Raw genomic sequence first — 1,153,433 nt, forward strand, 5'->3', positions numbered from 1 at the left:
TTTTTTAGATACGGAGAGATGGGAGCAGAATGTGCCGCAGCCACCGAAGCGCCACCTCTTCTTCCACGTAAATGTTTACGCTGAAGGAGGAGCGGGAGGTGGCTGTGGGATATCTGAGGCCGGCCAAGACCCCAGTTTCAACTAGATTTTTTTTTTTTTTTCTTGGAAATCTGGGGCTTCTGCTGCTGGGTCGAGCACTAAAGCCTGATTTATGGTTCTGCGTTAAACCGACGGCGACGGGTACGCGGCTTCGCGCACCGTGGCTCTGCGTCGGTGTACGCGGAACCATAAATCAGCCTAAAGGGGGAAGTGGGTGGATTGGGGGCGTCCTGTGTGGGCAATCCTGGGAAAAGGCCGAGTGCTCTGCAGTGTTGAAAGTAGGCTACATAAATAGGGACTTTGTGTTACTTCCAGTTCACCCTTCTTGAACGTTTCACGCTGTTTGTTTTCCACCCATCATGTCAACACCATACATATAAATGAAGGGATTTGGATGATTGTGCTATAAGCTTGTGACTCAATACTGCATTGCACACAAGACTTCATCCTCTGCTGAAAAGGAAGTGTTTTTTTTTCTTCTTCAGTTATTAGGGGAGGAGTGGCACTCTCCATGCCACAAATAACACCAGCTTCTGACAAGGCCATCATGTGAAATAGATTCAATACATACCAAGCATGCAGCCTATTTTTTTCAGGTCATGTGGTATAAAATGAAGACATCCTTTTGTGTGGACTATTGTCTTATTATCGAGAGAAAAGTTCACGCGACAGCAATCTGCTTAACAGTTGCAGTTCTTAATCCAGATCACCCCAAAAAACAAGCAAAACAAGTTTTTCTAAGAACTTGGCGTTGCATGATCCACGCACTGCACTGGAAGTACATCCCCTAAACTTGAGGGGTTTTATATTACATTCTCGAGTGGCCTAGCTTCATAATAGTCTCTTGCAAACTGCATTACTGTTACACATGCCACCAGATCCCAGTTTGAAGAGAACATTGTAAACCGTCTGGCTGGAAACATTGACGTTCAGATGAGAGAGAACTGCAAACTTGACGAGAAACTACATATGTGATGTAAAAGGACAGAATAAAGGCTTAAAAACAGTCACTAAACTTAAAGTATGATTACCCTAAAATCTCCCCAATTCCAAACAAAAATGGAAATAGTCATAGCTTTGTCATGTACATTTTAAATTGTGCAAAAACCAGGAAATATTTGTTTTATTTCCTGAAACAAAATATAAACAATATTTAAATGTTATGAAATGGGAGTTACTCATGGTGACAAAAGATAACCACGTGAGGTGTCATGACACCTGTAACCTTTTCATGCATAATAGAGTAAACAGGAGCAATTAGGATACATGTAATGTTCAGTGCATCAGGATGCAAACTTTTAAATGCAAACCTTATTTAATTTGCATCAGTTCAAGAGTAGGTTAGAGGATGGTTGAGGGTTGTGCTAATTTACCATCATAATTTAGGATCATGTAAAACTAGGACGAAATGAGACTCGTGCTCAACTAAATCACTGAGAATTACAGGGGTTGAGTTAAATTAAAGTAATAAAAAATACAAGACATTTTAATGTCATTTCTATTATTAAACTGACCTATTTACTCTTGTAAGCTGTAAGTACTATGGTGCCATGGTGTGTGTGTAAAGAAATACCTAAATAGGTCCTACAACAGTTGGTTTTAAACAATTAAAAAAAAACCTACAGGTTTTTAATAGCATTCAAAAATGGTTTGGACAAAAGGAGAAGGCATTATAAAGCACCCACTATCTACACCATACATAATCTTCCCAAAAAAGTCACAATTCTCCCCCCATGCTCTGGAATAAGCTCCCCGCTGAGATGCGGCTTTCCGTATTTCTGACCTCAGCATTTTTAAATCTAGGCTAAAAACCCACCTATTTAAGATTACTTTTAACACCTAGTGGTGTGATGACCCTTTTATCTTATCTTATCTTATCCGGAAGGCTGTTGTAAAGTGCTATATAAATAAAGTACATTACATTGCATTACAATTCAGTTGTTTGGTTATCACATGTAAGTTTAAGTTATTATTATTTGAGAGAACTCACCCACCTCAGAATCAGAATCGGAATCAGAAAGAAGTTTATTGGCAACTAGTTTAACACACACAAGGAATTTGTTGTGGTGATTGGTGTGATACAAAAGAGCAAATAATATTAAAGGAAAAAAAATGTACAACAAGTTGGTTCTAAAGTGCCGGAGTGAGGTGACCTGGGATGTGCGTTAATGTGACGCTAGGGGCGAAAATCCTGTGGGGGACAGGGGGGACAAGTCCCCCCCATTAGTAAAGCTGTCCCCCCCTAGAATAATTTGAGACAGAATTAATAATTTTGGAACAATGCAGTAGTATTTAGTAGTGATGCACCAAAATGAAAATTTGTGGCCGAAACCGAAATCGAAAATAATAAAAAACAGTAAAATCTCATTATACTTAAAACAAGACTCATCACTGGAAAAAAAACAACAATTTTCACCTGTTTCAAGTACATTTTCACTTGAAATAAGTAGAAAAATCTGCCAGTGGAACAAGATTTATCTTCTTATTACAAGCAAAAAAAATCTTGTTCCACTGGCAGATTTTTCTACTTATTTCAAGTGAAAATCTACTTGAAACAGGTGAAAATTGTTGTTTTTTCCAGTGATGAGTCTTGTTTTAAGTGTAATGAGATTTTTTTTTAACTAAAAATGAGACATTTTAACTAGAAATAAGACAAATATTCTTGTTAAGATTTTGGGTTTTTGCAGTGTATTATGTCAGATGTGCTGTATTATTGCCACCTTCCGCCTAATACCATTGTTTTGTATTACTCTAAGAAAGGTCTTCTGCCTGTTTGCGAGATAGAGATGAAAATGTCAAAATGCTGTATTAAAGGAAGGCTAAAACTTTTATTCCTTGTCCCCCACTGGATTTATTCTCTAAAATTTTACTGTTTATTGTCTCCCCCAACTATGAAACGGGATTTTCGCCCCTGTGTGACGCATAAGGTCAGGAGTGGAGTGTTTAGTGTAACGTAGAGTGAGGTGGGGGGACAGTCTGTGGTGGACGGGGGAGAGGGGGGTCCAGGGCCAGCTGCCTAGAGGTCTCAGCAAAGGTAAATACACCCTGTTCAAATAAAATTACAAGATGAAATTCCCTGAATGACCCCCATGTTTCCCAGTCATGTGAAGCACCTAAGTGCAGCATCCATCTGGTTCAGCCCCCACGTTGATCAAACCTGTCCTGTGATTGGTGCAACCTCACATCACTCACCTCCGTAACTGGTCAACGCCAAAAGGCGAGTCACGTTTCCGCTCGTCCAATCACAGTCCGGCTTTATTATGACACGGTGGGATTCCGCGAAATAGTTTCTTGGAGTTGAGAGAAGTGCTCCTCGCAGTAATTTAGGACAGTTGGTCAACGAGTGAGAGCGAAATACACACCGGCACAACACCCCGGCCTCCAAACATCTTTTTTTTTGGTGGTTATTATTTTGTGGTCTCAAAAAGAAGATCTGGAGCGAGAGAGAGGAAGAGCCGGAGGAAGATTCAAAGTGCTATCTTTCCCGAGGCGGTGTTTCTTTATCCGCCCAGCATCCTCAACGAGAAATAACGCGGAGTAGTGACATTGGACACGACACGTGTGGATGATTAACCGCGTCTCCTTGCAGACACTTTTGGATCGTTTTAGAGGACGCAGCGAGGCTCTGCGGGGGTGATGTCGGAGGTCTCTGCAGACTGCCGTCCTCCAGAGGACACGCAACTGAAAGAGAGCCAAGAGCACGGGACTTTACTGATGGTGGCGATGATTTTACTGGACTTGAAGAAATGCAACCCGGACGCGATCGGCTCTGGAGGAGGAGGAGGAGGCAGATGCGTGGAGGCGCAGCAGAGCCGCATGGACGGCCAGGACGCGCGGGGATCCTCGGCTCTGAAACCCGCCCGCAACAAGGCTGCGGGGGGGAGACCGCAGGCTCCCGAGAAGAGACACCGCTGCCCCTTCACCGGCTGCGGGAAGGTGTACGGCAAGTCGTCCCACCTCAAGGCTCATCTCAGGGTGCACACCGGTGAGTGAGCTGCTGCTGACACGCCTACAAAGAGTCACAGACTCGGTTCATGTCGACCACAGCGAAACCGCGATGCGTCACTCGTCCTGAAGCCTGGATTATGGTTCCGCGTTAAATCGACGGCGTAGGGTCTGCGTAGGGCAGGGGTATTCAACTAGATTCAGCTGGGGGCCACATCTGCAAAGGGACTGTACGGAGAGGGCCGCACAATTTGAAAATGTGGGGGTTTTCAAAATGTATTTTGCACTCAAAGACGAAGACTTATGTAAATATAATACATTTGTATTATACATGTGAATATATCTAGTTTACATATGAATTATGAATTGTCTCCAGATTTAGTAGGCCTAATTGTGAATGTTAAATATAATATTCAGATAAAGAAATATTATTTTGAATGCAAGTTCATTTTCAAACCATGCATTGTGCAAACTTAATGAAATTGATATTGACCTACTTTTAATAAAACACGCCATAATGACAAAGCACCACTTTCCACCAAGATTTCCTTATTTGAATATTATATTAAGCATTGAGCACAACCATTTTAGTCCATAGTAGCCAGTTATAAAAATATTATAAAAAAAAAAAAAAAAATTCAACAAACACCCCCTTTTTTTAAATATGACCAGGGGCCACATAAAAGCTCCTGGCGGGCCGCATGTGGCCCGCGGGCCGCCAATTGAATATCCTTGGCGTAGGGTATGCGTTGGTGTAACGCGGAACCATAAATCAGCCTTAACTATCATCTGTGAATAACACTACAGCTCCACACTGGTAAATCCGTCCCGGTGTTCTGCCAATCCTTGCTCCCCGCCGAGAAATGCTACTTTGTGCTTCTGCGCACAGTCGATTTTCAAAGTTTGATTGCCCATCATTTCTTGTACGATGTAAAATGGATAAATATGGGATGTTGAATATTTGATCCTTCAAAATACACTACCAATGAAATGAATGTCATTACACTTTGTGAACATAAAGGCTTTTCATAAATGGCTTTATTTGATATTCATTCAGTCATTGGCCTTTATTCATCTATTTATTTATGGGCTAGGGAGTAAAACACAGTAAAATTGTAGCTCTGCAAAGGTAGAAAACCATTAGGTAGCTTTTTTTGGCAAAGCAGCAGAAATTGGCAGAACACGGCCACGCCAAGGTCGTCAAATATAAAAACCTATTCTCGGATCGCAGACTCTTTCGAGTTGTTTATTTGGGGTGTCTTTGCAATTCAACATTTGACAAACTCTAAATGTCAATTGTGGACCAGACGCGCCTTAAAGCCTGAATTATGGTTCCGCGTTAAATCGACGCAGAACTTACGGCGTAGGGTACGCAGCGACGCGCAACGTATGATGTGTACCCTACGCCGTAAGCTCTGCGTTGGTGTAACGCGGAAGCATGAATCAGGGCTGACCCGGTCAGGCCGGCCGGAGACCGGCTCGCTGATAGGGGAGGTGAGGCGTGGGCGAGATAAAAAAGGCGTGTTTCCATGTGTTGTTGACACGCAGCAGCAGCAGCAGCAGCAGCACCTCCAGGGTCCTGCGGGAACAGCACGTACCCATCAGTCAGAAGAGTATGTCACATTGGTAGAGAATAAACGCATCACCGTGGACCTTTAGTACAAGTTTTTTTTACTAAAAATGCAGCAACATACAGGGTTTAATTAGACAAAATATAGCTGTCGTAGTTACAGGTGTGTGTGTGTATGTATGTATGTATGTATGTATGTATGTATGTATGTATGTATGTATGTATGTATGTATGTATGTATGTATGTATGTATGTATGTATGTATGTATGTATGTATGTATGTATGTATGTATGTATGTATGTATGTATGTATGTATGTATGTATGTATGTATGTATGTATGTATGTATGTGTACATAGATACATACATACATACATAAGTGTCTGTGTTTGTGTGTGTGTATATATATATATATATATATATATATATATATATATATATATATATATATATATAATGTATGTGTGCATATATATGTGTATATATATATATATATATATATATATATATATATATATATATATATATATATATAAAATGTATGTGTATGCATTTTATTTTTCTGCTCTGTAGCACTTTTGAGATTTGAAGTGTGTGTATGTATGTATGTATGTATGTATGTATGTATATATATATATATATATATATATATATATATATATATATATATTCCCACAGGTCACTGCGACACTGTTGTCCCCCATAGTTCTGTGTGAGGTAGCCCCCCTCTGCACCACTGTTTCCTCATACGTCATCTTCCTCCACGCCCCTCAGTCAAGTCGTAAACAAGAGGAGACACGTGGTTTAGTAGAGCACATGGTGGAAGGGTTGGCATCTGTCCGTTTGTGTCTGTGTGTGTGTGTTTCCTTCTTTTATTCATGAAACTTTACCTTTTCGTCACCATTTCCAAAAATCTTCTTGAAAATATATCTGAACAACTGCATCCTTTCTTCCTAGTTTATCTCTCCACAAGATTTTGATCAGCTTGTGCCTTGATGGTTATTAATAATAGCAATGTTTAATGAGATAGCACAATCTCTCAATGTAATCCTGTTCTTTGGTAAAAGGCAGAAGAATGCTTTTTTACTACAAAAGAAAGTTAATTTATCAATTTCATAAACATTGCCTGAGTACTGAGAGGGCTAAATATATGCAGTCCAGGGAGGTGAAGGGAGGAGGGGTTGAGTTATCAGCTAACACTAGTGGCTTAATTAGAAGTGTGCAACCAAAATTCACAATGACTGAAATGCCAATTTTCCCTCCTCCACTAAAACACTCTGGAAGAAAGCATACCAACATTTAATGTGCATCGTATACATTTTGTGTACTCCACCTCTCATTCATTGACAGTCTGAACAGGCTCCAGCAGGCCTGTGGGATTTCCAATAGAATGGAAGAGGGTCTGGAAAAAGCATACATGAATGGATTTATGCATTCTGTTAAACTGTACATCGATTGAGGATGTGTTTCTGAAAAGACAAAAAAAAGAAGGAAAAACGTTCTCAGTAGAGAAACTATGGCAACAGTTTGCATTTGACTCATGGTGCATTGACTTTCTGGGCCCTCCCTCTATATATTACTTGGAACTCCAGCACAGATCTTTAAGGATTCAAATCCACTTAAGAAATTACTTTCATAAGTACCTCCAGGGTATCGATCAAAAGAAGTGGAATTTGCCCATGACATCATCATGACCTTTTGACATGAATGTATTGACTTAAAAATGAAAGAATTTGATACTTTTTTGGATGGATATGTAGTCTGAAGGGTGGGACTTTATTCTCAACTCAAAAATAATTTGGATGGGATGAATGTAGTCAGCGAGTGACTTGCTCCAAAACATCTCTGACTCTACTGGACACCAAGTCAAAACAAAAGGTCAAAAAAACATTTTCTATTTGTATTATTTATTGTATGTCATAGGCTAAATAAATTATTTATGATCAGTGTGGTGTTGGTCATTTTGAAATTATTACATAATTTCATGCACTGTTACTCATAAAGTTGGAATTATTCTGTTTTCAGAAACATTACTTTTTTACAACCATTTCATGACGAAATGTAAAAAAATGTTTTATTCTAACTTCATGGGAAACTGTACATAGTAGGCTTGTCTAATAAAGGCTTTAGCATCTATAACTCTTCAGTTAGGGTAATGACTGTCTAATGACAAATGAAAAAAACCTAGGTCTCTAAGGAATTGAAATAAAAATTGAGTGTTTGAGACAAGAAATGACCAGAAAAATTATGCTGTGATCTACTAAAATAAATGTGAGATTAGATTATTAAAGCATAAATACTATATTTAAACTATTAATATTTAAATTCCTAGAAAACAATAGTATGAATTTATAAATGAGCATAAAAGTGTCCCCTTTGAGATAAACCATGTGCAGGCCTAAAAGTAAATATATATACCGGTATCTTATATATGTTAGGCAGCATTGTTAGAAAAAAAAGTTTTTCTTTTGCTATTAATGTGCATTTTGTAGTTATAGGTATTGTGTTTAACAAATGAGATAATATAAGTAGACAAATTATTTCATTTTTATGTGTTTATTTATTTATTTGCACTGCAACAGAACATGTAATAACCAAATGCAAGAGTTGAGCTGATCGTCAATTATTGAAAACCTGTACAAAAACCAAATGTTTCTCTGCAGGTGAGCGCCCCTTCAAGTGTACCTGGCCTGACTGTGGAAAGAAGTTCTCTCGATCAGACGAGCTCACCCGCCACTATCGCACACACACAGGCGAGAAGCGCTTCAACTGCCCACTGTGCGACAAGTGCTTCATGAGGAGTGACCACCTGACTAAACATGCCCGACGACACGCAGGCTTCCATCCCAGCATGCTGCAGGGCTCCAGTGTGGCCAAGAGACGCCGCTGCTCCGTGTCCATGTCCTCCTCTGAATCTGGGGACCAAAGCCCTACAGGAGTCTGAAACACACCCACATACTGTACAGGTATACATGAAGGTACACAGCAGGCAGAGAGGCTCGCGCACCCACATGTAACATACGTACCTTTTACAAAAATCCCGCCAATGTCAGACAGCTCAACCAGCCATACTACAGTTCAGGGAGTTTTCTTTTCACATGTGACATTGTGCAACAGCAAATAGCAACATTTTGGACCTGCCTGCAGTCAAACTAGAGCTCAAAGTCTTATTCCCTTTCGTGTTAAATAAGGGTTATTCAAGGTCCGTCAGGAAAGTGCAGCTGTCTCAGACTTTGTGTAACAGTTTTAATGAGCGACTGTCCCATCAAAGTGATATTCCTGTACATTTACACCATTGCTTGAAAAAAACACTATATGTGTTCACTTTCACACTATGTTTGAAGATGAAGTCAACAACAAGAAAAATGGACAATAAAATATTGCAATGGATTGATTCCTAGTGCATAGAGGAGTTTTGGCGATTGTCTTTTAGTGAATGTTAACGCAGACTTTTGTACAGTTGCCTTTCAGTCCAGGTCCATGTGAATACATGCTATAGCAGTATTACTATGTAAATATTATACAGACTCTACTCAGAATACTATAGTTAAATGTTATTAGAGAGTAATAAGAAAAGTTATAATATAGGGAGATATACAAAGCTTTGTTCTTTAATTTCATATGTATGATGATAGAAATCAGGTATAATCAGGTGTGTTATGAGGTTGTAGGTATATATAGTGTGTTTTCTGTGTGGAAACGAAAATGTTGAACTTGCAAATGAATGCACCAAAATACATTTATAGTACTTAAGCAAGACCATAACACATGAGCCAGTCTCATGGGAAGACACGATCACACTTCAGCACTTGTGTTGCTTCTTTCAGACTTTAATTGTGTTACCAGTGCAGGGCAACATAACAGGGTAAAGCCTTTTAAAAGTGGTCACTTTTCCCCTTTTTTTCTGATTAAAGATCACTAGATCAATGACTGTCTCTAATACCGATGGTGCCAGTTGCTGTATGATGAAACCATATTTAAAATTAGTTTGTGGACTGCATTTTATAAAGGACTCATGTTATTTGTGGTCATGCCAATCAACATTGCACCCCCAAGTGGTGACATGGAAGCACAACATTTCTTACAGTGAGTTTTTATTTTGTATTTTAGTTGTAGCACTTTGAGGACAGCACTCATCATTTGTGAACAATTGTATTCCATCGTGTAGCATGCTTGTGTGTATTTCTTTGGTACAACCTATATTTTATTTGTCTGTTAATCTTTTATAATATTACTAATGGGGTGGGAGGACTTATTAGTCCACTGCAGGAGCCAGATACATTGTTGATGTCATTAGTTATTCTTTTTATACTTGTCACCTAATTCATTCAAGTGTCTAAGCAGAGTGATATAATTGCAGGAATCAAACATTACAGACATTTGCTAAGTGAAATGTTGTTTTTCATTTCTGGCATTATGATAACTGTGATTACATGCTGGTGCCTTTCAGGTTGAATCCTTCTTCTTCTGATGCTACTGTACTGTAATCAGGGACGGACAATGCAGACCCCATGTTATTGCAATACACCTTGCTGTGTAATAATTACTGCTCATGGGTTTAACATTAAAATTATTTTTTTCTTACTAAACACTTGCTCTTTGCTCTTTTCAACAAATAAGACAGCAACACCTGGGCCCAGAGAGGTGAACAGCTAAAACGCAGAGAACGGAGGGAGTCCCATTTGCTTTGTGTTTATTTATCATCTTCATACACTGCACATGACAATAACATTGCTAAATATTATAATGGAAGTGTGTACATGACAACAAAATAATTGTTTTTTTTTTCTTTTTTAAAAAAGGAAACCGAGAAAAAACAGGTATCACTTGTGTTTAAAAAAAGTAAATTGATTAACAGCAGTTGCTCTTCAGTTAAACCACAGAATTAACATGGCAATAAATACACACATCTGTTTAAACTTTTCTGTACTTAAGGCATACTCTATAATTGCAAAGAAACAACTGATTCAGAGAAGAGGGAGGTTTGTAAATGAAGGATATTTGCTCTTCTCGCTGTTGCATCTACAGTTATTTCCATCCCATCAGTCATAATAGAAATACGTGCCATCTAAATGGTTTTCTGTGGCATTGTAGGTCTGTGTGCATGCAAGTGCGTGGGAGAGAAGAGAGGCAAAAGTCTTCCGGCTGTCCGAGCATATGTGTGTTCCCTTAAGCGCTGCGTTCAGCAGTTGTTTCGTTCCAAGATAAAAGTGAGAGTTTAAAGCAACAAACTGCGCTGGAAAATCTATCTGAAGTTTTCCCATCATCCCTCCTCTCTCCTCCATTTCCTTTGGTCTTGATAAGATGGGAATCATGTTAGAATCACGTTTAAAGGTCTTGTCAACAAAGTGTGATCGTCCCTTTTGACACAGTTCATTTCGGATAAGCCACTGACACTGCTGTGCAAGAAAGAGCACAAAGACACAAGCCTGAAACAATAAAAACATTAAAAAAAAGGAAATGTGCAAATTCAAATAAATGCAGGTTAAGTTTGTGCCTCAATAGCAGCATGTGACTGCACAAACGAAATCAAATGTGCAAAACCTACATGCTTTTTATTTCCCATTTAACTATTCTGTCAGGTGCTCTTCATGCAATCCATTCCTCATCCATTCTTTTTCATACATTCATCCCTAAATCCTGTGATGAAACATCTCAAGCCGGTGGAGCAGAGGAACCAGAAGTGTTGAAGGTGGTGTTAATGAGTGCAGTGACCTGGCCTGTGCTACAGTGCCATTAATACAATACTAGAAACCCTCTGTTTGGGGGTAGAAACCCCACAGCTCATTTGTCTGAACACACACAATCTCATTGATCCTTCAGGTTAAAAAAAAGGTAAGCACTAAATAGAAATTAAACTAGAAAAATGCAAACCATAGTTCAGGTAAGCACAGCAGCTGAATCAAGAGTTATGATCATGTTTGTTAATCTCCAGGACAACTGAAATCCCTTTTCAACATTAACTCACCTCTTCTTGTCTGTCAGCTAATAGTGCGTTATGTCACATCGTGTCCACCAGGAGAGGAGCTCTCAAACACAAGTGTGCGTCCTACCATAGGAGGAATCCATCACTGTACTAGTATTTTAAATATATATTGATTATTCTCAGAAATGTTCATCCCCCCTAGATTTGGAACACAGTTTATTAATTTGATTATTTGTCATTATCACCATAGCACTTTACTGTCATGACAAAAATTCTACCAATGCCTCACTGTTGCCACTCTGGGGGCAAGGTAAACCCATGGCTGATGAAGACAGGGGCCATGTTGTGTGAAAAAGGTAGGGGGCAAAGGGCCGGGGGGAGGGTTACTGGATCTGACAAGTGGTGGAGGAGGTTGCCTGGCAGCACATGCAGGTTGGGTTGACTGATTTGGGCGGGATCAGATCCAGGTCCTCGTCGTCTGGGATCTCATCTAGGCGATAACCATCTTTTAGCAGCTGAATGTTCAGATCCTGGTTGATTTGCTGAAGAAGAGAGGACAGAGATAGGGGGTTGATGGGTTAGATTGTCAACTGCATGGCTAACAGATGAATACAACACTCAAGGGCATTACTGATCCACAAAGTGGTGATAATGCAATAAATTCATAATGTGTGAGAAATTTTACACAATATTACTCTCACAACGACTTACCGAATCACAGCACAGGTCTTGCCTGTTCTTTTCCACTTACCAGGTACCTTCTTTTATTTTATTCTTTTAACATTTTGTGGCAGTAGTGGCAGGACAAAAAAAAAAGTCAGCAAGGAGGGGAAAAGGCACATTTGCAAAGGTTTACATGAGGACCACAAGTGTCACAGTTTTGGTATTTAGTTCCTGTTTTATTTTGAAACCCTGTGTCCTGGTGTTTCAGTTATGTCTTGACTTCCCTTGTTCCTGATCGTGTGCCCTGTGTCTTGTCAAGCCTTCTGTGTATATCTTGTATTGTCTTTCCCTTGCTCCCTGCTGGTCCGTACTGTTCTACCCTCGTTGTGTCCTGTCAGGTTTTTGGTAAGTGCTTGTGTTTTTGTTGTTTTTTTTGGTAATAAATCACATTTTTTGGAACTCCTGCCTCTTAGTTTCCTTCATTTGGGTCCTACACTTCAACCACTCCGTAACAATAAGCCTCTACATGGGGTGCACTCAATCAAATTAGTTTAACCTTATTTTGTAGCCTTGTTCCAGACCATCTGTTACTCTGATGCAAAAAAAAACAACAAAAAAATGACTGAAAAACAGTTCAGTCAGATGACTGAAGTGGGTGAACTGGAGGGTGGGGTCAAGATATGCTGTGCTGCAGACACATATTCAATGACAGAAGCTGGAAATGGACCAAGTTGAAAACTATGTCAAAGCTCTACAGTGTACGATGTGCCATAAACACTCTTTTTTATGGGAGATCATATGCTCCACAGGCTTCATGGCATCCATGTGTATGTCTGCTTGGCAACAGCACTTGTGGTTCTCCAAATTCTTTGAGTTAAATCAAAGATATATCAGAGATAAATCAGAGATATTGGGGACGCTAAAGGTGTTCTGTGGCTCCTTTAATATCTTATACTGAGCAAGTCAGATGTGTGTTCATGTCATAATCCAACCCGAAAAATGAGGAGAGCACCTTGAAAAATGAGAGCTAGGTACATCAAAGTAAAGTAGAGAAAATCAGAGAGCATCTTACAATATGATCACACCAGCTCCAATATATATATATATATATATAGTTACTTCAGTTACTACCGTGTTGGGTTCCGACCTGTCTTCAATATTATTCTGTTTGTATGAAATGTCCATGCAAAGCCTTATTTATTTATTTATTTTAATCTTGCTCCTATAACTGTTATATACCGCCATGTAATGCATAAACTATAAGGACTACAACTACACTTTAAGTTACAGTACAACTGGTTCTTCCTATAAAGAAGTAAGAATGATTGGGAAAATTGATCCCAAAAAGTTATCCTTTAGATATGCTTTTGAGATTTACATGGCAACAACAGTATGTAGCACAACATTTAGCATATTAAAATTCCAAGGTAATGAATAAATAAATAAATAAATAATGAAAACCTAAAGACAGGCTTATAATAGTTTGATAATCGGCTTCTCGATGACCAGGGAGAATTATGGGGAGAAAAAACAAGAGATTTAAAGTAGCACAAAGGAACTTCTGTCATTTTTCGCTCAATATGACCCTTGGCGTTTAAGTTATTTTTTCAAAACTGTCCAGGATTACTCATGTTTTGTCTCCTACTCAAGCACTCTTTCATTCGCTCTTCAAAAGGCATGGGTAAACCCTGAACCGGTCACCAGTCCATCGGTCCAGAGCCACATGTGGGCAACAACAAAACCATCGATTAACGTGACTTACATGTTTTTGAGCCATGCCAGCATGATTTGAACATGCAAAGTCCATAGAAAAAGCCCCCTACAGGGATTTGAACCTTTTTGCTGTGAGGCAACAGCTAACTACCACGCCACCATACTACCCCACCCTTCCATTCATTTTCTGTACCCACTTACCCATTTTCAGGGTAACAGCTATCAGCTGGAACCTTTGTCAGCACACGTGAGGCAAAAAGCAGTGGTACACCATACATGCACCATAACACTCACTCCTGTGAGCAATTCAGACTCACCTACCAACCTGACAATCATCTTTTTGGACTGTGGGAGGAAGCTGGAGTACCCGGAGAAAGCCCACCCAAGTACAGGGAGAAAATGCAAACTCCACACGGAAAGAACCAGGAACCTCCTTGATGCGAGGCAACAGTGCTAACCACTAACCCCCCCATGCTGCCCAAAAATATGTAAATATGATTGACAATGCATTTGCAGTGACACCACAAATTGTCTCCTCCAGATCTGTGACAACAAAAAGTGTTTCATACCCATTACTAAATAAAAGCGCCTGTCCTTTTTCTTCACTCTTATTATCAGTGGTGTGATTGTAAAAGTAGATATCAAACACTTTTCAGATCTCTGTGAGAAACTCTGAAAGTTATGAAAGAAGACAATTAAATCAAAAAAGATTTGTTTTGTTTTGAATTCATTCCCTCAAACCCAATAAAAGTCAAACTGACAAATTGTACTGCATGTCCCTCCCAAATCCTTTCCTCCAGAATTTCACAATTACACAGTGTTTTCCTACCACTGCCCCACAACCCACACACCTACTTGCCAATGTCACCTTCCCTCATGACACTATGACTTAAAAAACCTTCAATATGTTCACTGTTTTCCAATTGTTTTTCCAACCCAGTGTTCTCTTCGTCCGATGTTACCGGACCGGTTGTCTACAACTACCACTGATCTGGTATAGCCAGGTGTGAACCCGAGAAAAATGAGAAACACAAAGGAACAAAGACTATATCGGTACAGTCCTGTAATTGAAACTGCTATTTTCAGATGTAATAAAGTATTTTGAGCTGATTTAAGGAATAAAACAGCAAATGGGATAAAAGGAAGAACCCACAGCACTCATCTCACCTCGGCAGACGAGTATCCTGATGATGAGTATCTAGATACGTCAAAATCATCGTCACTGAAACACAAAGACACAAGTTATCATTATTATCATGATTAATTTAGGGAAGGAGTGCATTATGATATGTGTGTGTATGTGGTTTGTGTTTACCTGTCTGTATCTAAGGCCACTAAGGGCTTCTCGTCTGGGCTCTGGTCTAAAGACGAGTAGCCTTTATTGGGCACTACCAACCTGCATGGAGAAAATAGACAAACAAGACATGTTCAGGAGGAGAAAGAGGCTGTAATAGGGGAATAGGGGTAGGAGAGAAAATCAATTCACAAACAGGAAGAGGTGAATAAGAACAAGTCTGGCAGAGATGATGAGAGAAAATAAAGGCCTGAAGGCACAGCCGCCACCGAAGTGCAGTAGCAATAGCAAACGAGAGGTCTGATTTCTGACTTGGATATCTTACAAACCCAGCATCAATAAAGCTATTTTTACAGCCTTGTTGATGGAGAAAGATTTAGAACAACATGAATAAAAACATTCCATGAAATGTTTTATCTGTGAAGCTGAGAAATGCTGGGATACTCGGTGTGAATCAAAATTGATCTACAGTATATTCAATTCTGTGTTGCAGTGTCTTGCATTTTCTCTATGTAGCCTTCGAGGTAGGTTCAGTATAGACTTTGCAGTATTTTTTACATTTAAATCGCACATTGTCAGAACCAAAATGTCAGAATACAAAATGTCTTTCTCCAAACCCATGATCACTGAGTTCAGTTCTTACCTTGTTCTGGCCATGACATTGTTTTTCTTGGGCTGCTGGCTGACTGGACTACCTACAGTGTTGTTGTTCTTCAATGAGCCTTTCCTAGCAAGCTCTCTTTGTTTCTCTACACAAGAGACACAAAAATAAGATCACACAAATGGTTTTAGTTTTAAAGACACACAAAAACTGACAGAGAATAAAGGAATAGTTTGAAATGTATACACCGTGTTTAATAAGCGTAGTAACATCTTCAATTTTCAGATGTGAAGAAACAAATGTTGAACAACAATACATACAATGTTGACATCTTCCCAAGTTGTCAGATTTGCTTTTAACAAGATGTTCAGATCTGACAAGATGAAATGAAAGTAAATAAAAAAATGTTCAGGAAGTTGATAGATTGAACAAAGAGTTTACCTTTAAAGGGCACTGCTATGGCTTTCCTTACTTGAAATGTTGAAAATGATATTGCAGCTTTTTGCAACAAATTATAAGACGTGACAACCGGGCAGATCAATTCCCTTTCACTAGTTTTTCTTTTCACTTACCACGAAATGTGATGATCAGGAAGTGTTAATCACTGAAAATAGGACTGATCAGGTTTTGATATATATATAAGAGAAGACAATACAAATACACAAATGCTTAATGTATTTAGAAATCCCTATATGTAATTATTAAATGCTTAAGCTTGCCTTTTGTCATCAATCATAAAGCGATTATAAAACTAACTTGGTTATTATGTGTATTATATTTCTAATAGCTAAAGTTTTTGTATATAGCTTGCATTCTCCTAAAAGTTAATAACATAATTATTGTAGAGAAGATTTTTACTTTTATATTACACATCAATTTGAGTTGTTTGGTCTCACAAACACAGAGACAAATGGGCTAATTTAACAAATATGTACAAACAGACCAATATATATATATAGGCTCCATTTTATGACAAGTATTAATATGGTGTAAAACTGTGAATACTAGTTTGGATGAAACAAAGAACAGGACATTCTGCAAGCACAGCTGTGGCCCCTCTAACATATAAGTTGGATGTAGGATGAAATTGACTGCAAAAGCGGAAATCTTGTACTGAAACCTAGGGTTTTGTATGTATTAAACTATGTTATTAACTTCAAATTATTTTTAGTTTTGAATTAAATTGCAAAAGTAAAACCATAAGCAGTGCTAGTCCTCACCGCCTGACTCTGTCCAAGGTGCTGAAATGAACCTTTCAAAAGTTTTCATCCTTGTAGCCAGGTCAATGGCACCAGCTTACAGACATCTTGGATGATGTCAACTTGCAACTGCCATTTTGTGACACATTATAGGCCAAATGATGAGTGGATTGATTCTTAAAACTCTCATCAGAGTAATCAATACTAAGAATGCGCTGTCCCTAAACCCATAAATGGATGAACCTGACATAGAATGAGTGATTAAAAAAAGGAAACTCTATAATTGAATTCTTAAAGTATCTCTGTCTTGCTTAAAGTTTAATTTTGTAAGGTTTTATGTTTACAGTCAGAATAACATGCAGATTCCTACAGACAGATGCTTGGTATATACCTATTTTCATCTGCAGGGGAGAAGGCTTGTAGTTAATGGTAACAGGTTCCCCCTCTCTGGTGTCTGAGTCTGCCTCTGAAGCAGTGGAGGAAGCTGGGTCCTGTAGGTAAATGGTAAAGCAGCAGAGACAGAGGGATGAGCATGAGTGCACCTTATAGGGGAGTGATTATTAATTAATGTACTTTCGTCGTGCATTGACTGTGTACCCCATGTAATGCAAATACACAGTTTATTCGAATAATGAATTAAAAATATAGTCATCAAAAGAGCTTTCATTGGTTTATGTTGTTCTAGGAAATTGATAGAAGTCTTAATATCCAAGTTGTTATATGGTCCTAGAAATGTATAACTGAAAATAATAAGGCAAATTGAATTAATTGAATTGAATTGAATTGAAAATAAAAAAGGTGCACTTGATGTGTTATAAATTGAAGTTTGAAACAGCGGATCAGGCTGTTCTAATGTGGTTCTCTAGCAGCCAGCAGCAGAGGCCGCCATGCAATCTGCTGTAAGGGCTCCGCTACAGGCCACGGAGCGCTCCCCTACACTATTTGCACTGAATTATACAGACTTATTAGGCTCGGTTGGGTTTAAAAACAAATTCAGGAAAGTGAAACTTGTTTGATCTTAAAAGGTGACGCAAGTCAGAAGACTCCTGAACTCGCTACGTGGATGCTGGGGATGTGGCAGCAGAGTCGGGATGGGATGCTTGTTTTCGCCAGACATGACGGATGCTGCGCAGCAGACCGGACGCTGCTTGTATTAAGGCTGATTTATGGTTCCGCGTTACACCGACGCAGAGCCTACGACGTAGGCTACGCCGTACCCTACGGCGTAGGCTCTGCGTCGATTTAACGCGGAACCATAATTCAGGCTTTACTCAGAGGAACAAACATGGCTTTCTGTACACAACACACTAAATGCAACGTGCTATGGTACAATTTAAACATTCTGAATCAGTAATAGTCGAAAAAAAAATCTGAAAATGTTAAAGGCAATATTGTGATGGATTACTTGAGAACTAAAGCAGTATGAAATGCAGTTCCCTACTACTATTAAGTAACCACGCACTTAATATCATGTCGAATCAAAAGACAACACCACAAAACACTTTGACCGATCATCTCCAGCCGATAACATCCTACAAATGTGACTCACCAGTGGCTGCATCTCAGACTGCATCTCTGCCTCCTGCACCGCACTCGGCACTTGAAATCTGTCTATTTCTTCCATCATTGTGGCGGAGCGGCTCTTTCTTTCCTTCTCCTGTACGAGCCAAATGTCTCCAGCCGGTCGCTTCTCGTGCTATCGCCAAAACAGTGAGCGATCACGGGTTTGTAACAGTCTGTACGGTTCTCCGCTGGCCAGCTACATCCCAGCAGGCAGTCTGTCGACGGTGGTGTGACTAGTAGGGTGACGGTGACTCCACCACCCACTTCCGGGTGAGGGGACGCAATCTGGGGCTCGGGGACCCGGTGGGAGCCTTCTGAAGAGAACCGGCATGCACTGAAAAAAATACATCTAAGCGCATATAAATATCACATATTTAAATATGTGATATTAACAATTAAAAATGAAGTTTGTCGCTTTACATGAATTTTTTAACCTAATCTGCATTTGTTCAAAAAACAAGACATTGTGCATTCTTTCAAGCAGCAGTATTTATGTAATCCCAGGCAATTTTTCATTTACACACAAACAACAAGCAATGATCTTGTTGTATTTACCTTTCCTTTAACAATTTTAATCTATTGGGCAGATTGACCAACGTTTAGATGAGACATGCTTTATTTGTTTAAGTAGAACACCACAGTAAAAAATATCTTGCTTGATCTACTTTAAAAAAAATCAAGGCAACTTTTTCGCATGAGATTTATTTGTAGATCAGGAAAGACTAGTCTTTGTATAAACTACTTAATTTTCAGTAAGTACAAAATTCATTTGCAAGTAAAGTCAACTTAATTTTTGCAAGTAAAGTCAACTTAATTTTGATAAATAAAGTAAACTTAACACAAAAAAATTAAGTAGTTTATACAAAGACTAGTCTTTCTTGATCTACATAATAATCTGATGCAAAAAGTTAACTTAGTGTCCCACTGTAGCCTAGGCCTCTAGCAGCATATCTACGATGAAAATCTGTTTAAGACTAGCTGGTTCAAAAAACCATTTCAGTCTCAATCGTTTGATTTTTTTACATCCACTACAACTCTGAGAGTGGTGAATTACCCCACTAGCAGAGTTTATAACCATCCGTCAATTTTCTATACCAGTTTTATCCTTTGCAGGGTCACAGGGGTCAGCTGGAGCCTATCCCAGCTCATTACAGGTGAGAGGCAGAGGTTCACCCTGGACAGGTCACCAGTCTATCACAGGGCCACATAGATACACAGAGAAGCCATGGATACTCACACAATTTAGAATCATCAATTAACCCAGTATGCACGTGTTTGGACTGTGGGAAAGACTCCTGTATGGCCTGGGAGTTGAACCAGGAACCTTCTTGTTGTGAGGCGTCAGTTCTAACCACTAAGCCACCGTGCTGCGAGAGTTTATATAAAACATTGAATCTATATCTAATATATATTTGATTGACAGTCGGCTCAGCCAATGGCTAGACATTATCATCAGTAAACGACCTACTACAGGGAGCAACCCTGGGCGTTCTGATTCAGTAAATGACAGCATTTTAACATACAGTACATATAAAACTGATCGTTATTAGCACCTGTCTGTTATAACTATTTAATGATAGCGCTGACTTGGTTGGCTTTAATGTATTTCTGAATGTTTTAGGACTAAGGAACAAAACTAAGGAACAATTCTCAAGCACCACTGTTTATAAGTTTGCTTCAGGAAGTTACAGGACACATAGTAACAGCTGTATATGTTGTCTAGAACTAATCTAGATAGACTACTAAAATATATCTTAATGGTTGACTTTTAATGAGGATAATTCTTTGAAAAATCTAGTTTGTGCTCGGGGACCAGAGACCCTTTTTTAGACTAAAACCTTCCTTTTTGATAAAAATGATAGTTCGGGATGGCTCAGATGCCCCGAAACATCCCTTAGTTATGCTTCTATAGGCCAAGACTGCTAGCGGACCTCCTGTGATGTCCTGCTCCTCACTCTGTTCTCTTCTACTACAACTCTATTAATGACATCATTGTTGTTGATATGAGTTCCCTTTTCCCAGCAGGTATTCCTGATCTGTTAGTGTTGCTGTTCTCTCTTCTTTCCTGTCCTCTCAACCCGTAACCTGTCGAGACAGATGTCTGCCCCCTTCCTTAGTCTGGTTCTGCCAGAGGTTGTTTCCGGTTAAAAGGGAGTATTTCCTTTCCACTTCTCTGGTGCTTGCTCGGGATGGGGAGTTGTATTGAAAAAAGTTTCCTCCGCCAAGCAGTAACTATTGTTTTAATTGTATTGGCCTTACTCTAATTGGACTAATTTAGAATAAGTTGAACTTTATTGCAGAAGTCTAATCCGATTCAAATTCTATTTTATTTATTGTGTACGAGATTAAATTTTTCTTTACATTTGGCATTGTATGAATAGAGCTGAATAGAATCTTTACAATGCAATTTTCATGTAGGAGGTCTGAATATTTCATATTGGTAAATATCCATAACTTAAGAAAAAACAAACTTGAAATTTCATTTGTTTTTACTCTTTCTGTGTCAAAAAGGTAAAACCTCTCACTGAGAATTCTGATTTGATATTGTCCTTCCCTTGAAAAACCAGTAGAGAGCAGCAGAGGTACGTTCTGTTGTACAGTAACTGGCTCAGCCAGACACTGCTGCAACCAACACCATCAGTTTTGGCAGGAGACATTAGACATTGAGCCAGCAGGTAGCAGTCTAATACTACATATGACAAAAAATGCAGGATATCTAGAAGATGAGTGTCAATGAGTTGTTTACAGGGTTGAATAGTTCATTGTGTTTTAGTCGGCTCAATCCAATCAGTTTGAGGCCCAAACTCATGCACAGTCTTGCGTATTAGATACGACTATCCTGTCAAGATCTATAGGGTTGGTAAATGTGGCATGTTGGTAATTTGCAAGCTAGTGGAATTTTGTGAAATAATCAACATCTGAATTTGCAAATCAAAGAGGAATTTTTTTCCATCTTTTTTGTTCTTCTGCTCCATCTGAAGTTAACACAAGCACTCACCATGTCTCAGTGCTTTTGCCATGTTTAGCATACTAATGCCTTTTCTATTACCCACATCATTTCAGCTTGTTTCATTGTATAATTAGACCTCTGTTGACACAGTAAACATTTGTACTGACTAACTAGCACAGAATTACAGCTATTTAATACTAACTGCTCTGCCGTCAAAACTGACTAAATGTGTTTATGTGTTATGTGCATCTAACTTTAATGAATACTTGTGACTTTTGGAGTCCCGCTGTGAAGATTTGAGTAGGAGTGAGGAGAGTTTTGTCAATGACTGTTCACACACAACACCTGAAAGAAAGCAGTCGAAGGTACAGATACTTAAACTGTAAACTTGTAACACTGCATACATATGTACTTTCAACCATAAACAGCCTCAGAATAAAGACTATGTCTCTCTGGCAGACACACATGCAAGACTTGTGGAAGTTCCGCTCAGCTAATACAAGATTACATGTGGTAAAATGAAGGGAAAAATCCTGTATAGTTTTGGTCAAGTAGTATTCAAACCATAGATTAACATGTGATCCTGTAGAGATCGTGTTACAACACATGCAAACAGACATAGACACTGCAGATAACTGATGGGCAGCCTGCTGAGGGTTATGCAACCTTCCAGTGGTGCAGATGGAGTTGCAGATTACTGGCCACTTGCACATTTAATAGTAATCTCTCCGCCTGTAAAATATATTCCTTTCTTTACATAACACCCTGCTGAATGTAGTGAGGCTTTCCCACCTCAATTACGACTGGGGTAGAGGGGGAGCCCACTGCTGTGTGGTGTATTCTTTCAGATGGAGTGACTCTTGCAGAATTCAGCAGCCGTGTCTGTTCTCAAGTAAGTGAACAAACAGTAAACATCAATCCAAAGATGGAAGGATCAATAGAAGCGCAAGGGTCAGGAGAACAGATGGATGCAAACTGAATCCTTTTGTTTATTGGTGAACACGCGTAATCCATGATTTATAAATGCCTTCAGCACTCCTGAATGAAGGATCTAATATGAAAATCAGGGAAGATTAGTGCCGCGGTTCACACATGATGTGACTGAGAATGTGCTGACCCTCATAGTTCCCTCTGTCTTGGTGGTGTGCAGTTTGACCCTGACACTGGTCAATGTTGGCTGGGATCAGAGAGATAGATCAGAGAAACTGAGGGGAGTTTTCAATAAAAGTGAAGCAGATAAACATTTGACAGCTGTAGATCCGCCTTTCTGATTACAAATCTCAAACCAGCATCCCCCTCAAAGGCTTTTACCATCTGCCTCATAAACCCCTGTTATGCTTGTGTGCATGCCTGGAATTACACTTTTTGGGTCTTGAACACACATTCCCTGGGCATACAGTTGGAACAGTTCAACTTCACTATTATTAAATACTACCCACAAGACATTAAATCAGTGAAAATCAATGTTATCTATTCATGTAAAACATGTTATTTATTGCAGCAATATAATTGGTCAAATTGCTTAAACAGTGTCCAATAAAAATAAATACAAATTAAAAAAAAAACTTACCCTGAAAAGACATAATAATCTCATTGACCTATCACCTAAAGACAGCTGGGATAGGCTCCATCAGACCTCTTTCATCCTAAATAGGAATAAGCAGGTATAGATAATGGATGGATGGATATATACACTTAAATGTGTAAAGTTCTTACATAAAAGTACAGCTTTGTTTCCTCGCTGCCATTTAACATGGTTCAAGATATAAGCTTTTTAAAAATTAGGAGTGAGTCAGTGATGACAATAGACACTAAAAGGTCAAGAGGACATATTTTATTGGTGTCAGTAAAAAAAAAAAATTACAATCAAGGAAAAAGCAGAATGACCTTCAATGCTCACTTTCAAGATCAGTTATTTTGTTGAAAATTGTATTGTTCATTCATCCCTCAGATCATGGATTCATTCTCTAAACTGACTGCAATCCAATTCAGGATCACAGGGATCTGCTGGGTCCTATCCCAGCTGTCACAGAGCAAGAGGCAGGACCCTGGCTCCGTGACAAGCCCATCACAGGGCTTGTCCACATGATTAAAGAGCACTAAATACTACAACTGCCAGATTCCAAACTGCAAAGTGATGCCTTCAAAGCTTTATCTCATCAGCAGTTTAAAAAAAAAAGATTATGTCAGGAAAATCAGTCGATGTTCATGTGAAAAGATGCAGTGTCACTGGTCTGTGATTTAGAGGATTTACAAATATTTCTATACTTTTAGTTTTATGTACTGATCAATTAAACATATAGTGATTTCAGCACACATCACCCCAGTACAGACTCAAAATAAATCTGTACAGTACATATCTTTTAAGTAACTTTTGAACAGAGCATGTGCTCACAAAATAAGATCAGCATATTTTCATCTGCTCACACAAAAAGCCTTATACCTGAGATACGATTTCAACAGATGTCCCCTTAAGAAAAACATTACCACACAAAAAAAATATTATTTTAAATTGCATGTTATACAGTACAAATACATGCTGCACTGTGTATTCCACACTGTCTTTGATAGCTGCTGCAGAGCATTCACTACAATAAACACAACATGAACTCTGACTATGAGCATGATGTGCATCTTTTTCAGGTGAGTTCTGTCTTTAAATATCAAGTTGATTCTTCATAGGAGCTGAAAAATAAAAGAGAGGCACAGAGGAACAAGAGTAACATTGAAGCTGTTATATTTTTGCTGTTGCTTTTAATCCCGTGGGAGTTGGATCAGTGCAAGCAGAAACTTGTGTGTCAAATAGGGAGTCTGTCAAAGAGAGCCCTGGAGCTGCCGTTTCTGTCAACAAAACATCAAAGCCTTCCCATTTCCTCGCATTTTTATCATTAAAGCCAAATAGAAAACCACATTTTATCTCCATCTCTCTCGACTCAGACACCTCCTCCAGCAACATGCGTGTTCTCTCCCTTCCTCTTTCAGGCTGCAGGGAGCTACCTGTTGTGTGTTTCCTGTCCTTCCTGATCCCATCATTACTGTTGCAGATAAGAAAAAAACAAACAAACAAACAAAAAATTGCTTATGAATTACACAACTATATTTTATCCGTCCCTCTCCTATTCCACTTCATTACTGTATGATCTTGCTGTTTCTCCTCCATCCCCAGTCAGCTGTCTTCCGTGGAGGGATGAAAGGGAAAAGAGCAGATGAGGAGATCTTGGCCTGCCTGTGTGCACTGGAGCAAGCCAAACTGACTGACAGATGGACAGTCCCGGTGACGCTCAGCACAGATAAGAGGATTGGGCCTGCTTGTTGTTGTTGTTGTTCTTCTTGCCACAAATCTTAATGCAGTTAACTCCTTCTGAGCTCCACTGAATGGCACAGGCGAGGTGAGGTGAGGTTGATGCATGTGTTGTGCACGTTTGCAGAGCATGCACCGTCAAATTGCTGGAAATGTTTTACCATCAGCATGACCCCCCCGCCCCCCTGACCACCTCAGTGTCTGCTGTTTGCATCTGCTTATAATATCTCTGCAGTGCACCAGTTAGCCATTGTGTCTGTGTCTCTCCTTTCTCTGTTATTCATTCTCTCTCTCTGTTTTCTTTTTTCCTGCTCGGCCCAGCTGGCTTCCGGCAGGAGGGTCCCCCCTTATGATCCTGGTCCTGCTCAAGGTTTCTTCCCTCCTAAAGGGGAGTTTTTCCCTTGCCACTGTTTGGCTTAAGGTTTTTCTCCCACCAGGGGAGTTTTTTACCTGCTGCTGTTTATTTTATGTTTACGTAATAATTGCTCGGTGGTCATGTTCTGGGTCTCTGGAAAGCGCCTAGAGACAACTTCTGTTGTTATAGACGCTATATAAATAAAATTGAATTGAATTGAATTGAATTGAATTGAATTGAATTGAATTGAATTGAATTGAATGTGAAAATAAGGTCTTGAGCTTGTCCAGCTCTGTCAAAAGATTTTTAAACTCCTGTAAATTACAATGGTAAAATGTTGTCTACGTATTGAGTTCCCAATCAGGCTGCAGTCAGCATGTACTTGTGTTCAGCTTTCTTCTCGTCCAGCCTTGCTGTGAAAGTGTGCATTCTTTCCGTGCGTGAAGGCACCTTGCAGGCCTTGTAGAGGATTACAAACAGGATGAGGATGAGGACACCCACCACAGAGTTACAAACGATGGCCATAATGGCCCAAAAAGACAGACCCATCATCAGATTATGCTCCATGGTCGACTTCGGAGTGGTCACATCAGATCTCAGAGCTGGCTCTGAGGTCAGAGATGTGCGCCTAGTGTTGAGCTAGTCCCTTCAGCTCTGCAGATTTCCACTGAAAACACAGAAAATGCATTCAGTTAACATAATAAATGTAGTTTTTCAGCACACATGTTCAGGCCCCACACCTGGTCACCGTCAGCTTGACTGTCACATGGTGAGTCCTGTGGTGAGATCAGCTCAGTAAAGATTACTTTCTCCCTGATGAGTTCGTCAGTAGGTCAAGGTGCTTTATCTCTGCTGATGCTTTATATGGAACAACCTATATTTTGTTGCTGGAAAAGTAGGTTAGAATGAAAGGTAATGTACTGTTTCAGTGTCAAATACACAGGATCAAATGGCTTTCTAATGAAAGTACTAACTGTATTTTATCAGAATATTTCAGTACTATTAATGTGTGAAAAATATGTAGAGAAAATAGATTCAGGGCTGCTGTTACATCCAATATGTGGGCAGAAAAGGGCAGTAGTACAGAATATGAAAGTGTGTTTTTGTGATTGTCTTGTGTCCCTACATTCTCTCTTATTTATTTCCTTAATACAAATGGAGAGCAATGAAGTTATTGAACTGATAAAAAAGAGGCCACTATGCACTTTTTCCTGGTGAATTATATTGACTATCTTTAAGCAGTAATGAGTTTTTGAGTGTAACATGTGGGAATACAGTTGTTTTGTGACTAATATCAAAATGAGTCGTTGAGGTGTATATGTGCAAGAGAAAATGAGCAAAGTGGACAGAGAAAAGTCAGTTCAAGCATGATACAGAAGGTGCAAATATTTTCCCAGTCAGAGTTTAACAGATCAAAACTCAAACTCATCCCCTCACTCCTTGCCACTCTCCCTTTCCTGTAATGCATTTCTAACGAGACCACATATTTCCTCCTCTCCCCAGCTGAGAGCAATACTGCAACAGCTCAAGTCATCTCCTGTTGTTGAGAAATCATTTCAAAGTTATCTCTCCCTTTATGGGCATTTTATGACCAAGCCAAATAAAGATGGATCGCTTCACTGGAGTAGGTGACAGTGATGTATCGGATCTGCTCTCACCTCTCGAAGTTGGTCTCTGTTTGTATCAGTTGCACCCCTCTCAAGGTGCTGGTGGAATGACTGTGGGGAAAACTGCCCTCATAATCACTAACTGTCATTGCTGTCAATAAAACATTTCCCACAGTTTTTCAGAATATTTGAAAAACAAAATAAACAACTTTTGATCAAAGGTGACACTGCATATGAGTTTCTACTTTTAATTGGAGCAAATGTGAGGAATGTAGAGGCCTTCAGATGACAAGAGGGATATGGCAGACAAGAGTCAAAAGTGTGTGAGAAAGAAATCCACTGAGTTCAAGTCACTGCTTTTGTGCTGTGCTCATATTCAAGTTATTCATCATGACTAATTATAGCAACTTTCCAGTACAAACACTCCCCAAAGTCTGAGTGGCTCATGTCTAAATTATTACAAGGATAATTAGCTCTCACTTGCAAGAAAATTATTTTTTATTGCAAGTAAAAAGCAAGTGCAAAATTTAAAAGGGAGGATGATGAAAACCAAAGAAGAATCAATCAATCTATCTATCTATCTATCTATCTATCTATCTATCTATCTATCTATCTATCTATCTATCTATCTATCTATCTATCTATCTATCTATCTATCTATCTATCTATCTATCTATCTATCTATATCTATCTATGTAAAAGGTTATGCTTCAAAGCTTTACAGTTGGCAAGTAAAATTGTTGGTGTAACTGCACTGAAGCTTTTCCCAACAGTCAACAATCCATTTGTGTCAATAGGCTGGTTAAATGAATCAGAAACTTGATTGTTTACATTCTATAGGAGGATAAATTAAAGGTCCAAAGGTTAGAGCGGCAGTTGGGTGACCTAAGGACACACACACAAGAAATCACACTCCCTGAGGCCACTGTCAATACAAAGAAGCTGTCCAGTGTTATGCAATCACTCTGTGCTCAGTGGCCACTCCTGGAAAGTTAAGCTGGGGTCTGAAACCAGAGACATGCAACATGAACAAGTACTTGAGCTTGCATGTGCGTTTTCCTGAATGGTTTCACGGTGGGATATCAAGGACTATACTGTGTAGCCCATGCATGCAAATAATCTCATGCAAATGCATGAAATATAGCCCCAGGCTTCTGTACAAGAGGGCAAAAGTGCATTGGAAGTACAAAACACATTCACCTATCCAACATTGCAGTGTCACATGTAAAACAGGCGCATGGTTGTGCATAATGCATCACCTCACCTGGCAGTGTAAGGCAAGGCAAGGCAAGTTTATTTGTATAGCACAATTCAACACAAGGTCATTCAAAGTGCTTTACATCAACATAAAAGTGACAAGACACAATTAAACAGTAAATAACAAATACAATGAAATAAAATGAAAAGAAAAAAGGTAAAATAATAAAAAAGCACAAGTTGTTAAAAAGGGCAGTAGAGTACAGCAGGTAAGTATTTACCATCAGAGTCTCATACAGAGCCGTCCCAGAGCGCATGCAGATTTAACGCAACAGTTTACCCGAGAGTCCCGTCTGGTGCCTTGTTATCTCCATGGGGTCGTGGTAACTTCTCTCCCGGTGCAGAATGCGCTCAGATAACACTTTTCAAATAAACAGAGATCCTTAATATGAAACTTTTGCTTCGAGGTAAGTGCGCAAAACTCCGATCGAGGCTTCGGCCGTAGACTTTTTAGAAACTCTGCGCAGTTTCGGACATTCCGGCTCGTGATCATCAGCTCAAACTGGCGCTGTCCCGACCGGTTCCCAGGCAGCTGACGACCGACGGCCGACAGAGAGGGAGATGCTGCTGTCTGTCACCGAAGCTGATCATCATCCACCCCTCCCCAAGCCCTGCACCCTCCACCATCCACCCCTCCCCAAGCCCTGCACGGTGCACCGTCCCTCCACCATCCACCCCTCCCCAAGCCCGCCAGGAGCCTCCTAATTTAAGCCTAAATTATGGTTCCGCGTTAAATCGACGCAGAGCCCTCGCCGTAGTGTACGGCGTAGGCTCTGCGTTGGTGTAACGCGGAACCATAAATCAGCCTTTACACTAGTGACTCTCGGAACGTCCTATCGAGCACTTTCCTCTCATATATTTTTCTTGTTGCTGTGACTTCTTGCACTTCTGAGTCAGAAGTGCAAGAAGTCACAGCAACAAGAAAAATAAGACACAGTAAAAAAAAAAAAAAAAAAGAAGGAAGGAAAACGATAGAGAGAAATTGAAACAAAACTAGATGCATACAATTTCCCACGTCCAACGTGCAGCGAAACACCCTCCAGAAGGCGCCAAAGATATGTTAACAGCTTTCAAGTAAATTATAGATGACCTTCTGCTACAGTCAGGCTTATTCCTACTTCTGATCCAAGACGGCTTCATACTATTGCAGGATGTTTCATGATGCTACTTGTCATTATTGAGGAGTATTTTTTTAGGGAGGCTGAGCAAATACATGGGTCAGAATAAGGTTCTTTGTAACTGATTTTCATGAGTTGTATTGAAATGTGAGCAAGACTGTTTAAAATAATATCCTGGCTGAGACAAGCGGCATAGTTAACAAGACACTGAGCACACAGCATGAAGCCTGCACGAGGAATTAACATTCAAAACTAATGACCTATTAAAGGGGGAACTGATCAGAACGTTGATTTTTTATGGTTACCACAGCCTCTTTTTTCAGTTCAAAATAGTTTTTATCTTTCATCTTTCACAGTTTTCATCATTAAGAAAAAAGGTTTTCATAATCAGTACGAGATAATTGTCAACTAAAATGCAATATGTCTCATTGACTCTATTTCATTAGCAGTTTTATTAACAATCTCTGTTTTCTGTGCTTTAAAGAAGTTGGAGGAAGTTGAATAGCTGTTGCACATACTTCAATTTTGTTGTCCTCCTCTTCTCCTCATTGGTATTCAGCACAAACAGCAGGAGGGATTGTGCTCCATGTTCCTCTCTTTGTTTCATTGTGTGCACATCTCTGTAAGGACTCATAGTTTTAGACACTGGGGATTAGAAAGTGAGAACAATTTGTGTAGTTTTATGTTTGAATCTTTCCAATAGTTGATGTCCCTGTTTAAACTGAGGATATGTTTAGCACAAAAGCATTACGTTTGGGGTGAAAGGAATGTCACATGTGAGGACACTCATCTGAGTGTCCTCACAAAGACACAAAGACATGTGTGTGTGTGTGTGTGTGTGTGTGTGTGTGTGTGTGTGTGTGTGTGTGTGTGTGTGTGTGTGTGTGTGTGTGAAGAGAGAGGGGTGCTGCGACCCAGAGTTCAGAAGGAGACAAAGCTTTCTTTTAGGCCTCACACTCACCCTCACCACCCGCTTCAGACAGAGGGTCTGCTGTGGAACAGAAATTAAAGACGAAAGCTCACACTCTGCTGTACATTTTCACAATATTTCAATATGAATCATTTGAATTAAATATGAATGCAGCTGGGAATGTAATAACTGATGGAGTAACTTAATAAATGTAATTAAATGCAGCCCTCCTAAATTAGCAAAAGAGTGCCTCGCATCGCTGGTAGGCTATACTGAGTGGTACTTTAAAAAAAAAATAATATCAATTTAAATTTATATTATTGCTGGTCATTGCATTAAATGTATGGTTACAGGTTATTACTTTGTAGATCAATCTAATTATTTCAGCACCAGGTCCATAAAAACTTTGGTTATCCAGCCAGGATTTATTTGTTACTGAGATAGAGAAGCTTGAATTAAGACTTTGTGAATTACTGTACTCAATAATAAGTTACTTTAATGGTGCTGTGTACAAAATAAATACATAAATAAATGAAGGCCAGCAATACTCTTCATAGTGATTTGACTAAATTAGTCAGGGTGCAGCCATGCGTAGTGAATTATATGGAAGCTTGTCGTGGGCAACAAGCTGATAATCCAGAGAGAGCTCCTTCAGATGTGATTCATCACGTCAGAGATCTGCACTCACTCATATAGCTGGAGAATATCATGCCCCTCATGCTTTTCCTTCAGTCTGTTTTTACACACACACAAACATGAACCCACACACACTCTGTCATTATAAGTCGCTCATATAGGACATGTCATGTCCGATCACTGAATCCCTTATCAGCGAAGACATTCACTCCCTCCCAGTACAGTAAGTGTTTCTGTGTGTGTGTGTGTCTTGCAAGTGAGAGGAAGTAGAAACGGTGTGATGGAGAAGAAATCAGCAAGGCAATTTCATTTCCTTCTAACTTTTCACCCCACTTACTCTTTCAACCCCCTCTTATTACAGCATAGAGAGCAATGTGGAGCGGCGTGGGAGCCAGAAACATTAATCTCAACATCTCAGTCGCGTCATTATGGCCTTCTTCATTTTCAGATCGCTGTTATCATTAGGAAATATTCCCCTCACTGGGAAGATGTTAGGGTTTTCGTAAAAGCATGCCATTTATATAATGAATAAATTGACCAGTTTTCTTTTCTTTGTCTGTCTTTTTTATATAATGTATAAAATATATATGATATGATATATAAAAAAGACAGACAAAGAAAAGAAAACTGGTCAATTAAATGATATCATTCCCTGTTGTTAGCTTCATATCTTACATTTCTTTGCATCTGACTTAGTGTGATAGTACACTTCTTTCGACTGCTCTGTGGGATATTTTTGCTTGTGTTTTAGGAGTTACTTGATATGGATTATATGTGCATCCCAATGCTTTTTTCGAGGCAAATACGTCTTCTATATCTGCACAAATTTCGCAAATCCCTCAGAAATAATGATCTTATATTAGTGTATGAGGACACCTGCTGGACAGCTGTGGATATTGTTTCAGAGTACAAGTGCAACTCAGTTAATGTCAGGCCTGAAAATCTGTGACAGAAAAAGATCGGGAATTTAGACTTTGCAATAACATAATGGGTATTGAAATAATAACATCATTCACAAGTGTTGTTTTAGGGTATTTTTATTTGCATATCCTCTTCTTTAGTGGTTCACCATAACCTGCAACACACAGATAGAAATTATGTACCAAAACTCATACATGAAGAAAGTATTTTTTTTTTTAATTTTCTTTACCTTGTCAATCCAGTCATTATAAGCAGAGACTCTGGTGAAGACAGTGGGTTTCTTCTTATAGTTGCAACCAAGGCCAGACACAAAGCTGGCAATGCCATGGACCTCCCAGACATTTTCAGAGTTTTTACAGTTCAGAGGGCCACCAGAGTCGCCCTGTACAAAGAGGGAGAGGAGGAGGGCTTCTATTTTTTTTTTCTTAATGAGCTGTCAGCAGAGCAGCAAGGCCAGGAAAAGTGCTGTCAAAATCCTGCTTTAACAACGTATAACAGGGAAACCAAATCATTTGTTGTTTCTTGGCAGCCGGAGGAAAATTACATTTCATAAGGAGGGAAATTTAAACTGATTTTAACATAGTTTGGCATTCACATTTAACCTTCCTTCTGTGGTATATTTTTGTTCCAGCGTTGCTGGTGTAGCTGGTCAAATGTAAGTAAGATCAGATGTTTAAGAGCAGAAAAAAACAACAACCGGAAACATATAGCAGGAAAAATATCTGTTTCCCTTACGTTGCATCCAGCCACGATTCCATCCCCACCGGCACACACCATGGTGGTCCTCAGAGCGATGCCCCACCAGTCAGGCTGGGAGCAGGTGGCGTGGTCAGCCACAGGCATCAAAGCCTGCTGCAGATTATCAGCAATGGGGCCTCCAGCTAAAACACAGGGGCATCCATTACCATCAGACACATGCACTCGCCGCCCCATCAAAGCTCCTTTGCAGCATCTCCCAAAGAACCAAACTCAAAATCTGACCCAAATTTTCATTTTAGGAGAAAGCCTCCCTCAAGAAATTCTCAGCGTAAACCTCATACATGTCATTTTTTCTTAATAGGTTTCCCTATGACAACCGATGACATAAAGCTACTAGATAAAGACATTTTACAGACATCATTACAACTCATGAGCACAGCCCAGCCCTGTATAGCGGGGACTTACTGTACAGTCTGCCCCAGCCGGTGATGTAGCAGGGGTAGAGGTTGGACAGGATAGTACCAGCAGGAGGAATACACGCCAATTGCACATGATCACTCAAAGTCACAGGCTCTGACAACTTAATCAGGGCAATGTCGTTTCTGCAAAAAAGAAAGACGGAGATAGACTCTGAAGAAACGCTGACAGGCCATTTACAATCATCTCGCAGACCCAGGGAGGGTGAGGTGATGATAAGAATTAGTCCAAGCTATATTTTCTACATTGTTTCTGTGTTATGCATACTGAATAAAAGGATGCTCTTATCTCTTGGAACTGTGGGAAAAACCCAGCTACATATTTATAGGTACGAATAAATCTGCCGTATGCTTAAAGAATAGTGTGCTTCTAATATATTTGGCTAACTGGTTGCAGAGATATTTATAATAATGAATGAAGAAGGGGAATTTAAGTTGAAGATATGACTTGTACTGAAGTGGATGAATTGAGTTTTAGACGCAATCTACTTTGTCACATTGACACAGAGAAGATAAGATTACGATGTGCTGCATGCAGCAGACTCTTCTTGCTCTTTATGCTGTGTGGTGGTGATTGTGTTACCCTAAGGCCACAAAGATGGGGTTCCACTTCGAATTGACAAAGAAATTTTCAGGCAGGATGGCCTTGGAGCCAACCTCTTCCTCAACCAGGTTGTGTTTGCCCACCATCACCCTGTAGGAGAGCTTGGAGCTGTGGGAGAAAACAAAGTGTTGAGGCCCAAGGCAAGCAGACAAAAGATTCACTTCACAGTTGAATGATTTGAGGAATTCATTCTGGTGACGAGGTGCGGTGGCAAAATAAATAAGGATTAGAATTGAGCCCTGGTCTCAATGATTTGTGAACGTACTTTTAAACTTTGAAGTTTAGAATTTGACCCATTTTTACCCCTACAAGAGCCAGCAGGGCTTTGAGGCTTGAATTAGGCAATTAGTATAATGTACAATAATTACAGTGAAGGCAACAAGAGCTGTGGTTGTTTGTGCTTGTTCTTTTATATTCTGCAGTCACCCGTACTTGATGCAGTGAGCAGCAGTCATGACCCAGTTGGCAGCAATAAGAGATCCCCCGCAAGTGTGCCTCCACTCGCCATCCCTCTCGTACTGCAGAGAAATCTGGAGAGGAAAGAAAAGAATACACTAAGAAGCTGGCTGTGTTTGAACAGATATATGGAACAGTTTTCTTATTTTACTTAAAAAAAATGTATAATATTTACAGGATTTTCCACAGTCAGATTTTACCAGATGTTGATCCTGTAGGGTCTAAAAAGTGAAAATAAAATTCCTGACAGATGTGTACATATGAGCATACCTGCCAGGGCCAGCTGTGGGGTTTGGCATCCTCTCCATTGACCACGCGGGAGGTCAGGGGCTCGATGGATGGGGTGCCGCACCCAAGGGCTGGAAGAGGAGGTGAGAGAAAGAGTTCAACCACAAATGAGAGCGTTGATGTTGCCTCTGATTCCCACATCAGGAAGAATATTCAACATTTTCTTTCTTTCATAAGAAAAATTGTAGAAGGATTGCTTGCTGGGTGGTAATGCGCAAACACTGCTAACAATTACCCACAAAATTAGAATATACCAGATGTTCTTACCGCTAGCAATGAGCACTGAGGCCAGCACAATGGGGATCATGTTGATTGATTTATCTGCTGAGGGACAGCAGGACATGCTCTCTTTTAAACTTTCCACCCCAGGCAACGCCTGCTTGGATGGTGAGTGACACACTCTCCTATTGGTTTGTCATGGCCTCCCCGGGGGAACATGGACCAATGACAATGAGGGTCAGTGCATCTGGGGAGCTGATAGATCACACAGGTGTGTGTTCTGGAACATTTCTCAGTATTCTTTATGTAGTATTTAGATATACTGTATACTCATTAACCATGGGAAGGAGAAAGATGTTATAGAGCTTTCACATAAAAATAAAATGCATAAAAATGCAGACAGATAAAGGAAAGGCAAGTTTTAGTACATTTTATGTACAAGACATTCAGAGTGCTTTACATATTTTTTTTTTTAAATACAATAAAATGTAAAATAGTTTAAAAGCAGAAATTAAAGACAAGTTAAAAAAATAAAACAAATGAAATGTAAATAATAAGGGTTGTACAGCATTATGGTGGATTACTGAAATGCAGCAGTTAATACAAATTTTTTTAACCTTGACTTAAAGCAACTGAGACTTTCAGCAGCCTCAATGCATTCTGGGAGTCTTTTCCACAGGTAAGGAGCGTAAAAGCTGAATGCACCTCACTGTGTCTGGTTCTAACTCTGGGTAAAGAAAGTATGTGTGACCCTGACGACCTGAAGGTTCTGGTTTGTTCATAATGGACCAGGAGATCAGAGATGAATTTTGTCCCGAGACCATTCAGAGATTTATAAACCAACTGCAGGATTTTTAAATCTATTCTGTGACAGACAGGAAGCCAGTGTAAAGATCTAAGAACTGGAATTATACGGTCAACGCTCTTGGTGTCAGTGAGGACTCAGGCAGCAGCGTTCTGAACTAACTGCAAACTGAGAGCAGCGTTACAGTAGTCCAGTCTACTGAAGATAAAAGCATGGACACGTTTTTCCTGCTGAGACATCAGTCCTTTAATCCTCAAATCCACATATTATTTTTGTTAGCTACGATTTGGAGTTACCTAAGAACACAAAATAGTCCTTGTCTTTTAGGTAGGACTCCAACCAGACAAGTGCTCTGCTAGAAAGTCCAAACCCAGTTCTTCAACTGGTCTATCAAGTTGTAACGGTCAAGTGGGTCGAATGCAGCACTGAGATCCATTAAGACCAAGACTGAAATGTCACCACTATCCGTATTGGAGTGGATGTCACAAAGGACTTTTGCTAGAGCTGTCTCAGTGAAACCTGACTGGAAGGATCAAAACAATCCTTTATTGTTAGGAAGTAGAACAAATGTTGAAAAGCGTTATTTTCCTATGATTTTACTAAGAAAGGGGAGGTTTGATGTGGGCTGTTCATAAGGGATCTGTCTTGACTGTTCTTTTTTAAGAGTGGCTTAATGACGGCTGTTTTTAGGCACCGAGGAAAGATACCTGAAAGCAGAAATGTATTTACCATTTCTAGAAACTCTGAGGCCATACAATATACAACACTCTTAAAAAAACCAGTTGACAGAGTATCAAGGCAGCAAGTGGTGAAGTTCAGGTGGTATGATGTCATCCAGGTTCTTATGAGGGACTGGACAGATTTGTGTCATGGTTTCTCTCATTGGACACAGAGGCAGCACATATCCTATGTCTAGCATAGGAGCACTGACTGACTGTCTGATAAAGAAAGAGGCAAACTCATTGCAGGCACAGTTGGATAGAAGTTCAGGGACTGAACTTCTGACTGACTGCAACTTCCCTGACTGAACTTCAGGGACTGACTCAGAGGGGTGTGTTAGCTTGTCAAAAGTAGTGAACAAAATACGTGCATTATTGTTGTTTTTGGCAATGATATCAGAGAAATATGATGGCCTTGCATTCCTCAGCTCCATATTACATATGCTCAGTCTCTCTTTATAGATGTCATAATGAACCTGTAATTTAGTTTTCCATTACCTGTGTTCAGTTTTCAACAGTTTCTTTTTTCAGCTCTGACCAGTGCAGCATTTCTACATGGAGGTTTCTTTTTAGCATTGATCACCTTCACCTTGGTGGGAGCATGGTATCAATAATACTAATCATTTTACCACTGAATGTATACACAAACTCATTAACTGAAGGTAAGTGGAGGAGGGGTAGATCTAAGATCATGGGACACAGCAAGAATTTACCTGAAAAAAAAAAAATACAATACGGCTTCCACACTTCTTTCCCAGTGATAGCTGGGAAAAATTTCGAGCCCACCCCACCTGGCCCCTAATTCGAGTTCAGGGTCAAACTGGATGAAGTGAGAATAAAAGTGAAAGAGCATGGGAACTCAACATCTGGATTCCTGGCAGTTGACTGCCAGGAATTTTTTTTAGGAAATCCAGAGCAAAATACAACTAATAAATGTTACAAAATAACAACAGTAAGAGTAAGAAGCAGACAGAAATAACAATGATAAAGCAGATGGTGTCATTGATTCAGGAAAAAAACAATAATGACACTGCATGCTTTTTGACATAAAACTAGACTGGATTGTGCAATATCAGGAACTGAAAGCATGTGTTTCATAAAGCGTGTCACTCAGCACATTTCATTCAGATTTATTTCCCCCTCTGTGTTATTTGTCTTAAAGTAAATCCTGATCCTTGAGGTTGTTAATATGACCTGAAAACAAGGGGGGCAAAAACACAGTAGGTGTTATTGTGTCCAGTCCTGCGTTGATTCTGTATGTAGATGCTATAAATCTGTCAGTGGGTCTAAAATATGATTCCTTTGAATACACTTAACCTGCTACAATGCTGTGAAGGGGTGGAGTGAAAGGAAAATTTACTGGAAAATATTTGGAAACAAAATGATTTTAGGAACTGAGGTTAAGAATGTACAATCAGCTTAGCCAAACATAGATATAATTTAAGGTAAAGAACGTCTTCCAAGAAAGATCAGGTTGTTGTCAGAGCAATTTTGTAAATACATTATCAGATTATTTCAGACGGTAGACTAGACCCTTTGTTTATGGGTCATTTACTTTGCTAGTTCACCACTAGATGGGACAATTTATCTGCTTTGCCACCCAAATTAAGTTACAGTATGTTCTTTTATCAGAGAGGGGGGGAAAGCATAGCCATAAGAATGTAGTTTGTGTTACGTGCTTCTCTGGTGAGTTTGAGTTTGGCTGTCAGTGCAATCTATAAGTATCTGAAATACAATTAAAATATGCAACATATCTTAAGAGATTGTTAAACATGCTACAGACCATGGTGCACAGGAACTTCTCACTTCCCATTTTCTGACGAAACCTCTACTCATTCGTTTTAATGTGATGGTCGACTGATGATATCACATAATCACGTGAAACACATATTAAACTAATTCAAGTAAAATGAGCAGCCCCCCCTACCCAAAAAAACAACAACAAACAAATGTAAAAATAAAACAAACATGATCAAGTAAATGATCGCAGCTAATGTAGTTTTGAATCAAAACATATGAACCTGTGCAGAAATTCCACCAAATGTTAAAAAAAGCAACCCTCTGATCTCCCGAATCTGCTCTTTATCACTGAAGTATGTTTATATGCAGCCAAAGGCAGTCCGTCATGTTCTCATGGCTGAGCAAGGCGGAGCAACTGAAGGCCCATCCATACCTCCCCCCCACCCCACCCCGGGGCTTTCTAACAGGTACACTTCAGACTGTTTTCCCTATCACAGCAGCCGCTGAACTCTGAATGACACTGCAGTTTATGGTTGGTTTATATCATGTTGAGGCAGTAAACACTGTTCAAGCCATTGCCATTTTCTACAATGAGCAAACGAGAGGGATTTTGCAATATGTATAAATATTATTGTGGCACGTCTGTGCTATTGGTTGCATCCAGCTGTGTGGGTTTTAGCTCATGTATTTCCGGTACATACCCCCACTGCCGGTGTTCATCTGCACAGTCTAATGTTTAGTCCATTCTGAGCTTGCTGATATTGTTAAGCCTCCTGACTTTATGAGAACAGAAACATGCATTTTCTTGCGACTGCCTCATTCACCACAGGCTGTGCGTCTTGAGCCGGAGGGCTAAACTAAATCAATCCATCAATTGTCTTTGCTTGTTTCTGTCATCAATGGTCTTGCTAACAGAATTCCTTCCTTTGATTTGACTTTTTCTTTTCTTTTTTTACATTTGGAGTTTATTTAATACAATGTTTTTATTGATTAAACCGAATCAGGATGGGAACAGCTAATTTGATTAAAGCTTTTAAGCATACCATGACTGAACTGGTATTATTTCAGGTCTTGTGCATACTTGCCAGGCCTCCATGTTCCGTGGGAAAGTGTAGTAGGCTGGTGGGACTGGGTGTGTTCACATCCATGACATAGATACACTGTTATAAACTGTAAAGAACTTCAAACTGCTTGATTATGTTTAAAGTTTAAACCGTAATTTAGAAAACCCAGTGTTTTCTTTTTCTTTCTTGCAGGGTGATTTAAGCCTCATCCAACATCGTAAAGAGTGGAAAGCCTACATATTAGAATTGGACACATGCACAATTAACACAGGCCATTGAATATTCCTCATAAGCTTTATTTATTTAGACACAGATTTTGATTGCAGTTATCAGTTGACTGCAAACTCGCATTACTCCTCCTGAATTATGCATTTCCTGCCTGCGTAGAGTTGAAGCTAGTTGAACAGTCCAGCTGTGCTGCATGTTGAAACGCTTACAGAAATTATAGACATCTCAAGTAATGAGATCCGGTACAAACACATAGAAGTCCTGACGGCACTGAAACTCAAATTGCTCAAAGCTAAACAATTTACAGTTAGGTTAGAAAAATCTGCAAACGTGTACAGACCACATGGACCAACTTGTACTTGCATGTATGATTTGAAGGTCTTTTCCACAGACATGTTCAGTCCCAGACACAGACAAATGCCAATACCAAAATAACTATAATAACTTAATATGAAAGTTATTATATCCTTTGGCCTTTGAGTCTTGTTGATTGATGTAAATTTGAATTCTAGTGATAAATTAGATTAATAGTCTTAAAAAGCATATATATATATCCAACATTCTTATCAGGCTTAAAAACAAAACATGACGCTGTTCAGTGTAACGCATTTTAGCCCTGAGTCCAATGGTTCTTTATTGTCATAGCTTCTATAAATCATGTGACTTAGGATCCAGTCCACAGAACAGCAAGCCATGTCCAACGGTGCAGAGCCCCAGACACAGAGCTGTGAGTAGAAACCATTCTCTGATATGTAGTCACGTAATGTGTACATATGCACATGGACTCAAAGAATAATAGTTGCATGTTTTGCATTTCTGTTAAAATAGCTGGATTCCATTATTTCAAAAGTTGAATGCAATCCAAGTTGTTCTTAAGCTTTAAAAGAAGGACACATTTATGTTATTGCATGATAATGAAAAAGAAAAAAAAACAACTGCTTTGAATTTATTAACTCAAAGCAAATGACTTGCCTTTTATTTCTTTTGACTTCTGGACAAATCAAAACTGTAAGTAAAATTAAGTACAGAAAAAGTGACTTCAAAACCCCTTTCATGCAGTTTCATACGAAACACACATTTTGGTGTGCACTGAAACTCCCTGTATATTCATGAATGTCTTTTGTTGCATTTAAAAAACACTCTGAATCAGAGCCACAGTTGCTGTCAGACACGTTGGCGTTCCTCCTTATTCCTGCTCCACGGACTCCTGTTGAATCCGACCTAGTAAAAGACTTTCCACACTGTAAGGTTAATCGTTTTAGTCATTGTCAGGTCTTTGTCAGATCAACCAAGTTCACCAAAAGAGTCCATACACGGTAAAAATGAAAAGAAAAGAAAGTTTTAAAATGTGCAGAATTATGACAGTTGAGTCCAACACTGTTGACCTTGTTGGAGTTAGTGCTTTTATTGACACTCACTTTTGAGTACAGTTGTAATTGTTAATAAACTACAGACATACTAACTTCAAAACCCTAGCACGAGCTCAGGTGTAATTTGCAACCACATTCCAAATTGCTGTCAACGTTGTAAAAGAGCCTCCAAGGTGGTTATCTGTCTACTGCACATCCTACATTTTCATTGTCAGTTTTACCTGTGTCATGGGAATAAACAAAAACCTGATTGGTTTCTATAAAAAAAAATAAAAAAATAAAACACTGTTGGAGAAACTGTGATGTTCAACCTGAGCGTAGCTTGGGCACTTTAGAACTGAATGGTTTGTATTTGCTAATCGTGTAATGCTCATTCATATTTTACTGTCTCAATGATGGTGTAAAATATGAAGTAATGAAACGGACAGGTTATTCAATAACATTTCTCTTTAATCACTCAAATCCATTGATAACAGATGTGAGGAGTTCAAATTTTCCTTTTCTTCACATTTACAAACTATCATGTTGTATGAGAGATATTGTCACAGAGGTTTGATGTTTTGGAGCCAAAATATTTCGCATGCTATTGTGAATTTAGTTTTGCTCTTTAGTGATACTGTTCTTCTTAAGGTAATCTTCTTCTCTTCTCCTCTCGGCTCCTCTTCAGTATCCAGCAGAGAGCGATGTCCAAAGGCCAGCGGACTGGAGAGCTTAGCTCCGTTGGTGCATTCAGTGGAGGAAACTCCTGATCCCATCCCTACCACCATCAAGGGAACAATTCCAGCCTGGATCAATGGGAGCTTACTGAGAAATGGTCCTGGGAAATTTGAATTTGGGGAAGACAGGTAATAGATGGACACTTTTTAAAAGCCATTCCCGACTATGCTTGAATCTACTCAGCTTTACTGGTATAACACTCTACAAACAATCCACTGCAGATAGAGATTTTTTTTTTTAAACATCAGACAAATTCACACATAATGATTTTTTTTCTAGTCCCCATCTCCCTACTGTACCTTTGCACAAATGCTCTTGTGAGACATATTGATGCCTTTTATTTTTTGCTCAGATACACCCACTGGTTTGATGGCATGGCCATGATGCACCGCTTTCACATCTATGAGGGTAACGTCACCTACAGCAGCCGATTCCTGAGAAGTGACTCGTACACCCTCAACTCCGAAAAGAACCGGATCGTGGTTTCAGAGTTTGGGACATTAGCCATGCCTGATCCCTGCAAGAACATCTTTGCACGCTTCTTTTCCCGCTTCCAGGTTCCAAGTATGTGTGTCTTTTGCATTTGTCACATATCGTAAAATGAATTCCACAGCACCAGAACTGACAAGTGCAGGATGAAACCATTTGTTTTTGCCTCAGTAACAAGGCAGCTGGACCAAATTACCAAAGGCACACTATAAATCAAACCAATTGCCAGAGAAAAAAAAACAATATATGAGTATACTTTACTCCACTGTGCTCATTGTTTGACTATGTGTGACATGTTCTGAAAGGCTAGTGTGCTTCTGATTGAGGGAAAGCAAACACAAGTCAATATTTGTGTATGTATGCTGGAAGGGCAAGATCAATCTGAAACAAGACACAACACTTTTTTTAAAGTAAGGGGAGAGGGATTGATTTTAAAATGAGTTTCTAGTGATGTCTGTGAGGAAGATAAGAAAACAATATGTATTCTTGATATCCACATGTGCAAACAGAGGCCACGGACAATGCTAACGTAAACTTTGTCAAGTACAAGGGAGACTATTACGTCAGCACGGAAACCAACTACATGAGAAGAGTAGATCCACAGAGCCTGGAGACCAAAGAGAAGGTGGGTAACTATAATGTTATATTGAAGTCTCATTTTAATTCTCAGAGAGTATAGAGAGTCAGAACCTAAACAAGATGAGCAATGTAGATGATGAAGGAGAATGAAACATGGATTATAATTATGATTTATTTCAATTCAGGTGGACTGGAGTCAATACGTCGCCGTCAACGCAGCTACAGCTCATCCACACTATGACCGCGAAGGGGCCGCATACAACATGGGCAATTCCTACGGCAGAAGTGGTAACCTTGTTTTACTCTTTCTTTACTGTCTAAAATGCCCCCAAAATTTCCACCTCATTATTTCTACAACCAGAAGAATGCAGAAACATTGTCCTTCTCTATAAAGGTCAGGATTCAGGTGTGATGGAAACCTTGAACTGTGTATTTATTACTATTTACAGCAAATTATCTATTAAAAATATTTTACACCAAAGCAGAAAAACAAACAAATAATTTGACAACACCATCAAATAGGTCTCAAACTCGGTTTAATTAGCGTTACATACTTAGCACCATGATCCAGTCATATAGACTTGATATATGTATTTTGAACATGTTTTGCAATATTACCTTCGTAATGGTTCAGTATAATGAAAGACAGAGGCGTGTAATGCTTTTGGTGCATTGAAAACGTAGCAATCTTGTCATTCTTTTTTTTTTTTACCTGTTCCATATTTCAATTTTATGATTTGAAATGGCAGACACAGGCATTTCATGGTTCTTGAAGCCCAGATTTTTACAATTTATAAGCTTTTATTGTAAAACTGCTGCATTTTGTGCTGCTGACCAAAGTAGACATTTTACTTTCTGATATGAGACCGCACTGTGAAATCCTCCTTGAATGGGTTTTCATTTTGAAATAAGATGTTTGTGTCTGTGCACGGGTTGCTTAAGCCCGTCCATGTTTACATATGTGCTTGGTTGTGGTTTATGTCATTGTGAATGAAGCAGGGCTCTTCATTGGTGTTTCAAGTGAATATGTAATTATTTTTCTTGTCCATCACTTTATTTCCTTGATTTTCTTTTCTTGGTTAGTACAAGTAAATGTAAAAATCATTATTAAAATCATAATAACAGTCAAGATAATCTTTACCTGTACTTGTTTACTTTAGCTTTTTACTTTTATTAGGGGCGGACCCTTTTCCCAACATGTTGCCCACAATAACATGATGCCAAATATTTTTTGTGGACCTCCTCAAGGTTTTTTCTACACCATCATTCGCATCCCTCCTCCTGAGGAGAGGACAGAAAAGGAGGACTCAGCAGACCTTAGCGGAGCCGAGGTGATCTGCTCCATCCCTGCACCTGAATCCAGAAAACCTTCTTATTATCACAGTTTTGGTGAGCTACATACTCGAACATAACAAGCAGCACCATGTTTATGTTATCGTAGCTGGATGAATGATGAAGTAAACATTATGAATTTAACAAATTATTTATTTTAATTGCTCATTTTAATTCTATTCTTCCCCAGTTTCTTACATGGTCAACCACAATTATTTTGTCATTGTGCAGAGCTCTTACTGCCTCTCTCTGTCATAACTCTGCCTCTAGCACACACTAAGGCTTATTTTCACTTGGGGAACAAATTTAAATCTGTTGAACTGACCCACAATCTGTAGGCTACGCTTCATATCTTTCCATGTTTTATAACTAGGAACACATACTTGCTATCATACTGTTTTGTTTATTTGGTTTGAATGTGGTCTTTACTTCTCTGTGTATTTTACTGTCTATCTACAAATCAGTTTTAATTCTGAAGATACACAGTTATATTTGGCAAATTATGCTCTGGTCTTTGTGGGAGTTCTCAAACAATCGCAGCAGGAACAAGATTCCGGCTGGGAGAACTAATCCCTCTGATAAACAAATACAAAAAAAAGGATTTTAGGAAAGTCACTTATCAAATGTTTTGCCGTGGAGGGCGGGTGGCAGAGGAAGCTACAGCAGCGTTTGCACAGCTCTGAAAGTTAAACGTAAAGAAGTCAGATCAAAATTGGTTATACATAATATGAATGGATGTTAGAGGTCAGCTGTTACCAAATAGAGTGATGAAATAGCCAGTGATAACTGAGATCTGAACTGAAGCCAGCAGCTCAAAGGCTAAATTATTTGGCTGATGTGACACAGTGTTGCTTCATTTGCATTTTTCACCACACCAGGTTCCCTATCATTTCAGTTTATCTTTCCGGCAGACCACCCATGCCCTGCCAGACTTTTAGGCAACAAGAAATCCCACTTGTGAGAATCACCTTATCTTATATTTCTCAGTAGAGTTGCAACAGATTGCAGCTTTGTGTGTGTTCATGTGTAAACCCCCCCATCATTTTGGTTACAACTTTGCATTCAGAAAACACATAAGCTTAATCTGTGGAAAGAACTTGAACTTGGAAATTGACTTTGACGGATTTATTTCCTGCAAAATTGAAGATTACTTCTGAGAAGAATAAAATAGCATGACTGGTGTTATTGCAAGTCATCAATTGCACTTGTAAATGAACAACACAAAGTATGTCTGCTTGTGAACTTTGTCTTCTGTTTACTGTACATGCAGACAAGTCATAAAAGTATAAACCATATTGACAGTTCACACGATTTTTGGGTGGAAGAGATCCAAGGGAGATCCTGGGTGTCAGCCACTCAGCAATAACATTGGATGTTGAACTTACAGAGGATAATCAAAGGGGTCCCAGGACAGAGCCCTGGGGAACACTAGTAATGACTGGCTCTCTGGTGCATAGTGGTCACCGCAGTAGATGACTATTAAAAAGTAATTTTCTCTTAAAAATGGTTTATGGTGGCCTATCGGCATCTATAGTGCTCTCTACTGCCCTACTCGATTGAGGTCTATTCAGTGGTCAGTTGGTGTGACTGCAAGTAAATTTTCTCTGAATCCAATGGCGCTTTTCCACTAGCACCTACTCAGCCCGAATCGCCTCGGCGCGGCTCATCCCCGCTCCACCCATTTTGTCCCTGTTTGTTTTTCCACAGCCAGGTGAGAAGTGGGCGGGTTGGGGTGAAGCTGCTGTGACGTACTCGATTGCGCAACCCCTTTGTTCGTGTCGGCGCAGATGAGAAATCAGCTGGAGCCGCGAGCGGCTGAGAGTAAAACACAGTGCCTGTGGATCTGATCGTTCCTTATCGCCCGTCTACATACCTTTTTTAATTCTCTCGTCAGCCACCAGGTTTATGAACATCTGCACCTCAGAGTTGGATCACCAAACAGACGTTTGCGCTGTATAATAAAATCGCCGCAAGCTGCGAGTCGCTCTCGCGCTGACTCCTGCTTCCTGATTCAAACGTCTGACGGCCCCGCGGAGGGTGGTGACGTCAGATATAGTTCCGGCTCAGCCCGGTTAGAACCTCGACAGAATGGTTACAGAAAAAATATCTGCTTGGTGCGGCTCCACCCGCCTTGGCCCGTAGTGGAAAAGTGCAAGGCGGGGGCGTGTCGGGTAGAACCGAGCTGAGTAGATACTAGTGGAAAAGGGCCACAAGATAACTGCCAGACAGCCACCATTGCTGACCCCTGCTGGCATATTGTATCAGTCCTTCTAAACCAGAAGAAAAACCAGACGTAAAAAAAAACAAAAACATGATCATGTACAGAAACATCTAAGGAATAATATTATTTGTTAAGAATATGACATATTTATTTCCAATAAGAAGAAAATTGCAATTAAGCATGTGTCCAATGAGGTGAACATCATACATCACCTAGTATAATTTTAACACAAGTAATGTAATTTTTGTTTGTTTTGGTTATACGTCATTGTATATTTGTTACATTTATAAGATATCCATTTAAAATATACATATTTGTAGATAATAGCTGTAGTTTGTGTTACTTCATTTTTTAATTATATTTTGTAGGCAGAAAAGAATAGTTTAGGAAATTCCATTCAACTCCAGTGATGATGAGTACAGTGATGACGAGTGGGTGCCAGAGACTAACAGGGACATAGGAGCTGAGGAGATGCAGACAGTCATGATGCAGAAAGTAAGGATGCCTATAGTCTAGAAGATGAGGGTCAAGATGATGAGGGATAGGATGCACAGGGAGGTCAGCTTGATCAGGGAGCTGTGGAAGATGGGTACATGGTACCTGGCCAAACTCAAACCCACGCAATTATCTGGAAAGTCCAAGACAATGATCTTGATGGAGACTTGCCTCGTTTGCTAGTCACCAAAGTAGCCCGTGAAGTCATGTGTGGCACAGGAAATCAGTGGCCCTAACTCACAGTGATGAAAAATGCAAACAGATGCCTTGCTGCTGCATGCACGTGAAAGACCAAATACATTTGCATGCAATGCTGTTTGCCACTGTGCCCTGAATGCTTTGCGAACTTTCATCCCGTGTGATGAACACAAAAGTGTAGAGATGCAGAAACTAAAATTTCAGTTCTTGTTGCCAAAAACAGCACTCTAATGGTAATGGTACAGTAGTATAGTAATACCAGTCCCGCATCTTTATAGAACTGTGCGGATACACAATAATGTTTCACTTGTTGGTGATGGTTTAACACATTCAGTTGTAAGATTCACAACTATGAGTGCCATTCGTTTTCTTATTCAGACCAAAACATTGTGCCTTTACAATGTTAGAAAAATTCCCAAAACCTGTTAAAATATTTTTCAAAACATAAAAACAAATGTGTTCATATATTTACCATACATTACAGGTTAATTCATTTTTACATCAAGTCATGCTGTTTTGTGTTGAGTGCTCAGACGCACTGGATTAGACATATCTGTAACCTTATGAAAAAATATCATAATTTTGAAAAAGTGAACTTTTTTTTACATGTCCTGAGAAGAATACAAACACTTGAGAAAAAGTAATTCTTGACCAAGGCTTTTATAATTTGTGCATCAGAGGCCTGGAGATGAGGTGAATGCATGGATGGGGGCGGAAAGACATAATTTAAACCAGCTGAGGGGCACATCCTAAATTCCAGATGTTAAAAGATGTTCTGAGAAAAGGACAAATTGAGATCTGGAGGATGAGGATGTTAAACTGTTTTTGATCAGCTTCATGGGGAGGTCATTGATCTTTGTCATGGCTGTTTCTGTGCTATGGAGGGGAAGGAAACCAAGCCAAAATTAGTCACAAAGATTATCATCAGACAATTGTGTATAAACCTGAGATGCGAACATTTTTCTAGGATATTCGCCAGAAAAGATCTGTTAGGAACCAGACAAAATTTATTGAGGTTATTTGGGCATGAACCAGGTTTCTTAAATAGGAGTTATTGCAGCTTATGTGCAAGCTCAAAAATTTGAGATGGTAAAGAAGAAGCAAAGTAAAAATAAAGAAAACAAAACAAAAACAAACACAGAATATTTATTTTCCTTTGCTTTGACTTTTTTTTTCTATCTAAGCAGTTTGAACGCAATGAGTTTAATGTTTTTCTAATAAAGTTAATTTCATTTGTAACTACATATATATGTCAAGTTTTGTATTTCTGGCCCGCAGCACTTTACAAAGACAGCACTTTAGACCAGAACATTTTAATCATTCCTTCTCACAACCCTTTTAAGCTATTCTGCAGAATGTGGTTTTGTATTGCTTTGTTGAAAAATGTATGTATGTGGAAAAATAATCATAACTTCTTGTGCTTTTCTCCATTAAAGTTGTTACAAGATCAGTTTCAATTTAGTGTGAAGTAACTTCTCCTGTGTATAGGTTATGACACTATGTGGCACATTAGCAATGATGAAATAAGCCCCAAGAGCAATATCGTGGTGAGGGCAACTAGAGACTTATAAAAGTAGCAACCCATCACAGTACCTGGCTTTTGGACTTTCTGTACTTTTTATGTATGCCATGATTCACAGGGCATTCATCTGCAATACTAATACCGCAGATTGTGACACCTTTACATGTTTCATACCATGAAAAAAATTAAACGTCGGAGAAAGATAACCTGATTAAATATCAAATTCGTTTTTTAGAGGATTATTTAATTCACCTATAGCTTTACCACAGCGCCCTGCGGGGAGGGGCTGTGAGTTACTTTTTTGTACAGACAATCCATGCCCACCCGGAAGCACCAATACTAACATATAGCATACCAAAATGAAGGGGAGAAACTCAGCCAAACGCGTGTACCAAGCATTGTCACCCCTACAAAGCACAACTCAAACCCCAAGCAATTATATGGACATGTAGCAAAAACACAAAAAGAGCGCATATCCACTGTAGTCTTTCTGCAAGTTTCTCTACATCACATAAACTGGGAAGTAGTGATAAACTGTAAATAGTTATTATAAATATTTGTTGTTTGTTCTTGTTTTTTTGATTGTACATGATGTCCGTATATATTCTACATTTCATCTTGTTAGTAACATGGCTGCTCCAGTTGGAGTCAAACCTCATTTTTCTTGTGTGGTCTTATTTGAACTGGAAAAGTCTATGAAGTAAATATATCTGCAAATGAATTTTCAAAATAAGTATTTGGATAGAATGAGTAACCATAGTGATATATTAGTAAAATATAATCGGTTTTCAGTGTGGTACCTGAGAGAGATCAAATGGCACATACGGTGCTGAAATGTGTCCAATTGGCACATTGAGTGGTTCCGCCTGAACATAACTTCTCTTAAAACATCTTTAAACCTGCTCAGTTTCATTTTTCGAGCATATACCTTGGCACAATTGGTCACAAGATATTACTTTACTCATTTGTGAATGCAATTTATTACTATCATATGATTCAAATGTGTGTGTGTTTTTTGAAATGAATTTACTTAGGCACACTAACACACATATTGACTCTGACACTTCTGTAGCAATATTGCCTTTGCTTTCTTTTGAGACCAAGATTACATACAACCCTTATACTTGTGAAGATATACTCCATTTACTTTGAGTAAATAATTTCAGATCTTAGGCAGAAAAAATAGGCCATTTTAATTCAGCCAGATTGGGGTGTCTTCAGGGATCGATGGCCTGTTTTGGATCATTCTACATCCTCTTGATTGGATTTAAGCCCCGGCTTTGACCATGTCACTCCAAAACCTTTATTGTATTTCTTTCTTTAGTTATTTATTTATTAGCTATTCGGAGGAGGGTTGCTGGTGTGCTTGGGATCATTGTTTTGCTGCATAACCAAAGAGAGATCAAGGTCACGAACTGATACCCTTCCGGATTTTCTGGTAGAGAGCAGAATTCACGGTTCCAATAATTATGGAAAGTTGCCCAGGTCATGAAGCAACAAAGCAGCCCCACACCACCACACTACCTCCACCCTGTTTGAATGTTGGCATTATGTTCTTTGTCTAAAATGCTGTGTTCATTTTATGCCTGATATATTGGGATGCACACCTTCCAAAAAGGTACACTTTTGACTAATCACTCCACAAAAAAATGTCTCCAAAGTCTTGGGGATTGTCAATATGTTGTTTGGCAAATGTGAGACAGGCCTTTATGTTCTTTTTTGGTCAGCAGGGGTTTCAGCCTTGGATCTCTTCCCTGGAGGCAATTTCTGCATAGTTTCCTTTTTGAATCTGGAACACTGACCCTAACTGAGGTGAAATGAGGCATGCAGTGCTTTAGTTGTTGTTTTAGTTGTTTTGTTGCTCTGGGTTCTTTCGCTTCCTCCTGCATGAATCGTTGATGCGCTCTTGGAGTAATTTCGATAGGCTGGGCCCACCTGGGAAGGTTCACCACTGTTACATGTTTTTTTTCTTCATTCATGGATAATGGTTCTTTGTGGTTTGTCGGAGTCCCAAAGCCTTAGAAATGACTTTGTAACCCTTTCCAGATTGATAGATGTCAATGACTTTGTTTCTCATTTGTTCTTGATTTTCTTTAGACCAGGACATGATGTGCTGCTTTTTTGAAGATCTTTTAACCAGTTGCATGTTGTCAGATAGGTTTGGCAGTAGTCAGATCTGAGTGTGGCTAGTAAAGTTGAACTAATCTTTTCGACAAAAAAAGAAAGAAAAAGAAAAGGAAAATGTGGATAATCAAAGATAGCCATCCATCCATCCATCCATCCATCCATCCATCCATCCATCCATCCATCCATCCATCCATCCATCCATCCATCCATCCATCCATCCATCCATCCATCCATCCATCCATCCATCCATCCATCCATCCATCCATCCATCCATCCATTTTCTTCCGCTTATACAGAACCAGGTCGCAGGGGCAGCAGTCTCAACAGAGATGCCCAGACTTCCTTCACCTTCCTTCCGTCCGAGATGTTCCCAGGCCAGCCGAGAGACATAGTCTCTCCAGCGTGTCCTGGGTCTTCCTCGGGGTCTCCTCCCGGTGGGACATGCCTGGAACACCTCCCTAGGGAGGCCTCCAGGAGGCATCCGATACAGATGCCCAAACCACCTCAGCTGACTCTTCTCAATGTGAAGGAGCAGCGGTTCGACTCTGAGCTCCTCACGAGTGACCAAACTCCTCACCCTATCTCTAAGGGAGCGTCCAGCCACCCTGCAGAGGAAACTCATCTCGGCCGCTTGTATTCGCGTTCTTATGCTTTCGGTCACTACCCAAAGTTCATGACCATAGGTGAGGGTGGGAGCGTAGATTGACCGGTAAATCGAGAGCTTCGTCTTTCGACTCAGCTCTTTCTTCACCACAATGGTCCGGTACACCGACCGCATAACTGCAGATGCTGCACCGATCCGTCGGTCAATCTCCCGCTCTATCGTTCCCTCACTCGTGAACAAGACCCCGAGATACTTGAACTCTTCCACCTGAGGCAGGACTTCTCCACCCACCCGGAGAAGGCACGCCAACCTTTCCCGGTGGAGAACCATGGCCTCGGTTTTGGAGGTGCTGATTCTCATCCCTGCCGCGTTGCACTCGGCCTCAAACCGGTTCAACTATCGGCCGTATTCTCCTCTCCAGTACCCTGGCGTAGACTTTCCCGGGGAGGCTGAGAAATGTGTTCTCCCTATAGTTGGAACACACTCTCCGGTCCCCCTTTTTAAAAAGAGGGACCACCACCCCGTTTTGCCACCCCAGCGGCACCATCCCCTTCCTCCATGCAATGTTGCAGAGGCGTGTCAACCAAGACAGCCCTACGACATCCAGAGACTTCAGGTACTCAGGATCTCATCCACCCCCGGTGCCCTGCCACTGAGGAGCTTACAAACCACCTCAGTGACCTCGGCTTGGGTGATGGATGAGTACGTCCCCGAGTCCACACTCTCTGCTTCCTCAATGGAAGGCATGTCGGTCGGATTGAGGAGATCCTCAAAGTATTCCTTCCACCATCCGAGGATGTCCCCAGTCGAGGTCAACACCCCCCCCACCCGCACCATAAACGGTGCAGACAGAGTACTGCCTCCCCCTTCTGCGCCGAATGGTTTGCCAGAATTTCCTCGAGGCTGACCGAAAGTCTTCCTCCATGGCCTCACCGAACTCCTCCCAGACCCGAGTTTTTGCCTCCAGGACCGCCCGAGCTGCGGCTTGCTTGGCCTTCAAGCTCAGATAGACATGATTTAACAAAAGGGGGGGATATATTTTCACATGGGGTCATGTTAGTTTGGATAGCTTTTTTCCTTTAATAAATGAAATCATAGTTTAAGAAGTGCTTTTTGTAGTTATTCGGGTTATGTTTGTCTGATATTAAAATGCATTTGATGAACAGAAACAACCACAGAAGAAATCTATAAAGGGGGTGACATTACTGTATATCAGCTGCTGATGAATGATGGTTTTTGATGCAGTAAAGTCTTGATGAATCACAGATGTATTTTGCCCTTTTTCAATGATATTTTTATATATTCCTGAAACCATTAAAGAAAGAAGGATGACACCAATTCTCTTTAAACTTTCTAGGAAGAACATGTTTTTTAACATGATATCATCTATTCATCTTTGCCCCTGAACCTCCAGTTTTTAATTGATAACGTCTACCAAGTCATGTTTATGGTTAAATGTTGACATCATCTCTCGGAATAGCATCATTATAATGTATTGTGGTGATCTAGCTGTATCCGAAAGCAGACACTGACTCCTTCCAAAAATGTTTTATTCACTTAACGCCCGATCAAATCATCCAAGGCAATCTGCGGGAGAGGGACAGGCCGACAGACAGAGAGCTGGCAGTTTCTGAAGGAAAACAAGGAATCTGAAGCAATAGAATGGAGGTCAGACTCTGCGATGTGTATCTAGTTCAAATACATGGTTTGAACAATAGTACCACTGAAGACAAGTGGCTTTGAACAGCACTATAGGTGGCTAACTCATGGAGTTGTGTACTGTTAACTTGGCTACTAGTCCTGAATCGTCACTATTATCTTTCTTTTCTACCGTGTTGTATGGTTAAATTGCAGGATTTGACAACACAACGCAGATGAAACATCTCTTAATCTCTTAATCTCTTAATAAATGACAAGTCAAATTGAATCTAAGACTGAGTGTGTTTTTACTGGTTTGGGATTTTATGATGCATCTGTCTTTACATTGTTGTTGTTTTTATCCACATTTACTCTTTTTTCGCCCTTTCTCTATAGTTATGTCGGAGAACTATTTTGTATTTGTGGAGCAGCCAATCAAGCTGGACTTGCTCAAGTTCATGCTGTACAAGATACAAGGAAAGAGCTTTCATAAAGTCATGTCCTGGGAGCCTCAGTGTGACACCATTTTCCACTTGGTCTGCAGGCACACAGGCAAGGTGTGTTAAAATAGGTTATGGGCAATCAAGCTAGAAACTTCTGTCACTGTAAATATTTAAACAAGAAAAAGATGTACTGGCCTTTAACTGCCATAAATGCAGAAACACATTATTTTACAACTTTGAGGAACATTAGAGTACTTTTTTTGTTTTGTATAGTTTTAGAGTGGAAAGAAAGACCCCTCAGGAAGCTCACAAAACCTGAAGGGCGCTTCAGAAAAATGGATAGATTTTTTAGTTTTAACTAACTTGAAATAATCCTGATAATGCTTAAATAAATTTAGAGAAAAATTACCTTGCTTCAAGAAATGTATCTTCTGGAAACTGTAATCTCAGTTTTGACATTTTTTCACACCATCATATTTTCTGTAAACACACACACAGCTGCTAAAATGTCAGAAGGAAAAAGAATAGCTGCACGTTGATCTTCATGCACGATTATCTTTTTTCCTTATTCATTTTGCTGAAGTCACACTTGGATGGTGTTGCCTTTCTTCATACGTTGTTACTCTCAATTTCTCTGTCTCATTACCCAGAACACCCATTAAGCGTGCAAACTTTCAAAAAGTTAAGGTGCACCATAATATCAGTATAAGGGAGGGAGCCTGCTTTCGAACATTAAAAACAGCATACCTGCAGATTCTTGTACGAACAAAAGCTTTTGTAACTCTATATATTTCCTTTCTGCTGAACAGGAGAGTCAAGTGAAATACCATGCAGCACCAATGTTCACCCTGCATCAGATCAATGCTTTTGAAGAAAATGGTTTCTTGGTTATGGACATGTGCTGTGGGGATGATGGTGAGGTCATTGGGGAATTCACTCTGGAGAACCTACGACGAGACTCAGGAGAGGAGATGGACAAGGTAAATCGATTCAATCTGGCAACTCAGTTTTAAATTACGGCTTACAGTACAAAATTGAAACACAAATACTTGAAGATATGCATCAGAAAGGAGGGTTTTTTTAGTTTGTTTCTAAGAAACATATTGTTCAATTGCCCCGTATATTCTAATTTTGTGTTTTGATCGTCAGTTACTGATGCATTAGGCTTGGAACGTCAAATAAGGATGCATGAATTACTTAAATCAAAACAAGCTTTATTCAAAACATAAAATCCCAGTCTATTGTCAGTTAATGTAACCGATTATTGCAGAAGTCATATTGTAACTTTTAATTTAACAGAGTGCCACATGTTTTAGTTTCTCATGTTGTTTGATTTCATTTTGCAGTTTTACAATTCGATGTGCAGAAACCTCCCAAGGAGATATGTTCTGCCTCTGAATGTGGATGAAAAAGCTCCTTTGGACCAAAACCTTGTCAATCTGCATAACTGCAAAGCCACAGCGAAGAAGACAAAACCTGAGGAGGTAGGATTAAAACTGTGTTCAGGGTGCAGCATAGTGCTAGCATTTTCAAAGTAATATGTTTAACTGTAAAGACCCAGGCCTATAATCATTTTAAATGCAGCCAATTCCCTCCCACACAGTATGTGCAATTACCCAGCGCGATGAAATAAATGACTTTCTGTACAACAGTAATTTCATGACTTGCAGCAGGTGGAAATAATGTCCACCATGCAGGTGAACAATTGCTATTTGATGTCTCATGTATGGTTAGTACATGCGCTCTCTGCTCACCATTTTCTTATGGCACAAAAAAGGCTGAAACACTAAAAGAAAAGCTAATGCTTTGGTTGTCACGGCAACGTGGGCACCACTCTCCTCAGTCACTTCTCAGAGTTGTGTTACATGTCAGAAATGGAAGAAAAAAAAAACAGCTGTGGAAGTGCTGCCGGCTAGCATTGTTGCTGGAATTAATACCTGTAAGAAAGGAAAAAGAGAGTGAGAGAGAAAAGAAAAGTGCTGCCCACTGAAATTGATTTGGAACAAGGTTTTTAAAGTGGATTAACCTGTTCTTAAGTAAGGAATGATTAAAAAACGAATTCACGTCTTCATTTATCTTTTAACCTTGAGGAAAAACAGAGAATGGATTTTTTGAGGATATTGTAAATAAACTCAGTTTATATCATTTGACCCCGTGACCCTGCGAAGGATAAAGCTGGTACAGAAGATGGATGGATGGATGAATACATCATTTGGCAAAAAGAAAACAACAAAAAAACAATGAAGGAATAATAAAGTCACTGTTTTCTGTTATATCCTTATCCAACAGGTTTATCTCACCCATGAAGAACTCCACAATGACGAGCTGCTGCAGTACGGCGGCCTTGAGTTCCCTCAGATCAATTATAACGAGTATAATGGCAGGCCTTACCGCTACTTCTATGCCTGTGGCTTTGGACACGTCTTGGCCGACTCCCTGCTCAAGATGGATGTCCACACCAAGGAGCTTAAGGTTCTCCACTAGTCAGAGACTACTTAGATTGAGTTCATTGTTAACTGTGGCTGGTATTAGCACATCAAAGTCCTTTCTACAGCAGGAGGTTGTGAATTGGTTTTCTAACATGAAACAGCCCAGAGTAAATGTATAATCTCCCCTGTCTAGGTGTGGCATTATCCTGGCCTGTACCCGTCTGAGCCTATCTTTGTTGCTGCGCCGACAGCTGCTGAGGAAGATGATGGAGTGGTATTGTCTGTCATCATCACGCCTAGAAAAGTAATTTCACAACTCACACATATTTATGCTCTAAAGAGGAAAAAACTTCAGTAGCATCAATTTGAGGGATATTTATCGCTTTATATACAGCCATGCAATCTTATTTTTTATTCTTTTAATGTGTAAAAAAAACATTACACGAATCACATGGTCATAACAAATCTCAGTATTAGGCTATTACAACCACAGATAAATCATAAATTAATATTAATACCACAATATCAAATGCCCCCCAGTTTCAACAGCTTGTAGATCCACCTTTAGCAACAATCATTTCCTGTATGACTTTACCAGTCTCCCAAGTTGTTGTGTTTGTACACTACAATATTGTTTCAGGTTTCAGACTTTTGGTCATTCATTTATACACAGCTCTGTCAAAGTCCCACCACCTGGATTTTAAGTCATTCCAAAACCTTGACTTTTCTCTGCCATTCTGATGAGGTTGTGCTGCATTGTTCCTGTTGCTTGGATCAGTTTTGACCAAGCTTTCGCTGTCAAACAGAAACAGGCCTCACATTTGCTTCCAGAATATTTTGTTAACAAAAAAAAAAAAGATCCCACCCCTCCACCACCATGCTGAACAGTGGGCATGAGGTGTTTCTGCTGAAATACTGTTTGGTTTTCATAAAACACTAAGAATGAAGGCTAGAAAATTCCACTTTGGTCTCATCTGTCCATGGGGCAGTCGACCAGACGTCTTTTGATTTGTTCAGACACATTTGACGAACTTCAGATGTACTTCCATGTCCTTTTTAGACAGAAAAGCATTTGTCCTGGCAACAGCTCCAAACAAACGGTTCTTCATCAATTTTCTTGTAAGTTATTGCAATGTATACTGACATTTGTAAAACATTTGACAGTGAAAGTTAAAGTTGTAATATGTTAGTATTCACTTATACTAAGGTCCAATACAACAAGATGATTCTGATTATGTTTTACACACACACACACACACACACACACACACACACACACACACACACACACACACACACACACACACACACACACACACACACACACACACACACTCACACTCACACTCACACAGCACTGAAAGAGTAGTTATTAACCTTTGTACATGTTAAATATAAGGTCAACATAAAAAGAAAACCCTGATCCTTAAAGGTATTCAAATAGGAGAAATTCAGCATCAGATGAATAAAAAATTGCATAAAAAAATGACACTGTCGCATTGAGGAAAACTGTATACCAAAAACAAAACTATGTACAAAGAGGCTAAAACTATCGTATTGTGGCTAAAATTATCGTACATTACAACAACATTACAACTGAATGAGAAACAAGTTTGCCGACAGCGTAGGGCTCAAGGGGCACGTCTGTGTGAGAGAGGAAGTGAGAATAAAATGAATAAAACGTGACTTAAAACACCAGATCATTTACCAACAAATGAATCTGTTGAATCTGACTAAAATCAGACTAATAGTGAATAACAGCCCTAAAGAAATATTTGCTTTTTGAGAGGCATTGTGAAATTGTCGTACACTTCCAACTACAGTACTGATCGTACATCGTACTATCAAAGTCAAAATGATCATACAAATACGATAATTATCATACATCTGGCAATGCTAAATATACCTTTCCTTCATCTAAAGGGTAATATGCTAAGTAGGCACCAGCTGCAGGTAGTAAATTGCACTTGATTAATTGATCATCAGCAGGTGTGACATCAATAGAAGCCATCTATAAAAGTTAGTGTTTTGGTGGTTTGGGAGCATCAGTTTGGAAGTACAATAGGTCCGGTTCCAACATGATGAGAGCATTTTCACAGCAACTTGGGCACATGTTGTCGTTGAGTAAACCATGAACTCCTCTGTATACCAAAGGAATCTATTGCCAAAGGTAAAGCCATCGATCTAACAACTAAAGCATGGCTCACGTTGGGTCGTCCAAAGTGATAACGAGCCCAGGAACAGCAACAAACTCACACTGAATGGCTGAAAAAAGAAGAGAGAAATTATTGGAATCCTTCCATCAAAGTCCAGACATCAACGAAGCATAAATGCTTTGGCAGGACTTGAGCTGTGGACAAACAAATGTCTGCAAACCTGAATGAACTGAAGCAACATTGTAATGGCTGATTGGCTAGAGTTCCTTCACAATGACAGCATTATACAGACTTCTTGTTATTGCTGCTAATGGTGGTTCTTCAAGCTATTGAACCATGAGGTCTAATTAGATTTTCCTCACACTTCTGAGTTTTACCGTGGGCTGTATGGGGTTGTTGCCCAAGGACACTACAACACATGGATGGGCTGGGGATTGAACCACCTCCAACTTGAAGGTGATCGATACATAATGAACAACTGGCTGAGCTGCTCTGTGTGCTGTGAGATTTATACAGAAAAAAATGCACACAACTAGAGAAATTGTATATATATATATATATATATATATATATATATATATATATATATATATATATATATATATATATATATATATACATATATATACATATATATATATGTATATATATATATATATATACAATTTCTGAAAAATCTTATAACGATGTTTGACTCTGCTACCGTTGTAGTGAGAGAGGTGTTCTGCAGTTGGTTTGTTTATTTGTCTTTTATACATAAAACATTTAAACTTCTCTCTATATGTTTTCAGGAGAAAAGTACTTTCCTACTTGTTCTCGATGCCAAGACCTTCACTGAGCTGGGCAGAGCTGAGGTCCCTGTCAACATCCCATATGGGACCCATGGAGTGTTTAGCGAGATGGGCTAGATGTGCCATTAGTTGCAGTTCTGCTGCAAATTGCTGAAACCAAACCAACAACCGTATTCCACTAGATAGAATGCCACTCTTTATGTCATTGCTTGTAACCCCATTGTGCTGTGAACAACAGATGATAAGAAATAAGAGCAGAGAGAGAAGAAAATTGACTCTTTCTATTTGTTTGTAAGTCTTTGATGAAAACTGATGCATTGGTGCATTTCTTAATGCATTATAATTGGAATGATAGCAATCTTTTGTAGGCTAACAAGACAGAGTCCATTATGGTATCGGCACGCAGATAAACTTCTCCAGCATGTTCTTATATGAAAATATAACTTTATAGAGTCTGGGTTGAGCACCATGGTATTTGTACCAACTTGGAAGGACTTATGTTTTAGGTGGAGAACAATGTAATAAAATCAATACAGACATTAAAATATATATATATATATTTTCTTTTTTGAAGTATTTCTGCATCATCAAACCAATGGAAACGCAGTACTCCCAGGGAGAAAAGAACAGCACTTAGGATGCATAAAAATGCATCAGAGGAAATTCAATTTCTGTCAAAGTAATGTGATAGAAATGTACAAGGTCTGAAATGCCTGGAAAGCAAATGGATCTTACTGGTCAGTGGCCTCCAGAGAGTCTAACAGAGGTCACATCATGATTTGGTGTTGTCCACTTACAACAACCCAAAACAAAGTTGTCATAGACAATAAACACTGACGTTTCGGAGCTTGTATGTGAACAATAGAAGCTTGTTGTTTCATTATATTAAACTGTGAGGAACGATGTATCCTAGATTGACTTCACTGGCACTTACTGCATTAGCCATGTTTTGCTCCTAATATAATTAACATTGACATGTATAACCATAGACAATGAGAAAAATAATTACATAATAAAGTGGCCAATCAAAGGCAAACTACAAAGTTTGAGGAACATGCACTTTGTGATAAAGATGGGTGGTTTCAAATGTATTGTCACTCAGAAACATGAATATATCGTGAGCTTCATATATTTACTATTTCAAAATTGGGTTTTAGTCACGAATTTTTCTTGTGAAGGTTTAGAGATATCAGCCTTAATTGAATCATTACTGAACTGTGCACACAGGCAGAGACTTCATCTTCAGTCTCTTCTCTGAACTAAGTAAAATGAGAATGGAATAGAGCTATAGAGTAAGTTTTAACTAATTAATTAGAAAATTATATTATAAATGTATTCCATCCTGGGGAATAACCAAAACGTATGTTTTTGTCACGCTCTCTGCTCAACTTTGGCTCAATCTCCCCATAAATATGCTGTACAGGTCTCTTAAGATACATATTAATTAGTCCATAATTCTCATTCTAATCAGTCATGCTTAACTTGTGTGTGTGGGGTGTGTGTGAGTGTGTGAGAACGAGAGAGAGAGGGAGAGAGAGAGCATATTGTTTGCTCAGCTTCATTAGCACCCTTTCCAGTGGGCTTGACCGGCAGAGACAGGTATGTTAACCTTTGCTCCCAAATAAATCGCTTGCTAAGTTTTTATTCACCCAGCGTGTGCATCTGCAAAGCCTTTCCAGTGTTGCTCAACACTCGTGTAATTTGTTGTAAAGTCGGATGAGACTTTAGGCATGTGGATCAATCGCTCACTCAGTGTGTTTTTCTGGATAGTTAAGGACTTTTATGACCTAATGTGTTGGAGTCATCTGGGTCGGTCTTTATCAGTGGTCAAGCACCCTGCCTTAAGGTCAATGTCAAAACCACACACACACTTTATAACTGTGTCTGCAAGTTGGCCATCTCATTTTAGCCCTTGTCTGACCCACAAGGGTAAACCTGTGTTCACTCTGAGACCCCCCTCTCTGCCTTCCCATTCAGCACAATGTTTTCCATTGAATGTTATCTGAATCATTACTTTATATCCCATGAATGTATAATGATGCTATCTATATTCACCATATTAGACACAGTTCTCAGAGAGAGGGAGTGATTTCTCTCAATGTTGAGAACAATGTCTTCTGTATCCAGATTTGTCATCCCCTGCTGTCACAGTTTTGCGCTATCTTGTGGCAGCACAGTTATCTGGCATATAGATTATGTGTCTGTCAGCACGCTCTTTTTCCACTGCACATAAGTATATGCTTATTTATGAAAGAGCATGTGGGTATGGAGCCATGCAAATACGTTTGTGTGTGTGTGTGTGTGTGTGTGTGTGTGTGTGAGTGTGTGTGTTTCTCTCTGGGCTCTCTCTAATTGTACACGTGAAAAAACTGCAGATGCTTTATGAAGTCCGAATAGAGCAATTAAAGACCCTCAGAGGGGGAGAATCCTGCAATGTCAACAGGAATAAAATCCAGCTTCAGACCTGTCAAGAAGAAAAAAATGCAAATAGAGCATTCATCTAAATTGCACTTTTGTGAATAGACATAATGCACGATAAGAATTCATAATGCAAATGTTGCTCTTTTGTTCACAGTGCTCGCAGAGAATATTTCTCACAATGTTGACTTCATGTATTTTTCTTCTCTACAGTTCTTTGTTCTCTGCTGGGGGGGAAAAGAACTCAAGTGGACGAATATTTCAAATAAGTGCTTGAATGGCACAAGGTTGACATTTTGTTTTGAAATGTGCACTTTTACTTTTGAAAAAAAAAAAAAAACTGAATAAAATAGGCTATATTGGCCACTGCTGCACTAATTCAGGGCAGTTTGAGGATAATGGTCCTTCGCGGTGTCTACATATTACAGAGTATTCAAACTCAAGGGGAGAGAACAAGCCAGGCCTAATAAAGGCAGAATGAGGCTGAGGTTGCCAATCTAATGGTGAGCTTGTTTCCCTCTTGGATGGGAGCCTGGGCTGACAGTCAAACGTCATTATGAGCTGGTGGCCATGCAGTTTGTCACTGTCAAAACCTCTAAAAGGAAACTTTGTTTTCAAGATTTGAACAGATTTACAACATTCTGGCCAGTATTTAAGTGATGGCGCACAACAAAGTGAGTTTGATGCAAAGCCACTTTGAAAAATGGCAGATTCTGCTGGTCGAGGCTTAGCTATTTCCTCTGAGCACAAATAGGGTCTATGATATGAGATCTTTTTTTTTTTTTGACATTTCTTTCAGTCTGAGAAAGGACAGAGGAAGTGTTAGGATATTGTTCATATGAATGGCGACATTTTCATCACCATTTTTGCAGTCCACCTTTGAACCCTGTGCCTAAAAATAATTTGCAGTCATCTGTGGCTTGAAGAAAATTCTGGTGTCATACAAAAATGAATAGACCAAGAGCCCTTCCTAAACTCTTCAATAAAAGATTCACTGTGAGATGGCAGACTGGATTTTCTTGCAATGAGTGGAGCCAGGGCAGTTATTATTTCTTCGTAATTCATTCCTAGAGCAGTTGGAGTTGCAGCCGCCTTTATTCTGCAGCTGAATACTGAGCAGAGCTGTAAAGACTCTACTATAAAAGAGATAGTAATCACGTAAGAATGTTATAATGGAGCCGTTCCACAAAATGTGGGCTTTCACAGAAAATCCAGTACCGCGGGAATTTAAAAAATAAAATAAAGACCATGAGGTGCCGTCACAATTTCACATGCCAGACTCCAGCTGTATCCTCCCCCATCAGGAAACTTCAACGACAATGGAGCTATTTTTCCTGAAGGATGACATTTGTGACTTCTCTGCAGACTGTGTGCCACTAGGTCCAACATGAACAGCTTCCAGCAGCGCCCTCTGCCGGCGGACAGAGGTGATGTTCTGTATAAAGCGCTGTGATGCCTCGACACGCACACATTGAAAAAAGGAGCGTTCACTCCTTCAAAAGGAGCGCGCAGCTTTGCGAGGGAGCCAGTGTTGGGGAGAGAAAATAAATACAAATTTACTCCGCGATTTTTACACCTATAAAATTAGTTCTTCTACTTCGTTTGGTATAGTGGAAAATGCATTTCAAGGCAGTTTAAGAACTGTTTCAGGGACAATTTGTCTTCAAGGGGCAGGAGGAGCGTGCAGCCCCTTATAATGCGGAGACATCAAGTCTCACTAGTTTGTCGGTGTGAGCGCTGCGTACATGGACCTTAACAAACTGCTTTCATGGATTCACTAACTGGCTGATTGTTTGATTTCTTTCCTTCTTTTTCGAGTCTTAGGGGATTTTTGTTATCTGTTTGTAGTTAATTAACTAGTCCAAAGAATTGTGGATTATCATTTTTATTGCGCGTCGAGGATTTTTTTTTTTTTTTTTGTATTGGGGAACGTGGGCTTATATTGGGGTTGAATGAGGATATTGATTTTTCCACAGTTAGCCTACGCCAGGGTCAAGGATTCAGAGAAGGGAATTAACCTTTCAAGAGGTGGAGATATTTGTCTAACTGGAGCCCGAGCTACTCATCTCTGTTGCCGCCGAGTCCAACATGAAGTCTGGCACCCTGTGGATGTGCGTCTGCACCTTTTTCCTGCTCTTAGGTAAGAAGTGACATATAACCTATACCTACAAATAACAAGGCACAGTTTGTTGCCAATTGTGAATTTTGTGCGTCATTGAAAATGCATCGTCGCACCACCAGTGATTGCAGCAAGGGAAACATTTAACATGGACATGGACAGTTTGGTCATAGAGTTGTTCAAGGGCTCAAGGTTAACCTCTTTAAAATGAGCACTAACATTTTGACTGGCTTTCGTTTTTAGAACCAAATGACCGATTATAGTGATAATATTTATTGTAGGCTATAATGCAACATACCGAATTTATATGAATGTTAGTGAGTCACTTGGGCCTTTAATGGCTCATTTAAACCCAATATACCTTTTTGAAATGTATTTTCTTTAGAATCACAAAGCTTTCATTTAAGAGAAATATGTGAAGGTTCTTTTTTTTTTTTAAGTCACATCATCTCTATCATCGCTATCATCGTAGTTTCCCCCAGCACCACCACGTTTATAATTAGTATGATAAACATTAACAATAGCAGCGGTCACGTGAGAATGAAAATGACAAACTTATATTTTCTTAACTTCATGTAACCCCGTCTGAAAGAACACCCCGCTTTCTGTCGAGCTCAATTCACAATGTCACCACAAGGGGTCTCTCTTGTCATTTCACCAGAACTGTCTGCACTTCGGTGTGTGTGCAAAGGTGGGTTCGTATCTCGTAGTCTGTCAAACGTTGAAACGTTGAAGTCTCTGCTCTATGGATCACTGTTTACTCGCTGTAATCTAATTTTCTGCTTATGTAGATCCAAATGAAGTGTAATTGTTGATTAGGCGTCCCCTAGACAGGGGTTGATTAGATGACTCCACAGTGACTGAGTCTCAAGTAAGACTTAAGAATCATGGATCAGTTTAGTTTGTTTTAGTGCTTTAGTTGCACTTATGTCCGCGGAAGTAAGACACTTTATTTGAATACTGAACATATATATAAAACGAGACAGACCACAGAGGTTTACCAGATTAACATGGGTTACAAAGTATTAAATTATTCTACACTGAAATACACTTTTCCATGACATGTCATCTGTCACTGGACTTGTTGCTTGATGCATGAATGAAACAAAAATAAAGAGAAGATTCACAACTTTTCCCTTATGCACACATTTAATACAAAAATCCCTCACATATCTTCACTATCTGAGGCCCTACTCTCTTTGAACTCAAAACGTGTCTTCTTATACCCAACTAGATGAGGAGGCAAGTTCCTGGGATGGCCCATCAACTTTGTCAGTGTCCTTGGCCAACGGGGCCTCAGCATCTCTAAAAGCCGTATCTGGATCCAAGGCTCAGCCAGAATGGGTGGATTGCATCCAGGCAAGTGACATGTGCAACCAGGACTCTCGCTGCAGCTCTCGGTACCGGGTGATGCGCCAGTGCCTTGTGGGCAAGGAGAAGGAAGCCATGCTGGATAACAACAGAGAGTGCCAGGCTGCCTTGGAAGTGCTGCTGGATAGCCCTTTGTTTGACTGCCGCTGTAAGAGGGGCATGAAAAAGGAGATGCAGTGTCTGCAGAACTACTGGACCATCCACTTGGGACTCAATGAAGGTAGGAAGCAGATGGTTTCCTGACCTTGATCATTTTTCATTGATAACTGTGGCAATTTTTAGCATTAGTAATACTTCTTATTGCCATGTAGTTTCTTTTAAAACTACATATAGCTGTTATTCAAGTGAAGCTCTGTTATTTTCTCAAAGTGTTCACCCTTTTTATACCTCTCAGCTTATAATGGACAACATGGGTTTCTACTTACATTTGCTTCCTTCTATATTTTCTCTGTATCTGTGGATTGATGGAAGTTATAGCTGACTGTGTACACCAAGGTTTTGCATGAGCCTCATGGTCATGCGCAACACAATGCATCCCTGAAGTGCATTTTCTGGGGCTGTAGATGTGTGTCATAATACCGGTACATTTATTTTAATGTGTATCATACAAATTGTAACTATAACAATCACGTTCCAATACCCGTGTGTTTTCCGAGCAAAGACCAGCAAAATGTGCTCCCTGATGTCCTCTTTCAGTGATAGCCAGAAGCCCCTGATGAAAAATATATGCCTTGCCACTTTCCTCACCTCTCTAATATGATGGAGCTATAATGGGATTACATTAGGTGGACCTCTTATGCTACACTTATTGGTTTTCACTTTAAGTGTTCCATTTTACCATATAATTAAGTTACAATCGTATAGCACAGTGGTCCTTATGTGTCCACTTACACAGGACATAAAATTGCACTTTTGTTGAAACACAGTAACCTTCTAGTTTTCACACTGCAGTATGTCTAAAGAGCATAAAGTAGTTTAGACTTACATGACTTCAGGTTCATCTTTATATGCAATAAAGCACAGAGTTCCCCATTAAGACAAATCTGACTCATTCACACTTGCTGTAATGTACCTGAGGCTGTACCCAGAGTTGTCTCAAAGGGGACTGTAACACAAACTGACATTTTTTAATGCTTGTATGCTTGTAGAAAACGTCTTCATGAATGATATGAGGTGTTGCTGTCATTATGGATGACATAATCTACTCATTTGTTTTGACATGTTAGGGAATGGTGGAATATTGTGAAGCCTCGTGCATCCTGAACATTCTTGGCTTATGTGTAGTGAACTGTGAAATGATTCACCAGCCCGATTGCTCACGGCACTAGCTACACTTCAGTAGGCTGAAGACAGCAGAGGGTCCCTGACATAAGTATGAGGGAAATGCAAAGACATGAATGTTCAGCAGATCTTTGCACAGATTAGCATGTTCTTCCTGGTGTGTTTTCATTGTGCATAGGTGTCCTGATTGTAAGTACAGAGGTGCACTGACCTTACCTGTCCCACACAGCTGATCCTGCAAGACCACCCCGCTCTTTGTAAGCAACAATGCGGCGCCACCTCTGCTGTGTTCATATACCAAAGGGGAATAATGGCAGCTTCGTGAGGATGTCTTCGATGTGAAAAGGGTTGAAGTGCTTGTGTATGAAGGCATCATGGATGTTGCCTGGGTTGTTAAGGACATGGCGCCTACATTATGCCCGTTATATGTCCATGCCGTTCTTCATGAAGAACGCATTGCCCCATTTTGGCCATTTTCACTCTCGGACATAAAACCCACTTTAACACAAACAAAAAGCTCTTACAGTGTGGCTTTAATCTAATCACAATCCATTGTGTAGTCAAGCAGGATTTGTTAAGTGGAAACAATCTATGTACAACATCCTTCTCTGGAAACAAACACGAAAGTCTGAATCCCAGTAGATCCTCTCAAAAAGCAGCTAAACCACTTTAGAAATTATTTGTTGTTAAAACAGGAAGGTTTTGATGTAGTTGTTAGATCATATGTTCTGTAATGCAGTTTAGAAAGATTCATTTGGTGAAAAGATGAAGGGTACGAGAGTGTGTAAGGAAGAATCAAACAAAGAGGGACTCAGGATTGAAAAGAAGCAGCGCAATGAAAGGAGAAAGGACTTGGATAAGAAACAAGCGGACAGAGGAGAAGACTATTAGGCCTTTGCAATGTCTACCAGTGTCATAAGATTTACATGAAAAGATGAGTGGGTAAACAACTTCAGATGCTTAGTTAATTCACTAGTGATCGTTAAGTACACTGAAAAAAGAAGCATCTCCCTAGATTAAACTGGATATGTTGACCGTTGGAGGGCACCTGGCTTAGAATTTTGAGAGCTCAATTTTTGTCTGTGAAGTGAAAGCTCTTGAGCCAGGGATAGTCTGTGATTGACACAACACCCTGCTGTTAGAGCATTCTGCACAGACATCACACAGACATAAACTACTTTAGGAAATGTCAACCCATAACCCCTAGGCCCTGTTGAGGCCTGATATTAACATATGCCCTGTCTGATCTGATCACGAGTGGGCAGCTCTAAGAGCATCAGTACTGTAGGCACCTGGCTTTAAAATGAATGGATGTCACATCCCCATTTTACATGTAAATTAAAACATTAAAAGGTCTATTTGCAAAGACCAAACGATTTGTTTTTTACCCAGTGATACAGAGCGCTGCACCTTCCATGCCTCATCTGGGGGGAATTATCAATATGCAGACTATGCTCCTCTGAAATAGTTTAATCATATGCAGATCAGACCTCCTCTGAATGTGATCTGAATCTCTTTGCACTGTCAGTGCATGTTACATTCGCACTGTGCACCTTGGACTAGGTCCCACATATTTATGTTGATGCCAGAACTTTACAGAACACTGATTAGGATTTATATCTATTTCCTTTTGCCAGGTCTACTTCAGTTTCCTCCCACAGCTCCAAAAGTCATGTTGGGTTTTTTGATATAGAAACCATTCCAAATTGGCCAAAGGAATGAGTGTGGCATGAATGGTTACTCGTGTGTTTTTCTGTGTGGCCCTGTTGGATATATGTTGACTATAAGTCATACTGCAGTGTTAATTTCTGATAGTAATATTATAAAAGCTTCCTGCAGATTGTTACTCTAGAACAGCGCCGCTCATGGTGGCAGCTTGCTGCAGCAACTCTTGATCCACTGCAACACAAACCGTTACAGGAGATCCTTCCTGCCCACAGGAATAACCTTTTATAATAAGTCTTTGAAGAGACTTAAATGACTACTGCAATAATTGATCTCCGTTTGGGGATAAATGAATTTGAATTTGAAAACAGTCTTCTTGTTGCAGCAAGCACATACTTAAGTCATAAAGGCTGTCTCCGTTTAAAAATGTCCCTGACTTGTTGAAATGAGGACAGCAAACTTTACTTGCTACAACCCAGTTACCAGATTTTACTTTTCGTCAATCCTAAAATCTAGACACAATTCCGCCAATTTTTCTTGTCATCTGTTTAACCTGAGAAATACTATTTCATCACTGGCGAAGGCAAAGACAGACTATCCTCCTTTTTTTGACCAAAAATGCACCAAACAAGTGTCCCACAACTTCTGCTATGTTGACAAGAAGGCAACCATTGACACGTTTATGTCCTCAAAATAGAACGTGTTAGTTCACGATAAGGATCAGCCCAAGCTGACAAGACAAGTATTACTTTTAAAAATTTTCTTCACGTGTATTCTGCTGCTTCTTGATATTTAAATATCTGCTCAATCAGTGACATATGAACAGGTTTGACAATATAATTTTTTTTTTTTAAGTTTATCAAGTGTTTTTTTTACCGTATTTCTGAGCGTTTTAATGGTGCGGCAGTCCCACGGCTAAGTTCAGTGTGCTGATGCTTACGCTGGACCACATCAGTTATAAGTCTCCTGTTATCACATTTCAAGAATAACCACAGTGGCAACATCATAATGCTTCAAAATGTGCAAAGAAAGAGAAAAGCTCAATTAATCCAAAGCATTATAAATATCACAATTATGCACAGTCATTTACGCATTAATATTTCAGGATTACAGACACAGTCACAGTGACAATGAATGTGTCACTGTGTCATTTCAGGTGTTTTTGAAAAAATCTTTTCCAGAATACATTTAAGTTAACTTAAGTTTTTTTGACAATATACGTATATATATATATATATATATATATATATATATATATATATATATATATATATATATATATATATATATATATATATATATATATATATATATATATATAGAGGTGAGGTACTAATAAGTATATTCAACATGTATTTCATTGAAGGAGCTGTATTAAGATGTACAGCATATACGATTTTCAAAACAACCTTAGAAGGATTTTCATCATCACACTAATTATTTTCTTTTTTCTTTTTCTCTGTCTGGTAGTCAGTCAACTTGACTGCATTAATGCTGTAAGCTCAAGGACCTGTAATAGCTAAGCATTCTGAGTAAGACTGAAGTGGCTCGCTTAGAGTTTTATTTATTTTAATTTATTTATTTTGTTCATTGTTTGAGCAGAAGGAGTTTAGGAATGAGAAGTGATGCATATGGATACAATGGCAGTAAAAAAAAAAAAAGAAGCAAGGTGCTTTTCTTGCTTTCTGAGTCAGATTTAATTTACCAGACGTCTGTGCTGAAGTAAAACGCACACTTTTGACTTCATGGCATATACTTCTCACGCCTTCACTGCTACCTCCATCTGATCCCTGGAAATGTCATACACACTTGAAAGCAAACTGAAGAGTCTACCAGGAGAGTTAAAAGTCAAGTCAAACAACATTTACCATAAAATGCCAAGGTGGAATGGCTCTCAAGCTGCAGTGTGCCGTGTGTCCATGAATAGCAAGTGGTACAGTAATAACAAATGAGGTTAAAGGGGTTTCTATATCGAACTGAATCAAAAACCCCAAAAGGAAATGAATTGAACTGTTTCAGTGTTGACCAGATGCATATATAAAAGTAAGAAGATAATAAGAACAAATACAGAGGTAGGTACAGTAGATTATGCATTTCATCAGAAAGAAAAGCCTTCTCTGGACACACAAGTCAATGTAAAGTTGAAGTGGGCAGAGCTGACCTCCTGTACTAACCCTCATTGCAGTAAAACTAAACAAGTCTCCAACTGAAGATACCCAGTGGTTTCAACAGTATATTGTACCGAGGATGTGAAGTGTTTTCCATTATTTTTTGGAGCTCATGCTGCATTTCTCTTTGACAATCAGCTCCAGGGGCCACCAACAGTCCCAGCACAGAGCCAGCTTTCTTTATCAGTTTGTTCACTTTCTTTGAATCACTGGCTCTGATGCTGCTGCCTAACAGATGGCTCCAAAGATAATTGCACTATTCACTGCAGACTTAAAGAAGATATGCAACATCTTGCTGCAAACACTGGAAGGACCTAACCTTCCTCAAGAAAATAAAGTTAGCTGTGTCCCAGACTATAAGCAGCCTTAGTGTTCCCTCTCCAGCCCAGTCTGATGTCCAGGTAGTCCTTTATTAGTTTATGTCCTTCTTCATCTCGTAGAGTTGAACTGAAACCTTTGTAAAGGGAATGGTGCAGAATGAAGGTGAAGGCGGTGTGTTTTGTCTGTGTTCCTGACCCCCTGCTCAAATGTACAACCTCACTAATCAAGACTGTATCTGTGATTTGGAAGTTCAAACATAGCAAAGAAGCTGGAATATGTAGTAACGTAGTTTCCATACTGCTGTCTGCTTCGTCCAAATGAGACCTGGTTTGCTGAAGGAACCTGCTCTTATCTTAAATACTAACTCCACGGTGATAAGTTATTGGCTCTGGGTTCTAAGCGGTATATTTTTTCTTGTTTACTTAGGCAATCCAATAACAGTGTCTCCAGGGCTTTCATGATGTGTGATGTTAGTACAGCACTCGTCTAGTCTTTGAGGGCAAATGTATGAGAGTTTTTTTTGAAAGAAAATTATTGAAAGCAATATTGGGAAAGGACGGGGGATCTTACTGACCAGTGGAACCTTCTCTTAAATTGGGGGAAGGAGATAATGGTGAGGCATCGTTGACTTTCATGACTAAGGTGCAGGGTGACACCATAGTGGTGTAACCGGGAAGCAGAAGGTCCAGGGAAGGTGTGAGGTATTTGCCTCCGAAAAGTGTAGGAGAACTCTGAGCATTGTCCAAAGTCCTCTTGGAGTTTTCACTCCACCGTTTCCCTTTACTTCCTCTCTTTCAGCTTGACTGTCAGCTCTCTGCAAACTGTCAAATTGTCAAGATCCCGCAGCCTCTAAACTCAAGGGGAAAAAAACCTCTACAAAAACCAGTGTTTTACGAAGAAAAGAAAAATGCCCTATAAAAATAAAATCTGGAGGCAGATAAGATGTCAATGAAGCTGCCTCAACAACCCGCTTTCAATCAAATGTATTTTAGAGAAAAAATATTCTCGTTATAATGAGATGAGATATAAAAAATGTGAAAAAGCTTAAAACAGAGCTTATGAAATATCATGCAATGTGACAAAGATTGTGTGTGTGTGTATATATATATATATATATATATATATATATATATATATATATATATATATATATATATATATATATATATATACATTGGATATATATATATATATATATATATATATATATATATATATTGTGAGACAGGCCAACACATAGTCAAAGTTCAAGGGGCCGTCCTGGGGCCTGGCAGACCGCCGAGACAGTTCAGGGGGCCGTCTCGGGACTGGGCAGTTTCTAGGGACGGGGTGGACCGCCGTTCTCGGGACTTCGGCAGGGGTTTAGGTACCGGCCGGGGCGCAGGCAGAGTCCTAGGGGCCGGCTTCGGGGCAGACTGAATCCGAGGGGCTGGCTGAGGGGGACACTGGGTCCTTGGCGGGGGCATGGAATTCGGCTGAGGTGTGTCCGGGAACCCCACTGGAACAGGGACGGGTGCGTCGGGGACCACTACGGGAACAGGGACGGGTGCGTCCAGGACCACTACTGGAACAGGGACTGGTGCGTCCGGGACCACTTCGGGAACAGGGACGGGTGCGTCTGGGACCACTACGGGAACAGGGACGGGTGTCCCTGATATATGTATATATATATATATATATATATATATATATATATATATATATATATATATATATATATATATATATATATATATATATATATATATATATATATATATATATATATATATATATATATATATATATATGATTTATAATTAATTAATCTAATTAATCATATTTTAATCTCATATCTGCTAAAGGTCCCCAAATAAAGAATTCGTATTCTAGGACATTGCAAAATTGCAGTGCATGACTGATCAATTGAATACACATTGGGCCCGATTTACTAAGATCCTAAATAAAGAGTACTAAATTGCGTGTGCACTGAAAAAGTTTGCACGTGCTGTTGTTGTGTGGTTTGCGGGTGATCAACTAAGATTGCGTGCGCAATTGATAACAGGTGCAAACCTCAGTATTTAAATGAGGTGTTGCGCGTCTTACGGTTTGCGGCGCAAACTTTGCGCCATGGAGAGTCTGGATGGAAAGCAGGATAGTTGCAAGTGCAAATTATTTATGCAAATATTATGGAAGACAACACAGTAAGCAGGCTATTAATTAATGACATCAATAACCATTTACCCGATTTTTGTTATCTGTGACTGTGATTGTGGGAAAGTATGACTATTGTGGAATCCATGAGCGCATTTAAACATGAGTCATTAACACAAAACTGGACACTAAACAGAACGTGACACGGAATGAGAATATCATTTTTGTCAGACGAGGGGGTGCTTTTCACGGCAGGGGTGCTGAATACGGCACAACACCGGGGTATGATAACTGCAGAACAGGCGCACAATAAGAAACACTTTTTTCTCCATGAAAACACGTGATTTATTTATTATCACAAATAAAAAAATGAATGTGCCTCCTGTGGCAACCTTTTGCTGAATAATACTCGATTTAACAGTTGAGCCATCCCCACCCCAGTCCTCAAATCAGGCACCAACAAGCATCGGTGCGTAATGCTGGGCAGATTAGCACCTTCCTTTCGAACGTATTAAATACAGACGCAATCACAATCCCCGCAAAAACTTTCAGGCTTGGTAAATCTCATTGCGGGTGGTAAATGGACATACTTGCATTTTCCCCTCCCAGTATTTAGCAATTTCTGGCGGGTACGCCCCATATTGATTATTCATCAGGGCAAAGGTACTAAATGAATAGCGTGTGCTATTTTGCTCATTTGAGAGGCGCTGTTAGTAGATCAGCTTGCACACTGGTTTGCGGGTGCTGTCAAGTTTGCACACGTTTTTACGCACGCAAACCTTTAGTAAATCAGGCCCTAAGAAGAGAAGATTTGAAATCCATACTTTTATTGGTGAAGTGTGTTTCCTAAATGAAATTCAAAAGAAAAAGATCAAGCATATCAGCAAACCAATTAGGCCAGGTGCATTATTCAAAAATGCAATACAAATACAGTTAAATAAAATTCATAAAATAAGGCGCAGTCTCTAATAGGCACTTAAGCGGACTCTCAATTCAAAATTAAAACTAAAGCTGACTCAATACAGTAATTCAAACACTAGTACCTGTTACGTTTACAGTGGAACTTGTCCGGACATGTTTAGCGTTTAAATGATAATTCCGGCTGGAGCAGCTCTGGTGATAGGAAAATTATCTTTTACAAAATCTGAAATATCACCGCGTTCTTGATGATAGTCCCGTCTTCTTTCTTTTTATACATAAACTTGCTGTTAAAAGGCCCGAATAAAGATTTTCTGGCCTCGCTCCCCTGAGTCGCGTTTGACTAGCAACGCAGGTGGGAAGTGACCTGCCACTGCCGAGTGGCCTACGGGTCCCTCAATGGGGCAAATTTCAAATGCTCATAACACGTTAATTAGCAGTGTAATTAATTAATCTAATTAACGCGCTAAACTGACAGCCTTAATATATATATATATATATATATATATATATATATATATATATATATATATATATATATATGTATATATATATATATATATATAGACCTTAATATATTGGTAGACCTTAAATTATATTTTTTAATGGGGAAATAAAATATCTCAGTTTCACCTCTTTAGTAGTGGTGTTTTTTTTGCCATTTTGTTATCAATTTTAACTTTCGATTCAACTGAGTTTTAATATGTTTTATTTTTTGATAAATTATGTCATGTGAGTGATCTGACACAACTGGAGCTGCAGAGAACTTTCTCTGACTGCTGACACTGTCACTGACCGATGCCAGTATGATGGCATCTCTGAATGCACAACACCGGAACCTGCAGCGTGGGAGTGAGAGGGGCAGGGTAACGGCCCGGTCAGGCGGGGGAGAAGTTTTGTCCCTCAAGACTCCTCTCCCTGGCCCTGCCCCTTCTCAACCTTTACCCGACCCTGCACCCCAACCTGGGGCTTGCTGATTGGGCCGGAGCTTCGGGAGCTGCGTGCTGGCCTGCGGTCCTCACCTCCAGTCATCCAGCTGCTGCTTCCACCTGCCTGTTGTGCTGTTGATGTCCCCGACCCCCAGTCTGGCCCTCGGCAGGAGGGTCCCCCCTTATGAGCCTGGTCCAGCTCAAGGTTTCTTCCCTCCTAAAGGGGAGTTTTTTCTTGCCACTGTTTGGCTTAAGGTTTTTCTCCCACTATGGGAGTTTTTACCTGCCATTGTTTATGTAATAATTGCTCGGGGGTCATGTTCTGGGTCTCTGGAAAGCGTCTGCAGACAACTTTTGTTGTATTAGACGCTATATAAATAAAATTGAATTGAATTGAATGATAGAGGGCAACTTTACACCCTGCATACTGTATGTGTGTGCTGAAACTGTACATTCCTGTTAACAAGACGGTGACATTAAAGACTTAAAGTATGTATCTAAAAGGTGGCAAACTTGAAATGATCAGTATTAGTGACCCATTACGGTATTTTTGGACCATTAGGCACACCGCATTGTACTGCACAATATCAATTTTCACACATAAGGCGCATGATAAAACATATATAAGCGAAACAAAACAGTCTGGTGAGTTGAACTTTATTCAACTCTTTCACAATAACTCAGAATAATGTTCAGCTGTTGTGCTATACACTGGGCTAACCCACGAATGTCTATGAAGTCTGACAAAATCTCTGGTATTCCCCAGCAAGGCCTTTGCTCATCTGTAGGCTTGCAGTCAGACTGCTAGCATTAAAAATAAAATGAGTAGCATCATTATTATTATTTATGTTTTTTTTTTTTTTTCTTTTTCTTTATACTGTACTTGGTTGTTTTTCTTGTCTTTGGGTCTGTTGTGAGTGCTGGGTTGGGGATGGGAATGTGGGAGGGATATAAAAAGATGGGAAAAATGGAAGGATGGAAGTATTCCCAGTTATTTTGCTTTACTACTGTTGTACAATGTGAAACTATTTCCAATAAAAAAATCATTAAAAAAAAAAAGAATAATGTTCAGCTGTAACTAATACAGAAAAATACACTCACATTTTAAATCATTTGTCTTCCACGAATCCACAACTAAAAAGTGGCGGAGGTAAACGTCGTACTACCTCCTGTTCTGTGATTGATTCATCGACGCTACCAATAGCGGACGCCTGAAGTTTCTGTGAGGTTGGAACAACGTTGTATTCCAACATTTGACTATAACTGGATTATGATATAGATTAGAAAATTGGGTTGACGATCAAAACCTAATGTTGGCTTGATGTCTAATTATAGTAAGGTAACATGGAATAGATTTTGGATGATGGTTGCTTGCCAGCACTACATAATTAGTTATCTAACATTGTCTGACGTTGCAACCTATATCCAACCAAGGACCGACTTTAATGTGTCAGCTGAATGGCCCGACTATCAATCAAGCAGAGCGGTTCTTACTTACCAAAGTCTTACTAAAACATTTTGACAGATTTCTGAGCGCAGTGTACCACATAAAATTGGTTTGAGGTCAGTAAGCACAACAAAATGCATACATAACACGCACTTGATTATAGAGCGCACTGCTGATTTTTGAAAAAAGTTAAGGATTTATAGTGCAGAAAATACGGTAGTTGTATTGTCTAACACACAAAAACAAATAGCAGTTAAATTTGATGCATCAGTGCAGTTGTCCTTTATTTATTTATATAGTGGATGATTTCTGGTCTGAATGGGCTGGTGTGAGGAAGGAAGGTCTATGTAGCGAATCTATAAAATAAGTAATTACTATGAAACATTGGCTGCATGTAGGAATACTGTATTGGTGAATGTGGTTCTCTTTCAATTTTGAGGTGGGTCTCATGTGACTGTGGAATTGCAGGTTTGCAGTAGAATTGTTAATTTAAATGAGAGGCTCCACATCTCCAAAATACATTATTATAAAGGCATTGCTATGAAATGGCAACCTGGGCCTCTAAGTGGGAATCGAAGAGCTTGAAAGGAGCTTTCAGAGCAGTTTAATGAGCTGAGCTAACTTTCACTGCAGAGAGAGAGACAGACAGAGAAAGAGAGAGAGACAGATCTTGCCCCACACCAGTTTGCTCCAGCTCATCTTTACAAGGGATGAGAATACAAGACAGTTGTAAGAAGTGAGTTACTTTCCCCATTTTTATTGGTGTCAGCATTGCAAAGGTCACCCGTTGATTACATTGCTACATTATTCCCATATCACAAGGTTGCCCTTAATTCTGAGGGAAGTTTTGTGAAACGAGCGGTATAAGGATGCTGTGCACATCACGATAGACTCGGGTGGGAAAAAGGAGTAATGGAGAGGGCAAAAGCGAAGACAGGAGGTGAGGACAGGAAGTGGATGAGGGGAGGGGGGTAAATAATGAGGGAGGAAATTTAAGAGGGGGACAGAGAAAACCAAAGAGTGAAAGAATGAGGAAAAAAGTGTCATGTGGGGAAACAAGAAAAAAGAGGAGATGGAGGTTTGCAAAGGTAGGTAGTATTCCTGTGTGAAACCATCATTACTATGAGCAATGGTAGCAGTCACTGGCCATTACCTTAGCCATCCACTGTCATAAGCAGAACATTTCTTCAGCCTGCCCTGCATGTCAGGGGGGACAGACTCAGTAGGCTGAGCAGGCACCTGCATGCTGAATATGTCCTCATTGCTTTCTCCCTCCTTGCACTTGAAATCCATCTGGTCCTCACGAGGTGGCTCCTTCATCATCAGAGGAAGGTACATGTCAATAACCCATGCATGTGATCGATACCGTCCCCTTTCTTGTTCTTTACATCCCCTCTACATCTTTCATCGCAAAATGTGAAAGGGATGAGTGAGATATACGGCGACAAAACCCACGCTGTTTGTCCTCGTAAATCTGTCTAATGATTTTTTTATACTGTAATCTGAACTCCCCGGGATGACTTCCATTCACTATGCAGCTGGCGTAGAGTGTGACAGTGCAGCTGAAATAAGGGCTAGGTAGTAGGGTTTAGATTAGCCTTTTTATAGCAGCCTGAGTTCACAGACTCTATCATGGGTGAGAGTGAGTGACGGGCCATGCTGCTCAGTGAATATTGCCATCGTGTCGGCATTAAAACTCACTCCTTGGAAGGCAAACGGAATCTGCATCACTGTAATGTACTGCAATGTTCTGCATTATGAATTAGCTCCTATGTTGCGGATTTCAAAGCACAAATAGGAGTTTCATCATTATAGTCACCTGTTAGTCAGAACAACTTATCTTGTTGATCTGCTACTGTAGCCCTTTACTAAGGCTGAAAACAGAACAAGTCAGCAATCACTGTTTTTACTATCGGTAGTGGACATACTGCACATACCGAAAGTAGAGTTCAGATTTAGTTAAGTGAATGCACTATGTTTAATGTTAGTATTACATTCACATATGCTCAGCCTAGAAGCGCTCATTTTCTCGGCATGTTTGCCCACAGCACCATGCTGGAATGAAATTGTGACTTGAAATATTATTCAGAGCTAATCCAATATTCTGTTTGCAAGGTTTGAAATTGAGTTTAAAATGTCAATAGCACTTCAAAAGCTGAGCCATTAACTAAATTTATGCTAGTGTTCTGTTAGCACAGTTTGAAAAGATGCATTTTTGATATCATATTGCCTAATCATTGTTTTTCTGAAAGTTAAGAAGAAAGATTAATGCATTTTATCCTTGTGTAATAAAATATGTCAATTCCCATATTCCTCTTTCCTCTGACATAGACACGTAAGCTATAGGAAATCATTTCAAAGGTGTCAGGTTAGCTTAAACTTGGCAGACACATCCTTTGCAAACTTTATTTTTGACACAACTGTGGCTGCTCAGCCTCTTCTAAACAATCACTGTAGGGCATAGACTATGTTATAAAGCCTTTAAAATATAAAAATAAAGTGTAATGTATATGAGGGGGTGGTAATTTACCACATTGCACTCACCAAAAAGAGGAAACAAGTCGAAATGAATACAAATCTGTAGTTAAACACATATAAAAATGCTTGATTAATTGTTTTTTTTTTCATTACTTTATTTCACCAAAGGAAGTCATAAATAATCCCAAGGACAATTTTCAAAACTTTAATCGTATTGATCTTGCAAAAGAAAAGGTTGAATGATCATATGCGGTAGCCACATAAACTCACACATCCATCTGAGGTACAAGCTGAGCTGCTCTCATGCTGCATAACAAGGCAAACACCCAGTTGTCTGTCTGAGCTATGCTGGTCATGCTCCACACTGTCGGAACAAATGAAGTCAAATGGAGGCTTAATTACAGCAATAAGTTGTTGCCCTGCAGCTAAAAACATCTTATCACTGAACAGCTGGGAAGAATTTTCAATGACTTGATGAATCTGTAATTGGGTCCAGTGTGGCTGTCAAAGAGCTTTTTTTTTTGTTTTTGAGTGGAACAAGGCCTCATGCTGCGCGGCTTTTCGCATCCTAAGGGCGTATTTAATTGTAAAATGTTTTCCAGTTTTAGGATTATGCATGCATGTAAAATAAGCCTTTACGATTAATTACCCACAGGTACTGTTGGGGTTTGATATTATGGTTTTATGCAGTAACTATAGTTCCACATACGAAGCTTCATGTGTCTGAACAACTGATTCCCAGCTGATTGGGCAGGCAAACTTTTCCATGTGATAAGACGCTGCCTGAACAAAAAGTTAAGTAATCTCATAACCTTTTGGGCAAAAGACAGGGCGACCTCTCTCCATTTTGTGTTACACATTACAAACTGATGGTGGATAAGAAAAAACATGATATTTTCCACTGAAATATTTGCTTCTTTTTTTTTATACTGTGATGCTGAAAAAAGACTAAATTTCAAGGTAGTTTTTTGTTGAATAAGTGGCAGCTTTAACTGAAAGGCTTCAAAGCATCATAGCGTTTGAGGGTAATTGTTGTAATTAGACATACTGAGCGATCTAAAGTCCTGCAGCTTTTCAATCTCCCAAGATAGAAATATAAAGATTAGCATGAGCAGAGCTGTATGTGATACAAATACAGCTGGAAAAAAAAAAAAAAACATCTTAAGGTTTATATAGGTATACGTTACAGTGAATGCACATGTTTTTTAAAAAGAAAACTATATTAAAAATTAGATTTCAGGAGCACACAAGACAAACGCCAGGTAGGAGATGTGCAGAGATGTTCCAGCACATAACAGCACATGGCATATGTGCTGACAATGGGTTGAAAGTCCCAAAGTCAAAATACGAGATACTTCCAAGTGAAAGACTGAACGAGAAATCCAAGCTGATGAATTCGTAATGTCTAATTATCTGGATATTGTGGCAGTCGACAAACTCCGGAGGAAAGCGGTGGTGGTAGATGTAGCGATCCCAAGCAACAGCAACATCATGAGGAAGGAAGTGAGGCCCGAGAAATAAAATACTGAGGGCAGGGGCAACTCTGCCCTCAGCAACTCTCAGTGCACTCGGGGCTGTAACCTCCAGACTAGGATCTGGGTTCAAGCAGATTTTGAGAATAATTTCAAAGATTTCTTTCTAAAAAAAATAATTTAAAATACATGCAATTTAAAAAAGAGAGAGAAAAAGAATGATGACTAAAAAAAATATGCTATGAGAAAGATTGATCCCAGAAAAATCACTGTCTTATAATAGCTCAGCCAGTACTACTTATACTACCTGAATGTAAAGTGACTTTGACAAAATCTAATCTAAAGTATTCAGAATGCGGATGGCTGTGGAGTCTACAGGATGGGAAAAATGTCCTGGATGGTGTGCTACTTCCAGGAAAATTTCTAGTGTGCAACTGACCAGTGACTTACACAAAGTATTGTATCCCATAATGCAAAGAGCCTCTATGGTGGAAACTGTAACTGCAAACTGTATTTTGACTAAATTACATCTTGGCAAAGCGATAAACAATACGAATGCTTATGAGAGCAATGCAAGCCAAATGTTTGTTATTGTTGGCATGCCTACCTGCTCTTCTGAGTTGCGCAATCTCATGTATAGCTGTGTGTGCTTTCAGATTCTGCAAACAGCATGATATCAACAAGTTCGGTCATGTTCTTTTCTAGTATGTGGAATCATTGGCACCTTAGTCTATGTGTAAATATATGATATTATGGATTATGTCTGTTTATACTTTATTTTATTGTTTATTTTATTCTCTTTATTTATTATTTCATTGTTGTCACAATGAAAGAAGACAACTTATACCTAAAAGCAAATAAACAAAAGCACAGTCTGGTCAGCCATTGAATGCTGACCAGATTGTGATTATAATTATTATTTGGAATAATTTGTGTGATAAAATGTGAGCAGCGATGAACGGGCCCTCGCACTCACGGCCACCGTCCCCCATAAGCATATCAGAAATGACACCACCCACGACTCTCTATTTCAAACCATCCAAAAGTTATGGCAGAAAATAGGGACAACCAATCAGAAGAAGGGGCGGGGCTAATTCAGGCCAAAGAAGGTCAAGGACTCAATACCGATTCAGGTGACACCACCCACGACTCTGTATGTCAAACGATTCAAAAGTTATAGCAGAAAATAGGGACAACCAATCAGAAGAAGGGGCGGGGCTAATTCAGGCCAATGAAGCTCAAGGACTCAATACAGCGTCCGATGACACCACCCACGGCTCTATATGTGAAACCATTCAAAAGTTATAACAGAAAATAGGAAGAACCAATCAGAAGAAGGGGCAGGGCTAATTCAGGCCAATGAAGCTCAAGGACTCAATACAGAGTCCGATGACACCACCCACAACTCTCTATGTCAAACCATTCAAAAGTTATGGCAGAGAAAAGTATTCTAGGGGGCGCTGTTGAGCCGTTAGGCCACGCCCATTAATGCAAACCATGAAATATCAAATTTATCGCCAGGCCTGGCTTGCATGCCAAATTTGGTGCCTTTTGGGGAACTATCAAATATGGACCAATCAGATGAAGGGGGCGCTTTTTGGCATCTAGCGTCGACACGGTAACACTTTTGAAAGAGAAAAGTAATGCACGTAGTCGCAAGATGGAGACGCACATTTTGATGTATAACACACCTGGGTGCACGTTACGGTTCGGGCCGTATTAATTGCCGAAGGAATGGCATAAATTGTGCCAAAATTACACAATTAATTCAAAATGGCCGACTTCCTGTTCGGTTTCGGCCATGGCGCCAAGAGACTTTTCTTTAAGTTGCGACATGATACAGGTGTGTACCAATTTTCGTGCATGTAAGTCAAACCGTATTGTGGGGCTTGAGGCACAAAGTTTTCCGGGGGGCGCTGTTGAGCGATTTTGCCACGCCCATTAATACAAACCATGAAATATAAAATTTTTCGCCAGGCCTGCCTTGCATGCAAAATTTGGTGACTTTTGGGGAACTATCAAATATAGACCAATCAGATGAAGTGGGGCGCGCCTTATGGCGTATAGCATCGCCACGGTAACACTTTGGAAAGAGAAAAAGTAATGCGCATAGTCGCCATGAGTGAGTCGCACATTTTGATGTATAACACATCTGGGTTCACGATACGGTTCGGGCCGTATTAATTCTCGAAGGAATGGCATATATTGCTCCAAAATTACGCGATTAATTCAGAATGTTCAAAATGGCCGACTTCCTGTTCGGTTTCGGTCATGGCGCCAAGAGACTTTTCTTTATTATTTTCGTATTATTATTTTCTGTCTGAAACAATCGGATGAAGGGTGGGCGCGCTTTTTGGCCTCTATCATCGCCACGGTAACGCTTTTGACTGAGAAAAGTAATGCGCGTCGTCGCAGGATCGAGACGCACATTTTGATGTATAACACACCTGGGTGCACGTTACGGTTCGGGCCGTATTAACTGCCGAAGGAATGGCATAAATTGCGCCAAAATTACACAATTAATTCAAAATGGCCGACTTCCTGTTCGGTTTCGGGCATGACGCAAAGAGACTTTTCTTTAAGTTGCGCCATGATACAGGTGTGTACCGATTTTCGTGCATGTACGTCAAACCGTATCGTGGGGCATGAGGCACAAAGTTTTCAAGGGGGCGCGGTTGAGCCATTTTGCCACGCTCATTAATGCAAACCATTATATATATAAAATTTTTCTCTAGGCCTGGCTTGCGTGCAAAATTTGGCGACTTTGGCAAGTTTAGGGGGGCAAAAAAGCCCTCATTTCATTTAAAAATACAAAAAAAGAAATAAAGAAAGAAAAGAAATTCCTACAGATACAATAGGGACTTTGCACTGTCAGTGCTCGGGCCCTAATAAAATCCCCAGGGTAGTTACTGCAAACTAAGTGAAAAAACAATGTTACTACAAAACGCTGTAATTTTTGTCTGGAGAGACTTAAATGGCCCATGACAATTTAAAAAAAATTGTCATGGGCTATATATTCCCTACTGGAGTTTATTAGTGGCTGTGGAGGGAATTGGGGAGTATCAGACTTAAGTGCTACCATGACAGAGGCCTTCACCTCCTCCACGAGTGGTTCTAAATTCCTGGATCCATCAGTGTATCTGTGGATTTTCTGTCCTCCCCAAACCCCTCTCCTCATGCTTCTCCAGTTTCCTTAGTAATTGCAGGAGTCAGGACTTTTCAGACCTAGTAGACTGGACCTCTGGGGCTGATGGTTGCTCTTGGGCCGGTGTAGCCTACTCTCTGCCTCCTTCATTTGGTCCTTTTTTAACTCTCTGACCTGCTCCCAGTTGTGTGAGTTTCAGAAAAGTGTTGAGATACATTTAACTTTTTAATATAAAGTATTCCTCTGTGTCTTTGATTTTCAAACGCTAGAAAACCATTTCATGTTCCAGTTCTAGATATCTTTTCTGCCATGTCACTCAAAATTTGTTTAAACTCCAGATCAGTGATATGAAGCAAAACCTGCTGGGCCAGATCAAGCATTTGCAAATACACAACAGGTGTTTTCAACCATCTGTGGTGTCTTTGTTGTCTCGACAGTAGTGATATTCTAACTGCTGTATGTTGCAATTTCAACACTGCACCAGGCTGTGGTCTGTGAAGCACAGCAAGCCGTTTGGGCATGATAAAAGTTGCATAAACCTCACAGTAGACTTTACTTTCAGCAGACGGTACTTTCAATGCAGTTTGAGGTGCACCAGATCTGGCTTCAGTTGAGGAGGAGAAGGCGTCATTGCAGGCTATGGCTAATCAAAGTTAAACTGAAAGACTTAAAGCCGTGACATCTTTTCATTCTTCTTTTAAAAAAAAAAAACAAAAAAAAAACTATTTCCAGGTCAGTATGCATGCTGTTCCCTAATCCCTGCTATGTGATGTTCAAACTGCTCTTGCTGGGGTGTGGAGCAGTCTCCTTCAGAGTCGCAGTGAGGAGTTAACGTTTCTCAGCTTCCAAAGTTCTGATGCTGTTTTTCAGCAGACAACTAAGAGATTCTTCTGTTTGTTTGCAGTCATACAGGCTGGCTTTCTTTTTCATTTTCCTGCTATAGTTGTCTTTAGTTTCCTTTTTCTCCATTAAAAAAGAAACCCTTCAACTTTTGTCCCAACCTTTTCATTATTTTGGATAATGATGTGACTGCTGCATGTACAGAGCTGCGCTCTTTAAAGGTGTAATAAAAGAGTTGTGTGATCAAAACGTATTTCACAACACACACACACACACACACACACACACACACACACACACACACACACACACACACACACACACACACACGCACACGCACACGCACACACGCGCGCACACACACACACACGCGCGCACGCACACACACACACACACACACACACACACACACACACACACACACACACACACACACACACTCAGGCATGTTTTTTATTCATTATCTGAATAGCTTCAAGATATTTTCTCAGCTTGTATTATTTATTTTGGAAATGTCTGTGGAACTTGTTGGCGTGGGAATGAAACGTACCATATCAATTGCCTTGATCTACTGATAGTGTGTCCTGGAAGTGTTGTCTTGTACCAACAGGTACTGGATTTTCTCATTTGTAGCAAGTGGCCTCTGAGCCATCCTCACAACACCCTCATTGTGTTTCTGTTAGGATCAGAATGCAGAGCTACTACACACTGGAGGCTTTGTCTCAATCACACTGAATGGCTATGAATTTTAAATGTGGGTCTACAATCCACAGAGAAGCAGGCGCATGGGAAAGGCTCCGTCATTTGAGGGCTAATTTGATTTGTTTGCTTTTTCTTTTCTCTTTTTTTTTCAAACAACCTGAAAAGATGCAATGATCCTGTTTTAGTCTTCTAGCTGTTCCCCCAAGTCGAGATATCACAAACACCTGAAATATGATTTGATCGTCATGATAATCCAGTTTTCCATGTGAAAAAAAAAAGCTCATTGTAGGGGTCAGTTGTTGGGTCACCCAGTCATGTTCTATGAAATGTAATCATTAAAGTATAACGGTACTTTTGAACCCCAAACTATTAATCTGTTACAGCAAAGAAGATATAACAATCTTACTTGTCCAACTGCTAGATGCATGTGAGAATTGAAATGACTTCAAACTGAAGCGAAAATACATTCTTAAATATTGATTTACTGCTTTGGTGCCAGGTATTCCACTTGAGTGAAAATGAATGTCCTTGTTTCAGGTGGAGATATTGAGGACTCATCTCCGTATGAACCTGTGGCCCCCAACCGGCAGCCTGATGCTTTCCGCTTGGCTTCCATTTCTTCAGGTAACACAGGTTTAATCTGAACTGAACACTGACCCTATCATGGGGGTGGAAAAGTTATATTTGTCTAGAGTGGGTGCAATAAGGCTTTAACTGGAATTTTAAAAGAAAAAAAAAATCTATGCTTTAGTCTGAGGAGCCTGTGTTGATCCTCTCCCGCTGCTCATCCTCCAGTAAACTGTGAATATACTGAATGCGTCTCGGTTAATCTGTCTTGTGGTTGTTTTTGTTTTGTAATAGACTATAGACTATATCTCAGTGTGCTATTCCAAATGTTCCCCAACCATTCATTTTACTTTCAGATGGATTTCTTTTTTGTATCACTAATTAAGCAGCCTGGCAGAGCTGTAGCCTGCTATTCAATCAAATGTCTGTCATCATAAAGGTATCACAAATCAATGTGACACTCAACACTTTTAAAACGCAGACATAAGACTAGAGTCAGTGTTTTACAGAGTTGTAAGTCGTATAACAAAAGGGGACACCTGTGCAATGCCAAAGCTATACTACAGTCACAGGAAAATTAAATTGTTTTTGTTTATCCATGGAAATTTCCAGATGATGCTCTTTAATTTTTCTTTATAGCCAAAAGCTGTAGGCAGTATGTTTTTCCCTTTTCCTTTTCCAAAAAATAAAAATTTAGCCAATCAAATTTCTTTATTCAAATATATATTTTTGTCCATATACGTATGGAAACAAATTTACATTTTGGTCAACAAATGTTTTGAAATATTTTTTAAAGAACGCACATTTTTGTTGATAGCTATCATAAGAAATAGATGAAGAATTAAGATGTAAAACATGTCTTGGTGAAATCAGTCTATGCAGTCTTAAAGTGGGGTAAACTCTTTTCCATCTTTATTTTTAAGAGCTACGTAACTTTAGCTCCCATTTCTTTTTGATATTTGACATAGTTGATGTAGTCTCTTGTTAGTTGTGTAATCGGTAGGGATGGGGATTGGTATGATTATGTTGACTGAGATGCCATTGTTGATTTTGCTTGTCATTCAGCTTCATTAATTGATTCCCTCAATTCCAGACCAAGTTTTAATGAGGAAACAAATGCGTCTTCACAGGTGTTTAGCCTCAACACTAGGGCTGGGCGATATATCGAGATTTTAATATATATCAATATATTTTCAAACGCGATATGGTACGAGACAATATCATTTATATCGATTTAAAAAAATTACAAAAAATGATTTATTTATTTATTTATTTTTTTTGATTTTGATATAGCTTATTTTGTGACAAATTGACTTGAATGTTTTATTTGAGATTTGCACAAATGTTTTGTTATTTGCACAACTGTCAACCTCAGTGGAAAAGTCTGCCTGTTACTGTCTACATTGTATTAATTGTACAGTGTATTTTAATTTAATTGTTATGCAGGAAAGGGATATTTGTTTTATTTTATTCAAGAAGCATTTTTATTCTATATATGCAGGCAGTTTATTTTTATTTCATGTGTTTTATACATTTTGATATTGTGCAGACCTCTGTTAATAAAAGGTACCTGTGTGACATTTGGCACGAGGCTTTGTATTAAAACTGATTGTTTTTTTAAGAGTTTGCCTCAGAAAAAAATGAAGCTAACAGAGATGCTATGCTATAATGCTTTGGGGGAAACCCCAATTATGGCACAGAAAAAATATCGAGATATATATCGAGTATCGCCATTCAGCTAGAAAATATCGAGATATGACTTTTGGTCCATATCGCCCAGCCCTACTCAACACGACCACTTTACTGTCACAAATGTCAAAAAAACTCTGCCACCAGATCAGTGATGCACCTCTTTGTTTTGTTGCTACATGCATTTCCAGCCCCAACTTGCATGGATAACACAAGCGACACGTTTTGAGGTGTACAGATTCTTCATGAATTTTGCTGGAGCTGCTTTTCAATTCCCACCTCTAGTCATCAGGGGCCTCATGAACAAAACGTGCGGCGCACAAAAAACATGCGTACGCCACTTTCTACGCTCACGGTCGGATGTGCGAAACGTGATTTGAACGTGGAAAGTTGCGGTCTTTCACGCACACATCATGTCAGGCGTACGCAATTTTCTGAGGTTTCACTGGTGATGCAGTGAAGTGCAGAATATGAGGAAACACGACGTCAACAATAAGTTCACGACCATGTGAAGGACACGACAGTCCCCACATCACCAGATAAGTTACACAAGAGTGGAGCTGCAACAATCTCACAATCAACCACATGATCTGAACATACAACTAAAGGCAGGAGCTCAACGACGGAACCCGCAAATCCCAATGGGAGCTTTGGCTCCATTAGAGGAACCTGCTGATGCATCAGATCACACCGATCTGCTGGTCCAGGATGAAGACTGGACCATCAGCTGGTTTAGATACCAAGAGGATCCTTCTGGATCTCTGCCCTGAACTGGACCAGCTGCTCCGGCTCAGACCAACATGATGCTTTCAGCAGGAGCTGCTACAGGTCGGACATCTCTGTCACCGTGACAACCGTATGGGACGAATACTGGAGATTAAAGCCAGATCCTAAAACATCCAATAACTGTGTCTGGACAGAAAAACATTAAAATACATTTTGCAGCGAAAAACCGGTTATGTAAAGTTGTCTTTTAAAATATTTTATTTTATTTTATTTATATTTAAAATAAAAAGATCTCACGGAAACGTTGGTTGGTACGAACTGATGTGACTCAGCAATGAATGAATTAAGTTGAATGAATTAGCCCCACCCTGTCTGGTGAAAAGATGCAGCCTGCTCACTCCTCAGGTTAAGGAGGAGACCTGAGCTCAGTGCAGGGCCCTCCCGGGGTTGCTAGAGGATGGCAATGCCCAGGACTGTCACTTAGGTAGGAGCACGGGGTGGTAAAAATGGGAAAAAAACGGGATAAAAATAATTTAAAAAAAAAAAAAAAAAAAAAAAAGTTGAATGAATTAAGTTTTTATTGAATGTTTAGGCAACTTTCAGAGTGATATCGAGTCGGCTGCAGGTGCTGCAGGACTCCAGAAAGTGTTTCTCCGGTGATGGAGTCCGGGACTAAGACCAGTCTCTCCTCCTGCAGATGCATCACTCTGAGTTACAGCAACTTTGCTCTTTATTTCTCACGTTTTCACCTCGATAATCCCGTTGGCACAAGTTGTCTTTTTGCAGCGGAGGAATCAGATCGTGATGCTTCATGTTTTAAATATAAGTTTATATTGTTCATATTGCTTATGAGAAAGGTGATCGCGGACATCCACAATGTGTAAGACTCAATAAACATGTACATTCGGCTTATTCCGTTAGTATATAATACGCGTGAGAAGGAGTGTCTACAGCTCACAGCTGATGTTTTTTTTTTAATTTGTTTTACTTGTTTTTGCAAGTTCCTTGTTAAGATGAACGGTTTTTAATGGATAATTATCCTCATTATCATATTCAAATATATCTACTTGAGGGAGGCGACAGGGAGGAGTGTTGTGCTCCGGCATATATGCTCGATTCCACGCTGATTGGGATGTTCAAAGGAACCTGCGTGGATTTGGGCGTATGCACAGTTTTGAACAGCTGAATATTTTTTTGCGTACGCAAAAATTCCACGCACGGATTCACGTTGAAATCCACGCACGTTTTGTTATTGAGGCCCCAGGTGTCCCTGCTATTTTGAAACATTTTGCAAGCCTCATCTTTAAAATCACTTTTATATTTAATCTCTATAGCTCAGATTCCCATTTGACATGTTATCTGTTTCACCGGCGATTTTGTAATCATTGGACATTGAGTAACTTAAATTGTGTAACTTAGAGCAGATAAACTGACTCCTCTGTGGATATATTCAGCAATTTAGTCAATTTCATAATTAATTTAGACTTTTATTTCAATTTCATAGAGCTGTGAAACTGTGCTGGAAGACCCATGTCTATTGGGTTGGGGATAAAAAAAAACACACAAAAACAAAAACACAATCAGAAAATGCTGCTCCTTGCAATACAATATATTTAGATTATCAGCATATAAGCATGAGCACAAGTGCCCTCGTATAACCAAGGAGTGCAATACAATTTGGCGTATGAAGGTTTAACAAGAGTGGACTAGTATGTCCATTTTCCTTCAGCGGTTTCCACATCACTTCTCTTCAAGGTGAAATATTGGATTTCTTATCTAAAATCTTTTTAGCTATAAGCTTTCCTCTTTCTTTATAACTTTCTTAACCGAGTAATTGATTGCAGAATGTAAAAGAAGAGCACTTAGAGGAGAAATTACACCCTTAATGTGGCCATGTTTCTCACTTACCTCACTAAACCAATCGCACGTATTCATAATCACGTCAATAAGTGTTGAACTGTACAGGCTCAAGGAATACATGATGTCTGCTTGGTTGATGAAGAGAGAGGAAGGTTTTCTCAGAGAGGAAATGTAGAAAATCGAAAAATAATCTTAGCTATTTCGAAAGCGCTTTTTTATTTTGTCATGAATAAAGATAAAGGACAGAAGTTATGATAGGAATGAAAAACAAATCCTATTCTTGATTGTGCCCACTCAGTAAGGTGAAAATGCAACACAGCATATGGAGTATGGTTCTCCACTGACCCAAGTGACACCACACATACTTCTCCTTTTAATGGGACAGACTTGTCATTAGGGCCCGAGCACTTACAGTGCAAAGGCCCTATTGTATCTGTAGGAATTTTCCTTCTTATCCTTTTTTTCCTTCTTCCGATGAAATGAGGGCCTTTTTGCCCCCCTAAATGTGCCCCAAAACTCACCAAATTTTGCATGCAAGCCAGGCCTGGCGATAAATTTGATATTTCATGGTTTGCATTAATGGGCGTGGCCTAATGGCTCAACAGCGTCCCCTAGAAAACTTTGTGCCTCAAGCCCCACAATACGGTTTGACGTACATGCAGGAAAATCGGTACATACCTGTATCATGTCGCAACTTAAAGAAAAGTCTCTTGGCGCCATGGCCGAAACCGAACAGGATGTCAGCCATTTTGAATTAATCGTGTAATTTGGCCGTAATTTATCCCATGTCTTCGGCTGTTAATACGGCCCGAACCGTAACGTGCACCCAGGTGTGTTATACATCAAAATGTGCGTCTCGATCCTGCGACGACATTACTTTTCTCAGTCAAAAGTGTTACCGTGGCGACGATAGACGCCAAAAAGGGCGCCCCCACTTGATCTGGTTGGACCATATTTGATAGTTCCTACTTTCTGCCATAACTATTGAATGGTTTGACATAAAGACTCGTGGGTGGTGTCATCGGACTCAGTTTTGAGTCCTTGAACATAATTGCTGCAAATTAGCCCCGCCCCTTCATCTGATTGGTCGATATCTGATAGTTCCTACTTTCTGCCATAACTTTTGAATGGTTTGATATAGAGAGTCGTGGGTGGTGTCAGCCGCTAAATGTCCAGGCCTGAAGAATCTACATGCAAGTCATACAAGCGCTTCCACTGCAGCACGCCTGAACGTGCACAAGGGTGCGAGGGCCCGTTCATCGCTACTTGCAGCTTTAATTTTAACTTTTCTTTGCACTTGCAAGTTGGACATGCTTTATACCCACAATCAAAAAGACAAGGAACATTTGGAGTCCTGTGTCAAAAAGTAAATGGCTCTGGCAGTGCCTGTCCTCATCCGTGTTTCTTCAGCAGCATTAAGAATATTTGTTTTTATTTGTTTATCTGTTTTTAATACATGTAAGTTACTTTAGCTCCTTTTGCCCTGGCTTTTTTGGTACTTTGTCGGCACTGTGCACCAGCAGTCTTTCTGGACTTCTACCCTGTACAGGGTATGGAACCGTTTTGAGGTGACCCCAGTAGACCTACATACAAGGAAAATAAATAAAAAAAAAAGGGAAAAACAAATACTTACAAAGCACGAAAGATAATTTAAAATTCTCCATCCCTCTGGAGTTGACATTTTAAAAAGGTCAAGTATTTTTTTGACTACACTACAGTTTTTGCATCCGGACTATCCTTGGTAACAGTATTAGGTCTTTTTATCTCCTGGCTCTGATGTTGTTGCAAGCAGCTCACCAGTTAAAGACTAGTGTTTCATAAGTGTATTTTCTCCTTGTGACCTCTATAAATTGAAGATTATTCCGGTTGATACAACAGAGAATGAACACTGTTTTACAAGAACAGCAGGAGCATTTTTGCTCCCCGTGCCATTTATCGACTCCAGTGCCAAATAGATTCTGCAATTTTTGCAAGTTGTAGGATTCTTCTAAATTTCGGTTTCTGTCTCAAGGTGTGATGATCTTTCCACACTTTGCCCAAAGCAGTAAGGCCAATGACAGGTGTTGTTCCCTCCCACAGTTAAGTCTGACAATTTCAGGGCAGAGGTCAAGAATATCCACTAGATAAAAGAGATGCTGGATAGAATGTGAGCAAGTTTAAATAACGGTTAAGATCATGACATCAGAGCGATGTTTGGTGGAATCAAAACGGCTGTTACCAATGCTGACATTACCATCACAAAGTTTGGATGACAACATGAATATTACACGGATAACATGAAACATTTGATATACTTTATTTGTCATAAACAGAGTGACATGGTACAATGTAAACTTAAATGTGTCTTGTACCTGCAGTCGATAACAAAACAAAGCACACAAAATAAAAGTGAAAATATACCTATAAAGCATAACTTTAACAGCTGAAATATAAAAATGAAGTGAAAGAAAAAGTGAATAGAAATAGATAAATACATAGCTATTTGATATGATATTTATGACCATGCTGCAGCGAGTTAGATTGTATTTGATTACCTTATCTAAATCCACTCTATGCACAAGCCAGTCTCAGTCTAGACTGTTCTCATTAGTGGCTCCCTGACAGTGGAACGAGCCACTAAATGCTGTCAGAGATAAGTCGTACTTCTACACTTAAGAACTTCTTGAAGAATCATCTCCTCTGAGAATCCATCCTCTCTTTAAATCTCTTGTACATTAAGATGCCTACACTTTTCCTGTTGTGATTGCTGCCTATAAGTGCAGCTACAGCCCCGTTGTTCTGTTTTTTCTTTGTTTGTTTTTTCACATCTATTGACAGTAGTATATACAACATTTGGTAGTCATCCTTTCCAGATTTATGACATGGGCTTGACATTCCTGTACAAACAATCCTTTTTTATACACTTCATTTTGTAAAGTGAAAGTTAAGTCCACTTGTCTTTAGGGACTTTACACACATATCACTTACTGTAAGTGGGGGGACATTTTTCAGTCTTCACAGAGGTTTAAAATATTAATTTATTCTAAACCTGATTACTTGCCCTTAAAACTAATGTTAAATCCACTGTGTTGCAAACATATATTCTGTTCTAACTCAAAACTGCTTCAAATTAAAATCAGAATTGCAATCGAAATTAATATTTTTCTCGATGATGCGGTTCTCTTTATCAAAATCCAGGCACACATCTTCTTTTTTTTGTGTGCAGTAAATATTATTGACACCAAGGTTCTTAGGTTCTCAGGGTGAAGAATGAGTAAAAAGCATCAGCCTTCCACCTCTGTGCATGATAGTTGGTAGAAAGTGGTGCTGATATTTACTTTATTTAGTTTTACCAGTGGAGATGCTGTGCAAAATGTTCAAACATGAACTGTCACATATCACAAGAAAGCGCAAAATATAAAAACATAAAATGGACCCGCTTAGTTTTGTGATAATAATACTCCCACCTCTTTTTCATTAAAATTTGTGAAGCAGGTGACCAAAAAATTATGGAAAGCTTCCCCCTGGAAAGACTTTCTAAATTTCATCTCTGCAGCACTGTTGTCACATCAGGGTGCAAGAGAGATTGTTCTTTGACAAGAGAAAACCCAAATTCATGTTCTACTACACACAGAATGCACATCTAGTATAGTTCACAGAATCTGTGTGTAATTTATTTTGGTCTTTGACGCAACACTAAGTTATCTCATTAGAAGTGGAGGGCAGCAGAAAATCCTGCATTCAGGGATCCCTCCTGGAATAAAGTTTAACATACCAGTTAGACCCTCCAACTCTGCACTAAGCCCCTCACCTCTTAGCTATGTGTGTCCACCAGCCAATTAAATCCAGAAAGCTGCTTGTGCAGCTGAAGAAAAAACGAAAAGTGCTACAGTGCAGCCCAGCACGCTGTTGAAATGTTTGACATTTTTACACTATTCTCAATACAATTACTACGGTATTAGCTATAAGAAGATATTTTTTAACGTGTGCAGTAGGGGTTTTTGTTTGTTTTTATTCCTCTGAGTCTGAGAGTGTAACTATACATGCATGCTGTTGATTTGTGCAAAATTGGTCTTGCATATGCCCGTGTGTATTTGTATTGCTTTGTCCATATGCTTTGTTATCCTGTGTGGATTTTCTTATCCTTTTTCCTTTAGTAAAAGCTTTATCTGCTCTCTCTATGGATAGGTAATGAGACTTGTTCCAAATCCCATTGTAATAGTCAGCATTTATAATAGAAGTTTAAATTAAACTGCAGAACATGTAAATGTTCTCACTTTATTAGTGCCTTTAATAATTTTCTGCTTGCATTCATTAATGAACAAGGATGCAGAATATTGATACAAAGTTTTCATGAAGACCTCAAATGCATTTCTTGTTAGACTATTTCAATATATTTAGTTTTATCACAAGTGCCGAGGGAGCAACGGTTTGGAAGTTTGGAAATTCTCCAAGTTTGGAAATTCTCCAAAGGAAATTTTGCTTGAAAAAGACACTTACACTTTACCTCCATAGAAATTCAATTATAATGATTTAAATACATTAAGACACATATTTCCTACTTATATGAATTTTTTAAATTCTCAAATACAGATATTTAGTCTTCACTGCTAATTTCCATATAATGCCCAGGGGTAAAATTCTGCTGATCTCAGAGAAACATAGGATTATCTCAACTTTGCTGTACTACCTCCTACAAAAAAATGTAGACATATAACTTGACTGCTAAGACTTACAGAGATGATGTGATTTTTCAGTGCTCCGTCTATTCAGCCTTTCAAGATACCCCTTGATACATTGAGTGTAGATCTAATGACGATGAACCCTTTGACACAGAAATGCTTGACATGCTCCTTGGGGACCAGACTGAAGAATTTCCTAACAAGTGCACCCATGCTCACCCAGGGGCATATTAAATCCAAACGTTGGCATCTTTCCTAATTACTGACAATACACCAGGAGTCAAGTGTCGTCCTTACCTGGGCTGAACTTCGCCACTGCAGTGTAGCGTCCCTTGAGTATGGGATGATATATGAAATGCAGAATTCAAATTAGGCTGACAACGAGCAATTACTTTGTAAATAAGATCTTGTGCTCTTTAGGAAAAACAAAAAGAAGCACATACATGTTTTATCCAATTTGTGCCATTCTTACAAGCTGTACAAGTCTCTTGTTCTGTCTGTCTTTATTTTCACTCACCAAAAGACAGGTCTTTGGCTTGTTTCTCTCAATCTGCCTTTTTTTAGGTGAAGCTGCTGCTACTTTATTGTTTTGTTCTCTTTATTCTTTCCCCTCTTTGTCTTTCTCTCCCTGTGTTTGCTAAATTTCCCGAAAGAATGTAAGGTTGGGTGTTGCTGTAAGTGGAGTATAATATGTTATGCATGAAGAATATAATATTAAAAGCCTGAAGCCGGAAAAGTTATGAAACCATAATTTCCACATATACAAGGCTTTCATAAATAACCAACACAATACAATTGTTCTGTTTATTTAAGTATTGTCCTCCTTAATTTAATTTGTAACATTTGGCAATACATTACACAAGTTACCCAATGCCAGCTCAACGTAAACTGTCCAGTATTTATTTTTTATTTATATATTTTTTAAATATTTTTATCCCGATTTTTTTCCCATTTTATCACCCAGTGCTCCTACCTAAGTCAGTCCTGGGCATTGCTCCCCTCTACCAACCCCGGGAGGCTGCACTGAGCTCAAGTCTCCTTCTTAACTTGAGGAGTGAGCAGGCCACTTCTTTTCACCAGGCAGGGTGAGGATTCTCTGGCTGGACGTAGCACGTGGAAGGATCACGTTATTCCGGCCAGATCCTCCCCTCCCCATCTGGCGCCCCTGCTGGCCAGAGGGGGCATGTACAGCCCAGCACTGCTGCATGTTTTTGTGGGGGTAGCTCACATTACCTACCCAAGCGAACATGGGGAGAACATGCAAACTCAACACAGAAAGGCCATTTTGCCAAACTGTCCAGTATTTATTATTGACTTTATTAAAAATAAAAAATGTATGCAGATGATGAAGACACAAAATATGCTAAAATTACTAGCCTGAAACACTGAACCAGGGAATCCAAAACAAAGAAAGCTTTCAGGTGAAGCACCTTTAATACCATAAAAGAAGTCCATTTGCTTTCTAGTTAAACTTCTATTAGTTCCATTACCTGGTTGATCAACAGTCTACTCTACAACAACAAGATAGATTTACACACCACTAACAACGATAAACATCTTCTTCCCCAGCTTGCTTACCAAGGTGATGAGTCAGTTCCCAGACAGTGAAAACAGCAGCAGTTCTGTGAAAAGGTTGAAGATTTTACTTGCACTTTATTCACACAATTGTGAAATACTCAACAAAATCACAGCACCTTTTTAATGAGTACATTTAAAGGGGACATATTATGGCATTTAATGTATATTTTAAACAGGCCTTGAATGTCTTAAAAACAATCTAAAGCTTGTTTTTTTCTACATAAATCAGAAATTCAGTCTTTGGGCCATGTTTTTATTTTTTCCGCTTCTAAAGCCTTCTGTGGTTCATTTTCAGGGCGGGGGGGGCTATGATAATGAGGCTCTGCGCTGATTGGCTGCTTGAATGACGTGTAGCAGGGAAGGAGACAAAGCGTCGCTCCGGGGAGAATAGCAGCGGCTCCGTAGCAAAGCGTGTCCACGGTTCTGCGTTAAATCGACACGTACCTACGCCGTAGGCTCTGCGTTGGTGTAACGCGGAACCATAAATCAGCCTTTAGTCACCTCGTCCTCAAACAGGAAGATTGAATTTAATTCTAAACAGGTACACCACGGTTATTTACTCCAATTCCTCATCATTTCACTTCTTATGTTACAAGACAAATGAATCATGTTAACTGTAAAGAAATCACAACACTGAATTTTCACAAATAGCAACTTTATTGTTAAAATATATAAATAAAATGTATGCAATATTGCTGGCTCAAGGAAGGACCGCGCGTCTTCTGAATGTGAACAGCTCCAGGTGCTTGAAAGATCTGAAACCACAGAAGAAAAATGTATTATTTTATGAGGGTAAATGTCGATGCAAAATCTCATTTCTACTGTCCCTCGCTGTGGAAACAGCCACCGCTTGTAAACAATGGCGGACGCTCGAGCCGACGGAGAGAGCTGGTTGTGGGCGTGGTTTCAGCAGCGGAGGCCGAACCTCTGCGCCTCGGGTGACGTCACCCTAGGCGCAGATTTTAATCGGCTCAAAAAAAAAACACGGGACACTGGGGGACTCTGTAAGGCGGGGGTCACAGACCTTGCAGAAATTCATGGTATTTTGTCTCCCCTGTGCTGGCAGGGTGAGGGGAGACCACTTTATATATGTTAAAACAAGAAAAAATTTGTTTTTCATAATATGTCCCCTTTAACTGATGACAAGGGCAAGGCTAACTCCTGAAATCAGAGGGATTGCCTGCATTGGTGAGGAATCCAGTCTCCATCACTGCTGTTTAAGGGTAGCTCTGCTCAAAACAAAAAAAAATACTTTTTTAGGTGTATTGCAGTTTTCTGGAGCGTTCATATTCCTTTCATTGCTGTTTTACACATAAACTGTTCTGTAAAACATGCTTGAGCAGAGGGAGACCCAGACATTGCTCCAGCCACCTCCTCCCGCTGCTCTGGGAAGATATCAAGGCATTCCCAGGGCAGCCGAGAAATATTATCTAACCAGCATGTTCTGGGTTGGGGCCCCGGGGTCCTCTTTTTCTTACGCTTGGACATGCCCAAAACACCTCCCAAGGGAGGTGTGCAGGAGGCAGTTTTAATCGGCTATTCTCTCAGCGCCAGTTTCAGAAGCAGAGGATCACCACGCCAAGGTGTTTGGCTTCAACTGCTATCCAAAATACAAATGACCTCCTCTTGCATGTGGCATTGCATTGGTGCACACCCTGGACAACATAGATCCTTGAAAAATAACTCCTCCACCACAATCAGGTACCAATTCAAGGAGGGGTATTAAATGTACATACGACTGAATCAGGGGTAGGGATGGGAATTGATGAGATTTTTCCAATTCCGATTACATTTTCGATTCTGTTTAACGATTCGATTCTTTATCGATTCTCTTATCGATTCTCATTTGGAAAAAAGGAGAACAAACAGGTCGATTACCATCAACTTTGTTTCATATCTTTAAACAAAAAATACAAGTGAGGTCTTAAGACGCCCCCAACCTTGGGCTCCTCGATGGTGTGCCAGGGGGTCCCCACAAAATTATTTGTAATATAAAATATGTATTTAATATAAAATAATAATAATAATAATTAAAGCTGCAAGCAGCGATGAACGGGCCCTCGCGCGTGCAATTTTCACACATAAAGATCAAGGACTCAAAACTAAGTCTGATGACACCACCCATGACTCTTTATGTCAAACCATTCAAAAAATATGGCAGAAAATAGGATCTAGCAAATATTGACCAATCAGAAGAAGGGGCGGGGCTAATTCAGGCCAATGAAGATCAAGTACTCAAAACTGAGTCCAATGACACCACCCACGACTCTCTATGTCAAACCATTCAAAAGTTATGGCAGAAAGTAGGAACTATCAAATATGGACCAATCAGATGAAGGGGGGGGCGCGCTTGGCGTCTAGTGTCGCCACAGTAATGCTTTTGACTGAGAAAAGTAATGCCCATCGTCGCAGGATGGATAACACACCTGTATTTGATGTATAACACACCTGGGTGCCCGTTACGGTTCGGGCCGTATTAACGGCCGAAGAAGTGGCATAAATTGCGCCAAAATTACACGATTAATTCAAAATGGCCGACTTCCTGTTCGGTTTCGGCCATTGCGCCAAGATACTTTTCTTTAAGTTGCGACATGATACAGGTGTGTACCGATTTTTGTGCATGTACGTCAAACCGTATTGTGGGGCTTGAGGCACAAAGTTCTCTAGGGGGCGCTGTTGAGCCATTAGGCCACGCCCATTAATGCAAACCATTAAATATCAAATTTTTCGCCAGGCCTGGCTTGCGTGCAAAATTTGGTGACTTTTGGGGCACGTTTAGGGGGGCAAAAAGGCCCTCAGTTTGTCGGAAAAATAAAAATAAAAACGGGAAAAACAACGACATCCCCTACAGATACAATAGGGCCTTCGCACTGTAAGTGCTCGGGCCCTAATAAAATAAATATTCTTCTGTAGAAATTAACTAAATACAACAAATTATTCTGTGGCAATTACACAAGAATGTCCAGTAACATGTTCAACACCACAAACTTAGTCACTGCTCTGTGACATTCATCTATTCTGGCCTGATACTCTTCCCTGCCTTGATGAACTAGCGGTAGACTGCTCTTTAACTTCTCCCATAGATGAGCTGACGAGCCACAGCTGTCCGCCGGAGCGCGCCCGGCTCGTACTCGTGGCTCTTCCTGCCACACGCTGCGCTGACTCCGCGCTCCCAGTGCAACCGGGTTGCGGAGGAAAGCCCAGCCGGCCGAGCCCTAACAGTTTCCTCCCTTTGTTGAAATGTCCACATTGCCAGTATTGCAAGTCGCCCTGTTGTCATCCTTTTTGGTAAAATGTAACCAAACTTTCGAGCTTGTATGCCGCTTTGTCGCCATGTTTTCCTGCTGGGTGCGAATGCGCACGTTACGTAACTACGCAGCGTGCCTGGTGACGTCATTCGCGCCCACTGGAATCGATAAGGGAATCATTTGCAAAAAAGGCAAATGATTCCAAGGAATTGAAACACTGGGAACTGGTTCTCAACAAGAACCGGTTCTCGATTCCCATCCCTAATCAGGAGTATGAAGGCCACGATAAGGTCCCATGGAATTCAATGGATTGGTTTGTTGCATGGCCATGCAATAAGACCTACACGCTACACGGTCATGCCATCCCACATATTGATTCCATTTAAAGCATTTAATAGTCAATCAGTGCATCCTCCCACTTGTGTAACTATTCATTCAGCCAGTGTCTGACTCAGTTGTTTGGTACAACAGCCAGCGAAGTGAAGAATAAATCACATAAATATGAGTAGACTATTATGATGCTGAGAGCTGTTGATTGCATTGCTGATGGGTTGGGTTAATGATTCTGAATGCAAGACTCTTGAATATTTCCTGAATTAGGCTCAATTAATTGAAAGCTTTCCAGCATGTCTATGTAAGTGGTCGTTCAATCTGTTTCTGTCATCTCATTTCATCTATCTGTCATGATCAGCTGCTTTAATCAACAATGCAAGTCTTCTTTCCCCTCTTAAAGCTTTTCCATTTTTAAGTCTCATATCATTAGCTTATCAATTTTTCCCTGCATATTATAGTAGGATATGCTTCCTGAAAACCTGCTATGTAATGCACTCAGAATATCAATTATAACCCCATATACAATATAGAATATTTCCCCTACCAGGTCTATCTTATTGCCTTCTTCTTCTTATCATTATGCTCTTGCTATCATTCTGTTCATGTATAAGCGCATCACAGATATCACATGGACGTTTGTCCGACGTTCCCTCCTGGACTTCTCCTTGGGTTGAGAATCAAATTCAACCTCAGCTTCCCCATCAAAAGTAGTAAAAACAAGTCTGTGACTGCAGCCTTAAAAGTAGCTTCAGCTCGGTTTCGTCAGATAAATGGTAGGAGCTCATCCCTCTCCTATTTTCTTTTCATCCCAGACCCCCCCACCCCGAGTGGCCCACATTAGAGCCTGCAGATGGCCAGGAGAAAATTTAGAAGACGCAATCCATCAATGTAATGTAGAACCGCTGGACATTCGCCCTGCTAACATCTCCCCCAGCTGGACTACAATGCTCCCCTCCAGTCCTGCTCCATGGTCGGCCTACTTAGGTCAAACTTTGGCCCAGCTCTGCCAAAGTCAGCTTTTACTTCAGATGTCATTGTAATCACAGATCAATCAGTTAGCTGCTGATTGAAAAGGCTGGCTAAATGTTTGACATTCCCTTTCTCATCTATTATCTTTAATGATGTCACAAAAGTACATGATTGGAGTAGAATTATGTCTGGCTTTTCTGCAGCTTACACTATCAAGACCGAGGATGTTATGCTGCCAGACATCTGCTATTGAGTTTCCCCTTTACCCTTGAAGAATGCAAGAATAAACAAATTCATCTAGTTAATTCAATGGAAGCTAATGAAGTATTTTTTTTCTTTTCTCTTTCTTTGAACAGAGATCAAAAGCTCTCCGACTGTTTTAGACAGATATAGCAAACGACAATATTGATCTAACCACCTTCGTCTGATGAACATTTCTCTTATTACTGCCAGTTTATCAGCATTCCTGGTACATTAATTTAGATCTACCTAAATATACGTGCTGGTTAAAGGGAGGCTAATTAAAGTGTGTTTACTTCTCACAGTGATGAACTCTTAAGATTCTGTTATAATTCAGAGGCTTTGAGTATTTTTGTTTTAACAGATGTGATGTGAAAACACAATATCAATAATTTTGTTGGGTTATTTATTTTTCACACCCCACTGTTGGGATTTAATGTACTCACGTCACCATTTCTTGGATTGAGAATGTGCCATGCACCACTTGGAAACTATACAGAATCTCTAGCACATGCCTCTGTAAAATATGCCCTTCTTCCTGCTCCAGGCTGCCTGATAGACATGGAGGTAGATTGGTTCTGTTGAATAAGAAATGAATCTCTCTTGAGTGTCACCGTGCTGCCACGACCTCTGAAATATCATTATCTACAGGGGAAGGAGGTTAACTTCTCTAATATAGCCTGAATACAGGAGAGGGGGTGCCACAAGTGAACACAGACTCGCTTTATTACTAGTATATTTCAGGAAAACCTTTTTTCACCCCCCCTGCAATTGCACACTATTTCAGAACACCAAAACATACTTAATAACTTAATCTGTTATCAACAACTGTGATACGCAGGCTTAGTGGCAATATTTCACTTTTTTATTATATATTAAATAAGAAAAACAATTTTTGTACTTCAACTACCTGAAAATGGGTGATACAGCAGAACAAGAGTTACAACATATTGATCAGGACATTAGGGTGGCTTGATCTGATGTAGCAGTATTTGCGTTGTTTCACAGTTTCGTGCTTTCTTGCTAAAATTTCCTTCAAGGACTCCCTTTGCAGACAATGTTTCCATTTAACTAATGGGAGATAATAGAACCCTTGTTTAGTTTGCTATAAGGAAAATAACAAAGAAAAATTAATTTATTTTAATGTTATTCATATTAAATTAAGGCTACTTGCTGTGGCAACATCATTATTGACTATAATGATGATAATCATGTCATTCTCTTTCCAGTAAGCAAATGTTTTATTTAAAATCCAATTTGGAATCATAACTCACTTCATTCCTGTTTGACTCAAGGTCTGAAGCAGACTGATTCAATAATTCAGTTCGACTGGATAGGCCTGGCTGCAGGCCTCCCTCAGTCGGTTAACAGCTGCTTGGAGAATCTGAGAAGCAAAGATGTTATTGAAGAGTACCCATCAGAAATTCAGGGATTATAGTTTTTTTGTGTTTATCTTAGTTTGCAGCCACTCTGAGTTATAAAAGAATGATGTTGGTGAGTCAGAGGCTCAAAGAAAAGAGTAGATTTGATCAATTTTATGTTTTCTTGATTATTAGAACACAAATTCCTAAAAATTATGTTTATTCACTGTTCATATATAACTGTCAAGTTTCATATACAGGGATAATAAATGCATCTGTAAGGTGATAACAGACACTGTACATTTTCCATCAATAATATGAAAACGTAAAAATCTTCATATGTATAGTGTATCATGGTGCTGTTTTGTTAGGGGAAGGGAACAACCATTGCCTGTTTTAACTTTTACCTTAAAGGGGACCTATTTTGGCATTTAATGTATATTTTAAACAGGCCTTGAATGTCTTAAAAACAATCTAAAGCTTGTTTTTTCTACATAAAACAGAAATTCAGCCTGTGGGCCATGTCTCTAGTTTTACCGCTTCTAACTCCATTTTCTGTGAGGGATTCTGAGGGGAGGGGAGGCTATGATAATGAGGCTCTGTGCTGATTGGCTGCTTGAATGACGTGTAGCAGGGGAGGGAACAAAGCCTCGCTCCGGCCAGAAGAGCCGGCTGCGTACACAAAGCGTGTCCAATGCGAGGGAGCTTCGGGGACAAAATAAATTCCATTGCTTTATTTTTTTTGTATTGGACTGTCCTAACTGGCCGCGAGTTTAACGGTTTCAGTGTGGACAGAGAGCGTCCGATGTCACGCAGCTCAACGCAATAGTCGGAAGCTCTCATGCAGTTACACGGTGTAAACAGATCTTAAGCCTGAATTATATGGAGCTAGAACAGTCTCATAATTGACAAATGCACAGGACAAGTTTTACAAATGCACAGACCGATTTGCAAATACACACACCGTTTCACACGTGCACAGAACAATTCACACGTGCGTAGGACAAGATACACAAATGTATTTTTGATGCACACACAAATATAACCTGATTTACAAACGTTTTTTTGTCTGTGAGCTGCACTGGATTTGCGTGTGACTTTTGAGACTCCTCTGACGTGATCCACAAATACGTTTTTTTTAACACGGAATGATCTGCAGCCAATCAGATGTCTTCATTTGTTCCAGCCAATCATAAGAGCCCACCCCACGTGGGGGACGCAGAGCAGTGGATAAAACACGATTTACTCTAAACCAATCAGATTAAAGGGGCGGATACACCTGCTGTTTGAACTGCGTTAGCGCCGTTCGCTTAGAAAAGTGATTAATATTTCGAGTTGGTGGAGTAAAGATAAATAAACAGGATGGAGAGGAGATCACTGTTCTGCTTTTCTTGTGATCTCGGTAAAGAAAACAGCGCGATCGGAGATGGTTTGTCGGGCCGTTCAACCAGAGCTGTCAGGAGACTGCACTCCAAGTCCTGCCGATGCAGCAACTCATGATGAGAAACACTGGAGATATTTATGTATTTGCTCCGTTTGGTTTGACTACGTGTTACTTGTGATTGTCCTGCTGATTCAGAACCATACAGACGCAGCAGAGAGCTGGCCGTCATCCTTCTGCCTGACGGGGACGAGCTGCAGCACCAGGTGGAGGTGTCGATGTAAAACCTAATTTTTACTGTCCCCTCGTTGTTCAAACAGCCACCGCTTCTAAACAATGGCTGAAGCTCCAGCCGGCGGAGTTGGTTGTGGGCGTGGTTTCAGCAGCGGAGGCGACCTATGGAAATCTGCTCCCGTCGTGAGTCACAACGGGAGCAGATTCTGAGCGGCTTGTAGAAATCACATGACACTGGGGGATTCAGCCGGGCGGGGTGAACAGACCCTGCAGAATTTTTTGGCATTTCATCTTTTCTGTGTTGGCAGGGTGAGGGGAGAGCACTTTATATATGTTAAAACAAGAAAAAACGTGTTTTTCATAATAGGTCCCCTTTAATGCCCACTGTGTTATATCACTCCAGGTCACATGGGGGCAGCATATCAAGACAAAGTTCATGGTTTATCCGCTGCCATTAGAGACAACAAAGGGCCTGATTTACTAAACCAATGTGCAAGCCGATCTACTAACAGCGTACAAATAGGACTGCGCCTCTCAAATGAGCAAAATAGCACACGCTATTCATTTAGTTTTGCCCTGATGACTAATCAATATGGGGCGTACCCGCCAGAAATCGCTAAATACTGGGACGGGAAAATGCAAATATATCCATTTACCACGCGCAATGAGATTTACCAAGCCTGAAAGTTTTTGCGGAGATTGTGATTGTGTTTGTATTTAATACGTTCGAAAGGAAGGTGCTAATCTGCCCAGCATTACGCACCGATGCTTGTTGGTGCCTGATTTGAGGACTGGGGTGGGGATGGCTCAACTTGTGGTGAGGATTCTCCACATGCAAAAGGAGAAATATTTTATTTGAATGTTAAATCGAGTATTATTCAGCAAAAGGTTGCCACAGGAGGCACATTCATTGTTTTATTTGTGATAATAAATAAATCACGTGTTTTCATGGAGAAAAAAGTGTTTCTTATTGTGCGCCTATACTTGTTCTGCAGTTGTCATACCCCGGTGTTGTGCCGTATTCAGCACCCCTGCCGTGAAAAGCACCACCTCGTCTGACAAAAATGATATTCTCATTCCGTGTCACGTTCTGTTTAGCGTCCAGTTTTGTGTTAATGATTCATGTTTAAATGCGCTCATGGATTCCACAATAGTCATACTTTCCCACAATCACAGTCACAGATAACAAAAATCGGGTAAATGGTTATTGATGTCATTAATTAATAGCCTGCTTACTGTGTTGTCTTCCATAATATTTGTAAATATATATAATATAAACTCCTAAGTATGTGTTTGTGTGAGTGTGTATATATAAATATATTGAAGTGTCAGTGTGTTGTTTTTTTTCTTGGTCTACTTATTGAATATACGAGGGGGTGCTTTTCACGGCAGGGGTGCTGAATACGGCACAACAATTTGCCTCTTCCACTAATATCTCTAACTCCAACTCGTCAAATTTCATTTTGCGCTCGCAAACCGTAAGACACGCAACACCTCATTTAAATACTGCGGTTTGCACCTGTTATCAATTGCGCACGCAATCTTAGTTGATCACCCGCAAAACACACAACAACAGCACGTGCAAGCTTTTTCAGTGCACACGCAATTTAGTACTCTTTATTTAGGATCTTAGTAAATCGGGCCCAAAGTGTATTGTAATCTGTTAGGTTCTTGTAGTGGTGTCTGTTTGCCCTCAGTGCTTGTAGCTCATGCATGTTGCAATGTGACTGAGGTCACACACTACACCATCCAGCATAGACTCGGTCACCCAGCTGGTCTCCACACCACTGTTTTCAATAAAGCCCAGTTGAAGCGTAACCATGTGCAAAACATGAGGTGTCTTTTTGTAAATGGACCAAGGGAAGAAACTGTTTGTACTGATGTAGTCAGAACATGAAAAAACAGACAATGAACACTGGTGAATCAATAAAATGTCCGTGGTGCAAAGAACATGAATTGAGTTAAAAAGTGGTTGTAAAGAAAAAGTTGTTACCCCCTTGAAATATGGAGTAACACAATGTGTTTTGCCAGAGGTTTATAATAACCTTCTTGCTCTGTGAGTTTCTCTTTCTCACAGTGACCTCAGTTCATTCATTGCTATTTCATTGACTGTAGCTCCAGTGGGGATTCTAGATATCTGAGGTCTCATGTACAAAGAGTACAGCGCACAAAAAATGTGCATAAGCCACTTTCTGCGCTCACGATCGGATGTTCAAAAAGTGACTTGAACGTGAAAAGTTGCGGTCCTTCACGCACACATCAAGGCTGGCATGTGCACATTTCTGAGGTTTTGTCCGTTGGCAACACTCAATGGTGATGCAGTGAAGTCCAAAATATGAGGAAACGTGACATCAACTACAAATTCACTACCACACGCAAAGGATATCACAGTCCCCGTATCACCTAATATGTTACACACGAGTGGAACTGCAACAATTTCACAATTAACCGCATGAACATATAAAGGTAAGAGCACAATGATGTAACCTGCAAATCCCAATGGCAGCCTTGGCTCTGTTAGAGGACACTGCTGATGGCAGGATCAGGAGGGAGCGAGTCTTGAGGAAACACACTGATCTGTTGGTCCAGGATGAAGACTGGATCATCAGCTGATTTAGGTTACTAAGAGGATCCCTCTGGATCTCTTCACCAGTTGTTACAAAGTTTGCATTCACCATTTTTCCCGTTTGTCCATTTTTATGAAATTCTGCTACAATACAGATGTCTCTGACATGATGGGGTTCAACAAATCACCAGACCTTGTCCTTTTACTTTACAATCTATCCATCTCTAGTCAGTGGGTTGGGCTAATCCAAAATAGCAAAAACACGTCGGTGTCCAAAGAGAGACGTTACCTGTGAAAGAGATGTGCTCTGAAAACACGCCCTTTAGAACTTGGTACTTTCCTCCTGATTAAATTTAATTAAATTAAAGAAAACACCAATCAGAATTTTAGTTGAGCCAGGCGCATCATCTAATAAATCGACCAGTCCAATGGGAGATTACAGCCCTACCCAACTGTGTCTGAACAGACCAACATTAAAATACAATTTGTAGCAAAGAACTGGATCTCTAAAGTTGTCTTTTTAAAATAAAACTAACATGTCACTGAAAGGTTGGTTGGTACGAACTGATGTGACCCAGCAATATATGAATAACGTTTTTATTGAATGTTTAGGCGACTTTCAGAGTCTTATATCTAGTCAGGTCCAGGTGCTGCAGGAATCCAGAAAGTGTTTCTCCGGAGATGGAGGCCGGGAATTAGACCGGTCTCATCTCCTAGACTTTTTTTCTTTATTTCTCACATTTGCACCTCGAGAATTTCTGCGAGGATGAGTATCATATTGTGATGTTTAAAGGAATAAATATAAGCTCATGCTGTTCACATTTTTATACCTATGATAGAGGTGATCGTGGACACGTATTCTACGAATTGCACATTTTTCGTCCCACCAACTTAAGTTATGGTGTTGATTCTTAAAATACAAACAAGAAAAAAATGTCTGTCAGAAATGGCTTGCTTATTCATTGGTGAGCATCTTTAAGTTGTTCACAGATAACAAGCTCACCGTTTGCTCAGTCAACCAGTGTGAATTGCTCTGCTTGATTTAAATGCATGAAGGTAGACTGAACTCCATGACTCGTTTCACCTCTAGCAGGACAAAGTGGAAACATAATGTCTGTCCATCCTTAAGCTTGCATCTTGTTCAAGAGACTCCTTTTTTTTAATTCACTTTTGGAGCTTTTCCCAGACTTTATCCAAAGTACGTGTGACCACATACATGACTTGGGAAACTGGATTTTTAATTTTGTTTTCTTTTACTTTGTGTTTGTTTTTAGGGATGCTCACAGTGGCCCCAAAAGGCTCCCAGTGCCCTGATGCTGAGAAAAACTGCAACTCTTGCCTTGATGCAACCAAAGCTTGCAACCTTAACGGCAGCTGCAAGAAGCAACGCAACTCTTACATCACTACCTGCACAAAGGCGGACCACAAGGGAGAGATCTGCAACAGGAAGCGCTGCCACAAAGCACTGCGGAATTTCCTGGATCGTGTGACTCCAGAGTTCAGCCATCGACTGCTCTTCTGCCCCTGCCAGACTGAGGGCTGTGCCGAGAGACGCAGGCAGACAATAGTGCCTGATTGCTCTTATAAGGATAAGGAGAAACCCAACTGTTTGGAGCTAAGGAAGATCTGTCGCCAGGACTCTCTGTGCAGGTAAAGGAAAAGGAAAGAATGTCTTGTCTGTCTGTGTATGTTATTGTGCAAATTGCTGTTTAGTCAGTATGATGGACACATGCTAGTGGTGTAAGGCAAGCTGCTGCCAAACACTATGATTCATTATCATCCAACATTTTTCAAAGATGAAATAAAAAGAATATTGAAAATTTTATTCATGAATGTTCTTTGGTGATTGCAATTTCCTCCCTTCCAAGCATCCCAAAGTTTTATATTTATCTGTTGTAACTTTGCCAGCAAAGTAATTAGACTTTTAGGGAAGCCATAGGTATTAGATGCAGGATGAAGATGTAAAGCTAATATGAAAGGACAATGCTCAATTAAGCTGAACAAAACATTAGTGGATCCTTTTGGCTGTATTGAGCCGCTATTTGATTCAAGCAGCCAGAGTCACTTCACTCCCACCCAACCATGACTTGTTTCCTTGTGTTAGCACTTCTGGGAGCAGGTGAAACATAGTAGCCCCTTTCACACAGAGATTCCGCAATATTGGTGTAAAGAAGTCCTGCCAATACGCCGCCTATGTTGGTTCACACAGAACCATACAACGCCGGCATAACGCCGCTCCCGTCTGTAAATTCACACAGCATGCCGGCGTTCCGCAATCAGAGGCGTGACGACAGCGTCAGCGTCTAGTGGCATGCCGGCATGCCGGCTGTGTCATTCACACAGACCCCGTTTCGGCTCTGTGACTACCTCCGCTGCCGGCTTATTGGTGGGGCCACTTGGCCCCCCCATTCCGCCTCCGTGACTTTCACACAGAACTGCGAGGCGGCTTAAAGGCGCAACGTTCCCGCCTCGAACTGGCTGTGTGAAAGGGGCTAGTGATTGTCATCAGGCCAGTGTCAAGATTGTTTTACCCTATCCTACATCTCACCCTATCCTACACCCCTATCCTACATCTCACCATCAATGGACTTCACATCTGGTCAATTGAAGGAGACATGCTTTCCTGTCATAAGCCTTATACCATACAAATGTGGGGCATTTGAATAATTACAAGTGTTTAAAAGATACTTTATGGACCTAATAAGTCTAGCCTCTTGTTAACAACTTGGAAGTCAACCTGCTAAGAAAAATACTTAGGTAATATGAGAATTAAATACAGGGGAAAAGTTTTGGCATCTTTTGAATTTCGTACTGTGACAGATGATTAGGAACCTCACGCAGTCAGTGGCCGTAACATTATGGTTTGCTAATACAACAGACACCTGTGCACTTCCTGTAGGCAGGGGAGATAGAGATGATACTTTCCGGCTTCCTCACTTGCAACAATTGGCTCAAAATCAGGGGATTCAACTTCTTCATAAAATAACTTTTAATAATATCTAGTTTCTCCTTAAATACAACAGATGTTTGTGTCCACAAAAAAGCTTTGAAGAAAACTACTTCAAGTATAGACAGACTTATTTAAAAAAAGTTACATGGTTTAAATAATACAAATAAAAATAGGGTACTCCAAAAGGGGACGCAAAGCACCACTTTGGTACTGTTTACCTCAACTGAAGTGCTTGCTTTTCCAAAACCACAACGCTTCATACTCCCAAAAGGTGAAATTAGACTCGCTAACGATGCTCGACAGTTTGTAAAGACCAGTTTTTATCAGGACTTTACACTTACATGCTTTTTCCACAGAGGTGAGTCGCCTGCAAGTCCAAATGTTAATGTCCAACACGTAACGCTTCTCTACCAACACTAAATCTAACCTCCCCATCGCTAAAGTAATGAAACTCTATCAGCTTTCATCCAATTTATGATTGTCTCAATAATTACCTGCTTGCCCGCATTGTGTTATCTCTTTTCAGGCTGAGTTGCTTGCTTTGACCTTTAGGCCCTCGGCTGTCTACTGTGCTCCTTCTTATTGAGAAAGATGAAATAGAACGTTAAAGCTCATTATCTGTGCCTGCGTAATGCCCCGCTGAGGTCAACAGCTCGATGAGTGTGTACACACTCATGCTGCTTGGACACACGTCCGCCTGTGCACCAGCAGACCAACAACTGTGCAGAACACACTCACACACCCATAGGCACTTTCCTTCACCTGTGTTTAAATGTAATAACTGGGTGTGAATGTAATTCTGATCATTATTTTTGTGCCATGCAAAGGTTCAGTGAAACCCTAATAATAAAGACAGTGAAATTACCCTAATTTTTATTACTAGGACTCGGAGTCCCCATTTAAGCAGTTGGAAATTAATCAACCCTTATTAGAGTAGAAAACTTGTTACACATTAGACACCTGTGTGTCTCCAGGTCAAAGTCAAATGTATTCATAGAGCCAAGACTACATAGTACTTTACAATCAAATAAAGATTCCAAATAATCACAGCTCACCAATGAAAATATGAAAACATAATAAACAGAAGTAGATAAAAAAACAAACAAAGAACACTGCAACCAAATGTAGTAGTCCATTTGAAAAGATGTGAGATTAAAGCAAACATTTAGGAGGAGCCTACAAAGTCTACAAAGGAGTCTACAGTCTTAGCAGTTTATTGTGCAGCATATTTGGGACAGCTGCAGCAAAAGCTCAATCATCTCTAGGTTTTAACCTGGATCTTGGAAAATCAAGGAGAAACTGCCTGGCTGATGGCAGGGGTGTGGATGTGAAGAAGATCTGATAAATAAGATGGTCCAAATCCATTTACAACTTTAAAAGTACGTTTAAAATCAATTGGAAATCAGACAGGGAGCCAAGTAGAGGGATGCCAACACTGGAGACATGTGATCATGCTTTTTTTTTGCCAGTTAAAAGAAGAGCTACTGCGTGCTGAAATATTGTAAAACCCCCCAAAGAAGACTGATCTGAACCCACATGAAGCGCGTACAGTCGCCTCTCGGCTTCAGCTGGTATTCCAGGCTTTATCACAAAACTACATCAGCAGACAATGGCCCGCCACAGGTGGATCAAAAACTTAGTGAGTGATTTAACTTGGTGGCAACTTTGGAGCCTAAAACACATTGTTTTGTGTCAGTGTAAGCCAATATCTGCTGTTGTCTGTGACTTTAGCAAGCGATTAATGCCACTCGTTTAAACATATTCTAGCCTAGGGGCATCTTGCAACGGAACTGACCATACAGCCCCTTCATAGACTCTCACTTCTTGCTCTGCTTCACGAATATCATAGCCTTTAGTCCTCCCAAGGCATCCATTGCATCTTCCCAATTTACTTTTAGCTACATAATCAGGACTTGTCGGCAGGACTTAGATCCCAGAACCAAGTTTGGTCCCAGGTCGGTTGCTGTAGTTTTGAGTGGAAAAGTATATCGCTATGAATATTTAAGTTATTTGCAACATCCAAGTATCACTTAAAAGAGTTAGCCTTCAGTTAACCCATGGTTAAAGACTTCTGGCTTTTTTAAAACTTAAATCTCAGCACGCTTTGCTATAAAAGAACAGAGGAAACTTTCTTGGCGCTGTTCTCCCCTTTGAGAGATGAGTCGGTAAGGAGTCTGCCATTTAATGACAGGCCTGTTTCCCTCTGGAGACTCCTTTTCGACTCGAAAAAAGGATGTATGTAGGTTGCTCAAACTCATTCCATCTGTGCACAAAGGATGAATCAAGGAGTGGTCGGTATAGCAAGAGGAAGGGAGGAAGAGATAATGAGATAGAGAGAGGGAGAGGAGGAGAAGGGGTTTCCGCAGAATCAATCTGGGCTGTAAAGCTACTGCAGTGGGTTGGAGGTCAGTGATTTGGTCACACAGCTCTGGATCTCTGCAGCAGACTCCACAGGCCATCAGAGCCTTTGCAGCTCCCTACAGCATATGCTTGTGAAGACAGGGTCTCAAAACACACTCAGTCAAATTATTTACTTAAGTGAAGAGTTGCAATTTAAGCCTTTGAACAAACAGAAAAAGGACTTCAAATCCGGCTTCACTTTGAGCCTGCCGGAAGCCAATTTGGCTATGATTTCACCTCTGTAGAATTTTCAGATTGTTCCAGGTGAAGCCTGTGCTCAGTCATAAAAGAAAGGAAAAAAACTTTAAATGCTTGAGAGGATTTCAATTATGTCATTTTGGCCTGGTCTTGAGTGGCATATGGCACTAGAAAGTAGCATTCTCTTCTGGCTCTCTGTGGAGACGATTGCTGACATACTCTGGAGAGCAAGATGGACGGAGAACAAATATTAAATGGAGCAGCTTTTACTTCATACACCTGGTCGTACTCTTGCTGCGGTTATTACAGCCTCACTTTCCATAATCTTGCAGAAACAGACAAATACTAGAATTGCTATGTTTATTTCTGTTTCCCTTTTTACTTCACTTACTCACATTTTCATTTTGCTTTTCCTAATAATTTTTTCAGAACTCTTTCAGTGGCACCAACCTTTTATCATTTTGGACTGCTTAGTCCACAGGGTGACCGTATGTGCAGGCAGAGAACACGCCTGATGAGGTCTAACCCAGAGACCATGGAGTTGTATTCATATGTAGCATATTGACTTCAATGTTTGATTCATTTCCCCTGCTCACAAGGCTCGCCCTCTGCTCTTTGACTGAGTTCTTCAGCCACTGCTTCTTTAAAGTTGGTAGCTGAGAGATAATCGATCATCGTACAGGTAACCTGACCCAGTTTGGGATATGCACTGTACCAAGCTGCTGTTGCTTACAGAAAACTCTCAGCATATTACTCTCTCTCTTTTTCACGCAGACACACATGCACACACACACACACTGCCCTAAATCAACAGTCTTCTCTCCTGTATCTGACAACTCAAGCCCTACTGAGTGGGACCTGTGTGGGGAGAATGTCTGGCCCAGAGGACATTACTCTGTACAGCTCCTAAGATGGAGCTGAGAGAAATCAGGATGCTGCTGCACTTTTATCATCAGTTTTCTCCCACTTTTTTTCCCCTCCCACATTCAGTCTCACAAAAAATGTTTTTTTTTTTGCCATTTTACTTGTGAGGACCCTTAAAGTATTCCCTGGCCACTAATTCTGCCACATCCTCCAGCCCTCAATTATAGTACAGTTGGTTTTTCATGAAGTACCGCACTATTAATGAGCAGCCAACAGTTGACTGTGTGGAATTCTTGGAGAATAAACTACTTTATTATGTACAGAAATACAGCACAAAATGAGGCCATGACTGGAGCTCAGTGTGTAAATTACATTATAAACTCAAATATATACGTACATATCTGTACATTTCAGTGTATAAAAAAAAGCCAGTTCAGTAATTCAAAGTCTTTGTTATTAGGGCCTGAGCACTGACAGTGCGAAGGCCCTAGGGCCTATTGTATCTGTAGGAATTTTTTTCCTCCTTCTTCCGACGAAATGAGGGCCTTTTTGCCCCCCTAAACGTGCCCCAACAGTCACCAAATTTTGCACGCAAGCCAGGCCTGGCGAAAAATGTGATATTTCATGGTTTGTATTAATGGGGATGGCCTAATGGCTCAACAGCGCCCCCTAGGAAACTTTGTGCCTCAAGCCCCACAATACGGTTTGACGTACATGCACGAAAATCGCTACACACCTGTATCATGTCGCAACTTAAAGAAAAGTCTCTTGGCGCCATGGCCGAAACCAAACACGAAGTCGGCCATTTTGAATTAATCGTGTCATTTTGGCACAATTTATGGCATTTTTCTGCGGCCGCTTCTTCGCCCGAACCGTAACGTGCACCCAGGTGTGTTATACATCAAAATGTGCGTCTTGATCCTGCGACGATGCGCATTACTTTTCTCAGTCAAAAGCGTTACCGTGGCGACGCGATACACCAAAAAGCTGATTGGTCCATATTTGATAGTTCCTACTTTCTGTCATAACTTTTGAATGGTTTGACATAGAGAGTCGTTGGTGGTGTCATCGGACTCAGTTTTGAATCCTTGAACATAATTGGTGCAAATTAGCCCCGCCCCTTCTTCTGATTGGTCGATATTTGATAGTCCCTATTTTCTGCCATAACTTTTGAATGGTTTGACATACAGAGTCGTGGGTGGTGTCATCGGACTCGGTTTTGAGTCCTTGACCTTTATTGGTGAAAATTGCACGTCTGAGGGCCCGTTCATCGCTGCTTGCAGCTTTAATTTATATTTGTCTTTCTTTTTGTAATTCTTGCAAATGAAGACTCTGACATATTTTTCATTGTAAAACTCACATAATGATAGAGTTCACTCAGCACCATTTTTCTGCTCATTTAATTTATGTAGTCATGTGAAAAAGAAAGTACTCCCTCTGCTCATTCTAATAATAATTACAAAAAAAATCTCATCCTAGATAGGTATTGAATTTGGGCAACTAAAATCTCAATTAAAAAAAGCATTACATTATACACCCAGCAATTGTTAATCGAAAGCAAATAGAGACAAATTCTAAAAGCAGATAGTGAAAAACTCAGTATTCCTCATGACTCAACAGCTTATAGTAGCATCAATAATTTGAAATAAGTGTTTTCTGTATGACAGCATCAGCATCTCGCATCAAAATTTGAAATGATTTAAATGATTGAGGTTTGCAGAAATTTGTTCAAGCACAGCTTTCTGAACGTCGTGCTACAGCGATTTTAATCAGGTTAGGGTCCAGACCCTAAAGGTTGACTGGATCATTGCAACACCTTGATTCTTTTTGTTTCATTTTAAGCCAGGCTTAAAATAAAGCAACGCTTAAAATTTTACATTTTTAAAACAACAGGATTATCACTGCAAACACACATCTACACAAATGATTGAAAACGCTGTAGGTACAGTAGCAATGCAACTTTGCTGACACACGTATGAAACCACAACACAGATATACATTACATAAAGGTCTTCTTCCCCACAGCTCTCTGTTCATGAAACTCTCGCACTACAGCCACTACAGCCATGTTCATCTCATCTGTCCAAAGGAAATTGTTCCAAGAATTTTTGTGTTTGTTTTTTTTCCCAATTTTAGGAATTTTTTTAAACTTAAACCACCATGTTTCTTTTTAGTACAAACAGACTTTCTCTATGCTGTTCTCCCAAAGAAGCCCTGTTTATTCAGTATTTTTCCATTAGTATAGATTTATCATTTCCATTCCAGTTGGAGGTCAAAAGTTTGGGTTCATGATGTAAGAGAGTTGCTGTACAGGTTTTGTCAACCACTCACCATGAACATGCAATAGAAAAAAAAATGGAAAGAGACCTTTTGAAAATCATTTGGATATATTTTAGTTATTCTTTAATATTTGTGAATTATAAGAAGAAGAAAAAACTTTTTTGAGGAATTTTTTACCAATTGCTTTTTCCATCTTCAATGGAAAAGAGAATCGGCAGTGGCATCAGTCCTCTGCTATATCCACAGAGGGTGCATTTGGGAGCTGACCTTCCAGTACCTTACTCTGACAAACACAGGCACTTAACCTTTTAAATATAGTTTATATGTGGATAAAGTGTTTTCAGGTCACTTCATGATAAAATACATAAAAATATGGCATTTTCAGATATTCTTAATACATAAGAGGCAAGATTATTAAATGGTAAAATAAATGCATTTTGTCCCTTTCTTATTTCAGTACAATATTAGTGTGTAAACCATAGACAGCATAGGAAGAACTGGAAAGACCCTCTGTAATGGCATTCATAGTGTTTCCGAGGAGTGCTTTTGAAGGCTTTTTTTCCCCTTGTACTGCAGCACTCCATCTTGCAAATGGACGGAACAGGCAGGGTGAAAGCCTGCTGTAGCACACCCACCATATGTGCATCACAATTAGCTATTTTAGCGAGGCCGACTTACCTAATGCAAACTTCTGATGCTAATTAGTATAACTTTACATGAATTCTGATTCTAAACTTTCCAAAATTACCCTCCTGTATAGTTGCAGTGGACTAGAAATCTAGCAACAGAGACCAAAGCTGTATTTTGAACCATGTTTTTAATATGTTTATTTCTGCTGCAAAGTTGTCCATTTTAATGTGAGGGTGAATGGAGCCAGCCCCAGTTGCTAGTAGAGGATCTTTCCTCACTTCCACAGTGGCTTTCTCCCAGAAGTTCGAAAGTTGCTACTTAAACATACAGTAGAATTGCAGACACATTTTTCTTTAAGAAAAAGTCTAATTTTGTAAAAGATAAATGAGTGGAGTACTACAATGAAATGTATTAATGTTTAATGTTTATTAATATTGAGTTAAATATAATTAAATATTTACTTGGGGATTAAACAAAGACCTAACAAACTATCGAAAAACCTTGCAATCTAAAATAAAACTGGCGTTCCAGACCTGGACACAGTCTCAAGCTCTCAAAATGCTCCAATAAAGAAACAAGTATTAGATCACACAAATTCTTGTCATATCTATTCACTCTATGAGCCCCAGACAGACTGCAGAGATACTCTGATGACTGCAGAAGTGGGTTGTGATCAGAAGGCCGGGTACAGTGAACCGGTGGATCACTTTGTGAGATTGTGTGAGAACAATCACCTTATATTTTGAACATGAACAAGACAGAAGAGATGTTAGCAATTAGAAAGAATTATATCTATAATTATCTGTTCTGGCAGCAGACCTGGAGGTGGTTGAGGATAACTTGGCATTTTCACCTGGAATATAGACTGAACTGGAAATCCAATGATGAGGCTGTCTAGAAGAGGCGATTAAACAAACATTACCAACTGAAGAACCCTTGGTCATTCAACCTTTGCATATATTATTTACATCTATGGTGGATATTTTTATTTGGGGCAGGAGTATCAGAGCCAATGACCCCAAAAAGAACTAAAAAAAATGATAAAGAAAGATGGCTCTGTGCTGGTGACTGCTCTGGAGCCCCTGGAGCAGCTTGTGGAGAGCAGAATGTGGCACAAGCTGCTAAATATAAAGGAAACACAACACATCCTCTACACAATATGCTTAAAAAACAACAGGGCATCTTTAGTTTGAGACTTTTCAGTTCTGCTGCAATAAGGAACAGTACAGAAGGTCATTTCTGCCCACTGCAATAACTTCTTACAATAAAACTCTGTATCTTTAGGATGATGGATCGGTTTATTTCCTATTTTTTACATTTTTTAAAGTAAATAATGTATTTCAGAAATTGAATCCAATTCAATTGAATTACAAGCTATCGGAGTGAGTGTTAAAAGTGCAAGCATAAGTGTTTGTCAACTGGTGACCTTTTCCTCGTATATACAGTCCTCTGCAGTGTGTGGTTTATTCAGCCTTTTGATTCTGTGGAAACATGGTTTGCTTGCTAGTCACATGGGAAAGCATCAAAGGAGGTGAAAGGGAAGAAAGCTGGAGAGTGGAAGAAAAGTAATGAGCTGAATGGGACATGAGACGGAAAGAGTTGTGCATTTAATTCCAATACATGGATTAGTATATAGCCCTTTACTTTCCTGACTATAATCTCTAAAGGAACATGGCATAGCGGAAAAATGCAGTCATTACTGACAAAGCTTTCCTTTCCTTTACAATCTCCTTCTAACATCCCTGTATCTATTATTCATGCAAACATTATAGATAGGTTTCAGACGTATCTAAAGAATTGTGGCTTTGTGGTTTTGAACGTGTCAATTAGCGACTCCTCTCACTATTTATTAGTCTTACTTTGAAGTCAAGTCTCAGTGGAAATTTTACCACACACTTTCTCAAAACATTCCACGGGATGTTTTTTCTTTTCTTCTTCTAATTATTAATATAGGTTCTGCAGTGTTTCGCTAACTGCCTCAGTCTATCAGAGATAGAGGATCCATTTGTTTTATGTGTTCACTTCATCTCACAGATGTCTCTTTGTCTTGTTCAGAGAGTATTTAAGGGGTTCCAATAACCTTAAATAAAAAGCTCAGTCTTTTATCAAACTGGCAGCACAGCCCTTCAGCATTCATCCCAGTGATGTTCGTTATGGTGTTCCAAGACTGGTAGAAGCTCTTTTATTTAATTATTTTTGTAATTAACAAAGAAAAGGGGGGAAAAAAAGGTGCAATTAAGTGAATATGCAACTGCTCAATATTGTTTCTTGTCTTATTTTTTGGGATTTTCACATCAATATTGCAGGGCAGGTAGTGTTGCCAGCCCATTTCTCTGCTGAGTAAGGGAACATAAGGTTCTGGCATGGGACAGAAGCTTAAGTGTGTTATGTTCTGAATGAATGCCATCTGTCCACATTGCCCTTTCAAAAGTATTGACTGGAAATCGCGATGAGTAAAGCGATGCCAAAAAAAGGAAAGCCTCTGCCCAGAAACTAAGTTTGGGTGAGACGGACAGTCACCTTTGACCAGAGCAATAGAGACATTGTTCCAGGGTCATCAACAGAAATGCATTTGTAGAAAACACAAGCAAAAGACACGGAGAACTGTTTATCTCTGTTCACAGAACTTTTCTTACAAGGTCAATGCTGCTCTTGACGGATTTTCTTATGTTTTGATTTTTTTTTGACATATTGAGCAGTGCTGATAATACAAGAAAGAAGACTGTAAAAAGAGAATAATAGTCAAATCTCAAGTTTTCCCTGTGCCTTTCGCTCTGGCGTTTTAACATCAAGCAAAACAGGGCACACACATGGGTCCTGTTGATTGAACCATATGTGCAGATCCCCTCGCAATGAATTTTCCGTTTATATCAATGTGACTGAGGAGGAAAGTAGAGAGGAGAGCATAGATATGGTCAGAGGAGCACAAAAGATGGGAAAATAAAGCCAAGTGGGGAGAGTGGAGCGAGCTTACAAAGAAAGATCTTTTGTTTTTCTCATTTGCTTCATAACGTCTATTATGTTGGGAGCTATTGTTTCATAGTTATTGTTTTGCCTGCTAGATGAGATATGCTTTTTAAATCCTCTAAGGCTGAAGGCTGGGAGTGATAAGAATGAGCACCCGCGTTTTAGCGTTTAACAGAAATAAACATCTGTGGAAAAGCTCATATTTGTGGAAAGAGCAGAGAGGTGAGGTGTCAAAACCAGACAGGACTCTCAATTAATTGTTTTTAAATAGAAGCTTATAACTTATTTTCTTCCTTTCTGCTTCCCTTTATAAGGAAATTATTCTCTGAGATTGATACTCATCTGATTTAAGTCACATTGTTTGTCATGGACATCAAGTGATAGGAAAAAGAATCATTATAAAAAAGCCATTACTTTTCTATTATTGCCCAGCTGGATGGACAGGCACTGAGCACTCACCCGACTGACTGTGTTTAAAATGTCAGGGTGGTTGAAAGACGTCTACCTATATGGGGGCTCCCCTGCCACTTCCCCGGGGGCTGAGTACCTGAAACGACCATAAGACTCAGTTGAGCTGGACAGCCTGTAATTTCAGCAGCGAGACATGCTTTGCCGAGATATAATGGAAAGTCCGTGGAAACCATGAAATCCGCTGCATCCTGAAGTTGGAACGCCATTGTCTGAACACTCAGGACACTTCTCTAAACTTTAAATTACAGTTTTTTAGCTGTCATTGTCTGAAATAGCTCCACTGCTAAAAAAGCAATGTGTGCTGGTTTCTTTGAAGCTCTGTGGACTATTCTCTTCAAACAGAGACCCACAATTCACGTTCTTTGTTTGTACAAAGGTACAAGACAATTAAAGACAGTAAAAGACATAGTAAAATGGTAAAAGTGCTTTGAAACGTTGCTTTGTTGAGACACAGCAGTGTCGTTCTCTCTTTTCTACCTTGTATCTTTATTTTAGCATCTGTTGCTGGATGGTGGGTACAAGTCCCTTCTTTCAAGCTAAGTGGAGGTGGAGGAGGGAAAGCTCTAAATGAAGATGTTACAAGGGATATTATTGTATTTGTGTGTGTTTTTCCTTTCCAATTATTATCTTGAGCGCATGTAAATCTCGTTCAGCCGCAGTACTCTACAGAGCAAGCATATGTCCGGTTTTGTGATTCAAGGTTACGCAACATACTGTATGTCATGTTTGCAGCGTGTCATATCAAGATGATCTCTGGGTGATCTGTAGGGAGACTGGATGGAGTTGAAGTAATGAAGTGTATCTGATTTCCCCTAGCAAATCCCAGAGTGTATTGGGGTTTGCTGCTGGAAGTCCAAGCCCATCACACAACAGTGGTTTGGTTTCAGCTATGGTCAATGACATAGAAAGGAAACTACTGACAGGTGGATTGTTATCTCATCACACTTTATCCCCCCTCAGCCAAAGGCTTGTGTTCCTGTATGTGGATTTAAAATGCAGTATAACATCACATCTGTGTGGAACATTTCTCTGACAGACGGCAACATGCGTGCATGTATTCTTCTCTGTAACATTTCCTGAATGACAATGTCCCTTGTGTGGACTCATTAGATTGTTTGTTCCTTGATAAACATGCAGGTAGAGGCTCAGAATCATTACAATTCATCTCATCCCATCCAATTACTTAAAAAAGGTAGAAATGATGAATAACTGATCAAGCAGTGCCACTGTGATGTAATGCATATTTAAAAACATGGCAATATGTAAATTTCTGTGACATTAACATTCTACCTTTTTAGGTTACGATGCATCATCAGCACTTTGTCGAGGTGGTTGTTTTATTAAACATGAATCTTTTGAATACTACTGTTGCAGACGCATTAGTCAAAGTTTCTCACTAACTATGGTGTAATTGAGTGAATAAATGGGAATGTTTTACAGTTTTACTAATAAGCCAAGTATGCAGACAAAAAGTACTTCTAAAACCATATTTATTTAATGTGTTACTCTTATTTTTTTATGCAATTTAATTTATACTTCCCAAAGATTTTAAAATTATACACATAGTTTTTTTTCTATGTGTGCTATTTTCTGTACCTCTGTTCTCCGAAATGAAGAGAAGACAGTGAGGTAGAAATATGATCTGGGCAAAACCTGTTTTTTTTTGTATTTTTTCTTGTCCTAAAAACATTTTTTTTTTTTTAAATGCACCTGGCTTCACAAATCATACCGTAAATAAATTGATAAATCACTAGTCATTAATATAAGCTTTACTACTACTATACAGGCATAGTATCAGATTTCTTTTTAAATTCTCTGTTGCCTTTTAAGAAATGTGGAAGACATTGAAATGAAAAGACTTCATACATTTCATGGGCAGCCTTTTAGATAGCTTTGTGGAAACAAGCAAAGATGACACTGTCTTTGTGCCACAAATAAAGGAGCAATTTTACATATTGTCTCAACTGTGTGCACCGCCAAACAGTTAAGGAAAAAAGGCAAAGGAAGGTGGCTGTGGAAAATGTTGCAAGTCATAAGAGTAGCATTTGTTTTTGAAAATATCACACTCATTTTACTGTGTTGAGTGTTTTCAATTCAAAACAGCAAATCTGTTCAGTCAGACAAATTAAAACATCTGCCTACGGTAAAACACGGCTGACTCAAGTGTAGGCAGGATGTTAGGATTTATTAGACACTTGTATTTTGGTAATAGCTGATCATCCTTTCCTGCAAAGTGGTAGTGACAGCCATTGACTGAATAAAACAAGGAGACACATGTGAGAATCTTGTTATGTAGGGAAGATTTCTTGTAAACATTTAGATGGAATAACTAACAAAATCTCATATGTGAACATTTAATATATAGCTAACAGTCAAGAGATTATGAATTTATCTTAACTAATGAGTAGAAATGGAGTTTAACTTTAGTTCAGTCTCATTTCACAGAAAATTAGGAAAAAAAAGCAATAACAGCATCACTGGTTTCATATAACAATCCTATACAGTCTAACTGTTAATTAACGTCTTTATGAGAATTAAATGTGATTTAAATGTCTCACAATTATTATGTAAAGAATCCAATTAAAAGGATTTTAAAACAGAAAAAATGGCCAAACTAGACAATAAAAGGAGAATTTTGGAGACTGCCCATGCCGTGCAACCTTTCCACGTTTGTGTGTGTGCGTGTGTCTGTGTGTCCGTGTGTGCGTGCGTGCGTGCGTGCGTGCGTGGATGCATTTTTATGTGTGTGTGTGTGTGTTTCCGTTCACTTACGACAAGACAGCCACAGGTACATTACAATTATTTTTAAGTTAATGCTGAAAATAGTGGTCAGTCCAAGTCAGGGTGAATGACTCATGACCAAACAGAGGAAAAGAGGGCAAGAAATGTGCAATGACTGTGACTCAGTTAGTGGACAGTTGTGATGTGAACAGCACAGACAGGACAACTTTGCACACATTTCTCCCACAAAACACTTAAGTGGATTAGCAATGCCTCCTTAGGGAACGACACACTTACAGACTCATCACAAACACAGTGAAACAAAACACATCATTTTTAACAGGCGCCAACTGTTTGTGGTGCGACCTGTGACTTTTGGGAATTCCTTTAGATGTCCAAGATAAGAATTGAGCCTATCGAGTCAAAAGAGGAATTTCCTCTCTTATCCATACACAATATGTACTGCAACATGAATTATGTGGCATGCTTTAAAGATAGTTGATGGCTTAATGAGTCATAAGTGAGAACTGGTTGCTATTCAGAGCACCTGTTGTCGAGACCAGGGAACAGATGTTACATACACTTTCACAGTTTGATACAAGTTACTTTTGGCAGTGCTCTATAGTAAAAATTGTGCCAAATGCAACTCTTTTATCAATATTTTTTTTGTTTAGTGTTTGTGTTTATCTGTGATGCACTTGGAGTTTATAACTAAGCCACTGCCCCTCTTTCTCTGTCCGTAGGTCAAGATTGGCCGATTACATAGCCAACTGCTGGGTGACTCCACACACTATGGGCACCTGTCCTAACCAAGACAATCATCAAGCCTGTTTGAATTCTTATGCAAGGCTCATCGGTCAGTAAAGGGCTGTGAGTGACAATGTGATGGGTTTGGAACCTTATTGAGCGAAGGTGGGAGTGAAATGGGCGGATTCAAACCGAGATGCACTTTCAGAATAATTTTTCAGAATTCTTTTTGGGAGCGGGGTGTTCACATACATGGGGAGATAAAGCTTGATGGTTGTCAGCGTGTAAAGGAAGAAACAACATGACAGCAGTTAAGTATCCTTTATCTCTAAGACCAGATAGAGAAGAAAGTTTCTCTCTCTCTCTCTCTCTCTCTCTCTCTCTCTCTCTCTCTCTCTCTCTCTCTCTCTCTCTCTCTCTCTCTCTCTCTCTCTCTTTTTTTTAACCCCATTCTGGACTGATAGCTCTACCAGCACACAGTAAATTAGGGAATAGATGCACTGAGAGAGTGTTTACTTAATTAAAACATTTGACGACCATCTGTTTGGTCATAATAAATGAGCAGCCACTGATGCATGCATATTTTCTGGTCTCCTAAGTGATGTTGTGGACAGATACCAGAACTTTGAGTTCAAATTCATCCAAGCTTATCATAGTTATTATTATTATTATTATTATTATTATTATTATTATTATTATTATTATTATTATTATTATTATTATTATTATTATTATTATTAATGTTAATATTAATATTATTATTATTATTATTTTCATCTGTTGTTGCTTATTGGATGAGGTGACATTGTAAGTCAGTGCCTCCTTGTCTTGCGATCTTGCAGTACAAGTAATAATGTGCACAGTGCTACACAAAATGCCTTTGAAGTTCATTACTCCAGCTTAAAACACTGACGGAGAGAGTTAAAAAACAAAATACTTCTGTGATGTAGTGCTTTATTTAAACAAGATGTACTGTACAGTTATGAAAGCAACTCCCTTACAAAACATTTATATCATAATGGCCTCCTTTTCCTCTAAAATCAGCACTCCAGAATAGTTCCTGTAAACTGGTACAGAGTGAAACCGTTCCTGTGACTAACATTTTGTTGCCCATTTTACATACTATTTGCAGTAAATGTAGTCCATTATTGTCCATTAGTGACCTGTACCTGTCTGTCCTAATGGGTGCATTTTTGTGTGGATGTCTTTACAGGGACTGAAATGACTCCCAACTATGTCGACAGCAGCATCGCCAACTGGACCATCTCCCCATGGTGCACCTGCAAAGGCAGTGGAAACCAAGAGGAGGAGTGTTTGAACTTCCTGCGCTATTTCACCAATAACACGTGCCTAAGTGAGCCCACTCATCACATGCATACTCTGCATACATCAAAGTGTGTTTTGCAACTGATAGGAGTCCAACAGTCATCTAATATTGATGACGGCAAAAGTGTGTGATGCAGTAGTTACCCCTGCTAACATGATTGAAGAGCATGAGCCAGGAACTTTTGCCTAATGCAACTTTAATGGGTTTTATGTCAGATTCTGCTTGAAAGTGTTGTTGAGCTCTTCAACAAGATATTTGAGATTTTACTGGAGAGCTGAATGAAGAGGGGGCGTGTTGAGATTGGCTTACATTTTATTTGACTGCTAAAAAACAACAAAATAATCAGCTTATTGAAACTGGAGAAATTAAATGTGTTTAGCGAGGTAGGAAGGGGCAAACAGAGGCTAAAGTGATTATTAAAAATATTTATTGGTGAACTGGTGATTGGAGAGAATATTACATTCCTTTATCCACTGATTAAGTTGGAATTAAACATTCTTCGTTTCTCAGAGGCGAGTAATTTTTTTATCACTTGTCATCCCTCTTGTGGGAAAGATCTGCCCAGACTTTTAATACAAAAGAAACCATTTGCATGTCATTTTCACATTTAATCTGAGAGGGCTTATCCTTTAAAAGAGAAGAATGTCATGAAAAAGAACAGACTAGCAGAAATGGAATAAAAGGGAACGGTAACAGTAAAATACATTCCATTTGTACAACTAATGCACAACACTCACGGTGCTGCATGACAGAGTGGTTATTTTCAAATGTCCTTATGCTTTTTCACTCTAATGTGAAATATGGCAGAGCTCCTTCCTTGTTACGGCATAGGGAGCAGTGTCATCAGCCCTACAAGACACCATTGCCTATAACATGTTCCATTGTGTGAATAATGCTTTCAGACCATTTCAATAGATTGCTGGGTTACCGTTTTAGCTGAGTCTGCAGGATGAGGGATGAGGCTGGGAGCTGAGGAGGCGTCTTGAAAAATAACACAAAATGCAGCATTTCCTCTCTGCAGTCAAGGGGAACAAGCGATAAACTTCCACTTCCACTGGGGACAAGGATATATACAAAAACATAAACTTACCGTACTATACAGTGCAATACATAATCAAACCGTGTCGTTCTTCAAGACATTAAAATAACATTTTATGAAAAAAAGTTGTATCCTCAGCCTGGATATACAGGTTTAAAATGTAATGTTGCCAGTAATCTTTTGGGAGGTAATGATTACTTTTTTTAAACGAGTAAAAAAAACAAAAAACAAATACCTTTTCTGTAATAAGTCCAAAAGCTACGTTGTTCTCCCAAAACAAGAGTTAATTAATCGTATCATTATTGGAAAAAAAACAACAACAAAAAAGTACTTGTGTCCAACTGGACTCTCAGCAGTCTGACCAGCACATATTCATGCTGTCCTCCTATGTGATTTCTTGCCTGTGTTGTTCTCTCAGATGGAAGTGGCTTTGGACAAAAGCGTCTGCTAAATGACATTAGTATTAGTAGCAGTAGTAGTAGTAGTAATAGTAGTAGTAGTAGTAGTAGTAATACTAGTAGTAGTAGTAGTACATGTTTCTGTTCTCTTTACATTTCACCGAAAGGATTTTCATTACGTTTCAAGTCAGAGCTACTGGTCAAAGAATAATTTGTTAGCTAAGCTTTACCAACTTTACTTTAACAAAAAGGAGCACACCAATGGACAGGTCAACTTTTCCAACATATTTGCATCCATCCATTAACCACCACTTATTTGCATTCAGGTCGCATTAGCAGCCTAACAAGAGAAGCCCAGGGTAATTTTTTTTTACATCAGGTAATATTCCATAGAGCAGAGAAATGTATGTATGATTAGTGCCATGGACTTTTGGTTGACACCCGCCGTAGCCACTGGCCTCCTCTGATCCATAGTACTTAACACTATATGGACTTCTGAGCTGTGAATAAAGACCTAACATAGCATAGTCATTCATATTTTAAAGATACTATGTTTTTGTTGTGCTATTAGCTAGCCAAGCATTGGTTAAAGGCAATGTTTTAAGCAGGAGCTCCCATTGCAAATGTTCACCAGCATCTCGACAGCTCCATGTGTGTGGACCAGCTGAAGGAGCCAGGAGCCATGGCACATCATTTCAGGATCCTTCCAGCAGAAGCCTGCTGGGACTCACAGTTAATCAATCCAAACACCCAGCCACAACAGGTCTAATCAGGTCTAACCAAGCCGAGCAGCAGGGGGTCCCAGCTATGCTCTGCTATTTCTCACTACACCTTTGGAAGCATTCATTTGGATGTCATTTGGGTAACAAAACTCTAAATGAAGAGGGTTGATCATAACAAATGTACAGCAATACTATTTAGCATCATAGGTTAGACTTGGCTAAGTAAGCCAAGCTAAAATGGGTAACTTTGACTGACTTAAGGGGGACATGTTTCAGACAGCTTCCCAGGCCTATTCGTTCCCCCCATTTGCGACGTGGTGCCATGCAGTAAAAGGGGGAAAGAGGCTTCAAAAGCACTCTTCGAAAAACCTTTGGGAATGTCACATTCATCTGTAATCAAAGTAGACTGACTCATTAAATGTGTTTCTGTGTTAGTCCCACCCCCACCCCTTTGCTGCTGTGTCCTTTCAAAGGTCACTCAGAGTTCAAAAGTTCAAAACTGGATGAACAAAGCAAAAGGAAGAAGATGGGAGGAGCAGAGAGCATACAGGCACCCAAAACAAAAAAGTCAACATGCTGGGGCCGCAAAATGTGCAAAACAGCCTTAAATCTCCAGCATCTATCTGTGCTAGCATGCAGATGAAGGAGGACAGCAGGTAGATGAAGGGCTTGAGAAATTAGATTGGGGAGAAGAAAGAAAAGTATAGAAGAGTACGGTATGCAAGTAAAAATGGACACAGAGGAAATAACATTTGGCTGTTTTGAGATGTTAATGATAATCCTGAGTAACATTTATTCTATTAAAATGGATGGTTAATAAGGCTGTGCAATGACACAACCATCAACTGCTTCAGTCTACCAGCCTCTTTGTCACCCATCACTGTGTTAACATTTATTGTGACATGATTGGTGTATTATTTGTTTAGTGTTTAAAACGTCATTAACAGAGACAAAGAAATGAAATAAAAATATAAATTAATTTAATTTAATTTAAAAAAGTAACAAAAACAAATCCATAGCCAAGAACTGGCGAGAAAATGTTGTCAGTAGATAGATTTTCTATATTGATATAACAGTTCACAAGAGTAATAAAGTTATGTAGGTAATACACTACACAGCACAAACACTGCATAAAACATACCGTAGAGTGAGGAAGATATTTTGGTATAGGGCCTGTAAAACACCCACTGATAAGAATATTCAAGAATATTTATATTATAATTGTTTGCACATTCCTGTATGTATCGCAGGAATTTATTGCCTGTTGTTGAAAATGAAATTCTATTTATATTGTATCAAGTCAATTGATAATAAGGCATAGATTTTAGTAAGGTAGATTCATAAATTAACTTATCCCACGGTCTGTCAAGGAAAACTGGTTTTAACAGTTTTATCATGTTGAAGATACTGTGTATGATATGATATTTTTCTCTTGAGTATGGATATTATGAACTTCACAGCCGCATGATTGGAGTCAGTCAAGAGTGAGCATGTACAGTGATACTTGCTTATTATGAGTGAGCCAGTCAACGAGTAGACTGCTAGACTTCCACTAGTCCACTTGGGACCATCACCATCACACTGAAGCGCTACTTTCCCCTTCTGAAGCTCCTGATTATTTCCCAGAATCTTCTTGGAGTCAAATGAAAGCTATTTTCCAGCGCCTCACTAAACTCCTTCCACATCCAAATGTTTGCCTCAGCAATAGCACACACTGCAGTCTGCTTGACCTAACGGTCCCTGTCTGCTTCTTTTGAAATCCCAGTCGCTAACCAAGCCTCTTCAGCTTCACAGCCTCCCTCACCACAAGCTTCTGGATTGGCACAATAGCAGATGCTGGCAGCTTTGCCACAACAACTCTTGTCAGTTGCCTTGAGTATGGAGGCACAGATTATTACTCATTCAGACACAATGTCCTCCACCTCCTCCAAGGTACAGCTGAGGCTCTGAAAGTCATTTCTTTTCTAACACGACTATAAGCCTTAGATCATTGCTTTGGTGGAAAAGCTCTACAGCTCGTCTGCATCACAAACACACTGATGTCATCACTGCCAAGGTCATCACTGTTATAAACTTGATCTTGTATATAAAGAATTCAAAATGATAATCACACATTGACGTTTACCCATAACATGACAAATCCACCTCCTATAAAGGTGTTTCTGTTGAAAGACAGCCTTGCCTGCTCCATACACCTAGTGTTCCCTACCAACAGATTGCTGCTATCCTTGTCTTTGAGATCAAGGTTGGAGATACTTTGTGCCTTTTCGTAAACGTTTCAAATGTAACCTGATAAACAGGTCAGTTTTCACTGCATATTTCTTTATATTTAATTCCATTGGTTGAAATGAGGTATTATGATATGACTGGATAACTAACGAATCCTGCCATTCAGGGAGAAAATGTTTCATATCACATGCATCATACCAGAAAATGTTCAGTGAGAAAACTCCTTCATGTTGTGCAAAGCTGGGGCTTTTTAGTGAGTTTTAGGGGCTGAGAAAGTCCAAATTGTAGGATGGAGTATGGCTACTCTCTTATTTTAAAACTAAAAATATAATTTTAATATCAGTTCTTCACGCGACCATTGATCTGCGCAGTGAGGCTAAAATCAAGGGAAAATGTAATTTCACTATCAGTGTCAACACACACAACACAATGAAGGTTTTAGCATGATGTTTTTTTCATCTGTTTATTTGTCTTAAGAATTTGTACAATGATTGATTGCGAAAAAATTGTGGAAGTTAAAAACATGCTAAGAATTGATAAAATACTTGTATCTAAAAATACTAAAATCTCTAAAAAAAAAAGAAAAGAAAAATTTGAGTAAAAGTTCAAAAAGGAGTGGAGGAGGATTTCATACTTCTAAATAGTCCTTATCAAGTAAAACTTAGTCGTTGCAGGTCAGACTGAGATAAAACTGGGAGTCTTGAGAACACTTAGAAGGTGAGATGTGCACTTTAATAGTTGAGACTCAAAAAAAAAAGAAAAGAAAAGGGTGCTTACATCTACACCGCTTACATCTCTAAATTGAAAAAAAAAAAACACTGTTAATCGTTGGTTTGTATATAATTATATTAATAAGTAAGCCAAAATAAAATAAAATAAATAAAGAAGTTCTGAGAATGTATTGCAACAACTGGTCTGAAAAACATCTTAACCTTTCTTCATTTAAAGTTGTATTAAATTCCTCCAAAGATTCTTCATGACATGCAGACAGCTTTCTGGAAGCTTTCCACCTTCATTTGGTTTTTCTATATGTAACTCTTATACTACACACACTGCCTATATAATAAGTGTGTTAAAAACATAAAACATGACATGTTTTATAATACACTATTTTCTAAATATCCAGAGAGGTCAACATGAAACATGTCAAACATAAAAGAATCATCAATGGCCGTCTGAACCCTGTTTCCTTCCCCCATCATTCATCTTTTTTTTCTTTTCATTCATTTTCTGTTACTTCATCTGTCCCTGCAGGGAGAACAATGTATCCCATGCCCAGGGGTTAAGGAAAAACGTACTCCTTTAAAAAATTATATTGCTACAAGCAATGAGCTTAATCACTCAGTGGAACATCTGAGTGCAGTGAAATATCCGAGGTGGGGACCCTCCAGCCAAGTAGCTTGATTTATGACTTTTTCCCTCATCCTGAAAAAAATCTGTGGGGGAAAAGCTTTAGCCAACCCTGACAAACAGATGTGTAACATCACATGTCTCAGTGGTTCTCCGCCAGCGTGTTCCTCAGTGATGAGCTTGAGTCTTCTCTCTGGTGTTTTTTGTCAATTGTCCATCAAAAATAAAAACACAATGCCTACTTTTGAATATGTTATCTGAGTAGGTGCACCTTTTTCTTCAGTGTACCTTTTTTATTGTTCCGTTGAGCTTTATATATACTACTCTATGTGGGTGGACTGAGGATGTGATAGACGAATGCACCAGGAGTACCGCGACTGTGTGGCCAACAGATTATGCACGTGAATTGGTGTGGTGGTGGGTGAATGCCCTTCCTCCTTTGTTTGGGAATGTTTTGAATTTGATCAGTCCTATAAATCTATTCAGAGTCATCTCTGAACGCTGACCTTATAATGGCAGTGGCTACCAAGCAATTACATGCCTTGCCTTCTCTCTTGTTGAAAAAAGAGAAACTCATGTTTTAAACGGATGAGCAGTGAAAAGGTACTCAGCCCCTATTTTACCATATCTAGCAGAAAAGCTGACTGAACAGGGATTTATCACATTTTTGCAGACTTGCACGTACACTTCCTAACTTACACACACCCGTACAGTATTTCTGCAGTCGCAGATACACAACCACTCATATAGAAATTCACAGAGTGCCATCCTCTGTTTGAACTGATTGATATGCTGCTTTTAAGACATTCAATTTCCATTCTGTGTCTACAAACAAATTGGGCTTCATCATCTCAAGTGTGGACATTATGTTAGAATTTGATGAGCTTTGTGCAATTTGTGAAAAGCTGTTGCAACATAAAAACGTTTTTGTAATGAGCCAAGACCATAAACCAAAGTTGACAAATTAGTCCATTGTATCTATGCAGGATTTCCTTACAAAAGGATAATTACTTGCTAAATTGACAGAATAAACATAAAAGGCAGCACAGTTTACAATATTAAACATAAGAAAATATCTGCATTTTGTAGGACAATAAATGTCTCAGCAGCACCCTATTGGCAAATTTCACAAACAAAAATCTGAATGCGAAAGCTGTCTGTGATTAGCTTGGCATGCGACTCTCAAGCATACTGACAAAGCAAAAAGACTCTCTGTACTTTCTGGGCCAGGGAACCTAAACGTTGATTTAGAGCTGTCTGTGTTATCTGGCTGTTGGGACGCGAGTCAAAAACAAACGGCTTCACACTTGGTCTATTTATTCTGTTCACACAGGAAATGCCATTCAAGCCTTTGGTTATGGGATGGACAACACAGCTCCAAGTCCTTCAGCGACATCGAAAGCAGGATCTGATTGGTCGACAGACATCTTAGAGCATTCCTCTGTCATTATTGGAAAGGTGACTATTTTGCAGCAAACATTTGTCTGTTGGATCTCCCAAATGTTACGGTAACTTTATATGTAAAATTGGTTGAATTACTATAACTGTGTGTGTGTGTGTGTATGTATGTATATATATATATATATATATATATATATATATATATATATATATATATATATATATATATATATATATATATATATATATATATATATACTGTACATTTCCATCCTTTCCCAGCGACTTCTTTGCATGAAAATTGTCAGAATGAATCCATCTCAAAAAAGAACCACAAAAATACTTCTCTACTCTTTATCCATAAAAGGAGGATTTTGTGCCGTTGCAAAATCCTAAACCTCAGCATGCTGCACTATTCACATCGCATCCCGTCTTGCTTGACAATGCAATTAGCACATCAAAACAGATGATTTACAATGTGAAAGTTTATGCTACACCCAAGATGATGACATCTGCTTGAAACATTTTATTTCTCTCTCAGACAATAGAATAGTGAAAGGAACGCGAGATGGAGGATTTTAATCTGGATTAGAGGTTCTGAAATACTGGCCCAGGGCCTGTTCTCTGATGGATCCGTCTACATTGAAGGCTGCAGTAAATTTAAATAAAACTGGGTTCAACATCCGGAGCAGACAAAAACATCTCCTTATACTGTGCTGCACGAATGCAAGGATGTTTGTCTTTTAATAGAACTGTACTTCATTTTCTCCTTAAAACAAATACGTGAACATGACAGGATCACGTTGTCCACAGAAGTCTCCCCCTCTCTTACTCTGCCTCTCTTGATCAGCAAAGAAAATTGTTCACACTGCACTTTAGGCCAAGAAGAGCTTTTTTTCTCCTTTTTTGTCTAGCTGTCAAGTTTGATTAGTTCTCACAGTGAAATATGATCGTGTTTTACAGACGTATTTCAGATGAGCAGTGCAGCCCTCAAGTGTGTGACTAATGATGTTTTTTCACCTTTGCAGGAGACCCAGTCACCCCGCTTAGCTGCATTGAACACTGTGGTATAAAACGTTGCGTTGTAAAACCTTCTGCCACCATTGTTATTCTTCATGTCATTTTTCAGTGACTATTGTGTGTCCAAATCCAAGCAGCTTGCTGTGTTTATGAATGCAAATTTGTTTGTTAAATGAATGTCTCCTATTAGGGCATATCACATCACAGCCATTAAATGGTCCCACTTCACCCGAGGCATTCTGCATTGTGCTTTACGCAGAAGCCCTCATTGTTGAGAAGACAGCGAATTAAAACCTTAAAGATGTTGCAAAGAGGAGAATTAATGAACACGCACGTCCGATAACAATAACAGTGCGTATGCTTGAGAAAGGTGGAGATGGAGGGCTACACATTGCCAGAGAAGGAATAGATGGTGCTTTCTCCAAAGGTTTTGTGTGCATGCGTCAGTATTGATGCACTACTCAGTCCCTGTCTCACTGCAGCATGGTGTTTAATTTATTGTAAAAATGGTAATTAGGAAACAATAAGACATGTGATTACTCAAGCAGGACGTTTATAATTAGAAAGGGAGCTAGTACGGACATTATGGGCGGTCCTATGTTTTCAGACAGCTATGCCTGGCAATTAAAACTTGTCAAACTTCCATTCCAAATACATTAGGAAAGAGTGTTGTTGTTGTGATATAAGTACCATTGGTATAAGAATAACTATTTAATGTTGTGTGTCTTCCCATGGTCTATAAATGATGTGCGTAAAGGAACACTATTGTCATGACAGAGTTTAGGATGATTTGCAGCCTGCAACTTTTCACGTCAGTCGTGCTGTTCCTTTTTGCATTGTACAATTGCTCCAGCTAATTTAGCTTAATTATAATAATTATTGAAAATATCCCATTCAGTTTTTGTGGGCCAAAGCTTGTGAGCAGTGAGTGTGTTAAGGATGCTCCAGGTTAGATTCCCTCTATCTCTTCTATGCATGAGTGCTCACCCTTTCATGCCACAGAATAATGGTTATTTTAAGGATCCTTCACCAGAACACTTTTTTATTATGTGATACTACTAACATGCACAATAAAAATGTGTATCAAGTTCAGTTGACACTGTTCGTACAGCTGATTTGACAAAAGATCTCATCTCACATTGCTGCTGCTTTGGATTCTGATGACACAGACAAGAAAGACATTTGACACAGGCGGAAATTTACGACTGCAAACCAAGGATTTATTATTGTTTTATATATTTATAGGTTTTACATCTGTTATTTTTGGGACTGCAGATGTATTTTATTTGGTAGTATCCACATCTGCACCTACACGGGTTTACACAGTCGGTGACCGACCAAAAGGCAACCCGATCTATAATATTACACAATCGTGGATAAGGAGCATAAGGGGGTCAAGCTGTGAACTTTAGTTTTTTGTTGTTGCAGTCTGTCGCACTATTAATTTTCATATTATGCATCCGTGCGCGAAGGATTTGAAGTGTTAACGTTATTGTTTCAAAAATTAGAATTAGAATTGTTCGTGAGCCATTAGCTCTGCGCATCAACAAGCCTCCATGCTTTGGCCAGTCAGAAAACATATGATCCAAATCTGGTCATTTTTAGGTTAAAAAAAAGGCTCTCCTGGTGGTTCTCATTCATGAGACGTGCTTTTGGACTTATCGTGGAAGCATCGTACCGCTGCAAAAGATTTAAATTGTATGAGCATAATATGGCCCTTTTCCTTTAAACAGCTAACTTCCATACCGGATGCATACCCAACCAATCACCAGCACGCAGAGACAGCGTACCTAGGAAGCATACATGTAAATAGTGCATGTTGAATAGAAACATCTCTCATGTTTCTTGAAACCATTCTGACAACAGAAAGTAGCCCAAGACTTATCAGACAGACAATATGTTTCAGTTTGTCGATTTCTGGGCTGGTATCTGTATTATTGAAACTTTTGTCAGTGCGATATGTCCTCAGCTCTGAGGAGCGGGCTTTTTTTCACCCTTGACACCGTCTCTTGTAAGTTCTATTTCGTCCCTACTGACCGCCAGGCGGTGCTGTAAGCACTGGATATCTCCCCTCGCGCATGCGCATGTCGAGTACAATACCAACAATGTCACGTCACCCGTGACCCCTGCATGACCCCCGGAAGGGGTATATCTTCCGGGGTCAAGCATGGGATCGGCTCCTCATTCTTCTCGCATCGCGCTGAAGTACAGGACGGAAATAGAAGGCTGGTTAAAAGCTTCTTCCTTTCCTCCCTGAAACCGCCGGCCTCTGTGCAGCTTCGTGCCGTAAGGTAGGAGTAACGATCTCTGTCGTCCTCCAAGAGGCTGTGGCCACGCGGTATTTATTGGTGTTCGTTGCGGCGGCGGCGGCGTCTCCCCGCCCCGCCCCCCTGGGCCAGCTGGCAGAAGGTAAGCTGTTGGCTGCGCCCGACACCTGAATATTCTGTGCAGTTATTTTTTCTGCAAAAAAAAAAAAAAAAAGGGACAGAAAGGGATTATTTTTTTTTTCTAAAAAAAAAAAAAAAAACACCTTTTTTTTGTCCTTCTTACAGCCGTGGTGAAGGCCACGCCCCTCTCCCACCGGCACACTTGTGGTGACGGCAGCGTTTCGCTCCCTCTCCCACTTTATTAAAGTGACAACATTATTTTTTTCCTTGCAGATTATTTTTTCTTTTAAAAAAAAATAAATAAATAATATAAGAAAGGAAAAGAACAGCGCCTTTTTGCCTGTTTTGTGGCCGTGGTGACGGCAGCGTTTCCGCTCCCTCTCCCACCGGCTCGTTCAGGGTGACGGCAGCATTTGCTCCCTCTCCCACTTACTGTTGTGATATTGTTATTTTTCCTTGCAGTTATTTTTTATTTTTTTTCTTGAAAAAAAAAAAAAAAAAAGGAAAAGAAACAAGAGAGGATTGTTCTCTTCTTTTTGAGTAAAGACGCCTTTTTTTGCCTTTTCTCATAGCCGTGGTGACGGCAGCGTGGCCCTCCCCTCTCCCGCCGGCATATTGGCGGTGACGGCAGCGTGCTCGCTGTGGTGACGGCAGCGTTTCCGCTCCCCTCTCCCACTGACACACCCATATTGACGGTAGCGTGGCTGCTCCCCTCTCCCACCTGCATATCGGTGGTGACGGCAGCGTGCTCGCTGTGGTGACGGCAGCGTTTCCGCTCCCCTCTCCCACTGACACACCCGTATTGACGGTAGCGTGGCTGCTCCCCTCTCCCACCTGCATATCGGTGGTGACGGCAGCGTGCTCGCTGTGGTGACGGCAGCGTTTCCGCTCCCCTCTCCCACTGACACATCCGTGCTGACGGTAGCGTGGCCCTCCCCTCTCCCGCCTTCATATTGGTGGTGACGGCAGCGTGCTCGCTGTGGTGACGGCAGCGTTTCCGCTCCCCTCTCCCACCGACACCTACGTGGTGACTGCAGCGCGTCCGCTCCCCTCTCCCACCGGCACATCCGTGGTGACGGCAGCGTGACCGCTCCCACCGACACATTCGTGTGAACGGCAGCGTGTCCGCTCCTCTCTCCTGCCAGCACATCCGTGGTGACGGCAGCGTGTCCGCTCCCTCTCCCACCGGTCCCTGTGATGGAGCGTTCATGCCCAGGGTGCATGGCCTCCCTGGATCCTGCGGTTGACCAGGACCTCTGCGTGTCATGCCTGGGCCCTGAGCAGCCGGGGCCGTCTGCCAGCCTCCCCTCATCCCAGCCGGGGTCTTCGCTGAAGCGATCGGCGAAGAGAGTGGTGGGGGCCCCCAAACGACGGCGGATGACGAGCCAGCTCTCCTCGAAGGTAGATCGCTTGGCTGCCGACATGGAGCAGATGAAGGCGCTCCTCCTCAATCTGCAACCTGGTACTGGCCAGGTGGAACCTGCCGTGCCAGAGTTTGCTCTGGGGTCGCCACCGCCGCTGCCAGAGGACGCAATCTCCATTGCAGCCTCGGCGAGCCACTTCAACGTGTCATCAGGGGACCCGGCCTCACAGCGCTCGGGGTTCTCCTCGCGCTCATCTGCCCAGAGCTCTCGGGAGGGGACGGTTTGTTCCTCCGTGCAGAGCATTATCCGCACTGCCCTGGCACACTTGCAGCTGGATGCACCGCGTGCGGAGGTGGCCTCTAGCGCCTTCCACAGGCGCAATCCTTCTCCGGTGGAATTCACCATTCCGCCTTCGTCGGATTTTTTGAGGGAGCTGCACTCATGCTGGAGAGATGTCACAGCCCTCTCCAGGCTAACAGCTGATGACCGTGCTCTGACGGCGATGGAGGACGCTGCAGTGGCTGGTCTCCACCACATGCCCCCCATCGAGCCCTCCATTGCAGCACTGATAGTGGCTCCTGATGAGGCTCTGAAGCCAGATCCCAAGTGCCCCTCTACCCAGTGTAGGGTTACTGATGGGCATATTTGTAGGGCTTATGACACAGCGGCGCGCATCGGCCGGCTGGGGAACACCCTTTCTCATCTGCTACTGGCCCTCTCCACCTCCCTGCAGGATGCACAGGTGGATGATTCCACACGGGACTTGTGTGATGTGTCCCTACAGGCTTTTGCCTCCCAGACGAGGGAACTAGGGCGGCTGATGTCCACCCTGGTGCACACGCGCCGTCATGTCTGGCTGGCGCAGTCACCCCTGACAGAGACTGCTCGTAGGGTTCTTCGTCAGGCACCGGCAGAACCGGGGGAGCTGTTTGGGGCAACTGCCCTGGAAGCTCTGAACCGCACCGCCCTGGCCGATGAGACCAGGCAGCGACTGGTGCACCTTCACAGGAGGGCGCCCGCTTCCAGTACACCGAGGGGCCCTTCGTCCGCCCCTGGACGTCGCCCCCAGCCTCCTGCCCGCAGGAGCCAGCGCAGCTCCCAACGGCCCGTTGGACAGCCTGCCGGGGGGTTTCGCCCCCCTGTGCGCGGACCGCCCCAGCAGCGTCGGGGTGTTGGCCTCGACCATCGCCCCCCCGGCACGTCCAGAGGCCGGGGGAGACGGCGCTAGGGCCACGGGGCCGGTCGTCGGCTGCTTTTCCCGGCAGCAGCTCAGTCACTGGGCTGCCTGCTCGTCGGACCCCTGGGTAATTTCCACCTTAACCCACGGGTACGTACTGCAGTTCCGACACCGGCCCCCTACCTCCGGCCGGGTCAAGATGACCGTCATCAGAGACCCGGCGAACATTCTGGCTCTGACTCAGGAGTTGTCCGTCCTGCTGGCCAAGGGCGCCATTGTGCCGGTAGACCCCCTGCTGCAGCCCCAGGGGTTCTACTCAACCTACTTTCTCGTCAGCAAGAAAGACGGCGGCCTTCGTCCCATCTTGGACCTGAGAGGCCTCAACGGGTACATGAAGGCCCTGCCCTTCCGGATGCTGACCACAGCAGATGTTCTGCGTGCGGTCGGTCAGGGGGAGTGGTTTACGACGGTAGATCTACAGGACGCTTACTTTCACGTGCCGATTGCGGCACAGCACCAGCGGTTCCTGAGGTTCGCCTATCAGGACCGCCATTACCAGTTCAGGGTGCTCCCGTTCGGGCTCTCCCTGTCCCCAAGAGTTTTCACCAGGTGCGTGGCGGCAGCCCTCGCTCCCCTGCAGGCACAGGGTATGAAGGTTCTGCCGTACCTGGACGACTGGCTGATATGCGCGCCGTCCCGAGAACAAGTGGTGGCAGACACGGCCCTCCTTTTGTCGCATGTGGCCAAACTAGGACTCACAGTGAACAGAGGGAAGAGCTGTCTGGCTCCCTCCCAGCGAGTCGCCTACTTAGGATTGGTACTCGACTCGGTGACCATGAGGGCCTGTCTCTCACCGCGGCGTGTGAGCGACATCCTGCGGCTCCTCCCCCGATTCAGGAGGGGCAGACGGCTGCCTTACCTCCAGTTCCTGCAGCTTTTGGGCAGATTAACAGCCGCCTCGGCTGTTGTGCCTTTGGGCCTGCTGAGGCTACGCCCCCTGCAGATGTGGCTGAACAGCCTTCGCCTGGATGCCGAAAGGCACAGGCACAGGCTAGTCAGGGTGTCGCAGGTGTGTGTCCATGCCCTGGCACCCTGGAAAGACGGGGCATTCCTGCTGGGGGGTGTGCCCTTGGGCACTATCACCTCCTTCCGGGAGACTGTCACCGCAGATGCCTCCCTCTCGGGGTGGGGTGCTGTTTGGCGCGGCAGGCCTGCCCAGGGGCAGTGGTCTGCGCGGGACCGCACACGCCACATCAATGTGCTGGAGCTCCGTGCTGTACACCGAGCACTCGAGCACTTTTTACCTCACCTATGGGGGAGGCACGTACTGGTTCGGTCGGACAATGTGTCCACTGTCTCCCAGATCAACCACCAGGGGGGCACCGGGTCTGCACAGCTGCTGCAGGTGTCCCGGGGCCTTCTGACGTGGGCCGCTCCTCACCTCCTCAGCCTGCGGGCGATATACCTGCCAGGGGTCAGGAATCAGGTGGCAGACTTCCTGTCCCGACACAAGCCTCCCCCAGGAGAGTGGCGGCTTCATCCGGAGGTAGTGGGGATGATTTGGGTCCTCTTCGGCAGAGCGGTGGTGGACCTCTTCGCCTCGGGCGTCTCGGCTCACTGCCCCCTCTGGTTCTCCTGGACAGAGGAGACCAGTCCTCTGGGTCAGGATGCCCTAGGGCACGAGTGGCCCGACGGGCTCCTGTACGCGTTCCCCCCACTACCTTTAATCCTTCCGACGTTGCAGAGGGTCCTCCAGAGAGGTCACAGGCTCCTCTTGGTGGCCCCCTTCTGGCCGGGGAGACCATGGTTCCCACTACTCCGGAGGCTCTGCTGCGGCACGCCATGGCGCCTACCCGACCGGAGGGACCTTCTGTCCCAGCTGGGGGGTCGGATTTGGCATCCCGACCCCCGTCGCCTTCAACTCTGGGTCTGGCCACTGCAGGGCCCGACCCGTTAGTGTCAAGCTGTACTGAGCCCGTCAGGGCTACCATCTTGAACGCTCGTGCGCCCTCCACCCGCCTCCAGTATGAGTGCAAGTGGAGGAGATTCTCTGCCTGGTGTGCGGACAGGGCAGAGGACCCTATGCTTTGCCCTGTGGCCACGATCCTGGAGTTCCTTCAGTCCCTCCTGGATGATGGCCGTGCTCAGTCCACCTTACGGGTGTACGTGGCGGCCATTTCATCACGACATGCCCTGGTCGAGAATGCCACCGTGGGGTGCCACCGGCTGGTTTCTCTCTTTCTTAGGGGGGCTCTGAGGCTGCGCCCCCCGAGGACCCCAAGGGCCCCGGTGTGGGACCTGTCTATGGTACTAGGTGCCCTCTCTTCTCCACCTTTTGAGCCCTTGGCCCAGGTGGACCTGAAGTGTCTTTCTATGAAGACGGCTTTTCTCCTCGCTATGACGTCAGCAAAGCGAGTCAGTGAGTTACATGCCCTGTCAGTCAGCGGGTACTGCCTGAGGTGGAACCCGGATGGCTCAGGGGTTACGTTGTGGCCGAACGTGGCGTTCCTGCCCAAGGTCCTGCCACGCGATCATGCTAATCGGCCTATCCAGCTTGCCCGGTTCGACCCCGAGCCTGCGGAGGGTGGGCCAAGCCCTTTGTGCCCCGTACGGGCCCTTACTGCTTATGTTGCTGCCACCGCGCCTGTGCGACGGTCGGAGCAGCTTTTTATCTGTCATGGTGGCCCTAACAGGGGGCGCGCTATTTCTAGACAGCGCCTGTCCCACTGGGTGGTGGACACCATCGAGCACGCCTACAGGGCCAGTGGCCGCCCCTTACCAGTGGGGGTGAGATGCCACTCAACCAGAAGCGTTGCAGCTTCTTGGGCTTCCCTGAAGGGGGTGCCTCTGGAGGACATCTGCGCAGCAGCTTCGTGGACGTCGCCGGACACCTTCTCCAGGTTTTACCGGATCAATGTCGCCACTCCCCAACCATTGGGCGTGGTTCTACTCCCGGGTCCTTCTGCCCCTGATCAGTGAGGTATGTGACCGGGATTCTATGTGACATTGTTGGTATTCGTCATCCAGTGCTTACAGCACCGCCTGGCGGTCAGTAGGGACGAAATAGAACGAAAGTTACGCCTGTAACTACGGTTCTATGAGTCCCGGATGACCGCCAGGCCTGCCGGTCACTCCGAATCCTCGTGCTCTCGCGAGAAGATTCTAGGAGCCGATCCCATGCTTGACCCCGGAAGATATACCCCTTCCGGGGGTCATGCAGGGGTCACGGGTGACGTGACATTGTTGGTATTGTACTCGACATGCGCATGCGCGAGGGGAGATATCCAGTGCTTACAGCACCGCCTGGCGGTCATCCGGGACTCATAGAACCGTAGTTACAGGCGTAACTTTCGTTCTATGTTCTAATCACAGTTTTTTTTTTCTCTCACTGCTTTAGTTTTCACTCACTGTTTCATTTTCTTTGACAGCAAAGATGACATGGTGTGTTTGGCATAAAATGTGGGCTTTAAAACCCTGAAGGTTCCCCACAAAGCATCACTGCGTGACAAGGCGAGACAGACTCGATATGACAACTATTCACGGAAAAGACATAAAAGTGGAACATTATTCTCTGATTATGGAGTCCACCATTTCTGGATGCATTGATCATTGCACTGTGCTGAATCATGGCATGAAACATTCATACCTTAAAAATACACTGGACTGCGATGTCATATGTTCTCAAGTACATAAACAAGTAGCAAAGGATAGAAAAAAATACTACATTTGAAAGGAAATCCCTATTTCTGCTATTTTATAGGAAGAAAACTGCCCCCCCCCCCTTAATATTTTAATACATTTATGTGATGTTGTATGAACTCTTAATATCACTTGCTATTTTCTCACCATCATCACACTAGAACTCAAGTAAATTATTAGAATTTTAGTGCTGCCAAGTCAGGAAATGAGTTTTTCTAAATTGAACTAGTCATTTTTAATTAATTTAGTTGGATTTATTGTGTTGATGTAAAGCTATAGTTCAAAAGCAGCCTCATAAATGGGAAGCTAGAATCGTCATGCGAGTATTGTGTAACGCTGTCACTGTTTATTTTCAGCTCAATTGAACGGAATTGACTGTGAACAGAAGCTCCATAACACAGGGCTGCTCGATAGTGTGCCTTGGGGAAAATCCAGCCCTGTTCCATTGTAAATTTGACAATGTGCTGATTGATATTAGAAATTGACATCAACACGAGGAGCTGGTTCAGTAACAAGTGTGATAGTTTAAATATGCATGTTTGACGGTTTTCAATCCTCTATCTCTTTGTGTGTCTCTTCAAGTATGAGCGCACGAGTGCATGCTTTTGACACTGGTTGTATTCTGTATCAGAGCATGCACGTGCATTCATGCGACCATGTTTCAGTCAACCGCTTATGTGCACGTGTGCGCTCTCGCAAGCCTGCGTGGATGTGAGGATATTGGCTGCAGCCAGAGATCTGGACTCATGTCAACACACTGCTGCCACACATCACTGCCCCTGCTAATTAATTGGCTTTTAGTTGCGGATGTGTTTGGTGCATTGTCAAGCTACCCAGTGCTGTCCCTACAAACATCCCTCTTTCTCTTTCTTTTTTGGCAGCTGTCATTTCAATCTTTTCTTTGTCAAGTGTGAATGCACAAGCCTAGGTACCGTGATAACAGCAGCTATTTTGGATACTGCTCCTTTCTCTCCTTCATGCTCCTTTCGCCCTGTTTTTTTCCCATTACAGGAAAAGAAAAAAGAAATGTGACTGTCTCATTAATACAATTCAACACTATTTTCTTGCTTCATTATTTATTTTCTCATTTATACATTACCTTGTTTTGGTGAAAGATGAGGCACCGGTAAATATCTGAGCAGAAGATTCTTTTTTTCTGTGTACAGGGAAATGGACCAGTGCAATCTCTGCAGAGGTTGCTTTGGTGAAGATGAAGTGAGGGAAAGGTAGTGGAGGAGGAGGAGGAGGAGGAGGAGGAGGAGAAAATGTTTCATGTTATGATGTGCCTCTGTATTGCTGTGCTGGACTGAAAATGGTACCACTGCAAATTGAGCAGGACTTCTTTCACTTGAAGGCAAATGGTTATGCTTGGTGCTACGAGAACCCAAGAAAATTGGAAAAGTATTCAAAATGCAACCAATTTTATGGAACAGCATATAACGAAGGCCATTGTGTGGCTATAACTAGTGGAACTATGGAGGCCATAGAATTTAATATGAGCTCTGATTCCATATCTGCTCTGCTGAAATGCCAACAGTGTGGTAAACTGCATTTTCAGTTTGCTCATTGTACACAAAGCTGCTTTCTCCTGTCCATAATTGTGTAGTGTTCTGATTGTATACTGTCAAAAATATGGTGTTACAATTTTCTTGGCCCTTTTTGCTTCTTGTAAAGTATGCCTTATAAAATATTGAGGAGAAATCCACAGCAGCTGCTGAGTTGTTTAATACATGTTTGGCATCGTAGCATGTTTTTCTTGTAAATACAGCCTGTAATGATAGCTTTAAAAACTGTTTAGAGACTTGCTGGCACAACCTTAAAGCATTTAAGAGAGGGGGGGAAAAGCTTTCCTTTGTTGCCAACTTGTTTAAGAAGCAAGGCGCATACTAAGCAGGGCCTGAAATATACTTAACATATCAAAACATTAATTTGATCAAACAGTCAATGATTGTGCCAAGGAGGGTACGCCATGGATATAACATCTCACTCTGACTCTTGTGTTTTTCTTTCCAGCTCTGACCCTGTGTTGTCTCACCTCCCTGCTATCTCCTCTGTTCCCTTATCAAATGCCAGAACAGAAAAAACAGCGTGACAGTCTGAGTCATGTCTAACCTTTTACACATCTTTCTCTCTCTGTGTGTCCTTCTATCTGCCCAGCCTGATCCAATAAATGGTGGCCCAGACCTGGGAGAGGATCATTCTCCCTGTTTCTGTGCCAGCGTCTGGGCTCTGCTCCCTAGCTTGGCTTTGGCTCTGATCCTGGCCCAGCATGCCTTGTAGAAAAGCCAGAAGGAGAAGAACGAGGTCATCCACCCACTAGCTGATCCCAAGCACAGAAGACGTTGTTGCTGAGATTGATATTACGTAGGCCAAATCTCTGGTGACAGTTGACTTGAAAGAGGAATACAGATGGATGAGAGAGGTGGAAATTACAGACATTTGTGAAACTGTGACTTTATTGTTCATTTGATGCTATGTCCGGACTGACCACAACTGTGATGGAGCACATGGCTTTACAATGGACCTTTGGTAGAAAAGGCCAGGAAGGGAGCAACTTTTCTTCTTCTGCGCTGAGACACAGACACTTGGAAAACCCGGAGAACTGAAGCTGCAGCAGGTTTCTCATTGAAGGAGGGAGAGAAGAAACTAACAAAATTATTGAAGAAGGCAAGAGTGTCAGAAAAGAAACTTTTGAAGAGAGAAGGAGCATGAGGTAAATATAGAAAAGTGCAAGCAAAAAAATAGAATAAAATATGTTTTTTGTAATGAAATGGGTTTTGATTCAATCTTCTCTTGGAAGGACAAACCACAAACTTGGTTGGATGAAGGTAACTGCATTATGTCTTTTCAACACTAGTGTAAACTCTAAACTTTAAAGCCTACTCAGTGTTCTTAGTGTTGGTACAGTATAGTATCCGTGGCCATAATCTATCTGCCGTACAGGTGCTTATCAAACAGATGGTGAAGCTGATGATGTGATCAATTAATGGTTATATGGTCATTTAAGATGTTGTTGTTGACTGTGGGTGTTCACCATACGTCCACCTGTACATGTGTATATTTCTGTCCCTATGTTTATATATATATATATATATATATATATATATATATATATATATATATATATATATATATATATATATATATAAACAACCCTCTTTTCTGTCATTTGACTTAATGATGTTCAGTACCTTGAAAGGACATTATTGTATGCTAAGCCCAGTATTGCTACCGATAGAAGGTCTTCATTATCTGCATTTATATTCATCTATTAAGGTTTGATCACAAAGAATGTATAAAGCAATGGGATTAAATGAGCTCCAGCTTTGAAAGTCATAGTTTGTCTGTGAAGTCATATACTATGTCTACTGAGTGTGTGAAGTCATTTACTACGATGCATGCGTGTGTTTACACGGGAGACACAAGCTTGTGCGGAGCATTTCAAACTGGAGGTTAATTTTGCCCCTGCAGAGGGTTGAGGTTTGTGATGCATAGTGTAATAATTTTAGGGTTCCTTTGGGGTTGGAGAGTTAAGTTAACCTGAGGCTTTCTGGAGTATACATAATTTTTCTCAGTTCTTTATTCTCCACATTTTAAAAGAAACTTTTTTTCTTTTTTTTAATCCGTAATTGTGAGTTTTTACTTACATGAAACTAGTAATGCTTTCTTTTACCTGTTTGCATGTATGAGAAATTGTCATTCTGGAGATGTTGCTGGGAGTACAACGAAGGTGTTCATCACCCTTAGCAACCAAGTGAGACACAAGCACAAAACATCAAAATCAAATTCAATCCTCCTCCCATTTTGTGCCTCGTCATTTTTTATGTATTTATTTATTTTAAAATTCATATATCAAATGTAATTTGCAGTCTTAAGCCAGGAGTGCCTCTAGGTTTCATAAAGACAGACTGGACTAAATGTCACCTTCATACGTAAGGCTCCCCTGTCGTCTGGACATACACTATTTCTTTAAGGGCAAATTATTTCTATTTGACGCAAAGTTCACAGATTCATACAAGAGCAAGTGTTGTCTTTGGACTTCAGAGTTGGTCTGCAAAACTGATGCCAATCAGAACGCAACTCAGATGCATTAATCTCACATATCACAGAGCATGTTTCCAGACTACATGATGCATAATCACAAGGCAAATTAATTAATTTCCCTTTGGGAATTAATAAAGCATTTTGAATTGAATGACCAATAGAGAACAATTCAAGTACTTGACCACAATAATGATACTATGAAAACACTTTTTTGCCCATGCTTTATTTTCCTTTCCTTTCAAATTATACACTCTGATATGATAAATGAACAGAACACTGACAAACATTCATTGGCATGGTTGTAGATGACAGATTCTTAATTTATTTCTTTATTTAATGCTTATATAATCTTTCCCTGGAGTCAAAAGATCTTGACTCTTTTCCTACAACCACTATATGACAGAAATGTTTATATCCTCAGGCAGCACATCAAGGGTTGTATCGTACCACAAAAACCCATCTTGTAGAACCAAGCAGCCTCATGTTACCGGCTGATTTAGAAATGGTTTACTCTATGTCATGGTTCGCAAATGTAAAATTAAACTCTGCTCAATGTGTTATTGCTCACTGTGGTTGTTCCACAGTATGGTAGCGTCTGGCAGAAATTATATTGATGTCCCCTGAGTTGATTGCTCTGGGCTTCACAGCGTACACAGTACAACGTGAGCCTCACATAGAACGTATATTTTATCTTTATGTGATCCTTTGGCTTGTTGGCGCGTTGATTATTAAAATAAATGCTAACACCTTGTGGTAAAAAAGTACATGCTGCACCATTTTAAGGCTTGTTCGTGAGTTTTTAGAACAAATAAGATATTTTTTCTTTTATCTTAAGTTCAAACTACAAATATATTTTAATATATTTTTTTATCACAGTATGCATCAGTAAGTTGAGCAATTTGTCAAATAAAAGCAGAGATGGTACATATACATGAAAATAAGTCTACTACCCACACACCTACAGTATGAAGAGCTTTATTTGTAGCCGGTCCTGGCACTGCTGCAGTCCCTTTGAATTATAATGTATCTCTTAACATTTACAGTACAAGCTGCTTTGCTAGGTATTTCAGAAGACCTACAATAGATTCAGCATTTGTAAAAGGAAAAAAAAGACAGAAGGTAGATCTGACCATACTCAATTTTTCAATTTAAACAAATCTAATAATTCATATAAACATCAACAACGTCAACCTTAAATGTCATGAAGGAAGAGGGGATGTGGAAAGAAGGGAAATAAACCATTTTTAGATGGAGAAATCCATCAAAGACAAAGCAGAGCTGCCAATTTTCCAGCAAGAATAGCTGCAGCAGTCTATAATGCAATAGAGCCATAATGTAGTCCAGAGCCCAGGATGGACACAATCTGGTGCTCAAGATTCTCTTTTTTCTCTAACATACAGAGGGCCTTTTTATAGCACATAAATCTCATTATTTTCACATGTTTGCATTTTCATATCAAATTACAGGGTATGTTTGAGCACCGAACACCAGTGTTTGTCCAATTTGACTCCTGGGCCTCTTTTACCTGCAGTCACTTACGTCTCTGAGTATTTTACATCACTCCTGAATAATTAAGCCCTTAGAAGAGTCTACAGCTGGATTATTACTGGAAGCTAAAATTTAAACAAAGTGCACCCTTTGTACGTGTTTGATAACGAGGATTTAATTACATTTCTGGGTTATGTTCAGCTGTAAGTGACTGAATGACAGTCAAACCCTTTATGATCATTTCCGTTTAGTATATGTGTGGAACTGAAGGCGGGAGTTTTTGCAGCATGAATGCAATACACAGGCAAAGCTATGCACTGATTTGTATGTTTTACAGTCTGTTCAGTCACAAAATTTATAGTCAGAAGCTTTGTGAGCCGTCCCTGTAGGCAGCTGTCGCCAGAACAATCATGTCCATACTCCCTACCTATTAATCAAAGTTTGATTCAGTCAGTTTGTTGCCTACTTTTCAGAAAATTTGATGACGCACTGTGATTATGCAGTCAACTTCGCATAAAGGTAATCAAAATTGGGAGATAAATTAAAGGTTCTGACATGTAGCTTATGCAAATAATCAAATTAAAATTCCAAACTTCTTCTCTCTTCATATCACCCTCCCTTAGTTGAGAGTGAAATACACAAGATATCAGCATTTCTCTCACAGAACGTAGAATGTTAAAGGAATGTATATGCAGGAGGCATCCGCATCACACCATTCAATTTAGAAATGTTTTAATGGATTTTATTGGAGATATCAACCGGTGCGGGAGCGCAGCAGTGGGCCGGCTTGAAAAGAAACAGAATAAAGCTGTTTTATGGGGTGAAAGTTAACTGTAACAGCTGGGTGTGGATGCTCGATGTAAAAGCAAAATTATATGGTTATCCTTCTGCATTGGAATAATTTAAGCCTTGGAGACAGAAATGCATAGAACGCCCACCGGTTTATGTAGAGCAAAGTTCTCAGCTTCACAACTGGTCCAAACTAGTAATAAAATGGTCGGCACTCCTTTTCCAGCGTGTGTTCATGTTTGCCTCTCTTTGTGTGCTTGCATGCATAAACAAGGATCTGTGCTTGAGGATATGATTGGGAGGGTGTAAAATATCTTGCACAGAAAATCTGCTGGATGAGCAGTATTTTTTCAAAAGGAATTCTTGTGATGTCCGGATTGTTTCTTCTCTTTACAGACAGCTACAGGAGAGGGGGGGTGGGGGCAGGTAGCTGAGAGGTTTTGGGGGCATGGGAATAAGAAAGCGGCAGGTAGCTGTATATTTCACAGTTGATTAATGAGTCAGTGGGATGATGTCCCTTATCAACACTCTGCACATGGCAGAGAGAAGAAAGGTTTACTGAGGCTCGGAATGCTCCAATCACAGAAGGCTCCCATTGCTGTCCCATCATCCCTCTCTCTGCTCACCCACCTGTTTTTGTGCAGTGTTCTTCTTCTCCACAGCATTTTGCTGCTGATGAATTGCTGTGTGTTGCATAAGGAGTCACTGAGTTTTGTCTGGTAAATATGCCCTATATCTACTATGGAGTTCACAGTGTGTATCACATTTGTAGTATTTTTTTTTTCTATTTTCCTTCAGATTATCACAGGAACTGATGTAAACACTTGTAATGAGTTAGTAATGTGCCTCATGTCATCATGGAGAAGAAACGGTTGCTGGCTGACAGCTGAGAAAGATACACCAGTAAAATATTAGCCGTAGAGATAAAGAAAAAGCTCAAAAATATTTCACTTTCACGCTTGGCATGGATATTTGATATGAACTCCCGTTTATCAAGTTTGATACGCAGCTTGGAAGCGTTAACTTTTGAAAAATATGAGTTGCAGGCACTAAACACTCTCAAAACCAATGTGATATAAGCCAAAAAAGATACTTGTTTTGATACCGGGGGATAAAAATCCCTGCCACAGCATGTACTCTTAGTATTGACTTGTACCGTGAACACAATTACATAAAGTACAGGGAGAAAATGAGAAAAGAAAAAAGCGGCAGACAAATAAATTCAGAGTAATGGAGTGCTCACATTGATACATACGCATTATATCCTTGCAAGATTAAGTATCTCTTTAATGCCAGCAAAAATAATGAGTTGTTTTTGCCACAAGCAGCAAGCCACATTATTTTCTTTGTGGTTTCATTTGTTCCACTAAAGGTGTTAGTATTTTATTATACTGAGATAAATCCTCTCTGCTTGATGGAATTGTGGCACAGTATTAGTGGCACTTATAGAGAATAAAAGTGATTAGAAAGAGACAAATGGAGCACCAATGATACAGCCTGCAGCGCTCCTCTAATGTCAGAAAAACTTTTGGCCTTTGATACATCAAGACTCAAGACAGGTAAGTGAGTGTTACAAAAAAAGGATAAGAAAGCAAATCTCTCATTTCTTTTTTTTTCTTCTTCTCTTCTCTTCTCTGCAATCTCTATTTTCTAAACACAATACAACACATGGACAAACCGAAGCTGCACGCATGGACAATTATGTTGGTACTCACCATTAAAGAAAGAAAAACCTGCAATAGTCAATGAAATTATGTGAAACTGGCACAAACAATAACTATAATAATTTGCTGAGCACTGGCTAGTGACAATAAGACATTTCTTTTGAATTATGGTTCAATAGAACTATATTAAAATAAAAAAACTAATGAAACTAGCTTGGACAAGAAATATGGGACCCTTAAAGTAATTTTTTGTTACACAGCCTTACAAAGCATTAAGCAATGAAGTGATTTCTGTAACTCTCAATGAGACTTCTGCACACTACTCATAAGCAAACTGCTCCACCTATCTGAGGTTTGAAGGGTTTCTTCGCCACACTGCATCTTCCAGCTCTTTCCACAGATAGTCATTAGTATTTGCATCAGGGCTCATAGCTGCCCACTTCAGAGGTGTCCAGTGTTTTGTTCTTAGTCATTCTTGGATGTTTTTTAATTGTGTGTTTTGAGCCAATATTCTGTTCGAAGACCCATGACCTGTGACTGAACCAAGCATTCTGGCGTTGAGCAGCATATTTCACTCCAGAGTGCCTTGGTAGTATTGAGATTTCCTTGTACCCTGGACAGATTCAAGACACCTTGTGCCAGACACAACAAAGCAGCCCCACAACGTAATTGAGCCCCCCCCCCCCCCCGCCCATGTTTCACAGTAGCTGCTGTCTTCTTTCTTTGAATGCTTCATGTTTGCATCTATGAACAGACAGCTGATCTCTCTTACCAAAAAACAAACAACACCAACAATGACTTGATCCACTGAGCGGTGCCCCTCACCCCTTATTCTATCCACTTCTTTTCTTTCCTTTCTTCAGCTCCTACCATTGTTTATGTTATAATTGCTCGGGGTTCATGTTGTGGGTCTCTAGGAAGCACCTAGACAACTTCTGTTATAATAGACGCTATATCAATAAAATTGAATTGAATTGAATTAAGGCTTATGCAGAACTAAGATTCATTGCTGTTTCTCGACTGACCGATGTACGATGAGAGGCTGACCCAGAGGCTTGACGCGAGTCAATCCCCATTGACCTCCGTGTTAAAATGTCTAACTTTGGTGGCGCAGCTGGTAGTGCAGCTACTTCACAGCTAGAAGGTCCTGTTTACTTCCCCCATGACTTCAACACCCCTGGGTGGGGTTGGCAAAAGGGCCTTTCTGTGTGGAGTTTGCATGTTCTCCCCATGTTCCCTTAGGTAGATAATGTGAACTATCCTCACACTGGGCTATACACAGCCCCCTCTGGCCAGCCAGGGTACCCAATAGTCAGTTTCATTAGTTGTTTTTCTTTTTGTTTTTTGTTTTCTTTCGAACCACAATTCAAAACCTACCTATTTCATTAGTCAATATTTAGCAAAATTCCATCAATACTTTTGTCAGTTTCAAGTCATTTCAGTGACCATAGTGGGTTTTTCTTTCCTTGATGGAAGGATTGCAACAAATTTGTCCATATCTGTGTATGAAAGAGAAAAGGCCTTTACATAATAACCCACAAAATGTGAAACTAAACCCCAACCTGCCAGATAAAACTAATGAACCATCTGTAATGTGAAGAGAAACAGCCTTAAAAACCAAAGAAAAAAAGAAAATCATTTAAGCCGCTTTCTTTTTAAGCTCTTACGACTACTGTGACCTGGATGTCTGAAAATGTACACATAAAAAGAATAAATGCACAGAAATCTTAATCAGGCAACATGGAAACCTCATCTGTTTCACTTTATGGTTTTATCTGACACTAGCTAAGTTGATAATTTATAAAACCAGGTTTTTCAGAATTTCCTTATAATGAATTGTGATTTTTCAGCACTTCTAATACATACACTCATGTTTCAAACACATTTTAAGTAAAGCAAATTGTTGGTCCACAGTTGCACACAAATGAAGGCAGGTGCACATGGCGGTGACAGGTAAACTGAAATATGTGAACTCCAATACCTTACTCCTATGCATTTTACTCACTAGGTGCACAAATATGTCTGCCTTTCCAGTTGATTTACGGTATGACGGGACATCTTTGATTAATATACAACACCCAATCAGAAAAAAGTGGGACAGAATTGAAATGAGTAAATGGTGATTCCTACATTTACTTCGACCTTTTTAATTCCAGACAGTATTAGCTCAAGATAAGTAATGCTGTATATTATCAGCTTCATTCCTGTATTTCGGGTTATAACACATGCCAAAAAAATATGATGTAAAAAAATAACATAATTATTTTATTTCGTTACTTATTTTAAGCTTGTGATGACAATCTGTGATTGCAATCACGACCTGGTATCTGGTTAGAAAGAAATAAATGCATTATCCATGGAAGGCTTAAAAAAAATACTGGTAGTAAATCGACACTTTGTCAACGAATATGTGGGAAAAAAAAGTTTGAAACCATTGTTTTAACTGGTCCACGTAATTTTGCGGGACAACGCTGCTAATGAAGAAAGCTATGGTGAGGTGGGGGGTGCGGAGCGTCACGTAAAGTGAGTTTAATAAAGTTCTTTGTTTGTGGTGACCTGCCCAGGCGCACAGCAGTGTTACAGCGGAGGCTAATAAATAAAGTTAAGTTACAATGGTGATTGAAAACCGAACAAAGCTGGTGTCTGTGTTGTCTTTCTAACTGTGGATTCACACCGAAAGGCTCAAAAATCGCCTGTGGTTGCTCAGGACGCCTGCATCACGCCGCTTGCCGGCAGATGCCGGCGCTAGCAGATGATTGCAGTAGGCGGGGCTTTCTAGCTGCGCTGCAGAACTGGAGGGAAAAAGGTGTGTCATGTATCTATATAGTGTGCACATCTTCGGTTTCCTCTTTCACCATGGATCACACTTTGGGACGCCTTATATTTCAGCAGAGCATTAGCTGGAGAAGTGCAAGGCCTGGCACCGTCAGTCCATCTGCGTCCACAAAGTGCTGCGAACCCGACAACTCCACAGGGAATTTCATCGTCTGATATCGGAGCTCCGTTTTGACGATGCTTGGTTTCAACATCCCCTCCTTGAACTGCCACCTTATTGGGATGGAGGGGTTTGTGTTGCCCGAATGATCCTCGAAGCTATGTTGTCTGGGGCATTATGCCCCTGGTAGGGTCTCCCATGGCAAATAGGTCCTAGGTGACGGGCTAGACTAAGAGCGGTTCACAAGCATATCATGGAAGAGGAAAAATCGAGGCCCGTCACGTTGCCCGGATCGGCGTGACCGGGGCCCTTCCTTGGTGCCAGGCCTGGGGTTGGGGCTCGAAGATGAGTGCCTGGTGGCCGGGTCTTTGCCCGTGTGACCCGGCCGGGCTCAGCCCGAAAAGGCGACGTGGGCCCGCCTTCCCATAGGCCCAACACCCGCAGGAAGGATCGTGATATACTGGTGCCATGTGGACCGGGCAGCGGTCGTGGCGGGGTGCCTCGACGACCCAATCCCTGGACCAAAACCCTCACAGTAGGGACATGGAATGTCACCTCGCTGGGGGAGAGGGAGCCGGAGCATGTGTGGGAAGTTGAAAGATACCGGCTAGAGATAGTCGGGCTCACCTCCACACATAGCTTGGGCTCTGAAACCCAGTTCCTTGAAAGGGGCTGGACCCTCCACTACTCTGGAGCTGCCCAGGGTGAGAGGCGGCGAGCTGGTGTGGGCTTGTTTATAGCCTCCCAGCTCAGTCGCAATGTGTTGGAGTTCACCCCAGTGAACAATAGGGTCGCTTCCCTGCGCCTTCGGGTCGGGAAATGGTCTCTCGCTGTTGTTTGTGCCTACGGGCCGAACAGCAGTGCGGAGTACCCGGCCTTCTTGGGGTCACTGGGAGGCGTACTTGATAGTGCTCCAACTGGGGACTCCATTGTTCTACTAGGGGACTTCAATGGTCACGTGGGCGATGACAGTGATACCTGGAGAGGCGTGATTGGGAGGAACGGCCTCCCTGATCTGAACCCAAGTGGTGCTTTGTTGTTGGACTTCTGTGCTAGTCACAGTTTGTCCATAACGAACACCATGTTCAGGCATAAGGGTGTCCATTAGTGCACGTGGCACCAGGACACCCTAGGCCGGAGGTCAATGATCGACTTTGTTGTCGTTTCATCTGACATTCGGCCGCATATTTTGGACACTCGGGTGAAGAGAGGGGCTGAGCTGTCAACTGATCACCACCTGGTGGTGAGTTGGATGCGCTGGCGGAGGAGGAAGTTGGACAGACCAGGCAGACCCAAACGTATTGTGAGGGTCTGTTGGGAACGTCTGGCTGAGCTCTCGTTCAGGGACTTCTCTCAGATCCCAGGGGAGGCGGGGGACATTGAGTCCGAGTGGACCATGTTCTCTGCCTCCATTGTCGACGCGGCGGCTCGAAGTTGTGGATGCAGGGTCTCCGGTGCCTGTCGCGGCGGCAATCCTAGAACCCAGTGGTGGACACCGGAAGTAAAGGATGCCGTCAGACTGAAGAAGGATTCCTGCCGGGCTATGTTAGCCTGTGGGACTCCTGACGCAGTAGATGGGTACTGGGCTGGCAGGCCAAGCAAGCTGCAGCTCGAGCAGTCCTGGAGGCAAAAACTCGGGTCTGGGAGGAGTTCAGTGAGGCCATTTAGGAAGACTTTCGGTCGGCCTCGAGGAAATTCTGGTGAACCGTTCAGCGCCTCAGAAGGGGGAAGCAGTACTCTGCCAGCAACGTTTACGGTGCAGGTGGGGAGCTGTTAACCTCGACTGGGGACATCTTCGGATGGTGGAAGGAATACTTTGAGGATCTCCTCAATCCGACTGACATGCCTTCCATTGAGGAAGCAGAGAGTGTGGACTTCAGGATGTGCTCATCCATCACCCAAGCCGAGGTCACTGAGGTGGTTTGTAAGCTCCTCGGTGGCAGGGCACCGGGGGTGGATGAGATCCGCCATGAGTACCTCAAGTCTCTGAATGTCGTAGGGCTGACACGGTTGACACGCCTCTGCGACATTGCATGGAGGAAGGGGATAGTACCGCTGGGCTGGCAAACCAGGGTGGTGGTCCCTCTTTTTAAAAAGGGGGACCGGAGAGTGTGTTCCAACTATAGGGGGATCACACTTCTCAGCCTCCCTGGGAAAGTCTACGCCAGGGTACTGGAGAGGAGAATACGGCAGATAGTTGAACCTCGGATTCAGGAGGAACAATGCGGTTTTCGTCCCGAACGTGGAACACTGGACCAGCTCTATACCCTCTGCAAGGTGCTTGAGGGTTCATGGGATTTTGCCCAACCAGTCCACATGTGTTTTGTGGATCTGGGGAAGGCATTTGACCGTGTCCCTCGTGCCATTCTGTGGGGGGCGCTCGGTGAGTATGGGGTCCGGGGCCCTCTATTAAGAGCTATCCGGTCTCTGTATGATCGGAGCAGGAGTTTGGTTCGCATTGCCGGCAGTAAGTCAGACTTGTTGGACTCTGGCCCCCCTTTGTCACCGGTTCTGTTCATAATTTTTATGGACAGGATTTCTAGGAGTAGCCAGGGGCTGGAGGGGATCCGGTTTGGTCCGGTCATCTCTGCTTTTTGCGGATGACGTTGTCCTGTTGGCTTCATCTGACCGGGACCTTCAGCATGTGCTGGGGCGGTTTGAGTGCGACGCGGCAGGGATGAGAATCAGCACCTCCAAAACCGAGGCCATGGTTCTCCACCTAGAAAGGGTGGCTTCTCCGGGTGGAGGGAGAAGTCCTGCCTCAGGTGGAGGATTTCAAGTATCTCAGGGGTCTTGTTCACGAATGAGGGAAAGATGAAGCGTGAGACTGACCGACGGATCGGTGCAGCATCCGCAGTTATGCGATCGGTGTACCGGACCGTCGTGTTGAAGAAAGAGCTGAGCCGAAAGGCGAAGCTCTCGATTTACCGGTCAATCTATGCTCCCACCCTCACCTATGATCATGAACTTTGGGTAGTGACTGAAAGGACAAGATCGTGGATACAAGCGGCCGAGATGAGTTTTCTCTGCAGGATGGCTGGACGCTCCCTTAGAGATAGGATGAGAATCTCAGTCACTTGGGAGGAGCTCAGCGTCGAGCCACTGCTCCTTCACATTGAGAGGAGTCAACTGAGGTGGCTTGGGCATCTGTATCGGATGCCTCCTGGACGCCTCCCTAGGGAGGTGTTCCAGGCATGTCCCACCGGGAGGAGACCCCGGGGAAGACCCAGGACACGCCTGGGAACATCTGAGACTCCCTTCGGAAGAGCTGGAGGAAGTGTCTGGGGTGAGGGAAGTCTGGGCATCTCTGCTACGACTGCTGCCCCGTGACCCAGTAACAGATAAGTGGTAGAAAATGGATGGATGAATGGATGGAAAATAAAAATGGGGGAAAACCTGGATCTGTTTATTTTGCATTTGTTCATTTTTTTCAATATGCAACAAAAGTGTCAGATCAGTATCGAGACATAATCAAAATCAAATGACTTGGAATCGTCTGAGGTCCAAAAAAATCTGATCGGGACATCCCTAGTAGTACAAATGGTCTGTTGCACCCTCTGAAATGAACAAGGTAACCTAACCTAATGAGCTCAGTGAAATGATGGAAAGCAGTTTTGGGATCTCAGTATGAACTCTCCAGTAAAAAAAGTGGATTTGTATTGATAAATTAAATAAAGTTGACAAAACATGAACAATCTTGGGTTTATACTTCTGCAATGAAATAAAAGTCAAAGCAGCACTCTTCTTTTTCTAAAACAACCCCAGCCTTTTCTCATTTGGGGTGGTAAAGGAAACAGTTATTTTTTGATAACCTTTTATTTCATATAATCACTATCTCTGTGCACTTATCTACAATCCTTTCTAAGAACCATTTTTGATGAATTTTATCTAGTTGGAGGTCATTGATGATGCAATGATAATAACATATGAAGGCCCAATTTACTGTCATGGCAGGGCAAAGTGTCTAGACGGCCTACAAAAGTCTTGATCATAGAATGATATTAATGTCTGAGTGTTCTGCAAGAAAAGATGAAATCCTTCAGATATTTTAGTATTAGAAAAGAAATGTCCGATCGGAAAATTGTAAGCATCTTCTTCAGACATTTCTACGTCATCTGTTCAATATCTACTCAATTATCCCCATTGAACCGCAACAAATGTTATTAAACAATTTAGTTACTTCAGCCTTCAATATACAGATAAGAGTTTTAGAATTGAAGTAATAAAAGAAAAAAAAACTTTGAAGAGCTTGTTTTTATTCTATTTGAACATAGAAGACACACGGAGAGCATGGGCATATGGGGCAAACAAGGGTGTAATTTAGACAGTGAAATCTTTCTCTCCTTCTTATTATTTGTTAAATTGTTTTTCTGGTTGTTACTAGAGAAACAATACAACTTATAAAACGGTGTCTGACAAGTAAAAACTGTTTCAATCAAAAGGAGAGAAACCCAGAGACAGAGAGATTGTAATGGAAATCAAAACAGGGCCCACATATTCTTTTGAGCTAAAATCTTTGTTGTATTGTGAGAAGAGTGGACAGCAGTATTGAACCGGACCACTTGAGATGTAATTCCTTGCTCCATTGAAGAAAGACTGGACATATCTATTGTCAAGAAAAAAAATGAAGGTGAAAGAAAAAGAGGCAGACAGGCAATGAAAGAGAAGCATCAGCAAGAACAAAGAAGCACTGGAGAGAAGAGCAGAGGGAGGAGAGGACTCGGGCTGGTGGAAGTGTGAGACAATCCCATATAGATTCTGCCATGGCTGTACAACTTTGACTGCATCATGCTCACCCCTCTGCCTCTCGCATGTGGGATAGTTATTGATGGAGCCGTCACATCCAGGCTGAACATCTGTTATGAAATTCTACTCCTCTTATTAGATTTGGTGATGGGATCTCTGTCTCTCCCTCACAGCTGCAGTCTGGCCATTATTGGACAGTCAAAGCCATCTTTGGGAGGGCACATGCACCACGCGCACAATACGTAGCAGAGTTTGGCACATGCAGGGATTATATCAGTACTCACCAGTGTAGCTGTTTACTCTTTCAAAAATGGCCTGCCAATCGAGGATCTAATTGTGTTTTAATGTTGTTTTTCCAACTCATAACAGTGCTGGTAGCTGAAGTTAAGTTTCTCTTTTTCCTTGCCAGATGAAAAACATATGTAAACATGATGGACAGAAAAATGCGACAGTCACATCCAACAACATACTGTATAGTTAACAGGAAGAGTTCTGCAAGTGGGTTTGTGAAAATGCTTGAACAGAATAATCTACAGTACATGTGTACAAAATAAACAAAAAAAGGAAAGAAAGGAAGAAGAAAAAACACATGAATTAGAATCTGAACATTACAGTGTACACAAGTCGTATGGTATGAAGGGAAAAGCTACTGTGGCCACTGGAGAAGCTTTCAACCAGATTCCCAAATGGAGAAAAAATGAAAGGTAAGAGAGCGAAAAAGAAGGACAGCACAACCAGGGTGAGGCGACAGAGTATAAAATTCACATGACAGGTCTGGTTATCTTGAATGCAAATGCTGTCTCTGTGTTTGCTGGAGTGACACATTGGTTCTTTTATTGATAAATTGAGGGCCGCTATGCTATAATGCTACCAATATACTTTGCAGGAGCCTGGGTAGAGGACCCTCTCTAAAGGCATAGATGATGACAGACTGTTTAGACTGCACCTCATTATTCTCGCGCCTCCTGGCCCAGCACGTTTACATGTTTATGATGTACACATAGTGAAAGATTCATTATTCCTGCTGTCCGTAGTGATTTAAAATGGTATGGCTCAAAAAAATTTGTTTTGGTTTCTCTCACTGCTGACATTGCATATGATGATCCTGATACTGTACTGTCTGTTGATGAAACAGCACACACATTATCTTCTTTTTATTTATGCATTTATCAATTTTTTTGTCGTTTGTTTTTTTTTGCGATAAGAGTGGTGGTGGTGGGGCTGAGTTAATTACAGTACAACCTTTTTGAATCGTTGCCTCCCCAGATTAATGTTACCCATGCCTCGTTGGCTTGCTTGACTGTTTCACATGCACTCGCGTCAATATTTTCATGCTTTTTCTTTTACTTCCTTGCATTTTGTCAGTTTGTTTCTTGTTGTGTTTCTAAGGCTGTTGTTGAAACTCCATACTACACTACTTGTGCATACTGATTTGATCAAATTTGTAGTATATAGTATGCAGAACGCAGAAGTAACTGGATGTGGGTTGGTTTTTTTTTGGGGTGGGGGGTCCATAGACCGTGAGATATTCAGATATCACAGTTGCAACAAGCTTTTTTGATGAAAATCTAAGTTTTGATTGCTGTTATGCAAAAGCTTTGCCACTGACAACTGATAAATAGCATTAATAATTTTGAACCTGACTTTTAGTATACCATCCATATGAAAAGTTTTATTTTTGAGGGGGGCGTTCTAAATAGCAACTGTAAATCCATTGAATGGGGCCAATCAATTTAACTATATTCGAGTACTGTGTGACCCAATCAGTGAAGAATTATTATGAGTTGGGGATACTTTTTCATTATAAGTCCTGAATTAATTTTGCTTATCTTATGGAAACTCACAATTCATTATATTTCTCAGCCTTTTTTCCTTCTCTCCTAATGAGCGAGTGCTTCCCCTCAGTGAGGTTGCTGCAGGGCTGCATGACAACTTACTAGCCCTAAACCATTAGAAAATTACTCACCATATGAATTACTGTACACGACTGCTTCATCAATTACTATAAATTGGAGTATTTCGCTACCCCAGCAAATTTGTGGTAACTGTGACTGTGCTTTTCTTTATTTGTTGACGTTAACAGTCCAATCATATCCAACTGGAAATCGCATTAATAAATTAAGAACTTTTAAGTGTTTTGCACACTCACAAGCAGGAAGAACTTTTTTTTTGTTTTGTTTTTTTCCAAGAGATCGCTTACTATGGATGTTAGTCATGATAACTTGCATCAAAACTAACATTATCAGATCCCTCAATATACTGGGATATGACATTATATCAAGCAGCTCTTTTGAGAAATGCATTAATTAGTCTAAATAAAAAGGGAAATGAAAGATAAAGGTTATGAAATTATTACAAGTCAAACTTTTATTATCATTTTTTTATTGTCACACTGAAAACCAGAAGACAGTTAAGCTCTGATCAAAAGCTACAATGAAAATGTGGAAGGTGTTTGTTTGGAGAAAGCAAAATCTGGGCAAAACTGAACATCGAACCAATGACAGCTGGTGACTGAAGCAGTATTTCTTTTTTTCGTCTAGCTTTTTTCTCTTTGTAGGGATCGCCACGGTGGATCATCGTCTCCTGCATGTTGATTTAGTAAAGGTTTTTCCACATGATGCCCTCCCTGACACATCCCTCCCCATTGGGACTGCAGAATAAGTGGCCAGGGAAGTGGGGTTCAGCGTGTAAGACACTTTGGCGTGTGACGGGACTGGGGATCAATCTGTAAACGTTCCGGCTGGAGGGCGAACAACTGTACACCACAGCCTCTCTCGGCTGCACCAGAGTATGAAGCTTTAAACGGTGTACCAAAATGCTGATGTCGAGGTCATGTTCCCTCAAAATAACGTTTTCAATTCAAAACTAAAACTTTAAATCGATGAAAATTACAACAAAAAAAAAGGACTTCAAAAAAATACCTAACCCTGCCTTAAATAATTTAAACCCCTTTAGTTATTATTTACCTCATAAAAACAAGATTTTAGTGTGTAATGCTTTGTTAAACATACATCTAAACTAATTCTAAATGGTTGCATTTTCTAACAATCCATTAACTACCCGAATTTGAGTCATGGAGGCAGCAGCCAATTAGGAACTGATTATGAACTATATTTGGGAAACATTCAGCTTACTTATCATTTAGAAATATCAACATTTCACGGTTTTACCTTCATGAATTTGTTGCCACTTTTTCAGGCGCAGATTTTGATGAAACAATCATTGTAATGAGCTATCTGTGAGCTCAGAGATTGTTTTCTGAGTTCTGAATTAATCGACTGAATAGTCAACAAATTAACAATAATAATCACAAGGTACAGCCTGGCACACTGAGTTCCTCTGTCAATTAAAACAGTAAAATTGTTTTTCATTACAATCATTTACTTCATTGCATGCTTTATTTGATGATGTAATGGCGTAAGAGAGGCAGGACACAAATGTCAGTGCAGAACATGTGAAATAGCATTTGTCTTATTTCAGCATTTCTTCTTTAGTAGAATCTCTGAGTGATTCTTCCAGCACTGACAAAGATATTAGCTCATGAAATCGACCTGACTGACAGGTGCAGCAGAGACTTTATATACGGTCCACGGTCTCTGTTCTCACTGATAAGAATAATATATTCCATACATCTTGAATAATTTGATGAGGCAAAGGCCTTGCCATTCATATTTAGATTTACTGAGAGGTAGGACCTTGATGAAATCTGTTATTTATTGCTGTAATCCGTCTCATTTGTGTAGAATATGCCAGAACAGCTCTAGAGCACTGGGGCCTGGAGAAAAATATAAACAAAATTATTTTCACAAACTCCTGTCAGTCAATACATCACATTAAGGTGCAAGCATGCACACTTTTTATTCTTAATGTGGAGGCAATGCTTTAGAGCCTGGGTCAAATAATCAGTTGACAGATCACAAAAAATATATTTTTAAAATCGATTGAGCCATGAAACAGAAAAAAAACATGATTGTTTATCACAACAATATGCTGCAACCAAAACCATAAAGTCCCACAGTTTGAATGCATCTCTGGTAATTGTCCACACATTGATATATATATATACACATATATATATATATATATATATATATATATATATATATATATATATATATATATATATATATATATATATATATATATATATATATATATATATATATATATATATATATATACTACTGTGTATATATATACCCTCTGAAAATGACCCTCTGAAATGAACAAGGTAACCTAATGAGCTCAGTGAAATGTTGGAAAGCAGTTTATGAACTCTCCAGTAAGTGTATGAGTGTGCTTGGGTATGCATATTCTCGCATAAGAAAATGTGAAGTTTGTATTTTTAGGTCTTTGCCCAGGGCTGTTGCACTTCCCCGACTCTCTTGACTTTATAAATTTATTCTGGAATAAAAGAAAGGTGAAGGGAAAAAAGGGGTTAAGGCAGACTGACAGAAAGAGAAAGAGAGATTTGATCTGAAGATGAGAATTATAAATGAATGAGAATTGATATTGAATCCTCTGTTTTATCCTGTATCCCTCCCTCAGCAATGAGCTCCAGGTTAGTATTCTGAATCAGTACATTGGCTGGAAAGCCAGTCTCCACAACCAACAAATCCCAACCCCCGAGGACCCCACAGGGCCCACCAGCAGCTGTGGACGTGCTGAACAAATCCAATGTCAGGTCAAAACACCTCCTCTTACAACCACACATCAGGCCTGGCTGCGATACCCAGAGAATAAGGGAACACGAGAGAGAAAGAAGGGGGGAAGAGGGGGCTGGTGGGAGCGATCGGAGCACTCCAAAATAATAAAAGTTCAAGTAACAGAGGAAAAATAAAAGGTGTAGTGGGGGTGATGCCTTAGATAGTGATGAGAAAGGGGGAGGGCTGCGTACACTGTGTAGATGTGTACCGTGTACACTCTGTGTTGCCCTGTGTGGGTGTGGGTTCTGAGGAAAGACAGAAAAAGGAAATAGATAAGAAGAGGGGTGCAGAAACCAATAAGAAAAAAGAACCCCAATGCGAGAAAACACAAACTAGGTGAAGATTTTTTTTTTTCCTTTTATCACAGAATCAGTTTTCTGGTCTCTTTCTCTCACTCTACAGCAGTTTCCCAGTGAATACTAATGCAAGGCAGTGCAGAGAGGTGCACCTTTCACCTGCAACACAATGATGCCCGATGAAGCAGTTATTGTATAGACCCTTACTAATCATATACACTATACTAAAATTCAAATGAGTTGTCAGAGACTTCAAGATGCAACTGCTAATGGAGAATGGTTTTAACATTTTGGGAAGTGCACTCATTTGCTCTGGAGGTCTCTTCCGTTTTAAATAGTTTTTCTTTCTTTGCAGTTGTCCCCTGCTACCCCTTGTATGTCCAGTTCAGTTCAATTCATCAATCCTTTATCTATACTCCACTTACTCCTATTCAGGGTCACTGGGATCTGCTGGAGCCTATCCCAGCTCTCTTTGAACGATAGGCAGGGGTGCACCCAGGGCAGGTCGCCAGTCCATCGTAGGGCCACATAAAGACAAACAACCACACTCACTCACACTCACTCCTGGGCAATTTAGACACAAACAGCAAAGCCCCTGTCAGGATTAGAACCAGGAATCCTCTTGCTGTGAGACAACAACCATCAAACCTAATTCAATTCAGTTCAGTTCAACTTAAGTCAGTTCAGTTCAGCTGAACTGAACTCAACAAAACAACTCTGTTAAATTGAACTGAATTAAATTGAATTGACAATCTGTCACCTCTCACCCAGTGACTCCTGTGAACCTGAACAGAACCAGAGTGCAGATGATGGATGGATAGATGGACTGAAATGAACTGAACTTAATTTAATAGTCTGTTTCAGTCAGGTTCAGTTATCTCTGATTAATGTATACTTTTATTATTAGTCAGGAATAGCCTTACAAGTTGCTATACATTTATTAGAAACTACATTGTCAATCAGGAAGTCATTTATGAACTTTGAACTGTGAGCAGGTTAAAATACCATTTGCCACTACTAAAGGTGTATTGGGCGGGAAGCATGCACCACAGTTTATTTGACTTTAAGCAACACATTTGCTACGTGTCCAGCAGGCCTAACTACTTCCTTATATCTTGTTGTGTCACCGGTAAGGTTTTTGGCACAGAAATGCACAAATTAGACAGGAAAAATGTTTGTGAATTTTGACTCTCTTACCGCAATAAAGTTTGTCATGAAACCTGAAGCTTTATATAATTAAAAATGATGTAATTTTGGTTTCTGGATCTGTCATAACCAAACAGAAATTAAATAAATATCCTGTTCCAGTAACCGAAAGTTAGATATTTTGCCGGCTTTGATGCAGGAGGCAGATGTTGTTTATTGGTTTAGATGGCCAGGAGATATAGTCACTCATACACATACTGCATGTATCTTTGTTATTCATACAACCCATTTAATGAGCAGCATGAATTGATGATAAACTTACATTTTACAATAACAGCACTGAAAGAATATCCAGAAGAGGACCAGCTCTCAACATCTGCAAACTTTCATTTTGGCACCATTTTCTGAATTTTTCTCATTCAAAGTTATTGAATACAAATGTTTGCGAGGAATATGCTCTCAAGTGATCTTGGCAGGTTTAAATCCTGTAGGTAAAAATATGAGTTAAGATAACCAGCTCCTTTACAAAAGGACATCATATTTCACAATGTTGCCAAGAACTCATATCATATCATCTTCTCCCGCTTTATTCGTTACCGGGTCGCGGGGGCAGCAGCCTCAGCAGGGATGCCCAGACTTCCCTCACCCCAGACACTTCCTCCAGCTCTTCCGGGGGGAGTCCGAGGCGTTCCCAGGCCAGCCGAGAGACATAGTCTCTCCAGCGTGTCCTGGGTCTTCCCCGGGGTCTCCTCCCGGTGGGACATGCCTGGAACACCTCCCTAGGGAGGCGTCCAGGAGGATCCGGTACAGATGCCCAAGCCACCTCAGCTGACTCCTCTCAATGTGGAGGAGTAGCGGCTCGACTCCGAGCTCCTCCCGGGTGACCGAACTCCTCACCCTATCTCTAAGGGAGCGTCCAGCCACCCTGCGGAGGAAACTCATCTCGGCCGCTTGTATCCGCGATCTTGTCCTTTCGGTCACTACCCAAAGTTCATGACCATAGGTGAGGGTAGGGGCGTAGATTGACCGGTAAATCGAGAGCTTCGCCTTTCGACTCAGCTCCTTCTTCACCACGACGGTCTGGTCCATCGACCGCATAACTGCGGACGCTGCACCGATCCGTCTGTCAATCTCACGCTCCATTGTTCCCTCACTCGTGAACAAGATCCCGAGATACTTGAACTCCTCCACCTGAGGCAGGACTTCTCCACCCACCCGGAGAAGGCATGCCACCCTTTTCCGGTCGAGAACCATGGCCTCGGTCTTGGAGGTGCTGATTCTCATCCCTGCCGCGTCGCACTCGGCCGCAAACCGCCCCAGCACATGCTGGAGGTCCCGGTCTGATGAAGCCAACAGGACAACATCATCTGCAAAAAGCAGAGATGAAATCCTGAGGTTCCCAAACCGGATCCCCTCCGGCCCCTGGCTGCGCCTAGAAATCCTGTCCATAAAAATTATGAACAGGACCGGTGACAAAGGGCAGCCCTGCCGGAGTCCAACATGCACCGGGAACAAGTCTGACTTACTGCCGGCAATGCGAACCAGACTCCTGCTTCGATCATACAGAGACCGGACAGCCCTTAGTAGAGGGCCCCGGACTCCATACTCACTCAGCTTGTTGCCAAAAACTAAGCACTCTATTCAGAAAATGATACAGGGGGCAATATTCAGTGGAAACAGTGGACACAGAAGTAGGACTTTATGCATAGTGAGAGAGTGGCATCTTACATGAAAAAGCATCATCAGCAACAGTTGAATATAACTTCACTTTAATCCAATGTTCATGCATACCGACGCACAAAGTTTGTTTGGTTTCAAGAAGTGGTATTTTTAGGGAACAATTTCAGCCTGCTCTACAGTTAATATATCCGGTTAATATTTTCCAGTTAACTTGATCCGCTTCAAAATTTCCGCCCCCATACAGAGTCTGTGTGGAAAGTTGTGTTTATTGCACAGAATCACAATATCGAACGCCACTTAGACGTACCAACGGTTGTACTTCAGAAAATCCATAAATCTATAGCAGAAAAAATTGGTTCAATGCAGCACCATGACTCTGTGTCGAATGGCTTCACTTTTGAGCTTCCTGTTAAGATAGAGCTGAATGTTGTTGGTTTTTTTTATTGGTTAAGACAGACCCGTAGATTTTCAACTATAGAAAACAAAAGCAGAAAAAATAAATCCTTTATTTGATCTAATGTGGTCAGTCAGGCATAATGTATGTGAAGGGAATTTCCTGGTTGTCTCTTTGAAAGTAAAGATGCCCTCATGAAGGTTCTGTAGAACTGTGCAAATGGAGGACTGGAAAATGCATTTATCATAAATGGCTGGCTATTAGTCACCAATATGAGGACCGCTCCATCTTTTATAAAGGCATCACTGGAGTCTGTGTGAGATGGAAAGGAAAGATAGTTACATAGCTGAACACAGAGGAATAGGGTAAACATTCCATGGAAAGAGTGAGAGGAGGGGTGATTAATAGAGGAGGTCAAGTAGACTGAAAGAGCAGGCAGATGCTTGTTGATGTTTGCAGTTAATGGGAAAGACAATAAGGTGGTAATGGGCGAACACAAAGCTGGTGATCTGTTCTCATAGAAATGATGACTCAAAATGCTTCCTGTCAACTAAAGCATTGTTGTGGATGTCTTTCACTGAGGTTTTAAAAGGACATTTGGTCGACACAAAAGCATAGCTTCCCTGTGATTGAAGCTCTGTGTTTAGTGATTTTCTAAATGTCTGGTGCTTTACACCAGCATAATATACACCAGTATGTGTCTCACTAATAAAATGAGAAAAAATAACTGGTATTAGAAAGTGAATTTGAGAGGTTTTCAATTCTTGGCAGTTTATTCGAAAATAGAATGCTTTACTCTGCTCTGGGGGGCGTATACTAATTTAGCTTCCAATAAAATGCTTGCTGAAACTTTGGATTTCAACATAATTGTTGGTGGTGCCAGTGAATCAGACAAATCAGAGTAGAGTTACAAAAAAGGAATAGTAATGTAAAAAAGAAAGTAGCTCTAAACTAGCCATTTCATCTGGAACATTGACATCCAATACATTTTTCAGCTATTCCAGTTCAGAAGACACCATCCATGTTCACAGTATTCCTACACTTTTCATACACTTAAACTTCTGATCTCATGCATTTCTTTTGACATGACCAAACAATATTTAGAAATGTGAACACATTTGTGCATATTATTTAAAAAAGGTACACAAAATCAAACCGATAGCTTTGGTATTGGGCATTTCTTTCTGTATGATTTCTGTATGTGGAGGCTGTAAATGTTAAGATGCAACCCATATGATGTACTGTATAATCAGAGTGAAAACATGTTGGCTGAACGGTTCACTGTGTGCATATCTTTGCTTTAATCTTCAGCCAACTGGGAAATGTAATGCACTGACACAGGATTAATCACGCATCTCTGGGAAAAGGATTGAAACTATTAGGAGGAAAAAGTGAGAAAAAACTGAACCATCTAGTATTCAAATGACAGTGGCAGGTGTCACAATGATACGGCAGACGAGGAGAGCGGAGTGTGTTTTAAAGTTAGACTTCCAAGGCCACTCAGCTCTACAGTTCCCAGCTCTGCACCCCCGCCCCCTCTGCAGGATCCTGGTCTAATGAGTGGAAACGGAAAAAAAAAGGGCAACTGCTGACGTTAGTGGCTAAGTATTAACTTGAACCAGGCCCCTCGTAGACTCACTTATCTGAAAATCACCTGCATTCGGCAGACTGTATGATCAATTACGCTGAGCTAAACCAGTACCCCAGAAACAAATCAGAGAGCAGCGTTGTCATCTGCTTATTCCCGATCCAGATAGAATTCCTGTTATTTTATTTAACCCTTATCTGCTTATGGGGGATAATCTTGTTAGGATATAATGTATTTTTCAACTTCTACCTTCTTCATCACTGGCTCACTGAGGTCAAACATTCCCACAGCGGGGAGAAGGGAGTAGCGCCGTGTATCTCCCTGTGTATAACTGTGAAGTTTTTCCAAGTCATTAATAATGTTCTTTTGGTCTGATATGAGTGGGTCTATTTGAGTTCAGCACACAGAACAGCCTTGCATAAATTCAATATCTGTAACATTTTCCGAGATTTGAAGTCCACAGTAGAATAAAAATGTAGTTTTTATTAAAGTTTATATGACACACGAGGAAATCGAACTTCTTTCAACGCTGCAGGCTCAAACTGCTTCTGACCCAGAGTTTGTTTAAACTTTTGACTTTTGACTTTAACTAAACAATTATAATGGAGTCTCCTCAGCCATAAATAGACTTCTGTATTGATCTACAGGAAAGCAGTATAGATAACATTGATGCAACATTTTGTCAACTAATTTATCCTTCAACTTGCTGAAATGATTGACAGTAGAAAGAGGTTCTCATTATGGTTTCATCGCCTTCCCATTCATCAAGACGAAATGCATGAAAGTGAGACTTTCTGTGAAGATAAATGGACTCTCTGCGAATGTTTGATGTTGGACTTAACTATACTTTCTCATGAGAAGAGAGACAATTTAAATAAACCCACATACTCTTCAAAAAGCCGCCTTTGAAACAAAAGAAAGTAATCGGGATCAACAGTGTGTGAAACATGTCACAGAGTATTTGTGTGTGTGTGTGTGTGTGTGTGTGTGTTTGTTTGTGTGTGTGCACCTGAGTTTGTGCGCGCTCTCCTGTAATTGTCAACTCAAATTACACACTCTATTATCTGGTCTCTCCAGCCAGCAAGTTCCTTTGGAAATGAGATTTGAAACAGCAATAAATATAACATTATGTCAGGGTAAAAAGGAAGATGAGGGAGTGTTTTTGAAATTATTTTGTCAGGAGATGGTCCAGCTCGCTTCTGGGTGTTTGGAAAGAGGCACATAGACGTAAATGGCAGTGACTGCTAGCCAGTGTTTTTCTGCATTCAGGACCCCTTGCTGAAAGCAGTATTTTCTCCACAGTTTGAAATCCTTTTCCCAGGATAATTATCCATTGTAGATGCCCATCCTCAGATAATGACTGCATTGCCACTGAGCTAGGAAATTAACAGGGACCCAGAGTGCTGCAAGCACAGAAGAAAAACTGCCCCCTGTATCAGCACTCAGCTAATTTTAACCAAGAAGAGAAATGGGGAAGCTTTTGTTAATACTTCCCTCTTGCTTATATGGAATATCTTAATTTCATTTCATGAATGATACTATCTAAAAGAAAGACAAAATGAAAAAATAATGCAACAAAAGACCAGAATATATGACGTGAAAGGCAACAGTGCCCCCTTGTGAAGTGGATAAGCAACTTCTTTGATTACAGTAATACTGAAGCTCGAGCTTTGCAACGGCTCCAAGTCTTTCTTCCCATTGCTCACGTTAGTTTATGCAGCTCACCTTCATGCTGTCAAGACACCTTAGTTACTTTAGCTATGCTAAAAGGGATAAAGTGATCAGTAAAGATGAGAATTGGCAAACTGAGGAAAATGGGTTATGTGAAGGGGGTTTATTTTTAAGGTAACAGCTCATGTGGCAAAGAATAAAAGCTGGATAAATTAACTGTACACATAAGGTGTAATCACAAGCTGGCATTATGTCTCTAGTAGGATCTTTATAAGTGCATTAGAGCAGCAGGGTTTCAGTTTTAATTAGTGTATTAACATGTTTGTTTAGCGTTGTGCTAGTGTTCACAGAGACTTGATTATAGGATTGTGGGAGCCATTTTTCAGCAGCTTGGCCTCTTAGCAAAGTAATACTTACTGGCTTGCGGACAGCTGTTTTCATGATTTAATTCAAACACTTGTTGGGAGCTGGCATGTGGCCAAAAAATTGTTTATAGGTTAGTTTGTATTTTAATTTACATACATTATACTATCAATCTTTATAAGAAACTAAATAAAGCCATAAAATGTTCATGTTGTGCTAGCATCACCTAGCTATGTTGGATGGTGCACAGAGGTTATAGAGGGTATAGGTCTCGGTGTATTCTACCACTGTCTTCATGTTGCCTGAACGGTCACATCACCACAATTTATAGCCTAGTTACACTCCATATAATCCCTATTAGCAGATGCTTAAAACTTCTCAAAGCAGTTAAATGTTGTTAGCCTCTGAAGTGTTAACCACAGGGAGGAATGAATGTATGACTTTATTTGCAAAATTTATACGATGCAAATCACACCTGCAGGGTAGAATAAGCAGATGACGGTGGCTTCAGCTGTGATCTGTGTGCGCTGCATACCGGCACAGTGAACCTGCAACTCAACGGGCATGGATCAAAAACTGAAATCATCGGCAACTGCTCTTTTATTAACCCCACGGTTTGATAGGATTATGTGGAAATCTGGTTTGAAAGGTAAAATAGGAATGAAATAAGTAGCTGGAAGCTCTAAACAAAGACTGAGTGTGTTTTGGAGACTCTCTGTTCCACCATCCTCCTTTCGTACCTTCACATTTCCAAGGGGTCAAGATGTATTCTGAAGAGATGTGTACGTATTTGAAACTTTACTTTTATCTGAAGTCCCATAATCCCTTTTCTTTGTCTTTGAAGTCAATGCTCTGCCTCCAACCCCAAAACCTTTAACACGGTGAGTAACTTGATGAATTAAAGGCTCATCAAACTGCAGCTAAACCGAGTTGAGCAAGGTACTCTTAAATCAATACTTATAACTCCTTCCTGACATCATGTGAGTGTCTTGGTGACAATACCAGTATCTGCGTTATATACCCTTAACTTATGACACTCATCTGGAGGTGCAGGGCAGAGAAACAACTTAATTGTCCCCATTTAACCTCGCAGGCTGTTACTGTGCGCTCTGATCGCTTATTTATAAGAGGCTTATTTATATTCTACCTGAGAAGGAGATCCTTGGGGAGCAAACTGCCTTTGCAGAGAGTGAGACAGCCATCATTTCTTTGAAGTATGACTTTCCGTGTGTATATGTGTGTGTGCATAGTCCCACTCCACTTCTTGCAGTGGTCATTTTAAATTGCACACTTTTATTACAAGAAAAAACAAAAAATCTCTTTATGGATTTTAATAATTGATGACATGTTGTTGCCACGCCTTGAGAGCCGGAGATGAATCAGGTTCAGCAGGGGGAAAAAATGTTCAAACAGGTCAACACACTGGTGAATGTCTCTCTAACTCTCCTGGCTCACAGCAGCTCTCAGTGGAGTGATGATGTACAGGGCTTGGAGGGCTGCCCTGCCCCTGCTATACCAGCAGCGTAACACAAGGTCCCTTTGGTGCCTGACTCTCTGACTCGTGTCCCTTGTTGCAGCGGCAGCAAATGAAGCAGCCATATATCATAGGCCAACTGTGTCCTCTGAGGCGCTGACAGACAAAGCCAACAGAATCAATAAAGTCTTAGCTCAAGCCCCACTTCTGTGCACTCAGACCTCTTTACCTTTTATTCTGTCTCAAATTCTCCATCTTTCTTCTTACAGGTGTTAAATTTCTTTTCCAATCTCCTCCCCATTTTTCATGTGACATCATTTATCTGTGTTGGACCACAACTACTGTCAATATTATCTCTATCTGTCCTTCTGCTCGGCCCTAGGTGAACATGCTGATACGCAGCGGGGCTTTCAACCTTGACAGGAGATGGAAAATAAAAAAATAAAAAGAAAGAAGCACTTCAGAAAGAAAGAAAAGACCAAGGTCTGAGGATTACCGAAGGCCATTCAGCTTGTTAGTGCAGAGGTGCCAACATCAGACAAATGCATACTTAATTTTTTCATAGGGAATGAGTGATTCAATAGCTGGAAGGGGGACCATTCCCCTAACGGACAGTTTAAATGATGGAGGGCCTTGTGTACTACCGACGAACCATTTTAGACAGCAATGAAAATGCTGTTACAGACGTACAGGGAACACTAGGGAGTAGTTAACTGTAATTAAAGTGGAGTGTCAATGTTACCACTACCTGTTTCCAACTCAAAAGACCAGGTTCCTGTGGCTAAGCGGTTTGGCTTTCGTATATAAATGTTGATTATAATCCGAAAAGACGGCCTCTAATCTATCATAATCATGTTTTAGTGAAGTTAATGTACTATTTATTCATGATGCTATGACTTTATTGTTGTTGTATTTTTAAATAAATAAAAATGCCCCCTACATCATCCAGAGCCCTCTCCAATATAAAAGGCAGGGCATCTGGACTGGTAAACTGGGGAAGTGGTTCCTCTTTGTACGGTCAATGTACAGTGCTGGAAAAGAGGGTCCAGTTGATAAACTTGGATTCTTAAGGAACTATGATGTTTTTTATTTTGCTCATGAACACTGGACTATGTCTATACTCTTGTAGAGTCCTGGTTGGGACACAGGCATTTCCCCAGTCAGTCCAGATGTGCTGTGTGGACTTGGAGAATGCATTCACCCATATCCCTCAATGTACTCTGTGGGTGAGTGCTCCATGAGATAAGTCCTAGGATTTCCTTCTCCCTAAACATGATTTTGTTTGTAGCCTCAAAAACAATCTGCAATCGACAAATCTATTACTTTAGTGGTAATGAAAATATGTTTGAATTAATGGAATTAAAGGAAAGAGTTTTGTGGAATATGTTTATGTGTTAAATAAATTAAACTGAGCGCTAGTTGGGAGCCTTTTAAATCTAAGTCAAGTAAAAAAAAACAACCAAAAAACACTTTAATCCCTGTTATTAATCCCTGCACTAAATTAGAATAAATGAATAAATCTTGTGGGATTTCTTAACAGTTCTAAACAACCACATAGACCATTAATGCCAGGAACTGGGCCTGTCCAGGAGTATGGAGTATGGAGTCTGTTGTTACAAGCCATTCAGTCTCTGTGCAAGTAAAACAAGATTTTGTTCCACATTGCTGCCATAGACTATGATTCATTCTGGGTGGGAGTTGGACAGATGACTGAATTTCTAGGTGCAGCGAAGCAGGCGCAGGGGTCTGGTTTACTGGCGTCCTAAGTGTGAGAAGGCAGGGATGAGAAACAGTAGTGCTTTTACATCAGGTTGCCTCCTGAACCCCTGCAAGGGGAGATAATTTGGCCATGTCCAACCGAGAGGAGGTCCTGGGGTAGACTGAAGTAGAAGGTTGCATATAAAATTGCTGGCTGGCTGGCTGGATGGATGGATGGATGGACAGACAAGATAAACAATTCAAATTTTGGATGCAAAGTAATCAAATTAGTTCAAAATCAGATATTTAGTCTTTTCAAGAGGTACCAAAAATTGTTGTTTAACCAATTTTACATAACAGTAGTAATGCACCGTAATGATTTTTCACCCCCTTTACATAGAGGAAGAAGTGTTGCACATTCTGGAGCAGTGAAAGCAAAAGCCCCGGAGCATAAAACGTCTCCCTGGATTCTAGTGTTACAAGCTGTTCTGACACTGAAAAACTAAGTTGAAAAAATACACTTAAGTAAGTTTGGTTTCACTGCTGTTTTCTTCTAATCAAGGAAACTCATTTCAAGAGGATGATGTAAGTGTTGGACAAGAGCGAGTCCAAGTCATTAAAGGAGTTTGTGTGTACATACATGAAGGCCCAGAAAGCTTTGATATGTTTTATGTGCTGATCAATTGTTTGCTTGTCTTCTACCATTCTCTTTTGAAAACAATGTTCCGTATTTGTTGAATACTTAAAAGGACATTTTGAATATGACATTGTTGTGAATAATTTTAATTACTGGCTATATTGTAAATATTAGCTCAATGTTTGACAAATCTTGGTTATTGGGTCTATTTTATTTATCCATTTTTCTGTTTTATAGAGTAAATGGGTGAAGATGCCTTGAACAAGGCCACTGAAGATATCACTTTTGGGATTATTTTTTCCTACCAAAAATTCTTCCTGTAATGAGCTGGAGGACAAACATAGTGGTAATTAGCTTTTGCTAAGCTGTTTGGACAGATGTATGAACCGAACTTTAGGCTGGTAATCTCTGCTGTGCCTTTGAGATAGACTAAATAAAAATATTTTCATGGGACTGGTTGGACGTGAGCTTTTTAACAAAGAACTTGTTCTAAAAAAACAGGCTCTTTGAAAAGAAAAAAGAAGGGTGAGAAGGACTGCAAAAAAAACAATGAATGAAAAAGTCAGTTGTGATCAAAGGCTTATTAGTTATTGCCATATAGCCGTTTGATACATTTTTTAATTTCCTTTTGTGAATCCATTTCACTTTATTTTTTCATAATTTCTGTTGGTGTTAACTAAAAACAGCTGCAGTGTTGGGTTTTCTCTCTAGCAGTAGTTTCTACTAGATTTATTTGATGATTTATTTTTTCTGAATCCTGTTATGAGTTAGCAGTATTTTTTCTGTAGGACATCAATAAAAGCATTCAAACCACAGTTAATATTTGCTGTGTCAGTTAGAAAACAACAACAAAACAAAAAAAATGTTTATCTCTATCTTTCCATTTAACTTAGTTAATATAGTAAAAATTAAAATCTAAGAGCAATTTTATAGTAATGAAACGATGCTGATATTTTCAAGCATTTACTCTCAAAGAAGTACAGTTTGCACTTTTTTTAAAGATTCTTTTGTGGCTCGAGTGGCCTTTATATGGAAAAAGGCTAGACAGAGGGGGTAAGACACGCAGTAAAGATTGACAGGCTGGGGTTCAAACCTGTGCCGCCTGCATGAGGGCGACAGACTCTGCATACGGTGTGCCCGTTTAACTGAGCTATCCAGGGCCCCAGTTTGGACTTTTTCCAGATCACAAATACCATGTTTACCCAGGTTTATTATTTTAAAAATGTTAAACGTTAATAAATATCACAAACAAGCAATTTATAGATAAAATCATGTAAATTTGCCACAACTTGTCGGATGGATGTTAAAAAGTGAAATCAAGCAAATTAATGAATAAAGTCTTGTTTTTTTTTCAGTGCAGAAGAACTGTCTGCAATGCATTGGGCACTCTGTCTTCTTACGTTTTTACCTCAAATATAAAATGGGAGATTGCCGTTTTGGACAATTAAGCTGAGCAATCAGAAGTGATTGGCCCTTAGGGTGGGATTATAAGATTTAAAGTGACCTGAAACTTTTGCTAACAATGGTTAGCACTATTTCGAGGCAACAGTGTTAACATAAGCCATCATACTGCCGGTCCTTTAAACATGAACCTATGTAGCACTAACACTCACATCTGACCACATAGGGGCAGCATATCAGAAGAAAGTTGCCCGTGATTTAAGACACAGACTCAATAATTATAACTGAGCCAACTCTGTGACATCACCCGTTGAAGCCCATTTTTTGGGACTCTGAACATTATATTGGCTGGGGCTGACTCTGCCCGACACCGGTTTATCCAAAAATGGGCAAATAGGTGGAACAATTAAGTCTGAAAGTGGATGGTACTTGCCCACCTTAGCTCGGTTACCACAAGTTAAGTATTTCAGGTTGGCTCTGCTCATGATAAATTAGCTGTCAATATGCCATCTAAAATTATCTTAAATTTACTCTGACTGAATGTGTCATCACTGACATCAAAAAGACTACGGTCAACGCTGAAAGAGGGATTGTTGGCGCGCTGCTGGGACCCGTGGTCGCTCTGTCATTCAGCAGTCTAGCAGTCACCATGGCAGAGCACAACCAGCCACCTATTAACTGGAGAGATTTGTCCTGGTTGATGTAAAGATGCTTGGTTGAGTTTTCTTTCAAATAAACCCAACAACCTGCCTTTTAGATCCTATTCCCAACATCACTTCTAAAATCAGTTCATGGTTTCTTTGAGTGTGAGCCTTTACACATTGTAAATTGCTCTCACAGGCATTCCCCCCGCTGCAGTGGTGAGGCCCCTTCTGAAGAAGAGCTATTTAGATCACAACATCCTTGATAACTACCGACCTGTATCCAACTTACCATTCTTAAGTAAAATCATAGAAAAAGTTTTTATCCAATTAAATAAGTTTTTTAAATAAATACATTATTTTTTGAGAAATATCTGTCTCGTTTTAGGACAAACCACAGTACAGAGACAGCCCTTTTAAAGATTGTTAATGATCTCAGATGCAACATGGACTCACAGAAGCTTTCAATCCTGCTGCTACTGGATCTAAGTGCAGCTTTTGATACAGTAGATCATCACGTTTTATTAAATAAACTTAAAAGTCTGGTGAGGGTCTCTGGCACTGTTTTAGAATGGTTTTACTCCTATCTCACTGATTGAGGATTCTTTGTAAGTATGGATATATGCTCCTCAAAGTTTTATAAAGTAAATTATGGGGTTTCCCAAGTATCAATTTAAGGCCCATCACTTTTTGATCTATACATGTTGCCACTTGGGGATATCATCAGGAGACATGGTTGGTTTTCAATGCTATACTGATGATACACAACTTTCCATCACAGTGTCGCCAGATGACACAGAACCAGTTCTTTAAAACTGTATTTTAGAGATTAAGCCATGGATGGCAAATCATTTCATACAGTTTAACCAGGACAAAACTGAAGTCTTAATTATCGGTCCTGAAAACGAGAGAAAGATAATTTTACCAAAACTGCAAAATTTTAAATCTTCTAAGTGGTAGAGAAATCTGGGCGTCCTTTTTTACTGAGCTGGATTTTGTTTCACATATTAGAAATGTAACAAAAAGGCACAGGGACACCTAGAGGCACGGAGGGGCCGTTACACAGCATTTTATCATCTTAAAAACATTGCCAGAGTCCATCCATTTTTCTCTCTTGGCAGCATGGAGGTGTTAATGCATGCTTTTATTTCTAGTAGAATATACTACTGTAATGCTCTGCTCTATGGTCTTCCTAAAAAGAGTATTTCAAGTTTACAACTATTACAGAATTCATCCGCACGTGTGCTGATGAGGACCAGAGGGCGAGACCACATTACACCAGTTTTAAAATCGCGGTACTGGGTCCCTGTGTGTTTCAGGATTGATTTTAAGGTTATTTTATTAGTTTATAAATGTCTTAATGGTCTTGGGCCTTCTTATTTATCTGTTTATATGAGCCCTTGTCGACTTTGAGGTCCTCTGGTACCAGCCTTTTAATTGTTCCTAAATGTTAGAACAATATGTGTGCTGTGTGGGTATCAATGTGAGGATGTGTGTGAAAATGACCTGATGTGTGTTTTTAACCATGAGTGCAGGGCCGCCGCAAGGGGTGTGCGAACCGTGCGACCGCACGGGGCCTTGCGCCCCAAGGGGCCTCGCGCTGTGGGCCGTTTTTTTGTTTTTTTTCAAATTTTTTCAATTTTTTGTTTTTTTTGTTTTTTCCCTTAAAAATATAAACAGTCACGTTCCATTACAGACCTAAATGTGTACTAGTCTGTGCATATCAATAAATATATGTGCAATGATGCACGTGTCTGTTGTTCAATACAACTGCGTCAGACCAAGCGCAGACACAAGGTGCTCTGATCCAGATGGGTGGAGTGTGGAACAAACTGTCACACAATGTCGAGAGAACGAGACAGAATCAGGAAATTTCCTTCAGGGGATGAAAAAAGAAAAAAAACTAAAGAAAATGGAAGAGTTTAATGCCTCTCTGAAAGGCTTGTTTGATAAATTTGTTACAAAAATCACCGATCCGACCGGGTCTCAAGCAGCCGTGGGGCCCCGCGTCGAGGCAGGCCAAATGACGATGAGGCAGGGGAAGGTATCCAGTATTTTGCTAATTGGAGAGTTAAAATTGCGCATATAGACACCCGATCCGACCCGAAAAACCAAAAAAATTTCGTGAGGGCCCCCCCCAGCCATTTCGCACAGGGCCTCTCAAATCTCCCAGGCGGCTCTGCATGAGTGTGTGAGTTTTTATATGTTGATGTTGATTTTATGATGTAAAGCACTTTGCCCTACTGTTGTATGAAAAGTGTTATAGAATAAAGTTTAAGTTGATTTGATTTGATTATCAGATGGACTGGTTAGTCAACCGGGTGGCGCCAGCTGCTGCAAGAGGTAGCAGTTGATGACCAGTAAGCGTAGCAGCATATGTGGCAAAGGTAACTACTGCAGGCTGGTTAGCTAAGCTAAGCCAAAAGGTCACCAGCCGCAAACCATGACCCATTCAGCAGCCTTTGCCTCTGGACCCCTACAACATAAACTTTGGTCTGTCGCAGTGTGATGGTCGCAGACGCGCCCACACCACGGCAACCACCAACACAGTCTGCCTGTCGGTAACCCCTCCCCTTCACACTCATTCAGTTTGCTTTATTTATTAGTGTAATTTAACATTTAAGTTTACTTTTGCTTATTATTATTATTAGAACCTGCACACATCACAACATGAACATCAGTAAACAAATAAACACATGACAGTCTTTTGATTTCATACGTCATACAGACTTTATTTTAAGCACATGGTCACTCATTTGCTAGTGCACACATTTGTGTTGACTATGGGTTTGCTTTTGTTAATAATTTCTTTTTGTTTATTTATTTACCATGCCCGCTGTGGGGGTCCTGAGTCTGGCCAACTCGGCATCCCAGTGAGGTGTGCGTCAGCGACTGGTGTCCGGGCGGAAACGGCAAAGGAGGGGCAAAAAGGTTCCTCCTGCTTAAGACCTGCTCGGCATGATCCATCTGCTCTCCAGTCGTGGGGGGGATTTAAGATTTTGTTAGGGTTTTGTTAAGTTTAATTTAAGTTGGATAAGTTTGTGTATATATGTAAATATTAGTTTGAATATGTTATTTCTGTAGAAATATTTAGTTTGTCTTTTCCACAAGTTTTGTTCCTTTGTAAGCTTAATTGATTTGTTAATTATCCTGTAATTTATTTTGGTTTGGTCTGATTGTATAAAAGGGAGTTTCTTTGTTTCATTTGAAGAGAAGAGAGGTTGAGAGTGTTGGGTTTTATGTCTTGTCTTTTGGGTTTTGGCAAACTTCAAAAGGCCCTAAATCTTGTTATATTTTTGAGTTTTCTTAAAGAAAATAAATTTAATCTATTTTTGATAAACCTTTTGAGTCTGCGTCCCTGTGTCGACTGCTGGGTCCCTCACATATGGTGGCAGTGGTGGGATATAGCCAGTAAGGGGGCGCAGAGTTGCATTTTTTTTTCCCCTCAAATTTTTCTCTCAATTTTTTTTCATTGAGTTTTTTCCCCTCTCCATTTTGTGAGTGCAACCTCCTACGAGATGCAGCGTGACGGCAGAGGACGTGGCCGTGGTGTCCATAGAGGAGGAGCAGGAGCAGGAGCGACAGGCTTTGAGGATAGCAGTGGCGAGGAAGAAGACAATGCCAGCAATCCAGGAGAGCCAACTCTCAAAGAACTGGCAGACCTGCTACGCACACACATCGTCGCTCAGGAGGCACGGGAAGTTCAACGCACCCAAGAGTTGGTGGAGCAGGACCGGCGGTTTGAGGCCCTCCGACAACAATTTGGCATGTTACGGCAAGACGTGGCAGAGCAACAGCCTCCAGCACCACTCGGGGGAGCCCGAGGTGGTCCAGCGCATGAGGTAGGCAATAACGACCCTGGGGGTGAAGCGGATCTAAACGAGCTGCCTCCACGTGGTCCCGTGCCAGGCCGCAACGCCGAGCCAAAGTTACAGAAGTTGTCCGACTCAGACGATGTGGAACATTTTTTAATAACCTTTGAACGTGTGGCAGCTGCTTGCCAGTGGCGGAGAGGGGACTGGGCTCTGCACCTTGTTCCCTTGCTGACTGGGAAGGCCAGAGGTGCGTATGTCCATATGGATGGAGATGAAGCCCTCAACTATGACCGAGTTAAAGCAGCTATTCTCAGAAAATACAACATTAACCCTGAAACATACCGTCAGAGGTTCAGATCTCTCGATGTCGGGCCAGAAGAGAGCCCTAGGGAACTCTATGTGAGATTAAAAGAAAATTATGTCAAATGGATTCAACCAAGAGGTAAAACTATGGAAGAAATTAACGAACTTCTTATCCTTGAGCAATATTTGCGTATGTTGTCCCCTGAGTTACAGGTCTGGGTCAAAGAACATAACCCAGACTCAGCAGTTGAGGCTGCCGAGCTGGCTGATGTCTTTGTGGCGGCAAGGAGGAAAAATCAGCAGTGGACCTATAATGCCTGGAAGACCCCCAGAGAGCCACGTAAGCCTCAGAGCCAGCATACGCAACGGTACCCCCAGGGGTCTGGTAAGCCTTCCTGTCAGGAAACTTCTACCTCAGAGCAAAGGCCCTCTAGCAGAGTGCCTGTCTGTTATCAGTGTGGAGAAGAGGGCCATGTGAAGCCAAACTGTCCAAGGAGGGCGAAGAGTACTCAAGTGTGTCATGTTCCTAGACCACAGACGAAGGAAAATCAGACAGTCCAGCAGATGCCTCATATGATTAATGTGCAAGTGCATGGCACTGATTTTCAAGCTCTTATTGACTCTGGGAGTGACCAAACATTGGTGCATCCTAAATGTATATCATATGATCTTGTTCAGAGTGCTAACTGTATTCCAGTACGTTGTGTACATGGGGATGAGAAGCTAATACCAACTGCTGATGTCTATCTTAAAGTACAGGACCAAACTTACCTCATGACTGTGGGTGTAGCAGATGACCTCCCGTTCCCCGTGGTACTGGGCCGAGACCTGCCAGTACTGCCGGACCTTTTGCAGCAGAAGCAGACGTGCAATGTTGCAACAACAAGGTCCCAATCCAAGAAGGGTGAGGAGTCTCCCCCATGGGTGAGTGTTTTGCCTTTTTATGATGCTGACTTGGAGAATGCACCCGGGAGATCTCGAAAGTCACGCAGCCATAAAAGACAAGATAAGTTCCAGCACACTGTCAACAATCAGTCTTCTGAATCTCCCCTAACACCACAGCTACAATTTAAACTTCCTGTGAATATCGTTGAGATGCAGAATGATGACCCAACCCTGGCAAGCTTGATGCAGAAAGCTAAGGAACAAGAGAAGAAGCTGAAGCCTGATACTGGAGAGTGGCATTTCCTGAAAGATGGCGTGCTCTATCGCCAGTGTGGGTCAGCTACTCAGTTGGTGGTTCCTCAGGGTGCTAGAGAGACAGTCCTCGCCTTGGGTCATTCCATACCCTGGGCTGGACACTTGGGGAAGAACAAGACTATAGCACGCATCAAGCGTCACTTCTTCTGGCCAGGGATAGGGGGTGCTGTTGCTCAGTTTTGTAGGAGCTGCCCTGAATGCCAGCAGGCTCCAGTGAGAGGGCCTCCCAGAGCCCCCCTTCAACCCCTGCCCATCATCGGCGTCCCTTTCCAACGGCTCGGGATGGATGTTGTGGGGCCAGTTGAGAAAACCAAAGCAGGTAACCGCTTTATGCTGGTCATTACTGACTATGCAACAAAATATCCAGAAGTGTTTCCCCTGAAGTCTGTGAAGGCAAGATATGTGGCAGCGTGCTTGGTCCAACTGTTCTCCAGAGTGGGTTTCCCTTGTGAGATCCTAACAGATCAAGGTTCGAACTTCATGTCCACTCTGGTGAAGCAAGTTTACCATCTGTTGGGCATTAAGAGCCTCCGCACAACCCCGTATCACCCCCAGACTGACGGCTTGACTGAAAGATTCAACCAAACCATCAAGCATATGCTCAGGAAGTTTGTCAATGAGACGGGTTCCGATTGGGATCAGTGGTTACCATACCTTCTTTTTGCATATCGAGAGGTGCCGCAGTCCTCCACTGGCTTCTCTCCTTTTGAGTTGCTCTATGGCAGAGAGGTGAGGGGGCCTCTGACTCTGCTTAGAGAGCTCTGGGAGCAGGGCCGGGGAGGTGAAGAACCTGTGGATGTTGTGTCTTATGTCCTGCAGATGAGAGAGAGGCTGGAGAAGATGAGCGCTCTGGCTGAGGCACACATGGCAGAGGTTCAAAAGCAGCAGAAGACCTGGTACGACCAGACAGCCCGACAGCGGATCTTCAGCCCTGGACAGAAAGTCCTGGTGTTGCTGCCTAGCCAGGAAAGTAAGTTGCTGGTGAAGTGGCAGGGGCCATACGAGGTGCAGAAGAAACTCGGGCCCACCACCTACAAGATCGCTACTCCGGGTCGCGGTCGTTCTACAAAGGTGCTGCATGTTAATCTCCTCAAGGAGTGGATCTCTAGACCTGATGGGAAAGAGGTGATGTTGATCAGGAAGATTGATGAAGAGGAGGATATGGATGACCAATACTTACCGGTGGCAGCACCAGTGGCTTTGGACTTGGAGCATCTGTCTGATGAACAACAGTCCCAGGTGAGAGCCTTGTGCAACCCTCTCCTATTTTCTGAGAATCCTGGCAGAACTAACCTGGTGGAACACAATATCACGCTGAAATCTGATGCTGTTGTGAGACGCATGAGTTACAGGATCCCAGAGCGACTCCTGGAGCCCCTGAAGAAAGAGGTGGACCTCATGCTGTCGTCTGGAGTGATCGAGCGCTCTCGGAGTGAGTGGTGCCATCCAGTGGTGTTGGTACCAAAGAAAGACGGTAGTGTGAGATTCTGCATTGATTTCCGCTACTTGAATTCTGTGTCAAAATTCGATTCCTATCCAACCCCAAGAATCGATGACCTCATAGAGCGTCTCGGCAAATCCAAGTTTCTGACAACTATTGATCTATGTAAAGGATACTGGCAAATTCCACTCGCCCAGAATTCCTGCGAGTTTACTGCTTTCCGCACCCCTTGGGGCCTGTTCCACTTCACTGTACTACCATTTGGCTTGCACGGCGCCCCAGCTTCATTCCAAAGAATGATGGATGAAGTACTGTATGGATTGTCTGATTTTGCTTCTGCCTATCTGGATGACATAGTGATCCACAGCTCCACCTGGGGGGATCACTTGGAACACCTGAAGGAGGTTTTGGACCGTCTGCAGTCTGCAGGCCTAACAATTAACGCCTCCAAATGTGTGTTTGCCCAGGCTGAAACTGAATACCTGGGATTCACCATTGGTAACGGTACTGTTAAACCTCAGCTTCAAAAGGTACAGGCTATTGAAAATTGTCCTCTGCCCCAAACCAGGAAACAGCTGAGGTCCTTTATCGGCATGGCTGGATTCTACCAGCGGTTTATACCCCACTTCTCAGCAAGAGCAGCCCCCCTCACGGACAGAGTTGGATCGAGATGTCCCAGCAGAGTCCAGTGGTCAGACGAGGCTATAGCAGCCTTCCACGACCTCCGCCAAGCACTGAGTAAGAGCGCTGTATTACGCAGCCCAGACTTTGAGAAACCCTTTGTCTTGCAGACAGACTCATCGGATAGAGGTCTCGGAGGTGTTCTCCTGCAGGGGCCGCCAGAGGACAGACATCCTGTAGCGTACATTAGTAGAAAGATGGTGCCCCGGGAGGTTCGATACTCCACAGTGGAGAAAGAAGCGTTGGCAATTAAGTGGGCTCTGGACTCCTTCAAATATTATCTCCTTGGAAGAGAATTCATCCTGGAAACTGACCATCGAGCACTCCAGTGGCTCCAACGGATGAAGGACACAAATGGACGCATCACGAGATGGTATCTCGCACTGCAGCCCTACCGGTTCATTGTGGCTCACATACCAGGGAGGTCCAATGCCACAGCTGACTTCCTGTCTCGCTCCCATGGCGAGTCTCCAGAAGGGGGGGAGTGTGTGATGGTCGCAGACGCGCCCACACCACGGCAACCACCAACACAGTCTGCCTGTCGGTAACCCCTCCCCTTCACACTCATTCAGTTTGCTTTATTTATTAGTGTAATTTAACATTTAAGTTTACTTTTGCTTATTATTATTATTAGAACCTGCACACATCACAACATGAACATCAGTAAACAAATAAACACATGACAGTCTTTTGATTTCATACGTCATACAGACTTTATTTTAAGCACATGGTCACTCATTTGCTAGTGCACACATTTGTGTTGACTATGGGTTTGCTTTTGTTAATAATTTCTTTTTGTTTATTTATTTACCATGCCCGCTGTGGGGGTCCTGAGTCTGGCCAACTCGGCATCCCAGTGAGGTGTGCGTCAGCGACTGGTGTCCGGGCGGAAACGGCAAAGGAGGGGCAAAAAGGTTCCTCCTGCTTAAGACCTGCTCGGCATGATCCATCTGCTCTCCAGTCGTGGGGGGGATTTAAGATTTTGTTAGGGTTTTGTTAAGTTTAATTTAAGTTGGATAAGTTTGTGTATATATGTAAATATTAGTTTGAATATGTTATTTCTGTAGAAATATTTAGTTTGTCTTTTCCACAAGTTTTGTTCCTTTGTAAGCTTAATTGATTTGTTAATTATCCTGTAATTTATTTTGGTTTGGTCTGATTGTATAAAAGGGAGTTTCTTTGTTTCATTTGAAGAGAAGAGAGGTTGAGAGTGTTGGGTTTTATGTCTTGTCTTTTGGGTTTTGGCAAACTTCAAAAGGCCCTAAATCTTGTTATATTTTTGAGTTTTCTTAAAGAAAATAAATTTAATCTATTTTTGATAAACCTTTTGAGTCTGCGTCCCTGTGTCGACTGCTGGGTCCCTCACAGCAGTGGTCACATAACAGGCCGTATTTGAAAAAACAGTAGGCTACTGATCATGCTTTTAGTTTTTCATTCATAGCTCATCCTGGGCCAAGACCACTCATAGGCAAAGGAAGGCATGTTTATTTTGATAGAACATTTCAGCAACAAGGGATTCCAGGTTTACATGGTGAAAACATGAAAAAGTCAAAAAGAAAAATAAACAAAACAAAAAACATGAAAATATGAGTTACAGTGCAGAGGCATAATAAAGAAAAGTTAGACTTAAGCTAGAGTTACAGTATAGTACTGAAAATAACATGGTTTAAATCTAAATTCAGAATGGTTTGAAACATGTCAATCACAGGGAGCTGTAAACAAATTAGTTTTTAACCTTGATTTAAAGGATCTGAGGGTTTCAGCATTCCTGCAGTTTTCTGGAAGTTTGTTCCAGATCTGTGGAGCATAAAAGCTGAATGCTGCTTCTCCATATTTCGTTCGTATTCTGGGGGCAGACCTGAAGCAGAAGACTCATGAGCACAGTGCTGTCGGGGGATCTTTCAACACAGCAGATCTACATGGGCCCATGTGGTCAGAAGTGGTATTGCTACAAAGAGTTGCTTTAAAACCTATACACTTCTTTTAGATTTGATATCTCGAATAAAGTTAAATGCTTGCACATTAAGTTTAATTAGTTTTACATGACAAGTGGAAAAGTGTGATTGGACATCGTACGGGCTTTGTGCAAAACTTCGGCGAATGCAGTGAAAGTCAGTGTGTATAATGTGAAATCCAGAATACTTAAAGCTCTTTTTTTTTTTATAAATACAGTGGCATGTAATCTGTTTGTGGAGATGCTTACTTCCGAAAGAAAACAGTTAATCATTTAAACTATAGTTTCAACATCAAATCTACATCAATCAAATCCATTATGTTCATGTGTTAAAATCTAAATTTGGGCTGGAATACTGTATAACACAACACGACAACTGTGTTAAGTCATATTATACTAAATATTTGTGTGTATAATGATGGATTTAGTTAGTCCATGACAAGAAAATTAAATACATATGCTCCTTACATAGTTCTTGTGAAAAATGAACTATCACTCTGAATGAAATAGAAAACATTGGATCTCAGGAATTTAAGGATAGTGTAAAATGTTATCCTGCTGCAGTGGCCAAAGCACTTTGTAATTCTTCTCTGAACCATCAGTTGGTTTTATGATGGAATTTACTAAAAGGCTTTATCACAACTCAAATGGAATTCTTTGCATTGCATCTACAAAAAGCTGCAGTTACACATTTTGTCACGGTGCGCCTGGAGAAAATGATCATATAAAAGAAAATAGTGATAAACATTTGTCAGCTCAGCACAAACATGAAAAATATGTTTAAAAACTAAGTGTTCAGAGCATCAGTGGTAGTCATAAGCAAAGGTGTTTTGCTTAAGAACTTGCAAGCACTTGCCAAATAACTGATTCAACAAAATCAAAATCCTGAGTGTGTGTGTGTGTGTGTGTGTGTGTGTGTGTGTGTGTGTGTGTGTGTGTGTGTGTGTGTGTGTGTGTAAGCAGGAAGATGGGGGCAGTCCAAGGAAAGGAAGCACGTTCTGCAAGAGCATATAAAAGTTTGATATAAAAATCCTATCATTTTCTGCAGCCATTTTCAGCGTGAGAGTCGGACCAGTTCCTCCAAGTGTAAAAATCGCCAAACACAAACCAGTGTATTAAACACAAAAACTTTTCAACAGGTTTTCTCTGATGCTACCCTTAAAGACTTGAAAATGTGTATGAAAGTGAATTCAAATACACAAATCACCATATACACATGTTCAGCATACAGACAAACACTCACATTTGAAAGGGTGCAAAGATGCTGAATGAATTTTGTTGACGATGATTATCATTTCTGCACTATTTTATCCCAAGGAGCGCCACTTTACCTGCTTTGTCATTATCGCACATGGAAATAACCTTGGGATATTTTGCAAAACGTACCAGCCAACATGAAAAAAGATGTAAGTGTAAGGTGAAGCATTAAAAAGAGGCAATTCAAAGACTCTTTGGACACACCTGAAATGACAGGCTTGAATCAAGCACCTAAATACGCAGCTAAATACAGACATGTGCAACTTAGGAATCCACTGACAGTGGCTGCTGAACTGATTACATGTCATTATACAGATTAAAGGTTGGGATATAATTCAAAACAAATTGCCACACCGGGAACACTGATAGAAGGCTGCACATAACCAGCAAACATCCACAAAAGGCATTGAGGAAACTGTATTGTGTTCATTTCCTGTTCTGTTTTGTTCTGCAGAGTAACTTTGTGTGTTTTACTATATTTATTCTTAAGAGATTTTTTTTCTTCTCTTTTTTTGTATATTTTAAATTGTCATGCAGAAGTGGTTGAGACTTTTGGGACAAAAGATTAGATACAGCAACCAAGGCTACACCGTTAAAACGGAAAGAAAGCTACAAAGCAAAAAATAACATGCTCGAGACAGCCAGGCCCACAGGAACATAATGGATGAAGACAGATAAAACAAAAGCTCAGGCTAAGAGATGGAAGGATGCACATGAGTGTCACAATGGTTATTCTGATGAGACTTCTCTGTTAAGTTATAACTTGCATACTATCAACATTATGATTACGTTAATTCATCTTGTTTAAAAAAAAAAAGTAAAACGTAACTTCTTTAATGCGCGAGAGGCAACAAAATCAGATGCAACAGAAGTAGGAGAAATGCAAAGCAAACTGGACGAATGAGTCATCAGCCCAGAAGCCACTTACTGACTTAGAGTGCCCGTTGGTGCACAGACATGCACATATATAGGCTGTACAGGTTCACGTGACTGCCTTGTCACACAAATGAACTCACAAGACCAGAGCTGAATGTAGACTATGGAAGGTTTTATTCCTCACACATCAGAACACAGAGATATTCTGACTATGTAGAAAATGCATATGAATTACAACTGTGACCAGAGATGATGAGTTGTCTGTGTGCAGATATTCAAGCAAAGAAACATAGAAAGTCAGAAACAAGCTAAAAAGTAGGTAGAGATCGTTTCAAAGAGGGATACATGCTGAGATCCAACAAAAAAGTAATTAAAGGGTTTTAATAAAGCAGAAATATTGCATTGCTAATGAGAAATGTGTAAGCGAAGTGACTGCAGGGCACACAGCAAAAGGGAGGGTGGATGGGACAGTGGTGGATGTTCAGAGTGAAGGAGCGAGTGGGAGGGAGTTCAGGAGGGAGGCAACGAGGATACACTGTAAGACAGGAAAAGAAAAAGAGAAGTAGTGTGTTTATGGAGGAATGTGACAGTGTTTTGTGCATGGGAGATGGGATGGAGCGATTGTATCACATGAAGCGTTGAAAAGGTGTGGTGAGGGAATCCAGAGAAAACCCCAGCAGCATAAGCAGAGATTTAGCTTTTTTTCAATTTATTTTTCTAAAACCAGAGCTGCTAATTTGTATCCATCTTAGGGGTGTTTCTCCACAGTGATCTACAAAGATTTGGGAGACTCAGCAGTAGCAGCAGTTGCTGTAACTGTGGGGACAGACAGACTATAATGGAGGTAAGTCAGCTCTAGAGACTTCAAGGAAGTGTGGCTAATGGAGTAGATGTGACATGTGGTTGTAACTGACTTAAGGATTTTAAATCAAGTATAAAGCAACTCAATTATAGGGATTTGTTTAAAGATCTCAGCATGAGAGCAATGCTAGTCTTTTGCCACTTTTTGTGTAGAATTTGGATTTCAAACATTGTAGATGAAGTGTTTCTTCCCCCTATGTTTGATTGCAATGGACTGCCAGCAACGTGCCTAACTTGTAGCACAGTCATTTGTGGATAAACCATTGTTTTGAAAATAACGAAATAACAGGGACTTGCATGGGACTTAGTTTAAATGTTACACTATGTATAGCAATTTGAGAAATGTATACTAATTAAAACTGAGCTGGTAGATTCAGGTATTTTAACCACAATTAACAGTTGTCCCACCCACGATTCCCTATGTAACCGTCCCCAGTCTACCTCTTTCTTTTTTTATTTTCTGAAATGACAACAAAAGGTGACTCTCTGCAGAAGAAACCCGCACTGTCACACCTGTGTACAGTAGCATGCATGTCGAGACCTGCACACATCATGAATGTCTGTATTGTGCTGGTGACTAGGTGAATGGGCAAGTACAAGTGACTTGTTCAGGCATGTTCAGCTTTGCTATGTTTGTTAATATATAATTTAAAAGGAACTTTGGAAAAAGAGAGTGTGGGGTAAAAGTAGAAGAGATGTCTTGGTTTTTCACTGGTAAGCTATATGATCTTTTGATGCAAGGTGTAGAAATCATTGATGTGGATACCTTCTCTTTACAGTCCATTTTAAACTCTTTCTATTTTACACTTTCTTGCATGATTATAATGCATTGTTCCATTAATTTGATAAGTGGCAATTAGAGCTATCTGTCATGACCTGCTAAAGAAGAAGCTTCCTAAAATAACTGTCCCAGATACCCAAATACAGCATCCTCTCATGAATGAGGGCTCTGTCATAGAAGTGCAGCATCTCTGTATCTTCATGCATCTTGACTCATAATGGTGTTGTGAAAAATACACTTCTTCATGATTCCCACTTTTTAAAAAAAGCAAGTGAACACCAGCAATTACTTTTGTTAGCCGTGACACCTAAAACTGCTGAAAGATAAGAGATTTCTTACTTTAGTATTACAAGGTCATGGGGCTTTTATTTTGGAGCTGAGCACAGGTATCGCCCGCAGCAAATATTTCCAGCTGCTTTGAGGGTAATATAGACCCTTTAAAGTGAGCTCAGTGAGTCTTTTTGTACTCCCACACAATGCCTCACACATGCACACACACACACACACACACGCACACACACATACACATACACAGCCACAACAGATTAGGAGGCTGGGAGGATGGCTATGCTCAAGAATGACAACCTTATCACTGAGTCTTCAGCTTGCAGGTCAGCGGGCCCTGGTGCCAGGAAAGGTATCATTCTTTTCCACTTAGCTATGAATATCGTCATTCTGTGATACTATGTTAAATAAATACTTTTTGATGGAATGGCTGTGTGTGTGACTGCCAGAGTAATCCCAAAATAAGGAAGCTCATAGAAAACAAATTCACTGTGCTTAAAAATAGACAAATGTTATTCTCCTACTTGTTTCAAGCACAATTTATGACCTAGTAATGTAAAATCATTACGAAACCAGGATAAAACATTTACAAGACAGCTTATGTTTTTTTATTTATGTGACTATATTTACTTATATAATTATAACCATTATAATAGTTATAATCTAAAATAATAATAAAAAAAGTTTTTATGGCATTCATTTTAAATTTTATTGCAACTTGTATCCTGGATATGTGATACTGTCTGTTCAAAACATGTGACAAGTAATGGGAAAAGTATAAATATATTCTTTAATAATAGATAAGGACTGTTTTAAAAGTTCTAAAAATATTGCCACGTTCTACAATAAACCTTCACTTGCTTTTCTATGAGTGGAATAAAAGCCTTAGTAGTAAATTTTTCATGACAGTGGAGCTGACCATGATCTGCTAAATTTGACGGAGGAGACATAAAACTCTTTATAACCACTTCTGAACAGATTCCCAGGCTTTTTCTGTGTGACATGTTCCACGCTAATAACCATTATTGTATAGGTGGGTATGGCTTGATAAAGAAAGATAAAAGGACAGATATTTAATTTTAGCATTTTTTAATTCATGAGCATCAGCTCCCATCTTCGTCAAAGTCCTAAATGCTCCCATTAAAAATGCATTTTACTCTTTACTGCAACTGCCAAGGTTATGCAAATGCATGTAATTCAGGAGCAGGAGTTGGTCAGCCATACAAATCCAGCAAGCTGCACAGAGAGCCTCCTTATCTATTAAAACCAAAGAAGGTTGATTGTTTGGTTGACCTAATGTCTCATCTGGATGTGCATAACAGCATTTAAATGCAATCTAATTTCATCAGGGGGTCCTTCACTAAAAGCTGGTCTCTTGTCAAAGATTCAGTCATGCGCCTGCCAGCAGAAGACTCTGAGATCAAAATAATGAGTTAGAAACATTTACTGCATGATTTATGATTGAGCCTTTCTATGAATCTAGACTCTGTAAACTGTGAATAGAGGATACATTAACTATGTGCTGGGCAGCAGTTATCAACATATAATGCAATGTTAGCCCCTTTGAATACAAAATCTCTCACATACTCAGTCTCTTTCTGCTTGTGCCTCTCAGTCTGTGCCTGGTACTCCATCTCTTCTACTCTGGGGCGGTAATGAGTGTCTGGTATTCTGAGCTTCAGCATTGAAGCTCTATTCATGCTCAATCTCCTTTACAATGCACCAAAAGGATTACCCAATTAGCTGATATTGGATGTCATTGTGTGTAGGTCTATGTGTAAATCTGTGTGCATGTAAGTATAGACACTAGATAGACGCTACAGCAGTGAAAGTGAAAGATGGATGACTGTCTCTATCCCACACTTCATTCCCAGTTGATGTTCTACTGGAGGCCATATTAGTCATCTGCACAGCTTAGCCCCTGCGAGTGATTGTGTGGATTTGTGTGTCTTACAGAGAACACGAGTGAGAAAGAGAAATGGGAGCCTTGACAAGCTATAGAGGATGACAGAGAAAGAGAGAGTATTACCCCTCAATAATTCAATCTACGAGCCCATCACTTTCTGGGAATATACTCCGTGCTGTCATATGTCAGCTGTTTCTTCTTCGTCTCACCATAAATTTTAAGATTAATTTATACTGACATTCTTGTGATGACAGGAAATGCCTTCTTCATTACTGTGAATCATTTTCTGCTTTCTGCAAACTATGGATCAATTCCACCCATCTGAAGTGTTACATCGCATTAGGCATTCATGGGACTGAACAGTATAAATATTGATTTAGAACAACATATTCTCTAGACATAACTGTGCAATTCTCTTTTTTTCTGCATTGTATATGGTTAATCATGAGTATACACCAATGCCAACAGAGTGTTTACTTGATCTTTCTCACAACTCTTCTGTTCAGACTAAAATCGACAATAAGTTGTTTTCTTTTTCAAAAACCAGGTCATGTTTGATATATTAACCCAAATGTTGATGAGTGAGCATGGAAGATGAAATAAGAAAGTTGAAAGAAAAATGTTTGACTTTTTCTGTAGTCTTGGATGCATCACAATGATTTAACAGTTTAAAGGTCTATAAAGTCAGCGAAAATGGTCAAATCTATAAATCTGCTCCAGTAGACACCTGTGGGATGGATGGATGGATGGATGGATGGATGGATGGATGGATGGATGGATGGATGGATGGATGGATGGATGGATGGATGGATGGATGGATGGATGGATGGATGGATGGATGGATGGAAAATTCTGTGTTTCAAATTGGGTATAACCCTGTGTGGGCTGTTTAAAAGAGAAGAAGAAAGAAAAAAATACTTTGCACCGAGCAATGTATTAAATATTGTGCTTTTGAAGCACATCTAATAGTAAGACTCTTATCTTTCACCCAAACCAACTGAATGTTTAATCACATGGACTAGAGTATAAATTTCACAAGCTATCAGATAAAACATCAGTTTAAAGTCCATTTATACCAATTTTTCAAGTTTGTTTAAATATTTAAGTCAGTCATGTCTAAGTTATATAATGGGCCCAAGATTAAAGAGTCTACAAAATGAACCGCCTATGAAGTATAAAGCAGAACATTTAAGCGTCATTGGCCTTTCATTTTAAAGACTGTAAGATGTGTACACTTTAACAAAGCAAAAGATTGACCTACAAACACACAAAAAAGACATTGAACTAGATAGGTTGCATATGCATCTGTTAGAAATTACCATGCAGACAGAGAGATTAAAGAGATGCCATCTGGCACCGTGTACAGTGAGAGCAGAAGAGAGGCTCGTACTCATTGAGAAACAGGTATAAATCCTGGACCTTTATAACACACTGCTGCCTACCACTGGCTGTGATAATGGATTTGCTACGCTTCGTGAATGTGTATTTATCAGAGTGTGTGTATGTGTAACTGTGTGTGTCAGCATATGTCTTTAGTGGGATGTGTTTGGGGGTGTATTGTCAGCTCGCCTTGTGTCAGGCAGGTCAGCTGGGGCTCAAAAGCGAGGTTGGATCAACCCCCACACCCCTTCCCCAAACACACACACACACACACATGCACGTAACCCCCCACTTGCACACGAACTAACACACATGCTAAACGAGCACTCAACGCTCTTTTGTGCAGATATTGGCAAACATGAGCCAGTCAGATACAAGATTTGGTATATGCATGCACCCACACACACATGCACTCACTCACCTTAAATAAAACAGTCCACTCAGCCGGTGCCAGTGTGCCAGTGGGGGGTCTGAGACGGTCTGTTATGACGAGGATGTTGGTGGCAGTAACCAATGATGATAATAACTACCATTGTTATTAGAATTACCATTAATATCTTTACTATTATTATTTTGGTTATTATTTTTGGCTTTTTTTTGCTATTTCTATCATCAATGTCACTTTTATGGGTTATACTGTAGGTGTTTGCGTATCTTTGTATATACAGTATACCTTTGTATATATACAGTACGTGTCTGGCCAAGGTGATGTTGCAGAGGCTCATCAATAACTTCACAGAGCAGGTGTTGCCTGAGTCCCAGTGTGGTTTTCGAAAGAACAGGAGCATGGTCGACATGATATTTACAGCGCGGCAACTCCAGGAAAACTGTCGGGAACAACACCAAGACCTCTTCCTGGCTTTCCATAAGGAACTCGAGTCGAGCAGTGGTGTTGCAGTGGATTACGGGTTGGATGGAAACCTCTTTAACATTCGGAGACTCAAAGCAACCACTAAGCTGTCCAGAGAGCGGGTCCTTGAGCTGCAGTACGCAGACGACTGTGCTCTTGTGGCACACTCTCCACAAGACCTTCAAGCCATCCTTGCTGTGGTTGTCAAGGTCAACACCATCTGACCATCAAAACAGAAGTGGTCTGCCAATGGAGTTCCAGCATCGCAAACACCCTGCCTTCCTTCACCATTGACCACAAGCCACTAACAATAACACCATCTTTCAAGTACCTAGGCAGTATCCTCTCCGAAAACTGCACCATTGACAGTGAAATCCAAAATCGGATCAAGCAGACATCAGCTGCCTTTGGGAGACTACGACGAAGAGTCTTTTAGAACAACAACCTCCACCTACACACCAAAGTTGCTGTCTACCAGGCTGTCTGCATCACTACCCTCCTCTACAGCTCTGAAGCTTGGACCTCATATAACCGTCACATCAAGGCCCTGGAGCGCTTCCATATTGGTTGCCTCCAGCGTATCCTTGGCCTCACCTGGCGTGATCATGTGCCTCATACTGAAATACTTGCCCAGACCAACTGCAGGAGCATTGAGGCCATGATCACTCAGCACCAACTGCGCTGGCTCGGACATGTCATCCGGATGTCCGAAAACAGACTAGAATAGAATACTGTATGGCCAGCTACGCCATGGACGGAGCCTGGCAGGTGGGCCCAAGAAGCGGTACAAGGATCAGCTGAAGACCTCACTGAGGAAGTGGAAGATCAGGCCTGAGGACCTTGCTGACCGCGACCTGTGGCGGCAGTGCCATGAAGGTACACACAGGCTGGAGGAGGGCAGGACTGCCAGGAGGCAACAACGGAGACTCAGGAGAAACACACCCTTGACTGCCAGTAACACCACCACAACTACAACCTACACATGCCCTACCTGCAATAAAATCTGTGGTTCCAGGATAGGGCTCTTAAGCCACCAACAAACTCACCGCTAAGGACATAAGTGGACGTCATCATCGGACTCGATGGACAACCAGAGAGAGAGACAGTACGTGCACATGCTTAGGCAAATGTGTGTAAGTGAAAATATATATATATATATATATATATATATATATACTACACATACACACACAAAATATAATATCCAAATAGATGATAAACTTAGTGTTTGTACTCACAAATAGGAAGTTTACACATTGGTTTGTCTTTATTAAGGACAACACAATTTGTTAACCATTAATTAATATGTACATACACACACTAATGGATATATGGTTATGTATGTTTATTGACTGTATAGTTAACTGGAAGTATATAACTTCATATTGGTATATTTACATACGTACGGGCATTTAAATATACATGTACATATATTTGTATACATAGAGATAGTGTGTATACATTAGTTTCATGTAATCAGTATGTATATACGAGTCCCAATGTGTGTGGGATGCCTACACACATTCTAAACACACAAATTATACAACTAGACAGAGAATGCCCCCCCCCCCCTTCTCTCGCTCTGTCCTTTCTGTTTGTTTATATCAATTTCAATATTCACATTTCATTCCAACACAATCCAATAACACTCTCACACACACCCATGCACACAAAAAAGATCAAAATGCATATATGTGTGGCTTTCAGGTTTTGCCAAATTTGGTTCTAACCATTAATATATATGCAGACTACTGGGTGAAAACAATAACAAAAAAAACTCAAAGGTCAGACCATTTTTACTTTTTTTTTAGAATTTGAAATATTGGTTGCGGAAAAAAATACTTTTAAATTATGTCTCCATTTGCATGAGTAAAATACACCACTGATGAGACACAAGTGAGAGGGGCTATAAAAGTGAAACATCACCATTCAAACAAGCAGGCTTCAGGGTCTGAATAGGACTAATCGAGGAACGATGGCAGTCAACCGAAAAGATGAGGGAAGAGTGCTCTAGCAGATCAACAAAGATACTGAAAATTATTCAATATAGGTCAAAAGACTGCAAGAAACTTTGGAGAGAAAGGTTGGGTCCAATCACATGTAATGCAAGGTCAACCTTCGCGCAGTTCTTTGTGCTCATCTAGAGATAACATCTATGCTGTTCATCACAGTTTATCAGTTCAGTTTTAACAGCTGATTTGTCATGACTGTATCAGTAAACCAGTAATGTTCTGACTCTAGAAAACATGGTAAAACACTGCTTTTCTTTTCACATTGTACACAAATAGAGTGTAATATTCATGCTTCTTTTGTCAGCAGCAGTGAAGGAAATTAACAAGAACGTTTCTGAAATGGTTGTTTGTTTATTTTAAATGTAGTTCATTGTATATCTTTTTATTTTGTGTGATTGTATTTCATTTACAAGCTTTGTTTTCTTTTTTAATTCAATACAATGTGTGCTCTGTGGGATGCTGAATGCTGTTCTGCCTTAGAAAGACAGATTCAACAATGACCCCGTGAAAGCGTGAAGCGTTTGTGCGGACACGCAAAAGTGTGGGAAAGCATGAGCTCGTAGGTGTCTGACTGAACAGACAGCATGAAGGCAGAACAGTGTTAAATTGCTGTAAAACTGAGGCTCTCCAGTCCCTTTATTATAAGGACTAGTCGTTTATTTAACACTAAAATATGGTCCTTGGCTGTTTAGGGAGAATACATCAACCGGCACACAAGAGTCCACACAAAGAGGGCACACTTCAGCAGACAAAGAGCAAAAAGATAGAGGGTGACCGCCTTTTTTCATCCTTCAGATGAATTGTTTGTTCAGGGTGGGTGCAGGGTACTGAGTGGGATGGATGGGTAAGAGGGAGGGACTGAAAGGATAAGGGAGGGAGGGAAGAATGAATGGTTATTACACTGTTTGTCAATGCACAAATGGGGGGGTGTCTTAGGGGTGAGTGCAGGCGGGGGGGGTTGCACCGAGAGTGTAAAAGATCTTTTGTGAAAGCAGGGAGTTAATCACTTGAGCGGCACACGCCAGTTCTATGGGAGCACATGTTGTACACCGGCTCCCCTGAGAGGAGTGGGAGGTCACATATAGACACACACACACAATCGCACACACACACACAACTGAATCTACATTTCGTTATGATGCAAAACTGGGCACAGGCTGAGTACACAACAAGGAAGACCCACCCCCTTCTACTGAACAGTTAGCAGACCCTCCTGGCTGGGGTGATGGTGTTTGCATTTGCCGCTTGTTCATTCATACTTGCACAGACGTGAACTCCTCTGTCTGTTTGTTTCCTTCAAGACAGGGTGTATGGATCTGCAGGGGCTTTGGTAGAGATGGATGCTTAGTTTGACCTAGCAGTAAGTAAAATCTATTGTTTCATTACTTTGGTCTCTTGTCAGCGGTGGACGTGGATATCTGAGAGTGTAGTCTGTAGTTTAGATTAACTGGCAGACACACAGGCACAATAAGACTCAGAGAGATACAGATATATGTCAGAGGCTGTTTACCACACTGACACAGAGCATTCTTGTGCTCTATAGGCTCTTGAAGGCACAAATTTTAAATGACAAGTAACTAGACAACATTTGGTGTCCGTTTACTTCTCTGATTATATTTCGAATTGCACCGTGAAGAATTCAAGAAGATGTGCTGCGAGATGTGTTTTATAATGTGCATGAAATTAAACCTAACCCAATTTCCCATTTCCACCTGGAAAACACCAGAGCAGTCTATTTTCTCCTTTACACACAACTCTTAGAGACGTTCATGTCTTACTTGCTGTCTTGTATGATGGTGCTATAATTTTCCACATCATGTCTTTGTTTCTGGAGGGATGAAAGTGTAACAGCTTTGAAAAACCCTCCCTCTTTCATTCATTATTTTCCCTCTGAAGGATGCTTGGGAACTGGACAATGACAGTTATTTGGTGCCTTACAAACACAGGGCAACAATTTATTGTGGATTAACCTTAAGTCGAATGCAGAGCACACTAATATGTGACTTTGAGCCAGCAGTTAGTTCCATGCTTTGTTATTGTGGCCATTATAAAAGACTTAAAGCCTGAGGACCAGGTGGCTCCAGGAGCAGAGATCAGTCAGTGTGGAGCCCTTTGCCACTAAAAGTCACCACTGAGCCAACTTTTCCCCTGTGGGTTGGAGATCCTGACAACAGCATCTGGGGTCTAGAGGTCTTTAAAAAAAAAAAAAGGTGGCAACAGTGAAACAGCTTCACCGGTAACCATAGTCACCCACTGAAAGAGTATGTTAACCTCATGAATTTTTTAATGCTTTGGGTGCTAAAACTTTAATGATTACTAAACAAATTTGATGTGAACACAACATTTCTGGCAGTTTGTTTGTTCAAATAAAATAATGAAAAGTGACGATCACTGCCAACCGTTACTCAGCAGCACCAGCTAAGTGTTGAGTAGGCAGTGAAGGGCTTAATTGCCGGTTTGTTTTAAGGAAGGGCACCCAAAGGTTTAGTTGTCAAATTCAACGGCTGAACCATAAATCTAAAAGTACAAAGCCAGGCAAAATACCAAGAGTGACGTTTTTTCAGCTTGTTTGCTTTACAAATATGAGTACACCTGCTTCAACACATGCATTGAAAAGGAAACAATAAGATTAAACAACAGATGACAGCAAAGATTACTTTCAATTGTAATGATGAGATACAGTACTTTATATTTTCTGTTTTTAATGTCATTCATTCATTCTTTCATTAATTCATGATTTTTTCTGTCTCGCAGATGAAAACAATGAGAGAACTCCTCTGGGGTCATGAGACGAGTCCGCCCATCACTGCTTTTTAATTTGACCATCTGGACTTCAGCCCCATCCGGTCGTCACCTCAGCTTGCCGGACCATGGGTAGTGTCAGCAGCGTCATTAATGGAAACAGCCTCAACAACAAACACTGCAAGGCGTCTGAGTATAAGTTGAAAGAGGGGACAGGACACCATAGAAGGAGCGGAGGTTGTAATCTTGACGGATTACTAAAGTGCGGCTTTGCTCAGAGCTCCTCATCCTCCACTCACAATCCTCACTCTAAAGGCCTCACCCACTCCAGGTCAGGAAGAAGTGAAGACTTCTTTTACATCAAGGTGAGCTTAAGTACATCTTCAGATCACATTAACAAAGACCAGAATTTATGTGGTTGGATGAAATGTTTTTGTCTCACACAAGGTGAACCATAAACCGAGATCTTTGTGCCACCGAGAAAGATTGATGGAGGATAGAGTGACCAGGGATGGAGAATCAGAGGAACGACAGCACCCGAAGCTGCTGTTCATGCCCGGAAAGATGACTGAGATGCCGAGCATGGTATTCAGATTTTAGATGATAATATGAATTGTAAGGTCACATCTGATGGTGAATGTGCCACTGGAGCCAGCATGGTTATTTTTGTCTAATAACTGGAAACAGAGGAAACTGATTATTTAAAATAAAAAAACTCCTACGCTGGAGCTCCAGCCAGGCAACCAGTCAAGAGCGTGCAACCAAGACACAGACGTGCATACAATTTTCCTTAACCTGAATGGAAAACATTACGTGATTAAGCAAAGATGTGAAGATGAATTTATAAGGCCTTGGGGGAAAAAAACTAAAGTTGTTGCAAGAGAATCCAGCTGCACTTTAACTGCTACAAAACAGATGATCTTTAGTCAACTGCAATGCCCCAATGACAACTAAAAGCAAATTAAATACTTAGCAGAATGTTCTCTTTTTTGTTTTTCATGGAGGATGACTGAGTGAAAACAGTTTAAAAAAAGAACACTTCTTCACCAATTAAGACTATAGATTACTAATCAAAAAAATAGAAAGAAGTGTTTAAAAAAAGATGTTTACACTTTTCATACAGGCCACTCATATTCACTGACGTGGAGCCCAATTAGCATGACGTATGAAATAATTGTTGCATTCCTGTAACATAGGCATAAGGCACATGGGAAAATATTATTTAATTTTTTCCTTTTGGCTCATATTTCATTAGCATTGAAAATGCTAAAAAATATATCATGCATTTCACCAAGTGAAAATACTATTCAGCCTAAACCACAATGTGCCTTCAAAAAAAGTTCATATTAATTTAAAAAGTAGTACTTGTCATATTATTGACCAGGCAAACAAAGATTTTCTGACAACTTCACGTGTAACAATTATGCTCATGACTTGCCGTGTGGAAATAACAAGGTCACAAGTTCCTCTTGAGGCCACAACCTGTCCAAGACACATCTGGGAAGTAATTATACAATGTGAATGGATTTGTCGAATGCAACCAGTCAAATTAGATCCTGCTTCCACCTAACCAGCTGCAGGAATTAACATTATATTTCAACCCTTCTCCTGGAACCCTCATACACTTTAAGATACTGGGTTGAAACGTTTTATGCTGTCAATCTGTAGCTCCACTGATGTTGAAGGGGAAAATCCACAACAGATAGCATGGTTTAACAGGTTTTAACCTTTCCTTATATAATGTGCTGAACTTTTCTAACTTGTCAATTAACACTCCACAGATAAAAGACCAAAGAATACCTTGATAATCTCAGAGAAATAAGTTTTGTACAACTATGCTAAAGCATACAGTTTTTTCATCGATAAGTTTCATTCCTCATAGGAGGAATGGATAAGAAGAAAAATAGAAAGAGAGATCAAGGGATGGAGAGAACTTGACAGATTAAAGAAAAAAACAAGGAAAGGCATTCCAGCCGTGAAGTCAGTGAGAAGGAATGCTGAGCTCACAAGCTTTACCTCTTACACTTCAGCAATAGCTCATATTATTAATATCACATAGAGAAGCTATTCATCTTCCCTCAGACAGCACATGGAGCGGAGATAGGATGCAGAGGAGCACAGAAAGAGGGGAAGCATGGTGCTACTACCAATGACGGGCTTGGACAGCACAGAAGGGGCATGTGGAGTATAAGTTCATCGCAGAAATGGGTTTTCTCCTTTTTAAGACAGTCATGGGAATCTTTCTTGGAGCTATAGCTGTGTGGCTTTTAATAGTGTCAGGTTCTGGAGAGGCAATTCTGCATGCTTCAGTTGTTCTATTTCCACTGGGAAGAGACAACTGGGGGAAAATGTACCCCTTTCATTTTTAGTGGCCTCCAGTATGTGACAATCACCACTGCATCGTTGTGAAAACTGATTCTTAAGTTTCCGAACGTAACTCTTCCTCTTCAAGTGTAAAAGGATGTGGTGTTTGCCGTGCTGTCGGCTGAAAGGAGTCACAGAATATAAAAACATAAACAGGAAAGAACACCCCTGACTGTGTGTCATTTCACTTTTCTAGAGCTCTGCTGAGAAGTCACTGGTCCATACCACTGCCTTCAAATCTGTGAATCCCACAAGGGTTTCCTCCAGTGACACAGGCCACAACAGCCTGGACCACATCCTTCGTCCTCTGAGGAAAGCAAACAGCTCAAATGTTGGACACAAGCAAGAAAACTTAGGTTTGTACACTGTAAGAAATGTTCGTAAAAATTACAGTGAAAAACTGTAAAATAGCAACAGTAAAAGACCGTAAAATCCAAAATAGTTTATCACTGTAGTAGATAGATTATATTACCCTAAATCAAGAAAGAGTACATAACTATACTTTTTACTGTAATAATATGTAGAAATCACACAATTTTACTGTAAAAATATAATTTTTTGGTAAAAAAATGTGAAAATACCATAATATCACAAGCATATAATTACCCTAAAATTAACGGTATTATTCTGTCTAAATTACAGATTTAGCTGATGTTTACATTTAAATTTACAGTATAAAACTGTAAATTTCATAAAACATTATGCAAAAACATACTGTATTTTCTACATAAACAGGTTTACAATATGTCTGTTTTTCATAGTAATTTACCGTAAACACAACAGTTCTCAACTATTAAATGTATGGTTGCCTGAAAAGCGTACCGTAATGTCATATACATTGTTAACGTTTTTTTACGGTGAAATTCTGGCAACCACAGCTGCCAGTATTTTACCGTAAATTTCACAGTATTCTGAGAAACACCCACCTTACCTTCTGATTAATTTACCTCAATGATAAATTTCAAATTTCTCTTATGTAATGTTTGATCTTTCAGGGACGCTGTCCGACTCTGGACGTAACTCCATGTCAAGCCTCCCCACCCACAGCACCAGTGGCAGCCTGAGAGCTTCCACGGGCCCCGTCATTCACAGTGACGGCAGCTCAATTCTTGGAAGCAGCCTCAGCAAAGGACAGCTGAAATTTTCTCCATGGAACAGCAGAAATAACAATAACCTTGACTGTAGCTACAGAGCTGGTTTAAACAGCAGTGCGTTGCCTCCTAAGGCGTACGAGGATGCTGGCTCCCCGTTGTCTGTAGATGAGCCAAGCACTCTCTCTGAAATTGCTGGTGGGATTCGGTCCCCCATAACTACAGATGAGTCGCTGATTGAACATTTGGAACAGAGGCTGCTGGAAAGAGAAACAGAACTACAGGAGTTACAGGTACCAAACTGTCATGTAACTAATAAAAATAACCCTGTCGGCACTACACACGAGCAGTTAAACTGTGCATGTCTAATTACTTTAACTTTCCAACAGGTGAGTTTAGAGGAGAAGGAAGTGCACACCTGCCAGCTGTTCGATAAGAGACAACGGTTCTGTGCCGAAGAGATGGAAGAGCTGAAGCAGCAATGCTCCACAAAGCTGCAACAAGTGTCGCAAATAGCTACAAAGACGCACCAGGCACTACAGCTGCAAGTCAGCCAACTCCAGGTCAGCCTTGAATGCACTGCAATCAGTGCTGATTGGTTTTAGCCCATGCTAATCCTTGCATAAGCCACTTCTTTGTCATCACCTTGTTAGTCGTGACGTGACATTGCATCACAACTTTTTCAAAGAAACAAAAGCATCAGAAAATGATGCACAAATTCTCATGTAGGAAGAAAACGAGAAGCTTCAGGAAGACCTCTTCAAGCTCACTCAAGAGAAGGACCGTGTGGAGCTCAGACTGAGGTCTTACGAGACGGAGAACACACAGCTCACACCGACACTGGAAGAAACTCAGTGGGAGGTGAGTGGCGTAACGGAGGACGTGAAACACTGTAGCAACCTGTGCTTGCAGCCCCATCACCTCCACCAGTAGGTGGAGGTGATGTTGATTTGATTTGATTTGATTTGATTTGATTTGATTTGAGGTGATTTGCCTCATTTTGAGGCAAACAAATGATATACAATTAATTACACAGTCTTAAGTAAAAGTTTGAAATATCCTTTCAGTTTCTTGTTTACAGTTTATTTTTTGTTTGTTTTTTTGCTTTTTGTTTACCCTTCAGACAGTTCTCGATAGTTAGAGTTTTTGTTTTGTTTTATTTTGTTTCGTTTTTAAGAAGATTTAAACCTTTGAAGTTCCACAAAGGTGAACCCAGCACAGCAGGAGTACACACGTTAAAACACTTTCACCTTCATTAACAGTAACTCTCTCTCACAGTCTAAAATTGAAGAAATTATCAAAATTACCAATGAAAGATGTGTGTTTCAAGTTGATGATGTGGGTAGACGTAAGCAACAAAAACTAGTTTGTCTAAGAAATGACTGGGAGAAAAGGTATTTTATATTCACCCCAAACAGCAACCAGCTAAAAGTGCACATTAAAATTGTGTTTGGGATTAATCACCCAACTATGGCGACACGAAGGTACATAAGATTAACACACTGCTAGTTCCAATACTAACATATGGCCTAAAAAAGAAAAAGAGCTTAGGTAGGAGTACTGGGTGATATAATGGAGAAAAAAACCGGGATAAAAATATTTAAAAAAAAAAAAAAAAAGAAAGAAAAAGAAAGCAAGAAACACTTTCCACCTAGATAGATTTTTAGCTTACTCTTTTAACACGAAGATAAAATGTGTACAATAGGTGTTATTATATAATTGTTTACTTGTTATTGGAAAAGAAACAATACATTTGTGTCCACACTGATGGACACAAATGTATTGTTTTTTGGTTGTTGTTTTTTTGTGTTTTTGTTTTCTTTGGACACCCTGCAGAACTTTTTTAGGGATTTTTCAGCCTTTCTTGTCTCCACATTTGGTGAATTTTGCAAATTGGATGAAACTCAGAATCCACCGAGTCAGTAAACAGATACATTCAGCAAACAGCAAGTAAAAGCAGAATCAAACAAAAGTGAACTTTCAATCTGATGTAAAATAGAAAGGACTGGGTCAGGTGGGAGGTAAACCTGGACGTCCCTGTTCTAGTTGTTGTGTAGAGCTCAATCATTTCTTTCATCATACAGTTTCACTAAATCCTACAAGACTCCACACCTGCAAATACTTTCCTCCACATTCTACATTTATTTGTTATTATATAAACAGAAATAACAACATTTTTATGAACTTCTGAGACTGTGCTGTACAGTTATGTCAAAAGATCCATCCCGGGTAGAGAGATGAGGTGATTTTTACTGGATTTTATACCTCCATTATGCAGCAACAGTTTTTGACTTTTAGTGAGTTTTACACGACATTACTTTTTTATTACTAACATTATAGTTAACTATAGTAACATATTAGGTACCTAAATGCACACAATTCACAGCGCAAATATTCTGTACAAGGCTTCAATATGAATATGAACAACCAAAACATAAACATTGTTAACAGGTAACATGCAACAGCATCCCATTGTCAGTACAAACAATGATTTATCTTCCCTGAACTTTCGATTGTACTATACCAGTCAGACATGTCCTGTCTCGTGTTCATAATCCTCTGTGTTTAAATGCAGGTGTGTCAGAAGACAGGAGAGATCTCGTTACTGAAGCAGCAACTCAGGGACTGCCAAGCAGACGTCAACCACAAGTTAAACGAGATTGTCAGCCTCCGAGCATCGCTGAAGGAAAACACAGCAAAAATGGAGATGCTTGAGAAGCAGAATAAAGACCATGAGAACAAAGTCTACTGCCGCACCTTAGAAGTTGAGGTTAGTCTATTGACAGTGATTAATTCCTCAAATCCAGACATGCACAGAATTTTCATACAGTACTTATGTAAGACACTTTTGGCAAGGATGCCGTCTAGCGTTGCCAGTTCTCTTGGAATTACAATCTTAATGACAGTCTTTAAGAGTGAGCGCATCTGAAATTGTATATAGTCACCGCTGTACTGTATGATTCAAAAATATTCTGATCTAATGTTTGGATACTTTCGATTTTACTTAGGTGTGCCAAAATGAGCTTCAGCGGAAAAAGAATGAGGCTGATTTTCTAAGAGAGAAAGTGAGCCAACTGGAGAAAGACATTCATGGCTTGAATCAGGATCTCACTTCATCCAAAGACCAGAGGCTGCCGCACAGTTTGGAGCTCGATACCCAGTCCCAGACACAGGCCCTGGAAAGACCAGTTCAACGTTGTGACTTCTCTGAACAGGGCCAGGAGGTGGAGAACAGGACACACACTTCCACTGGATCACTCCAAAGAGAAGTGGACAGACTGAAGCAGCAGCTCAGGGAGGAGCAGAACGCTCAAGTGAGCCTGGCGAGCAGCTTTGAGCAGGAAAGGCAGACGTGGAACAAAGAAAAAGACAAGGTCATCAAATACCAGAAACAGCTTCAGATCAACTACCTGCAGATGCACAAGAAGAACCAAGACCTGGAGAGGATACTGAAGGAGCTGACGGCTGAGCTTGAAAGTCGGACAGAGTTAAGCATGGGCATTGGCTACAACTCAGGTCTACAAACTTACGATGACGTCATTGCCACAGAGATTTGAAGGTTTCGGTAACACGCATGCTGTCCGTAAAAGTGATACCATCTTGACTTTTAATTTTTCATCACATCTGTCTCACTGAAGCATAGAACATCACAGCAACTCAGTATTTTAATACTTTGTGTTGTACTCTAGCTATTTATTAGTGTACATAATCCATAGAGTATTTTTTTTGTGTCCAAGTCACAAAAAACAATACTACTGAAAATAGTTATTAATGATGAAACTGTTGTAACTTTTTTAAAGGTAAATAACAAGTTATTTAACTTGTTTAAGAGTTTTTTTTTTCTTTGCCATGTTATCTAACAGGACCAATTAACGTTCAAATCATTCAGTTTTGTTCTTTTAACAAGCGAGGCAACCACTTAATCATTTTTGTCACTATAAATGTCTGATTGTAATAAATGACACGCATGATAATTGCTTAACATCTGTCTCTTCCAGCATGACAATGATTTATCATGTTTTGTTAATGGTGAGTCCTAAACCTTCATATAACTTGCCCCATTTATCAAAGTTCACTGTATCCTCCCATAATGTCTTTTCTCAGCGGGTTTCAGCATGCAACACAGCTACAAACCATGAAGTCTTTGTAAAACAATGCACCAATCTTAACTTGTGAATATTTGTCACTGCCACATCTATTAAAAAAAAACACTCCACTTCAAAAGTCATGTCTAAATTATGTTCATTAGTCAAACATTTTCACCCTTAAAAGATAATGAATGTTCAATATGCAAACAATCAATACAGTTAAGATAATGTCTTCCGTTTCTAATATATTTTTGTCAGTCTTGTAATATTTAAATGTTACTATATTTCAGAAAATGTACCTTGATTTGCCAGTGAAACTATCAATTTAGTGCCATATGAATTCACCTTGTGACTACTACTGTTCCTAATATCAAAATTATTTAAAAAAAAAAGATTTTTCATTCAAAGTATATTAACTTGATATGCTTGTCAAAATTTGTTTGCTCCAATTAATTTTACAAACACCAGCAGAGATTAAAATTGTGGATCAAAGGAACTCTAAGAAGTCTATATTCAAAAAACAGATTCATGTTTGAATTTATTAAACACAAAGTTTATTACACATTGCCATGCTGATTCCTCGCACAGAAATGCAAATAATTACAACATTTAAATTAAAAAAACCTCTTCTTAGATAAAGCACAAATTTCCTCTCTCTGTCTTTTTTGAGCGCAAAAGGAAATATTTCCAAAAAAAATGATAGATAACTATATCTATCCCTCTCCAAACAATGTTTGTGAGGGTCAGATGGAAGTGCCTTACTTTGAGGAAAAAAAATGATTTCTAACATAAAATCCAGCCATTTATATAGCTGCACTAACATGCAGATACTCTGCATCCTGCAAGGGCAGGGTAGTCTATGAAGCAAAACTGTGACTACTCCACCTACTCAACAGTGAGAAATACACTAGAAGATGTGTACGTACGCACGGTGTTGGTCAATAAATGTGTGGTGATCTGTTAAAAAGAATGCTTGAGAACTGCTTAGCTACAAATCATTGCATTACATTTCCTCAGCAAGCCGGCAGAGGTTTGGAGGGAGACGGAGTGGAACTAAGGTGGTGTTAACCAGTGGCACTCAAGCTCAAGTGACCCAGAAGGGCTGTGCAACACATTAAGCTTTAGCATTGAAAGTGCAAAATTTGGAAGTAACAAAAGGATGCTATTGCAGCTTGAAAATGCTTGTTAGATAATAATGATAATAATAATAATAATAATAATAACAACAAGATACATTTTGTATTTATTCATTTCTAATTATGCTCATCCAGGCTTGCTATTCAAAATACATGATGATCAATAATGTGTTTAAACATAAACTCATCACTTATTGGGCAAATTTTATTGCTTTGGTTTCAAATATATAAATAAATTATACTTTTTAAAAGACTGAGAATGTAAACTCTTTGAGAGGTTCTCTTCTCAAAGTTCTCTTCAATTCCACACTTCATCAGTCACTGATTACCATACTCCATTTCTCTTGGATTTAAATAATGGAAAGACCGTTTTCATCTCCCGTTTAATTATCTAACTTCTGCCTTTTGGCAGCAATTCCCTCCTTACACAACAACTCTTTCCATCTTAGATTCTGTCATAAATCAGGTGAGGGCACCACATCAACACTTAAAATCAATTTTAGGCCCATTGTCAATGTACAGTATGTGGTTCTGTAAACATAAAAACGAGAACGTGTCAGAGATGATAAGAACTGGGCAGGAAAGAAAGAGTTGGTTGAGTTACGGCAATGTTTTAACTTTCATTTAATCAGTTATTGTCATTTGGGCCCCATAGTAAGAAAGTATGGTTCGGGGAAGGCTATGATAACCATATTCTTTACATGGATTTAGCTTAACATTCACTTTTGGTCTTTCACATGTCACTGGGTGATTGGACAGCAGTCAGGCAGCCGTAAGAAGACACTGGTGAATAATTTAGCCCTGCCTGCCCTGCTGTGTCATGATAAAAATGCAATCATATCCTGCTGTGATTCTGCTGATCGGCTGACAGTAAAACACAAAAGGGACAGGTTTCATTAGTAAAGGGGAGGAGCTACAAAAACCTTATTTAACATACAAATAGAGATCTTGGCTTACTTATTGACTAAATTTATCATTGGAACTGTTCTAAGAAAAATATTGCAGTCCCATAAAACGTAGGCTTATACTTCATTTCAAAGTCAAAGCTCCCCCTTTAAGATAATAGTAAATATCCCCTGCTGTTAAATAATGAATGAGTCAATAACACTGCATCAGTTTCTACCTTGCCCTCATTACTCACTACACACTCACATACTCAAATGTACTATAACCCAGTTGTACCCCTGAGCAATTAGGTACTCTGAAATATCAAGGGGCTAGTTATTCAGGCATGTATTTCATATATTATTGGTTTACTCTGAGACTTGTATGCAGACCGAACTCTATTCCCAAGCTTCTCTGGACTCAGCAAGTAATTGGAGAGGGAGTCCCAAACGGTCATCACACACTGCTGTAGCCTTTGCTGCCGACAAGCTGAAATGGCAATGGAGGTAGATGTGTTCATGCAAGTGAGTGTGTGAGAGAGATGTAGAAATGCAGGAGGTGGCTAGCGGACTTTGTATAAATAGGCCCGCAGCCTTTGAACACTTGCTGGTTGACTGGGAAGCCATCTGGTTCTGCAACACCTCCATCCCCCACCGACAGCAGCAGCATTATCATGATTATCCATGTCTGGGGGGATGTCAATTTCTGCTCATGGGGAAATGGCTGAGGGGAGGTGGTAGTCAGTGTATGAATGCCAATTTAAGCTCTTGCTGCTAAAAATTAGTTAATTAACTCTGTCCCTCACACAGAGTGAGTTCCTTTGTAAGTAATTTTACCATTCAACACAATCCAGCTAGTTTGTTCTAAAGCTTTGCCAACTATCAGCTTGTGAAATTACCAGGAGCAGTTGAATAGTGGATGAAAAGCTCCCAATGTGAATCCATAACATTACATAAGTAAAAACGGTGAAAATTGCTGGAAGCAAATCTTGGAACAACAACATCCAACTTTCAGTCATTAGTTTTGTCTGGAACTGGCACTTTGTTGATAAGATTTCAAGGATTACATTAACTTTTGCTTACAGACAATTTTATTGGGATCAACTTTCCATACACACACAAACAAATATTAATTTCTTACACTGACTTTGTGCACTGACACAAAGTGGTCATATCCTGAGGTGATGATAAAACGAAGGTGAGTTGCAGTACAGCCATCTACATGTAGCTGAAAAAGGAATAAAACAAAGACAGAAAACAGTTTTACCCATTCTAATCCAATACAATCTAAATTTTGCTGGAATACTTTTGTTTCAACTTACTGAAATAGCATTTGACTGAAGATGTCCATCTGTACGTTCAAATTCTGTAGGGCAATGAGTTCATTAATGTTGATTTCAATTATCTAGACTTGAAATCAAATGCAAAAACAACATACCCTTACCTTTCTCTGTAACAGACTCAAACTTAGAAGCATTTGATGAGGTGTTCTTTTCTATCTTTAGATGCTTGACTGTAAAATAAAAACATTGAAACTGACAAGGTTATGAGGATTACTTGTAATCAGTCAGTAACAAACTATGAGAGTCAGATATACAGTACATATGTTGTGGTTGATTGGCAGTGGTGGTATTGCAAAAACATCCATACACTCACACGTACATCCATACACTCTCCCAGGTTGGAGAACACAACTCCAAGCAGATCTGGAAGTCACACAGGATCTTTCCCGATTCATTCTCCACCACCTGTGATTGATGTCCCACCTTGACTTTGGAGTTTCCATATACCCTATTCTCATATTCAGCGCAGATGTTTCTGTACACTACAACCGCCACCTGGTTGTGCAGTTCAATGTTGACTGCCAGCTTCTTGCATCCAGCTATTATGTGCTGGGTTGTTTCTGGGGCATCTTTGCACAGTCTGCAGCTGGGGTCTTGTCTGGTGTGGTAGACCTTGGCCACTATCGCTCTTGTGCTCAAGGCCTGTTCTTGTGCTGCCATGATTAATGCCTCAGCGCTGTCCTTCAGGCCAGCCTTCTCCAGCCACTGGTAGAATATATATCTCTGTGTGTGTGTAATATATATATATATATATATATATATATATATATATTTTTTTTTTTTTTTTTTTTTTTAAAAAGCATTCAATCCTAACTTTATTTTCTGTGAAAATATGTGTTTGGATCTTAGACATACCATTAAATATGTAAAAATACATACACAAAACTAATGCAAAAGATACTAAAACAACTGTATACCTAATCTACAGGAAGTGGCAGAAAACTTTGACAACAAATGATGCATGTAGGGTTGCCAACCGTCCCTTGAAAAACAGAATCGTCCCATATTCATAAACTAAAGTACGCGTCCAGTATTGAGCTGAAAAGGGACGCACTTTGTCCTGTATTACTGTGAGAGTCAAAAAATAGTCATAAAATGCCAATGGAAAATGGCATTGAGCTGTTGAGTTTATAAGTTATTTTTCTGTTTTACTACAACTGTATCCTACAGTCATGGCCTTTGATGCACAAATATGTTTACAAGTTTTCTACAGACTTTCTGTTTGCACTTTTGTTATTGCACTAAAAATGTGCACTATTACAGAATGGATGTTCTGCTTTCTTTCTATTGTTTTATATAAATTCATACAATTTTAAGTTAAGCAGGAAAGGTTTCTGTTTAAGAAAGATACTTATTTTATTCAGTTCATTTTGTTATTTTGTATTAAAGTGAATTGCTGTATAATAATTTGTTTTCAATGTGTTCATGGCATTCAAAAATATGCATCTAATTCAATTCAGGTTCAGGTCAAATAGTTTAAAAAAAATCGTTTCACTCAAAAAAAAAAGAGGGCTAAAAAAAATTCACCACGCAACTTACAAAAAAAGGTGAATGCAATCGGTGTCCCTTATTTATTTTTCAGGGAGTTGGCAACCCTAGATGCATGTAATAGTCCATGGGCCAGACCTGATATCAGTACCACTCAAGGTGACCAAAGTTACTTATGATTTTTGAAAATGTCTGTAGATGATATTCTGATATGATAACCCTTCCTGAGTGGCAGCTGGATCAAAGTTATCAGCTCATGAAGTTACCACCCCCTTCAGGTTAATTGATGATTCTGATTTGGGTATATTATACATTTCCTGAATCCTTATGGTCCTGTGAGTATTCCAGCTTTTGTATTTTTTTGTTGTTGTTGTATTTTTTGTATTTTGTGTCTCTAATGTTGTTTAGAAAACTAAGCTGGTTCCTTATCTCATTGTTATGTCCTTTATGTCCTGTATTTGCATTAGCCTATATTAGGCACTAGCCTAGTGGCTGTTTCATAGGAGCCTAATGATGCTCTTCTAGTTTAAGGCTCACAATGACCTGTAACAACAATAATATAGTATGGAGTATATTATACATTTCCTGAATCCTTATGGTCCTGTGAGTATTCCAGTTTTTGTATTTTGTGTCTCTGTTGTTCCTAGTTGACACAGGGCTAAAAGATAGCCTATCATTTAGGCGAACAGTGTGTTAAAATGTGTGTTGTTTATAGTTTTAAAGAGCTGCAGTGACCTCTATGTTGGTCAGAAAGATTCACATCTTAGCTTCAATTATTGCTTAAAAGTTCCCCTTTAAAATGATACCAAAGACAATATTGTGAAACATTGACAGATATCCTGTACATGAGTCTAAACCAGGATATGCACCAGCATCTAAAATGTAATTTTCTGAAGGGGGTGGGTAACTTCATGAGCTGATAACTATGATACAGCTTCCACTCGGGAAGGTTATCATACCAAAATATCATCTACAGATGGATATTTTCAAAAATCATAATTAAGTTTGGTCACCTTGAGTGGTACTGACCAGTGAAATGTTGGCTCTGGCCCATGGACTATAAGAAGAAACAGTGCATCAGAAATCTCTACCATAAGTATTTTTATTGTGTGCGCTGTATTTAATCTGTTTTGTTTTGTTTGATAGCTTGTTCTTACCATTATAGCTCTCCACTGTCAGAGCTGATAAGGTCGTGGGTTCCGCAAAGCGAACCACAAACTCCTGAGGAAACATCCCGGTGGACATCCAAAACTTTTTAATGTTGCTAGTGTAAGAGGGGGTAGTAGGGGAAACCACAATCACAAAACCTGAAAGATATTGAAGTGTGAAGCTTTGGCTCGAATCTAAATTTCAAAAGCAACATTCACCCGTCGATGATGTTTTCCTGCGGGTGGTTCTCATCGCTGGACGAAGCCAGGACCACTTCTGCTCCCAGAGAGCTGAGAGAGGAATCAATCATCAGGACCGAGTCGCACAGTGGACACCAGTAGAGTCAAATAAAATAACCGAGGCTTCCACGATGAAACACAGCAGCTGCTGCTGCTTTTACGAGTCAACTAGTCCAACTATCAACGTTGCCAAGCCAACCACAGCGTCGCGTCTTGTATGCATCACAGATGCGCTGACGTCACGCTCTGCGTCGCACGTTGCTTTTCTGGAAAGAATGTGAAGAATTTTTTGACATACAAACTAATAATGTAATTAAATTAGAAGCTAAAGATATCTTACTATATTACGAAAACCAAAATTATAAAATTCAACAACTGGTCAACTTAATGATTCTTGTTGCTAAGTTTCACATTCATAAGGCAAAATTCTCCAAATCCTGTCCATCCTTAGTTTCCTTTAAAGTTGATTTCAAAATATATTTTGAGACAATACAATTGGTTAATAACAAAAAAATGTAATACCACTGTCAACCTCATAAAATAAATGTTTACGGATATCTGAATGTATTGCCTTCCTTTTATTATTTAGTGTTTGTTAATGTCAAGAACTACTTGCACTTTATTGTAGCTTTTTTTGTGAAGAGAACAATTTTATATTTTTTGGACTATAATGATGCCTATGTATGTTTGTTTTTAATATTATTGAATGATGGCTGCCATTTATTTTAATGTTATTGTATTTTCTGGAATTGAAATAAAGTTTCATTAAAAAAAATGCGTCGCACGTTGTTTCATAAGGCTGATTTATGGTTCTGCGTTACACCGACGCAGGCGTACGCTGTCGATTTAACGCGGAACCATAAATCAGGCTATAGTTTAAAAACTAGCAAAAGCTAGCACCGACGTTCAAGAGGTCCACATGGCGAACGGATGCAAAGACGTGCTTTTTACCCGCGGGTCTGGACAGGTGAGTTCACCACACACCTGAGCACAAGATGACAGCATATTTACGAACCCTCTTCTGCCTCGTGGTGGTTTATTTTGAGGTGGTGAGCTAGGAGGCTAAGCTAGAAAGGTTTGGTAACAAAGAGGAAAAGAAACGACAACCAGCTGGGTGGCATTTGGTCAGAAGTTGAGTTTTGTAATGGACGTACATCTTAGCTGCATATAGACAGTGGTACAGTGGAGGTGAAACGTCTCACAATTGGGATGAAAAATAACGAGTCCAGAGCATTACAGGACTGTCATCATTAGAATACTGATATTTTCTGTAATGCAATTACAAAAACAAACATGTCATACGTTCTGGATTCATTACAAATCAACTGAAATATTGCAAGCCTTTTATTATTTTAATATTGCTGATCATGGTTTACAGCTTAAGAAAATTCAAACATCCTATCTAAAAAAAAATAGAATATTCTGGGAATCTTAATCTTAAACTGTAAGCCATAATCAGCAATATTAAAATAATAAAAGGCTTGCAATATTTCAGTTGATTTGTAATGAATCCAGAATGTATGACATTTTTGTTTTTGTAATTGCATTCCAGAAAATAAAGAACTTTATCACAATATTCTACCTCAGGAATGCACCTTCTGTGGAGTCCTTTACACTCTTCTACAAGCAGGCTTTCCCCTGAACTCTTCCCTTGACCCCTTTTTATTCAAATATTTTTATTTTTTATTTTTTTGCTGTCCACAACTTTTTATCTTACTTAGTAGCTAGGCTTTGTCTTAGTTTCTTAGTCTTGTTTTTAGTCTTCTTTTTAAAGCGCTCTGAGATCTGTCGTTTCAGGTGAAAAGCGATATATAAATTGAAATAATAATAATTATTATTATTCTAATTTTCTGAGACAGTCCTTTAGTTGCCGTGAAAGAGGCTGAACCCGCCTCTCCCGACCTACATAATTCATAGATGTTTGCTTTTATCGGGGAGATAGTTGTAAAAATGTATTTCCGATGCCGAGGCTATAAATGCAATCTCTTTTTCAGAGTGATGATTCAGATATATGGGATGACACCGCACTGATAAAGGCATATGACAAGGCTGTGGCATCATTCAAGGTATAAATAAAACAACAACAAATTGATGTCTTTTTGTAATATCTTTTTGTTGATAATCTTTACATGTGCTGATTTGGATTTGTGCACCAGACTGCCCTTAAGGGTGAAGAAGAGCCTCAGGCCTCCAAGAAAAATCAACCCGGGAAGAAACGCAAGAGTAACAAAAAAAACCAAAGCAGGAAAAGAAACAATGCACCACCAGATAAAGAGGTAAAGAACATGTAACAGGAACTGCATGTAGAGGGTAATAATGTTAGCATCTACAATGTTTGCTTAAGAATCCACAAGTGTACAAGTTAAATGTTTAAAGAACATCCAATACTAATTCATATAAACCTCTCAGTTCTTATCACTTATTCTGGAACCCTGCAAAAATCCTAAAGCTCTTCTACTAAGTATTATTATGTCTCATTTGATATTAAAAACTGGTGCATTTTAACAGGTAATACAAAACGATTATACTTGGTTTTCATTTACTGAAGATAATGATTCGTGATGTCATATGTCAGTGCCACATATTTGATTAACATTCAACTGTAACTATTAACTTGCAAAGAATACTTGTGGTTTCATACATATTAACTACAAACATACAGTACAAACCAAAAGTTTGGACACACTTCCCCATTTGTTTGAATGAGAAGGTGTGTCCAAACTTTTGGTCTGTACTGTATACCCAGATGAAAATGGTTGAAGGTTAGGAAAAAAATCCTTTTAATATGTATATTGTGTATTAAGTACATGAGTAGAAAAGTGTTTTGAATACAGCTTTGGGATTTTATAAGGTCTAATGATATTAATTTATGCATTTTTTTTTTTTAATTTTTTTTTTTTAAATCAAGTACGGTAAATCTTTTTTGTGCACTGGGAACTATTGGGTGTGCTTGCATGTGATGATCCCTAAATCAGGAAATGCACAGCACATTTTGGTGACCTAACTTAGTGTTTCATCCTTTACGTGGATAATTCTGATTTTTGAATACGAACATTGTGTTGTTATGCGTTGACCTTAACTGTGGTTTATGTGACATCGCAGTGGCAGGTTGGGGACTCGTGCAGTGCTTACTGGTCAGAAGATGGCCTGCTCTATCCAGCCACGATTTCCTCCATAGACCACAAGAGGGGCACCTGTATAGTAGTTTTTATGGGCTATGGCAATGAAGAAGAGCAGAACCTTGAAGACTTGTTGTCAGAGATATCCGAAGTTGATGAAGAATCAAATTCTAAGGTAACATTTTTTGGTTTCATTATTTAAACATTTTTACATTTTGATTATCACTATAAAAAGAGGAATTTCCCAGCTCTAATATATTTGTTTATAACTTTTAGAGATTTTTGACAAAATGTTTTGTTCAATTAAATAGTTTTTACAAAGATATTTCTTTTTCCAAATATGATCATCACAATTTTGAAATAAGCAGTTTTTCTTTTTCCTCAAAAATAAAAATTGATATAACATAAGAAATTTCACAAACGTATCACATTTCTGTAATGCAATCTAATTGAAGCAAAGATTACACTTTTCTTCGAGGCACTTTCTTTCTGTGGATTATTGGTGGAGGAAAAAAATTAAATCTTCTGTTTCAAATTCTTGAATGTTCTGATTTTATTGTATTTTTTCTGGTACATGTTGACATTCAGTCTTCACATAATCAAAGCAATATACCTCTATCTGTAGGTGGGGGAGGTAGAATCGACTACTGAGGAGAGTGACAGGTCAACCACACCAAACCGACACAAGCACCAGCCGCACAGTAAAGCCCATACGTCCAAGCCCCATAATGGACCTCCTCCCACGTGGGCTCCTGGTTTCCCTGGATTTCCCCCAGGCCCACCTCCCATGCATGCTTTCAGACGGGTAAGAAAACTCCTGGACTTCCTTATGTACTGCTTTTAAATACATAAACGGAGAGCAAACTACTGTTGTATTTTGAAATTTTATGAACAGGTTGGCTCCTTGCTGCAGTTAAAGAAAAATACACTCACACACAAACTTTGCACAAACATTAAGGAATTATTGTTAAGGTATTATTTCTTTGTTGTTACAATGCTTCTTGGCAATAAATCTTATACCGTTGGAAAGCTTGTTAATTTCCCTTTTTTAAATGGTGCCACATTTGAAAGTAACATGCATTTGTGGTATGAGCAGCAGAGCTGAGTGTGTGGATTGCATCAATTCATTATTTTTTTCTTCTCTGCTAATTTTGCCATTGACCTGTTGGTGGACTGGATGATTGAAGTTTGAAGAAAACACATATTGACAATTTAACAATTTATCTATTTAACAACCAGGAGCCTCAGTATCATGTGGTAGAACCATACACAGCCACAACAGCCTGGCACCTCCTCCTCGTGCTGATCACCACCCTGGTCACACGCTGCTGTGGGACGGCATCTCATTCAACCAGCATTTGTCCAAAATCAACCAATGAGGTTGTGTTGGTCACTCTGGCACAATCTGAACGCCCAAGCTGATCTCACAAGCGTTCAACGGGGGTTGAGGTCAGGACTGCTGGCAGACAGTTCTGTCATCTCCACTCCCAAATCCTGGAGGTAGTCTCTGATAAACCCAGCTCTGTAGGGGCGAGTGTTGTCATCTTGGAGGATGGAGTTCAGTCCCAGACTGTGGAGATATAGGATTGCCACTAGCTGCAGAATCTCATCTCTATCTCTGCATTGAGATTGCCTCTAATGAGGACGAGTCTAATTTTTCCAGTGAGAGAGATGCCGCCCCACACCATTAAATTACCTCCAATAAAGATGTTACTCACACAGCGCTCTCTGTGTCTTCTCCACACTTTGGCCCTACTATACAACCACCATAGCCAGAATCTGGACTCATCACTGCATGTAATCCTCCTCCACATGTTGAGGTTCCAGTGCATATAGTTCCGACAGTGCAAACTGGCTTGACGGCGAAGGGCAGTGATGTCAGGCCTCCTGGCACCCCCTATGAGACCGGAGATTGGATGCATGCAGTCTGTTCCAGATTGTCTGGGCAGAGAGCCGTCGGCCATATTGTCATGCAAACCTTGTCTGCAAATCTCTAGGAGCGAGAGGCTCCGGTACCAGAAGCTCACACGAGTCAATAGTGAAGGCAAAATAAGCTTCTTGGCATTTGCAGAGAAGATTTGGCAAATTTTTCATGCGTGCAACCCACATACTACCATACACTAATTTTTATATATATGTATATATGAGAGATAGAATAAAATTGTAACATTCACCATGATAAATATGTAACAACAACAACTGAGATGGAATTAATTGCTATTTATTTAATGAGATATTGGATTGCAATAATACATTTGTCTCCATGGTTCTTTTCATACTTGAAGTTGCAGCTGTTGATGAAGATGAAAAACCAGAGATGGCTCTTATCATGTCAGATGAGGTTCAGTGAATATGCTGCTGAAACCTTTTGTTTTGATACAAAGCTGTCTGGAGTATTGTTGACACAATTACTGTGTATTTGAATTCTCCCAGGGGGAAAACAAACGATCCGGTGGTCATGGACCTACACCTCCTTCTTGGCCACCCATGATGCCGTTTGGTCCACCTGTAAGTTTGATTCTACTATTTCTTTTCACTTATGATTAGAAATACTGAATTAAGGACATAAAGTTATTTTTATTTTGGAATTTTGCACAACTACATTTCAATAAAGTAAAATTATGTCTGAAATCATTTTTATAGAATGAGAAACGAGGCTTGTCAAAGGCAACACACTTGCAAGAATAGCCAAATTACCTTGAAGAAATGGAGATTGAGTGGGGAAAAAACAACCTTCATTGTATTTGCACTTAAGCTTCCTTTTAAAAGATACGAAGCTTTTATTGGTGGTACACATTTTTAACAACTTTGACGGTGACTCTATAGCGATTTCCAGAAAAATATTAGGCTTTCTACAGCTGGGTTTTGGTCACACATAAGACGTTTTCTCTGCTTCAGATGATCCCTCCACCTCCACCAATGAGTCCTGACATGGATGACGAAGCCTTGGGCAGCGTGCTCATATCCTGGTACATGAGTGGATATCACACAGGATACTACCTGGTATGTGCACAGATGCCAACCGTCTCATTATGAGCCATGACGGGGATTTACACATATTAATAACAGATTACATCTCCACTGTGTAATAGAAAACAGTGGGTGTTAATGGAAATAGTGGTGTTTTATCAGCTTCCTGGGTGTATCAAGAGTCTTATTTTTATTTTAGGTGGTTGTCGGTATAATGTTTGGAATTATTACTGTTATTTCTTTCCAGGGCTTGAAACAAGGACGGAAAGAAGCTGCTAAATGGACAAAACCGCACCACAAATGATGTCTTGTACATGAAATTGGAGTTTCTTTGGGCCCCGCATGAAGCAGCAGCGGTTTACTCTTATGTGTCGGATGTTTGTCCTTTAAAGAAACCGTTTTCACTTCATTGTGGGGCGGGCAAAGTTTTGTACTTTTTGTATATAAAATGAAATAAAGCCTTTCAGAACAGTATCAGCTTTATATTTTGTTCAATTTATACTGGAAGACATTTTATGGAAATAGTTGCACATTCAAGTTTTTCCAAGTATCTTTTTTTCTAACTAGCATATATTGTGATTAAGCAAAAACAAACTGGAGTGCTTTAATTATTAAAAAAACAGAACCAAATCATTCCACGCACAGAAATATTCAGAACCTGAAATATTCATAACCTAAACACATTTTGTGTTCTTCTTAAACCTTTCTTCAGAAACCTTGAAGCTCAATCAGACTGGATGGCAAGAACTAGTTTAATCCAGATTCTGGCTGTTATTAACCATTTAGATGATTGTGGTGTTTTGTTTTTTTTTTTATATGTGAAAGATCATCTCCAAAGATAAATATTTGTCTGAAATGCTGAGCAGAGAAGAAAAAAAATGTTTAACTAATCTACCTACAGAGGAAGTACTGTGTGACCAATGGCTGAGCAGACAGATCAGCCAAGTGTTGGTGTTGTCAAGCTTCTTCTGTCTTGTATCATGCTGGAAGTTAATTTGGTATTGGCCACTTCAAAATAAATCCCATCTTCCAGTTTGTGGCGGCAAATGTTCCCATCTTATAGGTTAATAAATGGGTCCCTTATGGATTAGGAATGCTTTCTTAATTATGTCTTAATAATTTAAATCAGAGACAGGTGTGTTCCTGTCAGGTTATGGAGGTATCTCAAGGACCAACAATAAAAGCAGGATAGACCAGACCAGTCTCTAGACCAGCTCTCAGGTTCATGATGAAGAAATTGCTCATCATGCTCATGCTCATCTTCTTCCGCTTATCCGTTCCCGGGTCGCGGGGGCAGCAGCCTCAGCAGGGATGCCCAGACTTCCTTCACCCCAGACACTTCCTCCAGCTCTTCCGGGGGGAGTCCGAGGCGTTCCCAGGCCAGCCGAGAGACATGTCTCTCCAGCGTGTCCTGGGTCTTCCCCGGGGTCTCCTCCCGGTGGGACATGCCTGGAACACCTCCCTAGGGAGGATCCAGGAGGCATCCGATACAGATGCCCAAGCCACCTCAGCTGAAGAAATTGAAGTTGTTTAATTATCATACAGTTTTTCAGTGTTGAATGAAAAAAAATTCCAAGAATATGATTTGTCTTTGTCATAGTGGATAGTTATATGTAGACCAATGGAAATAAAAATAAAAGACAAATCAATTTTAAGGTTAAAAGGAGTCTGGTGACTCATTTAGTGCAGATGTCCAGATGTGTGAATTTTGAGCCAGATTTCAAGCCATTCTTTTATACCCTGGAAACACTGTGTTTTCCAAATAAAGAAAATAATTTACCCAAAAATTAATCACGGTTGCGTATGAAACACTGAATAACATTGTTGCAATGGCCAATATTGTCCAGCAGAAGTCAGACTGGTGTAACACTTTCTCATTGTCAGAGAAGGCATCATGACAACAAATCTGTTATTTCAATCCATGAAAAACCACTGCCACGGAGAGAAGCACTCCCCACTTCTGTTTGTGTGCATTGTATGTGTACTCACATCTGTCTCCACATGCCAATTGGAATCCAAGCCTGACCTAAGTACAGTTATAGTCCCCCTGGTGTTTTCCATGCAGTTGATGCTGAGAAGCGTTCCAGTGTAAGCCAACTTCTCTGTTTTCCCAGAGGTGTTCTCTCATCCACCAACTCTGATAGAAACAAACCCATCATCATGTTCCCACAAAGGTGGTTTCATGCTTCAAGGTGATAAGAAGAGTTTCAGGTTGATGACATGTTGAAGCATCTGCACAGAAAAGCAATAGTTACTACAATAAAAACATTGGGATGACTGAAAGACATTTTCTTTCTATGTTATAAGAAGAAAGAAAATGTTTTAATTTTTTTGAGGGCTAGCGTTATTTTTTCTCCATGGCTTGAATAACATTGAGGTTTAATAATGCAAGTAAAGAGAATGGAGCTTTGCAATGGGTCAATCTACTTTACGTATATTTATATTTAGAATCCAAAAAAAACCACATGTAATTGCAGTGGGAACAGCCACACACATTCTGCTGAGCGTGAATTGCTTTCATGGTATGAAAGGAAGGCCAAACAAGTTTCCCACATTTTCTGCATTGGTGATTTGATGCCCACTTACACCCACTCCACTGGTTCTACACCGGTGAGCCACTGACGATGCCGTGTGTATGTTTTGTTTGTGACGGAGAGAAACAGAATGGGGTTTTTATATTAAGATGTAACAATGTGATTGTCTCATTTTTGCTAAACCCTGTAACTTTTCTCCAGCTGCCTCACAGCCACTGTGTTCTGAGAGAATAGAGGCGCCTTTTTTGTTCTGACCGTGGTCAGCATTTCATAGTCCATTGTGACTGCCCATATTCATGGATGCATTTGAATCTTGACATAGCCCACTCTGTTTTTTGTTGGGTTTATTTGCACGTGTGGGCAGGAGTGAAAACTGCAGAAGAAAGAGGGACTTTAGTGAGAGAAAAATGTAGTTTGTGGGATTTGCAATTGAAAAATGTGGTTTACATGAGGGGCAATAAGCCAAACCTATCTTTTTCCCACAGATGGGTTTAAAATCTGCCACTGCAAAGCCTACACATAAGCCAATTGCTTGCTCGCTTCTGCAGCAAATTGAGCTGCCCAAAGGGCCTAGTAGAGTGCAGGAAGGAGTTAAAAGGGGCTCTGACCTTGCTTGGGAAAGCACCACCCACTTCCATGACTGTCTACCCACAAATGACCAGAGATACAACAGGCATGTAAACATAATCTGCATTTAATATAGTCCCTTTTAGGAAAAAAAACATCCAAAGGAGATCACGTTGCTACACGAGGTTCGGGGGCCTACAGCTATTTACTCAAGCTCACTATATCAACAAACATTCTGTTTTTAAATAAGAGAGCTTGGGGGGTAAGAAAGAAGCAGGGCTTCAAAATCCTTTCACTTCTAAAGAGGCAGAGTGCCAAACATTTGCTGAAGTGCTTTTATATAACTATGTTTAAAATTGTGGTTCAGACACCATTAACCCTAACTAAGGAGGCTACAATAAGAGTGTGTTTATTCACACAGAGAAAAAACAGACGCATGGGTTATTAAGTACAACAGATAAGAGCAATTGGTCTGTGCAAGATTTGAAGCGTACGTGTTTTTCACAGTAAAGAACTGTGCACCAGCCTGTTTAGCAGTGCGGATGAAACAACAGTGTTTGATATACAACACTATTAATATCTTCCCGTAAGAAGGAAGCGCCTGTCACCTGCACTGAAAGGCAGACAGTGAATTAAAAAGAGGCTGTTGATGTTTTAGACAAAAATGAAAATCCTATTGAAATTTTCAGTCAATTGCAGAACCGCTATTGCAGTAATTGCAGATGGTTAGAAAATTACAGTGTACAATGGCTCAAACATACACAGATCCTAACATAGACATTTTATTGGTTTACAGGTAAAATATAGCAGAGTAATGCTGTTTGTATCTTTGCATACATTTTGGATAATCTCTCTCACTCCCCTTTTTTTTCTTTTTTTTTCTTTTTTAGCAGTTGTGGGTGAAACACTTCATCAGGGTTGAGGGAACTCAAGTGTGTTATGGGAAAAAATGGAAATCGGAGGGGAAAGAAGCCCTTTCGCCATCAAACACTTGCAGTTTCAAAACAACATTTCCCAGGGTATCACAGAAAAGAGTTTCAAAGGAAACAGCTTTATAAGATGTATTAAGTATCACGATGTGCACTTATGAGATTCTGCTCATTACTCTGAGGGTTGTGTTGGATGTGAGTCACAGTTCGTGCATGGTTGGTCCTCTCTTTCTAGGCTTTACTGACTAGTGTTGCAATATCACCTTTCTCTACATAAGCCAACCTCTAGTTCTTTTAGTGGATTGACCTCTCTGCCAGTGGGAATGATCCATGGTCGTTGTCTGACCTTTCAGAATTCCAGTCACAGCAGGGTCCGAAGTGTTCTGGTGCCACTAGAAGTTATAATTCACATTCCTGCTAAATCTTGACTCCCTGATGCACTTGCTCAGAGATAAAATGATATACAGTGAGAGCAGAGCCATGCGCCTTAAAAAAACCCTTAAACAGGTTGCATTTTTGGCCTGAGAGGAACACAAATAATTATAAAGCTGAAAAAGACTTATGTTTGATCATTATTGAATCCCTAATAATGAATAAATACAACCCTGTTTACTAAACAAGTTAAGACAGCATGCTAAATATAAATATAAACAGAATATAATGTTTTTCAATATAAAAACAGTTAATATATTATTTTAAACCTGAAACATTTTTCACAAACCAGAGGCATACCTGGACTTCAGACGGACAGTTCTGGCACCTGAACGCTTATTCTGTCCCTCGCTGAGTCTCCTACGCCTCTACACACATCACACTGCCCCTTTCATCCTCATCTCCCCTCTGATTGTACTGACTGTAATACATTTCCCACTGTTACATTCAGGACTGCCACAGGAGCTTACTGCTGCTTATCTTGTACTGTTTTCATGATCCATTTCACTATTACTTTTATAGAAATCACGATACTCAATCATTGCATCATTTTTATATAACCTACCAATACTCTGTTGTATGTTATTTCTAACCCAGCATCACTTCCATACTATATTCCTGTACATATCATGGTGTATACACCACTGTATACATCAACTGTATATGCATACCCATCTGTGCATTATGTCCATAGTTACCAACCTCACTATGTATATCTCAGTCATAAATACCCATCGGCACAAACATATCTATTGTGACCTTATAATGTACATACATCCATTTTTAGATTCCACGACTGTACATCCTGTAGATATTATATCCACTTACTCCACTTGTGGTTGGATGCTAACTGCATTTTGTTGTCTTGTCCTTTCTATATGTGTAATGACAATTAAGTTGAATCTAATCTAATCTAATATGATAAAGTCTAAGCTAATTTTATAGTGGAGACATGCTGTAGTAATTGTGCAGAATGTAATTCTAACATTGTATTTCTGAAATAAGCAAGGCCATCCATGGAAAAAGAAAAATGGATGGAAAAAATATTTCAAATTGAACCAAACTGCCCTGATTTAAGCCTTAAAAACCTTTAACAATGATTCTCTGGGTTGTTTGATCTGTTTATATTATGAACATTATTAATTATTTATAATTCGACATTGAGAAACATTGTTCTTAAACTTTTCAACTTGCCCATGCAGACTTTTGAAGAGTGAGGAATCCTTTCCCATCCCAGCCAACATTTGCATTTGAGATCTAAATGGGCTGAAAATGGGACCCATCATGGGTTCTGTGTTGGCCCCATGTGAATTGCTCACCGTGGTCTTATCTGGCTTCTACTTGGGCCAACCACATAAGCTAACCCAAACAGGAAATTCACAAAGCGCTAAAATGGAGACCTTAAAAAATGTCCTGACTATTTATATATACCTACATATCTATAAATACTGCAGTATACACTGTATTTTGACACCACATACAAATGTTGGCTTGGGTCTTTCATTCTATTCAATAGTATGGAGATATTTTGTACATGAATGCTTCTGCTAAATGTCTTCACATGATCAATACTGCATATTCTGCTTCCCTGAGGTTCATTACAAATTGTAAACCATTGACACATCACTGTGAGTTCTACTCTCAGGTCGGATGGTCTTCTCTGGCCACCCGAAGGCTCAGTCATTGTTATACTTTTATATATAAGGCAATGCTTAATGTGCTGCCTTTACATCTGCTCCTTGATTGTACAGAGAAGTCCGTTCTTACTTGTTCCGTTCACAAGACTACCTGTTGCTTTCTGTTCCTTTTGTTCGTACTGAATTGGGTAAAAGAGCCTTTGTTTATTCTGCTCCTTCAGCCTGGAACACATTACAAAATGACTGGAGGCTAACAGGGTTAATTTCTTTGAGTACTTTTAAATCTAAATTGAAAATACTTGAGGCCGACTCCATTACATGTACCTGTTTTTTGTGATTTGCTTGCTTTTTTTAATTTAATTTTAATTGTATTTTATTCTGTTGGTGTTTTATCTGTCATTTGTAACTCTGTGTAACTATGTGTAATTGCTGCTGCCTATCTTGGCCAGGTCTCTCTTGGAAAAGAGGTTTTTAATCTCAATGGGATCTTCCTGGTTAAATAAAGGTTAAATAAAAAATAAAAAAATTCTGAAAGAGATCGATAATTTTTTGAAACTTTTTGCTTGCATCAAATTAAAAATAATAATTAATTTAGCAAAAAAAAAAAAAAAGTTAAGTCGTAAAAACACATAGACTGCATTACGTTGGATGCCAGGGATCAGATAAGAGCATTAAAACTTATAAATTATATTGAAGCCATTGGTGTCACGATCAAATGCTCACATGTGGTTTGTGTCTCAGTTTTTCTGCTGAACACTGAGGCCTACCTACCGAGACACAACATTGTAGTGAGATCTGTGCCAGTCATCACCGACAGATGTCTCCGCGCAGAGCGCAGCGCAAAGTAACGCGGAACCATAAATCAGCCTTTAAGTATAACGCACCGTACCATGCGCGTCGGCGCGTACTCTACAGCGTAAGCTCTGCGTCGATTTAACGCAGAACCATAATTCAGGCTAGTTCTCAGCAGCGCGCCACATGGGATGTACACGGTGTCAGTTGTAGCTGCGCGGGGCAGGGCAGTGTTGAAGGGGAATTAAAATAGTCTCTGAGTGAGGAGGCTATGTTTTTTCTCTCTCATTGAAACTGCTGCCTCAGTTGCAGCTGACACATCTGAAGGAAACGGTGTTTCCTGTTGGGAGTCTCTCTGGAGAGGTTTTGTGCGCCACCTGGATCCGCGCTTGTCTTGGAACTTTCCTTCCACTTTTCCGCCCGGCCTAGGTCGACACTGACCTGGACTGTTCTGTCCGAGAAAGTTGTAGAAGAGCAAGAGACGATGTTTTGCCGAAATCAGACAACTAGAGCCACCGTCGCTCGGGGCTCTGCCCTGGAAATGGAGATACGGAGGGGGAAGTTCAGAAAGAGCCTTTTCCTGGACAAATCGCAGGTAAATCCACTAATATTCGCCACCTGTCAGAATGACTTCTCTTCTGAAACACACACAGGCGCTTTTCTCTTTGTTTCTGTGTCTGATCGCGCTCCCAAGACAAACTAACTTGTTTTTCACACTTCTAGATAAGTTGCGCTCTCGCTGCTTTTTTATTAGAACTGTTGTTGCGTCCTTGAATTAAACCTCTCTTGTTGCAAATCACTTTAAGCGACTCCATACAAACACATACAATAGACTTGAGACTGTTGTTGGTGTTATTTTCACTGCTTTAGTCTATATTAATATTCTCTCATGGTGGTATATAGTTTGGATGTTATAGTTATGGTATGATGGTTGTGTTTTTTAATATTCACAATCTTTTATCCAGATGTGTCATCTTCCCTTGGTGTTCACCTTGTTTGACTATATCCAAATATTACTTTTTCAATAACATTTTGAAATTGCACATGGTTTTCAAGCCGTTGGTTCACTTTAATTACTTTTTACTGCAAAACTGTTGGAAGTACTGGAAAAGATAAAGTCAGCATCCAGAAAAAGTTGAGAGCCAACTCAAAGTCAGCCTGTACTCCTGTCAGCTGTTTATCTCGTGTATGTTTCCCTCTTCCTCTCAGCAAAGCTCCCATGTCAGCATCTGCTTCATATTAGCCTCCGTTTGTCGGCACAGCAAAAGTGACTTCCAGTATAAACCCCTAATTATTTTTGCTCAAACTCCGCTTTAATCTTGTTTTAATGGAAGGTCCTCCATCTTCCAAAGTCTTTACTTCACTTTCCCCTCAATCACACACACTTGACCGAGGTTCCTCATCAGTTTGCTCATTACCCTTGATTTTGGAGTCCTGCTGTTTATATCTGCTCCTGTGTGTGTTTTTGTGGTAGCTGGATCTGTTTACATTTGTTGAGATAAAGAAATAAGCTCAAAGTTATGGTGTTTTGTGCACATGTGTGAAACTTTTGGGAAGTGGTTTTGTCTTGGCAGACAGTAGTAAGATACTGGAAAATGGAAGAGTAAAAGGGGTGCTCAATTGTAAGAGGATATTTAAGGAATGTTAATGTTTTAATACAGTAAGAGGAAAAGGCAAGGTATTGATTCAATCTCTCCTCTCTATCCCCTGTGCGTGTCTGTGTGCATGAACTGGCATTCACAGTGCCAGTTATTGTTGTCATGATGTTTATTATTCATGTCACAGAAAAACATGGATAAGCCCTGGGAGGTTCAAACACACTCCATCATATTGATCTGCTGCCAGAATCATCTGATTCGTGCCTGAACAGCCCTGAGCTCCCATCTGACACACAAGTCTGTACATGGCAGTAACACTGGAGGTGCACTAATGTGGTCAAGTTATGCAAGAAAAGATGATCTCATGTGTTTTTTCAAGTTTATTTTGAGTTGGTGTGAAGTAATCTTTTGAGAGGAGTGATCAACAGTGGTTCATTTTAGGAAAGTGTGGAAATGTATTCATCTTGCAGAGATTGTACGCAATACATTTTCTGGCAGCAAGTGTCTTTTTGAAATATTTTGTGTCTTTAAGGGATTTTATCAAAATACAAAACATGGAGATAAGAGTTAACAGTTTTAAGATTATGTAAACTCCTATTTCATTTTATAATCTTGCTTTACCTATAAATTCCCATTATTTTCCCTTTTTTGCTTTCATGCGGCATGGTAAAGACTTCCCTTCCTTTCACGACAGTAACAATCATTGCTTCCTTAACTCAGTAATCTGTTTTCTGCTGGATCTCATACTAGATTAATTTGTGTCTCTCGTTGTTTCCAATGCTAATGATCCTCATTCAGAGAGTGGGACTTTCCTCTCAGTGCCACAGTGGAACCAGTGTGTGGCATATCAATGAGGGGATGTGAAAAGCATCCCCCCCCCCCCCCTTTTTTTTTAGCCATGCCAGGGAATATCAAGATTGTGTGTGTTTTTGCCAACAGTTTAGTCTCCTAAGAAGGTGGCTGTTTTAATGGTGATGTACACCTGGATTCTTGTATTAGACCACATTTACAACAGGTATTTATCAAAGATATGATTTTAGGTTTGACATCAATGGATGTTCGTTTTTTTCTTCTTCTTTTGAAAGTGACATTTGCAATATCTTTTAAATAATGAAAATGTTGCCTCTCATCATGACTGTGTCTGTTAACTTGTGCTTGGAAGCAGAAGGAAGTCAAGGCCAAATGTGTCTTGCTAAACGTCAGGGGGCTTACTTTTAAATGTGTCTCTTAATACAGAAATGTATTGGTAAAAAGATGAGAAAATTTAAGATAGTGCCAGTCATCTATTCTGAAATCTTACTGCCACAATAAGTTGCTGTTTCCTTGTGAATATGACTTTAATGTCTCTGCATTATCAAAAGGCTGGCAGTGCTATGCAGTCGAATGCTGAATCATTCTGCAGTGTTTGCATCCGAAATTGACAGGGTAATATGGTCAGAGGATGGAAGAAAGAGAGACCAAGCCGGGGATTACACTCTCATACAGTGTTTGCCCAGAAAGCGGCTCTGCAGTGCTCTTACCATCCCTTTTCCTGCTGGTCTCAGTGGGAGAACAGAACACATTTGCTTTCTGCATCCCTTTGCTCTGATCCACAAGGTCACTCGTCGTGAGTCCCTAAACTCTGCACAGTGTCTTCATCCCCAGCAGCTCTGCTGTTTCAGCTGAAACCACCCAGGCATGCAGTGGGATCTTGGGACTGTGCGGTTATTATTATGAAGGTTGGGATGGAATGTCATCTATTTCAATGTTCTGACGTTTTGTTATGGGGAACTCAAGGATGGTCCACACTCGTCTACACACCACTGTGGCTGCCACCAGCTATAAAGGGCCAGGAAGTGGTTAGGTATGTGACGACACACCCATCCACCCACACTCTTTCCTAGCCTCTGGGAGCGTATGGCAAGGTCTGGGAATCTGCCATGTCTTTTAAGTAAAGGCTTTCACAGCTTTGGGTTGCAGAGCGGTCGGCTTGGGTGGACTGCCCTTCTCCACCCTGTAGATCCACACACTCTCTCACCAGTAAATATCCAAACTGAGCATAGATGTGGCATGTATGTTGTTAGAGATGCACTGATCCAGTTTTTTCTTTTTTTTAAATGTCTCATCTGGTTTTATTTATGCCTCCTGATAAACAATACTGCTTTGGTTGTTGATTATTGTTTTCAAATGTAATATTTGCAAGTGAAATGTGAAAAATGTGGCTCTTTAAACAGTAAACCCATAAAAGTTCAAATTTCAATTGAGTTTTTAGAATGATTGGATGCTTTCTCAGCATCCAATCTGTGAATTTCAACAGAATCAGCACCTGATACTGATATTGGATCAGATCTGTCCCATCTCTGGTGTTGGTGTTTCCTTTGCACAGGATAAACTTGCTGTAAACTTGCTGACAACTATTTCTGTAAAAGTAGTGTAGTAATGTAAAAGTACAAATTAAATCAAATTATTTTCTCTTGTGTTCAGTTTAGGTTAAATTTCAGCAGGATCTTTCAAAACAGTGGCTACAGATTCAGTAAAAGACTGGAGTTTTTGTAATGCTGGTTGAAAAGTATGTGAAAATTATGTGGAAATAGCAGCTATGAAAATCTGCTGTGAATAGCTGTTTAACAATAACAGATCCAGTCCCCACATACTGTAACATTGCAAACACTCCAGAGAATTCACAATTTATTGTTAATAAAATGAATACAAGTCACATAGCCAGAGAAATCGCTGTGCACAGAAGTGTCTGGGACACACAGAAAGCCGGTAAAGAATGTTTTGTGATCCTCAGGTTCTCGATGCACCTTGAAGAGAGTAAAACATCACCTCAGTCTCACTATCAAGGCAGTGTTGTGTACCAAGAAAACAATGGGCCATCACTGCATTGTAGCCTTGAAGCAAACGCTATTCTGAGGCATGAGATGCCAAGAAAAGAGGCTCATAGGCCTGAGGGTCTCAGAGAATGGATGCACCCTACTTTATTGATTTCTTCAACAACTGCAGTGCCAAGACTGGCTTGCAGAGTTGTGTGTGTGTGTGTGTGTGTGTGTGTGTGTGTGTGTGTGTGTGTGTGTGTGTGTGTGTGTGTGCACTTGCAAGCGTGCGTGTGTGCACCCTGAGGGCTTTCTGGCATTTTGAACACTGCAGGGGTTCAGGAAAGATACCGGGGAAATCTCACCCCTTCTAAGACCCGTATTCTCAAACAAAGCCGGGCCACTGGAGCTTTCTGCTTGGAAGCTTTTTTGGTATGCTCAGGGATATTTAAACTAGCAAATATTTAACTTTTATATTAAACAGCCTTTGCATATATATCACCATGAAGCACTTTTCCCAGACAGTCTCCGGATGAAAAATGGTGTACTACTTCTCCAAGTGGAGATTAAAACTCACCAACGTCCTGTTATTTGTCCCTGGGTAACGCTTGCACGGCTTGCTCAGTGAGTTTTGTTGTGAAGAAAACAAAGCTTTGTGGTTTAAATATTGTTTTTAATACATTTAACTAATTTACTACTGAATTAAACATATCCTTTGTAGAGCAAAGCAAGGCTATGGTGGAGTTATGTAGGAGAAGAAGATCTGGTGTTGGCCAATGTAATTCGTTTATGTAACATTTTTATTGTTACATTTCACCGACAATCTCTTTCAGTGTAAAATGATCCTTTTTCCACTGTGAGCTATTTGAAGAAACAGCTGACCGTCACATTGTACCGTAGATGTGTAAACTGTTAAAGGCCCTGAATGTGTCTGTTTTTATACAATAAACCCAGAAAACAGTAAAGCTACTGTACTAAGGAGTTGAAATAGCCATTTAAATTTGTGAGAAAGACCAAAATGGGCTCAAGATTGTAAACTAAACTGAAAGTTTTAACTGTAACAACATTTCTATTCTACTGTTTCCAGGCCTTTAAACGGAAACACACTGCCTTTGTGTTAGAGAGTGTTTTGTAGCGTGGTTAGTGTCGCTATAAAGCAACTGGTGTCTTGGGTGTAGTTTAACAGCTGTGGGTCCACATATCCGTTGTCTTATGAATTACAGCGCTTCCCCCTGGACAAGGCGTGAACATAGATGGCAGACGTGTACACACACAGGAAATGAGTCGCACCCGCTGTCACTATGCAGTCCACGCATGTCTGCATCTCCACGTACATCAGCACATTCACGGCCCGCCTCTCTCCACAACCGGGCAGTTGTCATGAATAAAAAGCTGATGTTTTGTACTTGTCGTCATTCATGAACGCCTCTGATTCACACACACTTACACGATTGCACGCATACACACAACTTCAGACAGTGACTAAGCAGCAGTGTCTCCTTGAGCAGGGTCCGGTCAGTGCATATTGTCAGACAGAGATGGGCTTTGTTTGCTCAGCATATGCTGTTCTATGCGAGCTATCGCTGCCAGGGAGTCGGTTAGCAGAAAGCGGAGAGATGCATGGAGGAGGCTTAATCACTGCATGTGTTCACACACACACCCAGATGTGGAACCTTCCTCGTGCATCGTCAAACCTACCTCATTAATCTACCGCCTCGGTTCGAGGTGTGGGACAGCGCTTCCCTCCGTGTCTCTGTAACACCGGGGGACGTATTACAAAGGAAAGATCAAGATTTGGCCAGTGATGCCATTTAAAGTCAGCTGTGACAATGAGGTGGAGTTGAAATGAAGACTGTAAAATTATGGGATTTCTTCTCTATCGTGTGAAAACACACACTGCATTAGCTGTAATCCTGCTTATCTGCCCCTGCGAGCCAAATCTTTCATCCTTAACACCTTCGCTGCTAAGAGAGACCACATTATGTGGGCCACTTGATGACTGTGACGCTCAAGTCCCCTGATGTAGCAGCAAAATGGGTCATTTTTTGTCACGTATTTCAGCACTAACCCACTTTCCTTATCCAGATTACACAGAGAAACCACTCCTGTTGTCTTTTCCCCCGGCACAGCCATATTGATGATTACTGTTTGTTTTGTTCCTTATTTTTGTTCATCGCTGTTTCCACCAGAGGCCCCAAGATTTGCTCGATCACACTGTAAAACAGAACTTGAACGGCTCACGCCAGAGGGATCTTCCTCCTGTGAGAACACGAGCCACACAGAACGTGTCTGTGTTAAACATCGACAGGAAGACACGCACAAACACACTCACACACATGCATATGCTCGGATTCCAATGTGTGGTGTCATTTACAGAGCAGGACAATCGCAGTCAACCCCTTTATTACAAAGGGGCCTCGAGACACAAGAAGCCTTTCACCTTTAGCAAGATCTCCTTTCCTCTAAATCTTACTGGAACTAAAGAGCTGAAATGGTTATAGCTAAGTTTAAGACTCAAAATAGACCAAAGTTTTCACCTCCTCTATGGAAATGAAAAATAGCCTGTAAGGCTTCATGGTGAAATTTCATGTTCTAAGTTTAGCCTGTAACCTCTCCGGGGAGTAGTCATTAACCTTCAAATCACACATTCAGTTTGGTGGAAGAATATGGGACGGGCTTATGTCAGACTGACGCACTACTCCTTTTCTTCTTTTCTTTCTTTGCAAGTTTCTTTTTTCCCCCATTTTTCTCTTGACAAAGAGGCTCTTTATCCTTTGCTCTATATGTCACATGACCACCTGTTCATTGTGAAATAGATGAAGTCAGGGCCACAGTTTCCTACAGACGTATCCAGAGTGGAGGAAATCAACGGTGAGCAATCTTTAAAGGTATATGTGTTCACACATGCCCATTTCGGCAGTGAATCGAGCTGTTGTTTTCATTTTGTGCAATCCTTCTGAGTTGCAGAGTAGCAAATTAACTTTAGGTGATGAAGTCACCTACACTTCCCACTTCCACAGAAATTTGCGTATTAACACATCAACTGTGTTTAGGTAAAAGGTGCAGGTATCATGTGCCTACTTGTTTCAAATGATTCAGTGCAGCATTGAGTCAGAACTGAAAACCAGACAAAATTCCACATGTTCCTGCATTTTCTGATCTGTGGATGACTAGATGTTACCAAAGGGAGGAAAGGTTAAAGCGGCCCAAATACCACTCGTATCTGTGTTTTTGATAGCAAGCAGGTGTCTGACTTTAAGAGAGCAGATGGGTCTCTTATGCATTCCCATTTTCCCTGCGTGCTGCATAGGGTACTATTCCCTGCCAGCATGGCCATGGTTTAATGTATTTACTGGTCCCAGTATGGCAGATGGTCGAATGTCAGGTCTTGTTTTATGATTATGTTGTTGTTGCTGCCTCAGCAGCAGTTTTCTCTGGTTTGTCGCTGGTTTTCCATTATTTCCCAGACCTTTAGAAAATGATCTCAGTCTATATGCTGACTATAACTTAACTTTGGATGCTTAAGCATTTATATGTATATAGATATAGTATAAAGGCATTAAAGTTATATCGTAAATATCTTTAGCAGGTATAAAGTGATGGTGAGGAACACTGGTAAACAATGTTAAACAATAGCAATCAGTGTGCTAAAAACTGAAAATGGCACAAGGTAACTGCTTCAAACTGGAAGATATAGGGAACTTCTTTTCAATAAAAATGTCTTAAAACTTATGAAAGTATTCTGTATAAAAAGTGCTCTATACAGTAGACTAACGACAGTTATGTAAGGCTTTTCAACATGTATCAGGACTACGATTTACCAAAGTCTTTACTAACTAATCTACTGGGTAATTCTATCAGTTGAGAGGTGTTGATGTGATTCTTTTCTGTGTAATTAATGTATTAAGCATTTACAATTTTAAAAAGGCGCTATTCAATCTTAATAAACAAGTTTGTTACTGTTTCATCTTTAATGGATTAAATCATGGGGTGATTATATACAAATTAAATCATTAGCTGCAGTTATGAAGACATGTTGCTGCTTATACAGAAACTAAGATGCATCGTTACATTATCAGATGGCAACAGTAGGTGTTTACTTTAAAAGTTCTTCATGAATAAATGATCTCTGAATGAATCCTCTCCTGGGAATTCCCCAAAACGCAACTTCCCAGACAGGAAGATAAAAGATAAAAAACAGAGACAGATTACAAGCATGATGTCATGTAAGCTCAAAGTTTTTAACCTGCTTCAAACATCAGGTTAGGAAAGCAAAACGCTCAAATGTTATAGAAAAAAATATCCAGCACTGACGGCAGCTAAACATCAAAAGAATTTCCTAGTACTTTGACAGGAGTGTGTTTTTAAAAACCTGATTAATGTAACACAGTCGAGGGAATTACGGGGACTACCTGACACAAATCAACGTTTCCCTCCTTACCTTGTTGAACTCAACACTCCAGACCTCCCTCTTCACCCTTTGCTGGGAAGAAAATCTTAACAACAGAGATGTTATGATGTCTTGTCAGTTTGAGTTGTCGTTTCCTGAGTGTCCTCTCTGCAGCGGCTTGAATTTTCATATTGCTTTCGCAGATGTTTAGACTTGTGACTCTTATTTTAGTTTGCAGACACGTGTCTGTATACTGCAGAGTGCAGTCTTTTGGTACGAGCTCTAATAAAAAACGTGTTACAGGCTGCTAGAAATGAGTAATTGCCAATTAAAGTGTTTTTTGCTCCTTTTTTAAAGTCTGCTTATTAACTTCTCTCACTGTGTCTGAGAAACTCATCTTTATGTCTCTTTTTGAACTTGAAACGGCAATGACGTTTTCCACCCTTTTCAACTTCTCATTTCCAAGAATCTTCTGAATAGAGATGCAAGGTTATTTCTGGAGTTTTAAGACATTTTGGCGAGAGTCATTTGTAGATAAACCACAACAAACTTAAAGTAGCATCAGCAAACCAAAACAGACATACTTTTAGTATAATCAAATTTCACTTTGAAATTCCTTTAATATTTCTCGTGGCCTTATGCATCATGCTCCTTTTAATCTCAATTAACAAATATAAAGGACAGCATTTTTTCAGCTACTCCCTTTGAAACAGCTACAAGAAAACAGATTGCATGTATTTGAAAAAAATAAACGAAAACAAAACTTTATTTGAGTAGATTTTGTTTTGGTTGACACTGAAATCGTGATTATTTGAAATGATAATCCACTGTCTTCTAAAGCCGGTTCCAGTTATCTCACGGAGATAAAGAATGTTAAATAAACACATTTCAGGGCGACATAGCAAATCCTCATAGATCTGTTAACATTATGCATTAAACATATTTGGCTGCAAGCACCAGCGTGACCTTGATATCACTTAAATAAATAACTATGTTAAACACAAAAAGGAGAAGGAATCACTGGCCTATGGCCAGGTGGAGTCTGTAGCTGCAAGTGCACATGTCATTCAGATCAAGACAAAACATGTGGCAAAATAATTACACTGATTTGTGGTCACTGGAAGTTGAACTTGAAATCATGATTAAAATTCAATGAATCCCTACAACACACATTTTTTTACTGTTATTGCTCAAATTGTGGTTAATCCTGCTGTTGCCACTTCTGTGCTGCAGAGGGCGCCATCGCTCCATTTCATCAGCAGCCAAGAGACACCCCTCTTTCTGTTCTTGCTTTCTTTCTTTGATCTTCACTTTATATTCACTTTATATAGTCAAGTATGGTCATCTTAAAATGTAATTTTCAGTTTCAAATTTGAGATGAATTATCCTCCTGCATGTACCTTTTTAAATCCACACGCATCTTCTCTGATATTGCTCAGCCTGCGCCCCTGAGGGCAGAAATCAATGGAGATGAATGATCTAACAAGAAAGTTTATCTTTCACTGAGGCGTCTGCTCCCTCAGAGTGATGTCTTACTGCAGCCTCCTGTGAACGGCTGAGGCAGCGTTCCTGGGAGTCACCAGTGATTCTGGGAAGCAGCCAAAGTGCAAGAACTCTCTCGAAAGGTGTGTGTGTGTGTCTGTTGCCTGTTTAAGTGCTTGGGCCTGTTTTTCCTTCACAGCTAACAGCTCAAGGAGTAATGTCGATGTCGTCCCTGCACAGTTGCTCCAGGCAGTGATGTGGCCATCTACTGCCCACAGATCGTGACGCTCATCCTTTTCTTTCGGTACAGGATTTCCAATGAAGGGAAAGGGCCCCCGTGTGATTTGCGGGTCCATGTGGGACCCTTCATCTCCCGAATGCCCAAGCTTTGATGAGGAACTGCATACATCAAAGCCTCTCCTTTACCTAACTTTAAAGTAGACTCTAGATCATACAGGCCGACTTGTTATCGCACTGAAATTGATACATGTAATAACAATGCAGACTACTGAAGAGAATTACAGCGTCGTTACATTGTCTTGGTGTCTGAGTTATGACTTTGTGGCTGTCTGAGTACCGGTAGGTTTTTCATGCTATAAAGCTGAAAACTGACCTCTGGGGGAATTTCACAGCTCTTCACAGACTGATGTCATCAAGCTGAACAGATGTAACCCAGTGCCTGGCGTAGTGCAGCCGTGTAATCAGTGTCTTGTGATATTCACTTTGAATGAGTCATGTTTTTTTTTTTTTTTTCTTTCTTGTAGATCACCTTAAAACTGTGTCTTCAGTCTGTGTGACTACTTACATCTGTAATTGTTGCAAAACAATCCACTTTTGTGATGTTTTTCTGTTGTGGTCTGGTAGGTCTTTCTCTCTTGACCTTTTCAAGTGATTTGTTAGAAAGTGTAAAAGTACACAGACAGCTCTGCAGTAATCCTGATGCCTGTGAGAAACAACAGGGACCTCTGCTTGGTAGGCTGTAATCTGCAAACCTTGATCAGCTGTACTTTTCTCATTTTGTTTGTGTGTTTATCTGTGTGTGTGTGTGACTGTGTCTATTTATGTCTAGATTGTGTATTTGTAAATGTAAATATATCTTTGTGTGTGTGTGTGTGTGTGTCTGCGTGCATGCATACTTTAAGTGAGTGGGAACTGTGGTCAGCTTCAGATTTCAGATTAGGTTTAGATGACAGTCAGGGTTTTCTGTTATGTTTTTGGGCCTGGCTGCCTGGGGCCGTGAGTGTTTCCTTGTTCTGTTGCCACACACTGTGCGGTAGGCTAAAGACAGCTTAACTTTGAGCATACAAGGTTACAATAAGAAAATAAGAGTGCCAATTAGGACTCATTAGAAGTCAAACATGTAATTTGCATGGCAGTAATCAGCCTGTTTATTCTCATTATTGATGGTTCCCTTTTGCAATAAATATTAGATTCAAAGTAAATTGTGGTTTATAATAGGTGCAAAATATTACCAAATCAATATTTTGTTGTTTTGCGTATCATTCCTGTAGATCAGTGCTCCCCAGCTTCAGTCCTGCCAAGTCCACTGCTTTGCATGTTTCAGAAGGTTCCTGCTAATATACTCCTGATTAAAATGTATGGGTCATTAACAGACTTCTGTAGACCTTAATGACAAGCTGATGGCGATGCCTTTATTTGAATCAGGTGTCTTGGATCAAGGAAAAATCTCAAATATGCAGGTCAGTTGCAATTGAGGATCAGAATACGGGAATGTAGCTGTGAATAACACAAAGTTGATCAAATACCAATCAAATCAAATTTTATTTATATAGCAATTTTCATACAATATTAACGCAAAGTGCTTTACATAATAAAATCAACATGATGACTTGTTGCAGCAAATCTTATAATTGGTGCAGGACCCGGCATTCTAATCTTCATGTTGATGTTTGTATGAAGATAGTGTATTACGAACCTCAGTGATCATGCCTCGTATAATTTGCACTTGATGAAATAAAAGGATAAACATACTGGAGCTGTCCCCTGCAGGTAAAATCAACAACAGAAACACCCATTTAACAAGTTTTAGTGTTACAAAAACTCTTTAATACCGACTCCCAATACTCGCTGTTTATGGATCATATAAATAATGACACAGAAGAATGTGTTTAAAACTACTATAATTGCTTTCTTCTATAAATAGCCCAAAAAAGGGGTTAAGGAGCGGCTATTAATCAGCAGATCTTCCACGACAAATCACTGAAACACTATTCATGAGCTTCTAGGGATTTGTAACTTAAACTTGTGTAGAGTGTGTCCCCTCAGTCCCGAAAAATTTACATTTTGTGGGTATCTGAGTAGACATAATGCAAGGATCAATCATACAGTCTAGCATTTGGATCTATGTCATTTACACTGTATCTTACATCATAATGCAGCATCTACCAGTAGGGTCAATTTCTCTCTCTTTTCCTGTCTCTCTCCCCCACCAGAACTAACCAGGCAACAGCGCTTCCAGCCACAAATAAGAGAGGCTTCCTCAAATGCTGGCGCTCTTGTCCAAACACGCAACTGGTTATGATTATATTTTATAAATGCAAATTCTTTCAGCCTTTTCTCTTTTTTATGGGTCATCACAGCAGATCACTGTGTTCCAGTTATGGAGTTAGCATATGTTGATGCCCTTCCTCACACAACTTTCCCCCTTTATCGGGGCTGGGACCAGCACTGTGCAATGTGGGATTCAGGGTCCTGTCCAAGGATACTTTGAGACATTATAGGGCTGGGGATTGAGCCATAGACATTCGGGTTGTAGTGCCACCCAACCTTCCCCTTCACTCCATTATTATGATACTGTATTTAATGAACCCTAGTATTCTCTATTGGGAGTGGCGACTTGTCCAGGGTGTACAGGTGCCTTTCACCTGAGGACAGCTGGGATAAGCTCCAGCCGACCCCTGTGACTCTGCATCGGATTAAGTGCATCTAGAAAAATGGAAATGGAATGGATGAGTAATATTCCCTATTGCCCATAACAACTGATTCACTAAGTTACTGCATTTAAATTAGGATTTGCTATTATTTTTCATTGTTATTTAAATGGAGGAAGAAGTTCTTATCATGCAGGTTTTGATAAGCCTGCATGATCAGATTCTCATTTACAGTCTTATTATATATCTATTTGCAAGGCAGCTATACATCTTTGCTTGAAATGTGCAAGACTCAAGATTAGATGGGCATTTGGGAGGTTTGTTTCATAATAATCTTAAGTAGAAGAACAGTGGAAGAATCATTTCCAGTGGTTCAGGATTAGTGTGTTGTTTGTTTTTCAGTGGAAGAGAATAACTTCTTTTGGTAAACTTAGTAAAATTGCACACCTAATTTTAGTTTTAGGTTAAATATTTTGGCCTAAAATATAAATATGGCCTAAAAGCCTTGAGGTCTTCAGAATCTTGACCACAAAGTTCTGCTGATAAGGTGCTAGTTTATTCTTTTTGTTGTTGTTGTTGTTGTTGTTTTCTTGTTTCTTGCTTTCATGTAGAAATATAAATTCCTCGGAAATTATCATCAAATTCATCACAAAATTAACTTAATCTTTTAACCTTACAAATGACCTTTCTTTTCTTTTCTTTTTCTCTGTTGCAACTGCCATGTAAGCACCTTCCTGCTCTGTTCCTTCATGGGGCACCAGTGTTTGCTAATCTTCACCTCTAACTTGCCTATGTTTCCTCCAGCTGATTATGTGCATGGAGGGGAGGTTTTCCATATTCCTCCACACATCCGTTTAGAAACGACAAAGCTCCGGGCATTGTCTTAGAGGGGGTCCACCCCTCTCTGAGCTCAAGACGCCAGGTTCGCTCCTTTTTTGTGTGCACATGTTCCCTGTTTTGAAGCTGGTATGGGATCAACCGAATGTGCAGTGCTTTGGTTTCACAACCTTCTCACAGCTCCCAATTACCACATCTGGCTCTTCTACACTCACAAACCGCTGCTAATCCAGTCAGTGAATACTTGAGTTTCCCTGACCCCGGGTGGCTAGGGGCCAAAAAGTAATGCCACTGTTTCAGCTGGTTGTCTGCCAGCTAACAAGCCCCATCATTGAGATAATAGCTATTTTCTGTCTGTTTTTGTTTAGCCTCTAAGCTTTTGTCATGTTAGTTTTTGTGTTTTACTAAAGGAAGATTTACCTGCAGCACACCATGATTCATGGAGCTGCTGCTTATACTGTAATATAAAACGTAGATTAGCTGACTTTGAACTAATATACCATGCCCCGAAAGTGTTTTGTGGGTTGTTCATTCTTAAGAGGAAAACAAAATCCATGTCTTTCAAGGAGAAAGATGAAAACAACTGTTTGAAATGGATACTCCATTAAACTTTCAATAGAGCTTCACTGTAGAAGCGAAGCAAACTTGATTTCAAGTTAAACTTGTGTTACTTTTCCTCTTCAGCAGCTTCAGCAGTTGACTCGGTATGAATTTACACACTTTTCTTCACATAGTTGATGCTCGGTTTCCAATAAGAGTTTCAAAATATTTTTTGACCCTCAATCTGTACTTTCAAGTCAGTCATTGTTCTTTTCACCTCGGGAACAATCTCTGGTCTTCTCGGTTCTCGCGTTTGTTCATGTCTCCTCTGATCAGTACTGTGATTTAAACTCAGGGGGTGGGGTTGGGCTGTTCTTGGGGAAATGACCCAGCTTTCCACCTGCACCCCAACTGTGCTCATGTAGACTGAAAGGACTGGCATTGTCCTTTTGTTTCCTGTTCTTGGGGGTGGGGGGGTCATTTAGAGAGATGGAGAGTTGTGTGGACATGTGGGTGGAGATATCACAGCAAGATGAAGAGTTTGATCAAAAATGTGTCATCATGTTTAATTATTTTAAAGAGTGACATTCCTCTTCATGGTGACTCCTTGCAATGAGCCAGCAGAAGAATGCGTGGACTGTAATGACCCCTGGCTCAGTGGGCAATAACGTGACGCTGGTTTCCTGTCGAGGGGCTTGCAGTGTGATCTCAGCCACGCCACATGGAAGGATGCACACTTCTCTCAGAGCTTCACCGGGACTCGTTTGGGAGATGGCAAGGATGTGGATGTTCGGATAGACGTGCGCCCTCTTTTTTGGAGGAACTCCAGCAGGCTAAAGCCTGAATTATGGTTCTGCGTTAAATCTATGGCGTACCCTACGCCGTAGGCTCTGCGTTGGTGTAACGTGGAACCATAAATCAGCCTTAAGCCACTTTTCCCCAAACAGAAAAGAAACCATCAGCGGAGTTTAAGCTCAAGTCACTTGGAGTTAACTTTGAGACAGAGTGGGTTTGACGTTAAGAGGCTGAAGACTACGGGTGGGGGAGATTGTCCTTTTCTATTAGCATATAAGTAGATGGATATTTTATCCTTTTGAGAACTTTCTTTTTTCTTCCAAATATGTGACGTTGGTGCACCTCGCGGGGAGTTCAAATGCTGGATACTGTAAAGACTTTTCACAAAGCACATAAGTACACATTTGAAAGGACAGTGTGTGTCCTATAAAAAAAATGCACGTCTCTTTTAATTTTCCAAATCACCGTGACCGTGTGACCTACCGAATCCTTTTCCTCTCTCAATATCTTCTCATGAATCTTTAATTCAAAGCAACATAAATGTCACAGCTTTTCTCGATTAAATGTGGCAAAGAAATGTGGGATTTAAGTGGGTGATACTTGACATTTCATGGTGGATTTCGAGTCTTAACCCATCTCAAAAGGAGCTCCAGCTGACACGTGTATAATTTAAGGCGTTATTTTTTTTTTAACAATATCTTTATTGTTTTTTCATTTACAAGCAGAATATTATAATAAAGGACATTTCACATCTAGTTCTGACATAACAGTTTTAACCCCCCCCCCCCCATCCCATCCCACATCCCTTCTCTCTTTACATATTTCTTGTTATACAATCCAAAGTTGGTACCTAATAACAGTACCAAATAACAACACAGTCCAGTGGTACCTCTAGGAAATTAAAAACATACATAACCTAAACAAAATAATCAAAAATTACCCTTTTCCTGTCATCCTCCAGATTCCTTCTTAGGTATCCTGCCCTGCATTGTCCTCCCGTAGAAGCGCCCCTATGTCTCCTTGAATAAATTGATCAAATGGTTTCCAGATTTCTTCATACATCCCAAGTTTATTTTTTAGTGTATAAGTTATTTTCTCCATTGACCTACATTGTGCCATTGCCTTGATCCACGCACCAATTGTAAGTGCATCCGTTTTCTTCCAATTGAGAGCGATGATGTTTTTTGCCTGCAATATAGCGAAATTAAGGCGTTATTAAGAAAAAGAAGAGAAAAAAAACAGCGAAGCTCCCCACCCTGTTGTGCCTTAGTGCTGGTGTGGTATTTGCAATTTATTTGTTTAAAAGGGTGTGGGCTCTGCTACAATAATATCTCTGTTTAGCCCCCTCGTTCTTCTTCTTTTTGATTTTTTTTAAGTTCATTATCAGTCCCAGAGGCGCGTCGTAGGGGTTAATTTAGCACCAAGTGGGGAGCGTCAAGGCTGATTTATAGTTCCGCGTTACACCAACGCAGAACGCTGCGTGTCGCCGCGTACCTTACGGCGTAGCTCTGCGTCGATTTAACGCAGCACCATAATTCAGGCTTCAGGCGCGCACAGTGGACTGGTTGTGCCTTTCGCTCCCGCAGAGGCGATGCCCTTTTGTGGAGAGGTCTTCTTGTCACAGAGGACAGTCGGCATTCACAATCGGGACACAAGGACACAAAGAGAAGAAGTGCATTTTTGAAAAGGCTCCATTCTTCCCCCGCTGCTCTCTGGGTGTTGACTGTGGGCGTTTGAGAGGATCTTTGTTGCCCGGAAAAAAAAAAAGTAGAGGGGAAGAATAAGCTCCGCGGACGAGTCGGGGGAGATTTTATGGAAAGGGTTACTACAGTGCAGTCGATGCTGTCATCTTCCACTCCACCTCACCCTCCTTTCTTGGAGTTACCAGTTTTGTTTTGGACGAGGAGAACTCTTGCGCACTGTTTTACGCACTGACTTTGGCCAGTGGTGCCTGCGCAGAGCTGTGAAAATGAACTTTCTGTCAGTGCTTGCTTCGAGGTAGCAGTTTGTACTCAGTTAACCTAAAGAAGAAATCATTTTTCGGTAAACCTGGCTGAAGGATGCCAACTGATAAATTCGCAAACATGGAGGAAAAACTGTGGATACTGGAGGACCTCAATATGATGTACATCCGTCAGATTGCCCTCAGTTTGCAGGTAAAAAGTGAGACAAAACCTTTGCCACTCACCCGTTTCTTAGAGGAATTTCCATGCTTTTGTCATATTTTTACATAATTGCAATGAAGGGGTGCTTGAGAACATGTTTATGGTTATTTTACTCTCTTTTGTTGAATGGCCCATGCCTGCGCTCACCGATAAGTGAAATCTATTTTCAGGCGTTTCCCCCTCAATCACAGTGTTTGTCTTTGTTAACTGCAGCTGTGTTTCTGGCATGTTCTAAAGTTTACTGAGGCAGCTCGAACAGTCGCTCTGTGTGAGAAACAAGTGGCGCTGACGCCGGTGTGGTCTCTCACAGATGGCAAAGCTCTCTCACTGACAGCAAACAGAAAACAACGCTGCATGCCATGCATGTATTTCCCTGGGTGTCTCTCCTTTCAACTCGTTCTCTCACACAGTCCGCAGCTGCACATATGGGGCTCATAATTCCCCATGAGATTTCTGCATGCATGATGTGTGTGAGAGGAGGGTAGGCTAATAATTGTGCTATACTCTAAGAAAGTTTGTTTGTTTTTGTTCAAATACATGCAGTCTCTTTTCCTGTCAATGTTTCAAAGGAAGTAGCTGAATAAACTGCATTTTTCTTTAATTGGTAACAGAGATTAAAGGAACATGATACATACGACCCTAGAAATATTACAAGAATTTCAAGTAAAATCCTACTTGTTAAAGACAAATAATTTAAAAAGAAAAAGCCCACCGAAGGTCTGTATGAAAGGGGTTATAACTTGTTGACCCTACTTTAAGTTTGGAGTGGTTTATCTACAAATTGCCAAGTCCCACTTGCCTAAATTACTTTAAGCTCCAGAAATACACTTGCAAAGCTTGATGTAGTAGTAGTAGTGGAAGATGTAGAACTGACAGATGGTTACTGCAAAAACAAACCTTTTCATGCATTTATTGTGGTGACATGAGCACATTCATAACTGTGAGATGACATACAGCATCAGGTTGTGTGAAGCCTCCAGTGTTCTCTCTCTGGGTTGTTGTGATCCCATAAATCCTGAAAATCTGGATGGGGGTGTAAAAAGTCAACTTTAATGGCGAGAAACTGACTGTCACGAGTTTTTCTTCCTTTTTATAAGCAACAACTCAGTCAAGCAGTAATTAGGTTAGAATGTCTTTTCACACTGCTTTCTTTGATGAAGGAACTTATTTACTGCTTGGACACAGACTGGAAAAAGATGCTCTGTTTGATAATCTAATCATGGATAAATCTGTTATGGAGGAATGTGGATGTTTCGGTCTGAATAACCTTTTGCATTTAGGTGTTTTGCTGTCTCAGCTTTAGTTCAATTTTTGCTTATTTAATTACACGTGTAGACATGTGTAATAACACAAAGAAATGTTGTGTGCCACATGGGAAAACTGTCCAGTTGCTTCATGCATTGGAGGGAGTTTAGAGGTGAGGGCCAGCTGCAGGGGCCCATTACTCTGCATTAACCAGTGAAAATTTCAGTTTGTTGGATATTTTCACTGCAGACACTCACTTGTTTGCTCACACACTCCTTCAGTCAGCCAACCTCTCTTTTTCACCTCCCTCCCCCCTTAGCCTGGGTGGGTTTATGACACAGGGATTCTTTGTATGTGGCAGAACTGCGTAGCCCACAACCTAACAGTAATTTCAGCTATGGATGTTTTTTTGCTGTAGGGTCCTCCATAAACCTGTTTGGGTAAACAAGACTTGGAGTTATTAAACCGTAAATCTTTTCTCTTCATCTTGTTTTTTCCCTGTAGCCACATGCAGTATATCTGCAAACCACTCCCCCCCTTTGCTCAGTAGCATGTATACATCATTGACAAATACAGAAGTAGTTTTGTTAACAAATGCGTCAGAACAGAAGATGAGATGATACAAGAAAAAATCACAAGATCATGCATATACAAAGTTCCAGCATTCCTAAGTCATATATAATTGCTGGTTCTGGACGGTAGAACATCCATTGTGTTATTATTTTCCAAGTTCAGTCAAGCAACATGTATGCTCTTCAGGTTTTAACACGTCTGTTGCTTCTTTTTCCTGCCTTTTGAGGCCCATAAGACACTGTCTCTGCTTTAGCTGTATACAAATGACCCCCCCCCCCCCCCCCCCCACCAAAAAAAAAGAAAAAAAAAGGATTTGCCTCAGAGGAGTCATGGGAAACAGGAAATGGTCATGTTTAATTGCAGTTTCCACTGGGAGAGATAACATAATGTCATTGAACCTACTTTCAAATAATAGAAACCCATACGCCGCTGATATCAAAGTCCCGGATACACGTGTTTAGTCTTTTTTTACTTCACATCAAACTCTGGTTTCCCGGCCTCTTCACCTTCTCAGCCTCAGTAACCCTTCCCTTATCCAATATCCATGCTGACAGCACACAGAGTGTAGATGGACGCGTTCCCCCGACTCTATTTTTAGATCACATTTGCATCACAGACTTTAAATGTCGAGTTTCCAAAATTTGTCTTTGCTATTAAAACCAGACTTTTGCTGATCATGCCATTCTGTATAAGTCACTCATTGTTTATGAGAGGACAAACCTTTCACTGTGTGTGAGTCTTATCTGGCTGCTGCTGATCACACCAGTGACGTCATGCCAGTGAATGATGAGAGATTCCTTTTTGGGAATGAAGAAACACTGGGAAATGCAGACAAATCTCATTGTATATGTCATTTTAAAAAATCGCAGTGAGTTACAACCTGGTTTTGATCCAAAGGTGAGATTTAAATAAATTATTGGATGGTGTAAAAGACAAAATAACTTGCCTTTTGCTTAAAGGGATTGTGACATGAAAAACACATTTTTCTTGATTTTTTGTGTTTTGTTGGGTGTCTTGACATCAATTACACCCAAAAAACAACGAACTTTTAACATTCAGTGTATTGTGTGCTTTCTGGGATTTTCCGCATAACTGTGCAAAAACGGCGCATGTGGTTTGGTGGCGGGCCGTGACGTCAGGGCCCGCTAAATCACCGCCCCCTCCACCCAGCTCCCTGCCTCCTCTCCTCTCCAGTGCACCATAAAGGCTGATTTATGGTTCCGCGTTACACCGACGCAGAGCCTACGGCGTAGGGTTACGCGGCGACGCGCGCCATACGCTGAACCCTACGGCGTAGGCTCTGCGTCGATTTAACGCGGAACCATAAATGAGGCTTAACACGGAGCAGTTTAGAGCCTCTTTTGTTCTAATCACCGGAGGAAAACTGCTAAGAAGACCCGCGGCCACTGACTGGACTTAAGATAAGGGGACAGTGCTGCTTGCATGCCTTTATTTTTATGATTGTTTGCTGTGGTTCGCCCTCCTGCTTTTCCGTGCATGCTTCGCCTGTCGCTCCCTCTCCGACGCCGCTGTGAGCGTATGGCTGGAGGAGGAGGAGGTTTGGAGGAGGAGCGGAGCAATGATTGACAGGAAAGGGGGGAAAGGAAGCATTTTTCACGGCGCAAAAAATCACTGTAATAAAAAGCCAGGAAAAGAGTACTAGATTGAAGTTTTTCTTGTTACACTCTTTTAGACACATTTGAGGGATGTTGGCCAAGACTTTTAATAGTGTTAAAAAGCATGTTAAAAATGATGTCACAATACCTTTAATATCATTACATGGTCAAACAAACTTTTACTACAGTAAATAGAATGATGAGTTGTAATATTGAACTTTAAACCTTTCTGGGCATGTAAGGGTTTTTACGCAAACAGCGACACGTTGACCCTAACATGTTGTGGTAGCAGCAGCTCATCTCTAACCTTTCTTGACTGAGAACTCACGTGGGGGTAAGATGTCAGTTTATGTTGCCTCACCCCCAGACTCATCCCTGAACTCTTGTACACGCCATGGCTCTAAACTTAGCTCTGGCAAGGACTCTGATATTTTTAAAGTTCTGGACACTGCAGGCTGGCCATAAATATGCCCTGGCTGACATTCACGCAGCACCTAACCATCTGATCTCAAAGCCCCTATCAAGCTGCCTCAACTGTCTGAGTTAGAAGAAAGGCCCCGGCCAGATCATTGCGTCCTCTGTTTGAAATCCCACTGACGTAACTGCACTGGAATAAACCTTCTGTCTGATTCAGTTTGCACCTTCGCACAAATGATGTCATGTGTTTGACAACATTAACCGTTTACTTGTGGAATATAAAGCCTTCCAGATGTACATATCAGCATCTGTGACGTGTATTTCTCAGCTATATAGTCCCGTCGGACCCCACAGGTCTCTCATTTTCTGCACAGAGGAGGTCCTGTATAGGGCAAAGGCCAAATGGACAGCTGTTAATCCCGCAAGCTTGGATTTGGACAGTAAAGCATCTTCTTGTTCCTATAAATGAGCAGATGAATCTGTGGTGGGATGACGAATTAGGGGGAGAGCAAAGGTTAATAAGATTTGTTATGTGACAGTAAAACCATGCATGTAGGATTTGCATCAAATCCAGTGACTTACCTGATAGACTTGTTGTTCTGAATTGTTCCGTCTGTGGGTTGTGACTGTTGTACTATTTTTTTTCTACATCCCCATCTTAAAAATAGTAAGCATTATGTGTAACATAGAAAAAAAGCCTTTTGAGAACGGTTGCTAAAATTCCTCTCAGGTCAGGATCACTGTTATCAGTTCACGAAGTAGTGAACAGTTGAAATGCACTTGTGTGTGTGAGCATATTTGTGTTCGTGTTAGTTCAGCTGGGAGGTTGTTTAGGAGCCTAAGCAACAGCAGTTACAAGTGGAAGGTGTGTGAACAACACTTGGCTCTCCTGTGGAGGATAAGCAAGCCGTGTCTGTGCTAAAACACATTCCTCCACAAGAGACTGCCGCTTTCTGCACAGCTGCCTGTTGATCTCACCTGTGTGTGTGTGTGTGTGTGTCTGTGTGTGTGTTTTGAGAGTATGTGTATGTTTTTAAGAAAATATTTTCAAAAAATAATCACCTCGTATTGTAAGTTATAAAATCGTCTAATGAATTAGAGGCATCAAGTTTATCACCCTGTTTTAGAGAGTATGAAGTGTTTTTCCTTTTTTCTCTTTTTTTATGGGCCAATGTTCATTTGTTTTGAAGTAAACCAAAGGCTTTTGAAGACTTGGTGTTTCAGCCTAAAAAACAGACCAGCCTGTCTGTATTCACACGTGAGGGTTATGTGTGTCGTCTGTTTTGTGTTGTACATTAAAAGTGTATCTTTGGCATCTGCATGTTGGATTGCTACAGCAGTTTGCAGTTTCTGCACTGATGAATGCCAACAGCGTCCCTGTTGTGCAAGGAAGAAAAGAGAGGGCTTTGTATTGCATTGCACACACCTACTGCTCCCCACCAGTTTTTCCTCTCCTTCTAGGATCCCACCTCATTTCTGAACCCCAACATTCCTCATAACCCTCCCCGATGTTACCGCACCGCCGTATCTCCTACCGTACCTTAGTCCGTACCCCAGCTATCGCCCGGTCAGCGGTTAGGAAGAGCCGCACAGGTCTGAAAAGGAACTCTGTGTGTGCAGGAACCAGTTGGATGCTGCGGGCTGATCCAGCTTCCTTTGAAAAACAGCAGGCGTGAGCTAGGAGAGCGAGAAGAAGAAAACACCCAGCCAAAGGTGTTGTTTTTGGAACACCAATCTGCTTCCCTGGACTTCTCCAGTCCGCCTGATTTTTTGTCATTCTCTTCCTCATTCCCCCAATCCCCGTCTGAAACTATTTGATATGCTGTTCCTGCGGCTTCGTGGCAGCTGTCAGCCTTTATTTCCACACAGTCTTATCTGACCCTTCAACTTAACCTGTCTTTAATCTTTCTCCATTCTTTCTGCTTTCACCTGAACGGGAAAGATGTTAGAAAGTTGTCGGAAGTTTTAGAATTTCAAAGATTTGGAGCCACTTTCGGTTGGGACAGAAGATGTTGTTGAAGATGGAAGATGGGATTTAAACATATGTGTGTAATCTAACATGTGTGTGGTTTAATGGCGCTTTTGCATTAGTACCACCTTAGCCCGGCTCGGCTCCGCGCGCCTCGTCGCGGCTCTTCCCGTTTGTCCCCGTGTGTTTTCGCACTGCCAGGGGAGAAGCGGGCAGGTTGGGGTGAAGCTGCTGTGACGTACTCGATTGCGCAACCGCTTTGTTCATGTCGCGCTGATGAGAAATCAGCTGGAGCGGTGAGCGGCTGAGAGCAAAACAGCCCGTCTACATCGCTTTTTTAATTCTCTCGTCAGTCACCAGGTTTATGAACATCTGCACCTCAGAGTTGGATCACCAAACAGACGTTTTGCGCTTTATAATAAAATCGCCGCGCGCCACGAGTCGCCTCGCGCTGACTCCCGCTTCCTGATTCAAACGTCTGCCGGCCCCGCCCCCCGACCAATCAGAGGCGCGGAGGGTGGTGACGTCGGAAATAGTCCCTGCTCAGCCCCGTATAGAACCTCACTGAAATGGTTACAGAAAAAGGTATCGGCTTGGAGCGGCTCTACCCGTCTCAGCCCTAGTGCGAAAGCACAAAACGGGTAGAACCGAGCTGAAGTGATACTAGTGCAAAAGGGGCATAAATGTCACTTTGTATCTGGGGTGTCTGGAGACAAATGTGGTGCTGGCAGCTCATGCCATTATTGGGTTCAAGATGCATTATAGTAAAAAAGAGCTTTTGCAGTGGGTTTAACCCTGTATGTGTTGATTTTATGTTTGCTTAATGTATGCACATACAGTAAGAGTGGGCATGGTTATAGGTCATGCAGTAAATGTATTGATTTTTGTCACTCTAATGAAAATTATGCGACGTATTTCAGGGTGTTTTAACTTGCCTTTTGCTTGTTTTTAAATGTCATTATTTATGTGTGTGTGTGTGTGTGTGTGTGTGTGTGTGTGTGTGTGTGTGTGTGTGTGTGTGTGTGTGTGTGTGTGTGTGTGTGTGTGTGTGTGTGCCTTTTTTGTCTGTTTCTGATCTGTACATTTCACCTATGTTCCTCTGCAATGAGTGTGTCCTGGAAAAGAGATGAACGTTTGTGGAGGAGGAGAACGAGTGCAAAGGAAGGCACTGTCACTGGTGGATGTTTGGCAGGTAGAGCGACTTTGTCAGCATTTGCAGGGCTAGTGAGAGTTCATACTGCTCTTGTCAATGACAAGAGGGAACTCTTAACTCTTTTTTAAGGAGACTTATTGTGAAAAAATTAGGTTTGCAAAGTATGCAGGAAGATTAGTGACATGCAATAAACATTTTAGAATGATACACCACCTTTCTTTCTGTGCAACTTTGCATCATCCTGCATTTTCTGCACCTTTAAAAGTGGGTAATACAGAGCTGCACTGCCAAGAGACAAGAGAAAGGCACCAGGTACATGAGAGAGGTGGAGGTGGCATGGAGAGGCTGACTCTGCCCCATAGAGTTGTTTGCTATGAACAGAGTTTTAAAGATGTGATTAAAAAGGCTTTTTTGAACTACATTGATGTGGTATTTTGACCAAAGGTTGACACATATATTTAATTAAGAATAACTGTTATCTAAAGAAATTGTGTCAAAAAAAACAGTATAATACTTAATTAATAACTAATGATGCAGTGGTTTTGTTTTCTATGTCTCCATGTCTAATTTCCATGGCGTCTGTGGGATTTAATGAACGTTGTAAACAGTATGGCTGCTTTAGAGCCGACGATATTTGAATCACGTGAAACATAAATTGTCATGAGATTTTTTAACTTGTGTGTTTGGGAAAGTCCCTGATGGTGAATGTCTGGCTCTGATGGCAGTGCTTTAACCTAAATGTGACCCCTTGCAGGGGACTTTGAGGTGGAAGGACAACAGCAGAAGCTCATGTGGACTGACAGAGATGCAGACAAAGCTTGCTTTATGGGGTATAGCGTTGAAGTGTGTCTCCGTATGGCAGTATAGTATACGTGGTCTTGCCTTCCCCCTCCTAAGAGATGAAACGGTTAATCCATTTTACCCTCACTATAGGACAGACTAAGAAACTACAGGGCCTCCCATTGTTTTAGGGAGGAAACATAGCTCAAGAAGGTCGGCTGAGATGCAGAGCCAGCCAGTCCAAAGACCCCTATTAACCCCTGTTAGACCAGGCTCCTCTATTATTGGTCAGTATGTCAGTGGACACAGATTAACTGTTGGTTGTTATGTAACAGTGTAATAGCAGGTTTGTTTGGACGCTATTTTAGGACCTACGCAACATGTACATTCTGCTCACGTGGTTGCCCTTGGTAACCTCAGCTGTCGCCTTGAGATCCATATAGATTATCTGCAAGTATCAGGAACCTGGTCCATGCTGATGCAACTTGAACAGTACACCAGTACTGTTATGTGTTTTTATTAGAGTTTTCATGTTGTTTAGAAGTTAATGTGACTTCACAACGCCATGTTTATGCATTTAGATTTATGGACTATTTCCACGTCACTTACTTGGGTGAGAACAAACCTTCAATAAGAGAATAGAATAGAATTAATATCACCTCAGCAATGTTTTGCTGTCATTTCTGCTTGGGGCTGTGGTCTAGTCCACTCACTTCATGAAGTTTACAGGTGTGAGGAAATCAGATCTTCCTTCCTTTGTAGGACACAAAACCAAAACACAGGAAAGAAGTGAAAGATTGCCATCTGAATTTATTTTACAGAGGTTGCCATAACCTCATGAAGCCCAAAGAGGCTGGGTAAGTTAACCACCTTTAAACACCAGAGTGAGTTTTACCATTTGTGAATTCTTTGCTATCTCTAAGTCACATGTATAACATTATAGTTTTGATGTGATGTGTAAAAAAAAAAAACAGAAATAAGTGGTTGATGGATAAAGTCTCACTCTTGTGTTACGAATGAATCATAAATGATACAGAAGCACATCTATAATTAGATATATGACAAGCTGCTCCGTCTATGTTGGGAAGGAAGGGAATTTGAAAAGGAAATTCGGTAACCGCATAGAGGAAAAGGAATGCTTGTTTTAGGGAAATAGCTGTTGTTGGTGAGTCAATAGGAAGTGTTTGAATCTCAGAAGGGGGAGGGCTGAGTAGGTCAGCCTGGCTGGAGGAATGTCCACACTTCCTGTGATATACATAGAAATGAAACCTAGAAAGATGCTACCTTTCATTCACCCGCTCCGGCCGAGTAATGCAGCGTCAAAAACTGAACATAACTCTGTGTTAAATAAATAAATATGCATCTTATTTTTTATCCAGAGCTTGCTAATTATTCTCTGTCGTTGTTTAGTCAATAAAATATATGGATGGTGCAACCCGCCGCTGGTTAGTCTCTTACACCCGTGTGCCTTTGTTGGTGTTAGTCACACATATAAGTGAAAATGTGGCTCCAACAGCACTGAATGGCCAACTGGCTGTGCTGTACAGTCCATTGCTTATGAAACCTTAATCTTATTAACTCTATTTACAGCACTGAGTCCTAAGTTATCAAGGCTCATCGTGTTTTTGTTGAACACAAAGGTGGCCAAAGAAAAAGATTTATTTAAGAGGGCCATTAAAAAAAACAACTAATAAATTATGTTTGACAGTGGTAGTAAATTGTTGGCATAAGTGCTGATGGCTGGTGTGGGAGTGTCCTACGTTCCCACATTGACTGTGATTAGCTGGAGGTAAAGAGCTCTGCTCCTTCAGCGGCATGCTCTGATATACATCATTGCTTCAGTGAGATCGACTTTGTGGTTCTAGTGCTACTGGCCAAGACTGCCCACAGACAGCCACTCTGATCCTCCTACACGTAATCTGCTGCATCTATGAGCTGCTCTTCACTTCTCAACTCGCCCACAAGCAACACAGCAAGCCAAGTGCTGTGTCTTCCTTGGCTGAGATTGGGATGTTGAAACTTTTATCTGCTTACATTCAGGAAAATGTTAAGACTGAAAAACAAAACAAAAATGTTATTTGACACCAAATATGTATTTCTTGGAAATATACTTGTTTTTAATCTCCCTCTTTTCTTTGTGATAAATATATCCTGGATACTTTAGTTTCCAGGAGTGGTTTCATGGAGTCAAGCTCTCAGTTAATTAAACCAAACCCCTGTTTTATTCTCACACTTATTAATATTAAAAAGGATTTCCTTTCCCATCTGCCCACAAAAATCCATCTCATCAGTTGACAAGGTGATACAGGCAGCCACATGGCAACCTCAATAGATGCAAGAAACAAGCAAAGAGAAAACATGGAGTGACATTGATAAAGTTTATCTTCATTCTGATATCTTAACATAAATTGAGTGAAGCTACCATTGCTGACATATTATCACATGAAATGAATATTGTTGAAGGAATTTGAAGCATAGTTATATACTAGGGTCTAAAATAATCTTAATGATATCCCCTAAGAGATGTGCATGCAAAAGTAATGCTTTTTTGCAGAATGGCATAACATACTGTATCTACAGGTGGAGTGCTACATTTTATCCAGAAATGAATGGAATTGAGATTCTCAGTGCATGTGTGCCTTCAAAGAACATTGCATTTTTGGTTGTGATGTGCAGCAATAAAAACAGCATATTGAAAACTGTCTTCAAAAAAGGAAAAAAAAAGTTGAGTCACAGTTTTTAAAAAAAACAACCTAATTTTCCACTGTGGGTGGTTTAGGGATATGACGGTCACTGTAAATTTCAGCGATACACACTGATACAAATATTGTGCTTGATCTACTTATAAAAAATAAGTCAACTTTTTGCATGAGATTGTTATGTAGATCAAGAAAGACTAGTCTTTGTATAAACTACTTAATTTTTTGTATGTAAATAATACATTTTGCAAGTACAGTCGACTTTATTGGGTTTAAGTTTGTGAATTTTGTACATACTAAAAATTAAGTAGTTTATACAAAGACTAGTCTTTCTTGATCTGCATAAAAATCTTGTGCGAAAAAGTTGCCTTAATTTTTTTAAAGTAGATCAAGCAAGATATATTTTTACTGTGGTGTTGTACTTAAACAAATAAAGCATGTTTCATCTAAACGTTGGTCAATCTGCCTAATAGATTAAAATTGTTAAAGGAAAGGTAAATACAACAAGATCATTGCTTGTTTGTTTGTGTGTAAAAGAAAAAATTGCCTGGGATTACATAAATACTGCCTGTAAAAGCAGCACAATGTAACTTTCAGCTTTTGTTGAGTTTGGCGGCTCCTTTGGACAAAAGCGGTAGTGCTTTACCAGTAGTGTGGAAGGGTTCCTACCATCCACCTCAAAGTTACATAGTGCCAGTGAAGGTGATACAGACCCCTCAGACCATGACAGAGGTGTCATTAAACCTGTTGTAAGTTGATGTACCATCACAATGACTCTGGAGATATTATATTACGGTGGAAAAGTTACATAGTGCTGCTTTAAGGAAAAAATGCACAATGTCTTGTTTTGTTTTTTTTTTGAACAAATGCAGATTAAGTTCAAAACTAGATGTATTCATGTAAAGCAACAAACTTACATTTAATATCACAGATTTAAATATGTAATAAATTAAATATGTTACATGCACTTAGATTTATTTTTTTCAGTGCACTCCCACCCACGTGTCTGGCCAAAGTTGGGGCAGCCAAATCCTTCTTCTTATGTCAGTTTGTCGTGGGAAAGTGGAGAACACTGAAGTGACTGTCGTGGCCGGAATCTGACTCCATACTCCTTAAATTTAAAATAAACTACACACAGATTAAGGCTGATTTATGGTTCCGCGTTACACCAACGCAGAGCCTACGGCGTGGGCTCTGCGTCGATTTAACGCAGAACCATAAATCACCCTTTAGAGACGGAGGCGCACACACACACACACACACACACACACACACACACACACACACACACACACACACACACACACACACACACACACACACACACACACACACACACACACACACACACCCGCCTCCTTAGAAACGGCTCTCGGTTGGTCCATCACTTGGTCAGTCTTTATCCCTCTTTGCGGCGGAGGTGGCCGTGGCAGTGTGTGTGCAGGAGAGAGCGAGTCCGGACTGGAGCAACTCGGAAGGAGACGACAATGACGCAGCGGGGTTCCAACTCCTGACCGCGGGCGCTCTCTGCGCAAACCTCCTGGGGCCAACAAGCGGCAGCTATTTTTTGGATTTTCAGTGGATAACTATAGCTTTGCCTGCAAATGGGGCTTCCTTAAAAGGAAAATCTGAGTTAAGGGTCCTTCTTCTAACGTGGTGTGTGTGAGTAAGGACGCAGAGCGGACCTTGCGGTTGCGTAACGCGCAACCGCACTGTTTAGTCCAGGAGAGTTAAGAGAAGAGGATTTGCTCTTTTGAAGAGGATGAACAACTCAATGAATGTCAGGGTAAGATTTACTGGTTTTGGCTTCTGTGGGAGGAAAAAACAGTATGGGGATCAAATGGAAAGTGTCATTTGTAATGCGTGTCACACTTTGAGTTTATCCGTCGCGTAGGACACGAGGATCAGTGATTTCACGATCAGCCCAAGAGCAGTTTGGAAGTCATCAAATTAGGCTGATTGAATCATGTCTGCTCTGATAATTGTCTGCTCAAATCTGTATTCCTTTTATTATTATTTTTTACCTTTAGGAACTATTGTAAATAGATATGGTTTTAAATAATTTGCTACTGATTTGGGCCACACAGTATAATTCCTATTTTTGCACACACGCTGATGGTTCACATTGCTCTTAAAGGGACCGCGCTTTCACCGAGTGCAGAAGGATTCAAATGATCACGTTAAACCCTTTCTGAAAGTAATCTGTGTCCAGTATCAGATGCCAATGTGGAGATTGTTATCTCCCAACATTTGTAAGAAAAAGCTCTGTAGGGTGACTAAAATAATTGTAAAATGGTTACAAGATATCTGAGATTCTGCCAGTCGTCTCTGATTGGTAGTCAGGTGGAACCGGTAGCAGGTGTTAAAATAAATGCATCCCCTTTTTAGGTAGAAATATTTGCCAAAAATAAAAATTTTTTGCAGGTATTGAAAATGGCATGTAGTTTTTTTGCATGTGTGTCACCTTGAGCTGTGGGCTCTTTCTCAATCTCATACAGTATATGTACATCAACATCCCTTAGAGTGAACATGTGACAATGATGGGATATCTCTGCAGTAATGACTTGGATGTCCCAGTCATCCACCTCTCACTTCCCTTCTGTTCTGGATAAATCATTCTTTAAAATAACCACATATGCAGTGAACACTGGTGTTCAAAATTCCATTACAGATTACACAGAATTTTTATTCCATGGAATTCTCACATCATTGAGTGCAAATATCTTGGGGCTCTGAGTGTCCACCCATGAGACCTCTCTGTCATCTGTTTGTGTTAGTATTTTAGGAGGCATTTCACCATCTTTTCCACTCATCCAGATTTCAAACCTCAGATGAAGTACTCAAAAGAAAGGAGAGTATGAATGGTTTGTTTTAAAAATAATGGATAGGGAGTGTGTGTGTGTGTGTGTGCGCGCGCGCGCGCGTGTGCGTGCATGCGTGCTTAAGTTTGTGTTAGAGTTCAGATCTTAGCCTCATGTTGATTTCAAAGGTCACATGCATCATTTGGATTTTGAGATAGCAGGACAGATGTGCTCTTTCCATGGGGTGCAGGCTGTCAGTGTGTGTCTTCATCTGTCTCTGAATCTGTTTAGGTGGTGTGTGTTCTTCTTGTCCTTACAAGTATTACAGCCAGAGCCAATTCTGATCATTAGTACTGAAAAAGGTCATGGCTGTGCCAGAGCTTCTCCTCAGCATGTGCTTATTCCTGTTTTGTTTACAATGTTAATGCACATGTTTGCTGCACATTAAAGAGCAGGGATTTCTCCTGTACCATTGTTGTGTTTGCAATTATTCAAGAAGGAGCAAAAATCAGCAGTATCCTTTGGCGGTCCACTAGTAATGGAATTCTTGGCCCTCATCTTACAATCAATAACCTCTAACTGCAGCAGAGTCCCTTTCTGTCTACCCAGCTTTCTCTCTCCCATGTGCGGATGGGTATCACCGGTGGTCTCCTGTTTGTTTTTCCCATTTGTTTTCCTCCCCGACTGATCTTCCACCTCTGCAGTCCCCTTTTTCCTTTTTTTTCCACTCTTGCCATCTCTTCTGTCCCTTCTCTGTTGTGCTCTGCTCCTGCAGTAGAGGTCATTCTGTTTTCCCTGCGGATGCTGTCCATTGCATTTTCCCGGGAGTTGGCTGCTGAGACCGAGATAGGTAGGACTCCTCCAGTCTGAGAAAAACAGGGGAGAACGCAACCCATTACTCTAAGTTGTGCATTGCACGACAGCAGCTGTGGAAGGAGGAATTTGTGTGTGTGCGACTTTCTCCTTGAGCCAATTGTCTGAGAAGTATGAAAAATGAACCAGTTACACCATCCTCCGTCTCAATATTGTCTGTCGCCCACCCAATTATGGAAATTTTAACTCAAACTTATTCATACGCTCCATTACCTTTCTGTTGGTTCATGCTTATTTTTACAATTCTCATCTTTTTCTTTTGCATTCTGGCTTTGTGACTTGTGGGAATTTCAAGGAATTTGTGTGTATATTTCAGCAGAAAGATTGTTTGGATTCGGTGGATGGCGACAGGGATGACAGACACGGAGAAAACTGGCAGATGAACAGAAAGACAGACAATTAGAGTGGTGTGATGACCTGACACTGCACTGTGAGATTCCCAGGTGATTGATGGAGGAAGAAGCTCAGTCCTTTAGACAGGTCATCACTTAAGCCAAGGCAGAGTTGTTGGCAGAGGATCACACTCAGACCTGTTCCCCGTTCATCTTGTCTGACTGAGGAAGCAGATGCTGAGCTGTCTGCCATTTATACAGCTCTGTCTGATGGCCTGTCCAATCCCCCATTCTTGGCCTGTCTTGTCCGATGTGTATGTTTTCCCTCATTTTATTTTGTCTCTACGCTGTCAAACTATGATTAGGTTATGTTTTTTTAAAGGAAATGCAATTTTTTTTAAAGCTAATATAAGTAAAACCAGGAAAAGTGTGCACGTGTATACCTGCTAGATCAGAGGTGGAGTCAGGCAATAAGTAAGCTTTCATTATGTTCACATGGCCCTCTGAAATACTAACCTGCCTGCCCAGCTCAAATCAATAATAATGATGATAATAATAGCAGAGACACGGTTTAATGCGTCCTAACACACAAACACATTTTCTACACACATCTCTTAAACTGTCCAGTGCAGCTCATAGTACAGCAAATAAAATAAAAACGTTTTTATGTATAAGATAAAAATGTTACAGTGTAATGGGGGTGAACAAAACCCAAAGCATTCAGAAGTGATGCCAAAATTGAATGGATTCAGATCTGGATTTGCCCTACTCGGTCAATACACATCCTCCCCTGATCCTCGAAGCGTAAATCAAGGGACCACCGGTGGCTGATAACACACAGATGCAGTGTATCATCAGAGTAAGCAGCAGCTTGGTAATGGAAGAGCAAACGCCATGGACTTTATTTTCACTGGTACCAACTCTTTTGTAGCCAGAGTCTGCATTTAATTCATTCTGTTATTGTCTGCATGTGCAAAAAAGAAAAAGGCAATCTGTAACACAGGTGGCGTTTTCAGTGTGTTTCACCTATGCGTGCATGACCTTTGAGCATGGAAGTAACATGCATTTAAGGTGGTGTAATGTGGATGCACATCTTTTCAGAGGGAGAGTCAAAACATTGTTATGGATTGGTTTTGTTTAAAAATGAAGACGGACAAATGTGGATGTAGGCATGACTGCTGGAAGTAAAGGGATGAGGAACTCTTGGGTCCCATTTTTTTTTTTGTCAAAGAAGAATGTAACAGTCATTTCCATCCTCTTAAGACTTTTTACAGCCCGAGTCTTTTATTCTTTCTTGTTTTTTCTTATGGAACTGACCTGTTGGAATGCTGCAGTGCTTGTTTCTGTATCATTAACCAACCAGAAACAAGACTTCTAAATCATTACACATCTTTTAAGTACATTTCACCTGTCATTTCAGTCTCTCATGCTGTTTTACTCAATTTAGTCAGTGAGATTGTCAGTTGCCAACATTATGAATGCTGAAGGTTGGCAGGTTCAGCTCTGTCAACTTTAAAATTACCTGTTAAATCTCTATTGTTGTCTCTTTGAATGACAAACTGGGCATTTTAATGCAAATTGTTATATTTGCATTCGAATTGTGATTTAAAATATACATTTAATCACATTTTTGTCCCTCTGTGTATGCGAGTAGACTGGGGGGAAGCTCACTGAGCAGTGAGTGAATGCCGGCCATTTGCTGTGGAGCATTACCACAGTGGAAATACTTGACCAGTATAGGACAGTCCTGATATTTTTAGACTGACTGGGCCAGGAGCCAAGCATATGAATGTTTTTAAAATGTGAATTTTGGAGGATGGGAATATTCACTCTGTTGGCCGACTTCTTTTTTTATTTCTGGGTTGAAAACCTCAAATAACTTTGGATCAAACTGTAGCTGACCTAAATGCTCTGACACCCCAGTTTTCAACTTGATAACAGACATGCAAATTCTTACTTAGATGCTTTGATCGCAATGGAAAAGGATACCTCGAAAGAGTTTTTTTAAATAACTAAAATCACCTAAACAAAATCAGTTTCGATTCCACAAATTTGTCAGGCAGGCAAATGGGATACACTGTGAACTATAATGTAAGACCTTGGAGGCAGAAAGCTCCACCCATGCCTTTTACCTTACACTGCAGTTACATGTCAGCAGATAGAGGTTTTACATTGTTTGTTGTCAGTATTTTGCTGAACTGTCTGAAGTGTGTTGTCTCTCTCTGTATGAATTCTTGAGCAAATGAGAGAGCAGAGGTTTGTGCATGTGAATATCCGCACCCTCCCACCACTGTGAATATGTTAAAGATGTGCTGGAGGGCAGAGATAAGACACAAACACACAAACACACACTTACTGTGATTAGGTTCTTCCTATTGTTTTTCCCTTTTCAATCTCGGCTGCTCTTATCTGCCTTCTTGCCTCCCTATCTCATTTTCTCACCATCATTTTCCATCTCTGAACTCATGTACCTTGTGTACAAACATGAAAAGTAAGGGTCCGGTCGATTAGTAACCTGCCTGAACGCTACTTGTATCACTGATAGGGATGGGCGGTATGGACAAAAAAATGTATCACGATAATTTCCTGCATTTATCCCAATAACGATAAAAAAATACCAATACAAAATGTGTCATCAACGGGAATATTTCTTTCTTTCTTTCTTTCTTTCTTTCTTTCTTTCTTTCTTTCTTTCTTTCTTTCTTTCTTTCTTTCTTTCTTTCTTTCTTTCTTTCTTTCTTTCTTTCTTTCTTTCTTTCTTTCTTTCAGGCTCATTTCTTTCTTCTTTATTTCTTTCTTTCAGGCTCATTTCTTTCTTTCTTTCTTTCTTTCTTTCTTTCTTTCTTTCTTTCTTTCGGGCTCATTTCTTTCTTTCTTTCTTTCAGGCTCATTTCTTTCTTCTTTCTTTCTTTCAGGCTAATTTCTTTCTTTCTTTCTTTCTTTCTTTCTTTCTTTCTTTCTTTCTTTCTTTCTTTCTTTCTTTCAGGCTCATTTCTTTCTTCTTTATTTCTTTCTTTCAGGCTCATTTCTTTCTTTCTTTCTTTCTTTCTTTCTTTCTTTCTTTCTTTCTTTCTTTCTTTCGGGCTCATTTCTTTCTTTCTTTCTTTCAGGCTCATTTCTTTCTTCTTTCTTTCTTTCAGGCTAATTTCTTTCTTTCTTTCAGGCTCATTTCTTTCTTTCTTTCTTTCTTTCTTTCTTTCTTTCTTTCTTTCTTTCTTTCTTTCTTTCAGGCTAATTTCTTTCTTCTTTCTTTCTTTCTTTCAGGCTCATTTCTTTCTTCTTTCAGGCTCATTTCTTTCTTTCTTTCAGGCTCATTTCTTTCTTTCTTTCTTTCAGGCTCATTTCTTTCTTTCTTTCTTTCTTTCTTTCTTTCTTTCTTTCTTTCTTTCTTTCTTTCTTTCTTTCTTTCTTTCAGGCTCCTTTCTTTCTTTCTTTCTTTCTTTCTTTCTTTCTTTCTTTCTTTCTTTCTTTCTTTCTTTCTTTCTTTCTTTCAGGCTCCTTTCTTTCTTTCTTTCTTTCTTTCTTTCTTTCTTTCAGGCTCATTTCCTCAATGTATCGTTTTTACCATGAGATGACAAATTCTTACTGTGGGGAATTTTTTTGACGGTTTATCGTGAATGGTAAAATATCGCCCATTCCTAATCACTGATAATAGTACTCCTTTAGCTGTTGATTCCTCGGGTGTGCAACTCACTGTTTTAAGTGCAAGGTTGAACAGTCACCTCTCAGAATACAATCCAGTCTGTATCAGTTATTAGACTGTTGTAATGTATCCAAAGAAATACCATGTTCTTACTGACCATATGTGGGAAGGAATGCCATCATGGAAAACTCTTAAACAGTTGCATGTGTAAGACATAAACAAATTACAACTGTGAAGAAAAAAAACGTATGTCGGGCTGCAAGAAACCCTTTGAAATTCAATGGTGTTTTTTTAAACGGATTAAATTAATAACTTCAATCATGCTACAGTACAGCGTTCTGCTGGGAAACGCCCATTATTCTTTTTTTGAGTTACATGAATTTGACATGTGCCAGGTACTCCGACCAAACACAGCCCTCCACCGCAACAGCACTACCATAATAGGGAAGCGTGTCTGTTACACCTCAGAAGCAGCTACTAAAGCTCAGCGGCTTTAGAAACCAACCCCTGAACTCCCCAGATCCCAGACCAATCAAGCATCCTTGTGATGCACCTGACTGATCCGGATCCATGTAGGTCCCATCTCGTAGCTCCCATCACCCAGAGGATTTGTTACCAACATCCCAGTGTCAGACACCAGGAGAGACCCCCAGAAGACAGGTTTCCTTTCCCCCGAAGGATCAGAGCTGCTCTGGTGCTTCAAGGGTAATTACTCAATTATAGGCAGGCGGTTTTGATAATGTGGCTGACAGGTGTATAAATCAGTGAGATTCTGCTGTAGGGATTGAACGCCGTTCTTTTAAAAGAGACCCTTTTTTGTGGAGGTAGCGGAGAGCACTGTCCATAACTAATTGAGACCCCTCCCATCAAGCTCTATTACTTCACAGAATTAAGGTTATAACTCGGCTTTCATTAAACGCTCCCCTCAAGGGGACTCATGGACCGAGACATTAACAGCAGAATGACCCCCCCCCCCCTTCCTCTGCATCTTAACTGTGCCATCTCACTGAGTGCTGGAGGCTTGGGCTTGTCCTTCAGAAAGTCACATTTGCTTAAGTGGTTTTCATCAGCACATAAGCCAGAATCCTCTGCATTTCATTCACTTGTGTGAAAACACAGTCACGCCTCATCTTGCCCCTTTCTGGGGATTTCACCCTGAGATCAAAGGCCGGTGGGATATCCTGGCACCACATATAAATAGCACACCAGTCCAAGCATGACACTTTTGAGATGTCTGTACATTTTAAGCTTTTTCGTGTCATTTAACTCCATTAAAGTCACTACAAGAGTGTAATCCAAGAAAATGGTTAAGTCAAGTGATTTAGCAGATTGTAATGGCGTTAAGCAGGCTAAGGTCGGGGTTAAGGAGTCATTCATTCACAGGGAGTAGACATGTCGCCTGCAATGAACTGATGAGGGTAAAAGCTGCTTTGTAGTAACATGGAAAATGACTTCACCTGACATTAACATGCTGCTTTACGGTACCAGGCTGAGGACTTGGGGGCAATTTAATAATGATGTCTGGGTCTGGTCAAATTCAGCTCAGAAATTCTGCAGCTTCATGAATATTATAATGAGTGGTTTTCACCTCAGAGCTCTCACTGGTCGATAGAGGCTCAAGGACACATGCACACACTCCGGTGTGCTTCTGTATCCCAATGGGGACACTGCATTCACAAAACGTTTTCTCAGGCTTTACATTCTCTGTAACCATCTCACTCGAATGCCTCGACCTAACCTTTACCCGATAGCCTAATCCTAAAAAAAAAGAAGAAAAAAAATATTATTTTAAACCTTCCTGTCAGCATACGAAACAATTCATACAGTTCCCCCATTGAAGGGAGTTCCCCATTGGTTTGAGTCCAGTCGTCATTGTGTGCCCATCACCATATAAACAGATACACAGCATCACCATAGAGTGTATTCTACCTTTTTTTTTTAAAGATTTTTTTGGGCTCTAGTGGCCCTTTTATTCAAAGTGTACAGACATGAAGTGGGGTAGAGAGAGAATGGGGATGACATGCAGCAAAGGTGTGCAGGCTGGGATTCAAACCTGCAACCGCTGCAGGAGGACTGTAGCCTCAGTATGAGCCGCTGCTTAAGCCACTACTCCACCGAGCAGCTCCATTCTACCTTTTTAAGAGAATCTTTATCTATCATTCTTTATTTAAAGGAGCTTGAGGCCGGATTGAGGCAGGATTTATGAAAAAAATGTGTATACGTTTTAAGTTTTCTAGTAATAATGTCAGATGAAGCGTTCCAAACCCAAAAGAATGAGCCCTCTAGCGAATCTCTCCGTTGACTTGAACAGGCTGTGTGCTGCAAAATGTGCTACAATTCCGGGCCGGAATTTCCCGCGCCGTCCTGCGGATGTGACGTCACATGACGCTGCATGCATGTTCTCCCCGTTCTCCCGTGCCGGTGTCGGTGCTTTTTTTTCCCACCTGCTTTTTTTTATCGGAGGTCTCCCGTACGTGATGACGTTTCGTCTTGTGATTGGCTTTTGACCATTTGCGTGAAAAGACCAGGAACAGAGTGACTACAGCAGCCGAGAGAGAGAGAGAAGTCATTGAAAGAAGGTCGTGTCGTGAACAGCAGTTATATGTTTCTTCTCCCTTTTACCTCCACTATGATCTGCTGCTTCTGATTTTACAGAAGTGTATGTCTCTATATGTTCTCATTGTTGAATCTGTAAATGTCTAAGCAAAATAGTCATAATACATTATATAAATATAATTAAAAAAATGTAACGTCAACTAAGCGCTCACTGATTAATCCGCAATTGCCAAAAAAGACATTTTGAATGTGAAGACATGGTGAAAAACTACCTTCCTAGCTTAACATGGCAAAAAAATACCATCGCGGGGAAAAAATGCACACTTCCGGGGAAAATATTTCAGCCTGATACAATCTGGTACTCACACCGGCTTTGCTGTTGGCTGCATTACCCCCGACGGCCGTCGTGGTGAAGGGTGGTGCTAGAGAGTCTCATTTCTTAAAAGGAGCCTCAAGCTCCTTTAATTATTTATGACCAAGGAAAATGTCACCTATTATCCAACAGATTTCACAAGGGCAGTGCATGTGGTAACATACACATGTGCTGCTTTATAGTTTAAATAAAGCAACAGTGATAAATAATGTAGATTGATAAAAGCAGCCTTAACAGAACCCATGGCTACACACGTGGCTGAGAGAGAGTACTCTTGCATTTACAACAGCAAAAAAAATCATCATGTGCATGATTTAAAATTGCATTACACTTGCCGATACTACAAGTATTTAAAATCTCTGAAAGAGCCCTTTTTATTGATATGAATAGAAGTCCAGTGGAAAAACAATTAGGCATTTACATGGTCTTAGCCTCACTGGACTTAACAGCGTGTCTCTGTGTGCTTGTTGTATAGCGAAGCAAGCAACGGTAAAAGACTACGGGGAGGAGAGTTTTTCTGGTTTAAATGCTCGTTACACTGACTGACCTAATGAGCTCAGATTTCCCCAACCTGATTCAGAGAAAGAAAGCTTGGGATTATTGAGACAAACAGGGTTTGAGTGTGCCAGGCAGCTGAGAGCTTGCTGTGGGGGCAGGGGAAGGGAGTTTGGTGCACTGATTTGCCCGAGTCAGCTAAAAGCTTGAATGTGTTGCATACTAAGTTGCTGAATATTCGCTTGGTTTCTTATATTGTGATTCCTGGTGAAACCAATTTTGACTGGTGATGTGCAATGGGAAAAAACAAACCTTTTTTGAATGGATGTTTTCCTTTAGCAGAAAACTAATTTTGATTTTATTTTTTCTTTATTACCTCGATAAGAGTCCATACAAACGCTGCAGTTTTCCAGAATAATTTTTTGACTTTGTTTTTTTTCCCACATGTCCATAATGTGTCGAGGATCTTGCAACTTGCATTGGGAAAGGTGGAGAACTGGAGCCCAAAATATCCCAGTAAAATGCAAAGTTCACTTGGTACTGTTGATCAGACTCAAATTTTCCCCCGGACAATCTGGGACGCACAGCCGATCCGATCGAGTTCAACACCTGTCTGTGTGTCTTAGGCCCCGTTTACACGTAGCCGGGTATTTACAAAAACGGAGGCGTTTTCATGCGTTTTGGCCGTTCGTTTACACGGAAACGCAGCTCAAAGTCACCAAAAACGATCATTTCTGAAAACTCCGGCCAAAGTGGAGATTTTCAAAAACTCCGTTTTCCCGTTTGCGTCTAAACGGAGGAAAACGGAGGAAAACGGAGATTTAAGCTTCAGAACGTCACATTATGCACCAGAAACTCACCAGCGTCATGTGTGCGACCTGTGTTTACAATTAGTTTGGCCACCGTCAATATTTTCTTGTATTTTACCTGTTTTATATTCTAAAGTCACACTTAAAAGTAACTCTCCCCCCCCGTCCAGCCTCCTGCTCATTCAAGCCTGTGAGCGCGTCAGCCAGCAGCATGAAGCCTGAATTATGGTTCCGCGTTCAATCGACGGCGTAGGGTACGCGGCGACGCGCATCGTACGTGCGCGTCGCCGCGTACCCTGCGTTGGTGTAACGCGGAACCATAAATCAGCCTTAACTGGAAGTTACACACGTGTCATTTGTTGATGTTTTTCCAGGATTCTTATTGGCTGGCATGACGTTAACAGCGTTTTCATGCGGGTCCGTGTAAACGAGGATTTTTTTGAAAACGTAGAGGGGAACATATCCGTTTTTGTAAATACCCGGCTACGTGTAAACGTGGCCTTACTCTTCTCCTTAACGCATTCGTGTTCCCAGAGGTGTAAGGTAATATGTCGGTCTGAGAACTGTTGGTCACGGTGACACACAAGCTGAGATTCAAAGCACAAAGTACTGTGCAACACAACTCTCTCAACCCCCTACAGGAATGTCACAATGGGGATAAATAACATAACCAACTTTCCTTCACAGACTAACACCTCTCTTCAAACACTAACGTCATGTGCTAGTTGAACACCAAGCTGAAACAGTATGTTGAAAAATTTGTGCAGAATTCAGATTACAGCGTCACATCAATGGAATGCTTTTTTCTTTTTTTTCTTTTGCCTCATGTGCTTCGTTTATGTGATTAATCCCTTTTACTTTATCTCCATCTCAGGGATGTACTTGCATCATGCTCTCATTGACAGAGATCACAGGGGTCTTTGATCAAGAGCTTTGAAAGAGCAGCTTCATACACATTTCTTTATTAAACCCCTTTATCCCCACACTATTTGCTTCTGCCTCACAGAGAAAGTTAATCAGTTAATACAATACCAACTTGTCTAACAGATTGTAGCTGCGCTCCACCCTGCAGTGCAAGACGTTTCTAGTGCCAGGAAAATGCATTGATGAGACTGCAGTATTATTCCACGTGTTTCTCAATTCATTAATTACCCGCTCAGTGACATCTCTCAACCCTGTTCTGTTCTCCTTCTCACATAAGGATCCAGATCATCTTTTTTCAATTTAGCTGTAAAACACAGAGAACGATTCCAAAACCGCACAAGAATTTAATTAATTCCATCACATAAATTTTGAGAACAGTGATTTGCACTTTTTTTTTTTTTTTCTTTTTCTTCCTGCAGCCTTTTAAAGGACTATTTGGATCTTTGAAGATGAGCATTTCTTGTTGCGTTGCTTCTTGGCAGATGATTTACAGTCTATAGTCTACAGTTTATTATACAAACGGTAGACCACTCTGCTCTCTCTGGTTCTCTGAGCGGTGAAGTTCAAGAGTAGCTGTTGTTCATACCAAACTACCCAACTTGTTCATTGTGAACCATTTTTCCAGAACAAAGGTATTTATGAGTGTGGTTTGGAGCCTCTGTGCAGCGTTTCATAAATCTATACACTGCAGGGTTGTTAGTTCTGTACTAGGAGACCACACACGGATGTACAGTAGTTAGACTAACAAACATGCTCTAACCTTGCTTTTATTATTATTTTGTACTCCTTTACATTGCCTTAAGCAGGTCTGGTTTTCCTGCCTGCTCCTCTTCCCAGCTCCCAGCATTCCTCTACATGGAAATGCAAACCTGGGCTGACTGTACACAGTCTTATGACCAGTTAAGCTTTAGTATACCTATAAATTGCTGAAGTGATCACTGCCTGGCAGAGTCTGAGATCCCCGTACTCTCTCGTAGCTCTGAACAAATTTGCTTTATAGCCTGATATACACTCAGCTGTTTCTCTCCTTAGGTCCTGCTGCTTCCAGCTAAACAAATGCAAGTGCAAAGTGCACACATGGAACAAATATGCTTGCGCTGGGTTCCATGCAGTCCTTGCTGGAGATGCAGCATGATTTAAGACATCAATATATGCATATTGTTTCTCTCTTTAGGGACATTTGCACTGACCCTGCCCACTTCGTTTTGTGATTTAGCTGCAGTACAACACACTGCCATTGAGTGAGGACATCTGGCTGCAAAATTACTTGGACACAGCCAGCACAATCGCATTTGGACAAGGACTTGCACAGTTGTGCCCATACAGTAGTTTTCCATGCAAGCAGAGCTGAAACTGTCTCTATTGTCAGCAGATAATTGGATGCATACGTTGCTGGGAGGAGGGAGAGTTCACAGTGTTCAGACTCTGAGATTAAGTGAGTTCACTGTTGAAGCTCTAAAGCCTTAACTCGCTGACGGCGAGAGCTTCCTCACACCTACACCCAGGGTATGCCAAAAGGCAAAATGCCCTTGCAGGCCATGGGATACATGTGAGATCATTTGTTCCTGGGCTTTGACTGCATTGTAGCCAGCTTTGCCGTCATAAATGGTGATTGCGAACACTTCACTTGTTTCTGTTTTTCTCCCCTTCCTCACTATATTCCATGACAGGACCAAACCAGTTCCCTTCACTCTTGTTGTGCCCTCACTTCCCAGCCGAAGGCTTAAATACTGGAGGGACTTTGTTTGGTGAATGGGATCTTTGTTTTTCAGTGGTTTGGGATTGTCGTGTGATTTGTCTGTTTACTCCTAGTGTGACTCCACACCACATCGTTGCACACAAGATGCATAGCATCTTTCACATCCATTAGTGTTTTCCTGTTTAAGAATGACAGTGATATAGTGTTTTTGATGTATCCTGACATGTGTGCATGATAGCTTTTATCGTTCCTTTCTCCTGTCTCCATCTCTCTCCGCTGTCCCCCTGAAGCTCTAGTTGTATATCCATGCTCATTTATCATGTTATCTTTTTCTTCTGACCACTCGCTACTAATCAGCCATTTATGTTTTTCAATCTGTTTATTCCTCTCGTACTCTAATCCGCTCCCTCCAGCTCTAAAGCGCAGCTGTGCTCTGCAAGAGGGGAAAGTAGCGGAAGAGGGTGGAGAGAGGCGAGGCACATAGTTGTGGCTAGCTAATTGAAAGCCAGGCAGTCTGGTCAGTAAAGTCCCAACATATGGGAGTGGTCGGGAATTTGCAAATCTTTGTTTTGTGTGGGTGTGTGTGGATGTGGAATAACAAAAGATCTCATTTGTGTAAATCTACACATCTCTGGCTATGATGATTGGCAGATAGCACGTGTATGAACTTCCTCATCTGTCTAATTGTGCCTTTAGATTCTAGCCTTTTGCAGCCCTTCTGTTGTTATTGCCCTCTTCTCATGCTGCTTATCTTATCAGCCTGTTTCATTCTGGCTCGCCGACCAGTTTTTTTGCTGTTGAGTAAAAAGCTAAGTACTCAGCTGTCATGTTTTGTCTGATCACCAACACTTCACATAGCAAAGGAAAGGTTTTACTTGTACTCCTTAACAGAAGAAGACAAATAGGACCATTGGTGTTACTGATGTCTTCTCTGAATGTCCACATTTAACCTATTGAGAGCATTCAGGTTAGCATTGTTGCTCTAAAGTGATTGGAAAATAATAAAAAAAAAAAAACTATAAAAGCGAAATTGCTAAATTAGTCCCTAAAACCTTTCAGCTTGATAATACAGGCTTAAAAAAAATCACATCCACAATGTTTTCTTTCTCTGAAGTTTCAATTCATCATCACATCAATGATGTACTTCTTCTTTAGTGGTCGTGGTTCATTCATATATTTCCCACATCTCACCAGTGTTCCTTCTGAACACACTAACTTTTCACACTCTAAATTTTTGACAATGATATGGTTAACATTAGTGCCATAAACTTTCTCGGGGGTTGTGATTGCCGTCATTCCACGTGAATGCTACTTGATAAGATTGTACTGATGTAAGTACTTGCAGATCGTGAAGTGGGAATTATTTCCAGCGCTGATTTTGGAATCACAACAACTCCGTAGGCAATTTTACAAACGTGAATTGTGACACATGGACAGATCTACCACTTGGATGCTCTGTGGCACCATTTCTCTCAATGATTCCTCCCCCTCCTCTTCCCTTTTGTGACGTCTATTCTCTGTTTCTTTGCGTTAAGCTGGGTTTTTTGGTTGTTTTTTTTTTTCCTAAACAAATCATGTGTGTGTTAAACGTGACCCCAAGGGCTAACTGCATGCTGTAACTGCAGGCATCTCACCTGCTTTGTGACAGGGGGGAGAGGTCAGAGGTCGGCGATCTGAACAGGAAAGCCTACTCATGCAGAACAACACATCGTAAACAAACCATTACACACCATCTGCAGTGGCGTCAAATCCCCCCAACGGTGTTGTTTGTGTAGGTGTGTGTGTCGTAGTATCCCTGTGATCTCATCTGCAGACACACAAGTGATGATAACGCAGCTAAACGGGGACAGAGAGCTGACCATCTGGCATCTACTGAGGCATCAAATAACCTGCTAAAAGGTTACATTACCATTGTGCGCGTATACTGTACATCAGAAATCAAGTATTTTTCCCGTATGGTAGATAACAGTTAGTTTTGACCACTGAATAGATTTTTTATTTTTTTTATTTTAGCAGATCGCCAAGAATGTTTTCAAGTCACAGTCATGTGATGATTTCAGTGTTAAAGTATGGTGTCTTGGTTTTAATTGGATCCATGCATGGCTTTAGACAATTTCACACCCATTCATTGAGTGTTCATGAGGTTTAAGCATAAGTACCTATCATAGTAAAGTAGCATCTGGTAATGTGAACATTTGTGTCTTTGCCCATTAATGCCATTTGTTCTCTGGGGTGAAGATGCCTTTGTGTCGCTTAAAACGTCACTCTGTCATCCCGTCAGCTGTTGATTTCCAGAGCTTTATGTTTCATTAGCTCCACAGCAGACTGGCTATTAGAAACATATACATTTTCATTTGTGTTCAAGTTTACTCGTCTGACTTTCCTGATTGCCAATTCTGTTTTTATCCCACCACTTTTTGAATCTATCCAAACCACTTTACAGTTCTTCTCTTTTACTTTATTTTGCAATACCCTTTCTTTTCTTATTTTCCCTCTTTCGCCTCTTGTTTCCTTGGCAGCTGCCCCTCCCTCCCTTCAAGCAGACGTTTCACCCTGCCTGTCAGCCTTTCCTGACCTTCCTCTCTACTCCTCACCTCAATGTCTCCGCTCGTTTTTAAAAATAAAAAACAGCGCCCCTCCCCTTCTGCTCTGCTGCTCGATACCCAACAAGGACTCCATCCCTGTCGACCGCTCGCCTTCCATCCACCTTTTTATCGTTCTGCCACCCACGCTGCCATCATCGCAGGCAGTCAGCTTTTCTGCCAGTGCCCACTGGTCCAACACCTGCTACTCTGAGCACACACTGTGGATCCGTTTGCATCAATGTGTCTTTCTGTGCCTCAGAGTATTTCATATCGTAAAAATGAAATGAAATAAGATTCCTCATCCACTTATTGTTGCATGTGTGTTAGTGTGCTGTTGTTTTTCTCTTGCTTGTGTGAATGTGTCAGTTTGTTGTGCAGTGTTAGCCTGACCCACAGCCAGACATGTGGATTAAAGTAAGATCTAGGCTGCTCCATCTCTATTCTGAGATGCCCAGAAGGAGAAGCCTGTTAATTTAGCTGCTATAAATACGAGGGCCTCCTCTCAGCAGGTCACTCTAAGACCTACTGTGTAGAACTGGACTGTGACAGCTTCTTTACACTTCCAATGAGAGCCTATGCATTCCTTCAAATCTGGTGTATCAGGCTCTGGATGTCAGGGATGTGTGTGGGAAAAGAGTTAAAGTACCTCTACAAAAGACATGCACGCAGCTTTCTATCATTTCTCTCTTTATTCTCAGCCAAATGTTTATGGATACACAACTTCCCTGCTACATGCCAACACCAGCCTTTTAAAAAATATATATATATTTTTTAGATCAATCAATAAAGCTGGCTAGATTTGGAATTGGATTGTAATTCTGTGCTAACCAAATCAGTGAAATCCATATCTTCCCTTCAGTTCATCTTCTCGCCACTCTCTGCCACATGCGAACACACACCCATACCTGTTTACCCTTCTTAAGATAAACACGTTGGAACTATACAAGATAATGCAAGAGGGGAAAAGTCCTGTTCCGCATCTTAGTGTACCACTTTGCTAAATAGATTTGGCAAAATTAAGGTTTTGCTTTTCCTGCTCCTTTCAGGAACTTTTTTTTTTCCAAAACAATACAAAGAAAAAGCTTTTGAACAAGCTGTAGTTATTTTTAAAGAAGACATTCATTGTGTTGCTCCTCTTTTCTTCTCTTGCAGACAGAGACCTTATGTCTCTGCATAACAATGATCAAATTATGTTGCAGCTGATGATGATAATGTGGGAGGACGTGAATGTGATTGAGGGGAAAAATTCGGACTTTCTGTCCGTAACGTAATTAACAAGAAGTGTCACAAGTGTAATCACTGTTTGCTGCAGGATCCAATTAAACTTGTAATACTTGTTTATTACCGACAATGAATCGTTATGCAGTCTCAGGAATGCCATGATTTAATTTCTAAAGGCATTCCTAAAACTGGATGGTCTGGAATTTTCTGTATTTGACGATAGAGATTTCAGGAATTTGAATTATCATCTGGGACATAAAAGCAGATTCTTTAGAGAGAGTCTTCTCCAGTGTTTCTCAGTTTTTTATCCCGTCACATGTCACACCAAACCCAGCTCAGTGCAAAGAAAAGTCAAAAAGTAAATATCACTTTGCTGATAGAAAATAGAAATGGGTCAAAGTGGCGAAACTGAGATTGTCAAGAAGATTGCAACCTATGCATCTCTACCAACTGCCTCTTTTTGCTTTTTTCAGTCAGTAATGATTGTTCTCATAGTAATAGTTTATAGATTTTTTTGTTGACAAAGAAACTAAAGGCTTTATCTAAACCTTTTAGAGAAGTTGCTGTGTAACAAGCATACTGAAAACGATCTCTTATTGCTACTATATAAAAAGATAAACAGTCTTGCTTGTTTAATTTTTCCTCTACTTTTCAATTGTTGAATCCAAAAAGACTCCTGAAAAGAGAGTAAAGCCTATGAGCTTTTATAAACCCTTCAGCTTTGAAATTGTTTTCTTCACCTACACAACACAGAAGTTGCTCTAATTTGTTCTTTCACAATAAAGTGGACTATAATTGCTTTTCAGTCAGGGTAAATGTTCATTTAATGACGGGATAATTTGTTCCAGCCACATTTCTCGAACAGCACCATTGTAGCTTTTGTGCACAACTCTAGACTGATATTTATTATCATCTTCATTATGTTTAGTGTGAATTCACTCAGGCAGGCTGTCTCTGCTGGTCTTTTGCTTCTGCACATTCGATTTTATGGGATATCTGCCCGCTACCACCACTGTTCGTCTTTGGAAGTCTAAACGCTATCTTGCTTCTGTAGTAAGTAATTTAGAGTCATTATAGCAGGCTCCATTAGATATTTACTCCTACGGGAGCTTTTTACCACCATAAAGGAATCAGGTGTTTGGATATCAAGACACAGACTGTTTGTTTTTTTTAGCATTTAATCAGATGCGTATGACTCAGTTTGTAGTGAAATGCATTCTGGAGTGTAAAAAGTGGCTTTTATGTAAAAAATCTTACACATTTTTTTCCCCTGCTGAGTTTCTGCTCAGGGCAAGCGATCAATAGTAATGATTGATAAAAAAAGAAAAGCAAGCTGGGGACAGGGATGTGGAAGAGAAAGTGAATGTAGAAGAAAACAAGGAGTTAATCTTTAAATGTGTCTATCAAAATGACTTTAAAAAAAATCGAGATGGACGGAGTTAGAGATGATAAATGAGAAGTGTTGAATTATTGAAGATTATTTATGTGCAGTGTGTGTGCTTGTTAATGTACACTAGAGAGGGTGGATACACATACACTTAGTCCTTTCATTTAAGAATTCTTTATTGATCGTTGATCATATGAGACCACTGGTGTGCACTTACATGATTCTAGTACGTTCTAGTACTTTGGTGTTTAAGTCAGGGATCCCTCTACAGTTCCTCCCGCTGTTCTCAGTAACCACACTGTTAACTATTTAAACTCATAACTGTGTGTATTAGGGTTTAAAAACCGTGGACAGCATGGTGGTGGTGGGGATTGTTGTTGAGGAATGAGAAAGATTTTTGTGTCTTGCTCTTGATTTGGCAGGTCAGATTTAGTCAGCTATTCTTTTTCTCTCATTTCTCCTTTGAGAAGAGAGACATCCGTTAGAAATCACCAAGTGTGCATGTGTACATTTGTGTGTCCCTCATTTGGGCTGCAGACATTCCGTGTCTGACAGCGTCATTATTCTTTCTCAGATCTGAAATCTGCAGCCTCTCTCTCTGTGTTGTGTGTTGCATAAGTAAGTAAGTAAGTAGCTTGGCAATAAATGATTCAACAGCTACATTTCTATCCAACGGGGTTATGGATCAGCCTGTAAGAGGGCAAAAGACCATGCACCCACATATGCACATCTTTGAACACAGGATCCAAAATCTTCTCATCGACACACCTCACTAATGTATTCACTGGAGACCTGCAATCCACTTGCTCTCTTTAGCTGTTCAGTACTTAATTTCTCCCATGAGCACTTTCTTTCTTCTTCCCTGATAATGTCTGTCTCTGTTTTTCAAAAGACAAACCGTGCAAAGTGCATCATTATCCAACAATTAAGCTCCTTTTCTTGACACTCCGTTTTCTCTTTGCAGGACAGCGATATTCAGAAGAAGATTGACCATGAGATCCGGATGCGCGATGGAGCCTGCAAATTGCTGGCTGCCTGCTCGCAAAGAGACCAGGCTTTGGAGGCGGCGAAGAGCCTGCAGACCTGCAGCACTCGTATCATGGCCTACATGTCGGAGCTGCAGAGGATGAAGGAAGCCCAGGTCATGCAGAATGTCCCACGCAGAGCTTCAGATGCGGGGCCGATGGACGACAGGCTCCCATGCAAAGGAAAAGTGGCAATCTCAGGCATGTGATGAATAAAAGCACGGAATGAATGTGGGAGGAGAAAATTTGATACATAAATTTGCAGTTTATCCATTTATTTATCTTTTTAACGGTGGTACTCATGGGAGGAAATAACAGCGGAGGCAAATATTTGCAATTTTAATTGTTTTTTGGAACATAAAGATGAGGAAAAAAATATTAATGAGATGCTACACTGCTAGCATCTGTGTGTCAGGGGATGCAGGATCGGTGCATGTGTGCAACCCAGCTGGAGAGCGCAGTAAACACAGTCAGTAATTAGCTGTGAATGCATCTGCCAGTGACTGAAAGCAGTACTGTATGTGCAAGGAGACAAACATGCACAAATATCAGTTAGACAGTGGAGGTGATTAACATTTTTGTGGTCTTATCCCTTGTCTGTTGTCATTCCAGATCTCCGGATCCCTCTCATGTGGAAGGACACGGAATATTTCAAGAACAAAGGAGGTGAGGAGGCACGGTGCAACTGTGTGAAGGGATTCTTAGATGGCCCTCGAATGATTTATTGACGAGTGGCTGAGGGAAGGGGTTTGTGGCTTCACATGAGTTGTGAAATGGCTAATTTAGAGATGGCGAATGCATGTTTTCTTGCAGCTTTGCGAAGGGGAAGGTGCGGTTGCAGTTCCTACGTGACTCGAGAACAAAAATCACTCACTTGCATATTTTAAAACTGTGAACTTCAGGGACACTCATTGAACCACTGACATTCATATAGCTGAGCTTTCCAGTCTTTTGCTTTAATACAGCGGCTCTCTCTCTTTCTCTCGAGACAGAAAAAACTAAACTCGCCAGACAGTTTTTGTCCAGTTTAGAAAACTATTTAAATCTCTTGTTCATTTAACTTCTTTTGTCTCTTCTCTGCTCTGAAAAACTATTGTCAGCCAGGTCATTTTGAAATGTCCTTTCAGGGGTGCACAGAGGGATTTATTTATTTGTTTTTAATTTATTTATGTATTAATTTTATTTTAATTCATATTAGCCCTTTTGTCTCACCAACTTGATAAAGTCAGTTTGGGTTAACACCTGTTCAGCTCAGGGTGCTTGCGCAAGTCTTGAAAGTCTTAATAAGTATGGAATTTTGAAACACTGTTTTCCAGACCTTGAAAAGTCTTGAATTTTGCGTGAAAGTCTTAATAAAGTATGGGGAAAAAATGTATGGTAGAATTTTACAGTATGCTCAAAGGCATTGTGAAAATGTGAAATTCATGTACTTGTGATTTTCATGTTTTGAAACGTTTTCATCAGTAAAAACATAATTTACGGTGAATAATGCATTCGTTCATTGAATACTAGCCTATAAAAAATTCTAAGAAACATTTCTAATAAACACAATTGGTACAATCTCAACCAATGAAGTAGGCAGTAGGCACACAAGTATACAAGTACGTAAAGTTAAGGTCTTGGGGAAAAAAAATATCAGTTTTAAAAAAGTCTGGGAAAAGTCTGGAATTTTAACTTGGAAAAAGAGCAAGCACCCTGTCAGCTATTATATTCTCAGCACCCGATCATCCACTCACGCCCCCCTGGCAGCCAGAATGTAATTAATCGGCGTAACTTGTGCATACAAATGAGCTCAAGAGACTGAGTAGTATACTCCCAACAAAGCTTAATGAGGCTGTTCTTCAAGGTTCTTAAATACACAAGGCAGAAACTGAACCCAGGACGCAAGGAGGAGCAGTGTTTCACTCTCTAACTTGTCCAGTCAGAGCAGCAGTTAAGCCCACACTTGGAATATTTAGTTGAATTAATGCCAGTGAGGCATAAACATGGAAAAGCTACAAAACTGCAAAAATAAACCTTGTGCACGTCACTCAAATTTTGTTGTCAGGTGGAAGAAAAGTAGAAGCCAAAAGAAGAGATTGCCAACCACCATTTCATTTTTGTTGCAATACTGTATACAAGGCTTTTTTCTTTTTTCCATGTCTCATTGTTATGCATATTAAGTTAATAATCAGCACATGGATTTTCAGATTTGCCCATGAAATGAAACTATTGCAGTATGAAAGTATAGATTTTAGTCTTAGTGGTCCCTTGATATTCTCATCATAGCTGATTATTTTACTGAAACTGACATCGACAAACATGATTTTGAGTCAGATGGAAAAGTTGATCTTTTTCAAGCTCCACCTGCTTAGGTCCAATATCCCGTACACAGTAGCCCCTGGCTTCAAACTTCTATTACAAGTTGCATCATCAGGATTGTAAGCAATGATGTTTTGGTGGTGAAAATGTATCATTCCAGTGATGCAACTCTTGCGAATGTGCTCGCTCAACGATTTTCCTTTTCTCCTGTTGCCCCTGACTTTTACAGAGCTGCATCGTTGCGCTGTGTTCTGCCTGCTGCAGCTGGGAGGAGAGATCTTCGATACAGACATGGTGATAGTGGACCGGACACTCACCGATATCTGTTTTGACAACACCATCATTTTGTAAGTTTCTTTCAGTTATATGGTGAAACGACCTCAGTTGTGATCTGAAGGGCGGAGGTTTAAATATTCACAGTTTAAATGAATTCTGTTGCGTATAACATTCTGCATTGATGTTTTCAGTGATAATAGTATCATTGTATTTATGTAGCAAAAGTAAAAGCTGCTCTGTCCAGGTTCTAAAACTGTTGATCAGTTAACTTCTTGAAATTTGATTTGTGAAATTGACTTTGGGGCTTCTTGTTAGTTTTGTTAAGAAACAAAATGAAGAAGAGGTTTGCAGCCCACGTCCTTAGACTGAGGGGGTGCAGACCAGACATCAGCGGCATGTCAGTTTCAAGTTAACTCCGCTCTAATACATATGCACTCTTCACCTCATTGTCTATAAGCTGCTTCCTTTTATCTTTTTTGTTCTAACCGGAGGTATTTCAGTCACTGGCTGGCTGGCATTTTTGGAGTACCTTGATTTTTACCAACTTGGAGGCAACATCCATCTTTTATCTTCATTGGCTTTGTTTTTTTTGTCTACCCAAGCTCCACAACTACGTGGTTACATCTGGACTGTGTAAACTTAATATCTTTCAAAGCATTGTGGTTGATTCCACTTTAGACAGAGGTGTTGTTCTCTTTCTTTGTTGATCGTCGTTACAATTTTAATAAAATGCTGCATTAATGTGCATTAGTGCTTAGAAATGTTATATGCTCAAGTACCTGTAATTACAATCTCCTGACAATTATTTGCAAACATAATGGGATACATGGTAATAATACAAGACACATGTGCACGGTTGACATTTAAAACCTTTCAAAGGATGCTGAACTCCAAACTGCTCCAGAGGTGTGTACTGTATGTATAAAACATGAAATGCAATGCAAACATTAAAAAATAGAAAATAAAAAATCTGCAAGCACTAAAATCCTCTCTATGAAAGTGTGTGAGAAAGGTTGAGTGTGGCTGTAATGCACTTTGAGTTGTTAACAGGTGTACCAAAGTGGTCAGTGTACTATATCTGTGTCCTTCTGCAGTAATGAAGCCGGTCCGGGCTTTGAGCTGCGCGTTGAGCTGTACAGCTGCTGCTCAGAGGACGACTACTCCGCAGGAAGCACGCCGAGAAAACTCGCCAGCAAGCTGAGCTCTTCGCTTGGGCGATCAGCAGGAAAGAAGCTCAGAGCGGCGATGGAGCCTGGACCGTGTAGTCCTGTCAGCAACGGAGGGGGAGCCCCTCTCTTGCTGCCAGTTCCTTCAGTGCCGTAAGTTTAGTTTGAGATGACACAGGTTCGCCCACTCTGCGGATGAGGAGCTTCTTTTTTTTTTGGCTTGGATAAAATGTCGTTTTCTTTTTCTTGCGTGTTGACAGCGGCCCTAAGTACCACCTCTTGGCTCATACCACCCTGTCACTGTCACACGTCCAGGACAGCTTTCGCACGCATGACCTCACCATTTCGGGCAACGGTGAGTGGCAGCCTCCATCAATCTGTGTCCTCGCCGGCTCTCTGCTTTCTCCGCCAGATCGGCCATCTGTCTGTCTTTTGTTTTGTCCTTCTCTCACTTATCACTGTCTCTTGTCGTCTCCCCACGCTCAAATAATCTTTTACACCCCTGTATGGCACATCTCCCCTTCCTCCTCCCAATTTTCACTCTGTTCTCCCATGTTGTTTGACAGATCGCCATTGTCAAGGTCAGGGTAGTAAAAGCTGTGCTTGTGGGTTTGCTGCTGTGTAAAGCGGTAATGATGTGGGCTAACGAGGGCCCAGACCTACAGACAGACAGGGCCCTTGTGTTTTATTCATCGGGACCCTGAGCCTGCTGTAATGTTTCATAGCTGCACTTCTATGGTACTCCCTGCAGCTGCCTGTCTTTTACACCAAAGGGCCTTATTTTGCGTGTTGATGGGGATGAAGAGTGTGTCTGTGCAAATACAAGTCTGTGTGAATGCTAAATGCTGATTTATTTATTTCCTTTTTTCTCTCTCTCTTTCAACTGCGTCCATGTAGAAGAGTGTTCGTACTGGCTGCCCCTCTACGGCAGCATGTGCTGCCGGCTTGCAGCTCAGCCCCACTGTATGACCCAGCAGGTGATGAGTGGATGTTTGAAAGTAAAGGTAAGCTGCCAGGGGTTGGTGTGCCCCTGAAGTCAGGCATTCCTCTAAGGGTTGTACTTGCTCTCGGCTTTGCTCTCAACTTATTTTTACACATTCCTCCCCCACCCTTCATCTCGTCCTTTCCTTCTCATGTTGACATCTCCCTTTGTGTTTCTTTCCACCTGCTTTTTGTTTGCCTTGCAGCAGTGTGGAGGTGACCCTCAGAGTTGGACTAAAGTGTACGCCATTCTTAAAGGAACAAGCCTTTTCTGCTACCACCGGCAGGAGGACGTGGAGGCTAACGTTGAGCCGGCTTTCACCATTGGCATTAACAAGGTAAACTGTAAACCGTCTAAAATGAATAGGGGTGTAACAATATATATCGTGCCACGAAATTTCGCGATACAAAAACGTCACCATACGTGTCGTGGAGGTGACAAAGTGTATCGCGATATTGTGTTATTAATATTAATCTATTGTGTTGACTAGAAACGCGCATCCAACCGCGACCGCGACCGCATCTCGACCCGTGGACCAAAATCTTACTCCGCTCAGAAGAAACTAGTCCCATTTTGTGGTCCCGTTTTGAGCTCTGAACTTTTACTAATGTAAGACTGGTGTAGAGTTAAGCCTTACCTTATTAAATTAAACATTTTTCGGGTCGTGAGTAGGATAAACACGCGGGCAGCTTCTGCTGAATTCCAGTGTACTTTAATGTCGATGTTGTAATGTTGAAATGAAACTGAAGATGCATAATGCAAACCTGACATTTACTTTTGGTTCAGTTTGTGGAAAATGGTTGGCCTGGCTTTCTCTTTAAAACTTAAACAGTTATAAAGCATTACAAACTGTAACAATAGGGCAAACACACAGCATTGTTTTGTATTTTGTGTCTTTCAAAAAAAGACAATTTTTTCCAGTCATATGTTCTTCATTCAAGGTTGTTAAAAAAATACTGCTATAATATCGTATCGTATCGTTATCGTGACCTCAATATCGTGTATCGTACCGTATCGTGAGATTAGTGTATCGTTACACCCCTAAAAATGAAGTAAAAAAACAAAATTAAAAACCCCTCTGATGTTGCTCCAACCTTACGGAACCCATAGCTACGTATTTTTTGGCAACACCTGACGCATCAGCGAAGTACATGGAGAGATTTGTGGATTGCTGCCAGTTTATATCTCAATCCAGCTGCTGGATTTTGATCCTAAGAAGTACATAAAAAATTCACTCTTTTCTTAGTAGTTTCTCTCAAGCTGCCCTCAAGCTAGAAGCCCTCAACCGCACCAATAAAGTTCAACATTAGAAAGCTGTAGTAGTTTCACAGCTTCTGAAGTGCAATTATAGAGATGTTAGATCTGTCAGACTGAAAATGAGCATGACTATAAAAAAAAGAATTAGATGCTGAATAGAAATCTTCTTGGATCTTCACACTAAGAGTTAGGGGTGTACTGCAAACAATCTGGTATCGTGTTTTTTTTCAAGATTCTGCACCGCCACCTGTCAGTCAGTGGGGTTCTCACATATGTTATTCCTTGTTACCCTTTCCAGAGTGGTTTATTCAACTATGTGTGGCTCCTTTACCTCATGACATATTCAACCCTAAACCAAGTTGGTCACATAAGTCTGTGCAATCCTTTCTTTTTATATTTGACTCTCCTGCATGTTAGAACATAGGCTGACCATGGTATGAATGGGACAACACTGCCATCTAGTGGTGTCAAATAGGCCTACCCCCACTTGGAGTAAAACGAGGAGTTGGGAATTGGGAGTTTGCTCTTTTTGTTGGATAATTGCTGAAGGGAAATGGCTTGGAAGAGGACTAATTGGTAGCTTTATTAATGAGGGCTTATTTTCAGTGGGGACTTACAATTACCATTGCCGTAATGATAAGTTGTAGCAGTACATAATGTTGTTCATGCAGGAGCTCAGGCATTTATTCCAGACAGTTGTAATCATTTGACACAAAATACCAAGTGTTCGCTCTTGTCCCTTTGTTTCAGGAGACCAGAATACGTGCAGAGAAAGACCCTCACAGTAAAGTTCAGAATATATGTATCAGTAACCAGTATGGAGGGGAGGAGGTCACACACACCCTGACCACAGAAAGCCGGGAGGACACGCACCGATGGATGGAGGCGTTTTGGCAGCATTTCTATGACATGAGTAAGAGCTTTAATTTAGACCAGGGGTCGGCAACCCGCGGCTCTAGAGCCGCATGCGGCTCTTTAGCGCCGCCCTAGTGGCTCCCTGGAGCTTTTTCAAAAATATTTGACCTTTTTTTTCTTTTTTCCTTTTTTCCTTCTTTTTTCTTTTTTTCTCCTTTTTTCAATTTTTTTCCTTTTTTCTCTGTTTTCTTCTTTTTTTTCTTTTTTCTTTTTTTTCTTCTTTTTTCCTTTATTTCGTCTTTTTTTCCTTTTTTTCGTCCTTTTTTCCTTTTTTCTCTTTTTTTCTTCCTTTTTCCTTTCCTTTTTAATCTCAACATTTCAACTTTTTTCTCGACATTTCGACTTTTTTCTCAAGATTGTACTTCAACATTAATCTTGACATTTTTACTTTTTTGTCAAAATTTCGACTTTTTTCTCGACATTTCGACTTTTTTCTCGAAGTGCATAAAGAAAAAAAAAATCTTCCCCCAGTAATAACTAATATTAACTAATTAATATTAACTAATATTAACATGCAGCATGTGTTGCCTTCATTCTCAGGCTTATACAAGACTTTTCATTTTTTGCGGCTCCAGATATATTTGTTTTTTGTGTTTTTGGTCCAATATGGCTCTTTCAACATTTTTGGTTGCCTACCCCTGATTTAGACCCACTCAATACATCCACACCTTTTTATTTGGTTGTACTTAAATAACTTTTAAATGCATGTAGTATGCTGTTTTGTATTTCTACATGCTAATATGTTCATTGTAAGTAACAGCTTGTTCCATTTTACAGGCAAATGGAGACAATGCTGTGATGACTTAATGAAAATACAGCTTCCGTCGCCAAGGAAACCGACTCCTGTCACACCAAAACAGGGTTCTCTTTACCATGAAATGGGTAAGTCTTCCACCTGACTGTGTAGTGTGGGTGTACCATCAAAAGCATATCTGGTTAGTTTCAACTATATCAGAGCAATACAACAGGGGAAAGAAAATATTGTGCCTGCAGTGCATGTGTTTCCATGTATTTTTAACTCTTGGGGTGCATGTGCATGACAGATGCTGTCATATTTACATTTTCCTCTAAAATGTCTGGAACTCACACTCTGCCTTACTGCTGTGTACTGTAGATGAAAGGGGTCTTATTTCTGATGCTATGACTCACTTTCTGTTTTCTGTTTCTCTTTGTCCTTTTCAATTTTCCTTGTGTGTCCCGAATTCATTGTTGTCTTTGTTTGGGTTTTTTTTTTTTTGCATTTTCTTTTCTGCCCCTCCTTATTCTCTTGTGGGATAATATTTTAATATTTTATTTCACACTCTACTTTTTCAACTTTCATTGTTAATTTTTATGGTTTGATTTTCTTCATGTTTGAGTAAATCTTTTTTTTTTTTCCCTCAATACTCCATATTGATTTTTCCCATGACCTCCAATTTACAAAACCTGAACTCCATGCGTTGCACGCTTCCTCTCCACTCTGCCCCCTTCTCTCTTGCCGACCTTGCTCTGGGATTACCTAACACTCGTTGGCAGCCCCTCTTGCCACACCCTCCTGTGAGGGTCTTCTGCTTCAGGATAACGCTGTGTCTGCTGAGATTCGTGCTCTGCTCTCGTCCTATTACAACGACAGGTGAAGTAGCAGGTGTACGGCTTCGTAAAAGTCTGTATTGATAAAGGTGTTTCAGTCCCATGTGATTGGATCGAATGATAGCGGAGTACAGCTCCGCTTCAGATTGACGGGCTAATGCTGCAAGACATTACAAGACTTATCAGTATTCAAAATGTCAAACTTAATTCCTTAACCTTTGTCTGGTGTTAGCTTTCTGTTACCATCTCCTATGTTAACGGGTCGGTTTTGACCCGTGTTTTAAATTATCTCTAAAATACACTAAAAACAATTATCCATCATCCAATTTGTTTCTCATCTCTTGGTTACATTGTTAGGCTTCCTTATCCATGAAAATATTGGTTTTAATATTTTTGGTATGGGACTCTGGGCCTTTTTTTGTCAGTATAGCCCTTTATTTCAATTTTAAAAACTGGTAAAATGAGCCTCAAGAGAATCATATGAATAAATAAAAGGTTGTTGTGTTATCTGGCTATTACGGAGAGGTATTAGAACACATATCTTAAATAAATTTGTTTCAGTTATTTTTTCATTTTAATATTATTAACTATAGTAACATCTATGGTGTTATGGGTAAATTTCGACCCATTTACTTCAAAGAAATGGAAAAAAAGTAAAAGGTAACAATTTCAACCAGAGCATTTTATAATTTAGTGAAAAAAAAATGTTGGATATTATTTTGTTGAAATAAAGGTTCCTGACAAAGTCAAAAAGCCTTGATGCAATAAACGCATTTTTGTGGTAGTTTTATGAATTTAAAACCTAAGAACGGGTCGGTGGCGACCCTAACAACAGACGAAGGTTAAGAAATAAATAAAGCCAAAGTGCTTTAGAAATGTCATTTCTTCAGCTGTGCAGTCATGGGTTTTGTTGCTTTTCATCTGCAGTTATTGAATCATCTGATGACCTCAGCAGCAGTGTGTCAGACATCTTGGCCCGGAGGATGCGGGAGCTGGAGCTCCGCAGCCAGCTGGGAACCTCTCCAACCTGGATGTCTGTGTTTGAGGAGGACAGTACAAAAGGCTCTGGTTTCCCCCGCCAGTGTTCTTCTCGGCTGTCTGGCCTCAGTCCCTGTACTCCTCATCGAGTGTCCAGGAGCCCCATGAGCGCCCACCGCTGCCCACAGCCGGGTCTGCTGTCCTCGGACGCAAGTCTGACGTCAGACAGCGACAGCCACTGTAGCACCAGCCCCTGCTCTCACCACCAAGGCTGGCCTGAGCCTTCCTCAAACTTCTCTCTTTCATCATCTTCCCCCTCCCGTCTGAGGCCACGCACTCTGTCACTGGACGCTAAGCTCAGCACCCTACGAGGAAGGGGGTACGGTGGAAAAGGGACCTTTCAGTGCGCCTGCCAGCCACCCCCTTCATCGCTACTCGCTCCCCTCCCCGTTTCCTCCCGTTCACCTCAGTCACAACGCAGCACACAGACCACACTCTCCTGCTCCAGTTCCACCTCGAGCAACAGCTCCAGCAACAGTGAGGGCAGCCACAGCCCTGAGTCGTCCGAGGGAGTTCCTTTCTCCAGGCCCTCCCCGGCTCGACGCAGCCTAAGGAACATCAGAGCCAGACTTGATCCTCGTAACTGGCTACAAAGTCAGGTATGAACTTGTTCCCAGGCTGACATTATATGTCTTTTTAAAGGCAACAATTTGCATTAAACCGGGGTTTAACTGGCTTAACACCTGAACTAAACTCAGAGGAACTGCTTGGCCACATGCACATGCGTAAGGAGACTGCTGCTAGCACCTCCTTTGATGGAGAGTAGATTAAGGAGGACCCTCCTGGGTCAAACTGGAATGTGTTTCTACACAACAGGTGAGTGACAATCACTGCAGGAGTTGCTGGGCTGTCACAACAAAAAAAAGATGGGAAATAAATTGTTCTTTAAGAGATGATGATTGTGCTGTTTGGGAGAAATGAATGGCTGAATACCTGTTTGAATTCACACCACACATGTTCTCCTGTCTCTGTCTTAAATCCAATTATGAAACCGGAGAAGGTTTAGCTTTCCCTTCTACGTCAGCCTTGCTGACCACTTCTACATTGTTTTGCTGTGATGGCTTTCAGTGCACCAGCTCTATTTTCGCTGGACATAACCTGTTACGTTATAAAGGTTTGGAAGCATAATCGTCCGGCGAGATGAGCAAATGGGTGAAGAGTCTTCATACGTTAGGAACTGCTGCTACATGGAGAGGGAAGGGTGGATGTTTGTTGCCTGTATTTTGATACCTGCTTCAGTGTACTGACCTACAGTAATTATTTACAAAACCCATGATCTTCGTGAGTCTCTTGAAACAACTATGCACCATTTTGTTTTATGCATGATACGATTTGCAATTTAAGTGTTTAACTACTTGAGGTAACTTCAACAGTGAACCTGGTGAAAACTTAGCCTAATGCAAGCGCTCATACTTACTGTACTGACAGACTGTGATCTCTTCAGGGTAAAAAACTGTCTTCAGGTCTTTACCTTTACATGATTATCTGCACATCTTCATGAGAATCGAGTAATAAATCCTTGCGTACAATACTGCCATCAGGCAAAACTTAAGCTGTTATGAAAACCCAAGCCATACTTGAAATTCTGCCATACTGCAGTTTTGTAGGCTTTTCCAGTCCATCACTCTTATTATGAAGCACAGCTAGACATTATTTTATGGTGGCTGTATCATTGAAAAATCATTAGTCTGATGACTGAAAAAGCAGAGAGGAAATAATTAATTTTTCCCTTTTTTTAATTAATATAGCAATTGCAGATTAGACAGCTTACAGCATTTACTTTTGATGACGAGGAACAAAGCTCATCATGACGGTCAGTGTTCCTTGTAAAAGTGGTAATGACTCCCCTTTTCCATTTCTGTTGCTTATCGTGGCCCTCCTGGGACTCAGAACTCAAGCAGCCATTTTTTGCTATGTCAAATGTGTGAAGATGGCATTTGTTATTGTAAACTCATTTTTACAAGTTAACAGATAAACCTCGTTGTCTTTTGTTACTATGATTTTATAAATGCAGCTGTACTGATGTCATTATCACAATATTAACAATGTGCAGATGTTAGTAATAAATACCATTGAATGTTATAACCTTGCAAGTCTCTCTTGTTCGCAGGCTTTGTGTACATCCATCCTGAAATAAGAAAATGTGCAAATCTCGTAAATAATATGTTAATAATAATAATAATAATAATAAATGTTTTATCAATTGCAACCGTCCTATTTCTTTCCCATTTGTTTTCTGTCATGTCTACATAAAATACCATCTCCTGTGAATATACAGTGGGGCAAACAAGTATTTAGTCAGCCACCAATTGTGCAAGTTCTCCCACTTAAAAAGATGAGAGAGGCCTGCAATTTTCATCATAGGTACATTTCAACTATGAGACAGAATGGAAGGAAAGAATCCAGGAAATCAAATTGTAGGGTTTTTACTGAATTAATTGGTAAATTCCTGGGCAAAATAAGTATTTGGTCACCTACTAACAAGCAAGATTTCTGGCTTTCACAGACCTGTAACTTCTTCTTTAAGAGGCTCCTCTGTCCTCCACTTGACACCTGTATTAATGGCACCTGTTTTAACTGGTTATCAGAATAAAATACACCTGTCCACAACCTCAAAGTCACACTCCAAACTCCACTATGGCCAAGACCAAAGAGCTGTCAAAGGACGTGAGAAACAAAATTCTGCCTTGATCTGGGGCTCCACGCAAGATCTCACCCCGTAGGGTAAAAATGATCACAAGAACGGTGAGTAAAAATCCCAGAACCACATGGGGGACCTAGTGAAGGACCTGCAGAGAGCCTCTCTCATCTTTTTAAGTGGGACAACTTGCACAACTGGTGTCTGACTAAATACTTTTTTGCCCCACTCTATTTATCATGGAACAACAGGCTAAAACACTGTTAATTCCATGCAGTAAAATTTTTATAAACTCAAGTCCTTTTCTCTACCAAAAGTAGCTTTTGAAGTGTGAGAGTTAGCAGTCACATCAGTAAAGTCTTTTCAGTACTGGAAATCGTTGAACACGTGATGGATCGGATTCTTTGCATCATTTACAAACTGCAGCTTGTGCAGTGGAAGAATCGAGAAAGTCTGGCTTAACAAAGACTTTATTGTCCGTGTTTAGATAGCAAAGCAGTTGATTATTTATTCAATAGTACAAAGCACAATTACAAACGCAGGAGGTAGTCCACACTGGGTCTTCACTGAGCATTGTTATATGCATAGAGAAAAGCTATGGCCATATTATTGGAAGTACCTTAGAGGAGAAGCCAAAGCTCCCTGTTCTGTTTGTAGTGCACAGTTGTACCATTTTTGTGCTATTGTTGTTCAATATCTGCTTAAAATAAATATAAAAAAAACAACCATACATTTAACCATAAAGAGAAACATACACATATTCATCAATACATAACATAATTGTAAATACTTTATACTGTATGCTTTATATGTAGCTAATTATTGACTTATGTAACCCAATCCTGGGCAAGTTTGGCAATTACATGAATTTGCTGGAATACATAAGTGAATAAAGAGCATTAGATCTAGTTAGAGATGGTGGAAGGGTATTTCCACTCCATCCATTATTTTAGGTCCTCTATATTAAAACTATTCATTCTGTTTTTTCTCCATGTGTGTGCGCTTTTGCTTCTTTCGGCTCCGTGATCAGCTCTGATTAGCAGGCACAGCGTGGATTAGACGCCCGCAGTGCAAACCCAGCCACCGTTCTCCAAGCAAGCGTGGAGAACTTTGCAGGGCACGTTCCAGCTCTGCTGATGTACGTGGACGCCAGACGATGGAGCCGCTTTGCACCAAACGTGTTGTAGTGCCCTGGGAGGACTTGGTCAACCTGTTGGATTTGACAGTGATTCAGCATTTAAAAGCATGCAAAGACACGTGTTTGAACACAAAGCAAACATTTCTCCAAGTGAATGTGGACTGTCTTATTTGGTAAACCAGAAGCAGTATTCACCTTAAGTCATTTAAATGTACATATGATGAATATTTTTTAGTTTAAATAAAAAAAATGTGTAACAAAAATATTTCAAACCACAATATTTGGTGTCTCGTGTCATCTGAGACCAACTGATCTAAAAAAAAAAAAAAAAAAAAAAAAAAGAGTATGAGTTACCTGCTCGCTGTCCACGAGCCCCACCACGCGCTCACAGCTGCTGATGTAATCACTGACCCGGCTATATGGCAGCCAGTCGATCATCGCACCGTCGTACACAACATCTCCACTGAAAAGCAACTTATTGTCACGGTCATGGAGGCAAATGCTTCCACGAGAGTGACCTGGCATGTGAAGCACCGTCAGCTGCCTGTTGCCCAGATTTATGACGTCACCTATACAAAGAAAAGTTGAGTGAGATGGTATAATGCTCATTGAGACACAAAAATTATATAATTTGTATTCAAACCAAAGTAAACAATACATTCCTAGTCTAAAATATAAACTAAATGCCCCTCATTAAGTGGCTGGTAGGAATCACAGCGTGTGAACACGTATCCTAACGTCACTGTTTTGTGTGGAACATTCAGAATGGCAGTGATGAGATCCAGACCAGGTATGAATTGTAAGGTGTAACAACAAGACAAGCTGGCACACAAAGCACTGGGATAGTCCAACTGTAACAGCAGCTGACACAGCAGAACAAGTATATTAGTTGATTAAATTTGGACCAAAGTCCAGGGCCGCACAGCCTAATTCCAACCCCTGTGATCAAATATTGAGGCAACACTTACCAAAGCAGCAATTTGCTACACCTACAAAGCCACCTAATGCACTGATATTGCAAGAAGTACCGTGAGCATGTATGCTTCCAGGCAAGTATTGCTCAAGACATATTTGTCTTTGTGGGATGCTTTCAGTAGGTGTGTGACCACGTTGCATTCTCCTCTTTCTTACTTGAAAGTCATGAGCAACTGGGTCTAAAAATAGAACAGCTCAGGAGATGAAGAATCAAAATAGCTACCAATGAAAACGCTATTATTTTATTTATATTTAATATTTTAAATTGTCCAATTAGTTAGTAAGTAAACTGAATTAGACTGATGAAAATGTGTTAGGATGTGTTAAGATTGTAAGCTGCAGGGGTAAAATGCCTCTGTAGAGAATATGTCTGGATCATTTTAGCGAGAGGTTTTTCCCGGAAGGAATGGGAAGCTGCACTGCCAATTTCACAGTGCATCGAAATGAGTCGGTGCAGTGTATAATATGCACACTCCAGCAATAAAACCTGTCAGAGGACTGAACATGATCCCTCTCCTTGGATAAGTGCATTTGTCCGATACGACCTGGTTTCACACCAGAGCTCTACTACACCCCCACCATACATGATATATAGTCCATGGGCCAGACCAGATATCAGCACCACTCAAGGTGACAAAACCTGCTTATCATTTTTGAAAAGATCCATGTCTGTAGATTATATTCTGGTATGATAACCCTTCCTGAGTGGCAGCTTTATCATAGTTATCAGCTCATGAAGTTACCCACCCCCTTCAGAAAATTACATTTTAGATGCTGGTGCATATCCTGGTTTAGACTCATGTACAGGATATCTGTCAGTGTTTCTCAATATGTTTGGTGTCATTTTAAAGGGGAACTTTTAAGCATTCATTCAAGCTAAGATGTGAATCTTTCTGACCAATATAGAGGTCACTGCAGCTCTTTAAACTATAAACAACACACATTTTTCTCCTAAATTATATACTATCTTTTAGCCCTGTGTCATCTAAGAACAACAGAGACACAAAATACAAAAACTGGAATACTCACAGGACCATAAGGATTCAGGAAATGTATCACATCTTAGGCTTGAATGAATGCTTCAAAAGGTCCCCTTTAAAATGAATGAATGAATGAAGTTTATTCAATCATGACAACACAAGAACAACACAACACCAAAAAACATTGTGCACAGCATTAACATTTCACACAAAACCAATAATCATGTGTTGAACAATGACTGAAAAGGCATAGGCAGAAGCAAATGTCTTGTAAAAGCCTATCCTATATTACCAACTTTTTTTTTTGGCTACTGACCTCCAGAAAAGCAAAGAGACAATAGAAAGTAACATTAACAGATAGTCAATCGCACTTATAAGCTTCAAAAATAGCTTTACAAACCATTTTCTTAAAAACCAAAAGAGAATGACATGTTTTTAAATGTATGTTGGCATCATTCCAGAATTTAACTCCAGTAATGGAGACACATCTCCTTTTCATACCTTTTTTAGCTTTTTGTACAGTAAAATAGATAATAAGATTATACGGAGTATACTGAATTGAAAAAAAAAAAAAAAAACCTCTGTATTGAGTCAGGGAGCATTTTTGATTTTGCTCTGAACATAATTTGCATGATTTTATAATAAAACAAATCATAAAATTTAATAACATGAGAATTTAGAAAAAGTGGCTCTGTGTGAGCGTAGTAATCAGCCTTATTGATGATACGTATCATGGCTCGTTTGACACCAAAGACAACATTGTGAAACACTGACAGATATCCTGTACATGAGTCTAAACCAGGACATGCACCAGCATCTAAAATGTAATTTTCTGAAGGGGTGGGTAACTTCATGAGCTGATAACTATGATACAGCTGCCACTCAGGAAGGGTTATCATACCAAAATATCATCTACAGACATGGATCTTTTCAAAAATCATAAGTAAGTTTTGTCACCTTGAGTGGTACTGACCAGTGAAATGTTGGGCTCTGGCCCATGGACTAATACACAGTACTAGAGTTGAGGGGGGATGAGGGGGGATGAGGGGGGATGAGGGGGGATGACATCCCCCCTGAAATAAAAACGGTCAAAATCATCCCCCCTGTAAAACTGCCATCCCCCCTTCTATTTCAACATTAGAGTCATCACCAGAAAATAACTTATTTGACAATTTTCACCTGTTTCAAGTAAATTTTCACTTGAAATAAGTAGAAAAATCTGCCAGTGGGACAAGATTTATCTTCTCATTACAAGCAAAAAACATCTTGTTCCACTGGCAGATTTTTCTACTTATTTTAAGTGAAAATCTACTTGAAACAGGTGAAAATTGTTGTTTTTTCCAGTGATGAGTCTTGTTTTAAGTGTAATGAGATTTTTTTTTACTAAAATGAGACATTTTAACTCGAAATAAGACAAATATTCTTGTTAAGATTTTGAGTTTTTGCAGTGATCCATTTTACTTATCCTGTGAAGGACAGAGGCATATTGATAAGTTCAGAAAACAGTTTTTTATTGTTGTGTTTTGATGTATTTGATGTAAGCCCAGTGGATATTTAAAGCTTACAGAAGGCTGCATTTAACTGCTGCTATGTCATTCCAGCAGTATTTCTGCAGGTGTTTTGGTCAGTGCTATTATTTGTAATCAGGGGTGCAGATCCAATGTCAGGATTGGGGGGGGGACCAACGTGATTTTAATTTTTAATTTTTTGCCAATATGCAACGCATACCATGCCCTAAATTGGTAAAGGCTTGCCGAAGGATACTGCACAGGGAATCATTTATTGTGCTTACCTTTCTTGTTTATTTGTCCTAAACAGCCAACAGTGTGTGTCACTGCTTACTTAACTGTTAAATTCATAAACCATAATTTTAAGGGTTTTGGGCATGTAGTGTCTACTCATCTCAAATTCTTCTCACCATCTTCCTTTTATCCTATGGGACTACTTTATGCACGATCAATTGATATATGGATGAAATATGGAGCCCTAAACAAGTTGTTTAAACTAACTAGGGGTGGGCAAAAATATTGATACGGCAATATATCGCGATACATAGTCTCCCGATACGATATCGATATTCAATGTATGTATCGCGATATATTGCTGTATCAATATTTTTGCCCACACCTAGCTGCACTTTATTTTGTGATTTCAGTGTGGGTGAGACACTGCATTTTATTTTTGTCATTTTAAGTCAGTGGCAAGTAGCTGTACTGTATTTTTGTGATTTCAATTTCAGTGTGGGTGAGACACTGCATTTTATTTTGAGTATTTTGTATCTAAGAATAATGCACACACTGCACTTTTCATTGTGTTTCAGTGTGTTTTTTCATGCAAATATGTTGCATAATTAAAATGGAAAGTTTGAATTAAGTTGTTTTGACTCAGTCTGTCCAATGCATTATCACTATCATCTGATGTACATATACAACTTGGATTTTAAGATGTGTAATGCATTTTTAAATTTTTCGGTGAACTATGTAGAATATCGCGATATATCGCATAATCGGGATATCGCAATTTGTATCGTATCGTGGCTCAAGTATCGTGATGCGTATCGTATCGTGAGGTCCTTCCCAATACCCACCCCTAAAACTAACTGATCATGTTTTAACACAGTTATGGTGGTAAACAATTCTAAAAAAAAAAAAAGGACCCATTGCTTTCATTCTGTACACCTCAAAACGCACCGTGGAAGTTTTTTTTTTTTAGAAATATATTTTTAATAAATATTCTACATGTTCAACCTTTAAGTCTGAAAATACATTTGTTCATTTGGAATAATTTAGGGTATTTTTATTGGGGGGGACAATTCATGTTTTTCAGAAATTGGGGGGGGGACATGTCCGCCCCGTCCCCCCCGGGATCTGCACCCATGTTTGTAATATATTATATTATTTGTAATCAGCACAAATTATCTGTCCCCATACTATAAAATCCACCACCCCCCCTGATTTTTTTTTTTATTTACAACTCGACTCCTGCTAACACAGATCCATCACATCTGCAGTGTGTGCAGTCCTCCTACCCTCCTGCAGGATGTGGGTGGGCTGCACGGGCTTCACTCGGTACTGCCTGGCTCTCCACCCCGGACTGGGAGCCTCTGCGATCTCCCTGTCGCTGAGCCAGGTGACGGTCTCGTAGTTGTCCCCGTTGGCCAGGGCGTCCACCTCGGCGCTGTGCACCCCCACCTGCTGGAACTGGTGCAGCCCCCCCGCATGGTCGAAGTGGGCGTGGGTGGCCACGGCCAGCAGCGGGTTCTTCCTCTGCGGGTCTTTGCCCAGCAGCCCCTGGGAGTCGATGTAGTCGGGCAGGCTCCTCAAGCCCAGCCCCGTGTCGATCACCACGTCCTGGTGCGTGCCGCGCAAGAGCCAGATGTTGGCCCGGTTGTCGGACTGGTAGAACCGCTCCTGGATCCAGAACAGTCCGTCTCCGAGCGACTTGTGAGCGTACCAGTCTGCTGCAGACATCCCCGGACATGCGCTTGTCGAGGTGAGCTCCGGCTCTTGTTGCAGTCAGGTGATTCACCGGGGAGGTGTAGCGAGCCTTGCAGCTACAGCCTGGATTATGAGTCCGCCTTGAATCGACGCAGAGCCTACGCCGTAGGGTTACGACGTAGGGTACGGCGTAGGGTGCGCGTCGCCGCGTACACTACGCCGTAGGCTCTGCGTTGATGTAACGCGGAACCATAAATCAGCCTTAAAGGTGGTGTGTTTTCATTGAAACTCATGTGATGGTGGTCTGCGACACGCCCCTTGAAGAAACAGAGCGTGCTCATTGGCCGAACTGACAAAAGACGACATCCAATTGCCATAGGCATAGACATATATACGTAGACGCCCCATCGAGCGCTGCTGCGATACGTCAACGTCGCCGCCATATTGGATGTGGCAGGACTGCACTGTAAACTAATACAAGTAAATTGACTTATTTTCATAAAGCGCCTTTCTACGTCTCATTTATTCATTCACACGCGCACTAATATACTTGGGAAACAGTTTAGGCACATATAATATATGTCATTTTCTCAGATGGCAAAAATAAGAACTTTATTGATCCCATATATAGGGGTAATTCATGTTATATCAGCTATAGAGAACAAGGTAGTGCCGAAAAACAATATATATTCCCCCTCACAAAAATAAGAAAAATAGAGAAACATATTTTCTCATCAACAAAACATATTTAAAAAAATTCAATTAATAAAATAACATATTTGAACCATTTTTCAGACAATAAAATAACATTTGGAACATTTTTCAGACAATAAAATAACTGAAAAAATCTGAAAAATTGTTCAAAAATGTTATTTTGTTACGTTTTATGTCTCATTTATTCATTCACACGCGCACTAATATACTTGGGAAACAGTTTAGGCACCAAATATGATATAATTAATTTTCTCAGATGGCAAAAATAAGAACTTTATTGATCCCACATAGGAGTAATTCATGTTATATCAGCTATAGAGAACAAGGTAGTGCCGAAAAACAATAAATACCCCCCTCACAAAAATAACAAAAATAGAGAAACATATTTTCTCATCAACAAAACATATTTTAAATTTTTCAACTAATAAAATAACATATTTGAACCAATTTCAGACAATAAAATAACATTTGAACCATTTTCAGACAATAAAATAACATTTGAACCATTTTTCAGACAATAAAATAACTGAAAAATTGTTCAAATATGTTATTTTGTTACTTGAAAAATTTTAAATATGTAAAATATGCTTTGTTGATGAAAAATATGTTTCTATATACCGTATTGTTTTTCGGCACTACCTTGTTCCCACATATGAGTAATTCATGTTATATCACACATCAACAAAACAACTAAACAACAACTAAACATATTTTAAATTTTTCAAGTAACAAAATAACATATTTGAACAATTTTTCAGTTATTTTATTGTCTGAAAAATGGTCAAAATGTTATTTTATTGTCTGAAAAATTGTTCAAATATGTTATTTTATTACTTGAAAATTTTTAAATATGTTTTGTTGATGAGAAAATATATTTCTCTATTTTTCTTATTTTTGTGAGGAGGGATATATGTTTTTCGGCACTACCTTGTTCTCTATAGCTGATATAACATGAATTACTCCTATGTGGGATCAATAAAGTTCTTATTTTTGCCATCTGAGAAAACTAAATATATTATATTTGGTGCCTAACTGTTTCCCAAGTATATTAGTGCGTGTGTGAATGAATAAATGAGACGTAAAACGTAAATTTCTTTGTAGAAAGGCGCTTTATGAAAATAAGTCCATTTACTTGTATTAGTTTACAGCGCAGTCTTGCCACATCCAATATGGCGGCGACGTTGACGTATCGCAGCAGCGCTCAATGGTGCGTCTACGTATATTATATATATATATTTTGTATATGTCAAATATGTGTTTTCATTGAAGCTCATGTGACGGTGGCCTGCGACACGCCCCTTGAAGAAACAGAGCGTGCTCATTGGCCGAACTAACAAAAGACGACATCCAATTGCGAGCTTGCAATTGGCTGAACTTAAGCCCCGCCCCTGACGTCACGCAGGGGGCGGAGTCTGCGGAGTCACATTTACTCAAGCTGTGACTGTAGTTTCTTACACACGTTCCCAAGCCGGTACGAACAAACTCACATCACCATTAGGCTTCTGGTTTTGTTTTGTGATGGTGTGATTTAAAGAGTTACTTAACGCTCCGAACGACTGATAAAACTGGTCAGCTGGAACGTTAAGGACGAGTAAATCTGTAAAACATGGGGGTTCAGTGAGAGCTAAATGCCACGGTGTATCTGTGGGATTAGACTTTAGGATTGTACATGTCCACATAAGGAGAATTTCACTAACAGTGATCTAGTGAGTATTAAAATTTAGTTGCTATCCAAATCTGTCTTGATCTTTTTGTCGAGTAATTCTGTATCACCGCAAAAAAAAAAAGCTGCAGTGGTGTCAGCACGTGTTTGACAGTAAAGGCTGATTTATGGTTCCGCGTTACGCCAACGCAGAGCCTACGGCGTAGGGTACGCGGCGACGCGCAACGTACGGTGCGCGTCGCCGCGTAACTTACGCCGTAGGCTCTGCGTCGATTTAACGCAGAACCATAAATCATGCTTAAAGTTGAGTGAGGACATGTTGGCTGTGTGTTGCAGGTACAGGACAGTCCTGCTGCCATGGCGGGCAGGGGCCGTGGGGTGGCCTCCTTCACCTTCAACATCGATGCTCTGGGCATCGGCAGAGGGAGCATGCCAGAAGCCAGGGTGGGGCCCACTCCTCTGTTTCCAGTAAGTAACAGGCACACAGAAATGCAGTGATGAATACACGATGACCTCACATTTCAGTTGATCAATTTCACTTTTGAACCTGTAAAGTATCCACCTTTAAAACCACCTTAAAGTCAATAATAAAACTGCAAAAACGAGCCATACGTATCATCAATAAGGCTGATTACTACGCTCACACAGAGCCACTTTTTCTAAATTTTCATGTTATTAAATTTTATGATTTGTTTTATTATAAAATCATGCAAATTATGTTCAGAGCAAAATCAAAAATGCTCCTTGACTCAATACAGAGTTTGTTTTTTTTTTCAATTCAGGAGACTCCGTATAATCTTAGAGGTGTCTGCAATTTTACTGTACAAAAAGGTATGAAAAGGAGGTGAGAGAAAAGGAGATTACTGGAGTTAAATTCTGGAATGATGCCAACATACATTTAAAAACATGTCATTCTCTTTTGGTTTTTAAGAAAATGGTTTGTAAAGCTATTTTTGAATAAGTGCGATTGACTATCTGTTAATGTTTCTTTGCTCTTCTGTTGTTTCTTTGCCTTTTGTTGTTTCTCTGCTCTTCTGTTGTTTATTTGCTTTTTCTATTGTCTCTTTGGTTTTCTGGAGATTGGTAGCCAAAAAAAGAAAGTTGGTAATATAGGATAGGCTTTTATAAGCAGTTTGCTTCTGCCTATGCGTTTTCAGTCATTGTTCAACACATGATTATTGGTTTTGTGTGAAATGTCAATGCTGTGCACAAGGTTTTTTGGTGTTGTGTTGTTTTTGTGTTGTCATGATTGAATAAACTTAATTAATTCATAAAGTGAAAAATATTCCCTAAAGGTTGAAATGCAAACATCAAACTGCACCATTTGCGTGCATACTTTTCATAAATACAGGTGTAATTTGAATGACTTCTGGGGATGTAAAAAGTGTAGATTAAAAGATTAACATGTTTGATGAATTATGTTTGTTATACATGAAGAGTTGTGATCACGTTAAAGGATGCACCCATTACAAGCAGATGTAATCCCTTGTATTAAAGTGTCTGCCATATCCTTGGAATTTCCACATCAGCAGTTACTTACACACTTTAGGCTTTTAGAACCATTATTCCAGGATGTTCTTCATTTTCCATTCACCCCTACTACCAGTACTATTAAGAGTATGAACATTCCTGCTTGACATTTTGGAAGCAAAGTGGTTTGCAATTAAAATTCAACAATCATTTTAGAGCATTTGACACCTTAGCTATGGAGGATTTTTTGTGCCAAAATTAAATGAATAAATACATCATTAATTAATTAAAATGGGAATTAAATATATCATTAATTAATTAAATGTGTCATTAATTACTTAAAATTAGAATGAAATATGTAATTAATTAATTAAAATACAATTCATTTTAAGTAAAAATATATATTTATTATTTCAGCATTTAATTAATTACACATTTAATTAATGATTTTGTGTTGCGTGTGAATCATGAAATGTAAAACTGCATTTAATTAATTAATGACACATTTAATTAATGATTTCGTGTTGCTGAATCATGAAATGTAAATGTAAAACTGTCAGTTTCACTCGTCAAACTCAGTGGGCGAAGCTAACGCGAATCTAGTGGAATCCACTGCTTTGGACTTTCTAAACATGACAGCTGTGAGTTTGGAGGATTTTCGTGAACTTTGTAGAGAGTTGGTGAGCGATATCTTCGACCTTGCAGAGTATGTGGAAGCAGGACCTGCTGACCCCGAGCATGTAGCGTGTAAAGCAGAGGAACTGCTCGAAGTCGTTGGAGTTATTTCTGCACTTTCCCATCTTGACTTGATGTGCAGGGGAACCAATGAGGTGTTTGGAATCCGCCCACTGAGTTTGACGAGGGAAACTGACAGTTTTACATTTACATTTCATGATTCAGCAACACAAAATCATTAATTAAATGTGTCATTAATTAATTAAATGCAGTTTTACATTTCATGATTCACACGCAACACGAAATCATTCATTAAATGTGTCATTAATTAATTAAATGCTGAAATAATAAATATATATTTTTACTTAAAATGAATTGTATTTTAATTAATGACATATTTCATTCTAATTTTAATTAATTAATGACACATTTAATTAATTAATGATACATTTAATTCCCATTTTAATTAATTAATGATGTATTTATTTATTTAATTTTGGCACAAAAAAATCCTCCATACTTAGCTTCCCGTGCAGAGATTTAATGTAAACGAAAATGTTACTGTGCTTAAAACAAAAATATAGTCTGTTCTGCTTAAAGGGCTGCAGTACAACACCAATTTTTAAAAAGTTGAGGCACAGTAAAATGAAAATAAAACAGAATGCAATCTCATAAACCCTTATTTTATTTGCAGTATAACAAAGAAAATATCAAATGTTTAAACTGATGAAATATACTATCTGATGAAAAAAAAGAGAGGATTTGGGCTGATCAACAATCCTGGGTCTTCCTTGTTGAATTTCTCATATCATTATGTGCCAAATGTTTTTAATCGGTGAGGCGTCTGCAGTGCAGGCAGTCCAGTGCAGCACCCAGATTTTTCATCCACGTTTGTAATGTAAGCAAAAGTAGATGTTTCTCTGCCATAAAGTTCAAAGTGAGCTAATAGTTTTAATGAAATGTTAAAATGTCTCACATTAAACCTTTTAGATGTTTTCTGTGTTTTGCTTGGAATAAAATTGTGGCTCTTGAGATTTGCTAATCATCATATTCTGTTCTTATTCTAAACGTCTCCAAATATTTTTGGAATTGATGTTGTGTTTCCTCCCCTCCTGACCGCCAGTGGGCATAAACAAAGTGGATATGTCTTGTTGCACTCTGTGCAGGTTGAGTTTTTATGTAAACAAAGTCACGTACCGTTGCTGTTCCGCTATAAATACTGCGCAGTAGATGATGTCCACTCTCACAAGATCTTCTTGTCCCAAGGACATACCGAGTACCCGGTGTGACTTGCAGCTATCCAGGGACTCACAATCATAGTTACCAACGTAACTTCCATTGTTCATTGATAAGTTTAAAAGGCTTAATAATAATTAAAAAAGCAATGTTTGTGTGAAAAGTTCGACCACTTGAATGTAACATAAAGTGCTTCACAGACTGAAAAATGCAAAAAATAATAAATCATAAAGAAGATGGTTTTAAAAGAAAGGCCTCAGTCCACCACCCTACCCCTCCCCACTTCAACTCCCAAAAAAAAAATAAACCAGCATTTCTTAAGTCTTGTAAGTTTGTTGAAAATGTATAGTTAGGAGAACACGAGGCAGATAAAATATCAAAGTTTATAAAATTGTAAGATCCCAAAAGGTTACTATTGGTAATGAAACATTCACCCACCCAACAAACTGGCTCATTCACGGTCATGGGAATCTCCTGTAGCCTGTCCCAGCACTATTTGAGTGAATGCCAGTCGTACACCCTGGACAGGTCTCCTGCCAGTCACAGGGAAATAAATACAATTAAAGCTGCAAGCAGCGATGAACGGGCCCTCACGCGTGCAATTTTCACCCATAAAGATCAGGGACTCAAAACTAAGTCCTATGACACCACCCATGACTCTTTATATCAAACCATTCAAAAAAACATGGCAGAAAATAGGAACTATCAAATATCGACCAATCAGAAGAGGGGGCGGGGCTAATTTGCACCAATTAAGGTGAAGGAGTCAAAACCGAGTCCGATGACACCACCCACGACAAATGTCGTCAATGTCAAACCATTCAAAAGTTATGGCAGAAAGTTGGAACTATCAAATATGGACCAATCAGATGAAGGGGGGGGCGCGCTTATTGGCGTGTAGCGTCGCCACGGTAACGCTTTTGACTGAGAAAAGTAATGCATGGTGTCGCAGGATGGAGACGCACATTTTGATGTATAACACACCTCAAAGCACGTTACGGTTCGGGCCGTATTAACGGCCGAAGAAGTGGCATAAATTTCGCCAAAATTACACGATTAATTCAAAATGGTCGACTTCCTGTTGGGTTTCGGCCATGGCGCCAAGAGACTTTTCTTTAAGTTGCGACATGCTACAGGTGTGTACCGATTTTCGTGCATGTACGTCAAACCGCATTGTGGGGCTTGAGGCACGAAGTTTTCTAGGGGGCGCTGTTGAGCCATTAGGCCAAGGCCATTAATGCAAACCATTAAATATCAAATTTTTCGCCAGGCCTGGCTTGCATGCAAAATTTGGTGACTTTTGGGGCACGTTTAGGGGGGCAAAAAGGCCCCGATTTCGTCGGAAAAATAAAAACGAGAAAAAGAACGAGAACATCTCCTACAGATACAATAGGGCCTCGGGCGGGTAAGTGCTCAGGCCCTAATTAACAGATAATTGTATTTCAAAGTGTTGACTACAGGCAAACAAATACATCCATCGGGGGATTTGTTTTTCTCTTCATAACACAATCTCTTTTTCTTTAGAATACTGAATTTAAACCAGTTCCCTTAAAAGCTGGCGAAGATGAAGAGTACATGCTGGCTTTAAAACAGGAGATGAGGGGAACAATGCAGAGGCTACCACACAACATCAAGATTCAGTCCAGGAAAGCAGGTGAGAAAGAGAGTGGTGCATTAGAAACCTGACTTCTAATATACTTGATATTGTAAGACTGCTGCTGTGGGGGGAGATAATGCAGCTTTTAAGAACTGAGACATTTAATCAGGCTCATATCTAGGAAAAGGAAAGAGGCATAATCATGAAGAATATCAAGTTAGAGCGGTAGGGTCGTATTGCATTTTTTTTACATGGTTTCCTTAGCCTGGCTGTACAAGCCTTTTTTTTCTGCACCGAGCTAAATACAGTAGACCCATAAGAATAACTTGTCCTAAGTGTTTTCTGATGTTTTGCATTCAGTAAACTATAAAATAACAATAATTGCAGTGTCTGAGAAGAAGGCTTGTAACAGCCAGTTTTGTTTGTGACTGGCCTTGTCATTCTGTTTTCTGTAAACTTTGATTATCATTGTGGCCAAGCATCAAGTGGTTTGTGCTGAAGCACTGAGGCTACGAATCCCCACTGATCTGAAGGGCGTTGAAGCAGAACTTGCTTTCTTTTATGTTAAACAGACGTGGAGAAATACACAGAGAGATATCTGAAGCAACGCCAGATTGAGGATGAGGAATGGACTCCAGGTACGTCATGATATCAGGGCAAATTTAGAAGAGGAAGGGAAGCAAAAAAATGAATTGTAATGCCAGTAATCTTGTTGTTGTTGTAGACTGGAACCTCTTTCCAAAAGAACTGAGACCCCAGCGTAAAAAGCCTCGAGTTAAAACAGGTATGTTAAAGCCACTATGCACACAATGAGATTTGTTTATGTGGCTATAAGACTAAAGACAAATCGCTTCTGTATTACAGACCCAAAGAAGAAAATTGTGAAGACATCTCAGAAAGATAAAGCGGATGTGCTGAACAAACTGGATGTAGGTTGTCCTCACACATTAGTTCTGTGTTCTGCTGTGGAGCTTTACCTGTGTTATGAACTATGCCTAGATGTCTGAGTGCTTGGTTGTAAGTATTCATTTTTAAGAGCTTAAAGTTGCTGTGTTACATACAAACTGAATGTACAACACTTTCCACTTTTTCATACTGATCTTAAATGAATATGTTTTACTTATCTAGCCTGATATGATTACATCAAAGCAAAGTAAAAGACGGAAATACACACACGGACAGCTAGTGTGTGATTTGTACTTCCAATGCTTCAACAACATCAGGAGTCCTCTTGATAACCCTAACCCTAACCAAGTCAAATCACTGGACTTTGAAAAAGACTGAGGAAATATACACCGCTCTAAAATCTTACAGTTAAAGGTGTGCATCAAATTGGAAATAGTTATATCAACAGAATTATGCCAAATCTAGGAAGACCGATCGTTTTACAAAATTTAGCTGAGCAGCCCTGATAGACATGACAAATCGTCTTTTGTACATGAGTCAGCAATACTGTATATGTGTGTAAATGTCTATATGTTTGTCTTATGGAGCTAGAAAATGACTTCCATAAAACATTTATTCAGGAACTTGCCAAAAAAGATGATGGGAACCCTGAAAAATCAGATGATGAGACTGTGAAGAAAAAAGGGGAGGAGGAGGAGGAGGAAGAAATTGAGGGGGAAGAATTGGATGAAGAGGATGTTGAAGAGGTTTGCTCACAAATAACCTGAGAAATAAGTTCAGATTTGTGTTACATAATACAGTAGAACATACATTCTTTATATATTCTTTTGCAGGATAATGATTACATTGAAAGCTACTTTGACAACGGTGAAGAATTTGGTGCCCACAGTGACGACAACATGGATGGTGAAGCGACGTACTGAAGCAATACGGCCCAAACATGCACCGTTTAACAATCATGTGAAAGTTTACACTCGTTTATTATCAGTTATGTTGGGAACATTGCTTGGCAATGATGATTTGCATTATTTTGTGGAGATTTTTGAGACATTTTCTTTAAATACTGTAAATAATAAATGCCTAAATATGAGCAGAATTCAGAAAAAGGATTTATTCAAAATAGATTTATTTATTCTCCAGCCTGCAGCACATTTCCACAGGTTGAAAGGCACATACTGTCAACAATACATGATGCCCTGTCTTAAAATGTCAAGGAAACACTGTGATAAAATAAAAGGGCTATATAAAGTCTAAAAGTTCACACAATTACAGCTATGTCATGTAGGAATACTGTGCATTTCCCATGTCCCTAACATGCTTTATTTTTTAAAAGGAAGAATGCAATTTTCTCAAAGCCTAGCTAACAACACAGGTTCAAATGCTTTAATAGAATGTAGGAACTTAATTTAACTGGCAAATGAATACTGATGGTGTAAGTAAAGGCAAACTCTCATTTTTGAATAAACTATAAATAAACACAGTGGTATCAGTCCTACTTTTGCAATAGTGTATGTTGTTCTTGTCCCAACTGTAGTTTACCAAAAACAAAAAACCTTTTCACCTCACTGTTTAACATATCCGACCATAAATAAATACTTTAATACTTTCTGGACAATATTATCAGTGAACTGTTCATTGGTTTAGCACAGCTCTTATAACAGTTAAATTAGAGAAGAATTCTGGACTTTGACTAGGCCACTGCAACGTCTTTATTTTGGAATGTTTCTTTATTCTGGAAGAGATTGGATTTGGGATTATTGGTCAAGATTTAGTTGTCCAGAAGGATGGGGTAACATTTAACTCTTAAGTACACAGAGAAGTTTGTGGTTGACTCGGCAACTGCAAGAGGCTCAGTCCACTGTCTGAAACATCACACCCTCACTACCATGAGTTACAATTGGTATAACTTGTATGTGCCGATAATCTGGTAATTAGGTTTCTACAGCATCTCCACTTTGGTGTCTCCAAATGGTAATGTTCCAGGCACGATATAATCTGTTCAGTTACAGCTTTACAAACCTAAGTTCTGCTGCCACATCATTTTTTTCCCTGGCAAACCTTCCACTCAAGCCATAATTATGCAGTTGTTTTTTTAAATGATAGGTTCATGAACTTCGACATGTACAAGTCAGGCCTGCAGAATCTGAGATGTAGCTATTCATTTACTCATTTTATTGCCTTGTAAAGGACCAGATAATTTTTTTATGCCAGGATATGAAAACTTGTAATTGGATTGAACAAAGTAAAACTTAATTTGAAACCAAATAAACCATAAAATACAGTATGTTTTTCCAGTTTATGGCCACTGATCTGTCACTAAATAAATAGGCATCTGTAAATTATTGACAAACATTTGTGAATAGCAACAATATATCACTTAAATTAAACTAACAATAACCTTGCAAAGTACTCTCCAATATAAACAAATAAAAGTCTGTTTAGCAATGAAAACAAATCTGAGACTGCTGGACCCCTCTTTCTCTTAATTACTGAAAGGTATATGAATGGAAAGATTCAAATAATTATGGCAAAAATCTTTAATCCTAGTTTGACCAAAAAAATTACTGTTCCCACTGACTGCAGTCATTTATAAAGTTAAAACTATCTTAAGATAGAAATAACATATTTTGGAGAGGGAAAATCAAAGCCTCCAAATGAAATGTATTCAGTCTGAGTTGGAACACATTTTTAAGCAATATTATGATTCTTTAAGCCCTGCAACTTCACCATCTGGTGCGTTGTCTCCACCAGGCCTCTGTGGATCTCCATCCAATACATCTCCAGGTCCAGGCCCTGCATCATGGTCCTTTACAACAGGAATGTTCACATTTTTACCATTTTGCTGTCCATAATTCATATCATTGTGACCTTGTGTAGGAACACTGTGGTGGCTAACGTCAGTTTTCACGAGAACCTCATAGTACAGCAGATAAAACACAGGTGTGACAATCCCAACAACTAGCATGATGACCACAGCTGTCCACCATCTCATGCCCCAGTCCGCCCCATAATAAGGATCCTTTCTCTGCGCTGGTTTATACTCTGCTTCATCTAAAAGCGGTTGTTGCAGCGTTAATGAGGACACAACCTCATTGAGGCTGCTCCGACATGGTCCTGTTGATTTCACCAGCCGTTCAATGTCCTTGTCCTTCTCCAAGAGAAATCCTTCCACACTATCAGTAGAAGAAGAGGAAGAATCCGTGGAGAACTCAGAAGGGAGCGACTCGATAGGTGAGATCTGGGGCACACGTCTAGCCCCGATAGGGGAGGCAGGTTTGAGTGGACCGGCGTTATGAGTCTCCGTGAGAACGCTGAAACGCCTCACAGGAATCTTAACTGAGCGCAGAGCGAAGAAGTCCTGTTCCGTCAAGAGGTTGTTGGCACGCTTTATTTCAGCCACCTAAGGGGTAAAAAAAAAAAAAAAAAAAGATAAGAAAAAACATTTGAAAGTTTATCAAACAAAAGAAAAAACAATTGTACATAAACTTTGTATTTCAGTTTAAAAGTAGTCTGCAAAGAACATGCGACTTGTCAACTTTTATACACCTCTGGAAATCTCTTACGCAAATTTACTATAGAAATAATCACCATTTACGATATCCAGTCTTAGAAAATACTATTCATCAACACTATTTCTCTGACAAAACATCACAACACATTAAAACTTTGTAAAGAATAGTAAACGTAAAGGTTCTCATTAATTAGGAGATAGGACTTTATGAAGATTAAATTAAATGGTAACGAGAAAGGACTTTGACTTGATGTCCTAAATGAATTAAGGGTCAAATAATGTTTCTGTACAAACCTAGTGTGGTATGTTAGGAGGAGCCAAAGTTAGCATAAAAATACAAATGAAGATTTTAGTTAATGTTTTCAGGAAGAGTAAAGAGAGAGACATGCAAGACAAACAAGAGACATACTGAGCAATGGTACTGCAGGGCGATACTGTTAAGGGTGTCCCCCTCCTGAATATCCCGGGTAAGGTAGATAATATCATCCAGTCTTTCTCTAGAGGTGCTCCTCCGTAGCCTCTCTCTTCCACGTGATCGTAGCTCATAGCTCTCTCCATCCTCCTCTGACAAATCATTCTCTGAGCCATTGTTTCCAAACAGATAGGCATGACCGCCATTAGCAGGCTGCACCAGGGTGGCTGATTGAAATCCATAGTGCTGACTTCTACTGGACATTTTTTCTTCACTGTATAAGGAAAAAAAGTCAGGTGTAAGTTTGAGTTCCAAATCATAAACTTGTACACAATATTCTATGGATTAACAAGAAAAGTTTTTAAATAATAAGGTTGATGGAAAACATTATCTACCGATTCACTGAGTCGGACAAAAGCTGACTCAACAGGGTGTGAAAGTGATCTATCCTAAGATGTGATTTGTTTACGTAACATATTTGTTCAAACTTAAGAAAAGTTTTTGACAGGGATGGACGCTGAACTATGTTGGCTAGTGAAAATGAAAGTGTCACTATTCTCACTATATTTACAAGTGTAGGGCAAACGCTAAGTAGGTGTCTTTGTTAAGATGTATCACTTACAAACAGCACAACTGTAAATGTAATCCCAATTTAAAGCAATGTATCAAATAGTTAAAACACACAACTTAAAGTATTCATATTCAGCAGAATAGTAAAAATAAATAAAATACTGGCCTGGAAGAATTATAAGACAACACAAGATCTGTCTCTCAGAAAACTGACTTGGATAGAAACAAAGTTCACTTCTTGCACTACATTTCAAGCAGCTAAACTAGGATTTTGAGCACAAATTAAAAGCCAACACTCGCTGACACCCTTAGGCAGAAGTGTCAAGTAACGAAGTACAAATACTTCGTTACCTTACTTAAGTAGAAATTTAGGTTATCTTAATTTCACTGGAGTAATTATTTTTCAGACAACTTTTTACTTTTACTCCTTACATTTTCACGCAATTATCTGTACTTTTTACTCCTTACATTTTAAAAACAGCCTCGTTACTCTATTTCATTCCGGCCTTTAAAAAAAAACTATCCAGTTAAATTGCTCCATCCGGATAGAGTGAATTTGGTTGTGGTTGTTTCAGATGTTCTTGTCCAGTTTTGTTCTTACATCCGTTCCCTCAGATTCCTGCAACTAAACTTGGATGTACATTCCAATAAAGCTTAGGGTAAATGATAACATGCCTCTGAAGTTTGACTTTTTGCACCATTACAATACTTATAGGCAACTAGTCATCATATCTCCTGCTCTCTGAAACACATGTTAATGCTCAATAGTACACATATATGGTTCTTTAATATATTTGCATTATACTAAGATGCATTCATTTTCAATGGCTTTTTTCCCCCCTTACATTACTTTTACTTTTATACTTTAGTTAGTTTTGAAACCAGTACTTTTATACTTTTACTTGAGTAAAAAACTTGAGTTGATACTTCAACTTCTACAGGAGTATTTTTAAACTCTAGTATCTATACTTCTACCTGAGTAATGAATGTGAATACTTTGGACACCTCTGCCCTTAGGTGCTAGTGTTTGAAGAGTAAAGGTGCCTTTTATATAACATCTCTACATTATCTATGCCATGGGAAAATTACCAACCTTGATATTTTACCAGCTTTCGTTAACAAGCAGTTTCTTTAATATAGTATAGTAGTACTAAATCTGTCATGAGGAAAGCAACCATCAATTTACAAGTTTAAACCAAAAGCGAAACTTTATTAGAATAACTTTAACCTAATAAGGATACGACTTTTACCTAAGATAGAAATACAATTACTATTCACAAATAATCAACTATTAATCAACTCGTAATCGTCATTATTAGGTATAAGTTGTTCCAAATGTCACTTTATTTAATCAATCTGACGCGAGAGTTTAGTTTGGGAGTTGAGTAATGGAAATGAATGTTAAAGTAGGTACTTACTTACTAAACCGGTGCCTTAAACTAACTGCCAGGGGGCATTAAACTGTCCCTTGACATGGATTAGACACTAGTTATCAAAATAACACTCATCTTATCAGGCTAGGCTAGTGCTAACTAGCGTCCGCATAAAGAATATCCAGCTAACGTCGGTAAGCTTTGTAGTTGTCAAAAGTCTTGTTTTTAACAGCCGTCAACAACTGTATTTACCTGAAAAGGGACGCAGTTTCTGTCAGTTGTCGCCGACACTGTCCATAACTCCGGTATTATGTTCAGCTCACCTTGTGTGTTTGTTACCTGCTCGCTAGCCGCTGCTGCTGCGCCACGTCAACACAATGCGTGCGTCATGACGTCACCGCGCAGCGCTCCAACACACAGAAACTCATAACTCGTTTGTTTTATAATGTATTGTTTGACAATTTGAAATAAAGAATTGTGAAAAAGAAAAGAAACTCATAACTCATTTATTCTACCACTGTGCTCGAGCTTTCCATTTCTGGTCTCAATTTGAACAATAAACAATAGAAGTGTCTAAAATCAAGATAAACATCTCAATTGACTGTAGGAGTGTGATATTTTATTTTGTTCCATGAAGAAAATGACATCACTTTTATTATAAACCGGTTCATTCTGTATGGCAAATTTAACATACACAAATGTAAATACTCCAAAACTCCGCCCCAACTTTAAAGGCGTGTTACTTGAGTTTAAAGAGTACATTAAATCCCTTAAAATAATTGACACCAAACAAAGTATAACATCCACCGATATATACGAGAAGTTTTTTTTTTAAAGATGAATACTGTATTTACATTTTACTTATTTATTTTTTCATATTTTATTTATTCACTCATTTATTTGTCATTCTCCCTACTTCTGTTAATTTCACTGGAATTTTATATTTATTTTTGTTACATATTGGAGCACTTGTCTGATGTTTGTATAACTTCTTCTCAATAAAAGAAAAATAAAAACTTCTCGGTTTTTATCGGACCATAAACTAATTGACACCAAACAAAGTATGACATCCACCGATAAATAAATACAAATATATAGATATAAATATAAATATATAAATAGTGTACAAATATATAGAAATATTCAACTATGTGTATGTATGTATAGGTATGTGTGTGAGTATAATTACAGTATATAATAATAACAATAATAATAATACAGTACAGTGTGTGAATATTTATAAATACGGGTTAAATTATTAGTGGGCAGGATTAAATCAGTTTACACTTCTTCCTACTCCTTTTTTGCACATGTACATTAAGATATCAAGTGTTAAAGGATGAGAGTTCTTTTGTTTTGTTTTCTTAAACTTCTCTTGAAGTGTTGTTTTTTACATGTACAAAATAAAATAAATCAAATCAAATCAAAATCAAATCAAAGATGAATACTGTATTTACATTTTACTTTTTTTCACATTTTATTTATTCACTCGTTTATGTGTCATTCTCCCTACTTCTGTTAATTTCACTGGAATTTTACATTTATTTTTGAGCACTTGTCTGATGTTTGTATATAACTTCTTCTCAATAAAACAAAAAAAAAACTTCTCAGTTTTTATCTCGAGGTGGCGCCAAACGCTAACTTAAATAATCAAGAATGTACAGTTTTAAATCAGGTGGGAAGTAAAGGTTTTACTTTTGTTGTGTATTATTAGGACTTTTTTTACACTATAAATTTTAGAACTAACCGTTTTCTTGATAAAATAAACACAAGTTAGCGATCTACCTATAAGTCGCACCAGCTTTCAAATCATTGAAGTATACAGTTGCCAAGTTTTAAGGTTGATTTATGGTTCCGCGTTACACCAACGCAGAACTTACGGCGTAAGGTACGCGGCGACGCGCACCCTACGCCGTAGGCTACGCCGTACACTACGGCGTAGGCTCTGCGTCGATTTAACGCGGAACCATAAATTAGGCTTAATAATGCTGGTTGTGAGCATTTCCTCGGGCTTTCCCCGCTCGTCTCGCAGGGTGGAGCTGTCCGCGTGGCCAGCGCACGGCTGACCGCGGTGTGCTCATGCTTGAAAGACAAATGGGATTAAAACATCTTGTCTCATTAGGCAGCGACCGAGAGACGAGCCTGAGTCTCCAACAAGCTGCAAGCGAGTACTTGAGTTGAGACAGCGAGTCGTCTTGAGCTCCCACATGGCCACAAGAGCCCAGAGTTGTGAGCAGTAAGGACAGGGACCGAAACAACCGCTCCTTCTTTTCTTATTTCTACCGGCTTCAGTCCCGTTAGATGACAGACGCGCTTCATCCCATATTGTTCTCCGGAATCTAAAAACTAAAACTGGAGGTCGATTCGGTAGCTTTACTTACACAAATGAGACAGTTATCATTTGCAGCTATTTAAGAAGTGGATCCCAGGAGCGTTTACCGATGTTATCCACAGTAATACAGATACTATTGCAAATTATCTTGGACTGAGGTCACGTAAGGTGTCAGGTAAGTTCACGTGATTCATGCTAAACCTTGTTGGTGTTAATGTCTGTCGTTGTGATTATAGACTAATATTAATAATAATGTGTTACGACCAGCAAAACTTTGAGGAGATTAATGAGAAAGACTTATTCTTAGACCTTGGAAGATCATACTGTTTTATAATTATTCTTTTTCCACCCAGCAATTCTGAAAATGATGCCTGTGTTTCCAGCGGTAGATGAACATTTTAGAGAATAAAGATAAACAAATGAGTAGTGGTACTCCTCGTCAATTATGCCAGACGGCTCAAGCAGACGCATTGTTTAAGACTATAAGAAAACGATTAAAAGTGGTTGGCCACTGCTAATTTCTTTTTCCACACTGCCAAAAATACCCCTTGGAGCAGCTAATAAAATTGAAAAGCCTAAATATTGATTCAGCGCAATCAGAGAATGAATGGCCGAGCAGCCTTTTGAGGACGGAGACAAACGCTTCCATGGTTACGTCCAGGATCTCCAGTGTGATTACGGCGCTTTGTGCGGGGTTTCTCTCTCCCACTGAAATAAAACAACTGCCACACATGGAGAGCTGGGGACCCTCTCATAAAAGACTCCGCCGACTAATCTATAGGCTTACTTGGGTCATAAGTAATCTTGGCACACTTTGAGCTGCGCACATGTGCTGCTACTGTTAAATAAACGAGTCTTGCCCCATAGACTCATTGTAAATACCGCTTCTTCCAGTATTTTACACATATGTATAGGCCCCATAAATAACAATAGCTAAATGCTGATCATCTGTCTTGGAGTAACTGAATATGTTCTCCATATCTCTACTTGAGCTGACATGATGTCATCTTGGTGCGTCCCTTGCAAATCTCTTTTGTTGCCTCCTCTGTGGTGCCTCAGAGTTAAATCCTTTCTCTGCTCTGGGGAGGGTGGGAGCTGCTTCTGTATCCATTCATCAGTTACACCTGCTCCTCCTCAGCTCCAGCCTTTTCTAATGTTAACCATTTCTGAAATCTATATTTGTGGAAAGGAGTGGCATTGTTCCGTTTGCATTTTGTCTTTGTTTGGAAAAAAGCTACAAATTTGTTATGAAATTCAGTTTTTTGTCTTCAGCTCTTCTCAATCATACCACAAGCTCACGTGTCACATTGACTTGATTTTTGTAGCTTCAGGGCATCTAAGATACTCACTTACTCAGAGCTCAGATCTTTTGTTTCTCACTGTTTATGTGATTGTCTGGTAGGGGTCACCCCCCATTTGCCTGTGTGAGGGTCTGAATGTGATTCACTGGGCGGAAACTGTTTTAGTGCCTGCCCCTCTCCCCTTCTGTCTCACCCCCTTACGACTGCACAGTACAAAAAGGAGCTGTGCCAATAATGGACTTGTTCATTGTGAAAGGTGCTGAAGTGTCGCACGTTGCAGACAGGAAGAGATTGCTGTTCTGTGAGGATAAGGACGCTTGTATTTTTAGTGTACAACAATAGAGGAAATAGTAGATGAAGGCACATCTCACCAACAGGCTGTTAATCTCTCTGACTGATATGTGCGCCATGGAGTTACTGTTGGAGACAAGAGTTGGAAAGCTGCTCTTTATTTGATCAATAATATACATTTTAAATCCAAACTATGGCTGGTTTGATTCCTTGTCTGTAACTTGTTCAGTATCGTACCTTTTACAACTACGTGTGTTTTATTTATGACATGGGATGAGAAAACCAGTGGACGCTTAACTCATGTTAGCTACAGTCTGGTTCTCATTTCCACACCTCGTGAGTGCTTCTGGGTTCCAATTTCCCTCTCAAAATATCCTTTACTTCTTACACAAGAACAATTCACTGTCCTGTGTTGTTTTGAAGGCTTGAGGTCAAACTTAGACCTAGGATACACATATCTGTTTGGGGTCACCCAATATTCAATTGAGTTGTAATGATTTTGAAATACCAAATCATATTTTAGAATAACTTTTGGGAGCAACACATAGTTGCCTCAGACTTAAATACAATTCTTTGACCCAAACAGATGGTATGGTTCTTGATTTATACTGTCTCACAAATTTTTCATATTAACCAGATTAAAATTTTTGATGAGATTTAGCAATAATGGTATCATTCAATTTACAACCATCTCTGTCTGTATTTTATGGGATTTTTGGTCTGTGTGGGAGAAAATACAGTGATGGGGCAGGCAGCGTAAGGAAAACTTTCAGTTTCAAGATGGCACAATAAAGAGACCGGATTCTAGGGACAAAGAAGAAAATTAAAATGCAGGAAAATGTTAAGTAATACGAGTTGTCTCATTTCTAAGCTAAGAATAGTTTTTTTTTTGAGCCAAGCTAGGAAGTAGCTCATGTTGCATTTGGTACTTTCTGCAGTAGAACAGTGCTAATTTATTCATGTCATCCTATTTGTTTATCTGATCTGGAGTCCTCAGGTCTATGTGGAAAAATGATAAAACTCCATTTCAGATTTTGTAAATTGACAAATTAGAGTCATGAATTACTCCATTAACGTATCCTCTTGGATTTTAATACTTTGTTTTCAAAAATCCTTTGCCAGTTTGTGCATGTGTACAGAAGACAGTATCATGTTTTAGTGGATGTTGTCATTGGAGCAAAGAGGCGGGATGGTGGTGCACTGCCAGCTGTGGCCAACAATCCAGAGGCCTCCTTAGTGCGCCAGACCAACCGCGTATTGTTCCTGGTGAGAGGAGTCCTGTTTGGCGACAGCAGACAGCCGTTGGCCATGACCTCACTGTCAACTTTCATAATCATACATACATACACCCATGCATCTGTGCACACGCACATGCTTATTGTTGCATCGTTTTCTCTTTAGAGCCACCAGGGAGCACAGACAAGCGTAACTGCTGAGCATCTCCATTTGAGAACTGAACTCTGACCTCTTTGATGCTGGAGTCCCATATGGCTCCAGCTCAGTCTCAGTGCCCGTTTCTCGCTACAATGCATGACCAGTTTCTTAACAATAGCAATGCAATGCATAAAAGTGATCAATTAGATATAGTAAAGCACCAATTTAATTTCTGATATTTTTGCAGTATGTACACTGCAACACTGTATTCTGTTGTTCATTTATGCAGGTAAAGTCATACAAATACTTTTTTTTTTAAATCATAGGAAGCGCACAGAGCAACACATCAGAAAGTTAAATAAAATCCAGGAAAAAATGTTCTTATTTCCCTTTTATTTTACATTAGTTTGGCTAGAGTCCGTAGAAATAAGATTTAGTTTCAAGAAATGTTAAAAGATTTATTTTTCTTTTTTTATGTCACTGATTATCAGATAATGGGTTATCCCTAAACTCCACAGCCTTACTTAGCTTATTCTTTACTGATGCCGTCTTTTAAAGATTAATGCGACCATAGAGGTCTCTCTGCTTAACTATAAATCACAATGCAGTCTACTTCCTGTTCTTCTTCAGATAGGTAGTGTTGAGTGGGTCTCACTCCGTTTTATCATTCTGCTTTATTCATCCAAAAACTTTACATTATTTGGTCTCCTCTCATTATTTCCCATCAGCATTATCCTACAAATGAGCTTCTCTTTGTTTGTTTCTTTTTAACTTTCTAGTGTATTTTTCATTTCCATGTTTGCTCTGTCGTTGGTGTGGCAGAAGAACTCATCAAGTAGTTTTTGGTAGTTCACTCAATCATGCCTGAGATTAAAAAAACAAAACAACATTTAGCCCAGATGACCTGTTACCTCACATAAAAATCTAAAGTAAAACCGATGTTCAACCTGCAAACTGATTAACAAAACCCCATATTTTTGCCTGAAACTTGAAAAGGAAAATGTTTAAGTTTAGATAAAAAATCTTGCAGATTTAAGCCCAGGTTCTCTTTTCCCATCTTCCAGGATCTTAATGATTAATAATAAATTGAAGTTATCTGAGTCTGTCTGTATATGTGGCCCTGCGATAGACTGGAGACCTGTCCGGGGTTTACCCTGCCTCTCGCTTGTAATGAGCTGGGATAAGCTCCAAGCAGACCCCCGTGATAAAATGGGGATAGAAAATGGATGGATGGATGAAATTATCTGACAAGAAATCTAAAGGACATTTGTTGTACAAAATTGTTTAATGTGTTAAAAGGACCTCTTCTCTGTAACAGATCTTTCCAGTTTCTGAACATGTTTGTTTTTCAAAGAAAATATGGTTTGGTTAAAACATTTTTTTTCTCTTATTTTGACTGCCAGTTGTCATCTGGTAAAAATTATCTCTGCAAATATTATGGTCTGAGAGGGGCAGTACATCCATTTGCAGCAGAACAAGCCACAACGTTAGAGTGTCTCAGAACTCAAAAGATTTTGTGTCTGAGGAAGATCCTGTGGATCATTACACTGACTACACAAAAAATGAAAACTGGATTACTTTGGAGTCTAATAGATTGTTGGCCAAGATGTATGTGAAAAAAGATTCTCATAAGATTCTCATATTTAGCAATGAGCATTTCCCCTCTCCAGTTTTTCATAAATATTTAAATCTGTTTATTGTACTTTAGGAATTTCCTCCTCCTATTTCCTGCTACCTGGATGTTACTGGTGCAGTGCGGCAGAAACACTGAATGACGGACTTCCCTGCACCTACTGTAGTGTGTGTGGAGTGTGTGTGTTGTGTGTGTCTTTGTTTAGAAGCCAGAGCGGAGAGAAAAGTGGGAGTCTGAAAAGGATAGTTCAGATTCTGTTGTTGGCCAGTATTACAAAAAGTGGGTTTCACTTAAGAGCTGTTGCAATGTTCAAAATGCATGCACAACATAAGAAGGGCCACGAGTGAACAAAAGGCTGCTCCTTATAATTGTGTGCTGGTCAGTGAATAGTGAAGTCCCGCTGCACTTGTGAAAAAACACCCACGTTCTTGGTTGCTTCTATGTTTTGTGAACTCTTGTGAAATGTAATTAGCATTTCATCCAGACCCAACCAGTTACATGCAATGAAGTAATACCCTTTCCAATGTGTCCCTTTGGTCTGTGAGGCTGTGGAGAGCACAACCTTGTTTAATCCGCTCAAAGTGTTTTTCTGTCTTCTTGCATCGCTGTGTGTCGTACAGACTAATCAGTCAGCCAGTGCTCAAACTTGAAAACACTCTAAATTGCTCATGCACTGGTTACTGCTCAATTGAAAGCACTTTCCTTTTTCTTTATCCCTGCCTTCCCACTGTTTCGTAAGAAGAAGAAAGAAAAAAAACTTGTTCTGAGTTGGGGATGTGAGATGCCATTGGCTTAACTTAAGAGCAGCCAACCACGGCCATGTGGACAATACCTCAGGAAAACTCTCTCTCTATCTGTTTCTTTTTTCACACTAAAATGCACACTTGATTGGCAGCCTCTGGGCCTGAAGGAGAAATGCCTGGTTTGAAAAGTATTATGTGACAATAGCTGGAGGGTTGACCTCATGCATTTTTGTTCTTTTGAGAGCTTCTCATTCAACAGTTTTCTATTTAGGTTGCCTTATGTTGAAAGGCATAATTTGGTCTCAGATCAAGACACCGTCCTTCTTATTTAAGAAGGCTGTGCACAAGTGCGCACATGTTCACAACCCTCTTGTCAGTCCAATTCTAACTTTTTTTGTTTTTAAATTCAAAACAATCCAAAACAAGCCCAGTGAGTAATTACTTTTTCTAAGATTTAATTATGTATATTTTAGCTCTAGTCACTTATTAAGTTTCTTAATTTCTTCTCCACAACTTTTTCTCTATGGTGAGTACATTTGCTGTTCTAAAAATAATGGTGGCTGAACTTCATGTGAAGTACAATTATGGGCTACGCTGGGCTGAGAACGGACGGTGGGTGGTTTCTGAGGTAGAGCCTGACACACACTGGGCTGGTGGCATTGCTTTGTGTGGAGAATAGCTCAAGCAAAAACCAGTCCCGTAAACAGAGCAGAGTAGGCTACATGGCTTTGGGTCAAGCATATAGCGTGAGACAAAACCCGAGCTTATATTACTGCAGCCTTTTGTATTTTGCTCATTGGCTTTCAATGGCACAGTGGCATCATTCATAGGTTCTACTCTTGATTCAAATTATTCTCATTCTTCAAGGTGCAGTGTCGGCATCTTTATTGTGGCAACGTGTTTTGACAGAACCATGCTTCTGAAAGCTCAGATTATGCAATTTTCAAGCTTAACCTGGCATCTAAATAACAAATCCAACCACAGGGTACTTCTATTTTCCAATGTTTATGACTCTGAAGGATTGGCTTCACAGTTACCACTTTAATTATAACGTGAAGAATGAAGTGTTATTACTCTATTACTTCTTTCAACAGGCCTTTCTCACTACCACATAGTCTTAAACTCTGTGTATGCTGCTGTATCTGTCGGCATCAGTAATTCTGCTTGTTTGAGTGCTTTGTTTTGAGTTTGAATTTGTTCTGAGGAGACAGATGTTAAAGAAGCACTTTTATAGTCAGTTTAATAACAGAACAGTGTTTTTTCTTTCTTCTTTTTGTGGCAAGACAAACTTCACATCAAGAACAAGAGCTGTAAGATTGCTGAATGAGATCCCCCTGCAAGGCTCCCTGCGTCAAACAACACAGGAGAGCCCTATGTGTCTGTGTGTGTGTAAACGTATGTGCATTTGAGTAGCTGCCAGATATAACCACACACACTTCACCATGGGCGTCTCAGGACCAGGGAAGCCTCAGGGCAGGGATGCCGCATGGGAAAGCCCTATTAAAACTATTTAGACTGTAATCTCACAGACCCTAGTCTTAAAAGCAAGTAAGAGTATTGCCTTCCACTTTTAAGGCTTGACATCCTGGCTATTCTCAGTGAAGTAACACCAAGGAAAAGCAAAATACCTGATGATGGTTCGAGAGGCTGGTGCTTGGCCTTAATATCAGGAAAACTAAGACTGGACAGCTATGTCCTAGTTAAAAGAGATGTATTTCAGTCAGTAAAGCATATTAGCACATATTTGTAATAATGTATACCTGTTATGTCCAACCAGACCTCTAACTGCAGTCAGTGTGTGACACATTTTATGCTGTTAATCTTGTCGTGTCACGCTTACCATCATCCTCTGACTATGAAGTTCTAGGGCTCCAGTAAATAATTGATGAATCATTTACAACACAGAGGCCGCCGTCAGTAGAAACCCTAGAGGTATCAGCGGCAAGCCCTGACCCTAGGAGCAGCCCTGCAACCAGACACCTCTTCACCACCTCTGACAGAGATATCCAGTGCTTAAGTGTGCTGCTGTGTCCACAATAAATGATGTCAGAGTCTGTGTGAACCAGGATTCTAACAGCAAGGTGCTGATTTTGAGAAGCAGCTTCCTGTTGAGACTGCAACACTTTTTAATATTTCAACGTGTTGGGGGTTCAGCCCACCTCAGATCAGCACCGACGTTAATAATATGTTCTGCTTTTCATGCTTGAGCTTTCCAGTAAAGTTGTAAGATGACGTGTGACAAAGACAGAGCAATAAAAACTTTGCTTCTATGGAAATTGAATTGAAAGACTGTCTTTGTCAAAAAATAACTGGAAGCTAAAAACAATAACAAAGTCAACTGAAATAATAATATATGAAAAGTGTGGGTTCATTTAAAATGTGAAAACTCAGGGGTTAATAGGTCACGAATTTTGTAAAGGGAATATAATTTTTAAATTTATATGCAATTGTGTATGAACAATGATCCTAAAGGTTATTTTTCCTTTGTGTTTGAGTATCTATTAAGAGTAAGATCAAATATTAAATCATTGTTTGGTTCAGAATGAATGTTATTGTGCACTTAATATGTTCAGCCAGTTCTATATATAGTAGATAAAACATATTTGGTGGAGAGAGTTTATGTTCCAGGAACTAAAGTAATGCAGCTGTGGCTCAGGAGCTGGAGTGTGTTTTCCAGTAATCGAAAGGTCGGTGGTTTGATCCCTGGCTCCTCGAAAGCCCCTTTGGCAAGATATTAAATCCCAAAATGGCCCCAATGTACCATTGATGTTCAGAATACAATAAAGCACTGTATTTTTTTTTTTTTTTAATTGGGTAACTTGTGACTTGTTTAAAAGCATTTTTAGTTGTTGATAAAAATGAAAAAAGTGCTATAGAGACATTGAAATAAAGGGCAGCAGGCTGAGGTTGTACGTCCCCGAAATAGTAATGTGATTTTGTCCAGTCACATCAGTGAGGATTTTCTGCAACTGTACCATGCCAGGTTCCAGAGTCCTCAACTCAGCCATCTAGTCGTGAATCGTGATCCGTTTGTGCAGAGTAAGTGTGATGGACACTGTTTTCTCTCCAGTGTCCTGGACTGTTACCCAGCTGTCTCTTTGAGCTTTGAAAATGTCAATTTTGAGTCTGTATGCCAACTGTGACAGCTCTGGCAAGTTCAGCTGTGTGCACAAATGTGTGTGAGTATATACGCGTGTGTGTGTGTGTGTGTGTGTGTGTGTGTGTGTGTGTGTGTGTGTGTGTGTGTGTGTGTGTGTGTGTGTGTGTGTGTGTGTGTGTGTGTGTGTGTGTGTGTGTGTGTGTGTGTGTGTGTGTGTGTGTGTGTGTGTGTGTGTGTGTGTGTGTCTGTGTGTGTGTCTATGTCTCTCCCCACTGCTCTGCATGAACTCTGACTCTCGGTTTTATCAGTGTCAGAGGTCTTTGCCAGACGCGGCACGGCTCATTCAGTCGTGACAGACAGGTCCTTGGGGCCACTGTAGTCCCTGGGGTCAGGGTTTACAAAACACATAATGCCAGCACAAACTGGTCTGCCACTTATTAAACAGACCTGTGCCAACCACACAGCATCTGCCATGGATCAAGCCCTTTGAAGGAAGTTCAGCATCTGGGTCACTGGATGCAAAAAGGAGCCCGTCTTTGTTTTGGCTTGGTTTTATAGAAGGTTAGAGTGTTGGATAGCTTTTTTGCCATCCATCAAGAAGATGGTCTAAATAATGGTAGGCACTTATTTGGAAGGCTGAATGGAGGTTTTGAGGCACAAAGATTTTCCAAAAGTTGCCTATGTGAGATCAGAACTTTTGATTTGAAAGCTGAAAGAGCGAGATCAAACGCCATATGCCTTATTTTACGTGATCAAATTGTGACAATATGTTGCAGCCTGTGGCCAGTTTAGTCTTGCCACAATCATTTAAAATCTCTGATAACACAACCGTCCCCACAAATTTAATTTGTACAGGGACTTGGACATATAATTGTCTAGCAGGTGTAAACATGCTTTGAAATATCACATCACAGAACCAAAGTTTGTGGGTTTGACTCTGAACGTTCAGTCTGTGATTCAGAAAGTTCCGAACCCCAGGAGACAGAGCTGGGCAAATAACACGATTTATTCAGCTGTGGCCCCTCTTTGTCCAGTAACACACTCACTTCTGTTCCCCTGACTCTCTGCTCCACACTGTCCAGCCTCGCTGCCCACACCAGCTCAAAATGCTTTTCTGATGGATTTTCCAGCAGTCTCTCCACTGCTGGTGCTGCTGGCATGTGTGCGACACATGTGGGCGCTCACATGCGGTCCACATCAGGTCCGTACCACGAGCTCACACATGTAAAACGCTCGCTCTCCGTTTCTTCCGTTAGTTTATCAGCCAGTAACTTCAAATCCTTCAGTGTCTTATCCTGTTTATAAAGCTGAAGAATTGATTGATAGATGCTTCTTATTTAAACACACATAAATAAATTAGAATATCTCAAAATTGATATATCAGGAATGGAACATTTAAAAAATTTGATTATTTTCCCAATGTCTAACTTTCCTGAAGTATTTGTGTGTATGGAAAAAAAAAACGCATTACTTCATCCGCTGTAGCTGCTGATGTTCATTTCCAACCTTGTAATTAAGAGCAAATATTCTTTAAAAGATTCTCTGTGTTTTTGCTGTTGGTGAGGTTGTGTTGTGTAGGTTATGAATGAATGGGATTGGTAAAAGGAAGTAGGGAGATAAAAGGCAGGGTGGAGTTTTTTTCATCCAATTCAGCTTTAAAATGGCTCCACCCAACTTGTCATGCTGTGTTGTTTTGTTGTGTTAACCATGACAACTGTCTCACTGGCTCCATCCAGCTTTAGGATTATTCTGGGTAAAAGAGCTTAGGAGGAGATGACAAAGGAGTGAGGAAGGGGGACGAGACGGAGAGATGAGGAAACATGACAGGAGAGAAGTCAAGCGGAAGGTAGAGAGGTGTAGAGTAAACAAAGTGAGGAGTGACGTCAAAACTATCTGTTAAAGAAGAATAAAATCAACCGCAACTTAGTCAACAGTTATTACAACACATGGATATGTTGGATTTATGGAATAATATTTTGAATCATTCAGACCACAGTGACCAGTAAAATCCAACTTGGCTGTACATTATAAAAGTCAGCAGAGCTCCTTAACATCTGTCTCCTTAATACTGCCTGTAGATCATGTTACTTGTAATCCGTAAAGACTGCATTTTATTATTGGCATCCTATAATGAAAAAAAATGGGATTTGGAAGTAGCAAATCCACTGTGGGAGAGCAGATAGCATATAGTATATTTGCAGTGTTTCATTCACATTACAATGACTTACTATTATAAATGTTATTCTGTAATTCTTGAAAATATTATCGTGTTGGCCTTGTCTTTAAAATGCTATTTTTATTATGTCTGTTATTCCTGCATTAGTTGATTTCCCCCACGTTTCTCCTTTTTCTAGGAATGCTCCCTGTCCTCCTGTTAGCTGGGTTGATTTTGGCTCTCTCCATCCCTGGCACAACATCTGAGTCGGCCACGCTGCAGTTCCTGGGGCAGACTGACTTTATTGTCAACGAGAGCAGCACAGCTGTGGTCCGACTGGTAGTGGAGAGAGTGGGAGACCCGGTCAATGTGACGGCTCTGATTCTGGTAGGTTGAGCTTGTCAGAGCAGAGGTTTCATATTGATTTGTTACTTTAATTTTGTCAAGTTCAGCTGTTATGTGCATTCGCGAATGAATGGAATTTCCTACTATAGAGGTTCAATCTCAGTCAGCGATTCTACATAAGAAGCCTCTCAGCCTTGCATATCATCACATTTCTTCTTGTCTTTATTCAAATTGTAGGATTCAACTTAATTAAAGTATGCCCTGAACCACGGTGTGGGGCGTGCTATTATCACCACATCCAATGAGAGAAATAGAAATCTTCCATCTAAAGCAAACAATATCAATCAGTAGAAATTGTAGTGGTAAAAAAGTGGATTTTGACTTTACATTATCTACATTTTGTTGGTGTCTGGAAAACGTAACTGGCCATGTACAGTAGCACAGATTATTTCAAAGGTTTTTCAATTTCTTTACATATTTACCTTATTCTACGTGGGCTGCTGCACGAGTCCACCCAATTTTGTAATGTCAGACTCCCTTAACAGGAGTTGATAGTCTTAAAGAGAGACATGTTGAAACTTTGGTTTAAGCAGGCACAAGTAGAAAAGAAAAGTGTTCCCCAAAGCAAACAGAACATGATATATTTTCTTTTCAAGAAAAAAATCAAGCTTGTAGTGCCCTATTGGTGCAGTTTGTTAAGTAAGTCATCCATGCTCCTGCATTGCCCTGGGGTTCAAAGTAATTTTTGATTCATGATTTCACATTATTTCCATGACTTTTTTGCTTGCCCTGTTTGTCAGTATTTAACACTTTTACACTCTATATTCTTCAGCTTGAGGGAGTTGACACGGGAGACTTTGAAGCCATTAATGCTGCAGCCTTCCTGCTGTCCACCGAGTCCAGTAAGACCATCTTCATTGCTGTGAAAGACGATGACTTGCCTGAAGCCGATGAGACATTTACCTTCAACCTTAAACTTCAGGTAAATTGTCCTTTCTTTGCCTGGATGTTTATGTATGCGTTTGTTTGTATATATTCATTTCTTTCAGTTTTGAACGCCTTGTACCAAATGTGAGTAACCCTTCACATTGATTCGTCTTCCTCCCTAGCTCCAAGTTTCTTCTCACAAACTCCACCCCCACTGTTATAATTCTCCCCCTGACTGTACTAAAGCCTAGCCCCAGCTACTAAGCAATGTGGACTGGAGGCGTCCTGCAGTAAGCCCTGGGTGGCTCTGAGCTGCAGGGCCTTTCATGTCTGAGTCCTGGATTTTGTCACAGCTGGTATAGGTGGGGCTAGATTTTGTATGCATCTCTGACGAAAAGAAAAAAGACCAATAAAACTTTAGTGAAGAGAAACTAACTTTGATGCCCACAACCTCACCAGCCATAATAAGGTGATAATCTCTTTCACTGCTCCAATTTGCTTAACGTAGCATGTCCAGGTTGGGTTTCATAAATTGTGACTTTATTATCTCAACACTCTCACTGTTGTGGACCAAGTGCATCAACATCTTTTCAGTGTGTTTTGAAACATTGCCACCTCTATTAGCATCCTGTCGTCAGAATACGGCATGTTTATCATAAAAGTCTGATTTAGATTAGGATGAAAATTTTGATGGATGGATGTTTTTATTTTTGTTTGTTACAGTGCTTTTACTCTTTAACGCTGCGTTGCATTGTAAAGAATAGCTAAAGAACTGGTATGTGCTGTCAACTCCAGTCTAGGATGCCTTACACCTAGAGACAGTCTCCATGGTTTCTCGCACCCCTTAGTCGTCAAGTTTGATTGATGAGCTCTAGGGGCTCGTCTTCTTTTGAGCCCATCTCCCCCTTCATTAAATGACCTAATATAAAAGTCATTGTGAGTCACCGATTGACAGCGATGTGCATTTACAACAGAAACTCTGGATAGCTGGGAGCAAGAGGGACTTTTCTTGTTTATCATTCACCATTTCATTTTTATAACATCTGGTTAAAATCCAGTAGCACAAGCGCGTAGTTAGTCTGCTACTGGAGTGAAAGGCCAGATGAGGCCCACTTAGCCATTCTGTTTACACTACAGAGACAAAGCCTAAACCAAACACTAACCTATCAGCTTACTGAAGGGCTGTCTGGAGGATGAATGAACACTACAAGGGGTGTCATAAATCAACCACAAGTCAGAAAAAGAAAGAATTGAGCTGGGTACATTAATCATTTTGGACTGTTAAATCCTCATCAATAGTAAATGTTGTTTTGACTCTGTTAGAAAGTTGAATATGACAGAAAAAGACTTCATTGTAGTGGAGCATCTTGGCTCTACTACATGGCTCATACACAGCAGTGCGTTTGTATGAGCAACTTTCCATCTCGCTCAGTGGCCTGAGCTTGTGAGAGCCTGGGCATTCTTTGTGAGTTGACCTGCCGCAAGTGCTCAAGATCAGAAAGACATTTCTTTTACAGCTTTGAAAACCTTAGACTGAATAGAGGTGTGATTAAAAGGCCTGATTTTGTTTCTTTTCATATTCTCATTTGCATACCCTCATAACATTCATAAACATACTCACATAGTGGATTTACTAGGCATTTTCAGTTTGACTTGAGAAAAATGTTATATAATTATAAAATCCAATCCTTTATCAAATTCCATGGCCCTCAACTCTGGAACTGTTTAGATAGATCTCTTAAGTTAGTGTCATCCTTAAAAATGTTTAGGACCAACTTAATGGGGTATCTTTTATATAGACAAAATTAACAGGCTATTCATACTAAAATGAAATTGCCATTTCATAGATATTTTTGTTTGGGTGTTTATTGTATTTTTCTTTGTTTCTTTTACCTATTCTTTTCCTTTCTATTCTTTTTCTATTGATTGATTTGTTTTGGTGATTTTGTATTGAGGGGGAGGATTTTTTATAAGCCCTTCAGGCTTCTTTTCCTCTCCTGCACAAATTATTTGTCCTTGTATGATAAAAAAAAAAAACTTTACTGTTGTCATTGTGCAAATAAATAAATAAATAAAATAAATAAATAAATAAAATATAAGACTCTCACAGTTTCAAAATGCCTGTGTTCACTGTTTATCATATACCCAAATGTTTTTATGCTGCAAGAAGGTTTTTGTTTTTGCACACTTCAGGTCTGACCAAAACCATGGTAGATGTCAACACAGGTTAGCCATGAAAATCTTGTGAAAACATTAAGTTCACCAGTAGAAATCTGGAATAGTTGCACCAAATAAACCACCTGTTCTTCCTTTTTAATGATTTTTTTTTAAAGACTCTTAAATTCCCCAAATCACCCCTTAAGCCTTGTGAAGTAAACATGTGATTTCAAGCATGCTGAGATTTTAGGTTTAAGTCTAGGTTTTAGTGCCGACTGACAGAACACAGCACAAGATCCTGAAGTGGTATCCTGCAGAGAGATAACCTGACAAATCAAGCAGCCTGAAACCAGCACTTCCTGTCTTTGTACCTTCTCACCAGGGAGCTCAGCGGGAGCGTAGAAATGAAGTGAAGACAGCCTTTTACATGAGCATGACTGTCAGGATTAACTATTGAGTGGAGCTTTAGGAACATACATGTAAATACTGTATATTTGTCTGGGTTTTATTTAACCATTTTCTTCTCTTTTCAGAGCTCTTCTAATGGCGTGACTGTGGGAACACCAAACAAGGCAACGATCACTATCCTGTCCAATGACAATGCCTTCGGGATAATTGCCTTCAACTCAGTAGGAAACCAGTTTTATTGATTCATTTTTGATTCTATGTTGGTTTTCTCCTCCTCTTTGGGTAATTGAACTATGATCCAAATTTTAGGGTTAGGATGTTCCTCTTTTTCTTTTTCTTACTATAATCAAAAGTTTCTTTGATTTATAATTTAGTTGATTTTAATTACCAATAAGAAAATGAGTTGTGATGATTTAAACTAAACTGATAGTATTCTGTTTGTTTCTCATCATCTCAGACTGAGGAGGTTGTCGTTGATGAATCCCGAGGAAGGAATTATTATGTGCCTTTCACTTTAATTAGAGAGAAGGGAACATATGGAACTGTGACTGTAAACTTTGAGGTGAGAAGATTATGTACATTATTTGACCACGCCTGACACACTATAAATGCAGCATTTAACAAGCACTCATGATGTTATAGATGTGTCTCTAAAAACAGGCTTCATTTGTTGTGCTTCTGTAGGTTTGATCTACTGTGTTTTTAATCCGTAATATTGCAACAATCTGCATGTAGCACATTTGCTTCTTCAAATGTAAACATCAAAGTGTTTCTTTCTGCTCTTTTACTCCAAGATTTCTGATGGCCCCAACCCCGCTGCTGAGGACCTCAGTCCGGACAGAGGGAACATCACCATCCCTGTTGGACAGGCTGTGGTGACCTTCAGTGTCCTCGTTCAGGATGACCAGGTACTGAACACAATGTTCAATGTTCAATTCAATTTTATTAATATAGCGTCTAATACAACAAAAGTTGTCTCTAGACGCTTTCCAGCGATCCAGAACATGACCCCCGAGCAATTATTACATAAACAATGGCAGGTAAAAACTCCCATAGTGGGAGAAAAACCTTAAGCCAAACAGTGGCAAGGAAAAACTCCCCTTTAGGAGGGAAGAAACCTTGAGCAGGACCAGGCTCATAAGGGGGGACCCTCCTGCCGAAGGCCAGACTGGCGGTCGGGGACATCAACAGCACAGCAGGCAGGTGAAAGCAGCAACGGGATGACCGGGGGTGGGGACCGCAGGCCAGTATGCAGCTCCCGAAGCTCCGGTCCAATCTTGTCCAATCAGTCTTGAGGGACAAACCTCTCCCCCACCTGACCGGGCCGTTGCCCTGCCCCTCTCACTCCCACGCTGCAGGTTCCGGTGTTGTGCATTCAGAGATGCTCTTCGCCACCGGCAGAGGATGCTGCACCATGTACAAAAGAGAAAAAAGAGGGGAAAAAGGGGGGGCCAGCACAAGAAACTACAGGAGCGACTCTAACACACTAGAGTTTACACTACCTAGAGATTTACCAACACCAGCTACAAGTTTACTAAACACTTACTATAAGCTTTACTACACAGAAAGGTTTTAAGTTTAGTTTTAAAGGTGGAGGTAGTGTCAGCCTCCTTAACCCAGATTGGAAGTTGGTTCCATATTAGTGGTGCCTGATAGCAGAACGCCCGCCCTCCAAATCTTCATTTGGATACTCTAGGAACTACGAGTAGACCTGCACTCCGGGAACGGAGAGCTCTGTCAGGAACATAAGGCACTATCAGGTCTTGCAAATAATGCAGAGCTAAGCCATTTTGGGATTTATACGCAAGTAATAACATTTTTAATTGGATTCTGAATGTTCAATGTTCCATTTATATAACTTAGCTTTTTTCCGTCTCAGATATTGTTACATGGATTAAGAGTAAATATTAAAATTCAACTCACATATCCTCGACTCTGCATACGCCTGATTGGCTCATCTATGCTGAATCACTTAATTGCATGTTCATCAGCTCCATAAGTTTCATAAAACGTACGCTGACTTATTTTCAGCTTTGAAAATAGGTTGCATATTATATTTTTATCTTCTTGCATGTTACATATCCAGAATTTTGAACTGTATAGTAACTATATGAGCCTCTTCTTCCTTGTGAACCAGATACCAGAGGATGATGAAGTGTTTACTGTGAGGCTGACGGGTGTGGCAGGTGGAGCCCTTCTCAGGCCAAATGCCAGCAGTGTCCAGCTGAGAATTCGTCGAAATGACAGCCCTCTGCGGTTCTCCCACTCTGTCCTGGCCGTGCCGGAGTCTGCAGCAGTCATTGCCCTCAACGTGACCCGTGGCCAATTGACTGAAGACGGGCCACTCATCGGCTCTGTTCACACTAAGGTCGCCTTCTTTCAGTCCATTTATACTGGTATTATACCTTGACTGTGAAGCCGCAAGGCACGGTCACTTCAATTATATCCATACAAACTACCATGTTGATGCAGAAAAAATGTTAAGAACAAGGGAAATTTATATAAACCATCTGGATGACACTCTCTTTAGGTCTCCGTAGATTACATGGTGGTGAGTGGTGAAGGACTGGGCAGCGCTACTCCAGCTGTGGACTTCCTCGACCTACAGCCAGTCAGAACACTTACATTCCCTCCATTTGTCTACAAAACCAGCCTGCTTTTCAATATCAGTGACGATGATGTACCAGAAATTGCAGAATCTTTCCATGTAGTCCTGCTGGACGAGACTATCAGAGGAGACGCTGTACTGGTATCACCCAACGCTGTGCAGGTGACCATCGAGCCCAATGATAAGCCTCACGGGGTCTTGTCAATTAGCAGCAGTGCTTTCAGTCAGCCAATCAGCATCGATGAAGATCTGACAGAGAGGTGAATTAAATTTAAAATTATTTATAAAACAAGGTGTACATTGGTTTATATTTAAAAAAATGGCTTTTATGTTTGCCAAATTTAAATGTTTCAAAATGAAATGAATTTGCATCTGGGATATTCCCATTCTAGATTTGATGGCATCGTTATTGTGAGAAACGGAGGAAGCTATGGTGCTGTGTCTGCCAACTGGTCCATCAGCAGAAACTCCAGTGATCACTCGCCAGTCTCAGATGATTTGTGGCCGGAGGAGGGGACGGTGAAATTTGCAGCCGGTCAGGTGGCCGCTGTGATTCCAATAAACATTGTGGCAGATGGTGAACCTGAAGAGGCAGAGCCCTTTGTTCTCAAGCTGCTGCCCAACTCAGTAACTGGAAATGCAGAAGTGGACGAGCCCATGGAGGTCAGTTTGTGTGAGAGACAAAAAGACTGCACTTGTTTACAGAATGCATCTGGTGAATGTTTTTTGCATGTGTGATGCATGTGTGTGTTTCTTGTGTGGTGACCAACTGTAAGCTGCTGTTGCAAACTTGGCACATTTTGCAAAAGTCTACCCCATGGTGCGTAACTTTGCTCTGTGGGTGTTCCTTTAATGTGGCTGAATCTAAACAAAGCAGAAACAGCAGGCACACTCAGTATGTGGTGACTGTGTGTTTTCTTTTTTAAGCATGGGTGAAGTGGTGACGGGTTTTTATAGCTTCCATCTTTGTCCAAGCCTCTTAGCTATGTGTGAAAGCAGCAAGGAGACCCAAGGCCTGTTCATTTTCAAAGCATGAGATGTCACATGTAAACACACACTAGATCTAGAACACCACTTAAGATTGTAAAATCATAGGTTCTGTCGGTCATCTGTGCAGAGTTCGGTCTCCAGAAATGTATGTGTGAGTAAACAAGTAACCTTAACAAAAATTGCTATCAAAAAGACAAAAAATGTATGCAAACGACCTTGAGTTGTAAATCAGCTGATTGTGTCTCGCATGCACCAGACACATGTGTTGTAGGTTCCAGGAAAAGGAAAGAGCCACAGTTTAATGCTGATGGAAACTGCTTTCCCAGTCTTAGTTAATTAAAGAGGATGCCTCTCTAAAGTTAGCTCAGAGCGCTGCTTTACTGCTTCCAGTCTCACATATTTCTTTCCTCCATCAGTTTTTCACCTCTTCTTTTTTCTTCTTGTGCCCGAGTTACAATCTTAGTAACACAAAAACAGGAAACGCAACAAAAATCCTCCAATGTAATTTATGGCAGATCCCAGCTTCAACTCAGCTTCCCACTCATAGCTTGAAGAATCGTCATCTAAGTGCACAGATCCAGGGACATTCCTTTGTAGACAGCGTAACTAAGAATAGAAGAGTAGTTTGATCATTTATTCATTCATCTGTCAAAATGTCACAAACACTTTTCTCTTCTTATGCTGATTTGTTTGTCCACTCTTCCTGCTTTCTTCCCTAAGATGGTGTTCCACATCGAAGACAGTGATGATGTCTATGGGATTTTTCTGTTTGATCCAGCCAAAGAACAGAACATCCAGAGCCAACCCGAAGGCCGATTCCTTTCGCTAAACTTTGTGAGAGATGCTGGTATGCTGGGTAATGTGTCTCTGGGCTTCACAGCGCTCTACATCCCTGCAGGTCCAATAGACCCAGCACTGGCTCGTGACCTGGTTCTGAATGTTAGCAGGTCCATTAATGTGGTGTTTTCCCATGAGCGGATGGTCCATGTCATACTGCCTATCAGGAATGATGCCTTTTTGCAGAATGGAGCTCATTTCTTAATACAGGTAATAGTCCAGAAATATCATAATGGTCTGAGATTTTTTTTTCTATTTGTTTTGATAAAACTTTTTAAAGTTTTAATTCAACAGCAACGTTTTGCTGGCACATCTGAAAATGCATTTACTTTGTCTGTGCCTGCACTTCTGGCTAAATTAGTGCTATCCAAAGTTGAAGTGCCTCATTTGCATGTGTGAATTGTTTGACGTTGGCACTCTAGTCTGGCATCGCTCTGAGGGATTTTCAAAATTGTCCAATCATCAGCTAACCCTTAAAGTGAGCAAGAGGTCTAGAAAAGCCTTTTTGGCCTTTTGTTGAACCAATCAACAATCATTTTGCTTGCTTTTAGCTTCAAAACCTCGTTACACACAGACACAGTAAAATTAAGATAACAGAACACTATCTTCATTTTACAGAGGCATGTCTCTATTAGATTGAGAATTGGTTTGAACCTTTGGTAAATTTAGTTGTTTTCTCTTCTTTTTTTCAGTTAAACACTCTGGAGCTGATTGATATCAGTCCCATAATTCCCTCCAACAGCCCAAGGTTCGGGGGACTTCTAAATCTGACTCTGACGGTCACCCCGGACATTGCTAATGGAGAAATTGGCTTTACAAGTAACAGCACAGTTGTGCTTTATGAACCAGAGGACACAAACAATAGTGTGGTAAGATATCACTCTTGTTTTCAGCAAAAGTACCTACAAATGTATGGCTATACTTTTCTCTAGTCACCACATAAGCCACCAATTACTAATATGTGTTGGGGAAACTTATTTGAACTATGTATGAGAGGTTTCCTCTGATGATTTCTGGTGCAGGTTAGCCTCCCTCTGCGTCGTGATGGGACAGACGGTCAAGCTGTCGTGTTCTGGAGTCTCCAGCCCACTGGAGCCAGTCGTGGGGATGTGACTGCTAATGACCTGCAGCCATTTAACGGCTCGGTCATCTTCCTCTCCGGGCAGAGTGATGCCATCATTGATCTTACTGTCATGGCTGACAATATCCCGGAAGTCAACGAGACCTTACTGCTCACTCTAGATAGGTGGGTACAAGTTACAGCTATTCACGCTATACATTTCTTTATGATCACTTAACAAGTCATGACTGACCTACACACTTAAGTATAATAGATTATATTGTAAGATTTATTTGTAATTAAAAAAAAATCCAACTTACACAAAGAAACATGTCAGGTGGAATTGGAAAAAGGGATCAATGCCCTTCTTTGCTCTAGTTCTGAAACATATGTGTGTTTGTTCATATCGTGATGAGAACAGTGGATTTCTCTCCCTCCCACTCCTCCCCTGCAGGGTGGAGACTGCACGCTTTATAGTGTACTTTGGGTAAGTGGAGATTGCAGTGAACCTAGGCCTTTTGTGTGGCTTGAATCGGGTCTTTGTTTCTCAGAGAAGGGCCTACTTCAAGATTTCTGGGGTCTTTGGTCAAGTTGGGGATGAGGAGGATGGGGATAAGGTGGGGAATTCTGCATTGGTGTGAAAAGAGCAGGATCAAAAGGAAAGTGGTATTTTGGGTCTAAATAAAGAGTCTTCTTTATGTGTGTGTGTTTTTTATCCAATTTATCAAGCCTTGATTATATATCCTTTTATAGAGGTGGGCGGGGCCTTGGCTGTCACTAGAGTGCTTTAATCTGTCTTTGTGTGCCACGTCTTTGTAAGCCTATTATATTATGCTTCCTTGGCTTCAATTTTCTCAGCATACACACACATACATACACCCCCGTGGAGCGGTAAAGATGCAGACACGCAGTTGATTGACATTGTTATTAAAACTAGTTTAAACAGTAGGGGGTTTAGCATATGGAGTTCAGATGCCAAAGTCCAAGAGACTAGCTCATAAGAGCTATCATCTTCTGCACCATGGAACTGATGTCTATATGACTTACTCGCTTTCACCAAAAATATACACAGATTTTTTAAAAATATAATCCCACACCAATATTATCAAATATATATCACTTGCAATCCTGTATAAATCCAGAAATGTACTGAATTCCAAGGCCTTGCATTTGATCTACCACTCATTGATTGTTCCCTATTTAACTTACTGTGTGGAAAAATTCAATTCAATAATTAAACTGCAAAAACGTATCATCAATAAGGCTGATTACTACGCTCACACAGAGCCACTTTTTCTAAATTCTCATGTTATTAAATTTTATGATTTGTTTTATTATAAAATCATGCAAATTATGTTCAGAGCAAAATCAAAAATGCTCCCTGACTCAATACAGAGGTTTTTTTCAATTCAGGAGACTCCGTATAATCTTAGAGGTGTCTGCAATTTTACTGTACAAGAAGCTAAAAAAGGTATGAAAAGGAGATGTGTCTCAATTACTGGAGTTAAATTCTGGAATGATGCGAACATAACATGTCATTCTCTTTTGGTTTTTAAGAAAATGGTGTGTAAAGCTATTTTTGAAGCTTATAAGTGCGATTGACTATCTGTTAATGTTTCTTTGCTTTTCTGTTGTTTCTTTGCCTTTTGTTGTTTCTTTGCTTTTCTGTTGTTCTGTTGTTGTTGTTGTTGTTGTTGTTGTTGTAAAAGAACATTTACAATATCAATATAATTATCACCCCCCTAAATAATAAGAGAGAAAAAAAAAGAAAAAAGGATAGGCTTTTATAAGCAGTTTGCTTCTGCCTATGCCTTTTCAGTCATTGTTTAAAAACTGATTATTGGGTTTGTGTGAAATGTCAATGCTGTGCACAATGTTTTTTGGTGTTGTGTTGTGTAAACTTCATTCATTCATTCATTCATTCATTCATTCATTCATTCATTCATTCATTCATTCATTCATTCATTCATTCAAATATTTGCTTATGTCTGCATTTCTGTGTGTTTGTGCGTTTCTTCATGTGCCAGGAGCAACGTGGAGAATCAGATCCTGAAGGCTGGCTTCACCAGTAGAGAGATCGTCATCATGGAGAACGACGACCCTGGAGGAGTGTTTGAGTTCTCCCCGTTCTCCAGGGGTCCATGGGTTATCAGTGTAAGTTGAAAGTCACACTGCAGTAACAAAACAAAAAACATAGATGTTTATTCATATTAGTCCCTAATTCCCTAGTTCCCCCTATTTCTTTCTACCCCAGAGATCTCTGGACTAGAGTCAGAACAAGCTGTAGATGTTTATAAGGGTGTCAAGCATAGTATGAAATGTCTGTAGCCTTGTTGTAATTCTGTAATCAAGATTTAATTTGAGAAATCCATGCAACTGATAGTTTTGTCTTTCAGATTTTTGATATAGATATAGATATAGATATAGATATAGATATAGTAAAATCCTTTCAAATGACACCTATCTTCTGAGGCTGTAAATATTGGCATTGCAGTTGTATTCTCATGACATTTGTGCATTTTAAAACCAGGAGGGTGAGGCGGTGGAACTGCACGTGGTCAGAGCTCAGGGACAACTACTGAAACAACTGGTTCGATACGCTGTGATGCCTTCAGGCAACAGTGAATTCTACGGTGCCACAGGCATCCTGGAGTTTAAACCCGGCGAGCGAGAGGTGGTGGTGGCACTGGTGGCGAGGCCAGATGGAATACCTGAGGTTAGACGTTATTTTGTTTCATTTATTTACGTTGACATTTGTGGTTGATCAACTTTTTTTACTTCTAAATGATATCCCATTTTATAAAATATTATGTTTTCGGCTTATATTAAAAACCCATGTTACATTTTATTTGATTTGTGATTCATTTAGTAAGTAAGTACTCTTTTAAATAAGTCTGTAAAAAGTAAAAAGTCTGTAACTGTTTCTGTCTCTGTTTTTTGTGTGCCTGTTTATGCATACAGCTGGACGAGACTTTCTCTGTAATACTTAGTAGCCACAGTACTCCACCCAGTCGTCTAGGCAACCACAGGGGGGTCAACATCACCGTGCGGAAGAACGACGACCCTTTTGGAGTCATTGAGTTCATCCAGTCAGGACTGACAGTGACCATCAATGAGAGTAGAGGGGACATAATGCACAAGGGTACCTGAGAAAATATTTATCATGTTTCATGTAAAGGGTTAGAGTAAGGGCGGGGCAATGACATTTGATGTCTGAAATACACCTAATTACGGTGTAAGAATAGTGTTTTGGATATTTTTCTCTAATATGTGCTGTAATCAATCATATTATTATTATTATTATTATTATTATTATTATTATTATTATTATTATTATTATTATTATTATTATTATTATTATTATTATTATATATTCAAACTTTAGATCAAATGTTACTAGCAAAATCACAAGACAAGCCAAACTTAGAGAAGGAGCATTCGGTACCTTCATCTCTTCCTACTCTATTTGTCTTTCAGCGGTCTACCCTGTAGTGAGGGACAGGGGTCACTTTGAAGAAGTGTCAGTTTCATGGGTCTTGGAGCCAGCCTTTTCCAGCGATGTCCGCCCCCTCCAGGGGAGCATCACATTCAAGGAGGGAGAGTTTTTGAAAAACCTCACTCTCTTCTCTGTGCCTGATGAGGTAAGATAGTACACACGTAGAACACATGCATGCAGTCAAACATTTAGTTACGTTCCATTCTTCAGATTTGTTTTTCTTTCTTTCTTTTTTTAATCTAAGATCCCAGAGGACAAGGAGAATTTCACCATCACACTGTCAAATGCCACAGGTGGAGCTAGACTGGGAAACATCCTGAGTGCCAAATTATGGATTGATAGGAACGATGACCCCATTTATTTTTCTGGTGAATAACTTACTCTATATGAAGGGTCCTCTTAAGAACAGTATTAAGATTTTTTTTTTCTTAAAGTTACAGAAACTAACTTGTCCCCCCTCTCTGGTATCTGTCCCTCTCCTCGACCCTCTCGTTTCAGAACCCGTCACTGTGCATGTTTGTGAAGGAGCGGTTGCCAACTTCACTGTTCTGAGGTCGGGACAAACTGACTTTGTGACGACAGTGATGTATCGAGTTGAGTACGTTGGCGCATCACCTGATGACTTCACTCTGTTGACTAATGACACACTGTTGGTGTTTGAAATCGGGGAGTGGATGAAGAACATCTCTGTGGCTGTTGAAGATGACGACACACCAGAAACTGATGAACCTTTCTACATCGTTCTATACAATGCCACAGGTAAGCTTCCTTTTAGTGTGGAAGATTAGAGCAGAAGTGCATTATCTGGAGCAAGTCAGCAAGGATGAACCCACGCGTAGTACACCAGAACTTCAAGTATACAATTCATTTTGATGTGAATGCAGAGGTCCATGAAAGGGGTGTGTAAGGTGTGTCTTGTTTTACTGTATTTATTTTATGAGTTTCTATAATAATAAACCCCTAGTCCTGTTTGTAATAAAGGGAAATTTAAGAGAAACATAATAACATATGGTTCTGTTATCCTTTAGGCTTTTAATTTCTGTTTTAAAAACAATCAACATACCATTCTCCATTTGTACATCTTTCTTTCTCCTGAGTCTCATGAGCTACAGTATCTTTTCATTTGTTTCAGATAAAGCAGGGTTGTCAATCTTCCAACTCTAAATCTGTTGCTTTCTGCTGGTGTCCTTTTTGGCATGTATATTGGCAATAAATGAAGATTAATGTTATTCTGATGTTAACTAGGTCATCAAATGAAACAGATCAGATTTTCTCTTTTTTGTTGAATGTTTCAGTTTTATATTTGGTAAGATTTTGCTTTTGTTTAGGTTTTGGTTTCTGTTTTTTTGATGATTTAGTTGTGGAAGTAGGGGAGTGTCTGTAGCTGTTCATGGCTAAAATTGGAAGAGGAAATTGTACTCAAATTTTTGCATACAGGTCCACAATGTCTAAGATTAATCAAAGAGAAAATACACATAGTTCATAAGTCTGGCAAAAAAAGAGCCTATGTACAGTTCTGCCTTTGTGCACGTGTACAGGTGGATCACAAAATGACACACTGCCTTATGGATTTGGCCCCAAAATGTAATAACTGACTACTGTATGTCTCTAAGCGTTTGTAACAATCTCACATATCCCATTTCAAAATGGGATCAACACTTAACCTATAGCGTGGATGGTTGGGGTTGTTTAAATCGTTGGACTCAACTGTCCACTTTCTGTTTACTGATTGACATGAAGCAAGGTAACCCCTAGTTTATTGTCATGCATTGTGCTAGCAGGGATACAAAGTCAGTAACTCTGATGTTCTAAGTCAAACAAACTTTAAACTTATTTACGCTTGAAAATCTTTGCCTCGCCTGCTCAGTTGTGAGTGGGTTTATGTGGTTGTTACAGTATACTAGTAGGCGTGTAACTTATTATACTGTATGAACTAGTGAACGCTGTTATAATTGTCGCAAATTCACACCTTCCTGTTATTATCTTTCATTATTCATACACATTTCTAAAGACTTATCTACTTATCCACTCCTTTATTTCAGTTTTCCCTTATCCTCCCAGGCTTTGTTACCATGGTTATAGCATGCTATGTTAATGAGGCAACCCCCTTCTAGTGCATGAAATTCAGCATGACAAAATGCTCCCTCCAGTATATCTTAGTTTTAGCCATCTATCTGACTGTAGGGTTCACACTGCATCTCCTCCATGTTTGATCTAAGCTGATGACGTACATGTGTACGCAGGTGATACCGTTGTCTATGGAGCAGACACGGCTACTGTGGTGATTGAGGCTAATGATGATGCCAATGGGATTTTCTCTTTGGAACCCAAAGAAAAGAAAGTCGAAGAGGGCAAGAACAACAGCTTTTAGTAAGAAATACATCCTGACTTCATGTTTTTTCAAGATCATATTTTGCCTAAAACTGCTTGAGGAATTTTCTGCTTTCTTTGATTTATTCGAAACCATTATTTTAGTCGTTATTTCAAATAAAACCTTTTCCACACTTATTAGCTTTGGAGTTTAAATTTTCCATTTGTACTCTCTTGCTAGAAATGTCACTATTTTTATTTTATTTTTTTAGCATTCTTCGAGCAAGGGGCCACTTTGGTAGCGTAACAGTCTTCTGGCAGCTGTTTGCCAATGACTCTTTGACTCCTCTTGAAGAAAACCAGGAGTTTGCAAACACATCCGGCTCCGTTACCTTCATGACGGGGGAAGAGATCAAGCCTGTTGTACTGGAGGCCGTCTCAGATCAACTCCCAGAATTCAATGAGTTATTTGTCCTCAGGCTGGTGAATATTTCAGGTGAGTTCCCGATAAGAAGCGATAAGCAGCACTAAACTGTATATTTCAACATAATATAAAATGAGAGATATTTGCATCAACATTTCTGCAATTTATTGTATCATGTTTAACAGTTTTCAAACTTTTTTTTTATTTAATTTCTTTAAGGTGGTTATCCAGGGGAGGGTGGACAACTATCTGAGACCTCTCTGAATGTCTCTGTTCTCATCCCTTTCAATGATGATCCATTTGGTGTCTTCACGTTTGCTGACCATAATTTGGACCAAGAAGTGGCTGAAGATGTGCTTTCTAAAGATGATACGTCTGATGTCGCATCCTTCACTATTCTTCGACAGCAGGGCGGCTTTGGTGACGTGCGGGTGTCCTGGGAGATCGTTTCTGGACATTTCCCACAGGGACTTCCTCTCATGGATGATTTGCTGCTTCTAGCTTCTTTTCCAGATGAAGTGCAACTCAGGCCTCATTCTAGGAGACGCCATTCAGGCACAGACACTTGGTTTTTCTCTGGGCTTCCAGGAGCTCATGGGACAATCTCCGCTGAAGATGCGCCAGCTGCTGTTGGCAATTTTACGTTCTCTGCTTGGCTGGTACCCAGCCCAAACACTGATGGCTTCATAGTGTGCAAAGGAACCCAAAATGGCACCTTGTATTATGGAGTGAAGGTCCACACCAATGAGTCACATGTCACAGTGATGCTGTACTATACAGTAATAGGTTCATATCACACCCAAGTTGCCCGGGCCACCACTGAGAAGTTTGTGGAAGATAATATGTGGTTACATGTCATCGTTACAGTTGATGATGGGATTATAGCATTCTTCTTGGATGGGACCTCTATTCCTGGGGGTCTGAGGAGCGTCAAAGGAGAAGGCATCAGTGATGGTGAGTTGCTTTGTGAATTAACTTCAGGATGTAGAGCCGTCATTCAGTCACAATAATTTGGTTTGATGCCAAATTTCTTTACTGTACAAATCCTTGGAAAATATGATAATAAATCCTGTGTTACATGTTACTTTAGATAAAAACATATGCAATGCAAAAATAGTTATGTAGTAAACTCACCAGTTCTCCCAACATACTGTAATTGTTTTTTCATTCTTCTATTTTTTTTATTAACATTTGTATGTGAGAGCTAAATCAATTTGTGTCGCAACATGATACGCTAATTTCAAAATTTCCCACACAAACTCTTACATTTGCTTCAATATTTATTTAATTGCAAACAAAGATATTTGCAGAGACCCAATATTTTTTTTAATTTATTTTTTTATTTTGTTTTATCATAAACTTAATTTAATTAGTTAATATCCATACATTCAAGTAATTTTGCTTCTGATATTAATAACTCATCATTGAATGATTTAAAAATAATACATGATCATTTAAAACACATGATTTTAATCATGAATTGGTGCAAATGAATAGCGCAAACAAATCCAATCCTATTGAGATCTTTTAAATGTTTTCATTTTTATTAGAGAGAGATGTTTTTGCTATGTTTTGCATTTCATAAAACCATTAATAAATAAATAATTCAAGGTTTTTCTTGAGACCACTCAGTATCCTTAGATATATAACCAAGACCTTCAGTCCTCTTGGACGGGACTGTATCATGATTCTTCATTTGATGATGTAATTACATGGGCTAGGAGTTAACTTGAAAACCTTTCTCAAACGTTACACTGCAGAGTTAAATGTGCAAATGCCAATTAAAACGTCATTGTGCAAAATAGAAACAGACTAAAGACAAAAAAATAAAGGTTGTGCAGACTTACAACATGAAGCCCAAAAGCCAAGCTGTGAGAGGATATTAGTGCTGAATGAATACAGAAAAAGTATGTTAAGATTTTAGAGTCACATATACCACTAGAAAAGTCTTTTCCAGGGACATCCATGCATGTTTTCATTGCAAACATGCAATGTAAACTTGAACTCTGCAAACATTCCCGATAAAGAGGAGAGTACAAGTACTTGGCTTTACTTCCACAGTCCCAACTAGTCCCAATGTGGATATTTTTGAAAAAGAACAAGAACAAAGGCACTTCCACACTTTAATATGTTTGCTTTGTATGCTCAGTGCCAGAAAATCTTCAAGGAATAGCATCAGTTGAAATGGTAAAAGTTTGACGAGAATGTGTTTCAGGCCTGAGTTGCACCAAAACAACAACAAAGACGATTATTTTAGTAAGAGATGGCATAAGGTTAAAAAAAATCACATATCTTGGCTTTCCACTTTATGCATAAACCCAAAGTTAAAGTAATTGTAGAAATTAATGTGTTAGAAGGTTTCATGTCATTCAAATGTTTTAGGATTCAAAGTTGTCAACAGCAGAACACAAAATGTGTGATTTGGTAGTATGAGAAAAACAAAAAGCACAAGAATCTGAATATATTACTTTGAAAATAAATCTTTTTCAAGAACTGATCCAAAGGCCATGAACAAACTGTAAACACAGCAGACTAACTTATAGTACGGTATATATTGCTTTTATGCTCAATACTTACAGTAACTTCGTAACTTGTAGCCCCGCTTATTTGTGTTTTGCGTAAGATGTCTGCGTATTTGAACATTTATTCAACAATGCTTTGATTTTCAACATCTTTGGTTTTAGGATCAAAATTTAGGCTCTTAGCACTTATGTTCCCTTAAATGTACTTTGCACTTTGAACTCAGCCTCTGTTTTTGCTAAAATGAGAGGATTTGTGTCTAATAAGCTTTTTATAATATACCGGTAATTTCCCACTGTCAAAATGTTCAAAGGTCAAAGGTCCAAAGGTCAAAGCTGCCTGGAAAGGGATTTTTTTCTTGTCATCCACATTATTATGAAAGTCTTAAGTCCTTAAAGCATGTGGGGTTTCACACACACCCGCCTCTCAGTCGCTCCTTAATTGTTCTGCTCTACGAGGACTCATGCAATGCTTGAGTGGCCGCTTAGCCCCAGCACTGCTGGACATTGTTACTGCGGAAGGGAATCATTCGGCATCTTCTTTTCTTCATATTTCTCACTAATTAATGTAGACAAAAGCCTGCTTTTGAACAAGAGCTCCCAGAGGGGAAGTATTCCTGTCACAGTTTTGGGTTTTGTCACGTTTTTTTGTATTTACGTCCTTTTTTATTTTCAAATCCCTTGTCCTTTTGTTTAAGTTACGTCTTGACTTCCCTTTGTGCCTCCGTGGTTAACTCCAGTCACAGTAAATTTAAGCATAGTAATCAGTCATGTCGTATAACTCTCCACTACTGGAAACGCTTTGCGTCAAGGCTTTGTACTTTTGCACTGTGGCAGATTTCCTGCATTCGTCCTATTTTGTACAAATACAGGAGGTGTAGGTGTATAAATGATTCATGAAAATGTGTGTTTCATCCGGTGACCTGCAGTGGTCCCAGTACATTCAGATATAGCCAAATTACAATAATTGTATTATATCGTCATTGTTGTTTTATTTGTACATCCAGACAAAAAAAGAGAGTCAAATAGTATACAATTTACATTGCTATGCTGCCAGCATACTTACAGTATATATGAGACTGAGTTTTCTTTGTTATCTCAAGATATCTTAGGTCTAAATACAATTCTATGAAAAATATGTTTATTTATGTGTTTTTTTAGATGGGTTTGTCATTTTGGAAAATTGGAAATACTGTAAACAAGGATGACAAGTTTTAACAACTCCCCTCCATTTTTGCTGTCAAAGGTCCATTTACACTCGTTCTTTCCACACAATGAAGCTTAAAGAGAGAAAAAAAACACGTAATAATCCCTCACACAAATTCTATAACAGCACACACACAAGTGGCAAGTTGCTATTGGATCCTGGGATTCAACACTTCAGATGTTTACAAAAATATTATTATGTCTTGCATTTAGGTAAATTATTGAGGTGTTAGTAATTATGGTTTGATTTGACCTAAGTCTTCCTTATTTGTCCAGCTTGGACATAACACACTCTTTTTGCCTTTTTCTATAGAATATGAATGCTACATTTTGATTAATACTGTACATGAATAATACTAACCCATGTTTTGTGGTATTTCACCATTCCAGGACCAGGTTCAGTGTTCATTGGGTCAGATCTTGAAGGAGGGCAGCGCTACACTGGGCTCCTGCAGGATGTCCGTTTGTACCACACCAAGCTGAACCGCAGCCAAATCCACGAGCTCCACTCCCAGCCTTCTAAAAGTGACCTGCGCAACATCTCGGGTTACCTACGGTACCGGCAGGACGAGAGGCGGAAGTCATTTGTGGTGGAGGTTAGGGATGATGACGAGGAGGAGGGAGAGGAGGTGTTTTATCTTCAGCTGGTGGCAGCGCATGGCGGGGCGCGTCTTCCCTTTCCCAGGCCCACCGCTATTTTACGAGTCATGAAGAGTGACAATGCCAATGGACTTTTCGGGTTCACTGGTGCCTGCATACCTGATGTAAGTACCAACTTTTTAGGCCCTTTCAGGTTTTTACACATTTTGTTATATTGTAGTATATTATATTATTATATCGTGGTCAGTGGTGGACAGTAACGGAGTAAATTTACTTGAGTACTGTACTTAAGTACATATCCAGAGGATTTGTACTTTACTTGAGTATTAGATTTCTTTGGTTCTTATTATTCTTACTTGAATACATTTCCAAGACTAATATTTTTACTTTTACTCGAGTAAATTTCTAGGAAGGCTGAAAAGTACTCGTTACTTTCAGGTCTGCTCTTTTTTCTTCTTCCCTAAAATCCTATTGGACACAAGCTGTTTTTGTCAAAGGAGGAGACCTATCACAGTGCACGCTCTCCACTGGGATGTACGTAAAGCGGAAATACGTCAAGCCTCCTCAAAACGATACCGCCAAAGTAGCCTGCGTTTGTCAAGACAGAGCCGCAACAATGGCTACATTATTGAGTTATTGAAAGCAGAGATGTAGTTTTTTGTAAAGCAGTGGTCTTTGAGGGGGATCCAGACTTAGTTGGATGGTGCAGGTTCATTTGGTTTCAGTTCATGATTGTTAATAAACTCTGCATCATCTGCTGTCCTCTTATGATCCCATTCATTTGATTTGTTTTTGGTGTTTCTGCAGGTTTTATATAACATTGTGGTTCTAAAAGCAGCACATCAGTGCAGCTGGTTTCAAAGAGTTAATTCTCAGAAACAAGAGTTAAAAGATCCTTAAATTAATTTAGAAAAAATATAGTAATTTACTGATGTGGAAAAAAAGAAATTAAGTACCTTTTAAAAGCAAGTACTTTTCTACTCTTACTCGAGTAATATTTTGACTGAGCTACTTTTACTTGTAACGGAGTAAATTTTGACCAGTAGTATTTGTACTCTTACTCAAGTACTGGGGTCGAGTACTCTGTCCACCTCTGATCGTGGTATATTGTATCTTTGGAGCATTAGTAAATATATTAAAGTGAATGAACTAAAATGCCACTTATATGCAATATCCCTTTGAAAGCTTCTTCCATCCTTTTTATCCCAAATATTCAAGCTCATTTATGTGACGGGGAGTGTCAGCCATCAGGGATATTTTCCAAAAGTCACTCCTGGACTTTTTTGTCTGTATTTTCCTACCAGTATCTTTACTGCTAGTGTCTTATTGCTGAGAAATCACCAAAGTCACTCAGCATGACACTCCCATCCCCATGTTTGATTGCAGGAATGGTATATTTGTAGGTAGGGATGACATGGTGAGGCCTTTCCTCCTTACATAGAATTACAGTTTGATTGACACAACTTTGTCTTTTTGGCTTGGTTTACTGTGAGAAGCTGTGTGACCTTTTCATTATGCCATGTTAATTTGATTTGGCAAAAGGTTTAAACTCAGTGACTTTGTAAAGGCAACTCAGTGATCACTAAAAGAAGTCTAACCTTCAGTCTACAGCAGTCGCAACTCTCTCAGTTTGGAGAGTAAGAAGGGGACTCTGGTGGGGAGCGAGGCTAAAAGTTACTCAGACTGAGGGATGTAGCTGAGCTAAAAAACTAAAACTTCATTAAAAAAAAGGCAAATGCTACACCGTGGACCTTTACAGCACACCATATTTGCATCCGGCAGTAAGGGTTAGAGGTTCATGGTATAATACGATGAGGAAATTAATGGAAACCCTTTCCACATTGTTGTAGCCTACAAACTGAAGCTGGTGAGGAATTTGAGTTTTAAGACCAGGGGTGAGCTTGGAAGATAAGAGATATCGGAAGGCATGTAAGCGACAAATCCCTCTTGCTGCTTATGAATATCTATAAATGAGTTGCAGTAATGGGAGAGAACCAGGGAGGAAAGCGAGCATAAACACTGTCAGGCAGATTTTTACGAAAAACAACAAAACCCTTTCATGTCACAATAAATGGTTTGAAAAGTCATCTTTAAATAAGCCTGCATCCACATGCCCATGTCAGTAGTATTGTCAGTTGTGTCATCACACACTGTTTATACTGTGAAGATATGCACAGAGACAAATGTAATGTAAACCCATTGGTTTGTCAGTCCCTGTCATGCTGCATATTTTATAAGTCTTTATGCTTGGCTGCCAGGAGAGCATGATCTCCCTATTTAGTTGGATCAGATGAGTGGGCTCATGTTGGGCATCTCAGGTAGGCCGACAGCTGGTGAAGCAGCAGCAGGTCTGTCGCTGCGGCATTCCTATGGAAGTGGAGCTGAAGTTCCATCACTAGAAATGGGAGATCCTGCTTCTTATTACCATGATCATGGCAGATGGCAGGGCTGGGAAAGGCATTCCTTCGGAGGTGTAGGATCTCCTTTATTTTAGAGAGACACAGGCACAACGACTATCAAGTACTTCCTCTCTTCTCTCTCATATAAAAGTGATCATGTCTGTATCTCCACTGGGTTAATAACTGTTAATTATTATCCTTGTTGTTCGTTTGTGTGTGTAATAGACCAGTGAAGAGGGCTCAACCGTCTCTTGTGTGATTGAACGTATGCGTGGATCACTGGATCAGGTCTATGTCAACTACACTGTGACCCAACTGGACAGTGACGGACCAGCTCATGAAGATTTCGTTAGTGCATCTGGAGCTGTGCTTTTCATGCCTGGACAGCGCTCTGAGGTTTGTGCGTGTGTGAGGAGAGTCTTTAATCTCCTGAAGAAAGACATCCTTAACCCACCGTGTCCTAAGACTTGATTTAAAAAACTGTTTTAAAACCCCAGGGTTTCCAGGAAAAACCTGGAGCTGCCCCCTAGCCTTTGAGTTTTCAGTCTCAGTCTACTTTTAGAGGTTAAACCTACTGCTTTTATTGAAATTGATTGCATTTTCCCTCCATGTTTATCAATATTTCCTAATTTATAATCGTTATTTTGTCTTAAATCAAATATTGAAAGATAAAAGCAAGTTTCTGCTGCATCAGATAATAATAGATAGATAGATAGAATATATCCAGGATGAGTGAACTGTGCACAAACAAGTGTGGAGGAGGAAGTGGACACCATATTTAAAAACAACCATTTTAATTTCAAACAACTTCTGTTGTCCACTGTAATCTCTTACGGTCATCCAGATGGTACGGTTCCTGGATAAACAGCCCCTCCTAGTGGTTGATTGAAGATAACAACCATGATAAAATGACAGGCGTCTGCAGGATCTTATACTTATAGCATGCAACACGTACCATAAACATATTACTGCTATTTGTCAAAAAAAGAAAGAAAAAGTAGTCCTTAAGAAAGAAAGAAAAACTATTCTTAAACAACTTCAGTTAAAGGCTGGAGTATGTTTTGTTTCTCTCGGGTATAGTAACACAAATGTTTGCCAAATCTTTCCTTCAGGTCCTGAACCTGTTAGTGTTGGATGATAACCTCCCGGAGCTTGCAGAGTCCTTTCTGGTTACGCTGGTGTCAGCAGAGTCCGGTGATGGGAAACCAGGATCCACCCCCACCAGCGGGGCAAGCATCGACCCCACTAACTCTGTAAACACTGTCACTGTCACAGCGAGTGACCATCCCTATGGTACTCTTTAAAAAAATAAAATAAAAACTACTCCTGTTATCTAAGTATTGCTGTATAATTCTTTTCTAAGAAGTAGCTTATTTAGTGAAATATAAGTAGTTTTCTCACTCTCTCTTTCTCCGATATTTGTTCATTTCTTTCCGCTCCTCCTTTCCATACCTCTCACTCTTTTCGTATTACACTCCACCCTGATTTTCACCACTGGAAAAACACATCCATTCAGGCTTGCTGGAGTTTCATCCCAGCCCCCTAGGAGAGGGTTTGATCTCTCCGACATTAGAACCCGCCCACATCACGGTTAAAGAGGAGGATGGTCAGATCCGTCTACCAGTTGTCAGGGCCCAAGGCCTTTTGGGAAGGATCCTGGTCGGATACAGGACAACCCCCTTTACAGCATCCAGCCCTGAAGACTATGAGGTTAGTGTGTGCAAACTGTGCCTTCTCACTGAAACGTGGACACTGATGATGTATTGATACAGAAACAAACCAAGGAAGAGAAGATAGAGTCTAATTGTTTCCCTGGATTTACATTTCTTTATTTTGGACTGCCAGGACTCAGAGGGAATGTTGGATTTTCTTCAAGGGGAGAGGTTAAAGTTCATTAGTGTGACCATCGTTGACAATGCTGTCCCTGAGCTCGATAAGATCTTTAGAGTGGAGCTGTACAATGCTGATGGTGGAGGTGAGGATCTTTTTTTGTTCTCACATATTTTGAAGCTCCCGTCTGTTCCACATATCAGTAGGCTTAAAAAAAACCTGACCTTTTAGATGTTAATGGATTTACATTTTATTTTGCGCCACTTCCTTTGTGTTTCCTTTTTATTTGCTGTGCTCCTGTGTGCTTCCCAATGCCTACATGTGTGACTACCAACGAACACCTCTTCCTACTTACCCTCCCATTTCTATTCCTCCTGTGTGATTTAAACCTGGTGTGAAATCCCCTTGATCCTCCTGTGTGATCCCTCAGTGGATCATTTTCTGCGTAGTGAAGGGAGTGGTACTGGGGAGACTGATTATGATTTCCTCCCTCCATCCCATCACCACCACGGTAAGTGCAGCCCTCCTTCACTTCCTAAACTGCCACTTTTCCCAACTCCTTAATTCCCACACTTTCTTTTTGATGCATGGACACACGCATTTTTCTGCAGATGTGTGTGCTCATGCACATGTGTTTTCTTGCGTGGTATTTACATTCACAGGGACAAATGGGAGAAGCACTTGACATGAACTTGCTCGAGTCACACGCTCTTAATCATTGCATAGTTTTATTTACTGTTTAGAACAGATGTATTATTGTTACTTTTGAGCTACTTCTGTACCATATACATTATATTTCCATCTTGCCTTCTTTGAGCAGTGGGTACTGTTCATTCTGATTTAAAGTGAATCTGTAACATTAAAGTGCATTATTTATAAGTGACACACATCTGAAATTTTCCATGCAGCCAGCCTGGGAGTTGCATCTCGCATCACAGTCACCATCGCTGCATCTGATGATGCTCACGGAGTGTTTCAATTCAATCCCAAATCTCTGTCTGTAAATGGGACAGAACCTGAAGATGGACACAGCTTTGCTGTCCTGCAGGTTGGTGAAAAATGCATGTTTGTAAAATGAGGTAATACCTAGTTGTTGTTGATCATGGAGCTATGCTCTCTTTGGTTCACCTACAGGTGGATCGGTCCTTTGGTGATCTCTCCAGTGTGACTGTGTTTTGGGAAACGGATCCCAGTTCCGAGGGAGAGCTCATCAGTAGGTTCGGGAACATCACCTTTGGTCTCGGGCAGATGTCAGAGAACATCATTATCAATGTGGCCCAAGATGAAATCCCAGAGTTGGACAAGAGTTTCACTGTGTCCCTGGTTAATGTTTCACATGGTCGTCTGGGAGCCAACACATCTGCTACTCTGACAGTTCTCGCCAGTGATGATCCTTATGGGGTGTTTGTATTTGCCAATGCAACAAGATCGGTTCGGCTTCCTGAGGCTGATGCAACCGTCTCCCTCACCATCCTGCGACAGAAAGGTTTGATGGGTCAGGTGTGTTCAATAACACAAGATTTACAATCAGACTAACTCACACAACTAAATTCATTTTATCCAACTGAATTAAAAGAATGGTAGATGCTCAAATTTGATGGATGGATATCAAAATTTTCCCCAATTTCAATTCATGTAGGTACGTGTCACGTATGGGACACTGAATGAGGCTGACCCGGAGCCTTACAGGACCCCCGGGGTAGGACGAGCCACTGAGGGGCGGGACTTTGTATCCCTCCTGGATTCTGTGGTGTTCTTGGCCAATCAGAGTGAAGCTAACATCACACTTGGAGTGCTGGATGACGACGACCCAGAAAGGGATGAGTCAGTGTTTGTGAAGCTGATCAGCGTTCATCTCATCCAAGGAGAGCAGGAGAGACTCGGTGAGATACTGAAACTCCAACTAAGTGCAAGATTTTATATGAATAGAAATTAAAATACCGTATTTATAGGCATTATAAGGCGCACTAAATATATGGTAAAATACCATACTATAGTGGCTGGGGTTGAGTTACGTATCTACCTGATGGAGCTGCGCTACAGGAAATGCTACAAAATCCTACAGCAAATGCAAAAAAAAAACAAGAAAAAAAGTACTGTATGTCAAACTTTATTAACAAAATAAAAACCAGCTTTGCTCCGTCTCGTCAAAGTCGCCATTCAAATCAAATCAAATCAAACTTTATTTGTATAGCACTTCTCAATGCTCACTTCTCTAATGCAACACAAAGTGCTTAACATAAAACAAATAAACATAAAACTTATTAATGCCCCCCCCCCCCCTCCCCATCCCCGCAGACACAAGCACACTACAATTCACCTAGGTTATACACACAGACACACACACAGACACTATGCGAGTCAGCGTCGCTGCTGTTGTCTTGAACGTCTGTGACGATTCCTGACGTTTTTAGCGCCATTACTTTGGCGACACCAACTACATTACCCACAATCCCCCTGACTACAGTAACAGAAATTACCGTAATGATCATATATAAGGCGCACTGCATTATAAGGCACACTGCCGGTTTTAGAGAAAATTAAAGGCTTTTAGGTGCGCCTTATAGTACGGAAAATACGGTACACAATAAAATACATTTCACTCAAAATATATCCTCTTTCTGTTCTTTGCAGTCACAAATTCCCCCTCCCTGGGCCCCAGGACCGAAACTGTAGCCCAAGTGATAGTGGAGGCCAGCGACGATGCTTTTGGAGTCCTGCAGCTGTCTGCCTTTGCTGTCAGCGTCGCTGAACACTACGTCGGGCCCATAATAAATGTTACGCGTGTAGGAGGGATTTTTGCTGATGTATCAGTCAAGTTCAGAGCTGTGCCTTTGACCGCCAGAGTTAGTAAGTGTTCACGGCATGGAATGCAAATTACAAATGAATCTGTGATCAAAGTCGTGTATATAATTACTTCTGTGTAACTTTATAGGTGAAGACTACAGTGTAGCCTCAACTGATGTGGTCCTCTTAGAGGGGGAATCCAGTAAATCTGTACCCGTCTATGTTATTAATGATGTGGTGCCTGAGCTGGAGGAGACCTTTCTCATTGAGCTCATCAATCAAACGACCGGAGGAGCTCTCCTGGGAGAGCTCACGCGTGCCATCATCACCATACTGCCTTCTGATGACCCTTTTGGTGCCTTTGGTGAGTATGCATCATCCACAATCTTTTTCCAAAGTTTCCTACAATTTTGTACTTTTATTCGTTGTCTAGAAAGTCACTCTCATTACTTAATATCTACCCAGTTTTCCAGGCTGTACCAGTTACAGTTGAGGAGCCAGACTCCAACTCCGTTGAGGTCACATTGCCAATTGTGCGTAATGCGGGTACTATTGGCACGGTAGCGGTCGAATGGCAGGCTACTGTTGATGGTAAACTAGCAGCAGCGGATGTCAGACCCACATCAGGAGAAGTGATATTTGCTCCTGGAGAGACCATGAAGATCCTGCGAGTGGAGATTTTAGCTGACGATGTACCTGAAATGACTGAGGTATGGGGGGAATGCCAGAAAATCATCCTTTCACTCTTTTTATAACCAATATTTTTTTGTTTTAATATTCTTTTAACTTCTTGACTTTTGCAGATTATTAAGATGGAACTAACTGGTACCAGTAATGGAGGAAGCTTGGGAGCTGATACGTCTGTTAACATAATAGTGCCTGCTAATGATAACCCACATGGAACGGTTTACTTTGAACAGTCTGTTTATCGTGTTCAGGAGCCCCTGGAGGGAGTTTATAAAGCAAATATCACCATCCGTAGGAGGTAATATTGATATTTTTTCAACGTTTTTTTTTTAAGGTCATATTTTTGTTGTATTACACTTGTTTACACCAACTCACTTCAAATTCCTTTTTCCTATTCTCTTTTCCCCGTCATTCCCATTGCTTTATAACAGAGGTGGTCACTTTGGCCACTTGAAGATCCTGTACAGCACCTCAGAGATTGACATTGTTGGCTTGGCTCAAGCTGACAGCCAGGACCTGTTGATGTACTATAACCCTCCAAAGCCCGGTGCTCTGGCCACCGCCCCTCTTATGACTGTTAACATCACTGGTCAGAAAGAGCCTGTGGCTGCATGTGCTGCTGCTTGTCTGAGAGAGCGGGCCTGCCAGGCCTTCTCTCTGTCAGACGGTGAGACCGCACCATCCTGCACGTGGGGGACATCAGGGGCTGACCAACTCACCTCCAAATCTCAGGTTTTAACTTATTTAAAAAACGTCACAGCAGCTGCTGTCTTGTTCAGCACCCAGGCTGTGGCAGGGAGTGATTACATCTCCATGACTGCTCAAAGTGCCTACATGGATGACGGGTCAGAGGTCGCCAACCTCACAGCCCTAATCTTAACTGATGAATTCCCTGAAATGGACGAGAGCTTCTGCATACAAATGTTAAAGGTAACACAAACCTTTGAAGACACAAACCAATGCAGTAATGGAAAATGGAAAATTATAGTGTCATTTCAACAAGTTTAACAAATAAGGACAATGAAAAAAATCTTCTGGTCCTAACAAGGTCAGACAAGAAAACAACCTGAGATGAACAAATACAATACATAATGCACCATGTCAGTATTTAGGGAGAAGAAACTAAACCTAAATCCAGAAACAGTTTGCACAAAACAGCAACAATAACTTTAACTTTTTATGACGTTATCATTCTTTTACATAATATGGATGAATTTTGGTTTTGTCTTTATAACATTGCTACAGGACACTCGGGTTTGCAGACCTTTGTTTATGCACAGCTCGTTTAATGTCCCACCAGAGCAGTATATTCAGACTGAAGTAACCCCTTGATACTTTTCTGTCTCTCACATCATTTTAGGGATTTGCTGATGTGCTTGGGATTATTGTCTTGTACCATATTCAACACTTTTTTACACAGAGGAGTTCTAACTCAGCAACTCTGCAAACTGTCCGAATCCTGTGACTGCAAAACAAGCACAAACCACAATCCCTCCAACCTCTACTTTTACAGACTTTTTTCTAACTTTACCATTGTCCGCATTAATACGTAGCACCTTTTTGTTGGTCTGAGATGAATGCTGCTGCAGACCAAGAGTTATTTTCAGAAGTGCTGCTTTTGATCTCTTAATCAGGTGCATCTAGTTGGCATTACCTAGCTACAGAGAGGGTGATTTTCTTTTTTCATATATATCACTTCTTCATGAATGAATACTGGCACAACTGAATAAGTGATTTAGATTTTATGACCTCATAAAGACCAGAGGATTCTTTTTAAAACCATGTCCTAGTGCATAAAAAGTGTTTTTGATTCATGACATTTTTGTTTTCATTTGTTTTAATTAATAAGTTATTTAAGCAGTAGATTATTTTTGCAGAATTTTTCTAACAAAAAAATGTTTTATCCTGTGTCGTTTGAAGGTAGAATTGGTCAATTTGACTGTGCCTCAGAAGAACCTGCCATCGATTGGTCAGCCGGACAAAGCTGTTGTCACTATAGGAATAAATGGAGACGCATTCGGCGTATTTTTGATCTACAGCCTCAGTCCTAACACCACCAATGAGGGGCTCTATCTCGAGACTCGAGAAGACCCTGCAGTCGTGGTGCCGTTGGTTATAGAGAGGAGAGGAGGAAATCTGGGTACTGTCTCTGTTGAGTGGAGATTTGTTGGAGGAAAGGCCACGCCAGATGTTGACTTCACCGGAACTGGAGGAACTCTCATATTTGATGGTATGCACATAGTTTTCACTTCACTGTTCAACAATAATTATTGACCCAATATTTCCTGAGGTTCTATCAACATAACATTTGTATGTGCACTAACCACTGATGATTGTACTTTTTCCTCCTCTGCCACAGGAGATCTGAAGAAGACAATAGAGATAGTCATTAGAGATGATTCTGAACCAGAAGACAACGAGAGTCTCGTGATTGGTCTTGTTAACACGGCTGGAGGAAGTCGAATCCTGCCCAGTTCAGACTCTGTCACTATCGTGATACTGGCTAACGATAATGTGGCTGGGATAGTAGGATTCAGTTCAGCGTCACGTTCTGTCATTGCCAGGGAAGGTAGATGCTATTTCTGTGTTTACTAGAGTTAGACCTACAGTACATGACTGAAAATTCATTAGATTATGTCTATATTGCATAAAATAAAGATTTTATTCATCACATCAAGTCTGTAATTCTTCAGAAACAGAGCAGTTCTTAAGACAGATGATTTAGTTAGTTAGTTAGTTAGTTAGTTAGTTAGTTAGTTAGTTTGTAACACAACCGTCCCATCACTGGAGACTGCAGTTTCTGATAAGAATATCAATATGAAACTCTGGATGCAGCAACGGGTGGTCTGATTCATACACATATTGGCCGGGTTTCCCAGATCCAACCTCTCTTAAGGATTTAAGAGAGGTTCAAAGAAGGTTTGAACTAAGAGAGAACCCTAAGATACGGGTGTTTCCCAGATGACTTCTTAACACCGTCCTTTAGTTTCGCTCTTTCAGAAGCTCTTTGGAGCAGCTGTCCGGTTCTGAAACCAAATGAATCGATGCCAGGCAAATCGATCACCGATCACTATCAGCGCATTTTCACACGCAGCACTGCTGCCTAACGCACTAATTCACTGCTGCCTGTGCGTTATAATACAAAATTAAGATGATAAATATAATTCAATTACCCTTTTTCATCCAAACGGTGCGTTACTCCGATATTTCTGGCTACAGTGAGGCTTTTTTTCCCCACACGCAGAAACCGGGAGGAAACGGGGTGGGCGTGTGTGTGCGTTCAAAAACATGAGCCAAGAGAAGGCGAGTTTCGCAAATCGCAACGTGGAATTACAGCAATCCCTGGTTTTTCGCAGGGGTTATGTTCCAAAAAGAACCCGTGATAAGTGAAATTCTTTTTACAATTATAGAGGGCTTCAGATTGCAGAGATCATCCCCGCCACGCACGTATTCCTCCTCTTCTGAATGATGCGGCATCCCGACTCGCGCTGTATACAGCGCGAGTCGGCAGGTGGGTTTTTTCAAGAGAAGAAAATAGTTATGGGTCGTTGTCTTCGCTCTTTTTTCTTCTGGGCAAAAAGATTCTTTAATATAAACCGACACCATTGATTATATTTGAGACTGTAATGAACGATTCATCAAAGGATCTCGTTCTTCAGCTGCTGCTTCCCTGTCATCACACATATGCGCTCGGGCTCGGGCAGGAGGATCGGTGTCACGGCTGCCTGACAGCCCGGTCCGACAGCACGTCCAGGGGATTGAAGTGCTGACGCACGAATGCGTTCATAAAAACAGTTCTGCTTCGCGCACGGCGATGCGGTTGATTTGCAGCGAGAACATGCTGTATAGCAGCCAAATTATCAAATAAATGATATTCATGATGATCGTTTTATTTGTGCGTAAAGCATAAAGCATATACAGGAACACACTTGTTATTCCTTATTTTTCTTTTTTTTCCCCCTTTGCTGTCACCAATAAATGCTAAACAATATAAATCTAAAGTATAAAATAGATCAAAATTTGTGCGGGGTGCATTGTTTTAATATCTCATTGCTTGGTGTAATATTGATTTGCCTGACGCGGCTGGATCTGTGAGTCTTTGTTCACTAAGATGGTTGTAAAGACTGGGTCAGCAGCATCTTTCATTTCCTTCTTAATGAAAGAGATACTTAAGCTAAGAGCGACTCTGGGAAACGCGATTTTCTTTCACAGGCTCCTTAAGAAGGTTTGAAAGAAGTCTTTCGCTGTTAAGAACTACTTAACTGATCTGGGAAACCCGGCCATTAACAGTTGACATGTGTTGGAAAATACACATTAGGCCCTCAAAATACCTGAATACCTGAATAAAGGTTTTATGTTGCATGCATTTGTCTTTCTGGAAATTGGCCTTTTACTATTCCCTTTGTAACTCTTTAATCTGGCCATGTTTTATTTCCTGTTTCAGGCGAGAGGCTGTCCTTACTGGTGTTGCGAACAGCTCCAGGTGTGGGAAATGTTACAGTGGACTGGACGGTGCAAGGGCCCCTTGCACAACGAACTTTCAGTCAAACTTCAGGAACACTTTTCTTCTCTGAGGTAAATAACAGATTGGTAATTCGTTTATTGTTGCATTGTCATTACAATGTATAGAAATACATTATTTCCTACTAATCCACATGTTGTTCCTTAAAGAAAGTGGTTGAATGTCTCAGCCAGAAAGCTTAAAAATTCAAATCAAACACAGTAGACTAAAGTGGTGTGATTGATTTTACGTCTCATTGTGCTTTACAGGGAGAACTAAATGACACCATTGTCCTGCAGCTTCTTGATGATGCCACACCAGAGGACAAAGATGAATACAGAGTTTTATTGTCCAACATAAAAACCTTTGGTAAAAAAAAATAGATAAATAAATAAAGCGCTAACCGTGTGGAAGTCACAAATAAATTTGAATAGCTTTAATCACTAGTGACTGATATTCCTGTGTCTTCCATACAGGTGTTGTGGTCACAGGCCATGCCGCGCTGGATCTTCAAGACAGTGAGGCTGTGCTTACTGTGGACACCAGCGATGAGCCCTATGGGCTGCTGAGTGTTGCGCCATCGTCACTTAAGGTGACCACAGAGGAGCGGAACCAAGTTATAAACATTTACATCAACAGAGAGTTTGGATCCTCAGGTCTGTAGTCCAAGCATGCCGGCAGAAGGGGTTGGCTTTAATGAATTAACTCCATTCCATGTCATCACATTTGTAATCCGTGCCTTGTAACTGGTATTATTCCTAAATATTTGTATCCAGGAATGGTGAATATCACGTATGACATTACAAGAGGCTCAATACAAAACCTGTCTACGGTGGAGGGAGGTCTCGCTGAGCCGGGTCAAGACTTCATCTCAGGCACTGGTACTGTCGTCCTTCAGGATGGGCAGACCTCCGTTGCCATCCCTGTCACCATACTGGAGGTAAAGACTGGCTCCTTTTTTTTTTTTTTTTTTTTTAACTTTTTATTTAGTATTTTCAGCTTATACAACAAACAGACAAACAACAAAAAAAACAGACAAAAACATGGGGGCTCCTATATAGATGATGTTATGTCATGAGAATGTCCAATCAGCTCAAGTGACCTGTTTAACTGAAAGCGTCCTCTATTCCTCCAATAAATGCATCCCATTTCGCCCATTTCCTGTGGAAGGTCGCTCCTTTGGACCTCAAACAGAAAGTCATCTTCTCCATAGCATATATTTCTTTAACTCTGTCCATCCATTGATTAAGACCTGGGGTCTCAGGTTTATACCAGTTCTTGGTGATTGTCTTTTGGCTCCTTTTTAATCCAAATTGTGACAAGCGTATTTAGATTGTGACATGATTTATTTTTTACAGTCTTGCTTTTATTTTGTACTAACTTTATACATTATTAGCTTGAGCGATATGTCAAAAACTGATCTGGACTATTGATTTGAAAGCGGAATTTAACGTTTTTTGTGTTGACAGGATGACATTCCAGAGCTGCAGGAATTCTTCTTGGTCAATATAACATCAGCGGTGCTCATCACAACCCTCGCTACTGATCCTCAGCTAGGTATGGATGATGTAAGCAACATCTATCCTACAGTTGTTGCTGAGTTTCATGTATCTTTCTTTTGGCCAGTATAGACAGAGTTGGCAAATTACATCTGAATTTCTGGAAGGATTTCCATCATTGTTTTAATGTGCTTATTTAGCTTTTTCTGAAATATTGTACCAATTTTGTGGCCTGTATAATGTTATGAAATCCCTGTTCTTCTTTTCTGTCTAAAAATGTTCATCATTTGCTCTGTTTGATGAGCAGAGGTTGTGTATTGCACATTACCAGGTAAAATACACATTATCACAGTGCACAAACTATTTTTCTATATGGTACAATGTTCTACGATATTTTCTCCTCTCAGAATTCTCCATGAACAAGCTTGTAGTTGCAGTGCTGCTCCTTCTCCTGTAGAATCCAAACCACAGTCCAATTTATGAATGAGCAGCTTTTAGAAAGTGATGAGTTGACAGAATACAAGAGAGCCGCGCTCAGAGGTTCCCAGAATACTATGAGCCCATTGCCTGGACACAAACAGCCAACACATGGCCATTCTTTTGGCAGCAGTCATTATGTGGCTTGGACGTAGAGATTGATGCCTTCTATGATTGAAGAAGCCTGGGGATTTGGTGGCAGCGACTAGCACTGAGTGGTGAGCAGAGAGAAAGCCAAACTAAACCCGTAACTGGCCTCCCAATGTCTTGGCCACAGAGTGAATGGGAGAAGACTATTCAAGGGGTCGTAAATCAGTCCAGCCAAAAGACTTGGCTGCTCAGCTCAGCCTTCCAGACCTCTTACAGGAGACGCCTCCTAGTTGTAATCCTTTGCTCTAATGACAGAAGTTAGAGCCCCTTGCACAACGTGCACTTACTGCTTGCTCTTTAGTTACACCTTGAGCAAAGTTTAACTGAATACTATAGTTACTATTAACAACTGACAGTCTGAAGCTCATCACACATTTCCTCTTTGCATGCGGTTCTTTCCCCAGACACCCAAGATTTGGTTGCAGAAGTCAGCATTGCTGCTAATGATGGAATTAGAGGGGTGATTGAATGGACAAATACCATGTAAGAAAAACATCAATTAATACTTTTTTTATTACTATGCATACATTCTCTTTTTAAGATGTTTCTATCCCAAATGTGCTCTGCTTTCCAGGTTTGAGGTGAATGAATCAATAGGAGCACTGACTCTAGTGGCCTACAGGAATAAGGGGACGTATGGAAATGTCTCTCTTTACTTCTATGCTCAGAACTTGGAAGCTCAACAGGGATTGGACTACAATACCAGTGAAACGGTTAGACACACACACTGTTCAATAAGTACATGCAAAATCAGTGGCATTGCAAGTCAATATCCTCTTATAGAAAAGTACCCCTCATGTATTATGTCATTTGAATAAAGGATGAAAGATGTTTTGGGATCTAAAACAAGTTCTGTTGCCCCTGAGTTAGACATTCGTGCACCTGATCCCCTGTAGGTTTTCACAAATTTGAAATAGTATGATTTTTTCTCCAAATTTAAAGCTCTCTGTTCACTTAGGTGCTCCATTTTGTTGATGGCGAAAGGCATAAGTTTGTAGAAGTTCAGATCATCGATGATGCCATTCCCGAAGGAGCTGAGAGATTCCAGCTCATCCTGTCTGAGCCCTCGGCTGGGCTGGAGCTGGGCAGCAATACCACAGGTACACAGGAAATATAGTCTGTAGCACCCAACTAACTCTGCTGAGCTTGTGATTTATATGACATCAGATACAGCAGGTGTCAATTCAATTCAATTTTATTTTTTTTATTTATATAGCGTCTAATACAACAGATGTTGTCAGGGAGCTGGTTGTGTATAACTATTTGATTCACTGCACTTTTTGCAGCAGAATAAGACATAAGGCATCATATTCATGGTTACTGCACTTATTTGTGTTATTTCAGAGCTGCGTAAATAAATAAATAAAGCATTTCTATAAGTGCTGTATGACATTATTTATACTTGATGACTGTAGTAAACGACACACTATTAAATTATACATTTTCTATGCTTCTTTTCTCTATTCTTAAAGCAACTGTGAACATCTTGGCTAATGATGATGGACATGGTGTCATCTCATTTAACGGCAGCGATCACTTCCTGTTGAGAGAGCCCACCTCTGTGTCAGAGCTGAGTGCCAGTGCGGCCAGCCTGTATGTGGTTCGGAATCCCGCGGCAGGAACATTTGGCAGCGTGTCTGTTCAGTTTACCATCACAGATGCCAACGGCAGCCTTGCAGAGGGTGATCTGATGCCAATGCAAGGGTTTTTGGTACTAGAGGAGGGTGTCAGACATAAGGTAAGCGAGTAAGGGACTTTCTTAGCAAGCATCAAGAAAATGCATCTGAAAAAGATATATATTTGCTACGGATTCATTTTTCTTTTTTGGCACTTGAATGTTTTACTGCAGTACTTAGTAATAGTTTAGAGATTAGCATTTACAGTTTTGTGTTAGAAATGGCATGTGTATTTTCTGATTTGCCGCCCGTGTTGTTTCAGATGCTGGAGATCAGAGCTGTTCTCGATGCTGTACCTGAGGGGAACGAAACCTTCACAGTGACCCTGTCCAACCCAACTGGAGGTGCACGGCTTGGTGACCAACTCCAAATTCTCATCACCGTCCTAGAAAACCTGGCTCCTTCTGGGTTGTTTCGAATTGGACCTACCCTCAACAGGTCTTGAAACAGTTCCATCAGAAATGTCTGAACATTTGAACGTCATCAATGTTTGTAGTATGTGATATCAAAAGCGCAACATGTGTCCCTTTTGAAATGCCAAAGCAAATCATGTTTGAATATTGTTATTTGTTGTGTGTTTTCTGTTTAGAACCAGCGCTAGAATATACGCTGATGAAGGTGGCACAGCGGTCTTCCTCACTGTGTCTCGCAGTGGTGGTCTGGAGTCAGCTGTCAGTGTGGAGTGGGAGATGCAGTCTCACACAGCAGTTGCCTCTGGTCAGATTAACAAACATTAAATCACCCTAACCTCCTGAAATCTCCTAAAATGCTTCTTTTTCTTCTGTTGATCCTTTATTTTTATTTTATTTTAATAAGTGTCATTTACCTTTTCTTTAGAGGGTCCGCTCCCAGTGATGGGCTTGTACCAAAGTTTTGAGGAAAACCCCACATCTGCTTGGTGCTCCATTCCCAAAGAGCTTTCCTTCCTGGCCATGAGGCTGGATAAGAGGCCAATGGTTGGATCCTCCCACACCCTGGCTACTCTGTATCGATGGCAAGGTGTTTTTGTACCAGTAGAGGTAATAACATTCTACCTGTAAAATCGAGCTGCAACTGCAATCTCCAGTCCATTATCAGTGCTGAGACATCTGTGATTTTGTTGCTACAGACTGTTCAGATTCAGGACCCGACCTCGTGCACTGGGTTTGCAGTGAATGGCTCGATCTACATAGGCATAACTCATGGCGGCCCTCCCTTCTTCCCTGCAACTAACCTCAGCATCTTCAAACTGCACAAGGACCTCAACATTACACTGGCAAGTATAAATCCAATTTAAGTTATTGATGTATTTCTTTAAATCACTGCAACACTTTAACTTGTACAATGATCTGATTTCCTCAGGAACAAACCTTAGGGGTTGAAACTTTGGATGTGAAACACTTCTTCACTGAAGGCAGAGATTATCTGATAGCATCAAGCCAGGTGCTGTTATTGCTGTAATTTAAGATGAAAAAATTAAATAATTCTATTGTCTTAATTATGCACATACAACATTTTTATTTCTTTCATTCTCCAGATTTTTGTTTGGATCGGCGGCTCCTTTACACTCCACCAAACTCTTAACTTCAAGCAGGACATCCTCAGTGTAACTCCATTCACTCGTGCGGATGTTCCCTACCTGTTGGTTTGCATTGACAGTCATACTGAGAGCTGCCATATACTTCAATGGACCAATGGAGGATTTCAGAATTGGCAGCATCTCCCGCTTACTGGCAGAGCTAGGCAGGTGGAGGCCATCAACACAAGAACTGAGGATACTCTCCTGATGATTGCTACTGAAGGTGATCTACCTTTCTGTGATGATGTACTTCTTTTTCAAAACTTTAAATAGCCAGTTCATTTGTGTGGATGAACTATTGGTTCAATTAAAGCCACTAAATCTGACATGAATATCCCTGCATTGTGTGACCATAGCCTAGAATGGTTGTGAAGATCACTTAATAGTATGCAAAAGTATGCAAAAAAGACAGTTTTCTGCAGTAATAAGAAGCTTTTTTCTCTGGCATTACTCTCAGTGTACTTTGTAGTGGATTGTGTGGTGACTACAAGTTGGTTAGAATATTACAAACAACGTAATGTATTGTACCCTAGAAGGCAAACAGAAATTTTGTTTGTTACTAAAAAAAAAAACATTTTGCTATTTAGTTTAATCTGGGATGGAAAAATTTAAATTTTTGACAAGGTTTTATATTTGTATGACATGAGTGTATTTTAAGGAGATCTAAGTTTTCTGAGTTTGCAAAAAAGAGAAGTTTTTAGTTCACAGCTGTTGTGGGTTTATGGAAAAGGCCTTAGTGTGGACTACACCAGAGCCACAAAGGTGGTAATTTGTCAGTTTTGGGAGTATCAGTCAAGCAAGTGGTTACATAAACATGATATTCTAGTGTGAAAGAAGTCTCTGACTGAGTGTGTTTGTGCGCCTGTCCTTTTTCGGCAGGTCTCTCTCCATCCTGTGAGGTGTTACGGTGGAGCTCTGGACGGCCTTCACCACAGCTTTCTCAGTCCATTCCTCACCAAGGCCTCACCTCTGTTCACTCCTTCACTGCTCCTTCGGGGATCAGTAAGCACAAATACCATGAATTGCTTTGTTTCGCAAGTTATTATCTTCTACGCGCTCGTCATTCAGACTCTTAGCTTTAGCAGCTATATTTTTTGGAAAACAATTGATACCTTATTAAAATGGCAAATAGCTTTATATTTTCATTACCATAGAAAGAGCTATATGAGATATTTGCTAGCCATCTAGGATGTAGGCATCCATGTTAACTTGTCAATGGCCAAGAAGACTTTATGTCAAGACTTTATAATAATAACATCAGCTGACTCATGTAAGATTTAAAACAAAATATACATTCCGATTTGAAACAGTTGAGCACTGAAAAAGTCAAAAAACAAAACACTAATGCAACAAAGATTAAATCATCAAAATAGCAGCAGATTATGGATTGGTCAGGAAATGGTCTCTGGCATAAAAATATAAATACAGCAGAAAGCTGTGGGCTCAGATTCAGCCAAACGCATCAAACTCTTTGTATGACATTCAATCAGTCGAGATGGAGAGAAGAGTTTGAAACATTCAACCAAACCAACAAAAAACCTTCCACTTTGAAGAGGTCAGATATCCTGACTTCCATCACTTGACTTCCATTAGTGATACTTTACCAATTTTAGCTGTTTGTGTTTCTGTTTTTTCACTCTCATAGCTTACGTCCTGCTAGCTGGAACAAATGGTTCGTCACTCTACTCCTGGAGACCTGACGTAAACCTGTTCTCCGTGATTCTGACGGCCCCTCCAGCCAGCAGCTTCCTATCCCTCAAGGTCCCCTCGTTCAACACCACAAAGATCCTCCTGGCCTCCTCTGAGGAGGATAGCTCCACTGTTTATGAATTCACTTCCATCTCCAATCAGTCTGATTTCATACCCAGGTAACGAATGTCGAAGATAAATCAGTGGCAATGACAAAGCAAATCATTCTCAATGTCTGTCAGTCTAAATAAAGGATATTTTCTTTATTTCTACATATTCAGTTTTGGGGAGTTGTACTTCGCTCCAGGCGACAGTGAGCTGGAGATAGCAGTGAACATCGTAGATGATGACATCCCTGAGTTGGAGGAATACTTCCAGGTCTGCCTGAAGAATCCAAAAGGAGGGGCTGAAATTGGGTTTGGTGGTCAGGTGACAGTTATCATCTCCACCAACGATGAGGCCCACGGAGTCATCGGCTTTGCTCAGGTGAGCAGATAATCCGTGTTACAGTCATTGTGTTAAGGGCTGTGTTCTTCATTCACCATTTCCTGAATAATTAATAAGTATTAAGATAAGTGTTTGCTTGTTTCCTTTCAGAATTCACTATATGTGGAGGTCGAAGAGTTGGAGCAAAATAATCAGATTTCTTTCACTGTCGAGAGGAAACAAGGGACTTTTGGCAGACTGACTGTTCACTGGGCTGCTAATGGCAGTTTGGCAGACATTTACCCCACTTCAGGAGTAGTGAGTAATCCCCAACACCATATCCAACTTCAGACTTGTTTCAGGGAACAACATGCTTTTACTGCTTTTCAAAATAAACAGTGTTAGAAAGTGTAACATCCAAACGTGGGTGAGAGTAAAAGTTTTTTGTTTGTTTGCTTTTTTCATCGCAGGTAACATTCTCAGATGGCCAAACATCAGCCATTATTTCATTGGCTGTGATCGCAGATAGTTTCCCAGAGCTCCGGGAGAGTGTCACGATCACCCTCCTGGACGTCACCACCGTGGGCCTTCAAGACCTACGACACGCTGCAACTGTTGACAAGCAGAGAGCTCGGGCTCTGCTCACCATCTTACCCAACGGCTCTCCCTACGGTGTGATCGGATGGCATCTGGACTCTCAGTTTACTCTCACACAAGAACCACAGAGTAAGAATTTCATAGGATAGAAATTAATGATGTGCAGTTGTTGTATGTGCTTTTTGTGCTGATCGCAGTGCAAAGAAGTCTAATATACTGCAGATGTGTAAGTGATATTCTTCAGCCAAACTGTTCTAATACATTTCCCGATTATGCTTTCAATTTGTTCCAATAATAAAACTGCTGTAAGTTTAGCTGGTTGCTAATTGTTCCTGATTTCCAGGATAAAAGTATTTTGTGATTTGTCTTAATCTGTGTGGGCCATACAGTTCCAGGAAGTCTTAGTAACATACCCAGAAATGTTTTTATTCATTTCTCTAACTACGTTATATTTTTACATTAATAAAAGGCTTTTATTTACTGCCATCATTTTCATAGCAAGTTTTCCAAATGATTCTGCTGTTTAAACATGTATCTAATTACCACCATCCCATTTTCTGAATGTGCAGGGACTCCAGTCAATGTGACTCTCTCTATAGTAAGAGAGCAGGGCTCTTTAGGTGAGGTGGCAATCCATTACCAGACCAAGCCGGCCCTCCACCAGCCTCCATCCAACCAGGCCACTGCAGGAGAGGACTACTTAGCTAACGACAACACCATTATCATGATAAACGGAGCTACTGTGGCCATTGTGACTGTCACTATCCTACCGGTAGGGATTATGGATAAAAGAACAATTCATGAAATATACCATCATATATGTTTTTCAATTGTTTAGCTCTTATATACATATGTTCTTTAAGGATGATTTCCCAGAGCTGGCAGAGAGTTTCCTGGTAAATATAACGGGAGTGGAGTTAGTTCAAGGATCAGCTGGAGTCGGACAGCCCAATGTGAAGAGACTTGGTATGGAAGTGGCAGAGGTCACGATCCAGGAGAATGACGATCCACGAGGGGTCATTCAGTTTAATATTTCTGAGGTAAGCATAAAGAATTAGTGGAAATTGAATTATGAAGGACATTGAGCGCTAGTCTGGTATTAAGAACAAATAGTAGCACACGTGTGGCATGTGTTTAATTGATAAATAATATTCTAGGACAATTACACATGACGCAATATCTTGTTTAGGATATTCCTGGAAGTGTGCTGGCCTATGAAATACCTCAGCAAGACAATGTTGTCCATCTGTCAGTGGTGAGACTTGCTGGTACAAGTGGGAGACTGGTAGTGTACTGGGAGGCTCAGCCAATCACAGCTGATCTCAGGGACTTCAGCCCTGTGTCGGGGAACTTAACTTTTCAAGACGGACAGGTAAAGTGTGATTCATTTCATTCTTCTGAACTAAAATTAACCCGCTTTAAACATCACATCCAGCCATGACGTGAGGCAGTCCAGAAGTGTGAAAAGTGTCTTCCTCAATTTATTTTAGACAAAAGCCACAATTGACATCACTATTCTGGATGATGAACAAGTGGAGACATCAGAGACCTTCAGAGTCAGTTTGCTGCGTGTGATTGGCGGTGCTCGTCTGGGGCCCACAAACTCTGTAACTGTCAGTATCCCATCCAATGACTCACCTTTTGGGAGATTTGGATTTCAGACACTGGAGGTAAAACTTACATATGTTTATTATCATTATAGTAAGGTTTCACGTCATTGAATCCTCACAAAGCATGGAAACAGTTCACGTACCTCAGTTTGAATTAATGCAGGAGAGCATTTGGAAATTACTGAAATTATCAGTTATATATCCAACCCAGTCTCACATAAAAACGTACCCTGCCTAGGCTGGTCCAAAGTGCAAAAACGTAGAGGGGTTACAATATTAGCCCTTTTAAGATTTTAAGACTTTTAAGATTCTGGCCGTGACAGCAACAAACATGGTGGACATTTTAAATTTTTGAGTGAAAGAAATCAATATTTTGAGTTAGTTTCTGCATAGAAGTATATATATTTTACTTTCATAATATTCACTCAGTGAATTTACATAATCACTTGCTTGCTCGTGGTTGCAACGTTTTTTCAGATCTCGTCAGAATAATGATGAAGTAAACAAAATAATAATAATAATAATAATAATAATAATAATAATAATAATAATAATAATAATAATAATAATAATAAATAACTAATAATGTGTGATAAATTATCCTAAGCAACTGTCCACCATGTGTGTCAGAGAGGATGCAGTCAAAATGAGTAATTTTATGTAATGTCCTCTTAGGCTGTGATCAGTGAACCAGAGTTTGTGGACGATCCTGCTGCTGTGGCGACATTAGCCGTGCTGCGCAGTGCAGGAGGTGAGGGCGCGGTGACGCTGCTGTGGCAGGTGGAAGGCCAGAATGTAGATGACCTGACACCTATTAACGGGACTCTCGTTTTCACTGAGGTACGATTGTAAAAAAAAAAGTCTCAAGTTCTGTCCAAGCAGATATTTTTTATCCTTTTTATGAAATTCGGAAGCTTAAAAGCATCTAATAGTGGTACACTTTTTCATCAGTCTGAATTTATTTTTATATTTTACAGGCTGAATCTATGAAGTCATTTGTGATTAGAGCCCTTGCTGACAACATGCTGGAAGGAGATGAGAATTTCACCGTACGGTTGTTACCGGCTGACAGCGGAGCAGTCATTGACCCCTTACATGGTTGGTGCTTGTGAAGGGAATGTCAAATTCACAGAGCATTGATTAATTGAGGGACAAGTGCTTTATTTTCAGTAGAATACAATAATCATTCGTCCTCCTTACTTTCCCAAACTTCCCTCGTGTAGCTGTTGTGACCATCACCATCAAGGCGGACAAAGCTGCCCTCGGGATTGTTGGAATTGCAGAGTCGTCCAAGAACATCGTTATCGGAGAACCTCAGAAAGATTATGATGGCACTGCGTTGGTCAGGTGAGATAAATGCACCACCATGTCACGAATGTGAAAAGACAAAAAACAGCTTTAAATGTCAGTGTTTTTTATTTGTAAATGTAAAGTGAAGCTTGTGTGTTTACCATCAGCCTTGTGCGAGGGCCTGGTGTGTTTGGAGACGTGCAGGTATACTGGAATATTACTCCTGCTGTGGTTACCGAGTTTGAAGCAGTTTCTGGTACTGTCATGCTGAAAGATGGACAGTCGGTTGCCACCATTACTCTCAGGGTAGGTAATATGAATTATGTATACAAGTTTATAGAAAAAATCCAGGTATCACCTTTATCTTTGCACTGCAGAACAAATGCATCATAACAATGAGTACCTTCTACATTATTGTCTGTCATGTATGATGTTAGGCTCTGGATGATGAACTCCCTGAAGAGCGTCGCGAGTACCAGCTTTCACTGACGTCTGCTACTGCAGGACTTGAAATAAGTCCCAAGACCAAACATGCCAGGATTACCATGGCAGCTAGTGACCGCCCTCATGGCCTGTTCTCCTTCACCCGCCTCCAGCTCAGAGCCACAGAGGAACAGGGAAGGGTGAGCTCATAAAAATGAGTGTGACATAGGGATGGGCGGTATGGACTAAAAAATGTATCACGATAATTTCTGGTATTTATCCCGATAACAATAAAAATGACGATAAAAAAATACCAATTCAACTCCATCTTTGTAACTATAAATCTATCTCGCTCTCAGATCCGCCATGTTTGTTACACAAAAACGTATCAACGGGAATTTATCTTTCTTTCTTTCTTTCTTTCTTTCTTTCTTTCTTTCTTTCTTTCTTTCTTTCTTTCTTTCTTTCTTTCTTTCTTTCTTTCTTTCTTTCTTTCTTTCTTTCTTTCTTTCTTTCTTTCTTTCTTTCTGTCTTTCTGGCTCATTTCCTTCCTTCCTACCTTTTTCCCTTCCTTCCTTCTTTCCTCCTGCTCTCTCCTTCCTTCTTCCCTTCCTCTTTTACTCCCTTCATTCCTCCTTTCCTTTTCTCCCTTCCTTCTCCCCTTTCCTTCCTTCCTTCCTTCCTTCCTTCCTTCCTTCCTTCCTTCCTTCCTTCCTTCCTTCCTTCCTTCCTTCCTTCCTTCCTTCCTTCCTTTTTTCCCTTCCTTCCTTCTTCCCTTCCTCTTTCCTTCCTTCCTTCCTTCCTTCCTTCCTTCCTTCCTTCCTTCCTTCCTTCCTTCCTTCCTTCCTTCCTTCCTTCCTTCCTTCCTACCTTTTTCCCTTCCTTCCTTCTTTCCTCCTGCTCTCTCCTTCCTTCTTCCCTTCCTCTTTTACTCCCTTCATTCCTCCTTTCCTTTTCTCCTTTCCTTTTCTCCCTTCCTTCTCCCCTTTCCTTCCTTCCTTCCTTCCTTCCTTCCTTCCTTCCTTCCTTCCTTCCTTCCTTCCTTCCTTCCTTTTTTCCCTTCCTTCCTTCTTCCCTTCCTCTTTTCTTCCTTCCTTCCTTCCTTCCTTCCTTCCTTCCTTCCTTCCTTCCTTCCTTCCTTCCTTCCTTCCTTCCTTCCTTCCTTCCTTCCTTCCTTCCTTCCTTCCTTCCCGTACGTTGTGCGTGGATTTAACGCAGAACCTGAAATCAGCTTTAAACAAAAACTTCATCAACGGGAATTTATCGTTTTTACCGCGAGATGACAAATTCTTATCGTGAGGAATTTTTTTGACGGTTTATCGTGAACGGTAAAATATCGCCCATCCCTAGTGTGACATATATGTTTCTATCTTTAAGTAGTAGTCAAATTAGAAATTAGGGTGTACATCCTATTGCTTCACATAATGTAGATACACCTCAACCCACAGCCATATAATCTCCTCTCCCTTCCAAAGGTGAATGTGACGGTGAATCGCTCATTTGGCAGTTTGGGAAGTGTATGGGTGACCTATGAGACCGCAGGGAGCACGGCTGTCAGTGGGTTGGACTTTGTTCCAGCTTCAGGACGACTGCTGTTTACACCAGGCCAAACCTCACAACAGCTAACTCTGCATATCCAGGATGACAGCCTTCCAGAGGGGCCTGAGATGTTTTTTGTCAACATCACTGACGTGGAACTTGTCAATCTCAGGTAAGGAAAAGTTAGGAGGAGCTGTACATTTGTAAGTGCATTGGCTGGAATATTTGTAACAGCTTCAACATGAGAAGTGTCAAAAGTCTGTGATGATTTAAGGCTGCAAATGATGATGGAAAATCATAGTAATTCAATACAGGAGAGTATTAGGGCCACTGAAAAAAAAAATACAACTCTGAGAAAAAAAGTCAGAATTCTGAGATTAAAGTCAGAATTTCTGACATTTTTACTCAGAATTGTTCTTTGTTTTTCTTCAGCGCCCCGAATACTCTTCCGTACATTCATAAAATCAACATTGCAGGGCCTTGCTTTCTATGCTGTGTTGGACTGACTTCTTGTTGCTAACTTTTTATCCTCTGTCTCCCCCTGGTGGTCAGTGCCGTGGACTACACAGTGAGAGAGTCAGGAATACAGCTGGACCAGCCTCCAGCTGTGGGCAACATCTCCTCCCTTGGTGTGCTCATACTTACTAATGACAATGCTGAAGGCATCTTGGAGTTCATGCAGGACTATGTTAGCATTTTAGGTAAGAGGGTAAAAAAATTGATGAGCAAAAACAGAGTTTTACTAAATGCTTAATGCAATCAATTTGAACTATTATCCAATCTAGCATGACACTTTTAGATGCTAATGAAACTTAGAGATATTATCTACTGTGTGCATAAGAGTGTTTTTCTTCTTTGTAACTGTCTTTCAGTTGAGGAGACTGTGGGTACAGTACTTATTCCAGTGGTGAGGAGAGTGGGCTCTTATGGACCAGTCTCTGCTCACTTCATTTCAAGAGGCTTGAGTGCAACCCCTGATCTGGATTATGTCCTGAATAATGCTTCAGTGACATTTGCCAACGGACAAAATATAAGTTACATTAATGTGACTATTATAGATGACCTTGACAGGTGAGATTAAAAAAAAAGAGATAATATAAAAGCACCAGTTTTAGACAGTCTTTATTAAAACATGTGATTTAATTCCAGCTTAATAAAAAAAGTGAAACTGTCTCCCCCAGTGAACATGCAGAGATATTTGAGGTCCTGCTGGTTGGAGCTACAGGAGGAGCTGTTTTAGGCTCCCAGCATGTTGCAAGGATAACCATTGGCAAAAGTGACTCTCCGAACGGCATGGTCCGTTTTATAAACGAAAGCCTAATTACTGTGGCAAACCCTAACTCCACTGTGAAACTCAGTCTTGTTTTGGAGAGAGCAGGAGGCCTTTTGGGAAATGCGACGGTACGAGTGATGACAGAAATGAATAGCACATGGATCTCAGTGTGTCTTTCCGACATATTATTTACACTTGTCCCTTTGACAGGTTGCCTGGATCATCCTCGGCCCTAACAGCAGAGAGGTCCTTTCCCCATTCAATACTGACATTAGAGGACCTCTTAATGGCTCATTCTTCTTCAGCGATGGTGAGGAGGGCACAGGCACCATAGAGCTGCGGATACTCCCCCATGGCGAAGTGGAAGTGGAGGAGACATTTGTTATTGAACTCAGCATACTGTCTGGAGAGATGGATGTCGATCCTCAGGCTGGTTCCGTAACACTGAAGGTATTTCACTGTTTTATGACATTATAAGTCAAATATGATGAGTGAGCAAGTCCGAAACGCGTTTTTGCTTGAGGAAATCAGAACCAAACTAATCAATCATACATTTTTGTCACTTAGATAGATAAGTTTGGTGATCCAAATGGAATAGTTCAGTTCACTGACGATGCCCTTAAAGAACTTGTCATCAACGAATCCAGAGAGCAAGAGGGCCCAGTCAACATTTCCCTGCTGATAACACGCAGAGAGGGAGTCATGGGCAACATCACGGTAGGAGTACATCATGAATTCGCATCTATTACCTATTTATTACATTAATGTTGACTTTTGCTGAATTAAATTATTTTGTTACTGTCAATTGTAAACAGCCACACTTTCACCGCAGGTCCACTGGCAGATACGAAGTGACTCAGATTTAACAGGTGATTTTCTGGCCTTAGATGGCTCAGTGAAGATCCTGGAAGGCCAAAGGGAGGCTGAAATCATTGTTAGGCTGATGCCTGACACAGTGCCAGAGCTGGAGGAAATCTACATCCTCCAGCTCACAGCTGTGGAGGGCGGCGGCAGTCTCGATGCCAACCCAAACCTGATCACAACCCATATCAGGTTTGTCACTCGCATTTTGTCTTAATAATGATGTGAAAAGCCAAATAATCACTGACTTGAAATTGACCTTCCTCTGTCACCCACAGGGTGCCTGCTAACGATGAGCCACATGGTGTGTTTTCCCTGGACTCTGAGCAGCAGTCTATTGTTGTAGTGGATTCAGGCTCTCAGGTCACTAGAGCTCTGCTTGTGAATGTGACTCGACTTGCTGGGCTGTTTGGCAATGTCAGTGTGGGCTACAGGATCAGTGGAGGTGTAGATGAAATGATGGACATGGAAGAGATCATGGGAGGACAAGCTGAAGGAAGAGTGTTCATGAGAGAGGGACAAACTTTCAGTACGATCACTGTGCCCATCAGCAGCCAGGTAAAGAAACTAATGTAGTTATCGTTTGACCCTTTCAAAATAATAGTTTAGTTTGTTTAGAACAGGGGTCGGCAACCCGCGGCTCTAGAGCCGCATGCGGCTCTTTAGCGCCGCCCTAGTGGCTCCCTGGGGCTTCTTTAAAAATGTTTGACATTTTTTTTCTTTTTTTCATTTTTTTCTTCTTTTTTTCCTTTTTTTTCTTTTTTTCTTCCTTTTTCCTTTCCTTTTTAATCTCGACATTTCGACTTTTTTCTCGACATTTCGACTTTTTTCTCAAGATTGTACTTCAACATTAATCTCGACATTTCGACTTTTTTCTTGAAATTTTGACTTTTTTCTCGAAATACTGACTTTTTTCTTGACATTTCGACTCTTTTCTCGACATTTCGACTCTTTTCTCGACTTTTCGACTCTTTTCTCGACTTTTCAACTTTTTTCTCGACATTTCGACTTTTTTCTTGATGTGCATAATGAAAAATAAAAATCTTCCCCCAGTTCTAACTAATATAGAAACATGCAGCATGTGTTGCCTTCATTCTAAGGCTTATACAAGACTTTTCATTTTTTGCGGCTCCAGACATATTTGTTTTTTGTGTTTTTGGTCCAATATGGCTCTTTCAACATTTTGGGTTGCCGACCCCTGGTTTAGAAGGACTAATTCATGTTTATTTGTTCTCTTTGTTTTGTAGGTGTTTTTGTCAGTTGGTGCAAGTTTCACAGTAGAGCTCACTGATGTTAGATTGGTCACTGCCGTCCAAGGCTCTCTGCCTCGTCTCTTGCACGAGGCCACCGTTGCTACGGTGACTGTACCTGAAGAAGCTGCCAGCTCAGAGGTGAGTTGTGTTCGTGTTTTTGTTATAAATATACACGATGTATCTTTTTTTTTTTAAGTGTCCCAGACGAAGAGCACTCAAGAAAATGTAAGAAAATGCTTATCGAGAGCAGTACCTCTGGTGAGATGCTCATCAGACACAGTGCGCATCTTTGTCTTTGAAGAACTGCTCTGAATTGCATACCACAATAATTTATGAACACAATGGATAAATATTCATAAATAGCAGCATTTTTTTCTTCTAGTCAAGTTGATACATTTATTCAGACAGAAAAATAATTCACAAACAGCAGCTTATTTAAAGGTGTGAGACTCCTCCAAGGCTGAGTTTAAAAAGAGAGAAAAAAAAACATGCCTCCACACCGCAACCAACATCAAGAATGAATCATCTTGTTGGCAGAGGTAATTATTTCTCTGCACTGAAAGACAAACTAAGATTTACTATGACATTTTTTGCCTTTAGTGTTTTGTTCAAAACTCAAATAAAACCAAGGTTAATCATCTAATGCTAATCATCTAGTGCTAATCTCCTCTGACAACTGCCCATTGCCACATTTGTTCCTATAAATGATTTTTCACTTACTTAACAGATCTTACGTAAGCACCATACATATACACTCTGTAACACATTCCCTTCTCAGTGAGTCAGACAGTTCTACTGTACTTTATATACATGACTGTCTCAGAAAATTAGAATATTGTGATAAAGTCCTTTCATTTTCTGTAATGCAAAAATGCCATACATTCTGGATTCATTACAAATCAACTGAAATATTGCAAGCCTTTTATTATTTTAATATTGCTGATCATCAGAATCAGAATCAGAATCAGAATCAGAATCAGCTTTATTGGCCAGGTTCGAACATTGTCCAACAAGGAATCATGGCTTACAGCTTAAGAAAACTCAAATATCCTATCTCAAAAAATTAGAATATTCTGGGAATCTTAATCTTGAACTGTAAGCCATAATCAGCTATATTAAAATAATAAAAGGCTTGTAATATTTCAGTTGATTTGTAATGAATCCAGAATGTATGACATTTTTGTTTTTTTGATTGCATTACAGAAAATAAAGACAATATTCAAATTTTCTGAGACAGTCCTGTATATTCATCGAGCTAAGGGCCTGATCATCTGCCCTGTCTCGCTTTTATCACACAGGTTGGTTTTGCCTCAGTGGCTCTGCAGGTTGCAGATGTAGAAACGGGGACATGTGAGGCAAAGGTGACACGAACCGGGCTTTTTGGGAACATCAGGGTGCAGTGGAAAGCAGGGTATCCATCAGGAGAGGCTCCACCTGGCTTCAGAATCGGGACTATCGTCCCAAACTCAGGTAAGACGAACAGAGAGGGAGTTAACTCTTGACAAACTGAATTATATCAATATTTACTCTTATATTATTTCAGCCCACTAGCACTACTGTTTTTAGCAGCACACCAGTCTGAGCTTTCATTTGTTTTGTCTTAGTTTTTTCTAGTTTACTACATCCTCAATCTGGTTATTTGACATTTTATCCCAAATACATGAAGCGAAGGCCTTGAAATTGTTGACGGTGTGCTCCTTCTTTATCTCCTGTTTAGGCTCACTGAACCTTGTCCATGGAGAAAGGACAAAGACCATGTCTTTTACAGCTGTGGTTGATGCTTCAGAGGCGGCATCCTATGCCATACACCTCACTGCTCCCACATCTGCCACTGCTGCACGTGGTCCTGTCAAACTCAGGTAGTTGCTCAATAGCGGTTTTCACCAGTGACACAATCAGTTTGTAAATTTGACTGATATTAAGTCCTACTTGTCTGTCTCTCTGCACAGGTCAGGCTTTACTGTGGCAGAAGTGGAGCCACTTGGTGTCTACCAGTTTGCCCCTGAGTCCCGTCAGCTTGTCATTGCAGAGGACATCATAACTATAACACTTTATGTGCAGAGACTGTTTGGCTCTCGCAGCAATGCAACTCAGTTGTCCTATGCAACCTTGGATGGCAGTGCAGAGTCAGGAAAGGACTTTTTTTCGGTTCCCGATGGCCGTTTGGTCTTTGACTCACCTCACCAAACCAATGCTTCGTTCCATCTTTCAATCCGAGATGACGCGCTCCCAGAACCCGACGAGTACTTTCAGGTTAACTTAACAGATGTTCGGACCCTTATTCCAGACTTACACTGGGCACATACAGCTCCTCGCCTCAACCCTCAGCACAGTCTGGCCACTGTCACCGTCCTGGCTAACGATGCTACCGGTGGAGTTCTGAGTATTGGACCAGTACTAGTCCAAGTACCAGAGGATCGAGATGAGGCAACGCAGCAGGAGCGGAGGGTTGTTTTGAGGGTGCGCCTCTCTGAGAGTGTGGCAGGGGCAGTAAGCGTTCGGGTCCAAGCATATGGAGGTATGTGTTTCAGCTGGTTGCAGTAGTTATTATTTTATATGAATGAATTAATTGTTTATTTCGGTTACATTACATTATTTGCAATTCAAACTGTGTGTGTGTGTGTGTGTGTGTGTGTGTGTGTGTGTGTGTGTGTGTGTGTGTGTGTGTGTGTAAATGACAAAACACTTTCATACAAGTTAACACTCATCAGTTTCACACAAAAAATAATAATAAACTCTGTAACCGAAAAAGGAATAGGCTGAAGCCAAAGCTTATATTTGCCTACCCTGTACTTTCCAACAGAAAACCCAGATTATCTGCAATATGAAAAGAAAAAAAAAGAGAAATTTCCCTTTAAATTGTTCTGCTTAACCAAATTATACTCCAATCATTTAGCATTGTAATCCTTAATTATTTTACTTTTCAATATTTTTTTAAATTCAACAGAGATTTACACAGTTTCACTTCATCACTAAGTTGATTCCATAATTTGACTCCCAAAAATGAAACACATCTATATTTAACATTAGTCCTCACACGACATCTTTCAAAGACCCACAGCCTTCTTAAATTATAATTTGTTTCTCTTAATTTAAAGAAATGCTGAAAACAAGCAGGAAGGCTATTATTCTTAACTCGAAACAAAATTTCTAATGTTTTTAAATATACAATATCTATGAATTTTAATATGCATGACTCTACAAATAATTTATTAGTAGTGTCACGATAAGAAACTTTATTTATTATTCTTACAGCTCTTTTCTGGAGTTTAACTATAGGGTCTATATATGTTTGTATACGTATTCCCCCAAACCTCCACACAATATGACATGTATGGCATGATAAGAGAGAAATACTGTACATGTGTGCAATTTTACTCATGTGTGCGTTGTTGTGTGGTTTTACTCAGATGGAAGTACAACACCTCCACCTTTCACGCTGGAACCGACTGGAAAGCTCGCGAAAGAAGAGATGGACTTTCGTTTGGAGTCCACTGTCGTGTTTCTGCAGGCTGGACAGGATGAAACAGAAGTTACTCTCATCATCCTGGATGACACAGAGCCAGAGGGACTTGAAGTTTTCTACATCTACCTCAGCGATCCAGAAGGAGGAGCTCAGATCACAGACAGTCCTTACCAGGGCTTTGGAGCTTTTGTGAAGATCACCATTCTTGGTAAAATGAAAAAAAAACTATGTGTGTATATAATTCAAGTCTGCTTTAAAAAAAAAAAAGAAAGAGCATTACCCGTTTTATTCAATTCAGTTCAATTCAATTTTATTTATATAGCGTCTAATACAACAGATGTTGTCTCTAGACGCTTTCCAGAGATCCAGAACATGAACATAAACCCCCGAGCAATTATTACATAAACAATGGCAGGTAAAAACTCCCCTAGTGGGAGAAAAGCCTTAAGCCAAACAGTGGCAAGGAAAAACTCCCCTTTAGGAGGGAAGAAACCTTGAGGAGGAACCCTTTATTTGTATGCTAGTGTTTCATCCGCGCCACTGTTGTCTGCAGCTGCGTTTGTGAGCAATGTAGTGGAGCTGTAGTGAAGATATCATTTATCTAGGGCTGTGCGATTAATCGATTTTAAATCTAAATCGGATTTATTAATCACAATCGATGTTAAAAAAGGAAAATCGGAAAATCGATTTTCCTTTTTTGCAGCTGGCTGCATTACAGACAGAGCTTGTCTAGTCGTCTGTGTTTGGTCAAGAAAATTGTAAATGTTGTCACTTTACTAAACTCAAGGAGGATTTACAGTATATTTCAATTGCACTTCATTCCCAATAGGGAAATTTGTTTGCTATTTTTCTTTAAAAATAAATAAAGAATTTATTCCATTGTCTTTTGTAGTTTTACCAAAAAAATCAAAATCGAAAATCGCGTTTTCAGAGAAAAAAATCGGGATTTTATTTTTGTCCAAAATCGCCCAGCCCTACATTTATCCAAAATATAAACTCCAGGCTGCATATCAACCATTTTTTTTCAAAATATGTTTTTAACATTTTAGTAGGAATTAATTAGTATCTGCTGTTTTTAACCCTCTTTGCAATGTTTTTGCACCCTTCTGTCCACCCTAGGGAGTGACGTCCACAATGGCTTTATTGGGTTCAGTCTTAGCTCTCTGAAGGGCCAAGTTCTGGATGAAGATTCAGAGAACAGAACTGCTGTTCTCTTCCTGCAGAGACAAGAAAATAGGTATTAAAACAACAGCCTCATATTTCTGATTGAAAATTAAGATGAATAAAAACCTGTCACATGCAAATGAGTCTGTTATCAGATACCACCATGATTTGTTTGCCTTGTTGGTATTTACATGAGTTTTCTCCATATACGTAGAGCCTTTGAGGATTTGCAGGTCTTCTGGAGAGCTACCTTCAGCAAAGAATCTTTAAGTCTTGTCAGTAATGGAGTAAACCTAACCACACAGCTTGTGCAGACCTCAGGGACAGCATTTTGTAGGAGAGGAGAGACCATCTGTACGCTGACTCTGGAGGTCCTTGATGATGAGGTAAGAGGGAGGAGGGTAACCTCATCAATTATTCCTAAGAAATGTGGTGCTGCACACAGCGTTCATTCATCACTCATCTGCGTTGTTGCAGGAACCAGAGTACCAGGGATGGTTCCTAGTAGAGATTTATCAAGTGGGCGCTGGAGCTGCCATTAATGAGACAACTCGTTTTGCCAACGTCACCTTACCAGAGAGTGACAACCCCCGAGGTGTGGTGTACTTTACTGTGGGTCATCGGCTGCCCGTCGCTACACTGAAGACCACTAGGCTCAGTCTGCAGGTCTACCGAAGAGCGAGCACAACTTCAGAGTTAACTCTGCATTATCGCACCGTGGTAAGATATCATCAGTCTGACTGCAGTCACATAATACAAACCGACGCCAAAGCATGTGATTGATGGTTTAATAAAAAAAACAAAAAAAACTGTGAAACAAATATCTTTAACTAGAAATGTATTCATTCAATATAACTTAAGTCAGTTTTAATACAAATGAAACATCTTATTAATACATGATTGTCTTTGACGTATTTTCGCGAGTAATCTGTGTAATAAGAATTATATTTCTAATCTTGGACGAGATAATTCCACTTTATCCCGTCCACTTTTTTGTGTTATCTAATGCTAACAACCAAATATATTTACCTGGTGCAACTGAGTACCAATACTTGGAAGTGCTGATCTGAACTGGTATATGTTTTTACAGTAGTGTTGAAATACCTAAGAAATGTATACCAAAAATATCATGGAAGTTATCTTTACAAATACATCTTGTTGTTTACACTCTACTTGATTATTAAAATTGAGGGCCAGTAGCAAGACTGCATCACCTTTTATTTTATATATTAATATTTTATTTTATATATTCCTGATGTCATCAAGTTACGCTGCTGTCCTTATCTTTAATTTAATAAAAGTAATGATTTATCGATATGGATGTTTTTCAAGGAGATTTCCCTCAGTCTCATTCATCTGATTTCAAAGTTCTATTTCTCTGAGTGATGATGATTCGTGATATCTACTTCCATATCAAAGGACAGTATATAATGAGAGTTTTGATATCGGACATGAAAGTAAAAGCGTATAGTGCACTCAGCAAAAGGGAGGTCCCTCACAGACAGACAAGTCTTTCATCTCTCCAAAGAAGTCACTAGACACTAGGTTTGCTGTATTATAAAAGCCCCGTCCTCTCTTGATCATGATTTCCCCATAAATATTATGGCAGCAATACTCAGCTGCATGTGCCTCTGACACAGTGTACAGTATGTATGATCAAACATAATCACTCAGTTGATTGTGATCTCATAAATGACTCATACTTGATGACACTGGATCTTCATCAAGTTGCTGCTTGAGACTTCATGTTCAACTCAAAATGTCTCATTTTCTTGTAGGAGCTTCCCAGGGAGGAGATGGTGGGTCCATATGTGATCTGGCCTGCTAAAGCAGGAATGGACTTCCCTCAGCAAGAGGGCATATTAACATTTGATGCGGGGCGTCAGATCACATCACTAGACATTTACCTGACACCGGACCTTGCTTCATCCTTCCCAACACCAAAGCGCTTCCAGGTGGAGCTTTTCAATATCAAAGGAGAAGCCAGTGTTCACTCTGAGTTTGGGCTGGCAAATGTGACTCTGGTGTCTAATGCAGCAAGTGAAGCTGTCTGGGTTTTGTTGGACCAACTACATCAGCCTCTTGACTCAACTATATTGAACCAGCTCCTGCAGCGACTCAAAGATAAGGCCACATCACCTCTCACTCGTGAACAGATGACCGCGGTGCTTGAGGCTCTGGGGAAGGTAAGACAACAAAAATCACTCAGATGGCAAAAAATGTCCGACCCAAGAGGCGTCTCTTTCTACAGGTTTCAGAGTGATTGTGGCTGTCAAATGATGAGTGACATATCCACCAGGCATCTCTAAAAATCTGCTTTTTCCTCGGGAATCACATTCACGTGACATTTGACCGAACTCACCAAACCAAACATGCAACATTTGCACCTAATCTGGCCCATATGAGACGTGCTATAAATCGAGTTAGGCACGGCTTCAGTCATGACCTTTGGGCTACATCTGGCCCACATCACACTTTCAAGTGCTGAAACAGAACAGTAGGTGCTAAAAGGATCCCAGATTCGGCCCAGATGTTTCCTCTATCAAAAAAAAGTAAACTCATTCCATGTAAACTCACAGCGAAACTGGAATAAAACTCAAATCTAACAGCTCTGTCTGCCTTTTTAAAAGCAGACAAAATGTGTGTGGAGAATGGAAGAAAATTGAACTCCTCAACATGAGATTAATTGGGAGGATATGCAAAGCATGAGACTTTGTGTGATATATTGTACATGAAATGTATTTTTTGTTTTCAACGTTCCTCTCCTCGTCCAGGTGCTTGCTGAAGCGGAGCGGACACCTTTACGCAACAGTAGTCGTAATTTGACCTACGACCTATTGTGTGTCCTGGCCAATCCCAGCCGAGTGGACACTCGAGGCCTTAGCTACCTCGCTGAAGTGGCAGAGCGATTTGCATTCTCCCTGCTGACACAGATCCAATGTGAGATGTGAGTGTCAGTATTTTAAATGAATAAAGAAATTAACAAACTGTAAATAGATGATTATATTTAGCAGATGAACACCATCTTACAGGTCACATTGTCACATTATACTTGATATTGTTAATGTTTGGGTTTTTTTTCTGTGTGATTTCTCCAGAAAGGGAACTGTGCTGGACACGTGTCCATATATGACCATCTCTGCCTTCCAGTGGTATCCCACGCAAATTAATGGGCACAAATTCAGGGGCCATAACGCGGACTTCTTCCAACTTCCAGATACACTTCTGCCGGTACCAGCAGGCTTAACTGCCGACTGTGGCAACCTCAGCAGGATTCAGCTGACCGAGTTCAGACATGAACACTGGTTTCTTACCAGTGACACAATCACAGCTGTCAGTGGGAAGGTAGGGGATTACTTGCATAGTTTAACATTATCTGGTTCATTTCCATCATTTCTCAAATGCTACTTTTTTTTTTTTAAACATATATTTATTGAATTTTTGTAATATAGTAACATTCAACAACACTTATAACATCTATCAAAACAGATGGCAGTATGTAAAATAAATAAATTCGTACACAATTGTACCAAATATTAATAATGAATTAATTCAGAAGTGGGAAAAAAAAAAACAAGAACAAAAGCAGAAAAACAAAAACAAATATTAAACAGAGTACTGTCTGATGTGGTTGTACCCAGGAGATATTAAAGATAAATTTATGTAGCCAGTATGTATTAATGTTCTACATTAATAATAATAATAAAGAAAGAAAAAAAAACAAAACAAAAAAAACAATAAAAAATAAAAATAATAAAAATTAAACAGCAACACCAAAAATGTCAAATGTCTGTAACTTTATGCTTTCCTGAGAACCAATGAGGTGTTATTCCATTGTTCTATTTTTCCACTGTCTCAAATGCTACTTTTACTCTTATATGAAATGATTTTGCTTAAACAGCAGGTGGCAGTATTGTCCTGACATAAACTGACCATTCATTTTTTAGTAGCTCTGCAAATGAACTGTCCTCTGCTGTTGTCTCTTTCTGCAGGTTTTCTCGGCCGGCCTCCAGGACAGAGGTTCACGACCCCTAGAAGATGGCAATGAGGTGTTGTATCGTATCCACTCCCCTGGTCAGCGAGTTAAACCAGGAGAGTCTCTGTGCCTTCTCTGGAACCAGACCACTGCGAGGTAATGCTCAAAGGGCCCATTCAGTCATGCACATGCTCAACGACAAATGATTGTCTTCCTGTTATCTGGTAATATCATTTGCTTAGGTTTTCAGTGTATTCCCCAAAGTCTTCATTTTTCCATAACTAACTAATCTGTTTTTCATTCTTACATGAGAGCCTAACATAGAACAATTTGCCAATTGAAGTGAAAAGTTCAGTCTCTGAGTGAGAAATCCCTGTGTCCACGGGTGATTTCGTCACTGTTTTTATATCTGCAAATTCAGTCTGCTTCCCTCCCACTTGGAGTCAGTGTTCTGAGGACATTCCTGGGGAGTGGAACACAACTTGGCTGGGACACACTGTTAAATTTTAAGATTTGGCAGGTTTTGTTTGGCAAGAACAGCTAGCTGGATGATAAATCCCAGGGATGGAACTGTTTATGGAAGCGACATTGAGAGAGAGCAAAAGATGGATAGATAATCTAAGCTAAGGTGTGTTAACTGTGTCAGTAATTCCAACACAAATATATGAAGAAGGCTGTTTGTGTTGATACGTATGGGCTGCACCCCAGCAGTTAAGTTTTAAGCATGGTTTTTGTTTTCAGATGATGATGAAAATCAGCTTTTTACCCCTTTTAAGCAAAAATGTGTGTGTTCTCCAACAGAAAGCATTGCCATTTCACCTGTTTGAATGCTCTGAATTACTTTTCTGGCTAGCTTGTAATTGATTTAGTTCTTTTATTATTTAGGTAACATCACTTCTTTGGAGGGTGTAAGTAGGTTTCACTTACAAAAGCTAATACACCAGGGAAATTAAACATAAACAGGCTTGTTATGTAATTTGCCTCGCTATCATACCGTGTACCCTGCGCTAATTTCTTCTATTCTTGTCTTAAATTATCTTATCCATCTTCATATTTTTTTGTCCTCTCCTCTCCTTAGCTGGTCATCAGACAGTCAATACTGCAGGGTTGTGAAAGAAAGTGGGAATTATGTGGAGTGTGCATGCTCCCACTTGTCTATCTATGCAGCCCATGCTGAGTTTACCATGCTCGCATCCTACAATGAGGCTTTCTATGCTTCAGGATTTATCTGCATCTCAGGTAAAAGTATTCTAAACAAATAAAATAAAGCTCCATAATACTTTGAGCTCTATTCTACATTTTTACTTCAACCACTTAATTTTAATGAATACTGCTAACATGTACTCAATTTCTCCTACCTCAGGGTTTGCATTGGCCATCATATCCCACTTGTTGTGCTCCCGTTTCCCCATGTTCGCTGCCAAACTGCTAATTCACATGCTGGTGAGCTGCCTTGGAACTCAGGTAATACAAATGTTTGGATATTCCTTTGCTGCAATACGGTGCCCTGGCCTTTTCACCGCATTGCATATATTGATTCTCTTAATAGTTGTAAATGTGGATGGATCAGAGACCTTTGGAAATTGCAGATAGTTGCCTCTCTGTGCTAGAGTGATAAATAAAACTCAAATCCTGTAGATCTGCATGTACTACATGCATTAACACAACTCATATATAAATGCAATACATACCTTTATTTCCCTTTCTTTCAAACTTTAAGTGAATATGGAATTGCATACACTCAAGCACATTTGATTTTAAGCCTTTATGGAAAGTGTAAACACATGTGCACAAACAGACATATACAGTATATGCTGCCAACCCAACACTCTGCCCACTACACATGTTACAGGTATTTTCTTGGAAATGCGCATGGATGTGCACACACAACATCAGATGTCACTGGCTGCGTAGTTTGCGGGCCGCTGCGTCCTGACAACACAGCCATGCTCCCCGCACCTAGGCCCATTAAAAACGCAAGCTGTCACATAACCATTGAGTGAGATAGATATGTAGCTCCAGGTTAGTCTCTCTCTCCTGGTTCCGATCATGCGTGTGTGTGTGTGCGTGTGTATGAGTAATTGAGTATGGGACTGGTAATTTTCCACTGATCTCCCTTCTCCTTGGTTGACAAACATGAGCACTTTCTAAAGCAGACCTTGGGGGCTAGCCACCTCAGACTTGACCTGTTTATGGCCCATGTAGAGCCCCTAAACCTGAAATGGATTTGGATGGAAAATTCCATCCAGTTCTCTACCCTTCTTGGTAGTCAACTGTATTTTAAGACCTTTCACATTCAGCGTCTCTGAGATAGTATGTGTTAGTAATCTCTGTGTATTTCTGTGGCCTTCTTGTCAAGGTTTGTCGATGGAAGCTTGGTTGAAAAATGTCAAACTGACAAGCAGAAAGTAACTGAATGTTCACAGTAAAAAGATGTACTCTCCATCTAGTCCTGAAGGGAATATTTTGAAGGTAGCAATGGGTTCATTGTGCAGGATGTGATTAGTCAAAATAACGATTCACTTGTGAATCGTTTAAAATGAATTGTCTGACTATTTTTATTACTGCTACAAAGCCAAGACAGAATACATTTTTACAGCTCCTTATCCCTCTAAATGTCTCATGTTATTCGGATTGGGGTAAAAGTATGGATTATACATGTAGCACCTATATAATGGTCTTATATAAGGACTTGAAGAACTCCAAAGCTCAGGCATGGAAAGCTTGCAACTCCTTTGATGAAATCTGAAACTCTAGGTTTGACAACAGTTTAAAAATCAATCTGTTAAGATGTGTAGTAGAACCCGTCCTTCTCTATGCTGCAAAGACTTATACTTAAGCAGCAGCAGAGACTGGATGAAAACCATACCAACCTCCTACATTGTGTTCAAAATGTCCACTGGTCTGCTTAAGCCTCTTCCAGGAGAGACTTGTTCCCTGTCTCTATGACTCAGGGAAGGCTGCTCTTTGCAGGGCACTGCTACCACGCTGAGAGTGAGGCCATATCTCGCTTTCTTCTGTGGAGTTAAAGCCATCGCCCAAATAGAACAGGAAGACTTACTCATCCTGTCATCATCTCAGAAGACACAGGGAGCAATGAAGGCAATCTGCCAATTTTAAGATTTTTTAAAAGATTTTGTTAATGGCGGACAAGGCAGTGCGGTATCTTTGCCTCGGCGAAGTATGATAGGAGATAAGATGATAAGATAAAATAGCTGGAAAGAAAAACAACATATATATTTCTTTCACGTAAACCTCTGGAAGCTCGCATGCTTTTTTTCTCTATGTCCAATATCCATCTGAGGTCCAAGATGGTTGGGAAGGGTCATTTTTGTTATTATTGCAGATGAGGGAAGTACAGCTGTCGACACAAATATTGTATGTTTTTATTTCAAAATCAGAACAGACACACAATTTAAACAGCTAAAACGTTAGACACATTATCTTACCTACCATAGATAATCCATGTGTTGATCTCCAGCAGGTCAGACTACTGTAACTGCATGTTCACTGGGCTCTCTAAACCAGCTGTAAGACAGCTGCAGAACATCCAGAATGCTGCTGCTTGAGTCCTGACTAGAACCAGGAAATACGACCATATTAGTCCAGTCCTCAGGTCTCTGCACTGCCTCCCTGTCACTCAGAGAATAGACTTTAAAACAGCTTTGCTTGTGTACAAGTTTCTTCATGGCTTAGCGCCAAAGTACTGTACATCTCTGACATGTTAGAGCCATATGAACCAACTGGGACTCAGAACCTCAGGGAGTGGTCTCCTGTAAAGCACTTTGAATTGCCTTGTGTATGAATTGTGCTCTACAAATAAACTTGCCTTTCCTTGCCCTGCCAGTGAAGTCCACTTTGCACTCGTTATGCTGTTTTTACAACTGACCCGTGTATCCTCTGCCTCATTTTGATGCTCTGTTTTCCATGTTGGAAACATGGCAGAACAAACAGACCGGCTGGAACACACCCACCTTATGTCAAAGTTAGCCAAAGTTAGCGACCAGCTCCTTCAGCGGATCCATGCCAGAGCAGCTGCACAAATACATTCGCAGTTTCAATGTAGTCTCGGTGGCGAAATCAGAAATGCGTTTAGCTGACGCTGAGTTAGTACAGACTGCTGGTTACTTCGTTAAGCTGATGAAGAACTAATGGTGGATAAGCTAGGGTTGCCACCTTTCAGAAATAGAAATAAGGGACGCCCTGATTTCAGCAGCGCAGGAGCCAAAAAAAAAGCCCCAAAACTTCTAAACTGAATAAAAATGTGTTTATTTTATATGAAAAAACTAAATGCTTTGATTTAAAGTTTAAAGTGCTTTAATAGCAGTGAACTTGCATGACTGTACAGACACACAACCATACTAGTAACTGAAATATCCTCCTATTCTACGTATGTCCACATCAGCCCAGATGTATATTATATAACCTACAGGTGAAGAATATGGTGTAAAAGTTAATGTATTTCAATAATTCAACTAGAATATGGTGTAAAAGTTAATTTATTTCAATAATTCAACTAGAATATGGTGTAAAAGTTAACTTATTTCAATAATTCAACTAGAATATGGTGTAAAAGTTAATTTATTTCAATAATTCAACTAGAATATGGTGTAAAAGTTAACTTATTTCAATAATTCAACTAGAATATGGTGTAAAAGTTAATTTATTTCAATAATTCAACTAGAATATGGTGTAAAAGTTAATGAAAATACGGTACAAATCGTGTCCCGTATTAGTTCAATACGGGACGCAACATTTTTTTCTCAAATAAAGGACAATTCCGTATTTTACGGGACGGGTGGCAACCCTAGGATAAGCTGACATTAATTTTCAAATTCACCTTGTGTGGTACCTGCTAAGTCCAGTTCAGGAGCATGGTAGTCTGCTAGTCTATTTTTCTAGATGAAAGGCAGGGGAACACCCTGGAAACTTTCATATTTCTTTTCCCAATCAACAACAAAACATGTAAATGTAATGTTACATTTACCTGACATTGTCAGTCTCACACCTATATTGACGTCTGTGTGTATTGAACTTTCCTGGCAGAGTTCAGAGAAGTGTGTTAGATTAACTTGAGATTTTAAATGGGCCTCAGGTGTGACTTTAGGTGTGCTTGGTTATCCTTCTTTTCTGTGTAATACTGGGATGGAGATGAAAGCTGTCCAGACTGTGCTCTGCCTCTTTCATGATGGCAGTTGCTCTCCACACTCCCTACAACCCTGAAGCCCATGAATCAAGTATAGAAGATGGATCGATTTAAGCACCCATCAAATTAAGGCCCAAAAACTAAGACACATTGAATTTGTGTGCACATTTGTATGTGATTACGAGAGTGCCATGTAGCACAAAGAGCCTGGAACAGTAGGCTATGCTGCACTGTCTGTGTTTTTCAATGCATCTACACATATCAGTCTGAGCCCCTCCATTTTAGAAACTTCAAGACACAGTTCTTGTTTATATGCTCATTCTGTCTCGCCACAGAACAAAACAGTGATGTTCTGAAGGACATTCAGAGTCTGTGTTTGTAAAGACTTCTCTGAATCCACGCCTTGCTATTAGATGCTAAAACACTGCTACATACGCAGTCAAAACAATGTTTCTTTACGAGATTATAGGCTTTTTTCAGATGTGGTTAACTTCTCTGTTTTGCCTGTCTGAATTAAAAAAAAAAAAAAAAAAAGATTATGCATATGTAATATCAGAGAGGTCATTAGTGACTGGACCACGTCTCTTGAACACAAGCTCGTGTTTCAGGACTGGTTTGAAATGTTCCAATACGCTCCAGACTCCTCCAACAGAGCTTCTCTATGTGTGGTGGCAGTAATTAGTCGCTGACTCTGCCCTCTGTATGAGGAAAATTAAAGGTGCCAACATGATTAATTTTGCATCCGCTACAGTCAAGTAGATAGAACTAGAATAATATCCTTCCTCTCTGTTGGGAACTTCAGAATTCAAAGCAGGTGAAAGAAAATGAGAGGGTGGAGGCTTGCGGTTCAATTTGTCTATATTTTGAGTATGTTTCTGTCGCTGTATTCTGGCTGCCGTCTTTTTCACCTCTCTACTGTCTGGTTAGAAAATGTCACAAACCTGGGTGACCAATAGGTGTGTATTTAGTTGTTACATCACCATGAATGGAAGGTAGCACAAGTTGAAGTACAAGGAGGAGAGGGGCAAAGGTAATTATTTTCTTGTTCTCTGTGAGATTTTATAACCTTTGTATTTCAAGATATTACATAATCAAGTAATGACTTTTGCAGACTCAAAGAATGAATTTCAGTTTGCAAAGCTTCACAAAACAGCCACATTTTTACAGAAAGGAGGAAATACTTCACCTTCAATTCTATTAGGCAACTTTTGCAGGAATATTAAAATAATGAGAAAATGATTGTTATGTATTCATTAAATACTTAACAAGCTTTTGTTAAGCAGTAATTTCATATATATTTTTTTTATTTTTGCAGCATAGGAAGAGAAAAAACACCCCCCAAAAAACTATACTCCTCTATTCTTTAGTGTCTTTTCTATACCAATTTTATATTTACTTTCTAGTCTTTTTGCAATTTTAGTTGGTTACTTATAAAGCTCAGATTGCACAGTATTGGACATTTTCTCAATATTTGTATAGATTTATTTGCATATATATTTTGATAAATCTAATCATCTAACCTGGAACTGGTGTGTGTCAGAAGGACACCCACCGGGTGACTTAGAGGTGTCACTAGCAAGGATGCAGACGCCAGACCTCCTGCTGGGAGACAACAATGATGTGTTCCATCCTTGACCTGCAGGAAGAGCGGCCTCACACACAATAATGGTGATTCTGTTTAAGTACGTGTGAGTTTGCACGTCTTTTGGTGACAGTGTAGTCCTCCTCTGAGCAAGATCACTGAAATTTGTAAATGGTAACTTTACATTTTTTTTTTTAGTTATTATATATTATAGTTAGTTATTAAATAATATTAATAAACTGAAAGATGAAAGGTCACACATACAAAACATCAGTTCCCATTAAATCTCACATTCTTATATGCAAGTGCTTTTAATAGTAGTGTTTTGTTATTTTTTATGTGTGGTGACATGTTTTTGCCAGAGGCTGGGGACAGAAACATAGAAAGCTCTGTCACTGCAGAGAAAAATAGTTTGACGGGCTGTAATTTTCAAAAAGCACATTATCTATACTCATATTATACATTTCAGCAGCACTTTGTCACTAACTTGTCCACCTCGGGTGCTGAATGGAAATGTGTGTGCTGATACACATGTACCAATGTGTACCAATGTGGGAAAGGAAAATCTATTCTTCATCCCAGTTGCAAACAAAACACAATTTAGATCTTCGCCCATTGTGGTTAAATGGCCCTTCACGTCACGCACGCCATCCAGCCAGTGAATGTTTACTCTAGTGGTCTCAGACACTTTATTCCAGTATCTGGGAGGTGTTTAGGTAACTCCACGTTCTGGTTATAAAGGATTTCCTGTTAGTTCTGGGAACGAATCCAGGATTCAGGAGTCTCCTCCTCAGTCTGCATGCAGAGAAATAAACACAACACTAACCTCTTCCTGTCATGCAACACCCAGACTTTTCACTTCCTGTTTCTGAACTGAACACAGAAGCTCAATGATTGCTTTTTGGATTCCTAAATGTCTGTTGCCGGTGTCCACGTAGCAGAGGGGTGGGTTTTTTCGACCAACAAATCATCAACAGGAGTCTATAAATTAGCTGAGTGACTCTGTTTTTCCTGAGGATGTTTAGATTTTCCTATCGTGACCAATCAAACATTATATCAATAAACAGAGCATGTGAGTGTTGAGTTGTGTATTCTTTGTTGGCTGACGTCAGAAAACATGCCTATCTTATCGTGGTCTATACTTATTCTCAGAAGATTTCGAAAACAAAACAACAAAAAAAAAGTTGCAAATAAAACACTGTGCTTTAAAATTCCTTATTTTGGACACTCTCAGCTGAAAGACTTCAGGCTGTTCCAGAAATGTCCCTGACTACTTTAAAAATGTACCTTTTCAATGGCTGTACTCTACTTTTAAGTGTTAGCATTAATTTTCCAAGGAAATGAAGAGCCAGACGGTGAAAGCAGAATGTCCTTGATCAGATTTAACGCAGTCCCAAGCTTTTTACTGTCTGTCAGCCTGAGCTGTTGGCAGGCAGGTGGTGGAGGTGTTTGGAGTATCAGCAGTCAGGGTCTGGCTTTACTGTGTTTGCATAGACAAGGCAGTGGCGAGGAGAAGACGGCCCCTTGGAGGACTCACATTACGCTCTGCCAGCTAGTCCTGTACTTGCTGTGAAGTGCTGTCAAGACTCTTCTCCTCAGTTTCCTCCACTTCTGTTAATGCCAGCTGCTTCATCCTTTTTTGTGTCATTTTCTCTTTTACCTGCTATTGATCATTAAGGCAAAACTTTATAAACTAATCTCTTGTGTATTCATATCTCCTTTTTTTTCATTTAATAACTTTTACCGCTTCCTTTCCTTTCAGTTGTCAGTGCCTTGCAATCACCCTGCACTGACTGAATGAAAAAGACATTTTAATTCTGTTTGATGTTTGATGACTGGCTTTTTTAATTTTCTTTTTGAAATGGTGCTTTGGGACTTCCTTGCAAATACCACTGATTTTCACAGATCACCTGCACTAAGCTCCATAAAATGATTTTTTTTTTTATATAATCGTATCTGCGCTATTGTTGATGGCTTTTGCAAACCACATTCAATTGAAAGAATGGGCAGGAAATCTAAACTGAGACTAAAGTCACCTTATTCAGTGCTTGATCATGATTCCAGTGCCGTTAGCTGGTAACACATGCTTTGCCTGTTTTAAAGATTTAACATTTAAATGTCTATAGTCACCTCTGTACACTCTTGAGAGCGGATCTGTTAATAACCCAACGTACCATATAAGTTGGACAAATGTTATTGGTCTTCCAAACATCTGTTGTACTGCAGCAGACTCCGACCTTTGTGGACTCTGGAAGTTACGCATACAATCCTTTTTTCTTTTTTAAACAAAGTCCTATCAGCTGGTGACCATTGAATTATATGAATTCCCCAGAGAAGCTAGGAGGTGAGAGCAGCCTTTCTTTTTGTGCTGCGAAAGGTGAAAAATGACTAAAAGAACCCATGTCCAATATATTTTTTTCCTAAGATTATTGGATATTTTTATGTTGTACACTATACCTCCATACATGCAGATGATGTAGACTATCTCCTTTAGTCTTATTTAAGATCCAATGTATGCTTCAACGATTTGCCAATGTTCACTTTCATCTGTTGACACTTTTTCGCTGTTCATTACCTGGTTCAGCAGATTGAAATAGTTAAAGCAGGAGGTACACTGTGAGGGCAACATTTGTATCCCTATAATTTCATTCCATTATAATTAATTAGATAATGTATTAATCCCTTTGGGAAATTCAGAGCTCTGCTTTTACCACATCACTTGTTACACTAGAAGCAGTGGGCTGCCATTTTTCTGACACCTGGGGACCAGTTGGGGTGGGTTAGGGCCGAGCTCGGGATCCCACAGTGGTTCATCCCTGTTGCTCACCATAGACACATGGTAAAACTCCAAAAATAGAAGATTCATTATTTCCTTAATTATAGAAGATTAAGGAAAGTGAAGTAAAAGTTATGAAATGTGTTTAAAAATCCAGGATAATCACAAATGGTCCCTTTGCACCACCGATCACCTTTCACCTGATTCTGTGGAGTCATTCGGCATGTCATCAGGGATCTGTTCAACCGGGGATGCTGACGCTGTAAATTAATGTGGAAACCTCTCAAAGTCCTGGTCTATTTTGGGAGTTTCACCGTTTGTATTGGCTGAGCTGAAAGTGTAAAGTTGATTGAACTTTGGAGGTTTAGGAAAGTCTTTGTGAAGGTTTTTAGGTCAGGTTAAATGGGGATGTTTACCGGCTGTTGCAACATTTGACACACATCGGTTATATTAATGACTTTTCACAAGTTGTACTTGTACTGGCAGTATATTTACCTGAATTGATGTAATTGAAGACTCAGCAGTTCTTGTAGACTACAAGAACTGGAGAGGATAGAGGACTGGAGAGGATATTTTAAGGAATAACAATATCTATAACAAAACACTCACATTTCAACACATTAATATGATTGTTCACACAGAAGCATGTTATAGTATTTGAACTGTTATTGTGAAACAGAGCCAGCTTCTTCATGGTCCATGCATTTTCTCACATTCATCAATGCACGATGAACATGCATGGTTGTATGCGCTGTCAGTTCAAGCCTTCTACAGTGCACACAACAGCCTGTAGGGGTCACTGGAGTTCTAAGGCCAGAGTCAAGTTCAAGAGCAGCCGTGAATGAAGTGCCTGATCAATGACTCTCCTGAGGGCTGCTTCTTTTCATCACTTAACCTTTTGCAGCGCAGTGGGAGATTGTTGCACAAAGGAGAACTGCTTGTACCCAATCCTTGAATTCTTTTTCTTTGAAAGACTCCACCTGTGGAGATTAAACCTGTAATCAACTCACCATGTCAGAACACAGAAGACAAACCAACATTCAAAACAGTCACCTATAACCATATTCATCTCATTTACTTGATTCAAAACATTTTAGAATGTAAGAGTACCTTCTGCCCTGAGCCAAACCTTTTGACTAATTTTGTTAATTTAGGCTAAGTTTGGCCAAGTACTTGAAGCGCGGCACCTGAGAGATTAGGAAATCCATGACATTTAAGCTAATTAAGTCTAAATCAGGTAATGAAATGCTCAGTATACAAATGAATTGGGTTTATAACCAGCAGTGAAAGAGACAGGAACTCTCCCATATATATGGCTTATCGAATAAACAAGCTAAGGCTGCTTTTGCAGGGAAAGCATTGCTTTCTAGCTTTGCGATCATACATGAGTCATTGAATTATTACTGATATGGAAAAGGTACAGTAGGATCCATCTGTTTACCTGTGATGTAACTCGCACTGCACCGTCATAAACGTGGAGAAGTTGTAGATATGTTATATTTAAGACATGTTACCGTACATAACACACATCACAGCTGTCCTTCCTTTCTCACTTGGTTTGTGATTTGATTTCTGATTCACTGAGTTTAATGTCTTTGCGTATGAAGTATGTGAACTTAAAGATCAAACTTCAACAGTGGCACACATGCACATACAGAGGTTTGTGGGCGAGCAGAGCAGCCCCACTGAGTGTGTGTTCAGGGAGCTGACCTTGAACAGCTGGTTACTGTTTTTATAGCTGTACAGATGCAGTTCAGTCCTTCAGTGTGAGTGTGTCTCTTGGCTTGCAAAGAGTTCTCTGTCTGGTGACCAGACTGTTTCTCAACAGATGTTGAGGAAGGAAATTCAAGACCCGCCTTGAAAGTAGCCCTGTTGTGATGAAAAGCAGTTGCCAGTTTCAGAAAGCACTGACGGCCATTGATTGTTGAATGGGAGAAAAGAGAGAGCCTACTGGAAAAGTAGCTAAATGTGCTTCATGTGGGTGGTGCTGCTCAGATTGTCTGCATGGAGGAGTTAGCGTTAGCGCTGGTATCTATATGAGTGAAGCATGAGCTGTGAAAGAGCAAAGAATGTTGTGGGTAGTTTCAATTTGTGCACGCTCAGAAATATACAGTGCAGGATTTTGCAACAATATCCCAGATAGCCCTGAATGTTCCTCGATTAGCACATTTCCTAGAATAAAAATGATAACACTGTGAAACTGTTGACACTGAGCTTGTTTTGGTTGTCTCTTTCCCTTCAAAGCCCTAATAGTCCCCGTTTGCTGTGTTACACTGAATAACTCTGAAATCTGAGATCACATCCTGTCATTTATTCTCAAAACCAGTTGTTCCCAAATAAGTGATTCAAGTTCTTGATATCACCCCGCACCGAGCACAGAGACACGCATTTACAGCATTGCTGTCTGTGTTCACGTAAGCACATGAGAATGTGGTATTGTACTTGTTTGGAGGTGAAACAGACCACAGGACGGCGGGTGTTTATATGCCAACAGCTTGGCCAGCCTATATGCCCCAAGCCTAGATTTAACCCAAAACACCAAAACAATTATGAACTTTACTTCTGAACTTCAGCACCAGGACTAGAACTAGCTGCTCATTTTGAACAATAATTGTTGTAGGTCTCAAATATTAAAAGAATACTTGGCCACCAGTAAGACTGAATCAGTCTCCATGGCGATGATGCATGCTAATCCCTTGAGGGTTTTATGTTAACGCCTCTATTTGTTTTGAAAACCTCACATGGTCTTGTCAGCAAATGTTTAGGCACATTATTTATTTCTCATTCTTCTCCACAAACGCTGGCCCACTAACCCAGCAATCAGCCATCTCCAGACGACCTTCTTCTTAATTCTGGCTACCCTATGTGCTTTTACATGCGTGGAGTGAGAGGCTGCGGGACGTGAGGAGCATGATGATGCATGCACGTAGTGAATAGTGTAGGGAAAATGAAAAAATGCTGTCTCTGGTGACATTTGAGTTTAAAAGATCAAAATTGTGTTTTGTACATAAATATGTAATTTTATATAGTATATATACGGTAAGGTTGCTGAGAATGTGTCAGTTTCTCTGCTATGCCATGGTCTTTTGGTGTGATTGACAGTGATAGAATAACTTTATTTATTAATCCGAGCTCGGATACTGGTGACTAGTGATGAATAAGGACAAGAAGATTAAAAAAAAAAGATCAAATGTATCTTTTTCTCCGTCTTTTTGTAATATTTCTCTGAACAAAGGCATAAGCGGAAACACCCTGAGCACAGGCTGATGCTGGAACCAGCTAGATCAGACCGGTAGCTGCTAGAGAGAAGGGGGAGGTGAAGGAAGCAGGAGGAGAAAGAGGAGGGGGAGATGAGATGAAGTGTGGAACATTGGATAAAGTTGAGGCTGGGAAAAAATTTGGATAGCGAGGCAAGGGAAGGCAGGATGTGTAGGATAAGTGATTTGGATAAGTTTAGATGGATGGTCTGCCAGGCAGACGGCTGAGACCCCACTCTGTCGGTGACGTAATGCATCAGGCACAGGCTATTTTTAGCCACACTTGTACACACAGGCCTATTGATCAGCTGCATAACTGACTGGGAGGGTAAGAGCTGCAGCCAGCAGCAGCAGGAAGTAGCTGCACCACATTATCCATGTTTATCTGTGAGCTCTAATGTTTTAGCATTTCTCACATCTCTTTTGTGAGCTATTGGTTTATGTTTTGTCTATGCATTTTTCAGTATTTTTTTATTGTCATCTGATGGTGAGAAACAAGTAGGTTCTTTCAGATCTAATTATTATTTCAAGACATAGCCCAACGTCAAAAGGCTGGTAAAATCATTGTAAAGACAACAATATATCTACAGCAATAGTAGCAACAGTGGAAAAACTGGTTTCTGGGTACTTCATGGCTACTGAAGAAATTCCCTGATTGCACATTTAACCGTAGCGATGAACCAGTAGCTCGAGGTTTAGGTCTCAAACCTGAGATCTGTGTAAGAAAGTTGTTTTTTTTGTTTTTTTTCCTCTCATAATTTTCAAATACTCTTTTGTTTGTTTATATTTCTGTCCACTACAACAATGTAATCCCAGCATCTACGTTATGCATAGTCATGTGGAGTCTTGATTTTATGGTTTAATCAGAGTAATGACATCCACATTTATTGACATAGGGTCCACCACAAATTTGAGTGCTCTTTAGCCCAGAACAGATAGGAAACAATCTCTGGATTTAGCCTAAAAAAGGTGCAAGTTGTGTCAGTAACACTTTTAAATTTGACCAAAATGACTGCTCAAGCAGAGTCTAAGACTATAGCCCGAAGGTCCAGACAGGTAGACTCCCTCATAAAAGAAAAGAGGCCACAGGACAGAGCAGGAATTGAGTTTATCAGAATATCTCTGAATAAGCTGCCCACATATGTAACCTCCAAACCATATAAACCAAATACTGCTACATGGTACTGTTAGATACTGCTGATGTGTATGTGCTGAACAATAGTCACTGTGGCCTGTTACATAGTCAGTGCACCAACCAATATATTCACACAAAGCCTATTTCCATGTCAATTTCATTACAGATTTGTCATGAAGACTTTAATGATAATCATCTCTTTTCAGTATTGTCTCAAGTAGAAACTACAGCACTAAAGAGCAAATTGATATGTGTTTTTTTGTGTTTAAGGATCTTACAGCTGCGCAAAGGATCAGTCTTTCATCAAACAAAACTTTGTTTGTCCTGCGTATAATTGTCTCCAGGGAGGGTGGACATCTATGTTTATCTCTGCCACACCCTCTGTCTCATGCTAGTGCCAGAATTAAAACCGCCTGGTGTTGCGTGACAGGCATGAATTTACAGTACATCAACCTCAGACTAAATGTTTATAACAATTGATTTTAATTTTTAAAAATTGTATCATTTCTAATGATATTCTTAAATAAATCACTCAGGCTCATTATAAGCTCTTGCTTGTTTAACCAACTTCCTGTTTTACATGCAGTTTAATGACCTACCCTGTCAAATAACAAAAAGGAAGTGAGATTTTAGCCAGGTGTTGGTGAGCTGTGACAAGACTACTGTATGTGAAGGAAACAAAAGCATTTTTCAGGACAGAGTGTTTGTGTGCATGTTTATGCTGCTTCTTATCATAGGGCTGTTTCAAAAGACAGATGACGACCAGATAAGCACTAATGAAATGAAGTCCACCCTATTACCTGATAACATATCCAGAGTGGATGTTTAACTGTCTGTCTGTGTTTTCTCCCTGACTGGAGCCGTATAGTTTGTTTATCAGGGTATATTGCAGAACACTAACACAGAGAGGCATGCACATCCATAGATGTGCACATCTGCATGTCAGCCAACCATTGAACAGCTTGTTCAAGCGCTGCACGAATGTGCCTTTCTCAGCCCGTTTGCCTCCCTTTTTTCTCCCTTTTTTCCCATATTTCTCTGATATCCCATTGTGTCATGGCAGGTTAACAGGTTCTTTCTTGTGGCTGTTTGTCACAAAAGACTATAGTAAATTATTCTATACAAAAAATATTGTTGTCTGTGTTGTGTATATAAGTTGTTATGTATATAAGAGATACCTTAAAATGAACCCCAATAATTATTGAATGAGCTGATATTATTATTCGTAAGCCTATTCACATTTATATGTACTGCATGTTTTCTTGTGATTGTGTCGCATGTTCTGCAGTTAAGTTTAACGTTTCTCATTTTCAAATTTCCCCATTTCTTTGTTTTATCAAGAAAATATGTGTCATACTCCCCATCCTGCCCAAATTGGCAATGAAAACACAGTTTCATTGCATAATCTTTGATCTACAGTTTAGGCTACCCGGACAGCTTCCCAATTTAGGCACAATTCCAGGTAGCGCAGGCACGAGCTTCCTCTCGTTGCCTTTCCTCCCACTCACATCCTCTTGGCAGAGCTTGGGGCATGCATGAGAAATTGACTCATGATTCTTTATACATTTATTAATTAATTCTCCTTTTTTTTAGCTGACTCAAAAATAAGAGAGAGAGAATGTCCTTGACTTTTCTCTCAGCAGGTCAATGCAAGCAAAGTTAGTAAGAACTGGAAAATCCAGGATTGGGTGTGTTGGGTTTTCCCAGCAGTTTTCAGTAAATGAGATATTAGGACAGGGCAGGAAGAAAGAAAGACATTAAAACTAGAAAAAAGCAGAACAGACACTCTAAAAGAAAATTGTCAAGAAAAGAGAGCAAATTACCTAGCACACGCAGGCGGTGCTTATAATGTAAATGTAAATGTCATTGCAATATTATTTTACTGTAAGTAGGTTGCAATAGTACTTAAGAATTAAATATTGTAAGCATCAAGCAGAGACCTAACGTTTACCTGATGCTCTGTCTGTTACTACAATATACAGTATATATGTGAATATTCTTTATATATATATATATGTTGGTAATATTTGACTCAAAATTGTCATTTTTCCCACGCCTCCCTGTTCCTGCTTTTTTCCATTCACCTTCTTTCCGCTTCATAGTGCTGCCAGCCAACAGCATGCAGGTTATGCAACAGTCCACCTATCAGCATTGGCACTTGAGGCGAATGAAGCGTTCTGAACTACAGGGAAGCAGTATTTTCTGCTTCCCTCATGGGTTTTCCACACAGTCCTACATTCAGTGTTGTGGGTTTTGGCTCTCATGTATTTTTGCCCACAAAACTGTCTCTTTCTGCTCTTTCTTTCTCTCACCAGCTCTGTGTCTCTCACACACACACACTCACACACACACGTACACACGAGTGCGCATGCATTTTCCAGAAGCTACGATGATAGTCCCTTAATTTGCACCCAAATTTGGCAAATCTGTGTGTGTGGAATGACAAAACAGCAAATTTAACAGTGTTGTTTAAGATGTTGATGTTTGGATCTCATGACTCATGCAAATCTTGCTGCAGGTTAATGTAACAAGTCTGCAAAAAAAGATGTCTGTTCTGCAGGGTTCATCCCACTGTCTCTTTAAGAAATGTAAAGACTATAATACAGACAAGGAAAATGGCCCAATATGCACAAAGATCCACTGTCACTGCAAGAACTACATGTCCTGAATGTGTGCTAGTATTCTAAGTATTCAAGATAAATGTCTTTGTGTTCTCCAAAAAGAGTAAACTGTGCACAAACACTGAAAATCTAACATCTCTTGGCTAATCCATGAAAGCTTCACAGTCAGTTGTAATTGATTCTACCTATGAATTTTTCTCTCTTTTCTTTCTTTATAGATATGTTTCTTGGTGTCAGCCTTCCGTGGCCAGATGTTTTCAGAGGACAGCTGTGCTGCTCTGGGACTTTTCTCCCATTATTTCCATCTCAGCCAATTCTTTTGGATGCTTATACAGGTAAGACCAGGTTAACAAGAACTTGGGTGAGTGAGAGTTTTAAGTGAGGCATTAAGTTTATCTATTGGGGAAGAGATATTATCCTTTCTCTTTGATGCCCTTTGATTGAAAACGTGGTTTTCTGTAATTGCTGAAATTTTACGTTTTTTTTAGCACTGGTGTTTGACTATATAACTGATTCTTTGAACAATTCTGTGCAGTTATGTTTGTAAAATTGACTTCCAACCCCATTTTTGAAAAGGTTTTTGGTCCATAAAATAGAATAGAAAACATTAAATAATGAATTTGAGACATTTTACCTTTTCCCAAATACAATATTAGGTTATTTGAAATTTGAATGCTGGACATCAAATGACTGAACAAAAAGTGACACCAAACAATTGGAGTAATATCTTGCAACTAACTATGTTAATCGAATACAGCCCAGTGTCATGATTAGGTTTAAAACAACAAGAGGATCCCTCAGAAGTAGAGATTTCCAGAGGTTCTCCAATCTCTGCAAAATCGCATCTACAAATTGTGAAACAAAAAATTGCAAAGATTTTATTTCCTCATCAGTATTACATAACATCATCAAAGGGTTAAGAGAATCTGCATAAAATCTGTGCATATGGCACAAGGCAAATGATCAAAATTGGAGGCCCCAAGGCCCTTGGAGCGCACAAAAAACAGGCATGATTCTGTAATATCATTGTGAGAGTTCAGGAACGCTTCCAGAAATGACTGTTGAATATCACAGTCCACCAGGCCAGCGGCAAATCAAGCAGCAAACCCCGAACACAACATAGAAAAACCTTGCTGTCTTCTTTGGTCAAAAGCTCATTTAAAATGTACCATGGCAGAGTGGAAAACTACAGTATACTGTGGTCAGACAACTCATGATTTAAAAGTACTGGTATTTTTGATAATCCTAAACACCGCATCCAGGAAGAGGAGAGGGACCATGGGGCTTATTATCAGCAGCAGGTTCAAAAGCTTGCATGTCGGATGGTGTGGGGGGTGCAATGGTGCCTATGGCATGGAGGGCTTGAACACCAGGAAAAGACTAAATTAGACATGGTTTTCAGAGAGGGCCTTGCAACCTTCAGCAAGGCAATCCTAAACTGCATGCTGTGGCTTTATGGTAGAAGAGTCCAGGTGCTGAACTGACCTGCGGCCCAGACATTTCACCTACTGAAAACATTTTCTACATCCTAAAACAAAATGCACAGTAAAGAATAACCAGGCCTGTTGAGCAGCTTAAATCATTTATCAGATAAAAATGGGCCAACATTCCTCTCCCAAAACTCACATTACAGGTCTCTATTCTCAGTCGTAAATGGGCTGTTGTTAAGAGAAAAGAAAAGAAAAGAAAAGAAAAGAAAAGAAAAGAAGAGGCTGGTAAACATCCCCCTTTTCTAGATGTGTTTGTGTTATCAAAACAGGAAATTAAAATCTAGATGGTATTGCTTTTTTTAAACATGATACATTTCTCCAATTTAACCATTTCCTATGTTTTCTGTGGTGTATTGTGCATTAAATGTGGATTTATGACTTTTGCATTCACATTCATATCTGAGATATTTATTTTAGACCAACGTCTCGTGAGTAAAATCTCCACCCCTCCTTCTGCTCATTTTCCTTGTCTCTTGGGACACAGAGTTCCCACTCTTTGGTGTTTGTCCTTTAGAGGAGTGTGTGTCGTCTGTAATAATTAAAACTTCATTCCTACAACATGAGGCCAGTTTTTCTAAAAGGGGGATGAGAATAAGGGACCGCCCTGCATGACATGACCTATGACCCCAGACTGGTACCACTTAGTAACACCTCACCCAGTCCTTTTGAACTTGTGGCCCGTGTTTTGTTTTGCTCTGTTGCCAACAACAAAGCAAATCAACTTCAAGATATGACAGTATAAATAACCCCCATATCAAAAACAGAACCATTTATTAAGCACCAAACACAAAGGAACAGAGATTGTTGATTTATGTTAAACATGGAAACATCCATGCCATACAATTTTAACTTGGCATAGCAGATCTTGCCTGAGCCAGTTTTAATCTTTCAGAGAGACTAGAGATCATTTATAAGCAGAGGAATGTCGTGAACGTTGGTCACTTTAGTAGTAGTGGTAGAGTACTTAAGCAGCCACTGCCCTGAATGAATAAACCCTTTCACTCAGCTGATCTTCCACATCCAGATCTGTGAATCATTTTTAAAGCATAACCTAAATCTGGAATCTGGTAGACATTAGAAAAATTAAAAGGATATTCAACTTATGTAACTTATTGTACTCATTTCTTTCCAGATGTTTATCTTGTCTTTTATTTAATTTTGTTTTGCTGTTAGTACAATGTGTTTTTTATTTCAGAAATGATTTAAAATGAACCTGTTTTCACTTTGTTGGCTGATTATTTATTGGAAACTTTATTTATAGGCCAGAGACAAACAACACTCTACATTTGAATCCGGGAAATCTGATTTATTGTTAACCAAAAGTCAGAACATCTGTATCCCCATCATAAATCTGATACGATGTTTACATGTAGTTCAGAAAAGTTTAAAACGTATTCAACATTCAGTCCGTATGTGTCGTACCCGGCATGTCCTAAAATGAACTTCCTCATCTCCTCTGTTGTCCCGGACTTTTATGAGTAATAACCTTTGTCTTGTTTTTGTTCAGTCTTCAGTCATGTTTGACATATTACAGTTGTAGCTGGGGATAATAATATGCAGTTGTAGCTCAGGAGCTTACATCAGTGTCCTTTGAAATGCTGAACCTTTCCACCGAGTGTGTTCCCTACTTGTAAGCTGGTTTACATAAAAGCACCTCTGCTAAATAAATTTTATGTACATTCAAATAATCTGTCACGACGTCTCCTGGCACAAATGATGTTGTTGGTGGAGTATTATGGGATTAACCACTGAATGAGTTAATGGGGGCTGACTGCAGCAGGGTAATACTGGATCCAAGCTTTGCTGAATGTATGCAGTGTTTTTCTCATTTCAGGTTGTTTTTCAACCGTGACTTCTCAGATATCTTAAGGGATAAAGGCTCAGGCCAAATGCTTTCAAGTGTTGGAATCTGGATGACGAGAATTGGAGCCCAGATGAAATGAGTTGTGACGTGCAAGCTGGTTTTAGACACACATGGCTGTAGTTAGTCTGTTATCAGAGCCCAATGGAAGGAATATAAACAATGATTCAGTCCAGACAAAGTTCAGAGGGAAAACAATCACTATGGATTTTGTGGTTTTATCAAGGCACACAGTCACTCATTTGTTCTCACACAGACACGCACGCTCCCTCACTCACTCAGATTTATGTTGTTTTTTTAATAATCTGCCATTGTTGTTCAGCACCCTAGTCACAAGGCGTCACAGGTCAGTGCACGACTGTCAGCAGCAATGCTACCTGAGAGCAGGATTCTGGTACCACTCCACCTTTCATTGACGTGTGGCACCGAAACCCGCTCCGCCTTCACTCGCGTCTCTTTATCGACCCCAGCGATGTCTCACCACTCATTTTTCACTACTATCAGGTAGCTGCTTCAAGATAAGTGGCTGAAATGAGCGGGCGCCAGCAGCCCATTGAATCAATACCAGCAGTGTGTGTGTGTGTGTGTGTGTGTGTGTGTGTGTGTGTGTGTGTGTGTGTGTGTGTGTGTGTGTGTGTGTGTGTGTGTGTGTGTGTGTGTGTGTGTGTGTGTGTGTGTGTGTGTGTGTGTGTGTGTGTGTGTGTGTGTGTGTACATGAAGGTGTGCATCTGACATAATTGGTCTACCCTGGCATAATGCCAGTTATTCCATCTCTATCAAGAAAAGCCTTCAAGGCTCCAAGAGACAACCTCAGCTTACTTCATAATATGTATAGTATGACATAACAGTATATGTATGTGGGAGAAGCCTACCAAATCTTAATGCACACCTGTGTATGGGTATGTGTTTACTATTTTTCACTCTGCAAGTTTAGGAGCCTTTTAGTTGTGCAAGGGTTCTGTTATTAGGAGACAACCGTACTTGACTGTAATAGTGGAAGAAGAAGTCGCTTGAAGCAATCCAGCTAGTATGAAACACGTTGATGTTGACTTTACAAGGACATATAAATAGATGGACAAATGGATAGAAAGGTGGATGGGATAGATAATAATAATAAAATAATAATAAAACTTTATTTGTATAGCACATTTCATACAAGAATTGTAGCTCAAAGTGCTTTACATCAATAATGAGGCAAACAGCAAGTGCAGTTTAAATAAGAAAAAGGTATAAAATAACAATCAACATCATATCAGATCCTAGCGTTCTAAGTACATTACGGAGTATAAATAGTGACAGTTAAGTTTAAAAATATAAAAGTTTTCAAAAAATTAAACAGTAGTGCGTACAATTAAAAAGTAGTGCGTACAATAAGATAAGATAATTTGATTCACTCTCATATCATTTCTCACCTGTCTCAACTTGCACACAGCCAAGTCAACAACATTCCAGTGGTCCACATACAATTAGAAGGCAAGTTAAATATAGAATATCTGGTTGAAATACGGAGATACAATCAAACAAAAAGTCATCTTAGTCCACAAGGGCTCAGATCAGGCTCATAGGCAATTCGTTTGGTAGCACAATGCTTCAGATATCAACAATCAGTGAAGGATACAGCCACTGCAGAGTGAACAGCTGGGCTTAAAGGTTCCTGTAATCCTTTTACTGTACATCTCCAGCCTGCCCACAGTCAAGGACCTCACCCTGTTGTCTCACTGCAGTCAAACTGTTACACAGCTGGAACCCACCACTTTTTCCATGCACAGTATATCTTCATCTTTGAATTCATTCTTGAGTGTTTGTGGAGCGAGTTTTTTTGTGTTTGTGGTTGAGCACCAGTGATGAAATGCCCCATATGTGCTTCAGTATTTGCAAACAGATGGACACAAACATGAACTGATGTTTATCGTTAAAGCTGTAAGCCTGTCTCATAAGCTTGAGTTGCTTTTGTAGTGATGCCCAAATTTGTGTCTTTCTTTACCCCATTTCCTTATAGAGTTAAAAAAAAAAAAAGAAATCATTCAGGGGCGTTACAGTGCAGCAAGGAGGCTCATGGTGGAGAGACTGCCCTTGCGAGTTTTGCTTTTGATCCTAAAATGTTAAATTAATCTTTGCTCTTTGCTCTTTCTCTCTACAGTGTTGTAGTGGCTAAAGTCTTCTTATAAGATAAGAAATTGTATGTGTTGCAATCAGCAGGTGTTCAGAAAAGCCGCTTATGTAGCAATGAACGGATTAGTGTATCAAATGGATGAAACTATAAAAACCTGCTAGATTACAAAGCAAATATAGCTGCATTGCTTGTGATGTAAGAGTGTGTGTGTGTGTGTGTGTGTGTGTGTGTGTGTGTGTGTGTGTGTGTGTGTGTGTGTGTGTGTGTGTGTGTGTGTGTGTGTGTGTGTGTGTGTGTGTGTGTGTGTGTGTGTGTGTGTGTGTGTGTGTGTGTGTGTGTGTGTGTGTGTGTGTGTGTGTTTGTTTTAGTTCATCACTTGCTTCCAAGACCAAATGTTCCCATGAGCAACAAAAGTTGAAAGGCCTCAAAAGTTCAGGCAGTTTTTGCCCCTACTAATCCATTAAATTACTGGAAAAAATGTTTTCTCCCGATTTGACAGTTATTTGTGCTGGCATTACGATTTTTCCTGTGTTCCCTTTCCAGTCAGTAAGTTGTTTTCCCAAACTGTTCCCTCAGGCGGTGAACTTCTGGCAAGTGCTGGTGATGAATGACGAGCATACAGAACGGCGGTACCTCCTCTACTTTCTCCTGGGCTGGGGACTTCCTGCGCTGGTCATCATCGTCCTGGTCGTTGTTTTGCTTGGTGGCTTTGGATGGACCATACATGCTGCGTACGGACTGGTGCAAGGAGACGTGTGAGTTGGCAGAGCTTAAAAATCGATAGATAAGGCCACTTTTTGAACTGGTTAGTCAGGAATGCAGGCTCAATCAACCGCTTACCAAATGTGGTTTCATAAGCACGATCATGGGTGTGTTTTCTAAGCTACACTGAGTCAGTCAGGGTGACTGCAGCTTCTTTTTTGAGCTTTGGGAAATTCCATTTCAAATAGTGTGGACCAAAAGAAAACACCTGAGCCAGTGACATCATATGAGGAGGCAGCTTGCACAATGAATAAGTGAAGGAGTCAAGGAGTTTCAGTGTTTACAATGCATGGTCCCATACAGAAACACGAGTCTTTACCTTGGAGGTGGAGTATTATAGAAACCTTTTCTATCTATAAATAGCACAAGCCTAGAGGCTGGGAACACAAGAGAAGATATTGTTTTGTAAAGACCATTCACAATGGTCCTTAGACAGGTTTGTATTTTTGGGAGTAGTTTACATGCATTGATGGAATATGAACCCTTAAATCACATCTTAAATTAGCCAGTGGTCTTAGGCGTGGCTGTTATCCTTGGCATCAAGCGAGTATGTGTGTTTCCTGTAAGTGGCATAAACGTAGGACACCCCTCTCTTCTAAGGAATTAATTCACCCCCTCTCTTCTCATCAGAGTAAACAGGTCACCTCTTGTTTTCCCTTTACTCCTGTCTCAGTTTCAACCTGTCTGCGTAAAAACAAGTTACTTACATCAGAAGGCATTTTTGTGGTCATCTTATCTGGGAGTTTCAGCATTTGTTAACTCTGAATTAAACACTTTTTATTTAGTTATAACTAGCTAAAGTACAATGTAGGTACTGACAGAAAAAAATTGAGTGGAGCACAAACAAATTACACAACAGTTCCCCGATTCTTCTCTCTGTTTTTGTCTAAATTCAGAATTTTTCAATATTTTTCAGTCATTCTGGTAATATGGTGTGCATATTTCACTAAAATAGATGCATCCTCTTTGTTGTTTGAAATGAGGATAAAGCAGAAACTAGGAATGTAAACACGTTTCTCATTTCAATTCTAAGATAAAGGATGGTAAGAAATCATATTTAACTTTATAAGCATTGAGTTTACGGTAAAACAGAATAATATCATCAACAACCTATTGCATCATGCTGATCAGCTGTTCACATTTATCAAAGCAGTACATCTCATTCAGATTTGAATGAGCACTGATTTAAAGGAAATATGCTGCCTTTTTAAAAAAGGTCACACTTTCCTGAGTATTTAATTAATTATCTGGGACCTGCTTTGGTCAAAACACAGCAGCCATGCAGTACAACAGTTATTTTTCAACATCTTTTTACACATCTGTTCAGAGCAGCTTGTTTTAGGGGGCAGAAAACTGGCAAAAAAAAATGAAAAATGGTATGTATCACTGTATTTCTTCTCTCTTACACCAGAAAGTGAGTGAAGGAGGTCCCTGGTTAATGTTTTTTTCATCCTCCTCCATAATCCCTGGGAGTTCTCTTTCTTCTGGGAGTGGTTCTGGACCCTAACCCTGAATTTTAACAGCCACATTAAGCCACAGTAGTGAAGTCAGCCTTTTATCACCTAAAGAACGTGTCAAGGATTAAAGGACTTGTCCATGCTTTTATCTTTAGTAGACTGGACTACTGTAATGCTGTTCTCACGGGTCTCCCTAAAAAATCCATCAAACAGATCTGGCTTCCTGTCTGTCACAAAATAGATTTTAAAATCCTACCGTTGGTTTATAAATCTCTGAAGGGTCTCGGGACAAAATAAATCTTTATCTTCTGGTCCATTATGAACCCACAGAACCCTCAGGTCTGTGGGTTCATATCCCACAGACACACCTATTTTCTGTACCCAGAGTTAGAACCAAACACAGGGAGGCAAGTTCAGCTTTTATGCTCCTCACCTGTGGAAGACACTCCCAGAATTCCCTAGGGCTGTTGAAACTCTTACTTGATTTTAGTCAAGGCTGAAAACCTTTTTTATTTAGCTTATTTCATGTGCTTATTTCTATACCACATGAAATGTTGTATAGAAATAAGCTTGCATTGCCTTGTAAGACTTTCAGTACAGCCATTAACAAGCAAAGACCTTGAGGAAATCTTAAATCAACTGAACAACTGCAATTAAACCTCTTCTGAAAAAGGACAGTCTTGGCAAGACACACATGATTAACACATGATTTCAAATCTCCCATTTTTCAATAAGATTATTGAAAAGGGGTTTTTTCAACAGCTCAATTATTTTTTAACACAAAATAACTGCTATGATGCCTTCCAGTCAGGTTTTAGACAGCGCCACAGCACTGACACTGCTCCGACCAAAGTGTTTAATGACATACAGTATACTTGAATACAGACAGTGGAAAAATGTCAGTCTTTGTTTTGCTGGATCTCAGCGCTGCATTTGATACAGTTGACCACAATATTTTACTCAAACGATTGCAAAACTGGACAGGTCTTTGCAGAACTGTACTAAACTGGTTCAACGTATATTAACAGAACAGGAACAGTGAGTACTTTGTGTTAATAGATAAGTTTACATCCGAACAGACATGAGGTACATGTGGAGTTCCCCAAAGTTACATCCTGGGACCTCCTCTGTTTAACATCTACATGCTCCCACTGGCACACATTATAAAGAACAACAAAATAAACTGCCATAGTTATGCAGATGACACACAGATATATATTACATATATATGTCACCAGGAGACTGAAACCCTGTACAGGCTCTTGGTAAATGCATTGAGGAGATTAATAACTGGATGTGCCACAACCTTCTCCAGCTAAACAAAAACAAAACTGAGGTAATTTTCTTTGGAGCCAAAGAGAAATGATCACAGGTCACCACAGAGCTTCAATCTATACACCTAAAAGCTACAAACCAGGCCAGAAATCTGGGTGTAGTGATGGACTCAGACCTAAATTATGTAAAACACATTAAGGTAATAACAAAGTTAGCCTAATATTATTATTATTATTATACATTAGTACTACTACTCAGCAGGGCCTGGGAAAACTAGCCCATGCATTCATCTTTAGTAGGCTTGAATATTGTTACAGCATCTTTACAGGTTTACCTAAAAAAGTCAGTTAGACAACTGCAGCTCATTCAGAACTCTGCTGCCCGAGTCCTCACTAAGACCAAAGAAGTGGACCACATCAGTCCAGCTCTGAGGTCTTTACACTGGCTGCCTGTCTGAGGATAGACTTTAAAGTTCTGATGCTGGTCTATAAAGCTCTGAATGGTCTAGGACCAGAATACCTCAGTGACCTCCTGACCCAGTAGGAACCTTCCAGACCCCTCAGCTCATCTGGATCAGATTTTTTATCAGTTCCCAGAGTCAGAGCCACACATGGAGAAGTTGTGTTCAGCTTCTATGCTCCACATGTCTGGAACAAACTCCCAGAAATCCTCAGATCAGCTGAAACACTCAATTTATTTAAATCCACGTTGAAGACACACCTGCATTTGAATAAAGCTCCAAACCAGCACTGATACTTTTAAGCTTGAGTTTCAAAATGTGATCACATTCTTTCTTTTTGTTTACATTTTAAATCGTGCTTTTTATTTATTTGGTATTTTAAAGTCTATGTAAAGCACTTTGAATCACCTTGTTGTTGAATTTTGCTATAGAAATCAACTTGCCTTTCCTACAGTCAAGTCTCATCCCCTCACAAGGCCTCAGTGGTACAAATGTCCACATTCAAATGCACTCAGACTCATCGTCTAGCTGTCTTGGTGAGATGGGAAGATGCAAAAATGTATTTAGCATACCATGTCATGTTTTGGCTACCATAGATCCTATTACTTTCCAGCGTTTTTTAAAACTGCAGATGTTTTATCTGTACTTTGCTCCCACCAAACCTGGACTGAGATTGTTTTGTGAAAAAAGACAGTGACATGAGAGTTTTGCTCGTTGTTTGGCATATACTGTTTACACGGGGCATGATGAATTTGCCAGAGAAAAAAATATTTCCCTTGGTTTCCTTTGATAAAGATAAACACAGCTGATTGAAAGAAGCTGGGAAAGAATTTGTGAGACTTCTCTGGAAACAACAGAGAGATAAACAGTTAACTATTGACTCACAGCAATGCAGAATTTGTCCAACAAAAAGCAATTTGATTATAGTATATTTTTGTGATCAACCTTTTTACAAAAAACAAAGACCTTTTTCAGATGTTTGACAGGATTTGCTGTTGAATCACGAACCACTTCACATTTATCCCTTCTTTCAAACCAGAGGGAAAATGTGTTGTTCTTTATCCTTTCATGCTTGAAACAAGAAAACGTATTTAAGCGTTTTTTGGTCTCAGATATTATCCTGCTGTTGCTGCAGGGTGACCTGTTGGTTCCCTAAGAGTTAAGAACATATGTGTTTTGCTGCTGTTGTTGAGTAATAGTCCTGTGAGTGTTAGGCAGGCTCAGAGGTCTCAGCAAGCAGATTCGGTTTGTGAAACTTGAAGAACAGCTTTTCCAAAGCCATTCCATTTTTTACTTAACGCATTTTAGCATGATTTTCATGAACATACCTTTCCTCTTTTCTTTGTATTAGTTTGTATTCTTTTAAAACTATGTTATGGTAAAACTAATCACTCATTTCTGTCTATCCTTCCTTTAGATGCTTTATCCCAAACATCTATGCAGCTCTGTGCACGGCGGTGCTAGTCCCCCTCATCTGTCTAGTTGCAGTGCTGGTCGTATTCATCCATGCCTACCAGGTTACGGAGCAGTGGAAGGCCTATGATGACATTTACCGCGGACGGACCAACAGCACAGGTAACCAGTCAAATATGTGTGAAACAGTTACAGTTACAAGAAACACAGACTTAAGAAGATCTTATAGTAACAGGTTAAATATATGTGTATGCAGAGAAATCTATTAATATAGTTATTCTTTGCATGAAACCTGTTAACCTTTAGCTACAGTGCCCTCAGGAACTAAACTGCATCCACCCATATTTTTGTCTCAAATGTTCAGCCCTTATTTTGCTCAGCTTCCCGTCTCTGTCTGCTGCCCCTCTGTACAGAAACATAACTGCAACTTCTTAATACCTTCATTTTGTGAGTGAAATAGTGCTGACACTCTCACTTTTCTTTAGCCAAGATCTTTATTTAAGTAAGGGTAACGCTGTAAACCCTTTTCAAGTATAAGCACAACAGTCTCAATGCAGTAATGTTCTAAGAGGTGTGCAAACAGTCTCAGACTTGCAGATTACGCAACTGTCTTGTTTGCACAGAAACAACCAATAAAGAGTTATGACACATGTCAGTGCTTTCTTTAGTACAGTGAGACTTTTTGAAGATCAAGTTTAAATCCTTTTAGTCTCTCATCATTATGGCTGTAATCAGCGGCCATCAGACTCAGCAGGCTAAAGCTTGTTTTACTCGGTCAAGGCCCTGCAAGGACAAAGCAAATCCTGAGTTCGTGCCAGTTCTTTGGCTGGCGAGCAGTCTGCCCTGTTCACTGTGTGTGGCCTCTGAGGCAATGTAGGAAACCAAAACAGTGTTTTACTGAGCTGCAGGTAGGTGTGTGTTCTTAACAAGAGAGCAATACATAATCATTCCCAAACCATACTGAGGCTGAAGGCTCGCTCGCTAGATATTTACTTTGTCTGGACTATTTTACCATGCTGGTTAGAATAAGCAGAGATGATCTGGGTCTGAAGTCCATAGTGAGCATGTGTGGAGCAAACACAGGAGACGGCCCTTGTGATGTGAAACATTTATGTCCTGTGCTGTGTAACATTCAATGTTCAGATTAATATACATGCACAAATGTACAGTATTACCATCAAACATTATCATCAAAGTTCATGCAAGAATTTAACAGTTTAACAGTTTGCAGACATGCAACATTTGTGCATGTTGCATGTCATCTGGAACAAATCAATCATGCCATACAAACTGAATTCACATGTTAATTTTTTTAAGCACATGCAGAGCATGTGCACAAGCTGCATGTTGTTTGTTTATTCTAAGCAGTTTTCTTTACTTTACTTTATTTTCTTGTTTATCGTTGCTTTTTGCTCAGTGGACTCAGTGTACTTTTTGCAATAAATCAACCCTGACTTTGTCTCAACATGTCCAGAGCACAAGGGGAAGTAAAACTTTTGTGAGGGAATTTATTTTCTTTTTCAAAATCTTTTGCTCTTTTTTTTTGTGAGGGTGCAACAACCAGTTTCAGGAATGCAATATACAGCAGTCTAACAAACCGGTGATGATTAAAACCTCTCAGTTTGTGCTGTTATAATTATGATCATGAAACTACCTTTGATTAAGATAAATGATAGGTATTCATCCCAGTTATACTTGTACCTGCAGAACCTGCTATTTGGACAGTGAATACTAAGGTCGACATTTTGAAATTCCTTACCATGGCAAACAACTGTTGAGATAAGTTGAGGGCTAATCTGTGTAAGTGAGCATGAGTGTGAGAAACCCACATGTAAAACTCACAGGACTGTGTGAAATATCGCAGGGCCTCTGACGTCAGTGAAATCATCCGAGCGTGCCACTATGAGCACGCTCCTCCCCACCTGCAGAAATGTACCTGCACTTTATAATAAAGTTGGATTTCTGCCACTTCCTCTTTAACCTGCCAGCAGAAAGAAAACTATCTAAACCGATAACAGCTTATGAGTGAACTCTTATCACAGCCCGACTCAACACACAAAGTGTATTTGAAAGACTTGCCCTTTTTTACGCTTTTACAGCCCCAAATGTTCCCTGACCGCGCTTTGATCATTGATTGGAGGGAATGAGGAAATTAAAAGGAATGATATGCAGTTGCTTTATGTGAAGGTACATATGTTTATACTTAGTTCTCACAGGCTTGTTTAAAACCCCCCAAATGCAAGCTGCATATGTTCTTCACAGTAGATCAAGGCTGCATTCATTTTCTCATGCCTTATTTTACTAGATGCATTTGGGATTGAATTCATACGGAGAGTTTTGTTTTGATAATCATTTATTCTCCTTGTTCAGCATTCCTATTTTTAATTAATCCAACACAGCAAGGTTTTTTTTCCTCATTTTTTTACAGCTTGTTTTTTTTTAACAGCTGCTGACCTCTTTGTGACAATAAGTAATTTCAGAACCTCCTCAAGTTTCTTCACTGCTGTTTTTTTTTCAACACAGGCTCCCTCATTAGTTTGTCCTCTCACACCAGGAACCCACAGTGATCAAATATAAACAAGAGTTTGTGGAGAAGACTCGCTCTCTTGTGTCATGGGACTAAAAAATAATTTCTGGAAATTGTTTGAGTCGGTGTTTGTGTTTGTCTCAGCTCCATCAGACAGAAAGCGAGCCATGCATATGCGGTCATACAGTAGTCATCAATCAGAAGATGTTCCTGTTCTGCTACTTTTATTTATTTATTTATTTATTTATTTGTTTGTTTATTCTTAGTTGTATCAAGTCAAACCGTCAGTCAGCATTTTGCACACGGTTTCCATTTGGCTTTGGGAACCTGTTCTTACTGTGGGAGCCCTGCCCCGTCCACAGACTGGAATGTGCTTACATGGATGGAAAAATCAGAGCAGGGAGGGCGGAGATGGAGACAGATGTGCAAGATGGAAGAAAGAGAGAGAAGAAGATAGAAAAGATTCGTGTTCTTAGAGGCAGGAGAAATTTTGAGAAGACGGAAAAATATACTTAAAGTGTCCATGAGCTTATTCAAAACATTTGTTGAATGTGGGGAAAAAAAAAAGAAAGAGCAAGGACAGTATGTCCTAAGTAGGGGCACAACACACCTAGACTAGATATAAAATAATAACATTGATGCATTGAAAAACAATAACCAGCGTTGACGTGAGGAGGGCTTATAAGTGAAAACTCATTAAAAACTAAGTGAAATGGGAGAGGTGTGAAAAAGGAAGTATTGCTGAGAAAATATAATTGGGCTGAGTCAGAGGAAAGTTGCTGCGGGATAAGTAGCCCAATGTGGAGCAGAGTGGAAATGACATGGTGATGGAAGTGGCACCTAAGTGAGGACTTTTTGTGCAAACCTGGGCCCCGTGCCCTGTGTTTCCATCCTACTTGTGAGCGGAACTGCACAGTTTGTCCTACATAACGCCCAGCAGCAGACTACAACTGGAGTAACTGAGCAGCGCCAGTTGGAATTGGACTTTCTTTTTGGATTCAAATATCAATTTAAAGCCAACAAACATTGTTTAATGTTGCCTTCAGAATGCATTTGATTGATCTTACTTTACATTCTGTTGTGCAATGACACAAAATTGAACCCATACAGAAAAACTAAAAATGCAAAGATCAGTGCTTTCTGTAGTATATCATACGTTAGCGTTTCATCAAAGTACATGTAACCTAATATTGAAGGGATTTCATTTTTCTAAATTGTAAATGAAGCACTACAATTTCGGATTTACTACAAAAGGTACATTATCAAATACTACTTCAAACTTGTTTGTGCAAAAAAAGAAGTCTTAAAACCTGTCCAACATTTTGGTCCAACAAATCAATATTGAAGATTGTTTGTATCAGTGATTGTGGCTAAGGTTATTACACCTCTGTGATAGCAACATTAAATTCAGGAAAGTAGAGTGAGTTTTTTTGAGAAAGTATGCTGCCTTTAAGAAACCAACTTTGTGTTACTGCTGCAGCTCTGTATGGAGCTTGCAACTCTTCAGTAGTAGAAGCACACACTGCTATGCTTGTGGGGCTGATGTCTCTTCAGCTGCTCTCAAATGTCTCGTCCCCACCAGCTGAGACTTTAATCTCCGTCCACATGAGTCCACGTTCAGGGACTCGGAATGCTGTTGGGCTGTGAAAGCTGATTCGTTAAACAACTCCTGAGGCTCGCTAATCACTCCAATATTACTTGCTGTCTCCTTATGGCCCTGCAGTAAGAGTTGCAGTAAGGTTTATCTCAATAATCTTAATCAAATCAGGATCACAATAACAGCCAGGGAATGTAAAATGTAAAAAAAAAAAAAAAGATCTAATTTTGTGTTATATATCTAATCTACAATATTTTGTAATTTTTAAACCTCAGAAGATTCAAATTAATAATAATGCACTATTTTTGTGTGATTCCTGCAGAATTTTCTGTATTTCTGCAGAAATATGAATATAAAACAAATAGCTAAAGATAATTTACACAAATGAAAAAATATATATACTTTTTTTTTATTGAATAATAAAATAATTAATAATTAATTACTGCATATCTGTGAATGGTGAAGCATGTGAAGTCTGGAGATTAAGATTAGATTTAAGTGTTATTGGCCTTCATATTTATTTAAAGAACAGAGATGTATCAAAGTCTTACCTTTACAGCTTATTTGTAAGGAGGAGACTAGCGTTTAAAAAAAAAAAGATTTCTCATAACCTCAAATAGAAAAATGCTGATGATCAGCAAGCTTGAACAGATGAGAAAGTAAATTTATAAGATGCGTCTCTTAACCTATTACAACCTAAGGTCACATTTTGAAATCCCTTATTAAACCTAAAATCATTGTTCCTCAGCTTCTGAAGAATCCAGAAAAAAAAGAAATAAAGACTATTTGAGACGTTAAATTAACCATTTGTTTTTATTATAAATTGCTGATGGTGTCCTCATCTTTATTAAAATATATTTTAGTCCAAGTGTCTAAAGAATGTTTGTTGTGTATGGCTCTGATTTGAAAGGTAAAAGCACACATATGTCACGTGGGGTGGCAGTGGATCGATGCAAATGTTCAGGAATCTGTCATCAGGTCAGTCATGAACAGCATTAGTCTGCTCAACAGGACTGAGAGGACAAAGACCGTCCCCCCCAAAAGAACATCGCTGACTATTAAGGATAATGGAGCTCGCTGGAGACCTGTTGGAAAAGTGTTGTGTGGACGAATGTGTAAATGAGATTAGCGCTTATCTACTGGATTTTATAGTCATCATAGAATAGATAACAGTAGACTTTATACTTTCTGTCTTTGTTTATGTATTTTCTGTCATCCATACTGGTTTTAAAAGCTTATGTGTTGTTGTTTTGTTTCCCAGAGGTGCCCCTGGTCCTCTATCTCTTTCTACTCATCTCACTCGTGTGGCTGTGGGCAGGACTTCATATGGGATACAGATACCTGTGGATGCTCATCCTCTATGTCATCTTTAACTGCCTGCTGGTAAGTTCTTTTTTTTTACCACATGCATGCCAGTTTATCTAGCTACTGGCCCTCAATTTGTCTTCAATATGACTATTTATCAAATATGTCTTTGTGTTGCAAAAATACAACCTGCAAATGTATTACAACTGTCTTTCTACTCTCTGCCAATGAGCTTTAAGAACCCTGTAAGGATTTCTGAGGGGGAAGCCAATCTAATCTATCTACCTTCAAAATAGAAGTTATCAAAATAGAAGTGTTTCCTTCCTCCCAGTGATGATGTTTCGTCTCTTGTTTTGTTTCTTACCTCCTGGAAGTTCCCAGACATTTAAAACTGGGTTATCTGGGCTACTACAGAGATTGTTTATGTGTGTGTGTGTGTGTGTGTGTGTGTGTGTGTGTGTGTGTGTGTGTGTATGTGTGTGTGTGGGTTTATGTTTTGCTGACTTGGGAGTAGAGCAGTGGGTTACATGAAGGCAACATCATCCCACTTTGATTTCCAGCTTCAAAGAGAAAGATCAGCCTCAGGAGTGGAGAAGGAGGCAGGGTTATCAAGGTGTCACATCTCACTAAAGCCTCTCTGCCACCACTGCCTGCCGCTCTACTTTCCATTTCTGTTTTTGTCTCTCCGTGGTATTTCTGTCTGTCTCTCTCTACAGTGGTTTCTCACTTTCTTCGATGTTGTGCTTCAGGTATCAGAAAAGAAAGGATTTCATGAGACATTATCCCTGTCACTGCGCATTAAAACTTCTGACTTGTTACATTGCAATGTGTTCATAAGAAAAGAATAACCAAATAAAAAATGCATCATGGGAAGTAGTGAATATAAACACAACAAACCATAAAGTCACTTGATAATACACACTTTACATTTATTGGTGAGGTTAATTTAAGTGATTACAACATAACATATATTCGTTTGTGAAACAAATTTATAATAAAAACAAAAGGTTAATTTAACGTCTCAGTATAGTTAAATATTATAGTATTTTATAGTATAAAATAGTTTTTATTTCTTTTTTTTCTGGATTCTTCAGAAGCTGAGGAACCATGATTTTAGGTTTTATAAGGGATTTCAAAATGTGACCTTAGGTTGTAATAGGTTAAGAGACGCATCCCCATATTTACACCTTGAAAATTTTAATTGGGGATTTAACATGAATAAAATAGAAAGATTACTTCAAAAACCTGCTCAACGCATGATCTATTAATCCTTAGATTCACACATGAGGGCTCTAGCCCTGTGCTCTTTATCACATGTTTTGTCTTCCATCATCTGAAAGTCTTTGGAGGTTTCTTCTGTCATTGTCTCTGCGACATCATCTGTCTAGAGGTCTGTGGTAACCTGAGGTGACATGTGGCATCCTCGTGCCAGAGACATCGGTGCTTCACCAAAGTAAAGTCTCCTGTTTGCAAAGTGACTGGTGAAGAGAAGTGAAGTCAGCGCTAATGATGAATGTCACACTTAGCACTTCTTTGTGAGCTCTGGGTTTATCCCTCTCTGTGATATCATATGGTCAGTTTCCTCAGCTGACCACAGGACATCTCAGCTGACCTCAGCTGATGGTGCTTTTTAAAGTTTCCTTTTCTGTTTTCAGTTGTGTAGCTAAATAAATAAGATGTCACAGTTTTTCTGGATGTGAATTTGTTTTTTCCCCTGAATTTGAGACATGTCTTTATTTCCTTTGTTACATGTATTTGTTCCTATTCTTGCTCTTACAAAGTGTATTTTTGGCCTCATAATCCTCCACAACCAGGCTTCCAATGTGTGCCTTTGCACAAATACCATTAATATAGAGGCATGCATGCATGCACTCACGTACTCCAGAGCACATGGCCGAATTTAGGATAATACAACTTAAAAGGATCATGTAAGTCTAATAGCGTCCCTCATTGCATTTAGTTTGCTCTTTGTTTCAGGCAGGACACATTGTGATACGTCGGCCTGCAGACAAGATGGGGGAAAAATCTATTTAGAACAATACTAGGGTAATTGTTTCTCAGTCCAGGTGCCAACTTTGCAACCTCAAAGGTCTGATTAAAGTCTCTTTGGTCTCCAGCTGCAATAAGAAAAGCTCAATCAAAGTGGAAACAGCTGAAGAGCTCCAGAGTTAAACTCTGTGCAAGGCCATCGATTAGCTGTACACCATCTCATCTGATCCAGTTTATACTAAATACCGCTTAAGAAAGGCATTCTTTTCAGATTCTGCTGTGACGTACAAAGCAGGGTTGCAATGATTAGACTTCCATGTGCAATTATAGATTTTTGTTACAAATGTAATTTGTATCTGTAGCTGGAAACAGAGTTTAGCTCTGTGTTTTTGTCGAAACTTGAAATGTTTTTTGTACTAAACATTGAATGCATTGAGCAGCAATTGTCATGAATTGTGAACAGATGCAGGACTGGCGAGATTTCTGTGTTAACAGATCCTGGTGCCACAACAAGATGTTCTGATTAAAGGACCAATCCAAACATTTGTGCGCAAGAAGGATATTTTCACTTCAGAATCCATTAAAAATGTTGCCATTAGAAAATTATGATTTTGTTCTCCGGACCATTCCAGTGTGGGCTAGTCTCTGCCGGGGTGGGGGGGCGGGGGGCACGTGCCCCGGCGTCTGTGGGGACTCTGGGATTCTGGGGTGTCCGCTGTGTGGGGGCGGGGCCGGGTTCGGGGGGCGGGTCTCCACCTGCGGGGGGGGTGTAAATTATTATATGCCGTATTTTCCGCATTATAAGGCTCACCGCATTATAAGGCGCACCTTCAATGAATGACACATTTTTCAACTTTTTCCATATATAAGGCGGACCGCATTATAAGGCGCTACAGTAGAGGCTGGGGTTACGTTCTGCATCCATTAGACCAGGGGTGTCGCACTCCAGTCCTCGAGGGCCGGTGTCCCTGCAGGTTTTAGATGTTTCCCTGCTTCATTGCACCATGATACAAGAGACTGTGTCATCAACAGAACTATCCAGACTTTGATGACAAGCTGGTGACGATGATTAATTAGAATCAGGTGTGTTAAAGCAGTGAAACATCTAAAACATGCAGGACACCGGCCCTTCTGGGATTCAGTTTGACACCTGTGCATTAGACCAAGGGTCGGCAACCCGCGGCTCTGGAGCCGCATGCGGCTCTCCCATCCTTATACTGCGGCTCCAAGTGGCTTGGGAAAATAAATTACAAAAAAAAGAACTAAGTATTTAATTGAAGTGTATTTTATTTGTGTTAGTTCTTTAATATTTTAGTTCTAAATTGGAAGGATATTGTGATCTTGACATATTAGAATAAATATTTTTTATTGTTTTCCATCGCTCAAAATACGTATATATGTCTATGGTTGCGAGACATGTTGCGGCTCAATATTGATCCATATATAAGGCGCACCGGATTATAAGGCGCATGGTCAGCTTTTGAAAAAATTGAAGGCTTTTAGGTGCGCCTTATAGTGCGGAAAATACGGTACATATATTTTTATAAAGCGCAGATTAACGTGGTTCATGATCACACTTGCAGTATTCCTCTAACTGCTAGTGAATGGGAAATCTTACCTTTTATTTTTTTGTCTTTTTATTTATACATTTTTCCAATGTGTTTCATTCCCTTGAGACAGAAGTTTATGGACCACAGGTCTCTGCTACAAGACATAGTGATGTGGTTATTGTTTCCTTCATGCAGTGAATTTTCCATTAGAAGAACTTTCCATGTTTACCATGTTGTTGTTGTTGTGGATGTAGCTGTGTTGCACACCACCCTGGTGTTAATTACTGCACATTATTAAGCAGCTGCAGATGTTACAGCTGCACACAACTGTGTTTATGATGCAGAGCACGCAGATCCAGCACTTTTAAAACAATCTCTAGTTTCCAGTAGCATATCTGATCATATTTGAAGTTAGCAGACCTTTGGCAGGCTGCACCCTTTTACTCATCCCTCCGTATTTCCCGCCATCTTTCCTTCTTCTGTTTTACATCGGTGCCTCATCAGGTTGAATTAGAAGACAATAATCAAATCACCATGGCACCATCCTTCATTATCTCCTCATTCTGCCAATAAGCCCTACATCATTGTATGACACAGTCAAAAATAGCCACAGCTGTGAAGCAGAACCATTCTTCATTATACCACCCACACCTCATTCACCTCTCTCCAAATATAGGATACAGGATCACAGACTGTGAAAAAGAGAAGTGCCTTGCCTGCAGGGGTTACTGTATACATGCAATCAGCTGGGAGAGTGCCTGGATGTAATTAGGGTTTAAGGGAAATAAAGCCATCTCTTTCATAAGTTCAGGAAATAATTTGCCCGTAGCAAAAATAAAACAACAAAAAAACACTTTCCAGGGTATTATTATGTCAATAATCTAGTTTCGAAAAAAGTACAGAAAACAAAGAGGATTTTAAATATATTCATCAATTAAGTAGACTTAGTTTTCCCTCTAAATACACACATAATCTGATTTAATTATTATTCTTAAACACAAATGTTTCTTATCATGACCTTGCCCTCTTTCATCAGCAACTTTCCTGTCCTCAGTGCTCTTCTCAGGGCTGTGCTTTCCAAGACGTGGCCTCTCCTGCGATCAGGGAACACTTACATAACCAGCCTGTGGTAGAAAATCCTGTCTCTCAGCTGCACCGCTCGCTAATGATCTGTGCTAATCACTCACGGTGCTGCGCTGACGGATCTGCACTCCTGCTGATATGCAGTCTCACACACCTGTCTGCTTTTATTTAGTGTTTTGCGCAAACATAACGCTATGAAACTACACCGTGCTAAACCCAGTTCTTCTTAAAACTGAAACGTCCCATCTCCTAGGAAATACGGTGAAAAGTTCTGTCTTTGCACCTGAATCACAGCGATACATTGCACATTACTGGACAGTGCTTATGTCTCAGTAGATCAGTGTAATATGTTTCTATAAGTCACAGGTGATAAAGAGAAGTTAATGACATGTGAGGTGTTTCCATGTGTTTTTCAACTGTTTGCAGCCTTGTTTCCTTCTGATAGTGCAGATGCTGCAATTTTACAGCGCACCCATAAACACATAGTTTCCAGTTCTTGTTGTTTTCCTGGTAGTGTTGATTGTAACCACTCACACAGTTTCAAATCTCTGCTTTATGTCAATAACCTTTAGGTATATGAGTACTCTTGCTTGTTTTGAGAGTCAAGCTTAGAGCTCTTTGTCATTAGTAATATATCATCTGTTGTTTTTAATGTCAGATATGAGTTCATAACTTCAAACACAAGCCAGAATCTGCACCTGCAGACCCACACATTTGTGCTTTGCTCTTCTCTTGTGCGTCCCCTCTGTGTCTGAGCCTGCTGGCATCACCCACTGATGAGTGTTGTGAAATGCGGGACGGCCTTGTGGCATTTGGCATGCCTGTGTTTTGGGGTAATTCACAGCCTGGTGCTGGTGATTGAGAAGATTTGGCAATGACGAGGAAGTGGGGGAAGCAGAAATGCCAATGACGTCACCATCCAGTGATGAAGTAATTCTTCTGTAAACATGCCAGAGTTGGTTCTATGGGAGAGTGTATCTCCTTTTTAAGCATTTAGTTAGTTAGTTAGACTGTAATATTGATGTGTATGGCTCTGAGGACAGTTGTGTACAGCTTTGTTCTTATTGCAGATTTCATCTCTCTGTTCCTCTGCAGGGCCTCTATGTGTTTGCAGTTTACTTTATCATGCACAACCAGCTGTGCTGGCCAACTAAAGCCAGTTACACTGTGGAAATGAACGGCCACGATGGTCCTGACTCTGCCTACCAGGGAGGAGGACCCACTGCTGTAGGAGGCGACATCAGCAAATCAACTCAGAATCTTATCACCGCTATGGAAGAGGTAGACACACACGCATGCACGCACGCACACGCACGCACACGCACGCACGCACGCACGCACGCACGCACGCACGCACGCACGCACGCACGCACGCACGCACGCACGCACGCACACTAACTACAAGGCTCCTAAACTTGTAGAGTGAAAAATAGTAAACACATACCCATACGCAGGCGTGCATTAATATTTGGTAGGCTTCTCCCACATACATATACTGTTATGTCATACTATACATATTATGAAGTAAGCTGAGGTTGTCTCTTGGAGCGTCTGCATTCCAGAAAAACGCTTTTCTTGATAGAGATGGAATAATTGGCATTATGCCAGGGTAGACCAATTATGTCAGATGCACACATTTATGTACACACACACACACACACACACACACACATACACACACACACACACACACACACACACACACACACACACACACACACACACACACACACACACACACACACACACACACACACACACACACACATACACACATACACACATACACACACACACACACACACACACACACATACTCACAGAGAATGAGAGTGAAAGTGAGAGTGACAGCTTGATGGTACATTAGATAAAGATCTGTTGATCTGCAGAAGTACTTTCAGCTAAAATGAAGCGGGACATACCTGCCGTTGTTTACGTAATAATTGCTCAGGGGTCGTGTTCTTGATCTCTGGAAAGCGCAGAGAGACAACTTGTATTACAATATATGCTATATTAATATAATTAAATTGAAATTGAATTGAACTGACAAATGCACCTGACTTATTATTCTGTAATAAAGCCAACTTTAAGCACAGTAAATTAAAATATAATGAAATACATATCCAAAAGGTATTATTCAATGGACTTGTTACTTCCATTCCATGGTGTTTTTACTTTCTTTCTTAGTCAATTTTCCCATCCCCTCTCTTTTTCCATGCCATAATTCCCATGGCTGTATGTGCATCATCAGTCATTTCTCATATCATTTGATAGTAACAAAGACCGTTCATGCTTGTTCACTGACAATCGTAACTGACATTGGCCCTTATTATGTAACATGTGTAAAAGTTTGTGTTTTTGTCGCCTTGACTCCCACAATCATCCACATCAGCTCCTCTTGTGATCTTTGTGTCAGACTGCCACATCACATACGAGCAAGCACTGCAACGTCTCGTACTCCATACACTTACAGGACTTCTGCAGTTGCTCTTGAACAAGTCTTTCCCAGTAGAATACCCTACAAGGAGATACAGGAGGGAAAAGGCAGGGACAGGTTTAACTTTGTTACTCCTGGGAACTCTCTCCCCTCCCTTCCTCTTTCCCAATCTCTACACACAGTCCTCGTAATCTTGTTTTATTCATCAGAGCACACTCTTGCCTCTGTGAGACTTGGCTGCAGTCCAGTCAGAAAAATAAAAGTATAGCCAGTGGATAGTAATTGAAGTTAGATGGCTTACTACTTGAGGGATGGAGTGATAAACAAGCAATTAATTTAAGATTAGACTACATATGGGAAAACATAGCATGAGGTTGAGCCAGTTTAGCGGAGTCATCTTCTCATTGCCTCATCTCAAAGTGGATGTGACAGATTTGAGGTGCCTGGCAGTGCTTAATTCTCCTCAGCGAGACACTCTGTACTGGTCACAGCCCAGCAAGGCTCAGACGCTTGAGCAGCACCCAGACGCACGCACATTTATGCATGGACACGAACAGATCAGGCATTCATAATTAATGAACACAGTGGGAAACCAGAGAATATTCATTTAGTTCCTGATAATACTGTTTTTTTTAATGACATGAAACAGCAATGTTTCTTGTCTTTCTTTTATTTCCTTCTCTCAGTCATGTTTTTGCTGTGTTGAGGCATAAAAAGTTCCAAGTTGCCCTAACAGCATAAGTGTGTGACATTACTATGAAACCCTGAACCCAGTGACTTCACTTTCACCGCTGAACCCACTCTGGCTCTGTGTTTTGGACTTAACCCTTTGACATACTTGGACAGCCTGACCCTCACTCGTCACACACATGAAACAGCCATTCTGTGTATAAAGTATTTTTAAATTGTGTTGCATTTCACCTATTGTTTTACACACAAAGTCTAACGTTATTTGTACTACATAGTAGCCTATGGCTACTCCTTAAAAAAAACTGTCGATATCTCTGATTAAATATACAGTATTTATTCTAATGCTTTTACAAATGTGTCTAATATATATATATATATATATATATATATATATATATATATATATATATATATGTATATATAGATAGATAGATAGATAGATAGATAGATAGATAGATAGATAGATAGATAGATAGATAGATAGATAGATAGATAGATAGATAGATAGATATATTAATGGTTATTGCCCTTGGCCCACTTCTTGGTGTATATCATGATTTGTATGTGCGTCAGGTATCAGCGGACTGGGAGCGAGCGTCGCTGCGACCCACTCTTCAGCCCACCAGTGGCTTTAAACCAAGTCCTGTGATGGAGACGTACACCACAGAGGGAAGCTTCATCAACACCAACCTGGTCACTGCAGATGAGGAGTCGCAGGAGTTTGATGACCTCATATTTGCCTTAAAAACTGGTGCGTTACTCAACCTTGAACAGATCCAAATTTTTGTTAAGTGACCCTTTTTTCCCCCAGAAACACAAAAACCTTCTTCATTTTGTCACCGAAAACCAGCATCTACGCGTTGGTTTTAGTTTAACCTAAAAGGTCACAATGAACTTTGACACGGATTGTACTACTAAAAAAAATCAGGAAGACAATATGATATTTATTGTGCCCTTTGGTATCACATAGAAGTCCTTCCCTTGTTCCAGTTCACTTAAAATAGCAAATGGTTTGTCAAAAGCCTTCAGAACATTTTTTTTTTTTCATATACATTAAAACATTGAACAAAATTATTGTTACTTTTTTTGATTAAAAACCTAATCTTTTCCCCAAATCTGTGTGAAACCTCCTTTGACTACTTTTGCATGAGATATTCCCACGGGATATAAAAAACTAAGAGCTGTGCTAAGGTCATCACAATTTGATTCAGCCACAATATTGTTTCATGATAAACCTGTTTAACCTGTAGTCGAAATAAAGTGAAAAATAACAGAACGAGAGGGATGAGGAAACATTGTCTGGTGACCGCATGTCAAAATATCTGATTATTTTACTGAATGCATGCGACCTGTATCTGGTGCATTCAGTAATTCATGAGTTCTCTGTCATCCCTCTGCTGACCTTACATTTCTCCGCTGCCATGGTGACCATACTTCCTCTGTTGTGATTCATATTTAATGAGTAGAAGCTCCAACCTGCTCACTGATGTTCAACCAACACACAAATCTAAACACAGATCTATACACAGAATCAGCCCTCTGAAGTGAAGATGAGTCACTGCAGACTGAGTTTGGTCGTCTCACCTTAAACGCTGACATGAATAAGTAGAGGTCCACCATAATAAAATGAGGTTATAGAATAGTTTCATTCTGATATAGTGCTGGGATTCTTTCCATAAGCTAATATGGCTATCGGGATGACACTGATGTAGTTGACACTAAAGGGTTTGCTTTTTAAAAAAGTCTGTTTATTTTAAAGTGAATTAAGAAAAAAGAATTAAACTTGAAGCTTTGAAGTAAATAAAGTTTGTTTTTTTTAACAATATTTTTTATTGAAGTTTAACAAGTATATCAGAACTTATGTCAAATTTACAAACTTTTTTTTTCCACATATATATACACATATACCCCCTAAAACAATCACACAAACAGTAAAAACAAAAAAACAAAAAAAAAAAAAAAGTTCACACAGTAAAGTTATGCAACCCAACACTAAAAGTTTTCACCAAAACAAAGTTAAAATCAAATAAATCAAAGCAAAAGTGGACACACTTTAGACATGACAGACTTTTTTAATCTTGAAACACATATCAGAGTTGATCTGTTCAGGTACCTGCTAGTATTCATAGCAGAAAAACAAAAATCATAACCATGGCAATAATCAATTCACAAATCCTTTCTGCCAGCTGTGTTGGAGAAGCAAGTATGACTATAGGCTACGACGATGGTGTTTTTTTCAATCAATCAATCAATCACAGAGACTCTATCGCTGTCATTGGTTGTGTTTTTGCCAGGATGGATTAAGAAGCAGGTATGTGTTTGTGTGCCAGCGTGCCACTCTTTAACCCCGAGCAAACTGACTGCGGTCACAGCAGGACCGTTGTCTCTGACCTGCTCTTCTGGTGATGCATCTCTCCTGTCCTGCGCTGCATTTTTGTTCATTAGACAGCCTCTGGGCTGCTGCAGGAAATTTATCAGCAGCAAACTCAGCACTCTGAACAAGTGATTCATATTATTCAGCGTGGCAAAAAGGCAAGTTTTCAACATTTAATTAAATCAAAAGAGAAGGCTCTTCTCGAGTCCCTGGCAGGTCCTCAAGAAAATACAACTACCCAGGACGTTGCAATAAAAACAAAAACTTTGAAACTTCTTGAAATCTTCAGCAGCGTTTGGATGTTGTTAGAGTCTGTATGGTTCTCTGTTAACAATTTTCACTATTCAGCTATGACTAGTTTATTGTTCAAACATGTTACACTGAACATATTGTCATGGTTTCATCTCAACCATTCAATCAGCAGGAGAGATACTTTGCAAATCAGTGACATAATAGGGAAGCACCTGCCAGGGGTGAGTAGGCAGGGCTGTAATGAGGCTCTTCAGTCACTTCGTTTGGTAGCGAACCATTAACGCACAAACACAGAGGCTGACACATACTCTACACACGTGGGCTGTAGTACGACTCAGAGCTTATCATTAATGGGTGTTGCAGCAAAGCTGCTCATGGCTCAGCAGTCTTGGATATTTTCTGCATAAATTCAAATGTATCTCATCTCAAGCAAATTGGCTTTCCATTGAAATTCAACCATCTTTTCAAGTAGCCTGCAAATAAGAAAAGAAGCAATGAAAACATACAGTATTAGTTATTAAAACATGTCTAATGACTCTAAAACATGCTGAAAAGATTTGGTTAATAAGGTATAATGTTGAAATGAGGTCCAAATTCCTGTTATAATTTAAAGTTTTAGCCAAATTGTTTGCATGTAAGAAATAGAAATCCAGAGTGGCAAACAGAAATTTGAGTATGTGTTATAACTGAGCATGTTTATTGCTCACATAGAGGATGTTTTGCCAACACACTTGCAGAGTGAATCATCCTTTGAGACATGTTAAGTAACTTTGCTCCACCGCCAGCCTTAGATCAGAGCCTGTCAGTCAGCTGCTTTCATATCTTGTTATGATGACTGATCAGGTACAGTAAGTACAGCATGCTCACTGATATAGGGTTAATTAACACTGCAATGGCATAAAAGGGGCAGAGCTCAGTGAGTGATCTAGAGATAAGTCACTCCCATTGACATGTGCACATGTCACACTCAACATGTGCAGAAAAATAAGACAGGAGACATTCTTGCAGTTCATGTATATGAAAACCAGTAGACACTTTGCCAGATTTTGGATTTTATTGTAATGCACCGTATTGGATCTCTTTCAGGGACCGGCCTTAATGTCAGCGATAATGACTCCATTCCTGGAAGCCACGACGGAGGGAGCGTCACCAACTCTCAGATAGTCGAGCTGAGACGGATCCCTATCGCCGACACACACCTCTAACCTTTTCACCTCACACACATCCCATCTGCTCTGTTACTTTTATCAAAAAGATGAATTACAAGATCATATTTTTATATTGTAAAATCATTTGCACTAAAACAGTTTTTTAAAATAGATCATTTTCATATAGATGTTTGATACTGTATGTTATTTTTACTGCACATCTGTTTGCATATACACAAACATTTTACTGCATTTGTTTTGTAAAGGTTCTTGATGGACTTCTTCTGAATGTATATTTTGATCTCTTGTTGGTTTTTTTGTTTGTTTTTTTTAGTCTGTTCTGTAGAGATTTAAAGATAAACTCATGTGCCCCATAAGCACAGCATCTGCTGCTGAGATTGTGTAACATTGTTAATAAATAATTTACTACATATTTCACATTTGGAGGTTCTGATTTAGTTTTTTATAGCCATTAATGCTATAAAAGGAGATTATCTGAGGTTTATGTAAGTTCTTTTGTCAAAAGGGTGCAACGCATATCATGAATGGTTTTTGAGGATGATCAGCAACTTGCAGGAATTTCAAAAAAATTGGTCCCACACCTAGTCCAGGGAGCAAATAGTATAACTGTGAACATTTCTGAAGAAATTCATGTGCGTTATGGAAAATACTGTAAGTATCCGCATTCTTTAACTGCAGCATACACGAAAGTTAAGGCTCGTCTTTGATTTGCCCCATAAAAAAAAAAGGTTAGTGTGAATCAACAAGAATATATTTCACTTTGATTTTTTCCAGCAGCTTTGCACCTCTGGAAAAGTCTTTTTGGTCTCAGTCCAAAGCCTGTGGCATTGGTCTGTGGCTGCACAAGAAGCTCTCATCTGAAAGTGCAAGAGTGTGAAATTTTGTATAGAAAATTCAACAATCATAAACAAAAAAGACCAACGCTATAAAGTCACAACACTTTGTTTAAAATCCTCATCTCCTGTGTCCAGGGAAGGAGGATTAATGAGAGAGCTGTGACAGCAGGAGGTGTGTGCCGTATCCGTCACGAAAGAGGCGGATCGCGAAAGTTGACTCTCGATAACCCCGTCCTCACCCCTCACGCTGGTTAACAGATTGATTCTCCCTACTGCAGGCAATGACACATTGTTTCCATGCACTGAGATCTATAAAACAAATTGATCCACCTGTTCCAGCTTACTAAAATGGGAGAAACGTCATGGATGGGTGTACAGAACTTTTATTTTTTTCTACATCATCATGTTTTTGCCCTTTCCTGTGGCAGTTTTCCAACCCTTAGGGAGAAGCAGGCGGCGTACTTTGTCCACAATGGAGGGTGGAGTGGTTTTGTCAGTTTAAAAAAAATTATATCTCAATGCAATGCATTGCGTGTGAGCTTTGTCTGTTCTTCCTGTGGGATAGGTATTATTACATCACTTTGTCACCTATAATCTAAAACTGTCAGCCCAACGGTTTAGTAGCAGTCGTCGGTGGACTTGTTTTCTCCTGCAATAACAGTGCTTGTAAAAAGTTTAGGAAGAATTTTAGATAAACATCTAGGGTTACAAAGGCCCTAGTTTATTAGCAATAAAAAGCAGGGAAGATGTAAACAATTACATATTTTGCTTTAATGCAGTCTGCCATGCCAATATTTATCCACTACCATGAATATCAGCGATATCAGTGAATTATGGCGATTTTAGACAAAGCCCAGAAAATTAATGTGCAGCAAAAGAAACACTTGACCTTCACTCAGATACTGATAAATACCTGTATTAATCAGAGCATAAAAAACGATGATACAGTCCACAGGGCATGCTTTATATAATATGTTACGTAAGTATAGACATGCAGTCTTTTTCAGTTTTACACTGGAGAGATTTCAAACTGTTTAACTATGAAAAACATTTATCAGGCTAAAAGTGTTATAAATGTTGATAAAAGGGATTTGCAAGGAATGCATAATGGTGCCAATGTTTCTTTCCTTCAACTGAAATTGCAGGTACATTGATAAGTTCTGCATGACTTTTGCATGTGTATTACCAGTTTGATGTGGTCTATGATGATACCTGCAATAGGTGCTCAAGAATTAACCTTAGCTTGCAGCATCAATCTGATTAAATATATTGTTGCTGTGGAAACAAGTGAAGCAATGATGTTGAGGCTGATGTAATACATTATACACTATATTTTCTACCATAATAGATGAACAATTTAAGTGTTTTAGTTAAATGTTTGAATTATCTCAACAAACAAGTTCCACTGTGGAAAAGTAATTAAACAGTCAGCCTTGTTTGCAGAGACGCCATGCAGCAGGGCATCATGTTTATGCCGAAGTCACATAAAGGCCTTGTGTGTCCATCTGTGTCCAGGGGGAACGACAGAGATGAGACAGATAACCAGCCGGCGACTGATTCACAAATCCCTTACATCATTGTTTTTGGATGCAGCTCCCAATAAATCAGCCATCCTCAAAGGAAGAGGTGTCAAACTGGGGCACATTTGTTTTCCTCAAGCACCGGAAAGATGCAGGAGGTGAAGCGCCAGCACCAAGCCATAACAAATATGTTTATTTGTATACTTTTGATGACATGCAGTTAGTTTATGTCACAATAGCCATCTCTGTGGACTTCACCATTCTTTCAGTTCAATGACAAGGGTGTGGACTCTGGAAACTTGATAATGCCACCTTTTGATTTCACTTCCACATTCTTTAGGGTCTGATGAGGTGAATACAAACATATCAGACCCTTTATCGCAACGTCCTCCAGCCCATCTCAAGCTGACAATAGAAAAGTGACCTAGTTGCAGTTTGAGAGTCTTCAATGGTCAAATCAATACAAGGGCGGAGCGGCCATAGTATCGCCGGTTGTGTAAAAGAAACTGTAAGAGGGATGACAGACAAACAAAATAAACACGTGCTTCTCGTTGCCTAAGTTAATAGCTCCATTTGACTGTTCCCACATCCTGAAATTGAATTGTGCGCCACAGTCGTCCTGAAAAGAAGACACTATAAGTAGGTTAATGCATTGTCCGTGTCCGTACATCTTGTCCAACGAATGTCTCAATCTAATTACTCCAAGAGTTTGTAATTAATAAAATACCTTAGCAGTGTAAATTTAATCTCATCAACCAATCAGCTCATTGTGACAACTGAATTATCAGTAACTCATTTTGAAAGGCGTGGAAGCAGATTTTAGATGTTTAAATGACGCTCAGAGGTTACTGTAAATCTACTTCCTTAAACATCAGTCTTGCCATACAAAGACTTTTGCGCTGTTATTATGCATTTGTGTATATGTGCTCTTAAGGCAATCACATTCCCACAACCTTTCCCCAGCTACTCCCTAAAAGCCACCATACAACAAAATCTAGCAGAGCACAGAGCGTGCAGGAGCTAAATTCATGCATGGACAGATGAATAAAGTGAAGCGAGAGGACAGAGTGGCTCACAGAGGGTTGGGAGTAAACATGTTCAAATGAGCTGGCTGAGCACAGGGTGCTTTTGTACATGTGTTTGCATATGTTTAAGCAATCCGCCCTCCTTCCCCAAGCAAAAGCAGACAATAAACCCAGTGAGGACAGAATGCAAATGCATACATTGTAACTTCATGCACATATGTTGTGTGAGTTTTAATGTGTACATTGTGTTTCCCCCCATTAACATGACAAATGATGACCTGTTCTATATCAAGATCTGAGTTCTTCTCTTTTCACACAAGCCGAAGAGACTTAAACCACTCTGTCATCTACCATCAATTACACAGCAGCGGGCACTACCACACTGGTGTTTCTGACATCATCAACTACTCCTGGAGAGTATCTTGTAGCCTCGGCAGTGCCAGGAGCATCACACTGCGTGAAAACTTTGAGTATGTGTTTATTCTTTGATGATTAGCAGAAGGCTTTAACCTTCCACAGCCAAACCTGGAGGTACACGACAGACACTGAAGTTTGCATAATTCTGTAGGTTATCATCAGCTGGTGTGCTAAGCAACAGTTTTGAGATACTTTGTAAATATATTCAACTCGAAGAGAGCAAAATAATCCCATTAGTCCCAGCAGTCTCTGAGCTGGTGATGATGCCAGACATGATGAGTGTTCACTCTTATCACCTCATATTCTTACTTACACTCCTCTCCTGTTGATCATCTTATGATCCTCCGGCTTTATATGGTTTCCCATATATCATAACCAATTAAAGCTCTGTTGGCAGAGTTTAAATTTAGGGTGTTTGGGAAAGCACGCATATCAATGAACCCGCTCAATGGCATTGATCATATTGTAGCATTTTAATTTGTTTGTTAAAATGTATTTATTTATTAACCAACCTTTCACTAGAACAATTGTAAAGGAAATAAATCCTTTTGAAATAGTATATTTTAACCGTACGTATGAGCTTTTTGCCCATTAAGCTTTTGTTGTCAGCTGTTTGATGTGATAGTAAGTTTCTTAATTGATTCAAGACGACCCAATCATATGCCTACAATTTATTTAACTGAGTTTGGACTACAACTGAACTTTTTCCACATCTATCATGCTGTGTTTCTTGTAAATAAAGGAACTATTACACCATGGAAATACTCTATGTCATTGGCAGTGAATCGATGAGAGGCAGAGACAGGCTGCAGTTTTGACTGCCCTGCAGCAACCGTGCTGAACTGCTGAAAGGAACTGATATGATGTGTTTTAATTTTGTCAAACTTGATGTATTGTTAGATCTTTGGTCTCATTTGTCTAAAAGGCATTATTTTGGAAATTGTGCATTGTGTTTAGATGCAACTTGGCAAGTCTAAAACATGCGGTTTTATTCTTTTTAAATTACAAAAGGTTTCCTCCTGTAATCCTACTAAACAAGCTACCCTTGCTCTGACTTTACCATCACATTTAACATTTAATATGTTATCTGAGGCCTGTAGAATCTGATATGTTGCTGTTTTTTTTTTTTTTTTTTTTTTTTGTAATTTCTCTGGGCATTGCATACTTGCTGGGATGTTGAGTCCTGTCTTAAGTTTTTTTTTCTTTCAGTTCAATTTGCCTTATTTGTGTCATTTCAATTGGCTACAAAAATAATCTCAAAGCACTTCACAGAGAAAGCAAATGAGCTCAGTGTGGACCAAAGAAAACACGGTTAAGAATTCCTGTTGTGAATTTTTTTTTTTTTTAACTGTAAACATTTTTTAAAATATTTATATATATTTTATTTTATAAATATTTGAAAATGCCATTAACTTCCCTGCTTTTGTCTTTAATCATTTTAATTTGATGTGGACATCAAATTTACGTTTGAAAAACACTCCTGAATGACACTACAAACCAGTAAACTGCCAAAACATCTGCCTTCATAGAGCAGAAATTACAGACGATCAAATCAAATCAAATCAAACTTTATTTATATAGCACTTTTCATACAACAGTAGCACAAAGTGCTTTACACCATAAAATCAAAACCAACAAATAAAAACTTAACTCATGGGATCAGGGCCGGCTGGCGGCCCGAGGGCCACACCACCGAGTTAGCAAAGTTCATGTGAACCTGTATTCACTGACTGAAAACTAATAAAGACAGGATTTATTATTGTAATTATATAGAACTTTATCATGAAAATAGAGTGTACCTAGAATAAATTGTAAATGTTGATCTACAAACCAAAACCTTGTCAATAACATGATTTTTGCATGTGTTCTGTATTGTTTTGTTTGGTTTTGTTTTGTATTGTATCTTGTAGGCATTTGAGCACTTGTGAGTGCTTGTGAGTGAGTGCACTATAAATACCACAAACAAACAAGTGGACATATGAGTAACCAGGCGGTTAGATATCGTTCACAGAAGCTCCGTTATTGTGTAGAGGCATAAGAGATGTGAGAAAGGAACATCAATGATAAAAAGAGAGGAGAATCAGGGAGAAAGTTTCTGAAGAGAAGAAATTGAGAGAGAGAACGTTGGTGACCTCGCCGGAGAGACGTACGATTGGATCACAGGAAGTGACACATCAGTGAGAGTAAGTCATGGTGTCACACTGGCCGTCTGTGTGTGTTCAGCCAGACTCAGCTGGTTTAATCCAGCTTTTTGAGAAGCAGTAATATGTCATGAGGCAGACTGACTGTCCAAATCATGCAGCGAACAATGCCAGTTACTGTTGTGCAATGAAATGTCAGATGCAAGGCAGTCAGGGTGGGACACTGGGGCTGGTGGGGAGGAAGCTCGCTGACCAGATCTAACAACTGACTTACTGTAACGAGAAGGACAACCTGATCAGAGCTGAAAATCCAATTAGGATTTTCATTACGGTCAGCATCGATCATATCTTGTCTCTTCCAAGATTCACAAGGCATCTACATCAGCTGAGGGTCGTGTTTAACAAAAGCAGGAACAAAGACCAAAAGTTGGCAAGTCTAATCCGTCCTTGGATTGTTCACTATTGCATTCTTCCCTTCCAAACACGTCTCTCACTTCCACACTTCTGAGTCCACCGCTACCGTGAACATCTTTACCGGGAAGCCTTAAGAGAGTTAAAGTGATCTTTTTATATGCTGCGTGCCGTGCCGGTCATAGCGTTTGCTGTTACCCACCTGTTGCTTCATATGAAGAACATGAAGAACAACAAAGGAAACCTCAGGCAGAGTGGGATGTCAGTACAACGGCTCGTTGTGTGAAAGTTGTCCTATTGGAAAGGATTAGTATACCTGTGCCTTTCTTAATTGAAATATTTTATGCGAGTCAACAGGTGAATTAATACTTCACACATAAGACTTTCGTATAACAATGTACATCAAGAAAAAACTGACAGGAATTGCCAGATTGTCTTTTCCACGACTGAAAATCCTGATAAATGTCCACAAGCTTGATAAGAATATAGACTGGCTGACCTCCCTCATGGATGATCCATATCAAAGTTTTGTCTTCATCTGGTTTGCTTTGAAAAGACGGAGAGGCTGAACGTGCCATGAGCAGAGAGTGAGCTGGTCAGAGAGGACGACCCTGTTTATGTGTCACACATTCCTCTCTGTCTGCTCAGCACTCACTGCTGCAGCCCTCCTCATTTGGAGGGAAAAGAGATCAGCTGCCAAAAACTGACTCAGATGAAATGAGAGAGACCTTTTAGGCCTGTTTTTTTTTTTTTTTTTAACTGCGCAGTCCCTCTAAATGATTAAAATGAGTCACAGAACTGGTGCAAACCAGCGCAGACTGCCCTTGTCTGAAAGTGATCTGTGTGTGAGATTCTTTTCGTCTTTCTTTCTTTTTGGGAAATGGAAAAAGTTACAGAATGGAAAAGCAAAACAAGCATATTCTTACGAAGTATCTGTTTAACATTCTGGAGACAATAAAATTTTTTTTAAAGAAATACGGAACACCAAAAGCTTTAATGATCCGTTCATTATACAGGGTATGAGGGTGAAGTTTATTCCTTGACAGTAAAAATAAGTGATTTCGCACTCTTATTTGTGTACTGTGGGAGGGAAACATGTATTTGGGGGTTAAATAAAGAAGTACGATGCAACAAAGGGATGCCGTGAGTTTGTTTGTCCCACTTTTCTGACATGGTTGATCTTTGTCAATTGAAAAAGTAAGCACTAAGGAGTTAAAGAAGAATTTATGAAGAAAGAGAAAGGAAGAGAAACTGAAATGGTGGGACTGCCAGAATTTAGATGTAATTTGGCCGCCCTTACGTTCCTCTTATTTCATATCAAATAATGAATCTGAAATGATTAGATTTCCAGAAATGCTGACATTGCAAATTTGATCTGACTTAAGAATACATTACACAACAAAATTTGTGTATTGTGCCACGCTGATATTTCCCTGTTATCAAGCCAACGCAAACCCCATTAACATTCCTGCAGCTCTCATTTTGTAATGATTTATATCTCATCTGGTTTTCATCAAACTATCATTTGGACACAGGCTTGGTCACTTGCTGAGGGGGCATTTGGACCACGCTTCTGGTCTTGCGTGCCTAAAGGTTTCCATGTGCTCGTTCCATCTTTAGTAATTCGGTCTGTCCCGTGTAGCCCTCTGGATCCCACTTTACAGATGCCATCTGGGGCGACGGACAATGTAGTTCACGTGCCAGTATGACCCAAAGAGCCCACACGGGCCCGGGGGAAATACCAGCCATGTCCAGTCAGGTTCCAACTAGACAGACGGAAACTTCTGCAACATGAGCTGGACAGATATCTGGCAACATATTGAAGGAGAAGAAATTTAAGTCTGTGCCTTTTGCTATTATGCTCCACTAATAGATGAGTCCTTAATAACAGTATGACTGAGTTAAACATAGCACATGGATCGCTGCAAACGATGTCTCATGGAAGTCCAGCAGGCCTCATCTGTTGGAGTGGAGAAAGGCCCGGATGGATACATTTCTACTTTAAAATGACCTCTCTATCAAGAGGGCAAACGCAAACATTTGATGCTGATGTGTATCAAACTGGAAAACGCTGAACTTTCTAATTTATCTGGATAATTTAAATGTTAGCTCATAAAGAACCAAACCCCAGGTGTGCATGAACTAAGCTGAGTAAAATGAAGGAAGTGTTTTTTTTTATGTACAAGTGTCACCAGTGTGAGTGTAAGCTTCGATAAGCAGCAATAATGATAATACATGAAGTAATCAGTTGGTATACTTAGAGCCATTTTACAAGCTTAAATAAAACTTTTTTTTTTTAAATGTTAAAAAAAAACACACTGACAAACCTCTTTTAGACTTTTTACACCATTTAACTGTGGGGGCCGAACCCATCATGCTGATTTAGAAGTCACTGGGTTACAACCTAGAGGGTTTGAAACTTGTCACGAGTGTGGTGGATATGACCCAGATACTGGAGACCAGGAGTTCCAAAAAATGTGTTTATTTCAACTTAAACAAAAGAAAAGCTCTGCTTAGCAGGATTGCAAAAAACCAGAACATGAACACGACGAACTCCAAAAATAACCTGACCTGACACATGGAGGGTGGAAACAGTACGGCGCAGCAGGGAGCAAGGGAAAGACAAGACAAGATATAGACAGGAGGGTTGACGAGACACAGGTAGACATATAGGGGCAGATGGGAACAAGGGAAGTCAAGACGTAACTGAAATACAAAGACACAGGTTTCAAAATAAAACAGGAAATAAACCCCAAAAACATGACAAAACGGAGTAATCTTGGCCCATGAAACTGCGAGAACTTCAAGGATGAACTTCAACCATATACGTTGCATCTGAAGAGTTTCCCACAAATTAGTGGCTCCTGATTTGGTGAAAGTCAATATTTTTCCAAATGTCCAAATTCCAAACACAAAGCAAAAGTGCACATGCTGTTGTGGAGATAAACAGTAGATTTGGGATGGTACAAGGAAAGTAAAATAGGCTGAAGTAGCAGACGTTATGAAGCACACAACATATTTAATTGTAAAGAGAAAATGGATGACAGTGATTAAATGAATTGCAAAGAAACACATGGCCCTTGCAGGTTCAATAAGAAATTGGTTTCAAAAACTGACATTAATGAGGCTATTTTTAAACATCCTTATGGTAAGCATTATTCAGCACAAGGGGCATGATAGAGGACGACATCTAATTTGCTGGGGGACATGTGCATCCAGGTAGGAGAGAGGAGGAAGAAAGAAAGTAGAGGAGGGAGAAGGTGGCACGTTAGCAGGGGCCGAGGTGTTTGGCTGTACAGGCTGGGTTTAGAGAGTTTAGAGAGATAGGGTGAAGGATGGTGAGGAGGTGACAGAGTGGATGTTTGGAGGCCGAGGGGTGAAATAACAGTGAGAAGGGACTGAAAGGCTTAGACACACTGGCCAGCAGACTGACTGCTGCACCTGTTGTTTTTCAGAAGCCAGACACCCAGAGGGGGAGAGAAGGGGTGTCTTTGCTCCCTGTGACTCAGGAGAATCTGAGCAGGGACACAGATAGAGAGGGTTAAAACTGAGCATGGTCTTTGCATAAAAACTGGAGGGAGGGGGAGCTATCCTATGAGTCAGCCGTGGCTAAAAAAGGAAGCTGAGCAACTTCCACTGGGGACCAGCAGGGTAAAATAAGACAAGAGGTGAAACAGCATTCCTTGGCTCACCCTCTCATCCCCTTGAAACAGAAACATTAAAGTGACCAAGGACTTTCAGATGGGACTTATAAAATATATACGTACAAGTGTACTGTATTTAAATTAGGTGTAACCTTGCACATCATGCTTGACTTGCTACATATGGAGTAAAAACCAACTAAAACCTCAAAAGTAAGTTATAACTTAGATCACATGAGAGCTGAGATAACATGATTGACATAGGTTGACACAATTTTGTTTCTTTGATTCCAGAAAATCTCTCCGACAGAATGCAGTGATGAAAGAGAATGCACATGTATAAAGCAGACTCATAATTAATCCTTTTTTTAACAAGATATTAATAACACAAACACTTTGCATATCATACAGCAGCACTGCAGAGCCCTTCTGGTGACCTAAACAAATGATCACCCACAAATTTAAACTCCGGCTTGTGTAACAGGACATGTTTCACCAGTGAAGATAGCTCCGACAGAGCAGAAAACCCGATGTTGTGCACCGCTGTGAGGAAACTCAGTAACTTGAGATGCATGATATACTGTTCCGCTTTGTTGTGCCGTGCATTTTGAACATTCAAGTTTAGTAAAAGCGTGACAGTAAAGCCAGCCTGACTTTGTTTTTCTCCTTGGGTGTCTAGCTTTATATCTTGCAGAGTGCCCAGACTCATCAGTCTTTCTGCAATGTTCGTCATAAGAAATACCACAGCCATCAAAGTTCATTCTGGCCCCTGTGGTACTTTTCAAACACCTCTGGTGATGAGATGAGACTTAAAATGGAAAATACAAGGGTGGTCGTTAAACAATGTGCGTGCATAAAGGGCTGTAGATGACAAATGCCGGAAAATCCAGCTGGACAGAAAGAGAAAGGAGGGAATCTGTCCAAATGATCAAAAAAATTACCTCCGGGAGGAACTTTTCATATGTAGGTCACATAGCTGTGAAGAGATTTCCAAAGTATTTCACCACTGGCAGGAACTAAGTACTAAACTTATCCTTGCTGACGTCATACCCATGTCACAGAATGACTGTAGTCTTTTTAATTCCTTTGCCAGCTGAATAACATGATTAATAATAAGTAATATAACAATATATGATATATACATTCTTTAATAATATGTGATTACTTGACTCTGTGTCATTGTATTCTTTTTCCTATACTAAGAGCCTTGTTTTTAGCTTATAAATCTGTGCTCTCACAAGCAAAAGTGAGGGCTGAATACACAACTGCATTTATAGATTAAGAAGGCCTAACACTTTTATGACCTAACATTTCTTTTAGCACAACTTGACAATATGACACCCCATATTGAATTCAGTATCTTGACCTACTAGTCATGTATATTTTATTGCTCCTCCTCTAACCATAACAACTTCTCTAGTGGAGGCAAGAAGAGGTGCTTAATGTGCAGGACTTCTCCCAGCTGTAGTAACAGAAAGGTCTTGAACTTCTGGTGCCGTGTTCAACTTTGAAGCACGGCCACGGTGTCAGTTGGAGAGCAGCGCATGCATGTGTGTGTGGCTGCATGTGTGCGTGGCTGCATGTGAAGGATGGTTAGAGGTGGAACGCTCACCATGCTGGGACTTTGGTATGTCAGGGATGGGAGTCTTGGCATGAGAACATAGCACACTATCACTCTGGCTATCATGTTGCTGTCCCAGCTAGACACGGAGAGACACAACAACCAGTACAGCCCCACTGAGGACGTTTAAAAAAGATTTTCAATTAGCACCGTCATCATAAATTATAGTTAGCACGTGTATCAATGCACTTTGGCTACGGGAACAGCTTATTACAGTTGTTTCCTAAAAAATAAGAAATGTTAATGAACTGCAGCTATAAATGTGACGTATCAGCAAAGTGTGGTCAGAGCCAGGGGAGTTGAAGCTGCGATTAGAGGAGGAATCTGACATCTGCCTTTCATGGAGGGATAGGCTTTGAGTCTAGCAGTCTAAAAACTAACATAGTGTTTATGTGCAGCAGCTGTTGTTGACATATGTGCACCCTCGTTTCATTTGAGTTTTGATTTTAGAAAGCACCTGCATGCGTGTTGATGGAGAAGAGATGCAAAAACCAAAAGGTGTTCAAAATTACAGTGAGGTAAACGGACACGCAGAAGGTCCTGCTTTGCAGTCATAGTTAGACTCTCTTTCAGCTGTCCAAAGTGCAGGGAAACATCGTCTGGCAAGTACATTTTTTTTTCTTCATTTGTTTTGTGTTTTTAGTGATCTGTAAGGTTCATCATGCTGAATAACTCTAAACAGGACTAAGTCTGTGCCTTTCTTTGCGTCCCATAATAAAAACAGATTGATTGCTTGTGATACCACTTGTGTTTGTGAATTGGGATGATGAATACGTTTGTAGCCAGTCCCAATTATTCTCCAGTTTACTTTCTTGAATTGTTCAACTAAATATCTAAACACAGGTCCTTAGAAGGTCATTTTCATTCCCACGTTCTGTTTTGCTCAGCTCTTGATAAGCTGCAATGTTCTTCTTTGGCATTCTCATAAAGGTTATTTTGGCACTTGCCATCGACCTAAACATTTTTGTGGACCAACCAACATGGCAATAACATTCCCCCACAATAGCCACCTCTCCCAAAAGGGAAGCAATAAGGCCTCTCAACAAACTTTCTAGGAAGTGCTAAAAGAAAACAATAAAGGGTCTGAAGTGGTCATTTGGTCTCTACACCTCCAGTTACCAATCTAATGTGAACTGATGGGATTTATGGGAAGCAATCTCTAATCTACACGAACCCCACACCTCAACTCACAAAATTGAAAGGTGCTATTGCTAATCTCCTGTTACCAGACTCTTTTCCTTTTCCTCAGGTCTTTTTTTTTCTCATCCAGTGAACAAAGCTTGTTATATGCCATGCAAATTGGAAAGGCCCCGAATGGCATAGTTTCTGTATGTGTAATTGGCGCTCATGAAAGAGCTGGACTCTCAACTAAGGTCCATGTGTCATAATAATAGCTAGGAAGCTAGCAAAGTTATCAGTTATCAGAGGTCAGACAGCATCTTTGAAGGGCAGAATGCTCTAGCTTGCATCCGTCTGCAGAACAGTTAAAGGAGCATGAGGCTCCTTTTAAGAAATGAGACTCATTAGCGTCACCTTCGCTACGACGGGCGTGGGGGGTACTGCAGCAAACATCGAAGCCGGCACGGGAGAACGGGGAGAACGCGCATGCAGCGTCATGTGACGTCACATCCGCAGGACAGCGCGGGAAATTCGGGCCCGGAATGGCAGCACATTTTGCAGCACACAGCCTGTTCAAGGCAAAGGAGAGATACACTAGAGGGCTCATTCTTTTGAGTTTGGAACGCTTTATCTGACATTATTACTAGAAAACTTAAAACGTATACGAATTTTTTCCATAAATCCTGCCTCAATCCTGCCTCATGCTCCTTTAAGGTTTCGTATTCAAGAAAAGACAATCAATGCTAAATATTTTCGGGAAATATGTTAGTTTTGGAGATAAAGCCATTTTCCAGTGGAGATGTTATTAAACCAACCAAACCATAATAACATAAAATAAAACATTTCATATTCATGATCCTCTCTCCAAACAGTAAACAGTCTAGAGATGTTTTTTGTAAATTTAATTCTTTGGAGTTGTGCAAGTCTGTTATATTTGTTGACAACCTGAAATCTGCGTCCTTCACATATTAACTGGAGTCTGCAGCAAAAACCAAAAGCAAAGGCATAACCTAAGAAAGCCAAACCTCCTAAGTTATCTAAGGTAAATAAGAAGTTTAAACATATTAAAGAATAAACATAGATATTCAATAAAGTTATTCGTGTATATTGGACTAGTGATGATTCACATTATAATACAATATTGGAGATTATGGAAATATGTACAGTGTTCATTGTAGAGCCGACCAGCAGCAGGCAGGAAGGACTTGCAGAATCTCTCCTTCACACAGCAAGGGTGGAGCAGTCTGTCACTGAATCTGCTCTCCAGAGCAGACAGGGCGTCCTGCAGGGGGTGTAACTCATGGTCCGGCATAGAAGTTGGTTTAGCCAGGACCCTTCTGTCACCAACTTCCCTCACTGAGTCTAGAGGACAGCTGAGGACGGAGCTGGACTTCCTGATAACCTTGACCAGCTTCTTCCACTCTCTCTATCTGTAATGCTGCTGCTGCTGCAGACTGCGCTGTACAGTACAGGATGACTGATGCCACCACAGACTCATAGAAAGTCCTCAGAAGTGCCCCTTTCACTCCAAAAGGCCATAGTTTCCTCAGGATGTAGTCTCTGCCCTGCCCCCTCCTGTACAGTGCATCCTTGTTGTCAGTCCAGTCCTATAGTTTATTGTTTAGGTTAACACCCAGGTAGTTATAAGAGTTCCCTCTCTTCTATTCCCTGGATTTTCAGCAGCATGGAGGCAGTAGACTGATGTCTGTAGAAATCCACCTCCATCTCCTGAGCAGGTGAACTTGCTGACACCAGTCTACAAAGTCCGGCGTCAGTCCTCTGTCCTCCACGTCGTCACCATCCGACAATCGCAGAGTCGTCAGAGAACTTCTGCAGAACACAGCTGTGCGTGTTGTGTCTGAAATCTGCAGTATAGAGGGTGACTAGCCCGGAGTTTGACTACACCAGCCGTCTCCAGTTTGTCCCTCAGAAGTATTGGCTGTAGGGTATTGAAGGCACTGGAGAAATCAAAAAGCAAAATTCTTACAGTGCTGCCGGGCTTTTCCAGGTGAGTCAGAGCGTGGTGAAGCAAGAAGTTGATGGCGTCCCCCCACTCCAATGCTGAGTCAATAGGCAAACTGCAGTGATTCGGTAGTTGAACCCACCACAGAGCGGAGGTGGCCCAGGAGCAGCCTCTCCAGTGTCTTCATCAGTACTCGAGTTGAGGGGAGATGAGGGGGGATGGCATCCCCCCTGAAATAAAAACGGTCCAAAATCATCCCCCCTTTCCATCCCTTATGTCATTTCATCAATGAATGTGCTATCTCAACATTTAGAGTCATTACCAAAAAAATTACTTATTTGACAATTTTCAACTGTTTCAAGTAAATTTTCACTTGAAATAAGTAGAAAAATCTGCCAATGGGACAAGATTTATCCTCTCATTACAAGCAATTAAATCTTGTTCCAGTGGCAGATTTTTCTACTTATTTTAAGTGAAAATCTACTTGAAACAGATGAAAATTGTTTTTTACTAAAATGAGACATTTTAACTAGAAATAAGACAAATATTCTTGTTAAGATTTTGAGTTTTTTCAGTGATCCATTTTACTTATCCTGTGAAGGACAGAGTCATATTGATAAGTTCAGAAAACTGTTTTTTATTGTTGTGTTTTGATGTATTTGATGTAAGCCCAGTGGATATTTAAAGCTTACAGAAGGCTGCATTTAACTGCTGCTATGTCATTCCTGCAGTATTTCTGCAGGTGTTTTGATCAGTGCTATTATTTGTAATATATTATATCATTTGTAATCAGAACAAATTATCTGTCCCCATATGATAAAATCCACCATCCCCCCTGATCTTTTTTTACAACTCGAGTACTGGTCTTCATCATATGGGACATGAGACATGAGTCCTCTGTAGGAAATGCATGATGTTAATCTGTGGGGGCTTTGTCTGAAATGTTTTTTATGTAGACAATTTTCAAATCTAGACTATGATTGCATATAAACAGACAAAATGACTGTTAATGAGTCGTGAATATACCTTAAATATACATATCTTTCTTGTTGTTCCTCCATCATTTGAATGTTGTTGCTTTTAATAACAGCAGGACTGTGAAATTGTAAATGCAAGACATGTAAAAAGTCACAAGACACTAAAACATGTGCTTTTTCTCTGGCTCTACTCTAAAGGTTTCTTGTGTATCATGCCAGGGGGCTTCCAGGTCATCAGCTGTGCCCATCTCAACAGTTTAGACTCTTTCAGACAACTGAAGACTTTAATGTTGTGCAAAGGTGGTCTGTCTGAGAGGGGTAACATGATCTCCAAAATATTTAATAATGAACATTATGTTTCTCATTTGCTTCCTGTTTTTCATCAGTTTCCAATATTTTGCTAATTTAGCCGTCTTGAAAGATCAACCAATTGGCTCACTTTGTCCTCAGAAGGACACTGTTTGCGTGACCTAATCTTTCATCCCCTCCAATAAATATGGGTTTTTTTTCATCAAAGGTTTAAAAGAGGAAATGTGATTCCAGTGCAACATCTTTTTTTTATGACTAAACTGAGAGCCAAGTATTGTTTCTGCAAAACTAACTTTCCTGGAGCAAAGCTTCTTATCATCCTTTACCTCTTTAAATCTGTTTCAGTCTTTTGCAACACAGTGGCCAAATGTTTAGTGAAAGAAGATCTTCCAGATCCGATGCTGTAGCTTCAGATGCATTTTCAATAAATATATTTGCGTAGTCCTGACACAGTCCTGACTTTGAATCTTCTCCGAGCTCAGATTTTCATGCCTGATGTGGCCGGGTTGTTCCACAGTTTCCTGGAATATGTGACTCCACATCATTGTTGTGCTTCATGCTTCGGTGCAGACTGTGGGTCTGGCTGGCTGGGTGGGTGTATTTCTATTATGTCACAGTGATGATGTGGCATTGGCAAGAAGGCATTCGAGGGGCTCCGTCCAAGCCTCCCCATCCGTACTGAGCGTGCCTGGTCACACCAAGCTGCTGAGAACCTCTGGATCACAGGGGCTGCTGGACAGTGGGATTAACTGGTGAGAGGAAACAGCTGAGGCCTGTGTAGTGTCAGCATTTGCTAATCAATACTCTCACTACACGCACAAACATGCATGCCATCACAATCCATGCTCCCCCCTCTCAATAATCCCCTCCTCCACTTTTTTTTTTAAATCTACATGGGTGCGACACAAAGGCCTGGGCCCACAAAAGTCAAAAGGGGCCAGGGGATTGAGGGTAGGAGGACACAGAGGCAAACCAAACTGCTTGCTCAAAGCTGACAGGGCTGCTGAGTCATCACTCAAGTTGTCCCAAACTAATAATCTTCAAACCTTTGCACTAACGTTGGTGAAATGTCACTTGAGTTGGGAATGTCAGTTGTAAAGGTTTTGAAGAGACTCTTTCTTTCAACTAAAGTTTCTCGACCTCCCTGTGATGCAGATGACAATCAAATCAAATTACTTTCTTTTTTTTTTAAATAAAAATACTCAGATTTACGTATGCAATGTGTTTTCATAGACCACCTTGTATTTTCTTGTAGTATATTCTAATTCAGTCACACACATCTGGTGTGATTGAACTTGCTGAGTGTTCACTTGTGCACACATGCCCCCAGCTTCCAAAATTAAAAAAAAAAGTCTGTTAGCATAAATCTGGCCTGAGGTAATCTGTAGCGTCAATCAATGCGCTACCAGTGACACTAACTGACTGCTTGTGAAAAAACGTGTTGGTTATGTCACATGCCACTGGAAAAAGTTAAACATTTACTTCAGTCTGACACCATCAAGGGTTTAAAAGCCACTTAAGGTTAGTGATCTGTTGGAAATGTCAAGTGCGGCTTACACAGTGACAGTCATATGAAATAATTAGTCATTACCAACACATAATACCTTTACAAAGGCAAGTCACGTATGATGCGATGTTGAAGACGAAACCAAACTAGACGCAAAATATTAGAAGTTTTAATACTGTGTCTTTAGATGACATAGATTTAAAATGATAATTCAGAATTTGCATGATTGAGTGTTTCCAGTAGCAGATTTAATTGTTGCACCACTGATGCAGTTGTATGGTTATGGATCAGTTTAAGATATTTTCATTTTTAAAGCATGTGAAGGCAAAATAAATTATCTTTTTCTTTGGAAAAAAACTTAGAAGCATGAGAATTATTTTCCTATTACATGCACACCGGATTTGAGGATTGACCACTGTACTTTTCTTATAGTTTGCCATACAGCTGCCTTTATTGTGACCAAAGCATGGCACATCCTTCTGTACGCCAGTCAGGTCAGGCACCGCCCTCAAACCACCTCTAGAGGCAGCGTTGCACTACGTTTCAAAGGTTATCTGTCCTTCAGATAAACTGCATGTTTACTCTGAGTATTCTATTTTTAATCACAGTGAAGAGCCGGTTATTGATTAATCGGTATTTCATTGTTTTCTTTTGACGTTGGTTTTAATTATATCAAGGATTAACCAGCTGCACATAATAGTGTGCAGTAAAAATGAATCTACAACAGACACGCAGGAGAAGCTTATATAGGATATGTGGTGTAATTTTATAATTATATTCAGTCATGCACAAAAAGAATATATCAAAATCAGTCCATTGCAATTTAAACAAAATCTTTATTCAAATCAAAAAGGAAAAACTAGACAAAGGTTAAATCATTCAAAACATAGTATATTCATAGAATAACTATACATTGTCATGATTAACGGACAAAAGAACAAAATAAAAACACAGAAATGGAGAATGAAGAAAAATCAGGGAGTAATATTGCACTTTGTTTCTAAAATGTTTCAGATCCCATCACCGATGTTCTTTATCTCTGAACATTTCAGCTCCTGCCTTTCTTTATCAGGTCAGGATTTTAGCTTAGTTTTGACACTGGACTACTCTGAGGCCGAAGCAAATGGACTACTGAACTGACCAACCTGAAACAAATATGTAAGCTTATTCTTTAACGCATAGCTTGATTCAGTTTCCCTAAGAATGATAAAGAAAGAAAAAAAAAATCCAAACAGCTATTACACAAAGTTACTCACCAAGGAATTGTTTTGTCAACTAACCCACGTAACCTAATTGCTTCTCAGGAGGAGAGGTACTGATCAACAGCGGCGCCCTCCAACCCTGAGGAGGATGAGGGGAGTCAAGGAGACTTATTTCAAAGGGTTGCTAGAAAACAACCTGTGTCAATGCCCAAAAACAGAAAAAATAGAAGATAGAAGACCCTCATTGGCTTTAGGAAAAAAAAAAAAAAAAAAAAAAACACAATTTTGTTTTGTCCAAAAAGATTTTGCTTTAAAAAAGGACCTTTTCTCTTTCTTCCCTTTTCATCCTTTTGAATAAACACAGAAAGGTCAAAAACATACAGGTGTTGACGAACATAACAAAAAAGCACGAGTTAGAGCAGACGCTGAAATAATGAACAATTATGATCAGGTCTTTTCTGCATCAAGGCCACTAAGATAAGATCACTTTAATAATCTGCAGTTTGTTGATTACTGTCAGAAGCCGTTTATTTAGTTGCCAGCAGGATCTTGATGAGAGCGTGCACACACATATTTGTGTAAGCTACGTTTCAAATATGTAAACTTAAAAAGAAAGTTACTAATATGAAAGACTGAATAATGCATTAATGTCCTAAACAACACTGCTTTACTGAAAAACCCTCTACTACTTAGTTAGTACCTATTCATTTTCCTCCAGACCTTCACCATTGAATACTTTTTTTGAATTATTTTCTCATTAAAAAAAAAAGTGCGTCTTTTTGTCTCTTCTTGACTATGTTAAACCGCGGTTGTAGGTGGTCATGTGTATTGAATGAGTGAGAAAACCAATGTATTACTCATTTCAACGTGCTACTTCTTTTTCTGACCAGCCTAAACAGATGTTTAGCAAAGTCCCCAGCGTTTCATTTGTGCTGGGTTTGCTTCTTTAGAGAAGCAGGGCTTCCTCTCTTTCTTTTTCTATCTTTGTCATCTTATTCTATCTTTTTTTTTTATTAATTAGCATTCTGGTCTCACTGGTCTGGTAAAAATCTGTCTGTTAGCTGCATGCAGTAGGCGAGTGCAGCAGGACAAAAAGGGAATGTGATTCATCTCAGAAAGCTGCCTTACTTGTCTAGAGGTCTCCTCTATCAAACTGAAATAATTATTAACAGTGCAATGAAAAGAAAAAAAAAAGAAAAATCTCCTCTTTTTCAACCACTTGGCAAGTGAGAAAACAACCTGAGACAGTGCATTTTGGGCAGTTACGCAAGCCTGGCTTGCCCTGAGATAAGGAGTAGAAGGGCTGCAGGCAAATGAGGCCAGACCCTCCACAATGTACCACCTGGTGTCACGTGCACACAGTTTCTGTCAGCTACTAGTCGAGTGGCAATTGCAGGACTGCAACCCTCCTAGTCTTTATCCAGAGCAACCTCAAAACTAAATAAAAAAAAAAAAAAAAAAGGCCAAAATCTATTCTATATATGGAGCTAAATACGAGAACAGAATAGCAGAACTACATTACACAAGATCCAAGCTTGGGAGGCAACACCTTATTAAAAAGCTTCAACTATGAGCGAGTGTGCTGCAGTTGTAGTCAAACTCCGGGCTAGTCATTAGTCAGCACACAATGAGAAAAAGAAAAGTCTTTGAAAGGAAGAAAAGAAAAAAAAAGAAATCAGTGCATTTTTCTTGTACTGTCCAGTCATTTGTTTTTTCAAAGATCAAATCCCATTCTCAACATTGCTCACCGTTATGCAGATGATACTCTCAAAGGTTAGGCCTGCAGTCTAATATTCTTTGTCTGGTGCTTTAGAAAGCTGTAACCAAACAATTAGTGATTTAAAAATTAAATTAAATATAAAAAAAAGCTGTTAAACAGAGCCACACAAGTCAAGTAAAGAATAAAATGTGCAAAAGAAAGTCCAAAAATGAGGCAGAAGGACCTAGTCTTTGCTCTGTTGTTGACTGCTTCTGAAAGCCCTCACACAGACTATGGTAGTTACGACCATAACTTCTCTCTTCATCCCATTTTTAAGGTGATTCTGCTGCAGTCTGGACATGATTAGCCCTGCCTTTTGGGTCAGGAGCCACGTCCACATGTGCCACAAGTGCAGAAGAATCGAGGGATGAGAGGAGCTTGGCAGGCGGAGCCGTGGTCATTCTCGGTCGTCAACACTATCACCAGGGCTGTCGCTAGTAGTGGGGTATTTTCCATACAGACTGAGTACATGATTCATCTGTACATATCCCACCCTCAGCTGGCTGATGCAGGAAGGAAGTGACACCCCAAACTCTGCTTCTGTTTCTCTCGCTGAGGGAAGGCAGGAACAGATTTGTCCAGTCCAACTGAACTGCGGGCAAGTCTTTTGTCGGTTCGTTGTTTTTCTCCTGAAGCTTTGTGTGAACACTTTTATCTGAGAAAAACTGAAGCTGAGCCTTGAAAGCAGATTTCCTTTTGGTTCCCCAAGTCAGTCAAGGGAATTGTGGGACACCCTCAGCGTGACGGACAGGCGTCAAACCTGCGCTCCTCTGTACGGCTGGTGTGATCTGGGTTGGGATCGACCTGGTGAAGAACAACCCAGGGTTATTTATGAAGAGCCGGTTTTTAATAATCGAAAGATAACTAGTCTCCATTAGGGCTGGGCGATATGGACCAAAAGTCATATCTCGATATTTTCTAGCTAAATGGCGATACTCGATATATATCTCGATATTTTTTCTGTGCCTTAATTGGGGTTTCCCCCAAAGCATTAAATCATAGCATCTCTGTTAGCTTCATTTTTTCTGAGGCAAACCCTTAAAAAAAGTCAGTTTTAATACAAAGCCTCGTGCCCAAATGTCACACAGGTACATTTATTAACAGAGGTCTGCACAATATCAAAATGTATAAAACGAATGAAATAAAAATAAACTGCCTGCATATATAGAATAAAAATGCTTCTTGAATAAAATAAAACAAATATCCCTTTCCTGCATAACAATTAAATTAAAATACACTGTGCAATTAATACAATGTAGACAGTAACAGGCAGACTTTTTCACTGAGGTTGACAGTTGTGCAAATAACAAAACATTTGTGCAAATCTCAAATAAAACATTCAAGTCAATTCGTCACAAAATAAGCTATATCAAAATCATTTTGTAAAAAAAAATTATTTAAAAAAAAAAAAAATCGATATAAACGATATTGTCTCGTACCATATCGTGTTTGAAAATATATCGATATATATTAAAATCTTGATATATCGCCCAGCCCTAGTCTCCATGCGCGATGTGCTTACCTCAGAGTACAGAGGGGGAGGCTGGAAGCGGAACTCGTGGATATAGGCAAACAGAGGTCCATCCAGCTCCTCTCGTACTGCTGGGACATCCATGCAGCTCTGCCTCTGCTCTTCTGTCACAATTTCTGCATAGCTTGGAGGAGCTGCATGTGAAAAAGAAACAGTTCAGCTTTCTTGGAACAATAATGATTTCTTAGCTGAAAAACATATTTCATTCATGACAGAGATGCCAAGCTAACCTTCAGGCCGCTCTGGCAGACCCATGCCCAGCCAGCTCATGCTGCACTGGCTGCTGACGCTGGAGGTGCGGGAGCCAAACGGGTGGAGAGGGATGGTTCCGATGACCAGGGGTAGGTTGAGGGACAGGTTTATTGCCCCAGGTATGTCAACATATACCTGAGCACAAATGTAAAGACAGAGCAATAATAAGAATGTGTAGGTTTTTCAGAGACATGATAAACTTGGTTAATGTGCATTGATTTGGGCTAGTGAAAGGCTTAGGAGCTCTGCATTCAACAACCTTTGGGGCAGACCTATTCCTGCAGGACTATCAGGGTTGGGCAATAGCTTGACGGTATGTAGGTCAGTGTCTGGAGGTCAGTTGTTTAACCAAGGCAGAGCCGTCGTCTAGTGATTGCAAGGTATAGCGGTTATAAGCACCCCCGTGGCAGCTGCTGTCACTGATATTCTGGGCTAATGCTCTTAGCAGCATGTGGAGATAACACCTGGGGCAATCCAAGATCCAGATTTGGCCATGTCAACTGACTCAACCAGGTCGTTTAGCAGGAGAGGTATTTGCTTACTAGGAAATATTGACCCTGTACTGATAGTGGTGCTGGGAATTAGGACATGTGATTGAAAGTGTAAAGTCTGCAAAAGCCCCTTGTGTGTCTGTGTTTAAAATCCCTGAGTAAAGTAAACAAAAAGGGAAAGGAACTCACCATGAGGGAGTACTCTACTCTGATGATGCTGCAGTCCAGGATGGAGGGCGACACGGGTGGGATCTTCAGCATCTTGCCATTCCAAGTTTCTGTCTTGCCAGACGACAGGGACTCTCCCCGTAGGTTGGCCACCAGCTGCTTGACCTCCTTCATCTTTCCTTTGGCATAGAAGGTCTGAGTCTGGTAGATGGCTGCCTTTGGCACCACCATTCGGGATGAGCAGTTCTCAATCTCGGCAAAGATCTGGATAGACTCTCCTAGCAAAACCAAGGACAGAAGGAAAGTTAGGTCATGGACATCCACAGCGTCGACACTATTCATTATATTCATGTGTGCAGTCATTAATCAGTAATCTGCAGGATATGGTGCTTCCATCAACTTGGGTTGCAATTAAAAGATGACTGAAAGGGTTATCAATCATTTTGACATAGTCTTACCTGGGGTGTATCCCTTCCTTTCGATTTTGGCACTTAGGGAAATAGGACCTGAGGTGCAGAACCAACAGCAAAGCGTCTTGTCTTTAGTGCCGGCCTGTGGTGACTAAAAAAAGAAAATGGGGAAAAAAGAAAAATGTCAAATTATTTTTTCCCCTTCTTCTTCACAGGGTTTATACATCAATCCTTATGTTAAATTTAATACCAATGTAATACCTTTTTCACTACCTTCAGATTTTTTTAAAAATCACAGACTTTTAACATTAATACAGATTTTGACCTATAGAACACTATACAGAACAGATTTATAGACTCATTTATGTTGACCAGATGTTTCACACTTATTTCACTTTGTGAATGACAATAAAATAGAATGCTTAAAATGTAAAAAATAAAAAATAATACCAATTTAGAAAAAAAAAAAAAACCTCTGACAGTGAATTTAACACTTTTAATGGCCTTAAATTTGGCAATTTTCATTTATCACTTTTTAATACTTTTTAAAACCCCGCGGAAACCCTGCTTCATACAATGTCACAGCCAGCTGAAGAGTTTATTTGAGATAAAAGACTGCTTCAGAAAAAGCTTACCAGCAATAATGGAGTGTTGATGTCAATGTGCTCAAAGACTGTAAATTCCTTCTTGGTCTTCATGGGCAGGAGCCATGGCCTGTGGAGCTCTGCCTTTACCCAGTAGCGCACACTGCCATGCTTCCCTTCGAAAGAGGTAGCCAGAGGTCTGCGGGAAGGAGGAAAGAGGAACAGGAAAAAATGCAGGGTTAAAAACCACTGAAAGCAAACATACAGTATATACCCTGCAGTAAAGTATTTTCTCTCTCTTTGAAATGTAAAACTATTAGGCTTACGTCTGTGGAAGCTCGAGGCTGAATGCATACTCATGTCTTCCTGAATGGATAGTGGTGAGTCCTTCCTCAGAGTTGTCATCGTCTGAAAAACAAGGACAATATTCCAAACACATGTATACCATACCTGGACAAAATGCTCTACGAAGGCATCTGAAAGTCATACCAAAGAAAAGAAAAAAAAAGAAAAAAAAACACAGGGTGGGGGAGACAAAAGAGAATAATCGGATTTTACTATCAAAAGTGCCTGTATGATATTTATGTATTGAGAGACAAACAGCAGGGCAATATTTAGAGGGACCCCGACGAAGTTGATTGTTTGGAGGTGCCAGAAACTGAGCATGTAAGGTTATTTTTCCACTAAATGGGACTATAGGGGATCTTTTATAAAAAGATATAAACACTAAAGGGTCAACTGTCGTTGACTGATATCTCGGTTTCACAAAGTGCAGTTTATTTTCATACTTAAAAAACAGTAAGAAAAAAAAAAGGGGGCTGTTTTCCATGTGAACACTCCCATAAAAAATAAAACAGCTTGTAAAAAGTGTAAAAATTGTTCTATCCCTGCTAATATAAAAGAGTTTGCTTGTACAGCTGGGGTGGAAAGACCGGGTGTGCAGCTTCTGCCAGCTCAGCACTCCCTCCCCCAGCAGCAGCAGCAGCAGCAGTAGCCGTGTGATAAACAAGTGCGGAGCTGTCAGTCAAGCGGCAGACTCCAGCAGGAGGAGACCGGCCTGAACCGGTGCGAGCAGCTTCCCACAGCCGCGCTGCGCTCATTACCTATTCACTGTGCGACGCTGCGGTAACCACTACGGGCTGATTTATGCTTCCGCGTTACACCAACGCAGAGCCTACTGTGCGCGTCGCCGCGTACCCTACGCCGTAGGCAATGCGTCGATTTAACGCGGAACCATAATTCAGGGCAGGCTTACTACACACGGCCACACACAAACACGCTCAAACCAACTACAACACTTTAAACCACTGCACTTTTACTATTTTTATATAGCTTTTTTTTTTGACTGAGCGTTTTTTAATGTTTTTTTTTAATCCAGCAAGCATCCTTAAAAATGTTTAGGACCAGCTTGGTGGGGTATCTTTTATTTAGACAAAATTAACAGGCTATTCTTACTGAAATGAAATTGCCATTTCATGGATAGTTTCTTTGTTTCTTTTACCTTTTCTTTTTCCTTTCTATTCTTTTGCTATTGACTGTTTTGTTTTGGTGATTTTGTATTGAGGGGAGGATTTTTTATAAGCCCTTCGGGCTTCTTTTCCTCTCCTGCACAAATTATTTGTCCTTGTATGATAAAAAAAAAAAAGAATTATTGTGTTATCACTGTGCAAATAAATAAATAAATAAAAGAGTACAGTCTTTCTATGTTTTTTATGTAATTTATTTATTATTCATCTGTCCTGTTTATTTCTGTTCTGTGTCGTGCTGCTGTGACAAATTAATAAAGTCTACCTTACATTACCCTAATTCGAGACAAATTTTGTTTTTTAAGCAATGTTCCCTTCATCATGGCGCTGGTTTACAACCTTTAAATTAAGGTGTATCAGCTCTTCAGAAACAAAACAAAACAAAACGTCTTAAAAAAAAACGCGAATGCAAACCACGACTTAATATAAAGCAGCTTTATTTGGCAAGAAACACTGGACTATAGGATATCATTGACTGAAGAATGTAACTACAATGGTTTTTAACCATGCATGTATAAAAAAACACCACTACTGCTACTCATAATATGGTCCGATTTAGGATGCGGATGCTTCCATCACATACTGCACGTATTTCCTCAATTAAAAAGTTGCAGAGTATATTCTGTCACCCTGCAAGACGATGATGTCATTGGCCACACATTGGACACACGCAAGCGCCTCAGCCAATCAGCGACGAGCGACGAGCGCTAAGCCCCGCCCACCCCCGGTCCAGTTCTCTAAACAGGATTGAACCGCTTTGAACAATAGGTGGAAACTTAAGAAAAGCTTCAAAGAAACGCCCTGTACGAGGCTGTTTAGCGATGAAATTTCCAACCAGAGTTGAAAACATAGTTGACCAAGTTTCTATTCTTTCTCGCTGTGTCTTAAAAATGAACATTTTCCTTCAAATTACCGTTTAAATGTGGCAAAAAACACAGAGATGCCCGAGTGGCTGTCATTCATTCTGACACCTTCAGCACAAACAAGCAAACGATGGAGCTTGTGTTTTAGATAATGGCACAAAATAAATACCAACACTTTTTCAAGGGGGGGAGTACCAATGTCAAAGTTATCCCACTTTTAGGTGTATTAATGCTGCGTCCCATTTACCTCGGAAGTCGGAACTCGGACCTGGGAATGACGTCACAGCCGAGTTATCAGCGTTCCAGTTACAAAGTCGGAAAACAAGTTTGTAGTTCTCATATACCACATGAAAAATGTGAAGTACACTATAGCAGCATATATATGCTGAACAATACTTGTATATGACTGATTTAGTGTGACCAAAACTAGAAAGAAGTGCTACGAATTATTACAGAGCTCTCTTCTACTGTTTACAACCGGGGCAGCCATCTTGGAATGGTAACTCGGGGGTGGTGAAGACTCTCCCACTTTCCCAGTGGGAAATCTCACTTCGAGGGGCGTTCTAGTTGAAAATTCCGACTGGGAACTGGGAAATCCCCACTTCCGAGGACAAATGGAACGCGGCAGCCCTCAGTTTTGATGCCCTGCAGCTGCATCTTTCAGTGAACCTGGTCCTCAGCATCACAGTTTCTAACCCAAACTTAATGTTAAAAAGAAGAACAAAAACAGGTTTTCTTACCTCTCTCGTGTCCAATTAGAATATCTTTATGGTTTAGGTACTCCACTTCTTCTGTGTAGTTTTGCGTGTAGGCAGTGTTGGAACCAGCATTTCTTGATTCAGTCCAACGAACTTTCGCAAATCCTTTGGCGTGTATTTTGAGAGATTTGACTCGGATTTCTCCCGTGACTTCGACGACCACCCTCCCTGAGACGCAGTCCCCGCTGGAGAACACGGGGACGTTGCTGTCATTCAGACAGTCGTAGCTTATTGTGAAGCTCTTTACCTTTCCTAGCACCATGGTGGAGAAAAGAGAGAGACAAGGCAAGGGAGACCTTGAAAAAAAAATGTTAAAAAAAAAGAAGTCTGTGAAAAAATAATCTCATAGGAAAAGGAAAAAAAGGGAATGCAGTTTTTTTTTTTTTTTTTTTTTAAAGACACTGATCAGTATCCCCTGCAAAAATGCAGCAGACGCGATCAGTGACTTCTCTGCGAGCAGTTCATTGGGCTTTGTAAAGGCTGAGTAACAGCAGGAGATGCTGTTATCATCCGCCTCTCTCTGTTAGATGGTCTCCAGTCACAGACAAGGAAAGCCCCAGCAGCTCGGCTCACTTTAAGCGACGGGCTGGCTGAAAAACAACCTGCTGCGCATGCGCAAGGCATCACTGCCCCCTCCTTCCGCCTCCTGGAGCCAGCAGGCTAGTGTGGCTCAAGCCTGATTTATGGTTCTGCGTTAAATCGACGCAGAGCCTACGGCGTACGGTGCGCGTCGTCGCGGTATCCTACGCCGTAGATTCTGCGTTAACCATAAATCAGCCTTTACACTCAGATTACATTACAAGTGTGCCCAAACAGCTGAGCGACCGCACAAAGACACGTTCACTGCAGTTGATCTATGGGCGACGCTTTGCAGCTCATTTATAACATTGAAAAAAATATGTCTCGTGCATATACGTGTACAATCATTTTCTCAGTGGTGCTATGAAAATAATCCACAGATATTTTTCTTCTTTAACATTTTTATATGCAAGTAACGAGTTGGACACCGTACAATCACCTCGTTTTTTTTTTTTTGCAACCGATTTACAGCTTTCAGTCCTGTTTTGTGCATTTTCACATAGTTGTTTCACGTTTTGTAGAATCACTGCAATGTCTGTCTGTGCACCAATAAATGAATCCAGCAGAGCTGCTGGATGTAGCATTGTGCAGAATTGTCGGATACAATGTGTACCTGTTGAAAAAAAACTAGAAGAGCTAAAGATACATTCAAGAATCGCAGATATTGTTTCACAAAAACATACAAACAATCCGTGCACATATGGAGGTCTGTTCTCATCATGAACTCCCAGTTTACAGAAAAACAACTCTCTGAGCTCAAAACGCCCCCCTGTGGACATCTTTGTTTATTGCAGCAGCTGCAGTGTCACCTGTTGAGCATCAAACGCAAACACAGCCAGCTGATGATACCAAAGAAGAAATGAAATTAATTGCGAGGTATATTCATTACTACCACTGTCCTATAATTCCTTAAAAAAAATGTAACTGCATCTGATTAAAACTGGATGGTATTTTATTAAAATATAGCTATCAAATGGTTTTGAGAACAAAGTGCCGCCTATCACATTCCACTATAGTTCCCAATAGAGGGTCACTTCCTTGCGCCTTCGGGTGGGGAAAACGTCTCTCACTGTTGTTTGTGCCTACGGGCCAAACAGCAGTCCGAAGTACCCGGCTTTCTTGGAGTCCTTGGGAGGGGTACTTGATAGTGCTCCAACTGGGGACTTGATTGTTCTACAGGGGGACTTCAACGCTCACGTGAGCAATGACAGTGATACCTGGAGAGGCGTGATTGGGAGGAACGGCCTTCCCGATCTGAACCCGAGTGGTGCTGTTATTAGACTTCTGTGCTAGTCACAGTTTGTCCATAACGAACAACATGTTCAAGCATAAGGGTGTCCATCAGTGCACGTGGCACCGGGACACCCTAGGCCGGAGGTCAATGATCGACTTTGTTGTCGTTTCATCTGATCTTCAGCCGTATGTCTTGGACACTCGAGTAAAGAGAGGGGCTGAGCTGTCAACTGATCACCACCTGGTGATGAGTTGGATACGCTGGTGGAGGAAGAAGTTGGGCAGACCGGGCAGACCCAAACGTATTGTGAGGGTCTGTTGGGAACGTCTGGCTGAGCCCTCTGTCAGGGAAGTTTTCAACTCTCATCTCCGAGAGAACTTCTCACAAATTCTGAGGGAGGCTGGGGACATTATGTCAGAGTGGACCATGTTCTCTCCTTCCATTGTCGACGTGGCAACCCCAGAACCCGGTGGTGGACACCAGAAGTAAGGCATGCCGTCAGGTTAAAGGAGGAGTCCTACCAGGCCATGTTAGCCTGTGGGACTCCTGAGGCAGTAGATAGGTACCGGCAGGCCAAGCGAGCCGCAGCTCGGGCAGTCTTCGAGGCAAAAACTCGGGTCTGGAAGGAGTTCGGTGAGGCTATGTAGGAAGACTTTCGGTCAGCCCCGAAGAAATTCTGGCGAACCATTGAGCGCCTCAGAAAAGGGAAGCAGTACTCTGCCAACACCATTTACGTTACAGGTGGGGAACTGTTGACCTTGACTGTGAATGGCTTCCCCCTCTTTACGATCTCCAGAGCTGCCACAAAACTATCAGTGCTAGTTGACTGTGGGGAGGTAATCCACTTCTTGAAAGATAGTTTGCTCTCTTCAGCTTTTTGTAGCAGTTCAGAAATTGCTCTCTTTCGCTCGTCTTCGGTTGGGTATTTTTCTGCAATAGTGCTTGTTTTGGAAGTGTCTTTCAACGTTACAATTTTTGTTGTTCGATATCTTCCTGCCACATGTCAAGCACGAAGGTAAGCCAGCACATTGCCGAAACAGGCAAATGAATATGGCTGATGATGTTATGACCTATATTTTCGTTGACAAATTAGAAATTAAAAATAGTTATTTTAAAATTAGATTTCATCAACTCAAACTCGAAGATAACTGCCCAACAAACTACACTAGTTATATGAATAAAAATGAATTCAGAAATATCATTTATTTATGTTCGGGTTTTTTTCAAAGGGAGTAGGGAGAATACTATGAAGAGCCGCAGGTTGCAGACCCCTGGTGTAACGTGTAGATGGGTTTGATGCCTGGGTAGATGCTGCCCTCTAGAGTATCCTTTTTGACCTTGCAGATTAAAATGTAATAATTTGATGTCCGACCCAAATCAGTGCTTTATTTCCTCAGATTCATTTTATATCCCTCTTGTTGATAGTGATTGATAGCGCTGTATATTTATGTTTTTTCATCTCCACTTGAAAAAGTGTTAATCCAGTGTACCCGCTTACTTTTATTTTTAATTTTTTTTTTTTAGAAAACTCTTAATTTGAAAGTGCAACCAGGAACTTAATAGCCTATGCCCAAATGAAAACAAGGTCCTCTCAGCAGGGACAGCTTTGTAGGAAGTGGAAACCGGTAGAAAGGAGAAGTTTTACATATCTTCTCCTATGAATCTCATTAATTTGCATCACATCTTTTTAGCAGATTTTTTTTATCTGTAGAGGGTGAAGGGAGACTACAAGTATGTTTTTGATAATTTTAATGTTCTTTCTCCAAAGTTATGGTCACAGTGTTTCCCAAAATGTTTCCAGACCAAACATAGTGATGGTGATGAGTGATGCCTTTGTAAGTATGAACGATAAACATCAGCTTTACATTTTTATTACTAGGCACCAATATCAGTGACTCTTGTTTTAATAACTAAGTTGAAGTTGAGGACATGCTGGCCAGTTAAGGTTAAGTGTTGTGATCTGAAGTGGATTCTGGTGGTAAATTTAAAACTCTGACTTGTCTTTGTGTGTTTCTTGAGGATGGTCGATTGTCCTTCGATCCTGGCAGCAAAGTTGTACAGCTGCCATACATTAACTACCTCAGAGAGCTTGGGTCCACTTTCCTTAATGCTTACACCAATTCGCCCATCTGCTGCCCTTCAAGAGCAGGTAGAGGAGTTTCTAAACCTGCCAAAATGAACTTGGAGATTGTCTCTGAATTGTAACTGTACATCAACTCTGTTGACAGCAATGTGGAGCGGTCGGTTTGTCCACCTCACTGAGTCATGGAACAACTACAAGTGTTTGGATGCAAATGCAACCACGTGGATGGATGAGCTGGAGAGGAATGGATATAACACAAAAATGATGGGCAAGATGGACTATACCTCAGGAAGTCACTCTGTCAGGTAGGATTGGCTCTGCCAGAGGTATGGGTCATAATTAAAAACTTTAATTTACAATACTGTATTTATTTTAATCAAACTATGATCAATATTACACAAACACAATCTAACCCTCAGCAAAGCGTGGTACTAAGCACTAAAATGTGACAATACAGTGTGTGGGGAGTAGTTTTCCATCATATTGTGGATCTTTGTTTTAGGCCCAACTTCACGTGTTTTATTTCCATTTCCTATTTTTGTGTTTCTATTACAGTAATCGCGTTGAGGCATGGACACGAGATGTTCAGTTCCTCCTGCGCCAAGAAGGCCGGCCAGTTTCTCAACTTGTTGGGAATATGTCGACCAAAAGGATCATGAAAGAAGACTGGAAAAATACAGACAAAGCTACAAAGTGGATCCACCAGATGGCTGCACGGTCACAACAGCCTTTTGCTCTTTATCTAGGCCTCAACTTACCTCATCCGTACAAAACCCAATCCCTGGGGCCCACTGCTGGAGGGTCCACCTTCCGTACCTCACCATACTGGCTTACAAAGGTGCACGTTTTCCATGATCTCTTTGTTGTTGTAGAATTTTTTTGTACAAATTCAAATCATATTGAAATCTAATGGTTCTAATTTCCCCTTTTCACACATATAGGTGTCATCTGAACTCGTATCTATTCCCAAATGGCTGCCTATGGCTGCTATGCACCCTGTTGACTACTACTCCACCTTCACTAAAAACTGCAGCGGGGATTTCTCTGAGGAAGAAGTCAGACGTATTCGGGTCTTCTATTATGCCATGTGTGCTGAAGCAGATGCCATGCTAGGTGAGCCCACAGTAATGATTAACAGAAGGATGGTCTCACCATGAGAGATCTGATGACAATTTTAGAAACATTTTTGAAGATGATTATTGTTCAAGTCACATAGTGTGCTCAGATATGGTGTGTATGTGAAATTACCTATTGTTTTGACAGTTAATTAATTTTTATCACAGCCAATCAATCAAAAATAATATATATATATTTTTTTAAATCATCAAATTGAAAAAAAAACCCCATCAGAATTGAAGAGAATCCTAACAGAGTAAAAAAATCTAATTATTCTGTGGAAGTTCAGTGTTTTTGTTTTTTTTCCTCAATAAAAGTTGCTTGAGATCTTAATGCCCATAGTTTTATTTAGAGGTGGGATCTTGTTGACCTTTCTGTATCTTCCACCCTTTCTTGCTCACCAGGCCAAATTATTTCAGCTCTGAGAGAGACTGGTTTGCTTAACAACACTGTTGTGATGTTTACCGCTGACCATGGAGAGCTTGCCATGGAGCACCGGCAGTTCTATAAGATGTCAATGTTCGAAGGGAGTTCCCATGTTCCCCTGCTCATTATGGGGCCCAGGCTGATGTCTGGCCTGCAAGTCAATCAGATCGTGTCTTTGGTTGATCTCTATCCCACTTTGCTGGGTAAGGAGGTAGAATTTTGAAAAATATTTCAGAAGCCAAAGTAGTCTATGATTATAGATTTTAATATTTAAACTTGTTTGTGTGTTTTGCAGAAATTGCTGGAATTTCAGCTATTGGTAATCTAAGTGGTCATTCCCTCCTTCCTCTGATATCCAAATCCAGTAATATTTCAAAGAAGCAACATCCAAATTGGGTATTGAGCGAATATCATGGCTCTAATGCCAATGCTTCCACGTACATGTTTAGAATTGGCCAGTGGAAGTACATCGCTTATGCAGATGGCCTCAGTGTCCCCCCACAACTTTTTGGTGAGTCCTAAATTATATATAAATTATATATAAATATATATATATAAATTATATTATAATTATATATATATATATATATATATATATATATATATATATATATATATATATATATATATATATATATATATATATATATATATATATATATATATATATGTGTATATATATATGTGTATGTGTGTGTGTATTGCAGTGGAAGACACCATAATAAAGCTTCAATTCAAATATTTCTCTGTTCTAACTTTGCAGACCTTACACTGGACAAGGACGAACTTCACAATGTGATTCTCAGATTCCCAGAAGTCCAGGCCCATCTGGACAAACTCTTGCGCAGCATTGTAGACTATCCCAAAGTCTCTACGAATGTTCATCTGTACAATAAAAAAGCATTTAGTGCATGGCGCTGCAGTTTAGGGGGAAACTACAGCCAAGTTATTGCTAACCTCAGGTGGCATGTGGATTGGCAAAAGGATGCATTAGCCCATGAGAAAGCTGTTGACAAGTGGCTTTCTGGCTCATTGGAGACTTTTTATGACTATAATAAATGTTAAGCTGTTATTTTAATGAACTGGAATTCCAACTTTTGCCTGAACATTTTGATTGTTAAAAAGTGCAGGTGAACACCTGCGATGACCTTTATCTTTATTTTCTGTAAATGTGTGTATCTTTTAACGTCTTAGATTACGCCTTTGATTAAATCTGTATTTTATTTGTGGATCTTTCACACACCTTTCACTCAATGTAAGCTTTAGTCTGACTATATTTCTTCAAAATGAATGTATAAATCGTTCGTTCCAAAATTGTTTGCTACTAGATGTGTCTTTTATTTTGAAATTCCACCGTGTCTTTCACTTCCGGGCCATCTCGGCGACAACGTAAACAGTAGGTGGAACCAACTTCTATACGTTTCTCCAAAACCTGAAATATTGCAGCTATCGAGCGCAATAAACGAACACTTTATTTCATATGGGTTAAAATTTGCAGTCATTTCTCACTGTAAGTTAGTTTTAAATGTTGGCAAAATAACAGCTGATGCCAAACCGGCTAGCTAACCTAAGCTTATAGTTGAGTCATTTCTTAATTAAATCAGTCATATATCATGTATCATATCATGTACGCTGTAGACGTGGACTTAAAACACGTTCAAAATGTTTAGGAAGGCCACTATTTAACGACAATGTGGTTATTTGTATGGACCCATAAGGCTGTAATGTTATATAGCATTAGCCTGCAATGCAAAAACTCAAAATCTTAACTAGAATATTTGTCTTATTTCTAGTTAAAATGTCTCATTTTTAGTCAAAAAAATCTCATTACACTTAAAACAAGACTCATCACTGGAAAAAACAACAATTTTCACCTGTTTCAAGTAGATTTTCACTTAAAATAAGTAGCAAAAATCTGATTTTTCTACTTATTTCAAGTGAAAATTTACTTGAAACAGGTGAAATTGTCAAATAACAAGTTATGTTTCTGGTAATTACTCTTGTTTTAAGTGTAATGAGATTTGCTACTTTGAATGCAGCTACTTGTCATTGCTGTCAATGTTTGTGGATTTAAGTTGTGACACTATTTACTTTAAATCATCTGTTGTGTCCAGAATATGTCTAGTAAAGAAGTGAAAGCCGGACTGAAAAGTGCCAGGGAGGCCATAAAAAACAAAGAATTCAAAGAGGCACTAAAACACTGCAAGGTAAAGTATCTCGGACAAAATACTTATAGAAGTGCAATTGATGAGTATTCCTTCTTCGGGAATGGAAACGAAGATATTGTAAACATTACTTTTCGATGTGGTTTCAGGCTGTATTGAAACTCGAAAAGAGTAATTACAATGCCTGGGTATTCATTGGTTTGGCGGCCAGTGAACTGGAGCAGCCAGATCAGTCGCAGGCTGCTTATAAAAAAGCAGTGGAGCAGGAGCCGGAGCAGCTGCTGGCCTGGCAGGTAAGTTGCTGGTCTCTTCTGGTATTTTATGTAATGCTCTAACTGATGTCTTATGCTAAGATCACTTACATATGCTAAGATCAATTACAATGCTGACAGCATCTAGTTGAACAATTACTGTAAAATTGAATCACACCTGCAGGTTCCTTCTTGCAGATTACGCTTCATATTTTGCTGCTTGGATCCCTGTGACAAGTAATCTACCTCATTGTCAGTAATGCATATTTTTGCCGTAGGGCCTAGCAAATCTTTATGAAAAGACTGATCAGTGGGATTTCAAAACCGAGCTGCCCAATGTCTACCAGAAGCTTGTTGAGCTGTATGCAAGGTCAGATATGAAACATTTTTATCAAGAGACTTTTCCTATAATGTATTCACACTGATGTACCTTCATGTTTGTGTTGTTGTTTTCATGTATTGATTTGTTGTAATATTGATGTTCTCAATTCACAGTTCAGATAAAACCAAATGTTATGAAGTGATCAAAAAGTTGTCAGAGATTTATCAGTCGGACAGGGAATATTTAAAGGTATGCGCATTTCGAAGCATATTTGCAAGATTTTTCTTTTGCTATACAATACATGTTAATGCTTGAATGGATTTGTGGACAGCTGGCAAAGGTTTGGCTTCAGCTCGTGCAGCTGAAAGAGGAAGAGGGTGTGGATAAGAGGGAGTTGGTAAAGCTGTTGCAAGAAATGACCCAGCTCCTTTCAGACTGTCTTAATGAGGAGGAACAGAACAATGAAACCCAACATCATGTAAGACTTCCCCAAATGTGGGCTTAAACTCAACAATTTTATGTGTTTTAACACTTTGCAGCACAAACTGTATGACTTCTGTTCATCTAGACCTCTAGTCTAGTGCACGTCAATAGTCAGAATTTAAGCAAAATATTCCTTGCTGTGTAAAATTAACCATCATGTTTTCCCCACTGACAAACAATTACAAGTTTTTAAAAGTCTGATTTGTTTGTAATCATCAGGTAATTACAGCGTTTGAGAAGGCCATGGTTCTCATTGAACCTATACCAGGAGAAGAACACAGGAAGCTCTCAGCTGAATATGTAAAATGTCTGTCCAAAGTAAGTGCACCCTTTCATGTCAGTCTCCCCCTCATAGAAACTGAACGAACATTAAAATGTTTACTTGTTCATCAAAATAGGCTACTTCAGCCTTTGCCATGTTTTGATAGAAATCTCTGTTATGTTTTGTTTGACTTAATTATAAATTTGGTCTTAATACAGCTGCCACACGAAGAAGCAAAAATGAAAGTGGCATGCCAGTCAATGCTTGGACTATACCCCAGTCAAAGTTATCCTCTTGAGGTCCTCTGTTGCCACTACCTGAAAACAGGTAAAACACTGTTGCCTTTTATATAACTTTTACAAGGTTTTGAATGTCTTGAAAGGTAGCATCCAAACAAATGACTTCCTTTAGAAATTGTGCCCCCTTCATTTGTTCCCTATCGTTGACATGAAATTAACATAAATAACCCGGCAATTTGATCAGTTAAAAAATATGTTTGGTCTTATGCATCATGTATATTTCCATTTTGTGTATTTTTCACTCCTTACACTTCCATCCACCTAGTGCAGCACTGTAGCCTTAATGTTTTTTTTTTAAGTTATTTAAATTATTTTGATCAGAACAGTGTTTTTTGCCCTTGTTGGTAGAATTATAACCAAAGAGGAGTTGTTGCTGCTGTCTTGTTATATCTGACAAGTTTTAGTTTTTGCTGCTACACATAAACTGGGTGGATGATGGCGGGGTTAATATTGGTCTGGTCCTTTGTCCTGACCAGTGAGAAAATTTGTTTTCATTCAGATTACATGATGGGAAATAATGTAAAGAGTCTTATTAAATGAGATGGTTTCATTTAAAGGTAGTGTGGATGAGGATGCAGTAACCTGTTTCTCCCGGCTCCTGGATCTGGCTCCCAACTGTGGATTAGGCCACTTGGGTTTGGGTACCAAAGCGCTGCAGGAGGGGAAGTATAAAGATGCTGTTAACAACCTAGAACAAGGTAAGATTTTACTTGGGGGAAAAAAAAGATCAATTATTTTTATGCAATATTGAGATGAATAAGAGGTCGCCATTCTCACTGTGTTTTTCCTTTTTCTTTCTTTTTATTAAAAATAGGACTAAAGAAAATGACTTCAACAACAGGATGGTATAGTTTGGCTGAGGCTCAGTTTAAATTGCACAGATACACAGATAGTGCTACATCATGCTCCCAAGGTATATATGCATATTGGTTCTGTGTAATAAGTAGTAATTCAACTTTGGGTCATTAAAAGAAAAAGACTAATAACTTATATGCTTGTGAAGGACAGGGGTATAAGTTTCTACCTCCAAAGGATAACTGTTATCTTCTTCCCCAAATCACATACTTAACTTCAGTCTGTTTACTCTGTTAGGTTTGAATTCCTGTGGTCGTGAAGACAAGAAGCTGAGCGACAAACTGCTGAGACTTAAACTAGAAGCTCTAGTGAGAAGTGGAGGAGAGAAGGCTGCAGATGAGGCCTTTGAGTCTTTTTCACAGGTAACTGACATTTCTGTATATGCATCATGTATATATTGGTATTACTTTTAATTTTCTTTTTGATAAAAACATATTGAAGTCATAAAAACTTTCTGAAATGTATACATTATAGTGTAAATCTGGTTTCAATTGTATAATGGCAATAACAAAATAAGACGCTCAGCCTTTAGATTTGTCCAAGACCTGCTCCCACAATCTCTTCATAAAGAGTTGATTTACAACATAAATAACCCTTATTCACATTCATTAACCAAACATCTCCATGTTGACTTTCTTTTATTTTTTTTTTATTGCACCATCTCCACTGACGAGTCATGTAAAATCCTGGGATAACACAATACAAACTCGATAAACACTCACAAACCAAATAATTTCTGCCTACATATTTTACTAATTAACCACATTGATAGATTAATGAATAAATCAACTCCAGGACAAATCCCTTTTCTTGCAGTGCTTTCCTCTGCTTCCCTGCTTCATCCTGAAGCCAGTCTTTGCTGGACTCCTTTTTCATTAGAAATTCTCAAACTCATTTTTATAACCTATTTAGAATTATGACAAATGTACTTTATCTTATAAGTTAACATGCATCTTTTTTCAGTCCTGTTTGTTTTTTGTTTGTTTAATATCCAATGTTGTCAGCAGTTGTTAACCTCTAATGAAGATGGAAAGTAATCCAGACTTTGCAACTGGGATGTCATTGGTAAAACCTTTGGCACAACAGGAGTAGCAGTTTTATTTTATCATTGTGTCCTCTAAAATAATTAATCAGTTTAGTGTGTTGATTGTATCAACATTGATAGAGTAGTGTGTGTATAGCACAGCAGAAAGTTAAGTTTTCATGTCTTTTTTTTATTTTTATTTAGATTCCAGAAAGTGAAAAAGATCCAGCTCTATTAGCCCTGAAAGGACGTGCACACCTTAACAAAGGGCAGATTGATCAAGCTTTCCAGGTTCAAAACAATTTTACCTGCTGAATTCCACAAATATATAGATGTCATATTTTCTTATCCAGTGTAAAAGGTGAAGTGGTGTAAATAAAACCTTTTTTCCCCAGGTCTCATCAGATTTGATAGCCTCTGACCCAAATCTGGCCCAGGGGTTGGCACTGAGAGGACTGGTGTATTTGGCTAAAGGCCAGCAGCAGCTGGCAGAGGAGAGGTGAAACAAAAAACACTTTGTTTCTTAACATGCTTGGTTTTTACATTTTACCTTCCACCCAAATGTACTTTAATTTCTGTGCGACAAAAGAGTTTATTCACTTTGTCATTTCTTGCACCTCTATGGCGAAGTTTCATAAATGCTGTAAAGCAGAGCCCAAACTGTGGAGAGTATTATTTCTTGCTTGGAAAACTCTACTGGGAAATGGGAGCAGAGACCCGTAATGACCGGAGCAAAGCCCATACAAACTTCTTAAAGGTTTGTATGATTATACTTGTTATAATGTTGGATTTGCTTAAATAGAGAATGCTCATACTTGCTCTGTTTTTGAATAAATAAAAATATCACTTTTTTTTTAATCATTGATGGTTCATTGTATAATAATTGACACTGAAGGGCTTAACCTTCAAATAACATTTAAGACGCACACAATAATGTCTTTTTCAGACATGAATGAAATCTTTGAGCTTTATTTGTGTATTTCAGGCTGCAAAGTTCGATCCTCAACTTGGTTCTGCATTTTGCTACCTTGGACATTATTATCGGGAGGTGGCAAATGATAATAGTCGTGCACAAGGCTGCTATAAAAAGGCCTTTCAGCTGAACAGTGATGATGCTGAGTCTGGAGCCGCTTCAGTTGATCTCAGTATGGGGCAAGGAGACATGGTGAGTGACCTCTGTTTGGCGTCAAACAAAAAAAAACAACAACTATTTCTTCAGAAATGTTGTCTTGTTGGTATTTTGCAACATAATAAACAAAGGTCTATAGCCTGCCTTGACATTCTCATACCCCCTTCCGCCCATCAATTTTCTTTTTTCTCCTAAACAACACAGGACACTGCCTTGTCACTTCTTCAGTCAGTGATAGAAAAAGCCACCCCAGGCTCAGCGAAATGGGCCTGGATGAGACGAGGCCTGTACTACCTGAAAGTTGGAGAACATCAAAAGGCCATAGCTGAGTAGGAACTGTGAATCTGAGACAGTTAAAAAGATCAAACTAGATATCTTAAATTGAGGGTATCATCTTTTTAATCTTTTCTTTTTCTTCATATATATAGTTTGCAGGCTGCTTTGAGAGCAGACCCTGAAGACTGGGTGTGTTGGGAGTGTTTAGGGGAGGCCTACCTAAACAGGCGGAGTTTTACAGCTGCTCTGAAGGCCTTTGGTAAGGCCCATCAGCTTCAGCCGTCTTCCATCTACAGTGTCTACCAAGCAGCTGCTATTAAGCAGACTCTGGGCAAGTTCAAAGAGGCAGTTGCAGAGTACCTGCAAATCACAGCACAGCGGGACTATGTTCCTGCTCTTAAAGGTAGGCGTTTCATTAATTGTACCAGTGTTTTAAAGTGCATCTCTTCTGTTGCAATGCTTTACACTTTGTTACATATTTCAGCCAGCTAATCCATCCAAACATGGACATTTAGTTTGGTTTTTGTGATGTGTTGTTAAGGCTTAGGGGAGTGCCAGCTTTCTCTGGCAAAGTGTTTGCAGGAGGACTGCAGAGATGGAGGAGCCATTGACCTCATCCAGCAAGCAATCCAAAATCTCTTCAGGTAAAGACCAGATTTACTTAACTTGCAAATATTTAGATGGAACCTTATTAATTATATATTATTATATATTATATTACATATTATATTATATATATTAATGTCAGACACAGATTTTAAGTTTCAAACCTCCATCCATATTTACTCTTCAGAGCCGTGCAACTGCGACCAGACCTGTCTTGTTTATGGAAGCTGCTGGGAGACGCCTGTACTGCAGTGAGCAAAGTTTCACCAAAAAGAGCCCAGGTTCTGGTCCCAGCCTTCCTGGTTGGATCTGACTCCAACACTCAGGGTCATTTACTGAACAAGGCTGAGACGCTCAAAGTTGGTGAGAGGTATGACTGGCATTAGCTTATACCATCAGGAGTCATATCGTACATTTTCAAGATCTATACGTTCTGACAAAGTAGACATTGATTAATATGTGTTGACATAATAGATTTCTGTGACCCTTGGGTACTGCATTCAAAACCATAGCAATCACATTCTGCACAGTAAGAACATGTGTTCCTTTTGCAGGTGCTATGTTCGTGCTTTGAAGCTGATGCCTGAGGTCCCAAGCCTTTGGTATGACCTGGGACTCAACTACTACCACCAGGCAACCAGCCTATCTTGCCCCACAGAAGGAGACCAGAAATCCCCATCTCTGGACCTAGAAAAGGCCCAGGAGGTAATGTAAAGAATCCTATGCAACAGGTGAGCTTTTCTGTTCACAGAAAATGTCTTTCACAATGATTCTCTTTCTCTTTCCAGTGTTTGAAAAAGGCCATCATGATGGAGAGTGGGAATCATAGCTACTGGAATGCCCTGGGTGTGATTTCAATGAACAAAGGTAACTATTTGTAGAAGAATAATAGTGATATGTTTTCAGAACCAAAGGTGTAATAATCTGTCTTCAATCTTTTGCCTTGCTCTTAGAAATCAACCAACCCTAGCGTATAAATAGAGCTACAGTCAGCAGAATGCATTCAGTCATTTCACTGGCAACTGCAGATAGAATTCACTGCACCATTAACCTCAGTATTAGTCAAGTTATGGATTGATTAACCTTCATTAAATGGTATTAGAAAATAACTAGAGTACTTAGAATTGACCCCTGGCCGAGAAATTAACACTCTTTTCCCATCAGGTCTGGAGAACTATACTCTGGCTCAACATTGCTTCATCAAGTCCATACAAGTTGAGCCAAATGTATGTACATATGAAAAGTATTTCTATAAAGCACTCTGATGTTTTTATGTGATCATTATCGTTTCTTTTAATATATCCATACAGAATGTTGTTGCATGGACAAACCTAGGTGCCCTGTATTTGAAGAAGGACAATATTGAGGTACGTCTGTGATACATTTTTCTTTTATGCAATCTTTAATTTTTGCTTTCGTCATAGCTGGTTGGTATTCTAATTATTCAAATGTGGATTTCTTGTCTTAGCTTGCGCATGAGGCCTTTAAGATAGCTCAGTCTTTGGAGCCGCTATATGTCAGCTGCTGGATTGGACAGGTAATCTTAAAGACTTCATTAACACAATGTCATAAATGTGACACTATGAAATGTCAACATAGCAAATGTTTACTCTGCCTGGGGGATATTTTTCATAAACACAAACAATATTCAGATGTGTATCCTATAAATGTATACGTTTATGCCATGTCATTCAAAATAGTTAACTGTCGAGTGATTAAAAAGCTAGTTTTATTGTTTCAGTGGTGGAGGATGTGTGGGTGCGGGGGCTGTTAACTGTAGTGAAACAGAAAGAACTGGTTTATCTGTGTGGTCTTTTGATCTTTTGTCTAAATCTGTTTTAATTATAGTTTAATGCTTTTGTTATCCCACCAGGCGCTGATAGCAGAACGCGTAGGAAGCTATGACACCATGGACCTTTTCAGGCACACCACTGAGCTCAGTACACATGTGTGTGACATCTCAAACCATTTCTATTGTCGTCCTCTCTCTTTAGCATGATAATAACAGTCTTTGCCTCACCTTTCTTACTCCACACAATTTTCAGCTCAAAGCTTTTTACTGCTACCAGTAAGGAATTAGCAATGATGCGTGGATGTTGAGCATTACATTCCATTCCCTGGGTTTGTATCGCATGCCTGTCTCTCCAGTCTTCAACAAAATATTTCTATTTCTGTTTAGATGGAGGGAGTGAAAGGGTACGCCTACTGGGTTTGTTCAACCCTTCTGGATAAGAGCAACAGAAACACAGAACTGTACCGCTACAACATTGTACAGATGAACGCCATCTCTTCTGCTCATGTGGCACTTAGCAAATACACAGGTACACTATCTACTAATGTGCTGATGTTTATTCAAGACCACTGATGTTTTGGTTTTCTGTCAGTTTTCCGGATACTGTGTCATGTGACATCTCTTATGCATCCCATTCAGAGAGAATCCAGAATGACCCTGATGCCTTCATTATGCTGGGCTATCTTAATGAGCATCTGCAGCTGAATCGGCAGGCCTTACAAGCATACCAAAGGTGTGAATCACACTGACTGACTGCTGGTTGAACGATGAGCATGCATTTCAGGAAAATTATGTAACTATAATTTTATCATAATCTTAAATGTCTCCTCAGAGCGGTTGAACTGCTTCAGTCCATGTCCTCTCCAGAAAAGCTGGCCTTTTCTCTTGGGAGCTATGGCCGTGCTTTATGGTAAAAACTTGGCACACTTGAACCATCTTCGAATATACTTGCCATATATACAAATTAGGGCTGGGCGATATATCGAGATTTTAATATATATCGATATATTTTCAAACACGATATGGTACAAGACAATATCGTTTATATCGATTTAAAAATTTAAAATGATTTTGATATAGCTTATTTTGTGACAAATTGACTTGAATGTTTTATTTGAGATTTGCACAAATGTTTTGTTATTTGCACAACTGTCAACCTCAGTGGAAAAGTCTGCCTGTTACTGTCTACACTGTATTAATTGCACAGTGTATTTTAATTTAATTGTTATGCAGGAAAGGGATATTTGTTTTATTTTATTCAAAGAAGCATTTTTATTCTATATATGCAGGCAGTTTATTTTTATTTCATTTGTTTTATACATTTTGATATTGTGCAGACCTCTGTTAATAAAGGTACCTGTGTGACATTTGGCACGAGGCTTTGTATTAAAACTGACTGTTTTTTTAAGGGTTTGCCTCAGAAAAAAATGAAGCTAACAGAGATGCTAGGCTATAATGCTTTGGGGGAAACCCCAATTAAGGCACAGAAAAAATATCGATATATATCGAGTATCGCCATTTGGCTAGAAAATATCGAGATATGACTTTTGGTCCATATCGCCCAGCCCTAATACAAATGTTGACTCTTTGAATGTTCCATTGTGTCATTTCCAGCAAGGTAGACCAATGGGAGGAGGCGGTGCATATTTATAAGTCTACTCCACTGCAGGAGCTCAGTGACCTTGTTGGGCTCGCTCTGGCTTACTGCAGGGCAGGGCTCTTCCCTGAAAGTATCAGTGGTAAGGAGTGGGGAAAACGGAAAATGTATTTGTTTACACAGCAAATGAAGTATATCAATGTGTTGTGTGTGTTTGTGTGTACCCTAGCCTATGAGCGTGCCTTAGCTGTGGCTTCCAGTGAGAAGGAGAAGGCTTATATATTGACTGCTCTGGCTCTGCTGCAGCACAGGCAGGGCAACCTAGATGCAGCTAAGACTCTGCTTTTTAAATGGTGAGTTTCTGTGTCACCGGACAGTTTTTTATGTTTTTTCTCCTTTACTAATTAGAAATATTCTTCATAGATTGATCATTGTGTGCTTTCCTTGCCTGTTGACATTTATTATTATAGTTTATGCAACAGTTGATGTGAATATAGAATACACAGATGATACATTAATCCTGAGTCTGTTGTATGCCAATGATAGCCCTTCTGTGTATCTCCAAGAGATCACATCTTTTGTGGACTGGTGTGAGAGTAACCACCTGATCTTAAATACTCTTAAGACTAAGGAAATGATCTTTGACCCCAAAAAAGTCACTGACCACGTACCTGTAGCTATTGGGGGGTGTACCATCGATCAGGTAAACTCTTATAAGTACCGTATTTTCTGGACTATAAGCCGCTACTTTTTTCATAGGTTTTCAACCATGCGGCTTATACAAAGGTGCGGCTATTCTGTGGATTTTTCTTCCACCGCTCGGGCGCTCTAACCGGAATTAGAATGAAAACTAAGACAAAATAAATTCAAAGAAGAATACGCTACTTCTTCTTTAGCAGATAGAAGTAGGTAGAAGTAGATTTCAAACAGATAAATAGATAAATAAATAGCGGTTATTTTCTCTTGGTTCCGTCCCGTTTTAATCAGCAAAGTTGCTGCCGTGTTAAAAGACACTGTTAGGAAAGATCTATTTAGGTACAAACATGTACATCATTTACAGATCAAAATGGTTCTGTACATGTAGTAAATATCTAATCTAACAACAGAAATATCTGCGGCTTGCATACCTTTTTTTTTAAATAGAGTGGATGCGGCTGGATACAGGTGCGGCTTGTATATCTTTTTTTAATTATTTTTTAAAAAATAGAGCAGATGCGGATTATATACAGGTGCGGCTTATAGTCCAGAAAATACGGTACTTGGGAGTCAAAATAGATAACTTGCTGAAATGGAACATACATGTTGATTACTTATGCAGCAAACTAGCACAGAGACTGCACTTTCTTCGCAGGCTGAGACTGTTTGGAGTAAGCTCCACAATCATGATGACATTCTATAATGCTGTCCTTGGCAGTCTAATTAGGTACAGTATGGCAGCATGGTATGTTGCACTTCCTGTTCAGCTCAAGAACAAAATCCACAGCTTAATGAAAGTGGCAATGAAGATAATCGGGCACAGCAGCTATCCACATCTACAGACTATAAGGAGAGGGTAGTAGTTCTGGCCAGAAGCATCCTTCGAGACCCCTCCCATATCTTACATTCTGAGTACGAGCTCCTGCCGTCCAGGAAACGGTTCAGAGCCAGTAAATGGAAGAGCAATCGTTACAATCTCTCTTTTCTCCCCACCTCCCTGTCCTTATTAAATAAACTACCTGTCCTCCCTTTAGAGGGCAGTGTCCCCACCGGGACAGGTAGGGGACAGGAACAGACTTGATCTGCTATAACTAAGCTGCTGACTGATCTGTAGTAGTCAGTCCTTGTTTTTATATCTTTATTACCATGCTGCTAATGAGGAAATAGCTTGTTTTTATTCTTTGTTCTTGCTTTTTTCATACTGTACTAGTGCTGGGCGGTATGACCAAAAATTTATATCACGGTATTTTTCAAAATTATATCGGTTTCACGGTATATCACGGTATTTTTTTTTTCCTGCACAACTGGGTGTTAACCACATTTTCTAATGATTTGGAAAGGAATTGCTGCAGTAAATTGGCTTAGAATGGCCTATTTTACTGTCATGAGGAGGATGCATAAATCAAATAAATTTGATTTAGGCATCCTTTTCAGAGAAAAAAATCTTTTACAAAATTACAAGGTAGAAAATATTTATTGAACATAAAAAAACTGAACATTTTTTAATTTCCCAGCATTATGTTGTTTTGGTTCCACCTCCTGGTGAACGTTAGGTAAAATTCTTATGTGGTTACTTTTGGGTTGGCCAACGATTTATGTTTGTGGTGCAACAGGTATGGGAGCGGTCAGTCTATTTCCTTATATTACAACGCCGTTATTAATTGTTCCGTTTTTTTCCCACTTATTCCACCGAACACCGAAAGTTTTTTTTGCCATTTTCGGCGGAACAATTTCGGTTACCGAACAATCGGTGCATCACTACTGCTAAACAGTCCCCTCACAAACAGTGTCCAGCGGCGCTACGTTCCCAACGTTGTGTGCGCTACTCACCGGTATTACGGTATATGAAAAATTCATATCATAAGAAAAATAAACACCGGTATTCGGTATGAACCGGTATACCGCCCAGCACTATACTGTACCAATTGTGTTTATACGGTAATTTCCTGCATTTAAAAGAATGATTTTTGCAAGGAAATGTCTTCTGATCATTAATCTCATTAAATCATTGTCAGAAGGAGAGTGTTTGGAAATATCTTAATGTAAATGGCAATATGAACCAAGTGTATGTGTGTGTGATCTCTGTGTCCGTAGCTCGATGTTGAAGGAGCCAATCCCAGAGTCAATTCTGTGTTTATGTGCTCTGGGTTTGGTCCATGGCGAAGCTACTCTAGCAGCTGCCGCCCTTACTGAGCTCATAAAGCAAGGTTCAGGGTCCGGGAGCGTCGTGGAACAGCAGTGTCTACTCACCTGCACAGTGCTGGCCCTGCAGGGAAATTACAGTGCAGTACAACGAGAAGCCTCCAGAGCTGTACACAGGTATACTGCTTGTATGACTTGAAGAATTAGAGCCTAGTTTGAACAGAAGAGCATATTTCTACACATTATTGCTATATATAATATGTGACTGAGACCTAAAAGTTTACTAAAACACAATATCCCATAGGAATGTCAGTGGTAGCTGGTCAAGGATTGATATGTTATGTTTGCTAGTGTATGATGTGTCTGTGAATGTTTTTATTCATATAATTTACATTAATTCCACCTATATCTAACTTTATTTTTTACAGACATCCTGGAAACCCATCCCTTTGGGTCCTTCTGTCCAGAGTGATACCCCAGTACTACCCAAGAAAATCAAATGTAAGTTTGCATTCATCCGCAAATCTTAACGTACATCCCAAAGACAATCTCATAAAACCCAGGGATATTGATACACATTGAACCGGACAATGTTTTGAGTAATACTGTCAAACTGTAATACTGCTGGGTATTTGTAATATTTGATTTACAGCTTGGGCTATTTTTTCTTTCTTTCTTTTGTACTGCAGGGTGGTGCAGTAGCTGGTCACGTCGCTTGTCTTTCTAGTATGACCCAAGGAAAGGTACATTTTTGTTCATTTTATTTCAAATCCTGCCTTGGATCCATAATTTGACTGTGAGGATGTTTGGGTTACCATAAGGGAGGCTTCTCAGAACCTTAAAAGACAACAGATGCATTTAAATTGTATGCACCTATTTAACCCCACTAAAACTTTATTACATGGGTTTGAAGGAGCCTCATTTTGTGCTCAAAGTTCTTCTGGAACTTTCCTGCATATAATGTGGGATTTCTCACCAGTTTCACAGTTAGGGGCTGGTGTTGCATCAACGCTATCAAACCTGATATCAGTGTCAGTCTCAGGCACTCTGCCTGTTTTGTTGCAGAATAATTTTTCAGAACTAAATATCACTGAATGAAATGAGCATATTGCCTTGGTGGGCCTAACAGCTGCAGAAAAGATGATTATAATATAATAGAAACCCTCGCATGTGCTCAATATTAGACAGTGGATTCTTGTTTTTTCATATGTAGTATAACTGGAATTGTCAACAGCTTGAGTGTATGGAGCTACTAAGAAGAACTTAACAGTTACGGTAGCTTATGGCAACTGACGTTCTATATTTGTATTTGTGTTTGTGTCTATATATATATCATATCTGCTAAGCTGAACTGATCTACCTTGTATGACTGCAGAGGGCATTGTTGTACAGTGGAGTAAACCAACTGGCTGTCGGGAGACACTCTGGAGAGGACAAGCACAGGAATGCACTGAAGACCATGCAAAGAGCTGTGCTGCTCTGTCCTGGTAGACACACACACACACACACCTCCTCGGCGGTCCATCGTAGTCGAAGATGACGTAGCTTCCTTCTGGTGTGGTGTGTTGGGCAGTGGCTATCGGTGCTGGCGACGATGCCACTGTAGGTGACTATGAAGCCCAATTCTGGAGCCACAGATCCTGCCACAGTCAGGACATGTGAGGCCTGGGTCAGGAGGCTGAAGTGGTACTGGGACAGTATGTTGGTGTCGTCGTTGGCGCCGCACCGTCCGCTGCTGAGTGCGTCTCTCCTCAAGCTGTGAGACCCCTTCGTGGCATAAGGAACGCCAAAATGGCCGATCAGCTGCAGCTGACTCCAGATCACTGGGTTTGATGTTGCATCTCTTCAGGGTCTGTTTCAGCTGGTCTTTGTACCGCAGCTTTGGGCCACCGGGCTTCCTGTTTGCTGATAAAATCTGTCCATAAAGCACCTGACGAGGCAAGCGGCATCCAGGCATCCGGATGACATGACCAACCCATCGAAGTTGCCTCAGGGCTAGTGCTGCCTCTATACTGATGGACTCCGTGCGGTGGAGGATGTCAATGTGCGGGACACGGTCCTGCCAAGTGATGCCAAGGATGCGCTGTAAGCATCTGATGTTGAATGCATCAAGGCGCCTGACGTGGCGTCGATAAACAGTCCAAGCTTCTGACCCATATAGCAGTGTAGACACGCACACTGCCCTGTAGACAGCAACTTTCGTCTGTGTTCGTAGATGGTTATTTTCAAAGACGCGAGAGCGCAGTCTGCCAAAGGAGTTGGAGGCTTGGTTGATGCGTGCTTGGATGTCATCATCTATTTGGCAGGAAGGGGTCAGCATGCTTCCGAGGTAGCAGAACTGCTGGACAGTCTTGAGGGGTGTGCCGCAGATGTTAAATACGGGGGGTGGAGGTCGCTCTTGTGTCATGATCTCTGTTTTGTGGATGTTAATCACAAGGCCGAGTGAGCCGTAAACAGAGGACATGGTGTCCAGGGCTTGTTGCATAGCAGCCGGGCTGTGGGCCAGGAGAGCACAATCGTCTGCGTATTGGAGCTCGTAGATGTTGCTAACCAGGGTCTTGGTCTTGGCCTGTAGGCGTCTTATGTTAAACAGGCTACCATCAAGGCGGAACTGAATTTTCACACCACCCTCTTCCTGGATGGATTTGTGGAAGAGGAGTGTGGCTGCCGTCAGGAAGAGATTGAAAATCACTGGGGCCAGCACACAGCCCTGCTTCACTCCAACCTTTACAGGGAAGGAGAGAGATTGCTGGCCGCCAACAAGCACAGATGCCTGCATGCCACTGTGGAACTGCTTCAGGATGCTGAGGAATTTGGGAGGAACACCAAACTTCTGCAGTATAGTCCAGAGGATCTCCCGGTCAACTGTATCAAAGGCCTTAGTGAGGTCTATGAAGGTTATGTAGAGGTCCTTGTTCTGCTCCCTACATTTCTCCTGGACTTGACGTGCAGTGAAAATCATATCCAGTGTGCTTCGGTTCTTTCGGAAGCCACACTGGGTCTCCGGGAGGATGTCCTCTGTGATGTGTGTTGTTAGGCGAAGCAGCATTAGTTTTGCAAGGATCTTGCCAGCAATAGAGAGCAAAGAGATGCCACGACTGTTACCACAGGATGACCTGTCTCCCTTCTTTTTGTAAATGGTGACGATGTTGCTGTCTTTCCATTCCTGGGGAAGTGTCTCACTTTGCCAGATCTTGCAGATAAGATGGTAGAGCTGTCGCAGTAAGAGGTAACCTCCTTTCTTGAAGACCTCGCCGGGAAGTCCATCAGGGCCAGGGCTTTTCTTGTTTTTGAGACTCCTGACTGCGGAGAGAACCTCAGTGAACTTGGGTGGTTCATCGAGAGAGGGAACTGATGGAAGTTCTGGGAGAGCATTGAGGACAGAGGGATCCGAGGGATTTATTTTATTCAGCAGGGAGTTGAAATGTTCGGCCCATCGTTCAAGGATCTGCTGTTTCTCCTTGAGCAGAACAGAACCGTCTGCGGATCTTACTGGCGCGATATTTTGCCTTTGTGGACCATACAGGGACTTAACAGCATCATAAAAAGCGAATGAGTTGTTATTGTCTGCATGCCTTTGGATTTCTTGGGCTTTTCTGAGCCACCATTCATTCTCCATGCTTCGAAGTTGTTTCTGAGTCTCACTGCGGATGGCTTTATAGTGAGAGAGGAGAAATGGAGAGTGGGGGTTGGAGAGCAGTGCGGCATGGGCTTTACGCTTGGCTCCAAGAAGCTCCTGTATATCAGTGGAGCTATTGTCGAACCAGTCTTGATGTGGTTTTTGCGTGAAACCGATGGTCTCTGAGGCAGCTTGATGTATTGCTGACTTCAGTTTTGCCCACTCGCTTTCAATATCAAGGACACTGTCATCCTCCTCCAGGGTGGCGAGCCTCTCTGCCAGCTTACTGCGGTAGCGGTCAACGCACTGTGGAGAGTCCAGAGCCCTGCAGTCGAGACGCTTCCGGGGCTGCTGTTTTTTGTGTGGTGGTCGAATTTTCAGCTTTAGACTGGATCTAATCAGCCGGTGATCAGTCCAGCATTCAGCCCCACGCATGGCCCGAGTTATACAGACATCATTCTGGTCCTGTTGCCGAGTGATGATGTAATCCAGTAAGTGCCAATGTTTTGACCGGGGATGCATCCATGATGTGATGTACTTCTGTTTCAGCTGAAATATGGTGTTTGTTAGGATCAGCTGATGCTCAGAGCACAGAGAAAGGAGTCGGAGACCATTGCTATTTATTTTCCCCGTCCCATGTCTTCCGATGACTTGTTTCCACAATTTTTCGTCAGTGCCTACACGGGCATTGAAATCGCCCATTAGGACAAGTTTGTCGGAGCCAGGGATTTTAGACAGTGTGGCATCAAGCGACTCATAGAAGGCATCTTTGGTGTTTTCGTCAGCATCCAATGTGGGGGCATAGGCACTGATTAAGGAAGCAAAGCGACCTTTCACTAGGGGGATACGCCAAGTCATAAGCCGTTCGCTGATGCCTTGAGGGGACTCAGAGATGTTACTGAGTAGCTTGCTTTTCACGGCAAAGCCAACTCCGCGGAGTCTACGTTCGCCCTCTGGGAGACCCTTCCAAAAGAAGGTGTAGCCTTCACCGACTTCTGTGAGTGAGTCTTCACCAGAAAACCGAGTCTCACTCAGTGCCGCAATGTCTATGTTATACCTCCTGAGTTCATGTGCAATGAGAGCAGTCCGTCTTCGAGGTCTCTCCGTCCCGTCTTGAGCATCAAGGAGGGTGCGGACATTCCAGGTAGCCAGCTTCATAGTCATAGACTTTGGTTTATTGTGGTTCTTTCGACCGCAGAAAAGGGATGCCTTGGTGGCTGCGGTAGGCCACCCAGGTATAAACGGAACAAACAATTTTTGAGTCACCTTTTCTAGACCCTTCCCCTTTAAGGGGTGAGCAGTGTGGACCCTAAATAGGGCTGCTCAGGTAGACACACACACACACACACACACACACACACACACACACACACACACACACACACACATTCTTTAAGTTACCTCACTTATACAGTCTTAATTTCACATCTGAAAATGAGCATGTAGGCTTAAGTATCTGAAAGATATTTTTTGAAAATAATTGTGTTTGTTGGAATAGAGGGCTTTTAATTCCTATCAGAAAATATAATGACTTTGCTATTAAAGGTTTACTTACCAGACATGGTTATATGTTCTGCATATATGTGCATATTTGAGGCTTCAATTCACTATTTACTTCAGATGATCCGGCTACATGGGCGGGCTTAATGGCTGCCTGTCACACTGAGAAAACGTCCTGCTATCTCTCTGGTTCTGCTCCTCGCCGACAGTCACTGGAGCACACCCTGATGTCAGTGGTTTCCGAGAAAGGTGTGTCAACTGGGGCCACTATTACATTTAACATTTTTTTATTGGTGTTTAAATGAAATGCTGTAACATTTTGGTTTTCTAGTGCGCAATGTAGAGGAGATAAAGCGACCTCTGGCTCAGTCTCTGGAAGGATGGGTACTGCAACAAGCTGTGTCTGGTCTCATGCTCGATGGACAGCTGGAGCAGGCGGAGGCCCTCTGCACACAGGTGGAATACTAGATGGAATTTATCTCAGAGAAAGTGAAATTGTGCAGTGTTCTTATGTTTGTATTCCTCTGCGCTGTTTGCACCAGGTTCTGAATGTGTCTCCTGAGCACCCGGCAGTGATGCTTTCTCTGAGACAAGTGCAGTGTCAGCGACTCCTCATGGCTAACGGTGGTGCCATCCTCCCCGACCAAATACTGGAGCAGCTCAACAAAGCCGTGATGTTGAACCCCACCAACATTGGGGCATGGCACGTAAGTGGAGGCCCCATTATTTACATTTAAATGTGGATTTCAAATTACAGTATTTTAATGGTACAAAGTGATTGTATTACAAAAGTCTAATAAGTCATACTTTTCACACAAGCAAAACAGTTCAAACAAATGTTTACTTGATGAGGCTTTAAAATAGTGTGCCAGTCGTGGGTGGGCACTTGTTTAAATATTAGGGTTTGTTTATGTTTTTTCTTTATTGCTACTGAAAACTTAAAAAACATGTGCCTTTGGAGCATTGACTGTAGCGGTTTATATCAAAATGGCCGCATCTAGAAAGAAAAAAGGAGCAGAAAGAGGGGAAAAAACAGATATTGGCAGATAGTAGATGCAGCTATATTGCATACTTAAATAAGAACCGAAGTAATGCACTTTGATACATTTTACGTGGAAGCATGGTGTTTTCTATAATAGTATTTTTTCTTTGTCATATATGTGTGTGTGTATGTGTGTGAGTATGTATATGTGTATATATATATGTCTGTCACCTGTCCCTCTGTGAATTTCCTGCTCTTATTTCTTTTTCTAATAATCTTCATTTGTCCTGTTGCTCTCTCTTCCCTCAGTGGCTGGCTGAGGTGCATCGCAGCCAAGGCCTGCTGGTCCAGGCAGTTCTGGCGTACAGACAGAGTCTGCAGCTCGCCTCACAGCTGGGTGTGCACAGCTGCCAGGTAGCCAGCCTGCTCCGGCTTGCACTGCTCGCTCTAGGACCTTGTATGGTGAGTTCCCGAATAAAATACATAGAAATATTTCTAATTTTAACCTCATAATGTACAACAGCAAATTAACATTACTACTGTTCGTATTAATTATAGATAAGGTCATCCTGGACATTATGTAATATAAAATCAGGTTCAATTTTTTTCTCTTACTCAAAAGGTTTTTTTTTTTTATCTGTGTAATAAGAATCAGCTTTTAAATTATTTTAAGAGTTGCTTATTATCTTACACACACACACAAAGCCAGATGCAGCATCTTTTCTATATCTATACTAAGTGAGTAGAAGCAAAGTAGAGGAGATGAAAGATGAATGAATATCCATCTGTGAATCATCGCACCAACGAGTAAGGCCAAGTGGAAATGCAAACAAGACAAGAAAGCCTTTGTGATCTCACTGGTGTGCATGTTCTTTCTGTGCTTACAGGACAGGATATTTCTTATTTAACTTTCAGTGTTAAATTGTCCTGTACCATTTCCAGTTTTGTGAATGTGTTATGTGTGAATATGATATTGTTTTAGTGTGTATATGTGACTACTATCTAGCATCTGGTTTTACTCTGGGCTCTGTCTGGTTTCTAAGGCAGGTGTCCCAGGAAACGACTGGAAAGACCTGGTGGTGGAAGCCACTACTGAGGTTTTGAAGCTGGGTTCATCTCCCATGGCCCTACTTTTCCAGGCCCTGCTCCAGTGTGTGACCAAGATGGCTGCCAGGTCAGTGCCCCCCAGTGATTGTACAAGTCTCATGTATGTTGCAGATGCAAGGCCGTTCAATAATCATATCTACATTTTTTTTTTCTATTGGCATACGTACGTCATTTGTCATCTAAAGAGACTAAATCATATTATTCCTCAGACCTGAAATGTATCACATATGACATTTCAAGCCAATTATTTTGTAACTGAAAAGCAATCAACACAGTTTCCTGTCTTGTCATAATGACATGATTTCACAACTTTTTTTTTTTTTTTTCAAATACCACCTGAGTGCTTATTTATGGAGCATTCATGATGAAGTAAAATTCCTTGACAGCTGCACAAACTTATCTGTGTAAACCATGGTGACAAAATATCAGTTATGGACACAGACAGGCACATTTCAGTTTGCGATGGCTATTTGTTTCAGCTGCAGCTGGATGACAACACCAGTGACCACCAAATTGTTTTTGATGGGCAATTGGTACATGCAGATACATGTGCACAGCCAATATAATTATACACTGCTGATGTTTGTCCATGTCTGTCTTCTGCAGGGAAACAAGGCGTTTGCTGGAGAGGCTGGTTTACGTTTCATCTCCAGACTTCCCCGTGACTGTGGTGCAGGTGGCCAGTTGGTACCTCCTCAGACATCTGCATGCCAAAAATGACGAGGAGCTCATCAAAGTGAGTACACAGCTGCTTATACTGTAGATACTACTGACACCAGGATAGAACATTATTGTTATGAAGAATTTGTTTTAAAATTCCAGTTTACAATACTTGTAAAAACAGCTTTAACATTTGCATGATCAAGGTACTATAAGTCTTTTTTTGTTACTTTTACATTGGTTGTTTAGCACTCATTTGGCAGTGAAGATTTTTGTCTCGTCTCTGTGCAGGTCCTTTTGCATCATGCCAAAATGAATGGAGATGACAGACTGGTGGAGTTTCATTCACTGCTTACTTCATCTTCAGCCTGAATGTTGCAACCACATCACTGTCCAGTTATTCAGTGTCTGCATTATGAATTGAATATGATACAGCTAAGCAGCTTCGGCCCCAGGCCAAGAAATACTATCAGTTTAGTGTTTCTGCATATTGCAGCCAGATATGAAATATTAATAGTCAAGGCATTCTAGATCTGATCATCAAAATATGTTGTTTTTTTTTGGCTTTTCATGATTGATTCAGTAAGATTAAATATCTTTTAGTTAAATTAAATCGTGTTTGCTAATGTAATCATGACCAAATTCAAGCTGAAATAAAGATGTATTGCCGTGTACATAAAGATTCTCATCCTGATTGCTCTTGACCACAACACATAACAGTGAGCTTAAACATTTCAGTTTATTCAAGCTTCCTTAGAAAATATACAAACATTTTCAAGACAGTACCGTAAGTATTTCAACATATCGCACAAATACAGTTTGTTGCAGATGAAGAGGAAAATGTGTGTCCCGTATTTGAATTATGATTACTACCTGAGATTTATTTTAATAACATTCAGCATTAATTTCCCCTCTACTCTGCCTGGTCACATGGAAGTGGATCTGTCTCACAATTGTTCAGATCTTCAGGCTTTTTACAGGCACTTAATTTCTTGCTGAACAAACATGCTTGCTCATGAGCACGCAGATGTTTTGCCCACATCCCCAGCACTGTTGCATGATGTGTGGAGAACTCTGCAGCTCCTTTCTCTTGCAGAGTGAACACCCATCCGCACCCCCAGCTCCTTGACTGGGATCCTTAACGTTATTAGCGACAAGCTGTTTGAGCTCTGTCACTACATTGTCTGGGGCTTTAGCAATGCCCACAACTTTGACGTTTTTTGGGTCAAACACGCAATCCTCCTCGAGGCCACTGGGCACAGCTTTCATACCGCAATTGGGGGGAACCCAAGCAGTGTCGTAGCCTTGCGTGCTCCAGCTGTACTGCATAGGATGATTGTCTTTGTCTATGCGTTTCACACGACCTACACGTACATTCAGCTCGAGGCTAACCCGATCTGAAGGGTTGTTCTTCAGTGGATACCGCTCTGCTTTCTTCCTGTCGCGGCTGACATACACGCCCTTCCCAAGCATGCCGCCAGATGACTGCTGAAAACCATTGGCAATGATGAGGCGTGCGTTGGCAACGCTGGTGCCGTGGTACATTGTGTAGACACCCCGATCTCTGGGCTCCTGGCAGGCCCCCAACTCCACACGAAGAGAGTCGTCATCATAGTGCACATCCCAGCCGTAAAACTGCACCGACATCCTGCTTTAGTAGGGCTGTTCAGGTGTAGCTGCAAGCCAGTTCCTCTGGAAGAAATTAAAGACTGAATTATGGTTCTGCGTTAAATCGACGCAGAGCCTACGGCGTAGGGTCTGCGTTGGTGTAACGCGGAACCATAAATCAGCCTTAACAAAGTTAAAAACTGCTGCCCCACGGTAAAATGTGGTCTTGATGATGATGAAGATGAATTAATTTTGAATTTGATTTTTTATTTCGAACATGTATATAAAAAAATAAATAAATAAAGAGTAACATCTTCATATTCACATATGTTCGAAAAAAATGAGTAGGAAGAAGTATACACTTTTTCCTAGTTCCTACCCCTTATAACTTTGGCTTTACATTATTGTTCTACACAATATCCATATAAATATATCTCACAAATATATACGTCTATATAAATACTACGTAAACATGCCTATTACTACATAATTATCCATATAAGTATATAGAAAATATAAATATTACATAAATATATCAATATATAGAAATATATAAAAAAAATATTATATAAATCTATATAAATATACACTATATAAACTACTTAAATATCCCTATAAATATATATGCTATATACCTAATAAATATATAACATTATATATAATATATATTACATAATTATAACTATCCCTCTCAACATATAATATATACTACACAAATATCCACATAAATATCTAAACATATCTTAAGCAAGTATAATAAACCTTTTTCCATATTTTATTTGTTTCTCACACTCCTCGTTAACCCATTTCCTCTTCCATATAAATCATTTTTTTGTATCTCTTTTTAAACAGATTTATGTTAATACTTTGTTTCATTTCCTGCTCCAAACTTAAATAAGTACTTAATAAAAGTAATCCTCTCATACAAGCTTAACTATTAGAAAGAAAATAGACCCTAAAGCCGACTTCCTTTTGCTACGTCGGTTAGATCGCTTTTACCACAACAGTATGTAATAAAGTAAGCTTGAAATGCGCTGTTAGACTTTTAAGGGTTTAATTTGAAATATAGAAATATATAGAAGAATAAACTATACAATATATTCAGTGATTTTAATTATTAATCTACTCAACAATGGGTAGCTCACCGTCAGAAGACTTCTTACTTCTTCGTTTCCCATAAGTTTCACTTTCTGTCAAAAGATAACTCCAAACAACCACGAGTTGTCAGCATTTGCGTCCTGTCATGAGCTGCTGTCGTGTGCTTGGGAGACATGGCCGGTTAGCTCAGTTGGTTAGAGCGTGGTGCTAATAACGCCAAGGTCGCGGGTTCGATCCCCGTACGGGCCACTTAGTTTTTCTCCCTTGTACTTTCCCCTTATAACACCGCCCTAAAATCAATTTTAAAATGCAAAAAAAAAAAAATTAATATACGCGCATACTTCAATCTTAAAGCCAGAAATATAACACTGAAACTTCAAGTTTTTATTCAATTCTCAATTGATTTTTTTTTTAAGTAATTTATTTCACTTACAAATACTGTGTTTTCAGATTCAGATCACATTTTTTCATTTTTTTTTAATTTTTTTTCCAAGTTTGGCAATTTTTTTCAGTTTCAAATCTTTTTTGTTCAGATTCAGACTTTTTGCCCTCATCTCACTTTGCCTTGGGAATGTAGAATGTGGGGACTAACTTTATTTACGCCACTTTCACCCGCTTGACACTAAAAACTATATCTACCAGATTTTGCCGTTCAACAACTACGGTCAATACGTCCCACGTCCGAATATGAAAAAAAAAAAAACCTGAATCTGAAAAGAGTATTTGTAATATGAAAAAAAAATTGAGAATTGAATCAAAACAAGTTTCGGTTTCAAATGTCTGGGTTTCAGATTCAAGTTTTTCTCTCAAGTTACAAAACGTATGGCCCTGGTCTGACTCTGCACTCACTTCCCTCTTGATTATTATACTTAAGTAGCCCTTAACTAGCAAAGAAAATCCTGTTGTATGTCATACAATGCAATATTAAGTCGATATATATGCTTTCAAATACGATATGATCTTGTATCGCATTTCTTCCGTACACATATCTATATTCTACTACACACACTTCATTCAGTGTTTCTGGACGCCTATCCTAACTGTCATCTGGTCACAAGAGTCATACACTCAGAACATGTTGCTGTAGTTTGGGAGATCAGGATTGTCCCACTTGTCCCACAACCTTAATTCCGTCTGCAGGGGAAACTATATAATGACGCTGAAACTATATGACCCTTAAATATGCAGCCAACGTGTTTTTTCCCAAGTAGCACACAGAGTTTTATTTTTACTGAAATCAACAGCTGTCAATATAATAATCCATAGTAAACAGGAAATATGCCAATTGTATATTCAACTTTGCACAAAATCATATTAAACTAATACTCATTGATGATAAAAAAATTTATTGATATTGACATTTGTTACAAATACATTTCATGCTTATTTTTTCCCCCCTATTTCTCAGTACATAATTTAAAAAGAAAAATCCTTAATCAATTATTACTCTTTGTGTCATCATTCAGTTTGTCCTGTCAAGACATTCCCTTCCCTCATCCCCTGTCAGGGTCATGGGCACAAATGCTTGGACATAAGAATACAGATGTTTTTCCCACACTTCCAGCACTGCTGCTTTACATGCAGAGAGCCCTGCTGGGTGTTTCTCTTACACAAGGAACATATAGCTGCAGCACCACCAGTTCCTCCACTGGCCATTTGGGATGCTTTTGCTAGAAGCTGCTGAAGCTCCTTCTCTATGGTTGTGTTTGGAGCCTTTGCAATGGCCACAACTTTGACTCTTGTTGGGTCAAAAACACAGTCCTCCTCACGGCCACTGCGCACAGTTACCATGCCACAATTGGGAGGTACCCAGGCAGTGTCATATCCTTTTGTGTTCCAACTCAACCGCAGAGGATGGTCGGCCTTGTCGATGCGCTTGACACGGCCAACGCGGACTCGCAGTTCAAGGATCACTTGGTCTGAGCGGTTGCCGGAAAGTGGGTAACTGGCTGCCTTGTTCATGTCACGGCTCATATACACGCCTTTTCCCAGCATGCCTTGTGATGATGGTTTGAAACCATTAGCAATGATGAGCCGTGCATTAGCAAGGCTGGTCCCGTGGAACATGGTGTAGATTCCCCGGTTTTGAGGTTTCTGCGATGACCCTAGCAGCACACCATGAAAAGAGGCTCCATCGTCAACCACTTCCCACCCAGAGAACTGCACAGACATCTTGATCTAAGAATGTTGATGACAGCCGATGTCCTTGAATCAGTCCAAAAATCTGCTGTTCTGTGAGAAAAATGTACATAGATTTGTCAGTGGACAATGAATAAATGTTTGAGTATTCACAATACTAAAGCTTAAGTCTCTTGTCTTCATTCCAATTTCCATTCTAGCGTTAAGGTCCTGTTCAGAAGTATTATCACCTTTCATTCTTCAATCATTAACTTAAATATTTTGAAGTCTTATTTAACATTTTTTTGTTGAGCTGTGTGCGAAACAGTTAAGTCTTTCCTTTCCTTTACGTTTTGTTGCTTTCTGACAGAACTGAATTGAAAGATTAATGGACATTCCTTTTTCTTAAAACCTAAAAACTGAACATGTAAATTATCCAGATCTGATCCAGATAGTGTTACTCCGTGGGGATGCCCTGGTCATTGGTGGGGTGGATCCTGGTTCTTTAACCATGAGTGTTTGTTTTTCTATATTAAATGTTGATTTTATGATGTAAAGCCCTTTGTGTAACTCGTGTATGAAAAGTGCTATATAAATAGTTTGATTTGTTAATATAAAAAAATAAAAATTCAATCACATCTCATTACTTACTTTCTTACTTTACTTACTTTCTTACTTTCTCCATCTATTTTTAAAAGTCAAGCTATTATACATTATACCGAAACGTAGTATGAAATTTCTCACGTGGGCGTAGGAAATAAGATGACGTACGTGACGTCATCCCCTTTCCATTGGCCGGTTAGCTCAGTTGGTTAGAGCGTGGTGCTAATAACGCCAAGGTCGCGGGTTCGATCCCCGTACGGGCCAGCTTCATTGCTTTTTTTAATTAATTAATTTTTTTCTCAAATGGCACCCGGAAAATAAGTCTCCACTTACTTTGCTTAAAAGTTTTTTTTGTGATTAGATAATATGATTAAGTATTACAAAAAATTTGCCCTGGACGTTAATGCAAGATGTTTTTAAAATAAGTCATCAATTTTACAGTAGGCTATGTGACGAGTCAAGTTTTGCTTTCTATCATGTTGGTTTCTTCTGATTTCTGGCCGCGGGAGCGCGCACAGCAGCCCGTTGAGCGATAGCGCTAAAACGTCAGATTTTCAGATTATGAAGCTCAAGAATGAGATCAAGTCATATTTAGGCAGAAACGACTTTTCCTTAACTGTATTTGGCCTTCATTCAATTTTTGGCAGGTGAAAATGCCTATTTTGTGTTGTAATGGTCCTTTAAAAGAGTTAGAAAGCAACAATGTGAGCTCTAGTATTTATATTATGAAGCTCAAGAATGAGATCAAATCATATTTAGGTAGAACATTTCATTAACTGTATTTGGCCTTCAATCAATTTTTGGCAGGTAAAAAGACCCATTTTCAGGGGAGAAGTCAGATTCTGGCAGGCAATCACTTTTTGGCACGACACCACTATCTAAAACGGAAGTTTATCATGTAACAGTTCGTGGATTCGATGCCCATTTGAGGCAATTGTGCTCTACTTCATTTCCCAAGTAATACCAGAGACGTTCTATAATGTATAGAAGATCTTTGGTAATACATTGTTCGAAAATAAAACCAGAGGTTTGTCGTGTATCTTAAAGTTTAAACATTCGGCATGTAATTAGCCATATGTCCTTATATTCCAATAAGCCACTGGAACCCATACCATATATTTAATTCTAATATTTACGTACGTATTTGAAATATTTCTCTTGAATCTAGAGACATTTTAAGCTATTAGATGTTAGAAGGCTTACCGTGACGAGCAGAGAAATCTAAAACTTTTTCTTTCTGTTTTAATAGTTTCGTTTTCATTTTCAAACACGTCACGTGGTCATTAACCCTTAGTTGAGTTAGTTTGAGTGTGGTGCAAGTAACTCAAAAGTTATCATAAAGTTTAATTCCATCTCCACCTTTTACATTTTATGCAGCAGATAATAATTCGTAATTTTGTTCACAGACTGACATCTATTCTCTGAAACTGGTGTTGTGCCAAGTAACTACGTTTCTGATACTTCACCGCAGTAAACCCTCTCCTCGTCCGTAATGAAATCCTCACTGTTTAAGAAAAGTATTGAAAAGTGTAACCTTTACGCCACACCTATCTGATTTGGAGAAAAAAATACTTGGTAATGTACATCATTTTACTATTTACTTTCATTCGTCTATTTACTGTTCATTTGTCTATTTACTGTACAGTACGCGAAATAACCGGAGTCAAATTCCCTACCTGGCATGTTCAAACTTGGCCAATAAACCTGATTCCGATTCTGATTCTGACATTTAGTGTAATCACTAAATACAATATTGATACATGTTACAGCCCTCACTGTAAAAGTCCGACCTCTAAGTGGTGGAGCGTGTGGTTGCCGAAATAGCTCAGTTGGGAGAGCGTTAGACTGAAGATCTAAAGGTCCCTGGTTCGATCCCGGGTTTCGGCATTTTGTGTATCATCTAATTGAACACATTTCAACAAGTGTTGAAATTACTTTTTTCTTATACGTCTGTAACCCAGACTAATACTGAACATTCCGATATTTTGTATATTATAGTTTTATTAATGGTATGATATGCAATTTTAAGGTATTATACTGTAGTTTTATTGTTTTCACTTTATGTATGGTGTCCTTGAATGCCAGAAAGGCACCTATAAATAAAATGAATTATTGTCATCATTATTAAAGTACCAGTTATAAAACAAACGGACCTTCTGTGGGATTGTTATGTGTCCTTTTTTTCACTTTCTTTCCTTTTTTAAACTAGTGCCTGTCTTGCTACGAATATTTACGACATAATCAATTATGCATTGGTCCTCCCTCTTCTGGAACCAGCTCCTTTCATCTTCTCATCATTCTCATTCATCATTCAATAGGGTAATGGATGAGTCGGACACCAGTTCTGAGACTAGTGGCTGAGTGGTGATTCATGGATCACTTTTCCCATAGTTATATTTACTGAGGGAGGTTTCGCCCCTTTTCCATTAGCCTACACTTTTAATGGGGCAGAAGGCTGAGAAACTGATGAATGAAAGCAGGGTCGGTGTTGGATCTATATTCCTATCTCCTGGGAAATAAGACGAGGATGGATGTCAAGAGCAGGGTTGGTTGGGAGGGGAGAGGTTGTACTGGGCTGCTGAGAACACAATGTGTTCTTATGATTTGTTCTGTTACTTACAGTCTCTCTTTCGTCTTCTTGCTCTGCTCCTGACTCATGTTATTTCAACCCATTCTCACATCAAAATGTGAAATAGCAACATTGGTCCACAGTACAAATAGTTTCACAATAAGGCCTCTCAAATTGTGACGTTCACGTTTTTTTTCCTATTATTTTCTATTGGCCTGCGAAAGTTCATGTGACTGCTCACAGCTGCCTTGTGAAAATAAAAACACAGCGACCATCCTGTCTTTCTCAGAGGAAAATGCATTATTTTAAGGTAGTTTCGACATATAAAAGTGTTTTGATCATATTTCTAGTGAGAAATATTATTGGAATTTCAGAATATTGCAGCTATGGACGAAACCAAGGTGCTTGTATGCTATTTGAATTATTCCTTACATTATATAGTTATAGGAGCTCATAAGATATTTGTGTTATTTTGTGTAACTGTTGATGATATTATTACAATATAGAACAAAATAAAAACGGATTTTAGTGTCCAGGGGATTACACATGTATTATTCTTTGAATTTCGGGAAAAAAAAAATATTATTATTATTACACCTTTTGTTTGGCAAGACAATCTACAAATGAATTTTTCGATTGGCCTTTCGGCAGGTCAATAGAAAATAATAGGAAAAAAAACGTGAACATGTCATAATTTGAGAGGCCTTATTGTGAAACTATTTGTACTCTGCACCAGCGTTGCTATTTCACATTTTGATGTGAGAATGGGTTGGATATTCTCTCACATGTTCATTTTTTTTCCTTTACGTATACCACAAAGTACACGCAGTACTGTGTTTGCACTGTGGTGACAGCAAGAGAGCAACAGCGATAGGCCACCTTTGTAGTATTTGTGTTTGAGCAGCTGCGGCTCCTGCTGAACGATGCTCTCCATTGAGATCATTCTGCTGTTTGACTTCAGAGCGTTTCAGGCGACAGTTGGCCTGGTTCAGCTCCATCACAAACTGCCCCACACAATCCTCCAGAACAAACAGGTGTCTGCTGATGTAGCCACACACACACACACACACACACACACACACACACACACACACACACACACACACACACACACACACACACACACACACACACACACACACACACACACACACACACACACACACGATTCACATTTGGTCATGTATATTCTTGTTTCAGAATTTGTTTTCACTGTTATTACTTTAGAACATTGATACGTTTTACTTTTATGACCACCCAGAGGATGTCCAGTGCACATACGTGCATTTTAGTGTTACTTTGATCAGGAAGATAACGAAAGTACCAGCTTATTTTGCTGTCATGAAGTGAACCACTGGTTGTTTTCCTGCATGTGCCTCTCTTTCACTTATTTAACAATCCTCCCAGGTTATTCTAATCTTGATGCCTCCAACATATCACCAATATTTGTCTGATAGAAAAGACAATGTTTATTTATGGTAAAACTGATGTATGAATGAATTAAACAGCTACATAAAGGCAGTCAATGTACCTGGAACCCTGAGTTTGCGCCCTTAGAAAAGATATAGCATGTTTTCATAAACATTACTGTTTTTAGCCATCCCCTTTTCTTATAACCAACTTTCACTTTGTAAAATGTTTGCAATTTGAAAAAGAAAGACAGTCATTTGAAGATATTTAAATGTTTTTTTATCCAAAATTATCAACCTTTCTTAGCAACCTTTCTGTTGCCTGTTAGCAGTCAGCAACCACAAATGAGCTCCCTGGTAATAAGTGTTGAGACTTATTCAGGAGTTGCTTTTTTCCATTTGAGTCAATGGGAACCTCACTACCTCATGCACGGAGAGAGAAAATCACAAAGAAAAAGAAGACAGAGAGAGACAGAACAAAAGAAAAGAAAAAGGTATTGATATATTGATATGAACGCAGCGACGATAGACGCCAAAAAGCACGCCCCCCCCTTCATCTGATTGGTCCATATCTGATAGTTCTTACTTTCTGCCATAACTTTTGAATGGTTTGATATAGAGAGTTGTGGCTGGTGTCATCCGCTAAATGTCCAGGCCTGAAGAAATGTACATGCAAGTCATACAAACGCTTCCACTGCAGCACACCTGAACGTGCACAAGGGTGCCAGGGCCCGTTCATCGCTGCTTGCAGCTTTAATTTTGTTTGATTCTGCCTGGACAACAATGCCTGCTGTGCATTATATTGCTTGTATCTTGCAATGTGAAATCCTGACCTCTGTATTTGTCTGGGAACATGAACAACCTGCCCTTCTTTGTAAAATCGGAACTATCTACCATTTATCTGGCTGTGCACGTCTCACATTACTCACATAACCCAACCAGCAGAGCCTGTTAAACCAACTCCTGTGGAAGCTAACTGTGGGGAAACTGAGTTTCATTTAACAAATGTAAGATGTTCCTAACCTTGATGAAAAGATTACATAAATTACTTCTCGGTCGAGTGTGAGCACACCGGTTGATGGATGCATCACCTTCAAAGACATTTCCACCTCCACCAGACCAGGCATAGCAGGTTATAACTGTAAAGAAACCTGGCCTCCTGTTAGATGCTAACACACTCACAAACTATTCATTGATATTTAGGAGGCAATTCTTTTCCCTTTTTTTAGGTTCAGCATTAATGAAGGGTTTTCTCAAATCACTAAATATCACTAAATATGCTGCATGAAAATGATTTGGTAGTTGAAGAGCAGGCACTGCCTCTTAGGATTTAAGAGTGTCATAAGTGGACATGCATGGTGATAACATCACTGACAATGTTCAACTATTTTACACCTCTGAACAACAACCCTTCAGAGGCTTGGGCTTTTTTTGTGTGTGCCTTTTTTCTTTTTCTCAGATCCATTACATTATAGTTTATTTCTGTATCTCTATGCAATTACATTATAATCTTTGATTTGATTATCTGTCAGCTAATTTCAAAATCAAGTACATGAAAGTGCATTTTTGTTCCTCCTGGATAAGTATCTGTAGGCGCCCTTGGCTTTGGAAAGCCCAGCTTTGTGCATCTGTAAGCAGAGCTGGGACAGAATGTTGATTATATCTGACGAGCAAATAGACAACACAAATGAGTCAGTTGAGGAGCGCTGGTAAAAGGCAGGGGCAAGGACAGTCAGTCACTTATCAGAAGATTATTGAAGGAAAGCTATGCACCATTCTAAAAAGCTAAATCCTTTGAATTAAAAGGTCATGTAATATAGTAATGTGTATTAACAGATATCATGAAAATCCATGTAAAAATGAATTGGCCAGTAACAGATGGTATTGTGCGATTTAATTGATTGTGTATTCAGCACCAACCCTGTTTCATCTAAAAATATAAGTAAAAGCAGTTCAATTACCAGTTAAACCCCTAGAATGATATAAGGAGGCATTATATGTCTCCATAAATTATCAAAACAACAACAAAAGATGTTTTGCTCCACAACAATCTATAAAACAATTATATTTAAAGCAATATCAGTTATGCAGCATATTTGAACTCTTCAATTTAATTTACTTCAACCCACGTCCTAATACATCCTTTGTTTATTCACACAGGGATTCCTTTGTGCCTCAGAGTCCTTCATCATTGAGACCTCTGCTTCCCAAGTTCACAGTGAAACAGTTATGGGAAACAAACACATGTTGTGATGTGATGTTGAAGCCCCTTTTCTTGCCGTCTTCATTTTCTGACCTTTACTAGTTCTTTCTGCTGAGTCAAGCTGATTGCATTATTGCAGTACCGCTGTGGCCAGTCAGGGTAAGGAGTTCTGAGGGTGACCTGCTTTCTCTGTGTTTTATATTATGTTTATAGCTCATGCTTGACCAATGGCTTATGTGGTGCCATCACAGTGATTTACCAGCCTGTCCACGGCAGTTGTGGTGGTCCTTAGATTTAGTAAAGTGATGGAGAGCTTTAAAACATGTGACATGTATGCTCTAATCCAGGGTTTTTCTTCTTTTCTAATATTGATCTCAGAAAAAAAGGATACAAAGGATTTTCTGAGAATTTATAGGGACTTTGACATCCCTTGTTTGAACTTCATTCACACCTCATTTCTTCTTCAAGGACTGTGCTGTGCCTGAGCATCTGGGTTCCCAGGAGAACGTCTGCAGTAAGCTCCACTTCACTTGCCAAACAGCCTAGCTGTCCTCTCATGACGAGTTTATATTGTCACATCATTATTTTGTAAAGTACAGCATTTGAATGAATACACTCCGTAAATTGAAAATTAAAAAAATTAAACATTATTCTTTATTGGAATACGCAATTCCAGCTCAACACAATATGGGAGAGTCAACATGTTAAGACGAAGAAGGTATAAAGGTGACCAAAACAGGGCTTTCCAGCACAATCCTTCTGAATCAGGTGTTTCTCAGCTCAATGAGATCAAATATCTAAGGCACATATTAGGAACTTCAGCACAAATGATCAGTTATGGTCTTCAAATGTTAGACAACACATCAACCCAAGACTTTATCAGAATAATCGAAGCAAACAATCATAATCAAAATAAACCAGGTCCACAAAATACAGATGGAATCAAAGCAAAAGAAGCATCAGTAAATGCTGTTCACATTACCATATTGGTTTTGGACTGTGTTTGGACACATTATGCTTTTTTTTCAGTGCAAGAACATAAGGACAAAGAGAGTAATTTCAAAGAAAAGCTGAGGATTTAGGCTCTCACTATTTTGTGTCAATAATTCTGTTGGGTTTCTTTTCCCTTAAAAAACGAATGTTTTTTGAAGACTGTATTTTAAAAACATGCATACGTTTTACACATGTCTTCTTCTTCTTTTCCTTCTTTTTTCTTTTTTAGAAAGCCTTAGGTTATAATAGGTTGAAGGTACAAAGATAAAAGTAAGACAGCAAAAATCAGCCAAGTGTGACCATTTCAAGGAAACAAGACAAACTAAGCAATCACTTTATCTCCAAGGGCTAACATCGGGAAGAAAGAAAACAACTCTCCATGTCGGTTAAAGTCTCAGGGATAAAAGTATAAAAAATGCAAGCATAACCATCCATCAAACTGACAAAAGGAGGGACAGCGTGACATATTCAGTTTTTAAATGCCAAAGGGTTCAGGTGGTGTTCAGATGGTGAATCCAATATTCCTCTCTGCAGAGATCTGACTCGCCAATACCATAAACACCATAAAGATAGGGTTATTTTCTTTTCCTCAGACCTTTAGTCATATTACAGAACCATGATTTGCAAAAAACATCATTGGTGTTGACTGGTGTGCTCCATCCCCTTTTTCTGTCCCAAGATAAACATTAGGTTAGTTATTTTCAGTAATGCTAGATTGTCCATATGTACTCATGGTACCTTGCTGTCCAAAGTGAGAGACATGTAAATATGTATATGTGTAAACAGTCATGATTGGAATAACTGGTATGGGGAGTTTCAGCTTGCTGTGGTGCATGCATGACTCACAGTCAGCAGCAACTTACCAAGGGTCTTTGAGCCTAGTCAGGTTAATGCCAGTATGTTAATAATATATACAGTATATATGTATGTATGTATATATATATTATATTATATTTACTGTATAGAAATTGGTATGAAGTTTTACACTGAATCCCAGACAAAGCAATCAAAAAAGCACGCTTAAATTCTCGAATCGCCATGTGTTTGCAGCTGTTGATGAATAACTTGTAAAAAGAGCACACAAAATAGGAATTAATTAAATGAGAAACTTTGTTTTCTACATCCAATACATCAGCAAAAACTTGCCTCCGGCATGTTCTGTGTCCAGTTTTAGTGATTAAGCTTGAACTGTTTTAACCCTTATCATAAAGTCAGTAGAGTTCACTTCACTTCCCTCTAGTGTTTTGTTAAGATGTCATGACTAGGCATACTAAAATCTCATGAGTTTAGCAACCATATATTTCTCTCTGTATTCTAACATGATATTTATGATAAAACATGATCAAGCTTCTAATTACTGAGATACCTGATGTTAGATTTGAATTATTTGCCTGCTGACCACTCCAGTGATTCCATGGCTGAACTCGCCAATACAGTTAATCAAAAACCACCTCAGCTAACTCTACTGACTTACTGTCTAACATGCAAAAGGTAATTAAAAAGCATTTCTCAGTTCTTTTGCCTGCATTTATTGGAACTTGAATAAAGGCTACTGAAGAGCAAGTAATTATGTCACAACATAACACATGTCTAATGATCTTAAATTATAATTTATAACACATATGACTGTGTTCGGACTACTTAGTGGAAGCCATAAGGAGATTCAGTAATAACATAGGGAAAAACATGATATCTTTCAGCAATGCAATCTCAGAAATGCAATCTACAGAAGCACAGATTAATCAGGAAGCACTCATCCAGAGTGTGTTTCTGTAAAACTTCACTGTGGTGAGAGTCAAATAATTTTATTTTTGGATCTGTGTGTATGTCACGACTGATGGGAAGTTGTGAGAGTGAGGAGTTGCCAGATGGCAATCTAGCTGTAAAACTCCACTGTGTTAGATGGAAAGAAAAAGAAGTCAGGTACAATATAAAATCAGATAACTGTAATTCATTTGAATAATCATTTGCTCCATTTGCTCCATTTCTCATGTTCATTGCAGTATGTGCCTCAATATCTTGTGTGCATGCATAGCTGCTCATTCTTGCAGGTAACCCCGTGCCAGCTAGGGTTTTGTGATCCAGCTTTTGAACTGCCAAGACAGACCAAAGACACAATCTCGGATATATAAGGCTTTTGATATGAATATTTTGGGAGAAAAAAGTCTTTAAAAATATGAGACCTTACAGAAAGCTGTAGATGACAATGCATGTTTAATGAATTGAATTACTTTGTTCTTTGACAGAAATTCCATCAGCACGTTTGCATGAGTAATCACTCTTCAGGATGATGTTTTACATATTTGCAACAGACCAACTTCAAAGAGACTGCCCTCCTGCGTATCATGAGAAAAAACAATGACCTTGTGATGATGATGTGATTCAGCAGAATATTCATTTTGTGTCCTGGCTCATTCATATGCATAATGAACCCACTTGCAGGCTTCCATGTAATATTACAGTTAATGACAGCCTGTAGTCATGTTAACGACCCACGTGCAGGGAACTGATGAAGCTGAGTATTTCATTTTGATGTTCATATAGCAGTTGCCAGACTGTGGTTTAATGTTCTGCACAGTCGTACATGACTCCAAAAACCCTCACACTTGATTTTGTGAGTAAAATGTCTATGTACTATTAACAACGGCTCAGTGCACAAATTATACTGTTTCTTTAACCACATACTGTGTAGATCCTTAAGCTTTTGCTTAGACAGGGAGAATATACATGAGCTGCTGCTGCTGAGAGGTCAGGCAAGCTTTATTCAGACACTACACCATTCTATCAGGTGTAATCAAATCAACGATGAGTTTGTGGGCATGAATCTGTGCCAGTGTACAGCACATTCAATCAAATGAGGTGAACAGAGGAAAGCACAAAGTATGTACGCATAGTAACAGCTACAAAAAAATGAGCACAATTGATGTCACCACAGTGTCTTAGTACTTGTTTTCTTAAACCATCATCTGCTTACTTGTTTACCTGTATGTCCATCTTCAGCTGTTTGACAACATGCGTAATGATGAGTATGAATATTCTCCAGCAGCTTTGATTTGGACAGTCATGGCTAGCCTGTAGGCCTGCTGCCACCTCCTCTTTGATCCTGAAAGACTGCTACAGCAGCATAGTCAGTGTCCTATTCTGACTGCTCTCGCTAGCCTCCAAGTATCAGACGACCTTGATTAGGAAATAAAATGACTTCAATTCATAAGGATCTTCTTTGCAATTGTGGATCATGAAGGACACCAATCAGTTGTTACAAACCATACCAAATTATGTTGAAGGAACAAAAACAAAAGAAATCCTCATAAAGAAAATATCCAGTCAGAGAACAAATGAAGGATGAATGAAATGGTGAGCTCTGGCTTTCAGGCTCTGGGTCATGTTTTATGTCCTTGTGGCTGCTGTGTCACCCTGCCTGAAGCTAATGTGAATTAAGATGTAATTACATCAGTGTGATTCACAGCTGTGCTAAAAGCTTCTCAATCTTATTTTTCGTGTGCGTGAAACATATCTACACCTGATGACAGATTTTCTATTGTTTTTTATTTTTTTATTTTTTTTAAACAGACTTAGAAACTTGATCCTAGGAATGAAAGGTAACCAGAAACTATAGGATATAATGAAAACCCTTGACAGTTGTAACAAATAAAAGATAAAATGCAGAGAATCCGTTAGAGAAGTTACCTGATGCAACTCTGATAGGGCTCTAGCTTTCATGTCTACAAAGAAACATGCAGTAAAATTGCTATATTATAATGTTATATACTGTAAACCTATTTTTTGGACTGTTTTGACATATCTCCTTGCAGCAACATATGTAACGTTATGCAAGCAGGCATGTGGTGGGCAGGTGGCTCAATTGGTAAAGCGTTCATGAGCGTTCATGAGTGTTCACACATGAACCTGAAGGTTAGTGATTCGAGCCCTAGTTTCTCCTGTGTCGACTAAAGTGTATTTGGGCAAGACACTGAACTCCCGGTTGTCAGGCCAGCGCCACTGCATGTGTGAATGTGTGCAGTGTGAAGCGCTTTGGGGCTGTAGGAGTACAGCTGGAAAGCACTATACAAGTGTAAGACATTTACCATGTATTTGGATAGGGATAATTCCTCTCATGGAGAGGATATGAGGTAAGAAACATTTTCTTATAATAAATCTATATCCTCATAATGCTGAAACTACAGAAATGTGACTTCTGATTTCTTCATAATGGCAACAATCTTCTGGCGTCATTGTGGAGGAATTGACCTCTGTTCTTTTCCCTGTTGCTTCACTTCTTTGAGGTTTCCAGACATTTGTTTATGCTAAACCTTTTGAAAGTCCCACCGCAGCATTTCACTTTGGTTAAGGTGTGGACTCTGATACATGGGCCACTGTAATACCCTGATTCTTTTCCTTTTCAGCCATCCTGTAGATTTACTGGTGTGCTTGAGATTATAGACCTGCTGTATGACCCAGATTCTGATGGCTTTACAGACAGACAGATGGCTTTACATTTGACTCAGGAACAGAGGTGGGTAGAGTAGCCAAAAATTATACTCAAGTAAAAGTACTGTTACTTCAGAATAATATGACTCAAGTAGAAGTAAAAAGTAGTCATCCAAATAATTACTTGAGTAAAAGTACTTGGTAAAAAAACTACTCAAGTACTGAGTAACTGTTGACTAATGTCTGATTTATTTTTTTAACAGAACCATTCAAACAGACAAAAGTACAAAATAATCATCTTCAGGCAAATTAAATCAATAAAATTAATTAAAATTAATAAAAAAATAAAAATAGCTTAAATTAAAATAATCTTATAGTAAATTCAAGTACTTTAATAAATAATAAAATAATAATGGAATAAAAAATAAATAGTAGCACAGTAGCACAAAGTAGCACAAAATTTCAAGCCTTTGTACTTTTTTAACCAGGCAGAACTAGAACAAGCCCATGAACTCATAGAAACTCTGTGTGTGTTTGAGTCTGTGTATGTGACCAAACATGCAAAAACAAACATTTTTCCCAAAGAATCTCCCAGTGATGTCATGAGATTGACGCGTACGTGGATAAAAGGGATAAAAGAAAAGTAACAGCTCAACGTAGCCTAATGTAGCGGAGTAAGAGTAACAGTTTCTTCTTCACAAATCTACTCAAGTAAAGGTAAAAAGTACAGTGATCCAAAACTACTCCTAAAAGTACAAAATTTCCCAAAACTTACTCAAGTAAATGTAACGGAGTAAATGTAACTCGTTACTACCCACCTCTGCTCAGGAATACACAAGTTTTCATGGTCAACTTAGTTATTGCAAGAGGCTCTGGCCCTCTACCTATAAAAGAAGCCAATTTAATCATCCCTCCACCAACCATTGATTGTTTTTCTGAAATGTAACAATTTTACTTGTTGCTAAATGTAGTGCTATATGTTAATGGTGAAATATCTATATATTGGTATCATCTATTCAAAGTACATTGTTTCAGAAGTCCTCTGATTTGGTCCAATGAAACTTTACAAACCTACGTTGACCGCCATCTTCTTTTACAGTGGCGTAGCTTTCTCTTGACAGTCATTATTTCAACTTTTACTCTTTAATGCCTTATTGTCAGGCATCATAGCGGCCAAGATAAGTACGCACATGGCTCTTCATAATAGCACAAGTCAGGAGGCAAGCCAATCCGTGCACTGCCTGGATCAACTACAAGAAGCCTACAACTTAATGCTGCACTCGTGGATACTGGGCTTGGAACTGTACAACATCAACAGGACACTGAGAACCTTCACCAAGAGCTCAATGGGACTGTGGAAGATTACTCTGGAGGCCAATTCAAAGCCAATTCCACAAGTCATCATCATGTGCGGCATATACCAAGGGGATGATCTGTCCCCACTGCTGTTCTGCATAGTCCTGAACCCTCTCAGCCAGATCCTCACAGAGTGGCTATGGGTACTGGTTCAGAAGTGGAGCGATAATCAGCCACCTCTTCTACATGTCAAGGTGTGGATGAGTAGGACCCAGATGCAGGAGACAGAAGCACCAGGATTCCAAAAAATGTGGTTTATTAACTTAAACTTCTGCTGAGCAGGAATTACCAAAGGCTAAAATGGAAAAGAAAAGACGTGACATGACGTGACCTGACGTGACATGACGTGACGTGACAACACATGGAGGAGATAACATCTGTGGGGAGCAAGAGAAAGAAAAGGCAAGATATACACAGAGGGCTTGACAAGACACAAGTGCAAACAATCAGGGCAGATGGGAACAAGAGAAGTCAAGACAAAACAAACACAAGGACATGGGATTTCAAAATAAAACGGGACATAAATACAAAAACCATGCCAAAACCGTGACACTACATGGATAACATCAAGCTTTATGCCAGTGAGCAAGACATAACTCACTGATGCACCTTTCGAGGATATACAGCAGAGATATCGGAATGTCATTCGGGTTGGATAAATGCATTTGGATGGTGTCCAAGAGGGGAAGATGATCACTACTGAGGGGGTTGAACTACCAGAGGGCGACATATTGGATATTCAGGACAGCTAAAAATACCTGGGGATTCTGCAGGAAAATGACAACTATGAGGAGGCTTCAAGGAAGTCGGCCACGGCCCAGTACCTGAAAAAGGTCAGAACATAATAGCGGGAAGTAAGACACTGGCAGGCAAAGCATACATTGAACTGCACAACCAGGTGGCGGTTATAGTGTACAGAAACATCTGCGCTGAATATGAGAATAGGGTATACGGAAGCCCCAACGTCAAGGTGGGATATACCTCCACAGGTGATGGAGAATGAACGGGGAATGATCCTGTGGGACTTCGAGATCCAGACTAATAAACTGATGATGGCTAACCAACCGGACATTGTGGTGGTCGATAAACTCCAGAAGAGACCAGTTGTGATTGACATGGGAATCCCAAGTGACAGCAATATCAAGAAAGAACAAAAGAAACTGGAGAAGTAACAGGTGTTGAAAGAGGAGATGCAGGAAAAATAAAAATACAGTCTAACTAGTTAGAGCTACCAGAACAAACTAGAGCCTGCTTATTAGGCAGTGGTGTCTGCCAGCAAATGACAGAACTGTCAGCTATCCCCAGAGTGGAATTGGACTAATTAAGTCTCATTTAACCAGTGGCAACTCTAAAATTATGAGTGATATCTAGTAGCACTGACTACAGAATTCAGCAAAAGAAAACACTTTGAGGTTTTGAAGAGTGTATTAATCAGTTGTGTGCACAGGTTTATGAACCTGCACATTAAAAGGACGAGGATCATTATATGGAAAAGCCCTGTATGTGCAGAATCATCAGTTTTTCCTCTCTGGCCAAGTAGAAAAGCTAATGGCAGCTGACAAGATGGGCTTGGCAAGCATGCTTACAACTCCATTTACTTAACTGAAAAGGGGGTTTAGAGCACTTTACTGTACCTTTTGGTTGTAATTAAAACATTTTATTTTTGCGAAAGAGGATGAAATATCTGTCAAAGACTTCCCATGTGACAACAAAATGTGCCACTGGCTGTTCCTCTCATGCTGGATGCACAAATGAAAAAAATCCAAAGGACATGTCTATAGAAAAACACATAGCGGATATAGCTGTTGCCATACATCCTAAAAGACTGTTATGGGTTGATTGGAATCTTCTCATTATTAGAGTCCAGACCTATGTTACAACATAAATGGTATCATCACCATCAATCCCATTGACTATAGAAAACAAGCAAGGCTGCATCACATACAAAATAATTTTAAGGAGAACATTTTATCAATCCTATTTGCAGATAAGCGTGACCTCTTCTTTGTGGTAGAATGTGTGATAGAAATAGATATTTGCTCTTGCATTTTTTTGTTTATGTAAAAGTAGACACAGTGTTACCTGACGGGGCAGAACATGCCAGCACACAAACAAATGCCAGAGGGCAAGATGAAATGAATTATTATACACATCACAGCAGGGCTGCCTGCTTGCTGCTGCACGTGGGTGATCATGTTCACCCAGGCCTGACCTATTTGGTAGGAGAACATTTCCAGAAGCAGCCACGGTGCAGAAACGTGCACAATAATACACACAAAAGAGGGCAAGTCTGCAAAAACCTCCAAGGTTTTAGACTGCTAATCTGTACATTTATCAGAAGTGAATATGAGGACATTATCATCAGAATCAGAATCAGAATCAGAAATAAGTTTATTGCCATGTTTGCTGAACACACACAAGGAATTTGTTGTGGTGATTGGTGCAGTACAAAGAGCAAATATATAATGAAAAGAGAGAATGTACAACATGAGACACATGCAGTATCAAACTGCAAAGAGATAAACTCAGCTGGGGATGAGAGAGGATGCACTGCTGAATCATGAACATCTCCACGAGCCACTGAAGGCTGTTACGCAATCACGAACGTGCAGTGTAATGTAGTCATGTGAAGCGAGGCGGTCGGCCAGGGGGTGGCGTCCTTCATTTGAATACAACAATTAATGGGCAAGTTTGTCTAACCCTGGGTTAAACACTAGGGACTGAGCAGGGGGTCTCACAGGCAAGCAAGCGCAACATCTGGCTGATATTGTTCTTAGGAAATCTTCCAGGACTCGCTATTATCACACCTTATCACAGAGGTGAGATATTAACCCAAGCAAAAAAAAAAAAATCTTCCTCCCTGTGTAGCGCATTTTACGGTGTGACCAATAATTTACAGCGCCTGCCTGCACAGATAGGCATCCTTCAAGGTTAATTCTCTAATTGACACCCCCTTCACCGTGGCCATCGTGCGTCTCCTTCTTGGCGCTCCAAAGTGATCATCAGTGGAAGTGCAACAGAGCTGCAGCAGCAACTGTGACATCCGTCCACAATAAAGAGCTTGCTCAGGCTGGCTGGCTGCTGCACGGGCACCATGGAGCGAAAATCACCCAAAGCCGAGGGGACCGGCAAGGGACAAGAGTCTCTGTCCTACCAGCGGAGGATGTGGAAGAATTTCCAGGAGAAAACCAAACCGTGGCTGAGCCCTAAACTGGGATCCGAGCGTCGCGGCGCAGCCGGGGGCGCGGAGGGCAGCAAGAAGGAATCTGGTTTATGGATGTTCAAAAGGAAAAAGAAACAGTTAGATCGGGTGTTTTCGTCGTCACAGCCGAACCTGTGCAGCTCCACGCCGGCGGCTTTTGAAGGAGAGCAGTGCGTTGGAGGCGCCGCGGCAGCGGACGGAGCGTCTCTGCTGCAGCAGCGCGGCGCGGCTTGTGGAGCCGCGGGCAGCAAGCCCGAGCTGGCGGCCCACGGCAGCCCCAAGCTGCCCGTGTCCCAGCTCATCATGTACCAGCAGAAGAGCTCGTCTCTCGGCTCTGCCTGCTTCGAGAAACTGGTAGTGGACTCGGTGATGGGAGAGGAGGAGCAGCTGCGTAAAAACGCAAGTGATTCTGTGAGTAAAAGGCTCGTAAAGCACGTAGCACATCCAACAGATGATATATTTGGAAACAATACTGTTATTATTACAACCAAACCCCCAAAGAAACTAATGCACACTTAATTTGTCTGGATATTAAGCAATACAAGTTTCATCACATGGGATTTTTACGTCCTGCCTGCTGCTGTCATGGGCTCATCGATTTTCCAATCCACTGATTTTGTTTTACCTTGCAGGTAGGGCTGCTCGATTTTGCCCAAAAATAAAATCTCGATTTTTTTCTCTCAAAATCCGATTTTCGATTACGATTACGATTATTTTGTGAATTGACAAAAGGCAAAGAAATGATTTCAAATATGCAGTTTTTTTATTGAACATTTGCCCCATTGGGCTTTACGTGCAAACTTTGCTCTTATTAAACCAAAAATGAATGAATAAAGTGCAAAACTCTGTAAAATAAGTTGAAAAAAAGTTTTAAAAAATTTAATAAAATATAAAGTTTTATCTCTGAAAAAAAAAATCAGCAAATCAGCACTTGCAAACATACAGTAAGTTATATTTCCAATTAAATAAAACAAGACATTTTCTGATTAAACTAAACTGGGTCTTTGCATGCTAAATAATAATGCAACCCATGAAGGAGGTAGTGGTGTGTAATGTCAGTCATTACATTTGCTATTCACATTTGCAAGTTTTTTGCAAGGAACACGAGCCGGTCTACCGCATCTGGCTTGAGGGATGCCCGGTGGCATGTTACAACACCCCCTCCTACACTAAAGAGCCTCTCCGATGGGGCACTTGTCGCAGGTATTGAGAGGTATTTCCATCAATCATTAATATGGTATCAATCATTAATATGTGTGCAGACAAGGTTAAAAAAAAAAAAAAAAAAAAAAGTGAAAATCGATTTTACGATTTTCACATTTTAACATCGTTCTAATTACATAATCGCGATTACGATTTAAAATCGATTAATCGAACAGCCCTACTTGCAGGGAGGTTTTGACCAGATAAGACTACAACCCATGCCACTGTAGACCCGTATGTGTTTAACAACACAAGTCAAGGGCACAATATAGTTATACATCCCCTGTGTGGGATCATGGTTACCCGATATTTTACCGATAATCTCTTTTTAATTAGACGCTTTTGCGATCATTCCCAAACAGGCTGTCCACCAGCATCCCTTTGCCTGCTGCAAACTTTTCCTCTAGCGCTTGGACTGTGCCCTGTGGCTTCCCAGTCCACCTGTCACCGTGTCCTTGCCTGGAGACAGAGGCTGAATGCTCAATGGTCCATCACGATTTCCTTTCATGGAAAGTTTTCAATTGGCAATAGTTGTTACGCAAACTTTCAGCAGCTTGAATTCTTGTTTATTCCTTCACAATAGAACACGATGAGTCGGGATGCTCCAGGGGGAACAGAATCAAAATAATATGTCATCTAATGTGAAGTAGACATTCACAAAAATGAAATACAAACTGAAACATCTGAGATGCAACATGACATTTTAATTCTTTAGTAGCATGTTTGGACTCAGGTTGTTGGCCACCTGCAGTCTAATTCTTAATTTACGGTAGGTCCTCTTATTTCAATAAGGATGCTCTGATATAATATTAAGGGGATCATATAGTGAAGTTAGAGCATTTGAAACTCGAGTGCTTTCTGTTTAGGTGGCAACAGCTATTGCACAGCTTTTCATTTTACCCCTTTGTAAGTGCTCCAGACCTGCTGCTCACACTCATCCAGACTGCTGTCTAAAAGTGATTTAGCTTGCCACCACAATCCTCCCCACTCGAGCTGGTAAGAGAGCTCTCCAATAAATCTCATAGAAAAGTGCAGCACACTCAAATGAAGTGGCATAAGCAAGTATTGTTGAATTAATTAGAAATGATCCCACTACTTCATCAAAGTACTTAACAGTAATAAAATACAGAGATCTTACTTGCCAAATAAAACTGTAGCATTCAGCCCTCAGGGTAGATGTTTCCTGTCGTTGCCATTTTGACCCAAGCATTTGGTCGTTATTAGTTTCGCTATGATCATACCTTTTAAAGAAGATAATAGAGGACAAACACTACAGTATTACGTCAAGTGATTGTATAGTAATTTTTCTTTTTGCTAAAAAGAAACACCTGTGATTGCAATCCATTATTTAATGAAGGATGAGAAAAGGGGAGATGAGATTATATGTGCTTTTAAAAGCCTGAGGTGAAATACTGAAATATCATATATTGGTGCAATTTTTAGAATTTGATCAGTAAAATTAAATGTAACACACAGGTATCCATCATCTATACCTGCTTATTCCTATTCAGGGTCACATGGGTCTGCTGGAGCCAATCTCAGCTTTCCTTGGGCCAACGGCATGGGTCCACCCTGGACAGGTTGCAAGTTCACATATAGACAAGCAATCACACATGCTCACACTCACTCCTGTGGGCAATTAGTAATCACCAATTAACTTGACATATGTCCTTCTGGAGGAGGCTGGAGTACCTGGAGAAAACCCTAAGTGTTAGGGAGAACATTGCACAGTCCACACAAAAAGTCCCATACTGGGAGACTTGAACCAGGAACTTTCTTGCTGTGAAGCAACAGTGCTAATCACCAAGCCTTCCCAGGCAGCTAATGTTGGAAAATATTGTAGAAAATCCCAGCCAATTTCACATGCATTATTTTGCATGTGCATGCCACTTCATGACACTAATGTGTGCTGCCCAAACCTTTTTCCAAACTCAAACAGGATTAAAACTCAGTTGGAGTAAATCAGCGTTGTGGGATTGTACAATTTGTCAGTACTAAGATTAAAATGTATAAAGCACCTTGCCTTAATCTTATAACAGAAAAAAGAGAAAAATAAAATGTGGAAACATGAAAGCCATTTCACAAATCTGATTTCATAACAAAGGGATGGGAGGGATTAATGCCAAGCTCTGGAAGAAATTTTATTGAGTCAACACAGGGAAAAAAATGAAAAGAAAAGGAAAGGAAGGAAGTGAAATTTCCTTTTCAAGCTTTTAGTGCAAAGTAGATTATATCGTTTGTGTGTTTATGCCACAGAAAAATGTGAGAGCACCAGCTAAAATAGAAAATCAAGAGAACCCTTTTTCTGATATCAAATGTAATGTCCCTTTGCAACTACTCTATCTCAGTTATCAAAAGTCCATATCATTTGCTGATGATTTAGACACCTTAAATAGGTTTGTATGACTGCTCTCTATGTCAGTCAAACAAGAAATTCAAGATTTAATAAGATTTATAAAACTTTATTTTCTTTTCCAAGACACGGAAAGCTTAGAAGGAACCCTAAGTCACATGACTCTGGTATGAGATCACATCTTTTGCATTTACTAAATTAAATAAGTGCCAGTACACAGATATAAATGAATAAAAAAGCCACTTAATAAATTCATGCAACTTTTACAGTGAAGAGAGTGACTTTTAAACAAAAAAAGCATTGAAAACATATTTCATGCAAATTATTTTCCTTCTTGCAAAAAATGTTCATCGTTAGTTTCTGTGCATTCCTGATTTTCTTTGTTTCGTTTTGTTGTTTTGAACAGTCTAAAAGAAACTATAGTAGTTGCATTGACACAATTACTGTACTGTTGTAGAAATAAACTCAAAATCTTTTCTGTCTTAAGATTGCATTAAAAAACCTACAAAGATGTACAGGTAATACTTATACTGAAAAAAATAAACAGTTATTAAATAAGATGCTTAAAACTAACATATGCAGGCACTGTCACTACTTTTTTAAAATTTTAATTGTGTACCTTGCAATCCCAGTGGCTTAATTACGGCAGCTATTTAACCTGCCTACATATTAATTTGTGAAATGTTTGGACTTATAACAGGCATGGCAGAAAATGGCAGAATTGTATTGTATTAATACAGCTCGGCGTGGTGGGCTACCTCAGGTAAAATAAAGAAAAACTTTATCTCCCTGTGTAACCACAGATGGGTTCATAAAGTGGGACAGTACAATTCCTGTGTGTACTATTTGTTCTAATTTAGTTTTATTTTGAACAATATTCCTGAATATTTTGATGATATTCTGTGACTCACTACTCTGCTCCCAGCTCTGAGTCACGTCCCCTGTCTCTTACCTGCTCATTTTCTTCTACTTAGCTCAAAAGCAGTACTTTAAAATATTTATCAGTCATCAATCAGGGAAGTAGGTTTCTGTGTCAGAGAGACTATAAGCCTCAATGCTAAATATATCCAATATAGAATGTGTGTGGTGGATATTTCTGTTCACATAATCTCACAGATAGGGTGTAATGTTTGGAGGAAACAGCTGTATTTGATAACACTAACCTGGACAAGTACATTATCCTTTCATGTAATCTCCTGATGTAGTATTGCCTTCCTACACTGTCTGAATTAGTCTTGCTTTAAGAATTATTTTCATATTGACTGTTGAATAATCTGTTTTCTAACTTAATTGTCTTAAAATGCACCTAATATTTTTGTGTGAGGAATTGATACGTTATGTAATTATAAACGTCTATCTTGTTTATTGTTTCAATTGATCTAATTCTGTAAAGTTGTAGATGCTATATGCTTATCTGCTCACTAAATGCATAATATGAGAAACCTGATGTCATATATTGTAACTTTAGGGTAATTTTAGTATTTGTACTCATTGAGGTGTTTTTGGATGTCCAGTAAGATAAGTGGCTTACTGGGCTGTGACAATTTGTGTGGTGAGAAAGGCATGGTTGGCACTTCATTTTATGGCCTCAGTGAAACTGTCTTGATAGCAGTGTAAATTATGATTCACTACAGCCTGGTGGACTATCATTTGGAACATACGCTGTTACAGGCACATGATTGATACTGACCTCGAGGCTGCCTGGGCATTGTGACCTGAGAAAAGTAACCAGGATTTTAATCATCGAGGAAATATAACTGAAACCATCCGCAGATACTAACGGGCTGTATATCTCCACTTTGAAATTAAGTGTCTTGGAGTCAGTTTATCCACGTTGAAAATTTGCGATTGACCTACAGGAGAGGTTTCGAGCGCTGTTTAACATTCCAGTCTGTGCAATGTAAGACATTACCGACATCTGTGAATTTAGCAGCCTTGCTGTCTTGATGACCTCATGGTACAGTACAAGCTCTCTTTGCTTCATCTGTTTATAATGTGGAGAAAAGCACTAATAAAAGAAAAATACTACTCAAAGAAGGATAATAATGGATTTTTGAGGCTGGATATATTTTAATCCAAAGTTTTATTCAGATTACTTAAACAACTTCAGCATTATTTAAAAACTAATAGTAAACATTGAAGAGTTTAAAGGACAGGAAAAATAGAGGGGAAAAACCCTCAGAAATAATTTCAGTTCAAAAGCTGGAGACAGTTTATGTAGATCGAATTCAGCCTGAGTATAATTAGTATAACCTCACACTGACAAATGTATTTCTGCAGCAAAATCCCAAACTGTTTTATTTCTGTTCCTCAGCCATAAAAACAAAAAACAAAACAAAAAACAAATGCCCGTACTTCGCAAGTCCTTTTAGGCATACCCTTACATGTATTGTCTGCCTGATTCCAGTGTTGGACTCGGATAATGACACTCCTCCTTGTACATGCTTTCTCAGGACAAATCCTTAGTATATCCCAGGATATCAGAAGAACAGTCCATGTACTGCAAGATATGAACCCTGCACTGCTGAGTACATAACCCCCCAGCATTGTTCTCTTCCGTCTCAGCCAGTTTCATCAAACAGTTTCTTAAAGGCTCTCAAGCATGTGCGCACATTCAGTGCATATTGCCATGTAAACACGGTTAGGCATGAATGAGGACTGCTCACATGTTTTTCTCCAGTGTCCTCTTTCAAAATAAGAGAGGGAATTTTAAGCCCCCAATATCACTTTTAAACCAAATTTAATTAACTATTCAAAGTTAATTAAATGAGACAAGAGGATGTGAGTGTAAATATGTAAAAAAATGCAGACAAGGAAAGTATTTAAACAAGGACTGCTTTAAATAAAATATGCAGATCACAAATAACCCTTCGGGTAAGTCAAAGGGTTGTGTGGGTGGCCAAAACAGAATCTCATGCAAAAGACAGTCCTAACTGCCTGAAAACTCATCCCTCTCAAACAAAATATATTAACTGGCATAAACCCTCTTAGCATGTGTGTCTAAACATAAGTCACCTGTGTGCGTGCAAATGTGCAGAGGCCTTTGACTTTCTGTACCCAATGACTGCCCTTAGGCTTATCAGCTGTGAAAAAAAATGGATGTAAAAAAAGAGTGAACGAAGGAAATCACATTGCTTTTATATTTAAACTGAAGATTATCTGGGTAGGCTTGCAACTACTGGGTCAGGTGATTAACTCATTATCCTCAGGGATGTAGCCATAAGAAGTGATGGTTAGATGAGTGTGGATCTCTTCTTTTGTGGTAGCCTCCCTCTGTTTGAAAGACAATGGTTAACAGATCTCAACGGACATAACATGACCACCAAAAAGAATTCACTTCACCTATGAAGTTAACTGTACAACTGTATGTTTCTCAGCAGTTGAGTATTTTAGCTGGCACTTGTTCAGCTCTCTAGAGAAGCAACTGATCAAGTCTATCAGCTGAGTTTGTTTGTTTATTTAGTTTGTTGAACAGGGATCACATATGGCAGCACTAATCAAGGAAAAGGGGAAAATTTTGCTTTGTACCAGGTTGTAGCTCTCTGGGGTAATTTCCATCTGCAGTCCCAGAGACACATACTGTACACATAAGTAGGACAGCTTGAAGTAGGACAGCAACAGCTCCCGCAACAGTTGCGTCTACCTCAAGTTTGAATGGGAGGGAAAAGTTAGGGACTGCTAGCATCAGGGTGCTACATAACAGCATACTCTCAAAGGCACTCTGACAATCCTGTGACCACAAATCCTGTAAACATTGAGGACTGGGGATGTGAGTAAGGGGTACTGTAACTGTAACATATATGGATTTTTGCATGTGTGACCACCATAGACTGCATAAAACAATAGATGAAGCATTAGGTCCCATGACCTATTGATTTGTGAAAAGTAGTTTTGAAGCCTATCTTTCTTTGTGTGGGGCACAGCCATGTTACTAGATCCATATAAATCTCAATCCAAACTTTAAATGGTTAGTGCTTGGTGAACACACAGGCAGGGAAAATGTCAGGAGTGTCACAGGTTTCAAATATGGTGGACGGACAGCTCAGCCTTCTCTGCCTCAAGGAATTTATGTGAAGGGACATTTTATTCAGTCTGAAGGTTTAGTTGTTTTGCTTTTTCTTCAGGAAATGACACTGAATGTGTTCTCTCCTATAACAGTAGCAGCACACCTGCACTTCCTTTGTAAGCAAACCTACAGTTGTCTGTAGAACCACAACCTTATGTGGGGCTTCAGACACTGTAAGGGCCAGTAAGGGCCTGATTAGGTAATGATTAATAATTTAGTTAAAACAGTTAAAAATGATAATGATAATAATGATTAATGATAATTTCATTATAATTCATAAGGTTTACATTCGACTAAAATTCATAATTTAGACAACATGATAAAGTCTTTTCTATGTTTTCTATGTTTTGTATTCTAGGTTGTGATGTCATTGTAATTTTGTGACTGTGGTTTGATGTAAGGAGAAGTTAAGTTTCACTTTCGGTTTGAATCAGAAAAATGATGGAAGCAACACAGTCTTTTGACCGTGCGTTGGACTTGTAATTTACTTTAATCTTTTCAAGTAAACTTTTAAAAGCCAAGGAAAGTTGTCATGTCTCATCGCTCGTGTCCAAAACAGTGTTTTTGTGGACTGACTCAAAAGGTGGTACAAATAAGAGTGAACAGAGTGCCACTACAGACACATTAGCATTACTGCAAAAACCGCCTACTCTTAAAATAAGGGTAATATTCTTGAATTCAGTTGAAACTGTCAAAAATATCTCTGCTGATGGCGTAAGAACATTTTCTTGACTAGAGTCCTAATTTTCTTAGCTTTTTTGGAAGTGTTGGGACAGAAACATGCTTTGGTGCATGAGAACATACTTATCAGCGAACACTACTGAATCATTTACTGAAGTGACTTTCTGTTCATTTAAATAAACAATGCAACATTCATACATTTTTTAAATGCTTCTTAGAAGTGATTGGAAATCAATTGCTATGCCATTTCACCATTTATCAAAGAGAGTAGCCTTCTCCCTAAAGAAGTCAGCATTAGACTGGTCTGGGGAATTGCCATCATCCCAGGACATTTGGTGAAAGGCTCATGAAACCTTCGTGAAGCATGAAGCACACACACACACAGGAGCAGCTTGAAGTTTATCATAGTCCTGGCTGTTGCTAAGTGGCAATGGTGCCAACATCTTGGGCTTTTCCTATAAGCTGGAATTGCAGCAATGTTGGCCAGACCTCCATAGGCCATTTGAGAACTGTTGCCAGACTCTAAAATGCACTGAAGAAAGCATCTACTTCTATTTATTATATTATGATAATGATTTATTATTATGATGTGTCTGTTGTGTGCATGCAGGGGAGTGGGGTTTGTGTGAGGGGTGGGGGCTTGTGGGCCCTGTTTTTACTTTTTAAATTGTAAAATTTTTAAACATGTAAAGCACTTTGTGCTACATATATGTCGGAAAGTATTTTAAAAATAAAGTTTGATTGATTGATTGACTGATACATATATATTTTTATATATATGTATATATACACACAGTACAGACCAAAAGTTTGGACACACCTTCTCATTGAAACACATGGGGAAGTGTGTGTGTGTGTGTGTGTGTGTGTGTGTGTGTGTGTGTGTGTATGTGTGTACAGTATATATATATATATATATATATATATATATATATATATATATATATATATATATATATATATATATATATATATATATATATATATATATATATATATATATATATATCAGTGAGGTTTTTGTATAATTTGAGCTTGATAAGTAAGTTTACTTTATAATGGTTCCAAACAAAGCATCTATATGTTTCTATCAGTAAGTGTCTCTCTAACCTCCAGCCCTTAGTGTTAGAGTTTAGGATACCTGTTATGACTGATTTTGTAAGGTAGAGTGACGAGATAAAAGACAGAACAAATAAAAGTAAACAGAGGCAGATAGACATCAAAATGGTTCTTCCAGATTTAAAAAATAAAATAAAAGAACAATGACAACAAAAGGTGACCAAAGGCTGTGGGATATTTTTTCATGCCTATCATGCTAATCAAACACAGATTATTTGCAACTCAATGTAGGCCCCACTTCCTTTGTGGTTAGTGTATATATTGAATATTTGCAAATGAGGTTTCCTGTAGCATAGCTGAAGCTGCCCCTGGTGTTGCCGAGTCACAAGTGGTGCTGTTGTCTGTTAAGGTCAATATAGTATCTCCGTTTGGGATCAGATATTCTGCATATTAAAGCCTCCTGCTGCCCTTCCAGCCTTAACTCTGTTAGTATTGTCTGATTCCTTTAGTCTGCATGTTGTCAAATAAAGATGCAGGCCATAATTATACCACTCAGTAATTCCAAATGATGTGATGTAGTTGTTGTTGCACAAATCAACTATCTCAAAATGTCCTATTTTTATTAATATAGCATTCATTGTTTGTGTCATTTGGAGCTTAGACTGTTGTTCATAAACTGAATTAGGTGGAAAGTAAATTGATTACCAAAGTTGGCCAAAAAACTAAGCCAAATAGCCAATATTTGTACATACATACAGTGGGCTCACATTATACTTCAAGCTTTTGCTGCTCTGGAGTTAGTAGATCACAGGCTTCTTTGTTAACACAAATCTTGTCGATCGGCAGCATTTCAAATGGAGGACAACGTGATTTTATGTCACTTGGGATGCCTGGGAAGTTGATGTAATCGTCTGAAAAGCTTTATTTATTGATCTAGACAAAGAGCCCAAAGACTGAAACAAAGACAGGAAGGGTGGTACAACAGTAATAGTTTCAAAGAGGACTCAATTGAAAATTTTAAAGATAATTTCCATTCTGCCCAGTAGTTTTTGCCCAGTTTCGGGGAATTTGATAAAAGAAGAAAGTGATCCAAAATTTCTATAAGTAATGATAACTTTTGAAAGGAGGTTGTAAATACTGTTTCAGTTTAAGCGGGTGGCACAATCCACACCACAACTACGTTACAATAAAAATGACGGTATTGTTGAAATCACCTTTAGAATGATTTGTTAAATGATAAAAGCACTGACATCAATACTTCCCTTCTGCAGTGCAAAATGAATTGCAACAATAAAGTAGCACTAAACAAATTCAAGGAAGTACATGTTTTCTTGCTGGTGCAAGCCAACAATGGATGTTAGCTGGATGGGATTTATATGTTAATGATTGCTGCATTTTATATGTTCTGTTGGTCAATTTATGTGCTTCATTATAATTTTTTATAACAGTCATGGTTTGGCTTCCAGGATCCCACCTCACCACTCAGCACAGATAATGGCTGCATTGATATATGTGGAGCAATGAGAAACAGCTTATCAACCTGTCCTCATTCTTAGACTCAGCGCCTTCAGGTGGATGCTGGGATGTTGGAATTTCCTGAGCAGCAGCAGCAGCCAGCTCTTGGTTTTTGTACATTAGTTAGTGATGCATATATGGGCACAGTTTTGCTCCTTTATAGACCAATGAGCTTAGCGGGCGTAATTAGAGTGAACCATAATGTAGGCGTGACATATTTTTAAGATCTCTGCCGTAATTAGCTCATGAGTGTATTTGACTGATATTTTGTGGAACGTTGAGTAAAGATGATTTTGGCTGTTTTTTTACGCCTCGTCAGATAGTGTGCCTCACTAAAAAGCTGTGATGATCAAAGCATGCTGTAAGTCTCACTCAGTAGTTAGCTGGGGATAAAGACACAGCAGTTGTGAAAGGAAAGAAAGCCTGCTGATCTTGTAATGCCGTTGTGCATTTACGTTAAGGGAGATTACAGTGTTGCTACTTGAACTTTGACAGCATGATCCGATGTGCTGAGACTGATATCAGACCAACATATTTAGATTGATTCTTGACATTTTTGGTACTCAAAACATTATTACTTTTTTTTAATAGATTTACCTTTGTGCTTCCTGTATTCCTGCGACACAGCGAGTTGCTCTGTAGCTTGCCAGTTACATATTTAGACTTTAATGTAATATTACACTCCTCTGTTTTTATCCATTTATCATTTTTGATTTGACCTTTAAACACTTTGGTTTCCAAGTAAAGTAAGATAAATTGCAGCTCGCATCTCAGGCATTAGTCCAAACCTGGAAGCTCAATGTGAATAAAATATGGGTGTTCTTCCAGTGGTTGTCTGCGTGAAGCTTTATGATTGATATGCTTTTTTTCATCACTTTCACTGCACACTTTGGGACATGAGCATTGTTACATTAGAAACACGTTTTCAACCTAAGAGAAAAAAAACAGACAGCAGCATCTAACAATTGCATCTATGAGCAGTGTCAGTTTTTACTGGCATTCCTGATCTGGACTTGTGATTTTGATGTTTCTTGGAAGGGACTTGGTGCCATCTACTGGTTCAAGCTGATGTGGCTTCCCAGGGAGAGGAGGTGAATCCGAGAAGACTTTTGGGAAATGATTAGGAAAGATTTCATTTCAACTGGTTCTGGGTCTGTTATACTGATAACAAACCAAGACTTCTATTTATGCTGTAGTAATTCTGCATGCTCCAATACATAAATAAATGATTATTTAAAAATGGCCCTGCAATGGACTGACGACCTGTCTAGGTTGTACCCCTGTCTTTCACCACAGAGAGTGAGGATAGGCTCCAGGAGATCCCTTAGATCCTAAATAGGGATAAGCAAGTATAGAAAATAGATGTTCAGCTGGATAATTAAAAATAAAACCAAAACACACACACCTGTAGCATAACTTTAGGAAGGCTATGTCCAAATTTTACATAGTTTGGCATCTGTGACCGATACTTTAAACCCAGTTGTCACTGTGTTTGCTTATTTTTATATATATATGTTTTATTAGTTACAGTTCTACGTTTCTTTTTCTTCTTCACTTTGTTGTTACTGTATAGAACCCATAGTTCAATCTTTATTACTGACTCATATCAAAAATACTACTGTAACATATGAGTCTGTGTTAAGTCTGGATCAGTATCGAATTGTGGGTAAACAGCAACACAGGGAAAGAATCAGCACCACAGCTTCTGCTCTTCCTTATTTCTCATCCTTCTCATACCAACAACAAAATAAAACAATGAAAACAGACTACTGGTAACTTCTATTTCGTCTATGTGATTGACGCAAAAAGAAAACCTCAGACCCAAAATCAAAACATCAAAATAACATAATACAAACACAATAGTTTGACCAACTAGTAAACTTGGGCCAATCATGTTATATATTCTTTCAATTACAAACCAAAATAAATCTCATCTTATACTATTACCTGTATTTTGTAACTTGAAAGTCTCACATTTCTGAAAAGTCTTGCCCTTCATTGCAAGTTCAGTTTGCAACCCTCTTTTTGAAAACTTAGTGAGTGATATTTTCTGTAGGTTTGAGGAGACTGAGATGATTATAGATTGATGCGTGTTAAGACTTTTATCCATGAGAAATGAATGGTAACGTAGGCGTGTGGAAACGTCTGAAAACATTTTGTTCTTCCATGTGAAATGTTGAATCGTGACTCAGAATCAAAGAGTTCATATTGAAAAGCATGAGAACTGCATCAACTCCAGAGGGAGTAGGAGGTGAGAGGGAATACTAATTTGGGAAGACATATTTGGATGATACCTTGACGATTTCAAAAAAGCCCTACTATAATTACTGTTACCACTAACAAGTCCTGTTGTATATCACATTAATGCACACTGAAGCATCAACACATTGGTATGCTGGAGATTGTTATTTATTGAAGAGTTTTGGCATCAGGAGAAATGAACATCATTTGTGGACTTGGTGTCAGTCCTCATTGTTCAATCTTTGCCACCAGGACCACTTGCCAGGAGTGAAGAGGTCACTGAGATAGGTTTTCATGTTCTGCATGGTGTCCAGTTGTCCAACTTCTGGGTCTTGCTTTCTTTTTTGCTTTCTTTTTTTCTTTGATACATCAGGTCCTGAGCCACGTTGTTTTTCAGTTACCATTATGTCCTGTAGTTTTTCTTTGTTAGGGTTCCTTGTCATTCCCTGCTTGTCCATCCAATCCGTCCCTTTGTCTTCCAGAAGGAAAGCCTCTTCATCTTCCTTGTTATCTTCCACAAAAGCTTCCATCTCACATCTTTTTCCCCTGGTCTCAAAGTTTAGATAGGAGAGATTCCGGGTGCTTTCCTCGTCTGCTGATTTCATCATCAGTGGGCCAGCCTTAGAGACGCTGGGAGCATCAAACAAGAACTCAGTGTCTGCTAACTCACATTTTGGGGATTTTTTGATGGTCTCACTTGTCCCGGATTGTGTATCGGCCCCGGATTGTGTATCGGTCCCGGATTGTGTATCGGTCCCGGATTGTGTATCGGAGGAGCTACAGCTCAACCTCATTGGTGATATTTGTTTCATCAGTTCTTTCACGTCTAGTCTTAGCAAAACCAGTTCTGTGTCACATTCTTGCTCAAATAAGGAGTAATGTTGAAGATTCTCTCTTGCATCTCCCACCGCTGGTTCTGTCAACTCTTCCTTCAGCCAAGCTGCCATCTCTTTTCTTAGCTCGTGGTTCATTGCAAGTAATTCTGCACGCATTTCTGTTATTTGCTTCTCCACCTGTCTTTTCACAATTTTAGTGATCAACATGATGTAGAATCTCCTGTCAAGTGCTGCCTGGTGTCTCCCCCTGATAACCATGAAGACAAATGTCACTAATGAAGTACCTCAACTCTCTGACTCTATGCTGCAAGTCATTGTTTGTCAAATGATGTCACAATGATTAACAAGAAACATAGTAAAGTTTAAGCTAACAGAACAATGATCCAAACCAAAAAAAACTAAAAAAACTTTTGCCTGCCAAAATATATATAATTACATATTTATAAGAAAGAACTGTACCTGGGGGGACACAGCCGGAAATACGCCCTTCTTCCAGGATTTGCTTGATTCTGTGAGGAGGGGAGGAAAAGACATAAAAATAAAAATACCGTCTGACTGTAAGGTTTCCTTTTTTATTTCACACGAACCTGAAAAATCCCAGTAGTATTTAAACTTAATTCCAAGCCATGTGAAGCCCTTACAGCAAACTATTCACACATCCTATATATATATATATATATATATATATATATATATATATATATATATATATATATATATATATATATATATATATATATATATTAAAATACATTAAATTAAGGTCAAAGTTTGTTTTTCTAAGAGTACATAAAGAAGACCCATTTTAATTTGACCACAATAACAATTCATTAACAAATATTTTGAAAACAGGTCAGCTCACGTGCATTATTCAGTTTCACACCACTTTAGTACACACTACTCTCTTCACATAAGCATTAACATATCAGAAACCTTTGCAAAGTCATTTACCAAAAAACTGACTTACCATAGCAAAGAAGTGTATATTTCTTATAAATGCTGTGTATCAGTTCACTCTCTTGATTTCAGTTTTTTTTTTTGTGCACATATGAAATTTACAGAGCTTGACAATGTCAGCAGAACTTCGTTGCCAGGCAACTGAATACAGTTAAGAATCCCAAATCATAACATACAGTATAAGGATTCCAAAGTTATTTCCATATTTGTTTATTTTTAATAAGGCTTTCATTGTTATTCGGTTGCCGTCATGTTTGATTGATTCTGTTTCGTGACCTCTTTACGTCAGGATGACGCTGCTGTGTGAAGAACTGATATAGCTGGTCACATAACAGTTACAGAAACAAAATGGCTTTCTTTTCTCTGATGGTCTTTTCTTTCCCGTTTGTCAAAACCTTCGAATAATATAATGTCCAGCTTACTTTTTTTCTTTGACATCATGCAAAATATAGTAAGATAAGACAAAGATATAAAGACATAACAAAACACAACAAAAAAGAGACCAGTGAAAAGGTTTATTTTAATACATTTAATAATAAATAATAATAAATAAAATAAAATGAATTAAAAGAAGATAAATATTGTTGCCTGTACTTCTGATCTCATGATCTTTGCTCCAATATCTTTTATTTATTTATCCATTTAAGCAGTCAAGTAAAACACTGAATGTTGATGACAGATGCTAAATGTATACATAAATGAAGACATGTTTGAGCCCACATATATTTGTTGAACTTCAAAAAGGTCGTGATGGATTGAAGGTTCACAAGTCCTGCAACTGGAGGACATTGAGATTTGTAACTCTTGAACTTCTTGGATGTAAGCACTCCCACCCCAAACAAGATATGAAAAAGTGATGCGTGGATAGTGGATGTAGGAGGTGGGACTGACGCTGCAGATTTGGGATCCCAAATGGATCAAAGCCAAAGCTCAATTTTCTGCAAATATGCTACAGTATCTTGTTCCGGCTGATAACTTTTCACAGTAATTATGATTTGATTGTTCGCTTGTTTTCTTCTCTTATGACTTGTATTCTTTTAAATTGTTGTTTATTAGCCAGCAGCATTACCACCATAGCTAACATTTCAACGGGGACTCTCAGGACATAATTGGAGTGCTAAGTTGTGATGGCTTAAGTTTGGAATTCCATGTGCTTTTTCATGTTTTGACCCTGAATTTCACCTCATCACTGTACTGAATGCTATCCAGAGTATTCAGTAGCATTCATTGTTGTCAAAAATTCGATGAAAACTAAAAATATGTTTTTCTTTCCAATTTTGTCTTAAACACTATTTTCTTGAAAAAATAATAGACTTTGAGCATTGCAAATAGAGTTACTAATTGAGAACAAATGTAGCATGTAACTTTTGTTTTCATTATGACTGAATATTTACATTTTTAATGAATTAAAGAATGTTTGCGATAGTTGACCTTTTGCCCGAATGTGATATGGCGTGCCAGGCAGATTTGTTTCCATATCCCAGTCAGGAGATCTGCTCTGTGCTGAAGTCTGTAGTGCCAACAGGTGGCTGCCATTTTAAAGTTATGGTTATGACCACAGGCCATAGGCTCTATAAAAAGGCCTGTCACTCCACAACATTGCTTTTCAGCTCACTTCATTATTTTGCTGATTCTGAGGCATACAGCACACCTTGTGGATTTATTGTGTTCAAGGCTGTGCACTTGTTTATTATGGTGGGTGGGAAGTTTTATGACCTCAAATTGCAATGCTGCAAATGTGTGTGCTCCTGGTGTGCTCTCTGTCGTCCTCTGAATCACTTAGGGAAGCATTCTCGCTCACATTTGTGTGCACATCTGCTGTGGACACACTGGCTGAGACAGCAGGCGCAATTGAAAATACAAAAATACACATGGCACTCGTGTTGAGGGAGACATACACAGATCGTCTGCAGTCATTTGCTGTCATATGAGCTGTACTTCTGTGAGAGACGCTGGAGTGTTTGCACTAATTAAGGGTGAGTTTTATATCACAATGGATTGCACAATTTATCTCATGCTACATTTAACCATTATATTGCACTGTGTGCAGATAATACTTTCAAGTGAATTAATTAAATAATTAACTTCCGCAAAATACAGAAGTCAAGGCGTGATGAGTTCGGTTCTTTTTCATCTTCAACACACTTTAAAGAACTTTGTGTCTGCTAGTGAATTATGCTGTTTTCAATCAGATTTATGATATGATTTCAGTGACTCATTAGAAACCATCCGCTCGGCTCAATGGTCTTTTGTTTAATGACCTTTCGTGCAAAGTCATGGGTCTTTTGGCTAGGGTGTCGCTAGGGTGTTGGCAGGGTGTCAACCCTCTAGGATCATGCAGCATGTGATTCTGTTTGTGTGTGGGTGTTACTGAACTGTATCACTCTGTATTTTCTGCTCTTTTAATGCAAGGGAAACAGCATTTGCTGCTGTATGTGCATTCATATAAGTTCTTTCTCATCAAGAGAAATATCAGTTTTGTCTTCTGAATGCACAAAATAGATCAAAAGAGAGAGAGAGACAAAAACTTCTTTCTTTCTTTCTGAGTTATTGGTAACATTCTTCCTTGCCCATCAGGCTAAATCACAATATAGTATTAATTCAAAAAGGAATTTTGTCTGCTGACCTATTTACCCAGCTACCCACAGTCTCAGTGCCGAGCTTAAATCAAATTTGATTTGGCAAAGTGAAGACGGATAACAGCGTGAGTACCTCTGAGTTGTATTATTTGATGCTTGGAAACAAAGATAACTATTGAATTTCCTGAGTAGCTACAGATGAACCTTTAATTTACTTTCTCACTCTAACAATCTTTCATTTTATGTGCATCTTTTCATGTTTTGCTGTCACCATAACCCTTGAGTGGAGTAGAAAGCAAAGAAAACCACCAGCCCTGAAATTATCCAATTTAACGTCTGATTTAGTTGTCAGTTTGAAATCAGTTTGAGTTATAAAGATATGGTTAAAACTGGCACTTGTAATTTCAGATGTTGACTTGATTTTGTGCATTTTTTTTCATCCGGTGAAATGATCCTATGGATTCATTGGATCTCTTTACTCCATATAAACAAATATGCCAGTGTAACAGGGTCCCATTGTCTTTTTTTTCCCTTCTGCATATATGTCAATGGTTAATACTAAATTTGTTAATCCCAAAATGGGAAACATTTTAGATTAAAGATGTACAGAAAAAATGGCAGTCTGAGATGGTTTAGAGCCAGACCTCTGCTATTTATACTGCTATTTATGAAAACAGTCACCTACGTTTGAGACCTTTGCACAGTATATTGAACAATTATCCATGGTATGTGTATATTGAATAACAAGTATATTTAGAACACTTTAATTCAGTTTAACCAATTATCTCAATTTCAGATCTTGTGTTTTCCATCGAGGACAAAAACACCATTGACCAATAACTTTACGTTGTTTTTTTTCCACATTGGGGATGTTGAGACTCTTCATAGGCAATCTTAACAGAAACAGAAACTAAGCACATGCTAAACTAAGCAATATCAAGGACTGATTGAGGAGGAGGGAGAAAGCTAGACAAAGACAGGGACAAAAGTATGCAGAGGTCATGAATCCATGTATAGATCCAGGGAACGCAGAGATTCTCCCTGGAGGGAGTGTGTTGTGTCTGGCCTGGTTCCCAGTGTGTTGTAGCCTCCACTGTTGGCTGCCATTGGCGTTACTCTGCTCTAAGTCAGCTTCACTGGCCTTTGTACATCCCTGCCTCCCTTTATGGCTCTACTGTTCTGGCTTTGGGCTCTTGTCTGTTTCTCTACGCCCCTTTTAACTTTAATTTAATTTAGTTGTGAACATTTTTTTCCTTTCTTCATGTCCTTGTTCTGTTGACCTTTCTTTTCTGTTTAGCAAAGTTGACTTGTTATTCATCTTTTCGGACTGAGGACATTTTAATGGAAACATCATGGTGACGCCTTTGTTTTTAGGGAATAAATATATACTGAAGTTAGCACGTTTTATACTGAATCATTGTTTTGAAATAAGAACCAATTTTGAATAATATTTGACCCTAAAATGAGAAATTCAATCAAGTCCTATGATTAGGTAAATATTTATACCACTGGTGAACATGCAAAGGGGTCAAAGACTCCGATATACAAAATACAAGCACTCATATCTTGATAAAAAATTGGGGCCAACAAAGTTGTTAAATGTTATTGTTTTTAGTCATGAAGATGAGAAGGGAGTTGGCAAAAAAGAATTGATGACACTAATGTAGAAGTTGTTCCATTAGCGGAACATATCAGAGCAGGGCCCTTTGCAGCTAAATACCTGTCTCATTGTCATAGCCTACACATGCCCAACAACGGGACTTTCAACCATTACCAGATGTAAGAGCAGAACATTAGAGCTTATTAGAGATTGTGAAAGATAATTCTCAAATTTTTTTAAATAATAAAATTTTTCGGAATAATTATGTTTACTTGCAGCAGGGTAAGATATAATTTAATGTCCGCCCCTATGACTCGCATTTGATTGTATTTATCAGCACCACAGATAACGGAAACCCACTTCATATAATGATATAAAATGACAAAGTCCAACAAACCACAAGAACAACAAAAACAGCCTAATAAAACGAATACATTTCAGACATTGTAGGAGTTCAGCACCACGGATAGCCACCAGATCAATCTGAAATCACCATCTCACATCCACTTCAACTAATGACAGTAGTGTAGTAACATTGGCACGGCGGCCCATAAATTCACAAAAAAGTTCAAATTCAATTTGAAGTATTGTGGCCTACTCACCACTACTTGAAGGTACTCGGCGAGCCTTGCGCTCCGCAAACTCGCCCGGGGGCCCGGGGATGAATCGCTGCTAACAACGTCGGGACCACAGTCACAGGAGGAGGATTAGGGTGAACAAAATATGCGTCTAGTTTGGGCAATTTGGCTATTTCCTACTCCCTTTTTTCTTTTTCTTTGCGTTTTATGGCTCCACTTTGACCACTTGACAAGTAATCGATGATAACGTATGACGTTGATAGACGGCTGTTGATAACGAATGATTTGACCCAAAATACATTTGGAGATTATACTTGTAATTTTGGTTTTAATGTTAACTGTGAGTGTGAAAATCTCAGCACAAAATGTTATACAATGCTTTATACCTAATAAGAACCAAGTGGTGCCACAAAAAAAAAAGAAAAGGCCGGGGGAGTACAGTCCCCCCTGAAGCCCCGCGCGTGAGTTGTTCCAACTTGTACCACAAATCTCGTGGTAAGCTCCTGTTGTGATAGCAGTTAATTGATCCTTTTTAAATTGTATGTGGAACCTAACATCAGTACCTGCTGGACATTTGTTTAATTGATTATTGATTTGAATTCTTGAGGAAATGTCAAAAGTTTGCGAGAAGCCATGGTGCACGTAAAATCTATTTTTATATCTTGTCGTCAGCTCTCCCTGCCTGTCTCTCTCTTTTCACCTCCCTGTCCATCTGTCTGCTCGTCTGACACGGGGTAACTGCCAGCGACGGAGCCTGTATTTTTTTCCCCATTTTCTGTGTTGGTAACACTGCAGGGCTCGTGAAGAGATTTGCAGATGCTTTGGGAAGCTTTAGACAGCTCTACTATCAGTTACGTCATGCAGAGTTAACATCTGAAATGTTTAGTGAGTATGTGTGTGCGTATTTGTGTGCATATGCTTTTGCTTAACGGATGTTATTCTGTGGAGGTTTGTGTTTGCTCTGTGATGTGTGGTGAGTGGTGAGCAGACAGATGGTGCACACTCCAGGGTTCAGTGGTGCAGACATAGCAGCCATGGAAGATTCAAAGAAGGATGAATATAAATCATTAGTCTATTTGCTTGTAGCATTTCTGGATTGTACATAATTTTTTTGTGCATGAGGGTGAGGAGACCTGAATAAACCTTACATATTTCCTAAGGGAACATAATTGTCTGTAAGGATTTGTAGGTCAAGACCAGTGTCAGCAAATAATTATATTTACATGAGCAAGAACATTAGAACCTCATTATGTATATGTTCACAAAATGTACATGAAGATGCACTATATTTACATGAAAATATAAAAACATACAAGTGCAGGCTTATATTGTTTTGTTATTTTTCTTACTCTTTGAATTGCCTCTGAAAAGTAGGCATTTTGAGATTAGGCCATTGCATTGTGACAGTAGAAATTCTTTGGTTGTAGTTTTAGACTTTTATTCTTTCTTATGAGACCTCTGTTAAACCCTCAGCTGTTTCTCTGTCACACTCTGTGACAATATAGGCAGATTCTGTTGGTTAGAAATCTGGAAGTGTTAAGGCTTACTGATTGACACACTGAGCAAGGCTAATACAACAGCACACATAAAAAGAAACGGCTATTGTGTCTTGCCATCTTGACTCTTTAGTAATATAAGTTAAAGCATACACTCTCTCCTCAAAGGAACACACTCTCACTGTGCTTTGTTGGAGTTTTTATGTGACTCTGCAGAACTGTCGGGGGAAGGAAACTGAGTGGCACCTCCCTGCTGCTGAGGGAGCAGCTCTGTCTGGCTTGGCAGTTACCCTGCTTCCAAAATGCAAAGGGATCAGAAAGATGTGAAACATTAATTTACTCCCTATTGCCCTATACTCCCAAATTGCATTTTCTTTCTTTTAATTGTACAATCAGGCTATTAGGACTGGCGACCTGTCCAGGGTGTAACCCCTGCCTCTCGCCTGAAATTAGCTGGGATAGGCTCCAGCAGACCCCCGTGACCCTGCAAAGAATAAAGCGGGTATAGATAATGGATGGATGGATGGCTATTAGTTTTACATTCCCATTGCTCACCTTTGTGCATCAATTTTGGCCCTCCTGCTGCTCATATCTGTCCCTAATTTTTCTATTGTAGATTCTGAGTGTTGCTCTCAAATGTTTTCATTTGTAGTGTTTTTTATCTCTACCATCTAAATTTTCTTCTTCCTCACTGCTGTCTGGATTACTTTCCAGTCATTGAAACTGAATAAATTTTCTTACTATTTTATTGCAGCTCCTTAACGCTTCACCTTATTAAAAGATTTGTGTCATTTGGGTTGTGGTGGACTTTTTTTTTTTTTTCCCTTTTTTGTTTCCCTCAGGATCACACGTGCTTTCGTGGACTATTGGCTCTTGCTGAGAACACACTTTTTTTCTGATCAAGAAATACCTAGAAACTATTTTTTTTTTAGTTTTGCTTTTTAATTAAGTACAAGAGGATACTGCAGTCATCTAGGCATCTCATTAGTACCTCAGCCGCCTCGCTTAGCGCCATAGATGTCTACAACTGAATCATCTGCATATAGCTGGCAACTGGCTGCTAGGCAACCTAAGGGCAAGCCATTTATTTAAAGACTGGATAACAGCGGACCAAATATTGAACCTTGGGGTATTTCCATTTTGTTGTGAAAAAAAGATGATTTTTTTCATTAACTGTTCAGTTCTGTTGTTTTGGATGAAGGATGAAGGTGTTGATTTGCTTCAAGATTGTTGATGAACTGTGCCGATACAATATTATCTAGTAACTTTTATAGAACAGATCAAATAGAAAAAGGGCGGTATTTAAAAAGTTCTTCATAATTTCCTGCTTTAAAAGCCTGCATGATTAATCTCCCGTGATAATGTCTTTACCCAATCTTGTAATTACTGTATGCTAATGATTCCTAATGTACTGATAACTGAATGCCCTCGCTTGGAAGTTGTAGCCAACTCGTGCTACCGGGGTAACAGGACAGGAATGAGGACACGTGGGTTGGTAGAGACATGGTGGACTTTATTGGTCACTGTTCGTCCGATATGTATGCACAAACACACACACAGCAGCCGTCGTGTCAGACTCTCCGGCGGCTCCGTTTCCCACCCTCTGTCTCCAGGGCCCGCACACTACTGAAGTACACAGGCAGGTAGAGAGATTGATTAGACACACCTGTGCACAATCAGCTGTTCCAAACTGCGTCACCTGTGCGCTGGTCCCTCTCTCCCCTGCAGACCACGCCCCAATCCTGCACCCTGCCACAGAAATCAATGAAGAAAAAAATGTCTGCCAAATGTGTGAATGGATGTAAATTACTTTCATTAAATATTACCTTAAATTCAGTCTGTTTTTTTATCCACTAGCCACACACACAAACTTGTTTTTCCTTTGGCAAATGATAATCTTTTCAAAGAGAAGCTGTTAATAGGTTTCTAATAAAAACAGTTTACAAAGTTAATTAAATCTTTTTTGCAACAGAACAACATTGATTTTTCCTCTCATGCGTGACTGTGTTGTTATGCGTCTGTTATGTGGCATGATCCATACATGATGGGTTTCTCGTTTTTGTGACCTCAGAATTAATTTGGATATTATAGTTGATCTTGTAGTTATACTAACAGGGACCAACGCTCAGCCCTAATGAAGCAGAATGTTTGTGGGGTCCCGATTAGGGTTGAAGTAAAGGTGCGAATTGAGATCAAGTTAAGATTAGGGTTGGACATAAATTGGTTAAGGTTATGTCTAAAAGTTAAGGTTAGGATATAGAAGATGATAAGTCCTTGGTCTATCCCTGGATTCAGCCTTCCTGTACCCAGGGGACTGAGATGGATTTCTGTGACCTCTCATAAAGCACCTTTGTCCATCCACTGTTGGAATCTAAAGTATATTATTGTTTTAAATGAATGTTCTTCAGGCCAGGTAAACAAACTGCCCATGAACTTCACAAAAATAAGCTTTTTATAACTAACTCTGAGCTTCTTTCTCAAATTGTTTAAAGGTCCCCCAGCTCCCAAAACGTGTTTTCTATACAGCCAAGAAAGATTATTATTAAAATATTCAAAAGGGCTGCACACAGCTATTCATTCAGCTCTCCATTTTATCTTGTTCAAGTTTGCAAGGACTTCTGAACATTTGTTTTAGCAGTTGTACACACTAGTCAGGTCAGCAGAACAATACAGGGTCACACAGAGACACAACCAGGCAAGCTCACATCTACATGCAATCACTTATTTATCTAATGTGTATATTTTCAAATTGTGGTAATTACCCACACAATCGCTGAGAGAACATTGAAAGTTCACCTAGAAACAGTGCTAACTATCTCACCACCACCGCAGGCCACTTGGTGTAGCTAAATTGCAATCCACAGCAAATATTTTACAAAATGAAAATGAATTAAAGAAAGCAGAAATGTGTAAATAGGACAGGAAAACAAACACAAAAACAAGGAAAACAACAACAAAACAATCATGACAAGACTTCATCCAGTAGTAATTTCTGTATGGGTGTTGAGTTCATCACGTCTCAACAGGTGTTTTCATTTGCTCTTTCTGAATTAGTCTCATCTTCGGTTGATGTTGGCTCGTGTTTAACTGTGAATTATAAGAATGTGACTAAGATATTAAGTTGCAGTCCTGCTGTACTTATAAGTTGTTAAATAAGCAAAAAACCTCCTGACACATCTACCTAAAACCTCCTTTAAAGATCTACTTCATGTTTTTATGAGGAGGTGACAAGATTTTAGGATTTTTTTATTTTTATTTTTAAATAAAAGGTTACATATAATCTGCTTTAAAACTATTTTCCACCTTCCTCTACAAGTTTTTCCTGTGTCAGCTTTCATGTACCGTACAAAGATATTCCTCTGAGTTGTGAGGATATCAGCAGTCAGTTATTTATAGCAGTTAGTTAATTAAGTCATTGTTTGCAGTCATAGATTAGTTGTAGGAAATAACAATCTTCAAAAGATAAATAAATGACCCCTTCCTTTTTCCGGTGGATTGCATTTTGGTGTCGTGAGAGAGTTGTTGTCCAGTTTATAGCTGCATTAATGACTAGAAAAAGAGAATAAATGTCTGTCAAGTGCAATTTTTTTTACATGATCACCGTCTTCTCTGAGGAAAAGACTGTTTATGTGTGTGTTAGGGAAACCAAGTTTATGTGATTTGTGCGGTGGAGAAATGAGTAAAGAAGGTATTCAAAGATAATAAGTAAATATGTTGGCAGCTATATTCCCCTTAACTGCCAACATACTGTATTAAATCATTGACCAAGTGCTACCTTCTCATTGACACAAACTTATGTGCACTGGCGGAGCGTGGGTCTCAGTACAGAGGGGGTGGAGCATTCTCCATGGGCCCTTATGATAGTCATTTTAACGTTCAACAACCACTCATCCTACCCATCAAACAACATTTATTCTCACTTTTATTGAGCCAAGCAGGCCTATAGGCCTATGTTGCAGAAAGCAGAGTAAAGTCACAAACTTGTTCAGAAGAACACACACACACACACACACACACACACACACACACACACACACACACACACACACACACACACACACACACACACACACACACACACACACACACACACACACAGCTGTCAATCGCACGGCTCTGAAAACTCAGATAGTCACGGACTGACTCAGTTCCATCTTTGATACAGCTTAAATACAAAAAAAACATAACTGGTCTAAAATTACACAATCTATTTAGATAGATATAGACACAGCGGTCTATAACATCATTTCTGAGCTCTATAACAGAGAATAGACTCGGCGGTCTAGTTCACAACAACACAAATAGGCAGGCGGTCAAAGCTACCACAAAATTCTGATAAAGACATTATTTATGAAGGTTACACTCACTCACCAATGGCAGTTGACTCTTCCATAAAACTTTGTACATGCTTAGTCCTCTTTTAAAGTTTAGCGCTCATCTCCTTCATTTCAGCAAATTTGCAGATTCGGCAAATTGGCTGTAACTGTTAAGGCTGATTTATGGTTCTGCGTTACACCAACGCAAAGATACGGCGTAAGGTACGCGGCGATGCGCACGTACGGCGTAGGCTCTGCATCGATTTAACGCGGAACCATAAATCAGCCTTTACAGCCAATCAGCGTTGGCTCACAGCCCTGATGCGTTCAGGACAGTTGTAAAGTAAAAATTAGCCTACACTGGCCGCACAATGCACATTTTATCGAATTATAGCCTACTATTTGCGGTTATATATGAACGTATCACACAAAACGGGGCCCTATCATTTGGCCCTATGAGCTTGTGGGCCCCGGGGCGCCCGCCCCCTTGCCCCCCCTCTGCCTCCGCTACAGCTTATGTGTCCTTCAGCAAGACATTAAACTCTAGCAACTCTTGCTGGCAAGCAGCTGCTTAAGCAAAAGCAACATTGTTTGGGCAATTTTTCATACTTTCAGTTTCTGTCAGTTTCTTTATGTTTTATTATACAGTAAAGCTGATATTTAATCCTAATCATATCTAGTATCTGGAAAATACTAAAAAAAAAAAAAAACCTGTTCAGTGGCTAAATATATGCAACTGTGGATTACTGCAGATAGACAGCACCGATCGGCAGAGCTCCAACTAACTGCTTTTCCTCTTTTAAATAAAATATTCTATCACATCAAATCAGCCAGTTCACAGTGAGACTTGGAGCGAGTGAAAGAGCAAGAGAGAGAGAGGGGTTGAGAGAAAGAGAGAGAGAGAAAGAGAGAGAAAGAGAGGGAGAGAGAGAGAGCAGTCTGCAGAGTTGTGAGTGTGTGTGGGATATGTAAGGATCTCACAGCTGGTTGGCCTTTGCTGTGTGCATGAGCGAGGTACGGAGTGAGCCAGTGTTTGTGTGGGTGCCTCTCTCATACAGGAGAGTAATCCAGCAGCAGCAGCAGCAGCGGTTGTACAGTGAAGCGTGTTCAGAGTCTGGATGTTAACGCTGCCTCTCTCAGCTGTGGGACGAAGCCTTACTGTAGGTATTCACATGCACATGATACACACTGCTGTTTTGACTGCATTCTGCTTTGTCTCATAGGCTTCTGATTTCTGTTTTAATGCTTTTTATATACACAGTGGGGTCAATGGGCATATTGGTTACACAGGTGTTTTTTTTATTGGATTTAAATTTATTCATTTTTTTATTCTAGGAGCACATCCGTCCTCATGATTTGATTGGTAATGAGTGGATTAACGTGTTCCAGTTTCAGCCAAATGTTTCCATCACTTCAGCACGTTCACAAATTTGCATGGCGATTTTCATGCGTAATTTCCATAAACCTGACTTTTGTTGAGAATCGCTTTTGAGAAAACATTATAAGGCTGGGTGCAGGTGTTTGTGTGTTTGTTTTTGTGGTGGAGGATGACAGGGTGGAGGTGCAGTAGGTGTGTCGTGTCCAGTTTGTAATACTTTGGAACCTGAGCTGGCTGCTAGTGTGACATGACACCAGTCGGCTCTGGGAAGGGAGGGGGGTAAATAAGAGGGAGAGGTGAGGATATGGATGGATGAAACAGGGATCTACTGTAGAACAAAAGTGTCAGAAAAATCTGAAAGACATAACGTTTTAAAATGTTTGCTTGAGTGATGTTGTTGAAGACACACTTCTTCCTTTGCTTTTGTTTTAACCAGCTATTAGTGTTACATTGGTAACATGCTTCTCCTTGTGTGCTTCTTTAATTCCTATAGCAAAGGGTTTTGGTGCTGAACGTGCTCAGAATGAGAGAAAAACATGGCTAGTGTAGGGGGGTAGGGAAGGAAATAGATGGAAGAGGATGAGATCTGAGATGTGAATTCGGGGAATTGAGACAAATCATAGGAGTAGAGAGTATGTGAGAAAAGAAAAAAAAACATTACATCAGGTGGAAATAGATAGCTTGAAGCAGGCGAAGAGGAATGTCCTCTCATCAGACACATGTTTGAAGAGTTGCAGGGTTTCTTCTGGCAATAGGAACAGATTTAATTAATTTTCAATAACACTTAATGGCTATGAAGCATTTAATTTAAAACAAAAAGAAAGAAGAAGAGCAACTCATAAAAATGTTGTTGACTTCTCAAAATCCCATATAAATTTTCTCTGAGATGACTGGAAGAGGTGAGACAACTCATGTCTGAATTCCTTATCAGTTTTTCTGGTTACACTCCATGCATAAACAGTAGTGTGCAGTGCATGCATAATACATACTGTTTGCTTGTGGCGACTAAAGTGTTTTTGCCACCAAGTGTGGAGTCTACAATACAGTTTTATACCAAGTCTTATTTCTGTGGTGTTCATTTATTTGTCATGTAAATTTCATATATTTTATCATCATGCTGTATGTATTCAACTGACATATCAATAATTAATCAAGTCCATATTAAAGCCAGTTAGACATTAGATGTCAATAAATAGATTGAGATACACATTTAAGATGATTGAAAAAGATCCCTTAATTCTAACTGTACATTTATTCTGTTTTAATATACAGGACTGTCTCAGAAAATTAGAATATTGTGATAAAGTTCTTTATTTTCTGTAATGCAATTAAAAAAAACAAAAATGTCATACAACTGAAATATTGCAAGCCTTTTATTATTTTAATATTGCTGATTATGGCTTACATCTTAAGATTAAGATTCACAGAATTTTTTGAGATAGGATATTTGAGTTTTCTTATCCATGTCATCCAGAATGTATGACATTTTTGTTTTTGTAATTGCATTACAGAAAATCACAATATTCAAATTTTCTGAGACAGTCCTGTATCAAAACTCCATTATCTTCTTGTATGGACTAGAGCTTTTTTGTCTCAGCATTGTCCAGAGCAGAGGACTGTGTTCCCCTGGCCATTCACATGGTAAGGCAGTCGCTGCTCCTCCGCACTAAAAGAAGCCAGTTCAGGTGGTCAGAGCATCTGGTCATCTGGATGCTTTCCAACGCCTCGCAGTGGGATTTCTCACCCGGTGTTTAGTATACTAGAAAATGTGCCTGAGGGGGTCAGGAAATCTGCATGACTGCTGTCATCATAACCCAAAATCAGGAGGAGATGGATGGATGGATGCTTTGTAAAAAAGCCTAGCAGAGTTTAACAACTACCTGCACTCATTTGGCTGCAGGAAACGTGGCAGCTGTTGAGACCTGGGGCCTCATGTACAAAGAGTGCGGCGCACAAGAAACGTGCGTACGCCACTTTCTACGCTCACGGTCGGATGTTCAAAAGTGACTTGAACGTGAAAAGTTGCGGTCCTTCACGCACACATCCAAAATATGAGGAAACGTGACATCAACAATAAGTTCACTACCACACGTGAAGGACATGACAGTCCCCAAATCAACAGATAAGTTACACACGAGTGGAGCTGCAACAATTGCACAATTAACCACATGAACATATAAAAAGGCAGGAGCACAATGATGGAACCTGTCCATCTCAATGGCAGCCTTGGCTCTGTTAGAGGAACCTTCTGATGGCAGGATCAGGAGGGAGCGTTTCTTCAGGGACCACACTGATCTGCTGGTCCAGGATGAAGACTGGATCATCAGCTGATTTAGGTCACCAAGACGACCCTTCTGGATCACTTCACCAGTTGCTGACAGGTCAGATATCTCTCAGTCTCCATGACGACCGTATAGGACGACTACTCGAGATAAAAAGCCAGATCCTTGAAATATCCCACCCAGCTAACAATTTATGGTTCCCAAAATGTTCTGGGGAGGTTAGTTTTTGGTCGGTTTTCAAGTCGGCTGCAGGTGCTGCAGGACTAAAGAAAGTGTTTCTCCGGGGATGGAGGCCGGGAATAAGACGGGTCTCTCCTCCTGCGGATGCAACACTCCAAGTTACAGCGATTTTGTACTTTATTTCTCATGTTTGCGCCTTGATAATCACGTTGGCACAACTTGTCTTTATTTCTGCAGCGGTGGAGTATCAGATTGTGATGCTTCATGTTTTAAATATAAGTTTATGTTGTTCACATTGTTATACTTATGAAAGAGGTGATCGCGGACATCCACAATGTGTAAGACTCAATACACATGTACATTGGGCTTAATCTGTTAGTAATATACGTAGCAGTAAAACGGAACGAGGAGCATGTAAGAGTGTAATGATGCACTAACGATAAATATTAACATTCACAAACCCTTACGAACATAATAAACCCACAACTCTTCACCGAACGGACCACAAAGCAGAGGAACAATATAACCCATAATGCAATGTGGTCAACACAACTACAGCACATTACTCTGTTGTCTTTTACAGCTCAAATCGGAAGTAATACCCCAAATAAATTATTTTCCAGGCCTCAACTTCTGACAGGAGTGTCTCCAGCTCACGCCCGATGATTTTTCTTTTAAGGGGTTTTACTTGTTTTTGCAAGTTCCTTGTTATGATGAGCGGTTTTTAATGGATATTCATCCTCATTATCATATTCAAATTGATCTACTTGAGGGAGGAGACAGAGCGAAGTGTTGTGCTACTGCAGGTGCGCTCAATTCCACGTTGATTGTGATGTTCAAAGAAACATGCGTGGATTTGGGCATACGCACAGTTTTGAACGCCAGAATTTTTTTTGGCGTAGGTAAGAAATCCACGCACTCTTTGTACACGAGGCCCCCAGTGAGAAGGAAATGCTTGCTCTTGAAAAGGGGGTCGTTTAGGTACACAGGTGCTCTGCTGTACGTTTGCTGCTGATTGTCGAGCAGCTCAGAGAGAAAATTGCCAGAATGTTTCACTGGTTACTCATCTAAGCAAACATTTTAGATTTGATAAATGGAATTGCTTGTGATCAGATCCCCACATAGGGAAGAGATACAGCAAAACGAGTCACATTGAGCACTATTTTGTGGGTTGAAGAATCACTGCAGTTAGTGAAAGTAAAGAGGGATTGAACTTCACAGTTAGATCAAACGTATTTGATGGGGTTATGAATCAGTATCTAAGGGTGCTTTCACACCTGTGGCCCGTTTGTTTTGTTCCGATTCAGGGGCTAAATCGATACAGTTGTTTCGTTTCTCGTTTGTGGGGTTTAGAGTTCACAAGGCAAGCGTCTGTAGCGGTTCAAAGCTGTTAACAAATGCCATCCGCGAACCAGCTGTTCTTTGATTGGTCAGAACTGAACGCGGAAGGAGTTTCCTCTTCCGTACCCCGGGATAAACAACAAGCCCCTTTCACAGAGAGGTCGCAAAGCGCAGACCGCCGCCGGCTTTCCCATTCATTTATGTGCGACCGGCGCAAGAGCGGACTGCTCTGCGGGCAAGACGCAGCCTACCGCGGCGTTTGCGCATACCCTGGCCGAATTGAACATTTTTTAATTTCACCGTGCCGTGCCGTGACAACATCTCGTCACGGAGATAATGGGGTGGAGGCTGCACCGACTCTTCTCCTTGCGCCGCCGTCGCACATACTGTACACATGAATGGAGTTGTGTCGGTTGCTGTGTCGATTATGTTCTCACTCCAAATAAAAAAATTAACCGCTTCAGGGCTCGAATGGAATCGGGCCGAGACCTCCTCTCCTAGGTGATCTCGGCTCGCTAGTTTTGTGCCGCATCCGAGCGTGATTGCTGTGTTCACATATACTGTACCAAACGATCCGATCTTTAGGGTGAAACGCTCCCTGTTCCGGAACAACTGCTCCAAACGGGACAGGTGTGAAAGCACCCTTAGATACATTCGGTTCCTCTTCTTAATGCTATATGTTAATATGTTAAAGTTGGTAAATTATACTAAACAAATGATTATTCCTGCACCTTGTCAAAATGAAATTATGTCTGAATTGAATTTGAGAAAAAAATTCTCCTGTTTTTACCAGGGCTTTTATTGTGAAAGATATACATGCATCAAAGCAGAGTGAACTTATCCCCAAAAAGTTCATAAATAAATAAAGTAATGCTACTGTAGGATATTAATATGTAACGTTTAAATACTTAAAAAAAATGCAATGGCTTAATGAAATTGTGCATTTAGTTTTCACATTTGGATTGTATGTGTCAGGATGTAGATGAGTAGGATCCAGATGCAGGAGATGGAGGCAGCAGGAGTTCCCAGAAAAACGTGATTTATTAATGTGGCAGGGTGGAGGAGCACCCACTCAGGAGATTGGGTACAGGTGTGTCCAATCAACCTCTCCACCCTGCTTGCCTTGATAAGGAGCAGCTGCACTCCAGAGGGAGGCGGCTGCTGGAGGAAGCTGCTGAGGGAGACTGCACGTGTGTTGGGTGAAATAAAACAATTCCTCCTTGAAACCCTGTGTCCTCTGTCCTGTCGGTCGGGCCCCCGTAGCACTCGCCCTGCTACAATTAAGCTTGAACAAAAATCGCTGCTGAGCAGGATTCCAAAAACAAAATAAGAGCATAAACTTGACAAAAACATGACGTGAAACATGGTGGGGAGAACAGTATGGATTAGCAGCGGGCTATGGAAGACTTGATGAGACATGGTTGCAAATGAACAGGGCAGATTGGGAACAAGGGAAGTCCAGACAAAATTTAAACACAAGGACATGGGTTTTCAAAATAAAAAACAGGAACCTAAATACAAAAACCGTGACAGTATGTACAAATAGAAGTTTTGTTTTCTTGACCAAAAATGTTTTGATCTATGCCAGTAATTTACCAAAACACATTCTAAAATATATACGATTTGAAAAATTAATGAGAAAACTTTCAGAACCTTACAGTTTAAAGCAGCACGACGTAACTTTCAGCTTTTCTGAGTTTGGCGGCATCTTTTGGACAAAAGCGGTAGTGTTTTACCAGAAAGAACACTACGTTTCCCATGAGCACCAGCGCGTACTGCCGGAAAACTCCTGTCCCGTCGCTGCATTTGTTTTGATGAGAGGACACGGGACACTTTTCTGTTTCACCAAGTGAACAGACAGAGCGCAAAAAAAAAGATGTTAAACTGCTGGAAAGGAACTGGAATTTACCGGGATACCTTAAACAAGGAAGCCAGGGAGCGGTATATGGAGAAAATAATGATTATTAATTATTATTAATTATAATAATAATTAATCCCTACTGAAGACCCATGTGTTTCAATAAATTTGTATAATAGTACAACATACAGTACATGTTTTGTATCCCTCTTACTTCTCTTTTCTTTTTTTTTGACTGCTATATTAGCAATATTTTTGTTTTCCTCGTGAGATTATTTTTTTCCTCTGCAGCTACAAATAAGAGTTAATAGTTTTTCCTCAACAAACTAGTTTTATCTGAAGATTGGGGTTAATTGCACCGCAGAGAGCTGGCCAGCAACTGCGTTTAGCTGGCGAAGTGGGGAATAAAACCTGTGTTTTGATCCGACCCGTCTGTGTGAGTGTTTGTGGTTTAAGGCTGTTTATGGTTCTGCGTTAAATCGACGCAGAGCCTACGGCGTAGGGTACGCGGCGACACGCACCGTACGCGGCGCGTCGCCACGTACCCTACGCCGTGGGTCTGCGTCGATTTAACGCAGAACCATAATTCAGGCTTTACTGTGTGGAAGCCGGTGTTTGGTCGTTACAGCCGCAATCCAAGGCGAGCCGACGACTCTTTCACTCTTTTACTCTGTTATATCAGATACTTGGCCTCCGTGGTTCTGCCTCCGAGCAGGAAACCGTTGAAAAGTTAAACCATTAGGATCTTTTCCCCACGTCTGTTGTGTGGAGCTGCTGCAGCAGCAACGGGTTACCAGCTTCTGCTGAGTTCTGCGCTCCACGCCCCGCCCATTTTCGTCTCGACTGCGAATCGGGAAGGAGGGGGAAGTGACGTATGCCGTAAAGCAGTCAAAGTCGTAACGATTTGTAGTTTTTTAGTGTGGCAGGGTTCCTACCATGCTCCTCAAAGTTACATAGTGCCAGTGAAGGCGATACAGACTCCCTCAGACCATGACAGAGGTTTCATTAAACCTGTTGGAAGTTGATGTACCATCACAATGACTCTGGAAATATGATATTAAGGTGGAAAAGTTACGTAGTGTCGCTTTAAACTGATAATTTTGGATAATTTTGGAAAATAGTGAACAATCATTTTGAAAGTATAAAACAACATTTTTTCCACATCGTTTAATTCTTGATGGACAAATTATGTTCTGTAATTATTATACTCACCATTTTAATGTGGGAGACATCAGTCTTTAAAAAGAGCCCATTTGCAGTATTTTTGGCCCGGTTCATTTCTACTCAAAGCTGCTGATGCAGCAAACACAAGCCTGGGTCAACATGTTCTCAGTGGAAGTGCAGCGCTCTGATCAGAACTGGTCCGGTGTCTGGGACTTGTGTCAGCGTGATCTCAGCTTGGCATTGACTCGTTTCGTGTTGACTAGGCAGCAGGGTGAGCGGCTTGTGTGTCTGTAATGTCAGCAACATTTGACTTTCCAGGCTCATCTTCAGTGGTGACAAAAACACAGGAAAATCCCTCTGTTCTGCATTCTGCTCTTATCTGTTCTTCATTTTATTTTATTTTTCCTGCGAGTTAAACCTTTTCAAGTGTCTGCTTTATTTAGTCCATTAATATTATTAATGCCAAGCTGGGATTCTTCTTTTTGGGGTCTTAAATGTCGTAGACATTTGCTTGCTTTGTAATTTCACATTTTTCTGATTTCCGCTCCTCTGCCTGTCTTTTTCTCTCTGTGGAAAATCTTTCCTTTTCATTATTTATGACAAATGGCTGTTATGTGTATCTACTGGGTGCAGCAGATGGAGGCTGTTTCTCAGGCATCACCTTTACTAATAGTGTTTAAGTTTGTGGATGACATGCCCTTATCAGCATGCCTGTGAAAGTAATTAGTGACATCATGTGTTAACACTCAGAGGAAGTTTGTTCTCTTGGTAATTCACGCCAGTGGAATATGGATGACATTTAACACATTTTAGAACTTTTAATCCATAAAAAAGAGAACACATTTTTTGGAATTCTCATTGTTAGTTTGACTTCCCATATTTTTCTACTTATACCTTCTTTTAATGCCTCAAAATAACATTTTGAGTGGTGCACATACAGTAAATGTGTCAATAACATTACAACATTCTGCCTCCAACGTTTACTTTTAGTTCATTGACCATTTTTCAATTTGTGGTAGATTTCACTGAAAGACTATGAAATCTGAATGAAAACTTTAGTCAGATTTAGTAAACTGGCATTAAAATGAAAGATAGTGTAATTGACTACTAACTAATTACTGGTTTTTACGGATTTTGTTTACTAATGTTCTATTTGTGGTGTCTGGGATGTCATATCCGTAACAAAACCAAGCTGACTCATAGCTTAATAGATAACAGCCTTATTTCTATTGAATTGCAATTCATGTTGTCATTGATTGTAGGACTGTACATATTTTTACAGTAAAATGGGTGTACTGTTAATTTTCATAAGCTGTGGTCTATCTATCTGTCATGATTTAGAGATTGTACAGGATCTATCTATCTATCTATCTATCTATCTATCTATCTATCTATCTATCTATCTATCTATCTATCTATCTATCTATCTATCTATCTATCTATCTATCTATCTATCTATCTATCTATCTATCTATCTATCTATCTATCTATCTATCAAATTTTGATTCATATTGCATATCCGGCCTTTAAAACACTTCACATTAAATAAAGTCCTGCTGTCATTCTTCTGCTACCTGAGCCTTTTCCAACTTAAACTAGAGTGCAAAAAAGATAAATCACTTAACTATGAAATTACATGAGCAACTAAAACAAGCATTGGCAAAGTTTTTTGCAGTGCTCCTATCATCCAATGAAAAAAGAAATCTAAATTGATAGCCAGGGTTTGAAACTAACACCCGACCAAGCGCCAATTGTGGGTAAAATTTCTGTTTGGCAGTAGATCGTTGAGGTTATCTGCCACACTACCGGGTAATAAGGGTTTTTGTAGAGGAGTACTCACAAGGATGGAGGATGGAGTTAAATTACTCGAACAGAGGAAAGTTTATTTTACCAAAAAACAGGCGATCATTCAGGCAAAACGTTCTCACAAAACCAACCGAATAACGTACAACAAAATGTCATGACAGCACAACAAACAATGGCCCGGTTTCCCAGATCAGTTAAGTAGCTCTTAACAGCGAAAGACTTCTTTCAAACCATTTTAAGGAGCCTGTGAAAGAAGTCTTTCGCTGTTAAGAGCTACTTAACTGATCTGGGAAACCGGGCCAATGTCAACGTTCCAAACATTATAACGACATTAAGGCTGGCGTTGAATTATGTACAATGAGGTGCCCCTACAGTGTTTAGATTATAGCCCGCTATTATACCTGCAAGTTTAATAGGCAAGGCATGTTATAGCTTCCCTAGTGCCTGAAGTCCAGTTGCAGGGAAGGGGAGACGAATTAGGAGGCGTTATCGAGTGGTACTATGTAACATGACAACCCGCTGTTGGGTCGCCCTCGCTGGCTTCACCAACATCATAACAGTTGAATGATGCAGGAGATGGAGTGGGTGGCGGAGCCAAGCTGAATAACAGGATTTGCGTAGTGAAATATGTTGGTTGAACGAAAAAATACTTATTTCTGAGGTTCTTCATTTTGTTAATTGATTAGTTGTGTTTCTTTCAAAGACACAGTCTGTCATTTAAGTAGCCAGTTGTAGATTACCGTTCAGTAATAAGCCAATTTATGATGTCCAGGGCTCTGAGGACAAGGAGCTCGTGCACATTCTCCTCTTGACTCTAAACATCCCATCCTCGACCCGCCACCCATCGCCATTTCTGTTTACATTACATCTGACCCGCTATTAAGTGTACCCTCGGAGGCGAGTTCTTGTGGCGGCAGCTTGACACGCCACCAAATGTCAGTTAATGTAAAAAGGACAGGCGACACGCTTGATTTGAGTGTTAAATGTGGGGTATGCGCCAATGTTTTTTTTCAGGGCTCTTCTTTAAGTTGATATTCACCATAATACTTTATCTCAATATAATGTATGGAAATAAATGTATATGGAATACAAAAAGGCAATTTATTATTTTGGCCAATAAAAATGTAATGTAGCTGGTGGATTTTTTTATTTTACCCACCAATCCACTTGGCTAGTGAGTCAAAAAGTTAATTTCAGACTCTGTTGATGATATCATGAGTTGAATAAGATAAAGGTCTAATAAGCCTTGTGGCTCCCATGAGTAGTTATTTTGTATTTTCATGAGGATATGATTAAAGGGAAATACCTTTTGATGTAAGACTTCATATAGCTATTTGACATGAAAGAATATCCTCTATTTATTCACCGATTAAATTCAGTTAATCAAACAGTGAAGCTTTGGGTCAAAGAATGGATGAGAGAGATTTCAGTTAAATAATGTTAGATTATTTATTTATGTATTTCTTTCTTGTGTGGTAGGTTAATTGATTATTCTAAATTGCCCATAGGTGTGAGTGTGTCTGATTGTGTGTTTACTTATGTGGCCCTGCGATAGACTGGCGACCTGTCCAGGGTGTAACCCTTGCCTCTCGCCTGTGATGAGCTGTGATCGGCTCCAGCAGACCCCCGTAAGCCTGCAAAGGACAAAGCAGGTATAGAAAATGGATGGATGGTTGGATGATTTCTGAGAGCCTAACGCAAAATAATATTATATGCAGTCGACACTTTTTCAGGTTAGTTTTAACCTGACAAATATTTCAGTGGTGTGTGAATAACATTTCATTTGAGATGTTGAACATATAGTCCAACCTCTGTATACGGAAACCTTTGCTTCCACCATGTCTTACGGCAGAAGAAGCTAATTTGTTTCTCAATCTTTGACATCAGAAAGTGGAAATCTCTGGGGAAGCCCTAACTTGTTTCGACATGATGGTATCTTCAGGATGCCAGATGAACGCGCAAATGCACATTCAGTACACAACTGAGTCCCGGAATGTGAATTTTGTGCCGCAACTGCTTCTGACTACCAAGGGCATAGTTTGAGCTTCGGTTATAACATTTTTTTGACGGATGGCCATCATGCAGAGTTGTGCATAACTCACATGTGTTTCTGTGTGCTTTTGAAAACAAAAAAACAAACAAAAAAAAAACCCTTGCTCAGACAATTTAATGTTGTGTGTCAATTAAGCTAGTCCGCACCGTGACTGAGCATTTCTGTCTTGAGACATTAACACATCAGTCAAAGTTATGAAAATATGAATAACCAGATTCTGTTCACTGTAAGCCTTAAGGGAGTAATGCTGACACATTGCAGTTTGGGATTTGTCAGAGCTGCAAGATGTATCTAACATTCACAACACATTTGAGTTCCCTCCTGTATAAGCAACACAAAAAGCCAAGACCAGGGCAGAGTTAGTTGTGAGCTGCAGCTTTAGCTAGGCAAGCTGTGAAGAATCCGAGCTAATCTGCTAAAAATCAATGTGCTTATTACATGAGAAAAAGATGAATACCTGCATCCAAGTGTATAATTGCACCGAAGCCACTTGACAGCATGAAAAGACCATTTCAATAGGAAATAGATGCTAATAAATACACTGGTTGACAAAACAAGTCACATAAATGTATTCCTTATTTCATTCAAACCTAAGATGATGTTGGGACCTGAAAAGGGGAGATGAAAGAACTGTTTTTCAGCTGCATGGACCAAAGATTGTTTTCAAAGTTTCAAAAATAGTTTAAAATTGTATCCAGTGTTTATTTGATTCCATCTCATTCATTTTAGACTTGGTAGTCTGACTTTATCCTTTCTCACATTTCATTCACACATGTTGTAGTCTTCGGATCCTTGACAGTTAAATTAAGATAAGATTGCATTTTCAAATGTAGCTCACTAGCACCTTGTCTTTGAAAGGTGCATCGTGTGTGCAGTATTTATGGATGTTTCTGACATACCGTATAAGAGTATGTTTTTGCTTTGTTCTGTCTCCAAGCCGTCATTTTTGATCATTCATTCTGCTGTACACAGTGGAGTTGATGTGTACCAGATCGATGCCTGTTGCTTGTTTTTGTGATGATATCTTTACGATTACAAAGGATTCATTTTTGGTGGTTGAACAATTCCACAAGAGCCACCTTTCAGTTAAGAGGGGTTTCATCCTTCTCATCCATTTTTTTTCATAGATCTATAAAGAGCTATTGATTCTTGTCATTGGTGCATGCATGCTGATGGCTTTAAGAGGATAATCGTCTGGTCAACAATGATCTGAACCACTGTGGCAGTACAGCATGTCAATATGGGAGCGTTTGCATTGCTTTTGGCAGGTGAAGGATTTACTGAAGAGGGAACTGAAAGACAGCTGCACCTTATATTCCTTATATTCCACCTTATATTTACCCTGGGTAAATCTGACCATGCTTGCAGGAAGCCTTTTGTGATGTGTTTTTTTTGTTTTTTCCCCTCAAGTGCCTCATTTCCAGTTGTGATAGTAAAAGAGGAATCCCTTATGGGTGACTCTGCATGCCAGAATGATAAAGTAGATAATCTTCAAACTTCAAAGCTGTGAGTCACATTGCATTTATGTGGTGGGAAAATTGCTTTTTCATGATTATAGTGCAACCTCACACCAGGCTTTCGCTTCTGCTCCACCCACCATGCGATTATGATAAAAGATAGAGTCGCCTAAGTGTCTGACAAATGGGATTCTAGTAAGTGGGAATGATGAGTGAGGCATCTACTTCTCAATACGGCAGAAAACAAAACACAGAGAAACAGAATTGAAAGTCTACTGTCACAGAGAAATCTTTGAGGTGGAAGACCCGAACTGTATCGTTCCAAGCTGTTGGCTCCTGCCACAGAAATGCTAAAACAAGTCTCTGAGCTGTCTCTGACGAAGTCTCTGAGCTGAATAAAGTTAATCATAGTGAAAGGAATGCAACATCTCAACCAACAATCCCAACTGCAAAAAACCTAGTAGTTTAAGTAATTAGCAAGAAAAAAAATACATTATCATAACCTCATATGGTGCGTCTAAATTATCATATACTGGGCTTTCACCTAAGAGTGGTATGTTATAGACATTTTAGCTTAGTTTTAGATTAATTAATTAACTGATATTTAGTTTTTTACCCATGTTTGTTTACCACAAAGTTTGGTTTATTCTTTATTTTTAACCCATTACTTTTTCTAAATATGGTAAAGCTGTAATATTAAAGCTGGCATTGATATGCTTCACCAAAGCACAGCTGTGTGGTGTCTCTTAAGGTTGATTTCATCTTTTGTTGCAGTTCCTTTTGCTTTAAAAGTTAGACTGAAGCACAGTTGCAGTATTTTTCGCCACCATTTTTCACACCTGCTTCATCCTATTTAGAGTCCGGGGGCTGGAACCCACCTCAGCTGTCATAGAGCATGAGGCGGGGGGCATCCTGGAGCGATTACCTATCCATCATAGCACCGAGAGCAGACAAAGGTGGCAGATGTATTTTGCTCCTAGTAACATTAATAAACGCAACAATTCATCCTTAAATAGCAATTTACCAAGCAGCATTTTACAAAATCTTTGTTACTCACTTCTTTGTTTTCCATTTATTGACTACCAGGTCTTACTGAGTTTTTTTTTGGTGATCAATAGTGAATGGTGACCTCTTGAAGCACCAGTTTGACTGTTAAATCATGTTTCAGCATCAGGATTATGAAAAGAGAGAAGAAAAAAATATTTATATCCAGACCAGTAGAAAAGGATGGGCCTGTGTTACATGATTTTGACAAAATGGTGAGGTTCCTCGTTCCTATGAAGTCTGGCAGCTACTGTATTGACCAGGTTAGCTACAAGCATTTAAATTGTCACCTGTTCTCTTATATAAGGCAGTTGAATTATTTGTGAAATAGGGGGAAGTGGGAGTGTACAGACAGATCGAATCTGGAGATTCATTATCTAAAGGTACTAGAAAGTGAAGAAGCTTGCTCTTTGTGCAGCGAACTAAGAGGTCATTATCGAAAAAAGAACTCACTAAAGAAACCTCATTATCAAGTCCTGTGGCTGTTGGATGTCTGCTGTTCTGCTGCTGTGCACTGTCAAATTATACAGTACACTTCCTGGCTGCATGTTGTTTGCAGAAGTGAGGCTCAGTGATGGTCCTGAAAGTGGGGCATGTAATGACGTAGCTGATTTTGGTATGGTGTTTTTTTTTCATGGTTTTGTGATTAAAAATACAGATAAATATGTTAATACAATGAATATAGTTAGGTTTAAATATTGAAATAAATGTCCCCCATACATTCAAGAGGAAATGTGGTTCGATGCTGAAACAAGTCAGGTGGTCTCATTGAAGGAGGGAGAGCAGTGGAGACGGCGAGTGGGAGTTAGATGATTCTAATGGGACCAGGCAGCATAATATGGCAGCTATTAACTTGTTACTGATGAAATGATGAGTCAAAGTTGCTGACATCTTTACCATGTATGACTTAGGCTGGCTCGAACTGCGTCTGATTCAGCAGTGCTGCGATTAAGTGTTGATGTTTGGTGAGTTTACTTTGTCATTCATGGAGAACTGAGTTTTTTTAAGAGGCGTCGACTGCGGGAACGTTTAAACTTAGAGGGTAATGACCATGTCTTACTTTTGTGTTCCCTACTCTTTTTTTGTTGCTTAACATGATAGTTGCTGTGGACAATTGCTTCTTTGTCAAAGATTTGATTTCTGTTTTTTTTTTTTTAATGCAGGGTTTATTGACTATGGTACCTTCAAAATATATAAGGATAAGACTCTTCACAAGCTCAGTATTGCCTTTGTTCTAGGTTTTACTTTGATTTGAACTCATTAGACGTGTCAGGCTGGTCCGACACAAAAACAGTGGAAGGGTTTGAAGATTCACTACATACAGCTGGAAACAACCAGAGTCTCCTTCCACACAACTGCCCTCCTCCTCATGTGCTATAATTAGAGTGAGTACAAAAAAGACACATTTCTAGCAATTCAATAGGCCTCACTGGCAGACCTCAAGAGCCTTCTCATACAGTATGTAAGAGAAGCTATGTTGCTCACACATACACTGTATGTGTGCATATACACACTGTATGTGTGCACACACACGCTTATTATTGGAAATGAAAAGCACTGACCTGAAGGAAGAGGAGTGCAGCTCTGATCCATACAGATTTAAATAACATTTAAAGGAGCAATGTGTAATAAAAAGCCAATCCATCCATCCATCCATCCATCCATCCATTTTCCACCGCTTATCCATTCCCGGGTCGCGGGGGCAGCAGTCTCAGCAGAGATGCCCAGACTTCGGCTGCGTCCCAATACTCCCCCTCGCCCTCGTTTTCTTCACTAACCCTAACTTTTGCGCATTCCCGTGAAGGTAGTGGTGTCCCAATTCCTCTTTTCACCTAGGGGGAGGGGGCATAACGAGGGCTAGGGGCTGAGAATAGCCCCTTCAAATCGAGGGATTTCAGATGCTCACTTGGCGACCGAGGGGGTATGAAAATTTCCCAGAATGCTTTTGCCGTAGGCTCTGCGTCGATTTGACTCGCAGACCGAAGGCAAACAGGCAGACTCGTCTCAGAGAAATACAGAGAAATAATCCTGTGACTCGTCAGATTTGTTTTGGATGTTTCTGATATAATGGTCTTCAGAAACCACAAAGTAATCCAGCTGTTATCTGGGTAATTTACACACTTTCAGATAAAGTTGCGGAAGATCACGCCAGAATAAAGGGATTTATGGTTCCGCGTTACACCAACGCAGACCTTACGGCGTAGGTTACGTAACCTACGCCGTAAGGTCTGCGTCGATGTACGCGGCGACGCGCGCCGTCCCCTACGCCGTAGGCTCTGCGTCGATTTAACACGGACCCAAACTCCGGAGCCGGCAGACAGAAATCTCAAAATTTCGGAGCAAATTTCTTAACAGAGGTAGCTACAACTGTTAGATTTCATCTATTAAACCAACATCTTCCTAAATGATTTATTTCAGCCAGCGTAATTCTCAACAGAGCTGCGTCCCGGGAGGGAGTTTCTCTCCCGGGACGACGAAGCAGCTTGACCCGGCGGACACGTCTGTTTTCGGGCTGTGAGCTGAGGTTGCTCCCCGGGGCCGGCGGCTCTTCTCATCTCCGAAAACATCGGGTCAAATTTCTTAACAGGCGTTATTTGGATAAACTGAGCCCCAGTTGCGGATCTTAAGGTTACCTTTATGCCTGAGTCATTACTCAAAGTTCATGACCATAGGTGAGGGTAGGTGCGTAGATTGAACGGTAAATCGAGAGCTTCACCTTTCGGCTCAGCTCTTTCTTCACCACGACGGCCCCGGTATACCGACCGCATAACTGCGGATGCTGCACCAATCCGTCTGTCAATCTCACGCTCCATATTTCCCTCACTCGTGAATAAAACCCCAATATACTTGAAATCTTCCACCTGAGGCAGGACTTCTCCACCCACCCGGAGAAGGCATGCCACCCTTTCCCAGTGGAGAACCATGGCCTCGGTTTTAGAGGTGCTGATTCTCATCCCTGCAGCGTTGCACTCGGCCTTAAACCGCTGAAAATCAAAACCCCAAATCTGAGAATCAAAACACAGAATATGTAACCAATAAATTAAATTCTCTAAGTGGGAGTTAGACTTCTCACCATCTCCGTTTGGGAACAGTCTTTCTCAGGTGCGCGTTTTCTTTTTACGGTTACAGTTCTGAAATAGGTGTCAACTCAATCTGCTGCTGGCAGGTAGAACATATTCGAGATCAATAGATTTGGTGTTGATTTGACGCCATAGTAATTTGACTTGCTCTACCATCAAAAATGTTTAGCATAACAAAAATCAGCAGTTTACTTACCAAATTAAAAGCAATGTTTCACATTCAGCATCAAGCTTCATGTCTTTGCTGTCCATTAGTTGTTTCCAACATGGGAAAGCACTGCTGATATTTACTCTGGGGTAAGCCCTGCTTTTTTCTGTGAACAAGGCTTCTTTCCTGTACCAGGTGGTCGTGATGGTGGAAAGTTCTCTTCTCAAGAGCATCAACCATTCTTACTGTTTCTGTTTACCTATCCCAAGATGTTAACTTGGGGGCATTACCTACATAACTGACAAAAAATCCAAGTATGCCCACAAACCATACTTCTTCTTTGTGTCATCATTTTGTACTGAGGCCACTATGTCGCTCGCTACAGCCACACATGACATAAACTGGTATTACAAGAATGTATGGCCCAAAGCTAGTTATTTAGCAGCCTAACTCTTTAGATCAGGGGTCACCAACTCCGGTCCTCGAGGGCCCCTATCCAGCATGTTTTAGGTGTCTCCCTGCATGAACACACCTGATTCTAATCAATGGTCGTCATTAACTTGTCATCAAGGTCTGGACAGTTCTGTTGTTGACACAGCTCCTTGTATCATGGTGTGCGTGTTTTAGATGTGTCCCTTTTTTTATCAAACCGAGATACAAGGAGCTTGGTCATCAACAGAACCATCCAGACTTTGATGGCAAGGTGGTGATGACCTTTAATTAGAATCAGGGGTGTTGATGCAGGGAAATAACTAAAACATGCAGGACACCGGCCCTCGAGTACTGGACTCCGACACCCCTGATCTAAAACATGCTGGATAGGGGCCCTCGAGGACCGGAGTTGGTGACCCCTGCTCTAGATATCTCAGCAGCCAAATATATAGTCATTTTTCGGAAATGACTTATTTCTTTTCACTCTCGCTTTTTCTTTGGTTATTTTTTGGTTATTTTTTGGATTTAACCTTCAATCTTACTGTGCATTCACACTGAAAGCATCAAAAATCAGCTGTGGTTGCTCAGGACACCTGCATCGCGCCGCTTGCCGACGCCAGCAGACGCCAGCAGACGCTTGCAGTAGGTGGGGTTTTCAAGCTGTGCTGCAGAACTGGAGCAAAAAAAGTGTATATAGCCCACAAATATCTATATACTATATAGCGTTTCATCTTTAACCATGGATCACACTTTGGCCTTCTTTATATTTCAGGGTTATTTCGAGTGAGTTTGATGCTCTCCTTAACAAGGTTCGTCCGCGGATCAACAGCAACTGTCGGCGAGCCATTGCTTCTGGTGAATGGCTGCAGTCTGTCTGCTGATAGCAACTACACACATACACTGGGTAGTAGCAAATTAGTTCATATTGTTTGAACTGTGTTTTGTGATTAATAAGCAGGGTTTTTAATGATTTTGCATTGGACCGATGTAGCAAATTAAATTAAGACCATACAGCTCCTCAAGCATCAGTTATGTGTTTCCCATGAGCAGAGTTCAGGTAAAAACGGCAGTCAAATCAGCATAAACGTCATTTTGCTGGATGAAATAGATGAATTCCTGATAAAATAAGTTTGTGTGTGCATAGCTATGCTCATGTATGCATGTGAATAAGTTTGTGTGTACATGAAAGTACAATGTGCAATAAGGGCTTCAGGCTTTGGGAATCCCGGTCTGTGATTGGACGCTGCCTCAGTGTCGGCGCTGCTCATTTGCATAAACTTGAGATTCTCTCAACTTCAAATTGACTCCCTGGACGGCTCCGACGCCTCCGACGCCTCTTGCGGCGAGCTTTCATAAAAAAAGGAATGGCAGCCGGATGCTTTTGGTGTGAATGCACGGTTACACATTGCATTTTTTAAAACTAATGCTAATGCTCTGTGATATAGTGCATATAAAGTACTTCACATTTTTTCAGTGTTTTGTGTGTTTATCCTGTTGTATTTTCTTGCTTTAATATCATTTCGTTGTTACGGTGAACAGTGTTTTTTTTTCACCATTTTTGCAGTGGGAGATCAGATTGTTTTGTTTCATTAACATGTGGCCAGACCACAGTATAACTCACTAAAATGCATCATAGTCTTAGATTGTGCATTTGATATTTCTTCGTTAGAGTAAAAACTGTGTGGAATTACTTAGACTGTTCAATAAAATTGCCCCACTCTCATTGTGAGATTATTGTAGTTATATATAAGAGCCACATCAGATATGAGAGTATTACGATGTGGTCAATGTATAGCAGCATAGTTTAACACTTAACTGAGATTCCAGCTGGCCGTATAGTATATGTAGTACAAGTATATGATTTTCAAGAGCTCTTGGTTAAGACAGCGCCATCAAAATTAATTAAAGTGCCTTGCTGTATTAATGGAGACTGAGTTAGTTAAAGCTGATCTGAAAAGGCAAAATCAAAAATCTGTAAGACTCAAATTAAAACATTGTGCCAAATGAGCATGTAATGAGCTGGAATAGACTCCAGCAGAGCCCCGTGATTCTGTATAGCAGAATTTTTAACACTGGTCCTCGGGGCTCACTATCCTACATGTTTTATATGTCAGCACACCCTGATGCAAGTGGCTGTATCATTGACAGACTAGTGCAGACCTTGATGGCATGGTGATAACCAATAATTTGAATCAGGTGTTGAGGCAGGGAGACCCCGAGCACCAGGTTTAAGAAACCCTACTGTATAGGATTAGGCGGGCATAGAAAAATGAATTATGACTCTATATTAATCATTATTAGTTGTCATTCAATCCCTCTGTCGTAACCTAATTATTTTAGGTTTGACAAACTGCAGATTACACTTGAGTGACCCTCTTGATTTAGGATCACACAACAGACAATAATCTAGTTGCGTTTACTCAAAAAGGCTGTGCAGCTGCTTGGCTTCGTTTTTAAAGTTTTCTCAACTTTTCTTTTTTTAGAGTGTTAGCATGGAAGAGGCTCATTTTCAAGAAACACAATATTTTGATTTGTTTGAAGTGGGGTTGTGCGAAGTACCTATGAGTAGTTAGCGTCTTAGCTGTAGTTGTAGTTTCAGTTGGACATCACGAATGAACCATGTTATGTCACTGTCTAAATGTTCTAATTACTCATAAGTACTTCCCACAAACCAACCTTAGACAGCCAGAAATAACCTTTTAAATAGGGGAGGACAAATATTTTTTTTTTGGTAGCAGAAAGTGGCATCTTCCTAACTGAAGAGCGACCATAAAGTGCTTGTTAATGAGAGCAGAAATAGGTTATTGTTATGCAGGAACTGAGGTGCAGAGCCTGGAAATTACCTGTCATTGCTTTGAGAAACGAGAGTCTGGCTCAGTGCAGCGCCCAGGGCTAACCACAGGCTTCTTTCTCCGTTAAGACACTACTGTTTTGACATGCAATCCAGAATAAGAAAGATATAACTTTGGTTGATGCTCAAAAAGCAAATTTTGTTTTACAGCGTTGTTATGTGCAGCTTATATTTTTAACGCAGGGTGGAAACTTTCATATTACTTAAAAAAATGTTTTTATTTATTTATTTTTTGCCAGGTTTCAATTAAATATGTAGAGCAATGCCTTATTTTTTAGATATGAAGCAATAATACAGCACTTACAAATGAGCTTCTAAAATCAAAGGAGATAAGACGGGAAACTGGATGATGATAAAAACCAGTTCCACTTACAAAATCTGATTTCCTGTTTAACTTCATGAAAACGGACAGCTGGTACCACATGTTCAAAAGAATTGCACATAATATACAGTATCGAGGATGGAAAGGCATGGCAAACAGTATATTTCTGTATGTCTTCTGTTTAGTCGTTCTTATTGAGTACAGATATGCTAGCATTTTTAAAGCTGTGCTTCTACAGGGATCCCATCTGCAGATTCTGAATAAACCACTCTCATAAAAGAGAAGTTATCATCCTCTGATCATATTGTTATCAAATGCAAACACTGAGTTAAACAACAGAGGGTGGAGAGGGATGCAGTCAGAGTCTTGATGCCATCTGAGCGTAGGGAACCGTTACATGATAATCTGTTCCAAGTGAGTTGGCTGACATTCGTGGTCATGTTCATCCAGAGTCAGGGGAGCACTCTTGTCAGCAAGTGGAAATTGGTGGTGTGTGAGTGCATCCCTGGAGAAGAGCCACCAGTGTCTGTTCACTTTCAAAGCTTGAAATGAATGGAAGACTATCAGCAGACAAATTACACTCATGGTCTATTGTTTTCCATATTGTTATCTGAGTCTTATTTCGACTTAATTACGAAAATACTGTGTTAAATTCATTGGGGACTGGGTATTTAACATTAAATAATACAACCTGTCGCGGTCCCGGTCCCGGTCCCGGTCCCGGTCGCGGAACACTGGACCAGCTCTACACCCTTTGCAGGGTGCTCGAGGGTTCATGGGAATTTGCCCAACTAGTCTACATGTGTTTTGTGGATCTGGAGAAGGCATTTGACCGTGTCCCTCGTGCCATTCTGTGGGGGTTGCTCGGTGAGTATGGAGTCCGGGGCCCTCTACTAAGGGCTGTCCGGTCTCTATATGATCGGAGCAGGAGCATTGCCGGCAGTAGATCAGATTTGTTCCCGGTGCATGTTGGACTCCGGCAGGGCTGCCCTTTGTCACCGGTCCTGTTCATAATTTTTATGGACAGGATTTCTAGGCGCAGCCAGGGGCCGGAGGGGTTCCGGTTTGGGAACCTCAGGATTTCATCTCTGCTCTTTGCAGATGATGTTGTCCTGTTGGCTTCATCGGACCGGGACCTTCAGCATGTGCTGGGGCGGTTTGAGGCCCAGTGCGACGCGGCAGGGATGACAATCAGCACCTCCAAAACCGAGGCCATGGTTCTCCATTGGGAAAGGGTGGCATGCCTTCTCCGGGTGGGTGGAGAAGTCCTGCCTCAGGTGGAGGAGTTTAAGTATCTCGGGGTCTTGTTCACAAGTGAGGGAACGATGGAGCGTGAGATTGACAGACGGATCGGTGCAGCGTCCGCAGTTATGCGGTCGATGTACCGGACTGTCGTAGTGAAGAAGGAGCTGAGTCGAAAGGCGAAGCTCTCGATTTACCGGTCAATCTACGCACCTACCCTCACCTATGATCATGAACTTTGGGTAGTGACCGAAAGGACAAGATCGCGGATACAAGCGGCCGAGATGAGTTTCCTCCGCAGGGTGGCTGGACGCTCCCTTAGAGATCCAGGCATGTCCCACCGGGAGGAGACCCCGGGGAAGACCCAGGACACGCTGGAGCTCTCGGCTGGCCTGGGAACGCCTCGGACTCCCCTCGGAAGAGCTGGAGGAAGTGTCTGGGGTGAAGGAAGTCTGGGCATCCCTGTTGAGGCTGCTGCCCCCGCGACCGGGGAACGGATAAGCGGAAGAAGATGGATGGATGGATGGATAATACAACCGGCCACTCGATATTGCCTTTTTTTGTACTTTCTTTGTGCTACTATAACTACTGCTGTTATACAAAATGCAGTGGAATTATGTGTGTGTACCTGTGGGAGTTTTGCTGTAAAGTGTAACATGATTAAGGAACAAGAAACATCAATAGAATTAAAGCTCAACTTAAGCACGTCAATATATCTGCATAATCCACTCCTAACCCTTTTATACCCTCTCACTTTGACTTTTAGCAGTTTACATTACATATGGTGTCCCACTGGAATCTTTTGGATTGCTCACGCTACAAATGATGGAGGGATGGAATAGTTGGAATTCTATGTTAAAGCCCATTTATCCAATTAAAGTAGTAGAAGAAAATGGGCGTGGTATAAAGTAATATTTTGGAAGAGTTAAGATTCAGTTTACTTTCCAGGGATTATTCTGTGTAAGTAGATCAATGTCTCTCCTCAATCAGTGCCTAAGGAGGGAGCTCATTTTTGCAATTATATTATACCTGTTGATGTTACTTATTCATGGGATTTTACACACACATGCTCGCACACAAACCATTTTTTCAGTAAGTTAGAGATGTATTTATGTATAGTATTCCCTACACTCTCCACAAGGAGTTTTGGTTAAAACAATCTCTAAACTTATTCAGAAACCCCCGAACAGAATCATGCAATCTTGCATTTTTCTTTTGTTTAATTCCTGTATTACAACAGGAGACTTGCATTGGAAAGAAATGGCAGGTCAGATACACCGGGAGGTTTTTATTTAAATCTCTTTCAGATTCAACGTTTCATAAAACACAGAGCAGGTGGAGGGGGTGGACCTTGGCTGCGTTCCCTTCCTTTCCTTTCTTTTCAATTTTTCCCCTTCTCTCTGTAAGTGCGTGTAGTCTGTGTGTAGTAGTCCACGTGTGTCTCTCCCGATGGAGGCATCAATATTTAAAGGTGAGGGCTGAAGTCAACTCTACTCAGGGGAAAGGATGGAGATGGATTTTTTCCTTTCAGTCTGTCCCAAAGGACAAACCTGAGTCAGTGAAAAGCCTGGTTCAGACCCAGAATCTATGTGTTTGTGTGTATATCTCTTATTACTTGGAGGAACCCATGGCCTATGTGGTGTAGTGGTCTTTTGGCAATTTGGTGGGTCAATCTCCAGCCTCTCCACATGTTGAAGCATCATTGGGCAAAAACACTGATCCCTCACTGATTCATTGGTGTGTAACTGCAGCGAAAAAGACTGCATACTAGTTATAGAGGGAATTATAGTATTTGTGTGAATTAGTGTATAAGAAATACATTGTAAAAAAACTTTGTAGAGCACTGGAGCAAAAAACAACAACAAAAATAAAACATTTTAGTTAAGGGAACTTGCTTTGTTTTTCTGTGGTATTTTAATATTTGAATCTTGGTTGTATGTCTGTTTGATGTATTTGCTTGTTTTATCCAAGACGTATTATATCAATCATACTGCAGTTAATTTAAACAACTGTGTTTTAGCAAGTCAGTTTTCAAATCCTATACTCAATAGTGGTTCATATGTTTATGTGACTTTTTTTTAAAATTTATTTCCAAGACGAAAGTGCTTAATGTTATCTGTCTAGCCACACACACACACACACACACACACACACACACACACACACACACACACACACACACACACACACACACACACACACACACACACACACACACACACACACACACACACACACACACACACACAGGTGATTACACTGACTTTCATGCTGCTGACCAATCAAAAACCCTGCCAATCCCTGAATTGTTCACGTTTGTCCTCCTGGCTTTTGCTGAGTTGGTCCACCTGTCTCTCTCCACCTCTTCACTGTTAAAAAAAATGAATACAATTAATTGTCATCTATATTTTGTATTCAAACATTTACCCAGTATTATATTCTAGTGAAGAGACAGTGCTGCACCATCATGCTCCACTATGATGTTGTTGGTAAGCATGGCCTGTGCTTTTGTAGTGCATGTAGAACAAGAATAACTCTGATCAAAAACCTTTTTGTCATTTGATTCAGAAATAAAAAAAAAAAAAAACAGATCTCTTTTTGACCACAATGTCAATCAAAAGCAAGTAGAAAGTGGGTATCTTTGGATTTTGCATCTTTTTAGGGATGAAGGATCTGGACCTGAGACAGTTCACATTAATTGTGTGTAAAATAAAAGTCAAGATTAGTCAGGTTATTATACAGGGTGTAAGGACAAATATTTCCATGGATAGTAAACACTTACCCAGTGTATCATATGGTCAGAATGCCTTGCGGTTGTGTGGACATTATGACCAGAATCACGGATAAATTCAGTTTGGCATATCTGATATTACATAAACATTTATACTTGGTTTTCTTTTTGGAAAAGAACTGGTGTCACTATGGGCAGACAAAGCAAGTCAAAGTACCCTAAAAACTTGAAATTTATGTGAAAAAACCCAACAAAACAAACCCAGCAACCTTTATTCTGTTTTAAAGGTATAGTCTGTGATCGTATTCAAAAACATTTATTGTTATACTGGGTGAAATGGTCCTTCCATCCTGAGAGTAGCCAGTGAATAATGTGTTCAGAAAAAGGAAAGAAAAAAGTCCGACCTCTCTGACAGCTTTAATCCTGTAAAAACTCTGACCAATCTGTTTTTTGCGCACCGAATGAAACGGATTGGTCAGAGGACCAGATGATTGGCAGGGGGGAAAGAACCAATCAGATGCCTTCATTTTAAGTCCCGCCCACGCCCCCCTCCGTCCCATGCACGCACTCGTCACGTCAAAAATCTTGTCAGAAAACTTCACACACTGGAGTCACGTTTGCGGAAGAATGGCGCAGAAAACAAGAAAACACAGCCAAAAATACCACCTCCCCAGTATGGGGTCCGTGGGGATGGAGGCGTCTCCATCCCGGCGAGGGCGGAGAGCGCTGGTACGGGTGGCGGTGCGCTGTGGTGCTGTGCAGGCTCTGTTGCCGCGGCTACGCCGTAGGGTACGCCGTAGCCTACGGCGTAGGGTACGCGGCGACGCGCACCATTCTGCGTTGGTGTAAAGCGGAACCATAAATCAGCCTTCAGTGTGTGTGCTGTTCTGAACTGTTGTGCTCATTTTGCTGGGACGTCAGGTCCCTCCGCCGAGACACAACTTTTGCGGTATGCGTTCATTGTTGTGTCTAAAAATGATGCGCAGTGCCCACCCAATCAGAAACGGTGCAGATATTCTGTGATATTTTTTTATATTTATAAAAATTATAAAAAAATGAAGGATCCCCATAACTTTGATTGGGTGGGCAGGACGCACGATTGGGTGGGCACAGCCCACCCCTCCCCCCCCCTAAAACCAGCCTCGCTTACAGGTGAATGAGACATGGGGTAGTTTTGTTGAAAATGTGCTGTCCAAAATGTCCTGGAAAACTCGACTCCTGCAAATGCGCGTTCCCCAAAGTTTGTGGGGGCTTGGCTTTGGACGGAGCACTGACGGGAGGGGGAGGAGGGGGTGGGGCTTCGAGGAGGTGCCACTTTCAAATCTTACTAGCTCTCCAACATCAAGGACTATACCTTTAATCTCTTTACTTCATGTACAATTTCATTTTTGTAAAAGGCAGAACCAAATTTTATATATATATATATATATATATATATATATATATATATATATATATATATATATATATATATATATATATATATATATATGTATATATATATATATATAATGTATACGGTCTGAATACTTAAGTTGTTTCCATCGACTTTCATAAACACAAAGAGTAAGAGTATAGAAAAAAAACAACCTGTTTTTACTGTGAGTAGTGTGTTTGAGGACAATCACAGTCTCTTGAGATTAAAAGCATTGTCTACAATTACAGAAAATGCTATGACAGTTTCATTATTAGGAGTGCATTTTTTGTTGATTGGCAGTTTTCTCTGGGATCTTCTTTCTGCTCGTTACCATTTGCATCATTACCTTTTTTAACTCCCTTCCTAAGAGGATTTGCTTATATGCCGTAGCCTTGTTAGTGTCTTCGAAGTCTCCCGGTGGTCCTCTAGCTTTTTTTCATACTCTTTTGTTGTTATTATTAGCCACATAGTTCGATAGCTGGGGTGACATGACAGGAGCGCCCATGCACTGGTAGTCTAATGAAAGATAAATATACTGTGGTGGAATTACACGTGTAAATGTCGAGTAAGAAAGTGTATTGTTGTGAGTCTCTTGTCTTCTCTACTTCATGAGCTTGCATGTAAATGAGGTCCAAACTAGAGAAGACCCTGCTTGTTGTTCTCATGCTCAGATGTTTTCTGAGGAGCCTGTTTGGAGTGGCTAGTTATTAGTATATATAATGATACGTGTGTAATAAGATAAGATAAGATAATCCTTTAATAGTCCCACAGAGGGGAAATTTGCAGTTTACAGCAGCAAAGGGGATAGTGCAAAAACAAGAGGCATCAATAGAAAAGTAATAACACAGTAATAATAACACACTATAAACAGTAAACTGGTATGAGTAAAACGTGATTTTTCTTCTCCTTTTAGCAGTGTGTAGGTTGTAGTAGCATCAGTATATGCAAAATATCCTTTTTCCTCTCTTTTTCTAAACATATCATTCTTTTTCTTTCGTGACACTTTTCTTTCTTTCTCCCATGTCCCCTTTGAAATGTAATTCTTGAGTAATGTGGACAGCCCACATATGTCTTTAACCTGCCTTGATAACTTCTATAACGGGTGAACTTCTTATTTTCACAGGGCATCAACATAGTGGGGCCGAGTAATGCTGAGTCCCTGCCTCAGCCCTCCTGTCCAGCCATGTACCAGATGGATATCATCCTAAAGAAAGGAAAAAACCTCGCCATTCGAGATCGAACAGGTATGTCATCCATTTGTTTTCCTCTTAACGCACTGTATTGAGGTCAATGTAGAGTGATACTGTGAAGAGCTTTCTCAAGCCTCTATCCCACCAAATGAAAGCAGCCCCATTCTTGTTTATTCGCTGTCTCTAAATCACATTTCTACTGGTTCAGATTGAGTAACACCCAGAATGCTAATGTAATCCAAGAACTTTTTGTATTTTATCTTATTGTCAATAACACAAAAAGACTTAAACCAAGTATCAACTGGTAACACATACAAATATTGGCTGTGTGACTAAATTAACCTAATTCCAAAATAATCTTATTTCTCTAACATAGAGCTCAATAGCTGTGAAAAAAGAACAAACCTGAGGAAAAAGACTCACATAAACTCAGGCTGTTTGAAATATAATCTACATTTCTCAAATGACCTTTACCATGAACAAAATCACACGTTTGAGATTATGTCGTGACCTAGGGCCTTACAAAAGTAACTCACCAGAGAAAGAGAAACTGATGGATCATTCTGTGAAACAGTTTCTCAGTTTCATCTTCTTCTTTTTTGGGGGTTAAAGTAACTGATTGAGCGGTGTGGCTCAGTAATGGAGTTCCTTTGTTGAGTAGCTCTGGGCTGAAATGCAGGAGACCAGGGAGGCAGGAGTACATGCTTAATTCCATTTCCAGCAAAGAAAATCAAAAACTGTGGGGAAAAAAAAGCCATAATGTAGCAGGATATCGGAACCCATAAACAAAATACAAATGGGAGCAGCGCCAGAAACACAGGAGGAGGCATGTCCAGCTGTTCTCTATTTCTCTGACCACTTTTTTTTTATGTGGTTATTTTTTTCTCGCTTAAACGCCACTGTCAGGTAACCTGCTGGGCTGAGTCTAATCTGGGTCTAATCGTCCCCATGCAGGAACTGATTTCCTCCTCTGTAGGACTCTACAGAGCCATTCTTGCACCAATTCGTGTTGCCAATTCAAGCAGCACTGATTTTACTTATTTCACTCCTTTTACATCTGTCTCACCACCTCCCAGGGCGATAAACCCGTGGAATTGAAGCAAATGTTATATCGTTGTGCCTCCTGGGCCATTCATACAGTGCAGCAGGAAGTAATAGAGGTAATACGAGGCTAAATGAATGTGTGAATGGGGCTTGACTTGCATACTCTATCCAATAATTCAATGAGACTCCAGAGGAAGGTGGTCACAGCAGTTATTTGATAAGCTTTTAGTTATGCTGTATAGGAAAGTCACTTTTAAAGGAGCATGAGGCAAGATTGAGGCAGGATTTATGAAAAAAATTCGTATACGTTTTAAGTTTTCTAGTAATAATGTCAGATGAAGCGTTCCAAACCAAAACGAATGAGCCCTCTAGTGCCGTGATTCCCAACCCCCGGTCCCCGGACCGGTACCGGTCCGTAGAGCCGTTACTACCGGGCCGTGAAATGGCTTGTGTTCCGATCATAATTAGGGCTGCAACGATTCGTCGACGTTGTCGACAAAAAAGCGATAATCAAAATTGTCGGCAATTGTCACCAGACGTTTTTTTTCCCAATGGAGTGAGGCATCTCACTTCACTTCACCCAATACAATCTCTGCGAGAGCCGCGCTGCAGGACGTCTCAGCGCAGCCTTTTTTTTTTGCGTCCCAGCGCAGCTGCGGGTAACAAAACTTCAAATGTTTGGGAGCATTTTAGCCTGGATATGGCGAATAAAAGAAGACTTGCAAGTAGGGTTGCCACCCGTCCCGTAAAATACGGAATTGTCCTTTATTTGAGAAAAAAATGTTGCGTCCCGTATTGAACTAATACGGGACGCGATTTGTCCCGTGTTTTCATACACACGTCTGTCACACACACATCAACACTAAATTGATCAATAATAACAAAATAAAACACAGGAAACATTAAGGCCAGCAAAATCTTTGTGGCGGGGCAACAGGACCTGCTGCGTCTGTGCCCAGATCTTTCTATGTGCCAGACAGCGCTGCGGGGAGGACTCGGGCTTCACTTCCAGGTAGGAGTTGGGAATTGGGAATTAAAAGTTCCGTATTGAACCAATACGGACATATATTATGCCAGGCCCGGTTCTACGATGGTGCATAAGCAAGCATTGCACCCTCAGTTTGTGTTTGCGTGCTCAGTTTAAAAGACGAAAAGAAAACTGACAATGCGCCCGCGTTAAGCCTGATTTATGGTTCCGCGTTAAATCGACGGCATGGCTACGGCGATGGGTACGCGTGCGACGTGCACCGTACGTTCGCGTCTCCACGTATCCTACCCCGTAAACTCTGCGTTGGTGCAACGCAGAACCATAAATCAGCCAGTGTCCGTCACTCATCTCCGTGCAGCAGTTTCTTGCACCAGCAAGATGCTGATCTCTGATTATGGATCACAGTTTGAAAACCCCAAATAAAAAATAAATTAGAGAATATTTTATGAAATCAATAAACAATTCCATCATCAAAATTATAACAAAGGTTCAAAATATCATGCTTTGCATGTAATAAGACTAGGTAATATACTGTATTAGTTTCACCTTTTAAGTTGAATTATTGAAATAGATTAACTTTTACACCAAATTCTAGTTGAATTATTGAAATAGATTAACTTTTACACCATATTCTAGTTGAATTATTGAAATAAGTTAACTTTTACACCATATTCTTCACCTGAAGCATTTTTTTGTCATATAATTTCATCCAAAACTTGTATAAATCGAAATGTGTTTCTTTAAGTGGCAGCCCTGTCATGGCTTGGCGGACAATAAGTTCTGGTACCCGACCGGACTGAACAGCGCAATGCACAGGTGCTGTATGCAGGTTAGGTACAGTCAGCTGCAGAGATGAGCGGACCTCAGCAAACCTCCATGAGCCGTTTCTTTACTGGTTGTTCGAGTAAAAGAAATGGTGATGAACAAGTGGAAAATCCTACCAAAAAGAAAAGCAAAAGCTTTAATCGCAAGTACGACATTATTTATATAAAATACGGATTTGTTGCAATTGGCGATTTGGAGGCGCCAAACCCACTATGTATTTTATGTGGAGAAACGCTCGGCAACGAAGCAATGAAGCCATCCAAGCTTCAAAGACACTTAAATACAAAACATCCTTCTCTCAAAGACAAACCAGTGGATTTTTTCGAAAGGAAAAAACGTGAGTTAGATTTGCAGAAGCAAGTTTTAAAGGCCACAACATCAGCTAACGTCGCTGCAACGAGGGCTTCATATCTCGTTGCTCACCGGATTGCAAAAGGTAAAAAGCCCTTTACAATTGGAGAGGAGCTAATACTGCCCGCTGCAAAAGACATCTGCCTCGAACTTTTGGGGGAAAAAGCAGCTGGCAAAATGTCGCAGCGGTCTGGCAATTGAAATAGGCTGTTATTTTCGTAAAATGAGTCGCCACCTGTTGGTGGATAAATATATGCACCTGAAACCATTGTAAAGTTAGTAAAACAATGATAGCCTGCATTTTAAAATGCATTGTTTTTTTCTAAAATGTTTATTAAAATTGACATAAATTGTCAACCGGTCCCTGAGCTTTTTGTTTATACTTCTGCTGGTCCTCGGCGCAAAAAAGGTTGGGAACCCCTGCTCTAGTGTATCTCTCCGTTGCCTTGAACAGGCTGTGTGCTGCAAAATGTGCTGCAATTCTGGACCCGAATTTCCCGCGCTGGGCTGCGGATGTGACGTCAAATGACGCTGCATGCGCGTTCTCCCCGTTCTCCCGTGCCGACTTCACTGTTGGCTGCAGTACCCCCGACTATGGAGGATTTTTTGTGCCAAAATTAAATAAATAAATACATCATTAATTAATTAAATTGGGAATGAAATATATCATTAATTAATTAAATGTGTCATTAATTAATTAAAATTAGAATGAAATATGTCATTAATTAATTAAAATACAATTCATTTTAAGTAAAAATATATATTTATTGTTTCAGCATTTAATTAATTAATGACACATTTAATTAATGATTTTGTGTTGCGTGAGAATCATGAAATGTAAAACTGCATTTAATTAATTAATGACACATTTAATTAATGATTTCGTGTTGCTGAATCATGAAATGTAAATGTAAAACTGTCAGTTTCACTCGTCAAACTCAGTGGGCGGGGCTAACGCGAATCCAGTGGAATCCACTGCTTTGGTCTGAAACTGGAGGTAGAAGAGGAGCCTTTCTAAACATGACAGCTGTGAGTTGCGTGTTGTAGAGAGTTGCGTGATGCAGCAGCAGGTATCTGCTGTGACGGATTCGCATTCATATCACATTTGGGCAGATGCGTGTCAGTCTGAACAGCTCCAAACACTCAGATCGGATATGACTGTCCCAGACGCTCCAAACCACCCGCCCATTTCCAGTTGTGGAGCTACTCATCCTTTCACAGAGAGCATGTACAATCTCTGATGTCACGTCAAAAACTATTATTTGTAGTTTAAGTGTTGCAAATTCACATTACAAATCATGTTTTAATAGCAGAAAAAAGACCGCATTTCCACGTACGGTGCGGGTCGCTGCGTACCCTACGCCGTAGGTCTGCGTTGGTGTAACGCGGAACCATAAATCAGCCTTCAGTCGCGCTGAGAGCCTGAACCTGCAGCCCGTCAGCCCCTCTCCTCCTAGGAGGAGAGGGGCTGCCAGTTGTTCATTTTGTTAACTCTGAGCTTTGTTGGTTGGTTTGTTAGTTTGCTGGTGGTTTTGTTCTGAACACATTTCTCTGTTTCTCATTTTGCTGGGAAGTCGGTTCATTGTTATGTCTAAAAATGATGCGCAGTGACGACCCAATCAGAAACGGTACAGATATTTTGGGATTTTTTTATTGATATAAAAAAAATACATGACTTCACACAATACACGCGCTGGGTGATGCCTCCGCTCCGACGTCGTTGCTACGGCAACCCGTCAGATAAGTCAATGATGTGGCCCAGTCTGAACAGAGCCAGATCCGATATGGACACATGTGGATTCGATTTGCCTTGACTTGATGTGCAGGGGAACCAATGAGGTGTTTGGAATCCGCCCACTGAGTTTGACGAGTGAAACTGACAGTTTTACATTTACATTTCATGATTCAGCAACACAAAATCATTAATTAAATGTGTCATTAATTAATTAAATGCAGTTTTACATTTCATGATTCACACGCAACACGAAATCATTAATTAAATGTGTCATTAATTAATTAAATGCTGAAACAATAAATATATATTTTTACTTAAAATGAATTGTATTTTAATTAATTAATGTCATATTTCATTCTAATTTTAATTAATTAATGACACATTTAATTAATTAATGATATATTTCATTCCCATTTTAATTAATTAATGATGTATTTATTTATTTAATTTTGGCACAAAAAATCCTCCATACCCGACGGCCGTCGGGTCTCATTTCTTAAAAGGAGCCTCATGCTCCTTTAAGGTAGTAAAGTATGTAAACTAGTAGTGATGATCCCCGTACCAGTGTGGTAAAAACACACAGTACGTTTACATGCACTAACAGAAAGTCTAATTGTTGCCTTAATCCAACCGATTTCGAATTTTTAAAAGCTATGTAGTCACCTTAGCCGGGCCGAACGGAGGCTCTTGAGATCGAGCTTTTAGTGCCAAATAATGCAGTCCTAATTCGAGTTATTCCGGCATGTACTCGCTGAACCGAGCTACTGACAGTCCCGGGACTCCCCCTTCCGGAAGTGACGAGCCGCGGGATCGGGAATAATAACAGTCACGGCATCACAACAACACGGTAACAGAAGAAGAAGAGAGAGACTTTGCTTGCATCTTACCTGCAACATGAACAGGCTTAGTATGTACGAAATTTACAGAGCTGCTGCATCATTTGCGTCTATTTTTTGCATGTTGTTGTCCTCCTTCGCGCCTGTTTACTAATTGTACCATGAGAATGCCAACGCGTACTGTAAGTGTGTGTGGCACTTTCTCTGAAACTACAGTTTAATCCTTAGCTAGATTGTTGCCAATAGCTTGATTTAGATGTGCATGTAACCGCACTGACAAACACAGCTTAACAAGGCGGTGGTGACAAAAAAGGACAGAGAAACAAAGAAAGTGAAATAAAAAATATCACAGAAAGAAAAATCCTTCAAATTAAAATAAAGCAACTCAACACATTTATTTTTTGTGTTTGTTTTATTTTTAATGATTTATTTCTGTGGGCACCTTTTTTTCTTGCAATTTGTATCCCTGCTCCTGTCTCCCTCTGAAATCCCTCTTGGTTTTGTTTAGGCTGTTTTTTTTTCACTTGGAGCAATGCATCTCCTGATTAATGATGATCATTAATTGTTGGCATCTTTATCTGATGCTATTTTCATACTTTCAGTTCACTCAGTATTTATCCTATTGTGAGAAGAAATATTATATCTGAGGCCAGAGTGTTTTTGTGAGTTTAATTGCCAGACAGACAGTTTCTGTCATCTTTCAGTTGGCATTTAATGCCTTTCAAAGTTGTAGGTCACCTGAAAACCAGAAAAGCCCCAGATCTCACCATGAGCTCTCACTGACAGTGTTTTGAGTTAGACTAGTTGAGGTCTCATTACTGGTTGTACCAGTCTCTATGACGACAGATCAGAATGAGCTGGACCGCTCCTTCCTTGTACATTTGGTCGACAGTCTGTCCACCCAGATAATGAGCTGGGCTGTACTAAGCTCACCTGTCTGGTCCTGAGCCGATCAGGGGAGCCCATTACAGAGAGAGGGAGAGACAAAGACACAGGGAAATGGCAGAAAAATGTAGTGAAATGAAAACAGTTGAAGCCACAACATCCTAATTATTACCAGTGTTGTGATACTGGATGTTTGGCACTCAGGAAAGACGCTTTTCTTTCTAAGCAGTTGTTAATGCTAAATTTGAACATGTAATAGTTGACAGCGTGGTCAGGACCAGTTTTTATCAGTTACGGGTTTTAACAAAAGAAAAAGCAATTCTTAAATCGTGCAGACTTGGAAAAAAACAGTCATGCTTTTATAAGCTCGAGAATTGATTATTGTAATGCTTTGTATGTTGGTGTCTCCAAGTATTCTCTTAGCCGTCTTCAGCTTGTTCAGAATGCTGCTGCACGCTTTTTAACTAATACTCGACGTCGCGAACACATCACCCCGGTTTTATTTGCTCTTCACTGGCTTCCTGTTTCTTTTAGAATTGATTTTAAAATGTTAATCTTTGCTTTTAAAGCCCTCAATGGGCATGCCCCTCTTTATTTATGTGAACAAGTGCATGTTCAGAACTCCACTAGAGGTCTACGGTCCTCAAATCAGCTCCTGCTGGAAGTCCCTAGAACCAGGACTAAACTCTGGGGTGATCGGGCCGTATTGGTAGCTGGACCCAGACTCTGGAATAAGCTGCCCCCAGAAACCATCACTGACTTTGGGGTTTTTAAATCCAAACTGAAAACCTGGTTATTTAGACTGGCTTTTAATACACAGTATTGATGTGAAATATTCTTCATTTCATTTTAATGGTTTCATTATGTCGTTTTTAAATTGTTTTGTTTTAATGTGGGTTTATTAGAAAGCACTTTGGTCACCCTGTGTGTTGTAAAGGGCTTTATAAATAAACATTGATTGATTGATTGATTGATAATAGTGTCATGACATTTCAATTTTACAGCCGTTCTAGTACAGTTGTAGTATAATCTGCTTCTGCTTCTTCAATCTGCATCAGTTTTACCCTTGGCATCATTGTGTCCCTCTGGGACCACTCCTGCCAGTCATGTTTTTCGTTTATTTCTTTGGTTTCACTTATGCACCAAACACACTGGATAGATTAATAATATCAGACAGATACATGGGTAGGGTGACAAAGTCAAATACCTGGTTAACATTTTGAAAATAAGAAACATGGTCTGGGTTTACAAACCCTAACACTCTCACACTGTTAAGAATCAATCTTTCTTATCTTGACACTGCACGTGAGTTTTCGATATGTAAAACAGATACAGGTGGGATAGTCTAAAATGTTCAGTGCGTGCACACTACTTGTTAAAGTTTTATAATGTCCCAATTTTTAGTTCTTTTTTAATTCAAATTTAAGCTGTTCAGGTTCAATGAATAGCTGAGCCTAGTTGGTCGGGGTTTCATCCTGCAGCAGCACAATGATCCAAAACACAAGTGAAACATGAAAACATGAAGTGCAGCTCAGTCTCCAGACTTAAACCCATCGAACAGCTTTGGGATGAACTGGACAGACCAGTGACGGAAAAGCAACCTACTTTTTTTGTCATGCATTCATGGGAAGAACTTCCTGAAGAATATTTGATTTGTCTTTTGGAAAGAATGACAAAGAATGAGTGAGTTCACCTTTTATCTCTGCCAAAGGAGGCTACTTTGAGGAGTCAAAAGTTTAGAATACACTTTGATTTATAAAGGTAAAAACTTTTATTTCTTAATTTTTAAAAATGTAAGTGGTAATGTCTTTTTCTGGAGTTTGGCTCGTCTCTCTTTATCTGGGATCAAAGCCATTTTGCTGGCGTTACATGAACCTGCAGATTATTAGACTGGTGGGTGAAATGTCCTGGCGGCCTGTGTATTTTATGGGGGTCTGGAACTTAGTCCAAATACAAAGATTCATACATTTTGAGTTTTACCGGGAATACAACAGTTTGTTGGGGATGTTTTGTTGGATGCATGAATTATCTGAGTGTGAGCTTTCAGAAACAGGATTAGCTACAATTTAGGGGGAAAAAACAGTTTGACAGAAGACAACATCTGTAAACAAACACGCAGTCCTGAGCTGAACACGATCCCACTGATTCCAGACTCAGCTCTTGATGTGTTTTGGATAGCTCTTTGCCAAGCTTCTGTTAGACGTGCTTCAGTGTTGTTTGGATCACCTTTCTATTTCTATTTTACATCCATAAATTAACAAAAACACCTACATGTAAATGCTGCACATATGTAGCTGAACCAGTTCTGATACCATTAGAATTTTCAAATATGATTCATATATAAAATGTAAGCCAATATGTAACCAAGTAGTCACGGCCCCCGTAAAAGCCTTTTGAGTTATTCAAAAATTTCTGCTGGGTTTAGATGTGCTGTCATTGTAGGTTTATGGGGGTTCATTGTTTAACGTAGAATAACAGTTGGACGGTGAATTTTGGTCGGAAACCTGTCGGTGTAGACACCAACAGGTCACAGTTAGGGACAGGTATGAGATTCTGACGGTGTGATAACCTTTGATTGTAGTGCAATTACAGCTCTAGAATATGTGTGCTTTAAATGTAATTACTTTCTTCCATTGAACAGAGTATATTTTATTTTTTAACAACATATATACTGCAACACTGCAGTAGTAGGTTCGCAAAATCAATATCTGAGTCTGGATCCAGCTGGAAGCTGCAGCATGTGCTTTGCATCACAGAAAATTATCATTGAGTGGTATGGATGCTCACATAAATTACTGTTATAATTATCCTTATAGCTCCTGATGTGAACGACCCTTAAGGTGAAGCTGCACAATGAGAGGAGATATACACTCTGTGCCAGCTTTACAGGGGAATGCACAGCATCAGATTATCTTGAAAAATGATATCTCTCTGATCTTCTATCCTCTAAAAAAATGGTAACGATTTAGATCAATTAAAAATCCCCATGAAAAGCCCGGTAAAGCTCCCTGCACTGTTCCTAAATCAATAATTCAATTTAATCACATTAATCTAAAAAGAACACACAGTTAGCTTCATTTATATTAGAAACCTTTAATCCTGCATAACATAATAAGCCTCTTTTACAATCCTTGACAGCAATTCAGTTTATTGTTCCAAGAAACTACCGTATGCAAGTACTGAAAACATTTACAATAATTTCTTTGTGCGCACACTTTAACAAGAATATTATAGGTATTATTTTTAATGGATGGATAAAAAATGCTCTGTATCCTGAAACTGTATACTAAATAGGGAGGAGAGCCTCACGACTTCTGCTTAGTTAGCTTCACTCTCCTCTGGAGCTAAATATTTCAGTCTCTCTCTTGCTGTTCTTGTACTCAACTCAGTTAGTGTCACTATTATCAATAACTCTTTCATTTTTGCACTTTCCTCCTTGATCCTCATCTAATTTTGTGTGTTCATAATCCTATTTGCAAATTTTTGTTCCCTTTTTTCCTGCTAGCAATGGTTACTGAGAGGGAAGAACAAATGTTGATCAACACTGGGGGCGGTGTGGGAAGAGATGGGTGCTCTAGCTATTAATCCATTCACTTCTATACTTGCCTCACATTATTTGTATTGGAAGAGGGCACTGGAACCTATACCAGCTGTCATTGGGTATGAGGTGGGGTCCGACCTGCTTAGCCCACCAATCCATACCACAGGTGTCCCCTGCTTGATGACAGCTGCAGTAGACCAGCCTCCCATATCCCTGAATAGGACTGAAGCAGGCGTAGAACGGTGTGGCAGCAGGTTGTAATATGTTTGTAGATCAGTGCGATTTTGTAATATCACCTGCAGAAGTGGACCCACACATTTAAGATGTTCAAGATTACAATACCATGGTTTTTGTCAAGTCTGCAAATGTGTCCATACAGTAGGTTACTCAAGATCTCCTTTACCTCTCATTTACAAAGTTAATAAAGAAATACTTTTGTTTTATTTTAATATTAAATATTCCAGAATCATATTAGACAATAGTGGTGGTTAATTTGAAGTGATTTAAAGGGTTCAAGCAGGTTATTCTCATCACATAGCAGAAGAATGCAGTGTGCATTTGCAATTGCTCTGAAGCAGGCTTTCAGGCACGTGCCTCTCTCTCATGATGTAGTGCCTACTTGCAGCTTTTCCCATTGGATCCCTTGACAGATTGCATTCTGGGTAATAGGAGTCAGCACAACTGCAGCCATCCGTCAGTCTTGACAAAACGTACAGCCTAAGAGCTCACACACTTATATTCACTCATATTTGCAGCCACACAGAACAACAGCAATGATGCAAAATGTAAGACTGAAACTGCTCCAGCTTTGCAGCTCGAGCGTGACTTAGATTTTTATAGAGGGCTTTATTTCATTTTTCTTTTCTCAAATTCTTTCATTTCTTGACAAGCATCAGAGAGGCTCCACTCTTAATAACATTTGAGTTAATCAACTCAGAGCACGTTCTCAAACATTCTGCAGCCACAAACACTAAATGAGAAGGTTAGGACCCATCTAGATCTTTATGAATGTAATTGTTCTTTTTTGTACGAGATATATATATATATACGAAATTTAATCATTTTGAAAGATTGACAAGTTTGCTTCTCTGTGAATGTTGTTTTGGATATTTGCACATTTTCTTCATGTACTCCAACATCCTCCACAGTCCCAAAACAGTCATCTTAGGATGATTAACCACTCTAAATTGATCATAGATATGAGTGTTAACCAGCAAGATTGTGGTATGAAAGATGAGATAGACTGGATGGATGGATGGACTATCATAAGTAATTTTAAATCTTGTTTTTTTTCTTTTTTTTACTGCCGCCTCACTCTTGAAAAACATAGTGAGGTCATATTTTTACTTGAGTGTAATCTATTTTTAGACCATCATTTCACAATTTTCTATGTAGAAATGTAATTACCAGTTAATATATTAACAATAAATTATTCACGGCCGTTAGTCTGCCCTGTACGACACAGAAGCTAGTGATCACGACATGGATGGACTGTCTACAGATTGATGATGGAAATTAATAAGCAGATAAATGTTTCACACATCACATGCGGATAAGGAACATTACGTTTTCATGTTTTACCCTGAAGAGATCCCCCTTCTAAAACAAATATGTAGAATATCTGCCCATCAGGCTAGATTTCCTTTAATTGTAAGAGTACTGCAAAGCCATTATTTCTAAAATGATTAATGCTGGTACACAAACTTACAAACTTACTCCTGTACACACATGCTTTTCCACTTGTTGCTCAACACACTCACTCATTCTCTTAGCATTTGTATCACATGCTAACAACTGCTATTTTACATGTGCAGGCTTTTTTCTTGAGGAATTAAATACAAATCACTTCAGCGTGGGTGGTATATTAAATGCTCTGTGTGTGTGTGTGTGAAATGAATACTTCTTCAGTAAGTGTTTGTATCGAGTATTGAATGATGCAGCATCATTCTAGTATATACTGCCTTAGACGTGCGCTTCCTAGCAGACTAGCACTGGCCTAATTTTATTAACAGTTACGATAAAGTTTCAGCTTGCTCCGGGAGTAATTTGGGTATTACATTTATCTGATTAAAGTTGTATTCGTTTCCAATTTTAAATTTGACTTGTAGTTAACCTGACAATGTTCAGAAATCCTCTTAAGAAATGATTTAAACTTTTTTTCCCCATGCTCTCTTGCTCCTGCTGTACATCCTCAACTTCTCCTCAAATCATCTGACTTCTTCCCCCTGTAAACATATTTGCTGTTGTCAGAGTTAATTGTAACAAATGTTAATAATAGCAGAATTAACAAAAGTTTTTAACTGAGAAACAAATCTCAACTAGATGCAATGAAAGTATGATCAGAGCTACAACATGCTGCCACTCAACTGTGTCCTTCTGTAACTCAAACACAGAACATTGATATGGTACATAGACTACAAAATGGTGTTTTGAACAATACATGCAGGACTGTTGTGACTGTCTGTATTCAGCATTAATTAATCGAGTGCTTCTCTTTTCACTGTACCAGTAACATTTCATTGCACCACTTTCTTGTCTTAAAGGGAACCCTGCGTATTAAGACATGTAGGTCTTAAAAGATAAATGTTGGTATCAATTATAACAATGTGATATAAAAAACCTTTTTGATGTCTTCGTTTTTATAAAATTTGAAAATATAATTTAACTCGTAGGTCACCATTGTTGTTTACACCGCAATGCATTCTGGGTAGTGACGTCACACGGTTGCACCTGCTGGCCCCCGTACACTGTTTTGACTGTTCAACGAGATAATCCAGAGGATAAACATGTCATCTGTTCAGCCATTTCAATTTGAACCCGAGCACAAGGTCAATGAGGAAGACAACACTGAAAACATATCTCAAAACGAGCCAAATGAAGACCAAAAAAGACGGTATGAGGCGAGAGTGGGACAAAATCCCAGCAACTGCGTCTCAATGCAAACAGAGGAGGAGAGCGTTTGCTGTCAAGAGCTCGTGTTTTTGTCAGCAGCTGTTCACTTTAAGCTATTATGTGATAAAACGTATTCCAATATCAATAATTTTGGAGATTATTAGCATCCACCGCTGTCCTATGCTTTATAAATCATTAGGACAGGTGGCGCCGCCAGGATTCAATTTCGTAATAGGCACAGAAACAGTCCGTCCACTGCTCTATTTCAGAGTCTCACTCGGCCTGAATATTACACTATCCATTAGGGAGAGGATAGGTTGGTTGGCTATTCAGTGTTCAATAAGTATTTCAAAGATCTTTTTTCCTCAAACAAAATTTGCAGTGACAAATTGGATAAAGTGCGCACGGCGCACTACACATGGTGACATTATTATGCGCCTTAATGTTTTTAGCTGCATTTTCATCTGGGTTTCTGTTGCGCCGCCACCTGTTTAGACGTGTTTTCATTCGTTTCTGGGTGCGCCATCACCTTTAATGTTTAGTTGTGTTTTCATCTGTGTTTCTGATGCGCTGACACCATGTTTGCATCTGTGTTGAGGTGCGCATAATAATGTCACCATGTGTAGTGCGCCGTGCGCACTTTATCCAATTTGTCACTGCAAAGTTTTGTTTGAGGAAAAAAGATCTTTGAAATACTTATTGAACTCTGAATAGCCAACCAACCTATCCTCTCCCTAATGGATAGTGGAATATTCAGGCCGAGTGAGACTCTGAAATAGAGCAGTGGATGGACTGTTTCTGTGCCTATTACGAAATTGAATCCTGGCGGCGCCACCTGTCCTAATGATTTATAAAGCATAGGACAGCGGTGGATGCTAATAATCTCCAAAATTATTGATATTGGAATACGTTTTATCACATAATAGCTTAAAGTGAACAGCTGCTGACAAAAACACGAGCTCTTGACAGCAAACGCTCTCCTCCTCTGTTTGCATTGAGACGCAGTTGCTGGGATTTTGTCCCACTCTCGCCTCATACCGTCTTTTTTGGTCTTCATTTGGCTCGTTTTGAGATATGTTTTCAGTGTTGTCTTCCTCATTGACCTTGTGCTTGGGTTCAAATTGAAATGGCTGAACAGATGACATGTTTATCCTCTGGATTATCTCGTTGAACAGTCAAAACAGTGTACGGGGGCCAGCAGGTGCAACCGTGTGACGTCACTACCCAGAATGCATTGCGGTGTAAACAACAATGGCGACCTACGAGTTAAATTATATTTTCAAATTTTATAAAAACGAAGACATCAAAAAGGTTTTTTATATCACATTGTTATAATTGATACCAACATTTATCTTTTAAGACCTACATGTCTTAATACGCAGGGTTCCCTTTAATACCAGAAAGACAAAAACGGAAACATCATACAGCACAAAACCTTGACACTGGATGCTGCACATTGATGCTCCATTTATTTTGTCCTTTTTTAAATTTATATACAGTATATACTTTTTTTTGTATATTGAAGAAAGTATGGCTACCTGAAGAGTAAGGAAGCTGACAGATGATAATGTGGAATGAAGGATTATGAGAAATGCTTCATCAACTTCTTAAGTTTTATAAACTGCGGTTTCATTGCACAGTGAAAAAATGCAGCTGAAGGCAGGCATCAGGCAGATTATCTACATTATTAGTACTTTCAGCAAAGAAACAAACCTCAATTTATAGTTTGTTACAAAAGGAGGATAGCTGGAGGGGAGTTAAACACAGAAGTGGAACTTGTCCACTCATTCGTCACATCCCGTATCGATTACTGTAATGCTCTCCTCACTGGCCTCCCAACCAAACTCACCAACAAACTACAACTCATTCAGAACTCGGCCGCCCGGATCATCACCCGCATCAAGTCATCTGACCACATCACCCCCGTTCTTATCCAACTCCACTGGCTCCCAGTCCAATACCGTATCATTTATAAAAACCTCCTCCTCACCCACAAAGCCCTTCACAACCTCGCCCCCACCTACCTCTGTTACCTACTGAAAGAATACACCCCCTCCCGTACCCTCCGCTCAACCTCTGCTGGACTTCTTTTCACTCCCACCTCACACCTTAGCAGCATGGGTGCCCGAGCTTTCAGTTGTACGGCACCCAGACTCTGGAACTCCCTCCCCCCACACATAAGACAAATAGACTCCATCACCACATTCAAAACACAACTCAAGACTCACCTGTTTAAACTTGCCCATTCACTTTGACCGGTCACCACACACTACCTCCCACCATACTGTTCTGTTATACTGTTGCTCCTTGATTGTCTAATTGTATGTATTGTGTATGTGTGTATGTATTATAATTTCTACTGTATTATTATTGTATTTCCTTTATTGTATTGTTTTGTTTTTATTCTGTAAGGTGACCTTGGGTGACATGAAAGGCGCCGTTAAATAAAATGAATTATTATTATTATTATTATGAGTTTATCTGGAAAGAGATTGCAGCACAAAAGGGGGAAAGGTTGAGAGTAGCAGACTGACCTGAAAGTGAATGTTTTTATAGATCAGAAGACATTTAGTTCTACAATTATATCTATTCTTATGTCATTTAGTAGAAAATGAAAGTTCCTGTGACTTGTTGAGAAGCAATATAACACCAAGACTTGGTACGGCTTTCATCCGCACACGTGCTTTGAGTGAGGTTTGGGTACATGAGTTAAGTGTAACTCTCCACACCAACGTGGTGTGATAACGCAGATATTATTTTACTGCTATTTGCCGTGTCGGGGTTCATCAACAAGCCAGCTTTGGTTGTTGATGAGTAAATATGATAATTTGCTGTGAATGTCTGTTTTTGTGATCTTGATCTTTTTCCATTTGCTTTAGATTTTTAATTTGCTCCACGCTAATGTACCTCCGCAGTGAGGCAACCCTCCCCTACACAAACATGCTGCATCTGGAGCATAGGCTTTGTTTTGTTGAGTGAGATCACGATCACAGATGTCTCAGCACACATTACTAAAGTATAAGCTTAAAAACAATGAGCATACAGTTGGATATGCTTAACATTTGAAACAGTTTTTCAATTTCTGACTGCCTGGGGCAATAATAAAGGAAAAAAAAAAAACTTTAATGAAGCGATGAGAGCAACTGTGTGTGATGAGACGGATTCTAACAGCAGGAAGCTGCACTTAATGTGCTTTGGGGAAAAATTTGGTGGAGATCATTAAGTATAGATAAATCTATTCAAAATCACCCTCCTATAATTTGAGACAGGATCTGTCGGACAGTAAAACTAAATATTGAAATGCTGTTTTTTAATGTCTGACCATTCTTTTCTGTTTTTTTTTTCATTCTTTTTTTTTACTGACATTGCAATAAATAATGTCATGGATGAAAGATTCATCAATTGTGTCTAAAACTGTTTAGTTGTTTGGGGTAAGAAATATTACTTCTAGTGTCAAATAATCATTTAAATTGATATTTATATTAGTATCTACTTTTATTGACATTTAGATTACCTATAGTCCTTTTAGGTGTGCTGTTGCTGTGCGCTGAGATGTCTGGGATAGCAGTTAAGCTTACGAGCAAATAGACACAGAGAGCTGTTTTTATGGGCACAGCCCATTAGGTGGTCAGAAGAGATAAATGTGCTGTTGATTATTGTGTCGCTTGTTGAGAAGACAAAGAGCCACTCGAAACAAAACAAGTCAACCAAAGGGGTTTAGATGTGCCGATGAACCACACCCAAAGGAAAAGCTACCTGCTGCTTACACTGCTGTGAGCTCTCATAAACAGATTTATGATCACTCTAGGCTACTGTTTGTTTTAATGCTGTTAAAATGAATACAATCAGCATCCTGATGTAACATCTTGCTCACTCTCTCCAACTAAGAGACTGTTTCAGGCAGAAGGATGGGCTATTGGGTTAAAACACCTGGATTCTATTGAAGTCCTCGTCACTGACACAGGGACCACTCTGTTCCTGCACCATGATATCCACCATCTGAAAACCCCTCGATTTTGAACAGTTGAAATCACAGTTAATTAGTTTTTAAAGACTTGTGAGGGTCTTCATTATGGGTAGGATTTCAATTTTTTTCCTCAGGATTTTAAAGTTTATGTAGAAAAAATTGAGTGGGAAATAGCCGAGATGAATAGTCAAACTAAGCTTCTTCCGAAGGTTTTGTCTGTGAAAGGCCAGATGAGGTGATTTGGACAGATGATCAATTTTGGATCCTGAGGCAGTCTGAGGATACGTTTGGTCTTTTAGTTGGCTTGAATACACCTTGGCATTTCCCAAGCAGAGAGGGCATTATAATGACCATTAACTGATTAATTATTATTGAATTCTAGTTAAGTAGGGGCTTGGAAAGGGCTTTGAAACTTTGTAACTTTGAATGGACTTAGGTTAGAGTTAAATCTTTTTAAATGTAATTGTTCCTTTTTCCTTTTTTTTGACACTGTTATCTTACCTTATATGTTTAACTCACAAGTACCAGCACTAATGCAACTTGCCATTACTTCACCTCAGCACCAACAACTCCATCACCGTCTGATGACAACAGCATGACAACAGTAGTTGAAGGTTTACTGTAGGCCTGAGCTTTGTGACACCATGTCAATGTCATGATTAATTGAATATTTTACTGTGATTACGATGAGTGATTCGTTTTATTTTTTGCCCTCATGTATCACTGACAAGGTTTTTACCTCAAATATGCTCAGTCATTAAATATGGATATTTTTTTTACTGATTTTTAAAATCAGTGAAGACAAACACACAGTTTGACTGTTCATAATTTACTGAGCATACTGAAATACTTTAGACATCTCTTGAAATCAAAAAATCTTATGAAGATGTTTTAATTTTTATGTAAAAAGTTAGGGAGACAATGAAAAGGAAAAACGATTGCAGAAATTCTCACTGCATGTTCAGACAGTATTGCAAAATGGGACCTCGCCGCAGTGCGCTACATAACAAGTAGGGGCTGATTTCAAACTCAGCCTATTTCTATTTGAGTCATAGATTGTTCACATTTGGTAACATGACTGTGCTGCAAGTATTGAAATAGAGTTGTGGCGTTAACGTTTGGTTGCTAAAACTGTCAGTTATTACTTTAAAATAGGTTCAAACAAAAAATTCAAATAATTGACATGGGCAAGATTAAGTCAGTTATAGGTTCCAAATCTCACTTTCCATTAACTTTTTTTAAATTCTTGAGCCTCATAGCAGTCTTTTCTTACTGAGTGCTTCAATTTTGTGGGCTGCTGCCTGCAAGGGACTAATGTCGAGGGTGCAGCATTAAACTTACATTGCGGGACTCCAGTTGAACTTAGGCATTCACCTAAAACACTTTATGATCCTGTAGATCCTATTGATCTTATATTACATATGTCTTAGTGACCGGTCCGTCTGGCATCGTCACGCTGGGTACAGACATTACCTTGTCCCTTATGGACTTTTCCCAAAGTGTGAAGCGTTTTTGTTTTGCCATAACTATGGTGCACAGTGATGGTTAATTTCCAGAAAGGCACATCTACCAACAGTCCACTGTGCTGTACCCACACTTGCTCATATTCAGCCATCACCCTCCTACACCATCAGCCTTTTCCATTTCATACTTATCAGCTCGCATGTTTATGGCCCCATAAAGCTGGCACTGTGGGATGCAGAGACTGAGTCAGTGGTGTGTGTCCGGGGGATATTGACCCGCTGAGACACGTAAAGAGAGCAAGTGAGAGGAATAGACTTCCTGTTCTTTTATAAATTAGTCACTTTTCCCTCAAATGAGGTTTGGGAGGGACCCATTATATTTTGTTATTAGTTTCTAGCATATCAACTCTACATGGTACACCAAGCTTTTCATTTCTATTGTTCCATGCTTGTGTTTGCAGAACTCACCATCTATCTAAAGGAGTTTACTTAAAAAACGATATGTTTCTCAGCATTACTTTTCTTTTACTGCCTTAAATGAGAAAGTCTTTATTTGCAAGGTGGAGTCTTGCTTTCATCAAGTTAATCTACGAGACGTATGCAAGGAATGAAAACTCAGGTTTTTGTGAACTTTTATCTCCCCTGACAGCCGACCTTATTGGATACCTTAGGTAAAAAAAAAGAGTAGATTACTAAATTTTTCCAACATCGTTTGAGATACAGATACAAAGGATCACAGATATGAGTGCTTTGTGGGTGTGTTGGAATCAGTTTTGTTCTATTATAAGATTTTGATTTCCTTCCTTAGTCTTTGCATGCTAATCACATCGGGCTGATTACATGCCACCGATTAGGGACAGGGTACGGTACAAACTAATAATCACGCTGTCAATGGAAGCTATTGCTTATCATAGTGGTCCTTCTATTGATTGAATACATCTGTCAAGATATCAATATCGTAAATGTAAAATGTTTTATTTAGGGTGTTGGTAATTTGCCCAGAATTAATACGCTCTGTCCTTTGGCCTTATTTGAAGCATAGAAAGACTCTCTTATCAGCTTCAGTATCAGAAAAACGAATGAAAGCTCTGACAAACAACAGATGAGGAAGCCCTACTACACCCCCCCCCCCCCAAAAAAAAAGCATTAGTACCGGTAAGTGTTGGGTGTTGAGAGTAGACATATGTGCTAAATCTACAGTTTTATTTAACCTTTATTTAACCAGGTAGTAGCCCATTGAGATCAAGGATCTCTTTCACAAGGGTGACCTGGCCAGGAAGGCAGGGGCAAACGTCAAAACAAATAAAATCACAAGGGTAAAAGACAGAATACAAAACAATAACAGAGGAACAAAGTAGCAATAAAATGATAAAACCACGTCTTATAAAGTGCAGATGCATAGAGGTCACAGCCAGTTAACAGTACACAGTGTGGAGGTCCAGAAGAGAAAGGTACAGAAGCAGAGGTTGAGTCCTCAAGAGTATTAAGGTCCATTTTCATGAATTCAATGCATAAAAACTAGATAACTAGATGGTGACGGGGATGAAATCTCAGTATTACTGGATAACAAAGATGAAGAAGAGGGGACAGAAATAGAGGAGGCCAGCACCCTACTTTGCATTTGTTTTAAGTGCACAGTTTGGATTTTTAGCTAAATTTAAGGATTTCTTCCTGTGCCCTTGTCACTTCTGTCTGTCAAATTATGCTCTGTAATTGTAGAATAGTCTCACTGACCAAAAGATGGGAAACAAAGCAGGACATGCAGTTCATTTGCAAAAGTCTGCATGACATCTTCAAAGTTTGAGCTGTTAAAGTGTATGTGTGTGTGTGTGTGTGTGTGTGTGTGTGTGTGTGTGTGTGTGTGTGTGTGTTTCTGTTTCTGTACTTCTGTGTAATCCAAGCACCTTGACTTTTCAGGCAGAATGAGTTATATCTTCACCTAGATTATGAACACTCTTTATTTGTCTCTCTACATCACACAGTGAAAGAAGAAACATGGCTCTGTATTTAAAATGATAAGTAAGAACATTAAGCCTTTATATGAGCTTGGTCTGTAGAATGGTATGTGTAAAGTAATAATTTAAGAGTGTGAACAGCTAAACCTGATTACCTCCTCCGCAAACACAACTCAAATGCTCCATTCCCGTATGAAAACTCCCCATTTCCTACTCTTCCCAATATTATTTTATTTACATCGAAATTTACACTTCTTTGTTGTAGTGGTTTTAATAACATGCGCATTCAATATCACTCTATAGAACTGGTGTTATATGACAATGACAAGCTGTAATGTGTTAGACGTTTGTGTCCTGCTTAAAGCTGTTTGTAGAACAAGAACAGCTGCTTTTGGTTCCACAACGTTTATGAACGTGAGCGATGAGCATGCTCAAATGTGGAAAGTTTCATGAAGACTTATTTACCTTTTATGCGTCATCCGAGTGGATCCTTTATTTCTGCGTTTATTCTGTCCATATCTAGCTGAATACACCGAATGACTGTGCAACATAAAACAAAGTGCATCTCTATGTACTAAACTTTAAGTCAACACCACCACCTAGTGGTCAAAAAGAGACACTGTCTTGTACGAATTTAAAGTTGCTAATAACGTAAAAAACAGTATTCAATTCATCACATGGCATGGCTTTGGTCTTCAGTAGTTTCAATCAATCATTTTGTTTCGTTCTGTGTAAAACGTATTTCAGTAGAAATAAAAATGAATTCAATTTTTCCACATCTTAAAAGTAGATGCCACTTTTAAAAGCATGTTTGATAGAATGGGATCATTTTAATTACTTTTATTCTCCAGTCAGTACCTGCTTATGCATTACCCCTATTACTGAAACCATCCTTTTGCTAGTGACACAGTCCAAACAGGTTGACCTGCATATTTCCTTACTTTGTTTTTCTTATCCTATCTGATGATGTTTTTTTTGTTGCCTAAATTATTTCTTCCCAGGAACCAGTGACCCGTACGTGAAGTTTAAAATAGCAGGAAAGGAGGTGTTCAGAAGCAAGACCATTCATAAAAACCTCAACCCAGTCTGGGATGAGAGAGTGAGCCTTCTGGTGGAAACCCTGAAGGACCCGCTGTATGTCAAGGTACACAGCAGTTTCCATGAAAAGTTTTTTTTTTTTTTATACCGATTTTTTTCCCCGATTTTCATCACCCAGTGCTCCTACCTAAGTGACAGTCCTGGGCATTGCTCCCCTCTGCCAACCCCGGGAGGCCCTACACTGAGCTCAGGTCTCCTTCTTAACCTGAGGAGTGAGCAAGTCGCTTCTTTTCACCAGACAGGGTGGGGCTTCTCCAGCCGGACGCAGCGCGTGGAAGGATCACGTTATTCCGGCCAGATCCTCCCCACCCCACCTGGCTGGGCAGAGGGGGCATTTATAGCCCAGGACTATCAAGAAAAGTTTTCCACTGAAGTTGGAATTCAGCTTACTTTGACAAAATACATTTTTTTTATGAAAAGTATAAACTTAATGAACATTATGTTTGAAATGTTTACTTAATATTTTAAACCAGATTTCTGTCTTCTCTCTTTATATATTTTTCTTTTATTGTATTATTAAATTAAATTAAAAAGTTGGCTACCCTGCATGACTGATCTTTTGTTTTGTATTGAGATGAAAATTGCTCAGATCTTGTTTGGGGGACTTTCACACGTTAGTCCTGCCAACTCTGCAGCATTTCTTTGAGGTCTGTCCACAGATTTGTAAATGACCTCAGAGGCCTGTGAGAGCCGTAAAATAAACCTTAAACATGCATGTGAGGAGAGATTAAAAAGTTAATTTTGAGGTTTATTTCCAATCATTGTCCTGATGCAGAAACCCTTGAATCGTTCCATCTTTATATTTAATTTAAACTTTTGGTATATGAGTTTGCAAGCGTTTGATTTTCTTGTAATGGGAAAAATGGGTCCTTCTGGTCCTTATGCCTCTGGCTGTAACACAACGTCAAAGCATCATTGTTGTGGAAAAACGTTATAAATGCTCTTATAAAACTTGACAAGCAGTTGCATGCAATATATGGTCAGAACATAGATCAGGCATCTCAATGCAGAAATGACAACGGACAAAGGATCCATAATGATTTTAAAGCATGAATGATGATTCATCCTTAGGATTCAGATAAACAGAGCTACAGTAATAATTTTTGGACAAAGTATTGGTCTGCAGACTGTTCTCTGTAAGAGGCTAAATTTTGCTCCTCACAGTAGTTTTGGTTTAATCCATGTGACCAAGGCTAAATTTTCCATCATAATGATCAATCACGATTCACCCCACAATCAGCCTGGGACATTGAGAGGTGTTCATTGCATATATTTATACATATACTTATTCCCTTACATGATGATTCTTTGCTCTTTTCTTATAGTCTTCTCCCGCCTTTCAGGCATTAACGATTTCCATCTTTTGAGAGTGCTTCTTGGAGGACCTTTATTGGTGGGGCAATGTTGAAAAGTTGGAATATTTATTAAACTTAAAAACTGTCATCCCCTGATTTTTTTCTAATTAATGATTGTAAAAAAAAAGGCACAACAACAACAAGCAGATGGAGGTCTAAGACTTCAATGGTAACAGTTAATTTAGGAGCTTGTTTCTGCAATTTTGTTTTTAGAACAAACATAGCATTGATTTTTATTTGTAACTAATGATTTATTTCTCAACTGTTTGGCTTTCGGGGATTAGTCCAGTTTCTGTTCTCATACTTACAGTGACATCCGCTGACGGATCTATATGTTGTCTTTCTGTAGGTCTTTGACTATGACTTTGGACTTCAGGATGATTTTATGGGCTCAGCGTATCTCTATCTGGAGTCACTGGAACATCAGAGGTCTTTTTATGTTTTTACATGTCTATTTTTAGCTGCCCTCTTGTTTTCTTTCCACTAACACCTTGCACATTGTCTCTCACATCAACTGTGTCATTTACTTTCTGTCTCAGCTGATTATGTTTGAACTGCTGTATTGATTGCTATATTCCCCCAGTGATGGCCAGGTTCAGAGAAGCTGACGTGTCAAGAAATCAACAAATAGTGACGCTAACAGGCCGCTCTCAGATCATTGTCCAAGCATCTGTTGTTGTTTTTAGTGCAGTCACCCCGATCAAATATTGTTTATGGTCTCCCTCTAGTGGCAGAGTTTGGCAACTGCATTCATGAGCTCATTCCATCCATCCATCCATCCATCCATCCATCCATCCATCCATCCATCCATCCATCCATCCATCCATCCATGGATAGATATAGTATATAGTTATACATGTTTTTTTTTTAAACGCTATATTTATTGACATTTTTTTCCAATTATTACAACAATACAGTTAGCTGTAAATAAAATGTACAATAAAAATAAAAAAAACAATGAAAGAAAAAAAAACACACGTATAGCAGACAAAGATACAGAGACAAAACAACAACATAAAAAAACATTACGCACAAAACTCAAAAAAAAAACAAAAACAGAAACAAAAACAGAATCCCCCCTACATCATCATTCAACAGAATCATCCAGTACAGGTCCCAATGGATTACTCCTCATAAAGCGCATGAACTGTCCCCAGATAGTTATACATGTTACACAGTTATAAATATACTGAGGTGTGTGGTTAAGAGGTCGGATGAAGCTACAACTAAAGGTAACTAAAACTAGTAAAACTAAAACTACAACACAACTATTCTGTCCCCCATCTCCTCAGTTGTTCCTATAGACTAACTGAACAGACAACTGAATAGTAATATCCTGAAATCATGCCATACAATATCTAGTCAAAAAAGGGAGTCCAAGGCACTCTTCTTGTGGAAAAATATTAAAAAGCCTTTATTGAAACATGGCTAATACGTATAAAAACATGGGAGCAGAGACCCACGCGTTTCGGCGCAAGCCTTCTTCAGGGTACTGCTCAAACAGGAATTGAATGAATGAATGGCCAGGTTCACTGGCCATTCACTGGCTTTTGACACCTGCGTGGCCACCTAGTGGCCCTTGCATGTAATGTTTACCTGGGAAATGGTTCATGTGACTTCCTACCTGTGCAGGGCAGGTGTATATCATTAGGAATTCCTGTTTGAGCAGTACCCTGAAGAAGGCTTGCGCCGAAACGCGTGGGTCTCTGCTCCCATGTTTTTATACGTATTAGCCATGTTTCAATAAAGGCTTTTTAATATTTTTCCACAAGAAGAGTGCCTTGGACTCCCTTTTTTGACTAGATATAGTTTTTTTTCCCCAACACCAAAGAGCACCTTCAAGATTTCTGAACAATTCCCTGAGCACTTCGGATTTTCTCTTCACTTCATGCCATACAATATTGGGAATATATCTCTTATTATTTAAAAGCAAATGCCTTTCATCTAATGGAGCAACTTCCAAAACACAGTATTTTGAGCCGCTGCCTCAAGCAAACTCAGTGTCAAGGACAACAGGGACACCTTGTCTGACGAGTGCTTTTCTATCAGACACGTTTAAATATCTGTTGTGAAAACCAGGCCACGCAGTAACATGCCTACAAGTTTTTCTATCGCATTTTAAAATGTCTTGCGTTTAAAAGAAGACATCTAAAGATGTGTTTCGACTGGAAACACAATTGTGGATGTTAAAAACCTGTTAACTGAGGTTGCTTTGATTTTAAAAAGAGAACGGTAATTACTGCCTCTAAAATTATTTTCTGGGGACAGAGCTTGGTTGATTATCATCAGGTCGCTTCTGGGGGGCAATGTTTAGCATGTTTAGAGAGATTGGTGGAAGCAAACTGTTTAAATGTGCTGCTACTGCATTTCAGTGTGCGGCAATTGCACTTTGCCGCCACTTTGCGGTCACTGCACTGTGGCCCTATATCACTATATGATTTGTTTGACATCACCATCTGTCACCCTGCACACTGCCAAAGTAGCAGGCAGCAGCTGGTGATGTCATGAAGTAGGTGTGGAGGGCCCATAATGCAGGAAGCAAGAGAGGCAGGAATAATCAAACAAAGTCCTTTTAAAAATAATAAAAAAATAATTGAAGACAGAATATTAAGAAAAAAGCAAAATAGATGCTTAACAGGCAGCCTGACAGGATGATTGCAAACCAGCAGAGGAGAAACAAGACAATCAACTCTGTACACATGAGATATCGGTGTAGGCAACAGGGAAGAACAGAGGAAGTCCCATACCAGAGACAGTGCGTTCAAAATAAACCAGGAAGTAACGCTAACCACAAAACAGGAGTCCAAACAATAAAAGAGCACCAGTAAACCAAAACTAAAACTCAGACTCAGACTGATAAACTTATGATCCAAACTATGACAATGACATGTAATGAAGTTGAGTACACAAAGCAAACCATTTCTCCAAAGCTGCAATCACATCACCTCATATTTATTTCTTCTTTGCCTATTCCTATTGAAAATGTACAAATACTGCCCTTACAGCAGCTTTCTATGACAAGATAAAAGTACAGAGGGAGCAATAGTCATCATATCCTAGAGTGACATTTAACCCATTAAACATTTTACCACCTAGCTTAATGTACGGTACAACAATAGGCTGAATAATGAAATAATGAAAAAGGTGTCGTTATCAACAAAAAGCTATGAAATTAAGTCTTGTGCACCTCGTTTACCCCTTTAAGTTGATTAACGATGTAATTTAGCTTTTAAGAAAACATGTTACAGTCAGAATAATGCCTTTAGTTAATGGTGTTTGTAGAACAAAGATAAATCTTACAATATAGTGGTAGTCATCATATCTAAGCCAAGCTTAGATCCCACTTATATATGTTAAGATAGAAAACACAAGTTATTTTTCTTTTAAATGTTATGTTGATACCACAGTTCGAATTGTTCCTGCAAATGCATCTTGGTTTTTAATAGCAGCTATTGGTCTTCTTTATTACTAATCAGAGTATCGGAATTGATCTATAACGTTTCCTACGTTATTTATACGTGGAAGTCTAGTAGTTTTCCACATTGATGTACTGTACTCCAGTAATCACTTCTAATGTGGGTTTTTACGAAATGTGACTGACTGTGCATCTCTGTAGGACACTGGATGTAACGCTGGACCTCAAGGACCCGCAGTACCCCGAACATAACCTGGGCAGCCTGGACCTAGCTGTCACGCTGTCACCAAAGGATGGAGATGCCAAGGATGCTGTAAGAAAACAATATGAGCCGTCTGTTCATCTCTCTATTGTCCCATGCAAAGTAAACATTCTCCTTATTCTTGCAAATGATTCATATTATGGTTCATAAGCTTTGGCAAGTTGTGTATTATTGATTGATCAACTGTTCTTTTAGTTGGCAAATTGCATCTACATACATCAGAAGCAAAGGCAAGCTGTGCTTAACTGGGTTGATTCAGCCTCTGTTACTGGAAAATCTACAGTCTAAAGTCTGAATCTAAAGTTCAGCAAATACATATGCATGAACACAAATATAATTAATATGATGTGTGGAAAAGTTACATGTTCAAAGAGCACCACATCCTCTTTACTAATTATGTTGTTTTGGGCCTCTGTGGACAAAGTCGATGTTTCAAAGTTGCATTTATTTCTGTTCAATTATTTGTTTGGTTAATTGGACCCCTGCACACTCTATTTGGAACAAGGCGGAGTCATGAGGGAAATATTTTATTCCGTTTGATCTGATATCTTAATTTTGCTGCCTATTCAGTGCTACAGTTCGGGGAGTCCACAATTGACAGAACAAATGAACTGTATTTGGGTTAAGCATCATTTTGGATCTCTCCAACTATGAAAAAGTACAAGGTTGTTCTAGTGTGTTCTCTCTGTTGCCATCTACTGGTTGGAAAGTTTAAGATAAAAGTCTTAATAATGTACTCATTTCTGGTTTTGAACTCTGAATAATCCACTAGTTTTGAAGATCCATTTTGGGGATGACATCAGGGAATTATGTGCATTTGTAAATAGTCCTTTAACAAATTACTTTTTATTTTCTATTTGAAACTTGTCAAATTCACATTTGCATCATTTATACAAAACTTTTTTATGCCTTCATCAAAAATGAATAATGCCAAAAGCAAAGATGCCATCAACAAAATGAGCTGCAATTTAATTGCCTTCTGCCATTCTTTTGGGCTTACCAGCACAAATTATAGTTTGAAGTGAAGTGCAAGTTGAAACTGTTTTTGATGGTGACTTTCTGTAACCAAGGTACAAGCAGCTGGGAGATAGTCACATATTATTTGGGTTCAGAAAAGAAAAATACATTCCAAAATTGTATTACCTACTGAAAGGCACGAACTTAATTTACTATATACTGTATGCATACATGTTTGTGTGTCTATGCATGTCTGGATGTATAATGACCCTATAACACTATATACGTGCTTATACACTGTCTGCTTACTTAACTTGCATGATTATGCCCCAGTCTCTTCACCTAACCCAGGCTTTAGCCTGCACCAGGCCAGAGCTGTTGTCTGAACTCCACACATTTAATGCCCCTTTAATCTCCCACCCTTCAGCTTTAATGGGGAGGCAATGGGGGGCGCTCTGTAACCGCTTTGTCTCATTTACAGACCATGCTTTTGAGAAGGAACTGGAAACGATCTAGTAAGGTAAACTTAAGCAGCATGTAACTCCCCAGTCGTCTGACTGTACTGTAATCCCACAACCAACCACACTACACCTCGTCTATCCTTCTTCACTGCTGTCCTGGTACATGGATGGAGTCTCCCTGGCCCTGTCCCTTCCTCTCTCCTTTTCTTCCTTCCACAGCGGTCTGACAGTTTATTTACTTTATTTTCAGTTTCTCATCGTCACCAGCTTATTTTCCACAAGCTGCAATATGCTACCAGCTATATGCACGAGCGGCAAGCATGTCAGCTTTCTTTTTCCAAGTACTGCAAAAGTCAAAGGTTAATTTTTTTGACAGGTTATGTATAAGTTATGTAAGTGCACATCAATGGTGGAAGCAATAAATTACAGTTACTGCAAGAAGACTAAGATTTGGTTTATTTTTGGAATATTTTAAAGCAAATGGAATATTTTAGCTTAGAAAAGCAGTTACTGATATGTTCATATAAAGCTCTTCATATCATTTTCGGGGAAATCAATGGATAATGAAAGTATCTTGCCACAAGAATAAAGTAAGAAGTTTGTGTCATTAGCTGTCTTCCACTTTTATCTGTGCAGTGTATTGCAGCAACTGTGTGAGAAAATAAAGCAATCAGTGTACCTGTACATTTAGGGATGCTAAAGAGTCCTGAACGGCAAAAAAGGTATTCAATTTGAAGGTTTGATTTTGGACTTACGGCTGACTGATTTTAAGTCATTCTAGGACTCCTTTACATCCTTTAGAAATCTTTGATTTTTCAGGTTATTTTGAATTCCCCATCTTGCCATACATAAGAAGGTGCTATTTTTTGATTTAAGTTTTTTTCATTCTTGATGGATGTCAACTTGAAATGGAAGCATGCTGGTCGGGGCTCTGCACTCCTAATTTGCTCATGCATGGTGCACCTTTTTCTTTTTTTATTCTATCGGACAATTTTGATCTCAAAATTGGATCAGGTTCTTTTGCTTATGTTTTTCTACTTTTAAGGTATTTTGTCACTGAGGGAACAGATTTAAAACTTTTAATTAAAACTAAATGTTTTACTGCATCTCATGAGTTGTACCTAGAGGCACAGACTTTTTCAACAGCTAAAAGTAATAAGTTTGATCTCCACTCATAGACATGCATTTGAAGTGTCCCCATTTGGAGTTGGGCACACGTCCTGCTGTATCCTGCTTTCCCAAACCAAGCTTTTGAAGCATCCAAAGTGGGCCACCCCACCTCTGAATGGGGAATTAGCTGAAACACAAGCAAACTAGTTAGTGTGCTTTTCTGCTTTAGAAAAAAGAAAAAGAAGGGCGAGAGAGAGAGTGAGAGAAAGAGCAAGAGAGAGAGAGAGAGAGAGATTCTGCTCCTTTGGGTGCTTCCCCAGTTCAGGGTTTTTCACAACCACATACCACTGTTCAAAATACCTGTTTTTCTCGCCCCCTCCCCTCATCGAAATGGTCAACAAAACATGAACTATGTACAGCATTGTTCATGATCCCTCTTCTGCTTTGCTCTGTCTGGATTATATGATTTCCCAGTCCAAATAGCTTCTGTTTTTCTCTAGCAAATTATCAGTAGCAATAAAAAAAAGGCATTGCGTTCAGGACATAAATGTGACCTCTCATCATTAGCATACAGTAGCAAGTGAACAGGACAAATGAAAGGTGCAGAAGTTGCTGTATGAGAGGTTGGCTTCATTGCAGGGAGCTATTCGCATTGTTTAATGTCTGGAGAATGTAAATTAAGAGACTCCCTTTCCAGATCAAAGGCCTGCACTTGCGAGGCAGGGTTTGTTCAGAGTTTAATGAAATGCACTCACTAAAACAAAACCTATGCTAATAAATTCTGCCTAATGAGGAAGGGGTGGGGGTGGGAGAAAGAAAAGGATAGAGGGAGGATGTGTGTTTGTTTGACAAATAAATAACTTGCTCCTTATTTTAGTGAGGAATACTGACATGATTCAAAAGAGGGGTTAAACAGGCCTTTAGATGCTGATGAAATTGTTAAAGGAAGACTTAGAGGGTAGCTGCAGTAATTATCAATCTGAATTTGCAGAGCCGTCACCTTACAGTACAGTCAGATGGAGTCAAAATGTGCAGAGGTACACTTTAAAAGCATCTCGAGTGGTTGCGTTATTTTGAAGAGAGCCTGTAATTGTATATTTGTCATTCCACTTAAAATTTGCACAAAACAAACTGATGTGATTAGAGAGCAATTTCAGAGTAGTCTTTAAGCAATTTTGTCCCTGGTAATCTCGAAATGAAGAAGATACTGAAAACAGCTTCTTCCTCTTGGTTTTTCCATGCAATTTTTGAGGATTTAGGCTAGTGGTAAATGAAATGCCTGTTTCAAATTTTCTGTAAGATGCTGGCATGTCAGGGGAGCTCACACCTCTGAAGTGAATTGTGCTGAATATTTCATTTTGTGTTAAAATTGTTTTCCTGTGAGTTATGCTTGCTCCGTGTTGTGTCAAAGCATTGGATGTTATTTTTCTAAAATCCACAAAAAAGAAAGCTTCTGGGGTTAATTGATGCATATTTGTGTGTATAATGTGGATGTTTATTTACCTTCCTGTAAATGTGGAAATCTACATGTCTGTGTAATTGATTTCTTCAATGTGTGTGTGTGTGTGTGTGTGTGTGTGTGTGTGTGTGTGTGTGTGTGTGTGTGTGTGTGTGTGTGTGTTTGCATATCTATACCTGCTGCAGTATCAGAGCATGCGGCTCTCAGATGTGCACAGGAAAGCCCAGCTGTGGCGCGGTATAGTTAGCATCAGTCTGATAGAAGGTCGCAGCCTGCAGCCAATGGACGCCAACGGCCTCAGTGACCCTTATGTCAAATTTAGGATGGGCCACCAAAAGTACAAGAGCAAGGTAAAGCCCCCCCCCCCAGTATTTCCATTATTTCACTGCTGTGTCCATGTAACAAATACAACTCCATGTAAGAAAAACAGGGAAGGGACAGCGTTTTATTAGTTTTTACTTTGAAGATGCCATGGAAATATTGTTTCAGTTTTTACTAAACTGTTCCCGTTTAGGAAAAAATGTAAGATTCTTACAGGAACATTTCTCAATTAGAAAAGTGACTAAAAATAGCCCAAGCATCTTTGCAGGTTGCCAGATTTCCACTCTTTGCTGTTCTTGTTATTGCAATAAATTTGCAATAAGTGACCTCTCATTCTCACACTTTAATTTTCCTATTTATTTTTCCACGTTTCCATTCTTGACTTTATATAGAATAGTCCCTTTTCTGTGTAAATCTTTATGTAATGTTATTTAAATGCTTTATAACTTAGATTTATGTACATGTATATGCTTATCTAAACTGTAACTGTAAATCAGACCAATCTTTTGTGTGCTTTATTTAGACAATTCCCAAAACACTGAATCCCCAGTGGCGAGAACAGTTTGACTTCCACCTGTATGAAGAGCAGGGAGGCTACGTGGACATCACAGTCTGGGACAAAGATGCTGGCAAGAAGGATGACTTCATAGGAAGGTATGGTCCTCTTCATTTAGACACAAGTCAAGGCAGCAGTTTTTATTGGCCTGCATTCATTTTTTTCTGTAAATACATAAAGGTTAAATCAATTCAATCAAAAGAGGAAGCTGTCAAGTGTCTACTAGAAGGTATTCATTGTGTCAGGTTCGACTGAGTTGTCTTCAGTTGCTTAGATGTATTTTTGTATGTTTTGCTCGATGGATTTTCACTTTTTACTTTCTTTCACTAGACTAGAGCAGAACAAGTGGTTTTAAAAAAAAGTCCTGATGGGGTCAATACACAGATGCAAAAAAACTTTATGTCTAAGCAGAAATCTGATACTTCATTTTGAGCTCAAGCTTTTCAGATATTTGCTTTTAAGAAACATTTGATGAAATGATCAGCACCACAAATGACAACATAATATTTTGTTATGTCTTCTCTGTGTCCTGTTTTGTCTTGCACAAGTCCGTGCTCCTCTAAAGTTGTACAGTAGTTGGTCCATAATGTTTTTTTCTTCTGTATTTCTTCCTGCTTGTTTTAGGTGTACTATCGACCTTTCACTTCTTAATCGAGAACAAACACACAAGTTGGATCTTCCACTGGAAGAAGGTGAAGGTGTTCTGGTGCTGCTGGTCACCCTCACTGCCTCTGCGGCTGTTTCCATCTCAGACCTCTCTGTCAACATCCTGGATGATCCACATGAGAGACACCAGATCACACAGAGATATGTGAGTTGTTTTAAATGTTTTAGTTGCAAAGACATAAAAAAGATTGTTTTTTTAACGCAAAATCCATTTCATTGTGCATGTCAACAAATTTATAGACAGGCTTTTCATACTTCTCTAAACCTGAGAGCTGCACTGCTGGTTTATTTTTGTTGCAGGGTGTGCGTTGTTCAATGACCCCGGCTCACATATTTTCAAGAAAACGTATCTTAATTTCTTGTTGTCATTAAGTGTACTTCATCTGAAATTAGCATCAAAAAGACGGGCACATGCAGAGAGAAAACCCTAAGCCCTCATCTGCCTCTGAGACCAGAGAGCAGTGGTTTCATGCGAGTCTCTGTACGGGTCTACTGCAGCTCACGTACAGTACAGTTAGGTGCTGTCTGTATTGGTGAGTGGTACTTCCCTTCTGGTGTGCGTTTATTCCTTTCAGCTTGCGTGTAACCTCCACGGGCCAAAGATCAGTGCCACAGCCCACATAGCCGTGGCAATGCCTTATTGACTAGCCGCGGGAGGCCAGCAGTTTTGCCTTGTGCTGCAGAAACAACTTTGAATCACAGGGGGGAGCTCTAGGACTGAGACAGGACCATAAACGTGCCTCTCCTGACAGTCACAAGAAAAAGGGCGGGGAGAACGGGTGCATGAGTGTGTGTTTGAGTGAATGTGTGTAATAGGGGGCGAGAGGTAAAGGGTGAGAGGTTACACCAGGAAGGGAAGGCGTGTAAAATGAAAAGAAAAAGCTATTTCACCTCTCTCACAACTCATGCAGACCTCGTTTTTCTGCTCGGCTGAAGGCAACACATTTTTACTTCCTTCGCCTACCTCTTTTCCTGCATCCTTCTCGCTCTCACATTCCCCATTTCTGTCCCGCTCTCCCAGAAACCTCTGCGCTTTGTCTGTCAGGCCTTCCTTTTAGATGAAGGGATGTAGAGATAGAGGGTAGAAGAAGGTAGGGGTGGGGGGTTGCAGATGGAGGGGCACAGAAAGGTCGGTTTGAAACTTCAATTGTCCCTGGCCATTAGCATATTCCTTTTCCCCAGACTGGCAGTCTTTGAGATGGAGAATTTAATAAAGATGTGCCTTATCAAAGAGCACTTGTAAGACCAAGAACCACCACTAATACATAACAGTGCCGCTCAACGCCTGCTAATCTGCCCAGTTTGTATGCGTTTGTGTGTGTAGGGGTACATACAGACACATTTTAACTCACTTGTATTAATATCTTGAAATCATCTGTGCAGCACAAGCCTCCACAAAGCGTCCGTTATTGCTAATCTTAAGCCAACACTCACATACAGACACGTACAGAAACTGCTGCTACCTGTGTCAGCTATCTCAAAAAGTGTTACGTGTCTGCAGGGAAGAACCAATGCAAACCATCATCATCTTAATGAGAGTTTAAATGCTGTGCTCACCCATAACATGAAAACACACACTGATATGATTAGTTTACGGCAACATGTAGTAGTGGCTATTGTTTAAAAAAAAAACAACACACCTACTTGTACTTATACCAGGTGAAATTAGGGATTTTCTAAGAAGACTTGATCACCTTTATTTTATATTAAGAAATATTATCATTTTTTCACACATAAAAACTTTATTTAATGTAATTTATTTTGTTTTATTTGATGTTAGAAATATATAAATAAATAAGACTATTTAGTCAAAATATTTTTTAAATTTTAGTCTCTGGTCATGATGAAAACTGATAACAGTAAGACACCGGAGTGCTTAGATCTCAGTTCATTGATATCTGTCTCTTTCTAAGTGTACTCCGTTGTGTGTGTGTGTGTGTGTGTGTGTGTGTGTGTGTGTGTGTGTGTGTGTGTGTGTGTGTGTGTGTGTGTGTGTGTGTGTGTGTGTGTGTGTGTGTGTGTGTGTGTGTGTGTGTGTCTGTGTGTCTGTGCTTCTGAGGTTTAAGTGTGCCCATGAACATCCACTGTATTTGAATCCAACTTACAGCAGATACGTAACATGATGTAATATTCTCGGAACATCTAAAGCATTTGTCTGTAATGCTCGCTGTAACCTTTACTTCATCCCTAATTACTGCTCCCTAGAACTAGAAAAGGACAGATGAAGAGAGGTAAAATGAGTGAAAGAGATTTATGCATTATGATGGCAAAAGAGCACACACACTAATGGCTCTTAATGGGCCGGAGGTGGCCACAAGATGGGTGGATGGGAGAAAGAGGACATGGTGACCCTTGTTGAAGTGGTGGCACTTCACCGTCCAACCTCGTGTGCACACAAATACACTTGCAGTACCTCTCCTACCCACTCCGGTGCACTGCTCTGAGGTCAAGTGAAAGGACACACCCTCCACAGAAAGGGAGTTACAGTAAGGAGCGGCGCTTAAGAGTCAGACAAATAGAAAGCGGCTTTCACCGAGACTCTTGGAAGACAGTTATCCCAAGTTGATGAATAGGAGGAAAAATCGAAGGGAAAAGTTGTTACAATTTGCTTTCTGTTGAAACATTCACAGTCATTTGATCAAGTATCACCTGAGCTGAAGGGCTGCTGGGCAAATGCTGTGTGCGTGTTTGTGTTTGTGAAATGTCGTGCAGCAGTGATGAAAGGTGACATGCTGCAAAGATGACAGTGAGTCATAAGCCCATGCCTGAGCTGCTTCATTTGTGTTTGCATGTCTGTGGATTGTGACAGAGACAGGAAGAAGACGTCACAGTGACGAGCCGTCAGTCAGACAGGGCAGGGGTTTGTCTTATGAAAGCCAACTCTAGCCTTCTGTTGTTGTCCTCTCTCTTCTGTTCATCCTTCCTTTTCATTTTCTCCTCATCCCCATCATTCCACCTGCACACAGAGGTGGGTGTGGGGAGAGACGAGTGGCGATGTGGGGGTTGGGTGCGTTAGTCTTGGTCTCCTTTCATCTGTCCATCTCTGGGTCTGTTTGTCCAGTCCATCTATTGCTGTCTGTGAATCTGATCAAGATTTGAATCCTTGTGGAGGATGGGTGGATGACACGTCCCCTCAGGGAGCGCGGAGGGTGGGAGGAAGGAATGAAGATTGGGGAGATTGTTGGAAGCTTAAAAAAAATGAATGGATAAATCTGCGTACTGAGGATCAAATTTAAATAGTGGTACTGTCTGAGATGTGGCAACACCGGGAAAATATCTAAATATCCCTTATTTGATCCATCCATACGTTTCCCAGCGTTTCAGCCTCTATCCTGACGGCTCTGTCCGTTCACGAGACCTCGATGTGGTGAAACCTCCAGGAGAGAAGCTGAAACTTCTTCAACAACAAAAGAAAAGGAATCCAGTTGCGCTTGTTTCAAACATTTTTAAACATTTGAGATAAAGAATTGACTTCATGAACAAGTGAATCAAATTTTAGCAATAAAACTCAATCAGAATCTGAACTGTTCAAGTTTGTCCTTGAAAGATTCCGGTCAGTTTCAAAACAAAGACTGATGCTCAACATCGAGGCTGTATTATGGACATCGTGGCATGTTGATGTTACTGTTTGAGCCCCATTACACAAATCCGTCAGCCAATCATCTGCGCTCATCTCTTTCATTGTTTCTTCCCCTCGTGCCCTCTGTCTGACTCTTTTTTTCACTTTTTTGTGTCTGTTCTTGGGTGCCTCTCAACAATCAAAACAAGCAGCTGTATCTTCAGAGAAATCGTCCCTTAAAAATTGAGAGTTGCCCCCCCCCCTCTCTGTATGTCTCTTTTGCAGTCTTTTTCCTCTTTTTTTTCTTTCATACACTCTCTTCTTCTCATCTCCTTTAGAGGGCTTTTGGACAATGATATCGCTGGAAACAGGCAGAGTCTGACAGAGTTGGTTATAATGAATTAAGTCTGTAGCCTGGCCCTGACTCTGAAATTTAAATTATAATTACTCCTGTGGGGATGGAAGGGGTTATTGCCAGAGAGAGAAATAAATTGAAGTGAAGTGCATTTCCACTCTGCTTTTAAGACACACCGACATGGTACTCAATTTGGCCTCAGTGTAAGTTTTTTAATTTTTTTGATGCGTGTATTTATACTTATGTGTTTGGGAGTGAACAAAAGCAAGAGTTCATGATTGTAATGCGTGTCAGCATATGTCCGTTAGAGCTGTGAGGTTATAGCTCTCACCTGTAAACTCACTAATATCACATATATATTTATTGTGATTTAATTTCATTAGATTCTATTTCAACTCCTTTACATTTCTCCACAGTGTGCAGAGTTTGAGGTGGACTTGAAAGCAAAGAAAAGTGTATGTGTAGTTTATAAAGTTATTATTTTTCAAAAGGTGAACTAATTGTGAAGTTCAAACTCTGTTAGGTGAATACATTTAGGAGGCACAGACAAATACAGGTTTCTCAATAAAAAAAACATCTAACGTTTTAAATTTACATTTAAATTGCAGTGTTAAGAGAGCATAAACTTCCTTTTGAAAACTATAAAAGATTTGTAAGAACATCACCCCCTTCATAGTTCAAATGTGTACAACATAAACGTTTTACAAATGTGTGTGAGACAGTTAACTCAAGTGTTGCTGTAGGTGGAAGTCTGGCATGAATCTAAGATAAAACAAAGGATTTTGGATCATTTGTGTTGGTCAGTAGCTGGACATTGCTCTTTCAACTCTTGGCCGCTGTAGAAATGTGAACAAGGTCAGGTGAGGTGTTCCTCCATTAAATCACTCATATCCTCTTGAGTCCAAAAACTTGCCTGGGAGTGGATTTCTTTCCTGCAGAATCTATTGGTGTTCTGCATTGATTACCAAGGGTGATAATTTTCAGCAGTTCTCTGTAAACCATCAGACCATCTTCAGCGTGTTGCTAACTTTAGCGGCAGCTATCTTGTGTTATCAGGAACATGAAGCATGGTCAGCATGGAAGGACCGAAGACATTTGTGGCAAGTCAGCTTTGATTCTTCTGATTTGTAAATACATTAAAAAACCTAAAAACATCCAAACTGCGATTCCTTTTATTAATCAGTTCTTTTCCACACCTCCTATGCCCATGAGTTATGGCTAACTCATTCATCTCCACGGGTTTGCACTTATTCAGAAGATTTTTTCAACTAATTTTTCTACAATCATCCCTCTTTTTTTCTCTCCTTTTCTCTTTTCTCTCTTTTAAAGCCTTGGAGATTCAACAGATCTTATGTTGTATAATGTATATCACAGAGCTGCATCATACCTGTGAAGGTCAATTGGGTGTTTGTTTGCCCCGTAACTACAACATCACTGCCAGACGTGCTTCAACAATTTTGTCTCTTTTCCGTGATATTTCCAACGTATCAACCTCTTCCAGATTCAGTCCCAATTAGCCAAGCACAGAAACACACAATAATATCAGAAGGATTACATTACTTGCAAATGATGGGTCCTGTATGTGCTGTAGATTCCTGTAGTTGCTATAGAGGACAGTATAGAAAGGAGTATTTTTGTGTGCTTATTTTTATTACAAGCATGCGTATTTCTTCTACATTTATGCAGATTAATTTTAGTCCTGGTAGCAAGTGCATGGGTCATCTTCCCTACCATACATCTTTGAATAGATACAAAGCAAAACACAAAGTTAGGCAAGTTTAACTACTTTGTTGAATTAAATTCATCTGTTTGTGCTTTGTCAGACTCATCTACAAATGCCATTTTCCTATATAGAGCAGTAAAGGATATATTTTACCCTTTCTAAATGAAATGTCAGGTTATAATGTGCCATCCTGTTTGATTTCTTACCTTTGTTCCTGTGACGTTGCAGAACCTCTGGAGGTCGTGCAACAATGTAAAAGATGTTGGTGTGGTGCAGGTTAAGGTCATCAGGGCTGAGGGACTTATGGCAGCAGATGTCACAGGTAAGACCAATTAAAAAAATAAAATAAAATAACACTATTATAATATGTATTCATCAAATGCTTTGTTATAAATAGGTACATGTTTTTGTTTTATTTATTTGGTAGGTTTTTTTAGTCTTGTTCACCAGTCAAAGTGGCAGGCAAACCATCAACCTTCTGATTGGCTGTCGATGGCTGTACCTCCTTAACCACATTTATCCCAGATCTTTCACTCGTGGATTTATGCACGTATATGCATGCACCTAAAACGCTTTGCTGTTTCCACTTGTACTATTAAAGGGATCAAAACTTACACAGCTGATAAGGGACACTTTAAATGACTGATTTTTGCCTCTGAACAGTAGCTGCTACAACTTGTCCTCCAGCAGGAATCTGTCACAAACAACCAAAGATAAAGTAACGGTGGAATTTTTGGCTGAAGAGATTATCCTTTATGAGAATGTTCAGAGATAGTTAAAGTGTGTGCAGTACGCTAAATTTGTCTCTGCATTTTTAGAAAAGATGCAGGCTGCTCATTTGAATAATAGAGTAAAGTACACATTTGAACCAACAAATTTCTCTCCTCCCTCCTCCTGTGCTTTCTCAGCTTGCTCTCTCTGAATCCTCCATTAATTCTTACTTTTAATTAGGTCTACAGTGGACAGGCCTAGTTTTTCACACTGTATTATAAAGTAAAGAGGGAAGGAAGTGTGCGTGTGTGTGCATGCGTGCGTGAGGTTGACAAAGTCTGGAGAGTTCCTCCATTTGAAACGTCCACAGTCCCATTAGCAAATACAGAGTGGAGCTGGTTTGATTTGGGTTATTGCCGGGAACGGCAGGAGCAGTCAGGGTGCAAGGCTAATAGCGTTCTGGTTTATGTATTTCACTCTGAGCAAAAAATATGTTCCATAACTGTTGTCATGCTCATCATTCACTCAGAGGTTCATGCGTTTTTCTTAAAAATAAATACAATAAAATTATGGAAACATCTGTTAGCTGTTTAAATGTCTTTCAGCTCAACAAAAGCCGTTTTACAGCCTCACTCCTCGGCAGCAGCACAGGGTTGTTTCAAGCCAGAACTAATATTTTCATAGGAATTATTACATTTTTCTTACAATGAGCGTTGTTTTATAAGTGTAACATCAGGATATGAGATACATTTTAAAAAGTTGAAAAAAGTATTTTTACTTATTTGTGTACAAAAAAACCCATAATGTTATATTTAAAATAGATTTAAAATTCTATTTTGTTTCACCTGTGAGTTAACAAACACTGTTGTTCATCCTTTTCAGGGAATTCAATGCAAAACTTTTATTCATTTGAAAATAAAAGGGACATAATGTTTTTGTTCCCTTGAAAAATACTCTCTTCCATTCAACGCAGATAACTAGAGTAAGAGACAAGATGACTTATTTCAGTTTCGAGTCTGACACAGAGTGTCTGTACGTGTGTGTGCGTCTTTTTGCGTGTCACTGGCAGAAACAATAGCTCTGTAAGAGCTCCATAAGAGCCCTCACCGCATGAACACCCTATTTTAACAACCCAGACCAAGAGAGGGTCAGGAGCAAGGTGAGAGAGAAACAAAAGGACAGACAAACAGACAGACAGAGACGGACAGAGACAGAGAGAGGAGGTCAGTGAAACAAAGCGAGTTCACCGTCTCTCTCCCATTCAGGCTGCCTGTCTCCTCTCCCATCTTTTTTTCCTCCTTCCTCGTCCTCTCTCCCTCTCTCCTCTCCGGCCATCTCTCTCTCTCCCACTCTCTAATTGGAGTGTTTTTGTGGAGTATCTCTACTCCAGCCCAAGTAGGATAACTGAAAATAGTTTCTAAACCAACAATCCCTTTTATGTGCCAGCTCTTGTCCCTCTGAGTGGATGCTTTTCTATTCGAACATTTCAACGGTAGCACTCACGCAAGCGCTTGCAGCAGCTGCTTCATCAGCACAACAGCGCGTGTAGACTCTTTTTCAGTCCATATTGAAAGAAAATATGCGGTAAAGTTAGTATTTTCAGTGCATTCAGAAATGCTATAAATTGTTTGGTGTACCCTCTTCAAAACAACATGGAAGTGAAAGATGAAAATAAAGAAAAAGGAAAAAGCAGTTGCAAACACTATTTAAACTATGAATAATAATTAATTGTGATGATACAGGAACATAACTGGAGTGTTTTCCCCCTCCAACTTCAAAGTCATCACAAACTCCGAGCTTTCTGTGACACTGGTACGCTCCACTCTCCTGTGTCTACACTGTATTCATTCTCCACACTTATCTTGGAGCACTCAGAAATTAATTTGTGCCTACCAGTGCCACAGAGATGGGTCCCAGAGGGGGGAGGAGCTTTGCTCGGACATTACCTGGGTGATCGCTGAGTGCCGCTCAAACCTGAGCGTGTAATTGGTTAAGACAGCTGCCTCTGGTGCTGGTGGCCCATAAGGTGAAAGTTCATCACCAATAACAACTAGCTCTCTGCGGCGACACATACAGCCGTGTTATTAGAGACAGAATATTCAAGAGGAAACTGCTGGGATGTTGGGGGGCGGGGGGGCTGCAGAAATAATTTCCATCTCTTAATGTGGATGATTGCATTTAAATTAAATCTGAAGTGATTTGTGGGGACAACATCATAATTGTTTGAGATACGGAAGCTCCCTGATGATGGAGGACGATTTTAAATTTTTACATGAAGTCTTCATATGAAAATGACAAATGAAAACTGTTGCCAAAACACCATTTCACAATTTTAAAACAAATTACTGCAGCTGTATTCAAAGTGTGCTCAAGAGAGAATTTTTATTTTACTTCAAAACATGATTTATATAAATATATAAATGAGTACAGCGATCCAGAGAGAACTAGGCTCTCGAGTCCTCGGCCTTTTGTCTATTTTAATGCAGCTTGTTTTCTGTCGTAGAAGTCATACCTGTCAATATCCACTTGAAACACTCTACATCAACAGAGAACCACAAACCAATATGAAAGGCAACACCTACGCCTCAGCATTGATCACGGTGACATTTACTTTGCACACCCACTAAATGTCCTGCCCATGTCACAACATTTGAAGAAAATCACACCAATCAATGACACTCACACACATGTGCCTCCCATGACACTCTCTCTCTCTCTCTCTCTCTCACACACACACACACACACACACACACACACACACACACACACTGACGTTTGTGAGCTCTGAACTCAATTCCAAAGTTATTGAACGTTATTATGCAACATTGCTGCTCAGCTAATATTTTGGTATTGTTAGCGTTTCCCTATAAATATGTTCGGAGTATTTATTTATTTATTTATTTTTACTTTGTGACCCAGCCTTTTCATGTGATAAGCTTGAACAAACAGCGCCACGGCTCCCTACAGTTTTTAATGAAACACAAGGATCAAAGCCCGAATTAAAAAATTTGTTATTTTCAGTTCATCTCTAGGCAATCGAAGGGAGGTGGGTTGGCAGACACGGGGAGCTGGTCTCTTCCTTTCTGTGTACAAAGATATGAAACATGAGATTTTGGTAAACAAATAGGAACTATGTGGGACATCCCAGCTTTTGATGATTATGGTCCAGCATGCTTGTCTCAGGAGGGGGAAATAATTCTGAGATTATAGATCTTTTTTTTCTTTTCTTTCATTTCTCTCACTGTCTCCCTACTATATACGTGTAATACATTCTAAACTCAAAGTTTATTGGAATTATTATTAATAATCCAACATGATTAATAGTTTATAATGTACAATATATGTTTTTATTATGCCCAAGAGTCTGCCAAAAATTCTGCATTTATGAGCCTTGACTTTTCAAAATGATGCATCTATTACGTAAAATGTCACTAGGTTGTTAAAAACAGCTGTTTTATAACTTTAAAAAAAAAAATCATTAATGACACCATCTATAGGAGAAGAAAAGTGATGGTGAGGACTTTGTTTCCACTGTAATTCTTTCATTATTGAATTTTCATGTTTCAGTTTTTCTGTTCTTTCTCTCTTTTTATTTCTCCACCTGCTCTCTGATTATGATCCAACTACATTTCATGCATATGCTTCTTTATCTTATACTCTGAAGTTATCTGGTCGTCAGAGCCACGTCGACCTCAGCGTTTCCAGCACTTTTCACTTTCAAAGTCCTGTCCTTGTTTTCTCTCTCCCAGCCCATCCTTGTGGAGGCCTCGGGCACAGTTGTCCTGGAGCTTATCTTCTAATTGTCCATGTTCCCATGGTTCTGATAGAAATGGCTTGCAGCTGTTACACTGATATACTGTTGTCTAATATAAACAGCATTGCGGCAAAAAAAAGAAGGGAAAATAGAAGAAAGAATCATGTTTCCTGATAAGTCCTGGTTAGTAAAGCTGTCATGTGGTATGAGGTGGGGTTGCTGTGAGACTGAATAATAGTGCAGAATTTAGACAGACTAATGCTGCCGAATTTCAAGATTTCAGCATGAAGCTTCAAACTGACCAAACTTTTGAACATGTCACATATTGTTTTTTAGCTTGAAGCCCACCGCAGTATGTATAGATTATATTATTTTATCATTCATTTACTTTTCAGGTAAGAGTGACCCGTTCTGCGTGGTGGAGCTGAGTAACGATCGTCTGCAGACGCACACTGTCTACAAAAATCTCAACCCTGAGTGGAACAAGGTCTTCACTTTGTGAGTGGCTCTCACAATAGGCATGTTTCAGTCCATGCAAGTTCACACCACTGCAAATAAACATAAAAGAACCATTTTAGTGTTTAAATATGCTAATTTAAAATATTTTTTTTTGTTTTTTTTAATATACACATAAAAATATAAATGTGTTCTTTCTTTTTAAAATGTGTTCTGGACAATCGAAGCACTGACAAGACAATAATTGATCACTGACAATAGTGTAGCATTTTATTTTTAATGTTAACAAAGATTTGAAAATAATACTTCATAATTTAATTTATATTTTATGTTGATATATATACACTAATATTAAAGCTGATGTTGTTTTTTTTCCCCCAAATTACAGACTTATAAATTCTCAGTGATGTGAAAAAAGACACTTCATTTTTTGTAAATATGATTGAGCATTTGTGAAGGTTCTTGTTTTTTGTTGTTGCATATTTTAAACTCTTTTCTTTGTCTTCAGTATTTAAAGATGCTTGCAAGATGAAAATAGCTTTGGCGCGGTTTCAGTCTGAAGCCTGCGTTTCAGTGTATACGTGTCCTTGGTGTTGTCTTTGTGTGTGGTTCAGCAATGTGAAAGACATCCACTCAGTACTCGAGGTCACCGTTTACGACGAGGACCGAGACAGAAGTGCAGACTTTCTGGGGAAAGTGGCTATCCCTTTGCTAAATGTGAGTCAAAGGCATATTTCTGTGTTTCATTTTTCTGCTCCCTCGGGAATAATAGACAGAGCATACAGTATAGGAACAGAAGGAAATAAAACAAAAGAAGATATAAAAAGCAGATGTTATTTTTGCAACTCCACCGATGACACTGTTATTTTTTCTCAAAGAGAAAGAGCTGACAGGAAGGAGACAAACTTGAAGGAAGGCTGAGAAGAAAAAAAGGAGAGATTGATAGCTGAGATGATAGAAAGTAAGTGGATGAGAGCGGATGAAAATTACGCTGATAGGGAGACGAATAATGTGATTTGGATAAAAAAAGACGAAAGAAGAGTGTCTCATATTTAGTAAAAATATAGATAGCCCGTGAAAGAGCTGCGTGCCTCATATATCTTTGCTGTGCTGTACAGTGCGATTCCCCAGGATAGTTAATTTCTGTTTGACAGAGCTGTGCTGCGCTGGGTAATGAACAGGTACTTGTCAGAGTTGCCACAGTTGTTTTGGGTTCCTTGTCAGCGCCAGCAGCTGGGGTTCAAAGGTGGCCCGGGGAGCCGATTCAGCCGGGTATTGCCAGACAGACGCCTGTCATGTCCCTCTCCCACAGATCCAAAATGGAGAACGCAAAGCCTACGCCTTGAAAAGCAAGGAGCTGACAGGGCCAACAAAAGGGGTCATCTTTCTCGAAATAGACGTGATTTTTAACGCTGTAAGTCTTTCCTTTTGCCTTTTTGAGCCTCCTTCCCGTTTTTTTTTTTTAATTGCTCCCCAACCTTTATTATCATCTCACGCTCATGTGTCTCTCGTTCTCCCCAACATTTGCCTCCTCAACGCTGCTGTTGTCTTCATTCTGTTTGTCTGCCCCCTCCCTCGTTTCCATCTCATCCCTCGTCCCTTGTCCCTCGTCCTCCTTTTGGCTTTAATTATCGAAGACTCCCTCTTGCCAGCCTTTGTTTGCCTGCTCGCCACCGCCGTGTGTGTCCTACAGCAGCCATTTTACAGCTCTGCCTCCCGCTCTCTCTAGCCTCTGACATGGGCCACGATCTACGATTGTGCCGCTATGTTATGTCCGTCTTACAATTGCCTGTTCAGATAATCAAGCACGTCTCCTTGCTTAGCCACTGTCATCTTCAATGTCGTCTCTGATCTTTTAAATTCTTTTAGAGGTTTCTCACCATTGGCTCTTGTTGGGCCTGTGTGTGTTAATTCCATCATCCAGGTGAAGGCTGGTCTCAGGACGTTGACTCCCATTGAACAAAAGTATATCGAGGAGGAGCCCAGAGTGTCCAAACAGGTACATCAGCAGCCTACACTTATCTTCTGCTGCTCCACCACCTTTTTTTTTTTTTTTTTCCTGTCCACCAGTGCTCTTCCCTGTTCTGTTAAATGTCTGAAGCAAAACCAACAACACTGGTGAGTGGCGTCTTGTAAGGCACAACAACTGTGTAGGCAAGATACAACAGCATGATTGAAGGAAAACAGCATCTTGTCTCTATTTTTCATCCCTCCTCTACCCCTTTTTTCTCATCTCGTCCCCCTCGCATCTTCTCTGAGTGGTGAATAGAAATGTCAAGCTGTCAGCTCTGGGGTGCATAAGTAGATTGGCCATCCTTATAGTTGGCCCTCTTTGCCACTGCTGCTTTACACTTCATTGTCACGCTGCTCAGTGTGGCGGCACCACAAAGGGATGAATAGTAGGGGCTGGCCCACATCAGACGTGTCATATGAGTGGCCGTTCGGGCTCAGCAGTCAATGTTACGCCGTGCCCAGCCGAGCACAGCCCTGCCGAACACAGCTCAACACACACAGCAGCTCCCATACCACCCTTTTGTCAGCCCTCCATCTATTCCCTTCTGTCCTCGCTGTTTCTGCCTTCCCTGCTGCCCCCTCGCCTCAGCTCAGCCTGAGCTTTTTCTCCCAAGTGCAGAGTCCTTTTTTTCATCCCCATTTCACCTCTGACTCATAAAGATGACCCATGTCAGCGTCTCGCAATGATGATGTCACCGGCTGCCTTGGAGAACTGCCCTGCGAGAGCTCTTTTGTGCGGTCGCAGCTCCCCTGCTGTTGCTTGCCGTTTAGTGTGCAGTCACACACTGAAAAAGAAAGAAAGGAAGAAAAAAAAACCTCAATGCGCTGCCTGTCAACCTCAGTCATTTAATTGTAATTATGACATTTGGCTTAATAAATGACTTCATCTCTTTTCTAAGTGTTTTCTAGCTATAACTAAAAGGCCCTGTTCGACATAATTCAAGAAGAATGAAATATTCTTATCAAGGCGGTTACGGCCATAATGAGCCAAGAATAGTGCAGCATGTACATCAAGTGCATGTGCTCAGGAATGTGGAAATTGATGCTTTGCAGTCTGGCTGTCCTCAGGGTCTGTGTGTCTCCAGCTATGTAGTCGACGAAGCCATCCCCAGTTTTGCAACAAAATAAAGGCATCACATAATTATATATAGAGAAGGAGGAATATTCCTCTCATCCTGCATCAAAGCAGGCAAGCCACAACTAAATGTATGTAAAACCAAGCTCAAACACACGTGTATAACAGACTTAACTGTAACATTACAAACACATAATGTAGATCTGCATTATACAGACATTTAAATACATACAGGATTTTTCCACCGATTAAAAATAGTGGCTAGACTTAGTTTTTTTGAAGAGCCATCTGGAGAGACAGTGTTTCCTTTGGGAGCACTTTCTCCTGGTGGTGACCTGATTGGGTGGTTCTTCGCTGCTATTATGCTCTTCCTTGAATGGCTGGCGACCCATGGGGATGACAGGAGTTCTCTCTCATCTCTGGATAAATGCCTGGAGAACATTCAGGGAGGAGAATTCAGGGAGTGTGTGGGAGATCATTATTATCGTGCTAAACCATATCACTGTAAGCGCTAACTTAGAGAAACACAGTGAGTCAGCTTGCTGTGGCGACTGGCGTTGGAGCTAAAGGTTTATCCAGTTAAAGTACACATTTTTACATTTATGTCTAATCGAAACATAAATGAGTGCATGTCACCGCAGCTTTCTCTATCAGACAGGAAAACATTTAGCGTGTGCGCTGCCACCCATCTGCATCTTTAGCATGTCGTCCATACAATTTCCACAATCGAGTGATGAGTTGTGTAAATAACAGTCTGTTGCTTTCGTTGCTGTGGCACATCCCTGTATAAACCGTTCGACCGTTTGCCTTTTCCACAGTTGCTTTTGCGCAACTTCAACCGAGTTAGACGCTGCATCATGTTCCTGATCAACGCCGGCTGCTACATCAACAGCTGCTTCGAATGGGACTCTCCGCAGAGAAGCATCTGTGCTTTTGTGGTATGTAAAAGGTGTACTTACGGTTGCATTCTATTTTAATGATGAACACACACATTGTGCAGACAAACACACATGCAGGCATGTTTTCAGAGGCTGTTATGGGGCCATTTCTGGATCCTTCACTGTTAATTTCACACTTCTAACTCAAGAGGCTGTTGATATCTCAAGCACAGATAAGTCATTAACGCACACACATTGAGTAAAACATTTTTTCCCTGACTTTTTATTGCATTAAAAGTACAAGCACTCATTGCAAATGCTTTTATGGCAAGTGTCTGTTGTGACTGTCACTTGCTCTATACGATTGGGGGCCTGATGTTGTACCTTTAAACAATATTTAATGAGAGGATCAGATGTCCATGCAGCTACATCTGATTGTAGCTGCAGCTACAGTCTGTTGACATTTTGCAAGCAGTTCCTGCAGACATTAGAAATGGCAGCCACTCTCTCTCTCTCTCTTTCTCTCTCCACCCGCTGGCCTCTTCCTCCTCGTTTTGCTGTCCTCCTGTCATCTGTGTCTGGTATTAAAAGGTGAAACGTAATTGGACGACAGAGCTATCAGTAAAAGACATTCTCCTGCAGGGCAGTAAGTGGCTGTATTGAGGTTCCTACTGAAGATGACAGAGCAGGCATTTAATCCTGTCTGTTTCAGTGGCCCTGACTTAAGCAGCTACAGGACAGGTGGACTCGCCCTGCCTCGGCCCTTTTGCCGTGGGAAGTATTAAGTGTCTTGTGCAGCAGACATTAGCAGCATTTGGCTCTCTGACACCGGTGTAATCTCTGCAGGGGATGCCTGTGTATGTTTGTACAGCAGGTCACAATGTCATCACAAGACATGGGCCAGAAGAGACACAGTATTGATCAGTTAACATTTTCTCTTTTGTGTGTGAGCTCGCTTGGCTGTGAACCTGGAATGCGCATGTTTGCATTTTCTCTCTGATCTTCGCACACATCCTTATCTGCAAGAAATAATGAATGTGTCAGAAAAAAAAAGTTAAAGAATTCACAAGGTCACATGAAAAATGCCAATCTTCCGTACATTGTGAAAGAAGAGGGGAAGATTCACACGTAGATATCGCAGGTTCCATATAAGCACACGCTGATACACGGACTCTCGTGTGCACCACTTTTGAGTCTCTTTATGAATTTTTCAAATACATGTAGCACTATATCTCCATTTCTGTTTATTATCTCGGACTATTCATATTCTTATTGTGCTCACTTACATTCAAAGTATTCACATGATAACAAAGGATGTATCTAGGCCAAGGACAAAGCGTTTCCTAGTTTTATAGAAATTTTGAAATTTAGGTGTCATTCTGCCTCCCGTACCCCTCCCTCACTCCACCCTCCACTCTTTTGGGAGTCTGCTAACGTAGGAGTAAGCACTTAGTTAAAAGCATCAGAGTATTTAGTGCTTCTCCTTAACGCAGGTATTCCCTCCCTTCCCGTCCATTTCTTCATCTCATTTCTCCCTTACTTTGAGAGGCCTCTTAATCACTTCACTCATCTCTTTAAGTGGGTTTTTATGGGGGGCCATCTGGCCAAGGTGGTGCATTCATGAAGGTGTACTGCTGTGTGTGATTATGGGCATGTGAGTCTGTACACATGTGCATGTGCGTTTCTGTCTGCTTGTCTCTCCAGACAGATGTTTCACTTAACTTTCCAAAACGGTTGTTGCTGCAAAGTTGGGGCTGTGGGCAATTTAACCCCAACATTTACAAATGTGCGCACTTCATGAGCATTAAGTGATCCTGAGAGTGCGAAATTTAAGCTAGTTCATGTATTCGTGGAGCTTTAGCGACCGTGCTTGTGCATCAAAACGCAGTTGTCATAATGTGTCACAGCACAACACTCTCTCTGTAAAAAAATGCTGAAAATTTTCTTCATGGTCCCGTACTCTCCTTCTGCCCATTTCTGAACACATCATCCGTTTGTGCCAGCTGTGATTAGTGTGTGTGTTGTGTGTGTGTTTTGTGTGCATGTGCGAACAAGAGAGATATTGCAGTTTCACATGCAGCCTCTCACTTTCTCTCTCTCACACCCACACTGCTGTCAGCCACCCATCCCGACAGTGAATCAGCCACCGTGGCAGCTTTGCCTGAGGCGTTGGCACAATGGACGGGACTGGAGTTACCTCCTGTCCTGCATGATGGGTGGTGTCTGTGTGCGAGTGTGTGTGCATGTGTGCGAGTGTTTGCGTCTGCGGGTGATGTCGCCGCTCCCCGTCTCACGGTTAAGCGGCTGCTTCCGTTCTCCACACCTGCGAGCTTGGTGTCTCTCCTTTCTATCCATCTATACATCCGTGTTCCTCTTTATCTCTCAGCCCCCCCTCCCTTTGCTTTGCCTACCAGAGAGTTGAGGCCATTGTCGAGCTAAGCGGTGTTGGGTTCTGTTCTCCCGCCGCTGCCAGCTTTCCCCCGGAGCCCCTGCAAGACAAGGCTGTTATTGCCCAAGGGACCACAGGCCTCAGCAGCTCTTCCTCCAAACAAATTTGCTGTAACTTTATCTGCAATTGGGCCCTGAATTGGGAGCAAATAGAGGCAGCTTTGTGAAGCTCAGGGAAGGGCGAGGGGCAGTGAGCTGGGGGTTGTTGGGGAGGCAGGGGAAATGATACCGGTCTCTTTTATGTCAGGCAAAGTAGGACTCTTATCAGGAAGAGAGCCCAGACAAGGGAGCTACTTCTAGAGGAAACTGGAGCACCTATCACCTGCTTTGCATTTAGATAAAAATTCACCCTGCTGAAATAAAAAAAAAAAAAAGGGAAAAAAGCAAAGACAGGTACAGAAGCAACTATTTGAGTGTGCATATGTGTGTGTGAGTTTGCACATGTCTGGCTGACGGTTCGATAAAAATGCATTGCTGAGACGCCACAGCAGTCAGTGGCACACACCACTCCAGGTCTCTTGAAATTGCTCCTTTGACTCCTCTTCAAAAAAAACCTCTCTAACTTTTAAAAGTTTTAACTTCAGGAGTTCGTCTTTGCCAACAGCAAGGGACAGCTTTGAATGATATACACTCACATTTTAGTGCTCTACTGATTTGCAAAATGAACGATAGTTGAAATATAGTGGCATGACAGACAGAATACCAAGTCAGAGTTTAATCACCAGAGATAGATAACACAATAGAAAATCAGGCCTTTTGTTGTATTTTCCCTTTTAGCAGGTACTGGTATGCAGTTTCAGCACTTTGACCATGTGTTTTATCTTATTCTACTCCATGCTAATGAAAGGACCGGCTTTGACACATCAGTTTTAGTGATTCATACAGTTTTCCTCGGATGTATAACATTCATCATTGTGCTATGTTTTGCGGTGGATCAGCAGGGGGCAGTCTAGCACCACTGAAAGATGAGTAGGTCTGGTCGCAAACAGGACACAGTCTCCCTCCCTCTCGCACCCTCGAACTTTACAGGCCATCTAGATGCTGTCTGGCAACACTTAGTGCCAGCATGGAAATTGATGTAAGCGAGATAAAGGCAAAGTCTGAAATTCAAACTTCAGTTTCACTCCACTGAGACAGAGCAGGCAGAAAGTTAGCCCCGTGTGTGGTAAATGTAAGCCCAAGCACTGAATATTACCCTCCCACAGTGCTGCTGCGAAAAGCCGTCAGGACACGGGTTGTGTTTGGAAACAAAAAAATGTACTTGTCAATGTGTCAGACTAAGTTCTCGAATAAATCATTCTGACTGTTCTGTTTTGTTAACTTTTTTAATATATCTTGTTGTATTTAATTTTTCTTAGTAAAAGAAAGCCACAAAGTTTATAACCATAATGAAATCTGACAAGAGAGGCATGACAAAATAATTTAATATACTGGTTTGGGGTATTTGTATTTTGAACTTAATTGTCACAAACTAAGCTACTGTGATTTTACTTCATTCATGTTTGTAATTGTTTATTTTAATCAAAAAGCCATTTGAATTTCAGACTTTGCTCAGATGTGATATTTGCTCAGTCCAGGCTTTAACCATTGCCAAGCTGCTTGAGCAGATTTGACAGTGCACAATGCTCTTTTACTTTGTTTTATGACAAGCAATAGTTTTGTTGTTGAAAATTTCAGAGCTTTGCGCCACAGAGGCACGCATAATTGTAAAAGTAATGATGGTCTACTTTTATGACAAAATACATTTGCTAGGTAAAAGTAAATTGTTATTATTCCTGACTTACTTTTATTCAGTCACTATGTCAATATAATAGTATTTCTGATTATCCATCACTGAAGAAATTAGCAAAAGTAAAAGGATGCCTTTTGTTGCAAATTTAGAGACGCTGGTTTTTGACAGTTGCAGTATTTTCGAAGGAAAAGCAATGGGTCTCTTGAATTCTAGTTATGCCTTACTTAACCTTCATTCAAACATACAGTACGTTAGAGAGTTTGGATAATTTCATTAATATAGACGTGTATATATAAAAAAGGTGAACATACAGTAGTTGTGTTTAAATGAAAAACAACCTTACTTCCCAGGCACAGAATTCACTAGTGTTAAAGAGAATAAGAACAAAGCATGGCCACCATCCTTTGTTTGCACATTCAGAAGTCCACCATCAACCATCATCATGTGTCTGATTCCCTTAGTCAACACCAGCAGTTTCATTAAGCATCGCCCTTCTCTTTTCCCTTCGCACCAGTGTTTTTTTTCTCCATCTTTACCTATTTTTTTTACCCCCTCCGTCTTTCTCCGGTCACTGACATCCACAGCGGGCTCCTTCTCACTCCCACCTAGCCGGGGCAGAGAGCTTCCTATCTGCTGTAGCGAGCGACGGGGGGCGGCTGCCACCGCCTAGTCCTAGTGGGAAGGTCCAGGCGCCGTAGGGCCCCAATGTCCAGCCGGTGGGCGCAAAGACGATACAGGGCCGTCCACCGCTGAGCCTGGGTGTCCGGTTTCTCTCGCTGCCAGTCAAAATTTCTCCTTCAGACACTAACCCAATGGAGGGAGGAAAAAGGGGGGTGACAGGTTAAACATACTCAGACACATAAAGAAAAAGGGAGTTTATAAAATAAAGAAATGCATAAAAAGGTTTTTAGGGTTAATGGAAAACATTAGGACACTGAAAGGCAACACATTTCCCTGCTGTGTGATAAAGTTCTTTGCCATTAGACAACAAAAAAAATATATTTACAGGGCAATATATGCCTACTGTAAGATATATATTTATAGCAGTGCGTTCGAATTGAGCATATGTGTATCTGCATGAAGATGTTTGCAAGCGTAGTTATTTATAGAGGATACAAGAATAGATTTAAAAGAAGTGAGTTCCTTTGTTTGTTCAGCTGAAGTCAGGTTCCTGTACCTCTGTTACACATTATTTAGTCAGAAATTATTGCAGTCTTTATCAGTGATACACATCATACAGATTTGTAAATCAGAATAATTTGTCGGAAGATGTCTAATTTTAGGATTGCCAGATTTTGAGGAGAAAATGTTTGAACATTATGTGTTTTCTTGCGATTGTCTCTGTGCAATTTTCTAAGCTTTCAGCCTCGTAAGAGCTTTTGTGATAAATGAATAGGAGTTATTGTGTTGCTTATTAGTGTACAACTATGTATTATTGAATGTTTTATTGCCTGTTCTTCTTCACAGCTGTACCAGAGAAAGACTGTGCATGTGAGAAAGTGAAGCTGAGCCCGAGAGACATAGAGAAAGATTTCAAGCCTTTCGGGAGATTTGGTTGCTGCGGCAGACCATTCAGGTTTATTTGAAAAGAGGTTTAGTTGGGTGTTGTGTGATTACACTGGACAGTTTTTGCTTATTAATTCACATCTTTTTTTTTTCCCTAAATAAAGATATGTCTCCTTGGATAATTTTACAAAAAAGTTGAAATCCCATTGGAAAGTTTGACTATGAGCTCTATAAACTTTTCTGCACGATGATGTTTGCAGCAGCGCTCCGATGCACACGTTCGTCCACAGTGACCCAGTGTGGAAGCGTACGCGTATTAATGCAGCTCAGTGTCCGACTGACTCCACCACACAAGCAGCAGACCTGCATGCACGCCGCTGAGAGGCTGTTGAACCTCATATTCACATTAACCCTCGATTGCAAGCTCAGCGAAGAGCTCGATGTTAGTTCCCGCTTCTGTCTCTGTCTCTTTTCCACATGCATACTCAGAAATAAAACAATTTGGTTGTTGATCATTAAGCTCTTTCTTCTTTTGTCAATGCTGTTCAGCCAAACAGGATAGATCATGATTGCTAAACAGACCAGTAAATCTGCTTTATACAGTAATAGAGTCAATTTCAGCACTCTTAGAAGTTTCCCATTAAAATTGATTGTGTTTCTATACTCAGAGTAATTAATTTCAACTCTTCTTTGCTTGCATTTGAAATAACGGATAAACGGATAAATATGTTTGGCTGGAGAATGTTGAGTATTAGACATGGTTTGTATCTTCAGCATTTGTTATAGTTGCTGCTGAGGTTTTATCAGACATAAAAAATTCTGTTAAACATATTTTTTTTTTAAATCCAAGGATGAATATTCTTTTGTTTGGTTTGGTTTTGACAGATGTTCTCCTGCACAAAATGCCATCTCCACTTTTTAACAACAATTGACACAATGCCGCCTGCAATTGACACAATAGTGCTAAAAAGAAATATCAGGAGTCCAACATTAGCAATTCTACTTTCCCACAGATATCTTCTCACAAGCACCACAGTAATCTGCTGTTAGAGGCTAAAGAGCCCTGCCAAAACCAGAATACAGGGTTTTGGAAAAGGTTAATTTTCAGAGGGTGCTTTTCTTGTTTGCTGATGAGAGGGGAGGTATAGGGGTTATGCTTTTGGCAGATGGGTGTAGAGAAGGTTAGAGACAGGGCGAAAGGGGCTTTTGGATGAGCAGAAGAGAGTATTTGGGCTTGGAGTGACAAGGTTAGGGACTCAGGGTGTGGGGTGTGTGAGGTCATGTGCTTGAGTTTGGTATTGAGTGCAGAAGGGTCAGCTTTGACGTACTGTGTCTGAAACAGTACGCAACCTCAGACACTGAGGTGATTGGCATGGAGGGAAGAGGCTCTGACGGCTCATAGTCATCCTCCTCATCATCCTCCTCCTCAGCTCGAGACCCAGAAACCTTTAAGGGTCAGATCGTTGGACCTCAGCTCACAAACATCGGGCCTCACCTTTGTTGAGCGGTTTTCTCCATGTAATTTATAATTCTGCATCTGAATGTGTTTCAGTCCGTGCGATTTCTAAATGCACATATGGCCAAAATAAGCATTTGTGTTGTGTATGTGTGCACTCCTGCTCTTATTTTTCTCACTTGTTTTCACCTTTAGTTGTTTTTTTTTTTTTTAATTCTCTTAACAGGTCTTCGTCACTGTTGTTTGGAACTTTGAACTTTATATGATTCCTCTGGCTCTGCTGCTGCCGTTGGCCTGGAACTACATTCTTATTGCGTCGGGGAAGGATACGCGACAAGACGTGGTGAGTAGCCACAACCATTCTTCATATTCCTCCGCCTTTCTGTCATTTCACCATAAAAGACCATTTTGCACAATGCCGAGTAAAATTTTGCCCCGAGGTTTATCAAGACTCTAACTCTTTTATTTTATTCATACTTTAATGACATGCTGTACGAATATACTTCTAGACTTCATACAATAAATGCATTATAACCATAATCATTATAACCAGTGCAGGTGTACAGCTGACGGAGAAAGGAACATAACTTTTGTGAGGAAATTTTAGAGTGTACCTTTCAATTAAACTGCGCTTGCAAACTTTAAGCAGGATTAGAATTTAATTTTAAAAAATCTCTCTGCTGATGTTTTTTTTTTTTTTTAATAAAAAAACTCCTTCTGCCACACGAGGAGGTACAGTGCATCTCACATTTCCAGCTTTGCCTTCTTTGAGGCAAAGGGAAGGGAAAAATAATAGGCTGTCACCTTGAGCTATGTTACGCCACTTACCTGGTAGTATATTTATTTAATTCATTTATTTTTATCTCTTATACCAATTAAATGATGTCAAAGCAATGTCACGGAGAAACAGACATGTTTTAATCATGGCCGGGCACATTTGGAGAGTAGAGAGTGAAAACGAGAGAGAGAGCTGGACTATGGAGTGAGCGTGAACAATGAAGTGATTAATTTTAATAAGCACCTTCTTCCAACACTCAGTCAGAAATAACCCGTTAACAGACTTCAGATTTTCTTGGAGTTTCTCGCTCTCTATATGTATATTTATCTTTTCATAAGGATTGTTTGGGTTAGATTGAATTGGATTTTGAGACCATGTTAATTTCCCTACTAATAATAAACCGAATATACCAGCTGTCTCTCTTTGTAATTGCCACACAGAAAAAAATGGAGGTAGGTGTAAACTGTGTATGGCATACAGCGTGGGTTTCATGAAGCCTCTGTTCTTAAACTTCTTTTACCATATTTATTCAATTAACATGGGGCATTAAAATGAGCTAAATGAGGCAGGTACAATCCTTCAGTTATAGACTAAACAGTTGAGGATTGTGGATGAAACATGTCAGACGGTAATTTTCCTCTCCTGTAGATGGCGATGTTGCTTGACAAAAAAAAAAAGAAATCACACCTGCCTTGAGACAAAACTCAGCTTGATGATTTGTACCCCTACCTGCTACTTGTATCCATCTACACTTAATGATATTCTCTTGCCGTGCACTTCTTAGGTAAAATGAGGTAACAAACTTTAATTATATTGGTTATGTGGCTCTCACTTCACACATAAGTGCATTTGAGTCCCGCTTCATGCAGAACAATATTTCTCTTTTGAAAGGCCCTGCATAGTAAAATATCTTCTACCAGCTATGACCAACACTATTTACTTTCTAATTTTTGTTCAAAATGTTGTCTTCTGAGTTAAGTTCCCCAGACAAACCTCAAACTGTAGCGGCGTGTATTGCCTCTAAATGCTGCTTTAACATCACCATGTTTATAGTGCGGTTTGTGGTGTGTATATTCAGAGGACTTTCTGTATGAGCTTCTGATCGGTCATTAAGTTGTGAAATCATTTTATCCACAAGATCAATACTGCAAAGTTTCATATACGATGCTCTTTGAGTTGAAAGTCTCTTTTGTAATATGAGATTTTTTGATATGGGAGGGTCGCGGTGGGGTATGTGGAGAAGCTGTTTTCTGGCTGCTGGTCCAGGAAAACTGTAAATGCTAATGGGATCCTAATTAGACATATTTGTTATTAGTGAATGTGCAGGTGTGTATCATATTCATTAAAACTGACTGTTATGTGTGATGTGTGTTTTCTTGAATATTCCATTTTTTATAAGTAAAGAGATAAAGCTCAATGAAAACCCTACGTCCGTCCGAAACATTTACTTTATTAATGTAAAATAAATACATTTTGGGTCTATAGAGATTAAGGCTGTCTGTATCTTCTTAAAATACGTGTGTTTTTATTTACTGTGTGAGCTTACATATATGTATGCAGACATTTTTGGCAAAAACATATATCAACATATGGAAATGGGATTAAATGATAAAGATTAACACCATTAACTCTTCTTGTTGTCGTGAGTCTTATGCCAGTACAGTACAGTGCATAGCAGCATAACAAGCACAAAGGAAATTTTTGACAGTCATTGTCTCTCTAGTCTTGTTGCAGTCAGACTGACTAATAATTGGTGAAAATGAAAAACTATCTCTCCTTACTCCATTATAAACTCCATGCCTCTTTCAATAATATTACTCTGGTATGTCAAATCAAACTTTCACATACAGTTAAAGTACAGTTTTTGGTATGCATTCATTATTTTAAGGCTTTCGTGTGCGATATAAACACAGACACACAAACTCAGACTTTCAGACACGAGTATCCCCCGAGTCCCGTCCCTGTTTGTTTCCAATTTCCCAATCTGCAGCGGTGCAGAAGGGTGGAAGAATGGGCACAGTGAGAGCATACAGTATCTTTGTTCTTTGCTTCCTCTCCCGTTCCCCTGGATTCCTCTTCCAAGTCTTTATCGAGCTGAAGTCATGGTTGTCTCGCTGTTTCCCTCCTTCACTCACCAGAGAGCTGAAAAGAATAGAAAAGAAAACAGTGGAATAGCCTCTCTAATTACTTTAAACAACACATCAAATTAAAGCATTGTGCTGAGCTGAGCAAGGGTCAGCATCCGGAGCACTGCGGTTTTCCAGCAGACTGGGGTGAGGGTTAATGCCAAAGGAATCTCTGCTGAACTCACGCTGAAGGGTGAGAGAGAGAGAGGGGATCGGAAAAAAACATTCACTTGAGCGCAGACTTCCTAATGAACTGGCCTTGATTCATCTGATGGGTTCAATGTGCAGACCCTTCTCCGGTTTTACACCACTGCTGCACTCCATAGGTATGTCTATACCAAGTAAACAAACACAGTTTTCTTTACATGTGGTAATTCACCACTCAGGGTCACTGGCTGTTGTGTGGTTACACGCTGCTTTGCAAACAGATCCCGAATCAGCGCTCTTTACCCTAGCCCCAACCTTGACCAGAACCTGCTAAGCAGTCAGAGCGTCCTTAGAACAGCGATTATTGGAGGTGCTGCGCCAGTGAGGTCCCCGACCTCTCCTCTTATCATGTAGCACTCTGACCCGTGAATGCTGACTCTTTAACACTGTTAGCTGACCTGTGTGTCATGCTGGAACATGCTCACTGAAACAAACATGAGTGCTGTAAAGTGTGCTTTCTCTCTGACATTCAAAGCATTATGTATTATCAAAGAAAACACATCTTGTCTTTCTACATTTGTGCACAGTCGCTTTTTTTTGGGAGGTGGATGAGAATTTCAATGACACGACTCTCCTCTCTTCATCTCTCCCTCCTGTGTAAACCTGGAACGGTTTGGAGCCCATCCTTCCTTGACCAACCAAGAAATTGGTCATTGGTAGTGGAATCCTTATTTGAAGCCTCAGCTTTTTCATTTTGGCTAAAAGATTCATCAATTTTTTTAATCAAAATTGGAAGTTAACTGATGAAATAATACATTATTTAAGCAGTATAAGTATTATGGGGTATTTTGTTGCTTTGTGAGGCAACACAATGAATACTGTATGTGCCAACATGTGTAAAAATACTATCGACAACAGCTTAATGCAGCTTAATGCAGCTTAATGCAGCGGGCGAGGGGGGGGGGGGTTACTGGTTTTGCTGGTTTTTCAAGAAGTATCATATAGTGAATAACGAACCGAAACGTGAATTTCAAACATTATATCACAAGCAGCTGGCTGCTCTTCTTGAACCTGGTCCGCCAAAGGCTTCTTCCCGTTAATGGGGAGTTTTTCCTCTCCACAGTCGCCTGGTGCTTGCTCAGGAAGCTGAATTGTGTCAAAGAATGGTTTTGGTGCAATCTGTTGATTTCATTAGCTTTTTTTATTGGCCTTGTATTAATTGGAGAAATGAATTGTATTCTTGAAGTGCTTTGAGGTGACATTTTTCTGGATTTGGCGCTATATAAATAAATCTGAATCGGACTGAACTGAATTGAAATCAATTATAATTGCAATATCTGTAAAAAAATATCTGATATTTTCACCAAATATTTAGCTGTCTCCTGTTTCTCTCCTGACAAAAAAGAATAAACAATAAATTCACACGGTAGTGATCCTTCAAAAATGTAAGCCCGCCATAAGCATACCCAGCTGTGTTTTCCGTTTTATCATATCATATGTATAACATGTGAGTCATATTTTTATCATTATGAAATATTAGAAACTAGTGATTCAAACAATTTCCTCTTATAACAAATCAATTGAGAAATGGGATCATTTCCTAGTAGATAACTGGATCACAACAAATGGAGTTGCCAACTACACACCATCTCATATAATGATGGTTTAAAGCGCTTCTGCATTGGTTTCATTTTTAAGACCTGAAGGCTATGTCCGTTTTCTACATGCAGTCCGTGGATCCAACTCCATTCCAAGATAGCTGCCAGCAGGCAAGATTTTGTCAAACAGACCACAGCCAGCTGTAATGGAGGAAGAGGAGAATTGTAGGAAGCATGCTTACACATGCATGCTTTTCATGGTAGTGTGCTCCATTAATGTGTGTGCCCACTTGCATGAGTGTGTATAATGTCGCAGAGATTAACAAGCAGGGACACATCCCAAATGGTATCCTTCCTTGCTGTTCTCTTGGCCCAGAAAAGCAGTTACCAGATGTTATAAAGGTGTTACTTTCAGTGCAGGCTGTCACAGAGGGTACATATGGAACATGGTGATGTCTCTTTCTACTACAGGATGACGGGCAATTAGGCCTCGTCACACTGGAGGACCATCCTCTTTATCCCGTGCTTCAGACCATTACATTGATTCACCCAATGGATCCACCAACCCATTACGGAAGAGAAGATCTTAATGGGCTGAAGATACTTCACACTTAGAAACGTGCCTCCAGTGGCAAGAAAGCTGACTATTTTCAACCCCATTTATATCCCAAGAATTAGCGTTTCCATAAAAGACAAATAGAGTTTAATCTCCCTGATAGAGCTTAGTTATCTATTAAAATATATTAATTGACTGTGGTATTCTAACAATATTTTCACTTACTATTGATTTAATCTTTTCTGCCTGAAATGATCCTTTTGACTATTGTATGTTATTCATTAGTATAAAAAATATTTTTTTTAAAGTAAAGTTGTCTGATTTTTATTGACCAATTTTTTCCATTCTTTATATATTTCATTTTTCTATATATGATTTTCTGTTTTCTTTTCCTTTACAGTCAGGAGCTTTTTCTGTATCGCTGAACACAATATGTCTTGACATCTGCCCTCATTAAGGGTGATACAGAACACAGGTGGAGAACCGTAAATATCAGGAAAGCTGGAAGAAAAAGAGGAAACACTGCCTATCATACCTCATTTCCTCCAGAAAGTCATAGCTCTACCTTTTTCCCATAAGAACACGACTCTGGATAGACAAGGAAAACGAGAAAAGGAAGATGGAGTGGGAGCAGGAGACAGAAAAAGACAGAGGCATTCTGAGAGATGTGGTGATGGCAAGACAGAGGCAGAGGAAAGCAGCGGTGGATGGCAGGCGCTCCTCAGTGTGGAGTCAGACATGGCAGTTGGTGACAGGTGACAAAATCAAAAGGTCATGTCACTTTTAACTGGGAGCGCCTGTGCCCCACTGATTTCCCCCGTGCCGCCCCGGCATCAGCACTGCTCATCTCTGCTCCTTTCGCTGCCTCGCTGTCTCTGCTAAACTGGCAGATAGGATGGCAGGCTGGCAGGCAGAAAGACAGGCAACGGGCATAGTTTGAAGCGGGACGGGAGCATCAGGGATGCCATGGCAGAATCCTCCCAGTTTCCCTTTTCATCATGTTGCCTCCCCCCTCCCTATTTGTCTAACTCCCTTCATCACATTGAACCTTTGTAAGTGCCTGTGCTCTTTGGAAACAACGTCAGCAGTTCAGGGTTTCTGCCGCAGTGCTTGTTGTTGTTTTGTCTTTGTGGTACACCTACTGTAGCTGTTGGTGAGTGTTTTAGTTTAAACCTTGTGCTCAAGCGTACCGATGAGCAGTTATGTGGATTAATTTGAACATCTGCTATGCTGAAACTTCTAGCTATCTTTTGTACACCTGATTCAAAAAAGACAGTAGGCCTACTAATCTGTCTGAAAATGACAAACATAGGATCACATTGCTCACTTAAACTCATCAGTTAGTGTAGCTTTTACGATTGTGAGCATCCAGTGGTGGACAGTAACGGAGTAAATTTACTTGAGTGCTGTACTTAAGTACATATCCAGAGGATTTGTACTTTACTTGAGTATTAGATTTCTTTGGTACTTATTACTCTTACTTGAATACATTTCAGAGACAAATATTTTTACTTTTACTCGAGTAAATTTCTAGGAAGGCTGAAAAGTACTCGTTACTTTCAGGTCTGCTCTTTTTTCTTCTTCCCTAAAATCCTATTGGACACAAGCTGTTTTTGTCAAAGGAGGAGACCTATCACAGTGCACGCTCTCCACTGGGATGTACGTAAAGCGGAAATACGTCAAGCTTCCTCAAAACGATACCGCCAAAGTAGCCTGCGTTTGTCAAGACAGAGCCGCAACAAGTCAAGACAGAGCCGCAACAACGGCTACGCCTGCGTCAGGAGAAGAAAGACAATCCGCTGAGTCGTCTGAGTCTGATAATGAGCCGGACTCGGAGCAGGGACTTTCACAAAATCCTTGGCCGTATCTTAACTCAATGTTTGAGTTCGACCGAGTAAAAAACGAGGGCACAGAAAAACCACAGACATTTATTTTCAAATGTTTATTGTGTCTGCCGAAGCAGAACTACCTCTCTGCTTTCAACAACTCAACATCGAATTGTCAGAAACAATAGTTAAAAGATCCTTAATTTAATTTAGAAAAAATATAGTAATTTACTGATGTGGAAAATAAGAAATTTACTCTTACTCTTACTTTTACTTAAAGTAAATTTAAAAGCATTTACTTTTGGATACTTAAGTACCTTTAAAAGCAAGTACTTTTCTACTCTTACTAAATATTTTGACTGAACTACTTTTACTTGTAACGGAGTAAATTTTGACCAGTAGTATTTGTACTCTTACTCAAGTACTGGGGTCGAGTACTCTGTCCACCTCTGTGAGCATGACTGAATAGCTTCTTCATCTTTGACTAAATATTTGATATCAAATTAAGCAGAGACATTTTTGCAAGGAAACATGACAATCCTGAAACTTAATCTGTTTAGTTCTCAAACATTTGGTGTTATTTTCATGCATATATGGCTGCCCCTTCTTGCCCCCTACCACCAGCCTCCAGCTCCGGTAGCACCCTAGCTCCATCCCCTTCCAGCCCCCTACTGGGTGAGACCTGGATCAGGCTGTGCGGATGGAATGGGCCCCCCTCTGAGGGCCACGGCTCTGACAGCTTGTGAAGGGCCCCTGTGGGTCAGCCTGGCTCAGCCTTATCAGACACACAGCTCTCCTCCAGTCTGCAGAAACTGTAGGCTCCACACACGCACACTTATATACACTCATGGACAGTGCATACCAAGTAGGGCCTTGAGATCCCCCAACCAGCCAGTCTGCCAAACCTCAGCAGCTGGAGAGGTTAAAACCCCCTCACGTATCAAAGAGGAAAAACAGCAGGAGGACAGGGGGAGGGAGGGATAGAGGAATAGGAGAAAAAAAGAGGGAAAAGGTATATCTTCATGTTCACCTGGATGTCTGCCTTGGCGTCAATTCCCCCTGCGGCCGTCATTGGAAAGGTGAGGAGGGGAAATAAGTGGAACTCAGTTCAGCCAGGGAGAAAGTGGGAAGAGTTGAGAGGCGATTCAGAGGAAAGGAAAGGTGAAAATTGTTTTGCTACTACTTCAGGCTGAAGAATTTTACTCTCCCACTCTGGAGTGGGTGTGTGCACTCAGTTCATTGAACCAGACAAGTTTTGTTCAGTTTTGCTTTTAAGAAATAAGTCCACTGAAAGCTATGTTTTTTTTTGTGTCAAGTTATGTTGGAATCCTTCTCTGTACTGTATATCCACTTAGTGGGGTTACAGATAGACTGGTCAAGTATGTATTGGTTAGATGTAGATTCTCTCTCTGTCAATTGGAAGGGCCCTGATTCAATCCCTGGCCATGCAGTCCGCATGTAGAGGCGTCCTTGGACAAGATATTGAACCCCACAGTCTTTTCAATGTATTCATCAGTGTTATAAAATGGGTGAGATAGAGAAAAGGCATTGTGTGAACCAAAAAGAAAAACTAGATAGACTTGTGCTGCATGAATGTGGCTTGTTCTGTCAAAAGACTTTCAGTGGTCAACAATACTTGAAGAAGGACTATATGAAATGCAGTCAATTTACTTTTTAATTTAGACATTTATAAGAAAAAATGAATCTATCAAATTCTGTAAGGCACAGCCATGTTACTAATCCTGCAATAGACAGATAATTACATGAGTCAAGGGAGTTCCCGAATAAACCCTGGCGAATTTAAAACTAGAGATGCCACATTCCACACAGTCAGAGTTTCTGATCATGCTTAAAGTTCAAGAGCTCTTGCTAAAAAACTCTGGGGATGCTGCTGAACTGTCGGTGGTTTGCAAGAACTTTCCTGATAGAATGCTGTAGATTATTTTCTATGTTCTATTATTCATCTTAATAACAATATGCTTATGAAATTCAGGTTCATGGCTGCACAAAACCATCATTGCAAAGGGAGGCCACACAAGCTCTGTGGTTTTAATTGGTTGATTCATTGGTCTAATGTGTGCTACCCTGCTGTACTCAGTAAAACAGCTTTGCGTTGTTGTTTTTTTTAAGCCAATACTACACAATTGTTTTATACACCTAGATTTCTGTCTAACAATACATCCTTGATAGATTGTATTTGGTCTTGAGGGGAAATAGAGTAAAAAGAGAAATATTCTTAGTCATACAGCAAAGCATGTCAAGGAACATGAATAAAGCCAAACACATACAAGCGTATACTTTCAGAGTCATTCAAACTCTCAATGTCATTGTGCTCACTTACATTGTGCAGTTCATGTTATCACCATCGACTGTATGTATTCATGGGACAGTGTAATCTGTAAGAATAGCCAACATCATCCCTCTGTCACTTGAATAGGTCTGAATATGTTAATCCCTACCTCAGTATATACTGAACAGACTTGAGTAGCTCTGCAGGCAGTGTGAGCCCAACGAGATCCTGTCGACAGCAAGGCTTTGATGCCGTTGTGCTGTAATGATAGTTATTCAAACAACATGATAATAGGGTGATAAGCAGACAAATGATATCATACATCAAACAGGTCTTAAAGAGAGGAGAGAATGATACAAATACTGGGAGAGGTAGAGGGATACAGAAAAAGAAAGAAGGATGTTTGAAATTCATCGACTGCTGAGGTAATTTTTATCCTCCCTTAGTGAGACAGTAGCTTCAGCGTGCGCATTTAGCCGTGGCAATCTTCAGGGCAGATGACATGTTCTGTGTCGTTTTATTTATTAATTTTACACTGTGTCTCATTGCAGGAAACATGACTTCTCTCTGTAACCAGAGGCAATAGAAGGGAAAGAGCAGAGCAGAGAGCAGAGGGAGACAAACGACTCTATCATCCTCTCTGTCTCTGTAGGTCATGCTTCTCCGGCTAGCTTATGCTCATTCCATTGTTTAAAGTTTGGAGCATGTGCCAAGCATGCCCTAGTAAAGACTCTGTGTGGAGGATTCCATTATGTTTGTAACTTGGCATGGGTGAAAGGATTTGAGAGGAACCATGATGTCTTTTTAAACAGTTATAGCTCATTTGTCTAGAAATGCCAGAAGGCTTTTCTGTTATACTATCATGTAAACATCTTTTGCATTTGCTGAGTGCAAAAATTCCCTCTCCATTTTTTTCTTCTTCTTTTTTTTATGATGTACTGCTGAATATATTCTGTCAATAAAGAGATTGTCAATTGTGAACAGTCAAGCTTATTCGTCTAGACGGTGATGGAGTTAGATCAGACTGGGAATAACCAGTAGCTGTACAGTCAGTTAAAATGTGGACTTCTGTGCATGCACGCACAACACTTTACCCAAGTGAATCTGAGCTATTGATAGAGCACACACACAAACACAAGCGCTATTGATTCTACTCTCTCAACTCTGCTGTTCTGAACTCTTCTTTGTTTGTGTGGGAAGCTGTATTTACATAAGAGGCTTATGTCAGCCGGCACATAGTTTCTTCCCTCATTCCAGTGAAAAACAAAAAGGACAAAAGCCATTGTCTTGTTAAGTAATGATTTTTGGATGTCTCCAAACTAGTTTGTGCTATTCTGGTGGTAGTAAAGGAGGGACTGTGGTGAGGTTTGGGTTTGGTGATGGTTTGTAGGGGATCGGGACTGGTAACCTGATGCAACAATGAGAGCAGATGAATTCTGAGGTTGACAGCTGTAGGGCTTATGAGATGGTTGTTCGTTTATGTAAATGAGGAGCAAGAATATGACCTTGTCGCTATGACGTGTGATTGACAAAGAGAGGGTGGATACAATGCAGCAGAGACCTTTGATTTTGACTTTGGTGGCATCAGACTACTCGAGTGCTGTAACACTGGTGCTCTTATTGAACACAGTGGGCAAGTTACTTGCTGGTTAAATTAATTTTATGATTGGTATATAACTATACAGATAGATGTCTAAAAATAATTTATTTGCTTGAAAGCCTCTCGATGTGTGTGTCAAATTTTATTACTAAGTAGGAAAAACAAGAGTTTCCGTTGTTGTTTTGCAGTGTTTGTTGTTCTGAATATGTGCACAACTGTGTCGCACACATTCAAGGCAAGTCGTTTTTCTTTGTGTCGTACAATGTGTCTCATGGTGTCTTGGGGCTTCAGAGTAGCGCCGGCTCTAGTTTCATTGGACGTGCACCACTGAAGCAAATAGTTACTGTTCTTCTTGCGTTGCTCTCTGAGCTTAAAGCTCTCCCCTCTCTTCTCTATCTCAAGGAGCATCCTTCTGCAGGAGCATGTGAAATGATGGGCAGGTGAACGTGTAGAAACTGGAGGTAGAGGTAACGGGAGAGTGCAGAGGTTAAGGAGGTCAGAGCTGACCAAGCAGAATCAGATGATGCTGCCGTCTTGTCCCTTTGATTGGTAGAAGATTTGAATCCTTTTTTTCGCAATGCAATTTGAGTGGATGAACAGACTTTAATCCTCAGCGAGATGAAATTCAAAGCCAGAGCATTTGCTTACATTTACGCAAGTGTCAACATATTTGAACAAAAAGACTGTTTCTAAAATTAAATTCTACATCAGAACCATTTTGAAACTCATGACATATTAGCACTCAAAAATCCAATAGTTGAGCTATCTGCACGCTCTCCATACTCATTAAGAAACTCTAGCTCGACATAAGCATAACCAATCAGCTTTAATGTGCCTCTTTAGCTTTTGAGATGATGTTAACCCTGTGTTATCTTATGTTTATCTAATGCTTAAAAGCTTTTGTTTCTCTTTCTTGTTTTCCCTCTTTCTTCTCTTGCAACTGTCAGCAAGCTGTGGAGGACCTACTGGAAGATGAGGAAGAGGATTTTGACAAAGATGACAAGGTAATTATATTTATGGGATGCACACACACACAAACACACACACACACACACACACACACACACACACATACACACACACACACTGCCTCAGGAGGGGTTGACACTGCTTCACAGACCGGAAACACAGACTGACAAAATGACTCCATCTTCTCCTCCCATCTCCTCCCCTGTTCAGTTATTCTCCCCGCCTGAGGCGCAAACACATGTTCACAGATTGTACCACCTTTTAACCTTTCCAAAAGTTTTCTCTGTAGATTTACACACAGCACATTCACCACTTTTTCACCTTGTAGTTTGTTTTGTTTGTGCTGTTTGATGTAGTTGGTGCTTTATGCTTATATTTCCTTCCACGTACTGCTATGTTGAATTTGTGTTTGTGCTTCATGTCCTTCTTACTGGGAACATGCTCCCATACAAATTGCTTAGTTAGCTATTTAGGTCCATTCACTGCTCCTTTATGTCCCAGTAAAACAGCATCTGGGCTTGTCCAGACTCTATCAGGTAACAACAGGTGGCTGCTTTACTGCCTCCGCTCGTTTACACTGTAGAAGCAGCTTCTGAAACAAATGCCACTGGATGGGGTACAGTACTTTGTCAATGCTCCACTTGGGAGTGATAATTGAAATGATCCAGCTCTTTATCCACCCACTGTGCTGTTTTCTTTCTTTCTGAGTCAATTTTGAAATGACTTTGGTTATTTATTTTATTCATCCTTTTGAGTGCAACACCGTGATGTGTCTCAAGTACTATATCGTGAAACAAGGCCAGCATTTGTAACTTTAGTATATTGCGGACCCCGGGAAGACTAGGTGCTATTTTATTTTGGCAAATTAGAGTTCAGAATAAAGTAAAGTAAGTGAGAGTAAAAGTTAAAAGTTAAACTAGACTTATTTGTCCTGAAGGAAATATGTCTCAGGCTGAGATGCGTCTCCAGGGCTGCATCATAGTATAGATATAAACAGAGACAATAAAACAATGATGATAATAAGGCATAAAAGAAAGATCAGGAATCATGGAAACAATTTGCATAAAAAAGTAAAAATTGTTAAAAAAAACTAGGAGTATTATCTTAGAGCTCAATATTAATAGTAATAATAGACAGCAATAAGCAGCAACCACCCTCCTCTGGAGCTTCAGCCAAAGTTGTGTCATAATTTAATTGGGTGTTAGGGGCTGTGAGGTATAGAAGAAAAAATGACCCTTCACATATCCAGGAGCTCCGTCATTTAGATATGCTTTTACTGAGAATTGTTATTTTATTTTTTATGTTTTTCACCCTGCTTACTGTAGCCACTTCATAGACAGTTGTAATGGGTATTATTTGATACTATTCAACTTCAATAGCTGTCTTGACTTAATTTGCTTGTATTTTAGTTTCACAGATGTCCCATATCTGATGATACTTCCAGGGCATTGTAAAAAGTAAGCATAATCTTGGTGTTCACCCCAAACTACCTACACCTATGACAGAAACACATCTGCAATAGTCTACCACACGGATAGTCAACATGAGCATTCCAACATAATTTACGATCCATTAAACAGCTAAGATATTTATTTAAACAAAAACAAAATAAAACAAAACAAAATAAAAACCTTTGATCCAACTGTATCACCCCCCACCAGCACCCAGGACTGAATGTCATGTATTTAGTTTTAATGGCATTTAAGGAGGTCAGTACTCCATTCCTTCACCTTTTCTTGGTCTTTGAAATAAGAAATAGGACACTCATCTGTTCTCAGAAAACTCAAGATTATTTTATCATCTGAAAACTTCCAAGATTATTTGGTTAATTACTTCTGCAGTTCTGTATCATGTAAATTATATTGATGAGCTGACACAAACTTGTGGTGCTTTGATACTATGGTACTTGGTTTCTGAGAGAGTGCTGCATACCCTCACCTGTTGGGGTCTGTTAAATAATAAAAGAATAATAAAAGATTGACAAAACAATAATAATTAAAGAGACAAAAAACACAGAAAAAGCATTGACTTTAACTAACATGTGATGCTGATCCACACTTCAGCAGTTTACATGATGTCTTTATTTCAAGTCTTTTTAGCTGAGAACTCCGGCTGTATGCAGTGGTAATTGTGAAGTCCTTTGACCAGTCAGGGACTCTGTAGTCTAAATTTACTTATGCAACAGAAAGCTCACCGGAAGTATTTGTACTGGAAATGAAAGGCCTGCAGAAAAAGGGTTAAAAAGCACATTTGTAGTGCAGATGGTCAAATATTCATCCCCTTCCCACCCACCCAGCCAGTCAAGCAATCAGTCAGCCTAGAAGCCAGTTTGGTGATGAGCGCACAAAGATATGTGAGCATTACATCCTCTCCCACAGTGATGGAGAAGCAAAGTTTCATGGCTGTGAAGTTCCAAGGCTATTATGTACAGGAGGGGGTGCACTGACTAAAGATATTCACCAGACAACCTTGAACCTTTTTTTCTTTCTCCCCCCTTTCTTTACATCAGTCCTCATTCATTGCATTTCTTACCTCCTCTCAGGGGAAGAAAATAAATAAATAAATAAAGATAGAGGCATTTGAAAAGCTGCAGATTATATGAAATATATTTTGGACTTTCATATTGAAATGAGGTGCAAAGGCAGCTTGTGTGGCCTCAGTTAGATTTGGTGCCAAACTGATTATTCCAAATAAGAAGGCCTTGCTCTCTGTTCACACGGGCCTGGGATGCTGGATAGCGCAGCTGCCACAAAGGCTACAATTTACCAACTCAGGCTTCATACATTTTGATCTATTGCTCCCCTCAACTGTTAGCATTCCATTTAAGCTGCAGGGAGGTTGAAAGGGGGGCATTTTTCTTTTTTCTTTGCCTACATCTCCCTCCCCTCCCACCCTCCTTCTATCCCCCGCTTTTTTTTCTGACTGCCTTTCTTTCTGACATACTCCCTCTCTTCCCAAACTGGTTAAGTGCAGAACAAATGCAGTTCCAAGGCGAAGAAAATGTGTTTTTTACATTGGATATGAGGCCTCTACATTGGGTATGAGCTGCAGCTTCAGATAGTATGAGTAAGTATGAAGGACGGGTCAAAAGAGGCCTCTTTTATGGCACAGGCCTATAGGGGAAAGTGGGAAGAGGAGAGAGAGGAGAGGGGGAAAAAAAGATTATTAAATGTGCCAAGGCCTCATTTTAATTGAACTTGAAGCATATGTTGCAAGTATGTACAATCCATCCCAGATGTTTACTCTGGCCATGTGCGGCTCTCTTCCCAGTGCACCACAAGGCAGCTATTAGCTGGATAACCTTTGCTCCAGAGGCTAAATGGGGTATTACATGGCCAAAAAGTAGAGCACCTGTTTTTCATTGCAGATGGGACCCCTTGCAGGCTTTTTGCCGTGGTTTACCACATGTGTTTTTGACTTAACAAATTGTTGGGCAGAAGTGAAAAGTGTCTTTCTCGTGAGCAAGCACTGATATTAGTCACTTAATCTCAATGACAATCCACCATTGAGAATAATTGATGAGGATGACTCAGATGTTAAAAGCAGGAAGGCAGGCATAAAGAGTGCGAGGAATGTTAGATATGAACTCATTTTTCCACTCTCTTCTCCTCCCTGACTTCCAAATGTATGTCTCTGTACGCACTGCATATTGCTGGATTTGTATTATCTGGTCACATGAGGTTTAAACGTGTAAGTAGCAGATTTCTCTGTTTGCCTTCAAAGCACGTTGATTCAACAGTGTAAAACGTCTTCACCGAACTCATGCAGAACTTGGTCATAGTGGGTCTTGATCGTGATGATGCATCCTAATATTTCATTTCTATTCTTTTTCTTTTCTGGGGATTTTTGCCTGTCAAATCATCCGTTTAACCCATATTGAAGCTTAAATGAGTTCTATGGATTATTTAATGACATCTATTGGTGATGTATTAGATTGCTGCAACTGTGAATACCTCTGGTGTCATTCTCCCTTAGCAAATATGTTGAAGAAACTATGGTTGCTAAAACCAGATAGTGTTTGGTTTGCACTGCCGATGGTCACAAGAGAAATGGAATAAAAAAAACAGATATTGCAGATGGTTTTCTGACTTCACTGGCCCCTGTGCAACTGCATAATTTACACATATGGTAGTCACACATCTACAGTGATAACAGGTACATAAAAGGCAAAAGATTGTAGAAAGGCTGCACGTGAAGTAACCCATGTTGTATACAGTATACAATAAACACAATATATTCTGTATGGTACAATAATACAGTTTTTCGTGATTATGCATGCTATCATGACACGCTTTGCTTTAATCTTAGAATTTGTTTTTAAATAAGAAATTTGATCAACTGTGATTATTAAAAAAGAGATTCACTGGAGTTGGGTGTATGCAGCATCAGTGTTGATTTTTTATAATTTTATACTTCCAATTTTCAATAATTACTTCATACAAATTAGAAAGAATTTCCTGCCAATGTTTTAAATAGCCACCCCCAACATAAGGAAATTCAACATTTTTTTGTTTGAACTGTGTGTTGTTTAAGAAATGTGTGTTCTGCTGTATCGTTATTTGCTTTTTCAACATTGCAAAAAGAAAAAAAAAAACAGTTTTGAGACATGAACAGGCTGAGCTAGAATCCTATATTTATAGGCTGTTGGCTGCAGGGGCTTCAGTGTGTAATCTTACCCATGATGTCTCCTTTTACCTGTGGGCTCACTGTCCAGACCTGGCAGGACACGATCACCTCTAGGCTGTGCATGGGTGTGAATGTTTGTGTGTGTAAATGTGTTTGTCTATTTCTGTGAGTGCCTCACATACGGGTGCGTGTGTGTGTGTGTGTGTGTGTGTGTGTGTGTGTGTGTGTGTGTGTGTGTGTGTGTGTGTGTGTGTGTGTGTGTGTGTGTGTGTGTGTGTGCAGCTCAGCTACCTCCCAGAGGGGGGCTTACTGGAAAAATGGGGAGAGAGAGAGTGAATGAGAGAGAGACAAACTGAAGGAGTGAGGAGATTACCCTCACACGGTTGACTGGTCACTGAAGCGCTTGTGCTCCGCTCAGCTAGGCTCCACTACCCTCAGGAGGACCTGACACAGATAAGATACACACTGCAATCATGTCCTGCTCAGGGGCGTACTGCCATGCACCCCCTCTCTATGTCTTCCAGTGTGTCTATTTGTCACACACACACACACACACACACACACACACACACACACACACACACACACATATATATATATATATATATATATATATATATATATATATATATATATATATATTTATGTATATGTATATTTCTGGGGAAATGTGAGATTATAGTCTACTTTGTTTTTTGTGAACCCAGTTCATTAACAATTTATTTTGGATTTAAACTGTAGCTTATTGGGTATTTTTCAGGTTTAAATCTGACCTATTAGAGGCAGCAGGTTATTACAATATGGAGATAGCTATGGAATATTGAATATATTTCTGCAATGTATGTATAATGTACATCTTGAATGAAACAAAGATGTATTTTCAGTTTTAAAGATGGGGCGTACTATATGGCTAAAAAAATTTGCATTTCCATTTAAAAAAATCAAATGTCTTTGTTTTCATCTGCATAAATGTTGTATTTAATAAAGATACATAAATAAATAAAGTATTATTATTGTTATTGAAGTTAAAAGATTAATTTTAGAAAAAAAAGCATGCTGATGCATACTTGCTTTTGAAACATGTTCACAGTAAACTGTAAAAAAGTGACGCAGCTTCTTCAGCTGCAATATTCTCTTGTTTGTTTCATTAAAAAAAAGGGGGCAAAGCTACCAAACTATTTGGAGGTAACTGGTTTATACGTTTATCTACTGTTTTCTTCAAACCACGCCTAACCGTCATTTCGACCTGCACAGCTTCAGTAATGTCCTGCCATAATTGTCCTGTCTTGCCATAAAACGGGATCCTGGAAATGAATGCCGCTAAAAAGACACACAGTTCCCATTTTACGGCATGCTTTGTATGTGATGCTGCAACATGTTTGGCTTTCTGTAACTTTTAATTTCAGTATTCATTTTACAAACTTTAATCTTAACATAGATCTGTACTGTAATCACTCTCGAAAATCATATCTCTAGACAACATAGGTGCCATGAGGAGCTTTTGATTCTATTATTTCATTGCTTTCCACCGCTGTGGCTGCTTTTGCTGAAATGCTTGGTGAAACAACACCTACTTGCAGTGATTTGAGTGACAGAGGATGCTCTAATCTTTTCATCTCAAATTTGGAAATTCTTCAAAAACCTCATAATAGATTTTTTGATGAGTCAACTATAAATATAAGCTTTATAATAGTGTAATATATCATCACTGACTACTTCCTCAGTTCAGCTGCTCCCTGACACAAACAACTGAATAGACAGCACCATCTCTAAGGTTTCCAGAGAATGGCCTGACAAAGAGAGAATATCCAACGAGCAGCAGTTATCGGGTTATAAATGCCTTGTTTGATGCCAGAGGTCCGAGCCAGGCTGGTTTGGGATGATATAAAGGCAATAGTAGGTAAAATAGTGATAAGTAAAACAAGCCCTTAACACTGAAGCAGATGGACTAGAGCCACAGAAGACGCAGAAGAGGTGCCACCTTTGGGATGTGGTCAAACAGGAGATGCACATCATGGATTTGCAGCAGAAAAATCTGAAGCAGTTGTCTGATATAAGCATGTTAGGATTTACCAAAATGTTTGAGGAACTATCACCTATAGTATCAACTAGCACCTTGTTGAATCTATGCTTCAATAAATGAAGGCAATTCTAAAGACAGAAGGTGCTCCATTCTGCTGTTAGCAGGGTTTAACTAAAGAAGTGGCCGGCGTGTATAAGACACTTTGTTTCTTCATCTATCTAGACATCATCCTCCCACAAGGCAGCATTTCTTTATCCTTCCATCTATAGTGCAGAGACAGCACTGCATATCATTTGCTGCTTTCCCTGTAGGCATTACCACTGCACATGTATGCAAATATAAAATACTGTAATAGTGTGCATTTATTGACGCTTTTCTAGCAAGGATTAGACTTGTAGCAGGTAGAAAGAATGTCTTGGATAGGGCAGAGCTTTTGTCTCAGCGTGAATATGGGTAAGAGCAGTGCAAGATCTCAAACGTATCTCCTACGTATCATAAGAAGCCGTTCACCACCTTTCCGAGTCCCATCCCTTCGCTCTCAGTCCCAGTCACGGCACTGAACTGATCACTCAGATAGGGACAAGGCATCATGTAATTGGACTAAAGAGAGCACTGGGAATTATATCAATGCTCTGAAAAAGCGTGACTGAAATACCGTTCTAGGGGAGGCTATTGAGCATGGGGTGCGGGAGGGGGGTTTGTCCTCAGGTATCATGGGGTTTCAGCTGCTGAGGAGAAAAAGTGTGAGGGGAAGATGGAAAAAAGCATGTCTGTGTTCTTTTCTTCATGCCGCCTGAAGGATGAAAAGCGTCACGCTGAAAAAGATGCTTTTGACTTTTCCGCTTTATTTTTCTTCCCATCTAACTCTCTTTTTCCGCTGTTCAGCAGAGACGCGGGTAGGAACGGCATTTTAATCATGTTTGGCTAATAGAGAGAGGAATGAAAACAAAAAGGAGGGTGAAAGTAGCACGGAAGGGTATTGTCTCTCTATGCAAAACACACTCCATTGTTTGTTTGTTTTTCCTCTTTATCACGCACATACATCAGGCGGATCATCTCTCACTATCTCTGTTTCCCCCAGATACGCATCTCTTGCTTTGTCTTTTGCTTTCTGTCATAGCTCCTTCAGTCTCTGACTCTTGACCATTCTTTCATCACTTCTAATTTACCTCGAGCTATTGTTATTTAAATGAAATGTTGTTGATGTTATTTTGCACTTGGTCCTCTTTTGTTGCTTTGGACGGTATGGTTATAAGTTTCAGCATAATCACTTGTCTTTATGGAGATTGAGGGTATTGGTCCTCTGTTCGTTGAGGCCTTGCAAAATTTGAATGTACCGAAGGAAATATTAGCTTCATAATTCTTTCACAGCTCTATTAAATGCACTTGTTTTGAAGTCCTGAAGGTGAGTACTGTAAAAGAAAAAAATATCTTAAAACAAAAAATGAAACAAAAACAGTCATTTCTGCATTGCAAGGATAACTTTTTTTAGAGCTGTACTTCTATTACCAGGCTTCAGATTTGGTGAAAAACATTGCCTAAACCTCTCACTTGAGAAAATCTTACTGTAATCTATCCACAAGGACCCTAAACCAGACCCCTGGGAGGACAGCCGTGATAAAAACCATATCCTCGAGGATATGTTGGCTTCCTGGCACTTTGAGTGGATACGAACAATGGTGGTAAGTGGACATGTGTGTGGCTCTGGCACGGACTCCTGCTGGTGTGTGTGACTGTCTCCTGGTTTGCTATTTAGCTCACTGTCTGTCCAACGGCCTCTGTCTGCCGTCCTGTCAGGGTTTGTGTACAGTAACTGTCCCCTGTCCACGTATCAATCAATAGTCATGCACTGCACGTTCGGCCCTCGACCCAAACCCATTGTAAGGCCAGTGCCTGTGTTTGCTCTTTAAGGTGATGGTGAAACGAGCTCCAGCATGGAAGGCTGCTCCTTGTCTTTCTGTGTGACACCCCTGTAGCACTGTAGACCTGTTATACTGCAAGGTGACAGCTGTACACTGAGGTGCAGTGGTGTGTGTTTACTATGTTTTGGGACTTTTGGCTCTGGGGTAATAAAGGGTGACATGGAGAGTCAGTGGAGCGAATTTCTTCTTTCTGTGCGACAGCACGAGCAGTAAAAGAATAAAATCTCCCTGTAGAGTGATCAGGACACAATGTTTTTGAGAAAAACACAGGTGTTCTAGGTTTAAAAGAGTGACATACTGTAATTCACAAATAAAGCTTGCTTTTGCAATTTATGAACCCATAGTTTCTGATAATTAGCACCTAACATGCTAGTTTTTAAATGACTCACTTCTCTGAGTGTTTGTATGATTGTGTGGTGACTTGAATGCTATTGTGGGTGCTTTTACTTTAGAGTTACTACAAGAACAGCACGACTATTTCATATTGTCAGAGCAAATCCCAATGCTCATTATGCCTAATACAAAAATGTCTACTCCCCCAAGTGCTGTTGTTCTGAACCACACACACTCACAAGTGGCTGAACCAACTGAACTTTTCAATTGATGATGCACCAAAGGATTAATGGGGTGCACTCCTTGCACTGTAGGTGAGGAGTTTGTGTTCACTCTCATCCCCCAAAACTAACTCTCTGCGAGATATCTCAGAGCAGGTTGTTGAAGATGGCACACAGTCAGCCTCTCTGTCTCTCATTGGACAGAATGTGGAGCACAACACTTGACGGCAGTGTCGTCTGAATTTAAAGTCAGACATGTAAGAAAGCAGCCGGCACCTTTCCTTTTAACAAGAGTCATAAATCTGTAATGAGCACAGAGAGAATGCATATTTTATTTACTTTTTGAAGACATGATCCCCCTCACTTCATAGCAATGCACTCTCGTTCTATTGCTTTTTTTGTTGCTTTTTTTCCTTTTCCAAAACAAAGTTTTATGTGAGAAGTGGATTTTACATCAGTCTCTATTGCCTGTGTGTCTCTGAACATGGATAGTTAATTAAACCTATGCCAACATTAGCCAACTTTAAGAGAACAAGGTGATGAATGTAACCTAACCTTAACAAGAGTAACAGAATTTAAGAAACCAAAAAAAGTTTACAAATTCTGTTGTTAGATTTTCTCAAGGTGCCTGGCTTTTATTTAAAAACAATTTTTAAATATAAAAGTTTGGATGTACCTTTCTTTTGTGATAGTCAAATCAATGCGTATGAGTAAAAAAAACAGACATATGCAATGGCAAGTGCAGACATGGAGATATGGACGGACAGACAGTGTGACTGACTGACAGACAGACAGACAGACACAGGGAGACGGGCTGCAACACCTAAAACTGGGCCAACAGCGGACAAGAGTAATGTCCCATTCATCACATGCTGCCACGCTGGATCCTGGGAAGGACGGGGGAAGGAGAGTGCAGGAGCAGGGGGACAGAGGTGAGGCTGGCTGGCTGGGTGGCTGGGTGGGTGGGGGTCGGGGGGCATATAGCAAGACACGTGGAAGGGGCGATCAAGAGCAGAAATGGTGTCGTGGTTCGTCATTTATGTGTATGTGCTTGACCTTGAGCCTGACAGAGTTGTTGGTGTGGTGGAGGTGATGAGAGGCCCCAAAGGGAAGTGGGTAAAGATGATCTGTGGCAAGCAGCCTCCTGCCAACCAGACACATTAGAAACACATACACACAAACACACACTTCTAGCATCAGAAACTTTTTCTCTTTAGGATAGGTCAAATTGAAAATAAGTCACCACTGTCACCAGCCCTCTGTTCCTGTCTGTCCTCCTCTTTTACATACTGTAAGCGTATATTTATCCATGCTGTGGGACTTGACTAGTTGAAGAGACTAATTAGTAATGTCCAGCAGTGCGTTTGTCCAGTCCACCTTCAGCTGACAGATTTAACTTAGGTTTGACTTTGACTTTGTCAGAGCAACCTTTAACACTACAAATATTCCTATAAATACACACATTGTGTAAACGTATTGTATTTTACCAGATCCTCTAAAACCTCACCTCACGCTAATCTGTTTTAGTCTATAGGACTGGGAAGCTCCTTAGCGTGGCCTTTTTGTGTCAAAGCTGCTTGATCGGGGCCAAGAGGATGTGCAATGCATCTCAATACTATAGTTAAACAGATATTTATGTGCTTTGACAAAAAAGAGAGGAAAGGAAGTAGATGTATGGGATAAATTATGTATTAAATAAATGTGAACATCTGCCTCGTTCATGTAGAACTGGCAAGGTGCCAGGTTGCATAGTTTTATGTAAGGCCATACACCGGTTTTGTTTTTTTTTCCCCCTTATTTCCTGATTGAAAAGAGATGATCTTGTAGGCCAGGTCCCTAAGTGCTCTTTTTTAAATCCCTTGTGAGGCCTCTTTTAAGTATCACTTTATAAAAACTGTGACTCATCGCTCCCCAGTGGAGTTTGGTAATACTTGGAATAGTTACCAATGAAACATTAGTGTTGGAACTGAACTGTTTAAAAGGTCAAAATAAGACATAAAAGTGATCCATGCAACATCAGATTTGCTGCCAAAAAAATAAAACTTCTTAATTTGCCTGAAAATAAGAAAAAAGTAAAATGGTAACCAAAAAAAACAAAGGAATACTGCCTTGCAAAATAAAAATTATCATATTATCTTCAACATAGAAATTTGACACATGCGGATGAAGTGATTGAAAATTGATCATTGAAGGCATCCTCCTCTTTTGGTGAAGTGTAGTCTCATCAGTCATTAAATTATTTATGAGTATTTTTAACTAAAGTCAAATATAAATAAATATTTAAAAAGCATAGTCTCTTGGCATGTCTGTGGACATATATTTTTCTCCTACACTCATGATTTCTTTCACTAGAGACAACAAAAGCATTATGTTTTAAATATGCAGTAGATGCTAATTGTATGTGGTGTTTAATATTGTGTCTTCCCTAGTTTTTGTAGAGGTTTTGAAAATTGAATTTGTGTCACCCCTATAGGATTCCTCGGCTTTTCTGCGTTTTTTTTTTTCTTCTCCAGGGGTGAAAATGGGAGGGATACTGACTGTCTCTGCAGTTGCAAAATCAACAAGAGCACTTTCAGATGCCCTCTGGGAGCCACATATTAGCATGCTGTCACATTTTATATGACATTTCAATTTTTACTGTGCTGCCAGAGTGAGAGAGGCAAAACAAAGAAAAACAGGTGCAATTTTAGCACAGCAGCAATGAGCAGCAGTCACTTGTGGTTCAGACTCATTTCCTGGTGTGATGGGATGTATGCTGCCACATCCTAACTGTTAGGTTTATCATTTTTATGGCATAACTCAGCAGGGAGAACAGTGTGATCTGAGGTTAAAATAGTCTCAAATGGCTCTCTGTTTTCCACCCAGTGGATATAGGACAGATATTTGGGTCCATGGTAATAGGCTAAGTCCTCTGTGACCTCTCTCTTGTTTTGCTCCAGGCCTTGGGTCAATGAAGAACAAACCGTCTATGCAAAGTTGATGTGTATCCACATCACACTTTTACGTGTGTGTATACATATATATATATATATATATATATATATATATATATATATATATATATATATATATATATATATATATATATATACATATATGTTAATATATGTGTGTGTGTGTGTGTGTGTGTGTGTGTGTGTGTGTGTGTGTGTGTGTGTGTGTGTGTGTGTGTGTGTGTTGCCATAATGGTGTCTCTGACAGAAATGCAGCAGTCGAGTGCACAGAGACGCTACGCATCTTTCTTTTGTTAAATATTTAATCAAGTGTTTCAAGGAGTTTACCACATTTGTTTACCACAATTTACCAGCAAGTGCAATGTGGTTAGCCTGACTTGGCTGTTTCTTTGTGCTTGTGTGTATGAGAAAGTGTGTGTCTCTGGGATCTCTTTGGTTACACTGAGGGTTATTTTTCCGTAACACATACAAACGACTCACATCACTTTGAGTCTTCCTGCTGCTAAACCAAGGAGTTCTTGGCAGTGATTTCACATCACACTCCTCACAACTAGTGATGCAAACTTTGGACATAACCACCAAAGATGCATTTGTTGCCTTTAAATTGCATACGTGCAAGTTTAGAAAAATGCAATTCTCACTCAACAGAGGACACCATCTCACTAAATATTACTGCCACCAGCCTGATAAAAGTGAATTGTTGTCAAAGAGTCTCTTTGTCATGCAAAAACACTGCATTCATGTTGTCTCAAATTGTCTTAATGCAGTTTCCCTTTAATAGCATGCTGATCTACTGACTTTTGCCCTGCTCATATCACAGTGTGAGTGGCCATCACCCTTTGCTACTGACATTTCAATTTAAAGCTAATTATTAACCAAATGAGCTATTAAACTAGGGAAAATTTGATGACAAACAAATCTGAAAAGGCCTCAAGATTCCCTTGAGAAGCTGTACATGATTTGTGCTTTACCTGTCTACTTAGATTAGAGCTAGTCTGACATTAGACAAAATTATTTTGAATAATGATTCTGCTGTTTGGCTGCATTTACACTGTGATGTACACGGATGGCAGTGACAGTTACTGTATGTCAGCATGTACATGTCTCCATTACACAGCACATGCAGATGAACCTGGAGTTGCTGTCTATCAAAAAAAAAAAACCGAAAGCTAAACACATTAGCAGGCTTTTTTTTAATACTATATGCCAAACAGCATCACCCATCAGAGCACTGTTATCAGAAGTGCTAGGATTTGCATAATTTTTGATCAGTAATATGCCTTGCTTCAGTAGTCAAGTCACAGCAAGATGCCAAACAGATTTCTTTTTATGAGCTAGTAGGCCTGTGCACTGACAGATAAAGAAAGGGACACCTGGGAATGCAGGTTCTCTGTGTCCTGTTAGTCCTCTATGTGACATTAGAAGCTGGTCAAATCTGGAAAATTACAGATTACATGTGAGGGGTTACACTGTATGAATTATTTGTCTCAATTCTTTCTTGCATTAATAAATGAATTCATTTTGTATGGTATTGAAGTGTAAAACAAACTTGCTCATTAGAAAAAGAAGTCTTTTGGAAGTCATAATTAATTGTCCAGTGTTGGAGTATTGTCTTGTGTGTAGACTAACACAGTGAGACCAGGTGTGCAGATCAACCTTATCTAATAGCTGTAGGATGTGTGTTTTTGTGTGCATATTAGGTTCCATTATAAGAGCAGGTTGCCTGACTCCATATGTGCACAGTGTGCAGGGAAGCTGGGAAAACAAGTTTCTCCGTGGCCCTCAGTGTTATTGCTACCTCCTGCCTCCTCGAGCCGTGTTTGAAGACAGGAAATAGGAGTCAGACCGCAGTCCGAAGGGCATGTGGCAATGGTTTATACTCCTGTGGCCTTTGACCTATCCTCTCCACCCCCACCTGCTCTCCCATACCACTCCCATGGCCCTCAAACACTCTCCCCTGAGTCCAGACTCAAAAATAAAACGTCCTGACCTGGCCCGACTCGGCCCAGCCTAACCAAGCCCAGCACAATAGACACAGCGCTCTGAGATTTGTTTGAGCGAGCAATGAAAAACAGATGGACTCTGAGGAAAGTACTAAGAAAAGCGGGAGAGCAGGAGGAGGAAAGAAAGGGATTCTTGTAAAATATTTGCGAAGAAAAATAACCGAAAGAGGCTGTCTAATTATATCTATTTGTCTTGTGCGGTTTTGCTGGGGAGGCCATGTGGACTCCCTGACTGATTCATGGTTCATTTTTCACATTATCTGATCCTGGATGGAGAGCAAAAAAAGAAGACGATGGGTTTGGGGGCAGTTGAGTCTCATTGGGAGGGTTGTGGTGAGGTGGCTGGCCTCAAAGAGCAAAATGTGGTTAAGGACTCCGAGGTTCTAAAGGTTTCATGTCTTTGGTTCACTGTCCTCTATGAGCTTAAAAACGAAGAAAAAAGAATTACAGGGGTTTACTTCTTTCATTTAACAGTGCTCATCGATCTTCCACAGTAACACAGTCATTTTTATACACACTGTTTCCCTACCAAAACCAAAAGAGCTTTCAAAATGATTGGTTCAATCTATTTTACGTGATCTAGATTATACTATTAAAGATCCTGGTGTTTGTAATTCTTTTCTTTTTTTACAGGTGTTTATGGTCTTAGTATGGTAAAACTATTGAATGAACAAATTCCCCTGATCCTTCGGTGTTTGACACTAACAACCCGTGACATTACCACTGCATAACCCCGTAACGTTCTTCTGGATAGTTACTCTGCTCCCTTTCCTTACCTGAGTATGCCAATCACTAGAAACACAGTCTGTGTGTTGATGTCCTCACGCAACTAATGGTTTTTGAACAGCTCATTGTGTCCAAATCTGTCCTGTCCCCACCTGCCTGTCAGTCAGCAGGCAGCTCGTTGACTGTTGCATGACTCCTTAAATTCTTTGCTTTGTTTCACTCAGAGGAGCGGGGCTTATAGACTTGAGATGGCCTGCCTCGCTTGTGGTTTCTCCCCCCTTTACTCTTGCAATATTCAAATTTCACAACCATCAAAAGTTGAAAAGGAAGAGTTGTTCATGGTGGTTGACAGCCTTAATAAGGATGATAATGATGTCACGGCTGGTGACATCATCACAGTGTGCCAGCCAGCAGAACAAAAGAAGGCTCTGCCCCGTCTTGCTAGCTGCCTTGGCAGCAGTAGAAAGAGAGCGGGAGAACCCGAAGATTGATGTATCCATCCGGCTTTCAGTTTAATTCTGCCTTTCTATTCACATATTCAAATTTCCCTGTGTTAGCATTTGTAAAGAGGAAAACATTTTGATTTGTTCTGCCAACTTTATATCTCTATTACTGCCTGGAATGAAAGCACTCCGTCACTTCATGCAGGATATCTGGTGATTTGGCTCCCCACTCCAAATCTTTGACGCTTTTTAAAATGTATTGTTCTCACAAAGATGCCTGTGCCCAGCCTCTGTCTTCTCTCTCTCCTTTTTCTCTCTCCTCCTGTCCTTTTTGCCTTTCCCCATCTCACTCTCCCTCATCCTCATGTTTTTTTTCCTTCCTTGCCTACATCTCTATCTGTCCTTTTGCAGGACTCGGAGAGAAAGGGGTTCATGAACAAGCTTTATGCCATTCAGGACGTGTGCATCAGCGTGCAGAATGCACTGGATGAAGTGGCCTCCTATGGAGAGAGGATAAAGAAGTGAGTCGTAAGCCCGCTCCTCGGCACCCGGCCTGCTTTGCTTCACATGTCCCAGGGTTTTCTCCACATTGCCAGGCTGGTCTGCTTCCTTTTGCCAGCTTAACTGAGTGTAATTCAGATTGACACCCAACCCTGAGACACAAACACAAAGGCTGTCTGACTTTATATCCATCATGTCTCACGTGGCCCTGCAATACCTTTTCATTGAATCTTCACATTGGCGACCTGTGATTTAAAGTTTAATATTTTAAAATTAGAATATAACTTGTATTGCATTATCGACTGTTTTCACCCCGAATTGCTGACCTGTGAGACTTTGGGTGAACTTTTTAACTTGCGTGGCTGGACAGAGCTTTTGCCATCTCCAAATATGTATAATTCATTTTATTCTCCCTTCGCAGCACATTTAACTGGACTGTGCCTTTCTTAAGCTGGCTGGCAATTGTGGCTCTCGGAGTTGCCACCATCCTCATCTATTTCATCCCTCTCCGATTTATAGTGTTGGCCTGGGGTGAGATAATGTCATATTGCTTATTAATTTGCACGGTGTAAGGTAAAATACTGTTTTTGTTGCATGCTGCTTTTTTTTCCTGTTAGGGAAATAAATAGTTACAATGAGCATGACAAGGGTAACGGATTCATCAACATTTCCGACATACACCATGTGCAGTTAACCTTCCCAGCTCTTTTCTACCTGCCCCCACTGTTTTTCTGCCTGCAGGAGTGAATAAATTCACGAAGAAGCTACGAGACCCTTACACCATTGACAACAATGAGCTGTTGGACTTTCTTTCCAGAGTGCCCTCAGACGTGCAAGTGGTAGGTGACATCACATCTGTCAGTTCAATGTCAGGGCAAAGGTTAGCGCTACTTCCATCATCTTCTCTGTCTCCAACTCTTCTTTCGTTTCTCTCCTCTCAGCCTCTGGCTCTTCACTGTTATACTTACATGTGGAGTGAATGGACCGTCCTTTGTTTTAGCCGTGCAGACATCTAATCTAATTATTTCAAAGCTGTTTCTATGTTTTCCTATTAATAACTTCCTAGACTAATTCAATTTCCTCTTACATGGCAGGAACTGTGTTGTAAGATAACAAGGTTAAGTGAGTTTAGTGCCCAACATATTACTAAGTTGATTGACTCCATACATATACTCTCACACACAATTACAGTTAGCTGTTGTTTCTCAGCAATGCTAGTAATTGGAACAGAGTGTAAATCAACAGTTCACCGGCCCCTCACGGTTGTGCTTCTACATTAACCGTGAGATCAGATTAACTTTGTGGCTCCAGACTGCAGATGCCCTCTTAGGTGAAATGTACAGTAGTTTTGTTTGTGTGCGTGTGCGTGTGTGTGTGTGTGTGTGTGTGTGTGTGTGTGTGTGTGTGTGTGTGTGTGTGTGTGTGTGTGTGTGTGTGTGTGTGTGTGTGTGTTAACTATGACATGCTGTGCTACCCAGAAAAAAGTGCAGTTTAAACAGCAATTAAGCAGCAGCTTGTGAAAGTTGTGGTGTTATCCAGCACCGGTGGTGTCCACTGTGGCCGTTAAGCCCTGCTGAGCTGAGTTCAATACTCACAAACACACACACACACAGAAATATACGGACGGAGACTGAGGCTGAACGACCCGAGGCCTCTGAAACTACCAATCCCTTGCCACATCAGTGCTGACACACTTCCTCTTTGATCGCTTGTTGCCCACTATGTCTTTCATCTTTACAGGGTCATAATCCTTGCTCCCCTACATACCCCATGCTCTCCCCCTTTTGGGTTCCATGCAGTTTTGTAGTTTAAAGGGGCCTGCTGCAGCAGCAGGCATAAGGCAAGCCATCGACTTAAATGAGCCCAAGCTGTCCCCTCCGGTGAAGTGCAGCCACCTTACGCACCTGGAGCCCGGGGGTGTATGGTGGTGAAGGGGCCCAAGCCCGGCAGGTACTAGCCCTTTACAAGGCTCCTAATGAGGGCCTGCTGGCTAGGAAAGGTGGGGGCAGACGTGCAGTGCTCTGGTCTAGTGCCTGTGCCCTTGGAGTTGGGCCGACTGTATAAGTAAAACTGTAAGTGCTACTGTACGTTTATTGCTGCAGCTGCTGGAATAGTAATTGCTGCCAGGTTTTGGAGAGAGTTTGGTGGCTCACGGACCAGGGTGAAATGGACTCTGTGGAAGCATGATGAAGATGGAGGTAGAAAAGCACTGGGAGGTAACATAGCAAAGTTCAAGTAGAGCTGATAAATGGTTTATATGACTCAGTGTGGTGTGGCACTTTTATTTTTATCACAGGAGGTTTTAAACTCTGAAATCTGACAGTTGTCCTCTCGTTGAATCTAAAAGTTGGTATTTTGAGATGGCAATGCTCTTGTTGTTGTTGGCTAAAAACAGACCTGAGCATTGTGCTCTGTGGCGCATCCTGCCACTCCCTCCAGTGGTGGGTTCACCTCACTGCCTGCCCCCACCTTACTGGGTCAAAGACGTCGGGGGGGCATTCAGCCCTTCAGGCCTTTGGATGATGCAGAAAGAGGTTGGGGTCCAAATGGAGCGTCCCCTCGCGGGCACATGTCTATGGCACCCACTGCCATAGGTGCACAGCCCTCTAAGCCTGACACCGTGGATGATTAATGATGTGCTATTTCAGGGCCCCAGTGTGACCTCACACACATCCATAATCACACACACAAGTTCTCCCAGCAGTTATGCTTGCGATTTATTTTATTATTTTTTGTGGGGGGGTCCAATTCACTGTTGCGCATCATTTAGAGGTGCTTCAGTGCATTCAGAACTGACGAGGTTCTAATGACTTTATATACAGTACAATGGACCGCCATACTTGGTCAGATTTCATCATTACATACAGAGCCTGACAGCACCATAGAAACTACGGTATACTGTGACTTTTAGACTCCTCATACAGTCTACTTCTTAATACATAGCAATTACATAAAATAAACTTTAAACTAATTTATTGAAAATCTAATGGAAAGTGCTATTTTGCAAAGGGAGCTCCTCAAAACACGGATCCAGGGCCCCACAATAATCCTGCCAAAAACCCTTTTAAAAATTCAATAACCAATGGTTCATGGAAGATGCAATTCCCTTTTACCACCTGCACAGTTTATTTAAGCCATTATGTTCCTATGTGAGCTGCCATATTAAAAGCTGGCATGGTGTAAAGCGCATGTGTGTGAAAACGTCACTGTACATCTCTGGATAACAGTTTCTTGGAAGTTGTTCTGATTTTTTACAAATGTTAGCCATCTTTGAAGTCCTTACCAGAGATCCTTTATTTCTTCTTAAACAAGGCCAATCTGAACACCCTCGCAGTGCAAAGTATTCCCCACCTGGCATTAGTGATGTGTCGCTGCAAGAGTATGTTTTATGACACCATTAGGAACGTGAGCAAGGGAGTGCATAAATAGGACGAAGGCAATTAGCATGCCAAGTGGCTCTTTATGATAGGTGTAAAGGAGCTGGATCAAATCCCCAATACAAAAATAAGCATGAATTCCAATTTAGGGCGTAATGAACAGCAGGGAGTCAGGTTAATATTTTCAGGCAACATTAATGTTAGCAATGAAACCTCAGTGGACATAAAGGGAGCAAAGGCAGGATAGTTAAAGGCTGAAACAATGCCATATGTCATCAGTCACACCCTACTAGAGGTGTCTGTACTCAGTTATACCAGTTTTGAGAGGAATTTAACATTTCACCGCAAGTGGTCAATTAGTCACCATTCAATATGTGTCATATCACTGCAGCTAATAGGCAAAACCGTACCGTTTTTTTGTGCAGTTTATTTGTTTCGTACGGGCTTATGTCACCTTGGTGTGCCTTTTTTCCCAACAAAACAGTAGAGTCAGGTGCTGAATCCTCCATTCTGCAGATGTCTGAACTGTGCACATTAGCGTTTCCCTGGAAACATTTAATAACCCTCATGCTCCATTAGGTGTCACCTGAGATGAAACTCAGTGAGTTTTGTGCTCTCTGCAAAAAAGGGCTGAAGAGAAGAATAACATAGTATCATTAAAATGGCACTCCCTTTCCTTTTTTGAATTTATTTATTTACTCGCCTATGTGTTTTTTTTTATTTTTTATTTTATTGCTCGCTGTCACCCACCTTGTCTGTCTGCCCACACTGACATTTCAAAACACTGTCAAACCTCACGGTGAGAGGGAGAAAGGAAATGAGAGACAGTGAGCAAAGGAGAGAGGAGCAGATCCCGGGATGCTTTGTGGGTATCACCGTTAAACGAAGCCCGACACGGCACCCCTTCAGCAGAGCTGTTCTTCAAAGCCTGTTTTGCACTTGTACTGTCAACATTTGGGAGAGGAACGGAGCGAGGGTGGTGCAGCCTTTGAGCAGTGCTGGGCCTTAACACACCTTTTCTCCTGTCTGTGTTCTCTTTAAGCTCCCCACTTGTGTTTCAAATTGGTTATTTGCTTGCTGCATTACATACACTTTTTTTTTTTTAACTTTTACCCAGTTCTGTTATCTTTTATTTTGCTAACGTCCCACTTTTTCCGCATCTCCCTTTCCCTTTTTTCCCAGTTTTTACTCTAACTAGCTCTCGTTGTCGGCATTGGTTTGCCACTTGTGCAAATTTGCATGCTTGTGTGTGTGTGTGTGTGTGTGTGTGTGTGTGTGTGTGTGTGTGTGTGTGTGTGTGTGTGTGTGTGCATGCCGTGAAGTGAGGTGAGCAGAGAGCCAAGGGTGTAGCATCAGGCATGCCTGTCACCTGTAACGCAGAACTGAACCTGTGACACATGAGCCCCATTTCTCCTGGCTGGCAGCTCTTCACAGAGAGAAAGCTGTCGTTTGATTGAAATATAGTCTTTTTTTTTCACTGCACCATTTCTGTTTGTTGATCCCCTTCGCTACTCTTCATGAGAAACAAAACCTTACTTTCTACTGACAAGCAAACTTTTTGTTTGTTTGCACTCACAAAGAGTTTTGTTTGGACAGGAATGTCACCAGGCAGAATTAAATTGCCATGTTTCTTTTCTTTCTTTCTTTCTTTTTTTGGTTGCCTTTGTTGGTGTTTGGCCGTATAAATGGGACCAACAACATTGAGTGCTGCTGCACAATACCTGCCCTACTTTTGGATACGCATTTTACTTTTTAAAGCTAACAGCACAAGATGAGAACAAGTTGCATCTGAAGACACCCTTTTGCAAAGGTGGATTTTTTTTTTGAGTGTGCTGCAGTTTCTCGACATTTGCATATATTTATTTGTAATTACACCAACCCCAGATGTGCTGCTATTCCGTCACTGATGAGTGGATTGTTTAGTTGCTCAATTGTTCTTGTATGGACGCACCACTGTCATTGATCGCAGTCAGAGTGGGCATTCTGCCAGCACTGTCATGGTCCCCACACACATGTACACACATCCACACACAGATGGGGCCACAAAAAACCCCTCTCTGTCCCCTGGGCTTTTGTTCCGTTGTCTGCTTTAGTTGGCAGGACTATAAAAGGATCCACACCCACATGAGAACACTATCTGTCATCACCAGTGTCCACAGATCTCCCTCTGTCTCACCCAGTTTTTTCCACAATCTTATTGTTTTCTCTCCTGTTTTTTTGCGTTGGTTTGTCTCACTCTGTCCTTTTCTTTCTTCATATTTTTGTCAGTTTCAGCTCCTTCTTTGTTTTGCTTGCCATCACCCCCCCTTTTTTTTCTCCACCTGGATTCTTTCAGACTATCCCCTTTTCTCTCCTCTTCCTCACTTTATCAAACAAGATTCTGTATTTGTACAGCTGTTGAATAGGATGTTAGCTTGCCTTTTGGGCAGTGAGAAGGATCCGGATTCAAGTGCAGTCTGGCTGCCTAGTGAGGCGTAGAGAGGAACACATGCTGGCCTAACCTCTCTTTAAGCACCTTAACAGGACATTGGTGACTACCACAGTGAAACAAAGGTGGACAAATAGGATGAACGTGAGTCTGTTCAAATGGTACGAAGATGACAATTCCCTCTCTTCCTGTGTGATGTGGGAGGCACAGCGTGCGCTTTTATTTTCCCTTTGTTCATATTTATTTCTTTAGGCATGACTCTTCATTTTTCAGAGGAAACACACACAGACACACTCTCACAGAGACACGAGTCTCTTTTGCATCCAGGATTTGTGCAGTGTAGGCAGAGGACTGGAGCGCGTCATTGAAATGATAGAGAAAACCATCAGAAAACAGATGATGAAGGCTTGTTCCTAGCCAGTGCTGAGACGCCACCGTTCTCGTCCACAGTAGACAGACCCACCATGAGACAAAACAGAGAAGTCATATTGATGTCAGTTTGCTGTCTGCCTGGAAAATCAGAGGGAGTGTCAGTCAGTCAGACAGACAGGCAGAGTAGCCTATACTCTAGTACATCAACTTAGGAGAGATTCCTCAGACGATACTGGCTCTTTGGTGCCAAGCCTGTTAGCTTTTTTTTTTTTCTATTAGTATTCTGATCCGGTGGCTAGCACTTGTCAGTGTCTTGAATCTGTCTAGGCTAGCAACTGTATTTGTGTGTGTATTCGTGTACAGTTGAAAGTGACTGCCAGTGACAGTCTCTGTTTGTTGCTGCTCAGCCACCAAGGTGCTGGTGTGTTGGAATGTCCATCACTCCAGGAGTGAACAGTTTCTCTCCTAGATCTGCTCACCGGCGTTTTAAAGATTCATGTCAATTGGGAATCAATTCCTGTTGGGGAAAAAGAGGTGCTACTCTCTCAGTGACAGCGCTGAACATCATACGACGTGATGGTTTAAGTAAAGTCTCCCCAAAAAGCATGAACGCTACAAAACTGCCCAGAAGCATTGTGTTAGCATGTGGAGAAAGCGTTTTGGAAAACTCAAATCTCTCCATTAACTGTGAAGTTACAGCCGGATGATATTTCATACAGTTTAGTCGAGCATAACGACTAGAAAGGAACACAGGCAGGGATGATCTATTCCAGGGGTAGGCAACCCTGGTCCTAGAGAACTGCAGTCCTGGATGTTTTAGATGTTTCTCTGCTTCATCACACCCTGATACAAAGGACTGTGTCATTAACAGAGTTGTGCAGACCTGGATGAGAAGCTGATGATGACTGTTAATCAGAATCAGGTGTGGTGGCGATGCAATGAGACGTCTAGAACATGCAGGACTGCGACTCTCTTGGACCAGGGTTGCCTACCCCTGATCTGGTCAAAGCACACCTTTGATTTGGCATTATTTAAACTGAACTGGAATAATTTGACAACATTCTTATCCAAAGCTCAAAATCACAAATCTATTATCTTGTCTAATTTCTGAAAAATGAACAGTGTATCTGTTTGTGAATGCTTGGTTCATGTTCTTGGGCCAATGACCTCCAGGAATCTGCTGGTTGCCAGGTAAATTCCCAGTGATGGACTCCAGGACTCACTGGTCCAGATAATGTATACATGTGGGTATTTTTAAATTAGGTCAAATGATATGTGAACATTTAAATACTTAACTAAAGCTAATATTTACTGAAATGCCCATTAGAATTTTCCACTTTGACCAGTTCTCATTTAGATGCTCATTACATTGCTGGTTCTGAATGGGTATTTAGTATTTCCTCTAAGTTGAATAGGTGGGATCAATTGTTTGGCCTTGAGTCTTCATATTTTTTGAAAATGTTGGCGTCAAGAATCAAGTTACGCAGCATTTTTCAGTCCAACAGTCTGTTTTGGTGCGTCTTTAACACCATTCCCTTGCTGAAATGCTCAATTTAGGTCAAGTTTCAGCTTAAAGGTGCATTCTCTCTCGGATGCAAAGCCTCTCATTGCCTGATGATATTAAACTTGATTGACAGTGACTCGAGACCTTGATGTTGCACAAGTTTACAGTTTATTGCAGATCATCATTTGATGGTTCCAGAGTTTTGTGATTCTCAAAATGAGTTTTCTCAATAGTTTTGCTTTCTATGGGTTTGCTTGTTTGATTCAAATTTAGCAACCACACCGAGTTGAACTGATTATCTTCGGATCTCTTGCTAATAGGAAAGATCTCCAGGAGACATTCCTGACTTGTGTAAGTCTGCATTCCTCTCTCTCAGATCTGGACTGGGCTCTCCCACTACTAAATGTAGGTGATAAGATGCCTTAGAGTTTCAAAAGTGTTTTATAACTGGACTAAGTTAGTATGTTTACATTGTTGAATTTTGACCCACAATTAATTGCAGGGAGAGGTTCAAATATGTGTGTTGTAAAGTTATTCATCACCCTGGTTCAGATTTTAGAGTTTCTGTAAACCTTTTAGGCAAACTGTAGATAGAGAATAGATTTTTGGTAACTGGAGCCTCATCAAGCAGGGGACATCTGCAGCGCCAGCTTGTTATTAAGATGAAGGAGAGTTCTGCATAGACAGACTACTCTCTGATATCTGACAGCAGCTAAAACAGGCTGACAGGAGAGAAAAAAGTTGTAAGACAGTACACTACTGTCCATTGCTGCCTTTTTTGTGTCTTTTGTACCATGAATGAGGCTTAATATCTCCTGCGAGCTTGTTTATGTAACCTTCTAAGCCAGGATATTACTCAACAGACTTTGAGTTAATGACTGTAACCCTGACTCAGTGACTGGTCATGCAGCCCCCTGAAATGAAGCTAGCTTGTACTAAGTTGCGTGTAATCAGTAATGTGCTGATGCTGTATTAGCCGGAACTTCAAGTTTTCTGATTAATTAACGGATTACAGTGCAATTTTTCCTGCTGCCGGTCTCCCTCCCATCTTTCTGCCCTTTCCCTTCTTGCCATCTTGCTCTGCTGAGATGACTCTGTTGTCTCTCCAAGCTTTCCCATGAGCTCTTGCCCTGCTCTTTGTTTTTATGTGTTATCCCTTCCCTTAGGCCACTGTTACACATCTGTGGGAATATGTGCATATCTTTGTACTGCGTCTGTGAGTGAGCATGAGTGTTTTTGGAGCTTTGAACAGTGTACATGTACTGCTGTTGTGTGAGTGCATGTGAGTGTTTGTGTGTGTGTGTGTGTGTGTGTGTGTGTGTGTGTGTGTGTGTGTGTGTGTGTGTGTGTGTGTGTGCTGTAATCAGTGTGTAATCCCTTCCCTGAGGCCAATGTTCCACACAGCTGGACTGGAACCTCTGGAGGGTCTCTGTGCTATTCAAGCATCCTTTGCTCTTTCCACCTGACTGGGTGGTGTGTGTGTATGTGTTTGTGTTTTTGTGCGTGTGTGCGACTCTGTGTGTTTTAACAGGTGCAGTACCGAGAGTTGAAACTGGATCTCAACTCCAGTCCAAATAAAAGGAAGAAAAACAACCCCGGGTAGATCACTGCGTCCGCCCACCGACCTTTCTCTTCTTCACGTTTCTCCTGTTCGTCTATTGCTGGACAATGAGGAGCAGCTACATTTATTCTTCTTCTTTTTTTTTTTTTTTTTACTTCTCTATAACTTTATGTCTTTAATTTTTCATGATGTACAGACGTTTCCTGGAGTGTCATTTTTTTGTATCAAACCAGAAAATCCCTTCAATGATTATTATAACAATCATTCTTTTGGTTTTAAAGATGAGAATGAGTGGATTGATGGATGAAATTAGTTTTATTTCAGCTGTGTTAGCTGCTTTCTTCACTCTTCCATCTCTCCATCCTTGCTACAAGTGTCACACAAACTGAGATTGTTCTTAGTGTTCCAAGAGGATTTATTTTGTTTCATCCACATTCATAGAAATGCAGGTCTCATATTATCATTCTGCCACGTTGATAAACAATTATTCAATTGAAATAATTTTGGTACCGTTTATATTTTTCAAATTATTTTTGTACTGAAGTATCTTCCATTTTTATCCCCTCACTGGTCATAATTTGGATAGTCTTCTATCGACTTAGACTGCTAAGCTGATTAGCAGTTATGATGGAAGCCTCCAGATGTGCTCCTTTACACAACACAAAACTGGACCGCAAGACCAGGGCTTGTAGTAATATCTGTCAGTGCTTTAATGCAGTGGCTAAAAAAAGTTGTTTTTGTTTTCAAAAAGTAACTCAAAAAATAAATAATAATCACCTCATCAGGAAATCTTTTAAGAAAAATTGGGTGGCACTCTATTGCTATTAGATGTTGCAGAAAAATGATCTGCAGCCCCTTTAAACCCTGTAACGCGACCATCCTCAGTCACTGAAAGAGACACCTCCTCTGTCTTTGAGGAGGCACAGCAGACTGGGCCTGCTGTCGTGGTGTTAATATAGATGTCACCCGGTCTATGCAGAGTGTCATCAGGCAGGCAGGCAGGCCTTTAGGCAGCCACAGCCCTAATCTTGTTTGAAAGGCTGGTCTACTTCCCTCTCATCTCCCCGTGTGTTTGCCTTGGCGGCTACACATGAAAGCATTTATACACACACACACATACACACACTCATGTACTTCTACACGTGCATGCATGCAGACACAGAGAAGCCCCACCATCCTCTCAGGAGAGTACACAGCTCCTGTAAGAAATCTCACATACTCACTCTGTAACTACTTGTTCACAGATGAACACATAACATAATGTATTTGGGCAGCAGCACTCTCTCTCTGTCTCTCATGCACGCACACACACGGACTGACACACAAACACAAACATGCTCTCTGTGATGCTGCGCCCCAGGCTGGCCGCCCTCTCCATCTGCCCCACCTCCTGTGCCCACAGCTCAACTTTGATCAGTCTTTCCAGAGACAGAGGCATGTGTATGTGAGCTGTGTATCCACCGAGTGAGTGTTTGCATATAGGCATTTACGCAATCAAAGTAACGCTGCTTCTCCCAGCGCTGGTGTGTGTTACAATTGTATCTCCCCTCCAGCTGTAGACTGATGCCTAGATTCAGTCGGTGTGTGTGCGTGCGTGCGGTGCGGCACAAGTGCCAGCTGTAATTTGGTGTCGGGTTTGCCGAGATGCTAGATGAGCAGCAAGTCATTGTGTGACAAGACAGGGCTCCAAGGGAACTTAGGCCTGAGATGTCATAGATGGAGGAATGTCTGTGTGTGTGTGTGGGTTTTAAGCTATGTCAGATCACACTTCCCGTCATGCTTCCCTCCATTTGCTCTCTCTGCGGTTCCCTCATTCGTCAGTGAGCAGGGTTGCGACCCTGTCTGAAGGGAAGGTCTCCTGGGCTTCTCGCCGAGCATCTCTTGAAAGATCACAGCACAAGGCTACGTTTGAGGAGGCCTTCTCTCATCCTATTGATCCCTGCCTCAGTTTCCCCCTGCCTCTGCTACCTTTGGTCCCCTCTCCCCCTCCCTTTGTCTGCCTGTCCTTAACACTCTATACTTTCTCCTCACAGGAAGTATAGCTCTCTTTCTTCCATTTTGTCATCCTCTCGTCTCATCTATCCATTTCCGTGCCTTCGCCCGGCTCTCCCGTCATCCATCTCCATGGTTAAATATCAGCGGGCTCTGATGTGTCACTTCAGAGAAACACTGATTTTGATTGTTTATTTTATTTATTTTTAAACTCACTTGAAAGAGTACGAGACAGTCCCCTGAGAGCTGCGCCACACACTGATGATATCCTCTTTTACAAAACCTCTGTGATCAGTGATGGCTTTTTTAATACCTGAAGGGACTGCTTGAATAGCTAATATGTGTGTTTATTTCTAAATGTGGTCATTTTTACCAGCAAATAGTGGTGACTGTTGTGTGGTACTGCATCCAAATGATATCTGTCTTTTTTTTCTTTTTTTTGTAATTTATTTCATTTTGGCTCTGTTACAAAGCAAACCAAAGTGTTTTCATTTTGTATGATGTAGAGAAAACGAATTATATAATAGGAATGTATCAGACTGACAGTAGAAAAGAAAAAGAGGCGCTTTTATTTGCACCGAGTTGAATAAGACTTTATTTTTTAAAAGATCCTGTACATAGCCACTACAAATTAATTTATGGTTGTATTTTATACAGAATGCCTGTTGATAGTCTGGTGATTATATTGTAAAGTAAGTGTATGCCTGCTTCGTTTTCTAAGATCTGTCTTCTCTGCCTGCAGTGTTGCCTGCCTGTGACATCTTCATATGAACTGTTCTGACCAATGACATTTCCAAATAGGACTGCTGTATGAGCTGAGTCAGGGCTGGTTCAGGAGGGGCACATTATCATATGTATCTCTGATTGGAGTAATGATCGCTCATCTTGGTAGAAAAAAGGAAAAAAAAAAACGAGATTAAATATTTTGTATCATCTTCAGTGTCTGGATTATTACCACCATTGTTTTCCCCACACACACACACACACACACACACACACACCTTTCCTGACCTCTCTTGCAGCGTTGCCTGTTTGAGCCAAGCCAACACAGAGTTTTGAGCATCTTTCTTTATTAGTGTTCAGCTTTGTGAATAGACTTCACTGTAGTCTGCTTGATATCCAGAGTGCACATCAGTGTCTTATTTCATACCAGTATAACTGGAAAATTTTCTTTTTCCTTCTGAGTGGTCACCACGTAAAAGCACTCCATCTGTCATCGCAACTTTTAGCGCTGCACTGCAGCAGCAACGCTTCGCTCACTTCTACCTCCTCTAAGGTGAAAGCTGTAGCAGAGGTATGTTGTAACTTGTAAGTGCTGTTTGTTTGTCTGACTGTCAGCAGAGATTGCATACAAATTCATTTCATGACATGGGTGATGTCATGACCAACCAAAAAGCCCTAAAATTTGGGTACATATATTTGCATACATTTAATTAAAAAAATAGGAAGGGTACAGTAATGTCATTATTGGAGGATCGACTCCTCAAGTTTGCTACAGGTACACGTGAATAGTTAAATGAGTAGCTGTTTCCATCCTTCAAAGGGAAATTAAAGATGGCGGTTAAGAACCATACAGGTCAAGCTGAAGTCATGTCAGATGAGGAGCATTTTTAGAGTGCTAAAGTGTTTAAACCATTGCTAGAGAGAGATTGAGTCTAACTGCACAAAACCTGCAGGAAAATTTAGTTGGCTCGAATCATGGTGCACTGTTCTACTGCTCAACCAAATCTGCACAATCATGGTCTTATCGGAAGGAAACCGCTAAGGAATCTGAAATAAAGACTTCAGTTTCAAAAGTTTGTAAAAGTCTAAGGTGATGGAAAAAAAAGTAGGCTTGAAGGAAAAAGGTTGGAGGATTTCATAACAAATCTCCAGCTGTTGATCATTGAAATACCAGAAAATTCTGGAAAAAAATATAACATTGACTGTTAAAAGAATATAAAAAAAATTGAAGATGAACGGTGCAGTTTCAACAAAATAATCTAAAATTGTTTCAAAAATGTTAAAAATACATCAGAAGGCATATGTTGACCAATATTGACTTCAATATTTAAGAAACAAATAAAAAGGGAGTTGTGATTATTATTTGATGCGTTTTAATTTATTTTATCAACAATTTTAACAAGCCTATAATAAAATGTATCTATAAACATTAGTATTTGGAGCCACAAAAAAGAAAAAAAAGGTAATCTACAGAATACAATATAAAATGTAAAAAAGACAAGAGTTTAAAATGTACACAACAAATACAAACTTTTAGTACAAAATATGTAAACCAAAATAATCTAACAGAAGAAAATAAATTGTGTAGTCAATAAATAAGTATAATATAGTATCTCTGCAAACAAATGAAAAACTTCAAAATAAGATGCTTATTAAGTAACGAAGTAACCAAGTAGTGAAGGCAGGAGGTGTTTGTCGTCTGTGCAGATATTTTTAACATTCAATGACAGTTTATGCAGTCAAGTCTTTTTCACTGCCTCCATCTTCTGTCCACATTAATCGTGCTTCACCACGAGACCTAAGATTCTCCAGTATCTCCATTAGGAACATTGTGTTCTCTCCTTTGCACTCTCTCACAGCCAGACACACCTTTTCCTGGTGCTCCCCTCGGCTGAGCTCCAGCAGGGTCTCTACATCTTCCACCAGCCTCACTGCCCGCTGATCCGTCCAGCCCAAAGTCACTGTTTGGAGAGAGTGCATTTCCAGTGCTCTGAGCAGCTTGGAGCCCAGGCTGTGGGGCTTGTCACCAGGCTGCGTGTGGCCAGGCAGGCCCCTCTCCAGCTGGTAGGAGAGAAGGAGGTGACCCAGGAGACAGGATCCAGCCTCCAGGAGGGGAAGGTTCAAGACCTCCGTCACTTGGTTTCTCAGGGTCAAGTCTCCGACCTGCGTGCTCTGGAGGAGCTCCTCCCTCTGACTCGGTGCAGAGACCAAATCTAGTGGGAAGCGTCCATCTCCATCAGTCTGCTGGAGGAGAACTGAGCCTGGTGGGGACAGATGTGTTTACGATTTAGATCACATAGCATTTCCACAGTCACATGACAGCACTCAAAAAGCTTGTTTGCATGAACAATCTGAACAAAGTATTTACTTCAAATTTTAGCTCTTCACCCTCTTGACGAGGAAATATTTTGCGATCCTTCAGCAGAATTATTTAATGCTCGTTTTTATTTTTATTGTTTTTTTTGATGGAACTAAACACCGTCAGAATTGCGCAAAGTTTGGAGGGAAATTGACACTTGTTCCATGTAAATGTGTCTGGTATGAGCATCGTCTGTGAGCGCTTTTCTGAAAAGTCAGCACTTGTGTTAAACTTCAAAATGTAAACACTGAAAATAAAAATCGACTTGTATTTTTGCAAACTACAGTAGACAATATTAGAAAATGATCCGACGTTAATAGTTTGTTGAAGCATTAGTGGTAACGTCGGGGCATGAAAGATACAGACTTGCAGCCAAGCTCCCTCAGACTGTAGCATCATTATCAAATAAGGTGGAAGAAGCGTGACACGGGTCAATGGCAGGACAAAGCAGCAGAAATAAGTAATACACACACACTGAAAAACATATGCAATATAATACACAGTCATGCCGAAAGAGACTCTTCCAAACAAACAGTGTGTGAAGTGGAAGGTTTAAATGAACAGCTGTTTTCCCACCGGCCCTCAGTGCCAGACGGGGCTATTAGCTCACTTCAGCACTAACTTCAGCTGACACCTCGCCTTAGCTCTGTGACTGCCGGGTCACTTTGTGTTTGTGTAAAAGGTGCAAAGGGTTAGTGACCTCAGTGAGGCTTAGCTTTTTTTTTTTTTTTTTTCATCCACTGCTGTAAGTGAGCTCATCACCATCAGCAGTGACACAGAGTTATTGCGTGCCATTTGGCTTGCAGAGAACTTGACTGGGACATTGGGAAATTGCTCTCAACATGGAAAACACGCAACAGCTAATTCATGTGATCATGCAAATCATTTGTGACTGTGTGACAAACACTCAAACTTCAATTGCTATAAATTCACAACATCCCCACCAGCCTTGACTTTTCCCCTTCAGTCCTGCTTCACTGCATTCGAACAGAACACGACAGTTACAGCTAAATGTTTTTTTCTATCCTCATATCAAGTTAAAATGGTGACATTTACCATCTTGTCTCTACTCTCTGTTCAGGCTGAAAGCCATTTTCCAGTGTCAGACAGGCCCGTGCAGATTTACCCCACACAGAATGGGTCGAGTCAAGAGTGAGCCCTTTGTTTGCTTTCTGATAGACCCATTTCTATGGCAAAGTGCTCTCGATGGCACTTGACTGTTCAACCTTGGCAATGCTGCTGCCACTTATGAGTGAGTTTACTGCTCTGTGGAGCCTCTGCGTGACACAGAGACAGCTGAAATGCTGCTTGATACCTCTGCTGGCACTTGTTTTCTGTTTGACAGACACTGTGGGGCTGCAGGAAGTATGGTATTTTGAAGGAGGGCTGATCGTGTTTAAGTGTGTGCGTGTGTTGCATGATGACATAAGCCGCGTTACTGGTCCTCCCAGATTCCATTTTGACAAAAAGACAGTTTTGTGCCAAATCATGGTGATAAAAAAAAAGGGGTTAAAAATGAAATGTAAAAAATTTGGAAATTGCTCTCCACGTCTGTCTGCTGCTGTATTAACTCTGCATAGAGCAGTTAACAGATAATCGGTAAGAGCTTACATAGCTGTTAGCGGGAGGGTCAGTGCTCGTCTACCTTTTAGTGCTTCATTTCACAGAGTGGCAAAAACTAAATTTGCATAAATTGTGGCATTAATCTACATAAACTTTTATATGAGTGGGGAAATTACAAATACAGGGGTCAGGCATCAGGGGCAGCAGTCAAGAATGTAAGAGCGCAGATTTGATCAAAGTGGCCACAGGAGAAAGGTGGAAAGGGAGTGAGATGGAGCAAAGCTGTCCTCGCTATTTTGCTCACTCGTATGTAGTGGCTGTGAAGCGTAAAGACAACCAACTTGGCTATGGGACAATTCAGAACATTATAAGATCAGGTTTTTTGGCTCCTTTTGGAACAACAGCGGTGGGATGAACGCTGTAAAGAAGTTAATATTTCGAGATTTTAACCTAATAACGGGTTTAGCTCCTGCGCTTCTAGTTCACAAAAGAAATAAGCTCAAATAGGTGCATTATTATTTCATAGCAACAAAAAAAGTACAGAAATTGAACAGAATCTGAAAAAGTGGAACTTATACCACATTAAAATGGATTACAAATCAATTAGTCACAAAAACATTGCTATTCACCCTGATCTGGAGAAAATCAGAAATGAAAAATCTAAAATGAATCAACAGCAATTTGCTCCCGTGTTATTAGTCTTCCTATTTGTCACGTCCCAAGAACAGCTCGGCTTCCCTACAGTGAATGAATGTCGCCGGAACGATATGAAGAGATGCAAGAACAAGCAATGGGGTTTCCCAGTGTTCCCCCGCCGTCATCGTGTCAAACTCTGCTGACAGACAGGCTCCAATCACAGGAATGACACTGGTGCATGGAGGAGGAGGGGGCCCCTGCAGCACGGCCCTGGGCTCCACTTGCCTGAAAGCCTGCAAGGCAGCATGTTTGATTCTAGATCTGTCTGCCTGAAAGCTAACTGTGTGTCGCTGTGTACTGTCTGCAGTTTGTCACATTTGCATATTTATTTCCATCACATATCAGTTTGTATCTTCTTCATATTTCTTTCCTCCTTGTTTATACTTGTATGTTTAACGTGAAGAATAAGGGAAACAGTTGCTCACAGTTATCCTTCATACGATATGAAGCAGACACTAATGTTCTACCACAGCTACACTTGCAGACACGTCAGCACTCATAACGTGTTCAACTGCACATTTGAACATAAGAGAAGACATGGAAATAGCATTGTGTACCTTTAATAATGCAATACACACACATATAGGCTCACAGTGTAGTAAGACCACAGCCTGGGGAACGGATTTTGGTGCAGGGACTGTGACTGAAGTGTATCCAGGTATTGGCGCTGGGTGTCAGATATGCTGCAGTGGAGATAAATACAACACCTGGGGGATTACATGAGAGCAAAGGGTAATTACACCATCCTTTGTATGTGTATGTGTGTGTGTATGAATGTGAAAATACCCAACTAAGACCTATGCTCTGAAGCTACAGCAGAGGGAGGGAATTCGCATGCTGAGCAAAAGCCACTGCCTGGTGCACCAGCCAGATGCAGTCTGGCTGCCACACACACACACACACACACGCACGCACACATGCACGTGCACGCACACACAAATTTACATACAGAATGCAAAGCCCTTTGGCCTTTAGAGGGCAGGCGAAGACAAGAAATATAAAAGCGAGAGTGGAGGAAGGGAGAATTTGGCGCAAAATAGAAGGAGGGAGGGAGGGAGGGAAGGAAAGAAAGATGCAGTGCTCCCTCCCCCTATGTCTCTTTCTCTCTGTTTCTGGTCTGAGGCTGAGGCACACAAGCTGGGAAGCAGGCAGTTCGACAGCATGGTAAACATCCTTGTGCTCTCACTCTCCCTTTCTTTCTATCTCGCTGGCTGAAAGAAAAAAAGAGAGAGAGAGGCAGGGCGAGTGTGTGAACTGCAGCCAGGGGCACGGCATCACATACCCACAGGGAGCTGCTAGCTAGCGACTAGGAACCATAGCAAAAACAACAAGGCCAACCAACTGAAGCACCAGAGCAGCCAGCGGAGAGGCATCAGATGGAGGAATAACAACAGCCAGACATGCAATGATGCTACAGATCCCTCACTGCTTTAATAATCGGCTCAGTCCTGGTCCCTCCCATTTTCAAGCATGATATTCACAGTACGAAAAAGAAAGGCCTGTGGGGGGTTACATCAGCTGGAGCAGTTAGGTTCAATCTTGCATTTATATTGGAGGATAACATAATTATACTGCCTTTATTTTCATTTTCATTTTAAAATCCCAACACAACTTTATAAACAAAAGCTTCTCTTTTTGCATCAAAGATGAACTTCATTTGTCCTCAGCTTCCCCCCTTTTCACTCAAGCAGCCAGGGTAACTTGTCTTCAAGGGTCCCAAATGGCAGGTGCAATCATACCATTTTTGTGGTGATGGGGCACCACCAAAATGAAGGTACTGACTGCTGGATTTATACAGCCTAATGCATTTAGTGATTTACTGGATGCCAAACAGCAGTGGATAGTTAGGATCCTGAATTAATCAGTCGGAGTGGAGCTCTAAATGAATCTCTTAACATGTCTCACATAATATACCGTACCCCAAATCATAACACAGAAACACATCAAATGTTTCTTGTAATGGTAAGTCACATGCACGCTGCTTCATTTAGCTACCTGAACTATGTAGAGGTCAATATGACTCAAGTCAGCATTTCTCAGTCCTGTACTACGAGTAGCACTGGCCTGTATGTTTCAGGTAAGTCAGTGCTCCATCGCGCTTAATCAAATGAATAGAACTCCTCATAACTTGTCATCAATGTTTGGACAAGTCTGTTAATGACCCATTCATTTTAGCCAGGGAGCAGCGATACATTCAAGACATGCAGGGCAGTGGCACTTGAGGTCTGAGACTCAGAAACACTGACTGGGGCAGATGGAAATATGCCTACAAACAGGGCCGCCGCAAGGGGTGTGCGAACCGTGCGACCGCACGGGGCCTCGCGCTATGGGCCGTTTTTGAAAAAAAAATAAATAAATAAAAAAATTGAATTTTTTTCCCCTTTTTCCCCTTATAAATATTAACAATCGCGGTCCATTACAGACCTAAATGTGTACTAGTCTGTGCATATCAAGAAATATATGTGCAATGATGCACGTGTCTGTTGTTCAATACAACTACGTCAGACCAAGCGCATTGACACAAGATGCTCTGATCCAGACGGGTGGAGTTGGAACAAACTGTCACACAATGTCAAGAGAACGAGACAGATTCAGGAAATTTCCATCAGGGGATGAAAAAAGAAAAAAAACGAAAGAAAATGAAAGAGTTTAATGCCTCTCTGAAAGGCTCGTTTGATAAATTTGTTAGAAAAATCACCGATCTGACCGGGTCTCAAGCAGCCGTGGGGCCCCGCGTCGAGGCAAGTCAAATGATGATGAGGCAGGGGAAGGTTTCCAGTATTTTGCTAATTGGAGAGTTAAAATTGCGCATATAGACACCCGATCCGACCCGAAAAACCCAAAAATTTTTGGGTTTTTGGAAAAGCCCAAAAATTTCGAGGGCCCTCCCCAGCCATTTCGCACAGGGCCTCGCAAATCTCCCAGACGGCTCTGCCTACAAAATACAGTAAAACTTTCTGCCCACAAAGACAACAGAACGATTAAGATAAAACAGTTGTAGAACAAGAAAATAGATCCACATACAAGGTCTTCACTTTTATTTTTTAATATTTAGAAAAAACTTAGAGGAAGCCCCCCATTTGACAAAGCTGACTGATAGCATGCCTCTTCATGCTGTTGTTGCTGTACTAATTAGGTTTCTTTGCTGCCCAGGAAGCACCAGGATGTGACTTACGTGACGACCCCTGCCTTTGTGTATTTGCTTGGGCTGCCTGTCTTTCAGATGCCTGGTGGGCGGGGCAAGGGATCATCAGCCAACTGGGAACACCTGGGCCGGTGCTCCCAGTCTAGAAAGCCTTGGCTGACGCTGTCAGTCTCTCTGCCACTTTGCTGCTGTGGTCCCAGCTCAGCCCCCCTGTTGGTTTGGTTAGGTTACTTTAGCCTTATGGTTTTGCACTCTGCAACACCCACACGCACACTGTTCACCCATGCATTACACACACATTGTTCATTCATGCATACACACCTTACTGATGATACTGACTTTCACATCCCACAAGGTGTATATTTAATTTGGTTAATTAATAAAATCTTTTAACAGTTCTTTGGTGTGTTTCCTTTATTTGTTGGGGTCTAAGAGCCAGGCTGTAACACTTACTTGCTGCTAGTTAGCCAGAGACTGAATGGAAATTGTTTCTGAGGATTTCAGTGAATACAGGATCTTTGAGTTAGCTTCCAGAGTACGTAACAAAGTCAGAGGAGCGGCAATATATCAAACCAGAAATGCAGCCAGTCTCATCTTCAATGAAGCGAAGCATTTGGGCAAATTTCGGATTTTGCAATGTTCAAAGTGGGACGGAGCAGGATCTGGCTAATTTAATGTGTAAGGTTTCCAAAGTAAAAGTGAAGTATGCAGGAACACCACAAATGTCCTGGCTCACTCAAGCTACAGTCACTAAAACTTGAAATCAGTGGAACAAATTAAATGTCCAGGTGCCACATCACCAAACTCTGACAAATTCTGAATCAGCAGGAAAAAAAAACATTCATGGCATCCATTTGAATACCTCCACCCAGACAATGAATATAATAATGATAATACAAGCTTAAACAGACAATGATGTCATCATAAAATCACAACTTCATAACAGAGAAAGTTTTATCAAGGCTGCACAGAGATGCTAAACTAAAAATATGACGAAGCCTTAGTTTAAAGTAATGACTTTCATTACTAAAAAAGACAAGCTGAGCATCCATGCCAGAGTTACAGCAGATGATGCAGCACTTCAGTCAATGGTGTCGCACAGTTTTAGGTATATGGTTCATGTCTATACTTGTTAAATATTGGAGATACCCTATATAATAATATCAAAGTTTTATAAAATGTCCCTTCAGTATATCAGTGTTTTCATTTAATAAGGGAGGGCACCTTGTTTATATTATTTATAAGTGCTCTTTTTTCCTGCAGAAAGAGAAGTGTGGTATTGCTCGTATTCAAATGGTTATTCAACACTGCATTTCTCATTAAATTGCTCATGGGATTTTATATGTTTTTCCCCCCTTACTTTTTTATTTTAATGTTAGAACCTGTATTGCAATAGATTGGTAGCCTAAGGCTACTAATTTTATTTAACCAACTGTATTTGCATTGTAATCAGTTAACCTTTTTAAATATAATAACTCTATGAACTATATACACACACACTTTGTTCTGCTTTCAGGCATATACTTCTGCTTTCTTTGGATTGGATTTGAATAGATTATTAGATTGGTACTCTTTAGAAGTTAATCTAAAATCTTTTTAATCAAGGATCAATTTTGAATTAAATCATACCATAGATAACTGTGATCAACTTCTACCCAAAAATGTACACCTCTTACTCACACTGATGAACATGTTTTTATTTTCCTTCTCTTTAAATGCATTTTTTCTGGGCACAGGCACACGTGGTGAAAATATTGACATGGTGGTGTGTAATATGTATAAAGCATGTTTTTTGTTGAGGTACGTGTTAACATGCAGATGATTAAAGCGTAGTGCTGCAGGAAAAAGTTAAGGCAGCATTTCAACATAAATTAATTAAATGAGGGAAAAATATTTTTCTGTAAAGCTTCACATTTTGTTCCAATCTCTTTTATAGATGGCGGGTTCCTCCACTAGTTAATTGAAACTTGGACTACCAGCTGAATGAGCAGCCCGAAAACAAACAAAATATTAAAAAGAAAAGAAAAAAAAATCAACAGTATTATATATATATCAAAAACAAGCAAAAAACATTTTTCATACAGAGATCTACAACAAGAAAAAGAAAAAATATCTTCCTTTCTAATTTGGATGAATTTCCACCTTTCAGTTTGTTTCCCGTTATCTGTTGTCTAGAAACACTGGACACATTCTGAATGAAAAAAAAAAGGTCACTCTTGATCTGATTCTGCTCTTCTGTCAATCTTTCATGAACAAAAATGCCTTTTTAAAGCAGCACAATGTAACTTTCAGCTTTTGTTGAGTTTGTCGGCTCCTTTGGACAAAAGCGGTAGTGCTTTACCAGAAAGAACACTACGTTTCCCATGAGCACCAGCGCGTACTGCCGGAAAACTCCTGTCCCCGTCGCGTGCATTTGTTTTGATATTGAATGAGAGAAGACGGGACAGACTTTCAAAACTACTTTTTCGTTTTCAGCTGTCGTTTGCAGGATGGATAGCGAAGAGGTAATGTATCTATTTTTGGCTAAACAATATAATATGACGAAGTTGAAAATCACTTATTTCAACTTGGTTTTATTAGTGAAGTCACCCCCGCCCCCCTGTCCTGTTTCAGCGAGATAATGCGCCCCAAATTACTACTGCACCTTTTTCCTGTCACGTTTTTTAGAGGGACTTCGTCATAAATTAGTAGTCCAACATACTTACTGACAAAATAAAAAAATACTTTATGACATGTGAATAACTGAATGTTTTGCAGATCAGCCCTGCACAGTTTTACAGTTCTCAGGAAAATTGTTGAAATGTTCTATACATTTTCTTTGCATTGCATTCTTTCCTCTAGTGCTGTAATTCTATTCAATTGTATTATTATTTCATAAAGCTTCCTCATTGCCAATTACACAATTTTATGATCACTATTATTATTCTGTGTCTGTTGTTGATATTGTCAGTAATTTTAGAATGACCAAAACCCAAGACGAATGTGAAAACATTCTAATTTTGATTCTTGAACATAGAACTCTACACTTACATTTGTATCATAACAATTCTGTCTCTTGTTTTATCCCCATAAATCCCCATCGGTCGGACATCCCTCCTTGTCTTTCAGCTCACGCCAGTGAGTGAACGCCGGGCCAATGTTTATTTTTGTCCGGGCATTTAGCTTGTTACTCTCCCGCTTTCTTTTTTTCACCTTCTCCGTTAAAACTTTTATTTTCTTCTGATTTTTCGCTGCTTCGGCCATGATAACAACTCCATGTTTAGCTCACCACCAACCTGAGCTCTGCGCTCCACGCCCCGCCAAGCTTTCGTCTCGACTGCGAATCGTGAAGGAGGGGGAAGTCACGTATGCCGTAAAGCAGTCAAAGCCGTAAAAATGTGTAGTTTTTTAGTGTGGCAGGGTTCCTACCATGCTCCTCAGTTACATAGTGCCAGTGGAGGTGATACAGACCCCCTCAGACCATGACAGAGGTGTCATTAAACCTGTTGTAAGTTGATGCACCATCACAATGACTCTGGAAATATTATATTAAGGTGGAAAAGTTACATAGTGCTGCTTTAAAAACAAAAATAATTAAAAAAAAAAAGTACATTTCAAAAAAGAACCCAATTGGGAAGTACGCTCTAGTGTCTTGGCAAAAGATTTGCTGCTTATCAATGCAGGGGTTAGCAAAAGGTGAACAGTGGCACAGGCACTGAAGCCCCTCACACATGTAGCTCATCGTTCAAAGAAAGACCTTAGCATACTTAACTGCTGTTGAATGTGTTCATTTATGTTACATGACCCTCGCCAACAGAGTTCAGTCATCGCCAAACGTTGTCTTCTTGTTAATGAACTTTAAGTGACAACCTTGTCCCCTGCTCATCTCTTTCATTAACATGGCTTTTCAATATACAATTGAGTTTCTTCCTCTGTTGTTGCTGAGCATTTTAATTAAAGTTGGAAAAATAAGCGCAAGCCATGCCATTTTAATCTCGTGGAGTGTATGATGATTTGAGGTCATGGGCTGGAGCTGGCAAAACAATCTCCTGGTCTGTGATTTGGTTTTTTTGCTTTTTTTTTTTTAATCCATCCCAATGAGACTCGAAAGGAATGAAATAAATGAATCACACCTTAAAACTCAACTTTGTTTGCAGCTGGAGAAAGCATGGTTTTAGCACGTATGAACTGCCCGATTTATACAGTCCTTCGAAATTAGCAAAAACATTAAACTCTAGCTGAACCTTGAAAGTGAATTTGACAAAACAATAAATAAGAATTGCTTAGTGCTCCTCGTCATTTGCTCTGTCCTCTTCACAAAAGCTAGCTACCATTGTAGCCTTCATTCTCAATGGAAATAGCCTTTTAAGAAAGCAAGGGAAAAGGGAAAAGCCATACATTTGTATCATACAAGATACACATAAGTAGTAGACATAAGTAGTGGGTAAATAACCTTTTGTAACAAATCTCACGATCATTACCCTCCTTGTTTGATTCTCATTGGCCCTCATTTTATAAAACACACAGTGTATCCAAGAAGGGGTCTGATGGAGAACAGTGAGGAGCAATCAGGGAGACTGTTGGATGGAGCTACAGGCTTAATCCCTGGCAACTGCCCGAAAAACATAAAAAGGAAAGTGTGTGTGGGGATATATGTGTAAGTGTGGGCGGTGGATTGGGGGGGTTGGGGTACGCTAGTTAAAAATTCCCAGCGAGGGAAGTCCTTGAAATACAGCCTGGAGAAACTTGAAGTTAAAACATCAACGCATCCGAGCGGAGCTAAGGGCTGAGAACGCAGCCTCACCTCTAATGGAGCGAGTGCTCGGCTCCTCAATGCTGCCAGTTCAGGACTCACGGGGAAATGAGAACTGAGCTGGATGAACTTTCTTTATTTCTTTTCCATGTTGACAGCAAAGAGGCCCAAGTGTGTCTGAACTGCAAACTGTGTGTGTGTGTGTGTGTGTATCTCTATGACAGAGATAGAAAAACAGACAGAAGCAAACCACGACTGACAACAGTGGTCTAAAGGGAGTCTGCGTTTCCTGTGCCATTGAACAAATGACATCTTTCTGCTCCAAAAACACTTGTTCACATCAAGATCTGTGGGGACCACGCGGTCCTCTGTATTAAGCATGTGTGTGTATGTGTCTGTGCATTCAAGAAAAAAAGAAAAGAAGAAACTACAGAAGCAGTCTTGTGGCAAATTCTGCTACTTTCTGTAAATTAAACTCAAGCCAAAAATAAATAATATAAAAATACACCTTATTGAGAAAAAACAGCTGAAAACATTTCATCCTGAAAGATTCCTGTACCCTTTCCCCTTCAAGAATCCAAATAAGTCAGCATGTCTTTACAACTTGAGGTGGACTAGCTTTGCCTACCAATGCGGTGTGGAGCAGAAAGAGGACAGCATCAGTGATTACCATCACAGGGCTGGAAGGGGTGACAGCTTAAAGACTCTTTTCTTTATTTCTCCACCCTCATTGCTAACTGACACACCTCCTCTGTGTATCAGGTCTGGGCTGCACAGCTAAAGGCTCCGGGTCATTTTCCACTCCAATCAGGGATACCAGCCAAGGCCACCCTGCTAAAACTCAAACGTTTCTAGCAGCTGCGAGAGGAAAGGACACTGTCTTGTAAATATGCAATTGCAAGCCAGCATATATTCATTACAGGATTTGAAATTCCGTAAAATCTTTGTATATGTATATAATAAAACATAAAACCAAGGACACTTGATTCAGAGCTACATAAATAAAAAAAAATAAAAAAAATCACAGACAGGGGGTCATGCGGGGCGGCCTTGGGCGACTGGAGAAGGATGGGAAGGGAGCAGAGTCAGCCTTGCCCTCAGCCATGGCATCCTTTCTTTGCCAACTTCATATGCCTGGAGGGACGGAGGTATTGTGGGTAGTGGGTGGGATCTCTCCATTCCAACCCCACATACAATTTACCCCTGAAAATGCACAAATACACACACGCATCCAGAGCCCAGGCCTCCAAGCAGACAGGCTTACAAAGGGGTGAGATCACCCCCGACTAAAGGCTTTGTTGGTGTGCCAGTGTCAGTGTTGCCCTCTCTGGCCTTCCAAAACCTCAGCAGCGAGGTTCTTCTGTTCTCCTGAAAACAACTAGGACAGCGTGGTTCGGGGAAAAATATAGTATTAGGAAATGCAGCTGGCAGTCACAAGAATAAAACACACAAAAATATAACAGATCAGGAATGGAAATGCATCTGGCCTACTCGCCTGGTTTCCTGCCATGGGACAGGGATGCAAGCCCACATGGCCAAAATAAAAAAAAAAAACTGATATATGGCACTAAAATGCAGCTTTAGTTTGAAGTAAGAAGTGGAGTGAGCAACAACATAAAGAGGCTAACAGTAATTAAGCATGATCTAGCCCCTGAAGCTAAAACTTTCCACATTCAACAGCCTGGACTTAAAAAATCTCAAAAAGATCGGGGGAGGAAATAAAGGCCCGGGCTTATCGATGGTGTCCATGACAACCAAACTAAGATCATGGAAAAAAAAAAGACCGTGAGAGACGACAGCCTGGGGTTAAGAGGACCACCTCCCCACCAGCTCCCTGCTGTAGCCTTTAGACAACTCGCCATCAAGGTGGTAGGAAATAGCAAACAGTCACCGGAGAACAGGTGACAAAAAGTGGCATAATGTAGTAACCCACAGTTGTTTCAAATTGAGAAAATACTAATTTCTGTCGTTCTGCTCAGTCCCTGCAAAAAGACCCGGCCTATACAGTAAGCCAGATATTTGCTGTGCACACACAGACAAACACTTTTACTCTTGCTCTTCTAATTTTACAGATACGAATAGCTGCTTCATGTGACCTCTTTTAATTTGCTCTCTCTCTCCCGTTACTGATGAAGGGTGAAAAGAAAAAAGAAAAAAAAAAGGGGAACGCTCTCCGGGACTAAACAATCCCAGACTAATTTATTTTTTGAGGACAGAATATGTACATGTGTTAATGGGAAAGTCGAATCAAATTAACTATAATTAGTCAAACTGGGAAGTGTGCTGAGGCAGAGGTATGTTACATGGGAGACTTGTTCATTGCTAGGAAATAGCACTCCTATCCACACCACTTCAAAAATACACACATTTTCACTGCCACCTGCTGCCGTCGAGCCAGCAACATCACCTTCTCCTGAGCTCCGACACCTGTCATGCTAACTTCAGCCCACCTGAGCTCTGACTGCATGTGGTACGCAAACATGCAGACACAAACTCACAAACCATTTGTGTTGTGTCACCACCCCACCCCCACCCCCACCCACACACACAAACAAAATAAAAAACAGAAAGTGACTTTCGTATGCGTACGGTTCTGACTTTTCTAATCTTGTCAAAAATACATTAGTGGACATCTTATGACGTGATGTTTTGATCTGTTTGGACATAAATGCATGGGGGATTGTCGTGACAAGCAGTGAAAACAAAGTGATATGTTATTTCTGATCAAGAAGTGAAGCAGACTACTGCTGCTACATCTGAGACCTGGTAGCTTCTATCTGTCTTCTGGACAGTGCAGAAGTAACAAGTAGATTTGCCATTTGCTATTTATTATGGTGTCAAGGCTTTTTAAAATCACGATGGAAAGAATCTGGGCAAGCAAAGAAATGGATGTAGGCAGGCAGTATGAAGTACCAACCAAATTCTAAAAAGCCTGTTTTAAGTGCATTCTGGGTAGTGACTTCAGACGGTGGCACCTGCTAGCCCCCGTACACTGTTTTGACACCCAGAAACGGATGAAAACACAGCTAAACAGGTGACGGCGCAACAGAAACACAGATGAAAATGCAGCTAAAAACATTAAGGTGATGGCGCACCTACAAAAAAGTAAAAAAAAAAAAAAAAAAAAGTGCCGCACCATAAAGCATGAACTATAAAAACACCATAAAACTCAGATAGACTAACAGACCACACGTTTCAACTAGCAGATAGCCGATGCTACAATAAAAACCCCAGCCAGATCTGGCGTCATTAAATTAAATAAAGATGTTCTTGCCTATTTGACGCGAAGTCTGCGCCTCCCGTTTCGTCAAAGTCCCGGGCCAGTCCCATCAGCCTATGGTCTGTCATCAAACGGTAAACCAGCACCGAGGCCGGTTTTAGGGGGGGCAGGGGTGGGCTATGCCCACCCAAACGTGCGTCCTGCCCACCGGCGTCTACATCCCGGCGAGAGTGGACAGCGGAGAGCGGAGATCGGAGCCACGGCTATGCCGTCTACGCCGTAGCCTACGCCGTCTACGCCGTAGCCTACGCCGCACCGCCACCCGCTCTCCGTTTGATGACAGACCAGAGGCTGGGGGGACTGGCCCGGGACTTTGACGAATCGGGAGGCGCAGACTTCGCGTCAAATAGGCAAGAACATCTTCCGTTGTCTCGGAATAAAGTCCTGTTTTACCAACCTCTGGAGTCGAGCCTCATCCTGCCACAATATAATAATAATTTTTAAACTGCAAACTGAATTGTCACTAACCTCGCGAGAACTGCCACCTGCTGTAGCCTGGGTGGCAGTTCTCGCAAGGTTATATCACCCACCCCTACCTGAGTTACATTATTATACTCTGAGAGACCAGATTCTAACTCGAGAACTCACACCAGTCAGCCAAGCTCTCACTACTCCAGAGCCAACTGAAAAATAGTAGAGTGGGAGTTTTATGACAACTTCCATTTCTCTCATCTGCCCGCCGTCAGCTGGTTCACATCTCTCTTTTCACTCTAAAGACAAACCAGCAGGTAATAATTGGGTCACAATTAGACCACGCTTAAACGGCTCTTTCTTAACGTTGTCTAGGTCGTACAAAGTGCTCTATAATGTGTTTTTCATCCATCCATTCACATTCACACACAGCCTCATATTACAAATTTGTGCTTTGTACGCAATATATAGATTTAAGTTTGTTAATTTTACAATCAAAAACTGATGAGCATGCCATCCAACTTTCAAAGCACAAAAGATGTAAAGTGATTAACCGGGGTGATATATTTTGGGGACATCATATGTAATTTATTGGATTTACAGTGAAGTAAAAAGTCCTCACATATAAACTTCAGGATAACTTACTGTTTTAATTCACACCAATGTTACATGTGGCAAGCACTGCTTTGTCTCTATAAATCACATACTGATGAGTACATGTGTGACATTGTGAAGATACAGCCACTTCAGCTTGTGGTGGGGCTTGGGACAAACTGTGTTGCTTGAACTGTTGCTTGTAGTGGCAGTGTTTATTTGATGGTTATATTTTGGGGGTAATAGAAAGCTCTGGTGTTGTGGGTACCACCTGATATTCATTCAGAAACCAAGATTTTTTTTTTTTAATTATTTTTTTTTTTTTTTTTGAATGAGAAAAATCACATAGCATACTAACAGGAAGGTGGGAACTATAAGGTTTTATCCACGCTCTGAATTTTAAGTCGAGTACAAAGCTTATATAGTTATCTGTGCTCGAGAAAAATATGACTCTTTCAAAATTACAAAAGTTTTTATTTACCTCTAACTTTAGTAAAACACAACTATTCATCAAAGTACTGCTGTACCATTAAACCAATACTACCAGGTATAACACTAAAGGCCTATTGCTCAACGCAGAAGATGGAAATGCAGACAGATGGACACTTTCATCCATCTCCTGCATCTTTTACATGCGTAATTTGGTCCGTTTTCAGGGCCTTTGCAGATCCTTAGCTTGACGCAACAAATGAAACAATACCAGAAACCACCGGGACAGTGTTGAGCAGTAAAGCTAACGTGACCAGCAAAGGGAACAAACATGAGAAGAAGAATTTGCTGTCCACATGCCACAATGTATTTAATGGTCGAAACAGAACAGCTGTGTACTGCACTGCCTGTTTGTCTCTTTCTAAGAGCATGAATTATCATTATCTCCTCCACCATTGCCATGTTTGCTGAAACTGCTTCTTCTTAATCTCATACTACTTCAAATGGTGTTCTTTGGGCGATTGCATAAATCTTTGTAGTGGTGCAGTACCGCCACCAACCTGTGTCTGAAACTAACATTAAAACATGGAAGTGAACTGTGAACTCAACCCTGTCCACTAGCGAATGAATTGACTTAACAACCAAGGCAACATAAAACACGCATGGAACTAAGAGGTCTGTGGCGTATGACGATGCTTGAAACGGATATCTATTTACGTACGTAAGTAGCATATGTGGGCCTTAACACTGGACCACTGCTTATTCTTTAGAAATTGAACATTTGAGTTATTATTTTAGCACAATCTCATTAAATAAACTCTTTAAACACTTTTTCTGCAATTTAAAGCATGCACAAACACATGTAGCTTACTCACCTGCATGTTCCAGCAGCATTTTCGCAATGCCCATGTGTCCATTGAGAAGTGCATCATGCAGAGGACTCACTCCACCCACCTGGTTATTGAGGATGGGGGTGGGGTGGTGATGCAGCAAAGCTTCCACGCACTCAGTGCTCCCATGGTTGCACGCTTCATGCAGAGGGGTCCATCCTGCATGGTCTACATGAACAAACCATACAAATAGTGTCAAAAACAAACCTTTATCCTTTAAAAGGTCTCAGACTGAGAATGCTATTGGAAAATTTCCCAGTTCGAGGGTGACATCCAAAGATTGTAATTCAGACAGCTGTATTTTGCTTCCTTGTGGCTACATTCATGGTTAGCTCTGACAACAAACAACTTTTCTTGCAAAGGATGACTATAAAACATTTCAAAGCACAAAGGATACTTTGCCCAGAGGTACTTCAGTAAATATGATCTATTTTTGCAAAAAGAAAGGACTTAACTGAGGGTGCTAAAAACTAATGTAGATAGTGAAATAAAAATGTTAACAGTCGCATCACTTTTTATAATTCAGTTTTTGTTGCCATTTTGTCCTTCTAATGAAGGAGAGGCATTTGGATGTTTTGATAACCAAAACCAAAGATAGCGAAGAGGATATAATATAATTCGATTTTTGCTGAAAATTATCAACTTTACAAACTGGTGATGTTTATTCTCAATTAACACAGACCTTGTGTTGAGAGAGAGAGAGAGAGAACTCCAAATTGATAATTTTACCCTTTTCTCCCCACAGTTCTGCTTGATAAGGCTTTGTCCAGAGCCCCTACTGAGATACAGATTTAAATATCTATTAAAGGGCGGTTACTAAATTTGAGAAACCTTTATAACAGCATATTTGCATGAAAAGAGGGCATACCATTATATTTGACCTAAAATGATTGTAGAACGGGACTGCGAAATATCAGAGGCGTTCAGTCCACTTAAGTGGCTGTAAATCTATAAGTGTGACACCAAACCCACCCTGTTCTTTCTAGACACACCCTTTGCATTTTTACTAAAGGTTAACCTAGGTGATGACGCATGCACACTCCTATTTCTTCGCTCATTTTTTTTTTCTGCAATGTTAATCGCTCTTCGCATCCCCAGAGCAAACAGTGGGTGTGCAGCGAGATGACGGTGACAGAGGTTACAGGGAAAAAAGGGGAACACGTGAAAATTCCTACCTTTAACATTGACGTCGATGCCAGGACGCGCCAAGATCTGAAGCACTGTTTCCACTTGGTTCCTCTTGCAAGCTCTGTGGAGGAGGGTCTCTCCTTTGACCAAGACACACGCAACCGACAAACACCCAAAAGAGAGAAGAGGAGGAAGAGAACAGAGAAATCCCAAATTAGGGTGTGCCTGATGTCCTTCCCTTTGTCCCCCTCCATATGATATACAGACCAATAGTGTGCCACTGAAATGTCCCCAAATTCACACAAAATTACTTGACCTAAAAAAAAAAAATCGAAAAAAAAAAAAAAAATCAGTACAACCCACCAATGAGGACGCGATATGAGGAGAATGATGAGAAAAGGGGGGTTATCTTTCAAAGGGGTTAAAAACATGCAAAAAAATACAGATGAAGAGTTGGGTTAATTTGCCTCGTGCTGCTCTTCTTTTACAGGCAGAGATTTCCCACTGCCCCAAAAAGTTAATATAAAGGCAGACGGTAAGAGAATGGACGTGGTGGCGCAAAAGCAGTCTTGCTTCCCATCTCCTCCTACCTATATTCTTACTTGAAAAGAAGTTATGGTACACAGCCCACGCACAAAGCCCAAGACAGGATACTTCACAGATCTTGGGTTCAAAAGCTCTGCCGGGCATTCCCAGTATCACCACACAATATTTAAATCAGTAAACTACCAGAAAAGAGGCGGGGTCAGACAAATCAAACAAAAAACAAATCATCCAAAATATTCCATCTACATGTTTAAACATGGTTCCCCCCTAAGCCTGGCTTTCCCCATTATCTTTACTGCATCCGGCACTTTTTTTGATACATCACAAAATCAGGAATACATTAGTGGGCCAGAGACCCCTCTTTTCATGTATGGCTGGACTTCAGAGGGAAGTTAAAGGCCAAGCATGAGTGACTCTAAGCTGGCCTGTATAATACAGAACTGCAAAGCCTGTAATAAATGCTTTACTGGTTCTCCCCAGGATGCCAAACCTGCACAGGGGCACCACTCCAGAGCACACACAGCAGAGGCTGGGGCAAGAACAAGCTGGAAAAGGGGGAGGGCAGGAAGCAAACAGTGGTCTACGAAAGAAGAAATGGTGAAGGAGAAAGTAAAAAGGCTTCCTGGATTTCAAAGCATGTGGATAAAATATTGAGCCCCTGGATCCTAAACATTCCTTTTTCGTGTCTTTGAGTGTGCAAAAAAAAAAAAAACGACTATGAAATGGCACAAACCTGGAGTTTGATGGGTGAACGGAACGGAACAAAAAATATGTTCTCCCTCCTGAATTTCATGCAGATATAGATGCACAGAATCACAAAGGAAATGCAGATGTTTCTTTAGGGTTACAACATCTAATTTAAATATGCATTATACACAAATACAAACTGGCATTTATTCAAAGACAATTTACATTTATTCAGTTTTTAATGTTGCAGAAACCTCCACTTGCTCAACAGCTGTGAACATTAAGATTTACATTGCAACAATGGATGTTGATCCATTGCAGTGCCACCATATAGTTATGCTATTGCATTTCTTGATGAATAGAGCATATCAACACTTTCATTAATAATCTTTGTTTATGCAGCAAGATCACATGACAGCAACTCACTTTTTTGACAGCTTCTGAGAGTAAAGTAGAATAACATAATTATTACATATTAAAAATTCAGAATCTCAGATCAGCAAAATACATTTAAATCATATTACTCTTATGTTAAGATCTGAGGACATTTAAATAAAACATTTTTATGTCGTCTCCAATTTTGCAAGATTTTTTGATGTCATTCCACTTGTAAGGGACACAGAAGTTTAAAACCCATTTTCCAAGCTCTATAGCTAATTATACAGTCTATGCTCTATACTGACATGGTGATTCACAAGGGTGATATATTTTTAGGATCTAGTACAGAGTGAAGTCGATTTCCAGTGAAGGAAACAGTTTTGCCATATAGCATCTATTAACCTTGTTTTAGGTTCCCGGAGTGCTTTACAATGTGTTTTCATTCATCTGTTAACACACTCTATATCAAATCTTATTTTATTCATATTGATTTGAAGTGATTTTGAGGTTCTATATCTTAATGTAAGACATTTCAACATGTGGCAGGGCGGAGGACTGAACCAGCAATCTTACAGTTAGAAGATTAACTGAGTCATTATCGCCCATTATGACGGATGTATGGGAAGGTGTTTAAAAAGAATAAGGAAATGCCACTATTTTTCTTACTGGCAACAATTACAGGATTTCTTTCTCTTTTTTATCAAAGAGAATACAATGATTTATTCTAACAGCATTCCCATTTATAAACTTGAGCAGAACGACTTGACTCCAAGGCATTTAGGAGCAGAGGCAGAAGAAAGCATAGTACTTGCATTGCCCTGATCAAGGATGAATAACAATATGGAGTGAACAAGTCACATTCTGTGGTTCTGAGAAAACAAGTTTGATCACTACAGATGAAATGTATTGGTAATTTGGCTATTGGTTTGGTTTATAGGTTGGTTGATAATCATTTAGTTCAGTTCTCTATATGCAACAATAAAATACAATGTCTGTCATCCTCAAGTTGGGAATGAACCCAATTTACTGTTGGATATGGTCTAATCAACCAGTACTGGAGCAGCAATAACAATAGTAACAACACTGCCTCTACATGATCAGTCCCAGATACCTTTTAATGAATAAGTAGCATCAAACACTAATATTTTCAAAAAAACAAAAAAAAAGAAAATGTGGGCGTGAAAAATATTTGCAAAAGAGGGAATCGGAGGCCTTAAAAGTAATCAAGCCCTTTCAAATATTTGCTCTGACCAAATAAAATGTAAACTGAACTCCTTCCAGCTGAAATGTATTTGCACCTTTAACAGCTTTGCTCCTTATGGTTGACATATGAATATGTGACAATTATTTGATTGTATTTGAAAACCTGTTTCCTTTCCTCCCAGAAAGCTAGATAAACTGAATATTTCCATTAACTGTGAGATAAGTATTGTGCAGTTGACAAAACTATTGCCAATGTACATATGATTATACAACTACAATATAACAAATACAGAAATCGGAGCAAAACCAACAATTGTTTCTGTTCCGCACTCGTACTTATTGTTTAACCATATTACTGACAAGTAATGCGTGTTATCTCAGCTAAACTCTCTAGAGTGTAGACAAACACCAGAGAAGTATAAAAGGATTCTATCAAACAGTGATGACTGTGTGGATGTTATTTATTTATCTATTTATTTTTTGGGTGATAGGAATAAGTGAAAGTAATGCTTTAAAAGCATTATTCTACAAGATAAAAATAATGCTGATCGATGATCATTCTCAAACAAAAAAATAATAATCATGAGCTATTTTTTTGCATCACAGATGAAGTCCTCTTAATGGAACATATTTGTTTCACATCTTCTGTGTGAAGAAAATGCATTTGCTTGTGACTGACAAAACAGATAATCTAGTGGCTGTACAGTGTGAGCATGAGAATATACTGTCCATCAGAGGAGCAAGCCAACATTTCAAACTAAAAATAAAGTGCACCAAAACTGAGGGCGGAGCAAAGTCCAAACTAAAGTCCCTAATGAGTAAGCTGCACTGTGTAGGACGTGAAAGTTCTTTGTGGTCTGCTGTTATTACCAGGCGCTAAAATGCTGTGATTAAACACCTTTTCCACTACACCCCATGTGTACACATCCTCGCAAATGCCAAGTCCAATCCACGCACTGTTAAATCACTTAAATGGCTCCAATTTGGACACAACGCTTCTATTATAGGGGTAATTGCATGCTCAGCATTTACAAGCACGGAAAGGATAAATCCGCCTGTCCTTTTCAATAAATCCCCCATTTCACACTTTAATAGAAAAGTTAAATGTATGTATTGCTCTTTATATCTCTCAGTCTGCTTGCTACACTTCTGTAAAGGGCTGCTTGGCCCACTGATCCCTGAACCAAAAAGCTGCTGGAAGCCTGTAACAATGCTATTTGTTAGGAATGTGTTAGGATGGTATTCTGTGGCTTGTTATTGGATGTGTTTTAACTTATTTGAAAACTACTACTGTCTGTGGCTCCAAAAGCAATGGCAGCATGCTAATTCCCCCAAAGTCAAGATTACGACAGCTTTCACTGTGACAAAAAAAAAAAAAATGGAATGATCCTAACGTAAAACACCATCATCTAAAAATCCCACTAGTAAAGACTGCAGGCTAACACCATTTAATCTGTCAAAAATACCAGTGGGGAGTTGCAACAGATCCCATTCCCTCTGAACAGGAAGTAATAAGACAGCATTGCTAACCATCTGAAACACGAGTAAATGAACATCTACTCTATGTTCTGGTTTATAGAAGGAAAAACAACAGCACCCAATTTAATTAATGCATTATAATTATGTCCCTTGCCTCTTTTTTTTTTTTTCTTTATCGCCACAGTAACCGGTCTGAAGTATGACGGAAGGCTAGGGCAGATATGTATACATACACCTTTTTAAACTGTCAGAGAAATGCAGCTTCAGTATAACATAATCTATGAAACATACAGCTACACACATTGTACTGTAGGTGTGTGTATTTTATAATTTTGTGTCCAGCTGGTGAGAATGTTGAATGAACTTTCAAACTCAGTGTTTAAGCCAACATAGACAGCAGTCCTTAAAATATAGACAAATGTTGTTGAGGTGCAGTTGTTTTTTCACTGTAGAATGATGCTGGTCTTCAAACAGTATGAAAATGTACTTAAGACCCAAATAAAACAACTGTACAAAGAAACCAAAGACAGTTTAAAAATAATCCAACCGCAGTAAAAAGTGCATAAGCAAAAAATACCTCAAATGGACAACGCATGATATAATACAAGGTGTCATTATTTAGCAAACAAAAAATAAGCTAAAATACATTTGAAAGCCTATGTCCCATGGAAATTAAATGGGTAAGTAGCAGCAAAGTGCTGCTAATGTTGATAAAATACACTTGCAAACCCATGACAATTGTTGTTATTATTATTTGTTATTGTTGTTATTATGGGCAATAAGTAACACAATTAATCTAAGTGCAGATCACTATAAAAGCAGATATTTTGGCAGCCTGCCGAAGCATCCAGAACTGTGTTGATGAAATGACGAGGAGGAAAGACATCAGCAGTGATCTTAGAGAAGCAATTCAGACGATAAAAGTATAAGGCCATTTCAATATTATTTGAAGTCCAGCATTCAACAGGAAAAAGATGATTCCTAATAAGTGTACAAAAAATCTAGTTGTCTAGTCATAATGCAATGCACATTTTGTCAAAAACCAAACCTAACACATCAGCAGAAACACTGCACACCAAATGTCAAGCACAGTAGTAGAGGAGTGATGATTTGGGGCAGCTTATAGGTAGGACCAAGGCAGTTTGAAGGGATTTGGTCAACCATGATCTCCACTGGACAATGATCCAAACCACACCAAAACCAAATCCAACAGGACAGCCAAACAAAAAAAAAAAAAAGAAAAAGAAAAAAAGAGAAATAAATCAACATTTTGCATTGGTCCAGTCAAAGTCCACACTTCAAACAGATGGAAAAGCTGTGCCACAACTTAAAGAAAGCTGAGCATAATCAAGTCTGCAACCCAAAATAATCAGATGCAAGGCTATATAAAAAAAAAAAAAAGAATGGGCTTAATAACATGATTTAAAATAATACTAGCTCAACCTTTTGCTGCTCAAAGCGGTGCGAGGCAACTTTATTTAGATAACAGATTTTAAACATGGAGGCAACCAAAGTGCTTTACATGGATGAATGAACACATCAGATCATCATAAACAATAAGAGCAGGAATAAAATAAAGTTATTGAATCAATTTGTCACATGCTATTTCTGTATTTCCCCCAGTTTTGTTAATGTTAAATGTCCTGACAACTTGTTAAGTGTGACTGACCTGTTGCCAGTGGAGGTCATTTAGGAGGTTTCTGTATGACCTATCCAGTCACTGTTGTTCTTGACAATGTAAAGTAATCTTACATTGTTATGAACAACAATAAAATAAATTACCCTCAGCAGGTCCTTCTTGAGACTATACATATAGTATATATATGGGCTCATTAAAATTTATATTTGTGCTGAGGTTCAAGAAGTAACTGCAATCTAAAAAGAGAAGTTGCTCCCAAATCTCTAAACCCCCTTCAGCTACTGTGACAAAGGTACAGAGGTTCAACAAGGCAAAAAGAGTTCCTCTAAAGCAAAGATGTGCAGAAAACAAGAAGCCAAGCTCACTTATCTGAGTGAAAGAGGCTGTAAGAGAAAAATAAAAAGGGAGAAAAGGGGATGAGAGAGGAAGGGATGATAGGGTGAGAGGGGAGGATGCAGTGCCAATGGTTCATCAAAAATTAATGCCGAGCGCATCGGTACAGAGATCACGTAGTAGAAAAACAACACATGCCAACAGCCTTGAGTCTCCTGCCTCAGCCCTTCCTGCTCTAGTCTCTCTCCCTTACCTTCCACCCCTTCTTTGCACTGGCCTTTCTGATCAGGTGGAGGGGGAGATATGAGCTCTGACACTTGAGAGAGTTCATGCAGAGTGCAGTGCCTACGAATGCTGTAAGTTCCACCAGTGTAGCTGCTCTATATTTGCATCTGTACCCTAATTGCTCCTTTTAATACCCCTAAAATGGAGATCTAAGGCACACTGCACGTACTAACAGTAGTTACAACTTTATATGAGAAGCCCATTATCTCTGTTCATGACACGTATTTTTTCAATGCTTAAAAAAAAAAAAAGGAAAAGAAACTTGGGGTAAGACATGAACCAAACAAAATAATGTTGAATTTCAATTCAAATAGATAAAGAGGCAGTAATGCAGTTCAAACATATACAGCAGCCCCAATTATGCAGTCAAGTTGCTCTTCCAGCTGGCTGGATGGAAATAAGGTCTGATGTAAATCAATCACTCTGTCCATACATTATGTGCTGTTCATTAAACTCAGTGTTGACAGAGCTATCATGTTTCTTTTTAATGATGACCAACTGTAGCGCATCAGTCCATTAAAAGGCTGCTATGTGTGTGTGTGTGTATATATGTGCATGTACCATACCTGCTGCGTTGACTCTGTGCAACCCTTTAGGGATGTTCTCCCTCTCCAGGCATGTTTCATTCACCGAGGAGCTCTGAGTTCTGTACAGAGATGAAGAACATGGTCCAAGGGTTTAAGGGAAATATGCAATTTTTGCATAGTTATTATCCATAATTCACACAATTCCAATGTTTCAGTGACTTACCAATGCCGCATGAAAGCAAGGAAACCCAATGGTACAGAAAGTAGAACCAGTGCTATTCTGAAACTGCCATTAGCAAATTAATCCCTCGTGGCACAGTAACGTCTTTTATGAAATCTGACAATATCTGTCAAACTCCCACTGTGCTGGCCGCATACACTTCACACATCCTATCCTCTATTCCTGTCTCCAAAGCACTCTTCCTCCCACTTAACGCTTCAAACGCAGAGACGAAGAATTCGATGTGAGCAAGCACATTAGGAGGAATAACTAGTAAAAGAAAGTGAAGCCTCTTCAAAGTAGTGGCGTGCTAATAGCTGTGGGCTGTCACCATTCCTGCGTGTGGGTATAGAGGATCTGCCTGCATGAAGCCTGACAGGTGTCTTGTGTATACGTCCGTGCACGTGCGCATGCGTCATGTTGAAGTGGAGTGCCATCCGTATTACAGGGAAGAGCCTTGTTCCCTGGTAATTGGGTTGTTTCAGAGCCAGGAAGGAGCTCCCAGCAGTGAGGAGGAAACACACATCCTGTCACGTTGCTTGTCATTAGCAAGGACAAAGCTGAGAACATATGAGACAAGCTATGTGTGTGCTTGTGTCTGCAAGAAGAACTCCATAATGCTTTCTATGATGAGCTTGCACCGTTTCTCATCTCCAACACCCTCACCCAAGTGCCCCCTAGCCACCACTCCTGCCAACCTGTGTGGACATCAGTAGTGTACTTGGCTTGTGAATGCCTGTGTCCCCCCGCCCCCCCGATCTACTTCAATAAATTCTCGTAGTACAGCTATTGAGCCTTGGCCTGGAGCAGAGTGTGCCTTTGGAGACAGACTGAAGAAAGTTTTGACCAGTAATTAAAGTAATGCATGTCCTTTGTTATGGCTATTATGACACTATGACATAGTGCCACTATAACACAAACAATAAGACATTTTTAACAGTTTTAAAGGCTTATTTTGAAGACATGCATACATTACATGCAAGCAGAAGGTTAAATCTAACAAATCGATCTTATTTCATGTCTTACATTATCCTGAGACCATAATGGGAAAAAAAGGTTTGTGTAAAAACATTGGGTTTTAGAAGGCTGATTTAAACAGAACTTCACTCTGAATGGGTTGATTTTTTTTTTTTTTTTTTTTAAATAGTAAAGATATATGATATAACGTTTTTTTGAGATATGATATATTTTTGTATTTGTTTTGCCAAACTGCATCATGTCTCTACCAGAGGATTAAAATATCAGATGAAGTAAGAAAGAAAACAATTTAAACTTGTTGAAAGTGGCCCATCAGTGTAATATTTTCAAACTAAACTGTAGGCACAATATATGACATTTCAGTGGCCTGTATTGTAATGGCGGTGTGATAATGCCAATATCATCATAGATCCTTTAGTTAGGGACAAAGGCCTGGACAAAATCAATAATGACATTTTCAAGTGCCTTGCAAAGATAGCAGCAATAGGGCAATGCATATAGCTTGATTAAGCCAGCCGGAGGAAACCCTAACTTTAATTACAGCTTCCCTTCTGCTAACAGCACTTAGTGCCATGCACCCAGCCAGCAAGTTAAACGGTCATCCAAGCAGTCGGTCAATCAGACACCCTGTCAGCTTGGTACAGCTTGGACATGTGCCCTGAAGCCAGTCTGTCTGCTGGAGCAGAAGAAACACATTTGCTGTTTCTCATATAGAATTGTAACAGCCTCTTGTCCCACAAGGAAAAAAAAACAAAAAAGAAAGCTTAATGTGTTTTACAGCCAGAAATGAAAGATAAAAGGGACACAAACTTTATGGCCTCCTATGGCTCCTTAAGTAAATCCAACACATTGCGAGGATTGTCTTGTATTCTCAGTTTGAAAGCCATTTCACACAATTATTTACTGAAAACATAACCACGTTTGAGCATTTAACATTGCATCTTTTCTTTTTTGTTTCATCCACCTGGCCATCTTAAACAGGAACAACAAATATAGCCTGTTTTTTTATTTTTTACAATGAATATTTAAAATATTTACATTACCCATTGTACTTTTCTCAGCTTTCTCATTTAAATGCTTCAACAGAAAATGTAGTATTTGATTAAGAATGTACAGATCAATAAGATCTTAAATTAAACCATTAAAACTAGAAAACAAGATTTGACGTTTGGTTTATCACAGACATTGTCATTTTGGTTTCATTCTTTCTTTTAGGGTCAAATGATTTTACAAGGCCTTTGGCATTTCTATGTCTTCTGCACAGACTACATTCCCTATTTTATTCAGTCTCTCTCGTGTCTTTTTCAAAATAAAATAAAGAATTGAAAATGTAGGGAGAGCAGAAAAAAAGAGCTATGATGGAGAGAAGACGGGAGCGGTCCATGCATGAACCAGTAGCCTTTAAATGAACCTGCTCCCTGGTGACTCCTGCCCTTCTCCAGGCCAAATACCTGCTGGTGGAGGAGCAGATGTCTGATATGGGTTATGGAAAGAGGGAGAATGCGTTTGATTGCATTGAGAGAGGGATTTAGTATGCAAGGGTGGATCAAGAGAGGTGGGGAGGGGGAGTGAGAGCTGAGAGCTGGTGGTCATAAGGGAGCATGCTAGGGCCTGATGGGATATCCTCATCTGTCTCGTCTCACTGTCCAAATCAGACTCAGTATGTGTGCATGTGTAAGGAGTGGCTTAACCTCCCCGTGCACCCCTCTCGTCTGCCAGCACACACTGATAGGATCAGACCTGGGCATGACCCATCACATGCCAACTCCTGACATTCTGTCTGACCTCTAACTTGTCTGTCTGCAGCTTTCCCTCACCGCCCCCAAACTTACTCACCCACCTATTCATGCATCTCTGCTCTTCACCTTCACACAATCCTGCTCTCTCCAGGTGTTCCTTTGTTCCTTTTCACTCACGTTTCATCTGGGATCTTTACATTTTCACTTGTTTTGCTTCAACCTGTGCTGTCTATCCTTAACTATGTGGGGGGAAACCAGACATAGCAGGCATAGCCCAGTCCTGGTTGAATAGCTCTGTTATTTTAGATGCACACAAGCAAGCAAAATATTGGATAAAACCTAAAAACAAAAACAAAAATCTGACTTTGACAATCTTTTGTTAAAGGTTTTGTGAATATGAGAAAGTTTTTATCTGGTCAAAAATCGAATCACTGATTAAAATATGGACCTTAATAAGGACCTTTGCACAGCTTGTACATGTGCATGTATGTTTTTGCACGTTTTGCTGTAGTGTTCTTGTGAAATTACAGAATGAAAACTAACAGAGTTACTGAAAGACAGCTGTATGTGACTGACCTGCAGCCGCTTCCTTCCCCAGTGCAGCTGTGGGAGGTGGGACAATTCGTTTGGTAAGCACCACTGGGGCCCTGAGCTAAACATCCCAGAGCAGGCAGGTAAGAAAGCACCTGTCAGAAGTCACACAGACACACATGAGGTTAGACAGCACCTTTACACTTCAAGTGGATGTCGGTGTCACTGGGGAATTGAGGAGGCACAGTGACTGTGGCGAGTGAGACAGCCAGATGTTCTACTGCAACATTATATAATGCTCAGACCATTTCAGCAATCTGTCCACTGCACAGAACTGTAATGTAGTTTAGACTAATTTCTAAATTAGCTCTTTAACAAATGCAGAATGCAGAACAGATTTTTATAATGCAAAAGCACAATGGTCAAAGGGAAGAAAAAAAAACAACTTTAATGTATGGCATTCTAAATATTTGACTAATTTCTTAAACTATTCACCAGTAATGGATTAAAAGTAATTATAACACAAGTCTATGATCCTCTGCTCTAATTACACCAAAATTAGTTAAAAGCAGAGTGATTTTTTTTTTCTCCAGAGTTTCAATTTAACCCATTCAGACAACAAAAAGACATCAAACTAAGGCAAAAACTGTAAAGCAGGAGATTCTCATAAAATAAAGTAGTGATCAAACAAGATATGGGTATTTGCTCAATTGATTAGCAGGTCAAGTCACTCAGCAATCTGAGATAATCTACTATTTAATAAAGGAAGTAAACAAAAATCAATTCAGACACATGAAGTGCAAGTAGTCTTGCCGCTGAGGGTGGTATGCAATAATGTTTTGGACTTCCTTTGGGATTTTATTTATGTTAATTATTCACTTTATCTAAAAATCAAGTGCACTGGAGTGCAAAATAGATCACTTTAGAAAAAAAAAGTATTGTGGACTGGTCTTCATTTATTATATTTTTCATATGATGAAAGAAAGAGAGAAACAAACAGTGAATGTAAATCGCTCTCTGCCACAGGTTTTGCCACGACATGAGTGATTGAGGTGTAAGAGGGAGGAGGAGAGTAAATCCAGCACTCAAAAAATTTGTAAAAAGCAAAAAAAAAAACAAACAAGGACAAAATGCACACCATTTTCTTGAGAGAGAGAGGTTCATCTCCCAGAGTAAATCCATTTCTGCAGCAGAGGTTCCTGAATATGCCATCAGCCATCACCATCTTTATTCTGGTAGAGCGGACCCTGGCAACCAGCTCTACCAAAACAGCTGGAGATAAATCTGCAGGAAAGAACAAAGAGGAAATATGTGGGCTAACATCTAATCAAAAGCGTTTATTGTTATTTTGCAGATAATAATATATCTAAGATTTGAAGTGTCTTTTAGAGGCATGATCAAAAGTGCCAAAATTCACCGCCAAAATCTACAATAAAACTGCTTCAAACATACTCATCTGCCTGAAAACGTTTATTTCAACTCTATTTGGGTCTTTTAGGAAGAAAAATAAATACATAAAATAAAACAAAACCTCAACCGTGAACCCAAGGACAAGAAGCACCCAACTACAAACAATGTTTTTCTGTTATTCCGGTTTTGAGAACATACCCTGGCTAATAAGAGAAAGGTGCTCCGATAGGTCCCTGAGGCCTCTTTCCACCAGGCTCCTGTTCAGTCTGAGGTGCTGCTGACACCAGAACTCCACCAACACAGTAAGCAGCTGCAGCAGCATGTCTGCCAAATCCAGCTTCTGCTTGTCATCTCCCGCAGTGTAGTCCTTCAGTGACAATAAACGGCATCACACTTTGTCCCTTACAAGCTCTAAGAATAACAGTCATTAATAGTACAAATAATTATTATACTTCAAAAAGAACCCTATTCTTTAAGTGGTATGAATATCTAACACTTTATCAGATGGGAATAGACAGGCACTACACCTTCATGGCAGCCTGTAGTAAGAGGTGAATTAGTCGTTTCACAGCGCAGGACAACAACGTGGAGCGTTCCCAAATGGTCCAGAAGGTTCCATACATTAATGAGCCCGATGTGGAGGTGGACGTGACTTGAGTTCCCTGTGGCAGCCCAAAGTCTCTGAGCAACAGAAGTCCATGTGTAAATAAAGGGAACACTGATCATTTGAAGCTACCCATAATATCAATTACTGGGGAAAAAAAATAGCAACATTTGCATAAACAACTGAATTACTCAATTATACAACTGCAATCAGAAAATCTAGATGCATATCAAATCCAAACATTATTATTTCTTTAAAAACAGTATAAACAGGGCCTTTTTTTTTCCTAACCTGTTTCATTCATTTTATTTGTCAACATGCATCTGCTTTTGGATTTCAGGCCTGTAATCATGGCCTACGTGCCAAAACAACTTTGGAAAAGTTAATCTCAATACTCTTTACACACTCTCTCTTCGAGACCAGTCAGAGAGGAGAGTCAAGTATCCATATGTTTATCTTGTTCCTCAGCTACCTAACCATCCTGCACATCACTTGTTTGAACCCTTGTCCCCTGGAAAACACCATAAGTCCATAAAAACACACATAAGGTCAGCTCACGAGCAGTTTCTGTGCCAAAGCTGTAACTATACTGAACCCCTAAACACAACATGGCATGAGTGTGAAGTCACTTTTATGGTGTGCAATAATAGTTATGAGCACATTATTTTCAGTTACGGCAATACATTTTTTAACTTAATTGCTCAGGCTGGCAGAACTACCCATTATTCACAAAAATTCCAGGATATTTCCTAAATCATCGCGTTATTATACACTGTAGAATCTCTTCAGATCTTTTTTTTTTCCTTTTTTTTATCTATTTTTTTATTTAGCATAGTTTTTAAGCATTTGGAGATCCTCTCTTCTTCCTTGCAACTCAAAACACTTTAATGGATACTGCTTTTGTCTCAAATCATTGTAAAAGTCACTTGTTCATATCAGCTTTTCCAATTCTCCTCCCCCTAAACCCCTCAGACCAATTTTCTTTTCTTTTTTTTTTGAAAATGTTACTCATCTGAAATGTAAAAGTTGGTGCATATTGACAAATAAATTAAGCTGACGCAAAAGAAGCACAAAAGACAAAAAATTAAGTGTATAAATCCCCATGTTTTCTTTTTTAATTTGCATTTTCAATATGACTCCAACTTTTTTATGATTTGGAATTTCATCACATGTATATCTAGAAAACAATAGAAATAGCTAGTTACTTAACAGAAAAAGTACTAAACAGAAAAAAAGTTGTTTACCTAGTGGTGAGAGCGAAGAGTTCTCCCTGAAAGAGCTTTAGGCAGAGTGCCACGATGTCACAATAGAAATGAACCAGTGTTGGCAGATCAGGTCCAGGCAGCGGATGACAGGTGACATCTCGAGACAAGCAGTAACTTGAAAAACACACAGAATAACTGTGACAACATTTCTTTTTCTAGATTAGTCAGTTGCAGTGGCTGTCAGCCTGTTTGTAAACTGAAAAAATATTAATAAAAAAAGTGTTAACTTAAATATGAAAAGGGGAAATACTGATTTCTTATAACATAAGCAATAATAATTTTACAAGATACCTCACTTGACATCAATTTTACCTGATTGCTGACTCCAGAAAAGGCCACAAGCCCATTTTACACCGAGGACACTGCAACACTTGAGTATAATATTTTTTCACTGCGCTAGGAGCCAGCCATGGAGGGTTGGTAATAAGCAGGCTGTCCATGACCTGCTGGAAATTTCTCAGGAAGACAGACGTGGTGTTACCCTGTGGTGAAACAAGAGTTACGGTTCTGCTGGTTTGGAAATCTGAGTTTGCAGAGCAAATGCCAAACTAGAGTGGAGCCGCAACAATGTGTTGGGCTTGTATTCTTCATCTTGTCGTCACCAAATAAATACAGTACAATTTAGAAATGGTCCTTTGTTCTACATTGTGGCAGACCTTTTTTTTTTTGGCTAGTGTCTATGTTGGCTGTGGGAAGTGTGGGGGTGTATAAGATACTTTACAGACACACATCAGTTGTAAGTCAAAGGAACAGTTCAGTACAGCAACAATAAGTGCAATAAAAATGCCTCTCTAAGCCAGATATATAAATTCCAAAAATGTTGTGGAACAAGTAATCCTTTCGTACAACACTGCAGGCTCATGCAGCAGCAGGAGGGAATTTGTCCTTTCTGGTAATGTGGTCCTACCTGCTGTGCGTACTCTAAAAGGGAGATCAGGTACGTTGCTGGTGGCAGAAGTCCTGGGAACAAAACACTTCTGATGGAGTCCAATGCTTCAATGAAGAAGCCGCATTCTATCATGGTGCCTACATTGTGGAAGTCTGTTACTATTGCCTGGAGGAACAGCAGAACGATATGAAATATAGAAAGTTTATGGAAAGGAGGACAAAATATGGCATTCAAAGAGACATATAGCAATAAAAGAAGGTGCAGAGTGAGGGCATAAGGGTAATAGAAATAAGAACTGAATGGACATCAAGGGTTGTTGGGGGTCATGCTAAACGTCACTTATTGGCAAAGAGCATATAGACTCTGGAAGTACTGAATGGAAATACAAGAGCACTTGTAATAGCAATCTGATGGACGTCCACTTGGGTAAGGTATGGACAGGACAGAGGAGAGTTTTGGTAATAGGCCTGCCAATCAAAGCTCTCATTTCATCCGAGAGTGGTGGTTAAATCAGTGACCTCGTTTAGATGATCCCTTGTTCTTGATGTCACTTTCTATTAAAATGCATGACATACAGGAAATTGAATGACCTGATCTTCTTGATGAAACACAGAGTTATCTTGTAGTTGTGTGTATCTGATGTGCTCATGGCTGGGGCTGATGTGTATGCACATTTACCTGTGAGTTAGGATGATAAGGGTCATGGTAACCCAGAAATTCAAGGAAGTACAGTCTTGGACGGCCCTAAAGGAAAAGACCATAATAAAAACCTTGTGAAACAACAAAACGGGCAAACAAGAAGTGTAAGTTCTCATAATACAGACCTAAAATGAATTTAGACTTTTCTGCAGCATGCACTCAGATAAAAAAGATTATTAAAAAAAAAGCTATAACAGATACACACCTCCTTCTTAGTAACATAGCTCTTGAGCTCTGCCTCCAAGTTAGAGAGGTCATCCTTAGGAAAGCTAGCTTTGTTCTCTGCAAAAGGTTCTCTTATGTGGAAATGAATCTCCAAAAGATTGCTCTGTCAAAAAAAAAAAAAATGATTGAAAAAAACTGCAGATTTCATTCTTCCATCAGAATCAGAATGTGAAATCAAAAATAAGTCAACAATCTATCAGTCAGGAGCAGAATATATATGTGTATATACAGTCAGTCCGGAAAGTATTCAGAACGCTTCACTTTTCCCACATTCTTTTACGTTACAGCCCTATTGATAATAGGAATAAATTCTTTTTTTTTTTCTCAGAATTCTACACAAAACACCCCATAATGACAACATGAAAGAAGTTTTGATGCGACTTTTGTAAATGTATTAAAAATAAAAATAACAAGAAATCATATGAGCATAAGTATTCATAACATTTGCTTAATACTTTGTAGAAGCTCCTCTGGCAGCAATTACAGCCTCAAGTCTTTTTGAATAGGTTGCTACAAGTTGGGCACACCTATTCTTGGGCAGTTTTGCCCATTCTTCCTTACAGACCCTCTCAAGCTCCATAAGGTTGGATGGGGAGCGTCGGTGTACAGCCATTTTCAGATCTCTCCAGATGTGTTCGATGGGATTCAGGTCTGGGCTCTGGCTGGGCCGCTCAAGGACATTGACATGGTTGTTCTGAAGCCACTCCTTTGATATTTTGGCTGTGTGCCTTGGGTCGTTGTCCTGCTGAAAGATGAAGCGTCGTCCTAGTCTGAGGTCAACAGCACTCTGGATCAGGTTTTCATCCAAGATTTATCTGTACATGGCTGCATTCATCTTTCCCTCAATCCTGACTAGTCGCCCAGGTCCTGCTGATGAAAAACACCCCCACAGCATGATGCTGCCACCACCATGCTTCACTGTAGGGATGGTGTTCTCCAGGTGATGAGCGGTGCCTGGTCTCCTCCAAACACGACGCGTGGAATTCATGCCAAATAGTTCAATCTTTGTCTCATCAGACCAGAGGATTTTTTTTCTCATGGTCTGAGAGTCCTCCAGGTGCCTTTTGGCAAACTCCAGTCGGGCTGCCATGTGCCTTTTAGTAAGGAGGGGCTTGCGCCTGGCCACTCTACCATACAAGCCTGATTGGTGGATTGCTGCAGAGATGGTTGTCCTTCTTGAAGTTTCTCCTCCCTCCACAGAGGAACGCTGGAGTTCTGACAGTGACCGTCGGGTCCTTGGTCACCTCTCTGACTAAGGCCCTTCTCCCCCGATTGCTCAGCTTAGGCGGGCGGCCAGCTCTAGGGAGATTCCTGGTGGTTCCAAACTTCTTCCATTTAAGGATGATGCAGGCCACAGTGCTCACTGGGACCTTCAAAGCAGCAGAAATGTTTCTGTACCCTTCCCCAGATTTGTGCCTCGAAACAATCCTGTTTCGGAGATCTGAAGACAATTCTTTTGACTTCATGTTTGGTTTGTGTTGCAACATGCACTGCCAACTGTGAGAGCTTATATAGACAGGTGTGTGTCTTTCCAAATCAAGTCCAATCAACTGAATTCACCACAGGTGGACTCCGATTAAGCTGTAGAAACAACTTGAGAGAGATCAGTGGAAACAGAATGAACCAGAGCTCAATTTTGAGCTTCATGGCAAACGTTCTGAATACTTATGCACAGGTGATATTTATAGTTTTTTATTTTTTATAAATTTACAAAAATCATAACAAAACTTCTTTCATGTTGTCATTATGGGATATTTTGTGTAGAATTCTGAGAAAAAAAATGAATTTATTCCTATTATCATAGGGCTGTAACATAAAAGAATGTGGGAAAAGTGAAGCGTTCTGAATACTTTCCGGACTGACTATATATATTAGGGGTGTCAAATTAGTGTGTTAATTGCGATTAATGAATTACAGGCAAATTTAGCACGTTATGATTTTAATTGCCTAATATATTTTTTAATCTCTAACTTAGCTTTTTGTTTGCGAGTTGGCTTTCTTTTGAAATCTGTGTTTGTGTCTTCTTGTGCTTGAGTTGTGGGTGGAAAACAATGGTCCGTCACACCTTGAAGTGGACATTGATTGGCTGTCCCTGTGTTTGGGCGTGTTAAGCAGACGCTGGTAGGATTCCATTGTAGCTGGACGGACATGGGAAGGAGCGGTAAGTAGCGGAGAAGAGAAGTGGAAATGGAGGAGCATGTGAAAGTTGTCGGTCCAGTGAATGGGGAATTTAGATTTCTAAAACGCCCCGACGGCAGCATTGATTAAGGTAGATTGATATAAGTTCTTTGTGGAAAGGACTTTGCTCACCACCTGAGCAGCTCAAGTTTATCCTACCACATAAACGCAAAGCACCCGGTCGCGAGCGCAGCCGCAGCCAACGTAGCAACGATGTTGCCACAGCAACACTCTTCCCCAAACTAAACTCGAGGAGATCATCCGGCGCATGCGCACATCTGCGACCGAGAGGCTGGCGAATGTTCTTGCCAAGTGGATGTAAAAAGTAGGACTGCGTCTTTTCAAGTCTGTTAAAAAATAGATTACTTTATAAAGCCACTTTTTTTGTTGTTGTATATGAATCTTTTGATCTGCCACAATCATGTAATGAATTTAAAGGAAAACTCCTCAAGTTGAGGGCTTTTCTCTGCAATTTTTAGGTGCGATTAAAAAAGAGATTAATTAGATTAATTAATTACAGAGCTTAATTAATTAATCGCAAAAAAAAATTTTATCGCTTGACGGCACTAATATATATAAATATATATATAAAATGTGAATATCAGCAAGCATTTTTAAAAGGGAAAACTACAATATATAGAAATCACAGCTGCAATGATAAATTAAATAAATAAAAACCTAGTATTATTGTGGGTTACAATTTGCACTAAAATACATCAAACAATTGCAGAAATACCGATCAGGCAGACAACATTGTCTAATAAAATTAACAATAATACATTTGGTTCGCTTAAGACAATGCACGTACATGAATCAAATTTTATTTACTTAAGAAAAACCCGATATAGATTAGATTTAACAAGACGTTTCATACTGGCACTTTTGGCACTATTGGCCATTACGGCACTATTAGCATGAGTGTATTAATATATTGTACCATTACCATTGTACAAATGTGTAAAATACACATTTGTATTGCATTAAGTCTATGTATTTGGATGGATATCAGTTAGGAAATGCCCTTCATGTGCGCGCACACAAAACTGATCACGTTAACAATAATATATGACTGGACCTTTGACCTGATGAGGGAAGACTGTCACTGCCCTAAGTGTCTTCTATTGCCATCTAAAAATTCACCAAGATCAGCAACATTTCCTTTCTGTTTCCAAGTCCAGTGCAGTGCACTTTTGGGGCATCAACCTTCATGTGCAAGAAGGTCCTGGGTTCAATTCCCGCCGGGGACGCTGTGGGCGCTGAAGTCCGTGTTAAGTTCCCCCCTGACCTCAGCGCCCACACCTTGGGTGGGGTTGGCGAAAGGACCTTTCTGTGTGGAGTTTGCATGTTCTCCCCGTGTTCCCTTGGGTAGCTAATGTGAGCTACCCTCACAAAAACATGCAGCAGTCCTGGGCTATACATGCCCCCTCTGGCCAACCGGGCGTGATAACGTGATCCTTCCACACGCTACGTCCGGCGGGAGAAGCCCCACCCTGTCTGGTGAAAAGAAGCGGCTGCTCACTCCTCAGGTTAAGAAGGAGATTTGAGCTCAGTGCAGGGCCCTCCCGGGGTTGGTAGAAGGAGCAATGCCCAGGACTGACTTAGGTAGGAGCACCAGGTGATTAAAAAAAAATGGGAAAAAAAATCGGGATAAAAATATTAAACAATAAAAGCTCTCTGAATACTAGATGCTGCTGGATTTGAACTCAGGGAACCTGTTGTTTAACTGGTTTGTCGGATGCAAAATCTTTGTATTTTTGTGTAGAAACTAATTTGTCGACATTGCTGTAAGTTGTATCTCTATTGTATCAATAACGCTCATGTTCTCTTGCCAAGCTCAACATAGGCAAGTGCAGGCTTTACTTATAGCCTACCAGTTGTTTGATGGCCTGATGTTTGACTGACTTCATGGCCGTAGGTATGATATTGTGTGTAGCCTAATATTTATACCGGTGATTATATTGTGACTATTGGCATACATGTGACAGATTTTAGCCACTTGAGGCTATTAAAATGTCCATTAAAGTGTGTCTGTCTGTGTCTGCTCATGTCAATAACAGCAATAACAGCTAATAAAAAAAACACATGATACTTTTTTCTCAGAGAAACAACTATTGTGTCTTTAGTTTAATATTTAGGTCCCCCCGCCCCTTTTTTTTTTTTTTTTTTTAAATTGGGTTCACTTTTATCTAATTTTAGGAGTGAAAAGCAGATATGTTCTGAGTCTTATGAAAACAGAGGCGACAACAATTATATATGATATACGATTTGGCAACATTCAAATTACAATAATATCTTTTTACATAAATTGGACACAAACTTACCCCAAAGAGGTGCTGGACTATATGGCTCACTGGGTAGCAAGGAGCAGTGTAGGATTTTGAGCTCTCCGTCACAGGTTTTTCCAAGACATGAGTTATTGAGGTGTAAGAGGGAGGAGGGGAGTTGTATACTTCTGCCCTGCCTGCGTTAAGCAGCCTGAATCAGAATAAAGAAAAGCATATTCAGTATTTTACTTTCCATTTTATTCATACGTGAATGTTTTGTGGCTGAAATTATTCTTTAGTGGTTTCTTACCGTCTGAACATGGCTCTTTTGGTGGGCTCTTGAACTATGAGCAGTACTTTCCATCCCTGGAAAGCACCTTTTATTTTACCATTGGCCACCTTCTCCCTCCACTGTCTCACAGGGTGGAAAGAAGTTGAGGAATTTGTGAGAATAGCCACTTCATAAGGACCCTCTGCCAGCCAGGAGCCATACTTGACACTGTCCAACACATATTCTGGAGTCACAACCCACTTTCCTGGCAGAAGAGAAAGCAGCAATCCAGTGACAGGTGTGTTAACAATATGACTTTGAACAAGAGAAAACTGCAAACAACTGTGTGGTTTAGCACAGCTACTCAATTATTTAAAATGTGATTCAGAGAATATACCAGTTGAGTTTTCTTAAACATCCACCATAAAGAGTATATACCATACGATAATGGAATAATGATGCAACTAAAGTGAATTGAAATCGAATGGAGTAATCAATAATGAAACAATCTAAAAAATCATCATGACCCACCTGCAGCACAGGCAGCCAGAAACTTCTCACTGGACAAAACTTGGGGGGTTATGAGATGGGTGATACCATGCTTGTATACCTGCAATAAAGTCATGTAACATAGGGGAAATTATCACAAAAAAAAAACAAAATCTGCACTCAAAATCTATTAATATCCTTATCAATTATTCTGAAGTGGAAGAGTCTGGGTGCTGGACTGGCCTGCCTCCATTAGACCTCTCATTTTTTGAAAACATTTAGCGTTTCATGAAACAAAGAATATGACAAAGAAGACACAGACTTAAGTATCTTGAATCCATATCAGACAAGAATGGGATAACATTCCTGTACTAAAATCACAGCAACATGTCATGTTCAATTCTCAGACACATATGCACTCCTGTTAAAACAATGTTAAAGTTAAAAAAATTAAAGGATGCTGCATAGTGATAAACTTCCACCTGTCGCAACTTTTTTTGAGATGCGCCGTTTCATTTAAATCACTATACATTACTTTGTTTTAAATGATTAATACTTCACTGAGAATGAAAAAAAAAAGTTATTTTAAGATTTGAAAATCACTACATTCTGTATATATTTACATTTGCTAAAGTTTTGGAAATGGGTTTATATACCTGCACATACTGCATGAGTCTAAGGTGTAATTAATAGCTTTCACATCATCATGTCATGGAAATTGTTAAAAACATGAAAGTCAACAGTATGAAAAAAACATTAGCTTTAAGACTGTTGAGTAATACTTGTTACCATCTTTTATTAGGGAGCACTACTCACTGAGCCACCGATGTATTTTCCACCCAGCTTATTGATTCCCTGAACCAAAGCCCTCTTCTTATCGCAGGTTTTGATCCCAGAAATCTGGAAAACATACCCACAGTTCTCCATCCTGACAAAGAAGCCCAACAGGAAACAAAAATGAGGTTAAGGTCTTTGAGGTTAAATCACAAGACAAGCAAGTCAAACCAAACCATTCATTGGAAACATTAAACTGTGATTCTTGTTTGACTGGATGATTTAGTCGTCACTATGACAGTTTGACATTTAGAAAAAACAGAAAAGGGATTACTGTAGCCTACGGGCTGCACTAAAACAACAAATTGACAAAACCAACAAGTGGAAGAACCCACAAAGTTTCTTAGTAAGGTGCAGGGCTAAAATTTCCCATCATGGTAGCTTTAGTGAACCTTTACCATATTTATATATAAGTATGTGGGAGGCTGAATCACTCTTTTATGAAAATATAGTAGTTAACATTTGAAGTGGATCAAAACATTTCATCAAAGTTGTCCCAAGAGAAGAACGATTATTGTTCAAAATTATTACATAACATGAGTAAATGTGTTTTGGATCCACTTCAAACGTTGACTATTGCATATTTCTTCCTTTTATATTTGCACAATGGTGATGATGGCGGCAGGGGTGGTGGTAGGGAGCTCTACCATAAAGGTTGGTTCAAAATATTTTTTAAATATTTATTTGGGTTCAGAGTTTGTAACTGTGAAGGCTGCATCATATTATTCACATTACATTTATTATTATACTGCAAACATACACACATTATCCTGTAAAAACACAGAGACACACAAACCTAATCTTCCCATACGTACATATCCACAGAAAAACAAGTTTGCTAATACACATATCCAATAGTATCAATAATAATGGCCTAAATGAAATAATAGCTTCAAATAAAAAAAACAACAATCAAAGTCTGAAAGAAACAAAAAGTGCACATAGATGCTTCCCTTTATCAAATTCCATGGCCCTCAACTCTGGAACTGTTTAGATCAGGGGTCGGCAACCCAAAATGTTGAAAGAGCCATATTGGACCAAAAACACAAAAAACTAATATGTCTAGGAGCCGCAATGAATGAAAAATGAAAAGTCTTGTATCAGCCTTAGAATGAAGACAACACATGCTGCATTTTTCTATATTAGTTATAACTTGGGGAAGATTTTTTTTTTTCATTATGCACTTCGAGAAAAAAGTCTAAATCTCGAGAAAAAAGGCGAAATGTCAAGATTAATTTTGAAGTACAATTTTGGGAAAAAAGTCGAAATGTCAAGAAAAAAGTCGAAATGTCAAGAAAAAAGTCGAAATGTCAAGAAAAAAGTCGAAATGTTGAGAAAAAAGTCAAAATTTTGGGAAAAAAGTTGAAATGTCAAGAAAAAAGTCAAAATGTTGAGAAAAAAGCTGGAATGTCGAGAAAAAAGTCGAAGTGTCGAGAAAAAAGTCAAAATGTTGAGAAAAAAGCTGTAATGTCAAGAAAAAAGTCAAAATGTTGAGAAAAAAGCTGGAATGTCGAGAAAAAAGTCGAAATGTCGAGAAAAAAGTCAAAATTTCGAGAAAAAAGTTAAAAAGTCGAAATGTCGAGATTAAAAAGAAGAAAGAAAAAAAGAGAAATAAAGGAAAAAAAGAAGAAAAAAGGAAAAAAAGAAAAAAAAGAAAAAATGAAGAAAAAAAAAGGTCAAACATTTTTGAAAAAGCTCCAGGAGCCACTAGGGCGGCGCTAAAGAGCCGCATGCGGCTCTAGAGCCGCGGGTTGCTGACCCCTGGTTTAGATAGATCTCTTAAGTTAGTGTCATCCTTAAAAATGTTTAGGACCAACTTAATGGGGTATCTTTTATATAGACAAAATTAACAGGCTATTCGTACTAAAATGGAATTGCCATTTCATGGATATTTTTGTTTGGGTGTTTATTGTATTTTTCTTTGTTTCTTTTACCTATTCTTTTCCTTTCTATTCTTTTTCTATTGATTGATTTGTTTTGGTGATTTTGTATTGAGTGGGAGGATTTTTTATAAGCCCTTCGGGCTTCTTTTCCTCTCCTGCACAAATTATTTGTCCTTGTATGATAAAAAAAAAAGTACTGTTGTCATTGTGCAAATAAATAAATAAAAAATAAATAAATAAATGCTGAAACATAAAAACTATACACAGACAAATGTACCACACATGGAGGAAGAACCTGTTTGAGTTTGTTATCAGTCTAAGAATGTGAGTCACAATCATCAGAGAATCAACGGCAGGTTCACACCAACACCAAATGTTTTGTACATGAAATGTGCTATACAAGTAAACTTTCCTTGCCTTGTGTAGTTTTTAAAAATTAAGCTCTTGCAGTCCATGTTGTGACAATGAGTCAGTCTACTTAGTCCTGCTCACCATATCAAATATGATTGGATGCTGTGTTGTTTCCAGTACTGGAGTTGAGGGGGGATGAGGGGGGATGGCATCCCTCCTGAAATAAAAACGGTCCAAATCATCCCCCCTGTAAAACTGCCATCCCCCCTTTCCATCCCTTATGTCATTTCATCAATGAATGTGGTTTTACTGCTATTTCAACATTTAGAGTCATCACCAGAAAAATAACTTATTTGACAATTTTCACCTGTTACAAGTAAATTTTCACTTGAAATAAGTAGAAAAATCTGCCAGTGGAACAAGATTTATCTTCTTATTACAAGCAAAAAAATCTTGTTCCACTGGCAGCTTTTTCTACTTATTTTAAGTGAAAATCTACTTGAAACAGGGGGAAATTGTTGTTTTTTCCAGTTATGAGTCTTGTTTTAAGTGTAATGAGATTTTTATTTACTAAAATGAGACATTTTAACTAGAAATAGGACAAATATTCTTATTTTGAGTTTTTGCAGTGATCCATTTTACTTATCCTGTGAAGGACAGAATCATATTGATAAGTTCAGAAAACTGTTTTTATTTTTGTGTTTTGATGTATTTGATGTAAGCCCAGTGGATATTTAAAGCTTACAGAAGGCTGCATTTAACTGCTGCTATGTCATTCCTGCAGTATTTCTGCAGGTGTTTTGGTCAGTGCTATTATTTGTAATATATTATATTGTAATCAGCACAAATTATCTGTCCCCATATGATAAAATCCACCATCCCCCCTGATTTTTTTTTACAACTCGAGTACTGGTTGTTTCACTTAAGCAGTTTAACTTATGATCAGCAGTTCACAGCTTTTGCAACTTTCCAACATCAGCCTTGGCCATACAACAGTATGACAGTATAACAGTATGTAACTGGAAAATGAAAACACAGCTGACTGAAAGTACCTTTGTCATGCCCCCAACAAAGACAGCAGTCAAATCCAAAGTGACAAAAATATCCCGCGTTTAACAGACATCCAACTGATGTTTGTCTCCCTAACAAACAAGCATTAATGACTTTAATCCTTAGGGTAAACTAACAGTACATTTACTTTCGACGCTTCTCCTACTAACTTACCCGCACAAGTGCGCCTGCAGCTTCGCGGTGGAATGAACCATCTCTGACGGAGTGGACGTTGTCAAGTAGTAATGTTTTTTATTTGTATTATAAACATTTGAACGACAATATATTGGAACTAAAACGTGTAATAAACTATACTATAACAGAATATATGATACTTGACCAAACTTTTAGTTAGGGTGATGTGTTATTTTGTAACATATATTTCCTTTACCCCCTCGGGATTTATTAGTTGGTATTTCCCATCAGGCGGAAGTTTTTATGGAGCTACTTCCGGGTCGTTGCCACGGACGCTTTCTGCCTCCCGAACTAATAAAAAACAACCGAATGTTATCAATTACAATATCAAAGACTGTATGAGGCGAATATTTGATCAGTTTATAGCCTATAACCATTAACGGGACTTCTGCTAGAGGTACTGGTCATGAAATCACACGTCTATTAACAAAAACTGCTCCTTGTAAGAGTTATATATTGTGACAGACAACGAATACGCGTTTAGTCACTATAGTAATATTAAAATGACATGGTGGCTTCGTTTCGTTGTAATTACAAATCACTGTTGTGGACAAGTATCCGCTCGAAGGGAATGATGTTGGTCGCATTTCCTCTGCCAATAATGGATTAGCACCAAGGGGGATTAACGAGTAGCACGTAAAAGGTAAGAAGCTCTATTTCGGTTAAATGCCAGGACAATTAAATGTGTTTTCATTTTGGGTGCTGCTGAGCCATCAGCGTTTATCGTAAACACAGGCCGCTGTAATCTGACAGAGCCGTGTCTGGTCATGTGACCATCAGGGTTGCCACCTTTCAGAAATAGAAATAAGGGACACCCTGATTTCAGCAGCGCAGGAGCCAAAAAAAAAAGCCCCAAAACATCTACACTGAATAAAAATGTGTTTATTTTATATGAAAAAACAAAATGCTTTGATTTAAAGTTTAAAGTGCTTTAATAGCATTGAACTTGCATGACTGTAGAGACAGACAACCATACTAGCAACTGAAATAGCTGAAATAGCCTCATGCTATGTATGTCCACATCAGCCAAGATGTAAATTTACAGGTGAAGAATATGGTGTAAAGGTTAATTTATTTCAATAATTCAACTAGAATATGGTGTAAAAGTTAACTTATTTCAATAATTCAACTAGAATATGGTGTAAAAGTTAATTTATTTCAATAATTCAACTAGAATATGGTGTAAAGGTTAATTTATTTCAATAATTCAACTAGAATATGGTGTAAAAGTTAACTTATTTCAATAATTCAACTAGAATATGGTGTAAAAGTTAATTTATTTCAATAATTCAACTAGAATATGGTGTAAAAGTTAATTTATTTCAATAATTCAACTATAATATGGTGTAAAAGTTAACTTATTTCAATAATTCAACTAGAATATGGTGTAAAAGTTAATTTATTTCAATAATTCAACTAGAATATGGTGTAAAAGTTAATGAAAATACGGTACAAATCGTGTCCCGTATTAGTTCAATACGGGACGCAACATTTTTTTCTCAAATAAAGGACAATTCCGTATTTTACGGGACGGGTGGCAACCCTAGTGACCATGCAACTCTGCAAGCAGCTAAAGCTTGATTTATGGTCTGCGTTAAATCGACGTAGGGGGTACGCCGTAGGGTACGGCGTAGGGTGTGCGTTGGTGTAACGCGGAACCATAAATCAGCCTTGAAAGTCAGCTGGTCTGCAGTTCACACAGATTACCCTTAAACTGTCAATTTACACCCATGTTTGTGGGATAATTCTGTATCTTGAGGGATGTTTTAAGTATCATATATCATAAAATTATATCATATATCATAAAAAGTTGTCTTTGAACAAATTTGTCACAATTTCTTTTTGAATGGATTGAATTCTGATTGTCAGCATGCGTATAAGGCAGACCCATGGATGTATTATAGAACCCACGGACGATGCTTTGGAGGTTCCTGCCAGTAGACTGGCCAGCTGCTGCAGGGATTGACAAGATCAGCTTGAACTCAGGATTTCCCAGCTAAGAAAATACCGTAACACCTACACTTATACCTACCCGGGTAGTGTACATACATAAGAGACACGGAAAAGAACAAGAAACTCCAAAAGAACATTTACCAGTACAAAAAGAACTGGAAAAATCTTAGAAGGGAATTCTTTATTTTATTTTTATTTTTTTAAGAAAAGAGCTCTATTTTATTTTGTGTTACTACAATAAACGTGTCAGTTGTTTACGATACATTATATTCTTTCTTGCTCCTCAGAACCTAGATATTCATAGCCTATACTTTCTGTTTTGCAATGTTATAAGTACAAGTGCTACATAAAAGTGGTCCGTGGGCAGACCACTCTACATGTACTACACTGACAGAAATGATTGACAATTTTTCAGCGTATATTGACAGGAAAATGATGGTTGGAGCTGTTTTGATTGACTTTAGCGCAGCATTTGATATTGTTGACCATGGGATATTATTAGCAAAACTAGCTGCATATGGGTTTTGTCCAACAGCAATTTAAATGGATGAATAGCTACTTGTCCAATAGGACGCAGTCTGTATTTTTCAATGGTAGTTTTTCCTCCCCAAAGTATGTGCAGTGTGGCGTGCCCCAGGGGAGTTGCCTTGGGCCGCTACTCTTCGCAACTTTCACTAAGGACATGCCCTATGCTTTGGATAAGTGCAGTGCTACACTTTTCGCAGATGATACAAATATTATGCATCAAATAATATGACAGAGTTAAGGAACACACTTCAATCAGAACTACAACTAATACTTCAATGGATATGCGAGAATAAGGCCCAATCCCAATTCTCCTTCACTCACCCTTCTTTTCTTCACTCGCCCTTCTTTTCTTCCCTACCCCCTAAAAAAGAAGGGGGAGATTTTAGGGCACTTGAAATCTAGGGCACTTGGCCCAGGTGCCTGTCCCATTTCTCCTACTCCCCCTCGTTTTCATCCCTACCCTGATCAGGAAGCTGAGAGCCAAAAGCTGTTTTAATTTCAGCTGTAGCGCTGTTAATATGGCACTTTATTAAGTTTTGATATTTTTTTAGGCGTAAAAGTAACCGTTAAGATCCCCAACCTGGGCTCAGTTCATCAAAATAACCCCTGTTAAGAAATTTGACTCAATGTTTTCGGAGATGAGAAGAGCCACCGGCCCCGGGGAGCAGCAGCAGCTCACAGCCCGAGAACAGACGTGATCGCCGGGTCAAGCTGCTCCGTCGTCCCGGGAGAGAAACCCGCAGTTCTGTTGAGAATTACGCTGGCTGAAATAAATCATTTAGGAAGATGTTGGTTTAATAAATAAAATCTAATAGTTGTAGCTACGCCTGTTAAGAAATTTGCTCCAAAATTTCGAGATTTCTGTCTGCCGGCTCCGGAGCTTAGGTCCGCGTTAAATCGACGCAGAGCCTTCGGCGTAGGGTACGGCGTACGGCGCGCGTCCCCACGTACATCGACGCAGAGCTTACGGCGTAGGTTACGTAACCTACGCCATAGGCTCTGCGTTGGTGTAACGCGGAACCATAAATCCCTTTATTCTGGCGTGATCTTCGGCAACTTTATCTGAAAGTGTGTAAATTACCCAAATAACAGCTGGATTACTTTGTGGTTTCTGAAAACTATTATATCAGAAACATCCAAAACAAATCTGACGAGTCACAGGATTATTTCTCTCTATTTCTCACAAAAAAATGCTTGCTCCCTTGGTCACAATCTGAGACGAGTCTGTCTGTTTGCCCTCGGTCGGCGAGTCAAATCGACGCAGAGCCAACGGCGTACGTTACGTAGCCTACGGCATAGCTTACATAGCCTACGGCGTAGGTTACGTAGCCTACGGCGTAGGTTACGTAGCCTACTGCGTACGGTACGCAGCCTACGGCGTAGGTTACGTAAACTACGGCGTAACCTAACAGCCTTTTTTTCCGAGGCGATCTTCGCGAACAACAGACAAAAAAGGGATTATGTACATTCACTAAGTGAATATTATGAAAGTAAAATATATATTTGTCGCTAGAAATGTAATCAAAACACATTTTTATGCAGAAACTAACTCAAAATATTGATTTTATTCACAAAAAAAATAAGAAATGTCCACCATGTTTTTTTTTTTGGATCCAGTCCGCAAATGACGACGAAAAGCATTCTGGGAAATTGTTATACCCCCTCGCTCACGAAGTCAGCATGTGAAATCACTCGACGTGAAGGGGCTATTCTGAGCCCCTAGCCCTCGTTATGCCCCCTCCCCCTAGGTGAAAAGAGGAATTGGGACACCACTACCCTCACGGGAACGCGCAAAATTTAGGGGTAGTGAAGAAAACGAGGGCGAGGGGGAGAATTGGGACGCACCCTAAATTGGTTTTGAATGCGGCAAAGACTAAAAGCATCATGTTTGGAGCCAAACATGCTGCTAATAATAACAATCAGTTGGTCTTATCATTCAAAGGTTCAGGTATTGAACAGGTTCAAGGGGCTAAATTGCTCGGTGTCACACTTGATGAGCGGCTGTCTTGGGAGAAACATATTGAGAATCACAGATTTAAACACAGATTTTACTCTTTTTAAGGAGACAGCCCCATACAGATGTTTGCGATCATATTAATTAGGATTCTATTGTTTTTAGATTCAGGAGAGCCAGGTTAATGTATTTTGTGTTTCTATCTTAAAGTAGCAGAGAACTAACAATGGATGTACGGTAATTAAACGTTTGATGAAACAACACGATTTGGCGTGCCTCAGACCTTTGCTCAGTCAGTAATGTATGTGAATGTTTCCAAATGAAAACCAGATATCAAGAATATTTCTGGTGTACTGATGAATCAAAATATCCTACAAGGGTTTTATTCTATAGCTCATTGACATTTTCATAGTTTTTTTATGAACTACTTAATTAAATTCAGCTAATATCTGAATTATTTTTGTTGTAAAATAAATACTTGTTTAGCATTTATAAAAGGTAAAAGTGTAAAAAAAAAAAAAAAAGCAAAGTAAGTATATTAAAAACATGGTAGTTATAAAGTACTGCGTTACATATTATGATCTGCTCAAGGTGTCACAATATTGTCTTCCAGGGCTGTCAGTAGTTCATCGCTCAGGGTACTTTAAAACTCTTAAATTATTGTGATTACGCCACAAAAAAACACAACAAGTAATAATAGGATTGAGTCATGTATTATTCAATCCCTCAGTGCATAGATAATCATAATGGCATTTACTACACTGACACAAGTTGTTACATAACTGTTCTTAAACAGTTTGACATGAGATTTTTTTTTCTTTTTAAGAGGATAAACTGCTCTTCTTTAGCAAAGAAAAAAGTGACAAATACTTGTCAGATTTTATGCCATATAAACGTCACATCAGGTGAAACAGTTAGGATAAATCTAATATTGGATCTGAAGTCCTGTTCGGAGCTGCTTCACATATTTTAAAGAAAATAATCAGTCAAAAGCTGCGTAATGTATTGGGACCACTTGGCTGTACACTCACAGAGAAGCTCTCCCCAGGGTACGCATGAGATATTTCAGAACAGTTGTGATCTTAGAGAATGTACCTGTTTAATTTATTATGTTTCCTTAACAGCAGACTGTTAGGTACCCGCTTTAAAATAATGTTGACTTTAACTTGACATGCTCTGAGTGGTTTTAAAGCGGCAGCCTGGGGGATATGCTGCTAAATATTTCAGGACAAACTCATTACTGTAAATGGGCCTCTATGTTAGCCTAGCTGGAATAGACAGGCAGCAGCAAGAGAGATAGGACAGTGAAGTGTGTGTGTGTGTGTGTGTGTGTGTGTGTGTGTGTGTGTGTGTGTGTGTGTGTGTGTGTGTGTGTGTGTGTGTGTGTGTGTGTGTGTGTGTGTGTGTGTGTGTGTGTGTGTGTGTGTGTGTGTGTGTGTGTGTGTGTGTGTGTGTGTGTGTGTGTGTGTGTGTGTGTGTGTGTGTGTGTGTGTGTGTTTCTTCTTACGTTCTAATAGTGGTGGGGTTGATGTCTCAGTGTCTCAGGCAGGCATCATCTCAGCGCCTGGCCCAGTTGTCCCTGTTGCAACGTCTTGAAACACACAGGGGCTCGTCTAACATCTGCTTCTTAAAGAGCTAATGACAGGACAATGGAGACTGGATGATTTAAGGTGTAGTACTAATGAGGCCCCGTGTGCTGCCTGGTGAATCATAGCACACATTCACTTATATGTACACACTTATGCTCAGGAAAACAGATGATATGTCGGCAGACCAGGAGGTAGACAACCAACAGACATTACAGCGTGGACCTTCAAACCCACTGTCCATCTGTCTGTGTGTTTTTTCTACACCTAGAGATCAGTGGGGCGTTGTATACAACACACACAAAAATGGAGACTGCTCAAAATCACACACACTGCCTCGCTTAGTTTATAATAATTACAATGTTGAGTCCCTAATCCATGTATAGAAAATCTTCCTCCTTTTCAGCCATGACTGTGTTTAGACCCATTTCAGACAGTGGCACAGAGGGAGCGTGATGATGAGGGGAAGCTGTAAGAGAGAACACGAGAGGGAGAAGTAATAAAGGACAAGCTTAACTGGTGAGGCTGTCAGCGGAGGAAAATAATATTTGTCCAGCTGGACAGGGCTCCCTTTGTGCAGGCTAAATGAATGTTGAGCTTCCTGTCTCTCCTGTCAGAAAGAGTGGCATAGACTGTATGCAGCAGCAAAGAAGCAGAGCGGCGTGCGGCGAGCTGCTTGGAGTTTGACAGGGATTATTAAAATCAGAGCAGATGACGAGGAAGGGGCGAGAGGCGGAGTGTGAGAAAGCCAAATTGACACAGACACTCTCCATTACCTTCCACTTGACTTGCGCTGATGACAATACTGATATGAGACCCAGCAGTGCGGCACCGACACGGGATTGACTGTTAGCACGAGTGTTAAGCATCACGGGGTGGGAGGGGAGGGAGGAAGAGACCTAAGGAGCTGAGTTGTTTATTTAGAGTCTCAAATGAAGAGCATCTCACCTCATTATTTGTTTATTAAGTCTTTTTTTCTACTGTGGCAGTAGGTGGAAATGGAGGGAGGTTGAGGCAATGCATAATAATCAGGGGCCCTCCTACCTTAAATTATTTTCAGAGAAAAAGGAAGGGTGACTTTTTTTTTTGTCAGGGTTTCTTTTGTTTCAAGTGTTTATGGTAAAATAGGGTAGTTTATTCTAAATAAAATTGTGAAAGATCATATTATTGTGATTATAATCACACAGAGTTTCTGGAATACTATATTCCATTAGTTAAACAATCCTGATGTTGGTGATGCCTTTTGCATTACTTTGTTTTAAGAGACTGTATACATCAAAGATAATGCTTTCAGTGGTATGAGACTAATTCTTTCTTTTTCAGAGCATTATGGAATGGCCGGGGGATTTTCCTGAGGACCACGCCTTTGTGGGGATACTGCTGCCAGGGGTTTCCAGTGATCTGGACTTTGAACAGCTTCTCAAAGACACTGAGGAGAAACTCAATCTCAATGCAAGCAGGTTAGAAAGAGGTGTAGAAATGATGGGAGTGTAATAAATCACTTTTCAGTTATTTTTTATTCCTCAGTTGCGTTTATTTCCTTTTCACCACCCCAAATAGCACCAACAGTAACCTTGTTCAGGCAAGTATGATTTTGAGGGATTATTTTCTGGTGAAGCTTTTGATTTCTTCTGGATGTCTGGTGAATGAAAGCAAGAAAAGTCCTTTATTATATGGAAGTCGGTGTGAGAACGCGACACCACCACATGACAGAACTTTCAACAAAACATAATTAAAGCTTTGTGTTTGCTTTAATTATTTTATCTTACTAACATCATTTTGCTGTGTTAAATGTGTTTTGGTTGTTGTCTAGAGATTTGGACCAAAATGGCTTTTCTTTTCTTGAGAGTAGAAAGCTTTTACTTTGATTTGACCACTTAGATTTCAGCGGGAATTCAGATTTCCCTTGAATACGGTAGACTAGTTTGTAATGTTTGTGCACAATTGGTTGTATGCACTGGGCTCGATCTGTTATTGCTTGGACCTGGATTTCTTTCTTTTTTCTTTTTTTTTCATCACTGAACTCATTTTCAATGATTCTTTTGAAATTCATAAAGAGATCCTCATCAGATTTGAACAAATATCTTACTGTGATCCTAAAATTAGGATAATTCTTTAAAATAGTTATCAAGAATCTTTTGCATTTTAAGGTAAACAAGTATATTTATATAAGTATTTATCAATTTTTTTATACCCATATGAGATATAGATGTCTTTTGCGGTAGATGCTGATAGTTAGATTAATAAGTACAGGGACAGGGGGGCATTGGAAGAAAAAGAGAAATCTATATTTCAGGTCTTTTATCGTTGGTAGCGTTGTGCGGCTGAGGGCAGATGATGAAGGACAGGCTAAATGTAGCAAGTGAACAAAGCCTCACTCTGACACCATTAGTGTTTAGGACTCATCCCTTCTTCACTCTCGCTCACTGTCTCCCTCCCCTTTTCTCTTTTTCTCCCTTCCTCCTTCTAAATGGGAACATAATAATTGAAGATTCCACATCTTGAAACGAAAACCCTTGGGTAGGTAATTCAAGGCTTATTACTGAAGGCCGGGCCATTTTTCTGCTTTCTAAGCATTAAAGGGTTATTTTGTGTTCCTGCAGATGGGAGAGGGATAACCATTATGAGAACAAAGCATCCAGATAATGGAGAATGGGGCTAAAAATAAGGCAATCCTCCTCTCGCCGTGGGGGACCACTGGGCAGTGTCTCTGTCAGACTGCAGCTAACTTTCCCGCACACTACTTCCAGACAAGCCGCTTCCTGTGAGAACACATCCAAGCAAATCAAATATTCTGAGGTCTCTCTTTTGCCTCAACCAGGGTGGGCTGCAGATATGTGTACTTACATCCGCAGCTTACTCACCTGCTGTACAACTGGCTTATCAGTGTCCGGGACAAATTACGGAAGTGGAGGACAGGAAAGAGAAACCGATAGATGGAGGAAATAGAGCTGCCTACACCTGTGAAGGACTTCAGCCTGTTTATGGGTCACAGTTACTGGCCTGTTCCCTGTTCTCAGATGTCAGAGATCTGGCTGAGAGCTACTCTCTAATTGAAGAAGATTAAGATAGGCTGACAACGGAGCCGGTGCCCCCAAATTGAAATGCTGTAATCCATTAATTTTCATCAGATGGGACAGTGCAGGAGTAGACGTGGAGAGGGGCCGGATGGGGTAGGCCACCAGGAAAAGACCTCTAATGAAGTGTCAGCACAGGGATGGAGACTAAAGTAAGGTCTCTAGTTTCTCACTGGCATTGCAAATGCCTCTCACGAGTCACCTGTCAATCTTGATCAGTGTCCCGCATCAGTGCCTCCTCTGATTTCATGTGTATGGTCGATTCCTACAATCAGGGTGTTGGATAACTGAAGCTGAGAATCTAAAGGTTTCTTTGGTAGGCTGGCAAGCAAACAACAGTGATGGTCAGGAGTTCTTGGATTATGTAGTTGATTCTGTGTTCGGCTGTGTGTGGCACATGTTAGGTCAGTATATCAGCTGGATCAGCTCTCTGGTATCATTTGCCAGGTGAGGTGGCTGAGGGCACTAAGTGGGCGAGGGGCTGGGTCAAGGCGGGATTTGTTTACAGGCTGTTCATTCAAGCCCATTCAGTCCTCTTCCTCCTCCCAGAATGGAAGCTTTTGATGGAGGTGATATTTAGTTCTCAGGTGGCCGCTCTGGAACTAACTGGAGCTTGTGCTTATTTGAAAATGATCTTCCCGCACCCCCCCCATCCACCACCACCACACACACACACACACACACCCCTCCTGTAAGCGAGCGCAGGGAAGTGGAGCACGACAGACAGACAGCACCACAGCAGCCCACCCACACTAAATTAATTCTGACAAGGAACTTAAGATAACGTCAAAGCGCTGACTAATCGCAGGATTGGGTTTCTGTAAGTCAGGGAGCTGTGAAATGTGCCATCATATCTAATAAAAGACCTCCAGTTTCTCTCCCTCTCTCGAGAAGTGGGGAAGGTTGGCGGGAGCACGGTTACGGTGTCGACTGTCTAGCTGAACTGTTCTGAAAAACAATTAAATTTCACTTCAGCAGTGGAATTGTAAGTGTGTGTGTGTGTGTGTGTGTGTGCGTGTGCGTGTGCGTGTGCGTGTGCGCGCGTGCGCGCGTGCGCGCGTGCGTGCGTGTGTGTGTGTGTGTCAGTAAGACTAAGATGATTGACATATTTGTCAAGAGGCCTAAAGAATTCTTTCCTCCTAGTTTCCTCTACCTCTTTTCTCATTCTCTTGGTCCTTTGTTGAGTTCTGTTCTGGCGTTTTTGCCATTAAGAGTTAGTCCATTGTTGTCTTTGCACAGAAAGCTGAATGGCTTTATTTTCTGTGACTGCTCTGTTTTTTACCCATTTTTACCTTCCTCCTCTGTCTCTTTCTTTGGTACCTGAGCTGCTGGCAGTTGAAGTCATTGGGTTTGGAGCTAATCCTACCAAGTTGATTAGGCTGCAGGTAGCATTCACACCAGTGGCCAAAAGGTCACTGCATTGTAGAGATTTGGATGGACTTCTTGAAGTAGACCATCCACACTGACTTTATAACTTGCAGCACAGGACCCTGCGGAGGGGTAATTGAAAGGCGAAAGTAAATAAAAGGAAATTAGGAAAGTAGAGTTTTGAGGAGAAAGAAATCAAAGAGTCGAGGGAGAAGGAGTTAAGTGTTGTTGCTATAGCCATGACAGTGTATTGATTTCTGGGCAACTCATGAATGAAACTATGAAATCCAAAAATATTCTTCATTTTGTCTAAAGTGATGGCTTCATACAGCTTGTAAGTGAACAGTTTCTTTTTTGTTGTGTCTGTGTAGTGGGCGTGTTTAGGTACAGAAAGGCATGTTTGCAAGCTATCAAGGTGGGTATTCTTGCTATAACACAAATTCTGCTGTAAAGATTTATATGTAAAGTTAAGTTCATAGTTTACTACTTTTAGTTTTTAATGGGATTCAGAGAGTGGGTGAAAAAGTGAGCCATTTTGGAAACCCATTTGAAGCCTGCTGTCTTCGTTAAGACCCAGGGTGGAGCCCTGAAAGAACATCCATGTTTTATGACTTACTATAAATGCCCATACGGTGCTCTGTGGAGCCATTCATGCCACAGCAAGATTTCACTAGAGCACATGATAAATGACAGAAATATATTCAAAAGATGTTATTTAAACCTCCCAGCTGTTGCATTTATTCTTGAAAACATATCTATTTTTAATTTTCTTTTATCTAACTTCAAAAAAAGGAAAAAAAAAAGATGTACACTGCATTCAGTGATACATTTTCTCATACATGTATAAAAAGCAAAGCCAGAGGTTGCAGCACACTGTTGTATTATTCAAAATAATCTTTATTAATTTTAGACACAGTCTGTCACTGATAGTCCTTGGCCATGCTGATTTTGCTCAGGCACAATTTGCTCCACTCATACTGTGTATCGCGAAGCAATAGCTTCCCCCTCTGCTGAACATAAAAGAAAAGCAGGATCAAGCACAGTGATACAGAATTAGACACACACACACTCATTGTAAAGGCTTACATTCAGTTAACAGCTTGCTAGCCCTGCAAGTGGTTAACAAAAATTGCCTTGCATCAAATCACTGTAAATACATAAAAAATTGCCTCTGTATATTAAGGGCCTCTGTTAATTTGCATGGTGGTGACAAGAGAATAAAGTCGGAGTCATGTGGCCTGCCTAAAGAAGAAGGCAAAGGTTGACAAGACAGAAGAAGGGACACAAAATAGACCAATAACATTCAGGCAATGTTCAGCATAAAGGATAGTGGCTCGTAACAGTGTATAACATTTTATTCCCACAAAACACAAAAACAAAAGTGTGTCAGATTGAACGGTTATTTAATGTGTTGCCATTGCAGGGCATCTGGATGTGTTCATGGGCCAGAAGCAGGCAGGAGGCAGTTTATAGACCTGATGTAGAGGATGGGCTGTCTGATAGAGAAAGGCGTTTTGGCTTTGTATCATCATTCATACACAAAAGCTCTGATGCACACATTTACAACTAGTTGTTAAAACTTTGATTATTTTTTAAATGAATAATTAATAGTTTAGTCTAAAATATATAATGAAAAGTCCCTCTTTCATTTCTTTATTTCCGTTTTGATTTTACTTCATCGACCAATGGCTTGTCGTATGAATAATTTCAGCCTCACTGCCACGCACAGCTACATACATTCATTTATGGAGCCTTGTGGACATGTACGCTTGCAAGCGCACAATCACATGTGAACACAAAAGCAATGTTCATATCAAAACATTCTTTAATTATGCAGGTATGTCAGCTTACACACACATATGCACACACACAGTCTGACACGCTCTCACATCTAAATATATATGCATCGATTTGCATGGAGATGACTAAACATGTCGGGCCCAAGGATGTCATTTCTAATCTGTCATATTAAAGAGGAAAGTGAATAGCTGATGCCGTCTGTTAACATCAAAAGAATTGTGTGTGTGTGTGTGTGTGTGTGTGTGTGAGTGAGTTTGTGTATCAAGGGAATGAGTAAGACATGAGATGGCAAGAAGTGTGTTTTTCAGATGCCTGCCGATGCCTGTAATGCCACTTCACACCAGATGCTTAGCACACACTCGCACACTGATATATCGATGTCTGTGTTCATTACTGCTGATGCGTTTGTATCTGTCTTCTCACAGTACAGACAGTGAATGAGAGTGAGGGTAACCTGAATTTGATGTGGTGTGTACATCCCTGTGTCTTTAACGCAGTGTTTGCATGTTGGTGGTGCAGCAGCGCTGTCTTCATTTGGACATGTTTAAGACTGGGTTGCACGTACTGGCTCAGCAGGACTGCATTACCAAGAAGTTGTTGACAATGAATATTTTGTCCAATCACAAGCGGACAGGGAAGGATATGTAGATAATGGAAAGGAGACATGACCATTGGATACACTCAATTATTTTCTTAAAGGTATTGTGACATCATTTTTAACATGCTTTTAACACTATTAAAAGTCTTGGCCAACATCCCTCAAATGTGTCTAAAAGAGTGTAACAAGAAAAACTTCACTCTAGTACTCTATTCCTGGCTTTTTATTACAGTGTTTTTTTTGCGCCGTGAAAAACGCTTCCTTTCCCCCCTTTCCTGTCAATCATTGCGCCGCTCCTCCTCCAAACCTCCTCCTCCTCCAGCCATACGCTCACAGCGGCGTCGGAGAGTTAAGCCGGGAGCGACAGGCGAAGCATGCACGGAAAAGCAGGAGGGCGAACCACAGCAAACAATCATAAAAATAAAGGCATGCAAGCAGCAGTGTCCCCTTATCTTAAGTCCAGTCAGTGGCCGCGGGTCTTCTTAGCAGTTTTCCTCCGGTGATTAGAACAAAAGAGGCTCTAAACAGCTCCGTGTTAAGCCTCATTTATGGTTCCGCGTTAAATCCACGCAGAGCCTACGCCGTAGGGTTCAGCATACGGTGCGCGTCGCTGCGTAACCCTACGCCGTAGGCTCTGCGTCGGTGTAACGCGGAACCATAAATCAGCCTTTATGGTGCGCTGGAGAGGAGAGGAGGCAGGGAGCTGGGTGGAGGGGGCGGTGATTTAGCGGGTCGTTACGTAACGACCCGCCACCAAACCACATGCGCCGTTTTTGCATAGTTATGTGGAAAATCCCAGAAAGCACACAATACACTGAATGTTAAAAGTTTGTTGTTTTTTGGGTGTAATTGATGTCAAGACACCCAACAAAACACAAAAAATCAAGAAAAATGTGTTTTTCATGTCACAATCCCTTTTAAGGTAAAAGCTAAAAACAAGTGTGGTAATATTTCAGACTAAAGTTTATTTATAGTGTCACATTCTAGATACTTTCTGTTATTGTTGATCCATGCAATGACTCAAGTTACCTTACATTCTGTTGAGTTTATTAGTCTCTAATGATATATTTCCTTTCCACTCAGCATTGAGCAGCAGCTGAAGGAGCTCCAGGTCAAGATGGGTGACTCCAGAACGGGGGACCGTCCACCGAGTCCTACAGAGTGCTTACAGTGGTTCAACTTCAGAGCACAGAGCAATGTCAAGCGTGTGTCCATGGGACATCCAGAACTTGTAGACTTCTTCAGAGCTCTGGTAGGGCATCTCAATAAGGGTGACATTGAATTGTGGTTTTTGGTATCAGTTCATTGTTTTCTTTTTCTAGTGAAATTTAATTGTCATCCCTCTGTTCCATTCAGCAACAGTACCTAGGATCAGAAGAACTTGCCAAAGAAGAGGTGACACTTCAGCTACTGCTGCATCTGTCTGCCCACTGTGGTGTCTGCTTTCCTTGTACCCCCTCTTCGTCCTGCTCAGCTTCCTCCTCTCATTCTCAACTGACTGGCTCCTCTGTCAACATGGTACATACAGTCAGAGACGATATTTCATTAGAGGTAACGAGCTATTTTTGATTCAGTTCACTATTTCCATGTTAGGTTGATTTAATTACATTCTTAATTTAGATGCTGAGAGTATTTTAGGGAAGATATATTTAGTTTGCTAGTCTATACTTGTGCTTTGCCTGATTTACATTTGTAAAAATTAAGATTATTATCTCTGCACTGTGATTTTTTTTTTTTCTTGAAGATCCAGGATGTGTGGGATGCTGTGCGTCTTCAGCTGCGACACTACCTGATGGATCGGATGTTGTGTTGCAGCCTGAATGATACTAGATCCCCCAAAATGTCCACTCAAATCATCCTTGAACGGGTCCACTGTCTTCAGCAGTTGTTCTTTCTCTATCCTGAGTGGGATGTGCTCATACATTACCAGGTGCAGTAAAATATGGAGAATTAGTAAAATAACTGGGGAATTATTTCTTTTTTTTCTTGTGTACATATATATATATGTTATTTTCTTGTACAATATTAATTACTATTTAAGTTTGAACATGAATGACAGCAAGTTTTAACCATCATGGTTTCTTGTACAATATTAATTACTATTTAAGTTTGAACATGAATGACAGCAAGTTTTAACCATAATGGTTAAGCCTGAACCTAAATGACAAAGCAGCACACCGGTGATTTTATTTCAATTTCAATTCCTGTGCCCAGAGCTTAAGACAAAAGTACGTGCAGAGTATTCTACAATCAAGCTTGTGCATCAGCCCAGGAGGCGAGACTGGCTTCGACAGACTGGCCACAAATTTCTGCTGTGCAGTCCCGCACCTGACCCAGGCCATCACAGAGGAGCTCCAAGTCCTTTCAAGGCTGCTAGATCCACACACAATCCTTGGTTTTCTTAATGTGGCCTACTTCAGTACTGTGGCCCAAGAACTGACCTCCCAAATGGAGAGAGAATGTGAGACAGTACAAAGGGATAACACTGCACCTAGCAGCAAGATAAAGAAATATTCAGCAAAGTCCAGAGCAACTGTTGGTAAGTGAAACTTTTTAAAACCTGATTTCTCTCATTTTCTGTTTTTTAAGTAGTTCTCCCATCCTGTGATTAAATCCTTTTCCTTGCCCTCTTTATGAATATTGTTACACCAATTGTGTCTGTTTTTCCTCTGGATTTTTAACATTTTTGTTCTAATGTCAGTGTGCAGTGATCTGAGCCACAGCCAAGGCCTCTATAAGTGACTGCTGTTCTCATTGTAATTGCTTTCTTTTTACCACCCCCTTTCCCACCTGCCACTCTGCCCCCTTTGCCAACTAAAAGCACATACCTTTATTCTTACTGAAAAAAAAAAAAGTGGTTCTTCTGAAAGCAATTTATAATACCGGTATATCCCACGTATGACTAAACTCACCCCTGGTCTTGAAAAGTTTCAAGATCTGGTAACGACATGTTTAAGTGAGCGCCAACGAGAGCAGGAAAACATCAGGGCTTTGAGAAAGAAATGGTGAATGCTAAACCTTCCCCTATTCAATCTATCAACCTTGTTTCACAGTGATATGGTATTCAATGGAACAAAATAGGAAGGAATTCTCTTAATATTTTCCTCAATGTAGAATTCTTCACCGTGATCGAGCATGTGGTGATTTTATATGCTGAGACTAGAGTGGAAGTCAGGCCCTCATATATCATGTCACTTCTGATACTTAATTCCCCCCAGATTCTCTTTGTTTTCTTCATATTGGCCTATTTACAATTCGCTGAGGGTAAAGATTCACCATAAAAAAAATAAAATAGAAAAAAGTGTGTGAACAATTGTTTACTTTAAAAAAAAATACGGTGCACATGCCAGCTTCCCCAGCAGAACAGGGAGAGGAGTGCTTTTGCATCTGCCATTCTTCGATAAACACACCTCTAGGCTCGCTTCTTTTCCCCCGTCTCTGCCTCCCTCCATCTCTCTCTTTCCATCTCCCTCCCTCGTTTTGAGTTTCCCTTTCCTTAAATGTGAGATGAGAGGAGGCAGCCAGGATAATTGGCCATGCGTCAGTTGGGCTGTTTGATCACGTAACGTGGCGGAGGCTACACACCTACGTGCCGCTCAACAAACCGTCAAATGTAGCACCGGAGGCAGAACACGGCTCCAAAGGGAGCAAGGGACCCGTGCAGTGTAATGATGGTAAAATGGAGCAGTTTTGCCTGTGCTGGTTTTACTTGTGCGTGTGTGTGTGTGTGTGTGTGTGTGTGCGTGTGTGTGTGTGTGTGTGTGTGTGTGTGTTTGACTATCAGCTGCAATACAGCTACAACTGGGATTATAGTTTTGTGTTCATGTTTTAAGTCTCCAAAAGAAAAAGAAAAAAAAAAAGAATTCACATACTCAGTTTAAATGCCCGTGGTTCCTCTAGACTAGAGCCAGGGCTGCGACATTAATCTTAGTCTGATTTCACAATTTACTGTCCATTCTGCAGTAACCCACATTAACAGTTAAGACAATTAATGAAAGTGGCCTGAAAAAACCCCAAAACATTACCGGTATATTTCTTCAGAAGCGTCCAGTGACTCCTTACAGTAGATCTCACCCTCCTTCCCTGCTGCGTTATTGTTTATTCCCAAAGTAGAAGCAGATGGTAAGTATATTTTGATAAGGGCCGTGCCGGGGAGACGCTGTGGGTTCCCAGGGGAGCAGCGCTGTCTGTAGTATCAGCCACTGTCAAACCACTGAACCATTTAACAGCTTTCACAGCAAAATCTGCCTCGTCTTTTAACCCCACCGATTTAAAGGCAGCCTCTGACATTCTACCTATGCGAAAAGCCCCCCCTCCCCGTTTTCCTTTACTCCATCTCTCTCGCATCCACTTCTTCTTCCTTTTTCTTTTTCCATTTTCCTGTACTTTTCAAAGTGTAATGGGGTGAACAGAAAGACTGGGAATTGTGGTAGACAGGTTGGTTGGTCAGGAACAATTCAGGCTTTAGACCTCACTAACACACCTCACTGAGTTTGTGAGAGAGAGAGAAGGAGGGAGAGAGAGAGAGAGAGAGAGGCCCAAGTCGTCATTCTCTGTGAGGGCTTAGAATGCTGCCACAATAAATGCTTTTAAATATATTTTTCCCTCTCTTTTCATATGCAAGAAAGAAAAACAACAGCATTTAAACCACAAGTAGTTCAAAATAGAAGTGTATTTACTGCCGTTTACTACCGTGTTGCATCATATTTTCTTTTAACAGCACTTTGAAAGCTCGATGGACCTGATGTGACCGGCAACTGTAGTCTTTAAAAGAAAAAAATAGGCTTCCTTTTCTTGCTTGATGAACTGTAATATTTCAGTTGCTCAGCAGACTGCTTTTCCTTTGTTTCAGAGGCACTAAATGTTTTCCCTGGGTGACAGATTTGGGCTGCAGGCTGGGCAATTTATCACCTGGACTCCGTTAGTACCACGCCTTGCTGTCGTAAAACTCACAACGTGAATTGACATAACCTTGCTAAATAATTATGCAAGGTCTTTTCATCTCTACATTGATTTTGGTTTTTGAACTACAAGCCAATAATTCGGTTCAGTTTATATAGTGCCAGTTCACAACAAAAGTCATGTTATGGTGTTTTACAGAAAAAAAGTCAGGAAGCCAGCATCAATTCCAATGAAATGGAGTCTGATTCATTCCAGTCAAGTCCTGTTCAGTACGGTATTGTTCATTGTTATCCAGAAGGGTTCTCCAGCTAACATTGTCGTACAGAGGTTCCTTCAGTTCCTTCAGTTCCTTCTCTAATCTGTCAATGATATTTCATGAAGTAGAGGGTTTTACATTTTTTCATACATTTTTACATCTTGTGCCGACAAATCAAGTGTTCCACTTTAAAAAAAACTTGGTGCATTATAAACTTGCGTTCACCCTTTAGTCTTATCTTGATTTGTGCACACATGGCTAAACTTTACCTGTGTCATAGGCACATCTGCCGACTTGTCTTTATTTTAATTATTATGTTTGTGTGTGTGACTACAGACTTGCGTAGGAAGAAAAGTGTGCTCAATAGTAATTTTGATAACTCTCTTTTAAAATATTTGGTTTCCATATGTTGCCAGTAATTTGCATATGTATGGCTAGTAGATCCCTGTTTTTGTAGGACATTAAAGGCTTTAATTCCGACTTCTCTGAATGCACGCTTACATTTCCTTCCCCAGCAGTAACCACAGGAGTGAACCTGAGTTTCAGAAATTCTGGTTGCAACAGTATTTTAAAAGCACTGATTCAAATTCCTCAACCACTAATTTCTCCATATGACCACATTGCCAGCTTTGTATAGATTTAAAAAAAAGATTGAGTTAAAACTTGTATAGAAAACACATTTGCCACCACCGCGCCCCACTTCTTGCCCTTTCTGGCGCTTTGAACTCTTTCTTAGAGACCGCACCACGGCCTTTTCAGGAGGGAGAGCGGTTCTGTAGTGACGAGAGATAGCGAGGCTGAGGCTCTGACTGGCATTGGAGGTGCTCTTGGGGATTGCGGCTACACGGGAATAGTATTTGTTAATATTTAATAAGAGCAGCTCCTCACTAGATCATATCTCTGCCTGAATTTTTACACATTGTCAGCCAGGGACGTGTACCCTCATGCTGTCACATAATTATGGAAGAGATTGGGTGGTGGTGGTGGACGGGGGGGGGGTTGTTCGTTTGTGACTGACTATATACTATATACTACATATGGGTGCAGCTTTTTGGGTGGTGCTTAAACTTCATGGTTGATGACTTTTCATGCTGCTGTCTTGCAGGTGATTAGAAAACGTCCTGTAAGAATGTTACCAAGCAGAGCTTGCGTACTAATTGTAACGACAAAAACAGGGTCTTTTCTCTCTGGATCGGTGTGTGTGAGTGTCGGGGATCATTTTCTCTAAATCATGTCGCCAATGAAATTGCAGAATAGATTATGTTTCATGGCCCTTGAGAATGCGTATTTGCGTGTCATTTATTTTTCTCCGTATCCTCTGAGTGGTCACAATGGCTTTTGTGTATCACTCTTGAACAGCTCAAGGATATGAACATTTTCCTGGCACTTACTATGGAGAAAACAGAAAAAAATGGCTGGCTTATTGAGAGGAGCCTGCACTTTGTGATGAAGAGTCAGTGTGATTTGCTGAGGGCTTGAAAACAATAATGTGAACAAGGGCACTAAACAAGTGGGATTTAATGAAATGTTCCTATCAGGGCAATGCATTCTTCCTTGTTCTTTATCCAGGCTACTCATTTCAAGTATGCAGAGAAGGCCAGAGAAAAATTAACCCTTAGTTAACTGCCACTACAGTGATTACCACGTAGACAGCCAGAAACAAAGACAGACATATTGAAGGATACAAAAACAAATTCACTGCACAGGAATGTTAACCTTGCTTCTTTGTCACCACTAAAAACCTTGCTTTCATAGCAATAACTTCTTGGCGAATTGAATTAAGATATCAATAATGATACAAAGATTGTTAATGTTATCATTGGCCGTATGGCTGTTGTGGCTGTAGATGTCTTTACTGCCACTCTCGCACACATTCATGCACCTTAAGAAAACTAACGTCTGCTGCAAGATTAAAATGCATATATATCTCATAGATAAAGGTTTTACCAAAATCATTATATATGCAGACAGTTTAGAAAACAAGCAAACAACAAATTGAGACATCAAATTGTGCTTTTTGTGAGGGCCAGGTGATTGTCGACATATCCCGGTTGGGCAGCACCCATGGAAAGGCCCACAAGTGTTTGAGTGGTGGAGTGTGTGTGCGTGTGCGACTGCATGTGCCCTGGATATTGGGGAATAACAGCAGGAAGTCTTGCATTTAAAGGATGTCTCAGTGAGCAGTGGGGCGTAACTGACAAAGAGGGCCTTAGCTGTCACCGGACTCAGCAGGAGGTCCACAGTGGTTCAGAACCTCCTTCACCCACATACACTGTGATGTATGCACAAACGTAGCCCAAGGCACCCATACGACCCTACTTGACACCTGGTGAGATGATCACACAAGGAGATATAAAAAAAATATAAAATAGTGCTTGCACGAAAAGAAACACACTGATGAGCATAACTTTATTAATAATAGATTCCCAATTCCTAATCGATTCCTAATTTCAAAGATATGACTAATTTCAAAAAATACTATAAGTGCAAGAATAATGTGTATATAAGAGTCCTAATATTTAGAACAATCAACAGATGCTGTTAGTTACATGAATAAATGAAAGTGTAAACGAGATAAATCAACCCTAGGTCTATTACTGGATGGTAATGACTGTAAACTTTTAAGGAGAAAAACTATGTACCGGTAAATGGATCAGTTTTGTGTTACAACTTAATGGATTTAATGTTTGATCATTGGGCAAGTAGCAATATCAGTAAAAATAGCTATTTAAAACTTCTGACAAGACTCAAAAATGGCATTCCAGTTATGTAGCAGAGATAAACTGTGATCATTTTGAGTGCAAGCAATGGTATTCAGTCAACGGGAAGCACTGCAGACAGGCAGATGGTAAAAGACAAAGTCCATAATAAAGTCTGGTATCCTACGGCCAGGGAAGAGGGTATATCTGAGATAAGGTGACAAGTAGGAAACCAGGAACCGGTAAGGATAATAAACAAGATTCAAGGAACGGATGACTTACTGCAGCAATGATTGACTGTAGAGTAGAAAGACAAACAGCTGGAATTAATGAGTAAATATTATCATAATAGAAATATAATCAGGACCTTAAAATCATCTGGAGTTTACCAGATAAGGTAACTACAACATCAGATGAATAAAAACGCATGAAACATTACACAATCATATTTATTTAATGTCAAATGACTAAAAACATGTAGACACAGTGGGTGACAAACTAAGCACACCAGTACTGCGCCCATAGAAATTCAAAAGGCAGATAGCACCCAGATGCTTCTCATTAAAAATACTTTATTAACCATTAAAGCTACATCTGTAAAAGTTTATGCTCCTTGCTGGTCTAAAGCATTCAGGTGTGTGTTGACACAATATCAAAGAGGAAAGAGACCAGCATTGATATTTGAGAAGCAATTGTGACTGTCTGTCAATCTTGGAAAGCTTATAAGACCATAGACCAATTTAAAGTCTCTATTCCAAAGTTAGAAAAATTATTTACGAGAAGAAAACATTTAAAGGAGCTTGAGGCCGGATTGAGGCAGGATTTATGAAAAAAATTGTATACGTTTTAAGTTTTCTAGTAATAATGTCAGATGAAGCGTTCCAAACCCAAAAGAATGAGCCCTCAAGTGTATCTCTCCGTTGCCTTGAACAGGCTGTGTGCTGCAAAATGTGCTGCAATTCGGGCCGAAATTTCCCGCGCTGGGCTGCGGATGTGACGTCACATGACGCTGCATGCGCGTTCTCCCCGTTCTCCCGTGCCGGCTTCGCTGTTGGCTGCAGTACCCCCGACGGCCGTCGTGGTGAAGGGTGGCGCTAATGAGTCTCATTTCTTAAAAGGAGCCTCAACCTCCTTTAAGTTAGTTCACAGTCTTTACAGAAGTGGACATCTCAGAGTTCCCCAAAAATTCAGATCATACAATGTTTATAGCAGCCCAGCAGCAGAGTCTATAGACCTCAGTTAGCTTGTTAAATATCCCCCCCTTGATGCTTGATATAGGAAATGATGCACATATTTTTTTATTTAATGTAATGTAAAGCTGAGTTGTAAAGTGTTCATAATATATTGCAATTCAAAGCACCCTCAATTTCCCTTAACAGTTTTCTAATTAATTTGTTTCTCAATTTTCTCTCAAATATGTTGTATGATTGAATTTATTGATTTATTTATTGATTGACTGATTAAAAAGTATAAATGTTTTTTTTTTATTGTTTTGATTCTGTTGCTGATGTCTCAGAAATGTATATATCAAAAGACATCTGGCATCAAAAGGTTCTCTTTCAACATTTGTTTCGGTATCTCACTAAAGCTCCTGACCGTGGCGTCAGACTTCCCAGCATGCACCATTCTAGAATGTAAACAACCCCATTTTGGAGTGGTTGTGAAGGACATTTCTGCACCCGCTAAACCGTAGAAACCATGCCCGATAGCTGTTGTGCACCGGGATGCCAGAATATTAGAAAAATGGGAACAGATAGAGCTTCTTGTTGGTTCGTAAAGATCCAAAGAGGCAAGATAAATAGATTTAGTATTTGTAAATGATTCACCTAAAAAAACATTTTTTTAAATAAAAAAGGCACCTGCATGATAACTATTTATCGTAGACAAATTAAATTAATGCATGTGGTGGTGCCTTAAAACTTTCATTCACACAGTATACACACAGTCTAATTTATCTGGCGAAAATCCATGGTAAAATTTGATTCTAATTAACATGCTGATGACATTATCCTATATTTTGATGCTTTTAAAAAGTACTCGTGGAGCATTGTAAGGGTCAGTGATATTTAAGTTTCAGGTTTAGTTTTCTTTATCTTTTGGGTTTAACTGCGCGGAAAACTCTGAGGCTCTGAGTTTCATGATTATGCTGTGACTTTTGACTTGCACAAGCAGTTCTCTTTCCTACCAAAATGGCGCTGTGAACAAAACGGGTCACGTTGGGGTCTGGAGCTCTATAGGACACGCTTTCAGCTCAAGAGCACTCTCAGCGCCAGAAGCACAGGCTCCTCCCACCGGTTCACCTGTAACAGAAAAGGGCACATCATCCCTTTTCACCGGTGGAGGCAACTCTTGGTGTACGCACCACAGACATGCTCCCAGCCATCCCAGCCTCGACATTACACGGGCCAGACCCACAGCCGGGTCTCTGTAGCCCACATAACTGTCCAGATCCAGACCATAATGCTGTTGTCATGGGGTTACGGGTTATTGGACTCATCTCATGCGTACATTTTTTTTTTTTCTCCCTCTCAGGCGCTGTCCCCACATTATGGTTCATAACAGTACAATTATAATTAAAGCTGCAAGCAGCGATGAACGGGCCCTCGCACTCACGTCCACCGCCCCCCATAAGCATATCAGAAATGACACCACCCACGACTCTCTATGTCAAACCATTCAAAAGTTATAGCAGAAAAAAGGAACAACCAATCAGAAGAAGGGGCGGGGCTAATTCAGGCCAATGAAGGTCAAGGACTTAATACCGAGTCCCATGACACCACCCACGACTCTTTATGTCAAACCATTCAAAAGTTATGGCAGAGAAAAGTATTCTAGGGGGCGCTGTTGAGCCGTTAGGCCACGCCCATTAATGCAAACCATTAAATATCAAATTTATCACCAGGCCTGGCTTGCATGCAAATTTTGGTGACTTTTGGAGAACTATCAAATATGGACCAATCAGATGAAGGGGACGAGCGCTTTTTCGCGTCTAGCGTCGCCACGGTAACACTTTTGAAAGAGAAAAGTAATGTGCGTCGTCGAAGGACAGAGACGAAAATTTTGAAGTAAAAAAAAAAAAATTTGCAATACAGCCGGTCTCGAACTCCGGACCTCCGGCACCAAAGACCGTAATGCTCTGGTTGAGCTAAGACTCAACTATTACTTTCAGTTTGACTTACTGGCTTAGGAGGGACCAACATAGCGAAATAATGTCTGGAACTTTTTTTCCTAATTTTTTAAATATTTGTAAGGTATAAATATTAGTAAAACACTACTATTTTATTATTACTTTTTCTGTAACCATTCTACCGAGGTTCTAACCGGGCTGAGCACGGGACTATTTCTGATGTCACCACATTACAACAGCGGATTGGTCGGGGGCGGGGCCGTCATCACCCTACTCGCCACTGATTGGTCGGGGGGCGGGGCCGTCATCACCCTACTCGCCACTGATTGGTCAGGGGGCGGGGCCGTCATCACCCTACTCGCCACTGATTGGTCGGGGGGCGGGGCCAGCAGACGTTTGAATCAGGAAGCGGGACTCTATGTCAAACCATTCCAAAGTTATAGCAGAAAATCGGGACAACCAATCAGAAGAAGGGGCGGGGCTAATTAAGGCCAACGAAGCTTGAGGACTCATTACAGAATCCCATGACACCACCCACGACTTCCTATGTCAAACCATTCAAAAGTTATGGCAGATAAAAGTATTCTAGGGGGCGCTGTTGAGCAGTTAGGCCACGCCCATTAATGGAAACCATGAAATATCAAATTTATCGCCATGTCTGGCTTGCATGTAAAATTTGGTGACTTTTGGAGAACTATCAAATATGGACCAATCAGATGAAGGGGGGGTGCGCTTGTTGGCGTCTAGCGTCGCCACGGTAACACTTTCGAAAGAGAAAAGTAATGCGTGTAGTCGCAGGATGGAGACGCACATTTTGATGTATAACACATCTGGGTTCACGATACGGTTCGGGCTGAATTAACTCTCGAAGGAATGGCATATATTGCTCCAAAATTACGCAATTAATTCAGAATGTTCAAAATGGCCGACTTCCTGTTCGGTTTCGGCCATGGCGCAAAGAGACTTTTCTTTTAGTTGCAACATGATACAGGTGTGTACCGATTTTCGTTCATGTACGTCAAACCGTATTATGGGGCTTGAGGCACAAAGTTTTTTCTGTCGAAACAATCAGATGAAGGGTGGGCGCGCTTTTTGGCGTCTAGCGCCGCCACGGTAACGCTTTTGAAAGAGAAAAGTAATGCGTGTTGTCGCAGGATGGAGACGCACATTTTGATGTATAACACACTTGGGTGCACGTTACGGTTCGGGCTGAATTAACTTTCGAAGGAATGGCATAAATTTCGCCAAAATGACACAACTAATTCAAAATGGCCGACATCCTGTTCGGTTTCGGGCATGACCCCAAGAGACTTTTGTTTAAGTTGTCCCATGATACAGGTGTGTACTGATTTTCGTGCATGTACGTCAAACCGTATCGTGGGGCTTGAGGCACAAAGTTTTCCGGGGGGCGCTGTTGAGCCATTTTGCCACGCCCATTAATGCAAACCTTTAAATATCAAATTTTTCGCCAGGCCTGACTAGGGTGCAAAATTTGGTGACTTTTTGGGAATGTTAAGGGGGGCAAAAAGGCCTTCACTTTGTCAGGAAAATAATAATAATAATTAAAGCTGCAAGCAGCGATGAACGGGCCCTCGCACTCACGTCCACCGCCCCCCATAAGCATATCAGAAATGACACCACCCACGACTCTCTATGTCAAACCATTCAAAAGTTATAGCAGAAAAAAGGAACAACCAATCAGAAGAAGGGGCGGGGCTAATTCAGGCCAATGAAGGTCAAGGACTTAATACCGAGTCCCATAACACCACCCACGACTCTTTATGTCAAACCATTCAAAAGTTATGGCAGAGAAAAGTATTCTAGGGGGTGCTGTTGAGCCGTTAGGCCACGCCCATTAAAGCAAACCATTAAATATCAAATTTATCACCAGGCCTGGCTTGCATGCAAATTTTGGTGACTTTTGGAGAACTATCAAATATGGACCAATCAGATGAAGGGGACGAGCGCTTTTTCGCGTCTAGCGTCGCCACGGTAACACTTTTGAAAGAGAAAAGTAATGTGCGTCGTCGCAGGACAGAGACGAAAATTTTGATGTAAAAAAAAAAAAATTCGCAATACAGCCGGTCTCGAACTCCGGACCTCCGGCACCATAGACCCTAATGCTCTGGTTGAGCCAAGACTCAACTATTACTTTCAGTTTGACTTACTGGCTTAGGACGGACCAACATAGCGAAAAATGTCTGGAACTTTTTTTCCTAATTTTTTAAATATTTGTAAGGTATAAATATTAGTAAAACACTACTATTTTATTATTACTTTTTCTGTAACCATTCTACCGAGGTTCTAACCGGGCTGAGCACGGGACTATTTCTGATGTCACCACATTACAACAGCGGATTGGTCGGGGGCGGGGCCGTCATCACCCTACTCGCCACGGATTGGTCGGGGGGCGGGGCCGTCATCACCCTACTCGCCACTGATTGGTCAGGGGGCGGGGCCGTCATCACCCTACTCGCCACTGATTGGTCGGGGGGCGGGGCCAGCAGACGTTTGAATCAGGAAGCGGGACTCTATGTCAAACCATTCCAAAGTTATAGCAGAAAATCGGGACAACCAATCAGAAGAAGGGGCGGGGCTAATTAAGGCCAACTAAGCTTAAGGACTCATTACAGAGTCCCATGACACCACCCACGACTCTTTATGTCAAACCATTCAAAAGTTATGGCAGAGAAAAGTATTCTAGGGGGCGCTGTTGAGCCGTTAAGCCACGCCCATTAATGCAAACCATGAAATATCAAATGTATCACCAGGCCTGGCTTGCACGCAAAATTTGGTGACTTTTGGAGAACTATCAAATATGGACCAATCACATGAAGGGGACGAGCGCTTTTTCGCGTCTAGCGTCGCCACGGTAACACTTTTGAAAGAGAAAAGTAATGTGCGTCGTCGCAGGACCGAGATGCATATTTTGATGTAAAAAAACACAAAAATTGCTGACAACAATTTCTGCTCCGTCTGGGCTTGAACTCATGATCTCTGGAACTAAAGTCCGCAATGCCCTGGGTGAGCTATAACTCAGCTGTTTCTTTCCATTTGACTTACTCCCTCCCTCCCTAACATAGCAATGAAATGTACATGGGTCTGGAACAGTTTTTTCCTAATTGTTTAAATATTTGTAAGGTATAAATATTAGTAAAACACTACTATTTTATATTATTACCACCACCCACGACTCTGTATGTCAAACCATTCAAAAGTTATAGTCAGAAAATATGGACAACCAATCAGAAGAAGGGGCGGGGCTAATTCAGGCCAATGAAGGTCAAGGACTCCATAAAGAATCTGATGACACCACCCACGACTCTCTGTGTCAAACAATTCCAAAGTTATAGCAGAAAATCGGGACAACCAATCAGAAGAAGGGGCGGGGCTAATTAAGGCCAACGAAGCTTAAGGACTCATTACAGAGTCCCATGACACCACCCACAACTTCCTATGTCAAACCATTCAAAAGTTATGGCAGAGAAAAGTTTTCTAGGGGGCGCTGTTGAGCCGTTAGGCCACGCCCATTAATGCAAACCGTGACCAGGCCTGGCTTGCATGCCAAATTTGGTGCCTTTTGGGGAACTATCAAATATGGACCAATCAGATGAAGGGGGGGTGCACTTGTTGGCGTCTAGCGTCGCCACGGTAACACTTTTGAAAGAGAAAAGTAATGCGTGTAGTCGCAGGATGGAGACGCACATTTTGATGTATAACACATCTGGGTTCACGATACGGTTCGGGCCGTATTAATTCTCAAATGAATGGCATATATTGCTCCAAAATTAGGCGATTAATTCAGAATGTTCAAAATGGCCGACTTCCTGTTCGGTTTCGGCCATGGCGCCAAGAGACTTTTGTTTTAGTTGCGATATGATACAGGTGTGTACCAATTTTCGTTCATATACGTCAAAGCGTATTATGGGGCTTGAGGCAGAAAGTTTTTTCTGTCTGAACCAATCAGATGAAGGGGGGGCGCGCTTTTTGGCGTCTAGCGTCGCCACGGTAGCGCTTTTGAAAGAGAAAAGTAATGCGTGGTGTCGGAGGATGGAGACGCACATTTTGATGTATAACACACCTGGGTGCACGTTACGGTTCGGGCCGTATTAACTGCCGAAGGAATGGCATACATTTCGCCAAAATGACACGATTAATTCAAAATGGCCGACTTCCTGTTCGGTTTCTCGACATGACGCCCAGAGACTTTTCTTTAAGTTGGGCCATGATACAGGTGTGTACCGATTTTCGTGCATGTACGTCAAACCGTATCGTGGGGCTTGAGGCACAAAGTTTTCAAGGGGGCGCTGTTGAGCCATTTTGTCACGCCCATTAAAGCAAACCATTAAATATAAAATTTTTCGCCAGGCCTGGCTTGCATGCAAAATTTGGTGACTTTTTGGGCACGTTTAGGGGGGCAAAAAGGCCCTCCTTTCGTCAGAAAAATAATAATAATAATAATAATAACGCGAAGAATTCCTACAGATACAATAGGGCCTTCGCACTGAAGGTGCTCGGGCCCTAATAATAATTAAAGCTGCAAGCAGCGATGAACGGGCCCTCGCACTCACGGCCACCGCCCCCCATAAGCATATCAGAAACGAGACCACCCACGACTTCCTATGTAAAACCATTCAAAAGTTATAGCAGAAAAAAGGGACAACCAATCAGAAGAAGGGGCGGGGCTAATTAAGGCCAACGAAGCTTAAGGACTCATTACAGAGTCCCATGACACCACCCACGACTTCCTATGTCAAACCATTCAAAAGTTATAGCAGAAAAAAGGGACAACCAATCAGAAGAAGGGGCTAATTAAGGCCAATGAAGGTCAAGGACTCCATAAAGAATCTGATGACCCCACCCAGGACTCCCTATGTCAAACCATTTCAATGTTATAGCAGAAAATCGGGACAACCAATCAGAAGAAGGGGCGGGGCTAATTAAGGCCAACGAAGCTTAAGGACTCATTACAGAGTCCCATGACACCACCCACAACTTCCTATGTCAAACCATTCAAAAGTTATGGCAGATAAAAGTATTCTAGGGGGCGCTGTTGAGCCGTTAGGCCACGCCCATTAATGCAAACCATGAAATATCAAATTTATCGCCAAGTCTGGCTTGCGTGCAAAATTTGGTGACTTTTGGAGAACTATCAAATATGGACCAATCACATGAAGGGCGGGCGCGCCTTTTGGCGTCTAGCGTCGCCACGGTAACACTTCTGAAAGAGAAAAGTAATGCGTGGTGTCGCAGGATGTAGACGCACATTTTGATGTATAACACACCTGGGTGCACGTTACGGTTCGGGCTGAATTAACTGCCGAAGGAATGGCATAAATTTCGCCAAAATGACACAATTTATTCAAAATGGCCGACATCCTGTTCGGTTTCGGCCATGGCTCCAAGAGACTTTTCTTTAAGTTGTGCCATGATACAGGTGTGTAGCGATTTTCGTGCATGTACGTCAAACCGTATTGTGGGGCTTGAGGCACAAAGTTTTCTAGGGGGCGCTGTTGAGCCATTTTGCCACGCCAATTAATGCAAACCATGAAATATCAAATTTATCGCCAGGCCTGGCATGCATGCCAAATTTGGTGCCTTTTGGGGAACTATCAAATATGGACCAATCAGATGAAGGGGGGGTGCGCTTGTTGGCGTCTAGCGTCGCCACGGTAACACTTTTGAAAGAGAAAAGTAATGCGTGTAGTCGCAGGATGGAGACGCACATTTTGATGTATAACACACCTGGGTTCACGATACGGTTCGGGCTGAATTAACTCTCGAAGAAATGGCATAAATTGCGCCAAAGTGACACGATTAATTCAAAATGGCCGACTTCCTGTTCGGTTTCAGGCATGACGCCAAGAGACTTTTCTTTAAGTTGTCCCATGATACACGTGTGTACCGATTTTCGTGCATGTACGTCAAACCGTATCGTGGGGCTTGAGGCACAAAGATTTCAAGGGGGCGCTGTTGAGCCATTTTACCACGCCCATTAATGCAAACCATTAAATATCAAATTTTTCGCCAGGCCTGACTTGGGTGCAAAATTTGGTGACTTTTTGGGCATGTTAAGGGGGGCAAAAAGGCCATCACTTTGTCAGAAGAAAAAAAAAAAAAATAATAATAATAATAATTAAAGCTGCAAGCAGCAATGAACGGGCCCTCGCACTCACGGCCACCGCCCCCCATAAGCATATCAGAAATGACACCACCCACGACTTCCTATGTCAAACCATTGAAAAGCTATAGCAGAAAAAAGGGACAACCAATCAGAAGAAGGGGCGGGGCTAATTCAGGCCAATGAAGGTCAAGGACTCCATACAGAATCTGATGACACCACCCACGACTCTCTATGTCAAACCATTCCAAAGTTATAGCAGAAAATCGGGACAACCAATCAGAAGAAGGGGCGGGGCTAATTAAGGCTAACGAAGCTTAAGGACTCATTACAGAGTCCCATGACACTACCCACGACTTCCTATGTCAAACCATTCAAAAGTTATAGCAGAAAAAGGGACAACCAATCAGAAGAAGGGGCGGGGCTAATTCAGGCCAATGAAGGTCAAGGGCTCCATAAAGAATCTGATGACACCACCCACGACTCTCTATGTCAAACCATTCAAAAGTTATGGCAGAGAAAAGTATTCTAGGGGGCGCTGTTGAGCCGTTAGGCCACGCCCATTAATGCAAACCATGAAATATCAAATTTATCACCAGGCCTGGCTTGCATGCAAAATTTGGTGACTTTTGGAGAACTATCAAATATGGACCAATCAGATGAAGGGGGGGCGCGCCTTTTGGCGTCTAGCGTGGCCACGGTAACACTTTTGAAAGAGAAAAGTAATGCGCGTAGTCGCAGGATGGAGACGCACATTTTGATGTATAACACACCTGGGTGCACATTACGGTTCGGGCTGAATTAACTGCCGAAGGAATGGCATAAATTTCGCCAAAATGACACGATTAATTCAAAATGGCCGACATCCTGTTCGGTTTCGGGCATGACCCCAAGAGACTTTTGTTTAAGTTGTGCCATGATACAGGTGTGTACCGATTTCCGTGCATGTACGTCTAACAGTATTGTGGGGCTTGAGGCACAAAGTTTTCAAGGGGGCGCTGTTGAGCCATTTTGCCACGCTCATTAATGCAAACCATTAAATATCAAATTTATCGCCAGGCCTGCCTTGCATGCAAAATTTGGTGCCTTTTGGGGAACTATCAAATATGGACCAATCACGTGAAGGGGGGGTGCGCTTGTTGGCGTCTAGCGTCGCCACGGTAACACTTTGGAAAGAGAAAAGTAATGCGTGTAGTCGCAGGATGGAGACGCACATTTTGATGTATAACACATCTGGGTTCACGATACGGTTCGGGCTGAATTAACTCTCGAAGGAATGGCATATATTGCTCCAAAATTACGCGATTAATGCAGAATGTTCAAAATGGCCGACTTCCTGTTCGGTTTCGGCCATGGCGCCAAGAGACTTTTCTTTTAGTTGCGACATGATACAGGTGTGTACCGATTTTCGTTCATGTACGTCAAAGCGTATTATGGGGCTTGAGGCGCAAAGTTTTTTCTGTCTGAACCAATCAGATGAAGGGTGGGCACGCTTTTTGGCGTCTAGCGTCCCCACGGTAACGCTTTCGAAAGAGAAAAGTAATGCGTGGGGTCGGATGATGGAGACGCACATTTTGATGTATAACAAACTTGGGGGAACGTTACGGTTCAGGCTGAATTAACTTTCGAAGGAATGGCATAAATTTCGCCAAAATGACACGACTAATTCAAAATGGCCGACATCCTGTTCGGTTTCGGGCATGACGGCAAGAGACTTTTCTTTAAGTTGTCCCATGATACAGGTGTGTACCGATTTTCGTGCATGTACGTCAAACCGTTTCGTGGGGCTTGAGGCACAAAGTTTTCAAGGGGGCGCTGTTGAGCCATTTTGCCACGCCCATTAATGCAAACCATTAAATATCAAATTTTTCGCCAGGCCTGACTTGGGTGCAAAATTTGGTGACTTTTTGGGCATGTTAAGGGGGGCAAAAAGGCCATCACTTTGTCAGAAGAAAAATAATAATAATAATATTAATAATAATAAAAATTCCTGCAAATACAATAGGGCCTTCGCACTGCAAGTGCTCGGGCCCTAATAAAAATTCCTGCAAATACAATAGGGCCTTCGCACTGCAAGTGCTCGGGCCCTAAAAATTCCTGCAAATACAATAGGGCCTTCGCACTGAAGGTGCTCGGGCCCTAATAATAACGCGAAGAATTCCTACAGATACAATAGGGCCTTCGCACTGAAGGTGCTCGGGCCCTAATAATAACGCGAAGAATTCCTACAGATACAATAGGGCCTTCGCACTGAAGGTGCTCGGGCCCTAATAAACTGCACAAATTTGGCTTGCTGGGAAGGGTTACTAAGAAAACCTCTTATTACACAAAAAAAAACATGGCGGTTCAACTTAAAAATGTGAAGCTACGGCTCAATAAATCACAAGACTGAGGCTTTCGACCATTTATTTATACTAAAATAGCATTGAGGTCTTATATGTGATTGTCTGAAAAGAAACAAATCAACATGTTGCCATGGCTCAGTAAAAGTCCAGATCTCCAGGAGGAACCTGTGACAACGGTCTGCAAATTCAATATACATGAGGAAACTTCCGGCACAGGAAGCGTGGAGCCTATCCCAGCTAATTTTCAGGCGAGAGGCAGAGGTTCACCCTGGACAGGTCACCAGTCCATCGCAGGGCCACATACAGACAAACAACCAGACATACTCACACTCACACCTATGGGCAATGTATAATCATCAGTTAACCTACTGTGCATGTTTTTGGACTGTGGGAGGAAGCCGGAGTACCTGGAGGAAACCCATGCAAGCACGGGGAGAACATGCAAACTCCACACAGAAAGACCCCCGCCTGGCCAGGGAATTAAACCGGGAACCTTCTTGCTGTGAGGCAACAGTGCTAACCACCAAGCCACCGTGCTGCCCCCTCAACGAAGATATTAAAGATGAAGTGATTTAAAAAAAATTTGATGATAAATGTGGTTCTACAAGTTAACTTGTGTCATCTACTTGGTTTTTCTATACACTTCAGTGTTTTGGTTTAATTCTGGGAAATAATGACAGAATTTCCTTTGTTGTTAATAGTTTATTTCTATTTACTTTGCTATATTTACTTCATTCAAAATCTAACAAGTAAACCCTTAGAATTGAAAGAGGGTGTGTTTTGCTGGCAGAAAAGGTGGAAACAGTTTAATAATGAGCAGAAGTCTGCACAAATGTGACTCAAAGAATCTTGGGAAGCACACACTTTTTCAAAATAAGACTGTATTCAGAATTGCAAATAATAATAAAAAAAAAACAAACACAAAAATAACTTGTGACTATGTAACCATGATGATAATAGAATAGTAAATTAACATTTTTAATGATAAGGCATATACAATGACTCAGAGGCACACGTTCCAAAAAATTTGATTTAAAAATTAAAAAATGATTAAAAATGATGTAAAAACAAACCAAAAGCACTGCAGAGCAGGGATAACAAAAACACACAAGACTTTACTAGTAGAGAAAAACCTGACAGGACACAAGGAGGGTGGAAATAGTACGGACCATCAGGAAGCATGGGAAAGACAAGGCAAGATATGCATAGAAGGCTAGACGAGACACAGGTGCAAACGATCAGGGCAGATTGGAACAAGAGAAGTCAAGACATACAGTGGGGCAAAAAAGTGTTTAGTCAGCCACCAATTGTGCAAGTTCTCCCACTTAAAAAGATGAGAGAGGTCTGTAATTTTCATCATAGGTACACTTCAACTATGAGAGACAGAATGAGGGGAAAGAATCCAGGAAATCACATTGTAGGATTTTTACTTAATTAATTGGTAAATTCCTCAGTAAAATAAGTATTTGGTTACCTACAAACAAGCAAGATTTCTGGCTTTCACAGACCTGTAACTTCTTTAAGAGGCTCTTCTGTCCTCCACTTGTTACCTGTATTAATGGCACCTGCTTTAACTGGTTATCAGTATAAAAGACACCTGTCCACAACCTCAAACAGTCACACTCCAAACTCCACTATGGCCAAGACCAAAGAGCTGTCAAAGGACGTAAAAAAAAAAATAAAAATTGTAGACCTGCACCAGGCTGGGAAGACTGAATCTGCAATAGGTAAGCAGCTTGGTGGGAAGAAATCAACTGTGGGAACAATTATTAGAAAATGGAAGACATACAAGAACACTGATAATCTCCCTCCATCTGGGGCTCCACGCAAGATCTCATCCCGTGGGGTAAAAATGATCACAAGAACGGTGAGTAAAGATCCCAGAACAACACGGGGGACCTAGTGAATGACCTGCAGAGAGCTGGGACCAAAGTAACAGGTTACCATCAGTAACACACTACGCCACCAGGGACTCAGATCCTGCAGTGCCAGACGTCCCCCCTGCTTAAGCCAGTACATGTCCAGCCCGTCTGAAGTTTGTTAGAGAGCATTTGGATGATGCAGAAGAGGATTGGGAGAATGTTATATGGTCAGATTAAACCAAAATATAACTTTTTGTTAGAAACACAACTTGTCGTGTTTGGAGGAGAAAGAAAGCTGAGTTGCATCCAAAGAACATACTGTGAAGCATGGGGGTGGAAACATCATGCTTTTCTGCAAAGGGATCAGGACGACTGATCCGTGTAAGGGAAAGAATGAATGGGGCCATGTATCGTGAGACTTTGAGTGAAAACCTCCTTCCATCAGCAAGGGCATTGAAGATGAAACGTGGCTGGGTCTTTCAGCATGACAATGATCCCAAACACACCGCTCGGGCAACGATGGAGTGGCTTCGTAAAAAAACATTTCAAGGTCCTGGAGAGGCCTAGCCAGTCTCCAGATCTCACCCGCATAGAAAATCTTTGGAGGGAGTTGAAAGTCTGTGTTGCCCAGCAACAGCCCCAAACATCACTGCTCTAGAGCAGATCTGCATGGAGGAATGTGCAAAAATACCAGCAACAGTGTGTGAAAACCTTGTGAAGACCTACAAAAAACGTTTGACCCGTCATTGCCAACAAAGGGTATATAACAAAGTATTGAGATTAACTTTTGTTATTGACCACATACTTTTTTTCCACTATAATTTGCAAATACACTCTTTAAAAATCAGACTTTCAGATCAGATTTTTTTGGATTTTCTTTTTTTCATTTTGTCTCTCATAGTTGAGATATACCTGCGATGAAAATTACAGGCCTCCCTTATCTTTTTTTAAGTGGGAGAACTTGCACAACTGGTGTCTGACAATACCTTTTTGCCCCACTGTAACTGAAACACAAGGACACAGGGTTTCAAAATAAAACGGGATTTAAATACCAAAAGTGTGTTCGTAGTAAAACGTGCTACAGCATCTGCATTAAATCTGAATTTGATGTTCATCTTTTCTTTATTAGCAAAGACATTCAACATTTAAAAAAAACACCTGGAGCTTTTAGCTTTTTATCTTTGTAAGACTGAGAGAGCTTCTTTTTTTTTTTTTTTACCATAGTTGATGATGAGATGGTATGATGACGTACTTTGAGTCAGATGTCTTTATCAAAAACCTCAGCAATTGTCAGGTCTTCAGTTCAGGTAAAGCTTTAAAATGAAAAAGCCAATGGATGTTCATTAGAGGCACCTCAGCCAAAGTTTGCTTTACAAACAAATGTCAACAAGTTGGATTTAGTTGGACAATAATTGAATTATTTGAAGCCTTATTTAATTAGCCTTACATTGAACCTGTTTTCATCTTTTTTCTGCACACACCCCTGAGATTGCTTTTGTTGTGAATTGGTGCTTTGCAAATACATCAAAGTGAATTGAACAGAATTGGATAGATTCCCTTTTCTTGGACACACAGAAAACCTGGACAGAAATGAATTTGTTCACATATCATCAGTTCAATGTCTTCCTTATTATGTGGCCTTGCTTTTATCAAATGCATTTAAAACCTGCAACCCTTGAACTGTACAACACACATTTGCACAAACACAGTAAACTCATCTTGACATGTTGTAATCACATTATAAGAGACTCCAGGCCAGTACACCAGTCAGGAAAGTGTTTAGATCTCATACATGTCCGGTTTTTACTACAGAAAGATGAGAGACAGAGGATGGGAATGTGAGGGATGCTGTGCAGGAAAGAAATTAAATCAGTGGCTAAATTATTGCATGATTGCTCATTCCCCAAAGACCTGGGCATCATTTGCTAGAAAGTGTCTAATAATTGGTTTTCGGCCATGTCAGACACACACAATTCCCCCTGCTAATGGCTCTGTTAGGAAGAACTGGGCCTCCTGGGTCAGAGAAGGACAGTAAATAGCCAGACGGCAAAGAGCGCACTACACCCTTGCCCCCCCCCCCTCAGTTAAATGAGTGAATGAGAGCAAAAGAAAGAGAGACACAGAATAAGGGGAGAGATGGGAAGAAGGAGAGTGCGTATCTGAGCGAAGAGGAAATGAAGTGGCAATAAGTGCAGCCAAAGGGGAAATGCTCTTCACCGTGAGTTTAATACATCAGACTGGGGATTTGGCAGCCAGCCACACAGCAATTGTTTACCTTTTTGCTCACTGGCTGCATCTGTTCTGTTTTGTAAACGGCACTAAACTATTCGTCCGTAAACACTGGAATCAATAACAACTGCTAAGGGAATTCCCTTATCCCGCTCCTCCTTCTCTTCCCCATGTTTCTATCCCTAACCACCACCCCTCTTTCCTTCCCCTAGATCTCTCACGTTCTTCCTTCTCTCTGTTCCCTGCCAGTCAAGACCAGTGTGTGTGTGTGTGTGTGTGTGTGTGTGTGTGTGTGTGTGTGTGTGTGTGTGTGTGTGTGTGTGTGTGTGTGTGTGTGTGTGTGTGTGTGTGTGTGTGTGTGTGTGTGAGAGAGAGAGAGAGAGAGAGGGAAAGCTTGAGAGCTGGTGGAATCCACAGAGACAAGACGAAGACTGATGGCTTGCCACTAATACCTGTTTGTTGTTTTTTTTTTTCTTTCTGTTTTGTTTTGTTGTCATTATTAAAAGCTACAAAATAAAACAGGCGAATGTTAACCTTCAAAGTTCGATATTTTCAGAAGTTTCTCTCTTACGCTCTCTCTTTTTTTCCCCACATGAAACAAACACCCACACATTTTATTGAACGACATATGGTTTTTGCTTTTAGGGCTTTTGATAAGATGCCTCCTGCTTTTATAATGATCACAGCAATACGGCTTCCCATTTATCTTCCTCTTTATAAGAACATCTTCACACTATAATGTCATGTGGAGTAGCTCTTATATAAACATATAATTTTAACCCTGCTCTCAGCACCAGCTCCTCCTTTATTGATTCTCAGTACATTGACCTTTAGTTGAACTCTTCGGGAAGCCAGTGCTCCTTCCTCACTCTCCTCTGTGAGACATGCTATGTACTATGCTATATGACACACCTGGGTGCTTTTAAGCACACCCTCTCCATCAAGTGGCTATGGGAGCCTCCATTTGGCCTCTCTGTTGTGACAAAGGTATAATGAGGTTTAGATGGCTATGTACTAGACCGCTATGGCCATAGGCCTATTTGCCCAGGAAGACATCTATAAATACCCATATAGACTGTACAAGAGAGCCCAGTGAGAGACCGCACAGGATTGCCAAACATCAAGGTCATGTGCTACTATTTAGAGTGTGACTTAGTGAGCAAGTGAAACTGTCAAAGGGTCACAGGTTGATGGAATATGGAGTGAAATGAATGGTTACAGAGGAGAAAGGCTGTATAAAGTGATGCTCCAGATGAATTGGTAGGTAATGGTTGCTGTGCTCAGATGAACATAATTGTGAAGGTGGCGACTGGGGGTGGGACGGCTGTAGTGATGTGTTCAGATGTGTCCCCATTCATAAAGGTTAGATTATCTTACTCTGAAGTCGGGAGCTTTACTTTGCCTCTTGCATTAAGCATTAAAGGCACTTTATTTGCCAGTGACTTCAGAAATAGAACAAAATTGGTGGTCTGTGCGTGAATGTGCAATCTGGGGAACTACGCTGGCACATGGATGTCAAACGGGTCATGCATGCACACATGCAGTGTGAGGTTGTCTTTCTAACACAAACTCCCACTGGACCCTATTACAGGGAAGTTGTGGAACCGTGCAGCTTAATTACACACAAACACAAATATAAGCACACATTTAAACACACCCCTGATAATTTCACAGCTATTCACTTGTGATTTCATGTATGCACACACATGAACACTTGATCATAAATACATTTATACACTTAGAATTGCAGACACAAACAATCTTGAGGTTAGAATATATTCCATAGTGACCAGAGAGGCTGGTTGCAGTGTTGACAATTATCTTGCAAGACTGACATGTGCAAATGTGTGTGGAAGTGTTGTCTACAAAATCAAGTTATTCATAATGACCTCCATTACATGTACATAAACATGTGTGTACACACGCTTGGACACAAACACACAAAACAAAGACTCACACTGATTAATACTCATGTAAACATGCGGAAGTGCACACACACAACACGGTGAATCAAACCTCATGCATGATTAAACCAGACATCCTTGGGGACAGTGTTGTTGTCATATTGTCAGATTTTGTTTAACAATATAGCAAAATTGCATTAGGATCCAGAGGCAATAATGTTACAATTATTGGAAACGGACCCCCTCTTCGTTCCATCTGAGCGCTCCATCGTCTCTGTGCTTTCAGAGTCAAAGCTAATACTGAGCTCATCCATTCCCAAATGCCTACGCAGTTGAGGAGCTAATTTAAACGGACTCACAAAAGTTTTTGTGCATGTGTCTCAGTGTATGGCAACATATCTCCCAGCCGCCCATTCTCCAGCTTAATGCGGAACATCCCCCGAGTGATGGCTTTGGCAGCCTCCAAAATGGGAAATCCATATTTGCTGAGGGGGTCATTGGCGGGTTAGGGAGAAAAAAGTTTTGCACTGAGAGGGAAGGTTGTGTATGTGTGACTTCTCAGACAGCAAAGTTTTGCATATTTCTTTGCATCTTTTTGTTTATACTGTGTATTGGGAAAACATGAATGGGTCGATATTTACAAGACTTCTGGAGGGGGATGTTTGCTGATGAGTGCCTGTACTGAGTGGGAAGGTTTGGAGGAAAACCTATTCTCATTACGTTGTTTATTCCTTTTTCTGAACTGTAAACTGCATTGCATTGTTCCATCGGTAATACATCCACAATCATGCCATGTTTCATCTGTTCTCTCTCTTTCAACACTTCATAGCGCCGATGGATTTGCCCACAAAAAGTAGGAGCTTCAGCTTGACCTCCCACCAGCTTAAGGCTTTAACCCAGCTGGCTTGCATCCTGCTGGGCTTTGAGAGTGATGTGAGAGAGCTTGTCACTAACATGACCTTCATTAACTGTACAGGAGACACTCCCTGTGTTAAAGGTACAGTTGTTTTCCTTTGTTCCTTCAATATATACACATTAACTCATGTGCCTTTCAATATTCTGTGGTTTATATACTGTACACACACACACATATATATATATATATATATATATATATATATATATATATATATATATATATATATATATATATATATATATGTATATATATATGTGTGTGTGTGTGTGTGTGTGTATGCATTGTATAAACTGATAAAGAACTGAGGTCAATATTCCTAAATCTGTCTCTCTGTCTCACACTTACTCAGAGACACACATAGCTGAGACATTTCCTTTTTACATAAAGCCTGTCTTTCAGCTGAGTAAAAGTGTGTTTTATTAGTTTGGAATTATCTTGGCTCTTCTATCAGTATTTAGTTTCCTCCCCTTTCTCCTTTGAACTGCTGCTGCAGAGATGTTAAATGAAAGCTTTTGGTGCATGGAGTAATTCCCATAAAGGTTACATTTACAAAAACAAGACTTGCAGAAAGGCTCAATTTACAGAGAGGTAAACAGCCTTTAAAGGGCAGTTATCCAAATCATTAATTCCAGGCAATCAAACGACTTAATTACAAGAAATTCATCAGATGGGCTTAAAGGTCAAAAAGTGATGTGCTTGCCGCTTCCTCCTTCTTCCATTGCATGTGGTCTTGTTCAGCTAAATTGCCTCGCCTGGGGTCTTAGTCTTTGCTTTCTGATTAGGAAACCGTGGCCTTGATGTTCATGCTGTTTAATTGAAACCCAACTCAACATCCTATACGCTTGTATTCACGGTACTCTCCTACACTCGCTGTCTCGCCACACATCCACCCAATCTCCTCGCATGGAGTTATACCATTTATTATTACTCCTATCTGGGTTCAAATCAAATTGAAACTCCAAATTTAGACTTTTAGCTTTTTTCTTTCTTCTTTCTTTGAGGCGTGTGCAGTCATACTCCGGTCAGCATGTCTCATGCAAGCAACAGCCTCTGGGGCTGTAAAAGGAAGTCATTATAACGGTGTCAAAAACTGCAGTTCATTAAGTAACCACCAGGGACCGGCTTCACACGTGCGTCAATCTCTATGGAACCTCATTTTTAAAATGTCCAACTTTACAGCAGAAATAGACATGTTTACAACCTAGAAGTGTCCTTGGGTTGTCAGCATGTCACATCCATCCTTTGTGTGCCACTGATTTCTACAAAAACTATATATGATGACAGTGCAAATATCAAACTCAAGGCTTTAAAACAGCACTCTACAAACACCATAATCACATCACAGCAGCTGTGTCTGCACAGAATACCAATATAGTATATAGTAGGGAACAAATAAACTGCCTGCAAATATTGATGCTTAAGGAAATTTTGCTGACATGCTTTCAAAGCTCGACCCAGTTCAACATATTCTATTATACTTAAGGTGTATTGTATACTATTTTAGTTCTTAAAATTAACTAATTAAATGTGCTGTGTTCTTTTACATTCAGGAATCTTGAAAAAGAGTAGAGAGGATTCAAACAAGACAACAGATGGCAAGAAATCCACCGCAGAAAAACCTCCCACTCCAGAGGTAAGAGATGTGTTTCTTGCACCAAAGTTTCTACCCTGTGACAACTATCTAGTGGTCATTCGGGCTTAATATCATTTTCTGTAATCACAAGGTGGGAAGATAATTTGTAACAGTGAAATGGAGCAGCTGAACTATGTCCTTTAACATCCAGATATTAATCATCAGTTTGCTCATCTCCTGCTTTTCAGGCACAGACTCTGGAGTTTGACTGGAGGTCAGTATTTAGGGGATTGGTTCCTCACATGGAGCATTGTGTCAAAGTGGTGCTAGATGATGTCTATACTAAGAATCTACAGCAAGAAGAGGCCTTACATTCTTCTGGACAAACCTCCGTCACTCTGAGCCCTGTTACTGGAGACTCCAGCAGTAGCACACGGCTTAAAGAAGACTCCTACGACTACTCAGAGAGAGAAACTCCTAAAATGATAGCCAAGGTACTTTTTTTTTTTAATTTCTTTTAGGATTTTTAAGATTAAAAATCGAAATTGAATTGAAGAAAAATGCATATACAGAGCTAAGTTTCGAATACTGTATAACATTTGGAATAGTGCATGAAACTTGTGTAAAATCTGTTTCTATTATGTTTATTTACAGCCAAGCTGTTGAGTCTCGGAATACACACATCTGAAACATGTTCACACACAAGTTAGTGCATAGCTGACCTTGGAGTACTTGTAGTGACTTCTGGATAAGACCTCAACATGTCACTCCTCCTCTTGTGTACAAGCTTGTTTTCCCATACACAGTCAAGTCTCTGTCTCGTTCATCCTTCTTTATCACTACCTGACTGAACAATGCCGGCTCACAGACAACAAGCAGGCCCAGGGAGATAAATGGTTTTTGTCACCCCAGTGGAAAGCTCCCAAGATAATAGAGAGCCCAAATGATTTGGGCCTGACACAGCTGACACCCTGGATCAAAAAGGGCCTTGAGAAGAGTCATCAGTATTACTTGAGAGGAGGACACCAGGGACAAAGGAGAGATAGGAAGAAACCATGAACCAGCATGGGGGATATTTTGAGGGCTGGATGATATGCAGAGAAAGGTGTTGAATGGGGGGGAATGGAAAATATTTGCTGTACTAATGATAAGGGGACATATCCCAAAGGCAAAGTCGGATAAAAAAAAGGGATAGCTTCAGAAAACGGATAAAAAGAGAGGGCCTGGGAAATAGCAGGGAGAGGTGAGGTAGACGCGACAGATTGACTTCTCTCAGGAAGACCAGAATTTGATTTGAAACCAGGCTCAAGATCAAACTGTACAAAAGAGCACCAGTGTTTGGGGCTGGGCAGCCACATTTACCACATTTCTTTAACCGCACTTCATTTTCTTTCCTGTTTTTTTTATAGCCAAAAAAACCCACCAAACTTTTTCTGAGACTTCCTGAAAGTTTCTCTATCTTACACTACTCCTCTCAACCCCTCACATACTCACTCCTCTGCACTGCACACAATGCAGTTTCTTACCATTACTGTCTCACCTCTCCTCCTCCTTATACTCTGTTCGTCTGGAGCCCTTTTACTCTGACAGTATTTCTGGCTCACATTGCTAACAAGTGTCAGAATTTGTGCTCAGGACCTGTAGAACGTATTTATGTGTAGGTCAATGCTTCAAAGATGAGATCCTTTCAGCTCAAAGGTTATACTTGAATGTATTTGCATTCAATAAAAAAACGGCATAGAGACATTTAGTGTATCTTATGTGCACTGTAAGATATTTATATATGTATGTAGTATGTCATATTGCTATTTTTGGTACATACCCTAGAAAGCAGGGGGCAAAAAGCGATCTGAAAACTAAGTTGAAATGGATTATCTTGGATCAATATTACATTAATATGCTTATACTCCTGTCCTCATTTTTTTTTTTTTTTTTGTGGGAAGCCACTTCACTTTCCATATTATCATAAAAATTCAGGTTCTGATGGTAATGTCTATGGATCAGACTTCTTAGGGGCACTTTTTGGCAGGCAAATGAATAACAAACAGCCTTTACTCACCAACTTATTTTCACATTCTGGGACTGAACTCTCGTCGTTTCTCTAAACCTTTCTTATCTTGTTGAAAGCTCTCTATTGTAACAGGCATCGCACCTTCTCTTAATTCAAACTTCACTGAAGTACTCATTTGTGTGTTCCCCACTTGACTGTCTACTCCACATTCTGTGCACACAAACAGACCTCACTGGCATATACTTTATGAAGTCTGTTCCCCTTGCTACAATACTCCTGGTGGGATTCCTGCCTTTGATTGCAGCTAGTTAAGGTTTCAGCAGGGATGCCTGTGTGGTTGTTTTTTTTTTTTTTTGGTATGCCTGTGCATTTGTGTACCTTTACTGTGTGTGTGCGTGTATATTTGTGTGTGTGTTGCTTCAGCAGGGCCTCTCCATGACCCTGGCAATAGTGTCTCCGTCTGCTTTTCTTCGTTCTAAATTTAGCGCCTGATGACAACATGCAAGCAGATATTGACTTAACTGTCCATATGGCCATTGTTCTCAGGCCACACTGGAAGCTTTTATGGAGAAAATTGTGTAAAGAGATGGCTGGTTTGTCAATTATAGACACACTCTGTAGTTCTTATGTGATAGTTTGTCAAACTCTAAAACCATATCCTACAACAAGTCAAGGAAAATTAGAGGCGTGGAGGCAAACAATACATGTTGCGATTGATTGATTTAAACTAGCATCAATTTATCTGAGCCACTTTTTCTGCCTTCAGTCTGACCTGACACAATAGCTCTTGGAAATGTGCTTTGTTTTAGGATTTTATTTTTTTAAGGGTCCAACTGACTCATAACTCATCTACTATGTGCACGTATATTGGTATATAAATTTGGATTTGACCTGCACACATATGTGACTCCTTGGCACTTGCCTGATCATCTTTCATTGTTCTCAGTGAGGAGTCAATAAGAAGCATATGATGTAAGGAAGGTTTTTTTTTTAAAGTTGTACAATACCATAAACTTTTAAAACGTCTTCTTTTCAGCATTTACATTCATAGAACGTGTATTATATGCATTTATTTTTCTAATGTTTTGTCTAACATGCACATTCAAGCTTTGTGTTGACTTCCATCTATTGTGAATAGCTTAAATGACACCTTGACTCTAACCTCAACCGGACCTCAATCCTAACCCGAACCAGAATCTCAGACATTACATTTTCATGCATTAGGAAAAATAGTGGTCCCTATAAGGACCACTGGTCCCAGCAGTATCAGAAATTATACCAGAAGAGGTCTTAATGAGGTAACAAAAACAAGAGTCTACATTTAGCAACACAAATCTTTCTGTTTTCCCTCCCGTCATCAGCTTCCACCCAGTTGATAGAACAGCAAACCTAGTGCTGTGAAAAAAGTGTCAAAATCCCTGTCTCCAACAGGCCCATCTGCATAGCATATGTTGATGTGTCTTGCTTATTGCTCCGATGGTTTATTGAGTAAGAGGTTTTCTTCTTTCATGGTGAGAAACAACTTTCTCTCCTCACCTATGCCGGACCCCTTTCCTGCCTTTTAGCCTGCCTGATTCACTGCCTACCACATCCTATAATATTTCTCTTTGAATGTGGCTAATATGATACATATTCTTATCAAGTGATACATCCTCAAAGTTTTTGCTCCGAACATGTCTTCAGACAATCTGCATTCTACATGTGTGCTGATTATTGTTTCCTTTTTGGTTGTAATAGCTGTACAAATGTTAGAGGAATATGCATGTGTAATATCTGTCCTTGCATCCCTGTCATTCAAGTTCTTGAAAGTCGAGTCCTTGCAAATGTTTTGCATTGTTTTCATCTGTTGAGGTTGCTTCCTGATGTTTCTTCTTAACTCAAAACATTTTCCTTCTGGCACAGTGATCACTTAGTTTTATCCTTGCGTTTTCTCTTCCATCAGTTCTGTGGAGCGATTGTGATTGAGCTTGACGCCTTACTACCATTGGCAGAAGCCTGCAGGGACAGCTCTCTCCTGAAGGTTCGATCGAGTTTTGTGGAAGCATGCAGCAGAGCAGCTTTTTCCATGTTGGGCCGTTTGCAAGAGAGGGCCCTGGAGGTACCGTCCTCTGCACCCCTGAATAACTTGCCTGCTCTGCTGGCCACTTGCATTTATCTGCACCAGCGACTAGAGCATTACAGTGCCAGGTTGAAGGATTCAAATACTACTGCAGCTAAAATGTAAGCAGTGAGTGTGTGTTTCAGTGGCATGGGACTCTGTTGTGTCTGTCTGTCTGTCTGTCTGTCTGTCTGTCTGTCTGTCTGTCTGTCTGTCTGTAATCCATCCATCCATCCATCCATCCATCCATCCATCCATCCATCCATCCATCCATCCATCCATCCATCCATCCATCCATCCATCCATCCATCCATCCATCCATCCATCCATCCATCCATCCATCCATCCATCACCCAACATACATTCTATGGAAGACAACATATCAATTGTGTATCTGTATTAAATGTAATGCAAACGTCTGTTTGTTATCTTATGTTATGATGTTATCTTAATGCAAACTATTGTTTGTTATCTTTACTCAGTAGTTTGGCTGACATCCCAGACAAATTAAATGTTATTTGTTCTATAATCCTAGATATTGTGCATATAAGATTGAAAGAAAAAAGATTGACTGGAGATGATTATACTACTATTGTGTCATGTGGTGACTTTAATGCCCCCTAATCCCCAGATACTAAAAGTGGGAGAACCAAAGGTTCTCCCACTTTTAGCCCTATGTGGTCCTGCAAATGCACTTGGACTGTATCCCCCTTGGACATACAACTGATTTTAAGCCTGGACTTTTATTAAACTCTTCCCTATCTCTAGAAAGAATCGTGGAAGACATATTTAACGATGATTAAAAAAAATCACATTAAACCTTAATTACTTTTTAAGTGTGTTTCCTTCCTCTTTGCTTAGACCCCTGACACTCCTACCTATCCAGAACTATCATGACACAGTGGTGGCCTTGAGAGATCAGCTGACCAGCTACTGCGTCCAGATATGTTTTACTTGCATTCTTCAAGATGCAGAGAGTCACGATTGGATGGACCCAAAACCCTTCTATGAGGTAAAATGTTCTTTAATTTTCCGAATTCAGTTCAGCTGAATTTTTTTCCACACCCACAATACACTAAATTATATGTACTGTTGTATGTATGTAAGGTTACCTTCCCACACACACACCTTTAAATAAAAAAAGACAGAGAAAACAACTAAATAACCTGCTCATGTTAATATTACTCTGTTGAGTGTAGGAAGAGGAAATTGTAATGCCACATGTCTTGGCAGGCTTGTTCTGCAGACTTTGAGAAACTCTAGGAATTATACTGGGGAGCATTCCTGTTTCTTCTTTTCATTTCCACAATACACCTTTACCTCCCTTTCTCCGTCTTCTCTCTGAGCGTGATACACTGAGCTCTCTGAGAACATCTGTGGCTTCCTTGCTGCCCTGAGGGCTCTAGGGATTCAGCCGTCTGAAGTCTGCAGTCTACACTGAGACTGTCTAGAAACAGCATAGGGCCCCGAGAACTCCTGTGCCTTTATGCCCTTAAACTAATCTAAACCTTGCCTCCACTTCTTGCTTCATCCTGCTTTTGCATTTCCCCTCCTTCTCTGGGTCATTGGTGTCAGACAGACCTGCTGTGTGCAGGTGTGTGCTTTTGTTCAAACATCCCTGCATGCGTCTTGTACAAATGAATGTTTGAGTGGACGCCCAGCAGCATCTCAGGTTGCAAGTTTAATTTGTTGTCTGCATACATACATGATTTGACAACCCAAAAGCATAAAGGGAATGGTGCTGAAAGCACAAAAGAAGAAAAAAGATTCATTGCAATAGAGATTTGACTGAGCCGATTGCATATTGGTATCGGGGACTGTTATTGACATAATTCACTGATCGAATATTGGAATACCAACACTGATAAAAATAATTCAGTCAAATTTACACACTTACGTTTTTACTCTTGCAATAGCTATACTTGATGTATTGTTGTCTTTAACAAATGTGAAGGTTTAGATAATGTACATGTTTATTTTTTCAACCGGGTCTGCTTTCTATTATTGCAAATGTATATTTAAAACAACAACACCTCTTTCATATCAGTAGCTAAATATTACAATTGAATCAGAACTAAAAAAAAAAGTAGATCAGTGCATCTCTGGGTTGCAACATTTTTTTGTTTGCCCAACAGGAACCCAAGAAATTAAATGTTTTGTCTGTTCAACTTCATTAATGTATTTTTGCCCTGAAGTCCAGAAAAAGTTGGGATAATATAGCTTTTACTTTTTTTTTTTGCTGACAATACTTCCTACAATTCTTAAAATGCACTCCTGCTGTGGTAGTACAGTAGTAGTGGTACAGTAAGTATTGTACTAGCATGCAGCATTTCAGTTGTTTTCCTTTTGTTACCTGTTAGCATTCTTTGTTTGTTTTTGACAGGTCAGGACAACAGTCAAAATCCAGTCGTCTCAGTCCAGTACCTACACCCTCCTCGCCTAGCTTTATCTCTGTACATCGACAATGTTATTTTATATTGTTTTGTTTGAAAAATGCATTGACCTCCCTGGAAGAAGATTCATATTGTATATGCCATATGTTGCTGTAAAATCTCTCTCTTTCTACCTCTCTGCATTAATGCTCCCATCTTAGAAGTATGAATGACCTTTGCCAACGGCGTTGATAAAACCTCAATCCATTACAGAGCCCTGGTTTGTCGCTGGTGACTCTTGTTATCTTTGGTCCAAGAACATGGTGTTTACATCTTTCAAAAAGAATACCAACTACTAGAATATTGATTCATCTGTTTCAAAAAGAATACCAACTACTGGAATATTGATTTATCCGAACACAATGCACATTAAACAGTGTGATGGTCCACCACAGATGTCTCCGGGCTCAGAAACATTGATGGACAGTTACAACATTGGGCTTCTTTATTGCATTGTAATTTTATCTGTGGCTTTTGTGAATGTAGCTATATCTTACAGAAATTAACAAAGGTCTCCTAAAGTAATCTTGTTATGGTTATATCAGCTATTGATGAAGGCATTGCCTTCTGAGGGACCAGAAGTATAGCGCATCGACTCTCACCCTGGCCCTTTACTCACTGAAATAACTCCAAATCCCTCAAATTATTTAATGAAATATTGTGTAAAATTCAAATCTGCATATTTTGCTATCTTATTTGATGAAAATTGTTTTTTTTCATCAGTTCAGGATTTTTTTTCTTACCACATATTTCTTTGCTCTACCCTTAACTAGGGGAGAGCATTGATATGGCGATTTCTACCATTGCCTTAAAGCTAGAAGGTTCCTGGTTCAAATCTCAGAGGCCTTTAATGCAGAATTTACATTTTCTCCATGTGCCTTTTATGTTTTGTTTTTTTTCCTCCACCATGTAGATCATGTGTTTCTGTGTGGTCCTGCCTTTTAGGGAATACTGCTTTATTAATAGAGCCTGATTATAATGGCCTGTAATCATTATGTTTAACAAGCGATAAAGCAATTAATGTATTTCACATGAAATGGAGAAGACAAGACAAAACATGAAATACACTGGGTTCATACTGTCTAAGTTGATACCATACCCAATCAATACCAGTCAATACCCATATATTCCATTCCATCCAACAGTTTTTGATTTGCTTTTCTGTTTATGGATTGTATGTGATCTATGATGCTGTGTATCCGTGGAAGAGCTCATCAGGTTTCCATATTCTGAATCCCCAACTGGTGTCTTGGCTCTTTACCAGCATATTGCAGCTCCGTGGAGACACTTCTCCGGCCTGAACTATTGTTTTACAGATTTATTATGGTATCGAATTCTTGGCAGAAAATAATATTTAATATGTTACAATAAAAATTACGACATATGGGGTCAGTTAAGTTAATTAGAGGCTGTTTCAAATCCACCCTCATCTAATGCCCTCATGAATTGGCCTTCAGAGTCTTTGGAGCCAAATATTGAACTTTATTTAGCCTAACCCCCCCAAACAAAACAAAACATAAAATATAATTTAAAGCAAAAAATGTAATACTCTTAAAAATAAAATAACATTTCCAAAAGTGTCCCATTTTTACCTCCCCATCCTAGATTCAGTCCTCACTCTTGCTTGGCCTTCATCTCTGTGTAGGAAAATGTGTTCATAATAGTCAGAATATTTTGGCTGAATCTCACTTAGTCGCTTTGACTGGCTGGAACTCAAAAGGCAGAAGTAAAAGGTTAGATGGATTAAATCAAGTGAGAGAATAATGAGAGTGGGTTTGGGGCAGGATGAGCTCGAGTCATGAGAAAGTTGAGCAGTTTTGGATGGCTACTGCCTTACTGTCCATTTTTGGTTGTAAATTCTGTGCTCTGTAGTGGGTTCGGGACACTTAAGGCAGACGACTGAATGCATCCTTCTGTAAATCTAAGACACAGCTGCAAAGCTAGAGTAATAATCTTACCCAGTCTATTCTTTTCCATGCTTAAGTTTTTTTTTTCTTCATTCTTGTCTTTGCTCAGTCTCTCCAGATAGGTCCTTGATTTCTCCCCTGCTCTGTCAGCCCCCCTGTGTGCGTGAGCATGTATATGCATGCAAGTGTCTCTCACTGTTATGATGTTATCCTAAGTTCATGACTTTTAAAGCAGACTGAAATCCTAGTGAGAGAAGAGACCCAGGTGCACAGCCCTGGTGGCATGACCATGAAGACATCCTGGTGTTGACAGGCCTGTCTGTGTCTGTCTCTCTTTCTTTTTCTTCTTTCTTTTATGCCGTATCTGTCTTCTGTGAGTTTTTACTTTACTGTCAGCATCCACATCATAACATTACATTTAATTGCAAACCTCCTCCCTCCCTCTTTCTTCCACAGGGCGAACGGTGTTCCTTCTCACTGCAGATGTGGTTCTACTTCCTGTGTGGGCTTCGTAGCGACTTGTGGACTGTCCTTCCAGCAGAGTTGGCTAAGGATGTGCTTGGGCAGGTGCTGTCAGAAACTTTACAGGTCCTGGTGCAAAGATATGCCAGGGTCCGTGCCTCATACAAGAGGCACCTGCAAATCAGGTATTTTTTCATGTGTTCACATTGACGTTATATAGATATGCAAAATTTGGAGGGGGTGTTCCTGATATTAACTGGTGGGGCCTTTGTTTTACAATGGGGGCAATGTTGGGCTTACTGTCCTGGTGGGACACTTGGGCACCTATTGTTGCTGAGAATTGATTTTGCCAATACTTTTTGGAAGGCAACTGGCTGTGCAGCAGTCTTGCTGAAATGCAATGTATTATTTCTTTTTTTAATTAGTCAAAGAATCAGATAATTGTATTATCTTGCAATTTACCTTTTTTGTCACTGCCATGTTACTGCAAACCCATACCCAACATATGCTTCAGAGCAGGCCTTTCCCAAAGTTACTAGAGCTTCTCCTACCGGGCAGCACGATGGCTTAGTGGTTAGCACTGATGCCTCACAGCAACACAGTTCTTGGTTCTCTCCGGGTACTCCGGCTTCCTCCCACAGTCCAAAAACATGTATGTCTAAGTTGATTAACAATTCTAAACTGCCTGTAGGTGTGTGTAAGAGCATGAATGGTTATTCCCCTTGTGTGCGGGGTTGCGCCAAGAAGGTCATCCGGCATAATATCGGGCCAAATCAATGAGTGGACTATGATCTGCTGTGGCGACGCCTCTGCTCAGAGGGAGTAAGTGGTTGATGACTATAGATTCTCCTACTGCACATGCTTGGAAGATTGGGGGTAAGGTGAAGTCAGTTAGGTGCAATCTGTAGTTTGACCACTAAATGCCATGAAATCCTACACCAGGGGTCTCCAGTTCTGGTCCTCGGGGTCTGGTGTCCTGCATGTTTTAGATGTGCCCCTGCTTCAGCACAACATAACACAAGTAGAAGACTTGTGCAGACCTTGATGACAAGCTGATTAATAAAAATCAGGTGTGTTCACACTGGGAACCTAAAACATGCAGAACAGCCAACTTTGAGGACCAGAATTGAAGACCCTGGCCCTGTCCTACACAGTACATATTTAAAGTCTTAATAACATGTCATGACATGATGACATGTTCCATGTTCTTTGTAATACTGTTCACAATATAACTGCTTCTTGACAATTGTGTAAGTGTGAAATTTCAGCAACTTACTTTTATATTTTCCCATTTAATAATCTAGCAGTGCCAAAAACAGCTTTATTTACTTCTGGATATTTAGTAAATTCTTTACCTTCCTATACCATGTACCTTCTATTGTCCATTCTAACAGCAGAGCAGGTATACAGGGTCGTCCAGGGATAAACATTGATAGTCAATTTCAATTAAAGGAAATCTTGCTGGCTGAATGGCTTATATAGGGGAGAAATGTATCACAGTGTTGTACACTCTCTAAACTTTGTGGGAACAGGTTCAACTTTGATACCCAGTATGAAATAGTGACAAAGACAAGGTACACTGTATATGTGCAGTGCAAGCAGGTTGTTAAAACAAAATGCAATCCATGGTGCTTGGAGATGTGTGTGTTTCTTGCAAGACAGTTGTAAAGTGTGAGGTTTGGCTAAACAGAGGTCTTTTCAAAGCTTCTACAGGTGCTTTCCTGTGCGAAACTGTCACACTGGGGCTCTCATAAGAACTCACCTCCCGTGCGTGAGGTTGTGTGTTGGGGGTGTTAGTTCGTGTTTATGTTTTAGGCCTTAGGGAAGCAAGAATGAGGAGATGACAGATGATGGGCAGTGTTTGCCAACTAATTTCGAGAGCAGATTTATGAGGGATTAATTAAAAGCATTGGGTGGGTGTTAGCATAAAAGCAGTGACATTTATATTGAAATCCAAAGCCCTGGCACTCAACTTGCCAAGACTCCCAGCTCCCGTTAGCTTTGCAAAGAAGCTCCTCCTTAATGATACTTTGAAATATCTTTGTCTACCTTCCCATATCATAATGTTTTGTTTTCAAATGTACATTTATCTTTTAAGATATGATATTACAGCACTGTTGCTGTATGTGGAGCACCTTATGTGGAGCGTGAGTGAGAGTCCTGAGGCCTTGGTGCTGATCAACCCTTCATCAGAAATTACCATTATCTCAGGCGGTTCAGACTGGCCGTACCAAATCCACAGCCTGTGCGATCAACTCCTGATGATCCTCATCATTGTCACAGCACCCTTATCTTTGCTGTATAGGTTGGTACTGCAAGCAATATGCCCTTTTTTATATATTTATTGACCTTAAAGTATAAAATAAGATCATGAGACATCAAAACATTTGCAGTTCTGTTTTTGTGTCTATACTTATGTCAGTGTAAGAACTACACTTTAAAGCTGCCATGTGACATTTCAATTCCTCCAGGACATTTATGATTAACGCATCAATGGCGTCCGCAGCACACCAGCCTGACATCCCTGTCGTACACTGGCTTAATGCTATCAACCCTCAACTCTTCACAGAGGAGGTCACACGGTACGTAAAATACACCCATCTTACCATCTGTCACCTATCATACTGCAAGTGCATTTACAGTATCCATTTACACACACACACACACACACACACACACACACACACACACACACACACACACACACACACACACACACACACACACACACACACACACACACACACACACATATACTAGTGTGTGTTTGCAGATGTATATTTGTGTTCATTTACTGTTATGACCTTTGCTGTGCAGTCAGTCCCCCTTGCCTCACCCCTGCCTCCACACTCTCCCCCCTCTTATTTCTCTTTCAGCAACAAGTGATGTCATTGCATACTGATGTAACGCAAACTAACCTCTACTTTACTTCATCTTATTGGAGAGCTGAAATTAATTTATTTTTACGGCCTCCTTATTTCTTTGCCCCCACCTCCTGTCTTCAGGTGAGGAGGTCTGAAGGGGGCACAAGGCCATTTCCACAGGTTCTCATCCAGGACACAACTGCTGTGGCTAAATATTTTGTCAGCTTATTAGACTAACACCTGTTGTCAATGTTATTAAATGAAACAATAACTGGATCTCAAAAGATGCCATAAAGGCTATAAAGAAAAAATCTGAAGTTGTGTTGTTTATGTATCTGTGTATGCACGCTGTCGGGCTCTCCATTTCTCTGTCTGCCTTTGCTCCTGTATGTGTGTACATGGCTGTATTAGTGTGCCTCGGTCTGTAAGCTGACCCTGCACTGTAACTGGGTAGATTTATCAGAGCAGTTAAAAGAGGATTTCTTCAAGATTTGCGGCCCCAGTGACATCATAAATTGCTCTGTCAGACTGAGGCATAGTTTTCTTCAGTCAAGCAGCAGGGTGCAGCCTGTTCTAGTCTTTTGGCTCAAACGGAATGGTTAGATTCTGGGCCGACACCCCAAGGGCTGCCTCCCGCCTTCTTCCTCTTAAGACAAACCCCGTTCAGTCCTTCGATTAAATTTTATTGAGATGTATAAAGTAGCATGGAGGCACACATGTCAGCAAGCTCTCACTCTTGTACACATCCATAACCACAAGCAAAAGCTCTGAGGCACACACACATCATGCATTCGCACACACCAACGATACGGCTCATTACCCACAGCTGGCTGCAGCCTCTTGGTTATACAAAAGATGTAGGAGGGGGGTATTGCTGTATATTCATGTATTTGGCCGTCTCCCAAATGTTAATTTGCTTTTGGCTGGCCAAGATTAGAGCTAATTCCTTCCCGGTGCACACTATAAGTAAGCAAAAGTGAAGACGTTTGGAGACCAAGCTTGCATCTGGAGTGAATCGTGCTGAAACAAGTTACAATTGTACTTTTTTCCGAGCTTTTTCTCCTCATCTTGTCCTCCAAGACTCATGCCTTAGACTCATGAAGCTGTTCTTTTTGCATCTTTGTTGTCTCTTGTTAAAAAGACTGCTATCTGTACTCTCACCTGACACTGCAGAACTGTCAACTTTGTTTTTGTTCTTCCTCTTTCATCTGTTTCAGTGACGGCCTGATGGGCCAGGCAGCCTTGACATGTCAGCTGAGGCTACTGACCTCTGACCCAGGACCCAGTCCCAAGCTGCTGCTGCGGATGCTTCTGTACAGAGAGTGTCACCTGCCCAGAATACTCCTGGAAAATTCTTGTGAGTTTACATTTTTGTGTAAATGAACCAGTACAGTACGTGTTAATGCATAAGTGGTATACACTTTGTGGATGTGTGCACTGTACATACCTAGCTGTTCACCTATCTTTGAAAACTCAAAACAATGTTACGCTCTTATTCTTTAATATTTCATATTTTCGCTCTTTTTGGGCCCACAGAATGAGTCCTGCAGGAGACTTGTGGGAAGTGTTTATCAGGGTCTTAAATATGGTGCTCTAAGATCCTAAGCAAGTTATAGAGACCTCAGATGAGCTCTATCCATTTTATGAAGTTATCATCAACATCTTTGCTGTTATCATCATTTTCACCTTGGTCATCATCATCACTAAATCAATAGAGCGCAGTAATAAACACTCAACAGACCAAGGCAGAGCACATGCTTTGACCTTTAAAGATTTTCCCTTCTTTTCTTTCTCCTCCACTCGGCAACAGCCTAACCTTTAAAGACTGTTGTGCACTTGCACATTAATTCACATTATAGCAACCTCATTAATAACAACTCTCACTGTCTTCATCTCTCGCTTGGTCTGGGTCTGGCTCAGAGCCTCTGCAATGCCGCTCTCTGCATGCTGCTGTAAATCAATGCTAGATGGGCTGATGCTCACGCATTATTGCGGTGACGGGGTAATTAACCAGGATGCAGACAGACAGTAAGAACAGATTGACTGAATGTCTGTAAAACACTGCATGTCCCCATATGTTTTGGGGCATGCCTCTTCACTCAAGAGATTAAAACAAAAAAAATTAACAAAGTATTGTCAACATGCTCATCGATAACTTATGAACTGAATCCCCAAGTCCCAAATCTGCTTAATTTCAGGATTTAAAAAATTGTACTGCACTTTTTTCTAATATCCTAGCTTTGTTTGACCATATTTTAGCCAGTAATTGTGGTTCATATGACATTATGAACTTGTAAACTTTTCAGGAAGGAGCCAGCTAATTACATGACATTTGCATTATGTTATGATGTGAAAAGGAACCTCCCTCTCTTCCACTAGGCCTATCAGTTGTCACATTTGCACAGTGAGGCTACTTCTGGTACACACACATACACACAGCCTTTTTATTATCTACAGCAGGTCTGCTTCTAATTACAGAGGTTTGCAAAAAGAGCCCTTGTGACTGGTTGACTGGTTTTCCGGAAGATAAACAGGTGTACGTACTGGCTATGCATCAAGGTTGAATACACACAGACACGGAGAAGGAAGGAAAATGTATATATAAAAAAGAAAAACACCTAAAAAATCAGCACAGGAACAAAAGCACATTGGAGTTATTGTGTGTTGCAGGACTATTGGAAACTACAGAGATGTGCCAGCGCGCCAACATCTGTTTTTCTGAAGTCATCTGCCGCTCCATAATAGGATCATTATTAAAAGGCACCTAGTTAACCTGCCATGCTCTCAAGCACCTTAAATGGAAATTAATGTTAGTCACCCCTATTTCCTTTGCCCATTGCAGCCAAAGCACTGATATCCATAACACCCTTCCCTTAAGGGCCAATTACAAGACAGGCAGTGAACAAGATGCTAGTGTCCACATAATGTCGTCTAATAGCCTGATTGTAGGCCAGGATAGCTGATCATTTTTCAAGAGCACATGTTGGATATGTGATTGCAAATGAGAAGGAGTGTGAGAAAGGAAATCAGTCTTCATACAGACCTTGAATGGAATCAGTGCGTCCTACCTGAACGCTGTTTAGATAGCTGATCTGTTTCTGTAATGCAGAAACCTTGTCTTTATAAAATTGTCAGTATTAGTCAAAAGGAAGATGTGCTGCAATCTATCACAGCGCAGTGCCCCCTTATTGACTGCTGCGCCGCACCCATCTCGTAAACAATTAGCTGTCATCTCCTACACAGTAGACTGACAGACCACTGGATATCTGCCACCTCTGGAGCAGCGGGCCTTGCTTCAGCATTTCCTGTCAACATAACACACACACACACACACACACACCCTCAGCCCTGTGCTCAGACAGCAACCCCCACAAGGACACCCTGTCAAAACCTCTTCCTTTTCACTTCCTGTCTCCCTGTACTGTGGATCCCACAGCCAGGAGTTTTGAAATCTGTTTCCTTTTCAGTGCCCCCCCCCCCCCCCTCATGCGCAGATGTGGGTTTTTCTTCTTCTTCTATGCCACTCCATCTTTTGTTCACCCTTTCTGTTAACATGTGTCAGACTGGGCAGCCTTGACATTTTCAAAGGTGTTTTTGTTTGCAAAAATCAAGCTGCTGTTTCACAGGACAGGGTTTTATACCCTTTTAAACACAACTACTTAGGGTTGATTTTTTTCAGAATTACAATTCAAAAAGTGTCACACTATGCAGGTACATATGAATAAGCATTTTCATCTCTTTATGCTTGATTGTTTGCATGTGTATAATCCTCAAGAATATGAAGACGCTACACTTTTGTTGTCATTTTGATCATCTACATTTGTCTTGTTTACAAAAGTGTCCCAAAAGTCACCATACTGACTCTGTGATTTCAGATTTTTGTAAGGAGAGTGGTTTAGAAATGCCAACAGAAAACTGCAAGAGAGGAGATGACTTCATAGTGGCTTTGTTCAGCCTTTTCTCCTGTCTGAATAACATTCCCAAGGCCTTGACTCAGGCACTACAGCCATACCTGGAGGGGGCACACCTATGGGAGCATCTCTACACTCTGGCAGGTGAAGTTGCAAACAGTTGCTTTGGAGCAGTAGAGCATACAAAACTTCAGCACTTTTTTGTAATGTCCTACTTTTAATTATGAAAAATATAGTCTATTTCAAATAAGAAAGCTTCAAAGTTTAAATGTTAACTGAGTTCTGAAATGACCAGAATATTGATCTATTTCAATTATTAATCACAGTCTAGAAGGAATTACTAAAATGTTCACCAATAACATAAAATAAGGTTTAAGAAAATAAAAGGAAAGAAAAGAGCAGTGTTATTTGATATTCTGTGGGTATATCCACTGTGGGCGCTAACGTACAGCTCTCAGACTGGCTCAACTGAACCACAGTAAAGATATCTGTGTTTGTTGTCAACTGAGCCAAGAAGCTTAGATGACATATATTCTATATACTCCAAATGATACATTTTTTTGTCACAGACTGTCCACCAGTGGTCATCTTCTATAGTAGCTATTCTAGCCACAGTGTACACCCCTCTAACATCTTATCTGCAGCATTTTACCTGGCTCTGGTATGTACAAAGAGTTTAACTATAGTTTCTCTGAGCAGGTTAATAACCCCCAGACATCTGTTTTTTTAGCCTTATTCCCAAAATCAGCTACTTTTTTTCCTTCATTTCATTATCCCAAGGACATTTCAAGTCCTTGGGATAATGAAAGTTGTTCTGAAAATTCTGGCATCCAGAGATGCACCTCTCTGATGAACTAACAAGCTATAATTTCAGGCAGCCTGCACATGTAGATGGCATATATCTAATATGGTGCTAGGGGTATAGCCATTTGAAATACATACTTTGTTGTGTCATGAAGGCTGGAGGTCCTAAGTTTATTTTTTTTTTAATTAAAAAACAGAGACGAAAAGATAACATCGAGATAAAATAATAAAATATTTCCATCATGCCTGTCAAGCAGCTAGTTTAGTACACCTCAGCCAAAACTTAGCAAGCTGCATTTAATTGCAACAACTTTGTTTCAGACAGAAGAAATTGTCTGCAAAAAAGAAGAGAATATGAAGAAAAAAAGGATGCAAACGTCTTTTAGCAGACCTCTAAATTAATATCACGAGCCTGTAAATAAGCACCATATCGACCTATGAAATACTCATTTCTTGTTTAGCTAATAATAAGTGAGTTTTAGGGATTTCACCACTTTTTCTCAGCCACATTTTATGTAAATGCAGTAGCTTTACATTTTCATAGAATATCTGTTTCATGCTTTTTCTTTTTTTTTGTAATCCTTAAAGGCCAGGGTTGACAGTGTGTGCATATAATCTAAAGCACAACTGTAATACACTGTTTCACTGACTACAATAACTCCCCAGTTCTTTTTTGCCTGTCTCTGATGCAAGCTTCATTGCAGAGCTTAGTCAGAACTCCTGTGGAGTAGAAAGCTCTTTTTAGTGGTGATTCTGAGTGGTAATTATTGTAGTTAAATTAGGGTGATTGGAGGAGAGCATTTGGATGGAGCCAGAGCAGAAGAGGGAGTGACAGAGGGAATCAAGAAAGAAAGATAGTGTGTGCCACAGAGAAATTGTCAATGTCATCCAATCATCAGTTATCCTCACAGGGTAATTAGTTTAATTATTTGACTGTTCTAAATCTTTATGCTATAATTTTGGTTACATGATACCCCAGTGCCCCCATTTCTATTTAAACTGTTCACTGAGTTAACTTTCATAGATTACGCTGAGAGTTTCACTGTTTCGCCTTTTGCTCTGATGTTTCATCACACCGCAGAAGCTTGTTTCTAATCAATATACTTGTCAATACAGCCCAGGTGGTGTAAAGTCTTAGAATCAAGTGACTTTGAAAGATAGGTCCAGACCATACCTGCCACAGCGTGCTTCTTCTTCAAAAGCTATATCATTTACTTTTCTATTCTCCTTTTTTTTCCTGTGATTGTGAGGTCAGCCATCTGTCAGGCGTGCCGGGAGACACCAGAGCTGCCACGATAATTCTGTCTTTTGTAGCCTCTAGTTTTACAGCCAGATCTGGTGGAAGTTTATGGGTGCCATAGAATTTCATGCTTTAGATTCTCTGTTATCAATACGAGCAGGATGCAAAAGGTCAGAGCGGTGAAAGCCACAGCGCACCTGGCAAATGTATTAAAGGTTCTTCTATCACGCCATCTGGGTTTGATTTAGGGAAATTAAACTTTCACTTGAGTTTACTTGCGTTTGATGTAAATATTTTAAGAAAATATGTATTTGAAATGTGGATGAAACCTCTGATGCATATTTTTGAAGAGGTTTTTCAGACTTACAGGACCTTATTGACTGTTGCTATTTTTAAAACCCAAAACTCAAAAAATAAATGTTACATTTGGCCTGAATGGTAACTGTCATTCTTTAGTTACCATCCCTGCAGTTTTTTTTTTTAATTAAAGCATGTCATAGACATACCATTAAGACCGCTGAAAAATGAAATGAGATGTTTCATATCAGATTCTTTTTTTTTTTTCTAACTGCTGCTTTTATTTATTATTTCTGACAGACAAAACACAAACAGTACCAGTGGTGATCAAATGTGTTCGGGCGATAGTGACTAAGTCGACCGATAGCATTTTGGTACACCTGGTGTCCATGGTATTGGGTTGGCAGGCCACAGAAGAGTCTAGTGGAGCCATGTTCAAACACAATGTGCCAGAGAGTATCCTATCTAAAATACCTAAGGAGTGGAATTATACAACACTTGATGGAGGGGAAAAGGATGCTGGCACTAAGAGTAAGCTCAGAATCTGTGTCAGATTTTTAAAACCCGTTGTGTGACTGTTTCCCAGACTTAACATTTCTTTCTTCTTCCAGGTGTTATATCCTCAGCAATTCAAGCGTTGTCCTTCATTTTCACCAACCTGCCTTTGGCTGTAGCCTCCTTGCCTCTCCCCATCCGCTTCCTCTTCCAAGTGGCGGAAAAGCATCTCTCCCAGTATTCCCGGCAGCTGCGCTCAGTAGGCCTGTTGCTCTGGGCCCTGCTGGGCTGCTTGATCCAGGGCTTGGACAACCCAGACACACTAGAACAGATCAGTGGTCTGGCTCTGAACTGTGGGGCAAAGGACCGTCTGTCCCTGCTGGCAGAGTGTCTCCAGGCTGCCATGAGCATTCAGCAAAAGGTAAGGGCTGCCATTTATTCAGAAACAATAATAATGAGTGGGGTTTGCTTGTAAATAATTGCTGTTTCAGGCAGAGTAATGTTGCAGTCTCTTGTATAATCTTATGCCTGTCTCTTTGTGTATTTGATTGTGTTATAGTGATGGATAATTTGATGTGTACTTGCGTGTATTCATTTATCTCAATGGTCTCGGGCAGGGTGTTCCCAAACCCACAGTGCACAAAGTACTACAGGCACTGGAAGAAAAAAGACCCAAGTGGATAAACATGCAGCTGCAGAAGGCTCGTAAACTCTGTGCAGACAGGTGAGAGGCCACCAGAAAGGATTTTCTAAGAGGTCAAGGTCAGAGTGCTACTGATCGTAGTTTATATTAATAACTGCGTGCATTCAAGAAAGTGCTCATTGTTCATCATTGTTTCAATTTGTCATCATCATTCATGTGAACCTTCAATAAAAATGAGAAATGATTACATTGAGAACATTTTGGTTGTAGAAATGTCTTGTTGTACGATCAGTTTCGCAATCTTAATGTAATATATCATAATTAAAGTGGAGATTGAAGGCGAATATTCTGGAGACTGAGGAAGTTCAAACTGTTCTAAAATGACTGAGTTCACATTAGGCTTTCGGACACTGAAACAAGATTCTAAGTAAACAACAAAATAGAAAAAAGCCTTTTAATTGAGCATTCAAACTGATATATTTTATTATCAAGCTCATCTTTCATTCAAAAAGCTCTGAGTAAAATCGATGAATGTCAGATGGTTTTGTTATGGTGAATGATGCGGGTGATCTGCTGTTTGACTGAGTGAACTGCATCTGGAATGACGAGAAGACGTCGTTCATTTTGGCCTGATCCGTGACCTTTGGCTCTGCGTTTTGTAGCTCGTTCCCAGAATCTGAGTCTCCGGTTGCTCACTTCAATATAAAACACTTTGGATGCATCCATCCTCATGAAAAGGGGATTCTGTAGTGTAACAGCTTAAAAGAATAATCAAATTAAAATAAATGAAAAGGAAAAAAAAGAATAAGAATGCTGAGTTGATTATGGCCAGTTCTAAGAAATGCTGTCCTTTACTGTGACAGGAAGAGGGGATGAGTGGAAGAAAGAAAAAGAGAACAGACGGGGTGGTGCAGGGCTGGTGTGGCAAAGTGAAAGAAGAGTGACTATGTATCACCTGTCAGAGGCATTCACTGGGATCATTACTATTCATTAAACTAACCTTCACAGGGAAGTGATGCCTGGCTTGTAAACAATCAGAATACAGTGTCAGAAAGAGAGTGAGATGGGGAGCTGTGGATGTAAAAACTCCAAAACCAGCTGGCACTTCTTTCCCTGGCATCACACACACACACACATACACACACAGGGTAAAACCCCTGACAACAACATTTGCCCCTTGTGCAAATCCTCTTCTGTTCGTTCGACTCACTTTCACACTTTCCTTTCCCAACTGTTACCCCCTCTCTGCACCACCCACCTTGTCTTTGCAAAGTAATTTGTAGAGGAGAAGATTATTGTTCTCCATCATGGTGACCCTGGCTTGGCTGACGGGATGCATACACAGATGAAGATGAATGCAGTTATTCCATGGCGGAGGTCTGCCTCTTTCAGGGCACATTGGCCCTAATGACATGATTGATAGGCTGTCCCAAATCCGGAGGGGCCCTCATTAATCACCCCACTGACTGAATCCAATCATCTGCTTCACCTGCACAGTGATGGACAGGAAAGGATACAGCGCAGGTGCTGACATGGATGCACAGCCACCATTGCCGACAACACCATTGCCAGGCCGCCAGGCAAAACAATGAGGCGATGTATATGGACGAGATGGGACTTCTGCTTCTTTTGCCACCCTCAATGTCAAACAGCCAATGGCTGGCTGACAGGCGACACAGCTTCTGCCACCTTATAATTATAAAGGGGAAGTGGGGAGGGAAACAATGACAGGCACTGTATGCGCAGGAAAAGATTTGATGAAAGTTAGTGTGATATCCATCCATACAGGATGCCCAGGTAAATGATTTGGGCTCTGTCTGGGATTGGGTACTGCACATTCATGAGGACATCTTCACACTTTCACTGGTCACACTGTTCTATGCATCTCATCTTACAATTTGAAACGTAAAAGTTAGGATCCCGCCACCCCCACCGGTTACTTTGTCCAAATTCTTTTCTTACCTTGAAGATATTTGCTCACACTCTCCCACTTCCTGTATTACTGCAACTTACTCTGTGTTGATAGTAATCTTTCACATCTCCTCTTCTTTCCATGTCTGTCCCATTTCAGTGTGTTTGAGCAGGGAGCAGAGAGAACAGTTGCTGGAGTCGAACTGACTGAGCAGAAAATAGGCCTGATGCTGCTGGAGGTCTGCCACAAAGCAGGTGGCAGCAGCTACCTGAGGCAAATCTATCACATCATCCAAGGCAATGAGGTAGGGAAGCACACTCTCTCTCCCCAGCAATTAAGTAGCTGCTGGCCTCAGGCCGCAGGCTGTACAGGAGGGAAAGGCAGAGGGGAGAGGGCTGCCGCTGATGTGCAGTTTGCTAGCTCTAATCTTCTCATGCGCAGATGACCTCAAGGGTGAAACTTACAGTGATTTCTCAGTGTATAGGAGAGAGAGGCATGTGGCGCTGTCAGATTGAAGCTCTTTGAAGGAGATTACAGTGAGAAAAAGCAGCGATTCTTTTTTTATTTTAACTGCAAAGGAAGTAAAATAATAGAAACTCCTCTGAGGTTGAACACAATGAAAAGAGTTTCCAGAGAGTTCATTTGAATAAATGTTTTATTTATTGTAAATACAGACAATAGTGATATTTCATCTTTATATATATGTGGAATGATGTTTTTTAATTGGAAATTGGGAAAAAGCACCCTAATTTAGTTGATAACTTCCAGAGAACTTGGGAATCAAATACGTTTCTTTCTTCCTGTTAGACATTATAGTGAGATTTAAAAACTCCAGAACAAAATTCACAGTCCCATGTCTGCCGAAACCAAACAATAAATCACAGATTAATTAACAGCCTTATATTACTTCCCAGCGTATTTTTCTTTGGTTCCTATATTGGTGGTAACTCCCTTGTACAGGATAATTTCTTAAAAAACAAAACCCACAATGATTAAATAAAGTGACAGACAAACAGGGGTAAATAGTGTCTTTGTCACCGGCACTATTTATCACCAGAGACTCTGCAGTCTGCTGAGTATTTATCAAGCAGAATTAGTGCCTCGGATAGCAAAGATTACACACAATAATTTAACGTTGGTTTCACTCATTCATATATATATATATATATATATATATATATATATATATATATATATATATATATATATATATATATATATATATATATATATATATATATATATATATATATATAGTAGTATGTCCTTTTCGAACCTTGTGACCCATAGAGCCGGTGTTTATCCCCAGTTTCTGTAGCTAGTCTACATATATATATAAATATATATATATATATACTATATATATATATATATATATATATATATATATATATATATATATATATATATAGATACATACATACATACATACATACATACATACATACATACATACATACGTACGTACGTATGTATGTATGTATTTTTTTTTTTTATCATCATTATTATTATTATTACGTATTTCTATTCATTTGTTTTGGGTCACTGGCCATGATCTAATGTATCGACAGGCTAATTTAAAGAATTACAAAGCCTACCTAACAGGAATCTAAAAATGCATCTTACAAAATGAGTAACAAGACTGATAATGATGTCAAGAACAAGTACTCTGAAAATGTTCATGTCGAGGAGAGAAGGTTTCTTCTTTTCACTGATGTACTCCCGACATTTAGGACACAGTTCTGTATCAAGACACAGACTATGTGCTGCTGATGCAATTTAGAGCAATTTGAGATAAAGTGAGAAGGATTCTCAGGAATGGTTTGACGTTCCCTACTGGCAGCTCTACCGGCATCTCTTTTGAACCAAGGTCGAAGCACGAACATGCGGGTCAGGGACAGACTAGACTGCTGGGGAGGTGGAAGGAGAGGAAGTTCAGAGGCCGTGTCAAACTGATGAATGGGAATATACTGAATTCACACCAGGGTGACAAAATACACATGAACACACACTTAAAGGCATACTGTACACATACTCTTTTTCATCTTCTTTTTTTTTTTCTTTAAATTGGACATCTTGCAGGACACAGTATACAGCAACAGGGAAGGTTACAGAAGGAAGTTAGGTTTCTCTTACCATTTTGTTTTCATTACTAACAGTTTTGGTTAATTTTTACTTTGATTAGATTTGGGATACTTTGATGAATGGGGGAAATGTGACTGGAGAACAATGCAACTTTTTTTACATCAGGTTTCTGGTTCTTTGTGTCTGGGCAGTACTGTTTATCATGTAACATAACTTTTAGCCTTTACATGTCTTCATTCTCCAGTGGGGCTGGTTTCCCATTTCTATCCATCATCACAGTATGTGTCCGCTGTGTTTCTTTATCCCTTTATATCTTGTGTGCAGGAACTGTTGATGTCTAAACTGAGTGGAGACGTGGACTTTTCAAGCGAGCCTTCTCTCTTGGTGAACTTTGACGTTGGCTCAAAGGAGCCTGCTAATGCTTCCTGCTTCAATCCCCTTCTTCAGTTCGACCATGTTGGCAGAAAGAAGCTGGATCAGGTGTGTTGAATCATTTCAGTTTATCCTGGTGATGATATATTTTATTTTTTATTAGATAATGAGCTGTTTGAATTATCTTTTACAGTTGTGCAATTATATCTGTAATTGTTCAAGTGAGCTTTACATTTTAAGACATTTTGCTTGTCACATGCAGTTTGGCACCATTTTACCGTTAACCAAGGCCAGACAGTTAATGTTGAAGGTTAGGAGCTGTTGAAAGTCACTAGTGAATTGGATGCTGCAGCAGTCTCTGAAGTTGACAGAACTTTCTAGAGCTTGGCTTTTGTGCTTCCCAGAGGTTGCTGCCTTTTTTTTTTTTTAAGAAGGTGCTTGGCTGAAAAGAAGAAAAGATTTCTGAAAAGGTGAAAAGATGAGAAGTTTTCTTTATCATGAAGAAATGAGTTATGTTAAAGGAAAGTGCAGTCTTAAAGTGAGCTTCTTTGGGAGCGTGAACCGCTTATTCTCTTATTGCAAACTTATTCCCAAGAGTGCTTCTGAAATGTTCGGTTAATTGTTAGATTTTTCTCTTCATAAAAGTCTAGCTTCAGGTGGATTTAGTTCAATTTCTATTATTTCCAGCGAAATACTAGTGATGTCACACAAAACAATATACAAATGCATGTTTAGCAAAGGCTTTCAGCTTTTATAGAAATTGATTATACATAGAGCTAAATCTTTGTAATCCTTTATAATGTAGAGGTGTTTGTGGTAATTGTTTTTCAAGAAGAGACACATTTTAATCCCAAGACTTGGCCCATTTTCGGCTTATCACAAGAGCCTGCATAGCTTTGCATAGAAATACCCTATTAAGAGGATGATTAAAATGCCTTCTCCACTTCAGGTGCCAGTGTTGTTTGTCAAATAAAAAGGAGGGAGTCAGAAAAACTACACCAATCAATCACCTATGACGAAAAAACAGAAGGGGCGACTGGATGGATGGATGGATGGATGGATGGATGGATGGATGGATGGATTGGTGGAAGGAGTGGTGGAATGAGTGGTGCCTTCCTCCGTCTGTCAATAAAACTCAGCCTGGAGTAAAGAGTTACATTTTTGCAATCAAAGCAATCTTACTTTTACGTGCTCTCCCAATATGGTGAAACTGCCAAGTTTTTATGTTTGTGTCACTGTGTGTGTCTATGTGTGTGATTAAGAAAAAAAGAGAGAGAGGGAGAGAGGAGGTTGGCACAGTTCCAAAGAAGAAGGAAAGAAAAAAGGCGAAGCAAGAAGAGAAACGACTTGCTCCAAAAATTGATTTATCTTTCTATAAATGATGGCTACATCCCCCCAAATGGATTTATAAATTAATTGCTGTCTTATTGGAATAAAAACCTTCTTGTGCGGACATGATTGATCACCTGATGTCAGTGGCCTGTGCTGGAGACCCCCCTCCTCTTTTGTTAGTGGGTCCCAGCTGGAGCGGTAATGCACTGATGGTATTAACCCTGATTAATAACTAACAATACACATTTCCCATACATCATCAGAGTACCGTGGTTGAGTGGGCATGGGACTGGCCAAGGGTCCTGCCAGCCTATAAGGGCATGAGTCAGATGACCTTCAAAAGGCTGCTGGCCAACAGGTAAAATATAAATTTTATTACACATATACATGTTTTTCACTTTTGCCAATGTCTCAGGAAATAAAAGTCACAAAATAAAGATGAAATAACCTAGCTGTTCTCTAACAATGACTCAAACTTTCCATTTTGTTGATTGTGGATTCCAGTGTGGAGGCTGAGATTTAGGAGGAACTTGTGAGAAAGAGAATATTGATGTGCATTGTATATGTGTTTTGTTTGTATGTTTTTCTTATTTGCTGTGTCTGTATTACATAAGATTCATTTTTTGTGAATGCAATAGGCCTGGTAAGTTAAAATTGAAGAAAAAAAGAATCATCAAAGTTGGTTATGTTATGTCGTATGGTTATTTAACACTATCATTGACTTTTATGTACATTATTTAACTTTAGTGGAGATATATGACACTGGTTTAAATTATATCTATATCTGACAGAATCTAGTTAATTCATGTTAATGAGGCTTCCTCTGCACCAACGACAGTCTGCTACGGTGTTCCACAGGGTCCAGTGCAAGTGCCAGTCATGTTCAGTTTACACATGCAGCCCCTTTTTCACAAATCTATACAAGTTTACTGAAAAAGCACTGACATGTTTGGTCAAAATACCTAAGTGATAGAACCACCATAACCTAAAACCTCTTCATAGCAACCAGTTCTTTTGTGGATTGTGCCTTATTTTGAAGTACTGACTATACCCTCCTCTGAAGTTCAGCAGTGGACAATTGGTTCTGATTCCTCTTTTAGATTCAGTCTTGCCACAAGTGACGTGTTGAACTGGCCCAGGTTGTTAAAATACTGCACCGCAAAGTAAGAACAAAGAGGGAATCATGTAGTAATTCCTCACATCACTCATCATTTTAGTTCAATAAACCCTGGACTTCCCTGTTGCTTCACTCCTAACTCATTTCTTTCTTAAGTGAAGTGAACTTTATAACTGCTGATATGAATTTGCTGGCAATAGCAAAGCAAAAAGAAGAGCAAAAGGTACAGCGAATACTGGGTTGGGTAATTGTAGTCTGGGTTGGGTGTGTTTTGTATAAAGCCCCTGCAGATAAAACAGCTCACTGAATAACATTTTTTCAAACTTAGTTACCCCCTAAAAAGAGTGGTTTTCAGTTTATGGTGACATCAGACACCCAAATGCATGACCTTAACCATAGAAGCAGTGATGAGAAGCAGTTTTTTCTTTTTTTTTTTTAATATACATTTGTTATTACATGCTGCATTCCCAAACCCGTGCTTCATAACTGTCGTGTTGACATAAGGTCCACTTGCTGTAATCTTTGTTTGAGTTCAAGTAAATGGACCGCAATTGCCATTTATTTAAAGGCTCTTGTTTCCATAATTGTTATGAGAAAATGACTATAATTGAGAGCAATAGTCTGTAATATGCATATGTTTCATCATAGAGTCCTTCTTAGAAGTGATACAAAAGTAGTGGACCACTGGCAAATTCTGGCTGTCTCAGATCTTGTTGCCACCTGATTGAAGTTTTTCACCCAAGACCACCTATCCCATACCATCCTCCCCCCACCTCCTGCTCTGCAACAGGCATAAATATTTATGCAGGTATGTGACACATATTAGATTGCAATACTTCAGGCTGTTCCCTGTTCTCCATTCACAGCTGTCACGCTGCCAGCTATCAGGGAGCTATGGGGCTACTGCGCCTTGTCTCCACGCCTACACCCAATCCATTCTAAATCACTGCCATTGTAACACACACACACACACACACACACACACACACACACACACACACACACACACACACACACACACACACACACACACACACACAGACACACCTTTCTAACAAAGGGCAAGCTCTGCATCTGCCAAGGACACAGGCCTAATAAGGGTGAAGTGCGCAGCTCTGGGCTGCGCTGTGATGAGGATTGTTGCTTCCATGGCTCTAACTCTTCTTCGCACATATACAGATTCTTCCTCTCCTCACATGCTGCTTTGTTGCAGGTTGAAACAGATATGTCAGCGCTAGACTGTGCCAAATTAGAGTTGGGGCAGTCATCATTAGAAACCAAATGAGCTGGATATTAAGTGAGATGGGAAATGGAGATATAGAAACTGAACTTCCAGTTTGGGACTGAGTGACATGGAGAGTCAGAGAGGAGTCAGTTCTGAATGGAAATAAAATAAGAAAAAAGATCAAATAAACACATCTTAACAAGTAGGAGTGTGAGAAGTAAAGGTTACATAATTCACCCTAATCTCACAGTATCAAAGTGTCTTAGATTCTGTCATTTGCCTCATTAGCCACTCTTTGTTGGGGAAGAGGAACAGATTTCATGGAGGATTTGGAGAACGGCTTTGGTTCTGACCAAGTTGCTTACACGGAGCAGGAAGTTAGTTTCATGGCTGGTAACATGGAAGCTATCAAAGTTTTTCCTCAGCTCCATCGGTGCCTCAAAAATATCTCTCAAGCTATAGAGGGCCATTCACGGTATAAACACACGGATGTCTGATCCACTGATTCATTTGTTCAAGCAGATAAGGACGAGGCTCTCTGCGTAACCACAGACTGAAGTGCCCTCAGCTGTTTTCGCAGAGGCTTCACAACAATTACTCTTTCACCACCTCCCGTTACTGGATAGACCATAGCATATATCTTGCATGTTTGACAATAATAATGGTGCTGCCTCACACTGTACCAAAACACCTATCATTCTGACCTAGCAAGATCCGCATTTTTTTTTAAATGTCTTTATCATGTTTTATCAAGTTTTAGTCTCCTTGAATGACTTCCCTTTTCTTCCACACAGCTATTGTGGACTTTGTGAGTTAGCAGTATGGCCTACTGGCCGCCAATATATTGTTATAGTGGCAGGACAGTTATTGTGCCCAGGGTTTATATCACATTCTAATGGAGCAAGGCTATGAGTTAAGGGCGGTAGGCTTTTAAACCAGGGCTGTTAAATCACTGTTCAGATGACTTCATTAGCAGAACAGGACACATGCTGAGACACTTGTGTCTGCACACACAAACACACACCCACGCACACAGATGCGTCAGTGCCTCGACAGTGTAGAATGGAGCCAGACAGGAGGGAGAGTGGATTTATACAGGTGTGTGTGTCCTTCTTTGTCACCTGTCACTTCAGTTCCTTCAGCATGATGGCTCATCCATCATCTGCAGATTGAGCTTTTCAGCAGAAACCAGACTGATTAATTCTGGAGGACCCCCAGGGTTGACTGGTTGACTGGCTGACCTGACTTCCAGGCGGGCTTGCTGTTTGAATGTGTAGATGGATGGTTTCTACGTTAACTAACTTCTTAGCTTGCTTATTTGAAGACTACATGGTGGACTGACTTTCTAATTGGTACAAATGACATAGCATTTTGTGGAGAGATTTTGCTGGATTAATAAGAGGCTAAATTATATTTTGACTGAATAACTTGAAAGCTCACTCCCCTGTTCATTGGTGTCCTGCGTTGATAAATGACAGGTCTCAAAAATGGATTACAGGCTGGATGAAGGACTGATTGACTGGGAAAACGACAAGGATGACTGCTTGCTAATGGCTGAAAGTCAGACTGGTTCTATTTATATTAGCAGTATGGAATCTGTACTCATAGAGAAAATCTCTGTTGGATGTAGATTTTTACTCACGCATTTCCTATAAATACTTTTTTAAATAACATTAGAATTGATTTTGTGATTCCTTGCCTTCTATTTATTTCCTTAACTTTTTTTTACCATTGCCCTTTTTTATGATCAAATAATTTCATTCATCCCAGTCGATGGATGTGTAAGTACAGTTGACAATGAGGAAAAAATACCAGATCATACAGTATTCAGTAATCAGCATCCAAGGACAGACGTCATCAGGACTACAGTATGTTTCTAAATTAGTACCTTTTGCAAAATGCTCAAATAAACAACTTACATTTCCAAAGTAAATGTATACTTGACATTTCACCAAGGGTTTGACATTATTTAAAGCTGCTTTGTCATTGGTCTGTTTTTCATATTGCCTTTGGTGAACACTTGTCACTCTGTCTTATTATTTGGATTGTCTTACAAGGGTGTTATGTGCCAACTTTTTTTTTCATACTACTTTTTTTTGGTCCAAAGAAAATAAGTATGGTATATTGCCACAGACAAAAGTCACATTTCAACTGTCATCTGCCAAGGTGACTTTTTGAATCATTTGGCTGTCCCTGGATGTCAGAGAAGGTCCTCTGACCTGGTGGATAAGGGGTCGCCAGCAATGAGGGATGAAGCTTCATGTGTCACAGTGCTCTCTTCCACTCTATCATGAGGACTTACTATTATCCAAGGACATTCACACTTAGATCTTCTGGTTCTACTCCTCCAGTTGGCACTTCGGGAAACTGGTATCGGACAATGCAGAGACGTCTTCCTTTAGCCAGAAAAAAGCATACAGTTGTGGCTTGTGTTATTTGAACAGCTGATTTTCTGGTCTGCACACTTTTATAACGCCGCAACAATAACAGTAACAGAGTGCTAGCAGCAGTGACTCGCCGATTTGATGGTTTGATATTGTGACTACAATGTAACTACTGAACACTAAAGCATTTCCCCTGCATTTCCTCAACGTTTCAGTTACCCCTCAGGTCCATAACAATAGCAGTTTGTGGAAAAATGCCAGTCTGTGGCATTCTCTTGCTTGAGCGGCTCCTTAAATTGCGGCGATAGACGCTTGTGCTTTCAGGAAGTGGGCAATTGCCATCTGTTCCTGGGCGCTGCCATATGGTGGGCTTTTTTCTCAGGGAATAAAATAAAAACAAATATGTCAGAATGTTCGTCTTTCTCCACGGACGCTGATCAACCTGGGGAAAAGCTGGATCTGAGTGTGTCTGGATTAATAGTCTGACTTTACGCTTCGGGGAATGTGGGAGTATGTACTCGTGGTTGACAGGGCTTTGTGTAGATGTGTGAGTACATGTACATCTTCGTGAGGTCAGACCTGCGAGCAAACACACACACATACATACATACATATATATATATATATGTGTGTGTGTGTGTAGAAGTATTTCCTGAATCATTTATCTGGCTTAAAGGGCTGTGTACAGTTTGAAGCAGTTGGTGGCAGAGTCTTAAAGGCATTAAACAACGCAGGAGAAAAGAGCTTCAAGGTTAGCGAGACTGACATTTCATGGTTGCCGCTGCCAGAGAAACAAGAAAAGATGCTCTCAAGCCATCATCAGGCTCTCTATCTTGCAAGGCCTGAAATTCAAAAGACTTGTCACTTTTGAAAATCAGGAGAGTGTAATGTGCCATTGAAGAAGGGCTTCTTTCTTCTCACGTTGATCCCCTTGTGTGTCCCTTGCACTGACTGACAGCTAGGGATGGGAGTTTGTGTTGCTGTAGAGAGAATACATCTTTTGTCTGCTAGGTTATACATGCCGTGTTTTGTCTTCGGTACCCCTGGACAGCAATGACACATTGAGGTTTTCATTAGCCGTAAGCAGGTGGCGGAGGTGCGGGACAAACTTGTGTGCATAAGTCTGTTTCTATCACCGCCTGAGTGCGTGCACATCAGCAGTGAACCAACTTGTACACTGGTTTGTGGATGGGATACATGTGTCTGCCACCATGTGTGTGTGAATGCTCACCATTACATTTTAGTGTGTGTTATACTTGGAGGTTTGCTCCAAAGGCGAATAAATCACTGATGCCTGGGATAAGGCCGTGGCCCCTCCTCAAACTGCACAGACAAGCTGAGAGGCTCATTAATCAAACGACCAGTCACAGATGTGATGGCTTCCACACAAACCGCCAGCAGACTGTGAAAGTCACATCCAACAGAGTCAACTGTCAGCCAGGCAGGCAGGCTACACTTTTCTCTCCACCCTGCTCTCTTTCCCGTCTGTTGTATTTATCTCTCACTCTCTCTTTACCTTCTCTCACCTCCAGCATGATGCCTCAGTGTGGTACATCTGAAATATTTGTCTTGTTTCTCTAAAAACGATCTCAAGGGTCGAGGAAAATCCATCTTCTCAGAGCGGTCATGGTCAAACCAGTCTCGGGACACATCAGTCATTACTCCACGTGCTCTGTTCTATGTGGTTATAGAGCAGTTAAAGAACATCTATTTCTCCGACCTGAGCTGTATAGATCACATTATGACCTAAACAAATTGTACTTCATTCTGTCTGTGAAAGTTAAAACTTGGGCCTCAGAATCCTGATTTGGGGTGGGATGGTTGTGTGCTGGTTAACACTGTTGAATCGCAGCTACACTGCAAAAACTAATTCTTAAGAAGGTAAAATGCCTTGTTTCAAGAAAATTTGAAAACCTTTTTAGACTTTTTTGATAGTTGTAGGAATTCTAGCCAAGAAATATTTTCTTAATTGGCAGAGATATTTTTTGCTCAGACATTTTGACTAGATTTAGGAATATAAGTCTATTTTCTAGTAGGATTGTTTTTTGCAGTGTAAATAGCTCATTCTGTCCTCTTAATCCTGCATAAGATTAAAGGATGTATAGAATATAAATACAATGATTCTCATTTATTTAAGACAGGAAATATCTCTGTGTTAAGTTTAAATGTTGAAAATAATAACTAGAACAGTACATGATGTCATGCGTATGTGGTATACTGTACACTGCATGCATACAGAGAAAAAAAAGTTTTTCCTTTTTACTCTTTATTATAGTATTTAGAGGAATATCAAATACTGCATTTCTCCTTTATTCAAATGCAGTCATGTGACTTTTCCCATTTGTTTATAGTCATTGCTGTTTATATATATAATTGCATAGTTTCAGCTGCTTACATTGTTTAATAAATAATTAGTACATGGCATAATGTCAGTTTTCACAGTCAAATTGTTCTGATGCCACATGGCAATTTTAGGAACAGATGTATGTGATTATCCCTTATATAGATTCATTGGACCTGACTTTTATAATTCCAGCATTTCTTTATGATTATGTGATGTTACAAAAAATTGTAACATCACATAATGTCCTAATATAAATAGCAACCTCTGTGAATGCTCCAAACTGAAACCTTGGGTGGATAAATAGTGGGAGAGATTCTAACACCAGAGCTAAATGGAAATGCTACATAATCTACAGCAAAGCCCTCCAAGGATAGATAGAAAGGCTGGATGGAACAGGGATAAGACAATGCCACCCGTTCCTGATTAAAAATGGCAAGTCCCAGGGCTCCTCAAATACCCTGGAGTATTTGATGCTGCAAATAATGACAGTATTCCACAAAACAATAGGAAGCTATGCTTTTGTCTTCACTGTGGGTAATTGTGTTGAAGAGTAAGATTTTCCTCCTTTTATTTTGTCACAATTTTGATGGTGACACCAGTAAAGGTTGGAGCACTGGAGTGTTGAAACAGATAGGAAATGAAATAAATGTAAAATAAACTTTTCTTTCAAATTCTGGATTATCCTTTAGGAATTTGCTTTTGTGAGCTCTGTCAGCAAAATAATGTCCTACTTTGCCCCTGGAACCAACTTTGTCAACTGGTATAGACGGGAATGGACCGGGACTTGACATTGTTGCCATGTTTCCTGCCCATTATCAACAGCCAGTTTGTGGCCGTCTATTCCAGTTCATTACTGTATGTTTTTTCTGTCTTTTTCACACCTCAGCCTGCTATCTTTATACAGACCCACCGGAGGCAACAATGAGTTAATCTTGAAGCCTGTAGTGTGTTTGCTTCTGCGATGATCAAACCAGATGATTACACAGTGAAACTAATTAGTAATATGGAATATAATTTCTGAATTTTCAATGCTCTTTTTTTATTGATAAATGCAGCCTGGGGCTTAAATACAGAATTCAGTTGGAGAATATTTTATAGCCAAATATCAGAATATATTTGCACACATTGAGCCCTTGTGCTTTCTATTTGTGGCCCTTCAATGGACTAGTGGTCTTATAGTCTGTCCAGTGTGTACGTTTACCTAAAGCGGAGAGAGGCTCCAATATACCACCGTGACCCTAAATGGGAATGGGTGGGTTACAAGAGATGGGCACGTATTCTCAACAGGTATAATAATACTTGAAAAGTGCATCAGGCATTTAATCTGGGTATTTGTGTCTTTGTCTCCCTGTGTTAGATAGTAAAGGTTCTTCTTGATGGTGCATTACAGGGTTACATCCCATCGCCAGGCTCATTAGCCCGTTGGTGGAGCTCAACCAGCCACAGCCAATCATTGCTCTCGACTTGGCTCTGCCATTTGCATGTAGTCCAGGAAGAGATAATTAGAGGGATCTCTGCCTGTCACTGTTAATCTGGGACTTAGCGAAGGGCTGTGATGCCGACATGCTGATGGACACACATACACATACACGTACACACACAAAAGGTGGGGTGTCATACATGTGTACACGCATTGGAACCTGATACATGCGCACACACACAGATTCTGAAGGAAAAAAAGTACCTTCACCCACACATTAAATCAATATGCACAGGGTAACACATGGAAACACCATCTCTGTCATCTTTAAAGCACTGTTTTTGACTTCTGACCAGATGTCTTTTTGTCACCGTTCTTCTTACTTCTAATCCTGCCACACATAAGAGTTAAATATATCAGTCTCTTCTCCACTGGTATTTGGATGATCACGTGTTGATTCAGTGGCTGTTTACACCAGTTGTACAACGCTGTTGACAGAGGTATTAGATCCCTGTTCAGATAGACTGTGTGCTTGTTGCTTCCCAAACAAGCAGAATGCTCAGTAAGCCTTTTGAACAAGCCCAGCTGTCAGCCCTATATACACTACTTTCTCTTTCACACCCACAAACACACACACACACACCACACATACATCAATACAAACACATCCCAACAAACATGTACACGTGTTCATATGCTGGCATGTCCCCAGCCACACACATGCTGAAAACACACACATCGCTGACTGGCAGGCCTCCTGTTTCCCCATAATTCCGACTGATTTACTCAATCAATCTCACTTGGATAGCTGCTAAAGCGTTGACTAATATTAAGAGTAGAACACGCGACAATTAAAACATCCTTCAGGTAATTACAAAGCTGGTTTAGCAGCAAACAAGTGAAGCATTTTATATGTTCAGCATGTTGCCTGTGTGTTTTATATGTACCTGTTTGAAATTTAATCGAAGCAAATGAGGTACATCTGCAAATGTTCCCACTGTTCATGCACATGTCACATATTATGTAAAACATCACATCATTAGTTGAATGTGTCTATGCAAATATTGACTCCTAATCTAATTGCATTTCATAGGCAGTTTTTTTATTGTGTGTAAGACGAGCCTTTGTTAGCTTTTCTTGTATATGATGAAAGGAAAGTTGCATAGATGTTCATGTCATTGCAAAGCATATTTTGTACACATTAGCAGTTAGTCTTTTTTTTGTTGAACACTCAGGGACCGTTTAATGGTGCATGTTGAGAGAGAGGGTGAGTACCACTGCTGACCTCATCTGTCCTACTCCGTGACCCTGTGTCACCACTGATGGCACATAATAGTTGACACTTGACTTTAGGGGCTCTTTAAGTGACAAGAGTGCCCAAGGCCCTGGATTCAAATTCTAATGCAGTCATCTTTGTACTTTGCGTCTCTAACCTTAGTCCTGCAGCCCTCACTAGGCTTGTTTCTACTATGTTTTTTTTTTCTCCACCATTCTGTCTTTCTCTCCTTGCCGTTTCCTCTTTTCTGCATACACACAAGTAATCACACTCACAACATGACAATTCACTTGCTTTTGGGGAGCTGAAATAGTCTCTTCCAGCCCTGTATTATTATAGGTGCACATCACCTATGTTATAGGTGCACTTGTCTTGACACTTTTGTCTAAATGCAAAAGAAGCAAACACTCCTGCTGGAAACAGACTTTGCTAATCGGAGTCCTCTTACCTATACAAGCAGCTCTCTTGCCATTAATATCGATATGTTCAAACAACACTTAAGGCTCCCAGTACGAATGGGTATCCTTTTAGAGCTAAATCAAACAAATTTAGGTTGTCCCTATTTATTCCTATTCCTCAGTTCTATAGTGAGCACAAGGGGACCCCCCCACCCCCTCCCCCAGGCATGTGTGCTGCGTGATGTGTTATATGGAGCACAGTTTACTCAAGTGTTTTAATCAAAGGGAAAATCTGAATAAATCCCAACCCTAGTTATACAGTAGGTCACTCTACACTGTAAATATGGTTGACTATCTCTTTGGCAAATGACCGCTTACACCTTCCCGCTCTGCTTCCACACCTTGGAACTCTTTATTTTCTGTTTGTCTCAACTCTTTCCCCTTTTACCTGCTCTTGCTTCCCCTCTCTGCTATCATCTCAGAGAGACTATCATGGGTCATGTTTTTCTGAGTCTTTGATCACTGAGTAGTCTTTCAGCGTGTTGACTACAAGGCCTCTCACCTCCGCGGTGGTTGTTGCAAAAAAAAAGAGGGCGCACTTATCTCCCTTCTATGATGTTGATGGTTGAAAGCATTTGCTGATCTTGAAAGAGTGTGTGTGCCTTTGTGTGCATGTGTGTGTCCACTCAGACATGATGAAAGACTGTTACAGCACCGGGTTGTGATCAGTTGCAGCTATGTTGTAGCTATGCTGCAAGGTGGTTGATAAGCAGTGGATTCTAACGTCCTTTATCTGATTGATTATGATCATGTGACACCATCATCATCTGGTTAAATAAAAGTGTCATCAGCTTAAAATTATAGCTTAAAAGCTTAAGGGGTCAGAATTCTGTTTTTCCTCTTATTACATAGAAATCTTCCTTTCTGCATCATCCAACTGCAGAACTCTCCTTTTCGCCCTGATCTAAGGGATGACCCTCTTAAAACAACTTGTGAACTGTTTTTTATAGAAGGCAAAAAGCTGGAAAGAAGGGAAAGAAAACCATAAAACATAAAGGCAAATTGCTGGAATTTTTCATGCAAAGTGAATTGGCTTGGTATGATCATTTCTTTCTTTTCATTTATTTAACACAAAACACACAAAACAACCCTTCTTTTTTCCCTCAGTACCTCTGGTGTTCTGACTGTTCTTAACAGTATGTTTGATTGAATTTGCCATTGAGGACATTAAATGATCTTGACAGATTGTTTGGACACTGGACCTAGGGTTTTCTGGATGCATATTTTTTAAATGTTCCACAAACCCCTATGACATCATGGAAAGAGGCTTATCCTTTATAGCAGACACAACACTGACTGGTAATGTTTGACATAATATACCGAAACATGCCAATCTATAAGAATGCCAATGACAATCATAGGAGAGTGCATCTAGATTACTGTCAAGGGTCCCTGTCCTGTCTCATCCTATCACGACTCCTATCATTCTGTCTGTTTGTAATCTTTCTTCTCTTCATCTTGAGTTTATCTTCGTAATGATGAAGAACTGGCCAGGAGTGTACAGGGGAGTTTGTGTCTGTGCTTGTGTCTGCGCTTGCGCATTTAAGTTAAGACATGGTGGTTTTGTGTGAATGAGAGAGAACTTGTCACGTGTATGCATGTTTGTCCAGCAGCTCTGCTCTCAGTGAGTCTGAGTGTGGCTGGAGCTCCCAATCACTCAGCCCACCTCCTGACAGAGTGTTCCTCCTTTAACTCCGTTAAAAAGAGCCTTGTTTATCACTAGGTGGTTGACCTGCCCTGTGCCAGACGCTGTTCTCAAGGTCTTGGCATCCTTGCCTTTTTGACTATTATACACTTTCCTGCATATGCGTCACATGAAAAGTTAAATGTTCTCATAGAACTTTCTCTGAATGCGAGACCTCCCTCGTTCTCTCCATATTCTAACAGCCCTTCATCCAAGCAAGTCTAAGTTAGGCAAAAAAAAACATTAAAAAAAAGTCTCAAGTCCCTCCTCTCTTTTACCGTCACTTTCTCTCAAGGTGCATCTTTTCTGTTTTTCTTCCTTAGTGTGCTATTGCACACACGCAATCACATTCACACGTAAGAGAAAACCTTCTCCTAACCTTCTGTTCACTCTTGGAAAGTTTATATTCTCCTTTTGTGTCTATCTACTGTATATGATATGTAGTTTGACTGCCTACACGGATAGAAGAGGGGTCAAAATGTTGGTGTGACCTTTCAATAGCAAAAGGCATTTCCAAGAGGTTCTTTGCATGCCTCTCAATGTCCATAGATATCTGATTGTAAGGTCATGGGAAAAAAAAGTTCACCATCTTCTAGTTGTAAAGTTTTACATATTAGAACATACCAGTCATAATAACCAAACATTTTATCATTCTTACTAGGTATTACAAATTGGTAAGTCCAACCTTGTATGAAGAACAACAAAATATTACGCAATTTCACGATTCATTCAAAACAGACGCTAAATATAAAAGCAGTGCGTGAAAACCTAAGGTATGGCTCATCATCCAGTAGCTTGTAGAATAACCCTTACCAGCAATCATTTAAGTATTTAAGTATGAATTTATCAATCTATTACACTGTTGTGGAGCACTTTTGACCCAATCTTCTTCACAGTGTTGCTTCACTTTACTTTTGGTCGGTAGGTATTCATTTATGGTCTTTCAAGGTCCCGCCAAGGTGTTTTTGTTTTGTTTTGTTTTTTTTTCTTTTAAGGTTGATGTCCAAACTTTATTTCCTGGTGTGATTGAGATAATTGTCCTGTTACATGGCACAGTTTTAGCCCCGTTTTACTTCTGGATGAATGGCCTCACATTTGATTCTAGAAATGTTTGGTTTCTAAGGGAGTAATTGCTTAACTCGGTGACTAAATGGCAGGCTGACAAGGTAAAATAATGATAATGATACAAATAATCCTTCTTTGATATAAACAAACAGTGTCTTTAGCATTTGATGTGTTGCCCCTCACTTCTGTTTGACATGGTGGTGTCCAAGCAGTAAGAGACCAATGCTTTGTGCGATTGAAACAGTATATAGTTGATATCTCTGACATGTTAACATCTTAGACCTGACAACAGCAATCATAGTCAGCCCTTCATGTCATCGGTCTCTTTCTTTCTTTTTTTGTAACCTGACAGTTGTATTTTTAGACTGTATGTCTTGCTTATGTTTAGTGTTTTACTTTAGTCTTCATATCCATATATGATATGGTATGGTGTATGATACGGTGTATCAGATGATATGGCGGTCATCTTCTAATCTGAATATTCAATCCCCAGACCTCTGAGATAGACTGATGACCTGTTCATCCCAAAGAGAGCTGGGATAGACTCCAGCTGGTCCCCTTTGATACTAAATATGAATAAGTGGGTATCGTTGCCACGTGCTAAAGTGTCGAACACTAAAGCTCCACGTTGCTCCCTCCCTATATACTCATCAGTATGTGAAAGCAGACGCGTCTGCACATGGTTGCATGTGTGCGTGTGTGCGGGTATGTGAATTTGTGTCAGAGATCATTTACAAAGAGATCAGCCTTGAAGGTGTCAATGTATCGCTGCAGTAGAGGGAGAGCAAAGGGGGTGGAGGCAAGTGGGTTAACCACAGATGCAGCAAACTTCCAGCGAGCTTGCCTCACTTGGCTCTGCAGTGCACAGTTTGCTACTTTATTTATTTGTGTTGTGGGGTGGAGGGGGGCAAATATATGTTCAGTGGTGTGAGATATTAGTGACAGGGAAGATCAAAGAGCGACACCACAAATGAAGCTGTCAAAGTGGCCCGACAGCGGGTCCTGAGGCGAACATCCCTTGTGCACACATTTTATTATGATCGCAGTGAAAGCTCACGCGAAGAAGGAAAGAGAAAAGGGGAATAAAGAAAACCATCATCTCCTCAACCACAGAGGAGGAAAAAAGGGCAAAATGAGTGCTGCGGTATCATCACTGTCCATGATAGAATGAATTTTGAATGTGTGAGGGGGATTAGGGTACAATGGTTGAAGCCACTAGGACCCTCACCTAGTTTCCTCACCCTCAGCCTGGCAACTCATTAGCATTTCCAGCATCAGGATATGATCTTTAAAACATTAAAACAATTTCTGCTTATGTAACTAGCATGCAGATATACTGTCTTTCATACGCACATTTGCAGTATAATAATATGAAGCAAGCTTCCATGTAAACTGTGCTGTTCATTGTATAGCTAATACACTTAAGAGCCGTGTTAATGCTACAGTTTTTTGTTTGTTTTGTATTTTGCTTTGAATTTACTATCTTTGTGATGGGTATCATCAGGGAGAGTGTCAGATTGGTCCAAATTCAGATTGATTTTGTACTTCCTCAGTGGCTAAAATAAAAAAAATCTTACTGGATGTACAGAAGCACTACAATTTAAAACGCAGGGATATTTTTTCATATCATTTCATAGTCTGTTTGTGTAGTAGATACGGTTCATGTTAGCTAATTGGGATCCACACACTGAGATATAGGGAGAGTAGAAAAAGGAGGAGGGAGAGGGTAGATAATTAGACAGAATTAAGCCATCTCTTTTATTCTAGCTCCTGAAAGAAAGTGAGAGAGAGAAAGAAAAAGAAAGAAAGAGAGAGATGGTGGGTGAGAGGCTGGGGGCTCTGGGGGTGAGACCTGTGTATTCACCCCTCTCTTCTCTCCTTCACTCCCTCTCTGCCTGTCTGACACAGGGTGTGAATGTGTGGGAAAAGAGGGGCCTGGTGCCTTAGCTCAGCAGAATGGATCAGCTTGTGTTTCTGGGGCTCTAGGAGTGTCCTATTGTCATGATGTCACAACGACTCAAGAAGGCTGACCTCTGACCCCGATGGATTCATGGTAGCCCAATGCAGCATCCCCTCAATGCCAAAAGAGCCATATTGCCACTGGGCACCCACTAGGGGGTACCCAAGCCTTTTGGTGTGCAATTTGAGGTGCACGCAGCTTTGGAATTAATGGCATATTTGCCAGTGATTCTGTCCATCTACTAAACCCTGATTAGGGGTCCTTTCCCCCAATCTGACCCACTCCTTTTGCATGCGCTGCCATTTCAGCCAGCCTGGGCTGTTTTCCTTCTCCAGCTCTCCCCTCATCTTTCCCTTTTGCATGTGATGTATCTCAGTACCCATGAATATAGTTAGTGCCGCCAGATGTCGCAAATACATCATCTGAGGGATACGGCAGTGATGGAAAAAAGTCAAGGCACGTACGAGTGGGGGATGTGAGCTTACTTGAGCTCTCTGGGCGCTTGTGTGTGTGTGTGTGTGTGTGTGTGTGTGTGTGTGTGTGTGTGTGTGTGTGTGTGTGTGTGTGTGTGTGTGTGTGTGTGTGTGTGTGTGTGTGTGTGTGTGTGTGTGTGTGTGTGTGTGTGTGTGTGTGTCACCGTATGCCAGAATTCAACTGTGTATTAGAGTGTGTCTGTGTTTTCCAGGGTGTGTGCGCGTGTCTGTGTGCAAGTGGGTGTGTGTGTCCCTTTTGTGTGCATACACATGTGTGGAGGTCACAGCAGGTCAGCATATTGTCCCTCAGATGTTTGATATTTTATGTATAAGAGGGTGGCTAGCACGAGAAGATAAGCACGTTCCTGACAGAGGCATCTCTCTGCCACAATCTGCCACCTCAGCAATGTGAAACCCAGAGTCAGATCAACAATGGAAAGGAGCAGCCTTACATCCAGAGAGGGTTGATGGGAGGAACAGAAAGAGAGAGTGGCAGCCAAACCTAGAAAAACCTAGTAGGCCCACTGCTGCCAGGGGACAACACAGAGGTGCAGGCTGATCGCAATTAAACAACTATGATATCTTTATGCACGTTGTACAAAAACTAGCAGTGTCTGTCAAAACCTGCACCCTCTACACCTGAAATTTACATTAGCCAAACATTAACAAAATCACATCCACAGTAAATGGATGTGATTCTCTTGCTTTTGTAGGTATGGGTTTGTGCATTTTGAGGCCTTTTAGGGCCAAGGGAAGGGCAGTGGCCCCCTCAATTCAAACCGTGTTGAGGAGGAGAATCCCCAGAGTGGAATTATCCCAAATAGCACTCCTCTCTTTCTCCTTCAGGGGGAAAAGTTTACTGCCAGCTTGCTTTTGTAGTCAGCCTCAAAAGATTTGCAGCAGTCAGCATTAAAAGCACAGATCTAAAGAGACACCTCCAACTGAAATACATACAGACGAATGAGAGGAGGAGGAGAATAAGAGGAGGACAAACTGATACAAACATTAAAGACAGACGTTAAACGCTCCTCTTTACTTTGGCTTTGTACCCTAACCACAACAAAAATAACAACAAACATCACCAAACATCTCCTGGAGATTTTGTTTTCCCGCTAACACTTTGATTCACTCCTCTTTCTCTCTTTTTTATCCTTTTTGCTCTTGTATTTATGCTTAGTTTTTCAAAGGCTGCTTTCTGTAACCCTGTCTCATGTCGGCTGGTTATCAGTGAGATGATGTGGCAGATGACATCATGCCTTGACTGTTTTGTGTCGTGGGAGTTCATGGCATGGTGGCGCAGAGCGGTGCAGCGCTCCTCACTGTGTTCCCGCCATCTTTGCCTTTGGTTCTCTCCCTCTCCTCTGTTGGTGTCTCTCTGGGCTGGCAGCATTGGCTTGTCCAGTGTGCCTTGTGTTGCCTGGGAAAAGGATTAATTATTCAACACACAGCCTCAATTAAATTTGAATTTGGCAGTTCAAGTAACCTTTTAGCAAGGCACATTTATTATTAAGGCAGATGCTTTGGCCATGTTTAGATTTAGAGCTTATCGGACTCTTTCAACTTCTTATCACAGGGCCATTTTACAGTGACTGTGAGGGGCTGGCCTTGCCTTGTCTGGTTTGCAAAAGGACATTCACCAAATAGCATCTGGTAAACATTTCCTCTCTAAAAATATGCATTGCTGATAATTTCTCCGTATTCATTAAGCAGTGAAAAGCGTTGCATGTCACTAATGCAGAGAAGTGTAGGGAAAAGCTTGTTGCCAGTTCCGACCATTCTACCATATGAGGTAGCTTTTGAAAACAGGATGGTCTAGGATGTCACTCTGACCACCATTTTTCAGTATAATGGACATTTGGAAATTTCAGAGCCTCTATTACGGGCAAATGCCGTCCATTTTTTGTCTGTAGCGTTCCTCTTTTCGCCCAGTTCCTCCAGTGAATAGCGTGGAGAAGCCGGGACAAAATGAGGACTAATAGTGTTGGAAACACCCAGACAGAAAAAAAAGATAATCAATTTTCAGACAGAGTAGTCTTACCGTATATGTATTTAACAAATGATCAGTGAATACTCCATGACAACAGATGTTTTATGCCGCTTGCTACATGAAAACACAAATGCTTATCCTGATGCCTGCACATATCAGCAACACAAAATGTAACATAAGAAGAAATGAGAAGAAACAGCCCTGACGGACCCTTTCAAAGATCCCCCTCCCCCAGTTCCTGTCTCCCCATTTCTCTCTTCCTCCATCAGGAGAGGTGGTGCCTTTGTCAAGCAAGAGCACAGAGACCTCACAATGCGAGGGAAGATGTCACAACAAACAAAAACAGCATAGTAACCCCCCGAAATCTAATCAGGAGCCATTGATTCATGCTCTGAATGGAGAAGGAGTACTTTGAGAGTGGCTCATCCAATAAGGCCATAGACAGCATGACAGGGGCCTTCACGATTCTGCTGTGGACTACCGTCATTCTGTTCACACCTTTAGACTCAGCTCTATCAACTTAAAGATGATACAATCATCACTACACTCCAACATTTTATGGGCTTTCTTTTTTTTCAAGGTCCACTAATTCATCTGTCATATGTGTTTACTTTAATCCATGATATATATATATATATATATATATATATATATATATATATATATATATATATATATATATATATATATATATATATATATATATATATATATATATATATATATTCAATCTCCTGTGCTGAGTATTCTGTGATCACTAATAGCTTCTCTTTGTGTGACTAGCGAGACATGAGGTTTTGGTGCTTTATTTCCCTGATTGTGCTTATGAAGGATCCTTAGAGCAATTAAGCATTATGTAAACCATGTTTACCTTATGTTCCTTATGGAAATTCAAGGAAAATAAGCTGACATTTCCTTTCTTCACCCTAAAAGCTGAAGCGATACATTTCACTAATGGCAAAAGTGAATAAACACAGTTTATCCTTGCTTTTTCTTTATTTGCGCATTAACATTGTAGCCGGGCTACATCTTGTTTTCTTTGTCACGGAGCTGGAGAAGAAAAAAAAAACAAAATCACATTAACAGTGTAACTCTATTAACACATATAGTAGGAAACCGTGACATTTCAAATGAAATATCTAATCTATATAATGTGCATGCCCTTCTGAGATTTTTATTCTGTATTTTTCTAATGCTCAATCTAATACAACAACTTTGCTCTTATTATTTGTAATGACACGTTGGCATTATATTGTAGAACTATTGATTTTGGAACCCAAAGCAGTTATTGTGGAGGTAAATGTTATTATTTTAATATTGGACTCATGCTAATTTAATAGAGTGTAACATACACGCTAAGATGTGAGCCGCAGGGGTCTCTCTGCCCATCTTGCTCCCACGCTTGTCGTCCGCCAGCGAGCTTCATACGCTACACGATCATTTTCAGGTAAAGTCAAAGACCACTCATGGCCGCTTCTAAAGTTTTTTATAGGAGAAATGATTGCCTACATGACTGGAAGCAAGTTGTTTTGAAATTTCAGACTGAGACAGATTGATGCACAGTATGTTGGAGGCCTATACCTCCATTTCTTGCCTCATCCCTCACTTCCTGCTATTACTCTCCTTCTCTTTTTATCATCACTCACAAATGTGTTGATTCTCCACTGAAATTTGAAACATCAAGGTAAAGATTTGTACCATCAGTGAGGGCATACAAGGCAGGAAAGTATAGTAATCATCTATACTAGCTCTAGGCTCTCTGGTCAAAGGGTCACATCGTTTTAAAAGTTAATGACATGAATAGTCTCAGAAATAGATAATTCACCATAGAAGAAGATTTCCAACTCTGTAAATGTGTATGTATGTATGTATATATATATATATATATAGAGAGAGAGAGAGATATGGACAAACATAATTGCAACATAGAGATTACTCATCAATTAACATGTATGATGATCTCCTAAACAAACATCATAATATTTGCTCGCTGTAGAGATCATGCCTTTCGTCCTTGTTGCCTCCTGAAGATGGACGTTGGCAGAGTTGGTTGTCTTCTGTGTTTGTGAGCAGGAGAACATCGGTCTTTGCTGAGAAAAACTAAATCTTATCCTACTTCCTCAGTTCAGTTTTATTTTTGTTATTTTTATTATTTTTTAATATTAAATGCCCATCAGTGTGACTGACAAGAGATCTGTATCATCGGACTGACAGCAGAGTAGACACGTCTGTGACTCAGCTTGTTCAGACCCGTTTCTAACATGCGTCACAGGCGAGTGGATCACAAGCAGACGTTGCTAATGACAGCTATGAATGCATTCAAGATGCATTTAAAACACATCCCTCATGCTACATTCAAAGATGGCTTTTGGAAACGTCCAGCCACATTCTTGCAATGTGATTAAAAATGTGTCCTGGGTCACATTTATGGACAGGTTACTTCCCAGTAACATGTACTGTGTATTTTGTTAAAAGTAGCAACCCACAGGCTTACGGGCCATATCATTCATATAAGGGAACAAAGCAGCAACCAGGATCTGTTCTGTTAGCCCTGGGTGACAATTTGTAACATGCTTTGGCTCAAAGGTTTAGCCCCCAGCCACACATGTATTTAGTCTGCAAAACTGGTGTTTTAACAGAACAGAACATATAGTTTGTCAGATTGAAAGATGGACATGCAATAACAATGCCTAAACTGCCCATGGATATTTTATAGTCGGTGAAGTTTCTTTTTATTATGAGCATATGTTTTCAGACTTTTCTTTGGAGACTGAATTAGAATGAAAATATAAAGCTTCAGTATTTTGGTCTTTAGTCTGCAGAGGTATGCTGACACTAAGGCCTGTAACATCACAAACTGATTACGTTATGCTCTTTTTACTTTTCTTATCCTTCGCAGTTTATGGTATTTATTCAAATTCAGCAAGTAATGCAACTCAGGCAAACCTGGAAAATAGTAATGGTTGCATAATTATGTAGTTCTGGTGAAAAAAATGTATCTTTAATTTCACGTAAACATCGATAGACCTGCTGACATCCTGTTTGTCGCTCAGTTGACTGCTGACTGTGTGATATACTGCTTACATTTTTAATTGCATGAACAACAGGCCACTGAGATTTGATCACAAGTGGTCACTCAAGACTTATATAGGGGGACATTCAATTCCAGGTATGAAATTACCTGTAAATTAGAGCTGTCCAGTTGCTATGGGATCATTGTAATCACGTATTGTGGCAGCACTTTCTGTTTTGTTAATGTATGGATAACAAGCATAATGTTTGTTTCTGCATCATACTCAAGTACAACTCTGGTTATATGAATAGCTTTGTTACTTGAGGATATATTTGTAATTTGTAGTTTCGTGGGAATTTAGATTTAATTAAATTTTCTCATCTGCATTGTTTCTTCATGTGATAGTTATGATGTGTTTAATTTTTATCCTTCTCACTCAGAACAATTGACCAAATTATATTAATAATGATGTTAACTGATATTAACCAATAAGTAGCCCATGAATACATGAGTTGATCTTATGTTTTCCCCCACTTTTCCTTATAGACTAGAAGAACCTTGGCCTCTTAGCTGTTACCATGGCAACTGACCAATTTGCCTTCTGTAAGTGAGGGTGAAGGATTTTAGTAAATGTGAGAAAGGGGTAAGATGAACTGATAGGCAGGCAGGTGTAGTCGTAAGAATGAAGTGAAGTCATTCTTCTCCACTCTCGACTCTTCATCAGCATCTCTGTTTCTGTCTTTCTCTCTCTGTCGCTCTTTCAGCCGTCCAATCAGCTGCATTTACACACGGACACTTGCTAAGTAGGGTTAAAAAGGGCATCTATTCACTCAGCACAGACACCCTTCACTGCTTTCTCTGTGCATATGTCTGTGTGTGCAGATCCTTTCATGTGAATGTTTGTGTGAATGTCTGCCCTTGCATGTTATTGAGTGGGTGTGTAAAAACCTATTGGTTGTAGGTGTGTGTGCATTTATATATATATATATATATATAGATATATATTTGTGTGTGCGCGTGTACTTACCCATGCTTGGACAAAGAGGAGGAGCCTTTTTATAGCACTGTTTCAAAGGCGTTGCTTGTGGAAAGGAGGATTTTGGGGTGGCCTCCCCCCCAAATGAACAGATATGAAGCTGTCACTGAAAGAATAGCTGCATTCATTGAATGACACTTATTTTCTCCCACTTTGCACAAGTGCAGTGAACAAAACAGGCAGGAGAAAGCTTAGGAAGACATTTTCTTCGCTTCGATTGCAATGACAGACATGCAGCAATTACTTAAAGTCTAAGCAGACACCAAGAAAACAGCCATTCCTGAGTAGCTTTGTTGCTGCATTCTTTTAAGCTGCTATGCTTTTTTTTTTTTTCCATGTAACGTGTGTCCGTGTGTACATGTCTGTGTTTGCAAGTGTGAGCACTTGTATTACTAATGTTGTAAGAACATGGTGATATTTAAGACATCCCCACAGTTTAAATGAATGCCTTGTGATGGGACCATGGATACACAGGTTATCACAATAATCTGCTGTCTTTGTGAGTGAGTTCATCGTTTTATATTTGTTTTTGGTCAAATTACATAGAGAGAGTGTAGTAAGAAATAGCTGATCGGCAAGTCAGAGGAAAATGGATGTAACGTGGTGCTTTTAAACTTAAGTGGTTGGTCTCGTCATGATCACATGATACTTTAGAAAAACACATTCTATTTGCACACAGCAAAACAGTGTTCACGTTTGAATAAATAAGGCAAATGGTGAAGCATGTGTTATGGTTGCTTATAATGACATTCAGCTTAAATAGATTAATTGTGTTATAATGGCTCACAAAGAGCCGATTCTCAAGGTCAATGTCAAAATCCTATTTCACAATTTTTAAGAAAGTGATGCTCCGCACAAAAATGTAATTAATTATTCCTGTTTCCATGGTTCACCTCTTCATTAGACTTCATGGGATGAGTGTAATCTTGCACATGAATGGCATATGTCCGCATTGACTCTTTCCCACACTGATAGGATACATAATTAGAATGGATATTCATGCTGACGAATTTTTGTGATTATGTTCATGTAAGGTGCTTTGGAGGTCAAGCCAACACAGCAAACATTTCAATTTCCATTTGATTAGGAAGGCAAAATCCCCACATGTTTACTTTTTCTGTTAAAAATGCTACTTCATCATATAGAACATGTGAGAACAGTTTGGTTAAAGAGTGCCTTATTAGCCGATTTATACTGCTCTAGCTCATTGATGAAGACCAAACAAGTTGTACGTTCGGAGACAATAAGTTTATGCTTCTTTTATGTTTGCATAGGTGTGAATGTTTCCTGTAGGCCTGCAAGAAGTCAAGTATAGGCTATGTATGTTCAGTCAGTATATCTATTTATGTGCTGACACATTGCCCACTCTTGGTTATCTAATAGCTTGGCAGCAAAGTGTCTCCCCACCTATGCCATGTGGTATAAGTGATCTAATCTGACTGTGACTAAATTAAAAGTCCTTTGGAGCGGAAGTGGATGACAGTGTCTCTCTGTAGCTCACATTGCATCCCTTCTGCCTACCCCCGCCTCTCTTTCTTACCTAGCCTCTTGCCCTTGTGGCCCACAGCCCATGTTCCCTCTAAGACCAGGTGTCCCTCCACACCAGAGAAGAGTGCATCTTAATCAGTTCCACAGACATCCAGGAACACACACACACACACACACACACACACACACACACACACACACACACACACACACACACACACACACACACACACACACACACACACACACACACACAGAGTTACTCACACTCGTCATTAATACGCAACTGTGCGTTCAATCATGCGACGTCAAATTGAGCACACACACGTACACACTCATGCACTTCAAGGGACCTCCCATTGTCCCCCCGCCGTATGTCCAGGAGTGACACTTGGATGACACCAGCAGCAGGATTATAAGAGCATATTTATTTGCCTTAGTCCCAGCAGGAATGAACACACAAGCACGAAAGCACTTTAGTTGAGGGAAACTAGAGGAAGAAACTAAATTGGAAATTAGACCTATATGGTAGCTAGATGCAGACAATTGCAATTCTAAAAATTCACCTACTGTACCTATTATTCTCACAAAATGAAGCTGTATTTACTGACCAGCCATGTTTGAAATTCTTCAGTAGGAGGTGAATTTGAACTGTATAAAAATACCTCTTTCAAAAATGTACAACCTCAAGTTTTGCAATTTCAAGGTCAGAATTGGTGTTGTGCAGTATTAAATCAGCAATAAATCAGCAATGGGAAATGCCTCAACAAAATATAAATCCTTAAATCTATATCGCCTCAAAATCCAGAAAAAGTAAATATTTTTAGCTGATGAAGATGAGATGATTTTGCAATTTAAATGAGAGGACTATTAAAGAGAAGGAAAACCTGTAATTTAAGTCACTGTTGCTATCTTCCTCTTTCTCTTAGCACATTATCTCGTTTTGATGCTTTAGGGTGTGCATTGAACTTTAGGTGCCTTAAGCTTTCTTAATGAACTCTCTGTTACCCCTGCTTACACTTACACTTACACGCCTGCCTACCATCATAATGCAAACTCTGGTCAAATAATCATTCAATGCATCACTTAATGTGGAGGAAACGAGGGAAAAAAGCTGAACTGTTTCTCTCTGTTGAAAGGTAAGCACCACATGATTTTTTTCTCTATTAAATAATCATAATGGTTATCTCATTAAATAGAAAGACAATATATCAATAGGCGTCTCCACCAGATAGTGAGTTATTTTAGCAACTAAAGGGGACCTATTATGGCATCTAATACCTATTTTAAACAGGCCTTGAATGTCTTAAAAACAAGCTTTTGATTGTTTTTGCTAAATAAATTAGAAATTCAGCCTCTAAGCCATCTCTTTATCATCCCAGTCTCTAACTGCATTCTCTATGCTGGATTCTGAGTGGGCCGGGGAGGCTATGATAATGAGGCACTGTGCTGATTGGCTGCCTGACGCGATGACGCGAATGACGCGATACACCGCTATGAAAAAATGGCTGAAGCTCCGGCCGCAGAGTTACACTGTGTCCGTGTCGTCACCGTGTCATAACTGCATGCGATGCGAGCGAGCGTCAGCGACAAAATCAATTCCATTGCTCTATTTTCTATTGGACTGTCCTAACTGGCAGTGCGATGCGGCGTGCCGTTTTGAGCTGAACATTTGTCGGTTGCCCTGCTTCTATTTTCTTCCTGCCGCTCGTGTTGAAAGCCGGTTGAAAGCGCTGTAGGAAACAGTCATGGATGAGGAACGGCTGATCCAGTTAGTTGAAATGAGAAGTTATCTCTATGATACCTCCTCATTTCACTACAAAAACCTCAATAAAGTGGCAGCTGGCTGGAGGGAGATGGATAGAGAGTGTCTGATGTCACGCAGTGCGACGCGATAGTCGGACGCTCACATGCAGTTAGGACACGGTGTTTAGTTGTGGGCGTGGTTTGCATTTTGGTTACGTAACGAAAATGCGCAGAATCTGAACGGCTCGTAGAAGCCACATCACACTGGATGGCTCATCCGGGCGGCTGTACAGACACTGCAGAATCAGGTTGCTTTCCTCCTTCTCTGAGTTGGCAGGCTGAGGGGAGACCACTGTATATATGTTAAAGCAAGAGAAAACGTGTTTTTCATAATAGGTCCCCTGTTAACTTTAGGTTTTTACACAAATTAAAATTGGTAAAGTCAAAAATTCCAAATGGTAATAGACATACTGGATGTTGAAATGTATTCATTTTGACATTTAGTTGTTCTGCCAGATAACATTTGAAACATTCTAAGCAAATTCTAAGAGCAAATTCTTTAGCTGTGAAAGTGCCAGTTTAGTAAAAACCAAAGCATGTCAAAAGATGATGTAGAGAAAGAGAGTCAGAGACCATATCATTAAGGGGAAACTCAAACACAAGAAGGAGAGAATGAGAGAGCTGCTGAGACCAAAGGAGAGGAAGAGGCAAATGAAGAATGACATGGATTTGAATGGAACATATGTTGGGCGCAGACAGCATGGCTAGCTTTCTAGCGTTCTTAAGCTCTTTTCACAGCTATGGATGTATATGGAGTTGGCTGACTGGCTATCTGGCGGGCACTGTTGGCTGCTCAGTGGTCCTGAACCAGCCTATTTGAAAAGCCTGATGTGTTTTATTTGGGCCTGCTTCACACTGTCATCTGCGCTCATAGATAGACTGTAATTGAGAGTCAACTCTAATCTGCATGGAGGGAAACTGCAAAGTCTGGGAGGTGAAAAAGAAATTGGGTGTTTGAATCTGTGGAGGGGGGCTTATCACCACGTAAATCTGTAAATCACGTAAATCTGTGGCTTCTTTGCAAGAATATGAATATTAATGTTGAAACATTTTTAATGTTTGGAAAATTCTTCATATTCCTGTGGCCGTGTTAACATTATCTTTCCCCATGTCATCTTCGTTGTGTCATCCAGAGGAACGTAAAACACACATTAATTTGATTCAAACCACACCCCTCTGGAAGAGGCTTAACTTAAGATCACCATCTTTGATTACTTTTTTTCAGTTCTCCTCTCTTTATCTTCATCTCTCTTTCTCCTGTCTTTGTCTCGTCTTATCTTTTCACACAAACATGATCTCTGATAGACGTCCTTGGGTTTAAGCAGCAAAGCTACTTTTTGTATCTAACCATGCCAAACAAATAGGCTGGAATGTGGAATTTGTGTGTGCGTTAGTCTGTGTGACCATGTTCATCTCTCTTTAGTATTTTCTTGAAAATATGCCACAGTAAACTTGCAGTATTAGCTCAGAGGAATACTGGTTGGAAGGCCAGGCCCCAGGCTGTAATGTTACCATCTGAGACAGTTCACCATATCAAACAAGGGCTCAATGTGTTAGCCTTAGTATGGATGTGAGTCCATGGCTGTGTATATAACTTAGATGTGATGGATGTAAAGGACGTGTGAACTTATATGAGTATGCAAGTGCATGAGTACATGCATATTCCAAACAGGAGGCTACTCATGGTGTGTGTTTGGGAAAAGCCAAAATAGACAGTATAACATCATGACACACACTCTGTTTGTGCGCAGCCCACACTAAAAGACACCCAGTGATAGTGTGGGGATTTAGTATGGCTGTGGGGTTAGGAAGGGAGCTGTACAGTATGTCCTGGGGGCAGGGAGAGGCTCTGCAAGGCAAAGCCCTTCTGTTTCCCTGTCATCTCCTACTGCCACTGGGGGTTGAAAGTGCCAGTGTGTGCATGTGTGTGAGTGATGCACTGATGCGGGTGGGCGCGCAGCCGAACGGGCACTTGACTGGCGCTGTGGCACTTAGCTTGCAAGTAGCTTCTGGCTTGGCGGGACTCCAGGTTAACTCGGCGTGCTGTGAGGTTTTTTGTATCTGTGTGCGTTGGGTGATGTGGCACCAGATGCCACTCCATGTGCCCAAATTCTGTTGACATTTGGAGCATGGGCAAGTGAGCACAGAGGAAGGAAGCAGAAGAGAGGAGGGAAATTTAATAATGACAAAACTGCAGCTTCAGCCATTGTTTCAATGGTGCAGTCGGAGTTGACAAACATGCAGACACAGGCAAAGTCACACAGACGTTCAAACCCGTAAAAACACATTAACACCATGAGGGTTTTTGTTCTTTTCTTTTTTTTAATGTTCTCTTTTTTTAACAAATTGCATCATGGCTTTATGTCTTTATAGAGTCTTTATGAAGCCAACAGGAACAAGGTTCAAGGAAGCAGAAGAGGAAGGGGCTGGAAGGGAGGCAGAGAACATAGGAGGGATGTTGATTGAGAAATGGGTTTCTGTGTGCATGTGTGAGGGGGGTAATTTGATTAAGCTAGCTGGCAGGAGGAGGAAGTGGAAGTGGTGGGTTGACAGGTTGATGCCAGCTTCTTCTGGCATGGCGTTTACACATACTGAGAGGAGATGGCCTTGGAGGAAGAAGAAGGGAAGTCATAGGAAAGCACAATAAGAAATGGTCAGGTTTAGATGATAAACAGAGTTAGAATGAATGTCACATAGTTAAAGAAGAATGGGAAAAAAGAAGGGCCCAGAAATAAAAGAATGAAGAGGTGAGATTAAAAGAAAAAAGGCATAGGTGGTAAAAGAAAATAAATACACGTTTTGCACTGCAAAAAAAACCCAACATTTTTAAGAAAGTTGAAAAGCTTTGTTTCAAGAAAAAGTATTGGCTATTTTAAACTATTCTTCTAGTTTTAAGCGTGAACGTCAAGAACATTTTCTTACCCCACTGACAAATATATTTTTGCTTAAAATAAAACAATTTTGAACAGATTTATGGAATATTAAACTTATTTCCAGATGGTCTGTTTTTGCAGTGTCTGGTTGAAAAAAAAACAACAAAAGACAAACAAACTAGGAGACTTTAATTTGACAAATTCTCTAACTTTAGATATAGATGAATGTAAAAGTGTTTTATATTTTTGTCATGATTCTGGAAATATCTAAGTTAATTGTTACTTTGCTACTCAGTACTAGGGGTAAAATGTGGTAATGGCAAATACTCAATACATAATTCCTTTTCTGTTGTTCATTTGTCGCATAGTTAATTTTTAGAAAGCTTCTCCCTCAAAAATACTCTGAACTCCTGTTCAAGACACTAAATGATGTTGACTTAGTTTCTAGTTGAATATCCACTGATCAGCAAACTGATTCAGAGGTCTCATCAAAATGAGCACACAAACAAACATGTAAAAAATTGCAGGCTTAATATTTGAAGAAATTCAGTATCTCCACACAAATAGTATTGCATTTTAGTGTATTTTATGTTCTAGTATAGCACCATGCATTTTGGCAGCTTGTTGCAGTAGTTAAACTGGTAGATATTCATATCGTTTCAAGTTTTTATACATCATTTCCTTCATTGAAAAAATTGATTATTCAAATTATTTTTTATTCTGGTTTGGAAGTTGTGCTGCATGTAGGATTTCCACTATTACCTCTGACTGTTTTAACACCTATTATGATGAATAACCATAGCAACCATAGCAACTGGAGAGTTGTTAACAAGGGGGAGTAGCTGCCTGAGAATTCAAAAACCCAAATAGAGACCCCAAGATCCAGATGAGAGGAAGAACAGACATCATGGATGTACAGCAGCAGCACAGCTGAGACGGAGCAAGAGGAAGTTCAAATCATCTCTTCCCGACTGATCATAATTGGGACTGTAATATCCATCACAAATAACATGGTTGAGCTTGGAGCTCTGACGAGGACCTCGTCGGAGCATCAAAAATATTCCAGACTCCAATACCTCCAAACATGGCTCTCAGACTATACAGAACGAGATTTGAAGGGGTGCAGCAGAAGATACTAAACTGTTGGCTGTAAGTTTTCATCCATATTATTTACTGAGAGTTCACCAGTGTTATGGTAGCAGCTGGCGCTGACACTGTATCTCTCATCATTGGCGCAATTGATGCTAAGCTACAAACAAAACACTCCATGACATTTATGTGGTCTCTGGACATTTCAACAACACCTCTCTCTCTACTGCACTTGCAATGTTTCAACAGTTTGTCAAACCACAGCTTGTGGTGTTTGGGGTCAGCAGCAAAGGAGCACCACAGGGAACTTTACTTTCACCACTGGACCAAAGGCCAACACCGAAGCAACAGATGGGACAGACTGTACTACTTGAGGAAGCTTAGGTCCTTCAGTGTATTCAAGAAAAAAATGAATATCTTCTATACGTCTGTTGTTGAGAGTGCAACCTCATCTGCAGTTATCAGTTTGTGTAGCAGCATCAGCGCCAGTGACTTAAAAAAGAACCTCCTGGGAAAAAAAAGGCTTGCTCTGTTCTGGGGACTGTTCTGGAGCCTCTAGAGTTGATTATGCAAAGAAAGATGCTTCCCAAAATTAAGAATAAATTAGGCATCTCTGCAGATCCTCTTCACAATACAGTGTCTTCTGTCAAAGACAAACAGACCAATACAGTCAAACCTTCCTGCACAGTGCTATGACCACCTACAATGTCTGAACTGAGCTGGATTTAATTAATGTATTTAGTTAGTTAGTTCCTTCCTTCCTTCCTTCCTTCCTTCCTTCCTTCCTTCCTTCCTTCCTTCCTTCCTTCCTTCCTTCCTTCCTTCCTTCCTTCCTTCCTTCCTTCCTTCCTTCCTTCCTTCCTTCCTTCCTTCCTTCCTTCCTTCCTTCCTTCCTTCCTTCGTTAGTTGGTCAATTAGATTACATTTTAAATTGTGTAGATTTTGCTACATGTGTTTGTATTACAAGGGCTCTTTTGGCAATGGATAATGCTCCTGCTATATTATTATATTTGATTCATAACCTTTCCGACTGTAGGTTTGCAACTACTCAAGTTTTAATTTCTGTAACAGTAACAGTTCCACTTCCTCATCACTTCAAGCAAATAAATCTCTCGTATTACTTTTCACTAATGTTGTTTTACAAATATGCAACAACCCTGTGATTCCTGTTTACACCAGAAGGCACATGTAGCGTGCACATGAATAGTTATTTAAAGTTAAGACTTTCAGGCTCGTCAAAGAGACAGATTTCTAAACCTGCTCAAACACTCATCTACAAACATTTTAAGACAAAACATTTATTGGTTGAATGTATCCTCAGAGCTCTTCTGCTCTGTCTAATTCCACTTAAATCTAGTGTTCTTCAGTAAAAATATCTTTTCCATTAAACAAAACCATGACATGAGTTCACGTTTTAATTTGTTCCTGACAACAATTTCTCTAAACAACAATAAAATCCATCCAATGACACATGTACATATACTTGCACCATCATTTAAATGAAGAAGGTTGAGGCTGTCGTCTGGCATTAAGTCTCACAGTAATTATTTTCAATGGCTAAGAGGAGCACTGGTCCTGGTGGGATATATTACCCCTACTCTAACCATAGATGAATTTTACTCCACACCCACAAAAAACTGTGTGTTTCCAGTGACACACAGACACAGGTGTAGGCTTTTTTTTCTGTGTTTAGTAAACAGTAGTCCACTGGAGTCCAGGATTTATATGTGGAAATGTGAGGGAACTGTCCTGAGTAGGTCTGCTATCACTGCTCGTCTACGTAAGTGTTATTGACTAGATATTTTTACGTGTGGGTCACACAATAAAAAACTCCCTCCATCTATGTCATACAGTGGAGTATGTGAGTAGGAACCCTTTGTAATCCTGCATTAAAATGTGATTTGATCATCATCTTAGTCACAACAACGGGTAAGCACAATGTGCTTAAACTGATAACACACAAACATTCATAATTTCTTCTGTCTTTATTGAAGAAACCCATTAAACAATCACGGTGCTGGGGGAAATAAAGCAAGTGAGCTCTTCGAATTAATCGCTGATCAAACCCAGTGTGGTAGCTTTGACTTCAGACCTGATCATTGTTGAGAAGGAATTTTTGAGTATTCCTCTTTCCAGAATTTCATCAGCTCAGACACATTTGTAGCCCATCTGGTGTGATTTGCTCGTATGAGGTAATTCCATGTGGAGTTAAGATCTAGACTTTTGGAAGGGACTCTAGTGGATTCACTTCAAAGCTTCTGGTCACTGTCCTGAGCTTCACTATTGAACATCCATTCTGACATGATCCTGTATAGGATGTTTTAATAAACTTGGGAATTCATTTTCAGATGTTGACAACTGTTCCAAGAGCAGAGTCAGCACAAGAAGCCCAAATTATTATTCTCCCTCCACCATACTTCACCACTGGGATGATTTTTATCAGCTGCAGCCTTTTTGTGCCATACATATTTCTGAACACTCTTCCCTAACAATTCAACTTTTTTAATCAGTCTGCAAAATATTACTCCCAGTGGCTTCCTCTGTGGTGTTCTGCTCAGGAATCTGCTTATGTGCCTTTTTAGTTATCTTGACTAGGTGCCCACTTCTAGGAAGAGTATGTCCACAGTACTAAACTACCTCTATATATACAAAGTTTGTCTAAGTGTAGACTGATGGGTGTCCAAACACTTCCATCATGTTGTGTTTTCCAGTTGTCATGGCTTTTGCTATGTTTCTTCTTCTTCTTTTTGCCTTGATCATGCTTGATCACACAAGACTTCTGGCTCGCAGGACAAGATTTTTGACCAGCTGCGGACAGAACCGTTGTGTGTGCTGGGCTGTGCTGAGATTATTGGAGCACACCACACCACACTCAGTGTGATAAATGCTTGATTTTTTTCATCTTCATGCGTGGGGTCTCTACAGAGAGAAAAAATATCTTCAGAGGTCTTCTGTGTATCCTGCTTAAGTTAACTATGATGTATGCTACTTAATAGTAAATGCTGGTGAACAGCTTATGCTGTTGAAGATCCCCTTTACCCGTGTAAAAATGTTTAATTAAACCACAAGTACAAGCAGACATTTAAAAAATAGCATGCCTGTTATGTCTTAGGATTCCTAAAACTTTTGATTCTTTTTTTTTTAGCAGTCAAGTGACACCTGCACTCTTTAATAATAAAGGTGGCGTACTGTCAGACATGAGTCTGCTGGTCAGACAAGAGGTAATGGTGTGAGGTATATACGGATTTAACTGTCATAAGCCATATGAGGTGAGGTGGGACGTACAGCTTCAAGAACCCAATTCAGTAGAAAGAGAGGGATACTCCTTCCTTTTCTTTACATTGCCTCATCTTTAACTCCATCTCTCTCTTCTCCCCCCTTCTTTAACCCACGCCTAAACCTGTCAGATGACTGTTGCAGAGAATTTTCCAGCAGTTCTTCGACATCTCACTCTCGCCCTGCCTGTCAAAGACCGCTGAGGGCAGAGAGAGAGCAAGAAAATGTACTGATGAATCCTTTCACAGAGCAGAGAGTTCACCTCTCAGGTAATCCTATAAAAAGCCAAGGTGAGGTGCTCTTCTGCCTCCTGCTCATTATAGCATCTTTACCCTGCACTGTAGCCACTGCTCCCTTCCAAGAGGTATATTGGGAGGGTAGTGATTTAAGGGTACGGGAGACAGGGGAGAGGGAGTCCTTCTCACTATGCACACAAGGCTTGCGCGTTACATCGCATGCACCACATCTGTTGGATTTTTTTTGTACCTCTCTTCTTCTTCTTCTTCTTCTCCCTCTATCTCTTCTTTTCTGTTTTCCCCCTCTATATCCCTCCCTCCCTTCCCTCCACTCCCCTCTCGGTTCCTTTTTTAATCTTTTATTCATAGCTTAGCAGGTAATGAAAAATTTATGCCCTGAGTCTGGCATTGAAATAAATGCAAAACGAAAACAGAAGCAGTTTATACTGACAGTCTGAATATCTCTATCTAGAACAAGGCTGCTCGCTGCAAATCAGGAAACCTGGTGCTCTTCTGTTTAATCTGCCGTGTAAATGATGCTTTGTGACTTTCTGTGAAGCCAAAAGATTAGTGTGTTTTGTTTCTCTCTTTACTCTCCTCTTTTTGTCTCATCAGAGGGGAGGGAAGAGGGGAAGTGGACACTTCTTAGGGGTAGCATATCTTTTTTTTTTCTACTACCTCTCCTGCCATACTCCTGCAGCCTGATCCCCCTACTCCTCTCTCCCCTTTCCCCTAAAAACACACACACACACACAGACTTGTTTTCTGGTAGCCGATCAAAGTGGGCACAGTGTTATATATGTTGTTCTACGTGATGGTTCTCTGTATTCTCAGGTGTATTCTCAAGCGCGGTGTGTGGTTAATGTGTGCATGTGTGTGAATGTAAACCCCACTTTAGCAGGCGCTTTAAAGTCCCCAGCCTGGCTTAAAAATATATTCACACATACAGATACACACATGCCCGCTGGCCCTCATGGCTCATGAAAGGGTCTATCCCTCTCTTTGGAAGTGCTACACAGAGGCTAACGCTTCCCACAAGCCCTGGTATATTGCTGCTGTTGGTTTTAGAAGTGTTATCCCCTACTTCAGCCCTTGATTTTAAATCACTGTTTCATGGGACCCCAACAAGTAATCAGTTTTTTAAAAAGTGCTATTAAAGAAAAAAATGCGATAAGGATAAAAATCCGGTTTTTATTAACCGTTTCGATATTATAATATATATATTTGTGAGTGTGTGTGTGTGTGTGTGTGTGTGTGTGTGTGTGTGTGTGTGTGTGTGTGTGTGTGTGTGTGTGTGTGTGTGTGTGTGTGTGTGTGTGTGTGTGTGTGTGTGTGTGTGTGTGTCTGTGTGTGCGCATGTGTGAGTGTGTATATGTGCATGCACATATTTGGTGCATTGTGAAGTCCTGCTGTCAGCTGTAATGATGTGTTGTGGTAGAGTGCTGAGAGAGAAGAGGCCACCTTGGCCTCAGCAATGGATCTAACTACCGATCTGATACTCTCTGACAGCCAGGGAGAAGGAAAGACAGAGATCTAGAGATGGAGGAGGGAGGGTGAGGAGCAAGACCTGATTTAGGCCAGAGAGGAGGGATGACAGGAAGTTTTAGCCAAGAGAAAAAGCAATCCTTAAGTTTAGAGGTATGGACAAGATGGAGCTGAAAGAATAGTGAATTAGTATTTTTCTACACAGCTCCTTGTGTGCATTCTGAATTTGCAATTTCTTCTACTGAAAAAGTGCATTGGAGAGGAGGACGTGGTCATTTTGACATTTATGGACAACCTTTTTGAACCCTTTACTTTTTCATTTGGCTGCATTCTGAGCGAGAAGTGACCATATTTGGATGACAGAGGTCAAAGGTAAATTGAAAGATGACAACAAATAATAGTTGTCATCTTACAAACTAAAATGAATCACATAATAACATGACATTTTTTTTTCCCATTCATGTTAAATAATTCACATAAGGACAACCAACACACTGACAAGAAGAATTGATTTAACATTTCATGACAGAAGTTGTCACTTTTTGATTGGGGTTCTATAGAAACCAGACATTTTGGAGCCAGTATCAAGAAGCTTTAAGTGATACTGGATGTTTAGGCACTTTGATGTGATATTGCTTCTCCAGTAAAACTTAGAACCATCACATTTCTGCTGAGAATTGTTACACTTTTACACATCCACTTGTTAATGTCTTGGCATCGTTGGTGTCATATCTGGATCATGTTTCTCTGCAATATTTCGGAGCAGCAACCTGAGTGGGTTGGACCTTATAAAATATATATGGTAGCCTACTATAGGCTATGTATCACTTTTAACACAACATAAGCCTGAAGTGCTCCAGTCACATTAACCGACAGACATACAAAGCAGCGGTAGGTTCATTTAGCATCTGCTCAGCTTTTCTGAGGTATCGCACAGACTGAATTATTACGTAAGTAAATAAATCACGGATCTGTCTAATCTTTCCTCCGTCAAGGTTTAACTTGCATTGATTAACTGCAGCATCAGATTTTTTTTCTCCCAGTTTTAAACCAAAAGATAAAGAGAAAACTGTTTAAAAGCATTTGAGCTGCACCTGAAGCTTCTGCGCTGCAGATTATATATGAGTGTTTTCTACTGCACCCATCTGCCATTTTTTAACACAATGCAGCATGCTTGTGATAAAGAAAATACTGTTCAGTAAGTTTAGAAGAGTAGTGAACTAATATTTAACACCAATTCCATCCACTGTCTTTTGCTCAGCATCACATAACGTGGAGAGAAAACTGGGATTTGATGAGAATTTGGATGATTACACCTCACTTGATCTACTGTCCAGTCTTGAGCAAATTGCACGTGTGTCTCTTTCATTGCATGTTAGAGAGAAGACAAGAGGCCCATTCAGGGAAATATGACATCTGTATGAGTGGTCGCTTTAACAGGCTGATGATGCTATTATTTTTAAATAGCTCATGTCTGAAAAGCATTTTAAAGAGTATATGCTGTATACTTGTGTACATGGGTGTGTGTGTGTGTGTGTGTGTGTGTGTGTGTGTGTGTGTGTGTGTGTGTGTGTGTGTGTGTGTGTGTGTGTGTGTGTGTGTGTGTGTGTTTGCTTGGCCCTGCCCCAGTGCCACTCTTTGGAAGAGCGTGGCAGTGTGTAGCCAGGATGAGTCGCCCAGCAATTAAATGAAGATCTCTAATTGGCTGCTTCAAATTAGGGTCAGCTGCTGGAAAGAGAAGAAAGGTTTGTTGCTCTCACTTTAACACACTCATGAAACGCTTGTGTGTACACATGTTGCATGCGCGTATGTTCACACTCGTATACCCAGACACACAAACACGCACGGCTCCTGAACAAAATTCAATTATTAATGGACTGATTGCTCGTGTGGAGCTTCTCTGGGAATCTGAACCTGCCACACTGAATAAAATAAAACCACTGCTTTACATTTTCATTATACCAAGCCATGTTTTAAATTGCAAATGCATCTTGGAAATCCACCGTTGCCCCTCCCTTGTTAGCTCCCCCTCTTTTTCCCCCCTTTTTCCTTGCTGTCTCACTACAGCAACCCACTCCACTTTCAGCACTCCTCCTCCTTGTCCTTTTCCTTTACATGTATCCTTGCATGTGCATAGACACACATTAACCTACGCACATGGACATTTTACTGTCACGGTGTGCATGTGTGTGTCTGTTTACGGCCACCATTAAGCAGTCTTATTAAAGGAAAAGGCTGTTGCGCGTTTGTGAGAGAGAGAGAGAGAGAGAGAGAGAGAGAGAGAGAGAGAAAGAGAGAGAGAGAGAGTTTGTGTGCATGAATGAAGAAGTGCTTCTGGGCCACAGCAGAGCTCCTTCGCTTATTTGCAATCAGGTCAGACAGCCAGCACAGCCACATACACCACTGTCACCTCCCTCAAGACCTTCCTTTCTCTCTTTTCACCCCATCCTTCTCTTCTATCCATCCTCCCCTTCTTCTCCTTCCCCCTCTTCTGTGCTGTTCACCAGCACCAGCAAAATAACACATTTTGTCACGAGTTGGATATCTCAATTATCTCCTTCATAATACTGAGTACAGTCCTCTTTGTTCTGGCATCTCACTGTCTTTTGCCGTGACTCACCCTCAACACCACCCCATTCCCCCATACCACTCTCCCGCCTCTTAGATTTCTGCTTCTAATTTACCTTCATGTATTTCATCCTCACCTTTGTTGCCCTTATTCTTTGTAGATTAACTTTTAACCAAAGTACCAGTGTCCCACTTCTGTCTTCACGCAACAGAATTTTCATTCTCTCACATCTGCATTTGTTTGTCTATTCAACTTGTTTAGACCCTCAGTCCCTTGGATTAATATCCATCTATACCATCTGTAGTAGCAGTTTTTTTTTTTTGTTTTAGTTAATCAGTAAAGTTACTAGGTTATGATTACCAATGATTACACTTTTGCTCCCACAGCCATTGTGTAACATCTAAGCACTCACTTCTTTTTGTGTTTATTCTAATCAAACTTCTGGTGCTGTTGCTGCTGGAAATTTAAATTGCATGTCCTCCTGTGCTCTAAAAGAGTTTCTCCCATGAAAGGCCGACATGGCACCAGGTGTTTTCAACTTTAGAAATGACAGAAATCTCAAGAAGAGGACATGACCATGGCTTATCTGCCAGTCTGCACCTCACACAGCTTCTTTGCTTATGATCTTCAAAGTTGTTTGTGCTTTCATGTATACACATATATGCTTGTGTTGATTAATACACATGGACCAACTGGGTACCTCCATATTTTAGCACATTTACCAGTAAACATCTGTGTGTGTGCTGCATTTTTAAGCATATTTCTTTCTCTGTCACTCTTCTTCTCTTTCTCTCTCTGTGTGAAAAGGTGCTTACGGTGGGGACAGAGTGGCTCATGGGAGTTGTGCTAAGGGCCATAGTATCACACTCAAATGTCTCTCAGGGCACATTGTTTATGCATGGGGCCACATATGCATACTGCCAGAGACACTGTGAGGTTGTGTGGGCATAAAATGTGTATCGTTGTGTGTGTGTGTGTGTGTGTGTGTGTGTGTGTGTGTGTGTGTGTGTGTGTGTGTGTGTGTGTGTGCGCGGGGGGGGGGGGGGTTATGCTCCCACAACAATTACAGTCCACAGGCACTGCAATGATCTCATCTTCTGCTCTCCATCTCTGACATGTCAGCACACAGCCAGTCATGTTGTTTACCTTCACACTGTTTCTCTGATGTCTGGAAACCTGCCCTCACCAAAAAGGCTTCTACATTTTTATCCAGTTGTGCTGTGTGTGGGTTTGTTGAGTTTGTTTGACTTTGATTTTCTGTGCGTGATTTTGCCAGTCACACAACTTGATGGTCACTTTTTTTTCTTTGTTCTTCTCCAACAGAGAAGCAAGTCTTTTCCAGATGCCTCGATAAAACGTACCCCTCAATCATTCCTGTGTTCTTCAGCATTTTTTCATCTTTTCTACTTTCAATTAACTTCTTTATTCCGTAATAGTTTCTGTGATAAGGACTCTAATGACTGCACACAAAATGTACACAATTCAAACTGCTTCCCCTCTGCTATTGTTTCTGTGCAGGTAATTTCGTCTTGATAACACATACAGTAGGAGCGTTCACACATGTACAGACATGTTGACAAGCACACACACACACACACACACACACACACACACACACACACACACACACACATTTATATATATATATATACAGTATATACAGTTTTATCTTAAAATGTGCAATGATGTGTAAATTAGAGAGAACAATTCTATTTTGTTATCGTTTTTTCTTTTCTATTGTTGCTGTAATGATGGAAATTTCCCCATTGTGGGCCTACTAAAGGAAATCTAATATAATTTAATCTAAATATATACATATTCCAACAATTTATATTAACTGGACTAATTTTGAGTTGAATTGTATTCTTTAAATGCTTTTAAAGTTGAATTGAACTGAACTGAATACAATTGAATAGAACTGAAGTGAACTGAATTGTACTGAACTAAATTGAAAAAAGTGATCTGATTTAAATTATCTGCTACTATGTTAAGCACATTGTAAATTGTTTGTCATTGTTTAAGTCAAGAACAGGTGCTTATGAATTTAGTGTATTATTATTGTTGTGAAGGGATTCACTCACAATCAGTGAACATTTCACAAGAACTTTAACTGAGAAATCCTGCTGAAATTTAAGATCTCCAAGTTAAAAATTGTATTATATACAAAATCAGAGCAATCCATTCTAAAGAAATTAGTTAATTGAAATCACCCATGTAACAAGGCAGCAGGTTTTTTCACAATATTACCCCAAGGAAAGGCTAAATATTGTGTTAATAGAGACTAAACGCTGGATAAAGGGCTCTGGAAGGGAACACATGCTGTTTATATACTACCCACATCTTTCAGCGATAAATGCCATATGTCACTAATAATTATAATGCGGTTCAGACGCAACAGGTAAGGCCATGAAACCCTGTGACATCATAGAGATTAGTAGTGAGCTAGTAGCAGGTTGCATCCAAGCCTCTGTACTCTTGACAGATATTGTAGGTATTATCCATGCATGTGCTGCACTGATGTCACACTCTATTGTGAATCATGTTTCTGCCCTGCAAGGATCTGTCAAGAGTGGCTTTGAGAGAAGTGTGTCATTGCAGTCTTGACAACAAGGTGGCACTCTGCACTAAGGCAAATCCCCTGAGGCTTTTTTTTAATCCCCAGAGAACACCTTTATCCCATGCAACTGCATACTGTTTCTAACTATGACTCTACAAAGATGCTCAAAACTCACACTGAGTGAATTGACTTAGTGACTTGCAAGGTACAAGTTAGTGTGTGACTATTTCTATATAAAATTGTATGATTCAGTGATATATGTACAGTAAGTGTAAACATTGAATAAGAAAAAAAAAAGTTGTATTGTAAATACTGATTTTTCTATCAGTGGACCGGCTCCTCTCACATAATCTTTGAAATAGTGTTTATTGCATGGCCACACTTAAGTTAGTGAAGGAGTATTTTGATTGAAAGTTTTACTGCATTTAAGTAGACAATGTCAAAATGATTAAGTTTGGTTCAAAACAGAAGTGAAATAATTAAATTTGACATTTTCAGAGTGCAACTTTTAAACTTTGCAGGCTTTATAATGCATTTTGGTCAGATACACAAAAGAACATAATAATATTACATATAGAACTGCTCTACGTGTTATACATACATGTTTTTTGGATATACAATAAATTATGGTAAAAGAGTCTGGGTTGCTTTAAGATATGATATTTTTATCTGTTTATGTGTAATGTAATGTTTCATCCTCTACATTGCTCTTCGTCTTTAAATATGTACATATTCAACTTATTATCACAAATTAATTGTGTTTTTTGTCACAAAAAGGTGAAATTCAGTTGTTTTAAATATAACTGCACAAAGTCTTCAGTTATTAACAACGCACAATAGACTATGAATCTTGAATTTGGACCTCAACCTCAACGTTTTTTTTTAACAATCAATCGTAAAAGTTTTTTTTCTTTGTTTTATTTTTCTTTATTTTGCAACAAAATATCTATTCTGGTACTTTACTGTGTGTATCACTGCAAATACTTTTCTGCCATATTCAATGGTTGAAATCCCTGTTGAAATCCACTTGCTGAGCAGGGAAAAAAGAAGTCCATAAGGAATTCCAAACTTAGGTGATATACTGCAGACTTTCATATTTCATGATTGACATTCTTCCCAAATTACATAGTTTTAGCTGAAGGAGTAGCATTACCAATTGTTATGTAATGGAATTCTCCATCTGAAACGTTTCCAGGTTGCCTTTTTCTTTGCCTTATACTCACCATGCTATGTGTCATACTATAACTTGTGCTTATTACTAGCAGACTCTTTCGTCTCATATTTCATCTGGACTCTGGTTCTGCTGTTCCAACCTTGGCTGATTTTACTGGTCCTCATTTTCTTCATATTTAAATTTCAATGATTTAAAAAAAATGCTAGCCACCCAATAGATATGTGCTAGCATGCTGAGATAGCAAGCACAGGCTGGGTGACAGTGATTGGCTGTTTGTTAATAAGGAACATTTTTATTTGTTATGTGTAAAACTGGGTCAGTTACTGTGAATCATAATTTGCTAATCCAGTTGATTAATTGCCTATTTGTGTCTGTGTGCGTGTGTGCAGCATGCCTCTTACTGTATTTTGAGCAGAATCAAGGTTGCGGTGTGTAAGGGGGCTGTTACTGGAAAGAGAAAACTGGCAACTATGCTGAGAGCCATCTGCACCAGCCCTCAGACTGCAACATCTGTGATACTCACACATGTACACACACTCACCCTCCCATGAGAAGTACACACTTTTGTGTTGTCACACTGCTGTTATGTAGCTGTCATATACTGAGCATATGGCACTAACCCTTCCCCCCAAACCTTAAGGCCCAACGTCAGATGTGACAAGCTATGTAGAATTAGTCTCAATTCTACTTTGTTATAAAGGTTAGTTATTTACATTATGCTGAGGTCACTTTCATAGCAACTGTAAAGGGGGGGATTTGATTGCAGAGATACATGTGTAGAGATGAAGGGAAGAGTGATTTTCAGCCTGCTCTTCAATAACAGCTGATTTGTAATGTCTATGTTGAGTTTAGTCGATGTTTGAGGTCTGCCAAAACCCACGCTTCACTGTCATTATAGTAGTTCAGTGCGTGCAGCTCATAACAGACATGTACAGCAATTACTGCTTTTTAAACCATAGTGACATGGCAAGTGTACTACACACACTAGTCAGTCAGACAGTTTGTTTTTTTATTTTCATTTTTTCCCACACTACATGTTTGGATCTCTGCTTCAGTAAAAAACGTTTGCTTAATTGTTACTGTGATTCAAAACTGCAGCTTACAGGACATATCAGCTGCTCAGCAGTCTTCATTAGAAGCTTGTGAAGGGTTGATTTACATACCATTACAACATTTGTTATTAATTTTGTCAGATCAACATTTGCGCAGCCTACCTGTGCAGTTTGTGCCTGCGTGCTTGCGTGCCTGTGGTGGCTAAGCGCATATATGCTGTCAGGCAGACACTGAACACATTGCCTTTGTCATAAATGAACCTTAATTTCTCTTTTCAGTGTTAATTTGTCTATTACCAAGATCCATTGTTGGGCTTTTCCACAGTTTAACTGGGATCACCCTTCTTAGGACATCAGCAGATAATGAATTAAAAGGTTTTGATTGTGCTCTTGACTTCTAGTACTGTAGCAGCCATGGAAATTAGTGTAGCTATTATCACTTCTAACTTCTACTTTAGAAAGCTGCCATTTTATCCGGCAACTGTTTTCCTTGTTTTACATTTTGTTTTTTGTCTCATCTGAAGTAGAAAGAGTAGCCTCTATCACAGCCGTTGCTCACCTATATAATTTCTTCACACATACAGTGGGGCAAAAAAGTATTTAGTCAGCCACCAATTGTGCAAGTTCACCCACTTAAAAAGATGAGAGAGGCTTGTAATTTTCATCATAGGTACACTTCAACTATGAGGGACAGAATGGGGGAAAGAATCCAGGAAATCACATTGTAGGATTTTTACTGAATTAATTGGTAAATTCCCGGGTAAAATAAGTATTTGTTCACCTACAAACAAGCCAGATTTCTGGCTTTCACAGACCTGTAACTTATTTTTTGAGAGGCTCATTTGTCCTCCACTTGTTACCTGTATTAATGGCACCTGTTTTAACTGGTTATCAGTATAAAAGACACCTGTCCACAACCTCAAACAGTCACACTCCAAACTCCACTATGGCCAAGACCAAAGAGCTGTCAAAGGACGTGAGAAACAAAATTGTAGACCTGCACCAGGCTGAATCTGAATCTGCAATAGGTAAGCAGCTTGGTGTGAAGAAATCAACTGGGAGCATTTATTAGAAAATGGAAGACATACAAGACACTGATAATCTCCCTCGATCTGGGGCTCCACGCAAGATCTCACCCCGTGGGGACCTAGTGAAGGACCTGCAGAGAGCTGGGACCAAAGTAACAGGTTACCATCAGTAACACACTTCGCTGCCAGCGCCAGGGGCTCAAATCCTGCAGTGCCAGACGTGTCCCCCTGCTTAAGCCAGTACATGTCCAGGCCCATCTGAAGTTTGCTAGAGAACATTTGGATGATGCAGAAGAGGATTGGGAGAATGTTATATGGTCAGATGAAACCAAAAAAGAACTTTTTGGTAGAAACACAACTTGTCGTGTTTGGAGGAGAAAGAAAGCTGAGTTGCATCCAAAGAACACCATACCTACTGTGAAGCATGGGGGTGGAAACATCAGGTTTTTCTGTAAAGGAACCAGGGCGACTGATCTGTGCAAGGGAAAGAATGAATGGAGCCATGTATTGTGAGATTTTGAGTGAAAACATCCTTCCATCAGCAACAACATTGAAGATGAAACATGGCTGGGTCTTTCAGCATGACAATGATCCCAAACACTCCGCCCGGGCAATGAAGGAGTGGCTTCGTAAGAAACATTTCAAGGTCCTGGAGTGGCCTAGCCAGTCTCCAGATCTCAACCCCATAGAAAATCTTTGGAGGGAGTTGAAAGTCCGTGTTGCCCAGCGACAACCCCAAAACATCGCTGCTCTAGAGAGATCTGCATGGAGGAACGGGCCAAAATACCAGCAACCAGCGTGTGTGAAAACCTTGTAAAGGCTATATAGGCTATATAACAAAATATTGAGATTAACTTTTGTTATTATTGGTTATTGAATACTTATTTTCCTCTATAATTTGCAAATACATTGTTTAAAAATCAAACAATGTGATTTTCTGTGTATCTGTATTTGGGCTAGAGTTGTGGGTGGAAAACAATGTTCCGTCACACCTTGAAGTGGACATTGAATGGCTGTCACCATGTTTAGGTTTGTTTAGCATGCGCTTGTAGGATCCCATTGTAGCTGGACAGGCATGGGGGGGTAGTTGAGAAGAGAAGTGAAAATGGAGGAGCATGTGAAAGTTGTCGGTCCAGTGAATGGGGAATTTACATTTCTGAAATGCCCCGATGGCACAATTGATAAAGGTAGAGTGATATGTGTTCTTTGTAGAAAGGACTTTGCTCACCACCGAAGCAGCTCAAGTTTAACCACATAAATGCAAAGCACCCGGTCGCGAGCGCAGCTGCAGCTAACGTTACTAGCAACAATGTTGCCACAGCAATGCTCTTCCCCAAACTAAACTCGAGGAGAGAACCCTGCACATGCGCACGTCTGTGACCGAGAGGTTGCCGAATATTCTTGCCAAGTGGATGTAAATGGCTAGGACTGCATCTGTTCAAGTCTGTTAAAAAAAATGTTTAAATTACTTTATAAAGCCCCTTTTTTGTTTTTGTTATATATCAGTATATCAGTATATATATATCAGTCTTTTGATCTGCCACAATAATGTAATGAATCAAAGGAAAACGCCTCAAGTTGAGGGTTTTTCTCAGCAATTTTTAGGTGACATTAAAAAAGCGATTAATTAGATATATTAATTACAGATCTTAATTAATTAATCGCTCATTTTTTTAATCGCTTGACAGCACTAATATATATATATATATATATATATATATGTTGCATGTTTTTATATCACTGCAACAGATTGGATTCAGATCCACTGCTCTGGAAATTTAACGGGGGTTGGATAGATTTGCCCAGCTTTTCTTCATCCACAGCATGAAAAGAACACACCAGACTAAATTTTTCTGGTCAAAAATAGATGATTTTTTTTCCTCGAGGACCTGTTTTATTAGAAGCTTGTATTAAAATAGATATAGATAAATAAACTCTGATATACTTTTAAGGCATCAGGCTCAGCTGCAATTTTTGTGACTGTGTAAGAGTTAAATTGATTGTTCTTAGGAAACTGTATACTGTACATAGTTTAGGTGTTTAAAATGACTACTCTTGGCTTTTCTCTTGGCAATTTTTTTCTGAGCCAGGTCTTTTTCATTTTAACTTTAGTTCAGACACAAAATATCTCTAACACTGTTGCGTTTATCATTATAAAGAAGGTATAAAAAAAACAACAACAAACTAAGCCAATGACTTAATTTGCAGTGTAAACATCGAGCTGAGGAGGACATATCTTATGGATGACTGGAAAACCATTTGCATGTTGGAAATTTTATGACTTTATGACTGCACAGGAAGTCTAGAATGGCCACTTGGATGTGAGTATATTTCTCAAGAGAAGATTTTAAAACTAGAACCTCATTAAGCTTGCAAGTTCAATCTGCTATATGATCCAAAAAGAAAAAAGAATAACCAGTATAAAAAGGCTTGGTGTGGTTCTGCTACATCTAATGCATGTAATGATGTCAGTACATCTGTTACACTGGCTTTTATTGACTAATGTAACTACTGAACTTTTCACAGTCTGGAATATCCTTTTTTGTTGCTCTAGAGAAATTAAATTGACATCCATTCCTCTTTCTTAGGTTCGTACTAATACTGAAGAGTTGGGTATCATGCATCTCAGGTTGATGTTCATGTGCCAGTGACTTTGTTTGTTGCTTATAATTTTGCCACAAAATGTGTTTAAATATGGACCATTACTTTTAATCACAATCTCACTCTGTAAACTCGTTATTGTGTGTTATAATGACAACATTTTAATATGTACTGTGTAGGATATATACATTTTATGGAATATAAAGCATGAATAGCAAAAAGGTAGCAACAGTCCAGATATGCAGAATGTATGCAATATTACTGACATAAGACACAAAGATGCATAATTATTTTCTGCTGCATTTTCAAACTCCAAGAAGTTGTGGTTTTTGTTTTTTTCAATTCATACCCACAGATCTGTGTTTTTCACAATTGATAATAATTAGTTTGAAATCACCAGTAAACCTCAGATATATGTTTTTGGACATTGAGGGGAACCCATGAGTATCCAGAGAAAACCCACACAAACACAGGGAGAATATTGAAACTTCATACTGAAAGACTCCAGTCAGGATTCAAATCACAACCATTTGCTTGTGATGTTAACAGTGCTGAACGCCACACCACCACAGTGCTCTGTGGCAATAATGTACATATACACATACACACATTCCTTCTGATATGATAGAACTGCGGGGGGGTCAATTTGAAGGGCTGACACTGCCCTACTAATACTGACCATGGAGAAAGAGCATGCTTGAAGATTAAGCTGTTGTATTTTTTTAGTTCCTTAGGAAATTGTCTCAACTCTTTAAAGCTTAAAAACTCTGACAAATGTGTTTGTACGTTTCCATAAAAAAAAAAACGCAATTATCACTGAAATAACTGGAAACCAACAAAAATAATATTAAACAGTAATTTACTGGACATTAATACAAATCAGACATTGCTTTTAAACTGTGGTTCAACAAAATAGTTAAGAAATAATAATAATTAAAGCTGCAAGCAGCGATGAACGGGCCCTCGCACCCATGTGCACGTTCAGGCGTGCTGCAGTGGAAGCGCTTGTATGACTTGCATGTAGATTCTTCAGGCCTGGACTTTTAGCGGATGACACCAGCCACGACTCTCTATATCAAACCATTCAAAAGTTATGGCAGAACGTAGGAACTATCAGATATCGACCAATCAGAAGAAGGGGCGAGGCTAATTTGCACCAATTATGTTCAAGGACTCGAAACTGAGTCCGATGACACCACCCACGAGTCTTTATGTCAAACCATTCAAAAGTTATTGCAGAAAATGGGAACTATCAAATATGGACCAATCAGATGAAGGGGGGTGCACTTTTTGGCATCTATCGTCGCCATGGTAACACTTTTGACTGAGAAAATGCCCATCGTCGCAGGATCGAGACGCACATTTTGATGTATAACACACCTGGGAGCACGTTACGGTTCAGGCCGCATTAACGGCCGAAGAAATGGCATATATTACGCCAAAACCACAAGATTAATTCAAAATGGCAGACTTCCTGTTCGGTTTCGGCCATGGCGCCAGAAGACTTTTCTTTAAGTTGCGACATGATACAGGTGTGTACCGATTTTCGTGCATGTACATCAAACCGTATTGTGGTGCTTGAGGCACAACGTTTTATCTGTATGGACCAATCAGATGAAGGGGGGGCGCGCTTTTGGCGTCTATCGTCGCCGAAGAATTTGGCATAAATGACGCTAAAATTACACGATTAATTCAAAATGGCCGACTTTCTGTTCGGTTTCGGCCATCGCGCCAAGAGACTTTTCTTTAAGTTGCGACATGATACAGGTGTGTACCGATTTTTGTGCATGTACATCAAACCGTATTGTGGGGCTTGAGGCACGACGTTTTCTAGGGCGCGCTGTTGAGGCATTAGGCCATCCCCATTAATGCAAACCATTAAATATCAAATTTTTCACCAGGCCTGGCTTGCGTGCAACATTTGGTGACTTTTGGGGCACGTTTAGGGGGGCAAAAAGGTCCCTCATTTCGTCAGAAAAATAAAAACGAGAAAAATAAAAACAGACAAAAAAAAATCCTACAGATACAATAGGGCCTTTGCACGGTTAGTGCTCGGGCCCTAATAATAATAATAATGAAACAGGCAATATGATGGGAGCCCCAAGTTCATATTTTTTTGCCCAACGTTTTCAGCCAATCACTCAAGCAATATCTGTAATGAGACGCCTGTACCTATAGACAGCATGTTTCAGCTCTTTCCAAAGATGTTCAAACTCAGGGCTCTTAAAGAACCAATTATTGGCGAACATCAATCTGGAGACGGCTTTAAAACAATTTCCAAACAAATTGAAGTAATTCCTACAGTGAGAAAGATGAATCAGAAATGGGATGTGCCTACATGAGTCGCCAAATATTCTTAAGTACTAAACTTCCAGCAAATTTACCCAAACAAATAATGGATAGATGTCCGTGACAGCACAATTAGAAAAAGACTGTACATTTGATTTTCATGCTTGACGAAGTTCCCATATTTAATTATGCATACTTTTTTGTTTTTAAAGGTGACATATTATGCTTTTCTTTCAGAACTTGAAACAGTTTCCCAAAGTCTCTATGGGACATGCAGCAGTTACTTTTAAGGGTGTTACATCTCCCCACAGCCAACTTTCAAAGTACAGCAAATACAGCATGAATGCAGTTCAGTACCAATACATATTTAAAATCAGATGATTCCATTCTGAAGTCGTTTTGTGATGTCACAGTACATGTAAATCTGAACAACTCACAAAATGACATCCATTCAGACACAGGTGGGCCTAAACAAATTGGGTTGTCTTTTTTTTTTCTCTATCATTTTAAATAAATGACTTGAAGTTGAAAGTAACACCCAAATATATTCTTGAATGCTCAAGCAGGGTAAAACAAATATTATTTCATAATAGAATGCCTGTAAAGATCTCATATTAAGTAAACATAAAACTGATCTAATTAAAAAAAAAAAAGTCAATATAGCAATATTAATTAGCTAGGAACCACCTGGCAATGTTGTTCATAATTAAGTCTGGCGAGAGTGGAATGGTTGTCTTTTTCCTCCACAGAATGAAAACATGTCATAAATGGACGTCAAGAAAAAAAAAGAAAAAATATGATCCTGATGTTCAGCATTGATGCCCAAGCATGTGAGACTCCTTAGTGGCTGTAATTAGCTCTATTGAATGCCTGGCTTCAAACTGTCCAGTTGTTGACATGTTTGCAGGCATGTTGGGGTCTGTATACCCTATGATGGAGAAATGAGATGGTTCTATATAATCCAGGGAGAAGTTTGTCTGAGAAGGTAAAGCAGCTTCTACGGATGATGACCTCATTTGGGTTAAGGTTTGTATCTAAAGTATACAAATATGTGTTGTGACGATGTTGGTAATCAACTGCATGTTAAGTTGCTTCCCAACATGGTATTTGAATCAAAATTTCAGAATCCAGGGCTGTATATTGAATCCACAAATTATCCAAGTGCTGATTTAACACACTAATTAGACCACGGTGCAGGGGTGTTTAAACATGCAGGGAACCCTGTGCTCCAACAAAGACCCGCTCTGCCCAGCACCAGCTATCAGGGAAAGGGAGTGTAATGGTAGAAGTCAAAACAAGGCTATTCATTTGCTCTTGTTGAGCTAAGTGCATTCTTGGCTCACAGTCGGGGGGCATCGCACCAGACTGTGCAGCTAAAGCCAGAGAGCCCATTTGTGGAGGCAAATGTCACCATGTCACACCGCCCTGCATGTCTCCATCTTTCTCTCTCTGGCTGCTACCCTGCCGTGCCCTTCAGCTTTAATTCTTTTTCTGTTTACATCTGTTTCCCGCTTTCTGTCTCTCTTGCCATTTCAACCCATGTCTCACTCTTAACCCCCTCATCATATGTATCTTTATGTCTTTCATATCAGCTACTAGTAATATGGAAACTGTCTCTTTCTCCATATTTTATCTTCGTCAAAGGTCCTCCAAATAGTACCTTTTACTGCTTACCTTGTAGTGCGTCTGTGGCGGGTTAATTTTTTTGGTATACACTGTCTGTACTCTGTGTTGCCCCAAGAAGATTCACCCCTTTCATCTTCTATCCATCTTCCATTTCTTCCTCTGTCCTCTAGTGGACATTTTGTATTGCGTTAAGCCTGTGCACAAAAACTGAGGCTTAAGACATGGTGATCAAGGCAAACATTGACAGAAATCGTCTTTATCCGTTGCATCCTCATTCCCTCCCTCTCTCCCTTGCCTTTCCTCTCTCCCACATTTCACAGCCACTGTTTCATCTTTCTGCTGTCTGTTTGCTTTGCAACCAAAGCGTGCCCCGTGGTTTACATGCTGCCACTATATCTCAAAACCAAACAGTGTGCACGTGTTTTTCGGCCCGGCAAAATGTTGTATAAGGCGGCAACGGCGTGTGGAGCTGCCAAGATAATGAATAGGCATCGCAGCTCATGCATGCTAATGTTATGTTGTAAGCAGTTTTGTTGACAAGTGCTAATACTTCTTTCATACTATCATCAAAAGCAGCTAATACAACAGCCATTACTCCACAGCACTCCATGCAAGACATGATGGATTGTGACCTTAATATAGGTTAGCTGAGTTTTGAAAGTTAAACAACCTGCAATAAATCACAGAATTATTACAATGCACTTTAATTGGTTAAGGACTGTTTATTTCCTAAAGAGGTAGGAAAAATTGGGTTTCTGCACTTTTTAATTTGCAAAGTGCATTTTCATTACAAATGGCAGTTTAATATTACCCTCCTTTGTCATGCAAAATACGCAACACACTGGCAATCTATTAATTGGACAAAAATGCGGTGCCAGCGTAAATCCTCCTCCCTCAGTCTGCCTGTGTCTCTCACCACCTCTCTGGTGATATTAGGTGGTAACATCGATCAGAGCCAGAGACCAGGGAGACAAAGTTAAACACTCACTCTCACACCATGCCAGTCTTTATCTGCTGATGAAAATGCAGTACCTAAACAGAAAGAAAATAAACGCAAAATAAAGCTGACAGGCCATTGTCTGCTCTTTGTCAGCAGCTTATTAAGAGATAGTAAATACGAGGGACATGCCGGTAATTAAGGCTGCCCCCTGATGGTTTTGGATTTCAGCTCTTTCATGTAGCAACAGTTTAAGATTCACACTGTAGAAGATGAACCTGCTGCAGCTTTTAGTTTGTTTTTTGTTTTTGTTTTTTATTAATCATTATATGTTTCAGACAACGAAGCAATAAAAGCATCAGGAAATCTTATTATCGAACTTTATACTCCCTATAATCACCACGTTATTAGCCTAAGAAATCATAATGCAATGCAGTTATGGTATTTAAAGAGCCAATGTTATGCTCATTTAAAGGTTAATATTCTTACATTGGAGCTCTCAGATAATTTATTCACATACCTTAACGTTCAAAATATTTTCTTTTTCTGAATATGGTGCTATGGCTTCTGCCACCGATGTTCTGTAATCCATTTTAAGGTCCTGTCTCTTTAAGAAAGCCCTCCTGAAGCCTCTAATCGACCTGGCTGGTCAGCTGATTGGTTAAATGGGAAATGTGCGGCACTGAGCTGTAGACTAGTAATAGGAAAACCTAGACTTTAAACAAGGAGCTTCGGGTACTTTTTTTCAGTGTCGAGAGTGACCCTCTGGATCAGGGGTGTCCAAAGTCGGTCCTCGAGGGCCGGTGTCCTGCATGTTTTAGATGTCTCCTGGCTTCAACACACCTAATTCAAATTAACGGTCGTCACCAGCTTGCCATCAAGGTCTGGACAACTCTTTTGGTGACACAGCTACTTTTATCACGGTGTGCTGAAGCAGGGAAACATCTAAAACCTGCAGGACACCGGCCCTCGAGGACCGACTTTGGACACCCCTGCTCTGGATGTTAACTGTTATGTTGGACTTGGGCCATCCTTGGGCTATGTATGCCATGTAATGTACAGCAAAACACCCTCATCCTGACGATGAGGCATCATGATCACAGCAATGATGTTCAGTGTTGCTGCTACATATGTTCTCTGTACATTTTGGCTGTGATTCACACAAAATACACTTTTTCCCCAGAAACTGGCAGATCTGAGGGGATCTGCATTCTCCAACTTTTTCTTTTTCATTTTTTAGTTCTTTCAGTGGCTTTAGTGTTAAAGGGGACCTATTATGGCATCTAATACCTATTTTAAACAGGCCTTGAATGTCTTAAAAACAAGCTTTTGATTGTTTTTGCTAAACAAATTAGAAATTCAGCCTCTAAGCCATGTCTTTATCATCCCAGTCTCTAACCTCATTATCTATGCTGGATTCTGAGTGGGCGGGGAGGCTATGATAATGAGGCACTGTGCTGATTGGCTGCCTGACGCGATGACGCGAATGACGCGATACACCGCTACGAAAAAATGGCGGAAGCTCCGGCCGGCATAGTTGTTGTTGTTGTTCTGGCCAGAGTTAGTTGTGCGTGGTTTCACGCATCGGAGGGCAACCGATACAAATTGCATTTTGGTTACATAACGAAAGGGAGCAGAATCTGAACGGCTCGTAGAAGCCACATCACACTTGATGGCTCATCCAGGCGGCTGTACAGACACTGCAGAATTTGGTTGCTTTCCTCCTTCTCTGAGTTGGCAGGCTGAGGGGAGACCACTTTATATATGTTAAAGCAAGAAAAAACTTGCTTTTCATAATAGGTCCCCTTTAATGTGTTTCATCAAAAATTGTGAATAGTTAGAATTGTGGCTTCATTTTTGAATAAAAATCTAAATATATAATGTGGAAGTTCAATAAGTTTAGAGCCACAATATAAAAAATACTCAGTGAAACATTTTCACCATAATGTGCACCTGTGTTCTTTAGTTGACATGTGTTCATTATAATATCTTTGGTTAAACAAATCACTTTATAAAGAGTCATTGGTGGGTTAAAAGCTTATTAATTCTTTTCACTTTATTTGCATGAAGTTCCCATATGGGTTAAAACAATGCGAATCTCAAAGACGGGGACTGGAGTGCCGTATGACTCCCTGATGACAGCATTACGACATGTTGCCAGCTGGCTTTGACAGGGTGCCACCCAGACATGTCACAGTGTTTTCCTGTGTCTCTAACCCTGGCCAACACACACACATACACACACACGCACGCGCACGCACACACACACACACACACATACACACACACACTACACTTAACACAAGTCACACACAGGCTATATCCCCTCGAGGCCATCACTCACCCGTCATTCTTTGATGCCTCGTAGACCAATCAGGCGCTGTCTCATGAGACGCAGTGTCACACATTTAAGGATGCATGACAAAGTGCTCCTTGATTTCCCAGTGGTCACTGTCTGCAGCCTGCTCACGCTTCTGAACACGCATGAATGTCCACGCACACCGACTGCATGCTCACACCCTTAGTATGCTTTCATATCTGATAGGGGATACGTGTCAGAGGACATTACGTCAGCAGCGGGCGAAGTGACCAGAGTTTTGACTGGAAAGCAACATCCTGGGTCCATTTTCAAGTGTTAAAAAACAAACAGAGCCACCATTAACTTAAGTTTTATGATAGGGTGTTTGTCATTTGATTTCTACAGTAACGCATCTATTCTTTTCCACAAACATGTCAGTGTGACACTTTTCCTTCCTGGACTCCATGTTTACAGACCAGACTTTGCGAGTTGTTTGGCAACTAATTCATACAAGTCTATAAGCGGCTTTACCATCCACAGCCAACCAGCAAGCTCCCATAATGGGGAGAAGCCTGTCTTTGATGTTGACCTTTTCAAAGAAGGAAAAAGCTCTGTGGTTGACCTCTGTTCTCTCTGTTCCTCATCTGTTTTTTTTCCTGTTTATGTCTCTTTCTTTTAGTTTTCTTTGTTGTGTGCGTACATCACTTTGAGCTAGGCGAAATGATGGGGTCTCAAAAATACTGCAGAATGGCTTCTCTATTATGATAGAGAGAAAGAGGAGAGAGAGAGAGAGAGAGAGAGAGAGAGAGAGAGAGAGAGAGAGAGAGAGAGAGAGAAATTAGTAATAGCAATAGTCTGAGTTGTATGGGTCTCAAAGTTACCTCTGCATGACCCACAAAAACAGTGATTTTGCTCTGGGAAAAAGCATTTTGGATGGAGGTGGGGTTGGGGGTAAAGGCGAGGAAAGGTATAGCAGCAAAGCTCAATTGCAAACATAGCTTTTATGCTGGATGAAAGATGAACTTCAATTGGTGAGAGCTTTCAGGTCCTGTGTGGAGGTGGCATTGAAGAAAGGCATACAGTAATGTTAGAAAGCCATTTGTGTCACACTTTTGCACAATTACAGCCTTTTCTCTAAAAATGTGTTGTTTATAATAGGTGACTGGAGTAACAATTGCACCCGGAGTAGCTTTGAAGCTGGGAGCTCTGTAGATAGATGCCATACAATGCACTAAACATGGGACAATGAAGACGAGCATAATCTTTATAAACCAACAGCATGAATCAACATTTAAGCAGCAGAGTGTGCATTGTGTGTTCATAAAAAATGTTGGATATGTGAGAGTCTCTTTGTTTTCAAATCTCTATATTTTGAAAAAAATGTTTGCATGCAACTATAGCATGGTTTGCCTTTTTCAAAATAAGCACAAACTGCAGAAATATGAGAAAATCCCCCTTCAAACTAAGCCCCCTATCAATCACAGTCAATTAGCATTTTCTACTTTGATAGAGGCCACAATGGTGAGATGTTCTGACACCAGCTGCTGAGAATTTACCATCATTGCTTCGGCAGCTGTATGAAATCACAACCGTTTGCGACTCAAAGCCCGTATTTTCCAAAAGCCAGCAGTGCCTTAGGTTTGTGTGAGATAAATCGGGCATAAATCAATTTGCCAAACCTTGTATTCTGAGCTTGGCTTTAAAACAGGGTTTGTTTTGGTAAAGGAGTAATCCTTTTTAATAGAAAGTATACACACCCACACCATTTTGCTTAAGAGAGTTTGATGGATTAGTTTTGTCTGTTGAATTCCATGGATGACATTCTGGAGTGGAAATCCAGGTGTGGTGATTCTTTTACCACTCCCACTCCCCCATCACCACACACACATACAATTCTTTTTTTCTCCAGGATTTTGAAATTGGTGTGTGAGTAATATGCTATCAAAATGGTGCGTGTAAAGACATGACGACATAACATATGAATGTGTTAGAAATATTTGTTAAATTGTTTTGCACCGTACAGACCAGAATCAGTTTGGCTGCTAAACATGAACTCTGTGGCTCCCTAAATAATCCTACTTTGTGCTCATGTTTCTTTTATTCAACAAACTCCTTTTTCCTCACCCAGGATCTTTGATATGTATTAATGTAAAATGGTGGGTCTCTTACACCATTGATTTTCAATTTTTACAAATGACCACAGAGCTGAAAAGTTAAAACGGTTCATCGATGACATCGTCCAGCAGCAGGATTCATCAGCTTTTCACCTATTTGTTTTTCAAGCCCTTCATTCTTCCCTTTCTGTCTTCCATCATCTTTGCACTTCATCTCTGATTCACACCCATGGATGGGTGGGTAGTATGGGGGGGGTCAGGCATATACTCAGGTGTGCTCCAGACAAAAGGCATAAAAGACTGCAAGTTAAGCTACTGTGACCACATCTATTTGTCCAACCACCTTTGGCTAAAACACAAGCTGTGGACTTTTGGCCATCTTAAACGCAAGGCGTGGAAAGTGGAAGTACCTGCAGCCATGTTCTGCATGATCTCAGGCATGACGGGCCTGTCAGCCTGAGAAGGGCATGAAACACCTGGACAGGAAGACCAGCTAGCCAAAACTTGGATCCCTCGAATGTTTACTGTAGTCTGAATGTGCAATTCTTTGTTATTTCTTCTCCCTTTGGATTAGAGCCAATAAAGAAAACAGACACATGGTTGAACACATCTGCTAAGTTCAGCCTTTGGAGTGGCACCTCTCATGCATCCTAAAACTGACTGACTAATCTTAAAACACTTCAGTCGCATGAAGCTTGGTGTGTCCCCGCCTTTGTAGTCCAGCAGATATAGCTAAAAACACAAATATGCATAAATACATGCTATGAGTATGTGTGGGTCACAGCTAACTTAACTATGTCACTTGGCTACCCACAGAGATACCTTTTCACACACTTTACTCATGGAGCATATCACTATCCTGAGGATTTATAGATGTTAATAGACATTTCTTGCAGCACCCTTGCCAAGGTGTCAGAATTGATGGCATGTAGACTTTTATTACCTGGTATGGTGTGTGTAATTAGGTTAAATAGATGAGGTTGGACATGCATGGTAAAGGCTGCATTTCACACCCCGGCTGAATTTATTGGCCACACTTTGCTCTCTGAGGTCTGCTGTAATGTACTCATTTGCATGGGGGCACATGTAGCTGATGGGTGTGTTACTGTTACATCAACTGCTAAGCACAATGACGAGGGACGCTCATGAATAGCTTAGTTTGGTGGTTGGCAGCGGCCTGGCTCACCAACTGCCTATTAGCTATGATATGAAAGCTGCCTGGCAAGTGTTAGATTGATACTTGACACTTTGAACAAAGCTCATTGTCATTATAATTACTATACGTTGAGTCTTAATTTCATGGTCGTCGATATTGCCAGCATGATAGGTCTGCCTGTTACTTACATCTTTAGTAACAGCTGTCTATTCAGTCAGTTTATCCTCCTGCCTTTCATATATTCAAGTCTCAGAAATAATGACTTCATAATGACTATAATCACTGTAGATGTTATTATAACGCATCACCATTAGTACAATTAAATAGTATTTTCTGAGCAAACAAACTAGTTTTCCCTTTCTCCAGATGTCTAATCGAGTATGAATCCCTGATAAACTAATAGCTGAGAACTATATGTGTTATGACCTATTCATTGAGTCCTCTGAAAGGAATCACTTTATACCAGTTGCTCTGTTATTTGCTGGAGGGTCCATCCCATCTGTCTGTTGAGGACAAGCTGATTATGAAGTGTATTTGATGAGGGAAGTTGATAATGAGAGATAGCTGGCCTGCAGTAATAACAGTGTGGCAGTTGAGACGGTGGCAGTAGCCTGCAGTGGTGGATGTAACTGCTCAGACTTTTTTGACCTTCACAAAATGTGTTAATACGTGTACTTTTGCCGTTGTGGAAGAGGATGAGCGTGGAAGAATGATCATTGCTAGAATGATCTCATTCACCAAGGTCTCTTCCTCATTCTTTCGGGGTAACAGAAATAATCTTGCTGAAACGGGGGCGTTTGCATTAACGCACACTCATTTGCACATCCCACTCACCTCCCTACAAGGCCAGCCAACTGGCTTGGAGCACCTGAACCATTTCATTTAAAACAGGATACAGGCTCAGACTCTGCACACAAGCTTTAGAAACCCACCGCAGAGGTGTGGGATGCCTAGCAAAGTAATTTCTTTAATTTCACTGCATGCTTTGTTTTTTTTTTTTCTTTTCCTGTTGATCTTGGTGTCTTTATTCTCATTCTCTTGTGCTCTCATCCATCATTTCTTTCCTACTTACACTCTCACTCTCTCTTTATTTCCTCCCCTCATCATACTCAACTAGTACATGCCCACTATTTTCTTTATTCCACCCTACCCCCACGCCCTCCAGGCTTGGAGACAGCATTGAGGGGTTTGCTGAAGACAGGGCCCATTGACAGGCTAGAGTGGCAGTAACTTATTGTCTATTGATGGAGTGTGACAAATCATGTGGGAACTCAGGGGTGCGTGGCAGTGAGAGCCAGGGTGTTGACTACGTGAGCGTGCCTGCATGTGTGCTTGCATCTCAGATGTGTGTGTGTGCCCGCATGTGTTTGTGCCTTTTTGTGTCTATGCCTGCATGTGTGTTTGTGTGTAATGCCTTAGTGTGGGGCAGGCGGGCATAGCCAGGACCCTTCACAGCTCATTTAGCCGAAATGGGGCCACCTGGGTGGTGAGGGGGCTCAGCAGGACAGCTCTAGCATTTTGGAGCCCCGCTGACAGCCCCCAAATATAGGGGCTTCGTCGCCCTATTAATCAACACAGCCAAGCTGACAAATCACCACAAGTATGACCTAATGAGCGAGGAAAGCGGGATGAGGGAAAGTAAAGATGTAGAGACATGAAGGAGAAGGTGGAGGGGGCACATGGATTATGTGGACGAAGGTGGAGGCTAAGAAGTGACAGAAAGAGTGGATGTCTAATGAAAAGGAAATGAAAGAAGAAGTAGGTTGACATTAAAACTGGCAGCTCAGGGTGTGAGGGTCGGTCGTGAAGTAATAAGAGCTGAATGCTAACACACTTGTCATCTGCAGCTAACCCTTCAACACTGTAGTCCCACAATAAACCAACTGTTATAAAAGACAAAATGCAGGCCAAAATGAATTATAGTAATTTAGCAAGCACCAATTCTTCGTTGATGCAAAACAAATTAAACTCTAGATGCTTCAGAGACAGTTGTGTTTTTTGTTGTTTTTTTTTTCTTTTTTTTTGCAGATGCTTCAGAGCAAATTAGAGGTGCCAGGATGTTTGATTTTTAACACAAACAACATTGATGTATGTGTTCTTTTCTAGTTCCCACCCTGAGGTGAGCTAGCATCTAATCTCGCCACTACCAATCTCAGGTCCAAATCACATTATGTGGGATCAGAGGTGAAACTGGAGCTTTTCAACAGCAGCCTGTTTCACTAATGAACCCCCATGGCCATCCATTGCATATTACAGCCACACCGACTGAGGGGGAGAAAGTTTTGCAATAATCATTATGTAATTGCACAATGCCTCGGTTTCCATTGCCCTGACATTTTTAAAACTCGATAGCAATATCTTTATGGTTCTCCATGGGGAATATGTTTGGAAGGGATGCGCTGTGTATGATTGATGGTTTTCTGAGGCTAAACAATCTACTTATTGTAATTATATAGTGCGGTGTCCAACTGAAGTTTATATTATACAATATTAGTGCAGTCTTTTGAGTCGTAGGCCCACTTATAGTTTGCTGACGTTGGTGTTTAACTGTTAAGTCGTTTAGTCAAGAGAACACCAGCACCCACATTCATATGTAGTTACAATTACAAATACTTTGTCCTCTATCACACACTCTAGAAATATCTATAAATTCTGAATGAAGTCTTGGCTAAACGTATCAGTTGCTGATAAATATGCACCCTGCTTCTGAACACTTGAGTGAATATTCAGCTGCAGCACCCTCCTATTGACTTGTTTTGGGTCTGCTATGCTGTGGCATCTGTGTGATATACTAAGCACCGGCCTGTCTCAACCATTGACTGGCCCAGGATGGACAGACCATTGAGAAAAAATGCACAGCTGAGTACCCCTCCCATCCATTACCGAGTTATAGTAACACCACGACCACCTCTGCTTCCAAGTATGTGGAAGGGAAATCCTTGCATGTATGAAAAACACTTCATCCGAGTTCAGACTCACTGATGAATGTTATATACTGTTGGGCCAAAAATCAGGAGCCTTTCATACTTAATATTAAAGTTGGGATAGGTTGAAGTATTGTTATTCTTGTCAATATGACACATTTTACAGATTATGTAACCAATGTTAGTTTACTATTCCTTCTTACTTTTTTTCGTTCAAATGCAGCAAACTTATTTATGCTGTTTTTGAAAGAATAAAAATTGAAGATTGCACTTGCTTTCAGAGTTAGTGGTTACAGAGAAAAAATTTAAAATGTTTCAGATGTTTCCCCAATTTGCATATTTAATCTGCTGATTGTAAGTGTGTGTTGGACAATTACTGCGCCGCCCCCTTCAGCAGCTGCAGCCATATAACACATCCTGCTCTCTGTATGCAAAGTGATAAAAATGGCAAATTTATAAATGCACTGTATAATTAAATTTTGTAGTTTGGTCTATTTACTAACTTTCTGTGTTTTTTACTCAAACTTTCCAGTGGGAGAGAAGTCGCCCCGCCATATATTGTCACTTATTGTCTCAGTATTAATGACCATAATACCTTTAAATTCAACATATTTTGTTGAATAATTTGAATCTGATAGGCCGACAGAATTATATCCAACCTTATCAATATAATGTCATTGTGCATGGATGTTAAATAGTACTTTTGAACGTATTCATTATCAGTCAATAGCATGTTAGTGCCTCCTTGATGACCTTCATGAGGCTAGGGCATTAATGGGACAAATGATACATTTTTCCGGCACACTGGTCCTTCAGCAAATAGACATTTATAGTACAAATGCAGAATGGAAGAAATTTCTTGACATCACATACTGTAGATAAATCCTAAAAAAAAAAAAATCTGTTTGGCATGTCATGCTGTTATTCATCGTGTTCACCTACAAGCAGATCCTGAATGATGATGTTCCTTTCATAGAATTTGACATTGTTTGTATTTTGCTCGTATGAAATGCAGCACTGCCAGAGGGTATGTGTGTAAGGTGAATGCATAGCATTGTCTCCTGAACCTTTTACAACATCAAATCCCAACAAGGTTAGGCACAACTTAAAAGCCACTTTTCATCACTTTCCTTATCTCTTTCACACTGCTGTTGGCAGCTAGAGGAAGAAAGAGAAACTGAAAGAGGGACCATAATAATTTCATTATAAGGACAGAGGGGGTAAAATAGAGTGCACGTGATATGGATCTGGAGATTAGGATGGAGAAAAACAATAAATTATGCAAAATGTTTGAAAACACATAGAGCTATAATGAAGTGACGTTTGATTTTAAACGAGCTGACAGGGAGGATTTATTAATCTCCTTAACCCCCTAAAACTGCCATTAGCATTGTTGAAAATGAACTGTTTGAAAATGGAGCAAGGCCTAGATTGTGTTCGGTGATAATAGAGCACCCCTGGCGAAGATCAACACAAACACACACACACACACACACCGACACACCCCTCTTAGTAAGGTGAGATCATGTCTACGTGTATTAATCAGTTCACTGCAGGCCCATCAAAAACCACAGGAGTCTATAACTAATAATGTCATTATGATTGGAGCCTTTACTCTTACATTGTAACGTAAACTGGTGCTTGTCAGTGACTCTAATTTCTCCACAACAATTCTAATTGTACATGAGGTTTACTGTACTTTTATTCACTCAGACAACCCTTTCCAACAGGAATCTGAAACTTTAACGTTGTTGTCATCAACAGCACCATGATGCGTCAACAAAAACATTAATATTATCTGACATAAAAATAGTTTCAGCTACAGTTGCCTTAATAGGACACTTGTGTTTGTGACTTTGATTTAAATAATGAGAATTAAGGCCTTAAAATACCAAAGTTAATATCTTTCCATTGAGTCACCTGTGCTAGCAACTTGCTTACTAAGCCAAGACATAAAATTTTCAGAAGTAATATGTGATGAGATGGGAAATTTATTCATAGTAGTTTGGAAATTATATATAGCTGGGTTTGAACAAAAGTTTTGTTAGATCAGTGTCGAAGAGCTAGGCCTTTGTCTGAGAGCAAACTGCAGTTTCTCAACCTTCAACACTCCTTAGTAGAGTTTCCACTTCATATACACACAGATGACAAAGAGAAGGTATTGAATAAGTCATAGATTATTTCCTGGTTGCACACTGAGGTGAAATAACAACAAATAACTTTTTTTCCCTCCCCTCTGAAGGTTGTTCAGTGGGGAGCTTGCATGACTGAATGCTTGTTCTCTGTGTGTGCTTGGGTGTGTGAGCAGGGCCAAATCTAAAGACTGTCTGCATCATCTTTGTTCATTAATTCATAGGTTATATTTTATGCATTTGGTGACAAGGTTTATAGAAATAGACCCAAATACAGAGTCAAGACAAGGAGGCAGACTGTGTGTTATGGCAGGCTTTGATAATTGCTCCGTAAAGGTAGCTGGGGTGAACAGTTCGTGTCATGTCAGTCGACTTGAGATTGCATCTGGATTCAGAGGACAGCTGAAGGTGGTTTGCCTATGGACACCTGGTGGACTGTGATGGGACAAAGCATATTACATCAAAACTCTCCGTCATGATGAGATTGTCGGGGGTAACTGGATGAAGAAGTGAGAGTAGGCCCTAAATAGATTATCATAAGATGTGGAATTCACAGGAACAGCTGGGGCTAAGGCAATCCACAAAAATTAAGGTTTTGGTATGCCATGCAGAAAAAGGCAGTAAAATTATTAGAATTCAGGATATATTAAGCCTTGGCAAGCATATTAGTTTGTGTTTAGATGGTCTGTAAGTACATTAAGAATATATACATCTAGCTAGCTTGTTCGTCACAGGACCCCTTACTTTCTTATTTTTATTCAAAAACTCTGTTCTTGCCTATTTCTCTTCCAATCTTTCCTTCTTTGGCTCATTCTTTAACTTGATTTTTAATTGGTTGGATATTAATTAGGAAGATGGTTCTGAGGAATACGGGGTAGCTAGTTGCGTATGCTAGCACATGCATTAGTTTTAGTTCCTCGTGAATTATGTTTCAAATGGAGTGAAAAGGTTCCGACATACTGTCTATATGGGACCTGTTTTTGTCTTTAGGTTGGACTTTGAGTAGTGTTGTCAGACACTCAGACACCGGACCGAGCTGAAAGGATCCAGGGTGTTTGACTTTCTCAACAAAGGAGCTCTAACAGGAGAAGTCACATACAGACACACATAAGAAGATACACATGCTCACACTTTTCAGCGTCTCAACTTCCTCTGGGGTGCTTTTTCAGTGAAGTGTTGGCCTGCTCTGCCGAGCTCCTAACAAGAGCCATGCAGTTGGAAGACAAAGGAGATAGAAAAGAAAGGCGAAGGGAAAGTGGCATCAGAATAGAAGATACTGTTAGAGGAGCTGTCAACCTTCTGGCTGAAGCTACCGACTGCACTGACCATCAGACACTACGTGGCAGGTGTGTTATTTGCTATTGGGCTTACTGTACTGCATATAAAAATGCACTCACAAGCAGCAAGGTCACTAGATTGGACATCACCAAACATGAGCAAGTCACTCTCACTCTTTTCTTCTGGAGCAAGATCTGACACGTCTTACCCACAGTAGAGCAGCGAGTGTGTCTGAGGATTTGTGCCAAACTGTGTCCCCTGGACAAGTACTCACAGTCACACTGTGGTGGACAAGCAGCCTAATGATGTCTGAAATACTAGGACAACTGCTATGAAATGCTGTGATAATTGCTAGCCTCCTGTCCACAGGACAAATAAATGTTGAATCAGTAGGCAAACACATTAATATGGAAATGTCTACATTAATTTGGAGCATGGTCTAAATTATTCAGTAATTAAGCTACTGCAAATTTACACAAACTTTCCCCTGGATGACTGGAGAGAATATTTAAGAGCTAGAAACAGCCGTGCAAAGGATTTGAGAGATGTGATCAAATTGTATTTCCTCCAAAAAAGAAGAAAGCATGTTTATAGCACAAAGGACCACTTAGTTATTTAAAATAAAAACAATGAAAAAAATAAATAATAATGTTGACTGTAGCAGATGCACCACATTCATCACCAGAATCACATAAAATAAATTAAACCTAAAATTCAAATATTACTTACCCATAGTCAAACAATAATCTACAAGAGTTATGGTTTGTTTTAAATGGTCTTATTAATGGAAATGAATGGTTAATGGAAATATCAACACCAGAATAACATCTGTTCCTAGTGTGTGAAACTGGAGCAGGTTGACACTTGGCTCCTGCAACGCACAAAGACTGAAAATAGGGAGGGAATATGTGTCCTCGCTCTGTGCATGGTAACCAGCCTACAAGCATTTCTCGATAACTCTCCAACTAAACTCGGCTATGAAGCGAAACTACTGCATATACATGGTTTAATCCATGCCAATCTGTTTCACCCGTAAAAGTGTGTGTTTCATGAGTATATGTGATAAGTCTCTTCTTTTCTAACACTTTCAACACCATTTTTTTTTTTCAGTTGAAATATCACAAAGTCAAAATAATCTCCACTCATCTTCCTCTCTTTTCCTCCACTTTCAAATAAAAGTCGATCGGATGCTTCGTATGATGATTAAGGGAAAGGGCCATTTGTTGGCCTCTGATATTCTGGGCTTATCTTTGCTTGAACTTTGAATTGTAGACCACGCTGTGTTTGAAGTGTTACGTTTGTGCGTGTCCCTCTGTGCATGCAGTCGTGTGTACGCATGCCTCCAAGCCTGGGTGTGCATCTGTGCTCAAGCAAGAAAAAGCGTGTCAACTTGTGTATCTGTGGATGTCCTTTCAAAGGGCCTTCACAGATCTGACCGAGGCCCTTTGATCAGACGCTCACTGACTCGCCTGATCTTGACAGCGCCTTGAGATGGCGGGGTTGAAGGGGTGCTTGGTGGGAGACGAGAGTGGTTTGACAAGAATGAGAAAGTGTTTTTGACCAACATGCTCATACACATGCAAACACACTTCACATTTAAAAATGGTGCAGGCTCAAAATGTCTTCACGAGAGCAAAAATGGCCAATTTTGAGACAGATTAAATTCAAGGTTCACAGATGTAGTGTCATGCTTACATGAGTTGTAATGCAAACAATGTGTGCATTTGCTTGTATGCTTTTGTGTGCACTGAACAAAGCAACCAAACGGTAAAAGATGCAGTCTCATGTTCAAAATACGTTTGCTTTTATATCGCCTATATTTGTCCATGCTGCTTTTTACTGAGTGCATTGTACATTTTGATTGGACATCAGTTTGTATTGAGACGGCTCTCAGGTAGGATCTAATACTGAGTGGCATCACTACACCACGCAGACATACTGTAGATCTGACACTGAGTTGATCTGACAATAGAATGGATCAGTGTAGCGGCTAGTAAGTCAGAAGGTAGAGCATAATCCTTTCTGTCAAGTCTCTGTCTTGTCAATATTCAAATCCAGCCAGCTGTCCAATGGCTGTCAGTTACAATCTCCCTCTGGCTTATGCCCTCACACAGGCACATATCTAAATTGAATTGGATGTTTGCTTCTCAATGGAAATTGAGTCACAGAAATGACCTCCTGCCCTGTATTGTGAACTTGTCAATTGCCTGAGTTGAACTAGTTTCTAATACAAAACATCCATTACTAACTAACTGTTCTTTTATGTTGTTTTTTTAAATATGATTTCATGCTTCTCTTTTAGTTTGTCGCGTGACTCTTGACATGTTTTACCTGGTTCTTTACCTCATATAAAGACAATAGAAACTGTAGTTTGAGATGAAATGATAACCTTAACTGCTGTGCTGTGACTTTTGCACATTATTGTGGTTGTAACGCTTCATGATTTGCCTTTCTTGGTCATTACACATTGTTCCCTTCACCCGACATCAAAAGAGCATTATTGTAAGATAGCTCACACATGTGCCTTAATGACAACAGCGTGGAAACAGTACAGCAAGTGTTGTCTTGGAATCAGCCGTTATTCAGCTCAATTCTCAGTTACTAAAACTTAAAATGTGTAAATGTGCCGGAAAGCCATTTTATGGGCAGCCAACAACGAATGTTGGTTCCAGCTGAGTTTCACTCGCGTGCATAAACTCGGTAAACGTAGATGGCTGTGTGATACATGTTTGCGGTGGTGTAACATGGACAGAGATCTTTTCTGACAGAGTGTTGAAGCACTAATATGAATGCAACGTGGTTTCATTTTCAAACAAAACAGACTAATGTGTATCTAGCCATAAACTCTTTGATGTCAGCAGGAAGCAGCTGCTTGAGTTTGAAAAACTTATTTAAGTCAGGTAGCTTCAGTTATTCATGTGTCTTTGGTCCTGTTTTCAGGAGACGTGGAGTCCGACAGTTGCAGTCTCAACTCCAACTAAGGTTTACTTCTACGTAAAAATAAACAAATTCAATATCTGTAATGATTCAATAATCTAATTCTTTTTTTCCATTTGGTATTAGAAGATGTGACAAACAATGACAATAAATCACTTTAACCTGATTTAAAAACTGAAAGTGCATCTAATAAGGGTAAAATCATAAATTAAATTCAAACAAAATCTGTGTTTCTCCATGCCTCCCTCATGTTTTTTTTTTTTTTTTTTGTCTTTCCTCTCCTCCTACTTCTCTGACACATGTCACCCTGGTGTGCATGGAAAGGTCTGACCTTTGGAAAGTTTAGCACTTTAAATATTTAGGCTTGGGTTATGATGGATCCTCCAGACCCTGTGGCAATGTGCAAAGCCTCTGATTAGGGCTGCTGTCAGAGTCATTTAGCTGAGTGTCTGGCTGTCGGTGGCGCTCTCTGTTTGACAGGCGCGCCTTTTAAACAAACAGAGGTCCCAGTGGCAGAGCAGGCAGGGCACCCTGTGCAGCACAAACACCCAACACTCTGAGAGAAACCACTCAGCCCTCTGACAGCTGCAGGATCAAACCACTGGCCACAGTCCCTTATGATCTTTTAGACACCGTCTTTTGTTCGCTCACTTGCTTTCACATATTCTAGTTGTTGCACTTCTGAGTTTTTTATTTTGTTGCCGCTCTTGTTTTCTTGTTTTTCCTATTTCACAGCCTTCACTCCCTGACAATTCACTGCTTAAAAAAAAAATCTTTACCAAAGTTTAAATTCTTTTTTTTGTAGTTTTGTCTCCAGAACAAAGATCATTACACAGGTTTAATTTGTGCTGTGTTTAGAGAAAGATTTAGTAAGTTGATTGTCTGATGATCCCTGAGCAAGGCTTATGGTCTGAATTTGTTGAACATCCCCACCGATTATCGGCTGAAAATCAGGACAGATGCTGTCTGTCTTGTGTCTGCATCATCCGTGATTAGGACAGCTTACACTGATGTTCACATTGAAATAGATCTGAGCCAGCCTTTTCATCTCACTCTGAGACAATCTCCCGTGGCATCAATCCTGTAAATATATGAGACTTAATATGTGTGTCCTATTCTGTATTCAGAGGAAGAGCCTAGTCAGCAGCTCCAGTATTAATGCATGAGAAATGAGCAGAACCCATAAGAATTAAAGGGTAAGACTTCCCTTATTAAGATGTAAATTCCAGAGGAAAACTTGCCGAAATGAGGATACAGTGAAGTTACTGTCAACTTTAGCCTACTTATGCATTTCTAAGTGGCACTGTTGTGCTGTAGTTGTTGAAATTAGATAACCGCATCAAAGCACCTTGAGTATTTTTTTTAGGTCCTTCTCAGCGCAAGAGCGCTGAGCCTCAACGAAAATGCAACCTTTACTTTAAGTAACAATTTACACTTTTGGCAACATTATCTCGTGGCAGTTTACATGGCAACTATTGTGGTAATTCACTCTGTGTTCCTGTGTATGTGTGAGTGCTTTCTTTTTTTTTCTTTCTTTCTCCCACCTCTACCTCACTCTCATTTCAAATTTGCACTTAACACCTTCCTGGGGAAAGGCTTCTCATTCATCAACAGTGTTTGTCCCAGTGACAAGTAGGGCGCCTCCTGCATATCAATATCAGCTAAGACAATGCTGAGCCTGTAACCTTCAGCTAAATGTCATTCTGCTTAATCCTATTTGAAAATTAAACATTGAAAAACCTTTAGCGTACCTTCCTGTCTTCCTTCCTCTTTCGCTCCTTCCTTTATTGGCTGCCATTCTTCCAGCTCTCTGTTCTCCCTCATTCGCTTCCTGCTCTTGTTGTGTGCGCTGTGTGACATTTCTTTTGTTTGTATTTGTATGACATAATGGTTATCTGGTAGAATGATTTGACTTAATGTCATTCTTAAAAAATATAGGCTGACGTATCTGCCTGCACTACGACTTCTCCATTTGCTCTTTTGTCTTTTTTGAGAGACAGTCCACTTTATTTTAATGGGTGAAATGAGGAACAGTGACATGAAATTTACCCAGCAAAGCAGGGAAACTTCGTGGCCAGAGGTGCATGTGGAGGGGGAATGCACGGTTATATAAACAGTTCCCCCACATCACTATGGGTACTTGAGAAATGGAGAGGGAGAGAGAGAAACAGTCGACGACAGCAGCTGAAACTTCATCAAAGATAGATAGTATGTATGATGTACTTGGTGTTTTTCCCCCCATAAAGCACGAATATATAGTATATGTTTGAGGATGGCCCATAGCGAGAAATCGAAGAGGAGGGGAGGCAGGATAAAAGGAGATCCAGAGATTGCAATGAAAATGCAATCATTTGCAGTTGGACTGATATAATTCTTCTTTGGAAGGAGTGTAATTCAGGGGCTCAAAGATAGCCTTCAGCTTTCCAAGTGAATTTGATTGACCACAGTCACTCGTCAAGGGATTCAATTGAAATGCTGAGTGAATTACTATAAGACTAACCTTGATGTCCTCATCTTGAAGCCTCTCTGTACCTTGAAAAATTAGAAAATGTGATGGGGAAGCAGACGGTTAAACAGGATGGAGATGCAACATGATTGTAGAGCAAATTCTCCCTAAAACTGAGTCACTCAAACGGGGAGGACAGTGGAGCTGTTAGATTATGACTTTTCCTTGGCAAGAATCAGACTGGCAGGAAGAAGATCAAGCCATGCAGAAAGCCAAAAGCGCATATTTTCTTCAAATGTCTTTTGTTATTTTCGATTGTCTGGTGTGTCCCCTTTGTGTGTTTGTGTGAAAACTTAGAAATGTGGAAGTACTTGTTTATATTAATGTAAAACTCCATGATGCTGACTCAGACAGCATGAAAACATAAAGAGGTAAAGATTCCCACATGAGAAATTATAGAGTAAAAGTATGATCTGCAGAGCCTCGGTGGTCTGTAGTATGTGGCACCTTTATAAACAGAATAAAACCCTCTTTTTACATTACTAAAGTTCACAAATACCTTCAGTTACAACATTCTTTAATGAATGGCTCAGTAGAATGCTTGAGCAGTTGACTTATCCTCCAGTGAACAATGACAGTGTGGGCAGTAAGCTGGCCTTGAGACCTGAATGAGACTCTAGTGTGGGACATTTATTCTTTTCACTTTGCTTTGGTTCGGGCACCACAGTAGAAATAAAAACTGTTTGCATACATTTAGGAAAGGATTGCAATTTGACATACCTTCCTCTCATTCTTCCCATTCATCTCTCAGCATTATGAGACAGTCAGTGACACTGTTGTTACATGTCTGACTGACTTTCAGTCTGAGTCTAAATTAAACCAGCACTGAGGTCTTTTCTTCTCTTGATACGCGATATGAACTGAAAACCAACACAGACATCTAACAGCATTTTGTTGGAGCACTGATCTGGTGGGTGGTAGAGTCCTAATGCATGGAAACGATGTATAGGATAGCGAGTCAATACTTTCTGCTGATTGTGTTTCAGGTTAACCCTGTCAAGTGTTTGCTGCTATAAAAACACCTGCTGTTGTGTGTTTCCATGCTCCCCAGGTGGGATATGCAGGAGAGTGCAGAGCTGGAAGATGGAGAGAGAGCAATGGTAGAAGAACTTCAGAAAGCTTTTTTTGTTTGCTGCTGCAGCGAGGGACCACAGGACGCTCCAGGAAGTGATGAGACACCAGCAAAGCAGACCCAAGGGGAAACACAACCATCCGATAAAACGGCTGCCCAATAACAGTCCACGTTTTATCATGTTGTAAATGTTTCCTTTTAAAATACACTTGCAGCTCTCTAGGTGTGTGTGTGTGTGTGTGTGTGTGTGTGTGTGTGTGTGTGTGTGTGTGTGTGTGTGTGTGTGTGTGTGTGTGTGTGTGTGTGTGTGTGTGTGTGTGTGTGTGTGTGTGTGTGTGTGTGTGTGTGTGTGTGTGTGTGTGTGTGTGTGTGTGTGTGCGTGTGTGTGTGTGCGTGTGTGCGTGCATGGTGAGTATAATTTGGTTTGCACACTGTATGCTGCAAATTTGCATATTTGTGTACATAAAAAACTCGAAAGAGAGAGACAGACGACAAAAAGCAAAAAGGAAGGCAGAGTGTGAGAGCTGGTGGCTTTCTCTTCATGCACATACCTCAGACATACTCTCTGCTGCATCAGATGCTTTTTATCTTTTTGAAACACATCTGCAAAAATCAGTTCTGGGAAGTGGAGAGCCTGGGTTTGTTTTGCCTGGGACAAGATGGAACTGTGTGATCATTGTACATGGTTGAAGGTCTTTTTGTTGTTTTTTTGGGAGGGGGGGGATTAAAGTGATGGTAAAGACATTGTCAGCATACTTTATCTTGATTCCTAAAAGAAAACATCAAATATTTTTGTTTGGTAGCACAATGATATCTGTTTTGATTGGAACATGTCCCCAAAATCTGCCCCACTGTGAAATACAAGTCAGTTGGGTTTTTTTTTTATTTTGTTGTGAAAACTGAGGCAGCATTTACTGCAAGTGTAACATGAGTGTTCCTGTTTTGATACTGTTATGTTTTAGAATTAAAAAATGACAATTAAGGCATGTTCTCATTTTGGCCCCAATTCATTTTCTTTCATGGAGTCAGTATCTTTGTGTAATTTTGAAGTTCTGTTGTGTATTAACTCCACATGTTTTTGCAACTATTTATCAACTTTTGTTTGTTGCAAAATTGTTTCTTTTAAAAAAAAATCAAAACTAAAATTTCTGTTCACAAAGGCTGCTACTCACCAGTAATCCCTTGAGTGACGAGGAGAACATGTCCTGCTCCAGAGAGAGATGCTTCTCTGCTCAGCTGGATTTTCAGTGCAAATGCAGCAACATTACAATCACCAAACTGCTTCCAGAAAACAAAAGACTGCTTTTGTCTCTGAGAAAGTCTGAACAACAATAACATAAGTCTTCTATAAATGCACTGTATTTAATGTAACATACAGCTATTTTTTGCGGTATTGTAAAAACAGACAATTTTTCTAGCCAAACTGTTCTTTTATGATAACTGGTTTCTGCGAAGAAAGAGCTTTGATCTCCTTATTTGCCTCTCTCCCTACCTCTTAGAGTGAGTAACGTATATCTATTTGTGCTTCCATTGTACACAGTGTTTCCTGTGTACAATGGAGTGTATGCAGTCCATGAGTGTTTCGCATTGACATGATGGGCTCAGAGGACAACTGTCAGTAAGGCTGACAGTTATTTCACAAGAAAACACTTTCTATAATAGACATTTATTCATGGATTGTCAAAGCTACACAGTCATTTAGAAACCGAACCTTGTGATAACATAATGTGCTTATAAAGAATAAAGTAAACAGTCAAACTATTTTCTGTTCTTTTGCTCTTTTTCAGTATAGTGCATTGTCTACGGCAATTCTTAATACTGGAATCATGTTTTAGTTGAATGCTGATGTACAAATATAGAAAGCTTTGTGTCAAAGCAACCAAAAAGAAGCATTATGCAACAGAAAAATTATTTTTTAGAAACAACAATCTGCTTTCCCATATAAAGTTCCAGTTTATCAACAAGAGCAACTATAATGAAATTCAAAGTACAACATTTACCCTTGGCACAGCTGGAATTCTTTTGTGCTTTTCCCATGGGAAGTTTCTGCCACTTTTCCATGGCAGTATGTTGATGCTTATTTAAAAATCATTAAAAAAAAGCGATCACAATACCCCTTCAAAGTGTTTTGTAGAGAGACAGAAAGAGAGAGAGATGCCTGGACATGATACACACCAAGTGGCTGAAGAAACTAACTGAATTCAACGAATGCCACCCAGAGTGGTTAACTCAAAGCCAACTGCACAAGTTATCAAGAGTGGTCTAAACCTCTTTGTCTCCATTGCTGTTCTGTATCCTCTCAGTCAAATCATTGCAAAAAATGTGGTGAGTAATACTGGTTCCAAAGTGAGCAGTCACCAGCCACCTCCTCCACATGGATGATATCAAACTGTTAAGAACGTCCACTGAGTCTTTGATCCACCTAACCAGGGTATAACAGCAGTGATATCACAATGTCATCTGGGCTAAATAAATGCCCTCACATGGTAAAATAATCACAACTGAGGGGCGTTGAACTGCCAGAGGGTAACATATCAAATGTTTAGGACAGCTACATTGGGATCCCACAAGCAAATGGAAACTACAAGGAAGGTGGTCACAGCCAAGTAGCTGAAAAGAGGTAAGGCAGGTCCATCAGCACGTGTACGCTTCCAGTTTTTTTTTTTTTTTTTTTAAACCTTTAATCCATTTGAGTGACTTTGTATTTTATGTTATTTATTATTCATCTTAAGTTTTGTATAGATTTTTCTAAAATTTTACACTTTTTAGGCATTTTTTACTTTCTTTTAATCTTTTAGTTTTTAGCTCCAGTGTTTCCTCAGGGGGGGTCGTCCACACTGGGAGGTGTGTCTGCTCCGCCCATGGGGGTGTCGTCATGGGGGTCCCTCAGGCCTGGGTAGCTGGGGGAGGGACTCCACCTTCTGTGTGGGGTCTGTCCTGGTCTGTCCGGGTTGGGGGGTTCTCTGTGGCGATGCTCCTTGTGGTCATGGCCGGTGGAGCCTCTCGGTGTGGACGGCCACCCATAGGTAGTGTTTTCCTCACCTGGATCGTTAGTGCTAAGCCATGTCACCAGTCCACTTATTGTGTGTGTGTGTGTGTGTGTGTGTGGGCGTGTGAGTGTATGCACATGTGTATGAGTGTGAGTGAGGGTGTGTGTATGCGTGGGGGGTGGGGTCGTATGGGATGTTTTAAATTGTACTTTTGATTGTTATTTTATCTCTGTATGTAAAGCACCATGAGTTGCACTTACACTGCATGAGTTGGTGCTATACAAATAAATAAAGTTTAAAGTTTAAAGTTTAAAGTAGTCATGCACCCTGCTGGTGTAGTAAACTGGCCACATGAAGAAATGAAACCCACTGATGTGAAGACAAGAAACACATGGGAAATTTCACTCCCCCATGTATCAGTTCAATACCATGAGCCGCTACACAAAGAGGAGGGAGTGAGTGTGGGGATTAATGAGTGCTGTCATGTTCTTTCTTTACTTATAATGGGTTAACATAAATCCTTATTGTTTTTTCACCAAGTTTTAATAGAAACCTGGAGAGGTTTGACAAGACTAATTATTCAGAACAAGTTCTGGGAACCAAGTTATCAGGGAAACATTTCTGCCACAACAGTTTAAAAAAAGTTTGATGCTGCAGTAGTTGGTGGCAACACAAATATGTGGAACCAAAGGCCTTTTCTTTGATTTTAAACTTCTTCTTTTAAATTCTTTTGTACTTTTACATCAATTTTAATCTACCAAATGTTTGTTCTATTCTGTATAGACATTTTAAAGGACTTTGAATCGTCTATGGTTATGAATTAAATGAATCCACCTTGCCATAAGTTTTGCAGCAGTTTTCAGATAGAATTCAGATTTCTCAAATGTTTAAAGGATTTATGTAAGGAGACATTGCTACCTTATTGATCTGTCTTCTCCTCCTTAACCATTCTTTGTTGTTTGGAGGTATTGTATGTGTCATTCTCATTTTGAAAGACCCAAGACTTAAAAGACTCTTACTTACCTATAAAAGCTTTTCAGCTTTAGCAATGCATTTTTGAGCTTTTCAATAAAGATGCAGATTGTGATGTTCCCCATCAAGTACATCTTGGTTCAGTGCACATTACAGCACTGAAACCACCACTCTGCATTGCTCCAGGTCATCCTGAAGCTCCTCAGATTTCCTGTGTGTTGTTATTTTCATTGCACACCAACCTTCACAGACTTGTCTAAAAGTTTCTTCTCAGCATCATGTCCTGGAGGCATCCTTGCTGTTTTCTTACTCTTATACTTTTGATAACAATTTGATCCAGATTCAGAGAAACTTATGGAGACATAATTTTGAACAAACTGTAAACTGTAATGGCAAAGAAAAAGAAAAGAAAAAAAAAGTTAGAAAATAAATGAATCACCACAATTAGATCAAAGAAAAGAAATAAAACTACTCTCTTAAGGAAATTAATAATATAAATATTAATAATAATAATAATAATAATAATAATAATAATAATAATAATAATAATAATAATAATAATAATAATAAAGTCAGTTTAAACAGTCTAGAAATGTGTCTGTGTGGAGTGACTGGAGGACAACCAAAACAACTGAGTTTAAGAGTGACTCGAAATAAACTTTTTTCTTTGTATTTGTAAGAGATACCACCTTTATCACGTCAACTTTAGTGAATATCTCTCCCACAATATGCCATTATTGCCTCTTATTTGAATATCCTTTTGTGGTATCCACAGTGCTCTCCTGTGAAAAAACTTAGCCCACAAGAGAAATTGCTTGGTCCCTGAGAGCCCATCCAGAGGCTGGACATTCAGCTTCAGTTCATCATAGGGGGAATAAATGGGAAAAACAGCAACAAAGCTGTGGACATTAGATTTAAGTGGCCAGGATGTGGCATTTATTTTCTGAAGAGTCATTAATGACACCGGATTATTATTGTCAGTCTCAAAGCTGTCACAGCTTTAAACAAACTCACTCGGTTGTGTGAAAAACAGTCGTCCATCATAACATCTTCTCCCTGGGGGACACTAATGTCCTTGTTGTCCAGAATCTAAAAGAGGATGTGTCTTACTCCTTCAATACATCACTGAAGGGTAAGTAATATAAATTTAATTTGCACAACATATCATTCTTCTTCAAGGGTTACTCCTGTCTCACCTGATCCCTGATTGATATGTGATGCACTACACTTAAAAGGTCCTGCATTGAAAACAACACTTTGGTAAAAGTTATTGAGCATGATTAGGATGCAGCGTATAGTCTAAAAGCAGCACCTAATGTGGAAAAAATGTGCAGATCACTCCTTTCTCATTTTTGACAGCTGGGTTGGGGTCCAGACCTCTCTCCATCCTATTGACCTTGAGCAGGATTTAAGCAAGTATAAAAAATGAGTGAGAGAATACTGTATAGAGCCACAAGGAAAGCTATTGCCCCAAGTCATTTTGAAGCAGGTCAAGGACCCAAAACATGCAGGTGAAGCCACATAACATGGTCAGTGTGCAAAGCAGCAGATGGTGCAGTATGCACACACAGCCCTGATTGCAACATCCAAGATGGTTGGGATGGAGAGACAGACACACAGACACTTGATTCATCCTCTGAGGGAAGTAGTTTTCTAGGAGAAGCTGCATTTCAATGCAATGTGGTTAGTTTAGAGTTGAGTTGTTAAGAGTTTTATAACAAAAAAACGTGAAGAGGATATAATACCTTGATTTTAAACGTTATGTTTAAATACAGTTATTACATGGGAGTCAGTTGTGCAAAGAAGAATGTTGATTAACAAAAAGGGAGAACCCCCCCACATCCTCACTGGGGAGCAATAGTGTCTTCCGTCAAACTTCCTCAGGTTTGCTGAAATAAGGAAGAACCAACACACGAGATCATGACTGCCCACACATAAAACATTATACAATCGGTGCGTCCAAAATGCCATACTAAAAAGTATATACTAAAGAGTATACTTAAATTCGGCACACTTTTGAGTAAATATCAGTAGTGTGCATTAATTCGGACGTACTATTAAGAGCGCACACGGCACTTCCTGCCGTAGGGAGGGGGAGTTGTTACCAGGGTAACCTGTCACAGCAGTGGTAGCAGCACCGCTCCGCTATTTCCCGTTTATTCTGGCCGAAACAAGATTACATTATATAATATTATTATATACGAATATTATAATAATAATATTATATAATAATATTATTATACTTAATCTTATACTTATGACATATATACGTGTCACTTAGCAACCAAACACCGCTGCATTGCATTGTGGGAAGTTTCTGCTCGGCTAGTGTCCATCAATCCCATAGATATATAAAAGGCCTCTATGATCAATCCACACTAAAAAAATTATCCGGAATGAGTATGGATAGTACGACGGAGTATTAAGGCCAAACTAAGACAAAAAAAATATAGGAAATTACGAGAATAAAGTCATAATGTTGCGAGAATAAAGTCGTAATAGAATAAAGTCGTAATATTATGAGAATAATGTCGTAATATTATGAGAATAAAGTCATAATATTACGAGAATAATGTCGTAATATTACGAGAATAAAGTCGTAACATTACGAGAATAAAGTCGTAACATTACAAGAATAAAGTCGTAACATTACGAGAATAAAGTCGTAATTTATGAGAATAAAGTCGTAATTTATGAGACCTCTAACAGGAAGAGCAGTCTTCTCCCTGTGTTAAAATGAGGAATATTGAGCATCTTGTGAAGTTATATTTATATATTTATAATATATTTAATATTACGACTTTATTCTCGTAATGTTACGACTTTATTCTCAAAACATTACTTTATTCTCAAAATATTACGACTTTATTCTGGTAATATTGTGTCTTTATTATCGTAATTTTACGACTTTATTCTCATATTATTATGACTTTATTCTCGTAATTTCCATTTTTTTTTTTTTTTAGTTTGGCCCTAATACTCCGTCGTAGGATAGAGCACACGAGATAGATACGATAGATAGATAGAGTACGTTCTAATGTTTCGGACACACTAAAAAATCTCACATACTCATTTTGCATACTCATTAGGGTGGAAGTATGTGATTTCGGACGCTGCTAATGACTTTACCAGCCCCACTTTCTGATGAAACGATTAAAATAATTTTCACCCCGGCCACGGCGTTGTAATGTGCAGCGATTGTTACTGTCCCTTTAAATATCACTTCCAGTCCGTTGCCCCGGTAACCCGGAAGCCTCCTGCGCTCCACGCTGCTGTGCCCAGAGTCCTTCCTGTTTACAGAAATTTCAAGGAAGCAGCAGCAACAGGGCAGTCGCTAAACACAGATGGTGCGTGAGTCCAACAACAAAGTCTGCATGCATCTGCTGTAAACAGCTGCTTCTGCTCAAAAGCGTTTGTTTTCGGCTGGTTAAAACGAATGTCTTAATAAACACGAGTGTCCTGCTGTACCTGCTCTCAGTGGCTCCATGCAGAGCGACTGCACTTTGCCCAGTTAGTTAAAAGGACGACTACATGCGTTTACACTCGTAACGATTATTCTGGAGGGAGTAACGAAACAGTCTTGAGGTGGTTCACGGCGGGGAAGTGATTATATCCCTGTTGTTTTCATTTTGTTTGTTTATTTTTTTGTGTTATGTGTAAATTATTTAGCTGCCTTTGGATAATTAACTCAGTTGTTGCTTGTCAGATACCATACAGTGGCGTCAATTCAGTCGAAGCTAAGGTATGGCAAGGTTACGAGTCACATTAACTAGAGTATCAATCAACACGTCCAGCAAATATTCATCACAGAAGTCTGCTATGTACAGTAGTTTATCTGTGTGGTTAAGAAAATTTGAATTTTTTTCAAATGCAGTCTCGCTCACTGCAAAAACTCAAAATCTTACACGGAATATTTGTTTTATTTCTAGTTAAAATGTCTCATTTTTAGTCAAAAAATCTCATTACACTTAAAACAAGATTTATCACCAGAAAAATAACTTGTTATTTGACCATTTTCACTTGACATAAGTAGAAAATAAGTAGAAAAATCTGCCAATGGGACAAGATTTATCTTCTCATTACAAGCAAAACAATCTTGTTCCACTGGCAGATTTTTCCACTTATTTTAAGTGAAAATCTACTTGAAACAGGTGAAAATGGTTGTTTTTTGAGTCTTGTCTTAAATGTAATGAGATTTTTTTTAACAAAAAATTATTTTAACATTAAAACATTTTAACTAGAAACCTAAGACAAATATTCTTGTTAAGATTTTGAGTTTTTGAAGTGTATAATAACTAGTGAAATCGATCATGTTGTTCTGATTTGCATTTGCAGTTATTCTATATGTATTAAGTCATAGAATAATCAATACAAATGGACACAGAGTAATTCCATAAATGTATTTAAAAAAAACAAACATTTACATTTCCCCCTGAAGCCAAAGTGTGGCGGCTGCCATACCTTGCCATACCCAATTGACGCCCCTGATACCATACCAGGTTTTTGAACCCATGTTGAACACGTGCAACATGGATTACTAGCTTTTTATTGCGTGTGTTTGTGTGTGTGGGCGTGTGTGTGTATGTTATGAAACGGGGTCTGAGTAGCACAGCCCCTTTAGTCCATGGGCCAGACCAGATATACCAGCACCACTCAAGGTGACCAAACTTACTTATGATTTTTTTTGAGTGGCAGCGTTATCATAGTTATCAGCTCATGAAGTTACCCAGCCCTTTCAACCGCGGTTGAATTGGTTTGATATTGGATATTGGATATTATGAATTCAACACCCATAAAACTTGTGATACATACCACTGATTGTTTTCATTAAACCTCATTAAATCAGCCCATAATATGATTTTATAATAATTACTCTCTTGTGATATATAGTCTAGATGACCATGAACACATCACAAGCAATATGACCAAAATCAGTGGTATGTATCACAAGTTTTATGGGTGTTGAATTCATTAAACCACATTAAATCAGCCCATACATATGATTTTTAAATCAGCCCATATATATGATTTTTTAATAATTACTGTTTTGTGATATATAGTCTAGATGACCATGAACACATCACAAGTGGTTTGACCAAAATCAGTGGTATGTATCACAATTTTTATGGGTGTTGAATTCATAATATCCAATATAAAAACAAATTCAACCGCGGTGCCCTTTCAGGTTAATTGATGATTCTACATTGGGTGTATTATACATTTCCTGAATCCTTATGGTCCTGTGAGTATTCACGTTTTTGTATTTTATTTATTTTTTTGTATTTTGTGTTCTAATGTTGTTTATAAAACTAAGATGGTTCCTTATCTCATTGTTATGTCCTTTATGGCCTGTATTTGCATGATAAAGACCAGTTTGTGACATTAGCCTAGTGGCTGTTATAGTTTCATAGGAGCCTAATGATGCTCTTCTAGTTTAAGGCTCACAATGACCGGTAAAAACAATATAGTAGGGGTATATTATACATTTCCTGAATCCTTATTTTCCTGTGAGTATTCCAGTTTTTGTATTTTGTGTCTCTGTTGTTCCTAGTTGACACAGAGCTAAAAGATAGTATATAATTTAGGCGAAAATTGTGTAAAAATGTGTGTTGTTTATAGTTTAAAGAGCTGCAGTGACCTCTATGTTGGTCAGAAAGATTCACATCTTAGCTTGAATGAATGCTTAAAAGTTCCCCTTTAAAATGATACCAAAGACAATATTGTGACACATTGACAGATACTGTATCTTGTACATGAGTCTAAACCAGGATATGCACCAGCATCTAAAATGTCATTTTCTGAAGGGGGTGGGTAACTTCATGAGCTGATAACCATGATACAGCTGCCACTCAGGAAGGGTTAGCATACCAAAATATCATCTATAGACATGGATCTTTTCAAAAATCATAAGTAAGTTTGGTCACCTTGAGTGGTACTGACCAGTGAAATTTTGGGCTCTGCACACAAATGCCATTCAGTATGGATATATTCAGTATACGATTCTGTATAATTTACAACCATGCTCATATATGCTTTAAGGGCACATTCATGTTATTGTTTTTGTTTGTACTTTTATAATTTGTAAAACCTGATGTCAAAGGATTCGCCTCAGTGATCTGCAGGAGGAGAGGACCCATGCTCTGTCATCTCTGTGCTACCACACCAGCCCTCTACATACTGTGGATGATCATGGCTCAAGTTTCTGGTCAGGAGGACAGAGAGAAAACTACTGCACTCAAAGGTGAATTAAATAACATTGCAGACTGTAATGTTATAACACATATTTCTAAAATAGACCCCCAAAAGTCTCAGTCACACTACAGGATGCACTTTTGGAGAATACGCGTGCATTCCTTCATTCACTTGGCCTGTTTGCTAAAACTGCATAAAGCCCATTTTACTCTAAATGAGACACAACTCTGGTCTTTGAACAGAAAACTGCATACCCTCTGATCTATAGATCATAACATGAGTGAGAAAGGAAAAGTCATACCAAGTCTCACCATAACCCTCCTTTATATATGAATATTTACAAATTCTGTTGCTTTTTCTACTTAAGTGATGGATGTTTTAGATAAATGCTATAAGAAATGTTGGCCTGGATGTTAATTGATGTTATTCCACTCTGGTGAAGCCAGGAGCTTTTAGTTAAAAGAAGTAATGTGTGGTTTGATGGTACCTTCGTTTTGTTTCATTTATTGTGGGACATTTACGGTAATGTAAAAGTAGGTGTCTTTGAATGTCTGTGAGGTTGAATGAAATGACTTCAAAATCTACATGTGAATTTTAATTTCTTAGAAAATGCTTATGACAATGGCTTCTGACGGTAACTTTCTCACATGTTTTATTTGTCTATGTCTGCAGATTTGCTGTCAAGAATAGACTTAGATGAACTAATGAAGAAAGATGAACCTCCTTTCACATTCCCCAAAACATTGGAAGAGTTTGAATACGCCTTTAATGAACGTAAGTAAGATAAGATAAATCGTTATTGTCTCCCTTAGGAGAAATTTGTCTTGGACACGAGAGGCACAGGCGACAATCACACTCCAACAAACATAGAAACACAACCCCGAAGTCTTTACCCACACATACAATCAAACCTCACTATAGTTAACCCACATCAGTTCCCACTCCCAGTTCCCAAAAAAAGAGTAGAAGAAAAAATTATTGCACAGAGCCCGACTGAACTTATCGCACAGATGTCCACATCTGTCGCTCCCGGCTTAAGACCCCGTCCACACGTAGCCGGGTATTTTTAAAAACGAATATTTCCCTCCTCCGTTTATAAAAAAATTTGCATCCACACGTAACCGAAGATCTGCGTTTTCGACCACTTCATAAGCATTCTAACCTGTAGATCATCTGCACCTCCGCGGCTCCGCGTCTCTGCGGGCTCTGCTGAGCCGCGGGCCCTACACCTAGGGTGCGCGTCGCCGCGTACCCTACGGTGTAGGGTACGGCGGAGCCTCTGTGTCGGTGTAACGCAGTAAGTGGTGGTCAAGAGCAGAGACCATTTATTTAATAAATAGCTTGGAGAACAGATGCTGGATCATCTGTAGTAAACAAAAGTCGCACGTCAGAGCAGATTTGTTGTTGTTTTGGCGCATAATGTGACGTTCGAAAACGCAAATCTCCGGTTATGTGTGTCCACACGCATCTACATAAACAGAGTTTTCAAAAATCTTCACTTTGCCCGGAGTTTTTTTAAACCTTCGTTTATTTGCGTTTTCGTGTGGATGACAGGTCAAAACGGAGGAAAATATCTCCGGTTTAGCAGATATCCGCAGATATCCGGCTACGTGTGGACGGGTCTAACTCTCCGACGCCGCTGTGAGCGTATGGCTGGAGGAGGAGGAGGTTTGGAGGAGGAGCGGAGCAATGATTGACAGGAAAGGGGGAAAAGGAAGCATTTTTCACGGCGCAAAAAAACACTCATAAAAAGCCAGGAATGGAGTTCTGGAGTGAAGTTTTTCTTGTTACACTCTTTTAGACACATTTGAGGGATGTTGGCCAAGACTTTTAATAGTGTTAAAAGCATGTTAAAAATGATGTCACAATACCTTTAAGAAAAAGTCAGGACACTGTAAAATGTAAAAAAAAAAAAAGAAGTAATTTGAAAAACCTGTAAACACATATTCTTCATAATGGAACGTAAAAAACACAAGTGTTTAAACTGGAAAAAAATATAAGAAGAAATTATAAAAGGTCATTTAAAATTTGATCGCAGCAACATGTATTTTAAAAAGTTATAAATAGGATGATATTTATTAGGGATGTCACGATCAGGTTTTTTTGGCCCAATCCGATTCCGAGTCATTTGATTTTGAGTATCTGCCGACACCGAGTGCAACAGTGTCATAAAGTAAGGCAGTAATGTGCTTTTTAGACCGTACTCTTACTTATTACTGGTTTTTTCTGGCTTAAAGAATAAAATGTTTGTGTTTGAATTGACCTACAATGTTCCTCGTGGTAGCCAGAGTGTCCATCATACTGCGTTGATAAAGCAAGCCCTCGTGTACGCAAAGTCGGCAAGAATGCGCCCATGTAGCCTGTGGCGTTTTTCTGAACGCTCAGCTTAGGAAGACGACACAGACGCCAGCTTCGTTCGGTTTTCAATCACCGTTGTAACTTAACTTTTATTTATTTAGCTCCGCTGTAACACCGCTGTGCACATGCGGAGGTCACCACAAACAAACAACTTTGACTTCAACTCACTTTACGTGACACAGCCCACACTCCACACCCCCACCCCACCCATAGCTTTTTTCATATTAGTAGCGTTGTCACGCTAAATTACGTGGACCTATTGCTTGCTGGTTGGTTAACATTTTTTCCATCATCTGTTTGATGCGCTGATCAAAATAGTGTAAATTATGGTACAACACAGGCTTTGCTTATCTGGTGTTCATCGATATTCAAAATTGGAATATTGATTTATTTAAATTTTTTTAATTTTCAAATAAATCATGTTTCAGATGGGTTTCAGACTTTATTGTATACATGGGCATAAATAGTATTGTTCATTTCATATTATGTACATAATATGAAAAAGATGCAAATACTAGTGATGCACAGAATGTTCGGTAACCAAAATTGTTCGGCCGAAAATAGCAAAAAAACACTTTCGGTGTGAAAGAAACGTTTACATAGGGGTATCATTTTAGGATTACTGCAGGTCCAGAGGTAATTTTAGTCTATTACAGTCCATTTAGTTCATTACATAAGATGCTATTCTTTTAATGCCAGTTGACAATTGACCTAATTGGTTGCAAGATGTTCCTTTTAAGTGCTTACTTTTTATTAGTGTTCATTCTAGCAGTTTCGACCAAAACCTTTTGGAGAAATGTTGCCACCTCACGATACGATACACATCACGATACTTAAGTCACGATACGATATTGCAGCATTCAAATTTTGCGATATATTGCAATGTTATACATAGTTCGCTGAAAACTGTAAAATGCATTATGCATCTTAAAATCCGAGTTGCACATACATCAGATTATAGTGATAATTCATAGGACGAACTGAGTCAAAACAATGTAATTCAAATTATCCATGGCGTTTTATTGTAACTATACAAGCTAAATTTACAAAATGTATTTGCATGTTTTTCATATTATGTACATAATATGAAATTAACAATATTATTTATGCCCATGCATACAATAAAGTCTGAAACCCATCTGAAACATGATTTATTATTTGAAAATTAAAAAATAAAAATAAATCAATATTCCAATTTTGAATATCGATATCGAATTGGCCAGCAAAGTATCGCGATATATTATCATATCGATATTTTTGCCCATCCCTAATTAAATTTCATAATTAGTTGATGTGTTGTCATGAAATGGTACAATATCTCACTTTCAGCATTTTCTATTATTTCTAACATTTTACACAGCATCCCAGCTCAAAATCAGACTGCAGTCCGTATTATTGTTTCTCAGTTATCTGGAGCTTAATGGAGGCTGGTCATAGCAGCAGTCAGACTCAGGGGTTGTCCCCCTAATTGTGACAGCTCTTTGTCCCTAGCTGTCTTTTATGACAAAGTCGCATCAGTGGCCAGGTGTAAACCTCTCACCACTTGTATGGAGTCAGGAGCAAAGATCTTACTTAGAATACCTTTATGTTGGTTTTTTGCCATCCGGGACAGTCAAATCCCTCATTGTATACACGGATTTAGGTAACAAAGACAGCAACAAATATACCTTAATCCCGATTTGTGTGGGTTCCAATGATCCAAAAATCTGTGATGGTTTCTCTTGGCTAGCTTTGATGAGCCCAGGTGGAGAGGAAGAGGAAGAGTTAGGAAAGCAGTTGTACTGGGGATTTTGGCACTTAGTATTCCCCTGTAGCCTCTTCCTCTGTCTCTCTTATCCCCTCTGTTCTCTGTCACTGTCTGGCTGGCTGAGTGGGAGACATGTTGTGTACTCTACGGCCCGTCAGTAACCTACCCAGCCTTGCCCTCTGCCTGACGGAGCATTTGCATAACCTCACTGTGCCTAAGAACAGACACGGAGACTCAGGCAACAGCCAGCCACTCTACAGCACCCTCAGGTCCCAGTTCAGTCTTCCATGGACGCAAGAACACATTCAGGCTCTCCATCGTCTTCCTCCTTGTGCTTTTGTCTTTCTTCCTCCCCTTTCTCCTTTCCCCCTATCTCTCTCTTTTAACCCCTTTCCCATGCAAAATATCTAACTAACTCGCAGCTTACACACCCAGAAAGGCACATATTCACTCCCTTACCAATCTATATGTCTTGTCAGTTTCTTCTCAGTCCTGTTTTTGAAGGATAGCATTTTCATTAAAGCTACCGGGGCCCTCCGGCAATGTCTCTAGTATGTCTTCTAATACTCACTCTGGCTTGAAGGCATTTCTGTAGTTACACCCTGCTACCTTAGCCTGAGACAGGTGGAACAAAAATGTTAATTTGACCATGTAATGATGTGAATACAGAAGAGGCTGTGTACAATGGTTTGCAGGTATCTTAATCACTGAAGATGATGGCTTCATCTCGTCAGCCCTCCGGTTTTCCATTACTGGAAATCCAAGGTTATGTACACCTAATTAAGCGGCCAAATTGAGAACAGAATGCTAATTATGACAGAAAAAGAGGAGAAAAGTTGAGAAAATGTTATTCCTTTGAGAGGATGCATTTGGGGAGATGGTGGAGCACATCCCTCCTCAGCCTGCAAACACACACACACACACACACACACACACACACACACACACACACACACACACACACACATTCTTTTTCTCTCCCCTCGCCCTAGCGTACACACACACACACACACCTTTCATTTTGTTATAGCTCTTCTTTCTCCCCTCTTAGGCTCTAGTGTTTAGATACTTACCCCTGCATGAATGCATAATTTATTTTCTTTAAGGTACTTGGTGTAAGCACACTGCTTTCATGCATACTGCTTTAAGTTCTTACTCATACCCTGCTCATCCTCTCAGGCAAAAATGTGTTTTTAAATGCAACATGATACAAAACCTAGACTCAGGATTACATGTTGTCTAACAACTAACAGCAAAGCAAATGCTGTAATACACAGTGAACGAGAAATGTAAGATTTATCACATTGATAGAGGCCTGAAATGGTAGCAATTTAGAAGGAAATGAGGAAAAAAATTCTAACGTATTCTTTTATCTTGTATAGATATATTTATTTATATCTTAGATGGGTTTTCCTCGAATTGTGCAATAATTGAGAAGGTATGAGAGCCCCCAGGCTATTTAGGTTAAGTATGTGTACTTTCTTGTGGGTTAGGTCTTACAAATTTTGCAGTCATAAAGGTCAAAATTAAATTTAACACTGTTTAGAGTTTTATTGTGTTGTAGTGTCAACTGCAGGATGGATGGGCTCATTGCTAAGGTAGTGGCTCCACAGCTACAGAAGGGTAATTGTTTAAAAAGCGGTACCATTTCTGAACGGCATTTTCCAGTGTTATGACTGTTTCAAATGAGATAAAACCTGAACGTGAATTTGGTTTCCCAGAGTTACAATAAATCACTTAAACATTGCTCTAACGACCTTTTGTGGTGGATATTACTAGATACATGCGTACTTCAGCAAAGTAAAACTTACTGTATACCTACACCTGGTCATGCTGGTTGAAACTGCTCATTTGTGTGTGTGTGTGTGTGTTTGTGTGTGTGTGTGTGCGTGTGCGTGTGCGCGTGCGTGCATGCGTGCGTGTGTGTTGGGGTGTGTGTAAATTGTGCTAGTTAAGATAACTGGCTGATGTCCAGGGAGTATCCTCTAAGGGTATACTAAGAACACTTGTTGTCGTGGCCAATACATGAATGCATGCCAGTCCACTTTTCTCCTGTCATGCTCACTACACACACACACATAACATGTCTAAAACCTTTCCCAACACCAGCTTTTAATTTTTTCTTTTGGAGATTTCTGGTGGATAAGGCAGAGACAGCACTGTGGCTTGTTGCCATGATTAAAGAGAAAGGGGAGAAGCTTTAAGACACATGAAGAGACAAAGAGGGAAAGAGCATTATTACAAAACCAGCTGTCCAACTTTGCCTTGCCAGACTACCCAGACGGCTGTTGGAGTTGTGACTGGAAGGATGTTGGTTCATCCACGTGTCCCGAACCTGCCAGATTGGGGAAGGAATTAAAAGAAGAAGAAAAAAAAACACTGAAAAATTCAAAATGAGCACAAAGAAAGAAAAACAATTCAACCTGAAGTTTTCTCAATTTGGCAGGCAGATGAACATGTGTCACAGCTACACTTACGGGTGTGTGTTTTCATTACAGATAGTTTTTCTGTCTCCCACAGATGGCCAGCTGAGACATATAAAAACAGGTGAACCCTTTGTATTCAATGCCAGAGAGGATCTCCACCGCTGGAATCAAAAACGCTATGAAGCACTCGGAGAGGTAACTCACTGCTCTTCCATGACGATGTTCATACATGCACTGTGTTTTGAAGCTTGCTCTGTATTTCAGCCTTTTGTCCACATTTAAATACAATTTATAGTAACTGAAAACAAATATTTTGAAAAACTTGAGTATTTAACTCTTCTTTCATGTAGAACTTTAGAAACATTGACAAACACACCTTTGTGTCCTGTCTGTCTGAAAAATACAACCTGTAGGTATTTTTCCCAGATTTTTTATTTTTGTTTTTATACCAACACACATCTGGAATGTGTCATTAATTTGTCAAGAAGGGCATTAGTGTAGACAGAGATTTTGTTTTTTTAAATACCACCGCAGTACTTGGTTAGATGAAGAATTGTTTTAAGAAAGACATGACAATGTTGACTCAATCCAAGATGAATTGTTTCTATATACCACATATACCTCATCTGTTATCAGCAGCTTAAGCCTGAGTATCTGACACTATTATCCATATGCCTGACTTTAAACACAAGTTCACAAACTGTAACAGATCTTACTCCAAAATCTTTGAGCTGTTTTTGAAAACAACTTCTTGGCAGGATGTTTAAACAGCAAAAGGAGGAGTTCAGTTGACGTAAGATGTTCTCTAGGTCTTTGCTGGTAATGCGATGAAACTGTCATGGTGTTTAAACTGGTTTTCAGTGGACACCATACATATCCTGAACCTGCTGTTGATGTAATAACTGTCTGTCTAATATGTTTGTCAATAATATACATGATTAATGTTAAACCTGCATGGTGTCATCCGTAACCATGACGACAACATGATAAGATGAGGCTTCTTCCAACTCAACTGTGGTCTGTAAACCCTCACCTCTAATTCAATCTTATCTGTTGTAGGATTTTGTACATATCCCTCCATAGCGTATTCAAGTCCCATTTGAGTATTACTTGGCGAAGCTGGCCCTTTTATGTCCAACATTTTTCTAAAACATTTTGGGACAAGATTTCCACACATGCACATCTAAATCAAGCTATTGGCAACAATCTAGCTAAGGATTAAACTGGAGTTTCCAAGAAATCCAAGTATACATGCACGAGAAGACAATCGATTATTGAGTGAGATGTGTTTGATTCCGCGATGCTAGGTGATGACACACGCACTTTTGCGTTGGTGTTCTTGCGGTTCGTTCTGCTTCTTCCGTTCGTCGTCTTCTTCTCCTACAGTGTTGATATTCTGGCTTTCGCGGTGTCGTCACTTCTGGAAGGGGGAGTCCTGGGGCAGTCACTAGCTCGGCTAAGCGTGGGTTGTGTATACATGCCAGAATAATTCAAATTAGGACCGCATTATCTGGCACTAATAGCTCGATCTCAAGAGCTTCGGTTTGGTTTGACTACAGACCAGCTAAGGTGTATACATAGCTTTAAAAAATTCAATATCGGTCGGATTAAGGCAACAATTCGACTATCTGTTAGTGCATGTACCGGTAAATGTTCTGACTAGTGCTGTCAAGCGACGCGTGTGCGTGCGTGTGCATCATATGAGAGCGAAAGGAGGTTGGAGAGTTGATGTGAGCTTGTCATTTTAACAAAACCAATCAAAATCGGTGGGGGACGGGCCGTTACCTTTCCAGAACTGCTCAATAAGCACTCTGCTGTTGTTCTCACTTTGTGTGGTCCTTTGAACTAATGGTTTGTTTTCAAAAAATTCAAGGAAGTGGAAGATCAGAAGATCACACATGATTTAAAATAATTATTTTTAATTTATTTATTTAATTTAGTTTTTTTTCTCTTAAACCACAACTTTACAATCCTTTTAAAAATAATTGCGTTCATTTCACTAAACTGCCTGTTCGTTACCAAATTGTTTCCATTACACTTTTGCGTGAAAGACAATCGAATCACTGAATTTATGATAGCGGTAGCGCTGGAGGGAGATCTGAGTTTCCTTGAACAATGTTTTTTGAATAAACATTTTTTTGTTTGTTTTTGGTTTTAATCTTTTCATGCAAGACTTCTCTTCAAAAAATGGCAGCCGATGATCTTTTGAATGATTATTAAGATGTAAAGCCCACATGTAATGCATAATGATTAAGTAGTGTTACTGGACAACTACATCATAATAATGAGGACAAAAATAGCCGGAAACTACATTTTAATTACTTTACATTGACCGAGCCTTTCCATTAAACTTTTGCAAAAATTTGGATTACTGAATCACCTGAAAAACCATCTCCTGAAGGGTAAAGAGATTTATTCAATACTTGGGAGTTTTTTCGAATTAGAGCTGTTTCCACTACAGGATTTGTTTTTAAATATTTCAATATAAAATCTAGGGGTAATGGAAACGTGACTTGAGACCATGAACTTTGCTCCTTTTAGTTTGCAGGAATTGTAAGTCAACTTATTCAGACTAGCAGCAAAATGAGATTCTTGTACAAACCTTTTTGTACACATACAAAAGTTGAAGTTAAAATTGCATTGGTTTGTCTGTACAGACCATTTCCACACTATCACTTACGTGGAGCATTTTTGAGTCTTGTGGTGCCTTAAAACTATTTATTCTGAAGTTCCTGTGCTGACATTAACTGCCATTTTGCTGTGAATACAGTCCTTTTTCACTCTAAACTGCTTCAATTCATGTTGTTTTGGTCCCTTACGAAACTTTATGCTCCCTACCATCTAATAGACCAACTTGATTTAATAACAGAATATTCCGTTAACAGTTGCAGATACATGTAATACAGGTGTGAATGTGACTTCAGATCAAATTTTGTATTCTTTAGTCCGACTACTTTTTATTGGAGTGTTCCCTTTAAAGTGCTCCACTTCATAAATGCTGCAGGTTAAATCTTGCAGGCGTTTTTTTCGTGAAGTTCCTTGATGCTTTTTCCGTGTTTGTACAACTTTCTCATTGTACAGAATACTCAGACACACACCATCTTACAATTCAGCGCTAATTCACTCCCACTGTTCCACTACATTCATTATGGATTAAGATAATGAGACAAATGTTCCTTTGTAATCAGCTTTTTTTTATTTGCATCCCCTACTATATTGTTTTTAATTCTTTTGTGCATACTTTGAAGTTCAAAGCAAAATGATAGACTCATTTGTGGGATTACCTGGATGCTTTTATTATTTCTAATACAGGTTGCTCCTTTGAGAGTCAGCCCTTTGTGAAGGCTTTTTCCCATCTTTCCTTTTGCCTGCTCATGCATCTGCCAGCATCTAAAGAGACTCAGTAAAAAACATTTAGTACCATGACAGCAGAGACCCTGAATGAAAACACAAACATTTAAATGAATTGGATTTTAAGAAATACAAACATTTTGAAGAAACACATCATAATCAAGGTAAATGTATGCTGATTTTATTAATCCTGTGATTTTAAAAATTACCAGAAGCATCTCCTTCAGCGACAGTAAGTAAAGTGAGCTCTGTTGACATGGCTTTTTGTAGTCATGGGAAATAGTTGTTCTATAGAGTAATAACTGGTGAGAAGGAAGGAGGAGTATCTGAATAACCAATATGATCTTTCTCTTGTTTTATGGTCAAAGACGATTCAGGAAAATGAATACCTCCTACACAGCTTTGCAAGTTGAAAAGTTTTAGCTTATAAGAAATGTGCTCCATAATAAATAGACACATCATGCAAAATGTATGCAATTGGTTTTAAAAGTAGCCTTTGCTGTTTAGTTAGCCCATTTTATGTGAAAGTTTAAAGACGTGAGTTACCCATGCATATCTGTATTACTGCAACTATGTATAGCTGATACAGACAGATCCTCTGCTTGGGTACTTCATTGTTTGTATGTCTGGTCTTTCCTCACATCATTACCCTTCCTTTCTGGATGGCAGGTAGGATGAGACAGTGTAGAATTGTCTAGTCTGTTATGGGCTAACACCACTCTTCAGCATACCTTAATGTCCTCTTTCAACCTGCCAGCTGAGACAGTCTAAGAAATAGCTTCATTCAGGCCATGAGCTGTGTGCGATGGCACAAGGACGTGGGTGCATGTGTTTGCCCCTGGCAGTGTGAATAGAATAGCATCATTATTGCCTCCCAGTAATATTCCTTTTCTCCCTCCCTTCATACAAACCTTTGTCCATCTCTCCCTCTTCCTCTTTTTTTTTCTTTCAATGTCTCTCCATTCTGACCGTTTCTTATTTTGTGCGGAGAACTGTGTACGTTGATGTGTGTAGGCCTGTTTGTGTCTGTTTATGTATGTGAGAGGGCTGGGGGATGGCACTTTCATTGTCAGACACATCATAGCACCAGATGTCCAATTTGCACTTCAGCCTCGTTTGAATGGAGGGACGGATAGAAAGAGGGAGATGGAAGATGTTGGTGTGATGGCCTCCAAGCAAAAGAAAAAGATGGGAACAACATTTAGACTCAGCATGAACAGTGAATAGTATTTCATCTTCAACACATAGTTCTGAAGTTCAACAATACAGTATATGTTATGTATGATGTGGAGAGATTTGCAGGTGGTATTTATTTTATTTCTGAAAAGTCCAGTTTCTTTGGGGTCCATCTCGTATAATTCTGTACATACAAGTGAGTGGCAATGTATCCTTACTTTGCAGTTTGACACCTGTGAAAAAACTGTTGACATTTAAATGCAAAATAGTTTGTAGACATGTTTATATTAATGTTGAAAAAAAATCAATTTACGTATTAGGATTGATTTATCCATGAGAAGTGGGAATTCAATCACTTATTGAATGTCGTTACTGATTGGGTAAAAGGTAATATAAAAAGATGGTCAGTAGAAACAAAAATGAATTCTCTGAATTGAACATAGGATATGAGGAGAGGAATGGTTGGCTTTGCATGAGAACCTTTTCAATGCACTCAGAGAAAACCTAATTATTAACTATTTGAACTCGTTATATTAGGGGAGAGAGGATAATGACATTTCCCTGGAGTCAGCTTATGTACTGATGCCTTTTTTTATGTCTCTCTGCAGTCTGAATGTATGGAAATAGCGTAAGAGGGGACACATACAGGATGATTATCTGTCTCTGGATAAAAGAAGTTTCCAATATAAGTGCTTCTTTAATGTACAATTAAGTCTCTGTCTTATATGTATTCTTTGTTGTTGTTTTAAAACTTGAAACCTAAGACCAAAAGCTGTTATCACAATGGCTATATTTCAGTTTTAATACAGTGCTGGCTTGTCCACAGTGATGCTCAGTGCAGCAGGGTCACCTCGGCCTACGTAGGTGTCAGCTGGAATCTAATTCCTTTGATTTGGTGATGAATTTCTCTGATAGAAGACAAGCATAGGGTCTGGCCCAGATGGAGCTCTATTAAGCTGTTAATAAATGAGGATTCTTCTCTGCTCTGTCTGCATCTGTCGAATGGAAGGCAGTCACAAATTTGAACCCCCCCCGCCACACACACACACATATTATAATGAGGTAAAGCTAGCCAGATGGCTGAATTAGAAAGCACTCTCTCTATCTTTTACTCACTGCACTCTCTCTGTTGTCTCTTTTTCTCCTCTTGTCCTGCTCTGTTTCCACAGTGTGGATATTTCTGTTTTACTTGTGAATATAAGGCCAACCCTAAAAGCACAGATCAAGTGTATGAGTTTTGTACAGTAGAATCCATAAGGTGAAACTTTGTAGTATGCAGATTTCAGATTCTTTTCAAACTGGAATATTGTTGTGATAACTTGCAAGAAAAGCTTGACTGAACCGGAAAATCTGTATCTTGGTATCAGGAAAGCACGCCTTTCTTCAGGATCCCCTTAAGTGTTCAATAGGTTTGTGGTGGAAAACCCAAAATAGGCACTTGTCTCTGTGGTCTTTAAATAGTCCTTCAAAGCTCTGAGTTGCATTTGAGGTCATTAGCCTGCTGCAGTATGAATCCATAAATACAAAGATGGAAACCAGAGGGTGTAGGTTGTCTTTTGGCGCTTAAGTGCTACTACACCTCGGTTAGCTTGGAATCTCCTCTGCGAGTGTTCTGCTCCAAAAGCAACAAAAACGTTCAGCCTTGAATGTTGCCATGATGGGGGTGTTTTACTCACAGCCGTTTTCTTGGTACATCTGATCCAGAAGTTTGACTTTTTGGACATTTTAAATCAGTTCACCTAGTGAAACACATTTGTTTCATATTGATTGCTATTGATTGCTATTGATTATTATTATTATTATTATTATTATTATTATTATTATTATTATTATTATTATTATTATTATTATTATTAAATTATTATTATTATTATTATTATTGAGTTGTTTCAAACTTTGACTTGTTATAGATAGGACATGTTTGGGGTTTATGTTGGCTGCGTGTGTTAGTTTTCTGTGTGTGCTTTGCATTAGGAAATCATAGGAGACCTCCATATCTGGAGAGAGAAATGCTGAAGAAATACCGCTTTAATCGTAGGTCAAAAATGAGAAAAATTAAAAGTAAATTGGCAGTTTAAAGGTAAAAAAAAAATCTGATGTCCTGTGTTGGAAAACCCTGCAGTTGAGCTATTTAACAGATGTGTCATTTTCATGGTTCTGATCTATTGATTTCCAGGTGTTCTCAATTAGCTCTTTTTTTCCTCCTTTCAAAATATGCAGAAATAAAGCGGAACATTATTAATGTTGGTCAACAACACAGACCAAGAAAGGGTGGAATCTATTCCTGGGTTGTTTTACCAGAGAAAAAAGAGTCAAGAAGCAGGCATCGTGTTCTAGCCCATGGTGGAAAACCTGGCGATGAGCCTTGGTGCCCAATGTAATTGTGGAGTGTGAAGTTGTTTTTTTTTCTAAAGCTAATGGGATCCCTCTAAAGAAGAACTTTAAATGACAGCTGCTTGCCTTGAGTCACTGCCATTATGTCCCCATTCCCAAAACACTTCTGCTTCTGCTGAGAGCATGGAGGATGAAGTAGACACAGTCAAATATGGTTGAAGGGGGACGTGGATTTCAGTTGATGAAAGAAAAGTGAAATGGGCAGGGAATTGGTGTAGGTGCGTTAGAGAACAGAAAGAGGTTTTGGTAGTGATAGCACAGACATATGTCACTACTGTTGAGACTCAGTGACTTTACTTTGAATAAAGTGAAGTCTTGAGGAGGTCATTATGATGTCATTACGATTAGAAGAGCAGGGAGGGCAGAGCGTGAGTGAGACTGAGAGGTATCTATGGTAGGTGTAAACAGTTTCAGTCTGAGAACTTTCTCCTTCCCAGGAGAGGCTTCTCTCCTCTGACAGAAGAATGACAGAGAACTCATGGGAATTATAGCAGTCTCTCTTTCTGTCTTTGTTCCGCACGTGGACTGACGGATCACACATTCACAACAATAGAGCCTATTTTAATACAGTTTCTGTTAGTACACAAGGTTGACTTAAAATAAACAACCTTTCTATTGCCTTACGCTCTCTCTCATTTTTGGACTCCCTGTTTTGCTTTGCTGTTGTTATGCTGCATTGTTCGTGGGGATTTTTTTTTCTTTCTTCTTTCTTTTCCTTTCCTCTATTCTCTGGAGAAGCAGGAGTGCTTTCCTGGGTACAGTCAGTGATACAGCACAGAGCTGCTCTTTCAGTTGATTATATAAACAGCTTTGATGCCTCTTCTTGCTCTCTCTTGTGTGTATGGCTAAGTGGCTTTTGGAAAGGACTCTGGACTGAGGAGACAAAAGGCGTGTACTGTATGGGTTTTCTGTGAGTTTTCTGTGTTTCTCTGCACATACACTTTTATTTTTTTAATTGTGGTATTTGTGCATGACTTAGAGATATCAATTTGTCCAGTTGCATCACTGATGCCATATGCTCTTCTGCTACTATAACTATATAAATCACCTTGAGCTGGGCTCCTCTTCCTTTCTTGCTTCTCTTCTCCTTCATCTCCTTATTGCCTGTGGTCTGCTAAACCCTATGAGACTGTTAATCACTGGGGAAACACAAAGATATGCAGGAGGTCCACACAGAGGCCCACAAGCAAAAAAGAAAGCAATACATGGGGCATAGTTGCAAGCACCATGGGCCAGGCTAAATATTGGCCATCACATGTGCAACTAGATGTGTTTCTAAAACATCATTTCTTGAAATGTATCCACAGTGTTCTTTACTAAGACTTTTGATTTATGTAAGTGCTGAAGAGGCTGCTATGCGGGATGACCAGGGTGTGCAAGGCACTGTTTAAAGACCATACATTGTACTGTTCTCTTTCCCACAATTCCATCTCTCCAGCTGCTCTGGTGCTAACCATGGTGGGATGAGACTCTGTCTTCTGGGGATTACTTTGCCACCTTCTCATTCTTATTTCCTTTGTTTCCTTCCTGCTCTGATCACCCTCTTCTTGATTCAATGCAACAATGCTTCTTAGACACAGAATTTCAATATGAGACTGTCCCATGATCACTTTCTTGGTGAAGAAGAAAGTTTTCTACTTGAGTATAAATCATCATCTTCTCTGAGTTTGTGTTACAGAAGAATTCCTTGTCCGTAGTTATTTTCTTAACTCGGTCATGGTACTGCTCTGTGGATGCAGTGGAAATTGTCTTTTACAGCAGTTTCTATGTGATATGGTACTTTGACCCTTGATTTTTATAGCAGACAAAATCCAAGCTTATATTGACATATTAAATAACATCCGAGAGATCCCTCAGATCTCTGTTTCTTCTTTCGTATCCTCTTCCTTTCCCTTCTCTTCGTGTTTCTTGACTTTATTTGTGAAATCCAATACTCATGCTTGTCCTGTAGTCTGATGCCAATAATGTAGACAATCAGCACAGATTCCTTCAGGCATTTCATTAAGACACTAATAACACACTGGTAATTAGGTGACAAAGAGGCCTTTTCTTATTGTACTGATCAGCTGCTGAGACATAGTCCTCAGAGGCCGACACAGAAGGAGGTTGTCTGTGTGTGTGCACGGATGTGTGTATGGTCTGAGTCTACTCTTTTTCTTTCTCTCTTCTCTTTTTCCAGCTTTTCCCTTTAGGTGTCACCATCCCAGATCCCCTGTTTTCCAACTGTAAATCTTATCCATCTCATCCAGAAATGTTCTAAGTCCTTACTGCCATTACTAGACATTCATTTAATTCATGTACAATTATATCCAAAGGAAATAACTCACTCTTGCGGTCCAAATGTTTTCTGTATCAGGACAAAATAAAAAATCAAAAAATCTGGTCCTTACCCAAACTTAAAATAAGAGATGCACCTTTTAACTAGCAAGAGAATGGAATTTGCTGATTTTCAGCCTGACTGGCTTGATCGACCTGACCTAACTTTTTTGCCGATTGTACTCTGGTCCGTGTTGCGTATGCACTATATAATGTGCACAGCACATTAAGCGTAAAAGAGTTGCAAATACACGTAGCAGGAGCAACATGGTAATGTGGACATTTTTACTGACCATCAGTGTTGGGACTAACGCTTTACAGTAACGGCGTTAGTTTTGGCGGTAACTATTACTCTAACACATTACTTTTCAAATTCAGTAACGCAATAACCGTTACCAAATGGTGCGTTACTCCGTTATTTCTGGCCAGCTACAGTGAGTTTTTTTAACTTATTTTCCCCACACGCAGAGACCAGAAGAAACGTAGTGGGCGAGTGTGTGTGCATTCAAAAACATGATCGGTCATGGTGAGCCAAGAGAAGGCGAGTTTCGTAACGTGGATATATTGTCATTACAGTAATACCTGTTTTTCACGGGGGTTACGTTCCAAAAAGAACCCGTGATAAGTGACATTCTTTTTACAATTATTATTGATGGCTTCAAATTGCGGTGATCAGCACCGCCTCGTACGTACGTATTTCACTGCTCTTCTGACTGAGCCGCTGCATCCTGACTCGCTCTGAAGCGTCTTTTTCTTGTAAAGTCCGCGGTGCAGGTTTGCTTTTTCGAGAGAAAAACATTGTTATTATCGTTGTTGTCGCTCTTTTTTTCTTCTGGGCAAAAAGATTCTTATAAACCGACATGCCACCATGGATTATATCTGAGAACTGTAATGAACGATTCATCAAAGGCTCCCGTTCTTGAGCTGCTCACTGAGGCTCATTGGCAGTTCTCAGCTTGTTGCTAAGCGACCAACATTATTGACACAGAAAGTGAAGAAGCGGGGAAACTGCTTACCCAATCAGAATGCAGAACACGATGCACAATGCAAATCCATACAGTACCTCGTGAAATGAAGGCTAGAGGGACATTAATGGGAGCATTTAAAAAAATGTTTTTATTTAAAGTAACTAAAAAGTTACTTTTCATAGTAACACATTACCTTTTGGTCTAAGTAACTGAGTTACTAACTGAGTTACTTTTTAATAAAGTAACTAGTAAGGGTAACTAGTTACTATTTGTCAGTAACTAGCACAACACTGCTGACCATAGACTTAAATATTGTTGGACAAATGATCCATACTTCTTTCTGAAGATCAGTTTTCATGTCCCTTCTTTCTTGTAATGCGGGGGGCCATGTTGTGAATTGCAAACGAGCACGGGAAGCCGACTCAAACGTGTCCACCTTATGTCGATTAAATGGATAATTAGATTATTTCTGGAAACATTGGAAACAAAAATTGGTATCAGCAGGTTCACTCTCACTGAAAAATTACTAATTGGAATCATCCAATAAAATTGGAACCGGTGCATCTCTACTTGAAATACAGTAGATAAATATAACCTTGAATAAACAACAGCACTGGACTTATCACACTTTTTCATCAGTAAATTTACAAAAATTTTAAAAGTTTCCCTTTGGGCATTAATAAAGTATTCTGAATTGAATTGAAAAACTAAGCCAAAATTAAAAAGCAGTGTTTGTTTCTTCTTCCAAAGGAATTAAGAGGGTAAAAGCAACTAGGTGTTGCTAATCAGATGGACTTGATACATTCACCATCATCTAATGAAGAAATGTGCTGTTCTGAAGCATTCATGTTTCTATTAATAAAATGCCAAGGAGGAACAACATCAGCCATGATCTAAGACTTGCAATTGTTGCTGCCTGGCAAAAAAGATTGATCTAACCACAATAGACACACACACACACACACACACACACACACACACACACACACACACACACACACACACACACACACACACACACACACACACAAACGGCTGCTACTAACAACTGAATGACTTCTTCTCTCTAATAAGAATAGCCGAGTACATTTTAGTTTTGCAAAACTGCTTTTCATAGAATGTCCTCTTGAAATACAAGAAGGTGGAGGTGTTTGGCCATGTGATATACACAACACCACTTTTGGTGAAAACCAAACACGTAACCAGCACGCCCATTTTTGGAGGAATAACAACTTGGGCACGTTTTTTGCTACAAGGCTTGGGCAGCGTCATACAGTTATTTATGGAGCCAAATCAAGGCCAAAAGTTTTGCTAATTTGAAAATAAAATTTGAACCTGAAAATTCTTTTTTACAGTTTCAATTTTTTTTTTCAGTATCAAATCTTTTTTTCAGTTTCAGATCTTTTTATTTCAGTTTCAGATCTTTTTTTTCAGTTTCACATCTTTTTTTTTCAGTTTCACATCTTTTTTTTTTTCAGTTTCAGATCTTTTTTTTTCAGTTTCAGACTTTTGGCCCCGATCTGGGGGGGAGCATGGATGTATTATAGAACTGGATGGTGTTACGGCTGGCTCAAACACCGAACATAACAATGGAGACCACACAAACAATTTACTATAAAATGAATTTATTGTAGTAAGTCAGAATAGTAGATAATCCACAAAGGAATAGAAAGCCTGGATACCCAGCACCTAGGAGGTGCTGCTGCACCTGGATGGGGAGAGAGAGCAAGAGTGAACAAAGGACTGGCCTTTATAGGCTCCGCCTCCCGAAGTATCACAGGTGTGTCAAATCATGATTACCCTGTAGGGAACAGGAAATTAACAAAGTAAAACTGGATGTAACACTCCCCCCCATAAAGATGGCACTTAAATGTGACATTATTCATAAGTACGTGACAGAGCATCTGCAACAACATTTTCCAGGCCTTTCTTATGGCGAATGTCCAAATTGTATTCCTGAACTATGTTTGCCCAACGCATAAGCCTCTGGTTGCTATTGTACATGCGTTGTAGGAATACCAAAGGGTTGTGATCTGTGTAAACAACAACAGGCTGCACAGAGGAACCAACATACACTTCGAAGTGCTGTAAAGCCCACAGCAAAGCCAGAGCTTCTTTTTCAATTGTGCTGTAGTTCTTCTGGGTTTGTGAAAACTTTTTGGAAAAATAACAGACAGGGTGATCGATGCCTGCCGAATCCTCCTGTATCAGAACAGCTCCAGCACCTGTACCACTAGCATCAACCTCAAGCTTAAATGGGACAGTGAAGTTGGGGGCAGCAAGAACTGGTGAGTTACACAGGACAGCTTTCACAGCCTGAAAGGCCTGCTCACATCTGGAATCCCACACCAAATTTAGAGCTACTGGATGTGTCAGGCACTCTACGTCCTGCCTGAGCTCTTAACTCTATCTCCTTGAGTTCCCTCTCATGAGCAAGTCTCATTTTTTCATGTTCAAGCTCATGCTGCCTTAACTGCTCCCTTTCTTTTGCCTCAATCTCGAGTTCTAGTCTCCTCAACTGTAGCCTTAATTCTAGCTCTTTCAAGCTAGAAGTTTTGTCTTCAGTTACTTCCTGCTTCTTCTGCCCCAACTCAATTTGCCCTTCCTGATCTCCCCATCCAGATGCAGCCGTCTGCTCAGTGGCCAACTCCATCTTTTCACACAATATCCCCTGCTCAACCAACCCATTTATGATCCTTGTTCGCAGTTCCTCTTTTTTTAAATTACCCTGAACAGAAATACCATAATGGTCTGCTACAGAGGAAAGATCATTCTTTGTGCAACATAAGAGTTGTTGAGTGTCAGGATTTTCAACAAACTCATCCAACTCAAATGCCATGATGATCAACAAAACAAAAAAACGTACTACTCTATGACCAGATAGTAGCAATCACACTATACTAACCTACTACACCACACAGTTTCAGTTAGCGATAATGCGTCTTCTTCAAAACCACACAAATGTCTCCACTGAGACTCCAAGCTTGCAAAAGGGGTTACAAAAGCTGTATGATCACAGCTCACAAGCAGTAATTAGCATTACCAAACTATCACTTAAACTAAAGTACCATCAGTACAACTAACCCTTTAAACTACCACACAATGTGCATTCTGCAAAAGCAGAATTACACAAACAAAACTCAAACAAGTGAGCACAATCCACAATGGCTTATAAATTTCTAGCCTCACAAAAGGTACAAGGGTTACACAAGTGATAGCTTAACTCTGAATCTTCAACACTAAACCCCAACAATACTTTCACACACAAAGCAAGCCATCGGTCACACACACAGAGGTCATCATGGGCAGCCACATGCTATTCTTAAGACAGACTATGACATGTCTAACCTACTCTAGAGTTAACCCAGTTCCCTATCTATCTCACAGGGGTTACTACTTGACTTTACCTGTTTATCTTCAGTGATGCACCCGGGCACGCCATGGGCCACCCCAGGGCTATCACACACAAATAAAAAAGTGGTGCTGGTCTCTCCAGCACCCGCCGGCTTACTCACTGGGCAACTCAGCAAACTACCTCATGTGGCTGTACATAGGTTACCTCACAAATAACATGTCTAGGTTTGTAATCCCGTATGAGTCTAGTAGTATGATTCTAATTTTCCCGGACGAGCCCCCATTATTATGTTACGGCTGGCTCAAACACCGAACATAACAATGGAGACCACACAAACAATTTACTATAAAATGAATTTATTGTAGTAAGTCAGAATAGTAGATAATCCACAAAGGAATAGAAAGCCTGGATACCCAGCACCTAGGAGGTGCTGCTGCACCTGGATGGGGAGAGAGAGCAAGAGTGAACAAAGGACTGGCCTTTATAGGCTCCGCCTCCCGAAGTATCACAGGTGTGTCAAATCATGATTACCCTGTAGGGAACAGGAAATTAACAAAGTAAAACTGGATGTAACAATGGGATATTGAAAATGGCCGCCCATTCATTTCAATGCATTTTGCTCAGCCAGCGCATACGGCGAAAACATTTCTGACTTCCGGGTTTACTTCCGCATACACGGGCCCATAGAGCATGCGCAGTTGAGTCATCTCCCATCATGCCCCGGGGCAATGACGCGAGTATTAATATAATATGTATTAATATAATATATTAATTAATGTATATTATTACATGTATAGTATTACATATATTATTAATGTATTAATATCATTTAATTATATAATATATATTAATATAATACATCCATGGAATGCACGGACACGGCTGATGACGTCAGCCGTGACGTCACGCCCAGAAAGAGACTTTTCTTTGACTTTTCTGGCCGTTATAAAACATTTTTGACGGATATAAAGTCCATGACTTAAAAATATAGAATACAAAGATTAGTAATTGCCGGTGATTACAGCTGGAGGTGTCCTGTGAACAGTTTTAGAGGCTTCTCTTTTACTATTGCGGTCTATGGGAAAAAAGCTTTCTGGGCCCCATGGGATTTTTTGTTGCAGTACCGCGACTGGCCACTGGAGAAAATCGGCGTGCCTTCTGAGTGCGAGACTCGGGGGCTGAGGGGGAGTGGCATCATGAGTGACAGCATAACAGAGAAGGCGGGGGACCTTCCTCAGTCATGTTGCCTTCAGGAAAGTTATCAGTAGAAGTATGATTCCACACTGTACACTATATTCACGTGATTGGCAGTGGAAAAAACTGATATTAGTGACACATTTCTGTTTAAAAAGCTGTTTTAGACCGTACTTGGCACCAATCGCAGTATAAAAGCAATAAACTATGCCAGACTGTACAGTTCAACAGCCACACTTTAAAGTTTGACATTTCCCACTTCCACATACTACCGTGAACGCATCGCAGTATCGTTTGCGATGGCGTCCAATAGTATACAGCTGCAGGCTCGGAGGCTGCAGTTCCAGGACCCGCAGTTTCAGGACCCGCAGTTCTAGGACCCGTAGTTTTTGCAACAGCGCCACTCAGTGAATTGGAGTTGTCATTGCAGAGGCTGCAGTTCCAGGACCCGCAGTTCCAGGACCTTCAGTTTTGCAAATTAAACGTTTATTACGCCAAAAGATTACTTAACATGATGAATTGAAGTATAACTTTTTTAAAGTTTTAGTTAGAAATTCTTATTTAAAGCTTGTTTAAGTTAATAATCAGGTACGGATAATTAATAAACAAGCATTTTTATGTGTAAAGGTTTATTCCACCAGATTAATACTTTTACTTCATGTGTAGTAAATAAACAAGGATAATTAACAAATATTTTGATTTCTTGAGGTTAATCCTGTCAAATTATTACTTTGTATGGAGTTGATAAACAAATAATAATAGTTAACAAGTACATTGGTTTACTCCAACCAAATATTAATCACTTTGAACAGCCTACTCTGCAATACAAATCAAATAGGTTGCTAAGAGTTGCAAACAAATTGCAAATTTGTGATCAGCATAATTAGCTCATTACAGGTAAACTTAAGATGGAATCATATTTGGCCAGATACTATTGAGATATTTATAAGGTTTGAAAGGCACACAGCTGGGCCTCTAAGGGCAGATTTAAGATTATGTCTCTATATTTGTAATATAATCAAATGATTAATATTAACAACCAGGGTTCCTACACATTCTCAAACATCAAATTCATAGACCCTACAATGTATAATTTGAGACAGATAATTATGATTTCCTATTACAAGATTAGGTAGTACACTGCAGCAGGTTTTATGGAAGCCTTTCTGAAGTCAAACAATATATCAAAGGAACCTACATTTCTATTCTAGCATAAATCTTAATCTAAACACATTAAATGATCCATGTCTATTTTTTAAGACTTTAAATGTTTCCCCATCAAATTCACAAACTCTTTTTCCAATCATATTTTTTATTTTATTTTATACACACACACACAAACACACACACACACACATTATTTCAACTTTATACAGACCAAAAGCAACCCAAAAAATTTCCCTCAGTGTCTCCTTTGTTGGAGCAGTTGTTTTTGGAGCTTCCTTTTAAATTCCTCCCTTTCACTGAAATAGTAGACATAAAAATCACAGCTTTATTGACAGAAATGTGTTTAACATTTAAAACATTAAGTGCTACAGGAATTACAATAATTATGCACATTTCTTAATTATAGTATGTAACGCATTGCATAAATTGATTAAGACTTAATGTCATTCTGTTAGAAATATATTTATATTTTATTCTCTCACCTTGGATGTAAGGGTTGCCCAGCAAGGAACAGCTGTTCCGCCTGAAGCACGGGCACGTTATGTGTCCACGCAAGACCATAAATGATAGCCTACCAAGAGAAATGTAATTTAATGTATCAATAAATGTATTAGTATTTTCAAAAATCTATTTTTAAAAATCTATTCCAGTCTACCGATATAGATATATTTTATAGTTATATGCATCTAGTAAATGAGAGAACATAACAACTTATAACTTGACATGTTACTTACGTTCGTCATCGAAGTCCGGATACAATCTGCAATCTGCGACCTGCAAACCTGCAATGACAACTCCAATTCATTGAGTTGCGCTGTTGCAAAAACTGCGGGTCCTAGAACTGCGGGTCCTGAAACTGCGGGTCCTGGAACTGCAGCCTCCGAGCCTGCAGCTGGACCCTTCTCATGGCGTCCGCTCCGCCAGGACAAGCCGCGGGCCCCAGTGATAAGTTCATGATCAAAACTTGAATTTTCAGGTTCAAATTTTATTTCCAAATTAGCAAAACTTTTGGCCTTGATTTGGCTCCATAGTTATTTAGACGACCATGAACCTCTCCACATACTAAAGTATTTGAGAGTCAAACATGAGGCTATCGTTCTGAAAGCTAAATGTTGACTAAATTATTAATTATAATCATGATTGAAGGAATAACTGAGTTGAAATTCCTCGAGAAATAAGTGAGATACCTTTTTCCTTTTTCTCACCGCTTTTTTCATTGTTTTTTTTTGTCCTAAAAAAAATGGCACGATGTAATATGTGTCTGTTTAGGACAAATGTTTTACTTAATTTCGAGACCTAGACAGAGCCAGTTGAGTTTTCATATGTTTTTATTCTTTAAACATTAATATCTAAAAAAAGGAAATATTAGTTTGACTGTACAGGGATGAGCTTACATAAAAGTCAGTATACACTAATGTTTATTAGATTTGCAACTATGATTACAATATCTTTTTGCTTCAATTCGAATGTATGCATGAAGTGGAAATCTTGCAGTTTCTTCATTTGTTCTCTATTTTTTTGTACTCCGTCAGTCTTTTTTCTTTTTCTCGATCAGATGGTTCTTAAGCCACCTGAGGCACAGAACAAATAACATGGTGCAAATGAAATTTCCTGAGAAGCTTATTGATGTCATTAGACACTAGCATACAGAGCCCAGAATCATTTTAGTCTTCATCAGACCAGCTGCCATTTTAGTGAATTAGCTGCTGGAGGTTTGGGTGGGGTGGTGGTGTTGTTTTAAATCCTCAAGTCTCGTACCACCCACACAGACACAGGGTCAAATGTTATCATCGATCATTTTGTCTGATCTGTCTGGTGGCCTTTGATTGGCTGTTGCAAGGATAATATTTGTCTTGTACCATTGTTATTCTTGCATGTTGGACTTTAAGCAGATAATCAAGTTAGCATTGAGTTCACTTCAGGTGCAAATAGCTTAATTATATGTTATTATGCTTATGAAAAGAAACCATCACAGTAAAATAAAAGCTCTCTTTTTTTTTGGTTTTTAGTTTTTTCACTCCAACAATACATAGACTTTGTAACATATCATTTTGGGATGTGCATCATTTTTGTCTCACTTGGTTGACATTACAACATATGGACAAGGGAATGATTTTATTTTAAGTGTGCTAAAAGAAGTTAAGACTTTCTTCCAAGAACTTCCATAACTTTTTCAATGTTCATTTTAAAGAAATGTACTGTGACCAAACTTAATTTTCATTGGTTTTATTAAAATGATGAATAGCATATGAAATGTATAATTGTAAAGTTGTTTTCTTTTTTTAATTGCTTATGTTAAAATAAAGCAAATGTTTTGATCATTGTTAATCGTTTGTGCACGCGATTGTGATGATCAGCCTATTTAATTTAAAGTATCTGTTGACCATTATTTTTAAATCAGAATACAACTGTCTCCTTTTTCACACATTAATGGCATTGTTGTATCATATCCTTTGTTGTGGAAGATAACAGTCACCGGCGGATCCTTGTTTGTTTTGGCATCAGATATTTCAGTGCAACTCTAGCACCGACACACTTTGTAAATATGGCACAACTGCTGGCCTTTGTTTTCCTGATTTAGTAGGGCTGATGCTTCAGAAGTCAACCTAAGCAAGACTTCATACACAGCAAGGCAGCATATGGTTCAGCTCTCCCCATAGTGGATCCACCCAACACAATATTTTCGTGAAACAGACTAGACACATGGTTTGCAATGGCGATGGGTACAAATTATCATTGTATCAATTACTACATTATAGATTACAACAATTGTTTGTGTGTATTATTATTTTTTCTCTGTCTCGCTCAAATCTGATCAAGATTTGAAATCTCTTTGGAAAAAATGCTTCTGTCTCAGCTGAACAAGATCTATGGAAAAAGAAAAGTAGGAAAGAAAAAAAAGGAGGAAAATGAAAAAGAACGTTGTTAATGCTACTGAACCATGAAAGGCTTGGCCTGAGGTTGGAATGACTCGGTATACAAGGTTCTTTAGTGCCGTGGCTGCAGGGATAAACATAACTTACATCAGCTCTTTGCTTGTACAGGAGACTTCCTCTCCTGGCATTTCCAACCTTAACACGCTCACTGTACTCTGTCTCTCACTCACACACACACATACAGACACTCACAAATACAAATACTTGAGTGAATAAGAGTTTTGAGTATTTTATTTAGTTATTTATTTGTATTCTCATTTTGGAAGCTTGGCCCTGTATGCTGTTACTTGTTCACAAATGAGCCGATTTCTATCAACAGCCATAAAAAAAAAAAAAAATGCATTACAGTATTATAAGTGTAGTGTGTCACTGTGTGTGTCTGTGTGTTTCCCTACAGATCATCACTCAATATGTTTATGAGCTGTTGGAGAAAAAGTGCAACATGAATAAAGCAATCATACCAGTAAGTATCCATATTGAAAAAAGGCATTTTGCTCTTTGATTCATGCCCTTGAAGACTAAAGGGAGTATTAAATATCAAAACTGATGTGAATGTTTAGGTTTCAGTGTCATTATAGTATTTAGTATCCTGCTAAGATATAAAAAAATATATATATTGGGGGGATTACGATTATGAGAAGTCATGTCTTCCAATGTTTCAATCTATATTTATCTTTCTTTCGCCATCTTCCTCAGTTTATGTCTTACTCTGTCTTTCTTATTTCCTCTCTTCTACACACATCCTTTGTGTAAAAGTGTCTCCTCAACAAATTAACTGTATTGTGGTGTGTCATTTCAAAGAGGTGCAGCATGCTGATGCTTAATCTATTTTGCATTCAGTTGCGCTGAGGGGGACTTTCTATTCTTCCATTGTGAAATCATTCTTTGCCCACCTCATCTAGGCTCAGAGCACACACTTGATCCCTTTTTATTTACTGTTTGAAGAATATTTGCCTTTTTTTTTTGCTCCCTTTTTCCTCTTTGTCCCTGCTCTTTTTCCCGTTATAGAAGTGGTGATCATTTCTCAGACCGGGTTTATAGAAATGTTAGGCAGCCCTGGTATTAAGAAGCATGCCAGAGTTAGCTGGAGCGCTAACAGTGTCCATAAATCACGTAGCTAGAGTCAGTGCCTTTCATTAGCCCCCATACACTTTTACTGGTTTATCTGCTTGGCCTATTTATCTCATTATTCCTCTGGAAAATTGTTCTCTTATGCCGTTCTGCTGCCCACCCGCCTCCACGTACATGGAGAATGTGTGTGTGTTTTAGTGTGTTAGTGGTGGGTCCATCCACCTGCATGGCATTGAACTTCTGCACACAGATTTTTAAGAAGATTAACCACAGCCAAGTGAAGGGAGAGGGAATGAAGAAACACAGAAGAATAAAGGATAAGATTTTGTCCCCCACTTAGCCCTCTTTGTCTGTTTGGATTAAGTTCTTGCAGCTGCCACCCATGGCTTTTATGGACTGTCTCCTAAGAGATTCTTCCAAGCAAATGTGAGGGATGCAAAGAAGTGTAGGGTGGGAAAGAAGCACATGCACACACACACACACACACACACACACACACACACACACACACACACACACACACACACACACACACACACACACAGTCTAACATACAAACACAAAAAAACTTTTGTTTGTGTTTTAATGATTTTTTCTATGTTTAAAGCACTGTTGCTTTTGAGTCAAAATAGGGATATGACTGGTGAAGAAGTCTCCACCAGTCATACCCCTTATGATAATTTACTCCATTATCACGTAATTATTTGAAGTAGTAGGTACCATGCAGCTATATCATTTTACTGTCACTGTGTGATGACATAACATATTGCGCATCTACACGATGGCACCTTTAAACACAGAAGTTTGTATTATTGGTTGATTGAGATTTGCTTTATGTTCAGGTGGATGCCACAGAAGATGAACCCACCAGTTTTATCTACCTGAGCCCTGATGCCTTGTCAAATCCATCCAAGCTGCTGGTGCTAATCCAAGGTAGCGGTGTGGTGCGGGCTGGTCAGTGGGCCCGTAGACTAATCATCAACCAGGACCTGGACTCAGGAACACAAATCCCCTTCATTAACAAAGCTATAGAGGTAGGAGCTCAACATATCCTGTAGACTATTGATCATTTATCTTTTTTTTCAATCTCTGTGGATATTTAAAGTGCAAAATAGAGTATTTGGAGCTGTTATATTTTAACTATGCAGTCCTTAGCTCTAAATCCTATTTGGTCTTAGTGAAATGAAACATATATTCCTCAATATGATCGTTAGCATACAAGAAAACATTTATGTTGTCTTATGATGCACAATTCTTGTGTCATCTATATGTTCATGGATGACCTCAAAGAAGGAGCTAATGTAACATGAAAAACATATTAGTTTCTTCTTTCCCTACTGTACCCCAACAAAGGTGCACATCTTTTTATCAGCAAGCAAAAGGTGGCTCTGCCTGACTTCTTTCAACCTCATCTCTGTGTTCATTTTTCAGGATGTCATTGGCTATCTGTGCTAATTTCATTAACTGCTGTTCAAATTGACTTTGGAGAGATCCTCTCATCTGATTATTTTATCCTTTGTTTTTTGATTCACTTCAATACAGTAAAGACTTTATCTGCAGGGTAAAGTCTTGTACAACCATGTGAGAGTTTAGGCCAGTGTGTGTGTTCATGTGTATTAAAACAGAGGTTTCAGGTGCACTAAAACTACCATGTAGTTACCCTGGCTTTCTCTTTCTGTTGAGGAAGGTAGAGTTGTGCCGCGCAGAGGCAAAATGACAGCTTATAAATAGAGTACTTGGTGTGTCTAATGTAAGTGCTGCTCATTCATCACTTTAAAGGAAAAAAAGAAAAGAAAAAAATCATGCACCCTGACAAGCTATCTATCAGACATATACCAGGGACCAGCTTTGTAATCTGTCTGTACTCTGAGAAGATAGCTGCACACCTTTACAGTCAATTCATGCTTTCTGCATCTGTTATGGGCATGTTTGTGGCTTAGTGTGTCATAACATGAAATTTGTCTTGATGTCTTTTGAAGTGATTTATTGAAGATAGAGCTGGTATGCCATCGAAACTAGACCTTAAAAGAGGAGATGATGTCTATGTGCGGTAGTATACAGTCATGTGAAAAAGAAAGTACTGTTATATCATGTATCAGGGCAAAGAAAACACACTTCTGAGCCATACAGTGTCTTATAATTAGGTACAATTAATTTCACCCTTACTGCTCCCAGAGGTATTAAGAAGGAGCCAGGTTCTCCTGATCAAATGCACTTCGTTAATTGATTATCAAGTGTAAAGACTCAGACGTTTTGGCACGTGACGGTCTGGAACATTCAGCTGTATGTTCCAGACACGATACCCAGACGGCAGGCATCAGCAATCATCTTAGAGTAACAATTGGTGCTGCCCATCAATCTGGGAAGGTTATAAGACCAGTTACAAACATTTTTTTAGTTTGTAACTGCTTCATCGTTCTACAGTGAGAATGTTTTTTCCCAAGTGGAAAACATCCAAGCCAACTGCTAATCTTTCCAGGAGTAGAGGCCCCTGGAAGTTGGCTTTAGTTAGTTAGTCTTCACTGCTTCACTGCTTAGCGCAGTCTTAAAAGTGTTGATGTAACAGGCCCCTCAGTATGTTACAATTAGAAAAAGACTGCTCAACAGCAGCTTGTTACAAAATTCTGTCAGGAGAAATCCTCCTCTGCTCTTGAGTCTGACTTTTGGAACAGTGTCCTTTTGGACAGACATGGGGACACGTGGGCATTTGTGAGAATAATTAATGTTCCGCATTTGGCAAAATCCATCCATCCATCCATCCATCCATCCATCCATCCATCCATCCATCCATCCATCCATCCATCCATCCATCCATCCATCCATCCATCCATCCATCCATCCATCCATCCATGCATCCATGCATCCATGCATCCATGCATGCATCCATCCACAATGTTAATTCTGAATGAATGGTGCAATAGTCCATTCAAAGTTAAGATCTCAAACAAAGCTGTGGTGGAACTTTAAGAGATCTGTGCATACATGATATCTCAATGAATGTGTGAGACTAATGATGTGAACTGAAAATTATTAAAATGCTGCTTTTCTTCTGAGGTTTTACATAATTTTAAGACTTGATAAGAACCAAATTGTATTTTTATCTTCATATTCAAACGTTCAACCTGGAAGAGGAAAAGATTTATTTTGAACAAGACATGAAATAAATAGTTAATGACATCAGTGAAAATTAACATTGTGTCTAGCTTAACAGCCATGATTCTACAAGAATTTTTTTTTTGTAAATATCCTACTATACAAATATATCTGCTGTTGGTTTTATACAACTTTATACAAACTCATCTGTTTAAGTCGCATATTTCAGCAAGATACTGATTCATCACTCTGACAGATAAATGCCATATCATTCTGTAAAGTTAATGACGTCCATCAATAATATAGCACAAACAAACTATAGAGGCATAGCACAACGCTTGTTATTATTTCACCAATAAATTTATGTGCTGAGTCTGTTTATAATGAATGCCTGATTAGTTACCAAAGTTAATAACCGACTCCTAGACTGTTATCTTGAGTGGAAAGGTGCAGTATAAATGATGATGTTTAGAGCTGAAACCAGACATCTGCTTCTTCTTTCCTTAGACAAATAAAAACATCCATTAGTACTATTGCTGGTAAAATATGTTTCTTATACAGCCAACTGTATCTTAAATATGAAAACCTGGCACCGTGTATCCACTTCTATCAAACTTATTGTGTTGCCTGCCTATTTGAGTCACTCTCTCAACCTACATCAAAGATCTCCAGCAAAGCACAAAAAGGCTGACCAGTGAAGTGTAATTCCTAGAAACTAAGAAAAATTACTATCTTAGCATGAACATGAAGCACCAGCAGTGGAAATGAGTAAATTATACCGAATCATTAAAACAGGAAACTTGAAACTGATATTGAGCACTGAGAAATTGTGTGAAAGTAAAATGTGCTTTCATCTAAAGTCTAATCAATACAGGTATATAAAAAAATCTATATTTCAGCTCAGCTTTAAATTGTGTATTTTAGTTGTATAATGCCATGTGCAGATATAAGAGTAATTCTGCTGCCAGGTCCACCGTCAGTAATTTTGATTTCAAAACATGGTGAATGTCTTGTTGGGTCAAATTTTGAAAATTTCAGTGCGCTTTTTAATTATGTTTAGATTTGGCTTCATTTTCCACAACTAACTTGTGTGACTAGTCGTTTGCCTAAAGCACAGCTCATGTGATGTTATGGAAAGCTGATTGGAAATTTAAAACCTGCAGCAACGGGTCACCTGGAGTGCATTGAGAGTTATATAGAGGAATGTGTAGCTTTGGAAGACACAGACACATGCACACAGTCTTATCCACACAAGTTTGACTGTTAATTTGGTTCAGTACTATTTAAATGAATGTGTACCCATGCAGTGCAAGCACACATGCTCACACAATGGTTTTGTCCTGCACCAATCTAAAATTCTTCACCATGTTCCCTGGAAGCTCGAGTCAGCTTTTCCTGTCTTCCTGTGGGATCACCCAAGCCAATCAGGCAATTGTTTGAAAAAAAAAAAGCTAATTGCACTGGTTAATCAGGCCCTTTACACAACACACATGCATGCACACACTAACAGTCACAATTCATTGCATTCTGGGGTGAATCTCAGGCCAGCCTTTCTCTTATATACTACGCCATCACCTGTCTCTCCCTTGTCAAGCTGCTATGTGCTGATGACACATTAATATCCTAGTGAAAAAGTGTGAATAAAAGTCTGCTCTATGTACATATCAATATGTGTAAACAAAGAAAACATACACGTAGACTCAATGCTAGTGTATTGACATGTGGCATAGTGTGTACAGCAATGGTGGGTTATGGGAATATTTCTCTACTGTCTGTTTAGGCCTCTTGCAGTGTGTGTGTGTGTGTGTGTGTGTGTGTGTGTGTGTGTGTGTGTGTGTGTGTGTGTGTGTGTGTGTGTGTGTGTGTGTGTGTGTGTGTGTGTGTGTGTGTGTGTGTGTGTGTGTGTGTGTGTGTGTGTGTGTGTGTGTGTGTGTGTGTGTGTGTGTGTGTGTGTGTGTGTGTGTGTGTGTGTGTGTGTGTGTGTGTGCAGAAGAGATGTCATTTCCCTAGACTTTAGGTAAAATGACAGGTAAGAGGAGGTTGTTGGAACAACTAAAGTATATGGGGGAAAAAGATGGAAAAGAGGAGTCTGAGATGGGAAGCAGGGTGTTGTGGGTTCAGAGAGAAAAAAGGGTTATGATGGGTTGGAACAGGACAGAAGGAGAAGAGTACAGAAAGGGCTGATTCAGGAAGGGAGAAATGAGATGAGGGCGAGGGAGTGACTGGAAAGGGAGGGACTGGCAGCATAGAGATGGGAGTGTAGAGAGAGTAGGCTGAAGGCAGGCTCCTGACAGCTCCACTACTGGGAGAGGGCCTCTTAATGACAGCTTATTCCTTCATGATTTCAATTCCTGACAGTCGACAGGTCTGCTTGTTGCATCATGGCAGCTGTATCATTACCTTCTGGCCCTGTCAATGCTCTGCATCCTGAGACTGAGATGCTGGAGGTGGAGGGTGTGTGCCATGGGGCGTTGGAGTGGATGGGACAGGGAGTGTAGACTGTGAGGCTATAGTTAGAATAACTGAGGGAAATGGGAGTATTGAATATTGAAAGGTGGGGTCATTAGTTGTGGTAGCTGTTGGTGTGATGGAGAGAACAGAACTTGTGTTGGTTTGTGTACACATTCAAGGAATGCACAAGAATACTGTTGTGGATACTTTACCTTTCTGACCACATGACAAAAATGCAACACAGTTTTTACTATATGTCATTATTTTTAGCTTACAGCCATTACAGCCGTTTTGTTTTTGTGCTTTTTTTAAGGTCCCGTTATTCATTGGCCAATATTAGAGAAATTCTTCGCAGAATGCATTATTGCATTGCGTATTTAGGATTTAAAGTTAAAGAAAAGCAGAGAAATGGAGCTTTGCACATATTCTTTTTACTTCCGTTATGTTACGCTTCTTTGCTGTCAGTCTTGAGTTGTGTTTGCAGTGTTTGAAATCCATCTTCACTGCAGCATTTGGGTGAATGCAAGCAGAGAGTATAGCCCTTTACGTCAGAATTCCTCTTGCTACTTCTATCAGCAGTCAATAAAAAGAGTTTCTTTGTTTTCTTTTAAATGTCTTATACCACAGTCTAATTTGGTTTTCCTGTTATTGAATGTTACCAGTGGTTTGTATGTGGTTGTAAACTCTCTATATTTGCATTGATGCAAGTGTTTCTGATTGTAGAAATTGGACAATGATGTACCTATTTACTACCAAAGAGTCTGCACTGCTGTTGAAGTGGTGAAGGGGTTTTTCCTCATCATGGAAGCGATTCTGCGTTCATCCACTTCAGTTGTCTCCAGTGATTCTTTTTTTTTTTTTTCAAGTTGGGAGAACTTGTGCTTTCTTTCTTTTGAGACTGTACCAAACTTGGTTTGGCCATACTTCAGAGTTTTGCTATCTTTCTTATTGTTACGTGTGTTTTTTTTCAGCCTAATGAAGGATTTCATATGGTCACAGACAAATTAAACCGGAAGGTACTACGGTAATACAAAAAACCCAGATCTATAGCCTGTGTCACCCCTCTTATCCATCTTACTCAAGCTGTTTCTATAATTCTCATGGTAGTGAGTCAGGCTTAACGCTGTAGACTCACTGGATAGAAAAGGGAGTGTGGTGTTTTCCAAAGTGTCTCAAAAGCCTAGGGGTTTTTATATGCCTGGAATTTCAATAGGAAGCTAAAAAGGGGCAGCAAGGCAGACACATTCAAAGAGAAAACCTCTGCTAATTTCTGCCCTCTGTGCCACCCCCACCCATTTCTCACTATTTTATGTCCAGGGGGTATGGTATCTTGTTCAACATCAGCTGTATGCTCTATCACCTGTGTGCGTTGTGTCATAGCGCTGTGAGCCATGAGGAAATCTCTCTGTTTTCTGTCTCTCAAATCATTGTTCTTTCTCTCCATTTCTCATTAGTTGATCTAAATCCCCCTGGGCTATAAGTGAACTTGTTTGTCAGGGTGTGTTTTTGTGTGTGTTTGTGTGTAACATAGAGATAACATTGCTTGTAACAGGGCATGCTGAGTTCATCTTGGGGCATCAGGTGGCTACAAAGACCAGACAGGTATCATTCTATTCAGCTAGTCAGCTTTAGCCAGAGGACAGATTTTCTGTGTGTGTGTGTGTGTGTGTGTGTGTGTGTGTGTGTGTGTGTGTGTGTGTGTGTGTGTGTGTGTGTGTGTGTGTGTGTGTGTGTGTGTGTGTGTGTGTGTGTGTGTGTGTGTGTGTGTGTGTGTGTGTGTCTAAGGGTCAGAGGATGCTCTGCCATGCTATGGCCTTGTAATAGCCCTGCAAGCAACAGTCACAGAGGGACACACACACACCTCCAAGTGGGAAGGTCCCAGCGCATCCTGCAGCTCAGATCAATGCACTTGACACCTTCAAAGGCGGGTGTGGGGCCTGGACTTGCTCTGGGGTTAAACTTCTTTTAAATAGCCTCCCGCGGGAAGGCAGCTGTCAATAACCCACCATAATTACTGGGGCCAGGCCGCCGAGGGCTCGGCTGCACGGGCCAAATTAAAAATTGATCAGAGGGAGAGAAAACATTATTTTGTGGTGGTATTCCCTGTCGTAACAGCACTGCTCTTGCTGTATGCGAAATTTCATCAACTGACATGCAAGCAAAGATATCCAGAGACCTATTTATCTATCTGCTCCCTTTCATACAGATTAGCAATAGGATGATGTTCCTTTCTCTTAAAGTAGATAAATAAAAGCTGTGACTGTGCATAGTGCACGAGAATGCAGCTGATTACTTGCTCTAGGTAATCAAACATCATCCTCTATCTGTGTAGTGCGTGCACACCTTGTAGCAATATATTGATTGTAGTGTCATTGAGTTTGCCTTGGCAGCGGACCTGTATGTGTTAGTAAGATAGTGATATGAAGAAGATATGTTTGTCCTCAGGTTAGGAAAATATCCAAGTCATTGTTTTATAAATGTTTGTTAATGAAAATGTCTTTTTTTTTTGTTTGTTTTTTTTATTTTAAACGTTGTCTTTTAATGTTGATAATAAAACACCTTTATTCAAAGTCTGGATCTGGGGAGTTTTAGGAACATCCTATCATTATTACTACACTTGGCTACTGTGATGTGGACCCAGTTCAATTAGGTGTGGATGACATCTCTAAATACATTTATTGAATGCACTTCAGTAACATCCTGTGATTTTAAGCATAGCATTTGTATTTGTATTACTGTATTTGTTTCTGGGTGCTGCAGACTCAGGATGCCAGGGATATGTTAAATTTTGTTTTCATTCCTTGTAAAGCTATTCATTTTTCACAGAAAGCGATGCTATGTTAGTATGTTTCAGTTTGAGATTTATCTTTGTAGTGTGTTCGAATGATATTTGTTTATTTGTTTGCCCAAAGTTAGGAAATATGTAAGCATACTAAGCAAAAGGCCTTTTATGGTTGATTGCTCTTTACATTAATTACGTGGGACCTTAGGTTAAAGGAATTGAGAGATCCGTGGTTTTCAAAAGCACAAGAACTGCTCTCTAGATCTAGAAACGTGACTGGTGCAAATGGAACCTACATTTTGCTGAATATTCACACTCATGCTATTAAGTTGCTCAGGGGATGACAGGATAAAAAGAACAAGATGATGAAATGCAAAGGGGAATAAAAGAACAACAGGATATGTTATTGTGAACTGTACATTCATTAGCCTATGTGTGATAATCAACTTTTGTCCTTTTGAAATGAACAAATTATATCATCAAATTGGCTTTGTTTCTGTGTGTATGTGCTTGACTCTGTGTGTGTGTGTCTATGTGTGTGTGTGTGTTTGGTGGGTAGTAGGTCATTTGGAGCTGCAGGCTGTGTATGTGTGTCCCAAAGGGAAGGTCTTGTTTAGTCTCTGTGCCAGAGGGCCTCAGGCAGTGTGTGGTGGATACCTCTTCACTCTCTCACTGGGAACAATCTTCTATGGCCAAAGCACACATACTCACACATGCAGAAAGACATGTGCACAGACACATCCTTTGCAATCTTCTTCATTACTCCTTATCCTGTGCAGCAGCATGTTTGGCAGTTGTAATGGGACAACCTTTATATTTGAATACATGCATACACGTGTATTATGCACTTGTATGAGTTAATAATGTATGAAAACACATACCTTACAAAACAGCCAAAAAAAAACAATCTTTCCTCCTACTAGAAATTTTACATATGTTCTTTCAGAGGTTAGAAATGCTTTGCGGTGTTTGTTTCAGGGTGGGACTGTGGGATTTAGTTTTGTGAGGACTGAGTGTTTTGTCGATGGTGGACGTCTGACTTCATTGTACACTGCATAAACACAAGGAAACAGAAACACATGCTGAGAATCTCTCAGGGTTAAAGTTGATACCTGCTACAAGCTCTCCAGCATCATTGTCTTGCTCTTGGACTGTATGCACCACACTATGATAGATGAGAAGGAGCTAGGTGTTTAAATAGGGGTTACCAAGGTTCTGGGGGTGCATTAGGGTTAGAGGCAAAGAGTAGCAAATCTTTCTGTTAATGGTTAATGCCGACCCTGTGGTCAGGAATAAAATAGATTCTGGAAGGCCTCTGGTTTTCTTGTGGACAAATTCAGCTTGCGGGAAATATGCTTTTTTTATTTATTTTGGCAGTGCTTTGAGGTAATGCAGGAATTAGTGCAGCAACTTTCCATTTATTTGTCCTGCTGGACAATGTGTCATCCATAGATTTTTAGTGGTTTGTCTTCTTTTATCCATTTGTATTACTGTCTAGCCGTGCTCTATTCTTCTTTTTTTCTGCATGCGACTAGACATTGAAGATGGAATCTTTATTTAAAAGCATACCAGCCTTTTGAGACTGATAATGTCCTGCATGCTCTGTGGATGTGAAATATATTTTTTTAGTACATTAGATCATAGCGGTGATGGTGGACTTTGGGTGTTTCAAGATATCTGTGCTTTTATGTCTGCACTGAAGAAAGAAAGACAAACAATGGGGAGAGATGGCATCAGTGATCACATTTTTTGGCAGCACTATTGTCTTCCTTACCTTGGTGGATCAGTGGACAACTTATTTTGTCTGTGCATTTCTGTGCTCTGTTTGGGCACATCAAGAGTTATCAAGCATCTTGTGTTCCACTTGAGCATAAAAGGCATAAAATCATTTTGTATTAATGGAAACATGTAGTTATTAAAATCCAATTTTGGCACAGGGATGTTTAGCCTTGTTTTAGAATACAATACATATTCTAAAAGCACTATAGTCTTAGATATAAAATGAGAGCACACGTGCAAGCAAATGGAGAGCTTTCATTTTAGATGAGTTTTCATAAATGGATTGTCAGCTTAATCATGAACCAGGAACAAGCCATGTAGGGTGTTTAGTATCACATTTGCCTGAATAGTATGCAAGAAAGAGACAAATGTAGTCAATATTTTGCTGGAGGAGATAAGAGTAAATTTTTGGTATTACTAGAACAGCGTTACATATTTTGGGAGAGCGTTAATTGTGACACTATCTGAACTTTATCATTTTTATTTATTTATTTATTTATTTCGTGCATGGTGGTCAATCTACACACCCATGACTGCAAAGGAGCAGGATGAAGACAAGTCTTATTTTACCTGCCCCTTATTAAATACCAAAACAAAAAGAACAGTCAATGTAACCAATATTTACAAAAATATACACTTAAATAGAACCAACCACATATATTAATAATACTGCTTAAGTCCCAGTCTATTCATGATCCATCCATCCATCCATTATCTATACCCGCTTTATCCTTTAGGGTCACGGGGGTCTGCTGGAGCCTATCCCAGCTCATTTCAGGTGAGAGGCGGGGGTTACACCCTGGACAGGTCACCAGTCCATCGCAGGGCCCTATTCATGATCATATAACTTAAATATTTTATCTAATCTGTGAGACAGGTTAGTTTTACCCTACTGATGATGTGTTGTTGCAATAGTAATCCTGCTATCATTGAGCTTGGTTATATGCAAAAAAAATGCTGGGGTCAGGATCTGAATTTCCTTTCTCCACATCACACATAAAAGGCTTGCTTGGATTTGTTATATTGCGTCCATTATTTTTTCTTTTCTCTGCTTAACTAAGAAACAGCTCTTCTTTTTATCTACCACAGTGGGACTTGTGATATGTGTTGCCTTTCCATTGTACACTTGACAGCTTATATCTGAACCCCCCCTGGAATGCAGTGCTATGCTTGGCTGACTTGTTTGCACTAATGTCAAGTTTTAATGGTTAGCAGGCTGTTACCATATGCCACGGCGCTGCTGTAGCCCCTGATGACAATCAAACAAATGCCATCCTACACTTGCAATACAGTACACCGATAAGAAACTCAGTGACAAAAAGAAAATTAATCTAAAGATCGACACACAGTGAGTCATACATATACGTGGAAGAAGAAAGTACACCTTTTTTTATTTTAGGGTTGTATGCATTAGGACATAAAAGCATCTATTCTTATATATTATTATTATTATTTAAATATAATGTTAAAAAAACTAAAACATGTTTAAAGTATCAAGCATGTTTAAAAAACAGTTAAAATGCCGAAACATGTGAGACTTGGTGAAACTTGGTATACCCAATCGTTCAGTAGCTTGTAGAACCACCTGTACAAATAGTATGTTTAAGTAATTGTTTTCTGTGTGACGCCGTCTGCCACTTACATTGTTGTGGAGACATTTTGGCTCACTCACAATCTTGCTTCACTTTATTGAGGTTTGCAGACATTTACATAGGCATTTAAAATTGGTTCAGGTTTGGACTGACCTACTACAACAACTGCTGTGTTTTTTTGAACCATCCATTGTTTATTGATGATTTAATTGTGTGGTTGGGATTGCTGCATGGTGGCTGAGAGAAAACCCATGGAAATAGACAAAAAACCATCAAATTACGAACATGGCTCTAATATACACTTGTGTATAATAACATAAATAACATATATGCAATAAAATATGTTATTTTATTATTATATTATATTATATTATATTATATTATATTATATTATATTATATTATATTATATTATATTATATTATATTATGTCATGTTATAATTAGTATAGTATAGTGATTGAGGTGATGCACTGTGTTTACTTCTCACCAAACACAGCCAAACATATTGGTCAGTGGTTTTGTTATGCGTTAAACTGATTAAACTTTGTGAATATAAACCATGATGCCTTTTTTTATTCTGAAGAGAAAATGTTTTTTCCTGGCAGCCCTTTTTTTAATTTTTTTTTTAAATTGTCCTGTCACCACCTTTGAGACTACCTGAAACCTGTAGAGTCTAATTGTAGCTCTTAAGGTTTGTGCAGTTTATTTGATAATTGTTTATCCATGGCGTGACCTTGCTGTGACATTCTCTGTATATATATATATATATATATATATATATATATATATATATATATATGTGTATGTATGTGTGCATGTATGTTTGTAGTTAACACTTACATACATTCTTAGATATAACAAGAGTTTCAATAAACTTAATTATAAAATACACATAACCAAAGACCCCTACTTTAATAACTACTATTCAATATAGTGATATAATACTCAATTATATGTATATATAAATATAGTCAAAAACAAAACATATCAAAGCAAACAAAAAGAAAAGAAAACAAACACCCAGCATTTAGTTGTGAATTGTCCACCACAAATTGTGCAAGTTCTCCCACATAATGGGGGGAAAGAATCCAGGAAATCACATTGTAGGATTTTTACTGAATGAATTGGTAAATTCCTGGGTAAAATTAGTATTTGGTCACCTACAAACAAGCAAGATTTCTGTCTTTCACAGACCTGTAACTTCTTCTTTAAGAGGCTCCTCTGTCCTCCACCTGTTACCTGTATTAATGGCACCTGTTTTAACTGGTTATCAGTATAAAAGACACCTGTCCACAACCTCCAACAGTCACACTCCAAACTCCACTATGGCCAAGACCAAAGAGCTGTCAAAGGACGTGAGAAACAAAATTGTAGACCTGCACCAGGCTGGGAAGACTGAATCTGCAATAGGTAAGCAGCTTGGTGTGAAGAAATCAACTGTGGGAGCAATTATTAGGAAATGGAAGACATACAAGACACTGATAATCTCCCTCGATTTGGGGCTCCACGCAAGTTCTCACCCCGTGGGGTAAAAATGATCACAAGAACGGTGAGTAGAAATACCAGAACCACACGGGGGACCTAGTGAAGGACCTGCAGAGAGCTGGGACCAAAGTAACCAAGGCTACCATCAGTAACACGCTACGTGTCCCCCTGCTTAAGCCAGTACATGTCCAGCCCCGTCTGAAGTTTGCTAGAGAGCATTTGGATGATGCAGAAGAGGATTGGGAGAACGTTATATGGTCAGATGAAACCAAAATAGAACTTTTTGGTAGAAACACAACTTGTCGTGTTTGGAGGAGAAAGAAAGCTGAGTTGCATCCAAAAAACACCATACCGACTGTGAAGCATGGGGGTGGAAACATCATGCTTTGGGAATGTTTTTCTGCAAAGGGATCAGGACGACTGATCCGTGTAAGGGAAAGAATGAATGGGGCCATGTATCGTGAGATTTTGAGTGAAAACCTCCTTCCATTAGCAACAACATTGAAGATGAAACGTGGCTGGGTCTTTCAGCATGACAATGATCCCAAACACACCGCCGAAGGAGTGGCTTCGTAAGAAACATTTCAAGGTCCTGGAGTGGCCTAGCCAGACTCCCGATCTCAACCCCATAAAAAATCTTTGGAGGGAGTTGAAAGTCCGTGTTGCCCAGCGACAGCCCCAAAACATCACTGCTCTAGAGCAGATCTGCACGGAGGAATGTGCAAAAATACCAGCAACAGTGTGTGAAAACCTTGTGAAGACTTACAGAAAACGTTTGACCTCTGTCATTGCCAACAAAGGGTATATAACAAAGTATTGAGATTAACTTTTGTTATTGACCAAATACTTATTTTCCATTATAATTTGTAAATACATTCTTTAAAAATCAGACAATGTGATTTTCTGGATTCTTTTTTTCATTTTATCACTCATAGTTGAGATATACCTGCGATGAAAATTACAGGCCTCCCTTATCTTTTTAAGTGGGAGAACTTGCACAATTGGTGCATGCTTGATAGCCATATATATATATATATATATATATATATATATATATATATATATATATATATTTGGACAATTCATGTAAAAGATTCTCCTTGAGTACTTTTCTGGGTCCCATTGGTTGATTTTGGTCATTTGATCTGCATCTGAAAGGACACATACAGTAGTCACACACAGCAAAATTTTTGTCATCTTATGTCTTTGTTTCTGCCTGCCCAATGTACAGGGGTGCACACAAGCTGGTACTCGAGGGCTAGTCTACTGCATGTTTTAGATGTTTCCCTGTCTTCAACACACCTGATTCTAATCACTGGTCGTCATCAACATGGCATCACGGTTTACACAACTCTGTTGGTGACACAGCCTTGTCTATCAGGGTTGTGTTGAGGCAGGGAAACATCTAAAACGTGCAGTATACTGGCCCTCGAGTACCGGCTTGTGTGCACCCCTGCCAATGTATACATTTCAATCTTAAAATCTTTTTTTTCTTTTATTTAAATATAACTAACACTATCAAAATAAATATGAACAATATTCAAAGTGTAGTACTTCTGTCATAAACGTTAGGCATCTTCTCCCACCTACTTCTTTTGAAAGCTTAGTTGTTTTTTTTAAATTCCGTTTAGAATTTAAAAGGTTATCAACCTTTAGGAGGCTTTTTTGAAACAATACTCACTTTAGGCTTTTTGGCGCCTATAAAGCAGTTCCTTTGGCTTGAATTAAAGCAATGGCATTTAGTTGTTTGGTTGCAGGACACTTGTATGTCGTCGTTTCACAGGGTTTTAATCAGACATGCCCATGGAAGTGTAATACAGTCAGAGAAAGGATGTGATATTTTACATTGGCACAAGATTGACAATAAATGACAATATGTTGAATGGTCTGGTCCTTTTTAGAATCACACTTGAACAAGCCATGTTATCATAACAATTCATAATCTTTTTCCTAACTACTTTCCGATTAAACAAGACATTTCCGAATGTGGATTGAAGTCGTTGAAAATATCACTTTTCAACTTGTGCAGATTTTATATCACTCACTATTACAACTTTGATTATCAGCTTGAGAAGAATATAACTTTTTACTTTCATCTGGACTTTTGTATCTACTACTAAACAGGATATCCAAAAATGTGTGTCTATCAACTATATCCCATGTCTTACACTTACTGTACGTGATGAAAGTGTACCTCCTCTGTCTCTTCTTTCCTTCTTCCTCTTTACCTCTCCTCTGTATTCATCATTCTGGTGGCCGTTTTGTCATGTTAATAAAGTGTTTTGCCCAGTGTTCAGAAAGGATTTGTGGCAGTGTTTATTTTGACTTTGTTCGAACCCGCCCTCTCTTCGTCCTCGAGTTTTACTTACTCTTTGTTACTTTTTTAGCCTCTCTCTCTGAGGTTTCTCTTCCCTGTTCACCTCTTTCTTTTCTGCTTCTATGACTGCAATATAAATACGGCCAAAGAAGCCTTGGGATTCAGTCTTGTTGGCCTTTGATAGATCAGGGTGGCAGCGTGTGTGCATGACGCATTGGGCCGTTTCTGCATTCTGCTTGGTGTTTCAGTCTCATTTTGTATCTGCGTTTTCTAACAGTCTCTCCATTTTCCTTGCTCTGTTTCTAAATTTAACATTAGTCAAACTGCTGAGCATAAGCAACGAAGAGCAGTGATAAAAAAGTAACATTATATTAACAGTAACATGACATGATTCTGTACAACCCCAGGGAATGACACCATAATCCATTTTAATTTCACCAATATTGTAGCGAGAGAGAGAAGGAAGGGGGGTGAGATGTCTCAGACCAGAGACTGTACTTTAGATGACTCCAATACTGCAAAGTCTCGTGGTGACCTAGTTGCAACCTCTTTGAAGTCCACAGGCTAATTTTGCTCTGTAGGCTGCTGGAGAGTTACGCCGCATGCAGCTTTATCAGATTGGTAGAGTGGGAAAAAGCAAGAGGTGTGTTGTTACTTACGACAGTTTTCACATGCTCTCAAGTGTATGAGAGTGATCGCATGTTTTTGAGTTTGTTTATGGCTCTGACATATTTGTATGTGGCACATATCCTTTTTGGAATGTGTAGCTGTAATGTCAGCCAAATACAGCCTCTATCCTTTAGCCCAGCACATTAGGAGACAGTGGTGCATTGTCAGGAGAGCTGACCTAGAATACTCCAATCACTCTGCATTCAGCCCCCTCTTTGCCCTCTCCTGTGATCACCATGCTGCCAGTACCGCAGTCTATACTGTGTGTGTGTGTGTGTGTGTGTGTGTGTGTGTGTGTGTGTGTGTGTGTGTGTGTGTGTGTGTGTGTGTGTGTGTGTGTGTGTGTGTGTGTGTGTGTGTGTGTGTGTGTGTGTGTGTGTGTGTGCGTGTGCGTGCGCGTGTTTGTTTGTGAGTGTGACTATGACCTAGTTCAGTCACTGGTATTGCCAGGCTTGCCCCTGGTGAGGACATGGATGTTATAGCAAAAAACCCTCAGATGTGTGTGTTCTGTTCAAAACACAGCTGTGAATTTCTTATGTCATCTGCAAATGTGGAAAAGGAGACATGATTCAATATCTTTATTGCATTTCTCCAGCTTCATTGTTATTTTAATATTTTTAGCTGCCACTGATTGTATTTAGGTAAGGGCACATCACTTGTTGTATCTCTTCAACTTCATGTTGTGTGTGTGTGTGTGCATGTGTGTGCGTGCGTGCATGCATGTGTGTGCGTGCGCATGTGTATCTGGCTGTGTGTGAATATGTCCAGGAGGGATATGGAGCTCATGGAATCAAACATGCTCACTTACACTTGCACAGTATGACATAGCCACTCACTGTCTTGATTATCCGGAGCGTTTCTCCCGTACCTTATTATCCCTCAATCCATCTTCCAGCGTCTCTGTATTTAGAGCTTGTATGTGCACATACACCTTACTGTGGTGGTGCTTAACCTTTCCCTGTACAATACCAGACCCAGAAACACACTTGGTCTTCATCAAGTTGGGCTTCAATTTAAAAAGAGAGAAAAAAAAAGTCCACCTCACTTTTTCCCCCCTTTCTTTCTCCTTTCCTCATTTCTTTCATTCCCTTCCTTTGCCTTCTTTTTGAAGTGAGCCCGGGGCCTCACAGACCCTCATCAACCCTTTGCCTTGGCTAGATTGCATACAGGTATCCTCTGTGACTATTTCAAATGACTTAATTAGCTTCCAAGTGAAGCGGATTGGTAGAAGCCGCCCTCCTCTCCTTTCTCCTCTACTTCTCTTTCACTGTCTTCACAGAGATGGAAAATGATTGAGCCCATGTGACACATTCAGTGGCTTGCCCTGTGGTTTCTCTTTCTAGGTCATGCTCTGGCTGTGAAGTTGACTGTCTATCACAATTTATACTACACACTGTGTGATGTATGCATGCACAAATATACTTTCTTCCCTCTTCATTTAATTTTGTCACTCTACAATCTCTAGCTTTAAGCAAATATCCACCTTTTATGTCCATCATTCTTTTCATACCAATATTTATTGATCTCATTGCTAAGCATGGTGTGAGCTACACAAGAAAAAGTTATTATTTTCTTAGCTATTTCGTCGTTTGTTTGCTTTGGAAGTGCAGATATAATTCAACACAGTTTTTTGTGCTGCGTCCCCAGATGGGAATTCCCACGTTTCAATGATCAAGGTGTCTTCCTTTGGTTGCTGTGCCTATGTAAGTCACACTGACAGAGCCATCAAGGGTGTGCCCCACTGTAGAGTTTCAGCCCTGATGCTGACATGCAGTACAAATACGTTACTCATATGTAGTGAGTACACACATTAAAATAAAGTCTTTTCAGCTCATCTTCCTGAGGATACTAAGAAAATATGTTTGTTGCTGCCATCTTTGTTGTTCTCATGCCTTTCAATCTTCATTCAATCTACCAAAGCAAGTGGAAGTGGTTAGATAAAACTAAATCTATAAATTAAGTAAATTGAATAAATAAATGAAGTCAATCTCAACAACATTCTCAAAACAAACTTTGCCAGAGGTTCATCAGTGTTAAATGGCCCCTTTATCTCTTTTAGCATTGTGAACTGGCAAGGACTTGAAAGTTGAGGGATGTTCTCAATGAAGCTTTATTGTAATGAAGTGCCTGATGAAAAGATATGACTACAAGGATATGAACACTGATGGTCATCAATGATTAAATGAGTTCTCTAGCTCCTTAGGGTTGGAAAAAGCTCCTGTGGGGTTTAAGACGGCAACATGCCTGTTAACTTCTGGCTCTCTGGTCTAACTGGTTTGCTGGGTAGCTTCAGGCATGTGTTTAAAAACCTGGGCCTGCTAAATTAAGATTGGCTGTGTGCACAGCCTATGGCTCTGTACACATGCACACACGAGAGCAAGTGAACTCACAGTCATTCAAAGTCAGGCATTCACCCATACCAATCAGCGCACACACACACACACACACACACACACACACACACACACACACACACACACACACACACAAAATCCCTCCTGTTACCCAGTCTTAATTGGCTACCTTCTCTCTTTTCCTCTTCCTCTCTTTCTTTCACTTGGATAGGCTTACAGGTCTTTTGGTACACTAGCACACATCAGCAGACTTTGGGCATGTGAGCAGGTCTGGGGGCAAAGAAAAAAATTAAAGAGAGAGAGGTGCTGGGATGAGGGTGAGAGCACAACTGCTAGATGAGAGAAGGTAAATTGTAGCCCAACATACAGTTGTGTTGTGCTCTAAATATTTGAAACATTTTACAGTATATGCACCACCTCCCAACTCAAAGCCACAATCAGACAAAAAAGTAGGAGATAGCTCTCTCTTTTTCCACTTGCTGAGGAGTTGTCATGCGCTGTCAGCCAGCTTGTTCTCCATGTGCCTGTCACTGCTCTGGATAGGAGCTCTGGGTCCCAGCATCCTGCCAATTGGTGAACTGTGTGTGATTGTGTGGGAGGCTGTGTGCGTGTGTGTGCACGTCCACGTATGTGTGTGTATCTGTGTTGCCCTCAGAGCACTTTGTTGATTCTACTCTGCGGTGTCAGTGACACATTAAGCGGGTTCAGTGGAAGTCCCTTTGGTTTCCTTCATGCTGTGTTTACTCCATCTGTTTACTCCCTGAAAAAACACTGTGATCTATTGCTCTTCTTTCTCTCTGCTCTTTCCATATATTTATTTACTGTCTGTTATTTGCTCCTGATTTCTCTCGACTTGTCATTTTAAATCAGTAGTTGTGTTGTAGTCAGGTGGCGTTGCAGTTGGCAGTCAGTGCTCGTCTCTCTCACAGCAGGAGGGAGGATTGAGTTTTTTTGTTATCACCCAGCAGCCATCTTTTTTTTCTTCAGAAAAAAACAGAATACATTCTCTGTGTTCTTGATTATAATGTGATACAGTGCTTAATACCTTACAGCGATGGTACTGTGTAGTACCATTACTGTAAAGCACAACAGAAATGATGTAGTCTTTGAATGTGGCCCTGTGGTGGTGCAGCTGTGGTACAGCTGTGGACTTAGAGCACCCTTGGGCAAGACACTGAAAACCCGCTCCTGATGTTTTTTGTAAAAAGCTTTGAACAAAAGCATATGCCTATTGAGTAAATGTAAGTGTGTCCAGGAATTTAAAGAGGCACTCGATTGACAAAACATTTCAAGAATAATATTTATATACTTTCTACAGACATCGCATTCTCCAAACATTTCAGATAAAATCAGTTAAAATTCTTTCAAATTCATATTCCTTAAAGTGAGTTTTAGAATAGTGAAATAATCATTGGCTTTTCCTTACCACGCAGCATCACCTCTGACACAACTTCATTAGGCTGTGTGCTCATTATGACACCTGTGGTTACGTTTTAGGATGCCAGTCCTGAGTCCACGTTCGATGCTATCAAATGATAGTTTGCAATACCAATGCCAAGGGCACCATCAAGGACTCATGAATGAGAGATGAAAAAGAAGGAGAAGTGGAATGAGGGAAGAAGAGAGAGACAGGAGTAAGTGCTTTTTTTTCTCCCTATCCCTGTGACTGGATAATTATCCTGCTAGACTAACAAGCTTCAGCTACAGTGACAGGGTTCAGTAGTTCATCTATCTACCACTGAGCTACAATGGTGGTAAACCTGGATTACCTGCTCTAACAGCTAGAAAACCTCCGTATTACAAGTGTCTGTCTTGTTCAGCAAGCCGGAAGTCAAATCAGTCCAAAGGGCCAGCCAGGTGGATTTACATGGAGGCTACAGTTCTGAAGATAGGGATGCTTGTATACTTCACAGGGTCTGTGTATGAAAAGGTCAAAAGTTTCAGGGAACTGAAATCTGAGTCCCTGGTATCCCCGGCAGCACTTTGGAAATAAAAGACACCCAAAGACTTGCTGATGTGAAAATCAGACTTATGACTTTGATTTTAAGTGAGACGTTTTAAAAGCGCTCTCGTAGATGCAACAGCTACACTTGTAAGAGACTAAAAGGACTGGTGATCATATGAAGTATCACTCAGTGTTTGTTGTGACAAACTGAATGTTAAAAACTGGGCTGTAATCTTGGTATGTGATATTTAAAGGATTGACCATTATATGAAATCAGACACAGATATTAACATCTACTTCATACTCACTTTCAAAGCATTATGAAAATGATTAAATGAGAGAATGCAAACCTGTGTGTAGCTTAAATATTAGTTGTTTTTTTTTTTTTGTTTTTTTTTAATTGTTATGGAGAAAAAAAATGCATGTTTGTATCAGAGCGCTTTATATCCAATATAATTAAAATGCACTCTGAGTGGGCATGTACAGTCAAAAATTTGAGAGCAGTTTCATATGTACACTTTTACACCTGCATCCCGTATTCTCTCACCTTCAGTGCACAGTGCCGCCCAATGTGCAAAGAGCAAGAAAATATTACAAATATTTTTCAATAACCTTACAAGATGATGAGATTGAAAGAGACTTTATTAGAACTGTCAAACAATAAAAGAAAACATATTACAATTCCACTTCTCCTTCTTGACCATGTTTTCTCTGTTCCTTATCATCAGACAAGGAAAATTAGCAATTATTAGTCAGATAACGGTGTATGACACATCACTGAATGCAGCATGAACAGCAGCTTGAACCCCAAATATTCAAAATAGATTTTTCTGTGAAATCCAAACATCTTCTTTTTTTTTCTTTCACTTTTTGTTTTGTCAAATTTAATAAACAGGTAAAAGAAAGATTTGGGAATTAATTTTTGATTCTTTTACTATTGCTGTTACTCTAAAATTGTGTAAAATGAAAAAAAAAAAAAACGTCTCTACTAATCTGCTTGTATGCTAGTTGCACCAGTGTTGCTGGCAAAGCAGTGTACCGAATAGTAGAGGGTCAATTTGGCTAATGAAGTTGTCAGAGGCGTGTAGCACCGAGGCTGATGGGAGGGCCTGCCAGGCAGCCAATAGTGACGTTGCGGCTGTGATCAGCCGAGCATGATGGAAGACCACCCTGTGCAGCGAGTGCTGAGGCCTGACACAGCCCTCAGATCAAAGAGTTGGCCCTCTTAATACACCAGCCGTTAGAGAGATGCTGCAGCCTAAAACCCCATGCACACTCACTCAGGAATTTGTGCACCATCACACACTTCCAGTTCCACCTGGATACACACAAACAAGAAAATACACTTCATCAACATGCTTCTTAAGATATGGTGTGCTCATTCATACTGACACTAAATACTGTGAAGTAACATACTTGCAAACATACAAGAATGACACAATCTGGTTGAGGGATACACATTTATAAGGTAAACCTTGCCTTAATTTATTTCTATAGTCTTTAATTTACACCTTCAGCCCGTTTTGAACTCTCAGCCCTGCTCCCCTCTTCCAAGTCCATGCCACTTTTCCTCTGTTCAACTGTATCATGTTTTTCCCTTCATTCCAACTCTTTAGTTAAGATATCTCATTAATAACCACTTCTCTTGCATGCCTCAAGTTAGCCTCCAGTATTAGCTTGCTACTCATTTTCTCACCCCGCTGCCTCTCTGTCTTTCCTCCCTCTCGTGTCTGCTCTCTGCTCCGCCCAGGATTCTTGTATGAAATTCAAGAGTGGTGCAGTGAGACTGCACTAACCTACATAAAGATATCTCTCTGTTCCTCATTCTTATTCTTTTTTTTTCTCAATCGCTCAATTATTTAATCATCAATTCCTTTTTTTCTTAACCACTAATACCATTGATCCCAACAAATAAAAATTAGTAAAGGCATTAAACATGCACATGTGTAGATGTAGATAGATGGCTTCAGTATTTTCTTCTTTGTGTTTTTATACATGTTGTGTGTCTGCGTAGCTCTGCTTGCCTATGATTGTCCAAATATACAAGTTAGAGACAATCTTCAGGTGAATGTTAGTTGTGTCCCACTGACTCCTTGTTGAACTCTTCCTGCACAGATTACAATAAAGACAGGAAGAGGATGTGGCTAGATGAGCAGAATAACCTTTGTGCGTGCATGCGTGCAGATCAGGGAGTGTATGTATTTGTTAGATCGTGTTAGAAACTAAATAGAAAAACACGCTTTTGAGTGTGCACATGTCTAGTCTCTGTGAAGATCCTTGTGCCTTTGCTAATGAATGTGAGTGGGATATGTTGGCAGCGGGTGGCAATGCAAGGACAGCAAACTGGCTTGCTGGTAGGTAACCTGAGTCAGAGGATTCATGGGCAAAAAACTAATGAAATAAAAAATCTTGCCCTTCTTATGCTGTAAGTGGGAAATGGTAACATTCATCATTTCCATTTTTTATGACTTTGATCATTATTTCAGTATTAATTATATACTTTTATTCAGGTGTGTGCTTTTTGAAGCAGAGAATGTGAGCCTTGATATTTGAATTAAGTGTTTACTATAAATACCGAACTACCATGCAAGATAACTGCTCAAATATGGTACAGTATAAGCACTATCATGTGTTCCCGTGTGCACACATGGCCCTAACAGATTAACCCTGATTAATCTGTGCCTTTCACTCTTACTTGGGACATAAGATGCCCATTCCCATGATAATATTTGTATGTTTAATGTTTGGAAATGAATAATACATGAAATACTTCTAGAGATGTGATGAATTTAAATATGTATGTTTAACTTTCCAGCAAGATCCTCAAAGTTAGTCAAATTGGATGGTTAAATGTTTAAAGCTAAGGGCAGTGTGGGCTTTTGTATCCAGGGAGGAGCTGCAAAACGAGAATGAAAGACAAATTACTCTGCATTGATCTAAACATAGGGTCAGAACATGGGTTTAAATCCTGCATTGCCAACTCTCTGAGGAAGTTCTCTGTTTGTGTATTAAAAAAAAATAAATAAAAAATAAAAGACGGGGAGAGCGAAGGGCAGATATCATATTAATGGTACACTATACTTCTCCTCTTTGCCCTGAATAATGATTATCCTGAACTGATGGGATACTGCTTCAAAAAGATGAGAGCATGCATGAACTGTGGATGAACTGGAACCTGCAAATGAACCGAGGTAGATGCCCAACCCAGCAGCCTCGCCTGTTTGCAGCTGGGTAACTCTGAAACTACACTTATGCTTATATCAGCATGTATGTCGGGGGACGGATGAGAGCAGGGACTTAAATCTTATAGGAACAAACTTTGCTGTTTTATTCTTAGTTATATGCTTACTGCCGTGCCTGTTTTACTCTTTCACTCTTTTTGCTCTTTGCTATTGCTTTAATTGTTGGTTTTATTCTTTTTGCTATATTGTTTTTTTCACTGTCTTAAAGCTGCTTTGTTTTTATTTGCTTGCTTTGCTTATCTTCTCTTGACATGTAAAGCACTTTGAGTTGCATTCTATGACAGGAAAGGTGCTATATAAATAAAGTTTATTATTATTATTATTATTATTATTATTTACTTTGGTGAGTTTTTGTCTGCAGTTGTCTGTCATGTGGATGAGAGCTAGAGAGGCATAAAAGTGAAGATTTGGTCAAACTCGGGCCGGCAGATGAACAGAAATTTGCTCTTGGATACTATTTTTCATTTTGATACAATCGGCTTTGTGGAACAGCTGATGTCTTTTCCATCTCTACCTCTTAAATTTATCTCTACATATGTAACTGGCTGCATGTAATGTATCTGTGTTTTTTTTTTAATTGCCTACCTCTATTTACCCCTTTCTTATGTCTGATTTTTGGGTTTTTTTTTTCTTCTTTCTGAATAACTTGACATTTGAGGGACTGATCTGAGGACAGCTGTATGAAGATGCTGTTGTACCATATCAGACAGATAGGTGGCAGTGTACTGTCACGCTAGATCAACACACTCTGTATCATCCCGTTTCGCTTACTGTCTGTTTATCTATCTCAGAGCCTACTCTATGTGATATTATATTTTCAAGTTAGCGAAAGGGAGTCATGGTTTGGATTTTTACACTCTCAGTTGCCTTCAGCTCCCACTGTTACAGTGCTTCCATCATTCCTCTATCACATCCCTCTTCCTAGGCTATTTGTCCACTCACCATCCTCCTCCTCTCATGTCTCCCCACAGGTACTTCCTGCTTAAATGGTAAAACGCAGTGACACCTGTTACCTGTTAAATGTGGTTGTTCATTCTTCTGTGTCCAGGGTAGGGTCTATAAAAGAAGCAGATGGATAAGAAATTGCAGCAGTGCATACGATCAAGTTCAGAAGGATGTGATAAGAGTGCAGGCAGTGACACAGATGTACACACTCACACACTGACAAGACACACACACTGTTTGCCTAGATCAATGCTGTGGGTCCCAAGGGCAGAGAGAGATCAGGAGCCGAGGCCCTGTGGAAATGCATGGCTTTGCCATTGAAACGTCACACTCTTCCCTAGAGATGCACACAGATACACTCAGCCCTTTCAGTCAGTGTTCAACAAATAAAAAGTAGCTTGTGAGTTGTGCATGATTCTTTAAATATTTTTTCAGTAAAAGTTAAACGTTTACAGTATGTTTTTATTAGCAGAAGTATAAAAGGCATGGGTGTATTGCTAGTTGAGGTCCAGCTGGCAGGAATCATGTCCGTCCACTTGTCATATTGCTCACAAATTAGCAGGATAACAAAGGTTTATCCTTTAGCTGGCTATTTTTCCCCCAGCCTTTCCCCTTCTTTTGATCCCCCCATTCCCACACCTGAGAGTTGAGTTAATGCTGTACCCAAGTTCACCACATGTTTGTAGGGTCAGCCAGAGTAGCTGGATGGGTGCCAGCCTGCTGACACTCTGGGCCAGCTTTGGTTTGATCAACTTGAACAGACAGAGGTGGAGGTGGGGGTGGGGCTACAGTGCTTGTATCCTGCAGATTAGAGCAATGCACCATCTACACACACACAGGATGGGCTTTTCAACATGCCACTAACCTGGCCATGACTCCTTAAACTGGGGAAGTGTGTGTGGGCTGTCCAGATTTTAGTGTCAGAAAGAAGTATAAACACTTTTTTTTTCCTCTGATTGGTAAAGGCACACTGAACTTTTAACTCCACTTTCTCATGTAATCCACTGAAAACACACGGGTTTTCTACCTGTGTGAACATTTGTGTTTGTGTGTGTACTTGCTTCATAGCAGTCCAGTGCTACGAGCCAATATTTGGACTGTGGATTAGATCAAGTTTAGACTCAAAAGACTGTGACAAACCTGTTTACATGCTGGTGAATATGATGCACTCAAGTGCATCTGAATCATCATGTGGTTTCAAATGCCTCAATATACAGTAGCATATTTAGTTTACTCACAAGTTATGGTTTATTTATACTAGTCTGGTTTTATAATGGAACATTTATTTTCTGTTTCTTAAGTAATACAAATGTAACTGTAGTGGTGTTTAGTTTTTTGTCTTGCCTTAAGAAACAGATAAAAACATAAGAATTAAATGAACTCTTGTAGGTAAATGAGGCCTACAGTATATGACGGGAGCATAATTACCAGGCATTGATCGTGCATGTGTCTGTGCTTTAGCAGTGTGCCTCATCTCCAGCCCACTATTCTTGGATAATTGTACTGCAAGTCCTCAGCCTCCCCTTTAGCTTGAAAACCAAGCTCATTGCTGCCCCCAAAGAGCCCCCCACATGGCAGAGGAAAAAAAAAATCCCAAGTTGTCCTTGTGCATAAAAGTAGATTCTACTCTCCAACACCTTTTCAAATTAATATTTGTGATGGGCGCCATTCTGCCAGCCCCAGTTTCTGTTCCCTGCCTTTGTTCTTGCGTTTGATGTAATGGAGGCAAGGACAAAGAGGAGAACAGACAGAGTGTGTGAAAATGGTAGTTAAGTGGGCTTAAGGGCTCCTTCAGTACCCACTGAAAGGCCTGGACCCTGAATAGGACTCTCGCACTGCTAAGCTGTAGTGCAGTAAACAAGACAGGTCCAGTACAAAGGTGCGTCTCAAATGAGCACAGAAACCCTCGTCCTCTTTTTCCTTGTCCCAACCTCCCACCCAACTCTGACATCTGGCCAATCCCAAGATCTGTCTGAGTCCTCACTCAATCCAGCCCCCCTTCATTTTCCTTTTCTTTTTTTTTTTGTACTCTCATATCTTTTCTCATGTTCTTTAGTTTTTCTCTGTGTTTTCTTCTTGTGTGTGTGTGTGTGTGTGTGTGTGTGTGTGTGTGTGTGTGTGTGTGTGTGTGTGTGTGTGTGTGTGTGTGTGTGTGTGTGTGTGTGTGTGTGTGTGTGTGTGTGTGTGTGTGTGTGTGTGTGTGTGTGTGTGTGTGTGTGTGTGTGTGTGTGTGTGTGTGTGTGTGTTTTGTTGCACCAGTCCTAGCTGGACAGCTTGCTCACCCTAGCCTGTTTCTTCCCCAGTGCTTGGGCGGTTCGCCTCTTTTGTTTGGTTAATTGCAATGAGTATAATGTACTAGTCTCTCGGAGGTCCACGAAAGACAATTAGACAATCCCAAGAATTTAATGAGACACCACCAGCCCCAATCCCCCATCCTCTGCTTTGAGAAACACCCTGCTCTCTGCTGGCACTGACTGTGATGTAGTGAGGAGGGGGTTGTGATGCAGGTCGTCCTATCTGTGTCTGTTTATGTGTTTAGCAGATTGTTAGGGTTGCCCATCAGAGAAATCACAGGAGAGAAAAGACCCAGAGAGATAAAATACAATGAAAATCCCAAAAGAAAATATTCTGTTTAGCTTCTAATTCCATATTTATGTAGCTCATTTTTCCGGCCTCTTCCACTGTGGGATTCTTGTCTGAAGAATTGCTCCTGCTGGACAGGACAGACTTCCTGGGAATATCCGTGTAATTATGAAGAACGATTATCCTGTTCACCAAGTGAAGGGACGGAGTACTTGACAGTGTCATCCAGGAAAGGAAGAGGAATAGCTGGGGTGGGGGTGGGGGGTTGTGTGATGGACAAAACCCTGGGTGGCCTTTTAAGGACTTCTCCCTCCTTCTTACTTTCAGTGTCTCTTTCTCCTGTCTTTATTTTCTTCCTCTGTCTCTTCTTTTGTTTTATATTCTATTATCAACTCTTAAGACTCCTCTGTGGATCATACAAGATAAAGCCTGCCTTAAAAAAAGGAGAATATCCATAAGTGATTTATTACATCTTTCTTCACCTCATGTTGAGATTAATTAATAATATCACTTTGCGACTGTCAGCTGTAGCTGTGATTCACAACCTGAAAACCTACACTTGTACCATGTAAAGAAGGAACGCATCTTTTTTTTTTCATATTTCCTTTTGTTATCCCCTTCTCTCCTCTTTTTTCTTTCAGTCTTTCTGTCATTCCTGTGCTTTTTTTTTTCTGCCTGGCTAATCACGGTGTTACAACAAAAGACGAGGCTCCATTATTGCATGTGTCCGTCCCAGAAGAAAGGAAATGAGAACGGGACAGAGGGTGGCCGTGGCCTGACACTGCACTATTAATCTTCCAGTAAAGCCTTGTCAGGCAGAAACGGACACAAATGGATCACTCCCATTAACTGGGAGAGTGTAGGTAAGGGCTTTAACAAGCGTTTACCAGAGTCCATTTTCTCACTAATGAAGAGGGGGAATACGCGACCTCCGAGCCAAACCTGCCAGACTGCACTTAAAGGCCTGGATGAAGGAAAGGGGGGGGGGGTTGAAAAAGAACCTGAAGAGGGTGAGAATATACGAGCATGGATAAAAAGCTATGTACTCGTGCTGACACATTGTATCAAGCATGGTAAGGGGTTAAGGTGCTGTTCACCCTTCATGACCGTACCGTGACAGAGGCCTGTGTTTGGCACGGGACGACCGGATTCTACACTCAACGACCAGTTAGCTCAGGTGTGGACTTTAATGTCAGTCCATACCGCTGGGTGTAACAAAAACAGAAATAATCATGACTATGGCTGGACAACTTATCCAAGCTGGGATGTAAGAACAGTTTAAAGTGAGCTCTTTTCCAATTTATTTAATGAATATTCACACACAAGGGCACACAATTGTTGTATTGTTTGACACCCCCGTCTGTGTAGGAAGGCAGAGGGCTACTACTGCTGTACGTGTCATCTTATACTGCGGATTTGCATTTATGCACTATGTTTTAAACATGTGTCTGACATCCTCTCAAGCTGTCATGTCTATGGACTGAGTTTTGTCCACACAGACTTGAAACCTGCTGGCACTGTGCATGGCTCTCAGGGATATCTCAGCATCACACCCTCCCAGAGGGGTGTGTGTATCTATGTGTGTGTGTGTTTGTTGTTTGATGTACAACTGAGTTTGTGAATAAGCAGGGGAGACTTCCACATTGAATTTCTAATGGATGATGTCCCATCTCCCTTGACATAAGTTGGATGGGCAAGTGATGGCTTTTGTAAAGTCTCATGATAATAAGAGTTGTGCTGGAAATACAAAAATCAAGCTGTGGTGGCACAGTGTAATTCATCACTGCCCCTCCGCGTCAAAATGTTTTCGTTTTTCAGTAAAAATGATAATTAAAGAATCAAAGAATTCCATATACACTAATGTAGTTTTATTTTTAATTCACTGACAGTAGTTTTTTCTAAGTTGAACTCAAAAGAGGATGCTCTCTCGCATGATAACAGAGTTTTTAAACTCTCTGGATTGATTAGATGTCCATCTGACCATTGTTAAGACCGTGGTATTACAAGTTGTGCACATTGTTTTCCTGTGTTTTAAGCAGCTGTTAACAATAAGACCAGTTTCCTGACTGCAGCACATCTGAGAAGCCAATGTCATTACAGAGATAGTAGTGCACACTGGCCCAAGTGATAGTAGAAAGTAACAAATGCAGTGAGAGGGAGAAAGGCCTGTTGGTCCGTTATCACTGTCTTTGTGTTCCTCGAGCTCCCAGGGGAAACTACGAGATGAGAAGACGACTTCACCCTCCTTCGCCCAGACACCTCTCCAACTCCCGCTCCACAGCAACCATCCCATCCCGCCCCCCACACCCCAAACATTTTTAATTACATCTTCTCCCAAGTAGTGCGGCTCAGTAACCAAGGAACTGACATTGATGCATGTGCTGATAAATCCGCAAACACTGGAAACAAGATTAACAAAGATTTTGAGAAAAGGGTGACAGCTAATTTTGCGCAATGGTCGGTGCTTCATTCAAGAGTGATGTTTTTGATAGAGCGAGCCACGCCTGAGAATTCATGCTTGACACAGGGGAGGGGGACTAGTATATAATGCTACCAGTTTTTGACGCATTTTCACTTTTTAATTATTTTTTTTTTTTACATCTTTGAAATCTTTTCCTCCGTACAGCACTTTTATCTGTCTCCGTCCTTTAACACTCCTACTCAGAATCTTTACGCTGTTTTCTTTTAATTTTTGTCGACCATGCAGCATTACCTTCACTTAACAGATTCACATACAGCGTAATCATCTTACTTTCTTCTAATTATTTACACCCTTAAGTATCTCATATTTCTTAATAAACTTGAAGAGAAAACAACTTCTAATACCTCCATGTATTGCCCAGGAAAGACCATGTGAGTAACTTGAGACTTGATGGAGGTTCTGTCTCTGGGCATTTATGCAGGTGTATGTGTTTGCATCTCCCCGTGTATGTGTCAGTTTAATCAGTGGGATCTAATCAGCAGGGTGTACTGTGGAGTCTGTGACATGCCACTCCTGGCCCATGGTCCTGTGTCTGAACTGACTCTCAACCCGCTGAGACATTGATACACACTCCTTTGAGAGAGATATCAGTCTGCCTCATCACCCACACACACACACACACACACACACACACACACACACACACACACACACACACACACACACACACACAAAACGAAACTAAAGAGAATGAGATAGCAATCATACTTCCACAGCTGATTCCCTATTTTTTCGTCGAAGGAGCCACCCCACTCCACCTCCTTCCCTTCTTTTTCTTCTCTCCAGCCAGTTTCAGCTATATACATTAGAAGCATCCTGGAAATGTTCTTTTTCTTATTTTTTCATGGCCCGTTCCGGTTTTCCATCTCTTTTTTATTTATTTATTTCCAACCTTTCTATTTTTTTATAGCCCATGTGATGTCTCCCTTCTCAGAACTGTCTCTCCTGTCTTCATCTGTCCGTAGCTGACAGCTTCTTTCTTTCCTTTTTGTCAGTTTCTCCGTCTCTCTCCCTGTGTCCTCTCTAGCTCTCTTTTTCATCTGCCTCCCACCCCTCCATCTGCTTTCGCTTTTGTTTGCCTGGCCCCTCTCCCATCCCAACTTAAAAATGAGGAATGCAGTGTGACCCTGACCTCCATCGGCCTTGCAACCACCTCCGACCTCTTCAGGTGACCTCCGGTCCCTGTTTTGACAGCTTGATTAATTACCCAGTATTATGATTTATGAGAAAAGCTATATGTAAAAATAATAGACAACAGGTGGTCTTAAAAAAAGTTGCAGATTTGAAAGGGCTTCTTGTGAAGCTTGTTGTGGCGGTGAGGTTTATGATGGTCTGACTGTGGAGCTGTGGAGAAAGATGTGAACATTTTTTGTGCGTAATTGCCTCCAACCATTTATGAAGGCTTCATCAGTTTAATAAGAAAATGTCTATTGCTCATGTTTCCTTAGTTGCCAAAGCATGGATTCCTCCACATGTATTTGGCTGTATGGTGAGAGGATGAAGGGGATTACAACATGCAGCTCCATGTGTGTGCTGTGAAGCATGAACCCCGCCATGTGGTAATGACACAATGGCAAATGTGCTTGAACACACAGGCATACACACACACACACACACCCTCATGCTAGTCATGCAGACTCACAGGCTCATGCTATATTCTCTACCATCTCTTGTCTAGGTTACATGCTGTGAAAATAAGCAGAGTAAATAGCAGGACAGACCAGGCATACTGTTTACCCTTCACACTTCAAACACCGCTTGTGATTGGCTGTGGCGACCTCCCCTGACTTATGGACCTGATTCACCGAGGACACAATTTTGGACAGTTGTAGCGTGTTTACATGTAGTTGTGGGTGTGTTTGTTGGTACTGTTTTCTTCAGATTTATAGCTTTGTTTGCATGAGGCAGTCTCACCGTGCGCAAAACTGTGGCTAATAGAGGTGAATATTTTACACATCTAAGACAGGAAACTTTCTCTGGTGAGTGTCACACGTCCCACATAGTATGAGCTGGGAAGTTTGGCAGGACCACCACTGCTTTTTTCTCTGGACAGTCCATTCTGGGTCACATTAACAGGGCAGGGGTGAAGGGACTTCCCTCTGACCTTTGGTCCAGTGACATAATAGTGATCCTGTGATGTTCAGTAAGATTGATATGTTGGGGGCAACAGCACGATCTGATCATTTAGAAACTGCTTGTTATTGGTAGGTGGCATTGAGTACATTTATGATGCAACTTGGACATTCAAATAAATGTATTTGAAAATGTTCTTTCTCATTTTCTTCTATGCCGTTGTTTCTTTGAAAAAAGCATGAACAATATGCATTGATACCATACAGTTGTAAGATTATTCTTATTTTAAACATTTTTTGCGTGCGTGCGTGCGTGCGCGTGTTTGCGCGCGTGTGTGCGTATCAACACCCAAACTGACTGCCCGGATGGCCAAATAAAAATATTTAACAACACTTTAAGAGCTCAAGTGGTGATTTCTTTACTTTAGTCAAACATGATGACAAATCCACTTTTTGGTATTGTATTGGGTCCCTGGTGCTTCTGTAGTTCTTCTTTCAATTTTAAGGTCTTATATTTCAGAACATGAAAGGAAAAAAAAAACAACTTCTGACAGGACCCATTTTATTTTTTTATGTATTTATTTTTTTACACTGTGTTGTTATGTTTTCAACACAAACTAATCCAAAATACAGAAGCAGTGTGTGAAAGATTAAGTCGACCCTTGTGGCTTCCATAGACATTTAGAAGGTTAGTAATAGCCAGTTGCTGCCGTTTAAAAGTACTTAAATTGATGATCTGTAAAAATAGGAGTTTTGGGAGAGTCGTGGTCTAGAGGAGTCAGGTGTGTGTATATACACAGCAAAACTAAAATACTGATGCCCTTCAATCTGGAAAGGGTTATAAGGCCATTTTCAGATAATTATAAGTAGTGAAAGTCAGCCCGAAGTTAGATTAACTAATGCTTAGCAAAAGTGGAGAAAACAAGTCTGCATCTCAGATTCTACACATCTTAGTTTTTATGTGAAAGTTCATCACAGTGTAATTAGAGAAAGACTGCAAAAGTATGGCTTGTTTGGAGGGGTTGCCAGGCATAATTTTCTTCTCTCCAAAATCACCTCCATCTAGATTTGTAATGTTCCATCTTAACAAACCACAAAACTTCTGGAAAAATGTTCTTTGGACAGAGAAGACCCCAGTGGAGATGTTTTGCCATGCCACGGCATCTTGCAGCCATTAAGGTGACCATGAACTCCTCTGTGTAGTCAATTATTCTCAAGTCCAATGTGAACCTATTTACCTGACAGCCAACGCCTGTTTGAAGATGAGCCAAGCAGCAAGATGATGATCCTGCACACACCGGTAAATCTACAACATAGTAGCTGAAGATCAAAAGAATCATGGTGTTGCAACGATCCACAGTCTTCAGTCTTAGCGATAAACTGCAGTTGGACCTAAACAGAACTTTGCAAAAACAAATACCCACACCTTTGATGAATTGAAGAATTCTTGTATCGATAAGTTGGCCAAAATTATTTCGTTATTGTTCCTTAAAGTGGTTAACATAAGCTATTGAACTTTTGATTGTACATTTTGGCTCAGTTTTGTTAAAAAAGTAAAGACTTCTTAAAAATAGCAGCAAAAGGTTGTTTTTTTTCTTCAAAGACATATTTCTATTTAACATAGTCTCTTTTTTTTCCTTTTTGGGCAATAGCAGGAAATTGTATCAATTTTCATTCTCCATAATGACATTGGTGGCCTTCAGGACAGTGTTTCTCCAGGGACGCCTCCCCTCCTCCCGTCTTACCTCTTTTTGTAGTTGCTCTCCCCTTCCATCTCTGCTCATCACTCCACCTGATTTATACATTAAATACTTATGCAGGAGGATAGGGAGTCGCCTATCATTCCATGATCTATATTTCTCTGTGCTCTCATTAAAAATACATGTGTATGCTTAGGGGAGACAATATAGAATGTATAAATCAAAATGCTAACAGCATCAGTGTAAACCTGCGGTATTTATTTCCCCACAGCTTTTCCTCTGTGTGCTGAAGAGTCTTCTTACTTACTGTATTTCTTTTCCTCTTGGCAAGTACCTGTTTGTTGCCCAAATATTAAAGTATGAAAGAACAATTGGATATGGAGTTAATTGAATAATCTGCCAAGGAACATTGCATGCTGAAGCAGGACGCTATTATTATAGCCTTAATGACTACAAGTGAACTTAAAAAAAGGGAAAAGATGCATGAACGTTTAGTCTAGTATTTGGATAACTGAGGAGTGACCTCAGAGCATTTTACACAACTGTGTGAAGGAGATAGAGTGTGGAAGTTTGTGGATGTGAGTTTAGTATAGTTGTGCTCTGTCTAATGGCATGCTCTTCTGTAAAGCAATACATAAGAAAAAAAAACTAATAAGAAAAAATATGGAAGCGACTAATAAAAACAGGTGAAAAAAATAGAATAGAAAAGGAGAAAAAAAAGTTAACAAATGACTTTTGTAACATATGTTTGCATAATCAATAATGTTGACAATCATTGTCTGGACAGTGATTAATGCAACATCCACCTGCAATCTAGTAGCCACGATCCCCAACTCTTCACCTTTTCTGGGCATGCTGTACGGAGAGCAGATGAAGCAGGCCGTCAGAACTCTTTTTATTGTGCATGCCTGTGTGTGTGTGTGTGTGTGCGTGTGTGTGTGCGTGTGTGTGTGTGTGTGTGTGTGTGCGTGCGTGCGTGTGTGTGTGCGTGTGTGTGTGTGTCTAGATCTTCAGATTCTTGACTGAACAGGAATCTGAAGATAATGGATGAAGGAATTCATCGATATTAAGCCTGGGAAATAACTGACATGTAAACTGGCTTCGGCATTTAATGTCTGCGTGAATGATTTTAGCTATTTGATAAATCCTCCTGAAAATAGTCATGTTGAAAGAAAATAGACAGGATGAGAGGAATAGAAAGTGAAACAGCAGAGAAAGAAATGTAAATGTGAGCTTGAAAAGAAGCTGAGGCAAGAGGGACCAGAATGTGTACTATTCTCTTCACTTCCACCACCCCACTGCTCCACTTTGAACTCATTTATAAATATTCAACTCCACATATAAACATGATCCAAATGAGCCCAGGCATCCAAGCCAAGGTTAAAAACTCTGCTTCTTATTGCAGACACAGCCGCTTGAGTAGCTCAAAAGGTAAGTTTCTTATTTTGTCCGTAACTAGCAGTGCTCATTAAGATCAAGAAAAAGATGATCATTACTACAGAGTTGTTTTTAGTTGCTTTTGCCAGATTAGTGTACAACTACACTCGTTCACTATGAACAGTAAAGAGTGTTTTTGAATGTGAAATAAAAGAAATGGAATTTAGGGAAAAATTGATAGATGTACATGATGCTCATGTTGTCGCTGATCTGTGGAAAAGGAACTCAGACTCCAGATGTGAGATGAAACATCTTGTCTAAATTTTCCAGAATAAACATTAAGGTTTTGTTTATGGTTGATTATTTTAACAGACTGGGATATATGGTTAAGCAGAGGATTTCAGTCTTTTACTCGTGCATGTACTGTATTGTAATGTGTGATGATTAAGGTGATTGATATTTAAGCATCTTCTGTCATTTTAAGCTGTAGTTTTTTGTAAAATAATTTCCAATAACATTTAAGCGCTCACTTCAAGTGCTTGCTCGGCCCCCAAGATGTAGTTAGTTATCAGGGAAATGATTGATTTTATAGGCTGAAGACAATCCCGTCTCGTCATCCCCTCTCACGTCACCTCCGTGGTCCACACAACTTTTTTCTTTGTGCATCCCATATGTACAGTAAGTATTCTTCAGCGCTCCATGTGACACAGCTGTGTGTTTGGTCGTTATGGGGGGTCTCAGACTGGTGCTGTTAAAATGAGAAAAGAAGCACCGTGACTTAATCTGACAGTACTGTGCTAAGTGTGTGGTATCTCAGCCTCAGGGAGACAGGCGTGGGGAAAAGAGAGATGGTAAATAAAAGAGGGGAATCCAGTGGATAAAGGAGCCCTGCATGCAAAGTTAGCCCACATAGAGGCTGAGACAGACAAGGTCACGCAGAGCAGGGTGGCCCTGACAGAGAGGCTGAGTGAACAAGAGTGCTCTGCTTATTATAGTATTTACCTTGCTCCTTCATAATTCTTTCTTGAGGGTCGGCGTGTTTGTTTGATCTTTCCTGTAAACATTTTCTTTACTTGTATTTGTTGTCATTTCAGCCACTAGAAAGAATACATAGTGAGACACCACAGCTTTGCTTCTCTTTATTTTTCAATGATACCTCTCTTTTATGTAAACATTTTGCTGATATGTAAAACCTGACTAGGGCTGGCAGACACCCTTCTCTTGTTCTCCTACTGGCCTACCCTTTTCTGTTTATCTAGACTTAAAACGAATCTGGAATAGCTTGTTGTTGGAACATGTGAGTTGAGTAAAGCCTGTTGAGAGAAGAGAGTACCAGTTACCCTGATCCTAACAGCCTCCTGGCAGGAAAATTACCTGAGAGCCAATTTCCATCGATACATATAAACTCTGCACTCATCCTTGAGAGGAAATGCAAGTACACAGATATATAAATGCTTTACAATAGAAATGCAGTGGCAAGAAGAACATTTATGGGCTTGTTTTCTATTCACCAAACAACACATACAACCTCCAATTCACCCAACCGTACTATCCACTTTCCTCACTGCATGCACCCGTGACCGCTATCAGCCATGCTTTGTACCTGTCAAGTGCTGTCCTTTTCCTTGTGCCCAGAGCCCTGCTTCACTACATGAGAGCTCTCACATCAAAGCTTTGTGGAGCTCCACATTCTCAGATGAAACACCCTCTGATTCAAGCCGCTTCTGTCCCCACGCCTCCTGCACATTAGACACATTACATTTTATTACAACGCTACTGAACAAATAAAGGTGCTTCTGTCTTATAGGGACATCTTATTTGCTTTCGCATGTGCTTGTGTAACATGTAAATACAGACACACACACACACACACACACACACACACACACACACACACACACACACACACACACACACACACACTTGTCTATTGTCTTATTAGGTAATACAAACAGAGGAATACACAAAAGCAGTGATTGACCAACAGTGTATAATAATAATAATTATTATAATAATAATAATAATAATAATAATAATAATAATAATTATTATTATTATTATTATTATTATTATTATTATTAGGGCCCGAGCACTTGCAGTGCGAAGGCCCTATTGTATTTGCAGGAATTTTTATTATTATTATTATTATTATTATTATTATTTTCCTGACAAAGTGAAGGCCTTTTTGCCCCCCTTAACATGCCCAAAAAGTCACCAAATTTTGCACCCTAGTCAGGCCTGGCGAAAAATTTGATATTTAATGGTTTCCATTAATGGGCGTGGCAAAATGGCTCAACAGCGCCCCCTTGAAAACTTTGTGCCTCAAGCCCCACGATACGGTTTGACGTACATGCACGAAAATCGGTACACACCTGTATCATGGCGCAACTGAAAGAAAAGTCTCTTGGCGTCATGCCCGAAACCGAACAGGAAGTAGGCCATTTTGAATTAGTCGTGTCATTTTGGCGAAATTTATGCCATTCCTTCGAAAGTTAATTCAGCCCGAACCGTAACGTGCCCCCAAGTGTGTTATACATCAAAATGTGCGTCTCCATCCTGCGACAACACGCATTACTTTTCTCTTTCAAAAGCGTTACCGTGGCGACGCTAGACGCCAAAAAGCGCGCCCACCCTTCATCTGATTGGTTCGACAGAAAAAACTTTGTGCCTCAAGCCCCATAATACGGTTTGACGTACATGAACGAAAATCGGTACACTCCTGTATTATGTCGCAACTAAAAGAAAAGTCTCTTGGCGCCATGGCCGAAACCGAACAGGAAGTCGGCCATTTTGAACATTCTGAATTAATTGCGTAATTTTGGAGCAATATATGCCATTCTTCGAGAGTTAATTCAGCCCGAACCGTATCGTGAACCCAGATGTGTTATACATCAAAATGTGCGTCTCCATCCTGCGACTACACGCATTACTTTTCTCTTTCGAAAGTGTTACCGTGGCGACGCTAGACGCCAACAAGCGCACCCCCCCTTCATCTGATTGGTCCATATTTGATAGTTCCCCAAAAGGCACCAAATTTGGCACGCAAGCCAGGCCTGGAGATAAATTTGATATTTCATGGTTTGCATTAATGGGCGTGGCAAAATGTCTCAACAGCGCCCCCCGGAAAACTTTGTGCCTCAAGCCCCACAATACGGTTTGACGTACATGCACGAAAATCGCTACACACCTGTATCATGGCACAACTTAAAGAAAAGTCTCTTGGAGCCATGGCCAAAACCGAACAGGATGTCGGCCATTTTGAATAAATTGTGTCATTTTGGCGAAATTTATGCCATTCCTTCGAGAGTTAATTCAGCCCGAACCGTATCGTGCACCCAGGTGTGTTATACATCAAAATGTGCGTCTACATCCTGCGACACCACGCATTACTTTTCTCTTTCAAAAGTGTTACCGTGGCGACGCTAGACGCCAAAAGGCGCGCCCCCCCTTCATGTGATTGGTCCATATTTGATAGTTCTCCAAAAGTCACCAAATTTTGCATGCAAGCCAGGCCTGGGGATAAATTTTATATTTCATGGTTTGCATTAATGGGCGTGGCCTAACGGCTCAACAGCGCCACCTTGAATACTTTTCTCTCCCATAACTTTTGAATGGTTTGACATAGAGAGTCGTGGGTGGTGTCATCAGATTCTGTATGGAGTCCTTGACCTTCATTGGCCTGAATTAGCCCCGCCCCTTCTTCTGATTGGTTGTCCCTTTTTTCTGCTATAAACTTTGAATGGTTTGACATAGGAAGTCGTAGGTGGTGTCAAGGGACTCTGCAATGAGTCCTTGAGCTTCTTTGGCCTGAATTAGGCCCGCCCCTTCTTCTGATTGGTTGTCCCTTTTTTATAATAAAATCGCCACGAGCCGCCAGTCGCTCTCGCGCTGACTCCCGCTTCCTGATTCAAACGTCTGCCGGCCCCGCCCCCCGACCAATCGATGGCGAGTAGGGTGATGACGGCCCCGCCTCCCGACCAATCAGTGGCGCGGAGGGTGATGACGGCCCCGCCCCCCGACCAATCGGTGGCGAGTAGGGTGATGACGGCCCCGCCCCCCGACCAATCAGTGGCGAGTAGGGTGATGACGGCCCCGCCCCCCGACCAATCAGCTCCCTGTAATGTGGTGACGTCAGAAATATTCCCGGCTCAGCCCGGTTACAACCTTGGCAGAATGGTTACAGAAAAAGTAATAATTAAAATAGTAGGGTTTTACTAATATTTATAACTTACAAATATTTAAAAAAATTAGAAAAAACAGCTCCAGACTTACATTACTAAATATCGATATGTTGGTCTCTCCTAATTCAGTAGGTCAAATAGAAATGAGAAGCTGAGTCTTAGCTCAGCCAGAGCGTTCCCGCCTTTGGAGTCAGAGATCAGAGTTCGATTCCCGCAGTATCCAGACTTTTTTGTCAGCAATTTTTTTTTTCTACATCAATATGTGCGTCCCTGTCCTGCAACGACGCACATTACTTTTCTCATTTAAAAGCGTTACCGCGGCAACGCTAGACACCAAAAAGTGCGCCCACCCTTCATCTGATTGGTTCAGAGGGAAAAAACATTGAGCCTCAAGCCCCATAATACGGTTTGACGTACATGAACGAAAATCGGTACACACCTGTATCATGTCGCAACTTAAAGAAAAGTCTCTTGGCGCCATGGCCGAAATTGAACAGGAAGTCGGCCATTTTGAATTAATTGTGTAATTTTGGCGCAATTAATGCCATTCCTTCGGCAATTAATATGGCCCGAACCGTAACGTGCATCCAGGTGACTTATACCTCAAAATGTGCGTCTCCATCTTGCGACTACGCGCATTACTTTTCTCTTTCAAAAGTGTTATTGTGGCGATGCTAGACGCCAAAAAGCGTGCCCCCTTAATCTGATTGGTCCATATTTGATAGTTCTCCAAAAGTCACCAAATTTTGCATGCAAGCCAGGCCTGGTGATAAATTTGATATTTCATGGTTTGCATTAATGGGCGTGGCAAAATGGCTCAACAGCACCCCCCGGAAAACTTTTCTCTGCCATAACTTTTGAATGGTTTGACATAAAGAGTCGTGGGTGGTGTCATGGGACTCGGTATTGAGTCCTTGACCATAATTGGTGAAAATTAGCCCCGCCCCTTCTTTTGATTGGTTGTCCCTATTTCCTGCTATAACTTTTGAATGGTTTGACATGGAGAGTCGTGGGTGGTGTCATCAGACTCTGTATGGAGTCATTGACCTTCATTGGCCTGAATTAGCCCCGCCCCTTCTTGTGATTGGTTGTCCCTTTTTTCTGCTAGAACTTTTGAATGGTTTGACATAGGAAGTCGTGGGTGGTGTCATTTCTGATATGCTTATGGGGGCGGCGGCCGTGAGTGCGAGGGCCCGTTCATCGCTGCTTGCAGCTTTAATTATTATTATTATTATTATTATTATTATTATTATTATTATTATAATAATAATAATAATAATAATAATTATTATTATTATTATTATTATTATTATTATTATTATTATTATTATAATAATAATAATAATAATAATTAAAGCTGCAAGCAGCGATGAACGGGCCCTCGCACTCACGGCCGCCGCCCCCCATAAGCATATCAGAAACGACACCACCCACGACTTCCTATGTCAAACCATTCAAAAGTTATAGCAGAAAAAAGGGACAACCAATCACAAGAAGGGGCGGGGCTAATTCAGGCCAATGAAGGTCAAGGACTCCATACAGAGTCTGATGACACCACCCACGACTCTCCATGTCAAACCATTCAAAAGTTATAGCAGGAAATAGGGACAACCAATCAGAAGAAGGGGCGGGGCTAATTTTCACCAATTATGGTCAAGGATTCAATACCGAGTCCCATGACACCACCCATGACTCTTTATGTCAAACCATTCAAAAGTTATGGCAGAGAAAAGTTTTCCGGGGGGTGCTGTTGAGCCATTTTGCCACGCCCATTAATGCAAACCATGAAATATCAAATTTATCACCAGGCCTGGCTTGCATGCAAAATTTGGTGACTTTTGGAGAACTATCAAATATGGACCAATCAGATTAAGGGGGCACGCTTTTTGGCGTCTAGCATCGCCACGGTAACACTTTTGAAAGAGAAAAGTAATGCGCGTAGTCGCAAGATGGAGACGCACATTTTGAGGTATAAGTCACCTGGATGCACGTTACGGTTCGGGCCGTATTAATTGCCGAAGGAATGGCATTAATTGCGCCAAAATTACACAATTAATTCAAAATGGCCGACTTCCTGTTCAATTTCGGCCATGGCGCCAAGAGACTTTTCTTTAAGTTGCGACATGATACAGGTGTGTACCGATTTTCGTTCATGTACGTCAAACCGTATTATGGGGCTTGAGGCTCAAAGTTTTTTCCCTCTGAACCAATCAGATGAAGGGTGGGCGCACTTTTTGGTGTCTAGCGTTGCCGCGGTAACGCTTTTAAATGATTAAAGTAATGTGCGTCGTTGCAGGACAGGGACGCACATATTGATGTAGAAAAAAAAAAATTGCTGACAAAAAAGTCTGGATACTACTGCGGGAATCGAACTCTGATCTCTGACTCCAAAGACGGGAACGCTCTGGCTGAGCTAAGACTCAGCTTCTCATGTCTATTTGACCTACTGACTTAGCAGAGACCAACATATCGATATTTAGTAATGTAAGTCTGGAGCTGTTTTTTCTAATTTTTTTAAATATTTGTAAGTTATAAATATTAGTAAAACCCTACTATTTTAATTATTACTTTTTCTGTAACCATTCTGCCAAGGTTGTAACCGGGCTGAGCTGGGAATATTTCTGACGTCACCACATTACAGGGAGCTGATTGGTCGGGGGGCGGGGCCGTCATCACCCTACTCGCCACCGATTGGTCGGGGGGCGGGGCCGTCATCACCCTACTCGCCACCGATTGGTCGGGGGGCGGGGCCGTCATCACCCTACTCGCCACCGATTGGTCGGGGGGCGGGGCCGTCATCACCCTCCGCGCCACTGATTGGTCGGGAGGCGGGGCCGTAATCACCCTACTCGCCACCGATTGGTCGGGGGGCGGGGCCGGCAGACGTTTGAATCAGGAAGCGGGAGTCAGCGCGAGAGCGACTGGTGGCTCGTGGCGATTTTATTATAAAAAAGGGACAACCAATCAGAAGAAGGGGCGGGGCTAATTCAGGCCAAAGAAGCTCAAGGACACATTGCAGAGTCCCTTGACACCACCTACGACTTCCTATGTCAAACCATTCAAAGTTTATAGCAGAAAAAAGGGACAACCAATCAGAAGAAGGGGCGGGGCTAATTCAGGCCAATGAAGGTCAAGGACTCCATACAGAATCTGATGACACCACCCACGACTCTCTATGTCAAACCATTCAAAAGTTATGGCAGAGAAAAGTATTCAAGGTGGCGCTGTTGAGCCGTTAGGCCACGCCCATTAATGCAAACCATGAAATATAAAATTTATCACCAGGCCTGGCTTGCATGCAAAATTTGGTGACTTTTGGAGAACTATCAAATATGGACCAATCACATGAAGGGGGGGCGCGCCTTTTGGCGTCTAGCGTCGCCACGGTAACACTTTTGAAAGAGAAAAGTAATGCGTGGTGTCGCAGGATGTAGACGCACATTTTGATGTATAACACACCTGGGTGCACGATACGGTTCGGGCTGAATTAACTCTCGAAGGAATGGCATAAATTTCGCCAAAATGACACAATTTATTCAAAATGGCCGACATCCTGTTCGGTTTTGGCCATGGCTCCAAGAGACTTTTCTTTAAGTTGTGCCATGATACAGGTGTGTAGTGATTTTCGTGCATGTACGTCAAACCGTATTGTGGGGCTTGAGGCACAAAGTTTTCCGGGGGGCGCTGTTGAGCCATTTTGCCACGCCCATTAATGCAAACCATGAAATATCAAATTTATCGCCAGGCCTGGCTTGCATGCCAAATTTGGTGCCTTTTGGGGAACTATCAAATATGGACCAATCAGATGAAGGGGGGGTGCGCTTGTTGGCGTCTAGCGTCGCCACGGTAACACTTTCGAAAGAGAAAAGTAATGCGTGTAGTCGCAGGATGGAGACGCACATTTTGATGTATAACACATCTGGGTTCACGATACGGTTCGGGCTGAATTAACTCTCGAAGAATGGCATATATTGCTCCAAAATTACGCAATTAATTCAGAATGTTCAAAATGGCCGACTTCCTGTTCGGTTTCGGCCATGGCGCCAAGAGACTTTTCTTTTAGTTGCAACATGATACAGGAGTGTACCAATTTTCGTTCATGTACGTCAAACCGTATTATGGGGCTTGAGGCGCAAAGTTTTTTCTGTCTGAACCAACCAGATGAAGGGTGGGCGCGCTTTTTGGCGTCTAGCGTCGCCACGGTAACGCTTTTGAAAGAGAAAAGTAATGCGTGTGGTCGCAGGAGGGAGACGCACATTTTGATGTATAATACACCTGGGTGCACGTTACGGTTCGGGCTGAATTAACTGCCGAAGGAATGGCATAAATTGCGCCAAAGTGACACGATTAATTCAAAATGGCCGACTTCCTGTTCGGTTTCGGGCATGACTGCAAGAGACTTTTCTTTAAGTTGTCCCATGATACAGGTGTGTACCGATTTTCGTGCATGTACGTCAAACCGTATCGTGGGGCTTGAGGCACAAAGTTTTCAAGGGGGCGCTGGTGAGCCATTTTGCCACGCCCATTAATGCAAACCATTAAATATCAAATTTTTCGCCAGGCCTGACTTGGGTGCAAAATTTGGTGACTTTTTGGGCATGTTAAGGGGGGCAAAAAGGCCATCACTTTGTCAGAAGAAAAATAATAATAATATTAAAGCTGCAAGCAGCGATGAACGGGCCCTCGCACTCACGGCCGCCGCCCCCCATAAGCATATCAGAAATGACACCACCCACGACTTCCTATGTCAAACCATTCAAAAGTTATAGCAGAAAAAAGGGACAACCAATCACAAGAAGGGGCGGGGCTAATTCAGGCCAATGAAGGTCAAGGACTCCATACAGAGTCTGATGACACCACCCACGACTCTCCATGTCAAACCATTCAAAAGTTATAGCAGGAAATAGGGACAACCAATCAAAAGAAGGGGCGGGGCTAATTTTCACCAATTATGGTCAAGGACTCAATACCGAGTCCCATGACACCACCCATGACTCTTTATGTCAAACCATTCAAAAGTTATGGCAGAGAAAAGTTTTCCGGGGGGTGCTGTTGAGCCATTTTGCCACGCCCATTAATGCAAACCATGAAATATCAAATTTATCACCAGGCCTGGCTTGCATGCAAAATTTGGTGACTTTTGGAGAACTATCAAATATGGACCAATCAGATTAAGGGGGCACGCTTTTTGGCGTCTAGCATCGCCACGGTAACACTTTTGAAAGAGAAAAGTAATGCGCGTAGGCGCAAGATGGAGACGCACATTTTGAGGTATAAGTCACCTGGATGCACGTTACGGTTCGGGCCGTATTAATTGCCGAAGGAATGGCATTAATTGCGCCAAAATTACACAATTAATTCAAAATGGCCGACTTCCTGTTCAATTTCGGCCATGGCGCCAAGAGACTTTTCTTTAAGTTGCGACATGATACAGGTGTGTACCGATTTTCGTTCATGTACGTCAAACCGTATTATGGGGCTTGAGGCTCAAAGTTTTTTCCCTCTGAACCAATCAGATGAAGGGTGGGCGCACTTTTTGGTGTCTAGCGTTGCCGCGGTAACGCTTTTAAATGAGAAAAGTAATGTGCGTCGTTGCAGGACAGGGACGCACATATTGATGTAGAAAAAAAAAAATTGCTGACAAAAAAGTCTGGATACTGCGGGAATCGAACTCTGATCTCTGACTCCAAAGACGGGAACGCTCTGGCTGAGCTAAAACTCAGCTTCTCATTTCTATTTGACCTACTGACTTAGGAGAGACCAACATATCGATATTTAGTAATGTAAGTCTGGAGCTGTTTTTTCTAATTTTTTTAAATATTTGTAAGTTATAAATATTAGTAAAACCCTACTATTTTAATTATTACTTTTTCTGTAACCATTCTGCCAAGGTTGTAACCGGGCTGAGCTGGGAATATTTCTGACGTCACCACATTACAGGGAGCTGATTGGTCGGGGGGCGGGGCCGTCATCACCCTACTCGCCACTGATTGGTCGGGGGGCGGGGCCGTCATCACCCTACTCGCCACCGATTGGTCGGGGGGCGGGGCCGTCATCACCCTCCGCGCCACTGATTGGTCGGGAGGCGGGGCCGTCATCACCCTACTCGCCACCGATTGGTCGGGGGGCGGGGCCGGCAGACGTTTGAATCAGGAAGCGGGAGTCAGCGCGAGAGCGACTGGCGGCTCGTGGCGATTTTATTATAAAAAAGGGACAACCAATCAGAAGAAGGGGCGGGGCTAATTCAGGCCAAAGAAGCTCAAGGACTCATTGCAGAGTCCCTTGACACCACCTACGACTTCCTATGTCAAACCATTCAAAGTTTATAGCAGAAAAAAGGGACAACCAATCAGAAGAAGGGGCGGGGCTAATTCAGGCCAATGAAGGTCAAGGACTCCATACAGAATCTGATGACACCACCCACGACTCTCTATGTCAAACCATTCAAAAGTTATGGCAGAGAAAAGTATTCAAGGTGGCGCTGTTGAGCCGTTAGGCCACGCCCATTAATGCAAACCATGAAATATAAAATTTATCACCAGGCCTGGCTTGCATGCAAAATTTGGTGACTTTTGGAGAACTATCAAATATGGACCAATCACATGAAGGGGGGGGCGCGCCTTTTGGCGTCTAGCCTCGCCACGGTAACACTTTTGAAAGAGAAAAGTAATGCGTGGTGTCGCAGGATGTAGACGCACATTTTGATGTATAACACACCTGGGTGCACGATACGGTTCGGGCTGAATTAACTCTCGAAGGAATGGCATAAATTTCGCCAAAATTACACAATTTATTCAAAATGGCCGACATCCTGTTCGGTTTTGGCCATGGCTCCAAGAGACTTTTCTTTAAGTTGTGCCATGATACAGGTGTGTAGCGATTTTCGTGCATGTACGTCAAACCGTATTGTGGGGCTTGAGGCACAAAGTTTTCCGGGGGGCGCTGTTGAGCCATTTTGTCACGCCCATTAATGCAAACCATGAAATATCAAATTTATCACCAGGCCTGGCTTGCATGCCAAATTTGGTGCCTTTTGGGGAACTATCAAATATGGACCAATCAGATGAAGGGGGGGTGCGCTTGTTGGCGTCTAGCGTCGCCACGGTAACACTTTCGAAAGAGAAAAGTAATGCGTGTAGTCGCAGGATGGAGACGCACATTTTGATGTATAACACATCTGGGTTCACGATACGGTTCGGGCTGAATTAACTCTTGAAGAATGGCATATATTGCTCCAAAATTACGCAATTAATTCAGAATGTTCAAAATGGCCGACTTCCTGTTCGGTTTCGGCCATGGCGCCAAGAGACTTTTCTTTTAGTTGCGACATGATACAGGAGTGTACCAATTTTCGTTCATGTACGTCAAACCGTATTATGGGGCTTGAGGCGCAAAGTTTTTTCTGTCTGAACCAACCAGATGAAGGGTGGGCGCGCTTTTTGGCGTCTAGCGTCGCCACGGTAACGCTTTTGAAAGAGAAAAGTAATGCGTGTGGTCGCAGGAGGGAGACGCACATTTTGATGTATAATACACCTGGGTGCACGTTACGGTTCGGGCTGAATTAACTGCCGAAGGAATGGCATAAATTGCGCCAAAGTGACACGATTAATTCAAAATGGCCGACTTCCTGTTCGGTTTCGGGCATGACGGCAAGAGACTTTTCTTTAAGTTGTCCCATGATACAGGTGTGTACCGATTTTCGTGCATGTACGTCAAACCGTATCGTGGGGCTTGAGGCACAAAGTTTTCAAGGGGGCGCTGTTGAGCCATTTTGCCACGCCCATTAATGCAAACCATTAAATATCAAATTTTTCGCCAGGCCTGACTTGGGTGCAAAATTTGGTGACTTTTTGGGCATGTTAAGGGGGGCAAAAAGGCCATCACTTTGTCAGAAGAAAAATAATAATAATAATTAAAGCTGCAAGCAGCGATGAACGGGCCCTCGCACTCACGTCCACCGCCCCCCATAAGCATATCAGAAAATGACAACACCCACGACTCTCTATGTTAAACCATTCAAAAGTTATAGCAGAAAAAAGGAACAACCAATCAGAAGAAGGGGCGGGGCTAATTCAGGCCAATGAAGGTCAAGGACTCCATACAGAGTCTGATGACACCACCCACGACTCTCTATGTCAAACCATTCAAAAGTTATGGCAGAGAAAAGTATTCTAGGGGGCGCTGTTGAGCCGTTAGGCCACGCCCATTAATGCAAACCATGAAATATCAAATTTATCACCAGGCCTGGCTTGCATGCAAAATTTGGTGACTTTTGGAGAACTATCAAATATGGACCAATCAGATGAAGGGGGGGTGCGCTTTTCCGCGTCTAGCGTCGCCACGGTAACACTTTTGAAAGAGAAAAGTAATGTGCGTAGTCGCAGGACAGAGACGCACATTTTGATGTAAAAAAAACACAAAAATTGCTGACAAAAAATTTCGTTATACTGCCAGTCTCGAACTCCCGACCTCTGGCACCAAAGACCGCAATGTTGTGGCTGAGCTAAGACTCAGCTATAACTTTCACTTTGACTTACTGTCTTAAGAGAGACCAACATAGCGATAAAATGTCTGGAATTTTTTTTTCCTAATTTTTTAAATATTTGTAAGGTATAAATATTAGTAAAACACTACTATTTTTATTACTTTTTCTGTAACCATTCTGCCGAGGTTCTAACCGGGCTGAGCACGGGTCTATTTCTGACGTCACCACATTAAAGGCAGCTGATTGGTCGGGGAGCGGGGCCGTCATCACCCTACTCGCCACTGATTGGTCGGGGGGCGGGGCCGTCATCACCCTACTCGCCACTGATTGGTCGGGGGGCGGGGCCGGCAGACGTTTGAATTAGGAAGCGGGACTCTCTATGTCAAACCATTCCAAAGTTATAGCAGAAAAAAGGGACAACCAATCAATAGAAGGGGCGGGGCTAATTCAGGCCAATGAAGGTCAAGGACTCCATAAAGAATCTGATGACACCACCCACGACTCTCTATGTCAAACCATTCCAAAGTTATAGCAGAAAATCGGGACAACCAATCAGAAGAAGGGGCGGGGCTTATTAAGGCCAACGAAGCTTAAGGACTCATTACATAGTCCCATGACACAACCCACAACTCTCTATGTCAAACCATTCAAAAGTTATGGCAGATAAAAGTATTCTAGGGGGCGCTGTTGAACCGTTAGCCACGCCCATTAATGCAAACCATGAAATATCAAATTTATCGCCAAATCTGGCTTGCATGCAAAATTTGGTGACTTTTGGAGAACTATCAAATATGGACCAATCACATGAAGGGGGGGCGCGCCTTTTGGCGTCTAGCGTCGCCACGGTAACGCTTTTGAAAGAGAAAAGTAATGCGTGGTGTTGCAAGATGGAGACGCACATTTTGATGTATAACACACCTGGGTGCACGTTACGGTTCGGGCTGAATTAACTGCCGAAGGAATGGCATAAATTTCGCCAAAATGACACAATTTATTCAAAATGGCCGACATCCTTCTCGGTTTCGGCCATGGCGCCAAGAGACTTTTCTTTAAGTTGTGCCATGATACAGGTGTGTAGCGATTTTCGTGCATGTACGTCAAACCGTATTGTGGGGCTTGAGGCACAAAGTTTTCCGGGGGGCGCTGTTGAGCCATTTTGCCACGCCCATTAATGCAAACCATGAAATATCAAATTTATCGCCAGGCCTGGCTTGCATGCCAAATTTGGTGCCTTTTGGGGAACTATCAAATATGGACCAATCAGATGAAGGGGGGGTGCGCTTGTTGGCGTCTAGCGTCACCACGGTAACACTTTCGAAAGAGAAAAGTAATGCGTGTAGTCGCAGGATGGAGACGCACATTTTGATGTATAACACATCTGGGTTCACGATACGGTTCGGGCTGAATTAACTCTCGAAGGAATGGCATATATTGCTCCAAAATTACGCAATTAATTCAGAATGTTCAAAATGGCCGACTTCCTGTTAGGTTTAGGCCATGGCGCCAAGAGACTTTTCTTTAAGTTGTGACATGATACAGGTGTGTACCGATTTTCCTTCATGTACGTCACACCGTATTATGGGGCTTGAGGCACAAAGTTTTTTCTGTCGAACCAATCAGATGAAGGGTGGGCGCGCTTTTTGGCGTCTAGCGTCGCCACGGTAACACTTTTGAAAGAGAAAAGTAATGCGTGTAGTCGCAGGATGGAGACGCACATTTTGATGTATAACACATCTGGGTTCACGATACGGTTCGGGCTGAATTAACTCTCGAAGGAATGGCATAAATTGCGCCAAAGTGACACGATTAATTCAAAATGGCCGACTTCCTGTTCGGTTTCGGGCATGACGCCAAGAGACTTTTCTTTAAGTTGTCCCATGATACAGGTGTGTACCGATTTTCGTGCATGTACGTCAAACCGTATCGTGGGGCTTGAGGCACAAAGTTTTCAAGGGGGCGCTGTTGAGCCATTTTGCCACGCCCATTAATGCAAACCATTAAATATAAAATTTTTCGCCAGGCCTGACTTGGGTGCAAAATTTGGTGACTTTTTGGGCATGTTAAGGGGGGCAAAAAGGCCATCACTTTGTCAGAAGAAAAATAATAATAATTAAAGCTGCAAGCAGCGATGAACGGGCCCTCGCACTCACGGCCACCGCCCCCCATAAGTATCAGAAATGACACCACCCACGACTTCCTATGTCAAACCATTGAAAAGTTATAGCAGAAAAAAGGGACAACCAATCAGAAGAAGGGGCGGGGCTAATTCAAGCCAATGAAGGTCAAGGACTCCATACAGAATCTGATGACACCACCCACGACTCTCTATATCAAACCATTCCAAAGTTATAGCAGAAAATCGGGACAACCAATCAGAAGAAGGGGCGGGGCTAATTAAGGCCAACGAAGCTTAAGGACTCATTACAGAGTCCCATGACACCACCCACGACTCTCTATGTCAAACCATTCCAAAGTTATAGCAGAAAATCGGGACAACCAATCAGAAGAAGGGGCGGGGCTAATTAAGGCTAACGAAGCTTAAGGACTCATTACAGAGTCCCATGACACCACCCACGACTTCCTATGTCAAACCATTCAAAAGTTATAGCAGAAAAAAGGGACAACCAATCAGAAGAAGGGGCGGGGCTAATTAAGGCCAACGAAGCTTGAGGACTCATTGCAGAGTCCCATGACACGACCCACGACTTCCTATGTCAAACAATTAAAATGTTATAGCAGAAAAAAGGGACAACCAATGACAAGAAGGGGCGGGGCTAATTCAGGCCAATGAAGGTCAAGGACTCCATACAGAATCTTATGACACCACCCAGGACTCTCTATGTCAAACCATTCCAAAGTTATAGCAGAAAATCGGGACAACCAATCAAAAGAAGGGGCGGGGCTAATTAAGGCCAACGAAGCTTAAGAACTCATTACAGAGTCCCATGATACCACCCATGACTTCCTATGTCAAACCATTCAAAAGTTATAGCAGAAAAAAGGGACAACCAATCAGAAGAAGGGGCGGGGCTAATTCAGGCCAATGAAGGTCAAGGACTCCATACAGAATCTGATGACACCAGCCACGACTCTCTATGTCAAACCATTCCAAAGTTATGGCAGAGAAAAGTATTCTAGGGGGCGCTGTTGAGCCGTTAGGCCACGCCCATTAATGCAAACCATGAAATATCAAATGTATCGCCAAGCCTGGCTTGCATGCAAAATTTGGTGACTTTTGGAGAACTATCAAATATGGACCAATCACATGAAGGGGGGGCGCGCCTTTTGGCGTCTAGCGTCGCCACGGTAACACTTTTGAAAGAGAAAAGTAATGCGTGGTGTCGCAGGATGTAGACGCACATTTTGATGTATAACACACCTGGGGGCACGTTACGGTTCGGGCTGAATTAACTGCCGAAGGAATGGCATAAATTTCGCCAAAATGACACAATGTATTCAAAATGGCCGACATCCTGTTCGGTTTCTGCCATGGCTCCAAGAGACTTTTATTTAAGTTGTGCCATGATACAGGTGTGTAGCGATTTTCGTGCATGTACGTCAAACCGTATTGTGGGGCTTGAGGCACAAAGTTTTCCGGGGGGCGCTGTTGAGCCATTTTGCCACCCCCATTAATGCAAACCATGAAATATCAAATTTATCGCCAGGCCTGGCTTGCATGCCAAATTTGGTGCCTTTTGGGGAACTATCAAATATGGACCAATCAGATGAAGGGGGGGTGCGCTTGTTGGCGTCTAGCGTCGCCACGGTAACACTTTTCAAAGAGAAAAGTAATGCGTGTAGTCGCAGGATGGAGATGCAGATTTTGATGTATAACACATCTGGGTTCACGATACAGTTCGGGCTGAATTAACTCTCGAAGGAATGGCATATATTGCTCCAAAATTACGCAATTAATTCAGAATGTTCAAAATGGCCGACTTCCTGTTCGGTTTCGGCCATGGCGCCAAGAGACTTTTCTTTTAGTTGCGACATGATACAGGTGTGTACCGATTTTCGTTCATGTACGTCAAACCGTATTATGGGGCTTGAGGCACAAAGTTTTTTCTGTCGAACCAATCAGATGAAGGGTGGGCGCGCTTTTTGGCGTCTAGCGTCGCCACGGTAACGCTTTTGAAAGAGAAAAGTAATGCGTGTTGTCGCAGGATGGAGACGCACATTTTGATGTATAACACACTTGGGGGCACGTTACGGTTCGGGCTGAATTAACTTTCAAAGGAATGGCATGAATTTCGCCAAAATGACACGACTAATTCAAAATGGCCGACTTCCTGTTCGGTTTCTCGACATGACGCCCAGAGACTTTTGTTTAAGTTGTCCCATGATACAGGTGTGTACCGATTTTCGTGCATGTACGTCAAACCGTATTGTGGGGCTTGAGGCACAAAGTTTTCAAGGGGGCGCTGCTGAGCCATTTTGCCACGCCCATTAATGCAAACCTTTAAATATCAAATTTTTCGCCAGGCCTGACTAGGATGCAAAATTTGGTGACTTTTTGGGCATGTTAAGGGGGGCAAAAAGGCCTTCACTTTGTCAGGAAAATAATAATAATAATAATAAAAATTCCTACAGATACAATAGGGCCTTCGCACTGAAGGTGCTCGGGCCCTAATAATAAAAATTCCTGCAAATACAATAGGGCCTTCGCACTGCAAGTGCTCGGGCCCTAATTAATAATAAAAATTCCTGCAAATACAATAGTACCTTCGCACTGCAAGTGCTCGGGCCCTAATAATTATTATTATTATTGTCATCACTGTCAACATTATCATTTTCTTGGAAATTGCTGTGACCATTTGCATTTTTAAAGAACTTTCAAAGTTTTATTGAGATGACAAGACAGGCCCTGGTTTCCGTAGTAGCAGTAGCTTTTGTTGTGATATCTGGTGTGGGACAGGCCGACAAAGGAGAGCTAAGGAGCATCCAGAGCAGGGTGATGAGGGTCGGGGTGCCCCCCCTTACAGGGGCTGGGGTGACCCCCTTGACCGCTGGCCCCAGGGCAGGGACTCAGTGTGGTAGTGGCATAGGGGCACGAACAGGGCATGGGAAGAGACTTAGCCTGCATACTGCTGCAGAAAGACAAGATTGACCTAATGCTAGAGGACTGTGTGTGTCTATTTTACGCGAGACAGTGTGTAAGTATAGAACAAAAGCAGTGTTAGCAATGCTAGTAATGTGTGTGTGAGACAGCTTAAGTGGGATAAAAAGCAGGGCGACCCAACGTTTGCAACGGGCATGTGGGTAAGATTCACAGATTGACAGCGCATCACAACACAAAGATCTGATTTTGGCGACCCAGGGCTTAACAGTAACCTAGCGCCACAAAGACCAAATAACCTAATGCTAGATGGATATGTAGCATAGAAAAAGGAAAACAACGAAAACTTTGAGAGATAATTCGTAAAAGACATTCAGCTATTTATCTAGTCTGTTAATTTACTCTTTCACAAATACTTTTCTTCTTAAGCCTTTTTTTAAATATAGGTTTATTGTGTGCAATTTGAAAATGACTGTATATCACACTAATTTTCAAACTATTTTCCCAAAGATTAAAGTATTAACAGAACACTATCATCTTTTTCTTAGTTATTCTTATTTGTGATCACTATGGTTGAGTCAGAGAATAATAAAATTGGAATTGAACGTATAAGAAAATCAGGGTTGTTCTGAAACCACGGTCAATCCCTGTGTTCAAATGAATGATGGCTTCCGACATTGAGGAGAACTCATTGGCCCTGCTCCTCCAGACTAAGTACACCATCAACAGTTGTCGCCTTTACACCAATGCTCTTCTGGGTGACTGGATAGCTGAAAGGGTTAGCATTGTTAGGTTTGTTAGGTGTATTTGCTTCTCTATTGGAGGGGCTATAGGCCACTCAGGGTTAGTATAAGGACACTATAGGCTAGGAACTGGGACACTTGAGGTTAGCATTAGTGTGTTTAAGGTTGGTGAGAGTTATTGACCAGTAAGGGTTAGGCTAAGAGTGAACAGGTCTGTAGGTTGTAGGGTTCACATTAGAACATGCAAACCATTGATGGTCCGCTATTAACTTTTGCCCTAGCAAACCAGGATTAGGGGAATGAATAGTGCATAGAAAATTGCGCAATCAGCAATCCGTAATCAGCTTTTAAAATGAGAAGCATATCGGCAACTCTATTTTTACGAAGCTTGTACGTTTTTAGTTTTTGATGGCACTTATGAATGTGATAATTTTCTTTCCTTTATTGAGGTGGTGGACTAAATTTGAAATCTGCTCCTCTCATTTTGTTTATTTATGTATTAACACTTATAAAATTACAGAGGTCTTCTTTAGAAAGTGCTGTTTGCGTGGACAGAATTGATCAACTCGGAATTTGGACGTTGCTATTGGCTGTTTTTCTTGTTTGTTCATTTTATCAGGCACCACTAGTGGGCAGTGGCACAAAGCAAGTGTTTGCTTTGCTGCACTCGACTGTCTCTCCATCCACGATCCATGTTTGTCTTATCATTTTACTATTCATTTACTCTCCTCTGCTATTTTTTTTTTTTTGCTTCATTTCATTTTCCTCTGGCAATGCATGTGTTGAAATGTGTGATTGCGTCTCTGATAAGATGTTTTTATGAAAGTGTCTCCGAGAAGACTGATCCCTGCATTTAATCTTTCTCATTGAGCCCCGTTAAATTACACTACTTGGAAACATAATTTATGGAAATATAATTTGATCAAGATGCAGGTATTACGGTAGTTATCTCACAGACAAGATTTATTTATTAATGTATTTTTTCCTCAAGTTTTAAATACCATATTTAATTAACATTAGGCTAGCTTTTTTTCTTTTTAAAAATTATTATTATTTTTTTTGTTTTTATTATTTTGGGGACGGCGGACAAAATATAAATGTATAAACATATACAAATAAATAATAACATGCATAAATGTGCAGATACGAGCTGATACATTACTGAAAAATCCTTATAGATAAAATAATAATTTCTGAATTAAAACACTGCAGAATCATCACTCACTTAGTTAAATAATTAGCCAAATAACCAACTATGTTGTCAATGCAAACTTTAGAAATACTTTTAAGATATGAAATTTAATGAATGGCAAATACATCATGTCCAGTTGTCTTTTCACTTCAAACTGTTTCCTTAAATTAATTATATGTATTTTAGATTTTATGTTGCAAACATATACAGTAAGGGGAGTGTGAGCCTTGGCTGAATTTCAGAGGAAGCGAGAATAAGAGTAATTTTACAATATTAATAAGTGAGAAAGTGTCATTTTGCTGTTGGTGCCATTTTGTCATTGTCAACACACGGCAGGTGTTAAGGGAAAGGGTGTGTGGCAGGTTTGATGTCGATGGGCACAGGAGGGACACACACATGCTGTGTCAACAGAAGACAAGCACATTTTGTTAACACTTATTAAAGAAGAAACGACGTGCCTCCAGGAGAGGATACTATGTGCGATTGAGAATTACAGAGGAAGCTGGGCAACGCTGCTAGTCCTAATTCTCTTTCACATCTAATGGTTTCTGAATCTGTTTCTTACTCTTTGTCTGTGTTTTTTTTAATGCCCGAGTTTGCATGTGTTTGCACAAGGGTGCACCCATGAGTTTAAATCTGCATGTGTACATGTAATCACAATGGGGATTTTGTGGAAAAAAGAACTGTCAAAGTGAAACAGGAATCCATCTATTTCCTGCTTTTTTTCCCAGAGTACTTGTGACAATAAACAGAGTTAATTAAAAAGTTGGAGAAGTCACCAGGCAGCAGAAAAACTTTTTTTTTTCCATAATACACCTTTCTTACTGCTATTCTTTCTTATTATAATAATTTGAGCTTATTTTTTCAAACATTTTTTTACTTAAATCATTATTGTATAAAACGTCTTGTTTTTTTTTTATTTTCTAAATTAGCTTTTTTAAATTTTGTCTTCTTTTGTGCTAACTGTAGAAGTTTAAGGTCTCACCAACACATTCTGCTAGATGCATGTTTCTATTTGCAGCTAACTCTCACTTGGTTACGGTGGGATCGATGGTATTTGATATTAATTGGCGTGTGGCCTTTGGAGTCACTAAATGTAACTCAATGAGTGAAAGCACCATTGCTGGATTCGAATCGCTCAGTTACTTTGCGGGAGTGACACGCGCTCCTTTATCTTTTTCACTGCAATTTCTGTCAGACTGGATTTGAATCCTTTCCTAAAAGACTGTGTCTTTGAAATGTTTGGATGATGTTATTTGCTTTTACAGACTTAAAGTGGATTTACAAACATGAACTTTATTTCTTATTTTTTAAGTATAACAATAAAAGGAGAAGATGATGAATAGAATGAAAAAAAAAGTATAGAGGTTAGACTAAAGCAATAAAACCTCCAATTACTATTTTTTTTCTTATTCAAAAGATACATATGTAAAACTATACAATATCTGAAACATCATAATCATACATTAACTATAGCTGATGCCATGGTGATGAAACACGTCTTTTTTTTCTTTAAATATCCATTTCAGGAGGGCTTTGGTGTGATGGTGCTAAACCCCAACGAGAACTTCTTGGAATTGGAAAAGCCAGCAAGGTCCTCTCCCATTCCATCTCCTGCTGAACCCTCAGATGAACCGGCTGAAAAGAGGGAACGCAAAGATGAAAAAGAGAGCAAAAAGAAGAAAGAATTTTATGAGAAATACCGCAACCCGCAGAAAGAGACAGAGACTGAACGCATTCCTATACGGGTAAGTGAGCGAGGCTTAAAGATGTAGAGACAGAGAAGGACAGCCATTTTTTTCAAGGCTAAAAAAGGGAAAAATAAATGTAATATATGTTAATTGAAAACGGGCATTAAAAAAGGAGGTGGACAGAGTGACAGAGGTAGTAGGAAGAAGTAAGTAAAGGGTCTAAGAAGATGAAATGGGAACAACACATTTAGATCCAGTTTAAAATGATAAAAGTGGCTGTGAGATGCAGGGAGAAGCTGGAGATGGGAAGGATGGTTATGTTGGGTAAGTGGGGATGAAGGGAGGCTGGAAGGCAAAGGGAGAAAGAAAGGCTCTTGTGTGGTCAGCCCGTGTGTGAAGAGGTTGGACGTGCTCCAGTTGCCTCTCAGTAAGCGAGTGTTAACCACATGGCCACCTCCCTCTCTCCCGCTTCCTTTCCTCCTTTTCTTCTCTTTTTTTTTCTCAGATGGTGGGCTGGTCAATGAAGCTTTGGCCCTGCACTCTTGTTGACCGCTGGGATTATTATCTCCAAAACACACATTCTGCAAACACACAGCAACAGTCTTATCAGCTACACTGACCATACACTAATTATGCATCCACACAGCGAGAAGCACCTAGCTCAGCCCGTTTACCTAGTGGTCAAACAAAGGAAGTGATCCTCTGCATGAATTTTGTTTTCTTTGTTTTTTTGGGGGACGGGACGTGGGGGGGGTTATTGTGCTTCGTCACTTCCAAAAGATGTATCCAAACTATAGCATCCGCTTCCTGTGTAAAGTACAGCCTCAAGTAAAAATTAAAGCTGGAAGCAGCGATGAACGGGCCCTCGCACCCTTGTGCACGTTCAGGCGTGCTGCAGTGGAAGCGCTTGTATGACTTGCATGTAGATGTCTTCAGGTCTGGACATTTAGCGGACGACACCACCCACGACTCTCTAAATCAAACCCTTCAAAAGTTATGGCAGAACGTAGGAACTATCAGATATCGACCAATCAGATGAAGGGGCGGGCCTAATCCATGCCAATTATCTTCAAGGACTCAAAACCGAGTCACATGGACCAATCAGATGAAGGGGGCACGCGCTTTTTGGCATCTATCGTCGCCACGGTAACGCTTTTGACTGAGAAAAGTAATGCACATTGTCGCAGGATCTAGACGCACATTTTGATGTATAACACACCTGGGTGCGCGTTACGGTTCGGGCGAAGAAACAGCCGAAGAAATGGCATAAATTGCGGCAAAATTACACGATTAATTGAAAATGGCCGACTTCCTGTTCGGTTTCGGCCATGGCGCCAAGAGACTTTTCTTTAAGTTGCGACATGATACAGGTGTGTACCGATTTTCGTGCATGTACGTCAAACCGTATTGTGGGGCTTGAGGCACAAAGTTTTCTAGGGGGCGCTGTTGAGCCAATAGGCCACGCCCATTAATGGAAACCATGAAATGTCACATTTTTCGCCAGGCCTGGCTTGCGTGCAAAATTTGGTGACTTTTGGGGCACGTTTAGGGGGGCAAAAAGGCCCTCATTTCGTCGGAAGAAGGAAAAAAAAAAACGAGAAAAAAAAACGAGAATGAGAAAAATTCCTACAGATACAATAGGGCCTTCGCACTGTCAGTGCTCGGGCCCTAAAAATTAAGATTTAAGGGCATAGGCTCTTAGCATGGCAGGTAGACATCTTTTTCCTTAGAATTATACCCTTCAAAATCACTTGATGGCCATAGCGTCACAGTGTTATCTGTATGTGTGCACGTAGGTAGGTGTTCGTCCATGTGTGTGAAAGACGTCACTCTGGATTTTTACAGAACTTTAGGTTGCTGTGGGACAGGTGGTGTGTGAGTTGTCACGGGCATTTTTTCTCACCTCCCTGGCAGTACCTATATACACAATCTAATAAGGGATAATTAGCTGCAGCGACATCTTACTCCATCACACTTCTTCATATGTGTGCTGGTTTTCATTATCGTACAGCTGACAAAGTTGCTTAACTGTATTGATGAGCAATCATCATGCCACACGATGTCACACAAACCTGCATTTACTGTCAGCACTCTCTCCTTGCAGCATCTCAGAAATTCTTTGTATCTAAACAGTTTTGGCATTTCACAACTCAAGATGAAAGATAAGGACAGACAGTTAATATTGGGGGACTTTTCCTTTCATAAGTAACTTTTCTAGTCATTACTGACATTAAAAACTTGCTTCTTTGTTACAGCATAGAAAATGTACCGGAATTTCCTTGAAAAATGCTCCCCTTTTTTAAAAATGCTAATTATGTTCATAGCACACACAACCTGGCATCTTGTCAGCTATATGAGCAGCATAAATGTCCCTCTTTGTGGCAGCCTCAGCCCAAACTGCAACCTCACTGTTGCTGTTTTGGAGCCGCAGCACCGCCACCATTCTCGCCATGCTCACATATGTTCTCAACTGGTCTGACCACCAGTGCTGTGGAGCTCTGCTTACTTTAAGGAGCTTTTTCAAAAATAAAGGAAAGTTTTTAGCAGCTGAGAAATGATGTAAGTGGTTGGATTTTTTTTGTTGTTTGCAAAGGTAATTGGTACAATTTTAACAGGAAAAAAGTATTTCCTAAACAAAACTAACGGGATGACTTCAACTAGAAAAAAGTATTATGTTACAACATATATAACTTTTCAAGCTTCTGAACTAGAAAAAACTAACCCACCCACCACTATGCCTTTTCCATACCCTTTTTTCTGTTATTAAAGTTTAGCCTTGCAAGGCCTTGCAGGTTGGGTCAAAATGAAGCCAGCTGGAGTAAAGGGCCTCAGTTCCCCCGCTCGTCCTGCTGAAGGCTTGCCTAACCCCTTAGCACCTTGTAAGGGTTAAACTACAGTATTTATTGTCTATGTCGATTTTTGTCTATGTCATTTTTTGTATTTTCTTTAGGTAACGATCAATGAGTGAACGGGTCAGCTTTGTGTTGGCGTCACTTGAATTTTGACCTTTGAATCAATAATGAGAAGGATGTTTGTGTGTATTTCCTCAAGCTTGTTGCCCATGCCTTTGTTACTGTTTTATTGCATTGCTTCGGTCTGCCTAAGAGTACAATGTGTGCACAGTTAATAGGCACATGATTATTTTGACCCTGCTGCCATTTTTAAGTGTATTTTTCAAATCCAAACTGCATAAACTTGAATGCTTATGAAAACCAGAGGTGTCAAGTAACAAAGTACAAATACTTTGTTACCTTACTTAAAGTTATTCTATGCAACTTCCTAGAGCTAGCAAGATTTGAAAGTGGCGCTTCCTCTAAGCCCCCCCCCCGCCCCGACCCACGAGCGCTCCGTCCAAAGCTACGCCCCCACAAACACGAACGCGCATACGATTATTAAACATTTTGGACAGCACATTTACAGCAAAACTACCCCATGTCTCATTCACCTGTAAGCGAGGCTGGTTTTAGGGGGGCAGGGGGGGGCTGTGCCCACCCAAACGTGCATCCTGCCCACCGTCGTCTCCATCCCGGAGAGCGCCGGTGCGGGTGGCGGAGCGCTGCGGTGCGCTGCAGGCTCTACAGCCACGGCTACGCCGTACCCTACGGTTGTAAGCGAGTGCGCGCATGGGACAGGGCGGGGGGGCGTGGTTTAAAATGAAGGCATCTGATTGGTTCTTTCCCTTCCTGGACCTGGACCAATCCGTATCATTCGGACCGAATGGGCGGGGCTTAGAGGTGCCTCTTTCAAAATTCTTGCTAGCTCTTCCAGATCAGGGAGAAAATACCTTTAAGTAGAAATTTTGGTTATCTATACTTCACTGGAGTAATTATTTTTTAGACGACTTTTTACTTTTACTCCTTACATTTTCACGCGATTATCTGTACTTTTTACTCCTTACATTTTAAAAACAGCCTTGTTACTCTACTTCATTTCGGCCTATCCAGTTAAATTGCGCCATCCATATAGAGTGAATTTGGTTGTGGTTGTGGCACAGATGTTCTTGTCCAGTTTTGTTCTTACATCCGTTGCCCTCAGATTCCTGCAACTAAACTTGGATGTACATTCCAATACAGGTTAGGATAAATGATAACATGCCTCTGAAGTTTGACTTTTTGCACCATTACAAAACTTGTCATCATATCTTCTGCTCTCTGAAACACATGTTAATGCTAAATAGTACACATATTGGTTCTTTAATATATTTGCATTATACTAAAATGCAATCATTTTCAATGGCTTTTGTCCTTAATGGCTTTTTTCCCCCTTACATTACTTTTACTTTTAAACTTTAAATAGTTTTGAAACCAGTACTTTTATACTTTTACTAGAGTAAAAAACTTGAGTTGATACTTCAACTTCTACAGGAGTATTTTTAAACTCTAGTATCTATACTTCTACCTGAGTAATGAATGTGAATACTTTTGACACCTCTGGTGAAAACAGTGATCCATCGCGTATATTGTGGTAGTCCGCCTCTCTGAACAGTGTCTAGAGGCTGTGGTTGCTGCTACACAAAAAGCAAACGTTACATAGGTGACTGACTCCATAAATGGAGGGCGTATGACTGTTGAAAAGAAGGATGGCTATATCAGTCCCCTGATTTAAAAAAATTCAGTTTATTTGTATTTTGAGTTGTGTGTTTATTATACTCATTTTAACAGATGAAAACAACTTTAACAAGTGTGATTGGAATATTTGCATTGTTCATTTAATATGTAACATTACTTTTACTCCCTTAGATATTAGATATTTGTTAACGGGCAGCACGGTGGCTTAGTGGTTAGCACTGTTGCCTCACAACAAGAAGGTCCCTGGTTCGACTCCCAGCAGACCCCCGTGACCCCGCAAGGGATAAAGCGGGTATAGATAATGGATGGATGGAAGTTTTATTAACATTTTCGATTGACTGAAAGCACTGACGTTGTTAAAATCATGAAATGAAGAGCCGCTCGGTGGCACAGTGGATTAAGCAGCGGCTCATATACTGAGAGGCTACAGTCATCGTGCAGTGGTCGCAGGTTTGAATCCTGGCGGGCGCACCTTTGCTGCATGTCATCCCCATTCTCTGTCTCTACCCCCTTCCTGTCTGTATACTTTGAATAAAGGGCCACCAGAGCCCAAAAAAATATTTAAAAAAATAATCATGAAATGAATCGCCAAAAATACAGCTCACCAAAATATTATGTACAATTATGTATGTTATTACCATAACCTGATACATAAACCTTAAGTAACCTAGAAATAAAGACATGGATTATATAATGAAGAAAACCTAAGAATTATCAATATGTATTATATAATATAATTTTATAAGGCCATTCACATACAAGTTCAAGTCCATCATTCTGCAGTGAGAAAGATTATTCACAAATAGTTAGACAGTTGCTAATCTTTCCAGGAATGAACGTTAAAGTTCACCCAGTGGCTACCTGTTGGACAGGACTCCTTTTAACAGATTAAATAAACTCCATGATGGTACGAATAGAAAAGACTGAGCAAGTTTGGTTTGTTTGTAGGAGTTGTCATGAGAAAACCTTTTCTCCTTAAAAAGAGCAAGTTAAAGGGAAAGTTCGGTTTTTTACAACCTGGACCTTATTTATGACATTTTTTATGGTTGTATACTCACCCAGAAAAGTTTGGTGTGATTTGGAGTCCTTCGGAAGATATTAGGAGGTTTTTTGCGAGCCGCTTCTCCGTGTAATGGAGCGCATGAGGGCATAGACGGACGCAGACGATGCAGCGTCTAAATAACACATGATTGCCACGAAACTCGTTCATTTCTTTTATGAATCACTAGATCTGCTTCCAGGACCTGTTGTAACATTGTGGCGCGGTCTGTGTATTAAATAAATAATAAATTTCCGTTTGTAAACAAGACCTCTGAACTCATGACGTCATCTCTGTGCGCGCATCGCAGACGCAGCTCCGTGTACAGAAACCTCACGCTACTGTTAGTTTACTGTTAGTTATTTGAAACATGTCTGAATATTTGTCAAATTCTGAGGTTGTGGACGACGACTTTGAATATGATGGACGTCCTTACCGTTTTGAGCCAGAGTATACGGCTGAAGAGCTCACGGAACGGAGGACAGAGTGCGCGCACAGAGATGACGTCATGAGTTCAGAGGTCTTGTTTACAAACGGAAATTTATTATTTATTTAATACACAGACCGCGCCACAATGTTACAACAGGTCCTGGAAGCAGATCTAGTGATTCATAAAAGAAATGATCGAGTTTCGTGGCAATCATGTGTTATTTAGACGCTGCATCGTCTGCGTCCGTCTATGCCCTCATGCGCTCCATTACACGGAGAAGCGGCTCGCAAAAAACCTCCTAATATCTTCCGAAGGACTCCAAATCACACCAAACTTTTCTGGGTGAGTATACAACCATAAAAAATGTCATAAATAAGGTCCAGGTTGTAAAAAACCGAACTTTCCCTTTAACACATTCAAACTACCCCAGAAGATGAACTGGTAGCAATGTCACACCAGACTTGTGACTTCCGTGGGGACAAAAAATTGTGAAAATTGTCAACAGAGGAGGCAGCGGATGATCATTCAAATAATTATTCAAAAGCAAGCTCTTATGTAATGCAGTAATGAATAATGATTAAGTAGTCCTATAACACAACTACATCGTATTAATGAGTCCAAAAACAGCTGGAAACTAAATTTTGATGATTTTAGATTGACTGACTACTTCACATCCAGTGATGCCAGAGATGAAAATGAAAATGAGAGAGATGAAAATGCACAAAAGGTGTTTCCATTACAGTTTTGCAATAACCTGGATCATTGACTCATCTGTAAAACCAGCTTATGACAGTTTAAAAAGGTTTTTTGCAATATTTGTACATTTTCTTTTATTATAAGCATTTCCATGACATGTTTTTTTTCTTAGCAATATTTAGGTTTTTTGGTGTTGGAACTAGGTGTTGGAAACGCAACTATAGAGACCTCATACCAACACTCAAGTACACTAGGGCAGGGTTAATGTTTGGGATGTTGGTGGTTCACACATCTTAGGGAAGACACTGAACTCCCAAATTGAATTTAAAAAGATTAAACAAAATAACATAAAAACACCTAGTAGTCGATGACTTACATGGTGCTGAAGGCCAAGGAGAAGAGGTGGGTTTTTAGATGGCTCTTAAAAACAGAAAGGGAAAGGGCCTGTCTAACCAGCGAGGGCAGATTATTCCACATTTTTGGTGCTACAGTTGCAAAAGCACCATGTCATCTGAGCTTTAGCTTTGTTTTTGGCACACTCAGGATCAGCTGATCAGCTGACCTGAGAGAGCGAGACGATGTGTAAGTATATTAATGTATATACATTTATATAGTTATACATATATCGTTTGTGTTGATTGTTGATTAAATCTAGCCTCTTCATTAGAGCCTTTTCTTTCCCTTTCTTCTTTTTCATTTTCTGTTGTTTTGTTTTTTTTTTATCTTTTAACAGCACCAACCCAAGACACATTCACTCGTCTTTGTATTCATAACACCTTGCGCTCTAACTCCTGCTGAGCGGCAGACCACCTGCACACAGCCATTCAGAAACACTCGCACACTCCAAAACCATATTCCTTGACTGTTTGTAATATTAGAAATTCAGAAACAAAAATAATAAGAACTTAAGCTTGTACTAGCACCTGTCTTATTTCTGTCATTTTACCCAAATGACTTGAAAAATTAAATTGTACATTTTCCTTCTAATGTATTCACAAAGATCGGCATAAACACACAGCAGTCCACCTATAGTTGAGTTGATTAATACGCTTCCTTACACACATTAATAAGCTCTTAACTGCTTTTAGGATTCTTACTTTTTAGCCCTCAGTTCATAGTGTGCAACCTCTCAACCTTATCTAATCCCTCTCCGCTGCTCCTCCAGATCAAACGCCACTGGGCCATGTTTAGGGGGATAATGGCAGAGGAGGAGGAAAAAGAGGGACGACAGAGGGAGGCATGGAAGGATAGAAAGTCTGATCGGAGGGGATGCTGATGAGGATAGTAAAGGGGAAGGGTTGGAGGAACTTTCTTAGCACTTAGCCATATAGAAATTTGGGAGTTCACTTTACTCTGAATTTTAGCAGTAATCCAGTTAGCTATTTTCTGTCAGCCAAGCGGAGGAATGGCAGGAACAAAAGGCACATTCATGGGCTTAAGAAGCTTCCAAAGACTTCACCCAAGGCTGGCTGGCTGGGATTAGGCTAGCAGGCCCTGCAAAGAAGAAGTGGAAAAAAAGAGCAAAGAGGACAAAAAAAAGAGCTTTCTTTAAGCAGCACTTATTTTTTAAAACGACTGGAATACTTTTCTATGTTTGTAATTTTTGCTTTTTTTTCTTATTATTACATTTTATTTTACTTAAAGAGTGAGGCACACAGAGGCTCCTCTCTCTAATAGGGTTTGGAAGAAGCTGGTTGTGTATGTATGTTTTCTTTTTTTTTGTCATGCACAGTAACACCACTACAGAGGAGCAACATTGTGCCACTTTTGTGTATCAATGTATTTCACCTTAAGTGTTTTTTTTGTTTTTTTTTCTCTGGTGTTAAACCATTTTTACACCACTGGTTCAAATCTCTGTCCCATTAGTGTCAATGTAATACTCGCATTTTTGTCTCCAGTTTTATGGAGACAAATGTGAGGCAAACACAGTGTTTCACACTGTTGCGCAATAATCTGTTTTGGATTTGATGTTGTTACATCCTGAAGGTAGTCACATTTATTATTTACATCCTGCCCTTCCGAGGCCCATTATTCCCAGCTGCACTTGTCCAAAGGGGCCAGCTGAGGTCCCTGTCTCAACCTGTGTTCTGTAGATTGTATCTGCTTTCCCATGTATTCACTGTACTACAAATTGACCTAAGGATTCAGTCAAGTACATGTATTTACATTTACATACACACTAAAGCTTGATGATAAATACAAAGACATCGACACAGAAGTACACATCCTGACAGCTCCACCACAGTGTTACTCTGTGTGACTGGTGCTTTTTGTCACCTTCACCCAATTACCCCAACCTGTGACCTACAAGCAATTTACATACAAAGTTTATCTGACCTTTGATCTGCAGTCCTGCCTAGATGTAAGACTCAGCATTTTCAAGGACAGGTATGAACTTGATTAACCTCTGAACTTGGTTAGAAGAGAGGTCAGTGACCAGGACTAAAGGGCGGCTCACTAACTTGCTGCAAAGAACAAATTGGCTTGATTCAGTTTTTTTTTGTTTTTTTTAATGCTTGGGTGCATGAGTGCAGTTGTGACAGAGTTTTGACCTGTTTACATATTTAAGACCACAACCCAACTACACTGCAGTGGGTGGCATGTTTTTAATTTTGGTGTTCATATAAGTTCAGTGTACAAGGGAGAACATTTGAAGTTTCCATGACTGTTGTATTTTGTCCTTGTTATTGTGTGAGAGCATCATGTGTAGTACATAACATCTGTTCTTGTAAGCACACTTGTGTGTTTGACCAAGGCAGAATCAGCTTTGCCGGTCTCAGATCCCTGCTCCCAATCTTCCGCTCAGGTCAACCATCAAACACATCCATCCTGCCCTCCCTTACACCTCCTCACCCGCCGAGCTCTCTTTCTCTCTCTGCACTCAACCCTGTTGTAAATACAAGCTGGCCCCAATGAAGACATACAGACACACATTCAGATACACACACACAGCCCTCAGGGTCATGATGGAACAAACATAGCCTTGTCTGCCTGCCCGCTTTTCTTTGCCTTATGTCAATTAATGACTCTCAGTAATTTCACCTGACAATCTGGGCGGCGGCGTGAGGCTAGCTGAGATGTCACAGCGATGACCTCTCTGGCCTGCAGACGCTCTTTTCTAATAAAGAATCTCACAAATCCACAGCAACTTCCTTTGTACTTTGTTAATGAGTTATTGATTTGAAACAATGGCCTGGCAAATATTGTCAGAGCAGAGCGACCCTGCCAAGGTCATGCTTTTTTATTGTATACAGTCTGTGCACAATAATCTGCACGTGTGATGAAACATACAGTGTGGTTTTGCTTCTTTCTCTCCGTCACTCACTCACCTTCCTTGCACTATATATCCCCTCATTGCAAAGTCAAATAACACACCTCCACATACTTTTCTCTTTTTTTTCTCACATACACACCACGTCTTCTCCCTCTTATTAGTTTCACACGCCGTTTTCACCTCATTCTCCCTTTTCTCTGTCTCTTTCTCACATCATTATATTCCCATCTCTCCATAGGTGCTGTACCTGCTAATTACCCACAATGCCACAGTCATTATTTTCCCATCTCTGCGCTAATTTGCTCCATACCTTCCTTTCCTCTGCTCTAGCAGATCCATCCACTCCCAGACAGCTTCGAGTTCACCTCAGCTCTGCTATTTAGGAGAGGAAAGAATGAAATAAATATGGGAGTGGAAGGAAAAACAAGGAAGACAGGACAACATTTCTCGTACATTGATTAGAATACAACTGCAAACAGGTGTCACACTTTTGATTAAGTGACAGACAGACAGGTAGACATGTATTTGATTGATTTTTTTACAATCTTTAATTTTTTATTATTATTATTTTTCAGTTATCATTCTTTTCTCATTGAGCCTGACATATTAAAAACGAATGTATGAGGCTATAAGTTGCTTTCCTCAGTGTGTGTGGCCTGATTACACAGGGGGCTGAGAGACAAAAAAAAAAAAGAAGTTTTGTGGGGGATCTCGACATTGTCCTGACACCTCTGACTCCCACTAAATTATTAAAGGAGAGTAAAAAAAAAAAGGTTTGTATCCATGAGATGCCCTCCAATCCACAGTTTTCACCGTCTTCCAAATAGAAATGTCTTCTCCCAGAGTTGCTTTCTAAAGTGGGCAACTAAGGAGCAGGAGCTGGAGGGAGGAACAGGGAGGTCTGCAATGGCTGTTTGTCGGTGTGTTGATGTTGTTGGATTCATTGTTTCCTGTGTTGGTCAGACACTGGGTTAGTGTTGGCATAGGTGCTGTTATTCCAGGCTGCTGTACACTCGTCTTCTGTTTTCTTCTCTCTGCTTCTCATTACAGGGAATAAACTGTAGCGGCCGAATATCAGACCAGACTAATTTTGAGGAAATGAGAATGTGTGCACGGTTTTTCAATTTGTCTGAATGTAGTGATATTTTCATGTGCTAAATTGGGAAAGCAAAAAAAAAATAAACAAACGAAAAAAACCAACAAAAACTATACTATACGTTAAATTCATTTCATAACTTGTTTAAAATAATTATTTTCAATATTAAGTGTTTATGTTGTGCAAATAGTATAAGATTTTTTTTTTTAAATGCTCTCAAAATATGTTTGGCAGCATCCCATATTGTACTGACGTCACTTAAATCCTTTTGATTTTAGTTAGCTGTCAGCTTTCAAAAGCGGTTTGGTCCCGTTTCTGTCAAGGTTTTAATTTTATTTCAGCCTTTTCTGTGTTTTTCTTGTAAACATGTTCACCAATAGTACACACACTCAAATATGCCTGACAGTCATTGGTGAGGGATGTTGGCAACAGGTGTGCGGTTGGGAGTACACTATGGAGGGGCTGGCAGACGTAAACACACATCCACATCCATGTGCACACACACAAAATCAGTACAAAAACAACACGCACACAAACACGCAAAACATGCAGACTCTGGGGAAAAAGTCAGGAAAATAAATAAACTAAGATACTGTGTGAGAGCTGATGACAGGAAGCCAGTCTCGCAGGGCATCGTGCTCCACTTCAGCAAATTAACCCCAGGAAATAATTGCAACAATATGCTAATTCTGTGTAGATAATTCACTGCACTGCCATGCCAGGTAGTCATTCACACAGTTGTCTGCTGCTGAGGGTATAAGGAAAGAACACGTGCCAGTGTGTGAGGTTGGCAGGATGAAGTCAGGAGCACACCAGCGTTCCTTGTCACAATGAAGACATTAATACTGCAATGTTTTGTGTTTTTTTTTTAAGTTGTCTATTTATATTCATGAAGAAAAAAACATAAAACGATCTCATTTGCTTTTTCACTGATTAAAAAAGTTATCCTTTGCCAGTTAACACTCAGTGATCTGTTACAGTTTGGTCCAGAAGAATTTGAGCAATGTCAGTTTTTATGATATTTGCCTTTTTCCATCTCTACAATGCATTTGAAATGAACAGTCACATTGTCATCTAAGTATAGACTAAAGAAAAATGTGAGAAGTTTCGCAAAAAACATTGCTTTCATCGTATAGGAAAATCATATTAAACTTTGCCCCAAAAAATATATAAAATAGACCGCTGTCTTCCAGAATCAGATTATTTGGACCGATAACACTAAGATGAATTTTTATCAAAATGATGGAAAGAGAAAAAAAAAGGAGAAGGAAAGAATGAAATCATTATCTGAAACATACCGCATCCTGTGTCAAACATGGCAAAGGTGTGTGACTACCAATGGAACAGGCTCACCTGTGTTTATTGGTGATGTGACTGCTGACAGAAAGAGTAAAAGGAATCTTTTTTCCAAAGGAAGCATTTTATTCAGATACAGAAGACAAAACTGATGGCAGAGAAGTCCACAAACAGGCATTGATTAATGGTGGCTGCAACTAATGCCTGGTAAAAGCATCTCCAGGGAGGAATCTCAGAATTTGGTGATGTCCAGAGCTCCAAACTTCTGTCACCATCTGCAAAGGATTTTTATCAAAATATTAAAAAGTATGGTCATATTTACAAGTATGCCACTTTGTCCATATACTTTTAAGCCCCTGAAAGTTTGAGGTACTTTCCTTAAACTGATGACATTCCTAAATGTTTTTAGGAATTACATTACAAATTAGAAAAGTGTTTTGATCACATCTGGACATTTTTATTTCAAATGCACTGCAGTGGTGGACAAGGGCAAAATCGTAAAAACTCTGTCATTGCCCAGACACTTCTGGACCTAACTGCAAGCATGAACTGCATGTTACTAAAGATTGAGTGAAGAATTGGACAAAGGTAGCGACAGAAAAGTGAGTGGAGGAAAAATTGTGCATAAGTGAAAGAGAAACAACGATAGATGAGAGGGAGAGCATTAGGACAGGAGTCAGGTTAATGAAACGAGTCGCACAGATAAAGGGGGACATGGTAGAGGAGAAAGGAGGGACACTTCAAAGGACTTTGATGTCACAGCCTTTCAGATGGACAACATTGCTCCATCCAGCCACTCCAAACATACTGAAACCCTTATACGCACAAACGCACGTGTACCACACCAGTGGCAGAGGGGCAGGGCAGAGTGAAGTTGCCTGGTCTTGCATCACACTGTGAACTGAGGTTGGTGCTGACACTACAACCTCGTCATGCTAATCTACCACAAACACTCTGACAGGTTAATTTACTTCTAGACAAACAGTGCAACAAAAATACACATCATCAAGTCATACAAGCACACAAAGACTTGTACACACAGAAGCAGAAAAGTGAAAACATTTCACTGGTTCATAAACTAGCCTACTCTCTTCTAAAAGTAAAGTTTACGTTTTAATTCAAATAATGTATGTACGTGTGTTATACACTTTTTCTCCAATTACCATCTTTAAGAAAGCAAAAGCTAAAGTAATTATCCTTCTTTTATAAGGCACTGTCTTATTAAAATAGATACTATAGAAACTAACAAGATATTCTCTTAAGACACATCCTTTGTCTTTTACCTTGTATCTCTAATTATGTGTTTTGAGTCACATTTCAGTTTGACACTCAATTAACAGATGAGGCTCCATGAGCCATGAGCCATGTGTTTGTTTATTTTGAGACATTATTTTCACATGCATAGGTATGCTAATTAGGATAAATGCATGCCCTTGTGTCGATCGTGTTTGCATTTAGCATGGTGCAATATGGTACAGTGTTGCAATGCAGTGTGCAGTTGTCCTTAGTCAACAAGGCTCCATGTATAGACCAACCTCTTGTGGGTATGCATTGTTGATTTCTATTGTGAAGCAGACAGTTTGATAGGAAATCAAAGCCTAGAATCAATGTCACAAGTTCATTAACAGTTGCCCTTTTCTGGCCTGTACTTTACCATTGTTCTTTTTGGCCCTGAATAAGCACTTACATCTCAGGTTAATTAAACATGTCTTCCAGGTATGTGAACCTGTGTGTCTGTGTGCATGTGTGTGTGCACAAGTCCGTATCACTGATGAGATCACATTGGTAGCTGTACCTATTTGTTATGGAGTGTATTCTTGCAACACTGTGCAGATGTGTGTGAGTTTTATGCATGTTTTTGTCTCCTGTCTGTTGTTTTTGCCTTTGACCTTCCCTTGGTAGTTTCCCATTATGCTTCTACTGCTCTTTAGATGGGCCATCGATTCAGCAAAGGGGCACAAATTAAGATTTAAATGTTATGTCATCCTGGCTATTGAGTTTCACATTTAGGGCATTTGCAATATGCAAGACTTATTGATCTGTTGAGTGTGGCTCTTTGTTGAAATTACCGCTGGCTAACAGCATTTTATTTATTTTTTTTCTGGCTTTGAATGGTTCTTTAAATGGCTCCTTTAATGTTGCAGCATTAAAGTATCAATAGTGTTTTTTAACTGTTTATAATATATCCTAATTTGTTGGACATATCTTAAATGTTTTGTAGTTGTCTAATAGATTTAATTGACTGCCTTCAAGGGTACAAGTTTTCTTTAAGTCCTCGTTGTTTTGGATATGACAGAACTATGTTTTTGTGTTGCAGGGAAGTGGTTCCTCAGAGGAACATGTGCTCTACGTGTGGGACCACTTTGTATCCAAAGCCGCAGCCAAGAATGTCTTCATAATAGCCCACAGCTATGGAGGGTTGTCTTTCGTTGAACTGGTAAGTGTTTGTTTCTGCTTGTTCCTGTTACCTCCCAACAACAAGATGACACATTGAGACATACAGTATGATGCACTTATTCCCATTCATTTACAAAACAACAATTCAAGCTTTCAAGACTACATCACATGAAACATGTATGCATGCAGACAGATATAATGTATTATGCGTAAAATGCAAACAAAATTCTCAAAAACTTACATATAAATAGAAGTATCCAGAGCATTGGCTAACTCAAGAGTACAGGCACCAGAGTGTGAAATTATGGGTGTCAAATTAATGCGCTAATTGCAATTAATTAATTACAGGCATATTTAGCACGTTATGTTTTTTAATCACTTAATCTATTTTTTAGTCTCTAATTTAACTTTTTCTGTTTGCGAGTTGCCTTTATTCTAAAATCTGTGTTTGTGCGGTGGGCTTCTGGATAAGTTGTTAGGGCTGGAAAACGATGGTCAGTCCCACCTTGAAGTGGACATTGATTGGCTGTCCCTGTGTGTAGGCGTGTTTAACATGCGCTGGAAAGCTCCCATTGTAGCTGGAAAGGCATGGGGAAGGAGCGGTGAGTAACACAGAAGTGAAAATGGAGGAGCATGTGAAAGTTGTTAGTCCAGTGAATGGGGAATTTACATTTCTAAAACTCCCCCACGGCACAATTGATAAATGTACAGTGATATATGTTCTTTGTGGAAAGGACTTTGCTCACCACCGAAGCAGCTCAAGTTTAGTCTGCCACATAAACGCAAAGCACCCGGTCGTGAGCGGAGGCACAGCTAACGTTAGTAGCAACGATGTTACCACAGCAATGCTCTTCCCCAAACTAGACTCGAGGAGAGAACCCTGCACATGCACATGGAGGCGAATGTTCTTGCCAAGTGGATAAATAAAAATAAAATAAAAAAATAACCTTATGAAGCCACTTTTCTGTTGTTATATATTAATCTTTTGATCTGCCACAATAATGTAATGAATTTAAAGGAAAACACTTCAAGTTGAGGGATTTTCTCAGCAATGTTTAGGTGAGATTAAAAAAGCGGATCTTAATTAATTAATCGCACAAATGTGAAATATAGTGGAAGTATTGAGAAAAAGAAAAAATGCATTTGGTGTTTTTGAGAAAGTACTTATGCTGTAAACAATCTGGTTCATCCTAATACCTGGGCAAGGAAAGTAGATGTCTGGATAAAGAAGTGTCGAGATGCACATAACAACAGTGCTACTGTTAAAGCAGATCTGCTAAAGAATGGGTAGATCTCTCATCACTTTGCACAACAGTTGATAGGCAGAAAGATTGTGGAGAAGAACTGGATTTGACAGAAGTAATGGTGACTTTGAAAATAAAAGTTTGACCTGCTTCTTGGCTTTATAACTCTACTCTTTAGCTAAATGGGTCTATAGTGTGTCTTTCACGGGTTATATGAAGGTCTCTGAGGTTAATGTTTTATTTTGCAGTCCTTCGTTTACCCAGAATCACATATTGATAATCACCACCAGGTCTTTTAAATGAGTCAGCTGTTTATAAAAATATGGCTTTTTTTGTTTTGTTTAGTTTAAATAAAGGTGGCCGGTGTTGTTATACTGACCAGGTCAGGATTGCTCTTAGTACGCAGTAGAGATTAAAATGTTTGTGCTACTTTCTGCTCAATTTGCCATCCGGTGCTGTTCTAATCCAATACATTAGTTATACACACTGAACAGCCATTAAAATGCCTGCTTAATATTGTGCCAGACTTTTAGTGGTGCCAGAACAACTTTAAAACTTTGAGGTACAGTCTCCACAAGATTACTGATTACTATGTTCTGTGTTATCAGTAGCAGGCTTCTATTCCATACCACCTTGTGATGGTAGTGTGCCACTTTTGCCACTAAATAAAGAAGAAATTGGCAAAAAAAAAAGAAGAAGAATTAAACATAAGAAAAACAATATCACCATTGAGGGAACTTAGACCATTGCTGTGATTCTGTTTGCATACATTGCAGTGGTGGTGATGAATGAGAAAAGATGCCTCATGCTTGAAGAAGACATTGACATGGCTTAACAACATTATCTCCTGTCCATAAGAATACCCAATCAGCAAATACTCAACACCCACTCGGCAGTTCTTTGGGGCCATTAGGCTTTCTAACCCATACCAAGACTCATTTTGGCCCTATATATCCATCCATCCATTTTCTATACCCGCTTTATCCTTTACAGGGTCACGGTGGTCTGCTGGAGCCTATCCCAGCCAATTTCAGGCGATAGGCAGTGGTTACACCCTGGACAGGTCACCAGTCCATCGCAGGGCCACATAGATAAACAGACAAGCAGACACACTCACACTCACACCTACAGTCAATTTATAATCATCAGTTAACCTGCTACGCATGTTTTTGGACTGTGAGAGCACGGGGAGAAAATGCAAACTCCACACAGAAAGACCCCCGCCGGACCAGGGAGTCAAACCCGGGAACCTTCTCGCTGTGAGGCAACAGTGCTAACCACTAAGCCACCGTGCTGCCCTGGCCCTATATAGTTTCCTGAAAAGTCTAATTACATAGCTGTACCTGATAATGAAGACATGCGTAAACAATTGAAGCCTAATAAAAGTACCCTAGGCCTTTGGTGTCGAAAATGCACTTTTTTTCAGTCCATTATTGACACTGATGCATCGGATAAAAAAGAAGTAATCTGAGAACTTTTGGGGGTGCCAAAGTTGAAGCAGTAGTCTGAGGTGCAGAATATGAAGAGAAGTGGTGTAGGAATAGTTCCCTGGGTTTTTCCAGTGTTGTTTGTAACCACCTCAGAGATACGGCCATCCACTATAACATGCTTTACATTTTGTGCATGACTGTAGCTAGCCTGGTACCAGATGTGTTGTAAGGTTGTGTGTGTGTGCGCGTGTGTGTGTGTGTGTGTGTGTGTGTGTGTGTGTGTGTGTGTGTGTGTGTGTGTGTGTGTGTGTGTGTGTGTGTGTGTGTGTGTGTGTGTGTGTGTGTGTGTGTGTGTGTGTGTGTGTGTGTGTGTGTGTGTGTGTGTGTGTGTGTGTGTTAACATTTACAACACTGTTACAACTTATACTTTGCATCAGTTATGCTAACTAATTGCTATATTTGTGTTTGATGGCATGTGTATGATTTTAGAGCTTGACACTAGGTGATTCTGCTAATTTACTTGATATGCCAGCTCTACTTCTAGATTCACTACATTATGCATTATGTGGCACATATCTCTTGTCTTTTAGTATGGAGAAGAGGAGGTAGGCAGCACAGTGAGAGTATGGCTGCAGCGAATTAAACGTGGAGACTTGTCCCACTGGTGTTTGAAGTGATATTTTCTTCCTTTTTCTTTCACCTACTCCTTTTTGTTTTGTATTTTGTAATTTTAATTTGACTGCTTAATATTCATGCAGCGTTTTGTCCGTGACAGCCTCACAATCTCCTGGGCTTTCTCACTGTGTGACGAAGACTAGCTATTCTCTCTATTTGTATCTTTCTGACTCTTTTTCCTTGCTCATATTCATTCTTTCTTTCTCTCGCCCTCTTTCTATCTGTGTGTACTTATGTGAGTGTGTGTGTGCATGCACAGAGCTCAGTGAGTCTCCAACTGCTTTCTTTTATGTTGTGCTTGCCGCGTGAAAACCCTTTTGCAAACATGCACATACACTAAGTGCATGTACAAAAACATATCACACTAGATGTATTATGATGAACATAACATAATAGAATTTTAGTTCTCTTTTGGTGACAGCATTTTAAATATGTCCCTTGGAAGGTTTCCCTGGAGGGAATCTCAGTTTTTGTTGTACCAGTGGCAAAGCTCCTTCGCCTCTACTGTCCCAGCAATAAAACACATTTATATTGACAGACTTCATTGCTCTTTGATCTCTTACCTACATCTTTAACTGTACGTAAAGATGTAGCTTTTAGATTTTAGGATAACATATTTTCTTGCTTTACTACTCTAGCCAAAATGATCTATTGTATTAATCTTTTTTTTCCAGTCTATTTTGTTGTTGTCGTTGAGACATACTCATTTATGCATAAGCATGCAAACACTCATACCCATACAACTACGCACATCTGCGTACACATGGAGAAGGTTTAGTTAATTGAAGAGAAAGTGGTCCAGTAGAACTGGACGGGAGTTGTGTGTATGAGCTGTTAAGCGGAGCCTTGCGGGATGAACCATTTGACACTCGAGAAGACTCAGTGAAAACAAGCTGTCTCTGGGTTAATTACCACTCCCCTTTGCAGTTAATAAATACATTTCTGATCAAGCACATCAAAAAGGCCCAACATTAATTTCTCCTGCCTGCTTCCTTGCTGTGGAGCATTTCAGCTCCTGTTTAGAGCGCTCAAGTGTTACAGTGCAATTTGATTCTTTTAAAACACTTCACAGTGTGTACTGACTAATTATAGATACATCAAAGAATAACTAACGGCCTTTGAATGAGAGTGCAAGAGAAAAAGAGAGTGAAAGAGAGAGAGAGAGAGAGAGAGAAAGAGAGAGAGAGGTTCACGCTTTAGGGAAAGGCATCTTGCTCTGTCTCCATTTCGCCTCCACCTTTTCCACTCTGTATCATTCCTAAGTTATCACAGAATCTATCCATCCATCTCCATTCACTGCTTTTCCTCTCATCATCTCTCTCTTAGTGCCTAGTCTCTTCTGACATCTGCTTTCATGCTTGGCCAGCTTGTTTCTTCTTCCTGCTTCTCCTCTGCTCTCTCAGCTGTATAGTTTTAGAGAAACATGGATCATGTTCTCCCCATCATATTACTTTGTTGGGTTTTTTTTTTTTTTTTTAACCCAGCAATCCGACAGTCCCTACAAAGTATGAAGAGTTTTAGGCTGACTGGAAGCTATCATGCTTGCTCTGTCTTAATTTCTTACACACGGCCCATAGCGGGGGTTTTCCAGATTTGTCATCATTTGTTCATATCCTTAGCACAACACAAAATAAAGAGATAGAGAGGGCACACTCAGAAGAAGGGCCCTGCACCTATCTTTCTCTCCACTGTCGTTCCATCTCTCTTCAATGCTGGAAGTAAGTGAAAGTGGTGGTTGTGTTAAGAGAGGCTTGTCTGTCCCTCTGTAACCTACCTGCTCACAGAGTGAAACATGAGCCCTCTTATTGGATTAATCGAGTTCCTTTTTAAAGTGAACAAACCTTTGTGTTAATATTCTGGGTGTCTGGGTGTCTTCTCTTTTGGTGAACCTCATGATTCGGATGTAACTAATTTTATACAGAGTCTGTTTTTTCCTGTTCCTTTAACAGCCGTCAGTCTGTATAGTTTTTATTTTACACTGATTGCCACTGTTAACAAACACCTACTCACACCTAGGAATAGTTCTGATGTTGTGTTCCCTGCTTTCACATTAACGTATACAAAGTCCTGCTAGAAACTTCAGGCACAGCCTTGAGCCTCTGATGAGCTGAATTTTCCCAGCATGCAGTGGTATCAAAACACTGCATGATGGAAGAGAATATCTCAAGTTGGTCTGACCTTTTTGGAAAAGGAAATGCCGTGAACAATATCACAAATTTTCTCCCGTTTCATTGCTGTGCTAAGAACAGGGCAGCATCTTAAATATTCCTCAAACTTCATGATTTTTACAAGGTTTTATGAGGGAAATGTGATCTATTTGCACATGCACACTCTCCTCAGAACAAGCCTCCACACTGTTCTTTTGCTCCTTGTCTTCATTGCCTTCCGTTTTTCTTTCTTTCTTCTTCTTCTTTTTTTTTTTACCTGAATATGAGACTTTTCCTTAAATCTATAGTCAGCCCACTCTTAACCGTGCAGACACTTAAGTTCTGTGTGGCACAAGGTAATGTGCAGAAGTACCCATTGTACATGATGAATTTTACCAGTAACAATATGCAGTCTCTTGAAAGTTCCATTATTTCTATAAATATTATGGCTATTCCAAGGCCGAACTAACCCATTAATAATCCTAATTGATTTATTGATATATGCATGATTTCTTGCTTTTTCCTCTCGTCATTGACTTCCATAGTGCAGTTTATGAGCAAACACATGTATTTCTCTAAAATATTAGTACATTTCCTTTAACTGTGCCTACCTAAGTTCCCCATTTATATTTATCAAACATACTCTTTAAGTAGTGGTGCCGCCTTGACCTTAGGTCATTACCATAGAAGCTAAAATAACTTAAATTTGTTGACAAAATCTGTGCAAGTTGTGCATACAAATGGTTCTTAAAACCCCCTCATCTAATCCTGTATGCTCGTCTTGTTTGCCTTCAAAACTTTAAGTGCAAGCCTGTCTTTTACTTCTTGAGGGGATGATGAGCAGGTTTGTTTTTATCTCAAGGTTCTTCATAGCTGGCGGGCTTGAAAGCGGTGCAGTTGTAATGCCATTTCTTGCATGTATCTGTCTTCATGTGCTTATGTTTTTGTTTGTATGTCTGCAAGTGGGTGTCTGTACGTCTGTACACCTCTTGTACAGGTCTGTGTTAGCCTGATTATGTGTATGTGTTTCCGTGCATGCACGTATGTAAAAAGTACACACATTAGCGCCAGCCTGGAGAAGCCTGTATCGTCCTAACCAGAACAGCTTGGTGAAGAGCAGCTATCAGAGCCACGTTAGGGGAGCAGAGGAGGAGAGGGTGAGAGGCGATGATAAATGGCTGGGGCATATAAGCAGAAATTAGTGGAGCCGTATGCAAAGCTGTGGCGTTTTGTTTGATGTGAAACAAAAGGACCACCATGACAAAAGTGCCTGCCAGCCTGCACAGCAGGACAACAGCCCTCAGGACAAACACTATCGCCACTGACTGTGTATATGCATGTGTGCATGGGTTTCGATATGCACTCATCCGTCCCTGCGCACAATACTACACGGATATCATGCATGGTGCTTTTTTTTGTATCCTGTCTAAATTATTTATATTATCTCTCACTGTGGTTTTTTGCTTCACTTATAATGACACTCAATCCCTGGCCTTTTGTACACTACGAGCAGACGTGGTTTCTTCCTCAGTACATCGACAGCTTTTGCTCTATTAAGTGGTTGAAATATAGCCGTCTAATTTCCTTGTGAAAGAATGGGATCTTAGAGAACGGATCTCCTCTTAACATAAGGATGTAAATTGAACTGTTTAAATGTCACGGCTAGCAGGCTGATTTGATTTGAATTGATTTGCTTGTTTCTGGGGAAAAAAAGCCCCCCTCTTCTCACCCAAAAACCTTAGTTGCACTGGCTGCCACAGATAGACCAAGGTCTTTCTTTCCACCTCAACAACACATTGTAGGGCTCCTGAATTCTTCTATCTGCTGTGATTATGTACAAATGGCCTTCATTTGCCATCCATTTCAAAGCTGTAGTGCTGCATTGTGACTGGAGGCAGATGACGCAGACGAAATTACAGCGGGTTTGCTGCCTGAAAAGGATACTCGCACAATAGGCTTTGTGAAGTATTCCCCTCAATACATTGCCATTATTCTCACCTCTGTTGGTGTTTCTCTCTGTGTTTCAGGAGGATCTTTGGTTTTTAGATTGCATTTGTGGTATTAGAGAAGAGTGGTGAATTGAAAATAGTTTACTTGCCTCTTGTCTCGTATTAGTCCTTCAATATTGAGGGAAATAGAATTTGTCTAGGGTTTTTGTTAAGTTGCTACCACAGCGTGATTGTCTTTTATTATCACTTCTGTCTTGTTTCATCATTGTACAGTTGCAAGACAATAATGAGCTCAGAACACAAACCACCACAACAGATTTCTTTGTCAATATCTGTTTCTGTTTTTTAGTCATATTTATTTATTTTTCATAATCTCTTACTAAATGGAGTAAAAATGCCATGCAAAAGTCTCCAGAGGGAATTACAGTAGTGTTTATATATATATTACGTTAGGAGTGTTTAGTGTTTTATCAAAAATGTATGCTGCCAAAAGTCAATGTAAATCTTTTTTTTTTTTTAAATCCCTATCTGTGGATAGGGAAATGCAAATTTTCATTATTTAGTAATTAAATTAATTCAAATTAATTTGGAGTATAATATCAAGAGAAGTTCTTAGAAGTGTTGTGTTCAGTGTTTTACCAGATGTTTAAATGAGCTTTTTGTCAGGGATTCTACTGGTACATTGAGCTGAATTACTTAATTCTACTGAGAAACATAGCCAAAAAGTGATGGCAGTTGAAAGCATTAGGTTTAAATTAAACCAGTTTAAAACCTTAGGGATACCCGGTATGTGTCATGCTTAAATCATATTCTTCTACTGTGTGTTTAGCAACCAAGCTGACAAGAGCTTCTCAAGCTCTCATACTGGAAGAGTGGATGGATGTCAAGACTTTATTTCTACTGTACAATGTGGTTTCACCACCAGCATTCTTCTTAGTTCACTGTTAGTATGCAGCATTGTCCTGTATTTTCTCATAGGCATTCTTATTATAGACAGAAAGGTTACCAATATCTTGATTGCTATAATCATGCATAAAAAGGTGCATCCAACTGGTCTGTCACAGCCTGGTCTGATTTTAACTTGCATTCCCCGGTACATGAGAGTATCCCTTAATATCAACAAATCATTGAAAATACTTTGTCTAATATGTTTTGGTCATACCATCCATGGTTCTAAATCGCGAGCAACCTTTCACCTGGTATTCATGGTTATCTACTCATCTCCTTTTTTATGTTATGATGGTAAACATCATGAAAATCATAACATCTCAAAAATGTTCTTGAGTTTTTATATTCATTATTTTGTCTTCCTGTTTTTTTCCCCTCCTTAGAGAAAAGGAAGTGTAAAATCCATCTCTCCTCTGTGAAATGACTGTCTAATCTCTGTTGTCCTGTTCCACCCACTCTATACCCATCCTTTTCAAAATGTGATCTTATTTGCCTTTTTTGAAATAAGACACAGAGCTAGATGAAGTTCATTTGAGTTCAGTTAAATCTGGAGGGATTCATCATTACATATTTACTGGCTGAGACTGATCTTGCTGTAAGGTTCTACCCTCGTCCCATTGATCTAGTGCGCATGTTCACTCCTGAGGTTACAGGACGTGCTTCCATTTGCATAAGGCCCTGGGCAAGGTTCTTTCCACCATTGATTGGCCTGTCCATGAGCGCCCCGTGCCCTCTCACATTGATCACTTTGTTTTTTCCTGGAGACAGTGCTACTCAGAGTTCAGCTGCAGCTCTGGCATATAAGACCGGCCGAAGGAATAGAGAACGACTGAGAGAGAGAGGGAGAGAGAGAGAGAGAGTAAGAGTGAGAGTGAGAGAGATGGGAAATGAAACAGATACAATACAATAGATACAAGACATTTTTTTAACTAATATCATAATCATTTAAAGTTTGAAAGAAACTAAGTAAAAATGATGCAACAACCCCACTGCACCACTCCTTCAGCGTGTGCTTCACTACAATCATCTTCTGTACGATCAGTAAAACTGTATTCTGTTTTTACTGGACTAAACATATGCAAATTTCTATATTCATAATCAAATAAATACAGCATTCAGCACCGTGTGGGCATTATTACCATTTCAACAAGCTCTCGGTCACTGCTCTTATTGAACAGCACAGTTGCCTTTGTGTTCATTTCCACCCTTTATTTCTGCTCAGGTCTGTATGTATCAGTGTCTTAAAGAGAAAGCTCCCCCCTCTCGTTTTTTCTTTTTTTTTTTTTAAACTTGTACAAATGCTATCTGCTTTTTAAATGCATTTGTTCCTTTTCTTCAGCTACTCATTAATGCCTTGAGGAGGATTCTGCCTTGGTCTTTTATACATTTGTCCTTCATGTTTAAATTGTTCTTTTAATATAAATAAGTAAGTACACTTCCATAAGTTATGGACCATATTATACATATTGTCTCTTTTTCTCCCTTAATATTAAGAGACACAGTTGCTGGGTGACATAGGTCTAAGTTGAAACAAAATGATATAATATTGTTAATAAGTATTACATGAACAAATCTGTTTGCATATCGAATTGCGCTTATACGCAACGTTTGTTTTCCAGCATGGCGTCAGTGGCGACGCAAGGCTCAGACTCCCATGATGCACCTCTTTCTCTTTGTTCTGCTTTGTGTAAGCAGCGTGTGTCTTTGTCTGCCTTTCTTGTTCCTCCCTGCTCGTTGCCTCAGTGGCAAAATCTTGCTCTGGTCTCGCTTTTCTACTTCAGACTTCACGTTTTTTTCTTTCACACGTTCATACTTGTGAGTATGAAAGAGTACAGCCTACTGCTGCCACGTTTTTTCACTCTTCTCCTTCGTTTGTTGCCTTTAACCATCTTCCTTAATAAGCAACCAATCTCTCCAATTACTCTGTATTCCTTTGCCCCTTGCCCCTGTTTTTTCCACTTTCTTTTTTGACTCTCACTCCCCTCATTGCTTGTCTTACAAACAGCACTCTCTTACCATTCTTCTTTTAATGCTTTGCCCCAATATACATCCGATTTTGCCTGTTGTTTGCTCCATCTTCTTTTCAAGTTTACTCACTTTCTTTTTTCTTGTCTATATCTTAACTTCGGTTTCTTTTCAGACTCGCTGCAGCATTTTTTTTGCCAGTGCCTCCAGTCCTTCACTTGAGACTGACCTCAATTACCCCTCCTTCACACCATTTTTTTTTTGCCTTTTTCACCAAAGATCTTTTAAAACCACCCGGTTTTTCGCATTGTTTCCCATTTCTCACACTTCTTTCATATAGTGTAAGGAATGAATCTGAAGTGCTGTTTATTTTTTTTTTAAGCCACTACATTCATATAATGATTTTCAAAAAGAAAATGGCATTCTCTTCTAAACATGGTATGTTATAGAAGTCCAGCATGTCCTTGTCTCACGTTTTCGGTTGCCGCTGTGCTGTTTCCATTCACCTGCTGCGGCTGGCTGTGTCAGCGAGTTGCGACCTAGGTCACCCTTAGCAGAGAGGGAATACAAGTGCTTGACATGAGGTTTGAATATGTTCAAGATGACATGTTGACGGCTCAAATGAATCTCTTGTTATATGTCTTTTTTTTGCCCACCCTTTTTAATTCCTAAGAATGCCAGGAAATCAGAGGTGGAATTTTGAGTAAGGGATTGCAAATTGCCACACATGCGTCACTCGAGTTGAACACTTAGAATCCAGTTTGTTCTTCTGTCTTTCTACTTTCTTTGACTTCTATGACCCCAATGCTATGAATGGTCTCATTCTGTGTCAAATGTTGGAAGAAGTAGTGTTAGGAATTGAAATGAGACAAAGTGTTGTTTGTCAAAAGCTGTGAGACAAAGCCAAGAGGTTCCTGCTGCAAATGTCAGTGAACATCAAACCCCAGTTAAAGTTGAAATCCTTTTTTGCATCTGTATCCCTTTTCTTCTTCTTTCTTTTCCGCTATTTTTAATCACATTCTCCACCTGCATTCATGTTTGCATCCATCACTTATTCCACCACTGTTTTTAACTTGGTTTAATTCATCTTTGTGCTCTTTTCCTTTTTTGTCCTCTTGAAACGGTCAAGACCGTAGTCACCAAATTTGATATTATGTTGGTTTCTTTGGCCTTATTGCCTCACCAGCATATTGTGCAGTTTTTTTTCTGTACATACACATAAGGATGGAAGGGATTGCATGAAGGAACAAGAAGTTCATGTTTTTCTGCCCTTCGGCTTCGATATTTCCTTTCCTGTCTATTTTGTTCACCTACTTCCACCTCTGGTGGTTAATGAAAATCTTGTTTTAAATCTTTATGACTTAATTTATTGATTGATTTTTCTATCCAAGGGCTCTGTTTTGGTTAGGTACCTTCAGTATTACATATTTATTTATTTTTTGAGCTTGGAAAACTGACCAACTGACAGTGAAAAGAGATGATGTGTTTTATGTCCCATTATAAGGTTTTAAAGGTTTTATGTGCTGTGAAAGGGACTGTAGGAAGGGACATTTGAATAGTGAATGTAGTAGATAATGTATGTCTTTGTTTGTATTACTATTTTTATTTTTATTACTATTTTTGGAACTGAATGCATGTGTGCATGTATTTATCATTCTCAGTGATTCCTTTCAACTAACCCAACGTTGGCTTTCATGACCTACCGGCCTCTGCCTCTCTCACTTTCTTGTTTTCTTACCAATAAAAGTATATTTGTGATGTTAGACAGTTTTTACCCCCCCACATACAACCAAGTTACCATAATTTGATATACACCCCTGTTGTTCATACTGGGTTGTTAACTTCAATCCTTTCTTCTTCATCGTTTTTATGTCTTATATAGCTCTCCTCTCTCCAGCGTTGGTGTCCTTCATTTTACTCAGCTACCACTCCACCATATGTAATGCTGTTTTTCATATACAATGAGCCTCTTCACCTCTCACCTCCCACCACCTCTCTCATACCTGTTTTGTTTGACTTGGCTTTGATTTATAAATTTGGTCTGAGTTCTCTTTGATGAAAACACTAGGGGGCACTGCCTGTCCTTTGTTACCCTTTTTTCTCTTAGCAGTCTCCACTGATGTGTATTTTTTGTATAGGTGTGTGTTTTGTCTTTGTCTGTGTACTCAAGAATGTGCATCTGTTTGTGATTGGATTTCCTCAAAAAAGTAGTCTCTTGTTTATTAAAGGTGACACGGATCTAGACTGAGACAGACGAGCAAGAAGGCCAGTGGGTCGTTGGTGGGCACCAGAACAAGTGCACAGACCCGTCTGCATTCCCATGTCCTCGCTGTCACCCCCAGTTTCTTTTGGCATCTCCGGCCTTCAGAGACCTTTCTCCATGTGAGGCCATTCCCTCTCCATGTCTTTCTTCCCATGTCAGCCTGTCTCCTGGGTCTCTCCATATCATGTGGGTACCCACTGGCCGCCTTGGCGTTAAACAAAGGTGGATAAAGTACAAGAGAGAGTGGGGAATTTAGAGCTTTTTCATTTATTTATTTTTAAAATCTATGATGAATAAAAGCAAACGCAGGAGAGCTGCAGCGCTGTTTATCCAAGAACTTTGCAATCTAGACAAGGGGCCCTTGATTACCTTCAGTTTGGATAAAGGTGGAAACTGCTTAAAAATAAAGATCAGCTCGAGACGCCACAGTTGAAGAGGAGACAAAGAGGATAGAAATCTGTACTTCTTGCAGCTTTCCCGATGTTTTATTGTTTCTCCATCTTATATACTCACAACTCATTCTATGCAATTAGTTATCCCGCTCTTTTTCGTATTGTATCCTAAGTTTTTTTTTTCAAGAAATGTGATTGTTTTTGAAAGAAACTCTGAATTATTGATGTGTTATGTATGGTAAGCAGACAGCTGATGAAGGGTGTTTGATAGTGCTAATTGGCAGCTCCCATCCATGCAGTGTGTGGTTGGTAGTGGGCTGGGGCTGGGCGAAGTGAAGCGCTGTTATTGTTTAGAGGTGTCAAACCCAACACAGAGCAAAAAGGATGGATTAATTGTGCTGTGTTCGCCTATCAGTGTTGAATGCAGCTAAAATACACACATACAAACACATTCACACACACATACATACATACACACACATATATACATACATACATACATACACGTATAAAAATCGTATATTTACATAAATATGTATCCTCGTTTCTGTCTGTCCAAACTCACACAAACAGCTGAACATTACCAGGCGTCATATATGACAGAGCTCTGACTTGTACACACTCATAGTTACAATCACATACTTCCTCACACAGACGCTCTTAAAAAATAAATAAATAATAATAAAAAAAAAATCACATTTGAAAATGACAAGATAATAAGCACATTCAAATTTACCTTCAGCTCTGTGTAAATGCCTCTCACTGAGATAAACTAATAAATATATTTTCTTTTTGGTTGCGCTGCACTGAAGGCCCTAATTACCATACACTGACAAAGACCTGACAGAAGTGCAATAGTTAAGAGGTAATTTTTATACAAGTAGGAGTTTGGGAAGGGAAAAGGGTCAATGAAACACCGTCCTGCACATGCACAAGTGAACCGCTCCACCTCCAATTTTTTTTATTGGTTTAGTCGTGCTTTTCGAGGACTTTTTACATGATTGACTGACAAGGTCTTTTTCCGAAATAGCATCTTCAGTAATAAGAAATAATTGACTCCCTAATCAAAAAAAGGTTCATAGAATCCACAAACGCAACTGTAATCTTCTGTGGCATTTCCAGCAGAATTGACAGTCTTCATAGCTTCAGGCTCTATACCACTTTGATTTAATTGCTTTTTTTCACAAGATTAATAATATGCTTTGTACTAAATTGTGTGTGCGCTCAGTATGGGTGTGTTCCTGTGTGTAATTGCGTACCTCATCCTCCTCTCAGGTTTTGTTTTTAATCAACAATATCACTTGAAAAGAACGTCTACTGATGTGCCGTTTTTTTAAATTCTTTAAATGATGTAAATTTTGATTCATTAAGTTAATGATTGTGGCAAATTTACTATCAGATCAAAATGACAATGCAGCAGTTGCTTAGCAATTTATTTGAGAAATTACTTGATTTGAAAAAAAGGAAGGAAAATAAAGCCAGAAAAAAGTTAATACTATCAGCAAATATGTACACGTGAGCTTTTTAAATTCTGTATTGTTTTTCATTAATTAACTTCTACCCTTTATAACTTCACTGTTCTTTTTTACATTTTAGTAAATATGTAAAGTAAATTTGCAGCTTTGAAATATTTTGCATTTTGACTGTTTGTGCTATTAAATTTGTACATATACAAGTTAACTTTTGCCTCTACTCTGCCTTTAGTAATTGAATTGATTAGAATTTCTTCAACTCTGAATCAGTATTTATTTTTTATTCTCATCTTCTTATGTCTTAACTACGTTGGGTATAGCAATCATAACTGAAGTCAGTATGCCTTGAGAACTTCAAACTTTTTTACATTATGGGGCAAATTAACTTGCAACTTCCCCCAGCCTGTCCTTTTGTGCGTGGCCTCAACACGTACTCCCTCTGTCTTTTCTGACTCATCTTTTCTCTCGTTAAAAGCCTATTTTAAATCATGGCTTGTGGCAATGAGAAGTTAATTTCAGATTGTTATATATTACCATTAATTTACGTTGGCCTTCTGTAGTTTTCCCTCCTTCTCTCTCTTCTTCCTTTGATTACAAGTGGTCCACAAGCCTCTCTATTATTTTCTCTTTTCTTTTCCTTTTTTTTAAGATTCTCTTCAGTCTCCTCTTTTCTCCTTCCCCCGCAGCGCAGGGGACAACCAAATTTGAAGGAGTAGTGGATGATAACTGAAAGGATTAACATCCTGTCACTTACATTATCCCTGCCTCTTGCTTCTTCCCCCCTGCTTTTTTTTCCAAACTTTTTTCCCCCTTTCCATTTGTCCATGCATCTTTTTACCGAGTGATGGGTCATGCAGCCCTAGAAGTTTAAAGAAAACATTTTCTCTGAAAAATTCCCCTCATTCAGCTTTGAAGACACACATACACGCAGTCACACACGCCTGATTTATCAGTCATATGCAGGCAGCAGGTGCTCCCTTTTTTTTTTCATTTTTCTTTTATATCTCCTCCCTAATTCCCAGCTAAGATGAGATGTGATAACTTTTGTGACAAGCAGAACTTAACCTTTAAAAAGTCCTACCGTAACTGCACCTTGGGTTGTTTTTGTGAAGCATTAACATGAATTTGCATATAACTTGGAAAAGAAAGTGTGAATATTGAAAAACGAAAAAAGAATAAATAGACTTGTGTTTATACCAAGAGTTTAAAAAGTGAAACAACTGTTGAAATGTATCTGTTATAACCACTTCACAACAAGTTACAAAGAATTGAGTGAAAATTCCACATCATTGCCTGGCAGGATTTTCTCACTATACCCTTATTTAGAAATGTTGGCATGGATGCCAGCTTTGGGCTCAGTTAGTACAAGGAATCAGTGTTTATCAGCCCCTGAGGCTGTGTGCTTCTGTGTGTCTTAGAAATGGACAGCAGTACCCGATGGATATTTAGCACATTATCTTTGGCGGAGCCAAGAGTGGTGTGAAAACACACTAATTTCCTAAGTGGCAATCATATCAGCCTCACCATCGGAGAGGCAGCAGAGAGCAAACATCTGTGTGTTTGCATGTGCACAGATCCCAGTCATCATGCACATATCATTCTGACTCCATTAGATGTGTACACTTAATTTTGTTTACCTCTGTGCGTATGTGCTCAAGGGTTTTTTCTTATTAGTTTTAGTGAAATTTTGTACTTCACAGTTTCACATTTTTCTATTTTGTTTTAATTAGTGTTTTATTTATTTATTTATTTATTTATTTATTTATTTATTTATTTATTTATTTATCTGATGGTCTGTATTTTTTCCAGCTTCGTGTGGTTTTTTTTTTATCTGTTAATCCTTTTGTCATTTTAATACCACCTTTATCTTTGTTTCTATATCCCCCAACAAACCTTTTTTTTTTTTTAAATACATGTCTGTCGAGATCTAATCCTCTGTCTTCTCTGCAAATGTGAGTCTCTGTCTGTTGGTGGTAAACTGCCTTTTCCCTGCAAGAGTTCAGGGAGTCCCTGGTTTTCAATGATGTCAATATCTCCATGAGTTGAGGTCTTAGCCTCCACCTCTTTCGCCCACCCTTATTAAGACCACCGTTCACTTCCCTCCTCTGTCAGTCCCAGTCTTCCTTGGCCTGTCCATTATCATATCCAACCAAGAATCACCCAACTGAATCTATGTTAAAACAGGGTCATCCCCCCGTGTACACTTAAAAGCTGTCCCTTTAACCTGCTCTGAAATACTTAGGGCTATTATTATAGCATATAAATCATTAAGAAAGTTTAATTATACAAAAATTTCATGGTGGAAATGTGTAAGCTGACACATGGGAAGGGGAATTTAATGGGCCAGCAAGTCCCATCACCGTGAGGGAAAATATTGAGGTTAGGTTTCTATTTTACAGCATTGCCGGAGGGTTAGGAGACAGGGAGAAAGACAAAAAAGACGCACTTTAAGAGCAAGTGAGAAATGAGAAGGCTTAGACTGTTTCCACTGCACAACAGCAACTTTTTCTATTTCACTCTGTTGACCAAAGCTGGTAATATCACCAGCAATTTAATAATGATGAATATTTTTGCTCACTACATATTGTGACTGTTTTTTTTTTTAACTAAAATATGTTTTCTAATTAACTTTGCTTAGTGACCAATTTTCCTAACTGACAGTGTTTTATAAGACCTTGCTATTTGGACAAAATCCTCACTGTTGTAGAGTCTCAGGAGTGATGGGAGGGTCAATCATTTGCATATGACTTCACATCTTATATCCTCGAGACACCAGACCAGTCCATTCAAACTGAAGATGCCTTCTGGATGGAAGGTGAAACGTCCTCAAGAACAAAAGAAAAAGGATGTCCAGCCCTCTTGTTTCAAATGTTTGAGAGCAACATCTGTTTTCAACTGAGTAGCAGTTGATCACCTTGAACTACCACCCTCTAGAAACTTTGTCTTCTTCTTTATTGTGTCACTATCGATTCAGTTTGAGATGCAAGTTCAATTCAATTAAAAATATTTTTACATGATTAAAACATATTCATATTAACATATTAAAAATAAGTTTTTAATCCCTGAAGGGAAATTAATTAAAGGGGCGAAGAGGTAAAGAGCAAAGCGGTGTGTTCACTTAGTTTACCTATCGAGAAAGAAGGGTTTTTTTTCATTCTTTTTGTTTTAACAATATACAGGATATTGTTGATACGGAAAGTGCAGCCTAACGAGTGATGGTAAAACTTCATAGTGACAATAAAATGACTCAGTCTGATTGGAGTTCATATCATTAACACTTACTACTGTGCAAATGTCAGTAAGAAGGTAATTACATTATAGTTTAGTAATGACGATATGTCTGTGCGGCTTCTTGCTTTATTAAAATAGCATTATTTCAGTTAAATGCTGCTTAAATAAGACATGCTGTCATGTTAAAACCATCTGGAATTAGCGTTTTCTAGGAAGGATTCGATAACATAACAAAGATAACATTTTAACCATAAATGCTTAAAAAACAAAAAAAGTTTCCTCACACTCTTTCAGTCCCTTCTTTTTTTCCTATGAGAGCAACAACCTTTTATCACTAGGATACTTTTCAATAGGATACTAATATTTATTTGCATTCTCTTACCCACAACACCATCCATCCCTTACTATTTTCCTTCCTCTATTCTCCCCCTACCCTCTCTCCCTGCTCTGTCCTCTCTTCCCATCTTCCCCTTGTTTTCCACGCGGACACAAGCAGGGCGCAGCACTCGCAGTCGACAGGTTTCCTGGCACACCGCTCCTCATCCTCTGCCTTTTGTTTCCACCAGTGGACAACCATTCTCCACCTCTGCTGTGTCAGTAAATATTTATTGGCCTTCCTTTTCCTCGCCGCCCCCACTGATGTTGGTGTGTATCTCTGTGCCTGTGTTTGTTTGAATGTGTGTGGTTTACATGTTCGTGCACACATAGAAGTCTCTCTAACACGTACACGGACACGCATTTCGCTTCAACCAGGGTCTAGTACTGTCACTTGCACAAGTTTTTAATTCAGCCCATTAGCCCCTTATCTTCACTTCATCATGCATTTGGTGAGAGGAAAGATAAAAAAGAGGAGGAAGTTATTGCAGTTTCCCCCTGCTCTCTCCACCTGCACACCTTCACCGCAGACAAAGTTCATGCACCGGAGCGTCAGAGAGGAAAAAATCTTGCAAGTAAATGCACATGACCTCAATAAGTAAAACCCCTCTGAACACTCAAACAACACTAAAGGTTGCACATACACAAACACACTCCCTCACACTCCCTTGAGGCCTGTGGCCTCGTGCTAGAGAGGGCTTCCTTCCTGCGCTTAAGACAAAGGAAGCTAGGGACCGACAGGGGACCTGGGGCCGCTGCTTCAAAGCCACAGGAAGCGCTGCTGTTGTCTCTTCCTGTGGAGGGTGTTGGAGCGTGGGGGGCAGCTGCCTGTGTTTTCACAGCCAGGGACCAACAGATATGAGTGTGTTATGTGTGTGTGCGTGTGTGTTTGTGTGTGACAGACAGGGAAGGTGAACCATCTGAACACACCACACTGCTCCTGTCTGACCCTCTTTAAGTTGAAATCAATTACTAACCGGATAAAGACATGCATTACGAAAAAATAAGAGACATTACACAAATTTCATCCGTTTGGTGAAACCAGAGGGATAAAAGGCCAGATCTGCATGAAGATATCAATCTAATAACCAATGGTCCAGCTTGTCCGCAATAATTTAGAATGAAAATCATGTGAACAAACACAGCCAGAGCATCATTCAGCCCCGAGGCATATATTCCTTTGCTTAGTCTATGCCACTGTCTCTGCAGAGCCCACACATGCTTTCAGTGTGTACATGTTTGTTTGTGTTTGTGCCTGTCTTCCAATGTTGTTGTGTAGGGATTTATGGGGGTGTACGTGTTAGTGTGCCATGTGTTTTCAAGCCTTCCGGTGTGCACCCACATGCATGTTTGTTTATTTTTTCTATGGTAGCCCTGGCTTCTCTGACACTCTCCTCTTATTCTCTGGCAGCAACAGGACAGTTAATCAATCAAATATTTAAGCAGCGCTTCAGTTCTCAGTGGGTAGTCCTAGATTATCTTTGGCTGTTGGCAGTACACGCCACAGTCACATTACAAGCCTTGTTCCTTACTGGCATCATCGTGGAGATCTCTTTCTCTCGCACACATACTCCTTCTTCCTGGCCTCTGCTCAGTCTTTGCTTACTCTCACTAATGCTCTATATTTTCTTTAAAAAAAATTCTACTCATTTTTCGTTATTCTCCCCCCTATCCCTTGTTTTCCTCTCTCTCCTCTCTCTTGTTTGCTCTTCTCTATTTGCAGTCATTCTCTATGCATAATTGTGGCTTTTCACATTGACTATCTGACAGTGAGCAAGGCCCCTTAAAGAGCGCTCATCTCTCTGTCTTTGCCTGATTCTCTCTTCTCTCCCGTGCCGCATTCTTTCTAGGGATGAGTCTGCCTGTCTCCCTGCAGGGAACTCCATTGTGGATTACCATTCAGTTTTTGCCCAATTATCTAGTGGCTTTCACTGCCTTTGACACATAATTATCAAAGGCCTAAATAATTGTCTTTATTATTGCTGGTGTTTAGATGAAGCGTCAGCGGAGCAGTCATGAGCAAGGCAGCGTCACAGGGAGAAGAGAGAAATGAAGTATTTATCTCAAACAGAGATTAGCTTAGCATGCTGTTAAATGATGTCTCGTCGCTTGCTTCAACTCCTTGTCCAGATAAATAAACATGGTTAATTCGCCCCCATTTCCTATTTCCTCTCACATATCACGTTGTGCGTCAATAGTGAAAATACAGATAATGCAAAACAAAAAGTCAAACAATTAGCTGGCTTTGTCACAGGAAACGGTTTACCGAACACTGTACTTTACAGAAGGTCATGAGAGAGGTCAGATACAATATATGGGGAATGAGAAAGGTCTGTAGGTGTTTTTAGATTGGATCTCACTATTATCGCTGGATGATGAACGCGTCTTTAACGTGCGTTTGGTAATATAAACGCAAGGCGTGTTATTCGCCACCTCAGGAGTCGGGAGGCATTATCTGCAAAACAAAACGTAACCTGTCTGGGCATGTAGAATGACATATTGTCCCCACATCAGCAAGATTTATACGTCGTCAGACAGGTGTAATTTTCGAAACGAGGATGGATGAACATCAAGATGAGCGCTTTTTGGACATGTACATGTACTTCTTGCAAAGCCCCGGTTTGTCATTTTTGTGTCCAGTTGTTCAAACGATGGACCATCCTTTGTGGTTCTTGACATAGGCCGGTTTATGGCGTCCTCGGCTTCGAGGCTGAGTAGCTCCTCGTCTCCCCAGTTACTCATCTTGCAAATATAGACCCTACCTGTAACTTCCTGCTGCTGCTGTTACTCTCATCAGCTGTTTACTTATTTTATGAAATAATAATAATAATACTTTTTTTTTTTGTAACCCTCCCCAGGTGGGTTGTACTGAGGTTACGTGATCAACAAATTCCTCCCACGACCCGCCACCCACGTTAGTTCTGTTTATATCAGACCCGCGGTTAAGACTTCTCTCAGAGGGGAGGGCAGCTCGACACACCACCCCGCGTCGGTCTATGTAAAATAGACAGATGACACGCTAGATTCGTGTGTTAAACATGGGGTATCCGCCAATGTAAAATGGGCTTGTGTATATCTGTATTTGCAGGTGTCTGTGTAGTTGCAGGTGAATGGGTGTCTGGCCATTTCATAGAGCTTTTGAAAGGCTGGATTTAATCAAATTGTGCTACCAGTGGGTCAGATTCTGAGATGCTTCTGGGTCTGTACAGAAACCAGGCCTTCTACGGAATAATAAGAAATGAAATTGTTAGTTTATTAGCAAGCAAACAAGAGAAAAGCAGGAAGAAAAGTTTCATAATTTGTCCATCCTTCCATTCATCTATACATCCTTTATAAATTTAAAGCCTCTTTATAGTTAACTAAATCAGTAAAAGATGACTTGCCTCAAGAATGTCATTCTGATGTCGACCATTTGGTCTGATTTTCCTGTGAAGTGTGCTAAGAGGATAAAAAATGTTACTCATGGGAATTAATACATATTATTTATTTGTTCACTCGAATATTTCTCACTTTACTTCCTTGTTTTCTCATCTCCTCTATTAATACTACTTGGTGATTAATTTAACTTCTGTCTTTCTTACGTTTTAAAACACCGATCACACATGTCCGGCACCCCTAACCACTTGAGTTTCACTCAACATATCTCCTGTGTGAAAGGAAATGACAAAAAAAATGCAGTAAAGGTCTTGACCCCTGTATGTTGGTTTTAATTCAACAAGCATTTCCACATGTCTCTCCTCACTTTTCTCTGCTAGATACAGGACTGATATAAACATCTGGCTTCTTTCCTTTTTAAGGCTTTGGGCTGCCGTTACAGAAGGAATTAGTATGTTTATCACTCTAGATATACAACACAATACTTGTCCAACATGAATGTGCAGGCTAACATAATGGGTCATATGATAAAACGGCTTAGATTAAGATCTGTTTGGGAGTATGTGGCTTCGTGACTGTAACAGTTTGTAAGTTAAACTGTGAGTTGGATTATGTTTCAAACTTGCAGCTAACCACAGTTGTCGTTGTGGCTTGTAAAACATGGGATCCAGTGGGTGTCAAAATTACTGTGGCTTTAGGACCACACTGCACAGAGTATTCCCTCTGTGAGATAATATTCGTGAACTTATTACCCCACAACCATTGCCACAGCCCAGTGTACGTGTGTGGCATTGCAGCAGTGAAACATAAGAGGATGAGTGGGTGATGCTGCCAGAAGAGTTGGCAGATCAATTAAGGAAAACAGACTTTGTTTAGTCAGAGATAATGCTTTAAATGTACATATATATATATATATATAGACTGCTTGGATCCATATTTGTAAAACAACAACAACAATATATATATATATATATATATATATATATATATATATATATATATATATATATATATATATATATATATATATATATATTGTTGTTGTTGTTTTACAAATATGGATCCAAGCAGTCTAATCTATTTATTTAGTGCTTTAAAAACATCAGATTTAAAAAGCTTTTCAGCACCAGTCTCTGAGTGACCCACCTCAGTACTGTAAGTTATGTTACCCTGGAGGGAGTTGCCACAATTCCACAAATCACATGCAATAACTACATAGTTAACTTTATTCATGAAGTTTATGGTGGTAAACTGACGATACGGAAAGTGCAGTTTAGAAATAAAAGTTTAGGAAACTGTCATGAAAGGAAAGTTGACATTATTTTGCAAATGGAAACCTATTTACTGGCATCAGTTACCACATCTGATTCTGTTCTGCCACACATTCAACACACACTGGAATCCTTTGAACCTTATCTGTGTGGTATAAATGTAACTAATAATAGTAATAGAACATACCCAAATTACATTACACTACATTTAGCAGACACTTTTATCAAAAGCAACTTACAACAGAGGAATTCAAACAGTAACAGATCACAAAGTAAATGCAGTTAAGTCAGCATTCCAATAAGCGCAGCTAAGACAATATTCATGTGTTTTAGGAAGTTAAAGAGAGCACAGTTCAAGAGAAAAGGTGTTCTTGGAAGAGGGAAGTTTTCAACAACTTTTTTTACCATAGAGGAGGAGAACTCTGCACTTGAGGCCACAGGTAACTTGTTCCACCATTGAGGATCAATGTGGAAGAACAGTCTCAACTGAGATCTCCTTGTGTGAAGAGAGGGCAAGGCCAGTTGCTGTTCTTATGATGAGGGCAGTGCTCATGAAAGTGTAAGCCTTTACGATCAAGTCAATATGAACAGGTGCAGACCACGAGATGACCTTGTAGGCAAGTGACAGAGACTTGTGTTTTATTCGAGCAGACAGTCAGTGCAGCTCAATGAACAGACGTGTGATGTGTGCCCGCCTGGGTTGATTAAAGACCAGGCGCACTCTGGACCTTTTTGTAGTGGTTTTCATCACCAGCTAAAAGGCCATCTAGTAGGGCATTACAGTAATAATTGTGGTAAAATTAGCGTTTCAAGGATCAAACAATAGGGGCTGTCAGAAACCTATTTACCTCTGGTACAACCAGAAAATATATGTCTATTTTTTTCTGCCCAAACTTGATTTTTTATTTTTTTTTTCTCCCTTCATTAAAGTTGCATGTTTTTCATGGGCAGTCGGTCCACTGTTTTCTTTGTTCTGGCCTCTGCTGGTAGACCTTTTGTTCAATGATGGACCCATTTGGCCAGCACTGTAAAACAAGACCTTGACTGACATCTCCAGTTTTAAAATGGTGATATCTTTTACACCCAGGTAAAAGGTAGTTCTGCCAGAGGAAATCTTTTCAAACAAAGATGGATCAGGAAGGAATGGAGCAAGGAATTTGTGCATTATGCTATGTGATTTTTCTTTTTTTGTGTGAATGTTTATTTACTGCATTTCGGCAAGGCAAGGCAAGTTTATTTGAATCCCACAATTCAACAACAGAGTGATTCAAAGTGCTTTACAGAGACATTAAAACATCACATAGCAGAAAGAAAAGCATGATTCAGCAGTAATCCACCATGATGCACTACAACCTTTATTTCTTGCATCTCATTTGTTTTATTCTTTTTAACTTATGTCTGTCTTGGCTGTCTTTGATTTCTGCTTTTAAACTCTTTTACTTTTTAATGAATTAAAAAAAAATCTTTTTATGTAAAGCACTTTGAATTGTCTCGTACATGAAATGTGCTATACAAATAAACTTTCCTTGCCTTGTGTCTGTCCAGACTATCATTTTTTTGTCTTTCTTGGCTGTTTTTCACCTTCATCTTTATCTTTTCATCTGTATTCCTAAGCTTGTATTATTTACCATTGTGAAGATGCTTCAGTCGAAACCTCATCAGCTGCATTATGTGGGAGTCCTTAGTGCCTTAATAGATGTTATTTATCTCCCCTTTCTCCCACTTTAATTTGGCTGGGTGTGGGAGGATGTATTTCAATTCTCATCCTGAGCTAGTGTCTTTGATAGCTCCAGGTTTAGCCAGACAAAGATTTATCATCTGGCCTTAGTTACAAATATTTTATATATTTTTATTTATACATTTTTTATTATGCACTCATGTGTCAGCTGAGTGTGCTTTATTACCATTGGACTTTTATTGGCCAGTATTTTTTTTTCTCCTATTCTAAACATCATAAAATGCCAAATATTTCAAACTCTGTTTTTGCTTTGCCGTCGGACACTGAACTTCATAAAATGTCGAAATTCATAAACACCAACAGAAGACTCAGGGTCCTGGATAAAAATGTCTTTCCTCGAGATGACTTTGATGATGAAGCTTTTAACAGCATTGTTGAACATTCAACCATTAAACTTAGTGTTAATCTGCAGCACACCGTTGATCACCAGTCCACTGGCCTCTTTCCCAGCTTCACTAAACATGTACAGTAAGTGATTGTTAACCTTTTGGTACAACTCCTGTTCTCTTTTCTTCACATTTTATCTTCAGACCAAGCATAGTAAAATGGCTTATTCCCAAGGTCTGTCTATGGTGCTCCTTGGGGTCGGACCATTGGTGTGGGAAGTCTATTGTACTGTGGTAACAAGTCCTTTGTGTGACATTTTCCTTGGCGTTGACATTCAGAAGGGAATAAGAAGACTGGCTTGCGAACGCCACATTCTTTGTGACATGTAAAGGGAAAGGGTATTAAGAATGGGGACCGAGGTATTTGAACACAGACAGGGAAGGACATTTGCTCAGAACGTGACAAGGACACGCTATAGTTGAGCAATCCTCTTTCATATTTCATTTTATAGTATTATGCTATACACCAGGTTGAATCTTTATCCTCTGGTTACAGCCCTGTCCTCTGGGCCAAGGCCATCCTAGTCTCAGAACTTTACTGCTGGCAGTGCATGTAAGCCTGGGAATATGTTTGATGCAATGCATACTAATATGTTACAGTAATTGCACTGAGATCCATGCTTTTTAAAATGTATGATTCGTCTTTCAGATGTATTTTATTTTATTTTTTTAAATCTAAGTTTTATTATTCATGTTTTTTAAATGTTATCCTCAAGAAAAGTCACTGAGTTATTGACAGGCTTTAATTGAGACTAAAACAAGTTTCATTTGCTTTATTTTCCAGATGAATCACAGAGAAATGCAGTTGAGGAACAGAGTGTGTGCTGTGGCTCTCACTGACTCTTCTCACAACATCTGGCTACAGGACACCAGCAAAGGAACACGAGACTGGATGCAGCAGGTGACACAATCACACATGATCAAATACACTTTCACAGAGTATTAGAAGATGCTACAAAACTGTACCAAAGGGAAACTATCTGTACTCATATCTTGTGTAAATGTACCTCTTATGTCCTGTCTCACTGCCTTATCCTACTGACCCACACATGTCCCCCTGACTAACAGCCATAGAACTCCTGTGTGTTTTCTTATTTACTTCTGTCTCTGTTTTTTCTATGGTGTGCATCTCAGTGAGTGACTGAGACAGTTAACCCAGTTCATATCTGAGTGTGCAGCTGTGCATGAATTTTGTTCATGTGCTCATATAGTAAGCATGTGAGACAGAATGCACATGCACATGTGCATTTGTGTTGGCTTCATTTTAAAATTTGCCCTTTCTGGTGTGACCTCTTTGCCATATGCATCACCTGGTCTCACTCAGTATGCACATACAGATGAGGAGCAGCCAAGACAAAAGCTGCTAGAGAGCAAGGGATGCAAATGTCATGTGCTGTCTCTCTCTCTCTCTCTCTCTCTCGCTCTCTCTCTCTCTCTCTCTCTCTCTCTCTCTCTCTCTCTCTCTCTCTCTCTCTCTCTCTCTCTCTGTCTCACACACACACACACACACACACACACACACACACACACACACACACACACCTGCATTTGTATTACATTCCCTTTCAGATCCATGGCCTTTGTTTATCCCTTTTCTGTCATCTCCAGCTGTGTGTGTATGTGTGTGTTAGGTGTGTGTTTGGTTTGTACACTCAAGTGCATTACTTCTCTTTAAATGTTTATGTATTTTATTTCAAGTCTAGGAGATTCAAGGTTGCACTGGCCCCTTATTCGTGTTTGGTATTTTCTATTTTTGATTCATCTAAGGAATGTTTGGGACGCTACATAATTGGAATGTTAGGTGATTTTTTTATTTTTTTATTTATTTATTTGTATTTTTATTACTATTTTGTGATTGTTACCCAGAAGAATATATCTGCAATAACCTTCAGTGTCAAGTCAAACAAGCAAGAATTCACTGTCCCTGTTACTCATTAACCCATTGGCCTTTTTGGCTGAATGAAGAGAATAGCCTGCTTAATTAAGAGGGAACATTTTTAACCTTTGCTTTGATATGCCCTTCATAGTAGTCATATTTCTATCAGAGCGTTTCCGTACATTTTAAAGTATTGCAACGGAAGCAGCAAATAATTATAATGAATCATTTATTATTGCATTAATTGGCAGATTCACTTATTTATCTAAGTGTTAGATTGTTCTTTTATATTTTTCATATAGTGTAAGTGTATGTATTTCTTAGCTTTTCCGGAGGCTTTGCCTTAACCTTGCTGCTATAACCCTGGAATCTATCAACTTGAGATCCATAAAGTTCATCTATCTAAATAATATAGACAAGATTATTTAGGCACACTGTTAAGTATTGAATTTGAGTGAGTATTGAATCAGTCTTGTTCTAAAAAGAGTATGAAATCAAGCACATAGCCATACTGGCTCCATTTGCAAACATCTGCTGGATATTCCACAGTCAGTTGTAAGTGATTTTACTAAGTGAAAGGGTTTATGGTCAACTGACTAACAACTCAACCACAACACGAAAGACCAAGTAAAATCACAGTGCAGGGTCAACGATTGCTGAGGTGCATGGTGCCTGAAAATCACTAATGCTCTGTTGAATTAATGTAACCACATACATTGTGCTGTGGGAGCTTCATTGAATGGGTTTCTCTGGCTAGCAGCTGTATGCAAGCCTCACATCTCCAAGTCCACTGCAACGTCTTGGATGGAGTGGTATAAAGTACACTGACAATAGACTGTGGAGCAGTGGAAACATCTTCGGTGGAGTGACAAATCACATTTGGCCACGTTTCCCAGTCAGGCAAGCAGTGTTGTTTTCATCAACGATGACGAGCTTAACATGGCTGTTTGATGACTAAAACATGACGAGACGTGTTTGAGTTTTCGTTGACGAGACGAGACTAAAAAAAATATCAGCTGCAACCTATCCTGGTTTGGTCACGCCCACCTGGCATCACGCCAGCAGCATCTGTGCAACACGGCTGCATCACAGTCACACACACAGTCCGGTAGGATGGCGGACCTTGATGGCTGCGGCAAGGGAGTTGGTGGTCGGAAACGAAGAGACGATATGTACATATTTTCAATATAATCAAACAGAAAGAAAAACAAAATGCATCGTAGAGGAAGACGGCGATAAATGTGGCCACAAACTAGGTGGAAAGAATCCCACCAATCTCAAGCGGCACCTGAAGACTCACCACGCTGATATTTTTTCGAAGGTAAGTTACACCAAGTCCTGTTAACATATCATCAAGTCCTGTTAACATATCATATACATACAATGTTACTCGACAATCGGCTTGTGATCAATTTCATATGATCAATTGCTGACTTCAGTCTAAATTAGCTTGGTTGTGCTGCTAACCCAGGCTAAAATGAGTTTAGTTGTGCTGACATCAATTCAGTAGCTTATGTGTGTGTTACTGGTAGCCTGTGTGTAGTACATGACGAGATTTTGGTTGGGCTGCAGGTGTAATAAGTTATGTGTTATGTGTTTGAGTGACAAACATTCGTAGACAAAAATATGTGTCTAAATGAACAGCACACTGGTCTTTTTTTGTAACGTTAGCAGCATGTTTAACCATGTTTACATTCAGTGACGGTGTGGTCCTCTCTTTGTGCGTTTATGTTCCGTCAGCACGTTGCGATATGTTGAACAGATCGAGTTATATGTGCAGCTTTATCATACGTAGAGTCTGCTAGCTTTAGGCTAAAACAGAATATACCTTTATTATTGTAAATATTGGTGAAAATACTTTCTTTTTTATCTTTCTTTTTTTTTTTGCAGGCCGGAGCTTCAGGAGCTGCGTGCTGGCCTGCGCACCATCCCCACTAGACTAAAACCTTTTTGAGTTTTTGTCGACTAAAACTATCACATATAGAAATGACTAAAATGTGACTAAAACTAATAAGCATTTTCGTCCAATAGACTAAGACTAAATCTAAAATGGCTGCCAAAAACAACACTACAGGCAAGGCAAGTTTATTGACAACAAGGTGATTCACAGTGCTTTACAAAGACATTATATCATACATAAAAAGCATGATTTAAAGTTTAAACAAACATAATATAATTTGCAACATAACATAATTTACAGGACTCAAACCTGAGGGTCAAACCAAACAGAATTTGGCTTTGGTGGATCCTGGGAGAACATTACTTGCCTGACTGCACTGTGCCAGCTGTGAAGTTTGGTGGAGGAGTGTTGATAGTATGGAAGTGTTTATTAGGGTTTGGACTAAACCCCTTATCTCCAGTGAAGGATAGTTTTAATGCTTCAGCATGCGAAGACATTTTGGGCAATGCTTCCAACTTTTATAGCAACAGCTTGGGGATGGCCCTTTTCTATTCCAACATAATCGGCCCCAGTGCATGAAGCAAGGGCTATATAGACATGGTTTGATTAGTTCTTTGTGAGAGAACTTTCCTGGCCTACACAGAGCCTTGACTTCAACCCTGTCGAGCATATTTGGGATGAACTGGAACAGACCGTGCAAGCCAGGCCTTCAACATCAGTGCCTGACCTCATGAATGCTCTACACTACAGAATGAATGGGGGCACAAATTCTCACAGCAGAAACGTTCCAGTATCTTGTGGAAGGGCTAAACAGATTGAGGTGTGGTAGGTTCATCAAGGGGGACCATATCCATGTTCAAGTAGATGTATTTGAATATTACAGCATGTTGGTGTAATGGCCAGCTGTACTTTTGTCTGTTTGTCTGACACAACTAATAATTAAAAGTGTGTGTCAGTAGTACGTTTTAACATGTCTATCCAGTATTACAAATGTTGCATTGTTATAAATGTAAAAGCTGTTTTATTTCTGTTACTGAAATATGTAATACTTATTTATTATTTTTTTTACATCATGGCTTTGTAGGCAAGAATGACAGTGTGAGTTAGGAACTGAGAGGCCAGCATGTGAGGATTTAAATAAATCAAGAACCCAATATGCTTTACTCACGGTGGATATGTTCAGTGGCTCTACCAATTGGTCTCTTTCTATTTGACCCAGAATGTCAATGGCATGGCTTCTGGACTAATTTATGGGGTCAGGTGACTAGATGCTGAAGCACAGCTAAGAAAGGTGTTAGCACTGAGCTTGAATTACAACCCTAGGTGGTATATAGATATGGGTGCCCTTATGAGTGGGTGCATGTGAGGTCAAGGAAACCCCAGTCTGGTGCTATTTCTTCTCTTCAAGGCTTAAGAGTTCACTGGATGGTAGGGTAGGATAGAGCAATCAGAAGAGTAGGGAAGAAAAGATTGGATTTAGAGATCAGTGCCTGCTGAGCCAGGTTAAAAAGACCAGAAGGGTCAAACAAGAGGCACCTGACGTCACAACAAGGACACAAAATACCTCGAGTAAATTTGAGGGGAAACAAAACATCAGTAGGGAAAAGTGTGGACAGAGACTTCTCTGAAGACTGAGACAGAAAAAGAAAGAAAAAAAAATATATATATATATATCTATATAGTGAGAAAAGTTCAATTATTTAAATCCTGTTGACTGGCACTAAGAAAGCACAGGGTAGAGCTGTGAATAAGGAAACACAGAAAGACAGGTACAATATGAATGGAGTGAATATAAATGGAGAAAAGGGTAGGAAAAGATATATGTGGAGAAAGATGAGTAGCCCAGTGAGAAGTGAGTGTGAGAGGGAAATCCAAATGATTGTGTACAGCTGGCAGCCTGTCACAGTTTCCAAGGTGTCTCCTGTCACTGTGCTGGCCTGCTGTCACACTCTACTGGCCTGCCCAGAGTGTGTGCACCCACATACTACACACACACGCACTCATACCACACACACAGGCACGCCATGCATACTCAGAAAGACTATCACTATGGTCATGAATAAAGCATCCTGATCCATAGAGATTATACAGCAACTGGAGGAGATGGGAGAGACAGTCTCAGGGAGAGTGAACAAAAACTGATCCTAAGAACTTATTTCTGAGAAGTTAGGTGGTAGGCTGTCATATATGTTATAGTTTAGGAGACTTCTTTTTTTTTTGTTACTTCAGGAATTTTCAAGTTACATACTTGCAAAATGAAGACATTTAGATACCTTTTGTAGCTAAATTGAACTATTTGTAGATGCTTTGAAAAATATTCATCCTTTTATTTAATGATTGTGTTCATATGCTTTCACATTAACATTATTAGATTCTTAGAAAAATGTATCCTCACTTTTGTTATATTGAAAGTGTGCCACTGACACTGGGTTTTAGTATCAGCTCAACCTTCACATCTTGGTCTTTTTCCTGATGGACTGAACAAGGACAAACTTATCTATTGAAAATCTTGCTGACAGCAAGTAAAAAGGCCATTACAAAATGTTGGCTCATAAAAAAAACAGTCCTACTGCTGACCTCTTTATTAGTATTGCTAAAGATGAACATCTTTCAGAACAGATTACCTATTCCATACGACTTGAAAAAGAACTGGGAGAAAATCGCAAAAAGGTGTATCTATTTAACCGATGAGAGAGACACTCTTACATTTTCTATGGCACTACACTGTAAGGTTGTTAAAGTTGACTTGAGTTACTAATAATTCCATGACCTCACATGTTTGTTTTGTAATATGTTTAAGCTTACTTATTGTCTATTCTTCTTGTAATGTAAAAAAAAGCCATAAATTAAAAGTTAAAAATAAAAAGTGTGCCTCTGAATATTGAGGATATTATGTTTTTTTTTTGTTTTGTTTTTACTCAATGTTTACATGCGTTTGAACTAGGGGTGGGCAAAAATATCGATATGGCAATATATCGCGATACTTTTCCAGCCGATTCAATATCGATATTAAAAATTTGAATATCGATTTTTTTTTTTTTTTTTTTTAATATTTTTTATCGCCGATTTTTTTCCCATTATATCACCCAGTGCTCCTACCTAAGTGACAGTCCTGGGCATTGCCACTCTCTACCAACCCTGGGAGGGCCCTGCACTGAGCTCTGGTTTTATTTCACGTTTTATTTCATTTTATAATTTATTTTTTATATAACACAATTGCCTGTCCTTAAAAAATGAAAAATAATGGACAGAGGTTTATTTATTTATGGATTTATATCTATACTGACTGATCACTGGGCCTGCCCTTGGTTTTAGTACCCATCTTTCTTGTGTTTATTATCATTTGCCACATAATTAAAGCAACCTCATACTAAATTTAATGTTAATTTCATATGATGTAAATAATATGAAAAACATCTACAAATATGTTGTAACTTTAGCTTGTATAGTTATAATAAAACATTGTTTTGACTCAGTTTGTCCCATGAATTGTCACTATAATCTGATGAACGTGCAACTCGGATTTTAAGATCCATCACTATCATCTGATGTACATATATACAACTTGGATTTTAAGATGTGTAATGCATTTTTAAATTTTTCGGTGAACTATGTAGAATATAATAATCGGGATATCGCATAATCGGGATATCGCAATGTGTATCGTATCGTGGCTCAAGTATCGTGATGCGTATCGTATCGTGAGGTCCTTCCCAATACCCACCCCTAGTTTGAACACAAAAAAGCCTTTTCTCACAGGTAGAGGGGTTTTCTGACTCTTGGCTGTGCTTTACTCTCTCAGACCCTGTGGTTAGTTGTTTTTTTGTTAACTTCAGCACTTTGTCTTAGGCTCTTCAATTTTAAAGGAACTTTAAGAGTGTTGTATCCAGGTTTTATTGGTAATAATATATTTTTCTGAAATAAAATTAATTGTGCATTCCAACAAGTATGTAAACGTATATATTGTAATCACGTGTTCACAAGCAGAGGAAATCCAGGCATACAAAGAGAAACACATGAACAGAGTAGAGTTGTAGGGAAAGTCAGATCTATTTACAAGTTTGTTTCTCTGTCATCCTTTAGTTCAATGGCACCATTGATCGGTGGACGAGCTGCTTGAAGTGATGATGCGATGCATCAGAGGCAGCCTGTGATGTGCCATCCTTTTGTCATGTCGCCCCTTCTCTAATCCCAGCCAGCAGGCCTTGCCTTTATGTGACTGCTGTTATGCCTGTGGTCTCCCACAGCTCTGGGGCTTTGTGCTGTGTGTGTGGACTTCTGCAAGAGTTTGTGTGCACATGTGTGTTGTTGCCTTGACAAATCTATTCAGATCTCAGCCTCCCTGCCTGTATTGGTGGTGATGGCAGAGTTGTAGGGGAGGGTGGAGGGCCCTTTGAAAGACTCCCTCTTTTCACTTTTTCCATCCGCCTTCAGCCCATTGCTCCACAGCCCAGCTGACATCTTTCTCCAGACAGACTGAATGAATTAAAAGAGATACAATGAGACACTTGATGTAGCAGTCAAGGAGCCCCACAGCTTCTGTGCTCTGCACTGCTCTGCCCTCAAGCCCAGCCTCAGAGGAGAGAACATCTAGCGCGAAGTAAAAGATCTAAAAATACACAACATGCCACTGTTTACCAAAATTACTTCTCATCTTACCCCAACACTAAACCCCTCAGCCTCCTCTCCTCTGTCCCCTCTCACTCTGTGGCTCCCCTTATTACACATCCTTCTCAAATGTTAAGATGTTTGATCTTGAAGGCTGAAAAACTGAGGGATGATGGTGAATCAGGAATTTCTTCCATTCATATACAATTTGAGCTGCTCAGTAGTCCTGGGTTTTCTTTGTGATATTTTTTGCATCATCATTATTTAAATGAATGATCTGCACTGACAACAGGCCTCCTCAGCACCCAGAATCCTATACATTGTTTTGCTGAAAGATGCAAGGCCTTCTGTGAAGAGATGATGTCTGGATGGGAACATTGTGTATCTGGCTCTAAAACCTATATTTACCTTTCCGAAGTGACATTGTCTTTCGAAATGCACATCCTGTCAATTCCAGATGCACTAATGCACCTCCAGAACATCAGAGATGTAGGCTTTTGAATTGCACGCCAATAAGAGCACGAAAGCTTTTGCCCATAGGATACAGCACTCATTAGCCCCTTTTACATTGGCGGATACCCCACGTTTTACGCGCTTGTCAACTGTCCTTCTTACATTGACCGACACATGGTGGCATGTCAAATTGGCCCCGCCTCCAAGGGTACATTTAACTGTGGGTCAGGTCTAATGTAAACAGAACAAAAGCGGGATGGCAGGTCGTGGGAGGGATTTGTTGATCATGTAACCTCAGTACAACCCACCAGGGGAGGGGTTTTTTTTAATGTATTTATTATTATTGTTTTATAAAATAAGGAAACAGCTGATGAGAGTAACAGCACCAGAACGTCACAGGTAGTGCTTATATTTGCAAGTTGAGGAGATCTGGTGACGCCATAAACCAGAGTATGTCCGAAACCATAAATCATGGTTCATTGTTTGAAAAAGTGGCCACAAAGATGACAAATACCAGGAGTTTGCAAGAAAAAAAAACCCGGCCAAAAAATGCTAATCCAGATGTTCATCTATCCTCGTTTTGAAAATTACACCTGTCTGATGGCATATTTCATCCTGCTGATGTAGGGATGATACATCATTCTACACGCCCACACAGGTTACGTCATGTTTCACGAATAACGCCTCCCAACTCACCTTCCCTCAACTCGTCTTTAAGCACGAGGTGTTAAACAGGCTTCATCATCCAGCAATAATAGCAGGTTCCCATCTAAAAAGCCCTCTTGTTTCAGTAAAGAATTTCAGATTTAAAGGATTTTCCCTCAGTCCATTTAAAAAAAGCTTTGGCACTGGGAATATTGCAACATATCCGAATCATGTTCACATCCAGTCACATGGCTCTTTTTTCTCCTTTTTTCTATTTGACATGATGGAGTTTCAAGCAAGTGTTCTTCTCATTTATGACTGCGTCAGCAAACTATGTTCTTAGATGGTGATTTCCAGAAGTGCTTCTCAACCCATGCACTGATTTCCATTAAAGAATTATACACAATTCTAATGCAGTACCACCTCAGGGGCCTGATGATCATGGGTGTCCAGTATTGATTTGCGCCCATGTGCACAGAGATTCTAAACAATGTGGATATTATATATTGTAGATAATGAAATATTCAGTCTCCACAATTACCAAGTAGCATTAATCCAAAATTATTTCGCAATTAATCGATAGTTTTTTGCTGCCAGTGATCCTGAAAGTGAGAATCCAAGAACACGTGCATTTGTGAGTTTATTTGAGTATAACATTGCATGCTTTTTAGGGAGGCACTTTGTAAGGGCAGTCAGTGACATACACACACACATTCACACACAAACACAACACAGTAATGGCTGTCAGGGGGCCAGGGTGAAAGTAAACAAGGGCAGATAAGCAGTGAATCAGAAGGACGCCAGCTGCACATTCTAATCTCTTTACATTTTCTCTTTCTTCTATTGAACTTTTATCTTATCTAAGAGAATGTCTTCTCTAAGCATTCCTTCTCAGCCTCTCTGTTTCATTCTCCCTTTTCCCTTGTTTTTGTTCTAACCTTACAAGCCACAGCTTACCAGTCCTCATTGCACAGTAAAGAGAAAAAAAGGCCAAACACAGTTTGATGTGTTGTCATCTGCTTAACCCAAATAATGAAAACTTCAGGCACAGAAAATAAGTACCTTGCTCTGTTTTAAGGCAATGATGTACTTCATTAATGGTATATAACATGCAAACTGTATATGTCTATATAACTACATTGTGTTGTGGTAGGTAGAAATAGGAAGCACCACAAAGACGGTAGGATAAAGATGGCAAAAAAAAAACTGATAAAGAGGTCTTCCTCTTTTTCTGACAGTGGAGTTGTCAACCACAAGGGGTTTGAGAGGAGTAGGGTGTTTGCAGGGGGTTATGGGTCAGCAAGCTGGGCAGACACTCTCCCCCCCAGGGCACCCACTGATCAGCCATGGTAGAAGGCCTCAGCTCTCCACCATAAACAAATGGCAAGCTGTCTGAGCAACATGTCAAAGAGCTTTTAATTGCTTGTTCCTGTCTCTGTCTTATCTTCCCCCACCACGATCATCCATACTCACTCCCTCTTGCGTACTGTATCTTCCCTTGTCCTCCATACCTGTCCCCTTTCCCCTTGCCTTACTATTTTAGCTTAGTGGGGGTTTTTTTCTCTTTATTTGTCCATGTTTAATTTTTTTCCTCTTATTTTTTTCTTGCTTTTGTCTTTTCATGAATAAGTTTTGTGGATGTTTATGTGCGAAATTTAATTCTATTAAAATTAAGTTTCTATATAGGCACTCATCACGAGCAATAATTCATTTTTATTTTTTTAACATGTTTAATATAACAAAGAAGCAAAATATATCCTTTGACTTTCCAATTTAAATCTTTTTTGCTTTTTCATCCTACAGTGCTGTTGTAACTGGGTATCAAGTCCTGAACCATTGGACACGCCTCTCGATCCCATGCTGCCAGACTGCCCCCGAGTTTCTGCAGGTATCAAACTGTCTCTGAATACACACACTCCAACAGTAATAAAGTAATGGAGCTATTTCAATGTTTAAGCATCAGTTTTTTTTCTTCAGTTTATAAAAAACAACTTGCCAAACTTAATTATCTCTGTATCTATGGTCACATTGTTGTGTTTATCTTAGTTTGCGGCATAAATAACTATTGTAGTTGAGGACTGCTACAACTGATTCACGAGTGTAGGTTAGGGAAATTGCTTTGACAAACAGGAAAAAAATCCTGATGGATGATAAAGGTGCAAAATCCAAATACAGTCCTGTGTGTGGGTGTGTTAACCTGACAGTGAGACATCTGAAGGTGTTTCTCTCCTGACCGAGACGGTTTGTGTTTATGCACTTGCTACTGACACTGGATAGATCCAAGATCTAAGTAGAGTTGTTTGAGAGGGTTCATTGTCAGAAAGACTGAAACAGTGGCAGATTATCTTGAAACACAAATACACAGAGGTTGTCTTGCACACGCTGCAGAAACATACAGGGAGAGTACAGGTCAGGTCTATGTCGTCTTGCTTTTTCATCAACTATTCTGTCCTCTTTATTCATTAATCCTTTCCTGTGGTGTTTGCCTTCCTGTCCTCATGCCCTCTCTTTGATTCACTGGCCTTGATGATGTCACATCTATCATGAGTATGTGTCCTTAATGTAGGATTAGAGATAAAAGCTCTAATCCTCAACATGACTGTTGATAAGAGATGATGATTGCAATGTTGTTCGAAGAGTGACACACATGCAGGCACACACCCACTAGCAAACACTGAGAAACAAGAGGAAAGTATGTTCAGACACAAGTTGTTACACTGTGTGTGTGTGCGTGTGTGTGTATACATATTGTGTGGGTATATATGAGTGTGAGTATATGTATATATATATATATATATATATATATATATATATATATATATATATATATATATATATATCTCCTGTGCAGGGTTACGGGGGTCTGCTGGAGCCTATCCCAACTCATTACAGGCGAGAGGCAGGGGTACATCATGGACAGGTCACCAGTCCATCACAGGGCCACATACAGAGACAGACAACCATGATATACATATTTTATATATACAGTATATATATAAACATATAAAAATATGTGTTTGGTAGATTATTTCTTTGTTGAAACAATGCTTCTTGACAATTAATCTTATACCCTTGGAAAGCCTCTTTATTTTAATTTATGTATTTTAAATTGTGTCACATTTGTAAGGAATATGCATTTGTGGGATGAGCAGCAGAACTGAGTATGTGGGTTCCACCCATGAAAAATTTCCCCAATCTTCTCAGGCTGACAAAGAGTCACAGCTCTTTTGAGCTGTGCATTCCTGCAGCGCTCAGTACGAAGACTTTCTTTAACAGTAAAATCATCTGAATTAGAGAATAAAATTGAGCAGGCCCAACTAGGGGTTTCTTCGGCTTCAGTGACTTCCTCAGGTCCTGACATGACTGTTTCGTTCCTGAAGACCTGTCTGAGCTGACCTCAGTTGTGAATAAAGCTAAATCATCCATGTGTCTTAGTCTCCATTCCAACTCAACTACTCAAAAATGTTTTCTCTCTTAATAGTACGATAATATTGGATCAGATCAACCTATCCCTGACATCAGAATAAGTGCTGCAGGTTTTTAAAGTCGTAGTAATTAAACCTTTACTCAAATAACCCTCTCTTGACCCATACATTCTAGCAAATTATCGAACTATTTCCAACTTTCCATTTATATCTAAAATTCTGGAATAGGTAGTTGCGAGCCAATTATGTGCCCACCTGTATGTAAATTATACTGTATATTTGCAGTTTTTCAGCCAAGGTTCATAATACATCATAGCACAGAAACAGCCCTGCATGGTTAGAGTCACTGATGAATTTCTTATGGCCTCTGATAATGGATTAGTGTACTAGTTCTGCTGGGCCTCAGTGCTGCTTTTGACTGTTGATCACAGCATTTTATTTCACAGGTTAAATCATGGTATTGGGATTAACAGCTCTAGGTTGGTTTGATCATATTTATCTGACACATTCTAGTTTGTTCATGTTAATGAAGTTTATTCTGCACAGAAAAGGGTCTGCTACGGTGTCCTGCAGGGTTCAGTGCTAGGGCCAATCTTGTTCACTTTATACATGCAGCCCGGGAAGTATTATTAAGAATCACAGCATCAATTTTCATTGCTATGCAGATGATACGCAGCTGTATTTGTCTATGAAGCCAGATGAAACAGAACCGTTAACCAGACCCTGGCTCATAAGGGGGGGGCACTTATTTCCTTGCCAATGTTTGACATAAGGTTTTTCTCCCAATAGGGGAGTTTTTTCCTGCCATTGTTTCTGTAATAATTACTTGGGGGTCATGCTCTGGGTCTTTGGAAAGCGCCTAGAGACAAGTTGTGTTGTAATAAAAGCTATATAAATAAAATTGAATTGAACAGAATTGACGAGCAGGGGTCTTAGTACCCATCCTTGGAAAGTCTCCGTCTAAGGAATGATGGTGCTGGATGTCTTGCTGCTGACCCATACTGTGTCTTGTCTCTTCCTCAGGAAGTCTAGTAGCTGGTTGCACAGCGAGGTGTTGAGTCCAAGCTGGTCCAGTTTGTGGATAATCTACTGGGGTATGATTGTGTTAAATGCTGAACTAAAGTCTATGAACATCGTTCTAACATACAAGTCTTTATTTTCCAGATGTGTGAGGTTTGAGTGGAAGGCAGTGGAGATTTCATTAGTGTCATTGCGGCTGGTACGATATGCAAACTGGTAGGGGTCCAGGGTGAGTGACAGGAAGGATTTGATATGGTGCATGACTAGCCGCATGAAGCACTTCATTGGTGGGAGTAAGTGCAACCGGGGGCGGTAGTTGTTGAAAGAGGAGGGAGATGATTTCTTTGGTACCGGAATGATGGCAATGGTTTTGAGGCATGTGGGGACAACAGCCTGCGTCAGAGAGATGTTGAATATCTCTGTGAAGACATCCATGAGTTCCTCCAGGAGAGTCTTTTAGTACACGACTGGGTATGTTGTCAGGACCCGGAGCTTTGTGTACGTTGATCCTGCTTAGGGCTCTCGGCACATTCTCCAAGGACAGTGTCAGCACCTGGTTGCAAGCAGGAGATTCAGCAGAGGAGTGCTGTGGAGGCATGTAGTCCATAATGTTCTGTATCCCCATACCACAGGTTCCAAGTGTGTCTGCTGTTGCTGAAGGATGAGTTTTTCTCCTGGAGTACTGCCTCTTGGCCTCTCTGATGCTGCGGGACAAGTTGGCTCTAGCTTCTCTCAGGTCCACCTTGTCTCCAAGTCTACCTTCAGGACCCTGTAAACCTCTCCTGTCAGCCACAGCTTCTGATTAGCACAAACAGTGATGGTCTTAGTGTCCGTTACATCATCAATGCACTTGGTGATGTAGGGAGTGACAGTCTCTGTGCAGCTCATTTAAATACATCACAGTCTGTGGTGTTAAAACATCCCGGAAGTGCCTCTGAAAACCCTTCGCACCACACTCGTACCTGTTTCCAAACTGGTTTGGTGACTTTAACCTGTGGATGCTGTCATGCTGGAATTAGCGTAAATCTCCAACATTGTAGTGCATTATCAATTTGTCTGCCTGTTACTGGGAAATCAGACCTCTTGGTCTTTCTGGGAACTTTTTTGATTGTTAAGGACTCGCAGATATTTTCTTCCACTGGGCGGATGCTTTAACTCCACATGACGTTTCAAATTTGAAGTTGACGAGGCAGACGTTCAGACTTGTTTTCTCAGCGCAGGTGGACATAATTTGCACAGAAAGGTTAGTTTCTTACCGTCAGACTCTTTGGGAAACGATGTGTAAAATTCCCGCAGATAATGATAAGCGGATCATCATCTGATGGCTCGCTGACGCTGCGACTGCAACGTCTCTCTTCACCCGTCAAGGCTGATTTATGGTTCCGCGTTAAATCGACGGCGAAGGCTACGGCGTAAGGTACGCGGCGACGCAAACCATACGGTCCGCACGCCGCGTATCCTACGCCGTAGGTTCCGCGTTGGTGTAACGCGGAACCATAAATCAGCCTACATTCGTAAAGACTGCACCGGGCTCGTCGAGTATTTTAAATGTGCGCGCCGCCCGCTGGTGAAATAAGAAGGATTATTCCGTAATAATTGGACCTAAACAGTGAAGCTGCAACTCACATAATCTGAACAGTTCAAATTCCAGTTCATGATCTGCACAATGAACAAGTTCACGTTCAAGTTCTTTATGTTGCGTTCAGTTCAACGTTCTCACATAAATGAACGTGTTCAATGAACGGGTTCATTTGAACGCGTTCATGTACAACACTGCATCCACACAGGCATTTGGAAGCAGCAGCAGGATGACCAGGGGGGGGCCGGTAGGTACCGCAGGCCAGCACGCAGGTCCTGAAGCTCCGGCCTGCAAACATGCACAAAAGAGAAAAAAGGGGGCCAACACAAGAAACTACGGGAACGATGGACAAAATTGGTGGCTATGAGATACTTATAATGAATAAAAATGGAAAAGGAGAAGAGATGAAGGGTGAGAGGCACCGCCCAGTGGATCATGTTGTTGCCCCCCTGCAGCATAGGCCTATAGCAGCATATCTACCCCGAAGCTGTGTTTGAGACTAACTATTATAGTATTGTTCTATAGCTGCAGCTATGACTACTGACTCTAATACACTAGAGTTTACACTAACTAGAGATTTACTAACACCAACTCTTGTGTGGGTAGTATAGACAAGATCCAGTGTGTTGTTAACTCAGGTTGGAAAATCTGTGTGTTTGTGCATTTTGGGAAACAAGCTTAGGGTCTGTGTGGTTAACATTCCCAGCCAGGATGAGAAATGCATTTGCTGCTCACTGATGGAGTGATACAGTTCATTTAGTGCCTCCCCTCTTTTGTTGTTATTGGGCTCACTTAATAAACCATAAACTCTGCACCAGGCATCGTTGATATAAACATAAAGCCCGGTGCAGTCTCACCTCCACTGAAGAGAGCTTTGTCTGCTCTGCATATTATATATGTGTGTGTGTGTGTATATATATATATATATATATATATATATATATATATATATATATATATATATATGTATATGTATATGTATATGTATATATATATATAGATACAATGAAACACATCCTTGTCTCATATCTTATTTCCATCATCACTCAAGAGGTTGTTCTTTTTTGCTACAATCTTTTTTTCTAAGCTTCTCAGTGACATCATGGTGAATGTATAGGTCATCTGCACAACTCCACATATCTGTGAGTACATTTCTAACATTCCTATCTCATCTCCCTCACTAAATGGCTTGTTCCACATGGAGTCGTGTGGGCAGATGGCCTGAACATCTACCAGTGAATCAGCTTCTTGAAATGTCATGAAGCCTCCAATACGAAACCCATGCTGCATTTTATGTTCAAATGTCAGTTTTCTTTTTCTTATTTCTCTTTTTGATAGATTGTGTCTCTTGTCAGTTAATAAATTGTTGCCATGCTTAGCATTGTTCAAACACAGGCCTATTTTTCTTTTTTTTTAATCCCTGATTTTTTCCCATTTCATCACCCAATGCTCCTATCTAAGTCAGTCCTGGGCATTGCTCATCCTCTACCAACTCCTGGAGGGCCCACACTGAGCTCAAGTCTCCTTAAATTGAGGAGTGAGCAGGCTGCTTCTTTTCACCAGCAAGGGTGAAGCTTCTCCGGCCAGACGTAGCGCATGGAAGGATCACGTTATTCAGGCCGGATCCTCCCCACCCCATCTGGCGCCCCGGCTTGCTAGAGGGGGCAGTGTGTAGCCCAGGACTGTTGTATGTTTTTGTGAGGGTAGCTCACATTAGCTACCGAAGGGAACACAGGGAGAACATGCAAACTCCACACAGAAAGGCCATTACACCAACCCTATCCAGGGTGTGGGTGCTGAAGTCATGGGGGAATCTAACATGCACTCAGCACCCATAGCGACCCCGGCGAGAATTCAACCAAGGACGTTCTAGCTGTGAGACGACTGCACTACCAGCTGCGCCACTGTGCCCCCTACCACAGACCTATTTGACCCAGCATCTTTTCGGTGTGGATGCACTATTGACTTGTGATCCATTGACTTTTGCTACTTTAACCACACTGAAAAGATCTGGGTCTCTAGCCTGTTAACATTGCTGCCAACTCAGCTTGTCTCTGGTCTTTTGGTGGCAGCTTCTGATGTCAAAGGTTGTCTCAGTCATCTTTGTGTCCTTGGCAGCTTGGCAGGTTCACAAGCAGCAGCCATTGTGGTAAGAGTTACAGCAGAGCAACAGAGGTGACGAGGTTGAGAGAGGGTTGAGGGAAAGCTGTCAGGGCATCATAGCCCAACACTTCAATCAGCACACATACCATTGTGGCTTCTGTTGTCTGCGTTGCTATGGTATTAGCCTGTTTATATGTGTAGGTGTGGTAAATGGGGCTGAAGATAAAGCTTCTCAGCAACAGATAACAGACAAGTGAATCCTCGCTGTCATGCACGGTATGCGTGTGCACATATGCAGAGACATTCGTCAAAATGTGAACCACTGCTGTTTTGTGTAGCCTGGCCTGAGCCTGGCCTGGGGCAAATCCGCAGTTGCTGTGGAGAATGGCATATGATCAGACAGACACACTTAGATTTTTGAGTGCTAGAAAAGTGTTGAATGTGTGTTGGTCATGCAGCATCATGGAATAATGGGGATGAAGGAATCTGACATTTCTCTCTTGCTTTCTCTGCATCTGTGCTTTTCTCATTTTTATTTCATCTACCATTTTTGTACTTCCTGTGTCCTTATTCCAGTTATTGCAGTGATGGTAGGTTTGTGGCCGATTCTTGAATCTTTTTTTCTTAGTTTGTTTTTAATGCCTTGTTTTCACCAGGTGAGTGTACTTTTGAAGAAAATGAAAAGGACATCTTTGTTTTTTTTCTACTGTTCTGAGTTACCCCATGAACCTTAAAGGCCTAGAGAGAAAGTGATAATAATGCACAATGTGGGTGTCTGTCCTGCCTCTGATTATAGTTGTGATAAAAGTCAATTTCCGTTATGTGACTGGAAACCCTCCTTATTTTTTTAACCTTCTCTATGACATCTTTCAAAAAGAATATATCTTATTTTGAAAGGCATTTCTTTGGCACTTGGTGCTTACATATCACACTTGCAGAATTCTGTCAGCAGTATGTTGAACACAACCTAAATAGTGGAACCAATCTCCTCCTGGAAATGCTTTTGCTGTGTGTATGTGTGTGTGGGTGTGGGTGTGTGCATGGCTTTGTGTGTGGCAGTGATGCTGGAGCTATTGCAAAGCTGTCAGACAAAGATGGGTAGTTTGGTTAGTCCTAAGATATTATTGTTAAAGCAGCACTATGTAACTTTCAGCTTTTGTTGAGTTTGGCAGCTCCTTTGGACAAAAGCGGTAATGCTTTACCAGAAAGAACACTACATTTCCCATGAGCACCAGCGCGTACTGCCGGAAAACTCCTGTCCCCGTCGCGTGCATTTGTTTTGATAGTAAATGAAGACGGGACGGACTTTCAAGTGAACAGACGGAACGCAAAAAAAAGATGTTAAACTGCTGGAAAGGAACTGGAATTTACCAGGATACCTTAAACAAGGAAGCCAGGGAGCGGTATATGGTGAAAATAATGATTATTAACGGTTTGGATCCATATGAAATCCCTACTAAAGAGTGGACCTCCTCGTAGGAGCCGCAGTTCTGCACAACCCACGTCTTAGGCAACCTTGTTTAGGAGTGTTTGGCAGCTGCTTTGGTAGATGTTTGACTCGCCATGTGTTTCAATAAATTTGTGTAATAGTACAACATACAGTACATGTTTTGTATTACTCTTACTTTTTTCACTGCTATATTATGCGGAAGAGGCTCCGAGGCGTGAGCAATATTTTTGTTTTCCTCGTGGGATTATTTTTTTCCTCTGCAGCTACAAATAGAGTTAATATTTTTTCCTCAACAAACTAGTTTTATCTGAATATTGGGGTTAATCGCACCGCAGAGAGCTGACCAGCAACTGCGTTTAGCTGGAGAAGTGGGGAATAAAACCCGTGTGAATGATCCGACCCTGGTCTGCATTTAGCTTGCTACTCTCCCGTTTCCTTTTTTTTTTTCGCCTCCTCCGATAAAACTTTTATTTTCTTCGGTTTTTTCGCTGCTTCGGCCATGACTACCAGCTTCTGCTGAGCTCTGCGCTCCACGCCCTGCCCAGCTTTCGTCTCGACTACGAATCGGGAAGGAGGGGGGAAGTGACGTATGCCGTAAAGCAGTCAAAGCCGTAAAAAATTGTAGTTTTTTAGTGTGGAAGGGTTCCTACCATGCACCTATAGTGCCAGATACAGACCCCTTCAGACCATGACAGAGGTGTCATTAAACCTGTTGGAAGTTGATGTACCATCACAATGACTCTGGAAATAGTATATTAAGGTGGAAAAGTTATATAGTGCTGCTTTAAAGACCTCGAGAAATTGAAAAAATAAAAAAATTGACGGAATAACAGGGACAAGAAATACGGTCTCTCATAAATTACTTTTAAGTAAATAAGAAAGAAAAAGAGCAGAAGAACCCATTTTGAACAGTATGGATAAAATGTCATATATAAAAGTCATACATGAAATGATTGGTACTCCTCACTTGGTTGCAGAATGTTTAGTGACAATAAAACCTTGTCAGTGTGCTTATACTACTCTTAATGGATTATGTCCAATATCTGTTAAAGTTCAGATACACTTCTAATGTTGATAAATTCCCTTATTATTTCTATATGCTTCCTTGTTTCTGCTTTGTTTAAGCTCTGCTAGTTTTCACAGTTGTATTGAAACATACATTAATGTCCTTTTTGGAGTGTGCAAAGTTTTTTCCCCAATTTGTTTGATACAGTATGCAAAAGGAAGGATGGGATCTGACTGTATATTTGCCAAATTATTTGCAGTACATAGACTTGTGTTCTGTTTGAAAGGCAGCAGCTTTGGTGATCACTGCCTTTCTTTTTACATTTTACCTTATTTTTACACGTTTCCCCTAATTATTTTCAGTGAGATTTTGGTGTGGGCTCATTTCTTGCTACTTCAGTCAATCTTACTTTAGTAATTATTCTCTTTGTGCTGTTTGGTGTGTTTCTGAGTCCTCAGACATAAGACCTTTGCCTTTAATAAGTTTTCAGCAACTGGCAGCAAATCCTCTGAATATCTTTACATTTCATGATTGTTATACTCGAGAATATTACTGTTGGAACTGCTGAAATAAGTACTTCCTGGTTATGAAGAAGAAACTTAAAGATATTAGCTTCATTTTAAGCATTTAAACAGTCGTTGACTGGTCAATTTATATCATTTGAATGATAAAGAATGTACGAGCACAAGTGAGCACAATTTGTGTTCGTTTGTGTTTTAGTCTTATTCGAAAAGTTATCAGTCACCTTCTGGGACCCAAGAGTGATTTTATTTTTTTATTTTTTTTTTTTTTTTTACCTCAAGCACATGAATGCCTCCTTTTGTAATTACAAAAAAAACAGTTTATTTTGTTTTATATAGATATTGTATTACAGAGTTCCATGCAAAAAAACAGTTTGCAGTACTTATTTAATTCCATTTAATTTTAAATTGTAAGTGTTGTAGGTGGATCGAAAATAGTGCAAACTTCATACAGTAACCCATGTACTGTAAAGGTTCTTTTCTTTTTTTTCTTACTTAAGCTTATATCCTTTTCTGTTTGGTGAAATCAATTACAAGTTGTTTTATCAGGAAGACTGCTTTTTCAAAGCTGGCTAAATCATCTTTCTTAATAACACGTGCATATATGAGCATGCATACATCAGCACACACAACTTCCTCTTAGGTGATTACTCATTGTCCAACCTGATTATTAATTACAAAGAGAAAGCCCTCTGAAGGTAAACACTGATTAATGGCTAACAACAGTAAGTTAATGTCTTACCTGTACTTTAATTACCCACCATGCTCTCTCACAAGCATCTCAGCTCAAAGGTGTAATTAGCTGTAATGGACAGAAGGGGTTTTGCTTGCCTCTCTTTTCACTGTATACTCAAATAATAATGATAATACTAATAACAATTACCATTTTATTGCTTTTCCGTTTTTTTGTTTGTGTGTTTTTACCTTCATCTTTTTCAACCTTTTTTAACCTTTTTATTCAAATCTTTTTACAAAGTTAAAATTATTTTGGAGGTCACTTTGCTTTTCTTCCTTACCTGATGCACATAGATCTGTAAATTAATATTATGTTCCAAAATAGAAAGATACAAAGGAAAACATTAAATTCATAATGCTTATGTTGGTACATACTGTATAAAGTTATGCTGTAACACTGAATGGTCTCTATCCAGCTGCAGATTTGAATTGGCCGTTATAGTACTCTCACATCCTCAATCTATGCATTGCTGACCAAAAAAACCTTCTGTCTGAACCTTTTCACCACACTGACACACATACCATGTTTATGTGAATTAGTTCTTTAAAAGGAAGCCCAGGCCCACTAAAATGAACTTTTCCCCCTCCAACCAATGTTTTTTCAGCTTGGGATAGTGGAAGTCTGCCATTTCGTAGGAGGATCACATGCAAATGTGTGTGCATTTGTGTCTGTGTTCTCATATGCAGTTCTGTGTTTTCTTTGTCCGACTGACACATGTTGCAGTGGTGTTGCAGGAAATCAGCAGGTAAACTCTGTAAACCAGACCCTGACCTCTGGCCTGGATTCACCGGGGTTAGATAAGGGTATTGTCTGGGTCACATTTCGGAAAATCATAATAGTGTGGAAACTGCTAATGTCAAGGTCTTTTGGTTTGGTTGGTCTGCCAGAGAAAGACCAAAGAGCTGTCAAAGGACGTGAGAAACAAAATTGTAGACCTGCACCAGGCTGGGAAGACCGAATTTGCAATAGGTAAACAGCTTGGTGTGAAGAAATCAACTGTGGGAGCAAATATTAAAAAATAGAAGACCACTGATAATCTCCCTCGATCCGGGGCTACACGCATGATCTCACCCCGTGGGGTAAAAATGATCACAAGAACGGTGAGTAAAAATCCCCACGGGGGGACCTAGTGAATGACCTGCAGAGAGCTGGGACCAAAGCAACAAAGGCTACCATCAGTAACACACTACGCCGCCAGGAACTCAAATCCTGCAGTGCCAGACGTGTCCCCTTGCTTAAGCCAGTACATGTCCAGGCCCGTCTGAAGTTTGTTAGAGAGCATTTGGATGATGCAGAAGAGGATTGGGAGAATGTTATATGGTCAGATGAAGTAGAACATTTTGGTAGGAACACAACGTGTTTGGAGGAGAAATAAAGCTGAGTTGCACCATACCTACTTTGAAGCATGGAGGTGGAAACATCATGCTTTGGGAATGTTTTTTTGCAAAGGGACCAGGACGACTGATCCGTGTAAGGGAAAGAATGAATAGGGCCATGTATCGTGGGATTTTGAGTGAAAACCTCCTTCCATCAGCAAGGGCATTGAAGATGAAACGTGGCTGGGTCTGTCAGCATGAAAATGATCCCAAACACACCGCCCGGGCAATGAAGGAGTAGCTTCGTAAGAAACATTTCAAGATCCTGGAGTGGCCTAGCCAGTCTCCAGATCTCAAGCCCATAGAAAATCTTTGGAGGGAGTTGAAAGTTGAAAGTCTGTGTTGCCCAGCGTCCTTTGTCTTTCCCAAATTCTGCTTGTTTGTAGGTGACCAAATACTTATTTTACGAATTCACCGTGATTTACGGTGATATAGTATATAGGTCTGCCTCCAAAACTCTTCTCAATAAACTTGACGTCATCTACAACACCGCCAACCGCTTTGTTACAGGTGCTCCTTTTAATACCCATCACCAACGCAGAGCCTACGGCGTAGGCTACGCCGTATCCTACCCCGTAGGCCCTGCGTCGATTTAACGCGCAACTATAAATCAGCCTTTATTCTGGCAAGATCTGAAAAAACTTCGCAACTTCTGGAGGGCCAGAGAAAATTTCACTTTATATTCACTTTATATTATTATCACTTTATAATATATTATATTATATTTTTTATTGCTTCACTTTATATTCAGACAAACTAATGTGGCAGCTACAACTGTTAGATTTCATCTATTAAACCAACATTTATCTTCCTAAATGATTTATTTCAGCCACAGAGCTTCAGGTCAGTTTGTTGGATCACTTTCTCCCTGAGACAATGGCGTAGGTTGACCCGGCGATCATGTCTGTACTCCGGCCGTGAGCTGCTGCTGCTCCCGAGCCAGCGGCTCTTCTCATCCCCGAAAAACATCGGAGCAAATTTCTTAAGCGTTATTTGGATAAACTGAGCCCAGGTTGGGGATCTTAACGGTTACTTGTACGCCTGAAAAAATATTAAAACTTAATAAAGTGGCATATTAACAGCGCTACAGCGGAAATTAAAACAGCTTTTAGCTTGCTTTTAGCTCTCGGCTTCCTGATATGGTGTGAAGTATGTGCAAACGTAACTACGCAGTCGCTTATATACCCGAACGTAAACCACGCAGTGAGGTAGCAAGTGGTGTACCAATCCCTAGGGAAGATTACAAAGCCCTACTCCTTGTGGCTTAATTTTGAGGGTGAAGTGGTAGTGGTTGAGGGCTAGTGGTAGTGAGTAGGGTAAACATTGGGATTGGCCCTTAATATCAACATCAGTAATCGGAACCTACTTTCAAGCAGTTACACTAACCTGGTCATTCCAAAACCCTGCACCTCCTTTGGACATAATTCATTTCAGTTTGCTGCTGCTAGTGATTGGAATCATCTGCAGCAAACGCTTCAAACATTCATCCCATTGTCCTCCTTCAAAAATACACGCCCAACATTAATCTGTGATCATTGCACATGTTTGTAACTCTAACGGACCAGCGCTACCACTTTTTACTCATATTTTTGTTATGTGTATTTTTTTATTATTTTGTGCTGCCTCTTGGCCGGGTCGTCATTGTAAATGAAAAACTGTTCTCATAAACATTCACAAACCCTTACGATCATAATAAAACCTCAACTCTTCACGGAACGCACACAACCAAAACCAAAAAAACCACCAACCAAAAAAAAAAAAAAAACGAAAAATTTGATATTTCATGGTTTGCATTAATGGGCGTGGTAAGATGGCTCAACAGCGCCCCCTAGAAAAATTTGTGCCTCAAGCCCCACAATATGGTTTGGCGTACATACACGAAAATCGGTACACACCTGTATCATGTCGCAACTTAAAGAAAAGTCTCTTGGCGCCATGGCCGAAACCGAAAAGGAAGTCGGCCATTTTCAATTAATCATGTCATTTTGGCGAAATTTATGCCATTTCTTCAGAGCCCAAACCGTAACGTGCACCCAGGTGTGTTATACATCAAAATGTGCGTCTCCATCCTGCGACAACGCGCATTACTTTTCTCAGTCAAAAACGTTACCGTGGCGACGCTAGACGCCAAAAAGCACGCCCACCCTTCATCTGATCATCAGACAGAAAAAACTTTGTGCCTCAAGCCCCACAATACGGTTTGACGTACATGCACGAAAATCGCTACACACCTGTATCATGTCACAACTTAAAGAAAAGTCTCTTGGCGCCATGGCCGAAACTGAACAGGAAGTCAGCCATTTTGAACATTTTGAATTAATCGCGTAATTTTGGTGCAATTTATGCCATTCCTCCGGCAGTTAATACGACCCGAACCGTAAAGTACACCCAGGTGTGTTATACATCAAAATATGCGTCTCCATCCTGCGACAAAGCGCATTACTTTTCTCTTTCAAAAGCGTTACCGTGGCGACGCTTGACGCCAAAAAGCACGCCCCCCCTTCATCTGATTGGTCCATATTTGATAGTTCCCCAAAAGTCACCAAATTTTGCACGCAAGCCAGGCCTAGCGAAAAATTTGATATTTAATGGTTTGCATTAATGGGCATGGCAAAATGGCTCAACAGTGCCACATGGAAAACTTTGTGCCTCAAGCCCCACAATACGGTTTGACTTACATGCACGAAAATCGGTACACACCTGTATCATGTCGCAACTTAAATAAAAGTCTCTTGGCGCCAAGGCCGAAACCGAACAGGAAGTCAGGCATTTTGAATTAATCGTGTAATTTTGGCGCAATTTATGCCATTTCATGATTGTGATGTTCAAAGAAACGTGCGTGGATTTGGGTCAGTTTTGAGAATCTTTTTTTGAGTACCCAAGAATTCCACGCACGGATTCACGTTGAAATCCCCGCACTCTTTGTACATGAGGCCCCAGGTGATCAGTCTGATCCATCCTGTAAACATGGTATTTTGGCAAGCTTCAGCTGAAGGACCTGAGAGCAAAGCTAACTTTGATTGGCATCAAAAAAATCGGTCTTCAGAAACCAATGGATCACATGATCTAATGTTTCATCCATTATTTTATATAGTCTATAGGCACAACAGGCTTATTCTGCATGGTGACTGTTCACTTTATGAATAAAGTTTTTCAAATGGACAAAGCTACTTCCATTTGTACTTAAAAGGACCAATAGGTGCAAGCTTGTTTTGAAAAAGCTCTGGTTTGTACAATACAAAATTGAACCTTAAGGATGGTTTCTTTATAATAGATTTTAAATGTATCTAAACAATTTTGAGTGAAGTTTATCAGCTTAAACAGAACAACACCTTACTGTAGGAGTCAAGGAGCTGCTTGTTTGTTGCTTTAATGTTTGCTCCTCTCTAGTATGCACGGTTAGATGCACATTTATAAGCATTCCACAGTTCACAGCACAGATTATAATCAAGTTATTATGTCCACGTAAGTCCCAGGAAACCTATTTTTGAAATCTTGTCAAACTACAAGGTTTGAGTGTTGTCAGGATGACAAAGGCCTTAATCATTATTAAACAGAAAACATTTAGATCCACAAGGACAATTCCTGGACTTGGCTATTTGGCCAAATTGTGTCACTTTGTGGCATTAAATGAAGCCATTCTTAATTAAATTCATAGCCTAATTGGAGCTCATTAGATGATAAGGCTGGTTGTGAGCATAAACCTTCTCTCTTCTGGTAAGACAGGACTTACCTATCTGAACAGAACTGAAATCCCAACGTCTAGCACCAGGTAATCCTTCATTCTACAGTCATCATCTTACTAATTACATCTTTACAGAAAAGCTAGCTGATGGCAGGATCCTGCTGTTTAGCTGCTTATCAGCAGCAGGAAGACAGCGAGACTCCAAAAAAGATGAATACCGCCAAATATATGGAGAAAATTAGGTTGTACGCTCCCACACAACCTGATCTTTGGACATTAAGGCAATAGTTCACCTAACTCCCAAGCAATGACCCAAAATAACAAAATGGACAACACCCAAGTCCATTGCAGTTTCTACCTTTGAATACTCCTACATTTAGATTGTGCCTGTGTTTTCATTATTAGAGTAATGCATGAGTTCTTCTTTCTGTGCTTTTGCAAAGATAGGTGCTGTTGGATTGCTAACTTTTTTTCAAAAGACTTCTTAAAGAGTCTGAAAATTAAGTAAACATTTCCAGAAAAGCATTCAAATGGTAGCAATATTATATAACATGTTTTTATTTTGCAGAGGAACATGTATTGATTTGGTGTTGCTGTGCAATAATTAGAGAAGCTGATACAATAGAGTGTGTTAGAGACAGTTTGAATTTTGGATATGGTCAAATAACTTAAATCTACCATTTAAGATTATAAGACAATTTTTAAGGTTATATTGATTACGTTGCCTATAATTTATTTTTCTTTGAAAAACTTTGTCTGTGTTCTTTAATTCGTCCTTATACTAGGTAAACTCCTTTGAAAAGTCAGTTTGATCTTTTCTTTTTACTCATACTCTAGCAATCATTCCAGGGAAAAGAAGAAAACAGAAATACAGAAATTAAAAGATCCGGGCATGGTCCAACAAAGTTCAATGAAGCACTTATATGTATTGGTGCAATATTGCAAGTTTTTATAATCTCATTATCATCTTAGTGCCAGATTTGCCCATGAGCGCCAGTCTGTATTCACTGTTATTAGTTCCTCAGATTTGTCCATTTGTCCTTCTGCTTATTGCCCTGCAGCAAATTACTGCCATAGAATCTCTAATAATTACCCCTTCCTTATTTTATCCTGACTTTGTTAATTTGTTTGTTTTTTGTTTTGTTTTCTTGCCATTTTGTTCTACATTTTTAATAAGAACGTTTTAATTTCCTTAAGGGTGCAAGCCAATTATGATTGTGAATGTAAATATATATATTTCATTTTATATATGCGGCTTCCTTTAAACATGTCTGTCTACAGTTTCCTAGCCTGTTTTCATTTATTTATCTTTAAACTGAAGTATTATTTAAAGAAATATTTTAGCAGTGTTCTACTTCTGTGGAAGCGAACGAATGTCACGTTCATGTTTTTCTCTGAATATTTGAGGTCAGGCGGGGGCGCTGATGTGCAGTAGACAGTACAGCGAGGTACAGTACAGTAGGACACTGTGTGCTTTGGTATTCTCAAGCCTCTTAGCTGCTGTGGGAAGCGTCCATCCGTAGTCACTCAGAGGGCATCCCAGATTAGTGCTTCATAGACATGGATCTCATTTGCCCATATGGCCCTTTTCTCATTGAGTTGATATGGACTTTAATCTGGCCAGCCTTTCCGACTGAGCTTGACATGTGGCAACTACTTAGGGGGAAAAGAGACAAAATAAATAAATAATAAACACACACACAAACCATGCATATACAACGTTTGATGGCCACAGCAGGAAAGCAGGATCATGTCTTAAAATTAGAACCAAAGAACAGTTTCCAGTGTGTTACCAGTTCATTAGATACTGTATGGGTTTCTAGATACTATTTGGATTGTTATTTGGTTAAAATTTGGGAAATGCGAAAATAACATCCAGGGTTTTGTGGCTTTAGACTGGTTCAAGATGATTCCCTGGGAGAGAATTAATTCAATAAGCCCCAGAGGGGCAAATCCTTACTACTACCAGCATTTTGACCCTTAGCAATCGGCTTCATACTCTACCAGGATCACTAGGGTCCCTTTAATATAGGACAAGTTGCCATGAAGCACTTGTGTGTGTAATGTAATGTTCTTGTAATGTTCTTGGGGAAACTCAACTTTGCTGTACGTCACTATTGGCTTTTACCTTGCCACTGTGAAGATGAAAAGATAAATAAACCAAATGTGAAAAGCTGATAGTGACACTCCTCATTGTAGGAATTATTTTTGACAGCTTTTTTATTTAAAGTAAAGACTTTAAATTAAATTGAAAGCTGGGTCTGAAAAATGGGATAGCAAATCTGCATTAAAAGTGGGCAAAGCTTGGCTCCCCAAAATATTTTGAGAAATCATAAGGCTGTATAGTGTCCATTAAATAATGTGTATTTGTCAGGGTGTGGAAGGGTAGGACCCAGATGCAGGAGAGTGAGGAGGCAGGATTTCCGAAAACACATGGTTTATTTTAAAACAAAAGCACTGCTAAGCAGAAATTACAAAAAACACGAGAGCCTAAACTTGACAAAAAAAACCCCAAAAGCATGACATGACACATGGCGGGGAGATCAGTACTCATCAGCAGGGAGCAAGGGAAGACAAGACAAGATATACACAGAGGGTTTGACGAGACACAGGTTCAAACGATCAGGGAAGATGGGAACAAGGGGGAGTCAAGACAAAACTAAAACACAAGGACACGGGGTTTCAAAATAAAACAGGAACCTAAATACAAAAACTTTGACACAAACCTAAAACCGTTACATAAACTCAAAACCGTGACAGTATTCTAGTTAAGTGTCTTTCCATAGCACATTTACAGTAATTTGAACAATACAAATATATAACCAACAGTCATAAAAAACACTAAAGAAATTATGACAAGTAATTTAAAAAATCAAGACATTTGAATAAATTAACAAAAAGTACATCTATACAGATTCAACAATATAATCACACTATTATCAATGCATTGATCTATTTGATCTCATCTGGAGAAGCAGTATGAATTTCTTGTAATGCACTTTGCCTTGTCTTCATGATATTCTCTCGATAGTTTTCTTTTTTTAAGTATTTTTTTTTCAGTATTTCAAAATGAATTTATATTACATAGAAACTGATGGCAGTCTTTTTTGTCCTGGTGCTTATTGTTTTTTCCGGGTTTTTTTACCAGCCAGTCCAAATGTTACCATTTTTAGTTAGTAAGTAGTAAGTAACATTTATTTATGCCTTGTAAATGTGAAAGCATTTTGTGTTGTTTCTTTTTACCCATATCAATAAATGCATGCGCAATGAATGCTAAATTTTGTTTGTGTTTATAAGTGGCATTACTGAAGTTAGGGACAGTTTAGCATAAAATACTAATGAAAAGTGACGAATGGAAAAGGGAGAATCTGTAAAGAAAAACAAACCTTAATTTGATTATATAAGTAAAATGGTAAATTCCTGAGAAAAAAGGCAGTGACCTGCATGTTTTCTTCCGGTATGTGTTGGGAATGAAAAACGTTATAAATTAAGTGTGGAGATGAATCACCTGCGAAGTCCTTTGGTTATAGTGTTAGAGAAATATGGCAATTAGAGCATGATTTCTGTATAACTATTCCAGTCAAAAGAACAAGGAGTAGAAAGGAGAGATAAACACTGCTTGTTTGTGACAAAGGAACCGGCAGTAACAGAATGTTCAGAGAGTTGTTCTGTTTATCATGCCAGGAAGTAATGAGATAGGCTCTGTTGATCCCAAACTGATGCTATAGATCTTAATCCTCAGACCTCTTTTCCTGCTTCTGACTGGCATCCTCTGACTATCGTTGCTCCTGGTAGCACTGCGTGACCCTTAATCTGTGTGCCAGCTGATTTTCCAGCTTTGAATCAGAGTAACTGACAGAAAGTAATCAATGGGGTCATAAAGAGAAGCGTATTATGTTTGACAGACAGACAGACAGACAGACAGACAGACAGACAGACAGACAGACAGACAGACAGACAGACAGACAGACAGACTAGATCATTTCATTTTTAAACCGTCTGAACACTCAATTTTATGTTTTACGAATGTCTTATTTAGCCTCTTTTCTTAAATTTCCATATCTGTTTTAAGTGGTATGTCAAATTCAGATAACTGACACATTTTTCTGGGATCTTACTTCATATAGTGTACAAACTGTGTCTGTCTCAAGAAACGCAAAGATTTGTTATTTAAGCCCTTGATATTTTCATACTTTTTTGTTAACATATTTTCTATCAAATACAAACTCAATGGTAATTTTTGTGTCTCATCTGTGACGTTTTTTTTTTTGCACAAAGTAGTTTGGTGCTGTGAGCCTTTATCGTGAGGTAGAGATATGAGTGCACACATTCCTGCACAGATAGAAACTTTATTTTTTTTACACTTGTGTATGTATCCTCCTAAAATGAAGAATGCTGTGTGTTCAGCCATGTTATCTAGGTGACCTAGAGACAGGCTGGTTATCACCCATGTGAACCTCTCAGGGCTAAACTACATAGTGAGTGGAAAAACGCCACTCCAGTCCATCTCTCCCCAACCCTCCCTGACCGTCAGCCCGTATGTCCACATACTGCATGACACACCTCTTATCTAATCAACATAGACAGGCCACTCGCCTGCATACACAAACACTGAAAATGCATGTACACTCACAGATATACGTACTTGAGATAGTCTGAAACATGTAGATACAATTAACTACACAACCCCAAAGATTCACACGCCACCCTTATCAATCCTAACATTGGTTTTAGTCCACTCTGGATTTCCACAAATATCTGCCAAAACACTAGCATTTTTTATTGCATCAAATGGTAAAAGATTGTTTCCTGTTATTCCTGTTCTGAGTAGAGGTGAGATTGGGTCATCCCTGAGGAATTGTCTCTGATTCTCCAATCTGAAATTGTATTCATTGTTATCTTTTGCAGATAAGACATGTTTTCTTATAAACATTTGATGCAATTTACCTTCAAAATCCAAAAACAACCAAATGACAACCCCTTTAATCTTACCTCAAACTACCTTCACTCTGGCTTTCCATTCCGTTATAGGCTCTTGGCCATACAGCATATTGTATTGTTCAGAATTAAAAGTGTGTAATGAGTATTTGATGCACAAAATCTAAATTCATGTTTGGGGGCATTTTACGCTCCCTTTGTATAGCTTGTTAAATGCTTTTTGTTGTGATAGTGCATCCCAGCTGACCCTCAACATCACACAGTAGAGTTTTTCTTTGCTTCAGTCCTGCCTTCTGCACAACATGGGGCCAGATGACCAAACCCCAAGCAACGGAAATGAATTGCCCAGAACTTTGTGTTTGAAACACGTTATGAACGCTAAATGAGGTTGACACCAGCCATTGTACCATATTCTAGTAGAACGGGAAGGAAGTGAATTACATTTGGCACCAGGCAGCTATCAGGTAGTAATTAGTATAGCCAACATCCTAGATGAAGAAGTGAAGTCTAGGTCAAGGTAAAAAACTTCAATGGTCTTAGTAGTTAAAGGTTGGAGGCCAAGCTGAGTATAATCTCATGCCTTGCCTGCTTAGATTTGCTGAAATCCGGGTTGCCCTTTGGCCTAGAGGTGTTGCAGCCAGTCACATGTCAGGCTGGCTCCCATGGACTAAGCAAATGTGTTCATATTATATTGTCTTTGTAGTTCCTACTCCAAACCCATACAACTCAAAAGACAGGATGAGGCTTTTAACATAGATGTTACCTTACAGCTTAAATCCATGCTTGGCATTCCAGCCCTTCTCTGGCCCCAGATCATCCAGACAGGTCCTTGAACCTGTCAACAGAAAAATTAATACATGTTTGGATAAACAGGGGACAAGAAAATAATGGATTATTTACAGTAGTCTAAAAATCACAATGTAATCTCTTTCTTATATGACAAGACCGGTGTGAAATGTCTTTGTGAAAGTATGTGTTTAGATGGCCGTGGGTCAACTGAGAATTCATTCCTGCTTCCTCAAAAAGCCTCTAATCCCCTAATGCAACTATAATCTCTTTTAATGCATTGAATATTAATCGCCAAATCACATGATAATAAAGTGATATGAAAATGTTTCTTTTAAATGGCACCAAGGATTTAACACAAAGGTCTAATCATAGCGGATACTCATTATTTGTCTTGTTTACCATGTCATAAGGTTTATGCCCTTGGCTGGCCTGTGACATTCACTTAGCGCGGGTAAAAAGTTCATCAACCTTCTAAAGCTGCCATCAGTCCTTTAGAGATATCAACAAAAGCTTTGGATCATCCTTAAATAGAACCCGATTGTGAAAATGCAAGCTTCTTTTTTCCTGCAAGGAATAAAGATGATAAGGTATGATGAAAAAGAAAGAAAGAAGGATTTGAACTGTATGAACTTTGGTGCATTTCATTTATCCAGTGTGCTATTTGTAGTACTTTTCATCTCTTGAATCCTGGCCCAGTTTCTGTATCTTGTTTTTGGAAAACATGAGCTAAGCTGTAGTGCAAAAGCCATTAGATCACTGCACTGTATCCCTGACCTTTGACCTGTTAAGTCTCTGCCCCACCCATGGTAAACCCCTGCCCCCACCCTTCCCCACAACATACCCACCTCGTGCCCTGCCCCATCCCTACTGCTTCTTAGAAATGATATTATAGTGTTTGGATCATCCTCCCTGTCTATACAGTAATCCTATTTGCTCTGTCATGTGCTGGTGTGTGTGTGGTATGACACTCAGCTCTCTTACACCTGTTTGGAGCTCAGAGGCTCCATTGTCTCTCCCACACTTCCCAGAGAGGGTGGTCCTGCTAAGACACGTATCTGGGTTTAATCGCACATACAGCTGTTTAAATAATAATACGTGTAATATTTTTTTCGAAAAAACTACACTCTAACCATCTGTCCTTCACTTCCCCCCTTTATTCTACAATTTATTATTATAAAATTGTCAAGTTAAATGGTTGAATATTTGCAAAGTGGGATAGAAGGATGTTGCGTGGGTAAGTTAGGGTGCAGTTGGGAGGCAGTGTGGACCCACTCATGACAGAGGCCTGGGCAAAAGAAGAGAGAAAAAATGTAGCATGGTGAGAGGTCTTTGGCAGCAGTCCAAGAGTTGGCGTCTCTGTGTCCACGTTTAGTTCCAGCTGAGTGCCCACAGTTGGCATGACTGGGCTGCCTTCACTCTGACCCCTCTGGTGAAAACCACTGCTTGCCTGTTTCCACCACCCCTTTTGGTTTATTCCTTTCTTCTCTTAATAACCCATCCTACTCTGTACTGAAAAATGGCTTTACAACATCCTAAACAGTGACACTTTGGAATTGATTTTTCAAAGCAATGACAAGGGTTTGTGATTAGACAACCAGTGGGATGCCTGTGGGGCTTTGACTTTTAAATACTGTGCAAACTATTAATCAACTCTTAACCAACAAAAAAGTTCTTAAAACATATTAGTTTGCCTGATACTCCAAATAAATCCCTAAAGATTAAATTGTCATATCACCAAGAAATGCATAAAAAAAGAGACAAATGTTATATTTCTTCTAATATGAGATTCATCTGGGGTTCATTTGTGGACCAAAGCTGATATTTTATTTTATATTCCAGAGTATAAATAGTTTAAATGCCCCATTGTATCACCTGGGAAAATTTACACTTATAACCACCAATATTGAACATTAAAGTTGTTATATAAAGACCCATTTGTTCTATCTATGATTGCAATGCACACTAAATAAGGATTGGATTGCTCTCTTGCTGTATAGTTTCCTTCTCCAATTTGAGAAAATTCTGTCAACACTGTGGCCTTGACACTGACTCAGACAATATTAGTGTTGGGACAAGCACACTGTCAAAGTTTTGTAGAATTATGGGGAGAAAGACTCGCAGTGACAAACTCAAAGAGTGTTCTATGAACTGCCTGACAGCCTGACAGCAGTTATTCTGCCCTTCCCTCTCCTTCACTGTTATCCAACCATGTCTCTTTACACATGATGTTTAACCTTTGCTTACAGCTGTCATCTTTTCCCGCTCTCAAATCCTATAACATTTTAATTTTCCTTTATGTTTAGACCTTGTAAATCTTAATTTAAATATTTGGTGCTGGCATTTATAAGAAGTACCATTTAGTATACTACATGCTACATACTTGTGTACAATTAAGCAAAACTTAGGTGTGCTAAATTTTCTAAACAAGAATATCTGTTATTCTGACTGTATGTAGTTCAGTTTTGTTTGAAATTGATCATAATTAAACTTCTGTACTTGGAAGTGACAGAAATACCTTGTGAATTGAAATGTTCTTTGATGAATAATATGTGAAAATAAGGTAGTGAAGCAGTTGCTAAACTTATTTTAATTGTCTATCGATATTGTTAAAGGGGACCTATTATGAAAAACACGTTTTTTCTTGCTTTAACATATATAAAGTGGTCTCCCCTCAGCCTGCAGACTCAGAGAAAGAGGAAAGCAACCAAATTCTGCAGTGTCTGTACAGCTGCCCGGATGAGCCATCCAGTGTGATGTGGCTTCTACGAGCCGTTCAGATTCTGCGCATTTTCGTTACGTAACCAAAATGCAAACCACGCCCACAACTATAAAACCGTGTAACTGTATGCGAGTATCCGCCTATCGCATCGCACTGCGTGACATCAGACGCTCTCTGTCCATCTCCCTCCAGCCAGCTGCCACTTTAGTGAGGTTTTTGTAGTGAAATGAGGAGGTATCATAGAGATAACTTCTCATTTCAACTAACTGGATCAGCCGTTCCTCATCCATGACTGTTTCCTACAGCGCTTTCAACCGGCTTTCAACGCGTGCGGCAGGAAGAAAATAGAAGCAGCTCAAAACAGGGCTGCGGCCAGTTAGGACAGTCCAATAGAAAATAAAGCAATGAAATTGATTTTGTCGCTGACGCTCGCTCGCATCGCATGCAGTTATGACACAGTGTAACTCCGCCGGCCGGAGCTTCCGCCATTTTTTCGTAGCGGTTTATCACGTAATTCAGGCAGCCAATCAGCACAGTGCCTCATCATCATAGCCTCCCCGCCCACTCAGAATCCCACATAGAGAAGGAGGTTAGAGAATGGGATGATAAAGACATGGTTTAGAGGCTGAATTTCTAATTTATTTAGCAAAAACAATCAAAAGCTTGTTTTTAAGACCTTCAAGGCCTGTTTAAAATAGGGATTAGATGCCATAATAGGTTCCCTTTAAATTAGAGCAAGACTGCTGTTTTTTCAGTATTGTTTTGAAAGCTCATCCCATGGGAAGCAAGCTATTTACATCAAAACTATATGATGGCCGAAAATATCTAAGTCTAACAAATAAACTGGGTAAACGTGATATTAAATGAGAAAATAGCACTGTGTTTAGGGGTGGAAAAGTATACCGTATTACGGTATACTGCAGTGGTCTAAAGCCATGGTGGTGACCATGAGATTTCCAAGCTCACGGTGTCAGTAATTAATTAATTATTTCAATATTATGTGGCATTGCTGGTGCAACTCCACATAAATAAGAATATGCACAGCTTAAGTCCAAGCAGGTAAGATGAATCATGATAAATCCCACGGTAACCGTTCTATGATGTTTCATTCAAAGAGCATCATAATTGTTGTTGAACGTCGCTTTCATTGTCCGTGGAACGGCTTGGTCTTGTTGTCTACAGAAGTCATCACTACATCTCTTTGCAACGCTTTGCAACGCTTTGTTCACTTGTAGATTAGATGATGTTTGTTTGGCGCATGGCAGTGACGTCATGACAAAGCGCAACTCGAATTTGACTAAAGAAAGAAAAAAAAGATTAAAGAAAGGAGAGAGAGAGATGGACTATAATGGATAGATGCACTTAGAGATGCATATTGGAGGCAGTGTGACAAACATACTATATACATCTTGAAAATAAGGCCTCTACTATAGCATATATATTGTGTGTGTGTGTGTATATATATATATATATATATATATATATATATATATATATATATATATATATATATTAGGGGTGTAACAATATATCGTGCCACGAAATTTCGCGATACAAAAACGTCACGATACGTGTCGTGCAGGTGACAACCTGTATCGCGATATTGGGTTATTAATATTAATCTATTGTGTTGACTAGTAATGCGCATCCGACCGCGACCGCGACCGCGCCTCGACCCGCGGACCAAAATCTTACTCCGCTCAGAAAAAACTAGTCCCGTTTTGCTGTCCCGTTTTGAGGTCTGAACCTTTACTTATGTAAGTCTGGTGTAGAGTTAAGCCTTACCTTATTAAATTAAACCTTTTTCGGGTGGTGAGTAGGATAAACACGGGACAACTTCTTCTGAGTTCCAGTGTACTTCAATGTCCGCTCAACAGCGTAGGATTTTAGATCATCAACACAGCACCTAGTGCTGTATCACTCCGCCCAATCTAAAACAGACTAATCACTACAGATAAACTGACTATTGTAATTATAGTCCCTGATTTACAGAATATAAAGAATATATTTATAAATAATGAACCCTGAATTACCAAACTAACCTTCTTAACAAAAATAAATCTCTTACACTTATAAGGTGAGCATGAATCAATCTTTTTTATGATGTAAAATTGTATGTATTTATTTACTTTTATTTATTTATTTATTTTTTTTGTTTGTTAAATTTCTGAAAAAAAAAAAGTCAAATCATACATGAGAGAAACTATTCAGTTTGTGGCAAAATATTTGTACTTGTATGAAACTGAAGATGCATAATGCAAACCTGACATTTACTTTTAGTTCAGTTTGTGGAAAATGGTTGGCCTGGCTTTCTCTTTAAAACTTAAACAGTTATAAAGCATTACAAACTGTAACAATAGGGCAAACGCACAGCATTGTTTTGTATTTTGTGTCTTTCAAATAAAAGACAATTTTTTCCAGTCATATGTTCCTCATTCAAGGTTGTTAAAAAAATACTGCTATAATACCGTATCGTTATCATGACCTCAATATCGTGTATCGTACCGTATCGTGACATTAGTGTATCGTTACACCCCTAATATATATATATATATATATATATATATATATATATATATATATATATATATATATATATACACTGTGTATATATATATATATATATATACTGTGTATATGTATATATATATGTCTGTATGTGTGTAAATACTATATAGCTTAATATATATAGAGGGAGAGACAGACTATTAGTGACTGATATAAATAATTGCATTTAGCTGACACTTAAGCATAAACCAAATATATGTTTTATTACTTTACATAAAGCATGTACATTAATTTCATAATTTGACACCGATACTTGTCTGTTTTGTTGGTCATTTCATGTACCAAAACAAAAATCTTTAAAAAAAATTAAATATTGTCACCGTGAAATATCGCAGTATACTGTACTAACACTGCCACCGTATCGTACTGTAAAATCCCATACCGTTACATCCCTAATTGTGTTGTCCAAGAAATGTATCACTCTAATCTAGTTCTCTCATTTAAAGATTGAATGCTTTTAGCTAAATTATTTTGCCCATTCAGCTCCAACAACATAACATTTCACTGTAACACTATTTTTTTTTTCATTAAATTTGGCTAAGTTATCGTTTTTTATTGTTCTTGTTTTTTAAACCTGGTTTCAGGGAGATAATTTTGTGCTCAAAGACATCCCTCTTACTCTGTGTCGGACACAGTCCATCAAGACCATTAAAATATATAAAAATATGATGTCTTTTAAGTTTTTGAGACGTCCTGACAGTTAAGGAGATATTTGTGCCTGAAACAGTACAAATATGAGTGTAACAGAGGTTCTTCCATCACCAAAATGAAGCAGCGGGATCTGCAAATTACATTAAAAGAAGATATATTATGAACTTTTTTTTTTCTTCTTTTTTTTAAGTTTTTAAGATCAACCATATCTTCCCTGCTCTTTTCAAAACATCCAGTGTCTGGAGAGGAGTGTCTCATTCCACACCAAGTCATCCCTCTCTTGCATTTGTGCATACGCTGGTATAGACTGTCAGCCAGGTCATAGTGACTCTCAAATTCTTGAAACAAGGCAGCTGGGCTTCCTTTGCTTTTGATTTTTGAAAACGTTTCACCTTTAATCCAGAAGGCCAAACTGAGGATGCCTCCTTGATGGAAGGTGAAACGTCTTAGGGAACAAAAGAAAAGGAAGTCCAGTTGCCTTGTTTCAAGTCTTTAAGAGATACTGTTGTTATGAATCTTTTGATATCTGGGTTGTAATGTTGCACTACTCCTTTCTGAGGTAGCTTACAGAAAAGGCAGCATGATGTGAAGTTGGTTAAAAATCAATATGGGGAAGTTGGATCATTTTAGTGTGTGGTTTCAAAATATCCTAAACATTTTAATTACTCATTTTAGAATTTAACTGCTTTAATTAAAAGTGAGGATAAGGTTGTGTTATGGCGTTTTTGATTTGGTAGTTACTGCAGACAATGAAATTTATATTTGCAAAGTTAAGACAAGATTCACATTTAAGAAGAAAAAAAGCATGTAAATCTGTTATATGATCATTGAATGTGATAATTAAAATATTGTTTTAAAATCCAGGATTTAGATTATCTAGTTTTGATTAGCCAACTGATTTGCTGAATCCTAACCACATATAATTTTACGAGCATTGTCAATGTTTTGAATCCTTACCTATACAATGACCAGTATTTGGTTAATAATTCAACGATTTGGTGGGGGGGGGGGGGGGGGGGGGGGGTAAAATACCTGCTTGTAGAGGTCTTTTAAGGCCCTGTTATTGTTTGACAAAAAAAGAAGTCCACAATATAAATTTCATGAAGCTGTTCCTGCTTTTTATTCTGTCATCTTGTGCTATTACATAGATGCTGAATGAGGTAGGCACCAGGCCAGCCTGGGAGGGGATCGATATTGGTTATATGGGTAAATGCTTCAAGACAAGCAGACTTTTGGAGGCTTAATGAATTGCACCTGTATTGATCTACTAGGAAATGCTTGTATGATATCATTGAGAGAGAGAGAAACACAGGATATAGGGAACTGAGGAGGCAGAGGTGAGGTTGGAGGGGGCAGAAGTGTTAGTGCAGACATTTTCAGGATGCAGATTGTGGGATCAAGATTGGATATTGATGAGATAGAGAGCAGAGTGACTGAACCACAGAAGCTTGAAATAAACTTTCGCAGGCACATGGCCAGTCATTACAGTGGAGCAGCCTGGCCCTGCTCAACCTTGAGTCAGTCAATAAGCTATTATATTCATGCAAATTGTGGCCAAAGCAGAGACCTGACATATTGGTATAATATTCATGTGCAGCTACTGGGTCATGCATCATTATTGGGAGTCAGCAACAACATGCATTACGCTCCCGTGTCGTTGATTATGTACATTCATAAGGGGAAAAATACCACCAGTAGAACAAAAACATGTTGTATATGCGTGCGGGGTCATTAAGTTGTTTTCTTTTATATCAAAAATTGAACAGCCTGACAAGTTTCTATATGCCAGCTTCTTGAACCATTTCTTTCTTGCATTTTCATCAGCTTACATACACCCCTATCACTTTATCCATCTCAACAACCTTCTTGTCATCTCTTCCTCTCTCGCTGTTTCTCTTCTCTCAGTGGGGCGGCAGTCTGCCAGGTCATTTACTCTGTGACTGTGTGAAGCATCCAGCAGGCCAGCATTTGGATGATGTAATTTGGGCTAAAAGCTGTGTAAACACTGCTGTGACCTTGGTTTTAGATTTGTCAATAAGGCTGGGTTGGAGAACAGAGAAGAGGATTGTGTGGGATTGAGAGCAACGTGCCCTGACTGTGATAGTTGGAAGTCTCTAGCTGACTGACTGTTGTGATAACCTGCTGTACCTTAGTTTTACATCTGACCCAAGCTGCACCTCTTTAACCACCTTTCTGCACTTTTTTATTATCGAAGCTCTCTCCTCAACTCCTCTCTTTTTGATATTTGTGTTCTTGCTTTCTCTTGAGTACTTATTAATTCCCTTGCTAGTACTCTCTGTCGTCTTTGTTTTTTCTCTTTTTGACCCTACTCCCATTCATCATTGATGGCAGTATTTCCAGCATTCTCCTGACAGCTTCTCAAATGTTGCCCTCATTTTCATGTTTTTTTTTTCTATGTTCCTCCTGACATCTGTCCAGTGTAGGTTGTCATAAGCTCCAGAGGTCAACAGTCATGACAACACAAAACTATTGATCTGGTTTTGGTGGTATGATTTGCAGGGCTTTCTGGTTAATCTCCAACCTCAAAGTCTAGACTACATCATCCTAGATCCTTCATATGGCAGAGGTTACATTACCAAAGTAGTGACAGTGCAGGTGTTTCTCCAGAGTTGTGCAGGTAGTATACCAGTATTATCCCTCTGCACCCCGTTCTTACCTTCCATAAATTCTGAAGTGATCCCTCATGAAATGTGCGATCTTAATACTTGTCACAACTTTCCAAAATCCCATACTGAACCCCAATCTAAACCAAAAAAAGAAACGAAAATTACTGAGTACATTGAATAATCACTCACAGCACATGCTGGGAAAAGAAGATTATTTTTGAATGAGTTGTATTGTCATGTGTCCTTGCATTATTTTTCACCTCTTTCAACTTTGCATCTTGTGGTGTTAGTATAATCTTTGCAGTATACACACTGGTTGCAAGTGTGGATTGATGTAGGCTCTTTGAGCTCTCGTATCTTTTAGTACTTCTTATAAGGTCCGTTGAAGGTTGTAATAATGAAAATGCGATTCACACTTACCAATCTTCCTTCAGAAAATGAACAAAACACTATATCTCTATTTATAAGGAAGGACACATCTTTGACCCAAGCTTTCAGTTTAATCTCATTAATTGAAAGACCTGGTTCTAAACTCTTTTGGAGAAGTTATTAGCACAGATTTGTTTTTTTTTTGTTTTTTTTTTCTATTTTATTTAGCCTTTGTGATCATTGAAGACATGAATAATATGTCAGTTTGTGCATTATTAGTTTAGTCCAAAGATGTTTGTCCATAACCGTGTCTTCAATGAAGATCATGTTACATTTTATAAAAAATAAATGCATAAATCCTTTTCAGTTCCAGAGGGATCAATTAGATCTTGAAATGAAGGCAAGGTCTGTCCACTTAAGGCAGTCTTGTTCCTGTCAGCTTATTGTGTTTGTATTCCCTGTTGGAGTAGGTTTTACAGGACAGAGGTTCCAGGCAGGTTTCTAGCAGGTTTGCCATGGCACTTACAAGTTGATACAGTGCTTTGACAGGACAGAACATGATGTTAATTTGGGCATTGTTTCTGTGGAGAAAGGAATTTCTAAACGTGGTAGTGTTACTTGGTATTGAAAAAATGTGCATTTAAATTTTAAAATAATTAATAGAATCAGAAAGGGAACACTTGCTTTTCGGGAATGCCTTCTAGATTGAGACAGCTTGATCGGATATCGTTCAGTCTATACCAGCAGCTTGTTGTTATTATTAATGTGTTCAAATATATTTTATTCCAGTTACTTTTTTTTAAGTCCTTTACATTTCAAATATCGGGCAAAAAAATACTGTAAAGGACCAAATTTACAGTATATATATCTCAGAGAATCTGAGTGGCCTAGTTGGAGCTGATATTTTGTGAATACACACTAGTTGTTGCACCAAGTCCTGTGTGCAGTGGCTCGCAGATGGGCAGCAATTAATCAGAGAGGTAACTGTGAAGTAGTCTGCAATTAAACTGGAAAGCTCTGAGGCATGCTAATTGAATCAGAAAATTAGCGACAGCTCTGTGCTGAGCTGCAATAGGTTAGCTGTGCTTGCAGCAGGTGCTAGCCCACTCAGCTGTGGAACAAGGTATTTAAGTCGCATTAGCAACAGTAAAAATATTCCTTGAGATGGAACCGTTAGATTTTCTGCTCATTTTCACCGCCTATGGTACCAAGTAGAGCCAGAGAGCTTAGCACACTTTTTTGCACATACACTATAGTTGAAGCCACAAAAATTTTCAGAAACCTAAAATAGTAATAACAAATATTAAAAAGGTACAATTTGATATAATGTTTAAACATAACTGATGTTATACAGTACACAGTGCCAATACTAGTTTGATTCGTCAACACCTTACTTGTCCTGTTTCCTCAATATCTGTTTTTCTTTTTTTTTCTTTTTTTTCATACCTGATTTTTTCCCGATTTTTTTATCACCCGGTGCTCCTACCTAAATCAGTCCCGGGCATTGCTCACCCTCTACCAATCCCGGGAGGCCCTACACTGAGCTCAAGTCTCCTCCTTACCTGAGGAGTGAGCAGGCCGCTTCTTTTCACCAGACAGGGTGGGGCTTTTCTGGCCGGACGTAGCGCGTGGAAGGATCACGTTATTCTGGCCAGATCCTCCCCACTCTGCCCCGACTTTGCCAGAGGGAGCATGTATAGCCCAGGACTGCTGCATGTTTTTGTAAGGGTAGCTCACATTAGCTACCCAAGGGAACACGGGGAGAACATGCAAACCACACACAGAAAGGCCCTTTCGCTAATCTCCATTTTCCACCATCTTTTTGTTTCATTATGGCCCTTGTCCTTGGTATCTTTCCGTCACGCAGCTTCAAACATTTTTCAGAAATTAATCACTTTTGAGTTTGTGGTTGCCATCCCTTCTGCTTGTTGGCAGCAAAAAGCAACAATCAGTAAAGAGGAGAAGAGTGGTAAGATAATCACAGTTTGCAAGTGGCTGAGAGATGTGAAAAATAAGAAAGACAGCAGCAAGTAAGCTTCAGGTGAATCATCTAGGCAAGCAGTATTGTGCCTCATAGTTCTGGCTTCAACCAGTGCTCCATGGCAAGCTTGCAGTCCGAGCAGAGACCATGATGGAGGAGTATGACTGTGTGCATTTCACAAAGTTGAGATTATTTATTTTGTCTGTTACACCTCAACATTTCACTCCTTCCATACCTCTGATAACATCTGTCTTCATTAGAAATGTATTCCTTTAAACACATAAAGATACATAGATAAAAAATGTCAAAAATGGTTTGCAGTACCCCAGAGTTTAGTGCTCCGTCTTTTTCAATCACACATATGAGTTATTAATCTGTGGTATTGCTGATCATAAATATTATCGCATTGAATTATTTGATTTTGTATTTTAGAATGTCTTTTGTTTAATATTGTATGTTGTTCATATGCTGCATCGAAATTGATAATAATTTGTCTTCTAAAGCACATATTGAGTGATTTCCGGTTAATTTCAGAGACATGTTGTAATCAATCTCTCATTTTCTTTTATCTAAAGGAGCCATTGTCCATCCATCCATTTATTTAGACTCGCTTCGTTCTAGTGAGGGTTGACAGCTTAAGGGCTAAGGGTGAGAAGAACCTCTTCTCAAAATGAGAAGAGCCGAGAGCAAAGAGGAGCAAAGGGGCTGGAACCTATCCTAGTTGACATTGGACGAGAGGAAGTGTATAACCTGGACAGGTCACCAGACCATCACAGGGCCACACAGAGACAAATAGGGCCAACAGTGGTGCACTAACTTCTATGCATAATTTAGTACTACCATTCAATGTAATATGCAAGTTTTAGGACTCTGGAAGGAAGACAGTCCGTCCGTCCGTCCGTCCGTCCATCCATCCATCCATCCATCCATCCATCCATCCATCCATCCATCCATCCCTCCATCAATCTTCGTCTGCTTATACAGAACCGGGTCAGGAGAGTAGCAGTCTGAGATGCCCAGACTTCCCTCTCCCCACACACTTCCTCCGGCTCTTCCGGGGGGACTCCGAGGCGTTCCCAGGCCAGCCGAGAGACGTCGTCTCTCCAGCATGTCCTCAGTTTTCCCCAGGGGTCTCCTCCCAGTGGGACATGCTTGGAACACCTCTCTACGGAGGCGTCCAGGAGGCAACCGATACAGATGCCCAGCTGACTCCTCTCGATGTGAAGGAGCAGCGGCTCGACTCCGAGCTCCTCCTGAGTGACTGAGCTTCTCACCCTATCTCTAAAGGAGTGTCCAGCCACCCTGTGCAGGGAATATAGTGTCCACAGAAACCCACTCAAGCACAGAGAAATCACAACCACACTCACAGATACATACAGATTGAATTGGATCAATTAATGTTATCATATTATGATTGTTAATATAATGTCATTAAAATTGATTGATACCAGTATGGGCAGCACGGTGGCTTAGTGGTTACCGCTGTTGCCTCACAGCAAGAAGGTTCCTAGTTCGACTCCCAGGCCCCTTCTGTGTGGAGTTTGCATGTTCTCCCCGTGCTTGCGTGGGTCACTCCTGGTACTCCGGCTTCCTCCCACAGTCCAAAAACATGCGTGCTAGGTTAATTGATGTTTCAAAATTGCCCGTAGGTGTGAGTGAGTATGCCTGGTTGTCAGTTTATATATGTGGCCCTGCGATAAATTGGCGATCTGTCCAGGGTGTAACCCCTGCCTCTCACCGGAAATTAGCTGGGATAGGCTCCAGCAGACCCCCGTGACCCTGCAAAAGGATAAAGCAGGTATAGAAAATGGATGGATGGATGATACCACTAATAATACGATTCTAATAATGCATCCCTAAATTTAAATACAAATGTTCTAGAAGGTGCCATTGGAAAGCAGTGAGTTTATTGATTTTTGTCACTGTGCATGTAATGAGGTGGTAGTCTGATGAAAAGTTGTCCAAGACCAATGTCATGCATTGATGATTTTTTTTTCCCCCATAATTTTCTTTCCCATTATGAAGTATTTTTGTTGTTCCTGATACTCAGCTCTTTTGGTCCGAAATCTCTGATATTGTTCCTTGGATTTCACGGAGCCCCTCTCTCAGCTTCAGTTCCCAGACACCACTGTTTATTCTTTCAACCATAAAAGTTGTTCCAGCTTCATGTTGCTCCTCCTTGTTGTTACTGTCCCTCTGGATTACTGTGTTTACCTCTGCTTCTTTCTTTTGGAGTATGTTGACCACCACAATGTCCGACTGGTTAGTAAACCACCAGATTATCAGTCGGAACTTCCAACCCATATACATAAATCCATATGTGTGTTCCTGTACACTATTCTAGCCTCTTCATTGTGGCACTCCATCTGTACCTCCCCGTATCTGACATCCTGCTGTTATGTGCTAGATGGTCTTGTGGGCGTCTTTGTACCGTCTGCAGCTGGAGTCTACATAGTGTGTCCTGGGGTCTTATCTGGTGTGGTACATCTTGGTCTCTATATATCTGATACTCAAGGCTGGTTCTCATATTGCGGTGGTTAATGCTTTTGTCCTGTCTATCAGACCAGCCTTTCTTTAGCCACTGGAAAATCTTCTTGGTGGTGCATGTCATACATTGGCTTCTTTTTCCATATTTTTCATCTTCACTTGCTTTTTGCTGCCTGAGACATTTACTTATCAGTTCATCACTGAGGTCCATCTTCTGGACTTTGCTCTCTCCATTCAGCTAACTCTTCAGGGTCTTCCTTTCTCGTTTCAGGTAAATGGTTGTGGCTGAGTCCCTCATAGCCGCCTTGCAATTTTGCTACATGGTACCAAGATACTTGTAGCTGTTCTGAACATCTGATTTGTTTACTTCTGGTATTCATCATCCTCAGTTTTATCATTTTGATACTATTCAACCACATTTGTCTAGCCTGAATAACATTCATATGTCAGTGCTGAATATCATGGGGAGGTGGATGTCTCTATGTTCTTGTCAAACAATTTGATGACACCTTGCCCACTGCATGTCAGAAAACCAGCTTGTTTAAACAATTTAAAATTTCCCTCCCAGCCTTATCCTTTTCATACAGTTCGTACCATATCCTCTCACTTACCTAGTCAGCCACCACCCCTCTATTCTTGCAACTGTCTCTCGTGTACCTTCTCTGATCCCATTTCACAGTGAAACCATCGGGAGCTTATCCCAATCTCAGCCTTGGCAGGGGGCCAAAAACAGGGTTTTTTGAGTTCAGGTTTGTCTGAACTCGGCTGTGAACTCTCAACCTTGCAAAGCCTTCCCTCTCGACTTAGCTTCTCCTTTACTCAGGCTCCCTCTCTGCCTATTTTAGGAGGGTTTCGGATGATGGTCTCAATGCCAGTTTACAGGGCATGTCTAAACACACTCAAGGTGTTTAATAGAGCTTAGCAATAACATAAACTCTTAGCTGTTATCCCGATGGTAGCCAGTACACCAAGCAGCCACCCACTCAGTCTGCTAGTTGACCTGAAAGTCATATTGTGGTCAAACAACCACTTCACTTATCAGCCAGCCATCATGAAGTGTACAAAGCTGGGGCACCAGAATAGTTTAAGTTTACATCTGTTTTTGTTTTACTTTATGTGTAACCATTAAGTATATTAACAGGCTTTGTCTGATGCCTGATGATGGGTGGAGATGGCCATGCTTCCCTTGTTGTTTTCAGTGTGGGGGGTTACATATTGCTATTTGAATGGATAATCAAGTATAAAAATAAAGTTTGTGTGCAGTATACAATACACTATACTAAAAAAAATGCACATTAAATCAAGTTTTGGCTGGTTGGAAAGGAATAAACACAAAGAAACAAAGTCCAGATCAAGTAAATCAGATGTGAACGTCCACTAAATTCCTTCTTTTTGGTTCACAAACCAGGATATTAAATCTCACCAAGACTTCTGCTTTCAATGCTGTCCTCTCATTAGTTTCACTATTCATTTCATAAAACCTTCTAGCGCTATATTTTATGAATATCATGAGTTAAAGTAATGAAAAAAGGATTTTTAATAACTGGGCAAATTTGTTTTCAGTGGTAATATTTACAACTGTATATGTTATTCTGCCCTGCTTAGCCCCTTACTCTAGTTCATATTTGTTGTTGTTCCTCTTGTTTGGATAAAGGCCTTTTTATGTTCAGTGTTCTCCAAAAGTATTAGAGTGAAAACAAGTAGAGTAAAACTGATGTGCTTGAATTTAGGTTCTTTTGGAGGACACTGTATACAAAGACCACACTTGAACAATATGTTTATCTAACAGTAAAATTATTTGACTTTAAATTTGAAGCTTAGATTGACTTGAAATTCAAAGCTGAAATTAATAATCATTTTAGAGAGTGGAAGCATATTTGCTATTTATGGTAAAATACTGTAAATTTCTTTTCGTGCTTTTTTGAAAAGTGTGGATATATTGTGGTACGGTCGTGATGTCTATCACATATTGTCCACACAATACAGTACTTGTTATGTACCAGTAATGTTAGCAGATTTTTCTGACTGTTTCTGGGGGCTGCATGTAATTGTCGTGCTGACAAGATTGTGGCGCTCCATGGTTCAAACTTTAATGCTGCTGAATGTTAAGGGGTTAGGAAGAAGGAAACCAGAAAGTGCCATTATTCCAGCTTTTCATTTTGTCTACTGTGGGAGGGAAAGAGCAAAAAACAGATAATTTGGAAGGAATGGAGTTTTAAGTAGTTGAAATGGCATCTTGCTTATTGTAGGCACATCACACCACAGATGACTGTGCTGGATGGTGATGGCCTGCTTAACTACAACACCCTAGTGGAATCTGCTGTAAATACATTAAACCAAGCTGCAAAGGCAGAAGCTGATTATCAAACCCTTCTGTCTTTTTTCTCTCGCTCCCTCTTTTAATTCTTTCACGATCTCTTTATCCTTGTAATTGTTCAGTTCTCTCGTATTCTTTAAATATGTTTCAATGAAATGTTTCCCTTTCTTTCGCTTTGTTTATTTTCAAGTTACTATCTTCCACCGTTTCTAACAAAAATAATGCATGCAGATACTTTGCGGTTTCGAAGCTACACTACATTAAGTTTTTTTGTGGTCGGCCTCCTGCTATTTACCTTTACCATTTCACTCCATTCTTCGATATCCCTCACCTCTGCTTGCCATACATCTCACTCCAAACCTGCTTGGGGGTCAAAGGGAGTGCCAGAGGTGCGATGACTGACGTGGCACTCTGGCTGACCCCTAGCTGCTTGGCAGAGCTGCCTCCCTAATGAGATTATCTGGGTAATGCCGACTCTATGTCTGTTTCTCCAGCCGCCCAGCCCGGCCCACCCTGGGGCTCTTTATTTAGCCACCAGCAGGACAGGGCGTGCCAGCATTTGCAGGTCGAGGGCAGGACAAGACCCACAAGCCCACTCCCTCCCCTTTCTCACCCTCGCCCCCCCAAAACATTTGTCTAAACTTCCCAGACTGTGATTGTAGCTTCACCAGTTCGCTGTCGCATTGTTTTCCTCGCCCCTTTTGTAGCTGTGCATTATATGATCCCACTTATTTAAAATTTCCCTGCAAGTTTTTTGTCTGGCTTTCTCTGTTCATTTTTCTCTGCTCCCTCATCATTGCTCATCAAACTGATTAAAATCCTGGATGGTTGGAGAAATACGGGATTGAACGAAGCCATGATTGATTGAAATAAACACAATCTGCCCCTAAGCAAGGCGACTGGGCAAGAAATTTGTGAAACTCTACTGTATGTGAAGCTCTCATATGTATGTGTGACTAGCTTTGACAACTGCTCATAGCAGCTTAAAATGCAAATCTGCTCACTGGACTACCCCATGAAGACAGACTTAGGCTGTGCTGCCAGAGCTGTGGCCACCAACCTGATACTTGTTCAGCTGCCTGACAGTTAGTTATTTTTATTTTATTGTATTACAACAGCTGACCTTCATCCTCTTGCTCCATTGTCGGTGATCCTAAGATAACTTATTAGTGTCCTTTGTATTAGTGACTGATTTTAAGTGACAATTAAATGCCAAAAACTTTGTTGCTTTAATTTTTTTTTTAATCACTGGTTGCTTAAAAGACAAAGGGCTTCCTGTGGCACAGGTGTGCCCCCCTCAGCTTTAGGGTCACTTTCATGCAGGAGTTGGTGACAGCTCCAGTTAGTCTGATAGTGCTGCACCTCCCATTCTAGGTGTCCAGGTGTTCTTGGTTTCCATATATGATTGTGTGTACGCACACCTGCTGAGCTATGGCCCTGGGGCTTAGACAGGTTCAAGTTCCACCCAAACAAACATTATGTACCAATTGCTTATTGTATATGCTCTTGCTTCTGGATGTGGACGTATGATTGTCTGCGTATGCCTGGTGGAAATGTGAGTAACCAACCTACTTAGACTGTTCGCCCACTGCATTCGTGATTTATGCTGTGGTATTGTGTTACCGAGACATGTCAAAGTTTGCTTTTGTTCCCACTGTCACTTTGCTCTTCACCTTGCGATTGCTCTTGATCACACAGGCTTCAGGTTCTGACATTTTGTGTCCCTGCTCATCTCTGCTCACATGAGAACACCATGAACACGTGACATCCTTACCCAAGAACAACATGTTTTGAGGAAATTAGCTCTAACCCAAATCCTGATCAGTCTTCCTTTTTCACACTTCTCTCTCTCACATTTCTTTTTTACATCTCAGAATACTCATTTAAATTGTGTCTTTATTTCTTTATTTACCACTTAGGCAAGTCACAAAATTTATACCGAAAAGAACAGAAATGTACATGCACACACACGTATAGCACTGCTGATATGAACCTTTTAGAAAAGAGAAAAGAAGTCCATTTGAATAAAATGAAATTGTGAGACCGATTTAGAGTCTTCCATGTTAATCTGAAAGGGAACTAAAAACATAATAGCCATTCAGCTGGATTTACAGGGAACATAATTAAATAGAGACCTTGTCCATAGACGGCAGGTCAGGGAACTCTCACCTACACAGTACTTCATCTTTTCTCAAGGCATTACTACAGTATGCATTTCTACACATTAATGATCTTCTTCCAACCTTAAAACTGTTTATATTTCTAAAGGTCCCGGGTTTTTTCTTGTATATCTATCATAATCACTGCTTTAAAGAGGGCTCTGTTCATCCATAGACATAACATTACTGTGAAACTGTTAAACTCTATTTAGTGTTAACTCCTTTTCCTCCAACCCCTTTACAGTTCTTGTGGTATTATTAAAAAAAAGGGTGAAAATGGTATCATCATACTTTGTTTTACGCTGTTTTGATGAGCTTGGTTGCAATCCAGTTCAGACCATTTTTAGTCCTCAGTGATATCAGGAGAAACTCCACAAGCTACGAGTTTTTTAATGAATGAGACTCTTCTTGTGTATGCATGTCTTGTTCTTTGAGTATACTGTATGTTCGCTTTTTTGCCCCCTTTACCACTGCGTTCAGCCCAGGATCTGTAAGGTGGCCCATCATAGTGTGCCCTTACAGGAACACTAGTGAACAACAGCCCCGAGCCATATGGTGGGGTCGCTGGTCTGTTGGCTGGCCAGTTGTACTTGAACAGCGGCACACGCTGAACACTCACCTTCATGCAGATGCTGAGGCTTTGCAGTGAATGCATAGGGCTGGACTTTTGAGTCTTGGAGTTCCATTCTTAACACTGTTTTGATAGACGCAAAATTACCACTAGAGGCTAGCATTTAAAGATGCATGAAGGAGATCAAGCTCTGGGATGGACACTGGGGAACAGTAGAGTTTACAACTAATTGCAAAACCAGAAATTTAGATTATACATGTACCAGACCACAGGGGGTCGTCAGTCTGTTTGTTTGTTTGTTTTTCATTAAAATAAGAAGTTGTATACTTTCTACTATACAATTCTACAAAAAAGAGGGGCTAAATAGAAGCCCAAAGAGAAAAACTGTAGTTTTTCTAAGGGCATCTGTGTAATGGAAAAAATATGGCATATAAGATGGAAAGTGTGAGAGGTTTAAGGGTCAGAAAAAGAATTTAATAAGTGGTGGAGAAAATGGAAAAGTACTCAGAGACAAGAAAAATAATAGGGGCATTAACATCATGCAGAAAATAGAGAAAAGAGCAGCTGAGGAGAGGATGCATCTTAATGGAGAGATTTGAACACCACATCGTAGTTTCCCTTATGGGACAGGCACAGGCAGAGCGCACTCCTTGCTTCATGGACGAAGAGGAAGCTTTGCCAGCATGGAAAACATACAAGAGAAGAATAAGAGATGAGCGGAGCAGAGAAAAATTCATTTTCCCCCAGAGGTGAAGTGGGAAATTTGTGTTCTCGCCTAACACTGTGTAGTCGGATGGCAGTGAAAAAAGATGGAAGAGAACAAAAAAAAAGATGCTGGAGGAAAGAAGCCTAATGACAGACAAATAGTAGGAAATAGAGGTGAGGGGTTCGGAGGAAATGAGCAGGAGCAGTACTTTGCAGAAGTCCGATAATGAAATCAGCTATACACTGTAATGCTGCAATAAGGCGAGAGTTCTTAGTATGATTGAGTGAGAATGTTTGCTTTTGTTTTTTGCAAGTGAGGTACTTCCTAACACAAATGTTCTTACTTCCCATAACAGAAGTATGATTGCTAAGATACTGCTAATAAGTGCTAAATGTTGGTAAATACTCACGTAACATTGCGTCATTTTCTACATAACATTACAATTTATACTTATTGGTTCAGACTCGTGACCCTTGATTTCATCACTGCACCAATCAGCATAATGAACACCACAGCGATGTCTTTATCGTAGTGTGTAACCTTTGAACACCACATTATGTGTATTAGGCTGTCTAAAAGTGTGAACGTGAAAAGTGTCATTAAACCAATGTAACCTAAGTGGTGGTGCATTATAGTGCAACTAAGTCAGAGCCGCGGGGTCATCAGAGAGGCTCTGATCACAGGTCAGAGTGCACTGCTGTGATTGGGGACATAACTGCTCACCAACACAGCAATAAATACAGAGAGAAACCTTAACTGCTGTAAAATATGTGGCAGTCATCTCTTTTTGCAGCACTTAAAGTGTATATGTCTGGGAGTGTGTGTGTGTACGTACACGAGAAGCTGCGTCCTGAGATGTATGTCTAGGATGGACGTTGCGCTTGAGGGAGGGAACAGGACAGGGTTAGGGAGGGAATTAATGTGCTACCTTAGCCCTTGGACATCTGTATAGCTGAAAGTCAACGAATGAGGCGTGCAGTATTACACCAGCCTGCATTACAGGGACTGGGTATGGTGGTGGATGAGTGGGAGGGGTGGCCACTATAAAAAGTGAAATCATATCACTTAGCAGCTGAGAGCAGATAAAGCCATGTTTGAACTGGGAGGTATAAATTATACCTTGTAAACACAGCGTTGGGAGACCGTGACTTGTTTAAATTATGACAGAGGCTAGTTTTTCTCCTGGCCTTTCTTCCCTCCTGCACTTGTGTTTCTGCCACTCACTCTCATAATTTCCTTTATTTTGCTTGCAACGTTACAGTGCTACTCCACTTTTTTTCTACCTCTCTTTCCCTTCCCTACAACCCCTGCCTCAACAACCAGCTGCAGCACAAATACATACTTAAAAATCCTTAGATTTATGTTTGGAGGTTACAAATAAGGCTTTTTCCCCTAATGCTTCTTGCTCTTAAGTTTATTATTCATTACTGGATTCATTATGACTTATGGTCCACACCCCCCCCCCACTACCACCACCACTTTCCTGTCCAATCCAGTGAGCAGTGTTTTTTAGTTGCATTTCACACATCATGAGTGGAGGACATAAATTTGGTAAGGCTGGCAGAGCTTGTTGTGATTTGATCAGTGCGATCTGTTTGCATACATCAAGTTGGGCTACTGTTATTTTCTTACATTTTTCTAAAGGTGCCTTCTTCCCCCCTCACGAGTGCAAGATTATTGATCAGTTTATTCTATCTGTCATTGACTACTTGCCACTGTCTCTCCTCTCTCCAGTCAATACTGGAGAATTGAGAGAGTCAGTGCCTCCCCTGACCTGCCCTGCCTTAATCTGAATCAGGCTCATTCTCACATACGCAGTCATACCAAGGAATTCACACACGTGCGCACACACACACACACAGAAAATGAATTACTCTCTACCAAATGAACCCACACCTCTGATCCCTGCTACAATTTTGATAAATCTTGAAGCGCTACAAGGTCAGGCCAGGACAGTGTGTATCTGGTGTTGGCTGACGTTGTCAGATAAAGGTCTTAAGTTCTGTTTTGGTGGGTCCTCTGGTTCAGTGTGGGGTTCTTGTGTGTGCAGGACAGTAGATGTAGATTGTCTTCTGTAGAGGACGTTATGGCCACTCCGACGAGAGTTCAGTGACCTTGACGTGTTTGGCAGACACTGATCAAAAATCATTTTGTGTTTGCTGTGTGTTTGCTGTGTATATACGTGCTCAGATGAAATATAAATAAGACCAGTCTGTGAACCTACAGTATGTCAGACAAGGAAACCACACTTGATAATATTTGGATTAAAAAAGATGGCACAATGCTTTAGGTTTATAGCTCAGGCTACCTTGAAGATGCATAGTTAAAACATGCTTCAAATGGACAGTTTTTGCTTGATGTTTGACTATTTTTTGTACTGTGAATTGCTTTAGCTTCTCGCTATGCTCATCAACATTGCTTCATTTCATGATTTAGTTCCTTTATGAACTACAAACCAAAGGCTGCAACCCCTCGCCTCTCCGTGGAGTGAGATTACATAATTATTCTCTTTGTTACTCATATTTTTCTATGTAAAATATATACAGCTGGGACCAGAAGCAGCTTGTCAAAAGGTTAACTCTTCCCTAAAGTTGTCTGTCTCTGCAAAAGGAAGGTTTTCCATCAACAGTAGCAGCATCCGATCAGTTAATATTTTCGTACATGAAGATGCTGTAAACAGGGCATCGATTTTTGACATATCATCTGATCTAATTAAAAATTGGCATGCAATCAAACTAGATTTTGTGTTTTGTCTAACATACTTTTATATGCTATTTCTGAAACCTGACATGGTGTAAGACCGTAAGCATTTTTTCTGACAAATACCGTGTATACAATATACTGCTTACAGTTCACATATTCAATGACTTCTTAGATTGTCTCATTGAGATACAGAGATCTCATTTTTTATTTTACCTCTATGTAAACTGTATTCTTACAACTGGCTCTCATTCATTTACACATATAGACACACCTTAAGTTAACACACACAGCCTTGCACGTCAGGCCTTATGAGGAAGGAGTGCTGCATGAGAAAGTGATAGCAAGAGAAAAGAAGCTCTGGAGGGTGAGTTATCTCTTAAGATGTCATTGAGGGGCGCCTCCTTTCTCTCCCTCTCCTTCTCTCTATCATTTGCCTCTTTTTTCTCTTCCCTCTTTCTCTCTTGTTCTCACTTGCACTCTCAAATCATCCTGGCCTCCAGTGGTATTCAGACAGTCCAAGGACAAAGTAGAGATATGCTTGGAGCAGTGGACTGTCCGTCAGTTTGTGTTTTTGCGTGAGTGGCATGTGGGTCTGTATGGAGGAGGGGGTTGCCGTTGAGTCTTTGAAGCTGTTTTCCCCTTGTTCTAACAGACTGGAGTCTCCTCCCTCTCCATTTAACCCCCTAATGCTACATCACATGATCACACACAAACAGAACACACGTATCAGGCTGATGGGACACACAAACACAATCACCTAGAGCTCAATGCACAGTTTGCTGTTGTCGAGGTCAAGCTCTTGTGTGTAAGGGCTGTTACATTTACTTCATTTCAAATTTTACTGACTTGTCAAGGTGACTGTAATAGCATTAAATAATTAATTTGCATTAAGATATGTATGATATGTGTAGATTTTTTTTTATTCCTGCATCTGAGCACCACCAACCTCAAGGCATCTTTATTACAAAGTCATGCAGTGTATTATTTGTGGCCTTGCATTGCCCGACTAAACCCGTTTGAAGTAGATGGCCCTCAGGTCTGTGACCCTGAAAGAGGCATCGACGTGCACACACACTTGCACAAAAAAAACTACCAGATGCATGACCTGCTCTCCTGATGCCACACACACAAATACACACAAAGAAAGCTATCCCAGAGACAGACTTCTCCCTCTGCGTGTGTGAATGAGAGCAGCAGCTCCACTCTTTAAGACAAACAGGGGAAATCCTCTTTGTCTTGCCTTGTCCATCACTAGCCATCTCACTATCACAAGGCATGCGCCTGACTGCAAACCCTCCTACACCCTCCCCCAGCCAGACTCCAAAAAAATACAACGTACCAACACCCCTGCACGCACACATGCACAGGCCCCTTGGCTCCAGACAGGTTCCCCTGACGCAGGGACACACTCCGGCAGGAAGTTTGAGGAGAGGCTTGCGGCAGTTTACTTTTGTCAGAACTCTTCAGGTTTGACCCTCTCTTGACCAGGCGGTTTCCTTCTCCTCCATCTCTCTGTAAACAACCACATCCCTAAGACTGAAGGCATGCTGCATGCTCCAAGTGTTAATAACATCACTCATGTTTTGATGTGAGGAGGGACGTTTACGTGCGTTAGGGAGGCTGTGTGACAAGAGTTGCCTCATGTGTTTCCTCCTGGGATTTTACAGATTGCACGGATGACAGATCTCCGTCATGGAGGAAACCATATACCCATCACCTTAGCAGTCTTTTCCACCTAGTATTTATCCACTGTGTGTCAAAACACACACACACACACAAACCGATGTGCAAACATTGCACACACAGATGCTCACAAAGAAGGGCTGTCTGTTGATGTAGCTGAGTGTGTGTCAGCTCTATTAGCACATTCCCAGATAGGCCCAGAGCCCTCTTATCTGTGGTGACCCATTAATTACACTTTGTTCCATTAAGTGATCTATTTCAGACCTGCCCCACCCTCAACACCCTCTCTGTGCTATCTCCACCTCTGGTCTGCTCGCCCCCAACCTGTGCTCACTACTGTCTAGTGTCTGCGTGTAATGCATTGGATCACACGGTCACAATAACTCAGTAGCATTCATGCATATCTCTTCAAGACCAAAATGACAAAAGATGCTGTGAAGGAACTTCTGTTTTAATTATTTGGACCTTACACAGTCTAGTGTACTGTGTTCATCCTTACAAAAGGCCCTCCGTCAGTAGTGTGTATTTGCTCATCTTTTTCTTTTGTTTGTTTTTTTTTTTTATGTGCAGATATTGAAAATATGATTGCAGGTGTGAATATCCACATTTACCTTCTTGATTCTGGTTGTGTGCTTTCAGATTTTCAGGTTTGTTTATGCATTCTCTCTTTGTATACATTAAAGTTTCAAGCAAGAAGTGTTTAAATTGCTGCTAGTTGACTCAAGGGGAAATCTGTGTGTAAAACATAGTTTGTTTACATCTCATTTAACCTAAGAAACACATAAGTGTGTGTTTGTTTTCACTTACACTCAGTTCAAAACATTTTGAGGGCAAATTAAAAATTGGAGCAGCTCTTTTACTTTCATCATTGGCTTTATTTTCCCAAGCTACGCGCTGCAAGCTACTACTTTGCATTAACGTGAGTAGATTTTCTGAGTTGTGTTTGAGATTCACTCTCAAATATGTCAGACATATCATTACAATACCTTTTTTTCACTTGCAACTGAAGAGATCTTCTAATTTAGTGCTGTCCATGACACGTGTTGCTCCAGAGCCATCAGTCCACTAAAAAGTATTTAGTCAGACACCAGTTGTGCAAGTTCTCTCACTTAAAAAGACAAGAGAGGCCTGTAATTTTAATTTATTCTTTCCCTTACACGGATCAGTCGTCCTGGTCCCTTTGCAGAAAAACATCCCCAAAGCATGATGTTTTCACCCCCATGCTTCACAGTCGGTATGGTGTTTTTTGGATGCAACTCAGCTTTCTTTCTCCTCCAAACAAGACAAATAGTGTTTCTACCAAAAAGTTCCACTTTGGTTTCATCTGACCATATAACATTCTCCCAATCCTCTTCTGCATCATCCAAATGCTCTCTAGCAAACTTCAGACGGGCCTGGACATGTACTGGCTTAAGCAAGGGGAACGTCTGGTACTGCAGGATCTGAGTCCCTGGTGGTGTAGTGTGTTACTGATGGTAACCTGTTACTTTGGTCCCAGCTCTCTGCAGGTCCTTCACTAGGTCCCCGTGTGGTTCTGGGATTTTTACTCACCGTTCTTGTGATCATTTTTACCCCACGGGGTGAGATCTTGCATGGAGCCCCAGATCGAGGGAGATTATCAGTGTTCTTGTATGTCTTCCATTTTCTAATAATTAATCCCACAGTTGATTTCTTCACACCAAGCTGCTTACCTAGATTCAGTCTTCCCAGTCTGGTGCAGGTCTACAATTTTGTTTCTCATGCCCTTTGACAGCTCTTTGGTCTTGGCCATAGTGGAGTTTGGAGTGTGACTGTTTGAGGTTGTGGACAGGTGTCTTTTATACTGATAACCAGCTAAAACAGGTGCCATTAATACAGGTAACAAGTGGAGGACAGAGGAGCCTCTTAAAGAAGAAGTTACAGGTCTGTGAAAGCCAGAAGTCCTGCTTGTTTGTAGGTGACCAAATACTTATTTTACCGAGGAATTTACCAATTCATTCAGTAGGAACAAAGGGTAAAATAGGTCACACACATCCAATAGCTCAATAGGTGCAGGTCTCAAAGCATAGATCCAGGAAAAAACAAGAGAGGAGACCGCACACTTTTGCTCCCCAGTGCAGATTTATTTAGCACTGTGCTAAATAAATCTGCACTAGGGAGCAAAAGCGTGCGGTCTCCTCTCTTGTTTTTTCCAATTAATTCAGTAAAAATCCTACACTGTGATTTCCTGGATTCTTTCCCTCCAGTGTCTCTCATAGTTGAAGTATACATATGATGAAAATTACAGACCGCTCATCTTTTTAGCGGGAGAACTGGGCCCAAAATACAGTGGTCAGTGGCAATTGGTGGCTGACTAAATACTTTTTTGCCCCACTGTATACCTTGCATGGCACAAAGTCTTTCTAGGTGGTGGTAATTACAGTGCTTTATTCCTTTGCAATATTAAGACATCACACTTTGTGAAGAAAAGTGTGTGTGATCAACTTAAAGCTTTCAAAGCTTTCTCTTCTTTGAACTTTGATTCTAAATGTGGAATGTTTGTCAAAAGAGGCCTCCATTGCCCACTACTTCTCCCCTAGCTCTGTTGTAACTGACTGAAGTGTATTTGTCTGATATTGTATAATTGTAGAAGTGTGTGTGCATGTTTTCCTTTGTTGGTACTAGCCTGAAAGTGTAAAAGTGTAACTTCACTGTGTTGAATCGGAACAAATGACATGTGTTTGTAAAAAATAAGAAGTGACTGTAGTAAATGGTGTAGTGAGCTTGCAGTTTGTCATGGATTTGCTTATATACACTGTGTTTATGTGCATATGGATGCTGTCATACCCTGATGTGTGCATGCTCTGTTTCCTCTTTTTCTCTGTCATGTTTGGTAAGGTTGTCTTTCCTGACCCCTGTCTAAGCATCATGACGTGTGTGTGCATGTGCACATGTGTGCATGTGCACATGTGTGCATGTGCACATGTGTGCATGTCTTTGTGGGGGGCCTCTCCTTTCAACTATGCTGCTTTTGAATTGCACTGTGCCTGGACGTAGAAACAAAAGCTCTCCATTGCCCCTCAACAGGCCAAAAACAAAACCATGTGAGGTGAGGTAGCAGCTCCTGAACATGCAGAAGGAACAAAAGACCTGGACATGGAAGTAGTTTTGTGTTGTCTAAAGTGTTAATATACCAATGCTACACCCAGCAAGTGCCACTGTATACATATATATATATATATATATATATATATATATATATATATATATATATATATATATATATATATATATATATATATATATATATATATATATATATATATGTGTGTGTGTGTGTGTATTCTCTTTGTCACATATAAACATATGTGAACAAAACAGGACTTTAATCTTATTCAGAGTTGAAGTGAACATTTGTTCTCTGTAATAATGTCATGTTTGTGGTATTTTAGTTATGAGTAGTAAGGTCAGTCTGAAAATTGGCTTTCTTTTAGTCAATAAATGTTTTCTGATTTTTATAATTTCTGAATAAACAATTTTAAGATTTATCCTAATATCTAACTGGACAACATAATCGGCCCCTTTCAGACTACGAAATAAACTGTGTAAAATAGCGTTCTCCACATCTTTACCACACTATGACCCTATGAGCCAACTGCTGTAGGCAGAATCTGGACTCATCACTGAACATAACTTTCTTGGTTTTGATGAACACCAGCTTGAAGTTGCCCTGTGGCGCAGGCCCTATCCAGATCAGACAAACATGGCATGCCAATTTTTGAAGTAAACACCTACTGACCACTGTATTTGGGCCCATGTTCACTGGTGCTGCTAATCAGGTGCTAACTGTCAAAATAATAAGCTGTTTGGGGCTGGAAGAGAAGATTTGGCAAATTTTTCGTGAGCATAGTCCACATAGTCAGCTCTGCTGCTCATCCCACAAGTGCATGTTCCTTACAAATGTGGCACCATTTGAAAGGGAAATAAACAGGCTTTCCAACGGTGTAAGATTTATTGCCAAGAAGTATTGCTATAGCAAAGAAATAATTTACCAAACACTAATTTCCATACTTTTTGTGCTGAGAGAATTTAAATTAAGGGATCAATTCAATTAATTAAAGGATTATTTTCAATCCAAACTGTTTTCAATACCTAAAAACCAAAGTATTCATACGATTCATGTGTTCAGAGAGGTCTTTCTGTGTCTTTGATGTAACTGTTTCAGCCTCCTGACAGACTTTCTCACATGTTCATTCCGTCTAGCGTTTCCTAAAGTGCTGTATTATATTTTTGTCAAAAAATCCTGTCCAGGTAACCATTGAATTAGTTTCACAGGGTAAGGGTAGTTTCAGTAAGACTGTGATGTATTAATACAGTATCAATAATTGATTTTTATATTAATGTTCTAGTCAGTGCTGATAAACTCCAAAACACTAACGCTAACTTGAAAATTCTTATTTTACATTTTTATTCACTTTTTAAATATGCTTCTTCAAACAGAGAAGGTTCATCCAAAGTCTTTTTAATGCCACAAACAGGTATGTCATTATTAATTCCAAAGTGTCTTAACCCTATTCAGCTAGCTGAGTAAAACAACTGACACTGAGATGTTCTGCAGAGGGGAGAGCGTGTTTGGGCTTTTGATTTTTACTGGAAAAGAGAGACGAGAGTCTGACACTGGTATCAAATACCCTGCACAGTCCTTCCACCAGGGTTATCTTGTAAATACTCTGCTCCAAGTCTATAAAAACGAGGCTCTTTTATGATGGCCAAGTCCACTCTTTCACATTAAAATAAAAAAGCACTCAGTCCAGCCTCGGTGTCTGGATAGGGAAGGGAGCAAGTAGGGAAGGACAGATGAAGAGATCTGAATGAGAGAGAGGCATAAATAGGTAACACAGTGCTACACTGCCTTTTGTTGTTGCAAGTTTCACTCTCCATAGGTCATTAAATTAAATGTAAAGTAGCTTGGACTGGATAATGATTCAATCCAGCCAATGTGATATTCTCTTCTCTCTGGGCTTTCACTTGATTTTGCTTCTTGTTTGTTTAAAATGTTTGTCTCAGTAAAGACCCTCCCTTCAGCAACTCCTGTAGCTAGTGATTCAGGTTCCTCATCTTTGGATGTGTAATAAGTAATAAGTTCTGCCTTGGTTTTTCTTTTAAAACAAACAATGTAATTAAAAGCATTATGAGGGAGATGTGGGGGTGTGAGGTGTTTAGGACAAACCCCAACTACCAACAGCATTATATTAGAATTTTATACAAGATACAATAGTTCATCAAACCGATTTGATGAAATGAGCTTTGCTTGTTTATTCTTTTTTTCCTGTTGTGAAGCATTATGTCCTTCCTGCTCCATTAAACCTGTGAGCCCTTAAAACCATGTTGATTTTCTTGAAAACAAAGACACATCATTTAGTGTAGACACAGTCTGATTATATCAGTGTTTCACAGTGGGTTGGATTTGAATGTCCTTGCCCTGAGTGGAGATTAAAGATTGGTGTTGGAGATTAATTAACTTTTTTAAAATTAGGATGGCATCTCTATGGTTTGCTATAAAGGCCAGCATTACTCTGGCAGTGTGGCTGACCACCTGTCACCTGCCAGGACCCTCTTTGACCTCGTCTGTTGTGGCAACACATTGCGGCCCCTTTCGAGATACAGCCATGTGGGGCAAAATGACACCCTTGACCTTTATGCATGTCTCAAAGCAAGGCGACAATTAACATAACTCACTGCACATGCGTAGGCATTGCATTTGGTCAATCAGACATCTAGGTGGCAACACATGCAAGCAGAAAATGTGGGCACACGCATTCTGAACATGCTCTTGCACCTACCACAGAGGATCATCTAATATCAGAGAGTGTCAGGTGCAGAAATCTGATCGTCTGACAACCAGGATACAGATAGCGATTCTCCACCGTTGATGCATACAACAGATAGTTTCCACCACCAGTAAGGCAGCTAATGTTACCACCAGCCAAGGCACACACCACAATGCCCTGCTCTGCCTCACATCCAGATAAAACAAAAGCTTAGGTTACCACTGATAGGAAATTGATAAGATTATGCTCTGTTTTGTGTGTAGTTTTTTTTTTAAATAAAAACTAAACACTCAAAAGGAAATAATACACTTTTTTTGCTTTTATGTGCAGTATTACTAATATTAGGCTCGACAGTTGTTCTGTTTTTGTAGTTTTTGCCTTATGATAATATCGCTATTGATGTCCTTTTTTAATTGAAGCTCATTAATTATTTAACCCAGATGTCAGTATATTTGATTAATTCCGGTAATGGTTAAAACTAATTCAGTTTACACAAAGAAAGGTATTATCACTTTACATCCCTCTTTCCTCAAAGAGCTCTCAATAATTTGAAAATGTATCTATATTAAAACTGAGGCAAAGCACGAAGGCCCCCATTACATCAATGTAATTACAAATTTAAAAAATTTGATTCAAGTAAAATAGGCCATTTGTACACAAGCCATTAACTGGTGTGGCTTTAAATAATGTAGCCCAGATGGAACCTAATTATAGTCGGCAGGCTTTGATTCACGCTTCCTCTCGGAGTATCACTTGGGGCATCACTCTGGCTTTTCAGTCACCTAGCATTTGTTTTGAAATTTGTGACAATCACAGCCGATTACCATTTGTAACAGCATGCAGCGTTTGGTGTAGCGGGAAGAAAGCATGGCCCATAGCTATGCAGGAGTTTCCTTGTTTCCAGCTCAGAACCCTTCTCCTCTGTTCCACTACTTCACTGCACGTAAACGGTAACAACTGTGTGTGTGTGTGTGTGTGTGTGTGTGTGTGTGTGTGTGTGTGTGTGTGTGTGTGTGTGTGTGTGTGTGTGTGTGTGTGTGTGTGTGTGTGTGTGTGTGTGTGTGTGTGTGTGTGTGTGTGTGTGTGGTATTTGTAAGGAGATACTTGAATTATGAACATGTGTGCATGTGTATGACATCATATTGGGGCAGTGTAGAGTCAGAGGGAGATCAGTCAGTCAATTACCTTGAACATGCTCCAGAGGCTGTGACAGAGACAAGGATCCTGCTAAATATCCAGGACCAAATGTGCTTCTCTGCCTGTCACATAACGAGGCAGCTTCACTGAATTCAAACCAGGGAACACGGTAACATGACCTCAGTAAACTATGTTTCTGAACCAGCACAGTCAGATAAACATCTTCATGTCCCTGTGTGTATAAGTTCATCACCTATAAGTCCATTTTCATTGTTTATTGTGGGTATTATTTGCATTTTTCATCTCTTAATTTTTCTGTTATCCAATACTTACAATACAATTATGCATGAAACTCAAGGGAGACTTTTGTTTTTTTCCAATTGACAGTACCCACCATTGTGGAGCTTCTTAGAAATATAGTCGCATTTGTAGTAAATGCACCAATGTTTTTAAATTTTTTTATTGACTTTAGTGAGAAAAATCATGATAAAACTGCTACATGCCTCTTCATTCATAGGTGATACAAGAAAGCACACAAATACACGCAGTTCACTTTATTTTTGAAGTTTAACATGTAAATACAATATACAACTCTGCCCATTACATCCTTTTACACCACTTCAGCCAATACACACAAAAAACCCTTACAGTGATGAGGTGCTAAAATTGAGAAGTTGAAGTATTACTTATTGGCTGTTGATGGCTTCCCTTCACACAAGATACAGCTAGGTGACACCTCATGGATCTCCACATGTTCTAAAGGTACTGGCTGGATTTGTGGTTTAGTTGATGCAATTCTTCCTTTCTCTTTCTCTCTATGCCTGGCCATTGTGCTTCCTCCTCTAAATCAGTGCACATTTCAGCTGTGACAGCATCCATTAGCCTCAGCACACTTCAGCTATTAAATAGATGTAAGTTTTTAAAGGCCTGTCGGGATGCGAACGGGTTTATGTCTGGGTGAGTCTTGTCTTGGGGAAAGGACTTGATATCAAAGCCTCCACCCTATGAAGAAAGGTGGAGCTTAACACTGGAGTCATTGTTGGGACACAGGCCTATTTGCATATTGGAACAGAAACACCCCCATGGTGACCCTCAACTGTGATGGGATAGGGTGGAGAGGCTGTCCATGTTCCAGGGGAGTTCACCGCCAGTTCAGGGTGAACGAGAGAGCGTTGAGGAGTTGATCGCTTCTGTGGGAGGAAAAAACAGACACAAAACAGATGTAAAAACACTAGTGTGAAAGATTCCAACATGAGGGGGAAATAGAAGAGGATAAAACAAGATCATGTTGTCTCAAACTGAATATAAATGATAGATTAGAGGTGTTGGAGAGTTGTGTCTTTGTTTCCAGTGATGAGTGTTAGGAAGAGCCCAACACAGGTAACAGGTACACTAAGAGTGTTGGGTTATTGACTACGTGAAGATTGCCAGGCCAGTAAATTTGACCCAAGGCACTGACTGCCATCTACTTGCTCTTCAATTTTCAACGCACTCCTTTATCTCGCTGTGATTAGGAACCCTTGTACATTCTTTTACACACAAATTACACATGCAAAACTGACCTTCAGAAACAAAACCCAAACTCGCTTTCCATACGTAATCGTACATTTACCCCATGTCTTATAATCACACTCATAAATACACACAAATGCACATCTGTCACCTCTATGTATGTGTCCAGGCAGAGGTCAGTCTGATAAGATGTCACTGCAGCAGTCATCAAAGCCCTGTCTATTGTGAGAGACCCTTTAAAGTGTTTCCTAATTATATCCCTACATCCTCCTAGTCTACCTTTAACAGCTTTTGGGGTGTGAAAAATGAAAAAGGAGAAACAATAGAGAAAATACAGAACTTAAAAGAAGAGGAAAGAACTGAGATAAGGAAGAGGTTGTATCGAAAAGAAAGTATGCATACTTTAATTTTTATGGTTTTATATTTGACATAATATAAAATCATGTGGTCCTTACCAGTTCTTTAAATTTGATAAACACATACCTCTAGTGATTAATAACATGACTTGTTACAATGACATCATGTGTTGAACAAAAACAAAGCCAAAAGGCATGAGTTTTGTTTCAGAAACTAAGTGCACCCTTATTGCTTACACAGGCATTAAGAGAGTAAGAAGCAGTCAAGTTTTATTGTTCAAATAAACATTATCATTTCTCATGTATGACCACCTCTATGAAAGCAAGGTTTGCTGGTTTTGAGTCTTCAGGTGTGTATCAATACAGTGCCAAGGAGGAAATACATCATAAATAATCTCAGACCAGTTATTGCTGCTACACATGAATCTGGGAAGGGTAATAAGGTTGTTTCCATACAATTTGCAGTCCATGCTATGGTGAGAAAGAATGTTCACAAATGGAAAACATTCATGACAGTTTCCAATATCCCTGAAAGTGGATATAATTCCCCTCTGGGTTCAACCAGATAAACTGAGAAATACTTAGAGAAATTGCATAAAACAAAGTCCTACATCGCAGACTCTGCAGGCCACAGATGGCACGTTAGATGTTAAATTTATTGATAGAACCATTAGAAAAAGACTCAAGATGTATTTTGCAAAAGCGTGATCAAGCAAAAGCCTCTTCTGTCTAAAAAGAACAAAAGAGGCTTGACAGCACAGCTCAGTCAAACCACAAGACTTCTTGAACAGTCTTTTGTACAGATCCAACCATAGTGGAGACATTTGTCCATGCACAACACCATGTTTGGATAAAACCAAACGCATCATATTATCCCAAGCACCTATTGCCACCTATCAAGTATGATTATATTTGGGCTTGTTTTCCATCCACAGCACCAGGGCCATACAGCCATTCAATTGACCATGGACTCTGAATATCAGAGTCAAACGTTAGGCCATCCGTTTGATGCCCATGTCAAAGTCTGTATGAAATTTGGGGGCAAGAACTTGAGAAAGCTCTGCATGATCAAATATCTGTAAAGGCCATTAAACCGAAGCAACATAATCAAGAATAGTGAATCAAAACTACTCACCCGGGATGTTTGAGACTTTTTTATTTACTGCTGATGTGACTCTTCCAGAAAAGTTGGAATTATTTGGCCTCTCTCTGTTTTTAAGAAGCTCAGCTGATCTTAAATGCTTGATTTTTTTTCATGAAAATTGTATAAAATATACATTTAAGAGTTAGAGTAAATTAATATTCAAAATCAAAAACCACTTATATCCTGCTTCAAAACATTCAGACATCTGTGTCCGAACAATTGTCTGAGGTCCATCTTCCAAGGGTTGAAACTCTGAATATTATCTCATAGAAAACCTGTTTACACCCCTGGGGAGCAAGAGGGCACCTCAATAAAGCTTTTCGGGTCCAATTACAGTTGTGTTGCTAAGCAGCCAAGCTGCTAGCTAGCAGCAGGAGCAAAAACAAACCATTATCTGTTAGCAATGCATGGAAAGTGAGCATGAGCTGAAAGCATGATCTGGCCTCATCATAGATGTGCCAATAAAGAGCCACGTTTTTCTCTAGTAGGGCTAGCTGCCTTTGTGTTGAGAAACTATCCAACTAAATATCTTGCCAGTGATACCCTGAGGAACTTGAAGCACTTGTACCAGATTTCAAGTGTGACCCAAACTTGGGAACTCACTAACCCGATGGAGGTCAGAGGGAAACCCAGCACTTTTGCCTCCCCCAACCACTGCCAGACTACCTGATATGTTCACTAGTTACTTCTCTCCTACTTCTGTTTTGCTTTTCTTCAGTCTTTTCAGAATGAATGACTACCGCTCCACTGGTTTCACTTAGTGGTCCCATTGTGCATATCTCTGGGTTTGTTGGAAAGACCTCTTTCCATCTCCTCAGACATGCAGTGGTGTTGATTATCAAGTGTCCTCTTGGATAACATTTTAAAGCCGTCCCATTGGACGAGCAGGTCACAGGTTGCCATGGCTCTTACTTCGTTTTGCATAAGAAGAAACAGTTCATTTTGAGCACGGTGGGCCTTGTGAAACTTTCCAATCTTATTTAAGGGTTTTCATTTATTTTTAGTCCGGGTTTTAGTCCGGGTCCGAGTAGGATACAGTGCTATTAATTTGATTATGTTAACATTTTTATTATGAATTTTATTGCCTGCACATTACAGTAAGCTAATACCTTTTTGTTTGTCTTTTTCGTGTATTGCAGGCACAGAGAAGCATGAGCTGACCTCCTGGATGAGTTTCAACTCCATCTTCAGATTTTTCAGGGAGGTACTGGAGGCAAAAGAAAATGAAGAGCTAGAGGAGACCTGCAACGCTGTCACCACACGCAGCATCTCTCTCAAAAACAATCACCAAGATTTGTAGAGAGCCATCAGCAGTGGCTTGGAACACAAGGAGATTTTTCAGCAGAGAGCTGGGGAGGAATCAGATATGAGAGTGCAGAAAGGGTCCTCTTCTGTTTTTTTTTCTTCTTTTTTGCCTTTTCCTCTGTAACCTCTCACCAGTTTTCCTTCCTCGCATTTTTCCCCGAGTGTCATTTCACCCCTCTAGCCCTTCCTGCCTTTGCACTCACATATCCCCTTGTTGTTAGAGACGAGAGTACAGGGTCACCATGTATACATCACAATAACGTTTTGCATTACTTCTAGTTGAGTGCAACTGTCAAAGCAATATGGGTAAGAGTGTTAGTGCTTCCCGTGGGCTGTGGCCTGGCTCTGGGTACGGACAACAGCAGCAGAGATTAAGGCTGACAGGCACTGTGTACAGTGCGCCGTGGTGCACCTCTAATTGTCCTGACATCAGCCTGAACTGAGCTAATGCCCTGCCTGCCCTCCAGTCTGCATCACTCAGTCTTTCCCTTCTCCCTGCTGTCCTCCATCTCCCTGGTCCTAAAGCCTGGAAAACCCTGAAAATAGCTCATGTGGTACAACCAATTAATGTTCTCTATGATTTTAACCTGGCCATGCTATTTTATTTTTTCAGAACATACACATGAATATTTTTTAAGATGTGTAAACTTTCATAACTGATGAAAGGTGTTATTATGACCGCTTGATTTTCTTTATTGCTTTTCACACATGCTATTGGCTTTTAAACTCGACTTTTCGCAGTCAGGATTGTGTAGAATGTGCTTATTTCCCCCCACACAAATTTCTTCACACAACAACACGATGAAGGCAGTGTTTTATACACACTTTCATACTTTCAATTTTTAATACGCCTATACCTCACAAAGAGAAGGAGTAAGTGTTTACTGTTGTATATATGGGTTTCCTTTGCAAAAGTGTGGATAGTTCATTTCTTGTTTATCATAAACTTCTATCTCTTTTTCTCCCACCGTGATATCCCTGAATTAATGTCTGTGGATTATTGAATGTGATGAAGCAAATAAAACAAAAACACAACCTGTTCTGATTATGGAAAATTCAGGACACTGAGCATATTTTAAATCACTTAAAGTCATGCATCAAAATGGATTTGAGAGATATCTCATTTTAACAGAAGCCAGAAGTCAGCTCACAGCATTCATAAAAGTCCAATATATCGCCTTACACATGTCAGGAAATTCAAGATTTCAATATTATTCTAAGCCAGAATCCTATTTCCTTTGATGTTGGGGAAACGTAACATCTCTTTTTTTTCTATCCTTCTACCAAAGTACTTTTCTTGTGTACTTAAAAGTGACAGAGTCCGCTCCCTGCTCAGCTAGGCATAATCTTACTGTATGACACAAGCATGATTAATTTTTTCCAAAGTTTATATGTTTTATAATCCACTCAAGGATTAATGGAATGCATTTCTAATGTGTCAAGACATTGGTAAAATTCAAAGTGGATACTGTATCTGACACATTCTATATTTCCATAGTCCATTTTCCAGCATTGTGAAACTCACACACTGCGAAACCCTGCCTCTTCTGCTTGCTCTCTCTCTCCTTCTGTGTGTGTGTGTGTGGGTGTGTGTGTGTGTGTGTGTGTGTGTAGGGTTTAAGGCTTTTGTGGATTATCTTTCTCCTGTAATGAGACAAGTGGCTGATGGCTGCAGGCCTAATTTCCTTTTAATTTGATCCAGATCTCTCCAGGTTTCAGCAAAAAAAGTTGGCTTATTATTTGATGAGCTTCATTTCAAGATACCTTTGCTCACCTTTGCGCCATTCAGCTACAATCAGTTAATTTTCTCTCTGCAATGTGTATATTGTTGCCTTAGGAATAAACAAGACTCACTGTTTTTAATATTCAACAAGCCATGTTTTAATAGAACTGAAGAACTGCCTATATTACAAAACAATCTGCAAATAAAAGGGTGTAATTATTGCCCATTACTATTGAAGATATTATTATTTGCAAATAGTTTGTCATTTTGGTTTGAGAAGGGTCTTTTTTTGTGATTTTCAGATTTTCTGAAGCTGAACGTGTCCTAAATAATCCCTCATTTTATATTCGCAAATGTTTCTTTTTTTCTCCTCACTTTCTATAATTTCACTTTTAAACGATTTAAGTCATCTGCAGCACAATAATTATTTTTTAACATGATTTAATTTTGTAATTAACCCATTAAAGTAAAATAAAACGAAATTTTCTACCACACTTTGCTTTGCTTTTAATATTTGTATTTATATTTTTTTTTTTGGGGGGGGGGGGCAAATTTGGCTGCTTATCCTTCATAATCAGGTAAACTATTTTTAAGGACTGCCGGCCCAGATTAGTGCGAATTATAGATGTATTTAGAAGAGGAAAAGAACAGACAGGTGCAATGGTGAAGCGGGAAAGGTGTCGCTGGAAAGTGTGAAATGAACCCAGCAGGAAGAAAAAGTTTGGCACATAGTGTAAAATGAAGAGCTTTTTTTTTTTTTTTTTTTGCGCTTTAGTCCAAAATAACAATCCAACCTGAAAATCTCAAATCTGTTTTTTTTCGGTGGTAAAGCCAATTATTTAAATTTCAACGGATGCAGTTTTAAAACTTCCAACAAGAAAACCTGCACCAAGAAGCGTGTCAGAATGAAGAAAAAAAAAACTATAAACTGTAGGCACCGCTCCTCTCCTTTTTTTAAGTCATTAATTTAGACAAACTGAGCCCCCACCGACTCAGCGAGGTTTTACGGCTTCATTTGTTTTCACACAGTGAAACCGATCAGGTCATTAAACGCCCCCTCAATAAATCTTTAGAAATCTTTTCCATTAACCCCAGAACAACAAGTGGAACCGAGCGAGTCCCCCTCTGCACGGCGTCAAGCCGCACATTAAAGACAAGCATTCAATCACGCATAAACGCACACGAGTGATGTGGCCTCGACTCTTGTGTCGAAATGTGTGAAATGCGTTCACAACTGCTGCGGGACACAACCAACTTCATGCCTCTGAAATACAGGGAGGGAAACCTGTCCTCGCGTTAGTGGCGCTTTTCCCCGAGTTTAATTAAACAACCTGTCTCCTGTCCAAAGCAATGATGTAGTGGCAACATAAATGATGACCTCCAGTCAGCTTTCATCAAAGGAAGACGATTCATAGCTACACGGTGGGAAGTGATACTTTTCCGAGCAGGAATGATTTCAGCTCCTGCCTTAAAATTAATTCACACCCTTCAGGTGTGGCTATTTTACACATTTTATGGAAATGTCCAAGGTTTTTAACTGCAAGTATACCCACCTATTGGTAAAAAAAAAAAAAAAACTCATTGTGGAGTAAAGGATTTTTAAGATTAGTTCCTAAAAGTTTCCAAGGCTTCCTGACCATTGAACAAAGAGAGAAAGTCTGTTCTGAAGTCAGTCCTCTCCAGTTATTGTTGACAGGCACACAAGTTACCAGCTGAAGAGCTTTATTATGAAATCCTGCCAAATTGGGGGGTCTGTGCCGTAATGTAAGGTTTTGGGGAGGAGTAGGGGTGGAAACCGTGTCATTAAAATAAAGAAAAAGTTGAAGGGACCCTTGTCCTGCCACAGGCTGATATTTCAATTTTTACTTCAAGAGAGTTGTTGTTACGCTTGCTTGCTCCTGCCCACTCAGATATGCACACCAACCCCGCAGAAGATGAACTCTTCCAAAGAAACCGGGCGTTAAGCAAAGTTGGAATGTCACCCTTCTGACAGCCCCCCTCACACACACACACACACACACACACACACACACACACACACACACACACACACACACACACACACACTCCTTACTCTCCAGCGGATCACTGTTAGATCACTATTTGCATAATTATATGCTCAGCTCAGAAGAGAAAACTAACCCCCGAATTTTACGGGTCAACTAACAGCAACAATCAATGTTTTATCGGGTGTACTAAGGGAAAACTATCTTTAACAATCATAGGTACTCTCTGCCTCTCTCTCTCTCCCTCTCTCTTCCTCCCTCTCCTCCTCGCCTCCTTTTATCAATTCAGTTCAGTTACATTATTGGCATGACTGCTTATCAGAAACATTTTTTTTAAATGTAAATTTACCCCCACCCTCACCTTAAAGGGGACTGCACACTCTCTTTCTTTCTCAGTACGTGAGTAAATACTTTTTGTTAATCTATTGACTGGGGGAATGTCTATAGGCTTCAAGTCGAATTCAAGATTGTATCCCTTCTCAGCAGTCCGTTTTCTGTACCCTCTTGTCCCGTATCCCCCCTTTGCCAGACTTTATACACAGCAAAAGAGGTCTCTAATATTCCAATCTCCATCCGAGAGCATCTGACTCAGTTCACTGGCCGGTTTCGTCAGACATCATTACATATTCATTGACTTGCAGAGAATCCATTTAAGCCAGTGGAAACAACTCTCCAATCGCCACTCTTTTTCTCTGTTGTAAGTGCGTGCGGACTGAAACAACGTTTTCGGGCAACATACATTAAATTGTAGGAGCCTTAACCAGTCCTAAATCTACTGAAAAGTGTGGAACTGATAAAGAAAGGTATAGGGTTAACGTGGGGGTCCCAAAGTGGGATGTTGGGCATATTCATAATTCTAAAAGTCCACAAAGAAACATGCATAAGTTGCGACTCTTGACGTGAGTTCTCGTTCATATTTATACTGAACAGCTTGGGAAATCCCTCATCCATTCTGGCCAACCAGTGTGAAAAACTTGTGCAATACTGATCTTGTACACACATATATAAAGTACCTGTTGCCTTACTTCTCTCACCTGTGTCAGGCTCCTGTGAGAAAACACTTTTAGAACCATGCAAAACGGCTGGGAAATGACTGGAAAGTGAAATGATCAAGACGCACAACCGACTCAAGCATAATGCTGATATTCTGTCGGCCAGTCCTTTATTCTTCTCTTGGTTTAAGCTGTTTGTGACTTCGAAGAAATCGCTACGCATCAACAGCAAGTCCTTGTGTGTGTGTGTGTGTGTGTGTGTGTGTGTGTGTGTGTGTGTGTGTGTGTGTGTGTGTGTGTGTGTGTGTGTGTGTGTGTGTGTGTGTGTGTGTGTGTGTGTGTGTGTGTGTGTGTGTGTGTGTGTGTGTGTGTGTGTGTGTGTGTGTGTGTGTGTGTGTGTGTGTGTGTTCGGGGATCCTGCATATAATACTCCGATTGTGGGACAGCTGCTGGCAGAGCTGTTTTACGGTGTTCACTCCATTTGGCTTTAATAGCAGCTTTCAGGCGGACCACCACTCTATCCCCTCACCGCCCCTTCAATTACACCTCCTCTGATACTTTCCTGGCCTAAAGACTCCTGCAGGAGAAAAAAAAAGTCTGAAATACAATACATTTGAAGAAGGGGTATCGACTTTTAAGATTTAGGGCTGTACTCTGATGATTCCAAGGAAGCAATATTGGGCAGGCCGTGATGATGGAGCGAGGAAGGGAAGTGTAACGCAGCTCTGTGGTCTACTTTAACAGGTCACCGGCGGCTTATTGGGGAAAACTGCTCATTTTGTGTGGTTGAATGGCAGGAGAGATTGGGAGGCCAGGTAGGCCTGTGTTTGGGGCCTCGCTGGTGCGACAAACGCACTGGATATATAATAACTCATTAATGCGCGTTATAATATTGTTATGCCAATTTGTGTTTCGATAGATGCGATGTAATGTATTATACTTGTTCATACTGGACATAAACACACAGGTAACGAAAAAGCCTCGTCTCATCGACATAAAAAAAAAAGGTTAAGTGTTTTTCTAAGTGTTCGGACTTGGTTTCCTTTATAAAAGTCACTGTTCTCGTTAGGAGACGTAGCAGAGCACCAATAATATTTAACAAATAATAAAATGCACAAAAGACCATACTTATTTATTTTAATTACATTTCCAGTGGTTTGTCATACTATTCATATACCGAAAAAAATAGTTTGTTTTTTTTAATTACCGATAGTGTGACAAATGAACAGCTATTGAGCTGAACTCGATTTAAAATTAAATATTTATTGCATAATTTCAGTACTTCGATAAAAATGCACAGTGTTGCCATAAATTGCACAACGAAAATTAAAATAAATTAAAAATAAAGATATCGATAGATTATAATATTTCGTTCGGGAACAGTAAGAACGTTACATACATTAGAAAGTTTAAAGAGTGAAATTAAATCATCCTAATATGATTTGTCAATGGTCCATTTTTAATTGGTGATTTTTTTAAATCGGAAAATGCCTTCAGTCCTCCCCACCGTAAACAAAAGACCACTCTTTCCTCGAAGCTTTTATACTTTATTTAATAACACGGAAAGGTGTGCTTATGGATCAGAAAATATTAACATGGAACATACTCTTATTTTGAGCGACAATAAATCGAAGGAGATCATGTTTATAATTTTTTTTCCACTTAAAGCAGCGAAATAATTGAGTATTTCCACAAATCCCTCCTGAAATCAATATAGTATTGGAGATGTGAGATATTGATGATGCGAGAAAACTTCCCAATCGTTGCAATAATGTTTCAACTTTTAGAGAATTGGCAATAAATAATAATGTTAATATTTTTAGATTAGAACCATGTGTCTTCTGTATGGTTCAAAAGGTAGCGTATAGTGGTCCAAGTCATTTGCGGGTTCTGAATATATATATATATATATATATATATATACATACACACATACACATACATACATATATATATATATATATATATATATATATATATATATATATATATTCATATATACACGCACACACACAAACAGTAGAACAGAAGAAAGTGAAACAGTAAACTTTTACAAAAAGAAATCAATCAGGGAGTTGAGGCTTTGATGAAAATACAAACTATTATTTTCAGTGTATAGCTCCTAAACCACACGTTGGCTGTCTACTCTCTGTTGGGCTAAAAATGCGAGGAAAAATGAGTGCAGGGTGATATTAAATCACACATTATAGATGAGTTTCATCATGTGGACGTACCCCTCCGAGGATAAACGGGGCAGTGCGTGGGGTAAGAAGAAGATCCGAGTTATTATTACTGAGGGAGCGGCCTTTCACTGGCAGCAACCTGCATCCTCATTACATCCTGCCCAAAAATAGATGAAGGTCTAAATGAAGTTATTGCCGTCCAATGAACTCAAATTAGCCGGGCCTCACAGTGATAGACAGCTCGAGAGGGAGAGAGGGAGAGGGAGCTTTGGGGGATATAGATGGTGGGATCTGGCAGTTTTTGATGTGTATTTCATGGTTTGCAAGGCCATTTAACTGAAACTGGGTTCATTCTGAATCTGCGTGGCAAAGCAAGTTAATATACTTGTGTTATTAAAGGGCCTGCAGTCACCTTGCAGCCTACTCTGTGATGCCAAACCCCTCTTTTCTCCCGGCGGCTTAGACCGCCTTCCCCATCCACTGTGTTTCTTTATCAGCCATTCAAATATAACGTTTCTCTCCCTCCCTGTCGTCCTCAATCTCTCCATCCGGTTGAAAAGCTTTCTTTCTTGTCGCTGAGGTCCTCATTGTGTTTGCTACCTGAGTCAGCAGGGAGGATGAAAAGGGGAGAGTTTGACGGAGGAAGGATGGGTGGAAGGGGTAGTTTGACATGCAGGGAGGGAGACAGAGGCGATGATAGGCGAGGGGGCCCGCGAGGAGCTGAGTGAATTTACCTGCTCCTCCAGTGCCGAGGCTTTGTGTGTGTCCGCGCGCGCCTGTATGTGTGTGAAGTTGACACAGCGGCCAAGTCTACTTTATTGCTGTTTATCCCTGCAGCAAAAGCTGTCAGGGGGTGACAGATTGGCAGCATCTCTAATCAGTGCCCTCTTCCCTCCTCTCTGAGATCCTCTCTTAACTCAACCACAGTTCTGATCCTTCACAAATCTAACTACCTAATGGCATTCACTATCTGGATAATAATACTGATTTAACACATATGTGTTATTACTAAAGCATTTTTTATATATTTTTTACGAAGTGCTATATGTGCACTTTGAATGTAAAAATATATACATATAGAAAAAGTAATCGCTGGTCTTTTGGGAAAAGAAAAAAATCTAATTAAAGCTGAAATTGTAGGAAATAAAAGGCAGAATATTCATATATTCGTAATATTATAGACTTAAATGCTTAAATTACAAATGGAAATAATTTCACATAAAAAAATAACTTCCTTGTAGGTTTATATTGTTTTTGTCCAGATGAAAATACTTTTGTGTGGGCAACTGACATGCTTATTAGCTATAACTTATAAGTGTTTACTGCATCAGAACTTCTGGACCCTCAAGCTTTATTTAAGCTTTCTTTATGCGGTATTATGATCCTTGCTCTATTCCTCATAGAAATATGAATAAAGTAAAGGTGCAATAAAATATTGAACATGATTACTTCAGACGTAGAAAAATATATATGAATCCAATCTCCAACTGTCTGAATCCCGCGCACTTCCCGCAGAATAACAGAGTGCACCTACATTTCACTCAGAGCATTCAGGATTGGCGCTTATCTCGCCAACACAGCTCTGCTGACCTGCATGCTGCTGCATCAGAGGTGTGTGTTTGTGCTGAGGTGTTGACCTGTCAGGGGGGACTTGTTAGGACTTTAACTGTGACTGCTGGCGGTCTCCAGATATCCGGGGGTGGCATCGATTTGAAACTTGTCCTGTCTAATTTGATGATAACATCCAGGCTGGCCCGCTGCAGCACCATGGACAGCGCACTGTCTTGACCTGCCTTGCTATCAAATTACCCCCGTCTGGGCCGCGGCGGGAGCCGAGCCCTGCACTGTGGGCTGAGAGAGGGAGAAAGACAAATCTTCTCTGATGCGAGTGCTTACACTCTGTAACTCTGTGGTAAAGCAAGAGGAGCAGGTTGGCGGTTTCTTCGGCTGCTGCATGCGCCAACTTTCTATGTAAACCATATTTTTTGCGCTCCTTAGGGGATCCGCCCGCTCCAGCACTGTAGTTTGATAGCTTAAACTACATTATTTAAATTCGATTTCAAACTTGTTTATATTCAACTTAAAGACCAACTTTTCTAGATGTACAAGCGATGTTTTTTTTTACAGCCTATACTTGTGCAGAAGTGCGGAAAGTGCAATATAAAACACCAAACTAAAGGTCCTGACGTAAAATTACGATTTAAGATGTTTTATTAATTGGAATACTTGTAAAGTATAAAAAAGTACACACAATTAAGATAACATCTTTTAAGGCTTTGCTTAGTCTTATCTTCATCTCCAAATATCTTTCTACATTAGAGAGCTTTTTCTCGACAATTCAGTTTAGATTGAGCTCATGTTAATTATTTCAACTACAGTTGAAACGCGTAATCTGTGCCAAAGTATGTTTTTTTAAAGCTTTTGCCTTTTACTTGTAACTTAAAGGAACTCAGGCCATCTTTTGAATGCTGTGTTGTTACATCCCCTTGCTTGAATCTACTTCAAGTGTTTTAGACGTGAGGTATGTTCAAACATCAGTTGGAGTATGTTTAACAGGTTAGAAGGATTATATCTAACATTTGCAGTTTCTATTCGATGTTAGAGATGATACAAGCTGGAGAAACCAACAGTCTTTCACGCATTACTCAAACTTGGAAGTGAAAACCAACAGAACTGGTGCGTGAACGCCTGGTGAATAAGGGTAAGCATTAATGTATGTAAATAAATGCTAAGTAGAGAAAAAAAGAGAAAACAAGCAATTTATATTTTAAAAATCTTCTCCGAGTTGTTACACTCTATCAGCTGGTGCACATACTGCGTTAACAAGTTGATTTGAGAAGCAGAACGTCGAAAGTTTGAGAGAGAGCCCAAGGCAGTGACGGAGGAGGATTTGCTTTTGGAGAAAGAGAGGGGGGAGAAAGGCTGTTTGATGGAGCTCTACAGCTTTGAGACAGCTTGTTAATTAAAACCCCAAGAGATGAGGCTCTGCAGCCACCGTCCATATCAGAGTACTGCTAACTATACTGACAGCAAGTTACTTAACGAGCGTGAGCCTCAGTCCCATACCTTTTTTTTCCCTCTTCTTCTTTTTTCATTTTTATTTTATCACGGACAAGCAGCGAGATAGGCTGTTTTAATTCGTCAAAATCCCACTGTGGCGTTGAAATATCTTGTTTTCTACTTAAGAACTTATGACAAACCTTAGTATTCTCTGTCATTCCAGGGATAGACCAAATGGCGGCTTATGCTTCAAAATCCACACACATCAGCTTAAATGTGGCAAATTCGATTAAGGAGGAAAAGAAAGGAATGTCAGAGAAATAAGTGAATTAGTCTAGACATTGGATGGTATTAAATTCTCAGTTTTATATTCAGCCATTTTTTTTCTTTCAAAACTCGTACAAGTCTGGGATTTCAAATAGGACGATCCAACTTATAGTACAGAAGAAACAGGAAGTCAAAACAAAGAAAATGACCACTGTGTGTATGTGCATTTTTGTGATTTGTTTTTTCTTTGTAGTTACTGTGCTTTATGATCAGTTTCAATCGAGGTCATCATAGGCTTTGTCCCGATGCATTATTCCACCTTAATTGAGTCCAGGACTCACCATTTGCCTGCGGGATCTCTGAGCTGTATGCATGTGTGAGATGATAGCTTGTTAGGGGAAAACAAATAATCAGGGAAGAGTAGTCAAACACTGAACATGTAGAACGGGCCTAAGCACATGGTTCAAGATTGAAATAATTGAAATGTTGCTTCCTGCTTTGCCCCGCTCCCAAATGATGTGTTATAAGCAAATTTGTATATAAGATTTGCTGGGTATGCGTCTTTTGGGAGGCTCGAGGTAGAGAGAGCCCTGATACAAGCGAACCTGCTGTGGAACACCACCCAGGTTTCACCGGGGGGGAGGTGGGACTGTGGAGGGGGAGTCAGGAACAATCAGATAAAACAGCTTCATCAACAGCGAGACCTTGCATGTGGTTGGAGTGTTCTGTAAGCGAGTATGATCCAGTTCTGCTCCTGCGACTTCTGTGTCCACGAGACACTCGCTTGGTGTGTTAACTTCCCCTATATTTCCCTATTTGTTTTAAACGATTCTAATAAATCACCGTGACACCACAGCTAATAGAATACAGTATTCTCTTCTTGACAATGGAATCTACTGTAAACATGTTGTTTACAGAAACAATAACATAAAAGGTTTGATATACTCGGAAATGCACTTGACTTCCTTTCATATTATTACACATTATTATTTTTAATGTTTTCATGCGCGGAACGAATAAAGGGGGGGGGGGGGGGGGGGGTGTTCACACAGTTCATCTTCTGCATCATTCAAAGAGACATCAAATAAGCAAAACTCCTTTAACTTGGTAAAACGGTCAGTTCTTGCAATTTTCTTACTTTAACATATTTTTTAAGATTTCTATTACACAGAGACTGCATGATAAATGTGTTCACATGTTTGTTAAAGTCAATGAAAAAAGTGCATGGCTCAACTTCAAAATAAAATATTTTAAAACTTAACTCTTCAGAGCAACATGTGTTCATTCCAAATACGTATAAGTGTCTGTTTCTTTGTCATGGACTGCCTAAGGTTTCTGCACCTGATCTGTTTTGCGCTTCTCTGGAACGATGGCGCTTTTGAAGACAGCTGTAAAAGGCTCTCCGAGTCTCCGACCCATTCATCAACGTCAGACGCCGACAAGCCGCTATTTAGTGAAAGTGTAACTGCAGCAGTATATCTAAGAGCAGAGTGGGCCACTCAGTCAGCAAAACAATGGTAATTTTCCCTGGGAAAAAAAAAATCACTTCAAAATACCACAAAGTCGAAGAGATTAAAATAAAAAAAGTGAAATGGAAAATATTATGTCTGATAAAAATTCGTTAATATTTTAAATGATGTTCAAAATGAAAAGGTTATTTGTTTATGAATGATTGCTTTTTCACGTGCAATGGAGTCCCCCCCAAAAAATAAACAGGTTGACTGCAATAGGAGCATGAGCTATTCTTACTGTACATTTTTTCATAAAGGTAGCTTCACATTAAATCTTGAAATTAAGTTCAACTGTATTTAAGTCGTTATTATCATTATAATTTTTATGATAATTTTTTCATCGTTATTATTATTATTATTTGTATTATTATTATTATTATTATTATTATTATTATTATTATTATTATTATTATTATTATTATTATTATTATTATGAGTAGTAGTAGTTTAGTAGTAATAGTAATACCATTGTATGACTTTATATTTTAAGTATTGTATGTATTTCAGTTCAAATCTGAATAAGGGTATGTAACCCTACATTTCTAAAACATTGTCTGAAAATATAGGTAGTTTATCGGCTCATTGTACAATGAAATGCATTAGTGGTTGCTGGTTTTTTATCGATGCGAGTCCACACATTTATAAAATCAATCCAAAATGCCTGTCGACACGAGCTAGTGTCATTATAAAAAGCTCCCAACCTTTCACTGCGCGAGAATCGCTTTAAAGTCGGCAACAGCTGATGAAAGCCCGTCTTTCAAAAGCCCTGGACGTGGAAAAGCTGCTGTGCTGCGCCGGGGACTGCGGTGGAGAGCACCGTGGAGACACAGAGAGGAGAGGACGGCTGCTGTCTTACAGGGTCCTACAACGCAGAGCGCCATCTAGCAAACTAAAGCAGAAACAATACGCGCGGAGGGTCTGCAGAGAGGCTGCTTTACGCACGCAGAGGTGCAGGGGGACGCCGCGACTAAACCCCGCTGTTCAGCGCCTTCAAAAGCTCAAAACTTTACTGCAAGACATGAAATGATCCGAGCTCTGCCGTCCAGGTTTGCCTCTCGTTTAAAGAGCATAATACCTGATCCAAAGGGACTAATTGCTGTTTTTAATTCTCCCACCGAATCAAACTTGAACGTGCATTTGAGGAGTGTAGAAAAACAGATCAGGTTAAGCTCAAAACTGGGTAACGTCTAAAAATGGGCGAATAACTCACGGAGCTTTGCTGAATCCCTCTCTTGACAAAGTCAGTTGATCCTAACACTCTTAAACTCCATGGCAGCGTTTTTCCCCATGAAGTGTGTGTGTACTCAGTAAATAGTCGCAAATCAGTGTTACAAAGAAAGACTATGTTTTTCTTTTCTAAAGGAGGTGTTTTGAAAAAAAATTAAATTGGAAAAATTAACCACATTAGTAATATGCTCATATATCTTCCTCTTTACATTACCGCCGTATCCTGCAGTAGCCTTTTATTATACTTACAAAGACACAGCTAAGACTTGTTCACAGTACTATCATTGCTGATAATGATGGTGCAATAACAGCAACGTCACTTACAACCACATACAGTAAGCAGTAATAATGATGAGTATTTGATAGCAGTGGTAAAAGCCAGATCGCGAGTAAGGGGCACAAGCTCTATTAGTTCAGCAATCAATGCAGGGCTGTATATCTGAAATCATCCAGCTTTACTGTGCTTCATTCAGCCAGCGGACCCAGAGCGTCATTATTCATCTCAGTTCACGTTAGCACAGAAAGGTTATGTAAACCAACACACGTCCAACACTCCGGATTATTTCAGAAACAGAATTAGAAATACAGATAAAAATACAAAATCTGAATATTATTCTGAATATAAAAATAAAATAATATTATATTTAGCCAGCCATTATCACTCCATATGAAAATGTACCTTATGAGTGATAAGCTTTAGCAATAACATTTAAACCAACGTTTAAGAAAGTAAAATTTTCATATTGTTCATTTATCTTTGGCACCAATTGACAATCAGGAATTTGTGAGCATTTTTGGTCATTAAATTGGCCCACATACACACACAAACACACACTTCCTGTGCAAAAAATAAAGTGTAGATTGCTTGGACACACTGATAACTACAGGCCATTAATAAGTTTCAGAAATATTTACACTGAAATTGCAGCTCATTTCATTGTAATATATCCCATCTAAAGTTGTTCCATATATACACATAATGTTGGAGTGATAAATGTGTGTCTGTCTGTGTGTGGATGCACGCTGTGAATGGTAGCTGTGCATGGACTAAACTGAGGTATACGAACAGGTTATTGCATTATTTGATTCACTAATTACAAGGAAAGAAAAGTAGCAGTTTTTGTTTTTTCTTGCTTGCATGTTTATCTGCTGCTCTCAGGTGAGGGCCCTGGCCAGTGCCATCTAATAAATGTATGCATTTGACATAAATTAGACTATTTTCTACATAACATATAAAGACCACGTTGCTTTGACTTGTCTTGTTTTCTAAAGGCACTAGAAGGTGGTGAATGCCCGTCATTATATTCATGGCTGCTTTCTCCATTTTGCCTTTTTGCCTCAGCAGTAAATCCTTGACATTTCGCACTATTACCAAAATTGAAGCAGAGAGCCTAGTTATCAGAAAGATTTAGGCTTGCTCTCAATAAAACCCCTGCTTGGTTTGGTTCTATAGTCAGAGAGGTTTTCTATCTCTTCTTGTAATGGTGCTGTAAACAACTTTGGGGTTATATGAGCTGCTGTACATTAGCAGAAACTTTCTAAACACTATACTAAAGTCCTTATTTTAATTTTCCTGTATTTTATTTTCAAATATCAAAAGGAGCCACTAAAGGCAAACCTTCGAATCAGCTTCCTTTGTGCACCTGAACCTCTGTGATCCTCTCTCTGGTCCACATGTCGTGTTTTCTGCTGCGCGTTCTGCGGGCCGTGCCACAACACTGACACCCCACTTTATATACCCGCCTTCAGCTTGGAAAGGAAAGAGTGAAGATGTGACGGGGCGTATTTGAAGTATGACGAGCTTTGTGGTCCGCTCCTTTTCATTGCCTCGCCTCAAATATACGCCCGCTTTCAAATAAGCCTCTTTGGCAACCCCATGCCGACCCCCCCTCCCCAACACACACACACACACCCCCTGCCACCTTGACATGAATGAGCGACTGACCTTTAGGGCCGTGTCCACTCTGCGGTCCAGTTTTATCCAAATAAGCCTTCTCCCCCCACCCTGCCTCATACGGTGCCAGCAATTCTTTACTGATATCATCAGTGGATGCAAATGAATTTGGATGGGGTGAGGAGGGGGGGCTGCTGGTGTAGTCATGGACAAAATACCACACTGGCTGCAGAATGCTGCATGTGGAGAGAAGGGAATATATTGAATACCCCGCCACCAGGACCATCCCAATTCAATATTGAAAGGAGAGGGGGAAAAAATACAAATTCCTATTCCAGAAATCTTGGCTGTAAAATACCACCAAGAAAATTCGCCATTCAAATGAGATGCGTTTATTTCCGCATGGCCTTTGAAGAGAAGAGAGGGGTCGTGTCACTCAAACGAGGGAAAGGGCCACTCCGTTGCACCCCCCCCTCCTCCTTTTTGCTCTCCACCCTTCCCTTCTTCTCTTCTCTCTCTCCACCGACCCCCACTCACTCCTCTCCCAAACATGCGCGCGCGGACGCGCATTTTCACTAAAGCACAGTGGCTTTGGGGGCGACACAGAAGCTAGATTAGAGCTTTGCTTCTTTAACAAGGGAGAGGAGCCACTTCTATAATCACAGCGGCGGCATGTGGGGCCACAAAGAATCTTGCAGCCACAAGGCGACCGGCCCTCTGAGTGGTCCAGGACGTGGTTCAAACCACAAGAAAATTCCCTCCAACGTGTTACCACGATCAAAACGAAGTGTTTAGCGTGCGTGAAGAGGTTATTAACCCACGGAGCACAGCAAAAAAGACCACGGCTAAGTCTCCCAACACAGCAGCTTAGACAATGTCTTATTTAATACATTTCACCTCGTTAACGCGACCAGAAAACGGTGTGAGGCAATTATTCAGTTTGCATAAAGAAAATATCCCTCTTTGCTGATTTAGAGTGTTTTCTGTGCGCCTACTGGCATCCTCTCCCTCCCCGAAGCCCAGCAGTGTAACATGGACGTACAAATGTGATGGATGGTGCTGAGTAAGATGGAAGAAAAGACATGTATTTATCAACATGCCGCGAGTCCTCTGAGGTGGCTGAGAGCGAGAGGGAGATCCAAGCGTGGAGAGTAAAGGGAGTCAATGGGAAACCTTACCACTGTCAGCAGCGGTGCCCTGTGGCACAGATGAAAAATACCTCCCAATGCTTCATTTCAGTTAATCATAATAGACCTACCGCAGAAATACAGGTAAACACAGATGGAGACAATCCGAGCTGCACGTTTGACAGCAACACAACCGACGAGCATCATTGATAGATAGATAGATAGATAGATAGATAGATAGATAGATAGATAGATAGATAGATAGATAGATAGATAGATAGATAGATAGATAGATAGATAGATAGATAGATAGATAGATAGATAGATAGATAGATAGATAGATAGATAGATAGATAGATAGATAGATAGATAGATAGATATCTTAATCATATGATAAAATATACTATTGTTATAAAGAAATAAAATTAGTCTATTAACCAAATCCTCATCAAACGGCGTGGCTTGTGTTTTGCACAGAGGTTGGATACCTGCTAGAAAGCTTACCATTGTCAGTGGATAATATAGGAAAGGACTACAGAGGGTATGGGCTCAGTGGATTATATCTTTACACGCATTATTCTGCCTGAGTGGCTGACTGAAGAGAAATAAACCCGCACAGGCAACAACAAAGATTGGTCAAGCATGAATGCGGCCTGTGGGTTTTGTATATAATAGATATGAATCCATCAAACCACGAAGAGGGGACTATTGTTGGAGGATATTTCTTGGATGAATTTCCTTGAATTTTCAAGAATTTTCCTTGACTCAAACCTGCACTTCTTGTGCAAACACCAAAGGCCTGCATTAGTGGATCCAACTGTTTTAATTTCCCTTCAACCAGTTGTTGTATTTGTTTATTTATTTATTTATATGTATATAATGCATAGAAAGTGGGTCACCAACAAATGTTGCCTCAGCATCGTTGTAATTGCAACAAAATGTTGCTGAGTAAAAATTGAGGAGCTCGTCGACTGCGGTGGCACAGTCACAGACCATCTGGAGTGTATTAGAAAGAGAAGCCGTAAATATTGTTGAAAAGCCCGGGCGCTGTCAGGTATGTAAGCCCGGGCCTTGCTGCTCGGCCTCCCATATGTTGACATAATCCGACTGTCGGGGTGTCTATTAAAACGTGTCTGAATTTAATAAATGAACAGAGTCATTAAATTCGATTTGTTTGTGCAGGTCTCAATGACTTCCATTGTGTTTACATTTTTGGAGGAGTGGATTATGATAGGATGAGAAGGCGCAGGGCTCATGGGAAGTTGTCCTACCTCTGGGTTGCTGTTATGTCTGGAGAAGAAGCAACAGGTTTAAAGTGAAACTTTCCTTTTAAATTCCTTGAACTTAACATCTTAATCATACTTTGCATCTGTCATTGTTCAGTCTTTTCGTCTTTTAATAATGGCAGAACTTGGGACATGACACGCATGCAGGCATCTTTTCAAACTTGACAGGAAAGGAATTATGAGCTTCTCTTGAGCTGCAAACGCTCTGTTACATCCGATTCACTCTTTCCCCTTTAAAACCAAGCATTTCCTTTCTTTCTTTTCCTAGTTGGTTCTGTGGTTTATTCCACACATGTAACGCCACAATTCCTGCGAACAACTGTGGGCTACATGAGAAAAGTCGCACATTGGAGTTTAATGCTATGTGTGCTGGTTAATTTCTTACACACACTCTATACGCATAAACGCGCACATGACACACCAAGAGCAAAACGTCCATCCTCTTTCACTTTTTACGTATATATCCCTCCTCCCCCTTTCGCTCACACTTCCTCACTCCCCCTGGCTTTATTTGTTTCAGTCAGAGGAACACACACGAACACTTGTGCAAGACACACACTTAAACACACTCAGAGGAAAAGACGGAGAGAGAGGGAGAGTGAGGGCGTCAAAATCATCCTTACTTATTTTCCTTTTCCTCCCATGAATCTTCATCCATCCGTTGCTGACAGGGCTTGACTTGATCCAACCGCGTCTTCCTCCTCAGTGCTAAAAAAGTCCGCAATAAAGTGCGCTTTAATTAATATATTTCTGGGCTGTGTCCCGAACCCAGAAGCTTTAGAGAGGGGAAGACGAGTGCAGATTGAGACATATTGAGCCCGCTTAAAAAGGATCATTTCATCATGTGGGTGGTTGGGACACACAAAGTTTGGACCCGTGACTGGCATTCCGGAGAGACATGCATATTTTAAAACAACAAAGCAAGACAGAGACCGGGGGCCCCGGGGTGGGAGGGGAGAAAACTTGGAAAGAAGTTACTATCAGATGAACAGCTGTCATTGTTGGGGGAGACTGGAGTGCATATTAAGATATAGTTGTCTGAAAAAGGGAGCTTGTCTAAATTATGTCATTAGAGGTCTCTATATTAGTCCGTAAAATCCTGAAGGTTTTCAGTTATCTTATCAAGAATGTTTATTTAGTTTCTAGTAGGCTATATAAGCACAATTATAAAAACCCAGCCCAACTTTTTAAGATTCAAGTATGCACTCATTGGGTGTAAATGCTTATTTTATTTCACATTAAGGTTAAGCAACCTTAAAAAAAAAAGTATATCACATACGTTTTTAAAATTTGAAGATACATTTCATTAAAGCTCTTAAAATCTAAGTTTGAAATTAATTACCTTCCGTTAAAACATTTATAATCAGGATATTTGCCTTAGTGAATCTATACAGACGGCATATATATTTTAATGCAAAATATCCAAGTAAAAGCAGTTAAGGTTGTAATTTAAAACGTCCATTTTGTCACGTCACACACAATTGTATCCCTCTCAAGCAAAGCCGGTGTGCTTAGCGCTGTCACTTCTGCACAGCTTTTACAACATCACTCCCCCCCTTTTTTCTCCGCTTTACTAGAAGCTTTTTCTTTCTGGTGCAGGAGCTCCATTCTTGCAAAAGGAGTGGAGAGGGCATAAATAAAAATGTGCTGGCTGTGACGAGAGATCTGTCCGCTGGAAATGAAGGGCCAGGGGAAGAAGACAAAGGGGGGAAAATGCATGCAGTGGTGTAGAGCTGGATATCTCTGTTAGTTGTCAGCGTTTAGTCCATGGCTGTGGAATGCTAATGAGTGAGGTCTCTTTCCCTTTCTCCCCTTCTCTTTCTCAGTCCCCCTCCGCCACCTCCTCCTCCTCCCCCTCCTGTCCACCCCGCCTTCTCGCTCTCTCAGGGAGAGAAAGCGGATCGATAGCTGACCCGATGGTTTTGGCCAATGCTTTATTTATCTGGCCAGGCAATGATATTATCAGCCTTGAACGTTATATACAGCAAACGTCTTCCTAAATCAACACAAAGAGATCCGCTTACACAGCGATCCGGGCTTTCTCACCATCACCTCTCTCTCACTCTCCCTCTCTTTCTCTCTCTCTCTGAGCCAGCAGCTCGAGCACAAACGCTTACGTACGTTTGTGTACGCGCTTTTACGCCCGGGACTGCAAGGAACGTGCCCAAGGAAAGACTAGAGAAAGTACCTTTATATATATATATATATATATATATATATATATATATATATATATATATATATATATATATATATATATATATATATATATATATATATATATAAAAAAATCACTGACCTGCCTTACACACATTTATGACAATTGTACGTGTGCACCGATGTGCGTGTCCGCGCGTAACAAGGGAGACCTCCCCTTGTGTTACATTCACAACTATAGGCTGATTTTATACCCCGAAGGGCTGGATTTCATCCATGGCTTAAAGGTTGCCTATGTGGTCTACGGGCGGATCTCAGCGCACAGTAATCACACGACATGCCTCTTCATTGACTGCGCCCAGTCAATACTACAAGAAACTCGGACTGGATGCTAATGTGTGGCAAATACACGACAGAAATCGGTTTAATTTTGGACATCACTTCTCACTGTGCGGCCCCAGACTTGTAGCAAGCTCGCCTGGATAAGTTACGGAGCCAACACGGCGAGGCACTTGTCCTGCATGTGTTGTCATTCCTCTTTTACGCACAAGACTGTATGAGAAATAAGCCGTGTCACACTTCAGAGGGGCCCCCATTCATACACGCAGCCGCTATTTGGAAATTGTTATTGTCTCAAACAACAGTATTTGTCAAATGTGACTGGGGAAACCGGGCTACTATAAGTGAAATGTAGTGACGTGTGACGCCAATAGGACATTTCCACTGCAGCAGAACACTGCCGGTTTGCATTGAGGGTTTTCGTGAAATAGGCTCGCTGACAACTTAGGATAATAAATGTTCTCTTTCAGAGAGATATCTCAAACGTGAAATCGCACCCAGCTGCTTGTGTAAAGCAAACAAATAGCCCCCCGTGTTAGGAGTCCTCCACTTGTGGTTTGATGAATGAAACCAGACAAAGGTAAATGGTTATTTAACTCATTTCGTAGTAACACTTTGGTAACCAGAGTTTCCGAAATTAGAGAGACACAAATGGAGCCTATAGTGTTGCACATATCCATCTCCCTTACCCACCGCAGCTATGACCCAATCTGACAGTGTATTTACGTCTCTCCTTGTGCATTTTACTTTTTCCTTTGTTTAATTCATAATAGCGGATGTTGTCATCACACAGAAGATTAATTTGTTAATAAACGACTGAAATAAAAAGAGAAAACATACCACTCATTTAAAGCATATATTTTCACACGTGAAACGCTACATGATTAACGAATCAAGCTCTTGTAAAACAGGAGAGTCCTAAGTGGTCCGCAGCCTAAATACAAAATCTCACATTTCCTAGAGTCCTCATGTGTTTTGCCAGTATTGCCTATGCTGAAACGTTAATTAGGAACACATGCCACCATTTCATCTGTTTTTGTACTACTGCTTTATATAGCCTGCAGTGTAACAATTGTATAACAGAATGCTCTCAGCAAGAGGATAAAAGAGAGTTACTCTGGAGGGATTCTGAATACATTATGTAGAGACAAGCAGCTGAAAGCTGCGTTTAATAACCCAGCAAACAATTTAGTCCGTATAGCTACATAAAACAAAAACGACCTGGACTGTTGTGATGGTCGTGGTGAAGCCATATCCATGCATTTGAAAAGAAAAGAAAAAATCCCCAAAACATAGACCTGCTCTTACGTGCAGACCTCATCATCTGGGAAAGAGACGTCTGCAGGATCAAAAATATCAAAATAAAACCTTAAAGACAAAAATGTTGAAATAATTACGTTGTTCCTGTCAACGTTTTCAGGCTAAGTTTGCGATTTCACTTGTTAATGAACGTGTTTATGGAGAATTGTCCACAAAACCCACAAAGACAAAACGTCTAATAAGATTTTTTTTTAAAAACAGAATATGTATGTACAACCAATTACTGGGTGTGAAGACGTGACGTTTATAGGCGCTATATTCAGGAACAAACCTCATTCACAAATATAAAGACGTGTTTGAATTTTATTTGAGGACAACCTGTAGCCCATGATTTCGTCCCACGTTACAACTTATTGATAATGGAACCTTTGAACTTGACATGTAGTGCAAACAAATACACCTCCGACACAAATACCCCTCCAATAATCCTATATTTGACCAAATGAATCTCACACAATGAAACGTGCGACAACAGCTTCTGTTCTTCTGTACCCCATGAGTCTCACCAGCAAATGAAGATGTGGGCAAAATGTCACACAAGCAACACGTCTGATGACGAAGAGAAGCTCCATCAGGCAAACCTAATACATTTTCAGCCTATAAACCACATTTTCTTCATAATATTACTTTCCAGTTGTTATCACATTTTATCCCTGGTGGTGTGAGTGTAATGTGGAGATCCCAGTCGGGACTGGTGCAGATAAATAACTGGCCTTCCTTTGTCGTTTTTGTGGAGTAAACGGTGGCATAAAAGAAGGAAGGTGCGCGGAGAGACGGACCAATGCAAGGTCAGAAACTCAGTGTTACCCATCTAACACATTGAGGACTCATCGATGCACATGCACTCATTACACTCGAACCAAGGCCACGTAGAGAGAGAGAGAGAGAGAGAGAGAGAGAGAGAGAGAGACCAAGGTTTCTCTCTCTCTCTCTCTCTCTCTCTCTCTCCCTCTCTCTCTCTCTCTCTCTCTCTCTCTCTCTCTCTCTCTCTCTCTCTCTCTCTCTCTCCCTCACACACACACACACACACACACACACACACACACACACACACACACACACACACACACACACACACACACACACACACACACACGCACACACACACACACACCACTTCCTACCACGTTTCTTCTCTACAGTAATTCCTTACCATGGTCTCGTCCTCCCTCCCTCCCTTCTCTTCCCTCCGTTCCCACACGATGCATCACACTCGGTGTTCCTATCGACTGGCTTACATGCTGTAAAATACATTTTCCAGATTGATCACGCATATCACAGCAGCTTTGCAGCAGGGCCTAACCCTTTTGCCAAATGACGCCCACATCAATACCGAGGCATGCAATGCACTATCAAGGCAGAGTTTTTAAGAACGGAGTTGAGAGGGGGATATTGTTTAGTTGGAGTGGAGAATCACCTTGATTAAGTCACGTGAGGAAAGCTTGATGTGGCTCTGCGCATTACGCACGTTGCTCTTGGTGTCTGGGAAAAATATTAAACATTGATGCACCCACAGGCTGGCAGAGATCTCCCTGCTTATTCACGTATTGTCTTCCCTTTTTTTGTATCCGCTATGCCACTTATTCCAGTGGGTCTTTCAGAGCATAAACAGTGTACCTATTGTGTTATTACAACATAATCTCGCGCATCAACTCATTTTCACAAGTGGGTATAACAGAGGCAAACGGTGTATTCAGAATTATATGTTTTTGATTCAGTAACAGCAGGCTTCACTCGCGCTCTTAGAGATCATGAGCGCACAGCAAATCCCCTCTGATGGTGTGAAATAAGCCCAAGCACCTTGACATTTGCTCACAGGAAAATGCTTGAGAATGAGACATTGTTGCCTATTTCTTTTTTAATAGTACAGTCACCATCACACAACTTCATCAACCGACCCTTCTGCAAAAAAAGCTGCATCATGGAGTAAGCAAATTGAAGGCAACAACCAATAAAATTCAAGAAACAATGAAAATTTCCAAGACGAAACAAACAAAATGTATTTGAAATGATATATTAAAAGTGCTTTTGATTTTTCATGTCTCTCCTCTTTGACTGATGATCGGCTCCACACGCACTCACAGCCCGGAGAGAAGGCGCCCCAGACGTCCTGGAGTAAAAATGTCAGTAAAAATGTCCTGGAGGTCAGTTTGCTGCTGCTGCAGGTCCATCGTATCAATTGAAAAAGTTCAACCATCAGTGGTAATATTGTCACAGCGATTAGACTGTTTCTTATTTTGTCTAAATTTCTTTATTTTTCTGTTTTTATATTCTCACTTCAATTTTAATTCCTGGAGAACATAGCTTCGACAACATATATCGCACTCATTATAAGAAGCAAAAGGTTATATCAAAAAATTATTAGTATAGAATCACAGAAACCCTGGTTTAGAACCAGAAAAAATACAAAACAGAGAGGTACATAGACACAGGACAATTCTTATAATTGCTTGGAAACATTATTTTTCCTGCTAAGTCTTGATTCTTTTTTTCTTACTGCGCATATGATGTTTTTCATTTTATTTGTATTTTTTACAAAAAAAAAGAAAATAAAGACTAGTATTTTACAAAATGAAGAGTATTGTTCTTGAAGATGAGCGTGGATTTACACAGGTGTAAAGTCCAGTTCCAATATTTTTCTGTACATAACGTATTCCATCACAGTCCCAGAAGACAGAAAAAAAGTAATGTCTTCCAAGTTTCTCAGAAAATGTCCTATATATAGTCTTCTTGAAGAAGGATGGGGTGAGGGCTGCTGAATTTTGGTCCTTTTTTCCTCTTTTTTCCACTTTCATATTAGGATCATTGGATGGACATGTAAGGCCAGTTGAAGCTGCTCCCGGATAATAGCATATCCCTGATGAGGGTTTCAATAGGAGTTTTACCTACCAAGCGGACGAAGAACAGCTGCTCGATTACCGAAGAGGAGACGGTGCGCAGAGAGGGCAGCCGCAGCAGGAGCTTGCCAAAGCGGCTGGGTTGGTTTGGGTACTGGCTCCTCACGTACTCCTCCAGAGCGCACTGGGATTTCTCCTGTAGGCTCTCGATGTGAGCAGCGTCCGACAGGCCACAAGCGTCTGAGAAACACACACCAAAAGCACTGTGGTTAGGAAACTTCATTTTTTCCCTCTTTCTTTTTTTTTTTTTTTTTTTTGAAGCACACGATGCTGTAGACTATGTTGAGACAGGAGTCCTAAATGTAAATCTATTTCATGCTTTTCGTGGAACTAGTCAAAGAATAACTGTAGGCTAAAAATATATGATATATTTCTAAGTATGTCAGGTCACCAGGCTGGAAGAGATGGAATTGTGTGTAACTTACACGCGAGAAAAACTATATATGTATATTTTTACACTCGTTTATAAAAGGCAAAAAAGTCAAATGACAGTGCTGGTGACGTCTCAATTTTTTTCTAATATTAAAAATATAAAATAAAATAAACAAAGAGCCACGTGGATATTTTTGTCCCAAGTGAGCTTTGCCAAGCATGCACCTTGCCATGCCCAATTTGCGTCCTGCAAAAACTCTCTGGTTATCATTCAGCACCCGCCATTACGTGTTATTGACAATGTGAAATGAACAAACAAGCTGCCCAAACATGCTACATCACACTGAGTGAGAGGGACTGTCATACAGAATAAACAGGGGACCTGCTGCGGGATAGGGGATGCACAACTCGGAGGAGGGTATTTCTGTCAGACTTTATAACAATCGAAAAGAATATAGAGCTGAATGACAGATTTGGTGGCTAGAAAAGTGAGAAATAATGGGCAACAACGCGAAGGCAAAAGGTAAGAAGCAGGCCCAAAGGCCGCTGTTCTTTACGCCTGCACTCGGGGGATTGTAGGTATAAGGCAACATAAACGGCACTGATGAATCTGAAATTACACCGGATGTAATGTGACCTAATTACTCTGCAGTAAGCTGTTAAGTGATTTCACTGCTCTTCTCTCCATAGACCACTCTTGGCCTGTTTTTCGATGTAGCCTATAGGACCGGCTGCTGAGAGCAATCGCATTTATTAGAGGGGGTGCAGTCAATAGTCACAGGGAAGCAACGTAAAATATCTGAAAATGAGCGTGTGCTGCAGCGCAGGCAGGACGCGCTTGGTGCTCACTGGTGGGCTCTGTAGCCACGGTTCATAGTAGACAAAAGCATACGAGGCATGGCAGTGTCTTAACATGTTATGTCTGGTGTAAAAAGGATCTGCTTTTCGCCCAAGCCAAGCATGTCTCCTCTGCTGCATTTGCAATGCTGTAAACGCAAGTGGCGTATCCGTTGGCATATCTGCTCCCACAAGAAGACTGAGTTGTCCTCGCAAGATTCTGTGCTGAGCTGCATGCTTTTGTAGAAACTACACAACCCGCTTTCCTTTTCAAGCAGTATACATTAAGTAGTGGACAGAGGCTTTTAAGCCCATTCTTAATTTCTCAGTGCTATAACTCACTATGGCCAGACACAATAACCTTATGAACCCGGGGACAACGCTGGATCTCGGGGTGATTTAATGTGACCTTAGTCTGGCCTGTCAAAGCCCCATGTATGCAAATGACTTTGGATTAACGCTGAGTGTCTCTTTTAAAATCTACAGCAATCGATATGGTTTAAATTAATTACATTTGGAAATAGTAGCCTGAAACGAAACAAGCCATTTGCATTAATTTTGCTCTGCGATGTAAGGAAATCAAAGCATTGCAGAGAATATGCTGCAGTTGAATGCAGGCATCGAGAGAACGCTGGTCAAAGACACCCCACAACTCCCCATAAGGCCTGCAACCAATGCACCCCACTATAGGCTGGGACGTGGAAGCAGAGAGCTTCCAGATCCAAACGACTATTTCTGCAAGTTAGCAAAGACGCATACCCCAGACAGCACGTGTGGACGAGGAACCCATGTAAGACAATGGTCCAGGTCGGTGGTGAAATAGTTTTCCCTGACCACCATTATTTATGCATCAAATGCTGACACGTCTGGTGTTATTAAAGGCAAACAATCCACGCTGATCTTGGCAAAGTGCCACGTAACTTTCTATAAGAGACAGCACAGTATCACACTAACTAAATGGTTTGTCAGAAAACAGGGGGCATATGAAGATGCATGTGGATTTTCTCTGGGTGATCTGGGTACAGACACGTCCAGCAAAGAAAAGATCTGGTCTGAGGTGTCACTGAGAACAGTTACAGCTATAAGATGTTCTGGGTCGCAAACTGTCACATTAACGACTCTAACTCGCCTAAAAGTGAGAAAATGTATAAATAGAATAAATCTGAACTTTTAAAATACGTTTTATAGGTGTGTTAAAATATACAATAACCCATAAGGCAACTTTTTCCTCCCCCAAAAACTGAGCATAATTTATCATTGTTTCTGATGGTCAATATGTGAGCAATTAAAACAAAAAACAAAAAACAAAAACTAAGTATGAAGGTGGCTTGGATCTAAACACCATATCTGAGATTTAAAAAAAATAAAGGTAATTATTTTATAATATAATATAATATAATATAATATAATATAATATAATATAATATAATATAATATAATATAATATAATATAATATAATATAATATAATATAATATATGTGTAATTGCGGATAACTACAAAGTTAAGTTCGTAATAAATAGTAATAATATACTAACAGACAAAAGTGATACAAAAGCACTACTGCCGCTTCGGATATTGCAACTTTGCAAGTACCAATTCATTCAAAATGAAAGGTAATCTAAAAGTCCTAGTGAAAGTGAATATTCTATCATCAGCGTGTCCAATTGTAGATCATGTAAACCTTTTTTACGGAATTTTGCGATTGATACAGAAAAGAGAAGACTGATAAGACAACTTTTAAGAAAGTTCAGTATAGTCCAGGGCCCTGTGAGTAAGTTTAGACGTCCCTCTTCCTCCCCATAATCACCAGACTCCCCTGATGTAACTGGCCTAATGGCAGGCGTACACAAATAACTCCAAAATAGCATCTAAATTGCCACCAAGAGTAAATAGAGAGATTTAGACGCTTATTGCCCCAGTCAGGCATCAATTAAGCTATCAAGAATGTAGGTTACTTTTAAAAACTGCTGCTGATTACTTTTCAAAGCGGTGCGACAGGAGAAACTATCCTCAGTAACTAAGAAAATTAATAGGTCAGCTAAGATTAAACTACTAATAACTTAAGTTATTAAGGGCGGCTCTGTGTCCTACCGAGGCGATGCACAGACACACGAATCAACTTGCATGAGCTTTTTTGATCTCAGTCTGTTCGGGATTATTTCCTGCCCCCAAAGACATGTGTTTGTGCACGAAAAACAAGGATAAAAGCATGCAGCCACACTCATAAATGCATCAGCTGTCATATATGCCACTGACACACTATTTCATCTTTAAGCTCAATTATTTGACACCTGTTCTAAAATTTATGGCCGCGAACAGTCTCGGGTTCGGTACAGACGTGTTTCAGAAAAGTTTTAACTCACAGATTATGGAATATGGACCGTGAGATTGTAAATTATCTCCTATTTTATAAAGGGCTTTGAAAGGAGGGATAGACTTACAAACTTGATGCACTCAATCTGGGTTTGTTTACACGTCTTACTGCGGCTACGAGTGACAGGGGAATGCATGTAAGTGGATATAACGCAAGCTGTTGACAAAATAGCTTTTTTTCTTCTGCAACACAAACATCTCCAACGCTCAGATCTATGACCAGTCGATATCTGACAGCCTCGATGACACCGTGAGCCTCGCTCCCTGCACTACCAAAACTATAGGCCTCGTTTGATCAGGGGCCACGCTCCTGTGTGACATGTGCGGACACCCACCTGATGTGAAAAGCACGATGGCCTTCAGGCAGCTGTACTCTGCCGAGTCTACGTGCAGGGTCTTAAGCTTCTCCACTTGCTCCTGGAAGATCCGGATGTGATCCATGAAAGCCACGACGCGGTCCGCGGACATCGGGGAGGCGTGCAGGCCCGCCGCGGCGAGCAGAGGGGCCACATGCAGAGGCATGGAGCACTGCGCAGCGTTCAGCACAAACAACTCGCTCCACGTCAGCCTGAGAAGGGACACCTGGTCGGTGATTTGCAGGTCGGGGAAGAAAGGGATGTTTCTCGCCCACTCCACGGCGCTGAAGAGCAAGCGAGCCGCCAGCTCGCAGATATTCTCGATGCCCATGATATTGTTGGGCTGCATGCACTGGCTCCCGTACCGGGACGTCGGGTAAGGTTCTGCCCGCAGCAACAACGAGATGTATCCGGACAGATAGCAGTGGCCGTTCAGAGGGTCCCCGTTCGTCAGCGCGTACTGGCCTGGGTTGGGTTGGGTTGGAGGCATTCGTCCTCGCTGAACCGCTAACAAAAAGAAAAAAAAAAGAGGAAATGTGCATCCAGGACTGACAAACATTGTCCATGCGTATATAGCCGTCGGGGCAAGCTAAACTGTGTTAGTTATCAGTATAAACGGCACGCACTTCATAAACACTCCGCTTTTCAAAACATATTGACCACTGCTATAATATTACAGGAAAAAATGATTCTATCGACAGCATAAACACCTCATTAAAACAGATATGTCTCTGTCTTCACCCTAGTTGCATGTAGGATACAGGCTTAACAGCAGGGCTGAATTCTATTTAAAATACGTCAATTTATTAGAAAGGAAATTTAACAAATATGCAGTTACGTCTTGAAATAACCGTAATAATAGTAGGCTACTTGAATATGAGGAGTTTAAAATATTTAATAATGCTCTATTGTGGCCACAAATTGCATAAATATAATTGATAATTGCCATTAAACGTATTGACTTTGACAAATTTTTTCCAAATAAAAAGGTCAGCTTGTAAAAAAGGGAATTCAGTGGGTGTTCAACATTTAAAATAAAATATTAATATAAGTCAGTGCACATTATACGCAGGATTAGAATGTGCACTTCAAATAATAGACTTAAAATGAGGGATGTCTGCATCAATTGGAATCACACAGTTGACACAGAGAAGAAAGTTACACGGCCTGTAATGCAGCAAGCAAAACAATGAGCCATGAACAACTTCAGCGGCATTATTCAGTGTGTCTGAGCTGTCTAGTCAGCATAAGGAGCAAGATAGAGACGAGGCTTTGTAGTGTGTTCACATTACCCCTAAAAACACGCTCATGGCTAACAAATCCTACTGTACAATTAGGGTAGGAATTAGTCAACTTATACTTAAGCGACCGTTCGGGATAGGACCAATAACCGTGCACATAGCAAACGTACGCTCAACACACACTCACACACACTCACACGCTCACACACACACTTTCCTCTCTTTCTCTATCATTCACTCACACACACACACACACACACACACACACACACACACACACACACACACACACACACACACACACACACACACACACACACACACACACACACACACACACACTATATTCTGTGCTAAAACTCAATTTAGAAGAAACGCTTGGATCCAGTGCATTTACTTCGAAATGGCACATGTTTACACGAGAAAAACTAAATAAAAGGATGAACTATAGTCGAGCCGCTTTGTTCGGGCGACCTGCAGCCACAGTAGTGTGCAAACCACACTACTGTGGCTGCACTGGCCTTTCACCCCTCTCACGTAGACAGAAAGACTAACCATTCATGTAAACATCCCTCAAAAACATGGACGGAATCTGCAGCATGCCCAGCTGTAAAGCCTGTGACCTTAATGCAACATGGCAGCCCTTGTAACGTCTGCACTAGGATGCGTGAACAAGAGTGGGCTTTAAAAACATATATTCACCTTCCCGCCGCATTCCCACTTTTAAGCATTTCTTCAGCCGGCAGTATTGGCACTGGTTTCGGTGGTGCTGGTCAATGGGACAGTTCCTATTGGCACGACATGAGTATGTTAAGTTCCTCCGTACACTCCTCTTGAAGAAACTTTTGCATCCCTCGCAGGTGAACTGGCCGTAGTGTTTGCCGCTCGATTTGTCTCCGCAAACCACACATTCAATATGCTGCTGACTCTGTCCAGAATTCTGACTCCCCTTTTCCCCGGCGGTGCCCGGCGTGGACGGCGGTCCGGGCTGGCTGGGGGTCTGCGGGGTGTGCGGCGCCGCAGACGCCGCCTGCTGCTGCTCCCTGGCCGGCTGCGCTGCGGGGTTGGGGCCGCTCGGAGGTCCTCCGGCCACGTCTTCCTGCGGATCTCGCCACACGCTAACTACCATTGCCATATCTCGGCCCCGGAAAGTGCTATAAAGCGAAATGGTCGCTGATGTTAATATAGCGTAGAGGAGTGGAAAAAAAAAAATACCTCAAAAGACGGGGCAGCGCAAAGTCAAATCGGAGCACGCAATCTCATATGGGAAAAGAAGGGGAGTAAACACGATCAATACATTCAAAATACAGGAGGTGCGACTGAATATGCACCCGATCAGGATATGCAAGTGTCGGGAGGCCAGTTCCAAGGTAAATTGCAGTCAGCCATTCAGGAATCCCTGATCTTGAAGGAAAAAAGCGGAGTCCAGACGTGACAAATTGCAGTTGGATATATATATTAAAAAAAAGCCACAAAAGAGAGAGAGGAGCAATTCACATGGACGCAGAAACGAGCAAAAACAAAACAAAACAAAACAGAAAAAAAACAACCTTTTTGTTGGAAAGACACGCGATCCAAAGTGCTGCGGAGATAAATTCCTTTCTTCCCCCTTGCTCCTTTACACTCCCGTCTTCGCCGTATAGGAGGGGAGGAAAAACTGAAGCGCTGGATTTTTACATCTATATTCTTAAATAAAGCTCATCATCTCGCCCAGCAGCGAAAGAAAACCGCGTCGCCGAATGAAGTGCCCATGTATAGTTTCACCCCTCTCCGGCAGGAGGAATGGAGATACGAAGAGAAAAGATGAAAAAATAAGAGGAAAAAACACCAACTACTAATAGAATATGCAAGAAGAAGGAGAGACCCAAAAATGAATGCGCTTAAACGGGAGGACCAGCAGAGCAATGTTTCCGAAACGGGGGATCTGCGCGAATGTCTGTATATAGTGAACTTTGACACTACTATTGAAACTGACACGTTTCTATGGAGATCGCTGCGCCTTATATGGTGCTCATGTCAAGGAGCCAAGAGAGGGGCTGCTGGAGACTGATAATCAAAGGCGACTGACTGGCCAGAGCCCTGCATAGAGGAGGAGGAGAGGAGGAGAGGGGGGAAGAGAGGGAGAGAGAAAATGGGAGGCTAAGGTTATAGCCAAGCCCTCTCTTTCTCTCCATTGGTTAGAATCCCCCTCCGTTCTTTCACTGCAAAAAATGTCCGTTTCAATAGGCATCTGCTCTCGTGTTCGCATGTAAAAATGTTTCATTTTCATAAATCACAGTAGAAAATAACCTCGCGCAGACTGCAGAGTTTTACGCGTTCCCGATCGCACCGTCAGAGGTTAGGAGAAATTTTGCAAACACTATCTTGAAACAAATCAAAAATGCGGTAAGATTTTTATTGTAAGTGAACTTGGTATGTAAATTTCTAGTAAAGGATCGATTGGCATTGGAAACAAGTCAAAGCACTTCGCGCTCATATGGAAGATTCAATCCGTTGTCTTGGCACATACAAGGTTTCCAGAGTCGGCAGTGCTGAACTCGCTGCTGTGCAGGGATTCATACTTTTTACAGTGTAGACCTCTAAGACTGGAGGGGCTGGGGGCTCTGACAGGCACAATTTACATTGTGCTCGCCCCGCGCTGCTATTTACTTTGAAACCTGATTAGTATGGGCCGTCTATTGTCACCAAAAAGAGGAAGAAACCCTGGATAGAATAGCGAAAAAAGAAAAAAAAAATCGGGGTAAAGGCAAGAGGGGACAAAGCGTTTACGCACGGCAAATAAAGCAAAAGCTGCACGAAACGGCGAAGGGGGGAATTCTGACGCTGAAATTCCCCAAAGTTTAAAAATGGCTTGTCCCGGACTGTTATCTTTATTATAAAACTAAATAATGTATTTGCTGGTATGAAGTGGATTTGTATTTTCACACGTTGTTTTGCGCTTGCCATGCGCATTGCGGTACATCGTCGTCTGTATTATACAGTCTCTCTCATTAAAACTTACGTTTCAGTTGAAAATCAGTTAATACTAATAAGAAAATATCCCTAGTAAGAATAATGCACGGAGGACTGTGTCATATAAACGGCGAGCTTTCGCTGCGCTCAAAATCCTCTAAAATTATGATAAGATTATTAAATATTCAACGTTGACAACGGCCCTGTTGTATCAACAGTCTCTGATGTGGTGCTACTTTTTGTCTCAATACTGATATAAATCTAAAATCTGGTGAAGTTATTGGAATTTTGCGTGGGGATTCCGGCTTTTTTACATCCCGGTTTGTGCAGCCTTACTGCCTCTCCAACTCAAAAATGTCTGGATCGCGCTGCCATCTAGCGTACATTGTACAATTACAACCTCATATTAATACATGCACAAGTCGTAAAACATGCATTCGTAAAAAGTTAAAAAAGAACTGTTGTCACCCATGAATTAACATCAAGTTTGCATAAAGTTGTTTTTTCTCCTTTTTAGTAACAGAATTTTTTCTTTTTCTTTTTTTATCTAAGTGCTGTATAAAAAAGAGATAAAAACTTTCAAACTGTGTCAATAATTATTATTTACTTTGCAATAGAATGAGAATGGTATAAATAGGATAAATATTTTAATAGCAGGTTATTTAGAATGAACATATAAAGGCAAAACTTGATGTGTGTAAATAATTCCTTAAAACACAGTTGCCGTTCTGGAAATTAACATCTAATCATAATGGAGACAATCATTGTTTCACAAAAGAATTAAAGCCACTGTGTTCACATGTTTAACCAAACGGAGAAGTATAATGGAACGTAAATATGCAAGTGGCTGCTTTGAAAACGCATAGGAGGGATGGGTTGTTTTTAAGTATTCAATAAGCGAACTCTCTCTCCCGTCCTTGTCTCGGACACTCCACTGAAGCTCCCCGGCCGTGTCTTCAGCTCTTTGAAAAGGTGAAACCAATAAGATTAAATCGGACAAAGATTTTTTTCCCTGCAAGTGTATCACTAAGATTAAACTCCGCATACTGTTAAGGGGGTCCACAGCAGAAGAGGAGAGGAGAGCGAGAGGGACAGCGAATGGAAGCAGGGGTAGACGCTCAAAGACAATTCTGGGAAACGGCGAGAGAAAAAGGAGAAATTGGACGGCAGGATATGAAAAGAAGAAGCACCGTCGAAAGCGATTGTCAGTGGAGGAGCAGCTTTGTAATTGCACAAAAAACAGCCACCGGCAAGGTAAATCCACTTTTTTATTTCTCACTTCTGATGCTCCACGCAAGACTCTAAAGGCAAGGTCGAAATCTCAGTGCGAAGAGCGAGCAGGGGACCCCGGTCGTGTTAGAGTCACAACTTTTAAAACTTAGTGGACCACATGGATGCGTTATAGCTAAACAGAGTGGTGGATTGACGAGGCTCGTTTGCAGCGATCCCCGCCGATTTGAGCGTCAGAAAGTAGTAAGGCTGTTGCAGGCTGGAGTATCACGGGACGTGCGAGCGCCTTCTCCACACGTCCCGTGCGCTTCACCTGCAAGGCTATTTGTTAGTTGAACACATAATGAAAAGATCGATAGCCGTCTGTTTGTCTCAGCGATAGTGTCACAGGAATAAAATGCGGATTAGGTAGACCAGACATTTCCCCATCTTGAGTGTAAGTTTAGCGAACCCACTGTGACACGCAAATAATACAGTTCAGCGCAAAATATCAGCGCATACGAGAGCAGGTTATGTGTCAGGAAAGCTGCTGTGAGGAAATGTAATGACGTGCTTTTTTATTTATCAAAGCAACATTATTGATGTGACCGGATTACAATGCAATGTACGCCAGGTTAATTTATTCCTGGAGAAAACAGGCAATAGCTTTGTCAAATAACATAACATTTAACTTAATCCAAGCGTTGCCAAAGTGTATGCAAATCAATACGAGCCACGTATATATATATATATATATATATATATATATATATATATATATATATATATATATATATATATATATATATATATATATATATATATATATATATATATATATATATGTATATATATCATATAGATTTAGTGAAAACATGAATAGAATTAAATAATCCCATTAGTGAATATGTCATTCTAAGTATACGCATATGCACGTTACATAGAAGCCGTCATGCACACTGTAATAATTTGCTTTGCAACATATAATTATAGTAATGGAATGAAGACAAGATAAAATAGATGCAACAAAATTATAGATTATGTCTAAATGCATAAAACTGCTCCTGTCTTAGAGTTTTGCCACAGGATCTTAATTAAACATTCATAAAGATGGGATGTACATTGCAGTTTTGCTAAATCTGTGATCAATATGATGTGCATAGTACACTGATTCGACTTCATAAGGCTCGCGAAATGCCGTTTTAATGCAGCTGAAACCAACAAGCAGCACAGTCAGTTGGGAAAACACTGAGGTCACAAGTGCAAGCCCTCCAATAAAACAACACATGGCAACAAAAACTCATTTTAGAGCATTTAAAACGATGCAAGCGGATGTAGAGATTTATAAATGGTCGAGGTGGTGTTTATTATTGATTGTGTGTAATCACATCTGGGTTAGGACCAAAAGCATACAGTCAATAACACAGTGTGGCTGATTCCCTTTTCCAGGGGCCTCTGGTTCAAACACCTCCCGTGAAGATAGGAGGGCTCTGTCTCTGGATGTCGAAGATGAAGCTGAAAAATGAAGCATGCACTTTTACACTTGCAGCCTGCAAAATCAAATCAACTGTACAACCCAAAATAATTAATTTTCAGGGCATTTTTGCATAATAAATTAAAGTATAACTGCCGTCAAACATCTCAAGTGTTGGTCCCAACAGTATGTGTAAATAATCTACACTCATTAAAAGTTGCAAGATACACGTTTATACTTCTCTTATAACTTCATGGGACTTCTGAGTAGTATGAAATAAATAGTTTCAAAAGTAATTTTATTCATAAAAATGTTGCAAAAGAGACTGAGGAAACACTGCAGACATAATCACACTGGTTCACCTGCTTTAAAGCGGAGAAGTCGTATTCTGTATTTTATCTTAATTAATAAATTATTGATAAATTAGGATAAAACTTTTAACATTAATGATTTGTATCAAATGTAATTTGCTGTCTTCCTGGAGACATGTGCCTGATTGATCTGTGCCCTTTCAGTTTGTGGATAAGCGTACATTTCCATATGTAATTAAGCCAAAATGAGTCAAATAAAATGACATGAAGACATTTGACCTGTTACACCTGGTTTTATAAGAGCTAGTTGTTGCAGCTCAGTGTTAATACGTCATAACTCTGGAAAAGCAAAATAAAAACAAATATGATACACATTTAAAACACACAGACGAAAAAAACAATAAGGTCCGACAAAAACAAACAAATAAATACTAATACATAAATAAAAACAACAACTTTTATTTTGTCTTATGTTTGAACTGGAGCTTGTTGTTGCTTTGAGTGGTTGAGTGTTGAGGAGGGAGGAGGGGATACGGGGTAAGGGTTGTGGGGGGAGAGAGAGGGGCTTCTTTTTGTCCAAATCTGATCCCCAAATTATGGTGGGGGCTCAGACTGGTGTGAAAAGGACAAGAAGGTCACTTGAAATCGCCTTTCACTTAAAAAAAAAAAGATGGCTCTTTCCCCCTATGAATCTGTATCCTTCAACAGTCATAACCTAATCTAAATGCTATTAATGGAGAAGTTCTCCAACAGAAGTTGTGGATTTCAACAGAGGCTCACAAAATAAAGTCCTCTTAATTATAAATGGAAATTAAAAATGCGTTCAGCCTAACCAAAAACCGGCAACGTTTCCATTTAAACCAACCCGTTACAAACTGCTTTCTTTCTGAATATACTTAAATTGCATACAAACAAAAATAAATTTCAAGTTATCTCATCATAAAAATGCATTTGACTTTAAAGTTATTTCACTGCTATAAAAGCATTTAGATCGTTTACCAGGAATTATCCTTCACTGCGAATGTTCCAGAATTATGTCTAGATATGTTTATTTTCTCATTATTTTGAAAATGGGCTGGCGTCTCTAGAGATTTGCACCCTTATAAAGTTTTACACGTGATGAAGGAAGTCTCTTTCCTGGGTCTGGTATCCCGACTATAATTGAAGACAATAACTACAACGACTTTTCTAATTAGGCTCGAGGTTGGAGTTAACTTGGAGACACTGTCAATTTATGCTATGGGCAATGGCTTTATTGCTCACTAACCATCATTTCTTTAGAGCCTATGTGCTAATTACTTTGAATGGTCCCAGAGAAAGAGATTATAAATCCATTAGTACCAAAACCCTCGTGGTTCCACAGTACAAACAATGTAATTTTGTAGTGCACCCACAAAACTTTAAGTATACCAAAAGCTAAAAGTGGGGAAGCTGATTTTCAACAGTGTGTGCACTTCTCTGTGATCCAGGGCTAAAAGAAGCCACCACTGACACAGGTGAGCCGCATAGAAAACTGAGATGATAATATATTGTATCATCAGGGGTTGTGACTCTTCACGGCTGTTCTTAAAGTTTATGACTTTGAGAGAGTCGTGGAAGATGAGATCTTAATTGATCAACACATTTCTAAACGTACCTTTGAGTGCAATTTTTAGACAAGTTTGGAAAATGATTTCGTGTCATTCCCCAGGTGCCTGTCAAATATCCAGGGATTGATGCAGCGTCGAGGAATCAAGTGGATGAAAAGAAGACTTAACGCCGGTTTGGGTGCATACGCAGAAAAAACTGCGACCCCGAACGGAGGTGCGCGAAGGCACCTAACTCTTAAAGTAATTTATTTCAGGGAAACTGGGGGGCAAAGGTGGAATTCTTGAGAAATTCAACAAGGATAAGGGAGCTTTAGGAATTCTGCACGCAGATTACCTTTCATCCTGCCCTCACATTATCCGACAACACTCCGCAGAAGTATAGTTCAGCGACAGAGGAGCGAGATTACCGTCCGACACAGATGAGTGCAAAAGTCTAAAGAAAAAAAGAATTGTGATCATTCGGGGACTGGGAGGAAGAGGGATGTTGGAGAGAAGGGGGTCATCCCTGTGGGGGAATGTTTTCCTGCGGGCCTGGGGGGTGGAGGGTGCAAAAAGGGCTCATCGTTGCTCTGTCAAAGTCTCCCGCAACCTGACTGTATTCACACATCTATGCTGACATTGACGTTAATGTTGAGTAAATTCACTCTCTACGACAATACACTGGCAGCAGATTGCTGCTGAAACAAATCAGTTCACCTTTGTAAACTCTTCTAAAATCATGTCCGCGTTGTCGGTCATAATGACTTACAGTGTTGACACAGGTTGCCTAAATTCGTTTCAGCCTTATTGGATTTTCTTTATCTTTTGGTTTGCAACTAATTGAGTGGCATGATATTAACACTGCACTTATTCCCCCATTTATTCCCAAAACTAACAAACAGCAGGGGATTAATGAGAAATGTAGTGTAGCTGAGCCATCAACATGCTGCAGCTGAGGATGACTGAGCTCACTGCAGTCAAATTTACAACAATTCAGTGCAAAAGGAATATCATTTCTTCATGAACTCTCTTGGGCAGTTTTAGTGGAAGGTGTCTTCTTAGTGCATTAAGCAGCTTGAATATACTAATTCTATAAATTTGAATATATTAGTACGTTTTTTCTTTAATTTCAACTCTTTATTTTGTCCACAGCAGTTAGGCACTTTTATTGTTCTGATATATAACATATATCAGGAAGTGCCTCAATTCTGTGAACGTTATTGTTCATTTCTGACTGAAATGACCTCAAAATAATTCTCAAACCGAATGATATCCCTAACTATTTCTCTCACACACTCACATGCGAACACTTGAGATTTTGTGTATTTTCATCTGAAAGGAGTGTGTGTGGCGTTTGTGTGTGAGGGCACATGTGTGTGACAGTGAAGTGAAGATGGCCCGTGTTTAGTGTCCAGACCTGGCAGATTGTGACCTTATCAATGTGAAACTCTTAAGATAAATTATTCATTGCACCTGTTTGATGTCTCCGGCCAAAGAATGACAAAGGTGTATGATTTAAGATGCATCTCAAAGGCATGAATATCAGCCACTGTGCTACCTGTTTCTTTTTTTATGACAGGAAAAAAAGAGGAGGGAGGCTGCATTTTAAACAGCAAAAATGGGACTTTTTTCTCCTACTGTGGTGGAGAGGAGTGACCAGAAAAGAGTTGTATTAAGTAAGTTTATACTGTTCAGTTAAAACTTAACTTCAGCTCAACTGTACCACTTTCCTTGTTCGAGGTGTGGTTGCTGCCCGCCATCGTCTTAATGCCATGTGACTGGAAGGTGTCATGTGTTTATGTGGGTCAGTGTTCAGGGTCACATTGTCCCTGTTTGCTTTAGCCTAAGTTTAATTTGAAATTTGAAGCAAAGAGTATGTGTTACGCGGCGGGACTAACCTTTCTCTTCTTAACCAGCTTTGTGTTATTTGTCACCTTGCAGATAGAGAGCGACGTGGCGGCCCTGGCATTCGCGAACACAGTGGGACACATTAAAGTGGTGCGAGTGGAGTGGTGCGGGATGTCATTTATGGTGGAGAGCGATGACACTGCTTGGCACAAGTTTTGGGAATATTTGGTACATATACATGTAATAAATTAACTGTGGATTTCTGGGGGATTTTAAGGTGCCTTATCATTTGAATATTATTGCCAATGTTCATATTGTCTTCATTTTTCTTGTGCACTGTGTGTTTATCAAGAAAAATTAGATTAGATTAAACTTTTTTGTCATTACATATGTACAAGTACGGAGCAACGAAATGCAGTTTGGCATCCAAAAAATAGAGCTTCTTTTACTCTGAAAGGAGACCCAGCATTCCGAAACTTTAATTATCTGCTTATTGAGAAATACTGAAGCGTGCTCTCTGGGAAACTGACAGCTGCTCCTTTTGTAGGGGGAAAAAAAAAATCACTTTAACACCCATTATTAGTACAATGATATGCAACCCAAAAGTTTGTATTATGTGTTAGAGCATGCTGCAGGAGAGTATGAGAGGGACACTTTCACACCTTTGTGTTTACTTGAGTTCGTGTGCCTGTAATAGCCAGGCCAGTTCCCCTCAGATGTTCCCTTTGGCCTTTGACCCCGGAGTTGAGGTTAAATCCAGACAAATGAGATGGCCAAGTGCTGGCCAGAACCGCAAACATTCCACAACAATCTACTATCCTCCTCCTCCCCACGCCTCATTTCCGTCATTCCTCACTCCTTTCAATATGTCTTGTTTTTAGCCGTGAGTGATGCAGAGAATGTTCTCATTACACAAAAGCATGTTTTATTGTATTTCCAGTGAGAAACCTAAAGCACATACACTTCAAATTACGAATTACATTAGTTAAACTTAATATCCCTGACATCAGCCTTGTTTACAGAAGGAAGGAAAACAAGCGGGTACGATCTGAGGAGAAGCTCTGCTACCTTACACTGTGTGTGTGTGTGTGCGCGCGTGTGTTTGTGCACTTGTGTGTGTGTTGGTGTGTGTGTAAAATCTGTCAGTGATGTCAAAGATGAGATATGTTGCAATGTGTGCGTGAGTTTTTTTTTTTTTTTTTTTTTTACACACGCTGCTGGCTCTAGCATTTCCGGCAACATTTCTCACTGTGTCTCCCTCACACCAACCGCTCTGCTGCAATTTCCCCACATTTTTCCATCCTTTCAGTCCTCCCCCTACACCCTCCCTCCTTGCTTTCTATCCCCACTCTTGCTCCCTGTACCCTTTCTCTCTCTGCTGCCCCACCCTGCCTAATCTAAGTTTCTCCTTTCTCTTTTTCTCCTCCTCGTACATTCACTCAGCTCCCCTCTGTATTCTTCTTCTTTTTTTTTACTCCACCCAGTATTTTCTCTGATTTTCTTGTCACAGAACACTACCACCTGTGTCTTTAGGATAAATGAGGGAGCTATTGGCCTTCCTCCTCTGGAAGCTGGTTAAGGTAAGTGGGTTGTTCTGCATGTACTTTTTTCATGGAAGGAAGTTGGTGTTATGAGCCTAGCTGCCCTCCACAAAAGCTTAAGCTATAAGTCACTGCTGTAATAACACACAGTCACCAAAGATGAACGTCAGCAGAGCAGCCACAGTGTCGCAAAGGAGCCTGGAGACCAACAAAGCTGGCTGATACAGTAACACTGGGAGGATCATGCTCTTAAACTTGCTTTTATAATGATGTAAGATTACTAAAAGGCAATGCAACACAGCTGAGATCTTAATAAAAACAGATCAATCTCTAAATGAGCCTGTGTGTTGTTTTTTTTTTTCACTCCACACTCCCACTTGAATTGTGATGCTGTTTGATGTCGGCTGTTATGTGAGTCATCGGAGGGTACAGCTGCTTCACATAGTTCTTGGACTGGACAACACCGTTTCCTCACAGGGAGGCTGATCACATGTCTCAATCACACAGCTACATCTGAGCTCTAATTGGCTGTGCACTGGGGAATCAGACTGGCAAATCTGGGTGCCGGTATAATGCTGTCTGCTTTGAATAGTAAGATGGTGGGCTGTGCTTTAGTGTAATTTTGCCTTTTCAGGGAAGAGGGCAGTGAGCTTCTAGAACATCTGTGGGTGGGACCACCTGGACACCGGTCTGTTATTATGATTAACTGCAATGGTCATGAATAATATACCAAAAGAAAGACAATGGCTCTTAAAAGTGCAATAAGTAAGTTAATAATGCAATTGTCAAAAAAACAAAAGAAAAAAGAAAAACAAAGTGGGCTCACTCTATGGTTTCTTGTTCGCCCCCTCTTTCATATTCTGTTAACAGGCACTTTGCTATCTGCAATTCAAAAATAAATAAAAGATAAAGCTCCTATTTCATTCTCATCATCAGCAAACAGTGTGGTAGGGTTAAAAGATCCAGCTGAGACGGAAAAAAACAGGGCAGGAACATGTAGGCACGTGTGTAATAATGGTCATGTCCATGTCCAGTGCAGTTCAGCTGATTGTGTTTACTTCCTTTCCTCCTTCTACTGCTCTGTATGTACACAGGCAGCTCAAGGGTGTAAAGAAAGGGCTCAAAGCCGCTCAATTCCCTGCCACCACCCACCGTTACACCAGTGTTACCGAGCCATGGATGTCTACCCCTGTCCCCAAGGGGCTGCCCCCCTCCCCCCTCAGCCAACATGCACCCACCCACCTATCCGCCAATATCTCCTCCTCCCTGCCTTGCTCCCTGATTCAGTGTGTAAAAGCGCCCCCTGAATGATGGATTACAGTGTCACTGCAGCCTGCGAAGGATTAATTTGTTTCATTGATTTCTCTTTAGGCAGAATGCCAGCGTCTGCCGCTTCCCACCTTTTCCCCAAGACTCACAGCTGTAATAGACGGTAATGGCCTAAGACAAATCAACCCGTTTCTTGTAAAAATAGCACCAAATAACCCACCCCACCTAACAGCCTGCACTCTACTTTCAAGCACATCAGGGGGTTGGTGTGGTGGTGCTGGGGCATCAGGAGGTGTTCGATTCATCCTCATCCTCCATCTTTTTCGCTCTGTCTGGCCTCCCTTTCATTGCACCTTCCCTTATCCTGTGCGGAGCCAGAGGAGACCATCTAGACGCTCTATCAAAGCCATAAGTCTGCCATACTTACAGCTCCCTCTCAGGTCTCACAATGGATAGGTAATGACAGCGCTGTCTGGAGGGGACTGTGGGAGTTGGGCCATTCTCTCCAGTAATGGAAGCTGTTACTGCCATTCCCTACACACCTGCAGGAATAGCTAACTGTTAACCACTGTGATCTATGGCACAAGGCCTTACTCCATTAGGTTAAGGTTGAAGGGTTGTACTGACACAGGTGAATTAGGGCATGTCTGCACAGCACGTCTTTTTTTTCTGCCTTTACTATGGTGCTTGATGCTATTTCCCTTGCCGCTGAGAGTTATGCAAGGGTAATTACGTTTTTTTTTGTTTATTTAATTTAATTTTTCTGTCTTATTGTACCTACTGAATCCATATTCGTACAGGTATCAGCCTTGTAGACTGGAAATCTAGCTTTCTGGACATTAACTGATTTAACACAGACATAAGATGCTGTCACATCTTTACTACTCTGTCACTGCTTTGAACGATGGGAAACCCAAACTGCCTGTAACATTAAGCACACCACTGCAGACACACTGTCCTCGAATGCTTTCCACTCCCGCAGAGATTTATGAGCCGAACCACATCCATTAATCCATTGTTGATTTGCTGTGGCTACCCTGCAGGGTTTTTGGGATCAGATATCACACAGTGCTGAAACTCACCCTGTTGTGTTGGATGGTAGACCGCAACATCCTTACCGGTGTTGAAAAATAGGGAAACTCTTTAAAATTCACTGAACACAAGACATAGCTTACATTATAGTTGACAATGTAAAATGGGGTAAATATTCAGAATAATCTCAGTACAAGTGAATCAGAGCTGCTACACAACGTGATAATAAACCCATGCTACAGGAAGCTCTCATCAGCTCTCAATGTATTCATTTCAACCATGTTTACAAACCATGAGCTGAAATCTGTGTTTGGGGACAGAGCACTGGTCACCTGGTGCTCCACTAGATTCCCCCACTAAGCTCACCTCTCCAGGGTAAACCTCCACAAAGGCCCCTCATGTTTGACATCACCAGCGCCCTCAAATACTCCTTTCAAACAGAGGATTATGTAATCTCACCATCATACTGTCTTTTCCCTGTTTTTATCATTTGTCTGTCTCTCTTTGACACACTCTGTAACCCTCCACCCTCATACATTACATCTTCGTTGCCTCTCTCTGGCCTGTTGAAGAGCTTGTTCTGTTCAGGACACGTCTCTCCTCAGGGGTCCTTTCGTTCTTAAGTGGCTCCAGAAAAGGTTAGCTGCCAGGTAATTGTTCAGTTGTGGTCGGGCTTATCTTAATTGTGGGTACTTCAGTGAAAGCTACACTCCTCTTGATGAAGAGACTTATGTGAAGTAACAGGAGAGGACAAGATGATGAGGCGATAAAGGGATTCAGCATTTTGAAACACATCTGTTATTTTCCCCTTCAACTATTTCTGCTTTGAACTTTTATATTACATAACAGGATATTTCTAGCCTTCATTGTTTATTTTTTCCAAAAAGGTCTTTTCTTAGCACTACTGAATTCTTTCCTTTAGAACCAACTTAGTATGTGTTTTACTTATTGATCTTCAACATGCAGGGTGGCAAAGGCAATGCTGACCTCAAATCGTTAAAATCTAAATGACTAGGTCTTTCACACCGAATCTATACTTCTATTAGCCATCTGATCATACACATATCCATGTCCATGTCGATGGGAAGCTTTAGGGGGTTAGTGTTGGCCTAGTCAAAGGTCAGGACTGACCAATAAAATATTTCTAGAGCACCATCAATAACTTGGACATGTAGACTGTATGTGATTTTGGGCCAGGGGAAGAAACCTGCTTTGCTTGCTTCAAGCATTATGGATGAAACAGAGGCCAAGAGGTTACGGGACAGACTTCAGCTGCCTGCCCCTGCACCCTCTCATATGTGCATTTGATAGCGACAGGGGTAATTATGAAGGTATACTTCAGACAGGTCAAATGGGAGAGGGCAAAGTGCAGAACCTTTAAACCACTGGCTGGAGTCAAAGGTTAGAATGGACATAGGACATCATAAGGTGCTGCTGGGTACAGGGTAATGGAATAAAGCAATAAAGATGCAGACTGATGACAGCCAAAGACATAATCCTATATTGTCTTCATTTGTCTGTGTGTGTTTTCAAAGACATAACTGGTGCATTAACTGGTTTTGATTAAAAATGAAGGTGCTGAATCCAATTTTCCATCACCAGCAAGATGATGTTTGATGCATTGTGATTTTGTGACATACTGTAACCCATGTTTGTGGAGCCGAGATTCATGGCTAATAAATATGAATTGCCCAAGGCCACATAAGGTCAAAGCTTGCATTTAGCACCAGTGACCAAAGCCAAACGTAAAGGTCAAAGTGGAATTGCTTGAGCCTCAACAATACGATGTTTGCTCATCCAAATGTATGCATACCATTGGCATTGATTTATGGAGGGAGATAAATGTAAGGATGGGTACAAAACACTCTTTTTCTCCTGTCCTGTCAGACTTGCTAAATACACTGCTCACTCATATCAATCACCATGTCACGGTGAATCGCCACTGTATGCCTCCTGTTCAGATTAAAAACCGTCTTTGTCTTGCTCTGCCTTTTTATCCCTCCAGCTCTGGGGAGCACTCTGGAGGTATTGCTGCTTTTCCACAAGTTTATATATCAGCATTCCAGAAAGCTGTGGGACAAAATTAGTATATGCAGAGCCAGAGGTGTACTTTAATTAGGAGCCAAAAGAGTCTTCTGTGTTATATATTGCCCCATTGCTGCTATTCATTTCCAGGCCTTTTAGAGAGTCTCAAATCATTTTGTCTTTTTTCCTAACAGGCTTCCATAAAAAGAGAACAAAACCCAAATTAATCTTTATTTTCATCAGAATTCCAGAACATTTAAAATAGTTGATTTTGAAGAATGTTTCATGTTTACAAAGCAAATAACTGCTGATTAAGATCATTTTCCCCTACTCGGTTCTCTGCTGCAGCCAGACAGGCTGTTCAGTGTTTTGTAGGAGCAGCCTGACTCTTACTGGGCCAGCAATTAACTCTATATCCTAGCTTTTAGAAGTTTGTGAGCCTCTTGAACATGAGCATGTACTCCATGTCTCTCTGGCTCTTAAATGTGAAAACCAGCCCGGCATCGGTGCACCACAGTCTTTGCAAACTACCCCCGAGTGGTTCAGAATCCAGCCAGAGAAAAGTCCAAAAAGAAAACAAGCTTTTGAACTGCCGGCCAAAGCGGAAACATGGTCTAGTAAGCTGCTTTTTAACCTGAACCATAAAGATCCATTTTCCTTTCCTCCAATAGTAGTAAATTTGCTCTTTTCCCTTTTTTACACGTATTATATTTTTCCATGGCAAGTTCAAAGGGTGATAATGCGGGACACCATAGGCACCAGAGCATATTACCTGACACATTCTATTTACCTCTCCATTAGTCCTTACTTCAGCTTCCTCGCAACTTTAATGTGACAAAAAATCATTTCATAGCAGAGAAACTTTCATAGCCAAAGTATAGTGTTCCTCCTTAGTCACATGAATTTCATTGTGCTGAGGTCAACTTTGAAGATCAGATTTTTACCATTTCAGTAACAGCAATAACATTTCCCTACATACCGGTCATTACAACATCTGTGCTTCCTTTCCTGTGGGATCGTGAGTTTTGAAGGCCATTTCTACGCAGGACAAGTCCTGTACAATCTGTCACATTCATCTCTATTTCACATTCACTATGGGGGCATTTGAACCGCATCAAAAACTATTACCGCCATGCAGATTTAGCCCCTGCTGACAACACAAATCATGATAAGATGGAGCAGTGACTCCATAAACACCCTTGCTTATATATCACATCATATGAGCTGAACTGGATAGCAGATATCACTTGTCATCTCCCTGCAATTGTCTGTTTATATGGCTAGACTATGGATATGAGTATCATTACATCTCTGTCTTTAACTTGTTTCCCATGTCTACTACCTCAATCAAACAATAGATATAAACAATCGTGTTTGTGTATTTATCTGGGAGCATACATCACTCAGCAGTAGGAGTTCCAACTCAGCTGCTTGTGAGGAAAGATTTATGCTATAATGCATCAAATCAACAGACCTTTACAGTAAAATATGATTTTATCAATAGGTTTAATCAATAGTGCATGCAAGGCACCGTGTAATTATTACAGAGGTCTTTATCAATAATGCTGCCATGCACAACCTCCTGATAAAGGCCATGGAGCTGGAAGTCACACAGAAAAGTTGGTGTCATGGCCTCAGGATGTTTGATTACCTGTTGTGCTTCATGTTTTGTGACCTAATTGTGCCAGGCTGAAATAAAAAGAGTGGTGATAAACTACTTCATAGCAACACTTTTAAAGCATTATTTATGTTACGTGCTGTATTTAACAATTAACAGCACTAGGCCTGTTCAAAAACAGTCACAGTCTGTGTATTTCCTAGCAGACAATAGAGATTATAAATGACAGGGACGAGGATGACTTCCTTCTTAGTGGAGTGAGGATTGTGAAAGAAGGCAGGAGTTGAAAAGAGACTGTCAAAAAGAGCTTGGTATTACTGTGCACTCTGCATTTACACACATACACACACAGACACACACAGAGACACAGACACACACACACACACACACACACACACACACACACACACACACACACACACACACACACACACACACACACACACACACACACACACACACACACACACACACACACACACACACACACACACACACACACACACACACACACACACACACACAGACATACAGTACACCACAGAGGCAGAGGATGAGGCAGGGACCAATGAGGCAGTTTATATCGGGATTTTGTTTCACAGCCATGGCCTCCTGGGAGAGAGGGGTCTGCCAATAACACTTAAGAGACAGAGCAGGAAAAGTAAGTGCTTTTATTACAGCTCATCACTCATGTAATTTCTGGCAGCATTTGTGATTACAGATCAAGTGATTGACTAACTACACATTCAGTGGCTGAGTTATGAATGGGGTGCCTACCATTCCAACCCCCGGCAGATTCTCAGTGTCAGCTGTAACTCATCCTCTCCCAGGGCGTTAAATCAGAGACCACACTGCAGCCGGAAGAGTTAAATAATAACTTGAGTTGTATTGTAAATCTGCCAGAAATTAAACCTGCGCAGACGCTGCCTGGCCCCCAATGTTGTTCTGCAAGGGGTGAAGAGGCTGGATCGAGAAGATCAATAAAGGCCCTGATGGAGGTATTGATGGATGACAGGTGAAGAGGGTGTGTATGCATGCCTGGGGGTGGGGTGTTAAGGGGTGGTGGTGGTAGGATGGGGAGGGGGGGTGGGGGGGTGGCTCAATCGCCCCGGGGTTAGGCAGAGAGCATGGCTCTGGGTGTTTAATCGACAGGTCTCACCTTGAATCGATTGACAGGAGTCTTGCAGGGCAGAGACGTGATACACACAACCAACACTCAAACTGAAACAAACCATAGGGAGTGTAGGAAGCATGTGGATGGATGTCTCAATGCCATCAGCACTGGATGTATATGCAGTTTGGTTCAGATACAGTAACACATCCTATGGTAAATGTAGTAACAATAATCTTTTTATTTTAGCTCACCTGAAGACAATAACATTGCCCATAGTTTAAATTAACTTGATCCTGTAGTTAACAGCAAATCCAAAGACATTGTGTGTCTGTGTATATATATATATATATATATATATATATATATATATATATATATATATATATATACATGTGTGTGTGTGTGTGTGTGTGTGTGTGTGTGTGTGCATATTACTGTAGGTGATGATAAAGTGAACAAAGAAGTGAATAAAGAATTCAGAAGTTCCCCTCCTAAAAAAAAGTCCTCAGAGGAAGAAATAAGCTTGTGGTTGTAATCAGATGTGACCAACGAAATAAAAAAGAGAGCCGGAGAGAGGGGGAGAGACATTCTAGGACAAATGAAAAAAAAGAAAAAAAGAATATTGTAAAAACATTAAGAGCAAGCTATACTCAAAGGAAGCAATGTTTTTTGTTTGATTGTTTGTTATCTTTTTTATCATCTTACTTATTTTGAGAAATCTCATCATACAGAATTATCTCTTCAGCGAGTACATTTCTTTACACTCAGTTGAGCTTCAGTAGCTTACATATCTGACTTACAGTTCAGAGGGGGCATAAAATGTCTCTCGGGAGGTCAACATCTAAGAGGCTCTCATGCCATTAATAAATAACATTTTTATGTATTAAAATGAATGTGGTTTGGTATGTGGGGTAAAAATGAACCCATGCCCTCAAAAATGGGGTTTCTCAAACAGCTTTGACAGCAACGTTTAGTATTTAGAAATAGTGTCAAAATTAATCTTTGTTATGGACAGAGATGGTTTGTAATTGGAGCATATTAACCAAATTCTCACCATGGAGTTACAAGCAGAGTCCCAAGGTTCGGATTTGGAGACAGATTTGAAGAGTTCCTACAGAGCTAAGAGCTACTTATCCATCACCATGAAACTAAAACTCAAGCTTTGTATTTGGTCTCTGGAGAAGAATTATCAAAATGAAAACAGAGAGGAATACTCATTCCTTTGCTGCATTTTAATGTTTTTAACATTACATGATGACACAGTGGAAAAAAAATGACTCAGTAGATTCCTCTGTATTGAAAAGAGTGTTTGAAACTTTCAGAAGAGGAAGTTGGATAAACCAAAGTTTCAACTTGTGGTTTCATTTGGGGCAAAGGGGAAGACATCTGAACCTACTCTCTAGGGCTGAGGTTGGTAGAAGAATTGTAAACCATTGATTTGAGGCCACTGCATAGTCAAACTTGAACAGAGACTAAAGGCAATCCTCTGAACCCCAGGACACGTACATCCTCAAGGAGGTCTGGGTTTGGACCTGAGCCTGGGACTGCAGCATGGTGCTATTGCTTCAAGATTTTTGGAACGGCTCAGTCAGATGTGCAGCTCTCTTTTGAAGAAACAAAAGAAGAACAAGAAATATGAAAACAGCCACTACAATGTTAAAATATATATTTTAATGTGTTTGCAAAAATGTATTTTACAGCGTATTACAGTATATATTTCACTGCATATATACAGTATGCATATCATTGTCAAGACTGATCAATTAATCATAGGAACATGTACACTTCCACCTTACCCTTCATCCTTGTAAATGTGTAAATCACCATTCCATGCAGCTATACTTTAATAGTGTTTTACAAGGTTGTACCTCATAACTGACACACGTTTATCGCCTTATCATTTTACCAGGAAACCTTAATTTTTTTTATAGGGACAGTCATTTTAGGGCTGGGCTCGTCCTTATCCAATCATTATCAGTTGAATTTATGGGAAAAAACAGAAGAAAAAACAAACAAAATAACTACGGTATGTGTAAACTTTCAACTGTAGATCCTTAACACATACAGATAAAAAATTCACCATAGCATGAAAAATGAAAATAATAATAATGATGAAAAAAAAAATACATTCAAAGAAGGTCATCTTAATGTTTCCATCTTGGTATAATATCAACTGCCCAATACATTTTCTATTGTTGTTTGCAAATACCTCTAACACCTCAGTTCCAGTAGAAATTGGACTTGTTTTCTAGTCAACAGCTGGGGACATAGCTCTTCACTTGACTGAAGTTAAAGTTGAAGTCCAGCAAACTTTATGTGTGGACTGTTTTGTCTGCTTCTGCCTTATTCTTCCCTTTGCTCCCACGACCCTGACATCCTGTAATCCTCCTTTTATCCCTCTGCTTGGATTTGATTCATGAGTGGCTATTTCCTGTCCTGACCATCACCGTTGCAGACCTGGCTATGGCAAATGTTGCATCATGTAACACTCCATTTCCCTCCATCTTTGGTTGTTTTTGTCCATGTCCTTCTTCTCTTTCTGCACTTCCTTTCAACTCATGCTTCTCAGAACCTTTTGGTCTCTCCAGATCTTGCTTTACCTTATGCTGAAATGGCCAGGAGTCCTAACAGGAGAAAAGAAAATATCTATTGAGGTTGTTCCAATCATGATGAAGGTTCTTTTTTTTTTGTCTATAAGCTAAGTAAAGTGGAAGGAAAGCAAATATTTCAACTCATATAGGATGCATCTCAGTATCATATTACAAATGTGCAAATCACAGAACTCTAAAAAAGTCTGGGTACCTTATTTTGTCTTTGTGCCCACATCTACAAGGACACTGCAACTTACTAAGTACGATGACATTATGCGTCAAATATTAAAGCATTTAAGTACGAAATTACTTTCTTTTCTCTTCCTAATAACAGGAAAGTTTCAATTTTGCTCCTTGTGTACATGGAACAGACTGATCAGGATGTGCAAGCCTCATGCAGACACAGGAGCCTTTTGTTAACGCTGCTCATTGAAACATAATACCAATTGCCATTTGATATACAGTGGTCTTGACAAAGTGACAAGGTGTCAGCTTTGGACTGACATGAGCCCCCCCTGCTTTAAGGCTGCAAATGTATGTATGCGGGCCAGAGAATTGCCCTTGTAATGCTATCTTTATTAGTGTGCAGTGTAGTTCTAATTGGGTTTATAGGAGGACTGAAATCTAATCCCAGCTCTGTGTGCTGCTTTAAGGTCTGTGTGTATTTGTGATGTAGTCTCATTCTTGTATATGGAATATCTATGATGGTACACAGCTGAAAATGTGTGCCATCGACATGTTAAAAAATTGTTGAGAATGTAAATTTACTACAGTTTCTGAGTTTTCCAAAACCTTTCAAGCCCAATTTTTGCCTTTAGAATTGTAACATGCTTATGTTCAAAGCACTTATAGGAGGTAAGAGTGGATGGAAGGTGACGTTATACTGCAGACTGTCACACAAAAGAACTGCATTTGAGCTCCATCTTACTCAGTGCTGTTTAATAACTTTTCACATCCCAGGTTTGTTAAAAGTTGGTTAGGGTTAGGCATTGAAAAAGAAAAAAAAAACATGGGTAGGCTTAAACAATAAATCCAAGTTTACAGGTTGTTATGTCACACGAAAGCTGCCTTACAAAACCACAGCCAGTGTAAAACATTTTCATCTCACAATATGACATTGCTATAATTTAGAGATGTAGACAAATGTTTCCATTAGACTTTTTCTCATTAGACTAGGCTGATATAAGCATGTTCCTGATGTTTATACTTGCTGACATTAAACCGACATGAGTAGATGAACTAAAAAAGCCTTATTAAGGTTTAAAAAAAAATGATGAATGAATATGAGACAGAAACTATACTCTTTGTTTTGAACCAATTTTCTGAGCACAGTCCATTCAATAGGCAAACACAGCATTTAGAGGTTAAAGTCCAATGAAACAGCAGCACTGCAGCTCCAGATGCAGTGAAACAGACTTAAGGCAAGAGAAAAGCAGCATGAAACTGCTCACTTGACCCCATTTAAAAACTTGATACCAATTAGAGAGTTCTGGGTGTAAATAATTTAGGATACTCTCACACTGAACACACACAAATAATTTTACAGTAAGCACACGTGTGCATGTGCTTCGACACGCAGTAACCTTTCACCATATGTGCATTGGAAGTGTGCACACTTGCACATGTACACGCACACACAAACAGATTCCACCATGCTCTGGAAACAGACTGCTTAATGAAGCCTTCTTGAAGTGAAAGTAGAGCAGAAATACATATTGGCCCATTTCTGCCTTCAGTTCACCCTCCTCTGCTCCATCTCTCTCTCCCCCTCACCTTCTCCACATCTTTTGTTTTATGCATGTTTCATTGTCTTTCTCGTTTGTCTCAATGAGTAAAATCACAACCCCTAATTTATGGCTACAGGCAAAGACACTTCTACAAACAAACTGGCTGATGAGAGGGGATGACTGAAAACATATGCGCTGAGTGGGGTGTGTAACTCTTAAAATGTCTGTTGCTGTCTTTTTATCTGTGGTTATTTACATAAGAAATGACAGTGTGTGTAAAAGAATGACTGTGATGCAAAATGAAAAAGGCTGCATGCTGGAGGAGAGCGGAAGTGTGCAGAGGAGGGGGGTGAAAGTAAATCCAGTGACACTGAGTTGGGAGCACTCAGGTGTGGTGAGAGGATTATACAAAACCCTGAGTATGAATGACAGTAAACACCTGAATGACGGAGGGACAGGGAGGAGCGAGAGTTTTGTGTGTGTGTGTGTGGTTCTGGGTGACAGTTTAGTGGCCCCTCGCTGAATTATTCTGAGAGGTGACTATATATTCTCCACTTAATGTTTTGAGGGCTGTACCTTTTGCGTCTATTTTTTTTATATTGCATCACGTATTAGTGCTGTATGCATTTACAGACAAAATGAAATAAAACACTACATTAACGATAATGATGGGGGTGGGGGGGTATCTACAAATCAAGCAGGGATGAAGAGGAAGATTTCATTCAGAAGTGATCCTCAGCGAGAGCTCTGGAGCTGCTGAAGGGCCAGTGAGCTACGGATTCAGTTGTATCTTATGCAAGCAAGTAAACACATTAAAGAATGTGAAAGAAGAGGTTTGTTTTTCTAACTTGCTCTGTGTTTTCTTACTCTGTGAGGTCCTTTAGCAAAGACTGCTGACAAGGTCTCTAGCAAGCTTTCAGATTCAGGGTGAGCACACCGTCTGTTTTTTTTCTCTTCAACCTGAAACAAAAACATGCTTCTCAGCACTTCCAGCACACACTGTAATGTCCTTTTTCATCTTCTTTAATTCAATCCCTTGTTCATTGTTCTCTATTTCACACTGCCATGTAAGTTTCTGTCACATCAGACTTCACTGTAATGCCCTGTTGATTTTTGTTAACTTATTTAGGTAACTTGGTTTAAAAAAAAATTAAAAATTAAGCAAAAGCAGACAAAAAACAGTTATTTGCATGCCATTGGCAGGGTTGCACACCCACCCCCACCACACCCCCCCCACCCGTTGTGGAATGCTCAAGTGTGTTTTTAACCTTTCAGTTAAGGTTAAATTGAGAAGAGAGCAATGCATGTTGATTCCTGGACCTTCCCTCAGTAAAATCCCTCACCTCTCAGGCTATATCACTGTACAGCGCTGACTCTACATGAAGCGTGACCCCGTTTCCCCCACGGCGACCCCCTCCTTCCCTCCACAGCCTTGGAAGATAGAGGAGCACAGGGAGCAGCATGCCAAAGCAGTAGACACTTTTAAAGCAAAGATTAAAGGTTTTTCTTTTTAATCAGTCATTTGGCAGCGATGTTAGCATTTCACCCTGGTGCGGCTAAGGATCAATTTTTAATGCTGCTATGCACAGAGCAGACAGAGTGATTGGCAAGAGAGAAGCTATTTACAAAGGATCTATTTACAAAATTTCCATAGAAATATGCAGAGGGCACAATTGACATCTCTTACAGAATTTTAAAGAAGCTTTCTTCCTTTTTTCACTTTGTCAGGAGGCATGACCTCTGTGTGCAGCTGATGATTACTGCTGTAAAAGAGTGGATACATTTCACTCAAATGTGTCTCACATGCAAGAATAATAAAGGGATCTGCACCTCTCCCTTGAGTAGGAACATGCTTGATTTCATCATGTTGTACTGTCTGGGGCTGGGTAAGTAGGTCGATCAACCTTGGTGTAAACACATAACAATCCACCAAAAAAATGCTAATGACAATGACTGTTGTTTTTTATTATTTATATCTCTGTCAATTTCCCATTCTTCTATGCAAAATCAAACTCATATGCACATATAACTTAACACACCATGAAAGGTCCACCTTTAAATTTGTTATTCTAACATGTTTTTAAAGCTGAAAATTGAAATTTAGAAAATAAAACTAAGCAAACTCAAAATGTCAGGGTTGAAGGGGGGGTACAGATACAAGCTTAACTTCAGGAAGTTTTGAAGTGATTATTTCATTCTCCATGCTGTATATGAACAGGAAAAGTTCCCAAAGCCTGGGAGAAATATTGCTACGATAAGTACATATTCAGCCAAATGACATAACATGTTATTGTATATTGTGTCTAAACTGTTCACCAAGGAATGGCTGCCCCATTGCTCACTGTGTAGCTGGCTAGCTTTAAGGTGATTGATTTCCATAGGAGGTCAATTTTACAGCCATTCTACCAACAAATACAGAAGGAGCTTCTTTTTTTCTTCAAACAAACGAAATGTCTCACTTGCACCAATATGTTGTTGTTTGAGTTTTTTTAATTACATGTAGTGCATAAATGACGTACGAATACGTGCAATCTGTTTTTATTTACACTTTGCAAAGCATCCCAGCTCTTCTGGAAATGACTTTGTAAGGTGACACACCACATCACTGTTGGATGTGAACTCAAAGAGGCTTTTCAGCTGGTTACCATTTTCTTCCTCACCTTTGACATTCTTACCATTTAGTAAGTAAACTATAATGGCTAAACATAGTGCAAGAGCTCAGTGCCTTACACATTAAATAAAATAACTAATAAATTACCACTCAAATGTCCAAAGTTGGTTTAAAGCTCTGAAATTAAATTTCATTCCATTGATTCTTCAGGACAAATTAACTTGTGTGTTGAAAGAGGGAGTCTTTGAAAAGTATACCAGACAAAATGCACACATACACACAAAAAAGGGCAAACAGACCTAGACCCACACAAGTTCTTCTTTGTTCAGACCTGACACTATTGCCCTGCATGCTACAGTCTCTCCGACCATGAATCAATCCATATAAGCATGCATCCATCATTAAGGAGCTGTCTATCCATCCGTTATCCAACCTTCCATTCATTCATACAGTGAATAAGCCTTCTAGTCGACCAACCCACACACCATTGATCCAATGATTGACCCTGCATTGGGTGGATCAATGCTTTCTTAAATGGCATTGCTATAAGTGCTTAGGCACAATTGCCAGACGTTGTTTGTGCAGTTAATCTCCAAGGTAGTGAGGCTGTGCAGGGCTCAAACCTGAGTCAACTCTTCTTTATCCTCCACTTACATGCTCATAGCAAAGAAAGAGAGGAGCCACTGAAAAAATATACTGAGTAGAAACCAATGCAAAGCCTTTCATACACAGCCACTTGTGATGACAAAAAATACATTTGTTCAGGGAAATATATCTGTGGAAAGTTGGTTTCCAGCCAAGGAACTGTGGTTATACAGACAAGTAGAAAACTAAGAGCGGAGGAAAAACTTTGAAATCAAATAAAAGAAAGCACATCGATGTGATGATTATGATCAAATCAAACCTAAGCAGTTGTTTCTGCCCCATTTTCATGTCACATCATTATGATACTACTGCCTACCTAATTGTTGTAAATTTTAAAGAAAGAATTACTTTGGTTTACACTAACAAAGCTATTACTTGTACAATATTACTCTAAAGGAGAACTACTTTTCAGATGGCTCATGTTCAGTATCACTATTCAGCCTATTGTGGCTAGTTGTGCATACAGAAACCCTGTTGGGTTAGAACTGGGGCCAGGTCTTGGCATTAAATGAGTAGGACTCTGACAAGTCCCGGAGTTCTGTCGGTGCAGTTCACAGGTCTCGTTAGCCAAGGTGTCAGCAGGGGTGGAAATGGCTGTGTGTGAGTGTATCCGTGTGTGTATATGTGTGGAACCTGAACATTAGACAGCACTCCTACCTCCAACTCCTCACCTGACACCAGCAATAAAACTAAACAGGCCTAGGTGCTGCGCTATGAGTGTGACTGTGTGTGTGGATGTGCACACAGAAAAAAAAGGGGGCATGTGTGCTGCAGGGTTGTTGATGCTGTCACCAATTTGCTCGGGCTTCCAGATGGGAGTAGGAGAAAGGTGACGGAGCTGTGGCTTGATAAACACAGAAGCCCTGCTTCGATTTCCCATCCAGTCCACTTTGGAAACACATGGCTCTTGCTGGGTGCTCTTGGTCCAGAGAAAAGAAGGAGTTGCGGGGTAAAGGAGGGACATAGTGAGGGGCATGCATTGAGGAAGAATGGTAGTCAGGATGGAAGTTAAGAGAAAGCGTGTTGGAGGTTAGATAAATTATGTGGTAAAGATAGAACGAGGTTAGAAAGAGCTGACAGGCAAAATCAAGAAAAAGGAGCTGAGAGAGGATGAAATGGGTTGTGTGAATTTTTAGTGAGCCTCCTAACAACTTACCATCTCAACGTGAAAACAACTCAGACATAAACCTTCAACATTCAATTTAGAGTCCTCCTTTTTCAGTCTTTCATTCCCATCAATCTCCTTAAAAAAAAGTGAAAAAAAAGTTGAAACTTAAAAAAAAAGACTTACAGTCTTCAGCCTTACAACTGAAATCCGAAGTTTAAAGACCAACTCCAGCTGGAAAAGTAGAAGATTGCTCCTTCTGCCCCCCTAGAGAGTTAAGGAGATCACTTTTTAACCCCTCCTCTCCAACCCCCACCCTGCTGCACCTCTCTTCCATGCCTTAACAGCAACATAAGAGGACAAGTGTGGGCTCTAAGCGCCAGTGATCAAACACGAGCGGCTGCTGGGTGTGCTAGGCTCAGGACTGTTGGCCTAATAGGATTGGAAGCCCCCAGGTGAGCCAAAGGACACCTCCAATCATCGTGATTAGCCCAAGTCAGAGTAAAATTTCTTGGTATAGCACAGACTGTACTAAAAGGATCACATTGGTTGTAAAGAATGTGAGTGATGTGAAGTGTAGTGGTTGAATGTGCATGTCAGTTTTTTTTCCTTGGTGGCGTCTGTGTGTGTGTGTGTGTGTGTGAAAGTGAGGGGGTATAAAGAAATTTAAAATTGGATGTAGTTTTAATGTGTCAGAATGATCTTGAGATTTTGAATGTTTGCCAATCATTACTTAGTTCACAGAAGCCTTATGATGTGTGGAGCTGCTGTGCAAGAAAAGAGTGTGCGCTGTACGTGCATGCACATAAACTCAGTAAAAAACTACACAAGCATGAGCACACAGAAATATGGATTGCCATACACATGTGGCAAAAGCATCACTATATCCATGCACATATGCACAAATGAATCGTCATCCTGTGTGTAAAACACACAATATAATTAGCAAACATCAAGCTGCTGAGTCCTGCTGTGCATTAATGATGCTACCCTCTGAAGTGAATTATGGTTTGAGGAGTTAAAAAGTGAGTGAGGAGGGGCCTTGAGGAGGCTCATTTGGAGAAGAAGATGAGAAGCAAGTGCATAAGGAAAAAAGGGGGGAGAAATGACTCCAAACTGGTTTAACTTTGGTGACATGTTGTCATTGTACAAAAACAATGATATGAACATTAATGGATGGATGACACGTTGCTGACTTCTAGAGAGAACCATCATACAGGATGCGGTACATCACATACCTGTATAAAATCAGGAACATGACACATGATGGTGTGTGATACAAGCCAATTCACCAAGAAGTTAGGATGACAAATAAACAGTATCTTTAAAAAAACATGATTTGCAAAACTCATATTTTATTCATAGTAGAACATAGAAAAAACATCAAATGTTGAAAGTGAGGCATTCTACCATTTCATAAAAAATTTTTTTGCTCATTTGATACACCCATATGTTCTAAACAGTTTGAACACTGGCAACAAAAGACTAGAACATTAGGTAGTATAAAAAATAAATACATGAAGACCATCATAAAACTAATCAGGTTAACTGGCAGCAGGTCAGTGACATGACAGGATTCAAAGAGAGCTTTAAAGACAGGCAGAGTCTCTCAAAAGTAAAGATGGCCAGAGGTTCACCAGACTTAAAAAAATGATTCTACAAATTGTGAAACTATTTCAGAATATTTTTCCTCAGCAACAATTTGCAAAGCCTCATCATCTATATAATATATTTAAAAGAGTCCCAAAATTTGGGGAGATTTCCTGGACTCTGGGGTAATGCACCAGACAACATCCCATATCTGCATGAAATAAAGTAGCCTTTTGATTTACAGATATGGTAAGAACTTTTCCCCAAAAATACCCAATTCCAGATCCTTACACTGTGTTAAGTTTTTTTATGTCATGCCGAACAAAATGTGGATAACAAATGAATAACAAAAAGCGTGATTTCTGATCAATAGGGATAATCCTTGCTCCAAATACGTAGAAGACAATGCAGATATGGCTATTTAAAAAAAAAAAAAAAGAATCTTGGTGCCCTCAACCTGAGGAGCCTGAAAACATCGTTTGCGCAGTCTTTCTGACACATACCCTATGGCCTGCCAGCTGAACAGGCTGGGGGGTCCAGAGCCTTTTGAGTGCTGTGTAATAACTGACCCGGGAAACACTCGGGATTTGACCCCAGTTAAGCAGCTCTCCACCTGCTGAAGACAGGAACAAAAGGGCAAAAGTTCCAACAGATACAGTACATCAGTTATACTGGGAGTGTCATGTGGCTACATATCAAATCTACTTCGAAAAGTAATATCGCTACGTAAGATTATTCATGATTGCGTGCGAAGCACAGGGAACACACTTATCAAAAAAAGCCCACTATATGTACTCACAGACTGTAAACACTTAAGCACCTAGTCACTCATGGTCCCTCAGTCCGGCTTTTTAAATCCACCGCTAATAAATTTATATTTACTGCCTGCATTGAGGACTTTTAAATTATAGCATACAATAAACCTGGCACACACATCTCAAAAGCTCTTTCAGGGGATGTTAAAGCAATATAGTAAGCAATTTTCCAAAGTGGATTACAAATTTCACATCCAGGTTTTATTGCACATTACGATAACTTAACCACATCTAAATGTTCTGCATAAATGGGGAATATGTGCTGGTTAATATGCTATTTTTCATTTTTTAAAAAGCGCTTTGCAAACTCTGCCAAGCGGGGGAGCATGCTGGTTTTTGTGGTGGGGAGTCAATAATCTTTATGAGGTGGATTTTAATTACAAGGAGATAACTGAGTATCTTCCTCACAGCGAGCCTCCATCAATCTCCATTCTGCATCAAGCTGTACGTAGCTTTGGCACACACACACCCGCAGACATAGATCCCCTTCCAGACATGATTGATCAATCAATCAGCAATGTATTATTTTCATCTCAGTGAAGCAAACCTTATAAAAGCATATGAGACAGGCGTTCCTTGATGGCATTTTACCATGCATACAAACACATGCGCTCACAACGACATATTCCTGCACGTACATATCCAGGACAGACGCGCGCATATAGAGGCACTGGCATAATCCAGCTAAAAAAGGTTAAGGCTGATGTTTTCCCAAAGAACGACAGTCTGTGAAAGGTCAGATCAATCATGTGCTAAGCGTGTCTCGTAAGCAATCCATAAAGAGCTTGTTTTAAATAATAACATTTTATAGATCACTTAAAGACATAACTGTACCACAGTCAGGTGGGGCTTCATGCACCAAATAGTCTTCAACGCACCAATAATTCAAAAGGGACAAATTTAATATGTTGTGACTGCACTTTATTTAATGAACCAGTGGCATTTGAAGTGAAACCATGCTCGCAGTATTTGCAGATGTCTCTGCTCGACAATTGGCAATTCTTTTAAAGGAATATTGCAGTACAGCAGTAAGCTGTAAATGTGCCCTGGTCCTGAAACAAGTACAGTGCCTTTTGTCTTGAAATGACTGATGTTACATTTGTAGTGTAAATACTTCTAGCTTTTGGCAGCCAGAAGCAGCAATTGACACTTTGTAATACAGCGCCTGCATGAGAATTAGTTTTGTGGCAATCCAATGTCTCTACAGTATGGAGCAGAGAGGAGCTGAGTCAGATAGCTGAAAATGACACACTTTCTGAAATAAAGACAGCGAGGGGTTTAAAACGAGCCATTTGACACTAAATGTGTTTAAACTCAGCAAAGAGGGCTCTGAGTTGGGCTTTTTAGGAACTGCAGCAGAGAAAGCCACACTAATGGGAAAGATGATGTAAAGAGATGTTGTGTCTTCTTATCTTTGAGTAATGACAGTAGGAAAGTAGCTATAGGGATAGCCTGAAAGCTTAGTTGGATAGTTTAGGGATAACTGGTTGAACAACAACTCAATTCATTAAGCACATCATCTAACATGTAAAGCTGAATTTGGGTGCAGTGTTTCACACTTTCATTTGGCTTAAGTGATACTGAGAGCTAATGAGGTTGAATTTGTGCTCCGAGTTATGTCATTTGAGGACACTGAATCCTTGTTGTGTTAATTAAAACTCAATGAAATGATGTAGATGAAAAATTTGCATGGCTCAAAGCCACAGTGGGGGATACTACTGGGAAAAAGGGTTCCAAGTTAATAAGTTGTTTTATATATTATGCAGAGTGAATATAACTTAAGATTTCAATGACAGTGAGATGTGTTTGCAGCAGCAATTAGATGTTTAAAGTTGTGATGTAAGTGAGTTAAGTCTTTTTACATGTACAAAATCAATCAATCAATCAATCAATCAATCAATCAATCAATCAATCAACCAATCAACCAATCAATCAATCAATCAATCAATCAATCAATCAATCAATCAATCAATCAATCAATCAATCAATCAATCAATCAATCAATCAATCAATCAATCAAGCCAAAACAATATTGATGGTGAAAGAGAACCAATCACTGGGCTTTTATTTTATGTTGGATGCTTGGCTCACCTGCAACAGTTGTGATTCTGCCTTAAGTTAGATAAGAGAAGATGAGAAGATAAGGAGTGGACATGTGCATCCTGATCTCTCCCTGGAAGCAAGTAAGAATCAGTCACAGGATTAAATCTAACAACTTAATCCAAATAATTTAATTGCTCATGAATAGAAATGTGTCATTTAACTATTCCCAGGAGTTTTGAGTCAAGAACATTTTTCCTATTTTGTGTGGCACCAGTAAGTCTAAGCTAAATTTCATCTCTAATTCAAGTTGCCCCTGGCATCCCTGAAACAAAAAACCTTTGCCAAAAATGGAAAAGTACTTGGAGAATCACCTGCCAAGTATCCCAAGTGCGCTTCTCTAATGCCTAGCTATAATATATACTGTGCAGTGCTGTAAATGACATGGAAAATAGCAATTCATCTTGGTTGAAATGGTAGTCTATGAGAAGGAAACGCTATTTAAAAAAGGTCCTTTATGTAATTCTGTTACCATCCAAAAGTCTACTTTGCTTCATGTTTCATTGACCATCCCTATCCATCATAGATGCTTAAAAACCGTAGCATCTCATACAATAAAACAGGACACGTTGCTCTGAATTTCCTCGTCTTCCTATTACAAATTGTGAGAGCATTCATTTTGACTTCTCTTAGCTGTCCCGCTCTTGTCCTTTGTGTCCGCTCCTGCAGAGATAAAGGTTTTCTGCACTCTGCACAACCACATGCCCTGGCATATGTTTGAAACTGAGCACAATATGCACAGGTTTACATTTGAGTGTATGTGAGTGGCGTGCAGTAATCTGACTCTTTAATTGCTTATTCGTATGTGCGCTACTGTGAGGATTTGTAGCTGCGTGGCAGCATATGTTCCTGCTGTGGGTTTGTGCTTCAAAGTATTTAAGGTATGAGTGTTTGTGTGAGAGTGTGCGTGTGGAGAAGCTTTACGTGCATTTAGGTACAATAACTGAGCATACCTGAATATGAGCATGTGTCTGTGTATTTGCATGTGTTTATACTTGTACATGTGTATTTTCCGTGTGTTTGAGTGAATGAACACTGTCAGGTGCTGCTCCGTGCTGTGCCAGATGCATCTGGAGCCATCTGTGTTGGGGCTCGGTGGGAGGGGAGCAGATGACTTCAATGTACTTGAACCCCAGACAGACCTTTCCCCGACAGTCGTCAGTATGAAACCAACACAACTGGGCCCAGTCAAGCTGAACTGGCTGATTTGGGTGGTGAGCAGGAGACAGACGCTTTGGTTACACTGTAACCCCTGGTCAGACTCACTAGGGAGCCCTTGGCAGTCAGACACACACTTGGATGTGTTTGTCTCACTGATACAATGGTATTGTTTTATATCAGGTAAAACGTTTTCTTAGCTCACAGGGTGTGCTGCCAATATTCTATAAAATGATCCAGGTTGACTTCTTTTTCCATCTGTTTATCCATTTAGAGATTTGTGTTAGTCTAAAACACTTGTGTGCATATGAGAAATAGAAGACTTTCTATTTTTGACCTAAATGTCTCTTGGACATATATATATATATATATTTTTTTTTTTTCAAAGACATTCACTTTCAAAAATACATTACACAGAAAATTAAGTTCAGCTCTGTAACTCTGACATTTTGTAGTTACAATCTTTTGGCATATTAAGGGGAACAAAGCTACAATGATGGAATCCCAGTGGTCTGGTGGTTAGCACTGTTGCTTCACAGGTAAACGGTTCCTGGTTCTTTGTTTATATGTAGCTCTGTGATGGACAGGTGATCACTCCAGTTTGCATCTTGCACAATGTTTGGATAATAGATGGATGAAGCAGGAAAATATTTTACTATAAAACATACTGGCTTCATTTTATCATTATTTTACTTGGATCCTAGCACCATGTCAACATTCCTACAAGAAGAATTCCCTTCTAGCAGCTACAAAGCCCCTAGACATCTTCATCGAGGTCCTCATTTTATAGTTTTTTTTTTAAGTAGTAGAAGGATTGAGTCCGGTCATTTTCATATTAAGACTAGCATTGTGTTGTAAAAAATGTATTAGATCTTAAATTAATTTTATAAACTTTAAATTCCAGAAAAATATACACTTCATCCATTTAAAAAAAAAGTATAGTTTAGAAAAGGATATAATAACACATTTTTGGAGCATTGTGATATTGGACTGAATTATACAACATCATGTTAAAAACATACCAAATTAAAATAAAAATCACACTCAACACTTAAGTTGGAAAAACAACACATTAAACAACTCATAGGTCTACCACCGCAAAACAATGCAGAGGCCAAGTAATGATCTCACAGCAACAATATGATTAGTGAAGCACAAAATCAATTAATGCAGCAGTGGAATCAATAGGTGTCTCTCAGCATATATGTCCTGTAGTTAATTAATAAACAAAAAGGACATTAAGCAGCAGAGCATCAGACTGTGGCAACGACTGTCATCAGTCACAATGTATGTAGTGATGGCATCAGCAGGAAGGGAAAGAGAAAACATAGACAGATATAAATGTGAACATGGCGAAAATACCAAACACACCCACAGGAAAAGATGCTTACTCTACAGTATGTGTGTGCACATTCGACAAAAGGAGCATGTTTAAACACACGCTGATACAAAAGCATGCATGATCCCCTTCAGATGTGCACAAACCCATGCTGAGTTTGTACAACATTGTTGTACTTCCATTGTATGTGTGACGCTCGGTTTACTGCTGCATCCCAGACCATATTAGCACCAATTTGGAACAGGCCCAGAGTTCGATGAGGCCTGAACTGTTTTGGAACCAGGCCACAGTTTCCCGCCGCCACCAGGCCAGCTCCCCTAATATTCACAATGTCCAATAAGTCAGGCTCATCCTTACAAACAAGATTGCAATCAACAGGGAACATTGCCACACTGAACCCATGCATTACATATCCCTATAACATGGTACATGCAGTTGTTAACTTTGTATCACAAATAAATGTCAGTTGAAATGCAGTGCAATCATCCAAAACTGGCCCTTTGGCAACTGTGATGCACTCTCAAATTTCCTGCTGTACTCCCAGAGTGCACAAAAGCTTCTATTAATATATGCTTTTTTCCATCTATAAAAGCCCCCCACCCCTCCACCCCCCCATTTGCAATCCACCTGTTCATCATAACTTTACTTGATACTTAGGGCCCGAGCACTGACAGTGCGAAGGCCCTACTGTATCTGTAGGAATTTTTATCCACATTTTTATTTTTCTGACGAAATGAGGGCCTTTTTGCCCCACTAAACGTGCCCCAAAAGTCACCAAATTTTGCACACAAGCCAGGCCTGGCAAAAAACTTGACATTTAATGGTTTGCATTAATGAGCGTGGCCTAATGGCTCAATAGCGCCCCCTAGAAAACCTCCTGCCTCAAGCCCCACAATACAGTTTGACGTACATGCACAAAAATCGGTACACACCTGTATCATGTCGCAACTTAAAGAAAAGTCTCTTGGCGCCATGGCTGAAACCGAACAGGAAGTCGGCCATTTTGAATGAATAGTGTAATTTTGGCACAATTTATGCCATTTCGTACTTTAACGAACTCCTCCTAGCAGGATCGTCCGTTCGACATAAAACTCGCTCAGGAGACACAAAAGATGTTAACCATGAAAAGTTATCAAAATCGTGAGTTTTCGTGAAATGGCGTGGCCGTGGTGCCGCATCAAACTTCAACATTAAACAGGAAGTGATACTAGTAGCTGATTTGATAGATTTTTTCTGCCATAACTTTTGAATGCTTTGATATAGAGAGTCGTGGGTGGTTTCATCGGACTCGGTTTTGACCCTTAATTGGTGGAAATTAGCCACACCCCTTCTTCTGATTGGTCGATAGTTGATAGTTCCTATTTTCTGCTATAATCTTTGAACAGGTTGTGATACAGACATGTGGGTGGTGTCATTGGATTTGGTTTAGAGTCCTTAACCTTCATTGGTGTAAATTAGCTCTGCCCCTTCTTCTGATTGGTCGATATTTGATAGTTCCTACTTTCTGCCATAACTTTTGAATGGTTTGACATAGAGAGTCATGGGTGGTGTCATCGGACTCGGTTTTGAGTCCTTGACCTTTATTGGTGAAAATTGCACACGCGAGGGCCCGTTCATCGCTGCTTGCAGCTTTAATTCTACTTGCTATTGCACATCTGGCATTATGATTAAATACAGGTTTGGGTGCAGATATTTTGTATATGCCAGTAAGTTCAATAACCTTTAGTGTAAAGTAACAGAGATTATACTTAAAAAAAGAATATTTGGCATTTCAACCGAAGAAGAGGCTCCTCCTCTACAAAAGACTTGATATCCCACTTTTAGTTCTTCTTGCTTTCATACTATTCTTCCAACAGCTATTGTACTGTTACCGTATCGGTTCTGGCTGTGGCAGACACGTCCTGACATCATTCAGATACTTTCCTACCTCAATCAAGTGATACAACAGGCTGTCAGTCTTTGAGTCTCAATAGAATGAAAACAATTACTTTCTTTTTTATCTGGAATGTTATTACCAGCCATAATAGATATAGAGCTGCCATGGTTTACATTGGTAGGGCAACAGAGAACTTTATATGGTTTAAGACCTTTTATTTTTTTACTGCTGCCACTGATATATGAGAGCTTATAAGCCCAAGAGAGCAAACGGTATCAGCCAAGTTAAAAAAAAGATGTCCCCCCTCATCTACTTTTCTTGTAAGCAGAAAACAAAGTGTTATCTTTCAGGAGGTGGAACTATTCTTATTTTTTATGTGTGTACAGGAGATGTTTTGGTGTGGCACTGTGCAGCTGATTACAGGGGGAGTCTTAATCAGGTGCTGCAGTCTGTCAGGGGCCCATGGGGCCGAGAGCAAGCCACATCCTGTCAGACTGCACAGAGAAACAATCAATCATCAGAATGGCTCCAAGACAAAAAAAAGAGAGAGAGGGGAGAAAGATAGGAGAGATGGAGGAACAGGAAGAAAAAATTGGTGGGAAAAGAGGGACAGGAGTAGAAAGTAACGAGAACGAGAACAGAGGAAGAATGAGTGAGGAGAAGAGATGCGAGGAAAAAAAAAACATGTAGGGGAAAAAAAGGGACGCGCCCCTGTAGAGGGCTAAAGTTCTAAAGATGGAGGGTATCTATGAAAATCCAATGAGTCTAGTTAGACTCGTGGCCACCCTGAAAAGTAAGAATGCATCATGGAAGCCAAGGCCATGTCAAAACTTGTAATGAGTGATGTATAACATTTTTATTGCTGTCCTTGCCTCTCTAGCCTTCTCCTAAACATTTGTTTCACTGACCTGGCAAGGTGTCATCTTGCCACATTGTAAAAGTGATCACATTTTGGCCATGGCTTCAAACGACCTCAAAGATGAACACCAGAGCAGAAAGGAGGAAAAATTACAGAGAGATGGGAACAGAGGGATTGAGTTGGGCCTAGGTTTTACACTCTGGGCTCTGTCTGAGATCTGTGCAATGATGCAGCTCTTTAAAGAACGTCTTAAATGTAAGGCCAGAACAATCCTCAATGACAGGTGGGATTCTTTATCTAACAGAGAGGGAGAAGCTAGACAGGGCCAACAAAAACACAGATGCATACACCCACATACACATGCTTTGCACACTCAAAAGGGACATGCACATACATAAACCACAGAAGACTCCACAAAGAGGATTTCCTGTTCTGTCCGCATGAAGCAGAGGAGCTGAAATGGACAAACAGCAGATCCCATAAAGGTGATTTATAGAATTTAAAAAGATGTGCATTCTTGGCAAGCCATAAAAGATATTAAGCACTCAAAAGGGGTGCCTCGACACGGGTCCCTCTGAAGACCTTTTAATCTCCTCTCTGAAATAATAATAAAGAGTTTATGTCTTAAAAACGCAGGACATTTGTGTTTGAGAGAAAAAAAAAGTTGAAACCCAAAGAGAACATATGACATCAAATAAGCCTGGAGTCTAATTCAAGGCCAAAAGTGGAAAAAAAAAAATGTTTGGCTCACCTCTTGCCCCATCCCCCAGGAGAAGACATTCCCACCATCTGAAAATAAAAGAAAGAAAAAGAAAGTCACGCAGACAGAGAGAAGGAGGGAGAGAGAACACAGTAAACCAACAGTCGACAACAATCTAAGAGATGCAAAAAATAGAAGCCTGAGGTTAAAATAGAAAAGAAAAAGAAAAAAAGAAAAAACAAAAACAAAGAGAGGGAAAGGGAAATGCGCAGCTGACAAAAGTGGCTCAAGCATCATACATCAAGCACTTGTTACCTCTCCCGGTGCTTGTGATTGCACATGACTGCAAACAAGTCAGTGATAAAAATCTCAAGAAAGATGAGACCGATCGGGCTGGCTTTAAAGATCATCAATCACAGCCCTGTAAGCTCAGATATTATTAGTTCAAGTAAAGCTGCACTCTTCCATTTTATGGACATCATAAAAGACTTTGGCTGAGTGGAGGTGGAGTGAAGGAGATCCCCCAGTGTTTTAACTAGGACTGGGATGAATGTGTTTGGAAAAGCAGACCGGATGGATGGACAACTCTAACGCAGTAATGCTAACTGAATCACTCACACTGCACTAGACTGCCCAAGGGAAGGAAAGCAGGAGGTGGACTGAGACCCGGTTACAATACATTAGAGTAATTAAGTGTATAACGAAAAAGAAAAAAGCTTTACATGTTTATCGGGCTCTATATGTATATGTATAAGGAAGTTTGTTGATAGGGTGTATTGACCTTTTTTTTTAGATACATTGTACATGTGGGTTTAGTCTAAATGATTACATGAAATGATTACGCTGTTTGTGTCACACGTTTGGCGACAGACAACAGGAAGCAGCTTTAAGAGCAGTAGGTCTTGATTGTCCTGATCACAATTAATGACAAGAAACATCCAAATACCTATAAATCAGATTCAAGAGCACAGTAATACATGCACCTTGCATTCAGTTTTACTGTTAAATATGACACTTTTATTCATCCCCTGCCAGGCACTGCTTTTATGATAAAGATTATCTGCACTTAAACGTGTAAATAATATAACTTCAGGGAACATTAAAATAATATGAAAAAAATGACTGGATTTCCTTAAGGATAATAATTTGACATTTTCTAATGCTTGCTTTCAGTATGTTAGTCATTATTTTACTAATGCACTGACATTTAAAGCCAAAATGTGTTTAAAAAAAGCTTTTAGAGTAATGCCTGCACTCATGTAATAGTTGTGATAAAAAAAATAATAATGTTGTACACTTGTCTGCATATACTTCAACACATGACGTCTGCTGGCCCCTTGTCCCCAAATGAAACTGGCAGTTTTGTCTGATCCATTGTCGTAAAAGTTTCTTTAATGGCGATTAAAAGCAACACCGTTTAAAAAAACCCCAAAACATCAGAATGGATTAATAATAAATGTATATCAAGAATTCTCTGGGATCAAAATTTCGGATAAAATAATCAATCCAAATGAGTGTTTTTCGAGCAAACTCTATTCTTTTTTTCCACATATTTGTCTTTTGCAACTTTTTTTCCTCTTTCCCCCTGTTTCTCTCTGCCTGCCAGTGAGGACATAAAGACTAGTGTGAAGTCCATCATTGCCTGGTGAATAGCTGCCCTTTGTGCCTCAGAATTCAATTCACAGACTGAAAGGACCCCAGCCCTGCACCTCTGTGTGCTGCCTGATTGAAAAAAAAACAACAAAAAAACAAGTGTGCATGTCTGCTGAGGTTCTCTTTAAAGTCTTGTGACGTTAAACATACCAGGTTTAGTCAAGCTCCGAGCATTTAGAAATTAGAGGCTGGCCAACCTCTAAACTGCATGCTAAATTATAAGTTAAGAACTTGTTTAGTAACATATAGAGAATTTAATCAATTCTGGTGTCAACACTGGTCTTTCAGTCATAAAGATCTGCACTGTTGTCAAGGAAACCTAACTTGTTCTTCATGGTTGCCTTGACCTCATTCAATATATGGACCCCCTCACCCCTCCACACATCATTTTAACACACCCAAAGCCATTTCATTTGGTATAACATCCAGCGCATGGGAACAACGTATTTAAGTTCTCCAGTACAAAACTGTATTCATTTTACCATCACTTCTCATTTCTCCCTTGACATATATGATGGTGACTGAAGGGCATTGACAAACCACCAGCATCACTGCTCGTCTTCCCCTCTCCTCTCCCAGAGACCTTCTCCGGGCTTGTTCATCCTGACACTGGCACCTAGTGAACAAAAGGACTGCACGGCTTAGGGCTGCCCTGGAATGTCAGCGGGTTCACATTTCACATGCAGATGCGTGACCCCAGAGCCCTTTAGTGGGAAGGTGCGCCTTAACCTCACAGAGAAGCAGAAGGAGGGGAGAAGGGGAGTATGGGGCACCTTAGGGGGAATCTGGGAGGGGGAAGGGTAAAAAGTAAGACTGTCTGCTTTTGCTTGGCTTGCTTGTGCTCCCACATTCATATATGTCTCTCCACGTGTCTCTCCTCTCTTTCTTTCGTCCCCCAAAAATGCCTTCTTGTTCTTAAATTCCGCTCATATACCTTATAGAATATTATAATTGTCGATACTCTGAAAACTTATCAGAGCCTTTTCCTTTATGCACAATCTGTGATGCACCGCTTCTTTCCCCCCTACTTTGGAACACATGAAAGCATTAAATTTTAAAGTGCATACTTAAGAATTCTCCCCAAATAATTGAAAAAGCACAATGGGAGGGGTTATGTAAGGCAAAAGTACTGTGAGCGCCGCAAAAGAAACCAAAGTGACTGTCATCTGCTCTCTGTAGGCCCAGGCAGGCACAGTTTCAACTCAAGGGCTTCACACTTCTGTAACTTGTTCTCCTTCCCTTGCTGATCTCTCAGTCTTCACTTTCTCTATACCCGTTTGCTTCCCCATCTCTTTTAGCTCTCAGTAGTAAAATCTTCAAAGACAAGATCTTCTGCAAAAGCATGAAAACTTCAAGCATGTGTTTGTTTTGACCCCTGAAGGCCCTTGCTACAGCCATCCACCCTAAGCTTATATATTAGAAAGAGAGATCAGAACCAGCAGAACTTTTTTTGGTATTTTTTTTCTGCCTGTAAGTGCACTTCTGTTCTCCAATGTGTTCCTGTTGTGTATTTTCCTTTTTTTAAATCACTCCTTCAATATGTAGCAGAACAATGACCTTACAAAACTGACGACAAAGTGCAAGGTTTCTGGCAAATGATTCAATATCTACTTTTCAAATGAAAAGGAAAGGAAAAGTTACATATATATATATAGAGCATATGAAAAATGTGTTCAAGACTGCACATATACATGCAGAGCAAAAAGACAAGTTTGTGTCACTCAAGTTTTTTTATTTATGTATTTGTAAGTCTAATTCATTCTAAAGTTCTTGTCTCTTTTAGCCTCTTTTAGGCAGGGAGAGGAAAATTGAGACCCCCCCAGACAATTTCACATTCAAGTTAATAGTATTGGCAAAACCTCTTGCAGAAGGTTTATTGGATCTGAAGAATGTGGCTGACCTTGCTGATGTATTAGGCACGTTATTCACAAATATAGTTTTTAAACACTGAGCTTTCACTAAAAGCATTCTGATTCGGAGGAATGACACGGTATTAAAAGACACACAGAAAAAAATCTAATAAAAATATAAAGGCCAACCCCAATATGTTTATTGTGTTATTACCTTCTCACCAAAAGGCCATTGTTACCGACATTAAAACTGCTATCTGTTTCATTGACAGCTGTTGAATGAGTTAGACATTTTGTTCCATAAAGTAATAAGTCAACCGTAAATCCAGAGTAAAGTCCTTGAGTGTTTATCTGTGTTGTCTATGTCATGTGTGAGAAACTACAGTCATGTGAAATTGAAAGCACTTGCTTTCAATTCTAAGGTTTTACATACCAGGACATGATAAAAATCATCTGCTCCTTGCTGGGTCTTAAAATTAGGCAAAGACAACCTCAGATGAAACACCTCACATGACATCTCATTATGGGTAATTATTGTAACAGAAACTATGCCAAAATGCAGAAGAAACGTGTGGATAACGTAAGCATACACTATGTTTAATAGCTTTTGTAACCATCAGTAGCAGCAGTGACTTGGACTAATCGGTTTAATATGATCTTATTAGTTTCTGACATCATTGAGGACGAATTATGCTGCATTTTTCTTTACAATGTTGTTTTAGTTCGTTAATGTCTGTAGACATTTGTTTCTGTCCAACTCTCTGAATGTCCGACCACAGTATTTCAAATTGACTGCTGTCTTGATTGTAACACTTTCCTTTTCACCTGTTGAAGTTGTTTTGGCGCAGTCGGAATCATTGTCCTGTTGCATGACTCTCATGCATGCCTCACATTTGACTTTAGAATAATTTAGTGTATTCAGCTTTGAAACAGAGGCAACTTTGCAATCTTAGGCCTAGCTGCCATATTCCTTTTAACAGAGTAACGTTTTTTATCCTGCAAACCCTTCGAAAAAAGTGTTTTGTTTTTTATCCGGTCCTCTAACGTTGACATTCAATATTATAACTGAGGCCATTTGGTTGCCCTGGTTTCTTTCGGGTAAACTTTCTGAGACGTCCACCTTTCAACAGATAATTTAGGATGTCTTTCCTCCTTGGCATTGTGTTAAAACACATCTGAATGCTCTAGACGAGCAGACTGGTTAAACATTTGCTTTTGTATATGTTGGCACACTGTATCATTAATAAATAGTGTATTTATTAACATCTTAATTCCCTCTGCAGCAGTAAAGATGTACTTACTTTTTGACACAATGCTTTTGCATTTTAGCTTTTTTTTGTTAAAATGGAACGGAACAGAACAGAATAGAATACAATAACCCATATATTGTCATTTACAGGATTTGATATAATATATGAAAATATTGCACAGCAACATAAACAGTAACTACAAAGCAAATTAAACTAATAATGAAATAGAATAATATAATATATCATGAGATGTTACTCATCTTAGGTTGCGTTTGTCTAATTTTAAGATTACATGAATTTTTGATTTATTTTCTGATGCATAAAGCCTTGAAACTGAGAGAGGCTTTACTTTATTTTTCTAATTGTAACATGACTGTATATGTCTTATTAGGACGATAAATGCATCGATCCATGAGCAGTGTTTGTGAGTTCTTGCATATCTATCCATATATGTACACACATACACACACACGCACACGGACACACACACAACATACATACAGTATATATGTGTTTTCTCCGGCATGTTTATGTGACAACCTCTGTTTTCTTCCTTTTTGTTTATGTGTCACAGTGGTTGCCTGAATGTAGTGTGTAGTATATATGTTGACCATCTTATCTTCCCATTAGCCTCTTGCGCCCTGACCAGTATTCCCTCTCCCCCCCTTCTGCTTTCTCTAATGGGTAATTTAACCATGCTTGCCTGACATCTAGCCTATTTCTTGTTTAGTTGCCATGGCTACCCAGGCCTATGGATTGCTCCCTTGCTCCCCTGGCCTTGTTGTTGATGCTATAGATGTCTTAACTATTAGAATGCAGAGCTGCTAAACACAGAACACACACCTAAAGCCATGTGAAAAGAAAGAAGATCCTGTTTCAGTACATTTTCTACTGTCAAGACATACAAAAGCAGGAAATAAAAATTAACTGGTCTTACACATTAACAAACAACATCATTGCTGATCTATTTCCTTTTTGGTATTGGTAACAGATACTTGGACGCTGTAGACTACTGAAACCAAAATGTGTGCTTTTACAGATGAGCAATTAATCACGTGTATTTGGCTAATGATACCTGGCTGCTTCAAACTGTTTTAACTCCATTTGACACAGTAAGACAATTTTTAGGTTTGCACGCACTGCATGCATTTTGACTTATTTTTTGACTTATTTTTTTGGTAAAATGAATGAGGACACTGTTCAGTATATCATGTGCTATTGTTTGTCTGAAGGTGTATTTAGTTAAGCAAACATTCAAATTAATAAAATAATTTTTCAAAAACCTGAACGTAGGTAACTATACAGAAATTGAATAACCCACAGGCACACACTTGTGTACACACACTAGGTTACAAAGGGCACAAAGAGAAGACAAAATGGTTGTAATAAAGACATCCTCTTGGAGAGGATGCTCATGAATGTGCAGGAGATGTATTTATAGGAATCCTCCTGTGAGATCCTCTGTGCTCAGCTTAACATTTGTGCATGATAGTGAGAATGAAAGAAAATGGTTGTGTTGTCATCTGTTTCTTTAGCCTAATTCATGATGCATCCCTCACTACTTGAATCTGTAATAATAAATAAAACAATAAAGAAGGAATTGGTCAGATTGTATGAACCATTGAAATGCTTAGGTAAAAGGCCCAATGGTTCGTTCCCGTTATGCATAGGTATGCAAACATTCGCATGCACTGTTATGATTCTAAACAATCTTGGACATTCACACTTAAAGTATTTGAGCTTATTTGTGGGCGCAAATGGTCCATGAACACACACATACACGCAGCCAGGCTACAACTTACACAGATCACAGCCACATGTACGCACTGACACCCAGCCCCTCTACACAGTCGAGCAGACAGGCTCCTCCTGATTTTAATGCTGCACATTCATTTGCATGAGCCATAATTAGCGTCAGGCACACAGAGGCTGGTCCTGGGGGAGCTCTGTGATAACCGCTTCCCCTTCTATTAGAGCTCTCATTCCAAGAGTGTCAGACATTGCACATCTTCATTGTGAGGCCTGCAGTGCATCGGCCCAGTGGAAGTTGGGGAGCTGTAGCAAGTGGTGAAACATGAAACACAAGAGGTAAGATATTAATAACAGGAGAGGAGGATAGATAGAGAATTTTAGACTGGGTGGAGGATGGTTAATGGAAAAGTGGGAGTGAAAACCAGGACTAAGAGATATAAGGAAAAAAAGAATGAAGTGAAAAGTTTAATTCGCAGACAGGAAAATGGAAGGGGAGACAAATAGAGGTAGTACATGGCAATAGCAGTCACACACTGTGCAGCACACAGACAGACAGGCCGGACAGAGGTAATGAATGCAGTTATTAAATTGTTTCAGCTGCAAAGAGATCTATTCTTATGCCATTATAAAGGGAACAATTTATCCCCACTGATCGGCCCTGTCTCCTTTCTGCTCGCTCACTTTGATCTGCCAGCATATTGCCTTGATGTGTCCTATTCAATAGCGAATCTGGGGCAATTTTAATGCTTTTGTACCTCGCCACCGCTCCACTTCTCCCTCCCTGTTTAAAAATAGCTGTTAATTATAAGTGCAGTTTAAATGTCTCTAGTGACCCAGAAATGCAGGTTGGAGTGAGAAGAAGGGATTGAACATCTCCAAGTTTAAAAAGAGGGAGACACTATTTCTTTCTTTCTTTATCATGCTTTCTTCGATCTCTCTTTTCTCCTCACCCCCCACCAGTTCTTTGTCTTCTCCATTCACGTCCTCTCTGATTCTACTTCTCCATTCTTTCAGTGTTCCTCCACCTTTCTTTTTTCGCCATCTCTCGTTCTCCTTTACTCCTCTGTGGTGTTTCTTCGACTCAGCGGGAGTGAGCAGGGCTAGAGGATAGGGGACTCCGTTCTTTCTCTCCAACACACGAGAGAACTGCAGTGAGACATCGGAGACCACGGCTGTGAAACCGCTTCAGTCTGCAGATTGTGTGTGCATCACGCGGCGTCTTTGTATCTCTCTCCCCGACTTCCTCCTTTATGGAGCCGCAGGAGTGGGATGTTGAAAGGAAAGGCATGTGAAGGTGCGCTAGGTAGCACAGTATGAGGCACAGACGCAGAGTATACCTGTGGGGAAGAGAAGGGGCTGTGCAGGGACCTGAAGTGTGCACCTGGGGGGTGCAGTGTTATAAATAAAGCATTAGCCTCTTGAATGGAAAAGAGATACAAGGGGCTGTCTCGGTAGATCTCTTTTCCCCACTAACTAACTAACTGTTAACCTGCAGGCATATGCACATACTCCTTTCATCAATAAGGGGGTACAGTGGGAAAACAAAAATCACAGAGTGGTAAATTTTGAGTCTTTTGTGTCAAAGTCTGGGCGCTCCTCTTAACTTAAGATAGGTCTGAATTAAACTTAGAATAGATCTAAAGAAATTGGAAAAACAACTGGTGGTGGCTATTGTGTGGCATGTCACAATGTAAAAAACTTACACCAACTCAGGGGGCTGCTTGGCATGACTTCGAGCCTCCTCAAAGAATATGCCATAGTCATAATCTTTATGTGGACAACTTTCTTACAATACAAGTAATTCCTAAACTTAATTCTCATCCCCTTTCCTACTGCATTTATAAATAATAAAAACATATAAAATCAATACTAGATAAATAAGGAAAAGAAAATCAAGTCACATTTTTAACTGATTGTTATAGAACAACATTTTTGGAAGGGACCACTGATAATCACGTATAGCAGGTATAATATATGTTGAGATCATTTTTGAGTTTGTGTTCACATTGATGCTTACATCATACAAAGTCTAACAATGACATAAAACTGATTAGCCACACTTCCCCCATTAATAATCTTATCTTGTGGCTTCTTTTTCCCATTCTTAAAGAATTAATACAATCTGGGGTATTCTAAATGAAGTGTCTGTGACATCCATTGGTCAAAACACCTCAAGGATCACTCGCTACAGTTTCCAGCCCCTATTAAATTGGCAGATACCCTGTGTTTAATACCCAAATCTTGTGTGTTGCCAGTCTTTTTTACATTAACTGACACATTTTTTTTGATGTTGTTACCTTGCATCTCAAAAGTGGCTCAACAAGTCCCAAAACAAACTCAAAGGTTTGCCGTGACATTTGAAAAACTTTCATCGTCAAAATGGTTCATCTTCTACATCCATCTTTCAGACCAAAGTAAAGTGAGCAAGAAGAGTTAAATGTCTCTGTCTACGGTGTCCATGCTATGCTCAGCCTTAAACTGCTTTCTTCTTGCCCTCAATTTCTCCTCAAAACTTCTTCTGTTTCTTCTAATACGTTCCTCAAAGGTATTCCTCATTGTAAGCATCCGAATGTAGTACAATACAACGCACATCTACTTGATTTGCACTTGAATAGTTGCACAAATGTGCACAGCAGCCAAAATCCTTCTGGTGTTCCTCCATTCTTGTTTTTAAAATTACACCTGTCTAACAGCAGACTCCATCCTGCCGACGTATGGAAAACATGCCATTCTAATCATCCATGCGTGTTACGTTATGTTATGCAGATAACGGCTCCTAACTTGTCTTCCCTCCCCTCAACTTTGCTTCAGGTACCATGGAGGCAATAAAATCCCTTGCATTTACACTGCCCAGCACAGCTTAAACATGTGTTCTCCGTCCAGGGAAAATAACAGGATCTAATCTAAAAGTGCTGTCTGTTTCATCCTCTATAAATTGCCAGTTTCAAACCAGTAGGTATTTTTGTGCCGATTGCTTTAAATGCAAAATGAATCACTTCTCTCCTCTCCCTCTCTAATCTGTACTCTCTAGTCAGGGCGAAACTCTGAATTTGCGATAAAAGTACCGCTGCAGGGTTCGTGTTTCCATTGTACCGTGTTTTCTCTATATGTTCGTAACTCTCCTAGTCCTCTCTCCGTATCTGTGTGACTCTGAAAAGACTTACTTTCATACTGAAAACGTAAACACTGTCAAAGTTGATGGCGAAAAGTTGCATGAACTCAATTCCAGACTCTAAACAAGACTTTTAGGGCCAGGATCAGGATCTGCAGTTACTAAAATTAAATTTCCGTTAGTTGCGTTTCCATTACACTTTTCCACAAAAGAAAAGCGCAACTCTGGATTTGCGAAAAAAGTAAAACTGTTGGGGGGGTTCTCTCTCCATATCTATACAATTCTCAAAAGTTTGTCCTGCAAGACACAACTTCAAAACAATGAAAAAGAAGATCTCGACTTTGAAGACGATGGACAAAAACATAGTCTTTGACAAATTATTGTGATGACCTATACCGTTGTGGTTTAATAAAATGTTTTTATGGTCTGATAGGAACTCAGATAACAAACTTTCATGCTCAAGCCTCAAAAAGGGAATTGTCCATAGTAGGCTATGCGCCCTTTAAGATACAAAATCTTAAATTGTTTAAATAAAAACAACCAACAATTTTAAATGCTGCACAGCTGCGTGTTTAACTGAGAAGTGCCCTTTTGGCAACATCCAGGATCAAGACTGCTCTTGCACCACAGGGTAAGGTTAATTGACTTTTTATTAGTTAATTACATCTATTTTCAGATCTATTATATTATATAATTCAAGATCTAGAGCTACATAATAGTAGAATGGAAGGTACTGTATAATGTTCCATTCTACTACTATGTAGTTCTGCGTAACTTCAGATCTACTACCCCAAAAGTAATTACAGCTTCGTGTCCCATGCTCGGTAGCTCCCTAACGTGAGGTAAAGTCACACTACTCATTTTCTTGAAACAAGGCTTTTTTTTAAAAAAAAAAAAACTTTCTCAGAAATCAATTTTTGCAGTGTACAGACATCCATGTTGACCTTCTGGACGTTCATCCAAAACAGACAATTAGGTCTGTCTTGTTTTGGGTTAAAAAAGTGGAATAAAATAAAATTACATTACACCCCATCTCATGATACCTAGTATTGGTGCTATAAGTACCGCAGAGAGCTCAGAAGGGAGTTCATGGTCTTCCAATGTTTTTCTATGAGGTTGAAATGAAAGGTCAGTTCCCTGTGCAACTGACCCTCAATAGCCACAGGCTTCTCTGAGTTTGAGGGGCAGGCCTTACCATCTATTGCTTTTGTGTATTCTTTGGTGACAAACCCATATGGTAAAATTATGTGTGCTTTTAGCGCAACAAACACTGAATGACAATAGGCCCTTACATACTGGCTTTTCTTTGGGGAACATTTCACCCTTTTCTTGGGCTGGGAGCCTATATGTAAGAGCCACTTTATGAAAAAGCGCATAATCCAATCACCTCTTTTTTCCACCTCCCGGGGTAGACAAAAAGGCATAAAATGGAGGGACCACTGAGGTATGTAAGGGACATCCCCCACATTCTGTAACCGAGTGAAAAGTGTGAGAATTTCTAACAACTTTCTAATCATATTGTATCTACGTTGCTACTTCTGAAGAAAACAACAGAACTTTAGTCTGTACCACACACTGTTATTCTTAATCACCCGCTCAAAAATAATCTAACAATGTTGAATTGGGGAGATCTAGAAATAAGAAAACTTCTTATTTTTCAAGCAGAAGATTAAATCAGGTGCCACATTATTGTCCGATTATAGAACGACTGAAGAAACAGTTGAATGGACGTGGCTGGATCTGCATCTTTTCACGTCAAAAGAACGACTGCTGACGTCAGGCTAGTAAGCCAAGACATTCTTTAATGCAAAAAAGGCAAAAAAAATCCCTTATAAGCTTTTGTTATTGTTTTACTCATGCCAGGCTTTTTTGAAGAGAAATATAAATTCTACTTAATGTAAAACTTGTTGTTGCTTTATTTATCAATTTAACACGTGAGCAAAATCTGACAAATTAGAGTTGGGAGTTAATGACCTCGAAAAGACCAGGGACACAGAGAGCCTGAGGAAAGGGCTTGATGTGCTGCCGTGACAGCAGCCCAGCGTATAGTGCTGGTGACAAGAGGAGGCTGATACCAATCTAATGAGATAAGAAACGTATGCAAATGAACCTGGCCACAGTTCACTCTAATCAGCTTAACGCCCTGATAGATATCAGCTCTCTGCTGCATCGTGCACACGCTTACACAGGGGTTCTCAAAAGTTGAAATAACCAGCAAGAGGATTTGCCTTTCCATTTATAAATACACTGACATACACAAATAGGCCTGCTGCCACAACATACAATTCAAACTATTCATATCACACGTAGATTCAAGGAAAACTCATATATGCAGTACATTAAGTCTTTTTGCGATTGAGAGTATCCGTAAATTTAATGTATGCAAGAATGTTCAAGTTCAACATGCAGACAAAGTTGTTGGGCTCTTTTATAAAGCAGCAGGATAAAAGGATGATACTGTATCAGACACTTTTTGCTTTGGGGGTCATGGGTTTAATCAACCTTGCTATATTTTGGTACCTTTGCAAAGTCCCTGGTCTTGATTTTTAGCTGATGAGAGTAGGTGTCCCTAATGATACTTTTTCAAGTCCTTGTAGAAATATTCCAATTTTGTCAGTTACTGACATCCCTTACAAATAAGGTTTTTCAAATACATTTTTTTGATCAAAAAATATTTTTATTACAGCTGCTTGGTGATACCAGGTGACACCACTTTTTTTCTTCCTTCTAAAAACCTCTATTAAATAACAAAACCAACAACCTTACTAGTGTTTACTGTCAGGGTGTCACTTAAATTACCTTTTTGTCACCAGGCAGACTCTTCAACACATGTCTCTGCAACTATTTTAATCTGTGGGAATTTAGGGCATCCTACATGGTCTGGGGGCAAAATGTCACCAGGAAAAGAACAGCCTTGGAAAAACGTATAGCTGTACTTTACAGACAGGATGGCTCCGTAAGGTGGTGTTTCCTCTCTGGTCCCTCTGTGCATATCCTTATTTCATTTTTTTTTTAACTGTACATTTTAATTCTTATGATGAAATGTGTGTCTATTGTGTGTATGCGGGGGAGTGGGGTTTGTGTGAGGGGTGGGTGGGTTTGGACCCTGTTTTTACTTTTTAAATTGCACAATTTTTAAACATGTATCACTTTGTGATACATATGAAAAGTACTTTATAAATAAAGTTTGATTGATTAATTGAGACGTCTCGCCGACTTTTGCTCAGACACAAGCATGTATACAAGGAATTGCTACAATTCACAGGGATGAAGATATTTCAAATTTGTCTTTTTAGATTATTGATGTACAAGTTCATTATTTAACAACACACTGAGAAGTACAGAAACATGTACTGCTAATATATTGTCTCTTACAAAGTGAACCTGCTGTTGTCGTACTAATTTGGCCAGCGGGGAGTATTCTGGTTTGTAAATAAACACAAAATAATAAAGAATATAGTTCAAGAATAGCTGCTGATTGCAGCTTTGCATTACAAATTATATGGTTATATCAAGAGCAGCAAAATCAACCACAAACCTTGAACGTTATTCAAATTTCTATGTGCCATACCTTTGTGCATATTCTCTTTTGAACTCTTATTTTCTCTTTTCATCTTTCTTTTGATTGGATCTTTCTCTGACATTTACCACCAAGCAACTTATTTCTTTGGAGCTATTCTCAAGCAAAGCTGCACTAAGGCATCTTTGTGGATATATGTTATACGTCTGTGTTGATTTGTGGAAGACATGAAATGTGTTCAGCATCTACTTGCCCTCTCAGGTTATATAGGGAGAGATGGAGATGAAGAGACAGACACTGACTTCCACAAAGACAGACAGTGATGAGGAGGAAGTGAAATAAAGAGCACCTTGCTATAACTATATTGGTTGGCTCCAGTATGTTGGCGCTCATCTTATCTGGCTTGAGTCCCATACGGCATTCATCTAATGAAAACCTGGCTGGATGGCCGGCTGGCTGTCTCATCAAGGCTCATTGCCAAAGGTTCCTCTCTCTCTCTGCATCAAAGTCACTCAGCTTTAATGTAGCTTTTATCAATAGCCAAGTAAAAGCAAATAACTTCACTGAAATTTTGAAAGAAATCATGAAAAGAACTCTAAAGCAGAGATGAAGGGAATATCTGGTAAATCTTCTGGGGCACTCAGATAGACGTATTATGGTAACAATCAAATCAGAGAAAGGGTGATTATTATGCATCAGCGCTTGTGCAAATACAACAGCAGAAGCTGATACAAACATATGCTTCACATACACAGATACAAAGAACATTACAAATACAGAAATACTCACATAAAAGGGAGCATAGACACATAAATGACATGATGCATGAATGTGACATAGTTGTCACGTTATAGTAGACTGGTAACACTGTGTTGGCTGGCAATAGCTTGGAGACCACAGCCAGAGTACAGTAGCAGCCAGTATCCCAGTGGATGACTAGGCTCTGGACAGATGCTCAGTCACTGTAACAAGCCCCACTTAGACACTGGCTCCATCTCAGGCTCCCTTACCATAGCCCATCTATGCAAACAGTCCACTTGAAGTCACCATTAACAGCAGATCACTCAAGCCTTGGTGAACAGTTCTGAAGTGCTATGTGAGAAAGATGAGAGGGCAAACAGGACTCTGGCAAAATGAGAGAAGGTGGATGCGGTGGTGTGGGCAAATAGGGAAACGCAGTATCTTGTTTGTGTGTTGTTATGTATATGTATGTAGGAGAAGCTTTGAATTTAATGTATTAATAGTTAGTCGGTCAAAAATTGGGCTACACATTATTGCAGTTTAAAGAAACAGCTTAAATGAATCCAGGCAAAATACATCTTATTGAAGCAGCTGTTTGTGGTGTTATAAAAGTTATACATGTAAGAGTTTAACCTACATGTGTGAAAGGCTGATCCATTATGTTCTATCCTCACCCCATTACTGCACACCGTCTCACTGCCCCTTGCTTCCTCCCCCACCCATTTGTCTCTCATCTCTCTCTCGCCCCCTTCCCATCTTTCTTTCATCTCTCTCTTGTCCTTCCTCTCATCACTTTTTCATAACTTTACAGGAGTTATTTAGCTAGAATCACAGTTTCCATCAAAGAGACCAGGAGCAGATATTTTAGGCAAGGTCAAGCCCCGAGTAGATTTTCCACGGAAAGTAAACCTTGTCCAAACATTAATGACACGTTACATTTGAAATGGGCAAGAGGTAAGACCAGCCTTTTCCTGTCTATCCTCTCATGTTAACTCTCAAGAGCTACTTTCACCATGACTGCACAGTAAGTATATGGGTGTACCCCACCACTACCTTCACTGCCCCCTCGCTGTCCTCTGGATCTGTGTCAAGTAACAGAGCAGATTGGGAGTGGGCATGGGTGCATGCCAAGGTATTCTGGGAAGGCCTCCAAAGAACATATTTGTTGAGTAGAGAATAAAGGGGAAATGGTGAGGTATGGCTGAGAAAGCATGGGTAAAGCAGGGGTGAGGGGAAAGTTGAGGTGAAACTGAACTGTACAGTGTTGCTTTTGAATGAATTTGCTTATCTCTTGGGTCGACCTGATTCATTTGATATCTAAAATCTGACACTTTGGTGATGTTATTTTGTCGTCTTTGGGGGTGATGGGACGGGGGGCTAGTTGCAGTTATTTATTTATGTCAGTCGGAGCTGGCGATGCCTCTTCTCTTAAACAAAAACAGCTGATGAGAGCTTCTTCCATTTCAGTTAATGTGAATCAGCTGGTTCTATTTTCTCAAAGGAACAAACTTCCACATCTGATCACATTTTATTTCTTTTTGCACAAATAGTTCCATCAACATTTTCTAAAGCATTTGTGAAAACAGGCTTGTAAGAATGTTCACAGAACACACAATTACTGCTTTCTCATTATAAAAGAAATGCAACGCGGTAGTGAACTGTGACATCCTACTGATACATGGATGGGATCAAGGTAGGTTTTTGACTTTTTTTTTCTCTTTTACTGGATGATACATGATAAGAAACAAGCCATCCAAAAATGCCCCCCCCCCCCCCAAAAAAAAGGGAAACTTTTTTTTTCAGTTTTTCCTTTCTAGATCAATGCACAGCATTTCTTTACTCTTGTTATAGTGACAGCATGCTTGGAAACGTAGCTCACAGACAGGAGACGGATTTCCATTACACTTTTTTGCGAAAACAAAAGCGAGAATTCTGAAATTGCGACAAAATATCAGGCAGTGTTTTCATTGAATGGTGTTTTGCGAATGACCTTCATTCTTGTGAAACGTTGTCCCGGGAGACTTCTTATAAGTGCTACTGTCCTAACATCTTGTCCATCGAGACTTCTCTTCAGAACAACAAAAAAAAAAAAGATTATCTCGACTTCGAAGATGGACGGAAACATCTTTAGTTTTGCACAAATTACTGCCACTGCCGTTGTGAGAATACTCAACAGAAGAGGAAGGCTGTGAATCATCACTGAAATTGTCTTACAACCAACTAGGTCACGTCCAGTGACACTGGAAACGATGTTTCCATTACACTTCTGCACTAATCTGGACCATCAACACATCTGAAAAACTGCCTCAGGAAAGTTTAAAAAGGTTTTTGCGACTTTTGACAGTTTTGTCCAATTTTTTTTTGTTAATAGAAACTCACTGATTGTTGCTCCATCCACATGGTTACCGGTTTATGCTGTCTGTGTGCGCGCGTGTGTGTGTGAGTGTGTGTGTGTGTGGGTTTCAAGTTGTAGGGCTGGCCTGTGACATGTCATACTTCAGTGCCAGAGGTTTTGTAGGGTCAATGATATTTCACACACCTCCTGGAAAATGAGTGACCCTGGAAAAAAAGATGGGCCTTTGAACCTATTAGCTAGGATACGATCAGGACTGCTCTTTTAAAAAACAGTAATAACAGAAAGTATTTGTTTTTGGTTTCAGCCACAGAGTTGAGATTTAATGCTATAACTCTGTAGCAGTGACTTGACTCTTGGCCAGATGAGTCAGTTCCAAACCGTGATGGTTAGGGGATTCAAAGATTTAACTCATGAACTGACAAAACAACCCTGGGCAAATGTCTACGTTTCTTTCTCCAGGGTTGTAATGATGATACAGTATATATAAGAGCAGCATATGATGTTATTTTAAAATGGATACCATATTTCATATGACACATTGTGGCCTGAATATGACAAAAAAGAAGACAAGCGTCTTATGCAGACCACACAGTGACCTCGAAAGATGACAGTGAAACAGTTAACCCAGTTGACAAATGCCATCATGTGAGAGCATGTTTTGACTCTGTATTTCCTGGTGCCATTGTAGCTTAACTCTGAACAGGATGAGAGTTCACAGACTTGGCAAGGTCAGAAAAGTAACATCAAACAGATTGTTGGGTCCTTGTGGGATCAGGCTTTCTCTGGCTTTCTTTTGTCTTCCTTTTGTTGCAAACACACAGCCGCTTGAAAAGGATCTATCAAAGCACTCAGATATGCAACAGATGCACAAATATAACACAGAGAGATACACACACAAAGGCAGGCTAAGATAGAACTAAACACCCTCACACACTTTAATGTGTTAAAAAGAGAGATATATACCCACACACAAACACACACACGTTGAACACACAAAACCCCATGCACAAATACCATGTGCCCTAGTTGGCATGTGGGGGTCATGCAAAGCACATAAACTGGAAGCAGCGCCTTCATGTTAATTCTTTCCTCTTGACAACTGAGCATTCTCATAAGCTCCAGTAGTCAGCTGTCTACTGCATTCTCCAAGGGGCAAGCATGACATTATGTTAATTCAAGGGTCCTCCAAGGTGTGTGTGAATGATTTTGTGACTTAATATGAGTGTGTGATTCATGTGTGTTTGAGAAGTAAGAACATATGCAAACTTTTGACAAAAGAATAGGACTTTAAATGTAAGAAATTATTCACACTACCTATGCAAATACTTCTGCAATACAAAAGTAGACTTTTGATATTGAATTACAAATCTCTAGTTCTTTCTGAAAATGTGAGTGGATCATTTATCTGTATCATTCTAGCCATCAATGTGGCTACAAATAGATGTGCAAAGTGGATTAATCCCTGTAGAATGTTTATCCTTGGAGCTGGATTATGGAGAAAAAAAAAGAGACATCCCTGTGCTAAAGCACAGAGCTTGATACCCAATAAGCTTGGCATTTCCTGCCCTGAGAGCAATAATTAAGGACTTGCTGGACAGCAATCCCCCAGACCTTTATGTGGCTTTTGTTCAGCCATGAGATTGGGGACTACAGAAGGAGATAACAGTAGCGGCTCAGTGACTAAGACAAAAGCTTACACATGCCTGCACGTAGCTCATAAATGACAAATTTGTCATATAACACGCACACGCACACGCACACACACACACACACACACGCACACACACGCACACACACACAAGCACGCACACGCACGCACGCACGCACAACTGCCTCTGAGAATATGTCAATAAACAAAGCTTAAATCCCACACCTTCTAGTGCAAAGCAACACACACACACACACACACACACACACACACACACACACACACACACACACACACACACACACACACACACACACACACACACACCAACTGCTCCAGGTCACAGGGGGCTATTGACACATCTCTCGCCTCTTCAGTCCTTCAAACTCCATTTCTTACCCTTTGCACATAACAGAAAGAGTCATACTGTGCCTTTTACAAAGTGTAGCACATGGGAGGGAAACAATTAGTCCGTAGGTAAACAAGTCTGTCAGTTACGATCCCTATCCCTGCCTTAGTGCCCATATTGCCCCACCCAACCCAGGGGGGGTGCATTGAAAGAGAAAGTGGAGATTGTCAATCCACTTGTGTTCCACTTCAGAGTGCAGAGAGAGTGGCAGAGAAGTACGACCCCACTCCCTGAACTTCCAACAGTTTCTAGCTCTACTTCAGATCGCAATTAGGAGAGGAAAAAAGCAGATTCTCAGATGCCTCATGTGAGAGAAGAAGGAGGATGCAAAACATCCATGTTAATGAAAAATAGCACCCTTTGCTGAAGTCAAAAAGGGGGAAATCAAGCTCTATGTTCGGTTAATGAGGAAATGATCTGATGGATACACAATTCCTGATCTTTATTGGTCTGCTGAAATGTCAGTGGCAGGTAGTGAGGAAAAAAGAGATTAAGGTACAGCAGGGACAGAGGCCATCTCCATCAGTGGACTACATTTTTTTCCTTCCACATCTTTGTGTGTGCTTGTGGAACAACCGTGAATGTTCCTTCATGTCTGTGGATGTGCATATGTGCAGATTTGAATTTGTGTATACAAGTGTATGCAGCTTTCCAGTGAGAGCATAGAGTAGGTTGTTCAAAAAGTGTAAAGTAATCCTTTAAGTGAGTGACTTTAACTCTTTCAGAAAGTAAATAGCTAAGCAGTTGAGGGAGTATTGTTGTTGGGTAGTGTTACACAAATGCAAGGGCGCCTCCAGGCACCATGTATGAGTGACTTGGTAAAGCTAAGTATGTCTGCAGCTGGGATTGGTTTTGCGTCTGTGTATGTGTGGATATATTTCTGTGTGTGAACCTCTCGAGCCATGTGGCCACAACCTTGAACAGCAATGTGGCAGGGAAAAGTGAGCAGATGCCTCATCACTGGGGTGCATCAGGCCACCAAATCGTAAAAAAAAAAAAAAAAAAAAAAAAATCAGTGATCAAGTCCCAATTCAATTACGGGCCACCAACTGATGCATAACAGAATCTGTTTGTGTGTGCATGATTGGGTGTGTCCTTGACTTCGTATGTATGTGTCTGAGACATGTGTGTGTTATGTATGTGCGGGCATGCGTGGCTGCTGTCTCAGTGTTCCGGGGTTTAGGGGAAAGAAGGATGACCCCGCACAGCTGACAGTCAGTCATGCAGGACAGAACAACACAATAACACTCTTGTTAACCAGAACATGGCATGCCTCCCACCTGTTACCCCCCGAAGCACATACAAGGCAGGGACATGCTCACACATGAAAAGGCATACTAAAAAACACACTCACATGGGCACAAACACACACTTTTTTTAACACACATACACATTAGGGAAGTGGTTTAAACAAAAGGGTGTTTCTCTTTGCTGGCTCATTTGAGCCTCTTCTTCCTTCATTTAGCCGGCTGTCCATTTATCTCCAGGACTGTCAGGGAGTTTCTCATCACTTAGTTCACTTCCTGTCTGTAAAACATTACAAACAGGCTTCTCAAAAGAGTGTTTAGTCTGAACCTGGCCTGACCATTGAAGACGACAGAGGAAAGGGCTTTTAGAAATATGGGCAAACTAACAAATACGTGTATCTTGAGGGAGAAACCAACACAAATATCTCTTCCCAACTCACCACGTAATACTACGTGCACTGCATGCATGCTCTTCAGTATGGGTTTTGTTAACATTTCAGTCAAAGGTAGCCAGACATCATTGAGTTTGGCCATAGATGAAGGCAGCTAATCCTGATTTCTCTACATTTCAAATAAGAACTCATCTCCTTAAAATGTATTATTAACAAGAAGCCATAATAACAGAGTTGTTTAAATGTTTTACATGTGAATGCTTACACCTAACTGTCTTGTACTTCTTTGCATTTGTGAATTCTCTCTATAAATGTCTACGACGATAAGGATTACTGAATGTTTAAAAGTCTGAATTTGTTTGCATACGATAGAAAAAGAAACATGCGCATGTGAGAGGGTGTATAAAGGTGCTTCTCACTCGGTGGTGTTGTCCACTGGTGACTAAATAAAACATATCATTTTCAAGCTCTTGAGCCATAACTCAGCAAGTTTTGAAAAACAAAAATTCACAAGGGGCTACAAATGCATAAACTTGTTTGTAACCTAACTGTATCACATTAATCATTCCACAATGGTATTACAAGATGTGTATGTTCTGTCTTGAATCATGTTCAACTCCTCTCTTTGTTTAGACAGCTCGGTCATGGGAAACATTATGTAGACTAAATCTACACAACATAGAGATTTAGTGGGTGGCGAGAGAAACTTCCAGTCTGCCATACATAAGATTGTAGATTAAGGAACTTAAATATATAAGTACCCATCAACAAATATAGACATGGACACACAGATACACTTGGTTACTAAGATCAGTATAGTTCAACATGGTCCATTAGGTGAGATTTTTTTTTTTTTAGTTCTGTATGCCAGTTAATAAATCTTTTAGAAAATGTTATATATGCGTTTTACAAAAATGAAATTTAGAACTGAATGAGCAGTGATGATTGGGGGGTGGGCAAGATGACACAGACGAGTGTGTTTGTGTGTGGCGAGCTGGGAAGAAGGGGCGAAACACGAGGGCCAAGCAAAAACAAATTAACAATGCCAGCCGAACTTCCCAAAAGTGTGAAAATCTGTAAAAACCCATCAGCTCCAATAACAGGCAAGACTGAATAGATGAGAAACAGAGGAAGAGGAGGGAGAGGCAGAGCAGGGCCACAGAATACACTGGCCTCCCCCATTCACTTTTAAAATTCCTCCTCCACAGTCCCATGCACACTGTTAATTACTGGCCAGGCACTCCCCTGCCACCTTTTCACACATAACAAGCGCCCAATCCAGACCAACCGCTGGAATATGCCTGCAGCCTGAGGATCAAGACCAATTATGGCCCTAAGCTGGACCTATTTCTGTTTAACCGGGGGGTCGGGGGGTGGGGGCATTGGGGTGTTAAACAGGCAGAGGAGCAGAGGTGGTGGAGGTGTTATTTTTCCCACAACATAAATGTGTCTGTTTATTTCTGTGTTGCTTGCTGAGTTTACTGCCAACTATAAAATAATAAAACATAACAAAATATAAAAACTGCAAATTGGCATTCCATGAAACACAAGGAAACTATAAAACAGATACACATCTGTATTTACACACACATACTGAGATGCCCCCAAAACGGATGTATAAAAGTTAAAGGATATTTTTTTTTAAATAGGTAGAGTAAAATCAATGAGAACATAAAGTATAATAAACTGAATGTGTGTAGAAAGGGAGCTGAAAGTAAAAAGCAAAGTCAAAGATTAAACTGGACAAAAAACACAAGACTTAATGAAAATGTTGATTTTCTTTCTCCAGAGGAAAACAAACACAAACACAAATAGAGCCCAATCCAGAGGTGGAAATGCCACATAAAATATATGGATGGATGCACATATGCACACCAACACGAACACTCATAAACAAGCACACACACTTTTGAATTACTGCACTGCAAACCCATTAGTTTCATATATAAGCAGGCCTGCTGATGAAAGCTCATAAAGGCGGCTATGTAAATAAAACAAATGAAAAGCCAGAACTCAGAGGTGAAAAGGAGAGGGAAAAAGAGACCCTTAGGGATTTAGTGTTTGTGAAAGGCTGCTCCATTTACTCTCACCACTAGAGAAGTAAGCAGTGCCATCACGGACGCATTACCTTGCATCTTCTAATGGCAAAAAAAAACAGAACGCTGCATCAGTCTCACAACTCGGTGAATGGAAAAAGGTGAGAGAAAGAAGATGTGTGTGGGAACCACACATGCCGTGAGGTTGTGACCCTCTCACATGCTGTGCACAAGGTATACACACAAAGATACACACGTACGCATTAATGTCTCAGCTATTACATGTCTTATCAGAAGGATTTTCCGCATGAGGACAAAGAGGTGAAAGGTTGTGGCTTGGCCACGCTCTTCTCATAGTATGTAGCAGCGGAAACATCACGCGGTAATGAACAAGTTCAAGCCTAATGGAAGAGAATGTAACCTTCTTGTACCAAGAACTTAAAAGCCAGGTATCCTTTCTGCATCTGATGCTTTTTTTTTTAAATGATTGTTGAATGAACAGACTTTTTCTTTACAGTTAGTGTAATGCTTGATGTAGCAGATAAACATCTAGGGATATACTTCTTATTTTACATGAAAATAACAGGATACAGAAAGCATCAACTCGAGATATACACTATATATATATATATATATATATATATATATATATATATATATATATATATATATATATATATATATATATATATATACACACTATAAATATATATATATATATATATATATATACATACATACATACATACATACACATACATATATATACATACATACACATACGCACTATATATATGTATATGAATAAACATCAGGTAAGTATGAATTTCAGTTCATACTCATGCTTCTAAAATCTTTCTGTTTCATGGAAATTGGTGACAGATATCATTCACAGTATGTGCTGAGTTGCTCACAAATCAAATATCTCATGAAAATGATTGAGTAGCTATATGTAACAGTGCACCTTTTCTCTAAACTGCAATTTAAACATGAAAAGGTGTAAGAAGCAGAAAAACACACATTTAGAGCTTAGCTAATCCCCAAGTTATGACTTCCATCATATATGTGTACCTCAGATGAAATAAAGAAGTAGAGCGATGTTTTTCTGTTGGTATTATGTTTTCAGCATCTAGTGTTACCATGTCCTGAAGTCCATCATTCATGTCTAAGTGGGTGCTGAGAGACCCAACGGTCAGGGCTTCATGACTTCATGTAAGTAAGGGGCCACCATGGGACGTTTCTGCTACAAGTCAACTCGTTTGAGTGCACAGGGAACTAGAGGTTCAAACTGGATTTGAAAGAAAAAAATGTTGTCATCAACTCCCTTCCACTGTTTAAAACCACACTCAAAAAGCATCTGTTTATGACTGCCTTCTCCCTATGATTGCAAATGCATCATCTAATTTTAATCAGTTTTATATCTTGTACATGATGGCTTTATTTATGGTGTGGTATTGTATTTTATGATATAATGGTCTTTTTTTCACTTTATGTATGGTGTCCTTGAGTCCTAACAATGCTATTATGAATAAAATGTTATGGTAAAGGATCGTTGAGTTAAATGTGAGCTCTTTGGTCCAAAGGCTGAATTTGTTGAAACTGACTCATGGTGTGGCAATGCTCCAAGTCCAGACTTAAACCCAAATAAAATAATGGAAGAGTGGGCCAAAATTCCTCCACAGCAATATGAGAAACTGAAACATCAAACAGAAAATTATTACTTCAAATGATTGTTGCTAATGGTGGTTCAAAAACCTAAATTTCAAACATTGCTTCTACAATTTTTAAGTTTTGTAAATTGGAGAAAAAGAAATATAAGATTAAACCAGCTTCTAGAAAATGAGATACACATACATTTAAAAACTTAACTATTATTTAAATGAGAAGCAGGTCCAATAGTGTGTGTGCTATGTTTGATAAAGTGATCTAAAAAAGGTCTGACAGGTGAACAGGGCAGATCCAGCAATTGGTTGGAGAACAGCCGGCATTGAGAAAAATGGCTTTTGGTACTTCCTGTGACATGACCAAGCTTCCTATGGTGTGGCATTTAGCATAAACAGATGAGCTAATCTGAGCTGTGGATAAGGCACCTGCATCATTCCACTAAATAAATAAGCCCTGTATCCCAATCTTCCTCCTCATGCGTCTCTCTTTCCTCCCATCCCTCCATCTCCTGCTGTGCCCCTGCTCTCCATTTATTTCTCCTCCTCTCCATCAGTCAGCTAGATGGAAAGAGGGAACGAGGGAGAGTAAAAGTGGAAAAAATAGAAAAGGACTCATATCATCGCTGGGCCAAAGGTGAGTCGCCTGGGGAGGCAGCGGGAATGAAATTCTCCCAGTCCCATTTTACCAGCCATTCAAAGCACATTACTCTGGAGAAGGGGAAACTTATAAAGCCCCTGCACTTGAACACATTTCTGTGTGTTTATGGGAGACAGAGAAGGGCCGCTTCACACATGCCTCAGTAATAGATTCCCAATTTAGGCTCACTTCTCCTCTCTCTTCCACTTTTGTTTTTCTGTCTCTCACTTTTTGCTTTATCGGTCTCTCTCCTCCCTTCCTGTTTTTCTATTCCCTCTCTATATATATCCATTTATGTAGAGGTCTGGTGTCCTCCCTCTAGCCTGGAAGGCCGGAGAGACTCTTCCAGCCAGCCTGCTTGAGTAACGAATATCAACAGAACTGTTTGTTTGTGTCTGCTCCTGTAGACACTGTAAATTCTTTCACTGAGAAGGGCTGATGGAATTGATTATATAACTGTCATTTTCATAAGTTGATGGCTGTCTATGATAGCTGCACTGTAACTATAGTGTGCCGCTGTTATGAATCACAGCAGCACACTACAGAACCATTTTGTAGGTGATTTAATAGTTTGCTGCAAAGTGGGGCCTGTTCATTAGAGGGGTAAAACAGAATGCAATTGTCCTTTCAACAAAATCCTTACAAAAAGCAAAGGAAGACAGGGAATTGTTGTTTCCAGAAAGATATAGCGTCATGTTGGCCTTATTTAGAATATTCAAAAGACCTCTTTCTCTTCACACGGGCTACATAATTACCTAACTATGCCATTTTTTAGGTCACTGAATTAGCTTTTGACAAAAGGTGTGCTAATAAACAGTTTAATACTTTTAACAGATGTTTTCAATAGAACTGTAACCATGTGTGATAGGGCTGTCTCTACAGTAATTACAGAAAGATAAGGGCAATAATGGTGGCAAAATGAGCTTATCTTAAAGGGATAATAGTGATCCAACATCTAACAATAGTAGGTTCTCTTTATCATTATAGGTTCCTGACGTTAATGGGGCTGAGTGAAATATAAAGAGTGAATATTTAGTCCAGTGTCTCATGATATATTGCAAAAAAGACTACTTTGCTATATTGTGTGTTGTCGTAGAAAGGTTTAACAAAGTGTGAACTAATTGACATATTATGGTTCTATTACATGAAACTGCTCACAGGCTACAATTAACCCCTATACCTCTAGTTTAACAACTGAGCGGTCATTGGATATTATATGAACAGCTTTTAATTAGGTTACTATGTTACATTTTTCTGGTTTATTATTGGATGCTTGAGGATAAAGGTATACCTTAAATTTCTCTTTGTGTCCATTCAGTTTAATTGAGTCACAAATGTTACAATGCTTTAACATACACTCACACATTCAGAGCTACTGGAAAGACAGGTCAGTCCAACTTTGACTCAACTTGAAATAATGTAATACATCTACTATTTTGAGGGCTTAGAACTAAAGTGATGAGTGTGACTTTTCACTACAGTGTCACTTGCATCCTCTGGCTCTCACCCCTTGGGATACGTACTCTATTTTCAACGTAATTCTAATAATCGAAATATTCTTTTGTCATTCATGCAATAATAATGCACATCAAATTCTTATAAGGTTAAACCTAAATCCAAGCCATGCTTTACAGCAGACAAAGGGAGAACAGAAATGGAATGAGAAATATACATCTCAGCGTCTTGTCAAAAGCAGTTTCCGGCAGAGAAGAAAAGACATCACTGAATGTCTTTGGAAGCCGGCCGTTTAGAGTGGACGGCAGGCTGCCCATCAATGACAGGCCTCGGGCCAGAGTAAAATGGAGGAAACAATAGGAGCTGGCAGGTGAGACCTGGCCTGGAGTCAGATCATGCAAGTCCAGCTGGGGCTAACACATCAGCACACAGCAGCGCAGTGCAGGTGGCTTGACACAAATGTAAATATGACCTGCCACTGATGGGCTTTGAGTGAATTTGGCCTGATTCAAATCAAAATTCATTTGCATTTGGAGGCATTGCAAGATGGAATGTTGTCACATGCTTATGTGGGCCTGCAAAAAACTATACACACTATCATGGGAAACTGTTGTAATCTTAAAGACACTATTAAAACTTTAAACATTTCATGAATTAAACTTTAAATTTGGTATCACTTTATTTTAGAGTCATTACAGACCACAACCCCAAGGCCTTTTCATAATCTCTTCAACCAGTGGATCTTCTATTTACAACATAATCTCCTTTCAATTTCCCAAAGTACTGAGTACAAAAAGGGCTTCTACCCATTTTTCTTGAGACCATAAGGGTGTATTTTAATCAACATCGTGTGCAAATGAAATGTCACGCCCTTTAATGTGCGAGCACCGTGGGAAATGTTGATAGAAATGTCAAGTGGTTGTGGGGATGTGGGACCAGAGGGGTTGATGTCATCCATGGTACAGTAAACTAAAGGGCCACTGGGCATTCCCAACCTTAATACTGAAGGCAGCAGATTGAAGTTTGAGTTAGATCTGCTACTGCAGCACATTTGGGAACAGAAGAAAATGAAGAGATGGCTTCAATTGTAAATATATTATGGGATCCATGTCAAAATTAACACCAAATTAAATTCTGAAATGTTAATATCAAACTTACTGGGTCAAGCAAATGTCTTGCGCTCAGTTAAAGGGTGGCTGTTGCTTAGACAATGTAGTGGTCAGATTTGAGTAAAAGTGTGTTTTATTTGCTATTCTTTATAAGCTGCACAGTGAGTATATACATGAAACATTTGACAAGAAATGCATACTGTGGTTTGTAGTACAGGAATACATAGGAAACAAAAACAATACCTCTGACAGAACAATTCAGATATAAAAAATGTTTAAAAAAAATTTCTTAACAATTTGCATATCTATACTCAATTCAGGTTCAGCAAAATTGTTCCAAAATAACTAAAAGGTAAGCACTCTGCATGTTCACTTTGAAAAAGCAATCAGCTTTCTAAATGGTGTCTTTCATTAACTGATCAAAGCAGATTTAGGTAAGAGGCCTTTCTTTCCCTCTCTTTTCCAAGCAAAGCGTTGAAATTTGCTGGTCTTAAAGTAGAGAGAGATTATTTTGCCTTGCAGATATAATGGTCCACCTGTCAGAGGGAGTTAGGGATGACGCCCTATCACTGACAGGTATACTATCACCCTGCCCAAAATTCAATAGTCCTCAGTGGAAAATTAAACTATGAGAAAAATAAGGACATGGAGAGTGTGCCCAACAGGAGAGACATGGCTGCTCATATCTTGCTGACGACATAATTCTCCTGCCAGAGAGAGAAAGAAAGATGGTGTTTGGGCTTGTACGTATGCAGACAGATTGCGCAGTGTATAAGTATGGTGTGCTATAGTGGAAGGGACCTGGGCTCAGACTCAAATTAACTGTGTGGCAGGCTGCACTGTCAACTGCAATTACCTGCCTTGCACTTCCTGGACCATCTCGGTAATTTATTTCCTCTCCCCCTCCCTTGGAGCCTTCCTCTCCCTGTCCCCGCTCTTTCTATCTTCCTTCATTCCAAATATCACCGGTGAATGTAAACAGGCCTTGGCCACCTTCATGCAACTTGGAGGGCTTAATAATGGGAGTCTTGCCTTGCAAATTTATAGGCTATTTTAGGGGGAAGAGATGGGCCCTGACCCCCTGCTCTGTCTCACTCCTACTCCCCCTTGCCCTCTAGACCACATTAGGAGATAATTATCTCTGTCTGGTCAGACACAGCAAGGAGCTATAAGCCAAGGAGCCATTGACTGTCATTATTCTTTATTTATTTATTTTTTTCCACGTCTATTGTATTTATAAAATTAAATTGGAGACATTGGTGTGTGGTTCAGGATGTCAATGGGGTTTCTCTGCGTGTGTATGAGGGAGAGATAGAGAGTAGAAGTTTGTGCAGTGTTATGTAGGCATGATTGTGTCTTGGCAAATGGGTATATGGCACTAAAGTGTTAAAAAAAGAAAGTAAAGCCTAATTACCAGTTATATGACAACAACATAGCCCAATACACAAACGAATCAGGAACGTTCTTGTTGTGAGTCAACAGTGCTAACCACTTTGTCACTATATTGCTAATATCAGATCAATTCACATAACTTCAATATATGATTCTCACTAAGGCTAACCACTGCAAAGAAGCCTGAGTTTGTTTTTTGTTTCAATATGTTTTATGAATCAAACCTCTGCTCTTATACATTATTATTAAAAAATCCTGACATGTCAGACAGTAGAAACCAGCAGGATCAATCAAACCAGTGTTTGTCACACTTACGGCGGATGTCCATTGCATGGGACAAATCACTTGCATTAATGCACACATCCCATTCATCTGTGTGGAAAGCGGTGTGGCTTGTTTATCATCCAAGCAAGGAGTCTTGGGATGGCGGCGCATCCCAGCAGGTCCAGGCAGCGCGTCAGGAAGATGAGCTATGCTAAACTTTATACAAATGAGGCCGTCCAGCGCGAGGCAGTTATCCAATCAAGTTGAAATGGCTCTCTGCGTCATTGCATACAAAAAGGTTCAGGTCCGCTGCTCTAATGGTTGTATCGGAGTGTGGATACTCATAAAACACTCAGGAGGAAAAGTTAATTGTGGCTGTATCAGGTTTCCCTCTGTTCTATGATTCTTCGGGACAATGTGTGGAAGAGCTTTGAGGAAGATGGAGGAGGCTTTTGGAATTAGGGTTAGGGTGCGACTGCAGACGAAATCTCTTGTGTACAGTGCAAATGCAGTGTTGAGCCCTTCATATGAAATGGATGATGACAAGTAATTGTCCAGAAAAGTAGCACACTCATTTTCTATAATGTTGTATTTTGGAGCAGAACTACATTCAAGAATCAAGTAATGAGATTTGTGTATTCTAGTGTAATTCAAATCTGCATTACAAATATAGTCATGTTGTCTTAATGGCAATGTCACTGAGGGGAAAAAATGAGTTTGATGAAAAATCTTATAGGAAAGTGCTAAAGTGCATTTTTACAGGGTGGTTCAGCTTTTTGTCTGGTTGCATCATGGTCATGCAGTCACAGACTTACTCAACTATGTGAATCAGCTTGGGGCTGGTGGGCAGATGTAAAAATCTCTTATCATCTTCATCCTTTGCCACGTCTGTTACTGTCCTGACATTATAGACCGTATTCTTTTGTCTCCCTCTCCCTCTCTCTCTCTCTCTCTCTCTCTCTCTTTTCTTATTTTTTCTTACAGCGACCCTTATTTTGTTCCCTTTTTCTCTTAGTTGTTACAGATACAGAGATTATGGAGCAAAGGATTATTTCCTTTCTTTAGTGCCACATTCATGAAAATATATTTGGGGCAAATGGGCCTTTAGCAGGCCAGATACTCTGCAGGTGATTTAACAAAGTGAGGTGGGTGAGCAGATTGAAGAGGGAAATAAAGGCAGTGGAAGAGAATAGAGAGAATAGAGAGAATGAGAACGTGAGAGAAACAGAAAGGGGTATAATGCTGGTTCAACTTTATTTTCAGCCCAGTGTCAAAAGGAATTTCACATCTTAATATGGAGAAAGTGCTTACTCTCTGAAATGCCCCCCCAAAAGAACAAAAAGTCATTGGTGGCAGCAGTACAGGAAAGGGAAGAGAGATGGGATCAAGATGGGATGGGGGGTTGAAAGGGGTATAATGCTGACAGTAAAATAAAGAGAAGTGAAAACTCAATTAAAGGCAGGGAGTTGACAGGGAAAGGATCTGGCCCGTAGGTGCATAGCAGGAGGGATGGATAGAAGGGAACTTTCCTGTCTTAATGAGCTTAGCCCCAGGGCCTGACTCACTGGTTTACTGGCTAAAGCTGGATGACCAAATGGCTGCTCAGATGACTGTTTCTCTACTGCCAAGGTGAAGAGTTGGACAAACCTTTATGAGTTGACAATTGGAAGTAAATAAAGAATGATTTGAAGGTTATAATTTATATCGTTTTTTTTTCTGACTTGATTGTATCTGAAGAGTCTGTTGTGTGTGTGTCACATAATCTTCAGTATCTATTTTAAAGCTAGCGTATGTTTCCAGTAATATACTAGTACGCTGCCTGGTGTACAGGCAGCTTAATAATCAAACCAAATTACAGCAAACATGGAACAAATATAGAAGAATAGCCAGTTAAATAAAAAAGATTTCAGTACAGGGCATTCTAAGCTCAGTGTTATCTCTGTGTGACTATAAACAAAATCCATAACATTTTATAAACCTCCTTTTTTGTACATCCATGATTATTACTAACCCTGTGACTACGATGACTCTAATTATTTCCTCCTATTCCTGAATGGAAACCACACTTATAATTTCTTTCCAAACTTTGTCCTATCCTTTTTTTTCGACTGGCTCACATCCTTTTCTATAGACACAGCTTAGATGAAGTACTTCATTTTACATGCAGTTAAAAGTCTCTTTTGCTGATACTGTATGTATTTTCTGTTCTCTTTATCACTGCGTTAACATCAGGAGTAAAATGAGAGACAAGCAGAAAGAAATAATCTTCCGAGACTGCCAAGTGGCAAAGTTGAGCTAAAGCTGGAGCGTGGAATCACATGAACTAAAGCCCCCTCGAGGAAGGAAGGAAGGAAGAGAGTGAAATGAAAAGCATTATGCACTGCTGTACTTTGGTCTTGGGGACAATAAAACAGTTGAGGTAAATAATGATCTTCAGCTACGACAAACAAACGGACACAAAAGCACATGCATGCACAGGGGCCATACATACTTCTGTTTCCCACCACTTTCCTGTTCATTGATGGGGTCGATTGCACAGCCCTGGCTCATCTTTGGGTACATGTCAAACCCTAGGGAGCCTCCGATTGGCATGGAGATACTAATGGAGTGAAGCAGGAGAGCTGCTGGGAACGGCAAATCTCCGGCTGTGGGGATGCAGCGGAAGTCTACGTGGGATCAAGCTCCCACCCGTCAGCCCTGAGTTTTGATCTACAGTGAGACACAGCTTTTGATGTCTTAATCATCTCCCTCGATCGAGCTCAGGGAGGTTGGGGAAAGCAGAGCAGAGGGGAGGGAAGGTGAGGTGAGGTGAGAGGAAAGGCAAGAGAGTATTGGGGGGATGCAACAGGGCAAACCCGAGGATGCAAACCCTGTGTGGGAGAAGAATCTTTGAGAGAGCCAATTTTTCTCGATAACTAACTCAGTTAGGACTGCACAATCTGAACCTTTCCTAAAATGATTATTATCTGCACCAACTGTATGTGCAGTAGGACCTATGCTCTGATGACCTACTTTTATTCTAACAGATAATTGATAAATTTATGTGTACAGCACACCTGAAAAGAAAACTGAAAATAAGACTCCACAGTGATAGAAAGCAAAGTTCACACAATGTTAGAAAGCTAAACTTCACAGGAAGCCTGAGTCAAAGAGGCTCCAAGATGATCATAAGAGATGCAAAAGAGAGCCAGAGTTCAGCACAATCCAATTAAATCAGAAACCACTGTCTTGAGTGAGTGGCAGAGGCCAGAATAAGAGAATAAGCGGTTTGGAGAGGGTACAAATGAGAGACGGAGAAAAATATAGAGTGCGAGAGTCAAGATTAAACAGTGAGATAAAAGAGAAGTGAGTCAGAGATGTGTTCATTCATCAAAAGTTACAGACCTCTACCCACAGCTTCTCCTCAGGGCTAAGTGTTCCATGGAGAAGCCTGATGAGTGGAGGGAGAGGGAAGACATAGAGAGAGAAGGAAAGAAGAACCCCTCCACCCACCACCTTCAACCCCCCACCGCAACCACTATCACCATCTAAAGAGAATAGCACAGCATGCCACGTCATCCTTACATATCTCACAGGCAATTAATAAGTCCACCAAACTGGCAATTTCCAAATACTATGTCATTCTGCCACTGCATTGTAAGATAACAAAAACTGGTATACAATGAGATAATAATAATAATAATAATAATAATAATAATAATAATAATAATAATAATAATAATAATAATAATAATAATAATAATAATAATGCATATGTTTTATACTGCACTTTTCAAAAAAGACTAAAGGACCCTTTACAAGACAAGAGAAAAACAACAACACACAATTAAACAGCACAAAATGGAGTGGGGCTATTGCTGTAAACTGTAGGCAAGATAAAACAGGTGAGTTTTGAGGAATTTTTTTTAAAGGTTACTATATATGCCCTCAGATAAGTGAAAAATAAAAACAGCACTCCAGCATTCATTTTTATGTCATAAAATAGAGGAGGGATTTCTTAATAAATGTGGAAGCTTAAATAGACCAGGTCTCTAATACAACAAAATACCTAATTAAATGTAACTTCCACGGTAAGGTTAATACCCAGCAGAAGATTGTAAGCACTGACGAATAAGAGGAGTTACAGAAGAGTAATACTATCTTCATGTCAGAGTGACAGGATAATAACAATGTATAAAGCTTGTACTTACAATGTACTTAGCGTTTCTGTTGCTTGATTTTTTTTAATATATATATTGGAATGTTAGAATATGCTCTGTTTTATTCTTCTTTAATGTTTTGTGCTATTGATCTGACATATAGGCTATTTAGTCAGAAGTATTTCAAACAACACTATTTTAAAAATACAAATAAGAGACTTACTCTACAAGGAAGTACAGGATTAGGAAGAGTAGGAAGGATTGCTGGTAGAAATAATAAACATTTGTGCTCCAGTACTTTTTAGGGTGAGTTGCCTTTTATTATATTAAATCTAGCAGATGCTTTTATCCAAAGTGACTTACAACAGAACAATACAATGAAGCTCCAGTAACTTAGTGGATCACAAAGTAGAGGTAGATAAAATGGTGTTCAAATAAGTGCAGCTGAGTGCCACTAAGACGGCATTCAAGTGTTCGGTGAAGTCTGCTCTTGGCCCGCAGGCACCTTGTTCCACTATTGAGGGACAGTGTGGGAGAACAGTCTTGACTGAGTTCGCCTTGTGTGAAGAGTCAGCAAGGCCAGTCTGTGTTCTTTTGAAGAGTGCAGTGCTTGTGAAAGGGTGTAAGCCAGGGCTAGGGAACCCTGGTCCTCAAGAGCCGCAGTCCTGCTTGTTTTAAATGTTTCCCTCCTTCAACACACCATGGTACAAATGACTGTGTCATTATCAGACTTGTACAGACCTGGATGATGAAGTGATGATGACCTTTAATTAGAATCAGGTGTGTGGATGGAAGGCAACATCTAAAACGTGCAGGACTATGGCTCTCGAGGACCAGGGTTCCCGACCCCTGCTGTAAGCCTTTATGGTCAAGTTCATATAGGTACTGTAGGTGCAGACCCCCAAATCGCCTTGTACTGTAGGTAAGTGACAAGTAGTTGTGTTTTATTCGAGCAGCCCCTGGAAGCCAGTGATGAACAGAGCTGTGATGTGTGCCCGTCTGGGTTGATTAAAGTGTAGGGGTTTGATCGCCCAGGCTGAAAGGCCAGCTAGGAGCAATCATGGCCTGTAACAAGAGTTGAGTTGCACATTGAACCAGGTACGGTCTTATTTTTGAATGTTGTAGAGTGTAAAGCAACACGACCAACAACTAGGCTCTTTGTAAACTTTGTGGGAGTGACCGTAATAGAGCCAACAATTATGTGGATCTAAAGGCTGAATGAATGATGGGCAGGGATAACCAGGACTTCAGTCTTAGATGGCTTAAATTGAAGGTGTTGATTCCTCATCCATGCGGAAAGGTCAGGGAGGCGAGCTGAGAATCCTGCAGAGATTGTGGGGTTGTCCAGTAGGAATGGCAGGTAGAGTTATGTGTCATCTGCATAGCAATGATATGAGAAGCCATGTGAATAAATAATCTGGCCCAGAGAGAGTGTAAAGAACCCAGTTACATTTTGGATTGCCTTTTTTATATATTGAGTGTTTAGATCTTGTTATTGAGAGCTTATTTTGAAACTTGCATGTTTTTAAGTTGGTTTCCTGCTATTTTGTGTGTTGAGTCAAATACTTTTATTTTGAAAGGGTGACGCAATAGGATGTGCGACTCAACATAGACATTACTTAACCACCAGAGAGAGAAACGGCGCGTGTTTTCACAGTTACAAAGCAAAACTGCGCATTTGTATTGTTTGTCTTTGAGACTCAATATAGTTTAGCACCCCCCGAAGAGGCATAAGGTTAGTAACTTTGGTTGTGTTTTTTGTTTATAAAATGAACACGTTTTTGGAGAAGCAAGCTTGTTGCAATTGAATGGTTTGTTTTGGGTACACTCCTCTTACTTCTTCTTGTTTGCAAACGAATTGATAATTATTATGAGCATATTCTATACAGTATGGACAAACGTGTTTCATGATAGTATATTTACATTATTAAAAAGGTTAAAAGAAGGTATTTCATTACTTGATTTAAAAACAGCTGTTATGGTAAATTTAATTCATTAAATAAGATGATGTTGTATAATTCATGTGCCTTAATTGTTTGGCCTTTAACTGCAGTAATTAATAATGGTTTTGGAATTTAAGAAATTACTGTAAAAGACTTTCAAATACTTTTTGTTTTATTATTTACCTTTGGAGCCTATGTGATTGAGTGACAGTATTGCTCTTTATAAGTATGTCAAATAGCAACTGAGCTTGTGGTTTGTTTCACTTTTTCTGACAGTTCTCACGTTGGTTTATGGGTTTAAATAAATTCATTATCATCAGTCAAAGACTTGACCATCTTTCGGCGGGGACCGCTACAGAGAGGGTGTGTGTGGCAAAGAGAAGGGGTCAAAGTACCTTTTATTTGTTTTTATGCTTGGTGATAGATATTAGTTATCTCATGTTTCTAAAACAGAAAAAGACACAATACAATCCTCATTATGATTATAAAATCCAAACATAAACAAAACATAAAACCATTAAACTTAACGTGATGCAACCTGTAAGTGTTAATGGAAAAATAGCATACTACCAAATGGTACTGTAAATGAGCCAGACCCGGTTGAAGAGCCAGCAATGTGAGTACAGAGAGCCCTTAAGGCCTCCTATCAGTGGAACACATTCAAAGTATTTTTCCAGGTGGCAAGTGGCTGTGTCATTGACAGAGTTGTCCAGACCTCGATGACAAGCAGCTGATGACCATTAATTTGAATCAGGTGTGGAAAACAGAAAAAACTTTAATCTGCTATAGAGCCCATTTGAGTTTTTTAAATGCAGACGTTGGGATGCAACGTGGAAGGGTTCAAATTCTAAACAACTAGAAATGGACATAGCTGCACCAATTTCAAGAATTTCCCTTCTGAGTTAGTCAAACTGGCATAGATATTGCTCTTTTTAAATCAATGCATAAAATGTATCTTTTTGGAATGGCTTTTGATACATATATTTTTCTCTTTGTGCTTTGATTTATCTTTTAATTTTGCCGTAAATTTTGTTTTAATCTTGCCATGAAATGATGTAAAGAACTTTAAATACACACTGGTTGCTGTAAGGGGCTTTTAATTAATACTGTTGGTTTCCTTCACTAATTCATTAATCCTATAATAATAAAGAAAATGCTGTATAATACATGTTTTTGGTGGTGCAATGTGGGTTAGGATCTTTTCCAACATAGAGTTGAAACACTGGTGTCGGTGCAGACAAATATGTAACAAATATGACTTTGTGTCGACACGGTCACATTTTTGGCTTAACTCTCAATCTTTGTCACCATAAACTGGTAAAATGTCACTGCGGATTCTGTAAAAATATGCCAGCAAGTCTTGAATTCCACTCTAACCCCTACTCAGTAATTCCTATTTGCGGCAGCAACTTATGGCGCTTTTATACTAGTACCTACTCAGCGCGTCTCGGCACGCCTCGTCTCGCCTCCACTCGCCTTGCCCTTGTTTCTTTTTAGACACCCAGATGAGAAGTGGGCGGGTTGGAGCGAAGCTGCTGTGACGTATTTGATTGTGTGATCTAAACGAAGAAGACAACAACACTAAAGATGTAGAACATGGAGAAGATGATAAATACATGTACTGCTGGGTCTGTGACTTGTGTTCGATATCAAGTAAAAAAATGAGAGTGAAAGAAGCTTCAAGCGGCGATGCTTTTATTTCTGTTTGTTTGTCTCGGCACTGCTGAAAAGTCCGTTGGTAGCCGCAAGCTCCTCCTGGTGGAGCTGGTCGTTCCTTATCCCCCGTCTAGATCCCTTTTTAATTCTCTCCTCAGCCACCAGGTTTATGAACATCTGCACCTCAGAGTTGGATCACCAAACAGACTTTTGCGCTGCCATTGCCTGTCGAATAAAATGAAGAAGCTGCAAGTCGCTCTTTCGCTGATTTCCACCTCCAGACTCAGACGTTTGACGGCCCCCCCCCTGACCAATCGGTGGCCTGTAGTGTGATGACGTCAGATGCAGGCCGACTCAGCAGCACGCTTAGAACCTCGGCAGAACAGATACAGAAAAAGTATCTACTTGGCACGCCTCCACCCGCCTCCACCCCTAGTGGAGAAGCGCAAAACCGGGGCAAGGCGAGTCGAGTCGGGCTGAGTAGGTACTAGTGTAAAAGCACCATTATTCTTAACCTGGAGACCACAATCCACCCTTTTCCAATAGAGGACCATGAGCTAATACTCAGAGATGCTAATCCTTATCCAAGCTGCATCTAACTTCACTACAAATGGTTCCAGTGTGTTGTTTTCTTGCTGTTTTCAGTATTAACCAAGCTCCAATTCTGCATGTCTGAATAGCCTATATAACAATGCAGTACTCTGCACCCCATGAGTGTTTCATGACCAGGACAAAAAAACCACACTGTAGCACCTGACTTTAAGTCTGGACTATCGGCCAGGATTTTCTGGCTTACACCAAAAAAAATACAGTTTAGCATGGAGAATAAGAAGTGTGATCCCCATGTAGTTGGAACCAACTAGATGGTTCCCCCTCTGCCAAACATTCGCACCACAGACTCATTAAATGATTGGGAGAAACATGCTTATCTGACAATATGTATGGCCACAATGTTACCAATGACCAGAGTTTTGTTTCTAAATTTTTGCTTCCATTCAGTGCCACCCCAACCTCCTACTTTTCAGGAATGCTGGCTGAAGGGTAGCTACCAGAACCCATGGCACATGATAGAGAGAGCAAAAAAGATAAATAAATAATAAGGAAGATAATAGCATACATGATGTCCTGATAGTTTTTCTTGTGCCTAGTCCTGAAGTGGATGTCTTTTAAGTACCATGTTATGTCGATCTTTATTCTTCAAAAATGCAAAATATGTGGTACAAGATTTAAGGTTACACCAAATGTGTGCACCCGGCAGACAATAGCATATAAGCCATGTAAATTATGGTGGTAGACTGAACAGACTGAATGAATATGGGGTTCAGTCATGAATATACTTATCAAATCCAATGTTCTGATTGGCTGGTTAACTAATTTATCAGCATATTTTGAACAGGGAATGATGTGTCTTCCAGTACATGTGCTATTTCCCATGGAGTAGGAGATCAGCTCTTGGACCACAGCTATAAGCTGCTAGTGAAGCTCTAGGAAACAGGCATAAAGAATTTGTCTGGTCGAGGCTCAGGAACATAATATTACACTTTTAACTTCAAAGGGGCCTTATTCACGGAAAAAGAAAATGCGCCGAGCACTAGAGCGACAGCTCTACCCAGTATAGCTTAGGGTCCTAATGTAGTAACTTCACAGTCAATGAAAAGATAAGAGTTTAGCATTGATACCACTGATAGAGATCTCAACTAGCACTCTCAAGACACCTAATCTAAGCCCTGAAATGTGATGTTTAGGCTTGACATTTTTTTAAATGTGGACATTTATTTTTATTATTATTAAGCTTTCTTTTTACAAAATTATAATATACATTAACTCCAGCCCCTTAGCTACTGAATTTAATCCATCAATTACCAAGAGTGCTATTGCAAATTCTTCTCATTGGCAAATTGTGGCGTCTCAGTCTCATGGAAGATTTGCCGCTTGCTATATTTATCTGGTACCGATGCATATTTATTTCTAATTCTTGCATGGCTGCAGGCTGCGCTGTGATTCGCCATCTTCTGCTGGCATTAGTGGCCTATAATAGGGCTTAGAATTACATGTGGAACCCTGTTGGAGTCTCATGGCTGGATTTAAGGTGGGATTTATCATGTTCAGAATTATTCACTGCTCAAGCGCATTTCCAAGCTCTATGAAGTAAAACGACTGGGCTATGAGATCCAAAAGGACCAATATGGAAAAAGGGAGGGATAGAAAGAAAAAATAGAATAGGAAGAAGCAGGGGTGTAGGCAAAATATATCAGGATGGAGGAATTGAAAACGGAAAGTAGGGATTTTAGCAAAACTTAATTTTAGCTGAACAGACAAAATATGTTAATGAAGAGGGACTGAAGAGCTATAAAATTTCTTCAAAGATGTTTGGTTCAGGACAGCCCTAACACGATCTTATTTTATAGAAAAAAATAGGTGCATCTGAAATTAAACTCAACATGGATATTTGAACCCAGATCTCTTTTTTTTATATAAACAAACTATACAATAACAAACATCTTTGGTCTAAGAGACACACACACAAATGCAACCACAAAATTGTGTTGTGAAAAACATAATTGAAAATCCCGTCCTGCTGACTGTAGTCGCTGTGTCCATGCAGTTGACACACATCGCTTTTATGAGAGCTTGGTTCACTCGTCAGAGGTAAGAGGGCAGTGGATGAAACACACTCTCCTCAGATTAAAATAACAAATCTCAGGGAATAAAACACTGTAGACTAAGAATCACAAAAGGTCCAGGAGACTGTCAAATAACTTGCACAAAGCTGGAGAAAATAAACCAACCTAACACAGTCGGACCAACACTCCAATTATTCTGCATGACACCAATCCTTTTCAAGAAAGATTTAAAGTCAATGTTGTCAGTCTACCCGCAGTTTTAAACCATTGTCCTTTAAGAGTAAACACAAGGATTCAACTTGCATGTGATGTGTGATATGATGACTAAACTGTAAAAAAGTACTAGTTTTATAGAAAAAGGAGTGTTATACAGTTTATTACTGTCCTACAGGGGTTTAAAAAAAAATAGTTTGGTTCTTGTAACTAGTACTAGAAGTAGCTTTTCCTTTGTGCTCATGCTGCAGGAACTGGAGAGTCATAGAGGTCCTTTTGTTGGATCAATGATGAAGGTAACTTGCCAGGATCAGGGGGGCAATCTTTTACGTTACTGAATGGTAAAAGCTCCAAGTGACAGAAGGCTAGTGTGATATCAAAAAAATAAATAAAATAAAATAAAAATTGACATTGAATATTTCCCAAAGAAGTTGTTCTTATGATCAGATCAACGTCCCATTGGTGCAAATGCAACTAAAGCAAAGGCCAGTAAAAGCATGTTGTCTTTATCCTCATATTGCTCAAAGAAAATCTAGAATTGCGTGGTCTGAAAAAGTACATTGTCTTAGTTTTCAGATTCCCCTTGCCAGGATTTGACAAAACATTATTGTATACCACATATGTAGTGATATTGTGAATAAATGAAGCAAGGCCCAAACACATACCATTAGAAAATAGATTATCTATCTCATGACCACTCTTGATGACAACAGGCTACATTACCTAATCTAAAACTTACATATTTTGTAATCACATAACTCTGAAAATTAAATTAGGTCAAACTTTTGAACACTTTTGTGCTTATGCTCCATTGGGATGAACATTTATTCTGTCTCTGAAGAAAGCAACTTTGGGAAGTTTTTCCTTTGTCTTCTTTTTCCATTAAGTTAATAATTGATGACATATGGCTAATAATATCTTTTTACTGCTCATTGTTTCACTTGGGACTATCCTTAAGACTAATTAATTCCCTTAAATTTTTATTAGGAAAGCAGTTTTGCTCTTTATCTGGATACACCTTCTGTAAGGCTGTGTAAAATTATTTTTGAGCGTATTGTATGTATTAAGATGCTATTCAATAACCTTCAGACTGAAGACACTGAATTATTTCTGTCATGCAAGATTAAATAACTACATAAAAGAGCTAAAAACAATCTTAGAAATAAGATAAAGAACCTATCTGAAATTCAGCTCACAACCCTAGTCCAACATCCTTCTGCAATAATGATACACAGGATTGCAAAAGAACACATTCAGCAGTGACTCTAAGAAAACAACAACAAAAAGCACAGAGCAACTTGACCTTTGCCATAGTTGGCAGCAAACCAATCACTAGCACCCATATCTGAACAGGTGCCTCAGGCCAAACTCTCTCCTCACACAGTGTTGGAGAGAGGAGGAGAGGAGAAAAGGGATTTGGTTCAACCACATAATGGTACTGAGAATCTGCCTCCTCCCTCTAATGCGCTGAGAGCTCCCCTACCTTTCCCAGCCACAGGGCTTTTCCTAACACCTCCACACTTACACTGAGTTATCAGTCTGATTTTATTTTTTTGTCTTCATCATTTTGACAACAAAACATAATCTTGTTTCTTTTGCTCTTCAAATAAGTAGGATGCGCAGATTAGTCTGGATAGTCTGAGTTTTTCATTATTATAGAACATATTTAGTGAAGCTGAAGGAAATATGTTTGTGCTCGGCTTTCATGTATCAATCTTGGCCTGGGCTTTGACTTGGTCGTGAAGTATTATGTGGATAGACGGTATCCCGGATCGTGTTACTGGGCCAGCTGTCTCTCTGCAGTGGAAAACTCCAACAGACGTGTCAGAATAATAAGACCACAGCGAGCGTATTGTAACATGATAGTAATTTCATCCCTAATAAAATCAACTCCAAAACGCTGTGTCTGTTGATTCTCCCAAATAGACGGACATAAACATGATCCCAGGAATGCTTGTACAATGACACAGGCATGTGTATGCTGGAGCACAAACAAACACTGAATGGGCGGATCGAAATGATGTAAATACTATTAGTGAATATACATGCTTTACTACCACAAACATGACCCTATGTCTTTTGGCTCTTTTCCACATCATTTGTACTACATGTGCATCTGCCATAATGACAATTGTGCTTGTGGAGAAAAGGACAAGGGTCAGTGGAGAAGAAAGATCATCAGCTCTTTCAGACTCTGCTTGAATCCTCGCGATTCTATCAGAGTTTACTTGTTTCACTATTATTTGCTGACAGATGTTACGTCTGCTTTAGAAAAGTGTAATGGGATTATCTTTCGGAAGAAAACAGAAACAGCAAAAAAAGACATAAAAACACTGTGACCACTTCAATACAGCAATAGAGAGGAAAAGATTGACAAGTGGCCACAGACCGAAAGGGATTCTAGGCTTATATAGTATTCAGTCGGCACACTCAGTGTTCAGCTGGTTGCAGGATCCAACCATCGTCTATGGTCTTTAATCATTTATAGAGCATGAGATAGATCATACATCTCTCTCTGTTTCTCTCTTACCCCTGTCATGGATGTAATCAGTTTAGCTGTGACATTCTGTTTTTCTGTGGTTTCGCTGGATTCCTTGTCAATATTTAATTAATTTGCTCAACACACAGGGTAAAGATTAAAGAACTGTATATTGGATTATCAAAGGCACAGAGGCAGACAGACGGAGAGGTTGACTCATTGCAAAAAATCCAACCAATTACAGTGGATTACTAGACTTGTTTGGCTCACACTATGATGCTACATTGCATGCTATTATAATATATATTACAGTCTGGTGCTTCTAAAGACACTTATGGAGAATGCCATTATAGAGGCTGGCATTGCCATATCTGGAAAATGTTTAATAGACTATGAGTGATGCTAATCCAACAAAATCCACTAAAATGTGGAACAAAACAATTCATAAAAAATGACAGGAAAAGACACACACTGCACAAAATATGCATGAATACATGGTAAATTGACGCATGCATGAATTATACTGAGAAATATCAATTCATTTCTTACCTCAGCTGAACAGAAGAGTGGTTAAATGATACTACTCTTTCCAACATTTTTATAGATTTAAACTTTTGGCAGTTCACTTTAATATATTGGTTCAATTCACTTTTAGTTACTTCATACATACTAGACTCTTGCATTCCACCAGTGTATGCTTTGCTCTTTTCCACTTGCAACTTCATGCATTTTTCATTCCCCTTACTTTTTTTTCCCACAACACATACATGGCATACATATGGCATGTAGGTGGGACATGCATGTGAATACACATGAGTGCATACACATATGAAGGACCCAAGAGTCTTGGCCTGAGCAAAATCTCTTAAGTTCTGCAACGAGGGATATTAAGGATAGGAGGGGAGGTGTGCAAATGGTGGAAGAGGTGGGGGTGTGGGGGTGTGGGGTGAGGGATTTTGCAGACCCAATTAATCGGACACTGCCTCCACTTCCATCTCTTTCAATTTACCAAATCCACCAGACAAACTAATAATGTGTTCACTGCCAATGTGAAAACTTCTTTAACCCCGATTAAATACAACCAAGGTCATAGCAAGTGTATGCTTACGCTGGCGTGGGATCAAACTAGCCCTATTAAACATGATTTGAGGCAGGAGGGGGCCGAGGCAGCAAGACTGTGGCTGGTATGGCGGAGATCTTGTGTAAACAGCCTGCATAAGGGCATTATTTTCTAAATCCCTCTTATGGGCTTAAAGGTAAGAGTGAACAGTGTTATAGCAAAGTAGTATTGCTGTTTTTATGGGAGGGGGCTCAAAAGTTCATTGGAAGGTCCTAAGGACAAAAGTCAGTGAATTTGTTAGAGAAGTCCTACGGCGGGCAGATTAGGTTTGTGGATGTTTTTTATGTTTTTATGTGTGTGTGTGTGTGTGTGTGTGTGTGTGTGTGTGTGTGTGTGTGTGTGTGTGTAACAAGTACAGTTTTGAAGAAATAGTGAATTTGTTTTAGGCTATAACATTAAGTCAATACTCTTATTTTACTCCCTTATGATCAAGATTTTTTACACCCATTCAAAGTGAGTCAGAAACTAAATAAACTTCCTGCTTCCATAGGAATTAAGAGGGTAAGCAGTATCCAGACGTTGAAAATCAAATATAGATGATTAAATGATCATCAGCAAGTGCACCATATGTATAAAAGCAGATGTTTTGGCAGTTTTCTGATCTGGAGCATTCTGGTATGTGTTAATACAATGACAAGAGGAAAACACAGCGTCCACATTTTTTAATTTTGAAATGTGAAATTTTGTTGCAATTAAGTTTGGCATCCACACAATTCCAGAAAATGTGACCCTCAAAAATGGAAAGATCTTGATCCACTGCAGTCACTATTTTAGTTTGTTTCAGTTGGTGGTCAAATATGCACAGGCAAAATCCTGAACATTAGGAAACAATTATATAGAATTAGGGCTGGGTATTGTTGAGAACCTCACAATTCGATTCAATTTCAATTTCGATTCTTTAGGTTTCGATTCAATATCAATTTGATATTGATTTAAATGCCTCGATATCGATTCAGTAAGACATATAAATACACAAATACCTGTTGGCAATTTTTCATTATTTTTATTTTCATGCCTATAACACGTGGCATGTTACTTCACATAGAAATGAACTGAGCAATTAAACTTAGTAGCACCATAATGGCTCACTTGCGCATTTGTACTGTAGTACAAAAGTTCAAATAAAAAAACACACATGACAGTTCTGTGTCAAGATCATCCGCAGGTTTTGTTGTGTTGCTGTTGTATTTTAGTTCTGCCTGGCACAACTTAAGCTGCTTTCACATAGAGTGCGGCAGAGCGGTCCACTCTTGCGCCGTGGTAGCACTACACAATGAATGAGAAAGCCGGCAGCGGTCTGCGTTTTGCGCTCTATGTGAAAGGGGCTTTACACACCTCCCTACTTTTGTCCGTTTCTCATGTTCTTCTTTAAATGGGAATTCAAAATGAGTCCAAAGTGCTGATCTGAAAGATTTTCCGCTTGCCGTCGTTGTTTGGTCGTGTGCAGCCACCGTCCACAAAACGCGAATCATAAAAAATGTTGCGTACAGCGCCCCCCACTGGCCAGGAGGTGAATCGATTCAGAGGCTTTGCTTAATCGATATTGAATCAGGGCGGGGATAATTGCGATGAATCGATTTTTCGATATTTTTACCCACCTCTATATAGGATACCAATTTCCTTCGTGATTTGATCTTTTGGACTGTACGTAACCTTTCCTGATTCACCAACCCTTTATTGTGTGACTATCATCACAAGATATCTCACAAAGGCATCTTAATGACAGTGTAAACAACTATGTGCAGATCAAACCACATGCACTACTGACTTTGTTGTCCTCTATATGAGCTGTTGTGCAGCCAAATAAAACTCCACCAGACCCATCTGAAGTTGTTCTTATCTCATTTTAAGACCTAGTAAGGATAGTATATTTGTTGATACTCATTTTTTTTTTTAAAGAAAACAACATTAATGACTTAGAAATTAGCAGCTCAAAGGAGGATCATCATCTGTGAATGCACACAATGCCTTGACTGAGGGACAAGATACACAGACTGTGTTTTACAAAAGATGTGCATTTTGAAGCTCCGAAATTAAAATGGCTTTACATATCCAGAAACATGTTTATTGATAGGGATTTATGTAAAGTGTCCACTATGGTAGTGTTTTGTTCATCAACATCTAATCTGCACACGCTGTGCAGCATTGCAAGACTGATGTGGACAAATTTATGCTACAAATCAGGCTGACTTGTATAAAAGATTATTTGGTTTGAATCCACTTGGGATCATAGCTCACAGAATGTGTGTGGGCTTTTTTTCTGGGCAAAAATCCATAGCTGTGGATGAACGATGTAACTGAGGTCTCAAGGCTACCCTTGTACAGAACAACCACACACACAGCTAGATCACCCTAACCTAGAAACACAGCTGAAAGTCTGAAAGCAGAAAAGTAGAAACAAGCCATTAATGGAATGTTGTTTGTTTTCTAGTTTTCTAAAATCTTAAATTGCCGTTGAAAGTTTTAAATTGTGATTTAATGGTTGTCCGCCATTAACTGTTCTAAATGATACAAGTGGCTGATGAGTTTACATTACATTTGGAGAACTAAAACTCTCTGGACCAGTTTTAGTAACTTTAGTCTCAAATGTGAGGACTAAAGCCCATGCTCTAACCCAGAGGTTTTTAATTCCGGTTCTTGGGACCCCCTGCCCTGCATGTTTTAGATGTTGCCTTGCATCAACACACCTGATTCTAATTAACGGTCCTCATTAGCTTGTCATCAAGGTCTGTACATCTCTGTCGATGACACAGCTCCTCGTATCACAGCGTGCTGAAAGCAGGGTAGTATCCAGAACATGCAGGGCAGGGGGTCCCGAGGACCGGAATTGAAAACCCCTGCTCTAACCCACTTAACCAGTTAACTAAGCCACAGAACACTTAATTAGAATGCGTGTGCCACATTTAGTCCTGTAAAACTATGAGATGAAGTTTAATGACATGCATGTTATGGAACTCAAACTACACTCTCTATAAAATAATAACAACAACAACAATAATAATATTTAAAAAACATATGGGCAGGAAGACCAATACTTGTGCACCTTTATTTGTGCTTTAAAGTCACATGCAGGACAGATAGATATTTCAGGACACTATTTCCTTTCTGAATCATTATACACTCAATGATCTCTATAACTATCAGTTCAAAGAACTTCAAATGTACATTAGAATACTTCTCAATGTTTCAAAATCCTGGTTTTCTAATTATTTAGAGAAGAGATGTTGACATATGTATTTGCTGTCTTCTATTACATTTCATGACTATCACTGTGTTTTGTACTGTCTAGTGTTTTCTGTTTCTACTGCTGTTAGTTGGACAAAATCAAAATCAACTGAACAAAGACTAAATAAAATAAACCTTAACAAATCCCCTGAAATTGTAGTAGGAAATCACAGATTCCTAAGAAATGTTGGCACAGGGAATTAAATAAAAAGCAAAAGTAACAACATAACAGAAACAAACAAACAAACAAAACCCTGTCAGGCCACCTCCTCCAAGTCCTTTCTGAGTAAAACGATGTAGCAGGCACGTGAACCAGACCTGATTCAGAATCATTGAACGAAACTGAAGAGAAGCAAGATGTGGGGAATTATAATCCTCATTTCTGTTTATTTCTGTGATAAAATAAATGAAAAAATAAAATAAGTATATTACAGTATAGTCAGAAAGAACCTATTGGTCAAATAAAAGTTCACAATGAATCAAAGAAGGAAATGTATGAATGTAATGCAAGTATAAATATTTGGGGGTTCCAGGATTATAATGTGACTCAATTCTGATTTTATGTGTATCACATGGTTTGGCTGTCATGTTTTGGGTCTTCACTTACGGTACAGGTTGCTCTTTTTTTCAAATGTAATGTTTAGTGCTCCGTAGAAGACATTGAGACTATCGTGAAAGGACACAATCAGGGGAAAAAGACATTTATATCGATGAAACATGCCACTTTGTTTAGATTGTGTGAGCAAATGAAAAAGTGAATTTCTTTCTTTAGCTGCTGTTACAAGAGAGTTTTACTGTATATACCATCACGTTCCATATCCGTTACACTGCTCAAACTAAATGAAAGAACTCCAAACACTATAATAATACACACGGACGCACGCATACAGACACTGTGAAGCGCACAAACATATAGCCACACAAACCGATACACTTCGAATCAATTTCACTCGCTCCCGTCACGCCTGTCCAAATGATGGCCCGCCTTCTTTTGTGTGAGGAACCAATCACTTACGCTGTTGTTGCCTTGGGCATGTGGTAAGGTAGTGGGTGAAGTAAGGTAAGTCGGTTTGAAAGACAGAGAAGAACAGAGATTGAGCTGTCAGTGCTGAAAATTCTCAGCATCATCATCAGAATTCAACACAGTGTCTCACATGCAGCGCAACCCTCTCATTATTTCAGTGTATCAAGACCACTTAGGTTATGAAATTCTGCCATAACTTAAGCTTGTTTTTTGGTTGTCATTGGTCATGTGTGGGACTGTGTGCACGAATGGCGTTAAGTATGGCATGATTGTGAGCTGTGATTTTAATTTATGTGCAGAAAACAAATGCATGGATAAAGTGGTGGTGGTGGCATGTGTGTGTGTGTGTTGGGGGGTGGGGGTGGGGGGTTATGACTGGGGAGTTGGTCACCTAGTACAGGGGACATTCTGGTTAAAAACTGTCAATCAAACATGCCCCTCACCACCACCCCTCAGATGCACATATGCATTCTCTCCAGTTCTTCTCTTTCCAGATGCACCTGGAAGAATCCAAGCCACCCCAAAAAGCACAGAATCTCAAATACATGTGTCTGCATGTTAGCGTGTGTGTGTATGTGGGAGAAAGAAAAACCCAGATGTTTCTTTGCCCCTGCCTCTCTTTCTCTCGGTACTTGCCTGGTGGGGTGTCTGATGGCTGTGGACGTGTGCAGTCTGTTGTGACTAGTACCAGATGTGCTCCATTGACCCAAATCACCTAGGCAGAAGACATGCCACATAGTCTTGAATCTTTGAGACCCACCACACAATCACACACACACACACACCTGTTTCCATTCATGAGCCATGCAGGGAGAGGTGCATCCTGGGAAACGCTGTCAATTTTTCTTTAAAAAAAAAAAATCTGTTGTTTTCTCTCTCATCTTAGTCATGAGTGTCTTCTCCTCTGGGTAAATAACTGGACCAGAGATAAATGTCAAGTGTTTTGAGAAAACTGAGCCACTGACAGTGTGGAAAGATATTCATTTAATTTACAAACACAGAGACTTGGCACTTGGTAACCAGATATTCTGGGAGGAGGCCTGTTTGATTTGGAACGTTGTTTCATGTTACTGATTCAGAATTAGCTTAAGTAAATACACCTGCATGACCTGAAAGTACTCCAAAGGTCAAAGTCATTCAAACATTTAAAGAATGGTAATTAAATTACCCTTGGTGCTGAATAACTTTAATTTGGTAGCTACACAAATTGCTTCCAGCTTTTGTCTTCTACAAAGCTCCCCCTTCAGCTGTACTTTAATATTTTATCGAGCAGAACTTGTAGCAACAAACAGCCACTCATTTTCTAAATCTCAAGCAATTAAAGCTAATTCTGACCATTAAAAGGAGTCCTTGCTTTTTGTTATTTTTTCTGTATTTGGACAAAGCAGGCAGATGGACAAAGAGAAGGAACTTTACAACACAGGCTAAAGCTAACACAAGCTCTTCAACGCCAAATGAACTTCCTCATTCTGCTGGCCTGATTTATGAAGTGAATGAAAATGGGTCCCTACGTAGTATTAGTGGGCTTTGCAGAGGGGGTGAAGTGGGACCTAGGGCCCATATTTCAGCTGCCTTGCGGGGAGGTTTTGGCCCAGCTGGGGCCCCTTAATATGGTTCAACTGAGGTCCAAGTGAAGGCAGCCACAGTGCTCTACAATAACTCTTCATTTTGATCCTGGACGATTGCCAACACATCTACTACCTGAGTCTCTTTGAAGAGCGACACATTGGCCTGGGTATTTAACCATGCTGTTTGAGGTCCTGGCGCTGGGAGCAGAGAGAAGGAGAGAAGAGAGGTAGAAAGAGAGACAGACAGAAAGAGATACAGATATGGATTTAAAAAGGAGGGAAGAGAGTGAAAAAGACTGCGATGGCAGAGGCAATAGAGGCTTGAACTCTGATGAAATAATCAAGTTTGTTGAGCTGACAGTACAAACAGACAGAGAGATGAGCAGAAGCGACAGAAAAGTGTCCCCATGTTGACCTGAAAATGTTGCATAACAAACCCCATCCTCCTAACACCTCTAATTATGAAATAAATGTCTCCATCCACTAATTTATCATTTCTTCTTAATAATAATGTATGCTATGTAAACATGTACTGTACCAGTAAAACATACCTGTGGCAAACGACAATATTTTCAGGGAGGTAGTTTACAGTAGTTTAGTTTAACACCAAACCGCCAGAGCACCGAGATTCTGATTTGTCTCAATGCAGACAAAAAAGATTACATAAATTAATGGAAAATAAATTGTTTTTGTAAAAATTCTCTCTCTTTACTTTGATCGAGTTAAATTAACTTAACAATTTTCTTGTGTTTATGCCAACCAGCTTGCAAGAGAATAGCACTGTACAGAGGGAGCTCTGCTGGATGTAACTCTTGGCTTTGATATAGTTTCTGGGCTGGAACTTTGGCAGCGTGTTAAATATTAATAGCGATTAACCCAGTTCAAGCTCTGCAGCATAGAGCACAGACAAAGTTCAAAGAGCTTTCTGCTCAGTGCGGGCACTCATTGCTCCCCAGCAGTTTAGCCCTGCTATCAGGAGGCTGCGGCGGCTGCTGCACTGCACCATGGACCAGACTGGTCTTTTTCACTTCAGTTCAAATACAGAGACACATGACAGAATACATACAACATATGTGAACAGCATGTACAGTGAAGTTCTAAGAGGCTTTTAGATCATAATTAGCCAATAATGAAAAGGCAGCCTGGCTAACCTCTCTGTCCCTTTCCCTTCTATCTCTATCTCTCTCAACCTTCCCCACCACCCCTCCCCTCGCCTCTTGTACTTACTTGCTGAACTCCTGATAAACTCAGGCTTTCAGAGCTACAGCATTCCTCTGGCTGGCACATTCACCCCCTCTAAATAGGCCTGGACACCTCGGAGATCAAACACAATCTCCATTGTGCTGCAATTACCCAGAGCCCTGTCAGTTCCCTTACCCTTCACCCCCACCTAAACACTTTCCTTCTCTTTCTCTCCCTCTCTCTCTCTCTGTTCATGTAGCTCTCTCCACCCACACCTACATCGCTCCTCCACATCCTCCTTGCCCTATGGAGATGATGGTTATGACGCACTGGGCCTCAACAAAAGCAGGCTTTATTTACAGAGGGAGTCTTTGGAGAGGAGTTCAGGGCAACCGAGTGCTGTCAGAGGGGAAGTGTTGGCTGGATGCTGTGCAGAGCGCTGAGAACCAAGCCTGTGTACATTCGTTAACACATGATCTTGTGACCCTTTCTACTCAATTGCATCAATTTAGCATGTTAACTCTTTTCTGGGTGGGTCAAAGTGTCACAGTTGGTGAGTGGTTTTTAATCTAATGTATTCATGAAGAAAGTGCGGTCAACCTTTTGGATCTTTGGAACAGTGCTTTGTTTTTTATATTTGGTAAATCGAAGCTGAATTCAAAATGCCATCCCTGGATTGCAAGTTTTTAATTGTAGTTGAAGACGTTGCTCCTTCTTACATTAATATAATATAATGGCTCACAATGTTGCTCTTATCCTCTTTGTTTCACAGGCTCATAAATCTTTAGTGGTCAGACAGAAGTGTTCTTCAGGACATCAGACACTTTGATCATCAGTAACGCAAACAATGTTTAAGGATAAAGTGAAAGCATATGCTATATGAACTAATGTTCACTCAGAGACACAAGTATATTTTCTGAGTTGATTGGTCATAAATAATAATCCTGTTGCACTCCAGTATGCTGATAAAATTTGTATAGATAACTCTTTTCATGGTACACTTCTCTTTGTCCATAAGCAATCTTATGACAAAGGTGGTCCAAAATCCCTGCTGCCTGACTTTTTCTACTTGAAAACTCCTAAGCAGTCAGCGCTTTGGTGGAAATATACGGTCAGTCTATCTGCGTTTTGTCCCCAATGATGCATCTGTCAATGAGTGGAGCTCCACTGTTAGCCATTATGTACCTATTAGCCTTGATTATCTTCTGATAGCCCAGCGCCAGTTGGTTTCACTCAGCCTGACAGTCGCAGCACTTTGTTTAACCTTTTGACTGCTGTGGTATCCACCCTTTAGTTCCCTCTAGCAGAAGAAATGAGGAGGGGGTCTCAGCACCTTAATAGGCACCAAGAAAACAAAGACGACATGGAAACATTTAAGATCCTCATGAGTACCATTATGAGTAACACCTTCTCAGTAATGATGCTGGGTGTTATACTTACATCATTGGAAGATGCGTCCTTGCTCCTAAGTGTCACTATTCTACACTTCTTTAAGTGAAAGAAATAACCACAGACATGACGGAAACACAACCCACATGCAAATTAATAAACCACCCCGATCTTTGTCTATACATTCCTCTGTATATGTTGTCTGAGTGATACAACGTGGACAGTTACAGTCTGCTTTCTATCAGTAACTTCCCCCACGAGTCTTCACATATCTGCCTGCCTGCCAGACATATTCAATTTGCAGCTCTTCCTTGTCCCCAGTCTGCAGACATGAGGAGTTATCTGAGACAGAATGAGAAGTGAGAGTAGAGACATAGAGAGTGGCTGGGATAACGTGGAGCCACATGGAGCTTTGCTTCTCTGCCCTGCCTTGTGCTAATCTCTCTGGAGAGACAAAGGTGGCCATGTTGGGTCAAAGCCTCTACATCAAGAACTGCAGGCCTGGACAGCTGACCTTGGTCTGGGAGATGGGAGGTGACAAGAGAGGTGGGAGTTGGAAGTGTGTATGTTGGGTTACAGAGGGCAAGCGAAAGGGGAAATGTGTATGTGCGTTTGAGTTGCAGAGAGATAGGGAAAGCATGTTTGCTGGTGTGAGTTTTGCAGTGTGTTGTATCTGTTTGTAAATGCATATGATGACACACTGGATGGACCCCCTGTGGCAAGGTCTTTGCTATAGCACTTATGCTAAAAAGTGTCCAGCTTGTGGTCTGAATGAGTAAGCGTGTGTGTTCTTACAGCAAATTGACCTGTGATAAGCCCAGTGGAGAGGCTTGGACCCCAACTCAATGACAGCCAGTGAGGACAGACAGAGGGAAACAATTCAATGGGTCCTGAGGATATGAAAGCTTGAGAAAAAAGGTGGCAATGGTAATCAATTATATTACTGCATAGTTTTATAAACTAGAACATGCATTCCTTTGCAATTGTTACATATTTATTAAAGTTTTTCTGAAAACTTAACTGGAGGTATAGCTAACTACTAAAAATGTGTGTTAATATTTGTACAGTATGTTAGCACATCAGGACCAATAAGTGTATGACGGGAAGCTGAATTTTACTTAGCAAACAAAAATTAACAAAAAATAAAATATCAAATTACACAATACAGATAGAATGGATAGAATGCCCATAAGAAGAGCCTTAAATTCTGTAAAACATTGCCATAATAGTATGAGATGGTACATTTATGGCTATCCACATCAGTAACAGACCAACATATGTGGTCACGACTGCACGTGGTAACCTTTATCTAGCACCTATTGAGGTGTACCTCTATCCACCAATCAGAGGGAGTCAGAGTCTAGGAAATAAGTACCATTTTTGAGAGCAGTTAGTATATGGTAAGTATACATTGCTATTAATCCCAAACTAGCGAGATAATAGGAATCTCTAAATGGCCAATCACCTGCTTGAGCTGCCTGTTTTTGTTAATCTATCTCTCTCTTTCAGAGTCCCTTCTTTTCCTCCCCTTAAATTAAAAGGCAGCAAATGTGTTTTTGAGTGTGTGTATTTGTGTGACCTGCAGAGACCATTTTGCAGTGACACAGACGAGGGTCAAGAACCAAGAGCTTATTCAGGCCACCATTTATTCAGAATTATGTTCTGATTGGAGCATGTTCACAGATTTATACATATCTATCTCAAACAGGCAGGGAAGATAGAAACAAAGCACAAACAAAAACTTGCACCCATCACCCTGTGTCTCTAGCCTTTAATCCCTCTCGTTTCATCTGCAGGGGACTGCGTGCAAGGTCCCTGCCTTTTTGTATTCATTGCATTGAACATGGTGAGTACTTCCATGCAAAGGCCTGCCCACTGAGAAGACACGTGTATGAAGAATGAAAGGTCAATAGGAGAGAGAAATAGATTGGCAGAGAACACACCTGATGCACTGATGCAGCAAAAGAAACTGAGTGACTTCCAGGGGTACAAAAAATACGAGCAATACGAGTAAACAAGAAAAAGCGTCTCTAGCCCAGAACAATCCGGTTTTATTATGTGTAAATGAGTGAAACATTGAGGAGGTCAGAGCACTTCCACCTCGGTAGCGACCTCACTGATCTCTTGAATCAAATGGAACTGAGGATAGTACATGTGAAGCATCTGATTAATCTGATAATCAATGATCACAATGTGCCACAGGTGACAAGTACGGTGACATGGCCCATGAACTCATCAAGCAACACATTCACCTTATCACATAGTGTCAGATGCATTAACAAGAATAAAAAGGAGACAGAACAGTGAGTACTTATTCCTTTCTTTCAAGTCAGAGACAATGCTCTCTTACACCCTTTGTTTGAATAAAATTCATTATCATGAACAAATTTATCTTCATCTCTCATTAACTGGGGTTATGTCTCTTAACCCCCATTAAAGATCAAGTCAATTATTCTATTAGTCATCACCATTACAGCAAACAAGAAGAGTGGCTTGCCCTGTATCTGTTATATTCTGCAGAGCCAGTGGTGGCAGTGTGGTATACTATGCTGTTATTGCACAGAATAAATATGTATGATCACTTAAACATTTGTTTTTTCTTTGTGTGTACGTGATGATTTACTGTATGTAATCGAAAAAATGAAATGTATGGAAGAGGTGACTTCAAGCCTGGGAATTGGTGGCAAGCAATTGTGACAAAGAAGGGAATAGAGTAATAAGGATAAAAAAACCCTGACGTACACATTTCTCTTTTATTCTTTTTAATGAGTAAAATTTAAAAAAAAATAAATAAAAAATAAAACAAAAAACACAGCAACAGCCCACTTTTTGCTTTCCAGCATCTACTGGTTCCCTGTGTCCCACTAAGCACTTGAGACTGATCAGTGCCTCGGGAGGTTGATAAGTAGATTATGCCCGATTAAATGGATATCAGTGGAATTTGAGCAGGAGACCGGACCGGCAAGGACAGACACACTGAGTGGTGCAAGCTCTCATCCTTTCCCTTCACCCCCCTCACCCTAAAATTCAACCCTCTGCTCGTTTATGACTCATCCTGGCATCTGTTCAAATGCCCTCAGAAAAATCATCACTTTCATATTTTATACTAACACATATGCATGACGTCTGATTTCATGCTTTGACCTCAGGGACAAGTATATCTTACAGTTGTTGCATTGAAGTTGCTAGCATAAAACAAAACAAAACTGACAGTGAATGTGATCAATTTTAGTCAAAACTACCCTATGCCTACAGCGTTTATTACACCCACTCCTGATATAAATTTTGAGGTAAGAATTCTGATTTGTGTCTTTTTTTTTTTTCTTTTCCAATAAATGAGCGGTAATTAGCATTTTTTTTCTAATCTCATGATGCAAGACAGTATATCACTATGACTGGCTGCTTGCCTGACAAGCTGACTGACTATGTACAAGGAAACTAGAGTCACATTAGTATTATATGCAACGCAGAGCCAGCAAGTCTGAGTGAATTAAAGTTCTGACTTAGAAGAAATGAAAAGCTTAAATGGATATTATTCAGTTGTGTTCTGAGAAATACTATCTCTGTCGTAGCATCTCCTTCTGTCTTAGCTTGTAGCCTGTGTCCTGTCATAAAAAAAACAGCATGCCCAGTTGTCTTGCCTTTCACTGGGGGTGGAGACATCTCATTGTGCCAGGCCATGAGAGCTCTTGGAGGATGCTGTTCCCATATCTAAACCACATGCTCCCTGTGCTGTGACAGTCCTCCATACAACAGAGCAGTAAAACCCTGGGGGTGAATTCTTAAGTACTGCTGGACCATCTGTGGAGGTGGGCTCAGAGCTGTAGACTGACAGAGTTTAGCCACTGGGGTTGTCACTGACAGCAGTATTAGCACAGTTCTGCTTCTCTGTGTAGCGCTGGCTCTGTGTGGGCTGGAAATAGGTTAAGACCAGAGCAAGCCCGAGCTAGATCATGCTAGAGTGGGCCAGATCTGACAGAAACTGCCATCATTTCCTGAAAGTATAAATAACACTCTTCTGTGTTTGTGTAACCTCCACAGGCTAGTCATACACATTATACGCAGAGAAACATATATACCAGATGCAACCGAGGAGACATACACACGCACACATGCACACCACTCCAGTGCCTCCATTTTTCATCCAGTGTTTTAGACCTGTAGGCTGTTATCCTGACCCTGGAGAGAACAGGTCAGGTTTGGGGCCAGAGAAGGTGTTTCTGATGAACTGGGGGCCATGCTTGTACAGACACTGTGAGTGATGTTCAAATGTTGGCCTCAAAGAAAGATGAGGTTGGAGAAATTAGTGGAAGGTGATATTGGAAAGAAAAGCTCTCGCTAGTCTCTCAACCACTTCTTGAAGTTAATATGTTTCTCTGTCCTTTTGAAACCTCGATGACTGATGATTCCCAACATCTGTCAGAGTCTGCCCTCACGTTAAGACTCCTAATTTAAGAAAAAGCAAAAAGAACCAGCTGAAACTTACTCCAGTGTGATCAGTTTAAATGAAAACAAATGATCACACCTCAAGTGGATATGGACTGATCACATATTGCATTTATTTTCTCAGTTCACAGTAGATAAAAAAAAAATGCATTTCAGCTAAACAGACGACTAGTCAGATGAGTTGACTTTCATATTAGTGACAAAGATAGCTCAGTTAGAACAATCCATTTTTCAAGAAAGTACTGTATTAGTGGCTCAACCTGCTAGAACTCCTTCGATAGCACCTGTGGCTCACTTGTGATTCAACCTGTAATCTGTTCACCTAAGATGAATTTTAGCACTAAGTCTGTTAAAGCTAGCCCTTCTCTTGCTATCACTCTCCCAGCTGGTTGCCACAGGGGTGCTTCTGTTTATGCTTTAGCTTGAGCCCAGTAAAAGTGATGACTGTGTGAGGAGTGTTTGACAACTCTTTAGAGGCATCCATGGAGCTCATTAGAAGGATAGATGGCCAGCCTGGTAGCTAAGACAGGAGAGACAGATGAATGGCAAGAAAGATAGGATGATAACAGAAATAAAATAGGGTGAAAGGGAGTGAGGAGGAGACAGAAACAGACATAAGCATTCAGCAGGCAAAGACACTTAGTGGATAGGGTAAATGTTAACTATTTTGGTAAAGTTGGATACTATTTGCATACTTGCAACTATATATGGACGTGTAGGAAGAGGTAGGCAGGTGTAGGCACTGTTTACAAATAAATATTTAATTAATTCTGAGAAGTATTTAGCAATCAGCAGCTATGATCCACAGGCTTCACACTTGCATGAGCTCTACACCCTGTGGCACACAGTCACCTCCCACCCATGCCAGTGACCTGCAATTGACAGTTTGAACCCTAATCTCGAGGTCAGGCGGGGTCCCACACTCCAGGGTTAAGAAGTGGTCACAAAACAGTTTTGTCTCAAAGCCAATCCTCTTTACTACTCTGATTTATGAAATGAGCAGGTCAAGCACAACATAGATTTAAAAAGAAAAGCTATATTGGCAAACTGCAGACTGATTTTCTCTGTAGTTTTCTGTGTTGTCCTTTTTTCACAGCCCAAGAAGACAAACAAGTATGTTGCAGGAAATATATTCTGGTTGTCCAGTGGGATCTCAGTATTCATGTCTCCCCTGTGGATCCAATGAAGTCATTTAACACACACACACACACACACACACACACACACACACACACACACACACACACACACACACACACACACACACACACACACACACACACACACACACACACACACACACACACACACACACACACACACACACACACTCTTACTCAATGCCACAACTCTTTTGGTCTTTGCAAGAATACACAAAAGCCAGCTGATTCATTGTGGAGCATCTAATGTTCATTGGTAATGAATTATTTTAATGATAGGAGACTTAAAAAAAACAAAGCTCTTAAATCACACCCGAAGACATTGTGGGGGGCCATTTTCATCCCATACAAAACACCATTTGGCTCCCATGAACCAAATGATGATAAACAACAGAAAATATAACCATTACAAAAGTTAATATTACAAAGCTAACCATTTGTTACCAATTTATTGAAATCCGGCAGTTTCAGGGGGATATACTTGATTTGTTGTTGTACCCTTTGCTAACTGAACTAAACAAATATTCCAATAAAGTTTCTACAAACTTGAAATACTATTTAAAAACATGTACATATTGTCTATATGGGCAATATTAACCTAAAATATGACCCTCTGCTTTCAGTCTGGTGTCTCGCAAAGGGAGCTTAATCGGATCGATATCAGGTCACTGATGCAGCCAGCCATGGATATTTTTGTGTTTCCTTCTTAGAAGTCTATCTAGTCTTAGATGTTGGTTGTTGTTGTGCTTGCAAAAAGAAAAAGAAAAACGAAAAAACTAATTCTAATCCAATGACTTCTGATGAGTTTGGCTTAATCCATGAACAAAGAATGCTGATGTAAACACATATATTCAGTTTGTGGCTTCTGTTAGGCAGGAAATGATCAATGAATGACAGCTTGCAAGTTCCCCTGGCTCCCATACACGCTCAAACATGACAGGACCATCTTTATTTTGGCAGATGTGGAGGCATGCTTTTAGTCATGAGCTGTTCCTTCTTAGTCTATCCACTTATCCTTTCTCATTTAGATAGGTTGACTTTTGTTTCATCATTCCATAAAAATCTGCTGGTTTTGTACCCTTCAGTCCTCCTTTCTGTTTTTGAGGCAGCATGAAGAATCTTCTGAAACTCAGTTTTGATTTGTTTTTTTGTTTTTTTTTCTAGAGATCATTTATTCGAGGAAAGCAAATTAGACTTCCACTTGGTGGAGCATTCTTGATCTGCTATGCAGTCATAATTCAATAAAACATTTTTTTAAACAAATGTAACAATCTGCAAACACTAGATTGTATATAAATAACACTTTACTACATGCCTAGACATTGTGAGCCATTTGTGTGTCATTTAATGCCACAAATGAGAGGTTAGGATGAAGGTCAGGGTTAGCCTGTGCTTCACTGGTTGAAATGATGTGAGAACAAAAAAGTGTGGAGATAACCATACAAAGTGTTATTTCCCCCTACGTGACTCTTCATGACAGCCTCTTTACAGCAGCTTGTTCTCTGGTGTCCTTAACTTGCAGGGTAGTTTGTTTTACTGAGAAAAGCATATAAATAAAAGACGAGAAACAGACAAAAATAGATATTGAACATAGATACACATAGGACACATTGTTAAGCTTATTATGAAACTACTTTTCAACACTTGTAATTTGGCCAGGTATTAAAAGAGTTATATCTGGAAAATAATTTATATACTGATGGAATCATGTCAAAAAAAAAAAAAACACAGACACGTTTGGTATTTTAATGTAGTGTCACTTATTTTGCCTTCATTTTGATGCATTGCAGTACAAAGAATGAAGAAAAAAACTAAAACTGAATACAAATTTCTGGACTGCATGTTTAAAGAAAGACAGATTGCACAAATTACACAGACTGCAGTAGAATCACTAACCCACTAGCATCCTCTAATATATGCAGGCCACTGCTATTCAAGATAGCATCTTCATGCCTGCTGTGGACTTCTCATACTTATAACCTTGGATATAATCATCTCCTATCTTTCTTTGCTTCTCCTTCTGGCTATACATAGAAGCAGCTGTCAATCAACGAGGACACTAATGCGCTCCATATGAGACTCAACAAGCACGGAATTCTGGAAATCCCATATTCTGCCCTTTTATTTACCCTCCTTTTAGGAAGACAAATTTCTTTATTGACACGAGTAATGCGTTGTTCTGAGGCAGAGGAAGGAGTTTCTCAGTTTCTTTTCTTAACAGTCTAAATACTGCTTATTTAAAGTAGTGGTGATGGAGCAATAGATAGGGAAGTATGATGTTATAGATCTGTGGGGCCTGCTTAAGAGTTCTTGTTTTGAAATAATTAAATGTGATCTCTCGTGCCCTTGATCCTGGGGGGTAAAGGAACACAAGCAGGTGAAATGAACCACATAATTGAAAAATCCAGGGTGCAATCCAAAACTAAGTGGCCTACTGAAACCATACCATGGTGGGCACAACAAATTTAATAAATAACTGCTAGGCACTCCAGGGGGGTTAGAGGGGCTCTGTGATGCTGTCAAAGAGGCCCAATGTTTCCAGGGGTTGCAAAACGTCCACCGGGAGAGGAGGTGACACCAAGTGTGTTGTCAAGCGTAAATCCCGATGCATAAGGCCCTCGCGAGATGGGTGTCCATATATCAAAGGTCTCACTGACTGGGGCTGCCATTTGATCTCTGCTCAGGAAATTCAAAATTCCAGGCAGATGAGGGGTGAAACTGAGAGGCCCTTAAGCCCAGCTTGTGCTAGTGATTAGGGGCAGCTGTTTCGATTCACATTTCGAGGACTTGAACTCTGCAACCTGCCACTTTTTTACGTGGTAGGCTGGAGCTTGGACGGAGCAGTGAGAAGGCAGTGGCCGTGGCCATGGTAATAGTACACCCCCCCCCCCACGAAAAAAGTAAGAAAAAAAAATTGTCTCAGCAATAACAGTTTCTAAAATGAGGCAACGCAGGCAAACAACACAAAATGTCTTCATCACATAACACTGTTTCACGTGTGAATAGAAATAAATAGGACATGGTCCAACAATAACTATTTATCTTTACTCTAAATAGTTATAAATGTGTATTAGTAATGAAAAACCTACAACGGTAACTTACTCATGAATCAATATTTACAATGTAAATTGTAAAAACAACGTGCAAGCTTCTCCATAATGCACATTAACACATGTATTATTTCAAGGTGACATCATACTTTAAAACACACCGTTCTAGTTACACATAGTATTAAGCTTTGGTTAGAGAGGTAATGAAACAGTATGAAGGTCACTCTCTTTGGTGTCATGAAACAAATGAAGAATACATTGGACATTAGATACAAAGAAAAAATATTGTGAAGTGAAAAAAGGCAAGACATTGAGTGAAAGGGAGCAGGAAAGGTGTTTGACATACAAAGAGAGAATGAGGCAACAAGCGCTGAGTGCTACAAGCACATAAATGATTAGTCCCAAACATGAGCTGACAGCTGTATGCTTGACCTTGGCGAGATTTGAGCACAACAACCCCCAGCGTTCATTTACATCCTTTCTCTGCCAAGTAATTTAGACACAATTCTTATTCTAGTGAGAGGGAGGAGGAAGAGGTGGGGACTTCAGGTCAAGCCCTTCTAAAAGACCTCCACCAGTCAACCAAGTTCAGAATGAGGTGCCGCTGGCATTACAGGCAACATTCACACCCCGCACAGCCCTTTTTGACCACACTGACAAATTTGCATTCTGAGTCATATTAATAAGTGTCAATGATGTGATGCATAGATGTGATAGTGAGCAGAGTCTAGCCCCCCTATTTTTACTGCCATGTAAGTTGAGGGGATGCCCAGCCTATTAGACCATGATCTATCTGTTTTTAAACAGGCCTGCAGGTCAGAGCACAGTTATGATCTAGGTCAAGGGTGAGTAGCTGACACGCCGCTCAGTAGATGACCATAGGAACTGACAGACATATAACAGCATCATGGAAGAGGTCCATTTCATTTTCAAGAATTCAGTCACTACATGACAAGATGATATCAAAATCCACAACAAATGTCTTAACAGTGAGCAACATGACAACAAATCGGCGTCAAAACAAAAAATGACAAGATTCTCTCTCTGTGACCTTTCACTCCTCTTTAACCTTTTGAACTCTCCATTCTGCACCTACCTGTAGATAATCCTAATCTAATGAATGTCTTATCAGGGAGCAACAAGAAGGACCAGTGACCCCTTGACCTGCCACAGCTATCTAGTAAGTGATTGTTTAAGGACGCTTGTCTGAGAAAACATTCAAGATTTTTTTTCAAGAAGGCTCATCACTCACAGGAGATGAGGCAGAACCAACCCCGGGAGGTATATTGCGCTGATCTGCAGCCGAAAGAGTGTTAAGAGACGAAGCCTCCTCTACATGTGTGTGTGATCTTTATGAAATCCCATCATGCTTTTATATCATATGGAAACAAACAGTACTGTTCATAATTTGAGCACAAAGCCTCCACCAGAGGGAAAAGAAAATTGGGAGGCAGCATCTAACTGGATCAGTCTTCCGGATCCTGTGAACTCCGCCTGCCTCGTTGCCAGGCCTTTGTGCCACCCTTATGTGCTATGGGCTGTGCCCTGGATTTATGGCACATTTCACACTCCACTACCACACAGAGAGCCAGTGATCTGAACCTAACACTGGGGCGTTAATTGGTCAACTTATGCCAATAAGCATGTAAATAACTCATGACTGACTGGGCTTTAACCAAGGTACTGTGGAGGACATGCCTCGTACTCTTATGTGTGTATGTGTTGGTCAGTGTTCCTGCACCTGTGTGGGATGCATTGTATTAAAAGGGGAAAAATAGTTTAAAAAAAAACAGAGGTGTTTAAAAGATGATGAGTTTGCCAAGTGAGGGTAAAAACAGCACACACAGTACAGTGTTGTGTTCTCTTCACTGAGCACTGGACTTTCTGTGGTTTGTACAAGCACAAAAGAGATCTCCACAAACTCTGACTTGATTCCACATGTTTTCCTGCACCTCTCAGCTTTCTTACTTTAGTTCTGTACACTTTCTACACTGCATTTAACATTAACAGCATTAATTTCACGCCAAATGAGAAAAAAGTGCCCTCCTGACATTTAAGATGAGATAAACATTGGCAGTCCATGTATGTACATGTGCATGATAATTCAACAATATATGATCAACTAATATATTACTTATCGGCACAGTTCTTATTTGCATCCTAAGATGCTACCATGCTAACATGTAATTGCACCACACAACTACTGCCAAACTGTCAATTATCTTTTTAAGTGTGGACATTTTCTGAGCTTGGTTAACCCAAAATGTTAGCAGTTAACAGAAAGCAGCACATCAAGCATTAATGCACCAACTCAGGCCAGTCTTGTGGCTCTGAAATTCCTCCAACTTTATTGCATTAAAGCTAATTATTTTTAATGTGCTGTGTCGTAAACTATTACTTTAGGAAGACCCTGTTCTAATCACCCATGGCCTTGTTTATATAAACTGGTAAATTAGTTAACAACAGTACGTCTCCTGCTCTCTTATTCATTTTGTCTGGGCCTACTCAAAGAGTGTTTGTGTAGTTGCAGATGGGCAGTAAATCAAACTCACTGTAGCATTAAAGCACAGCCAAGACTCTGACTTTTGGTTCCAATTGAGGCTATGTTTGTGTTTGACCCTGAACGAATGAACCACACTCCACTTCAAAAGATTCTGCCACTGAAGATGATTTTTACAATCACACAATGTACATCATTTGATACTTTGGCGAAGCTACAATTTAACCCAAACAAGCAACATATGTTTAAGTTTTTTATTTGAAGCAGCAATTGTTAGTATATTTTGTACATGCACCCTTGTAGATGTGTGTATGTTCTGAGTACAGGCAATGATGGAATAAACTGAGTTTAAAAATAAATTTTTTCTCCTGCTCCAGCAGTCTTGCTGGTTTTCCATTGACACAACTGTATTGGTGAAAAAGAACCATTGATATAATCTTTGACCACGACAGGCATTAAAGAGCCTAATTCAGCCTGATTCTGTATTAAGCAACTCTAAAGCTGATTTCAATTGCCAGCTCCTCAGTTGGGGGGCAGCAAGGAGGCAGAGAGAAAAGGAACGAAGGAAAGAGGCAAGCTGAATCTAGCTGGCAGGCAGAGCATAGCTCCCACCCTCGGCCCAGAGCCTGTAAACTCAGATTAGGGGGTGGATCAAAGCCTGGATTTAATCTGGGCCACTGGGCAAGGGTGGAGATTATGGTGCCATGGCACTGTGTGGCACAGAGGTTTGCCCTCATCACATACATAGATATGTGCATAAATGTGTGCATCGTTGAAGCTAATCATGTGCTCGCAGAAACGCATATGTACACACAAGCACACATACATACACAGATAGACTATATACCGCTGTGATTCGAAGAAACAAGGAGGTGATCTAAGTTTAAACCTTGATCCATCCCTCAAAAATGGCTGTTGGCAAAAGAAAGACACAACGCAACTGTGACATTGAAGGGAGAGGAAGTGTAAAAGGCAAAGAAGGGCTTAGAAATGAATGTTAAGGGTTGACAAAAGGCAAAAAGCTGCATAACCTCCACTCTCCACCCACGATGCTATAGAAACTGTGAAAAAAAGAAAAGAAATTCAGTATGCCTAACATACTCTTTCTTGCACAATCTTCTCAAAATACCATATAGAGACAGTCTGAGACCCATCAAACAGGCAGTATATCCAGCTACTTTTGTAAGAATACGTTAAAAGGGGAGCTGAGTAGATCTTGAGAGCAACATTTCATAGTTGTACCCTCCTTTCAAGTTCTGAGCTGAATCGTATCAAGGTAGAACTTCATCAGAAATTAATGCACTATAAAGTTAACAAACTGGCAAAGTGTCTTCACTCTTGTATAACATGAAAAGCACATTTCATTTCAATATAATAACTGTATATCAATTAAGCTGAGATCAATAATCATATAAAGATTTTATGTGGGAAAAAAAGTGCCCTTTTTTATTTTACTCTTAGGGCCTGATTTACTAAAGGTTTGCGTGCGTAAAAACGTGTGCAAACTTGACATCACCCGCAAACCAATGTGCAAGCTGATCTACTAACAGCGTGCAAAGAGGACTGCGCCTCTCAAATGAGCAAAATAGCACACGCTGTTCATTTAGTACTTTTGCCCTGATGAATAATCAATATGGGGCGTACCCGCCAGAAAGCGCTAAATACTGGGAGGGGAAAATGCAAATAGGTTCATTTACCAAACGCAATGAGATTTACCAAGACTGAAAGTAATTGCGGGGATTGTGATTGCATCTGTATTTAATACGTTCAAAAGGAAGATGCTAATCTGCCCGGCATTACGCACCGATGGCTGCTGTTATTGTGGCAAGGAGGCGACATCGCCAAAATCAAAGAATACGCAGAGAGAGAGTCTTTCGGACTCGTGTAAATTTGTTTGGAATGAATGAAAACCAGATAGTTGAAACATATCGACTATCTAGCGATTCCATCTTGGAGCTGTTGAATGAGTTAAGGGCTGATTTGAGGACTGGGGTGGGGATGGCTCAACTTGTGGTGAGGATTCTCCACATGCAAAAGGAGGAATATTTTATTTGAATGTTAAATCGAGTATTATTCAGCAAAAGGTTGCCACAGGAGGCACTTTCATTTTTTTATTTGTGATAATAAATAAATCACGTGTTTTCATGGAGAAAAAAGTGTTTCTTATTGTGCGCCTGTTCTGCAGTTATAGCGTGTCATACCCCGGTATCCCAGTTATCTGCTCCTCGCAGAAGGTGAGCTGCACCTGCTGCTCAATGCTGGTTAGAGGCATCTCTTCTGCAGCCCCTCCACCTGTCTTGTTTGCCGAAGTTTTATTAAAGGCCACTTTTTCTTTAGTTCTTCGCCTTATATCTTGCCACCTTCTTTTAACCTCATCCGCCGTTCTTTTTGTCTTACCAACTGCATTTATTCTATCGCAGATTTTCTCACCGCGGTTGAATTGGTTTGATATTGGATATTATGAATTCAACACCCATAAAACTTGTGATACATACCACTGATTTTGGTCAAACCACTTGTGATGTGTTCATGGTCATTTAGACTATATATCACAAGAGAGTAATTATTATAAAATCATATTATGGGCTGATTTAATGAGGTTTAATGAAAACAATCGGTGTTATGTATTACAAGTTTTATGGGTGTTGAATTCATTAAACCTCATTAAATCAGTCCAATATCAAACCAATTCAACCGCTGTGATTTACTCCCATATTGCGTTTCTTTTGGTAATGTTTAAATTTCTTTGCTGTAGTTCATGAATGTGTTTATTTGCCTCTTCCACTAATATATCTAACTCGAACTCGTCAAATTTCATTTTGCGCTTGCGACTATCCTGCTTTCCATCCAGACTCTCCATGGCGCAAACCGTAAGACACGCAACACCTCATTTAAATACTGCGGTTTGCACCTGTTAACAATTGCGCAAGCATTCTTAGTTGATCACCCGCAAAACACACAACAACAGCACGTGCAAACTTTTTCAGTGCACATGCAATTTAGTACTCTTTATTTAGGATCTTAGTAAATCAGGCCCTTAGTGGTTTAGGTTTTTTGTTCATCTCCAGATATTCTCTGGACTTTTCCTTCATAGAGGTGAACTTCACAAGATGTTTTGATCGCTGAGTCGGTTTGTAATATGTCTTTAGTGTGTGTCTTAATTTTGCCTTCCCCCAAATCCACCCACATACCCCAAAGGCAAAACTCTGAATGTCTTTAAGGGAGTAATGGGGAGATGTGACAGAGTAATGTAGTGTGCTGTTTTTTTTCTTCATTTCTAGGAGACTTCTCCCCCCTTCCTGTCTCTTCTGTGTCTCCTCATACACATACTACTTATTTAATGCACGCATGCACACACACAAGGTGATTGACTTTCAGACATAAAAGCAAACCCTCGCTTTGCTGGTTTTACTTGATTAAAGTCAGAGCATTGGGGTCTTGGCTTTGCTAAGTCTGGGACAAAGAGCAATATTTGTGGGGTCCGTTCTCCCTCAAAGACCCCCTTGTCAGGGGAGGCCCAGAGTGAGCTCTGGGGGAGCACAGACCGGCTAAAGGCCAGGCCATTTATCATAGTCCACCAAATGAAAGAGCCCAAATGTCTTTTTCTTCCACCCAACTCTTTCTCTCTTCCCATTTCTCCCTTTTGGCCTCTCTTTTTCCCATCTCTCCTTCCCTTCATCTCCTTTCCTCCCCTTTGTCCAAAATAGTGGGAGTAGGGCAATAGCGGCTCACTGCCGTTACTTATAACAGAGCTGTGATTGGAGGAGCTGCTTGGAACCGACCCTGCTCATGCTGGGGCCCTGGCATTTTTTTTTTTGTGCGTATGTGTGTGTGTCATAGGGTGATTTGTCAGGTTGCAGCGGCAGAAGTCGAGCCCCTGAGGTTGAAAGGCTATGACCCCAGGAGTTCTGTGTGTGTGTGCGTATTTGTATGCCTGTGGAGACCTGCCCCGGGCCCGGGTCATAATAGACCTGAGCCCAAAATAATGGGGATCTAGGCAGAGACAGGGCACCACAAAGGTTTCATCTGCATACTTCAGGTAGGCACACTTTGATAGGAACTGACAGTGGCGTGACAGGCTCAATGGTTGTGGGGTAGAGTGGAGGACTCTGTGAGTGAGCTGAGAATGAGCCTGTGTGTGTGAAGATATGGCACCTGATGGGATCATTTACTGCTAACCTCCACTGTTCTTGGCCCTGACTGAGAAAAATCAATAACAAGTGATCTCTCCTAACATAATAAGATACAAAATAGTAAACAATGGCTTTGTTTACCCATCTGTGTGTATGCCCCCTCTGTGTCTTTGTGTAGGTTGCTGGCCTGCATACAAACAGGGCAGAGGGCACGCACACGCACACGCGCACACACACACACACACACACACACACACACACACACACACACACACACACACACACACACACACACACACACACACAGAGAGAGCCTGACAGCCTACACACCAGTTCCATGATTCCCTCCTTCCCTGCCTTTCTCTTAGCCTCTTTCCTTTTGTCATTAAAGGAGGAAACACTTTACTCACTCGGTTTGTTTACTGGTTCCCACCTCTCTTTGGGGAGTTAGTAACAGAAACAGAATTTGTTCTCAGCTGGCCGCCTGCCTTGTCCCTGAACACACCCCACTCCTTCTTTTCCTTCACTCCACCTCCTTTCTCTTTCAGCATCTTCTCAGCATGGATGAGTAGATTACATATGCTTCCTCTCTGAATGAGCTCACTCATATATAATTGAGCGAGTTATTGTATCCTTATATGACACAAGGTTTTGTTTTTTTGTTTGTTTTTTTCCCCCATAGTTTGTCTCACTGGGAGAATTGAGATGGGGCTCGATAAACAGTCAAGAACAGTGCGTAAAGCTCACTTGGTATATTTACTGTATATATACAGTATATGCTCACATGTGACGATGCACAACAGAAATTCAATATCCTGAAGCATACTTGACATGCTGAGTTGAGTGACCCGACTCTTTCTTCTTTCCTGCACTGTCCTTCTGAATACTATATGGAAATGTATTACTCAACAACAGAAAATAATAACAGCATAAGCAAGTGGGACTTGAGAAAGAGTAATGACCATGAGAGAGAGAGAGAGAGAGAGAGAGAGAGAGAGAGAGAGAGAGAGAGAGAGAGAGAGAGAGAGAGAGAGAGAGAGAGAGAGAGAGAGAGAGAGAGAGAGAGAAATAAGTACTTAGGCATATAGAAAAGGGAGAAATAATTATTTTTCATTCCAGTACAGGAATGCTGTAGTGATGGCAGGTTGGCCAAAGGCTAAGTGACAGCGACCCACCTAGTTCCCGGTCTAAGGTCACACTCTGCTGTGCATCAGCGAGCCAGTAACAGGGCCTGGATGCACTCAGAGAATGGGCAGCAGCCAAGACTAAAGTCGATGCAATTATGAACCAATTACTGTAATGATCTCCAATGAAACCTGCTATGACATTGTAAAGCCAGGAGGGAAAAAAGAAAGACAGACAAAAAAAATATGGACATTTGCAATTGTTCAAGAGACTATATTTCTCTCAAATACTAGTCAGCACAGGAAGAAAAGAGGATGTGAGAAAGAGAGGGACAGTGGGGGATATGATGGTGCTGAGATTCGTTCTTGAATTTCATCAATCTTTGTTTCTTTGTCACGGGGTAGCTAAGCAGAAAAGGACATTGATACTATGTTTAAGAAATGGATTAGAGAAATGCAGAAAACAAGAAGTGCTTGGGGTTTATAAGAAGATGAATGGCCTCTAAGATAAATGTATGTGGGCCAGAGCGGTCTGACCCCCACTCTATATTACCCCACTACCATGACATCAGAACAGAAGGGGAAAACATCCCCTCTTTGTGTTAGAGCGTGATTTAATTTGTACCTTCCAACAAGGGGTAAATATGTTTGAACTGTCTTGATGAGCCTGCGGTGGCGCGATCAGGTTCTCACGGGAAACTGCTCTGAGAGGGATATCAAGCCTGCTGCCTTACAACTTCACTTTCTGAACTAATCTAATTTCTGAGCTCTTCTTTTCTTTCACTCCCCCCACCCCTTGCTCCATCTGTTCCTATGCTCCTCTCCTCTCCTCTCCTCTCCTCTCGCGAGGCTGTCACTCCCTGCTGTCCATGCTCCATGTCATTCCGGCTCCCAGCCTTCCCCAGGGATGATCCTTGTGACCTTCTCCCTGTCTTACTGGAATTTGACGTCAAAGGTCTTGTTGCTAAGAATGGAGTTTTGTTTAGTAACAAATATGACCCTTTGCCTTTACTCCGTTGTCTCACACTAACTACTCACACTATGTGTGAAAGAAAACGGCTTGCTTATTCCCTTGCATCTCTTACCTTTTTTCACTGCTTTTCTCAACATATCTATCTTTATTCCCACCTTTGCTTACCTTGCCTCGATGGCTCTTCCTTTCTCTGGCTTTCTGCCCCCTGGTCTCGCCTCTCGTTTCTCCCAGGCTCTCTCATGTATTATTTCAGTCTACAGGGGCTCTGGGTGGAAATGAAATATGGTGGCCAAGCCTCAACGGGCATGCTCATATTCTGTGTAATTACCTTGGGCTGAGGACTGGGGCTTGGTTCAGTATCTATAAATCTGTGATCCTCACTGGCCCCGGCCAGCTTTTGAAACCCTACCCAGCCGACGCATCGTGGTGAGACTCTGACCCATGACCTTTCACACTGCTAGGGCTGCTGGGAGTGACCTGTGACCCCGTGTTGGGCTCTCTCGGAGTCTGCTCAGTCTGACCCCTCCAAGCTTCATGACCTCCCAAGTCACAGCTGTGCGTGATCTGTCCTTTGGGGCCGGAAACGAACATGTCAAATAGAGAATTTTTGGGTACTAGTGTGTGTGGGTGTGCATGTGTTTCCTGATGTATATGAATGGGATTGGGTAGTGAGATGTGTGCATGTGACTGTAACTGTCCATGACTCTGCATATCCTTGTATCTCTTTGCCTTTTCATCCGACATAGACCCTCACAGGGTAATGTGTGCTTAGAAATAGGTGGGTTCCCAAAACAACAGCCCGGGCCACAACATGCGGACATGGTAAGACAGTCTATCTGTCATGCACACAAAGGTCACAGACCCCTAATGGTGGCGTGTCTGTAAGCAATGCTAATGTCATCTGTTAAAAACATAGGGATAGATTTATGGCAAAGTATTGATCCTAAAGATACATCTCACCCTCAATTATGTAAAAGGTCTCTCATGTCTGTTAGTATGGAGATTTAAGGTCACATTCAGTTTTGGCTCGCTTTGTGTTTGCTGTTATTAGGTGTTTTGATTCTGACCTCAAACAGATGGTATTTCAATACCAGGTGTAGGACCTTGTTGCCTCTGATTATACGATATTTTTTCTTGTCTCAATTACATTTCTTACTTACCTTTTCTCTGTCACTTTCCCTTATGTTCTGTTTTCATTCATCTTCCATTTTAAAGTTGAGTTTTCAAACATACTTGGAGTATGCTTAGATTCAAAGTCACCATTTTCTATCTTCATATTCTCTCATGCATTTTTCGGTCTTTTCCCCTTTCACTGCTTTCTTCAATTTGCCATTTAGTATGAGGCTTAAAAGA

At 40.2% G+C, this 1,153,433-nt stretch overlaps 22 protein-coding genes, 2 long non-coding RNA genes and 3 other non-coding genes across 49 annotated transcripts; 17 read left to right on the forward strand and 10 right to left on the reverse strand.

Moving 5' to 3' along the window:
• The first annotated feature begins 3,406 nt into the window (after positions 1 to 3,406).
• On the forward strand, positions 3,407 to 10,203 carry klf9 (Kruppel like factor 9). Its single transcript, XM_061728933.1, has 2 exons — positions 3,407 to 4,084; positions 8,278 to 10,203. Exons 1-2 carry the CDS (start codon positions 3,736 to 3,738, stop codon positions 8,556 to 8,558), a joined length of 630 nt encoding a protein of 209 aa, XP_061584917.1. The 5' UTR covers positions 3,407 to 3,735; the 3' UTR covers positions 8,559 to 10,203.
• Positions 10,204 to 10,296: 93 nt separating this feature from the next.
• On the reverse strand, positions 10,297 to 18,826 carry fam219ab (family with sequence similarity 219 member Ab). The gene is made up of 6 exons (XM_061728934.1): positions 18,560 to 18,826; positions 17,402 to 17,501; positions 15,854 to 15,959; positions 15,232 to 15,312; positions 15,084 to 15,138; positions 10,297 to 12,082 (listed from the first exon to the last, which is right to left on the reverse strand). The coding sequence occupies exons 1-6, from the start codon at positions 18,635 to 18,637 to the stop codon at positions 11,924 to 11,926; spliced, it is 579 nt and encodes a 192-aa protein (XP_061584918.1). The 5' UTR covers positions 18,638 to 18,826; the 3' UTR covers positions 10,297 to 11,923.
• Positions 18,827 to 31,728: 12,902 nt separating this feature from the next.
• ela3l (elastase 3 like) lies at positions 31,729 to 34,550 on the reverse strand. The gene is made up of 8 exons (XM_061728935.1): positions 34,419 to 34,550; positions 34,134 to 34,222; positions 33,840 to 33,937; positions 33,387 to 33,515; positions 32,793 to 32,929; positions 32,364 to 32,509; positions 31,858 to 32,010; positions 31,729 to 31,782 (listed from the first exon to the last, which is right to left on the reverse strand). Exons 1-8 carry the CDS (start codon positions 34,492 to 34,494, stop codon positions 31,765 to 31,767), a joined length of 846 nt encoding a protein of 281 aa, XP_061584919.1. The 5' UTR covers positions 34,495 to 34,550; the 3' UTR covers positions 31,729 to 31,764.
• Positions 34,551 to 39,619: 5,069 nt separating this feature from the next.
• bco2l (beta-carotene 15, 15-dioxygenase 2, like) lies at positions 39,620 to 55,448 on the forward strand. Its single transcript, XM_061730229.1, has 11 exons — positions 39,620 to 39,653; positions 40,964 to 41,141; positions 41,366 to 41,577; positions 42,012 to 42,127; positions 42,267 to 42,369; positions 43,330 to 43,470; positions 52,615 to 52,775; positions 53,471 to 53,641; positions 54,008 to 54,145; positions 54,951 to 55,133; positions 55,284 to 55,448. The coding sequence occupies exons 1-11, from the start codon at positions 39,620 to 39,622 to the stop codon at positions 55,446 to 55,448; spliced, it is 1,602 nt and encodes a 533-aa protein (XP_061586213.1).
• A 6,495-nt stretch (positions 55,449 to 61,943) lies between these two features.
• On the forward strand, positions 61,944 to 143,935 carry LOC133450373 (GDNF family receptor alpha-2-like). 2 transcript variants are annotated; one of them, XM_061728938.1, is made up of 8 exons: positions 61,944 to 62,595; positions 63,809 to 64,165; positions 83,982 to 84,068; positions 106,132 to 106,507; positions 121,082 to 121,194; positions 122,299 to 122,439; positions 129,484 to 129,608; positions 141,356 to 143,935. In XM_061728938.1, exons 1-8 carry the CDS (start codon positions 62,544 to 62,546, stop codon positions 141,476 to 141,478), a joined length of 1,374 nt encoding a protein of 457 aa, XP_061584922.1. In that variant the 5' UTR covers positions 61,944 to 62,543; the 3' UTR covers positions 141,479 to 143,935. The 2 variants fall into 2 exon arrangements, with proteins under 2 accessions (XP_061584922.1, XP_061584923.1); XM_061728939.1 differs by lacking the exon at positions 141,356 to 143,935 and adding an exon at positions 141,212 to 141,346.
• Positions 143,936 to 184,634: 40,699 nt separating this feature from the next.
• Positions 184,635 to 203,069, forward strand: lzts1 (leucine zipper, putative tumor suppressor 1). Of its 2 annotated transcripts, XM_061728940.1 has the most exons (10): positions 184,635 to 184,930; positions 193,463 to 193,521; positions 194,916 to 195,268; positions 195,351 to 195,488; positions 197,464 to 197,623; positions 198,263 to 198,651; positions 198,748 to 198,921; positions 199,088 to 199,219; positions 200,934 to 201,128; positions 201,367 to 203,069. In XM_061728940.1, the coding sequence occupies exons 3-10, from the start codon at positions 195,032 to 195,034 to the stop codon at positions 201,913 to 201,915; spliced, it is 1,974 nt and encodes a 657-aa protein (XP_061584924.1). In that variant the 5' UTR covers positions 184,635 to 184,930; positions 193,463 to 193,521; positions 194,916 to 195,031; the 3' UTR covers positions 201,916 to 203,069. The 2 variants fall into 2 exon arrangements, with proteins under 2 accessions (XP_061584924.1, XP_061584925.1); XM_061728941.1 differs by lacking the exon at positions 193,463 to 193,521.
• Positions 203,070 to 204,142: 1,073 nt separating this feature from the next.
• On the reverse strand, positions 204,143 to 208,802 carry hspb11 (heat shock protein, alpha-crystallin-related, b11). The gene is made up of 5 exons (XM_061729944.1): positions 208,665 to 208,802; positions 208,455 to 208,561; positions 205,911 to 205,979; positions 205,789 to 205,832; positions 204,143 to 205,694 (listed from the first exon to the last, which is right to left on the reverse strand). Exons 1-5 carry the CDS (start codon positions 208,754 to 208,756, stop codon positions 205,596 to 205,598), a joined length of 411 nt encoding a protein of 136 aa, XP_061585928.1. The 5' UTR covers positions 208,757 to 208,802; the 3' UTR covers positions 204,143 to 205,595.
• Positions 208,803 to 209,526: 724 nt separating this feature from the next.
• On the forward strand, positions 209,527 to 215,240 carry smn1 (survival of motor neuron 1, telomeric). The gene is made up of 8 exons (XM_061729945.1): positions 209,527 to 209,652; positions 210,680 to 210,751; positions 210,842 to 210,961; positions 211,788 to 211,979; positions 212,430 to 212,609; positions 214,238 to 214,312; positions 214,703 to 214,807; positions 215,022 to 215,240. The coding sequence occupies exons 1-8, from the start codon at positions 209,605 to 209,607 to the stop codon at positions 215,076 to 215,078; spliced, it is 849 nt and encodes a 282-aa protein (XP_061585929.1). The 5' UTR covers positions 209,527 to 209,604; the 3' UTR covers positions 215,079 to 215,240.
• A 6,680-nt stretch (positions 215,241 to 221,920) lies between these two features.
• rtkna (rhotekin a) lies at positions 221,921 to 282,041 on the forward strand. Of its 6 annotated transcripts, XM_061728966.1 has the most exons (12): positions 221,921 to 222,260; positions 270,273 to 270,534; positions 270,946 to 270,999; positions 272,864 to 272,981; positions 274,005 to 274,229; positions 274,337 to 274,431; positions 274,974 to 275,080; positions 275,264 to 275,395; positions 277,066 to 277,228; positions 278,008 to 278,112; positions 278,746 to 278,842; positions 279,727 to 279,863. In XM_061728966.1, the coding sequence occupies exons 1-12, from the start codon at positions 222,150 to 222,152 to the stop codon at positions 279,731 to 279,733; spliced, it is 1,476 nt and encodes a 491-aa protein (XP_061584950.1). In that variant the 5' UTR covers positions 221,921 to 222,149; the 3' UTR covers positions 279,734 to 279,863. The 6 variants fall into 6 exon arrangements, with proteins under 6 accessions (XP_061584950.1, XP_061584946.1, XP_061584945.1 ...); XM_061728962.1 differs by lacking the exon at positions 278,746 to 278,842 and having other exon boundaries at positions 221,922 to 222,260; positions 277,069 to 277,228; positions 279,727 to 282,041; XM_061728961.1 differs by lacking the exon at positions 278,746 to 278,842 and having other exon boundaries at positions 221,924 to 222,260; positions 279,727 to 282,041.
• An 892-nt stretch (positions 282,042 to 282,933) lies between these two features.
• Positions 282,934 to 289,166, reverse strand: mblac2 (metallo-beta-lactamase domain containing 2). Its single transcript, XM_061728944.1, has 3 exons — positions 288,597 to 289,166; positions 283,968 to 284,182; positions 282,934 to 283,685 (listed from the first exon to the last, which is right to left on the reverse strand). Exons 1-3 carry the CDS (start codon positions 289,036 to 289,038, stop codon positions 283,512 to 283,514), a joined length of 831 nt encoding a protein of 276 aa, XP_061584928.1. The 5' UTR covers positions 289,039 to 289,166; the 3' UTR covers positions 282,934 to 283,511.
• On the forward strand, positions 288,702 to 298,879 carry polr3g (polymerase (RNA) III (DNA directed) polypeptide G). Of its 3 annotated transcripts, none has more exons than XM_061728946.1 (8): positions 288,702 to 289,060; positions 291,719 to 291,850; positions 296,288 to 296,417; positions 296,933 to 296,998; positions 297,085 to 297,144; positions 297,225 to 297,289; positions 297,887 to 298,012; positions 298,100 to 298,878. In XM_061728946.1, exons 2-8 carry the CDS (start codon positions 291,740 to 291,742, stop codon positions 298,187 to 298,189), a joined length of 648 nt encoding a protein of 215 aa, XP_061584930.1. In that variant the 5' UTR covers positions 288,702 to 289,060; positions 291,719 to 291,739; the 3' UTR covers positions 298,190 to 298,878. The 3 variants fall into 3 exon arrangements, with proteins under 3 accessions (XP_061584930.1, XP_061584931.1, XP_061584929.1); XM_061728947.1 differs by lacking the exon at positions 288,702 to 289,060 and adding an exon at positions 291,140 to 291,190 and having other exon boundaries at positions 298,100 to 298,879; XM_061728945.1 differs by lacking the exon at positions 288,702 to 289,060 and adding an exon at positions 291,167 to 291,425 and having other exon boundaries at positions 298,100 to 298,877.
• Positions 298,880 to 299,552: 673 nt separating this feature from the next.
• On the reverse strand, positions 299,553 to 303,505 carry lysmd3 (LysM, putative peptidoglycan-binding, domain containing 3). Its single transcript, XM_061728942.1, has 3 exons — positions 303,385 to 303,505; positions 301,187 to 301,463; positions 299,553 to 300,666 (listed from the first exon to the last, which is right to left on the reverse strand). Exons 2-3 carry the CDS (start codon positions 301,451 to 301,453, stop codon positions 299,965 to 299,967), a joined length of 969 nt encoding a protein of 322 aa, XP_061584926.1. The 5' UTR covers positions 301,454 to 301,463; positions 303,385 to 303,505; the 3' UTR covers positions 299,553 to 299,964.
• Positions 303,506 to 305,309: 1,804 nt separating this feature from the next.
• adgrv1 (adhesion G protein-coupled receptor V1) lies at positions 305,310 to 417,770 on the forward strand. The gene is made up of 95 exons (XM_061728948.1): positions 305,310 to 305,639; positions 316,261 to 316,448; positions 317,239 to 317,388; positions 320,024 to 320,119; positions 320,356 to 320,460; positions 320,693 to 320,806; positions 322,036 to 322,266; positions 322,429 to 322,766; positions 322,899 to 323,169; positions 324,217 to 324,543; positions 325,026 to 325,202; positions 325,356 to 325,579; positions 327,421 to 327,547; positions 327,924 to 328,109; positions 328,355 to 328,535; positions 328,871 to 329,034; positions 329,134 to 329,257; positions 329,388 to 329,648; positions 331,133 to 331,259; positions 331,472 to 331,695; positions 331,843 to 332,577; positions 335,739 to 336,112; positions 338,573 to 338,743; positions 339,460 to 339,640; positions 339,864 to 340,057; positions 340,193 to 340,322; positions 340,608 to 340,688; positions 341,086 to 341,225; positions 341,312 to 341,677; positions 341,817 to 342,060; positions 342,812 to 343,027; positions 343,113 to 343,328; positions 343,430 to 343,674; positions 343,768 to 343,949; positions 344,083 to 344,581; positions 345,572 to 345,881; positions 346,011 to 346,220; positions 348,096 to 348,226; positions 348,422 to 348,521; positions 348,629 to 348,808; positions 348,929 to 349,092; positions 349,622 to 349,709; positions 350,683 to 350,761; positions 350,853 to 350,991; positions 351,237 to 351,378; positions 351,751 to 352,016; positions 352,217 to 352,392; positions 352,544 to 352,671; positions 352,792 to 352,973; positions 353,063 to 353,209; positions 353,296 to 353,376; positions 353,471 to 353,735; positions 354,392 to 354,514; positions 355,158 to 355,380; positions 355,483 to 355,687; positions 355,799 to 355,945; positions 356,098 to 356,353; positions 356,794 to 356,996; positions 357,088 to 357,264; positions 357,414 to 357,596; positions 357,715 to 357,894; positions 358,510 to 358,674; positions 358,812 to 358,932; positions 359,058 to 359,181; positions 359,292 to 359,430; positions 359,562 to 359,747; positions 361,023 to 361,258; positions 361,639 to 361,787; positions 361,959 to 362,157; positions 362,268 to 362,487; positions 362,570 to 362,809; positions 362,927 to 363,076; positions 363,192 to 363,412; positions 363,499 to 363,778; positions 364,468 to 364,611; positions 365,772 to 365,943; positions 366,191 to 366,332; positions 366,423 to 366,991; positions 367,884 to 368,147; positions 369,059 to 369,176; positions 369,318 to 369,489; positions 369,581 to 369,823; positions 370,882 to 371,289; positions 371,878 to 372,050; positions 372,202 to 372,448; positions 373,096 to 373,235; positions 374,158 to 374,313; positions 374,438 to 374,543; positions 389,815 to 389,931; positions 395,637 to 395,815; positions 400,432 to 400,589; positions 405,813 to 405,934; positions 411,574 to 411,759; positions 414,179 to 414,356; positions 417,318 to 417,770. Exons 2-95 carry the CDS (start codon positions 316,263 to 316,265, stop codon positions 417,434 to 417,436), a joined length of 18,615 nt encoding a protein of 6,204 aa, XP_061584932.1. The 5' UTR covers positions 305,310 to 305,639; positions 316,261 to 316,262; the 3' UTR covers positions 417,437 to 417,770.
• A 17,933-nt stretch (positions 417,771 to 435,703) lies between these two features.
• Positions 435,704 to 444,988, reverse strand: arrdc3a (arrestin domain containing 3a). Its single transcript, XM_061728949.1, has 8 exons — positions 444,414 to 444,988; positions 441,611 to 441,692; positions 441,336 to 441,483; positions 440,749 to 440,851; positions 440,312 to 440,568; positions 439,610 to 439,766; positions 439,371 to 439,513; positions 435,704 to 438,652 (listed from the first exon to the last, which is right to left on the reverse strand). Exons 1-8 carry the CDS (start codon positions 444,691 to 444,693, stop codon positions 438,584 to 438,586), a joined length of 1,239 nt encoding a protein of 412 aa, XP_061584933.1. The 5' UTR covers positions 444,694 to 444,988; the 3' UTR covers positions 435,704 to 438,583.
• Positions 444,989 to 447,828: 2,840 nt separating this feature from the next.
• On the forward strand, positions 447,829 to 451,135 carry arsk (arylsulfatase family, member K). Its single transcript, XM_061729946.1, has 8 exons — positions 447,829 to 448,079; positions 448,264 to 448,393; positions 448,473 to 448,632; positions 448,883 to 449,165; positions 449,269 to 449,440; positions 449,848 to 450,072; positions 450,165 to 450,380; positions 450,633 to 451,135. The coding sequence occupies exons 1-8, from the start codon at positions 447,978 to 447,980 to the stop codon at positions 450,932 to 450,934; spliced, it is 1,590 nt and encodes a 529-aa protein (XP_061585930.1). The 5' UTR covers positions 447,829 to 447,977; the 3' UTR covers positions 450,935 to 451,135.
• A 110-nt stretch (positions 451,136 to 451,245) lies between these two features.
• On the forward strand, positions 451,246 to 472,316 carry skic3 (SKI3 subunit of superkiller complex). Its single transcript, XM_061728950.1, has 41 exons — positions 451,246 to 451,265; positions 451,984 to 452,076; positions 452,184 to 452,327; positions 452,564 to 452,655; positions 452,781 to 452,856; positions 452,939 to 453,085; positions 453,310 to 453,408; positions 453,571 to 453,679; positions 454,209 to 454,349; positions 454,466 to 454,564; positions 454,744 to 454,868; positions 455,735 to 455,821; positions 455,926 to 456,029; positions 456,161 to 456,287; positions 456,516 to 456,695; positions 456,864 to 456,988; positions 457,088 to 457,338; positions 457,477 to 457,579; positions 457,729 to 457,911; positions 458,096 to 458,246; positions 458,330 to 458,408; positions 458,706 to 458,767; positions 458,852 to 458,908; positions 459,010 to 459,078; positions 459,415 to 459,489; positions 459,721 to 459,862; positions 459,973 to 460,066; positions 460,166 to 460,243; positions 460,948 to 461,072; positions 461,160 to 461,283; positions 463,721 to 463,945; positions 464,197 to 464,269; positions 464,458 to 464,511; positions 465,144 to 465,255; positions 469,008 to 469,136; positions 469,219 to 469,343; positions 469,430 to 469,594; positions 470,179 to 470,331; positions 470,913 to 471,043; positions 471,583 to 471,712; positions 471,928 to 472,316. Exons 2-41 carry the CDS (start codon positions 451,987 to 451,989, stop codon positions 472,006 to 472,008), a joined length of 4,716 nt encoding a protein of 1,571 aa, XP_061584934.1. The 5' UTR covers positions 451,246 to 451,265; positions 451,984 to 451,986; the 3' UTR covers positions 472,009 to 472,316.
• LOC133450824 (uncharacterized) lies at positions 472,283 to 478,330 on the reverse strand. Its single transcript, XM_061729729.1, has 3 exons — positions 478,267 to 478,330; positions 475,853 to 476,574; positions 472,283 to 473,284 (listed from the first exon to the last, which is right to left on the reverse strand). The coding sequence occupies exons 2-3, from the start codon at positions 476,512 to 476,514 to the stop codon at positions 472,621 to 472,623; spliced, it is 1,326 nt and encodes a 441-aa protein (XP_061585713.1). The 5' UTR covers positions 476,515 to 476,574; positions 478,267 to 478,330; the 3' UTR covers positions 472,283 to 472,620.
• Positions 474,518 to 474,591, forward strand: trnai-aau (transfer RNA isoleucine (anticodon AAU)). The gene has a single exon. It is a non-coding gene; the product is annotated as a tRNA-Ile (tRNA).
• On the forward strand, positions 477,254 to 477,327 carry trnai-aau (transfer RNA isoleucine (anticodon AAU)). The gene has a single exon. It is a non-coding gene; the product is annotated as a tRNA-Ile (tRNA).
• Positions 478,331 to 478,877: 547 nt separating the features above from the next.
• Positions 478,878 to 478,950, forward strand: trnaf-gaa (transfer RNA phenylalanine (anticodon GAA)). The gene has a single exon. It is a non-coding gene; the product is annotated as a tRNA-Phe (tRNA).
• A 14,105-nt stretch (positions 478,951 to 493,055) lies between these two features.
• LOC133450384 (multiple C2 and transmembrane domain-containing protein 1-like) lies at positions 493,056 to 640,273 on the forward strand. Of its 6 annotated transcripts, none has more exons than XM_061728951.1 (23): positions 493,056 to 493,634; positions 546,613 to 546,733; positions 568,163 to 568,305; positions 569,964 to 570,043; positions 573,231 to 573,342; positions 574,730 to 574,768; positions 577,464 to 577,628; positions 578,123 to 578,253; positions 578,780 to 578,966; positions 584,687 to 584,780; positions 589,319 to 589,421; positions 589,994 to 590,096; positions 590,692 to 590,793; positions 591,304 to 591,378; positions 593,286 to 593,405; positions 600,714 to 600,830; positions 612,356 to 612,412; positions 620,610 to 620,708; positions 628,040 to 628,149; positions 628,551 to 628,660; positions 628,871 to 628,968; positions 637,342 to 637,409; positions 640,106 to 640,273. In XM_061728951.1, the coding sequence occupies exons 1-23, from the start codon at positions 493,116 to 493,118 to the stop codon at positions 640,119 to 640,121; spliced, it is 2,769 nt and encodes a 922-aa protein (XP_061584935.1). In that variant the 5' UTR covers positions 493,056 to 493,115; the 3' UTR covers positions 640,122 to 640,273. The 6 variants fall into 6 exon arrangements, with proteins under 6 accessions (XP_061584935.1, XP_061584937.1, XP_061584938.1 ...); XM_061728957.1 differs by lacking the exon at positions 493,056 to 493,634 and adding an exon at positions 519,729 to 519,863; XM_061728953.1 differs by lacking the exon at positions 637,342 to 637,409.
• Positions 640,274 to 641,533: 1,260 nt separating this feature from the next.
• Positions 641,534 to 684,461, reverse strand: slf1 (SMC5-SMC6 complex localization factor 1). Of its 3 annotated transcripts, none has more exons than XM_061729949.1 (18): positions 684,445 to 684,461; positions 680,969 to 681,080; positions 680,195 to 680,273; positions 679,703 to 679,928; positions 679,450 to 679,603; positions 674,931 to 675,053; positions 674,705 to 674,770; positions 674,045 to 674,191; positions 673,450 to 673,619; positions 673,117 to 673,251; positions 671,796 to 671,949; positions 671,467 to 671,635; positions 670,997 to 671,142; positions 669,904 to 670,013; positions 666,430 to 666,509; positions 659,361 to 659,453; positions 658,171 to 658,353; positions 641,534 to 642,347 (listed from the first exon to the last, which is right to left on the reverse strand). In XM_061729949.1, the coding sequence occupies exons 2-18, from the start codon at positions 681,077 to 681,079 to the stop codon at positions 641,818 to 641,820; spliced, it is 2,676 nt and encodes an 891-aa protein (XP_061585933.1). In that variant the 5' UTR covers position 681,080; positions 684,445 to 684,461; the 3' UTR covers positions 641,534 to 641,817. The 3 variants fall into 3 exon arrangements, with proteins under 3 accessions (XP_061585933.1, XP_061585934.1, XP_061585932.1); XM_061729950.1 differs by lacking the exon at positions 684,445 to 684,461 and adding an exon at positions 684,273 to 684,427 and having other exon boundaries at positions 673,450 to 673,583; XM_061729948.1 differs by lacking the exon at positions 684,445 to 684,461 and adding an exon at positions 684,273 to 684,427.
• A 279-nt stretch (positions 684,462 to 684,740) lies between these two features.
• Positions 684,741 to 819,823, forward strand: kiaa0825 (KIAA0825 ortholog). 3 transcript variants are annotated; one of them, XM_061728959.1, is made up of 24 exons: positions 684,741 to 685,108; positions 690,438 to 690,570; positions 691,810 to 691,946; positions 698,413 to 698,581; positions 698,686 to 698,880; positions 699,074 to 699,259; positions 699,544 to 699,868; positions 723,604 to 723,771; positions 725,244 to 725,326; positions 725,515 to 725,760; positions 729,220 to 729,497; positions 730,237 to 730,387; positions 734,171 to 734,361; positions 736,275 to 736,481; positions 736,648 to 736,758; positions 738,258 to 738,397; positions 740,916 to 741,095; positions 743,593 to 743,823; positions 743,904 to 744,208; positions 744,405 to 744,511; positions 746,502 to 746,646; positions 748,752 to 748,907; positions 750,395 to 750,489; positions 818,057 to 819,823. In XM_061728959.1, exons 3-24 carry the CDS (start codon positions 691,816 to 691,818, stop codon positions 818,238 to 818,240), a joined length of 3,984 nt encoding a protein of 1,327 aa, XP_061584943.1. In that variant the 5' UTR covers positions 684,741 to 685,108; positions 690,438 to 690,570; positions 691,810 to 691,815; the 3' UTR covers positions 818,241 to 819,823. The 3 variants fall into 3 exon arrangements, with proteins under 3 accessions (XP_061584943.1, XP_061584942.1, XP_061584944.1); XM_061728958.1 differs by lacking the exon at positions 690,438 to 690,570; XM_061728960.1 differs by lacking the exons at positions 690,438 to 690,570; positions 818,057 to 819,823 and adding an exon at positions 782,237 to 782,354.
• Positions 819,824 to 825,318: 5,495 nt separating this feature from the next.
• arb2a (ARB2 cotranscriptional regulator A) lies at positions 825,319 to 1,019,656 on the forward strand. Of its 3 annotated transcripts, none has more exons than XM_061728967.1 (11): positions 825,319 to 825,386; positions 828,140 to 828,280; positions 828,904 to 829,005; positions 834,857 to 834,957; positions 854,017 to 854,082; positions 855,533 to 855,724; positions 910,746 to 910,964; positions 925,624 to 925,743; positions 951,349 to 951,465; positions 961,850 to 961,934; positions 1,017,293 to 1,019,656. In XM_061728967.1, the coding sequence occupies exons 2-11, from the start codon at positions 828,175 to 828,177 to the stop codon at positions 1,017,451 to 1,017,453; spliced, it is 1,269 nt and encodes a 422-aa protein (XP_061584951.1). In that variant the 5' UTR covers positions 825,319 to 825,386; positions 828,140 to 828,174; the 3' UTR covers positions 1,017,454 to 1,019,656. The 3 variants fall into 3 exon arrangements, with proteins under 3 accessions (XP_061584951.1, XP_061584952.1, XP_061584953.1); XM_061728968.1 differs by having other exon boundaries at positions 825,324 to 825,386; positions 828,152 to 828,280; XM_061728969.1 differs by lacking the exon at positions 825,319 to 825,386 and adding an exon at positions 825,607 to 825,624.
• LOC133451026 (uncharacterized) lies at positions 850,915 to 851,497 on the reverse strand. The gene is made up of 3 exons (XR_009783141.1): positions 851,418 to 851,497; positions 851,166 to 851,254; positions 850,915 to 850,979 (listed from the first exon to the last, which is right to left on the reverse strand). It is a non-coding gene; the product is annotated as an uncharacterized LOC133451026 (long non-coding RNA).
• Positions 1,019,657 to 1,040,330: 20,674 nt separating the features above from the next.
• Positions 1,040,331 to 1,048,659, reverse strand: nr2f1a (nuclear receptor subfamily 2, group F, member 1a). Its single transcript, XM_061728971.1, has 3 exons — positions 1,047,271 to 1,048,659; positions 1,045,307 to 1,045,834; positions 1,040,331 to 1,041,567 (listed from the first exon to the last, which is right to left on the reverse strand). Exons 1-3 carry the CDS (start codon positions 1,047,701 to 1,047,703, stop codon positions 1,041,293 to 1,041,295), a joined length of 1,236 nt encoding a protein of 411 aa, XP_061584955.1. The 5' UTR covers positions 1,047,704 to 1,048,659; the 3' UTR covers positions 1,040,331 to 1,041,292.
• A 1,783-nt stretch (positions 1,048,660 to 1,050,442) lies between these two features.
• On the forward strand, positions 1,050,443 to 1,057,011 carry LOC133450390 (uncharacterized). Of its 3 annotated transcripts, none has more exons than XR_009783109.1 (4): positions 1,050,443 to 1,050,492; positions 1,050,575 to 1,050,774; positions 1,055,662 to 1,055,758; positions 1,056,024 to 1,057,011. It is a non-coding gene; the product is annotated as an uncharacterized LOC133450390 (long non-coding RNA). The 3 variants fall into 3 exon arrangements; XR_009783110.1 differs by adding an exon at positions 1,054,205 to 1,054,317 and having other exon boundaries at positions 1,050,468 to 1,050,774; XR_009783108.1 differs by having other exon boundaries at positions 1,050,468 to 1,050,774.
• Positions 1,057,012 to 1,153,433: the final 96,422 nt, after the last annotated feature.

Source organism: Cololabis saira, chromosome 9 (genome assembly GCF_033807715.1).
Source record: "Cololabis saira isolate AMF1-May2022 chromosome 9, fColSai1.1, whole genome shotgun sequence".
Taxonomy (NCBI): Eukaryota; Metazoa; Chordata; class Actinopteri; order Beloniformes; family Belonidae; genus Cololabis; species Cololabis saira.

Coding starts and splice junctions, on each gene's coding strand:
- arrdc3a (XM_061728949.1), bottom strand. CDS start 444,693: ATGGTGCTAGGAAAGGTAAAGAGCTTCACAATAAGCTACGACTGTCTG. Junction 440,852..441,335: donor TCAACACTCCATTATTGCTG/GTAAGCTTTTTC, acceptor TTCTTTTTTTAG/TCACCACAGGCCGGCACTAA. Junction 438,653..439,370: donor CTCCCCCTCTGTACTCTGAG/GTAAGCACATCG, acceptor GTTCTTCACCAG/GTCGATCCCAACCCAGATCA.
- polr3g (XM_061728946.1), top strand. CDS start 291,740: ATGGCGGGCAGGGGCCGTGGGGTGGCCTCCTTCACCTTCAACATCGAT. Junction 291,851..296,287: donor GGCCCACTCCTCTGTTTCCA/GTAAGTAACAGG, acceptor CTTTTTCTTTAG/AATACTGAATTTAAACCAGT. Junction 297,145..297,224: donor AAAGCCTCGAGTTAAAACAG/GTATGTTAAAGC, acceptor TCTGTATTACAG/ACCCAAAGAAGAAAATTGTG.
- klf9 (XM_061728933.1), top strand. CDS start 3,736: ATGTCGGAGGTCTCTGCAGACTGCCGTCCTCCAGAGGACACGCAACTG. Junction 4,085..8,277: donor TCATCTCAGGGTGCACACCG/GTGAGTGAGCTG, acceptor GTTTCTCTGCAG/GTGAGCGCCCCTTCAAGTGT.
- smn1 (XM_061729945.1), top strand. CDS start 209,605: ATGGCGAACGGATGCAAAGACGTGCTTTTTACCCGCGGGTCTGGACAG. Junction 211,980..212,429: donor ATGAAGAATCAAATTCTAAG/GTAACATTTTTT, acceptor CTCTATCTGTAG/GTGGGGGAGGTAGAATCGAC. Junction 212,610..214,237: donor CCATGCATGCTTTCAGACGG/GTAAGAAAACTC, acceptor GAATTCTCCCAG/GGGGAAAACAAACGATCCGG.
- arsk (XM_061729946.1), top strand. CDS start 447,978: ATGTTTTTGATAATTTTAATGTTCTTTCTCCAAAGTTATGGTCACAGT. Junction 448,633..448,882: donor TCAGGAAGTCACTCTGTCAG/GTAGGATTGGCT, acceptor TTTCTATTACAG/TAATCGCGTTGAGGCATGGA. Junction 450,381..450,632: donor TGTCCCCCCACAACTTTTTG/GTGAGTCCTAAA, acceptor CTAACTTTGCAG/ACCTTACACTGGACAAGGAC.
- lzts1 (XM_061728940.1), top strand. CDS start 195,032: ATGGGTAGTGTCAGCAGCGTCATTAATGGAAACAGCCTCAACAACAAA. Junction 197,624..198,262: donor ACACAAGCAAGAAAACTTAG/GTTTGTACACTG, acceptor TTGATCTTTCAG/GGACGCTGTCCGACTCTGGA. Junction 201,129..201,366: donor GCCGCACCTTAGAAGTTGAG/GTTAGTCTATTG, acceptor GATTTTACTTAG/GTGTGCCAAAATGAGCTTCA.
- LOC133450384 (XM_061728951.1), top strand. CDS start 493,116: ATGGAGCGAAAATCACCCAAAGCCGAGGGGACCGGCAAGGGACAAGAG. Junction 574,769..577,463: donor ACTGGAAACGATCTAGTAAG/GTAAACTTAAGC, acceptor TACCTGCTGCAG/TATCAGAGCATGCGGCTCTC. Junction 590,794..591,303: donor TAGACGTGATTTTTAACGCT/GTAAGTCTTTCC, acceptor TCCATCATCCAG/GTGAAGGCTGGTCTCAGGAC.
- lysmd3 (XM_061728942.1), bottom strand. CDS start 301,453: ATGTCCAGTAGAAGTCAGCACTATGGATTTCAATCAGCCACCCTGGTG. Junction 300,667..301,186: donor CCCTGCAGTACCATTGCTCA/GTATGTCTCTTG, acceptor TTTACCCCTTAG/GTGGCTGAAATAAAGCGTGC.
- hspb11 (XM_061729944.1), bottom strand. CDS start 208,756: ATGATTGATTCCTCTCTCAGCTCTCTGGGAGCAGAAGTGGTCCTGGCT. Junction 205,980..208,454: donor GACAGTGGAGAGCTATAATG/GTAAGAACAAGC, acceptor TTTATTTTACAG/TCAAGCATCTAAAGATAGAA. Junction 205,695..205,788: donor TTCAGTCAAATGCTATTTCA/GTAAGTTGAAAC, acceptor TTCCTTTTTCAG/CTACATGTAGATGGCTGTAC.
- rtkna (XM_061728961.1), top strand. CDS start 222,150: ATGTTTTGCCGAAATCAGACAACTAGAGCCACCGTCGCTCGGGGCTCT. Junction 271,000..272,863: donor ATATTTCAAGAACAAAGGAG/GTGAGGAGGCAC, acceptor TGACTTTTACAG/AGCTGCATCGTTGCGCTGTG. Junction 275,081..275,263: donor GTGGATGTTTGAAAGTAAAG/GTAAGCTGCCAG, acceptor TTTGCCTTGCAG/CAGTGTGGAGGTGACCCTCA.
- mblac2 (XM_061728944.1), bottom strand. CDS start 289,038: ATGTCTGCAGCAGACTGGTACGCTCACAAGTCGCTCGGAGACGGACTG. Junction 284,183..288,596: donor CACCCACATCCTGCAGGAGG/GTAGGAGGACTG, acceptor TTCTTTGTATAG/GTGACGTCATAAATCTGGGC. Junction 283,686..283,967: donor GGCTCGTGGACAGCGAGCAG/GTAACTCATACT, acceptor CAAATCCAACAG/GTTGACCAAGTCCTCCCAGG.
- fam219ab (XM_061728934.1), bottom strand. CDS start 18,637: ATGATGGAAGAAATAGACAGATTTCAAGTGCCGAGTGCGGTGCAGGAG. Junction 17,502..18,559: donor AGTCTGAGATGCAGCCACTG/GTGAGTCACATT, acceptor ATTTACCTACAG/GACCCAGCTTCCTCCACTGC. Junction 12,083..15,083: donor CAGGATACTCGTCTGCCGAG/GTGAGATGAGTG, acceptor TCTCTTCTTCAG/CAAATCAACCAGGATCTGAA.
- LOC133450373 (XM_061728938.1), top strand. CDS start 62,544: ATGAAGTCTGGCACCCTGTGGATGTGCGTCTGCACCTTTTTCCTGCTC. Junction 62,596..63,808: donor CACCTTTTTCCTGCTCTTAG/GTAAGAAGTGAC, acceptor ATACCCAACTAG/ATGAGGAGGCAAGTTCCTGG. Junction 129,609..141,355: donor CCTCTGTCATTATTGGAAAG/GTGACTATTTTG, acceptor CTATCTGCCCAG/CCTGATCCAATAAATGGTGG.
- skic3 (XM_061728950.1), top strand. CDS start 451,987: ATGTCTAGTAAAGAAGTGAAAGCCGGACTGAAAAGTGCCAGGGAGGCC. Junction 453,680..454,208: donor TTGCCACTACCTGAAAACAG/GTAAAACACTGT, acceptor TTTCATTTAAAG/GTAGTGTGGATGAGGATGCA. Junction 458,909..459,009: donor TGAAGAAGGACAATATTGAG/GTACGTCTGTGA, acceptor TTCTTGTCTTAG/CTTGCGCATGAGGCCTTTAA.
- ela3l (XM_061728935.1), bottom strand. CDS start 34,494: ATGTCCTGCTGTCCCTCAGCAGATAAATCAATCAACATGATCCCCATT. Junction 33,938..34,133: donor CCCACAGCTGGCCCTGGCAG/GTATGCTCATAT, acceptor TTTCCTCTCCAG/ATTTCTCTGCAGTACGAGAG. Junction 32,510..32,792: donor CGGCTGGGGCAGACTGTACA/GTAAGTCCCCGC, acceptor CCTGTGTTTTAG/CTGGAGGCCCCATTGCTGAT.
- nr2f1a (XM_061728971.1), bottom strand. CDS start 1,047,703: ATGGCAATGGTAGTTAGCGTGTGGCGAGATCCGCAGGAAGACGTGGCC. Junction 1,045,835..1,047,270: donor AGTGGGAATGCGGCGGGAAG/GTGAATATATGT, acceptor TCTTTTTGTTAG/CGGTTCAGCGAGGACGAATG. Junction 1,041,568..1,045,306: donor CATCGTGCTTTTCACATCAG/GTGGGTGTCCGC, acceptor TGTGTTTCTCAG/ACGCTTGTGGCCTGTCGGAC.
- adgrv1 (XM_061728948.1), top strand. CDS start 316,263: ATGCTCCCTGTCCTCCTGTTAGCTGGGTTGATTTTGGCTCTCTCCATC. Junction 362,810..362,926: donor CTGGTTCCGTAACACTGAAG/GTATTTCACTGT, acceptor TTTGTCACTTAG/ATAGATAAGTTTGGTGATCC. Junction 400,590..405,812: donor CGGACGGACCAACAGCACAG/GTAACCAGTCAA, acceptor TTTGTTTCCCAG/AGGTGCCCCTGGTCCTCTAT.
- LOC133450824 (XM_061729729.1), bottom strand. CDS start 476,514: ATGTCTGTGCAGTTCTCTGGGTGGGAAGTGGTTGACGATGGAGCCTCT. Junction 473,285..475,852: donor TCCAAGCATTTGTGCCCATG/ACCCTGACAGGG, acceptor CTACTAAAGCAG/GATGTCGGTGCAGTTTTACG.
- arb2a (XM_061728967.1), top strand. CDS start 828,175: ATGCTCTGTCATCTCTGTGCTACCACACCAGCCCTCTACATACTGTGG. Junction 828,281..828,903: donor GAAAACTACTGCACTCAAAG/GTGAATTAAATA, acceptor CTATGTCTGCAG/ATTTGCTGTCAAGAATAGAC. Junction 910,965..925,623: donor CTGAACGCATTCCTATACGG/GTAAGTGAGCGA, acceptor TTTGTGTTGCAG/GGAAGTGGTTCCTCAGAGGA.
- kiaa0825 (XM_061728959.1), top strand. CDS start 691,816: ATGGAATGGCCGGGGGATTTTCCTGAGGACCACGCCTTTGTGGGGATA. Junction 725,761..729,219: donor CTCCTAAAATGATAGCCAAG/GTACTTTTTTTT, acceptor CTCTTCCATCAG/TTCTGTGGAGCGATTGTGAT. Junction 748,908..750,394: donor GCAGAAAGAAGCTGGATCAG/GTGTGTTGAATC, acceptor ATACATCATCAG/AGTACCGTGGTTGAGTGGGC.
- slf1 (XM_061729949.1), bottom strand. CDS start 681,079: ATGGAGAACTGTGGGTATGTTTTCCAGATTTCTGGGATCAAAACCTGC. Junction 673,620..674,044: donor TTTTAGAGTACGCACAGCAG/GTAGGACCACAT, acceptor GTTTCACCACAG/GGTAACACCACGTCTGTCTT. Junction 671,143..671,466: donor CCTTTCTCTTATTAGCCAGG/GTATGTTCTCAA, acceptor TCTTTCCTGCAG/ATTTATCTCCAGCTGTTTTG.
- bco2l (XM_061730229.1), top strand. CDS start 39,620: ATGTCCAACGGTGCAGAGCCCCAGACACAGAGCT. Junction 43,471..52,614: donor TTCTTATTATCACAGTTTTG/GTGAGCTACATA, acceptor CTTTCTCTATAG/TTATGTCGGAGAACTATTTT. Junction 55,134..55,283: donor TCCACACCAAGGAGCTTAAG/GTTCTCCACTAG, acceptor TCCCCTGTCTAG/GTGTGGCATTATCCTGGCCT.